This window comes from Lycorma delicatula, chromosome 3, assembly GCF_047948215.1.
Source record: "Lycorma delicatula isolate Av1 chromosome 3, ASM4794821v1, whole genome shotgun sequence".
In the NCBI taxonomy this organism is placed as follows: Eukaryota; Metazoa; Arthropoda; class Insecta; order Hemiptera; family Fulgoridae; genus Lycorma; species Lycorma delicatula.
The window spans coordinates 75,986,674-77,113,619 of record NC_134457.1 but is presented as its reverse complement, the minus strand read 5'-3'; the positions used below and the strand labels follow the sequence as shown (position 1 = coordinate 77,113,619).

At 29.6% G+C, this 1,126,946-nt stretch overlaps 2 protein-coding genes across 2 annotated transcripts; one reads left to right on the top strand and one right to left on the bottom strand.

The window, feature by feature from the left end:
• Window positions 1-26,586: 26,586 nt before the first annotated feature.
• Tmhs (Tetraspan membrane protein in hair cell stereocilia) lies at window positions 26,587-125,837 on the top strand. Its single transcript, XM_075360017.1, has 3 exons — window positions 26,587-27,130; window positions 120,795-121,043; window positions 125,207-125,837. The coding sequence occupies exons 1-3, from the start codon at window positions 26,716-26,718 to the stop codon at window positions 125,404-125,406; spliced, it is 864 nt and encodes a 287-aa protein (XP_075216132.1). The 5' UTR covers window positions 26,587-26,715; the 3' UTR covers window positions 125,407-125,837.
• A 51,827-nt stretch (window positions 125,838-177,664) lies between these two features.
• Window positions 177,665-1,112,372, bottom strand: NaCP60E (Na channel protein 60E). Its single transcript, XM_075359144.1, has 32 exons — window positions 1,111,965-1,112,372; window positions 623,022-623,230; window positions 563,816-564,036; window positions 519,512-519,695; window positions 462,822-462,896; window positions 331,062-331,203; window positions 328,428-328,562; window positions 326,746-327,067; window positions 322,606-322,766; window positions 320,975-321,113; window positions 320,201-320,415; window positions 312,120-312,290; window positions 307,451-307,644; window positions 305,604-305,709; window positions 303,252-303,377; window positions 280,770-280,978; window positions 273,482-273,921; window positions 269,691-269,946; window positions 259,075-259,390; window positions 249,688-249,804; window positions 248,470-248,628; window positions 241,790-241,894; window positions 239,532-239,723; window positions 232,725-232,879; window positions 230,587-230,720; window positions 221,321-221,514; window positions 216,981-217,183; window positions 212,589-212,861; window positions 211,300-211,519; window positions 209,324-209,463; window positions 206,768-207,025; window positions 177,665-177,938 (listed from the first exon to the last, which is right to left on the bottom strand). Exons 1-32 carry the CDS (start codon window positions 1,112,370-1,112,372, stop codon window positions 177,665-177,667), a joined length of 6,453 nt encoding a protein of 2,150 aa, XP_075215259.1.
• Between the last annotated feature and the right edge of the window lie 14,574 nt (window positions 1,112,373-1,126,946).

The window sequence follows — 1,126,946 nt, the reverse complement described above, 5'->3', positions numbered from 1 at the left end:
TCTGGATTTTGGTTTGGCGGTTTGATGCTGTGTGTTTGTATGTTGTAAGCAATATGAATATAGTTTTGTTGCTGCAGGCTACATTTCATTTGAAATGTTACTAGTTTTATAGAAGATAAAAGGGGAAGGGAAGGGTAAGTATCGAAGGGGTAAGAGGTTCCATTCCCTGAAAGTGGATAAAGAATTAAATGTTTGAGCATTTTGGGAATAGTTCTCATTAAATATTTTTGTCCTATTATAAGAGGTTTTAATACTGAGTAATAGGCTCTTTCCCACGTTGATATTCCATATTGTAGTTTACTTTCAATTAATGTATAATGCCGTATTTCCTCGAATTTAAGACACACTAAATTTAGTGGATAATTTCTGGAAAAAATAAAAATATCTGATAGAAATATTAAAATTCTGTATAATTTATTTATTATAAATTATGGTAGGTTATATAAGTATTTTGTATATATCATATTTTAAAAAATGAATATAAAAAGTTAAATAGTAACTACTTACCACAATTTATTGAATAATCCAAATATGCAGTAAAACATCTAAATCTGTACTATATTTTATATTATAGTATCTCAAATGTAACATAGTAATATACTTATTTAGCTTTATAAGTACAGTATTTTATGACCAATCAGTATTTTTTCGTGACTAAACGGTGTTTCATTAACTTTCTATCTTGTTGTTGAGTTGTTGTCAGTTTCATCTGAGTTGAATTCATTTATGTCACTATGGTTCCAAAGTACTTCATCTTCAGAACCATCCAGTGCATTCAACAAGCAGCAATTCAAGAATGAGTTTTTAACTATTTCTGATGGCAAATCATTCCAACCATTTGAAATCCATTCTACAATCGTAGCTACTGCTTGTTTAATTTTGCCATGCGGTATAAGAGGATGATCATTTTCAGTCAACCACTGATTGTATTGTGCACGAATACAATGTTTAAAAGACTTATTAACCCCAACATTCAGTGTTTATAATTGACTTGTCATAACTGCAGGAATTACAACTAAATGACATTTTTCATTTCTCAGTTTTGTTTTAATATTGTTAGACAAATGACCACGAAAAGCATCCAACACCAACATACTGTTTTGTTTCAGAAGTCCACCTGGTCTACGTTCCCATATACACTCTAACCAATTTTGCATTAGATTGCTTTTCATACAGGCATTCTGTTGAGCTCGAACAATTACACCGTCACAGAACCTTTCTTTTGGCACAGTTTTCCTGTTCAGAATTAAATAAGGCAATAATTTATTTCTGTCTGCAGTAGCACTCAACATAACTCTCATATCAAGTTGTTTTTTCCGTTACTTATTTTTGTCCCTTCTCACTTTCGGTGTAATTTTGTGGCATATCAAAGAACGTAGCAACTTCATCAGCATTACTGATTTGACTGAGACAGTATTGTTTTTTTTTTAATCGTAGATCGATTATGTAATGTTGATATTGCACTAACTTATTCTCGTAATCTGGTGGTAACGTTTGGCAAGTGGAGGTTCTGTAACGCATTGGCAGACATTGTCTTTTAAACATTATTCACTTTTTTTAAATAACAAAATTGTACTGACCTGTTCAATTATTTCAGTTTTGTTTAAATTTATATTTAAAGTGTTAACTTGAAACCACAGGTTTAGGTCTTTGAGATCATTATTAACTATTTTAACTAATCGTTCCTCATTGACAGTGCAATAGCTCAGTGCTGTTTCATCAGCAAATACTGTGATGGATCTGTTTAGTGTTCCTTCACATAGGACATTAATATACACCAGAAACAGTTGGTCTCAAGGCAGAGCCCTGAGGGACTCCACATTTTACTGATCTGCTTGTATTTAAATTATTACTCTCTTTGACTTGTTGGATTCTGACTGAGAGGAAACTCCCAAATCAGTCATTACGCACTCCTCTTATTCTTGCGTTATGGAGTTTATTAATAGAATTTTGTGATCAACAGTACTCAAACGCTTTTCTGATATCAAGATAAAGGCATGTACAATTTTTATTTTGCAATGTCTTTATTTACATCATTTGTGAAATGAAAAACAGTATTTTTTAACCCTTCATAGTATTTGCCTACTGCAATACTGAGGTTATAAAGAAACATTAAAACATGAGAGATACCATTGATTACTTACTACCTTGATGGTGTCAACCTTAATACCATCAATATCTGGTGCTTTCCTGTGTATTAAGGATTTAACTAAGTTTAGTATATTTCAGTGTTTGTTGTTGGGGTTGAAGAACATTGAGGAATTAGAATTTGCTTTAGGAAACAGTGTGTTATAGCGAGATATGCCATTCATATCTCATTTATTTATATTAGATTGACACGTGTTAAATATTTGCATAAAATGATCATTCAGTTCGTTTGCAATTAATACTGTATTAGTTATATTTTTTGGTAATCTCTTTTCACTAGACTTATTTCATTGCTTGTTTTATTTTGTCGTAATAGTTTATTGATTTCTTGCCACCTGTTTTTAATATTTCCTCCTAAGTTAAAAAAAAATTTCCTGGTGGTATTTATTTTTTGATCTCTAGTTTCTTTTTAAATTATCGCAGTATTTTTGGAAATATTTTAGAAGTTCTTCATTGTAGAGTTGATTTAGCATCTTGTATAATTTTTTGTTCTTTTCCGAGCATTTTCCATAGCTTAACTATGGTTTTTCTTTTGGTGGAAGATATTTGAACATTTCCTTTGTTCCTAGGTAGTTCAACCCAGGTCTTAAATTTATGAAGAAAATCACTAACAGCTAAATCTACATCGTTACATCCATAGACAGCCAGTCTGTATTAATTAGATGATTTTTAAGGATATTAATATTCATTCTTTTTATTTTATTGTTTTGTCTGGTGAGACATATAGAGGAGATCTAATTATTTGATTTTGCATATGGATTAATTTTAAAGTTGTCTGGGATGTTGAGATGTATTACGTTAATTCTAAAAATAATGTTGTTTATGTTATTTATGGCGCAAGCATAAATGTGATCCAAGCATAAAGTAGTTAAGCCAATCACTCGTGTTGGTTCATTAAGAAGTGAGTCAAAACTAAAACTAGACTTAAATTTATACTCATCTATTACTGTATTTGATTTCAGTAGGTTGATATTAATATCACCTATAACGGTAACAACTGTATCTTCATTTATAAGAAGTAGGAAGACTCTAATTTCTTCTAGGAATTTATCTACTGGCATGTTATGAACTCTCTACAAAGTGATAATACAAATTTTAGTTTCATTCATCGAAAAACTTGCATTTAAACCATCTGTAATAACAAGCAGTATTTTTTCAAACTTAATTTTAACATCTTTTTTTTTTATATAAACTGCAATTCTGCCAGATCTGTTATCATCATTGCAATTAGAATAACAGTTATAATTCTGAATAGGGTAAAGTTTCATTTTGTCACTATAAATCCAAGTGTCAGTTAAACAGTACATATAGGTTTATCATTAAATTTACTTATTTCAAGCTAAAATAGATCAAAATTGTCACTCATGCTTGAAATGTTTTGTATTGAACAAAGTAATAGATGTAGATTGCACTTAATAGTTTACAAGTTAGTAGTATAGCAATAAAAAAAACAAAAATTAACTTATTTAAGTTATACTGATGTTAGTTGTTATGTATTGAAACTTATTTAACTTATTCAAATCTTTAACTGTTTCTAATATAATAATTGGCTGATCTTCTGCTTTCCTCATCATGATTTTAGTATTCTGGATCCATAAATATTTAAAACCTTTGTCTCTTTCACTGTTCTCACCAGAGCTAGCACTTTTATTATTTTCGGAGACAAGCTTTTATTTAGATATTTATTTAACAATAATACAAAAGGCTAACAGATTGCTCATACAATAACAATGCCATTAGATAAATGTTTCAGCTTAAATTAATTGTTATAATTGTTATTAATTGTTATAAGTATACTTTCTTAACTAGTTATAAAACTAAAAATATGTACTGGTTTTAATTATTCATTTGCTATGGCTTTAAGCAATTGTTGACATAACTTCACAACATATGATAAACTGCCATTAAATATATCAATAGTGGATTTAATCTATTGAGACAAAACCCGTAAGAGGTAAGAATGTATTATGAAGTAAGAGGTAATAGAATGACAGACCAATTTAGTTCTTGGAACAACGAACAACATATTGGATCTAGTTCTGTTTGGAGGCACAAAGAAAAAACATGCTCCAGCAGCTTCGGAAGCTCCACCAAGTGATTCATAAATTTTATATAAAAGTACCACTGAGGTGATTTCTTGCATTACATTTAAGGATTCAGTGTTAAATATTTCTCTCAGATTCTGAGTGTGAAATTACAAAGGACAAAAGTTTTTGAATTCCTTGTAATATAAGTATCTTAGAAATTATTCTGCATAATCTCAATTGAATCTACATACATCTGTTAGAATGGATTCCAAAAAACAAATCCATATTCCAATTTTCTCCATATAAAAGCATAAAATAATTTTATTATTGGGATGATATCCATAAATATTTTGTGCTTCTAATTTCAAAACCAAATAATTTATTGGTATTATTGATTAGGGAGTCAATTTGTTGTGAATAAGTCAATGTAGAGGCCAGTAATATTCCAAGGTCTTTCATCATAAATACCCTTACCAGAAACATCATTTTTAGAGTAATTGTAGATCTGATATTTTAATTTCCTGGTGAATATTATGTATTTACATTTCCTAATACTTAATCCAAGACCATTTTTATGACCACCTTAAAATGATATCAAGATCAGCAGAATGTAATCGTCATTAGGAAGTATCAAGCAGTAAATTTTAATATAATCATCCGCATACATCAATGAATATCTGAGGCAGCTAGGGAGGTTGTTGATTAATAATAGAAATAAAAGAGGGCCTAGGTTATTTCCTTGAGGAACTCTCAAATTATTATAAAACATATCTGACCTACAGCTTCCAAATAATACAAAATTATTATGACATCTTAAATAAGTACCAAAGATGTTTATAAAATGTATTTGGAACTAAAAAATACAATTTTTTTTTTTTTAATAATATTAAGTGGTCATTTCTGTCAAATTCCTTTTTATAGTCAAGGTTAATTGCATCTGCATGAAATCCACAATCTAAATAATAAGATTTATCAGATGTAATTGGGGCAACATCAGTTATTGCACTGCAGTTCAAATGGAAGCCATGTTGAGAATCTGAAATAAAGTACTTTAAATTAAAAATTTTTCAACAAATACTTTTAAACATTTTTTTTTTTTTAACTTTTTCATAAATTGACTCAAATTTGCTATCTTGGCAACCAGGAAGATGATAACGGTTATCAATTTGTTGAACTTTGATGTTATGTCCTAGAATACTTCCAACCATCTTATCTACACTCAGAAGGTCTTCAATTTTATCCACAGGGTAATTATGCAATTCAAGACAGTTAGCTCTGGAATATAGTTGTAATTAAGGAACAGCATGTTGTAAGTATTCGTTTTCCTTCTTAAGGTTATTAATTTCTCTAGATTGAGCTTCAATCTTTTCAAAAAAGATGGATAATAGTTTTTCTTTAAGATTAATATTCTTAAGAACATCACCATCTGTATGACAAAGTTGGATAGATTTTTCCAATTCTCGCTTCATTCTTCTGTTTTCTTTTCTCTTTTCATTGAGTAGATGGACCACATGTGTTAATGAGATTTCTCATTCTGATGCAGACATTTCCAGAGACAAGCTTTTTTTTTCTTTCTTCTGTATGGTTCACATATCCATTTACTCTTATTTTTTATGTATGGATCTATTTTCAAGTTTACACAGTCACTGTGAAACAAAGTTGCAATCACAACAAATTATTTCTAGGTTGTTCCCACTTTTGAGTGATTTATTGCAGGTTTAGCACAACATTTTTGGATTTAAAAGTTCAAATTTATAATAAATAAATTCATCAGTACAAATAGAATACACAGTACACGATATAAATAGAGAAGTAAATTTATACAGAGTTTATACGGATTAAAATTATCACTACAAAATAAGACACAGCATAAACATAACTGTTCTCCTCAATTACTATTCATTGATTGACTATATTTCATTTCTAAATATATTTCTCATGTATTTTGGGACCCATCTTGTTGAAACCTTTGTTTCTCGCACATCAAAGTAGCTGAAGTTGGTCTCATAAGTTTTAACATTGCTAAATAAAAGTTAGTCATTTTTATGTTGCCTAAGAACTACAATGTCTGATGTTAATTCATGAAATTCTCATGGCTCTGTAGAAGTTAGTTTTCAATATTGTGATAAAAACTACAGTGAGTGGTGTTGCTATTTTTATTTGTTCAGTTGTGTATTAAGGAAGAATTTTATTATTTGAAATTCAAATTGGGATTTAGTGAATAGGTTTGTTTTTACGAATAACATTGTTTAAATTACAATAATGTTATCTGTGCTATATAGAAGTCATTTTTGTTTTGTGTTTCTGTACTTCTTTCTTTATGTTGGTTTCTTTTGGTTAGTTGGATTTATTTGTGAACTTATGTGTTTAAATCAACTGAAAACATCATAGAAAAATATCCCACAAAAAAGCTCTTTCAACTCATGTAATGCAAAAAAAGAATTAAATATGTTTATTAAAAAGAAAATGCAATTGTTCAAGTAACTGTAAAAAAAAAAAAAAATGTTTATTATTGTTGTTATAAAACTAACAGCTTTTTATAATTAAACTTCATTAACTGAACATATATCAACTGAAATGACCAGCCATTATAGGCAAGATATAAAAATTAATTTAAATTTTTAAAATTTTTTTTCTTCAATTTGTGAACTATACTTGAATCTATTAATAATTAAAATACAGTTAATATTTTTATGTAATAAATGAGTTACATTTTACATTTTAATTCAAATGGCTCTTTTTATATTAGATGAAATGTTGCTTATCTAAAATTGGTTCATATCCTTTATTTTAGTTAACAAGAGGTTTTATTATAATTAAGTATTTTATTAGACTAAGTAGTAGTAGTACAAAGTTTGGAAACATAATGTTTCATAAACCTTTTTAGGCATATACTAGTTCTACATGTTCCAGCAATTGTTGAATTAATTAAATTTTATCAAAATAGTTATATTCTCTCTAAAATATTTGAAATTAGGAATTATTAAAATTTTATTTTGCTTTTGATTTTATGTGGTATTGTTACAGTTTAAAATCTTTTCTGTTTGTACTAAAACCTTTGCTTATTAAAATGAATGAGATGTTATTAAAATCTTTTAATTATATCTATTGATAGCATTTTTGTATTATTAATTTTTATTTTGGTGATGAATAATTTAATAGTATTTTTTCATTGCAAGTAAAAATTAAATAATTATTTTGTTATATTTATATTTTAATTTTACCTAAAATATACTATCCGTTTATAACATTTACTAAGCATTTATTAGTCAATGAGTTGTAAGTTAAATTTTTTATTGTTAAATAAAATAATGTAAGAGCCAAAAGTAGTCTTCCATTAATTACTGTGTGATTTTAAAATACCTAAAAAAATAAATACAGATTATTTATATACATTCTATTTAAATGTTATTAAAATTATATGTAAGTATATCAAAATAATTTATACATTATTTTCTTATTAATTATTTTTTGTACACTTCAGTTGTAAAACAATGTATACAAGTGATTACATTAAGAAGTGTAATTTAATTAATATGGAAAAGTATTTCTGATCACAATGAAAGTCAGTTACATTGAAATTTATAGTACTTAATGTACAGTATATGTAGTATTTTATTAGATATCTCTATATCTTTCTGTAAGTAAAATAAACATTATTATTAGAGTTGTGTTTAAGTTGGGTTACATGTTTACCGTAAATACCTTCGGTGCACTTAGTTTGAAATAAAAATTAAACTAAAACATTTTATGTAACCTCACACTATTTTATCTGTTATATACTGTATTACATCCCATGAAATAGGAAACAGATTTTAATTATCACTTTGTTGACTAGCTATGTTTTAATTGGAGGTATAACAGAAGCAAATTACTCCATCCCTAAGTAAAATAGTTATATGAACTAAACTTATGTTGGACTTTTTTCTTCCATTTTATTTTTTAACTCCTTCCTGGTCGCTGATATTATATTAAATTCTTGAGTTCTACCCAATTTATTTTTTTGTAAAAATATTGTGAATGGACTGTGCAAAGAAGTTCCATTGTTACTCATTGTTCATGTAGGATTAATTTATTAGTGTAACTATTGAAAGAATATTTTAGAATTGGTGTCTTAATAATTTGAGTGTTGTTTGTTGCATTAAAGGTTGTGAAACTATGTAAAGCTTTTATTTTAATTTATAAACTTTAGTATTATATGTATTTGAAAGTAGTTTAGTTTATTTAACGTTGCGTTATTTTTTAGAGTAATGTTGATTGTTTATCCTATATTTTGGAAATAAAATGATTGTATATCTGGTACAAAAATTTGCATGAAACTTTCTTTTTTTTCTTGAAAAGAAATGATTGTAGATTAATTTCAGTTATATTGATTGCCTAGAACATAGTTCTATTGTTCCTCTGTTATCTCTGATCTTGACTTTTTAATGGCCTTCATAGTCTGTAAATGGTATCCTTTCAATTTTTTTTTAATTTTAGAAATAAAAAGATCAAGTAGGGGGTTGTTCAAGGACCATGATACCTGTTTTGGCTAAAAACTGTTTGATAATCATGGCTGTGTGAGAGGGTGCATTGTTGTGGTGAAGCACCCGCGACTGGTCTTGCCACAAATCAGGTCTCTTTCTGTGAACGCTTTCACACAGATGTTTTTGACCATGGGGAACTCATTCTTAAAACACAATTCCACGTGAGTCAGAAAAACCATCACAATTGCCTTGAATTTTAATTTTGACATCCTGGCTTTATTTGTTCTTGGCTGAATTGGTTTTTTCCATTCTATGCTCTGGTTCTTCACCTCAAAATCATACTTGTAAATCCAAATTTTGATTCCCATAATCACGTTTTGAAAGATGTCTCCTTCATTCTCCAACCATTCTTGACTAATATGCTAACGATTTTACTTTTGTTCACCTGACAAGTTTTTTGGAACGATCTTTACATAATACTTTAATATCCCAACTATTGTGTGAGAATAAGGTGCAGAGTTTTTAGATTGATATTATTGACCTCAGTGGCATCTCTGATTGTGAGGCAAGATCTAAGTTTGAGTTGATGGCTTGTTCAATTTTCTCCGCAGAAACATCATTTCGAACAGTAGAAAATCCCCTTTCTACACCTCACCACCCACTAGAAGTACAAACTTTTTTCACTAGACAATCTTTGTAAACAAGTTCTTCATTTCAAGAATTTCTGAGTTAATTTTCTCTGTTTTCACAAGGGATTTCATCTTAACTCGCTGCTTTTCAAAATCATGATTGATTTCCATCATCACACTAGCAAAACACACTCGTACAAAAACAGAGCTACACTCAACACGATGTTGTCAAGAGATCTGAAAACAGTTGTATGATGGTTTGAAATCTTAACAATCATGACAGTACTGCCATCATGTTCACAATAAAATAAGTTCATGAACTTTATTGTCATACGTCATATAACAAAAATCCTGAAAAAAAAATTTAGGTTAAAGAAAGTAGACTGGAAAGGAGTTAATCATGATAGACTTGGTAGCACTCAATAATTTTTGATAATTAATTTAAAGTTAATTTGATTTCACTTAATAAATAAATAAGTTAAATTTTTGAGTGTTTTGAATTTTAGTTGTGATCTTATGTGATCAATCATTGTGGCAGTTTTTCTTAAAGTGAGTACCCAAATTTTGTAAATCGCAAATCATGGGGCTTCTTAATTTAATAGAAAATCATAAAAAAATGATAAAATTTAGTTTTTTTGAATTTTAGGGCTTTTAGAGATGATGTTTTTCAAAGTGATAAATTTTGATCTATTTTCCTTCTGTTTAAGGTGATTATTATTATAATGTAGTTGTGAATTTATGTCAAGTCTAATATTAAGATCTGATTATGTGACCAAAATTCAATTGATTGTTAGGTTATTTATAATAAGTAGATTTTATATAAATTAAATTTATGTTCTAAATGTATTATTATTGTAAATGAAATTTCATTGATGAGTGTTCATTATTTTATAATTATTTAATTTTTGTGTGTGATAAAGTGCAATATTCTTTTAATGAGATATATAATAATATTTTCGGCCATAACTATAAATGCTTGTAAAGAAAAAAGTTTTTTTTTTCAATTATGAGATTTATTTTACCTATATTACAGTAGGTATTCTCTTCACTGATCCTGAAATCTATGATAAATGACAAATTTCCATAGTGACATAGCATTAGAAAATACTGAATGTAAATTTACATTACATTTTCTGCTATTAAGCATACCTATTAATATTTTATTGATGTTTAAATTTATAGTAAAACTTAAATTAGATTTCTTCTGTTATGATTTATATTACTTTACTCTTAATTTTGTTGTATTGTATTGTCTTTGATATTCATTAATTATTTTCTCTCCTTCTTTTCTGCTGTCAGTTTAACTTTGCTATACTTATCCAAACTGAATTTCATTTTGATATTGTTATTGAAACTCTGTAAAGTTTCAATTTTCTGAAATTGAGAAATCTCTGATTCTGATATGTTTTTCAGAAGTAATTTCACTTATCAGTACATGCAAGTGTAATATCAATCTATGTAGCTTTTTTTTTTTATCCCCTTCTCCCTCCAACCGGATATCCAATTAAGTATAACTCAGTTGTGGGAAGTGTCCATTACTCTAAGGAGGCGTCCCCCGCCCACCAGTAGTGCGCCGGGCACGACAGGTTAGCCTCCCCAGTCTTGGATCTTTACTTCTTTGTTTGCCTGCTTCAAATTCCCCGCCTCAGAGATGAGGTCTGGCTATGCCCCCCCCTCAGCAGGGAACCGGGTCTCCGTCTTTATGCCACGCCTCGAACCGAATCTGGAACAAACAAAAATAGTATGTTCAGCGTTGTCTATCTCTTGGCAGTAATCACACTGCGGTGTAGCCCTTTTTCCAATTTTATATAAGTACTGACCAAAGGAGCCATGACCCGTCAATAATTGTGTAACATAGAAGTCTACGTTGCCCCTTCTTTTACCTTTCCAATCTCTTATGTTAGGGATTAGTCTTCTGGTCCAATCCCCCACGTTTGAGCAAGCCCATGCATTCTGCCATTCCTGATCTATTAAAACTGCAACCTCATCTCTTGACAGTCCCGTAAATCTTAATGTACGCCCTTTGACTTGTAGATCAATAGGGGGACCTCAGTCAGTATACACAGTGCATCATATGAAACAGTCCTGTACCCTGCAGCAACTCGTACTAAAGCAAGCCGATGAACGCTTCTTAATTTCATTTTGTTCCTCTGGATGTTCATAGCGTCTCCCCTTGCCAGGGCCGCATATAGTATCGCAGACGTAGTGGCTGCAGTTATCAACCTCCTAATCTCCATCCTTGGTGCGCCGTGGTTATGAAAGAGACCCCTCAGAGCCTTGATAGTGGGGGTTACCCTCTTACTTATCATATCGACATGGTTCCCGAATTTTAGGCTTTTGTCCAGTATAACTCCAAGATATTTTTCATTATTGACCTCTATTATTCGTTCCCTCTAATGTCTAAGTTGATAATCCTTATCCGTCTTCTTCCAGAGAAAATTATACAGCTAGATTTTGTAGGGGATATCTGCAGCAAGTTCCTTTCTAGCCACTCATCTATTAGGCTTAAAGCCCGATTGGCTTTTTCCTCTATGTTCATGACCTCCTTATCTTCAACTAAAACCGCTAAATCATCAGCATACCCTATCACGAATACCCCCTCCGGGTAGTTCAGTCTGAAAACCACATCGTAAAAGATGTTCCAGAGGATGGGTCCAAGTACGGACCCCAGAGGTACACCTCCAAAAATTTGGAATGTAGACTTCCCCTCTAGCGTTTTCACTTCAATATATCTTTCATCTTTAATTCTATTTTGAAATCTCTCCGGATCTATCCGCGCACAACTCATGATCTTGTTTGCCACTTCCCTAGTCACATGGTGAATCTGATAATCTGTCAGCCTATGGTTAATGTTTATCTGCATTACTCTTGAAGGACAGTCTCTAATGGTAATCGAAACAGCCTTGTGGTCACTTCCAGTCTCTTCATTAAGCACTGAGAAATCAATTGTGTCGATACGTATTCTACTATATATTATTACCAGGTCGATAATCGATTCGTGCCCCCTAGCGCTATATGTGGCTGCTCCATCTTTCACACAAATCGCTCCTGTAACCTCCAATAGATCATCTAGGATTCTTCATCTGGTGTTAGAAGAAGCAGCCCTACTCTCTTACGGGACCGCATCACGACTTGTAGATTAAATATTCTGTGTTGAAAAAACTCCAGAGCGCAGTTTGGGCTGATATATACCCCATGATTACTATATCACGCAGCTCTATAGCCACAATACCCTCATCTCTGTAGTATAGGCTATAGTTTATATTACCTACAATCCCCCTGATAGCCACATCCCTGTTTCTATCTGGTACCCATTGACCTCTAGCCACTAAATTTACATTAGGTTCAGTGGCTACCAGGAAGTTGTAGTTGCCCCTTGTGGCAATCTCTGTAGACAGGTCGCATGATAGTAAACTTCTATTGTTATTTATTAAGAGTATCTTACTCATGTTTCCTATTGCAATCCAAACTGCCAGTTCTATGTGCTGTGCTTCTGCAGTCTAGACATTTTGTTGATTCTCTGCCGTCTTTAATCACATGGCCCGATTTCCCGCAGTTGAAGCACAAGTCAGAACGATCCGGTCCTCTGCAGTCTCTCCTACCATGCCCAGTCCCCCAGCAGCGGTAGCATTTCTCAATTTCCGTTCTAATATACGCTCTACAGCTCACCCATCCAACTCTCAGTCTAGATGCAATGAGTTTTGTCGCTCTCCTATGGGTGCTAATGACAGTGGCATTTTTGGTATTCCCATATGCTTCTCTTAGAGATGTTACCTGAAAACTTTCTTCTTCACCAAGTACCTTTTCCACCGCCTCTTTGACCTCTTGTTCCGTGGTATCACAGAGCATGTCTTTCACATGTACCACCCTTTTACGATCCCCTTTTGTTCTGATGTCTACCTGGAGTTCCTCTGCCCTGTTCTTAACCAATGAAGAGAACTCTCCTGCTTTTTGCGACCCGCTTATTCTAACCTCTAATTGTTGATCTCTGCCTTTCCTTATAGATAGTATCTCCCCGGCTTCTTCTGCTTTGACTTTTTCTTTTATGGTCTTAAGGAGGTCTGCGTATGACTTTCCTTGTGCTTTAACAACTACTGTTTTGCTCTCAACAACTGGTGGCGTTCCTCGTCTCGCCGATGCTGATCTAGACCTTGCTCTCCCCTGATCACCCAGGTTAGGAAGCACCATTCTAGGAAGGGTTTTGCCCTTCCTCATTAAATATATTACAATTTTCTTAATTAATATTCCAGCCGGGCCGGTGGGCATTACGAAAACAGAGGACTCTGATTTTCCAACCACCCTTCTGAGTGCCTTTATTACATGGGTCGCCATAGCCTTGTCTCCACTACCAGAATCGTAAATGACTGTATATTTTGTTCCCCCCGTGGTTATTTTGTTATCATCTAGAATTGTGGAATCTTGCAAAATCATTGCACTTGGTCTCGCCTCTGCATACTTACTGTTGGGCCTCAAACCATTTAAGTCCACGAAGTGGCAACTGTTGTCTCCAGGTTTTAGAACACTTACCTGAGTCAGCCGGTTCATCACCCATGTGGACCACCTAGTTGGTAATCGGTCGATGAGTTGTTCATCTGATAAGTCGACATCAAGTATGTCGGACATTTCACTTTTATAGTGACCCTCGGTCTGTGTGCTCTGGTTTGTCACCTCCGTTGACTCTTCGTTGAGTCTCAGTAGTTCCTTATAAATGTCTGCCAATTTTCTTTCGTGTGCTTTAATTGCGGTTGCACTCACCTTACCAGTCATTTGTCTCAGTTGAATTAATGCATTCCCTAACTTATAAGTGACTTCTTTTAAGGTAAGAGGGGCCTCCTCCTCCTCTGATGAGCCGGCTCTTGCTCTTTTAGCCGCTCTCCTCTCAACGGTTTTCCATTTTATCTTATCTTGACTAGCTACACTGATGTCCATACCTTCGGTTTCTTCTGTGGTGTTTTCCTTGTTTCCAGTGTTCCTTCGTGAGGGTCCAGCCTCTTGCGAGGCTGTGTCTTCAACGGGCAGCGAGTCACGTCGTCTCATACCTTGGATTTGGTATCAGGGTGCGATTCCGCATCCAACGATACCCCACACGGTCGGGTGCCCCCAAAAAAAAATATGGTCCAAAATTTTTTTTTGGTGGCGAGGGGGTAAAAGGGTAGGGAAGTTTTTGGATCGGATAGATCTCAAGGAAGTTTGGTTCTATTGTTAAAATTACAGGAAATATGGAGGATGAGGATTTGACCGTATATAGTATGTCTCGACACTTAGAAAAATTCTCGTAGTATAAATTCTACGAAAAATTTTACAAGTCCTTGTTTACTTCTTTTACTAGTGACGTAACAGACAAGACAAAGCTTGCCGTTACACTTAGAAAATTTTACTCTATATTAGTTCAAAACTAAACTAATTCAAAATAGTTTTAACTCACTGTATTGAATTAAATTGATAACAATGTATAATCATTGACTCACAATGATTATTACACCACTATAAGGACCTTAACTGTTCTCCAAAAAGTCAAAAAGAACAGTAAAACACTTCACTTCACTCAAATATTTGTTTTTTTTTTTTAAACTCTAATAACTTTAGTAATCCACATCCAAAACTCATAAAAACTTATACACTTGTCTGTTATCCTTACCTCAAAAGTATACAATGTCCTGTTCCAATTAAATAACTTAAAAACCAACCGAAAAAGCACAAGATCGCGGAGCTCAGAAAACATGTGTACACGCAGTGTCATCCACAACTCGACTAATCTATGTAGTTTGTAACGGCTCAGGTGTTTTTTAACGCAACGATACTAATAATAGACAGGACAAGAGTAATGACAGTGAATCTCCTTGAAATTTCTAGTGACTCTCCTTAACAGATATCTCCTCTCTAAATACATATAGGTTTTGTTTTTACTCTTTTTTATATTGATCATTATTTTTATGTTACACTTTCCATGGTTTCATATAAATATTGGGTCTATGTAATTTCATAATCCCTTGAATCATACTAGCCAGTTATTGAACTCTTTTCTATGGTCAATCCATGGCAGTTATATTTTTTCTCTGATTTCTTATATTATTAATGATGATTTTCTCATCATTGTATTTGACAATTCTTGAGTTTTTAACCAGTTGTTTTAGAAATAGTTGATGCGAGCATTTCATACATCACTGTAAGATAGCATGATGTTCGTGTTTTTCAGCAAGTCATTCGAGTGATTCTGTTATACTGTATAATAAGAATTTCTTAAATTAGAATATCATTTAATGAATATGCAATGATACCATGCAGATTGTTGAATTCTTCATCCTTAAGTTTTCCTCTTCATAATATTAAGGTTACTTTATCAATTGCCTGTTTGTTTTTCTCTGGGTTTTATTCAATCCATTTGATTTGTTCAACACACCTCTTCTATCCAAAGTAATGAATGGGAATTACAACACAAATGTTAATGATTTATTTCTATCTACAGTATTTTAACATCAATACTTAAAATAATACACAATTTACAATTTAAATAAAAAAATCAATAATATTCTTTAATCTCAATAAATTAAAGAAACTTTCTTATTTTAACAACTAAAATAATTCCTTCTCAATGATTCCTTTTTTTTATTCTATACTGTTCATAAATATGGTTATTTTTTTAATGATACTACAGTTCTAAGCATACCCATTTGTAAATTTAATTGATGCTAGTTATCCTCATCTAAATAACTAAACTTACAGAAATATCATTAATATTAAAAGAATTCTGCTATGAAAAGTTATAAGTCAGCATTATTAATTATTTGTTAAATACAATAATTTGTATCAAATTGATGAACGATATACTCACTTTCAGTGAACCTTGTTTACCCACGCGGCTGAGAGATTGCCTACTGATTATCTATTTTTTAATATTAGATTTATTTTTTTATAATTTTAAATGTTACTGATAATTTATTTGATACTAATTATTAATAAATTTCAAGAGAAGTTATTTTTTATATGTATATATATTAAATTATTTTTACTTTCTTTTTTTTGTGGTGTGTGAGTAATAAACAAATTGGTTCTTCTAGATGTTATAATAATTTTTTAATTGCATCGTTTAACACTTATTTTTTAAAGTAGCATAGTGATTAAAGATTATATAATTTTAGTGACAATCTTTTTATGTTCAGCTTGATGCTCAGACTTTTATATAATAATTTATCATTTACTGAGTAAATTAATACTGCTGTAGTAATTGTAATTCATTGTTGTGATTTACCCATCAGTTGGGCAAGTTGGACCAATCAAAGATGACCCTTTTGGTCTTTCTGTGTTTCCCCTCCAAAACCATTATTTTTAACTTTGCTCAATATCTTGTAAGTTTCGATTTTTTTCACATGATTATTCTAAATTATCTGTTTAATTTCTTTATTTTCTATTAAAAAAAAAGATACTACTCATCCAACAACATTAGAAATTTGTACTACATTTTCTTTCAAAAACTTAAATTGATGGACTATGAATCATTATCAAACCTTTCATGTGTTTTCATAGTTCCTCCCAGGCTATTTTTTTTTTTACTTCTCATTTTTTTTAATAAGTTTAACAACCCTATATGTCAAAATATTTACCATTACTTATTAGCTGCCATTGCATTTATTTATGTTTTTGTTTAATAAAATGTTTAACACCTAGAACATAGTTTTTATGTATGTCTTTCCAATAATCTATTTTTAAAACTATATACAATGTTTTGTGAAGTGACAATAATATTTATTTATAATATCATGTTAATTATTAGGTAGATGTTTAAATGAATTCACCATAAATATTATTAAGATTACTTCATCGCATGGTAAATAAAATTTATATTTAAGATGATGACATTTTGCTTAGAATTTTATGAAATATGTCAACTAATATTATGTATACGTTTAATTACATATCGTGAGTATTATATTACCATAAATTATAATTTAATTTTACAATTCTAGTCTTAAGTATTCATTAATAAAAATATTATAATAACTAGTTAATTAAATTTTATTTATAAAAAGATATATGTTATATACGTATTAATATAATTTTTTTAGTGAATTTTTTTCTTACTAGTTGTAATTTCTATTTAAAGAAAAATATTTTAACTACTTTTCCCAGTTTTTATTATTTTAAATACTATAATTGAAGCTAATATTAAAAATTAAAATGCTTGGGTGATCATTTATAATTGTTAGTACCAGTTTCTGAAAAAAAAAATATTTTGAAGTTTTAAAAATGTGATTTATGATTAAATTCAACCGTAATCTTTGAAGCAAACTAATATATATTTTTTTAAAATTCATTAGAGAAATAAGTGTGGCTTTATCCTTCAACCATTAGCTACTAGGTATTTGTGCAACCTCTAGGAGGAAATTCTGGGCATTTTATGAGGTAGTTTCTTCACCTTATTGAACCCTGATAAAAAAATGTTTGCCCTAATGCTAGATGTGTTAATTGATAAAAACAGGTTAAGCAAGATTGGTGGCTTACACAATTATTATATTATCTATCCAAGAAGAATAGGATAATGGATAAAGAAAGGAGAAATCCGTTTCACTAATAAGTGAAAAATTATAGATCAGACTATCAAAAAATTACTTTTTTAAATTTCTTCTACTAAATTAAGTTATTTATAGCAGTGTATGTAAGCCCCCTACTGAATAGAGACATTATATATAATGCATTATTTTATACGAAGGAGTACATTGATTTGTTGGTTTACACTATTTTTCTCAGTCTTTCTTTTTGTTGGGATAAGTGTTAAGCTTCTGAGGTGTAAGTGGCACTAGTCGGACAGTTTTCTCTGAAAATAATGATGTCTATTATTCAGTTCCTAATGTAATAAATCAGCAGTACCACTTCTGGGGCTGATTACCACCTCTGTTGCAGTAGGTTGGATGCTAATTTATAATAGGCATATTCATCTTGCGAAGAAGACAAAGGGGAAATGCTCTTCATTCTCCTTAGTAAGCTTGACATAGGAAGCTTAACAGGATTGAAGCTTAGGATTGGCTGTTCTATTCTTGGGACAGCTTTTGTCTTTTCAAGTTGCCTTTTACCATTATGGTTGTAGCATCAAAATATGTATTAGTGTCTCATTAATAGAATCAGAAGCTGGAGGCATGTAACCAAGGGTGCTTCAGAAAAGTCTCTTACTGACAGAACATCAAAAGACAGTTCAGTCTTGATTACATATTACTGTTGAACTTTTTGTAAACCATAGATGTCTTTTCAATCTGTACATTGCAAGTCAAGATTGAAAAAATAAATTACTTTGGCCAGGTTTTGATACGGGAAGAAATAAATTTTTGTTTAAAAAAAAATAAATTTTGGTCATTGTTTCAAAAATAACTTTACTGAATGTTGCCATAGCTACTACAAATTATTGTTGCTTCTATATAATTTTGAAATGTTAAGTAAATAAATGTAATGTAATTAAGTAGATACAATAAATAAGAGTTAGTAAAGTAACTAAATGTGTGCTACGATCTTCCGAGCATTTTGCAGTTTCTAGAAAACTTTTCTAAAGTCATAAATCTAGCATCCCAACAGTGTGAATGAAGGCAAGTAATGGGTTGTAGCATCAAACGATCGAAACATAATTTATTGCTATAAAATTCTACTATTCTTTCAAGCACTAAAGTGCAATATGATGAATGATATAAAAAACGACCAACCCATTTGTTCTGCCTCTTGATTATTTCTATAAAAGTGCAGTTTTCTTCTATTCCCTGAGGACTTGTATCTTTTGTTACCCTACTAGTACAGGGTATTTTATAGTTCAATGTATACACCATTGTGTATACATTGTATGTGTACACAATGTATACACCATTGTGTATACATTGTATGTATACACAATGGTATATACAATGTATACACCATTGTGTCTTGAGAATCCAAAAGCAAACTTCTTTCTATTACCTTCCATCAGATGAAATGAGGCTAAGTACTTAAACTGCTGTACTTGGTTCTTAGACTAAAAGTCTAGTGTTTCTAGTACTAGAAAATCAAAAAAACATTTTCAAGCAATTCTCCATGCTTGATAGGTGTTAACTTTATTCTCATGAATGCTATATTTTTAAAATATCATTTGTATGCATAATTATTTTAATTTTATAATAAATCTAAAAAGATTTATTTTACGTCAGTTTGGGACATGGCAGTTAGGCAACTTCATTCCAGTTTAATCATAAATTGGAATATGACATTGTTGTGATTTAAATATTTGGAATCTATGTTTTGTTAATGTTACATTTTATAATTTTAATTAGTAATATAGTATATATAACTTACATTTTTATAGAATTTATTTTTAAATCATTTAATTATTTTTTTAATTAGAGCTTTAGCTTTAATAAGCATGGTTTTATATTTTACTGATGCAGCTTTTGTAGATGTTATTAACTTATTGCATTAAATAAGTAGTTTAAAGTAAAAATGTATAAGAGTGACACTAACAAGTTACTCTGTTTTATGGTATATATACTATCAGTATATTTTTAATTATTTACAGGCTCTACAATTAAATATAAGCAGTATTATATACATTATTATTATTTCTGTGCTTGAATAGAAATAAATAACCAGAATGATTGTTTTTTGTTCAAGTTGTTTTATAATTTAATAGAGCTTCTTCAGATATTTTTGAGATGCCTATGTAAACAAAAATTACATAGTCATGAATAGCTTGTTGTATAATTTGTTACATTTTCATAAACATTTTTTGTCAAAACATCTTTTGTCTGCTATTATATTTACAGTTCAAATATACAATTAAATTCATTAAATAAAATTTTTTTATATTCTTGAAACCTTTAATTTGCTTCATTATTATATACAATTAAATTTGATTCTGATTTCTATGGAGGAGATATAAGGAACTGTTAAAAAAAACTTGGTTTACTTTAGAACATCAAATTCCATTATAAGTATTGTGGCTCGGATTAAAACATATGTATTATAAAGATCTTGGGCAAACACAGATAGGGAGGCCGATCTGTAAAAGCATAAAACTTAAAAGAAACATAAGATGTAATGTAATACAAGTATTTTTTAATGATCACCTTATTTTAGTTACTGTTATTTTAATAACATTGCTACCCTCAAAAACCACTAAATTCAGTGTACCATACTTAGATAATTCAGTGCATCTTTTATATTAGAAACAAGCTTAAACTTAAGCATTGTGAAATTTTTTAAATAGTTTTTTACAAAATTATTTATATTTTAATAATTAAAATTGTTTATATTAATTAAATTTTAATTAGTTAGTTTGACATATTACTGAACATTATGTAAATTAAGTCTTTATTTTAAGAAAACAAATTGATTATTTTAATTTGTATTTTGTTAATTTACCTTCAACTAATATTTATGCTTTATATAATGATGAAAATCCTTGAACATTTTTGAATTATGTTTTTGCAAGAGAATAATGCTTTACATTTAGTATGCTGAATAACACTATTATGTGTAAGATCCGATTTTCATAGTTTTAATTGTAATAGTACTATACTGTTTGGATCGTTGTCATTATAGTCACTTTTCTGCCATTCTGATTGACACAGTGATTGATGGCATGTGATGTATTTTTAACACTGGGAAACTGATGCTTCTTCAGTGGGATAGAGCACAGGCACCAAGTCTCACGGGCCCATTTTGCATGACTAAGGCAAACGAACTTGAGGCAATACTTGCAGTGGTATTTTGTCTTTATGTCTTGCCTGCACAAGTAGCATCTTTTCTTGGTCTCCTCTGGGAGTTGATTAACTGTTACAACCTGAAAAGTTTTATCAGTAATCTCTTGCCTTCTGTGCCTAATCTCTGAAGGAAAGTTTGTTATCAGAGATCGCATGTTCCCAGCCGTCAATAATGCTAGTAGTTCTCTCAAATAGATTTGTGAAACCATTGTAGTAGTGATGTTGTTTGCACTAAATATGATTAGTAAATTAATACCAGTCGCATTCATTAATCCAAACAGTATCACTGTCAGCCACTGCCTTGTATTTCTTGCTACATCATGCAAAAAACAGAGTTCATATAAAGTATCAACTCCACCCTTCGTGGAATTGTAGGAAGTTACCATTTCTAGTTTGTATTATTCTTCTGTAGACTCATCAATCGCATCATCATCAAAATGCATACTGAAGGCCACAATGACTTCTTCCCTTTTTTTGGCACATAGGAGCAGGGTCACATATTCTTGGTTACAAAATGCACTTGAATTTATTGTGCGTTGTTTAGTATTCACAAATTTTGGAGGAAGCTCTTTTATTTTTCTGAACAGTTCATACCATAGTAAGCCTGTGCTGTTCCTGTAATTTGTTTATCGGTGGGAAAGACGTGAAATAATTTCACAAGTGATATTTCTACCACTACCAGATATTGGTCTTGAAACCACATTAAAGGGGGTTTTCTCGTGCCTGAAAGGTTCCTGGGGTTGTTTTTTCCAACATATGATTCTCATTGTCATATGTATAGAGTTTTTGATTCAACAAACGCAAACAGTTTGAGCCCACATTTGTTTAGTTTTAATGGCATATATTGCCAAAATGAACACTGTCCCTTGAAAGCCAAAAGCATTTCATCTAGTGTCATATACTTACTTACCATGTAAATCCTTCTGCAATTTCTGTAAATATTTTAAACACTTGACGAATAGGGGCAAATTTATCAAACTGTCATCTTTTTGTCTGTTATCGGTATTGTCAAAACGAAGGTGTCCGAGCCTAAACAAAAATTTTTCTCATAATGTTGTTAGCCAATACTTCTCAATGCACCATTACGGTCCCATAACTCTTGTGTATTTAGGTGGTCATTTTTCAAAAAACCTGCTAAATAAAGTAAGCAAAAAAGAACTTTAATTTCTATTAAGTCTGTTAGTTTACATTTCTCAAGTAAATTTAGGCCTGCATTATCTATGTACACATTCATATTTACAACAATATTCAACAATTCATCATCAAAAACAAGGCTCATCATTCAGTAGGAAATCTAGCAGGTTTTGCATATGCTTTTATCCCTGGCAAAGGGATTACAATGTTAGATTGGACGGGTTCTTACATTTGCCTGCAAGGGCAATGTAGTTTCCTTCTTGTAGTCTGATCTTTCCCAATGTAATTTGGCACTCTTGGTTGAGTTTGTAGTGGTTATCTTGTTCCATCTCATTTTCATTGTTTTCATCTTCTTGTTTCGTCACCGTGTTTTCCAAAAAGACTTATAAATTGTCTTCTTCTTCCTGATCAGACTCATCAAAATTCTCTTCCAAATCACTATCACTAAAACTCACCTAAAAGCATTCTTATCCGTTCATGATCTTGTTCACTGCCATTTTTATTTGAAAAGCAATAATCCAGAAAATATATAACAAAATTCATTAACAATTATCATCCTTTCAACCCCACAAATGTACAAAACAAAAAAATATTCACAAAATTAGAAACTTACAGTGACACAATTTGACATGGCTAATTCTAGTTTATACTGAATAATTTATTAATTTTATTTAATGTAATCAAGCATTTATAATTATCTTATCAATTGATCTTACAATAAGATAATTATAGTAACTGCCCAATCAGTTGTATAAGAATGATACTTCTTGAGCAAACTCTATTTCAGTGTATTTTCAGCTGAATGTCAAAAAACATATAAATTACATATTACCCTGTGTAAAATTATTAGAAAATTGAATACGTGTTATTTCTCTGGTATAAATTAGTATCTATCATTATTTAAATAATTTATATTGTGTGTAAGTGGTGTAGAGGGTAAAACAAAATGTTGACAGTACATGATATTACATACCGATAATTATTCTTCTTATAAATATAGCAATCCTCTGTTAAACAGCAGAAGTTAATTCTCTGTTAAACAGCAGATTTCGTGTTTGTTTCCTTGTTAACTAGGCTTGTTGTAATAGGTTGGATTAAAGTTGAATTTTTAGTTAAGTGTATGATCCGGGTAATATTGTACCTAAGACAGAAATCTACTGATTTCAGGTGCTGTTGGAAGCATATTTTACTGTATATCAAGTTATTTTGTTATTATTACATTATATCAAATTATATAATACTATAAAATACTTTAGTATTGAGTATGTTAGTGTAGATTACCTAAGTTAAAAGAAATTTAGTAGTTTTTTGATGATTAAAACTTATTTTTACCAAAGATTTCTGTCCTGGTGAAGACAAAAATCTTGTATGTAGCAGAATTGTGTTAGAATTATCGTTATGGAATTTTGGAATGAAATTTGCACCATCTGAAAATGCATGTCCTACAGTTTTAAATACCAGCCGCCAGATTGCAATACTAGCGCTCAAACTTACGCTAATCTTAGTCGTAAATAACACGGAGTCAATGTGGCGTTTGTGATCTACAATTTAGCAAGACATAGTCCGCAGTAAAGGTTCAGTAGACGTTTCAGGATTGATCCACAATTGGCTAAGAACATTCATCGCTGGTATAAACAATTTGAAGAATTGGGGTGTTTATGCGCACGCACTTCAAAGGAGAATGTACAAAGAATCCAAAAGCTTGTTAGCGAAGCCAAAAAAAGTTCACTTCTCGCGCTGGCCGAGAACTTGCATTCTGTTATGAGTGTTTGCAGTGTATTGAGACACCTAACGGGCCATAAGTTTGCATTTCAGGTCATAGCTCATGTAAATCACAAAAGAAAATGTAAAGATTTTTGTGATACGCTCTTAATTGATATGGAAGACGATAGGTTCTTACCGTAGTTAATTTTTAGTGATGAAGCAACATTTCAATTAAACGGTAAAGTTTCACCTCACAGTATTTGCATATGGGGCTTGACAATCTGCAAGAGATTGTACAGCAGGAGCAAGATTCACCAAAAGAAAGTTTTTTCTGCGGTTTTGTTTACAAAAATTTATGGCACTTTCTTTTTTGAAGAAAACACAATAACAATAAATTCTTGTCTGAAATGTTGCTGGACTGGCTTTTTCCACAACTAAATGAAAACTTTGAAGAATTCATTTATACCAAGATTAGACCCCACACATCGGCACAATCAAATTCGTCGATTTCTAGATGAAACATTGCCTCAATCCTGGATAGAATGTACTGAAGCCCAAGACAGGGCACTACTCTCTTGACCCCCCAAGATCTCTAGACATTACTTTGTCACTTTTTGTTGTGCGGATATGTGAAACAAAATATTTATGTTCCACTATAGCCTTCTGATTTGGATGAGCTGAAAACCAGGGTAACAGCTCCAGTAACTTGTAACAGAAGACTGTCTGCAACGTAGAGGAAAAATTCAGCTATTTCTTGATGTTATGTGTGCAGCAGATGGAGGACATTTAAAATATTTTTAACTTTGTATGTGAAATTTTAACCTTTTTTGAATACTATTTAATCTATTTTATGACAAATATAAAATAATGTGTTTTCACCACCGATCTTTTGTCTTACTCCAGATTTCCCACAAAACTACTAAAAGTACAGTTCTGTGACCTATTTTTTTCTTCAATTTCTCAGTTCAGATTTATTACAAAACGTCTAAATTCACTCTTTAATTTGGGTCCCAGAATTAAAGTTTGGCTTAATTTTACCAAAGGCGCAGAAATGAGGAAGGACGAAATCTTTCGCCAGCCGACACTGACACGAAGCGTTTCCGAATCTATGTTTATATTAACTTTCTTCTTTATTATTATTAGTAGAATGTTCTGAAATTTTGTTATATTCTTGTGAATCATATTTGACTCTTGTAATTCTTCAACTTCATAGATTCTACCACAAATAGACTCAATCATACTTTCCTTCTGTAATGGCACTTTGATTTTACACATAATTTTTTTTAGTCTCTTTGTTTTTGTATTCAAAAGGAATTTTAATACTGTAAAGTGTCCTGATAAAATTATTTTAGGTTGAATCTTACCAATAATCCTCTCGTCTGGATTACTACGTTTTCATGATTAACCGAAAAATGAAAGTTAAAAAAGAATTTTAATATTTCCCGCGATTTTAGTTGAGTTCAGTGAATGACGTTTTTAATATATTTGATACTTCTTATCATACTGGAAGTTTTGTGAAAAGATTAAATAAAATTAACAAAAGGATTAGATTTATCCATCTCACTGTAAATAAACAGTTGCGATTTGTGGATTTAAAACCAGTTCTTAAAGATAATAAAATAAATTTTTATATGTACAAAAAATATATATAGTATTGTAAAAATGCTACGCAAAATAATGCCATCTTTTAATAGCATTCTTGATCTAGAAACTTATCTCAGAGAAATTAATTTTAATTAAGATTCAACGTTGTTTAATTGCTTTATTAGAAAGACGACAGAAAAGAATGGACAAAATATTTAATAAATACATAAAACAATCTTAACATTGAGAAACAGGGTTATAGAAACTATGAACAAAAATATAATTCATTTTTCTCCGTAAACAAGAATATATGAAACACTTTTAAAACTCAATTTTAATGTTATCGTGGTTACTAAATTGGTATCCACTCTCGAATGGGAAAATTAAATTAAATGAACGGGAAATTTACTTTATAAATATGTATACTTAAATAAACTTCATTGATGAACATTGATATCTAACAACTTTTATGTAAATTTGTTTTCTAATTTCTATGTAATTAAGTTTTTTGAATTTTATATCTAATAAAAATCTTTTTTTGAAAGTTTTCAATTCTAATATAACATTAAATTGTTATTCCCTTCCTCAAATCTGTTCATTTGCGGGAATTTCTTTAACTATTTTAAATCTTTCTTTAGCTAAGTTGGAGGTTTCAGTGGTTTAGATGTTTTTATTTTAAATTAATATTTTTTCTGGGATTTTATTTTCATGATTTTTATTGGTATTCGAATAAAATAATGCGTCAAAGACACTCATCCATTCATGCCGGTCTTGAACCGTGATACAGAGCATAGTATCACGAAGAAGATCAAGCAATAGGAAAATTATAATTATGGTGAACATGTGTGACACACCTTAAGATGACTGTAGCCGTTGGCATGGGACGTATTTTGTTAGCCTGTCGATTATTCCAATTCATTTAGCCGTACAAGTCCGTATCATTCATTGTAATAGAAAGAAGATAAACCGTGTGATAAAGATATGATTATTGGTGAAAAGTAGTGGAATATGTATAAAAAAAAAAAAAACAATTTGTACCCGCTTGTGGTGTGTTCAATTAGCTATGCTAGCGGATAGGTGGACTGATTAATGCGTCCTTATTGGTTGTTGCTTTCTCTTAACGCTAGCGCTATCTGAGGTGTAAACCGGTTACCTTGTCAACCACTTCCTCTACGTTGCCATTTTAATCAGTCTGCTGTCGCAGCTGGCGTTGTAAAGGTGTTATTGTTGTGTGTTGTGATGTGATTTTTTTTTCGTATTCATGACAATACTAAATACGTAAGTTAGGTTTCGAAACGTGTGTATTAGAACAATGGGTTCTAAAGTAGAATACGTCGATTCCTCTCATATGTATGCCACAAACTATGTTAGAAATTCTAAAGCGATCGGTGTTCTGTGGGGTATATTTACCATCTGCTATGCGATAATAGGAGTGGTAGCTTTCGTTACTCCTGAATGGATGGGTGATACACAAGTTTCTGAGAATCCAGCTAGATTTGGTCTTTGGAGTAGTTGTTTTTTTGGTAGCTCCGTAGGAGTCGCCGAGGACTGTCAGGGCCGTCTGAATGACTTAGGGACGATTCCTACCGTCGCATCTAAAGTTGCTACTGTATTCGCTGGTCTGTCTGTTTTAATCGCGCTTCTTACCATTGTTGTTATGCTTTTGTTTTTCTTCTTTGCTTCCACTACTGTGTTCCACGTGTGCGGTTGGATGCAGGTTATTTCAGGTAAATATAACAAATTTTTCATTTATTAATTTTACAAAAGGATAGTTTACTGTACAGGTGATAACAGTGATTGGCGAATTGTAAGAATCTTTCTATATTTACGAGCATGTGATGGTTTAGTACCTTTATCTTATGCTTACGTGCAATATGTTGTGATCATTGTAGCTTTTGCAAAAAAATTAAACAATAATTTTTTTTAATATTTCAGTACGTAATTATGATTTTTATTGGTAACACGTTTATAGATTAATAAATATTGGCTGTCCTTCTGTTCAATCTAGGTTATAAATTAGCCTACTGGCTATTCTAAACGTGTATCTTGTCACGTTTACGCTATAGTAAGCCCATAATAGTTTGGTCTGACTGATTTATTTGTATCAGACGGATCTCACATCAGAAAATTGGTAGATTTGATAAGAAAGCTACCTATTGTAATGGGAACCGTGATTCCACTTCTGGAAAATTTCGATATATCATCGCGTATCACATCCTCCAGACCCCAAAACCACCATCAGTTCAAAAGTTTATATATATATTTCACTTTCTTGTGGACACGATAACTGTCGTAATTTTGCACCAACCACTTTCAAACTTATACATAAAATATAACAACCCAACATATCGGTCGAGTTCGTTAATGGACAAAATCGGACCATGGGGGTGGAAATGGAGGGGCTTTTTCAAAAAAATATAATATCACTATAACTTTCTTATTAAGTAAAATATCGAATTCGTTTAAAGTTCCTACTATTCTTGGGATAAGGACCTGAAACTTCTAAGTAAAGGTTTTTTTGATATCACCAACCATTGGCCTAGCGGGTGGAAAAAATGGGATTTCAAAGACAAAAAAAATTATACCTCCCTTAATAAGCACAGAATCGAATCGGTTTAACGCGATCGTTAGTCCTCTATATATTATATAAAACCTTTGTCTGTAACAATTTTTGATATGACCAACCCTTATGGCAAGGGATGACCAAAATGTTGCTGGAATTGTAAGAAGACGGGGGTTTTTGTATGCTAAACATGTGAAACTTTTTTCACATGCAACTATTATCGTATTGAGTAATTTGAAATTTTTCTTAAATTTAAGGTGAAAATCTTTCTCATCGCCTACTTAACACCGGTGAAATCTACCTCCGCCTTACGACGTGCCGAAAGGGATTTTTTAAATTTATTTTTTCTTAAGAACATTTTTTTACAATAACTTATAAAAGAAAATTAATTGAGGAGATAGAGCCTACCTTCAGAAGTATCTTTTCGTTTTATATGATTGTGTTACCGTAACAGATCTATTTTATAACTTGAAAAAAATAAATGTTATATATTTAACAGTATCTTTGTGTAAAACCCATATTTAGTAGCGTTTTTTTTTCATAACTTTTACATTATAATAATTATTCTTTAGGTTTCACGATCCTTTCACCAGAATAAAGATGTTACATAACCTTTTTCTTGTATGTGTTTTTTTATTGTATATGAATTGTTTTATGGTATTAATTTTTAAACTTAATTGATTAAAAAGCTTATCCTTCCTTTCTCTTTTGACATTTTACTTTATGAACTATATTTTTTGTACCTGTAATTTTCTTGATGGTTACTTTCACTTTACACAGTGTACTGTTTCGTATTATTTTTTTTTCATGATTGCAAAATATTAACAAGGAAACTATTTTGTTATATCGATGATATATAATATATGTGATATAACTTTAGTATAATAGTGATGCAGTAATAGTGATTCTATCATGGCATTTAGATTTTATTTAATGTTGTATGACCTTTGTAATGATATTTAAACATTCGCTAACGTATCGTAATTTTAAACACGTTGGAGGCCGTGCGGTGTGGTGTAGAAATATTAAATCGTTCCTAAAGTTTTCTTACTAAGTTGAAGACTTATTGCGTTATTTCACAACCTTAATATATTATTTTACAACAAAAAGTAGTAAGTAATTTATTACGTTCTGCTATCTCTCCCAGTCCTATTTGTGATTGTAAAGATTCTGAAACATCAAAGATACAACACACCGTTTAGAATTGCTTTTTCTAATAGTAACGATGTTCATTAAATAGGCATTGTCTGAACAGTTAAAGTCTCTTACAGAATTGAATATCATCTGCATTTCAGTGGATTAAGTATTCTATTATGTAACAGTATTAAGTTCAGTGAAGAAAGGAATGGAAAACCACCTCATGCTTCATTTTACCTAGTAAACTTAAAGTAGGATGATTCTTGTAAATCCCCGAAAACAGTTACGTCATATATTTTCAGAGTAATGATTTTGCTCATCTATACTACAGTATTATTTGTTTGCTTGGCATTTCTCCCGCCACCCCCTATTCGGTCGCCCTAAGGCATAAAATCGAATGTCTGTGCCACAAACGGCTACTGAGCCACGAAAAAGTTTAGCGACCAGTGTCCTAAATAGCTCAAAAAGCTTACTTAACAGCGTGAGCGGACTAAGCACGGTGCCATACATCACCGGCTTACGTGTCCCAAACGTTCACTAGTCATATATTTACTAAAATGGGTAGGCGCACCCCGTCAACTATTCAAAATATATATGACATCCATAAATAAAAATTTCCTTCGTCTAGACAGCAATTCGCTGCTACGCCTAGGTCGCTGAATGCCAGCAAGTAACTTTCCACCATATTAAAGCGCTTGAAGCTTTAATTGGCTGGTGGTCAGCCATATATCTCTAGGTTAGCTTCAAACATCAGTGCGGTAGGAGTCTTTCCCTTGTAAACTATAGATGTCGGTTGAACATAGTAACCGCATCAAGGAACTCCCACACGGTCCGACAATGCGGCTCTCGCCACATTGACTCGCCGCTGTACTACAGTATGACAAAATAGCTTTTCTTACTTAATCTACCTTAGATTTTTCCATGCAGGCGCCGCTGTGAACGTATTATTTCTGAAATAGGTAGTGCATATAATTCATTGCTTACAAAAGTTTATTTTTTTACTATTTCCTTTAGTCATCCGTATGACTTCAAAGGCTGCAGAACACCGGAGGTAATAGAATAAAGGTATCATCTATAGTACTGAATATTATCTACATTTTACCCAGGTTGGGATTCTGATATGTAAAAGAATATTCGGCTGTAAAAAAATGTGAATTTTTTTGTTTCCTAGTAAGGATATTATTGGATGGTTGTTGTATTGGATGTACATTATGTCCTTTTGGATCATTCCAGGTAGTCCTGTTTTGGGAAGACATTATGAAAACCAGTGACTAATATTTTGATCTACCTTGTTGATATTCTTTACTTGATAAATATAGGTGATTTACACTTATTAATCAGAAAATGATGAATTGCATTATGTACATTAGTACAATAGTATTTAGTACACTAGTGTATTAATACACTAGTATTTTACCTATTATTATAATAATCAGATATTGTATACTCTTGGAGCGAACTGAAATTGACCATTACCCCATAAATGTTTGATCAGTGACTAGAGAAGTCAGACTGGAGAAGAGTTGACATCATTTGGAGTTTTTAATAGTAAATAGCGGAAGCGTTATTTTGGTTTGGTCAAATAAATTTTATTCGAGTTTCGGTTGATTTTTGCATTATCAAACGCTAAAAACTCATTTTTCAATCATTGAAAAAAATTTTGAAAAACCTATAATTTAGCATCAGTCTTTTGTTAATATATGTAATAAGTAAGTAAATATTTGTGAAAGCCTGTTTGTCTAAATGTTTTTAAATATATTACTAATTAACGCCTTGTGAGTTTTTAATAAAACTTCAGCTTTTGTTCTCACTCACACATATTTTATTTAGCATTTAAAATATACTCCAAAAGTGAAGGAATTTTGATCAAACACTACTGCTTGTCGAATGTTTAAAAAAGCGGGAACGAGTTATCCAATTATAAAAATTATATGAAAACAATTTAAATAAATATTTTAAACTTGCTTTATATTAATTATTAAATTACCATAGAAATTTTAAAAGCTTTCATTGAAATTTGTATATAAGAGGGTCGGTTGATAAATTTTGCACACTAACGTGCTACACGAAGGCAAAAGGTACTATCGAGTTGGGCGTGGTCGCACATGATAGCTAAAATCCATCTCTACAAACTTGCGATAATGCGTTGAAATCCGTTTACCGGTTTGTTTTTGGTAGCAGTTAAAATGGAGTTGAGTACGGCCAATATCTCAACACGGTTAAAACAGCGCGCAGTGATCGAATTTTTAACAGCAGAAAAAGTGAATTCTACAAATATTTTTCATCGTTTAAAAGCGGTTTACGGTTGTGAGACTGTTGACAGGAGTACTGTGAATAGGTGGTTATTGAAATTTTGCGAATCTGAAGCTGGTAAAGCGACAATTGAGGACGCACTTTACAGCGGACGATCAGTTTCTTTGACTGACGAGAAACATCGAAAGGAGGTGGACGATTTACTTTGATTCACCGGTCAGGTGAATCATCCAGAAACGCATCGCTATTCAGTTAGATATGATGGCATATCTAAAGATCGAGTAGGTCATATTATCGAGCAGTTGGGTTACCGTAAAATCTGTGCACGATGGGTACCGCGCAAACTCTCTGATGGCTCTCCGCTAGCTGAAGTTTGACCCCACTCCGCATCCGCCAAACTCGCCGGATTTGGCTCCGTGCGACTTCCACTTCTTCCCTCATCTCAAGAGGGGTCTTAAAGGTAATCATTACACCACCGACAATGAGGTAAGGAAGCTGTGGCGAGACGAGACGACCAAATTGACAGGACGTTTACGTTGACATAATTTTATAACATATGATGACCAACTATTATGTTTTAAGTAAATATTACGATTTTTTATGATTTACACGTGAAGTTATAATTACTATTACAAATAGGACGAGTATGAGAGTCCCTGAAGATGGAATTTAATTCCGAAACCGCTTGAACGCTTCGAATTCAATTGTTGGTAGGCGGGTTTTTTTTTTATATTAACTTTAATTATGAACTTATACCAACGGGCCATGCCTAATAAAATTATTATAAGTACATTTTTTAGTTAAAAATACCCTTACGTATTACTATTATCTGTTATCATTAGTTCAAAAAAGGGCTATAAGTTATGATGGAACTTCATACAGTTTACTTATTGGCTAGCTTTTCGCTTCCCTGAGCCAATAATGATTTTGGGATAAAATTTCTAAATAGCTGCTGTATAAGTTATTTTTTACTTTTTTAACAACGATTTCTTGGACCTAAGATAGTTCCTGTGCCGTTGTTTCATGTTTTTAAATATCATTATTTTATTAATATTGTTTTATCATCGTATTGCTGTATTTATTACACGAAAATATTTTTTTTCATCTGATCAGCAATCGAAGAATTAATCATTTATTTCAAATGGAATTGTTATTACGTTTTACCGGCTTCAGATGTTATACATTTCTTTTGTACACAGCTACCTGACTTTCATTAGTAATGGCCGCCCATATGCCAATCACTGAAAATTACAGTTGTAGTATAATATTAAAGACCTTATTTCTACTATACAACGCGATCGATTTTGATAACTTTTTAATAAATGTTATGCCTTAACATACTTTAGAAAATTATTTATCATTTTTTATTAATATCTGATAATAAAATCGATAATAATTTTCCGGGAGTACAGTATTCATCTGATATTTTATTTCACTTCTTGAAACCAACTGAAATAAGACGAAAATTCTCTGAAGCAATAATTCTTCAGATTTTCAAATTTATACCTATAACATTAACAGGTAATTACAAATTTCAATTTTTATTAATATTATTGTGATTCTTTCAACTAAGGGTGACCACTGAAAGACTGAATGATATAAAACAAAATAACTTTTACAAACACATGTTTCTTTTTAAATTTTATTTTATTTGGAAATATAATTATTAATAAGTTTTTTCAGTATTATATGTGAAAAAAAATCCCTCAAATGATCACCACTTTCCTGCTCACAAATACAGGCTATTTTCATAGCATTTTCTTTAATTATCCACAAGGTTTCAAGTCCTAAAAGTCGAATTTCGGCTCGAATATTCTTGTTAAGTTTTTAAGATTTATTTAAGTACTGAACACCGTTCATCCAAGTAGCCCCCACAAAAAGAAGCCTGGTACCGTCAAATCAGATGAATGCGGAGGCCAAACAAATTCAACATTTTTTAAAATTATTTGTTCACTGAAAATTTCTCGCAGGATGTCCATCATCGTCCTGGTAGTATGCGCAGTAGCTCCGTCCTGTTGGCGTAGCTTCGACCATTGGCGTAAAAGGTTTCAAGCATTATCCTATAAATGGCCCGTAAGCTGACATTCGTTATTTTCAAAAAAAAAAAAAAAAATTGGGCCGATAACTCTTTCAGCCGTAACACCGCACCAAACAGTGCATTTATAATAATGAAAATGATGCTGATATAATATTCCTTGGAATTCACTGCACATCTATGAACGCCCATCTGCAGTTTTGTTTTTTAATATGCCCGTGTAAATGAAAATGGTCTCATCACTCATTATCAAATTGTCAAAAGGTTATCTCTGGTTAGTTGTTGAAATCGGCCAGCGTCCGCGGCACGAGTGGTAGCGTCTCGGGCTTTCATCCGGAGGTTCCCGGTTTGAATCCTGGTCAGGCATGGAATTTTTCACACGCTACAAAAATTGTCATGCATCTCATCCTCTGAAGCAATACCGGTTTTACTGTAAAACAATGCGAAAAGAAAATTTCATCCACTAAAATTGTAATCCTTTGATGAAGACTCTACTTTTAGAAAGCTTGAATAAGGTGTTATGATCTCTCATCAGTTTTTGTTATTATACTGGATTGTTTTTCTAGTTAATTTTACAGTTTTGCTTACCCTAGATAGCGATTTTATTTTTGTACAACACAGTAGAGGATTAGTAACACTACGTTTTGTTGTATCTCTGTTTAATACATTGTTAAAAGATAAATTAAAATGCTATTCGACATCAGATCTGAGAGCAAAATATATTTTGTATGGTAGTTGAAATTCTGTTATAATTGTAATAGAGTGGCTAAGAAATGATTCTTTTATTCTATCACCGTGTTTTTAAATATTAAGTCTTACTCGTTTAAAATTATCAATATGTTCTTTTTTTCTGGTAACTGATTTTACCCATTTTGAGATTAATTTAATCATTTAGTTTGACTTTAATGAAAATAATTTTTTACAAATTGGTTTGAATCTGAATGTAGTAGAACAAATAGTTTAATCGTAATTTACTTAAATTTAAAATTGTAGTTCCGATCTTTTTCTTTTTAAATTAATTTATATTATATTATTTATATAATAATATAATTTATAATATATTATTATATATTCTAATATAATAGTAGTTTTAAATTTTAATTGGACTGAAAAAATTAGATCAGTAATCATACATCTACAATTTATGTTGTTTTTTTTTCCTTGTGTTCGTGTACCCTACTTTATTGATACGTAGACCCACTTGTGTTGTGCCGCATTCCTACATTATAACGGATCTGTGTAGAGTTCTCAACGTTGTTGCCGCACTTCGTTGTATTGGCCTTGCATTGCTTGTAATTTAGATACCTGTTATACAAGTAAATAGGCATCGTCCCACATTCAGTTTTATAAATGACAACGTTGTAGTGCTAATGTAGTATTTAATTAATTTTATTAATTAAAAAGACTTCTAATTTTAGTTAGTGAAGTACTGGGTTTATTTACCGATAAATAAAGAATAAATATTAATTATGGTTTTTATGAATAATATAAGTATTTAAATAATAAATAACATAAAAAATTAATTAAAAGCCAAAAAACCTAATGAAAACGTCATCATTATTTGTTGAATAATGGGGTGTTGAAATTGATTGGAAAGTAATTTTTCTATTTAAAAATCACACAGAGTATACATACTTTTAACAAAAATTCAATTTTCAACGTTAATTTGTGTGTGTGTGTGTGAGAGAGAGAGAGAGAGAGCGTGTGTAGTTTGTGTGCATTTAAATATAATTTCTGATTAATATGTGTCTATTGTATAATATTTTGTTGATACTTTTGTTTAAATGGAGAATAATTGAATTAACTGTTCTGAAAACAATATTCTTTACTTACACAAACCAGAATGTATTTGCTAGTAACAATGACCGATATAACTTCGGTTACGCTTGGACAATCTAAGTGACTCTTTGACTGATGTACTTATTAAGGAAGTTTTTAAACGTAAATTTTATCTAGATAAATCTATTATTAGCTATGCAGTAGGGTTTAAACTGAAAGAACGTTTTACAGGTCGTTTTTCGTTTAATATTATTCTGGATCGTAAAGAAAATATGTTATAGGAAGAAGTAGTTGTATGGTTCCCAGTAATAATTTGTTTTAAATAGATTGAATTTTAGTTCGGTATCTTATTATCAAAGCCAGGTAAACATTTTTCTATTTATCAAAGATTAAATAAATTATATTGAAGACAACATAATGTATTTTAACAAAACTCAACACGAGATTAGACTCCTTTCATATTTCTAGAAAGGTATTTTTCGACAAAGAAAATCTTTTTAAATATTTAGTAAAAGAAAACCGATTTGTTTATTTTTAGAAAGATCAAGTGTAAGTTTTACGTTGAACTATTGTAGCACCATTTCCGTGTTGTAATATTAGAAGTTGCCGATGTAGTCCGCATTCTGTAATTGAAAACTGCACGATTCATGGCAGTGAAATTAAAATGATGATGTGAGTTTTCTTTGTGTTTTTCATTTATCAGTAGCGGGCAGTCCGTTTAAAAGATATCGGTGATTGAATAGAAACATCTGTTTCACTTTTATTGTAAGTACTGGAGTGACATCATACTTCGTAGTTAATCTATTCTGTATAATAATAAAAAAGTGACTCAGTTTTCAGAGTGTACGCTATTTAGAATACATGCAATTAAAATTGTGTTTATAAATTGCAGATAATGCGTTTTATTTTTACATTATCATAACCTATTATAGTAGTTGTTTCATTTTGTACCCATTACCAAGTCGGCGTTTACAATTTTTATCGTTATTTGTTTTATTTCATTCAATATAAAACAATGTGTATGTTTAATTTTCATCGTTCATAATTTTTCATAGTAATTAAAATTATCTCAAGGTACTGAAAGTAAAATGTGACGCATTAAATAATAATAACAATCAAGTTTCAGGTTTTCGTCTGAAAGATTACTGGTTAGAATCCCAGCATTTTTCTTGCTGTAAAAAATTTGTTTCATATTCCCGTATAACCTAACCTTAATATGTGGTGAATTAATCATTTATAAAAAACAGATCGTAATAAATAAAAATTATCGTTATTTTTATTTTATCTACCATAAACTAAGCAAAATTAATTTTGCTATTACTACTCTTAATTTCACCTAAACATGTTACCCCCAATATATGAATGTTGTACCAGTTGAAAAACCTTCAGCAGACTCGCAATAAACTGATCTCGTTTATATTACGTATTATTATTATTATTATTTTTTTTTTTTACTTAATTGTACCGAAAATATTATTTTGTAACTAATAAAATTTTTTTGTTAAATTTAACGTGTTACCTAAACATATACAACCAATTAAAAAAAAGAAAAATTGGATGGATTTTCGTTTATGTGATGGCAGCAGTTTTTTTTATAGAAGTGTAGACCACATTACAACAGAGCATTCTGCAGCCGAAAAATCATCTCTCAAACGACGAAAATATAGGTTGACAGAGAACATAATAAAAATTTTCAGTTTATAGGATCACATGAATGATCTATAAACTAGTACATCAAAGATGCAAGGATGCGTGTTTACGTATTTTCAGTTCTTTGTACACACGCGGATATAGAGTAAAATATAGACCGTACAATTTTGAGAAAATGGGTTATGAATTGATTTCATTTTATCTTTAGAAACGTTTGTCGCTTTCCAACTGCTTTAAAATTTACCTGAGAGAAAGTGCTTGTAATTTACTGCTGGATTTGATTATTGAATTTTTATAGGCTATTTGTAGGTACATCCAAATAAATTGAAAAAATATGACTTGATTTAATATCTGAAAGTAATTATTATATATTAGCAGGAAAGATTGGCTTGGCTTTACATATTTTAATTTTAATAAAGTTTTTTATGTTTCCGCATCGGTCATTTTATCATTTAAAAAACTTTCTCTTACTATATTTTGTCAATTAAAATTTTCCCTTGGCTAAGAATATTGTGTGTTCTTTTAATTATTTTTACTTTCTGCCAAACTAATGTACGGTAGGTTATTTTATAATTTAATTTTTGAATATTTAATGTATTTATGTAAAAAATTCTTTTGAAGTAAAATTTTGTTTTCCTATTTTAAACTTAATTAATGAAAGATAACTTTATTTTAAAATGATTATGTTTAATTAAATGTATATTTAACGATATTATTTGGTGTATTTCATAAGAAAGCTACCTATAGTAATGGGTATCATGATTCGACTTTACGGAAAATTTCGACATATCTTCGCGTTTCATATCCCCCAGACCCCAAAACCACCGTCAGTTCAAAAGTTTATATATACATTTATATATATAATATATTTATTTCACTTTCTTCTAGATAAGATTTTTTTTTTGTCTTCAGTCATTTGACTGGTTTGATGCAGCTCTCCAAGATTCCCTATCTAGTGCTAGTCGTTTCATTTCAGTATACCCTCTACATCCTACATCCCTAACAATTTGTTTTACATATTCCAAACGTGGCCTGCCTACACAATTTTTTCCTTCTACCTGTCCTTACAATATTAAAGCGACTATTCCAGGATGCCTTAGTATATGGCCTATAAGTCTGTCTCTTCTTTTAACTATATTTTTCCAAATGCTTCTTTCTTCATGTATTTGCCGCAATACCTCTTCATTTGTCACTTTATCCACCCATCTGATTTTTAACATTCTCCTATAGCACCACATTTCTAACGTTGTTAACGTGTTGTTAAGTTTAACGTGTTAGATCTATCTCAGCCTTCCGGCGTGCCGAAAGGGATTTTTTATTTTTACGTTTCAGCGAAAATTTTCAAAAATAAAATCATACCTTTTTGTTATTCGAGTTTCAAACCTTTTTAATAATAAAATAATATTGGTTGACCTTCTTATTATTAACAGTGATTTAGTAAAGTCATATTCCTAAAACTGTTATAAAATAAACTATATACTGACTTTTTTTAGGTTTTTCTCATTGGATGACGATGAGACAATTTTTTAGAAATCTTTGCTCTTTTCCACCTTGTATGGGGACTTGAAAAATTACCTACCTTCTCAGCAGTTATTACTTCAGCTAGACATCCGTGCAAAATTTGAAGTACTTTGCGATTGTTTAAGGAAATTCATAAATAGTTTGTTCACACAAATCCTGTATTGGATTCTGGGAAAAAATAAATTTACCAAAATCTATCCTGATGGGTAGATTGTCTTTTTTTTACCATTTATCCCTTTTCTTTATCCTCGATCGCTTTTCTCCCTTATCTGTTTGATCGTGCTAGATCCTGCCAGAAGATGCCAGGAGGGCCTATGAAGATTTAATGTTATCTGGTAGCGGGACTTCCTGATCGACTCAGAGAAACCGGTTCCTGACTGGCAGCTGTGTTGTTTTAACGAATTACTTAAGTACTTATCAGAAAAAGCCGAGCCGCCTATTTTCCCCCATGAAATCGTATTTTACTGCCTTAGTTGGTTTAAAGGAAAACCCTGTAATATGTGTAAGCTTTCAGAAAATGTTGCAGCTGTCATGTCTTATTTGAAAGTTCTATCATTTTGGGTTAAGAAGCTATACGAATTAGCTCTTTTATTTTTTTAATTATACAGGAAAATCTCGAGACCTGTAACACACACTGAGTAAAACACGGTCATCATATATTATAGTAGTGTGTTCCTAACATTATTGCAAAAATAAACTTTTCAAATTTAGATATCTCTTTTTCTTTTTAGCCTCCAAAACCACTGTAAGATATTACTTCAGAGGATGATTGAGGATGATATGTATGAATGGGTATGAAGTGTAGTCTTGTCCTGAGAAGTTTGGTTAATTGACACCCAACCATAAAAGAACAGCGGTATCCACGGATCTAGTATTAAAATCCGTATAACACTACCTCGTTTTCGAAATCATCTGATTTGCGATGAAAAAAATTAGTTATTTTTATTAAAAGTTGGCATTTTAATTAATATTCTCTTTGAAATAAATAAAACGATTAGGATGGTGGCCATCCTAATTTTTCACTCCATTATAGCTTTTTCTTTAATTACAATTTTGTAGCGTGGGAAAAAGGCTTATTCTAATCGGACTAAACATTTATTAGTCCAAAATAACAGTGTGTTATCATGTTTATGTTTGAAAAGTTTGACATTATTAATTTTCTACGAGACATGGAAAATCTTGAAATGGCTGCCAAGTACGACCAAAAAAAATATTTCCTGATTTATGTTGTCCAGGAATCTTTTTATTGTAGTGGTGTTAGGGACATATTATCAAGATATTGGATTCTTTTTATTCACCTTTAATATTGGAGAAATATTCCTGCTAAATTTCGAACAGCATTATCGAAAAGTAAGACAGCTTAGATAGCGATTATCCTTGCCAAGAGTCAGGTTTCAGCTTTTTCATTATAGAACGGGTATTGAATAATTCAATGACACATAATATTACGTAATAAATTTAACGATAGATACTTCTTCCTTTAATTTCAATTATCATTCATTTCATAAGACTAATTATGAAATCTTTTGAATGAGTTGTTACTTTTATGGTAATCTGCAGTTTATGTTTAATTTTAATTATGTTGTATGTGTTATATACAAAACACATTAGTTGTTTGCTTAAGATGCCGTTTGATGTAACTTTGTTTTTAGTGTTCCGTTAATTCAGCATTAACATGTATTTTTTATATTTATCTGTAATTTTATTTGTTTTTTTTTTTTTGTTAATATAAAAATATTATTTTTCATTATTTAAAATTTTTTATGAAAAAGAGAGAGCTTTTGCTTTTCAAGGTTATTATTATCTATCTGGTTTAGCTGTGGTATTACTTGTATTTTTTTTAATCGGAGTTCACGAAAGTCGTTTTCTATTGGTTGGTAGGTCAAGGTTGCTATGTATCACTGACATGTAATAGCAGGTACTAAAAGACTCTATATACGCGTATACATTACACGGTAAAAAGAAGAGAAGGGAAAAATAAAAAGATTTCATTTGTGAGTTGTATCCATTTTATATGTTTTTGAACTTTACTAAACATTTCTTTTTTGTAATTAGTTATTGAAATAATATGTTATTAATCGTTATTCATTTTCAAAAAAAAAGAAAATTTCATTTACTTGTTCATTTTTATTAGTAATTTCTTTCCTTTATACTACAAGAAAACAGGTTTTAAAATTATAATTATTTCTACCAATTTTCTAATTTTATCTTTGAATTATTTTATCTGTTCGGAATGAGTTTTTAGTAGAAAGAAAAATTAATTTTGTTTAATATTAATGATCATTTAAAAATAAACTAGGTTGACTATTAATTAGCAAGCAATACAAAAATATATAATTGTTAATAAACTGTTAAGCAAATTGTATTCCAGTAGCAGAATATAGTTAATTAAAGAAATTAAAATTTTATTTTGCATCTACTGCTTTTGCTATTTCCTCCACACTGGGTACTTTTGCAGAGATATTTTTCACCAGAATGAGCTTTTTAAATAAAATTTTATTTAATTTTTCTTGTTTTTAATTTATTAATTTAATGTGTATTGCAAAAAGGTTTTCAAGAACATATACAAACATAATCATAAACATAATAACAAAAATCTAAAAACGGAAAATGTGTTTTAAAATAGAAAAAATATGAAAGTATTTTAAATCAATCACAAACTTAAATTTTTTACTCTTGAGAAAATGTTTATAAAAAAATCCAGCAAAGAAAATATAATTAACAAATAAAATTTTAACACGATAATACAGAATGATTCAGAAGGAAAGAGAAATTATTTAGGACCTATTTCTAGAACTTGAAATAAGGTAAAAGGTTCATACAAATATATATCGGAAAATGCTTTCTTATCGAAGTACGGCAAGCGAACAATTTGAGCAGGATTACAGTTCCCCCAGTGAAATGAATGTTCAGTCATGTATCCTCTCCTCCTTACTAACTGTAAATAAATAAACTAACTGTCTCTTCTTATTTATGTAAAATTATATAAATATGTTATAATTCAGTTGGCTTAATTCACCAGCTACTAGATCGTGGATGCCGGTGTTCTTTGGTGTTTTTTTTAAACTCCGGAACCACCGTTCGGTATTACTTCAGAGGATGCTATGAATGTTTTGTAGCGTGTGAAAAATGCCATCCCGGGCCGGGATTTGAACCCGGGACCTCTGGATGAAAGGCCGAGACGCTACCACCCGCGCCACGGAGGCCGGCTCTTTTTGGTTGGGTTTCAATTAACTACACGTCTTAAGAATGGTCGATCTGAAGCTGTACAAGACAACACTTCATTTACATTCATACATATCATCCTCGCTCATCCTCTTAGCCTTAAACAGAAAAAGAGAGTAGTTCACCAGCTGACATTTAGAGAGTTGCTATTAATTATTATATTGTTCAGTCTAAATTTAGTTCTCGTTATTTTAACATATACATTCAGTAACTTACATATATTCTTTAACAATGTAATATACAAATTAAATTAAATAGAGACATTAAAGGATCATATTTAAATATAAAGTGAACAATGTCTCTTTTATTATTACCTGAACCAGTGATTTATATATAGGATAATTACTCCTAACCAAGATTTAAACCACGTTGGAAATTATTTGAACATGCAATGACGTTATACTGAAATTTTTACTGAAAAAAGAGTAAACTTGATGGTTTATTATGTTTTTGACATGAAAAATCGAATAAAACCTTCAAAAAGAACTGTATCTTCCGTAGGTTTCATATTCTCTGATGTAAAACTGAAAAATTCAGTGACAAAAAATACGTTTCTTTAGGTTCCAAATAAATTAACTTTGTTAAATACGTAATAAATGAAAAAATGTTATTATAAAAACTTTTAGAGAATCTAATTCTGAGAAACTCGATGTAATAAACTGTATGAAAAACAAAATTTAACAGAAAAATATTATGAATTTGTAAAAATTAAAAACAAATCCCTTTCGGCACGGTAGAAAATGGAGATAGATTTCACCAGTGCTAAGTAGGGGATAAAAAAAAATTCCACCTTAAAGTTAAGAAAAAATTCAAATTTATTCAATACGACAATGGTTGATGTGAAAAAAGTTTCACGTGTTTAGCATACGACAAGCCTCTTCTTCTTACAATTCCAGCAACATTTGGCCATCCCTTGCCGTAAGGGTTGGTCATATCAAAGATTGTTTCAGACAAAAGTTTTAGGTAATGTTTAGAGTTTAGAGGACTAACAACCACTTTAAACTGATTCGATACTGTGCCTATTAAGGGAGGTATGATTTTTTTTCCGTTCAAAACCCCATTTTTCCACCCCCTGGGCCAATGGTTGGTGATATCAAAAGTCTTTACGTAGATAAGTTTTAGGCCCTTGTTCAAAAAAATAGTATGAACTTTAAATGAATTCGATATTTTACATAATAAGAAAGTTATAGCGATTTTTTTTCGAAAAAGACCCCCATTTTCACTCCCTTGGTCCGATTTTGACCATTAACGAATTCGACTGAGGTTTTGGATATTTATATTTTATGTATCAATTTGAAAATCATTTGCGCAAAATTACGGCAGTTATCGTGTCTATAAGAAAGTGAAATATATATGGTATATATAAAATTCTGAACTGACGGTGGTTTTGAGGTCGCGGATGGGAAACGCGAAGTTATATCAAATTTTTCCGGAGGACAAATCATGGTGCCCGTTACAATAGGTAGCTTTCTTATGAAATCAACCTAAAAACTAATATTTTTGTTACTTTTTATTACTAAATTACAAATATTTTTATTTGCTATTTGTTGTTACAGAATATTTATAAATTTCAGGTTATGTTTTTTATGCTTTAATTCCAAAAAATAAAATTCGATTTAATACTCTTTTATATAATTTTTCGGATGAATGGAAATTTCGAATTTCCGTAATTTATTGTTTATTTCCAGTAATAAACAGAGAAAAGATTAAAAAATTATTTTTGAAAACTTTTATATTAATACTGCAGCATAAATTTCAAACTGAAAATATTTTTGAATAGCAAATGATAATAAAAATTAACATTAATTGAACTATATATTTGATATGATGTGACTACATTATACTGGATCTAATATTTTCTGTATCACTAGGAGACAATAAACTTCATATGTACGGTCGACGTTGTAGCGAGGAATTGTGATGTTCACAACCGGTCATTCCATCTTATTGTATTATTTCAACAAGTGTTCGAATTACCAATGACTCACAGTTTTTTTTTAAATTTGTTATTTTTGAGAAGTTGGATGTTTTAATAATAGATTTCCATTGAATTCATAAATGAAACGTATAATAACCTAATCCTGTTCTGTTTTATTACGCTTCGTAGTCGTATAACTCATCATTATTTAGTTTCTAAGAAACGGAAAGACGTTTAGAAGTATTTTATTGATTCACATCATAGATCAATATTTCTGTCAGTTTTGTTTCGGTTTCACTCTAAAGGAGACTTCAATGTCGATCAATTTCAACTTTTTCTCTACGCAGTTGTGAGAAAATGTATAGAGTGCGTTAAAGTTTTTAGTTAAATGTATGAGTTTAAAAAAATTCAAGAAATCATTTCATAATTTAAATTTATTGCTTTTAGATTATTATCGATTAATTAATGGTATAAAGGTTAACTGATTAATGTATAGCAATTAATTAACTGTTAAAAATTCTGTGTTTTTTTTATTATATTCACTTATTTAGTTGCTTGTAAACTTAATTTTAAATGAATAACTTTAAACAAAACATATTCTTCATTAACTAAGATGTATTTAAATGTAGTTTCTGGTATAACTATTATTCTAGCACTCGCTGAGGTAAAAAAAGAAGAATTTTTTGAAGTATCAGATGAAAAGATGTTTTGTTTATGTTTTAAATACCTTTATGAACGTAATTTTTTTATATTTATAATTGGTTAAAAATGTTTAACCCACACACACAAATCCCTTCTCTCCCTCACTCACTCTCTCTCTTATATGTGTGTGTGTTAAACACACGCACTGAGTGTGTGTTCTATATTACACTGTGCATGTGACACAGTGTCTCATGAAGAGGTGTACGCTTTTGATTTAGTATCGCTCACTAATTCCTCCACTGATTCTATTGAAACTTTACAGAGCTTTTAACTAAGTTTCTAAAAATGTTCTTTAAAAATTTCAACCTTCTAGAATGTGTAGAAACAAAATGGCGGATTTCAAACAAAACCATTAATTTAAGATAAACCACATTATTTATATATTACAAAATAGCTGGTATAAATGATTTAAAACGGATGATAATTAGAACTAGATAATTAAAGACTGTTAGATAATTAGACATGGTTATGACTGATTATTAACTTATTTTAATCAATTTGAAGAGCTGTTCAACAATACATCATCTGTTTTTAATCATTTTTCCAGCTATTTTGTAATGAATTGATAATGTGGTTTATCTGAAATTGATTTTTTGTTTGAAAGCCGCCATTTTGTTTTTATAAATCCTAGAAGGTTGAAATTTGTACAGAACATTTTTATAACCTTAGTTGATAGTTTTGTAAAGTTCCCTGAGGAAATGGGCGAGTGATAATAAATCAATACCGTATACCTTTTCGTGGGATAATGTATATATATATATATATATATATATATATATATATATATATATATATATATATATATATATATATATATATATATATATATATAATTTTAACGTAGTACAGTAAATTACATAAATTAGTATTTTACCATATTTAGTAAAGTTTACAGTTACAAACTTACTCAGAGTGAGTTGCGCCCACTTTCCACTCTCATATTTATTACAGTTCCTTATGTGGTTATGTTTTATTAAAGAAATTTTCACAATTACGAATGCTGAAATTTTTTATGATTTTATTTTAAGTGTTTAATTTTCTGAGAATATAAATCCTTAGCAATCAAGTTTCTAACAAGTTTATTATAATACTTTCAAATTCTCATTCTCATTTTTTTCGAAGGGAAAGTATTAACAATTTCTATAATAAAGGGTTTCTATTTTTTTCAATATAAATTACTTTATATTTCTTACCAAATAATATTATTTTTAACAATTTTTTAACATCAATTTTTTTTTTTGTATAAGTAAAAATAAATGAAATTAATCAATTTAAATAACGTTAAAATAGTTTAATAATTAAATGCCGGTTACTTTTAAAAGGAATTTTATGTTTAAACAGCAATTCTTAATGATTTCTTCACTATATAAGTTTGACCCTTTTTTGTGGAAATATGTTAAAATCTTTTAACGTATGAATTAAATGGTAATTCAAATTTAGGATCCTTCTGGTTAGTACGCTGAGACACTACCACTTCGTCATGGAAGTCGGTAACTAGTACACGATTATTACTTTTTTCTCTTTCTAATTCAGGTTGTAATAGGTATTGTGGATTAGAAATTGTATTTTTTTAAATTTATTATGCAAATACAAATATTTTTTGCTGATGCAGCAGAAAATATTAAAATTAAAAAAACGTTTAGTTTTTATAATATCGGTGGTGATGCGTTAGGTAAACTTTTTGTGGTGATGAGTTGCCCGAAGAGTTAAGCTAATCTAACTGTAGTATACACAGCGGCTATATCTCTCCTGATGAGTTTGAAAAATTTTAACTTACTTTATATCTATGACAAAAAAATAATGAGGATGACTTTATTTCACTTCCTGATCTGTTTTTGTGTTTTAATGAGAGTAATTTAATTTTATTTTTGAAAATTTTCTCCAACAAACTGATAAAAACCATGGAAAAGTATCTTTCTTTTTTATTTATTTTTACCTTACTCGATTTTATCTTTGTGGAAGGTAAATAATTTCTAAAAAAATATTCCCTATTATCTGTATTATAAATTAACTTACCGAGTTTTGGCGTTTTAGGAACACCGGTTTTCCAGTTACCAGTTTCTTTTTCAGTGAATTCAACATGATAGTTAATCACGTATGAGTATTAAACAAAATTCAAAAGATTGTTATTTTGATAAACCAAATAAGAAGGTTTTTTAGTGTAATTAAAAATACTACCATTAATACGACGAGAAATGTAATTTATTTTAAAACAATTACTACTAAGAACTGTATAACAAGAACGTTGTAAGTATTTTTGTAGGTGATACTCTAAACACAACGCATCGGCTAATCTTTTTCTTGCGAAATTATTGTATAGTTGTATGTTAACACGCAAAATATTTAATAATATTTTTTATTAACATACATCGCTTTACTCAGATGATAAAAATTGTTTTAAAATAAATACCTTTAACTTTAGTTATAAAATTCACTAAAATTTTACAAAATAATTTTAACTCTTTTCCACACAACCCAGGTGGTACAGCCAAATGTGCGTTTTTTATCTTAAAAATTTTTCAAGACTAATATAAGATATACAAATTAAATCAAAGTTTTAAAAATATAAAAATTTACATATATGTAAAAATATTTTTCCCTCTGGTTGTGGAAAATTCAAAATAAATTAAAAATTTCATTCAAATTTAAACATTAATTTATTTATTAATTAGCAATTTATTTATCGAAATATGATCCTGTTCTTATCAAATTAGTATGAAGTTACTTTTGATATTTTCAATAACAAATAATACATTGGAATCGGATAATATTCTCAGAGCAAAAAGATAAATCACTTCGCTGATACTTTCTTTTTTTACAGGACTTAATTTTCCTTTATGAAATTAATTCTAATAATTACTTCAGTTCGATTAAAGTTTTCACGGATTTTCCTTGTTCAAATTTGTGTAAAATTCACTGACCTTTCCTTTAAAATTTAACATTTTTCATTAATGGAAACTGTTTTTACTAACTTTTACACTTTAAGGCATTTTTATTCTATAAATTAAATGGTATTTATTAGAGATCAGCTAAATGTATATTTAATTAAACAGTATATTCTGTTATTTTTAAAATATTAAACATATATTAAATTTTTATAACAAATGATAAATAAATATGTCATGTATTGGCTGATTATTATTGTTCTCTCTGTTGAATTTCTTATAAAATTCTTTTTATAAGAAGTCTTATAAATTCTTTAGAATTCTTTTATAAGTCTTTTTTTTAATGCTTTTATTTACAGTTGCATCAACAGTTATAGTTATTAGCGACTAAAGTAAAACACTATCATGTAGTATTATACAAAACAACAAAAATAAACAATAAATAAATAGGAACAATAAAGAATAAACTTAGACAAGTAACAACTATAAATACAAAATAAAATACAAAAATCACTAAATCGTATTCTTCATTCCACTGTAGAAGAGGAACCGCAACAGACGTTTTATACCTTCGTTCTGGTTTAATAGAAATTTCATATCCGAACCCAGGTCTAAGTTCTGTCGGATGGTTCCAAAGATTGGGCAATCAAAGAGCAGATGGTACACGGACCATTTGACCTTGCAAGCCTCACAGATCTTCTGAGGAGAGCCAAATAGATGAGGGTGGGTAAGCCTGGTGTGTCCAACGTGATGACTTGGTCTCTTCTGTTGCTCGGGGAAAGAGGTTTCTGGAGCACATTCTCCCGGATGTTGTGTAATGCCGTGGGAGGACTCAGCAGCCAGAACCTATTCCACTGAAGTCTTATTTTAATAATTTTTTTTGGTTATTGTTAATTACCACAAAGTTCTTATCATAAGAACGTACATTCTTTCTTTCATAACACTGGGCTTTACATTAACAATTTATTTGAATATTTATGTTAGTATTTTCTAAAAAAGTACGAGGATGAGGAATTTTGTTATTTTAGGAACCTAGTTGCTGACAATAAATCACGCGATGCCCACTATTAAATTTCTAATACAAGATGGAACAAAATCATTCCTTGCCAAAGGAAAATCATTAATGAGGAATCCGCTACTCAAAACTTAGATGAAAATTCTTAATATCCCAAGTGGTTTTGAACTTTCTACTGCCTAGGGTTTTTGTCTCACGATACAGTACCTCCTTGAGTAAATCCTTTTTAATCATCAATCTGTTCCTTTTCATTACCCTTGATCTTTTAAAACTTTCTGTTAGATTCTGTAGGTCTTGATCATATCCGACAAGGTCTATTGTAAGGTTGATTGGGTCTATAGAGCCAGTGCATTTTACGTAGTATATGGTTGATGGAGATTGCATATTTTTAGTTCTGATGTCTACTCAATAAGCGTATTAACTATAGTACCTCCAGATCTCTTTTAAAATACGAATATTCTGTATGTCCATTATTACACATATTTTAATGGGTGTATTAACAATGGTTATTTTTTTGTTTTTTAGTGATCGTGAATAGCCGAATTTCACCGATATATAACCTAAGTAATAAATCAACCATCAGAATATTTGAAACTTCGATATTTATGATTTAAATAGGACCTTAATCAAGTAATGCTGCTAAAATTCTGCGGGCTATTCATTATTATAATAAACACATAAATTAGGAAAGTTGATTTATAAAGTTTTATCTTAATGTTCGGTATTAAATTTACAATCTTGCATAATTATAAATTTTACTGATATAAATTGTTTATAAAAGATTAATTTTATTTAAAATTTATATACATACCATCGAGGTTCTTGTAACATGAATTCGCTGACTGTGTCAATTCGGTCAAATCGTGTACTCCATTATCCACATCGGCCGGTGACTTTAAAGGCATGTCCAATCGTATATTTTCCTCCAAAAAGTCTTGAAAACGTTGTTTGTGGGTAAATTTATTAAACAAAGTGGAGACCTGGCAGTTAGCGTAAAGGCAATAGACATTGTAAGCACAACAGGTGTATGATCTGACGACAAGTCAAAATGTGGTTAACATATGAATAGTTTTCAGAAATACCTTTGAAAATGAAAAAATCCAGGAGTCTGGAATTTTAATAAGATCTGTAAGCCTATAGGTTGTTTTTCCAGAAGACAAACACTCCAAATTATTGTCGGTCGATCTGAAAAGTACCCTGATTCATTCCCTGATGGGTGATTAGTACAATATATTGTATAGCCATGAAACTTGACAAAATGGCTATCATTAAACCTTTTTTCAGATATAAGCATTACGTTTGTTTTATTAATATACAAAAAAAGCTTCTAAGTCTAGTTTTTTATCAGATAACCCGTTAGCATTCCAGATTGCTAGTCTGAAAGATGTGTTCATTTTTTCTCAAGAGGATTCATGAATAGTCCAATTATTCTATCCATCATATTTTCAAGCATTCGCTCAAATCTTTAAAACATATGGTCCACGACATTCACAAACCCATGAAAATTTTGGTTATCAATAGTTTGTTTTTTTTTCCTGAATTTTTATGGGCATCGACTGCTAAGGTCATTAGCCCTCGTCATATTCTTTAAAAGAAATTATTATCTCCATCAGGATCGCATATGTAAGGGTGTAATGGGCCCTTACATTTTATTCAAAAACACAAACTTCACAATAAACATTAAGACATAAACAGACAAGGACAATCACAAACACTTACGGGGTGTAAAGGGCCCCAATATTAAAATTTGAGATAAGGTTTTCGAAAGACCATGAAATTAAAATTTCAACTTACCACCTACCATTTCTTTCTTTATATATATATATATATATATATATATATATAAAACTACCGCTTAGAGATTCTTTTATCACAGCTTTAAACTTTCATTTTATAGACTTTTAAGAAGTCCACTGGCGTGTAAAAATGCAACTATATTTTCTTCATTTCCATTATCCAGATCAGCACTAATATTATTTCTAAGACGGAACCTCTTTCTGAGGTCCTCATGTATGGTACACTCTTCTATTAGATGCTTGATTGTCAGTGTTTTATTACAAACACCGCACATTAGTCTCACTTCGCCGGTTAACAAATATAAATTTGTTAATCGCGTGTGACCGATTCTAAGTCTGGTCACCGCTACTTGTTCACGGCGAGTCAACTTAAAGTCGCTTTTTCATTTATAAGAAGTTTTTACCGAGTTTAATTTTGTATTTAAACTCCTCCATTCAGCATTCCACTTGTTTTTTACTATGTTTACTAGACGCTTTTTAACATCTGCCACTCTTACAGGAAATGCATCCAAATCATCGCAGACTGTTGCCTTTCTGGCAGCTTCGTCTGCGATTTCATTACCTGTAATACCAGCATGCCCCGGAGTCCATACAAATACGCATCGCTGTCCTCGTTGTTTTAGAACGTATAAAATGGACAGGATGTTTGCAATTAGGACATCCTTAATGTTCTTGTTCCGAATTGCGACAAGTGCACTTAAAGAATCGGAACCTATTAACACTCTCTCTTCTCAATAGTGTTCAGTGTAGCGAAGAGCTTGCTGAATTGCAGTGAGTTCTGCCGTGTAGACACTGGCCACATCTGGCAGTTTCCAATAGTGGGCTTCTCCATTTACATATATTGAGCATCCAACACCATGTTCGGTTTTAGAACCGTCAGTATAAATTCTAATATGTGCTTCGTAACTACTGACGGTTGTCAAAAATTCCTGCTGGATGATCACTGCTGGTTTCTTTTTAATTTCTCCTTGAGAGAGATCCAAACTTGTATTTACCGCTGGCAAGAGCCATGGCGGTATTTCTCTAGTAGAAATTGCCAATGTATCTGGAAAGGCAATTTCGTATTTCCTTCTTAATTCGTGGTACCTAATTCCGGCTGGTCTGGAATAGGTAGCACGACGTTCGTATAATGCAGCCATAGGATGGTTATTGAAAAGTTTATTATTTATATGGGCAGTATAAGCCCATATATTTGCTGCGTATCTTAGTAAAAGGATCTCTCTTCTATAATGTAGTGGCATTATTCCGGCTTCAGACATCAGACTAGCCGCCGGACTTGTGCGGAAAACACCAGTTGCATATCTTATTCCGCTATTATGAACTACGTCTAACTTTTTTAAATGCGACTTTCTAGCGGATGAATATACGATACATCCGTAGTCTAGTTTAGATTGAACCAATGCTTTATACAATCTCAATAATGTCTCTTTGTCTGAGCCCCAATTTAAGTTCGATAACATTTTATAATGTTTAGGGCTCTTTTGCATCTATCACTCAAGTCCTGTATATGTAATCCCCATGTAAGGGATTTATCCAATACTAGTCCTAAATATCTTACATTGTCTTTATATTGTATTGGATTATCATCAATTGTCAACGCAGGACTTTGATGAGGAATTCTCTTCCTACAAAAGTGTACACAGCACGTTTTTTCTGGTAAGAATTGGAATCCGTTATTCCTTGCAACTTCATTTAGAGCATTGATCGCTCGTTCCAATTTGTACCTCACCATAGCAGTCTTGATGCTGGCATACACAATTGCCAGATCATCAACATAGATGCTTTTGCTGATTTCTTCTGGAATGGCTAATATCAATTTATTAATGGCAATGGTAAACAAGGTACCGCTGAACGGCGAACCTTGTGGTATGCCATTTTCCAAGATTCTTTCACATGAATATTCATTGTTGACGCGTACTTGGAAGGTACGGTCATTCATATAGTTGCTGATCAGTACAGGCAGATTGCCACGAATGCCCCATTCATGTATCTGGGGCATTATACGATGACGACAGGTCATATCGAAAGCCTTCTGAAGATCAAAGAAGACTCCGACACAATGTTTCCTTGTAATGAAGCTGTTATATATAACGTCCTCTAAGTTGATCATTTAATCAGTGGTAGAATGGTATTGCCGAAAACCTGCTTGATACTGTGATATCAGGTTTTCTTTTTCCAAAACCCAGACGAGTCGATTATTAATCATTTTTTCAAATATTTTTCCCATAGCACACGTTAAAGAAATAGGACGGTAGCTATTGGGATCTGTTAAATTTTTGTTTTTCTTTGGTACTGGAACAACATGAGCTTTTTTCCACTGCTGCGGGTACGCTCCCTCCCACCACATTTGATTATAAAGTTCTAATAATCTGCGTTTTTCAGTGGTATTCAGCTGCCTGATCATGTTATAATGGATTTCATCCGGACCAGCAGCTGTGTTACCTGCTTTTTCCAACGCTTTCACGAATTCTTCCATTTTAAATGGTACATTAAATGAGTAATTATACTCAGTTCTAAAATTTAGTAGACCTTCGAGTTCTTCTTTTTTGGTTTCAAAACCTTCCTCGTAGTTGGCCGTTTTGCTGGCCTTCTCGAAGTGATTGGACAATAGCTCTGCTATTTCGTTGGAGTATCCTTAATTCCATCTTCATCTTGAAGGCTAGTTATGGGACCAAATTTTTACGCCCACAAATCGCCTTCACTTTCCTCCAAACATCTGATGCAGTAGTGGTTCTGTCGATGGATGACACGTATTGCTCCCAGGATCGTTTTTTCGAGTCAATCATAAGACGTTTTGCATACGCCCTGTATTTTTTAAAGGCAGCATGATTTTCTATGCTAGGACGCTTCTTGAAGGCGTTATACGCTCTTTTCTTTTTTTTAATACCTTCACTTATTTCATCGTTCCACCATGGAACGCGTTTCTTCGTAAGTTTGCCAGATGTTTTGGGAATATATCTCGATGCCGGCTCAATTATTGCATTTGTTATGGCGTCGACATCGTCTCCGATACCTCCAGTTGTTTCAGAGAGTATCGTTCTAGGTCGTCCAGTCTGCCTTTTCAAATAACCATCTTTTAGAGATGGGATATATTGTTCTTGTAACATCAGTTACAATTTGCACCGGGAAATGATCTCTTCCATGCAGATCGTCTAAGACATGGAAGCTGTACCTCGGTGCTATCGATCCGCTTATAAGTGCAAGATCTATACAGGACGTCGATCCATCTCTGGCATTGAAAAAGGTTCCTGATCCAACGTTTAAATATTAAGTTCTGAATTCATCAGGAACCCTTCCAGTTCTCTTCCGCGGGGATCTATTCGATCCGATCCCCAAAGAGAATAATGAGCATTGAAGTCACCCACCAGTAAAACAGGTGGGGGAAGCTCAAAAATTAATCTTGCTATGTCATCCTTATTCCAATCAAAATTCGGCAAGTATATGCTGCAGACAGTGACCTGAAGCGGACGCTTCATTCTAACGGCGACCGCTTGTAGGTTTGTGTTTAGAACAACCGCTTCGGTGGTAGCTCTAGTCGATGTTAATATAGCTACTCTACCTCTAACTCTTACATTTGGCGGTTGATCTCGCCGAAATATATCGAATCCTTTTAATTTAAAATTTTCATTTCGGCGGAAATGCGTTTCTTGCAGACATATACAAATCGGGTCTACATCATGTACCAAGCGTTGGAGCTCATGGATGTTTGAAAAACATTCATTGATGTTCCATTGTACAATCGACTCGCTAATTTTTAATTAAATTATAATCAGGGTTTGCCTTTCGGCCACCCTTTTTTCTCCATCTTTTGAACAGCATCGTGTTCGTGGAGAATGTCGTCGCCCGTGTAGCTTCCGGCCTCCGAATCGGAGACCACCGAAGCCGCCGACGACGACGGGCATTGATCGGCCCAGGTTTCAGGCGCCGATTTAGAGGCGGCAAGCTGGCCGCCCCCAGACATGGGGGTCGTACCGGTCACCGCCTGTGGAAGGGGAAGGGGGGACACTCGTCCCCCCTGTGTGATATTTTGTGGCCTCTGTGGTTTAGAGGCCACCTCAGTTGCGGGAGGCTTTGCAGCCGCTATAACACACTCTTTCTTGTCATTAAGAATCTCGCTGAGATGGACTTGACATTCTGGTTTGGCGTCCGTTTTCTTTTCTGCAGGAGCAACTTTCATTTTTACCGATTTATCTTCAGCTGGCTGTACCACTAGCTTTGGCTTAACAAATTCTTTATTGCTGAAAGGTTTCATCTTGTTTTCGATGATCCTCTCAATCATTTAGCCAAAGTAGGCGCAAGTTTATTTATAATTTGAGTCTCATCTACAGCAATTGGAGCAGGAGCAGGAACAGTAGCCGCAGCCTGAGCATAAGATGTTGTTGCTCTAGGTTTGCGGGCGTTAACAATATTCTTTGGCTTCGATGTAGCTGACTTTCTGCAGGGTTTTAACTTCCTGCACAGCTACTTCTTCTTTGTAGACAGGACAATTCCTGGATCTACATGAATGCTGTCCCTTGCAATTGATGCATGTATGGGGCTCTTTACATGGCTCTCCCTCATGCACCTCTTCGCCGCACACGCATATTTGCGTTCTCTCACATTTGATAGCGGTGTGGCCAAAACGTTGGAACTTGAAGCATCGCATTGGTTGCGGGATAAATGCCCGCACATCCAATCGATATATCCCCGCTCTAATCTTCTCTGGCAAGGTAGGCCGGTTAAATGTGAGAACATGAGAGGCTGAAGGTAGGACTTCGCCATTCCTCCTAATGTTCAATCGGCGACACTCTATTACTCCCTGCGATGACAACTCCTCAACAATTTTTTGCTCCGTGCAATTTATAAGATCCCGACAGACGACCACACCCCTTGAGGTGTTGAGTGTACCGTGGGGATCGACATGTACAGCCAGTTCTCCAATCTTTTTAAGCCCTAGAATCTTTTGAGACTGGACATCATTTACAGTCTCAACATGAAGTCCCGTGAAGGTCTTCCTTATTTCTTTTACAGGGCCACCAGCGCATTTGGTTATCTCCCGAGCGATGAGAAAAGGACTCACCCTCGAGAAATTTCCATCCTCCTTTGTAATGACCAAATATTTGGGTTTCGGTACATTACTCCTCTTAAAAAAAGCATCTTGTAAGCTTTTCCTAGCGTCAATCTCAATCTTTCTTGACTCTGCACTCTTTCTCCGTTTTGCCTTAGGCAAACGGCTGGTTCTAGACGAGGGTGTTTACGTGAACCCTCTGCCACGTTTGGTTGTTCAACTTGCATAGAAGAACGATCCCTTCTGTAGTAAGGCTAGCCGCCGGGGTACACCCCCACTCCAGGGCTACCAACCCTGGAGGTCCGTTCCGGTACTCCGGTGGAACCGGCATATGTCCTGGCAGAGAGCGGATGCGCAGTCTCTGCACTGACTCCAGCTCTTACACACCGAGGCTTTCAGGGCTCCCATGCCCGGAACAACATGCTTGCCATCGCGGGGGGCATGTGGACAACGAAAGGTCTCCGTTACGCCTGCAAATAACTTCGACCGTAGCCGCCACATCGCCAGCTCTAAAGGCAGTATCAATCCATTTCCATAATCAGTAAAAATTTCGTATCTGCAGGTGGCCGCGAAATCCAGTCCTCTAATTCGGCCTGCAGATGAAAATCGGCCGAAAAAAGTATATCCGAGAAACAATACTCGGAATCCCGTTAGCCAGCTATATGTAATGTACGTGAGTACAGCTGTTGCCGCCCTGGACGTGGAACGTAGATGTTGTGTTCCGGACGTGGGAATTATCTACCTCAGGGCAATAGTTTGTTAATTACAGGAACTACTTATTTTAACGTTTTCAGCGTAGGTAGGACCAGAAATATTCTGTCTATTATTATGTTCATTATTATTGTTAAAAATCATTGTTAGTCGAGTTAGTTACACGAACATCTCCTCTTTTAGCACTCAGATTGACACTCCTCTTCATCACTCTGGACGAGTTCGGGAGAATAGACCTTAAGGCTTTATACTATTGATACATTTTACACCGTTTTTAACTCGTTGGATGTTGATCGCCGCAGTTGACGCAGGAAGCTGGAATCTGTGGCACCTTAGAACAGACCGTTGTGGCATGATCTGCACCATATTTTACACCATGGTGCGGACGATTACATCGATTTTTGATATGATCAAAGCGTTGGCAATGTTTGCATTGGACCACTTCTTTTTTTAACATACAGAGCTTCAAAGCTAACAATCGTATAGTTGACAGATCTCACGTCAAACATTTATTTACTATTAGATTTGAGCTCCAAAACTACGAAATAAAGTGGCAGCGGTTCCTTCGTTTGACAATGTAGAACGTTTGTAACGTTTTTAACTACGTGGCCTAACTTCATGAATTCATCAGTGATCAGTGATTTATCTTCCGAGTGATTCATGCCTCGTATGACCGCTCTATATGCTCTTTCATGTTTAAGTTTATATGTACAGCGACTGATGTTTTCAACCATTTTTGACCTAATAATTTTATATGTTTCAATATCAACTGACAGAACTTTTACCGTGTGGCCCGATTTCATTGTTAATTTATATAAAACTTAATTTATTAGACGTAGGAACAGCAAAAGTGGATTGGACAAGCTAATTGTACGCGAATATTAGGTTCAGTATAATTTGTGCGTTGGCGTTTTTTTGCCACTGGAATTTCATCGTTCTGCCAACTGACATTTTCGTTTTATATGAGTAATACTGGTATTGCACGGCAGGGAGGGTTTGCCTCACTCCGTAATATCACTTTCACTCTGTTCCTGAAAAATCACTCATGTTATCGATAATGTCATCTCTAATTAACTTACACCGCGTCGATTTCCAAGAGTCCCTGACAGAACACTTTAGAAGCCCACATTAGGCAATGATTTGCCGTTGCTAGGAGTAACAACTTGTAGCTGGTACATAGCAATACGCTATGGAAGGTTGGTTATGTCACTTATTTTAAAAAACATCGAGTAAAAATATTCGAGACAATACAAAGATAATAATACACAGTATAGTCTACAGATAATACAGTGTACAATATAATACCTGGTGATATTCGGTATAAAATAAATTTTCACTACAACTCACTACGTCTGTCTTACACAAAAACAGCTAAAATTCTTGTTTGTTGTTTAAATGTTGAATTTGGTTGTATACTAATCATTAGTGTTTAGCTTTACATGAATAGCTTTACTCGTATTTAGCTTTACATGAATAGCTTTAGCTATTCAGAAAACGATTCTGAATAGTGAACCGAAGCATTACATATTTTATAACCATAAGAAGTTAGGAGGAAGATTTAAATAAATTTCAGTTTCTTTCGTTTGAAGAATCATGTAAAATTATAATCCATTTGTTGTAAATTAGCTCTTACTATTTTTAACTTTTGTTATCTTTGTTTAATTAATAAGCTTTTGAATTTTTTTTTTAAATATATATATTTTTTTAAATTTCTGTTGTATTTTAATTATCTCAGTCCGAAGAATTATAAACGTTTTTACGCCTTCGTTTATGGTATTTGAGCTCTCAATATCTTTGTTTTGTGTTTTTATTTTACTTTTTTATTTCCATTATAAGAAAGTTTAGGATGTATAGCTTTATATATTACACACACACAAATATGGTGAAATTTCGAAAATTTGGTCATTCCCATTATTTATATTTTTACCTTTATTTAGATAAAATTTTATTAGAAGTAAATTTTAATAGATGCAGTAGTTATACTTAGGTTCGGGTTGTATAGGATATATTATTGTGTTGCATCTAATACTTTTAGAGATATTTTATTTTATAACTTTTATTTAATATTTCTATTTTGTAACTCAATGCTGTAATGCATTTTTTTATATTTTCATTATTGTTAACAGTATTACGTTAAAAATTACGAAGCGATTATTAAGTGCGATTTGTAAATTTTGAACGTACTTTACGATTAGTAAAGTGCATTTTGGAGCATTAGTAAATTGCACGATATTTTAGCAATATTGTGCAATATATTGCTGGAAAACTTGGTCTTTTAAGTAAAAAAATCATAAATTCATAAAAACAACTTATTTTACACTTATAAATTTTGTAATTATGTACATTAAAAAATTCATTACAATAGTTGTAAAACAACGTATTTTACACTTATAAATTTTAATTTACATTATATTATTTTTTCTAATATAATTTATTTATAATTTATTTTTTCTTGATTATTTTTCTAATATTTTATTTTTATATACATGTGTTATTTAAAATATATCCATAAATTTCGATTTAATACATGAAATTATTTTTCTTATATTTTATTTTTATATACATGTATTATTTACAATATATCCATAAATTTCGATTTAATACATGAAATTATTTTTCTTATATTTTATTTTTATATACATGTATTATTTACAATATATCCATAAATTTCGATTTAATACATGAAATTATTTTTCTTATATTTTATACTTATATACATGTGCTATTTACAATATATACAAATTGTAAGTTATTTTCTTAGAACATGTTTCCTGTGAACATAAATTATAAAGTTGTATTAGAATTAATTTTAAATTCTTAATGATTTTAAATACTTAAGTCTAGTTTATCAAGGTGTAATGACAATATGGAAGCGTAATCTGTCTTTTGTATACAGTATTTTTCAAATACAAAAATTAATTTAAGTAGGAGGCGGTAACTGTTGAATGGCAAATGACCAGTTAGGGTCAAAAATAATCTAAAATCCAAAAGTAAAATGTTTAGAATCTGATTATTTATATAACATAGTGGTCGGGAGAAAGAAAAGGAAAAGAAAAGAAAAGGAAAAGGGAGACTATTTATATAGTATGTACGCGGTAGTCATCTGTAATAGATTATTCGTTACATTTCACTGGAATATGTAAATTTAATAAGAATCATTTCAAGTCTGATGATTCATATATTTTCATGTCATTTACCGCTTGAATTTGAGTCTTATATAAATGACCGAGGTTTACAAAGTAAACCTCCTTTGTAAGTGCGCGAACATAAACCTCCTTAGAAGGTGAACGAAGTAGATGCACCTTTAAAAAACTGGCAAATACGAAGTAGCTGTATTAATTGTAATAGAAACATTTATTATCTTTGAAAATCTCATTTTCACAGGTGGTTTGATGACGATGCGGTTTGGTTCAGTCCGAAGTGAGTAGTTAAAGTTGTATAAGAAGAATGAAAATGCGTTGAATGTTATGTGTTCGCTTCCTATGTATCGTAAGAAGGAGATTGAGGTTGTTGATAAACTTAAGAAAGAAAGGATTATAAACGAGCTTTGAGCGAGTACAGGTATCTTTAAAAATGAAAAGTTAAAATTTTATTCGCAGAAAAAGCTGCAAAAAACGGGTTGATTATTTCCAAAATCGTAACGCGGATGAAATTTTTAGCATGTGTAGCATGTGAAATATCTTTTGTGCTGCTTCAATAATTCTTGTTTCGTTTTGTTAGATTTATGTTTTAGTTTCAATGAGTTGAATGAGGTGTTCGATCGATTGGTGTACGTGATCGATTGTTTTTTTATCATACCCCGTGACAACTAATCTCTGTTGACCGTTACTTTAATTTTATTTGGAATCGTGTCATGTTTACTTCGTTACTGTTTACCCTTCTTTTATTAATTTATTATAATAAAAAAATTAAGTAATTTTGAATAGATTTTTTTACCTGCAGAATTGCAGGTACCGGAGCTTGCTCCCTGTGAATCTAACAAGTTTGTAGTGCCATATGATCTTTTAATCGGTATCACAGAGACTTCATCGCTGTCATAAGTAGCAACAGATGAGGAGGAAGATGAATCTTGGTCATCATCATCACTAGCTTCTGTTGGAGTGCTCTTGCGACTAAAAAATACAAATTTCTTAGATTAAACAAACAAATTTATTTATATTTTAGTTCTGTTCTAATTTATTTAAAGTTTTTTTTTATAATCATCGATAGATAATTATATAAATTGCTTAGTAGAGCAAAATAATAAATTAGAAATAAAATAAATAAGAAATGTAATGTCGAGTATTTTATCAGCATTCAATTTTATACGGTGTAATATTTCTTTTTGAACGATTAGACCTGCCGGTAGAGATTAGAGTCTATAAATTTTCGGGTTTTGTGTGATGACAGGCATGGAATAGAACCGATTGATTCATAGCCAAAAACAAAAGGGTGAACGAACATGTGGCAAATTATGTCCACAAGGTACCACTACAAATATAAAATAAATGTGCAGCAACAACGAAAAATGTAGAAGAAAACAAAACTAATAAAAAGCACTAATAGTAACTAAAATCAAATGGAAAAATAAATTGAAATCATAAAAAATAATAATTTTGTGAAAAATTCGTCGATACCCGATAAAAGAAAAAAATCTCTCGAATTACCATTTAATTCAAGTTTGGTGGATCGTCAACATTTAGTCACAAACTTGTATTACTCGATCATGAGACGAGCGTGTTATAATACTCCTTTCCACCGTTCATCGTTTCGCATTCACTATACCGGTAAGCGAGATAAACGAGTAAAAGTTAACCGGTTTCGTCAGGAAAAGAAACGTAACCAAATTTTTTTGATAAGTTACGATGGTGATGCAGAGGGGCTCGTTTCGAATCGCACTCATACAGGCGAGATGTAACCCAAGCACATCACTCAATATACGCCACTGACGAATCGTGTGTTGAACTACGAAGAAAAGGTCAGAACCAGGTACAGGGAAAGCTAAAATAAATTTGCCAAGGCATAAATACTGCACATTATATGCCTGTTTTGCAAGATCGAGGGAAAACTTATCGCTTTAAAAGGCGTAAAATTCCGATCCTCAACATTTCCTCCTATAATCCGAAAATCTTAATGCTAGATCACACTTCACCGCAATAATCAACAATTATTTCAAATGCATTAATCTCCATCTTCAGCCGTGCGACTATTAGCTTGGACCACTAGAGGAGGAATCAGGAGATCAACGACTTGAAAGTGATAAAGAAGTAAAGGTGGAATAACCAGGTGTATTATTATTTTCTATGAAAGTAGCACTTTCTACGATAAATGAAGAAGTTGTTTTGAACAAATAAAAACTCGCTACAAAATTTCGATTTGTTTTTGACCAGCCCTGACATGACTCAAAGTCAGTTGTTCAATTTCATTTGTACATGTTGCTATCACTAATATTATTAGAACATCTAAATAATAGGTTCGCAAACATTAAATTTTAATTACGAACCTATTAATCCCCGATTAGATTTTAATCGTCAGTAACATTGTGCGGGTTGATATGAATACCTACCGACCCGATTTTCTTTAAACCGAAAAACCGATGCGTATTAACGGTCTAGAGGGTTAATTGCTAATGATCAATCTGTATTAACCAGTACGCAAAGAAATTTTGGTTATCCGAAAGTTTACAGGTTAATAAAGTTTGTAACGTGTATGAATATGAATTACGATTAATCGGAACGAAGATAGATTTTATGTCGCTTGTAACTAGTAGAAACAGGACGGTGTGTGATGCATTATAATGTATCAGGCGATGTACATTTACGGTAGAATTGTACAAATTAAAGTTATTTATGGAAAAGAGGCATTCTTATACGTGAGGATATTTTAATACGTGAGGAGATTCGTCAAGGAAATGTAATTGTGAATCGAAAAACTATCGTTAGCAGAAAAGAGCAAAGGCGAGTAAAGGGAGAGAACAGATAGAGCAGAATTCAATAACTTGTGTAAGGATTTGTTTCGGGACCTCGGGAAACTCTGATATTTGTAGTTTACATAGGGACCATTTGTAAAGCCTGAGTAATAAAATCTGAGGAAGAGAAGATTTTTAAAAATGTATATAAATTATGTGCTTATTGTTTTATTTACTTATCGATCGATTATATTAGAAAAATGAGAGCTCTATTAGTTAGCTTTATAAATTTTCAGGTAAAATGTTTAGTTTCTAGACATCGAAACTAGCAGGAAATTCCGCTGATCGATAGGAAAAAATTGTTACAAGTAAGCGTTGAATGAATTATTATTTATCTAAACAATTGTTTCACTTCGGTGCAATGTGAGGCGATTATTCTATTCTCTGAGAGAAAATCCTGGAATTGAATACATGTTATCTTGGTAATAATGAATACGTCTCTATTTTATGGAGTAACTTATGTTCGAATGTCAGTTCATCAACAAACGTTATGCTTATTAAATCTAAAATAATATCGGGTTGGCTTGAAGTTATGAATAATCATTATGCTGGAAAACTCCCATATTAATTTACTAATTAAATAGGCAATTAATTATATTTATAATAGCAATAAATATCCAGTAAATATTTTTAACCAGTTTCATTTAACAAAGCATGTTTCCGCCTAACCGACTTTGTTGTAATTTGACATGAATCCTTCCAAATTATCTATTTACTTCATAAATTTTAGAAGAAAGAAGCACGAATAAATGTGTAAGCATGATTTTTTAAACAACTCTTGAGACTTTTGTATAACTAATTAATTAATAATATATATTAATAAGTATATATATATATATATATATATATGTTAATTATTTGTTTAATTAATAAACAGAAACTTCTTAATTTATGCCATAAATTTCACATTCGTTTAAGCACATTTTTTAGCGATCTGGAATGATTGACAGTGTACATTATTGTATTCCGTCCCATAACTATAACCTTAAAGGATTGATATAAAATTCATCATGTTAATAAATAATAATATAAAATGGAAGTCATTTTAAACTTATCTACAATAAATATTCATATATATTTCTTTTAATGTAAAGGTGTACACATTAAGTGTTCAAAACGTCAGATCTAAAAATAATACCAGGAAGTGAAGGTAAATACTGTCATGTTTCGATTACTTGCAGTTCATAAATGTACTCCGGATTTTCACTGCTAGATAACTAATTAAGTTACGGTTTCTATTAAAAATATGTTTTTGCCCCTTTAAGATAAAAAAAATTCCAAAGTTATAGGATAAAATTTGGCATTTTAAATTTTAATTAATAGTTTTCATCGACTATCCTCTCTTATTTTCTAATTGAAATTTTTTAGTTAATTTTAATTTGATCTTGTTTTTTATATTCTTTTAAATTCTACACTAACTGATAGTATTATTTTGATATATTGCACCTAATCGGTTTTTATTAGTGAATGGCTGTCGCTCAGTAATTTGTTTCTAATTTACAAATATAGTAAATAAAAAAACAGTTTTTAAATATATCTTTTATATACAAAAAGTAAAAAGTCTTATCTGTTTCCTGTATTACACACATACTTGTATGTATGCGCGCGCGCGTGTTTGTAAGCACGTGCATGTGTAGTTTTTCCGTTAATAAATTCAACTCATTTATACTTTATATTTTTTCGTAGTTTTTCCTATAACTTTTCTTTTTCTTTTACCTCACAGTCAGTCAATGTATTTTATCGAGACGATGATAAATATTATAGCAATAATGTTAAAAAAATTCGATTGGAATTGCTGCTATTCGAAACAGTGACCGTTAAGTTAAAATTAGTCACTTCAGACAATTACTTTAACTATCTTTCTTTCTAAAATTATTTTAATTTCATTAGATGCAGGTAATGAATCTCATTCCATGTCTCTTAGATATGTGTTACCTCATTAAAATTATTATAATAGACTGTAGATTAGTAAAAAAATTAATGAAGTATTTTCAAAGAATTTTTATTGAAAAATGTTACTTACTTCATATAGTAATAAATCGCGGCAATCCCGCCAGCTACAGCTATTGTTGATATTATTATTTTTGAATACATTTTATGAAATAAAAACCAAAATTAAAACGACTTCACTAGATTAGATCAATTTCAGCAATAATTATATAAAGAGATCGAATAGTTAGATCGAATAATATATTGTTTCCATAGAAACAATGTAAGTTTAATTTCTATAGAAACTATTATTATATATTTGAAAACAATCGGCAACTAAACCGTAGTATACCTCGTATAACCTTCAATTACTCTGTCATTCTACTCAATCGTCTTTAACGCAACTAAAAGCAATTTGTGTTATTATACGTCACTTTTTTTTGGTTTCCGTAGTGAGAGGAAAAAGCTCTACCAGCTGCTGTGATGCCCGCACTGACGGCAATGCGGGGCTCTCACCCGCTAAAAAATCTCCTCTCTAATAAAAATTATAATAGACTGTAGATTAGTAAAAAAATTAATGAAGTATCTTCAAAGAATTTTTACTGAAAAATATTACTTACTTCTTATAGAAATAAATTGCAGCAATTCTGCCGAAGAAGTAAGTAACAGCTACTCTGCCGTTTATTGGTATTTTTGAAAACATTTTCTAAAATGCTGTTAAATACTAAGTTTTCTAAATATTAGAAACTTACTCAATACTTATTAATAAATATTAGAAATATACTTTTCTTACTCGCTTATTTATCTAAAATACACTTCTTACTCGCTTTATATAAGCGAGTAATAACAAACAAAAACACACACACATATATATATATATATATATATATATATATATATATATATATATATATATATATATATATATATATATATATATATATATATATATATATATATATATATATATGTTTTTGTTTGCACCGGCCACTATAGGATCACTTACATTAGTTATTTCTGCCTGGTTTTTAACTCTCCAATACCTCCTTTTCTTTCACTGTGCTGCTTCCTTCTGTCTTCCGGCCACTTTAGGTTAGAGCATTCTTTCCTCTCTTGGGTCCTTTGATTTTTAAGGTTTTTTCCTAAGAATTCCTCTGTCTTTTAAATCTGTCACGTTTTTGTTTGCTGGACTTAGATCTTCTAACTTGTGTGAACTATTTAACGTTCATCTTTTCTCCATAACGGTGGTCAAAAATTCTCTTCGTAAGTCTGCTTGAATCCAATCTTGTCAGAAGTCCGTAGAATTCCAGTCTTTCCTTACGTATTGCTTTCGTGATGTTAAATAGTAAATAAATATATTAATTGGTTATTAAAGTTTTTACTATTTAATAAGATTAGTAAACAATATAATTCTGAAAGAGGAAAGGAACTGTCCCTTCATTCCATAAAACATCTGATCAATATCTAGGGTTACGTAAGTTTGTTGATTGCAGTAGTAATTCACTGTTAGAATTTAGAGCGAAATCTTTATATTAAATTTATAAAAATATATAATCTAATTATATATCTTTACATATATGATTAAATTAAATAACATATAACTTATACTAATAAACTAAACTTTCATCCGAATATTTCCATCCGGACTGAAAGTGCATACGACTGCTCCGAATCGGATTATGACGTAGAATGCTAGTAGGAGCTTCACTTTCCGGTTAGCGCTAGCACCTACTAGATCGCAGCACAGAACGGCTCGACGTGGAACGGAACATTCACTCAAATCGATTTTTATTCTGATGACATACAGATCCATGATTATTTTTACGTGTTTTATTTCATATTTCCTATACTAATCGTTTAAATTTTTTTGTATGTTTCAGGTATGTTTTGTATTCAGAAGTAAAGATATTATTTCGTTAGTTACACATTTTGCCATAAGTAAACAGTTTTAATTTTATTTTTTAATTATTAAAAAAAACTAGAAATTTTTTTTTTAAATTAATAAATTAATTTTACATATTTTAAACTCTCTATAATTTTAAATTGTTCTTACAGTTTTGTGTTGATTCAAAGCATCTAGATAAAATTATTCATGTAATATTAATAAGAGTTTAATATCTAAACTCTGTGCATAAGTTTTGATCCGTTGCCAGAGCTAATTTATATATTTGTTTTATATATATAATGAATTTAAGTAAAAAACTTTTTGGTTTAAAAAACCAAAAAATTTGATGTACATTTTCCGGATGTTAATGTTCGTTTGTTTGGTATTGGCTCTATCTACTTATCATCTTATATCTCCAGAAATATTAAACGATTTTGACCAAACTTGGTAAGATTACTTCTATATATAGGGCATTGATACCATTATATTTTCTACTTAAAAGGTCAAGGAGGTGAGTCTATAGAGCAAGGTCACCCTCAGAATCTCGATATTTCGCCTAATTAAGAAAATTTCTTTTAAGGAAAATATACAATCGATTGTTAATTTTTACTTGAAGTAACACTGCTACATTCAGAACCAGCTAGCGACATATCGCCACAACCTCTAGAAACAGATTTATAAAATTGTTTAATAAATTTTTTATCTAAAATCGATTTCCAAAATAGTTTCCTGTTTCTATTTATTAACTTATTTGTTCGATTTTAAGTTAAAATAATAAAGTCATTAATATGTAAAAACCAAATGGTGTATTGAAATGAAGGTTTGTCAAGGGCGAAGCCAGGAAGGTTAGTATTTTAGTGGATGGATTTTAAAAACAAAAATATAATTAAGAAAATACAAACACACACACATATATATATATATATATATATATATATATATATATATATATATATATATATTAATTTCAAAAGTAACTTTCCTTAAAAGTAAATATTAATTTAAATTCTTCTTTAAATTTCGACTTTCTTAAGTTGACTCCAAATTAGGAGTTAGTAAGTTGTAAATAGTAGTTTTTAATTTAAAACATAAGTTTAATTTTAAAGAAGTGAAATAATATTTCTTTACGATAGTTTTTTGGCGACAGTTTCATGTTTTAATATAAATTTTTTATTGTTTATTTTTTATTTCCGTAAAAATCGTATTTCTCGTTAAAATTGTAATAATAATTACAATTATTTAGCTTATAATTATTACTAATTACTATATTTTCTGCTAAGAACAGTATGATTTCCACGTTGAGAACTGTTTATCTTTCTTAGCTGGATTCTTTTATTATATGTTGACGCGTTTTGGAATAACTCCATTGTCAAAACCAGCGGCGGCTTCTAGCTAAATTTAGTGGGGGTGCTGCTCCACAAATTTTTTTCCTGGTTTTAAGAGCACCCTCACCAAAGCCACTTTCCACCAAGCCGGAAAGCAGCCCCAGGTTAGGCACCCCGAGAACAGTTTGCCGAGCGGCTCTCTTATGACAGGCAGCAGATGGCGAAAAATATCCGGGTCAAGTTGGTCAATCCCCGGTGCTTTCTTCAATGCCATTCAAGAAACCACTCGGTCTATATCTTCGGGTTCCACGGTCCGAACGCCAGGGAATGGTGTTTCACCCGCCCTGACGCCGATTTCCGCTTCCCCTGGAAACAGAGTATCCAGGAACGCCTGGTAAGTCGCCACATATGTTAATGCGTGGTTACGACCACTAAACCCGCACCGAACACTGGACAGCACGTGCAGTAGCTTCGGCTTGTAACAAGTCTTTGAGAGCTGCCTGGGATCGCGTTGCAACTCGCGCATGGAGTCCTTCCAAAATTTGAGTTTGGCTTCCTTGATGTGGCGTGAACGTATTCATTACGGGCACGCCGGTAGATCCGAAGACGCTCAGCGCGCACGTGGTTAACGATATTCCCCGTTACGGGGCAGCGCTGGTACCTTATCCTCGCGGACCTCACTCTTGCACGCAGCACAAGCACTTAGGTCAGCGGACCACCATTTCTTACCGGGCCTCCGTCTGCGTTCCACAGACGCCCCCCCCCCCCCCGGAAGAAAGGGTCATGACGGCTCCAGGCACGCTAAGATCAGTGGACTGGCTGCTCATGACGGGTCCATCCATTGGCCTACGCTGCCGTAGGACCACATCACAGCCAGTCTTGATGGCCCGGCCGATTTGCTCCGCCATCAATTCCACCTTCTCCCTACTCTCCATGCGCCACTGCAATCCCTGTAAGGCAGCATCGCATACACGCCTCAGCCTGTGCCGATCTAGGCCCCTTAGGTTATAGCGACCTGAATCTGGCGCTCTTAGACCGACTCCGTAAGCAATATCATAGGTTATAAGCGTGTGATCGCTCACATTGGCCTCGGGCCAGACAGTCCAACTACTTGTCTTCCGAAGCAAGTCGCCCGTCACCAAAGTGACGTCTATGTAACTCTCCCCCAGTTCACTGGAGATAGTTGGCCAACGGGGAAATTGTCTTGCTCAGGAGTTCCTCGTGCAGTACGGGTTTGGCGATCCCGAGCTGTCCGAGCTAGTTGCGGTTATGCTTCTCTGTTTTGCTGTTTGTTAAGGGGGTGGGAGGTATGATCTGTTTTCCGACGCTGAAAGGAGTGCGGACGGGGAGAGCCCATCCGGTTCTCGGTTGTAGGGCCGGGTTGAGGGTGAGCTGCTGTGATTATTATTATAACCAATAACTATATAAACAATGATAACGATTATAACCAATGATCCTATTATTGATAACCAAAAGAGACATTGTAAGACAAAAAGAATTTTTTTGTAGAAAATTTAATTTAAATTTGTTAAAAAAAAATTTAATTTAATTGTAATAAAAATGTAATTTGAAAGAGTACCACTTACAGAGGCCAATAGATTTTTTTTAATATATAATAGATAATATGTACTTATCTCATATTTTAAAGGATTCTAACCATCCATGTAGCTGGAATACTTAGGGATAAATGCTACTGAAAAAATGAAGATCTGCACACGCCGCCACGTGTGTTTGATAAGCATTTCCCTCGTGATCGTTAAAAACACGAATTATCTTGTATTTAACTGGCATCCGAGTCTCATACGAATTCTTCCGTCGTAATACAGATTATATGCTTGATAATTTCAAACCAAATTTCGAATTTATGGGATATTGTTTTTGTCTCAAGATGGCCTGCACATCTCTATTTGAAGGCACGGTGGAACATCAGACGAAGTCTAACCTTACAAACTTATTCGGGTCTGGATTTGGCAATACTCTCTGGGTGAAGTCCATACAAGCTGTACAAAGCCTAAAAAAATTGTTCGATTTAGTAATCGAACTAGTTGTATTACGAAAAATATTTATTTTTTTTATTCAACTTGTTTATTTATTTACTTGCAAAGGAAATACAATGAAAAACAAAATACAATAACAAGCAATATACATTTGTAAAAGTATGACGGTGTTGTTAAATTGACTTAAAATAAAACAAATACTGATATTCTATTACAAATTTACTTAACAAATGTATCACTTATTTAATTTGTTTACGGTTTTCAAGAATTTTTCTCTGTGCTATTTTATTAAAATATATTTAAAAAAAGAAAAATCTCAATGTCGTTTATTAGTAAATTAATGAATGTAAATGTTAGGCTAGAATTTAGTAATAAATAGACGTAAAATATTTGTTAAATCTCATTATAGAAATACGATTTCTGTATTAAGTGCTGTTTACCTTTCAGCACAATAGATTTTGACCAATGGCGGCTCGCGTATAGGTACTGTGGAACTGCAGCACCCCCTATTTCCACTTGATATTATCTATAACATTTAATATAATGAGTCCTTTTTTCTTTAATTCGTTCTTTATACTTATACAATATATAATCCTTAAGCTTAATGTCAGGAGCCTTTTCCCAGTTTATGAAAAAAATACAAAAATCTTTGTATGGAACTATGCGCTTGACAGTTTCAGCGGCGCGATGTTTGGCTATTATGCGCATGCGCACATAGGAAGGTGCACGCGAGGCTGCGAGGAAGAGGAGCACTTTCGCTCCTGCAGTGCCGACCCCGGCATGCCGGTGGAAAGGAGTTTCTTTCTACTTACCGTGCGTACGGAACGTTCCTTATTCGTTCCCTTTTCTAGTTTAGTCGATGGAAGGAATATGAAAGCGGTTTAGTTGTTTTTTCTGTAGTGATCAGAAGATGGCAAAAAGCAAGGATTCTTTGATTTTCTAAATCTGTCCAAAAACACGCTGGATGGGCGAAAGAGAAAGTAATTAGTAAACACTAATTATGTATTTGTTTCTGAGTACATAGACATTTTAATTGAGCACCATTGGAGTATATGTTTTTAAGTGGACATTTTATTAAGTTATTATCTTTTAATACTAAAAAATATTATCTGTATTGGCATTTTATTATTTATTCGTTTAAACCGAATATGGGTTTCAAGCACAATGTGCTTAAATCCGCGTACCATAATTCTTGAATGTGACAAAGTGTAGAATTAGATTATTATCCTGGTTCTAGCTATATATTGGTTCGTTTTTTCTTTTCTTTTTTTTAATTTACAGAAAACTTTAACCATGGCCTTGAAAAGGCCCAGAAAAAAAATTTGTGGAGCAGCACCCCCACTAAATTTAGCTAGAAGCCGCCGCTGGTTTTGACAATGGAGTTATTCCAAAACGCGTCAACATATAATAAAAGAATCCAGCTAAGAAAGATAAACAGTTCTCAACGTGGAAATCATACTGTTCTTAGCAGAAAATATAGTAATTAGTAATAATTATAAGCTAAATAATTGTAATTATTATTACAATTTCAACGAGAAATACGATTTTTACGGAAATAAAAAATAAACAATAAAAAATTTATATTAAAACATGAAACTGACGCCAAAAAACTATCGTAAAGAAATATTATTTCACTTCTTTAAAATTAAACTTATGTTTTAAATTAAAAACTACTATTTACAACTTACTAACTCCTAATTTGGAGTCAACTTAAGAAAGTCGAAATTTAAAGAAGAATTTAAATTAATATTTACTTTTAAGGAAAGTTACTTTTGAAATTAATATATATATATATATATATATATATATATATGTGTGTGTGTGTGTGTGTATTTTCTTAATTATATTTTTGTTTTTAAAATCCATCCACTAAAATACTAACCTTCCTGGCTTCGCCCTTGACAAACCTTCATTTCAATACACCATTTGGTTTTTACATATTAATGACTTTATTATTTTAACTTAAAATCGAACAAATAAGTTAATAAATAGAAACAGGAAACTATTTTGGAAATCGATTTTAGATAAAAAATTTATTAAACAATTTTATAAATCTGTTTCTATAGGTTGTGGCGATATGTCGCTAGCTGGTTCTGAATGTAGCAGTGTTACTTCAAGTAAAAATTAACAATCGATTGTATATTTTCCTTAAAAGAAGAAACATTTTAATTAATGTAAATCTGTTTAATGATATAATTAGAAAACTAATTAATGTAAAAACGGATACCACCTAACCAGGTGGTCTGTCGCATTGCAGATTTGAAATTATGCAGTCAGGCAATTTTATCCCTATTTTATTGTCGGTTGTTTTTATGAAAGCTAAAATCTCGAGTCCATTTTTTTTCTGCACCACAGAAGGTATAGTGAGTTAAAATCCATATAAAAATTATTGTTTAAAAATTTGATTTATTATAATCTCATTTTATATATTTTTTTATTTATTTTATTTTTTGAAGCTTTTTTGAAAACTTTACAAAAAACGTAACAACTCAAAAACGATTAACCGTAGGATGTTGAAATGTTTTTGAATATTTCACCAACTCTATTACATATACATATTTAATAATGCCTATTAATTACATATACACATTTTAAAAGTATATAAAATTTTATTTCACTAATAACTTCTGATTTTTTTTATTTTATTTTTTTTATTGTTATTGAATAATTATTTATTGTAAATATTTTTACAATAACGCGTTGTAATTATTAATAAATCAGTATATTTAATTTTAAAAAAAGTTAAAAAAACAAAAAAAGGAAATGAGTCTGATTCTAACCGATGTGCATAAAACAAATAGTAGAAATCTTTTAATTACAGTTATTTTTCGTAATACGCAGTTAATATGAGGCACGCAAAAGTGAATCGTGTCTTGAAAAAACTGTTCAACTATAAAAAAAGCGCACATTTGGCTGCACCTAATTGTGCAGTGTGGTTGTGTGGAAAACATTTACAATTATATTGTAAAATTTTAGTGAATTTTATAACTGAAGTTAAAGTTACATATTCTTACACGATTACGATAAGCAAATTAGTTTTCAAAACCTTAATTTCCTTTTACGCCCCAATGAGCAGAGCGAAGCGATGCCTGGCTGAGCAGCAAGTAAATAAATAAAATAATTTTTTAAAGGTAATTAATTATATTAAATTTATTGGTTTAATCCTGGTTTATTGTTATGATTTTACTAGTATAATTTTCAGTTTTTTTTTATTTATAATTAAAATGTATAAAAAAATATGCAATGTTTACTATTTTACATTACTTTATTAGACACAATCGTAAATGTAATTTATAATTCCTTTCACTTTAAAGTCACTTTCATTTTTTTCTGTTTTAGTGCCTTCTATTTGTTCTTCGGTTTTATTAAATTTTTTCTATTGAAGGAAATAATGTGTTATGTTATGATTATGAGCTTATTCCAATGATTATTTTAATTTGCGTTTTATCTTTGTGTACCGTACCACAGTAATTTTGTTTTACTAATCTTTATTTGTATTATTGATATAATGATACCTGTCTCTGTTGAATCGTATATACGCGCGCTCTCATATAATTCTCTATCAAGAATGAAACAACGTGGTAAGTATGTAAATAATCTATTTTTACTTCCTTGTACGAAGTAAAGGTAGTATTATGATCGCGAAAAATTTCAGTTTCCAGATTTCAACGGAAATATCCATTTTGACCAGTTTCGGCGTGACGTATGTATGTATGTTTATACATATGCATCTCGCATAACTCAAAAACGATTTGTCGTAGGAAGTTGAAATTTTGGATGCACCTCTGCTTTTGATTGCAATCGACTGAACCAAAAGTGTCCAACAAAGCCCAAAATCCAAAATAAATGGATTTTAGACTTTTTCTTGACTGCAGTAATAAGCCCTCATTGAGAGCCTTTTAATGATATATCGTCATAAGTGTTACTTATTTTCTTTGGTTCCAGAGTTATGGTCAAATTAAATTTTAATTAATGAAATATTTGGATCTATAAGGGGAAGGCACATCGGTTCAAGATGTGCCTTCCACATCAGACTTCATCTCCTTTTTTTTTAATTTAAACATTAATTACTTATATTAATATAAGTTAATATTAATAACTTATATTAATATAATATTAATTAATTATATTTTAATTTAAAGATTATTTTACACTTGCCTATTACTAGTCAGTAGGTTACTTATTTAGTGCAGGTAACATTCTTTTGCCCATTAACCCAAATTTCGATAGAGGTTTGATATAAATTTTTACTGTGATTTAAATTTCTATACAGAATATTTATTTAATAATATTATAAGTAAAAGTGGAAAACAAATCATCATAAGCTACTTATTTTTATTTCTGCCTGCTTCTTACAGCAAAATTTATCACCATTTAATGTCCATTCAAATAATCTCTGGTAGTTTTGAATTAACAAAGCTCATAGTTGTTACTAACATCTAATTATACTACGACAAAATTTCTCGCAGAGAAATATTTTCGATAACAATATTACCGCAGACTTCTAATATATGGTTTTCGCAATAAAAATAAATAAATATAATAAGATATTTTTACTGAATCAATCTTCATTCTTTATCTAAAATTAAAAAATATCCTTCCTTATTATGTCGTTTAAAATGGTGTTAAAAAAAATTATTAAAAAAATAATATTATTATTATTTAATAATATTATTTTTTTATAATTTTTTATTATTAATAATAATAATAAAAATAATTTCATAATAAAAATATTTAATATTTATTTAAAAATCATAATAATAATTTTTATTATTTTTTTAAATTAAATTTTCCTACGTGAAAACTTTAAGTCTTTTTCCCGTTTTTCACTAAACTAAAAATATTAGGCGTTTTATTTACTATTTAGCTTTTTTTCTCGCAATAGCTTGTAAGAGTGTAGAGTATAACAACAGGACATCGAATGATAGTGGTTTTAGACCAGTTTTTTAAAGGTACTGTACCTTTAAAAAACTGGTCTTCCGAACGCACTGTTCGGAAAGCTTTTGTCCACCGGAATTATGGAAATGCAATCACAAAACTATCTTAGTCATTACTTGGTATTTTTATTTCATTATTCTATAGAAACGGATATCACAACAACTGGAATAGTTTATAAAAAGTGTTGAAAATGGCCTCCTCATACCACTCTGTACACGTTTCAATTTGTTTTTAAACATTTTAACCAGTCTATATACTGTAATGTCTTGTATGTATGCCGTTATTGCGGTTTTAGTTCGTCAATCGTGCGTGATCTGTTGCGATACACTGCTTCGTTGCCCTTCATAGAAACTAATCTGAAGGAGTCATATCGGACGATCGTATAAGCCGCAAACCCCTCAAAATAATTCGTTCACCAAAGACATTTCGTAAAAAAGTCATTGATGTGTTAGCTGTGTGCGATGTGACGCCATCTTGTTGGAACCAACCGTGATTGATTTCCACCTCTGTTAACTGACTATGAGGTTTGTTAAAACAGCACAAAATCGTTCATTATTTACTGTATTTTCAAAAGATATTAGATCCACAATGCGCGTTCTATTCACACCGACCTACCCTCCTCATATTTCTGCTTCGTGTAAAGATTGTTCGTGTAATTCATGGGGATTAGTTGTTGATCATAGTCGTGTATTTTGTGAATTAATGTACCCTCCAAGATAATATACCCTCACGCTTAATCTGTAAAAAACGTCGAGGAATTTTGGTCAATAAAATGTTTAAATCGTTGACAATAATTTAGTCTGAAAACCGTTATGTTTCTCGCAACTATTGATTCCGATAAACGAAACGAAGCACGTTCAATAACAACTGTCGTCTTGGTTTATTGCTGAGCAACGTCCAACGAACTCACAGGGCAACCAACTTAACACTAAAAAAACAGAATGCACCACATAATTCTAAAGCATACTGCATAATAAAGCTTCTACAGTGGGAACTTTCCGTACGCACTGTAGAAAAAGAAGATAAACTTCCATACAGCTGCACACTCCAGAAATATGATTGTAAAAAAAAAATAGTAACTTACTTTGCCGTAACGTAAAAGATTTATAACACAAAGGTTTTCCAGGATGTTCTTTGTTGTTTGGTAGTATTAAAAAAATTTGGGTTTATCCAATAATTACTGACAGTTAATTACTTATGCAAACACATTTACTGTGCCATTGTGTCTGTTAGTGGGCAGGTTATGAGTTATCTTACTGATCCGTAGGGTGAGCACTTCCTACTACACAATGTTTCAGTGTACTAAGGACTAACCTAGAATTTATTAATGATAAGGAAAAAGAGGTGAAACAATCGAATAAAGAAACAAGTCTCACCGATCGATTACTTTTGATTTCGTAACGTCCAAGGCATTTTTCTTTTCTACGAAGATTAAAACAAATCAACTTAGAAAGCTAATATTATTATAATTTTAATGTATGTTTCCTTCAGGAAGCTGTTCTAATATGAAAGAATCACCGTAGAACAGGTTCGGACTTTGAAATAAAAACCCTTCAGTCCCAAACCTGAAATAATATGACATAGTGCTGAAATTTTTAACTGAACCGTTTATTTCGATTCCTGAATGAGGTAGTAGGTAGTTGAACTTACCGCTAAAGAAACGCAGAATTGTTTTAGTATGGGTTGTCAAAAACCGTTTAGCGTTTAATAATTTTTCTGTTCTAATTTTTATGTTATTAAAAAATACGTAATTTTAATTATTTTATTCGACATAGATCTTTGTGAACAACATTAATATTTAAGATCATACTTTTCAGTAAATAATTTTATAAGCTGACATACTTTTTATTTATTTCATTCAGATATGATTTTTTAATTTTTTTTCATTTTTTTCTTAAATAATACAAGCTTTTTAAGTAAATCAATGTCTTAGAAATTTAATTATTTTATTTATGTATTATTTATCCAGTTATGTGGTCGAGTAGTTTAATAATTTTAATTTTACAATTATTTTTTATATATTTGTAAAGAGGAATAAAGAATGATATTTTATGTTCTTTCTGTTATTCTATAAAAGACAGGTAAAATACTCTGCCACGAAGAAGAAAATAATGAAAATAATATTGTGATTTCAAATTTTTCATGCTTTTAAAGATAATTTGTTAACCTGTATATGAGAAATGGAATTTATCATTATTATTATTATAAGAGACAAATGTAAGATCTTTGTTTCCAAATTACGATTAAACACAATATAATTTTACGTCAATGCTTAGGTTCTGCCTATTTGTACAACTCAAGAAATGTATGAAGAACATTATACCGTGCGGTTTATGTACCGTAATAAATTCCTATTGTACAGAATACATTGTATAGATTATAAAAAAAGTAGAAAATACTACTCATCATTACGTTAATATAATGGATAAATATGGAATATTCTTTTTATAGCATTCTTTAACAATAAAAAGGAAGTCGTCTTAACATTTACGTGTATATCAAATGTATCATGCCAATTAATATGACATTTCCGTATCGAAATCCGATATCATGTAACACTTTCACCATTATGAAAAAGAACGATTGTTAATTTCTCTATAATTGTTAGCATATTAAGTATGTTAATGTATTACCTGTAATAGAGTCCTATAATTACTTACTTTCATAATATTTTAAATAACTTTATAAACATAATTGATGATTTACTACTTGATTAATGGATTAATCTACTGCAGGATTAATCCATTAAATAGAAGTTAAATTTGTCGATTACAGATATATCTCTGCATTATTTATTCGTATTGTTAAAACCAATGGAAATGGTTATACTTATTGATTTTATTTCAAAATTTAAAAGTAAATTTTAGATTTTCCATTTTGGTTGTGTTATACGAAATTATTTAGTTAAGAGTTACTTGGGTTTTTTAAGAAGCTTTTTTTATATTGCCATTAAAGTAAAATCTTAGAATATACTTTTTTGGTTACTTTTATATGGCAGTATTGTTTAAAAATAACTCATTAGAAAGAATATGTTATCATAGTAAACTAGTCATTTTGTTTAAAATTATAATAAAGAAAACTACTTATTCTTGGAAAATAAAACTGTGGTATAAGAAAGCGATTTTAACCTTTTACCAATAAATATTTTATTCTGATGATACATAATAACAATAATAATATAAATCATGTTATGAATAGTAGTAGTAGTAGTAGTAGTTTTGGTACTTTACTTATATGAAAAAGAACTTTCCTACCATTTTCCTGGATGTATAAACATAAAGTACGGTAAAAACTTAATCACAGCAGTGTCAAAAAATAAAATAAAAAAAGCTGATAACACAATGCCACGTGACGGAAAACTCCAACAACTATGGGTTGTTTCTATTGCACGGCTTACACACAACTTAATTTATAATATTTATAATTTTATTTAAATATAATATTTTTTCGTTCATTTAATTCAATAATTCTAACTAAAGTGCGTTCATACCATACATAATTCGCGCGGATGTGGCGGTACTAACCAAACTAGTTTAATTTCCCAACTTATATAGAAAAGATTTTGCTTGTACGGTTGGTAGACGGTGTAACATTGAGGCTTGACGCACCGGGTACCAAGTCAACGATCGAGTTCGAGACCCAGCCAGACCGAGTAACTTTTTACACTTCATTTTTGGGGATTTTGCAAATATTGTTATTTTTTAATTATTAACAAATGTACCTAAGAAAAATATACCCTTAATTAGGCGAAATCTCAAGATACTGAGGATGACCTTGCTCTACAGCCTCACCCCCTTGACCTTTTAACTGAAAATTTAATGGCATCAATGATATTCTATTTTTTTTTTGTCTTCAGTCATTTGACTGGTTTGATGCAGCTCTTCAAGATTCCCTATTTAGTGCTAGTCGATTCATTTCAGTAAACCCTCTACATCCTACAAGCCCAACAATTTTTTTTTTTTTTTTTTTTTTTTTTTTTAACCTCCGGGGCCACAGTTAGCATTACTGTACAGAGGATGAGATGAATGATTTGTAGCGTGTGTGAAAAATGCCATGCCTGACCGGGATTCGAACCAGGGACCCAACAATTTGTTTTACATATTCCAAATGTGGCCTGCGTACACAATTTTTCCCTTCTACCTGTCCTTCCAATATTAAAGCGACTATTCCAGGATGCCTTAGTATGTGGCCTATAAGTCTGTCTCTTTTTTAACTATATTCTTTCAAATGCTTCTTTCTTCATCTATTTGCCGCAATACCTCTTCATTTGTCACTTTATCCACCCATCTGATTTTTAACATTCTCCTATAGCACCACATTTCAAAAGCTTCTAATCTTTTCTTCTCAGATACTCCGATTGTCCAAGTTTCACTTCCATATAAAGCGACACTCCAAACATACACTTTCAAAAATCTTTTCCTGACATTTAAATTAATTTTTGATGTAAACAAAATATACTTCTTACTGAAGGCTCGTTTAGCTTGTGCTATTCGGCATTTTATATCGCTCCTGCTTCGTCCATCTTTAGTAATTTTACTTCCCAAATAACAAAATTCTTCTACCTCCATAATCTTTTCTCCTCCTATTTTCACATTCAGCGGTCCATCTTTGTTATTTCTACTACATTTCATTACTTTTGATTTGTTCTTGTTTATTTTCATGCGATAGTTCTTGCGTAGGACTTCATCTATGCCGTTCATTGTTTCTTCTAAATCCTTTTTACTCTCGGCTAGAATTACTATATCATCAGCAAATCGTAGCATCTTTATCTTTTCACCTTGTACTGTTACTCCGAATCTAAATTGTTCTTTAACATCATTAACTGCTAGTTCCATGTAAAGATTAAAAAGAAACGGAGATAGGGAACATCCTTGTCGGACTCCCTTTCTTATTACGGCTTCTTTCTTATGTTCTTCAATTGTTATTGTTGCTGTTTGGTTCCTGTACATGTTAGCAATTGTTCTTCTATCTCTGTATTTGAACCCTAATTTTTTTAAAATGCTGAACATTTTATTCCAGTCTACGTTATCGAAAGCCTTTTCTAGGTCTATAAACGCCAAGTATGTTGGTTTGTTCTTCTTTAATCTTCCTTCTACTATTAATCTGAGGCCTAAAATTGCTTCCCTTGTTCCTATACTTTTCCTGAAACCAAATTGGTCTTCTCCTAACACTTCTTCCACTCTCCTCTCAATTCTTCTGTATAAAATTCTAGTTAAGATTTTTGATGCATGACTAGTTAAACTAATTGTTCTGTATTCTTCACATTTTTCTGCCCCTGCTTTCTTTGGTATCATAACTATAACACTTTTTTTGAATTCTGATGGAAATTCCCCATTTTCATAGATATTACACACCAGTTTGTATAATCTATCAATCGCTTCCTCACCTGCACTGCGAAGTAATTCTACAGGTATTCCGTCTATTCCAGGAGCCTTTCTGTCATTTATATCTTTTAATGCTCTCTTAAATTCAGATCTCAGTATTGTTTCCCCCATTTCATCCTCCTCAACTTCCTCTTCTTCCTCTATAACACCATTTTCTAATTCATTTCCTCCGTATAACTCTTCAATATATTCCACCCATCTATCGACTTTACCTTTCGTATTATATATCGGTATACCATCTTTGTTTAACACATTATTAGATTTTAATTTATGTACCCCAAAATTTTCCTTAACTTTCCTGTATGCTCCGTCTATTTTACCAATGTTCATTTCTCTTTCCACTTCTGAACACTTTTCTTTAATCCACTCTTCTTTCGCCAGTTTGCACTTCCTGTTTATAGCATTTCTTAATTGCCGATAGTTCCTTTTACTTTCTTCATCACTAGCATTCTTATATTTTCTACGTTCATCCATCAGCTGCAATATATCGTCTGAAACCCAAGGTTTTCTACCAGTTCTCTTTATTCCGCCTAAGTTTGCTTCTGCTGATTAAAGAATTTCCTTTTTAACATTCTCCCATTCTTCTTCTACATTTTCTACCTTATCTTTTTTACTCACTCTTGCGATGTCGTCCTCAAAAATCTTCTTTACCTCCTCTTCCTCAAGCTTCTCTAAATTCCACCGATTCATCTGACACCTTTTCTTCAGGTTTTTAAACCCCAATCTACATTTTATTATCACCAAATTATGGTCGCTATCAATGTCTGCTCCAGGGTAAGTTTTGCAGTCAACGAGTTGATTTCTAAATCTTTGCTTAACCATGATATAATCTATCTGATACCTTGCAGTATCGTCTGGCTTTTTCCCAGTGTATATTCTTCTATTATGATATTTAAATTGGGTGTTGGCAATTACTAAATTATACTTCGTGCAAAACTCTATAAGTCGGTCCCCTCTTTCATTCCTTTTTCCCAGCCCGTATTCCCCCACTATATTTCCTTCCTTGGTTTTTCCAATGCTTGCATTCCAATCACCAAATATTATTAAATTTTCGTCTCCTTTTACGTGCTTCATCAACCTCTTCGTATATACACTCTACCTCATCATCATCATGGGCGCTTGTAGGCATATAGACGTTAACAATCGTTGTCGGTTTAGGTTTTGATTTTATCCTTATTACAATGATTCTATCGCTATGCGTCTTGAAATACTCCACTCTCCTCCCTATCTTCTTGTTCATCACGAAACCTACTCCTGCCTGCCCATTATTTGACGCTGAGTTAATTACTTTAAAGTCACCTGCCCAAAAGTCGCCTTCCTCTTCCCACCGAACCTCACTAATTCCTACTATATCCACCTTTACCCTATCCATTTCCCTTTTTCAATTTTCTACCCTACCAACCTTTTTTAAGCTTCTAACATTCCATGTTCCGACTCGTAGAATGTTATATTCTATATATGGGAACATATAGACGTATTTTGACTAAGTTTGGTCAAAATCAGTTCAGTAGTTTGTAAGATATAAGGTGATTTAGAGGCCACCACGGAACACACACACGTACATACGAACATTAACATACGGAAAATTACATGCGGAAAATTTCCATCCAATTTTTTGGGTTCCTTAGATGTCAAAACCTAAAGATCCGGTGAAAACCCCATATGCCCAAACTGGACCGATTACAATACTTTCCTTTCTAGAGCTATAGTTCTACTACAGCGCTATGTAGACGGGAAAATAAAAATATACTTTTGAAGATTATGTATGAAATAATATTAAAAAAGTATGTGAAAATGCTAAATAAACACAATGTCTACAAATAAATAACAATTCAGAAGGCGTTAATAAAAATTATTTGAGGTCATATTTACGTATACGTAAATATGAGATGCAGGAGAGATGAGATGAGTAAAGAAAATTTAAGTTTTTTTTTTTTTTAACAATTATACGTACTGCATCAGTTATTTTTCTCGGAGCTTTCATAAGCTATTCTACTTGTGAAAATGATAGAAAAAGTTCATAAAAAACATATGTTCTAAAATGCTACGTTTGCGAGTTACGGCTAGTGTGAAAGATTTCGCTCGAATTTCAGCTCTCCGGTGAAATGTACTGTCGTACATTGAAATGTGAAGTCGTACTGTAATTTTAAGCCGTTAATGAAGGAGCGTAATTAGTGATTTCATAGGGTTTTTGTCCTGAAAAATCGAGTAAAATAGATCCCAGAACCGTATCTGCAATAGATTTTTCAGGAATCTGGGGTGAAAAATCATTAAATTGGGGTAAAATCCCTGTTTTTTTTATGTTTGGCGTACAATAACTTTATTAAATGGGTAATAAACACATTAAACTTTTAAATAAAACTTGTAGAGAATTTTCAATGAGCGTTTATTACTGCAATTAAGCAAAAGTCCAAAATCCAAATTTGTTTGGATTTTTGCCTTTTTTGGACATTTTTGGTTCAGTCGATTGCAATCAAAAGGGAGGGTGCAAAGACACATACATACGTACGTACGTACGTACGTACAGACGTCACGCCGAAACTAGTCAAAATTGATTCAGGGATGATCAAAATGGATATTCCCGTTGAAATCTGGAAACCGAAATTTTTTTCCTTTACTTCGTAGAAGGAAGTAAAAAATCAGTTCTGTTGCCTTGTTTGATAGAGGTGGATATGAAAAAAATCTATATTTTAAATTTGAATCTATATTTTAAAATAAAATCAATACACACGCTTCCGTAGTTAACCATTTACATTTAGTGTACCAAGTCGTAAAAAAAAAAAAAAAACAGTAAAAATTTGTAGTTGACAGAACTGAAAAACACATTTTAATCATTTAAAAAGTTTGAATATTTATTTTTTAAGTTTTGTTTTAATATTATTTCTCTGAATATACTAAACCTATTTTATTAAATAAATTAAATAAAAAAGGAGATGAATGAAGTGACTGGTGAAATCACTGATGGTTATCCATTTGGCTAACCAGTTGATGAATTTTTATAGAAAAATAAAAATTGTTTAACTTGATCAGATACGTAAACAAAACTTAGCATATGAAACGTCATCGCTCCGCTGCAGTGTTACTACAGATTAGTTATTAGTTTACTATAACAAACTGTGTCTGTCTTTAATTATGGTAGTTTATGGTTTTCCGAATAGATGTTTATGAAATACTACCTCCCTCCATAAATCCTTAGATAAATTGAAATTTAAAAAAGATGAGTAATACAATAATTAAGGTAAAGATTTTGTTTTTTTGTGGGAGTACAATAAGTAATATCTATAATTTATGAATAAAAGACAAGGCTTAACGAGATTTCAACCCAGAACTTTGGATGAAAGTCAAAGAGACTACCATGGAAATCAGATTTTTTTTGTATCTAATTGTCTAATTTAAATAAGAAATATCTGTAATAGCACTGTATAAAAACTGGAGTTGATCTGCTATCAAATTTGGATCTAAGAATTATAAAGAAATTTTTAAAAGGATCTGTATTAAGTGAACGCTTCGTGGTTGTGAAACAATGCAACAGGAAAAACATAAAGAAAAAGAATGTATACTGGTCTTTGAAGTGTTATACTAAAGATGGTTGTTGATACTTGATTTAAATGACAAAGTTCAAAACTATAAGGTGTAAGACCAAATTAGAAAAAAAGAAACAGCTGGGACAATCCTGAAAACAAACGGACATAGATCGGAGGATTATGTATTAAGAAAACTGTATTTAGTTATTCTGGTAACAGAGGGAAACCAGCAAAATGACTATCTCAAAAAATATATATGTCAGTTCATTTTATTTTACAAATTTAAATTTCTAGGCAAATCTTATTCTTTAATTTTATCAAAATGGTTCTTTCAAATGTAAATTTTATCTTTATAATTAATCTAAGCTTTTTCTTTGTAAAACATTCGAATATATTAGTGAAAGATCGTGCATGATTTCCATTATATCAGGGTTATTCATTTTTTTTTTTTTTTTTTAATCTAATCAATTTCTATTATTTTATATCACGAAATTAGTGAAGTTTTTTGTTTTCTATAATTTACTTTTTTCTCTTATGTATTAAAACGAGTAAAACTGGTTATCTGTACGACTTTGATGTTCAGAATATTCCTTAAAAATATAATGTTACACACATACTGTAACTTTCTCTATAAAATTTGTATATTAAAAATATTGGTTTTAATCTACTGAATAACATTTTCTCCATACGTTTCTATTTGTTATAGGTTAGTAAATTTTTTAAAAAGTGTTTTACTTTCTATTGGTAATTTCCTCAGTACAATTGTACCGAGGAATGTAACTATCTGTAAATTAATAATTTCATAGATGTTATTTTCCGTTATGACTGGAATGTAAATTAAATTAATTTTAGAAAACTATGTTTCAGTTTTTATATGATCTTAACCATCTTTCGAACGTAAATAAATACGTATTTTAATTTATTACAATTCGTCCTTATTTATCTATTGTAATATAAGTTATTTACATAAAAAAGACATGCATACGCGTCTACTTTTTAACTTATATATACATATGTTTTCGTGTACCTTTATATGCATTCGTATACCGGGCCAGATTGTAGTGGTCATCTACGGAAGGACTGCCGGCGAGAGGCTCGGTGTCTTTCCTGTCGGTTGCATGGACATGCACCCGGGGGTTGGGGATGCAAGGCTTCACTTGCCACATGAAGATGCGGCGCCTGCTCAGTGCTGATGGGTGACAGTGGCGGACAGCTTCGTCCAGGATGGGTGGGAGGCTCCGGCGTCCCAACATCAGTGATTGGACGGGTACTCCACAGTGCCTGTTGGGGAGGGAATGTAAGACCGCAGTCCCGGTGGGGATCTCCTGGGTTTCCTCATTAGTGGCATGGCATTAAGACTGGTGTCCCGGTGAGGGTTGGGGTCCTCTCGTTAGAGACGTGGCATGTATTGAAAGACCGAGTACCTCGATGGGAATTGTGTTGTGCCGAGGTAGTTTGAGGCGAAGGAATCCCCCCCCCCCCCGGAGCTGAGTATTCCTTAAATTTTTGTTCCGGCCCAAATTTTTGTGCCCCGCCACCGGCCCGGGGGGTCCGGGGGCGGGGTAAATGAAGGTGAAAAAAAAAAATATATATATATATATGTTTTAAATAGTATTGATAAAAATATACGCATAAACGTTGAAAATTGTCAACTCGTTTCATTCTTATCTGAACATATAAAACAAGATTTTTTGAGTGATCACAATCAACGCCCAGCAAAAACTGTTAGATAAATAGATGAAAATTTGTGTACACGTTCTCTTATAGTGTAAGTGCATACTAAGAAAGGATTTCTAAAGTTCTAAGTGTTAAAATGGAGTATATTATTTTTATAATAATATACATTTTATAAATACATTATACAAATTATACATTTATACATTATATAAATATTAAGTATATTTATACATTATTAAGTATATTTTTATTTTATAATTTCTCTGTAACAAATGAGTATATCAACTTGATTTGTGGTGTGTGTGTAATCTTTATATAAATATGTACATATCTGTCTAATTCTACGTACGATGATCTGTGTAAGTCATCAGACACGTTTTTTAAACCCAAATTTGGTAACCTTATAACGAGTTCAATCGAAAAAAAAAATCTTTTATAATCTTCACAAACCGTAGTAAAATTAGCTCTCTAAAGAGAAATAAATTACAAGATATTTTTTATTAACGAAAAAATCTCTTGAATATTTATATGTTCATAATGGCAACAAAACCCAATTACTGTCATCCTATAATTTGTTTTTAACATTACGGTAATAATTTCGTAGGATATGATAGAATGCCAAAATTGATTAAAATTTGAACCCAGAACTTTCCAGATGAAAGGCAGAGACGCTACTACTCTTCCACGGCTATTACGCGTAAAAATATAATATAATCATCACAGCTGATGCGATAAACTTTAACTGCAATCAATCCAAATTTCACTTCTCATTATATAAAAAAAAAAAAAACTATATATAACTTGTTTACAAAAAATACTGTTCAAACACGATAGATTTAGATGAAATCTAAACTTGTATTAATCTAGTCTTAAAGAATTTATTATTTTCATCACAATACCCACACTGTAACCATCAATAGAGTATTTTTGAAAGATTGAAATACAACAATCATAAAATGTTACGAAAAGTAATTTAAAGTATATAAAATAAGTCACGGTTTCCGCATGGTAGAAGCTTGACGGATGATGTTCACAATGCTGTAACGTTTATTATAATACTATGTAGTTTTTCATTCGTGAATGGCAACCAGGCAACTCAACCACAATAGAAAAAACGTTCTCTCTCACGAATGAATAACATAGCGTTGAAGCGAATCCAAGAAGATTCTTCTTCCTTTATCTTGTTGCAGTTTGATGACAGGTGTTATATATTCACTTCCGGTAATTCGAATACATTGAAGAATACAGTACACCTAAAAAAAATGCAAATATTAATTATTATAAGCCAAGATTATATTTGAATACTTAAAATAAAATTGTAACAATATTAAAAATATTATATAAAATTATTTAGAATTTAATTTGTGTAAAAAAAATACTTAGTATTTATATTTCTATACTACGTATTATTTATGCTATTTATTTTCGATGTAAGTGTTTCAAAAAAATGTATACACACTTTGAACTGTTATAAAAAAATTATTTTCCTACTGGTAAGGTTAAATTTCTGGAAAAAGTAAGATTACAGTCCAATTTTAAAAATAAATGTACTTTCTGGTCAAACTGATTGTTCCAAATGATGGTTAAAGAAAATGTTAAAAATAAGAATGTGCCTTTTCACACGTCTACGCGACAAATTCGAGGATCATGGAACAGTATGTGACGTGTAGAAAGGCCGATCAGGGCGACCTCGCACGGCTACTAGTGATCCTCAGGTGAGGTGCTGGAACTGTTTCAGTATTCATCAGAAAAATCTATTAGGCAAGGGTCACATGAGAGTGTTAGTACAGCAGTGTGCGACGCATTCTGAAGAAAGGCAAGATGCGTATGTACATTCCAATGTTGATGCAACAGGTAAATGATGTCCCAGATTGCAGGGTGCAATTTTGTGAATGGGTTTAGGGGATGATTGCACGTGAACTGGGATTTATGGGTAGCATTGTTTTGTCGGATGAAGCACAATTCAAACTTAATGAAACTGTCAAGGCTTAATTGTGTGTACTGAACTGAAGATAATTCTCCCACATTACTGTTGAAAAGGCTGTGAATTTGTCATGCAATTTGTCTTCTAGGGGACTCATTTGGCCTTTTTATTTCGAAGGTTCTGTTTAGTCTCATATATTTATCTCCTCTTTATTTATTGTAATCAAATATACTAATTCTATTGTCTTCTTCTTTACGTAAAAATATATATAAACTTGTTTACTATTTAACTGGCTTAGTTACCAGCTGATAATTATTTATAATATTTAAAATGTATTGTAAGAATATTTCATTCTAATTTTTTTTCCAACAAGTACACTACCAGAACAGTAATATTGACATGTGTGTAATAATCAATTTCATATAAACACATGTAAACAAAATGTATACTGATTAGGGGATATAATTTTTAAATATTACTAAATATTGTTTGATCTATTAAAAAATGAACATCACATTAGTTGAATTAGTGCACCAAGATGGTTATTGGTTCGACCAGGTACTGTAACTGGAGAAAAGTACATAACAGCGCTTGCTGATTTCATTCTCCCTTCCATCGTGCAATGTACGGTAATGACAGGTATTGCTACCAACAATCTGGCGCCCCGCTGCACTATCATAGGGATGTGCGATCATACCTAGATCAAAATTTACCAGGCCAGTGAATAGAACGCAGGGGACCAATCGAGTTTCCTGCACGCTTTCCAGTCCTTACACCGCTCGATTTTTCTTTATGAAGCACTGTAAAATATGACGTGTATTGTAGTAAACCACGTAACCTGAATCCTTATTTCTTAAAACTAACAAAAGAGCTAGCAAATTCAGAATGTAGCCTAAGGAGAACTGTTTTATTCTTCATTTAATTCATATAACTTTTGGTACGGCTGTTTCATAAACATATCGGTACGTGTATCAAGTAAGATGTCTGATAAAAACTATGATTAGCTTGTTTTTAATTGTTTCTATGATCATTCTCTTTACGTTTTCTTGGTGTTAGATGGGACAGATTTTAACAGCCAGATGCCCGTCATGTTATTTTACAGATTTGAAAATCTTCAACGAAGAAAAAATGCCAAGTCTAGTATTTCTTACTCCGGCTAAAACATGTTAAGTTTTTTCGATTGAATTCAACAATATGAGGTAACCAAATTTGGGTTTTACAAGTTATATCTGTTGATTTAAAAAAAAAATCATCTTAAGTTTAAGAAGTTGATCCTTAAATTAGATCACCTACTACATTTTCATTGGTTTTATCTTGTTTTTGTTTTTAAATTACTCATAACTCTTCCTTTAAATAGTTAATTGCCCTTTTTCATCATTTTTCCTTTAATTTTCACTGTTTTCCCTTACAGTACTTAAATAAATCTTTATTTGTAAAATATTATTTTTCATTAATTTTTCTTTTTCACGTACTTGGAAGTACCACGTAACATAAGTCTCGAGACTATCCTTGATTTTTCTTACTTCCACTTTAAAAAGTATCTCGAACAAATTTCTTTGATAGTTTTGACAGTCATATATATAAAATTGAAATATTGTTTGTACGTTGATGGTAATAGTTTTCCAATATGTTTGTGTTCAATTGAAAAATGAAGTAAACTTTCTGTCTTGAGTCGACTGTCTGATATCAAGAATCAAAAATGACCATATGAAATTAAACGAAAGTTGCATAATAAATCTATGATTAACCTGATTTAAATCTTAATTACTTAATATATTTACGAAAGATCTGTTACTTAATTTTTTTCTTGATGAAAAATAATTTTTCGCTACTAATTTTGTAGAAAATAGTTTTTGAACATTGGTTCGAATCCCCTTATCAGCGAAAAAGTTGTGATTTTTTTCTCGTGAAGGACGTATTCTAGGAAATTAATTTTAAGGACGTTTATTTAAAAGAATTAATTGAAACAATATTTCATTATAAAAAATGACAAATATTTTGATAGGAATATATATATATATATATATATATATATGTTTCTGATTATGTATTAGTTATACTTTTTTTTATACGTAAGTACTTGGATTGATTATGGAAATATTAATATTAAATTAAGTTAATATAATATGATTAAGAATGAAAATACTTTTTTTTTATTTAAAATTGACTATTTAAGTAAAAATAAATTTGAAAATTTTATTTTCATACAGTGAATGATGAATACAGACTAGTTATTGTGTAATCTATAATATAATATAATCTATGTTTTGTGCTATAACAGTTGATTGTAGGCGATCTAAAATTAATCAAAAGTCACTCCCTAGAATAACATATCATTTTTAAAGATTACAAGTTCCATGGCAGGATTATCTGGGAAAATAACGGATGAACTGGTTTCCGTTGTTTTCTTTACTGAGCTTGGATACCAGCATGTCAAGCCCAACGAAATGCGGGCGATATTTAACCTAACTGACAGGCTTCTGTTAACCGCAGGAACTGCTCGTGTAGTAAACAACCTTCCGTTAATTGTAATTACTGAAACGGCTTCGTTATTACATAATGTACTTATTTATTTTTTTAATAGTTGTTTGCCTCTTTCAATTCGATTAATCTTTTATTTATCTTACATAATAATTGTGGTCAATTTTAACAAATTTGTCATAAATTAGTACTTTTCGTATGCAAATAATTCATAAAGAAACAATAATGTGATATTCAGTTGTTTTGAATGTGAAATCCAAAACAGAGTTGTAAAGAACAATGTTCGATTACGTAAAATAAAGAAATAAAATTATTTCACACCTAATCGGACGCGGTAAGCTATTTCACCTAATATTGACTTTACTCGATGTAATGGAATTTGTGCAATTTCCGCCGGAGAAAAAAATAACCGAACTGAGGTATGAGACTGTCACTCCAGAACATCAGATGGAGCTCCAGAAAATGAATTTACTGAGAGTTTATCTTACCTCACTTTCAACTGATAGTAACACTTATCTGTAGTAGTAAAAGTATAAAGTAAAAAATAAAAAGTATAAATACATCTTTTTAATGATACGTTTATTTTATGTCTAATCTGTGTAAAATTTGTATTTGTATTTGGACGGACATAAGTTTCGATTCGAAAAAACGTTTAAAGGAAAACCTGGAACAGTAAAGGTACAATGAAAATTCATGTAATTAATTTTTGAAGCTATCTAATGATGGAAATTTTATTGATGATTACAATCGGCGTAACCACGAAAATTTACTTTATTTAACTTATAAATAACAGCTTAAAAGATAAGGCGAAATTTAATAAATTTTATAAGCAAACTAGCTCTACCCGCCACGGTTCGCTGTGGCACATTGTGGTTACATGGATGAGAAATGAGAAACAAAACAAAGCATACGTTTCATAGAAGTTTAATTTTGCAATACTTGTGGATATACAATATTTTTTTGTTCTTCCACTGTCTGCGTAGAAAGGCTATCTGGTTTGCCGACTCGGGAACACGCAACATACAGTTGCCCATGTAAGAAGCAATCCGCATCTAAATCTAAACCACACAATTCTAAAGATTGACCTTGAACTTTATTGATTATGATTGCAAATGCCAATCGAATTGGGAATTGCAATCTTTTACATTAAAATGGTGTATCAGCCGGGATTATGGGTATTCGAGGAATGAGGACATGTTCACCTTTGAAAGGCCCCGTTAAAATCGTTGCTTCCACTACGTTATTCATCAATTTCTTAACTGCAAGTCGCGTGCCGTTGCAGAGTTTAGGCTGATTAATATTCCGCAACAGGATAATTGTCATTTTTTGATCGAACCGTTGCTAGAATCAATCTAATGAGGAATGTTTTTCCCAGTTCCTCCTGGCGCATCCAAGAAGAAGGTCCCCCCAACTCCGTCATTTATCATTTGCATTATGCGATCATAAATGCCTTTCTGTTCACGCGTTAGTTTGGGAATGTTTGATTGGACATATGACTGAAGATCACCAATGTTGTAACTCTGTTCATGGCGTAGATCCACATCAAATGAAGCAATTGCAGCTCGGGTGGGTGCTGGCATTCCCAATTGACTAAGAACTTTATTTGCAATAGCTAAGCACTTGTCTTCAATATTTTTCAATGCTTCGTTGTAAATGCCTTCTGTAAATTCCATGGTCATATTGGTATTTTCTAGGCGTACTCTATGTTACCCACCGGGTTGGTCTAGTGGTGAACGCGTCTTCCCAAATCAGCTGATTTGGAAGTCGAGAGTTCCAGCGTTCAAGTCCTAGTAAAGCCAGCTATTTTTACACGGACTTGAATACTAGATCGTGGATACCGGTGTTCTTTGGTGGTTGGGTTTCAATTAACCACACATCTCAGGTATGGTCGAACTGAGAATGTACAAGACTACACTTCATTCACACTCATACATATCATCCTCATTCATCCTCTGAAGTATTATCTAAACGGTAGTTACCGGAGGCTAAACAGGAAAAAGAAAGAAAGGCGTACTCTATGCAAAATATCCTCAGCCATATGCGATCGATATCTTTCCCATAACTCTGTGGGTGATGAAGGGAAGCAAGCGGTCAATATAATTGCGAATAATGCGCGAATTTGGTTTGGATGTGCAGTGTTGCACGCGTCATTAATACATATATCCCACTGTTGGTCGTTTTCTAATAAATTCAGAGTTTGGTGAAAGGCGCTGCTCAATCACGACACGATCACACAAAAGTACCTCGATTAAAGTGAATATTTAATTCAGATTGTATAATAATCTGAATCAGATGCAAGTGGATACGTTTTTTTTTTTTTTTGTTAATAAACAATGTAATTGGGAACAGGTATTGTTTCACGTGTGACTGCGGTTGTCGTTAGCTAGTATGGCTAGTGTTCCCCTCGCTTCCGGCAAGTCATTGGTACACAGCTGACCGTTAAAAAAACTTTTCTCGCGGTCGCGGGTATGTGACTGATGCGAAAAATAGATAAAAACAATCTTTGATGCGGATTATATATCGTGCTAAAATTTGAGCTCAATCGGTGCAGAACATTTTGAGTTTTTGAAGCGTACACAAACGAACTTAACATTTTTATATATAAAGATTTGTGGGCTGCGAAAAAAAAGCCCTAAGTCGTGCGAAAAAACACATCATTTTAAATGCTTACAAAAGCAGAGTAATGCTTACAAATTACAGAATAATCAAACGGCGTTGATTTCAGATGTTAATAAACTGCTAACGTAAGTAGAAGTTGTGCTGCTTCAGTGTACAACGTGATTCTCGAGTATGAATCTACTAATGAATTACGGTCTCCAAAGAAAACAAAACCACGCAGGTCAATTGAGAAAAAGGTGAGATTTTGATAAAAACGCGATTCGTAAAAAAATTACACGAATTTGAATTATTTAGAAATAGTTTAGCGGTGTATTATGTCCTTTGGAAGAGAATTCGGTTATTGTCTTCGACAACGCTTCTTATCATTAAACGAAAAGAATTCCAGCCCTGTTATAGAAAAACCATGATATTAAAATGTGGCTTAGTTCAAAAGGAATAATTTTTGAAGAGGTTTAAGTTAATGTTCAAACATTGCAAAGGGTTTCGCGTATTAAAAGTAATTATAGTCCGTATAAAATTGGTTTGACACATAACGCCATATTGGTCGTGTTTTTATTCGGCTCCTAACGAATATGTTTGCCGGCCTCCGTGGCGCGATTGGTAACGTCTCGGACTTTAATCCGGTGGTTCCGAGTTGGAATCCCGGTCAGGCATGGCATTTTCATACGCTATAAATCATTCATATCATCATTTGAAGTAATGCATAACGATGGTTTCGGTGGTTAGAAAAAACAAAAAACCAATACTTAGCTGTGTGGTTTCAGTGTTACTATTTGTGAATTTTGTTCTTTACTTTTACATAGCAAAGAACGCTAAATGACCAAAAAACGATTGTTTGGTCATATATATGTAAAAAAATAACCTAACAAAGGATTTTTTGGTAATTATGTAGGGATATTATTTTCTGTGTATTTGGTTGGTTATTTCGACTTTTTTTGTTTGCATAGTCTTAAGTTTATCTGGGTTATAAGAAAGTTGCATGTTTTAATTTATTTACTGTAAGTCATCTTTGTTGGTGGCTTTTCTTTTTGTTTTGGTGTTTTTTTTTTTTTTTTTAATAAAATACAGATGTTTTAGCTGTTAAATATAATTCAAAGAAATTTGTTAATTAATCAGTTGTGATTTTGTTTACATTGGCAACGGCCATACGAGCTCTTTGTGATTGGTCGTTGTGTTTGACAGCGGCCATCTTGCATTGATCTGATTGGTTTTCTTTTGTTTACATTTCCAAATTAAAAATGTACAAATTAAAAATAGATAGATATATTTATTAAAATTAGATGAAAACAATCTTTGATGCGGGTTATATATCGTGCTAAAATTTGAGCTCAATCGGTGCAAAATATTTTGAGTTTTTGAAGCCGTACACAAACGAACTTAACATTTTTATATATATAGATTTATAAATAAGCTTAAAAGAAAACTGGAAAAAAAGCAAACAGTTTTTTAGGATTAACAACATACGATATTAATAAAAAAAGAAAAACCTACCTTGCAACAAACTGAAGCATCTGTACCGGGGCTCAATTTGGTTTTTTATAAATCTGCTTTTTAATCGTTGGACTCAGTTCGACCAGACCGAATGAAGTTGTACGATTATTTTTCCAGGTGATTGGGTAGTTCATTCTTCATGTTTATCTGTAAATTAACAATGAACCGTAAAAGAACAACCCAACAACGAGTTTTTTTCTTACAATATTGGTGGAAGACCAGCAAAAATAGTGATGAAGTCGTTCAGCAATTAGAAGAAATATTTTGTCAAACTCTAGCGCCATGCAGACAAGCAATCTATAACCTGAATAAACAACTTGAGACAACTGGAAGCGTACATGATTTTCCAAGGAGTGGGAGATCTAAAACTGTTGCAAGTGAAGATAATTCAACAACAATTGCAGAATCAGTTATTCAGAGCCCAAAGAAATCTATTCGTTAAACATCTGCTGGGTTAGAGTTATTGTTCAGAGTAGTGTGCATCGTATTTTAAAGCATTAAAAACAAAAAGCTTATCGTCCACAACTGTATCAAAGTTTTATAAAAAATGACTTTACTATGACGTTTACTAAAAATGACTGTTGGATTCTGTGAACGGTTTGAATACGCTCTGAGGCAGAGCCTAACTTTCAAAATCGCATTTTGGAAACGGATGAAGCTTCCTTTATACTAAACGGTTGTGTCGATCTCATAACTGTGTGTACTGGACTGACACAAATCCGCACAAAGTTCTTGAGCAAAAATTAAATGTTCCAGGCATCAGTGTCTGGGCTGGTTCATGGAGTGGTGGCATTGTTGGTCCGTAATTTCTCAATGGCAATGTAAGTGGTGGGAGTGTCACCATTTCTCCCTACGAATCGCAGAGCCTGGACAATGTCCCTTGCTGCTGTATGATTTTGTAATCGGGCGTGTTTCAGGGGTTTTCTTTTAATGTCGGTTGTAGGTTTTAAGTTTTATTTATGGACGGATTTGGTGATGTGCGTTCTCATCCGTTTGGACCAGCGTTTTCAATTGATTACTGGGTCTGACCGTGGGAGATCAAGCTTTTTGAGCCTGGTACTCCCGACGTGATTCCTCTTCAGCCCGTCCGCTGAAGTCCTTTCGGTACTGGCACCTTATGGGCTAGCAGGAATACGCCAAAACGGAGCCCTAGTTGTTTGGAGGGAGCAATGCGCCCCCTTCTCTGGAGGGAGTCGCATGTGCTGATTAAATTACCTTGAAATATTATAAGAAGTAGTTTAATCTGAGTACAAAATAATCCTTTTTTTTGAAAATATTAATTTAATTTGGAAACTAGATTGTGTTCCACCGCATTACAGTTTATAGGTAAGAGAATGTGTTGGCAGCAACTTTGACGAGTGGATCGGAAGAAAAGGTACAACTGAATAGCTCCAAGATCATGTAATCTTACACCGTTAAGACTTTTCCGTTTGGGAATTTTGAAAAATAATGTTTTCTCTCATATGCCTAGAGCTTTGCAACAGTTGAGACAAATAATCGAAGATGAATTTGAAGCTTTAAACGCAAACATTTGCGTTTAGAAGGGTAAAAATTGTATTGAAATACTTGGGCAGCATTTTGAACAACTCTTGTAAGGTTTTAAAAAAAAAGTATAATAAATTTTAATATGTATAAAAATATATTGCTGATTTAATAATACAATTATTGTTTTCAGCTTTGAAATATTGTAGTTTTTGGTCAAGCAACTTTTGGGATATCGATATATTTATATATATGTCGATCTCCATGGTCGAATGGTGGTTTCTCTGCTTTTTACCTGGATAGTTCTGGCTTTGAATTTTGTTCAGGGTTGAAATTTTATCACACGCTAAAGGTTAATACCTTATTAGTAAAAAATTAGGGTAGCTGTAGCAGGGTGTAAATTTTTGGTAGTTAGCGGAAGGAGAATAAATAAAAAAAAGACATAAATTACGTAATCAAACTCAACGGGCTGTAAAAAAGCTATCTAGTCGCAATATTTTTCTATCGCTACTGTTCCTTTACTACGTTATTGCGAGTAGTTATTAGGAATTATGAGTGACTGTAATCACTCTTAGATCTAATTACGGCTTGTACTTTGAGTTGCAGATGAATGTGTTGCCATCTGACTGAAGACTAATTTATCATTATACCTGCTAGTTAGTGTTGTATGGCTATAAAATTACTTGACAACAGTGGAAAGTACGTATTAGCTTAATAACAAGGAACTATTTAGATACGAACAAGATTTATTACCATTCAAGAGTACAATTTTTTTCTATTGTGTAAAAGCCGTTTGAATTTAACCAGTTATTATTTATATTTATAAAGCTAATGTAAAATTAGCTAACCCTAGTGATTTACTTTCTTATTAGCCTACTGATTTTTTTTTTTTTAAACGTAATTCACGGAAATGAATGTTAAAATAATAAAGGTACGTTGTTTATTAATTTGCTAATCTTACTAAACGCCATTCCTGCATATTCAGGGTCAGCAAGCTTTCATAATAATGTTACTGCAATATAATTTTATGTTCTAATTATAAAGTCTAATTATTAATAGAATTTTATAATTGTAGTGATAATTAGCAAATGAAAGTGTTGTATGGGATTATAGTCAAAGAGCTGTGATAAGATTTAAATCCTGGTAACGGTTTTAATTTTACTTTCCCGTCTATTATACAGTATAATAGATGGAAATTATTGTTATATTATCCATCAGTATATATATATATATATATATTCTGACTGGACCTTGCAAAGTCGAGATTAAAAAATAATTGCTTACAAAATGTCTGTGTGTATTGTGCTTTTATTTCGTTTTTATAACTCGGTAACGAATTGACGAAGAAATTTGAAATTGATAGGATGACTTCTTTAGTAGATTTTTGTAAACTGGACCGAGGATTATCGGGAGATAAATACGTAGATCTGTTCGTGTGCTACCTTGGTAAAAATTCAAAGGGGCAAAACTTTCCCCTAATTATTTATAATTAGCCCATCGATAAAGGTGACACTTCTTCAAATTACTTTTTTCAGATAATCAAATATTACAAGTATACAAATTTCAATCAGAGCTGATTTTCACTAATTTTATTAAAGTTAGTAGTTATTTTTTGTAAAATATGATTTGATAGTTGCTAAAGCCTTAATTCGATGGATACTTCAAAAGAAATGAATGTGAGAAAAACGAATAACGAAAATTTCGGTTTTATTATTAGTTTAGTTATTTACTTTTCATCATAAGTTTTTTTTTATTACGTACTTTATCAAAATATGCGTTTTTCGTACGGATATGAAGTCGAATTGGGTTAAAATGTAGTAGTATTTTGGTTCATTGGCTAATAAAGAACTGATTAGGGAAATAAAGTAAGATCAGCTGTTACAAGGAAGTATTGTAATCGCGCTTAATTCTTACTTTACACACCCAGTGTGGGTAATGAATTTCATGTTTCCATACATCGTTAACATGAAAACTTGAAATCTTTGTAATATGACTTTCTATATATGAACCATTAATAACAGTAATATTTTTTAATTAAAAACTGATTTTTGTACGGGTGAGGAGATTCCTCCACTAAATGGCAAAAGTTATACCCGCATTTTCCTTCATTTCTTGTTGTGTATATATATTTTTCTTTGTATTACATTAAATACTTAATTTACCATACAGACAGGTGTTTTTTTTATTAAGATCATACTATAATATTTTTTGTGTGAAGTTTTAAAACTGCAAGTTTTTTCATTTTTCTTTTTTTTTGGTAATTTCATTTTTTTAATTTTTGTTAAAATAATAAATTACAAATATTTTGGGATGTAAAAAAGAAAAAAAACAATGATAATTGATATTTTATTGAATATATGGCTCAGTTATAAAAACATATATATATATGGTGTGTGTGTGTGTGCGCGCGCGCGGTTTCGCTCACGTTATATGGTCACTCGCGATTCTCATCGCGGTCAGAGTACTCTGTTCTCTGGACCTCTCTGTGTTCTTTAATAGTCTCTATGTGTAATTTAATAGGCGTACAAGGAAGTCGTATAGTGTCCACATCAGATTTTTACTTCCTTGAACGAAGTAAAGGAAGCATTGCGATCACGAAAAATTTCGGTTTTCAGATTTCAACGGAAATAGCCACTTTGACTAGTTTCGGCGTGACTTCTGTACGTATGTATCTCGCATAACTCAAAAACGATTAGCCGTAAGTTGTTGAAATTTTGAGTTTAGGACTGTTGTAACATCTAGTTGTGCACCTCGCCTTTTATATATATATATATATATATATATCTCGTATGGTTTTTACAAGTACACGAAAGTATCCACAATCAGATGGAAGTGTCCAAATTACTGCACTTAAGAAAAAGTCCAAAATCCAAATGTTTTTGATTTTGGGTTTTTTGAGTTATGTGAGATATATACGTACGTACAGACGTCACTCCGAAACTGGTCAAAATGGATTCAGGGATGGTCAAAATGGATATTTTCGTTGAAATCTGAAAACCGTGATTTTTCGCGATCACAGTACTTCCTTAACTCCCTTTACAAGGGAGTAAAAATACGGAAGTTTCGATTAAAAAATTCTGAATAAATGGACATGTCATCTATTTTGCTTATTGTTATGTCTCACAATAACGATTTTATCTAAAATCATGAAATTTGTTGTGGCAGTTTTGACATGAAATTTCCTAAAACCACACTGAAACATACGGGTACCAGAACAGAAATTTGTAGCGTAACGAAAAGCTTTATATAGTCCTGCCTTAATAACTCCCTAACTATTAGTCTCAAAGACTTAAATGCGGTGTCATTTTATAACTTCATGGTTAGCTCGACTTTGAGTTTTCGTCATTGGTGAGCGGGTTGGCGGGGAGAAGGCATAGCGCAGATCGGCCAAAACTGACGCTCTCGCTCATTTCCATTCAGTGTAGCTCACGACTTAGACGTGATAGCGTGGTGATTCGTGTGTTTATGTTTTTTGTCGAGATAGATCTATTTAAGTAATAATAAGTGTGCTCTGGACAATATTTATGTGTAAAAAATTAAAGTAAACATGTAAAAATGTATAGAAATTCAATATGTGAGCCTCAGTTCGCGCAAATGCCAGCCGGAAATATAAATTACGCATATCGTTGGAAAGGGGAGGTTATGGGCCACGCACAGTTACCCCGAGTCCGGTGCCGAGCGAGCAAGACTGTTTCGGGAGCGTCGCAAAGCTGACACGCCGCGCTCAGTGAACGACGCCGACGGCGCGAGCACCTCTACCACTTCTGTAACCAAACTAATGAACAAAACGAGTGAAGATAACGCCCAAATATCTGTCTAAGACGATGCTGGGTATCAAAATATCAGTCGAATTGATGCGATGCAGGACCATTGTGACGTGTAGCGGACAAACTATTAGATCAAACGGATTATTTTCAAATACCGTTTGATCTATCTTGCAGCGTTTGAGATCGACTTTTGTTCGACAGAGATTTAAAGCAGGCGAAAGCTCGCAACAATTCTCTTTTTCAGACTAAATGAACTAAAATTTTCCGTTGGAAACTTTCAGCTTTGTTCAAAAAATACGATAATGGCTCTTCCAGTTAACTCTACAGATAAGTTGGTCGGTCTCTAGCTCGGAGGAATTTTATCCAAGGTATGTAATGTTTCACGCTAAACAAACGGCCGTGCGCCACGACACAGTCCCACCCGATTTTTTTATATTAGAGAGAGATTATATTAAAAAAAAAAAACATATTTGAGGAGGTATTGATGGAATATTAAATTTCGAAGATATTCAAAACTTGCAGAAATTATTTTTAATAAAAGAAAAAAAAATATATATATATATTAATTTAAAGTATTTTGTATGGTATTGAAAGAAACTCCATTCTTTGTTTGTTGTTATACTCCACAACATCTATATTAAAAAGTAGTTCCACTAGTTTAGATTTGTGACCTTGTCCAGACAAGACAGGTCCTGTTTAAAGATGTTCACTCATCACTTGGCAGGTCAAAAGCAGAATGTTATAGTTGGTGGGGCGAATAGTTAGTTCTTTGTTTACATATTCATATATCCTCTAGTCTTAATCACTCGCTAAATAACTAATATTAACTTAAGAATTCACGTCTAGTAAATTTCACCCGTTACCCGTTTCTTTGATTAATTACTAATTTAAAAAAAAAAAAACATTTATTGAAGTATTAATTGCTTTAACCGAACAAATACAGCGTTCAGGCCACTGAGAGAAAATAAGAATAAATTAAATTTTTTTTCTAAAAAATGTTTTATAATTGAATCGTTTAGGGCTAAACTAACTAAAATAGAATTTAAGAAAACTTTTAACTTTTCAAATTGATTTTAATATTAACTAATTCTATAAGATTGTGTTTTGTTGTAAAAAAAAAAGCTTTATGGAATTCTTTGTTTAATATCACAAAAACATTTTACATACGTCACGTCAAAACTTGAATTGTTATTCATACTTATACCAATAGTATTATATTTTTACTGATGAATATTTTGAGGCTTAATAATTTATTTCATTAACAACAATAAATAACTGAAATGGTCTTATATTTCTGAAACAATTTTCCCTCCACCTATGAAATTTTGATTTCGTTAGCGAGTTGGATTTAAAAAAAATATTATGATAAAAAAAGGTGTAATTTTTTTTACCATTTGTCAGCCTATCTTCGTACTCACTTGGAATATTTAAAACAATTCTTTAAAAAATATCTTCAGCAAATAGAAAGATTAATTTTTAGGCAAATATATTAAAAACTAATCTTTTCATATCGTCCTCGTTGAATGTGGACTTTTTTAATCAACGATTTTCGGTAACCTTCCACTTTTCAAGTAACAGCTATTTATGTTTGGAATAATAATATTTAACCGAGCTCTCAATGTAAAGTAGGAGGTTTTCAATTCGACATGTGTGTATACATTTATGTCTGTTCAAGGCTAACTAGTTGCAGAACACAGATTCTGTGGTTCATTTTTATTCTAGAGAGAAAGTTTCTCTCTAAGTTGTAAGTTTTTTCCTGATAATGGAAAAAGTTTTAAACCAAAAATTATATCATCTTCGTAAAGCCAATACAAAATAATTTTCATTTTTGGTTATCATCATTGTTTACAATTGTATTATTATAACGCATCTTTATAGCTCCACGACCCCCAAAATGTAAAAAGAACATTGAATATTTCGCGACCCTCAACTCTAATCAAATGAAACCTAGTTAAAAAGCCCTGTTGAGCTGGGTTGGTAGCGACGGGTATGAACATGCATATATGAAGTGTAAAAACACGAGCAATTTACAGGTTTCAACTTTTTATGTACGTGTTTCTTGTAATTTGTCTGCTTGCGTAATATTCGCGGTGAGAACGTCATGTTCGAACATGCATATGTTACGTTTGAACATGTCGTGCTCTCAGCACTATAAAAGTGGCGTAAGGGGTTGTAGAACGTCAGTTTAGTTTCGAATGCAAAGCCTTTATTTAAGTTTTTAAAAGGGTAGTTTCATTGAAAATAATAATAATAATTGAGGTTTCAGTTTTTTAGTTTGTGGTCAAACGATGTATCTGCTTTTTTCAATTAAATTCTTATGCAAAATGGATAAATTTGTGAAAAAACGAAGTGAGCCATCTACATGCAGTGAATCGACTGGTAAAAAGACAAAATTATACAATGACAGTTATTTAAATTATGTTTTACCTCATTGGATGGAAATCCGCAGTGCGTTGTTTGCTTTTAGTCCTTTCCGATGAAAATATGAAGCCATCAAAATTAATTCAACATTTGGAAATTAAATATCAGGATCATAAAAGCACCCTTGGAATTCTTTGAAATAAAATTACATACTTTGAAACATGAACAAGCTGATATTTTTAAATCAAACAACAATGATAAAAGTATAGTTGAAGCATCTTTTTTAGTAACATTAAGAGTAGCTAAGATGTCTAAATCCCACACAATCGCAGAAAACCTATATCATTTTAAAACCTATCATATCAACTGCCTGCTGCAGTTGATATGGTCAGTATTTAAATAGGCGTGGAAGAAGCAAAAAAAATTCTGCTTTCTAACGATACAGCATAAGGGCGAAACGATGTCATGGCTACCGATGTTCGCGATCAGATAATTTAGCAAGCGAGTTCAAGTGACCTTTTTAATATTCAGTTTGATGAGTTGGCGTTCAGTTTGATGACTGAGATGTGGCAACAGTTTTCAGTTCTTATGTTTCGTGAAATATGAATGCAATAGGGACAGATCAATCAAAGAAAATACGTTGTTTTGCAAATAACAACATATTTGTTGTAATTTCCAAAATTACATTTACCTGGTCATGCAACAGGATAATATCGTTTCTATGTTTTTATGAAGCTGCTAAAAACTATAATATAGATTGGACAAAATGTATTGCAGTATGTAGCGATAGTTCAAAGACGATAACAGGAAAGAATAGTGGGGATTTGTGAAAAACCCAAATCACCGTCTTATACCGAAAGCGGATTGGATGCACTACTTCCGTTACAGACATGCTCTTTTCACAAACAATTTGCCGGAAAATTTCAAAATCTTTGTAAAGCTGTAAGAATGGTTAATATTATTAAAAGTCGACCGTTACAGAAGAGGCTGTTTGCTAAACTTGTGATGAAATGGGCGAAAAGAAAAAAATTCTTCTATTCCATACAGAAATCAGATGGTTATCGTGGGGTAAAGTATTAACGCGGTTATTGGAATTGCGAGATGGATTAATAATATTTCTCCAGAATATAAAACGCCATTTTCAATGTTTTTATAGAATAACGAGTGTATGTTGTTGTTGGCTTACTTAGCTGATTTATTTTCACATTTAAACGTCTTGAATGTGAATTTAAAGAACGTGATAAAATATTTTATTAATGATAGAGGTCATGCTTTTTTTAAGAACCATGATATTTGGGTTATTCACTTTTAAAGCAAAAATGTTATGATTCCACTAACCTCCGATTAAGAAAAATTTGAAATATAAAATATAAAATAAGAAATATTTACTACAATTTTGATAGCATGAAGTTGCATTTGCGTGGGATAAAAATTCAGCTAGAATGTTTACCGGAGATAAAAATGATTTCTCAAAAAGATGGTACTGAACCCATTTAGTGAAAACATTGTTGAAGTTGCTAAGTTACATCGAAATGTCTCCCGATTAAACGTTACAACTACAATTCACATTGATGATTTAGATATGTTTTAGCTTACTCGTCGAATTAAATATGGAAATTTAGTCACAGAAGCATTGAAAATATTAATCTCATTAGAAAACCAACATCGCAGAATGACCGTCACTGAGGTTTTTAAGTCACTGAGAACTGGTTTCAAATTCTGCGATGGCTATCTTACCTCGGTGTAAAGAATTTTTTGTCTAAAAACTAAATATAGAAATCGTCATTTTATCACTTGAAAACAATTTGCTTTTGTATATTTCTAACATAAATCTTCGTATGGAGAAATTTTTAAATGAAAAAAATGCATTTAAACGATTTATTTTCTTTATATGTGTAGTTACAAATGTACGTAAAATTTTTGCAATAATTGATTTTTTGTCTCACAAAATTATTTCATTATTGTTTACGTGTAAAGTTTTAGGCCAATTTCGCGACTCCCCTTTCAGATCAGCTAGACCCCAGGTTGAGAAACGCTGTTATAGCGGCGTTGATGTATAGTGTAATCTTATTTTGATATTGAAGATTTTTCACCCAAAAATTTATGATAATTAGTTTGAAAACTACCTGTTTTCATTAGAAACAGACTAAAAAATTATACATTTCCCAGAACCCAGTGGCATATAGTTCATACTTAGTAACAGTTCATTATGAATGTCAGGCGCTGAGAAATCGTTTTCATGCGAAAGTTACACTGTAACGCGATATCGAAGGAAATATTTTATTATCTTTTTATTAACAAATAAAAATGAATTTCAGCAGTGAAACAAATTTGGAATGTTAAAAGCAAAGTGATAGTTGAATGAAGATAAACTTTTTATCCTATCATCGGTTTTTTTGCTGTTATTATAAAACCAGTTATTAAACTGCAAACTTCAGCAAAGATATAGCACGAATAATTTAATTATCGTTGCATACATTATATCTGTAAAAACCTATCTATTATACGTCACTTTAATAGATAATTTCCTGTTTATTAATATATGTAAAATAATGTTTTATTTAATAATAATATATTTTTTAAGCGATTTAAATTCGAATTATTAATATAAGTAAACCAAAAATACATTGTTTACCGGTTTTAATATAACCATTAGTGGCAGCTGAGGAAAAATCAAAACAAATTCTCGGTAACACTAGATTTGCTGTTGAAAATTAAAAATCGTTTTTTCATTAACGTATAAAAGCGAAGTAAATATTTTCATATTATAAATGTTTTCATTTTTACACCGTTTTAACCTTTTAAACTCAAAATTTCACAAAAAAAAGTTTTTAGTGTGCACTTATACAGATTTTTGCACTTAACGTAGAAATTTTCGTCAATTTATCTTTAGTAGTTTTTACTGGGCATTGGTTATTATGAATCAGTCACGACATGTTTTATGTATTTTTTAACCCAAAAATCATGAAAATTAGTTTAAAAAACTATCTGTTTTCATTAGAAAATAGGGTAAAAAATAATACATTTCCCCGAATCCAGTGACACATAATTCATACTTAGTAACAGTTCACATGTGATACGTTTTGGCTTGTTCGTCGAAGTGAATTTAGTCATAGACGCATTGAAAATATTAATCCCATTCACCACATAATCTTTTAAACTTATGACAATGAAAGAGATACCTCTTTTTAGTTATGATTTTTGGTATATTCAATCCTTTCGAGTTGACCGATATCGATGATTTATTTTTATTTTGAAGGTCATTTATTTCGTAAATCTTTCTGTTGGTCCTGTCTTAAGGTTTTTCCAAATAATCCATTAAAAGATTTTTCGAAAAGATTAAGTTCTCTACGAACACATATTCTCATCATTGTTGCTTAATATTGGATTGTTAATGCTTAATGATGTGCAGCGTAATTTTATCCTAATATTCAAAGTACTTTTGGTCGAAATTAAAAAAAAAAAATAACTTGAGAAACTTGGGTAAAAAATAATATTAAATATTTTCCTTAATCCAAAGGGCCTTAGCAAATATTAGCTAGAACCTTTACGACGTTTTATGCATTACTTTACTAACTTTTACCAACATTCACATTTCTTGCTCTTGCTTTTCATTCAAAAGGCTACATTTAATATAAACGGCGGTTTTTATAGGTCTTTATCCATATCTTTTTAAAATTCAAAATAAACAATTTAAGGTAAATAATTAAAAAATAATAATACTTGTCAACTTTTTCTGTAAACTTAATTTTTTTGAAATCAGTGAAAAATTAAGAGTTACTAAGGTGTTGTTGATAGATTTTATCGTAGCGTTGGCTTTAAAAAGGTCAAAATTTAAGGAATTGATAAAAGTTATGTTCTTAATAAAGTATTAATGTTATTTATAAGTTACTTTATAAATTTAGTGTTATTTATTGATAAAGTGTTTTTTTTTTTTTTGGTGACTATTTGTTTTAATTTGATATTTTTTATTACTTATATTTAAACATACATTTTATTTGCTTAAATATTATATTTAAATAAATAATGAAATTAATTTGAGTTTTATGATTAACTTTTAGCAGTTAAATAATCGAATGTATATATGTTAGAGTATTTCAAAGTTTTCGGCTTCTCGAAGGGTCTACGCCCTAGATAATGGTCAGAAGTCGTCTTATCAAATTTCTGAAATAGTTCTGTTACTTGAACTCAAACCAACAAAAGTAAATGTTGCGTTACAGACTTTCAAATCGTGTTAAGAGATAAGAGTTTTAGGCGTAAAGTTGCTGTTTATTTAACTGAGACGGTTGAAGTCAAAAAAAGGTCATTAAATAAGCACGAATTCGATAGTTATCAGATTTCTAACCCGACATATACAGACAACTAGCTAAAAATATATTTTATAATTCTGAGGTGTCGTAAATCGAATCATTTTGCTTTAGGGCAGTATTAATTCATTGTACGGGCGTCAGTTTTAAATATCTTTAAAAGTAGAACCATTAAAAGTAATGAACGAGTTTATGTGCATTTATTTATTTTTACGCAACCTTGGATTGTTATACTTTCAAATTAGATACTAAGTGAACGATTCTTCAGCAGTATTTTTTGGATAAAGTTAAGGCCTATGCGTTGTAATTTTTTCTATTTGTAAACAGTGGCGACTCACAGCTAAAATTAGTAGGGATGCTGCTCCAGAGAATTTTTTCGGGCCTTTTCAAGGCCATAAGCACATTGTGCTTAAAAACCGTATTCGGGTTAACCGAATAATAAAATGTCAATACAGATAATATTTTTTGTATTATTAAATAATAACTTAATAAAATGTCCGCTTAAAAACACTACAGTCCAGTGGTGCTTAATTTAAATTTCTACGTACGCAGAAACAAATACATAATTAGTTTTTACTAATTATCTCTTCTTTCGTCCTTTCAGCGTGTTTTTGGACAGATTTGGCGATCAAAGAGCCCTTGCTTTCCGCGATCTTATGATCACTTCTGAAAAAACAACTACACCACTTTCATATTCCTTCCACCAACTAAACTAGAAAAGGGAACAAACAAGGAACGTTCGATACACATGCGGAGTTAAAAAAAAAAACTAGCTTTCACCAGCACGCCAGGGTCGGCACTGCGGGAGTGACAATTCTGTCGCAGCCTTGCGTGCAGCTTCCTATGTGCACATGCGCGCAATAGCCAAACACCACGTCGCTGGAGCTGTAAAGCACACAGTTCCATACAAAGATTTTTGTATCTTTTTCATAAACTGGGGGATGGCTACTGACATTAAGGTTAAGGATTACATATTGTACAAGTATAAAGAAAGAATTAGGGGAAAAAGGACTCATTATATTAAATGTTATCGATAATATCAAGTGGATATAGGAGGTGTTGCAGTTTCGCAGTACCTATACGCGAGCCGCCACAGTTTGTAAATTAATAAACACTTAATAATAACGAAGATGACATTTTTAAATAAGGGAAATAACATGAAGACCATTGATTTAATTGTCACTTAAAAATGTTGTATTAAACATTACTTCCGTTATCTTGCAACCGTCGGCAAAAGTGGATTAATGCTAATTCATTTGCAAAGAAATATAAATAATATTAGCAATGGCTAAAGATGTATTATACAAATAAAAATTTGTTATCTATTAAAGTGGAGTTAGAATTGAAGAAGCATGTTTCTGATAGAAGTGTTTCGTGTGTTCTTCTGTATAATGTGGGGATCGGAGAAGATTAAATGGACAGGCATAGGGAAAAATGAAGAAATAACAAGAAGAATGAAAGAAAATAGAATTCAGATTAGGAAAAAGATGGAATCATTAAAACGGTGCTAGAAGATGCAAAAAGAAGAGACCGAAAAAGATAAAAAATTATAGATGATCGTAAAAAGGAAATGAAAGGATCTTAATAATTTAGCTAGAAACAGAGGAGTTTGGAGAAGGACATTGAGCCTCAGGGCAGGATTATAATTATAGGCTTAAATTTTCAATTATGTTCAATATTTTCAAAGACATTTTCTGTTGTTATACTATTTCACCTATTTCTTTGTTGATGAATTTAATTATTCGCTACATAATAAATGAAAATATCGAGCATAAGTCTTATTTTTACTTTTTTATTTTTCTGTTTAGCCTCCAGAACCACTAAGGTATTATATTTCAGAGGATGATACGTATGAACGAAAATGAAGTGTGTGAACCATTTCTGAGATGTGTGGTTAACTGAAACCCACAAAGAACACCAAGGTGGCAAAGAGCACCAGTATCCACGATCTATTATTCAAATCCATATAAAACTGCCTGCACTAGGATTTGAACCTTAGAACTCTTGACTTTGACGTCAGCTGATTTGCGATGACGTGTTCCCCCGTAAAATAACCCGTTGGAGTTTTATTTTACTCCCTAAATACATTTTTAAGTAGATGTCATAAGAAAACTACGTACTGTAATGGTTACCATGATTCGACTTCCGAAAAATTTCGACATATCTTCGTGTTTCACATCCTTCAGACCCCAAATCCATCGTCAGTTCAAAAGTTTATATATATACATGTATATATATATATATATATATATCGGAGAGGCGAGGAGATTTGTCAGGGATTCAACGTTTTGTGTTTCACTCACTTTTATTATTATAAGTGGAGAATATATAAGACTATAATAAAGCTCAACCAATAAAAATGAGTAGACAACTCGTACAATGAAACAATTACAAATGATAACTATCACCCATCAATAACTCAGCAGTACACGAATCATAATATAAGATTAATTTAATTTAGAACTCAAACAATACTAAATCAACTTGCGATAGACCGAGGCTCAGGGAAATAACGAATTCGCGACCACCAGGACGTCTGTTCGATCTGGGTTCCAAAGCAAGACTACCCTTTCTCCATATTCTCAAATAATATACCTACTGCATATTTCCTTTTCCTTATTAATTTTATGATACCCCTATCGTCCTGGGATCCCGACTACGTTGACAACCATGTGCCTACCTAGGCCTAAGCCTACCGCAATAAAACAATTTAAACCTTATTTTACAAAACATTACAAGTAATAGTACATTTCTTAAAACTACTAAAAATACAGATATTCTAAAGAATATTCTCATCGTTTTGTCGGAAGATACTCCACTGTACTTTATTCTCCGACATATATATATATATATATATATATATATATATATTTCACTTTTTGTAGACACGATAACTGCCGTAATTTTGGGCCAGTCACTTTCAAATTGATACATAAAATATAACGACCCAAAATATCGGCCGAGTTCGTTAATGGACAAAATCGGACCATCAGAGTGGAAATGGGGGGGGGGGCTTTTTCGAGAAAAAAAATCGCTATAACTTTCTTATTATGTAAAATATCGAATTCGTTTAAAGTTCCTACTATTCTTTGGATAAGAGCTAAAACTTATCTAAGTAAAATTTTTTGATATCACCAACCATTGGTCCAGGGGGTGAAAAAAACGTGGTTTCGAAGACAAAAAGAATCATATCTCTCTAATAGGCACAGTATCGAATCGGTTTAAAGTGGTCGTTATTCCTCTAAAATTACCTAACACTTTTGTCTGAAACAATTTTTGATACGACCAACTTTTACGGCAAGGGATGACCAAAGTTTTGCTGGAATTTAAGATAGGGCTTGTCGAATGCTAAACATGTGAAGCTTTTTTCACATGCAACCATTGTCGTACTGAGTAAATTTGAAGTTTTTCTTAACTTTAAGGTGGAACTCTTTTTTATCCCCTACTTAGCACCGGTGAAATCTACCTCCGCCTTCCGGCGTGCCGAAGGGATTTTTTATTTTCCATTGCAGATATTATCTCGTTACTGAAATTTATCTTTAAAAAAAAGAATTGAAGAAAAATTATAGCTGTGGGAAAAACGGCAATTTTCTAAAAAAATATTTCTTATTTACGTGACAAGTAATTTTTTCTTATTGCCCAACAATTTTCAGTTAAAGGCCATTTTTTTTTTCAAGGAACAGTTGTTTCAATTAAGAATAATTATTCATAAAATAAAAAATAAATAGAACCCTAATAGACCTATATTCAGTTCGGTAATCTGGGTATGAAAATACTTGAATAATAACTGACAACAAAAACTATTATTATGATTTTTAAGGTGATAGATCCCTTGTAAAGTAAAATGTGATTAAATACTTCGTGCTAGTGCGGTAAATGTACAGTAACGTAGGCTAGACAACGATTAACAGATTCCTTTTCTTACAACAGCGCATAAAAACCGTTACAAAAAGTAATTTTTTTATCATGTTTGTTGTAGTACTTTCTTCCATACAGTTATTTATATGCCACTTTTTTAAATAATTTATTTTTTTAATGCTATTTTAATCTCGTGATATTAATAATATTATTTTTGATTATTCTATGTAATTTATTGTTCAACTTTTCAAAACAAATATACCAACCTAAAATTAAAATAAATAAAAAATCCTAATAAAAAAAATTTCCCAAATAAAATTACTAATTAAAAGATAAATAAATAAATATAACTGATACTGGAAAACCATTAATCTCTAAACACAGCTAAATTTTTTTTTTTAATGAAATGAAATTGAATAATGTAACAGAAAAGTGACTAGGGATTAAAATAAACTACTTTTTAGATTTTATCGATATTATGAAATGATTTATTGAACATCAAATTTAACAGAAAATAAGTAAAACGCCCCAAGTATAATGAGATATTATTTTACATTTGTTATTGAAATTTTTCAGAGAAACGTTACGAAATAGCGTTCCTGTAATAAATTATGCGCTTTAAGTATCTAAATAAATCTTTTATTCTGACTGCCACCTAATAATAATATTGAACACGTAATAGCAATTATATAGATCATGTTTAGAATAAATAAGTATGCTGCTCAACGGATAAAAAAGGAACTCTCAAGGAAAACCGTGACAGTTCCATTGGTCTGGATGGGTCAAGGGAAACCGTGGTAAAACCTTGACCAGAGAAACATCGTAGAATAAACGGTTAATTATTAGAAAAACTTCACCGATCTCCTTGGCGGAGTAGTATTTTCTTGACCTTTTATCCGAAGATCGCAGGCTCGAATCCCGGTCAGGCATGGGATTTTTATACGCTACACATTTTCATTTTCATATTCCGACGTTGTTTGTAAGCTTCTGTGGCGAATTAATTTAACAGTAGAAATAATGTAATTGATGTCCTATTGATTATAATATATAAACATATGAAATAATATTAAGGGAAATTCATGAAGATATTATTATTACCATGTAAGACGTTGATAATTAAAAATTTGATTAAATACTTTGCGCTTGTGCGGGAAACAGTGGCGGCTCGCGAACAGGCACTGTGGAACAGCAGCACCCCTATTTCCAATTGATATTATCGATAACGTTTAATATAATGAGGATAATATATAGTATACAAAAAAATTGAGAACATCTTCCATTTTTTGAATTCGATTGAAAAAATAAATTAAAATTAAATTTAAAAAAATATACATAGACAACAAATAATAAATAAATAATTATATATGCACCCAACACAATTATTATATTACTTTTATTGCGTCATAATACGATTAGTCACGAGAACCACGATTGTTCAGCATATTTTAGTTTTATGAAACCACGTAACGATTTCATAATTATACAAATGGTAAATAATCATTAAAAAAGTACAGAATTACTAAGAGAATAAAAGAAAGTGTTCTATTTCACTAAATTGTTTCTGTTTAAATCGTTAGAATACAGAATGTACTTAAAAATACAGATGAAGTAAATAAACAGACATAATGCAAAAAAACATTATTTGTCTGTATTACCAACTTCCTTTTAGGCCTAAGCCAAAAACAAATAAAAAATCTTTCGAATTTTAATAATTGTTTCAATATTTGGAGGAATTTTTACAACATATTTTTTAATTTTATATATGAGGATGATAGTTATAACAAAAGTCTCTCGTTTAACGACTATATTTATTACTCATATTAAGGGAAGTTCATATGGTGGCCCGTAAAAGGCTTCTTACGGATTTTTGAAAAATTCAGAAACTAAAACAATATTAACACATGTAAATTTACTTTGAGAGTATTTTTTATTTGTTTTTTTTTTCACTTGACACTTCCTAAAACGTAATTAGAAAAATAAAGATATATATTTATTTATTCCATTCAAGATGTCCTTAGTTCAGCAATAATTAATTTCGATTAATTGCGTTCCTTTTTTAATAAAGTAACTGGTTTCTCGCTTTTTGCGTTTCTTGAAAAGGGCTTTTTTATATGTATCTTCTTCGTAAGCCTATTCACATATTAAATAAAAATATGACAAAAATTATAACTAATGAAAACTAAAGAAAAAAAAAATCAACTTCAAAAGAATTTACTTTATACAAATATATAAATAGATAATCTTTTAACTTTTGATTTTTTGATTATTTGCCAAATTAATTACATGTTATTATAATTGCAAGTTATTGGTACTCGTTTATCTTTTACTTGACGCCGCTTCAAACTGGAATTTAGAGAATTCGTTATTATATTTTTAGTATTTATTGTTCAGATTTAGTATAATTTGAATACAAAAATTTATCACATTTTTAAACTAAAATGAACAATTTAACCTCATATATCAAAGTCTGTTCCAAAAAAAGTTACATTTATATTGCTTCTTAAAATTATTTTTTAGCAGGAATTAACAATTTGTATAAAGTTATCGAAAAACAATTATTTCCCTAAAATCCCTATTTTCCCTATTATATCTTATTTCTATTTCCCTAAAAAGAAAGTAGGCAAAATGGATTCAGGGATGGTCAAAATGGATATTTCTGTTGAAATCTGAAAATCAAAATTTTTCGAGATCACAATACTTCCTTCACTTCGTACAAGGAAGTAAAAAGAATGATTTGTCATTCCATTTTTTAAGAGTATTAAGTATATATATATATATATATATACAAAAATTTTAGTAAAATCGTTTCATGAAACATTTTCATCTTCCGGTGAAACGATTATATCGAATTTTGTGTTGTATGGCAGATTTTTATTTGGTTCTTTGACGAAGTTGTGATAATACGTAAGGGTTTTTTAAATTTTATATATGAAACATAATATTCAGAAGCACACTGCCAGTACAGATTGTTAACTTTTATTTTAAAAATGTCAGTTAATTTTAGTTTTATAAAAAATCAGATTTCTGATTACTTGTTGAATATTGTAACGTGTTTTCACACTTGAAGAAACTGTAATTGTTTACAGTTTTTAGGTTTCTGTGATACATAAAGAGAGACGTAGCGTGCTAATCGTCATTGGAGCTCATCTTTTAGAACGGTACTAGTTAGGTTAGTAAAATTATACGTATACTCGAGTACAGTCTTGATGTCTGTTAGCTTTGAACCGCTCTGTTTATTTTTATTGTACACTTAACTTGTTTCTATTCTCACTTTGATGCTTGACTGAGGCGTGCTCTTATACTTTATTTTCAATTCCTGAGGTCGAATCGTTTCGCCCTAGTTCCCACTGCGGATACTATTACAAAACAGAGAATTGTACTGTAAATTTTCCTTGTTGGTAAACATAACATTCATTGTTTTATTCCTATTATAATAATTAACATTATTTCCTAACTTTTGTGCGATAATTTATTTGCTAATATATTTTTTTACTATTATTATCTGTTGATAATGTTGTGTAAAGTTTGTTTTGCACTATGTATCTTCTGGAACGTATATGTTTTAAATACGGCTGTCACTAGTACCAACATTTGTCATAATTCTGTTAAAAAAAGTTTCATATTTTTTTACAATATGTTAAAATAACATTTTACATTTTAAACAGAATTCTATGTGAAATAAAAATGATGATAGGTTTGGAACACAAAAAGGCTACATTAAATATGATAGAACAAAATACATTATGTCGTGATAATGTATTCTAAATTAGAAAATCTATATTTCATTTACTGATATTAGTTGCTGTTTAAAAATAAAGTTACTTGCTTTTTGTGTCTCATAAATTCGCCATTAAAATTTATAATCTTGTTTAGTACTCCTGTACTCGTATCCGGGCGTAATAGCTGTAAATAGCGCTTCATAAATGCAATTTTATTCGTACATTTAAAACAAGAAAGAAAAAATGCCTTTTACTAAAATTGTCTGCCGGAGTTAGTGCCTTACGGTCCAGCAGGAATGCGCCTGATGGGATCCTAGTTATTGAAGGATGCAGTGCACTCTCTTTGCCAGAGGAATTCGGATCTGCTAGCGATAGCAGAAGTATTTGTAATCAATGTACCTCAATGTATTTGTAATCGTGTTGGATGTATATGGATTCCTTACATTTTTATTAGACTGGATTATTGGGGGTTAGAGGTTACAAGATATACTTTCATTAATTATTTTATGAAATAAATTATTCTTGAATATTTATCAGAAAGTTTCTTTAGCGTTTTTGAGGTGTATTTTTCAGATGTAGGTAATATGGAGAATCATGTAAAAATTAAATTTTTTTCAATTTTTCTTAAAAATTAATGATTGTAGAAACTTCTACGGAATTAACAATTAAAAATGTAACCTTTAAATTGAATAGAAAAATATTAGTATTTAAAAAAAGTGTATTTTCTGTTTACATTTTTATAATAAATAAATAATAGGGTGCGATTTATAATTTTTAAATTCTTCTTTCTATAGTATTAAATAGATTGGATTTTTGGTGTGCGTAATCTTCACGTGAATAACTAATAACCGATTTCTAGATTTTTCGAAATTCGACCTTGAAAGAGGGCGAAGAAAGGTAAAAAATTTACACCTACCTCCAGATACTTGACAAAAAACATTAAAAAAAATCTTTTTAAATGAGAAATGAAGTACGGTTACCATCTATCTATTGGTGTTTGACGGGTAACTCTAAGAACCGGACAAAATACATTTTTAAGCTGGTTACCCGTACATAGGACGGGGTAACCAGCAATAATCACTATTTTTAAGATGAAGGCTGACTATTTTGAAATCCGCGTATTTAAGACCACTTAAAGCTTCGGGATATGTACTAACTAAGTTGTTACTCTGAAGAAATTACAATACACTGGTAATTTTAATACTTGAGTATTAATTGAACTTGATAAATATTAATTTTTTCTCTGATTGATGATGAAAAGTTTAAATGAAAAAACAGTTATATTTGAGGAGCTTTCTTTCAAAACTTAACATCTCCACCAGCGGACAAAATCGAGATTATGTTGATCAGTAGAGCTAGTTGGCATCTATTATTTAATATAATGTTTTGCTAACAAAACTTATCTCCGTTCCGCTGAAATTGTTCAGTTTTGTATCAAACGCAAACATACACAATGCTGTTTAGAATCGGAATAAGCAATTTTTTTTCAAAAATTAACATGCCCGTTGAAATTTGTTTCTTGAGTATTTTTAATTCTATTTATTAAATATCACATCAAATTTTTGCACCTTCGTACTTTCTTTAAATAAAATACATTACAGAAATGTTGTGTTGGTGACTGTGCGCGCCGACGCCCGCTAAATCAGCTGTGCGAAGACGTTTTTAGCACATGCATTATTCTTTAGTTTGAGTGTTGGTAGCTGCGTGTATTTAACTGAATAAAGCATATTTATTTAAGTAAAAGTTTTTTTATGGAATCACCATCTCTAGTGTCCAATATAAATTGTGATGGGCGAAAAAAAGGTAGAAAGGTAGTAAAAAATTATAAAAAGTACTGCGACAGTGATCCTAACCTCACGTTTCTTAAAAAATAATGCACGACCGCGTAACCGTCTTAGTAAGAAGTTTAAACGTAGTAAAATAAAAAATGTAGTAATAGAATGAAGTAATAAGGTGATATATTCAGATAAATCAGTCAATTGAAATCAGATTTACGGTAGCAAAAGGTAAGATTAGTTAAGATATTATTTAAGTATGTTTCTGCCAGTGATCCTAAGAGAAAAAGATTAAAAGATGGTACAAAACCTAGGACAGACAGTTCATTAATTTACATTTTAAAAACTAAAAGCTGGGAATGATAACAGTTTGTAAGAATTTTGTTTTGTTTTTCTTTGAGTCTACCAGCTTCTAGAATACTTAAAGTTGGTACCTCAAATCTATGATTGAGAAACAGTTAAGCAGAAGTGGAATTAAAAGTATTGTGTTAAAAAAGTTCTAACTACTTTAGATATTTTTATTTTATTTTGAAGCTACTGTGTTGTATAATATTGTAACACTTTATTGCACTCTATTATTACTATTGTGACTACACTTCATTTTGTTTATGATTTCAGTATTTTTGTACATGTTTAAATAAATATTTTTAAAAATTGTGCTTGCTGTAATAGATATAATTAGGTGAAACTGTTTCCTCTGCATTCAATAGGAGGCAAGGTACAGCTAATACAGTTAACAACTTTGTATTAATAGGCAGCAAAATGAATGATATTATTAAATAAAAAGTTACTTTCTACTGGAGTATTCATATAATCTGTAAACATTGCGAAAAACTTGCTCCCTATGTGAAAGATGCATTATCTTTCAATTTTTTTCTGCCACTTATAAATCATTGATCAGAAAACAAACTGCATGAATTTTTTAGTTTAAAAGTTGTTTTTTTGTAACTGTTATAAAACTAACAAAATCTAAGAAGGTATACCCAAAATATAAGTTTTCAAAAGTAGGTCAAAAGTCGGGCTAATAAATTTTTAACCAAATTTGATGATGAATATCTCCTGACATAAACCTGCAGTTGCTTTGAAACTTTAGAATGTTGCACTGAATTATGGCCTTTTTAAAGTTACAAAGTCTTGTTGCAATTAAAGTTCTAGATAAGGAATTATTTTAGTTCAAACTTTGACTTACAAAATGTTGCAGCAACATTATAGCTGCTATATCGAAAAACCATTTATTTTGTGCATTCTTCACAAAATAAATTTGTGAAGAATGCATAAAATGTTAACCAAAAATATTAAAACTCAAACCTATAGCTTTATTATTACCTTCAAAATTATAAGTCAAAGTTGAAATTTTTTGCATGTATGCGCGAATTACCAGTAAGTACCCTTTTTTTCAAGATATTACAGAAAATCAGCAATAGCAGATATAGAGCTACAATTTGTTAAAATGGCTTTTAAGATCACAGCGAATGTCCACACAAAATGTAATGAAGTTTGTAGATGGTCGACTAGGGACCACTGATCCACTTGACATGGAATGACCCTTATGTTTAAAAAAGGTAGTAACGAAACCAATTTGAATCTAACAAGAACCTAATGAAAAATTTATAAATTGCGTGCCAATGCTTTTTATAATTTGATGAAGGAAGCACAAAATTATGAAAGCTCTGCTTTTGATCTACAAGTTCATACTTTACCTAAGATAAACATCCGAGAGGCCTTTTATAGCCAGTAAATTTCATTTTATTCATTTTGTTATCTAGACCTAGGTTCTAGGAATCTTAACATTTTTTACTAAGGCTGAAAACCAATCGAGCAGAGGAGCTACTGAGATAGGTTCAGCTCTTCTAGAGCATTTACAATCACTTAATTTAAATAAAGTTGATTGGGTTTTGTTATTTTGCGATGGCTGCACAGAACAAAATCGGATGTTACGCATGTTGTGCTATGTTATGTCACCGGTTGACAACAGAAACCCCAGATATCATTAAATGAATTCAAGTTACTTTCGCAGCTCGTGGCCACTCATTCCTTCCTGCTGATTGATGCTTTGAAAAATTATTAAGAAAACAAGTTGAAGTAAAATCCACAGATGAACATGTAAAGTTTAATAAAGAAGTTGGTAAATTTGAAGAGTTAAGGAAAGAATGGATTGTTTACAATATAAAAATCTTGAAAATATGTATGCTAAAGTAAAAGGTATCAGTGAAGGAAACTCTAGATCCTCTAGGAAATATTACTATTATCTCTTTTTAAGAAAGAGTGTTTGTAAATAAACTAATTTTTAAAATATTTAGTGAAAGAAAATACCTCAAAATAATCAATTATTTTTTCTTACAGTAGTTTACAAATGGTATAGAGACAATGTTGGTAATAAAAATTGTTCAACAGTATTTGTACCTTTTTGTGGAATTGTGAATTTTGATTCAAGATAATTTATGATAATTTAAAAATATAAATTTGAATTGAATCAGTACTTGTTGATTTTGTGTTGCAGTTGAAAGACTAAGTACTAAAGATTGTTTATCAAATTGTTTTAATTTTAAGTTGCAAAAAATACTTTATTTTCATGGTAACTTTATATTTTATATCAAAGTGAATTAGTTTATTTCAAATTTGTTTCTGTTAGTTAAGCAGTTATTAACTTAAAATATTTTTGGTAATATCAATTCTGTTTGAAATTAATCCATTTATAAAAAAAAATGCCCTACAGATGAAAATAATATCCATTAAAATGAAACATTCTATGGAAAACAAATTTTAGAAATTTTTATCTATAAGTTTAAAATTAAATTAATCAAGGCCTAATTAGTATGGATTTGGGAATAAAAGTTAAAAAAATTTCTCAAGAGAGAGGAGAAGCAGGAGATTGGGACAAATGTATATAATGGTTTTATTTTTACTAGACCAAATCCAGTTTTACCTCGATTTATAACAAAAGGAGAATAATTCTCCTTTTGTAATGAAATCATTACCCTACTTAAATGTTAGTTAAAATTAAGAGAAAAGTGTAGAAAATGTGTGAAAAACTCATAAGAGACAAAATTATTAAAATGAACCAGTTTTTTTTCTCTGCTTATCCTTGAATCTCTAACATAGATCTGTTGTAAGATTGGCACAAATTATTATTTTCCTTAAACTAGAAATCTCTTGATTAGAATGAAATTGTTGTAATTACCATCAAAACACACAAATTTTTATTTACCTTAAAATTGTTTTAAATTCACAGAACTCATTTTATTAATAAGGAAGAAATTAATATTTCATAATTTAATTAAACATTAAAGTTTCAGGTAACCATTAAAAGATCAGGTAACCTTATACTGTTTGGTTGATCATTTGATACAATAGGATTTGCTTTAATTATACTTATTGCTGAATATAAAAATATAATTCATAATGATCAATTCTGGTAGAAACATATTAATACCTCTCAATCATGTCACTGCTGCAAGCATTGTTATCTCAGTTGGAAACTTTTATGAAAAACATATAATTTTTTTCTGTAGTAATTGCTTAGTTCTCTTTTATAAAATTATACTCTAAAGATATATTTATGTGTGTGTATGTATTTTTTGCATGCATGTTTGTTTCTATTTAAATTCAGCCTTGTGATTATGTAGGTCATTATTGTTTTACCTTCTCAGAATATTGTGTAAAAAAAAAAAGGTAAATAAACTGTTTACTCTATTTCATTTATACATTTTGAATTACCTAGTAGTGAATGTAAAGCAAGTAGTTTACCTGTAGATATTAAAAAAATCATATCCCTGTTGGAGTTACTATCACTCTTGAAAGTTAATCTTGCTAATGGTTAGAATAACTTTTAATCCTCTGCACAAATAATGAATAGGTTAATAGAAATCCTTTGTTTATTATTAAAACTGGAGCAAGTCCTGATAAAAAATATTACTCCCTGAAAAAATTTGAAAAAATTTCATTAATTTTGAATAGATCACCAGACCTATACATAAAAAAATAAATGTTTTTCTTACATTATTTATTTAGGCTGCTGAACTTATATAGATTTATAATAATAAAAATTTGAGTAAACTAGAGAATTTGATTGTTTGGTGTGTTTACCTGGCCACTGATAATTCCTTAATGTGTGTAAGGTTAGTATTGTCATGATATATTCTATTATAGACAGCATTTTTCTTATCAATATGTTTGTTAAATTATTAATCTATTATTAATATTTATTAAAAGAATAATCTAAATTTATGAAATAAAAAATGTAGTGATCTTTAGGAAATTATTTTCTACTGGATTCTTAAATCTTCCAGTTTTAAACAAAATGTGTGTTATTTTATAAAATCTCAATGATTGTATACTATATGAAAGATAATTTCATAAAACACTATATTATGCTAAATTATTGTGCTTCAAACAATAAATATATTCAGGAATATATTCACACAGTATACTATATTTAGGAATTTCTTGAACTGAGTATTCAAAAATTGATGAAAATAATTTTGACTTTTGCGTAAATGATATGAATTTTTATAAATATAACTTAGTTATTTACTTGATTACCTATGAATTATTTATTTTTTATTTGTGTGTTCATTTTTTTATATAAAATACTCCCTTTGCTATTAAAAGGAGTGTTACTTGTAAATGATATATATGTAAGTTGGTTTCTACTTTAGAAAGATTATTTTTAGAATCTTTTTTTTTATTTTTATTTACTATTTACCACCTGCAATATTCACGCACTTGACGTGAAACTATAGCCAACATTTTCCATTTTCAATGAATTATAAAGACAGTTTATAGAATTTGTTTTCCTATGGTGGCTTTTTATCTCTGCTGCACTAAAATTAATAAAGATATATATCAGATATTTTTTTAATGTTTTACTAAATAGATAATCTGATACATCTTTATAATATTTGCAGGTAAAGCATCCTAGAGAATAAAATATTTAAAGTAAGAAAATGTGGTGAATCTGTTTCAAAAACTTTGTAAATTATCATTATAATAGTTGTAAACACTCCTTATTTCTGCACACTTGAATGCTATTCAAAAAAGAGCAGATCTGAAAAGATCTGATACTATCTGAAAGATCAGATAGTATTTAAAAATTATGTTTTATGTATAAGACATAGTATACACTCACATATATTAGGCACTAAAGTGATTGATTGGATAACAGACTATGATTTTGTAACCTCTCAAACTTTGTATATTTTCAAAGTTTTTACAACACATATAAAAAAAAAATCCCTTTTGGCACTCCAGAAAGCAGAGGTAGATTTCACCAGTGCTAAGTAGGGGATAAAAAAGATTCAAGTTAGAAAAACTTCAAATTTACTCAATATGACAATGGTTGCATGTGAAAAAGCTTCACATGTTTAGCATTCGACAAGTCCAATCTTAAATTCCAGCAACATTTGGTCATCCCTTGCCATAAAGGTTGATCATATCAAAAATTGTTTCAGACAAAGGTTTTAGGTAGTGTTTAGAGGACTAACGATCACTTTAAACCGATTCGATATTGTGCCTATTAGGTAGGTACGATTCTTTTTGTCTTTCAAACCCCATTTTTACCACCCCCTGGACCAGTTGGTGATATCAAAAAATTTTACTTAGATAAATTTTAGATTCTTATCCAAAGAATAGTAGGAACTTTAAATGAATTCAATATTTTACATAATACGAAAGTTATAGCGATATTTTTTTTCTTGAAAAAGCCCCCCCCATTACCATTGGTCCAATTTTGCCTATTAACGAACTCGACTGACATTTTGGATCGTTATATTTTATGTATATAGCTTTCTTATGAAATCTACCTAATTAAAATTTCTATTCACTAATTGTTGTATATTGTAAGCTGTTGTAACCAGGTCTAGATGTAGTCTGTTGTATACAGTCACATTGATAATTGACAACAGTTTAATTTTATCATGAATTTTTAATCACCTTTTTTGTAGATTTTAAAAATTATGAGGTGGACAGTGCTGTAAACATTCAGAAAAAGCAAGCTCTTTTAGGATTATTAAACTTATCATTCATTAACTATTTTAACGTTTTAATTTTAATTTTTTTAACTATTTTTATATGAGTGAATCATATATTTCTTACCATTATGATTCTGTTAAATATATTTGATATAAATATTATAGCTACATTATTTAAACCTAATTAAACATGAATCTAGTTAAGTAGTAAACTGAGGTACATGTTCTTATCTTTATTCTTTTATTTAAATTTTTCCGTCTTTAGGAACAATACGTTTTCAAATATCACTTATAAACAATTCATTTTTTTTTTTTTAAATAAAATTGATTCCCAAAAAGATGTACATTAAAAAATAATTAAATTTTGTGAGCAAAAATCTATAAATTTGTCAGTTTTCTGTATAATTGGGATATATTTTGAAAGATAAAAACATCTTCCTTTTATTTTTTGCTTAAGGTGGATTCATTGGTTTGTTTATGTATATGTATGAATTGTATTCTGCTCACTAGAGAATTATTTATTTACTTTAGCAATAATTAAAAGTACTATTTTCTCATTTAATGTTTTAGAAATATGGATCATAATTGTAGCTAAACCCATTCTAAATATGCATTAAAATTAAATTGAAATGTGCCTTTTCTAAATTACTAATAGATTAAAAATACTAATTTTTTACCTACTCATTATTAAGAGTTAAATTTTTAGCTATTTTTATTACCATGATTTATACACCTTTATTTTATGTCATTTTTCATACTTATATCTTCATAATTTTTTTATTTTTAATATTTTAGCGGGATGTATGATTACTGCTGTAGCAGTGTATCCAGCTGGTTGGGAAGTAGAGGAAGTACAAAGAACATGTGGTCCAGAATCTGGTAGTTACCGACTAGGAGATTGTTCATTAAGATGGGCTTATCTCCTTGCAATAATTGGTTGCTTAGATGCTATTATTCTGGCTACACTTGCTTTTATTCTTGCTACTAGACATGTTAAACTTCAACCTGAACCAACATATGGAGCCAATGGTTCTTTATATAAAGGTATGTCTCTATTTTTATATACTTTTATAATCAGATGTAATTAAGAAAGAATAACTTACAATTTCACCTGCTATTACAAAAAAAAAAAATCTTTTTTACATCTAGGATGTAACAACATGTTTAAAAATTATACAATAGTTTTTAAATTGAATTCAGTACAACTTATTTTAAAGTAATTGTTATAAAGTTTCAGGGTGTTTGAAGTAGCTTTTGCCCTAAACAAAGTTTATTTAGAGACTGTCGTGGAAGCGATGAATGTTATGCAGTTAGATGTGGTTATTTAGGTTTTCTAGGATCTGTAATTTATGAGATTGAAGAATGTATATGGCATTTAAACTGTTTGTTTAGGACAATATAAAGTTATCTTTATGTGCTACTGTGCATTTGTATGTTTTGAGTTGCTCAGTTGAGTCTAATTTTCATCCTGTATTTATTTATTTGAACATGTGATTTGTTTCACTTAAGTGCTTTTATATTTTCATTGTATCTTTTTGAAATTTTAAAGCTTTGTGAGAGTTTTGCCATATTGAGATGAACTTGTATTTACTATATATATATATATATATATATATATTCCAAGGACAGATGTTTCATTTTTTGAATTCTCTAAAATCTTTGTTTTGATGTTTGTTTGAAGTTCTTCAATGAATAGCAATTTGGTGATTGATTATTTGGTTGATTTACCCCAAATACAGTAATAATTTGTTTTCAGATAACCTAATGTGGATATTCAACATCAGAGTCTCTGGACCTGCTCTGGATTTCTTGCAGAAACCAGGACCCCTTTGCATATCTGCACAGTGAAGCCACTTAGAAAAATATCCTTCCCTACCATCTTAATCATTGGCCATGTTGTATTTATTGTTTTACTAATGCCTGTTTGTTTTTTGTTTTTATTAAAAAAAAAGCCATTATTACTAACATTACGAATTTTTCCAAATTGGTTTGCAGAATATTTATAACGATGTACATTATTTTATATGTTTCCTTTAGCAGTTTAGGAGATGCTAAACTGAACTAATCAAACAAATAATCTTTTAGTTTTAATTTCAAGAAAATTTACCAAATAATTTTCTTTTTATGCCTGCAAATTATTGTCATCATTATAGATGAGTATGTACTGATTATTAAAAAGATGCCTCATTGTAAATGCTTATACAGGACATATGTAAAACTGGTATTGTAACCAACTTGTTAAAGAATTGACATAGCATTGACAGCATTTCAAAATTTCTGATTGTGTGTACACTTAATTTTTTTGCTTATTAGGAAAGGTTTGTGTAAATAACCACCAGTTGGTTGGTAGTACCAAATATGGTTTTTCAGTTTGTTCTTGAGATATATAATAATTTTTTTAAAAATATACAAATTGGCAGACAAACAAAATGAAGGGGAAATTGCCATTTTTTTTAAATAAAATTTTTTGTTCATTTCGATAATCTGAAAATAAACATCTCTCTTGTTACAACCTATACGTGATGATTATTATTATACAACAAATATTCTAGGCTTTACTGCCCTGCTGTTATGTTTATGTCAGTTTCGATTTTGTTAGGCATTCATAGTAGTTACCTTGTATTAATTTGTAATAGTTTTTGATAGACTGTCATAAATCTGTTTTGATATAGTGTTTTTGATAGAATAATTATATTTAACAACTTATAAACAATGTAAATTATTTATGAGTTTTTTTATGTAATGCACATAATGATTTTAAAGAACTAAGATAAGTGAAAGTACTTTTGTGTAACAATCAGGATTTATTTTTAATTTTATAGCATTTTTAGTTTATGTAGTTTTCTTTTGTAAATTAAACTGTCTGCATAAATCATATTTACTTAAGCACCTATTCATTTACTTTCAATTATGTTTTCTTTATTCAATTTAAAGCCAAAGAATAAAGAGTAAAATTATTTAGTTTCTTAAAAATGTTTTTCTACTTTTATTATATTTGTTAAAGTTTAAAATACTATCTCCCTCCCTCACTCTTTCTGAATCTTAAGTGTGTGTGTGCGTGCGCGCGCGTGCGTGTGTTGGTTCTTATTTAAGAAGAATTTATCTAAAGTAGCCATTGTGGTGATTAATTCTTCTCATGTTTTAAAATTAAATAATAAAAAGTACATATACTGAGTTGTCCAAAACTCATTCACCATACAACATTTTCAGCAGAGATAAAAAAACAAGCAAAATTAAATGAGCCTGTGTACATAATATTCAGTTTTATATTAAGAGAACTGAAAATGAAAAGTATTTGTATACCTTAAAATTTCTTGCCAAAATATACTGGAATTTTATGATGAAACTGTAGCAGAATCAATGTAAACTGAATTCAGATGCTTAGGTTCACAGATTATATAGAAACTAAAGTACAAGATGAAAGAAATTTAAAAATATCATTGTATGCTATAAAAAAGAATCACCAATAAAATGTTAGATGATAATAAAAAATGTAACTTAGATAATATATTGAAAAGAATAAAATTCAATGAAATATAAATAAAAGTCATGGTATACTTCAAGCATCCTGAAAATATTATTATTAAAATTGTTGAGGCTGTCCTAAACAAGGTACAAAAACTTTTTATTTCAGAAATATGTTCCCAGAAATCGGATCAAATAAAAAGAGCCTAGTGCAAAAAATCATGATTAAAAGTAAGAAACACCCATTTTCTTCAAATAAATCTTGAAATGGAAAAAATTCTTAAATATATATTAGTACTGCTTTATTTGTTCAGAAATATGAATTGAAAAGCTTAGGAAAAAATCATAATTTTTTTATAAACATGGTCCCTGGGAAATAATTTTGAATATAAAGTGGCAACTGTAAATAACCACCACTTAATGCTGTTATGTTTATGTCAGTTAGATTTTTTTAGGCATTCGTAATAGTTATCTTGTAAGTTAAATTGTTTGAATGGATAAATAACACCAAAGATTAATTGTTTAATTATCTTTTTGTTTTCAGGTTTCAGCCTGAACATCTTAGAGGAGGGTTATTTTTCATTTTTTATACTCTTTTTGGTTCTCTTTCCTTTTTATTTAGAATTTTTTATTAAATAATGTTTTGTTTATTTTCATCTTAAGAAGATGTTTTGATTGGCAGAAAGGGAGAAATTGCTTTTAAAAGATTTAGAAAAATAACATTATTGATTAATAAGTCACATCACAAAACAAGTTTGTCATTAATATATATCTGAAAATAAACCATTAGTAAGAACTTAACTAAAATATTGAATGTAAGTTATCAGGAAAACAGAAGCTCACAGCTATTCAGCAGTGAAGATTGTCTTTAAACAAAACTGACTTTAAATGGATGCTGCTAACCAACCAATCACAAGACTGACAATTGAAAACAAGTATAAAATATTTTTATAGTTAAAATTTTACTTGTATAAATTAAAAAATTCATGTAACTGTCCATTCTAACCTTTTGTATAAAACACTTTGAAACTGTTTATCTAACTCAAAATATAACATCTTAGAAAGAATAAGCTTGATTTTTTTTTAAACCCACCACACCAGCGAAATAGTGTAAATATTCTTTTTACTGTTCCACTCAATCTGACTTCAACAAATTTTTTTCTGAATGAGATATTGTGGGAAGAGAAATAAGTTTTCAACCTATCACATGAGGAAGGAAGTAAATTAATACATTTTTGTTTCAAAACTGCCTTAAATTTTGTTAGCTATTTAACCTAGATTTTTTTGTACTATACAACAGAATTAATATTATATGCTTTTGTAACATTTTGTTTAATTAATCAGTTTTATATATCTTATTCAGTATATTATATTAAATATAATGTATATTTAATATAATATACATCTGTTATATATATATATATATATATATATATATATATATCTGTTTATATATATCTGTTAATATAAAATATTTTTTTTTAGTGTTTAAAAAATATTTAGTAAATTAAAAAAAAATAAACAAAATAACTCATTCATAAATAAGAGAATATTCATAAGTGTACATTTTTTTTTTACAATGAAATTAATTTTATTCACGAACTAGAAAAAGATAAAAGCAATTTTTTTAATTTAATTAATATTCGTATAAACTGTTCTCATGAATAGTATAAACAATTATTTTGTGTTTAATTCATTAATAATAAGTAAGTTTCTAAATGAGCTCTTTTTTATGTTTATAGGTGAAATTAATGGAGGTTTTTTAGGTGATGCTCAGTCAGTAGCTGGATCTCGAAAATCATTAAATCTGCATCCTGTATTACTAATGCCACAACCTGGAGATGTTGACAGATATTCGGAATTTTCAAATCGTACTGGTCGTTCAAAGTCATCAGGATTCCGTCCTGATTATAGTACAAGTATTCAAAATTTTCAGCTTTAAAATTCTTCCAAAGTAATAGCGTAACAAGTAATATTAAAAAAACCACACTTTTGTTTTAATAGTAATTGTTTAATAAGTATGTATGAAGTGTAAATATTTAAAGAATGTATTAGGTTTATAAATATTTATAATTACAAATAAATAATTTTTATTTAATTTGGATATGATTTCAGTATTAAATGATTTTGCCTGTCTTATTTGTGTATAATATATAGAATTAATATTATGGTCAGGAAGTTTATTAAATTTAACGTATGATTTGATTTTACTTTTTTCTTAATCATAAAATTATATACCAACTTGGTAAAAAAAAAAAAAAATTAAAAATGTATTTCCATTATTATTTTTAGTTTTAATTAACTAATCAAATTAATTATTTAAAATTAAATTATTAGATTTAGGTTCAATGTGGTATGTAAAATTAATTCATTTGTGTGTGCATGTAATATATATATATATATATATATATATATATATATATATATATATATATATACTTCTTATGAGACTTTTTTGTACTTGCTGATTAAGTGTTGTATCAAAATATCTTGAAATAATGTTTATCATAATATATGAATTTGTTTTAAGAATTATAGAATAAAAAATAATTTTCTTTTTCTGTTATATTTTAGTTAAAAATTGTAATTTCTGCATTTCTCTGATTAAACACTTAAAAATTCATCAGTAGTAGAATCTAGGTTGAGTGGTATTTTATGTGCAAGAAATTTTTTCTGGGTTATTTTAAATATGGAAAAATAAAAAAAAACTTCAAAACAGTGCTCAATAGTCTTCTAAAATTTTGTAATGTTGAGTTAAATTACTAACAAATAACTGATATTTTTCAACATTTGATGAAAATGAAAGTCATCTAAAGAAATTAATATAATTGGGTTTTTTCGCACAGTAACTAACAAATGAAATAGTTAATATATACAACTGAAACATCTGTTGATTTATTTAATAAGATTACCAAAATCAAGAATATTGCAAGGGCTTTGTTTCATTTCTGTATGTAACTTTTCCTAAGCAACCATCTGCATAAATTTGATTAACCCTAAATAAAAAACAATTCTAATTATTCTGTTCTAGCTCATTTAATTACAACTATGGACAGACTTTATTTTACTAAAAAAGTATTTTCTGATACATTATTTAAATGATTGTAAATATAACTTTTTAAACACAATAAAAACTATGTATTTAACCAGTCTGAAAAAAATTAGATAGTTTTTGCATTATAAATATTTATTATAGTGTAGTAGTTCTTAATATATTGATAAAAAACTAGTAAAATTTTAATAAAATAATTAAATGTAAATATGTGTTTTATACCATAAAACATGACAGATTTAATAGAAAATTAAGTTTCATAAACATTTTGTGTATTGTAAAGTAATATATAAATTCAAAGGAAAATAATTACTGAAAAAATTTCATTATTTGTGCAATTGTAAAAAAACTAAAACTAAAACTATTGTTGTAATTTGCTTACACCGCTCTGTAAACAAATTAAGATCTTTTGTTACACCTTAATTTGAGTGATACCTTAATATTAAGTAGTACACAGACGCTTGGAAATATTCATTTAGCGACCTCCATGGCAGAGTTGTAACATCTCTTGCCTTTCATCTGGAAGATGTTGGGTTCAAATCAGGCTTGGCATTTTTCATGAGCTATAAAATTCATACATCGTTGTAAAGTGACTGTAATTGGAAATAAGCCTGTTGTTTCATAGATAATAAATACATTTACAATTATTATATCTCTTGTTTTACATTTTGTTTATATTCTTAAATACAAATGAAATTTACGGTATAGTATGATAAACTGTGGTCTATAATGTAGAAGAGATCACCCTAATAATTATAACTGTTACATATATCTGTATAATTGTTATATTTTCTATGTATATATATAATAAGTGCATATATGTATATTTTTAGCGTGTTTTTATGACATGAATGATCTGAAATTGTATAATTATATTCAAAGTTATGTAAATAACAAATAATATTTGTACATATGTAGTACACATATATATATAATATATATATATATATATTAGTATATATATATATATATAGTATACATATATATATATATATATATATATGTATGTATGTGTCTGATTATCTTACTCTTTTGTTTTAACTGGTGCTATAAATTATTTTCATGGATTTAGTATCTAATTATGAAAAGCGAAATTTATCAACACCAGCTTTTATCATATAAGTAACCTGATAATTATTTATATTTATCTTTAGAGTTTATATCTAATAACTGATAACAACTAAAATGTCATTAACTTCAAATTTTTGTTGTTTATAAATTTATATAATGTTTTATCACAGAAAAGAGAAATAAATTTTCATTCTTATTTTATAATTATGATTCTTATATTATTTTATGATTTTTTAATCTGAAGGTGTTTTTGAAAGGATGGTAATTACTTTTATTAAAGTAATTTTGTATGAACCAAGATGCTTAGAAAAAAACTACATTTTTAAAATGCAAGCAAGTAGATCTCTCTCATGCTTACTAAACTAATCATCATCCATACAGAATATAAAATGCCTATACAGAGTGTACTGCTTCTCAAGAGACAGTTCTGTAAGTACTAATCACAGGTAACAATAGAAGACACGCTGGGCTATCAACAAAATATTGCTGTATTTGTACCTCATTCAATGAACCCAGACAGATGCAGCATACAGCATTATATCTTCACATACATCCTTATTTAAAACACACATTGTTCTGAAATTAAGACCCCAATCGGGGTGAAATGATCTCCAAAAACCTAAGAGAGCAGAACAAGACTTTTTGACATCATATTGAAAGTACTCCTTGAATCAAAGATTCTCTTCAAGGATAACATCTAGATATTTATGCAGTAAATACCTAATTTGATGACCTGTCATTGATACACCAAATTGTTGTAAAAGAGCTAGCCTGCTCTTGAGCAACATCATCATTGTTTTCTCTGGCTATACACCATCTTATGTTGCAAACTCCAAAACGGTGTATTTTGCAAGCATCAGCTGCCCTGAATTCGATCTCATTCCTCAAATTTCCTTTAAGCAACAAAAACCTATCATTCGCATATGTGATGATGTGGTATCCACTGGGTAACCTCAACCGCATCAAGAATCAAATTCAACAACCCACAGTAGCTTAAAACAATAATTTGCGGACAAACCTAAGCATTTTTTTTGTCATAGTCCAAAACCGACCCGGATCTCCACCGATCCGGGACTCTGCTATCTCCTGATCCGAAATCCAAGAAAGCCCAAAAATTACCACCCCCCCGAAAATATTCTTCAGGCCAAATCCTACTGATTCTAGGTGTTTCTCACTGTTTCTGACCTATCAGACACTTGTCCAGAATTACCCCAACTAAAATAAAACTTGAAACTGCTTGAAACGAAAGGATTTGACTTGCCAAAGATTTTTTGAGGGGGGTAAATTTAGGTAATTTTTGGATTAGGGCACAGGAGATAGCAGAGGTTCAGATCGGCGGAGACCCGGGAAGGTTTTAGTCTCAGACGAACATGAAGTTAAAAAAAAGAGAAAAAGTGATCCCCCTTATAATTGCCTCCGTGTAGACTTAGAACCTTAGAAAGCTTGAGCTGCTCTGAATTCGATCTCATTCCTCAAATTTCCTTTAAGCAGCAAAAACCTATCATTCGCATATGTGATGATGCGGTATCCACTGGGTAACCTCAACCGCATCAAGGAATCAAATTCAACAACCCACAGTAGCTTAAAACACACTATGTTAGTTTTATACTATTGAAATTTTAATATTTACAGCTTTTGTGTCTCAATTCTCTTATTCGATTAAACCAAGTCCTATAAACAGTGATAGTGTATAAATAAATAGACAATGTTCTGTGTAACATAAATATATATATATATATATTTATATTTATGTTAGAACATAGAACATTGTTAGGGTTGACTACCAGATGTCTACTACTGAACAGTTTAACTTTAAATTCAGAAGTTTAAATAAACTAGGTTGTTTTTTAAGTTTTTCGTACACAGCGTTTTTTGTAAAATAACTATTTTACATTTGAAGAACAAAATAGAACAGAATTTGAAGAACAGCTTACCAAAATTACATTTGTCTTCCTCAAGTGGTTTCGGTTATACTGTCACCTTCAGGAGGGAGATATAATTAAAATATATAAAAATTTAAAAATTCACAATTATAAATTGCTCCTCTTGATGGCCGATTAGCCAAAAGTGCTTGAGGAGACAAATGGAATTTTGGTAAGCTGTTCTTAAAATTATGCATAATAGTTCCTTTTTGTTGACAAAATGTACATTTTTTCCTCACTTTAAAAGCCTAATTTCAGCAGGTTTTAATAACTGAGAACTGATAGTTGTACTAAGTAATATGTTTACTGTCAATTGCAAGATTTTCCATTCTGGTGCTCATGAAATAAATTCAATTATTACTAACATTAGGTAATGTTAGTATAATTAAGAAGGTAATCAACAATAATTTTACACGCTACAAAATAAAAATATACGCGGTAATATTCTTACAGGGTTTCTTGATCTGCTTCTGGAAAACTAAGGTTTCAACAACTGCTACTAAATGTGTAATAACAAGAAATGTTTATGATAAATTAATCATGTTGTATAAACAAAATACACACCTGTCAGTTACTTCTGTTATTGTAATCTGCACTAATAATTATGACAGAAACTTTTGGAACACCTTACAGACTTATAATTTTCAGTTAAGTATCAGTAATTTTTTTCAGCCTTAAGAAACTAGGAAATTAGAACATTTTACCTTGTTTTTAATTGGCACTGACTGCTGCTAGTACCTATAAGATCTTATTTTGCTCCCATGAGCAAAAAGATATAAAGGATTTGTATGTCATTCAGAGATTTTTTTATATTTAATTAGTTTTTATTAATATGTTGGTTGTGGGCATAATTTTATAGAATTCTACTCAGAAGTAGCTAATATTGCTTTCTGCTGATACTGTAATTAATATTATCATAAATGAGAGTATACAATATGCTACTTGTTATCATTCAAATTTTAAAGTAATTCATTTAAAAATTGCAGAACATTATTTAGAAACTAGCATAAAAATACATCGCTGCAAAGTTTTAGGTTTTCTCATCTTGTGTGTTTTTTTAGATAAGTCTTTTTTCTTATAGGCAGTAATTTTATGTTTATTTATTTGAAATAAGATTTAACTAAAAACTATGTAATAAAAGAAACCAAAAAAAAATATTAGATTAGAAAAACTTATCTGTCTTTTAAAATTTAGAAAATGCATTATAATCTTTAAATTTAACATTTTTGAAATTTGTGCCCAGTTAAGGGTTACTCTTTGGTTGTTGTTTTTAATTTGGCGCCAATTTTTACAGTTGATGTTTAAAGAATAATTTTAAAAACATTATAAATTTTCATTTTTTTGTTAGTTTTATTTTCTTAAAAACCTTCCTTTTTTATTCTATTAACTTGTTTATGTGACTGTTAATTTTTACTTATTAATTACATATGATGCAATTGCAAAACATAAAGGACAATAAAATATTAGTAATGATCTTATAAAGAATTTTATTTTGAAGCGACAGCTCATATAATCAAATTTATATGGGAATAATTTTATTTATATATAATAAAATAATATCAGAAAAATAAGAATTTGCCATACTTTTTTTGCCATCCCCACCCGACAGGGCTTTGTAGAGCATCCTGATTACTTGGTCACCAGCTACGCTGGTTGACACAGACATTCTCAATCAGACCACGCAGTAAACGTAAAATATATGTCTGTCAAGGTCAGGTCTGTCAGTTTAAAAATTTAATTTAAGTAGGTCAGGATTTCCTTTGTTTATTAATTAATTAAACTTTAAATTAATAATTTTATTTTATAATATTAATAATTTTTTTATACGTTGTTTTGTGCACAATAAATATGTGTGTGTATGAAGGTTTTAGTCTCGGACGAAAATGAAGTTATAAAAAAGAGAAAAAGTGATCCCCCTTATAATTGCCTCCGTGTAGACTTAGAACGTTAGAACCTTAGAAAGCGTGAGCTGCTCTGAATGCGATCTCATTCCTCAAATTTCCTTTAAGCAGCAAAAACCTATCATTCGCATATGTAAGGATGCGGTATCCACTGGGTAACCTCAACCGCATCAAGGATTCAAATTCAACAACCCACAGTAACTTAAAACACTAATTTGCAGACGAACCTAAGCATATTTTCTATTTCGTAGATGACTCAAAGAACAATGTCTTGCTTGCTGAAATAATTATACAATACATTCAGCTCATTCTGCACACGAACATGCTTCTGCAGCCAAAATAGGACAGAGGCCCACCAAAAATTATTAAAAGTCAATTATTATACATCAAACTAAAAGATAGATCTTTATTTCCTTGCTATCTAACAAAAGAACACTAAAAAGCCCTTTTTGATGTCCTGACCAAATGAAAATATTCAGACCTCTCTGCCTTCAATAATCATCTACCAAAACCACTCACCATTTAGGATCACTCTCTTGTTGAGCTGCTCTCCTAAGAAGGTTCACTGATCAGCTAACTTCTTATTTGGCATTTTTTGTCTTACTCTTTCACTGTTTGCAACTCCTCGAACAACATAGTTGATAATAAATATTGGCTCAATATGCGTTCAGACTTGGTGCATCATCTGAGTGTCAAACAAGATTTAAATGAGTACTGTTCAGGTCTACTAAGTTTAACTCTCTATAAAAATTTCTTCACAATCATGAAAAGGGTTTAATTATTTGGCCCACTTATAAGTTTTCAACAACTTAAAAGTTTGCAAATAGGTCAATTTATTAAAAATGATTTGTTAGTTTTATACTATTGAAATTTTAATATTTACAGCTTTTGTGTCTCAATTCTCTTATTCGATTATACCAAGTCCTATAAACAGTGATAGTATATAAATAAACAGACAATGTTCTGTGTAACATAAATATATATATATATATATTTATGTTAGAACATAGAATATTGTTAGGGTTGACTACCAGATGTCTACTTCTGAACAGTTTAACTTTAAATTCAGAAGTTTAAATAAACTAGGTTGTTTTTTAAGTTTTTTGTACACAGCGTTGTTTGTAAAATAACTATTATACATAATTTAAAGAACAGCGTACCAAAATTACATTTGTCTTCCTCAAGTGGTTTCGGTTATACTGTCACCTTCAGGAGGGAGTTATAATTAAAATATATAAAAATTTTAAAATTCACAATTATAAATTCCTCCTGTTGATGGCCGATTAGCCAGAAGTGCTTCAGGAGTCAAATGGAATTTTGGTAAGCTGTTCTTAAAATGATGCGTAACAGTTCCTTTTTGTTGACAAAATGTACATTTTTTCCTCACTTTAAAACCCTAATTTCAGCAGGTTTTATTAACTGAGAACTGATAGTTGTACTAAGTAATATGTTTACTGTCAATTGCAAGATTTTCCATTCTGGTGCTCATGAAATAAATTCAATTATTACTAACATTAGGTAATGTTAGTATAATTAAGAAGGTAATCAACAATAATTTTACAGGCTACAAAATAAAAATATACACGGTAATATTCTTACAGGGTTTCTTGATCTGCTTCTGGAAAACTAAGGTTTCAACAACTGCTACTAAATGTGTAAAAACAAGAAATGTTTATGATAAATTAATCATGTTGTATAAATTAAAATACACACCTGTCAGTTACTTCTGTTATTATAATCTGCACTAATAATTATGACAGAAACATTTGGAACACCTTAGAGACTTATAATTTCCAGTTAAAGTTCTGTAATTTTTTTCAGCCTTATGAAACTAGGAAATTAGAGGTATGACTGAGAAAAGAGTAGGAGGTAAGATATATCTGTTTACTAGAGTGATGAAGTATTTTTTTTTTTCAGCTTTACCAACATTTTTCCTTGTTTTTAATTGGCACTGACTGCTGCTAGTACCTATAAGATCTTATTTTGCTCCCATGAGCAAAAAGATATAAAGGATTTGTATGTCATTCAGAGATTTTTTTATATTTAATTAGTTTTTATTAATATGTTGGTTGTGGGCATAATTTTATAGAATTCTACTCAGAAGTAGCTCATATTGCTTTCTGCTGATACTATAATTAATATTATCATAAATGAAAGTATACAATATGGTACTTGTTATCATTCAATTTTTAAAGTAATTTCATGTAAAAATTGAAGAACATTATTTAGAAACTTGCATAAAAATACATCGCTGCAAAGTTTTCTCATCTTGTGTGTTTTTTTAGATAAGGCTTTTTTCTTATAGGCAGTTATTTTATGTTTATTTATTTGAAATAAGATTAAACTAAAAACTATGTAATAAAAGAAACCTAAAAAAAATATTAGCTTAGAAAAACTTATCTGTCTTTTAAAATTTAGAAAATGCATTATAATCTTTAAATTTAACATTTTTGAAATTTGTGCCCAGTTAAGGGTTACTCTTTGGTTGTTGTTTTTAATTTGGCGCCAATTTTTGCAGTTGATGTTTGAAGAATAATTTTGAAAACATTATAAATTTTCATTTTTTTGTTAGTTTTATTTTCTTAAAAACCTTCCTTTTTTATTCTATTAACTTGTTTATGTGACTTGTTAATTTTTACTTATTAATTACATATGATGCAATTGCAAAACATAAAGGACAATAAAATATTAGTAATGATCTTATAAAGAATTTTATTTTGAAGCGACAGCTCAAATAATCAAATTTATATGGGAATAATTTTATTTATATATTAATAAAATAATATCAGAAAAATAAGAATTTGCCATACTTTTTTTGCCATCCCCACCCGACAGGGCTTTGTAGAGCATAATTTGCGGACAAACCTAAGCATTTTTTCTATTTCTTAGATGTCTCAAAGAACAATGTCTTGCTTGCTGAAATAAGTGTACAATACATTCAGCTTATTCTGCACACGAACATGCTTCTGCAGCCAAAATAGGACAGAGCCCCACCAAAAATTATTAAAAGTCAATTATTATACATCAAACTAAAAGATAGATCTTTATTTCCTTGCTATCTAACAAAAGAACACTAAAAAGCCCTTTTTGATGTCCTGACCAAATGAAAATATTCAGACCTCTCTGCCTTCAATAATCATCTACCAAAACCACCCACCATTTAGGATCACTCTCTTGTTGAGCTGCTCTCCTAAGATGGTTCACTTATCAGCTAACTTCTTATTTGGCATTTTTTGTCTTAGTCTTTCACTGTTTGCAACTCCTCGAACAACATAGTTGATAATAAATATTGGCTCAATATGCGTTCAGACTTGGTGCATCATCTGAGTGTCAAACAAGATTTAAATGAGTACTGTTCAGGTCTACTAAGTTTAACTCTCTATAAAAATTTCTTCACAATCATGAAAAGGGTTTAATTATTTGGCGCACTTATAAGTTTTCAACAACTTAAAAGTTTGCAAATAGGTCAATTTATGAAAAATGATTTGTTTGTTTTATACTATTGAAATTTTAATATTTACATCTTTTGTGTCTCAATTCTCTTATTCGATTAAACCAAGTCCTATAAACAGTGATAGTGTATAAATAAACAGACAATGTTCTGTGTAACATAAATATATATATATATATATTTATGTTAGAACATAGAATATTGTTAGGGTTGACTACCAGATGTCTACTTCTGAACAGTTTAACTTTAAATTCAGAAGTTTAAATAAACTAGGTTGTTTTTTAAGTTTTTTGTACACAGCGTTGTTTGTAAAATAACTATTATACATAATTTAAAGAACAGCGTACCAAAATTACATTTGTCTTCCTCAAGTGGTTTCGGTTATACTGTCACCTTCAGGAGGGAGTTATAATTAAAATATATAAAAATTTTAAAATTCACAATTATAAATTCCTCCTGTTGATGGCCGATTAGCCAGAAGTGCTTCAGGAGTCAAATGGAATTTTGGTAAGCTGTTCTTAAAATGATGCGTAACAGTTCCTTTTTGTTGACAAAATGTACATTTTTTCCTCACTTTAAAACCCTAATTTCAGCAGGTTTTATTAACTGAGAACTGATAGTTGTACTACGTAATATGTTTACTGTCAATTGCAAGATTTTCCATTCTGGTGCTCATGAAATAAATTCAATTATTACTAACATTAGGTAATGTTAGTATAATTAAGAAGGTAATCAACAATAATTTTACACGCTACAAAATAAAAATATACACGGTAATATTCTTACAGGGTTTCTTGATCTGCTTCTGGAAAACTAAGGTTTCAACAACTGCTACTAAATGTGTAAAAACAAGAAATGTTTATGATAAATTAATCATGTTGTATAAATTAAAATACACACCTGTCAGTTACTTCTGTTATTATAATCTGCACTAATAATTATGACAGAAACATTTGGAACACCTTAGAGACTTATAATTTCCAGTTAAAGTTCTGTAATTTTTTTCAGCCTTATGAAACTAGGAAATTAGAGGTATGACTGAGAAAAGAGTAGGAGGTAAGATATATCTGTTTACTAGAGTGATGAAGTATTTTTTTTTTTCAGCTTTACCAACATTTTTCCTTGTTTTTAATTGGCACTGACTGCTGCTAGTACCTATAAGATCTTATTTTGCTCCCATGAGCAAAAAGATATAAAGGATTTGTATGTCATTCAGAGATTTTTTTATATTTAATTAGTTTTTATTAATATGTTGGTTGTGGGCATAATTTTATAGAATTCTACTCAGAAGTAGCTCATATTGCTTTCTGCTGATACTATAATTAATATTATCATAAATGAAAGTATACAATATGGTATTTGTTATCATTCAATTTTTAAAGTAATTTCATGTAAAAATTGAAGAACATTATTTAGAAACTAGCATAAAAATACATCGCTGCAAAGTTTTCTCATCTTGTGTGTTTTTTTAGATAAGGCTTTTTTCTTATAGGCAGTTATTTTATGTTTATTTATTTGAAATAAGATTAAACTAAAAACTATGTAATAAAAGAAACCTAAAAAAAATATTAGCTTAGAAAAACTTATCTGTCTTTTAAAATTTAGAAAATGCATTATAATCTTTAAATTTAACATTTTTGAAATTTGTGCCCAGTTAAGGGTTACTCTTTGGTTGTTGTTTTTAATTTGGCGCCAATTTTTGCAGTTGATGTTTGAAGAATAATTTTGAAAACATTATAAATTTTCATTTTTTTGTTAGTTTTATTTTCTTAAAAACCTTCCTTTTTTATTCTATTAACTTGTTTATGTGACTTGTTAATTTTTACTTATTAATTACATATGATGCAATTGCAAAACATAAAGGACAATAAAATATTAGTAATGATCTTATAAAGAATTTTATTTTGAAGCGACAGCTCAAATAATCAAATTTATATGGGAATAATTTTATTTATATATGAATAAAATAATATCAGAAAAATAAGAATTTGCCATACTTTTTTTGCCATCCCCACCCGACAGGGCTTTGTAGAGCATAATTTGCGGACTAACCTAAGCATTTTTTCTATTTCTTAGATGTCTCAAAGAACAATGTCTTGCTTGCTGAAATAATTGTACAATACATTCAGCTTATTCTGCACACGAACATGCTTCTGCAGCCAAAATAGGACAGAGCCCCACCAAAAATTATTAAAAGTCAATTATTATACATCAAACTAAAAGATAGATCTTTATTTCCCTGCTATCTGACAAAAGAACACTAAAAAGCCCTTTTTGATGTCCTGACCAAATGAAAATATTCAGACCTCTCTGCCTTCAATAATCATCTACCAAAACCACTCACCATTTAGGATCACTCTCTTGTTGAGCTGCTCTCCTAAGAAGGTTCACTGATCAGCTAACTTCTTATTTGGCATTTTTTGTCTTACTCTTTCACTGTTTGCAACTCCTCGAACAACATAGTTGATAATAAATATTGGCTCAATATGCGTTCAGACTTGGTGCATCATCTGAGTGTCAAACAACATTTAAATGAGTACTGTTCAGGTCTACTAAGTTTAACTCTCTATAAAAATTTCTTCACAATCATGAAAAGGGTTTAATTATTTGGCCCACTTATAAGTTTTCAACAACTTAAAAGTTTGCAAATAGGTCAATTTATTAAAAATGATTTGTTAGTTTTATACTATTGAAATTTTAATATTTACAGCTTTTGTGTCTCAATTCTCTTATTCGATTATACCAAGTCCTATAAACAGTGATAGTATATAAATAAACAGACAATGTTCTGCGTAACATAAATATATATATATATATATTTATGTTAGAACATAGAATATTGTTAGGGTTGACTACCAGATGTCTACTTCTGAACAGTTTAACTTTAAATTCAGAAGTTTAAATAAACTAGGTTGTTTTTTAAGTTTTTTGTACACAGCGTTGTTTGTAAAATAACTATTATACATAATTTAAAGAACAGCGTACCAAAATTACATTTGTCTTCCTCAAGTGGTTTCGGTTATACTGTCACCTTCAGGAGGGAGTTATAATTAAAATATATAAAAATTTTAAAATTCACAATTATAAATTCCTCCTGTTGATGGCCGATTAGCCAGAAGTGCTTCAGGAGTCAAATGGAATTTTGGTAAGCTGTTCTTAAAATGATGCGTAACAGTTCCTTTTTGTTGACAAAATGTACATTTTTTCCTCACTTTAAAACCCTAATTTCAGCAGGTTTTATTAACTGAGAACTGATAGTTGTACTACGTAATATGTTTACTGTCAATTGCAAGATTTTCCATTCTGGTGCTCATGAAATAAATTCAATTATTACTAACATTAGGTAATGTTAGTATAATTAAGAAGGTAATCAACAATAATTTTACAGGCTACAAAATAAAAATATACATGGTAATATTCTTACAGGGTTTCTTGATCTGCTTCTGGAAAACTAAGGTTTCAACAACTGCTACTAAATGTGTAAAAACAAGAAATGTTTATGATAAATTAATCATGTTGTATAAATTAAAATACACACCTGTCAGTTACTTCTGTTATTATAATCTGCACTAATAATTATGACAGAAACATTTGGAACACCTTAGAGACTTATAATTTCCAGTTAAAGTTCTGTAATTTTTTTCAGCCTTATGAAACTAGGAAATTAGAGGTATGACTGAGAAAAGAGTAGGAGGTAAGATATATCTGTTTACTAGAGTGATGAAATATTTTTTTTTTTCAGCTTTACCATCATTTTTCCTTGTTTTTAATTGGCACTGACTGCTGCTAGTACCTTTAAGATCTTATTTTGCTCCCATGAGCAAAAAGATATAAAGGATTTGTATGTCATTCAGAGATTTTTTTATATTTAATTAGTTTTTATTAATATGTTGGTTGTGGGCATAATTTTATAGAATTCTACTCAGAAGTAGCTCATATTGCTTTCTGCTGATACTATAATTAATATTATCATAAATGAAAGTATACAATATGGTACTTGTTATCATTCAATTTTTAAAGTAATTTCATGTAAAAATTGAAGAACATTATTTAGAAACTAGCATAAAAATACATCGCTGCAAAGTTTTCTCATCTTGTGTGTTTTTTTAGATAAGGCTTTTTTCTTATAGGCAGTTATTTTATGTTTATTTATTTGAAATAAGATTAAACTAAAAACTATGTAATAAAAGAAACCTAAAAAAAATATTAGCTTAGAAAAACTTATCTGTCTTTTAAAATTTAGAAAATGCATTATAATCTTTAAATTTAACATTTTTGAAATTTGTGCCCAGTTAAGGGTTACTCTTTGGTTGTTGTTTTTAATTTGGCGCCAATTTTTGCAGTTGATGTTTGAAGAATAATTTTGAAAACATTATAAATTTTCATTTTTTTGTTAGTTTTATTTTCTTAAAAACCTTCCTTTTTTATTCTATTAACTTGTTTATGTGACTTGTTAATTTTTACTTATTAATTACATATGATGCAATTGCAAAACATAAAGGACAATAAAATATTAGTAATGATCTTATAAAGAATTTTATTTTGAAGCGACAGCTCAAATAATCAAATTTATATGGGAATAATTTTATTTATATATGAATAAAATAATATCAGAAAAATAAGAATTTGCCATACTTTTTTTGCCATCCCCACCCGACAGGGCTTTGTAGAGCATAATTTGCGGACTAACCTAAGCATTTTTTCTATTTCTTAGATGTCTCAAAGAACAATGTCTTGCTTGCTGAAATAATTGTACAATACATTCAGCTTATTCTGCACACGAACATGCTTCTGCAGCCAAAATAGGACAGAGCCCCACCAAAAATTATTAAAAGTCAATTATTATACATCAAACTAAAAGATAGATCTTTATTTCCCTGCTATCTGACAAAAGAACACTAAAAAGCCCTTTTTGATGTCCTGACCAAATGAAAATATTCAGACCTCTCTGCCTTCAATAATCATCTACCAAAACCACTCACCATTTAGGATCACTCTCTTGTTGAGCTGCTCTCCTAAGAAGGTTCACTGATCAGCTAACTTCTTATTTGGCATTTTTTGTCTTACTCTTTCACTGTTTGCAACTCCTCGAACAACATAGTTGATAATAAATATTGGCTCAATATGCGTTCAGACTTGGTGCATCATCTGAGTGTCAAACAACATTTAAATGAGTACTGTTCAGGTCTACTAAGTTTAACTCTCTATAAAAATTTCTTCACAATCATGAAAAGGGTTTAATTATTTGGCCCACTTATAAGTTTTCAACAACTTAAAAGTTTGCAAATAGGTCAATTTATTAAAAATGATTTGTTAGTTTTATACTATTGAAATTTTAATATTTACAGCTTTTGTGTCTCAATTCTCTTATTCGATTATACCAAGTCCTATAAACAGTGATAGTATATAAATAAACAGACAATGTTCTGTGTAACATAAATATATATATATATATATTTATGTTAGAACATAGAATATTGTTAGGGTTGACTACCAGATGTCTACTTCTGAACAGTTTAACTTTAAATTCAGAAGTTTAAATAAACTAGGTTGTTTTTTAAGTTTTTTGTACACAGCGTTGTTTGTAAAATAACTATTATACATAATTTAAAGAACAGCGTACCAAAATTACATTTGTCTTCCTCAAGTGGTTTCGGTTATACTGTCACCTTCAGGAGGGAGTTATAATTAAAATATATAAAAATTTAAAAATTCACAATTATAAATTTCTCCTGTTGATGGCCGATTAGCCAAAAGTGCTTCAGGAGTCAAATGGAATTTTGGTAAGCTGTTCTTAAAATGATGCGTAACAGTTCCTTTTTGTTGACAAAATGTACATTTTTTCCTCACTTTAAAACCCTAATTTCAGCAGGTTTTATTAACTGAGAACTGATAGTTGTACTAAGTAATATGTTTACTGTCAATTGCAAGATTTTCCATTCTGGTGCTCATGAAATAAATTCAATTATTACTAACATTAGGTAATGTTAGTATAATTAAGAAGGTAATCAACAATAATTTTACAGGCTACAAAATAAAAATATACATGGTAATATTCTTACAGGGTTTCTTGATCTGCTTCTGGAAAACTAAGGTTTCAACAACTGCTACTAAATGTGTAAAAACAAGAAATGTTTATGATAAATTAATCATGTTGTATAAATTAAAATACACACCTGTCAGTTACTTCTGTTATTATAATCTGCACTAATAATTATGACAGAAACATTTGGAACACCTTAGAGACTTATAATTTCCAGTTAAAGTTCTGTAATTTTTTTCAGCCTTATGAAACTAGGAAATTAGAGGTATGACTGAGAAAAGAGTAGGAGGTAAGATATATCTGTTTACTAGAGTGATGAAGTATTTTTTTTTTTCAGCTTTACCAACATTTTTCCTTGTTTTTAATTGGCACTGACTGCTGCTAGTACCTATAAGATCTTATTTTGCTCCCATGAGCAAAAAGATATAAAGGATTTGTATGTCATTCAGAGATTTTTTTATATTTAATTAGTTTTTATTAATATGTTGGTTGTGGGCATAATTTTATAGAATTCTACTCAGAAGTAGCTCATATTGCTTTCTGCTGATACTTAAAGGAAAATAAAATATTAGTAATGATCTTATAAAGAATTTTATTTTTAAGCGACAGCTCAAATAATCAAATTTATATGGGAATAATTTTATTTATATATGAATAAAATAATATCAGAAAAATAAGAATTTGCCATACTTTTTTTGCCATCCCCACCCGACAGGGCTTTGTATAGCCTAATTTGCGGACAAACCTAAGCATTTTTTCTATTTCTTAGATGTCTCAAAGAACAATGTCTTGCTTGCTGAAATAATTGCACAATACATTCAGCTTATTCTGCACACGAACATGCTTCTGCAGCCAAAATAGGACAGAGCCCCACCAAATATTATAAAAAGTCAATTATTATACATCAAACTAAAAGATAGATCTTTATTTCCTTGCTATCTAACAAAAGAACACTAAAAAGCCCTTTTTGATGTCCTGACCAAATGAAAATATTCAGACCTCTCTGCCTTCAATAATCATCTACCAAAACCACTCGCCATTTAGGATCACTCTCTTGTTGAGCTGCTCTCCTAAGAAGGTTCACTGATCAGCTAACTTCTTATTTGGCATTTTTTGTCTTAGTCTTTCACTGTTTGCAACTCCTCGAACAACATAGTTGATAATAAATATTGGCTCAATATGCGTTCAGACTTGGTGCATCATCTGAGTGTCAAACAAGATTTAAATGAGTACTGTTCAGGTCTACTAAGTTTAACTCTCTATAAAAATTTCTTCACAATCATGAAAAGGGTTTAATTATTTGGCCCACTTATAAGTTTTCAACAACTTCAAAGTTTGCAAATAGGTCAATTTATTAAAAATGATTTGTTAGTTTTATACTATTGAAATTTTAATATTTACAGCTTTTGTGTCTCAATTCTCTTATTCGATTAAACCAAGTCCTATAAACAGTGATAGTGTATAAATAAACAGACAATGTTCTGTGTAACATAAATATATATATATATATTTATGTTAGAACATAGAATATTGTTAGGGTTGACTACCAGATGTCTACTTCTGAACAGTTTAACTTTAAATTCAGAAGTTTAAATAAACTAGGTTGTTTTTTAAGTTTTTTGTACACAGCGTTGTTTGTAAAATAACTATTATACATAATTTAAAGAACAGCGTACCAAAATTACATTTGTCTTCCTCAAGTGGTTTCGGTTACACTGTCACCTTCAGGAGGGAGTTATAATTAAAATATATGAAAATTTTAAAATTCACAATTATAAATTCTTCCTGTTGATGGCCGATTAGCCAAAAGTGCTTGAGGAGTCAAATGGAATTTTGCTAAGCTGTTCTTAAAATGATGCGTAAAAGTTCCTTTTTGTTGACAAAATGTACATTTTTTCCTCACTTTAAAAGCCTAATTTCAGCAGGTTTTATTAACTGAGAACTGATAGTTGTACTAAGTAATATGTTTACTGTCAATTGCAAGATTTTCCATTCTGGTGCTCATGAAATAAATTCAATTATTACTAACATTAAGTAATGTTAGTATAATTAAGAAGGTAATCAACAATAATTTTACACGCTACAAAATAAAAATATACACGGTAATATTCTTACAGGGTTTCTTGATCTGCTTCTGGAAAACTAAGGTTTCAACAACTGCTACTAAATGTGTAAAAACAAGAAATGTTTATGATAAATTAATCATGTTGTATAAATTAAAATACACACCTGTCAGTTACTTCTGGTATTGTAATCTGCACTAATAATTATGACAGAAACTTTTGGAACACCTTACAGACTTATAATTTCCAGTTAAAGTATCTGTAATTTTTTTCAGCCTTATGAAACTAGGAAATTAGAGGTATGACTGAGAAAAGAGTAGGAAGTAAGATATATCTGTTTACTAGAGTGATGAAGAATTTTTTTTTTTCAGCTTACCAACATTTTTCCTTGTTTTTAATTGGCACTGACTGCTGCTAGTACCTATAAGATCTTATTTTGCTCCCATGAGCAAAAAGATATAAAGGATTTGTATGTCATTCAGAGATTTTTTTATATTTAATTAGTTTTTATTAATATGTTGGTTGTGGGCATAATTTTATAGAATTCTACTCAGAAGTAGCTCATATTGCTTTCTGCTGATACTTAAAGGAAAATAAAATATTAGTAATGATCTTATAAAGAATTTTATTTTTAAGCGACAGCTCAAATAATCAAATTTATATGGGAATAATTTTATTTATATATTAATAAAATAATATCAGAAAAATAAGAATTTGCCATACTTTTTTTGCCATCCCCACCCGACAGGGCTTTGTAGAGCATAATTTGCGGACAAACCTAAGCATTTTTTCTATTTCTTAGATGTCTCAAAGAACAATGTCTTGCTTGCTGAAATAAGTGTAAAATACATTCAGCTTATTCTGCACACGAACATGCTTCTGCAGCCAAAATAGGACAGAGCTCCACCAAAAATTATTAAAAGTCAATTATTATACATCAAACTAAAAGATAGATCTTTATTTCCTTGCTATCTAACAAAAGAACACTAAAAAGCCCTTTTTGATGTCCTGACCAAATGAAAATATTCAGACCTCTCTGCCTTCAATAATCATCTACCAAAACCACTCGCCATTTAGGATCACTCTCTTGTTGAGCTGCTCTCCTAAGAAGGTTCACTGATCAGCTAACTTCTTATTTGGCATTTTTTGTCTTAGTCTTTCACTGTTTGCAACTCCTCGAACAACATAGTTGATAATAAATATTGGCTCAATATGCGTTCAGACTTGGTGCATCATCTGAGTGTCAAACAAGATTTAAATGAGTACTGTTCAGGTCTACTAAGTTTAACTCTCTATAAAAATTTCTTCACAATCATGAAAAGGGTTTAATTATTTGGCCCACTTATAAGTTTTCAACAACTTCAAAGTTTGCAAATAGGTCAATTTATTAAAAATGATTTGTTAGTTTTATACTATTGAAATTTTAATATTTACAGCTTTTGTGTCTCAATTCTCTTATTCGATTAAACCAAGTCCTATAAACAGTGATAGTGTATAAATAAACAGAAAATTTTCTGTGTAACATAAATATATATATATATATTTATGTTAGAACATAGAATATTGTTAGGGTTGACTACCAGATGTTTACTTCTGAACAGTTTAACTTTAAATTCAGAAGTTTAAATAAACTAGGTTGTTTTTTAAGTTTTTTGTACACAGCGTTGTTTGTAAAATAACTATTATACATAATTTAAAGAACAGCTTACCAAAATTACATTTATCTTCCTCAAGTGGTTTCGGTTATACTGTCACCTTCAGGAGGAAGTTATAATTAAAATATATAAAAATTTTAAAATTCACAATTATAAATTCCTCCTGTTGATGGCCGATTAGCCAAAAGTGCTTGAGGAGTCAAATGGAATTTTGGTAAGCTGTTCTTAAAATGATGCGTAATAGTTCCTTTTTGTTGACAAAATGTACATTTTTTCCTCACTTTAAAAGCCTAATTTCAGCAGGTTTTATTAACTGAGAACTGATAGTTGTACTAAGTAATATGTTTACTGTCAATTGCAAGATTTTCCATTCTGGTGCTCATGAAATAAATTCAATTATTACTAACATTAGGTAATGTTAGTATAATTAAGAAGGTAATCAACAATAATTTTACACGCTACAAAATAAAAATATACACGGTAATATTCTTACAGGGTTTCTTGATCTGCTTCTGGAAAACTAAGGTTTCAACAACTGCTACTAAATGTGTAAAAACAAGAAATGTTTATGATAAATTAATCATTTTGTATAAATTAAAATACACACCTGTCAGTTACTTCTGTTATTGTAATCTGCACTAAGAATTATGACAGAAACTTTTGGAACACCTTAGAGACTTATAATTTCCAGTTAAAGTTCTGTAATTTTTTTCAGCCTTATGAAACTAGGAAATTAGAGGTATGACTGAGAAAAGAGTAGGAAGTAAGATATATCTGTTTACTAGAGTGATGAAGAATTTTTTTTTTTCAGCTTTACCAACATTTTTCCTTGTTTTAAATTGGCACTGACTGCTGCTAGTACCTATAAGATCTTATTTTGCTCCCATGAGCAAAAAGATATAAAGGATTTGTATGTCATTCAGAGATTTTTTTATATTTAATTAGTTTTTATTAATATGTTGGTTGTGGGCATAATTTTATAGAATTCTACTCAGAAGTAGCTCATATTGCTTTCTGCTTATACTATAATTAATATTATCATAAATGAAAGTATACAATATGCTACTTGTTATCATTCAATTTTTAAAGTAATTTCATGTAAAAATTGAAGAACATTATTTAGAAACTAGCATAAAAATACATCGCTGCAAAGTTTTCTCCTCTTGTGTGTTTTTTTAGATAAGGCTTTTTTCTTATAGTCAGTTATTTTATGTTTATTTATTTGAAATAAGATTAAACTAAAAACTATATAATAAAAGAAACCTAAAAAAAATATTAGCTTAGAAAAACTTATCTGTCTTTTAAAATTTAGAAAATGCATTATAATCTTTAAATTTAACATTTTTGAAATTTGTGCCCAGTTAAGGGTTACTCTTTGGTTGTTGTTTTTAATTTGGCGCCAATTTTTGCAGTTGATGTTTGAAGAATAATTTTGAAAACATTATAAATTTTCATTTTTTTGTTAGTTTTATTTTCTTAAAAACCTTCCTTTTTTATTCTATTAACTTATTTATGTGACTTGTTAATTTTTACTTATTAATTACATATGATGCAATTGCAAAACATAAAGGAAAATAAAATATTAGTAATGATCTTATAAAGAATTTTATTTATAAGCGACATCTCAAATAATCAAATTTATATGGGAATAATTTTATTTATATATGAATAAAATAATATCAGAAAAATAAGAATTTGCCATACTTTTTTTGCCATCCCCACCCGACAGGGCTTTGTAGAGCATAATTTGCGGACTAACCTAAGCATTTTTTCTATTTCTTAGATGTCTCAAAGAACAATGTCTTGCTTGCTGAAATAATTGTACAATACATTCAGCTTATTCTGCACACGAACATGCTTCTGCAGCCAAAATAGGACAGAGCCCCACCAAAAATTATTAAAAGTCAATTATTATACATCAAACTAAAAGATAGATCTTTATTTCCCTGCTATCTGACAAAAGAACACTAAAAAGCCCTTTTTGATGTCCTGACCAAATGAAAATATTCAGACCTCTCTGCCTTCAATAATCATCTACCAAAACCACTCGCCATTTAGGATCACTCTCTTGTTGAGCTGCTCTCCTAAGAAGGTTCACTGATCAGCTAACTTCTTATTTGGCATTTTTTGTCTTACTCTTTCACTGTTTGCAACTCCTCGAACAACATAGTTGATAATAAATATTGGCTCAATATGCGTTCAGACTTGGTGCATCATCTGAGTGTCAAACAACATTTAAATGAGTACTGTTCAGGTCTACTAAGTTTAACTCTCTATAAAAATTTCTTCACAATCATGAAAAGGGTTTAATTATTTGGCCCACTTATAAGTTTTCAACAACTTAAAAGTTTGCAAATAGGTCAATTTATTAAAAATGATTTGTTAGTTTTATACTATTGAAATTTTAATATTTACAGCTTTTGTGTCTCAATTCTCTTATTCGATTATACCAAGTCCTATAAACAGTGATAGTATATAAATAAACAGACAATGTTCTGTGTAACATAAATATATATATATATATATTTATGTTAGAACATAGAATATTGTTAGGGTTGACTACCAGATGTCTACTTCTGAACAGTTTAACTTTAAATTCAGAAGTTTAAATAAACTAGGTTGTTTTTTAAGTTTTTTGTACACAGCGTTGTTTGTAAAATAACTATTATACATAATTTAAAGAACAGCGTACCAAAATTACATTTGTCTTCCTCAAGTGGTTTCGGTTATACTGTCACCTTCAGGAGGGAGTTATAATTAAAATATATAAAAATTTAAAAATTCACAATTATAAATTTCTCCTGTTGATGGCCGATTAGCCAAAAGTGCTTCAGGAGTCAAATGGAATTTTGGTAAGCTGTTCTTAAAATGATGCGTAACAGTTCCTTTTTGTTGACAAAATGTACATTTTTTCCTCACTTTAAAACCCTAATTTCAGCAGGTTTTATTAACTGAGAACTGATAGTTGTACTAAGTAATATGTTTACTGTCAATTGCAAGATTTTCCATTCTGGTGCTCATGAAATAAATTCAATTATTACTAACATTAGGTAATGTTAGTATAATTAAGAAGGTAATCAACAATAATTTTACAGGCTACAAAATAAAAATATACATGGTAATATTCTTACAGGGTTTCTTGATCTGCTTCTGGAAAACTAAGGTTTCAACAACTGCTACTAAATGTGTAAAAACAAGAAATGTTTATGATAAATTAATCATGTTGTATAAATTAAAATACACACCTGTCAGTTACTTCTGTTATTATAATCTGCACTAATAATTATGACAGAAACATTTGGAACACCTTAGAGACTTATAATTTCCAGTTAAAGTTCTGTAATTTTTTTCAGCCTTATGAAACTAGGAAATTAGAGGTATGACTGAGAAAAGAGTAGGAGGTAAGATATATCTGTTTACTAGAGTGATGAAGTATTTTTTTTTTTCAGCTTTACCAACATTTTTCCTTGTTTTTAATTGGCACTGACTGCTGCTAGTACCTATAAGATCTTATTTTGCTCCCATGAGCAAAAAGATATAAAGGATTTGTATGTCATTCAGAGATTTTTTTATATTTAATTAGTTTTTATTAATATGTTGGTTGTGGGCATAATTTTATAGAATTCTACTCAGAAGTAGCTCATATTGCTTTCTGCTGATACTTAAAGGAAAATAAAATATTAGTAATGATCTTATAAAGAATTTTATTTTTAAGCGACAGCTCAAATAATCAAATTTATATGGGAATAATTTTATTTATATATGAATAAAATAATATCAGAAAAATAAGAATTTGCCATACTTTTTTTGCCATCCCCACCCGACAGGGCTTTGTATAGCCTAATTTGCGGACAAACCTAAGCATTTTTTCTATTTCTTAGATGTCTCAAAGAACAATGTCTTGCTTGCTGAAATAATTGCACAATACATTCAGCTTATTCTGCACACGAACATGCTTCTGCAGCCAAAATAGGACAGAGCCCCACCAAATATTATAAAAAGTCAATTATTATACATCAAACTAAAAGATAGATCTTTATTTCCTTGCTATCTAACAAAAGAACACTAAAAAGCCCTTTTTGATGTCCTGACCAAATGAAAATATTCAGACCTCTCTGCCTTCAATAATCATCTACCAAAACCACTCGCCATTTAGGATCACTCTCTTGTTGAGCTGCTCTCCTAAGAAGGTTCACTGATCAGCTAACTTCTTATTTGGCATTTTTTGTCTTAGTCTTTCACTGTTTGCAACTCCTCGAACAACATAGTTGATAATAAATATTGGCTCAATATGCGTTCAGACTTGGTGCATCATCTGAGTGTCAAACAAGATTTAAATGAGTACTGTTCAGGTCTACTAAGTTTAACTCTCTATAAAAATTTCTTCACAATCATGAAAAGGGTTTAATTATTTGGCCCACTTATAAGTTTTCAACAACTTCAAAGTTTGCAAATAGGTCAATTTATTAAAAATGATTTGTTAGTTTTATACTATTGAAATTTTAATATTTACAGCTTTTGTGTCTCAATTCTCTTATTCGATTAAACCAAGTCCTATAAACAGTGATAGTGTATAAATAAACAGACAATGTTCTGTGTAACATAAATATATATATATATATTTATGTTAGAACATAGAATATTGTTAGGGTTGACTACCAGATGTCTACTTCTGAACAGTTTAACTTTAAATTCAGAAGTTTAAATAAACTAGGTTGTTTTTTAAGTTTTTTGTACACAGCGTTGTTTGTAAAATAACTATTATACATAATTTAAAGAACAGCGTACCAAAATTACATTTGTCTTCCTCAAGTGGTTTCGGTTACACTGTCACCTTCAGGAGGGAGTTATAATTAAAATATATAAAAATTTTAAAATTCACAATTATAAATTCTTCCTGTTGATGGCCGATTAGCCAAAAGTGCTTGAGGAGTCAAATGGAATTTTGCTAAGCTGTTCTTAAAATGATGCGTAAAAGTTCCTTTTTGTTGACAAAATGTACATTTTTTCCTCACTTTAAAAGCCTAATTTCAGCAGGTTTTATTAACTGAGAACTGATAGTTGTACTAAGTAATATGTTTACTGTCAATTGCAAGATTTTCCATTCTGGTGCTCATGAAATAAATTCAATTATTACTAACATTAAGTAATGTTAGTATAATTAAGAAGGTAATCAACAATAATTTTACACGCTACAAAATAAAAATATACACGGTAATATTCTTACAGGGTTTCTTGATCTGCTTCTGGAAAACTAAGGTTTCAACAACTGCTACTAAATGTGTAAAAACAAGAAATGTTTATGATAAATTAATCATGTTGTATAAATTAAAATACACACCTGTCAGTTACTTCTGGTATTGTAATCTGCACTAATAATTATGACAGAAACTTTTGGAACACCTTACAGACTTATAATTTCCAGTTAAAGTATCTGTAATTTTTTTCAGCCTTATGAAACTAGGAAATTAGAGGTATGACTGAGAAAAGAGTAGGAAGTAAGATATATCTGTTTACTAGAGTGATGAAGAATTTTTTTTTTTCAGCTTACCAACATTTTTCCTTGTTTTTAATTGGCACTGACTGCTGCTAGTACCTATAAGATCTTATTTTGCTCCCATGAGCAAAAAGATATAAAGGATTTGTATGTCATTCAGAGATTTTTTTATATTTAATTAGTTTTTATTAATATGTTGGTTGTGGGCATAATTTTATAGAATTCTACTCAGAAGTAGCTCATATTGCTTTCTGCTGATACTTAAAGGAAAATAAAATATTAGTAATGATCTTATAAAGAATTTTATTTTTAAGCGACAGCTCAAATAATCAAATTTATATGGGAATAATTTTATTTATATATTAATAAAATAATATCAGAAAAATAAGAATTTGCCATACTTTTTTTGCCATCCCCACCCGACAGGGCTTTGTAGAGCATAATTTGCGGACAAACCTAAGCATTTTTTCTATTTCTTAGATGTCTCAAAGAACAATGTCTTGCTTGCTGAAATAAGTGTAAAATACATTCAGCTTATTCTGCACACGAACATGCTTCTGCAGCCAAAATAGGACAGAGCTCCACCAAAAATTATTAAAAGTCAATTATTATACATCAAACTAAAAGATAGATCTTTATTTCCTTGCTATCTAACAAAAGAACACTAAAAAGCCCTTTTTGATGTCCTGACCAAATGAAAATATTCAGACCTCTCTGCCTTCAATAATCATCTACCAAAACCACTCGCCATTTAGGATCACTCTCTTGTTGAGCTGCTCTCCTAAGAAGGTTCACTGATCAGCTAACTTCTTATTTGGCATTTTTTGTCTTAGTCTTTCACTGTTTGCAACTCCTCGAACAACATAGTTGATAATAAATATTGGCTCAATATGCGTTCAGACTTGGTGCATCATCTGAGTGTCAAACAAGATTTAAATGAGTACTGTTCAGGTCTACTAAGTTTAACTCTCTATAAAAATTTCTTCACAATCATGAAAAGGGTTTAATTATTTGGCCCACTTATAAGTTTTCAACAACTTCAAAGTTTGCAAATAGGTCAATTTATTAAAAATGATTTGTTAGTTTTATACTATTGAAATTTTAATATTTACAGCTTTTGTGTCTCAATTCTCTTATTCGATTAAACCAAGTCCTATAAACAGTGATAGTGTATAAATAAACAGAAAATTTTCTGTGTAACATAAATATATATATATATATTTATGTTAGAACATAGAATATTGTTAGGGTTGACTACCAGATGTTTACTTCTGAACAGTTTAACTTTAAATTCAGAAGTTTAAATAAACTAGGTTGTTTTTTAAGTTTTTTGTACACAGCGTTGTTTGTAAAATAACTATTATACATAATTTAAAGAACAGCTTACCAAAATTACATTTATCTTCCTCAAGTGGTTTCGGTTATACTGTCACCTTCAGGAGGAAGTTATAATTAAAATATATAAAAATTTTAAAATTCACAATTATAAATTCCTCCTGTTGATGGCCGATTAGCCAAAAGTGCTTGAGGAGTCAAATGGAATTTTGGTAAGCTGTTCTTAAAATGATGCGTAATAGTTCCTTTTTGTTGACAAAATGTACATTTTTTCCTCACTTTAAAAGCCTAATTTCAGCAGGTTTTATTAACTGAGAACTGATAGTTGTACTAAGTAATATGTTTACTGTCAATTGCAAGATTTTCCATTCTGGTGCTCATGAAATAAATTCAATTATTACTAACATTAGGTAATGTTAGTATAATTAAGAAGGTAATCAACAATAATTTTACACGCTACAAAATAAAAATATACACGGTAATATTCTTACAGGGTTTCTTGATCTGCTTCTGGAAAACTAAGGTTTCAACAACTGCTACTAAATGTGTAAAAACAAGAAATGTTTATGATAAATTAATCATTTTGTATAAATTAAAATACACACCTGTCAGTTACTTCTGTTATTGTAATCTGCACTAAGAATTATGACAGAAACTTTTGGAACACCTTAGAGACTTATAATTTCCAGTTAAAGTTCTGTAATTTTTTTCAGCCTTATGAAACTAGGAAATTAGAGGTATGACTGAGAAAAGAGTAGGAAGTAAGATATATCTGTTTACTAGAGTGATGAAGAATTTTTTTTTTTCAGCTTTACCAACATTTTTCCTTGTTTTAAATTGGCACTGACTGCTGCTAGTACCTATAAGATCTTATTTTGCTCCCATGAGCAAAAAGATATAAAGGATTTGTATGTCATTCAGAGATTTTTTTATATTTAATTAGTTTTTATTAATATGTTGTTTGTGGGCATAATTTTATAGAATTCTACTCAGAAGTAGCTCATATTGCTTTCTGCTTATACTATAATTAATATTATCATAAATGAAAGTATACAATATGCTACTTGTTATCATTCAATTTTTAAAGTAATTTCATGTAAAAATTGAAGAACATTATTTAGAAACTAGCATAAAAATACATCGCTGCAAAGTTTTCTCCTCTTGTGTGTTTTTTTAGATAAGGCTTTTTTCTTATAGTCAGTTATTTTATGTTTATTTATTTGAAATAAGATTAAACTAAAAACTATATAATAAAAGAAACCTAAAAAAAATATTAGCTTAGAAAAACTTATCTGTCTTTTAAAATTTAGAAAATGCATTATAATCTTTAAATTTAACATTTTTGAAATTTGTGCCCAGTTAAGGGTTACTCTTTGGTTGTTGTTTTTAATTTGGCGCCAATTTTTGCAGTTGATGTTTGAAGAATAATTTTGAAAACATTATAAATTTTCATTTTTTTGTTAGTTTTATTTTCTTAAAAACCTTCCTTTTTTATTCTATTAACTTATTTATGTGACTTGTTAATTTTTACTTATTAATTACATATGATGCAATTGCAAAACATAAAGGAAAATAAAATATTAGTAATGATCTTATAAAGAATTTTATTTATAAGCGACATCTCAAATAATCAAATTTATATGGGAATAATTTTATTTATATATGAATAAAATAATATCAGAAAAATAAGAATTTGCCATACTTTTTTTGCCATCCCCACCCGACAGCTGTTCTTAAAATTATGCATAATAGTTCCTTTTTGTTGAGAAAATGTACATTTTTTCCTCACTTTAAAAGCCTAATTTCAGCAGGTTTTAATAACTGAGAACTGATAGTTGTACTAAGTAATATGTTTACTGTCAATTGCAAAATTTTCCATTCTGGTACGTATTTTTTGTGCACAATAAATATGTGTGTTTTACACGTGTACCGTCTAACTGCGATCTGATGGAGAAAAATAATTGCATTGTATTACAGCGAGTACATATAGAGCGTTTAAACGCTTATAAAATCAGACCACAATTTATGTTATGTTAAACAATGTCATCACAACGCAACTACTTAGACTGCGATACTGAATTGCCGCCGGCCACTCAAGACCAGATTATTGACTTAGATACTTCGGTGTTTAACGTTCCTGAATCGGACGAAGAGGATTCTTCAAAGTCAAATTTTGATAATCAACAAGAAACAGAAGTATGTCAACAACAACAACAGCAAAAAGGCGAAAATTATCTGAACAAACTATTGATGGAGGAAGCGAATCAGACACCTCCACCACCGTCACCACAGATGGTGAGCAAGAACACGAAGGAGCCATCCTCATCGAGTCTGATTCCGAAAAAGAAGAGGAAGAACATACCCTTCAGACGGAAGCCTCCCTAGCGAAAGTAGAAGGGTTGCCGCCGACCAAGAGACAGAAGTCAGTAAAGAACATCCTGGAAGATCGTACGACTTTAACCTCTCTACAATTGTTGACGATGTTATCAATACCTTTGAAAATCGAAGACTACCCGACAATTCGCCAACGACAAGAGCCTGAAGCCGACGACAGCCACATACGGGGTGTTGGCTTCGATAATAAAACATTGGGGCTCCTTGTTTGCGGCCTCGTTGGCGTCCAGCGAATCTACTCAGTTGACGAAGCTGCTAAGGTTCTGTTCAAAAGAAGGAATTCTAAAGCCATTATCTTTGATCTATGTGAAACTCGAAACACAGCAGTGTTCTACAATGGTTAGAGAGATTACTGAAACCATCTACAAGCGGTACACGTGTAAAACACACATTTATTGTGCACAAAACAACGTATAATAAAATTATTAATATTATAAAATAAAATTATTAATTTAAAGTTTAATTAATTAATAAACAAAGGAAATCCTGACCTACTTAAATTAAATTTTTAAACTGACAGACCTGACCTTGACAGACATATATTTTACATGAGGATGGCTCCTTCGTGTTCTTGCTCTCCATCTGTGGTGACGGTGGTGGAGGTGTCCGATTCGCTTCCTCCATCAGTAGTTTGTTCAGATAATTTTCGCCTTTTTGCTGTTGTTGTTGACATTCTTCTGTTTCTTGTTGATTATCAAAATTTGACTTTGAAGAATCCTCCTCGTCCGATTCAGGAACGTTAAACACCGAAGTATCTAAGTCAATAATCTGGTCTTGAGTGGCCGGCGGCAATTCAGTATCGCAGTCTAAGTAGTTGCGTTGTGATGACATTGTTTAACATAACATAAATTGTGGTCTGATTTTATAAGCGGTTTAAACGCTCTATATATACTCGCTGTAATATAGAGAGAGCTTTCCTGCTTTTGGCACATATTGTGCTGGATCTTTTCCTTTTTCTTGTAGCTTCTAAATGTCCTCCTCTGTTTGAACAGACCCAGCAAGTTATTTTCTTTTTTTCCTAGAAGTTTTTCCAATTGTCAAATTAATAACACAGGTTTAGTCTGCACTTTTTCACAAATTATGCTAAAAGTGGAATATTATTTTGGGGTCATGAGATAGCACAGGATCGGATAGGTGCAGATCTGTATGGTTTTATTCTCAGACGAACAGGAAGTTAAAAAAAAATAGAAAAAGTGAATCCCCTTATAATTGTCTCCGTGAGGACTTAAAATATTTTTCGTATTCGAGATATCGATAAGCCGACTCGCCCCCTCACACCCAAACGGCATTTGAAGAGCATCTTTGTGGTCTTCTCCGAGCTAATCGTCGTGTTACGTTGATGAAAATTTAAGTCAAGTATCCTCCAAGGTTTTGTATCCAATAAATCACGATGGGAAACCCGCTGAGCAACCTCAGCCGCAGAAGTCAACGAAATTCCACCACTCCCAACACATTGCACTGTTTGATAAAACAATTACTAAAATGCATCTTTCATCAAACAGTACACCAAGGTACTTTTAAATTTCACTCGGCTGAGTACACAGGCTTTGCATTTAAAGTGGTTGGTTACGGCACTAAGATAATTTTTGTGCGACCTTTGGAAACACACAATTCGTCTTGGCCACAGATTTCCCACTCACGAGTAATATTTTACAGTAGCAGCATCAACGGGTCATCACCGAACTCAAGACTTCCGAGTCAAGAACAGAGCTGCGAAAATTCCCCAGCACCTGAAACTGGATGCGAGAATATATCACAGACAGACGCCCACAGTGTGAATTCGAAATATACTAAAAAGAAGCTTACTACTGTTGCTACCGACGATTTAGAGGCAAAGTTATTTCTGACTCCCTCGATGTAAGTAAATCCGATATGAAAGCAAGAGGCGTCCTTAGGTCATCGTGCATGATATTGATGGATGTTTATTTGTGGAAGAGATAATATCCGTCATGCGGCATAACGTAACGTAAATATATTACATTTGAATATCTTTAGATGGTTAAAATTCGGCAATTAAATGCGTCGGTTGCTTAGATTGCGAAGTTTGAACTTGGCTAGAACGACAAGTTTAAGGCGTTGGATTTTATCTAGTTGCAACATCCTAAGTTGTTTAAAGAGTCATCAACATAAAACGTCGTTTAGCTCGGAGAAAAACACGATGATTCTTCTCAAAAGACGTTTGTTAGTAAGGGGGCGAGTCGGCGTATCAATGTATCGAACACGTAAAATATTCTGTCCTCCCAGATACAATTATAAGGGGGATCTGACTGATCAGACTTTTATCCCGAAATACCCCATCTAAAACAAAACGTGAAACTGCTGGAAAGGAAAGTATTTGGCTTGCCAAAGATTTTTTTGTGTGGCGGGTAAATTTTGGGTTTTTTTTGGATTAAGAGTCATGAGATAGTCGAGTCTCGGATCGGTGGAGATCCGAGAAGGTTTTAGTCTCAGACGAACAGGAAGTTAAAAAAAAGAGAAAAAGTGATCCCTCTTATAATTGCCTCCGTGAGGACTTAGAATCTTTTTCATGTTCGTGACATCGATACACCGACACGCCTCCTTACAGCCAAACTGCCTTTAAAGAGCATCATCGTGGTCTTCTCCTTGCCTATCATCGTGTTACGTAGATCAACCTTTAGGTCTCGATTATCCTGCACGCTTGCCTGTCTTGGAATTCAACATTCATCCACCACCGTCGGTCGTCCAGGAGGACCACATCGTCAGCATAAGCCACGATGCGAATCCCGCTGAGTAACCTTAGCCGGGCGTTTTAACATTGAAAATTGGTGTGCCTATCATTTTTATCCAAAATATCAATCCACTACGACTTTGCAACGGTACCAAGCTTTCAGTGAAAAAGATGATGAATAATATCGTTGAAGATACAATTTTAAATGGAATATTTAAAGAAGGAGGTGTTGCCACGCACCCACTTTCCGACAGATATGCCATTCGAATTCAGTAGTTTCCTGTGAGGCTCGTATTTAAAATCACCATCAATAAAACACAGAGACAATCGCTACAAGTGTATGGATTAAAATTGGAAAATTCATGCTTCTCACATGGACAGCTGTATGTGGCCTGCTCACGAGTCGGAAAACTTTTGATTTGTTCGTGAACCAACCAGATGAAAAAGCAAAAAAAAATATTGTGTATCCAAAAGCACTTCAATAAACAGAATTAAAGACAAACACTCTCTTTCTTTGAGCGGTATTGCAACGCATGCCGGGTATTGTCTAGTATTTTATAAATGTGGCAGTCAAACGAAAGGCTGAAACATATTTAGTTTAATGGCAAATTAATATATTCTTTATTGTTGTGAAACAATTTCATTATAATACATATTACTTCTACTGAAGGTAAGTTTTTATTTTGTTTTAAATCATAAATACTGATGGGATGAATGAACTGTGAATAAATGCTTTATTACTGAAATTAAATATTTTTGAAATAATAAAAAAAGTAATTATACATACCATACAAACTAAATGAAAATATAAATGCTTTTAATATTTTAATCTAATTATGACATTACAATCTTCACACAGTAAAAGCTCAGATATAATTTTAATCATATTTTTACCAAGATTCATGAATGTATATTTGAAAATATGCTTGTGTAATATGTATCACAAAATGTTTCATAATTATTACTTTTATAAAATATGTACAATATTAAAATAATAAGTTGTAAAAATTACAATATGATTTGTTGTTGTTGATACTTTGATAACTTAGGTACATTGTAGAGTAATAATTATAATTAATCAGAAATTTAAATTCTACTTAATACATACTCAATTTGAATTAATTATGGTCCAGTAAATAAATGCTAAATTATTTTAATTATAAGATTTAGTTTCAATTTAATTATTATTATTTTTAATAGAATCTATTATAATAATTTATCTACAATAAAAAATTCTACTTGTGATTTATTTTACAAATTTTTCATACGAAAATGTTTTTTTTTTTTTTAATTTTATTTTTAATGTAAAGCAATATTAAGTAGTTTTTTTAAAAATTACTATACAGTATAGGATGTTGTTGCAGCAAAAAAAAAATGTATCTAAAAATATTTTTCACCTATTTATTGATTTCTGAATACTCAACCATCAAATTTAAAACAAAAAAAAAAAAAAGAAAAAGGAATAATCAATTTTAAGTAATATAGTAAATTTCTAAGAGTTTAGATATTTTATAAAAATTACCTGTTTTAATGACTACAGCTACTTTTTTATTCATAAAAGATTTACTACTTCATAAAATACAAGCAATAAACTACTTTGAAAGAATCTTTTACTACGATTTTTGTAATTAGAAAATGAAATTTTTTATTGCTTAATTTCATGCAGCCAAAAAAAAAATTAAAAAAAAGAACAGAATCGTTTGCTTCCTTTTAAAAAAACAATGGACATGAAAAAATGGCTTGAATTCACTTGATTTGCCACGCATGCCACTGCACGTTTTAACATTGAAAATTGGAGTGCCTATCATTTTTATCCAAAACATCAATCCAAACCAGTAAGGAACAATATATAAAAACAAACAATATTCGACTTCATTGCAATTTGTTATTTATCAAGGAAAGAATATTTGAAGTGTCTAACATTCATTGCGTAGTATCAAATACTATTGTAGTGCTTTTTTTTTTAGAGATTATCAATTTAAAGTAAAAATTTAGTAAGAATTCAAATATGTGATCTACCTGGATTTGAAATACACATTACAAAAAAGGTCATTTTTTTAAATGGCTGTTGTGGTTGAAAAATTTGGTAGTCAAACATGTATTGGGAAGAGGAGTCAGATATGAATATTTATGTCAGCAGTGCTTTTTAATAAATATGCTAAATTACTTCTCAGTGTATGTGTTTTGGCTTTTTCATTATATGGTATTTGTGTGTCTTGGAAACTAATAGTTGTCAATAATCTAAGTTGAATTGTCAATTTTATTTGTTAGTTGGCTCTCATATTTACCAGAGTTAAGATAACAGGTAAATCTACTTCAGGCTTTCATATTTTTTTATAATATTTTCTGTATTTTAATAGTATTTTCACGCACAGACTTTGTGATCTGTTTAATATATCTTTCCCAATGATACAACTGTAAAAATCTGATTAGTTTTTAATTCAATCCCTGGTGAATTTCTAACATTGTTTCATTTTATCTTTATTAAAGTAAGTCACATAAAAGTATGACTGAGCTTGTAATAATAAAAATTATTTCTGATTTGTATTGTAGTTAATCTTATTTAAATTTCTCTGACATTCATATTTTTTAAAAATATTTCTTGAAGCTATATTGAACCTTTTCTCAAGTTTTTCTAGTCGTTTATGTTGTAATTGTGTGCACTACAGAGAATGGTAACAATTTTTACTGAAGTTTGTTTTCAACAACAAGGAAATACTACTGTTTATGACTTCCAAAAAAAGAAAATTTGCTAATTAATGTACAAACAAAAGCAGATGAATTGTTTTAAGAAAGTGTTATATAGAATTTATATTTTTTTTATTGGGATCATTCAAAATACAGATTAATGTTGTTTGAAAATCATTAAAAAAAGTACTTAATTTATTTTATTACTAATCATGTTTTAGAATTAAAAGGGTTTCAATTTAATAAAAAATAAAACATCATTTGATTTTTCTCTTAATTTCATTAAATTAAGGAAATAACATTAAAAATAAATGACATTTTTAATTTAAAAATTTTTAGCAATATTTTAACATCTTAGTTTTAAATTAATTTAAAAAACTACATAGCTTATTAATAAAAAATAAGTTAGTGACAAAATTTATTGGGTCATAAATCTAAGGTCCTGGATTTTTTTGTCAATAAATGTTTCAACAGTACTAGAATAAAAGCTTATTTTTCCTGTTTAGCCTCTAGGAATCTGGTCAAGTATTACTATAGAGGATGAATGAGGATGATATATATGAGTGTAGTCTTGTACAGTCTCAGGTCGACCATTTCTGAGATGTGTGGTTAATTGAAACCTAACCATCAAAGAACAGCAGTATCCACGATCGAGTATTCAGATCTGTATAAAAGTAACTGCCTTTACTAGGACTTCAAAGCTGGAACTCTCAACTTCCAAATCAGCTGATATGCAAAGACCCATTCACCGCTAGATCAACCCAGTGGGTGACTAGAATAAAAGCTGTAGTTGAATAAAATCCTTTATTTCATTTTTACATTAAGAATTATCGTGATACATTTTTACTCATGTGGCTGAAGTTATTATAAAAGGAAGAACATTAAAAATATATGATAATAGGGTAAAAGTAAAATGAACACATGAAAAAAGTTTTAAAGCATAATTAATAACATGCTATTTAAAAAAAATGAATAACTAGCATTATTAATGATATATTAATATTAGGGTGCACCCAACATATGAAACTAAGGGTGCAACTTCGTGTAGGAAATTATTACATTGAACACAAAGCTAATCTATTTTATGTAATCCAGTTTTAAAACTAGAGCATAGCTTGTGCCAATTTGTTAGCTACTATAGTGGTTTTAAGTAATATATATAACTGATTAGTTGTGAATTTGAAAAATTAACTGAAAAATAGCTGAAATTACAATCAAAAGTCAAGTTAATTAAGGCTTATCAAATACTGAAAACTTATTATAAATTGAAACTAAACATAGGCATAAAGTCAATTTTCCTTAAAACACAATTTATGAAAACAATCATGTAAGTGGTCGGACTTCATTAGTTGTAAAAGTTAGCATGCTTTTATTATTAGATTGAGAATGTATAGAATATAATCAGTAACCAAACTTTTATTATACCAAATAACACTATTGTATAAATTTCATTATACCTAAAATTTAACTAAAAGAAGGTGATAGAACAAGCCTAAATTTTGGAAATATTTTTGCCTCGATTAACTTTTTATACATAAGAAGTACAAATATATTTCTTTTCAAGCACTCCATATAGAATTAGAATATTTATAAACCATGCTGCTGCAGCCATAATCTTAGCAGTTATTCTGAAATAATTATCAAAATGTACCTTTCTCTTATAATATTAATAAATGAAGCGTTAATATCTTTTCAAACTAAAAATAAATTTAACAAATCGATCAATTATGCAAACGCTGTTTTTAAACTAAAAAAATGTTCTGTATGATGAATTATTTAAAACAGTAATTGAATTACTGAGTTTTATTATAGTAACTTATAGTTATGTGCTTTAATTTTATTGAAATTTAAATAAGTTTTTCTTAGAAAATTCAGTATTAGCTGCAGTACTTAAATCTTTAAAAGCTGAATGGAGTATTTTTATAATTTAAAATTTAATTAACAGAAATATATAGTACAATAACATACAAAACAGTACTCTTATAATTCAGTTCTGATTATTTGGATGAGCCAAATATTTTTCATAAATATGGACTTTAATTATATCATGTGTTTGCTATTTAAATTATTTATGAATACAAAAAAAAATAATAAAAATAAAGTCATTATTATTTCATTATACTGCTCATTAATAATTTTATTTATTTATTTTTTATGATTTAGTCTAATTTTCAATAATATTAATTGTTTGACAAAGGCAAAGGCGATCTTCCTCATTGAGTTAAAAGAATGAAAGCATTGAAGTAAAATGAATAATGAAAGAAAACAGGAAATAATAATCAAATAAAATTATTTAAATATTTTATGAGCAAAAATGTATAATTTATCAACAAATATATTAAAAAACAAAATTTATGCAGATTCTATGAATTTAATGAATTTTTCTTTAATTTTTTTCTTATTTTTCTAATTTTTTTTCTTTAAAGCACTGTGGTTGTACTGTAAATTATAAGGTAATATATTTTGTATAAATTTTCTTAAGTGATTCTTTTCATGCTAAATTCTTTTTAAAAAAATTTCATCTTATCAAAACTCTAGATTTGTTTTGACTATAAAATTGCACTACTGTGAGATTGTGTATGAAAAATCAAAATAAAGTTAATCTGCCAGTTTAACTTTTTGGAAGGTCAAATTTTTTCAGCTTCTCTCAAAACTTGCAGATTGTAGAGTTCTTGAAGTTTAATTTTATTCAAAATAAAAATATTTGTACACATAAGGAAGTTATTTATGAATAAGGAAGTGAATACTGAATGCAGTTTAGTACAGTTATGATTCATAATAAGAAAGTGAAGTTTACATCCTCTTTTGTCATGTCTGTGAAGTCAACAGTCAAAAACTGGTTTGACTTTCATAATGATATTATTAGCTGCCCTAAGTGATCACTGGCATGGTATTTTGGGTCTAGGGATATGAATTTGTAGTGTCATTTTCTCACAGAAATATACACTTACACTGGTGGTAGCCATTTAAATGTATTATTACAGAAATTAATACATCTCAATCAAGTATTAATAAGCAAGGAATATGGATTACATTAATAATAAAACTCATCATATTTTCATCAGTTTTATAAATAGCATTAATTAATGGTTTTTTTTTAATTAGTGAATGAATTCTTCCTGTTGATGTTTACATTTCCTAGGAATAATGTTACGTTATTGTAAATAAGCTGTATTAATGGCAATTTTTTGTTTAAAAGTGGCTATGGCAAAATCTTAATACAGTCAGTGGTTACGTTATCAATAATTACAGTTGTAACAATAGTAACATGAAAAAAAAGCTGTAATAAAAGAATTTACTCTCATTAATTATAAGTGTGGAAATATTATTGAGATCTGGCCATTTACTATTTTTTCTTTTGGCTGGGGATAGGGGAAATTTTAATGGCACTGAGAAATTAGATATTTCTCACTGTAGCTGCTAAAAGTTGTTTTTGAACTTGTAAAGCCTCACTAAAATGCCCTTTTGTGATGATGTAAAAGATTAATTTTACTTTGTTTATCTATGAAAGTTTGCAATGCAAATTGTATAAATAATCAAGCTTTTTAACAGCAGAATGAAACAAATCTATTCAACACAACATTTTTTAATTAATGTCATAATCTTCCATTCATTTTTGTGACCACCTTCATGATTGGTTCTGCTGCTTCATCCTACAATTAATTGATCTGGACTTTTTGAGTTAGGAACACATTATCTAGAACATGGTAAAAAGATGTCCTGGATTTGAATTGTATCTCTTCATTTAATACATTATTGTATATTTTAAATTATCCAAATGTTTTAAGATGTATTGTCTTTTTTTAAATTTATATAGAATGTGAAGGTTGTGTGGTTAATGTTGAGATTTATAATCTTTGTATGTTAGATAGTTAAAAAAAAAATTGTTTAGTGGCCAGTTCATGATGTAATTAGTATTATTACCATAGTAGCATAGACTTAATATACGCTAACTAACTCATAAGTGGAAATCACAGATCCATTACACTAACAACAATATTGATATTTTTTATATACCCCAAAAAACTACATCTTAATAATCCTGAATGTAATGAAATTTATAACTTACAATTACATACTAAATAAATACATAATTTCAATCCAACATGCTTCTTAACTACATGCTAAAAATATGAGTGTTCCCTATTCAGGAAAACTGCCAACAATAACAACTACTGAGGGCTAGGGGGAAAACAGTTGCACCAATTACTGAGGATGGCTGCAAAAATAACTAAAAGTGTTATGGTGAGAATTTTATAAATATTTAATAAATTTTATTTGGTTTATCATTAAAAAACTGTTTTACATAAATAAATTAATTAAAACAGCTTACATAAGTTATATAAAATACTGAAATTTTTAAACAATTTATTTAATTACCAATAAAATTGTACTATTTTTTAGAATCAAAAATATATACAATAATCAGTAAATCACTTTGGTTTTTATGGCGATATTTGCCAGCTCTTTTAACTATACTGTATTTACTATTTTTTTGAAAGAAAAAAATTAACTGGTGGAAAGGATTGCTTAATAATGAATAAATCTCAAGTGAATTTTTGCTTCCTATAAGCCCGAGTCAATAATTAATTAATCTTAATAGTTGTAAAAAAGTTAATTTCTTTTGTTTTTCTTTTTTAATTTTGCTACATTTTGGAAAATTTCATCACTATAAAGCAGTTTAAAAATTCATAATTTTATATTTTTTCTAGATATATTAATTTATCTTTATCATTAATTTTACAGTATGGTAAAAATTCTAATACTATACTAAAATTTTTGTAGGGAATGTAGATTTCAATACTCTTTTTAATTTGTCTAACATTTTCTCCCTTTATTACATTATGATAAATTGGGCTAAGTTGTATGTCATTACTAATCAATGACCTGATCACAATTACAAGGTAAGTAGTATTTACAGAATCTCTGTAAACAAATTCTGCAATAAGATGTAATCCTAAGCAACAAGGACTATGTGAATATCAAACAAGATTACATATATATTGTATGACTATATATATTAAAAAAAAAAACATAGTTCTGCTACTGTTAAAAGTTTATTACCATAAAATAATACCAAGGAAAGCTCAAGGAAAATAATTATATTCATCTTTCAAAAGCGACATTTTAAATATAAATGGTAGTAATTATAAAATATTAAAATAACTGATTAATTTTTTTCATACAAGATGATGTTAATGTATTTTCTAATATGTGTACATAGTACAATTTTATGAGATAAATAATTAATTATATTATACCATAGTCATATTTTACTGTTTTGATTACTTCAAAAGGGAAGTGAACAGCAAGATGTATATAATATGTAGTATACATATAGGTTTTATTTAAAAGGGTTTTATTTTAATTAAGTGCATGATAAAGATGTCTACATATAATTATACATATACATTTTTTTAGAGAAATGTGTATACACATGATACTAGTGTACAAAAATCATATATTCCATTTTAATTTTTTTGTTTAATGTAATTATATAATATGTCTAATTTTTATTTTAGCTCAGAAGTAATTGACTTGGTAAGCCCATTTTAAAAAGTTGTCACACCATCTAATCCACATACATTTATATATATAAATAGAAGAACATACTACATTATTTCGGACACTTTTCATTAAGCAGTTAATTTTTTTTTTTATTAAGTGAATTCTTAAAATGTATATAACATAATGTATTATTATTATTTAAATATTTATTGAATATAAATTTATTCATCATTTAAAATTTGTAAGAAATTTTATTTGAAGCAAATTGAAAATGCTAATTGATAATGCATCTGCGAGCAATATTCAAAAAATATTATAAACCAGAAGCTTTGTTAACTATATTAATTTTCAGTAATTTTTCTGTATTATTACTATTATTATTTTTACAATAAAAACAAAATTATAATAATGGAAGATTGAAAAGAGTTGTAAGTGAATAACCAATAAATAAAAATGTAAGATTAATAATCACAATGTAAAATTAACCAGTTGGAGTGCTGGCAAAAATCATCACTGTTGTTATCATAGCTGTTGCACATGTTGAAGGATACAGGTTAAATCCAGTTAAAAGTGAGTTTACTTTTTTAAATAAATTTAAATGCCAATTATATTGCTGTTTTTTGATAATAAGGGTTTAATTAAAAATACTACTTAAAAACTGTATGAAGTTGGTTGGACAACATCAACTGCCATATTATATGTAATAAAGTCCCATATATAAACGTTTTTGAAACAATTTAATCACAAAATAATATAATTATAATTAGTAATAGATTACCGATTAAACAAAAACATAACTTAAGGAAAAACTAATAAAAATAAAATCTCCTTCCGAATTGTTGATCTGGAATATCCTTTGAGATTTGTTTCTACATTTTAACTACCAAACACATTTTCACGCAAAGCGCCATATTTCTTATATTCCTGCAGATTTTCAGTATATGACAGAGTACATAAAACAACTTTAGGGATTACCCAAATATTTTCTGTTAATATTCAACATCTTAACATTCAAGTGCGATTGAACAGAATTAAAAATATTCTCAGAAGTAATGTGAAATTTTAGGCAAAACTAATGCAACTTTTAAATCTGATGTGATAGGATATTTTAAGAAAAATTAATGCAACTTTTAATTCAGATATGACAGGAATTGCTGAACCAGTTTTGGAAAGAGATCCCTTGACTTCCTAGCTGCAGAATTCCCTCATTCTATTCATCAATTTTTGAAAACATTGGATTTTCTGTTAATAATATTTCTTATAACTAAACAATAAATGCTTCATTTAAAAAAAAAAATATAGTATGGATTCAAGGCGAATGTTTTCCTTGATTTTGTTTTGGTTTATTAAAAATCTGTTGTGACAATTATGCTTTTTCTTCACTAAGAGAAATCACTGTTAGTATTAAAAAAGTTATTATCTAATGAACTAAATAAATAGTGCAATTAATTACTATTAAAATATTAAAATTCATAAATTTACAGATTGTGTGAGTGGTGCTTACATCATGGTTTACATTATTTGTAGATTTCTCTGTCAATATAACAGTCAGCTTAAAATGTTTTCATTACAATACTCAATTCAGTTTTATACTTTTCTTAATTATCATAGTCCATGGTGTTACACATATTCATTTCATGTTTTCTTATCTAATGGTATGGTTTTTTTTTAGTTATTTAAATAATATGAAAGCATTTTTTCTTGCAGTTAAGAATTCTAGTGATTTAATAAGTAAAACAAAACTTTTTACTGTGTTTTAATTGATTGTTGCCTTACTGTTGATATTTAATGATTTAATTTAAGAAATAGGTATGGAATGAAGATATTAATATTTACTCATATTAAAGAAAATAATATAATAAAAAAGATAAGGATAAAGTGAGAGACCTAAAGAGGGAGAGTAATTAGTTAAACTGAAAGTGTTCAAGTATTTACAAATATAAGTAAAAATTTCATAGTTAATATAAAAAAAACCTATCCCTAATATGAAATTAGAACTTGCAAAGAAGATACGTACAAATTAATCATATGCATATAAGTAATTAAATAGCTTTGATTAAATTAATATATGCTTTGTTAATACACATTTTAAATGAAAAATATTCTGTAAATTATCAAGAAGTAGTTAGTTAAATTGTTGAAATCTTTCATGGGAAGAAAAATGTTCAATATTATATTTTTTATATTTATATAAAATATGTTTCACTGGAAAATATGCAATCCAAAACAAAACAAAAAAAGTTTTAATTAAAAAACATTGCTGATGTTCAGAGCATAAAGAATATCATAAATTATCTCATACCATAAAGAATATTATTAAAAAGACTTATTTATTACATAAATGAAGGATAACAAAAGCAATATAATTTTAAAAACTATTGCAATATATGAATGTAATTTTAATTTCAGAAAATGTTGATGTTTCCAACAGACTACACTTGGGCAGTATAGAAACCAATACATGATTTTTATTTGGCAGAAGCTGAAAGTTATATATACCTGAAAGTTCAACAATAAATGAATGAATGAATTCTGCTAATATTAAATAACAGCAAAATAATCTTTCTTAAGCTGAAGTTGCTAGAAGTATGAGTAATAAAAAAATGTTCCTTAGCTCCTTATCATTGAAAAAAAATTAAATCCTCTAAATAGAAATACTACAAATATGACTATTGTAGTAACTATAAGAAAAAACATGGAAAATAGTGATAACTTAAAAGACGAATGTGATGACTGAGAAAAACAAAAAAATATCATAATCTGACAGAGTTTTAGAGGAAATTTAGATCTAATAACAATAGTGTAGCTCTATTAATGAAGTGACTTGTACTGTGTTATTTTTAATGGATTTTATAAACAAGAAAAATATTGTCATAAAAGTAACTAATTACTTTTAACATTTTGTAAATACATCATATAAATTATAATTTAATTACAAAAACATTATGATATAGTTATATGTAAATGCAATATTATTAAGAAAATAAAAGTCTCTATAAAAAAAAATGTATGTAGTTACAAAAATGATTGTGCATAGCACAATAAAATTCATTTTTTTTAACCTCTAAAGAATGAGTTAGAATTTACTATAGTACTACAGAGAAGTAAAAGGAATCCTTTTTTAAGCTAACCAGACATTTATCAAACAGTTATTCCCATTCTTTTTGTATCATATTCAGGGAAACAGATTTAAACATATAAATAAAGAAATATTTATTTTTATTTGTATATATTTTACATTCATCTGAAAGCTACGTAAGGATGTATTTTATATAAAAATAAATTATATTTCATTGTTTTAGAATGCAACTAGTTTGTAGAATATTAGATTAATATATAATTTTTACACTGTTTAAAAAAATAAAATAGTGATAAATTTATTGTGGCAAAATTTAATTAAAAGATGCTAGTATTATATTGATGTTCAGCAGGTAATTTAGAGCTAAAAAAATTGTATTTAAAAATTAACATCTAATAATTTAAAGCTATGCTAAATATTTATTTGTACTATATGTTTACTATTCGTGCTAAGAAGTTACAAAATTTTAACAAAGAGTAAAGTAACATTTTATTTTCACTGTTTATAAGATGTTACTGTTCATAAAATTGTACTTTGCATAAAATGCAGAGTATAAATTAAGAATTTTCACTTAAAAAATTAAGAGTATTTCTGGTTGTGATATATTACATTTAGAACTATATTATTGTATAGCCGGAAATGATAATTAAATATTTAGTGCAGGCCATTAGCATGCTGCAAGTGGCAAGGACAATTGTGAACTGCACTTGGTACTAGAACAATATAACATGTGGAGAACAATATTATACAGCTGACATAGCTATATATGGGGCTACTTGCTGTAGCGAAATTATTTTTCAAAAGGATTCATACAAATTATTTCTACATAAAATTATAGAAACTAAAACTTTAGCAGCATTTTAATGGTGCATGTTGTTCACTACTTTCTCTTCATATCAAAACTGTAGTGAAACTTTGATGTTAAATTAATAGAGGCTTTAAATTCTCAAACTCTTAAACGATCTATACACATTTATAGCTAAGATTATTATTTAACCTCAGTTCTTCATGTTTTACTGGTCTGCATAGTGAATGAGAGAATTTCTATCGATTCAAAGCTTTGGAAAAGAGGATCTCTCGGACTCATGTTGTAATAACAATTATTCTTATTTCTGTAAGGTCTGGAAGTAAAAAAGAATTAGAAAATGCTACAGTTAATCTATCTTAAGTCATTCTCTGAGTTCACTTACTAGAAATCATTTATATAGTAACAGTAGATCTTAGGATTGATTCCCTTAACATGTTTCATTTATCATTATACGAGTAGTTCCTTAGTTTAAATCTTGATTAGCATTGAAAATTTTATTATACTATTTAGATAATGAAGTAATAAGTTACATTAAATCAAAACATTAAGTAAAAATATATAAAGATAAAGGTAATATATAATAAAATAATATATACAAAGATACATGTGATTTCTTCATATGTAGCAAAGAAATTTTGTAAAACAGAAAACAAAACAACATTACTCCTTATAAAGAACAGAGCAGTATCTGTAACGTCAAATTAACTGGTATGTATTTAATTTTTTATTATAATGAATGTCTGTGATGGAATCTTTTTACTACACAGAGTAATAGTTCTTTTATGTTTTGTTCAACATATTTTTAGATGATTATCGTCGCATTGGATAAATACATATTACATGTTAAACTGCACAACATATTAATTTACATAACTCAAACTTTTACTCTCTAATTATAACAAATGTAAAAAAATAATATTTATTTGAAAATTTTATATTTTTCTTATTATTAAAATTTCTTTAATTAGATCTGTAGAAAATGATTAAATTTTATATAGATTGAATTATTTACACTTCTCAAATTACTGTTCCTCAAAATTACTCCCTGATATTAAATTTTTTTCTAAACATTCTTTGGGAATGCATTTATCGGCAAGGTATTACTGTAATTCATTTTCATCAGGAAGGTTTATTCTGTATAAGTTTCTGATAATAATTTTTCATAACGTGCTGCTAATATGAAAAGCAAAATGGCATTAAAGAATTACTGAATTAATTAATGGCATTAATAAAAATGTTGAATTAATTAGTAAAATTAATCTGTTTTTGATGATTAGGTACAATTCAGTCTATTGTTAAATATTTTACTATATTATCATTCTTTTTTCATAATAAAGAAGGGGGCAGTTTGTTCACTATTTAAATTAGTACTACAGTTATTACAACAGTGTTTTCATTAAGTGAATGTCTAGTTCTTTTTTATTTACTGGCAGCATTTCTAAATCTTTATAAAAAGATTAAATTCTCCTATTTCACCTTGTATTCACCAATACCTGGTGCTTCCCCATGCAATAAATTCAGTTTTACTCCAAATTTTCAGTAGTACTAATACTTCATGATAAACCACAGTTTATATTTCGTTGATAAAGTGATGCATGCTCATACATTCACCTGTAGAAAGTATATGGACTAAATTCAAAAACTGTACTTAAAAACAACGGAGTACTCCATGATTGATTTTTATTTGGTTGAATTTATATGGGGACAAGAATGCTATAATGTATAGCAAATAATGGTAATAAAAATGTGTAGGTAGTATTGAAAAAAATTGCAAATAATATGCTAACAAAAAGTGAAAGTTAGTTAAAATAAATATAAAAAAAAGTTAGTAACTTTAAAAAAATAAAAAGTAAAAAAAAATATTTAATCTTTCATAAAAAAATATGAAATAAAATAAAGTAAATTAGTAATGTAACTTACAGTTTTACTACTCAACTCGGTATGTTGCATGATAATAAAGAATTACTATCTTTTTCTTAGCAATGAAACAATTTATCAATTAGGACAATTAATTAAAAATAGAAGTTGGATTAAAATTGGAACTATCATATTTAATATTAATATTATCAATCAATATTTTATTAAAACCTAAAATTTATGAAATTTTTAACTTTTAAAAAATCTCACCATTACTATTAGAAATCTAACTGTTCAAGCATATGTGTTCTGTGAAATTAAAAATGAGTATTAGTTGAAATAACATAGAAAGAATTTTGCTTTAAAATTATAAATAAGAATAGCATACAAAATCTATTTTTAAATTACAGATCACATTGATTAATAATATTGAATTAGATAATTTCTAATGTATTATAAATTAGAATGAGTTTTCTCATACAGTGAATAGTGAATTCTTAACAAAATGTGTCCCCACTTTATTTTATAAAGTTTAATAAAAAAAAGTAAGTTATTTTTCTATCTTTTATGAGATAAAACTCTAATATCCTAAATTGAATATATAGATTAATATTAATTTAAATTAAATTATTATATATTTATATAGCATAATTTATTATTTTACATACTTTATTACTATTAAAAATTAATTATTATTATTTATTTACATTTTACACAAAAAATATTGTCTATATACATGAAAAGTGTCCAAAGTAATCATGAATTAACAATATGTTTTGTTTATTCATTATTTACATTATCACAACCAACTTTTAACTAACTATTCAACAATAAATAACATCAGATAATGCTTTATTAAATAAACTATAATGATATATAATTACACAACATTTGTTAAAATTAAATAATTAATTTACAACCTTACAAACTAACTACAAAATATATCTATATATATACTTTTATAATACACATTTTTACATTATTTAAATAATCAAATAAAAAGTTCAATAAATAAAACTACTCACAACTATTTAAGTACCCCAAAATAAGGAGTCTACTACAAATTATTTTTATTATTAAAAAATGACACTATAATCACATTTTAAGATAATTTTAAATAAGTAATTAGGCCTATTTTATTCCTAGTTTTATTGCACAATTCACACCAGGTATAGCATTACTTTTAAAATAAAAGATAAAGAAGTTTAAATTATAAAAAAATGACAATAATATGTACATTAATATTCATTCAAAAGATTCTTTTCACAATACGTTAGAAAGTGAGACTATTCATAAGACTAAAGGAAAATAACTTATCTTCTTAGCACTTAAGGAACATAATTAAAATCTAAAACCTAAAATGTAGGTTCAAAAGACTACACTCATGTTATGTTTTGAAAAATAAAACATAAATTGATTACATGTTTTTTTTTTTTTTCATTATTTCAACAGAGGAAAGAATATCTGCATTTATTTACATTATATTATACCTCTATTATTCAATATTGAATGTTGAATTTTGTTGGAATGTGAATTTAGGTACAACAACTGCTCTATCAGCTTTGGCTGTAATCACACAAAAAGGTCATCACCATGAATCGATACACAGTAGTTACTTGTTTTTACCAACTGATAGAAAACCATTTTCAGAACTCAAGAAAGTGAGTGATAAATAAGTAAGATGTTACCCATGAGTCCAACTATAACAAACTTTAATTAACTGTTTCCTTCAATTTCTCCTTTTATATTATTCAAATTTGATGTATACGGATATATTACACATTAAATATTTGCAACTTGAATTATTTTAAAAACAGATATTATTTTTTAAATTTCTTATAAAAAAAAAATATCATACATTAGAAAGAAATGGAACAGATTAACTTTGAACATAATTTTCATGTTTAAAATTTACATTAAACACTATGATAAAGAGGTTAAATAAATGAAAAACTTAAATTAATCCTAAGTAAATTAAATTAAATAAATTTATCTAAATTAAAACCTAAATAAATCTGACATAAATTTGTTATCTTTTGTTCACATTTGTTAAATAGCATTTATAACAATTAGATTTTTTAAAAATTGATAAATTTATTAAACTATGATCACTACAATCAAACGTTTATACAGCTAAACTCATCTCAAAACCAATTATATAAACCTAAATACATCTAACAGCAATTTAATTTTGGTATTGTACATTCTGTATATTCCTAACTTCTGATAAGTATTGCATCAAAACATAAATTAAGTCAGGTATGAATATAAATTTTGAAAAGATTTATGGATAATAAGGAGGTTGTTATAAAAAGGTCTTCATAAATAGAACTACAACTTTATTTTTAAGTATTAAAATTAAAATAAAAGGGTAACTGAAAAATAAATTTTAGTAGAATATTTTCACAACTTAAGTTGAAAAATATGTTTTGTAAATATGTAGTAGAGACAAAGACAGATAGAGATGTCAAGATACATATGGTGTTTAATACTAAAACAACTTGTTTTAAAAGATTCCATTTAATGAAATGTACTTATAGATAGAAAATTACATTTTAGTACTTTAAGTTATTAACTAATTAAGGTTTTCCTTTAACTTACGAATTCAGATATTTAATTTTGGTAAGTTATTATTTCATTTATACAGAGAAGTAAAAGCTTCCTAGAGTCATAATGCAAAACCAGGAGGCATAATATTCCATAAAAGTTTTATAAGTCTATTGGTAAATACATCTAAAAAACTATCTTTCTAATAAATTTCATTAACAAAACATGCTAGATTTTAAGGTAAGGTGTAACATCATTTATAAAGATTTTATATTAAAAAACAATGTAAGAAGAAAATTATACAAAAACATGTTTGTTTATTTTATATAGTACATATGAAGCTAAAAAACAAATAATTGTTCTAAAACAAGTATGATTATACTCATTTTATATTCTTACTTTTCTGCAAGAATAAATGTAATTTTTAATGTTAAATGAAATAAAATTAATATTTAAATTGCTTTTTTTTCCACATAATTGGTTAAAAATAAAAATTGAATAAAGATAAAAGAGGTAAAAAGTTTAATATATATTTTTATTTATAACTAGATATGTTATTTATGTAATAACTTGTTATTGTAAAAAACTTATTTTGTTTATCTTTTTGGGTTGCAGCTAGTTCATGTAGAAAGTAAGATTTGTTCTATAACTCTCAAAGAAACACATAATATATTTAAATAAATCGATTTACACAAAATGCTAAGCTAGTTTTTTCTATTCTTTTTTTCTACCTTTCATATTCATCCCTCTGATGTAATACATACGCATACAACAGTTACATCATTGCTGAACACAACCATACTTTTGAGGTTTTGTTTTCAGTTAATTTCATTGTATTTAAGTAATACCTAATTTCAGTTACAGTCTAAAAGAAATTTTAACAGTGGGATCACATTAATTTTGATTTTAACATTAATGAATGATCATTCATTAATGTCAGAAGTTAAATTTATATTTAAGGGCAGTACATTCTTTCCAAATGAAGACTTATGGAGAATATCATAACTAACCTTCAGTGAAATAGAACAGGAACAACAATGAATTTTGGGGAGAAAAACAGGAACTACAGCTTAGCTTAGCAATGAGTGTAAAATCAAACTGAAAAAGCCCTCATACATCTCAGCTTTTGTCTGAACTCTCCTTCAGATACAACATTAGTGTTTCTTTATTTAATTGACCAGAAACTACTTATAAGAGAGTATTAAATGAAATCCTTAAAAATTTTATTAAATTCATTTCATTAAAAATTATTATGGAACATATTAACAAATTTAATGATAACTACTGAAATTTATGCTGTAAGATTTAATTAAAAATTTAAAGAACTATAATTTAAATACTTGAACGGATCTTTTTTCTTTACTCTGTTAAACAGCAAACTTTGTACTTCAATGGTAATGGTTACCATTCATCAAACAAAACATCATTAAAAACTTTCTTTAAATAAGTTTTTTTTTTTAAAGAGGCTATCAGTATTAAACAAATAATAAAATATTGTTTATTTACAATTTACAATTTTTTTTTATCTATAATTATTTCCATCTAGTAATGATTTAGAAACAAAGCAGTCCTAGCATTGCACAACATACATTTTAACTTGTTTGCTGACCTAAATAACAAAATTAATCTGCAAAAAAAATTTATTTTGTAAGTCAGAAGTAATTTTATAAAAATAATTTAAAATTTATAATTTTTGGGAATTTATTTTATTTATTATAAAAAAAAAAAAAAATAATTTTTATTTTGTAAATTCGATTAATTAATTTTTTTTTTGAATTTTTGGAAAATAGCTTAGGTTTTGAATGAGGCAAAGCATAAATAAACTAAGTATACTGTTAGAATTGTAATTTTTTTTATCATAGTATGGTATTTTTTAAAAAAATGAGATGAAATAAAGATGTTTAGCAGTTGGAAATCACTGTTACAATGAGATATCAAAATACATCTCACAGCTGTACATATGACATAAGATACTGAACTGGGTCTCACAGCAGTCAACTTGTTAATAATACATTTGTAATTTGTGATGTACATATATTTAAGAAAATTAAAATGAAATATGATTTATGCTAAAACCAAGTAAATCGTCCCTGAATTCCTTACAAATTTATAATGAACTTATTACCCTCAAATAGGTATATAGTACTACGTTACAAGGAACATTTCAGGAATTTTATTCTAGAAAATAAAAAAATGTTAAATAAGGATAGAACATCAAAAGCTGATTTTTAGCACATTTACTACCAGTGATCGGATTTAACAGAATAATAATGCTGTCCTAACAGGTAGAATGAATCACTACAATAGAAAAACATACTAATAATGAGTCACCAATATTGTTATATTAGTGGAATTGAATATATTAATAAACTATTGAACAATGAAATTATCCAATACAGAGAGCAGTTATTCTTATTATGGGTATTTTAAATATTATTATTATTTGGTAGTGAATTACCACTACAACAATTCAGAAAAAGATTACTGAAATTTTACTTCATTACTAACAATGAATTGCTATGATACTACCTTCTTCAACCAGTTATAATAGGCAATTTGCAAAAGTATAGGTTATATTTAGTATAAGTAAACAATTTATGATAGAAAATCAACAAAAAGAGTAATCTCTATTCTCTAAAAGTTCTTAGAAGGTCTACAGTTTTCATTGACAAATTTGTTTAAATTTTAAATAAAGTACGGGAAGGCCTCTCTTGTCAACTATCAAAAGGAGTGGGCAATATTTACTGCATAAGAAGGAAAAAGTAGAGTAGTTTTCAATAAAATGATAGGCTGGATAGGAAATATGGATTTATTAAACAATATTCAGCTAACAGATTTTTTTTATAAAATTTTCTTTCTTTAAATAAAATAACTAAATTAGAGTCAAACATTTTAATTTTTTCCTAAATGAAGCAACTGATCCAAATCTTTAATTCAACTGCTAATTATAAAATTATTTTTTATTTATTTGTTTTTTGATGAATTTTCTAATTCACCACTGAAACTTATAGAGAAGTTTGTATGAAAGAATATGGAAATAGAATTTTTTAGCATATGGCTAAATTTATATGATTTATAATTTATATATGATCTAACTCAACAAAGTGATCTGTCCAACCTAGCACTAAACTGAACCAATTTACAATTTTTCAGGCAAATTGATCTGTAATTGTTTAGGAACTATTTAAGATGTAAAACATAAGTTTTTTCATGAAAAATAAATTTAATTTGTACATAATACAATTTGAAACTCTTGTATTCATTATATTCTTTCATTACACATATTTTCAAAATTTTTGTCTCTGTTAATTTAACACACCATACTAAAATTTGATATTAATAAAATGTCAATTTATTTTCAAAAATAGATTTAAAAATCTACAGCAAAGAAAGAGATTGTGTTAAGTAATTTAAATATAACTATCATAGATTCTATTTACGAAATTTTTAGTCTGTTTTTTAACATAGAATTAGCTTTGAAATTACCTTCCGCTGAGTATATCAGCTGACTGTCAAGTTTTACTAGGAATCTGCAGGTGGGATCCTGATCAGTTGGTCCAATGAAAGTATACAGTCATTGCAGTACTTTTAATTAGGCTGATCCTGCTATTGACCCAGGTCTGTTTCTTAAACTAAAAACAGAATGTCAATTAAATATTTTTCTACCAATGGTATAATAATGATTTTTACTACCATTAAACTCCTCTGAATTGCCCTTAGAAAAACAGCGTAGGTTGTGCACAGTTTGGGAGCATTGTTCTGGAATTATAAAAGAGGCAAAACTCCTGAAATATTTATTGATTAAAGGTTCAACCACAATCATAATAAAGGAGATCATAACAGTTCTTACAGCAAACAATATAAAGTTATTTCAACTAACTTTCATAAAAAATTAATAACAAAACAACAAAAAAAGTTTTAAAGATTGAAATTCATGTTAAAGATTATTTTTGGAATTTTTAGTTTATAATGCATACTTAATTGATTACTTTCCCCACAAAAGTTGAATAATACAATATGTTATATCAAAAACAGAATAAAAATATATTATTATTTATTATCAACCTAAAAGGTTATGATTAAACACTATTTTGATTTCTTAACTAACTGGATAAAAAGGTATAATATCTGCATGGTTGCATATATATGTGTTGTTTTATTTGACTAATAAAAAACAGTTATTAAAGAAGAAATTAAGAATTTTCTTCTTAATTTTTTAAGAAATTAATTAATATCCACTGTCACTGGTAAGTGACATTTAGTACTTTTAAACTGTTAAACTTCAGTTTAAGGTTATAACCAAAAAGTTTCACTTCAAATCTTCTAATATACTGCTAATAAACAGTGGAATGTTTTTTTTTTTTTTTTTTTTTTTTTTTTTTACGTTGAACCAATATCAGAATTATTTAAAAAATAAAACATGCAATAAATTTTATTTTATAAACAAAAATGTATCTATTCCATTTTTTGTTTTATATTTATTGTTAAATTCTAAATAAATGATAAAGGAAGTCCAACACATGAATATTAATCTATTTTTTTTGTTTGCTATTTTACAATATTTATTAATTAAACTAATTATATCACTTCACTGATTTTACAATTTTTATTGTATATTAATACTAATTAAATTATAATGATCATCTATCCTCATTAGTATTACAGTCTTCGCTGTTTTCACCATTATATTCTTCAGACTCTCGATGAACAAGAGCTGCATGTACGATTGTTGCTTCACTCATGCGTCGAAATGCAGCTCTGCGCACGTGAGCTGGTGCAGTAACACTTTCAGGTGATGGTTCTGTCACTGTAATGGCAACTCCTGTTTCAGGTAGGTCTAATGAGCACTGTCTCTGTATAGGAGCTGTGACCTGTTCAGGTGATGGTTCGCTGACAGTAATGCAAACATCATTTCTGCACAAAAGATACATAATTATAAATATTATAACAATAAATGTATTTATTATCTGAATATTCTATTCAATTATATAAATATATAACTTTTATATCTATTTTACAATTATTAGTAATATACAAAAAAATAGTTAACAGTACTAAAATAGTTTTTTAAACTTCTTTCAATAAAAAAGAGTAGTAATTCTTTTATTTATATTAGTTCAGATAAGGTGGAAGATTTCGTTAATAATAAATTAAAGATGACACGAAAGTGATAAAAACTTAAAAAAAGTACTACTAGCTGAGAGAAGAATATTTAAATATACAAATTTGTGACCACATATATAAGAAAGCCATAGTTGGTTGGGGACAAATTTAGTGGCCAAGCTATCTACTACAAATATAGTAAAATTAAAAAAACTTTATAAAGACAGAGTTAATCTCTGGATAAAGGATAAACTGGATTAAAGGATAAACAGACAACTTTTTTACATTCAAAGATACAAAAAAAAATCACAGTAATTTGTTTTTGAAACAAATTTACTGCAAAATTAAAAGAATTATGTATATTAATCTCATAATCTCAAATTAACAAAATAAATAGAGAATAACAGACAATAAAATAAAAAGATAGCTAGGAATTTAAGGCTAATTATGTACACTCTTTGAAGGAATCAGGTAAAAGATTTATACATTGTGAAGAAGGACCAGAGTGTACCAGGTAAAAGAAAGGCAAGCTCTAATTCAGAAGTAAGTGAGACAAATTTCTTTTCAACTTTTACATAGTAGCAATATAGGAACTGAAAGATAAATCTGTGAGTAAAGTAATTATTTTGACAATCAACCTTGTTTAGAACATACATCAAGTATATACAGCTTCTAACACTTCTCTTGGTTTTAGAAAAAAGCATGGTATCAAGGAAAGTAACTTTTTATAAGTCACATTAATTTTGGAGGGAAAGTTCAGTTAAAATAAAGCTAACTATGAGGTTTTTATAGATATTGAAAATCATTTGATAATGTAGAATGAATATGAATGTTTAAGAAAAACAGCAAATAAAGAATTAAAAGCGTTATTTAAAAGGTAAAAAAAATAATAAGCAATCTGATTCCTACTAGCTACAGCTATAATAAGAGAAGAAAATCTGAAAATACAAACAGCAATACATAAAGGACTGAAACAACAATGCAACTGAATCCCTTTGTTTTTTAATTTATTTGTTAAAGAAACACTGAAGAAACTAAACAAAAAAATTGAGTGTAGAATAATAGTCTGGGAAAATTGTCAATATTAGATGCTAATAATACAGTTAGTTTGACTAAAACTGTGAAAGAATAAGAAGTAATAATGAATAATATACTCTCATTTTTTGGAAGAAATTCTATAAAAAAGAAAATAAAAGAAAGATAACGGTGATAAAATCTGATAAGAAAGGAGGTTAATGATGAATGAAGTATTCACACATATATATATAATACACATATATATTATATATGATATATATAATACTGCATATCACACGTTATAGAATTTTGTTATTATTTTAATTATAATTGTTATTAATTAGATGAACAAAAGATCAAAACAATGATGGTATCAATTTTATTTGGATTTAGAATTAAAAAGAAGTTTTTCAAGATATTTTTTTGAGTTATAGTACTTCATGGCAGCAAAATATGAACAACTGAAGAATTAGAAAAGAATACAGAATTTTGAAATATGATGTTAAAGGAGAAATCTGAATACAGTTAATCAGATTGAAGATTAGACATGATGAATTAAAAAGAGACATTTTTATCAGAATGTTGTAAAAGAAGACCTAGATTGGCAAACTTTAAGGTATCCAGAGTAAATTTATTTGGTTGTAAAAGGAGTGTAAGGTAACATTTTTAACAAAATACAATGATTAAAATAAAGCAAATATTGATGTTGCTGGATGTGCTGTATTTTAAAATTAGGAGAGAACAGAAAGGAATGGAAAATCGCTTTAAATCAGGCAACAAATGTTACCATCAAAAACCAGAAAATAATTCCTTGAAACTGTCATTCTGAGTGATAGCTACTGCCAGTATTGCTAAATGTAATAACAAATTTAGTCTTAAATTACCAAAAATTATTACAATTTCAATTTCTTTCATCACTTTTTATAACAGTACTTGGTATTATAAATTCCATATTACTGAATCGACAAATTCCAAGAATTATTTAGTTTCAAATAATTAAAATCCCTAAGTATAAAAATAATACATGCAAGTGTACTTTTCATATCCAAATAAGGGCTCGATCACAAAAAAAAGCCATATTAAAAATACGTTTAGTGTACATTTTACCTAGTGACAATAAGAACAAAATTACATAAAAAAAACAAGGCTTTTAAAATAAAATTTTGTGAAACCAATCTTAATTTTTTTATTTGGACAATAATAATCTCCTTTCACCTTCAGAAAATCAAGTTTCAGATAATCACCAAATCAAACAAATTTTATATTTTTTAAAACTGGTTTTCAACTTATTAGTTGTCAATTATTTCAAGGTTCATAAGTATTTAATAATAAAAAATGTTTTTAATAAAATTAACTTTAACAAATAATAAACTAGCAAAAAACTGATACTTTTTAAAAGTTGACTTTTACCAAATTTAGAGTCTGTGTCTTTGAAAACACGGAATTTAAGGAGGAAATGAAAAATAACTATTTTTTATTTTGTAAGTTTATCTTATTTTACCCTTTTCACTTTCACTTTTTATTTTATTTATTTTTTTATGTTTTTGCTTGATGATAGCACCACATAAGCAAATATGGTTTGACTAAACAACCCTGTCCATCAAAAAAAAAAAAACTGTTTACTTTGAATACCAGTATTACATTAGACTATAGTAAACAATATAGTGGGATTAAACTATAACAATCAACTAATAAACTATGATGATAAAAAAACCTAAATGAAACATGTTGTCTATGTAAGTTTCTGGAAAACCTACATAGGCCAACAGGACCATCAGTGGAGCATCCACTACAAAAAAAAAAAAACAATCTGATCAGTGAATAGTATAGTTAAACATACAAAAAAAATTCATACAGGTTTAATTGAGACCTGTTTGAATGTATAGGTTTAACTGATGAATTAGTTACTCAAGTAATTAAAGTAATCTCATTTAATTACATGAACATTTAACTACATAGTCATAATAATCAGTAGCAATCATTCTTTCAGAAGTATTATGAAAAATAAATGTTCATATAAATTACACAATAAGTATTGGTAGATAGATATCTTTAGTCTATTATTCAAAAGACAACCAACTTCAAATTGCATTCAACTAGGCATTTTTTCATAAATGATAGGTAAAAAAAACAAAAAACAAAAAAAAAAAACATTAATTGATGTGCCACAGTCATAAGAAAACTTAAATACAATTTTAACATTAAAATGAAATAATTTTTTAAACCTTTGTAAATAATTCATAACATTTTTCTCAGATATATCATTTAATGCATTTGAAATAAAAATACATCATAAGCTCAAATAAATATTTTCAATAACAAATAAGGAAAAACAAATCAAATGTAAAATGGAAATGTTATTAGACTCATTCCAGTAAACTGAAAATAATACTATATATAATACTACCACATGATTCTAGATGGGTTAACTACAATAATTATGATAGAATTTTTTCTATAAAAAGAATATCTATGATAATATCTAAAAATACTATAATATGAAAATGTCACTGCAATCAAGTAGAAATCTACTACATTTATGCAATAAAATAATACACTATCTACAATAAATCAGTATTTTTAAATGAATTAGGATGAGAATAACAAAGAATAGCTACATTTAAATGAGCTGTCAATTCTCACATGCCTCTGCAGATACTGAATTTAATTTTATCCATTCCCTACTTATTTAAAATATTTTATTTTATTCCTTTTAAAAAATTGATTACTATTAAACTTTTCTATAATGGTTTTTACTTATTAAAAAGCTCTGTAAATAAAGTATTGAGTCTCTAATTGTATGATATTATAGCAATGCCATAAATTCAAATATTTATAAAATATTACTCGTATTTTATTATAAATTTAAATATCACACTAACATCAATAATGCGTTATCCATCTAAGATTTTACATGTTTTTGAGTTATTTTCAAATAGCCTTAATTTAATGTAAAACAGTTTTATTATGATTTTGTGTATTTTAAGATGAAGCTTATTAATACTTATTATGACAGCTGTAAAAATAGCTTTTATTGTATTTCAGAGGAATTTATTGTATAATTTTGTGGAAAATATTTTTGGGGTTATTAAAATTTGTCATTGATTGTAATACCACAGTAGATAAAATTTAAAAAAAAATGTTATGGATTGTGCTGGTGAATGCAATTTTTCATAAATTAGGTGTGAGTTTCACATTTTAATCCACTACCTATTCGTAATGGAAATTTTAATTGACAAATAGGTAAATACAGAGTCTAGAAAAAAAAATTGAAGGAACATACATTAATTTGTATTATATGATCCATATTTTGGTTTTGTTTCATATGTTAATAAGATCTAGGAGAAAGATAGGTTAGCCAAAGTTAGTTCATTTTAAAATGCAATAAGTTCTCTCTCGTTGCTATAAAGTAGTTAAAGTAAAATTAATAAACAAATGGTTAATTAGAAGCTTTTATAGTAAAATAGGTCGTTGCCCTTCATCTAAATTTAAAAATCAAATTATTAAACTCCTGTAAAATTTACCTGAATAATGTTCAAATTCTGTTCAAGCTTGACATTTTTCACATGCTAAAATTCAGTATGTTACATTATCACGCATAATCTTTCCTATGATGAATTAATCGTTAAAAAAAGGATTGATCGATTGAAAAAGGATTGATTGGATGAACCAATCGGGGAGATTATGTAACTATTTTATGATTTATGTATGATTAAGCAGTCATGTAACAAATTTAGTAATTCTAATAGAAGATAAAAATCTGGTTAGAAGTTAAATTTAGGGCTTAAATTAGGTTATGCAATTGTTAATATATGTAGACAAAGAAAATCTATTTAGATAGTGGTATGATCACTAGTTAATATGCTTGAAAAAGTTGCTCTTTAGAAGTGACTTTTTACTCTAATGACAACATGAAAAAAAATGTTATTAAAGTTAAAAGTGAGGAATTTTTACGATCTTACATTCAGTGTAAAAGATCTAGTGCTGTAGTAAAACACTCTATACTATGTTATTGTGGTAGAGTATTTAAGTACAAAATGATCAACATTTTTGTAATCATTCGATTCAATTATTTACAGCAACATACTGCAATCAGTTGATTGTAGTTGATTATTAAATCTACAGAGTGTTTCTAATATGGTGGGCTGGCTAAACTTTTTCGGATTCTACTTTTAAAACTAAACAAAATATATTGTTAGGAAAAATGGCGATTTCTCATTCCTTCTCCTCCTGTTCGAATAAAAATTTATATCTCAAGTTCGAATAGACGAATCACATTAATTTTTGTTAAACGTTTAGGTAATAAATTTTTAAAATTAGAAAAAAATCAAGAATTAAATACGTTCGCAAATTACAAAATGGCAGCCATGTTTATTCTTCAATCCGTTATGTCTCCGTAAAATTAGTTTTATCAAAATTTATGTTATTTGCTAAAATATTAAGCCTATTATTTTGAACAAAATGACATTTTATATTTTAAAATCGGTTAATAAATAGCCGAATTATGGCAGAAAATTGATGTTGTAATTTTGTGTCTGCTTCATGTCTCACTTTACGTTCAATTCTGTAAATATTAATTGTTTTTTTTTACTGTTAATTCTAGTATTGTAAATTAGTATCAAATTAAGTAATAATTTTCTCACAACAGATTTAATATTAAATAATAATAATAATAAAACAATTGATATTAATTTTTAACTTTTGAATAATTTTACACAGCGACTATTACTGTTGATCATGTTAACAATATAAAAATGAAGTTTCCTTCAGCAGGAATGGAAATAGTTCTGCTGAAACTATCACAACCAGCGTATCTGGACCGACAAGGATCCTCATGGCAAAGTAGCCATCAACAAAGATTTTCCCTGAAACATATATGAGTAGGTATTTACGTATAATGACTATATTTTGGGTCCTGTCATTCTACTAAATCGTTTAAATGGAGAAAATTATCTTGCTCATTTAACCAAAAATCTTCCACATTTTATGGAAGAACTTACTCTCTAATTAAGAGGAAATATGTGGTTTCTCCACAATGGAGCTCCAGCACAACAATAAATAAAAACAATTAATATTTAATAGAATAATTAGAAATCTCCATTTTTCCTAACAATATATTTTGTTTAGTTTTACAAGTAGAATCTGAAAACGTATAGCCAGCCCACCATTTTAGAAATACTCTGTATAATCTACATTCTGTAGATTCAGCAAACAGTAGATTAGAGCAGAAAAGGTTTCTCTTACCTTCACGAACATATGATATCAGAAAAAAGTCTTAAAACATATATTTAAGTCTACGAATGAAAGTGTGTGACTTACATTGCTGAACCGACATTTGCTTGTGATAAAAATGAATTAATGACAGATATTAAGGTGGAAAACCAAAATTTTGGGTAAACATGATTTATAAATGTTGTTTCGTTTATTGTTACATAGCTGTCAACTAAAAAGTTAAGATTGAGACTTTGCTATTTGAAAGTTTTAGCTGCTGTGTTGCTATATGTAAAAATAACTAATTCAAAACAACTAAATGCACAGACTAGTCCAAAAGTCAAGAATTTAAAGAAAAATGGTTTGTTTCTGAAAACTACCTATGAAGACAAACATCTGAGACAGTTATGACGAAGAAAAATGAAGAAAGAAACAAAATTTTAATCTATAAACATTAACAATTAATAAAAAATGAAGAATGAAAAAACCAATTAGGGGAGATTTATATATAATACGTTACCAAAAATTTCTGAAGTTTATTTACTAAAAATCATCTAACAAAAAACCTAATTGACTTCATCTCCTTCAAAGAAATCACTTGCTGGATTAATTCATCAGTTCCAATACAATTTTAATACTTCAAATGTTAGAATTAATTTTCAGGTAGCTTCTTCAGAAGGGATCTCCTACTGAATCTCCTCTATCATAATAATCTTTTCTTCTTAACTTAACTTTTATCTTGTGACCAAAAAACACTGCAATAGATTGAGTGGTGAATAGAAAGGGATGATGGACAGACAAGTTGGTGAGAGCTCTGCAGATATGAATGCAATGTTCTTTTCCTTTCATTATTAGAATACTAGGCCTAGCCAATGTACGGGCTTGTGACGTCACGAGCAGACTGTGTATTACTACTCGACCTGAAAACATCAACTCTGCGATTCAAATCGAAGTATTACTTATTATCATATTGTATGCAGTAATAACTATCATATTTATATTTACTAATTATAAACAATACGTAATTAATTATTTTATAACCTTTATTTGTACTAAATAATTAATTTATAATAATAAAAAAATGCTTATTTATTATGAATTTTTTCACACATCTAATTCAAACTTCTAGCACATTCACCATCCTCGCTAAACGAATCACTGTCACTGTCACTTTCATTATCAAAGTCTATATGTATAATATAACTTCTGTTATTTCATCTATCAGTGGATCCAGTCTTTCATACTCTTTTTCAATATTTTTTGCTTTTTCACAATAGGGTTTCCAGTCATCTTCATTGATAGAATTAATTTTCTCCTTAGTTAATTTTTCAACATTTGTGACAGAAAATGTTGTGTTATGACTGGCCACATGTCTTTTTACGGCTGACTATACCGTCTTGATCGGATTCAAGTCAGGATGGTACGATGGGAGTCTAAGAACACCATGCCCATGCTTTTTCAAAGGTTCATCCAAGTGATATTTTTGTACTTTAGTTTTATATAACTTTACTAATTCATATAACTGTGCTTTCAACATTTTTGAACTATATGAAATATGAGTTTTCTCCAACAAATAGGTAATCTTATCTTCTGAAATTAGAATTTGGCACTTCATCAATACCTGTATTGTGATAAGGGGCATTTATCAACAACTACTACTGACATCGGTGTAAGATTTGGAATCAATTTTTCACATGCCCATTTTATGAAATTGTCTGTATTCATGATGTCATGGCAGTTGCCACTTCTCGAACTGGCTTTCCAAGTTAGTAATGCATTCAAAGTAAAATCGATTTCTCCTCCAGCATGAATTACAATTAAACGGTCACCTTTACTAATCTGCACATGAAATCCCTCAATACCATTAGACCACGACTTTGTCGAACAATGCAAACTTAAAACGTACATTTGTTCCAAATAAACAATTGTAGTATTGCTTTGTCTGTACTTAGTCATTGCCTGCTAATATTCAATTCTCTTCCACCTGATATTGGATTTTTCAATTAAAAGTTTCTGTTATTTTCAGTTTTACGCCATTTGAAACCTAACTCTTTCAAAATAACAGCTAAAGTTGATGCACTGCCTTTGAAATCAATAGGACTTCAATCTCCTATTGATTTCAAAGGCATTTCTTGCCTTATTTTTTTAAAATAGGTAATTCATTCTTCTTTGAATGAAAATCATTAACTGTTCTTTTAACTACAGCTAAATCAAAACTGTCCAGTCCACTGCCAGGTTTCAAACATCGTTTATACTTTTTCGGCATGCTGAAAGAACACGGTTGGGATGTTGATTGAAAAATCATGTATTTTTTCTCTTCTGAGTTTTTGAACCTGTGTTCTTGATATCCCACAAGCAGCAGCAGTTCTTTCTTTGCATTTTTGAATGTTAATTATATGTTTGTTGTCAGTTAATTTACCTACTTTTAGAGCTTCTTTTTTCATAAAATCATAAACATTGATAATTTCACGTGCTTGACTCCTAAGTTTTTTTTTCTTATCTACGGATTTAAATTCTGCCATAACAAGCTGCACTAATAACACACGAACAAAAATAAAACAAAAAATAATATATTACAAAAAAATTGTGAAAAACAATGAGTAATTATAAAATAATTGCACAAAAACGCTATTCGAATACCTTCACTTAACACAATATAAATTGGACGGAAGTTTATTTCTTTGTACACACATTGTGTACTACGAACGATGGATCTAAATATCATCATGACAAAAAACATCATTTCTAACTGCACGTATAATGTTTACAGGCCTGTACATAGTACTAGTAAGAGCATTAGTAATTGGTTAAGGAATTGTTATTGTTTACGAGATTGAGTTATTAATCATTTTTATACATGTAATCAACAAAAGTGGAAAGAACTGAACACACAACATAAATGTATTGTTTGGGCGTCCATAAGTGCAGTATATATGGGCGTCCATATATGCAAGTCAAAAGAGATAAAAATAATAATTACAAGGAAAAATAATGTTTTGGAAAACAATAATATAATGAGATGTCAGCACGTGACATCACAAGCTTGTAGATTCACTAGGGAAAATTTTGATGCAACTGGTACATTCCAAGTTCTTTCAAAAAACTTGTTTTGCCTGTTTCAAGTGACAAACCTTAAGTTCACAAACTGACAAACTAAAAACTATTGACAAAGTATAAACAAACAAAATGACCAACTATTTTTTATCATTGAGTTAAAAATTTTTTGTAGAATTTTGGAATGTTTCTTTTGTTGATGCCAATCAAAGGTTACCTAGAACATTTGTCATTTCCAATGGATTCTCTTTAAACAAATTTGTTTAAGGATTTCAAACAAATGGAGAAACTTACTTAACACGGATAATCAAACTTAATGATTTGTGTTCAGTGAATCTGTTGTCTATATCTTCATAATAAAAAACCATTTTCAACATCTGATATATCTCCATCTTTATCTTCTTGGGTTTGATAAAAAATTTAACACAAACGTTCTGCTTTATCAAGTGGGTCATACTGCAAATTATAAAATACTATATGCAAGAATTTCCAATATAAACAAATGCAGTTTTCCCATGGTATTGGTAAATGTTAGACTGTATTCTTAGTTGTAATGGAGGATACAACTTGTAGCATGGTTTTGTTCAGTACTCCTTTTGAGTAAGATATTTCAATTTCAGAAATTATTGGGTAGAACATACTGACAGACTACCCTCGAGAACATTGCTAGGTGAGGTGCATATCAGTGTTACTACATTATCCACACTATCAGTAAGTATGAACCAGATTCAGCTTAATACTACATCATTACGAGGGGAAAATAAAAAGAGTTGCAAAATTTTGACTGGCCAAGTGATTCTATTTCTAACATCCAAGAAACTAGAGTGAAATCATTTTCTGTAAAATGTATATATTGTATTTTATAGTTAATGAGTATTTTGTGATTGTATAAAATTTTACAGTTAATTTAAAATTATTAATGCCTAAATAAGGAAGTTGTTCTTTCGAGTTAATTGTGTATACATTATTACAGGTTAAAATTACTATTATTGGTTTAGATTTATTAAAAAAAAATCATCATATTGTCAAATTTCTGAGTAAGTTAACAGGTACTTGGATCTCTATTATACGTACTGATCAGTCAAATAAAATTTACATATTACTTAGTTACATACATTTATAAATATATTATAAAATATAAATACAAAAGAAAAAAGAAAAATGTATCATAAAAAATATAATTAATAATGTCCAAGCATAATAAATACCACATGAATTTTAGTGTGTATTTCTTGCAAGAAAAATATCTATTACACTATATTATTTATACATACCTAATTATTTAAAGATAAATAATAAGAAATATTCATGCAGCAGCTTTAAACTGAAGCCTGTTTCTAAAATAGAAGCGAAGTAGTAATCTATATCTAGGCACTAAGCTTTGAACACTTTCAAGAGATATAACTATACCTGTACTAAAGTATCTACTTTTAGCTAAAAAATAAATTAATATTTTTAAAGATATGAAGCATTAATTAAAACAGAAGAATATTACTAAAAGAGAAAAAAATATTTTTAAAATTACTCATTAATAAATCTACAAGTATAAAAAGTATACACATAATAACTTAAATATCCAAAAGCTAAAATACATAATCTTAATAAAACTGACCATTTCTATTTAATATTACTGAACAAATTAATTAATTTTATGATCAAAATCATGACACACATTATCAAGGTAAGAAGATTTTGGAATAAAACAGGTTATTTTGTTGTAATATTTATAAATATTTAATATGCTTTTGTTAATATAAGGACTACTCTGAAATTGACTTAAATATTTCTAAATATATATGTATATATATTTAACCTAATTTCAAAACGTTTTTTAAGAAATATTTTTAAAAATTCTATAAGTAAATTTGTTTTTAAAAATAAATATAAAAACAACAATTTTTAAGTTATAACAAAATTTGTATAATGGATAAAAATTGCTTGATTTTATTAAAATTCAAGCAGTTCTGAAGTCATTTAATGAATGCCTATTCCTACTTGGAAGGTGAAAAAATATTTATATAAAATTCTTGACAGGTAAGGTAAACTGACTAAGTTCAACTTGGTAAACGTAGAAATACTCCATATACTGGAAGTTTTTCAAATAATTTGATACTTTATTGAATTTGTTATGTTAGGAAGAAATAATTAGTTTTTTTTTTATAATGGGTATTATTAATGCTATTAATTAATACTGATTCTTCAATTCTTTGAAAGACTATTAGTTTTTTAATTTATTTACTATAAAAATAAAATTTAAAAAAAATAGTCAAATAATGATAATTACTTACTTAGAAAATACCATATAAGAGTTAAGTTGATTGATTTTATGAAAAAAATAATCACAAGTGTCAATGATATTTTATTTAAAAATAGAATATAAAAATATCTAAGTTTATTTATGTATTTAATTATGAATATTTTATTTGTGCTCTATTAAAATATCTGAGAATATTGTTTAACAATTGCTAAATGTTTGTTATTCTGAATAATAAAAAAATAAATTAGTAAATTGCATCCCATGAGCTTAATATTACTATATTATAATTTTTTATCACTTAATTTCTTTTTATTTGTTAACTATGTTAAATACGAAAATATTTAACAAAACAAACTTTGAAACAAAATTTTTCAGAGTACATTTACTTTATAATGTACTTTTTCAGAATACATTTTACAAAAAAAGATAAATAAGCATATTAAAAATACAGAAATTTTATATTTATTTTCTCGATCACTGAAGTAAAATGAAATATTAATTTTTACTTTGAGTAAAAAAAAAAGTTCTCAATACAGCTAATAAAAAAAAAAAAACCAGTGATATAAACTTTTTATAAATTATACAAGTAATAATATATTGTTGAACTTTTTGATAAGTTACCTTTCATCAGAAAATTTCAAATTTGGCATTATCTACATTCTAGAGGATTTATTTCATCCTCATCGTAAAGAGAGAAAACATTACTAATTGGGCATGAACCTCTGTTGTTTTTTATTAAACAAATTTTTTAGATGATTAATATGCCACATTAAGCTTAAAATGTCTTTGTGTAAGTAGGATGAAATTTTAGTGTGTGAAGAAATGTTTAAGGTAAAAATTAACACAAAATTCTTGACAGATAAGGTAAAGACTTCAGTTCTACAACTTTCTAGGGGTATGAGTGCTACAGCAAATTCTGGATGGCCCAATGATTCATTGGTGGTCTGGCATTGATGATTGTTTTTAGGATTTTAGCCATCTTAAATAGCTATATCAGTTACAAGGGTTAGCAGTCTTATCAGTTTGTTTATATTATATAATTTTATAATGTTTATTTCTTTTTGTTTATATTTATGCCTTTAGCAAGAGCCACTCCTTAATTTAGCTGGTCCTTCAATCACTGATTGGCATTTTATTGTAACCTGCCCTGCACAGGAAACATGTTACTATCATATAAGAGTCCCTATCTGAAAAATAAGATCATAATTATTGCCACTACTCCATCTAGCAAGCAGCTGTTAGCTGGTTATTACTAAGATCACTAGAACAGGATGTCTAGTTTATTAAAAACTAATGAGAGACAGCTGGATGTTAGTAAAAAAGAAGAGAAAACATTACCTAATTTGGCTTTATTCGGTCAATATTCTTAATCAAAGCAAAGCGCTCAACCACTGTATTACCCCAATATGTGCTACTTTTTTAACATAATTATAATAAATTTATATAAATCCTGTAAATATAAATATGGATAGAATTAATACTGGATCAAACTTTCTTTAAATGTATTATGTAACTGATACTGGTTGTACATTTCATATACCTGTATATAACAAAATGTGTATGTAAATTTAAAAAAAATATTTTCAATATGAACAAGGTCTGTATATAAAGTAATGAGACTGGTTCAAAAAAACTTTTTATTTACAATCCAATTATACATGGACTCTGTCACCTTTGAAATAGTTCCCTTGGGAAGCCATACAACGCTTCAAATGGTTTTCCTACTCTTCATAACAGTGTTCGAACACAGAAACCAAAATATCCTTCAGATGGTCGGTTACATTTTTTTTTTTTTTATGTTTTCTATTGTTCCAAAATGGTGTCCTTTGAGGTGTTTTTTTTAAAAACAGGAACAGGAAAAAATTGCAGGGACTCAAGTCAGGTGAATAAGGTGGTTAAGGAACTACAGGAATGTTTTCTTAGCCAAAAACTCATTAATTGAGAGTGCTGTGTGACAAGATCATTGAAATGATCTAGGACAGACTTGTCCTGCAGACAAAAACTCTAAAAGTCTCTGATTCGCTCAACATTTTTGTCACTTATTGATGTTAATGGTCTTCCAGAGCGTGGATTGCCCACAAATAATTCCTGGCCATTTGAAAATGCTTTAAACCACCAAAAAACTTGAGCTCATGACAGTGTCATCTACTTTTCAATTTTGAAAAAGTTTCAATAGCATTCTCATGAGTTTACCACAAAACTTGATTGCACAACATTGCTCATAATTAGTATCACTCATTTTTGTAACGCACAACAAAAACTCGTTTCATGAAAAGTTTGTTTACGTCTCACATGGCAACAGCAGACTAAAAATATTATACCTAATATAAATCAGCTATTCATATAACCATATGTTTACTAGTAACTTTACAGTATTGCCATTTTAGATGCCAAATAAAACTAGTCTCATTACTTTATTTACAGACCTCATATGTGTACTTGCCAATTGAGAAATATTTTTCAGCCAATCTCAATTTCATTATTACTTATGAAATCAGTATGTCATTAACACAGTAATTATAAATATATATTATACATAAGTGACAAGTATTATATATATATATATATTATACTCATCACTTCTGTATCTAATCAGATGCTGATATGACAAATGATAAGAAAGAGTCAAGGAATGCAAATTTATCATGAAGGAGTAAAGTAGTGTGTAGAGAACGGAGGGAGAAGTAGAGGAGGTCAGAACGACCTCCTTAGCTCATTCTGTGACTTTCTGTATGCATATTAAAAAGTCCACTTTTCTCCAACCAAATGCTGAGGTATTTGATATACCGCGACGTGGTTATTCTGACTTCATCCACTGTTACCTGGATATCTTTAATATTTCTCCTCCCAACCACGGCTACCATGGAGGTTTGGCTATGGGCCAATTTTATTCCTCCTGACCCAAGCCAGGTACTTTTGTTTGTTACCACTTCATTAGTTGAATTTTTGACATCCTTCTCCATTTTTCCAGCTACGAGGAGAGCTAAGTCATCCACATATGACACTAATTGTGTGTCCTCCTCGAAATTTAACTTCAGCACACCGTCGAAGGCAAGGTGTGTACTTGTCTTTGTTTTAGGAGAGTTCCTAAAACTGATCCTGTGGCACCCCCCATACATGTTCCATTTTTCTTTTCCTTCTTCCATTGTAACGGACATTTCCCTATCATGCAAATAGTTGTTGATGATACTCATCATATATCCACTAACCTCTTTTCTTTAAGTGCAGACATAACAGCTTCATAAGGGACACTCCCAAACGCATTCCTGATATCTAGGAGGACCAATAACGGTATCCTTCATCGACACTGGGTGCCCGCAACCCAGTCCTTGGCTCATCCACTTACATGTTTAAGGGCATCAAGTATCGACCTGCCCCTAACAAAACCATATTGATTAGGAGCAAGCCTGCCGCTGTCAACTAGTTCAGCCCAAAGTCAATCTGCTATCATTTCCCCAAGGTAAGAGAGAAATAACCTATCTAACCTATAATCTAGATAAGATAACCTATCTAGATATGATCTGTGTTTGTTTGGTATAAGGACAAACTTGATTTCTCTACAATATCAGGAGATATGACACTCCCCAACTGTCCCGTTAAAAGTACACAGAATAGACCACAGATGCCTTTCCATGAACATTTTAATAATGGATCCTGGAATCTGATGTAGTCCAGGGCTCTTGTTCTGATTTATCTACCTAGCTGCACCTCTCAGTTCCTCTAACTTATATCTTACCAGTCATCTCAACTTACTGAAATAGTTCAAGGATGGCTCTCAATGCATTCCCACAAGAGAAAGGGAGGACAGGTCCACCAAACTTGTCCATAACCAACATATAGGCTTGCCCCCACGAGTCCACATTCAAGTCTTCCAGGAGGTCATTCCATGCCTTTATCTTGACAGTCTTAGTAGCAACGCATAAGGTTTTCCTTGCTACTCGATACTCTAATTGCAGCCTCTTCCTCTCAGGATGTAGTCTCCTGTTTGTCCTCTGCAGTTTCCTCCTTGCCTACAGGGCAGCTGCACTCAGGCTAGCAATTTCATCTGTCCACCAATATAACTTTTTCTTGCCAGCCTCCTTACCTGGTCAGCCTCCTTACCTGGTTACACGCTTAAATGAGATCCTCCATGAGTTTTTCAGGCTTGACATTCCTTGTGAGATCGAGACACTCAGGAACTCTCTGTCTACAATTCTGCTGGCTTGAAGTTCCGAGGGTTTCCAACACTATGATCGTGTGGGGCACCCTGTTCTCTCACAGATTATTGAAAACCCTATAACACGGTGATTACTGGCTAACTCTTTCTCCAATATTAACCAGTCTTTGATGTGCGATCCTATTCCTTCTGAAGTCACTGTAAGGTCCATGACTGAACCTGTTCTTCTTCCTATGAATGTAGGCTGTGACTGAATATTGTGTACCATTGTATTGAACATTGTCGCAAGAATATATCCCCTTTCGAATAGACTTCATAGCACCGAGTTCCCAGCACTCCGCATTAAAATTCCCTGGTGAGGATTACTGTCGCTTGGTTTTCTAACGCAGTTCTCCACATCTCCAACAAACGTTTTGAATCTATCATTGCCAGAATTTGGTGAAATATATACATTAATGATTGTATGATTCGTTAGGTACACCCCCATGAACCCGTCTCCTCTGACTACATTGGCAGTAAGAAATTTACCGGACACATTGAGGATGACAGCAACCCAGTATCCACAATCCATGGAGACATGGTTACCTTCCTCCGGTTAGGCTTGGCTATCATCGGAAAATCCACCTCATTATCAACCACTGCCCTCCATATAAGGTCATGGGCAGTAGAACTACGATTTGTATTTAGTTGCATGCATTTAATTGTTTAGTTCCTTTGCAGTCTCTGGAGCCTGCCCGATGCCCCCTCATGTCACAAACCACACATTTGACCTATTCTGTACAGTTTGCCCTAATGTGGCCTTTACCCCCATAGTTATAACAACAATCTCTGTGGTCAAGGCACTTACAGGGCAAGGAAGTGTGGCCAACTCCCCACACCTGTAGCAACGCTAATCTACATCCTCTCGGATATGGACCTTGTCCACCCAATCCTTATACATTCCTTGACAAGCCGACAGGTCGCCCAGTATGAAGTGATAACTGTGAAATTTTTGGTCTCACCGTTTGCAGGTCTTATCGAAATTATCTTGAAGTCTTCTGTTACGCCAATTGTGTGGGCGATTACATCTCTAACCTCCTGTTCCATGTTGTCTGAAACGTCCTTGATGTGGACTACGGCTCTCCTAACACCTTAAGACTTTATGTCCACCTGCAACCCAGCCGCTTTGTCTCTGAGGGCCGAGGTGAATTGCTCTGCTTCCTGTGATCCCTTGATCCTGACATGGAATTCATTATTGAGCCTGTTCCGCAACGAAAGGACATCTCCAGCCTTCTCTCAGGTCACCGAGGCGTTCATGCTACGCAGCAAGTCCGCATAGGACTTGCCATTCGCCTTCACCACGACCATCCGACTGTCTTTGACCGGGAGGGTGGACCTCTTGACCACCGTTGCCCCGGATTTCACCTGGTTTAATGTGCTCTCCGGGTACATCAAACATATTCTAGGATCGGACCGATCCCGGAATAGGAAGGCTAAAAACTTCTTAATTGAGTTACTAATGCTTCCACAAGGAAGTACAAAAACAGGAGTGAGCGACTTCACTATAAGTGACACTCCACTGTAATCCTCACAATAAAATATCCATCCATTAACAAAAAATCATAAAAAAATTTAAAACACATCCAGTAAACACTCACATAAGAATCCCTATTGTTTGTTTTCAAAAAAAAAGTTGTAAAAACCAGTCAAAATCACTATAATCGCACCTTGATTATCATTGGATATCATTTAAAACAGATAAATCTGTATCCTCATCATTCAGATCATAATCAGGTACAAAAGTTCTTTTTCGTTTTTTTTTAATACAAAATATCTATGTAATTGTGCTACATATTACATTAAAATAGTTGAGAATGAAGTTAAGCTAAGGACTAAAGACACCTCTCATTTGGTTAGTTCTGTACCACTATGGTCTTTTGTGCTATTAAATACTGATACTGATTAATATATGTATATGTGTTGATGTGTATCTGTGTGAATTACTCATGCGCTAGTTATACTAGGAGCATCTGGTTGTGCAACCACACCAATCTTCTCTACCACCTCTCATTACCAGTGCTTATTCTAAAAAATCTAACTGCAAATTTCAATTTTGTGAACTTGTGGTTTCAGTCACTTTTTCATAGACCATTTTAGTGATGCATGTTTTTTTACCTATAGAGGTAATTTAGAGGTTGTAGAGGGTATTTTTGAATAGATAAGATCAAAATGCTCTTGTCTATTCTGAAAAATCTGCTACCACAAAATTTTATAGTTATGTGACCAATTCTAATACAATTAATTTCCATATAACTGAAGGTTCCTGAAATAAACATTGCCAGTTGTTACTAATTATAATGATCCTAATAAGATTTTAATGAGTAATGATTCTCGACCTAATTATAAAAATTTTCCAGAATAGAAAAATATTTAGGGAGGTAGTATAGATCTAAGGGTTATAAATACTTTATATATCACCTCTTGCTATGTGTGTTTGCGAAGAAGTATTATAATTACAATTCATGATGACTGTGTATTACATTCATATAATTTTAATAATTTTACATGTCTTATATCACAGAGTATTATCCAGTCAACTACAGTTACAAAAGCTAATTACAAATTTTAAAGAATACTTTTATAATTACAACATAAAAATATGAATAAATGCATTAATATCAGTAATAAGCATTTTATGATAATGCACAATAAAAAAATATAATCTAAAATTAAAAGAGCAGAAGTCATTAACTCTCATGAAGCAAGTATATTCTGAGTAACTATTTTACAAATTAAGACCAAATGTACAAAAAAAAAATTATCTTTAATAACCAACATTGTAATATCTAAGTATATTTATAAAATAAGATAATCTACACCAAAAAGTACATGAATGAATGTGAGTCTTTTAGATTGATAAAACTTGTATACTTACAATTTTCATATATATTTGAGACATTTTGCAATTAATGAGATTGAATTTATAACTTACATGCTACTTTTGCTAGGCTATCATTTCAGTGTAAAATGGTTGTGTTATTGCTTTCTTTTTTTTACTTATTTTCACAGACGTGCATCTTCACATTGATATTAAATTGAATTACAATGAGGATGTATGATTAATTTCTATAAAAGTAAATCTACCTATTAAATAATAATGAATTATCATTATTATGGAAAGGTGTTTTTTTAAATTATTTATTTACATCTTTTAAATAGGTCTAGAATATTTTATTATAAAAAATTAACCAAATTAACATTTTATAACTACAGTAATGAATTGGAAAATGATCATCACATAAATACACAATAAACAAAAACTTACAGTTTCATGAGTTAAATAATTTTTTTAAAATTACTTTTGTGATTATGCTAATTTATCTGAAGAATAATAAAAAAAAGACAGATTAAAAAAAAGCAATAAATAAACTTTATAGATATGTAACAAAACAATCCTTATAGTTAATGAAGTAAAATCACACATTTAATATTAATAAAGTATAGTTTCAGTTTAAATATCTCATAGTGTGGGTGTAACTTATAACATTTTATAATTAAAATCTAAGTAAATATTTATTTGTTACAAATCAAATAACATACTTTTTTGTTTTATTTTATTACATGAACCAAATTATTTTTTTTCTGTTGTGATTGCTTTTTACTGAAAACCATACTTAAGCAAGCATTATATTATTATGCAATATACTTTGTGCAAAAGTGTATACAACCTTAAATGTTGTATAATGCTATTATCTTCATCCACCATATTAAAACAATCTTGCTTGTAAACAAAGCTTTGTTTATACTGCTACGTCATACCATATATATAAAAAATGCGAAAAATAATAAGCAAAAGAAAAATAAACTACGATACACAACAGACAATAAGTAACACACAGACAGCATGCTCTATATAAATAAAATGAATATTTATAACTAATAGTGGAATCAGTTTAATAAAAAAAAGGTGAACCCTTTCTGAAGACATTACTTGTTCTTACCTTAAGCTGCACTCTCTGAAAAGCTGTGAGGACAACACAAAGGCTTTTGTCTAATATGAACAACACACAAATTATTTTTAGTAATTAAAAGTAATGTGAAAATTTTATTTGTGAAAATTCTGTAGCAGTATAAACTAAGGTTTGTTTCAAGAAAATAAAACAAGATGATAAATAGTATCACATACATAGTTCTACAACACAATACCTAATTAATTTTAAGCTTTGTAATATTATAACATTAACCAGAATTATTATTGATTATAACTTATAGAAAACGTTAGAATTAAACGTAGTTAATTGAATTAAAACAAAAATCAGTACACCTAATTATACTTAATTTATTAAACTACTAGTTTGCTCAAGCCTCGTCATTAATTAAAAAATTAAATATGCAATTTCATGTACAGTAAAGCCCTGATTGTCACATCTCTAGTCATCTGAAACTATGGGATTTTTTGAATAATTTCAAATTCTTCAGCATTTGAATAACAAGCCACATACCTAATGACTTTTTATTGTTAAACAACAGAGAATTTTTATCACAAGGGGAGGCATACATTTTGGGGGTTTGGTATGTAAGGTTGTTTTTGAGAAAGATGATTTTAATTTTATAAGTAAAAGAAAAAAATGTATTCGTTTTTTTCCATGATAGATAAAAATAAAAAAAATTGCGTGGAAGAAACAACTCAACTAAATGTGCGGATATCCAAAAACATCATTACTTGTTTAAAAGTAATATATATTAAACAATAATTTAATTAACACACAATAGTGTACTCATACATTCTTTGCAATAGAATAATCAGGATGATTTCAAAAAGTTAACATGTGATACAAAACAATGTTAACAAAAAGTCTGAAATTAAAAAAAAAAAAATTTAAAATTTTTATTTATTTTATTTTATTTTCCTTACTTTATTTTCCTATACATACTGTGGATGTATGTATAGTAAAATTTTAATAAATTAAATTAAATTTTTTCTTTTCTGTCTTATACAAGTGTTGAAGCTTGTATTCATTCAGTTATAAATAATAATAACTTAACAATCACTTTACTAACATGATTTATTTCTTTTATTGTTGATATGTTTAATTTGTTCTTCCCTTGAAACATTATCAGTTAGATTTTTGTTATAGGTTTGGTTTATCTCAAGAAAGTTACTTCTCAAAATTTCAAGTTAAATATCTTTTTGTTGTAATTAAAAAAAAGTTACTAAAATCCCTTTTGTTCTGTTGATTTATTCACTGCAAATGTGAAAATTAACATGGCATACACCTGATTATATAACCTAAAATAAATAGGGCTTCACTGTACCTGTAAAACTGAAAAAAAGGAAACTTTCAATATTTAAAAATATAACAAAGATTAACATTTACAAATTAATAATAATCTTTATCAAATTAAACAACAGTAAATTATTTAGTTCATCTGCTTTTTCTAAAATTTCTTAACCATGTTTATAGCTGCCCAACTAAGAATAATGTAGTTTGTTTAAAATTAGTTTATATAATAAATTAATTTTAATACGAAATAAAACTAGCAGACTTAAAAACTTAGGAAAACCCAAACACAGCAAATACAAATACAATAATTTTTATTAATGATACATATTTTGTATATATGGAATTTTTAATTTTTTATTTTAATTTACAGTTTAAAATTTTGAATATAAAAAAAAAATTAGTCTTATTTCTGTTTTGATTTAATTGGAAAAGGGTCTTTTAACAATTTTAAATATCAATTTCAATTTTAATTTGTAATTTTCGGCATACAATTTTAATGTGCAATGAAAGATTTGAAAAAATTATAGAGCAACTGATGATGCAAGGTGCATAAACCAAGCAACAGTGCAAAAGCACTGTTGCTTGGATTATGGAATAAGGTAATATAGGTCATCCTATTTTATTTTATCTTAATTATTCTATACTTGGGTTTTGCTCGGATTAATATCAAATATATATATATATTATAATATAAAAAAGGCTCCATTCAATACAAATTTTGAACTACTTCTTTGAACAGTTTCAGCGATTCAATTTTAATTTCTTGTTTAATATGAATAATTCATTAAGCTCTAGCCTGTATATGGGACAGTATTTTAAGTAATATTTCTAATGTGTGATAAATACCGATCTACCCAGTATAGAATCTTTCTGGGTTCTGTAATAATTTTCATACTAGTATTTGTATTTTCATATTTGTTCATATTATTAATTTTTTTATGACTATTTTTAGTAAATGGTTTATTTTTTAACTTTCATACTATTTTTTATTCACAATATATTTTTATATACTTTTACTTTATTTCATACTACTTGATAAAAAATATTATAGAAATGACAGAAAAAATGTAAAAATTGTCAAAGAACCATTGGACAGATTGAGACTTATGTCCGAAAGTGAATTGTGTACCAGTACAATTAAATGGATTTACTAATATCCAAATAGTAAATTAAGTGGTAGTGTAATATTACCTTTATTATTTATCATTGTTTTGAATGAGAAGGTGAAGAGGAAAATAACTTGCTCAAGAATAAATACATAGTTATTCACAAATCATATTGTTATTTTATTAGAAAAGGAGGATGCAGTCCATTCACCTTTACTGCTTGGATACAAGAAATAAGAAAGAGAGGTTACAAATAAGCATGTAGACAAGCAAAATAATGGTAGTGATAAGAATTGGTAGAAATTGAAGAGGCATTCTACACATGAATCGAAAAGCACAAAATACAGTTAAATGTTTTAAATGTTTAATGTGAAATTTCTCAGGATGAAAAGGTCAGTTTGGAAATTAATTTGAAGAATGTCAGTAGTAGGATAATTTTATCAAAGTATTAGATGTTTAATATGTATAAGGAGATGCAAACGTAAACAGACAATATTCATGAGTGCAGTTGTTCTTATTCGAATGTAGGTTTTAAAGTGTTGCGTGACTAAAAGAAGAAAATAAAATAAATTACAGGCAACTGAAAATAAGTTTTAAGTATGGTAGGGAAGATGAGAGAAGTTAAGTATAAAATTCTGCAATAAGAGAAGACCAAGGCTGTAAACAGCCAGAGGGAATTAAATAACGCAGGCTAAAATTTTTGGGTTTTTACAGGGAATGACAAATGAAGTAGAAGAAAGAGAAATTTATATTTTTAACATAGTAAAAATAAGGAAGATCAAGAAAAAGGTAGTTAGAATAGATGTACGAAAACCTGAAAAGAGAAGAGAGGTGAAAAGAGTTTTAGAGAAGAAATGGCAGAGAGATATATTCAATAGTTGATCTATGATCTGCAGTCTATCCAATAAAATTTGGATACAGGTAAAGGAAGGATAATAGTTGATACTGATAACCACTAGATGAGTTACAAAAAATTCTGAGTTTCTTTATACAATTTATTTTACTTCTAACTACCGTACACCAGTCGCCCAAAACTTTTATGTTACTGAGATAGATTAATTGAAAGTACATGAAAACTGGTTGAACCATTTTGAAGTTACATGGACACTACGTATATCACCCTCACCTGCTGTAGTCAGATAATGAAAGAGCAAACTGATAAAAAAATAAAAATAAAATCAAGTTGTTATTAAAATGAAAAATAATAACAGTTTATTAAAATTCCTCAGTGAGGTTTGAGAAGATGAACAAAAAACAGAAAGGAATGAAAGACAATATAAAATCAATCAAATGAAGATTACTTTTAAAAAAAAATTAATGTAATAAAAAACCAATCTCCATAGTGGAGCAGTAGCATCTCAGCTTTTCACCCGAAGGTCCCAGGTTTGAATCCTGGTTAGGCATGGCATTTTTTACACAATAAAAAAGTCATTATCATCCATCAGTAACTGAAAGCGGGCAAAAGCCTGTTGTTAGTGTACAGATAAATAAAAATAAACATTTAGAATCTTTTTCTGGTTTTTGGAATAAACGCTTATCCAATGTCAAAAACATCCTCAATAGAAATGAAAATTTAAGATAATAAATGTTTACAAATTTTGTCTGTTTTCTGAACTTAAAAAAAACATGAAGTGAAGATTGCGACTAATAAAAAGAATGCCAACTCTAAGGTGGAAATTAAATCATCAACTAACACTAAAAATAAAACAAGTTTCTTATAATTAAAAAAAAAATCAATCAATTTTAATAAGCAGACAGATTTAGGTAAATAGATATTTTTAAATTTACTATGTATAATAAATATGCTTCACATTAAACTCACATTACATCTGGCCGATGCATCTAGTTGAGTAAAAGAAATGTTTTCATTCAAAGCAATTATAGCAGCCCTCTTCCTATAGCTTATACCATCATTAAAATTTTTCTCGTACAAGAAACACAAAATACACAAAGGACAAGCAGCATATGTTGAATTAACTTGTAAAAATGAAGAACTGAGTAATTACTGAAATACAAAATAATGTCTCAAAACTTTGCAAATATTACTCGGCTAATATTTGGAGGGAAACAACTGAAAACAGGTTGGCTAACTATGAAATACAAAAATATTGTTGATGTATTTTATATATTAACTCAAATAAGAATACAATTTCCATCTTTCAATGAACCCTTCACTCTTAATGTAGTGATAATTATACAGCAGTTAAATAAGATTACTTTTTATTACTGCTAGTTACTTTTGTAGGTTAACACAATAAACCAATATGATAATTAAACTATTTTTTTTTTTGTTAACCACTAAAAAATAAAATCAATTGTTGTGAAACAGCAATTGGTTTTATTTTTTATTTATTACTTTTTTATTTCTTTATCTTGCATACATTTTTATAGAAAAAACTGTTGACCCTCTTGGTAAAATACAGAAACTATTTTTTTATAAAAGATACTTTAATTTTTATTTAATTCCTGTTCCCTAAGACCTTTTGGTAATGTACATCTTTACTTGGCAGCTCTATAAAACTGTTTACAACATAACAATATTTGTTCACGAATTTCAAAATTAATCCCTTAAAGATATTCCAAATTATACATGCTTTAATTTTTTGTGGGTTATTTAATGATCAGGTAAATATAAAAAAAAGTAAAATAAAAAACTGAGCTAAGCCCCAATACAATACTGCTTTTTAATATGCAACAGATTCCTATTAAGGATAAGCAGAAATTCATCTTCCTCATTTTACAGACTTAAGTTTAAGTTACCAGCAGTATAATACAGAACTCTGTTACGCCTCAAAAAAAAAAAAAAAAAAAAACATTGAACAATAATTATTATGCATAGTAAATTTAAAAATATCTGTTAACCTAAAAGTTAACCATAACTGATCGATTTTTCGTAATTATAAGAAATTTGTTTTCTTTTAAATGTTAGTTGGTAGCAATATAAATCCATTTTTAACCCCTCTAGCAAGTGATAGAGCAACTGGCATTATTAAAAAAAGGTCTGCAGTTTAATTCCCAGCTTGGACTAGGCATTATTTTTATTAGTCATAATTTTACATCATGTTTTTTTAAGTTCAATGAACACAAAATTTGTAAAATTTTATTATCATAAATTTTACATTTCTATTATTTGATGTTAATGACATTGAACAAAAGTTTATTTCAAAAATCAAAACTCACGTTAACATATAAAAACAAAACAGTAGTGAACAAAATCATTAAACTGAAACATGAAACCCATTCAGTGTCACATAAATGTAAAACAAATTGTGGAAGGAAAAGGGCTACTTTTCATGAAACAATGCATTTCTGATAAGATAAAGTGAGGCAGATTCTCAAAAAAAAAAAAGCTTTGACCTACAAAAGGATCTTGCAGAGGTCAGAATCTAAATTCACAAAAAATGTATTCTGTATTCACCAGTTCCCTGTGTTTAAACACAGTCAAATTCTCATTTATTCAAACCAATTTAAATGTAGTTTGTACGGATAATGGTAATGTTCAAATTAAAATGATATTTAAATAATAACTAATCTTCAATTCTAATTTTAGGAAATATTTTAATATATACAATGAGGGCATGTCTTTATAAAAACTAAAAATAATTGCTAAAGTAGTTACGAAATCAAATTATACATCTTTTTTAGACAAATACAAAAATAAATATTATTATTATTATTAATAGTTATGAAACAATTAACTAATTATACTGATACAAGTATAATAATTTAGTGAAAATAAGAAAAAATTCAGAGTATGCTGAATTGTGATACATAAATATAAAATAGCTGGAACCAGTATTGATTTTAACTGTCAGGAGAGGCAACACCGAACCCAGTTGGTCTAGTGGTTAACATGTCTTCCCAAATCAGCTGATTTGGAAGTCGAGAGTAACAGCGTTCAAGTCCTAGTAAAGCCAATTATTTTTACATGGATTAGAATACTAGATCGTGGATACCGGTGTTCTTTGGTGGTTGGGTTTCAATTAACCACACATCTCAGGAATGGTCAAACTGAGAATGTACAAGGCTACACTTCATTTACACTCATACATATCATCATCTGAAGAATTATCTAAACAGTAGTTACCAGAGGCTAAACAGGGAAAAGAAAAAAGAGAGGTAACACCAATGAATTATATAAATTTGAAGAGCTCTTCTTCTTTTACTAAATAGCTGAACTCCAGATTAATTTAAAAATATTATTTTACTAACATAAATTCATTAATTTTTTTTTATAATGAAAATCCATTTTCAAATCCATTTTCTTATGATTTGGTAATCATAAGAATAATGTCAATGTTGTTATATTTTAAAGAAGCAAACCCTTGAATAACCTTTATACCTCATTAGAATATTTCTTGCTATTAAAAAATAAACATGCTGAACTCTAATTATTCTAAAAATCTGCAAGCATAGTTATTTCATAAAACAATTGAACAGCAATCATATCAGTATATGTGTTAATGATAGATTAACAAATACTGATATACAGTAACATTTTTGAATTCAACTAATTAAAAAAAAGCAACATTATATAATCAATTTATCTTATCCAATCTCACTCAGGTAAATAAAAAATCAGCAGATAAACTTAATAGCCTAATATTTCATTAAAAAATTTGCATTCTGCTATGAATTTCTTTTGTGTCATTTTTATGCAGGTATTTCTTGATTTCTGTGTTTAATAGATTTTTAGTACACTATTAAAAATTATCAAGAATATAAAGTAAAGATATTTAACCAGAGAACAAACCGTACACAAAATATTGTGGAATACATTATATTCCAATAAAATTAATGTAGAAAGAATTATTTCAGTAAATCCTTTCTACAGAGCAGTAAAATTAACATCCATTGTTAGATAAGTGGACTTGTATAGAAATTTAGATTGCTCGAATGTTCATTTCAAGTGATTTAGACTATTTCAGTGATGTAAACAGATTATTTGGTTATCTTTAACTAATATTGCTTATTTATTAATTTATCAATAAATATTTTTTCACATCATTAGTGAAGGAATATGGAACAAGTGACATCTTCATACTTTTCATTCCAGTCATATGTTGCATCTGTTTATAATGTTGAAATTTTATCATTAGACACCTTTTTCAGAGCTGTGTTTATATTCACAGGAAAATTTAAAATCAAGAATTCCTTGTGATTATTCATATACTTTAGCAAAGAAAGCAGTGGCATAATCTTATAAGGAATCTATAAAAAATCAGGATTATTTTAAATTAAGCATTGAAGAGAAAGCAGATAATATCCTACTCCTGCACATAAAAAAAAAAAATAATAATATTTTGACTTGGCATAGCAATTTAAATATCCTTATATTCATAAGTATGAAAAATCATGGCATTGAAAAAAAAAAAAAAATACATTGAACAAACTTTAAGACTAATACATTTTAAATGTAACTATTAACCAGAAAATAACTCTGGAACCAATGAAAATAAGTACCACTTATGAGATATCGCTGAAAAGCTCTCAATGAGAGCTTATTACTGTAGCAAAGAAAAAATCTAAAATCCAAATTTTTTTGATTTTGTGCTTTTTTGGACACTTTTGGTTCAGTCGATTACAATCATAAAGGTGCACAACTAGACATTACAACAGTCTTAAATCCAAAATTTCAACATCCTATGGCTAATCATTTTTGAGTTATGGCAGATACTTATGCATGTACTTGCACACATACATACATAAGTAAAGATGTCACGACAAAACTAGTCAAAATGGATTCAGGGATGGTCAAAATGGATATTTCCACTTAAATCTGAAAATCAAAATTTTTCGTGATCACAATACTTCCTTTAATTCGTACAAGGAAGTAAAAAACACACAATAATAAAAATTTCATTTACAATCATTTGGATTCAATTCTATAAAAAAAAAAACAGTCCCTGATTATTTATATTTTTTGGTGTTTATGAGTAGTTATAAAAATTAATTGTTTGTGGTTGTGGTGACAAATTAAACCACATTTAAACTATAGTGTAAATATTTACCTAACAAACTTGTAACAGTTACAGTTACATGTAAAAACTAGCAAGTATTTGAAGAAATATTTTTTCATAGTAATAAATTTTTTGTTATAGTTAAAAATTTGTTTTAGTTTGGTTTGTAAAATTAATTATTTAAAAAAATTTGTTATATAACAATTATCTGAAAAAATTAATTTTCATAAAAATATCGCTATCTAATACCATTTATATAAACTAACAAAATAAAAGTGTAAATTCTGAATTTCTAAAATCTGATCAAATTATGAAACTATTAGAAACGTTTGAACAAATGAGTTTAAATAATTTTAATTGCTCAGAATAGTTTTAGCAATATTCAGATAGTAAAATTTCTATCTATATAAAAATTATTTAAAGTCAATTTGATAAAATAATTAAGAATTAACTGCATTTGAAATATTTATTTAAAAAAAAAAAAATTAAAAGAAAAAACCTTAAATTCACTTGACTTAACAGCAGCAAACTTACATAATGGCAGAAACAGGCAAAAGATACACTGTAACATTCGTAATGCTACCACAATATTTAAAATGGAACAATAATATGTACCTTGCTGTCATAGGTTCATCTGGTTCATCTTCATTTGCTTGGGTACCAGTTAATAAAAGAAGTGGTAGATTTAACCACATTGTGCCTAACTCAGATATGTCAGAGGCATCAGACGCTCTAGATGACTTTCTTGATGAAGCCCTAGAACCTCTATGTACATGAAGAAAAGCAGATAACCGACCTTGCCAACCACCTGGACTCGATGTCTGTGTGTTTTCATCTTCAAGATCTTGTGCTGCCAATGCTTCTCTTTTCCTTCTGTAAAAATTAAGTTATAATTTTTTTATAATAATAAATTTATCAGAATAAATGTATATCCGTCACCACATAAAAATAATATAGGTACAAAAGAAAAAGAAGATAAACATCCACAACTAATAGCATGAACGTAATTTATGCACACTACTACTATGTGTTGTTACTATTAATACAGCTAATCTGTATAATTTATACTACTAGTAATGATACTAACATCAGTTAAACTACAGTATGCTCCTTCCAAACGTATATATACTCTTCTGCATGTTATTGAATACTTGATTTTTTATTGTTTAACTGGCACCACCTACACCAACAGACAACTTAAAAACTAATAATAAAAAAGTAACTATTAACTATTTTAGTACGTACTCTTTTGTTTTAGTGTGCAGGGCCAGATTAATGATAGTTTAAAACTGGATTTTAAATCAGGATGATTCAGATATATACAAAATGTTTTACTTCTCAAGGACAAAATTAGATTTTTTGGCAGTTTCCTTTTACTTCTTCATTTTTCCGTATATCAAGTTTAAGAATTATTTCCGATTGTACAATTTTCACCCATATTGTATGTAATAAGTATAATTTACATAGGATAATATGAAATAAATTATTGTAATACAACTTGGAGGGATTTATTAATTTTTATGATGTGATTGCAACTGTGCTGTTATGTGGTATGATTTCCTATCAAATTTACCTCAAAAGTAGTATTTAAAAATAAAAATATGGAAATAATGGTGAAATCAGAAACAGTAATTAAGATTTTTGATCTAGTAAAATAATGATGGTGAAGGTTAAATTAAACTATCAACAAAGTGCTATCTTACTGTCTCTGTTACCTACAAGATGCTGTTGGACAGAAGTGACAACATTGGTGACAAAGTTGTGACTGGTTCATTAATCATGATAATGCTCAGTCCACAGATAACAACTCATTTAGACTTTTCCAGTGAAAGACTGCATTGCATAGGTTCAGTAGCTTTCTTCTAAGACATGATTCAGGCTGTCAGTGACTTCTGGCTCTTTCTAAGACTCAAATGCCACTCAAAAGGATAAGATTTTAGGATAGAGCAGAGATCAAACAAATGCAATGGAGTATGTGTTGAATATCCAGAAAATGGAATATGAAAAAATGTTTCCAATACTGGAAGAACTAGCACAAATATATCTACTCAGAAGAAGCCTAATTTGAAGGAAAGTAGTTTTTCAGATGGTTAGGTAAACTTCAGTTTTTCTTGATGCATGGTCAGTTTTCAGTCAGTCTTTCACTAGCTATCTTTAAAAAATCACATAATTTTAGATAAGAATTGAAAGACTGAGTTTCAAGTTTTCCAAAGTGGCTCTGACAAAATGTTTCTGCCAAACAGCACATTAAACTTTCCACTGAGAGGAATTAGTTTGATCTATTCAAAATCATAATGTTTAACTAAATTGTAATAAATGGCAATCCAGTTATTTTTGATACAACATTAATTAAATTTAATTTCTTTGTTAGAAAATATCTTCATAATTTCATAATTAAGATAAAACATTCTTTTATAGAATCAGTCAAGATGGATGACTTCCATCTAATTGTATTGATGGGTCTTCTCAATCTGGCCCTGTTAGTAAACTATAGTTAGATATATAAATTAAACAGCCAATCCACAAAATCTAATACTGAGAAGTTTATATATATTAACTCCAGTTTAGCAGAAGCATTTATTTTGTATGCAAACTACTGTAGCAATAAACAATAAAATTATACAAATTTATATTTTTTAATTAAACTTAAGTTCATCAAATTTTAGATATAAATTAATAAAACATATTTCCTACAAGAGTTAAAGTCTAAAAGACTAGGATCTAACAACATGCTTTAAGTAAAAATTATGAATAAAGAAGATAATGTAAGGTTATGTCAAATAAATGAGCAAAATATGAAGTAAAATTAAACAACAAAAAGCAACTTATAACTTGAAATTATGTTCTGCACCTGAAAGAAATGCATTATTCATTGTTGGTAGGATGTATGTTGTGGTTTGTATATTTGTTCAATGGAGCATAATGAGTTAATATGGTTATTCAAAATTGCTTATTATATCTGGGCAAATGAAATGAAAGGGAACGCTACTAATTCCGTAATAAGGATGGGTCATTAAGATATGTTAGATTTTGTTTAATAGCAATCAGGCGGCATATTATTCTTCTCTATAAAAATATTGATACAAATAAATCTTAGATGTTAAAGATAAAAGTTTTATGGTACTGTTCTTTGTAAAATAATAATACTGCAGTTTAAAATACCTCACTTACCTTTTATATTCTCTAAAGGTACGTTGTATTAGTCTTGCAGCTTTATCTTGCCGTTTCCAGATACGTGTTGATGAGACAATCTCTAACTCTTTCCTAGTAGGAAACTGTTTCTTGAATTTTACATCCATTTGATCCTGAAGCTGTGAAATTAAAATAAATATGATAAAATTTAAGAGAATTATTATGTACCAAAATAAATGTTGTGTAATCTAATCTGTAATTTTTTCATAATGAAATCTATTAAATTCAGTTTTATTAACTAATTTTAATTATTTTCAATCCTTCTTTGGTGACTGGACACTAAAGATCACTTTGAATTTAAAAAAAATTTATATTTGTTACATTTGGTTGTTCTATTTTTTTAAATTAATAGTTTTGCATAATTTATGTGTTTATATCATTGCCAACCTATAATGGGAAAAAAAACATGGCTGAAATTAATTAATTCAGTTAATTAATTTTCATCATATTTTAAGTTATTCATCTTTATATCTCTGGACTTGCAAGTTATTCAGCCCATTTTTAAAAGTGCTGCTACTTAATAGAATTTTAGATATTTATATATGATATTTTTAAGTTTTTGTCAATGTGATCAAAATTATTATAAAATTAAGACTTTTTTTCATTTAACATTATATGGCAATTAAGATCTTCAATTTTAAGTTGCAATTTTTAAACAATTAAAGATATGTTTTACATAAATATGTTTCTTTTCAAGCTCTATTTAAACCTCCAATTGCTACTGAAAATACTTAGAATAACCTCTTCAGTACCTTAAAAACTATCTTCTACTTTAGGAGTATTTTATTAGATTCTACAAATGTTTTATTGTGAAATAAATAAATAAAAAAAGAAAGAAACAGATTTTTTATCAAAGAGCTTGTTATGTGAATAATCCATTTTAAATTAACTGTAATAAAAAAATTCTGTATTTCAAAATACAAAATTACAGGTGTGAGTCATTAAATACATAATGACTTAATTAATCACCCAAGTATGATTTAATCAAATGTCACCACAATGAAAATATTGTTTACACTTTATTTACACTTTATAATATTTGTTTACACCACTCTGAAAAATAATTTAGCTCCTCTTAAATGAAAAAAAAAAAAAAAACAATTTTCTTATATTTTTTTTTAATCATTAATCTGACCTGTTTGATATGATTCTCAACTTCTTTTTGTTGTACACTAATCTTTAACCTCAAAACATTTCGTCTACTTACAGTTTTACAGTATCTCTTTCATTAATTTAAAATTTTATTTTCCTGTACAGTTTTTGCAAATCTACATATCTCTACTATCAAATTAACAAAACATGGTTCTCTTAATATATGGTCCACCAATCTAATTCACCTCTTGCTAGGGTTCTACCATAACTTTCTCTTTTTTCCTATTCATTTTAAAATTTCTTCATCCTGATTATATTAAACAATCTAGTTTTCAAGCTTTCTTTGTGATATTACTTCTTTGCTTTTCTGCTTTATTTGACCATTTTCAGTACTATAAAAGCCAACTTCAATCAAATATATTCTAGAATTAAAATATAATTCCTAGTTTTATAATTGGTACAGCAAGACTTCTTTTTTCATGAAGACTGTGCTTGTGCCAATCAGCTTTAGATGTCTATCTTAGTTTGTTTTCTTTTTTGTAATTTAAGTATTATTAAAATTCCTTTCACTAGTCAATATTCTTTTTCAGGTATCTAACTGTCTTACCACCTTTCATAAGTTAAATTAATACAATAAAAAAATTTCAGTGTAAATCTGACCAGTGATTCTAAAGCGTTACATAATAACAAAAATAAAACAATATATGTTGATTGTACTATCTTTATCATTTAACATAAAGCAATTTAATCCTTCAATCATTTATTACAGTGGATTTTAACAAAGGAAAAATATTAAAGATTACATTATGGTTTTGAAAAGTGACGTAATGGTATTTACCCTTACAAAATAATTATTCACAAACCTTCTTAAATTCTTCAGTTTCTTCAACATGTCCAAGTACATGTTTAACAAGTGAATGAAGAATATCAAGGCAATGAATCTTATTTCCACGAGCAATAGGCAAATTAAAGCTTACTAATGCAACTATGTTTGGTTTTGGAATTCCAAGTGGTGGATCTAAACTTGCAATAAAGTCAGACAGTTGAGCGAAACGAATAAACTGTGTCGCATGTGGATCAAATCTGAAACAAAAATAAACAATATTATTACTTTATAATAAAAATAAAAAAAAGAATACAGAGATGAACATTATCACCAATTGAAAGAGTGCTAATTTTAGCGTTAATATTTACCCAACCTATTAAAGTCATAAAAATAAAAGAATTAATAAATTATTCAAAGTTTCCTTCACTTGGAAGGCACTTGAAGTACTGATTGTAAACTGAAATAAGGCATGATTGAAGAGTTAGTACCATTTCCATATTTAGCTGCTGGAGTACATCACAGTTTCTGTGCACATGCCCATTGAATGTCCTTAGATGCCATTACAGAAATGGTTTTTTACGTTTATGATTCGTATGTTTTAAATGTTTAAGACAATAAGATTCATTGATTTTGCCTGTTTACCCTTTTTTTCTTACTGAAAATTATGGTGAAATATGTAGTAAACAATTTAATGGAGAGAAACTGGTTGAGACAATTTAACTCTTGAATAAGAAAATCTGCAAGTATGAAGCATGGAACAGATATCAATCTGTCATAAATATAGATTTTGTGCATCTCTTAAAATAATTCATTTTAAGATTTTATAAGTTTCATTTTCATGCTATAAAAAAAGGTGTGCTCAGTCTTGGGATGTTGTGTTGCTTCTTGATACTAGTTGGTCACATGCTATTGACTAATACCAAGAACTCATCAAGTTATTTGGCTAGGAACAAATAGGTTATCCCCATATAGAACAAAGAACTAGATGAGTTTCTATTGTTCCTCTATCTGAAGTGATTCCAAACAATCAGTGCTGTGGATAATGATGATGACATCAAAAGAACTGTATATCATTGGCTGCCTTCAATCAATTTATGAAATGAGTATTTAGAAATTGGCCCTAAGGAAAAGGTACAGAAAATAATACCCGATGAAAATATGTTGAAAAAAATATTGCATAATGCAGATTTTCTTATAAGAAAATAAATGATGTAAAATTAAGTAATTGTTACTTTATAATAGTTTAATGGTATTAATTTCTGAACTTGCTTCATACATTGAATAACAAGAACAGTTTAAAAAAAAAAAACATTTTAATGAACTTACTTAGACCAACGAATATAAAACATCTCTAAATCATCTTCTACTATTCCTATTTCTTCTTCTTGGTGGGCTTGATTGAAATTTTCCAGTATAATAGCAATATACATATTAATAACTATCATGTAACTTATTATAATAAAGCTAGTAAAATATGTGATTGCAATAACAGGATAACCGCAGTCACCGTTCGGTTGATCTTTGAATGATGGATTACAGTCAGGTGGTTGAATCATGAGTGATTCTAATACATCATTCCATCCAGCTGACGTCATAAGCCTAAAAACAAATAATAAAGAATAAAAACTAATTTATATGATTGATTAAAAATTCTGATGCGAAGAGCTAAATTTAAACAATGCACAGTAAACATCAATCTGCTAATACTGTGTAATAATAATTATAATACTGTGTTATAATAATAATTATTATGAAATTTATGGATAAAGATGCAGTTAAACATAAAATATTACATGCTGTTATCTTGAAAATCCTGACATTTATGTTTCTGAATATTTGTATTTTTAGTCACTAACATATGATGTTTATTTATTTATTACACGACACAATATCTGTTACAATATGTAATTTATCAATAAATGACAAACTTTAGAAGCTATAATATATGTAAATGAAGAAGGTGAAATCCTATGAGTTCAAAATAATTTATTTTATTTTATTTCTAAGTTAAAAATATTATGTGTAATGAAATTCAATATCTTCCAATAGTCATACAACTAGTATTTTGGTTTACTGCCAAAATCATATGGCTTCTTGTTACTCTTACATCACTGGTTAAAAAAATTACAACCAATCCATTATCCTTCTCAGCAGGAATTTAATTATTAAGATTACTTATTCATTACTTACTTACTTATTTATTACTTTTTTTGTTCTCATAAAATTAAGTATTTGAATGGAATGCATTAATTATTTATGTAGTATTTTGTATAAAAAAACTTGATATTTTTATTCTTTATTAGTCACTATTTACATTTTGGGCACAAATGTTGTTTATGAAGAATTAATTCAAAACTTTATTTAACTATGAACTTTTTTAACTTTTATTTAACTATGAAGATTTTGTATTAACTATTTAGGCATATTCTTTTCAAGGTTTGTTTGTTATAAATAACAAAGCAAAAGGCCCTTGTTATGTATGTTGAGTGTATATGTTACTGTTAAATGCTATAATCTTATCTTTATGCTATCTTCCATGGTGGAGTGATGGTGTCTACGCCTTTATTTAGAAGGTTCTGAAGTTGAGTACTGACCAAGGAACTCCCATCCTGTGTACCCACAAATCTTTTGAAAATGAACCATCTTTATTCATCTTGTTCTTATCCTTGTATTTAAGGGAATGCAAATGTGACTAAATGGGTTAATTGCAATTGTTTATATATCATAAATGCAAAAAAAAATGTTTAAGGAAAAAATTAATAACACGATATTAAAAGGATGAAAACAACTTAAAAAAGTCTAAACAAGTTTAAATCTACAACGAAAGGAAAAAAGGAAGATTACCATAAAAAAGAACATGCGAATAAACAGTTGAAAATAAAACACTTTGTTCTAGGAAAAGAGGAAATACAAAAATATACATAAGAAAAAAATTCTAGACAAGGAAAGATGTATTAAATAATTAACATATTTTTGATGAAATTTAGTTTATTTTAAAATTATGGAGAGAAAGCTCATCGAAACTAAAAAGAAAAAACAGGTGTAAAATTAAAAAAGTTTTTAAGAATAAGAAGAAAGATAAATAATCTACAAAAAAGCGAATAAAATTAACGAAACTTTAAAAAATTCTGCCAAAATAAGAAAATATGATTAACTACTGAACTATGAGCTTCAGTGTTAAGTGCATGGTGCTATATTTTATATAGAAAAACTAAACTAAACAAAAAATTAACAGAAATGGTACGACATTAAAGGTAAGAATGGATTAAATATGTAAAAAAAGGAGAAGAAGGGTCCCTGGTCTTTGTGTTTATTTATCTTTGTAAAACTTCTTGATAAGTAAAAAAAAGGTTGTTATTGGTATTACTATTATAAAATAAATTCCTTAAATTCTTTTCTAACAAAATACATATTGTTTTAATATTGCAATGTTCAATAAAAATAATTTTTAATTTGTGTATTTTTTTGGAAAAATATTTGTACAAAAATATAATACTTTTTCATTTAACATTTTGGCATTCATGATATAGATGTTCAAAAATCGATGATTAGTTTTTATATCAAATATGGTACACTTTATTTGGAAGCTTTAAAAACCCTAATTGAGTTAGATTTCAATCAAGCTTGATTGAAGAGGCTTCTTAATGAAGCTATAAATATCTATTACTATAGATGTGGTACTGGTGTTTGAGTTAGATTTTGTAGGGTCTTTGCTGTTTATTGTATATATGAAGAATGTGTTAAGAGTTAAATTGTATTTATTCATTTACAGTGTTGTTTTTATGTAGTTTTGTTAAATTGACTTAAGCAAGAAATGTATTGGAGAGGGTGAAGGTCCACCTGACATGTAAGAGGAAGGTGGGTCGGTGCTACTCGATGAAGCACTGGGGACCCTCGAGGTAACGAGATGGGTCACGAGGAGTAATGGGGACATGTAGAGGACATGTTGCCCATTATAGGAAAGGATGGGGAGGATAGCCCAGCGGGAGAGGGGGTCATGGGCATGCCAGAAGAGGGATGTCTGTGGTCTCTGTTGATACTGTGGGAACCCCGTTGGGAGAAGCCCTAGTAGAAGGGCCAAGCTAGGGAGTGGTAGTCTGCTGCCACGGCATGCCTATGGGAACTGCGTTTGCTTAACGGCGGGGACCGGTTACCATAGGGGTGCTTAAAAAGGTGCATAAAAAAAAAAGCAAGAAATGTATTAACTTGTTAAATACATGTTAAAACTGTATTTAACTTGACTTTATGTTAAAATATATGAACATAAAAAAATTACATGAAAATAATTTTCTAAAGAAAACTTTCTATATTTATTTAGTTTTTTTCATGTAAAAACTGCTATTTAACAACATACTTTAATTACATAATAAACAACAAAGATCTTTTGATACCTAACTGAAACAGCATCATGGCCAATAGGACCACAATACTGTGCTTCCAGTTGCAGCTATGAATTAAAAGCTAGCTCAGATTTGGATGAAGCTTTTATAAATTTTGACTTAAATTAAGTTCTACTGTAATCAATTTAAAACTTTTTTTTTTGTCTTCAGTCATTTGACTGGTTTGATGCAGCTCTCCACGATTCCCTATCTAGTGCTAGTCGTTTCATTTTAGTATACCCTCTACATCCTACATCCCTAACAATTTGTTTTACATATTCCAAACGTGGTCTGCCTACACAATTTTTCCCTTCTACCTGTCTTTCCAATATCAAAGCGACTATTCCAGGATGCCTTAGTATGTGGCCTATAAGTCTGTCTCTTCTTTTAACTATATTTTTCCAAATGCTTCTTTCTTCATCTATTTGCCGCAATACCTCTTCATTTGTCACTTTATCCACCCATCTGATTTTTAACATTCTCCTATAGCACCACATTTCAAAAGCTTCTAATCTTTTCTTCTCAGATACTCCGATTGTCCAAGTTTCACTTCCATATAAAGCGACACTCCAAACATACACTTTCAAAAATCTTTTCCTGACATTTAAATTAATTTTTGATGTAAACAAATTATATTTCTTACTGAAGGCTCGTTTAGCTTGTGCTATTCGGCATTTTATATCGCTCCTGCTTCGTCCATCTTTAGTGATTCTACTTCCCAAATAACAAAATTCTTCTACCTCCATAATCTTTTCTCCTCCTATTTTCACATTCAGTGGTCCATCTTTGTTATTTCTACTACATTTCATTACTTTTGTTTTCTACTTGTTTATTTTCATGCGATAGTTCTTGCGTAGAACTTCAACTATGCCGTTCATTGTTTCTTCTAAATCCTTTTTACTCTCGGGTAGAATTACTATATCATCAGCAAATCATAGCATCTTTATCTTTTCACCTTGTACTGTTACTCCGAATCTTAATTGTTCTTTAACATCATTAGCTGCTAGTTCCATGTAAAGATTAAAAAGTAACGGAGACAGGGAACACCCTGTCTCCGTTACTTTAAATTTAAAACTATCAAATACATTTTTCTGTATTATTAAATTACATAACTTTTATATTTAATGAACACATTATTAAATTTACCTAATGCAAGTGTTATTAAGGTCTCCCAGCAGTTTGGTAACTGAATTTTGATTTACTGGTTTGTGTATATGTATTATCGCTTTTTTTGAGTGTTGGGCAGCAATATAATTATCTCACACAATGCAAGCAATGTACTTATTCAACTTAAAATAAATATTGCATAACATAAAAAACATTCATAATTATATCAAACCTGAAAAGTAGTTGCATGCTACGTCCAAAAGTCTCAAAGTTAACCATATCATCAAGAGCCTTCTGCTGTTTTACATGTCCAAAAACAGACATGCCAATTATAGCGTATATGAATGTTATAAGTGCTAAAAGAGCACCTATATTAAACAGAGCAGGTAGTGAAACAACAAGTGCAAACAACAACTTGCGAATTCCTTTTGCAGCCTATGTCAGAAAAAAGAATCACATTATAATCATAGTCTTTTATGGTATACTATTAACATTAGGTTTCGCTAAATCATTACTAATTTTTCAAAATTTTAAAAGTAAATAAATGATAAATTCAAAGTGGAATTTAACTGATTACTAATCACAGTTTCTAACAAAAAGAAACTGCTTAATAGTTTTACATGAATGCAGTTTATTTATCACCAACAAAATAACAAATACACAAGTTATTAGCTGTAATGGAAAAATAAATATTTAAAATCAATAAATAATGAAGACTGGTCATTTTGTGCATTTTTAATTCATTGTAATTCTCTAATTTTACTCTTTTGGGTTATGTATTAATAGGAAATGAAAAAACTTTTTTCCTTACACTGTACTGTGATTGCTTCCACATACTTAATAACAACATACATATTTTTTATGTATATAATGCATTTTATATGTATTATATGCATATACGAGGTGCGACAATAAAGTAATGAGACTGATGTGAAAAAAAATGTTGCTTACCGTTTTAGTCATGTTTAGTGTTGTCTCCTTCGAAGTAGTTCCCCTCTGATTGCACACACTTATTCCAGCGCTTCTGCCATTGATGGTAACATTTCTGGAACTCATCTTCTGTAATATCCTCCAAGACCCTCGTCACAGCTTTTTGGACATCTTGTGTTATTTGAAAATGGTGTCCCCTTGACCGCCATTTTGACTCTTGGAAATAGAAAAAAGTCGCACGGAGCGATATCTGGTGAATAAGGTGGCTGTGGTAATACTGAAATTTGTTTTGATGTTAAAAATTTCTGTACTGACAGAGCAGTATGGGATGGCGCATTATCGTGATGCAGAATCCAATTATTAGCAATGTTGGCACGACACGAAGAACTCGTTTACGAAGTCTTTCTAAAATTTCTTTGTAGAAATATTGGTTAACTGTTTGACCAGGAGGCACCCACCTTTATGAACAATTCCCTTGGAATCGAAGAAGCACACAAGCATGCATTTCACTTTTGACTTTGACATGCGAGCTTTTTTTGGTCTGGGTGCTCCCTTTGAGCACCATTGCGAACTTTGGCGTTTTGTCTCTGGATCGTATTGAAAAAACCAACCTTCATCACCAGTGATAACACGGCTCAAGAAATCTGGATTGATTTCCGTTTGCTCTAACAGATCGGCTGCCACATTTTTCCGTGTTGCTCGCTGTTGTGTCAGATTTTTGGGAACCATTTTTGCACAAATCTTTCTCATACCAAGATCTTCAGTTAATATTAGACGAACCGTTTCTCGATTGATGTTGAGTTCTTCTGCAATAATTTTCACGTATAATCTTCGATCAGATCGTACGATTTCACGCACTCTGGTCAAGTTGACATCTGTCCGTGAGGTTGATGGTCGTCCACTACGGTCTTCATCTTAAACATTCGTTCTGCCTTCACTAAAAATGTTATGCCACCAAAAAACTTGAGCTCTTGACATAACCTCCTCTCCAAAAGCCTTCTGAAGCTTACCATAAGTTGTCGTCGCGTTTTCACCCAATTTAACGCTTAAAGAAATGGCATACCGTGGCGCAATATTTTGCGGTTTCATTTCTGTGACGAGAGAAACAAACACATGTTCACTTACTACAGCACAACTCACGACTGAGCAGTTACATCAATGTGCCGCTTGGACCAGAAGTAGCTTATAGACCAAGGTCAAAGATGGTGTGCCTACGCAAGCTGCAGGGTTGCCACATCTTGCAAAGAAAAATCAGTCTCATTACTTTATTGTCGCACCTCGTATAATATATAATGTTATTATCAAAATAATTATATATAAATAAGCAAAATAAACATTAAAAATATATGAGATTATGTATAAAAACTAACATTTAAAGTGAACAGATATTAAAATATTATAATATTTGTAATGCATATGTTAGATAAATTTGTGAAAGTACGTCTACCCGCACTGAGCAGAGATTTTTGTACAATATATCATATACTACTTGTATATACATATATTATACATTATATGTGTTATACATAAATATATATAATTTCTTCCAGAATTAATGTATAACTAAATTACTTTGATATTTGCTTATATTACTAGTTTATCGATAGTGGCCAGAAGTCATCAGCATGAAAGGTAATATTTAACATGCCACTGGCATTGGAATTCTGCTTAATAAGAATCCAAATGATGACATTCATTCTTTATGTTGGTGTTTGTTCTCCTGTTTTATACTTTTTGACAACCTGTTGATACTTTTAGTATATGTACCATTTTCTGAGACAGAGAAATTTCCTGAGTAGTTACTACATCTTTCAATATGTTGGTTGTAATTGCAGTTCTTATGGTGTTGAAGGATCTACTAGGAACAATTTGCAGAAAGATTCTTGTCTGTAAATCTTACAGATTACACATTATTGTGGAAGAATTCTCTTGGTTTATTTTTTTCTTTCTGATTGAGCTTACATTGACTTTGATGTTCAGTATAAATGTTATAATAAAACATTGCACATCAGAGTATTCATTTGGTAAGCTCTTTGGCAGTCAATATAGTAGTTATAAATTAGAAATTATTATTCACCATATAAAATTCGCAATTAAACCAGGTTATCCTCTATTGGTAAATAAGTATTATTTCTGTGTTTGTTGTATCTATGTTTGATTATATTTTTCATGATTTTCTTTATGTAATCCAGTTTTGAACTTCTGGCACCTCCTTATTCTTCAACTTGCTTTAAAAAATAGTTTAGTAAATAGAATTTCTGAATTTCTTCTTTTGGGTGCAACATCCAAATCCATTTCTGTGCTTTATTACAACCCACATTTTCCTTTATCTCTTAATCTGTTTAAAATCTTCACTATTCACAATATCTAACATACATGTCTTTTGCATCTAAATCTATTACAAGATACTATCCCTTGTCCTTTTCTTTACCTTGGTGTTTACATTTCTTTTCTATGTAATATAATGATTTAATACAGCTCTCTATATATTTCTGAGTTAACTACATACTAATAATAAACATTTTCTTTGATTAAATGCAATTCTTGATACAGTTAATTATTTTTCTTACTCCTTCCAAACTCTGTAATTCTGAATCCCACATGAAAAATGTTTCCCAAATTAAAGTGTTTTGTTTATTTGCACTCAATTTATTTTTATCTTTTATTGGTTTAACTTACTACAAACAGAATACTTCCAATTTCTTAAATAAAAGTAAATTAACAAATCTAACACTGATGAGAGGGGCAATGACTTCTTGCTACCATTTTTTCCTTTCAGAAAATCAGAATTATAAGTGTAATATTGATTTTCTACTGATACCTTTTAAAATATCTTTAGTAAATAAGTATCTATTAAAGATATATTCTAATTTTATTTTTAGTGACTGTTTTTCTACAGTTATGTTTTCCTATATTTTACCTACTTTATAAAATAATATATGTATGAAAAAAAATAATATACAAAATAATATACATACTTATATAAATATATATATACTCAGTAGTTATACATATAATTAGTTATAACTAGTCAGAATTGTTTGTAAATACATTCCAAACTGTAAACATTTAATCTTCTCAACATGAAATTCATTATTTCATGTCACTTTTGATCCTGCTATGAAGTTATTTAAATTTATAAACCAATACAGAAAACGGTGTAGTAAACAATTGCTTGAAGAGCCAAAAAAGTAAAAGAAATTTATTGCCATAATTTATCATACTACAGGTGGGATGAAAGATATATCAATATTTATTATGGTGCAACAATTCTTGATTTTAGAAAGTGCTATGGCCTTTTACAGTATGTCATAATAATTGTTATATAACTGATAGTGGGTTATGACAAGAAATCTGGACAGACGTGAAGTGGCAGCAAAGCATCACAAAATATACACTACTAAAAAACAGTATTGACATGAACATTACTGAACATTAATGGAAATGTCTGTGACCGACATGAGTGGCACTTATGGATAGTTGATGTGTAGGCTAGACCCCTCTCACGTTTCGTTTTAAACAGAAACCTCCTCCTAACCATATCAGTACTAAATTCAACTTAAAATAATTTACACTAAATTTCATTTTATTTTATTCAGTGATTAGTTATAAAAATAAAAACTAAGTTTACAGTATAACTACCTTAATAAGTCGAAGTATACGACCAATACGGAAGACTCTGACAACACGAAGAAGAGTAGGAGAAACAGGAAAATCAATCATTATATCTTCCATAAGAATGCCTAAAATTGAAGCCAAAACTAACAAAAAATCAAATAAGTTCCACGGTACTGTGAAATAGTGATATCGCAGTCCAATTATTTTTACAATTGCTTCTGTAACACATAAATAAACAAAATAAACATTAAAAAAATAAGAGATTATGTACACAATTTAACATTTAAAGCGAATGGATATTAAAATGTTATAATACATAAAATGCATATGTTAAATAGATTTGTGAAAGTATGTCTACCCACACTGGTGCAGAGGTTTTTGTACAATGCTTCATAAACATTCAAATATCAAAACCCATCAGTCTAAGTAAAATATCCAGAAGGATATGATAGAACCAATTATTATTGTAGCATGTCTAAAGTTAGCAAAAACTATAAAAATTTTAAGAGAATGATACAGCAGGAAAAAAATATATAACTATTTAATAACTAAAATGAAAAAATAAACTTTAAAAAAATAAAACTGACTTAAAAATCTACATTTAAAAATAAAAAATTATAATTTTAAATTGTAAGTTTTAGACATCAGTAACAAATTAAAAACAAGCCAGAAGATTTACTAAATCTTATTTGAGTGCTGATTTTAGTAAATCAATATTTAATAATGACTATATACCATTATCTGCAATAATCTAATATTGAGCAATAATACTGTAAAAAGTAAAAATATTTTTAACTGTCTATGTAGACAATGAATTTTTTATTTACGAAATCATCTTAAGAAAATCTTAAAATAGCATTTTTAGAGGAACTTTGCCTCTAAAATAAAAAATAAAAAACATAAATAAGTAAAATAAAAAGAATGGATTATTGGAGTTGATACTTTCTTGGCACTGAAAACTGAAACTGTATTTCAAAAACTGGTTTCTAGGATGATTTCAAGGTTTTCCTTTATGCTGTTTTCATTAAATATAGTTTAAATAAAATTAAATATGTGCAACCTAAGAGGGTACATTTTTTGCTAAGAAAGATTTCTTCTAAATCACGTTAGCAAAAAGTTGAAAATAAAAAATTTGCAAAATTCTTTCACTGCCTCAGAAAATCTGCACAAAATTTATACATGAAAAATTCTCTATTTATTTATCTGTTGACCAAGCTTGAAAAAAATTGGTTCATCCTGTCTAAAGCTATTTAAAGAATAGCAGTATGACGTATCTAACTACACAATTATTGAACCTTTTAAAATCTTAATTAAAGTTACCTAACTTTAATAAGAATTAAAGTTAGGTTAGGTTGGCTAATAAGAATGGATTGTAAACACGATTCTAGTCCTCCCAAAGCAAAGCGGATAAAAAAATAAATCAATACACATTCATCCTTGCATATCGCAGATAACATTTACGTTTCACCTTCGCCACAGATTACTTCAGTAATAAACTAATCAGCATACAGTATTTTCCTAACCAATCACAAGTACGAATACGAGTGACCAATCAAAAATTCAGTACTTCACACCAATCAAAAATGTTGAAGGAACTGAACAATTATTAGGTAGTAAATTCCAATCATTGATAATCCCTGTTTTTGACCAATCATAATGTGTGAATAAAACTTACCAATTGAATACAACAAATTTTGACCGATAAAATACGTACCACCTCTGAATACTGTTAACATTACTCTCACATAAAACATTAAATTTATCATTTTGTTCATTTTATCAGACAAAAAGACTGAGAACCATTCAGCCAACAATTAATTTTTATCAAATACAAGAGAAAGAATTGTCATAACCATTAGTTTATCCAATTAGGATAAAATAGCTAACCTATCCAAATCCATTTGTTATTTAGTATTTATAGATGTATATACAGCCAATGGTAAATATATGTTGTACGATTTCAATTTAATATGGGAAACGATATATTTCTATAAATCTGGTACTTTTTGACTAATGCAAACAAGAAACTGATTAAGGCGATTAATTAACATATTAGCAATAATTTTAACAGCAAGTGCGATTTTTTTTTTTTTTTTGTCTTCAGTCATTTGACTGGTTTGATGCAGCTCTCCAAGATTCCCTATCTAGTGCTAGTCGTTTCATTTCAGTATACCCTCTACATCCTACATCCCCAACAATTTGTTTTACATACTCCAAACGTGGCCTGCCTACACAATTTTTCCCTTCTACCTGTCCTTCCAATATTAAAGCGACTATTCCAGGATGCCGTAGTATGTGGCCTATAAGTCTGTCTCTTCTTTTAACTATATTTTTCCAAATGCTTCTTTCTTCATCTATTTGCCGCAATACCTCTTCATTTGTCACTTTATCCACCTATCTGATTTTTAACATTCTCCTATAGCACCACATTTCAAAAGCTTCTAAGGTTTTCTTCTCAGATACTCCGATCGTCCAAGTTTCACTTCCATATAAAGCGACACTCCAAACATACACTTTCAAAAATCTTTTCCTGACATTTAAATTAATTTTTGATGTAAACAAATTATATTTCTTACTGAAGGCTCGTTTAGCTTGTGCTATTCAGCATTTTATATCGCTCCTGCTTCGTCCATCTTTAGTAATTTTACTTCCCAAATAACAAAATTCTTCTACCTCCATAATCTTTTCTCCTCCTATTTTCACATTCAGTGGTCCATCTTTGTTATTTCTACTACATTTCATTACTTTTGTTTTGTTCTTGTTTATTTTCATGCGATAGTTCTTGCGTAGGACTTCATCTATGCCGTTCATTGTTTCTTCTAAATTCTTTTTACTCTCGGCTAGAATTACTATATCATCAGCAAATCGTAGCATCTTTATCTTTTCACCTTGTACTGTTACTCCGAATCTAAATTGTTCTTTAACATCATTAACTGCTAGTTCCATGTAAAGATTAAAAAGTAACGGAGATAGGGAACATCCTTGTCGGACTCCCTTTCTTATTAGGGCTTCTTTCTTATATTCTTCAATTGTTATTGTTGCTGTTTGGTTCCTGTACATGTTAGCAATTGTTCTTCTATCTCTGTATTTGAACCCTAATTTTTTTTAAATGCTGAACATTTTATTCCAATCTACGTTATCGAAAGCCTTTTCTAGGTCTATAAACGCCAAGTATGTTGGTTTGTTTTTCTTTAATCTTCCTTCTACTATTAATCTGAGGCCTAAAATTGCTTCCCTTGTTCCTATACTTTTCCTGAAACCAAATTGGTCTTCTCCTAACACTTCTTCCACTCTCCTCTCAATTCTTCTGTATAAAATTCTAGTTAAGATTTTTGATGCATGACTAGTTAAACTAATTGTTCTATATTCTTCACATTTATCTGCCCCTGCTTTCTTTGGTATCATAACTATAACACTTTTTTTGAAGTCTGACGGAAATTCCCCTTTTTCATAAATATTACACACCAGTTTGTATAATCTATCAATAGCTTCCTCACCTGCACTGCGCAGTAATTCTACAGGTATTCCGTCTATTCCAGGAGCCTTTCTGCCATTTAAATCTTTTAATGCTCTCTTAAATTCAGATCTCAGTATTGTTTCTCCCATTTCATCCTCCTCAACTTCCTCTTCTTCCTCTATAAAACCATTTTCTAATTCATTTCCTCCGTATAACTCTTCAATATATTCCACCCATCTATCGACTTTACCTTTCGTGTTATATATTGGTGTACCATCTTTGTTTAACACAATATTAGATTTTAATTTATGTACCCCAAAATTTTCCTTAACTTTCCTGTATGCTCCGTCTATTTTACCAATGTTCATTTCTCTTTCCACTTCTGAACACTTTTCTTTAATCCACTCTTCTTTCGCCAGTTTGCACTTCCTATTTATAGCGTTTCTTAATTGCCGATAGTTCCTTTTACTTTCTTCATCATTAGCATTCTTATATTTTCTACGTTCATCCATCAGCTGCAATATACTATCTGAAACCCAAGGTTTTCTACCAGTTCTCTTTATTCCGCCTAAGTTTGCTTCTGCTGATTTAAGAATTTCCTTTTTAACATTCTCCCATTCTTCTTCTACATTTTCTACCTTATCTTTTTTACTCAGACCTCTTGCGATGTCCTCCTCAAAAATCTTCTTTACCTCCTCTTCCTCAAGCTTCTCTAAATTCCACCGATTCATCTGACAACTTTTCTTCAGGTTTTTAAACCCCAATCTACATTTCAGTATTACCAAATTATGGTCGCTATCAATGTCTGCTCCAGGGTAAGTTTTGCAGTCAACGAGTTGATTTCTAAATCTTTGCTTAACCATGATATAATCTATCTGATACCTTGCAGTATCGCCTGGCTTTTTCCAAGTGTATATTCTTCTATTATGATTTTTAAATTGGGTGTTGGCAATTACTAAATTATACTTCGTGCAAAACTCTATAAGTCGGTCCCCTCTTTCATTCCTTCTGCCCAGCCCGTATTCACCCACTATATTTCCTTCCTTGCCTTTTCCAATGCTTGCATTCCAATCTCCAACTATTATTAAATTTTCATCTCCTTTTACGTGTTTAATTGCTTCATCAATCTCTTCGTATACACACTCTACCTCATCATCATCATGGGCGCTTGTAGGCATATAAACGTTAACAATCGTTGTCGGTTTAGGTTTTGATTTTATCCTTATTACAATGATTCTATCGCTATGCGTTTTGAAATACTCCACTCTCCTCCCTATCTTCTTGTTCATCACGAAACCTACTCCTGCTTGCCCATTATTTGACGCTGAGTTAATTACTCTAAAATCACCTGACCAAAAGTCGCCTTCCTCTTCCCACCGAACCTCACTAATTCCTACTATATCCACATTCACCCTATCCATTTCCCTTTTTAAATTTTCGCAAGTGCGATATCTTTAACAAATTAATGAACCAATCAATTATCCAATATCAATTATACCAATCAATTATTTGTAGGATAATTAGTTTATTTTGCAATTGAGAATAAAATTAATAAATTTATAGCTCATTTCACACATTTGTTTTACGAGTCGAAAACACCGAACTGCATACAACGGTGTTTAATTTGTATTATTCACCGCGAGGGAAGTTGGTCGATACACGATATTTGTCAGAAAAAAACTAATGTTGTTGATTTTCCACGATGATATGTAGGAGTATTTAGTTTTCACTAAAGAATCGCAATAAGTACGAAATAGACCCTGGAAATTTTGCATTTAGGCCACAAATACAGCTTGACTGAGTAATCACAAGTTTCAGTACATTAATAAAATAGGACCATTTGAATTGAGATATATAATCGAACTTGGTCAGAATTTTATTAGAAAACTTGGTTTAACATTTTAAAAATAAGTTCGGACATTTGCATTCCGAGTTTATAAAATTTTAATGTATGATGTTTAGAAATTGGTGTATGTACATTAGTATTAGAATATTAATTTATGTTTTGGCATTGCCTAAGAAATTATAATTATTTTTGGTAGTTAAATTGTCAACACTGTAGTAGATAAATTAATGTTTTTGTATTTTCGCAGTAAGAGATTTAAATTAAATATCAACTTCTATGATTATCGAATTTATTATTCACTGTAGTTTTGTTTGCAATTTCCTGTTTTTTAACCCGAGGATTTTTATGACGTAATATAACATTCATTTTGATTTTATGCTCTGCTTCCTAATTAGACCTGAAATTTGAATAATTAAAATTAAAACAAATCAGAAATTATGTTTGTTGGTGATTTTCATAAATTATTAGTCGTATCGCAGAAGATTTAAGCCGAAATCTCTGCATGCACTTATAGACAAGCATACAGAAGTTACTTTTGTTTATAAACAATAATACGGACATATATATATTGTTTTATTATTTATCATACATCTTTATAAATACAGAAAAACTAACTCATCAGTTTCTACCTACAAACAATAAATAATTTGCAATGTTATGGCTTTCACATTCAAAACAAACGTGATATCAAATTAGGTCGTATATTCTATTAATCATAATCTGAAATAAATCTGTGTAATTTTTTTATCCCACAGTTAATAATATGTACAAAACAAATATACATACGTTCACCTATAAAAATATTTGCGAAATTAAAAAAAAAAACAATTTGAAAATAATATATTTATTACTATTTATTTAATATTAATTATTTTAAAACTATTCCAGATCTTAATCGATTCTTTCAGGTGAAAAACAAATTTGTCAAAAAAAAATCTAGTTAATGATTTTTTGATTAGACGCCATATCCTTCTTTTCTTAAGGTTGGTTATTAATTTTTGCTTCCTTGTAAGAAGTACGGAATATCCATTTTGACCATCCCTGAATCCTGACTAGTTTCGGTGTGATGTATGTACGTATTTCGCATTACTCAAAAACGATTAGCCGTAGAATGTTGAAATTTTGTTTAGGACTGTTGTCACATCTAGTTGTACACCTCCCCTTTTGATTGAAATAGACTGGGCCAAAAATGTGTATACAACAGACCTCTAAATAAAGCGGGGTTTCAATTTTGAAACTTAGGATTTTGGACTTTCTCTTATCTGCAGTAACAAGCTCTCGATGAGAGCTTTTCGACGATATCATAAGTGGTTCTTATTTTCATTGGTTCCACAGTTATAGTTACATAAAATTTTAATTAATGAAATATTTGGATCTTACAAGGGGAAGAGGCACATAATTTTTTTTTTTTTTTTTGGTGGGGGGGTGAAGTTGATCGGCTGCTTGTGGTGCCCCCTGCGTAATCTCAACGATCAACACAAGGTTCGCCTTTACCACATTGACTACATTCAGATGTCTTCAAAGAACCTTCCACAGACCAGCTCTTTTAAGAGCTCTGGCACTAGCCTTTGTATCCTTTATTGGAGTGCCGGAGGCCTTAACAACACTATATTTTTAGAATTCAAACGAAACGTTTACCATTTAGACGTGGATTTATTCTTTATCAACGAAGCAGAAGTTGCCACAGAAACTGCTAAGTTTTATCAGACAAATGATTACGCAATCACTACTATGAAAAGGTCCCGACAAATTGCCTCTGGTATATTCAATGGAGTTGAAAAAAAAGTAACAATAAAGCTTCGAGTGTTAAATGAAATGGAAGATGATGACAAGCTCGAAGCCGTTCAGGTCGAGGTGTGGAAAAATGGACAACACTTTATTGTGATTGACCTGTATAACCCTCATGATAACGTCCCCTCTTTTGAAGCGGTTGAAACAACAATCCAAACTGAACAGACGTTTAATGAGGCAGTCCAATGTGGACCACTGTGTGGAAAAGGCAAAAAGAACCCACCTATTAAGAAGACTGACAACCACAGAGTGGGGTGCATATCAGGATGTTCTCAAGACAGCCTGCAAGTAGTACATACGCCCTGTGCTAGTAAACGGTAGCGAAGTGATGGTCACAGCCAGCGCTATCACACTAAGCAAGCTCAACCTCATACAAAATACGGCCTTAAGGGTAATCATAGATACTGCTAAGTCCAACCTCTATTGCACACATGGAGGCGCAGACTCAGATTGAGTTCCTACAACCATGCCAACAAAGGGTAGCATTGAGATTCTGGGAGCATTTTAGGCGAGTCTATAAGCATCAATGGACCAACTACCAACAAGCTACTTCTAGGCTGAGAACACAAATGGCTCCACTCACTGCATGTGAGAAACTTACAAGAAATATGACATTACATCTGTGAACACTGCACCTCTGTGCACGAGCCAGGACGTCTTCAATCACTTACTTTGAGCTCGCTACAAACTCACCTTCACACAACATGAATTGAAGCAGCTAGCCCTATAAACCATCCATGAGGAATTTCCAGAAGACGAATGGATTACGTTTACACTGACGGATCTTCAATTTCAGATGGTGGAGAAATAGTGGCTGAGTATAGCCGTAGGTGCCCCCCTCAGTAACTATGATAGCGAAGTTAAAGCAGTGCACGTCGGCTTCTCCTTTGAAAGCAGCGTTTTTGGTCGACTCCCAAGCCGCTATACATAATCTATTGCGTAACACTCAAAACGACTGCCAGAGGATGGTTGGGTGTAGAAGAAGACTGGAAAGCCTGGGAAATCACAGGTGGATACTGATGTTTCAGTGGATACCCAAGCATGTCAACATACCTGGAAATGAGGAGGCTGATAAACTAGCCAAGTTAGGAACGACTCTACCACAACTTAGTTTACCCACATCCTTGTGTTCGTCCAGGGCTCTTGTGGACATGGTGGTCAACAGATGGAATGAACAATGCCTCTCTGAGATGGCTGTTGGTAGGTAGTGGGAGAACTTGGTCTCTGACGGTCCTATGAACCCCGGCCTCCTGTGTGCGTAGCTGCCTTCTGATTAAAAACTGGCTACCACTTTCTTGTCTATCACCTTCACTGCATCCATTTACTGCAGCCTCCTGAGCGTCCACTGTGTGGTTGCAGGACAATGGCTGCTGATCACCTGAGAGATTGTCTGGCTCTGGCTCACACCCAGTTGGATGAGAGCCCGAAGTTCACAGAAAGCAACCTTTATTGGTCAGCGCATCGCCAAATGGCTCAACAGCCAAGGGCAGACGTTGTCTAGTAAGTTTTTTTAACTTTTTTTTTAATTTAAATTTATTGATTTATTAATATTTATTAACTTCTGACTGTAAAGAATTTTTAACAATAAATAATAATTCAATAATAACAGTACAAAAAAAAATATGAAAAAAAATCAGAACTTATTAGTGAACTAAAATATTTACATACTTTTCATTTTAATTCAAAACTTTTTACAATCAGAGGTTAATAATTATTAATAAATCAATATATTTAAATTAAAAAAAAAAAAGTAAAAAAAAAATATATGTATATGAAGTCACATTCAAACCAATGTGTGCATGGTTACGCATGCAACAAGTTCACACTTACACCATATATCTACTTGAGTGACGTGAAACAAAATTAATATATAAACTAATATAGAATGATAAGGAAATTTTTAGGGCCATTTTTCTGTGCAACTGTACACTTTATTAAAGAATTGGAGGATCGTATCTCACTTTCAAATGAAATAAGTTTATATAAAGTGCAGCAAAAAATGTGTTTATGTAATTTAATAGGCATACAAGAAAGTCATGTGGTGTCCACATCAGATTTTTTTGTGTATGTATACAACTGGATCTCCTATAAAACAGTTCTATTTAGTAATAAATAAATATACTGAAATATATAAGAAATTACTTACCTGTAAAAAATTACAATTTTATTACTTTATATAAAAATAATAAGGCTTACCTAGACCAAATACTGTAGTAAAAAATGCATTGCTAACTTCTAATATAAAAAATATAGCATGATGTTGATTGTAATGTTCAATTCCCATGGTCAACATATTGAGAAATATTAGAACAAATATTGCGATTTCAAATCTGAAACCAAAATTATAAATATATTCTTAAAAACATATTTATGTAAAATATTATATAAATTAAAAAAGAAAACAAACAGTGTTACATAGGAATTACAAGATTAAGGAATAAAAGTTTAATGACAAAACTGAAAATTTCTCTGAGATTTCCAGTTTCTTATATATTCATTAGGACAATTTCTAACATAAATAGTTCTAAGAAGTGGTCTTGGATAATGTTCTAAATAAAGACCAATTTCAGGAAGGTAAGAAAGGCATTTAGCTATTAGATTTCAGAATTATGTTTGAAGCAGTGGCGGCTCACACATAGGCACTGTTGAACAGCAGCACGCCTATTTCCACTTGATATTATCAATAAAATTTTATATAATGAGTCCTTTTTTCTTTAATTCTTTCTTTATACTTGGACAATATATAATCCTTAAGCCTAATGTCAGTAGCCATTCCCCAGTTTATGAAAAAGATACAAAAACATTTTAATGGAACCGTGCGCTTCATAGTTTCAGCAGTGTGGTGTTTAGCTGTTGTGCACATGTGCACATAGGAAGCTGCACACCAGGCTGCGAGGGAAAGAGAGCACTGTCACTCCAACAGTGCTTACACTGGCGTGATGATGGAAGGTAGTTTTTTTAACTCTGTGTGTGTATGGAACGTTCTTTGTTCATTCCCTTTTCTAGTTTAGTTGGTGGAAGGAATATGAAAGTGGTTTAGTTGTTTTTTCAGTAATGGTCAGAAGATGGCAACAAGCAAGGGCTCTTTGATATTGCCAAATCTTCCAAAAACACACTTGAATGGCTTCATGGCTTGAATATGGTACATAGTTTTTAAGCACAATGTGCTTAAAAACTATGTACCATATTCTTGAATGTGATAATGTAGAATTAGATTATTATCCTGCTTCTAACTATTCTATTTATTAATTTTTTTCAGTTCTTTTATTTTATAGAAAACTTTATTTAACTATGGCCTTGAAAAGGCCCAAAAAATATTTTCTGGAGCAGCACCTCCACTAATTTTAAATACAAGCCGCCACTGGTTTAAAGGAAATATAGAAAAATAATAAAGGTCACTTCATTCACTTTTTTGTTACTAGTAAGGGAAAGGGAGTAAATTCCCTTCTTTACTACCTACTCTTCTGAAAATAATGAAACGAGTGGCTAAAACAGTCTGAATCCAATTTTTGCCGATTGATTCTATAATTTTTTCCAGCATTATCTGGGATCTTCAGTGGAAAAATAAATAGTTAAAAAAATGTAATTGGTTAGTAATTTCAAAACATAATGTTATATAGTGTATTAATAATGTTTATTTCCTGAATATGTAAAGTGTGACTGTAAGATTGTTACTTCTTTACCACGTAGGTAATCTAAAAGACAAAACTTACAGATGAACAAAAACTACTAAGATTCAAAGATTTTGATAAAGTTTTCTTTAGTTGAGGAATAAACAACTTTAGTAAATTATGCACAACACTTTTAGAATCCTTTTTTAAGAACACTTCTTAGAACACTATTTATACAGTTATACACCATTTGACATTTACAAATTATTAATAGAATTCCTTGCCTGTAATTTATCATAGATAAAATATCAAATTGTTTTAATTTTTGATGACTGGTTTTTCTGATATTTATATAAAATACAGTCCTGTATAGGATATATATTAATAAATGTATATATAATATATACATTATAATAATTAATGTAGCACATTTACATAATACTGTTTTATATTGCAAGCATAGTAATATTGTTTTACAACTTTAAACTATCCAAAGGGTTAAAAATTACACTTTTAAATTTTGCACATACAGTGCATAAACATAAATTAAAAAAAGTTCATAAAATAAAAATTATCAGTACATATAATTTGGCATATTTTATAAATCATGCCAAATTCTCAGTATAAGAACAAATTATGATATAAATATTTGAAATTTCTAAATTAATAACAATTTTTTTTATTTACTAGAAATTATTTGAAACATATCTATGATGAATTTACCTTCTTGAGTTAGAGAGATCATAAAACATTGCTAGGAACTGATTAATAGGCCTTTTTATCACTTTTTGTGGCTTCTTTCGACCAAGTTTTTTCATAGCTGTATAATAATGCTTCTGACTTTCTGTAAGAAACATCTCTAATACTCCACCTTCATACTAAGAAAAAAAGACAATTAAAACTATTAATCTTTATTAATAATTAACTAAATATTTGATCATTAAATATAAGAACTTATAAAATCTTAATTTAAAATAATAAAATACCTTATCATTTTTCACTAAGTCAACTACTAAATAAGTAAAAAAAAAAAAAAACAACACACATTTTATATGTTTATATATATATACACACACCATAAAGAGTGTTCAGGCTAAAGATACCAAAACTAATGACTTATATTAAGAGTGAACCAGCTAATATAATTAAATAATTTTTTTTTAATAAACACAGCAACTCATCAGGTTTTAATGTAGGTAAGTTAGCTTCAATATATGCATTTTTTTTTAACTCGGCAGATGTCTAGATGATATAACTTTTGCCAGGTGTTTAGAAGCATCTGTGATGAAATTGGACTAACAGCTTCAACAATTCTATAGTTTTAAATTGTCCAAATCTCTTTGTTGCACACAATTTTTAATAAATCCCCAAACAAAAAAGTCCAAAGGAGTTGTATGTAGAGTTCTAGGTGGCCATGTAGTTGGACCTCTTTGTCCGATCCGACATCTTGAAGAAAGTGTTGTTCAAGAACATGGTAACATCTCGTTGAAGTGTGGTGGATCATCATATTGTTGGGAACTGTAGCCTGCAGGAATTTGAGCAGCAAATTTCTCAAGAATCTCAAGGTACATGTCCTGTCACAGTGGGGTCTGTGAAAAAACGGACTGATGATGCCATTTTTGTGGAGTTCTAACTACACATTGATTTTCAGTGTGTCCCTTTCATTTTTCATGATTTACTGTATGGAGGTTTTCAGTACCCCAAATTCAACAACTGTTTTTTTAAACTTTCCTGCACATATGATAGGTTCCCTCATCACTATAATATTGTACCAAGATAATTAGGAGTTTGTAAAATGGTGCATTATCTCTATAGTAAACTGATATTGTAGCCAATGATCATTTGTTTAATGTGATGAAGGAGCTGTAACTTGTATGCTTGCAAACGGACATTATTGTAAACAATGCCTTCAGCAATGGAACAAGAAATTTGCAGTTTATAACTAGCCCATTTAATATCTTTCCAGGACTGGCAGTAAATGCATTGAGTACGCAATCCTCAGTCTCATCACTAACTGAAACTTTTGGATGATTTTCAGTTTTTTGAAACTATGCTTCTAGTCCCTCTTAAAGTCATATCCCACTGACAGATTGACTTGGATGTAGGAGGATCGATATATTCTATTCAATGCGTACACACCGTTGAACACTTGACTGATTGAAACTTCGCTAACAAAAGCACACACTGAACTTCTGTTGTGGAGTTCACATCTCAACTGACTAAAATTGCATTGTGAGTTGGTTTGCCTGCACATGCATAATTCCGCTGACTTTGAGAATATACAGAACAAATCTTAGAGATATTTCCTGTCGATTGAACCAATGTTTAAGAGATTATGATAACTGGTTTTCTAAATATAGCCCACTACTTTTGGATACCTTTAGCCTTGACTCAATGTATAATAAAACCTCTCACTTTACCTAAACTCCTTTTCCTGAATTCTCTACAACCAGAAGACCAAGGGTTAGAATAATAAACCTAAAATTTTCTCATATCTTTATTTTTTTTTGTTCTATTGAGATTGGAAATTTATGTAAAAAAAAATACTTACTTTGTTTTGTAAATAAATAAACGTATAATTTATGTTTATTATAGCAATAGCTGTTATAATTCACTAGGCTTTACTACTGTTATAATTTTGCGAATTTTAAAAATATCTGAAAAAGTATAATATATTTACATATATAATATACTGGTAAACAGAATAATATACTGTACTGTGAATATTTAAGATAACTATTTAAGAATCTAGTAAATATGTATGTGATTAGTTGTCAACTTGACAGATTAGTGCAGTATTAATATTAGATAGTACAATAAAAATCTGAAAGCTGACCATAACCTTTAATTTATGTCTATTCATAATGACTTATAAAGGTGAATTATTAAATACTGTTGTAGCCAATTTAAATGTGGGAACATTGACTGTTGATTGAAAATTAACAGAATAAATTAACAGGATGAAAAAATAGGAAAAATAATTTAATTTCTCTGAGAAACTCAAGAGCAGTCATTTATATGGTAAAATAATGCAACTATGAAACAGTAAGTGAAGTTGTATATGTCTGCTTTCTTCATTTCTAACAAAGGGACAGACAGTTTTGTGCTGGTGTATTACATAGGAGAAGGAAAACATTTTAGCTGATAACAAAAGTAATAATTTTAAGGAGTTCTGGTTTGTTAGCTGGTAGAAATCTCACTGTGGTGTAGGACAATCAAAAATAAATGAGGAGTAATTATCCAGATGTTTTTGATAGACTGTTGAGCAATTTAAATTACAGCCTAATAAATACTTGAACCAATTAAAAAAAAAGTGGTTTTTAGCCATCATATCCACAGCTCTTATGATCCTGTTAAAAAGAAATTTTACAATATACATATTACTCTTAAAAATATAAACTAATGAAAGAATTACATTTTAACTCTGAAAAAAATCTCTGAAGGAATATTTTATCCAGCTACTTAAAACGTGATGAACATTAACTCTATTTATTATTTTAAACCCACTGGGTAGCTGTAGTGATAAAATCGTCATTGCAAATCACTGGTTTAACAGCTGAATTTGGAAGTCAAAGATTTGAAGTTTCAAATCCTAGTAAAGGTAAGTTACTTTATATGGATTTTAGTACTAGACAGAGGATATGATGTGTTCTTTGGTAGCTGTACATAGTATTCAAATGTGGAAAAGATTAAAAACAAAGTTTCCAAAAACAAAAATATATAACAGGATAAATATATTAACGGCATGCGGCTTAAGGAAAAGATTTGGCAAGTATAAATTTGTTTAACATTTAAAAGTAAAAATTATTGTTATTAAGATAATAATTGTAATTATATTTTCTGCTAAGAACACTATAATTTCTATGAACTACTGTTTACCTTACTTAACTTCATTCTTTTATTATACATTAACATGTATCAGAATAACTCCATTGATAAAACTCATTGCACTGGTACTTTAAAATTTCTGTTAGACATTTAGCAGCAGAATTAATTAAAAAATCAATTAAAAAAATAACTACCAAAAATGAAATATGTAAAAGCAGACAAAAATTCAGAAACAATAAAAAATAACACAAAAAAGAGACTAAAAGTAAATAATGCACTAATTTCAAAAGCAGTTAAAGGAAATGCAGTAGTTGTCATTAAAAAAGATTATATAAAAAAAAAACAGAAGATTTCATAAATAAAACGCAATGATCAATAGAAAAGAAAATTAAAACTGAAATATATCAGAAAAGAAATTATAAAAATAATCTAAAAATCTAATTACAGAAAATGATTACAAGTAGTTTTAGTTTTTCTGTTCTTTGAACTGCTACAGAAAGTGCATCTTCCAGTACTATTAATCCAAGCATTATTTTTGATTGTTTGATTCACTAGTTGAGGTTTCATTCCACAAACATCTTTAAGTTTTAATTGAATTCCCAGAGGAATGTTCAGTATTTCTATACACCTCTCTAGAAATTGTCTACACAATTCCTTTGAAAGTGTTTTTAGAAATTGCTGGCGGTTTGTTATGGCAATTTTATTACTTAGAATCATAACTGTTTATTCTTCCAATGTTGAGCATGGAGAAAGACAGTGTCAAACTCCATCTGTTGCTTTTCCGAAAAACTGAATAGCTACCTTTCATTTTGCCGACGACATTGACCCCCTCTCATGTTTTGTAAGATTATAAAATGTTTGTACTTCTGGCTTGTTAGCTTCCTTAGATCCTAATGTCAATATTGTCCGTGCATTGTATTGTAGATAAAACAAGGACAACTTTGTTTTCTATTTTTCTTTATTCGCTAGGTGAATAGTTTGAATTACAACTATGAACAAAGTCTTCAACTATGAACAACTATTACAACTATGAACAAAGCGATGAACAACTGACACTGGTCAGTTTGTCCATCGCTTTTCTTTCTTCACTGTTCCTTATACTGTCAAAACAAAGACCTCACAGAAGGAATTTGAATCTCCGTAGTTAATAGTTGTCCTGAAAGCTTTTACTTTAGTCCCATTGGTAGCTCATAAGTCTTCTAAATTGGTATATAACGTTTTCAAGGTTCCAACCATGTAAAGAAGACCATTTCATCCTGATTTGTGGTAAATGCATCTCTTGCCCCAGAATAATTTTTGCTTGCATTTTCAATCAAAATACTGGTGAACTCTACAATGGTGTCTAGTATTTCGTTAGGAAAAAGTCCATCCACATTTCCAACAGTGTTTTTGCATGCTGCATGTTAATGCATGCTACTGGCAAATGGATTATAATATTCCATATTCAGGTTAACTCTGTGTAGCAGCAGGATTTACATGCACATTCCATTTGGTATTGTCCCAATTGAGATAATAAGGCCCATCATCCAGTCGATTTGATTCATAATTTCCTTTGTTTTCACCTTTGGATCCCAGATTACTCGTATCTATATCATGGTCGCTGACATCCAGATGATCTTCCTCGTCATCATGTTCTTCATTAGGATTATTTTGTTTTTTTCATCATCAAAAGCCATCTCCTGACACTGTTTTGCTGTTCTTGAAGTACAACATATCACTCAAACTCCATTTCTAAACTCTCAAACATTCTTAGAATTCTTTTTTCATCTTGAGAATCTATTTTTCGTGATGTTTTTCTGTAAAAATAAAAACTATTGTTTATGGAAAATTTGTTTTACTATCAACAATAAGGCTACTATGAAAAATGTTAAGAAAATAATAGATAGTGTATATTTCCTACACAAATACTAATGATATGGTAAAAATTCTAAAAGTAAACATGTTTTATTAGGATTAGTAAGTAATACTAGGTAATTATAAAATAAATATTTACTAAAAATGTATAATATATATTTTGTTACTTGCCTAAGAATAAATCAATGATAACGGATACAAGTTAAGTACGCTGGACAAAATATATAACGTAACAATATGCACGGTGTATAAGCCCAAAGTTGATCACCCATAGAACTAAACGCAAGCCTGTAAGAGACTGACAGTGTAATCAGCAGCAAATATTTGTGCAATCTCTCCACCGACACAGAGTGACATCACCATGAGATGTGACTACAATAAATGCTATCAGTATATATTACAATACGATCCTTTCCCCACAATCCGATCTATCCTGGGTTAATAATAAAATATATAAAGTGAAGGATGGATTAGGCATGGGCAACCCACTATCAGCGATACTAACTGAAGAATTCCAGAATATGGAAGAAGAAAATATACGAGATATCATGAAAAAATACAGTTGTTTAGAATATATTAGGTACATGGATGATACTCTATTAGTAATTAAGAAAGAAAGAAATAATAATGAAGGAAATATTCTGGAAGAAATGAACAAATTTCACCTTCACATTAAATGAACAATGGAAAAAAAAGAGATGAAACTATTAATTTTTTAAACCTAACAATAAAAAGAAATAATAATAATAATCTAAATTTTTAAATATGCAGAAAAGAAACTATGACAGATAACATCATAGCTTACAATTTGAATCATCCAATGGAGTATAAATTAGCTGCTTTTAGATATGTAATAGACTACATAAATTACCATTAAAGAAACCAGCATATAAAAAAGAGTTAAATACAATATTTTGTATATCAGAAAATAACGGGTATAAAAAAGAAATGATTAGAAAACATGATCAAAGAAAAAATTAAGAAGAAGAAATGATCATGTACATGGATCAGAAAAATGAATAAATATAGAAATAAAAGAAATGAAATTAAAACAACAAATGATAAAGAAACTTTTAAGCGAAGTAAACTAATATTTGCTAACTTACCATTTAAACAATTGTTTAGTAAATAAAATATAAAAGTAGCTTTAAATAAACATAATACATTAAAAAAATGTTTAATGGCAATGTGGAAGAAAAAGATATTTACAACAGTAATGACATATACAAAATAAAATATAAATGAAATGCAACATACATTGGACAAAAGGGAAGAAAATTAAGATATAATGAACACATAGATCTTTTAAAAATCCAAAATAAGATTCTAATTATGCAACATATTTTATAAAAGAAGGATATTTCCTAATGAAAATGGAAGAATCAATGAAATAAATTAACAAATGTATTAAAGGAAGAAAAATGAACATTTCAAAAAATTAAGAACCCTTTAAATTAAGAAGTAAAAATGAAATGGTCATAAACGAACAGATCAACAATCAAGCAGATGTCCTTTTGAAGAACTTGAATTTACTGAAAAGAGAAAGTAGATAATTAAAATTAAAAGATAGTTTAACCGTTGTTAAGAAATAAACAAGAAAAATTCCAGATACAGCAAGATATCAAATAAAGGGATGGGCATTGACTAAACATTATATAAAGAATAACAGAAGTTTAAAAGTACCAGTACAATAAGTTCTGATAATGGAGTTATTCCAAAACAATGTGTCAATATATAATAAAAGAACCGAAGCTACAAAAAAGTAAGCAAAAAATTTTAATTAAATAAACAAGTATAGAAAACTGAAAAAAAATGAAATTAATTATTTTAGTAATAATAGTAACTTACTTTCTTTTTTAACATATTGAAGTTATCAATAATAACTCCAATAAATAAATTGAGGGTGAAGAATGAACCACAAACTATGAAAATTACAAAATATACATAAGCATAAAGATTGGCTTCAAACTGTGGTTGCTGATCTACCCCTCTAGCATCAACTGCATCTTCCATAACTTCCATCCATCCCTCAAATGTTGCCTGTAAATGTAACAAATAATGAGTATAATAGTTATGGGTTATAAAACATTTTTCAGTATTACCAAAGATTTTTTAAAATCTACAAAAAGAGGATATGATTAATAAGTAAAATATAAAATAAAAGTAAGAAAAAATTATTAAAAAAAAAAAAAACAGTAGTAAATAAAATGCAGTTTTTTGTAGTTAAACTTGAGAAATATTACATTTATTAAATAAATATACATATACTCCTTACAATTCATGTAACAAAAGTATTTTTCTCATAACAAAAAATAAAAGGTAATGCATATTTTTAATTAAAATAAATTTAAGTATCATAATTATTAAAGGGGAAAACAAGTGTGATCCTGTATGATTATTATTGGCATATGAATCCCCCTGTGTAATCATTGGCATATCATGATATATGAATAGCTAGTCCTGTTAGTTGTTCACTAATGAACATCAAATTAAATTGGTCTGAATAGTTAAACAATTAGCAAATGTAGAATTTTTAGTGAACAGGAATCTTGATCATTTATATATTATTAAAATGAAGGCAAACAAAATTTCCAAAACATCCGATGCTAAAGAAGTTGTGTGAACTTCATCCAAACAACAATAAAATGTGTTCTGCTTAAACCCTGATGACACATCATTATTTCTTTTAGATATTATTAATGTGTATCGGAAAATGCTATTCTTCCAATGCTGTTAACTTGTTTCCATAATGGTCACCTTTTACAGTAAGAGCTACTGGTACTATAATAAACACCTCACCTGGTAAACAAGGGTAATATTGGGATTTCCTTCTCTTAGTTGAAAAGATCCAGTTTCAAAGTACTGGATAATTCCCTCACGCTTAGAGGGATATATCCCTCTATGCAAGATACCGTGAAAAGAGTAAGTAAAGAAATTAATATGCCAGTTGTAGTATTTCCTTTATTTAATTTGTTAAACCTATTTGATAACAACAGTATTTCCCTTAGGGCTCAGTAACCACCCACCATTATAACCTTCCTACTTTTATAATAATGACTTTCTACAATTTTTTTTTTTAAATTGATCATATTAAAACTATTTTCATGAGGTTAACTATATTAAAAAACTCAATTACAAACAAGTTTTCTAAAAAATTATTTTTAACAATATTATTGGGTTAGCTACCAATACTTCATAAGAATATTATTGTTTTTTTTTACAGAAATGACAATTTTATTCATCATTACGAGCATTAAAAAAAAAAAATACTGCCACAAAAAAAAACAGAATTCAAAAACTTTATTAAAGAATTTTATATAGCTTATAATTTAGGCATTCATAGACATATAATTTGGAGTTACACATTTGAACTCGCATATTTCTACTCATTATCATTAATGATATTATCATAATATCATCATCGTAATATAATAATTATCATAATATCATTATTATGATAATAATATTATCATAATGATATTATCATTATCACATTTATACATTCATATGTTCACAGTATATCTATCATAACACTTCCATAGTCACAAAAATCTATTTCTCAAAATTTTCTTTAATTTAGAATGCCATTATCTCCAGCAGAATTTGGTCTGCATTAGTCTAAATTTAGAATAAGGATTTAGTGTACCTGAAATCTCTTTAATATTATTAATTTTAGGTAGTTTTTTGTTATGAAGCTTAACACTCATCAACCATGGGTCTATATGACACTTAGTGTAGTTTTTAAGAAAGTGGAAAAATGAAAATTTGTTTAATAAAAAGGGGGAAAGATTATTAAAAAATTACTTCAACAAAATTGGCTGTTTAAGTTTTCAGAATTTTAAAAAATCAGTTTAAGTACAGAATAGCTTAGAGAGGTTGTGAAAAATTCTTGCATATTTCTAGTGTAATGTTTTCCTTAAAATTCTTTCCCAAAATTTCAAAATATCAAAGTTTAACAGCTGATAAATTCCTTTTGGGTTTATAATCCAGTGTTGTATTAATTAACATTGATGTAAATAATTGCTTGGTGTTTATTCGTTAGAGACAATATTAATGAAATTGCTAATCATAAAGAGCTATCAATAGGTTTAGCACATAATACTCACTACTTGAAAAAGTGCAAGATAAGCGTTCCCAACATTATCAAATGTAATCTTCGAATTAATCCACGTATAATTTTGGGCAAGGCACTCCAATTTGTCATTTACAACCTGCAACATAATTTAAGATTTAAAGTAATCTTTTAAACATAACAGAATAAAAAATTACAGATTTCTTAAACTGTACTGATATGAGGAACATTTCATAAAAATAATACACACTATTTTTTACTAACATATGTATTATAATTTAGGTAATATCTCTCAATAACACTTTTATGTATTCCCCTGCTATCTCAATGACAATTTCAGAACAGTTCAGAAAATGTTTCCTGTTCCAATAACATTACCACTTATATTCAGTTCTGAGATGCAGGAATCAAATAATAAAGTAGGAAACTGTTGCAGAAGGCTCTTCCATGGAAGAAAAAAAATATCCATGCCATGGACTTCTTTAACTTGTGAAAGAGGACAGTGTTATATTTGATTTAACACTTCTTGCTCTTCCTCAGCAAATTGGTCAAAATCTTCCACAAGTGCGGTTATGCATTGTCCAGCAAGATGAGTGGCCCATCTAATACATTTTTTCAGAACAAGATATTTCTGGGCAGAGAAGCCACTTTCAACTAAGGTGAGAAAAAATTAACCTAAACTATTACTTTTCTTGTCTTCAGAAATAAAGTCAATAAACTTCTCCACTGGTTGTTAGAGATTAACTGTCTAAAGGATTGGAATGCAATACATAATTCCATCCATAAATAAACAAAATAAATATAACTGTCAATAAATAAATACTTGCCTGATAAAAGAAAGACAGCAGCAAAGGACTTTTGTTCAGTTTTTGCAATTAGTAGGGAGATTCATAAATCTCCCGCTATCCTTCCATTCTGCTCTGTTCTGACATTAACTTTAGAGTTGAACATATCCTTCTTTTGCATCATCTACAAAGTTTTGTATTTTCTTTTTATGAATTTCCCTTCAACTATTGTTATAAGGATAAATTCTCTAACTTTTCACATTGTTCACTGATTTTACAGAATGTGGAGATCTTGATAACATGAAGTGAAGATTCTAAAAATCATTTATCTCCTACTTTTGATGATAAAACTTCTTCAATTAAAAGTTAAGTATCATTCGAATCAGTTATAAAATGTTTAAATGTTTTTATGAAAAGTAAAATGTAGTAAAAACTAGCAATAACAATGAACAAAACTAATGTATCTGTTTCTTAAAATAGGTAATCCATATTACACTGATATAAATGTAGAACAATTTCTTAAAATCAATCATTTATTCTACATTTATTGAGTCTTCTGTTTACTTTTTTTTTTGTTTTTACGAGTACAACGTTTCAAATAAGTTTTGTGTAATGATGGAAAATAATGTTTTCTTATATTTTGTATAGAAATAATTAAAAACTGTGTAGGTTCATTAAATAATAAAGTTAGTTGTTAATAAAATATTTATAAATAAAGTAATTTCTTTTCTACTGCGATAAAGTTTTTTAATACTTTTAGTCCCATCAGCAATTAAAGTCATTAGCAACTTATCAATGTAATGTAACTTATTGGTAAATTTTTAATCTTGAACAACTCAGGTCAACTACTCCTGAGGTGTGGTTAATTGAAACCCAACCACCAAAGAACACCGGTATCCACGATGTAGTATTCAAATCCGAATAAAAGTAACTACCTTTATTAGGATTAATTTTGCTGCTCATTTTAATGTTTTTTTTCCTGGGCACACACTGAAGTGTTATCATCAATGCCCAAATACAATATTTACACAGTAGATAAATAAATAATAAAAATTAAATTAAAAACTTTAACATTCAGGGTTTAAGTAACACATTTTTAGATGTTGTAGGACTTATATTTTTGTGTATTATATTATATTATACTTATATTTTTGTGGATATTTTTTGTGTGAATGAGCACTGGTTGTTTGAGAATGAAACTGATTTGTAAATTCCTCAGAAATATATTCTAGCTTGTGCTTTATGTTGAGAATATTTTATGAGGGAAAAATGTGCAACTTTTGTGGAAAAAAGTTTTTAAATTTTAATTTATTACTTGGTATCCTGTAAATGATTATAATTTTATTTCACTCTTGGAAAGAGCATGAAAATGCTTGTCTTCAGTTTGGGAAATCAAAATATTATAAGTCATATTGATCTTAATAAAAATTTCAACAAATATAGTAAAGGTCAAGAAACTTTATGTAATATTTTGTAGTCGCATAACTGTTGCACAAATGTAGTATCTATATGACATCATTTATGCTAACCAACTTTTCTGATTTAAGTTACAATGTTAGGATGCATAGGTTGCATTTCTCCAACTTACTGTGTTGTTCTTATATTTTTGGAAAGAGATGTAGGGAAGTATGAAAATAAAAAAAGTGAATGACTGAATTATATAACGTCAGTGATCCTGAGCAAGTACACTGAAGTTCTTGAAATTATGTTTGGAACAAACCATTCATATTAATGAGATCTTGATTTTGAATTATTCTTTGACTTTTACTAGGACTTAAGAGACACTATTTTTTTATTTTTTTTAACAGCTCTAATTAATAAATAATCCTTAAGTAAAGATAATAAATTAAAAAAATAACTTTTTAAAGTGTTTAAAAAAATACAAATACAGCCGTAATTCTAAATAAAATTGTAATTTTTTAGCAAGGGTTGAACATTTTTTTTCCAAGAAATACTAAAGAATAAGGGCTATCAAAAAATTAAGATTTAAGATGATAAGAGGTAAGATGATTTAATATTTCAGGCTATGCAATTCATTTTTCAATTTTTTTTCATGTCAGAAAGTTTTTTCAGTTTAATCATTTTTATGTAAAAGTTTGATGAAAAATTTTAATTTTTGAAGCCAAGATGCTCGTCAAGTTAAAGCAATAACGAAAATTTCTAATAATAGTATATTAGCATCACAATTTTGAAAATATGTTTCCGAGTTTTTGAAAATTTGGAGCTCATGCATCAAGGTGCTTTTTTAATGATTAAAATGTTCACTAAAATTTATTTTAAATAAAATTAAAATCAAAATTACAAAATTTCAAATCGAAACAAAATTTTTTAAGCTTTTTTTTATTTCTAAAAAATTTGGGAGCTCCACCATTAGGGGAAGGGGTAATAAGTAATTTTTGTGATTTTATTGTTTAACAAAATAAATTTTGAGCATTAAAAATTTGAAACTGTGAAAAAACTCTTTTAATTTTGGGGGCTACCATACTCAAGGGGAAGCATTTGGGTAAAATTAAATTTTAAGAAAATCTCTTTAAGTGAAGATAATAAGTTTAAAAAGAGAACTTTTATTTATAGCCATAATTCTAAATAAACAAAGTTGTAATTTTCTAGGAGAGAGTGAACATTTTTGTCCAATTTTTTTTCATGAAATACTAAGGAAAAATACTAAATACTATCTAACAAAAGTTAAAATTTTTATATTTTATAGTCAATAAAATATAATTATTCAACTTGTGATATGAATTTAAATTAAAGAAAAAATTTTAATTTAAAAAAAATATTGTTACCACAGACCATTGGAGTGGAATGGGCAAAAAATATTCATAGTGGTTTGAAAACTTATTAATGTAGAAAATATAGATTCAGAAAACTCCCATTAATTCCTACTCTGAAAAAATCATATAGCTAAAAAAATATGTCATTTTTGAGGAGGGGCATTGAATATTAAATAAAAAGTTTTAGTAATTTGTGATCATTATAACAAAAATTCAACTTTTGTAGAAATGTTTTTTTTTAAAGTGCCCCAGCAAAGATTTGAAATTTTATTTTGGCCATATCACCCACCCCTTTTTCCAATTTTTGCAAAAATGAAATACATTCTTTTCCCTAGAAGGTAGTGCATGTCTATGAAGTTTGAAGAAAATCGGTCAAATGGTCCAGAGCTATAAGACCAAATACAAGTCAACAAATATACAAATAAAGGGAATATGCAATCTCTTGTGTTATATAAATTAAACCACACAAATTTACTGAGTTTTTGTTACTTGTAGATAAAATAGTTGCAAAGTTTGCTTTTATATAAACTCTATGAGTAATTCCATCAGAACATTAGATGATAAATACATGTAATGGTATAAAACAATTGAATCAACCTGGGGCTACAGTTTGGGTATGCCTTTCATGTGAAGGGGTCATTGGGCCTGATTTTTTCTACAAATGTTACTCACAATGTCTATCTTAACATGCCGAGGGACACTGGTATTCCACAACTACGGCTACAGCAGGATAATGAAGAGTTCTATTTCCAATATGATGGAGCCACTATGCTTTAACAGTATATGCCACTATACTTTAACAGTATTTTCCCACTATGCTTTAACAGTTCGTGGATTTCTTGACAACGAATTACTCAGTAGGTGGATAGGTCGACAAGGGTCACTTGAATGGCCACCACGATCACCAGACCTTACTCCAGTGGACTTTTACTTTTGGTGTGTTATCAAAGATAAAATATTTGCAACAATACCACGCACTATTGATGACATGTGTCAGTTCATAAGAGAAGCATACCAAGAAATTGATAACAATAAAAACCTTTGTGTCAAAGTGTGCTTGAGTGTAAAAACTAGACTATAGACTTTTAATAACCAACTTTTAATAACTATTTAACTAGACTTCTAATAATGAAGGCCTGCAATTTGAGTACTTAAAAGATTGAACTTAATTGTGTTAATTAACTTAATTTTGTTTCTATGCCATCCTTATGGTGAATTCATAAATATATTTTTTTCATAATAAAACCTGCATACCTATTGTATACCTACTTTTGTAAAAAAATAACTTTTGATAAAACATAAAGACCTCCTTTATGATCAAATTGGTGGACTTATAGTTTTTTTCTCCAATATTTCCTGAATCTTTGAAATTAGAGAAAGTTGTGAATATTTAAAGTGGAAATAAAAAGAAAACCAGTCATTAACATCCTATCCACGTTTACTCTTATCTTTTTAAAGATAATTTAGTATAAATATTAGTTTAATTATTTTAACCTACAATGTATGTGATGACATCACTTTGGTAAACTCTCACTCATTCGTTTATGATCTTCAAAAAATTTAATTTATGGAATAAAGGATTGGTTCTCGAGTAATGGATTTCTGTTGACTGCAAAACAAAAATTGCAGCTAATGATGCTTGGATTAAAGATAAATAATGATTTGACTTAAATTTGTTTGTTTTTATTTATATTAAAACTTAAAACTTAACTATGTTAAAACTTAAGTGGAAGCCCACATATATGTTTGCAGTAGAATATCTTCCGTAACATGAATGAAAATAAAGAGAATGTATTTCACTTAATGCTTTATATATGGCTTAAAAGTTTTTGCCAACCATATTATTCATGAATTATATATTTGGAGTCTGATACATATAAAAAAATATTCTTTTATATCAGAAAAAAGTGATGAATAATGTGCAAGAACCAAGTGAAAGACAGCAAACCTTTATTTATTTTTCTCAAAATAAGGACTATAATTAACTTGTTCATTTCTACCATTTATATAATGGTAGAAATGAAAATCAATCTTAATAAGCCTACTTAAAAAATTAATACTAAATTGCAACACCAGATATAAGAGACACTGAGAATTCAGTCACTTAATGTTTAAAAAAAATTTGATGTCTAAAAAAATTTAGCATTTGTAAAAAGTTTTCAGTAAAATGTCTTGTAATTCCATAGGCTGCTTCCTTGAAGAAATTTAATGTAATGTATAGAAATGGCTTGTTGAAAAGACTTACACACTTACAAAGAATCACTTTAAGTATAAATTTCTCAAAATGGTTACCGCTATATATTTAAAATTATTAAAAAATGAAAATCCACCTTATCAGCAAATTAAGTGTGATTTGAGATCTTTTGGATTATTTCAAAACTATCATCAGGAGATAAAATATTATAATTAAGTTAAAAAAGTATTTTCATCTTTGATATTATTTTAATTTTTTTAACTTAATTACAATATTTTATTGCCTGATGATGGTTTTGAAATAAAACGAAAGATATTGAGTTAAACTTAATTTGTTGGCAAGGTGGATTTTCATTTTTTAATAATTCACTTTAAGTAGGTATTAAAGATCAATTTAAAATAAGTGAAAGAAGATTAGAATTATCACTTATGTACTGTTTAAATGGATGGATGTTTTTAGTTAACTGTACTGCTTTTGTGACAATTCTTGTGACTAATTTTAATCCAGTGTAATCTAATCATTGTATGAATAGTAAATTGATAATGATTATGACTCATCTACTTAGACAGAGGCACTTTTACAGAACCCATTCTTACCTGGTTTGGAACATCATGTTAGATCTGAAGTCATTATTTGTTATTAATCTCAAGAAGTGTATCACAGGTGTGGAATACTCATGTACAAATCATACATATATGCCAGTGATACAGAGAATTTCTGAGTAATTGTTTATACATAGAATATTTAAATACAAAAAGAAAATTTAATTTTAAACAACTGGCTAAGTAATAAAACTGGATCTAAACCTTTGTGTATATTATATTATATGTAGATTCATCTATACATTGTCCTAGAAATTCCCTTTCTAGAGATAATAAACAATAATAGCATAAATAGATTGTTTTTCTAGAGTACTGCAATGCAGTTTAAACAAAATAATAATAAATAATTTAATACTTACAGATACAGGAAGACGTTCAAAATTTTCATCAACACACTTAAAGAATTTTCCACCAAAAAACTGTACACCCATTATTGAAAAAATTAACCAGAAAACCAAACACACTAGCAAGACATTGAAGATGGAAGGAATTGCATACATTAATGCATTCACCACTATCTAAAATGAAAAAAAAATATTTAAAAACAGTTAATGTACTGGAAAGTAATTATGTTAAACTTAGTAAATATACAGTAAGTTATTTATATTATAAAAAATATTTTAAAAAAATTATTTTTTAGACCATTTGTGACAAGTACCTTATTAATCTAAGACAAATGCAAATAAAAAAACACTTCATTGACATAATAAATGCAGTAAGAATTGTTCAGAAATACTCACTTTTTCCTTTCTCTCATATTACATTACCCCTGCTGCCAACTGATAATGCTTTATTTTTTTCCTATTTTTAAGTATTTTAAAACAGAATCTATTTCACTGAGTTCCAATAGTGAAACTCATAAAAATAAGTTTCACACGTGCACCAATGTGTGAGTTTCCATGTGGAAATCACACATGGATGCACATCCTTCCTATTTATCTGGTATAGAGTTGTGTGTTTATATTTCACAGTATTCAAGTATGTTAAGATAAGATTCTTTCTACAAATGTATAATATCAGGAATGTTAATGCATATCAGGAATGTTAATGTTGTTGGGTTTGTGATTTGAATCTTTGAGGTTGCTGGCCAATGTCAGCTCTGTATTTCTATGGAGGGATTTTGCATATGTTCACTGCACATCACTATTTTGAATATTCTATTACTGTCAGTGTCAGTGCATTATTCTGTCAGTGTCAGTTCTTCTTCTTGCTATCCTGGAAAGCCATCAAACTTGTACCAACTTTAAGCAGAAATCATAACCCCCTAGTCGTTATCCACCAAAAATGCAAGACTATTTCTGGCCAGAACAACCTCTAATAAGATAAAGGAAATGCTCCTAAAGGATCTGAGATGCACGGGCATGGCAAGTTCTAATGATCTGTTGTACCTAGAAGACATTTTTTGTGCCCAATGTTGTATTATCAAGAAAGAAATGTTGATGAAAACAAAAATATGCACAAAATAGAATTTTTTGTTTAATATTACTGTATTTGTTTTGTTTTCTTATAAAACCCTTTTGAATTATTTTCAGATTTTAAAGACATAAAAAAGTTTAAAAAAATTTACATTTACTTACCCTCATTCCCTGCCATCTTGAAATAGCTCTTAATGGCCTTAATGCTCTTAATGTTCGAAGTGACCTAAGCACTTTTAAATTTTCATTTTCTTCTATAAGTAAACTGAACACTGAAACCTGTTAAAAAAAATCATCATAAAATTACTTCCTTGAGTATTAAACTAAATTATACGAATTATAATATTGTGTTTAGTTATAAAATTATTGGGTTTATATAATATGCAAGTATATAGTTATATTATGTTACTATACTGCATTATGTGTCAATGAGTAAGTGTATACATTAAGCCTGGCACACGGAAAAATTATTTTCTCCCTTCAATTTGTTTAAGATAAAAAAGAAAAAAAAACTAGAGTAATATACAAATATTTTCAAAGAATATAAATTTTTTATTTATTTATGTTACTTTTTTTGTAAATTTTCACTTCATTATTTTGTACTAGTGTGTTAGTAATCATACTTTGAAAATATTACTACCGTGTTTATTAAAAGTCAATTTTTATACTGATTAAATTAAACAAGTATTTTACTTTTATTTTGCCAGAATATTTCAGTTGACTTCTATTGCCAGTAAATCTTACTGAATTTGATCATCACTAAGTAAATTTTTAAAGAAGTGTTATTATTTTTCAAATACTTTATATTCTATGTATTTGTTCATGATACTTAGCAATGAAATAATGTACAATTTTTTTTATAACAAACAATACTAAATGCCATGAATATTATGTTTTAAAAACAAATGTTATAAATCTCTGAGTTGCTTTAGTAACCAATTCAATGACTGGTTCTGCTGTTCACTCTCTGTTAACAAATAATATTACTGACAGTTTTTGGAATTTTAAAACACATTTCATCAATATAGTCAAATGTGTGATAGATTTGAATTGTGTTTTCATTAAGTACCTAAGAACTCTTTTCCAGAGCAGGACAGTAAATTCAGGAAGCATATAGTTTGGCTTTTGACCCACATATTTAAACATATCAGAGTTTCTGGTACCATGAATGACTGTCAACTCACAGAACTGTGTAGATAATGTCAAAGTGAGTTAACATATGACATATAAGTAGTAGTAGGGTAGTAGTAGTGGCTCTTATCGCTTAGGGTAGGCAGGGATTTTTTTGTTACCACTGAGGCAAGACCTGCTTTAATATGAACATAGCCCAAAGGGAGACTTAGGGAGAATTATTCATCCCTACACTTCTGCCATTTTTGTATGGATGACCTTGAACAACATCATGGACACTGCTTACCATGCTTGTTTGTTCCGCATCATAGTTCCCTTGATCTTATCTGAGGAAAGCAGCTTTTTTTTTCCAGTAAGCTCCCCTATGCTATCAAACTGATCACACACAAACACTGTGTGTTGTGCAGTGTACTCCTCCTCGCAACGACTTGTGTACAGCATATCTGTACACAAGTCCATGTGTACAGGTATGCTTTGAAATACCCATGACCAGTAAGTACCCGAGTACCTAGCTTTTATATAACAGTTTTATTCAGCTTTGTGAATTTTCAAGCTATCTTTTCTAAGCCTTTGTTTATGTGTGTTAATGTATATATTGTTTGTTTTATTTATATTTGCTTTTATTTTGTGTATGCTGTTATATCCATCTTTGTGTGCTAAATGTTTTATGGCATTGAGTTCTATAAGAACTAAAAGCAGACAGTTTTATGAAACTGGGTTGTTTGAGTCGAGAGTTTGAAGGTTCAAATCATAGTAAAAGCAGTAATTTTTATATGGATCTGAATACTAGATCGTGCATACTGTTGTTCTTTGGTGGTTGGGTTTCAATTAACCACACATCTCAGGAATAGTCAACCTGAGACTGTACAAGACTACACTTCCTCACATTCATACATATCATCCTCTTTCATCCTCTGAAGTAATACCTTATGGTGGTTCTGGAGGCTAAACAGAAAAAGAGAGTAGGGTGTTTGAGGTGTTGTAAATGAATATGTCAATGTTGACCTTTTAAATAATTAAAAAGTGTTTTTTTTGTTGATTACTTTATTTTTTTTAAAGATGAGGACAAGAGAATTTATTTGTTTATAGCATTGTCTTGTCCTGACTTGTCACAAAAGATGGTATCACTGACATAACTTTCTAGAATACTCTTTTTGTGAGGGATTTTGTTGTTGATGCGTTTATTTATTTGTTCTATATGTTGAACAATGAGTTCTACTGAAATGCTGGAAACAAGATTCAAAAGAAAACCATCAGGCAGTGTGTAATATTTGTTTTCAGATGTAAAATAATTTTGTTTTGTAAAATCTTTAATATATTTATTATATGTGAGAAGTATTTTTATAGATTTTTTCTTTTTTTCGTCAGAAAGCTTGTTTTTAAGAATGGAGTGTTTCTGCTTTTGGGCTGTTGGATTGTAGGTTTATGTCAAATGATGATAATGTTGAGTTATGCACTATGTTGATGATTTAAACTTTGTTTAAGATGTAGTTGTTTTCTTGTGTGAGTTTTAGTGTTTATGGATTTGTTAATGGTCTTGTGTATATGTGAAACAGTTTACAGGCATGAACATTTTGGTAGTGTACACTGGAGTTTACAGGAATGTTGGACTAGTACATTTTGAAAAAAAATAATTTTGATAGGTAGAAGCTTAAAGAGAACTTGCTTAAGTAAATGGTTTTGTGTATTTGGATTTGATAATAATGTATTCAATTGTGGACTAGAATTTTTTTTACTAGTTTAGATATTTGTTCTTGTGAATATAATTTAGAAATTTACTATTCAATAAAACAATGTCAGTGTTAACTGTTGTGTTATTTCCTGAATTACTCAGATTTATTTCCCAATAGATATATGCCTACAGGTTTACCTACTCTGACAAATTAATTTAAATATTTTTCAAACACAGTGAAAAGACAAACATCTTCATGAACAATTATTAACACAAAATAATCTACTGACATAGATGAAATAATACTTCTAAATAAGGGGGGACACCAGACAAAGAAAGAATCACCTCACACACCAATAAAATTCTCAAAAACATAATCTTCACCATGATTTCTTGGTGTTCATACAAAACTCTTTTATACCTCATGCAAGATAAAATTTCATTTTTATGAACTGAGTTATTTAGACTACATAATATTCCACTTCACGAAAAGATTACAGAATGAATTTACTAAAAAAACATATTTAGCTGAAGCAATCAGATAAATATGTGAGTGACAAATTCTTGAACAGATTTCAGACAAAAAAAAAAAACAGGCTATGACATTTCATACATAACAATTTATTAATGAAACAGAATAGATGAGGTCATGAGAAAAAGTCCATAAACAATAAAAAAATTTGATGTACTGAATATATAAACCTTAACTAGTTCAACAGTAGCAAACCCAATCCATTAGCAGGGCCCAAATTTCCACTATAATACAAAGATCACTCAAAAGCACTCTTTGCTCACCGGTTAATCACTTTTGAAAACAACCTCAATGAAGCAAGCAACACATACATGATCAATGAGATGAAAATTTTTTATGTTAACAATTCACATATGAAATACATAAATACATATAATAAAAACACATAAACACAACATTCCAAATGAACAAACTGTACAAACACACACACTCTCTCTCTCTCTTCAAACAACAAAGACCCTATATGTAATGGTATCACAAGAATAAAGGCTCCCAGCTGCAGTCACTGAAGAAATTTAATTTAGAGTAAACATTTGATGAGAAATAGGTAAAGTTTTTTAACATTTACCTTAAAATAAAGCGTACAGATGTAGATTTTTAAATTTCAATTTTTTGAAATCACATGTATCATCACACCACCCTGAGGTGAGAAATATTTCTACAGACTGAAATACTTTCTCTTGTATACCCATGCATAATTTAAATTATTGACTAAAATGTACTAAAACTAAGAATTTTTCTGTAATGTTAGTTAAAATCAAGTATTTGCAACTCCACAACCACCGTGGGGACCTGCCTCTAAGATGGCGCTGGTATGAAAGGAGGGGCTCAGCTATGATGAGCTACTCAAGAAAGTAAGAAGCAGGCTTTGTGAGGACCTGGTTGAGGACATCGTGTTGATTTGAAAGGGTAGAGCTGACATGATGGAAATTAGGATCAAAGAATCCTTAATGAAGAAAGCAGACATGGTACAAAGGCTCAGTTCCACAGTGGAAATCGCAGTGGTCACTGAGAACAGGAGGGACTCTCTCAGGTAGCGTACCACATAGCAGGATTAGATCTGTATGCCACCTCGGAGGAAATCACTGCTGCAATAAGAGAGGTGGGATGCAAGGTCACAGTTTGTGTCTCATCCCTCAGGCCGACCTACGATGACACCAAGAAAGCCACAGTGTAATTGTACAAAGGAGGTACCAGTATGCTAGCCACCAAAGAGCATCAAAGTAAGTTGGCAAAGAAGGTTCGTGTAGAATTGAGCTGTGGGAAGAGGAGGTGAAATGCTTTCAGTGCTGGAGTTTCAACCATAGAGCAGCAGCCTGCAAGAGATTCGACAGATCAACCCTGTGTTACAATTGTGGGGGGCGAGGCCACAAGGTGGCAGGTTGTATGGAACCTACGAAATGCTTTGATTGTGGGCAGGGAGGACACCGGACCAGAGACCGGGCTTGCACTTACCGCCCTTCATGAAGTGCATCTGCTACTAATACTGAAGCCTGAGATGAAGCATAGTGACGTTTAGGGCTAGGGAGGTAGCCCCCATGTCTAGGATGTTCTGGTCTGCCCGCATGCAAGATAAGGGACTCTCAAGGTTTTAGGGGACGGGTCATGCGCAACGCACACCTGGTGCTTCATAGGTTAGGGACGAGAAGAGTAACTCTCCAGCTGAGAGATGGACTGATTATCCAAAAGAGGAAGTTAGCATGTCCTGATGATGCTAGGGAGACTCCAGTGGGATGCCCCTACACGTGGCTAGACAGGGAGGGCAGGCTGCTGCCATGACACCTTGAGATGACTGAGTGATCCTTAATTGCTAGACTGGTTACCTTGGGGGTGTTTCCAAACAATAAAAAAAAAATTATATGCAACTCCACAATAATGGTGGCACAATTCCTTTTCATATATAAAAAAGACTTAAGCATGAGATACAATTTGGATGCTAATATTTTAAAATCAAATACAGATTTCTCAAGATCAGAGCATATGAATTTATTTATCAGTACATTAAACACTAAGACAGTGAGACAACTCAATTGTTATTAAAAATTGTTTATCTAAAAATGGTAATTTATGAGGATAAATTACAAAATTACATCATAAAAATAAATTCCCTGTGAAATTTTGAAAATAAGCAATAAATCTATTTGAAAATGTCATGCAGCACACTCTTTTTAAAAGAGTTCAAATTTGTAATTGAGCTAAGATTACTATTTAAGGATAATACTTTAAAACTTAGTGTAAAAATCTTGTAAACATTATAGTTTATTTCAGATTTATCAGTATCTGCTTTCCCCTTAATTCTTTTTTCTTAAAAAAAAAAAAAAATACTGCATGCAAAGAAATTTATGAGCCAGCCATTACTTAATCAAAGTTTTGCTAACTACTATTGAATTGGGTATTCTAAAATAATGTAACTGTTTCTATAGAAAAAAATTCCCCTTCATACACATTTTAATAATCCTCTTTCATTTCATAACTTAGCTCAGGGATGGGTATACTAGCTACTGAATCCTTAGAAACAGTAAGCTCTTTTTATTTATATTATTTGGTGAGCATGATCCATAAATTGTGAGTGATTTTTAATGACATTAATGAAATTGGTTGTGTAATATTACTGAATACAGAAATTTGATTATATCTAGTGTTATTTAAAATAATTAAATTTTCTAAATAATAAATTTTATACAAACTTTGTCATACACAACTGTATTTATGAGGTATTTATATGCCATTACATATTTAATTTTCTATGGAAATAAAAAATCTATATAAATAAAAATGTAAATGATTGTTTGTTCAAAACCTTAAATCTCCGAAAGTTCTTCACTGATTGCTTTGAAATTTTGATGCAACGTTGCATTTGAATACACGCATGTTTTTATATACCTACTGTTAGATGATGTCACAACACCTGTGATAGGTAAAAACATGCTTTTTTTAAAACCAGTGCTATCTGTTGGACGTAAAAGCAACACACACTATACGAAGGTAAAAAGGGGAAAAAGGAAAAAAGGGAAAAGGGCGAATGGGGGAAAAGGAAATGGAAAGGGAAAGGAAGACAAAAACAAAAGCGGAAATAGGAAGGTGGAAAGGGAAATAAGGAAAGAGAAACAGGGAAAGGAAAGGTGAAATGAGGGAAATAGAAAGGGGAAATGGGAAAAGGGAATATGGTAAAAATGAAATTGGGAAAAAGGAAATGGGGAAAAGGGAGAAAGGGAAAGGTTAAATTTTATGAAGTTCTCTAATGTTCATTTTGTTAATGTCTTATCAAACTTTCAATTGTGTTTAATCTATATATATATATATATAATATATATAATATATATATACTCTAATCTAGCAATAGCGAAGCATTGCTGGGTCTGCTAATAAATTAATAAAATATTTGACTCATGCTATTAATTGTTCTTATAAATTTCACTACTTATAATCAAAATAATGTAAGTTTTATTTTGTATATTCTTAAAACTCTATTTTATAAAAATAGGTTACTTTATTAAGTCATTAATTAAAAAAAATATATATTACAAATAATTCTGAATGTTCAGAATTATTGGCTGGTCAAGGCTTGCTTTGCTCGCCCATCTGTCTAGCCAGGGGGCTCCATCCCTTGGATCCTCAATGCGTTCATTATCCTTATGGTTGTGAGAATTAAATATTTTATAGATATTCATTAAAGGAAGAAGAATTAGTCATTTTATTTCATTGTATTTCTATTGCCATTGTGGCAGAAATATAATGCAGTAAAAAAATTAATTTTTGTTTCTTCTATCTTATTATAAATAAGCTTTATTATTATTATAAATAATCTTCTATAAATATCTTATTATCTTTAATATCATAACCCTCAAGGAGGCTAGAACCTTGATGTATAACTTAAATCATTCCCTGAGGTAACACAAATGTATCCTGAAAATTTTAAAGCATTCAGTTGGTTGACTCTCGTGTCATACTGTTATAAACAAACTTATGCATTTATATATGAGATTACTGTGATACCTGTTCATTGATAGATAATATTTATCTCCTAAACAATTTTATAGTTCATTTTATGTTCTGAATGTGATTTACAAATAAACCAAATACACATTCTATAGTCATGATTGTAATATTTCTTTTCTTTTCCACACATACAGCAATGGTCTAAAAAAACATTTTATCCTCACATGCAATGGCATATTCAGAAACCAGTAGGGGTCTCTCACAATTAATACATAGTAATACGAGGTGTGTGAGAAAAGTAATGAGGTTGGTAACACTACGAGCGATCTGGCAAAACCAGTTTGTTCATTCCTTTCCTGTGCTCAGTACGAGTTTCAACTACGTTCAGCCAACACATTATTTTTGACAGTGCCATCAGTGAAGTTATGTGTTATGAAAATGGAGCATCGGAATTTAGAGCAATGTTGTGCAATAAAGTTTTGTGTTAAACTTGAGGAATCCGCAATCTGACCTTTGAAAAGTTGAAACAGGCCTATGGGCAATATTGCTTATCAAGAGCACAAGTTTTCCGCTGGCACAAATCATTTTTGGAAGGCCGAGAACACATTGAAGATCAACCTCGCTCAGGGAGACCTTCAACTTCAAAATCTGACGAAAACATTGAGCGTGTGAGGGTTCTTGTGAGATCAGACTGTCATTTAACAATAAGGATGATGAATAAACAGTTAAATTTAAACACTTTCATCGTACATCAAATTTTGACAGACAGTTTGGACATGCAAAATTGGTGCTCAAAAACCTCACAACGGAACAGGACAATCGAAGAAACGTGTGCGTTGATCTTCTTGAGAGGATTGACAATGACCAAGAATTCTTCAATCGTGTGATCACAGGTGATGAATCCTGGATATTTGAGTACGATCCTGAAACAAAGTGGCAAAGCGAAGAGTGGCACACTCCTACATCTCCTCGACCGAAAAAATGTTGAATGAGCAAATGAAAGATCAAAACCATGCTGATTTGCTTTTTTGACAGTAGGGGTATCGGGTATAAAGAATTTGTTCTTCCAGGACAAACTGTCAACCAAGTGTTTTACAAAGGTGTCCTTGAAAGGCTCAGGAAAAGAGTGATTCGCATGAGACCAGACATTGCAGACAAGTGGATGCTTCATCATGATAATGCTCCATGTCACACGGCCATTTCCATCAGGGAATTTTTGACCTCAAAACACATTCCTACAGTTCCTCAACCCCCCCTATTCACCTGATAGGGGGGTTGAATACTTTTTCCTTTCCCCAAAATTGAAACATGTCTTAAAAGAACGTCATTTTGGAACTCTGGAGAACATTCAAAAGACTGTGACCGACCAATTAAAAGCCCTACCAAGTGAAGCCTTCCAGCACTGCTACCAGGAGTGGGAACAATGACTCCACCGGTGTATAGCTGCACAAGGGAACTACTTTGAAGGGGATAATATTGTTGTTTGAAAAAAATAAAAACTTTGGTAAGTAAAAAGTCAGTCTCATTACTTTTCTCACACACCTCGGACATCAGATCATATACAGGATTAAATGAACTCAATGTTTGTTAATCATATAACAATGAAGATATAATAAATAACAAGAATTTGGAGCATTATATGAGTTGCTCTCCAAAAAATGAAGTAATAATGAAGCTTTGCTTGCTCTGCATGCAATGTATGTAATAAAGGATTAAGATTTATATGTGTGCTGACCATTCTGTTGGGAGACAGTGTCTATATGCAATAAAGTTGTTTAGATTTTAACTGTTTTAAAAAAAAAATTACCCCATTCAGAAAAGATTGATACACCAAATTTTAAAAAAATATTTTCACAGTAGCAGTTTTTGTATATTTGTCATCCCTAGGTAAGATCTAATATAGTAATCCATAATTCTGTATTTTTAGTTAGAGAAATCAGATAAAAAGGACCTGTAGCTCAAAAGATTAACCTTTATGTAAAATATCAATTAAACCTTCACCTCCTTATGCCTCATTCTTTAAGAAATAACCATATGCCATTCTTCTATGAGAAATATTTGTAAAGAATTATATAGAAAGAATAAAAATCTGAACTACAATTTTGAAATCAACATCTATCGGTTGGGAATGTGGGTGCATTTATTTATAAAATGTGTATATTACAATCTAAAAGAATATTTTTAGAAAATGTAACTCATTTAAAAAACCTAATATTAATTATCATTAATTAAATAACTGATTTCACGACTGATTATAAAAGAAAAAATATCTTACAAAAACTATGATAAAATCCAATATAGTCCAAAAACTTGTGAAGTATTTGTAGAAACCTAATGCAATCCACTTCAACATCATTTCTACACTAAATAACGCACAAAATCCTAGATTAGTCCAATATAAAATATTTTTTAGAAAAAGATTTTGATCTAGGTAGATGTCTTCAAAACAAAGTGTAATACTTGATGCGAATATAAGCACTAAAATAAACCATTCAAATGCAGGTGTATCAACTACGGTCAGGATTGATGCACGTAAACCCATCCACCACTGGCCGCAACATGATTGCATACAGTCATCACAACATGGGGATCTGTCAACAAAAGAAAAAAAAATGTAAAAAGCATGTAAATAATAATATTATAATGAAACACAGCTATGATATTAATCAGTTACAATACATGTGCAATTTATTCATAAACAACCAATATGTACACTTCTTCTGTAAATGAGAAAGAACAGTAAAATAAATATACACATACGAGTAATTCATAAGCTACTCATCTGTACAGAAATGGTGCAAAAAAATCTGAAAGATAATAATCTATGGTGAAAATGAACAAATTATGAATTATATATGGGAAATAATATTCACAGAAAACATTATTGTAATTTTAAAATTATAATTATTAAAATAAATTTAAAATGATGATTATCTAAATTAGATTAGATTATTTATTAGGATGATAACTTAAATTTATATAATTATAGTTACATTATAAATATTTCTAATTTTGTTTTTATTTGACAGTTAATTTTCTTCTAGAATTACCACAAATGTTTTCTAAGGTGAAATACTATTATGAGCATTACAAAATTTTTCAAAAAAAAAATACTGTAGAAGATCTTTTTTTTAAGATGCTTATAAGCCGAGTAATCTTAAACTAGGTGTCATCAAAACAAAATATATTGCTTGATGCAACTATAAGTACTAAAATTAATGATTCATATAAAAGTGTATCAGCTATGGTTAGAGTTGATGCACATAGCTCATCCATCCCTTTCTGCAGAACTTCCTTCCAATTTCTAAATATTTTTTTTTTTTTATAAAAAAATTATGTTTGATGTTTTCCAAATCACTGGAAAGCAGTAATGATTACAGTACATCAGAGTCATAGATCATCCCAGCATATGGGTAATAAACAAACAAGAAATCATGAAATTTATTATATAATATTGATTCTGAGCAAGATAAAAACAAATTTGCAAATTAAGAGAAAGTTATATTAGCATTTATAAGCAAAATATGTGAGTTACAAATACAGATATAATTAAGGCCCTGAGCAAGATTATAAACCACTCTAATTTTCCAAAGGTTTTAAATTAGTTCTTATTTATCAATCATTTCTCACTTCAACATCTTTCTCTTTAAATTCTTTATCACCTCTTTTCTCAATAAGTATTATGGAAATTAGTTCTGCCATAATATTGGCCTTGTCTATAAGTGAAGAGAGTTATTAACTGGTAGAGAAGTGTTTGATTGGTAGTTGGTAGCTTGGAATAATTTGATGGCATAGTTTCAGGATTTTTTCCTTTACAAGTTACCCAAATAACCCAAAAAGTAATTAAAATGGTTACTGGGTAAAGCTGAGTTTCCAAATATTTTTATAATCTAATCTATAATAAAAACAATCAGAAATATGCTTTTCTTTTTATATAAGCTTTAGGAGTACATAGTTGCCCCAGAGAGCTTGTGATGTCACTTGCTGATATCTCATTACGTTATGTTTTCCAAAATATTATTTTTATTTCTTTTTTCGACTTACAAACAATATGGGTGCCCAAACAATACATTTACGTTGTTGTGTGTTCAATTCTTTCCACTTGAGTTGATTTCTTGTAGAAAAAATGCTTAACGACTCAATCATGTAAACAATAACAATTCCTAAACCAATGACTAATGCTCTGATTGGTATTATGTACAGGCCTATAAAAATTTATACATGCAGTTAAAAATGATAGCTTTTGTCATGATGATATTTAGTTCTGTCATTCGTAGTACACAATGTGTGTATAAAGAAATAAACTTTAGTCCAGTTTATATTGTCTTAAGTGAAGGTATTCGGATAGTGTTTTGTGTGATTATTTTATAATTATTCATTGTTTTTCGCAAATTTTTTGTATTATATTATTTTTTGTTTTATTTTTGTTCGTGTGTTTTAGTGCAGTTTGTTATGGCAGAATTTAAATCTGTAGTTAAGAAAAAAAAAACTTAGCAGTCAATCACATGAAATTGTCAATAATATTTATGATTTTTTGAAAAAAGAAGCTCTAAAAGTTGGTAAATTAACTGACACTCTAAACACATGACACTCCTTTTTGGGTAGTTGTGTAAAAAAGTTGACTGTCACTTTCTTATCCTCACCAGTCAAAATACGCAGAATCTATAAAAAATATTGTTCAATTAAACTTTAGTTTCTTAATTTATTTAATTTGAGCAAATGAGACAGTAACCATGCATGATCATAGCTTTCTAAGAACCATTTGTTTAATTTTTCTACTTATCTCAGCATCACTTTAAGTTTTTCTATCCCTTTGTTGCAACTTATTTTAATTAATTTATTTGTATATTCTATAGATTATTTCAATATGTCCATTGTTGTTGTTCTTGAAAAGGATGTCTCCATCAACAGGAAATGGAAATCAGAAGATTTGCTAATGATGTATTATGCAACGCATAGGTAAATTCATGCAGTATATCAATATATGTAATGAACAAAAAAAAATTTTTTTCAGAGATTGTGGTGAAAAACTTGCTCTTTAGAAGTGGAGAATAAAAAAATCATTCACTGCTCATTATAAATGAAACTGATGTCAAATTATCATGACTTCTCATACTACAAAAGTGTGTTATTCTAAAACTATCTTTAAACTTTTTTACAGTTTTACCAATTGCTGTAAAGTTATGATTTGCATTAGAAACATCACTGAGTGGTTTAGAAATATCTAGTAGCCTTTGTTTCCTATCAGTTCATTATGAAAGCTTTATTTTCCTAAAAAATAAGATCAGAAAAAATTGATTTAAAATAAATTCTATGTGTTCTATTACTACATTTTACTGTTTATAAAAATAATATCAGTTTTTTTTTTATTTTAATGCTATGACAGTGTTAAAAGATTGTAGAACTACAGTAAAACTCACAAGTTACATTGTATGTGTATTTAATGTATTTGTTAGGCTAAACTTTTAACATTATTATACAGATGTGCCTATCAGCCTCCAGTAGATTTTAACTACTTTCAATTCTAACATATAAACTACTGTTGCATAACTAGTTACTTATGTATTGAACTGATGTTAGAAAAAATTATTTTGGTGCACTGCCAATAGTGCTACTGTATATGATTTGTTTGTTTGTTATAAAAATTAGTGATTCTTTGTTTAATATAGCAAAATACAGCAATTTTATTAATGGTTTAATATACTATTAATCTAATTACATAAATAAATCAATATATAAGTTAAAATACTATACACGAAAAAATATATGAAATAATAAAAAAGTGAAACTAGATTTTTACAAAAAAATATTATTTTGATTTGATTTTAAAAATATTATTTTAATATTATTAATTTTTTATTATTTTGATTTGGTTTTAATAATAAAAGTTTAGAAAATGGTAAGTATTAATTTAAAATTATGAAAAATGTGCAAAGTAATTAAAATACCAAGATGCATTAGGTTTGAAGAATCAAGAAAGAGTAACATGTAATTTTCTGAACAGAAATAAAATATTTTATTTTTACAAGTTATGTGTAAATTCTACATAGCCATTTTTAATTTACGATTAGTAACCATAATTACATACTATTCTTAGTCCTCTGTCACACTTGCCTGCTAAGCATTTAATACTTCACAATTAGGGAATAAATGGAATAATTTTTTTTTTTTTTTTTAGTGAGTAGAATTCACATTACTCCAAATTCTGGGAACTTGTGCCCAGTGTCAGCTATGTAGAGGATAGATTTTTTATCATATCATTTCCATGATATGTCAAAATGATTCTCTTATTTTACCTACTGATAAATCAAACAGAATCTATCATTGCAGGTCTAGTAAGAGAGCAGATAATTTTTTTCCTAAGACTTTTTTTCTTAATTTGTTCCATTTCATAATCTCTTTTCTTTTTTTGCAAAATCAGTTTTCTTTATGCAGATTTAAGTGACAAGCAATCAATACTTAATTCTAAAGGGATCTACCAGGTCATGTGCCAAATCCTAAGCCCTGATTGTAATATACTGTATTAATCTCCTGATTTACCTAGCATCAGCTGACCTTTTGCTAGGAAACTAATTTCTTGCTAACTATTTGTTATAATAAGCCTTAGAACTACAAGCTCTCTTGGGATAATTTGAGGGTGAATTTTCACCCTCTGGCATTCCAGCAAAGTCAAGCCTCTAGCAAATGTAAGATAAGCTTGCAATAAGCATACCTACTTGAGGAATTTGTATATCCATTTTCCCTACATTCAGTAGATTTATGTTGAGAGCAACAGCTACTTTCAGCAAACATAGTTTGGGATTCTTATATAATTCAGGTCTGCAGCCAACTTGCCACTTGGTGCTCAACTGCTCTTTCAAGAACAAATAGTTGCAGGAACCTGATTCAATCTGGGACCATTTATTTTATTGCTAAGGTATCTCAGTCCTGGCCTGATACCTCTAACAAGTCAGGTTTGAACTCAAGATGCAGGCAGAGAACAGCCTGCCCAAGATGGAAATTATAATTTTCCTACTGACTCGGTAATGAAGTCCATAACTGTCCTCTGGAGTCCAAACAACAGTTAACTGTCAGGCAGATGTATTATTATTATTATTCATGGCAATAGAGACTGACAGCAACTCTGGTAGCAGAACTTGGCTAAATTTTGAATTCAAGTCAGTAACAAGTCATACTACAGAGACGTGTGGTCTCCAGTTTAGTTCCCTGTAACAGCCCTGGGTCTTTGTTGGCCTGGACAATAAGAAAACAATTCAATAATGGTTAATGTATGTGGAATGTCCTAGTAGAACTACAAGAGTTGAGATTACATTTTCCCATAGAAGAGTCAGCAGGTGATTGTTGTCAGCAAGTGAATGAGGAAATTATTTTGAAAGGAATGTATATGACATAAATTTTTAATGTCTTGGACTTTAGTAAAAATCAGTTTAAAGTTTTACTTTAAACTGAGTTTAGCAGATAATAATCTATAGAATTTATGTTCTCCATTAGTACACTATTTTAAACAGAGTGCATTGCACATAACTTGTAAAACTATAATAACAATTTTATTTAGAAATACACATTATTTATAAAATATTTTTATAAAATGGAATTACATTAAATTACTATAGCTCATTTTAATCAAGTAAACATTTTTAGGTGTATAAATTTTTATTTTAGTTATGTGTTAATAATTCAAACAGTTATAATCTTGACTTGTATTTACATTATAAAAATATGAACAATAAAAATAATAATGTGCATTGATGCAGGGAAAACTTAAGTGGTATATTTTTAGTGTTGCTATGGAAAACTACAGTAATTTTTTCTTAAATATTGCTACATTGACAAGGTATCCAATAAAATCTACCAAAATAATAAAACAAAAAATACAGAACTTACGTCAGATTTTAAAATTTTGTATGTGCATTAATTCACGCAGATTTTATAATATATATTATAATAATTTAAGTGATATTCATTATAATCTTACAACAAACACTGGAAAATATTAATAAATTGTCTACATTTTCATCACAGCTTTTATTCACTCAACTATATTATTTATCATATGATTGTTATTTAGTTTATTTTGGTGAGTAATCTAAACCTGTTTAATGCTACACTTAAGAGAATATTATAGTTAGTATACGTAATCTATAATGCATAAACAGCTACAGTTAGTAAGTGTAACATTCAAGGAAAGTGATAAAAATAATTTGTTGAAAAATTAAAACAAAAACAAAGTGTAAGGAAAGTCTGATAAATTTTTGGAGAAATTTATTTATTTGTGGAAATTTGCTTTAAGTGAACTGAACTGTCTAAAAGCTGCATTACTAAGCAATTAGAGCAAACTGATATTTTCAATTGACATACGCAACTGAAGAAATGACCTACAAATTAAAATTACATCAGAAAATAAAAGAAAGGAAAATGTTTGTTAGCATAGAAAACATAATATACACAGTATACATAATCTATGAAAATAATACAAGGAAAAGGAGAAGAAATATGATTTTTTTTAGGTTATTTTTCTAACTACTCAAAGAATAGAGTTGCCAGAAAGATTACCGTTTTAATTTTATTTTTAATCAAAAACTGGTATGATATGAGATAATTTTCCAGGTGTAAGACAAGAGGAAGATTATAAATTTGGCGCTTGGATCAAAGAAAGTTTCCAAAACATTTTGAATTTTTCTGATTTATATTTTAGTTTAAACAGCAGAGGGTAAAAGTAGGTTCTTGTTATCAAGAAGCAAAATACTTATTATCTGTGGGTCATGCTATAATGAATAAGTCTGTATTTTAAAAATAATATTCCTCATTAAAAATAATTCTTACAAGACCATTGTTCAAATCAGTGAACAATACTAAACTAAACATTGACAGCAGATTACATCAATAAGTAGCTGTTGTAGTATTGGTCCCATTCCAATACCAAAAGCATTACATTTCACTCTCTTGCCTATTCCTTAAGTCAGCTTGAATTTATTTAGTTTAAAAACTTGATGTTCTTTCTCTGTAATGATTGTTTATTGTTTTCAACAATCAAGAATTAAATCCTAATGCTTTATCCATAAAAAAAGTAAATATTTATCAATAATTAAACTCCAACACTGTTCTAATCCAAGATGATAAAGAAACTTCTTCTAAATTATGCATTTTAGCATAAATAAAATGTTTAAATTGTGGTAACTACGTTGAAAAGTAAGAAAGTTTCTTTACATGTAAAAAAAAATATATGTAAGGTTATCCTTCTCGTATAGTCAATTAAATAATTATTTAAGATCTTTAAACAATATAAATTACCAGTGTTTGTGGCAAGTAAAATAAAAAAAGTATTTAAGATAAAAATGTTTAAAAATTTATAACTGATTTACATCTTATTTAAAATATAAATTTATTATTTTAAAATAATGTGAAAAATACATAAGCAAAATACTGCAGCAAAAAGTATTTTTATTAAATTTTTTATAATTTTCATATTCCTGCCTCTGAGGTGTAGATGCAACTGAAGTAGTAGTGAAAGATGACCATAAGCCTATAGTCTCTGAATTTGATACATTTAATTCACATCTGCAATTAAATTCACATCTGCCATAAAAAAATACAAATAAAAAAAATGGAATTAATCATTATCATAAAATTATCTGGTTAATTTTTTTTATCATTTAACACTAACCAACCAAGAGGAGATATACTCTTAAAACAGTAATACTGTTAAAGTAGTATAATGACAATAATTTATAAAAATTAAATTGTAATAAGATGTAAATTTATTTTTGTATCTATGTAATTTTATTTAGTAATCTAAAATCTGTAACAAATATTCAAATAACCATATTTTCTAGATTAATCTGTCATTCTGTCAGTAATACCGTGGAGTAAACTTTTTATTCTAGTAATTCTTGCTAACACAGTATTATTATATATAGATAAAACTATAAATATAATTACTGCTGATAGTTGTAAAATCTTACAACTTATATAAATTATAAAATTTATAATTTATATTTAGAGATTTAATTTAGAAATAAATGATTAACCATAAAATAGTTTTTAAATAGGACAATTTCTGTAAGTTGAGTAACTATTAAAACAAGATTTTCAATTTTATATTCGCTATATTATTTTATATACTAAGCCCTAAATTTAAAAAAAATGACAATACTCAAAAATATTATTTTTAAATAAATTTAATTTTTAATAAATAAGTAAATAAATACTTATATTCATCAGTATGTAATTACACATTACAATGATCATATTCATGAATGGTTACATGTACTAAACCATGGAAAATGAAAAGGAGCTGCTGCAGTGCTTACCTGAAAAAAATATATATAATCATGGCAGAACCTTGATCAGAACAGCATTACATTACATTTTAAAAAGAGAAGAGGTTTGATCCATAATAATTTATTAAAGTAACAATAATATGAAGTTGTAGTGATGCAACTACAATAAGTAAATGAAGAAGGAAAACTAGAAATAAATATAAAATAATGTCTTGGAAGTGAGTGCATTCTATATTTAAATTGTTTAAAAAGATAACATAAATGTATTTTCATACACAAAATAAAGAACCACAATATAAGTAAATAAAAAAGTTTGATTACTTTAATAACTTTGATTATTTTCTTTAAGTTATAGATTTATGTAACTGTAAGTAGTTAAGCACAAATTTAAAAATGTATATATCTTATAACGCACTGAATTCTATTGTACATAGAATACTGGAAAATAAATGTTATTATAAGTGGTAGATATTCTAAATCACAAAAATTTATTATTTGTTTGTAATGCAGTACATTTTATTAACTTAATGAGAATTTGTGTAAAAAGTAAATGATTAGGAAAAATTTAATTTCTAAAACCAATCTTTATATTTGAATTTTCTTATTTTATTTTTATAAAAGCCAAGCCAGTATTTTCTTAGTCATAGTCCTGAAGCAATCCTATGACATCAGTACTAACATTACTACATTGAATCCGTATAAATCACAAAATCTGTACAATTTTTGATAAGAGTCTTCTCATAAAAACATTGAAAAATATGTTGACACAAATGCTGTGTATATCCTTTTATAATAATAATTCTGTGCAAAATGAAAAAAACAATTCTCTGAAAAAAAAAATACCACCAACAATTTTATAAACTTAACTCTCTACATCCAACATTACAAAACTGTCAGCAGTGATAATTGATAAAATCTTAAGCCTGTTTCTGCCAAGATTTTGTCCAGGTGTGTTACAATCCTTCCACATATGGGTGGTACAAATTTATTAAATGTTATAGCTAATCTTATGTAAATAATATTTTAATTGTGACTTTGGACATGTTATACACAATATGAATATATTATTTAACATTTACACATTATTTTGGAAATTGAACCTTTGAATAGCAAATTTAAAAGTCAGCTTGTTAACTAGTATGCCAACCGCCTGGCTAGATATGTTAGTGACATAATCTATAAAAATTAATTACATTTTTGATTTTTTCAAAAATCAATCATCTCATCAAAACAGATAAAATAAGTCTATCATTCATTAATATCCATCCAGATCTTGTCTGATACACTGGCCAGTACTGAAGGAGGAAAGGAATCTGAAAAAAATTATTAACTTGGTTTGTCCTAATCCTGAATCAATTAAAAATAAAGAATTGTCACCTTCATCTTGTTTCAAATCAGTCATAAAATTATTATTAGTTTCTGATTCACCTTGAAATTAGAGTACCAAATTATGAAAATATATTTAGTAATTGCTATCTCACATGCTGTTAGAGCCTGACATTAACTGGTATCTTAATAAGGCTTGACTGAGTGCTTGAGGCTATTATGTTCTGAGATAAAAAAAAGCATTATTTATTACAGTAAGTAAAAAAATAATTTTAATTCAATCTAGAACTACAGAGAATAGATTCAGATGACAATATGCGTAAATGTGGAATGTTTATATAATTTTTTTACCAGTATAATGGCAATGTAAGTAAGGTCTGCCACCTTGTGACTATCCAGGCTAGCATATTTTTTTTTAGTTACTGATTAGTTTATGCTTACTCCATTTATTTATATTTTGTGCTACTCTTTTAGGTTCAACATAAATGCTCCATCCTATGATCTTAGTATTTGATTTAAAAATTTCATTCCTGTCTCACTGTGTTCTTTTTACATGCACATCCCTCTATTACCAAATTGACTGAAAGTTGGATATCTTAATATATAGCATAGCAACTCATGTAGATCATCTCTTTACAAGATCCAATTAAATAAATAATAAATTTACATTTCGGCGCAAAATAAAAAATTAGTTTTAATTATTGACTTTAACTGTAACCATTTTCTCTCCTAATTTTTTATGCTGTTTTGTACATGTGTAAAATAGATCTTAAGCATTTCAGTAAAAATATTTCTCATGCAATTATGATTAAGGTCTTCTTTTAAACTTGATTCCAAATTGTAGACTAACATCAAAGTATAATATAACATAAGATATAATTTTGACAGAATAAACTAATATTTTTCATACTGTTTAACCTTGATATTTGACTTAAGTTACAGAAACCTACTTCCTAATTATTTTATGAATAAATTTTTTTTATGAACAGCAAATCAAATTTGAAGTTAACACATTTAATACAATGTGGTCATAACATTGGCAAGGATGGAAAAATTAAATTTATTTTTCCTTATGCTTTCCATATCAATAAAAAGTCTCATAAGATTTTAATTTAATACAGTTTCTGATTAAAAAAATTATAATTTTGTATAAAAACTAATTAAATACTCATCTTAAAAGCTTATGTAACTAACATACATACAAAATATAGAAAGTTTTCCAAATTTTATAGTATAACATAACAATCTACTTGATTTTACATTTAACAAAGTATTGAATTATTACCTTTGGTAACAATGTTGTGGAAAACAGTCTTGCGGTGTTTTGATGGTCTTATTTCGACCAAAACCAGGAAAGCTACCAAGACCATCAATATATCTTCCTTGTGAATCTCTCCGACCACCTACAGTTAATTCATCTACATATGAGACTAAAGTTAACCATGGTTTTTTAGGTGTAGCTGGTCGTGAAGGTTGTGTAGAGGGTGGATTTTGGTTGGGGTTGGGGACTGTTGTCACTGTTTTCAATTTATATTCCTCATCTGAAAAAGGTAAATTCATAAAAAAATAGTACCATAAAACAGTACTATTAGTAATATCATTAGACTAAAATTTTATTAATATTTTTGTTCAGAGATTTATATTAAAGAATATTCTCTTTAAATTGGTATTTTAAACAAGAGATAAAAATTAAAAAACATGACTGCCAAAAAAAAAAACATTGCTGACTAACATTGCTCTTTTTTTCTGGTTTGGTTCAATCATAATTTTGTATTATACTAGCAAATACCCCATTTGAATTTTGAAAATTGGAAGATTGGTTGCGAAGTTATAACATTTCCAAATAACCATTACTGTTAGATTGAGAGTGTACCTGATGTATAAAAGTTAGCCTTCAACCTACTAACAAATACTGCATTTGAATTTTGAAAATTGGACGATTGTTTGCAGAGATAAGAGCACACATTGCAACCCCCAAAGCAGCGCCACAGGGGCACTGCGTTTGTTAATAATTGATGGTGATGATTGGTTTAGCCTCGTATGAGGTGTTTGCATCATCTTACCACTCTATCCTCACATGCAGTTCCCCATGGAAAGCCCATTATTATTAAACATAATCTTTTAAAAAAATTATTTAATATTAGTTTATTTTATTTAATGTAAATTTAATTCTTTTATTTTTGTAATATTATTCATTCAATTGATTCGAATCATTTAGTTCAAATCCAGCTCACACAGTGATAGAGACTCACAGTTCACAGTTCATTAAAGTTTGTGCTTCAATTAGCAAATCTTAAAATAGAATTAAATTAACATTATATATTTATATAAACATATAATGTTTACATAGCCTGTGACACTTCCGGTTTGACATCTAAATCAGTTTGGCTGTTGAGCTGCTGCTGTGGAATAAATACACACACATACATACAAACATACACCCTAAATACATTACACTCCTTTTTGAGCAGTCATGTAAAAAACATACACTACATTCAATAAAAACTATGGAAAAAAATTCCCAGATTGGAACACACTTAAAAATTTATAAGTAACATTAAGAAGCATGTATAAAATCCTTTTAAATGTCTTTTGTTTTAAGTTGCAAGAGAAATAATACTAATTACATGTAGAAAAATAACATATGTCAAAAAATGAATTATTATCAAAAACAAAACACAACTTGTAATTTTCTGCTTGCTGAGCAACCAGCTTATCAGCCAACAGTTATCTGTTGCTAGCAGTTAGCAGTTGATAATGTAGTTGTCTAATTAAGTTATATTTAATTTTTTATTTTTAAATATTGCAGCATAAAAACAATCTTCTATAAATAATATTTCGTCTACATCTTGGGAACAAAGCCAGATTTTGTTGAATAAAAAAAAACATGTTGAATTCTTTTTCTCCCTAATTTATTCATGGATAGATGGATTTTAAGAAGCTTGAATTTGATTAAGACACAGCTACTAGTTTGACAATTTGTACAACTCCTGGAAAGAAGAAACTGAAAGATGGAGCTGCTATCACATCAAGCTGTAGTAAAAAAGTAGCTGTTTCTGCCACCAGAGCCATTCAAACGAAGCCAGAGTGAAGTTAACATTTCCAATTATAGCATCTTGAAACATCAAGAGAAGGGAAAATGAGGTAGTTAAAATACAACAGATCTTGTGACATCTTGGGAGGTTGAATACCTACATTTTTTCCCAGGTTTTGGACACCATTCAGTTGTAATTTATAAAAAAACAAAGGACTCAAAAACAAAATTTCACAAGAAATAAAAGATAATCATCTTTCATATAACAGTATTCTGAAATTTAAAAAAAAATAATTGAATAAATTTTGAAAGATTTAGTGCAAGAAATAAGCTTCAAAACTAAAGAAATACATTTTATTTTAACCATAAGTGGCTGATAAATGATGAATTGAAGTTTTAAGAAAATATTCTAAGTTGTAGAAGTTAATGATTAGGACAAATAGCTGTACGTTTTTATCTGTTATTATGTGGTAAGTATGATAAAGATATGGAAAAAGTACCAAACTTTACCTTTACTAATTACTCTTCTCTGAAATTTACTACTTGGTAAAACCTATGGCCTTTGGACATAAAGTCTAAATTTTATCTTCATAAATTAAAAAAATTAAAACCTTTTAAAATAAAGTGTATTTTTGAAAAAAAAATTCTGGAAAAAACCTGCCTACCTATGTAGATATTTCAGAATTTCCAGACACATATAATTATGTAAAAATCCCTATTTACTTTTTTTATTTTTATGAGTTTTATTTTTTTAATAAAGAAACATTTAGTTCATTAAAATGCATATCACAAAATAAATAGCATAACAAATTACCATTAAATAAATATCGTAGCAAATTACTTTTTTTGGATGAAATATAATATAATACATAAATTGGATGAATATAAATATAATTTGGTAAATATTAAGAATAAGATAAAACAGAAAGTGCAAGTAGTGTACTTAGCAAAATATCTAAAATGTTTTCTAAAAGCATTATATACATATAATATATGATGTTATATAATAATATATATATATATATATATATATATATATATATATATAGAGAGAGAGAGAGAGAGAGAGAGAGAGAGAGTGAGAGAGAGAACATATCCTGAGAGGTGTTGGACAAACTTAAGAAATTGATTCAGTACATAAAAATAAACAAAATTCTTCATGTGGACAAATGCCCATCTTGTTTCATCTTTTCTCTGCTATAAAAATCTTTCATCTTCTTCCGTAAAACTTAAGTACATATTCAGATATTTTAATGAAATTTTGTGTGCATGTTTCCAGCGTCTTCTAGAAAATAAACAATTTGAAAATTTTACTTAAGAAAATTCCAAAATGATGGCCATTATAATATCTGTGTAAATATTAGTTTTATTAAACTGTCATGTATTAAATAAAATATTTAAGCCTTTTAATTTGAAGAAAATGACACCTCATTTGTTCAATCATTGATAAACAGCAGAAATATGGGAGAAATTGTTATAGTGGATTGAAACAATTATGCCATCTGACAATTTTGTGGCTGTTTTCATATACTAATAATAGAAATTATTATTAGCTATTTTTAATTTAGTTAGTGACGGAAGTGAAAACATAAATATAACATTTAGTAAATGAGTTATGAAAATGCTCTCACAAGTAAATTATTTTCATAATTCATCACATGCTTCATTCATTTTTTGTTGATCTTTATATTTATGGATGTTCAAAATATTCTAATTAATTCATTGTTGTTATTAATTGTATAAAGTTCAAGGCATAAGAAGAAGCAATTTTATATTATTTAATATTAAATAATTTTTAAAATACTGGAACGTTTTCTTCCAAAGAGCTTTTTAAAACTTATTACTACCACTTCTTGAATGGACTTACTCTTAGCGCTTCACTAAATTCCATTGAAGAATGTGCTGCAAAGGACTGAAAGAATAATAGTATTATAAAAGTGAGTCATTTAATATTTAATAATAATAAATTTTCATATTTACCATTATTTTATCATAGAAGTGTTATTAATATATGTGATAGAAGAGTGACATGTAAAACCTACCCTCACTACTATCTTGTCTTGTTGCTAACTGATAAGATCGTCTATGGAGTGGGTGAACAGGAGTTGACAAAGAACGTTTCCGCACAAAATTTTGTGTTGGACAAGGTGATTCAACAGTAGGCAAATCAATATCAAGCCTATTGATAGTGGGTGCAAATTTCATAGCCTCTCGCATTATTTGCGTGTATAAATCTTCTTCATCTAAATCTAATTTACTGCTAAACCTTTTATCACTGTCATCGTCATCATCATCATCATCATTTTTTTTCTCTGAATCACTTCCACCGTCAATATTAACACAAGTTTCATCATTATCACCTTTTAAAGGAATAATAGTTTGATAACACGATTGGTCCACACTATCCCCAGAAGGTGACGGTGTCTTTACTTCTTCGACAAACAACCGTGGGCTTCTTGGAGGTGAAACTGTATCATAATAACTGAAACATACATTAGTCTGTTGTCAGGTGCTAGTCACATTCCTGTATTTTTTAAATAATAAAAAATTTATTCATATGTATGTATTTTTAATTAAGCAAAATCATAGATAAATGCTTTACCTAATGACATTTTTCTTTAATGGACTTGATTTCAAATGTGAAAATTAAACAAATGACATTTAATTAAATGAAGAAACAATTTAACAAGCAGCTGAAGTGTTACTTTTTATTTTTATGTACATAAAACCTTTGTTAATTTTGTTCATTAAAATCAAATATGTATATCTTTAAAGTAAATTTAAAATTGAAATCAAATAAATGCTCATTTATTTATTTTATACAAACATACTTTTATTATGAATTGTGTAAAATCTTTATTTTTTCTAATTCAAAATATGATCATCCAAGGATTTAGGATCCCTTTCCTAGAAATATTAGCTTGAAGAAAAACTAAACTTTAAACTCCCTAAATTTTTAGCCCAATCAAGTGTAACTAAAGGACATGGCTGGGATTACAATAAATTTTTTTTGAAAAGTGGAGAAATCAAATGGAGAAATCGTGACACGTTATATTATCAGCCTCCATTTAAAAAGTATAGAAGAATTTAATTAATTTAGTATCTGAAAAGACACTGCAAGCTCTAAAAATATTTTTTCAATTGAAAAGAGAACAAAGCATAAAAATTCCAAATTTTTATCAGATATTATAATGAAGAAATGGAAAAATTGCAATTAATCAGATCCAACCTTCTTCTGTCTGTTGTATTCTATTATCTCCTTTGAGAAGAGATAATGTCAACTTTAAATATCCTTTGAAATGTATATAATAAAAATGGTATGTAATCAATAGGCTTTGAAAAAGCACTTTGATTCTGGCTTTGAAAAATGAAGGCTTTTTTAACTCTACCATGGAAACCAAATGGAACACTTAAAAATGTGAAGAGTGTAAAGAATGCATGCAAAATTGCTGTATATTTTTGTGCATGTAGCAAGAGGCCTTACAACAAAACGTCTTTCAGAAGTAGCGGTGGAAGTTCTAATATTCTTGGACAGTATTCTTTGGACCCAGTACCACAATTTCATACTGTATTGATTTTTTCCCCCCAATTACTGTACAGTGACTCATAAATCAGCAGACTTCCTAATATTTCACAATGACACTGGTTATGTGTAAAAAGAGCGGAACTACATTTTTGTGTGATCATATCTTCACAGTGATTGTAAGGCATTAAAAGTATCTCTCAATCAAAAAATACAGACATTGCATGATTGGAAATTATATGATTTAATGAATAAATTAGAACTAATTCTAACTTTTGGCTAAGTTTGTTAAAAAAAATATCACTTTCAGTGATATGAGCAAAGATTTTAACTTTCTTTTACCTGTTGTGTACTACAAAACTATCACCCCATATTACTAATAATTTAATAATTTCTAATACTTTAATATTTATAAGTACATAAACAAAGTATCATGCAGATAGAATATAATAAAACCATTAAGTTTATCAGTATTACTAATTAATAACTATGAAACATTCTATATCAATAAAAGTTATATAAACTATTTAAAAAACGAATACTAATAAATTTATAATAAATAAATAAAATGCACAACTTTCATTTCAATACTTCAATGTACAAATTAATAATTAAAACCATTACTCAATACATTTGATGAAAAACAAAAAAAAAATTAATAATAATCATTACAACTTCTACAGGAAAAATCAAGGATGATAATAATCTTGTACTTAAATAATAAGGAAATCACTAAGTAGTTTTTAAAAAACATATCTACTTTCAAACAATAAAATTTCAATTACTACTTAGGTTATTGATATTGTTTTAAATTATGCCTTTGGTTTTGAGGAATCAAAACAAACATCATTAAAATAAAGCAAATAAAGTAGGTAGAAAAGTGAAACTTAGGTTATTATCTGCTAACCATATGTAAAATAATAATCTTAAATTAATAGAAAAAATTGCAATTTAAAAGTAAATTTTATTACACCGACTATTTGAATTTTTTTTTTTGACTATTAGTAATGTAGAATTTGAAATAAATAATTAGATTTGTTGATATTAACTAATGTATTCTGTTTATAAGTATCAATTTTTGACTTTATTAATTTACCATTATATGGTTTCTAAAACCTACTTTTAACATTCATCAATAACATTTAGAGGTGTTAAAAGCAGACATTTTGTTAAGCAGTATATTTAACCAAAAAAGGTTGAATATCTTTGCAATAAAAATGTACATTAAAATGTGTATTGGCATCTTCAGTAATATCAACAGTAGTAGTAAATTTGAAATATATAAGCAATAAGCGCTAGTACTATAAAAATTCCAAATCTTAATTATCTGACCAAGAGGATGCTTTAATTTTATGATGTTTTAAGGGGATAAAAGCTGCCTGATGTAAGAAAAACTCTGGACAATTCAGTGTTCACATATAGCTGAAAGGCCATCTGTACAGCACAACTACATGCTTTTAAATTTAGGGTAGTACGAGGCAGGTTCTGGGTTGGGTTCCACCCATTTACATTGTAAAAATACATTACAATGCGAAAAACAGGCATTCATGAGTACTGGGATGGGAAAAATTGAGTTGTTTATACACAAGCCATAATTTTATTTTTTGTGATACTATGGAAAAATAATCAAAAGATACCAATAGTAATTTCAAAAAGAAATTTTAATTAAAAATTCGAGCCTGATCAAAAAGTTCTTAAATTGGTTATGTACTTATTACAATTTTTTTTTTCATCATACTCGAATTACTCTTCTCCATTGGTTGATCACCTTCCCCAGTAGCCACAAAAGCTACCCAGAACTGAAATTTTGAGGTTATGTTTAAATATGTAAAATGTTTTTATCTTCTGTATCACCGCAAATATTCTTCCTTTTAACAAGGATTACAGATTAGGAAATAAAATGAAGTCTGTAATGATAAAGTCACAAGAATAAAGAAACATGATGACATGATGTCTGTCCCTAAAAAAGCACAGACACCATTAAAAAATGTACAAAAATATGTTATCTTGATGAAGGAATCATGAACTGTCTAAGTACAGATGTTCTTTTTTTCTACCTTTGACTTCTCAGAAAGGTTTTATCACTTCCAATTAGAATTATATATAAATAGTTTGCCTGTTTTAGATCTAACAAATTTTTTTGGCAATGATGAAGATTTTCTGACTTTAATGTTGCATCCATAGACATAGGTGTTATCACCTGTTATGATTGTTTAAATAACACCCCCATCTGCAATATCTGCAATATCTTTCTGCTTTTAAGACATCAAACAAGGAAAGAATTAGCTGCAGTAAACTGCATTCTAAAAGTTTTTCTGTATTACATAACATGTATAAACTGAAATTTTGCAATAATCTTTCATGATTTTTTGAATAGATTATTAATTGAAAAGATATGATTTGATTGATTATTTTCATTCAAACATCATCAGTATACGTTATGAATGCATTTCATTTGATTCCTAATTGGTTTTAAACTCCTTAAACAATTATAATTCTGAGTATAGTTTGAATACTGATTACCAAAATCTTGCTGTAATTCAATTAAAGTTTTATCTAATGCACAAATATAAAATGCTGTGGTTGATACATTGCTTGTTGGAGTCAAAAATCTAACCAAATGGAAAAAAATTAAGGCATAGATCTACTCAGCAGCATAAATTGATTGTAACTTCAGTGGTCGGAATCAACAGAAAAACAGGAGTATTCTTGTCAAAGTCATGGATGTACAATTCTGCCAACTGTGTCTATTATAATAATCAATTTGTGGCCATACAATAAATTTGGTAATTATTGAACAAACCAATATTCATTTTTAATTATTTAAATAATCAATATTCATGATTTAAAAATATAAAAATGAAATGTACATTCAGTAGTTTTTGTTAATCTGCTTATAGCTGACTAAATGATCAAGAATGAGGATAAATTTATTGCTTGTCATTATTAGATTAGTTCTTAACAAACAACACAACTGAAAGCCATTTATAGCTACAATAATTTACAAATACTAATATACTTATTAGTATTTTGTGACAATTAATTACATTTTTTTAAATAAAAGCTCTTATACTTAAATAAAAAAACTAGATTACACTACTCAATGGGAGTTAACTACAACAGGAACATTTAAATTCATCATATATCTTTTAAGAAATTAATTATAAAATTCTAAGTGAAACAATTATTTTGATGCAAATCTATTTTAATTAAAAAAGAACAATAAACAAAAAAAATTATAAAGGAATTTTACTGACCATTAGTTCAATTATTACAATGGAAAAATGTATAAGTTTAGTAAAAGGAAAAAATAGTTGAAGTATTGAATTTAATTTTTTCATATTAAAATGTTACCCTGAATTTACATGGCCTCCAATAGGCACTTGAGGTCCACTTTCTTGAGAAGATTTTCTTTGGCAACTCTGTTGATCAACACTACCAGACATTGCTTCTTGTATACTTCTTGAATAGTTTTTGTCTTCAGTATACCTAAATATTAATGATAATGTACCATAAATAAGTGTTCTCAACTTATAATTAAACAACTTAAATAGTATTCTGATAAATCCAAATACATATTTCTTAAGTTCTGTCTCTGTTAACCCTAAAATGCATGATTTTTTATTAGATCATTTAAAAAACCAGTATCATAAACCTGTGTAATTAGAAATGAAAATTTCTGAAACAGTTATAGTTTTATTATAGCACAGAACTACATTACATTTATCACACTGACTTTATGAGTATCCTTTACAATCTGGCATCATGCATCAATTTCTACTGCACCACGAAGGCCAGTGTCCTACACTGTCAGTTCAAATATCTTTTGGTGGAACAGACTGTGCAGGTCCTTGGTGGTTTTTAGCTTGAACTTCTTGATCAATGTTAATAGAACTAGGTCTACCATGCTTAGCAGTTGAAAAAACTTTAACGTGAACAGAGTGTGTCTGCAACTTCACTTCAAAAGTCAGGCATGTTCATTAATGTTTTAGGATTTATTCCCTTAGAAATGTTTAATTTTTATAAAGCAACCACGAATTTATGACTGCAACATCTATTTCATGGTAAACTAGTCGTAAGTGCTTGCGGCTTTTAATTCTAATATGGTATTGTCCAATACATCTGTCTAAGTTATCGACGCCTCTTATATTTGCATTTTATTCATTCACAATGAGGGGACAAGAGATCGAACTCTTAAAACTCCCTTTTTTCTGTCATATCATTCTATAACTGAAACTGGCTAAGAGCCTACATATGTTGATACTTTATTGTCTTTCCACACTGCTGAAATATTGACACCCTCATGAATCATTACTTACTCGTTCAAGATGAGGAACGATTGATTTCATTAACTCGGTTTTTCTGGCATTTTGCTATTAAGAAGTCTATTATGAGGTACAATCCCAAGACAAAAGATCCCCTTGTTAACTAAATATGTTACTAGTGGTATATTTATATAAAAATTATCAAAATAAAGTAAATGATTTACGTCGTCTGGTATTGCACGAGTTATTTTCACAACTGTATTAGAAATCAAATCCAAGTCTGGTTCATTAGGTAATTGTTCAAAGAAATAAATGAAAAATGTATAAGTGCCTAATGCTAATATTTCTGGGCTGAGCTGACAGTTCCTTAAGAATGGCAATCCATTAAAAACATAATTCTTTTCTTTCCAAATAAGTTTGTTCATTGCAGCACGCCGTTCAGTAGCTTGGTTAGCCTCATGGTTTGCAGTGTGCCATTTTGTAACCAGTTTTATTTTAAACCTAATATTAGCATTATCACTGGACATATTATTAATATTGGGCCTTGCATCACTGCTATCACAGCCTTTATTATTGTCACCACCAGATTTTTTGTTCATGTCATCATTATTGTGAACTTCAGGATTATCATCATAAACATCAATATCATTAATAATATGATTCATATGACCCTGCTCTGTAGAATTATCATTAGACTGAATATCTTTGTCATTACTGTTGTTTACGTTATCACAATTATTAGGCAGATTACTATTAGCTTTGCAATTAAAATTATCTTCATCTTCAAGATCAAAATAGTGAAAAACATGAACATTTAATTCACAGTCATTTTCAGAGTTATTCCCGTTATCAGTAAAATTATTTAAGTACACCTTTAATTCTTCTTCTGTTAGAATTTCACAATGAACAATTCTTTTAAACATTATGAATTTGGAAAATAATAAAGAAATTACAAAAAACTTGAACACAACCACAGTTCTACAGTATTTGTTCACTAAGTAGTGAACAATACAAAAGAGTTCCTGCCGATCGACTTCTTAGCGCATATTGTTGTGGTAGTAAAACAAACCTTAAATCCGTATTTATAAACATATATTTTATTTTTAACACTAAACAATTTACACATGTTAAAAAATTGCTGAATCCAGACATTAGTTTTGCAAGGATGAAAAAATTTAAACTAAGAATTACACTAGACAACATAAATACATGAATGCACAACTCAACATAAGGTTGGCAACAGTCAAAACTAGCTGCTAATTCCACAATAATAACGCTACTATGGGATTTCTGCTGAACTCAAAGAGAGAACAGTAGGTTGTAAGACTGCTACAGCATGCATTTGGTCATATTAAGCACTTTATTATTAAAATAATGCACAAAAAGCATTTTGTTGCAGTTCTGCAACATGATGCATTTAAGGGTTTTAATAGAATTCTTCTGTAGAGAACAGAATCTAGGAAATATAACCTTAGATGTAAAAATAAAATGTCTAAGTAAAATTTAATGTAATTTTCTAAAATTTCAATCAAAATTAATTACCTGCTTAGTGAAGGTGGAGTACATATTACAGTTTCTTGAATTTTTTGTTTTGTTTTCTTATGTGCAATAACTTCATGAACTAATTCCTCAAGTCTTAAATTTTTTTCATTTTCTGCTCTTTCCTTAGCTTCTCTTCTTTTTTTCTTTTTTTTAATAATTGAACGTATTCTCTCAAAACTTCTTGCTATTTTAGAATCCTCTCCCACTTCCTGTCAAATTAAAATAGCAACTTTAGACATTTAATATAACAAAGAAAGGTTTTTAAATGAATGGGTTGAATTAAACATTAAAAAAAAGTCGATTTGATAATTTATATTTAATCAATTTAATTCACAACATTTTTTCTGGAAAAAGAAATCAATAATAATGATCATTATTTAAAGAATAATGTGCATATTTAATATAGGGAAAAAATAATTTTCTGTATAAATCATAAAATGTATGAAAACCTCAGATATTATTAATTCATGTAGATGAAAATGCATAATGTGAATGTTTTAAAATAGTTGTTAACACATATAAAAGAGGAAATTAAATATAGTATGAGTATTTGTTGTCTGCAAATAAGATTATACTACATATATTATGAACATTGTTCTATACATATGAATCATTTCATAATTTAAAACTGAAACATGAATTTAAGAAATGCATGAAAGGTTGTACTCTATACCACATATCTTGAACTTTCAAAATAGGTGTCACATAACCATACATTTTACAGAACTGTCTTCTTGATGTAGACTCAAAAATCACGTATGCTAAAAAAAGTTAAAACTCATATTTTTCAGAGTTTTTCTAGAAACATTAACAACACATTTAAATGAGTACTTAAATATTATAATGATTATAAATAATAATGTCAAAAGAAGAAATATATTCTTCTTTTTCCTAGAGGTATTTGAAAACCTGGCTTTATCTGATAGTAATTTCAGCTCTAAAATTTATTTTACAACAACCAAACATGAAGAGTGAGGGTAAATCATCAGATTAGATCAGGGTGGTTAAGTGATCTATTCAGAACCCTTGTCCAATGACTAGTCTGGCTAACAAAAGAAAACACCTGAGTTTGAAATATCTAATTTGAAACAAGAGATTAAAAAAAATAATAATACTCAAGAGAGATTAAAATAATAATACTCATACACGTCAAATATATACTATATGTATATTTTATTTTATTTAGATGTTATTTTAATAAATAAAAAATATATATATATTTTCCAGAAATCACATTTTTTTAGCATTGTGTTTGGTATGTACTATTTCTAAGTTCTGAAAGCTCAATAAAACAATTCTGTAATTTACTATTTCATATGTGTGATAGTAAACAGTTATAACTCCCATAAAATGTTAGGTTATTTAAGTGGTAGTAAGGCTTTTATAAAAATGTCATATCTATCTGTTGTTATCTATTGAAATGTTATTTTTAATGATCATTATATAGTTTATTAAACCATACTTTTTAAGAAACTCTTTAAAACAACAAAAATAATAAACAAACAAATAAAATGGTTCTTCAAAACACTACTACATAACCTTGTTTAATTTATGTAAAAATACTTAATATATATTGATAATATTTTAAATTGCAAAGTCTAATTAATTTAAAAAAAAAGCATACGTCTTAATTTACCAAGTGATTCAGGATTTAAGGGGAAGAATTTGAGAACTGATTCTGTAGCTTGAAATAAGGAAAGAAGGACATAACAAACATGTGTCTGAAAACACTTTATATTATAAAGTTATGGCTAGCGAAAAATGTTTTTCGGATTTAAGTACCCACTGGTGAAGTGAGGTCATACTGAAATTTTTATGGCATATAGGGAATAAAATTGATGGTTTCTCACATTTTTTCACCCAAAAAATTAAATAAAACAGGTTTCAAAACTGTATCGTCCGTAGTTTTCATGATGTCCAACGTAAAACAGAAAAATTTGATGATGAAAAACATTGAATTGGATGTTTATGTTTGAAGTGTAATAACTGTCATAAACGACTAATAAAGCCCTAAATTTTATTATCAAAACTTGCAGAGAGTTTAATTTTGAGACAATAAATAAAGTTTATGAAAAGCAACAAACATCAATTTTTATTATTAAAAACAAAACTTAACAGAAAAATGTTATGAATTTGTAAAAATTAAAACTGTTGATTTTAGTACACTATATTTAGACCTTTGAAAAATCAGGTTGGCAAAACTAACTGTATGCTTCAAAATTAATTTCAGTACTACTCATTGCTGTCATAAAATTGAGTTTATGTTAATAATAAACATTAGACGGATTGGTTGTTTTGACATAATTTTGCTTGTGTTGAATTATTTTTTGAAAATCAAGTTATGTAGTGTTAATGTGTTTGTTGTTCTCTAAACTGTATCTACATTTTTCCAATAGAATTTAAATTTAAAAAAGCAAAATTATGTTCTGAATTCTTTGTTTTGAAAAATGATGCATCTCTACTCTTATGCAGAATATGCTGATATGAGTTTGTGTGCGAATTTTGTGCTCCAGCTGCAGTGGAGAATAGCAATGCAGGTATCTTGGACAAGTAATTTCAAACTGTAAAATATGTTGTAAATATGAAAGTGTTTTAATAATCTTTGTGAGAATGATAGATCAACTGATGATGAAAGGGAAAACATTCTTCAGGTGGTACAGCTTATTCCTACAATGATCATGTGAAGAATTTCTACACGATTCAACATTTCAAAAAGTACAGTATGGAGGACATTACATGCTCATGGACTGCATCCTTCTCATGTTCAAAGAATTCAAAATCTCCAGCTTAGTGACCATGTCAGACAACAGTGGTTTTATCAACGGGTTAACAATAATTACCACTTAATTCTGTTAATACTATTTTCAGACAAAACTACTATTACCCATAATGGTATAAAACTATACATAACTATAATAACTAATAACATAATGGCATATAACTATACATGGAATTCACCTCTGTGGTTTGAAGAAAACCCATATGCTGTATTTGAATTAAATTTCTAGCAATGATCTTCAGTGAATGTCTGGTGGAGCATGATTGACAACCAATTAATAGACCCTTTCAAACTAGAACATGTCATGGGAAGAAATTACCTGGAGTTTTTTAACAATATATTTCTTACAGTGCTTGCAAATTTCTTGTTAGGGAAACAAATTTAAGTGTTATCAACTTGATGTAGTACCAAACATTTCATTTCACGAATGAAGACAATTTTTAGATCAAAAATTTACTGGTAAATGGACTGGACATAGAGGGCTGATAAATTGGCCACCTAGATCACTGAACCTTACTCCTTTAGATTACCATTTATGGGGAACAGATGAAATGTGAGGTATACAAGCAAAAAGTATACAAACATGAACTGATTGCTCGCATTCTCAATTCTGTTACCCTCATCAAGGAATGAGGGTATCATAAAAACTATAGGAGATACATTTCTAGAACCTGTTTTACTCAGTCTTCAGGTCAACAAACATAAAAAACCATCAAGTTTACTCCTTATAAAACACCTAAAAATTTCAGTATGACCTCATTTCATCAGGGGAACTGAAATCCGGGCAAAGTTTTTTGCTAGTCGTAACTTGATAAAATGTTTTTGGACATATCTTTATACAAATGTTTTCCTTATTCCAAGCTCTAGAATCTAGAATCAGTCCCAAATTATTTCCCTTTCCTCCTGTCTCACTGTATATAAACTTAGATACTAAGTCTGGGCAAAAATGTGCATGTAGGGCCATACAGCATTAGCAAAGTAATTATTTATTACCACATCAATCAGTAAGTAATGCTGTACAGTGCTTGTAGTATATGTGTTTGTTTTTTGGTTGTTTTAAAAAAAAAGTGTGATATTAGAGTATATATATATATATATATATATATATAAAATGTTTAAAGATAATGCTAATTAATTTAATAACGTATAACGTTAATAAATTTTTTTTCACAGTAAAAAATAATGTAGTATCAAATTAAATAAAAATATCTTATCAGAGAGTATATCAACCCAAATTATTAAAGTTTTATAGCTATAACTTGCCTCAAAGAGAATGTGTAATTTACTGTGAGTAGATGGCCATTTTGAGCTGTTAAATCAAGTCTTTAGTACATAAGGTAAAATGTTAATGTAACCCAATTGTAAATGTTAATAAAATATGATGGTACAGCCAATGGAATGGATAAAAGACTGTAGGCCCATTTAAAAAGATATGAGATATTTGAATAGTCTGTTTTAAGTAATTTATCATATATTTTAAGTGATTTGTATGAGTTGTTCATTAATAAAATTTTTAATTTTTTCTCATTTAAAAACAAAAATACTTAATACTATTTGTTAGAATCAAGCAGACAATTGTCTATACAAATATGTAATCTTAAAAATGCTCCAGAGAGAATTATCTCATCTAGAAATTAAAAGAAACAAAATGCAGTGAAAATATATTTAAATTTTTTTCAAGATTTAAATTTTAATTATTTTACTTAAGAGACTTCTGAAAAATTAATGAAAGTAAAAGTTCTCAAGAAAATTTTTCATTAAAAATGTAATATTTGATCTCCTATTAAAACTTAATATTTTACCAATCTTTTAAATACATTTTCATGCCCTACATCTGTCTATGTGTCCATCACTGTATTACCCTGATCATCAGGATATTCTAGTTAAATATAGTCATTATAGTAAACAGCTGCTGAGAGAATGAAATAAAGAAATAATTTATTTTTTTGTGATTTAAATTTATAATTCTATAAGATAAAAGCTTATGGCCAACCAGCTAGTTTTTTTATTTCTGCTTTTAATGTATTTAGTTTGGGTTTATAAAAAATTATAATAATGGGTCTTTTAATTGCAGATTTTATTTTTTATTATTAAAATAATTTGTACTTTATTAGAAATAACAATAATAAAGCGAAATGAATATCCTGCAGATATCAATTATGCACTATAGTTAATTCATCAACTTTTATAGTAGAATGATTGCAACTTAGTGAATAATTATATATTTATACAGTATGTATTTGAAAAAAATTATTGTATAAATATCTAATGGATTGGAATTTGAAATTATTACTTTTGTACTAATGTGTTACAGAATTTGGAGTGGCATTCTATTAATTAAATACATATTAACACAAATCACTAAGTTCATTAACAATTAAAATTGTTAATGAACAATGTTTTAGTTAATTGTTTTAGTTAATTTGTTCATGTCATTGTTCATGTTTTAGTTAATAATAACTAAAACATTATTCTTTTATTATTTTGCACTAGATAGGAAATCTTGGAGAGCTGCATCAAACCAGTCAAATGATTGAAGACAAAAAAAAATGTTGCTAAATAACCATTTTATAAGAAGAAGATAACAGATTTGAAATGGATTTATTCACCTTGGCACTTTCCACTTATACTAGTTTTTGTATTTAAAGAATGTTTGTTATAAACTGTTAAATATGTAACTAGTCCCAGCATCACTAATGAACATTTTTCTTAACTTCTCTTAATGTAAACACACCATTAGAAATTCCTTACTGTAAAACAAAACATAAATGCCTCATTTGTCACCTAGTTAGGAATAAAAAAATAAACCTTTCTCATTTGCTCATGAACATTGCTCAGAAAAAAGATAGCCTTTCTGCAGTAGTTAAACTAAGTTTAAAATGTATCTAATGATTTATAATAGCAAGTAGGTTCAGTTTTGGTAAAAATTATTTGGAAAAAAACCACACATGCACAGACCTTACAACAGATTTAAATATAAATATTACATAATGTCAGCAGACCTTACCAGAATAAAAATAAATATACATGATACATTCAACGTACAACTCACTCCAGTACAAATCACTCTTACTACTTAATTCTAAATCAGGTAGAACAAATATTGCTTTATAGATTTTCTTTTAACCTCTTCCACTAGTTGTAACCATATTTTAATTTCTGTGAAATATATTGCAATGTATTCCATTTGGTTTGTTAAAAATGTGTTTGATACAACAGCATGAAATGACCTCAGTTTGATAATTCAATATAATGTAATATCGATACCTTTTTTTGTAATTAGTTGTTTATATAATGATCAACTGTGTATATAATGAATGATAAACTGTATTTTACCCAGACAGATTACATAATGTACATCTAATATTTATTATTTATATGAAGACCATTTATAATTATAATTTTGTTAAATAAATAATGTAACTACAATTACATCTACAATTATAGTAATTTCATCTAACTGATATTAAACTACTGTATTTAATTAATTCATTATAAAATTATTAATTAACTTTTTACTCATTTAAACTTAAGTATTTTTTAATGAACAGCACAACATAACATCAATTAGCACAAGTATCAGAGTGATTCACAGTGAATGCTTTGTGCAAAAGCGTATTAAAACACTTTATGTAAAACAAAGGTACAATACAAACATTTAGATAAGTAGCAGCATATTGTAATTTATAATATACAGTTAACCCAAGATCAGTTAATATACAAAAATAAAAAAAAATAATTTAAATATCTTCTTTTATAGACATAAAATATTTAATGAAAGATTGTTCCAAAAAAAATTTCATTTGATGTATGCAGCAAGATTACATAAATGCATTATAAAATAAGTGTTTTATTTCCATAACATTCAAATACTAAATGAACAGAAAAATCCTTATAAGATTTCAGGTGGGTAATAATCAACCAAGCAAAATTCCAATGGGAAGAAATAAGTAACATCAGACCAAAATTTAAAGGAGAAAAATTAGATTCAATAAAATCACTAATGAAGTATAATATCGCAATGGAGAAGGTCCAATATTTAGAAAAGAAATTAAAATGTAGCTACAGAAAAAAAATATTGCAGCATTAAAGAAATGCTTATAAAAAATCAAGTTTTTGATGTTACAAATCTGAAATGTAAACATGGATTTTTAGGAGACAATAAAAAGTTTTAGGAGACCTGAAAAGCTCTGAAATAATTTTGGAAAGGAGAAAGGTTATAGAAAAATTTTCAGGAGTGTAAAAAATAAAACAAATTTTATGGGTTTTTTGGCATTATTTATTATTGTCGTTAGTCACTAAAAAAGAGCAAGGGTATTTAACAAAGCTGTATCCAATATTCTACAACTTCAGTGATCTATGGTTACTAGTTTATTAAACCTGCCTTTGGCAACAGAAATTTTGTCTTCAAATCTTTCAATTTCCAGGATGCTAAACCTAAGATTTTGCAGTTTTTATGGGGCTATCAGCTTGAAAGAAATATAGTTTATTGTCTTATCCAGGACCTTATCTTATTTTTGAAGATTAAAAATTACAATAATAAAGAAATTTGTCTGTTAGATATTAATAATAAAATTTATGTAAAAAAAATTCTTCAAAACAACTATGAATTTTATAACTTGAGACTGATCTAGGGTAAACTACAATTTTTTGAAATAAACTATCAATAAGTCAATTGTTACTTTAAAAATTATACAAAACAGCCAACATTTAAATAAAAAGTGTTTTATAAATAAAAACTACTGTGGTTTGTTGTTTCTCTTTCTTTTAATTTGTTATAACAATTTATATAAATGATGCAAAGTTAAAAAATTCATTAGTAAATTATAATTTACAATAAATGAGAAAAGCTATATTAATTAAAATTTTGGAATAATGTAAGTTAAAAACAATAATTTAGTAAAATGGAAACACAAAAAAAAATTATCATGTAATGTAAAAACAATCTTAATTTAAAACAATTATTTTATTCCAGCAATATAATTAAACCATATAATATTAATTTCTTGACGGTTCTTTTCTTTTACTGTTACAGGGCTATAAAAAAACCTTGGCCATAGGAAAATTCACTGTTATTTTTCATTCAGACAGCTGCATTATGTTCACACCATCAGCCTTGGAATTAATGTAGACTCAATTCTTGAATTATTCTGAAGACTTGGGATGATTAAAGATATAAACATATAATGACTCTCCTCATATACATTAACAGTGAATTCTACAAGCAACTTTTATTTAATAGTATGATATATTAAGTGAATCTAATGATTAAATTATTATCATCATTATTTAATATTTTACATCTAATAAGTGGATACAGCACAACAATGATAGCAACATAAGTAAACACTTTAAAAGCTTATACAAGTACACATGTACAATTTTATTGACTTTAAAAATATACCTTAGAAGAAGTAGATACATCAAGAAAAAGTTCAGACAACACATTTTCATAGTTTCACTACAGATGCAATTCAGTACATAATTATATGCATGTGCACACAGTGATGATAAAGAAACAGACATATACACACTAAACATTATCATGAACTTGTTATATCTGATGAGAATTATATCTTATTATATCATAAGGGAGCAATCCTTTAATTCACTTAACTGTAAATGGAAATACCTTCATCATGTTATATAAAAAAAAAAAAACAAAAATACTCTTCAATTAAAAATACTTAATATAATGGAACTGAATTATTTGTATCAATCATTATGATTTATCACCAATAATAACCAACTGATAAAGACTAATAGAAAGTTATCTTTTCATCCCAACTACAAATTGTGGTATTCTGTAATTTTATTTACATTCATTTTGTAAATATCTCTTATCATAAGATTAATACCATTCTCTACTACTTATTGTAGTTTTCCCAGTTTGCAGAATCTGGTTATTACTGATGGATAAAAAAGATTTAGGCAGTAGAATCTAATAGAGGTAACAGTTTAATGTACTGAATATTCAACTATTATGAATGAAAAAAAAAGTAAATACTTGTATTAATATACAGTACATATAAATTGATTTTTCATTTATCAATGCTACATAATTCTAAGTAACTGATTAAGTGAACAAAATAATTTAATTTGAATAAAAGTAAATTTTTTTAAAGATCTTTGTAAATTCTTGACTTTGATATATGTATACTTAGTGAAATTAATGACACATAAAATTAATATTGACTGTATTCAGTATTAAAAAAAAGAAAGACGTAAAAAATTACCTTAATATTTGCTGTATTCAAAGAATATTTAAAATTCAATATTTTAAGAGAATAAGTTATTTAAAATATTATGATAACATATTATACCTGTGTTGAAGCAGTAAGTAAAAACAATAATGTGCTGCTTCAACACGGAAAGGAATACATTAATTTGTTGCTTTTTACCATCTGTCACAGTCTTTTTTATGACTACAACCATGAAAATTACCTAAGATACACTGATATTCACTATATAACCAGTCTCTGTAGTCAACAGAGCTAAGTTGTAATTTCTAGTGCTGAATGATCATCTGCATTTTTGTGGGTGTATGCTGAAAATGCAACTGTATATGGGGCTAAGTAAAAATATTATGGGAAATCACCTCACACTTCACATTCCCTAATAATCCTGTCATTCAATACTTGTTATTCCTTAGAATAGCTAAGTCATTTTTGAAAGTGATTTGAACTCATATCAAGTTGCTTACAACCGATATAGTTTTGGTACTTAATATACATACCTATAAATATATTTTAAAAAATATATAAAGTTAAACATATCAATTATTTAGTTTAAAGGTCCTTCACAAATAAGTGGAGTAATTAAAACAGAGACGTTTTGTAACAAAAATCTCAAATCGAGTCTGGAGGCAGGGTTTAATCAGCAAGTTAAAAGAATAGTTATAATTTTATATCAAAAGTATCTTTAGTGATAAATGTTTAAGATCTGTATGACATAAACATGTCAGCTGTCAATTAGAGTGTTATTGATTTAAGTTCAGCTTTAGGTTTTATCATCAAAGCATGCTGCTTGTTTTGTTATAAATTACTTGATTATGTCTCATATTTTCTCTAATATGTATTGTTCTTGCAATAAAAATGTTGCTTTTAAATGTTCACATATGAGATTAGATTTCTTTTGAAGCTTTTATTCATTGCCTAATTACAAAAAAAGATTTGTTGTTACTACTGAAGTCTTAAATTTTACTATAACAACAGAGTAGTTGCCTTTGTTTATTTTAAAAATAAACATTTAAAAATTATGGTTTATTAATCCAGAAGTAGTCATGTTAAACTGCTTTATATTTGGCTGGCACTTTCAATATTGATTTTTTTTTAATATAGAATTTATTTTGCTAATGTTCTTTTACAAAGATGTCTGAAATGCATGCTGAAAAAGGTAATACCAATTTTGTGTATGGAGATGGTGTGCTGTTTAATAACGTGGGTCTATTAGATTGCATATATCATCTACCAGTTCTTGAATCTCTTAATCTATTCAACATTGTATACTTTCAGGTTATTTATGAATATATTTAATATACATTAACACCAAAGTAATTATTTTTGTTGTAAAGCCAGCTTTATTTGAATATATTGTAAATCTTATGGGATTTATATTTTTTAATGCTAGACAATTTTTTTCAGCTCTAACGCTATAAATATAACATTTTTTTTATTCTATACTTCGTTTATTATTTGATAAAAATATTCTATTTTGTAATAATTTTTTTTCTTAAATAAAATGAACTTGAAAGAAACAGAAAAAAATTGAAAACTTTTAAAGGGTACAAAAAAGGAAAACCTGTTTGTGTTGATACAATTCACTAAAAAAAATTAGTTTTTTTTTTTACAAGACTTTCAGTTTGAAAATCTTATGCCTCTTACAAAAAGAAAAAAAAATGTAAATAGCAATCACATTCTTGATTATTTTTGAGGATTTTCAAATTGCTACAAGAATATAATAAAATAATAATATAGAATAAATAAAATATGGAAATTTATGTAGATGAATAACCGAGTGGACTAACCACAATGAAAAATTGTTTAATTAGTAGTAAAACATCTTATAGTACCTATGTCAATTGCTGGCACTTCTACATACTTTTATACACATATATATATATATATATATATTATTATATTTTATATAATCTGTTTATTACCCAGGAAGCGATGTCTAAAAGATTCAAAATAAAAAATGTAGAAGAAAATAACTAATTTAGACTAAATTGACAACTAGAAAATGCAAAGAAAACAGATAAGATATGCTATGCTATGGTAATGTAAATTTTGCTACAGTTATGTCAATGAACAAGATATAATGGTATTTATATAATTCTAATTTATATTATTTTATATAATTTTGGTTAATTCAAAAGTGGATTATTTAATAGAGATAGTTACTTAAATTTGTTACCCAAATTACATCAAAAGTTATGTAGTGACAATAATTAAAATACAGTAAATTTAAGAATTCTGTAATTGTATAAACCGATTTAATTTAATATTTTTATAACATTTGAGCGAGTGTGAATAAACAAATTTATGGCATAAGCAGATTTCTTGGAATTATTTATCATGATGAAAATAATTTGTATTCCTTTATAGTTGTCTTTCAAATAAAAGCACTCACATCACTTATGAATTTATTTTCTAAATAATTTTATGCTTTGTTTGAAAATACCATTATGTTATACCATTAAGTTTGCATTGCGTGGATCATGTTACATCCAGTTTTTTGGAATAAAATTGTACATTTAGTTTATATTTGTATTTCATATGATCTTTTTTAATTTTGGTATTTAATTATCAAACATCTCAAAATAACTAATTATTAAAAATGTGGAAATATATATAAACTTTAATAATCTTCTCTCATCCTTCAGGAATTATCAATTGAAAAGGTAAAAACTGTACTAAACAATAATAGTGAACTTAGTAAAGATAAAAGATAAAGATAAAAATAAAAAACTGTGGCTGAACTGAAACTTTCTGATATTAAAATCCATGGATGAACTTTACTGGTAGTGAATATAAGTGTTTTTCCTGGATAATTTCTTTAAACAGGAAAGAACTAAATATTTAAATCCAGGAGAAGAACTGAATATTTAATCCAGGAAATAGTGAATTTCTTTATTCACTAATATTACTAATAGTGACATAAATACAGATGCAAAGTAGAGAATATGGAATAAGTACAAAGCTTAAAGAATATATTATGAAGTATTACCTGGATTAAAATCATAAGTTCATTTAAAACAAATTGAAATACTGAAAAAAAGATGTCTATGCAAAAGTGAAATTCTGCAAATATTTCAATATGAGCTTCAAAATTCATAATTCTTATTTACATTTTTTTTATAAAACTTCACCAATTAAAGATAAAAATTATTTTTAATGTGGAGTTTAAATGATTAAATGAAAATGAGACATTACATTTCATTTATTATTTCAATAACTTTATTAAACTGAGTTGGTTGTAGAAAATAGAACATATGCCCATTTGTGAAATAGTGTTATGCTTTATGCTTTTGCAAGATAAAGTAATAAATGTCTGTATGTAAAAAAAACACAACTTAAAATTGTAAAACTTGTTTCAATTCTCTACATAACTTTTTTTCTTAACATAAAATGTTTTCATATAAAAGAAACAGAACTAGTTGTCATACTGCGATTTTTATTTATTTGTTATTTTTTAAATTTATCTTAATGTAAAACTAATTATAAATAATGTTATTTATAAAATAACATTTTATTTGATTGTGGTTTGAGTTAACATATTATGTTAATTAATATTTGCTAGTAGATTTAAATTTATTAATATTAATTATTACAGAAGACCTTTATGACAAAATAATGTTATTAATTACAAAAAAATAAGTAACTGCTAAAGTTATTAACTTAAATCCCCAAAGTCATCAGTTAGGGGGCTATTAGATTATTACACTCAAAAAATACAATACCTACTGCAATAAAAACACAATGAATACATACATCAAACAAGTGCAAAACTACTAATGAATGCTTTTAGCTACAGATTAAACAGTGAACAATTCTCTTCTGAGAGAAACATATTAAGTAGGAATTTATTTATTATAGTAGTTTGAAACTGGATATTCTAATATATTTGAATTATTCAAAATTATATAATTGTTTTACAAGATATTTTTTTAGAAGTATAAAAACGAGATATATTTTAACTTTTTTTAAATGATAATAATAGCTTTTTAATGCCAGTTTAAAGAAAATATATTTAACATATAAAAAGGTTTAAAAAATGCAATTTTGTCAAGATTTATATTTTAAACTTAATACATAAATAATATGCATTACTAAAAAGCGATATTTAAAATTCATATTAGTAATCAGGTCTCATAATTTAATGAAGTGAAAATTACATAAACTGAATTTATCAACATACATAATAATTTGTCTTATTCTCCACTGACCTGAAAAAGCACTTTTAAAATCCAAACTATGATTATTATTATTATTATTATTATACATACATGAATAGTTGTTTTAAAGTAATGCAAAGTACAATTAAGACAGGATAAGTGCTTATCTCCTTGAAGCTGAAGTAGCGTGCTTGTTAGTAGCAGCTGTGATTGTGGCACACCTGGTTTCTTTTTCTAATAACACCATTTCAAATAAGTATTTCCAAAAATACTTAACACATGATTGTATTAAATAATAAAATTAAAAAATGAAGTAACAGAAAAAATGTAAAGCATTTTTACAGAACATAGTTTTAGATGTGATAATCCAATGAAATTTATTTCTGACCAGAAATTATGAATTAACTAGAGTATTAATTTCAGAAAGTTTTTGCAGAAATTACTTCACTGAATTTTGTACAACTATTATCTGTAAATGATTACAATTTTTAGTATCTTTAGTGATCTTTATTGTAATGATATAATCTGAATGCTTAAAAACAAAAACAAGAGATAAAAAAGGAAATTAGCAATTAATCAGAACAAGCAAAAATTCTATACTGGATCAAAAGATACACTTGTATTTGCCTGGCTTATTACAAGGTAGCATGACATAAATACTAGCTGGTTAACTTGAAAAATGTCAGATGAAGTAATATAATTTATTAAAATCTTTTAATGAAATAGATTTAAGCAAATTTTTAATAAAAACGTATCAGAAGTTGTTTGTAATAAATTATGCATTTGATACAAGTAAAATTACAAGATGTGATAAAAAATTAGGTGGAATGTTTAATTAAGAAAAGATTGTTATAGTAAAAGATATATTAACATTAGCTCTCCTTTCAAATACTTTCTCAGACTTCGTAAACACCTTTCCCATCATTCTTGCTATTTTCTGAAGCAGTTTAGGAAGTTCACTTTTACGTATGTCTTTAATTATGTGTCAGTATCTTAAATTAATTCAAAATATTCACACTTCATGGTGAATTTGATTTTAATGCTTTTATTTGACAGAAATCATAGCCTAGCAGGAATGTTGAGTGGTTACATATTTTTTATGGTTTTTTATGGTGGTTAGATGTGTGTGTGTGTTTACTGAAGGCAATTAGATGCCTGTCAGTTAGTTAAGATTGGGTGATTAGGAATTCCATTCTGCTTCAGCTGAAAGTTGAATATGCAGCAAGTTAACTCAGAGAATATTAACTGCTTGCCTATATTGAATCATTTATATTATCTCTACCAAAGGTAAGAATAATTTAAAGTGGATAATGAATAGGGTATAAATACAAGAATGAAGGAAAATATCTTACTTAAGAGAACGGAGATTTGAGAAAGAAGTTGATAATGCATCCATATTTTTAACATGGATTTCATGATTACAATTTAAACATAATTTTATTGAATATAAAAATAAAATTGATACTAAAAATGATATTGAAATGGTGTTATAAGATAAAGGCAATTACTGAACTCTGTCGTAACATAAAAAAAACATGAATAGTGTGACTTTTTTCAACTGGTACCTCATTTTGATTGATGGATGATGGAGGGGGAAATGGTGAGGAAGGGGATTTGGAGTGTCGTTGTGAGAGGGGACTGCATCTGCTACAAGCACGTGACGCCACTTGAACATGATGTGACCACAATGCCTTCATCTCAGCCACCTCAGCATCTTCCTCCGTGGCAGCGGCAGGCTATATATATAATAACAACTAATTGTACAAACCAATTTATTACTGAACTAACACACATAACTTACCCATTTTCAATTCTTTCTATGCAACCCTTCTGAAATATTTAATCGAAAGCTAAATAACATTTCTATGAAGATTCTAAATTAAATTTAAGCAAGCACTATCTGCTAATTAATACAAATATTTTCTTGTATAGAGGGAAGAATCAATGACTTTACTGACAACCAAAAGTTTGGGGAAAACAAAATATATTTTTAATGAAAAAAAAGAGAAAAGTTTTTTATGTTCATATCAAACAAAAACTGGAATGAACACATTCGCTGTCATTAGAGACAGGCATTGGTAATGATTACTTGTGGATATGTCTAAACTGTTCTAATAAACACTTCCACAATGTTTAAAGTATTGCTTGAACTGTCTATAAGATTATTGTTATTTTTTTAAAGAATTAATTACTTAAATAAATCAGTACTTAACTGACAATAAAATTATATTAATATACTCACAACTTCAATAATAATTATATTTAATTATACTTATTAAATAGTTATACTTAATAATCAGCTGTAAATGAATTTAAATGAAATAATTTTATCAAATCATTTAAAAGAACTGTTTATGAAATAATAACCTTATTGCAGTAATTCAGAATTCAATATAATAGTAATATAATAAAAAAAAAAAAATACAATGCCCACATGCAAACACCCAGAAATTAAGTTATAACAAAGACTCTATAACAACAATATTGGTAAATGAAATAGCTGTTTTCATTAATTGATAAAAACATAATTATTTCATATATACCACTGCTAGCTCACTGGGCTGGTCTAATGATTAACTAACTATTAATCACAGTTATATAATAAAACAAGAAGTTTTTACACATTTTTTATTCTACATTTTTTCTATATATTTTTTTATGTTTGTTTCAAATCTTATATTTACTGACAAGAAAAATGATAAAAAAATGTTTTGTTTAATGTTAAGAAAAATCATTAAATATGAAGTAGTATATGCATGTAATAGATAAACATCTTTGTTTAAACAATTTTGCAATTACTCACTATCAAAATGAACATGCTTTTAGTTCAACTAATGAAGGAGCTGTATAATAGGTCTAAAAATAAAATCGGGGAGTTCAATTCCTAATTGCCGATCTTAATGGCATAGTGGTAGCATCTCTGGATCTTTCTTTCAAGGTTTCTAGGTTCAAATCCTGGTCAGCATGGCATTTTTCATATGCTACTAAATTCCATTTACATATTCCCACATAGAACAGAGAACATATCTGAATGAGTTTGACTTAGTTTCATTTTTCAATAGCAATATTTTCATCTTTAGCAATTGAAATTATGATTCTATTTTTTAATAATTCAAGATAAACCACCATTAGTTTAATTCTTTTTTTTAAAAAATCATTTTATTTTTTAAAAGAAATATTATTATTTTCTAATAATGACATTGATGATGTTGATCATGCATCTATTGTTTAACACATTATGGATATTCAAAAAATTAATGAAATTAAAATTACAAATCTGAGGAAATATTTCAACATTTATGTCAACAAAATGGAAAAACCTCAAAAAATTAATTGCATTAAAGATATCACTTAGTATCTACCATCATAAGTACTTTTTCTAGGGAAGAGATACACTAGTGTCAATGCTATTAGTTTTATTTGTGATATATTTTTATACAGCTCATTTTAATAATGTTAAATTCTTTCACTGTGCAATAAATTAAATAATATATCCTAATGACTAAACGCTTAACAATACCAAGTAAAGAACACAAAAAATTTAATAAATAAATCATCATAGTTGTATTATACAAATACACAATATGAAAAGTATCAGTATTCTATTGCAAATTTATGTAGACACTAGAAGGGTGAACAGACAGGCTTTATGTATTATAAGTAGGAAGGAATTGTAATTAGAAAGACAGCACTGAAATGTAGGCTTTAGGACTACTAACTATAATTTTTAATATATTAACATGATTAAAATCTAAATCTAAAATGAAAATAAGATTATGTTTTAACAAAGAAATCAGAATGTTATTAAAGAACTAAATGCATCATCAATCATCAAAAAAAAAAAAAAAGATTAGAGTAAATCCTTATTTATCAAGAAAAACCATTAATGAAGGAAAACATTTTTTATACAAAAAAAAAAAAAACGAAAAGAAAAGATGTCTTAATTATAATTAAGTAAATGTCTGCAAATTGTAATTGTATAATTAAGACATTTTCATAATTATACAGATTTTCATAATCAGAATATAGTTTTCTTATCTGAGAGCAAAATCTAAACTGACAATATCCACTTAAATTTATGAACTTGAATTCAGCATGCAAAAATATACTTTTGGGTAAACATATTTAAGAAAAAAAAAAAAAATTATAATAATAAAAGTTATTTATGAAAACAGTTTTAAAAATAAGAAATTAAAATATTAAGTAAAAAAGATTAAAAAAAAATGTAAATAACCCTTCCAATAGAGAATTTAAATTGCTACAGGACTAGATTACAAAGCTTGGACTAGACAATTAATGAAACTGCACTGCATTAATGAAGTCGAGATTGATGTGCAGTGTTAAAAAGGTATTTGATGCAATTTTTAAAAATACATACCCTTCCCATTTTTCAAAATAATGTAACTATTTTGGTGCATATTTGTTTTTCTTTTATCCATTATTTATTGTTATTTAGGGCTATTTAAATTACTGTTTGAGAGCATTTTTTCCCAATATTAATTGATATAAATTCATATTTTGAGAATATCTAGTCCATAAAAAAAATATAATATTATTTGGGTGTAAGCCTATAAGTTACTGAAGAGAGAATAAAAAAATAATAATATAAAATAAAAATAAATAAAAGATTTTTATTTTTTCCTAGTGTGTACATTGCAGCCTGTTCAACTAGTGAACAATTGGGGGAAATAGAAGGCTGTAATCTCAGTGGGGGATCCCTTTGGGTGTTTCCCATTAGAGGCGAGGCATCAAGATCGGAGTCCTGGTGGAAGTTCTCTTTTGGGAACTCCTCATTTGAGGCATGGCATGCAAAAACAAAAAGACTGAGTCCCAGCTGCCAGGATGGGGAAACTACAGTTTTATAAAAAAAAGAAAAAGAAACTAATGAACAATAAGCAACAGTCCACAGCCCAATGAGATGAGGATGATATATATGATATGCGTGATATATCTTGTACAGATTCAGGCCAACCATTCCTGAGATGTGTGGTTAATTGAACCCCAACCATCAAAGTACACTGGTATCCATTGTCTAGTATTTAAATCTGTACAAAAACAACTAAATTTTACTAAGATTTGAACATCAGAACCTTCGACTTTGAAAATCAACTGTTAAACAACTGATTTGCAATGACAAATTAAGCATTATGCCAGCCTGTGGGTTAAATAAATAACATAAATAAAAGTAATAATAAACAAGAACCAAAATACATTACTTGAAAAGGATACTGTAATAAATGGGCTCAAGAGCATTTAATATACTCTATATGTATAGAGCAGTTTTTTATGCAAGAATACAAAGTTAAAAATTAATTCAGCAGCCTTTGACTATGTAAGTTGGTTGATCATTTTGAAATTTTTCAGTTAAACTGTTGGAATATTATATGTTAATTAACTATAAACTGAATAAAGAAATTAAAAATAAAACTAGTTTAACCATTTAAGCATCTGGTAAACTGATATCAGGTTGGTGAGCCCACTTAGAATACTAAGAATGAAAATATAGTTTTTTTTTAAATATAACTTCTGCAGTAATAAGACATTTCATATAAAAATTGCATGAACTGTACAACTTTATTTTTTTTAAAACAAATTCAGGGTTTCCTATTTTAATGTTAAAATGGTAGCACTGCTTACTGCATCTCAAATTACAGAATGCAGTTGTCACAGTTAAATTGCAGAGGAATTAATACATTTTTTAATGAAAATGAAACTAATATCAATACTAAAAAACATCATTTAAAAATAAAGTGATTTAAAATAAAAGAATCTTGTCTTGATTTATCTTTCACAGAAATTTACCATTTTTAAGCAAAAATAAAACATTTGAGTTTTATTACCCAGCTTAATTTCTGTAATAACTTGAAGGTTTACTATTACGACATAAGAAAAAAGGTCTTGATATTTACCTTCTTAGTTCAGTTATTTTAAAATGTAGCAATCTTAAAATCAAGCTAATGAGTCTTAATTTATTTGAAAAAATGTATAAAAAATAAAAATAAAAATCATAAAAATAAAAAATCATAAAAAATTAAAAATCATGGTTTAGTAATGAATAAAAATATCTTGTCGTTCTATGAATTGGGTGTTGATACATGATTTCAAACTTGAGTTATTCTATGTGATCTTGTTACCTTAACATCATGTTATTGAATCCTCAATTTGTTTAAAAAATAAAGTTCTAATGATAAATTAATTATACAGTTAATTTAAATTAAAAAGAAGTTATTTCGCGTACAACTTAGATTTCAATAACAATATTATAATTCTAATTATTTAAGTCGTTCTACCAGATTGATAGTTAAGTTAAGAAGAATCTTAATGTATTAAAAATTGAATCGTGGTAAATTTTATAATTTCAAATTTAATTTACAGATAATGACTATTTCTATAACAATCTAATTCATGAATTGTCAAAGTGGTTCTACTATTATACATAGTTTTGGACTTAATTTAATTCATATAATGTAAAGAAATAAATCCAAAAACAGCCCAGTAAGTTAAAAGTAGTTAAAAAAGTAAAATGTTTTATAAGTTTATATTAATACACTGGCATATATTTAAATTTGTAATTTTAAATGTTGTCATCTGATCTGTATTGGTGATATACAGTATATTGCTAGCAGTAGAATGATGTATGTTTCATTAGTTGGGAAGGTAGTAAGATGACTAGAATCAGCAAGTAAAGTACAAAGGAATATATTATGACGTGTTTTTTCTTGTCCTTTTTTGAGTTTTTCGCCATATTTTATGAGTATACTAAATATGAATATTACTACAGGGAAATTATCTCTGAACAATTCTGACAGCTGGTATTATGTAGGTTAATGAATAGTAAATATCAACTGCTAACCATTTAGCACTGATTATTTTATAAACATCCTCAGACACAACAGTTTTACCTTGTAATACAATGACCTACTATCTGTAGTAAATCACTGATACAGTTTATATCATTATTCTGAGCCTCAGTTTCATCACGCGTTCTTGTTATCACAAGTAAATTATAAATTTGCTACGATTTTTTCCATGATGATTGGCAATGAAATTATTTAAAACAGTTACCTTTTGAAATGACTAATCAACCAATTTTAAAATAAATAGAGTTTAGCTGTTTTGTACTTAAAATAGCTAATGAATACAGGGACCAAGTGACACTTGGAATAAGGAGTCTAACCCCTACCACGTCCCAATGCCTTTCTAAGAGGACAGATGAGTTGGTAAGGGAAGGGCACTCTCTTGTCCTAGGTGGTAGAAATGTCTTCTAAAGGCAAATGAGCTAAATGGCCAATGACGTAGAATTCACAAGACAACAGGAAACCAGTGGATTAAAGATCTATGGATACCCCAAGTAACAGCAAGCATTATGGAGTCTTCGTCAGTTAAATTTTCCAGAGATAAAATAGTCTCCCATTTGGATCTCTGGTGGGGGACAACGAGAAATGCAACCTATGTCGAGCTGAAAAGGAAGGCTCAGGGTAATGGACTTTGGTGACTTGCTGCCAACCAATCATAGGATTGAATACAGTTTTTAAGTATCCAGTGTTTTTATCTTTTTAAAACTGCATGCCATTTGATCACAGAACATTGTGCAGATGAAACCGTTTGTTTTATACATTCTTTGACTATTATGTTTGGAGATTATACTGTGTGTGTAATGATTAATTTTTTAATTTTGTTTGTTTTTCTTATGGGCACATTATTTCCAGATCTTATAAATTTATGAGCTACTTTCTTAGTTAATAATAATAAACCATTTCCAATAAAACTAAAATTAGTTTATTTTAAACAATTTAATAATGACTTGAATGTTGTAAGTTTAAAAGGAATAATACAATAAACACTTGGAAGATGTCCATAGCAAAAGAATTAGTATTTGCCAACCATCTCATAGAGACAAACCACATACTAAAACTATCAATGCCGATAATAACTGTAGTATTTTTCACATCAAAAAAACAAGAACCACATCTTAACAATATACTAAATAACAATTATAATTTAAGTCTAGCAAATTTTTTGACCATGTTCCACTAAATATGTGTCTGCTTAATTAAAAAAAAAAGTTGTGTCAGTAAAAACAGCGACGCAAGGGTGTAAATAACAAGTGTGTATAAAAATATTTTGAAGTAAGTTAGTAAAGTATTATATTTTTAAGATTTGCTTTGGTTTATTGTTTCAGAAGTCATAGTTTTGAATAAGTTCTACTGCCATTGAGGACAAAACTGTAGAAATTGATTTTTTTATATGATTAAATAAGCTTTTATGGTAATAAATTCCTAATGATAATAAATATGACTATGATCTAAGACTGTATAACATACATGACTCAAATTTGATTAAAAAAGACCAAAGATGTCAGTATTATCGATACTTTCTTTTTTGAGCAATCTATCATTGTCTGTTATCTATTTTGAGGAACGTAAACTAGTAACTATAGTTCCATTTTTAGTGATTCTGTAATAATCTAGTATAATTCTCATCTATAGTATAGAAATTCATTGAGGATGATATTAAGTATGATGTAGGTTATTTTTATAATATTTAGTTATGTTTAGATTGTGTCGTTGATTAAATTGTGTAGTACTATTTAATTTTGTGTTTGGTATACCAGTGCATTTATGTGTATCCTGTTGCAAGTGCTTAGCTAAGATAAATCAAGTGTTATGTTGCCAGTGTTTGATGTATTCAATATAATGCATGTTAAGATTATATGGATAAAAAAAAGATGTTAAAAAATTAAGTTCTGTTAACAAAACTTTTATTTTCCAAAAATATTTTTGTCTAAAAAAGACTTGCTTATATAATTATTATAACCCCTCCATATTTTTTTTTAATTAAGGAAAAATATTTATTAATTCTTTAAAATTACAAATTTTGAAAATAAAAGTGTTCTTACATCATCTGATGTAATTCATTTATTACCATAATTCATTATTATTAAAGAAACTACTTACTGTTATATTTTATGAATACTTAGCCCAACCTATTATATAACCTATTATACTATTATATAACCTGGATAAATTCACTAGTCCTGAAAGGTTATATAATATAAATCTTATTGATGTTATTCAATATATATATATATATATATTGTTTTTATTGTTAATATATTTATTATTTAATGTAACCTCTTTCTATAATTACATTATTTGGAACACTTTAAAAAGTTCACTCCTAATTATAAATAAGACTAACTGCATGTAAAAAAAATATATAAAAAATATCAATAAGTCATTCAAAAGCAGAATTATAAAATTAAAAAATGAGAATAAATAAATATGACATAATATATTTTAAATACCTCTTTTTTAGATTTAAGCTCTTCTGAATTAAAGCTGTTTAGTAACAAAGCCAAGAACAAGTTAAGTACCATAAAATTTCCCATCACCAGAGCAGGAAGGAAGATTGCAAAACATGTACCAGGGCCCTAAAAAGAATCAGCAAACTATAATACTATTATACTAATTGTTATAGCGGAGTGAATTTTATGTTTATAAGAATTATAAGCACAATCCCTCCATCCATTTAGTAAAAAAAATGTTACTGAACTCTATTATTTAATATTTCAACCTAAATGGTGGAATTTTTTACCTTTCTTCTTTAAAATTAAATATTTCAGAAAAATCTACTAATAAAACACATTTAAAAATAATATCATTTATTAGTTGGGTTTCTGGGTTGAATTGTCTTTTTGTAAGCTGTATAACAGTTGAATTTTGGTGGTATTGGTATGCTGATATTCAGCTGAATATTTGGCTCTACAATAATAAAAAAAGCAACAGGATATTAAAAAAAAAATTCCTTTCGGCACGCCAGAAGGTGGAGGTAGATTTCACCGGTGCTACCTGAGATAAAAAAGATCTCCACCTTAAAATTAATAAAAACTTCAAACTTACTCAATACAACAATGATTGCATGTGAAGAAAAGTTTCACATGTTTAGCATACGACAAGCTCCGTCTTCTTACAATTCCAGAAATATTTTGGTCATCCTGTGCCCTAAGGGTAGGTCATATCAAAAATTGTTTCAGACAAAAGTTTTATGTATTGTTTAGGGGACTAACGACCACTTTAAAAAGATCCAATACTTTGCCTATTAAGGAAGGTATAATTTTTTTGGCTTCAAAACCCCATTCTTTTCTTCCTCTGGGCCAATGGTTGGTGATATCAAAAAACGTTATTTACATAAGTTTTAGGCCCACATCCAAAAAAACAATAGGAACTTTTTTAAATGAATTCCATATTTTACTTAATAAGAAAGTTATATCGATATTTTGTTCTTTCAAAAAAGCCCCCATTGTCACAGTCATGTCCGATTTTGGCCGTTAAAGAACTCAACCGAGATTTTGGGATGAGTTATTTTTAAGGAACAATTTGAAAGTGACTGGCGCAAAGTTACAGCAGTTATCATGTTCAGAAGAAAATGATATATATATATATATAAACCTTTGAGCTGATGGTGGTTTTGGGGTCTGAGGGATGTGAAACACGAAGATATGTCAAAATTTTCCGGAAGCCGAAACATGGTACCCATTACAATAGGTAGCTTTCTTATGAAATCTACCTAACAGGAACTTTGATCTTCATTATTTCACATATAAGCTTGATATGGGATGCTTGTTATTCTTGAAGATGGCTATAGGATTTTTGGTAGTAACTTGTGATTTATATGTATGCATGACTGCCTATAATGGTATGGTTACTGCAATTAGCATATTTGCTAAGCATATATACTCTTCACAGAAATTTATTTTTTACACTATTATTTTTTACAGAGTAATTATATTTCAATTATCATATACATATATTTCCCTCCTACACTAACACTAATATAATAATATATTGTTCACCTAAGGTTGTAGAGATGTTCAGTTTTTATAAATTATTAAAAATCTAAACAATCCTTTTGTTTTGTTATTCCTTTTCTTGAAGTCATTTCTGTTTCAATATTTTCTGTATCCTTCTTTTTGAGTTTGGCTGATGGAGGACCACACAAAGTGGCAATTTACATTCATTTCATTTACTTTTGAGTGTTTTCTTTCCTGATCATCCAATATTTCTTCATTCTTTCATTTTGTTTTTGTCTTCATTCTTTGGACAAGACAAAAGCTTGGCTTATTATTTTTGCTTCTCTTAGAAACCTTTGCAATCTTGTACCAGTATTCTGAATGTTAGTCTATCTTGTACTATTTCTTCAGGTGCTTTAATTTCTTTTAAGTCTTTTTGAACTACTGAGATCCATTGATTTCTATTATTTAGGTTGTAATTGTGGTTTTTATATTCTAATTAACCTTGATCATTTTTCAAGCCTGACAGAGCTGAATCTTAACATTAATTCACCAATTATAAAATTTGCACTTATCATTGTTTCCCCTTTAATAGATTTTTGAATTATAGTATCCATGTGACACTTTCAAATCCTAGGTTACACCATGGATGCCAGAAAAGAATGGATGTGGCACAGAAAAATTATCAACATATGGAAACAATTTTTTAAATATAGATAAATTACAAAGTTGGAGTACAAAAATTAGTCTTAAAAAATTATATTATTTAGTGTGACAATAATCTATTAACTAGAAAGAACACAAAAATCCTTATGTTTTAATAATAGAATAAAAACTAAAATAGGTTGTAAATAATAATAACAATACCTCTAATTTTTCAGCACGCATACAATCCCACAATGGTTCAATCCATTCTCCACATAATATTCTAAAGATCATCATGAAGGAATGGAAAAAATCAGAAAAATTCCACCTACAACAGAAATCAAGAATTTGGAATTCATGAAATAAAAAAAAAAAAAAAATATTCAAATGTTGAATAAATCAACATAAAATGGTAAAAGTAAACATACTGTTACCTTTTCTACTGTTTGGAATATCTTTTTAATGATATACCTAACGTATTTAAAAAGTTTTTGAACTTAAGATTCTCAATTTCCAAATATAACATTTTTTTATTGAATACAGGACAAAATGTGATGACACTTTAAAGCAATAAAATTATACACAACTCTATTTTAAATTAATGGAAATTGTTCTTCCAGGGCAATTAGGAGCTTAATTTGGATCTTATTCGTCAGTGGAGTTATCAGTAGCACTGACACTCCACTAAAGAATGAACTACGTAATTAGCTTTGAAACATATTCTAGAAGAATATGTGCATGTAATTTGAAAGTGAAACTTTATTAATAGAATTATTTTCAAGTTATTAAATGTAAAATACAAGAATGATTGAGGATAACAACATAAAAAAAAATGTTGTTTTGTATTTACTTTCATCAGTATAAGAAAATTTGAATAAAATGTTAAACAAAAATATAAAAATAAAAATCACTCACTTTCAAAATATATGGAAATATTTTAATAGAATATATTTTCAGAGTTATTAAGGAACTCCTTTGCCAATAATTGTGTTAAAAAATTATTAAAAATATTAGAATGCTTACTTCAATATAAACTGTAGATAGCAAGTGGTCAGTAAATTAATAATATTCTAACAGTGTCTTTAATTTTTTTTAGAAATATGATTAGTTGGAATACTGATAAATTTTCAATGATTATCTAATTTATGATAACTAGATGTAAAATAATGACTAATTTTAAAGAAATTTCTTTGCATTAAAACATTTTGTAAAAAATATTAACTTCTTTATTTAAAAACTCATCAAAAAATAAATTTCAAGATAATGTATTTATGATTGAAAATAAACCCACCAGTTCACACTAGTAAAATAAATGAAGTAAGTTTAAGAAAGTATTTGTAAAATACAGGAAAAACAGATTATTAGTAGTAATGAAAATCATAAACTGCAATGGAACACATTCTCCTGTCTGGGTAGAAGGATATGTTAGGAGGAATATGGATAACTGATAATGGATATGAAGAATATAACTATAGAATACAGATATGAAGTATATGGATAACTATCTTATTGGTTAACTCATTAATATCTTCCTCAGCCTACACTTAAGACTATGGCCCAATTAGCCACAGTTACCCCAATTACATTTTCACAATAAATCATTATTTAGTTATGGAATTTACTATGAGTTATCAAAAAATTGGTATACAACTGTTCTATAAAAGATATAAAAACCACCACAATGTAGAGAAATTTAAAGAAAATATAGAATATTATAGGATATATAGGATTATAGGTGAGCAGGAGTATTTATATATTCCTATATAAATACTGTACAATAAATATGCAGATACAATTTATATACTATGACAACTCTAATGAACCCTTATCAGAGAAGGTAGCAATACTTTTACACAATACTTTTACATTTCTCTTTGATAACATATACTAAATAAAGCAAAAAAAAAATAAAAATTTGTAAGTAAAGTAAATTAAGTAACAATGAAGATAAAATAATTATCTTCAGTAATTATATTGATCATTATATGATAATTATAATTATATCAATCAGTAAAAGTGTAATTATACTGATAATTATAAAGTATAATTTTTATTAATTTATAACTGACCTTGGGACAGGATCAGGGTCAAATTTTTCTGGTGTGTAGTCCTTTGAAAAAAGCTGCATTCCAATAACGGCAAATATATAGATGACAATCACTAGAACAAATGTCAGATTACCTAGCGCACCTATTGTAGAAATGATGATACTTAAAAGTACTTTCATTGTTGTCCATGACTGTGCTAATTTCAGCACTCGCAACTGTAAAATAACAATTAAATTTAGGAATTAATTTATACATTATAATGATCAGCTTAAATAAATTTGGATAGGGAATAATTTCATAATTATAAATTAATTACAAAATAACTTTTCCTAACAGGAAAAAAAGATAAAGTCACCAAGTAAGTGATTTTAAATATAAAAAGTTAGAATGCAGAAACATATAGCTACTGTTAACATTTAATGTACTTGAACAAACGTTGAACCAAGTTCTTATTTAAGATTGATGATCCAAGCCTATCACAGGACCTTCAGAAGTCAAAAGTAGGTAGAGTCAATATATCTCATAGGTTGAGAAGCAATCAGAGAAGCTGGTGGATGAACATTTTGCATCACCTGATTAATCTTCATCTGACACTATGTCTCATTTATCAAAACATAAGAAAATGACAAAGTAATTTGCATTCACAAGTAATTTGTCAAACACAAAGTTTATCAAAAACAATGCTGATAATAGCCATAAAGAGCCAATATATCACAATGGACAATAATTACATCTGACAAACATGAACTATTTAATTAATTATTTACTAACAGGCATACAGTTTAACTTTTGGAGAACTTCTCTATGTCCAACTCCTTTTAATATATAAGTATATTTAAATTATCTTCTAGATACTACAAAAATCTCTGAACTTCAGATTGATTTTCTTGTTATCTGATCTTCTGAATCTAAAACAAATACTATTATCTTTACTAATCATATGCAGGAAGGGTAAATGATTACAGTCTTTTAGTAATTATAAACTGATGACAATTGATTTAGGAATAGACTACCAGTACTTTACTTGGATTAAGAACTAAAATAATATTGCTGTCTCACCAATAACAAACTAATTATGAGAGCATAATCTGATGAATCACAATATTAAATGCAATTAAATGTTAGCTTTGATAATAAGCTCAAATATAATAATTATTCAAGTAACTCAAATGAAGAAGCCATTCATAGATTCAGATCCTTAAAACTTACAGATCATAATCTTGACCACTTATTGCAGGTTGATTACTGTCAGACAAGAGAGAAAACTGCAGCAAGAATGGAGAGCAGTTTCTCAGACACATTGACCACCTCTATGAAGATTTTGATGGCATTATATTTTAATAAGCTTTTATAGTTATACCTTATTTAAGCTAATGATTATTATTATTATTATAATACCTCCCAAAAAAAAAATCAGAATTTTGTTATCTAAATTCACATTTCATACCTTAATTCTTGAATAAAAGTGAATTTAGGTGAAATATTGGTAGCACTATAACATAAAAGTAATAAAAGTAGTTGAACACAATTTTATCTCAAAAACAAGTAAAGTAGGAGATTGTTGGATGAAATATAAATAAGCAAATGTAATTTTGATTTTTAATTTATGGGTGGTGCAGAATTTTAATCCTGTATTCTCAAGAAAAGAAAAATCATGAAAAATGTAATGATTTCATTACATTATAGGTTGTTGTCATCATTTCACAAAAGTTTTCCCTCATCACATTATCACTTTTATCAATCCTGAATTCACAAAGTTCATATCTATTTTCTATGTTCCTATTTTCCTTTGTTGTACTTGATTACTTTAATATTTTGAGAGTGAAAAAAAATAGTAAGTGTAAATTAAAGAATTGGTGAAATTTCTTTATTAAGACTTACAAAAGCTTTAAAAGATTCTAAAATACTGATTAATTTATGTGTTAGAAGATTTAAAAACTTTTATTAAGGTTTGTTTTCCAGTCAATTTAGTTTTCAAATTCTGAAATTATTTTCTTCAATTTATTATTTTATTTGACATATTGAGCATATTTTTTTCATTTTTAAATGAAAGAAATGTAAAAAAAAATGTCATATCTAAAAAAGGAATTGTGTATTGAAATATTTCTTTGTATAGTGAACTTCTGTAGGAAACTAAACTGATAATGTACAAATATTTTAATCTTAAATTAATCATTTTCTTAAGAAAACATAATAATGAAACAATTGCAATCATAACAAAAGGTATGTTATATAGTGTATGGACAGAAACTAAATATTGGTCAGACATTTGTTAGATAACAATGGGCATGCACATTGAAATTAATTTATTGATTATGCAACAAAACTATTTGAAATGGAAAATTTGAAAAATAAAGCAATGTGATTGTTAGTACTTTGGTTTTTTAATTTAATTTATGCCTTAAATCCCACCCATTCTTTTATGATAACCCATTCATGAGTTATCTCTGTTCTAGAAGGGCTATTTTGTTTGATTCTTAAAAAATAAAAGATAATATTATTTTTTTTAAAAGCAATTCTTTTGATGACCATACTTCTCTGTACCAATACAAATTAATTTATATTTAATAGATCAATCCCAAGTACAGAACAACTGAAATAGGATGACACCTTATTTCATTACATAACAGAAACACTTTCCGCGAATTTGATTCACATCATCAGCTGATACATTATATATATATATCTATCTATCTATCTATCTATCTATCTATATATATATGTATATTACAAAACCATCAAAAACTTGTAATCCATGATCACATACCACCCAATCATTTATAATTTTATGTTAAAAATATTTTGAAACTAATTACATTTTTTTTTAATTTTTAAATTAAATTTAACTTATCGTATTTTTAAAACCATACAAATAATTAAAACCTTTTATTAAACTAAAAATCTAAAATTATAATCCCAATAAGAGATAAAAACATAAAATATAAAAAATTGTTTAAAATTACAAGCATCAATTAATTAAAATTAACCAAATCAAAATTAAAATGTAAAAATGTAATCAAAACAAAGATAAAAATAAAATAATTAAAAATTTAAATTTTTAAAATAAAAACAAAAATTTAAGCAAAGCAAAATCATGTGCTAGCCATTTCATTAATTTTACTTTACTACCTTATAAAGATCCATTACTCAAAACTATTACATAAACAGATATTGGTACTATCTACTGCAGCCTGTAAAATACTGTCATCCTTGTATTCTGACTGAAGGTTAAACATATTAAATTTATTGTTATACTTATATATATATATAATACCTTTCTAAAATGTCAAAACCCTTATTATTCCTATCCATGTTGCATTTTTTAATTTCTAATATTTTTAAGTTTGTCTGAATATCTGATACTGTGTGTTTATTTTTAATCAAAATGATCTGATAAAAACAACCCCTTGCTGAAAAAGGCTGAGTCCCGACAGGGTTGCCCCTTCCGGGGTGTCTTTGTTAGAGGCATTGGTGTAAAGAATCCCAGCTTCTGAGGTAGGGCCCAAGAATGAGATAGTCGGGCCTGGTTACTTTACTCTGGGAGTTAGAGGCAGGCATGGAGAAAAGATCCAACTGGTGAGCCGACCTGTCATGCCAGATGTAGCCAGTAGGCAGGGAGGCCTGTTTGATTATATAGACACTCCTATGTGCTGTGTTATACTAATTGCAAAGATCCAGCCCAGGGATGATAAAAAAAAAAAATGATCTGATACATTCAAAAAATCCAGTTTACCTTTTTTATAACTTCTAAAATGTTTCATGAATCTGGTTTTAAAGGATCTAGTGGTCTTACCAATATAAATATGGTCACAATCATTACATATAATTTTGTAAATACCATTCAAATTATTACATAATAAAACATTTAATGAGTAATATATGTAATAATACTTCTTATGTATACAATTTTGTATGGTTTTAAATTATAAGTTAAATTAAAAAATTTTTTTTAATTTAATTAATTTAAAAATATTTTTATTATAAAATTATAAGTGAATGGGCAGTGTGTTGTCTTGGATTACAAGTTTTTGATGGTTTTGTAAAATATATATATATATGTATCTATGCAGCTGATGATGTGAATCAATTCGCGAATGCTCTTCTGTTATGTAGAAATAAGGTAAGTCATTCTATTTCAATTGTTGTGTACTTAGGGTTGATCTATTAAATATAAAATAAAAGATAATATATCTGGATTTGAATATATAATTTTAATTAATAAAAATAAAAAAAAAATATTAAATAAAGAAATCTATTTTAATTTAACTGTCATTTTGTTTCCATGTAATAAAAAAAATTGTATTAAAATTTAAATTTACATTTACATTTACATTTAAATTTACAATTTAAATTAAAATTTAAATGTCAATAATATAATTATTTTTCTATTTTACTTTTTTACACACACATATAATATATATATATATGTGTTTAAGTAAATTTCAAAAATTTGAATAAAAGATTATACTATATATAAAATTCTCATCTGCATGCCCTTTCATTATCCTACATTAAAGAGCAATATTTATCAGCAATGTTTTTTTTTTGGCAGTAGTGTTTTTCAATTTTTAGTATTTATTTATTGTTTTAAAAGAACATAGATTTCAAAATATTTAATATGGAAAAATATTGATTGTTACAATTATTAGGAAATATGATAAACAAATTTAAGTAGAAATAATATACTTACCAGTCTTAAGCCTCTTAATACAGACAGTCCATCAACCAATTCAAAGGAGAGGTCTAGAAGGCTGGCAGAGACAATAATAAGATCAAATATATTCCAGCCACAGTCAAAAAATTCTTTACTCAGCGCCATCAGTTTAAGTGTGCACTCCAGTGTAAAGATGGATGTAAAAACCTAGAAATATATTTTTAAAATATTGAAATGATTATCATAATATTTGTAATAATGCATGGTTATTTAAAATTATAATCCTTTAAACAATAAACAGAATCAAATTTGAAAAATTCAATGTATTTAATAACTTACTTCAAAATGCCTTTTGTACTTTTGAAAGTATTTTCAGTGGCTCATCGTTAGAGCCACTGAAGATGGTCGTAAGGTTAGCTGAAAACTATTTTAGGTAATTAAAAATGTTGTATTTATAAAATATATGTAGTTTGGTTTATTGTTTAGAATAACCATAGTTTAAGTAATTTTATCAACCAAAATAAACAAAGAACATAATAAAAATTTCCAATCTTAAATATATAATTCCCATTTATAATCAAATACCTTTTAATTAACTTTAAAAAAAATTAATTGATTTGAACTGTACATTACAAAATTCATCAATAATCAAATGGGTTCACTTGCTGTTGTGGATCATTCTTGTTAAAAAATGAAAACAAGAAAGGAGGTTTAACTTGGAAGCTATGAAAGGGAAATAACCAAAAGTAAAAAATATCTTTAATTCAGAATTATATTTATACTTGAGTAAAAATGACAAAACATACTACATGTCCAAACCAAGATCCAGTTTATTATAGAGTTATAAATAATGAGCTCTTCTATTTGATATATTCTGATAAGTTGTCATTTAGCAATTAAAAAAAATCCTAGACTTAAAATTGCATGTCAATTACAATACCATACATTTAGACATATCAGTTACAATGACTAACGTATTTTATAAAGCAATTTATAGGTCTTTTAAAAATATCCCATAAAAATAATATTAAAATTAATACAGTCAGATATGATTTATAAACTATTTCTGTACTCAAAATAAATAAATAAATATTTGTAGAATGATTATCATTGTTTTAATGCATTAGGTTAATAAAAATCAAAGTATAGTAACAAAGCAAATCTTATATATTTAAGTAATATAAAACTATAATATTTATGATAATAATACAATATTTATATATTGTTAAATGTTAAATATATTTTAACAGTTAACACTGTAAAACTCATTTACATCTATAAGACACCAATAATTTACTTATAAAATGGGGGGGGGGGGTGAAGTTGATCGCCAGTTCATGGTGCTCCCTCCGTAATCTAAATGATCAACAAGAGGTCCACCTTAAAATGTGCTGACTAAATTAGGATGGCTCCTTACTTCGACCAAATCAGTTCTTCTCAAAGCTCTGATAATAGCCTCCGCATTATTTATCAGAATGCAAGAGGCCTGAATGACAGTAAATTTTTTAATTCAAACGAATCATCTCCCAGGCAGATGTGGATGTATATTTTATTGTTGAAGCAGGGATTGCTACAGATACCCCAGAATATTACCTGATTAACGGTTATGCTGTGACTACACTTAAAAGATCCTGCCAAATAGCATCAGAAATCTTAGTGGGAGTATGGAGTAGCCTGATTGCAAAATGCGGTATCATACACGAGATGGAAGAAAATGAGACACTGGAGCTAGTCATGTTACACATATGGAAAAATCGGTAACACTTCACAGTGTTTAGCTTGTACAACCTTCCAGGAAATTGTCCTTCCTATGAAGCCCTGAAGAGAAACATACAATCAAATACCATTCTTGTTAGAGACTTGAACAGCCCTTCTCCAAAATGTGAATATTCAAGACTGATGACATCTAGAAAGTGCGTTGAAAAGATAATTGATAATATCCTTCTGGATGTGATGGATACACCAGCTATCTTCCTCTCATATTCAGGACAACTATCACAACCTGATTTGGTTTTTATCCACCCACACTCATCTGAAAAAACAAGGCCCTCTTGTTTGATGATGCTGGTGGATATGGTCACAGAACACTTCTAGTCATGGTGGCCACAACAAAAGTGCAATACAATGAAAACCAAGCCCCATGTTGGAACTTTAAAAAGGCAGACTGTTATAAATATAAAACTCTTACTGACTCTGTGATCGCAGCTTCTCCTGAAATAACCATTGTGGCTTTAAACTCAGCCATCCTCTGGTATGCTGGTGAGTGTATCCTCCAGGGTCAAAAAAGAAATTCAAACCTTTTTGGATTTCAAAACTTACTGATCTCAAGAAAACATGAGACAAAAGCCACTATAAGCAGATAGAACCAAGGCCAGTGAAGACGTTCACTGGCTTAGAAAGCCAGTGAAACCCTTAGAAAGGACCAAATGAAACTACAGAAGGAAATAAATAAGCACCAAGTGTTCTGCTTTTGCGAGCTTCTTGTCCACACTAAACTATTAAAAAGATGGAGTAAAAGTGCATCGATACATATCACGTCTAAATAAAGATAATATTCAGAAAGTGTAACAACCATTACATTGTGGCATGAAATCCCACAGTGATCTCAGAGATTGCTAATGCAATATGTAAGCATTATGACAATATTAGCCATGTAAAAGGAGACAAATTTGTAGCAAAAACACTTCTAAAGGATCCAAAGAATTTATGTCATGATGGGAAAACCATGGAACTTTTCAAAGCTGATTATACCATCCAGGAATTGGACAATGTTTTGTCTCTAACTAAGCCAAACAAAGCAGTGGGATCTGACGGAATATTCCCAGAACTACTAATCCACCTTGGGGAAAAAGATAAGGAAACCCTACTTAGCACTATAAACTTGACATGGCAGAGATATATTCCACAGCAATGGCAAAAGGCAGAAATTATCTCCATATTAAAAAATGGTAAAGATGCTAGTCTAGCTGAAAGCTACAGGCCTATATCCCTAACAAGTTCTTATTGTAAAGTGGCAGAGAAGATGGTTGTCAACCTTTTAAACCAGTTTATCAAAATACATGGAATCATTGACAATGCTCAAGCTGGCTTCTGCAGACATTGAAGCACTATGGACCATGTTGTTTACTTTACACAAGTCAAAGATGGATACTACAGAAAGATGTCTACAGTAGCGATTTTAGTCTACCTAAAAGCAGCATATGATACTGTCTGGTGTTCAATCACACCATGTTCAATCACAAGCTGGCCATGTACAATATCTCTGGACGCTTATTCAAATGGTTCAAGTCTTTTCTTTGCCAAAGATTAATCTGAGTGCACTACAACCACAATACTTCCAAATTCCACATTCAAAAGGAAGGTATGGCACAAGGTGCTGTTTTGAGTTGTACACCATTTACCATTATGATCAATGACATTTTAGATACAATCTGGGAAATACAAGGAGTTGAAGCCCTCCTGTACGCAAATGATCTCCTCATCTGGTTTACTAGTAGTAATGTAAATGCATTAGGAAAATACCTCAATAAGGCATTGCTGAATCTTGAAATCTGGGCAACACACAACACTATGACTATTAATACCACAAAAACTACATTCCAACTGTTCATTCTTTCCATAAAAGTACTGACAATAAGTCTGTCCTACAAGGGTCAAACACTGGAAGAAAGCAACGTTTCTACATAATTGGAAGTAATCCTGGACCGACGACTCACCTGGAAACCACATGTCGAACAATGCATAGGAAAAGCAATGTAAAGGACTCATCTACTGAAAAGGCTCACTGCTGTCAAATGGAGAGCTAACCAGGAAGTGTTAATGACAACATATAAAACATATGTTAGACATCCTGGAATACAGAAGCGAAGTGATAGTCACCACCAGCTTCACAACTGCGTATAAGATGAACCTTTCCAGAACAGTGCTCTGAGATTAGTAACTGGTGCTGCTAAATCCAATCCAGTGACAGCTATGGAAGCTCAGACAGAAATGGAGCCTCTTCATGTCTACCATGAAAAAAGAGCACTGTGCTTCTGGGAATGTTCAATAAGAGTGTATAAGCAACTGTGAGACAGTTACCATTAAGCAACAAACAGGCTCAAAACCCAAATTGCACCACTCACTGCATATAAGAACCTATATGAGAAGTATGACCTGACACCAGTAGATATAATACCACTTAAAACCTATCAAGATTCTTTCGACCACCTGCCACAAACCAAATATAACTTAAAATATCAACTGCCAAAATACACCTCTTATGAAGCAGAATTAAAACAGGGTGCGCTCCACCATTCATGAAGATTATCCAGAACAGGAATTGTTATACATTTATACAAATGGATCATCAATACCGGGAACAGAACAAACAGGAGCCACATACTCCTGCTGCCACTTCCAGGAGCATCTTGGAGTTGATGCTTCATAAAGCAATTATGAGGGAGAGATTTCCACAATTCAAGCAGTCGCCATCCAACTTGAATCCTTTCCACACAGAAGGCAGTTTTCTTTGTTGATTTGCATGCAGCTATCCGGAACTTGTCATGTAACACTGTAACTGACTGCACAAGAACTTTGGAGCGCAGGAAGACCTTAAACGAACTGGGAGATCAAGGCTGGCAGTTGAAATTCCAATGGGTCATTTCCATATATGTTAACATGGCTGAGATATATATGTTAACATATATGGTAATGAAATGGCTGACAAATTGGCAAAACTGGGAAACTCTCTGACTCAGCCATCCAGCACTCCATCTCTTGACTCAGCTAAAGTGCAAATAAACTCTGCAGTCAATAAATGGATTGGCGAAAACCGCAAAGAATCAGTGGCAGCAAGAAGTGGGAGAGCCTTGTTACATATGACCCTATAACCTGTAGCCTCCCTTGAGTAGTCAATGTTGCTGCATTTAGATTAAAAACCAGACATGACTATCTGGCCTCGTACCTACATCGCATACGAGTTCTGACCTCTCTAACATGCTAACTCTGTGGCCACGAAACTATGGATGCAGACCATCTGAGAACCTGCAAAGCTCTGGACCACTTGCAGAAGGATGATGAAGGCCCTGTTTACACAGAAGTTCATCCATACTGGTCAGCGCATCACAAAATGGTTCAACAGCCAAGAGTTGGCGTTCTTCTCTTATCATTCTTACTTCTCTTGTTAATAAAATACAGAAGGGTATTTATTCATTTTGAAAATAACAGTAGTTTAATTTTGGTAAAAAAGATAAATAGTTTCTCATTAATCATTAATCTTTGTAATGCTTTACAACCAATCACATATTACTTTTTTATTTTATAACTACTGTTATATTTATTTGAAAATTGAAGTGATGCCTTGATGTGATGACTTTAATATTGTTTTTATAAACGTTTCTCAAAATTGTTTTATTGAGAAAATGAAAAAAAGAAAATTGTTCACTACAAAAGCTCTAGTTTATGAGATATTTTAACATCCTTCTTTAGGATTCTGATGTGATACATTTTGCATTTTTTAAATATATATATATACAAAATAGTGATTTTCTGTTTATTCAGTATGTTTTATACGGAATGTTCCAGGACGTATTTGCCTAACTCCAGGAAATGATTTAGGATACCAAAATGAGCAAAAAAGTTCATATCTACATGAGTTCTATTTTGCTTTGTTTTCTTCTGGACGTCATTTTGTGATCTCAACAAAAAAAAATTTTTTTCAGGAACTGGTAAACCTACTGTAATTAAATTTGGCAAATCCAAGACTAGCAGTTTGTTTTATAAAATAAAAAATGTTGAAAACATCACTTTCAAAAATGTCAAAATGTTCACCACTGCGGTAAATCTGGAATACAAATGAAAATAATCTACCAGCCACTACCGGTTCACAAAATCCACCGTAAGTCAAATCTTTGAACATTTGAAGGAAAATTCATCGCAGCTCGAATAGTTGCGTCCGCAATTATTTTCCTTCGTAGTTGAGAATTCCTCCCAATTCTTCACCAAATGTGACAATTATTTCCCGTGTAACTTTGGTCGCCAGTAGCTGTGTGTAGCACATGGGATGAGAAATAAATAAAATAAGACACGCACATCTCCTACAATGGGTATAATTGTATGAGCTAACAATTTTTCATTGACATTTAAATATTCTATGCAAAATTTTGTTCATTAAATTAATTAATTATAATGCATTTCTATCAACCCCGTGACGGCTTCACCCACGCTATATGGTTGCTTGCGTTTCCCGTCGCAGTCAGGAGATTTAGTCGGTCACGGCTAACGCTTCGCTCGCTCTTCCCGTCAAGCCAGAGGGCTCTGTCCCTTGGACCCGTCTTTGTTAATTAAACTCATGCTTGTTAGAACAATAATGATTAATAAAAATTAAAGCCTGTTAATTTATAAAAGTATCAGTGTTTTGTAATTTCTTCAGAGCAATAGTTTGGTCAATACAGGATTCAAAACTTTGAGTGATCTAAGAATGTGGGTTTCAAAACAGCCGGTCTCCATTTTAAAAATATTACTTATAACTGGTTACCCGTTCTTTGTACGATTAAAAATGTATTTTGCCTGGTTCTTAGCGTTACCCGACAAACACCACTACAAGGTGACCGTACTTCGTTTCTCTTATTGTTTTAATTTAATTACTTTTATTTTATGATTTTTAGTCAAGTTTTTTAGTCGAGGCAGGTGCAGTCGGTCTCGTCACACATAAAGTAACAGTAGCTGTGTTGGTTAAGCCGCCACGCCAAACACCGTCGCACCCGTTAAAAAATCGAAATTCAAAACACCTCAAAAACAGTTTTTTTGATATTTTCTGAAGAAAATTTTCAAGCCCCACTCTAGTGAATATCTTGTTTCGTATACTAGGAAATGAGGAAAATTTACATTCATTATTACATTTTTTTACCTTTCTTCACCCATTTCAAGAATTCCGAAAAATATAAAAATTGTTTTATAGATATTTACATGAAAATTACACCCACCAAAAATTTGATATCTTCATTTGTTATTGAGAAATTAAAACAAAAATTGCTAGGTTTAAAATAATTCAAAATACATTGTAACCCCTTTAACTTGGAAATTAAAGAATTAAGAAATTAGTTTTTAGATATTCACATGAAGATTACACATACCAAAAATCAAGGTATGTTCATACCAAGTTGTTACCAAGAAATTAAAAAAAAAAAAAAAAAAAATAGTAAATGTTATAGTTATTAAAATCGGAATTAAACAAATCTTTTATTAGTGTGCACTCACAACATAAGAAAAAAAACCTGTATACAAATTTTCATCACTTTAACTACAGTAGTTTTTGCTGAGCTAATGAATCAGTCAGTCAAGACAAGTTGCTTTATAGGTAAATATATAATTTCGGCGACTGGCTTCGAAGCACGTAATTCATAAACTTGTGGTGGCCCTGAAAAGGGCCGTTTTTTTTCGTTAGCGCTGAGGAGTTGGGTCCGGAAGTTGGTCTCCGACGAAGTCGGGGAGTTGCGGCTCGTCCATTGAAGTCCGACCTGGCTTTACCTCAGCGGTAGTTGGGTCCCCACTACAGCGTGGCAATGGTGGCCCTCAGAGCCCCGCTGTGTCGGGTCGGCGTAGGTCGTCATTCGCCGGCGCGGCCGAGGCGGTTCTCCTCGAATGATCCCACGCTGGACTGGCTCCTGCTGCTGAGTCCGTCGGCCAGAGCGATTGAAGCCTGGCGAGCTGGATCTGGAGCGGGAAGGTAGCGTCCGCGTCCAGCGGCTCCCTCGGCGGGTCGGCCAGGCCTGCTGCTCCGGCGGCCTGGTTGAGCCGGAGCCAGCAAACTTCTTCCATCTTCTTCTTCTTGGTCTTCTCCAGGTGGTAGTCGACAATGAATTTTCAATTCATTGTCGGTGCTGCAGCGCCGCTATGGTGGGAGAACTGCGCGGTCATCTGCGCGGCGGTAGTGATGCTGTAACAGGGCGTCCGTATACTGTGCGCCAGCTCATTGAGTTGCTACGGTATTCGTCCGCTGATATTAAATTAGGCATATATGTGGTAACAATATATATATTTAAATGCATTTATTTTCAAATATAAACAAGGAAATATAAACGTGTTAACATAAATACGATTCTAAAAACAGAGTTAATTAAAATAAATTAACTCACCTTATTTCCAATATCCAGAGCTCTGTGTATTGATTGGCTCATACCATGATGTTCTGTAGCAAGGAACATTGTGTTAAGAACTATACATAATGTTATTAGTAGTTCAAAGAGTGGATCTCGAACCACTTTATAAAGGCAATTTTGAAACTTCAGCCAACCCTCATAGTCCACACAACATTCACCACATTTATCACAGTTTCTGTCCACTAAGTCATCTGAAAACATTATAGAAATATTTTATTAATAAGCTGTTAAGATTAACAATGTAACTTTTACCATTCAGTTTTTATTATTTTAGATATAAACATAATAATGACTGTAAACAAATTTTTTGAAGATGTAATGATAAAAAGAAGTATGACTTGTTAAAATCAGAATAATTTTTTGTTCTTGATTATTAACATAATGAAATTTCTCAATCAATTTAAAAAAACTGATAACTCATAGATTTAATATAATGATGCATTTTTAAAAATATTCTTGAATAAATTTTTGTTTTGTTGAGAATTTTTCATATGGTACAAAATCTCAATATTCTTAACGGTAATCTCTGAAGAAACATGATTAAGGGCAAAAGAAGACAACTGAGTTAAATTTTTGTTATAAGAAGTCAGGTAAATTTTTGTTACCTTCACCTATTGAATAACTTAATAATATATGGTTAATATAAAAATTATTTTACTTCTTTTTTAACAGATATAAGTAAACTAACTACTTATTTAATACACAATTATTCAGGACAATATTTAATTTATTTTAAAGATATTTTTTCACCTAAAACAACAACTTGAGAAAGGTAATCTGGTGGAAGTGTGTAGACTGGATTCTGAGCTCCTTGACAAGGACTTACTCCATTGCACTTTGTCATTACTTTGATTTCTTTATCTCTGTTTGCTCTTGATGGTTCCAATCTCTGAAAAAAAATTAAATTATGTTCTTGGATGAGTAAAACATTCAATACATTAAACACTAAATCTTAAAAGCCACAGCCAACACTATTAAATTATATTTTATAAAAAATTCAATTAAATATAATTTTTACAAATAAAAAAATTGAGTAAGTTGATAGTTTTAAAGAAATACATTTTTTATTATATATTGAACTCTTGTCTAGTGAACTAATTGTGCATTTCAGATACACTTATAAGAGGAAAGAGAATATAAAACAGAGATGTAGTCAGCATTACAAAACAATTTTCTGCTTCTAGGATGCACTTTGATACTACATTTAACAATATTTATAAACCATGAATTATAAACAAAAATTAAATTAAAATTATTGAATGGTGGTACTGATAAACATACTTATGACTTAGTTGAAGACTGCATACAGTTTTTCAAATATGTAATAAGCTCAACCTATCAGACCTCAGACCTACAGACCTCAGACATCTTGGATTACTGACATCAGACCATTGAATGCCTACATTTCTAAGGGTATGAAGTTATCAGGATTTACTGTATAAACTTACAACACAGATATTAAATTAATATTACATTTATTCACTTAATACCATTTTTTTTTGTAGTTGTTCAATATTTCTTAATATGTGAAATTGATCTTTTCATTGTAAAATTTGTGAAATACAATATTTCATTTAAAAATGTTAAAGTTCAAGTTATTAAGATGTCAGGGAACTAGTCAAAAACTACACTTTTGGAAAAATAAAGCGATTATAAAAAAGATGTCAAAAATTTGCTAATAGAATGTTAAAATTTGATACACAAACGGGCAAATAATAACAGACAAATAAAGCAAAGTGGATTCATGAAACTTCTGAGGGTTTTATTGTAATGTTTGCTAAGTATCTAATAGAAATACTAATGAACAAATATTATTTTCTTAAAAAAATAATATTTTTCACTATGAGTTTATAATGCATTGTCTTTCTATAAAAGGGTCACAATAAATTTGTTATTTCATACTATCTGTTGCAATTTTCCCTGTAGCTGTAAAGTGCATGTAAAGTAACTAAGGTTCAAGAGAGTTAAAGTTGTTCTTCCTGGGAATAATGAAGATGTTTTTCTAGCCAGTTTCTGTGTTAGACTGAAAGTGATCCTTGTAAAGTTAAATATCAGCTGAGTTTTAATGCTGGTATACCACTGTATATTTGTATCAATAAAGAAGGCAACTGAAAACCATTTTACTCCTCAATTCCTCTCATACGACTGACATTGGATAATTGTTATTCTTAAGGATAGCTATGTCATTTTTGGAGGTGTATGCCTGCATCAGAATGCTTATAATTTTCTGTTGCTTATGTGGCTAATTTCAGTGACATTGGCAACAAGATAATTACATTTTGTTGAATTTCATCAATAAACATTTTCAAATAATCTTATAAAGTTTTAATACTTTTAAAATCATTAAAGAAAAAACGAATTAAGCATAAAAATGTTGTTACCTGAAGGAGAGGATGCACATTAGCAACATCTTCTGATGTGCCATCGCCTTCTTCATGATCATCTACAACTCCAGAATCGTCTAAAGATGATTCTCGATTGTTTCCATCACTGTTGTTACTACTGGCCTGTCTGCTACTTAGCTGACCACGATTAACACGCCCTGTAGTTAATAAATTTTTTTTATTATTATTAAAATAATAAATATTACATAAAATTAAAAATATTATTATAAAATCAAATTTAAAATAAAACTAAAACTAACTTTAAAAAACTGAAGTTAATACTTTCTCAATTTGTTTTTAAATATAAACTTTATAAAGTTGGTGCCTAATGACTATTAATGCCAGAAACTTACTGATCCTTATGATGATGATATTTTCAAAAGTTATAATTTAAAGTTAAGATTTAACACCATCACTCCGCCAATTTCCATGGTGGAATGGTAGCGTCTCAGCCTTTCATCTGGAGGTTTGAATCCTGGTAAGGCAAGGCATTTTTCAAATGTGACAAAAATTCCATTTCCACTTCCCATGCACAAGCTTCAAGCTTATGTGGAAAAATCATCAAGCCAAAAAAAAATCTTAAATTGTAGATATAATTTTTTCTTTAGTTTTCAATGTATTTTTTGAAGTCAGATTTATTCTTTAAAAAGTGTCATTTTATTTTACATTTTTTAGTGTTATTTTTATTTAAAATTAGGATAGGCATACAAAAAATGCTTCTGGTAGAAGTAAATTCATCTCACAAAATATGTAAATGAAAGAAACCTGAAACTTGATAAAAATAAGGAAAATTGCAGAGAAATGATCTAAGTCTGCCATCAAGAATCAGCTAAGATTCTCTGGAATGCAGATACATACTATTTTTTACTCTAGGTTTTCCTACTAATTTTACTTAAAATACTTTGAATATCAGAATGAAGTTTATTATTATTATTATTATTATTATTATTATTATTATTATTATTATTATTATTATTATTATTATTATTATTATTATTATTATTATTATTATTATTATTATTATTATTATTATTATTATTATTATTATTATTATTATTATTATTATTATTATTATTATTATTATTATTATTATTATTATTATTATTATTATTATTATTATTATTATTATTATTATTATTATTATTATTATTATTATTATTATTATTATTATTATTATTATTATTATTATTATTATTATTATTATTATTATTATTATTATTATTATTATTATTATTATTATTATTATTATTATTATTATTATTATTATTATTATTATTATTATTATTATTATTATTATTATTATTATTATTATTATTATTATTATTATTATTATTATTATTATTATTATTATTATTATTATTATTATTATTATTATTATTATTATTATTATTATTATTATTATTATTATTATTATTATTATTATTATTATTATTATTATTATTATTATTATTATTATTATTATTATTATTATTATTATTATTATTATTATTATTATTATTATTATTATTATTATTATTATTATTATTATTATTATTATTATTATTATTATTATTATTATTATTATTATTATTATTATTATTATTATTATTATTATTATTATTATTATTATTATTATTATTATTATTATTATTATTATTATTATTATTATTATTATTATTATTATTATTATTATTATTATTATTATTATTATTATTATTATTATTATTATTATTATTATTATTATTATTATTATTATTATTATTATTATTATTATTATTATTATTATTATTATTATTATTATTATTATTATTATTATTATTATTATTATTATTATTATTATTATTATTATTATTATTATTATTATTATTATTATTATTATTATTATTATTATTATTATTATTATTATTATTATTATTATTATTATTATTATTATTATTATTATTATTATTATTATTATTATTATTATTATTATTATTATTATTATTATTATTATTATTATTATTATTATTATTATTATTATTATTATTATTATTATTATTATTATTATTATTATTATTATTATTATTATTATTATTATTATTATTATTATTATTATTATTATTATTATTATTATTATTATTATTATTATTATTATTATTATTATTATTATTATTATTATTATTATTATTATTATTATTATTATTATTATTATTATTATTATTATTATTATTATTATTATTATTATTATTATTATTATTATTATTATTATTATTATTATTATTATTATTATTATTATTATTATTATTATTATTATTATTATTATTATTATTATTATTATTATTATTATTATTATTATTATTATTATTATTATTATTATTATTATTATTATTATTATTATTATTATTATTATTATTATTATTATTATTATTATTATTATTATTATTATTATTATTATTATTATTATTATTATTATTATTATTATTATTATTATTATTATTATTATTATTATTATTATTATTATTATTATTATTATTATTATTATTATTATTATTATTATTATTATTATTATTATTATTATTATTATTATTATTATTATTATTATTATTATTATTATTATTATTATTATTATTATTATTATTATTATTATTATTATTATTATTATTATTATTATTATTATTATTATTATTATTATTATTATTATTATTATTATTATTATTATTATTATTATTATTATTATTATTATTATTATTATTATTATTATTATTATTATTATTATTATTATTATTATTATTATTATTATTATTATTATTATTATTATTATTATTATTATTATTATTATTATTATTATTATTATTATTATTATTATTATTATTATTATTATTATTATTATTATTATTATTATTATTATTATTATTATTATTATTATTATTGTAAGTTAATAATCCAATAGTATGCAATAGGTGAAAACATAAATAAAGATCTTTCATCTACATACAATTAATTATTTAAACATTTTTTCACTTCAGTTATCAGAAAAAACAAAACTGGATTACCAACGAAATTTCTTCAACAAATAAAAAAAAAATCATCAAATCATCTTATTTGGGGTGAAAACTAAACAAGAGTAAAATAGTTCCACAATAAATGCCAAAACATGCAAGAAAATTGCATTCAATGTTATTTATCTTCTACAATCTATGAAGATAATAAAAAAACTAAAACTTAAAATAAACAGAAATTAATTAAAATAAGCTCAACCTATCAGACCTCAGACCTATAGACCTCAGACATCTTGGATTACTAACATCAGACTAGTGAAAGCCTACATTTCTAAGGGTATGAAGTTAACAGGATTTACTTATAAACTTACAACACAGATATTAAATTACCCAACAATTATTTTAATTACAGTATTTTAATCATAGTTTACTTTCTAATATTTTATTTTTTCAGTTTATAGAATACTAATAAGGCATTCCAGGGTGTATGCTGGTTCCAACTTTTAAATTTAAGTATGTACAATTTATGACATTACCCAGGATCCTGAAATTTTTTTCAAATCATACCTGTAGGAAACAGAAGCTGGATAAAATCTTTTCAAAATGGTATGTTTCACAAGGGTCAGGTATTATATTTCAGTCTATTCTAATATAACCTTAATATTTTTCCTACAGAAGATAACAGTTTGTCATTTTGTAACCTGTAGCAATTAAAAAGCGAAATATGATAAAAGTAAATTATTGTCTAAATAAATGAATTATAGACTAAAAAATCAAATAAACAAAACAATAATATCATTTTTCTTGTATAAGAAGTGAGATGGAATATCTTCATACCAAAACTTATATTCTCCATTTCTTTTCAACATTTTGTCATAGAAATATCTACTAGCATGATATATTATAAATCTGCTTCTTCTTTAAGAAGTAGGAGATGCATAATCATCCCCTGGTATTGTTAGGGCAAAAACTTGCTTCTGTGGGAATGTGGGAACATAGCCAGCTGAAGATAGCCCTATTTAAAATTTCTAGAAAATTTTAATTCTGTAGCTTACTGGGAAGTACTGAAAATACATTCCTACAAATATATTATGAATTTTAAATGTATAGAGAAGAAAAAATTCTATAAATAATTGAGTGTCTTTATAATGTATGATTTTAATCTGTCTTTATATCTTACCAAGTGGATGGAGTGTGTCAGTATTTACAGGTGGCAATGGTGGTGGCGGTGGAGGAGGAGGGGCAGCAGGAACTTCAGCAAAACTGTGCCTGGGAGAAGGGGACACAGACCGGCTGCCTCCATTGGTCATAGTTTCTCCTGATACGGCTCCTCGCCTCTTCCTTCGTCTTGTTTTTTTTCTTGTGTAAGATGATAAAAGAACTCCTTTTCTGGAATCAATCTTTCTTCTGTTCTTCTTATCTAATTGTTTTACTGGAATTCGAGAAGGATCAAAGCTGAACGTTGAGTCATCCCGATGATCAGTCAGGTCTTTTCTTCTCTCCTAAAAGTAAGCAAAATTATCATAGTTTTTACCATATGATATATAATTTCATAAACTAATAAAAGTATAATATATAATTCAGTTATTTTAAATTTAAGATTTTTAATTTTAATTTAATTAAATTTTAATTAATTTAATTTAAATTTTTTTATTTTAATCTTTCATTTAAAAAATTAAACTATTTAATTGACTATTTTTTAAACTTTAAACTCCATAAAGTTTCAATCCCCATCAGGTTTGGCAACTCTAACGTTTAAAAAGTTGTACATTTCGTTACATGATCTTTTAAGCTACCTGGTGAATTAATTATCGCCTAAAAAACTACTTTTGAACCTATGAACTCATTATAATATATTTACTGCAATCTCTTAGAATTTGCTATGACTGAATAATCACTTTTTTACAATAGAAATAGGTTGAAATTTTTCTTCTATAATATATATACATACACAAGCCATATATTTAATTTTGCTTTTATGGTTATTTTCTACTTATAAAACAATGTTTGTTATTTAACTACATCTAAAAACAAAATATAAATCTTCATTTCTATGTTGAGTACTGCATTTACCTTTCTTAGCTTTATTATTTTATCAAAGAGCTTTAGCTTCAGTCTTTTATAAAAAGATTAAGGTAAGAAAGGTAAGCAGCACTCAACGTAGAAACCATAGTGATTTCAGTAGAAAAGATAATCGTAATTATTACCTTATGAACAACAATAAATCTTCATTAGTTGTGATATACATAATTTACACTCTCCTATTAATTATTAAAAATATAAGTATTTTTTTTAAATTTATTTAAAAATGTAACTCATAAGTTATGAAACATAATCTAAGGCATGAATCACATTACTCTCTTTTTGCAACATTTTTATTGATAAATTATCTCTTTTAAAATTTTTCTACATTTGGAACAAAAATAAAACCCCTAAAAATTGTTCTTATAATATTATAATGGGAAATTAATTATTTAATTAATGTCTTGAGAAATCATAATTTTTTTTGTGCATAGAATTTAATTTGATTTTAGAATTGTTATTCACAAATGTGAAGATATGCTTAGGTATTAAAGATTAGAGGTTACATATGGTAAAACACAATTAAGCATATAATATACAACGACGCCCCTTTGTGAGTGTGGTGAAAATCAAACTGTTAAACACATCACAGAAGTTTGCCCTAGGACAGCTTATGAAGGGAATCCTGAAGATTTCCTGATGGTGACAACAGAATCAGTAGCATATATTAATTTGTTAAATCTTTGTTTGTAATTGTTGATTGTAATTGGTGTTGTGTTTTGGTGCCAAATTTATATGCTAAATAAATAAATAAACATCATAAAAGGGTATGCTATTTACCTCTTGAGTAATTTCAGCTTCTTCTTCATAACTTAATGCTACCACAGCCAACATTAGGTTGATCAAATAAAATGAACCAAAAAATACAACGACTGTAAAAAAAATGACACTAAGCGGTCCACAAGACGCCAGGACCTAAAATAAGAAAACAAAACACAAACACAAAATATTTTAAAATCATATTAATTAATTATATTACAATTAATAATAATAATAAGGTAAGTGGTATTAGTTTACAACCACTAATTCTACGAATATCACAAATTAATAAACATTAATGTTATTTATTTATGCGTTAACATTTTATATTAAAAAACGTCAACTTATAAATGAAGTTGTCAAAACCTAATATATAAAATTATTGCATTAACTTTTAAACAAAAATTTTTACCAAAACTTTATGTTTCTGTGGTTCTGCAGGAAATTGTTATTAGTATTCGAAAAGTTTTGACTGAATGATTACCTAGCACCAGGGGCTGAAAATATAATACAGAAACAAAAATTACGAAAGCTATAGAAGAGGATGGACATAAAGTATAAAATAATCTCTGGATCATGAAACACAATCATATGATTTACTAATATAATTTTATGATCATAAAATGTATAATACGTAGGAGTAGAAAGCACAATTTATGCTTACTAACAAAGCTTACTTTGTACCTAATAAAGTAGCAAATTTAACAAACAAGTAAGACAAGGTTACAAATGATTTTACTTTAGGAAGATGGGTGCAATGAAAAATATAGTCTAATATTCATATCACATTTCTTGTATAAACAAAAAAATTCTTAAAATAACATTTTAGAACTATACAGATATATCCAAGAATTTTGGAAAAGTTTTAAGTATTTAGTGTGGGTTAGTATGAAGAGAGTGTTTAACTATGTTGACAGTTTTGATATTTTAACAAGTAATTCCTTCCATGAAGGAATGTTGATGAATGGTTTGTAGTTTATTGGGGTGCAACGTATTTGTATGAAGCTTAAGCTTGCTGCCGAGTGGCTTTGTGGTTCCTGAAAAAGTAAAAGTTGTTGCAGCACCTTTTTGAACCAATAAATACAAAGTTGTTGTTCAGTAACATAAAAAAGATTTCCTAATATTTTTCACAAGTGGTTAGGGGTGTAATGAAGCTCATTACCTGATTGTATGACTTATGTCCATCCTCTGTATAGGAATGTTCATTTCATGCTACAAAATGTACATGGGAATATATTTTCTTCACTTAGCCAAATGAACAGTTGCACATCAGCATGGCAAGCTTACTGAAATGCAAGTGGCATTTCGCTGCACAAGTAATATATTTTTTCTGCTAGACAGAAGGACTGGCTGTATAGTGAACGTTATTACTCTCTGAGAAAATAACTCAGATTAGTATTTCTTGTATATCAGATCGCAGCCATAACAAAAGACTAGAACAGTTGTAAAACAATGCATTAATGTATTAATGCACCCTTTCTGTCAAATTGAAAGCTATGACTAATCATAGCTTTCAATATGAAGTCACAAAACCTTATGAACTTCTTGTAATCTGCAAAAGAAGCAGCTGCCTTTGGACTTATCTAGTAGTTCTGTTTTCTGTCCAACAGCTGTACAGTAATTTATAATGGCTTAAACATTGATAGGGTAAAGCTGGGCCTTCTGATACCTACTAAAATACAAATAGCCTACGAGAACAAAGGATCAATAAAAACTACTCAATCTTTTTAAGATTGTTACATACAATGGAATATAAAAGAAAATCAGCCTAAAAGAAAACTGAATCCAAAGTGGCTAGATGAGGAAACTGTTTATCCCTGAAGGTATGAGTATTTAAGGTATTTAATACAATGATTCAACAACATGTAGTTGCTGATTTGAAGAATTTAATTTATATTCAGTTTATTCTTTTCTGGCACTTTCAAAATTACGAAAGGCTACAGTTTTTACTACTTTTTGCAACAGTTATACTGTTTCTACCAGCACATGTATCATCACAATTTTCAAAATCAAAAAATTATCTGATAAATTTCAGGATATAATTGATTGATTTTTTTCAGGATATAATTGATATGTCTTTTTATGAAAAGGTAGTTAAATTAAGGATCAAAATATTTATTTAAAAGTTTTAGTTTTATATAACAGAAATATTTTTAACATCATTAATATTTTGCCGATCAATTTCAACAAACACATATTTTTTGTAGAAAACTGTACTTATACAATACGGATTAAATTAACTGTTTCTAAAGTAACTAAATAGAACATGTTTATGAAATGCAGAGACATTGATGTAACCTCATGCAGAAAAATACTAGTACCCACGGTTCTTTATAAGTAGCTATTTATTCATAATGCTACATACAAAACATTAGGATAAAACAACCTTAAAACTAATGAATAATTTTACATGGAATGTTTTCATATTATTAAATTTAAGTAGTGTGTTTTACAATACTCACATTTGGGTATAATGCCTACAAAATAATAAATAGCTGAATAATGTATCTATCAAAATTCGAATTCACAAAAAAAATTATTCAAATTTTTTTGTTTAATGTTAATATAATTTAAGAACATTATGAAAGAAGAATGTGAAATGAGTAACAGAAATAAAGAATGTGTGTGTTCATATATATATTATTAAATACAAACCATATTGTAGACGTTTTCCCAATAGTCGAGGGTAATGAGCTGGAAGGTGGTCAACATTGACCAAAGGAAGTTGTCAAAATTTGTGTACCCATGATTTGGATTTTCACCAACACGCAGACATACATATTCAGGTGGGCAATGTCTGAAAAAAAAAACACTAAGTATTACTTAAAAACTACATTTTAGTAACTGTTACATTATTTCTGTTACGTTACAACAGACCAAAGTTTTATGAAGATCTTCAAAAAAATTTGCTCATCAAAGAATTTTTCTCCTTATTTAAAAAAATCTGATGTGAACACCACATGACTTCTTTGTACGGCTATTAAATTACATATACACATTTTTGTCTACTAAGAATTTCCTTAGCATTTTGTATTAGTTTACAAATTAATTTGTTTCACGTCGTTCAATTAGATATGTGGTGTAAGTGAAAACATGTTGGATCTGTAACCATGCGCACATTGGTTCAAATCCGACTTCATGTACAAATACTTTTTTTTAACTTTTTTTTAAAATTTAAATATAACCCCAAAAAAAAGAAAAATAGATTCCCAGTGAAAAAAACACTATTAAGCTGTAATCTACAGCTGGATAGTGTTTTGTTACGTAATCTTTATACTCATACTTTATACTCATATTATTGTCGTTTGAAGATGTGCCCTAATTTACTCAGTATTCATCTTCTTTGCTTACATTTTTGCTGTTTGCAACAGTTTAGTTTTCAATTTTATTTTCTGTTTCGAAAGTCTTCTTTTTTTCATAAACCTAACATATTCATTTACCAATTTTAACATAACCTAATAACATCTAAATTGTTACTCGGTAATGGTGTAAGTTCTTACAGAGTTCATATTTACCTGACATTTATTAAATTTAATTAACAAGTAATTATTCTACTGATTTACAAAGCAGTATGAAGTCTAAATAACACAGAATAATAATAGACTAACAGTATAGTAAAGACAAATCATACAAGTAATTAACATGAAAGTTGTATCACATTAATGAGACATTGACTTGTTTATAGTCCCATAATTGTTTAGAGAAACCCGCAAAAGAGAATGCACAGTATAATGATAAAACTGAATTAAACAATATTGTAACCCTACAGTGTACATCAAGGAAAGGTAATATAAGCTGCAGTTTAATTGTACCGTATAAGTGAACATTGTGACATCAATGCGCAACCAACGTTAAGTCTTTGTGATATCAACGTGATCGTTCAAGCGATTTATTCTGATCTGAAGTTCTGGTAAATCAACAAAGAACATTAAACAGAAGTCAGTTTGACAGAATACTCTACTCTCATGACTAACATTATTATAATTACTTATGTAAATTGATACTTGGCAACATTTTTTTTGTTAGCATTTTTTTTACAAAAGTTAATTCATTGTTTAAAATTTTTTTTTTGTAGTAGAAAAATGTATATTTTTAATAAAAGGTATTTTAATGATATAAGGTATTTATTTACTTTTTCTAATGTGGTAGGAAATTTCCCGGTCTTTAAAATTTATTTTGTTGAAAATTCTGCTTTTATTTAAAAAGATAATTAGAAATAATAATCAAGATATATTTTATTAAAATGTGATTACAAATGTGTGCTTGAAAACAAATAAAAATAATCAAAATTTTTTTTTCTTTCTTTTTGAGTAATTTTACTATAAACGTTTTTCACCGGGAATTTTTTTTTAATATTTATTCCTTGAGCTTATTCCTCTAATATCTCATGAAATATTGATTTACAACTTCAGTTAAATTTAAATTTGGTAAGTTACTGGCCCCCGTAATGTGAAAATTAGCAGGCTTATGACCACAATCTCAAAAAAAATGAAAAATTAAAGCAATGTATGGTTTTTTTGATTTTTACTAGTTTTATTTAAGAATGACGGATTTGAAAACATAATTTATTTTCATTTTATAGTTTTTGATTATGGATTTCAACAAGTAAAGGCATCATCCACTAATTATTTAAAAAAAAGGTTGTAAAAAGTTAATGTTATTCAATTACTTGTTAAAAGTACATCTTTTAGCGTAAAAGAAATTAATTTTCTGCAAGCTTCTGGAAGATAAATTGAACCATAGTTCGGTTATTTTTCATTAATTTTTACGAAAATTTTATGTATAACATCAGAAAGATAAGTTTTCTTAAAAAAAATTAAAAATTTTATGACAGATTATTATTAAATAAAATATTGAAAAAGAACTTATAAAATTAGATAATTTTATTTAATGGCGACATTTACAATATACTGCAGTTAACAATAAATGACCCATTTTAGTGTTATCTCATTTTAAATGAATATAAGAATACTCAATTTTAGAATAGACTCATGAAATGTGAGCAATGATCATAAAATTCTGAGTATTTTACAAGGAAATGAAGAAAAACATTCTACCTCACCCAAATTTCTAGGAAAATGATCATCCAAATGAAATTGGACTTTTTTCCAGTCTTCCTATTCATGCTTTCATAAAATGTACAGTTTTTGTACTTATTAGGAAAAAAGTAGTTATATTACATGTCTTATTATAATGAGATCAGATAAAACTTTTTGTATTCTTAAAAAACAGAAAATTTACTATAATATTGCTAAAATAACTTGATGTAGTTCAGTATTTAAAAAGATCTAAAAGTTATCTTTGTTCCTTTAAAAGAACCAGGTTCTTTTTACTTTTCTGACAGTTTATTTTAGTTTAAGAATTTATTTTGTACATGAGTTTATGAGACTTCCTCTGTTTGAAAACGATAGTTTTTTTATTCGATTTAAGATTAAATGACAAAATATTCGAAAGTAAATTTCCAAGACAGATCTCATTTGCTTTGAAAATTAGGTCGATTAAATTTTTTTTTTTTTTTTTTTTTTTTTAATTCAAATCAAAATTTAATCAACAAATCAAATCAAAATTTAATCAACAAATCAAAACAAAATTTATTAACAGCAGTCAATGTTATATTTTCCCTCCTAAGTCCAGATACTGATTTCATGGAATCCATATTTTTGTTTAAAATGGGTTTACTAAAAAGGTCTCACAAGACATAATATAATAAATAAAATATGTATTAAAGGATTCAAAAATGTATTTTTAATTTCTTAAAAATAAATAAATATTTCCTCTTTCTTCTATCTTTCCAAACACTTTATAATCCACCAGATTAAAATACAGTATACTTTTTGGTAAAGAATGTAATGTACTTCATTTTCTATTAAATTTGTAAGAATCAAAGGTTAAAACCTGATTAAATGGGACACAGCCAAACATTTTTTTGTTTTTTTGACAAAAATTACATAATAATAGCTTAAATTCATTCGAAAAGTTTATTCTACCATATGTGAAACAATATTTAAAAAATGTTTATAATAATGTTATTACTAGTGGTAATAAACATAAATTAGTTGTCCTTTTTTCTAAAGATTTTTAATTCTGAGAAAATAAATCCAGTTCAAGAGGTTGGAAGAGCTTAACAACACACAATCTTCCAATTATGAAATACGCACACTCACTAGGTTCATCAATATCAATGGAATAGAAATTTTTAAATAATGTAATTAATATAATTAAATTTGTCCCTTTATCTGCTTTAATTACTCATATTAATTGGAATTCAGGTACTTAAAAAATATAAAATTAATGAACATCAATTCGGTCAATTTCTTATTACATTGGATTCAATTTTTAAATCATTTTGTTGTACTTTTTTACGTTAAAACAAATTGTTTATTTTTAAGCAGTATTTGTTCAATTTTAGCTTAATCGTTGTATTTTATCTTGGACATAACGCATCATTTGAAACATTGCTTGGTTAAACTTGTAACTAATGACAGCCTGGCTGCCACGAGCAGAAACAAGATCATCTTTCAACCATAAATCACGTTTTAATACATATACAGTTTACTAACTTGTGACACCCCCTTTACTCTACTTAACTGTAGTGACTATAATAAATAACTTTGTTTTAAAGGAAAAAAATGAGGATTTTTTTTTTACAAAATATTTACAGTTAAATACCTAATAAATTATGTTTTGTTTATAGTTAGATTTTTTTCTGTTAGATTTAAGTGGGAAAGTTACATTAAAAAAAAAAAAAAAAAAAAAAAAAAAAAAAAAAAAAACATTTGAAAAATTGTTATTTCATTTCATTTCATATAATGGATATCATTTCTAAGCTATTTTTCAGAAATATTGTAAACTGTTACAAATCTTGTTGAAGGTTGAATCAATTGCCATTTGATTTCATTTTATTATAATGGATATCATTTTTAAGTAATTTTTCAGAAATAATTAAATTGTTATAAATTTTGTAGAAACTTGAATCAATATCAACATATTTTTACCATTTATACTATAAAACTTAATAATGTTCAAGATAATAATCTATATAAATAAAATTAATGTGTCTACAAATTAAATTATATTAGTCAATTATCTAATTAATTTTTAATTAATAAAATGTAGGAGGCCTTCACCTCAACCGTGAAATATCACTTTTGGTTCACATGTACTGACTGTTCACTAACTGATTATCAAATGGATTGATTTTTATGATTCCTTTTATTTTTCTGGCAGTTATACTACAGTGTGTACTATACAAAGAGAATTTTTTTCTAATATTTTATATTTAAAAGGAAATGAAAAATTGAAAAACAGAAAAAAATGGTTAAATTCTGTTTTTCTCATGTGCTGGTATGTTTATTTGGGTTAATAATTTAGGGTTGGTTGGAATAAAATTGCTCAAATCTGGCACGGTAACTCTTGATATATTCGTAAATAGTAGATTGATGCTATAAATTTGGCTCTGTGGTGTTGTAAAGGGTTATTAGGTATAGGAAGTCCCAAGTCATATCTCTACTGAGGCTAGAATTAATGAAACTTACTCGTACGGGTTTAAGGTCGTTAAAAAAGATCTTGTATCATCAAATTTTTCTCAAATTTAGAAACAAATGCTAAGTTGAGATTTTTGACTTTCTACGAATTCGGCATTTAATGTTCAAACTTGTGCATGCACATTTGTCAGAAAAGCTTAGAAACATCATTATTATCTATGTTCCTATTTTGAATAGAAATTTTTCTTATATAATCTCACTGTAATTTCTTCCATATGACTTAAATAGTGAAAACTATTTTTAACAAAATCTATGTCTGTAGAAGATATCTTTTTTGAAGTCATTAATGGTTGAATTGAACATTTTTAGCATGATAATGTATAGCCTGATGTTATATTTTGAATATTTTTCTGAAAAATCTAAAAAAAATTATTTTTAGTTCCCACTTGTTAGCATTTTCTTCAATTTGTTCTTTTGCACCCTTTTTCTATTTTTTTGAAGATATAAGTTTCTTGCTAATTTTGTTTCTTATGAAAGGTATTTTTCATACGAGCAGCATTTTTGTAGTTATCCATAATTTAAATATTTGTGCCAAATTTCAACTTTTTCGATCTATGGGTTTCCGAGATATGAGGCAAAAATTTTGAAATAATTTGAATATCCTCCACCCATAAATCCGATCAGTTTTAAACTTTTGAATTATTAAGTATTTTTATAGAACTAAAGCTCAATGTTCTACTTCTACTACTACTACTATACAAAAGTCAAAAATTCAAAATGACGAAAGACATCTTCCTCTTTTTTTTAATTTTATCCAAAATCTAATTCCCTCAATGCCACATAAATAAAAAAATTTGAGTCATTTTGAAGATTTTATGTTGAGCCATTCTGGGGTTATTAATCAAATAGAAGTTAACGCACGTTAAGTAGGTACATTTTTCGGAAATTTCTGTAATGTTCTTTTGTTTTTTTGAATTAAGGTGATCTTAAAACATTAACATTTAAAACAACCCCAATATCCAAAATTTTTGTCAATTATTTTGGCAAATTACGCTTTCCCTTTTATAGCAAAGCTAGTGCTGCAGCAATAAAGCTATAGACGGAAAGTAAAAATAAAACTGTTGGACTCTTCCACCGTTTTATGGTATAAGGTGGTTTTCTGTCATTTCCATTTTATTTTGAGTTTATATTAAAACCCTCAGGGGCAAAAATTAAAGTTGAAAGCCAATAGGATTGGTCTACATCCTTGTCACATTCTTTTTTTGCCTGGAATCTATCTTTCATGTTTTTTATTATTACTTTCTTGTCATAATTTTTTTTGTTTATTTATTTTTTTGCTTCCTCTTTAATAAATACTTTCTATAAAAAATATCAATAATAATAATAATAATAATAAAAACAAATCCACGTCAAAAAATGTTTAGCGCTTTCAGCTTTTACTCCATCAATCATAGTTAAAATTAACTCACATATTCTGTCTTCATAGAAATGTTAAGTGTCCTTTTTTCTCGAAAATATTTAACATTAAATAGTATTGTAAGAGTGATAGTTAGTAGTATGTGATAAAATATATAATTTTACCACTTCACTAATCTATTATTAATTTTATCATAATCTAATGAAAATCCCTAAAAAATTACAATTAGTTATTAATTAATATACGAATAACATATGTTTAATTTAGAGCATATTATTTATTTAATAGTGATTTTCTCACAAAACAATAACTTTTTTGACATTCGTGTGGAAGTCCAGGGTTCGAATCTCGATAAAGCATGGCATCTTTTCATACGCTACCAATTACCACCGGGCTAATGGACCAAAGTATTGAGTATTATCATTCAATATTTTTATTGAAGTAGCTTATTTATTTTTAAAAGTACGTAAATACTAAAATCCTATCAGTGCTTTTATACATAGTAATTCACAAACAATGTTACTGATTTTAATAAGTTCCACTGGTGAAAATAAAGAAGAAAGTTCAGATAAACATAAGTTCGGAAACGCTTCGATAGAAAGTGTCTGCTGCCAAAAACTTTTACCCTGATTTCTTCGCCTTCGGTAGAATTAAGTCAAACAGTAATTCTTGATACCCAAATTAAAGGGTAAATTTAGTGATTTTTATGCAAAGACTGACATGAAAAAATTAAAAGGATAATAATGACATAAAATTTAAAATTAAACTTGTACAGAATTGATTCTGAATAAAATAATATGAGTAAAGTCCGTAGAAACTAAATACAAATGTAAATATTTTGAAATTTGTGCATCAAAATGTGGCAGATTTCTTATAAAACCACTAAATTTACTCTTTAATTTCGGTCACAAGAATTACAGTCTGGCTTATTTTTACCGATGGCACAGAAATCAGGGTAAAATCTTTCGCTAGCCGACATTCACTAACCTATGTTTATTTAACCTTAAGTTTACGAACTTTCTTTTTCATTTTCACCCGTAGAATTTGTCCTGAAAGTTTGTTACATTCTTCGTGAATCATACTGTATAATAAATATCTCTGGAATAAATCACTACACTATATTAATAAAGTTCTTGACGCATTATTCTAGTAGCATTTATCTTTTAGATCGTTTATGAAACTTCTTGCTTTACGCTTAGTATAAACTTACATCACAAACTTATATAAAGTTAATAGTGTATTAATTTACATAGATTTAAAGTTTATACCTGTGTATTACATGAATATTTTTGTCAATTGTAATAATTATAATTTGTTTTTTCTCAGACATTATTCGTAAATTGGGTTCTCTCATGGTATTTGATACCACTTACAATGTGATTTTCATAATCCAGAACAACATTAATAAGGTATTTTAACCAAACATGAAGGTAGTTTTGTCACAATCTTTCTTTCTCCTTGTTTCCAACTACCCTTAATTAAGAAGTAAATTTCTCTGAATCGTGAAGAAACTTTTTATTTGGTTAAGCCAACCAAGAGCTACAAATATAACAATTCTGGCAATATTTCACCCCGCTTTTAAAATCATTTCTTACTGAATATTCACGTTCAAGGGAAATATAATTTTTTAAGCATTTTTTTAAGCTAAATCACATGTGAATCTATTATATTACTTCGATTGTAATAGTAATTAAAAATTTATAAAATACTAGCGGACCCGACAGACGTCCTGACGCGGCATTATTGTGTAATAAATGCACACACATAAATTTAAGTAACTTAATTAAGTTAAAATTAGCAGGAATGTGTTCTAAATTTCATTAAAAAACTATTAGTATGATATTATCAGTTTGTGATTGTTGTATTATTGTAATGGGTTCATTGATTCATTATGTGTAGTATGGTTAAAATTAATTTTCACTAAATATTGAGATGTTCAATGAAAATTAAATTAAAAAATCGAAACGTCTTAAATTAATAATTAGTGTAATTAATAAATTTTCATCCACATTACTACTAACTTTCACTTAACATCATTCTAAAAAAGTACCGCCTACATATTTTTTTTTAATTTAATAATTTTGATGTTTCATAATCATGTAACAGCTTAATTAATCAATTAATAAAAAAATTAAAGCACTGTAAAAAAGCAACGTAGTTAAAATTTTAGTAGAAATTTTTATCATTTTTCTCATTCTTTATTTTAACATCTATTTTACCAAATTTTAGATAATTGTAAATTAAAAATAATTTTAGAAAACATTTTATAAAATTAATCAGCTAAAACATTATAAATTCATTTTTTTAAATATACTTTAAACTATATTATAAGTAACTTATATTTTAATTTTATAAATTTATAATTTAGTTTACAAACTAAATTTTTATTTTCAAAGAGCCATTCAATACTTCATAAGTTGCACAGAATCAAATGAGAACTGACAATTTAAATTTGCAGGTTAAGTTGATTGTTATTGAATGCACGTGTATACATCAACAAAATTCATGAAAAATCATGTAAAATACTCACTTCAATACTGCACCTTACAAATTTGCACAATGTAGATTTTTTAATTAAACTTTAAAACGTTATTTCAATAAATAATAATATAATATAATATTCTCAATAAGCGCGCAATTCTAGTAGACTCGGCAATGCTTCGCTATTGCTAGATCTGAGTATACATACAGATTAAATGACAACAATTGAAAGTTTCATAAAACCTTAAAAAACTGAACATTAGCAATTTAACAAAATTTAACCTTTCACTTTATAAAAGTCAGAATGTAAATAAAAACGTGTAAATTTCACGTTATAAATTTAAGAGAATTTATTGTTAAAAAAAAAGTAATAATAAAATAAAATATTCAGAACACTGAAGTCATGCATTCAGTTACGTATAAGAAAATTCGAGAACATCTAAACTTTTTTTATTAAAAATACATTTACCGTTTTTTTATTTGATTTCTTTTTAAAAGAGAGGGATGAATATATTATTTTCCTTGCGGATCATTTAATACACTACTTGAAAAAAAAAATAAAGATATACTGGAATTATTTCTATAAGTATTCGTTTGTTTTTTTTTTTTTTTTTTTTTAAGAGAAGAAAAAAAATTATAATCAAGTGATTAAACGATGTACGAGTGTTTATAATTTTCAGTTGATAAGAAGTATGATGTACAGAAATAAATGCACTATAATACATTCCTATATTAATACAAACGAGCTAGTTCTTTCATGATAACACATCAGATGAAATACGTACATAAAAATTTACGCACGATTGCATTTACATAGGAAATGTTAGCTCATTTTTATTGTAGATCGTAAGAAAAGGAAACCGTTGCCGTTCGAATTCGAACCGTATAAACGATATCGAATAGACAAATATATATATTTTTGGACGATTTATTTTTTACCAGTTAATAAGGTGATAAAAATTATTTCACACAATTTTTTAATCGGTTAAATAATAATTTTATTATCATTATCTAATAGTACATTAAATTAGCAAAAAATATTTTTATGTCGCCAAGACTTTTCTAAATTATATTATAAAGGATTTTATTAAACAGCTAGTTTATAATAAATTCAGTATGTTACTTATACGTATAGATTTCTTTAACATATAAATCACATGTCTATGTTTTTACTTTTTATCTATCAGGTTTACTTAAAATGAAGAACCTCTGCGTATTAGATCCGAAAAATTTTTATCATTGTATCTACTGAAGTATCTTTAAGATTTTAGGCATAACTTTAACTAGATAAGTGAGAGAAGAGGAAGATTTAAACAAAAACCATAAATTAAAAAAAAATTTCGTATAAATTTTATAAATCGATCTCCATTAAAAAAAAATTAAGCTATGGATTTAAGTTAATAATGATTTCAAAATTAAAATTCCTATCAAAGTTTCTCTTAATTTTTCACATCACTGTATTTGTAATAGCCATTTTGAACACGTGATTTATAAAAACTTTAATAACTCTTATTTCATCTTTTTTTTTAAACAAGGTAAAAACCATTTAACTTCTTCCTACATGCAATATAAGCTTAGTTTTATATTTCCTGGAGTAGTGATTTTAAATTCTCCTTCCAGGAAAGTTTCGCAGCAGTTCAGTATTCAGACAGGTAAGGTGAGGAGATGGCCTATCCCCTCTTCTTTTTACAATATGGCGTTGAAAAAGGTCATTAGGTCAATGGAAGAAAATCTACGAAGAAAAGAAATTTAGAAAAGTTAGATTAGGATATGCTAAAGAAAGTATGAACATTGTATCGCTTTTGCAGACGATCTTGCAGTAAACGTTTTTTAGAATCTAAAAAAGGAGAAGGAATTATTGAACAACTTGATTGAGAGGGCTGCAAAAATATATCTAAGGATATCAATCGATAAAACTGAGTACACGACCAACATTAAGCATTCACCATATTATTTAGTAATAAACCTTGGAAGAATTAGGAAAACGAGAAAATAAAAATATCTTGGCGATGTATTACAACCAAATAGTTAGGCAAATAAGGATAGAATAAATAAACTGCAGCAAACCTACGCCTTTACATAAAATTTATGTTAAGAAAGAAGATATCAAGAATGGGAAAGATTCGTCATTATACCACTGAAGTTAGGTCTCCAGTGCGGTACGCTACAGAATGCGTAACTCTAAACCTAGGAGAGGTTGACCTTCAAAGTCGAGAGTTCTAAGGTTCAAATCCTAGTAAAGGCAGTTTATTATACGAATTTGAATACTAGATGGTGGATACCAGTGTTCTTGAGTGGTTGGGTTTCAATTAACCACACCTCTCAGAAATGGTCGACTTGAGACTGTACAAGACTACGCTTCATTTAAACTCATACATATCATCATCCTCATCCATTCTCTGAAATAATCCTGACGGTGGTTCCGAAGGCTAAACAGAAAAAGAAAGGAGAGATTGATTAAGTTAGATGAAAGGAAAATACTAAGAAAGATACTCGGATCACGGAAAAGTGAAGAGTATTGGAGATTACGAAAGAACAAAGAACTCTACCTCCGTATGTGCAGGCTTACAGATGCCATTAAAAAAAGAAGACTGGCCTTCTATGCGCACTCAGAATGAAGGAAGATTGATTGCCGAAGAGGATTTTCGAGAAGTGCGATAGATATAAAACGAACTTTTAAGTGGTGAAATTAAGTGGTTCGCACAGGTGTTGACAAAAATTATATATTTTTTATTTACTCTCTCAGAAAGCACTTAACCGATAAAAAATTCGATTAAAATTTAAACCCGCTAATTTTTAAGAGGTTTTTAAAAATTATTTACATTCTCAAGGTGGGTAAAAACACACATATAAAAATATTATATTATTAAATAATAAAATATATTTTTTTATTTTTTGATAAGGATGCAAAAAAGAAAAAAAAAACTTTTTCCAGGTGATAAAAATTAAATCAAACTGAATTATAACTACTTATATTAAATTTATTTTATATGCCAAACAGAACCCTTTCCTTCATATTATGAGAAAGATATTTTTTAATTCTTAGCTGGGGATGTATCCTCCGTCAGGATGGCATCCTTACTTATTTAGCATCCGCCATCACGATGCCAAACTGATGATAATAATTACTAAATATATAATCAGATTTAGAGAGTCTACGACTACTTCCGGTAAAGCCCATCAGGGCTAGGAACGGAGGGAATGGTGTGGCGACCAGGATGGTAACAAGGCGTGTCTTCCCCTACGGGAGCCAGGAAGGAGATGCATTTTTCTAAAAACGTTTTAGAGGAGAAGAATTAAAGCAAATAAAATTTTAAGTAATTTTCGTTCGTAATATATATATAAATAATGTGTATATGTATGTATATATATATTTTTTTAAATTTTAACTGACAGTTCTTTTCCTTTAATATATAAGTATTGGTACCCAAGGAACACCGGTATAATCGGCTTGTATTACACAAAGGCTATTCATTCCTCAAATATAAAACTTTAAATATGAAAAGATATCGTAGTGGACTTCACAAAAAGACAATTTCGTTTCACAGAACTTTTTTCGCTGATAAAAAGGAACTTTTTTACGGATGGGTTTAGGAAAAGGTTTTGTAACATTTATTTTATAAAAGGTATTAAAGAACATTACTCATTATATTAATATACATTTGTAAAATATTTAAATACGTATATTTACCGCATTTTTTAATCGTGGAGTAAAAGGTAGATAAAATTTTACATTTTAGTTTTGTTTACCCATGATTTGTGTTATTACTGAAACTGGTAACGGCATACTCAGAATAATTAGAAGTGTAAAGTATTCTTATTTCTTTTACTACATAACACTTTACAATCTAACAAAAGGTATGACATGATTTAATGAAAGCTTGTTATTCAAATCTATCTTGTTATATCCACAAGTAATCTCAATTCATAGATTTCTAAAGGAGTTTAAATTCAAACTTTTAAAATTTAGTGAGCAAGACACATTATACCTTACATATTTTAAAACCCTTTATTTGAGGAAAATGTAGTAAATAACTGAAATATATTAAATTCGCAGTTGGCCGACTATTTCCGTATGTGAGGATATTAGTTTATAAAACATCGGTTTTATAAACAAACCTTGGGTTTCAGACGATATATTGCAGCTGATGGATGAACGTAGAAAATATAAGAATGCTAATGATGAAGAAAGTAAAAGGAACTATCGGAAATTAAGAAATGCTATAAACAGGAAGTGCAAACTGGCGAAAGAAGAGTGGATTAAAGAAAAGTGTTCAGAAGTGGAAAGAGAAATGAACATTGGTAAAATAGACGGAGCATACAGGAAAGTTAAGGAAAATTTTGGGGTACATAAATTAAAATCTAATAATGTGTTAAACAAAGATGGTACACCTATATATAATACGAAAGGTAAAGTCGATAGATGGGTGGAATATATTGAAGAGTTTACGGAGGAAATGAATTAGAAAATGGTTTTATAGAGGAAGAAGAGGAAGTTGAGGAGGATGAAATGGGAGAAACAATACTGAGATCTGAATTTAAGAGAGCATTAAAAGATTTAAATGGCAGAAAGGCTCCTGGAATAGATGGAATACCTGTAGAATTACTGCGCAGTGCAGGGGAGGAGGCGATTGATAGATTATACAAACTGGTGTGTAATATTTATGAAAAAGGGGAATTTTCGTCAGACTTCAAAAAAAGTGTTATAGTAATGATACCAAAGAAATCAGGGGCAGATAAATGTGAAGAATACAGAACAATTAGTTTAACTAGTCATGCATCAAAAATCTTAACTAGAATTCTATACAGAAGAATTGAGAGGAGAGTGGAGGAAGTGTTAGGAGAAGACCAATTTGGTTTCAGGAAAAGTATAGGGACAAGGGAAGCAATTTTAGGCCTCAGATTAATAATAGAAGGAAGATTAAAGAAAAACAAACCAACATACTTGGCGTTTATAGACCTAGAAAAGGCTTTCGATAACGTAGACTGGAATAAAATGTTCAGCATTTAAAAAAAATTAGGGTTCAAATACAGAGATAGAAGAACAATTGCTAACATGTACAGGAACCAAACAGCAACAGTAGCAATTGAAGAACATAAGAAAGAAGCCATAATAAGAAAGGGAGTCCGACAAGGATGTTCTCTATCTCCGTTACTTTTTAATCTTTACATGGAACTAGCAGTTAATGATGTTAAAGAACAATTTAGATTCGGAGTAACAGTACAAGGTGAAAAGATAAAGATGCTACGATTTGCTGATGATATAGTAATTCTAGCCGAGAATAAAAAGGATTTAGAAGAAACAATGAACGGCATAGATGAAGTCCTACGCAAGAACTATCGAATGAAAATAAACAAGAACAAAACAAAAGTAATGAAATGTAGTAGAAATAACAAAGATGGACCACTGAATGTGAAAATAGGAGGAGAAAAGATTATGGAGGTAGAAGAATTTTGTTATTTGGGAAGTAGAATTACTAAAGATGGACGAAGCAGGAGCGATATAAAATGCCGAATAGCACAAGCTAAACGAGCCTTCAGTAAGAAATATAAGTTGTTTACATCAAAAATTAATTTAAATGTCAGGAAAAGATTTTTGAAAGTGTATGTTTGGAGTGTCGCTTTATATGGAAGTGAAACTTGGACAATCGGAGTATCTGAGAAGAAAAGGTTAGAAGCTTTCGAAATGGTGCTATAGGAGAATGTTAAAAATCAGATGGGTGGATAAAGTGACAAATGAGGAGGTATTGCGGCAAATAGATGAAGAAAGAAGCATTTGGAAAAATATAGTTAAAAGAAGAGACAGACTTATAGGCCACATACTAAGGCATACTGGAATAGTCGCTTTAATTTTGGAAGGACAGGTAGAAGGGAAAAATTGTGTAGGCAGGCCACGTTTGGAATATGTAAAACAAATTGTTGGGGATGTAGGATGTAGAGGGTATACTGAAATGAAAAGACTAGCACTAGATAGGGAATCTTGGAGAGCTGCATCAAACCAGTCAAATGACTGAAGACAAAAACAAAAAACATCGGTATGTCGGCCTCCGTGGTGAGAGCGGTAGCGTCTCCGTCTTTCATCCGAAGGTCCCGGGTTCGAATCCCGGTCAGGCAAAGCATTTTCACACGCTAAAACTATTGTCATTCATCTTATTCTCTGAAGTACTACCTAACGGTTGTATAAGTTGTTATACGTTAAGTTGTACTTAACGGTTTGAAAAAAAAAATGAACTGTCTATATGATTTAATATATTCCTATAAACTTGGAAATTTAACTTTCAACATCCTTTCTTAAAATCAGTTCTCATTAAAACTTCTTATTTCGTTTTTTATTACCATATATAAATTTTAATAGTGTTCTATACCATCGCATTAAAAGAAAAACATCTCTGCATTTATTATTTTTTATATTTCATTTAAAAATAAAAAATCTGATGTGGATACTACACGACTTCCTTGTACGCCTATTAAATTACATATACACTTTTTTTTAAATGAAAAGTACATAAAATTTTATTTCATTAATAACTTCTGATATTTTTTCTTATTTTTTTTTAATTGTTATTATTGAATAATTTATTTTTAAAAAAAATTTACGATATGCCTTCCCGTTGTGTTTTTACCGATGTGCCTTCCTCTTGTAAGATCCATATATCTCATTAATTAAAATTTTATTTGGCTATAACTCTGGAAACAATGAAAATAAGTACCACTTATGACATATCATTGAAATTTCTCAATGAGGGCTTATTATTGAAATTAAGAAAAAAATTCAAAATCCAATCTTTTGTATTTTGCTCTTTTTTGGACACTTTTGATCCAGTCGATTGCCATCAAAAAGGGTGGTGCACAACTAGATTTTAAAACAGTCCTAAACCCTAAATTTTAACACCCTACGGCTTATCGTTTTTGAGTCATGCGAGATACATACGTAACGTCTGTACGTACGTACAGACGTCACACCGAACTAGTCAAAATGGATATCTCCGTTGAAATCAGAAAACATATTTTTTTCGTGATCACAATATTTTCTTCATTTCGTATAAGGAAGTAATATAATTTTTGTTACAAAACTGTTTCTGATTTGCAAATGATGTTTTTTTAACATCTTTCATAATTTTTCCATAATTTTAAAACATACATAACAAAATTCTGTTATCTTTGATATTAATTATGTTGAGTTACGTCATATTTTATGTTCATTTTATCCTTATTTATTTAAAAAATAAACTTTATTTTTTGTAATAAATAAATATCATACCAATAATTAATTCGTATAAAAATATCATTATTTCTTTATTTTTGATGAAAATAATTTTTCGGGTCTTAATATACATTTTTTTTTGTGTTCAATTATTAGACTGGTTTGATGCAGCTCTCCAAGATTCTCTATCTAGCGCCAGTCGTTTAATTTCAGTATACCCCTACATCCTATACCCGTAACAATTTTTTTTACGTACTCCAAACGTTGCCTGCCTGCACAAGTTTTCCCACCTACCTGTCCGTCCAGTATCCAAGCGACTATTCCAGGATGCCTTAATACTTGGCCAATAAGTCTGTCTCTTCTTTTAAATATATTTTCCCAAATGCTTCTTTCTTCATCAATTTGTTGCAACACTTCTTCATTCGTCACTTTATTCACCCATCTGATTTTTTAAATTTTCCCGTAGCACCTACAGCACATTTCAAAATTTTCTAATCTTTTTTTCTAAGGTACTCCGATCGTCCAAGTTTCAATTCTATATAAAGCTACGCTCAAAACACGTACTTTCAAAAATGTTTTCCTGGTGTTTAAATTAACTTTGATGTAAGAAAATAATATTTCTGACTGAAAGCTCGTTTCACTTGTGCTATTCGGCATTTTATATCGCTCCTGCTTCGTCCATCTTGTAATTCTACTTCCCAATTAACAGAATTCTTCTACCTCCATAATCTTTTCTTTTCCTATTTTTATATTCAGTGACCATCTACAATATTTCTACTCCATTTCATTACTTTCGTTTTTATCTTGTTTATTTTCATGGGGTAGTTTTTGAGTAGGACTTCATCCACGCCATTCATCGTTTCTTCTAAATCTTTTTTACTCTCAGCTAGAAGTACTATTTCATCAGCAAATTGTAGCATCTTCATCTTTTTACCTTGCACTGTTACTCCGGATCTAAATTGTTTTTTAAAATAATTAACTGTTACTTATATGTAAAGATTAAATAGTAACGGGGATAGAGAACATCCTTGTTGGAGTCCCTTTTTTATTATGGCTTCTTTCTTATGTTCTTCGATTATTACTATTGCAGTTTGGTTCCTGCAAATGTTAGCAATTGTTCTTCTATCTCTATACATCAACCCTAAATTTCTAAAAATGCTGAATATTTTATTCCAGTGTACATTATTAAATGCTTTTTTAAGTCTATAAATGCTAAGAATGTTGGTTTGTTTTTCTTTAATCTTCCTTCTACTGTTAATCTGAGCGCTAAAATTGCTTCCCTTGTCCCTATACTTATCCTGAAACCTTATTGGTCTTCTCCTAATACTTCCACTCTCCTTTCAATTCTTTAATAATTCTGTATAGAATTATAGTTAATATTTTTGATACGTGAGTAGTTAAGCTAATTATTTTCTATTCTTCACATTTATCTGCTTCTTCTTTATTTGGTATCATGGCAATAACACTCTTTTTGAAGTCTCACGGAACTTTCCCTTTTTCGTAAATATTACATACCAATTTGTATAATCTATCAATTGCTTCCTCACCTGCAGTGCACAGAAATTCATCAGGTATCCTGCTTATCCTAGGAGCCTTTTTGCCATTCAAATCTTTTAATACTGTATTAAATTCAGAACTCAGTATTGTATCTACCTTTTCATCCCTTTGACTTCCTCTTCTTCGTCTATAACACAAATTTCTAATTCATTTCCCCCCGTATAACTCTTCAATATATTCCACCCACCTATTGACCTTTTCTTTCGTATTATAAATCGGTTTACCATCTTTAATACAGTATTAGATTTTAATTTATGTACCCCAAAATTCTCCTTAACTTTCTGTGTGCTCCGTCTATTTTACTAATGATCATTTCTCTTTCCGCTTCTGAACACTTTTCTTCACTCTTCTTTCGCTAATTTGCACTTCCTTTTTATAGTATTTCTTAACTGCCGATACTTCCTTTTACCTTTTTCATCACTAATATTCTTATTTTTTCTATGTTCATCAATCAGCTGGAATATATCCTCTGATATCCAAGATTTTCTACCAGTTCTCTTTCTTCCGCCTAAATCCGCTTCTGCTGATTTAAGAATTTCCTTTTTGATATTCTCTCATTCTTCTTCTATATTTTCTACCTTATCGTTTTTACTCAGACCTTTGCGATATCCTCCTCAAAATTCTTCTTTACCTCCCCTTTCTCAAGCTTCTCTAAATTCCACCGATTCATCTGACACCTTTTATTTAGGGTTTTAAACCCCAATCTACATTTTATTGTCACTAAATTATGGTCGCTACCAATGTCTGCTTCAAGAAATGCTTTGTAGTCGATGAGTTGATTTCTAAATCTTTGTTTAACCATGATCTATCTGATACCTTTCAGTATCACCTGGCTTTTTTCATGTGTATATTCTTATATTATGATTTTTAAACTGGGTTTTGGCAATTACTAAATTATACTTCGTGTAAAACTCAATAAGTCCCTCTTTCATTCCTTTTTCCTGGCCCGTATTCCCCCACAATATTTCCTTCCTTGACTTTTCCGATGCTTGCATTCCAATCCCCAACTATTATTAAATTATCATTCCCTTTTATGTGTTTAACTGCTTCATCAATTTCTTCGTATATACACTCTTCCTTATCATAACTGGCACTTGTAGGCATATAGACGTTAACAATGTTTGTCGGCTTAGGTTTTGATTTTATCCTTATTGCAAATGATTCTTAATACTCAACTCTCTTTTCTATTTTATTGTTCATTACCAAACCTACTCCTGTCTGCCCTTTATTTGAAGCTGAGTTAATTATTCTAAAATCAGCTGACCAAAAGTCGTTTTCCTCTTCCCACCGAACCTCGCTAATTCCTGCTATATTTACATTTAACATATCAATTTCCCTCTATACATTTTCTAATCGTCCAACCTTTTTTAGACAACATTGTATAGTCTAACATTCCACGCTTCGACTCATAGAATGCTATCATTTAATTTTCTGGTAACCCCTTCCTTAGTAGTATCCACCCTGAGATCCGAATGTGGGACTACTTTACTTCCGGAATATTTTACCAAGGAAGGCGGAAAAAATTTTAAAAATCTTTTATTCTTCCTAGTTGCAGAATTAGTCATTTTACTTAATGGCTTATATAAATATGTAATAAAATATCGTAAAATATTTTAAATATTTTTAAAGATAATTTATTAATTTTAAAGGAAATAGTGGTGTTAGAAATGTGTTATAAAATAATTTATTAACATGTAATTTTATCAAAAGAAATTTGGAAGTCAATAAATGCTATTAATATAATACTTATATTACTTATTGCATATTTAATAGACATTAATGAACTGATAATTTATTAATGAGTTAAGTATAATTAATATTTGGCATTACTGTTTAGTTTACAATTAAGTTATTTCTATCTGTGTATTAATTAAGATATTGGATGCACTCAATAGCTTAAAATAAAAATTATTTAGAAGAAAAAATGATTTAGATTAATTAATTCGTATACAACTCGAATAATTATCTATTTTTTATACTTTACAGAATAAATACTTGAAGGTAACAAATTCTCTTTTTTTTACTGTATTATTTTTCATAAAGGATAAAGAACAATCATTACATAGCTTCTAAAATACGGGTTATTGACATTTTTGGTTAGTTGACCAAAGAAAAACGGTCGCTTAGGTGCAATATTTTACCAACCCATTGTAGAGAAGAAACATTAAGGCAAGACCAAGCGATAAAGAAACTGAACCCGTTCATGGTTTTCTTTTATCTTTGGAGTAATACAAGACATTGTTTAAAAATAAGTGGGACAGTCTGCAGTAATTTTCCTTTTTTTAATACTACCTGTGTTATCTGCAATTTATTAAATGAAATATTTCAAAGAAAAACTTTTTATGTATTAAATTAATTTTTAATTGAGTTCATTTCAATTATTCGGAATAAAATACTCGGCTCTTGAAATAACATTTTTCATCTGATAACTAATTTAACTTATGTATGTAGAATCAAAAAAAAAGTAATTTATATAATTCAAAATATATCTGCTAAAACATTCGTTGACAATTAACAGCCCAATAAGGGAATGGCTCTTATATTAAAGGGTTTTACTTTAATATAAAACAGTTTTTACTGTTTTCCTTATTAGAAAACAGTATTACTTAGTTGAATAAAACCGTAGGAGAAAGAACTTTATTATTATTATTCCGTTTCAATTTGTAATAAGTGGAAATAAACAGCGCAGTAACTATTGCAATTTAAAAAAAATTCTTTGTATTAATGATTAAATGATATAATTTGGTATAGTTAAATAAAGTATTTTAACTCATAATTTATTTTTTAAGATCTCCAGTTATTAATATTGTGGATCATATAATCGATACTTGAAATCTCGGAAACCTGCATGAGAACTGGCCCAAAACTTGTAAAGGAGGATTTTAATATCAAACAACATGGCAGTTCTCGTGAGGCGAAAATTACGGTTTCCAATGGATAGAGGCGGTACATGGCAAGTGCCTAGTCTGTAGTCTGCCAAGACAGTTGTGGTGCAAACTTAATCGCATAAGAACTGAAGATGGTAGACATAATGACCTTACGAAAAGTGGGAGGCACATCACATAAGGCTGGTTATAGATGTGGTGAGCTACTCCAAACTGATGAACTTTAATTAAGTACTGCTCATATCAAGTATATAAGGGAGATCCACAAGATGTATACCGTGTCACCCCACCTGGAGCCGAATGGTTGAAAAAACTGGATGTTAATTTGTAATTATCTCTATGTAAATATTACACAGTAAGTTCGGAAAGACTCTGGGCAGTATGCTTTAGAATTATGTGGAGCATTCTGTTCTTTCAACGTTAGATTGGCTGCCCTGTGGGTTCGTTGGGCGTTGCTCAGTAATAAACCAAAACGTTGTCAGTTGTTGAGTTGTGATTGAACGTGCTTCGTTTAGTTTCGTGTTGTTTCGTTTATTGGAAACAATAGTTGCGAGAAACGTAATGGTTCTTTCGGTAAAGGAACGCATTTTTCTCGTCGCACGTCTTTCGTGAAGGTAAAACATATATTGATTTAGTGAAGCACAAGTTTTCTGAAAAGTTTCTAAATATTCCTGTTCCTCACCGCAATGCAGTTTGAACTCTTCATCGAAAAATTTCGGGCAACAGGCCCAGTTGAAGACGCTGATCGAAGTGGAAGACCACCTAAACTAAGCGAACAGACGCTGCTTGATATTTCGGATGCTGTGGCTGAAAGTCCATCACAATCAATATGTGTGTTAGCACAGCAACAAGATATCGAACCTGCTACCGCACATAAATCTGTGTGAAATTTGTGCGAAAACCTGAAACTTTTCCCTACAAAGTAATGTGTGTTCAAGAACTGAAACCTACAGATGATACGCAAAGACTAAATTACTGTCAATGGTTTAAAAGTCTTATCGATCAAAATTCCGTAGTTGTCCTCGATATTACGTTTTTTTACAGACGATGCGTTGTTTCATTTGGAAAGGTATATTAATTAACAAAATACACGACTGTGGCCAACAACTAGCCCCAGGAATTACACGAATAATCTTTACACAAAGCGAAAATTGGAGTCTGTGTCGGTGTGATTAGAACGCGCATCGTAGGTCCAATATTTTTTGAAAATACAGTTAATAGTGATCGTTACTGGGCTGTTTTAATAAACATCATTATTCAGTTAACAGAAGTGGAAATCAATCACGGTTGGTTTCAACAAGATGGCACCACAGCGCACACAGCTAACAGGTCAATGACTTTTTTACGAAATGACTTTGGTATCATTTCTACTTAGGAATCATTTCGAAGGGTTTGTAATCTGCACGATCGCTCGATCTGACTCCCTCAAATTACTTTCTGTGGGGGACAGTGAAACAAGCAGAGTATCGCAACAGACCACGCACGACTAATGAACTAAACACGCATACGAAACATTCCAGTAATATCAGCTGGTTAAAGTATTTGAAAACAAACTGAAAGGTGTGCAGTGTTGTATAGATGTGGAGGAGGGCATTTTCAACACCTTTTATAAACTATTCCAGTTATTTTAATATCCGTTTCTATAAAATAATGAAATAAAAATACAAAGTAATAATTAAGAAAGTTTCGTCATTACACTTCCATAATCCCAGTGAACAGAAACTTTCCGAATGCATTAACTTTAAATTTGCTATTTTACTTGTTTGAATATTTAGTTTAAATATCTTGAATAGAAAACATTTATTTACTGTAAGTAAATAAATAAGCAAAAAAAATTAATTCATGACACATAAAAGAAATAAGTGTTTAGGATAGGCAAAAAATGGAGAAAATGGTTATAGAAGAATAAATCGATTCAGGAAGGAAAAGGGGAAACAGAATGCTATCGATGTAATAACTATTGGTAAGAGGTAAAAAGTAAGAAAAACAGGATTATATGAGGTTTTATAGGGATGAAAATAACATTCGACCATAACTAATGAGATAAACTAACGGATAAAGAAAGTGAAGGGTAAATAGAAGGTTAACAACTGCATGACATTCCCGATTAAGCTGATCAAGTCATGATTATCAAAAATTATTTAAGCTTCAAAATTTCTAAATTTTAAAAAACCTTTCGATTTTAGTGGATTTCTTACGATGTGGGGAAAATTTTAACTGCTCAGTAAACGGCTATGAAAACAAAGGATGCTCAAACTGAATAGTTTGCCCTAAAAACAGTAAGGCAAGGATGCTGCCTAATATCAACCTTGTTTAATAAAAATGTTGAACTTATGATAAAAACGGCTTAAAACGAAAAAGAGAAAAACAGGGTAGGAAGAAGGAAAATAAAGAGTATAAAATAGTGTAGGGAGAAAGAGAAGGATAGCAGAAGACATGGTCATTTTTTGGGAGTATATTCTACAGGTGATTTTAAAATTAGAAGATATTACAGCAGACAGAAGAAGAAATGAAAATGGATGTTAAAATATAGAGTAATGAGGGTAGGAGATAATAAGATAAGTGTCTGTACAAAAGAAGAAGATTTGAATAAGTAAGAACAAACAAAACCAAGAATAGCTGACAATAACAATGGCTGAGGAATCATTTAACAGAAAGAGACAGTTATTATGTAGCAAGATGGCGGAGGAGTTGAAGAAGAGTTTTGTTGAGGTAAAGTTTGAGCAAACTTCTACACTGAATGTGAAACATGGATACTTTAGAAAAAGAAATACTTTAGAGGTTTTTGAAATATGATCATGAAAGGGATTGGAGAAAATTGAATGAGCAGACAAAATGAAAAATAGAGAAGTAATGATAGTTAGAAGCTTAATCAGAGCAATAAGGAATAGGAAAAATGGAGTATATTATAAAAGGAGAAGAATTAATTAAATAAGTAATAGAAGGATTAGAAGACAGTATAAAGGTGAGAAGATGGAGAAGTGTAAAGATTATAAACAATCGAAAAGGAAATAGAAACAATTAATATCATAAAAATTTAGCTAGGAATAAAAGAGAATGAAGACGGACATAGTATAAAAATAACTTCCTCAGGGTAGATAACCAAATAATAATGAGTAAACGTTACAGAGCATTCTCATTCACAATTTACATTTTAAGTACACCTTTTTTTAATTCAGGAAGCATAAAAGAATTAGAAATCCGTAATCTCTGATTATATTACAACAATTTTTTTATTATTACTATTCCATAAACATTTTTCTTGTGATGAAATAAATTAATTACTGAGTAATGAAGTTATTATTTCCTATTGTTTTTTTAATGATGTTGACTAAACAACCAATCTTTGTGATGATCAAAGTAAAGGACATTCTTATAAAGATAAATATCGAGTGAATTGTGGTGGGGTTGGGATAACAGTATGCAACAGTATATTAAAATCGGTGAAGAAGAGCGGAGAGATCACTTCTCTTTCCACTTTTCCTTCTAAGTATACTTTTTCTTGAGTACGATCCAAGTCTTTTTTGACGTGTTTCTAAATGGTTTTCTTACAAATATTTCTCTTATCAAATTGAATAATGTTTATGCTATATAAGAATTCTTTATGAACATAAGAATTATAAATAATACTTTAAAGAAAAGTAAATTACAAAAAATATTATAAATAATTGATGCCCGTTGAATAGTGCAACTGCATCAAGGAACTCCCATAGAGTCCAACAGTGCGGTTCATGCCACACTGACCCGCCGCTTATGACTGACCAATTCCCCCCCCCCCCCACCTAAATTCCTAGGTGGACCGAGCTCTAGCCTCCCCAAAAGCGGAGCAGTCGTACATCATATATATATTCGACTGGACCTATCCGCAGACACACAGCTCATCAGTTGCCGTCAGGCGGATCCTGAACAGATATTGTTTAAAATTTACGTCGTTTGTAAGCACTTGGGCCCCCGTTGCCCTTAAAAATAAATTTCATTTGTTATTTGGTTTGTTTGGCATTTCTCCCGTCACCACCCGATTCGGTCATCCTAAACCATAAGACTGAATGAATGTCTGTGCCACAAACGGCAACTTAGCCTCAAACAGTTTAGCGACCAGCATCCTAACATAGCTCCTAGAGCTTACCTAACAGCATGAGCGGACTAAACGTGGTGCCATATACCACCGACTTGGTGTCCCAACCACTCACTATTTTCACATGGTTAATTTAACTTTGATAAAATTCTTTTTTTCAGGTAAAAACTGTGGACCAGTTCATCTCGAATTAGTCTGAACAAGAAAATAAAAACGCAGTAACACTATTCCTTCCAAATTACCGTGAATAAATGAATTTAATTTAATTTTTAGTGTCCTGTAATGGTACTTGGGCTGTGTTACAAAGACACTTAATACTCTATACTTTCATAATAAATATTTGCACACTCTTTCTTAAGTTTCGTAGTTTTTATGAGCGTTTTTCTGGTTTAAACACTAAAGTGTATTCAAAAGTTTTATATACATAAGTTAAAGTAAGCATCCTCTATATCGCTCAATTAGAAGGGATGGTTTCTGTGGATACGTACATATACTGCGTACGTTTGTTTGTAATAGCCTACAAACCTTCGCGCACGCACCCACACGCACATGCACACACACACACACACACACACACACACATATATATATATAAGTTAAGAATAAAAAAATAATTTTTCTACGATTTGGAAAAAAATTTCAAAAAATTCACACAAGTGCTTTTCCCAAACATTGGTTTACTGGTATTACTCCCGCCACCAGCCCATTCGGGCGCCCTAAAGCAAAAGACCGAGTGTCTGTGCTATGAGGGGCTGCTGTGCTTCGGAACAGTTTATACGACCAGTTTCCTAACTAGCTCCTAGAACTAACCTAATAGTGTGAACGGTATAAGCATGCTACAATACACCATTTGCTTTGTGTCCAGTCGTTCACCTGTATATTAGACTAAATTGGGTATGTGCACTCCGTCTATACCACAATATATGACCGTCATAAAAATAAAATTCATATCGTCAACTTAAATCTAAAGACAGCAATTCGCTTCCAAACCTAGGTCGCTGAATGCCAGCAAGTGCCTGTCCACCGCTTATAGCCGCTTGGAGCTATTTTTCGATGGCCGACCATGTTTCAAAGGTAGCTTCGCAAAGCAACGATAAGATTCATTTCCTTAGGTAATCTACTGATGCCGGTTGAACATCGGAACTGCATTAAGGAACTCCCAAACGGTCCGGCAATGCGGCTCACGCCACATTGAATCGCCGCTTTTTAGTGGCCAATTTTTCCTTTGACCTCTAATATCCAGTGTTAGTTTTGGCCTCTTCAAGAGCGCTGCGGTCGAACGTCGTATGTTTGTTCGACTGGACTTCCCTACAGACACACAGCTCATCAGTTGCCAGGTGAAATCTAAGTAGATGTTGCTTCAAATTAACGTGGTTGGTGAGCACTCATAGGAAGTTGTTTTAAAGATCCCAGTAAATACGATCAAGGCTCTTAGCTTGGCACTTCATAAATTTAGAATAAATGTTCTATTTCTATTCATTTATGTTGACCAGTTTCGCGGCGCCCGTGCGTAACTAGTCATATTTTCGAAGATACCTGGTTAATGACACCCTTCACATGGTTACTGCGATTTCTCCCGCCACCACTCCATTTCGTTGACCTAATGCACGAGATCGCATTGAAGGGCCATTGTACTATGAAGCAGTATAAGCAACCTAGTTCCTAATAGCTCCTGGAGCTATCCTAATTGTGCTGAACGGTATAAGCACAATCTATTATACCAGTTGCTTGTGTGTTCAGCCGTTCACATGTCATATGTTTTCTAATTGGGGAGGCGCCCCCCGTCTTTTAATAAAATATATGAACGTCATAAATTAAAATTTATCTCGCCGGTTAAATTAAATGTCAGCAATTCGCTGCCGTAACTGATCGCTGTATGCCAGCCAGTACGTGTCCATCCTTTATAGCTGCTTAGATTTATAGATCGATGGTCGGTCATTAGTCAAAGGTAGCTTCTTCTAGAAATTCGGTTAGAGTCCTCCCTTAAGCAAATTATAATTGGTGAAGCCTGTTGCTTGATATTTTGCAAATTTGTTGTTCTACACCTATATATTTATATCTATTCCAAACATACTTTCTTATGGAGACATTTTATCAAATTACACAGAAATTTACTAAGCTGTTCAAAAATATATTGCTGGATAAACACGCGCCGGGACGCGCGCGCGCGAATTATATGGTCACCGAGACGTCGATTCGGTATATCAATCTATAAATTTCGTGTAATGAATTATTTTATGAAATATTTTACTAGAAAAAATTTGAATCAACATCGTATTACAAAAGGTATAATAACGATAACCTAAAGTTATTCAGTGTATAATTTTCAGTATAAATTATTACTATTTTAAGCATTATAAATAGAGGTTAATGTTAAATTGGTTAGGATTAATATTAAAGAACATAACATGGGATAATATATCAGCAGCTTCCTGGTGTTGAAACTGCTCTGGAATTTACTTTATGATAAATGAGAAGCCACAAAAACACTTCGTGGGCACTTAGTTGGTAACCAAGACTCTAAGCGTGAACTACGTGACTTCGTTTTAGTGCTTGCATAATAATATAAAGTAGTATGCGCCCCAATATTATAAACTCGCAGTTTTGCTCCTTTTATCAGTTCATTTTAAACTATGAATATGCTCTATCATATACTTTACGTAATAATATTTTATGTGTGAATATCATTAACCTGATATTACTCTACTAGTATCGATCTCCAAATATTTACATTTGCAAACCACGTTGTAACTTAATAATGAATGCCTTATACCATTCATTAAATCAATGTATACGCTGTATTACACTAGAGCACTATAGTAAATATTAATTATTGTTTCTGAAAATAGAGCAAGCATGAACATACTAAAAACTATGTAGTTACCTAGGTTGTTATTATTTCATTACGGGGAAAAATGTCAATATCATAAATTAGAATATTTAAAAAAACATTAAACACTAGTCGGTCGGGGATCCGCCCCCTTGACCCAGGGCTGAGCTGAACTAGGGAGCCGATTCAGGGGCTACCCTAGACCGATCCTGGAGCCACGAGGTCTATTCCAAGGTCGCAGAGCTCGCTTCGCTCACCATTACCGTCTTGCCAGGTGGCCCCGCTCCATGATCCCCGTAGAGATCCCACCGTTCATCACTCCCCCAAAACTCACTTCGCTCATCGTTCTTGTCTAGCTTGTTTCACTCGTCTTTCCTGTTGAGCTCGCTTTGATAGCCATTCCCGTCTAACCGGAGGGCTCCACCCCCTGGACTCCCGCACTCTTTGTTACCTTCATGGTTATGAGAATAATGCTGACAAATAACAATTAAAGTATTCAGATTTTATAAAAACTTAAAAAAGAAACCAAATTACGAAATACAGAATAGTAATCGCTATGGTATCTAAATATACACGCCATTGACGGAAAAATTAATAAATTATTCTGTTGTCATGGTAAGAGAAATATAATAATGAAATAAAAGGATTAACCCTTTTTTTCTTTAATGTCTTAAATTCACAACTTTCAGACCCAACGGGACTAGAGCCTCGATCTATGGCTTAAAATCTTCCTTGGGATAACATGACTACACCCAGCAAATTAATATTGAATTGGTAGATTGGTTCTCACGGGCTGGGAGAACAAAAAAAACAACAAACAAACAAATTTTAGGCTTTATATATAAGATGAATTGTGACTATATTTTATACTCATATATAATGTATAAATAAATTTTGTTAAGGCAAATTTATTTTATTGGTAAGAGAAAGAAAAATCCATTAGTAAACATAGATACATGTTTTAAATGAATCTGTATGGAATTTTAACTGATAATTAAGCTTAATCTTAATAATGTAACAAATTTAATTTTAATCATTCCAAATTTAAAATTTATATAATGTAACTTTGATCTATTTAATTTTGAAAATAAAACAGAGAATTTATCTACAAGTATTTAAGATAAAATAACTGTTTACCATGGATTCAAGTAGCGAAGGAACAGCACTCTCGAAGGATGAAAGAACTGTGGATGAAAGAACTGTGGGCACAAAGAAAATTGAAGACAAGGAAACAACTATAGTTGATTTATCATACACTTTAAAAGGGTTTTTTGAAAAGAAATAAAGTCTATGTATAGAATGCATATAAATTAAAAAATAATTATGAAATATTTAAAATAAAAGGTAAATTTAGAGTAGAAATCTAAACTTGAATTTTGTCTCCAAAATGTTTAAAAGTCAACTAAATAAAATAAGTTTTGGGTGAAAGGAATGTAACTAATTTTGATATTTAAAATTTTTATTACATCAAAAAAAGGACAAATTTTCGTTTAATTATCTGAAATAATTCCATGACATAAAAATTTTATTTTTTAATCAGGGTTAAAACTGAATTATTTTGAATCATGAATCGAATAAGAAAATAAACTAAAAAAAGAAAGCGAAATAGATGTTTACTTATAATATTCACATCCCTAAAAAAAGTATAATTTGACAATTAAATATTTAGTCAATACCTTATGTCAATGCCTTCCTGTATTAAAAGTATAAGGCCTTAAAAAAATAAATTATGAATTAAAATTCATTATCCAGTCGTATATAAATTTTATCCATTCTTAGTATAAATAAGAGCCGATCTCCGTGGCAGAGTGGTATCGTCTCAGCCTTTCAACCGGAGCTCCCGGATTCGAATGCTGGTCAGGCACGGCATTTATCACACATTAAAAAATTACCATTTCATATTCCCATGCACAAGCTTCAAGCTTATATGGTGACTTAATCATCCAAAAAAAAACCATTGTTTGTATGAATGCATGTTTGTTACACATCTTATCCTAAACCTAAGGACCGATTACAGCCAAACTTGGGAAAATTGTTACTAACTGAGCAAAAGTACTGTGAATGTTAGACATCCCAACTGCAAATTCTGCCAGAGGGATGAGGAGGAGAGCACTATTATATTATTACTGTTACTTTCAAAGACTATTTCATTTTGGAAATTTGAAGAAATTCCTAAAAAAATTCTATAGATTCATTCTAGATGATTCTACATTGTAGAACATTATTTAACTGGAATTTCTAGACCAATCTGCAATTTTCAAAATGTTTGTAGAATATTCTTGATCATTCCTACAAAAGAGTAGATCCCGACAGTTCTTTAATAATATAAAAGCTGTGAGATATCAATTGGTTTAGTTTAAATTTAAAAGTAAATAATTTAAGATCGTAGTGCGAGGTATAGTTTAGTTTCTTAATAATAAGTGAATTCAGATTATAGTGATTAATGAAATTTCAGAAAATATTATCATTGAGAAGTATATAAACGTTAGCATAGTGATTTGACGATGCCAAAAAACATAAATCCATCGGTTAAATTCAACCAAAAACGAAGAAATCAAAGCTTTTGCGAACAGATTAAACAGATGATCAACGACAGTAACGGCTTCAGGCTGTGCGAGAACGAGGCAAAACGTCGTTGGCGGTTGAATCTGAGGATCAATGAGATCATCATCAAGAAAGGCCAGTACGCACGCTAGCACATCGCGACAAACGAAATCTGAGGACCAAAGTGAACATAGTTTTAAATAAAGAAGATCCAAGCTAGCATATCCGGATTAATTATAGAAAGTAAAATTAAATGAAATTAAAAATTAAATTGTATATATTTTGATAGTTGCATTAGTTATTACAATGCATATTTTTTGAAGGTTTAAAATACATGCTCTTTCTTTGACCTCCTCGCATTTTCATAAAACCATGCTATTTTTGGGTAATAATCAGGATAATTTGATACGTTAAATTCAACAAAAAGGAATACAAAGGAGATTTAATTTGTTGTGGAAAGTTAATGACAATTTTTGTAAAAAAATTTGATGGGCCTATGAAAAATTTATGTCCCCGAGAAATGCCGGATATGTAAGCTAGTTAATTATAAAATAAAATAAAAAACAAATAAATTATTAACATATAATATACTGGAACCCACCGGCTTAGTCTAGTGGTAAAACTCGTCATCACAAAATCAGCTGATATTCGAAGTCGAGAGGTTCTAAGGTTCGAGTCCTTTTAAAGGTTTTTATATGGATTTGAATGCTAGATTGTGGATATCGGCGTTCTTTATTGATTGGGTTTCAATTAAACACACGTTCTAGGAGTGGTCGATTTCATTTACACTTCATTTAAATTCATACATATCATCCTTATTCATCCTCGAAGTAATACCTTATGGTAGTTCCGGGGGCTAAACAGAAAACAAAATGGTCGACCTGAGTCTGTTCCAGACTTCATTTTTACCGGTACATTACACTTACTTTGCAGCTAAATCAGGGCTAGCATGTCAGTATCGGTAATTGCACTTGCCTACAAACATACTTCCAGATCCGGCAATAGCTTGAAAGTGGTTGGAGAAAACCAGTTTCAAACCATAAATTTTGGCTTGTTTAAAATAGTATTTTCGATTCGACAAGGATATTGAGAGATTAAATGATAAAAATCAAAACACATTTCCGATTTATTAAAAACTTTATAACTAATAGAAACCAACATTTAGTTAACAATGAAATAATAATAGAAAAATCTACAATTTATACAATTCACTTTTACTGTTTACAAAGAACTACCCTACACTTTATAAATGAATAGAATAATCACCTTCACTCATGTTCATAAATAACTTACAGAACAGATTCTTGTTTTCTACCAGTGTCCAAAATTGAATACTCGTGATGCACTCTTCTAGCGTTTATTACCAAATACATATTTCAAGTGGTCTCGCACACTGTAATCGCTTTAATCGCAAACTGAATTGAAATCTTACTTGTAACTGTCCTGCCCTAGTCCTGACAATATTTATATCTCTCGATTTACAGTACCAGGATCAGTCCTTTTGATTGTTGAAGCGTTATAACTTTCACTTTCCGCAACTTCTTCAGTTTTCTATAAGTCGTTTTCTAGAAAAAAACCCTTTGTCGTCTCTTCTAGATTCTTTTTCATTTTCTTCCTCTTTCTTCTTTCTGGAAGCTTCTCTATCCGTTAAATATTAAAAATGAATACTACTTTAATTTTTTCCTTTTTATTAACCAAATTTTATTAACATCTTTCTTAATTAACTACGATAATAATTATTATTCTAATAATAATAATAATATTAATATATAATAATAATTATTATTATTACACGTAATAATTACAATATAATTATTATTTTTAGAATATTAATTATAACAATTATAAAGTGCATTTAGCAGAATGCATTTTACTAGTTAAGGGCATTTTATAGAGCAGTTAAAGTTTTCAAGTATTATTAGTGCTATTTTAATTTCAATTACAGTTTGTCAAATTCAAACTGGTTGTATGGCGTTCAGTATCTGCACACTAAAACTCAAAACAAAATAACTACCTGTGGATAAACTCACAAATACAGCCACTCAACGCTGCGCTTACAAAAATATTTTTCTCTGCAAATGATACATACTTCTAGTAAAAATAACTATAATTTTGAAATAATACATAGTAAAATCAAAATAAAATAATAACTTCCATTAATTAAATTTAAAAAAATTCTAGAACACTTAAGTAGAGTACAACTGGGTATATTACTTCCGTGTTCAACTAATATATCTCGTATAGGATAAATAATAGATCTTTTTGATTACGATTCATATTATGTTATCATTGTAGAAGTGCTGATGAATTACGAACAAACAACTCCACATCTATTGGTTAATAAAAAAAAAAAAAAATCGGTTCAACGACGTTTTACAAAGTTAGTAAGGCTGTTAAGAAATGAATAATAATTTTAAAAGATTGTCAATCTTTCAATCTTTATGATGAAGTGATAGTGTTTTTAACACTACGAACATGATAACACTGAGGAAATCAGTTCAAACATAATTAATAAAATATTATATTCAATTTTTGAAAATCTATAAACATATAGCGCGGGCGAAGCCGCGACGGAGGATGCCAGTAATTATATATTTCTTATAACATAAAATCTAAAAATTAATTTAAAATATAAACAGAAATATAGACGATCTCTGTGGCGGAATGGTAGCGTCTCGATCTTTCATTCGGGGGTCCAGGGTTTCTGGGTTTGAATCTCAGTCAGGGATGGCATTTTTCATTCGGTAACAAATTTCATTTCCATATTACCTTGTACAAGCTTCTCTAAAAGTGCTTCTATGGTGAATTAATCCATCAAGTAAACAATTAAATAAATAACCGTTAAAATTTCGAAGTTTATTACTTGAAAGAAGGAAGAAGAATAAGAAAAATATTAACGGTTAAGCAAATATTAAATTCAATTTTAGATAAAAATTAAACTTTAAATCAGTTTCATAGATTAAAATTTTAAAAATGTAAAATCTAATTTCAGGATAATAGAAAAAGATTGTATAAACTGTATTGTTGTTATATTACCCAACTTGCAAATTACTAAGTCAAGGTAACGTTAAGTAAGAAAAAAATCCAGATTAAAAGTGAATAAAAGAGTTTCTCATTTATCAATTCAACATTGAAGTACAATTGAAAGATGGCACAAAGCAATTTATCTTTTGATTCTTACCCATCCCATCTTTAATACGATGAAATGATTTTGCATTTAGTTCTGTTTTCTGCCGAGCCACTTTATGCAAGAGATTATTTTTTATTTAAATATCTTTTGTGTCTTTTTAATATAAGTTATTATGAATGCCCTATTTAAAATATAAGTTTTAAGATAAATCCAACTATTTTTATTGAGGTATGAACTTAATTACATAAAATGGCTCATATGTAATTACTTCTTTTTTTCTATTATTTTTAAAAATTTTGTTAAAAATCTAGGGTGCCGTAAATTATAGGGTTTATAAATAGATATTTCCATCATCAAACACTTTCTGCCTCTATTCTTTGGTTGACCTATATTGTTTTACTTTCGTCGTAGAAACTAATTTGACAATATAAATAATTCTGATATATCTGGCGTGCCGCTTGAATGATCTTTCCATACGATGCTTTTAATTCTAATTTATTCTTTATCCAAGCAATAACTTTCTTATATGGCTCATTTACTGCACTTAGAAATCGAATATCTAATGTACAATCTTAATATATATTTATTAATTTATGCTGCATATTAGAGAAAGTACATGAACACTTAGCAAAAATCAGCAGTAGTATTTCTAGTTGATTGGTCTACTACAACTGAGATTCCAAACTGCTGGTTGTATTAACAACTACACATTACTGGTTGATTCCAGGAAACGGGAGATTCTGAAATTTGTGTTGCTAGCCTTGGGCGAATGTCAACATCGAAAAACTTACAGAAACTACACCAGCTTGTCATTTAGTTATCATGGATATTTGGAATCCTACGCAACATGCTTTTACATCAAAATTTTCTGTAGAAATAATGCCACTGTGGAGACTGCGCGTACAGAATTACGCCGCCAGTTTAATTTAGAATTTTGATTGTTGAGTCAACAACGGCGGCTCAATCTGCTGGTTATCGCAGAGTTTTGGACGATAGGTACAGACGCGGCGTCAGTTATAGCTGGTGTGCCACCGATTGACCTGCAGGCCAAGATGGGACATTATAATGCTTCGGGGAGTGAGAGAAGAGTGGCTGTTGACGAGATGTTTAGAACTTGGAACGACAGGTGGAATGGGGCGGTGATGGGACGGTGGACATACCGGTTCATCAGTGACGTTAGAAGCTGGGTAGAGCAGAAGCACGGTGATACCAATTACGAGCTCACGCAGTTTCTATCAGGGCACGGATGCTTTCAAGATTACCTGTACCGTATGAGTAGAAGTACCACGATATGCTGCTATGATTGTAGGGTGCAGGATACGGCAGAACACGTAGTGTTTTTTGCACGAGGCGGAGAGACTTGAGGACTCCCATGATGGACCACGGCGCAGTACATGTGGATAATGTCGTAATAGTGATGTTGGGTGATAGAGATGCTTGGATGAAAAGTGATAGTGGTGATAGTGATGTTGGGTGATAGAGATGCTTGGATGAGAGTAACGACTGCGGTGCCAGCCATAATTCGAAACAAGGCAGCGGAGGAGAGAGACACGCAGGCTGGAAGTCTGTTTTTGGTAAGGGTGATAAACTTAATGGTATATTAATTTTGTTAAGCACGGTCAGTTTGTATAAAAATATAATTATAGTTAATATACAAAAAAACCGCTTACCAACAATTGAATTCGACGCGTTCAAGCGCTTTCGGAATTAAATTCCATCTTCAGGATATCTCATACTTATAATGAACAACACAATGACGAGGAAAAAAAATATATTCAGTGTAATGAATTCTGCTTATTAAAAACATCAAATTTACTTTATCCCGTGAAAACAATAATAGCATAAATTTTTTGGACTTAAAAATTAACAAAAAACTATGATAATAATAAGTTAGATATTGAAAATTTTAGAAAAACCTCCAAACAAGACAAAGTAATCCATTGCAGTTCGTATCATCCTTGGAACAAAAAAATGGCTACATTTAATGCTCTAATATACAAAGTACTAAAATATTTAAAAAAACGATAATATCAAATTAAAGAATAGATTAAGTATTATTAAATTCATCCCCACAACCAACAGATATAATAAAAACTTAATAGATAATTTATATAATAAAATAAAACACAAAATATACATAAAAGATAAAATAAAATCAACAAATAATAATAATAATAATAATGGTAATAATCACGGTAAATTGAATATAATAAAAATTATTAAAAAAATCAACACAATATTTAAATCATTTGGGCTATGAACTACATGCATAACTAATAACAAAATAATAAATAATATAAATAATTTGGATTCTGCAAAAACAAAAACAGAATCAATTTAGAAAAACATTTAATATATAGTTTGAAATGAGCAGAATGCGATTTAAAATACATCGACACGACCAATCGATCATTTTCAACACGAATAAAAAAGCATCTAAATTTTATAAACAAAGGGCATACAGATAAATAAAATGTTGCTAAACATATTATAAATAATAACCATAATTATGAACCAGACAAATTTATTAACATTCTCGATTACTCTAATAATATGTATTATACTAATATTTTAGAAAAATACCATATATATTTAAATAATAATAGATTAATAAACGAACAGACAAAATGTTATAATGATGTTATATACAAGCAGGTATTAAATAGTAATAATAGATTATGTTGGCCAAACTGATTCACCTCCCTTTTAACACAAAAGTTGAGACCACCAAATTGACAGGACGTTTACGTTGACATAATTTAAAAATATATGACGACCAACCGTTATGTTTTACGCAAATATCACAATTTTCTTACAATTTATATATGAAGTTTTAATTAATGTTATAAATAGGACGAATATGAGAGTTGAAAATGAAATTTAATTCCGAAAGCGCTTGAACGCATTGAATTCAATTGTTGGTAAGCGGTTTTTTGTATACTAACTATAATTAAGGATATATTATCAATCATGTAATACTATTTAGTAAAAATGGATCAGTGACTATGTGCACATCGTATCAAATCATTTTATGAAAATGGTGACTCCGTGACAGTTTTACAAAGGTTATTTTACAATAGGTTCAATATTCCGCGTTACGAGCGGGTACAGTATATTCATGCAAATAAATTATGGGTTGAAAGGTTTGAGGAATCTGGATCCGCAATAAATTTAAATAATAAAGAAGCAGTAAAGAGTATTAGAAACTCAGAAAACATTAATATAGTTCAAGGTGCCATAAAATGCATTCCAAAATGTTATGTGGTTAAACATACATTAACACTGAATATCAGTGAACCATCGATGTAGCGAATCTCACATAAGGTCTTAAGTTTTTCACTAAAATTAAAATTGTTCAAGAAGTAAAAAAATACTTATTTGGCTGCTCACATAAATTTTTGTTAAGAGCTGTTTGTTACAGCGTTTTAATGGAAATGGAAACTTAGTATTGTTTATATAAAATGAAGCTCATCTTCACACGAACGGTATATTAGCATAAATAAGCAAAATAGTCGGTATTGGAGCGCTGAAAATCCACTTCAATTACAGGAAAAACCGATGCACAGTCCGAAGGTTACAGTGTTATGTCATCTGGCATTATTGAACCGTTCTTTTTTCAAGACGATTGAGGAAACGCTACAACCGTTACTGAAACGCGTTACTCAAGCATGGTCACAGCATTTTTGAAGCAAGAGTTAGTTGGACTTCCACAAATTCATGGTTTCAGCAAAGACTGTGCTACAAGCCATACTGTGTGTGCATCTACTACCGTTTTAATAGAACTCATTCCGAACCATATCAAATACAAAAATGGGACACTGCTTGGCCGGGTAGATCTCCTGATTTGTCTGCATGTGAGTTTTTTCTTTCGGGTTTGCTTTAGAGCAAGGTGTAAGTCAAGCGATTGTAAACATTAACGGAACTAAAATTAAAAATTCAAATGGTTGCACGCATTACACTTGCAATGTTACAATTTTCATTGTAACAAGCATTGACAATTTTCACTTAACCACAAAAGTGCGTGGATAATAGTAGTATTCATTTCAAGCATTATTTAAAAAAATAAAATTGCATGTATTACTTAATATAAAACTGGAGAAACAGTCACGTTCAAATAAAAGCTTATCTGATACAGAAATTTTAAATTTCCACGTTTCACTCACGTACTCTATAAAATGCTTCATCATCATTAAATTGCATATTTAAATAACATTAATGATAAATTATAACAAATCCATCGTAATCTTAAAAAATCTGATGTGGACACCATATGACTTCCTTGTACGTCTATTACATTACATATACACATGTTTAAAATGAAAAGTAGATAAAATTTTATTTCATTAATAACTTCTAATATTTTTTCACAATTTCTTTTTTTATTGTTATTATTGAATTATTATTTATCGTAAAAAATTGTTTACAATCAGAAGTTAATAAATCAATATATTTAAATTAAAAAAAAAAAAATGAGATGAAGTCTGATTCGAACCGATGTGCCTTCCCCTTATATTTCCCCAAATATTTTATTAATTAAAACTTCATTTGGTTATAACTCTGGAACCAATGAAAATAAGAAGCCCTTATGATATATCGTTGAAAAGCTCTCAGTGAGGGTTTATTACTCCAGTTAAGAAAAAATCCCAAAAAAATGTTTTGGATTTTGGGCTTTTTTGGATACTTTTGGTTCAGTCGATTGCAATCAAAAGGGGAGGTGCACAACTAGATGTTGCAAAAGTTTTAAATCCAAAATTTCAAAATTCTAATGCTAATCGTTTTTGAGTTATGCGTACGTATATGCAGACGTCACGCCGAAATTAGTCAAAATGGATTCAGGAATGGTCAAAATGGATATTTCCGTTGAAATCTGAAAACCAAAATTTTTCGCGATCTTCCTTTATTCGCTCAAATCCTTGATTTCTTGTCAAATTTATTAATTAAATGTATTTTATTATTTTATAAAGACCTTGTGTATATTTTATGTTATTATAAGTTCTAAAGTACTATATTTTGTCAAAGCATACGAAGATGTAGTTATTTCTAATATTTTAAATTTAGAACACGTGAATTCTGTTAAAATAGTTACAAAAATGGGTAAAAAAAATGTTTTTTTAACCATTTTTTCAAATGTTTGAAAAAATGTTTTAGTAAATTATTTATTTTATTTATTACGTTTGAGAGAATATTTTTTAAACTGGCTTAAGACTCTTTCTTTCTTGAGACAAACAAATTACCTTACATTTTTTTTTATTTATGGAATGTACATTAAATGGCAGTGGGCAGTCTGAATTGAAATTTTAGGATTTAGATTAATTTTAATCTGAATTTAGGGATTTGACTAGGATTGCGTAATATATACTACTTACTTTTCTTTGGTCATCAATTAAGGTACTTTTATTCTACGAGTGCAGACACTGGTAGAAATATTCGTTTTGTTTTGTTTCGATCATTTTTTTACTATTTCATCATTACTATTTTTAATTATAAATAAAATTATATCACTTATATTGAAATTCATTGTACCAAAACAGAATGGATTACTTGCCGGGAGATCTAATCGAACTAATCTAAGCGTATACTGATGATATTGTTGATGCAGTTACCAATAGTTATAATTTGATTCAATTTACCCTGACTGTAGATGTGTCTTTGATATAGTTAATATTGATTTACTTGTAAGAAAAATAGATGCTTTTGATAAACGTGGTAGTAATTTACTCAAGTAGTTTTCTTCTTTTCTTGTTAATAAAATACAATTTGTTGATATAAGTAAGTAATTTCATTTCCGATCTAATAAAAGTTACTTCAGTTGGTGGTGAAAATATACCACTTGTTCTCCGCTCTACTATTATTTATACAAAAGATTCTTGTCAAAAATTAAAATATTCTAAATGTTTATTATTTGCCGATGACATGAATAATTACAAGAAAATTGCACATGTCATTGATGGACAGTTGTTACAAATTGATTTAAATTGTTTAGTTTAACAGTGTAGAGAAAATGGATTTTTACTGAACTTAAACGCTTTCACATATATTTTGGTAGGAGACTTCACGTTTTAATTGTAATTTAGGTAAAAATATCGTTTCAGTGTTTCGAATATCAAGGATTTAGGTATTATTTTTGATAGCAAATTATGTTTTCAAAATCACACTATTAAAAGCTACTAAACAAATTAACTTTATTAAAAAATTCTCTAAAAATGTTTAAAATACTGATACATTTTAGACACTATTTTTCTTATGTTTATTCCATACTTATCTATTTGTTTTGTTATATGGCGTTCACACATTGCGCCCCAAAAGCAACTACTTGATAAATATTTTCATTCTTTTTATAAGCTTTTATTTAACTTGTTTTAGTTATAATCAAATCTTGCAACTGCTATATCTTTTGATCTATCGTATGAAAATCAATGAAATTTCGTACACATATGTAACTTCGATGACAATACAATACTACGGTGTTAGAATTTGGATATGACCCACCCCCACACCCCACGTGCTACCCCTACGATAAATTCATGCATGTTGCTTAAAATTTTTATTTCTCATCAACTATCATATGAAAATCAATGGAATTTGATACTCGTATATAACTTCGATGTGTAAAAATACATATTTTTACTTTTTAGTCTTAATAAACAAACTAACTTGAACAAACAATAATATTCAGATATAAATATGTTTTTTGGATGTAAAAAATATAGTTTTTATTGTTCATTAAGACTAAAAATTAAAAAATAAAAAAAAATTAAAAAAACAAAAAAAATTACAAAAATATATTTGATTACATATAAAAACTTATTTAAAAAAAATCTTTTATTTAACTAATATTAATATTAACATTAATAAAAAAGGAAACAGATTAAAAAAACCTCTAAAAAGTAAAAAATAAGAATTAAATCAAATTGAGAATTTTAAACATAAAAATATAATATATTAACAAATATAAAAATGCACTGAAAAGTAAAAAATAAATTATATAAATATCTAAAATAAATAACCAATAAATAAAAAAATAAATAAATGTAATAATTATTAAATTTTAAAAATAAAAGTAATGAAAATGTTTAGTTAAATAAAAGCGTGGCGCAGTTTTTATAACAATGTTTTCGAAAAAGTATTTATAGACATTTGATGTATTTTAAAATATATTTTTTGTTTAATGAGGTTGTTTGGTATATTTATATATTTTATTTATCTGTAATAAAATAACTCAGGTTTTAATTCATTGATGGTTCAAATTTGCACCGAGATGACCTTTAAGAGTTAATAAAATTAAAAATAAAAATTAAATTTAGAAATCTTGCACAAAGTTATTACGTTTTAACGGTAATCTGAAAAATTATTATCATTATTATAATTATAATCGTAATTATGAATTCATTAAATAAAAATTCATAATTAATTAAAATGAAACTTTTAGCGGAAAGAGTGCGTTCAATTTGGCTTAGATTACAAGAAAAATTCGAAGATGAACTATGTGAGAACACGTACAAAGAAAGCAAGTGGGTGCATTTTCCCAGATTGTTACTTGTAGCTAGTCAGCCTCAACTGGAGAGGTTCCAGCAGACCTTTCCGCCTCCTCGCGTCGTTATTGAAAATGAAAATGAAGGTTAATTGTTGTAAAAATAAATGTTGTATTGTTTTAAATAAATAATAAAAATTGCGCCACGCTTTAATTTAACTAAATATTTTCATTACTTTTAATTTTAAAATTTAATAATTATTACATTTATTTATTTTTTATTTATTGGTTATTTATTAGATATTTATATAATTTATTTTTTACTTTTCAGTGCATTTTTATATTTGTTCATATATTATATTTTTTGTTTAAAATTCTCAATTTGATTTAATTCGTATTTTTTACTTTTTAGAGGGTTTTCTTAATTTGTTTCCTTTTTTTTTATTAATGTTAATATTAGTTAAATAAAAGATTTTTTTTAAAATAATTTTTTATATGTAATCAAATATATATTTTTTTTTTTTTTTTTTTTTTTTTTTTACTTCTACTTTACTCGGCATTTAGAACTGGTTCTCCGTTGCACTGGTCTGATCACAATTTTACAGACATATCTAATTTACTTATTAAAGATACTTAGTTTTGAAACTGCTGTGGATCTTTAGTTTAAATAAACTAAAAAAGTTTTAAATAATTAAAAAAAATCGATATTTGTAACTTTTATCGGATCTCCCATCTCCAATATTGCTCCAAATTATTTTTTTTGGCCAAATGTACCACTAAAAATATGCTTAGGAAGATACAAAAAAAAAATCGGTTAAAAAATATTCAATAAATAAAACATAACTTTTTCGGTTTTTGGGGAAGAAGGCGAATTTGGGAGCAAATTTTTTTTTTAATGGTACTGAGCTTAATATAAAGTGCCATGTTTCGCTACTACAAAACGTACACAAACATTTGAAAGTATATGTTTATAATTTTTGAACGTATATTTTTCACTTTTAACCTGTGTTAAAGATGTGCTTATTTGTGGTTAGTCTTTAAATAATCAAATTCCCTGACTTTTGGTATATTTCCAATTGTCTAATTTAATATTTTATTCCTCATTGCCACCTTTTATTACATTTCATTACTTCCATTTCATTTATTCTCAGACACAATTTCTCTTCCAGCAATCTACTCATCGAGAATTTCTTCTGATTAATTTTTGTTTTCTAACAAAAGAACAATGCAGTGAAATCTAACGAGAGAATCATAACATTCAAATACTTTTCTACTTGAATTCAAATATTTCTTCTTGGATTTCAATATTTTTCTTTTTCATTCTAAAATTTGTTTTTAAATTCTAGTATTACTTCTTTTATAAACAGATTACAAATAAATAGGACCATCCGTAGTCATGTTTTTATTAGTATCTAATACAGATACCAGAAAAGTTCAACTATTCATTTAAAAAATCGATATGTGTTTAGAAAACCAATAAAATGTCCAATCATTGATGACCAAGTGATTGGTCATTTGTTTGACGATAAATAAGTCAATAAAACTCAAATATTTAAGATTTAACGGCTGTATGATAGGAATTAGACTTTTTACATTATTTCACATTTTATAAAATATATCTATTTTCTTTTAATTATGGGAGTAAAAGAGAAGAATTAAATAATGAACTAGAATATCTATAGAGTACTCCAAAACAAATTAGCTTGTGTAATTGTGTAATTTGTTCTACGTCAAATAATTGTAGTCTATATATTCACTGTTGATATGCTGTTAAAGGAAGTCAAATGTAGAGCACTACATCATACATGGCTCTATGTGTGACTATTCACACATAGAGCCATGTGTCTGAGATGACTTTTAATTACTAATAACGAAGTTATATGGTATTCTCTGAATTACTCTCTAACTATCCTTTAAAAGTGAATTTTAGTACATGTGTGTGTGTGTGTGTGTGTGTGTGTGTGTGTGTGTGTGTGTGTGTGTGTGTGTGTTCGCGCACGCGCATACTCGGTTATAGATATATATATATATTTTTTATTAAGTTTAATTCAGGTTGTTTACATAACAACCAAAGCTGTTATTATGAACCGATACAGTACATCGATGTACACGAGTTCAGGAAATTAGTTATTTATCAAAACATGGTTAAGTGAATAATAGAGTTTAATTATTTAATGATGAACTGAATATGTATATGTACGGGGAAGGGAAGGATCATTATCACATAATTATTGGGTTAATGCAATTAATTCAATAACAAATGTTAACGTTGGTGGTCAAACAAGCCTTTCACTAGCAACTGAAAGTTTACAAATCATCTATGTTGTCTGTTCTGTCTACATGTTTATGTCAGTCATTCAATTAATTTTTAATTAAACATTTTTGCTTAACTTTTAAGTATGGCGTACAAACGTTAAACTATTAGAACCTGATTTTAAAACCGGTTTTAGAATCAGATAATTTTCTACGTTATTTACTTCCAGTTTTAAAATTAACCTCTTAATTTCCTAATATAAAAGGTTTACGTGAAAAAAAATTCTTTGAATTAGAAAATAAGTAAGCAGACTGATATGACGGCCAAGGTATTTTACAAAATTCAGAGAAATTATAAACAGTACTTGATAACTTTCAGTGTTCTTATATTTGTAATACTTCAAGCAGTCTATAATTTCTCTATTTAAAAAAATTAATAAAAAATTTTTTTAAAAAATTAAAAAATTGTTACAAGAGAGAAACTTTTTTTTTTACTTTAAGAATTAATTCTGCGTGAAGAGCACGTAGAAACTCCCTACAGTGGGTGAATATTATCACTGCGAGCGTACCCCGCATCACGTGTGTTAGTAGCAATGCAGTAAAAGCGATCGTTCTACTGCGGGCTACGGTCGTACTAAGTCCGCAAAGTGTTTTAACATGTAACCTTTGGATTAGAAGGGTCATTTTTTAACCCTGAACAATCATGAATTAAAAGAAAAACCTAAAACTGTATTTATTTTAATTACCTACAATATATCGAGATCAAATTACAATTAAGTATTATAATAGTTTTATGTAACTAAAAAATGCTGTTTTAAAACGTGGGAAATCTCATTAATCTGTTCTCTCACAATAATAATATAGAATGGATGTAACTAAAATAGGAATGATATAAAAAATAAATAAATTAAAATACTTATTTTGATGCACCAGAATGTCAAAGATAAATTAGAGAGCATTATTTTTATTATTATTATAATTTTCTTATAAATACATAACTAGTCGAAAAGTGATTAATATTTAACATTTTCTAGATATGTATCATTATTATTATTATTATTATTATTAAAATTTGGATAATAAAACCGCAGCAAAAAAAAGAAAAATTCTAAAGATGCATACGTAGTTGAGGTCACATCTGTAACTTCTCGTTTCGCACTAACAGATCAATATTTTTTACCGCAGCTATAATGTTACGGAACCGTGTCATTGAATTAATTTGTGAGTTCTGTGCATAATTTTTCCAACAGTGAGGAATATAAAACAATGCTTGAGATACTTTTGCGTACTTAGAATCACCACAACAGAATTTCTCTTAAAAACCATTGGATCATCTACCAGTATTTTTCTTTTAAATTATTTTTACAAATATACTACAAAAAAAATTGTTATTGTAATTTTTTTTGCAATACATTCCTATAAAATAAATTGTATGACACCTGTTTAGTTAAATAATTATATTTAAAATATTAAAAAATCTTATTTTTTTCGAATAGGGTCACGAAATACAATTTGAAATTTATATGAAGAAATTAAAGAAAAATAAATAAATAAGGTAAAAAAAAATCCTTATAAGAAAATTCCAACCTAAATCTAAGTCTCAGTACTGTATAATGTATAAATTTTATTATTTTAACATCATTGTAATTCCTACAATATTTCACTTAAGTTCAAATATTAACATGGATTTTTTATAATATAAGAAAGATTTATTAGTAATAAAGATTTAACAACTAATATATTGTGAAGATTTTGATAATTAAAAGCAGCAATAAAAAATGTTGTGTTATAGTCAATCTATTCTTATTAAGTAAAGTTATTTCTGCATAGAATTATAATTTTCAAGAATTATAATTCACAGTTTAGCTGTTTTGTTTCGTAGATAATACTCTGAAAGGCTGCAAGAGCAACTGAAACATATTCTTGCAACTAGTTGAGTGGAATTCTAATGACGTAATTTAAATTCTAAACTAAGCTGAAATCGAATCAAAGGATTCCAGGAAACACATAAATGGAGCATAAATATATATTTTCCTTTATACTAATTATTTAGTTAACAACATTTTTCGTCGGAAATAAATTTAATTCAAAGTATTTGTTTTTCTTAATACTAATAAATTTAATCTATAATCTTTAATCACTAATAAATTTTTATTTTTTATCTTCCTCTTAAAATACTGTAGAAACATTTATGTGCAAACAGATAATATTTTGTTTCAGGGAAACTTATTAAATGGTTTAAAGAATAATTTTACAGATCAAACATAAAATTCAGTGGTAAATAAAGTTTTCTTATAAATATAATATTAAAATCAGCTTACCAATGTATTATTTGATTTCCTCAAACGATTTCGGCTATTCTGTCATCTTCAGAATGAAATTTATAATAATTTAGAATTAAAATATAAATTTCTCACGATAAAATTAGACATAACAATTGATCGTCATTAGATAAAAATTATGTAAAGTTAGTCATAAGTTAAATTAAAATAATTACGTCCGTTTTGTAAGTGTCACAGTTGTAATGATAACAATTCTTACAATTTCTTACAAAACGGGCGTAATTATTTTAATTTAATTTATGACTAACATTTACAAAATTTTTATTTTATGACAATCAATTGTTATGTCTAATTTTTATTTTTTATATATTTTAATTCTAAATAAATAAATTCCTCCTAAAGATGGCAGAAGAGCCAAAAATGTTTGAGGAAATCAAATAATATATTGGTAAGCTGTTTTTAATATTATATTTATTATATTAAGTCCTCTGTAGGAACACACAAGAAATCTTGTCCCCAATAAGTTCACACTACGGCTCTACAAGAGTCATCTCTTCCTTCTCAGCAAGGATCTAATGGAATCTGAAATAAATTTACTGGCACCTGACGCGGGGAGGCATGGGTAAATGAATTCATTTGAGTTTATTATTATTCAGCTAGATTTTAGTTCAAATTTTCATGAAATTTCAGGTGCCATGGATGAGTGAAATAGTTTTAGATACCCGGAACTTGTTCTTGGATGTCTGTTTAATGTTTGGAGGAGAAACAATTTCCATAACAGGATATACTTTAGCAGATCACAGCAAAAAATTTGATCAGAAATATGTTGCTTCCATCTGATAAATAATATTCCAAGGCATAGTAAACGTGGCGGCGTTTGTTGTCTAATAGGGAAAAGTTCTTCTCCAGTTAGGGGGGGTTTGCTATTTATAACAGTTCTTTCATGAGTAAATCTCATATCCCACTCATTTTCTTATTCTTTATATCATTCTTTCATTTAATAAATTCTTTAGTTTCAGTTTTTTTAATCTTTAATCCATTTGAGCTCTATTGATTAGGTTTGATTAGGTTCTATTAGATCTACACTGACGTTTATTCGTTCGAGCTGTATAGCCAATTCATACTAGTTAATATCTGATGGGACTCAGGAACTACGATTTTCTGTCCAGTATCTAAAAAACAGATCAATGCAGGCCTTATAAAATGCAAATACCAGATCCCTATAGAAATCAAAATCAGGAAGAAAAAATTAAAAAAAGGTTATTGGTTGGAAAACACGAATATTTTTATAAAGTAATTAATAAAATCGATTTATTTCTTAAGTTAGAATATTTACAATTAGTTCCTGTTAAATAAAAACTTACGATGAGTTTTTTTACAACTAGATTTTTTATAAGTTATTATTTTTGTAACATGAGGAAGGCTTATTATTTAAGAAAAATGAAATACCTTCAAAGAAAAAATAAAATCTTTCAATACCACCAACTTCACTACAGATCAACATAAATAAAAATGTATGAATAAAAAATTTCAACTTTCTTATACAGTTCTACTAAAAGATATAATCTTCAGAAGTACACAGTAGATTTGTATAATATATTATTAAAGACGTTATTTAAGAACTATTTACAAAACGGTAAGCTTAGTTTAACAACTATTTAGTAAATTTCAAAGTTACTAGATCTTTGGTCTTGTGGTATCTTCTTGCTGCAGATCAGTTATTCCTTCACTCGCAAAGGACAAGTTTGTCATTATTTGTTAAAGCAGTAATAAAGTTGAGACTTTGTGTCTTACAATAAAGGAAGGTCGTTGGTCCTCAGGGAATGTAAGTGTTCGTGATTTACAAGCAACTATTTTGGCGCAAACATTACACAAGAACGTTGTAAATTGAACGATACTAAGATAAACAACACTACCTTAGTACTACCCAGAGATCTCACTCTCTTGTTTAAAATATAGGCGATGTCAGACTGCCACGTCCGGTGCTGATTATTTTTGTTATAAGTTTTTATTATAAAACAAACTCTTAAACTATATTTTTATTTATTTTAACTATTAAGAATAATATTCACTTGACTTAATTTTGCACCAATCTTTTAAAATTATATAAATATCAGCGAAGTTATTGTTATACCGACCTTCGTGGCAGAATGGTAACGTCACGGATTTCATTTAGTAAGGTTTATAATTCGAACACTGAAGATGTTTGTATTTTGGATACTCTAATAAATAAATAAATAAAGCAATTTTAATTGGACATCACTCTGTTATTAGTAAGTGAGTAAATTAATAAATGTGTATTCATGTTTAAAAATTAAAAAATTTAGATAGTTATATTTCGTGTCGGAGAAGGGAGGTTTATACCGATTGTTTTTCGTTATACAAGATTTATACATTCATGAGTAGTATTTTAATTGTATTTTAACACTATCACTACCCCCGTTCTGGTTTCAAGCCGTTATTTGTTATTCAATTCTGTTAAAGCAGATAATCTAGCTTGAAAAAACTTTCATGCAACAAAAAGATAGACGTACACTTTCACTGAATGAAAAAAGGAAGATACTACCTACTTTTTAATTAATAAATGCATCCTAAATATCAGAATCTATGAATTTTGATTAGAATTTTACACTTATTCTCTCACCATGTCAATCTAAAAAACATGTTGTGATTACCACTTTATTTTTTTAAACGATCTATGTAGGAAAAAACATAGTAATTTAAAAGGCCAGTTTATAAAAATGTTTCCTAATGAGCAAAAATAGTTATGAATCATTAATTTGCAACAGAAAGTGTATTTTATTCAAGTATTAACTGTTACTGAATATTTTATTCTATTTTAACTGAAATATGACTGAAAGGAGGAAAGCAAGGAATTATGAGCGCAGAAAAATAAAAACATCAAAATATACTAGAAGTAGCAAAATTTATTTGTTCAGAAATTAAAATTACAAAGGATGAACGAAATAAGGTAGAGGTCAAAAATAGATTGGGACAAAGGAGAGATTTTATCTAAAAAATAAATCTGCACGTATCAAACGCACGTCTAAGAAAAACAAAGATATTTTTCAGTATATTTGTATGAAGTTCACTAATTCAAAGCAAAACAGAGACAATAGACAAAGTAGAAACAAAAATAATAGAGACCTTTGAAATATGATGTTATGAGAGATCGTTAAAATAATTAATTACTAGCAAGACTAATTTTTAAAATACTAAATAAAATATTTTAATAAAACAGAGGAGGATAGATGTTTCTGATCGAAGCTTGTAAATAGACGAATCTTTTTTTTGGTTCATGTTTCAACAGATTCTTCGTTTTTGCTAATTTAATTACAGAGAGATAGAAAAAGTGTAAGATCTGTGCAGGAAGATGAAGGTTGGACTTAACATTTCTAATTATGTCATGGCTGAAAGATCAATAAAGTACAGAAAGGAATAGTCTATAGCATAGAATAAATGAAATTACTGATGCGATGCTCAAAAAAAAAAAAAACAATTAAATATATATATATATATATATATATCTGTGTGTGTGTGTCCGCAATATCGGGTAAGCCGAAAACGAACATTTTCTCATTTTTTGAATTTTTTTATATTTTCTCCAAACGAGAAAATGCAAAAAAAAAATAGTTTTACGTTTACTATTTTGCAAATCTACAAGAAATCGTAAGTCTGCAATATGTTTACATTAATTTTTTGACTACATTCCTCTCTACATTAATTGTTTTATTAGGTTTTTGATTGTTGATAACTCAAGTATACGACTCGTGAATATTTATACCACAATTTTTTTTTTTTTTTTTTGTCTTCAGTCATTTGACTGGTTTGATGCAGCTCTCCAAGATTCCCTATCTAGTGCTAGTCGTTTCATTTCAGTATACCCTCTACATCCTACATCCCCAACAATTTGTTTTACATACTCCAAACGTGGCCTGCCTACACAATTTTTCCCTTCTACCTGTCCTTCCAATATTAAAGCGACTATTCCAGGATGCCTTAGTATGTGGCCTATAAGTCTGTCTCTTCTTTTAACTATATTTTTCCAAATGCTTCTTTCTTCATCTATTTGCCGCAATACCTCTTCATTTGTCACTTTATCCACCCATCTGATTTTTAACATTCTCCTATAGCACCACATTTCAAAAGCTTCTAATCTTTTCTTCTCAGATACTCCGATTGTCCAAGTTTCACTTCCATATAAAGCGACACTCCAAACATACACTTTCAAAAATCTTTTCCTGACATTTAAATTAATTTTTGATGTAAACAAATTATATTTCTTACTGAAGGCTCGTTTAGCTTGTGCTATTCGGCATTTTATATCGCTCCTGCTTCGTCCATCTTTAGTAATTTTACTTCCCAAATAACAAAATTCTTCTACCTCCATAATCTTTTATCCTCCTATTTTCACATTCAGCGGTCCATCTTTGTTATTTCTACTACATTTCATTACTTTTGTTTTGTTCTTGTTTATTTTCATGCGATAGTTCTTGCGTAGGACTTCATCTATGCCGTTCATTGTTTCTTCTAAATCCTTTTTACTCTCGGCTAGAATTACTATATCATCAGCAAATCGTAGCATCTTTATCTTTTCACCTTGTACTGTTACTCCGAATCTAAATTGTTCTTTAACATCATTAACTGCTAGTTCCATGTAAAGATTAAAAAGTAACGGAGATAGGGAACATCCTTGTCGGACTCCCTTTCTTATTAGGGCTTCTTTCTTATGTTCTTCAATTGTTATTGTTGCTGTTTGGTTCCTGTACATGTTAGCAATTGTTCTTCTATCTCTGTATTTGAACCCTAAATTTTTTAAAATGCTGAACATTTTATTCCAGTCTACGTTATCAAAAGCCTTTTCTAGGTCTATAAACGCCAAGTATGTTGGTTTGTTTTTCTTTAATCTTCCTTCTACTATTAATCTGAGGCCTAAAATTGCTTCCCTTGTCCCTATACTTTTCCTGAAACCAAATTGGTCTTCTCCTAACACTTCTTCCACTCTCCTCTCAATTCTTCTGTATAAAATTCTAGTTAAGATTTTTGATGCATGACTAGTTAAACTAATTGTTCTGTATTCTTCACATTTATCTGCCCCTGCTTTCTTTGGTATCATAACTATAACACTTTTTTTGAAGTCTGATGGAAATTCCCCATTTTCATAAATATTACACACCAGTTTGTATAATCTATCAATCGCTTCCTCACCTGCACTGCGCAGTAATTCTACAGGTATTCCGTCTATTCCAGGAGCCTTTCTGCCATTTAAATCTTTTAATGCTCTCTTAAATTCAGATCTCAGTATTGTTTCTCCCATTTCATCCTCTTCAACTTCCTCTTCTTCCTCTATAACACCATTTTCTAATTCATAGCACAATTTAATTCTAATTCTAATTCTAATTCATACCACAATTCTAATTCATACCACAATAGAATAACAAATTACTCCCTGTGTAGAATCTGTTACGCATTCCATACCGTAGCAGATAAAAATATTTACCTTGTTCTAATGTAATTTCAATAGTCGATGTGTTGGGTTTCATTTGTCTTCTGTTAATCAGTTTAATGTACCAATATTTTTCGTATGAATTGAGGGTTTTGTCTTAATAAAATTTAACATATTTCTTGTGCAGTACGTACTGGAATTGCGTGACTTACTTCACTTTAATTAAAATAAATCAGATAAACGTAAGTACGTAGTTAAGTTTTGTACCGTCCTTTTTAATTAAATTTTAAAATGACTTCAAAATGAAAGCTCTTACTTCATCACTTTCGGATGAGTCTAGTATTCTTGAACGTCTTGAAAAATGTGAATCGTCAACTTAACTGGCAGTTGAATTTAACATTGGCAAAGCAAACTATCAGGGATATAAAAAAACAAATAAGAAATTCGGTCTTACTTGTCATCAACTGAATTGGGGCTTAATAAACGGCGAACATCGAAATCTGGTGACTTGGCCGCAATAGATGAGGCCGTGTACTTATGATTTTTATAGGAAATATTACGTCATACTCCAGTCTCAGGAGAAATCATAAAATTTAAGGGAAAATGTTTTCAGACCGAACTTTGCCCAGACAAGGATTAAAGCCAGCAATGGGTGGTTGGAAAGATTTAAAAAGAGATACGGGATACGCTGCCTAGGAACGGAATAGGCTGCCTATCAATTACAAGAAAAAACTTTCTTCCGATCGTAGTAAACTTTCGTAGAATAACATTCTTCCGATCGTAAGCCATTTCAAAATATACTTTGTTGACGGAAGAACAAATTTATAACACAAATGAAAGTGGTTTGGTGTGGCGAGTCTTGCCTCATAAAACACTCGTTCTTTGAACTGAAGAACGAAAAATTCGTTCCAGGCTTCTGTTCCAGGTCGAAAAATATCAAAAGAGCGTATTAAATTTATGCCGTGCGCTAACATTTCTGGTAATCATAAATTACAGCTTTTAGTAATAGGCAAAGCTAAAAATCCAAGGGTATTTAAAATTTTTTATCGTCAGTCAAATCAGGTAAATGCTTCGAAAAATGTTGACATATTTTACAAATGGTTTCACAACTTTTATGTGCCATCTATGAAAGATTACTTGAAATCCATAAATTTGGAAGAGAAAACTTTGCTGTCAATTGATAATTTTCCAAGGCATTCAGACGTAGAACAGTTGACTAATGAAAATGGAAAAATAACCACTATGTTCTTGGTATCAAATTGTATAGCCATTTTACAACTAATGGATCAAAACGTGATCCATTCAATTAAAATTAAATACAGAAAAATCTTTCTGTAATCATTTCTCAAAATGATGAAATAGTAGCGTGCTTAAAAAAAATTAATCTGAAAAATGTTGTGATTTCTTTTGCTGCTGCTTGGGTTCCATTGACAAGGCTTTATTCGAGTATCATGAAAAAAAACTTTTATCTTCTATGATTAAAGATAATGAAAATGTAGGCGCTAGTCTAAGTAAACAAAAAGTATTATAGAACTGACTAGAACTGTTAACATTGAACCAGAAATAACAAAAGAATATATTACGAACTGGATTAACGTAGAGGCGAAAGAATGTCTTCAACATAAATCCGACGATGACATTATTCAAGCAATATGACAAGGTTAGATGAAAATGTTGAAAATGATGATGAAACTGAAGTAGTAGCGAAGAGCGTAAAACATGAAGAAGCAGTAAAATCACTTGTATTCAGTGGGCAACCGAGAACAAAATTCCATTGCATAAACTACTTTTATTGGCTCAAATACAAAAAGATGCAGTAGGAAAATCACTAAGTTCATTGATGCAGACAAAATCATTGACTTTTTAAATAAACAATAATAAAATTCATTTTTAGAATGTAGATATTAATGTAGCAATAAAAGCGTTATTTGTATACTAAATGAAAGAGTTTCAGCACTTATTTTGACTTCCCAAACTCGCCTCGATATCCTATCGTGTACCTTTAAGTTGAACTCTCAATTATCTGAATTTTTCGTAATCTGAACAGCGACGGATCTTCAGTAGTTCGGATTATCCAGGGACTTCTGTATATGTATATATAATTATATTTGCCCCGATTTCTTAATGATAATAATGTATATAGATTATATGAGTTGCAACAGTCACGAATGACAAGTGAATTGTTATACATCCAACTTCTGAAATAATTAAGAATGGTGAGTCACTTCTAGGGTTAAATATCACTCTTTTTTCGGTAGCCATAGACATAAGTGTGTACTATATACTCCGCTCGGCGATAAAGGTAACAAGTTGCCACTTCACTCCTCCCAGTTTCCCTAAAAGGGATGATATTGTGATCTTGAATATAAAAGCTTCATATTTTGGTTTGATTTATATCTTTCAGGTGGCCTAGGTTTTAGGGACTGACAAATACATAAGTAATTTTCATGTCGCTCCTTTTTTATACCCGATACCTTTTAGTTCATTAAATTGTCAAAGATACAATTTTTTTTTTTTAATTTTCAAAACAAAGGTTTTGGTAAGTGTTCAATATGGATAAAAGTTTCAACAATAAACGTTTTTGGATAATTTAATTCACGTCAACATAAAATTTGATTGTTTTATTTCTTCATTTTTAGTATTCTACCTAAGTTTCTATTTTTATGTAATAATTATAAATCTGATCAGACATTCAGTTTTTGGAGAAAAATATTCAAAATTCTCTTCAGTATTCTTTGCTTGTTTCCATATTTAATATGGGGCAAAAATTTATCAGTATAAGAATGCAAAGTGGTCTGTGTAAATTAACACATGGAAGAATCTTTGTGTGATTTATTAAAAAATAGACGTCCAGATGACGTAGGGTTAAGCAAGAGGAATTTTAAAACAGGTAATCAGGAGTTCAATTCCTGACTACAGTTTGAAATTTGTTCACCTGTTATTTTAATTTTTTAAACTTTTTTCGTTAAAATATATACGTAACTGAATATTTGAGATTATAACATAAAAAATAAATGCTAAAACTAAACTATCAATAAACATGTTAAAATAAAAATGTCAGAAACTGCATTAGATTAATTTTACTTTCCCGTCTAGTACTATACTGTAGAAGTATTGTAATCGGTCCAATTTGGGCATATGCGGTTTACGCCATCTCTTGAAGTTTTGACACCTAAGGAATCCAAAAACCTGATGGAAATTTTCCGGATGTTCGTATGTACGTTTGTGTCTTCGGTGTCTCACACCTTATATATATCCAAAGCTAGGACCGATTTGGCTAAAATTGGTCAAATTACTTCTGTATGTATGGGAAGTTGATGCCATTACATTTTTAATTAAATGGTCAAGGGGATGAGGGTGTAGAGCAAGGTCATCCTCAGTATCTCGAGATTTTGCCTAATTAAGATTATATTTTTCTTAGGCACATTTGTTAAGAATTAAAAAATAATATTTGAAAAAAAAATTATTTTCAAAATCGCATCCCCACCCCAAAAAATGCTCTAACTAGTGGGCAAGTGAGTACTGCGTCAATAGTACTCCATGTCACCACAAGGAGCGCTAGTGTAATATTGACGTACAGCTGTGAAAATATTATATTTAAATAAATTGATAAATATTTGAAATTAAGTTGTGTGTGTAAGCCGTTTATCCGAAAAAGCCGCGTGACGGAAAAGTCCTACAACTGTGTTGTAAGCTTTTTTTTTAGGAAATTTGAAAAAACTAACAAGAATTGATCTTTAACTCTACCTTGATTTATTGAATTTAATATTCAACAAGCCAAATTAAAGATTATTTTGGAACGTATTAGAAAGAAAACTTCCTGGGAACAGTTTTTCAAGAAAGAAGAAAGACTATTTTTCATCCAAGAGAAATTGTAGTAAATATTTGTTTTTAAATCCAAATTTCAATCAGGGTTACATTAAAATTATTCTGAATGGTTTGGGAATTTGAATAATAATAGTTATTGTAAAAGATTAATACTGAAAAAGTAGCGTGATTCACCAAACAAAACCTTCTGTTATTTTAATTCAATTTAACTCTTCTTATGCCTCTTTGTCTCATTGATAAATCACTCTTAAGTTTAGAACTTTCTAACTACATTGAAAACCACCATAATGAAAATCAATCAGAATAAATTCATAGTTATTCTAAGTAAATAAATTTTCTTTTTTCAAAATTACATAATATTTCCATGAAATATTTCGTTTAAAAACCAATACATGATTTGAAAGATATTTGGCTGCAACCATTTCCTTTTATTTTTAGTGGTAGTAAAGTATTATTTCTGACTAATATTTTTTTAGACTAATATTAATATTAAATATTATTTCGTTCCTATTTTCTCAAAAAAATGACGTAGAAAAAATGTTTCTTTTTTGTCTTAAAAAAAAAAAAATTCAAATAAAATGTTGGATAAATATCTTATGTAAAAGTAGGTACAAATTGTCAAAATTTATTTTATATTTGATTATAAATTTATAAACGTTTCATTCATTATACGCAGATATAAATTCGTTTAATTATCACATTTTAATTATAATTACTGTATAGCATTTTTATATTACAAATGGAACAGAATAAAGTAATATATTTTGGAAGAACATTTAAATAAAGCTTTATGTGAAGTGATAAAAAGAACGTGACGCTAAGGTTTTAAGTAAAATATAGAATTTCTTTTTTTTAAGAATTGAAGAAAACGATGTTTCTATATTCAGAACAGTATTCACAAAAAATTTATATTCCGCAACCGAATGCGAGTATAGGAAGTAATCGATAATGCTCAGTCAGGTATCACCTGTTTAAAAATCGTTCCCCTTGAACGCACACAACAAGGTAATCGGTACCAATAATACTATAGTAGTACAGTATATATGAGTTTTTTTTTCATCTCCAGAGTAAATGTAGCGTTATTACAAATCCATATGTAGGCTTTTATAAGTGAAAATTTTTTAAATATTTATACATATATTTTATCATTATTTGTTTGCGTATGACCTCATATTCATATGTTTTTGAATTTTTTGTTTTTTTTTTTATGTAGATTTCAAGCAGAAAAATAAAACTTAAATCCTTTTATTAGGAAAATAATTTATTACGGTATTTAAAAATACAGTTTAAAATATGTTTTTTTTTACTAAATCAGCCTATTAAATTCCTTAACCAAAAGATAATAATGAGGAATCTAACACTGACACAAGCCTCGAATGATACAGCTATCTTTAATATATACATTACACGTAATGTGTGCTAAACTGAAATAGTTTTTTTCTAGTTATCTTTCTTTTTCAGTGAATCGAATAATATAGTTACACATCAGCATAACAAGTTCATCGAAATACAAGTCAAATCTATAACTAACTCGTATGCCATCACTTCGTTAACTAAAGGGTTTAGGAGATTTTAATATAGGGAAAATAATTACTCTCAAGCAAAATAACTCTGACCCGTTTTTGTTATAGAAAATGTGCTTTACATTTGCATACAAACCATATTTGTACATTACAAGTATCTTTGTAAAAAATATTTTAAAAAGTATTCTAAACCAAACCGTTACTGAACACTTTTTTTATCGATACATGATTCATTACGCTGCCTTAAATCAGGACACAATTATTAAATCAAATCAAGAAACAATTTATAAATTATCATAGGCATAGGCATTCTAAATACTACAAAAAGTATAAACTGTAATTTAATTTAGTATTAATTTTTGTGTATTGCTTTATTTACAATCTGAACAATGAAACTATAAGTATATTGTACAGAGTAATAATGGTGTACAAGAAGTAATAATGATGTGAAAGGAAGGCATTCACTGATACCTTTCAAAACAATATAAAGGTTTAAACAAAGGTAGCATAATAAAAAATATAACTTAGCTTAAAATACACACAATTCGATAATTAACTGTTAAGAAGAAAAAATTAAATGGTAACACAACAACAGGTGTTCGGAACAATAGAATTAAATGGTTAACAAAACAGAGCAAGTAATTGAATATTAAGAAAAAATCAATCATGTACGAGAAACAAAGAAGACATGTAACAAATTAACAGTGTCACGTATAAGAAACAAAGTCGAAACGACGAAATTTAAAAATTCATAAACAATAAAACAAAAGAATTGATATTACTAAATTAAAATAATTTATAAATAGTATCAGCAAAATTTTAGTAAGAAAAGGATGACATTCCACGCACGGCAGCCTTTAGGTCCGATACATGCAACCTCTTCAGTCGTCTCAATTTTTCACTATTATCTAAAAGGTTAACAGCCAGGTGGTTTTCGTGCGCATTAAAATTAAGTAGATACTTTAACGTAGCCGGTGAAATTTTTCGCAAATAATTGTCATTCCTTAGGTAATCGTGGATCTCCTTGTTCTTCAAATCATGGCACCTCCGATATATGCCTCAGCACTTTTTTCTGAGATTTTAGATGATATCACTATTGATATTACTTGCCGTACCCCAAAGTTGTTTCCCGTAGACCCATATTAGCTTTAAAATGCAGATTTTGTTTAACTGTATAGAACCTCACCTCATTTCTTTCTGCCTCCAAATACCTCTCAGATATGCAGTATAAAGCTGTCCATACTTAAATATCCCTCTGTATATGTGTTAAATACATGCACTGTATAACATTTAACTCCATACTGAATGAAACTAAATTTATTTTGTTAAAATAGATTTCTAATTCTTTTTTCAAACAAATTTTTATGAATTTATATAATTTATTTCATATTCGTGTTGTTACTGATAATTTAAATTAAATGATCACATAGCGATTATAATTGATAAAAGTTTAAAGAAAACATTTTAATTTTAAATTAATTTATTTTTAATTATTTTTTTATTTTTTGTTAGATAATTATTATTATTAAATGAAAAACTCGGTTTACGTCTACCTAGTCCACCTTCCTATTTAAAAAAATTAAGTTTGATTAAATATGGCTGATCCTAGGTAGCGGACAAAGATTAAAAACCCACCATAAACCAGATTTTTTTACTATGTAAAACCCCATTTCTTTCTGCCACCAAACACCTCACAGGTATTCAGTATAAAGCTGTTTCCATACTTAAATATCACTCTGTATAATTCAGCTCTAGATAATTTAAGGTGGTTTAAAGTTATTTTTATTTTCTTATTTCAAATGCTTTATACATTAAAACGTGTGTTATAAAACCCAATTTTTTAATAGAATTTAAAAATATTTGTATCACCAATTTAAAATTTCAACAGAAGAGCTTAAATTACAAACCTATATGTAAAGAATTATTTTTTCTTTCATATACTACAAGAATTAAAATTCGCCAAACCACTAGTCTCTGTTATTTTACTGAACCAACTGATAGCTCATGTAAAGGTGAAGATTACCAGGAATGTTGACGTAACACAGAAGATTCAGGTCAGTAATGACAACAAGAAATTATTTCACTAATTATTTTCATTAGTATGCTTTTCCTTGTGTCTTTTGTTTAATGTTCAAAACTAATACGGTTATGTTACTTAAAAATATATTTTATAACATCCCAATATATAAAAAAAAAAATTAGACTGTATTTTAATTTTATTATAAGGTCAAATTTACTTCATTTTGCCTGTATTCCTGATACTCTTTCATTCATATTTACGGTCAGTTAATAGTAGGGATTTGAGAAATTAAGTAAGCAACCCTTGTAAAAGAGAATACAACTTTAATTTTTTGACAAGTTTAATAAAATTTATAAAAATATATGTATATAAATTATTCCTGATGTTTCGTTTTTGTAAATTATTTTTATTGGTTGTATTAAAATGAATGTAAAAAGTATCGGGGCACCTTTAGTCACTATATATTAAAAAATTATACTAAAATTGGTCCAAACATGCTTTATATTTATTTTCTGTATTATGACTTGCCTTTTCTAAGGATATCAACAAATTTAATATAATAAAATTATGGTACTTATGTTGAATAGATATTCTTTATGAAAGAAATAAATAGGGGAAATTTTTACTTTAAATTTATAAAACACTAGGGATTTAAATTTTTTAAATCATTAAGGTTTGGTATAATAATTTTATTAAAATATATTTCCGAACACACTTATACATTGTTTATCGTTTTCCAAAACATGTAAAAAGATTTTTTTTAAAAATAATTCAAACAAACAACTACTGGTGAAAATTGTTGGCGAGGTAACGTTCAAATTTAACAAAATAATATGAATAATTCAGTGTGAAAATTTTCTTTAGCCAAGTTAGGTTTTGTTGAAGATTAAATTAAAAAAGGTTTTAATTATATACACTATTCTGATTGGTGGTTTCGTGTTTTTCATAAGACCTCTCTTCATCAAAATTACTCTTTCAGTAAATTACATCTTTTTTTTTTCATTTAAAAGATGGGACCTTATATTCTTTTACGAAAATGATAGCTGTTGACGCAAAATAGAATAATGGAGATTTTTTTTAATATGGAATAATCTACCAAAAAAAAAATAAAAATGTAATAATTTCCTTTTGTTTCTGATGCCTTTACTTCACCTCATTCTTTTGATTCAATTTTTTTTCTACATTAAAAGTAGTTTTATTTTATTTCTGTTTGCACTACTACTTAGCAAAACATTTTTCTCATTATACTTTTCTTTTTTTTTAATAACGTTAAAAAGTAATTTTTCACCTTTCACAAACAGAAAGAAGAAACCATTAAATGTAAAAAGTTTTTTTCAAGTCGTCTTTCTTTCATAAGTAGATATATTTTATTTTAAAATAAATAATATAATTTTAAAAAAAAATTAATATAATAAAATAAAATTTGAGTTTTTTGACTTTTAATCAACTAAATCATTCATAAAAATAAAGAAACTAAGAATATTTGGGTAGTGTATAATTTTAACTGCATAATTTGAGCAATATTTTTATAAATAGGTCAAAAATTACTTAAGTTCTCAAACATATTTTAATTAATTCTTTTAAAACCAGGATAATGATTGAATATTTTAAGATTTAATCTTGTGAATTCTAATTTAGAATAAAAACATCACTAGGAAAATGGGTTTGATAATCACAACCTCTAATAATAGCTGTGCATCTAGCAACATAGAAACAGTAGTAACCATTTTCCATTGCAATAAAAAAACCATACAATACATAGGATTACATATACATTTATTAATGTATATATCTACCAATAAATTTGATTAACATATATTAATAGATGAATTACGTTTATTTTTTTAAATTACTTACTGAACGGTAAGGACCTTTATTTCTAGCACATCTCTTGGCCCTTTTCTCATTGAGAGAACCTCAACACCCTCCATGATTGCCGTTTCGTTTATTATCTGTTTAAGTACGTCGGCGTATCCCCTACCCTTCGAAGAGACTACCACAGTCTCCACACGGTGTACGGATTCCTTGCCTTTAGGTGGCTGGGCACTCCCTACATCACTGTACAAAGCAAACTGCGTGTTACCGCGCCTCTCTTCTCTTTCAAGCCATTTCCTTAGCGGAATCAATACCTTGTTTCCGAAGATGACATTACTATCAGGGAGTATGCCCCCCAATTGCGTTCTTGCCTTCTCCAGACCGTCCATTAAAAGTTCCATGACCTCCTCATCACCACCATCAGTATCTACCACAAGTACACAATTTCGGGACTGTGAGCACTCGGTTTCGTCATCCACAACAACCGAGGACCTTAAGCTTTAACCGAGTGTAAACTTTGCCTTTCTTGAGCTTCCCCGCCCTAATCATGCTATTCAGCGTTGGCATAACACGATTAGGGAAGGTTTTCTCCCTACAGCGGGCAAGATCTACCACGGTGGCGACGTCCACCCCATCACACGCTGGCAGACCTGTCTTTACGGTTGTTCTTGTTAAAATATCTTTCCTCCATTTCTTTAGAAGAAGGCTTTTCAGGTCCTGCCTAGTAAGATCTTTAACAAGATCTTCCTCGACCTCACTCCGCACCTTGTCTTCAAGCCCTTTGGTTTGCGTAGCAACCTCCTTGTTCCCGTAAACTGAAACTTGGGCGGCCATGACAATGTCTTTAATATGAGTCCCAAGCGTATTAACATTAAGTTGAAGCTTAGCGGCTACATCCTTAATTTCTCGCTTGGTAGTAATCCTCACGAGAGATGTTAGCCTTTTAACTTCATTTCAACCGCCCTAAATGCTTTCCACACATCTGAATCCAGATTGTAATCTCTCAGTTCTTCAGGAACCCCCTCTGGGCGTCCTCTTGTCAGGTTTTCCGCGGAGTGCGCTCCCCTAGGGGACACCTCCTTCTCAACGATCCTCGTAGTACCACTCTTTTCGACAACGAATGCCTCTCCCTCCTTGAGTGGAAACGCCGACACTGCACCCTTCACTGAGCACTTGGGAGGGCTCTTTCTGGGTTGGAAGGCCTCTTTTAGCGACATTCTGTCGCGAAAGTACGAAAAATTACTCAACGGTCTCCTATCTAATGAAACACCGGCTGACAAGTTCCCTTTATGCAGAAAAAATAAATAAATATTATTTTACCCAAATTCTGCTTTAAGGCTGCGGCGTACCTATAAAAAGGCAAGGGGAGAATCCCCAAATAAAAACACCGAAAATAAATAAAACTAAAAATTTGTCGCAGGACGACCATGTGAATACTACCTAAAAATTTATAAAAGCCAAGCCCGTCCTGTTAACGTCACTTCCGCTAAACCACGTTGTCGGAATTTTCACTTCTAGATACTGCAATTAAACAAAACTACGGAAGCTAAACTGAGTTTAACAAAACTACACAATAAAACTAACTACTAATATTATTAAGAAAACTCGACAATATGCGCCCCAAACCAAGCACCCAACCTATTACGTACATTCGCCAGCTAAGCTGCCGCTAACCTGTATTTCGTGTGCCAGTAATTTGGCAGATACAGCCCCTTTAATCAGTACTGTTAATTTTCGAGAACAGCACCTGGGGGATTAGGCCCCAAAATTGAGGGGTACTTATATGATCTGAGGTCACACACAACAACAAAACTAATATCCACAATGAATAATTATAACTAACCTGCAAAACCATATAAATACGAAAAACACAATAAATCAGTTAGAATTAAACCAATTTACACGAACAATGGCTCATTTTAAAGCTAAGCTGTAACTGGGTTACACTGAAACACTGAGAAAAGCAAAAACTCGGAAAACCCCATCCAAAAAACACTTTCTAACGGAGCACACTACACACACGTCTACTCCGGTTGACAAGTCTAACCAAACTCCATCAGCAATACCTGACTGATAGCCAGGATCACTGAGATATCGCAAGAATATTTCCATTTTCAAATCTGATCTCAAAGCACCACTTCTTGTTTCATTACTAAGAGTAATGAAACTTTTAGTTTGAAACTTTTAGATGAAACTTCTTGTTTCATCTAAAAAGTAAGTACTGAATAACGCAAGTATCCACTGGTAATTATAAGTGAATACTGGAGTTGTAAGTAAGTACTGACGGAAGTCAGAGATATCTCAGTCACTGAGATATCGCAAGAATATTTCCATTTTCAAATCTGATCTCAAAGCACCACTTCTTGTTTCATTACTAAGAGTAATGAAACTTTTAGTTTGAAACTTTTAGATGAAACTTCTTGTTTCATCTAAAAAGTAAGTACTGAATAACGCAAGTATCCACTGGTAATTATAAGTGAATACTGGAGTTGTAAGTAAGTACTGACGGAAGTCAAGTACAGTCAACACTATCAGTAAATACTTATTTTTTATTCTCATCTTCTTCAGTGATTACTTGAAAAACAACAAGTAAAAGGTTTTACTTATTTTTATTCACTATAGCCCTTGACTAGTGAGCAATAGATCGTCTACAGCGACTACAGAGGTAGATCGCCTACTACATTTATACCTTTAACCCTTTAAACTCGGAATTTCAAAAAATTCCTTTCTTACTGTTCACTTTAACCGTAACAAAAACATGTATATTAATGTAACGGTCCTAGCCAAAAAATTCAGTCCCAGAAGAAGGAGAGATACTGGAAGGCCAAAACAGAGATGAATTTCGGAACAGATAGTACTACCTAATCTGTGAAGATAGGAGAGAGAAATTAATTCACTGCTTGGAGAATTCATGCTGCTATTAACGGTTATATATACTTTTTTATAAAAGTTAAAGTTGTTAGTATTTTTTTATTTATTATTAGAGTATCTAGGCATAGTTGTATCATTTCGAATATTTACTATACATATTATTATACATATTTGGTAAAAATTAATTTTTATAATTTGCCAAATCATTAATATGAATCTGTGGATTAGTTAATTTATAAATCGCTTGTAATTTATTAGCTTAAAATTTATAATGAAAAGTTATCGGATTTTTAGCATACGGTAACACATTACCGTAGAAGCGGTAATCAGCAGTAAACAGTGTTATCAGTGATAAGTTTACCTACTTACAATATCATTGATATCAAGAAAAAATCGATCAATATAACAGGTAAGTATAAAACATGGTAAAAGTACTTTACTATTTATTGACTGTATTAAGTTAGAACCATTTAATGTTTTGTTCGTTTAACGTTAGAAGATAACCTACAACTAGACTCCCCTTAGTGTTTAGCCACGAACACGCAACATTTTATTCACGAACTCAGATAACCTTGATTTCTTTTTTTTTTATAAATTCATCCGTTAAAGAAGCATCATTAAACAAAGTTAAATATTTGTTATTTACGACGGAAATTTAATTATAATACTAAAATTATTTTTAATAAAACTAAGAACGATGAGTTCTCATTTCAAAAGCGAATTCTATAAATCCATCACCGTTTGTAAATATTTACTTCGATCTACTTTTATACAGACAGAGATCTATCGTTTGATTTTTTAGTCATATAATTCATCATTATTTTATTACACGGCAATATTATTAAAAATAAACGAGAGAGAAAGTAAAGTAAGGAATAATATATATTAATGGAAAATATGCCAAAAGAATAAATAAGTATTTTAAATAAATAAATGAAATTACTCGAATAAATAATTTCATACTTTTTACTATATGAAATTCGAAATATTTTAATGTTACTTTTCAACATATAGTTATATGATAAACAAATAATGAAATTCTATCTTCCGCGATTTGTGAATGTGATCTACTTCTACTTAATTAATTAAAAAATAAGAAACTCACTTCAAAAAATATAGAAATTAAAAACAATGGATTACATTTCCTTATCAGCTACGTTGTTTACAATAAGAAACAAGCAATCATTCAGGAAAAAATTAAGATAATATGAAAAAATAAATTTTCCAAAAAACGACAAGAAGATGAATATGAAGCAGAAGAATATGTTAAGAACAATAGAAGATTAAAAAAGTTAAGAGAAGATGATAAATATAAAAAGGAAGAAAATGGTAAAACCAAAGAAAGAATAAAAACATTAAGATAATATAATAAATATAGAGAAGTAGAAAATGTTAAAATCAATGAAAGAATGAAAAGGAAGAAACTGTTGCAAGCAAAGAAGGAATAAAAACATTAGGAGAAGATGTTAAATATAAAGAAAAAGAAAATATTAAAACTAAAGAAAGAATAAAACGATTAAGAGAGAATGAATATTAAGAGAGAAAGTTGGAAAACTACAGAACGTGTACAGAAATTAAGATCAGAAGAATTATATCAAACGAAAGAGCGATTAAATCATTGGCAACAAAAATCAAATAAACGAAATGATGATCAACTACGAATTAGGGAGAATATTGTCCGACAATATCTGAGGAATAATGAACTAAAAGATAAGAATTTTTTGCAATTCAGGCATGTCAGGCATGATCAGACATGTATGCCTTAATGTATATGTTGCGAGGGTTTATTTTTTAATCATTCTGTAGTTAGCTTTAAGTAAATTAAACAGAAATTCCAGAATAATTAATTAAAATTAAACAGAAATTAAACTAGAAAGTCCAAAAATAATAAGATTCTAAATTATAATTTTCAATTAATATTAAATTATCAGATGTTTCACAAAATCTTTTACTTATACACATATGTTATAACGCCTATTAAATTACATATACACGTTTTTAAAAGTACATAAAATTTTATCTCGCTAATAACTTTTTCATATTATTTTTTTCTATTGTTATTATTGACTTATTATTTATTGTAAAAACCTTTTACAATCACGGGTTGATAATTATAACAAATCAATATATTTAAATAAAAAAAGTGAAAAAATCAATTAAAAAAAATTAAAAAAGAAAAAGGAGATGAAGTCTGATTCGAACTGATATACCTTTTCTTGTAAGATCTGAATATTTCATTAATTAAAAAATTATTTTGCTATAACTCTGAAACCAATGAAAATAAGTACCACTTGTGGTATATTGTTGAAAAGCTCTCAATTTAAGCATTTAAGAAAATGTCAAAAATCCAAATGTTTTGGGGCTTTGGCCTTTTTTAGACACTTTTGTTTCACTCGATTGCAATCAAAATGGAAGGTGCACAACTAGATGTTACAATAGTATTAAATCCAAAATTTCAACATTCTACGGCTAATGGTTTTTGAGTTATGCGAGATACCTACATATGTACGTATGTACAGACGTCACGCCGAAACTAGTCAAAATGGATTCAGGGATGGTCAAAATGGTTATTTCCGTTGAAATTTAAAAACCGAATTTACTTCGTACAACCTAATTTTACTTCTTACAATGAAGTAAAAAGAGAAAAAAAAGTACCACTAAACTTTATTATTACAGATTCCAATTTTTGAGAGTAGTTTGTTTCCAAATTTTTAATAGAATTATCAACTTCATTTATGTAGAGCAAAGACTGCTTGTACTTTTATATAATAATAAATACTTAGGTATACGTTTCATAATTACAATTTTTTTTATATAGAATAATTAATAAAATTAAAGATAAAAAGGTCAATATAAAAAGTTTTACGAAACGTAAAAAGAGAAATGTAGTGAAACTGAGGCTACCAAAAAGAAAATTTTGGAATAGACCTGCCCCGAAATACATTTAATTAGGCGGAACTGACATTTGTCCACAGAATAACAATTTAATGAAATTTTATCGTTTACCTGAAGATATATATATAAGATATATATATAGCAATAGAAGATATTTACCTGAAGATATATATAAGCAATAGTCGGTCAGAACTCGTGTTCACTCTTTCCGTCGGCCAGGGAACTGAGCCTCCTGGATCCCCAATGTCTTCGCGCTTGTGAGAAGAATACTGACTGATATTCATCAGTTTGTCTTCTCACCAATTGAACAAATTAAACATTGTTAAATTTATTATTTTAGCAAGTTACTTGATATTTAACAATTAAAGTCTGTTCAATTTGTAATAACTGTCGGTGTATTGTAATTTTTTCAGAGCAATAGTTTGGTCAGCACATGACTCGGAAACTTTGAGGGATCTTAAGTGTGCGGGTGTCAGAATAGTCAGCCTCATCTTAAAAATAGTAGTAACAGCCAGCTACCAATCCTTTGTACAGGGAAACATATATTTTGTAGGTTTCCTAGCGTTACCCGACAAACACTACTAGATGACCATTCTCATTTTTCAATTTTTTGTTTGTATTTGCAATTTATGTTTTTTTATTCAAGAAACCTGAGGCAAGCGCAGTTAGTCGCGTCGCGTTGCACACACAATAACAATTGTAGTAGATATGTTGAGCCGCTGCGCTGTATACCGTCCCACCTGTAAAGCTATTTTTGTCGATAACCAAAAGGAACTATAGAAAAAAGTACCTTTTTTTTTTGAAAATTTAATTTCAAATACTGCAGTTGGACGTCGAATTCGATTTGATCAACGGTTTGGCCTTAGTAAAGTTGACCATCGCCAAAGAGTATAATCCCGCTGTTACCGTCATGAAACGTCATACGGCTACCGTCATGAAACGGTGAAATATTAACAACATAGGCTTATGTGCTTACCAGGTATAAAAACAATATTTATAATAAATTTGAGCTCAATCAGTATAATAGTTTAAGTGAAAAAGATTCACAGATACCACTAGGTTTATACTGATTGAGCTATATAAATATATATATATATATACTAGCGGACCCGACAGACGTTGTCCTAACGCGGTATTGTTCTGTAATAAATGCACACACATAAATATAAGTAACTTAAGTTAAAATTAGCAGGAATGTGCTCTAAATTTCATTAAAAAACTATTAGTATGATATTATCAGTTTGTGATTGTTGTATTATTGTAATGGGTTTAATGATTAATTATGTGTAGTATGGTTAATATTTATTTTCACTAAATATTGAGATGTCCGATGAAAATTGAATTAAAAGATCGAAACGTCTTAAATTAATAATTAGTGTAATTAATAAATTTTCATGCTCATTACTACTAATTTTCACTTAACATCATTCTAAAAAAGTACCTCCTACATATTTTTCTTTTTTTTATTTAATAATTTTGATGTTTCATAACCATGTAACAGTTTAATTAACCAATTAATAAAAAAATTAAAGCACCGTAAAAAACGTAGTTAAAATTTAAGCAGAAATTTTTATCATTTTTCTCATTCTTTATTTTAACATCTATTTTACCCAAATTTTAGATAATTGTAACTTAAAAATAATTTTAGAAAACTTTTTATAAAATTAATGAGCTAAAACATTATAAATTCAATTTTTTAAATATACTTTAAACTATATTATAAGTAACTTATATTTTTATTTTATAAATGTTATAATTTATTTTACAAACTTAAATTTTTATTTTTAAAGAGCCGTTCAATACTTCATAAGTTGCATAGAATCAAATGAGAACTGACAATTTAAATTTGTAGGTTAAGTTGATTGTTATTGAATGCACGTGTATACGTCATTGAAATTCATGAAAAATCATGTAAAATACTTACTTCAATAGTGCACCTTACAAATTTGCACAATGTAGATTTTTTAATTAAACTTTAAAACGTTATTTCAATAAATAATAATATAATATAATATTCTCAATAAGCGCGCAATTCTAGCAGACCCGGCAATGCTTCGCTATTGCTAGATCTGAGTATACATACAGATTAAATGACAACTGAAAGTTTCATAAAATCTTAAAAAACTGAACATTAGCAATTTAACAAAATTTAACCTTTCACTTTATAAAAGTCAGAATGTAAATAAATCCAAATGGCAAAACAACAGCACTACCTATCGGATTTAATTCATACCATTCTCTAATCACAGTATTCGGTGGAAAATAATTTTTTAACGAAAAGTGTTGTGGCTGCAAAATCATTGCAATTAATACTGAACATTAAGAAACTTACAAAACATTACGGAACCTTATAAAATTTCACCTTTAACTTTATAAAATTCAGAATGTAAATAAATCCTATTGTCAGAACAGCACTACCTATCGGATTTGATTCAAACTATTCTTTAAACACAGTAGTCCGCTAAAAATACAAATTTTAATGTAAGAACAACACTAAGCTACGACGCAAGTAACTGATATGCGAAAAAGCAACAAAATAAAAAAAATTCCTAGAATCCGATCGCAGCACCAACTACCGGGTTTGACTGATAAACCAAAAATTAAAAAAAAAACTTCTAAAACGGGATCGCAGCTCTGCCTAGCGGTCACACGCGCTGCCTACCGGACCCAGTTGTGAACCTTAACCATCCCAAGATCAACAACTCATAAATAAATTAAAAAAACATTTTCACTTCAATACTGTACCTTACAAATTTGCACAATGTATATTTTTTAATTACACTTTAAAACGTTATTTCAATAAATAATAATATAATATAATATTTCTCAATACGCGCTCAATTCAAAACGCGATCGCAGTGCTGCCTACTTGTTACTTAATCAGTTGTGATTTTGTTTACATTGGCAACGGCCATACGGGCTCTTTGTGATTGGTCGTTATGTTTGACAGCGGCCATCTTGCATTGATCTGATTGGTTTTCCTTTGTTTACATTTCCATCTGATTTATTAGCCTCTTATTTATTAAAAAACTGTTTTCTCGCGATTTTTTGTAACACAATAATAACACAAAATTACGAAATATTTTTCTCAATTCGATCGCAGCACCAACTGTCGGGACAAACTAAAATTAAAATAGAATATTATTGAATATTCGATACTGCAATGGTAGCGCAGTCTGCCGGATCCAATGCAAAACATTCCAAAATCAACAACTACTTATATAAATAAAAAATTATTTAAAAGAATATTTTCCAGTGGACCAAATTGTGAATCTAAACCATTCTAGAATCCCCTTTAACACACACAAAAAATTTGATAAAAATCGGTCCAGCTGTTTAGGAGGAATTCAGTGGCATACACACGCACACAAGACATATATATATATATTATATGTGTTTGTGTATGTATGTTATTTTATGTAACATAAAATATATATTTTATATAATTTATAATTATAATTATATATATATATATATATATATATGTTATTTTTTATAATTATTGAACTAAATAAACAGTTTACCGTTTTCTTACTCTTATCCAACATTTTAGACGAATAACAAGTACTCGCATATAATTTACTTTATGTAATTTTTATAATTTGAATAAAATTAACAACATTTATGTTAAAAACAGTACAACATATATTATGCACTCTATAAAAAGAGATATGACGAACTTAGGCTACTAGAAAAAAATTTTAGGACGGAACTAACTCGAAATATTGCTTTAGTAAGAGGTAATGTCTTTGGGACTAGCGGTTTTACGGGACTAGATATTATTCAACATATTAGCCTCAGTTAAAATTTTAAATAGAACCAGCTAAAATATACATAGAGATTATATATAATCATTCAAATTTAGGATATTTTAATCTTTAAAATCTAACATTTTAAATTCAAATTTTTTACAATTACAAAAAAAAAAAAACGGTATTGTATATTAAAATTGAAGGTGGACTGGGAAAAAGTTGAATTTTATTTTCTTCGGCATTTTTAATTAATATATTACAAAAATTAATTCATTTTGTACATATAGAATAATATAATGACTACAAAATAATTATTTTTATTCCGATTTTCAATTCTTGAAGTTAAATTTACAGGTGTTTAACGTGTGATATTATTATTATTATTATTATTATTATTATTATTATTATTATTATTATTATTATTACACTACTACTTTGATAAGCAGATTCTGGTTAGAAAAAATAAACTAATGTGGAGGTACATTTTTTATACAACTGAAAAAATAGTTTAGGAAAATTAATTTTATTACTATTAAATCAGAATAAGTTTGAGTGAAAAAAATAATTTGAAAAATACATTTGCTAGTGAAGTTGCTGAAAAGTTCCATAAAAAATATGTTCCATATAAAAACATTAACGTTAAGATAGATGAATGAGTCTGTCGTTTCTGGAATGAAAACCTTCAATAATGGTTTTTCAGAATATAGTGAAACTAATAATAGTAAATTATTTATTCGGTTCCCGATAAATTCTAAAATGCATTACTAAAAGTAATTAAAGGGTAGAGAGCATAAATCCCAATTCGAACATTTCATTAAATTAATTGTTAGAAGATCTTCAACGAGATACCACAACTACTACGGATATAACTTTACTCATGAAATCCGTTAATTATTGAAGTAAATTCAAAGATCTTCTAATAGAATCACACATTAATATTGTAGAATCCTTTTAATTGCAAACTAAATACAGTAACGTGAAAGAATGCAGTACATCTAAAAAGGATGTGGAGAAAATTGTATGAAAATCTAAATTGTATGTGGCAGTTTATTTTGGCTCTGTGTTTCTCTGAGTATATGTGCTTGTATGTGTGTGTAACATGATATTAGTTGCATTTGATTAAGTTTACTTCTCTGAGAGTAATGATATTCAATAAATAATCACCGCAATATCAATATGTAATCAATATTGAGTATCAAATCTAACCGCATAAACCGAAGCGGTTATATTACAATTACAACATATGGTAAAGTATCATTTGTGTTTTGGTGACTGAGCATATTGATACGTATAATAAATTTGGTTCAGTGATGAAGGGGACTGGAAAACATATAACTCTACATTAATCTTAATAAAATTGTTGTTATTTCTGAGAACGACTACGCCATTTACAAGGACGACACATGCTTCATTTAAGATCGCCTGCAATCGTTACGGTTATGGTAATTAACATAGATCTTTTTGATATACATAGTACAGGTATTCAAAAAGTGACGCAACCTTATGGGGAAATGAGTAAGTTACAGTAGTTGTTGAAAGTGGATTCCATTATGCGATTCACATAAATTGAATACATGTTGTAACGTTTGTTGAGGAATTACAACCACATAGCGTCCAATTTCGCTCTGAAATTCGGGAATAGTGTGAGATTGAGCTTTGTATGCAACATACTTAAGGTATCCTCACAAGATAAAGTCAGTAGGAGATAAGTCATTAGGAGACCGAGGGGGCCACAATTCGTTAGAAATCACTTGTCTATCAAAACGTGATCCAAGAAAGTCATTGTGTTCTTGGCTGTATGAACCGTAGTCCATTGTTCTGCTAAAACCACGTGTATTCTAGCCGATCTGCAGGTATAACGTTTACAAATGTGCAGGTAAAAAATGTTCACTGTGCCGTGAAAGAATGTCATGAAGATTCGCCTACGTGAAATTGCAAACCAAACACCCATTCTTTGATCCTGTAGAGGAAACTCGTGCAGTCGATGTGTATTTTCCGTACAACCAATGGGTGAATTATGTGCATTCACGTATCCATCAAGGTAGAAATATGCCTCGTCAGACCAAAACTAGTCATAGAGTTCTTCCCCATCTGGTGTTACAGATGACATAAACCACTGAGAGAAAGCTACACGTTTTTCAGTATCTGCTGGTAAGAACTCCTGTACAACACGAATTCTGTACGGATGCATCTTTAAACACTTGCGTAATGCCGTGTGTGCACTACCAACGGAAAGACCAAACTGACTACAAAGGCGTCGCACAGACTTCTTGGGAGTAACAGAATATGAAGCTTGCACATCATACAACATTTCTGGAGTTAGCACTTTCGGTCGACCACTTTTGGCTGCATCTACCGTATTCCCCGTCTCTTGGAAGTTGTCGTACAATTACTTCATGGACGACTTGTTTGGTGCATTCACGCCGTACTTTTCTGTGAAGGTATTCTGGATCTAAGCATAAGTGGCGCATCTAATGTATTGGGAGACAATGAATATTCTTTGTTGCGTTGTGTAACACTTTTTTCCTCAATTCCTTGATTAAACCAGCAACAATAAAAGTAATCATTCTTCCATAAGTTTGCTTCACTTTTTGAACACTCTTTACATAAATACATTTTACTTGAATGAATGTATAACACATAAATTGAAAAATAAATATAAAGATATAAACTCAATATCCCAGAGCTGTATTTTCAATTATTTTTGAGGAAATTTTTGTAAGGCTGAAAAAAGATTTGTGTTCAAAAACACATGTTTTTAGGTTTGACGTAATTCGTTGGTGGCATACTGTTAGTTCCAGTTTAATTAAAAATTGAACTACTGTCTTTTAAAAACACTAACTTACGAAACAAAAAATTTTCTCACTGGTTTTTTTTTTTAAATATCACATACCCCGTTAGTTTAATGAAAATAAGCATTTATTCCATTCAACTTCTTTTTCTCTAATAGAAAGGGAATGAGAGAGAGAAAAATATTTCCTGACGTTGATTAAAAACTGTTTTTAAAATCTCTTAATTTCGTAAAGACAAACATCATCACATCTTTTAAGAAGAACCTAGGGTAATTAATTGAGTAAATCTATATCATACAAAAAAAGAAAAATGTTTTACTTTTAACTTGACTGATGTTTTAAGCAAAATTATCACCGATTGCTACCAAGGAGTATCTCAATATACTGCTGCAGTCCATTCTTCTTATTCAGTCAGTTGACTACCGGCTACCGTTACATTATTGTAAATTTTGAAACGTTTTTATATAGTAATTTAAGCGTTTTATATATATATATGTATATATATATATATAAACTAATTAAACTAATTCATAATTAATTAAATTTAAAAATGGTTTTGTATAAAGGAAATAATAATAGAAATATTTTTCGAAAATAACTTCAGTTTCTGCGTAAAGGAAAACTCAAACAAGTCAATTTGGTAATTTACGCTTACTAATCATAAAATACTGGAATTATTAATTAAACTATTTTTTTTTAAATTTATTCACCTAGAATTTAAAGAAAGAGTAAGTATAAAAAGAAATGGTAAACAAAATATTTTAGCTAAATCTTTTTTAGAGATTCTCTTTTACGAAAACGTAAACGTATTTCTTAAAAAACAAGAATGGAGCGTTCTTCCTTTTTTCATGTTACTTATTTTAATATAACGCAGTTATTATTCGGTTATAATTCTACACCACTTACGCTCAAGGCATTTCTTTGAATTTCTTTAGTGAGAAGGACACAATTTGACATAGAAAAGAACTCGGATGTTTTTAAAGATTTCCGTACAATTTTGAATAATGAACTGTACTAAAATCTTTTATATTAGGAATTTTGTTTAGTTGCTGCTGTACGGGAGTGATTAAAATATAAGCCAATTATTCTTATATAATATTATTATTGTAGAAAATGTTAGATTTAAACTAGCCTTTGGTAATACATTAAATATATAAACGTCATTACAAAATAATTTATTTAAAATAAACGATTAACACAAAAAATTAATTTAATTAATAAAATTAATTTAATTCCTTTATAAATATTATTACCGCTTAGATTTATAAGTGTATAAAAATAACTTAACCACAAATTATTAACCGTAAGTATTTTGATTCGAATTTATCTAACCTGTAATATTAAATTTCCTAAATAAACTATGCGTTAGATGAAAAGTAAATTTAATTTAAAATACAGAAAAGCGATCTTTTTTAACAACTCAGTAGTTCGCAAATGTGTCTCTGAAGATAAACATTCCAACGTGTGAATACATTTCAACAAAACTTATTATAACTTTGGAAGAAAAGGTTCGTTTCTCTGGGATATTGGAAGGTAGTGAAATTTTTTTCACTATTTTCTTTTGAGAATTAATCAGGTTATTTTTCTATCATTATAAATTATACGTAATAACGAGCATGTTAGATTACTGTACTCAGGTCTAACTGATATGCCGGCCTCCGTGGAATGAGTGGTAGCGTCTCGGTCTTTCATCCGGAGGTCCCAGGTTCAAATCCCTGTCAGACATGGCATTTTTACACACACTACAAATCATTCATCTCATCCCCTGAAGCAATACCTATCGGTGGTACGGGAGGTTAAACAAAAAAGGCCTAACTGATATGACCAACTTCATTTCTTTTTTTTTTGGCTTTATATACCAAACCTATCAAATATACCCCTCCCGGAGCCGGACACGCACCAACTCAACCTAACAATGATCCATCCGGGTCTTGGTCGTAACAGTTGCCTGTGCCTCTAACCGGGTTTTCCGAGAGGGGCCCTGCCGGGTCTCGGTCTTAACAACTCGAAAGCGACGAAGTCCTTGTGTTTCATCATCGTCGCCCACCCCGGGAAGCCCGCATGAACGACGATTGTACAGGAGGCTGTCCATCATCCCCCCTCGTTAACTCATCGTCCCTACCTTTGTGCTGTAGTATTGTTATATATTTTGACACAACCCTGCATTTTTCGACTCCAGATAGCATGTTCGGTACAATCGTGTCCACATCGAGGGGTCCAGTTATTTGTTCCCAGTGCCTCTTCATTGTTGACTGACAATTTTTACACGGATTTGAATACTATATCGTGGATACCGGTGTTTTTTGGTGGTTTGGTTTCAATTACCCACACATCTCAGGAATGGTCGACCTGACGCTATTCACGGCTACACGTTAATCCGCACATTCACCACAGATATTGATGGGTCGCTAATAACTTTAATTATTATTGCAATTATAAATAAAATTATTACAAAAACTGTACTAATAAATCAATAAAATTAACCAAATCTAATAATTATGAAATACACATTACAAATCATAAATAACATCTTCATAAATAATAATAAATACATTAAAAAAAAACTAAGAAAAATATAATCAGTATCATTTCTAACAGATAAAGGACTGGCCAACAAATCATTTAGGAAATTCATAGCTGGAGAAAATAGGCTTTACAACTCTTTTATTAGGCAAAAAATAGGATAAAAGTTTACTTTAGAGAGGTAGGTAACATGAATAGATGAGGAGGCCCGTTAGAGTTAAGGACACTCCCCTTTCTTTCTTTTTCCTGTTTAGCCTCCGGTAATTTCCGTTCAGATAATACTTCAGTGGATGAATGAAGATGATATGTATGATTGTAAATGAAGTGTGTTGCCTTGCAGTCTCAGTTCGACTATTCCTGAGATGTGTGGTTAATTGAAACCCTACCACCAAAGAACACCGGTATCCACGATCTAGTATTCAAATCCGTGTAAAAATAACTGACATTACTAGGACTTGAACGCAGGAACTCTCGACTTCCAAATCAGCTGATTTGGGAAGACGCGTTCACCGCTAGACCAACCCGGTGGTTTTAAGGACACTCCCTTGGGCTGAGTTATACTTAATTGTGAATGCAGCCCAGGGGGAAAGAAAAAAGAACAAAAACCATGAATATGCTATCGTTATAAAAATATAACATGCATTAAATCAAATTTAGGGAAGACGAATGTTTAATATTTATTATAAAAAATCTCAAAAATAAATAATTTAAAAACTGATTTGAAAATCTATGTGGTAATTTGATACTAATTCTCCAGGATTATATTAATGTATGGAAACGGCTTTATATTTCAAAACTAAAGGATATTAAAAAGTAGAAACAAGTGTGGATTTACTTTAAGAAAATTAATTCTTTATAGTACGTTTGAAATGTTTGTTCGGCATTTTGGATCTACCATTTAAATCCAATTTTTTTTTTTTAAACAGGAAGGTGGTCATATGATGCATGATTTTAATATCAAATTTTAAGAAAAAACAATGGGTGAAAACCGTTTATTGATAAAAGCCTTTGCTTTTGAGTGATATGCAGTCAAAGTTGCAAAAACGGAAAAATTGCGGTGGTAATTAAACGAGGTTAAACGCGCCGTAGTTACTTTTTTCGAACTGTATTCAGAATTACATCCAATAAAATACTTTAAACAGTTAAAGTTGAAGGTAATGACAAAATAATAACAGCTTTTACAATAATAAATAACAAATAATACTAATCATAGTAATACAAAATAACAAATAATTGGCAACTACTATAAATTAAATGGTTAGGTCAACTTAATATTATTTACTTTAATCATCACAAATAATTAAATGTTTAATTAAATGATATAAATTACTTAATATAATAATTTTTTTTAAATATTCATATAAATTAATACATTTTTACCATGTAACTCTCTGCCTTAATTTAAGAATTAAGCAACTACAAAACTATTTTGACCCCTATGAGTTATTACAGATGAAACTTTATAATAAACTTCGAAGGTTCTGAGATTTAGATCATAGTTAGAGTTGGTTGCTTATATACAGATTTGAATACTAGACAGGGAATACAGTTTTACTTTGGTGGTTAAAATTTAATTAACCACACGTCTCAGGAATGGCCGGTCTCAGTTTGTATAAAACAATTATGTACGTGTCATAATATCATCATCTCATTGGGCGGTGGGGAGATTACTTATTTTTCAATAGTTGAACAAATTGCAACGTACACATTAGGAAATAAAAATAAATATTAAAAGTAAGTTTTAAAATTTAAAAAACGTAATATAAATTTAGAGTAGTAAATCAATACTTTACAACAATATAATTTGTATTTCCTTATAACAGTGAAAGTTATTAACTTATAATTTTGGCTCTTACTTCAATATATTAGTAGAGTGTTTGATTATCTCTAAATTAATTACATTTTGTAGAATTAAATTGTAGGAGTTCAAATCTTCATTCTCTAGTGAAAATTTTATTATTATTTTTAATTTATTCATTTAGATTTTATCAAATAATTTTGCATCCTTTACGTGAAACCAAAAGAATAACTTTATTAATGATGATGATTGTTATTATCATTATTATTATTATTATTATTATTATTATTATTATTAGTATTTTTTATTATTTTTAAGGTTTTTATTAATAGTGTTTGAACCATTAATTCCAAATTCCAACATTTACTTTTTAAACTTTGTGTTTGGATGTAATTCTGAAAGTAATACGAAATAAAAACGTTGCTGCGCGTTTTACATCCTTTTATTTCCACTGCGGTTTTTCCGTTTTAAAAATTTGATTGCTTATAAATCGAAAACGAAGGTATTTATCAAAACATGGTTTCGTCATCCACCTTCCTATAAAAAAAAATGTTCGATACAATATGGCGTATCAAAGATAGCGGGTAAAAGTTTCATACCCACCATAAAGTAGTAATTTTGTAATTACATAGATCCGTACTTGTTTCTACTTCCTAGTATCTCTCAGTTTTGCAATATAAAACCGTTTCTATACTTTAATATCACTCTGTATGTAGTTTTTCAGTAACAACATTTTCCATTATTATTAATAAAGGAAGTTTACTATCGACCTTCTTTTAATCATGAAATGTTTTTTAAATTTAAGTTTTTAATAAATTTATTATAACGACTTCTTTTTATGACCTCTTTCTAATCAATGGTTGGACTAATTTCTTGGTCTTCTGTACATTTTACAGTTTTAATAAATATATATGTCCTTTAATTTACTTTTTGTATTATAAATTGTAAATTAAATTTTTTATATACCGATTAATATTAATATTTTTATCTTGTTTCTGTATGAAGGGAAATGTAAAACTTTTTCCGATGCTTTATATAACTTTCTTATTTGTTATTTCAAAGGAAAGTTTAGCTGTATTTAATAATTTTTTATCAATTTCATTTGTACACATCAAATATTACCATTCAAGCTATACCTTTAATAAAATCAGTTTCCATTCCTAGCTAAGTGGAATCCAATATTAATCTTAAATACAAAAATAATAAATGTTCTATATTATAATAAAAATAATAATAATATTAAAAAGTAAAACGTCTATATTTATTTATTAAAATCAATTAACAAATTTATGAATTTTAAAATTATTTTATAAAAAAATAAGCTCTATTTTTTTTTTGCACTGAAAGTATAATATTTTTATAATTAGCATTTTTAATGATAAATATTATTATCCTCACAATTAATAGTGAACCAAGAAATACGGAAGTGTAGATAATTTATCTCTGTAATAAATTATCTCGATAATATATTATTATTTGAATCATTTGTAAAATAATTTTACTTAATTTAATACAACACCGTAAGTGCACGTAAAATTAAAATATAAGAATATTCTCTATTGTACGGTTCTTATAACTTATAAGAAATACAACGATCTACTAGAACTACTTGCGACAACGAGTTAACCCCTAAACCCGCTGGCTGGACTAAAAATTATTCCATATAGAAATCATTACAAATTTTTTTTTTTTTTAAATTTAATTATCAAAATGAAAACAATAATGGCTTAATAAAGAGCGGTTATTAACTGAATAAAGGTTTTATTGGAAAATTGTTTAAAATTATATTTCACTATGATTTAAAAAAATTATTTCTGTTTTTTAACACAAATTTTAACAAAGACCTTCATTAAAACTTTCAAAACAATGTCTTATTTACGTAAGTTATAGAAATTTTAATATTGTTTATATTTACGTTTTTATGTTACGGTATAGCCTACATTCTAATCATAATTATAATAAATAAATCATTGAAGTATTGTTAAAATCAGTTCAGCAGTTTTTTATGATGAGAATATAAATAAAATGAATGAAATCGAGATTATACTAATAGGCTAATATGTATCAGTTCTATGAAATACAAATATATCAACAGTGTATGAAAAAAAAATACTCAGAAGAAACTTTTTTGAGACTACAGAATAAAAAAAGACAAAAAATAAGGTACTACTGCCGTTGTTCAAAATATCATCTTCATTTTTTGGTCTCTTATAATTTATTTTTATACATAAAACAACTCAGTAATTGGTAAAATCAATTAATTAAGTGCTTGATGCTTTTTTTTTGTAAATAACAACTTTAAACACTCACGTACGTTTGCACTTACACAAAGAATTATAACTTAAAACAATTGTTAATGTGTTTTCAAGCACAACTGTACGTTACAGTGAAAAATAGATTGTTTCCATTTTAAATCATCATGAAAATTTTCCTTCTTTCTCTTCTTTAGAAATATTTCACTTTATAATATTTCTAAAACTATATATATGTATATATATATATATATATATATATATACAAATTATTTTTTAATGGTTTTTTACTAAATACAATAAAATGGCATTACTATTATTATTATTAAACATGGTAAGGCAGATTTTTAGGTCAGTGTCGTATATCAGGTATTGATTTTCTAAGCTATATTTAGTAAATATTCGAACGACATCTACCAGAGAACAAACAACATTCATAAAAATAAAATACTGAAAATGTTTACCGATTAAAATCGTTTTATTTATGATTCCTATATTATATAAATTATTTATTTGAATATTTCATAATATATTTTGCAAGAATAATTAATCATAAATTAGCATTTCATAAAAAATAAAATTAATCCTAAAATTATATCGTCAAGAGAGCAAGTATCAAATTAAAATTTAAAATTAATTTTTAATTTTCTATCATTTTCATTTAATATATTTAAGATAATATAAATGAAAAATACAAATAAGTATAAAAAGGAGTATTTGGTTAATTATTAGCGTAAGAGAGCGGAGAGTTATCATAAATAGAAATTAAGGAATCGGTGAAGTGACTTTATTAACAATGGTAAAAAAAATTGGTGATCAAAATCTAATTAACATTTTTTTACAAATTTTTAAAAATAGTTCTATCCAGAAAGCAATTTTTTGAAGATGGCTTTAAAAGATACTAATCTTTGAAGTATATAGTTATATAGTTGAAAAATTAATTTTTGTTGTAATAATTTTAGAAGTTATGTAAGCATAAAAATAATACCTCTATTTTGTTTAAATTTTTAAAATCCTGGAATATATCTACAACGTTTGAAATATTTTGCTCTTAGTTATAGTAACATAAGTTTCTTGAGATAAATCTTTATCTTATCGTATTACCGTATATAAAGGAACTGAACAGAACGTCGTGGATAGTCCGGGTGGAAAATTTAGGTCATAGACTACAGATTATATTATAAGCTAACCTTTTTGAATCTCTCGTTTTTTTCTCGACTCTCTCACAGTGAAGTTATGTTGGATTTACTAACTTTTCTATTTTTATTTTATTAAAAAAAAAAACATAGATAAAATTATTACGTATTATTCATATTCTAATTTGTTGAAATTTTCCTTTAAATCTTTTTATTGTAATTTTTTAATTTATTTTTTTTACCTATAAGTGCTGGTTGTTTAACAATACAAATGAGCATTTAATTGACGGTCGCCGTGACTCGAGTGGGGTAACATCTCGGCCTTTTTATCCGGAGGTCCAGGGTTCGAATACAGGTTAGGCATGACATTTTTCATACGCTACAAAAATTACATTTCATATTCCTATGCACAGCATCGATATTCTGTAGTAAATTTCATCAAGAAAAAAAACTTTATTTTTAGTTCTTGCGTGTCATTTAACTTAGTACGAGGAATTCACTTACGTACTATTATTTGATAGCGGTCATTAAAGACTACAATTATCTATACATAAAGCTTGCTAGATTTATTCGCAACTCGAGGAACATTAGTAAAATAGAAGATATTTGATCCAGGTTTAAGGAAAATCATAAATGTGGGTTTCTTTAATAATAAAATAATTTTCTTTTTATTAGTCCAGTCGAAATTTTGTATAAAAACTTCAACATTGTGTTGCATTATTTATTATAATAAAAAACAACCAAACAATTTATATTTAAATGTTTTAAAATTAATTTACTTTTAATTTATTATTACTAATTTTACGTAAGTCGTAAAATAAATAATAATGCTGATAAAGTTATAAGATAAAAATAATAATAAATCGTATCTTTCAAATGCATGATATATGGTTTAGATAAACGAGGAAATTATTAATTCTTCGTGGTGGAGTGCTAGCTTCTCGGCTTTCATCCGGGAGTCCTAAGTTCGAATGCTGCTCAGGCATTTTTAATAACCAAAATAATATCATTATTCAATTTCGATGTTCTCAAGTACTTCATGCTTCAATGCTTCTGTGGTGAATTAATGAATCAATTCATACAAGCAAAATATATATATATATATATATTTATATAAATATACAAAAAAATATATATATATATACTAGCGGACCCGACAGACATTGTGTTGACGCGGCATTATTCTGTAATAAATGCACACACATAAATATAAGTAACTTAATTAAGTTAAAATTAGCAGGAATGTGTTCTAAATTTCATTAAAAAACTATTAGTATGATATTATCAGTTTGTGATTGTTGTATTATTGTAATGGTTTATTGATTAATTATGTGTAGTATGGTTAATATTTATTTTCACTAAATATTGAGATGTCCGATGAAAATTGAATTAAAAGATCGAAACGTCGTAAAATTAATAATTAGTGTAATTAATAAATTTTCATCCACATTACTACTAATTTTTACTTAACATCATTCTAAAAAAGTACCTCCTACATATTTTTATTTTTATTTAATAATTTTGATGTTTCATAACCATGTAACAGCTTAATTGATCAATTAATAAAAAAATTAAAGCACTGAAAAAAGCAACGTAGTTATAATTTTAGTAGAAATTTTTATCATTTTTCTCATTCTTTATTTTAACATCTATTTTACCAAATTTTAGATAATTGTAAATTAAAAATAATTTTAGAAAACTTTTTATAAATTTAATCAGCTAAAACATTATAAATTCAATTTTTTAAATATACTTTAAACTATATTATAAGTAACTTATATTTTAATTTTATAAATTTATAATTTATTTTACAAACTTAAATTTTTATTTTCAAAGAGCCGTTCAATACTTCATAAGTTGCATAGAATCAAATGAGAACTGACAATTTAAATTTGTATGTTAAGTTGATTGTTATTGAATGCATGTGTATACATCATTAAAATTCATGAAAAATCATGTAAAATACTCACTTCAATACTGCACCTTACAAATTTGCAGAATGTAGATTTTTTAATTAAACTTTAAAACGTTATTTCAATAAATAATAATATAATATAATATTCTCAATAAGCGCGCAATTCTAGCAGACTCGGCAATGTTTCGCTATTTCTAGATCTGAGTATACATACAGATTAAATGACAACAACTGAAAGTTTCATAAAATCTTAAAAAACTGAACATTAGCAATTTAACAAAATTTAACCTTTCACTTTATAAAAGTCAGAATGTAAATAAATCCAAATGGCAAAACAACAGTTCAAAACAACCTATCGGATTTAATTCACACCACTCTCTTCACCGTATTCGGTGGAAAATAATTTTTTAACGAAAAGTGTTGTGGCTGCAAAATCATTATAATTAATACTGAACATTAAGAAACTTACAAAACATTACGGAACCTTATAAAATTTCTCCTTTAACTTTATAAAATTCAGAATGTAAATAAATCCAATTGTCAGAACAGCACTACCTATCGGATTTAATTCAAACTATTCTCTTAACACAGTAGTCCGCTAAAAATACGAATTTTAATGAAACAACACTAAGCTACGACGCAAGTAACTGATATGCGAAAAAGTAACAAAATAAAAAAAATTCCTAGAATCCGATCGCAGCACCAAATACCGGGTTTGACTGATAAACCAAAAATTACAAAAAAAAACTCTAAAACGCGATCGCGGCTCTGCCTACCGGACCCACACGCTTCCTACCGGACCCAATTGTGAACCTTACCATCCCAAGATCAACAACACATAAATAAATTAAAAAAACATTTTCACTTCAATACTGCACCTTACAAATTTGCTTAATGTATATTTTTTAATTACACTTTAAAACGTTATTTCAATAATTAAAAATATAATATAATATTTCTCAATACGTGCACAATTCTAAACGCGATCGAAGTGCTGCCTACTTGTTACTTAATCAGTTGTGATTTTGTTTACATTGGCAACGGCCATACGGGCTCTTTGTGATTGGTCGTTGTGTTTGACAGCGGCCATCTTGCATTGATCTGATTGGATTTCCTTTGTTTACATTTCCATCTGATTTATTAGCCTCTTATTTATTAAAAAACTGTTTTCTCGCGATTTTTTGTAACACAATAATAACACAAAATTACGTAATATTTTTCTCCATTTGATCGCAACACCAACTGTCGGGACAAACTATAATTAAAATAGAATATTATTGAATATTCGATACTGCGATGCTAGAGCAGTCTGCCAGATCCAATATAAAACATTCCAAAATCAACAACTACTTATATAAATAAAAAATTAATTAAAAAAACATTTTCCCGTGAACCAAATTGTGAATCTAAATCATTCTCGAATCCCCTTGAATACACACACACAAAATTTCATCAAAATCAGTCCAGCCGTTTAGGAGGGGTTCACTTTCATACACACGCACACAAGAAATATATATATATATATATATATATATATATATATAAAGATATATATACACACAGTACACAGTATATAGATTTATATATAATCATTTCAGCCGTTATCGTTCCACTGCATGATGAAGGCTTCTTCAACATATTTCCATTAATACAGTCTTGTACAATCTTCTATCAATTCGGTCCAATGTACTTGATGAATCATCAACCTAACAAGCCTTTGGTTTTTATCGTGGGCGTTCAACATCTAGTGGTATCTGTTCAAGCCCTAATTTATTCCATTGGCAGTACATTTAGCATACATCGTTTCATATTTATTTGTGCTATCCGCACAAACAAATACATATGTATATTATGTAATATAAATATTACATATGTATCAAAGCGACTAATCCAGGATACTAAGGCATCCTGGAATAGTCGCTTTGATATTGGAAGGACAGGTAGAAGGAAAAAATCGTGTAGGCAGGCCACGTTTGGAATATGTAAAACAAATTGTTAGGGATGTAGGATGTAGAGAGTATACTGAAATGAAACGACTAGCACTAGATAGGGAATCTTGGAGAGCTGCATCAAACCAGTCAAATGACTGAAGACAAAAAAAAAAATATTACATATCTACATATATATATATATATATATATATATCAGATCGAGGCCTTTGAGTTGGAGAAGATAAAATGGGAGGACAGAGTAAGTAACATAGAAGTATTAAGAAGAAAAAATTAACATAAAACAATACTGGTAACTGTCAGAAGGAGAAAAGGAAGCTGTATCAGGCATATGATTAGGAGAAAAGGAGCAATAAATACAGTTCTTGAAGGCTTCGTTAAGGCTTCGTAAGGTGAAAAAAGAAGAGAACGGGAGAGGCTAAAATTAATAAATAAAGTACAGGGTAATGATAAGATGAAAAGAAAGACTAGGACAGAATCAAATGGATACAACAGTGGTGCCAGGGACCTGCCAACTGGTAGAAAACCACATGATGATGATAATGTAGATAATGTAGATATGTAATTTAACGTTTCCATATGCATACTTTTCATCATAAAAAAATAAAATATCTCAGATATTATAATTTTTTAAGAACGTTTAGTAATTTTATTAATGGATGAAAAATTACATTTTATTATAATAATTTAATAAGTTCACGATTATGGAGCAGAATACATTTTTTTAAATGTTACAAAATTTTTAAATTATCATTATTTAACGTAACTTAGCTATAAGGAAAGGATCTTTTTCATTAAACCGACTTAAAAAAATACTGCTATAATCATAAAAAAGGACTTAAAATACTGATTTTTAAAATAAATTTAAGCTCTATGACATTTTTTCTAGAATTAACTGATTGAATTAACGAAAACGTTTTTCAAAATTATATTAATACAATCCAAATAAAGAGAATATTTTAATATATATATTATAGTGCACTGTTTCAAAGTTAAATTCTACTTAACCCAGAATTAATAAAACCTTGCTAACAAATTTTAGTAGGTACTAGAGTAATATTAGAGTAACTTGTACATTATGGAAATTAATTACATATAATTTAAAAAAATATATATAATAAAAAATTGATCATGGTATAAATAGGTTTGATGAAGAACTCCGACATCTCAAAGAGAATTAATTTTAATAAAAAAAATGACTACTTTATTTTTAAAATTATCAAAAATAATTTAATTGAAATCACAATTTATTTAACAAAATTATTGAAAGAATAATTTTAAGAGATTTTAAAAATTTATTTTAAATACCATATTTCTTCATTTATTTTCATTGTAATAAAATACTAGGCTTAAATCAATAGGCTTTACTTTTGCTGTATTACTGAAATGACGTGTTATATGTAGCTTTTCTAATAAAACTCTAATAGAATACTAAAAGAAAGAAGAATTGCAAATGGTGTTTCAGTTAATACTCAGTTGTAATCCCTTTACTAAATAGAACACGTATATGAAGTCACAAGAGATGTGAATAAAGTACAGCATTACATTACAGAGATGTGTGACAATATAATACGAGATAACGGGGTATCAAGTGCTCTTGAAGGTAGAAGCCCTACATTTAATGTTTAAGTAGGTCACTAGGAACTATATTTTCTCGTAATACCAACAAAAGAACTCTATTAATCGTTCTCGACTCGCATATAGAAATTTAAATTTTATGCATTTAAATACTTGAAGTATGATTAATTTCTTCTTACTTACATCTTTTTCTTTTTTTTGTTAAACTACATTTGTGTAAAATCTGGTAAAAGTTCCTTCTCAAGCAATGCAATGATTAAAGAATATTTTAATTTATTGTATGTAGTTGAGTGGTTAAGCAAAACCAAAGCGCACTAAAACCTACTGGATAGATTTTTTTCCATAAAGTTTATTTTTTTTGCGAACTAAGTTGAAAAAGACCTTGGTTCTGAAATTATTAGGATAAGTGCAGCTTACTTTTTATGGATTTAAAACGTCTTTATGTGTTCTACCATGTTCAAAGCACATCTGCAAGCACTTCCATTTACGATTATTCATCACCAACAGCAAAACTGGGGTGATCATTTCAAACGCTGACCGAACAGCGTTTTGGAATTGTTCGTTGTTGACTGTATTAGATTTCGGATCTCTTTTTTACAAAACCTCAGAGTGTACTATCAGTTGCGGTGAGGTCAGTGCTTCTTGCTGGCCAAGGAAATGAAGCCGGCACCCCTTCTGACCCACGTACGATCCAGCGAATTGGAAAAGAATCATCGAGGAGTCTGCGGACATTCAAAGTAAAATGCGCTTGAGAACCGTCTTACTGAAATATAAGTGATCCCTTTTCCCTTAATTCTGGAAACAACCACTCGTCGATAATTCTCAAATAACTGTGTTGATTAACTGCGCCACCGAAAAAATAAGATCCTTGGAGATGTTCAGCTGACTTCCCAGCCCAAATTATAACAAGAGGCGGATGGTGTTTGATTTCCTCAAAAGTTGAGGATTGTCTTTCATCCAGAAAATAAATGTTGGTCACGCTCTCGTAACCAAAATGTTTGTTCGATAATCGCACACCGAGAACATGAAGTTATTTTGTCGTTTGCTCTCGGAAAGCGTTCACACAATAATTGACATGCATAAACACGTAGATCAAGGTCATTTTCACTCAACTAATTAATTGTGGCTGGACGAAAACATTTAACTTTCAAGTCCTTCAGCATCTGGTCGCGTCTTGGAATCCTAACTCTGCAGAACGTTTGCGCGTTGATTTCATCAATGATCGTTGAATAGATGCCTCCACATTAGCACACATCTCAGTTCGAGTGGCTCGGCCTCCTGCTGCGAGGAGTATCAAGAATACGTCCCGTTGCAAAAGCCTTCTTCTCCCATTTCAATAACGTTTGCCGTGGAGACGATTTCTCAAAACGCATTTGAAATCATTCATAATGTTCTCCAATGTTTTACCAGTGTGTGTACGTTCATGGACTCACACATAAGCTACAAAAGCTCTTTGACAGGGAATGCACTCGTGTCTTCCATCGATCCACACTACGATGGAAGTCATCCCATGACGAATAAATACATCGGACAATCCCCACTGCGCTTATCCTCCCCAACTTTTGCAGCAGCAGTAAGCAATATCAGCGGTGAGAATTGGCAGCAGTAGAGCGCGATTAAGTAGGATTAATTACATTGTAAAGGGACTTCCCGTCCACGCTCTAGTCTAGCAGTAGTAATCAATTAAGTAGAAAATAAAACAAGGTTTTTCGTATTTAATCAAAGAATTTTATGCTGATAACGCTTTTGTTTTGACAATCAAACCTAATACTGTGTTGTTATGTAAAAATGGATTATTTTTATATTGCTGAGCAATATTTTATTTTACCAAATGTATAAATTTTACGGATGATTGATATACATGCGATTCACCAATACGTAATCTTTAAAAAGTAATGGTCTATAAAAAATCAGAATTATTATATGTGGAATAAATTATCAAATAAAATTTCCAAATTTAGAATAAAAATTTCTACATTAAAACATTCTACAATTATATTTAATCAGTCGAACACTAATGTTATAATGATATAAGACAAAAAAAATATATTAAGCTTTTTTAGATAATGCGAGCTAATAAATAAATACATATATTTTATTTGGATCGGTACATAAAATATATTATATAAATCGTTATAATAAGATATAAGAAGAAAATTTATTTTTTGTTATTTTTTGTATATACACACACCAAAGTTTTCTTTTGAAATTCAAATAATTCAATATACTGACCATTTTCTAATTAAATTAAAAACATACCAACTTAATTACCAAAAACACAGTAACAGAAAAACCTAAAATAATACCAGTAGTTGACTATCGGTTATTTTGTGGTTATTAGTGCGTTTATGTTTTTTTCTAAATCTTTAAGTTTGTTTTTTTTATAATTTCCCGATGTAAATATACAATTGTGTGGGGATGAACAAAGAATTTAACTGATGGTGCGGGATCCCGAGAAAGTCGACTATTGGTATTAGTCTTTTTTTGTTTTAGGTTTTTCTGTTATTGTGTTTTGGTGGTAAAGTAGTTATTCTATATACATATACGATAAATCATGAATTGTTCGTTTATGTGATTACATTCTAAGCCCATCAAAATAATATTTTATAAAGAATTGAAAATAAAGGTTTAGTTATTGATAGCAAGTTATAAGATAGTATTTATTAGTCATTGGTGTTATCAGTTACTGATTTAAAGTAATAAAGGAACTGACTTTTAATCCACAACCCTTTTGAAGAAAGTACATAATTATATTTTTATTTAAGTATCACTTTAATCTTCAAAATGTTAAACCTACAGCTAACTAGTTCAGTTACAAAAATATAATTTAAAAATATAAGATAAAAAATTCTAAAAGAAAATTTGTTTAAAGATCATTTGAATCTACTGGAATCTAAAAGAGTAAGAAGATTTATTACACTTTGTTTGCTGGCAAGACAAGAGTAAGAGATAAGTCCTTACTCACACTTACATGGTTCCTCATGTGGCAATTCAGCAGTTAGGTTATATCAGACGGAACATTCGGGTGTGTTTTATCCTTGTATTCTTGGCATCATTCTAACCCTGATGCGGTAGGAGAATAAGGAAAGGGTAAAGGGAATGACGGGAGCTGAACGGTCCCTCTAAAATCCTTCCATGATAAGAAGTCTTAAAGAGCTTACGGAAAAACTTCTTCCTATTCTGTATCGTATTTGCTCTTATAAGAAAATATGAACAGTATATAAAACGGAAATATCGGATATTTTAGTACGAAGGAATTAGATAGGACTTTTTTTTTTACTTTAAATCAATTCAGTAGTTTAGTTAAGATTATATATATATATATATTCCCCACAGTATAAAAAATAAAGAAAAAGCTAACACAACTTTAATGTTATGACTATCAAATATATGAAAATACTCTCTTCAAGATAAGTATTTTATTTTAAATACAACCTTCGAGTTATACAACAAATTCATTATTGATTATTTAATTTTCAAACTATTGTATAAAATAGTGAAAAAGTATAAACTAACCAATAATTTGCTTGACTCTAATGATTTTTTTGATTTTTTAACGTTCTGAGATCCAGTTCATCAAAACATACCGAAACTAAGGATACAGAATTCATTATTAGAAATGTAACAATACATCTGAAAAACTTGTATATTAAAACTATATCTAAAAAATTTATATGCACATATGCTTATATATTTTGGCGTCTACTTTGCATTACAGCAGTTTATTATTATTTATATTATAATAATATGAATATTATTTATATTCATATTAATTTATTAATATGAATATATTAATAATTTAATATATTCATATTAAATTATGAATATTATAAATAATATTCATGATTTAATATTATGAAATATTAAGAGAAATAATTTTAAAAAAACTGAATAATAATAATCTACATACGTCATACACAGATTTTGCTGTTTGTTTCGGGTGTAATTAATTATGGCAGTCGATCACTAAATTAGAAGACCCCGGAAGGATATCGAATCACCCATCTCTTGCACAAGGATGACCTTAAGCTGTATGCTTATTCAGCTCACAAAATCCAGTTATTACTCGAGGTGATCGAAACCTTTAGCAGAAGTATAAAATTGGCGTTTGGATTAGATAAATGCAGCACTCAAAGAATTAAGAAAGACTACCATAAAAATTTGGAAGAACACACGTTGCGTACGAATGAAACTATCGAGCACATGCAAGTGGGAGAAACTTATAAATACCCAGGATAACAAGAGTCAATTAAACTGGATCATGGTTTAATCAAACAGCAACTGCGCAATAAATATGTCAGTCGATTGAAAAAATTCATAACACGGAAATAAGGGGGAAAAACGAAGCGAGAGCTACAATTAATAATACGTACGCCATTTCGCTGTTGGCCTTCTCGTTCGGAGTTATTAATTAGAGCTGGAGTAAATGAACCGAATAACAAGGGTTATGAGTACAAAGTTCTGCTACCATTATTTGAATTCATCCGTCGAACGATTCCACTTACCGAGAACACGAAGGGCGATAAATACCGATATTGTAAATTCGAACTACACGCAAACCCAGACGTACCGACAGTATTTTCAATCGAAAAAAGAAACGAGCAATTTATACGCCGTCTTTTAAGTGCTGACAATACATATACACCACTTAGTCTTCAAGACGAAAAATATTATGAGCTCCTTCAAAACGTAGTGGCGGACGGAGAAAATTTACGGATATGGGAAGAAAAAAGGTCACAAAAGGTACAAATATCACTTTTCGCGACCGCACATTGACGAGAAAGCATTGCACATGTGGCTGCAAAGAGGAAATATGTATGCTGAGATAGAAGGTTTCATGTTCAATAGCCAAAATACCACTGTTAAAAGCAAAAATCATGCCAAACACATCATTAAAACTAACACCCAAACCGATACCTGCCGACGATGAAATTATGGAAAGGAGACTATCTATTATGTCACGGGAGGACGCACATAGCTCACACCCGTAGATTACACCAACTGCCACGATTTTGTCACTAAGATCTTACATCAAGTTATGAAACAATAACTTGATGAAATTTCGATACCGAACAGCAACGAGTTGGAGAAGAAGCTTACGAGAAAGTAGAGAAATATAAACCTTATCCTAGGAAACTAAGGAAATGTGGCAACAACAGCGTATTCACATAGCGTGATCATCCTCTCGACTGCGGTGATGGTAACAAAAAAACTATAAGCGAATATCGAGAAATTGAAACACGACCCGTGGATCTACTTAGAATTACAAAAATGTGTAATCATCAGTACCTGCAGCATAGTTAGAAAATTCCTACAAAGATTTACAATACAATTCCGTTTAACCGGGCCCATTTTACTGGACTTATGGATTATCCGGACCGATATCAGGAAAGATATTTTAATTTTTTTAAATAAAATATGTACTGTAATACAGTATTAAGTAGTAAATTAAAATTTTTTAAATGTTTAAATAACGAAATACAGTAGTAGGCATACTGTATAATGGATTCATTTTATTGGCAGTTACTTTGTATCACAGTTTTTACGTACTGCAGTACTTATTAAACGTACGTACGTATTCGGTTTTAGATAACTCATTTACTGCTTACCGTAAACATTTACTTTTTCTGAGAATAGAGTTGTCGTGCAATATTTTTTACAGTGTTTATAAAGAAATGTTAATGACCGGATGTATAGGCTATTCACTCTGTCGTGCTCTAATTAGTAAACTTTTATCCAGAAAAGACGTACAGTAACAGTATTTATTAAAAGTTGTAATCGTAAGGTGTAGTTTGCTACTGTAGTGATCGTAATTCGTATTGAAATTTTGCGTACTGTGCTGTGTAATTTAGTGGAATGGCAATTAAACAAAACAGGGTAGTCATTTCCATGAAAGAAAAAATTAATGCGCTATTTCGTATAGAGAAAGGGAATCGGTAAAAAAAAAATGTAATGAATTAGGTGTAGGAATAAAACTCTTTCGGGCTACAAAAAATACAGAAAAGAGATTGAAGATTTCTGTTCGAAGATGGTGGCTAAAGATAGTTTAGACAACAGGGCGACTATTAGAACGGCAAAAAAATAGTCAGCTAGACGAAGCTTTATTTATGTGGTTTACCCAAGAGAGGGAACACGGGGTTCCTGTATCAGGTGCCATTTTACAATCTAAGGCTTTAATTTTAAAGACAAATTAAGTGGTGATCCGACATTCACAACAAGTTTGGTTGGCTAGATAGGTGGAAGGCTAACCACGGAATACAGTTCAGTGTATCAGGGGTGAATTTTTCAGGGTATCATGCTGCTAGCAAAAATTAAAAATTACATTTTCGAAATTTATAAAAGAAGAGAATTTATCACCATCTCAGATTTCCAACGTTGATGAGACGGGATTATTTTTTTAAATGCTACCTAAAAAAACTCTCGCCTCGGAATTGGACTCTGCTGCTAAGGAGCATAAAGTTTGTAAGCAAAGGATGACGATTCTTTTATGCAGTAATGCATTAGGCACGTTGAAGCTCCCGCTTCTTGGGATAGGAATGTCGACTAAACCTCGAGTACAGAAGAACATTAGTAATTTGAATGCACATACATGCGTATACAGGTCACAAAAATCATCACGGATGTCTTGAAAAATATTTAAAGAATAATTTTCTTCATTCATCGTCCCTGAAGTGAGAAGATTTGTAAAAGAAGAAGAACTACCCCAAAAAGCTGTTTTATTTATCGACAATGTTCCTTATCAGCCAGATGCAAATGACTTGAGAGATGGTGACATCTTTGTATGATTTTTACCCGCACAAACGACAGCACTCATCCAACCTTTAGACCAAGGTGTAATAGACGCCTTCAAACGACATTAAAGAAAAAAATTACTTATTAAAAGAAACAGTCAGAAAGCTGGAGTAAATGTTTTATATTAACTTAAACTAATATTCGAACAGTAATTTACGAGTGTGTTTCAACACAGAACGAAATTAATGCTTCTATTTTGAAAAAAGTGTAGGAACAATATCCGGCAAGAAAGGAAATCTGATCCAACACTGAGACAACTGCTGAAATAAACAACAGTTTCTTAAAACAACTTATTCATCGTTTAGAAAATTCATGTGATGTGGAAGATCTAGACGTAGATGAATGGATGGACTATGAAAATGATGTAGATCACTAGCGTCTATAGCGATGATGATATCGTGCTAGCGAGTTCTTCAAATCCACATCCCGATATAAAAAAAAAAAAACAGAAGACAGTTCAGATGACGAATTCCTCAAGGAAGAAACGCAAGTGATCTCCCAAGAAGCTATTGATATGCTTGAAAAGTTGATGTTGTACTTTTGAAAATCAAAATGAAAAGTCTGCCCATCAACTGCTTACCCCAAAGTGTTTACAAGATCAAGCAATAAAATCCGAGGATCATCATTAAAGCAAATCTGTGAAGGTTTTTTTTTAAAGTAAACGTTGATGTCGCTGTAAGTAAGTCTGGATTTGTATTTCAATTACTATGTAGGTTATTTGTCAATATGTACTAAGTTCATTTTAAGTTTCAGCATCTTCCATTAATACTGTAGTGATTTCATTAAGCTGCAGTGTACATATAATATACATTTCCGGATTATCCGGACTTTTGTTAATCCGGACAATGTCCGGTCCCATCTAGTCCGGTTAAATGGAGCTGTACTGTAGTTGGACAGCTTGACGAAAACGTTCACACCAACTATGCCACCAACAATAGCTAATATTTGAGTTAAAAAAATAATAATAAATCAGTTCTGTTAACAGTCAACCTCAATCATTTGGAAATAACTAACAAGTTGATCTCTAAAACGAGAATAGATTAATAGATATAATGAAATAGGTATAGATTAATAAATCTACATAAAATATACAAAATCACATAAAATATACAAAGTCAAATTTAAATTTTAATTGATTGTGGAAGGTATAAATAGAGCTAAAAATAATTTTAGTTTATTATCAATGTCATACACGCTGTTTCCATGGATATCGGACGTCACTAACTAAAAATAATCAAACAAGTTACTCCCACTATATCATGAAGTTACTTTATTATTTTTTTATATCCTTTCTTCATTTTTAATTGGGTTTCTGAAAGAAAAACAGTAAAAATAAGTTTATTTAAAATCAGTGTTAAAAGGTTAATTATTAGCTTAGGAAGGTACGGTGCAATACAGTAGTAAAAAACTGCCACAGAAACGATAGGCTTAAATATGGAGTATAACGTGAAATAGTGAATTATCCTATCCGTATTTCGCTGTGAGAAAATGGAACTGGTGAATGACGTTAAATTGTTGATAGTATTGTGAGTGGAGAACTCAGTTTTTTAGTTTGTAGCAGCGAAAACTTGGAAATGGATCTTCTCTTAATCGACACCTAACCTTCAGTAATTATTTAAGAAAAATAGCCATTTTTAAAAAGAGTACTGTATTAAAAAAATCCGTTAAGAGCTAACCCGTCACGTCAAACTTGTTACACGCAACTAATAATAAGGAAATTTTACTGCAACATTTGATAAAAATCGAAAAGTGTTCCACTACCACATAAAAAGGAGAAAAATTAAAACAGATCTTACTTTGCTTCGTAAATCATGTAAAATACTACTACAAATACCGTTGTTAAATATTACTAAATATTAGGCAATACATAGGCAATATATAGGTAAATATTAGACATCCCAGGTCCTTCGCTGAGGTAGTGGCGGGAACCGATAATAAGCCTTCGGTTACACTGGATAGATTTGAAAAGCTAGTGAGTAACGTTGAGTTCTTGGCTTAACAGATAGGGTACCTCCTGGGTCCCTGCGTCTGCTAACGAAGATGATTTCTAAACTTTGTTGATGAGGAATTACATGAAACTAGCTAGCTGTGTTGAACATCAAGAGTGTAATGAATCGCAGAGAGGAACAGGAGACGCTGAACTTCTGCGTTCCTATCAATAAGATGTCCTTCTTATTTCGAAAACTCATTTTACTGATAGGAACTATTTGACAATTAAGGATTGTTCAGTATACACAACCAACTTCCCTGATAGAAGGGAGTGTGGGGGTACTGCGAATCGATTGAGATCATGGACTGGTTAGGACCTCTGAAACTATCAGCAATCTACTGCCCCCCTCGTCATGCCATAACTACACGTTTTGTGAGTATTTTGGCACACTATTTTTGGGTGCCGGTTCATTGCGAGAGGTGACTAACGCAAAGAACTTATTCTGGGGATCTCGGCTTACGACTAAATACCGACCGAAAAATTGTTTCAGATAAAAGTTTAACGTAATGTTTAGAGCATAACATCCACTTTAAACCGATTTGATACCGTGCCTATTAATGGAAGTATGATATTTTTTGCCTTCGAAACACCATTTTTTCCACCCCCTGGGGCAATGGTTAGTGATATCTAAAAACATTACTTAGATAAGTTTTAGGCATTTATCCAAAGAATAGTATGAACTTTAAACGAATTCGATATTTTAGTTAATAGGAAAGTGATAGCGATATTTTGTTTTTTTCGAAAAAGCCCCCCCATTAACAAAATTGACCGAGATTTTTGGTCGTTATATATTATGTATCAATTAATTTAAAAGTGGTTGGCGCAAAATTACGGCAGTTGTGTCCATAAGAAAGTGAAATATATATATATATATAAACTTTTGAACTGACGGTGGTTTTGGGGTCTGGGGGTTGTGAAACGCAAACATATGTCGAAACTTTCCCAAAATCTAAACATGGTACCCATACAATAGGTAGCTTTCTTATGAAATCTACCTAAAATAAAAAAGTTTGATCAAATATTATATAATTTTCTTTGAACCAAAACGTATTATATTTATTAAAATTGTACCATAATTTTTTTTTACTTAGACATTTTTATTAGAATTAATGTAGAGAATAAAATAGTAATTTGCCTTCATAATTTTTGCTCCTTGAAATTATGTGTGTAAAAAACATAATTTTTATTAAAAATAAACGAGAAATATTTTTAAAAATTCTCATTAATTATTTTCATTACTATATTTTTGGTTAACATTAATATTTTTGAAATTTCTCATTAATATTATCGTGGTGTACGTTCATGTAAATTTAATTTAATAAGCAAGTTCATATTTTATTTTAAATAAGATAGTAAAGTATAAAATATTTAAATTCACCGTAAAATGTTCGTTTTCCTGTATTATTATTTCTTTAGAAAAAAAATTGATTTGCCTCAAACAACACTGGTAGTAAAATTCTTTGCAACTTTTTCTAAAGAAATAAAGTAGTAAAAACGCCTATATCGCAAGAAAAAGATCAACCTCCAAGCAAACCATAAATCGCATAAAAATAAATTCTTTCTGGATAAATAATATTTATGCACCCCACGTGAAAATAAATATTGTACAGTAGAAAATCTTTGGATTCCCTTTTATATTAAAAAAAGGAACAGAAAAATGTAAATAAGCAGAGTATGAACGTATTACGTGACCATATTACATGAATAAACTTTATGTAACCAGTAGACGACATTCTCTTACAGTAAAATAATAAAGTCATTTTTACATTAGTTTTGCAAAAAAAAAACCTCATTTACTTGTTATTTCCCACGACGGAACGGAGACAATATATTCGTTGTGGTAAGAGGTTGTGTGCGAGTTTGTGTTTGTTAACATTTTCCTCAAAAACTACTGAACCGATTTCGTTGCCGTTTTTTGCATTACATAAATATCGCTACAGAGCATGTTCTTAGGTTAGATTTACGATTATAAGCCGCCAGGGAGCGCTGCAGTAGATATGGTTCTTCAAAACGGCGTTTGATTATTTCTAAGTCTTTCTAACTCCAGCATTGTTGGGTGGATTATTAAATAATTTGCGTTGGTCAAATATAATAAACTTTCATCATCATTATCAACAGCCTATAAACGACCCATTGCTGGGAACAGGCCTACTAATCTTTAAAAAGTAATAAATAAAAAATAAAATTAAAAATTTTAAAAAACCCACGGCGAAAACTTAAAAAACCTGAAATAATTAAATAATTATATTTTTACCTTATAATCCTCTGTGACATTGTGATATGTTTTTAAGACATTAAAATTTAATTTTGATTGACCATTGTGCGTGACGAAGACTGCGTAGATAAGCTTTTAAGTCGGTAGAAAAATATCTAACCAGCGGGCCGACGTACCTTACTGGACGTACAGCGGGTGGGCGGGAAGACCCATTAGAGTTAAAGGACACTCCCGTGGGCTGAAGAGTTATACTTAGCTATGGGCTAAGGGAGAGAAAAAAAAGAAAAAAAATATATATAACCTCTAGTTATTATCATATTCACGCACGACAGTTAATCAAAATATTACATTTTATCGTCTTAAAAACATATCAAAATGTCACAAAGGATTATAAGATAAAAATACAGTTATTTAATAAAAAAATTCACCTTTTTTAGGTTTTCCCTCGTGGATATTTAAAAATTTTTAATTATTTTTTACTGTTTAATACAATGGTAATTATTTATAATTTTATCTAATTTTCTTGTAGACAGTGTTAAGAAAACTTTCATTAAAATCTAAAAATTTTCATAAAACATTTTAATAGAGGAGCTACTTTTAAAAATAAATAATTTACGAAGGTACACATTCATGCTTAAAATAAGTACAAGAAAATGAAAAAACAAATTTATGGATAATATAAAATGTAAATGATAATATAAAATGTTTGGAATGTATTCCAAACTTTATTCGATTGTTTAAATTTAACGCAAATTTTAATAACATCTTTAATAAAACAGTAAATAAATCATAGAAAATTATTCTGAATTAAACTTTAATTAATTAATGTAAATGTAGTTATAAACTTTTCTAAATTATTTTCCCCTTTTTAAACAAAAAATAAGTAAATTTATTATTAAAACTCTTGAATACGCTAAAGAGGAATAATAAATCTAGGCGACGTACTTATATCTAGGCGACGTTATCTTATATGAACTCATGGAATAATTTTGTTTCAAGAATAATCTGCATTCTAAAAGTTTCTCTCAGCATTTCGTAAACTATAAACAATTTTACTTCTCCGTCTAGATAGCGCTAAAGCAGAGCTATAGCTCTAGAAGGGAAAGTATTGTAATCGTTCCAATTTGGACATATGCGGTTTTCACTAGATATTGACATTCTGACACCTAAGGAACCCAAAAAACCAAGTGGAAATTTATTGGATGTCAATGTTCACATATACGTGTGTCGGCCTATAAATCGCCTTATATCTCCAGAAATGCTGGACCGATTTTGACCAAACTTGGTCAGATTACTTCTATGTATGGGGCATTGATGCCATTAAATTTTCAAATTAAAAGGTCAAAAGGGTGAGGCTGTAGGACAAGGTCACCCTCAGTATCTTGAGATTTCCCCAAATTAAGGTCATATTTTTCTTAGGCAAATTTAGTAATAATTAAAAAATTACCTAAAAAAGAAATTTTATGGTATGCGCGCGCATTAGTTAAGAGTCATTGAATGAAATAAACGAAAAAATATTATATTTAAATAAAATGATGAATACTTTAAATTAAGTTGTGTGTAAGCCGTGCATCCGAAACAACCCACAGCTGTCAGCCTTTTTACTTCCTTGTACGAAATAAAAGAAGTATTGTGATCGCGAAAAATTTCCGTTTACAGATTTCCAAAATATTTAGATTTTTAACTTTTTGTTGCATTGAGAGCTTTTCAAAGATATATCGTAAGTAATACTTATTTTCATTGGTTCCAAAGTTACAGCTAAATAAAATCTTAAATAATGAAATAGTTGGATTTTACAAGGGATCTTGCAATATTTTTTTTAAATTTAAATATTTATTAATAATTATTAACCTCCGATTGTAAAAAAATGTTTTGCAGCAAACAAAAATTCAATAATAACAATAAAAAAAAGTATGAAAAAATATCAGAAGGTATTAAAGAAATAAAATTTTATGTACTTTAAAAACAATAAAAAAATTCCCCATTCAAAAATTATCAACTTATATTTTTTATTATTATTATTGTTTTTAAATTATAAGCATATATATAAATATAAAATTCGCATTATCTTTAAAGTAAAAATAATCCAAAAAGCCTGTGAGATTATATAATATTATTAACTGTCAGTGTGAAATCAATAATTTGATAAAACAACCTAAATTCACCATTTAAAGTTGAGTTGTAATTTAAATTCCTTTAAAATTTAAAATAAATACTAATTTGAATTTCTGATTCTATCAAATAATATTACATTTATTTTGTCTGTTTTTGAAACATTTATTCAAAAAATTAACTAAATAAACATATTTTAATGAAATTTCTGAATAAACATGTATATTACCATTTCACATACCCAAGTTAATTGTAAATTAAAACACATGTGGTACTTATCAGGAAAAAAAAGAAGAATAGAGACAAAGTTTTATAGAATAATTCGATATATTATGTAATATGAGAAAAATATATATTTTAATGCAAATGATCAGTGATACCATTGGATTTTACACAAAGAAATAGCAATAATCCACTAACGAATTAATTGTAATGTAATTTTTATTGAAAAAAAAATAAATAGTAATTCTAAGTTTTAAATAATAAAAACCGGTAACCGGTAATAACAAACTCAAAATTTGTTTTATATAATTTTGAAAACCGAAAATTTTTAAATTCTAAAACTCTCTTTGAAAAACCGAAATTGTAGTTTTATAAGAAAATTATTATTTTACCTTAAAAAATCTTAACTAGTTTAATGTCAAATACATTAAGAAAATTAAAGATTTCCTTAATAAATTAATTTTTCTACATGTATATGTGTAAGTGTGTGTGTGTGTGTGTGTGTGTGTGTGTGTGTGTGTGTGTTTATATGTAATTTTATGTACTTAGCTTAGGTTTTATTTAGCATTTAAAACAATATAGTGGTGGTAACTTCATTATTGAGGAGACACATGCACTTGTTATCGTTATCACAAATGCCTTGAGGTGAAGAAATACTGTTCCGCTGGCTTCTTGGATGTTCAGCAAGCCTTTGACAAAGTCTGGCTGCCTGCCCTGTTATACAAGTTAAAAAAGGACCTACCTCAACCGTATTACTTGGTTCTGTATTTTTACCTGAACGGACATTTTTCACTAGTGAAATATATTTTGGCTGTTCTTTGACTCTAGGTCGGGAGTATCTCAAGGCTCGGTTTTAGGTAGATGGATCATATATCCCATCTTTACAGAGGAACTTCCGACACCAAACTGTGTCACTGCCGCTTCATTTGCCGATGACCCGGCTATCCTGGCTGTCGATGACAGTCGATTGTGGGATTGTGACAGTGGCTATCGATTGACCCAACTCTAGCTTCGTTTAAACAACAATCTGAATTGAACCAAATAAACTGATGTCTATCTAGATGGAAGATTAACGTTAATCAAGTTAGTTGAGTCATGTGGCATTCGCAATGAAAAGAGGAAACTGCCCATGGGTCCACTACGATGACATTTTCAAACCGCATGCAGAAAGCGTACGGTACCTTGGTCTTCATCTTGATTGTCGTCTGTCGGGGAGGTGCATGGAAGGGAAAAGAAAAAAAACAACTGGATATCAAGTTCAAGGAAATGTATTGGTTGCAAAGCAGGTGATCACAACTTTCACAATCTAACAAACAATTGTTGTACACTATCCTGAAACCAATTTTGACCTACGGGATTCAGGTTTGGGATATTATAAGCAGCTGCAATGTCAAGATAATACAGCAATTCCAAAACAAATAACTGAGGAGCGTATCAGTAGCGCCTTGGTTCGTAAGAAACAATGAGATCCATGAATATCTGAATTTACCCTATTTTCGAGAAGAAATACAGCGATTCGGTACAAAATATAAACTGTAGCCAAACAACCACGTGAATTATTTAACTAATTTACTTTCTAGACAAGCCGGCCTCCATGGCGCGAGTGATAACGTCTAGGCTTTTTATCCGGAGGACCGGGATTCGAATTCTGGTCAGGCATGGGATTTTTACACACGCTTCAGATCATTCATCTCATCCTCTGAAGCAGTACTAACGGTTGACTCTAAAAACAAAAACCTTGTAGACAATAGTGAAAACAAGCAGATTGGTGACTATGCGATTTGAATTTGAGCTGCATAAACTAAATTACATCCATCAATTTTTGTTTCACTTCGTTCAATTTTAGTTGTTATTCATTCTTTCATTATTAATTACAGTTTTATTTTTATTTTTTCTCTTTATATTTCATTATTTCTCTTGTTTATTAATTCTTTGATTGTTTTTTGTTTTGTGTTAAGCCAACAATGGCACTGTTCTCTGATTTAATTATTCGTGTGTATTTCCAGTGAATTTTCTCTATAAGAATACTAATATGCAATTTTCAAGAAGCTTCGATGGTAGCCTTTCTGCATGTGATTGTATGTGATTAATACATTTATTTATTATGGTTTCTTTAATATTGTAAAAGATTCTAAATTTTATTTTGAGACAAAAAAAAGTTAAACTAAAATGAAACGAAAGTTTATTTTCTATTTATTTACTGCAATCAGTCATTTGACTATAAGTATATAATTGTAATTTTTAAATTTAAAAAAGTTCAATAAAAATGTATACATTTAAAAATTATTGCTATGTACGTATAATTATTTCATAAAATGTATAAATACGTACCAAGAAATTTAAAAATATTAATTATATACTTATAGTTGCTAATAAATATTGCACTTAAAAATTAATAAATCTTCCTCTTAACTAGGACATGTATATTTTACTGAAAAACATTTAAACTAAAATATTTAAAAAAAAACATTTTAAATTAACGAGGTTAGAAAAAGTTTGGTTTATCTAGGTCACTTCCTTCTCCATTATTGAGTACTATCTGTATACAATATTTGCCAGTACAAATATTTTACAATTATAATACATTTTTGAAAGCCTGTAAAATGTCCTATTTACTCACGTAATTCACGCAATTTTATTTTTTATTTTTTATCCAAATGTTGGCGCATGATTTATGTAAGAAACCTATTCTACTTCCACAAGTCTATAACAAAACTAAAATGTGATGATCAGTGAGAAAATTATATTTCTTTGACTGAATATTTTATTTAGGAATAATTAAAAAAAATATTGTTTAAAAATTCAATGTGTAATTTCGTGAGAATCCATTGTTTAAAAAATCTAAAATTTTTAAAATGTTTGTATCTTTTTTTTTAATTGTCAAATTTTGTTAAAATTTTGATTTTTTTATTATTAACAAAATAACAGAATAGTTTTTATATTATTCTTAAAAATACGTAATTTAATTTTTTTTTATTACTTTTATTTATAGTTGCATCAACAATTATACTTATTAGCGAATTAAATATAATTACATCACAGATAATAAACAATAAATACAAAAAACAAGAAACAACAAACACAAACTAGTACAGGAGTAATAAATGGGTAATAAATATTGAAACATCACCACTAGTCATTTTATACTGCGCATATAGTATTCCATAAAGAAATTTTACTTTTAGTACAAAGAGAAAATAAATATAAATACACCGTAATGAGACAAAAAAAATAATAAATATTTTTTTTAACAATATTTTAATATATCAGAAGAGAGTGAGTGTGTGTGTGAAAGGTTTAACCGTTTCGTTGACAGTATTAAAAGAAAATTTACGCTTTTCCGTATAAAATTCATTTAATGTATCGAATCGAACTAGTCAAGTTAGTCGACAAAATTTTATTGATTTAAAGATTTAATTTTAAATTCTGTAATATAAAGCGATGTAAAAAACATCTTTTAATTGGAACTCTTTTTCATTATTTTAATTGAAACTTTTACCAGAATTATTTGGTGAGGCTGTAGAATGTGATTAAGAATAAGATTTTTATAAAAAAATTTATTCTTCAAGATGTACAAGTATAATCTATTGCTTATAATCACAATCAAACTTTATACAAAAAAAAAAAAATATATATATGGTAAACCCTGATTAATATTTTAAAACATTTAAAAAAAATTAATTTTGTGCAACCTTAATTCGCCGATTACCATTAATGCAATCTTAAAACGTAACGTGATGCTTAAAAACTTGAATCTGAAACAGTAGATATATGTGATCATATTAATAGTATTAATGTAATATATGAGCGATCTCATATATTTTGCAGATACACATCTACATCTTCTTAGTCTCGTTGCAGTCATATGTTACATGCAAAAAAAGTCATGTATAATTTGAGATGTAATTATTTAAACTTTCTCTATAATAAAAAATTAGAACATAACGCTCTATTGTATAAAAACATATTGCAGAAACGGTATTTGTACATTTTTTTTTGTAAAAATAGTTCCAATTTAGTAATTTTTTTTATTCTTTTATTTACAATCAGTTTTCTGAAAAATGAAACTATAAGTAAAATGTAAAGAGAAATAATGACGTGAAATGAAGGCATCCAGTGATACCTCCCATGAAAATATAAAGTTTTAAACACAGTATATACAATAAAATATATAACGAATAACAATATAACAATAAAATTAAATGGTTAAAAAAACAGAACAAGTAGTTAAATATAAAAAAAAAATTCCCAGTTAAACCTGAAAAAAGAAATTTTACAATAAATTAACAGTGGTTACATATAAAAAAAAAATTAATTAACAAAAGGATGGATGATATTCAATGCACAACACCCTGTACAATCAATACATGAAGCCTCTTTAGACGTCTCACATCTTCGATATGATGCAAATGATTAAAAGCCAGATGGTTTTCGTACGCGTTAAGCTTAATTACATATTTTGTGCTTAGGCAGTGGATTTTTTCACGAATAGATGGCATCCCTAGGTAATCGTGGAACTCCTTGTTCCTCGCAAACCATGGCGCCTCTGAAATGTTTTTTAAAACTTTTGGATGATGTCGATATTATTATTGCTTGCTTTACCCCAAAGTTGTATCCCGCAGACCCACATTGGCTTTAAAAACTGCTTGTACAACAACAGTTTGTTATTTAACGAAAACACGGACCTTCTTCCTAATAGCCATTTCAACCATCTAAGTTTAATATTTAATTGTTTCCTCTTTTTTCTCACATGATTTTTCCATCTTAGGCGGCGATCAAATGAAGTCCTAGGTATCCCCTACGTTGTCCAAATGAGGGATGCAAACTCCATTTAGGCGGTCTTATGGGCAAACTCCTCATCGTAAACGTCATATGACTCGACTTTGCAGTATTAACATGTACCTTCCATTTGATTAGCCATTCACTATTCCATTTAGTAAATAATTGTAAAATTTAATAAAATAGTTACGAATATATATGTTGTATCAAATTTAAATACTCTTAATAAATTAATGTAATAATTAATTTAATATAAATCAATAGTCAAATAATAATACAAATTTGGAATAATAATAGTAATAAAATTTTAATTATAATATATGAAAGATAATGAACGAAATCGTAACTAGATGCAGTAAATTGAGGACATTGCGTTTAATTACACAAGGACAAGAAAAAACTGAAAAAAGACACGAGAAAATATTGAAATTTAAATGATAAAATTGTATTGAGTATGCAAGACTCGTATAAAACTATGTCAATAAGCGACATAAGACCTTCCCCAAGTAACAGATATTACGTAGGTAAGTTTAAGTAAACAGTAATTACAGTTTGGAAGTAATTCTTGTGCCATGTTAGTATATCACTCAGAGTTTTTAAAAATATTTAAAGGGCCTACAAGTATCTAAAAAAAAGTGTTTTTACTTTTTTATCATTTAAATAATGAAAAATTCTGGAATTTTAAAGTGTTGTACGAAAAACAAACAAGAGTTTTCCTGAGTCATTAATAAAACCTCTTTTCCAATGATCAATATTTAGTAGATGAATTATCTAATCTAAAGTATTTTCGGTATGTAATAGCCTAAATTTTTCTCATATATATATATATATATATATATATATATGAATTTTTAATTAACCTAAATTTTCATTAAGTTAAACAAAAAATAAATCAGAGTTGAACTCATACAATATTGATTGTATGAGAAAGATATTGTTGGAACGGGAAAAACTATATAAAACCTAGTTATACACGCACTTCCTATAGCGTGTTGCTTCTGAATTTTTTTTTGTATGTAAAATAATATATAATTCTCCATGTAGTAAAGGCCTACATCTGTCAGTTTGCACGATATCTTTCATCCTTCATAAGTAAAATTTACTTCTCTTTTTTAATAATATATTTATTTTGACTGAATGTTTTCCATTCCAACACGTATAATTTTCATTGTAAATAGGTAATAAATTCTTCCTTTCTTTATTATTACAAACAATAATTTCGTGGGAAAAGATGGAGAACGACAATTGCCTGATTCTCTTGAACTCGCAACACTAACGAATTTGATATTTTTTGTATAAATTGGAAAAACCACTTATTCTAACAAACCGTTTAAAACTATTTTACTTAAAATCGTAACCTTTATAACAACTTTGATTTTTAAATAATCATCGGTACACTTTGTGAAAAGATTTAAAAAATTAAATAAAAAACGAAGTAATAATAATTCAAGCACATTAACTGCTATTCGGAACAAAAACACTGAGAATGCCCATGTCACAAACATTTCGTCCATTCTAAATGAATTAAACCGAATGTGAATGCGATGTGTGTTCGCATGGACCTCAGAGTGTTCTGGTATCTTACGAAATGAAAGCGCAGATGAAGCCATCAAAATTGAAACAAATTATGAGAATACCGACATAATCCCTATTTTAATGAAAAAGTAAGATATTGTTTAATCAATATTATTAAAAAGATTTGCTTGAAAAAATGGAGGAGATTAAATACTACTAAATGCGATCAGAAATAATGCATGTAATTGGATGAACGATGTGACATTGAATCGTTGGAAATAAGCAGCGTTGTCGAGACTCAGAATCTGTCACACACGATTGACAAATTATTATACGCATAGTGGTGAAGGAAGATCAATCTGTATTATATGAGAGACCGTTGACATTTTTAAGTATCTACTTGAAGAGTGTACAGTGTATGAAAACCTCAGAAAGAGGTACGGATTAAGAAATAATATTGTTCCTGAGTTGGAAAATGGTAAAGAAGAACTAGTTATTTGTTGTTGTCTAAAAACTTGTATGGTTTACATAAATGTATTTAATCTTAGTTTAATCTTGTGTTTTATTTAAATGTAAGGGCCCTATATAGCATTACATCTGACGATCTTTTAGGTGATTTTATTTTAATTTTAAACAATGTGTCCAGGGCTAATAACTTTAGAAGTTGTTGCCTAGAAACTTAGAAAAACTGACACCACAGTTGCACGTCTTTCCTGTCACACGGCTAATTGCGTGTTCCGGGAAAATCCTACAACTGTGGGTTTTATCTGAAGCACGGCTTACCCATACAACTTAATTTAAAATATTTATCTTTTTGTATTTTTTTTTTTTTTTTGAAAAAAATTGAATATTTTTTCGTTGATTTAAATCAATGATTTTAACTAAAGCACGCATGCCGTAATCAATTCGCGCTGGTGTGGCAGTACTTGTGGCCATGATCGGCACTAACTAAAGTAATGTAATTTCACAAGTTGCATAGAACAAATTTTGCTTGTACGGTCGGCAGACTGGTGTAGCCGCGAGTTTAACACACCAGGGCAAACCGGGCAATCGAGTTCGAGATCCACCCAGACAGAGTTACTTTTTTATCCTTTAAATAGTATTCATTTTTTAATTCTGCTGTTCACCTGTGACGTCACAACATAGTAGACAACTACAAAAGCATTTTTTGGAGTAGGGTGCGATTTGCAAACATTGTTATTTTTTATTGTTAACAAATGTGCCTAAGAAAAGTATTGACCTTAATTAGGCAAAATCTCGAGATGCTGAGAGTGACCTTGCTCTACAGCCTCACCCTCATGGCCTTTAAATTTGAAAATTTAATGGTATCAATGACCCATAATATGGTAGTAATCTGACCATGTTTGGTCAAAGTCGATCTAGTAGTTCTGGAGATATAATGTAATTTATAGGCCAACGCCAAAACTCGGCCATACGAACATTAACATCCGGTTTTTGGGGGTCCTTAGATGTCCAAACGTCAAATTGGACCCCCCAAATTGGACCAATACTTGCCCTTCTAGATCTATCTAGGGATCTCCTTCTAGATCCCTCCTATAGCGCTATATAGACGGCAAAGTAAAAAATAACAACTAAATATTAATTACATAAAACAAGACTTTACAAACATTAAAAGTAAATTATTATTAGCCTGTTTTTCATTTACAGAACAAAATAAAATTAAAAAACTTGAACACTTCTGTCAGTTTATGTAATTCCAATAGAAAAAGGTAAATTTAGCTTAAAAGCAAGTAAACTCATTTAAATCTCGAAATCAGAATGCCGATCCGACGTTTATAATTTAAAATATATCTTGAGAAAGTTACGTTTAAATATAGCATGAACATTAAACCAATAAAACGGATAGAAAAATTTTAATAAACTTTTTATTTCAACTGTGACTGCTTAAAATGACAACAGTGTTTTATAGTATTAACATTTAGATATTATTGTAAAAACTCTAATAAAAATGCCCTTTACAGTTTTTAGTAAATATTTGTCAAAATTACTTCCTTGTACGAAGTAAAGGAATTATTTTGATCGCGAAAAATTTCGGTTTCCAGATTTCAACGGAAATATTCATTTTGACCATCCCTGAATCCATTTTGACTAGTTTCGGCGCGACCTATGTTCGTACGTACGTACGTATGTATGTATGTACGAACGTATATATCTCGCATAACTCAAACGGTTAGCCGTAAGAAGTTGAAATTTTGGATTTAGGACTGTTGTAACATCTATCTCATTGTGCACACCCCCCCTTTTGATTGCAATAGACTGAACCAAAAGTATCCTAAAAGCCCAAAATCAAAAAAAAAATCTGGATTTTGAAGTTTTTCTTAACTGCAGAAATAAACCCTCATTGAGAGCTTTTCAACGATATATCATGTGGTACTTATTTTCATTGGTTCCTGAATTATAGCTAAATAAAATTTTAATTAATGAAACATTTGGATCTTAGGGGAAGGCACATCGGTTCGAATCAGCAAACTTCATCTACTTTTTTAACTTTTTTTTGGTAATTTAAAAATATTGATTTATTAATAATTATTAACTTCTCATTGTAAAAAAAGTTTACGATGAATTCAATAATAACAAAAAAAAAGAAAAAGTATCAGAAGTCTTTAATGAAATAAAATTTTATGTACTTTTCATTTAAAAAACAATGTGTAAATGTAATTTAATAGCGTAAAGGAAGACATGTATTGTCCACATTAGATTTTTTTTTATTATTCTACTAACTACTTTATTTCATTTATTTAACTATTTTTTATATATACATTTCTCTTTGTGTTACTTATTTTAACAATGGAAATTATCATCTAGATTAAGGTTTTAAATAAATCTTTTTTTAAATGGTTTTCGAGCGTAATATTGTATTTTTATTTATTTCAATAACAGTTTAATTTTTTAACTCTTAATTTTTTTATTTTATTTATACTACAAAAAATAAAATAAGTTTATTTTAAAACATATTTTTAATTACATTTCAACAGTTTTGAATATCGATTTCCATGATTTTGTCTTCCGGTAGCTGCTTACAGTAAATCTTTCTATATTAAAAAATTTCCAAACGAAATAATCATTTACACTAATCATTCAGTTCAATCGCAGCTCACATAATGACAGATACACACAGTTTACAATTCATTAAATGTTGTGCTTCAACCGATAAGTCTTCACTACTACATTTTTTCGAAATTTTTCGAGATGAAATATACCTAAAAACCTTCTGAGTTACATCAAGCACATGGGTAAAAATTTGGATGCGATTGATCGGGTAGTTTTTTGTTTATCCCAAATGAGCAAAAGCCCTCTTCATCTTTATTCACAACAGTATAAATATATTATTTCATGTAAATTTAATTCTGTTATTATGTAATATTTTCGTCCGATTGATTCAAATCATTCAGTTCAAACCCTGTTCACTAATTCAATTCATTAAAGTTTGTGCTTCAACCGGAAAATCTGCACTACTACATACATATTTTTTTTTCGAAATTTTTCATGATAAAATATATCTAAAATCAATCTCAGTTATGCCAAGAAACATGGATAAAAATTGGGTTGCGATTGATCGGGTAGTTTTTTCTTAATCCCGAACAAAAACCCTTCTTCCTCTTTATATAACAGTACAGATTTTTAAATGAAAAAACTCTGAAAATCCCAAATAAATTTTTATTACTCATTGATTATTGTGTTCTTATTTTTTTGTTTAGGACAATTATTTTGTGAGCGTTAAAGAAATTATTTTTCATCAATATTAATTATATTTTAATCTGACTTTCAGTAGTAAAATAATAATTTCTTATTGCTTATAATAAAAAAACTCTGAGACACTCAAATATTTTTTTATTGGTTATTGTTTTCATTGTTATTTTTATTTTACAACAAATACAGTATTATTTTTTACGATAATATTATTGTGAAATTTAATTAGTTTTCATTCATACTGAGTGAATTTTTACTTCGTTTCTAAATCAACAAATGTCATTTCAGTTTATTTTTTGTATTTTGTACTTGTATCCGCCCCTCAGTAGTGTTTTATTAAAATAAAACCCGATAAAATAAAATAAAAAATTGTAGCCTAATCTGAAAGTAAAGCGCTAACAGTCATAAAAATAGAATTCCATCACAACACTTTATGAAATTCACTTCTCCTTAGCAGTGTGGCACCGGTACCCCATATGAGGGAAACTGATTAGCTTTTACCCCATTACCTGACCCGGAACTACATAAACCTAACATTTTTCCAAGAATATGTAACGTATAAAATAGTTGCATACACATTTTCGTTCATCATTATTCAACAGATGGCACCACTAATAATAATGATTGCAATCCGACCGTCGGGAACTGGAGCCCACTGATACGATAATACTGATCTCCTCACCGGAGTGAGAAAACGCACGCATGTGAAATCAGGAAATTTTGACGCCACAGCTAACTTTATGTTGTCTACAACTCCCAGCGACCGCAATAGCATCTAATGTGTTAACAAATTATTTAAGTTGTAAAAGATTTTCCATTGTATTTATTTCAAATAAAATTAAAAATCTTTTTATACAGAAACAATTACTTTTCGATGGGTTTCTTTAATTGTACTTCCTCTAACATACGTTTGCAGTTATTTTAACGAGAAAGATGAAATAATGAATGAAACAATAGATGAAAAAATTCCAGTCTTGCCGGAAATCAAATCCGAGACTAAATGATTTACTACGCAACCATTCTAAGTAATACTTATTCATATTAACATAAAGCTCAATTTTCTGCATATTTAATTAACATATTCTCAAAGACATAAATATTAACGCCTTATAAAATTGTTAATTATTTTAATTGATATTTTATTTATTTGTTATTTCACTTATTTGTATCACAAATTTTAAACAAATATATTTTCTTTCTTTAATTTACAATATAACTCTCCTATTTATTTATAATTTTATATTTTGTAACACTGCTCCGATAAAGTTTTAAGATGGTTTTTCTTGATCCTCCCAAGTAAATGCTGGAACTGGTTTTTTGTTGTTAAAAATAGGAAACTTACTATCCCTTTTAGTAAATAAATTTAATTACATATAACATATTAAAGTTTAACGTATTCACTAAACACGTTAATATCATAATGTGCAATTGCATTATGATCTGAATAAAATTTCACGTTTGATAAATGTTGATATCATTTCTTTACATTCCTTTTCTTATTACTAAGAAGTAGAGATTTCTCACCTTAAATTTTTTGTATACTGAGTTTTTTTTTACTTTTTTAAGCGGGTGTTCTATCGATCTTTTATATGAAATTACAAATTTGAAATAAAATAAACTTTTTAAAAGTATATAATTAAATTTTGCAAAAAAAAATCTGCAAAAAGGACTAAGAAAACAAATAATGTTTTTAAGATTTCGATAATTTTAGAATTTCTAAAGTCAGTGCCTAACTAAGGATTTCAATTTAAATAATTTATAAATATTCTTGCTACTTTGTTGCAACAAAATAGATTCTTTTACCTCGTAAATTATTTTTTCTTCTTCTAATTTATATACCTTATCTTGGAAAATTATTTCAGGTAAGCCACACCGTAAAAAGAATTGACTAGCTTATAGTAAGGCAAATTTAAATATTGTAAATTAGATGGTTAAAAATGAGTAATTATAAAATTTAAAATGTCTAATTAAAAGTATTATACAGCTTTTGACTAAAACAGTATATAATGCACATAAAATAGCTTTTTGTCATAGGAAGTTACTAATAAAAAAAAAAAAAAAATTACATAACATTTTAGTTTATATATTCAAAGTTTTCTTAAAACTTTATCATTTTCTAAAATTTTTATGAAAAATAATCCGCTTATATTACAGGCTAGTTCAATATTTCATTTTGCTGCATAGTTTTTGGCAAACGTAAAAATTTTTTGGGCATAATTTTTTCCAGTGTAACGAAGGACTTTGTTGTATTAATAAATTTATTTTTAAAAATATCCGATGAATTTATAATTCCAAACTTTGGTAAAAATATTTCAAAGATGAATTTTTTGTAAAAACAAAATGTGCTAAAATAACATATTACATGAAAGTACAATGAATTTTTACATTTTTATTTGAGTAGATATAATTGTAACAGATTACGATTTATCATTAAATGTAAATACGACGATATACAAATGTAATTATGTTAAATTTGACGTAATTGAGAGTTAATGAGAGATGGTAATTGAGAGATGGTTAATGAGAGATGGTGATATGAACAGATTGATAATATGTACATAGTCAATAACCTATAAACTAAATAGTAATAATTAGATTTTAAGCGTAACTGCTGAATAATGTTGCCAGCACATGAAATAAATTACTATTTTTATATAAAAAAATGTTTAATAAAAATTTTCTAAAAGATTTTTAAACTAACACGTTGGGTAAAAAAAGTTAAAGATAGATTTATGATTTATATATATACACAGAGTGATTTAAAATTGCACTGTAATCTCTCGGGAGATGATTTTATTGCTAAAAATAAGAAAAACCTTGGTATAAACATAAGTCAGAAAACTGTTCGTTAGCAAGTTTCGGCTAGACATTTAGACCTGCTCTGTGAATTTAAACTGTATTAAAATTCTTGTGATAAAAATTGAGAGGTAAATTTGGCGTTTTCTTATTCTTTTTGATTTAAAAAATTGAATAAAACTAATTCCAGATCTCTATCTCAATTAGGTTTTAAGAAAAACGGGGTTAAACACGAAAACGTTTTGTCGGAAAATACACTTTTTTAGGTTTTGAATAAAATAAATTTGTTAATTTGCCAATAAACAATATAAATTATTCATTAATTTTGTAGAGAATTTAATTCTGAAAAAAAATGATGTAAATAACGCCTGTTAAAATTAAATAAAAATTTGAGAAGTTCAACTTTTATTAGAAATAAAACACACAAGTTGGATCGGAAAACAGATACAATTTTAAACAGAAAAATCTACAAACTAATGTTAAAAATTATAAAAATAACTTTGAAAAACATCCTTCTAAAACATATTGAAAATTTATATTTTTTTAATAGGTTGGCAATAACAGCTGATCAACAATTAACTTTAGTGTCTAGCATTTGAATATTCATTTTGGCGGTGTTTGTGCTGTTATTGTTCGGTCAGTTATTCACAGTAGATGATACCACAAATTAGTTTTCATTTGGACTTGACGGACATGTTAATTTATTGTAAAGTAAATAAAAGTGGATTGGCTGATGCGCGTAAATAGCGGAAAAATGATCCAGACGATTAGTATCAGATCATTTTGAAGCTTTGGAGAGGCGAGTTTGTTTAAACCATAATTATTCGATGATGGTCGTGAAAGTTTTATGAGAAATGCCACTGCTGAAGAAGCAATATTAAATGCGGATAATTATTACATACCTCAAGCATCAGAAGATTTCAGATTTCGCAATCAAGCGTGCGGCAAACATTACGGGAACAATTCAATTTATAAAATGGTGCAAATTTTATTAATTTTTTTTACAAATGCGGTGAGTTTGATTAATCGCCTCCATTGTTGGAGATTAACATATATAATTTGTATATTTAACGTTAATCAGACGAGGTTAGCGACCGTAGGGTATGTTTGGCTTAAATTTAAGCTTCCTTTTTTTTTAAATTTCTAGTTATCGTTCGACCCCCACTAGAGCTTATCTATGTTTGTCGACATATACCAGTGAAGGTCCAAATATATAATAATATAGTCAAATATTTTCGTCTTTCATCGACGTATTTGATATATGTCAACATTCACCGGAGAAAATTGACATTCTCTAATTTCGGTCTTTGACGCTAACAGGGTAACATATATTTGAATATAGGAACTAATTAATAAGGCTGTTAGATATTAGCTAGTTCAGGTATTTGAAAAGTACTGATCTGCCTTTAGATAAATCTGAAAAATCTAATAAGAAACGACAGTTTTAGAAATTAGATATTGGTTTAACATACCGATAAAAGATTGAAATAGCTGGTTGATTAATTAAACAAAATCAACTCTTACAGATATATATTATACTTCTTTCTTTTATTAAAGAGGTAATATATTAATATACTCTATGCTTTAATAAAAGCCAGCATAAATACTTCATGTAATCTTTATCAGTAGTAAAGATTTGGAAAATATTAATTTCATTTCATAATTAATAAGACAAAATATTATGATTATCCAACCGAAAAAAAAACAACTAGAAAGTGTACACATTAAAATAAATTCTAGCTAAAGTCGATAGAATAAAGCTTCATGTATGGTTCATAGGAGGAGGAAGAGAAAAATACTATAAAACAAACTAAAAGTATATTTTATTTTAAAAAACGAAGTAGTTATGAGAAAGTAGTTCACAAGAGAAAAAGAAAAACTAAAATTTTTATTCCAGCCAAAGTTAAGCTATGTTTTTATATTCCAGTCCTCGCTTATTTTCTCAATTTAATGGTAGTTAAATTACAAAAAAAAAAATAATAATGATTATAATACTGAAATAATAATGAAGACGATAATAATACTAAAAAAGTGACCCTTTTAAATCCCAAATGAAATGAGGAAAAATTTACATTAACTTTTTCTTAAAAAACAAAAAAACACAGTACTCTCAAAAATGTACTCACTATTTTTTTGTAAAGCTGATTATACTCTAGGGATGTGAACATAAAACTACAAGAAAGTTTTATATAAATGAAACAGCAAGATAATAACTATCACTTGTATCAGTTATTAAAATTATTATTTTTGGATTACGTTTACAGATAAATCGTACGGATTTTATAACTTATTTTGGACTATAAATTTAATTATAAATTTTCTACCAAATATAGTTTCAATATTCGTATTTTTAATTAAATAATTTGCTAAAATTAAAACAGAATTCGCTTTAACAATTCATATTCGTAATTAAAAAAAGGGTAAGATATTTATTTTTTAAAGAAAATACTTGTCTGAACACTTAAATGATCTTTTGAATGTTTATGTACGAATATTTATGAAAGGAAAGAATAAGAAAAAGAACATAATAAAAGCTGCAATAGTGTATTTTTTGTTGTAACATTTTAATAAAGAAAAATGTAGAGAATAAATCACTGCTGTGGCAAGAGTGGAAATTACTCCTTTTTTTTTTTTATTCAGCATGCAATTCCCGCAGGCCGCACAATCTGCCGGTTTTATGCAGAAACTTTGTTTTTTCATATTTAACGTTACCAGTTTGATCTGGACTACTCAAAGTTTTATTTAATAATCATTATAATCGGTTATTTTATACATTAAATTTTTTTTTCTTCTAAATAAATATACACTTTTCTTTGAGATTATGTTATAGATGCTTTTGTCATTTAAGAATTTAAATTATCTAAATTACTTATTTGAAATTTAAATATTGTTTAGAATTCATATTTTTATAGATACCTAGGCTTCATAAATGTTATTTATAAAGCTTATTAATCATATTAATTAAAAACTACTATTTAAAAAATATATATATAATTTGTAATAGATCTTTTTATAAAACTAATTTATTTTGGGGTTTATCTTCCGGAGAAAATGATAATATGAATTAAGTACGCATGAATGAAATGTATATAAAGTTTGACAATAAAAAAATACTTAAATAATTCATGTTGATGTTTCATATTACTGTCTACCTAAGTTCCGGTTGTTTTAGGTTAAGCTGGATGAACTTTAATTTATTGAATGTGTTATTTTTGAATGATTAAAAAGTTAATGTAATTTGTAAATGAAAAGTAAAAGGAAATGTGTCTTTTATTTTTTTATACATTCAATTCTAAGTTAAATTATGTTGTAATGAATTAAGTTAAATATGAATACTTGTTACGTAAATTTAACTTTACGCCACATCATGCTACTGTTTGAAATATATTCTATTTCTGTCTGTTTTTGTTTTTTTAATTGAATTATTTATAATAAATTTAATCTTTTTTTGTATTAAAGCTACAATAGTGCTAGGATTTACACTTTTTAAATTGTTAGTAAGTTGAAATTTAATTTATAAACTAATGTTACTGTTTTTGTATTTAGTAATATCTCATCCCTTTGTTTATTATTCTACTAAGATTACTGAATAGTTGTCTTGTTTCATTAATAATATTATTTTATCTTATCTTAATACTATCTTTCCATCGGAAATTTTTTTTATTAATCTGTAGATGAGAGTTTATTGTATTTACGAATTGTATATTGTAATTATTTTTCGTAAATAGAATATTTTAAAACGAAATATTGAAAATAAAGCATTATTATTATTACAAAAAATTATTAAAATAACACCTTTACTTTATTCAAGGTAGATAAATTTTCATCAATGTCTTGATAAAAAAAAAAATAACTTTTGATTACTAACATTATCTATTTTTCTAGGAAATTATCTCCCTTCTAAACAAAGAGCATGTGTGTTTGCATTCTTAATATACGTAACTATTCGTACAGAAAAATGCGTCTACTGTTCTAAAGGATTATGGATGAGAGATAACTTAGGTTTATTCTTGAACATTTTTGAAATCGCTATCTTACTTAGGCAGTTACTAGCTTTTATTATCTAAAAATAAAATATAATGAATTATTTAACAACCAATTCGGGTTGTTGCTTTGGAAATTAAAGTGTGGTAAATTGAAAAATAAGACGTAATTAATTACGTTACGTTCAACTTGAAAATATTAACATAGTAAGTTGTGAACAATTCTGACATGCTATATTTTATAATAGGGTATTAAGTGGGAAATATTTTACATTTACATGCTATTATGATAGAAATCAACATCGAAGCCTTTTTTATTATTCTTTTTTAAAAAAATATTTTAATGATTTTTTTTTGCAATTAAAACCAATTTTTTCATTTCATAATTTTTTTAATTATTAATCGACATAAAAGAATATATAGTTCATAGAATTTACACGGTTTCTATTCTACATAATTGAAAGAAAATTAGTTTTCTATTTGACTGTACAAAATAGTATGTGATAGAATCTGTCAAGATGTTAAGTGGTATTTATTTATGTTTTTCCAGACCGCACCCAGAAATTCTAATGAATTAATTTGGGAATACATGTCAACCCGAGTGAAATTTTAATTCTATTTCGGACTTAAGCAACTTTTATAAATTTCACAATAGTTTGGAAATTATTTTGATATATTTCAAACATTTAATAAGAATAACTTTAAGAACTTAATTAATTTACAAGCACATCCAATACACAATCTTTAGAATTTATATGGGAAACTGTGAAGCGTGGCAACATACGATATTAAAAAATAATTATTTTTCTCATACCTAACTTCGTGAACTTTTTGTAACGTAAACGTAGCAAAAACAATAATTTACTTTAAGAAATGTTGAAACATACCAAGAAAAAGTTCTGGTTACAAACTTTTTTATATAGTCTAGGATGAGTTGTCATGGTTTACAATGTTTTGTAGTCTCACATTAAAAAAATAATAATTTTTAAAAGTTAAAGATTTAACAAAGTATATCAGATTTCAAATAATTTATGATACACAGAATACTTTCTTAAATGAAAAAAAATAAAATTAACTAAATATATTGACTTTTTCAAATTCTTTTAAAAAGTACAGAATCTAGATCAAAGTGTATAGAAAAATATTCAACAGATGTTTTTATAAAAATTTCGATATTTTTATTATTATTATTTAAATTTATCTTGAATAAGCAAGTGATTGAAAAATTAATCTTCACCAACATAACGTTAGAAACTTCCTGAAAAACTTTAAGGATAGGTAAATACAAAGAACACGACATAAAATACATATAAAGACCTTTCCGGAAGGATTTTACTAAATTAAATAAGAAAAAACTACTATAGTAGGATCAGCAGGTTTTCGAGGCTACTGAAAAAGGAGATAGCTTCAGGCTTGTGTTCATATTATTATTTCCATGTTGATTTTTTTACTTTCCTCTGTTAGGATTAATTTAGTGGTTTAAAAAAACAAATTTAATGTAACTTTTAGATTTACATAAAAATAAGATTAACTTAACATAACTTCAAAGGACCAATTGTTTCATTAAAGAAAGGAAAACAAAGCTTAAGGTTTTTAAGATTCGTTCTATGGTGCATTTGATTTGTACGTAAATAATATTTAACTTCAGGAATTAATTACAAAACCTATATTATACTTACAATGTTTAAATAATGGAAAAAAGATTCACTAAAATCTGAAGGCGAGATGAATCTTTGTGAGAAAATAACTAAATGTCAAAAAATGGATTAAACTGAATGAAATAAAATATAATTTAATCTTTTTTTTTTATGTCCACTATGAGTACGTTTGCTAGAAAAACATTCAGTAAGGGAAAAAACTTTATTTTTTTTTCTCTGTGCACTTCTTTTCGAATACAAAATTGTTTTAAAAATACAGACGATGCAGAATTACGAGAGATTATCTCTAAAGTAAAGACTTTTTCACTGTAAAAAAAATTATTCTGAAAACTTTATGAATATTGATTCTAATATTTAATTGTATTATATATTGTATTAGTAAATGTAGAAATAATTTATTTTTTATTTCTTTATTAATAATTGAATATTGCAATGTAATTCTGTCAAACTTTATGCTCAAGTTATATTTAGTTAAATTCTACAAGATGTATTCATTTTAACATTAATCTTTTGAACTAAGATTAATCAGTTAATGCAGAGATAGTATTTTAATTTAATAAGGTAATATTTTTTTAATTTATTTATTTTGTTTTATATAATTATTTTGTGAATACTATAATTTATATTTTATTTCTATATATTAATTTATTTATTACATTTCTATTTGATAATAAATTGGTTCTTTTTCTGTATCAAACTAAAGTGTGTACATTTTAAACTTGTAAACATTTATTTGATAAATATATAAGAAATTGATAAAGTAATACTGTATAGATATTTAAAAGCAGAGATATTAAGGAAAAAAAGATTAATAATGAACTAGATATGCGATTCATATATTAAAATATGCAAGTTCGGGTAATTTGGCTACAGATGAATGTAACTTAAAAAACTTTAGAGAAAGACAAAGATTGGAAGTTATAAAACAGATAATTTATATTTTAATTAATGGACGGAGGTTAAAAAAATAGTTCAGAACAGATAGATATAGAGAGTAGAATCGAACCAGTCATCTATTTAATAGATTAAAGAAAAACTATTTATATTAATATAAATATATATGTAAATAAATGAAGTTGAAATTTACTAATAATCAACTTATAAATGAACAATGATTTTCTATGCTTACGCTTTATTAATAACAGAGGTGTAACAGGTGATGTGACGACGGATTCACCGGTAACATATGATTAATGAAGGCCTAATTAAAAGCTGATTTGTTTATGCATCTAATTTTATAATCATCTTGTTTAATTTCCAGTCAGAAATTTCACATATGAGCTGTGTATTGGTTTATCAATTTAGGATGTATACCTCTAATTAATTACAAGAATTTTAAATTGTAATTAATTATTTATTTATTAACCAGCTCACTTCGTAAGAAAAAACACAGTAAAACAAATAATAATAATTCAGTAATTAGTTAAAAATAACTGAAAAAATAAAATTAAATCATTAAAATTATACGTAAAATACATAAAATTGCAGTAATAACAGTTAAAGTATAAATTAGAAAATAATAAAAAATAAATTAGATAAATATCATAAAATAAGGTTTAAATTTTGATTCTGAAAATCAAAACTTTTAAAATACTTTAAAAAGTTGCATATCTTTAATTCCGTCAATTTTTTATATACGTTTACATCGAATTATTGCATAGAAGGAACCGATTTCAAAGAATTTTTTAAATTTGTTTCCCTCCTGGTTTTTTCTAGATAATTATGTAAATGATTTTTTGACACTAAAGTACGTTGTCCGCGCGTTATCTTGACAAGATATATATTAACAGGAATAAAAAATCTTTATTTTTTAAAACGTGACACCTGGACACGTCGGTATTCCTGGTAATGAAGCAACTGATAAAGTAGCCAAACAAGCAGCAAACAGCGAAGGAGTCGACATTCCTTCAGTTCGACTATATGACCTTAAGAACTGTAGCAAACAAGTTATAAAAAGAAATGGATAAGGAGGTGGAGTGCGCATACAACGAGGCTTAATTTTATTGAGATACCCCACTTCCCATTAAAACAAGAAATACTCTAACCCATAGAGAACAAGTAGCCCTTACAAGACTTCGAATAAGTCATATTAGACTTACTTTGACCTACATGCTAGCAAGAGAACCAATATGTAAATGCTGAGGCACATACCTCACACAAAAACACATAATAGAAGGGTGCACGTTGTATAGAGACTTTAGAGTGAGGCTGAAACTAATCGCTGATTTCGCTTTCTATTTATCATAACGATAAATTTATATAACGATAAAAGAGAAAAGAAAATGATCAAGTTTCCTAGGATAAGCGGTTAGTTGAAGAGACTATGACTCCTTCATTAACACAAATACTTTTTGAAGTCACTTTTATTTGTGTTTTATGGGTTTTGTGTTTTAGTGTAGATGACGAATTTCCTTAAGGATGTGTTTTTAATAGCTGCGAGCCCTGTACACTCGACATTTTTACCTAAATGGATAGCTCATTTTAAAATCGTAAAAAGAGCCTATACAGCCTTGTCATCCAGTGTTTTTCTCTGGAATTATACTGTTTTACGTCGTCTGTTTTTTCCAGAAGATCTGCTTGACAAGACTGGTCTTTTGACTTAGTCGCTTTCATGAAAAAGAAGGGAAAGTGTTTTTAGTTTGTGACAAAGGCTAATGATCATAGTAGTCGATAACCACTATGTTAATAATGAACTATGTTATATTTTACGGTTTTTGTCAATTTGAATCTATTAAAATGTATACTTATATACGCAAGGCAATGATGAGACAGCCCATTTTTTTGATTCGTTCTGACTTTTTGAGGAAGTCCACAGTAATGATATAATACATTATACGAGAATACATGAAAGTATAATAAATATTTAATAATGATTTCAATCTTTGCGTTTTATTAAAGTGCTTCCGAGCAAAACAGTACAGCTTGATTTTATTATAAATGATTCAATTTGATCATCCCACGAGAATTAATCCTCTAATGAAGCACAAAATACATTTTGTCTTTTCTAGACAAAATATAGCCTTAAAAAATAAAATACGAGTTAGAAAAAACTGGCTGTGATAGATCATAACCCTTTACTAGGACTTTACTTAAAAAATCAAAATCTAAAGGGTTTTAAAAGTATTTTTTTTTATTAGAAATGTTTGAAGTCCGTTTTTTATTTTCTAGTACTTATTTTATTAAAAAATATTTCACTTGTATTCTTATGTAAAATACCAATAGGATTAAAAGAATGTTTCCTATTATGAAAAATCAACCTAAGACACTGGTAAATAATTAATTTACTTTTAAATTTAATATTTTCAGACAAATAAGATATCCCAAATAGATAGAAATTAATCAAAGGAATAAAAATTATCTTAAGTGAACAATAGAGTTTGAAAATAAAATGGAATTATTTTAAAGCTACTAGAAATATAATAAATACTTATGAATTTAAAACTAACAATAATATTTGTTAGGGAATGTACACTTTAAAAAGAATGAAAGCACCTGGATATTAATATTTCTTATTATTCAATAATTGATTGTGTACTCCTAAAATTCCGTAAAAGATAAAAGACGATAAATGATATACTGTTGGTGTAGTCACAAAGCTATTTTATCCTGATAACAGTATAAAAATTTTATAAAGATGTATTTATGTAACGTTATACGGTAAAAATAACTATAGAATCCATTGTATTATTATTATTATTGTTTTTGTGATATATTAATTATTTTTATTTTTATTATACAAAAAAGTAAATAAATAAAAACTTCCTGTTCATTAAAATCGGTTAAAAATATCTACCTAATTTTCCTTATACATTAAACTAAAAAAGTAACGTCGTATTAAAATAGGTAATTTAATAATATATATGACTGTAATCCTAATCCTATTTAACGTTTCTTTGAATTCTTCAAAGAACGAAATACATTAAAGTAAACATTATTCCAAAAGTTTACGTTTGTCAACAGGTGTAGATTCGTCGGTTTTTGAAAAATTGTTTTACCCTCACTACTTTTATAAATTTCCTTCTTAGTATTTACTAAGTCTACCTAAAGGGAACACTCTCTAACAATAATATATTTTTGCTTAATAAAGGATGATTTGATTTAAAATGAAACACCCATATTTTTTTTTTTTTTAAATGTTCTATAGTTAAGTATAAAATATTTTTAAAGGTAAAATAAATATTTGTACAAAATTTTAAGGATTTTATGACAGTGGACTTACAGATTGTCTACTTTTTTAAATCTATTTGTATTCTCTTAGCAGTGGTGTTGGAAAAACCACGGAAAAGGAAAAGGAGGTGGAAGAGGAGTAGACAAATTTTATGCATTGAAAAATTAATTTCATCTTGTTTGTTTAAAAAAAAAATAAATAAATAATAAATCTAAAACAAACTTTTGTAAAACGCATAGTTTTCTACTACATAATAAGTACATTTTTTTTTCTACTTACCCTATATTTTTCAATCTTTTTTATGGGTGCGGTACAGATAAAGTATCTAAAGTAAAAGTGAAACTGGTTACAATTACTTTCTTTTTTTTTTTTTGAGAATAATGAAGTTCATTATGCGGCAGCGAAAAGAATGAATGTATTACTCTTAAAAGTAGGACAAAATACCACTTTCATTTCAGACGGGTTGGGCTACTAAAATGTAACAGTTTAGTGAAGAAGAAAAGAGAAAATAATTCCTTTTTACAGTTTGCACAGTAAGTCTGATATCAGACGGTTATTCTTTTTGGAAATGGTTCTACTATTTACGGGTGTAATGTATGAATCGTTTCCGACAGAAACGTTATAATCCAAAATGAGAGATAAACTTAAATCGTTAAACTAGCGGTGAAGCAAAACAAATTTATAAATTTATAAGTGATAATTACTTGAAAATTATATTTAAGTATACCATAAGTACTAAGATCACAAAGAAAATATCATCAGTTTTAATAGGAAATAACATGATTTTTCAAAAAGATATTGTTAATAAACAGAATATTCAAAATAACTATATTGTGTAATGATTCAATAAAATAAAATTACATTGGAGAATTTTGTTGTTTTTTTTTAAATTGTAGAATTATTTCTTAACATACAAACAAATAAAAGACTTTATTATTTTAATATAATTGAAACAAGTATTCTTGTAGGAAGCTACATTTATTTTTACGTCCGGGTAATATTACCCATGTAGTATTAAAAATAAAGATGTTGTATAACAATTTATTACGATGAGTTCTGAGTTGAGTTATAACTTCACTTTATCACATTCATAAAACTTCTGACGAAAGAAATATGTCCGTGCATTATACTGGATATAAATGATATCTTAACAAATATAAATAAAAGTAACATATCTTGTTACATTGAAAGGACACAACAAAAGAGATAAATATGAAATTTTGAATATGTTTTTTGGAATGTTATTCTGCATTGCGGTGGCGGTACCAGCGGATTTTAATATGAAATATCAGTGTTACTATAGCGTAGAATCATAACGAATGGGCTGTCACATCGTTTATATAGTGTATATGAGGAATGCTCGCCAGATAGTTGTACCACAACAAGCTCACAAAGCCAAGCTTGGCTACTGAATACCATAATAGTATGAATACAAAAACAACAAACAAAATTTGGCTTCCCACTTTCTCTTGTCATTCAAACTTGAGGACAGAGGTATTTACAAAGTACCGTATGTTAAAGATGATATTATGTGCTTCAAACAATATTTAAACTATTTATTAAAAATGAAAAAAAAAAAATTAAAACAAAGAAACAATAATTTAAATCTATAGTTTAATTAACAAATTACTGTTTTTTCCTTAAATGTTAAATTTATTTGAAATCAATATTTTATTTAATAATTATCACTATTATAACACTAGTATTTTACTGAACTACAGTTTAGAAATACGTAACTTTAAAACTGTTTATACGAGGTTAATATACAATATTCCATTCCTCTAGCTCATTTCCTCTAGTCAATCATTTATTATTCGTGGATAACGCGGTTGACTTCTCATCAATTCGTCTATATAATATTAAACGATTTATTACGTTAATAGAAATCCGTGAATTAAATTAAAATAATAATTCTGTTTCAATAATAAAATTATTAATTTGGAGTGGTTTATTCACGAGAAGATTAACAGAAAATAAATAATAAAATATGAAAGTTGATTATATACATTATATAGTAGCCATTTTTTTAAAATATATTACGTATATTTTTTTATTATAATAAAAATGTTTAATGTCACTATAATACAGATTAAATTGGCATATATTTTATTTCTGAATAGTTACATAGAGTTTCTAATGCACGTATCACATTTTTTCAAATGTGATACGTGCGTTAAAATAGATGAAGGAATTTGACAGCCGTTTTTAAATTCTGATTTTAAAACACCTGAAAGAAAAAGTTTATATTTCAACCTTTGAAAGTACAACCCATTCTGTTTTAAAGAGAAAAACAATTTATTAACATATTTAATAAATTGTTTCTTGCTGCTGTTTTTAGCATTTCCAATTTATTCTTTCAAATAATTTTTTTTAAATATTAATGAATTGTTTAATTTTGGATTTGTAAAATTTACCTAAACTATTCTTTTTTCTTCGAATTAGCTTGTTTCTAATTTTTTAAAAAATAATTACACTTATTGTTAACCAAGGTTTTTTTCTTTACAAATTCTAACGTTTTTTTTATAGGTTTTATTACAAGTTTATTTGAAATTATTTTATAGAATATGTTATATGCTACTTCCGTGTCTCTTATGTTATAAACTAATTCTACTGATAAAACTAAATCCCTTATCTTAGCTTCCACTTCGTTTTCTGTAGAATTGACGTTAGATGCTTCCAGTTTTGTTGGATGTTATTTGGTGTAACCATATTATCGGAAAACACTTTTGAGGTAGACAAAAAATTATATGTGGTTTCCAAAATGAGATTTTGTGGTAAAAAAGTTATTAACACTTCTTCAATTAAAGCAGTTGTGACAGCATTTTTTAGCGTAGTAAGCAGTTTAAAAGAAATCACTTTTACGGAAAATTGTGTTACTAATATTCTTAAAAGTATTTTTTTTGTTTACTCAGAATTTCATTAGCAGTTTACAAAAAATCCAATAAATTTGTAGAACGAGCACTTCTTTACGGCTGCATAAGGCTCTTAGTAGTGTTCTCAGGTGGCATAAATAATATTGATTATTTTTTTTATCAATGACTTTTTTTAACGAATTTTATGAGTTTACAGGGAAAGAATTAAAAGTTTTAACATTTAAATTTAAATTTAAGATTCAAAATAAATTAGCCACTGTAAAAGATCACTGTGGTGGCTACAGTATAAGTAACAATAACCTTATATACTATATTGTAAAGTATTTAAGATCACCAATATTTCTAAATTATTTGGGGCAGGAGGATTTTCATTTAAATCTAAAAACATTTTAAGTAGCTACCTATATCGTAAATTAATTCAGCCGTTCGTAATAATTTGATAAACATAGTTAGCGCTATGACAATGGGATTCTTTTAAAATAATTTGTTAGTACCTCAAATAGTATAGAATTAGTTTCTAAAGAAGCTGACTTATATTTAAATTTTATGTTAGATTTAGGTTATTTTACCTGCGTTGTAAGGCATACTATAATAGATAAAGCTATTAAGACATTAAAAATTCATAACTTGGAAGTAAGAATGGAAATCATTAGACAGTTACAGAATATAGATTTTATGAAACGGAAATTTGAAATTCAAGATCTTTCGTGTCTCGATTCATATGCTCAGTCATTAAAAGACTTAGGAAAAGTCCATATAAATTTTTTTTTTAAATAGTACACCAAGACTGATTGAGCACAGATTGAGTCACAAAAATCGTTTTCTAAAAAAGAGGCTGATTTAGAAGATACCGTGACAGGTTTGCTATTGCGCTATTGAATTGATCCACGTTGAAGTTCAAAGTACAATTAATCGTAAATTTAGTGATTTGATTATAATAAGAAGAGACTTTGTTGGAATAATAATTGAGATTAAATATGGATGTGGAACGTCAATAAACACAGGTCTTTATCAGCAACAGTTGTAATATATTTGACGAATTTTTTAAGGATGAAGTTAATAAATTAATTTTGATAGGATTTCATGCAAGTAATGAGAAACAGTTTAAAAATGTTAAGTTTAATTTTAAATTACCTATACAATACTACAAACATCTTCAGTGCAGTTAATTTTACTATTTAGTTATTCATCCACACGTTGTAATTTTCGTTCGATTACATTTTATTAAGATTCATTTCGTATGTTTGACGTTTAATGAATTTTTATTTAACGTTGGTTTAACGTTAGGTTATTGTTGGATTAGCGATAAGTAAAATTATTTTATAACTAATTAAGTATTATTTAAACGTCTTTTAGATTTACAAAAAAATAAAGAGGATGAGGATGATGAACCCAGGGAGAATACATTTGATTAGGGTAGATTGAGGTAGTTTATCGCATTGTCCCTGAACTAAAAGAATTAAAAAAAATACATTTTTAATAGGATATGAAGTATAATAGTATCACAGTGGTTGTTGCAGAAATTTTATTTACAACTTTTTTAATTTTTTTCCAAAAAAATGTTCTTTTTATTATAAAGTTATTTTCATTGACGTTTCTTTATTTATTAACTACTAGCTTTCAGATAAGCGTTTAGATAATCGAAACTGTTGAGCGATAACACTTATGTAAATAGTGAAAGACTATCGTTAAAAGTTAATTTAATTTCTTAGTCTGAAAATGTAAAGATTATGTGTAAAAGTCAAATAATATTGTAGTTTGTCTAAATTATGTAGATTCTAAGTTAATTTAGTTTGTAATTAACAATCATTATTCAATAGTTAATGATTTAGTGAATTGTAAAATAATTTTATTCAATAATAATAAATAAATTACTATTACAGAAATGTATATCTGCACTCTTATGGAATTAAATTATGTATGTATGTATAAACACACACACGCACACATACATATATTTGTGTGTTAACTATATGTATACATGCAACAATATATAATAACAATTCTTATATATAATAACATTACAGATGTACATTTTTGTGCGGAGGTCCCAATTTCTAACCCCGTTGAGGCATGACATCTTTTCATACGCTACCAATTTCCACCGGGCTACTGACTATAATTGTTAATGCCTGCTCTTTCAAAAAAAAAAAAAAAAAAAAAAAAAAAAAAAAAAAAAAAAAAAAAATACTAATTTAGAGTAACTGTAAAAAGTAACTGAATGAAATTTGATCATAAAATTAATAAATATATTTATTTAAAATAAATTAAAATTTTCCCACTTAATGTTATTTATAAAATAATTTCAATTAAAAATTGTGAAAGACAATATTAAAAAAAAGCAAAAGATAAAGTTATTAATATACTCGTGTGTGTGTATATTTTTATATATATATATATGAGAGAGAAATATAATTCAGCACTGGTGTTATTAAGTTTATATTATAATTGTATGTAGTACTACACAGCAATATTATTTTATATTTTCAAGTTTTATATTGTAAAAACAATAACTGAATCCTTTGTGGAGTAAAACCGTAAAGTTTTATCAAAGTTAACCTAGAAATATTTGTTAATATCAGTTTGTTTGGATTTAAAAATTGATGTTCTGGGTTATGAAAACACTCTAAGATAAACATGTATTATTTGCTTATGTTCAATATGTATAGTATATTTTTTGTTTTATTTAAATTTTGTTTGAAAGTATATATGTTTTAGATTTAAAAACTTTACAAGCAAACATAGAAGATTAAAATATGAATACAGCTCTATATAATCTATCTAAAAATTTAATTAAAATCTTTAATATCCTAGTAAAAAGATAAACAATTGAAAACATTGTTTTCCTTTGATTAAAAGACAGGAATTAATAAAAATCTATTCACCTTATATGTATTCATAAATGTGAAAATAAAAATTTCATTATTGACATAGAAGTAAATTAAATTACTGATATATAACTAAATTTTAAATATAAAAATCTTATCGTTAAAAATAATTTATCAAATCAAGAGACATTATCACTTGTTATAAATTAAGTCGTCTAGAAATTTCACAGTGTCGGTATATAAACGCGTTTGTTGAACTATAAATTACGTTCGATTGAATGGATTATAACTAAATTTTACACAATTATTTCTTGAAGTCAGGAAAAGTTCACTGAAGAAGAAAATCAGCCCAGGTATTGAGTCACTATATTGGAAAATATTGTATTTACGTCGTTACAAAGAAATATGAAGAACTCTTTTCATGACCGGTCAACTGTGGTTAATTATGTAGTGGAATAATTTACTTCAATTTATAGCTTACTAAAACGTTATGAAAATACATTATATTTCATCTTACTTTCAAAAAGTGTCATAATATGAATATTTTAATTACATTCCTGTACCTTTTTAAAGAAATGCGGAAGATATAATAATGGAGGCAGTGAGGCTGTTGATCTCCATTTCTAATCAATTGGTTAGAATATTTATCTAATAATATTATAAGATTATTTGCAAAATTCATTTAAAAATCATATTTTATGTTGTAGTTGTTTCCAAAAAAATCACTGTCAGTATCTATAGTTTTTGTTATGTACTTAAAGAAATTTAACAGATAAAACGAGACTAAAATATGTGCAAAAATATTCGATTTAGCGTAATGTCCTATTCTTCAAACCATTCATTTTACTTCATACATAATTTTGATGGAAGTAATACAAATAAACTTAAAAAAGTTATAAGTCATAAGTTATAAGTTATAAAGTCATTAAAACGAAGTTCTAAAAAAAATTATTCTGTAGGTAAGAAACATTATTGCATCAAAAGTTAGACTCCGTGAATTTATTAAAAATTTCTTTCAATTTTTTAATTAATTTTAGAAGAATCCATCCAGGGCCGGACTCGATAGAAAAGTAAAAATGTTGTCTAGGCCCCTTAATTCGGAGGGGCTAAACTTCAGCACATTTTATTTTATCTTTAATAATGTATAATATATAATCTTTAAATAATACAAGTAGATATCATCTTAATAATTGAAAAAGTGTCTAAATCGGGTTAGTGCCATTGACCGATTCAAGGGAGGGCCTTAGAGGTTAACGTGGTGTACTTTTTAAAAAGATAAAAAGTAAGTAATACCTACAAAATTAAAAAAAAAAAATGTAAAAACATTATATTATTTTAAATCAAATAAAAATATAAGAAGGCAGCCTTTTTGTTTTTTTTTCTGGTGCTACAAAGTAAATTTCCGGACTATCTTTTTGTTTGAAGTTGACCTCAACTTATACAAACAGAGCTCCAAGCTTAGATTTTGTTTCGGGCCTGGTAAAGGCTTAATCTGGTACTGGATCCATTCCTCTCCCTCTAATTTTTGCTGATTTTTCACTTCACAAAAAGTTTATTAGGATATAAAAACATATAACATTTAAACAGATTATAAGAAGAAATAAAAAAATTATTAGAGCATTTAAACAAATTTTTATCTAAAACAAATTTCTGAACTTATTTTGAGCCCACCACCCGCTTAAAAATATAGATTTTCGTCATTTTCACGGTTTTTTTATTCTATAAACAATTCACGGGAAAAAAATTGAAACATACATTTTTTTTTGAACTTCCTCAGTCTACTACATTTTTTTTTGTTGGGTATTAGAATATTTTTTTTTGTGTCCTTGCTAATGTCGGTTTCTATCAAAATTTTGAGTTGTATTAATTTTTTTAAATAAAAAACCAATTGTTTAAAAAAAAGTTGTTTGAAAGTCCCTAGTTGAAACAGTTTTATTTCAACGAATGAAATTTTAACGTGCAAAGTTTTTAGAGTAAAAATTTATTTCTCGCTATAATACAAAAAGTTACTATTGGAGAAGAGATAAATAAATTCATACGAGTAAAGCTAATAATTGATAAAAATCAAAATTATCAGATAAAATCATTTACTATAAATTTATAAAAATAACGTAAATACAACTAATATTTTCAAATTACAGATCATTATAATTTACTTCACTTTTTTCATCAGAAAGTAAGATTCTTTACCTTCTGATTTAAAGGATTCATCAGAATCTTATCATCAATCTACAACTTACGGACAAAGTTTTCCACACATTTTTTTTTATTGCAATCACGTTTTTTATTTATGTTTGCAGTGGTGACTAACCGCACATTAGACAGACACTCGAGGCCCTGCTTAATAGCTAAATTTTAAAGTTAACAGCTCTACGATACTGTCTGGCAAGTTATGTATTGTTGGGAATTGTAACTAATAACAGAACCTGTTTTGACGTTTCAGAGACTCTACTAGCTGTAACATCTTCGGATTGCCAAGAACAAGGCAAAGCAGCCATGTGCTTGACAGTGAAACACTCTGCTACCAATATGCCCTAATTGATAAAACTGCGAAGATATTTAGAAAAACATTTAAAAAAATATCATATGGGTTAATCAAAATAGAATTTCATATTTTATTGAATAAAAAGTTAATATAATTTTTCAGTTACCAATAAATTGTTTCTGCAATTATATTTGTACTTTGTTTTCTATCAAGACCAAAATGTTTATTATCAAAATAAATAAAAAATAAAAAAATAAAAAATTAATTGTATTTGTGAATTATCAATTAATTTTCTATTACATGTTAAAACTGAATTGTTATGTTAGAAAAATTATAAAAAACGGTTTTTTTTAAAGAAAATATTATCGTTTTAAAAAGTAGAACACATTTATTTACTAATTAGAATGTTTTTTTTTCATTTTTTATGAAAAATATGTTTTTAAACTGAACAGGTTTAATCAGAATGAGTAGTATCGATTTATTAAAAAATAATAATATATTTTTGAACGGGATGTGGTTTTTTTTAATATTTAGGACAAACATCTAACAGATTGTTTGAACACAAAGACAATAAAGTTCTGGCCAATGATGAACATTATTAAACGAAGCCTTCTAACAGTTTTTTCCATAAAGGTGGTATTATTAAAAATTCCTAACAATGGGTATTTTAATTAATAAGCAACACTTCATTAGTTTCACTCGTATTTGTTATTTGTAATAATACATCGATATTTCTTCTTTTGTTAGTAAAATCATTTTATGGTTTTCTAAAATTAGGTACCGACCGAATAGATTCCGATTTCGATGATTTTAATAAAGCTAAAGAATCTAAAAATACATTACCGTTACAATATCCTGTCTATTTTTACCTGTAATCATGTTACGTGTACCTACGCATTCGTATACTATCTGGTTATATTTATTATTTCATATACGTCGACTAGATCAAATAGGTAAAATTAATTTGTAAAGCGATTAATTATTTTTCATGTTAAATTTTCACGAATACGTCAATCCGGGTTTAGCTTCAGAGAATATAAAATTTATTCATAAACTATTTAAAACTGTAATCAGATGTTTAAAGATGGATTTCTTTCACATCATAATTTACAGTTCGTCTGGATCTAGATCATTAGTTCAGTTTCTTCTGCTAGAAATTAAAAAGAACAACCGTCATGAAGTTTGAAATTATTAATATTGGTGCAGTTAATATTTATATTTCATTAGGCAGAGTAGAAAAATCGATAATTAAAAATATAATTGCACTTTCCCCTGATGGCTTTTAGCACCCGCTTCCACTATACATACAACGCGTGTGCCTGCACACACACACACACACACACACACACACACACACACACACACACACACACACACACACACACACACACACACACACACACACACACACACACACACACACACACACACACACACACACACATTAAGATTATGAGATGAATATTCAACTGTATAATATTCAAACTATATAGTATTCACCTATATAATATTTAATTAAATTATTATTTAACAATAGGTTTTAAATACAAATATTTAAATAGAAAAAAAAATGTTTTTTTAAAATTACGTACGTATATGCCTATTATTCTCATTAATTATAGATTTTAGATGAAGGTGAAAATTGTACTATTGCATCACTTCATTTTTTACTGTATAGTTCATAAATTTATAATTCCATAAATTGCAATTACGTGTAGTGATATCGATTTAAATCACAGTTTTAGAAATTTCAGATGATCAAGAATAAAATAACAAGTTTAATTATTTAATTCGTAAATAATAAATTCATAAAAAAATTTTACCTAATTCTTTAGAAAGTTATAAAAAATGATAAGGATAAAACTTATAATAATAACAAATTTTATTTTTAACAATAAAATAACTATTTTAAGCCTTTGTATAGTACAATAAACACGGATTACACAAAACACTTATGTGCACATAACATAAATATATTACACACAAGTTACGTGAATGAACGTAGATAACATCAATCAACGCACAATATTTGCAACAGGTAACAAAATGTACATGCAGCACCAAAAATCATTTTGAAAACACACAATTTGCGGTTGTAGCATTAAATATTCCATTTAGAATTAAAGCTATCAACTATTTTTCTTTTGCAAGCACTCGAATTTGTGCCAAAGACATCCAACTCATTGCGGCTGCAAAAAGAATTTAATACATGGACGCAAATTTTCAAAGGAGTTAAATTTCCATTTTATGGAGATAAATATACTTCGACTTTTGCTTACACCGTTAGATATGTTTAGTCTAAAGGAGATATTTCGACGTCAAAATAAACATTCAGAGCCTTGTACACAAAAAGCCTATGGTACGTGGTTTTTCTTGTTCTTAGAGTAGTAATATCCAGAGCCTTGCGTTCCTCTTTATAAGACCAATCGCTCTCATACAGGCGTTGATGATGCAACGCTAATAATAGATTAATCTCAATAGCTTCAGCTTGCTAACTAGTTATCTCTCTACCGTATCTCCATATAAAAATATTAATAATAATAATAATAAAAAATGATTATAAAATATGAATATTGACTCACCGAGCACCTGTCATATTTCCACAAAGCATTGGCTCTTCTTCTACATATATCCAATTCGTTTCATTTGAAATCCACCTGAAAAAAAATAAATAGAACAATTATTAATTTTTAACTTTTACAGTAATTTATAAATATTAACAGAATAAAGAAATGCATATTATTATGACACAGATTTTTATTAAATTACAAAAAAAAATCGAGGGGCATCGCTAGCGCCCCCTAGGGCAAGTATAATAGAGAGGCGGCGACGCTACCTTTATAATCTTTAAAATAGGGGTTTCGAAACTTTCCGTATCTTAAAATTCATTTTATTAAATAAATAAGAATATTTCGGATATATTAATAATTTTTGTATTTATAATTTTGGATGTTATAATTGTGAGTTCGACACACGACTTAGTTAAGTTAAGACGTATTTTTATTGATCTGCCATACTAGTTTTTAGTTTGAAATTATTTCATTTCATTAGTTAGTTTTGTTTTCCTCCAATTAGAAAAGATTTTTAGGTTGTTTTGCCAGTAACTAGTTGTTTATTTTGTGTAATTGATTATTTTTATTTATTTGCCTTGGGTAGCCTATCTGGGCCATAGGTTATCAGGTGGTTTCGTGATTGAATTCCACCTCTTTTAGTGGGTTTTTATCAGTGTTGTGTTTTGTTAAGTGTTTAATTGTGGTTTATTGGAAATTATTATAACTTCTAATAGTTAATTCAGAACATAATTTGTTTACCCTAGTAACGGTCGCCATCTTGCTGCAATGTGATTGGTCGCCCTGTTTTCGCGCCGGCCTATTGCCTTGTCCTAATTGGCTCGTTTTACTGTTTACGCTTTTCTCTGATTGGGCTTTATTATTCGTTGTAAACAACTACTACGTTAGTTGGTTATTTATCGTTTATAATTTCTTTTTAAGTAATTAGTGTGTGTTATGTCAGGAAAAGATAAACGGGATAGCCCAAGTGGGACAAATAGCCCATTCCTATCGGTGAGATATTAACTGAGGTGCGAACTGATGATTCGTCCTCATAAGAGGAGGAACCGGGGGCTGGAGTGTCCGGTGTTTCGACTCAAGCGGTTGAAATTAATGGTGAATTTCGTAAGATTCTCGGGTGTCAAGAGAATTCTGCTCTATTTCCGCATAAATTTAATGAACAGTATGATATGCAATCACGCGTATGATTACTCGTGTAATCAACGGTGATACACGCAATTTTTGGACAGTTCTAAAAATGGAACATTAGGTTCATGAATACTGGTTACCTTTGTGTTGAGTGATTTTAAATCATTTTCCGTTGCACTAGTTTATGGGTATGAGGCCAGCTGTAAGGCCTGCTGAAGTGAGAGCAATCATAGAGAAAGAAAAGGTTTCAGTTCCCGTTGTTGCGTCTCATTGTAAGCCATATGCTGAGGTACTGTGAGAAAAGCGGGAGGCGAGTTTAAACTGAAAGAAACCGGACGTAGATTTCGTAAATTTAAAAGAGAGGGTTTCTGGTAATTCAACCAAGAAGATGAGGTAGGAATTTCAGATCCCTTCGAGAAAAGAAGGCTGGAAATTCAAAACATTCGTGAAACTAAAAAGGAGTTAGTTGTCGTAGCGAAGATAAATTGAAGTCATTTCAGACCCCTCGAAGTCGGTAAAACCGATATAAAAGTCGACCCCAAACGGAAGAGGTGCTCTAGGGTCATCGTTTATGAAATAGACAGGTGTTCATCTGAGGATGAGTTGATGACTCTGATACGTGAACAAAATAATCAGATGACAGAAATGGACTCTAAGTCCAACATTCGATTACTGTTTAAAACGGATAGTCGCAAGGCCGAGCATTACCACGACGTGTTCGAGGTAGGTCCTGAAATCTGCAAACGCTTTGTTGCTGAAGGTTTGTTTGTTGACTTCTTTTCTCGCAAGGTCAAGGACTGTTTAGATGTCCACCGCTGCTTTAAATGATGCCACTACGAACACAGGGTGAAGTTCTGTAAGTAACTTGCAACAGTGTGCGAGAATTGTAGAGAGGAAGGACACAAGTGTGATGATTATTCCAAAACGTCAGAGGGTCCTTCTTGTGTGAAATATAAACGCAAACGTAAGGACTAAAAACACTCTGTGAATAGTAAGGATTGGGTTTTTATTGGTGGGTTGTCGATAGGTATATGAATTCTTTGGCGTTACATGGTTAAATTCGGTCAGTTAAATGCACAGGTTGTTTAAGTTGTACAGATAGAGCTAGGTGAGGTTGTCCTTTGTAGGGGTTTGGATGTTGTTCTTCTTCAACATCCATATATTGTGTCTCGTGAACGGCCAGGTTTTTATGATTATTGGAAACGATTCAACTGTGGCTCTGCCAATATGTCCGTTGTTGTGTGCAAAATGATAATGTTGCTGACGGTGATTGGTAGTTACTGAACTATTTCACAAGAGGCGATCTTGGAAATTGTGGGAGTGAAACCAGTCGATATTCTTGCGGTAGAAAGGCAGGAACGGTATGCTGCTAGGAAGTTGGGTGAGATGACTTCCGAAAAGATCCAGGAATCGAACCACATGGATTTGATTTATGGCAAACTAGAGGAATGAGACAGAATACGGGTGATATATGCACGATCTCTTCTCAAATATTAGGTACTTGCGGTGCGCCCCCTGGATTTCCCCAAACAAGTAGGTCATACAGTTTCTTTCGGGAAACAGCGCTTCTCGGGACAAGTTGGCGAGATTCGGCCTGTTTGATACGGGTTTATGCCTGCAGTACGAGGAGTTAGATGACACTTTTCATGTGCTATATGATTGCGTGAAATATGATGAGAAGCGTAATGAGATCATTTGTCGACTGAACATCCACGGGTTAGTATTGTATTACCTCCTACGAGGCTACCACCGTATTGGGAAAGGCTCTTCCAATCGATTTAGTGATGAAAGTTCGAGCAGCCATGTGGAAATTGAGGCCGGGAGGCTAAAGTATTTGGGATGCGGTTTTGAGCCGGGCTAGTACCGGAGCGGAACGGTGATCACAATGTACCGGATCTAAATTTCGTTCAGTTGCCCATCTCCCGCCTGCAAAAGAGGCTGCAGAGCCTCGGGATGGAAGCATAGCATCTGGAATGGCATGACTAAGGGAAACCACGACTAAGAGAAGATCTTTGTATAAGTTTATACAGGATTTGGGGGGATGGTATGCCTTAATCTCGTTTTTAAGAGCAACGAGTGCCCGGATGCTCACCAACCACGCTAACTTGAACCATAATCTGTTTCGGTTCCGCCTGGCAGCTGATTAGCTGTGCGTCTGCGGAGAGGATAGGTGTATGTGATTTCAGTTCCTTCACTCAACGATTGTGGATTCAGTCTTCTTTAAGACTAACTGAGATGTGTTTTGTTTCTACGTGTCCACCTTTGTTAGAAGTACACCGTGGGAATGTCGCTTGCGGCATTCGCATTGGTAGCATCCTGGCCGAGGCGAGACTGAAAAATGTCTGCTACCGAGGTTTTCCTTACCACCGGTAAACCCATCTGGACTAGGTAGAGAGGGATGCGTGGCGACCGGAAACGTCACGGGGTTGGTGTCTTCCCCTTCGAGTCAGGATATATGAATTGTGTTTAAGAACCCTGAATAAAAACTTCATCTTCTTCTTCTTCCTGATGTTTAGGGTTTTCACCCATTATGATTACACAAGCTAATCTTTCCATCTTTTCCTTGGGCGTCCTAAATTTCTGCGTCCTGTTGGCTTATACTTGTATAGTAGTTTAGGTATTGTCTCTTCTGCCATTCTATCAGCATGATTTGTACAATTTAGTCTGTATATTCGATTTTGGGTTTTTTTTGCACTTTTAGTCCAGTCGATTGCAATGAAAAGGGGAGGTACACAACTAGATGTTACAAGAGTCCTAAATCCAAAATTTCAATATTGTAACGGCTAATCGTGAGTTATCCGAGATACATTCACACATACAGTACGTACGTACAGGCGTTAAATAGAAACTAGTCAAAATGGATTCACTGATGGTCAAAATGGATATTTCCGTTGAAATCTGAAAACCGAAATTTTTCGCGATCACCATATTTTCTTTTCTTCGTGCAAGGAAGTAAAAACATACAGATTCCTAGCTAAATTAACTTTTTTCTAGAAAAGAAAATGCTTGGACAATATTTAAACCAATTTATAGTCGCAAATTTCTTTTATATAAATTACGAATAAAATGTAAATTATACGAATTTGATGAAACATTTTCATACATTACACAAAATACTACATTTAATAAATTTTTGATCTCCTTTCTGAATGACCCAAAAAACTACTGAAAAAGTCCACAGAGTCGTGAATAATATAATCAAAGTCTTGGAGGAGATTTAGTTCTTGTTGCTTGTGTCTTTGAACATAGTTCGAAAACGTTTGATGTAAATGCCTCATTCAAACAAAAATAAAGAAAGATTACTTAGCTCAGGTTTTCTATTTGAATAAGTTTTTCAAGTCTTATCTCACAAACATATTTTACATCTTAAATTTCCATCAAAAAGCAATATGTCTGAAGAACGTATTCTGGCGTCAATTTGAAGAAATATATTTTGTTTATTCACTTCTTTCAACTCATCAACATTAACAGACGATATTTAAATATGATTACACTATGCAAATTTAAGTGTAATTTAAAATTTTTTAGAGGTATATCTGGGGATTATTTAAGAAATGCTAAAGAAATAAAGAATGAGTAAGAATGAAAATTAAAATTCATGTAATCTTCATGTTTCGTACAGGAGCCATATTTCCACTTTTTTTCTTGATAATTTTCTACTTATATATTTTTTTACAAACGGAAAAATGAAATAATTTTTAAATCATAAGTTCAACAACTTTATAGAATCTGAAGGGAAATGTTCAATTATCAAAGAAACGTTTGATATACGAAAATGTATTTAAATATATCAGGAATTTAAAATTCAGTATAAGAAAAAATCAACAATTTAACGTTCGAAATTTTTAAATTGTTTTAAAATCCAAACTGCTTCGTAATAACCATTTTATAATTCTAATTTATCCATTCTGATCATTAAGAATAAAATCCGTAGGTTTTTCGCAATATACCAGCTAAAATAACCAAACAATCCAATTTAAGAAGCATCTATTCAATAATGAGATGTTACGTAGTTCATAATGCCAATATTAGATAAAACAAAACTTCTAACTAGTCTCTTAGCTACAAAATATTACTAGCAAATACAAACAACTAGAAAAACAGAAGAGCTGCAAGAAGAAATGTTATTGAATATCTCTTTATCAAAACGTTTCACAAAAGATAGACATATCTATAAAAAACTTATCTATTTATTACATACCTATTAATTCAAGAGTAGGTATAACAGAGCAATAAAAAAAATCATCCACTAATCATTTTTGACAAATATGTATTAGTCACAATTGTATTAAGCTGACTCATTAATTAATAATTTTATTAAGTTGCAATTACTTATAACTGTAGAAAAGGCAAACATTAACAATTTAATTTAAATAAACCTTATACATCCTACAAATTTTCTACATTTCTTTTACAGGAGAGTTTTTTATTCTAAATAGAAATATTTATATCTAAAACAAATAGTATAATTGTAATTAAATAACCGATTACAATACGAACGATTTGTAGTAATTAAATTAACATATAATCTCATTTAAATAAATAATGGAAATTAACACGAACAGAAAGTCATGAATAGAAGCAATTTACTAATCAAATTCAGTCTCATAATTTTACTAAAAATTTTAATCATTACTTACTTAAATGAAGTTATTTATTAAGAAATACTTTTTATAAAATTTTAATTAAATCTCTATTTGTTGACAATAAAGTTTCGTTTTTATGTTTTAATGTAATATATTTATAAAATTTAGGTTTTGTATTTTAATTAAATAATTTACATAGACGGTAATGATATTTAGATTATTATTTATGAATAATTTAGAATTGAGAATGAAAATAAAGTAACTTCAAATATTGCAACACCCAATAATATGTGAGGAATATATAATCAGAAGTGGGCTATGTAAGCATAATATCTTTTAATTTATTGGTTTTGTTTCTGTAGTTAATATCACAAACAGTTTGCTCGAAAATGTACACTATTTAATTTCTAATGAAAACATTTAGATTTTATGTTCATATATGTTTCTGACATTATAACAGCGTACGACATAAATGAATATAGAAGTGTTATTATGTAAACACGTTTATGTATATTTCATGTGAAACGTTTATTTTACGACTATGGGAATAGATTTCATTAAAATTTAGTTATTTCATAAGCTAGGTAGGTGCCAATCACCCGGTTAAATATTTAAATTAAAATCTAGTCTACAAACTTTCTATACACAAAAAAATGCACTTTATTCATAATAATAAAACAACTGGCAAAGTATTGCATGACTTTCCCGGCTGTTAATAGTAAAAATTAAAGTTAGAGAAAAAAGAAAAACACAATATATTTTTTAGAGGTGTGAACGCGAAGATATGTCGAAATTTTCCGGTAGTCGAATCATGGAACCCGTTACAATAGGTGGCTTTCTTATGAAATCCACTTAAAACACCATTCAAAAATATAATGAAAAAACTATTTTGTAATTTGGGGGTTTTATCCATTTACAACCCCATAAAATTGGATAATTCATTCGGTTTGAAAAATAGATATTTTACATAATATAAAAATAATAATTTATTATTATTATTAAAGATCTTTTACTGATTTTGAATAAAAGTCCCCTTAAAACCACGACCTCGTTTATATAGGAGCAAATATCGGACCTTTAATTATTAAATATCACATCATTAGTTTCAAATTATTTAAATATAAAGTGTTACGTTAATATTAAAGTATAAGCTGCCCTATACTATTCGTATTGTATTAAAATATAATATAATATTAAATTTAAACTTGTTTTTCATATTATAACTTATTATAAGGATGTCTACTACAACACGTGTATTATTCGTATTTTTTTTGAAATTTTGTTTTTATAAGATAAGCATTTTTAATATTATTACGTTCTCTTAAATGAAATGTTTTATCTCTTTAAATGTTAATTGGATAATTAAAATTTTAAATAGCAAATGTAATAATATATTTTATTTAGACCGGAACACTCGTTTATAATTATATTTTATGAAATGTCGAAATTAGAATAAAAACGAAAAATATATATATAACCTTTTATTTCAGGATTATTATTATTTTTTCTATTTAGTCTCCGGAACTACCGTAAGGTATTACTTCAGAGGATGAATGAGGATAATATGTGTGAATGTAAATAATGTGTAGTCTTGTACAGTCTCAGGTTGACCATTCCTGAGATTTGTGGTTAATTGAATCCCAACCACCAAAGAACACTGGTATCCACAATCTAGTATTCAACCCCGTAAAAAGGTTTCTCTTACCTTTGCTAGGATTGAACCTTAGCACATTTGACTTTGAAATCAGCTGATTTATGATGACGAGTTAACCACTAGACCAAATCGGTGGGTTTACCAATTAAACCTGCTACTCTTCAAGCGAAATCGAATTGTTACAGCAGTGAATTCAATAATCAGGGACCAGTTACCAATAAAAATAATTTGAGACCAATTAAAATAATTAACTGTTATTTATAAATCTCGATTTTTACATCCTTGTACGAAGTAAAGGAAGCATTGTGATCGCGAAAAATTTCGGTTTTCAGACTTCAACGGAAATTTCCACTTAACCATCCCTGAATCCATTTTGACTACTTTCGGGGTGACGTCTGTACATACGTATGTGCGTTTGTATTTCGCATAACTCAAAAACGATTAGGCGTAGAATGTTGAAATTTTGGATTTAGGAATGTTGTAACATCTAATTATGCACCTTCCTTTTGATTGCAATCGACTTGCTTGACCAAAAGTGTCCAAAAAAGCCCAAAATCCAAAGCATTTGAATTTTGTAGTTTTTCTTAACTGTGCAGTAATATGCGCTCATTGAGAACATTTCAACGATAAGTGTTACTTTTTTTCATTGGTTTCAGAGTTATAGCCGTATCATGCCTTATCATATACCTTGAAAATCTCTCAGTGAGAGCTTATTACTTCAGTTCTCCCCAAAAAATTTGAATTGTGGACTATTCAAATTTTTTGGGCTTTTTTGGTCACTTTTGATTCAGTCGACTGCAATCAAAAAGGGAGGTGCACAACTAGATGCTACAATCCTAAATCCAAAACTTAAACACCGTACGGTTAATCGTTCTTAAGTTATGCGAGATACTTATGTATGCACATAGATACCGTACATACATACATACGTACGTACAGACGTTACACCGAAACTAGTCGAAATGGATTGAGGAGTGGTCAAAATGGATATTTCCGTTGAAATCTGAAAACCGAAATTTTCACGATCACAATACTTCCTTTACTTATAGAAATTTCTTGATAGCTCTTATTTATGAAGTATAGACTTTCAAAAAATGTTTTAAATTATTTTTATCGAAGAGCGAAAGAACAATAGATCATAAAACATATATTACAATTTTAAGTGTTAGAGGTTAATTTTTTGAAGAAAAGATTTTGTTTGTTTGTATATGCATCATAAATTCAAATCTGCTTTAATAAAGTTTTCCCTAATATGCCTCAAAGAATTCAAAATTGAGTTTTTTGCGATATTCCCCTACTCCCGTAACGGATTATGAAAAAAATCAACGTCAATGCCCCATATATAGAAATATTTGAGCCAAATTTGAAGAAAATCGGTTCGGTCTATCCTGAGAGTAAGAAGAATAAAACATTGCGACACACACACACACACACACATACATACATATATTTTTGGTCTAGATTTATATGAGTTAGTTGGACGCTAAAACGAAAAGATAAATGAAATGGGGTTTCTGGTTTTTTGAAAACCCGAAACCCTATATTTGATATGATCATCTTCTATTTAGTAGAAGATAATAATTCAGCTACTCTAGCTGTATTCGCCTGGAAAGTAAAAATTAATTACTAAAATGAACTTAAGGTAGTGTTTAGATTTAACAGAATTTATATAAATTTTAAACACAAATATACCCACGTATCTTAGGTAATTATTACAGCCCTGACGAGAATTTATATGTATGAATATAGGAAAGGGAACATAACGTATGACAACCTTTAAATAACATTTCAACTCTTAAATGTAGAAAGATGAAATTTAGCAAATATTTCTACACCAGAACTATCTATTTGTTGGTATGAGATCACTACAATCCCCAAAGTCTTCATAGAGAACAACTCAAAAGTTTTAAATGGAAAGTGTAGGTATGTAAGATAACTTTCTAAAGAGCATTAAGAAACAAACGTTTGGACATAAAAATCTTCGAATTATGACAATCCTAATCAAAATGACTGCCATTTAATAATTTCACAGCAAGTTTCAAAAGTGGTCTACAGTACCTCTTAAAAAACCTCTGCAATGAAACACTAGAAAAATAGAATTTAGCGAATCGTTCTATCTCAAAACGATCTTTTTTTGATATAATATTACCACTTAAAGAGTACTATTGAAATTTATCAAGTAGTTCTGGAGATTTTCAAGCCACAAATTTTATACAAAGGCATATATATATATTTATAAGGCTACATTTTAAGTGAATGGTATTTTCGTACTCTTCATAGCTAAAAACGTAAAGAAAATCCAATTTCACCCCCAATTCCATAGTGCGGCCAAACGTCATACCGTACTTTTCTTCAAAAAGTCGCTAAAAAGAGTTTTAAAAATATTTTTTTTTAAATTATAAAATTTGATTTGAGATAGGTATTTCATTAAATTAAAAAAATTAAGATTAAGTGTAAATTTAATCAAATATATTCGTTTTTCGTGAAAAGAAATCTTTTACTGAAGTTAAACACTTAGGTAGTTCATCGAAAAACATTCTAGTGATGAAACATTTAATTAAATGATATTTATAAGAAAGAATCGATTTATTTTATAAGAATTATTCATGTAGAAAAACAATATCTGCGATAACGCAATTTTAAATTATAAAAGTACTATAGATATACAAGCTTAACAAGGCTTTAAGTAAGGTTAAAAGCTTTATAAATTTTTGATAAAATAAGAAACAGTTTTAATTTTATAGGTAAAATATTTTACTATACCGTACGAAATGTTCATTTACTAGTTTAAGACGTTACAATATTTTGTAAAAGAATTTAGTTTGAAGCTTTACCTACTTTCATTATCTTTTTCATTTAAATCAGCACGTCATGTTACTTCTTGTTACTAAGAGAATTAAATGAATTTTATGAAGTTCCCTACTGCAATCAGCTATTTTAAATAAAATAAAGAAACAATTTTGCTTTTACTACTCTCTTTTATGGACAACCAAAATAAATAAAAAGGGTTAAAAGCCTTAAGAATGTTTATTATTTAAGGAAATTTTAATAAAAAACAAATTAAATTAGCCAAGAGAATAGTTTAAAATTAACTGCTTGGGGACTATTAACTAACTACTTCTTAACTTACAAATATTTTTTAATTTATAGTGAAACTTTAAATATCTCGGATCATAGAAATATTCACGTTTTTACTGTCTTCATTTTTATAAACTTCAAAAGAATTTAAATCCGTCAATATTTTTCTAGAAATTTTGCAGTCCTTGTAGCTACAAGTTTAGATTAGTATTCTGTTCAATAATAGTTGATTTAAATCCAGTTATAAAAAGTTTGTTAAAATTATTTATTTAAATATGTAGTAAATGTATACATAATTTTATGAATCCCTTATAACGCATTAAAACTATTAAATATTTCTACTTTTTATAACTTTCATAAATTATTTTATTGATTTTCTTTAATTCAAATGAACAGAAACAAAAATATATGAATGTAAAATGTAAAAATATATGACATTTCTTTATACATTAACGGACCTAATTATTTTTAGAAAATTTTAATTATCATGAAAGTCTCTACATTTGGGGAAGTACTACTTGAGATGAAGTGTTAATACTGGAAAAATAGGCCGCCATTGTAGAAATTTAATTGCCGTTTTTAGGGTTAAGAAGTAAAATACGAGTATAAAAAGTTAATCTATCAAAGTGATTCGTATGACTTTTTATGTTTATGGTGAATTTTATTTATTTTTTTTATTTTAATTATTTATATTTTCAATTATAATATATTTATATTTTCAAATATAAATAATTTGTAAATAATCTGTAACAAAAGGACACTCATAACATCCATACAACCGCAGCACAACATAAGAAAGAATCATGGGCAGGAAAAGGAATTCATGGTAATCACTACAACATAATTCAAGACACAAACATAGACCGAACATAATCATGTAATTTGCTCACAACAGGACAACTATTCCCAGAGACTGAAGAATTTTCAATAGCCAAACAAGATAAAGTAGTAGCCAATAAAAACTACAAAAAATATCTCATGAAAGAGAACATAGAAACAGATACATGCAAAAAATGCCTATAATTAAAAGACACTATCAAACATATAACAGGAGGTTGTAAAATACTCTCTGAAACAGACTACACTAAGAGACATAACACAGCGGCGAAGATAATTCACCAAGAACTTGCAGTTAAATATGGACTTATCACATATTATACTATTAACACACATATTATACTACAAGTATATACCTGAAAATGTATAGAGAACGTAAACTACAAACGATACTGAGACAGATCAATACTGACAGACAAAACAATTAACGTGCAACAGACCTGACATCATATTATTCAAGAAATCAGAACATCCATAGATAATAGATATTGCTATACCAAACGACAATAATTTAATATTAAAACAAAGAGAGAAAGTAGAAAAAAATGTACTCCCTTTGCAATAGAGCTGAAAGAAATCTAGAAACAGAATTTAATAACAATAGAACCGATCATAACATCAGTCACAGGCATAACAGCAAAAACAATGACACATTACCTAATGAAATTAGATCTCCAAATACATATTCATGCCAATATAATTCTAAAAACTAAGCTATAATTCTAAAAACAACTACAATAATCAGGAATTTCCTACAATAGAAAAACATGTGATTTGGTACATTCTCGTCACATGATCTGTATAATCACTTTGGTGAGAAATCTCAAAATAATAATAATAATAATAATTTGGTTTTAATAAGAATGCATTTTTTTTATTTACTCTTTTATTCTTTTTTTATCCTCATTCTTCTTTTGATTTTTAACTACTTTGAAGTGACTATTCCAATTATCTATTAGGAAATTATACATTAAACTAAAAGTAAAACTTAAAGATTATAAGATTCTAACATATATCTATCATTGGTGTACAACATAACTATTTTGTCTTCTATGCAATTTTTTTTAATTTTTTGGGGATTAGGCGATTGGGAATTAGTAGTATTTCGTGGTCAGATAATCTTTCTGATACTATCTTAGTAGAACGAATATGGTATGGCAATTTAAAATAAAATTCAAGTAATTCCGGGAGACAAACCCTCAAACTTGAAGATAATTGATAGACATGATGCTACTCCCCTTTAAGATCAGCACTTAAGAGTATATTTATTGAAACACTTTAATAAGTATGATAATACAATATTTTTCTAGTTGATAAATTTGTATCATAAATGTAACATGATTTTAAATTTTCATTATCAGATGAAATTTCTTGCTATTAATTTAACAATTAATATTAAGTAAAGTAGAATAATTACAATTATATTTTATTAAACCGAGATAAAGTAATGATCATCCTAAAACAGTTAATCACTATATAAAGTAGTAGAGAAACTGATACATATTTTGAAGCATTAAATGGAGCATTGCAACTTTCTCATTAACTTTATATCTCTTGTAGTTTTGATATAATTTTATCCAGTAACTATGCCAAGTGGCTTTGGCTTTGCCAACCGAAGCGAGATCATTTTAACAACGTTATTCGCACCTGCAACAAGTGTTCTTCTGAATTAAACTAGAAAGAGAGGGTAAAAGATAGAGAAAGTACTTCAAAACTTTTTTATATCGAATGCATTATTCATGTAAACGTACTTTTCCAATACTTTTGTGGATTTTTCCAACTCTTTTGTTAATTTAATTTTTATACTTTCTCTTTTATATAATTAATGATCGTGTCAAGTTGATGGAAATTTATTGTACGAATACATAATTTACTTGAATAAAGACGAAGATTTTAACTTCTCTTGAGAACAGAGTAAAATAAGAATTAAACTTAAATACACTTAGGAGAAAAAAGTAGAATTCCATAATAATTTAAAATATGGTACATTAAAATACGTAAATGATCATATCAGCTTTTTTTACCATTTTTAAAAATAACAGAATTTTACCTCACGGAAAAACATCAAACAAAATATCTTTTTGTTTTATCATTTGAAGTATTCTATTTTGAAAGAAAACAATAGCTGTTAAATTTTCTTTTTTAATATACTAATCGGTTATCTTACAGAGAAAATTTGAAAATAAATTTTAATAGTAAGGGAAATATTGTTAATATTATTTACTAATAAATAAGAACTTAAAATACTAAGTACTGTGTAGAATTAAAGCGTTAGAAGATCGAACTTTTGGAATACTTCTAATTAATTTTAATATTATTGACTTCTCAATACTGTGTTCAGGCCGGTCATTTTTAAAAGTCCTAATTAGGATGTTACGACTAAACGCTTCGCCACTTTGCTGCTTTACCATCTGCTTTGCTTTACATTTAGAACAGTAACTCAATAACTCTGTAGTGACTTTTGATCAGCTGATTGAGTAAACTTGTCTTGTTTATAACCGCAAAACCTCATTTTACGATGATGAGCCTTCTTGAAGTTTACGAATTAGTTGAACAGCGTGCAGAGATCTGGTTTTTTTTTTTGTTTTCTGGAGGTGAAAACCGTTAAAATTTACTCATACATGACAAAACAATACGGGTAAAGTTGTATGAACCGCAAATATTTTTACATGCGGGTAAAAAAATTTAAAGACAGTCGAACTTCAGTGACTGATAAGCACCGTTTTGCATGTCTGATTGAAATTTCAATTCCGGAGGTAGAAACCGCATAGAATTTATCATCCAAGAAGACCGACAAATGATGGTTAAAATTATAGCTGAACTATTAGAAGTGTCGGTACAGTTCATAACATTATGAACTGACCAACTCATGTACCGTAAAACAAGTGCAAAATGGATTCCAAAAAAGTCAACAGATCACTATAAGGAAACAAGACTTCGCATGTGCACAAAGCTGAAAAACCGGTATCTATAGAAAAGTAATAATACTTTTTTGCACAGTATTTCAACCTGTTATGAAACATGAATTCACCATTATGAACCGGAATAAAAAAGACTGAAGATGGAACAGAAGCAATTAAAGTACACGAGTTTACCCGTTAAGAAAAACTTTCGAACCCGACCATCAATAGAAAAATTATGATGTCAATTTTTTGGGATGCAAATTTCCCGATTTTTGTCAATTTTCTAGAAGATCAGGGAACAATAAACAGCGTATACTACTGTGAAATGCTTATAAACACCCTAGATCTCAGCGCGAAGGAATCATTCTGCTTCACCATAACGACTAGCCTCACACAGCTCAGGTAATTCAACAAACTGCATCGAAAAGTAGTACCTAATTTTCCATACAGTCCTAACTTGGCCCCATCGGATTTCTGCTTGTTTATTCACTCAACGAGGTGCTACGTGGTAAAATGTTTAATGGCAATGGCGATGTCAAAGAAAATGTGCTAAATTGGCTTCGAATCAAGCCAAATCTTTGCAGCTGGCCGAGTTTATAGTTATTTAAACTGGAATCAGAGATTAAACAAGTGTATTAATGTTGCTGGAGATAATGTTGAAAAGTGAAGAAATGCCACATTGTTTAAATAATCCGTTTTAGCCCCAGTAATTTTTAATTATTACTATGTCTTTAATTACTGAATGGCCCTTATATTTATGACTATTAAACGAAAGCGTTTTCAACACCTGCATGTTGTGATATTCTTTTTTAACCTCCGAAACCACCGTTAGGTATTCCTTCAGAGGAAAAGAAGAAGATAAGTAGCTTGTGAAAATGCCATGTCTGACCGGGATTCGAACCCAGAACCTCCGGATGAAAGGCTGAGACGCTAACACTCGGAAGCTGGCTGTGATATCTGTTACTAAAGTAAATCGTACTTGGCAATTTCGAATCAATTTTTTATTTTGTCATCTTGAAACATTAAAAAAGTTCATATTCCAATGGAAGTCCCGTAGAACGAGCTTATTTTCATGCTGTTTAGGAATTATCTAAGAACTTCATTTCAGCCAATGCATGTAATGTTATTCATTTTGTTTGACCCTTTAAAAATTGGTACATAAATTCTAAGACCGGGGTTTTGTCATTGTTAAGCATCTTTTTTCTGTAATTAAACATATTAAACCTAAGGTTGATTTATTTACGAGTATATTTATTTACAAGATAGGCCAGCCTTTTTAAATTTTTTATGTCTGAGTTATCTTCAATATTGATTTCTGTTTTTTAATCGGTACACAGATATATTTGTTCTTGCATAATTTAAAATCTAAGTTATACTATAAAAGATTGTGTTGAGACTTACTTGATTTACTTGGTTCTACAAAGAATATCGTAAAAAGATGATTAAATATAACAAAATTCCATTGAATTAATTTATTTTTATTCAATTAGTAAATCGCAATTTTTTTTTACAGCGTCTAATATTTATGTTTAAGAAATAAAGAAGTTTTATCATAATTAATTATGAAAATTCCTATTGCCATAACATAACTCTATTACTGTTCATCCTCTATGAAAAGTTTTCTGTTTTTCATCTGTAAAAACAAAGTTTCTGCTTTAAAGGATTGAATCTTCGCCAGATTTGGCTAATTATATTCACGTCAAAATTTATCTTATCTATAAACTTTTTATTTTTATTTTTCTGTTTTTAGTTTTTATTTCTTAGACTTCAGAAAAGTATATTTTCGGGTTGTTTTCAGTGCAATATATTTCTAAAGTTAAGTTACTATAACAAACAGGAAAATAAAACATAAAAAAATACTTTTTCCAGTAACTAAATTTCGTTATTTATGTTTTATACAGTAACAATAGCCACACTAGCAGGACAACAGCGCAACTTAAAGAAGCCGTACATGATCGACAATCGTAGAGTACATTCGCCTATGAAAATGCCAAAAGTCGAATACGACTAAATAGCTAAAATGATTAATCATTTTTTTCTAAATCTTTTAAACCGTGGTAAAAAATTGTAAATGTAACAAAATCACCACAATTTAGAGGCGTAAAATGTGTTTACTTAGCAATGTTCTTTTCCAAGTATCGTGAAATGAAAGTTAGATCTTTACATTATTAAGTACATACCACATTTAGTAGCTGTATCATATTTAAGAACACGGATTTATCTATATACCAGATGGCTTATATATATATATGGGAGAGAGAGAGAGAGAGAGAGAGAGAGAGAGAGAGAGAGAGTAAGAGTGAGAGAGAGAGAGAGAGAGAGAGAGAGCGAGTGAGAGAACTGCACGCACGAACTCACGTAATATTTTTTTCTTACAACCAACCAAGGTACACCTCTACTACATAAACCATCATCCATTTAAACATAATATTTGACTTTATTTCCAATAATCCAGTCCAATAAGTGTAAGAATCTCTCATATAACCACATTAAATGAGAGTCTACTTTCACCGACAAGATTAAATCAATGTTTCCCAAGGGTCTGAGTTAAATAAGTATAACATTCTTGCTCCCCCTTGGAGAAAGTATGTCATCAGACACGAGAGAAAATCTGGTCAATCAAATATTTAATTTTAATAGTTATAATTATACAACATTTTAGATACAGCAGTAAATTTGAAATAAGTAAAACAGTTATAATTAGATTGAGGAAGAATACCACTCTAAATCATATACTTACAAATATATTTTCATGTTTGTACATATTTTTAAAGAATGAATTGGACACTTATAACTAATTTTATTAAAAATTATCTACGATACATGTACGGTAAGTTAAAAATAAATTTTACCTTCAGTACTGATTTTATAATATATATATTTTAGACGCTAAAACAAAAAAAAAAGATTGTTGGAGATCTACCATGGATACATAACCAATTCATTCTCAAGGATAACATACATCCGCGTTAAGTAAAGTATTTACTTAGCTCATTTTACTTGGCAAAATGAGGAGTGAAGTGTATTTTTCAATTTCGTACTTCTCCGAGATTTATGTGTTCTTGCACATCTTAATGTCAATGCATCATCATTGAATTCATATTAATCTCTACAAACGACTTTTGTTAAGTTTAAATAACGAGTAGAAAGTTTCCGCGGTTTTGCAGTTTCAATTCTCTATATTTGAATGTATATTTAATTTATTTTACATATAGTTGTTTCTGTAACTTTTTTTTTGAGATCGTGAGTGATATTTTTTCCGACCATAATTCTTTTCTACTTTGTTTTCTTTCTTTTTCTGTTTAGCCTCGGAATCACGGTAAGATATTACTTCAGAGGATGATATGTATAAATGTAAATGAAGTGTAGTCTTGTACAGTCTCAGGTCAACCATTCCTGAGATATATGGTTAATTGAGACCCAACCACCAAAGAAAACTGATATCCACCATCTAGTATTCAAATCCGTATAAAATTAATTGCCTTATCTAGGATTTTAACCTTAGAACTCTCGACTTCGAAATCAGCTGATTTGCGATGACGAGTTAATGACTAGATCAATCTAGTGGGTAATTCTTTTCTACTCTAGCATAAATGATATCTTAAAATAATATCTTTTTTATAATAATAATAAAATGATATCTTTTTTTTACCTTCTTTGAAGAACAGTAATATATTCTTTCTGGTAAAAAGATTAACTAACGTATTATGAATCGCGAAATAATTTTTTTCAGTATATCATAAAATAAATAACACCAAATTCTAATGCAACTTTTTTTGCGTTTTACTTCAGATTTCGGAAATAATGATGGTTATTAGTTATCATAAGATGGTAAAATTAATAAAAAGGAGATTCGCATCGTGGTATGTATTTTTTCAAATCTGATTCCGATCAGCGTTATATTACAATATCGCTGAATTATATAGATTCATTTTTTTAAAACCTTTTTTTTACTTTTTTTTTAAATAGGTTTTAAATTTCCTTGGTTTTCACATGTCCGACATTTTGTGTAACGATTTTGGAGGAAATTTTTTCTAGACAATGAATCAATATATACCGTATTCCATACTGTGTTATTATTTAATATTTTGCATTCAATTACTTTTCGCACAAAATTTATGATTTTGGCAATTTCGAATTTGGAAATTACACTAAAATAGCTTTTGTCCAGTTTTGTATTTTCTTAAACCGGAATCGCGATTTTCTAGTTGTAATCTCACACTAAACCTGATGAGCGATCAGAATTTTATTTTCTGAAAAAGTCGTTAGTTTTTTAGAATTGAATTACGTGTGATGGCTTAGATCAAATTAATCATGCAATCAAATTTTAATTATTATCAAAAACAATATTAATCATTCATTATAATGAGGATTAAATTCATTAAATCACAATAGCTAGCTTCAAAATTTCAAATTCTATTGTTTGCTTAGCGTTATCAAAAACATCATCACTTTTCTTAATGTTAAAGTTTTAATTTCTATGGTTGGATTGAAATTTATCATGACCAATCACATTCTGTAAAAACTATTTCATTTTGAAATGTTAGTTTCAGATATCACCAATTGTAATATTTTCCCTAAGTTGCAATTTTGTTCATTTGGACATATTTTTAATCAGAAATAACAAATGACAACAGAAACTGCATTATATTCAATGTGATTTCTTGAATTTTACTTTTTAAATATCAATAAAAATTTAAACTGTGATTGAATATCGAAATGAACCTGTGAGGTAATGAAATTTTAATCTACACATCTATTAATTTGATTGTAAAGATTCGGTCTTCTGGTAACTACAAACTCACACTACAGTTAAATATTAAGAATACAAGAATATTTTATTCGTTCTAACCTAACCCAATATTTTAACCTAACTCAATATTTTTTAAACCTTCTGTACGAAAAAACACACATCAGACAAGTTAGTTTCTCTAAAGATCACAGTTTGTATACGATATCGTGTGAGATAACTTTGAAAATAACTAGAGAAAAAAATAGCAGTAATTTACTAAAGTAATTTTGAATATTTAGAACATGATGCCATATCTGTCCTGAATACCTACAAGCACTATAGCCGACTGAAAATAGGAAGTTCTGTTTTCGACCATATTACCGTTACAAGTTTTTTAATTTTATTTATTCAATTTACTTTGAAACCTTCGGCAAAATACGGACTACTAGTGTAATTTTACAAACAATACAAAAACTCGTTGCATAATGACAATTAAAAATTTATTTGATGGAATATTTAGCGCGGCTTACGTATAATAAATACGTTATTATTTGAGGTCATTTTAATATCTATTAATAATATTTAATAGTATTTAATATAATAATAGTATATTTAATTATATTTAATATAATTTAATAGTATTTAATATTTAATAATATTTAATATTTTAATATCTATTAATTCATCCCGCCAACATTTCAATCACCAGATTGCGTTCTTTTTCTGTATTATCTAATTTAATCTTGTATCGTTTGTAAGCATTTATTGGGCTGGCTTAGAAACAAACTATTACTTTAAATGATTAACAGTGAATTTTGGGAGTTCGTTAAGTAGATGAAATTATTTTTGGAAAACACATGTTAATATTAAAAAAAGTCTTAATTTTCTTTTAAATCATAGTTAGCTTAAACATTTTTACAATATATCTTAAAACTTAGCACTGGTGCCAAATGAAATAAATTATTTTTAAACAAATTGTAAAAATAGCAAATATATAAATCAAGTGAAAAAATCTTTTTTCAAGAGGAGAAGAAACTAGATAAAATACTTCAAAATTATCAGGTAGGTAAAATTAAAATCGCAGTGCAGCACTTACTAGCGATAACATGATTGGTAACATGACCAATGTTTTAAAATAAACACCAAATAATTTTTTGAAATGCGCTATTAACGAATGTTGTGAATGAGATGAGTTGATACAATTAAAAAAGTAGAAGAGATTTATGATAAATTGGAGAAGAGGAAAAATGGTAGGACATAAACACCTGGGTTAGTGAATTTGTAGCTATAAGGATGTGTGTAGTTTAAAAATAATAAAGGAGAACAAATATTTAAGTATGTAAAAAAAATAATTGAACATAAAAGATCTAGAAGAAATTTTAAAGCTAAATGAATAGTATAGAGTAGAAAGCTTGAAGTATTACATCCAATCAATCAATTATAGTCAAATAAAGATAATTACAGAATTTTTTTTAAACATAAAATACGAGGGTCGTCCAGAAAGTAAAAACAGTTTTTGTTTTATAAAAATTCTATTAAATTTTGTTAACTTTAATATATGCACCTTTATCTACATTTTTAAGTTATTTTCCCTATTCGCATCCAAGTTCAAATATTTGTCACATCGTGGCACTAATGTCTGTGCCGTTGTCAAAGAAGCCTGCTGCCAGTCCATTAAGCCACTCACAAAAAGCTGTCATTATGTCGTCGTTTAGCGGCGGAAACCGCTAAGTAGCGGTTTCCCCCAAGAAACTTCTTTAATCTTTTAAGCAGGTGGAAATCACTTGAAGCTGGACTATAAGGGGAATAATCAAAAACTTCCCATCCGAGACCTTTGAGAAGTTCACACGGTTTTTTGCAGAATGTGGACCTCCATGTCATGAAGTAAACCCACTCCAGCAGTCAAAAGACCACGGTGATGATTTTGAATTGCGCGACAAAGTTTCATAAAAATTTCTAAGTAAGAGTCAGCATCAATTGTCTCTCCGCAAGATATAAACCCACACTTGTGGCTATCACACTACGTTTGATTGAATTTTAAAGTTTAGTTTGAATTTTTTGGCCTTGAAGGCGATCAAGAATGATGCCATTCGGATGATTGACGTTTACTCTCTGATGTGTAGTGCGAAATCCATTTCATTTCCCGTCACTATGTGATCCAGTATTTCATCGCCATCTTTATTTCACCGGTCCAGGAATAACAGACTAGCAGAAATGCGTTATTTCTGTGATTGCTGTTAACATTCTTAGGAACTATCGGGTACAAAGTTTACAGTAATTTAGGTGAATAGTCATAATTTTATATTACAGAAATCGAAAACGAACAGAAAATTTACCACTAAGTTCGTCTGACGTGAAACGCTAGTTTTTTTTAACATGTCTGTTAATCTTCTCTTTCAGCTGCTCAGTAAATAGAGTAGGGAACGTTGCACTCAAGAACAGATGTTCTCCCTTCTGTAAATAACACTATTTCCTTATGTTCCCTTCATTGATTTCACTTTTACCAACAGGGCATGAATATGACAATGAATTTCCACAGGACGATCATCTTTCCCATTCAAGAAACCTATGACCGATTGTACCTCACATTTGACTGGATTTTCAGTTTTTTTATTCATTAAAGACACAAGTAAAATCACTCCGTGTCACAGTACAGTTATGAAATTTTGTGCAGCGCTAGTAGAACAACTAAGACTAACTGACCTTGATCCATTATTGGAAGTGAAACTGCGCGCATGCGATGCGTAAAAAATTCTTACTTTCTGAACGACTTTTATATATATATATATATATATATATATATATATATATATATATACAAAAAAAGTATAGCTTACAAAGTTTTTCTGACAAAAATTCAATCCTGATTTAATATTTTTAATAAATGTAATGAATTAATAATGACCGGAAAATTACTAACAATTTCTTAACATATGTTCAGATAGGCGTTAACCTAGATAAAAAAAAAACAATTTTATTAAAATCATTTAAAACGGAACCTAAGTTTTAAAATATTTAAAAACAGTGGTCGTGCACGTTATGCAAAAGTAGTAAATTTTCCTTTGGTTTATCCCAAACAATTATTTTTACTTTAAATGATAAAAACATTGTAATAAATCTTCATTTCACTTAGGAAAGATCGATATTTTAACTTTACTAAAATGGAAAACATTCGTAATGGAACTTCTCGCTTATGTTGGCTATTTCTGTTTACTGGACCGTTATTCTCAACAAATCGTTTGTTGTTAGCGCTCTGTTTGTATAACTTTATATCCTGTTTTGTGTCACTTTATGGGTTTAGTTGTTAGAAAGGGGAGATACCACAGTTATAAAAGTAATGAATGGGTTTGAGAACAAGTGTATGTTATATATAGTTAGTATCTACGTCATTCATGTTTTTTATCTTTTTTATATGTTTTTTTACATTACCATATTTTAATAAAAGAATATTATTATATTATTCTGATGTTTTTTATTATTATTTTTGATAATTTAATTAAATATCTCTCTGAAAATGAAAATTTATATAAATTCAGCAGGTGGACACATGTTCGTATTAAAAATAATCATTATTATTTGATTGTTTATCTATATTTCAGCTACGAACAATGTGTGTACAAATATAGTTAACGATAACAGGTTTCTAGACTTACTAAGCATTAACAGTTTGTTTCAGCTTCTTATTGAACTTTAAGATAAAAGAGGCTGCTTGAAATGTGAAACACATTGATAAACCTGCCGTTGTGCTTTTAAAAAAATAATAATATAAAAAAATGACAACAAAATTGCTATACTTTTCTGGCATTGATTATTTATTCTTCTATAGTGGAAAAAAATGATCATGAAAAAATAAAAGAAGTTAAAAAAAATCGATAATTTTTTCTAATCGCCACTCCCAGAATCACTTCCAAGAACATTTTTTTGTTTTGCCTACGTTTATTATGTTTAATGGTAGAAACTAAAAAAAATTGCACTGAAAAGTGTACATAAAATAAAATGTTCTTTAAAAAATAAAAAAAAGCGATATTTTAACATTTTAATCGGATCCTCTACCGCCAATTTTGCCTCAAAGCATGCATTTCTTTTGGACCAATTACACTACTATTACTACTACTACACTTAGAAAAGCATAAAAAAAACTTTGGTTAAAAGTATGCAATAAAACAAAAAATCTTCTTTCGATTTTTGTGTAAGTGAGAGAATTTTGAGGCAATTTTTTTTTAACGGTAAGGATAAGCTTGTACACGTGTATTGAGCTTATTATAAAGCGGAGTTCTGTTTGCAAAATTTTGACCCCAAAGAAATTATCTATCTCATCCCCTAAAGATAATGACCCCAAACGATTACCAAAAATTGCTCTATATACATGAGTCTAAATAAAATCGGTTATCCAGTCAAAGGTTATTAAGCTTCAAACACCCCATCATACAACCATTACATTCTCCACATTTTTTTTGGAGTTCCTGGGTCAGGAGACATCGAGAATGCAGAAAACAAAACTCATTGACCCATCTTTTTCACTGATTAACATAAATTCCTTCTTGCCGCATAGCTCTAGAGCTATGTACCAGCAAAGTAAAAACTAACTTTTATGTTTTTTAATGTTATGAGGTAATAAATTTGAAAAAATGTTATTGCATAAACAAATTTGATATATTTTTTCCTTCCCTGCCATGTAGTTATACTGTCTAATCGTACTGTTTAATATATTAACCAGATAAAATTTTGTATTTTAGCATTGAAAAATCGAAGAATGTATACAAACATCCGTTTGTGTAGATGCTGGCTGAACTGTTTTTTGTTCATATCTTCAGACTGGAAATACCAATTTGGGGTGAAATATGGTAAGATAATTTCTGTATACGGGATTTTGATATTTAATTTTGCTCAAGATGCCAGGAAAATTTGAACTTTATGGGTCTTACTTTGGTACCTCAAGATCCTACTCAAAGGACAGATCAATTCTTTCTAATAATTTAATACCTCGTAGGTGGCTAAGATTCTTTCTGATAGTATCAATCTTCTTCATAACCCCATGAAGAGGTGGAACAAAACAACAATGTTTTTTAAATTTCACTTTTACGTTTTAAAATTAAAATGTTTCTGTTACGAAGCAGCAGGACTGTTTCCAAAGTTAGTAGTATATATTATTACATATCTTAGTTTTTCAATTCTTCATTCTTATATTATATAACTTAGTTTTGCATAAGAAAAATAAAATAAATACCAGGTTTCACCGGGAAAGTTATGAAATTTTCTGCCGCCTTTTTTCTCCGTAGCGTATATTTTATAATGGATGAAAGTCTATTAATTGCAAACAAAGCAAAGAATATTTTTCATACTTAAAAACTCTAAACACAAATCTAAGAAAGGTAATAATGATGAAAGAAGGATTATGACAATTCTTAGACAGTAGAATAGACAATAGAAAGTAGTTGAATTCTGTTTCTCCTTTTTTATGATATTTTATAATGTATCTTAAGTAAATAAACGTACTGCTTTTTTTAAAAATATATACTTTTTCTTATTTAAACTAAAATTATAGATAATGATTACATAATATTAAAAAAAAGTATTGTATTTTTTTACAGTTTCATTTTAAAACTTATCTAAATTGGAAAATAATTGAATACTAGAACGTCGATACCGTTGTTCTTTGGCGATTGGGGCTCAGTTAACTACATGTCTCAGGAATGGTCGACCGAGTTTTTTCAAGACTAAACGTTTACCGGCACCCAGATATAAAACACTGAAAAATCCATAATGAATTTAATTATTGATGCGGCTATAAAGAAAAATATTTAAAAAAATAAATAAAGTGATATAATTTTTAAAATAACTAATTCCTAAATAAAAAGCTGACAACACAGTTGTAGGACTTTCCCGCCACGCGGGAGAGTTGTGTTTCAGGAAAGTACTATAATTGTGGGTAGTTTCTGATGCACGGCTTATACACACATACATAAACAACTTAATTTAAAATATTTATCACTTTATTTAAATGTAATAAATTTTCGTTTCTTTAATTCAATGATTATAAATAAAGCGCGCGCGCATATTGTATTTAATTAGCGCGGGTGTAGCAATATTAGCGGCTACGGTCGGCACAAACTAAACTAATGTAATTTTAGAACTTACATAGAACAAATATCCCTTGTACCGTCGGCAGACTGGTGTAGCCGCGAGCCTTAATGCACCAGATACCAAGCAAACCGGGCCATGGAATTCGAAACCAAGCCAGACCGAGTTACTTTTTTACACTTTAAATATTATTCATTTATTTAATTCTACCGCTCACCTGTGACGTCACAACATAGCAATAGTTGAGTACTTTCTCGGGTAAGAGTGCGATTTTTCAAAAACTTTTTTCAGATATTGTTATTTTTTAATTGTTAATAAATGTGCCTAAGAAAAATATTATCATAATTAGGGTAAATCTCGATATACTGAGGATATCGTTGCTCTACAGACCGTTGGGGTTGAGGCACCCCCTTGACCTTTTAATTTGAAAATTTAACGGCATCAATGCCCCAATATTACATATCTTAGTTATGTAGACGTTATCTTAGCAGACGTACAGAATCAATTTCTATACATATACATTTGTATATATACACATATATATATATATATATATAGAGAGAGAGAGAGTAATCTGACCAAGTTTGGTTGGGCCAGTAGTTCTGGAGCTATAAGGTTATTTAGAGACAAACACCTAATACACACACACACACGCGCGCGCGCGCATATACAAACATTAACATCCGGAAAATTTCCATCTAATTTTTTTGGGTTCCTTAGTTGTCAAAACGTCAAGATCCGGGGAAAACCGCATATGCCCCAATTGGACCGATTAAAATACTTCCCTACTAGAGCTATAGCGCTATCTAAACGGGAAAGTAAAAAGAGAGTCATATTTTTTATAAATTTCATCATAATCCCACGGATAAAATTACATTACAAAATTTAAAATAAAGTAATATGTTAAATATAATATTATATCTGAGCCATAAATATCATATGCTTACATTAACGGGATATAATGCGTTAGACTGATCACGCTAGCCCTTGTGGTTGTGGTAATAAATTGCTTACACCTACTCAGAGCTCGATCGCAAACACGGCAATTCATCCCAACAACTTGAATAACAATCTAATGATACTATACAGCTAAATTAACAACAATATCGATCACGTATTCATACATAAAATGAATCTTAATCTTCTAAGTAACACTCTCTCATTCTCTCTCTTTCTCTCTGTGTATGTTTATATATGCGCCTGTGTATGTGTGTGTGTGTGTGTGTGCGTGCACACACACACACACACACACACGCTACATACACACACACGCTAGATAAGAAAAATAGGTGTATATATAGAATTGATATATATTAAAGCGTAGTTTTTGATTTCCTTCGAACGATGGGTTCCAGAAAGATTGATTATATTTGATTTTTCATATATTTCTATAAGCAACAGCAGAATAAAAAAATTAATTAATTTAAAAACGTTTTTTAATTAAATGTATTACTTAATATTAGAATGAAAAAAAGTAAAAATAAATACAGTTTATAGTTATATAAAATAATTAAAAAAATTAAAGATTCCAGGAATAAAAAACAAATTCAATTCCAAATATTATAAATGAGTCAAAAAATAAACAGAACGGTAGAATAGAGGGAAAAGGAGAAAGCGTCAGCGAGTGACGTCAGAGTGAGAAAACAGATATATTGTGTGCAATAATATTGTACAGCAATTGTTTATTTTTACACATAGACATGCTTTTTTTTAAAACTGATATAAGGAATTACTGTTTGGTAATATTAATATAAGATCGGGAAAAGTTACCGAAGTAATCATTACTCGCTATAAGTGCTTCTGATTGGTAAGGAACTGGCTACTTCACCATAATTACAGGTAGAGGTCACTTCTCTTATGCTAGCTAGAGTTTGCATATCACTTCTAGAACCCGGATATTTATATCCTGAAATTCGGTAATCTAATTTGAACGTCTTTTCCCATTTGGACCGCAGACGTACAGAATCAATTTCTAATTCAGTTTTATTTATTTCAGGGCTATGTGCTCTAAGATGGGAAAATGAGAAACTCTTGTAGTGCAGCCAACCTTAACTCCGCCTAGTACAGAAATATATTTTCAGTGCTGCTTTAACTGGGTGCTTGTATTAGTCCTACCTCAACAACATGCTCCCCTTTTTGTTATTTTGTACGTACTCCCATTAAAACGTAATAACTAGATTTAATCATGCAGTAGTTTTTATACAAAATTAATTAACGTAATAAATCTTTAAAAAATATTTACACAGCAAACGTTTTTGTGTAATCTGATAATAAATAAAGAAGACTTTCCCGACCCTTTATTGTTGGCTTATTATTATTCCCGGCATAAATAGAATATTATTTCTTTGTTTTTCTAATCATATATATTTCTTGCTGTTTACATATATTTTTGAATTTCACTTTTTTAATTTTAATAAACAATGGTTATGCAAGTTGTTTTGTTTCTATGATTTAACTGTACAAAATAAAAGAAACTCAATTTACATTTTAGAAAACTCAGTATCTAACCAATAATTATTTAAAAAAATAATATTTCTTGTAAAAAAATAAAAACAATTAATCATCGTAAAATCTTAACATTTTTCTTCTTTATTGAAATGCGATCTGTATGGTTATTATCAATGAAATGATAAAAAGAAAATATATCAGATTGCTCATTGCAAAATAAAATAACCATAATCGTACGCAGAGCTGTAAAATAAAATAGAGGTAACTCTTGGCATCGTTACGTGTAAATAACTTGATAACAATTAATTGATTGGACAATCGCTAAGTCCCCCCTTTACAATTCATTATTTATAAAATATTAATGTACATCCCCCAACCGTAACGGTTGTAGACGTCCTGAAAGTTAATAAGTTACTCCTGAAAATCACATTCTGTCACTATTAATAATAAGGACCCACTACAAGGCTTTCTATAGAAAGTGAGAACTGAAGTGATTTCACGTTACCTTCTTCACCAAGCCAAATATTTGATTTCATATCAGGAGGTCAAGTCTACCGAACGTCAGATGAAATTCCGACAGAGATATTTGAGGAATATCTCTACCGGTTTGGTAGATGGATGTTCCAGAATTGCATATATTGCGGTTTGCAGGACACCCACTGCCATACCTTCTTCGAATGTCTTCGGTGGAATGAGGTTAAATTGTAAACTCGGATGGATGACACCTGAAACCGCTGTCCCATACATGTTAAAGGGTTTAAGAGAGTGCCTAAACATGGAGAAGCAGATTGCAGCAGACATCTTAAAGAGGAAAGAAAAGGATTATAGAGAATAGGGGGCAGACTAAAGCCTAGGTGAAGTCGTGGAGGGAACGACAGCCCCCTGCTGAGCTGCCGTTTGTCCGTGCTTACACGGGTTACACGGGTGGGAGGCAGTGAGGAAGCACGGGGAATTCCAATCCTCCGGGTCAAAAAAAATTTGAGAAAATCATTGGGACCCTGCCACCCGGCGGATGTGGCAGGGTCCCGGGAACAACATAGCCGGGCACGATTACCCCCCTCTGAAGTAAGAGACAGCTAACTTAAAACAAGAAGTTCCAGAACCCGCGGCCGACCTGTCATGCCGGACCTTCTGCCGGCAGGCGTAGAGGTCCGTTAGAGTTGCAAGGACACGGCCCTGGACTGAGTCATGCTTGACTGCAGATCCGGTTCAGGGGTGTAGCTAGAAAAAAAGGGACTTTCAACCCTAGAAATGACAAATTTATTCTGTTCATCACAGGGACTGGAACATTATTAATTCCATAGACGCAACTCTGGATAATGGTGCTTCTTTCACTTCAGTGCGTCATAGCTACAAATACGACTGGAACAAGTAGAACAAAACAAGAAATTAATGTACCCTTTCGATAATGAAACATTGCGTTATATAAACTTTTTCAGCTCTACAAAAGAAGTAAAAATACACTGGAACGCCGATTATCCGAATGCCGATTTTCCAGGCGCCCAACTATCTGGATCGCTTACATCCGTATTAAAAAATTAAATCAAAATTAATAATTTAAAAAATATAAAATGCTACACATATATAAATTTGCTTCAACAGGAAATATATTTTTATTGATCTTTGTTATTACGCTTTTTAATTTCTTTTTTTGCAATTCGTACAGCACAAAACATACATAAATTTAAGCCTTTGTTAAAATAATTACAAAATTAACATCTGAAATGATCGATGAAACTCGTCAATTAATCAAGCAGGAACTATATGATTTAATGATGTAATGACCTGCATTCAGGGCCGTCACCACATAGTTGATAAAGGTTTGTTTACCGCTATGGACTAGTTGGAATGACCAAAGAATACAATTCTATACAAATTCTTTCTTTAAAACAATTACGTTATCTTGCAGCTCATAAACATTATTAAAGTAAGAAAAGATTAAAGATTAAGTAGAAATATTGTTTCTTAAAAATATGTTTTAATTATTGACTGCCACTGAATTTTATTCTATTAAACATACTGCAATGTTTTGATTTTTTGTAAATTTTATGAATTTATGTTTTTTATAAAGTAGAGTAATATTACTTCTCTTTAATAATTTTTTAAAATGATTTTTTTAAAAACAGTATGATAGTACTGTTTTAAAAACTACTGTAAAATTTACAATAGTACATTTTAATTTCTTTCAGGTACTTTTTATAAATTCTGAATCTTTTATTAGGCAATTTCTACTTAATGGATTTTTTGAATCGTGTATTACTGTAATTTTTTTTGTATTTAATTTTACTATGTTCTAAGCATCTTTTTAATTTTAATGAAATACGTTAATTATTATGATTCAATAATCGATGACTAAAATTTTCATTTTTTTTCTTATTTTTTTATTTTTGTTATCATTATTTTTCATTCAATTTTTTATCTAGGATTAATTTCATTTTCAGTTTTGTCACTGTATTCTTGTATTGTATTTATGGTTCTGATTTATTTAATCTGTATGTATGTATATATAATCTTTAGCTGAAATTTTAGTACTGCGAGACTTGTATCGTGTAATTATTTTTAAAATCCACTTGGAAATCCACAGTTGACCATTATTTTATAAATGGTTGATTCATAATTTTGCTCATTGAAAAATAATGGATGGTAACCTCCATTGTAGTTATTACTACAGGGGCTACCTAGTTCCACTAGATTATGTAATAATTGTTTACTTTTATTATTTCACTTCTATTTTATATTGTTTGGTTTTATGTCTACTAAGCTTATGTATTAAGAATTTATAACTGTAAATAATTTTATTTTCATTTATAATCTGTTTATTTTGTGGAATAAAGATTATTATTATTATTATTTTAGATTTTCTTTTCCTTTTTATTTTTATTAAGTGTGATACGTATTAAAAATTAAACTGATATAACCAATACATATGATAAATCATTACACTTTTCCAATTATCCGGATTCGTCCTTGCAGAGGTCAATCCGAATAATCTGCGTTCCTATTTATACAGTACATTAAAATACTCGTACATTTGTAATTCTCTACAAACTAAATGTTAAAAGGGTCTATTCCGTCTTGAATTTATCTTTCATTTTAATAATCCTTATCTCAAATGCCATTTACTTTCCATGAAAATAGTTTCATTTAGCTCAAACGATTATCGTTTCAGTACTTGTAAATGTTACCTTGTCAGAATTAAAACCTGTTGTATTATTTAACAGCAATAAAGTTATAATCGCTAAAACGTATTCTTACTGTTTTAGTTTACCTAGGATTAATTCTTCCTGCAATGTTAAATAACCAGTAAAGATCCTAAATAAGAAGATTTTAGAAGGATTTTCTTACTAGGCTCTACCGTATATTTTTTCAGATAAAGATTACTTAAAACTTTTTTTAAGAAAAATAATTGTGTAAATTTAATTTTAATTAAGCACAAAAACATTAAACATTCAAATTTATCAAGATAAAAATATAAAAGATTAAATATTTAATCAGTTAAGAATGCTGTAGTCAAGGTATCTGTAACTCTACTGCAGCTAAAATGAGGTGACAGGGTATAACATCATTTGTCGTACTGGATGAACGATAAAACACTTTAACGCGCTCCTGCTTTAAATAAAAATTTTGTCGTGATAAACACCTTTCTATTTTATCTTTGGGATTTTTATTTTTTATTTTTCTTCTCAGTGAAACAAATTATTAAAATTTTTTTATAACAGTACCAGACAGATTTCGGTTTTAAAAAAAATTATTTATAAGATATTTTTACAAACATTTCGTGAAAGTTAAAAATATTAAAGATTCCTAAAAATATTCTAATATGTAATTATTTATTGGCTAAGAAATTGTTATTAATGACTTATTTTACTGGCATTGTTTTAGCAAAGATTCTCGATTTGACTTTATTTTTTTAAAATGATGTTTTACTCGAATAAATGAAACAATTTCAGTTATATATATATATATATATATATATATAAAACATTGAATATATTAATGAAATATATACATTTTATTAATTTGGAGAAGAAATTTCTATAGTGGTTTAGTGGTTCTTAGTAAGTTTATTCCAGATTAATTAGGCAGACACCTATTTAAAGATGTTTACATAGACAATATTTTTTATTTGTTTGTCGTCATCATTCTTTTTTTTTACATCATTGGTTTACCCCCTCCCCGAGCTGGATTCGCAATTAAGCATTTACTCAGCTCCAGTGGGTGCCATCACCTCAAACTACATCGTCGGGAACTAAGGTTCCCACCAGGTAGCCGGGACCCGGTCGTCTTTTAATTATACGCCATGCCTCTAATGAGGGGACTCCAAGGGATCCCCCCCACCGGGACTCCGGTCGTCATCATTGCATAATAATATGTATACGTATACCGTTCTTTGAGGGATTTCAATCGAAAACCCTCACTGCATGTCATTCTTTTTGTATTCAAATTTACTAATGGCTTCCATAAATTGGAACCGATTGTATATTAAACACTGTGGTAAAAGAAGAATTGCTTATTAATACTGATTGTTGAAACATATTGATATACTGCTGACGTCATTCGATTTCTCAAATGTATTTTCACATGAAAAGATTAAAAGGAAAAACTAAGATTAAAAAAAATGTATTTTATCGCATTCCATACAGGATCTGTACTCAAGCTTGGTTAATTTTTTCTTTAAATAATTTTTATTGTATAACTAAGACTTTAAGTTTATTGCTTTTAACGTTTCTCTAAAAGTTCTTTTATTTAATTTGCGTATCGTTAATTTAGCTAAGAATGTCCATATTTTAAATAAAAATAAAACTGAAAGGTTTAAAAATAATAAAAAATAAATACACTAAAATTCATTTAAAAACGAAATATTTTTTTTTAATTTTTGCTCTATCTCCAGGTTTTTTAAATTGGTTCAAAATTAAATATTTATAGATTGATTTTAATCTTTTTCTGACCAGATATTTTTAGAAATTAAAAAAGTGAGTTTTTTTACTTTTAAGCACGGTTTTTATAAGCAGTTTTTTTTGTTAATTTCTTCATTGGTACCAATTCATTAAGTACAAGCTCAAATATCATTTGTAATAATTATATCAAAAATATTCAGTGAATTTGTCTTTTACTTGTAAACGTTTGATTTTTATATTAATAAAAAGTTAATTATTTACCGTATTATTGCTATTTTCTTTATGAAAAACAATTTCACTATGAATATTTGAAAGAGGATAAACTTCACGTTAAATATTTAATATTTTTCTTCAGAATTTTACTTCTAGTTTTTCATTTAATATAAATACTATTTAAATTCTATGACAAATGATTATTTTATAACTTGGAGAAATCTGTAACTTCCCCTAACACAAGCAACAGAAAGTGTTAAAACGCTTGAAAGATTACAAATCATACTAAGAGGTTTCCAAACCAATAAACTACTGAACTTTTAAAAAATAGTTTTTTTATAAGAAGTTTTTTATAAAACAAAAACCAAGTGTTTAAAGTAATTGTCTTGTTTTAAAGACGATGTGATGTGTACCATAGGTTTTGTAGATGGGGAATTTAATTTCACTCATGCATGTACAGTCGTCAATCATACATTTACAAACGCTAAACGTTATATAATACGACAGTCGTGAACTTTTCCTAAACAGGTACCACAAAACAAAAATAATTACTAATCAATCATACGTACATGAACAGCAGATTGAATGTTTTTATACCCATTTAAGAATGATTTAACCGAGTTAACCTATTTAATTTTGTTAAAACCCAATTTTATTTCAATTACAAAAAAAACCGTATAATTTATATTTTTCATTTCTTGTACTGAACATCTTTACATTTAAAAAAGGTTTTCATACTTCGGCGTCCTCTTTTCATTTCTTCTTCAACGACCCATTCGTATATTAAGTAGACTTCATCTTATTAGGAAGTGATCTTAATAGATACTACTTAAAGATTTTTGTATAAAGGATACATCACGGAAAATTTCAATGAATTATTTCGAGAAATATAAACTAACAATTTCCATGTTACAATCGGTTACTAATTTCAATTACCGTATTAATATCAAATTCATAATTAGAAAAACTTCAAAATAAAATAATGACAGAATATAAATTCTTTACATCAGCTAAGTAGCTGATGTAAAGAATTTATATTATTCAAATTTAATTATTCAGTAATTATTCAAATTTGTAAGTACAAATTTGAATAATTACTTACTTATCCCAAGACTTGAATCTGAATATTTTTTTATATCAGTGCACTAATTACAGACAATGTTATCTTAATAACATTTTTCAAAAACAGCAATTACCTTAGATTAAAAACTTCCAATGATTTTCTGCGAATTTTCGTCCTTCCTATACATTCCAGCTAAGATTTTATAATATTATCTCCAAAATAGCATTTTATACCTTCCTTTGTTAAAAAAATAAAATGTAAATTTTCAATAATTAAACGATTTGTCAAATAGTAATTTTTTTTATTTATTAATTTAAAAATGCAATAGTTTTTTTGATAAAAAAAACTTTTGGTAAACAGTAATTAAAAACGTTTTTAATATGAAAATAACAATTTCAATTATTTAAATAGACCACGCAGAAACTACATTTCAAGTAAATAAAATAGAACAGTTGTAATGCTTATATGTTAGGTTAACCGTTAGACAAAATAAGAGCGGTTTTGTTTAGGTACTGTATCTTTCGAGCACGGTTAAACTGTGAGTGCTACCTTCGGGGAGAGTTTCTTTACTCGCTCAATGTAATCTATAGTCGGAGTGAATGTAAAGCTTAGTTACCTTAACTCCGTGTACTGACAAAACACTAAGGACAAAATAAAAAAAAAGGAAAAGATTCATTCACAGAAATACAGATTATTTCTGTAGAATAAAATTGAATCTTTCTTAATAATTTTTTTGTTGAAAATATTACTTTATTTTCTTTCATTTATAATTTCTACTGATTCGAGTAATATCAATTAATCTACTTTTAGCAATAAAAAATGTACGTGAATTTAGACTTAAGCACATATTTGTATGGTACGGTATTCATGTAAGACATAACTAGATTTACTGAAAAAATTAAAATTATGGTGTTTGTCTTGGTAATCCTTATTGTTAATGTATTATGATACCATAAAACCACCCTGGTTTTCTTATGGTAACATAAGAAAACCAAACCTGAACGGGTGAATTTGAATAATAATTTCTCATTTCATAATAATCGTTAAAAAAATTGTGGAAAATATATTTTAATTTAATTAGAAAATTACTAATTTATTAACCTATGAGATCTCATTTTAATACTGGAATTTTGTCGTCAAAAAATTGAATCATAATCGATTTAACACGTGCGTGAAACGATTAAATAGTATCAGAACTTCATATTAATTGCAAAATAATTCTCTATATTCACAGTTAAGGTAGTTTAGATTGTAATTTCCAGAAACCCATATTTTTTTTTGCGTTGAAGTTATTGCAGTCGTGAATGGAGGAATGCTAAAAATCCCGAATATGAGTTTTAATAAATTTTAAAAAATGTTATCTTTTTGGTTATCAGTCTATATTGAATTTTTATGATTTTAATAAAGAATTTAAAAGAGCTTCTTCTAAATCATTTGTTCTGGAGCCCAAGAGGACAGAATATCATGAAGCATTCGTTCAATTAAATCACTGTCACTGTGTCGGAGACGCCATAAAACTCTTCGAGGTTCCAGTAAGGGCAGTATCCACGTGCTTTTTATTGTTTGCGTGTGCGCTCCCGTTTCAGAGTCAACAAAATTGCACTTATATGTCAGTGTATTGTATTTGTAACCTATGTTTTGCAATCAATTGTAGGCCATTCACTCGTTCGATATTATCATTGTATCAGGTAGAATAATCTGTTAAATAATATGTGACGTTTGTTCAGCTGACTATCAATTTTTGTACTCCTTCCCCTGAGCCGGACCCACAGTTAAATATAACCCAGTCCAAGGGAGTGTCCTTTAACTCTAACGGGCCTTCCCGCCCACCAGCGGAACATCCGGCAAGGCAGGTCTGCCCACCGGTTGGATCTTTTACTTTATGCCTGCCTCTAATCCCCCAGCGAGGAGACCCCAGATTCGGCAATGCCGTAACCTTCATCCCCACCGCAGCGGCCGGGTCTCGGTCTTTTGATTGCCTTATGCCTCAAATGGGGAGTCCCCAAGGGGATCCCCCCCTAAAAGACGTCAAGCATAACAGAATGATGATCGTCGTCCCCAGAAAGCGTCAAACTTCGTACATGGAGTCCTCAGCTGATTATCGGAGCCAGAACACCAGGACATACCGGCTCTCACAGTTAGGGCCGTCCAACACCTCTCGCTAGAAACCCCTCCTCCATTTCTCACCATCTTTGGCTCAGAACTGAAGATATCATTAACAGCCACCAAAAAACTGTTTCTACGTTTCCTACAAAAACCACCAAAAATTCACTGTTCAGGAAGTTGACAGCCAACATGATTTTGTTCCATGGGAAAGTTTTCTTGCCAATTTCTATTGTAGTACCGGGGCCACCGATTTGAGTTACACTTTTCAACAACTAATCAGGTATCACTTAATGGATATAAGTGTTCCAATCTACTATTATATACACATTAATTTCAAGTTCCTTTAAATTATAAGGTGGTCAATTTTTGCATAAGGCATTAACTAAAAAACAATATTTTACAAATGATAATTTTTACTCTGATAGATATGTGTTCACACAGCTGTTTAGCTGATGATTATCCAATTGTAATGCGATTTCATGATTATTACTACATTTTCATGGTTATTCAAAACAATATATTCTGGAAGAAATTTGATTGCGTTATCTTCAATTTTAATACTTTCAACTAAACGAATGAAATTTATGACAACTTGCCAGTATAGATAACATAACTAATAGATAAACAACGTATAAACCAAATCGCGATAGCTTATCTTCTCTGCGGGTTACAAATTACATTAACAGGTTGACTATAATTATTTATACCAATTAATAATTTAATTCAATTAATTATTATTTCATTCCTATTTTTACTTCAGGATGAGTATTTTGATCCTTTTTCATTCGTTTAATTTGAAGAAGGTACTTCAATTTGTGTAAAAAATGATAAGACAGATAAGATTTTTTTTTATATCTAAAATAATCTTTTATAAACTATTAAAATTAATCGTTGTGAAATATAACTTCTGTTTTAGTTTTTCTTTTAAATTATGTATTAACTGTTGCACAAAGTAAAATACTGTAAAAAAACACATATAAGATGATCTTTGTTATGCTATTGTACCCTGCTAATGGAAATATAAATCACCGGATAATAATTTCCTTGTCAGAGTTACTGAACGTCATCCGCTCTGTTGTTAAATATTTAATGATATTTTACTTTTTGAATTTCATTTAATTCACGTCATAATAATCTTTATTTTTAATTGCTGTAAACATTTTCTTGTGCCACTTAATAGTAACGATTACTTTTAAAAATAACCATTATTGATTGAAGAAACCTATTATACAAAAATTGGCAAAAAGATAAGGAACTGTGAGTCCTAATATTCAAAAATTAAGAAAAATGATAAAAAAATAATTAAAATAATCAATAAATATTATTTGTTTAATTTTTAAAAAGAAAATTTCAATAATGAAATAAAATTGATCAGATTAGAGGAAAGTCACCCGCGGTTTTTCATCGTTATTATGAAGGGAGTTAAATCACACGCACTTCAATTTTATCAGCCGATTCAATGCGCCAAGAAGAAACAATAGATATATGGTATGAAGTCGATACAGTATCAAGATAAAATATTAATATTCAATAATTGTAATTATAGAATCTTAATTTGAAAATCTGCTGAATTACTTTTTTGCTACTATTAAGCTTAACAGGTTGACTAGATAAGGAAATGGATACATTTTAATATGAAAATGTAAACTGAGTATACAGTAATGAGTAACAGTAATGAGTAACAGTAACGAGTAACAGTAATGGGTATCAGTACTATAACAATTATGAGAATTTATATTCTCACTGTACATTCAATGGTAAAATTTTAGTCATTTACACCAATACGTTGTTATATTTAACATTTTTACATAACTTGATTATTTTTACAGTTTTATAATACTTAAATATAATTTAAAAACTGATTCCGCATTTATAACTTTTTATCAATCCTTTGAATATTATAGAAAAATGAACAGTTATCACTTATGGAAAATTTATATGGAATATTACTGGATGATTATCTGGTTAAAAAACCTGGAAGAAGTGTATATTGTAGACCTATAGTGCGTATAAGTCGAAACAATTTACTAATCTATTTAAAACGTACACCTGAGAGCATTGAGACAAAAAGTCAAGTCTACCATTTCTTTACGGATATATTGAGGTAAATAATAATGTTTATAAAAGAAGGTGTTGCTGAAAGAAAGAATGAGAAAGGGAGAAAGACAGATTATCCTTATTCCTATACGTATTAAACTTTTCCTGGCGTGACTGAAGTAAATATCTTAATCCCCAATAAAAACAAAATAGCTGAGCATCCATTATATATATATGTATATACACACACCAGGATAAATGTATATATATATATATATATATATATTCGTATTATTTATTTATTTATATATTTAATTATCGGGAAAAATTAACTATTTATTGTTTCAAATAGATATTAAATTAAAAGTAAATAAAAAAGTATAATTTTATTTATGTATTATCGAGAAATAAAACTATTTTATTTGATTTTCCATCTCGGACTACGAAGTGGGAGATAGCTAATCCGGAACAAGAAAATAAAAATTAAAAAAATAAATACTTTGAAATGATGGATAAGGAAAATTCAAATAAATGCTACGAATATGCTGTGCCAGAATGAAGTTTGTCACATTTTCAAAAAAAAAAAAAATACAAACAAAGAATAATGGTTTTATGAGACTAGATGTGTATTGTTTTAACTGTAAACCGTAACGTTTTGTTAAGAGAACATAAACAAAATATTAGATTATTCCCCTGTATTTTTACAAGAAACAGAATATGTATTGAAACAGGTTTAGAACTTAATCATAAAAAAATAGAGAGAGGACATGGAATATTTAGCTTCTTTTACTTCACTGTTTCATCACTTGTCCTGATGAAAGTTGTTATCTATGTTGATGTTAAATAGGCGCTTCAAACATCAATCACAGGTCTTACGGTAGCAGAATTTTTGGTACGTATAAAGTGAGTCTATTAAAAATATATAAAAAAAAGAATATTCTTGATTCTTTGTTATAAAATAATTAGTTTTATCAGCAGATAAAAAAAAAATAGTAAACGATAAAAAATTCTCTTACAATAGAATTTCATCAGGAGGCGAAAGATCTTTCATGGATTTTTAATTATCATCATTATAAATAGTCAACAAGTTTCCTATGATAAGAGGACAATTTCTCCTTATTTTACTAAGTACTCCCTCTATAAGTACAAGTCTACTTGGAATTTAATTAAATCACCCTTAGGCAATTAAGACAAGCAATCTTACCAGAGTATTAATGAACGATCATAATCCTTCCAGAAATAGCAAAACTTTGCTATCTTTGTCAATAATTAGTTTTTAAATTTGTTTCTTGTCTTTCTTTCCTTTAATAATATCTAAAAATTCAACATGAGTTCATACACTTAATTACCGTACGTGAGCTGATATTTAAATATTAATAATATCAATGTATTATTTATTTCATTAATAATATTTTTATCTTATTTTTCATGATAATTTTTCATTAAAATCTTATACAATTATAAGTTTTGTGCAGAATTATAAGGTTGGTCTACATAGAAGTAGTTTAAGTTATATAGCATGCCGGCCTCAGTGACGAGAGTGGTAACATCCGGAGGTCCCGGGTTCGAAACCTGGTCAGACATAGCATTTTCACACGCTACAAAAATGTCATTCATTCTATCCTCTGAAGCAATATCTAACGGTAGACCTACCCGGAGGTTAAAAAAAAAGTTACATAGCGTTCTGATAAGACAAGTTATTTAATTTTAACTATTTATATTTTTACATAAATTTATTTAAAACAGTAATCATTAATCATGGACCAATTCTACTCTGTTCTAGCAGTTTCTTTTATTGTTTGATGATTTTCATTTCCTTTCAGATTATTTATTATTTTCATTCTTTGTAATTTTTTCCACTATTTTATCCTTCTGTTTTATTATTATTATTACAATTATTATTATTATTATTATTATTATTATTATTATTATTATTAGTAACCTTTTTCTTTAGCTCATGGCCTAACATTTTAGCCTACTACTTTTTGTTCTCTGAATTATATCAAGCAGTTTCTTCTTTATACGTTCATACAATAACTGTTTTGTTTTTTACTCTTTTTATCCACTTCATTCGTCTCCATATAAGCAATTCAAATGCATTTTACTTTTTTTTCGTAACATCCATGTTCCACATTTATAGCCTGAAGCCATTCACTGTACTTCACTTGACAATCTTAAGTTTAATTCCACTTTGCTACTATGAACAATTTTTTCTTTCGGTGAATCATTTTTATATTTTTTTTACTATTGCTATTTGTATTTTTACTCCTTTTTTTGTAATTTCTGATTTCTTTCATTCTTAATTTTTTCCAGACATTCGTAATTTATCATCGGTTTAATGGTATACTCATATCAAGGTCAACGCGAGGTAATATTTTAAACAAATACCAAATCTGAGTTTGTAATGTTTTAGACATATAGTAAGAAACTGATTTCAATATGACATATTTATTATGAGTCACATCTTATTCGTGAACCGTTTGAACTAACAATATGTCGTGCTTATTTTCAATAATGTATATTACACTTCAATAAATTATTTTAACACAATTATTTTTACCTACAATGTGTCGCTCGAAACAATGGATAGTTTTGTCAAATATCTATAATTTACGTTAAGGAGAAAACGTCCAATTAACTCCTATAAACTCTGTTTATTCGTGTTGACATCCTATAACAGCTGCTGACAGATGATAAATTAATTTTTGTAGTGTATGAAAAAGTTCCACGCCTGATCAGAATCCACTACCCTTTTGAACCCAGTACGTCCTTGTACGTTTACTTCCCGTTTTTCTTCCTTTAACAGTAACTTTTTAACAGATGTGTTTGAGTCCAGAATCTCTGGGTGAAAGGTTGAAAGCTCCATAGTGGAGCTACCACTCCACCACGGAGAATGGTTCAATAATTTTTTTAGACAACAATACATCATTCCAAAGTTTCAGCCACAGATAAATATATATTTCGTTTTGTATGTTTTTATCAATATTTTAATTAATCAAGATTTTATTGATCGATATTTTTTCATAAAATAAAAAAACATGTAACGTTTATTTATTATTTATTATTATTATTATTATAATTACTATGACAAAGATCACTAGCATCCGGCTATCTCGATTGCATAATGATAGTCTCAGCCTTTGGAGGTTCCGGGTTTGTGAGGCATAGCATCTTTTACATGTTATTAAAGTCATTGTACATCGATCAGAATAATAATTTGGACATCAGTCTGTCGTTGCTGTGCATAAATAAGTAAATGACTTCGATTATTATTTATTATTTTACATTAATTCCATTACTATTATGATAAAACTAAATATAAATGTTTATTTTTATCAATGTTTTCAGTGAATAGAACATTTTTTCACTTAGAAAATTAAACTTATTAAAGTTTTTGTAAGTACTATTAAATTATATAATTTAGGTACGATAAATTTAATATGTGTGTTTTGTTTACATCAATTAATTATATGACAATTTATGACATTTTTATGAGGACGAAAATTACTATTAATTAATTTAATTATGGTGTAAATCATTTTCCTATTATTACACAGCAACTAATAAATCATTCCTTTAGACCACATGATACAGATATTTGTAACCCTTTCAAGTAGGAAAATTGTATCAGTAACGTAGAGGTAAATATGATATCTAGAATCAACCTAACATATTGTCAAGTATTAAAGACGGCGATGCCTGAAGACACCAGCTTTTTTTACTTCCGTAATTGTTTGCCTTTTCCCGGCGAATATAATAATTCTTCAATCACTTTTTTTATAAAAATAATAAAATATATATTTTTTTTAAACCAGTTATTTCTTTACTATATAAAACTTTTTGTTAAATCAGCTTATATAATAAAATATGTTTTAGTTTAGATTATAACAAATCTTTATTATTTCTTTTCTGAATACATGTTTAATACTGGCTACAACTTTATTTTCTCTTACATTTGAATAAAATTAATTTTTCTATGAAACGTATAATTGGTTTTATTTTGTTTCATGCAAACCCTGTTATACTTTTATAGAAAAAAAAAATAATTAAAGATAAGACAGTATTTTCTACAACAATTTTTAAACAATACCGTTTACTTACAGCATGTTATTTTTAAATGCAACAATTGTGAGCGAAACGTTTTGCATAAATTTATGTAGGATCAACAAGTGACCAAACACTGTGTATTTACGCTAATGAAAACGCAAATAGCCCAGATAACTATGTGTAGAAATAATCCAATAAAATCTCTGCTTGATATTATTTTTTACTACTTAATTTTTTCGTTAAATCTTTTTACTTCCTTGTACGAAGTAAAGGAAGTATTGTGATCGCAAAAAATATAGGTTTTCAGATTTCAATGGAAATATCCATTTTGACTATCCCTGAGTCCATTTTGACTATTTCGGCGTGACGTCTGAAGGTGCGATATATATGTACGTATCTCGTATAACTCTATATCATCGCAAAGGACTGTTGTAACATCTGTTTGTGGTGCACAAAGGGGCGGTGCGCCCCTTTTGATTGCAATTGACTAAGCCAAAAGTGTCCAAAAAACCCAAAATCCCGAAAATTTGGAATTTGGAGTTTTTCTTAACTGCAGTAAAACTTTCAACCCTCATTGAAAGCTTTTCAACGATATATCATAAGTGGGATTTATTTTCATTGGTTCCAGATTTATAACCAACTAAGATTTTAATTAATGAAATATTTGGATCTTACAAGGGGAAAGCACATTGTAAAAAAAAATTAAATAAATAATTGAATAATGACAATAAAAAAAAAATATGTAAAAATATCAGAAGTTATTAATGAAATAAAATAGTATGTACTTTACATTTAAAAAAATGTGTATATATAATTTAACAGGCGTACAAGGAAGTCATGTAGTGTCCACATCAGATTTTTGAATGAAATATTAAACAAAATAAATGCATAGATCTTTTTGTTTTAATAAATGTTAAAATTTTGTTTTAATAAGAGCACTATTAAAATTTACAGTGTCAAAATAAAATCGTAAGGAGAGTTCTCCGTATGAATGAGCCATAAAATATATTAAAACATGGTAGACAGAAGAAGTAGAAAAATGGTAGAACAAAAGAAACTGCTGTAACTTAAGTAGCTGAACACAAAATCCCAAGAGTACAAACGAGCTTTTTATAACATTAAGAGAGAAACGTGAGAAAAAACAAATTAATTAAAAAAACGAAATATGAGATAAGAAATTCCAAGAAATAAAAAGGTATGCGAAGGTAAAAAGGTATGCATCGGATGGCGAAGATGTACGGGGGCTTAAAATTTATTGAAAAAGTAATAAATAATAGTACTGAAAGGTTCCCCACATACTGCATATAACAAAAACGATGAAAAGATTATTATGTTTATTTATTAGCTGAAGAAAAGCCACAATACAATCAAAATAGTGTAGCAGTTAACATACGTAGAAAAATAGTTGAAAATGATTCAGGAAGAAAGGCAATAGTATAGGAACTGATTCTAGAGTTGAAATAAGGAAAAAGATTCTTACAAACATAAATCTGAAAAACCTTTATATCGACTTACGGCTAGCGAACAATTTCACCAAGATTTCAGTTCTCCAGCTGAAATGAGGTCATATTGAAATTTTTAAGGCGTTGTATAAGGAATAAACAGATGGTTTCTTAGGTTTTTAGATCTAACAATCGAATAAAACAGTTCCCGGAACTGTATCTACCATATGTTTCATGATGTCCAATATAAAACAGAAAAATTCTGTAGCAAATATTGTTTTTTTTTTTTGGATTTAAAGCACAATAACTTTGCTAAATAACTAATATAATACCTAATATGTAAATTTATAGAGAATTAATTCTGTAAAAACAGATATAATAAACTCAACGAAAAACAAAAAAAAAAGATTACTTTTTTATTAAAAACAAATCTTAACAGAAAAATAATATGCATTTTTATAAATGAAAAACAGCTGCAATTAATAGGCCCTTTGACAGACAGCGTGTACGGGGAAAAATTATTTAGAATTTTTAAACAGCGAATTTCTTATAGTCGTTGAACATTTCTCATTGGTACAAACAAATTTCACGAATGAATTAAAACAGTTTTTAGCTGGAAAATTTACTAAATTAAATGCAGTGGACGTAGAGAGCCGGTAAATTTGTCAGCTAGATCACCGTGCCTTATTCCCTCAGATTACTGTTGGATGGATGAAATGTGAGGTATACAAGCAAAAAGTAAACACATTTTCTGGAACTGATCACTTGCATTCTTAATGGTACTGCCCTCATCAAGAAACAAGAAGATATCGCTTAGTTTGGCGAGAGAAAATGTAAGGAAACGAGCTGAAAAGTGCACCAATGTCAATGCTGGAATTGTAAATTATTTATTATTTATAGCTGTTTTTATTACAATAAATTTAGACTTTTGTAAAATGAAAATACGCTTAATTTACAATATAAAAAAAATACTCACTGTCGTTTTGTACTGTATTAGTTTGATCAGAATCGTTTTAGAAGTGGAAGATCTTGCAATGACAATATATTTTATTTACCAAGAAACAAATAAAAGAAATTAGCGGTGGATTTGGAGATACTGTAATTTTTAAAAGGTTTTACCAAAGCATAATTTAAAATTTCCATTTGTAATCTATGGGAAACACTACAACATAAGATATAAATCAAACTTTTATAACAGTAGTTAACCTTAATGCTAATTATGTGTTAATAGTTAAGGTTGGAAAGTACACCACTAAATGCACAAAAGACCTCAGAAAAAGTTGTATATCTCCAACTTTATTTAAAATATTAAATACACTCGTAATATATATATATATATATATATATGTGTGTGTAATATTATAATATAACGTATATATAATTTAAAATATTAAAGAAGACTCACGAAATTAAAAGGAAAACGTTCGGGAATGGGCATACCATTAAAAAACACAACCGTTTACAGTTTACAAAGTCGCTAATGACCAGGCTGTTCTAGCAAGAGATAGAGAAAATCTTGAATATTTTACTCACACGTTGAAGAAACCTGTGAGGAATGCGAGTCTTACAATGAATTTTCATAAACTAAATAGTTGGCCATCAGATCTGAAATTAAAAATTTACAACTAGATAATTCGGACGAGATAAAAGCCTATACGACTTTTGAAGTGCCTGTGAAGAGATAAGAGCCCCCAAAATGGATGTACTTGGACAATCAGTAAAGACTTCAAACAGATAGTCAAGAATGAAAACATCAATCAGCTGATGGGACAAGAGGATACGATTATGAACGACGTTCAGAGAAGACAAATCACTTGGTACGGACATGTACAGCTATGGCAGAATACAGATTACTTAAGTAATGGACTGGATCTCAAAGTCATGAATTTAAGAGATTTGCAAAATGGAGAGTGGGAAGACAGAAAAAGCGGAGATACTGGAGAAGGCCGACGTACGTTTTTAATCGATTGTAATGATGAATTTATTAAAACTTAAAAGATTTCCTTCAATTTAGTTCTTCTGATTCCTATTCAACAAAAGTTGATTGAAATACGGAAGTTTAAAGTAATATTCTTTTCGCTCCGATTAAAAAAAAAACTAATTTTTACCTTCTATTTTTAGGAATTATTTAAGAATAAAGTCTTTTACATAAAGATTGTTTATTGTAATTCACCGAGGGTAGTTTGATTTATTTCCTATTTCACTAATCTATGTTAAAAAACTGCTAAATTATATTAAAAAAATCTGCATGTTCATGGAAAACCATGCTATAATTATTTGTGTAATGCCGGTGTATTTGTATAATTAATCTACGAAAAATAGTTGTTCATTAATGAACTACATTATTTTTTAAACTACGATTTTTTGGGAGATAATGTTTATCCCCCAAAACCCACTGAATTGATGGTAGGATGGACGTTCACTGCCTTGATCTATTTTTTAGGTTGGATTGTTTCTGTTCTGCTGCACTCTTTCGTGAGAAGTTCGTTCTATCTATCCATTAACCCCTTATTTTTAACAAGTTATTATCTTTTTCTCATTTTGTGTTCTGTAGATACAGGTTTTGTAGTTCTATCAGACTGATGTTTTAATTTAGATGTATTTAATCCATGTTGTCTTAAATTCAAGTACTTTTATGCATCCATCAGGAACACATTAGTTTTATGAATTGATATATCGTGTTTCAAAATGAATATCGGAATTTTAAAGATATATAATATTTATTAAGTTTCGTTCATTGATAAATTATAAATGAAATAAAAGAACAAATTAAACAGTTTTTCCTATAAGCGTTCAACGTGAGAATCATTCGTCACACGGCAGGGACGAGTTCACCCTATGCTTTCATCGACAAGACTGAAGTAATTGATACGACAGTTGCTGCAATCCTATGTTTTTCCTTGTTGTTTCATTTTGTTTAATTAATTAATGTAACTCCGATATTTATCTTGAAACACTTCAAAAAGTTTCTTTTTTAGGTTATGAAAAACTTGAAAAGTAAAATGTAAGGTTTTTGTTGACTTTCATTTCTTCGTGAATTTTTACTATTTTGTTTTTATAATTAATAAAACTGAAACTTGAGAATTCTTTTGTTTATGATCGCTTCTTTGTTTTCTTAAAAAAAAATTCTAAAAGTTTTTTGACTTTTAAATTCTATAAATTAACTTAGCAGGTTTTCACAATTCAAATTTAATCCTGAACATAATTTCATTTAAGAATAACGTTTTGAATTAACAAAAGAAAAACAAGATATAAAATTTATTGTAATAAATAAAATCAAAGTAAATCTATGAGTATTTATTTGAAATATTGTAATTATAAGATAATGTTTGATAAAAATATCGTACGTCATCATAATTCAACGGGTGCATACAACCTCAAATACCGGGCTGAGTGTCCGTGTAGTATGCTTTCATTTCATGCGTAGCGTAGACTAAACCGGTATGAACTGTCTACATTAGGCCTGTATTACGTTTGGTTTAAGCTTAATTTCGGTCTCCAGCTCTGAATGGTCCTGTGGGACGTTATAGACAAACAGTTGTAATCCCTGAGAGTGACAGGATAAAAGAAAATGATAACTGATCACCCCTCCATTTCTTGCTACACTCTTAATAGTCCTATTTATACGATTTAAATATTAATAGCCTACATGTAATAATTATATATATATATATATATATATATATATATATATATATATATATAGTCATTATTTTCAGTTTCCTTTAATCCAAGTTTCCTTGGGTTGGGCCTTCTACAAAATTTCTCCACCTGCCTCAATCAAAAACCATCTCTCTTCTATTACTCTCACCAGATACCCTCTCTTGCACACTTACTCCTTCATCCAATTTATTTAATATATACTCTTATTTTAAAATCTTATTTTTAGTAATTTTTTTTATACATTTATACAACACTTTTCGATTTTTAAAGTTTTTAAATTAAGCGGCATATTCTCATAATCATTTTTGAGAATTTTAGTTTATTCATTCTCCATAAGTAAATTTTATTTCTTCTAGATAAACTGTTGTTTTAGTATTAATATTTCATTTAAAAAATAATAATATTTACACTTCAGGTATATAAGTATTTGCGTCTCAGTATGTGGGGACAAACTTTTTTCCCACTTTAAAATTGTTAATTTTATACCAATTGCGAAGAAATTTATTTATAAGAAAGTTTGATATAATCATAATTAAACAGAAACTTAGAGCCCAATAAAAAAATAAAAAATAATTACAAAAAGAATAAATTAAAAAGAATAAAGATTTAAAAAAATTATTCTATTAATACCAGCTAATCGGAATTCTAGTTGAATCCAACTCTTTTGGTTTAACTTGATCGATTGTTTATTTTCTGCAGACAGTTAATATAAATGTGGCTGACTGATAATATATGCATATATATAAATTTTCCATTTTAATATTGATTGAGGTTAATTATTATTTTATTTTAAATTTAAATGAATTTTACAATCTGTTAAAGTTTTAATTAAAAATTATTCAGATATGATAGCTACGTTTCACGTAAATATACATACGTACATGAAAATATAAATTAGTAAAGCAATTACGAAACCAGCGTCTATCATAAAGTTTCAAGAACTAACAGATGCTATGTTTAGACTGTTGATAAGAGAAGATAGTTAAATTACCAATAATCTTGTTTCAGAAACTAGCAAGCAATCGGTTGTTGTATAATTGAGTAATCTGCCAGCACTCGCCACCATCCCTATTTCGATTCTATCCTAAGTAGTTGGGACTGAACTTAAGTCAAATTTCAAACTGAGTATTAATTATACTTCTTAGTATTTACACGTGATAAATAAATGTTTTTCATTCATTTACGTAAATGTTTTGCTTATATTCTTAGTTAACCGTCTGAAATTAATTAAGTGAATAAATATTTTACTACAGAAATTAAATCATGCACTGGAATATTCTATAGCGAAATGAGTCAACAAATTTTAATTATAACATTAAGAAGTAAGGATATTATACAATTATGTTTTTTCAGAGAATTAAAATTTTAACATACAACAGGATAATTTAGATTTTACATAACATTCAGGCAATTTTAGACTTGCTTATTAAAAGGTTTTAAAAACCGTTGTTACTCGTTTCCTTGATGTAAATATACCAGCAAACTGGAAAGCTGGTTTACGAATTTTAATAGTTAAAGAATTAAATCAGTTTAAAAATATTATGGAAAAATTTATTTGGGTTTTCAGAGAATTTTATCACTTTTAAATCATGGATAATTTCTTTTTGTTTCGTTTTTTTTCTTCATGATTTCGCCTCAAAGCTTGAAGCTTGTGCGTATAAATATGAAAATGGAATATTTTGGCGTATGAAAAATGGCATGCCTGACCGGGTTTCGAACCGGGGAAGTGAAAGGCCGAGACGCTACCAATTTACTACGAAGATCGGCGGATACTATTAATATTATTTTTCATCTATTTTATTGCTGTTTAAGGTAGAGTTGATAAGAAAGCTATCTATTGTAATGGGTGTTCGACTTCCGGAAAATTTCGATGTATCTTCGCGTTTCACATCTCTCCAGACCCCAAAACCAACGTTAGTTCAAATTTTTATATATATATTTCACTTTCTTGTAGACACGATAACTGCCGTAATTTTACGCAAATCACTTTCAAATTGATACATAAAATACAACGACCCAAAATCTCGGTCGACTTCGTTAATGGGCAAAATTGGACAATGGGGGTGGAAATGGGAGAGCTTGTTCGAAAAAAACAAAATATCGCTATAACTTTCATATTAAATAAAAAATCTCGAATTCGTGATAAAGTACCTACTATTCTTTGTATAAGGGCCTAAAAGTTATCTAAGTAAAGTTTTTTGATATCACCAACCACGGGCCAACGGGGTGAAAAAGTTTTTGTCCTCAAAACCCAATCTTTTCCACCCCCTGGGCCAATGATTGATGTTATCAAAAAACTTTACTTAGATAAGTTTTAGGCCCTTATTCAAAGAATAGTAGAACTTTAAACGAAGCCGATATTTTACTTAACAAAATCCCAACCACCAAAGAGGTGGTAAATTCACTATTTAATATTCAAATCCGTAAAAAAGTTATTCTTGCCTTTACTCGGATTTGAACCTTAAAATTTTTGACTTCAAAATCAGCTGACTTGCAATGACGAGTTAACCACTGGACCAACCCGGTAGGTTTACCAATTAAGCCTGGCACTCTTAAAGATCTGCGAAATTAAATTGATACAGCAGTCAATTTAATAACCAGGGACCAGTTACCATTAAAACTAATTTGGGACCAATTAAATAATTAACTGTTATTTGTAAATCTCGATTTTTAAATCCTTGTACGAAGTGAAGGAAGTATTGTAATGGCAAAAAATTTTGGTTTTCAGATTTCAACGGAAATTTCCATTTGATCATCCCTGAATCCATTTTGACTAATTTCGGCGTGATGTCTGTACGTACGTATGTGGGTATGCATCTCGCATAACTCGCATAAAAAACGATTAGGTGTAGAATGTTGATATTCTGGATTTAGAACTGTTGAAACATCTAATTTTGCACTTCCCCTTTTGATTGCAATCGACTTGACCAAAATGACCAAAAAAGAATTTTTCTTAACTGCATTAATAAGCTCTCATTGAAATCTTTTCAATGATATATCATAAGTGGTACTTATTTTCATTGGTTCCACAGTTATTTGGCAATAACTGTGGAATAATGAAATAACTGTGGAATAAAATAATTAATGAAATATTTGGCAATTACAAGGGGAAAGTACATCGGTTCTAATCCGACTTTATTTCCTTTATTTAAATTGAAAAGTACATAAAAATTTTATTTCACTAATAACTTCTGATTTTTTTTCATTGTTATTGAATTATTATTTATTGTGAAACTTTTTTTGCAATCAGAGGTTAATAATTATTAATAAGTCAATATAATTAAATTAAAAAAAAGATTTCACCGGTGTTAAGTAGAAAATAAAAAAATTTCCACCTTAAAGTTAAGAAAAACTTCAAATTTACGACAATGGTTGGATGTGAAAAAAGTTTTACATGTTTAGCATACGTCAAGCACCATCTTACAAGGAAGAGATAGATGGTTTTCCTCAGTTTAAAGTTTTCAGTTTTGTATAGAAATCGTAGAAAATTGAACTTTAAAGCAATGAAAAGTTTTTTAATTTATTTTAAATTCCAAAACTATTACTCAAATGAAGTTAGCGGTAGAACAATATTCAACATTCTTTCTAGGTATTTTTCACATTATATTTCGAAAACCCGTTTACTAAAAAAAGTTGAGATTTTGACACGAATATTTTGGCTGTAATATTCCAGTTTTGGTCTGACTTTTGACCCCATCAGATAAGGGGGTATCATGTTACCCATATTTTTTCCCCAAGAGGATGTGCTGGGAGGGAAGGGGTCAAACTTAAGTGACCGATTCATTTTCCTTCTACCCACCAATTTTTTTTTTTTTTTTCACTGGATGCAGCTCTATAGAGTTTCTTGGGACGTGTCTTGCAAATTTAGAGGACTGGTTTAACTAGTCTAGATAAAAACAGACGTTAAGTAGATAACTGTTCTATCTCGCTTTATTTTCCTCTATTCAACATTTTGTTGTTTTTAACAAAGATTTTTATCATAAGAAGCGATTGAGATATTTTAATGAAATTCAATAAATACGTACCGAACAACATCCTCTACAAAATAAATAAGTTTGATATATTGCCTTAAAGATTCCAAAATGGCGGCCATTTAAACATTTTGTTCATTAATAAAAGTGAAGTTAAATCGTCACAATACACAAGTGAATTTTTGCTGGATCCCTAGCCATGTGGGAATCCTGGGTAACAAATTTGCGAATTCCGCTGCAAAGGATGCATCTAGCCAGCCGTCTTTCACGACTTGTGTTACTACTACCGACTTTATTAACTCTATTACACATACTCTTGAAGGTAGCAGGTTGATTGGATTGCTGTCGGAGTTTATCCCTAAACTCTAACAAATCAAAGAAACGTTGGTGCCATGGAACTCTTCATGCAGAAAGATTTTCCAGAAGGGAAGTGGTTCTCTGCCGATTGCGATTATTACATACCAGAGTTACAAACGGATACCTGACGTCAGCAGAAACGCACCACTGTGCGTACCATGCGACTGCCGCTTGACTGTGCGCCACATACTTGTGGACTGCATATTTTATGTTGCCTTACGTCAAAAATGTAAATTACCGAGGGACTTTTATCGCATTCTAGGACATAATAAGAATTTACTAGACCGGGTATTGTTATTTCTAAGAAGTACCAATGTACTTCATAAGATTTAATGATAACCAACCACAACTTCTGATTTCATTTTGTTAATCGCGTTATTTATTTTATCCTAATGGCTACGTTTCTTTTATTATTTTAATTTTAATCTTATTACTATCTTTCTTTTCACCTTTTTTGTTAATATCTGTGAAGGGGCTTTTTTGTTCATTTTTTGACCCGAGCGATGATAACGACGAAGAGTTTTTCGCCCCGGGCGATGATAACGCCGAAACGTTTTTCGACCAAAAAAAAATTCATTAATAGTTTCGTAAATATTAATTTCATCCAATAATGTTTTATTAATTAAATTGTTAAACCTTTTATTGTGAACAAAATGATACCTATTTATTCAAATTTATTTATAGACAGCTGGGGTATGACTGAAATTGTTAAAGTGGAACGCAAAAATTATTCCTGAAAACAAACATAAAATTCTCAGTTTGCGTTCCTGCAGACTAACAATTAAAGTGGTTAACGTCATATCTGATGTCATGTTTATTAGTTTCCTTCTAATATCATTAAACATATTTTACACTAACGCTCGAGATTTAATTAAAATGTTTCTTTATAAGGAAAATATGTAACGGATCATTAATATTTATATGAAGTAACATTGTTACAATCAATACTAGCTGGTGAAATATCGCTAAAACAATTAAGATTTCCAAAATTGTTCAGTAAATTTGTTACCTAAAACGGTTTTCCTAAAACGATTTATTTGATCGATTTGAAGTATAAATAATAATCATTAATATTTAAAATTCCAATAGTGAATTTGAAATAAATTTGATTTTAAAATGAATTTGGATTTCACATACACCATTTGAAATAATGGTGAATTTGAATAGATAGTCAGTCCCCAATGGACTTCATCCTTTACAAAGGATGAAGTCGGGAAAGTTATGTTAACCCTTACCAGTACACAACCAAACAATTTTGAAAATTCTTTTTTTAGTTTGTTTCTTAAACCGATAGAAATAATGTTAAATTTTAGTTTTACTTATTCACTAAATATTTTATTAAAAAAAAAATAAATTTTATTTACAGTACTTTATAAACGAATTGTTGTTTGTCTAGTTTTAAAAAAACAGTGTTGCAGTTCTTTAAGTTAAAAGAAATAATAAGAATAACAATGATTAGTAAAGCAAAAAGCACGTTCAGTGAAAAAAAAAAATTATTCGTGACTGATAGAAAAATGAAGATAAATTTAATAAAAAAACAATGTAGATTGAACAATACCCGAATTGCGATAAAGAAAAGAATGTGGAGCTTAATTAGAAAATTATGCAGAAAAGCGATCGAATAATAGTAGTTATAAAGAAATTTTTCGTTCATGGTACTTTAGTAGCTTTGGTATGCGACTACTATTAATATATTGGACAACGGCGGATCGGAAACCCTGCTTCTTCCACTATTCAGACATTTAAATACAGAGTCTTTCAAAATGAATATCGGGATTTTATACCTGTATAATATTTCTCAATATTCACGTACAATGATTATTTGTAGACGATGAAGGTGCAATTCAAACAGTTTTAGCTGTCCGCAGGTTCATAAACTGTTTTCTGTACCTATTGCTTGAAAGCGCTAGTAGCAATGATGGTGACCCTCTCCCCAACAAAAAGCGTTCTGTGTTTTGAAATTTTCAAAGTAATCTTTAATTACCGTTCAATGTGGGTTCCGTTTGAAGTTCTGTTGTGATCCCCGAGTGACAATAACATTCGTAGGCGGTATAAATAATTTGAAACCAGTGGCTGTATTTGTAAAGGGAAGAGCGAATGAGTTCGAAGACAATGGTGAACGTGTAAGAGAGTCTTTTGCGTGTAGTCCTAGGGAAGCCATCCTAGTAAATCTTTCCTCAACTGCAATACGAACCACAGACCTTTATTTGCCAACAAGATAGTGCGCCTCCTCAGTGGCATATAAGTAATCGGTTGAAAATCGGAAATCGGAAGAAATTCTCCCCGACCACTGGATCGGTCGCCGGAGACCAGATGTCAGGGTTTGCTTGACACGGCCTCCACGTTCGTCCGATCTGACCTCGCGCGAATTTTTTCTCTGGGGATTTATAAAGGATCAAGTGTATGTGCCACCGTTACCGCCTGACCACCCGACTTGAGACATAGGATTGAAACAACTGTCGTATTAATTGCTTCAGACTGACTGATTAAAGCATCGGATGAACTCTCCTACCTGCTGGATCTATGCCGTGTGATAAATGGTGCTCACGTTGAACACATAAAAAAACTGTTTGAGCTGTTCGTTCATTTCATGTGTAATTTACCAATGTAAGTATACCTTAATAAATATTACATAACTTTAAAACTTCGATATTCATTTTGAAACTTACAGTACTATGAGATAAAATTTGTTTTCCTCCATTATTAAATTATCAGAAACAGTTACATCCTTTTACGATTCCTGTGTATGAACTAAATCTTTTTTTCTCCGTCGATTTCCCCGCCCCTTAAAGCCGATTTAGTATGAACTAAATTGGATAAAAGATAACCCTCATTCCAAAAAAAGCATAATCAATTTTTCACTTGTAAATAATTCTAACCTAAATTGTATGGTAAAATATTGCTGAATGAGTCTTTCTTTTTTTTATTTCATTATAATATTTGTTTTAATATAGCAATCTAAAGAAAAAAATATATAATATTTTAATTTATGCCTTGCGTGTAAGTTAACAACTCATTTATTAATTGTAATTTAGGTTCTAAAACCCCCTTTTACTTGCAGGATAGACGAAATTTAAAAAAAAAAAAACATTAAAATACTGTTATTGTTAAAGGACATCTGATAAAATATGTCAGTCTACGTTCGTTATAACTCATAAAAATAATTTTCATATCAATAAAATTAAGAATTTAATTCAGGGGTTCATTCATTATACTTCTTAACTATGACATTTTAATTTATTATACAAAATAATGAATGTACAGAAAATTCACTCAAAAATATTCATAATGTAAGATAAATTCAAAAAATTATTATTCCAAATTTACTAATTAATTTTGTAATATTTTCTTTCAAGTACAGAAAGAAGTAGTAACCCTCTTTTAATGTATTTTAAAAGTAATAATTATTCTTCATTAAACCGTTGATCTTCATTCCATCATCGTTCCTCATTAATTTTCTTTTTGACTTCAACGTTCTTAGAAAAAGTGGTCACGTAATTCTAATCGTGGTTTTCATTTACGATAAGATGATCATAAAATATTTTATCAGGAGTTGTCAATTACAGTTCATTTTATAGTACTCCAGTTTAATGTTAAATATCCAATTTAAAATGCAATTAAGCAATGATAATATTTGAAATTGTGTATTATTATCATTTAAATAGTAACATAATTTTCCAGTGTAACAGCTCGTTCTAAATAAGTGTTAAGATTATGATTATAGCAATAATTTGTTATTAATAAAAATGGGCAAAAGTAGATTCATCTAAATAAATAAACTATCTGTGAAACATTAACAGATAATTAAATCGTTCAGGAATTATATATCATTATAATTCTATGTTAAGCTTATTTCGATGGATTAAATGAAAAAAATTGAATTACTTTTAATTTCCATGATTATTTCATAATAATTACTATTTTTAATCTAATGAGTAGGTGTCTGTCAAAAGTAGTCAGAGAGTTCAATTAATCCATGTAACATAAATATTATATTATTTTTGTTGGTGAATTGTGTTCAAAATATTATCTATACGTAAATCATTTTATTATAATAATAAAGTACTTGTGATAATTATTACGTTTGAATTCTTTTTCACGAAAATGTTTTAATGTCACAAAAATGAATATTATTACTTGAAAACAGATATAACTCATTAATTTTATTAGTTAAAATAAATAAACATAGGATTCTTTTGAAAAAAAAAACATACTTAATTATAAACGTGATATAAATAACCAATGAATTCAACAGAAGATTAGCTGACAAAATTATTTACATTTCTGAAATTATTTCTAGAATAAGGGGAGAGTCTACTCTTGATAAAGTAAAAACAAAAAAAAATTTATAAAGTTTTTTTAATGATTTTTATTCTATGAAATGTGTTCTTTTTATCTGTGTAATTTTTTTTTCTCTATTGAAAAAAAATTTAAATAGAGTAAATAAATTATAAGCCTGTTTCCATGGCAATATTTGTATTTTCTCCGTGTAAAATACGAAATTCAATAGCTTGTATCTCACAGATGAAAAAGGATAGAAATATGAATATTTCGCCTTTAAACCACGTTTTTTATTCTATTTAGTTCACATTTCACCCTACAGGTTACGCCACTTTCAGATTCTTAGGACATTGCTAAAACCATACGATATAACTGGCAGGTACTATGGTATATTGTGATCTTTAATCTCTGTTTTCCGAAAACATTAATTTCTCTGTTTCGTTAAAACTAAAAAAAAATATAACTTTAGTTGTAATTGAGTTAACTGCATGAATGTGTTTTTACATTGTACAGAAAATGTTTGTCTAGATGCATGTGTAAGCATGTGATATATATATGTCCACTTATATATATAAGTATGATAGGGGGGTTGAAATTACCTTAGGGATGATTTTTTGTTTAAAAAATTTGTAACAAAAATTCTACAAGATCTAATTTTTTGTGTATAACCAAGGGTCCAGACACTTATTTTCTCCTTATTTTGGTATTTTTTTTTCAAGGTTTTAGGTTTTGTAACAAATGAGATATATTTATTCTTTTCGATGACAGTTTTTTCACCCCAACTCCTGTTTTAGGGGTTGCAATGAATGTAATTGTCAGAAAATTTAGAAAAGTACTCTTCACTGTAAACTAAATAAACTGACCAAGTATAAACTTCCTATTACCAGTTCTAAAAAAAAAAAAAAAATTGAGTAATCTCCCCCAAGCTTCGGAAGTAGAGTTGAAAATTCTCATAAACAACACTGGCAACAACGCATTATTAAATGGGAAGGAGCTGTTACAATAACTCATAAGGGGAGAACAAAATACTAATGAAGTTGCTGTTCTAATCTAGAAGTTAAATATAAAATTGAATTTTTATTATTTCAAACATAATTTGTAGAATAACAGACAGAAATATTACAAGTAATATTAATGTAATAAATAATTTAATGAAAAAAAAAAGTTAATGACTTACTCTTTCCAGTGTGAATGTGATTCGAAAGTACCATTAAATCTTTGTACACATTTGTTACGAAGTTCACCCATGTAAACTTGTAGAGCAAATAAGGCAAACACCATTAGACAAAATATGGTAAGTGTCATGACTTCAGCTAACTGTTTAAATGAATGTAACAGAGCGTTGATGATGGTCTTCAAACCTAAACAAAAGAAGAAAAAAATCAAATTTTAAAAAATAGAAAAAAAATATATTCTAAGATTTGTTAATTCTAGATACAATATTTGACTCATTCTTACTGAAAAAATAAAAACATATTTGAGATAACCTTTTACCGAATGTAATAAAAAGAAAGAAAAGTTTAAAAGGAGAAAAAAATCTATGAATCTTTACGTTACATGGTTTTAGCCTTTTTAATATTGAAACTGCACAATCGATTTTTATAAATAGGAGATAAAAAATCTCTGGATGTATGTCGATATAACAAAATAAGCTAAAATAAAATGGAGCACTGTAGATGAGTTATGAACAAATTGAAAAGTAGAAACTCATTGAGTGAATAGGAACTATTAAACGGTAGAAGAGAGGATTTCAAATAAAGGTTTCCGTAAAATTACAAACAACTGCACAATATTAAAACTTTAAAATCAACCTGACATAAAAACTGTACTAAATAGTAAAAAAAATACTTTTAAATTAGAATTAAGTTCAACTCATGGAAATGAGAGTCAAATTAAAAACAAGCAAAAAACGACCTTTAGATAATAATAAACCCGAAGACGGGTTTATTATTTCAAAGTTCTTTAATTACAATTTTAGTACCGTTAGGTAGATTTCATAAAAACTATCAATTGTAATGGATAGCATGATTCGACTTCCGGAAAATTTTGACATATCTTCGAGTTTCACACCCCCCGACCTAAAAAAACCACCGTCACTTCAAAAATTTACGTATATATATATATATATTTCACTTTCTTGCAGACACGATAACTGCCATAATTTTGCGCCAATCACTTTCAAATTGATACATAAAATATAACGACCCTAAAACCTCAGTCGACTTTGTTAATGGGCAAAATCGGACCACGGGGTGGTAATTGGGAAGCTTTTCCGAAAAAAACAAAATATAGCTATAACTTTTACGTAAGTAAAACATTGAATTCTTTTAAAGTTCCTATTATTCTTTGGATAAGGGCCTAAAACTTATACATGTAAACATTTTGATATCATCAACCATTAGTCCAGGGAATGAAAGAAATTGGGTTTCGAAAACATAAATATCATACCTCCGTTAATAGGTAAAGTATCGAATCGGTTTAAATTGGTCGTTAGTCCTCTAAACATTAGATTAAACGTTTGTCTGAAACAATTTTTGATATGACCGATCCTTACGGCAAGGGGTGACCAAAATGTTGCTGGAATTGTAAAAAAATGGGGGTTGTTGTATGCTAAATACGTGAAACTTTTTCACAAGCAAACATTGTCGTATTGACAAAATTTGAAATTTTTCTTAACTTTATGGTGAAAATCTTTTTTATCTGCTACTGAGTACCGATGAAATCTACCTCCGCCTTCCGTCGTGCCGAAAGGTATTTTTTCATTTCGTAAGTTAAAAAATTCTTTAATACAAATAATCGCACTCGTAAAAAAACAAAAGCAAGAAATAAGAATCTTGATAAAAATATAAAGCAAAAGAATTCATTGGAAAGTATATAAAGAAATCACATACAACAATACTATTATTGATTGTGAGATATTGACCTCCTTAACGTATAGGAGAATATGCACATTTTTTAACCTAAGCATTCTATCAAATAGTCTTGAATTAAAACAAAATCATTATTTTTATTAGATGTTTTTTTTAAATCATTCTTTCTGATATTTATAAATAAATAAATATCCAATATTTATAAATAAATTTTCTTTCAGGCAGTACAATGAGGAAAGATCAGTCACTAAAACAATATAAAAAAATCAACAAAAAACATCCTTCAGATAAAGTTAACTTAAATAGAAAAAAAAATTAAAATATACTATTCATATTGGTTTAAATATTACTATTCTTTAATCGTACACCAGTTTATTTAATTTAAACAAAAAAAACAATGTTAAAAAAAAGAGGAAAAAACAACTTTTTCTATAGAACTCATGTTTACAACGATAGCAGTTCTTCCGGAAAAAAACAGGTGGGTATGTTAAAGATATGACACAGGATTAAAATAACATACCTTGACATTTTCCACTACGTAAACTAACATGAGAGATTATCTACCAAAAAATCATAAAAGTCATAAGACAATAGAATTCATTATTTTTCTTCGTGTATAAGGTCTTTATAAAAGAAAAATCATTTTAACTAACAATTTTAAAAAGAATTAAAATTTAATTATATATAGACATGTATTCTGATATACCATTCACTTAAAATATAGTTTCCTTATATATATATATATATAAAGAAGAATGTTTGTGCATCAGTTTGCTTTTATACAAATCTATAATTTTATTTCGATCGATTTAACTAGTTTTAGGTAATATAATTAATAAATTAAGTTTATTCTAATGAATTGAAAATAAAAATAAGATGTATAAAGTCAAATGAAAAACAAATATTATGAGCATGTTTAAAATGCATGGCTATGGCCATGCATTTTAATTATGTTTACAAATTACAAATCATAATTATAGTTACAAATTATGATTTGTAACAGTCAAGAACTTTTTACATTTTTTGAAAAAATTGTATAAATATCATGGATTAAAATACTACAATCCCATAAAATTTAAACACAATTTATTTGTTAAATCTTGTATTTGAATGAATAAATACGATTGTATATATATATATAAAATAGCATTAAAAAATATATTACAAGTTTAAGATTATGAAAAGTTCACGTTGAATATTCTTAACGAAAAGAAAATAATCTTGTCGCCATAAAATAAATTTTTTTACAAACTTGTTTCATAACAACGGCTGTAATAAAATCAATAAAGGAGACTAGACATAATTAAAGCAAACATACATACGTTCACTCTAAATATATTACACTTTTTTTTGGGCAGCCTGTAAAATCATATTAAAAATGACAATTCTCAAAGATTACTGAAAATTTTCCTGGAAAATAATTAGGTATTAAAAATAACAGTAACGACTAGTGTTTATTTTCTGGATGTTCAGAAAGTTAGATAATCATTGTGCATCAATCCATCATATCAGTTAAACCTCTATTTTTACAATGTAGAATGTTAAGTATTTTAAAGATATTTATAGCGGTTGTTTTGGGCGTAGAGAAAAATGTAGAGATTGAAGTTGTAAGGATAATTTTTAAAATATTTCCAACGAAGCCTAAAACTTAACATGCAACCTCCTTGTAAAATTAAGGTTCCAAAAGGAAAATAATCTTCAAATAAATATATAGTCCAAATTAGTCACAAACTTAGTATTGTTTAAAGACCCCGAAAATTTGTCTAATAAACTATAATTTTATAACTAAGAAAGTCATGTCTATCAATAAATAACATCCTTTACCAGAACTCGCTTTCTTTTGGATCAAAAATATGAAAGAGAAGTAATAAGTAATAAGAAAGAGGTTGTTTTGAAATACAGCTGTAAAGAAAAATGGAAAAAATAAAATAGAAAAAAATGAGTAAGTAGAAAGTGACTTCATTGAAGGATCACAGAGGGATAAGAGGAAAGAAGAGAAAAAAGGAGGATTACAAGAATTTGGAAGAGGAGGAGCTGTGAGTATACGAAGGAATATCCTAAGAACTGAGAAAAATATACGATGTTGAGTTGAAATCAGTCGATAAATATATTTATCAAAGAAGAGGAGACTGTAATAAAGAATAGAATCGAATTGTGATTTTTACATTCTACTGTGTGAAAAATTCAATTTATTATTGTTATTATTTTTAAAACATAAGGAAAAGCTATGATAACGAAATTTATTGATTTGTTAAAATTTTATTAATGTTATTTGGTACAATAATTCAGATACCACCTTAATTCAAATATATGTATAGTACAAGTATATAGCAGCATACGTAACAAAGAGGTAGTTGAATATGGAGAGGTGACATCATTTAACTGGAAAAGATAGGTGGCTCGATTTTGAAGAAAATACAGGAGTTCACTTATAATACTGCGTTTAATTTAAACTGTAGTTTGTACTTGAATAAATATTTTTATGTAATCGAAAATATACACTATTAAATATATAACAAAAGATTGTGGCTATTCAATTTCATATTCTATAAATCTAACGAACAAAATATTTTCTATGAAAAACTGACGATTTCTCTTATTTTTTTTGTCCACCATTTTTAAAAAAATAAAATTAATATTTCAAGGTCGGATTGAAGAATTATTTCAATATTCTTTGAAAAGCATTTTTCTATTAAGTAAACTTATTTTCTATAAGTGAAAATTTGTGAACGTGTAAACAAACAAGTTCACAAATTTAAAAATGTCGTCCATATAAATGTTTTATTCATTTTTATCTCTTTTAACCGTTAATTTTATTAAAATGTTTTATTAGCTTAAATTTAAGCCATATACCTTTAACAGAATGATACCTTATGTTTGAAAAACACTTGACACAAAACTAAGTTATTGAAGAAAATTAATGACATGATTTTCAGTCGGATTTATTTCAAAAAATAAAATTACGTTGAAAAAACAGACGTAAGCCGTAGATTAATTTTTCGGTATTTTACTTACAAATAAAATGTTTCAGGTAAAAAAAAACTCTCATAAAATTCATCTTGTAACATCCGTAAGTAACGTTTGAAATTTCATATTCACTTGAAATAAAAGTTCATACGAATTTCAATATCATAGCTTTTTTTAATAGACATTACTAGTTTATAATAAATAAATAATAATAATAATAGTATTTATAAATTCTATAATAATGCACGCACGCACGTGCGTATGTGCACAAAGCACGCACACATAAATATATATATATATATATATATATATAGCGTTTCATTTTATTCTAGCCATGTGATTTTCTCGTAAACTACGCACACTACAAAAGAAAACCTAAATAAAATTTACTGGGACTAGAAGAGGTCCGCATGGTGACCTTGATTTGACCTTGACCGTTATGTAAAGGTCAACACAATATCTTACCCTACCAATGAAAAGAGAAGAAAATTTTTCATTAAAAATAGCCCTTTTCAACTGAACGTCAGTAAGCTTTTACTGACGTAAACTTCATTATATATATATATATATATATATATATATATATATATCGAATTCATTCATTTAAATACAAGATTTAACAAATAAATTATGTTTAAATTTTATGGGATTGTTTTAAACTTATATCTTAAGTTTCGATTTTTAGATTTTTACTAACCAGAAATAGATCAGGTAGACATAAAATCACTTCGATTTTCTGGAATTTAAAAATTTTTCATAATTTTTTTTTGAGATGAAAGAGCGGGGATCATGGTCATTAGCCGGTGGAAATTGGTAACGTATGAAAAGATGCCATACCTGATCGGATTCATACCCGGGACCCGGGTTTATATCCGCACGAAATGTAGAGACGCTACCTACTCAGGCACGGAGGTCGGTTATTGATTTTTAAAGCTAATATTAGAAAAAAAAAATAAACATATGAATGTTTGTATTAATTGTTAAGGATAACATTAATAGGAGCCCAGATCTTCGAATCTGAATTCACTAACCTCTAGATAGTGGAATATTGTATCTTCAAATGCTGTTCTTACGGAACATATTAAAGGACAACGCACCAGTTAAACTGTTCTTCAGATTTTCAATACCTGCTTCAGGGGATTTTTAAACAGCGGACTTAATGTATTATACACAGAAAATATCTAGTAGGATAAGGTCTGGAGAACCTAGTGGCCATTCCAATGATCCTCTTCAACCTATCCATTTTTCTGGAAATTCAACATTTTAGATATCTCTTAATTTTTTATAAGTTTGCAATACACCTCCCTGTGGAAAAAATGTTTCACCTTGCAGACATTTTCTCCAGCGTTCAGCCATAATGTTTCTAAACACTGGCACGATTTCCTTCCTTAACTTTTGCAAATATACAGTTCCTGTAAGATTGCCATCAATGAATAGATTCAATTATAACCTAAATGTTAACTTTTTGGGGATCCTGGGTGTAAGTTTTATCCAATAAATGTGGTTTATTGGTATCAAAGTGCCTACAATTGTGTCTATTAACAAACCCATCTTCATCGAAACTATATCACTGAAGCAAGTATTTTAGAAAAATAATGAATTATTTATTATAGCATTGTCAATTTCTTTGCAAATTTGATCCCGGGGATAAGCAATATTTCTAATAGACTATTTAGGATTGTCCAAAACGTCCAAAGATATCAGATTTTCAAATCAATTCTACCAAAGAAAATCATCTAGTGGAGATGTTTTCTTTTTGTTGTTAAGACTTAAAAGTTGTACAGGACCTATCTCCTAAGTAGCTTCTTGAAACAGGACGATTAAGAAAAATTCCGTTAAATTGTCCTTTTTTGTGGTATTCTATTACTTGCTCAAAGAATAATAATAATAAGAAAAAGTATTTCATTATTTTTTTCAAGTGCACTTCCTATTATAACAAAAATTTTGACAGGGAATAGAATACCTACTGATGAACAAATTGAATATAACGCAAAAATAATAAAAGTGCAAAAATAACGTATTTTTAAACAGTATTACGGTTTATATTATTGCTACTAACAATAAGATAGTAATTGTATCTTTTCTATCCAAAAAAAGGATGAATAAATTAAATTCATCATTCAAAATTTTAATTTTTATTGTAAAAATACCATTAATCCTTAATGGTATTTAAAATTTCAGAAGTTAAACAATGCTGATTGTTAATTCAAACGGTTCAAAGAGAGAAATTCTTTTAAGAGAAAAGCAATTAGTGTAAAATGAATTAATATATTTTCACGATTCTGATCGTTTTTGAGTATTATTTTATTTCCATAAAATCTGACCAATGAATCACCCTCAGTTAATAAGGTTTATATGACTAATACCAATTAAAACGTAAGACAAAAACGCATAAGGACAAAAACAGATAAAAATATCAATGTACATTTTACACCATGGATTTTTCGTTAAGTGTAACATTGAGATGATGCCTCATATAACCATAGTGATATATAAAAAATTAAGAAAAAAAGTTGACCCCCCTCAAAACTACGGAAACAAGATGGCAGGAATATTATTTAAAATAGATTATAATTAAGATTTCTGTCCAAAATAGATATGGCATTGGTCAAGATTCACAAAATTAAAATTATAGAAAAAAAATAGGCGAAACTTAATATATATATATATGTGTGTGTGTGTGTGTGTGTGTGTGTGTGTGTGTGCATGTGGTGTGTGTGTGTGTGTGTGTGTATGCACAAATATAGCCCAGCGTGTTGGTATAGTGGTTAACTCGTAGTCGCAAATCAGATGTTTAACAGCAAATTTTCGAAGTCGAAGATACTGAGATTCAAATCCTAGTAAATTTAGTTTAGTTCAGATATGGATCTGAATACTAAACAGTGGATAAAGGTGTAAAGGTGTGGTGGTTGGGGTTCAGTTAACCACACGTCTCAGGAATGGTCAACCTGAGTCTGTACAAGACTACATCTCATTTACATGTCATACATATCGTTCTCATTTCATTGGGCCATGAGGAGTTGCTTATTGCTCTCTAATTGAACAGATTGCAATTTACACGTTAGAAAAAGAAAATAAATATAGAATAAGTAAATATATATATATATTCATAAAATAAAACACTTATCTATAAGATTGCAACCCTGTGTAACATTATAATTTTTATTTTTATTTAATAGTCATCAAAATTTAATAATTTATATTTCTAATATTTATTATGGTTATAATATCTGCATCGGTTATGTACAAATCTTTAGAGAAATATAAAAAAATGTCTAGATTAACTTAATTTATTGAATAGACTGAAGCAAAATGATACTTCTAAAACCAACATAGGTGAATAAAAAAAATAAAAAATGATCCGTTCACCAAACTTGTGTCGCAGAGACTCTTCGATGCCATTCACGTGTGGTCAAAATAGGGTTATATTTTATTCATATCAACTATGTGAATGTAGTCCTTGTGTGTGAAGTTCAAATCAACATACAGTATGTAATGTACACACACACACACACACACACACACCCACATACGTATATATATATATACAATATCATCTTATTTGGTTCAATCCATACGTATAATACATTTATTATATATATATAAAATTGAAATTTTGTCTGTCTACGTTGCAGAAAATATGTTTTTCTTTTTTTTTGTCATAATATTTTCGCAATTCATACAAACCTAAACGGATAAAATAAAGTTTCTAATAAGATTTATGTTACTACTAGTTTCCGCATCTGTCCGTTCATCACACTAGAAACGCCTAACTGATTTTAAAGAAATTTTCAGAATAAATTTCTTTTATTATTGATTGAAAGTTTTTTGTATCCTAAATTATTTACACATTGCCCGCCTTTTTAGAAAAGAAATTGTGTATTCCCATTTTTTCGTTTAATATACACCTGAAAATATGTGGGCACATGAAATTAAAAAAAAAAAAAAAATACCAAGAAAATGAATATCCACAGAAATTTTTCTGAATTTTGAATTAAATTTATTTTACAATCTGTGTGTTAGTGGCTTTTATATATATATATATATATATATATATATATATATAAAATATAATTAACTTATTAAAACTAAAGGAAGTCAAATTTTTTTCAACTTTCATAAGAACATATCTTGAAATAACTGGAATTGAAGGAACTGAAAATAACTGAACATAACTGGAATTAACTCCTCATTTAACGAAAGAGTAACAGTTTTATTGTCATCCACTTAATGAATTTTCAGGATGGATCTAGGCCGATCGGTTAAGAGTTCAGATCACTTTGTTCCCATTGGATATAAATTCAGGATGAATGAAGTTATTCTTTAAGGAATCCTGTAATTTATTACATGAGGCTGTTTAATATATGAAGGCAAACTAATTTTGTTGCAGTGCATAATTAAGCTATCATAAAATCATTGATTATTAATGTCACTTCTTTAATATGGATAAAAAGCAGTCCGCCTGCCAGAAAGAGTAGTAAATGCAAGAAGTACCTACTAAATGAGAGGAATATTTTTTCTTGGTTGGGTTGTACGTTTCTTATTGCCTTTATTTGAGAGTAGTATTCTTTTACCACCATTCACTTGTTGTTTTATCGTTGATAATTTTTCTTCATTATCAATTCAGAACGAAAAGATTTAAACCAGCAATATCTTCTATATTGAAAATGTGGAGGTCTATTGAGCAACTACAGATATTTATTGTAATGCAGAGGCAGCTTAAGGATTTGTCTATGGATTTCACAGTAAGCTTAATCCACGTAAATTAGGAGGCTGGTTTTATCTAAATTACCATCATGAAAAAATAATGTTTCCTAATTTCTCCTAAAATAAGTATTAAAATAATAAAAATACTTACTTAAAAGAGTTGAATTTTAGATAATTATTTGGAGAGGAAAAGAATTAAAACAAAATTTTGTAAGAAAGAAAAGAAATTATTTAAAATTCTACTGAGATACTTTTTCTAATAATAAACCCATATGAAAGCCTGATAATTCATTTTTCTGTTTTAAAGGTGTGACAAAATGTTTCTTGGATAAATATGCTCAGAAAAAAGACTCACAAAATCCTATTTTTGAATCAGATGTTATTATTTTTTTATACGCGGATAGGCCTTCAAGGACCACGCAAATATCATTTCATGTTGTTTCTTTCTCTTTCGTAAAGAAGTTCTTCATTCTATCAGGCTGTTTAGCTCGTCATTCTTCAGTCAATTTTCCTCTGTTGAATTTTTCTTTTCACCTACAGGAACCTCCTAATTCTCCAGGAATTCAAAAATTCTCTTTCTGTATTCTTTTCGATCTAGACAGTCATTTTTTGTAATGTTGAACTTTTTGAACTCTTCTTTCATCTGTTTAGCATATCCACCTTGAACTTTGTAATTTCAGAGATTATTGAAGATCTGTTTGTTTAGCCATAATTGGTTCATTCGAACCATGTGTCCATAGAATTTCAGTCGTTTTCTTATTTTCTTCTTCTTCTTCTTCTTATTATTATTATTACTATAAAAATTAAAATACAAATATGTTTTCTTTTTTCATTATTACAGATTATAAATAAAATTGATCACACACGCTAGCGCGTATAATCTTACTTAGAGTTAACCTCTTACAGACCTCTTACTTAAAGTTAAGAAACTTTCTTTCATATATTCTCAATAGTTTAAATAAACAATAATTACAGTTATTAAGTGAGATGACATACTGAAGATATAACTCGAATAACACCAAATGATTTAACTCAATAGCCAGTTGTGATATGGAAATAAATATATTTCTATGAAATAATTAATAATGGAGATGGTATATGACACAATTAGATAAGTATTTTTAGTTTTTCATGGATCGCCGGCCTCCGTGACGTGAGGGGTAGTGTCTCGGCCTTTCATCCGGAAGTACCGGGTTCAAATCCCGATCAGGCGTAGCATTTTCACATACAATACAAACCATTCCTCTCATCCTCTGAAGTAAAACCTAACGGTGGTCCTGGAGGTTAAAAAAAAAGTTTGTCATGGATCAAATTACTAAACCGTGTAACGCGTCAGTTTGCTAGTAATTCTGTTCTGCAGACTGTAATTTGGTTCTGTTTCTTCTTGTTCTTTGATTAACAGTCCTTAGGCTGGTGACAAAGAGTGGCCTGATAAGTCAAAGAGTGTTATGATTGATGATTGATAAAATTAAGTTGAGGAGATTTTTGGCTTTTTAAGCACGGTGTTACAGAAGGATAGTGAAGGTAAGTCGGATGGAAAGAAGTGTCAAACGAAGAGGTATTTAAGAGAATTAACGAAGAGAGAAGCTTTTTGAAACAATTAAAAAGAAGAGTTCAGCTAATAAGCACATTCTTATGCGCCAGGGTCTGATTAAGAGGGTGATAGAAGGATGGACAGAAGGAAGAAGCTGTACGGGTACGTCTCGGTTGGAGTTCATAAAACAGATAGTGGACAATATGAACTGTGATAATAACTAGAAGCTAAAGAGAAAGCTGATAAGCGAGAAGAGTGGAGAGCTAGTGCCAAACAGCCTAAAGGCTGTTAATCTTTATGTAGCGTATAGTCAACGCCCCTCCCTATATTTGACGGCATGACCTTATCTGGGCTTCTTCTTGATTATTGGTTATTAATGGTAATTCTTATTTTTTAACAACTATTAATAAATAAAAACCAAGGCCAGATTAGCCATGACGTCAAATATAGGAGGGGCGTTGACTGAACGCTATACAAAGATTAACAGAAATATAAAGTATCAGTACAATACGTTTTGACAATGAGTGGTTGCGAAACACGTCAACAAGGGACAAAAGAATGAAGCTAAGAAAGATAAGCAGCACTAAACATAGAAAATATAGTGATCTTAGCAGAAAAGGTAATAAATAGTAACTCTTAACAACAATTTTAACTGGTTTCATGTTATTAGTTATAATTCATTATTATATAATTAGTAGTGATTACATTAAATTAGATGTATAATTATTGCTGTACAATTCTTTTTTAGAATTTTTTATTATTTAGAATGGTTAGATTCTTTAATTTGTTTTATTTTTTACGATAGTTTTCACTGTTGATTGTACTGTTGTTATTAACACTAACTGGTAATCAGCATTATACGTCCAGCTCTTGTATAAGTTGACCATCTTCTCTATATTCATTGGAACAGTTACTTTCACTACCACTGTCTAGATGTATGATAAATTTAACCTTTATTTCGTAGATTAGCGGTACCATCGTCTGCGACTAATTTTCAACTTTTTTTATTGGTTTGTTATTTCCAGCTATCTTTCATTAAATTTTTTCTACGCTAATTTTTTTAATATCTGATATAGAAAATGTTGTATATAGTTTATTACTAACCAACATATCTTTTCAGAGCCAACCATACCGGATTATGATTAATGAATTATGAAAAAAAATATTAATGGATTATGATTAATGAATCACTTTTAACCGGCACTTTTACTCTTGCACCACTGTCATCTTACAATAATATTGCAGACCAACAGAAGGTTAAAATAAACGATTTGTCCAAATAAACAATCGAAGAATTATTTTTTTCAGCAATCGATAATTTTTCTTATATTTTCCCTTCTTTTCCACCGGATATCTTCTTTCTCAATCTTCTTTTATTATCAGTTTTATTTTATTATCAGTTTTACACCATAAATCCTAACGCTTTCAGCAAAGCTGCTAGTGTAATTCTAGAACCTAAAAATTGAACACTTTTTTGCAGTTCATCGCGTAATCTATTTAATATAGACAATTCATTATGTTTTGCGTAAAATTCTAACTTATTGGCTTACACAATGCCTCAAAACTGTCTTATCCACTAACTGGTTTTGAACATTGTTTATAATTTTTTATGCTGAATGAGTATGACTGTGATTTAGATTTAACAAGATCCTGCTATTCTTTTCGAAGTCTTTGTATTTTTGATCTTGAAATACCACAAGCTGAAGCTGTAGCGGTTCTTCTCATTTTTTTTTTTTGCGTATTACGTATTTGTAATCTTCTAATTTTGGTAACTTTATAGCTTCTTTCTTAATAAAATACTGTACATTATCAATTATTTCACGTGCTTGATCACGTATTTTATTCTCATCAACAAAATACAAGAATAAGACTATTCGTTTTTGTAGTGTGTACAGTAAGAAATATTTATACGTACGCTAAATATTTTAAAATAAATTATTGTCTGAAATTAAACAAAATGATAATAAATTCTAATTGTGGAAAGAGTTTTAGCTGTATATGAATATAGTTAAAAACACTTTATTGCAGAATTGGATGAGCCTAATAATGAGATGAGCCTAAATTGGATGAGCCTATTACATTTTTCTACGAGAAAAATGTAATGTAATGCCCTGCACAGCGACTGTATGCCTCCTGCAAGCGAGATTTATTACTTTCATTTTATGCTCTGTACTATACTACATGTAAAGATATCGTAAGTAAAAGGCTTATTTAGATTTGTGGTAGTAAGAAGAGCTAAGGAAGACTCAATACAATTGAAAATAGACTGTTTAATAATGTAATTATATCGGTATTTACATGTTGACTGGACTGTGTGTCCAAAGATAATTGAATGAGTTGAAGTTCATGCAGTTAAAATTTAATAAAACAATATTGGCCAACAACTACTGGATAATAATAATACTAATTCAAAACAGGTTATATCAAAATAGAATATTATATAATTAATTATGGTAAAATTATTAATAATGTCGCCTTGAAGACTTCCAAGAATATGTTTTGTACACACTCCTAACTTTTTTGCTACCACTTGATTTTGATCGTGGGGAGGGTTAATTAAATACAAATAGACCACGTAAATAATTTTTGGGCAAAATTGGGCCACGTAAACTGTTTGAACCTCCAACTTCCCGTACGTAGTTTAATTTTCACAAAAAAAAAAAATTAATAAAAAATTACAATATGTTAATGGCTTAACGCAAACTATTAAGATAATATGCGTAATTATTGTATTAACATATGTAACCTTACGTAAAGATGATACATTAAAGATATTACCTCTTTAGTTTTACAGATCACTAAAAGCTACTAAAACTTTTATTACTAAAAGCACAAATAATATCGTCAAGTTGTTACAAACTAAATTTTTCAAAAATATAAAAAAAAATAAGAGATAACTTATAATAACTTACGCTAAAAGTTTTCTGCATAAAAAACCGCGAGATATAATTTTTTAAAGAATATTGCACTTTAAAAGTGAATGTTAAATTAATTAAAATTTTCTGCCTCTCTCTAAAGTTACACCTATCTTAACAAATACCACCATGTTACCACATGCATCGATATATAACTTCATTATTTATATCTTATACCGCGGGCCTTCCCTAGTGCTCCCCTGGCAAGTATGAAAACTTGGCAGAGCGAAGGTGACGCTCCATTTATAATCTTTAACATAGGAGTTTTTTCGGGACCTTTTGTACCTTCAAATTCATTTTATTAAATAAATAAGAATGATTTTACATATAAGAATTGTATTTTAAAAATCTTAATAAAAATGTAATCTTATCAAAAAAGTATAGTCTTTATATACTGCAAAACAGTATTTTAATTTCTTGATTTTTTATTGGAACTCATCTATAGTTACACAGTAACTATAAAGCTATTCAGACTTCTGAAGTAGTCCGACCGCGATCAGCTGATCCTGATCAGTCAAGAATGACTCCAACAAATTTTCATGACATTTTAACATGCATATCTAAATTTCATTGAAACTGATTTATTTTGTCTTTTTGTTTACTTAGTCAAGTACAACTTTGGAACCTGAATACATTTACAACAACCTAATAGAACAGCAATAGTAATCGTTGTACTTTTATTTTTGCTCTTTAATTTCTTCTATGTTTAGTACTGTTTACCTAGATTAGTTGCATTCTTTCGTCTCTTGTTAACGCGTTTCGAAACCACTTCATTGTCAAAACTTATTGTATTGATATTTTATAATTCTGTTAACCAATGAAGAAGAAGAATAAGAAGAAGACTGTAATATGTCCTCTATTAATTTTTGTTTAAACGTCTATGTGTAGAAAAAATTTCTGAAGATAATAAAAATAAGTCTGTTATAACTAACATATTTTTTGTATTAGAATTTCTCTAAAGGGCGTTGATGACCTAAATTTTATGTCATTTCACACTATTGAAAATTGATCTAATGCACTCAAAAGGGTACATTATTTTAAATCACTAAATGTAGGATTTCTTACGTAATGCTGTACGTTTGCTATGCATCACAGAGTATGATTAATGTTATTGAATGATATTTAAAATACAATTATATTAGTTCCAAAGGTGAGCTGCTGTTTGGTCTGATTAGCGTCTTATATGTCTTATAGGTGCAGGAATATTAGTAATTACTCTCATCCCTCCGTATAATTTGTGGAATCTTAGATTTTAGACAGATCGTATATAAATCACGTGAGATTTACATGTGATAAATCGGTAGAGTTTTTTTTTTTTTTTTTTTTGTCTTCAGTCATTTGACTGGTTTGATGCAGCTCTCCAAGATTCCCTATCTAGTGCTAGTCGTTTCATTTCAGTATACCCTCTACATCCTACAACAATTAATCGGTAGAGTATGAAATCATAAATAATGTACTTGATATCAACTGTGATTAAGTTAATCTTTTTTTAATATTTATTTTAGTTTTTTTCGTTAAATATGTTTTGAATGAATATAATTTAACTAATTATTCGTAGTTTATGTTTATAAGACACTCTCTTAAATCAAATTATCAATTCTACAGATTAAAATTAAGAAGATAAAACTAAGTTAAACAATTTTTTAATCTTGTAGAATGCCCACCAAAAACATTTTTGGAAAGGAATAATTAACTAATAAAACTAAAGTATTATTACTAGCTCATAGTTTTAATAAAATTAAAATCAAGTTTTATATGCAAATGGAAAACATGAATTTACATCAAAGATAAATAAATTTACACCAAAGATAAGAGAACTTGATAAAAAGTTTAAAAAAAACAACACTAGTTTGACTGAAATAATAATAATAAATAATAAGACAAAGTATAAAATATGAATAAATAAGTAAAATTATTTATAAAACTTGATAAGAATTTAATAGAATTAAAATATTCAGAATTTATTTAACCAATTTGCATTTTTTACATATTTAATCAAGGGTCTCTTAAAGCTACTTTATAAGCGTTTTATAAAAAAATTATTAATCTAATTAAGACAAATTACTTATGAGTAAAAACAATAATTAAATGAATTATTAAAATTAAAAATAAAATTCACTAGATGTAGATTTACAATCTCATAGATAAACATTTTTATAAAATCTTAAAATTAAAAAAGTTTATTGTTAAATTTTAAATATGTTATTTTGACTTGAATTACTTTGCTTGATAAGAGTGCAGAAGTTTATTAAAAATAAGAATTTCACTCAAATCATAAGATTTGATGCATAATCTTACACCCGATTAATCAGAAATAAATAAATATAAAATATTATAAATTTATGAAAGGAGTAATCGAATTAGTAATTGTCTAAAAGGAAAGCCGTGAAAAAATTTCAAATCAACTAATAAAGACAATATGAATAAATAATAATACAGGTATGTAACAGTTAACGTTAATATATAAATAAAATTAACTTGTAAAGAAAATGCAATAAGATCTATTAAAAAAAAAAAAAAATCCCTATAAAATTTAGAAATAATAATAATTGAATAAAATATGGTTGGTTTAAAAAAGTAGTGTTCGTAAGAAAAATATACACTTTTACATGAATTGCAAAGATGATAAACTTGCATTTTGATTAAAGTTAAAATAAAATCAATGTAAAATTATCTAGTGTCGCTAACAAGACATTTATAAAGTTTTAATAATAACTACAGTTTAATTTCTAATAACAATAATATTTACTTTACAACTGACAGTTCTAATCGTGTAAGGATATTGCCACGGTTTCATTCATATTTTAAGTACAAAAATTATTATCCATTCAGTAAATGATTTTCTAAACCTGTTGTACAATTATCTTTTGATGTAAATTCAGTGGTACTATCTGTGAAAAAGATAATAGCGATTGGTTTAAGACTTTGAGAAAGATTCTCAATAGATAAAATACAGAATGATGGGGTGAGGATGCTTTGAGACTCTCCTGTTCTAGATTTTGAAGTTTTTACTACAAAATCCAGTCGTTAACATCTTCTAAATTATTTTACCCATCTCACATCATTATATGCATTTCAACAAAAATAAGGTTTTAGTAAAAATTACAGAGTGATGGAACCTCTTTTAAATTAAACACATTATACTGGTTAATATATCTTTTTTTAAATATTTTAGTTCAGTGTTATTTTCACTTACTTTACATTTAATTTGCGCTGATTATCTGTCTTATTGTAGTGTTTTTGTAGAATATGTACATAATAATATTTATTAATCAATTATTTGAATTTTTATTTTTTGAGATATCTCGTTACTTTTTTGTATTTATAAACTTATTTACAACAAAACATTACTTCATATTAATTACTACAGAATAAGAAAATAAAAAACAAATTAAATTTTAGATCGTAAAAAATAAATTATTACATTGTTATTTACTTCCTACCAAAGAAAAGCTTTCTAAAAAAGTATAATTTTATTACGTATTAATTAAATAGAACGTCACTTTATTAAGAGCTTCTTTTTACAATTGCTATAAACAAATGCTAATGAATACTCTGGATTAAACATCATATTATTTATAAAAACAAGTTGAATAACAATAAGAAAACTAATTACAACATAATAATATGGATATAAAAATGAAATAACGAAAGCTGAAAATAGAAATAAAATCCTGGTATTTCTTACCGAAAATTCATCAATTCATTATTAAAAATATCTGACATCTAATAACAAACTTTTAGCACATTTTACAGCACAATTGGTTTTTTTTTAGTTCGATTAACTTGTTTCTTAACAGCCAACTTAAATGCTTTTAGAGGATAATAGCATAATAATTTTTCTCTACAAAGATAGTTTAACTGAGCAAAAATTGTATTTTTTTTTTTTTTTGAGAATTTTGAGGTCACAGTGGACCACTTTAGTCAACTCTGGTTCGTTCGTCTTTTCTTTTTATTTTTCTTCTTGATTGCTTCCTAATACTTCTTCATTCTGTCAGACCTTGTTTTTTTTAGTTCTTCTGAACAAACCCTTGTTGTTTTCTTTTCTTTAATTTTAAATCTGGAGTTTGTTTCTTTTAGTATTTTTATATTGTCAGTTTTGTTTCGTAAATATTCTATTGTGATTTCTAGTTCTTGCATATCTTGTTTAATTTCGGTGATCCAGGTCGATGGTTTGGACATTTTCCCGTATTTCTCGACCAGTTTCCTGACGATCTTGTTCGGTTTTGTTCTTATAATGTGTCCAAAGAAGGAGATTCTTTTCTTTCTAAAGTAGTCTAGAGCTGATTCTACGTCTTTATATACCTCTTGGTTTGGTATGAGTCTCCATTCTTTCCCATCCGGAGGTCGTCTTTTATTTATGCATGTTCTTAGAATTCTTCTTTCTATTCTTTGCATCTCTGCTGAGTAGGAAACGTTGGATCTTAGTTTGAAGAGTGTTTCCCTTCCATATGATATTATAAGTTTGATTACAATTTTGTAATGTTTGAGTTTGGTATCTATTGAGATGCATCTTTTGTTATATGTTGTTTTGGTGGTATTTTGTGCATAATTGAGCTTTTGTGTTCTTTCTTTCCAGTTTATTTTTTCTTCGAGGTCATGTGTGATATTTTCTCCTACATATTTAAACCGTTCAACTAGCTATGTGTCCGTTTATGATTACGTGGTTCAATACCAGGGGATTTATGGTCATTATTTTAGTCTTTTCATATGATAATCTTAAGCCTATTTTTCCTGCTAGTTTTTCCAATGAAGTTACTTGGATTCTTGCTTCTGCGATGTTATTGGAAAGAAATGCTAGATCATCTGCAAATTCTAGACAGTTTACTTTGATATGTTTACATGTTACCTTGCTTCAATTGTTACGTGTAGTGGGTATTTTTTGTACCATTCTCTTATTAGATGTTCTAGGGCGCATTTGAAGAGCAGTGGTGATAATCTATCTCCATGTCTTATACCTGTTTTGATTATGAATGTATTTATTACAGATTTTAATTGTATTTATTACAAAAACTTACAATTTATATCCAGTCAGCCATCTAGTTATAGGTCTAGTAGCACATTATAATTACATATTTTAAAAAAGTACTTTTGGATCACTGAACAACACTAATATCGTATTATTTAATAAAAGGAAACAAAGAAAAATGTCTCAAAACGTTTTTTAGATGGTTACAACTGCGGCTTCAGCTACATTATTTTAATTATGGATTTTGATACATTTAATAAATGAAGAAGATGAATGCGATATGCTGAATCAGACAACCCCATAAAGTATTAAAGACTGAACCGGTGAAATGTAAGCTATCTTTATCAGATTAAGTCTAAGTATATTTTTCTAAAAAATTCCAATACATATGCAATAGATTGTAATTTTTAAATAGAAAAACAATTTTGATAGTGTCACTTGTTCAGATCAATAAATATTTCTTAATATTTATGCACTGCCACTCTTTTAATAAGGTTAGATTTTTGGTGATTTTTAAAAGATAAATATCTTAATTTTAATTTTCTTCCCGTTTGTCCAGTATATGTTGCAATGAATTTATATTTTATTTTGTATATACCATTACTGTTGTATATATCTACACAGAAGAAAACGACATATACAACGAAAAGAAGGTCAGATAAGGCATGACGTCAAATAAAGGACGGAACGTTGACTAAACGCTAGCTAAAGATTAATAGAAATTAAAAGCAGTACAATGAGTTTTGACAATATAGTGGTTCTGAAACACGTCAACGTATATAATAAAAGAATGAAGCTAAGAATGGTAAACAGTACTTTATTTATTTAGCAGTAATACCACGGTTAAGAGATTAATTCATATATAAACCTTATTGAAATTAAATAAATTTTTCAGCTTATTAAATTACAGCTTTCTTTCTTTTTCCTATTTGGCCTCCGGGAATTACCGTTCAGGTATTACTTCAGAGGAGGAATGAGGATGATATGTATTAGTGTAAAATTAAATTACAACTAACTAAACTAGATATAGAACTAAGAATACATACTGGATTTAATTATTCATTTGCTATAGCTATTGTTCATTTTGTAAGCAATTGTTGACAACTTTACAACATGATATAAACTAAATATTAAAAATAGCCCGATTTAATTTTTTTAACAAGAGAAAAAATCCTTAGGAGGTAAGACATAAGGTTGGATCGTATTAAATATTGGAATAACAAACGATGTATAGCATCGTTTGTTGTTTTGTTGTGATTCATAAATTTATAAAAATGTACCAGCGAAGCGGTTTCCCGTTTTACTTTTTAAGGATTCGGTATTAAATATTTCTCTCAGATTTTGAGTATGATATCTTAAGGACAAACGTTTCTGAATTTCTTGTAATATAAGAAATCTTAGAAATTTATTCTGCACAATCTCGACTGATTCCACATATGCCTGGTGGAATAAATTCCAGATAACAAATTCATATTCCGCTCTGCTCCGTCAAAAGCGTAAAATAATTTTATTATTGGGATGGCAGCCGTAAATAGTTTTATACTCCTAATTACATAACCGAATAATTTATTGGTGCTGTTGATTAGCGAGTCATTCTGTTGTGATTAAGTTAACGAATAGTCCAGTAACATTCTTCAAAGGTCTTTTATCACATTCAGTTAGTTATTAAATACACTAGAAACTCTGAAAGACCAATTTTTTAACTGAATGATGTTTATTATAGCAATTTATTTGCAGCATTTATCGCTTAATTTATAATTTAAAATCTGAAAATAAAAATTTAATACGAATGTAATATAGTTTACAAGTTTGAGGATTGTATACTATCACTTTTATTAAATATTAACAGGGATGAGATATTTAACCAAATTGTTACAGACATCATGTGAATGTTTTATCATAAAATGTTCTGAACAGGCGTCATGAGAATGTTGTTATGCGTCATGTTATGTGTCATACGATAGGGGAATTTGTGTTGTGTCTGCTATTGTGCGGGAAGTGAATATAAAATCGATTATGAATGATGATGGATCAAGTAGTAATTACAGTAAATAAACAAAAATTATAAATAATGATGAATAGAATCCAAGAAAAGGACATATTATTTTATTGAGGATTAGATTTATAATAATTAATAAAAAAAATCTAAAGACATCGATATGGAATTCATGTTACTTAAGGTTCTTATTAAACTGTTACGTGGATTTTAGCATTAACATGGTTCTAAATCTTGTAATGGATGTAGAAGATGGAAGGTATGAAATGAGAAGATAAAAAGTAGTTAAAGAAAGTCAAAGAAATATTATTACTTCAAATAAAAATAAAAGAGACAATCAGTTAAGAAATATGTAGCGGAGAATAAAAACAACCCAATATAAATCACCATTTTAAGTATTTTTTTGGAATTTTCGTAAATTACAAAAAAATAAGGTATTAAGAAAGTTTTTTGGAGAAAAAGGAACGTACAGTATGTTACTTAATTTAAATAAACAAGGAAGTTAAGAAAAATACTGAGCAAGACAGAGAAGATGGTGAAAAAAGTTTCAATTCAAATTTCCTTTCGTACAGATTAGCTATTAATGATAATTACTAAAGTAGTATGATTATATTCAGATGTAACACTAATTTACGTATAGGATAAATATATTTATTCCACAAAACTGTATCATTTTAGGTAGATTTCATAAGAAAGCTACCTATTGTAACCATGACTCGACTTCCGGAAAATTTCGACACATCTTCGTGTTTCACATCCCCCAGATCCCAAAAACACCTCCAGTTCAAAATTTATGTATATATATCATTTAACTTTCTTGTGAAATCGATAACTGCCGTATTTTTGCGCCTCAAAAATTGATACATAAAATATAACGACCCAAAATCTCGGTCGAGTTCGTTAATGGGCAAAATCAAACCATGGGAGTGGATTTCGGGAGCTTTTTGAAAAAAACAAAATAACGCTATAACTTTCTTATTAAGTAAAATATCGAATTTGTTTTAAGTTCCTACTATTCTTTGGTTAAGATCTAAAATGTATATAAGGAAAGATTTTTGGCATCACCAACCATTGGCCCAGGGAGTGAAACAAATGGAGTTTCGAAGACAAAAAAAAATCATACCTTCCTTAATAGACACAGTATCGAATCGGTTTATAGTGGTCGTTAGTCCTCTAAACATTACCTAAAACTTTTGTTTGAAACAATTTTTGATATGACCAACCCTTATGGCAAGGGATGACAAAATTTTTCTGGAATTGTAAGAAGATGGAGTTTATCATACGCTAAATGTGAAACATTTTTCACATGCAACCATTTTCGTATTGAGTAAATTTGATGTTTTTCTTAGCTTTAAGGTGGAAATCCTTTTTATCCTCTACTTAGCACTGGTGAAATCTACTTCCGCCTACCGACGAGCCGAAAGGAATTTTTTAAAATACGGTCACTTTATTGTAGTAAAGTGGTCTACAATTTATCTGAAATGAATGTACATGCAATGTTGACAGTAGAACCAACCCAATTAACCCAGACCCAGAGAGTTGGCTTGGTTATAATATAAATTTTAGTTTTACTATTTTAATATTAAATTTGTAATTTATTTACGATTTAATTTCATATCATTTGTCCTTGATTATTTTTAAATTAATTAAAATCATTTTCTAAATATTATATTAAAGCTACTTCTATATGCAAAAAATTGCTTAATACGTAAAAAAAAAACACATTTTGAATGTTAATAAATTTTTTAAATTAATTAAATAATTAAATTTTATCTGTTTTCTTTTTATTTTAGATACAAAAATTGGGAAAGGACTGAAAAAATGAAAAAACAAAACTAACTTAGCAACATATTTTTTGTCTTTATTGCGCATAATTTATTTTTATTTTATCAACAAATGACAGGAAGATTCTTTGCTTTTAAAACAAATGAAAAAGTTTATAGTTATTCCTATAAAGTAATTAGAAAAATACGATTAAGAAAATCCAATTAATTTTAATTAAAAAATCAGAGCTATATACATGCATACACAGCCGCACACGCGCGCGCACACACACACACACATACACACAAGCACACTCGCACACAATTTACATATAGGTCAATCGTTAGTGTGTACAAAAGAATATAATTAATTCATTATTTTGCCCGTGGATAACCCAAGAATGGGGACATTTTCTGCTTTGTAATTGCCTCAGTGAGTAAGTTGGGTTGGATGAAATCCAAAAGGCTTGAGGCTTAAGGAATAATTATTGGAACTCTAGTCGAGCTCAAAGGGAAAACCCTTTTGCAACAGGCTTCCGTGGTTGTCTCCCTACTCTTGCATAAAGTACAATATCAAGTTCTCTTACAGTGGTACATAATGAGTAATAATAATAATAATAATAATTATATATATATATTTTTTATATAAATATTAAATTGATCAAAAAAAGACTTCTAAACCTAAAAATATGAATTTAATGAAATAAAAGGGCAAAGTATTTAAAAAAGTAAAGGAAAAGTTAAATGTAACCCACTTATACTCGTACATTTTTATGTGGAATACAGCTTGAGTATCGTACTTTGACCTACACAGAACAAAATTGATGTCAAAATAAACCATGTTACGTTACCAAAAATCAGCAAAATTATAAGATAATAATAGTTTATTTAACCTCTCTACAAAGTTTGCAACGTTTTTCGAAAACTGCAAAAGTGGGTTAAAGATAAATTTATTATGACATATTAAAACGATGAAAACACTGCAGTGGTAATTTCACGTCACGCGGCTGGGTTGTTTCTGATAAACGGCTTACACACACAACATAAATATTAAAATAAAATATTTATCATTTTATTTCAATATAATAATTTTTGTTTATTTAATTCAATGGTTCTAACTAAAGCGCGCGCGGATGTGGCGGTACTAGCGGCGACGGTCGGCACTAACTAAACTAATGTAATTTCACAACTTACATAGAACAAATTTTGCTTGTACGGTTGGCAGACTGGTGTAGTCGCGAGACTTATTGCTTCAGGTACCAAGTCAACCGGGCGATCGAGTTCAAGACCCAGCCCGATCGAGTTACTTTTTTACACTTTAAATATTATTCATCTTTTTAAATTCTACCGCTCACCTGTAACGTCATAACGTAGAATATGACTACAACAGAAAGTTTTGGGGTGGGAGTGCGACTTTGCAAAAATGTTTTTATAATTGTTAACTTTTTAATTGTTAATAAATTTCCTAAGAAAAATATGACCTTAATTAGGCGAAATCTCGAGACACTGAGGGTGATCTTGTACTCCAATCTCATCCCCTTGAACTTTTATGTTGAAATCTCATCAAATCATCAAAAATGTAGTTTTAACTTGAATCAATGCAAGTTTAATGCATAAATTTTGGTCAAATTGGTCAATAGTTCTGGAGATATAAGGTGATTTAGAGGCCAACCCTGACAGACACACGTTCTTATGATCATTAACATCCGGAAAATTTCTGTCCGGTTTTTTGGGTTCCGTAGTTATCAAAACGTCAAGATCCAGCATATGCGCAAATTAGACCGATTACAATAATGAGGCTATAGTCCTTAGGATGCACGTAAAAAATTAGTAAAAAAAAAAATTTATAAAGTTTCTTCAAACTTTACGTGAAGTATATTTTTAAAAATATTTCAGCTTTAAACGGAAGCCCATAACAGCCTTTATGGTGCGAATTGTTGTTGTAAGAACGAGTAATTATATAAAAAAAAACCTATAGCTCTTAACATAAAAAACATAGCCGACGACAATTTTTTTGCATGGTCCATGCATCGTAATGAACCAATCTTTTAAATTTATTTGCAAACAACATGCTTAGATTTATTTAGCGTAATTTGTGCAGTTCTATTTGATAGTAAAACTACAAAAACACTACCCGGTTTTATTTTTGAGTTAGAATTAGACCGCGATCATTAACTAAATTGTGGTATTTTTTCAAGCGGCTAAGGGTTATAATTTAGTTTCTAACACATTTACTCTTTGTGGAACTTTAGATTTTATTATATATGAGGGTTTTTTACACCCTCGCTGTTCACATCATTTGCCCACTCATGTCGTTCCTCAGTTTAAACCTTATTTTTACTTTGTGTTTTTATTGTTACACCGAAACACGCTGCTCGTTTAGCAGTAATTGTTTCAAATTTTATCTTTTATTTTATAATTTATCTTGTTATAATTTTATTTTCCTTTAAACAAACTTGAAATAAAGGGAGGAGGTTCTCAGTTCCAATCTGTGTGTATTTTTGAAAATGAACATTTAAGCTTTATTTTTCACTAAATAGACCGATTGTAATTATTTATTTTTGCACTGGTAGAGAAATTTCTTCTTCTAGCTGTACTGAAACTTTGTTCAGATAAATTCATTAAAAAAGATTAGATTATCTACTTAGATAATTTATAGATAGTCTCATTTCTTTCATTATGCTTAGCACTGGATTGCTGTAACAATAATTTTTTCTGATAATCAAAAGTATTTTCACGAGAAAAAAATAAAAAAAATAATACATACAGAGATTCTTAACCAAATCTCAGGAGCATTTAATGTAATTTCTACACAGGACTTTCTTATTTTTATCGAAACGTAATTTCATATCTTTGCGTTTCTCGAGAACAGCTTTTTTTCCTAATTTTGGCAGCATAATTGTGAACCCATTGATACGACTATATTGAAGAATTATATTTTTTAAATAATAAATTCACCTTAAATAAAACCGTTCAAGAAACGGAAAAAAAAGAGCTGACCAAGTATTGCATGACTATCCAGACTGTTAATAATAAAAATTAAAAGAGCAGAAAAAAACAAAATAAGAAATTTATATTTTTTTAGAAATGGGGAATAAATTTTAAGAAACATTTTTCTAAAAATATTTATATATTGGTTAAGCTTAACAAAGTTTCTTAAGTAAAGTTTTTTCTAAATCTTATACCCTCTTTAATAAAGGCTAAAATAAAAAATTCTCAAAAAAAACTTTTCTGCATTTCAGGTCCGAGGTCTGTATTAAAAAAAAAATTATAACATTACTTGAAAGCATAAACTTTAAAAATTAAAAAAAATATATTTTAACCGAATGAAGATAAAGAAAAAGAACAAAACCATATATATAAATTTTAAGAGGTGGGGGTTTATTTTTTGAAATTTCTTTCAAGATTATTTATATACACATTCTACGTAACAAATTTGCTTTAATAAAGTTTTCTCTAAAATGTCTCTGAAGAAAATCAAATTTGGTTTCATAGAGATATTCTGCACTTCTTTAAAGAATTTTGAAAAAAGATTGATATGATCAATGCCCTACATATAGAAATATTTGAAATAATTTGAAGAAAATCGGTTTGGAAAAACCTCAGACGTAAGGCCAAAAGCAGTACGTTTGTATTTTACACATGTAAATACACATTAAAAATAACTTTAGCAGTGTGTTTGATAAGTGTGTTTTTTTTGTGTAGATGAACTAATTGTACCCTAAAATGTAAAGATTTAGATAGAACCTAAATCTAAATTAATTAAATAAACTTAATTTATATCTAAATCTAAAGATTTAAATATATTTAAATTTAAATTTAAACATATTTAAATTTAGATATAAAAATTTAGATGACCCCATTTTTGACATGATCACTGTACTTCTCCTTTAATTATTCTAAATTTGTCGGGAAGTAAAAATAATAACTTTTAATTTTTCTTTATGTTATGAATTTTTGAAATCAGTGTCAAATTAAGCATTACATACATTAAGCATTAATTAGGTTTCTTGTAAGAGAGTGGGTGTTTGATGTAATTAAGTGTAAGTTGTTAGTAGTTATCTTTAATTTAATTTAGTGCTAACATTAAAAAATAAAAATTTATGAAAGGAACGGACAGATTTTTTTTTAATTACAAAGGCGTTTCTCATTTTTCCATTAAATTTAATAATTATAATTTGTTTGCTTTTGTAACAATTTGACAATCAACGAGGGGTATTTGTATCGTCCTATTTTAATTATCACTTTGTTGCCGTAAACGTTTGTATTTGCCTGACACATAAATTTTTGCGTTCCTCTCCCTTCAGTCATTTATGACAAAATTATCGATTAACCCTTCAGAACTATCTACGTTGAGTAAAATATAAGATAATTATTTTTACGGATTGCCAGCAGTATTATGAATGTAATATCATTTACTGTTTTGAACCAACATTAATTTTTGTTTATTTGGGATATTAATGAGGAATATTAAAGTAATAGTGTCTAGTATGAAAAGTATAAAACAATTTTTTACATTGATTTCATAAGTAAAGAGTTATTTCATTTTGGTCAGTGAAAATAATTAAATTTCATTTTAATTGTATACAAAATTGGTTTAAAAAAAATCTCTTTTGGCACACCTGAAGGTAGATTTCACCGGTGCTAAGTAGGGGATAAAAAAGATGTTCACCTTAAAGTTAAGAAAAACTTCGAATTTACTCAATACGACAATGGTTGCATGTGAAAAAAGTTTCACATATTTAGCATACGACAAGCCCCATCTTCTTACAATTCCAGGAAAAGGTTTGGTCATCCTTTGCAGTAAGGGTGGTCATATCAAAAATTGTATGATATGGTAATGTGGATTTAGGTAATCTTTAGAGGACTAATGACCACTTTAAATCGATTCGATGCTTTGCCTATTAAAGGAGGTATGATTTTTTTTTGTCTTCGAAACACCATTTTTTCCATCCCCTAGGCCAATGGTTAGTGATATCAAAAACCTTTATTTATATAAGTTTTAGACCTTTGCCTAAAGAATAGTAAGAACTTTAAACGAATTCGATATTTTGCTTAATAAGAAAGTTATAGCGATATTTTATAGTTTTTTTAAAAAAAGCACCCTTATTTCCACCCCATTGTTCGATTTTACCGATATTTTGGGTCGTTATATTTTATGTATCTGTTTGAAAGTGACTGGTGCAAAATTACGGCAATTATAATATATATATACAAATGTATATATAAACCTTTGAACTGACGGTAGTTTTGGAATCTGGGGCATGTGAAACGCGAAGATATGTTGAAATTTTCCAGAAGTCGAATCATGGTATCCATTACAATAGGTAATTTTCTTATGAAATCTATCTAAAAAGCTGACAACAAAGATGTTTTATACTTTCCTGATATTGGTTATGCATTCTAATATAGTGAAAAAAATGACTTAAAAAAAAATTCTACATTTTTCTGCTTCCCAACCCCGAAACCACCTCCCAAGAAAATTTTTTGGTTTTCTACGTTTACTAAATTAAATGGAAGACACTAAAAAAAGAAAAAGAAATCCACTGAAAAAGTACAACCAATAAAACTTTATATAAAATTTATTTTTTGGGAAGGGATTTATTACAATGGATATTTATTGTACTATTATTATTGAAAGCTAAATAAACAAAACTATTTAAAAAAAACAAAGAAAAAATAACAAAAATTTATATTTTTAAAGTTTGATTGGATCCCCTACCACCGATATTACCCCAAAGTATTTTCTTTGAGTCACTTACACTACTATTTATGCCCTGGAAGATAAAAAAAAAGTCAGTTAAAAATATGCAATAATTAAAAATATAGCTTTCTTTTCTATTTATTGAGTGAAGGAGGCGAATTTGGGAACAAATGTTTGTTAAAATAGCAAGTTAAGTATGTAATTAATCCCAAATAAACTATCTACTGCACTCACTGAAGATATTGACCTCAAACTTTCACCAACAGATTGCACCACATACTCCAGTATTTATACCAAATTTCATCAAAATTGGTTTATCCAGTCAAAAGTTATTAAGCTTCAAAAACTCCAACACAGGTACATACGTAGGTAGCATCATTACCCTCCACTCTTTTTGGGGCGTTACTGGATCATAGAAAGTCGAGAAATGAAAAAAAAACCTATAGCCTTTTTTTTTGACTTGATTACCAAACTTTCCTTCTTGCAGCATTTCTCTAGAGTTGTGATGTCAGAAAGTAAACATTAATAAAGTACAATTTGTAAAACGCACATTTAATTTTATTCTTTATTAGATTTACATGTAAAACTTTTTCTTTGCCGATACCCATGAACTTTTTTACTGAATAAAAACGAAACATTTTAGAAATAGAAGATACATATTAATGAAGTTAAAGGTAATTAATTCCAAACTTTCAACAGTTTGCTGAAATTATTTAGAAATTAACTTTTCATTTTCTTAAATATATATATATAGAGTGATATATGTAGTATATATTGTGAAACAAAGTTACTAAATTACGATTATTATGCTCAGTTATGCACGGTACTGTTTGAACGACCTAGCTTGTTTTCCTTGTTTCTCCTCTTTTTAATACTTTCCGTTTCTAGTTTCAATATCCGTGCACGAATGAGAAATGCAAATTACAGCCAATTTATTCAGCTGATTAAAGTACATACTTTGGTTAGTTGACCCTTTAAATTCACTACCTTTTACCTTTACGTAATCAAATCTTAAATCAAATTTCTTTACATAAAGAAAAGATATTAAAAATAGAGAAAAAAATTGAGATACGTGAAAGTAAGTATAATTGTGATAAAAAATTTAATTAATTTAACAGATTGGGTTATTAACAGATCTAATTTTATTTATGATCATTAGTAAGCGATAAAAATTATTGAATTAATTATTAGTTAGACTACTACTGTAACAAATATTTGATATCATAAAAATACTTGATGGATCTATTAATTAAAAATTTTGATTCATTTAGACAAAGTGGTAGAATTCCTGTGGGGGTTCTTCTTAGTAGATGTGAGTAATAAAAACAGAAACAATATCAAGTTTATATAAAATCACATTTCTTTTAAAGGAAAATATTTGGCAAAATCAATAAAACATAAAAACCTATTTTAATGTATTAGTTTTTTATTTATGTACCTAATTACGAAGATATTTGATGCACATTCATTAGGCTCCTATATTTCAAATATAACCACGTATAATAGATATTATTATACTGTTATTTCGTTACAGGTTTTTTTTTTCATTTGGTTTTTGAACATCCATACTCATAATGGAGTCTTCTCGAATGGATTGTAAAATGTGAAACAAAAATTTAATTACTATTAAAAGTAAATTGAAATATAGAAAGCAAGTTGAATTGTAATTTTTAAGTAAAGTGCAATACTGAAAAGTAAATTGAAATATTGGCAAACCTAAGAAACGTCACCGTGACGTAATTTTACCTGATCACTAAACAGGGAATTAAATTAGTCGTACGATAATCTAAAGATTATCAAGATTATTGTCAATCTAAGATTGGGGAATATCTGGTACAACTTTATTTAGCCGAGAACTGGATCTCTTGTTGGCAAAGTCATAATATGCAAGTTATTTACGTTGGTCAGAGCAAGAATTCTGTTTATTAGGACCTGAAATCAATGTGGCCAGGAGATAAAACTGAAGAATTCATACAATTTAGATTAAATTTTTATTATCAAACTCATTTTAAACTGTTCAAACACCAAAAAAGAGTAAAGCGTTAAAAAACTAACGGTTAATGGTATTTGATTTTAAAATCATCACATTTTTTTTAATAACTTCAAAAAGAGGTTATAAATTTTAATCACGCCTATGTATATGGCATGAAGCATTTTCCCATTTAAATGCATCAATTGAAGTGCAGGTAGTACTAATATTATAAATAGTACAGTATTCAAAAAGTAACGCAACCGTATGGAAAATGTTTCCTTCTTTTGTGACAGCTTTAACTGAAAAAACTGAGGAAAAATGGATTATACAATGCAGTAGATAATATTCATTCTTTACTAAAACATTAGATATGCCAGTTATGCCCAGATCCAGAATGCCATCATAGAAAATTATGATGTGGATACACCAAACAAGTCCTCAATCACGTGGCTGTACAAGTTCCAAGAGACAAGGAATGTGGCAGATCCAGCCAGAAGTGGTCGACCGAAAGTGCTAACACTAGAAAAGTTAATTGACGTTGAAGCTGCATATTCTGTTAGTGCCAAGAAGTGTATGCGACGCCTATCTAGCCAGTCTGGTCTCTGTATTGGTAGTACCCACATGGCATTGCGCAAGTGTTTAAAGATGCATTCGTACAGAATTCGTATTGTTCACGAATTCTTACTTGCAGACACTGGAAAACATGTACCATTCTGTCAGTGGTTCATGTCATCTGTAACGCCAAATGGGAAAGAACTCGATGATTGGTTTTGGTTTGACGAGGCATGGTTAAACTTTGATGGATACATGAATGCACAAAATTCAAGCATTTGGCGTACGGAAAATCCACATCAGCTGCACGAGTCTCCTCTGCGCGGAGAAAAAGTGGGAATTTGGTGTGAAATGTCACGTAGGCGAAACTTCATGACATTTGTTCGTGGCACAGTGAACATTGAGCGCTACATACAAATGGTGCAAAATGTGTAAATACTACACCTCCAGACCGGCTAGAGTGCAGGTGATTTTAGCTGGACAATGCTATGGCTCATACAACCAAGAACACTATGATTAACTTGGAGCACTGTTTTCATGGACAAGTGATTTCGAAGGGGTTGTGGCCCCGTCGGTCTCCTGATATTTTCTTCCTGACTTTTTCTCGTGAAGATACTTTAAGGATGCTACTTACAAAACTCATCCTCACACCTCATTACCGAACTGCAGAGCGAAATTGAAGGATGTGTCGCTGAAATTTCTCAAGAAACGTTTCATCATGTGTTTAAGAGTATGCAATATCGTGTTCAAATAATGAGGCACTTTCAAAATGGAGGCCACTTTCAACAACATTTGTAACTTACTTATTTTCCCATAACGTTGCGTCACTTTTCGAACACTCTGTATATTATTCACAATTTTATCATAAAAGTACAATGATTCAGAATTTAAGTGCAAAAACTTTGTTTATCTAATAAAGATCTTCCGAGAGATAAAGAATTTAGCATTAACTTTTGTTGATGAGTTTTGAATTTGGGTGACGTTTTACGCTTGCCAGGTATATTTAGGAAAAGGCTGAATTAATAAAGATTAACATTTTAGGCTTTATATCAGCACAGATTTTCAAATTTCTTGAATTATTTAGCCATTTTGTTTGATTTGGATAAAAAATTATCGCTTTAATTCTAAATTTACTTTAAATTTTCTTCCAATCGTAATTGTAGAATAATTGCACGGATGGTAAAAAACACATTTATGAGCTCTGTGGAATTCGTTACATTCGTAAATATATTTCTAAATAAAAATCAAAGGGAAAATAAATAGTGATTAGTAAACAGATGATCTGCTTCGTAATTAATTAGAATGTTTACTTCATCTTTTGAAAAGTTCTTTATTAAAAAGTCTATTATCATATCAAGTCCTTAAAATTATTTTTTGCTGACTGGTTACCAAATATGAAAATATGCAAAAGGCATTATTTTACCTTTATTTAAAGAGGAATACTGTATTTGCATTCTTTTTCTTTTGATTAAGGAATAAAATGATGTAATTTATTTCCATATCAACCGAGAAAAAACAGTGTATTATAGAAAGAACAGAATTCTAGTTCATATTATCATTAACTATTATGATTGTAAAAAACTATCGTAACATAAAGTGTAGACATATAGACTTATCATACTTTGATAAAAGTAGACTGTATTTAGATCTGAAGTCTTATCGGTTCTTTTTCTGTGTTGCTTAGGTAACAATGTAACAGGTAACATAAGACAAAATTGTTGATTAAATGTGGGAAGTTGTTTAAAATTTTTATTTTAGAATGTAATTTTGTTAAAATATTTTTTCATTTACTGAAAAGCTGGATCATACGAGGTGGCATGGTTTTAATTACCATTTTCTTTTAAATAAGTTTTTTTTTAGATTTATCACATTTCGTCATAAGGATTACTGAATTATTTGAGAAAGTTAATTGACTCCATTGCTTTACCTTGAATCAAAAATACTTTAGCTAATACAAAAATTAATGATTTGTTTTTTAAATGTCCCAATGGAACTGTTAAGTTTTTAGCAAAACTAACCAACAAAATCATTTTAAACAGGTAAAATAAAATTGTTTAAGGTCATTATTTTAAAACAAAAGATATGTGACTAATGAAAGTGTTAACATGAACTGATTTATCGTTTCACAAAAATTACCGAGTTTTACAAGATTTAAAACGAGCTTTAAATTTTTTATACATTTAAAAATTCTTTGAATGTAGAAAAGCCTACTTTAAGTACTATTTAAATTATATGGATTAGACGGGTTTTGTTTTTGTTATATGATTATAATAATGAGCCGTTAGTAATTAAACAAGAGCGTGATTGTCAGCATTTTGCCTACCATGCAAATTAAATCACGTGACATCGACATTAATCCTACTGATATATATTACGTTACGTAGTGGCAGCAAGATCCACATTCCTGGACTGTGATAACGGATAATTGCACTCTACAGCTCCCCAGAGCAAAAATATGAGCCAATTACAACGTTACGTCATTTGTTCCAGATAAGCGCCCTTGGGTTCCCTTTATTGCTTAAAACGACTACACCCACCAAGTTACACCGCATTTTTCCGCTTTTATTGAATATAGTTTTGTCTGAACTACATACTGGTAAAATGAAAAAAAAATATCGTGACCCATGTTGCAAGGAAGAGTAAATCCTCAACGCGCGAACACAAACATATACACTAAAAAAGGTAGGAACTTGCTTCATTAAAAATAAAAATAAAAAATTGATTATGATACAAACGACAAATATATAATGTTACTATGAAGTGTATAAAGACTATTTATTTAACTAAGCAACTTATGAAGCTAGATACAAAGAACAGTTTAATTTTTTACAAGGTAATTTACATTATCTCAAGATATTTAATATTTTAATATATTTCTAAGATTTTTTATTGTGAAAGAATAAGACAGAATAAAACAAAAATTGTCTTGAATTTTTAAATTATAGGAAATTTTAAATTATAAGAAATATATATATGTCTTCTATTTAGGATCGCTGATAAGTCTAGTAACATTTCAAACAGTATTACTTACGAAATTTCATTATTTTTCCTATGTTTTTGAGTGCTAATAAATGGCCAATAAGAGAGATTTTAGGTACTGCAATCAAGTCTCCCTACGCTTGATACTCCAACAATGATATACATCGTAGTCGAAACTCAAGATGTTATTCGAGTACTGCAGATGTTCTATTTGGTATATAGATATACGATTGAAAATTTAATACGAAGGTTTAAATTAAAAAAAGGCAATATGTAATTAATAAACCCGGAAGTACGCCAAAAGAGAAAACAAAAGTTATTGCTCAATTTTTAGTTAAGGAGAGCATTTTTTTCTAAATACGATACAGAAGTTTTTCTAAATGTTCAATAGAATTGTTGATTGTAATAGAATCCAGAAGATCATTCAAAAAATTACGTATACAGTTATATAGTTGTAAAATAACTAGCTTTATGCTTCCAGATTTAAGCCAAGGTATAGATAAGAAATTTGATATCTAAATCTGTGGGTGAAATACATCTTTTGAGTGATTAATTGATTTTACTTTAATTGTTTCTTTATTTAACAATTTACCCATATTTTATAAAAAAATATTTCTTTAATGTATACAATTTTAGACTTATCCATTTTATTAGAAATAATTGGATGATACGTGGCAAATAAATTATTAAAACGTCTATTATTATCATGACTATTCATCATTTAAAACAGTTTTTTGCTAATAAGGAGCCAAAGTTCAAATGAATTAAAGGTACGACAAATCTGATCTGGTTTTCACAAACCATGTTGAATATCTTTCTATCCGCGGATAGAAATATTGGTGTCTCAGAAACGATCACCTGATAGTATGTTTTTCATATTAAGTGTAAATAAAATTACAATTCACTGCTCTGAAATTTCTTATATATTTATTCTGTCTAATAACTATAACCTATATCAAATTGTAGCAATCCTATTCTTATTTATTTTTATGAAAAAAGAAAACAATTCTATTATGCAATTAATATCAAGCCTGACAAGGATTTAAATCAAGAATCTTCTGGAACAAAGGTAAAGAACTTGATGCAATTACTACAATAATATAAAGTACACTAATACAAAGTATAAAGTACCATCCAATAAACAACATAAAGATTACGGATTTAATATTTATTCTCCTATGATTATGGTTTTTTTTTTAACATGATTATTTTGTCAAAAGCACTTCTACATACTCGTATTTTGTTGTGTAGTAATAATAATAGAACAGCTATTACATTGAACTATTATATAAAATTCTATTAGAAATTCATAAAATATCTAAATCCAACCCTATTTTAAGTTAATTTCTCAAAACGTATAAAAAACTATTAAGTTTTAATAGTTTTTTATTGTTTAAACGACTTCCTTTGTTTATTATATGAAAGTTTTCAAAATTCTGAATTAGTTAGTAGGACCTTTAATAGCACATAATTGTTGGTAGCAGCTGCCTTAAAAAAGAAAGATTAAGGAACCTCTTTAGAATGTAATTCAACAATATAAATTCGATCTAAGTAATTTTCTCCGTTAATTTTGTTGATTTTGTCAAATAATAGTAGCGAGAAATAACCCATTAAACGAACAGTACAAAAATTACAGAGGTAAAATTCGATGTCATACAAAAGGCTTTTTTTAACCAGCTTAAAAAGAGTGGCATTAATAACAATTTACCAATAATTCTACTAAAGAAGATGCGCCTTGAAAAGATATTTATATTGAATTTTAAAGTGTATCGTATATAATTTAATAGCAGTTTAATAATGCTGTTTAAAACCTATTATTAAAAGTCCTTGATGTACCTATAATGGCAATATCTTAAGCTGATTAAAAAAATATTGTTAACTAAATTTTTTTTTTTTACCAGAGGTTTTTTGAACTCAAAAAATCTCTGGTAATATTTCATTTACGGTATATAAAAAAAAAAAAAATAAGTCAGTTCAGATTGAAGATGTGATAATATTAATAAAACTCCTATTTTAATTTAGACTGTATTTCTCCTCTCCTGCAGCAGGAGTTTGGATGATTGCAACTATTTAAAATAATGATAATTAATAAAATTAACAATTTTTTTTTAATCGGTACAAATTGATGAAGTTCATCATTTCATTTAATTCATTTAAATTTTTAGAAAAATCTGTTTTCTTACTTTTCATTGTATCTCAAACTGGAAGTGCAAAATCTCGTAACAATAAAACTTAACGCAGAACTAAAGGAGACAGGATAAAAGTATGCTACTATTAGAGGTTTAAAGGAGATGAACTAATCTCCATGGGAAATCAGATAATGATCATACACTAGTGTATTGTTTGACTGGCTGTCATTTAATCATTAAGTCAAAAGCTTTTCCTCATCCTCAAAATGATAAAATTTTTGAATAAAAGGTATATAGTATTAATGTAGTAAGAGAACGTATTAGAAGTGGATTAGGAGGGATCTAACTGTTCAACAAGGTTCCAGTAGGACACTGCTACAATTTATTATTGGCTCTCTCATGAGACAGCATTAGTTTCATGGATAATATGAAACGGCCTTTAATTATCCAATATTGTTTCACTATTAACCATACTGTTTTATAATAATTCTTATTCAGTTTTAATTAACACAATTTAAAATAATTATTAAAAGGTTAAGTATAATTCATAATACTTATAAGGATTTTATTACGAAGCGTCCAGGTGAACTATATTACATCGGTGTCTATGTGTTGTTAGAATTACTCATCAATCTTTTCCTAGTCGTTTTTATGTAACACAGTCAGTTAGTTAAAGATTAATATGACAATGACTACCTAGATAATAAAATTAAATTTTTTTTCTTTACCAATATTTAACTATTTTATGGAATTAATTATTGCAATAAATTTCTTAATTTATCACGTAGAAGCTGTAATCACAATTATATGGTACTCAATAATAATATTATATTATACTTAGAATTTGACGGTTATGAAACCTCAACAGGGAGAATAAATATCTTCAATGAGCTTTCAGCTCAATGATAAGAGGAACCTTTTGTGGAGTGATCGCATATGAAATATGGTACCCATTAAAAATTGCATAGGCAAAATCACTACACCAAATCACGCAAATATCAAGGACACAATAACTCTGAAGATTTCGGTATGCTTAGTGCGGTTTTACTGGGAGTCTTAGTAAAACAATAAAGACTTTTTCAAAAAGAGGATCAAGGAAAGGGAAACAAATTGTCGATCGTAAGAAAGGACGGATCTACTCACACAGGGGTCGTCAGGGAAAAGAGATGTCAACTTGTTTTAAAGAGTATATTAAGATCTGCTTCGGTTAGTGAATATATCGCTCCAACAATCTCCCGTGAAGATAGGGTATTTTTGCCTTAGATGGGAACACATTAATCGTCAACAATTTTGCATTGATCTTCTCATTGACATGTGCTGCAAAAATTTATTTTTCATATAAAAGACCATCTGAGATCAGATATTACTTAAAATTATCATATTGTAAAACGAATGAAAACTAAAGATCTGAACTTAATTTTTGTCATCTCTATGAAAATTACCGATTGTAGGAGTGTGAGAATTGGTGAATTCTCTACTGTGCGTTAAATCATTATTGATGATGTGTGCATTGTTACTTGTACCAATTGAAATTCAAACTTTATATTTTAGTAAATTTTTTAATTTTTGGCAAATTGTTTCAATGAAAGATGTCTTATATTTTTGAAAATAAGTTTTTTGAGTTTTAATCAATTATTTTTTCAAAATATTTAACAATGTATCACTACTCGGGTCAAATAGGATAATAATATCTTAACACGATAACAGAGAATAACTGTCTTCAGTTTAATAAAGCTAAAACAAATTTGTGTTTCGACGTAACTGAAACAGTTATGCAAAGTACATCACTGTTCACAATTTTGAGGCTGTTTTCAGTTATGGGGAGAGAAAAATAATAGTAAATCAATTTTTTTTAAATCCTTAAGCAGAATCATACTACAGTATATCTTGGGGCGAATGATAGGGTCTTGGCCTTTCATCCGAAGGTCCCGGATTTGAATCCCAGTCAAGCATGGCATTTTCACACGCTGCAAATTTGTTCATCTCATTTTCTGAAGCAATACCTCGTTAGGTATTGCTTCCGCGACCACCGTTGTGGTCGCGGATTTCCAAGCAAATTGCTGTTCTAATCGGTACTAGCCGTGGAATACAGGAAGGAATATCCGATCAAGTAAATATTCCAGAATCTGATAAATAGTGAACAGGAGCATCGAGGTAGGAAAATCAAAGTTACTAAGTACTACGACTTCACATAAAACCGGTTTTATAAAACCGACATCACATGTATTGTTCTCAACATATTCAGAGAAATCTTTCCTATTCTCTTTCTCGGGTATTTTTGAGTTCAAATATTACCGAAAATAGGCAGAGCTTTATTTTACCGATACATTCATTCCCTTTGTTTTTTCTACGAACGACGATCAATTAAATAGTAAGTCATCTTGTTCAAGGAAAATAAAACGCTTTTATTTTAATAAAACGCAAGGAAGAATAAGACGCTTTTAAAGAGGAATTTGACGAGTTTGTACGATTTTTTATTTATTTTGATAAAACATATTTGAACGTAGGACATACCGTAATGCATCCCTGGCAATCTGAATATAGTAGATCATCATCATGAAGGTGGTTTCCTGCTAGGAGAATCAGCTTTAGAAAAACATTTACTTAGTTTTAAAAGGTAGTTAATTACTGATGAAGAGGCGAAGTTAAAAGGCACATAAAAGTCATATTTTCCAATTTAAGAAGAAAGCATGATGGAATTAGATACTATGAAGAATGATGGTTTTTTTCGAGTTATGCTTTATCTATGCTTCTATCCAGTGGCATCTTAGAAACGGATAAGGCTTTAATAATCATGGAGAATTTGCTTATATAAGTTGGAAGAAATTTTAATCTTCAACGATATTTGACAGAGAAAGGATTTTAATCGGTGCAATTTGGATGTATGCGAATTTCACCGGATCTTGACGTTATGACACGTAAGAACCCAAAAAACCAAAAAAAAAACCAGAAGAAACTTTCCGTATATTAATGTTCGTATGTACGTGAGTGTTTTCGGTGTCGGTATCTAAAACACCTTATATCACCAGAACTACTGCACCGATTTTTTTCAAAATTGGTCACATTATTTCTATATATGGAGCATTAATGCCATTAAATTTTCAACTTAAAAGGTCAAAGGGATAAGGCTGTAGACGAAGATCACCCTTAGTATCTCGAGATTTCGCTTAATCATGGTCATATTTTTCTTAGGCACATTTGTTAGTAATAAAAAAAAAAACAATATCTGCAAAATAAAGTTTCCCAAAATCGCAGCCCCGTCCCAAAAATTTCTGTTGTAGTCATCTGCTATGGTGTGACGTTATAGGTGAGCGGTAGAATTATATAAGTTAATAATATTTAAAGTATAAAAAAGTAACAGTCTGGTTGGGCTTTGAACTCGATCGCCCGGTTGACTCGGTGCCTGGTGCGTTAAGCCTTGCAGCTATACCAGCTGCCGACCGTACAAGCGAAATTTGTCCTATGTAAGTTGTGAAAATAAATTTTTTTAGTTAGTACCGACCGTTGCCGCTAGTACTGTCACACCCACGTGAATTAAATACGGTATGCGCACGCGCTTTAATTTGAATCATTGAATTAAATAAACCAAAAAAAAACATTATATTTAAAAAAAAAGATTAATATTTAAAATTAAGTTGTGTGAACGCGGCTTTAGTCGCATGACGGGAAAGTCCTAAAACTATGTTGTCAGCTTTTTTTTGTGAATATTCAAAATTTTTTTGTACTCCTAATTAAGAGGTACTCTTAAAGTCTCAAATTATGAAACAATAATTGATCAATAATACTAGTCTACACGTAAGTGGTTAATACTACACCAAGCAGTAATTTATTCTAAAACAGAATTTTAATGTCCGATTAGGAAGGAATAATGATAAATTACACTAGTTAAAAATATATTTTACTATTCAGCTAATAAAAGTACTGAACCAAATTTTTCAGTGTTTTTCTAAAGTGCTTTTTAAATAAAATAATTATTGCTTAGAAATTATCTGATAATAAGAAAATCGTTTGTTGAAAAATTCCATTTTTAAAAAATTGTAATTTTACATAGGGATATAGTCAAATTAATCTAAAAATTACACAAAACTTATGAGTTTTATTTGATTTTCCTTCAGTATTTTGGTATAATTTTTTAGTAATGAAAACTGAATTCATATATGTAAGAAAGTTGATTAAAAATAAAATAAAAACATCCTTAATTTTTTATAAAACTTATCCTGTGAATTACAAAGCGTTAAACTGGTTGACAAAATGTAACACTTTTAGTGAAGTTGAATTATATGTCTTTCTGATACATAGAAAGATAAAACCCTTTACTTACTAGTAATCAAGTAACTTGTTGCGCTTCAGGGGAATGTAATACGGTTTTTTCTATTTCTGAAGATAAATAAGACTGGAGTAATAATTATTAGCAGAATAGATGAAATCAATATTTTAATCGTCAGTCTTTGAAATGCCGTTTAAATTTAATTAAACTCTAGATATATATTTTATATTCTCTCTTATTACATTGAATATGTTATGAATAAAATAAATTGAAGTAATCGCTGTTGAAGTGCAATATATACTCAAGAATTGTCTTTCTGTTAAAAATAACACTGAGTCTTGGAGATAGAATGTTCTTTTTTTACCATTAATTATTAAATTACTGGGATTAGTCAATCGAAAAGTTAACCAGAAGATACAATCGATTAATAAAAAACTATAAAATAAACTTTTATAAAAAAATACCTTAAAAATGGTACTAAATAGATAATTTTTTTTAATTCTTTAAATTTTAATTTTTAAAAATGAAAGCATGATTAACAACATATAACTCCAAAGATTTACAACTAATAATTTGGCACAGAGTTTAAAATATCAAAATTAAGGAAGTATGGGAAAAATACTGTCGCGTGTTCGCGGTTCGAAAAGGATAATGAGAAACTATCAAACGTAAAAATTTGTTACAGATACAATTTATTATCCTAAAGACACATAAAAAAAATAAATAATAATAATACGTTTATATAAAACGCAGAATAGTAATTTAAACAAAAATGACAAGATTTATTTAATGACATTTAAATTATAAAAACTAGAATACAGTCCAATTTATGAATAACGTTATAAATGTCCAACGGAACCTAATATTTCATCAAAAACAGGATAACACTAGCAAGCGTTAAAGTTCATAAAATTCAATTTTTGCAAGTATTATAACTTTTACCAGTATTTGAACAAATTGCTTCATATTACGATTCTTTGTACAAAATTTCATCGAAATCGGTTTATCAAAGTTATTAAGCTTCAAACACGCCAACACACGTACATACGTAGGTAGGCAGATTGCCCTTCATGTTTTTTGGGGCATCACTGGGTCATGAAACACCGAAAAATATAAAAAAAACCATTCCCTATTTTTTTTACTGATTACTATACGTTCCTTCTTGCAGCGTAGCTCTGTAACTATGATGCCAGGAAAGTAAAAATCATTCAACCAACAGCAGTAGAAATCAATTTTGTTTTTAGATTCATCTCCTTAGTCTAACTGGTAAAATACATTACAATTTTTAATAGGATTTAAAAAATAGAGGTTGTCATGTTAAATGATAAACTTCATTGCCAGCTAGAATAATATTTTTTAGTTAATTACAGATTTTTCAGAATCGATTCTAGACATAACTTTTCCTTCTCTTGTTAAACCAAGCAAGGCAGGTTAGCCAGGATAGCTTTTTTTTAGGCTTGTAGACCGCCGTTAGGTACTGCTTCAGAGGATCTAATGAAAAGCAATTTTTTAGCGTGTGAAATGCCTTGCCTAACCGGGATTCGAACCCGGTACCTTCGGATGGAAGGCCGAGATGATAAAAGCAAGGATAGCTAAAGGTAACTATCCTAAATGGTAGGCTAAATCAAAGGTTGGTAACACTGATCATTACCAGATAGACACCTTAAGTTAATTGCCCTAGCAGGAAGAACAAGTATGAACCCAGTAGGGGCAGAATATTCAGTTAGTACAATAAAATCAGAACAATCAAGCCGGTTCTTCCTGATGATTGTAATAATCATAGTGTTTCCTTTTAATCTAACCGCAGACATAAAGGAATAACCTGCAATAAACATGTTTCAATACTTACAAACTTTTGTGATAAAAAAGTAAATCCTCCAGATATTTTTATATCAATTAAAATTTATAAAATTAATAATAATAATAAAGCAAATGTTTTTTTTTTGTTATTTAAATATTTCTCTTTCTTAATTTTTTAATCTTCAATAATTTTTTTTTTTTAAAACTGGAGCTTAGTTATTCAAATTTATTATATATTCTAATTTATTAAGTATTATTTTAAAGGATTATTATTATCTACATTATATATACGAGTATATAAAATAACATGCACGTCATTCATAATTAACGCCCAGCAAAGACTAATGAAAGCAAATTGATGAAAATGTATATACTCATTCTAGCAGAGTAACTTGCACGGAGTTCTTGCGAAGTGTGCGGTTAACTGTACACTGAGATAATATTTTTCGAAATTCCCAGTTCAAAAAATTAATTTAATTAAATTAAATTGAATAACGAATTTTTGAATTTAATGGAGTTTACAATTTTTTTTTAATTTTTCGGTAAAAATGTTGATATGAACTTGATTTTTGGTGTGTGTATGCTTCATGTGAAATCTAAAAACCAATTTCTAGATTTTTCGGAATTCGACCTTGAAAGGAGTGAAGAAGAAAAGTAAAACATTCTGAACAATCTTTGTAAATTTTCCACATTTCCGACTGTACTAAACGAGATATTCATAAGATATGGGCTTGAAAATAGTCTTCAGATAGTATCAAAAAACCATTTTCGGTTTTTTTTTTTAATTTTCGATTTTTTAAAGAATATAACAATGCACAGCGCAGAGGCTCAACCAACACAGACACTACCACTGTTATTTATGTGTGACGCGACTGGCTGCAACCGTTTCCGGTAATTTTTGACTTATAAAATAAATTTTAGTTAGATTAAGTTTTAATTTAATTCAGTTTAATAGCTTTTTATTTAATTTTATCATTTTAACTTAGTAAATTTAGTAATTTTCAAAATCCAAACTTCATCCTGCCGCCATTTTGGGTACAGACATCGTACTAAGTTTTTATTTATATCATTTTTTTTTTTATCTTAAAAGGACCATTAAAATGATGTATCCTACAAAAGGTGTTAGTATGTAAAATATTAGTTACAACCCTAAGATGGAGTTGAAATTCTATTACTTGTCTAAATGTAAAGCAGTTGACCGATACCTTATCCTGAAAGTTATAGTGTTCTATCTAGAACGGTTTTAAATTTTTTGATGTCAAAAGTTTCCATACATTTGACTCCGTATGTATAAATATATATAAATTCTATTAGTTAAATCACTAGTACAAAACACTGATATAAGACACATCTTAGCTTAATAGTTCATCAAAGTACTTTCACGGGGTACCACATCCTCAGCCATGATTGAAATAATTCCGTTATTGCATAATAAAAATATTAAAAAAATAATTCTAAAATAATGATAATTGAGTATCATACACGAGTGCTGCTATTTGTTGCAGTTTTTATAAGAATGTCTCCCTCAAAAACTTATGGTTTATCAGATGGAAATTTTGTTTGTATTTATATACGTAATATTTTTCTAACATATTTAATTTTATGTCATCTTTGTTCTTTTCTAATATCTCTAAATTGTTTTGTTAATACCAGAAATAGAAATATTTATTAAATGGTCTACCGTATTAGATAAACATAATCTATTACTTTATATATATATAAACTATAGCGAGATTTTAAGGAAAAGTGTTTCATTAGTTCAAAAACCTAAAAATTTTATGGTTAATGATTTAAAAAAAGAAAAATATTATAAAAGCAGTTTGTAATAAAAAGGACTAAAATTAAAATGAGAGAGTCGTATATTTTAAGCTGTGAACGTCGTTCGCGATTCTTTATGTTCTTGTGGTAATAAAAAAAAAATAGAGAGGATCTTATTCTTTACCTTGTTTCGGACATAATATATTAAAACAAAATTGCTTCTCTGTATCGCTCACTAGAATATCAATCTTACGTAGAATACACTCAGGCACCAAAGTTAAATAATTCCACACAGTGCACCTGTTTGACTTTTATATAAGACGACTATCCCTTTTTTATATTCCTTGAAATAACTAGGAGTTGAATTAAAAACAGAGTTCGTAATCTTACTGTTAAATTATTTATCCAGGAAGTCGGATGAAACTTATTCTATGTAAATATATAACAATGTTTTATAACAGATTATACGTTCTCTGATATTAATAAAAAAAAGAAATTCTTCATAGCAACGTAATTGTGCACTTATGTATTAAATAAATTAAAATCTTTTTTCTTTTATAAGAAAGAGAATAAAAGTTTAATGAAAAGATTCTACTCACCAGGCATGATAGAAACGGTTTTAAGTGCTCTCAACACACGAAACGTTCTCAAACCTGCTAAATTTCCAACCTCCATTCCTATAGTAGCGTAACCTGAAGTTATGACAACGAAATCAAGCCAATTCCAAGGGTTACGAAGGTATGTGTATTTATTCAATATAAATCCCTTTGCTATTGATTTTATTATCATCTCTGCTGTGTATATTGCAAGGAAGATGTACCTAAAAAAAAAATTAAATAAATTTTAGTCAATTAGAAACAAATAGATATTAAAAAAGAAAACATATTTATTATTATAAAGTAAAAATTTATAGTAATTTTCACATTTCCTTAATTATCATCAATATGAGCATCAGGATATGAACAATCCTGATGCTACATCAAAAACTTTCTATCCATCTTGCCCCAAGACTTCACGCTCTCTTTCACAATCTGGATGGTATTTTTTCTCTTACAGAATTTTATTTCACACCTCTTAATGATTAATTCCTTCAAGTATTCATTAAAACTTAAAATTATTTTTTTCATTTTTAATAACCTTAATACTTTTAACTCATTATTTACAATTAATTGAATAAATAATTTTCAAATTTACTTTTCTAAGGTTTTCATGATTTATTTGTAGTAAGGGGTATATACCAAAGCCGTTTATAATAAAAAGGATTAAAATGAGAGAGTAGTATATTTTAAGCTGTGAACATCATTTATGACGTTTCATATATATATATATATAAATACGTACGTGTTTCGTTTAGAATCTAGTTAAAATCTTCCAAATCTTACCGTAACGGTAAGATACCCAGAATAACGGTAACAGGAATAGCGGTAAGATAACGGTAACAGGTTTTTCCCAGAAAGAAGAAATAAAAGAAAGAAAAAGAATCAAGAAGGAACAAAGAAGGATTCATTATTTAGAATAACGGGTCCGATTAACAATTTGTTCTTTGAAATATAGACAATGACACCTCTAAAAGCTCCTGTTCGATCAGTTGGATTATCGGACCGGAAAAAGAACTTATAGAAAAACGTAGAAGGCGCGGACAATTAAAATTATTACGCTTGAATCAAAAAGACGGTCGAGTATTGGTTCTGCAGGCCAGGAGGTATAAATACTGCTGGGGACCAGCGGACAGTAATCAGTAATTTGGCAAGTCCGAGTTTGGTGCACCGTGCGATAGAAGCGATAACAGTAAGTGGTTGGTAACAATGACTGAAGTATGCGTCATAAGTATACCGTTTTTGACAGTGGTTAAAACAAGAAGCTGTTCGGTGAGTTTTTTGTAAATACGTAGGATTGGAAATGACAGTATTTTATTCATTTATAAGTGTAGAGTAGTTCATTTGTAAACAGTTAAAGTAATAATACTTGCAGAGAATGAATTGTATCAGCTTCAGATTCGTTTGTTGTTATCTTATTATTAATTCAGTATTAGTTGCTCATTATACATTTTTTATTATATCAAATAGTTTTTAGTTATTTATAATTTAATTGTCATTAAATCAATTTTGTTTGTGTTTGAATTATTGTTTTGTATGTAATATTATATATATATATATATATATATATATATATATATATATTATTATTATTAATTTTATCTTATATATTTTTAGAGTAATAAATTGTATCTATAAGAAGTTTTTACTTTTGTTAGTCTTTCAAAATTCGAACCGCGAACACACGACATTACGTTTGTATTTAGTCTCTGTGGACTTCATTCAGACCAAACATAAATTATTTATTATATATTATTATTTATTACGCCTAACAAAAATTCGTGTGTTTTTCGACCCTAATCTTTTTTTTTTGCCCCAGATTTCTCAAAAACTACTAAAATTAAAGTTTTAGGACCCATTTTTTTCAGTTTTTTAGATCATATTTCGTATAAAATCACCAAATTTAAGCCTTAATTTGGGTCCCATGAATTTACAGACTGGTTTAATCTTATCGAAGGCGAAGAACTCAGGCGAAATCTTTCGTCAGCCGACATTAGCTAATGAAGCATTTCCGAACGTATTTTATCTAGTCTTTTTTCTTTATTTTCACCAGTAAAATATGTCCTGAAAGATTGTCACGTTCTTTCTGAATCAATCTGTATGTATACATATATATATGTATATATATATACAGTTGGCAATTACCTACATCGGGTGCGTCCCGTGCGAACTCTCGCTGGCTTTGCAAGAGTAAAGTCGGAGGGAAGTGGGGAAATAAAATACCGTGGATAAAAACCTACCCCCCTCCCAATGTTATTCCCTTCTCGGAAGGATTTAATGGAATAGATGTCAATGTCCCAGCCATCATCCTGATAGTACTCCACAACATGTCTAAGGATATGGTGATCAGATGCCCCTATCCCAGTTATACTTCTATCCTAAATCATCCACGTTGGTAGGATCATGAACGCTCAACGGCTCCGAAGAAGGAAGAGGATTTCCCAACGGCGGAGGAGGCGGAAGAGCCTAGAGAGGCATCTCAAATAAACTTCCTTGCATGCTTGCAGGCAGTAACCTTGCTAGGCTACAGTTCTACCACCAAGCTTAACCTGCACACTGCTAGTAATATGGCCAGGGGATTAATGAAACTTCTGGCAAGCATACATAATCCTCAGAAAAAAATCCAGAATCAATGGTAAATAATAGAAAACGTCATAAAAATAGGAAATTTGGAATATTGGATACACTAAAATTACGTTAATGGAATGTTAGGGGAATAACTAATAAAATTGATTTATTGGATAGAGCTCTACTAGAAAAAATAATAGATGTTACATTAATAACGGAAACGAAAAAGAAACTAGTAGGTAGTAATGACTATGATAATTATACATTAATTTACAGCGGAGTAGTTGAGCACTTCCTAAAGGGCTAAGGACTAAATCAGTATTGGCAATAATGATTAATAAGAAGTGGAAAAGGCCAATACATTCGTATAAATGGATGGCAGGATCATACTACTAAGATGCAGAATACACGGTATATATCCTTTATACGTGTATATGTTCTGGAACAAGGGAATACAGATGAAACGGACTTATATTATGATAAAGCTGCAAGACACATTGAACCAATGTAATAAAAAGGACTATAGAATAACAGAAGGAGATTTAGAGGCTGATGTAGGAAATATACCGTTGGAAAGAATAGTTGCTTCGGAAAGCAAGAGAAGTGTGAATCATAATGGAAAACATTTAAGGGACTTTGCAAGGTTTAATAATATGGGAATAATGAATTCTTACTTTAAACACAAGAGAATCCATAAAATAAGGTGAGCAGCTAGGGGTCAAGAATCTGAAATAGACTACTTAATTGCAAATCAGAATATAGCAGAACTGTTTAGAAACACAAGGGTTCTTAAAGGAGCTGAAATAGGAACAGATCACTCATTACCTTTTAAGAGCAGAAATTCATAAAATGTAGAGGAATAAGCCTGACCATCCAGATATAAAATATTCTCAAAAATTATAACACAAAGACTTAAAAATATAGTTGAAATGATTCTAAGAGAGATTCTAACTCTTTCTGAAACAAATTTATGGAGAAGAAACCTGGTGACCAAAAAAAAAAAAAAAATGGGGAAAAGAATTCAAACCACAGAAATGATATTTTTAAGAAATATAGCACGGTACCATTTGTCGGATAGGAAGAGAAACACTGACATCAGAAATGAATTAAATATCTATAACCTTAATGAGCGAATCGAAATGTACAAACTAAATTAGACAAACCATTTGAAAGAATGTTAGAAGAGAGATTACCTAAGCTACTATACAATTATAAACCAATAGGACGCAGAAATTTAGGACGTCCAAAGAAAAAATGGAAATATCAGCGCATATGAAATCGTAACGGGAGGAAACCCAAAACATGAGGAAGAAGAAAAAGAAGAATTGTCGAATACTTTGTATTCTTATGTGGTTTAAAACAGGTTTACTGTTTATTTTATTATTGGTAATGATAAAATCATAAATATTGGTTCAACCTTTCTGGAAATGCAGAATTACAACCCCTAAATACATTATTTTCCATTTGATTTAGTACAGTAAGGAACTATTTATATTTAATATTTTAAAACTTTTTAGAATATTATGTATACTTTAAAAACTACTTAAATATCTAAAACTGAAATATGGAGTACAGTTTTTTATCGTAATAAGAAAAGTAAATAACACTATTAGGCCATTAATAACTCTTTGTATATTTGTAGAAACGTTAAAAAATTTTCATGATTTTTATTTTCGAAAATTGATGTAATAAATGAAAACTATGAAACCAGGATTGAAGTAGAATGATTATTAATCGCCAAAATTTTGAAAGCAAAAACACATAGACGCACAGTAGTTCTATCTGCGAGTGTCTGAAATAGTGCTGGCACTGCTAATACTGGAGTGGAAGGAAATAGTGTACCCCTATATGAAGTTGTACATATCAAGAAGCCAGTCTCCGTCGAACAATCTATACCCACCTTGCCCATCAACTGATCTTTCTAAATTTTGATAAGTAATAATAATGTTGATTTACGAAAGAGATCAATAGTAAACTGAATCAGAACGAATGTTAATCGATTTTCTTTTTTTGTTTGATCGTATGACCTGGATGGTAAAAAAAATAAAATTTCTTAAGTGGATGAATTATTTAAACTGCTGTTATAAAAAAAAAATTGTGTTTAGACTTACGGAATAAATTTAAACAAATTTTATTGCAGTTTTAAAAAAAGATACGTGTTTTTCTACAGCAAATTCATCAACAGAATTAAAATATATGTTAAAAAATGAATATTTTAGTGTTTAAAGCCTTTCAACCTACAGGGAAAAAAATGTTTAAAGCAAGCTATTCGTAAAGACTCAAGCTACGCGAACGTGCGTGCGTGTAGAGGTTTTAATGGGGATTTTAATTACAAAAAGCAAGCCTAGAGTTAACTTTATAAATACAAGGCTACTAAAATTACAAACTAAAACGCCACAATGTTAATAAGATTATTCTTAGTATTTCGAGCGGTAGAGGAAGCGATTGTATTGCCATATCTTTCGCAACCCTCTATTTTATCTAATCTTCCTTGCAGATTATATATTTTCCATTTTCCACCAAGCAAACAGCTTCCTCTCTGCTAAACATTTATTACTCATAGCCTAGTTTTCAGTGAGCGTTTAAAATTTCATTTTCTTTTTTCTTTTATTTCACGGTTTAGAAAGAGAAACTTTCTACTTGTGATAATTTATTTAATTTGAAACATCTACATGTTCAAAAAAATCCGTAAATTTTGTTTAGAAATCTGTATAAATATAATAATATTGTATTGGATTTGTATAAAGAAAATTTTTATAAAATTTTGAAAAAGATCCAGATGATGATTTTGATATAATACCGATAATAAAAATATATTTCAGGAATGTTTTTTTTTTTTTTTTTTTTTTTTTTTTTTTTTTTTTTTTTTTTAAATGAAACCCTTTCTTACTTTTAATTTGTGGAGAATAGATTCCCTTTGAGAAATGATCCTGGATTTCTCACTCTTCACTACTCCATCACATTTAAAAGTAAAAATGATTGGCAATATAAATTTATAATTCTGTAAAAATAGAATGAAATAAAGTGAACCTAAATCATAAATGATATCGCTATAAATACTTATTGAGTGTAATTTATTGAGAGTATTAAGAGTTATTCTGTACTAAAACTTTCAGAGCTGTCACAGAATATAAACTAGCACATTAATAAGTAGGCAGCTACAATAAAAATGAAGATAAAATAACGTGTATCCACTAGTTTATGATTAGTTAAACAGCTGTTTTTTAATAGCTATGAAAAAATGTATGTTAAAGGATACTATTTAACTTAGCAAATGAAATCTTTTCCTTTTATTACATTTTTAATTTATTTTTTCATAATTTTCGACATGAATGAATCGTTAATCATGAATAAAGCAAAAAAAAAAAAAAAAATACTGTTGCTTATTAGATTTTTTTTATTAGATTTAAAGGAATTAATTATAATTTTCAGATGTTGTTATTAGTATAAATATCTTTCAAATTTATTTGCGTAATATTCATTATAGATACATTCAAATAAATAAAAAATGTTCAATAATTAATTAAGAATAAAATTTTACTTGATTTCTGACCTAGATAGTCATATTGATTGGTAACAATTATCAGCAGTAAAAATTAAAAATGTGTGCATGTGTGTGTCGGATAGGGGAGGGGGTTGTGCGCGCGCGTGTGTAAAATATAAAAATTTTTGAAAATAACCGTAATCGTTCTAGGCAAAGATAATTGGTGGTTGGAATAGACAAAGTTTCCCAATTACATATTTTCTTTTATAAAATATATTTTTTAACGACCATTTCTAATACTCGTAAACTAACTACGTTACCAAGTTCCAGGCAATGCTGGGCTGCAGCCGATTTCTTTGGTTTATATTTAAAAAATGCAAACAAAATTTCCTGTACAGGAATATTAAACAGTTTAATTACAGGAAATTTATAAGATTTAATTTTTAATTAAAAAACAATACATATTTAAATAGTTTTAAATTTCTTATAAAAATCAGTAAATTTTCGGAGACATTTCCAAAAAAAGTATAATTTTGAAGAGATAACACATTGGGCATTTCAAATAATTATATGATTAAATTTAGACTTACTCTTCTGGGTCTTAATTCCTAATTCTTGTACTTAAAAAAATACTATGAATATTTTTGAAATTTATAACATTAATTTTTTTAAATATATAAAATCAATCAATTGTTTAGTCTTATACTACATATATCATTAATTAATTAATTAATGATATAAAATCCCAAATCAATTTGATTTGGGCTTAGTAAATAATAAGTAATTTCTATAGCAAATTCATGATAATCCACTTTGGGAATGTTGTAAATTTCTAAATTATGCAAGACAAAAATTAATTTTATAAAAAAGAATAAAAAATTCCACAGTGTTAGCTTGCTACGATTTTTCTTAATAATAAATATTAAAAATTTTAATAAATTTTCGAAAAATAATCATTTTTTTCTAAAAGTTTAGTTAATTAGTTTGGAGCTAAAGATAGTCAAATACTTCAATCCTTTCGTTATAACATTAAAATCCAATAAAATATTATATTTATTGTTTTTTATTAAAAAAAAACTAAAATCAATTTAAAAGAATTATTTTTAAGAAGTTGATTTCTTGAAGAAAATTTATTTCTTTTCTTCATAATTTACATAAATTTAGAAGATTCAATAACGAAACAATAATAACTACATGGAAATAAGATTTATATTAATTTTTGTTTGAAGTGTATTTTTCTTGAATTATTAATTATTTAACTAACCGGTAAATAGCTAACATAAAAAACTTACGAGATGATAAAAAAAAATTAAAAAACTTAGAAATAAAACATGATTATTTTTCATGGGAGAATAAAACCAAACACCAGAATTTAGGAAATATTCTAAGACTTTCATTACATTTGATATAGTAATGACGTGCTATATTTTCAAAAAAAATCATTACTTTACTTTCTTTCGTACTCCTCACTTTCTATGGATCTTCTATTCTCGTAATAATAATAATAAGGGAATATAAAATTACTTGTCAAACAAAAAAATCTCATAATCATTTGCTTTTCACATCCTACTTTTGGTAAGATTTTGCTGTACTATAAAATAAGTGTAATGCAATTACTGAAAAAAATAAAAAATAGAAAGCAACTTAGTTTAACGTATTCTAACCCTCCTATAGATTAACTTTTAGATTATCACAGAAAATCATTTTCTAAAAGTGCTTATATACCAATATAACATTTCTGCAACAGGATTCAAATAGAATGGATCTACATAGACGGCATTCTGCCGGTTCGTATAGCTTAAATTCATAAATTTAATCTATTATTTAAATCACTTGAATTTGTAGATAAAGTGTTCTATATTATTATATTCTTCTATTTATTTAAAACGGTAACTTTTCTGATTTCATAAGAAATCAATATATAAATTCAGGTATATTATTGAGGTTAAGATTGGCTGGTACGGTTAATCTATACCAAGTTAAGGAAACAAAAATATATTCTTAAAATATTTTTGGTTTCTGGAATTTTATTGAAGCAAATCAAAATGGATTATTAAGGTACACTTCTGTACCTTAGAACCATCATACATTTCAATTAACATGTATTATATTTAACGGTTTTGTCCAGGGTCTTTGGAACAGAGGTTATTTACTTTACGAATTTTTTATGTGCATTTCTACTGGAGTTAAACGGGTGAATACGAAAATGATTATAGATTGAGTGAGTGTATAAGGACGTTTTCCCAGCACTTTCTAACCTATTCCGCTTGTGAAAATAATGGAAAAAATTTATATAAACATGTCCTGAAATGCTTCGTTTGCGAGTTATGGCTAGTAAAAAATTAGCTCGAGTTTCAGCTACCCCAGTAAAATGAAATCTTAATGAAATTTTTAGGACGTTAATTAAGGAGCAGAATTAGAGATTTCTTATGGGTTTTGAAATTATAATTCTAATAAAATAGATCCCAGAACCGGTATCTGCAGTAGTTTTTGAGAAATCTGGAATGAAAACCAATAAATTTTGGTAATAACCTCTGTTGTTTACGTTTGACATACAACAATTATGTTAAATGGGTACACACATTAAACGTTTAAACAAAAATTGTATAGAGAATTTTATTCTTAACAAAATGGTATTCTATAAGCTGAATAAAGCAAAGTTAGAAAAATTCTTTACAGGTTTTGTTTAAAATGTTTAAGTGTTTATTAAGCATTTAATAAAGTTATTGTACGTCAAACACAAAAGAGAGGATTTTTACCAAACTTTATTGGTTTTCACCCCAGATTTTCAAAATCTATTGCAGATATGATTCTATAATCTATTTTATTCAATTTTCATGTTAAAAACTATAAGAAAACACAAATGTTTCTCCTTAATTAAAGACTTAAAAATTTAAGTTCGAACTCATTTCACCACGGTAGCTGAAATCCGAGCAAAATCTTTCACTAACTGTAACTTAGCAAACAAAGCATTTTAGGACATAAGTTTATATGAACGTTTTCCATTATTTCCACGAAGAGAATAGGTTTTGAATGTCCCAGGAGAACTTCGTGATACTCTCTTTAAAGTTGAAATTTATTACGTAAATCTCAGTGAAATATTTATTTCAAAATATAATCATATTTCAATATGCAATTTGACTACAGTATTTAAATTACGATAGGAATACATGTCCTACTGTAGTTTCATCTATTAGATAAAATTTCACCTGAGAGCATTAAGTACAAATAAAATATATCAAGTGAACAAAATGGATTATCCAAAAAAATGTCCTAAAGTTAGTTAATACAATTTTAACTATATTTTAGAAGTCTATAGTAACATAAAAGGAATACTTTTTTCTACACATGAATCTGCTAGAAATGTAATTCAGAACTTATGATGTTCAAAAGTTACATTAATATAGACTATTTTAAAGTGATTGATCTTTAGATTGGAAAATCTAATTTACATTATAAAATATAAATTTAACTTCAGAACTTAAAATATAATATTATATAAACTTCGATAAGCTTTATAGAGTTTAATGCTTGAAAGAGATACATGAATTAAAATTATCTACTATTAATTAATTATTTTTATACATTTTACAGTTAAATACCAACAAAATAAAAAAAAAAATAGTTTTTTAGAACAGAAATTTCTTTCCCAATGAAAAAATTTCTTGAAGATAAATTTAAAAATGAGAGGAAACGAGTCTTGGTTCGTTAGAACCTGGTATTGGGGTAGTGAATAGAGAAAATCAGCAGCTGAAAAATATGATTGTATACATTTAGTCTTGGTTGATATTACAAAATCACCATGAAACAACACTGACTGAACTATGTTAAAAGAAGAATGATACTCTTGTGAGGAAGCTATTCTCTGCTTTGATTTTTTATAAGTTTGATATAGAAAGGATAAGCGAGTAAGAGCTATATTTAATATCCTTTTTAATACGAACATCCTTCTTCATTCAGAAGGATATTCGTAGTTACGGAGTGAGAAGGTGGTTGTTCACAGTTCTGAATAGAAAATTTGAATGAAGGAGGCCTGTATTCAAATTTATAAAGATATTAACTGAAAATGATGAAACGGGAGATAAGAAACTCGTAATAAGTTTATCTAAGATGTTCCTGAATTTTTTGAAAAAATAGATAATAACCCGACTAATAAAACTAATAATTTTTTTTAAATTACCTTGGTAATTTAATTACCTGGTTGATTTTCCTAAAACAAATCTGATCTTATTTTGAAAGAATACAAATTTCCTAAATTGCTTTAATAATATTAAAAAATAAGTTTTAATTATATTTACTATTGAGGAGGTCAAAATAAGGCGATATCCTACAAAATTTGATCGAACGTGTTCTGTTTAAGTTACGTTGGTGCAAATGAATTCGCATAAATAGGAGTCTAGCGTAGATATTAACATACTCTCCTTACGATTCAGTCTTTTCGTTGTTGCTCCTAAATTCTCCTCGAGTTTGTATGCGGCTCGGTAATTGGATGTTGAAAGTTTACAGTGATTAAGAGTGAGTGATTAAAGTTCGATGCATAAAATTGTTACCTTGTCCATAGGTACATCATTGTAACTCCGCCAACAATCAGAAATTATGTTCGTTGCAGGTCACTTATTGACGATTCTTTTGTTTTATTGTAGAGCGCATATACAAAACATTCTTTTGTTTCTTTGGAAATTCCCGCAAACACACACTTCTGAAGACAAACCGTCCCCACGTCATATTTTTACCGTGAAAAAATAAATTCGTTTATTTCCACGTTCAGACCATTCCATCTCTATTATTACTGGGTTACGGAGTAAAATGTTCGTACATACTTTCCTTACAAAGTTTTCTAATCAGTTACAGTGGCATATAAACTTGATATTGGTATAAACTTGATATTGGTATAAACTTGATATTGGTACTATAAGCGTACGTAATAATTTATGTAAACAACTTCGAATTTAAGTTTGGTAGATTGGAGCCACGCACCGCTCCTTAAACAAAAAAAATTATGACAAGTCGCCTTTAAACAATGCCATTTATCTTTCCGGTCACTTAACGAAGATGATATTTCACGATCATGTACACAAAACTTAGGATTATATAAAATCTTTTTTGCTTGTAATAAACAAGGAACAGCATGTTTATTTCGCACCTCGTGGATTAAGTCAATCAAAATTTGGGATGAAAGTAATGAAGTGACATGCACACCAAATACACGCAGTATACGATTGAAATATTGGACTGCACCGTGTAGTGCACGCCCAGCGATACAACTGTGATAACATTAGACGAGTTGAGGTATAATTACTACAACAATAAATGAGACAAACATTAGTATTTTAATACTGTATATTATTGTTTAATCCATAAATAATTTAAATTACTTAATTAGTAAATCAGAACATAAACATTAAGGATGTGTTCTTTTTTAAAATAAGATTCAACAGATTATAGAAGAAAAAGTTATTTGCTAAAGGTAAAAGCAATATTAATATTGATCGAGCCAATTAATTCATCTTGCAAGTTTAAAAGCATGTTTGATCTACGATAGTAATCAATTTTTGAATTCAACCGAATAAACATTATTTGTCTTAAAACCGAATAGATTTTAGCTCCAAGTAACATTAATATTCTATGTTGTATTCTTACGACTTTCACTCGAACAATAAAAAAAAAAATTCCAAGTGTAGTTACAGCAGGTAAGTGTGACTGCGGAAATACAGAATTTCATTAAGACACAAAGCAATATATTATCATAATATGCAGTATAACTCACATATTATTTACATACATTTACATACCATAAACATAAATTACAAATAAATACAGAATACGTATCTTGTGCTCAACTTGATCTTTAGATAACAACATCCGTACAATGACTATCTGCTATGACCGTCCTGATTTGATCGTGTTTATTTGATATATGCAAACATAAAATTTGAGATAAAGATTGAAATTTATAAAAACAGATCCAAACCAGATCCTCTTTATTTTTTTGATTATTAGTATGCTATTATATTGATTAATATTATTATGTATTTATGTATGTTTTTTTAATATCTTATCAGCTAGTTAACGGATATCAACTAGTTGACTGAATATTTCATTTTTTCTTTTCATGGTGATTGGTGGTTATCTGCTCTCAAACAATCAGATTAGTTAAGAGCATTTATTACTAAAAACAAAAATTAGATTTGTGTGGTAGGCTATTGAGAAAACATTTCTCATCTAGTAATCTATATTTATTCTTACTTTTGTATTATTTTGATAAGTCTAATCTATTTATTAATTAATTAACTAGAATTCAGGCTAAATTTTATCACAAATATTTTCAAACTTTTTTTTTTTTAATTTAGGTGGAACAGTAATATTTTTTAATAAAATTTATGATTTTTTTTGGTCATTATAATTTTTATTTTATTTAAAAAGAACATAATCTAATTCTTATCTTTAAATATTCTTAAAAAAACATCTGATGTGGACAACGCATGACTTTCCTGTACGCCCGTTCAACTTCATATACATATTTTTTTAAAATGAAAAGTACAAAAGTTAATGTAATTTTATTTCATCAACCACTGATATATTTTCATATATATATATATATATATATATATATATATTATTATTATTATTATTATTATTATTATTATTATTATTATTATTTATCGTAATTTTTTTTACAATGAGAGGTTAATAAATCAATATATTTAAATTAAAAAAAAAGATGAAGTCTGATTCGAACCAATGTGCCCGAGTAAGATCCAAATACTTCATTAATTAAAATTTTACTTGGCTATAACTCTGGAATCAATGAAAACAAGAACCAATAATAAATATACAATTTTTTTGGATTTTGGGAATTTTTGGACACTTTAGGTTTAGTTGATTGCAGTCAAAAAGAAAGGTACAAAAATAGATGTTACAAAAATCCTAAATCCAAAATTTTAACATCCTACGGCTAATCGTTATTGAGTTATGCGAGATACATACGTACGTACAAAATAGTCAAAATGGATTCAGGGATGGTCCAAATGGGTATTTCCATTTAAGTCTGAAAACCGAAATTTATTGCTATCACAATACTTCCTTTACTTCGTACAAGGAAGTAAAAAAAGAAATACAGTTTGTGAACAGTACTCAAGAGTTTTTATTGTTTTATAATATTTGCTTTTATCCTTAAAAAAACTTTTACTTGTTACATAATTAAAATTGTTACAAAATTCTTGTTTGTGCACCCTCTTTTGGCTACCTACGGCATCCTATAAAAGGAATATGAATATGAATATGAATATGTATATGAATAAATATATATATAAAAAATATCGCGCCAAGTATTTTTCATAATTTACTTAATATTTATAGTGAACACTGTTCACACATACTGTCACGCGTTTTCAAAACAGAGATTTGTCTCAAAATTTATTTTCAAAATAGGCGATCATTCTTTCTTTTAACAAAAAGATATAACTTTATGCTCTGCACTATTTTGTGGATTAAACTTTCATTTGATAACATGCTTAATACAAAAAGTTTCTTTTTCATTTCAATATAAGACATTTTTATTAATTCTACATCAAACTCTATGGGCAATTCCATCTTCAACTCTATGCAAAAATTGAAATCAAACACATTCTGTCAAGCTTAACCTTTCATTTGATCACTTTCTAACTACATGAAGTTTCTTTTATACTTCAATATAAGACAGTTTTTTTCATACAACTGTATGCCTAACATATCTGTGTTGAGCTAATATTTGCTAAAATATTTATACTTAGACTTAGATGTCGACGAAAGAGATGTGATAAAAAAATGTACCACAACTTATTTTTAAATAGAATTCTTAATAGCGTTTCGTATCTTAATGAATTTATCCTATAGAATTCGTTGTAGGATAAAACCAATATGTCTCGTATAAAATGGGATCTCTTAAAAACAATGGAATCGACCAAGTAACCTCGATTTAGCAAGCATTACTCGATTTATTTTCAATCAAAAACACACGGGACTTTGACAATACATGACCGGTCCACAAAAAGAAATTTCAGAGTAAGTTATACTCTATTTGGAAATAACTGGGCTACTTGGACATGCAATATTTTTGTATTATGTATATTTTATATTTTCATTTAGCCTGTTGGCTTTGTTAGTAGGAGTGATAGATGAAAAAACAGAAAACGCTGGAAAGAAACCGGAACAGGTCACTGACCTAACCCGAGATGAAATGAAGATAATGATAAAAAAATTAAGTCAACTTTTACAAATTATGTGTACAGTGCACTAGAACAAAATGCATTCCTAATGATTTATCTTACGAAGGGAATGATTAGAATATCACTTTTTTAACTTTCATAAGTAATGTTTAAGTAAATTTTTATTTAAAGTAAATTAAAGGGAAAAAATACTTTTGGTACCGAATATAAATGATGATAAAATTACTCACTTATTTTTATAAACCATTTTTATCTAATATTTCCTTCTTATTTATTTTCAATGTTAATAATTAGAATTATTATTTTATTTTATTTTATACCACCGTAGAAATATATATACTCATTTTTTTTTTTAATTTTTGTAATACTTAATTTAATTTTTAATTATTTTAAATAAAATTAACATTAAAAATTCTTTTAAAATAAATTGAACTAAAATGTCATCAAATCTAAATTAATTTAAGTAAATATTTTATTCTGAATAATACATAATAGTACAATACCTAAATAATATCAGGAATTCATACGTATGCTATTTCATGGATAAAATAAGAAAATGCTTCAGCATTTATCTGGATAGATAAAGAGGAATCGTAATAAAGCCTTGATGAGAGTAACAACACAGAATACACAATTTATTACAGTATAATATATATGTTCAATATATTTTTAAGTATTCACTTGTAATGAATGATAAATAAAAACGTATGATTTATGTATCACAAATTCTGAAATAATATGGTGCAAAATACAAAAGTCATATTTGGAAAATGAAAAGTATATGCATAATAAATATTTGCACCTCCCGAAGATTATAATGCATTAAACGAAACCGGTTTTTCAAATTTCCGGTGATCCAAAACTGCTTTAAAAATGAGTTTTACGTAAAAATCGGAATCCAAAAAAAATCCTTAGATAATAAAATATGATTTGTAATAAAATAAATAACAATATTTTGAGCTTACAACTTTAACTTGAAGTGTATGAAACAGTACAACTAGAATCAGAACCTGTGAAAAATTTAGTGCAGCCTACGAAAAAGTAATACTGAGAAAGATTATCAGCAGAAAATTATTAGAAAAGAATTTGGCGAATTCTTTAAAGTTATGCCGTATAATTTGAAATTGAAATACTAGGTGGCGCTGAAGTTGTAAAAAACGTGTTTTTTCGGTTTTTTCACCAGAAAAAATTGTTTTTCGACTGTATTGTATTTGAAAAAGTTGTTAATCTTAAAAAATCAGTCAACTTTTAACAATTTTCTTGTACGACTTACCGTTTTGGAGCTGTAACTTGTGAAAGTGTAAAAATGTTGTGAATTGGACACGTGTTCGAAACCGGTCTACTCGTTTACAACGTTTTTTACAACTTCAGCGCCACCTAGTATTTCAATTTAAAATTATACGCCATAACTTCAAAGACAGTAATTGTAGAAGAGAATGTCCTCTACATTTTTTGTTTGTAAAACTTTTCTCTAAAATACATCGATTCAGAGAAAAACGCATTTCAAAAACTTTCTGAGTTTTTCGAGTTTTTTTCAAAAACCTATGGGAGGGGGATGTTAAAAATCTGGAGTTAAGATTCTTTCATCACCCCTAACGCATGGACAAAAGATTAATCGGTAGGTAAGGATTTTCAAATACTGCCTATTTTGATGACAAATTGCGTGTACTTGTGCCCAGTTTGATGAATTCTAACTCCTTCAAAGAAATTTTTCTATTTTTTAATGTTAGGGTAGTAACATTAATATTTATACATATATGTTAATTTTTATTGCTTTGTGTTAGTTCCCATACAAAATTACCGATGTTTTATCTTTAATGGGTATTTAAATACATTGAAGGAGCATGTGTCAATTAATTCGAAACTAAATACGATATTTAAACTAAACGAAGATGGATTTCATCATATTTGAGCGTAGAAGTACAGTAATTAAAATGCAAATACTCGTGTGTAGTTTCTTTAAAGGAGATCGAATTTCAAAAATCAATCAGTAACAATTGCAGTTAGTTAAAATAAAAATAAAAATCCTTACCTATGTAAGTCGATCACACGTTATTAGCAGATCAGATTTATTAACAGATTAATTTGTTAATATTCATTTCATTGCATGAAAGTTTAATTTACTTAAATTTCAATACAATAAATAACAGATTTCTTTTTTTGTAATTGTTTTACTGCTAAAGATTTTTGAGTTTTTAATTGCAATTATATCTCTCCATATTCATTAAACAAATACCAAATATCTGTTTTTCTTGAAAGAAATTAACCGATTTAAATATTTAACCGTATTTACTAAATGTTGGATGTTTTGAACTCTCTCTCTTTTCCTGTTTAGCCTCCGGTAACTACCGTTAAGATAATTCTTCAGAGGATGAATGAGGATGATATGTAATGAGTGTAAATGAATTGTAGTCTTGTACATCCTCAGTTCGACCATTCCTGAGATGTGTGGTTAATTGAAACCCAACCACCAAAGAACACCGGTATCCACGATCTAGTATACAAATCCGTGTAAAAATATCTGGCTTTACTAGGACTTGAACGCTGGAACTCTCGACTTCCAAATCAGCTGATTTGGGAAGACGCGTTCACCACTAGACCAACCTGGTGGGTTTGGATGTTTTGAATTGGATTCTATTTACCTGACGGTAATTCTCGGAGGCTAAACAGAAGAACAATGGATTCTACACGTATTAAAAGTATTAAATTCAATTTTTGTTTAACTGTAGAAGCAGCAAAGGCTATTTCAATAAAATGATTTATGCAATTTTTTTTGTTGTTTTCCAATAAAACGTGTCCGAGGTCATCGTTGATTTTGTTTCCACGTATTTTAACAACAGTTCGACACTGACTCAATGATAAGAAAAGATTACAAACTTTTGTAATAGAAGAAATACCATAATTTCAAATAATATTATTTTAATACAATAATTTTATATACAAGAAAAAATATTTTAAATAATGAAAATAATGTAGGCCCTGAATTTGATGAATACTTTTTTAAAAATCTTAAATAACGCAAAAATATTATTCAATAAACTAGCGGCCAACATTCGGCCCGCGGGCCGTATGTATGAATTTATGCGGCCCACAAAAAAATTTTCACTATTAGCTTTTTTTATAAGTAATTGAATAATGAAAAATACGGAAATTTAAAAAGAAACTTGTCAAGAAATATTTAATAATCTTCAGCTCAACTTATATTTGTGAACAAACATTTTCTTTAATGAATCTAAATAAAAGTACAACAAATCTCATAATAAATATTTCTAAATATTATTCAGTAATTATTTTATATTTCTAATTATTTATTTAGTAATAATAAGCATCCTACAAGAGACTTAAAAGAGGACTGAATTAGTGCCATCATTCGCGTCTTTCCTGATTCAAGTATGTTGTTGTGAAGTCCAGCAGTTTGCATAGCCTATTAAAACGCAGATAATATTTTCTCTACTTCTGCTCAGTGTTTAACAAAAGAAATTTCATTATTCTCAGAAAAAGTAACTCTTCAGTGGCGTCGAAAGTCAACGTCATTAAACAATTCTTTTAAATGACTTTAAATACGTCAAAGTCATAAAAAAGACAGACTTTAAAAAAAATAAACAATACAAAGTAACAAAATAATATAGTCCTTTTTGTTGTAAAACAGTGTTACATAAGTGTATCAGTGATATACGGGAAACTAAATAAACATATAAATGGGCAATCAGCAAACAAAAAATTAGAACAGAAGAGAATAAAGTAAACATTAATTTAAAAGAATCCATTATAACAAGTATGTTGTCTGAGTTACTGATTTTAAAATTCTATAGAGAAGAAACAATAATGAATTTATTTTTTGGTTTTACGGGCATCTACTGTTATTAGCCGGATGGAAATTTGTAACGTATGAAAACGTTTTTGCCAGACCGAGATTCAAACCGGGGACCTCCGGATGGAAGGCTGAGACTCTACTACTCCGCCACGGAGATCGGAAATAATGAAATTATAACATAAACAATGTTAACAAATTAAAAAAAAAATGATGTTTTTTTAAACTTCTTGTTAATTTAAAAAAAATGTATTTTTATTTTTAAGTAGAAATTGTTGGATAAATCTAAAAAACTATCTTCTTACGTTTGATCGTATTTAATTTTTTTTTAAATTTCTCGGTTTACATATGTATTGGAAAATAATAAAGCTTCAATTTACGCAGAAGTTTGTTATTACAATTTTTTTCTTATTTCTATTAAAATAATTAAAAAACCTAAATTAAATTTTAGGTACCTCTTGTAGTTATTAAAAAAAAAAAATACATAAAACCCAAATGGTTAGAAATAAAACATCGTACTGATATTTATCAATGAGCCATTTATTAAAAAAGTTCATTCATACGAATATTTTAAGTATGAATACCGTTTTATATAGTTTCTAATTGGAAGTACAATTGTTAATAAATTTAGATCTATTCGAAAAACTTTCATGGTTGATGTGAATTGACTTTAATTCTTGTGATCTATACTATGATAAATATTTGAGAAAAGAATTTTGAAATAAATTTTTGAAGATTAATTTTTTAATTATCTATTATGTAATGTAGGAAGATGCAATTGTAAACAAGAGATAAAATTAAAAATTAAAAAAACACGACTTCCGAAAGAAAAATTGCTAACAAACCTTGCTCTTTTTGTTCGGGTTTGGTTCCATCATGATTTTATATACTAGCAAATACTGCGTTTAAATTTAAAAAAATCGAAAGATTGGTTACGAGGATATAATATTTTCGAATAACGTTTTATGTTAGGCCGAGAATGTACCTGTTGTATGCAAAAGTTAGCCTTCAACCTACTAACAAACACCTCGTTTGAATTTTGAAGATCAGACGTACGTTTGCAGAGATATTATAAGAACACCTTATTGTACCTCTCAAAACAGCCCCCCAGGAGCACCCCGTTTGTTACCGATTGATGTTGATGATTGGTCTAGCCTCGCAAGAGATGTTTGCATCACCTCACCACTCTAGCCTCACACTCAATCCCCCATGGGAAGCACATTATTATTAAATAGAAATATTTATTAAACAGATTTTATTTTTAATTTATTTAATATTAGTTTATTTTAGTTAACTTAAATTTAATTTTATTACTTTTGTAATATTATTTATTCGATTTATTTGAATCGTTTAGTTCAAACTTAGCTCGTAAAGTGATAAGAGGCTCACAGTTCAGAGTTTATTAATTCAATTCGTTAAAGTTTATGCTTCAACCGGCAAAACTTTACTGCTACACACAAACATATATATATATAGCCTATGATACTCCCGGCAACGTAAAGATTTCAACGTGGGGCCGTACATGTAAATCGGTTTGGTTATTGAGCTAGTACGGTGAAACAAATACATTCTAATTAAATTATAATCAGTTTTGGGCAGTAATGTTATTACATTATCATACTCTTGTATAAGTAAATATTTAATATATATTTATAAAGTTTTTGTTACAATTCATTGCAAATTTAAAAAAAATAACTTAATAAATCTTTCCATAAAATTTCTAGGAAATGTAAAAACTATAAAGAAGTATTTTCTCACAGGAGAAAATGCCAAAAAGTCTATTGAAATTTGAAATGTGAAAACATTCTGTTTCATTAAAAAAATATTTTTTTAATATTTTTTTTTTAAAGTTTTTAGTAAGGAGATATTAAAAATTTAGCATTTTACATATTAGTTTTTCCGTATGATGTAAAAAGTTTAATTAATTTTGCAATGAAAGGAAAAAACGAGAAAGGGAAAAAAATTGGGAATGTAGGATATAATTGATAGGATGGATCTAAAATAGTTAATATTATTTTAACAGGACGGTTAAACGGTTATCCTAGAGTATAAACGAATTTTATCTGTTTCATTTCAGTCGTATTATGTGTTGCCAAAGAAAGACCTATTCAATTTAATTGACTGAAAATGTGCTTAGTTTTTACTGCCGAGTATTAAATAAATTCAAAATATTATAGACCGTAATATTTAGTTATTATAGATAAATATTTTATGAACTTCGTTTAGAATCTAAAATAGGTAATTATATTGTTATACGAAGAAATATGTAGGAAAATTGTTTACTAGAGAATAGAATAAGTGTTTAGTAATTTTTTTTAGTAATCAGGAATATTAATCCCTCTTACCCTTACCTCCAATAATAGTTCTCTGATGTATAAAACAGAAATAAATTATGGATTACCGGTAAACATGGAAGAAATACAAAAAAAAAAATTATTTCCAGAAATAAAAAGTTACAGGAAATGAGTTAATAAAATCAGATAATTCGTTACGTTTATACGGATACAGAAACAATGGTACACGGGCTTGGAGAAATACTGTCGCATATCGAGAGTAATGAAAAAATAAAAATATTAAAGATTAAAGTTTACAGTTGTATACTCGAGCAAAAAAAAAAAGAATAAGGAAATTATAGGGAGAGGAAAAGAATATTAAAGGAAAAACTGATATATCTCAATCGTATATTTTCAATATATTAAGGATGTAATATATCAGAAAAAAAGTTATGAAGTGTTATACTCAGGAAGAATAGAGAATTAGATATCTTGAAAAGTGAGAGTGAAGTATTTGAAAAGTTCTGAAACGTTATGACAGGGAAAGAGAATGTAAGATAAGTTAGAAAGATTTCATCACAAACTTTGAATGTCTTAAAGAAAGTACAAGTAGAATAGAAGAGAAAAAAGTGAAGATAAAATTAAAAATATAATATGAAATATTAATACTAAGATCATATTTCACAATAAATTATAGTGGTAAAATAAATTAATTTAATAATTTAACTGTTCCGTTTGGCAAACTGTTTGCAAAAAAAAAAATGGTAATTTCAACGTTTAGAATAATATTAATCGTATTCTATCATACATATTTTTTTACCTGAGAAGAGGCTTTGCCATTTTAAGTAAATTAATTTTCATTCAATTAGTATTTGAAGGAAATAATGAATATATTTTTTAATCATTTTTATTTTTATATATGCTATTCGAGTTACATTCTTTCTGATGATTTTGTTATTTAAAAATATACTTCATCACAATGGTATAAAGATTCAGAGAATTATTATTTTATTTTGCATTCTATTTTTTGTTAATCTTTGATATTTGATTTCATTACTCAAACTGTTTTTTTTTAAATACTGAAAAAAAGTAAATAAAATTACCCTTTTAATTCGAATAATATCATATAATTCAACTGAACACCCATATCTTACGTAACTTAGCAAATTTGAATAATTTGTCTAAATAATATTCTTACATAATTTTTCTTGACCAATTTGATTGCTCATTTTTTAAAAAAATAATAACTATTGCAATTAGAAGTGATTATTTAAAAAAAAAAAAAAAATACTTGTATGAGTAAACTGAATGAGAGATAATAACGACAATCATCTATTATGTAGAATTGCGATGTTGTGAATAAAAATATAATAATACGTTGTCCCAGTATGTGTAATATTGTAGAAGTATTGGCAAAGCCGAAAAAAGGCTGCCGCGATCGGTCAAATAATGGACAACATCTGGGTCCTCGCACATCGAAGCGGTGAAGTATCTTGCTTCAGGTGGTGCTCTCGAAAGTACTATATGGAGCCCCAGTCTGGTCCATCGCGTTGCAGAGGAGAGAGCCCGGACAATTCTTAGCAAGGTGCCCATGGCTGTATTCCTTCGGGTATGATGCGCATACAAGACCATCTCAGACGATCCCGCCAGCGTAGTAGCCGGACTTGAAGTGCTCGATCTCGTCGTTTGGAAAAGGAAGAAATGTACAGGATGTGGGTAAGGTGGATGCGGAGGCATCGCTTATCCGCAGATGACAGGAGAGATGGGATCAGTCGACGAAAGGCAGATGCACCTGTAGACAGATTCCCGACTTCCAGAGATGGCTGGACCGAAAACACGGGGAACTAAAGTACGAGTTGACTCAGTTCCTTTCCGATCTCGGATGTTTCAAGGCTTACTTGTGCGCGCGGACGGTGGGACTCTCCGCGGATGCGATTATTATGGGGAGGGAGACACCAGGGAACGGAACACCCGATGTTTATGTGCGATCAGTTCCTGCAGCATAGGGAAGCATGCAGGAGAAAATTCGTCGTGCTTATCTCACAGAAGATCATTGGGACTACGCTCCAAGAAGTTTAAGTTAAAAAAAAATAAATGCAGGATTCCGACAAGCTCGACGTGTGAGGCTAGCAATGGAGACACAGAAGGAGACTAAAAACATGGAGCGCTATGATAATACCGTAAGGTGGGCCCGGCATTCCATGTTGTTGAGGGGAAGGCGTTTTAGTGGGTAGGCTCGCAAGGGAGAGTCCCACATTCATATGGAGTGTTTGAAACACACGGTGATTATTAAACGTTTTCCCTTTTCCGAAAAAAAAATGTACGTGTAAACGTAGGTGGAATTATTGGAACCCTGTTCCAATAAATCCTACATGAAAACACATTTTTATATTTTTAGGTTGGTCAACTTAATAGCGTGAAGATAGTTGAGCTGAAGTAATGCCGTAATTGTTTTTCTCGTTTGCGTAAATATCTTTTCGAACCCAACTAGGTTGTTGGGATGGTGAGTTCCCATCGTCTTAAGATGGTAAAAGGCCATCTAGGTTCCCTCTGATTATTGTTGCTTGTCTTGTGCTATGATTATTCTGATGGTAGGAAATTTACTCTCTATTCTATTTTTATCATTATTATTATTATTATTCTCCCCATTATCGTCATTTTTATCTTCATTTTTAGTTTAGTGTATATAGTTCTGATAGATATTCTGTGCCCAGGATGCTGAGTTTTGTATATCCAGCGAATGGTGGAGGATAGGCTATGTATGAACTGACTGTAGGATTCCGTTTCAAATATAGTTACTCCGAAATAAATCTGATTCAAGTGCCTCATTAGGCACTTTTCCGATTGGGAAACTTTTTCCCATTAAAAAAGTCGAACAGTGTAAATCCTTTTAAAATACAAATATTTTTATTGTATTTTTGAAGTTATACTACTTTTGGCACGTTAGAAGAAACGGATCAGAGTGTATTTTCAACAAGTTACGGAAGTTGCGCGCGCCCATGTAACACACCATGAAGTTTTGTGCAGGCCCAAGTGGATCAGTTTGCAAGCACATGCGTGTAGTGTCAATTCCGTTAGTCGTTCAATGCGACTAAATGATTAGTAAACAAAACAGATATTGAGTCGTAATATATATTTATTTTCACGGATTTCTGAAGACGGATTTTTAAACTGTAAATATTGATATTCATAAAAAATTATTAATATTGCAGTGTATATTTATTTATTTATTTATTTTTTATTTTTTTGTAAAAATTGTGTATCAAAATTTGAGGTTATATTTATGTATTATTTTTTATGAGTAAAATTATAATTTTAATGACAGAAAATAGCATCAGATAAATTCTTGATTTTGCATAAATAATTTTAAATTTAGGAAAAACAAAATTTTTGATAAATAAAATAAAATAATTTGTATCATATTCTTCATACCATAAGCCTCGTGTATATTCAATCGACATCCGAATAATTAACGGAACTAAACTAATCGAATATATTCGATGCACTTTGTTTTATATGATAACGAATACTTCAATACTTTTTAAAATATAAATAAAAATTATTTTATTTAAGTATTATTTATTCAAACTATTATTCATGTTATTTAACGTTGTCTATCGAGCGTTTGACTCTCTTCAAATTTATTTGAATGCGTAAAAAAATTCTTTTTTTATTCAGATCAAAGAAGTATAACTTCTTATGTGAGTACGTAAGTACACAAGAGCTTTTTTTCTTGCAGTAATACATTTAGCAAATATTTAAAAATTCTTTTATTTCAAATGCCATTTCCTTCATGTACTATGTTTAATTATAATATATTTTTTTAAGTTCGTGAAAAATATTTTTTCTTTATCTAACTTTTGAAATATCAATAACTTATTGAAATAACCATTTTTCTTTTAAAATTACCGATAATCAGTAACCAACTTCATAAAAAAAGCCTACTTTGTGAAAGAATATAAAAATATATATTATTATGCAATTAACATGGCATAATAATAGAAATACTAATATAATTTTTTACGTGTATTACGCAAACATAAATTCAATTTAGATTACAAATTGATCAAAGTATTTTTCGTTAGTTTAACTTCGGCTTTTGGAACAATGTTAATTAAATAAAAGTGTTTACAAGTTTATAGAAAATAGTTGGGTAATAGAACTATAGCACCCTACTTCTACTTTTCTGGCAACAGAGCTATGTACAAGAGGGAAAATACGGCAATCAGTCAACAAATTGGTATGAATTTTTTTTACATCTCTCAAAGTTTCATGGGCCAGGGCGCCAAAAAACAAATAAAAGTGGGGGAGAGTAATGTTCGTACATATGTATGTCTCTTGGCGTGTTTGAAGCTAATTGACTTTTGACTGGAAAAACCAGTTAATGAAATTTTTTACTTCTGTATGAATCGTGTTATGGGGCAATTTACTGGTAAAATTTTGGGTCAATTTTTTTCAAAATTTTGCAAGCATAACCCCACTTTATATTAATTAAGCAATGCTTATCTTATAACATTTTTTTTTTTAATTTACCACAAAGTTCCATCTTCCCCGACAATTGAAAGAAGCTATCTTTTTAGTTATTGCGCTTTTTTATGTTTTCCTAGGCGTAGCAGCAGCAGCGGCGGCGGCAATAGTAGCATCGGCGGTAGCTGTGGCGGAAGTGGCGGCGGCGGAGGCAGCAGCGACGGCAACAGCGGGAGTAGTAGTAGTAAAAGTGATAAAAATATAAATGTACTTTGGGGGCAATAATGTAATTGGGAAAATAGATCAAAGCTTAAAAACATCTATTTTTTGATTTTTTAAAAAAAAGGTTTTGGTTTATTTTCATCTATCATTTTTTTTCCACTATATATGAATAAATAACCAATGCCAGCAAAGTATTACTACTTTGTTGTCAGCTTTATTTATTTTAATAAGATGCAAGTTATTAAACTTTGAATTCACCCATAACGTTATCATGTCCGTCAACTCAACTCTAGCACTACAGCAGCAAATGTTTTACGTCATTATGAAAAAAAATTACAGTGAAAACTGTTTGCTATAATTAATCGATATCCTGTTCATTAAAAAAAACATTAAGAAACGTGATTTAGTAAATTATAAAGAGTGAACTCACAAATGTAAAAATATACATTTTATGTTCTGTACTAAAGTTTGATAATAACACTACAAATTAATAATTTTTAAGAAAAAAGAACAAACTTATTTTTTTAAATCATTTGATTGGTTGGATGCAAGTCTTTTAATTAAAAGATTAATAATTATAATAAATAATAGATAAAAAAATTGTACAAACGTAATTAAAACATTTTATTGAAAGTAAAAACAAAAACGTCTGTTAAGTTTAAATTTCGTTAAGCTTAGCGTTGCTTTTGGTTAAAGTTTTTATCCTTCACGCTTCTTCCAGTAGTAAATTAACTAAATCCTGATGTCTTAAATTGAAGACTACCGACCCAGTTCTTTTTTTCCTCTTTTTTTAGAAAACTCTTTTACAAGCGTCTTTATTCTAAACTTTTTTTGAAAGCCCTATATATTATATTTTATCATAGCTTATTTTTATAAGGTACTATTGATTTTACGAATGAGAATTTAACAAAAGTAGATATTAACAAAAAAAAATTAATATTTTTTTACTGGAATGTTCTAGTTATACCTCAATGAAATGCTTAATAAAAACATCCTAGTGAGAAGATATAATAATTAATTTATAAAGAGCTATTTATTGAGTCTAATTTTCATATATATCCATGAAGTTAGAACTTAGATAAAACTTATGAAAATATATATTATACAACACAGAAGAAAAAAATTTTAGCCAACAAAAATCTTCAAAGATAATTTGGTTTACTAAAATTTCGCTAATAAAAAAAAAAAAAACAAAAAAAAACAAGAAGTTTTATTTGCTTATGCAATAGAAAGACATGAAAGTTTATTTTACTTTATAATTTAAAATTACATTACTTGAAAACCAAGAAAGAAAATTAATGAAAAAGTCAAACACAAAATTAACTGGTTAATATTTAACAAGGCTCATAGTGTAGAAAGACATTAAAAATTATCAAGTAGTTTTTGTACGAACAACCAATTCGTATAGAGATTTCAAACTCAATTTGCTTTTAAAGAAATTAGTAGTTTCTTGGAATTCTTCTATTCGGAAATTTTTTACAATATCCTTGTTCTACAGCTATTAGTTGGTTTTTATTCCGTAACCTACAAATAAAAATGATATCAGTGTAATCTTCATCGGAAAATTAATGAGGCATCATTACATTTAATTATGCCTTATACATTCAAGTGGAATAGTGCGTGATAAATTCACGTGCTATTCCACTGACTTATATAAATGTGTATTTGTGTTCAAATGCAACACAAAAAACCTATTTTTGAAAACTGTTAGTATTGTCAACTTATGAAATAAATTATTTCAAATTTAGATAAAATTAATTTTTAATTAGCTTAAAAAATCTATATTATACTACAGAGGAAGAGGGTTTATGTTTGTTTGGGATAAAAAAAAAATTACTTGATCAATCGCAACCAAACTTTTGCTCATGTTTCTTGGTATAACTAAGAAAGTTTTTAAATATATTTCACCTCGAAAAATCTCGAAAAAAATATATGTAATAGTAGAGATTTGCCATTTGAAGCACAAACTTTAATGAATTGATTAATAAACTGTGAACTGTGAGTCTGTATCAGTGTGTGAACTGGGTTTGAACTAAATGATTGAAATAAATCGAATGAATAATATTACAAAAATAATAAAATTAAATTTACGTTAAATAAAATAATATAAAGTAAATTTAAAAAATATATGTTTAACAACAATGGGCTTCCCGTGGGGACTGCGTGTAAGGCTAGTATTAAGGTATGCAACAAATCGTGGGAGGCTAGACCAATCATCACCATCAACTGCTAACAAACAGGGTGCCCCTGAGGCGCTGTTTTGAGAGTGCAGTGGAGTGCACTTATAATATTTAAGCAAGCAATCGTCCGATTTTCAAAATCAAAACCGGATAGTTGTTAGTAAGGTATAGGCTAAGTTTTGCATGCAATCCAACAGATCACGGTTATTCGGATTATATATATATAAAGGTTGTCTCTTTGTTATTGCATCACGCTAAAACCAACCGACCGATTAACCGATTACTTTCAAATTTGCAGGATGCATTCGCGTTAACCCAGGGAAGGGTTACGCCAATGTCCGAGGCCCTAGCTCGTTTGAAGGTTAAGATATAAAAACATTCATTATTTCTTCGCCCCCAAGGAGAGAGAAGTTGTTAATTAAAGATATTCATTAAGGAAAATTAGATTAATCCTTTTACTTCATCTTTATATTTCTGCTATCATGGCAAAAAAAAAGTTGTGAGTTTTTCATTGTCAAAGGTGTGTGTACTTGTTACCATAGATAATATTATTCTATCTTTTGTAATTTAGTTTCTTTTTCAGGTTTCTATAAAACCTGAATACTCTAATTATCATTTATCAGTATTATTCTAATAATCATTAGGATAAACTACAATACGAGAGTCCAGGGGTGGAGCCCTCTGGGTAGATGGGAATTGCGACCGATGCAAGCTCTTCAGGAAAAGTATAGGGACAAGGGAAGCAATTTTAGGCCTCAGATTAATAGTAGAAGGAAGATTAAAGAAAAACAAACCAACATACTTGGCGTTTATAGACCTAGAAAAGGCATTCGATAACGTAGACTGGAATAAAATGTTCAGCATTTAAAAAAGTTAGGGTTCAAATACAGAGATAGAAGAACAATTGCTAACATGTACAGGAACCAAACAGCAACAGTAATAATTGAAGAACATTAAGTAAGAAGCCGTAATAAGAAAGGGAGTCCGACAAGGATGTTTCCTATCTCCGTTACTTTTTAATATTTACATGGATCTAGCAGTTAATGATGTTAAAGAACAATTTAGATTCGGAGTAACAGTACAAGGTGAAAAGATAAAGATACTACGATTTGCTGATTATATAGTAATTCTAGCCGAGAGTAAAAAGGATTTAGAAGAAACAATGAACGGCATAGATGAAGTCCTACGCTAGAACTATCGCATGAAAATAAACAAGAAGAAAACAAAAGTAATGAAATGTAGTAGAAATAACAAAGATGGACCACTGAATGTGAAAATAGGAGGAGAAAAGATTATGGAGGTAGAAGAATTTTGTTATTTGGGAAGTAGAATTACTAAAGATGGACGAAGCAGGAGCGATATAAAATGCCGAATAGCACAAGCTAAACGAGCCTTCAGTAAGAAATATAAGTTGTTTACATCAAAAATTAATTTAAATGTCAGGAAAAGATTTTTGAAAGTGTATGTTTGGAGTGTCGCTTTATATGGAAGTGAAACTTGGACAATCGGAGTATCTGAGAAGAAAAGGTTAGAAGCTTTTGAAATGTGGTGCTATAGGAGAATGTTAAAAATCAGATGGGTGGATAAAGTGACAAATGAGGAGGTATTGCGACAAATAGGTGAAGAAAGAAGCATTTGGAAAAATATAGTTAAAAGAAGAGACAGACCTATAGGCCCCATACTAAGGCATCCTGGAATAGTCGCTTTAATATTGGAAGGACAGGTAGCAGGAAAAAATTGTGTAGGCAGGCCACGTTTGGAATATGTAAAACAAATTGTTAGGGATGTAGGATGTAGAGGGTATACTGAAATGAAACGACTAGCACTAGATAGGGAATCTTGGAGAGCTGCATCAAAACAGTCAAATGACTGAAGAAAAAAAAAAAGCAAACTCTGTGCCAATCGCAAATTGGGAATAACGAGCGGAGCCAGATCTATTGCCAGATCCTTGGCCCGGAAAGCCCGGAGGAGCCGCTGTGTTGGTTCCGTGATTCACCTAGCTGACCTGAACCCCGAGGGTCCATGTTCTGGCTAGACGGGCCTGGCTAGTATCTAAAAATTGTCTCATTAAGGTTTTGTTTTATTTGTTTTTTTTAATTTTGGTTGTTTATTTTTATCAAATATTCAATTCTTTTGTTTTTAATATTGAAAATTCTACTTCGTTTAGTACCTTGTTAAAATATGCCACATACGAATGTTTTGTTTTTAATAAACTTTAAAATTCTTACGTTTGTATTTCGTAGACTTTATTCATACCATTTTACTCCGCCTCAATTTCTCTACAAGTAATGTTTAAGATTATTATAAGTTACCTACCCACTTAAAAAGGTTATTTTAAGCTTTATAAAATAGTATATTTTACAACCCCAAAGTTTTGTCTTTTAACTTGTTTTTGGAAAATACTGATTTCAAAACTACTGCGACCAACAGACTGTTTTGGGACCTATTTTTTCTCAATTTTCTACTCAAATTTCATATAAAACCTCTACATTTACCACATAATTTGGATTCCAAAAGTTACAGTTAGTCTTAATTTTACCGAATGCGCAGAAATCAGGGCGAAATCTTTTACCAGCCGACACTCGTTAACGAAAGGTTTTCAAATCTATATTTAAACAAACTTTCTCCTTTATTTTCACAAGTAGAACATGTCCTGAAAGTTTGTTATATTCTTCATAAATCACCTGTTTACCTGTATAAATAACTGTAATTAATATTTTATTTTTATCTTTTGAATATAAATCATTTCTGAGTTACAATTATTAAATAAGAAAAAAAAATGAAAAAAGAATTCGAGAATATATGAGAAAATTGATTTACTCGTATTTTTAAATAAATATTTGTATTCTATAATGAGAAAATAAATTTCATTAAAATTTGTTGTTAAATTTTTAAATATTAACAAACTGAAAACGAAAAATCGCGATGTAAAAATTAATATTCAAGTTATACAATAAAACTACTGAAGAAGTTATTAGTGAGGAGATAAACATGAATGGTGGATGGATATTCTAAACAATATATCAATGAACCGGATGTTTGTTGTGGAAATATTTATTAAAGATGCGTATAAGGTCGAATGGTAAATTTTCATAACTTGCATCATATTGTTTTTTTTTTACTTGACTGCAAATGTTGGGTAATTTGTTTATAAATCATATACTTTGGTTATGTAAATTTGTACTGAACTATCTCCATAACTAGTGAAACGATCTTCATACACATATCTATATTTTTATAAGTATTTTTTCAATATTGGAAAGACATAAAACTATACCGAATGAAGTTTATCATACACAACTTTACGAAGGTTATTCTACTTAGCAAAAGATCTTTCAATAGCTAAAAAAAAAAAAAAACAAATTAAAGAGAATTTCTATATTATAAACAACAAAAAGATTAAACCTAAATCTTTCTATGAGGAATAAATTTGCCATTCTGAACGAAATTCATTTTTTCTACATTAAATATGTAGAATTGTTATAAATAGCACGAACTATACAGTCACCATAGGAAGAAAAATAAATATTCATAATATTTCTGTATAAAAAATTACTACTGCAGAAATTTAAAAATATTGTTTATCGTTTTGGACATTACATGAACCTTAAAGTAAATAATCATATCCTCATTATGTTTACTATTATTAAAATTATGAGAGACCATATAAATGTAGTAAAATTGTTTAGAATGTGTAAAGTAAAGCCCACGTAAATGCTATTTACACTGTCATATCATTTTTAGCACCGTCTTGGTTAACTTCATTAGTTCTGGTTATTTTATTTTTATATCGTATTCTCTCATAAACTACTAATGTGTATATTCAAAATTTAATGCTCATAGTTGGAAGACGTACATAATGTCGTTAATAAAATGAATATCGTTATTAAAATATTAATGATTATATAATAATTATACTATTTTTATTTTTTTTTTGAGGTTTTTAGGGGCATCGACTACTTTGGTCATTAGCCCCATCCCACATCAAAAAAAAATAAAAAAATAAAAAAAAAAGGTTCAATGATTCACAATCTCATGAATCAAAAATGTTCAAAATTTTACATTTTTCATAACTTCTAATACAACAAATTACTTCCTAGGCTTTCCTTTCGGCCATCCTTTCTTGCACCGTTTTTCCATCCTGCGAACGGCCTCAACTTCTGATGAAAGAGTGTCTGAGGCCTCAGACATGGCATCGTCTTCTCTTTCTGATGCAAATGACGTTCGCCGGCTTACATCAGGTGATGAAAGCTTCATTGATGCTGTTAACATCGTTGCAATTGAATCTAAACTAGCAAGCGATGCACTTTCCGCGGCTGATGAGCTGGATTCTATCTCTACTGCAGTGCTGGGTCCAGCTGAAATAGATGCTCTCACTGAAGCTGTTCTTTGAGTTTTTGAGGTTCCATTGTTGCAGTTTTTATATAATCTTTATCTGGTGCTTTCTCGATAGTAACTTGCACCTCCATTTCGGTAGACTCGAATTTTCTTGTCACAGTTTCTTTAGGCTTGTGACTAGTCGACGGAGTGATCTGTTTCTCTTTGTCAGATAAGTCAAGCTTTTTAATTTTCACGATAGTTGGTGGCTTTACGATCGCAGATTTGGCTGGTGTTTTAAACGGCGCTGGTGCGTCTCTCATGTCAACGGCGTCAGTCCGGGGATGAGCCGTCTCATCTTTACTTTGTTTTTTCTGATGAGTCGACTCAATCTTTGAATCAATGATTCTTTCAATCATTGTCGCAAGACTTGGTGCCATCGTGTTAAGCAACTGCTCCACATTAATTTTAGATGTGGAAGGGGCAGCCGCTACTTCTGCATAAGAAGTCGATGGTCGTGGTGTACGCTGATTAACAATTTTCTTCGCTTCAGGATAACTGACCTTCTGAAGCGTTTTAACTTCCTGAATGGCTGTTTCTAATTTATATGTAGTGCAGTTCCTTGAACGACAATTGTGATGCCCTTTACAGTTAACGCAGATTGGAGGGTCTTTACATGGGTCACCCTCGTGTGTTTTCTCTCCACATATACATATTTCCTGCGCTTCACATCTAGCTGCTGTGTGTCCGAATCGTTGACACTTAAAACATCTCATCAGCTGCGGAATGAATGCCCGTACATCAAGCCGAAGGATGCTAGCTCGTACCTTTTCAGGAAGGTTCGGCCTATTAGTCTGAGACACTGAGTCACTCCCTGACTCGACATTTCTTGTACAATTTCTTCTTCTGTACAATTAAGAAGATCGCGACAAACAACAACTCCTCTGGATGAGTTAATTGTGCTATGCGGTTGGACAGAAACCGCAAATTCACCGATCTTCTTCAACGCCTGAACTTTCTGGCTTTGCATGTCGTTGATGGTTTCGACATGTAATCCATTAAAAGTTTTACGAATTTCCCTTACAGGACCACCAGCACAATTTGTTATTTCTCTTGCGATTAAAAATGGGCTAACTTTTTGAAAGTTTCCATTCTCCTTTGTAATAATTAAAAATCTTGGTTTGGGAGCAATGTTTCCAAACAACGACTTTCTCAATTCCCTACTGATTTTGTCAGCATCTCTCTTGATTTTATCTGACTCCTTGCTCTTTTTCCTCTTTGCTTGTGGCGAATCGGAGGTTTCTAAACGAAGGTGTTTACGTGCACCCTCTGCCACGTTAGTTTGTTCAATATTCATGAACGTTTATCCCCTCTGTAGCAAGGCTAGTCGCCGGGGTACACCCCCACTCCAGGGCTACTAACCCTGGAAGTCCGATCCGGTACTCCGGTGGAACCGGCAGAGAGCGGATGCGCAATCTCTGCACTGACTCCAGGCTCCTACTCACCGAAGCTTTCAGAGCTTCCATGCACCGACATACATGGGCACCATTGCTACATGCTTGCCATCGCAGGAGGCATGTGGACAACGGAAGGGTCTCCGTTACACCTGCAATAACATTGACCCTGGCCGCCACATCGCCAGCTCTAAGTTTGGTATGTGTCCACTTCCTAATCAATTAATTGTTCATATCCTGCAGGTACCCGAAACATCCAATCCGTCTGTTGACCTGAAGATGGAGACAGGTCAATAAAGTGATACATCCGAGGAATTTACTCGGAGCCCCGTTAGCCAGCTATAAGTATTGTACATAAGTACAGCTGTTACCGCCCTGGACGTGGAACATAGGTGTTGTGTTCCGGACGTGGGGATTACCTACCTCAGGGCATATACTAATATTATTATTATTAATATTATTATTACACATAGTGGAAAAATGTTCCGAGAACCTACAAAAGTTTAATGATACATACCAGTATTTTTTATTACATGAATTGACATAATTGATGAACACATTGCTATCACACATAATGACATACCTTTTATTTATTTATTTTTTGTATGAAATGGAATAGTTAAAGAGAATAGGTATATTCATTTCCGGATTAAAATATTAATGTAAAAATTCCGTTTCAAAAATATTTTTTAGGAAAACATAATTTTACTAAAAGTAAATTTATTTTTGGAGTCATTGATATTATGCTGATTTCATATTTTCTTTTTTTTCCTAATCTGTGCTAATTTTCTAACATCAACATTTAAACTCTATAGAAATTCATGTCATGTAATTAACTAAATTTTATTATTTATTATATATATTTTAAAACTTCCTCTCTTTTAAAATTCTGCCACAAATTCTTCTCTTCCCCAAATTCAAATAGAAATGTCTAATTACATACTTTATTAGCCCACTTAATTTTCAACATATTTCAAAGCCTTTGTTTTCCTTTCCCCCCCAACCATTATCCATTCCATCAACATACATTATTTCATTATCTCCACAAAAATATTTTCAAGAATTTCTTTCTAATTCCTTGTTCTATTTTTGATATTAGCGGAGGTTTTGTTTTATAAAAGCTGTCCTAACTAGTGTCAGTCTGTTTTTTATGTCTCCATTACTTACTCCATCATAACAAAATAACAACATTCTCCCACATTTGGAGTATTCTGATCTTCTGTCTTACTATTTTTACTACTTTACATATTGTCTCTCTTTTATCATATTTTGTTATATTTGTTTTAAAAATATTAAATTGCCGGCCTATTCAGTGTCACTTAGGTATTTTTCCTGAATTCATTTTTATTTTCTGCCGAAACAACAAAGTCATTAGCTAATCCAAAAATGTCCGTTTTATTCTTGGATATTCCTTAATTTATAACTTGTCCTTCGATTCTTGTATAAATTTTCCTATATACAAGTTGAAATGTTTTGAGGTTAGGTGTTTGTTTAATGTTTCTAAATCAGAGCTTACCGTTCTTTAACTTTTATCAGTCTTACCTAATTCTTGTGTAAATTGTAAATAGATTTTCTTAACCTATATTTCGATTCAATTTTTCTTACAAATTAAAAAAAAAAAAATGTTTAAAGATAATAAATATTTCAAATTACGTAGGTGTATAATGAAATTCAGTGTTAAATTTAGAAGAAGATTTTCAATTATTAAGGCTGATTTGTTAACCGTATAATGTATACAATCTGAAGAAACGGAAAACACTTCAGTAATAAAATGTTATATATATATATATAATATATATATATATATATATATATATATATATATATTATATATATATACTAAAAATTTTGGATAATTTTTGCTGAATAAGTTGTTTCTAACTCTATTGACGAATTTATTATTTATTACATATATATATATATTCAAACTTCCTCTCTTTTAAAATTCTGGCACAAATTCCTCTCTTCCCCAAATTCAAATAGAAATGTCTAATTACATACTTTATTAGCTCACTTAATTTTCAACATATTTCAAAGCCTTTCTTTTAATGTTACATTAAAGTTACATTTACATTTAACATTACATTTATGTTACATTTTAATGTTACATTTAAGTTTATTGCATACTACTATGGCTATTAAAATATAAATTTATATAAAGGAAAATGGAATTAGTTGAAATAAGAATTAGTATTTAACGTAGGTTTTATAATACCCATTATAATTGAGTATTTTTAAGGGAAATACTTTCATGTTTTTTTTATGAAATCTAAAAAAATTATATTTATTACATATATTTATATTTAAATATATTTTATATTTATTATTATATTATATTATAATGAAGATATAATACACATATATATGTATACTATATCTTAAACTATCCAGCAGACCACAATTTCCTTTATGCACGTAAACCGTGGTGGAAATGTTAACTAACATTGAGTGTTGCAGTGGGATAATGAAGGCATAAAACCTTCTTTCTATGTCTTCCCAGAGACCTGAAATTAGGGTTTAACAACAACGTATGTATGTGATTACCTCCATAACTTAAACGGATTAGATTTTTTCCATTCCGCGCAAGTAATGATCTCTGTATATATACAGTTTGAAGAATGAACTAACTATTTTGTAATATTTTTAGTGAAGAGCATTTCGGGAAATCTCATTTAGCAAGACTATGAATGAGTATTCACTCAATTCAAATCGAGGAAAACATGTAAATTATGACGTATATTAGTAATAAAACTAATTCACAATTTTTTTTTTCTTTTAAGAAAAATTTCATTTTTGTGAATACAGATGCAAGTAGTAATTGTAGTCGTACAGTACATTTGTATTATATTTTTAAAATTCTTTTGGCGTACTTTCGTATGGGATGACTGAGAACTATTTTACATAAACTTAAGAGAAATATGTACCGTTTTAAAAATGTTTTTATCCAAAAAGAGTACGTACTAATCAGGAAGCTAGGGCTGAATACGGCTGATATTAATTTAAATAATATTTGTATTGTAACTAAGCAAAGTTAGCTGCATTTGCGTATCAGCTTTTGTTTTAATAACAAAAATCAAAGGCGTTTTTGTCGGTAAACAAAAACCTCTGCACGGTTTGTGAACAAGGAACACAAAAATAGAAAATTAACTTTAATTCACCTGTATGAATTAACAAACATATTGTTTATTGATTTTCTATATTTATTGGTTCTTAATGACCTACGATAGTAATCGTAGGTCATTATAATTCTCAATTATTATTATTATTAAAGTTAATTGTCTACGTAAAGTTGTTTTACGTCATATAGTGTTTCATACATTCTACAGAACATCAGAAAAATAGATACGTCGTTAAATAAATTCAGAAATATCTACATCATTATTTTTCTTTTAAAATACAGTACAACGTTATCTAGTGCTGATTTAACGTGGTGCTATATGAATACAGCCAAGCAATATTTTATTTCTAATAGTTCTCTTCATTTGGACTCGGCTGAATACTTTGAATAAATAAAGGAAATGAGATCGTATTTCCTTTTTGGTATGTAAATTATTTTTATTTATTTAATTTTATTTCATAATTCAGTAATGTATATAAATTTTATTCCTATTTACTGACAATCTGCAACTAATAGCAATAACTTTTTAAAAATTTGTTTCGTAGAAAATCTTATATAAGAACTCGGCTAAATATGTCAGCAAGATCTATGTTAATGTTGTAAGTTGAGTTGTGTATTATTTTTTTTAAGGAATCTATTATTAGTCTATTGCATGCGAAGAATACAAAGTTTTACTTTTTAACATTTTAAAATTCAATAGACTGGTGTATATCTTTTTTTTTACATTTAAATTTTATGAATAAAATTGAAAAAAATAAACATATCACAACCTAATTATCTGGATTTTTTGTAATTATGCGTTAGTTTGCTTACTAGTACAAAAAAAAACAAAAAAAAAAAACGATATATCTAAAGCAAAGTAATAATATTTCCTTAAACATAAGCGAATTTTAACCGTTTTAATATTTAATTTACATTACCATTAAAGTACAGTTTCCTTATAGAGAAATATATAACCCCTTTTCTCTAACAGTTGATGTGTTTGCTATTAACTTACTTAACCGCAGAATATTAATGTACGTAAGATTTATGTCAGAAGTAACTTTCCCGCCAGTTGTGGACTCGTCCTTTTAAATCTTCTCGTATGCTTTAATCCGTCATTATGAGTTACATTACATTTGACAGAGGATGTATAAACGTGGGCTTTTTTTCTTGTAGGTGGATTGATTCTCGTCAACTGCGGTAAGTGTCCACGCTTATTTTACGTATTATTAGTATTTACACAAAATAACTCATACATTAGATTTACGTGTAGTCAGTAATAAGCAATAATTAGAAGATTAAGATTAAGTATTAATTTTAGCTTAAGATGTATAATAAAATATTTATTTTTAGTATATTATTGACTACAGTGTCAAAATTAGGCTGTACTCTTTTTACAGAATATGGAAAACGTTTATGCAAATTATATATAATTCTTGCAGAACTGACTAACGATGAGAGTGTTTAGATTACCGTCTATGGGATTCTTACGATAGCGAAATAGACTCAACTTTTATTCCATCTGAGGATGAAGTTGACTGTCATCACAGTACCAGGACAGTCTTAAAAAATTCAATTTATTGGAAAATGAAATATATGAAGTGTATGTTAAAAAAAACATTATATTAATCAAATAAATAAATAAAATCCACTCAGGTATTTTAAATTTAGCAGCTAAATTAACGTATACTTCATTAACGCCATAGGAAATAACGTAAGTGCATTCAACGGTTAAGTATACACATTTTTCTAGCTTACTAAGATTTTTTTTTTTTTAATTACCCTTGGGACCACCGTTAGGTTTGATTCGGAGGATGAGTTGAATGACTAGTAGCATGTGTGAAAATGCCATCCTTGACCGGGATACGAACCTGGGAACACCGGATGAAAGGCCGAGACGCTACCACTCGCGCCACGAAGACCGACTTACTAAGTTTTTTCCTTACTTGTTAAACACCGCAAGGCAACCAGCCTCCGCCTGTTAAGACATAGCATGGTGCCTTGCAGTGTCGTGGCAGCAGTCTCTGCCCACCCTAACTGCCTCCTACCGGAGAATCTCCCACCGGGGTCCCCAAAGCCTCATCGGAGTGAGCCAACCCCCTCATCCGGACAGCCAACCCACTCCTCCGCTATGGGGCTACCCTCCCTGTCCCTAACCTACCCGCAGCTGGCACGCATTCCGCGTACCGCTGCCCCCTCGCGTTCCTCTCATACCATGAGGGTCCTTAGTGCCATCATCGGGGAGCCCCGACTCCACTACACTTGCCAGTGGAGCCAGAACGCCCTAGGCAAAAAGACTACCTCCCTGGCCCTAATCGTCGCCACGATTCATCCCCGGCTTCCAGAATCTTTTGAGCCTTTTTTTTTTTTTTTGTTTTGTTTTAGTACTACTAACTCCACACCACACATCACACAGATACTCCTCCAGGTATTTACAACTTGCACAACAGTTCATCCAACACATACTTCAAAACGGCTAACACAATAACTAACACAAGAACTGAATACAACACACACATATAATACATATTAAATACACAATACATATTAAACGCACAATACAAACAATGATTCCAACAGTTTTATATAAGACAACAATCTATAGTACTCAGCGTGTTGTCACCTGTCTATTCCACGGCCGGGTCCAACCTAATTGCTCCCAGATCAGAATCCCGACCGTGAGCCTGTGAAACCATCATATTACATGAACAATTATACTTATAAACTATACAATATCCTAACTATACTATCCTAACAATATCATCATGTCCCCTCGGCCATGATCTCCCTCTGGCCGAGACTGAGATGCATAACTTAACCCTAACACGTATCCAATTAAACTCTATGCATGGATAACAACACTTAACCTAACAATTAAAACAAGTAGAACATCCTTAAAACTATAACCTTTTGACACCGACGCCAGTCATCCACTCCTCAGAGGCTTGCACGCAGCCGAGGGGGTTCTTCCTTTGCCTTTGCATCCATGATGGTGTGAGCCAGGCTCGCTAACTCCTGCGATTCTTGATTGGTCCTGACCATACGCCTGACCACGTCGTCGGGTGAGAACGCCGCCACCCTTCTTCTTGCGGCATCCCACCGGACACAGTCGACCCAGGTGTGCGGCTTACTAAGATTGGGTTCAATTAACCACACGTCTTAGGAGTGGTCGACCTGAGTTTGTTCAAGACTACAGGTTTACCGGTACGGGCTGCAGTACATCTGCAGCTACGTTATGCCTGACAAGTCAGGTTGGTGATTGCAGTTGTTAATTTATAAGCACATGCCCAGACCGGGCAGCAGCTGGAAAACTGGTTGTAGAAAACAAAACTAGTTTATTACAATTAAAAATACTGTTAATCTGTAGCTAAATTTTCACTCCCATCTCATTCAACAGACCAATATTTCTTTAACAAATATTTTTATTGGCTGAAAATTGCTAAAATAAATAGTACAGATTCAATAATTGTTTTTTTTTTTAGTTCAGCCACTCCCTAATGATAGATTTTATTTATATGGTAGAAGTTTTTGATATCTTATTGATAATCTTTGAAGATTGCAGTTGTTCAGAAGAATGCAGCATTAACACAGCCGAAAATTTTAATGTTTTTATTAGCTCATTTTATAGCTAGAGATCTATTCCTTAGATACGCTAAAATAATTACTTATTTTTAGTTTTTCTTTTTTGGTTGACAAAATACTTCATAAGTTAGTTGATTTAAAATTTACGAATTCTAATAACAAAAAATCAAAAGTTATAAAAAACGAATAAAGGAATATTGTTACTTTAATATTTGTTTGATATTACTTCAATTTTTTTTTTGGAAATATTTTTTTACCGATATATCCAATTTAATTTTTTTCACTCCATAATTTTTATGAATAAATATATTATTTAATTTATTGTATTACTAACGAGATTAAGGTTCGTTATATTTACGTATTATCAATAAATAACTTTGTAGGAATCTTTTTCTTTTGGATACACATAAAAATGGAAAATTTTAAATATAAAAGGAAAACTAAAAAATGGCAAAAAAACAAACATAGAAATAGCAAAAGAACGGTATAAAATGATTATTATTTATTAACTTATCTGTATATGAACATTTCTGTATTTTCAGTCACTTTGTAGTTAACTTTAATGGAAATAAAATGAAACAGAAATGCCAGAATAATAAAATAAAATTGTACAGAAATTAAACTAGAAAATCAAAAATAATACGATTCTAAATTAAAATTTTCAATTAATATTTAATAATCAGATGTTTAACCAAATCTATTACATATACACATATGTAATAATGACTATTAAAAATTAAATTACACATACACATTTTTAAAAGTCCATAAAATTTTATTTAAGTAATAACTTCAGATTTTTTTCATATATATATATTTTTGATTGTTATTATTGTATTATTATTTATTGTAAAACATTTTTTACAATCACGGGCTAATAATTATTGATTAATCAATATATTTAAACTACAAAAAAAAACAAATTTTAAAAAAGTTAACAAAAAAAGGAGATGAAGTGTGATTCGAAACGATGTGGCTTCCCTTGGAAGATCCAAATATTACATTAATTAAAATTTTATTTGCCTATAACTCTGAAACCAATGAAAATATGTACCACTTATATATATATCGTTAAAAAGCTCTCAATGAGGGCTTATTACTACAGTTAAGAAAAAGTCCAAAATCCAATTTTTTGGGGATTTTGAACTTTCTTGGACAATTTTGGTCCAGTGAATTGCAATCAAAAAGGAAGATACAGAACTATATTTTACAACAGTCTTAAATTCAAAATTACAACATCTTACGGCTAATCTTCCAGTTATGCGACATAAGTACATAAGTACATACGTGTAGACGTCACGGTGAAACTAGTCAAAATGGATTCACGGATGGTCAAAATTTATATTTCAGTTGAAATCTGAAAACCGAAATTTTTCGCGACAACAGTATTTCTTTTACTTCGTACAAGGAAGTAAAAATGGAAGTTTATGTTTCAATAAAATTACTTGGTAAAAAAAAGGTTTATGCTTACTCCTTACTTTTAAAATATTACGTACTGCGGGCAGCATGTAGCTGTGCACATTGCGTGCGAGAGGGATAGATTGATAGGACGGGAACAGTTAGACAGTCATTCCTTTTCGAAAACATCTCGTACAGCTTCGTATACTTTCATAGTATGCAGTACATTGTGAAGAGTTGTTCAGGATAGTTAATAGCGTGTCCAACCTATGTGCACAGCAATACGCCGCCAGTTATACCAAGTTATTCTTTGTATCGATTAAATTTTAATTTGCATATGATGAAAGTGATGCTGATGTAACCTCAATATTTAATTAATCTTCTTTTGTTTTACTTTTGTTAAATTTTATGAGCTTATATTTTTAAGTTAAAATAGTTAATGCATTTTTTAAAAATGTATTACATTAGGCTTATATATTAGCGTCTAGATTACAGTACACATGACTTGTATACAAACATAGTGAAAGAACACGCATTGTAAACAGAATGATAAATATAAGTGAACATGAGAGAAACAAAAAGTATTTCATTCGGAGCACCAGTTTTTGCAAAGTGACATGGTTTACATTACACCTAACTTCTTTTTTTTACGGTGAAAACATGCATTTTGTATAAAACAGTATGCCGTTCTGTTTATTAATGTTACAGGATCATGTGTGTTGATTATGAATGAGGAAATGTTAACTATATGGTTAATTAAAATAAACTGAAAACGTTTTACTTTGTAGTTTACTTTAGCGCTGATAAAAGTTCATTTTGTACATTTATAAAAAAAATCAATCCTTAATTTTTTTCATTTTCGATAACTCAGATATTATAAAAAAATATTCTTTTTCTAAGATCAAATTAAACACAACGAGTAAAGCAATTAATCAAACAAAATAAATATTGGTGTTTTTGGAAAATTATTATTAGTTTATTTATGATTATTAATTAGAATTCATTACATAAAAATTCATATATTTTTATATAACTATACAATAATTAATAATTTTGTACCCAAACTATAATTTTATTATGTAATAACTCTTTTGACAAAGTCATTTTAGAAATTCACTTACACTTCAGACAAGATCCTAATTTCCATCGACTTAATAATAATTTATAAAATCTGATAAAACTAATGTTCACTTTCATTCGCATAACTATTAATTCAGATAATAAGATAGACGTGGTATTTTTGAGATTAATGACCAGTGAACCCTAAAGTAGATAATCCCAAAGCCCAGAACATACCATCTATGTTCCTCCTATTTCGAGGGTCCACTTAAATTAGTGGTGGGAAAAATCTAGGTCCACGATGTCTATTACCGGTTGTAAAAGAGACTTAAGGGCAAAATATCTCTATTAAGGTCATTTCCGTTGACCTTATCTCTCTTTTTTAGCTTAGCTCTCTTTCCTGTCTTTCTTCGCTCTCTTTTTTCCTCCTATCTTTGTATTCCTTCTTATTCCTCTCGTATCATGGCTGTTGCGACTTGCGACGAACCGCAACCGTAACCCAAGGTGGAAACTATTTTGCCGATGGGTGGATGGGTCTACGAAGTGAGTCTAAAACGATCTCCTTTGGACAACCGGACGAACCCAGTTATATTTACCTGGAAGTAAAACCCAACCCATCCTTGATCATATACTCCGTGAAGAATCAACCCCATAAATTTTAATCTTGACCTTACCATACAAAATAAAAATCAATAACTCCTATCGTTATTCAGAAATGTTTTACCAATTTCTCTCCAAGACAAACTCAGATGCCAAAGTATACATAGATGGGACAAAACCAAATGATACCGTTTGGATTTGTTGTTAATGATAGTGAACATATATGTTTGATCTACCTAGTATTACAAGTGTCTTTACAGCTGAACTATATGTCATCACTAAGGCTTTGAGTAGCATTAATCCAAAATAACGTCATAACCTTATTAGCAGCGGCTCGTGTAGTGCACTTCAAGTTTTGAAGATTTTTATTCTAAACAACCAGTCGTCACCGAAATCAATAATGCATTCGCTGAGTAGAACAATCGCAAGATACAAGTGAGTTTCTGCTAGCTCCCTAGCCATGAGAAAATCCGGGTAATGAACGAGCAAATTCCGGTGCTAAAAACTGATGTAGTCGTCATACGTCCTTCATCACTCGTGTTACTACCTCCGATTTTATTGTGTAAAACAAACTCTTCGAGCAAAGTGACTGGACTGTTACAGAAGATAATAAACCTCAATGCACCAAGGATACAGTGTTGCCATGCGACTCTAAAAGTGGAAATATTTGTCGAGCGGCAGTGTGGTCCTCTGCTGATTGCGGTTACGACATTCCAGAGCTAGCAACGGATATCTGATTCATCAGAGAATGCGCCCCTATGTATGATGTAACTGGTGCTTGATTGTGCTCCATATCCTAGTGGATTACATTTTTTAATGTAATCCTTACATTAACATCCTTCTCAAAAAAGAATGTTAAATTAAAAATTGAAATAAACTATTAGATATTGATCGATTATCACTGTTTAACAATTAGGTTTCTGCTTTACTATTGACAAATTAAGTTTTTCAGCTATCTAATCCCTGTTAATTAAGTACGTTTTTTAAAGCTATAATTTCTAATAGTGTGAGCAGTGATCATGCATTGCTGGGTGTTTATAACAAACCAAATGCTACTTTCTTCTAGTTTCAATTTTTCTTTTAATGTGCCTCACCTACCGTAAATTGCAATTATTGTTTTACAAATCATTTTATAAGTGCTTCACTTTCAGTGGGTTGATTTTTAGCTTTAGCTTTTCCACGTAAATTTTTTAGATGTAGCCATGGTAACATGAAAGTTGATTGTTTTCTACCTTTATGCTTTATGAAAGGCTGTACGTAATTTTTATCTACGCTTTTTCAAATGCATTGTATTTATTACTCTAAAGTAAGATTTTTTATAATAATCGTTAATATAGCTATCATTGTGCATACTTTTTCGTTATATATGAAAAATAATTTTATTTTCTTTAGAAATTAATTTTAAGTTTAAAAATCGTAACATCTCTTTACTTACAATTTTATGGATAAATTAAATGTTTTTTTTTTTTATTTGGTTTAATTTTTAATAAAGTTTGCAATAAAGAAATATGAAAATATCAATTTATAGTCCATGTAATTCAATCTTATTCATAGAAAATATTGAAATTATCTTTTAGCTTTCATTTCTAGATTAATCTGTAAAGATTATATAGAGGTATCTAAGTAGGGGTTTATCAGTTGCTGCTACATCGATCTGTTTATTAAGAGCATTATTCTGAATGTAAAAACGTTTTGTTTTACTTATTGAATTGATATTTGTGTTAAAACAGTTTTTAAAAATTATGCTGCTTATAATTATTATATATTTACTATTCTTGCGTATTCACCACCCATCTTGGTGCTATTTCAAAAGTCAGAATAAGTTTTTAGGTTATAAAATTTGAGGTATATTTAATAAATTAATAATTCAAACATTTCGTTCCTTATATTTAAAGATGTATAACTTTTAATTAAAAAAATGCATTTATCCTTAAAAATAACTTCATTCACATGTTCAACAGGGTCAATTAATTTTTTTTTGTATGCACAGCATAAATCTCCAATTTGCAAGAAAGGATGTTACTATACTCCAGTTGTCATTTTTAATAAGTAACTTAAAAATTTAAAAGAGCTTCAATCAATTTATTAGAAATTAAAATAAATTCCCGTCAAAAAAAAAAAAAAATTATTTATATGATGTCTTTTTAAATACTGCTAATAAATGAAATTTTCGCATACGCAAACGAGTATAAGCAACATCAACGTTAACGCTGTTTAAATAAACGAATCTAACTTTTTCTTTATTATGTTTGTTTTAGTAATTTATTATTTTCTCTGCTTCAGAATTTTTTAATTTAATAATTATTATTTTTTATGAATTCATATGAACTATAACTTCTTACATTTTATTTTTATTCATTAACTTCTTACATTGTACTGATGCAATAGTGAAGATTTTTCTCTTTGATTATTCAAAAGGTTTTCCTGATCGTTCACAATTACTGAAACAGTTACTTCTTTATACAGTTGAAAATTAACCAGTCCTAATGTGATTGATTTTACGTTTAATTCTGTATAATTTGATAGAATAAAGTATTCATTTAATTAATCCCACAAAAAATTATTGTCATTAAGAAACTGATGCTGTTAAAAGCTTTAGTTGCTGCTAATTTAATGATTTTTTTTTTTAAATTACCTATCAAAATATATAAAAATATTTTAGTTTAAAAATTTATTATTAACAATATACTACTATTTAATACTAAAGTTTTATATTATGTTTAGTTAGATTAAGTCAATTTTAAACTAACATTACATTATGCATTCAATCGTATCATTTTTTCTTTACAGTTATCACTAAGAAATAAATCATAAACATACCTAATTCTCATAATTTATCATAAACTGAATCGTTTACAGTGTCTTTGTTAATTAATTTCGTTACTTTTGTCTAAACTTCAAAGGTTTTATTTTTCTGATCGCCTTACACTAGACCAGAGTTCTTTAAAAAAAAATTAAATAAACATTTTAAACTGCATTAACCGTTTAATGTGGGTTTTTAACTTCTAGACAACTTTAATTTAATTGAGTAGCGTCCATTAAAAGTTCTAAATCACATTTCCAAATTACAATGATCCGTGAAATTTGTAAAAGTTTATATTTTCCGCAGTTGTAGTTCTTCTACTAGCAGAAACTCTCTAAAACAATTTTTTATCTCTTTAAAAAAATGCGTTTTCGGTACAATCAATATTCCACAAAATAACTGAGAAATGATGAAATCACTGGTGATAGAAACGAATGAAAATTATTATTGCAGTACAGTAAATCTGATTCAAGATTATTCATTGTTATTAAATTATAATAACTGCTTATAAATCAAAAATTTTATACTTTTATAATTTCTTAAAAGAGGATAATTTCTTAATATTCTATTTCTTGCTGAAATCAAGTAATTTAAATATCAGCATTAGGTTTAGAGAAAATGCATATTTCTTTTAAGCTAAATTTATTAAAAAAAGAAAGATAAAAGCAATCAATGGGTTGACATTAAATAAAAAGTAACTTTTTTTAATTTTTAAAATTGAAATAATAAGAAAACAAACTATTTAAAACAAAATTTACAAAAACAAATAAGATTATTTTTACTGATAAGTGTTGTTTTTGTAAATATTTTTTTTCTTTAAATTTATTTTATTTTACAATAAATCATAAAGATTTTTGAGATGTAACATGCATATTCTGTCGGTCAAAGGTTTTACAAAATATTGTTTAACAATATCAAGCTTTTGTATTTTTAAAACAATCACTTGAAATGAAAAAAAAGAATACAAATATTATGAACAGAAAAATTTCATTAAAAAACTTATTAGTATGATATTATCAGATTGTGATTGTTGTATAATTGTAATGGGTTTATTGATTAATTATGTGTAGTAAGGTTAATATTTATTTTCACTAAATATTGAGATGTCCGATGAAAATTGAATTAAGAAATCGAAACGTCGTAAAATTAATAATTAGTAAAATTAATAAAGTTTCATCCACATTACTACTAATTTTCACTTAACATCATTCTAAAAAAGTACCTCGTATATATTTTTTTTTTATTTAATAATTTTGATGTTTCATAACCATGTAACAACTTAATTAATAAATTAATAAAAAAATTAAAGCACTGTAAAAAAGCAACGTAGTTAAAATTTTAGTAGAAATTTTTATCATTTTTCTCATTCTTTATTTTAACATCTATTTTACCAAATTTTAGATAATTGTAAATTAAAAATAATTTTAGAAAACATTTTATAAAATTAATCAGCTAAAACATTATAAATTCAATTTTTTAAATATACTTTAAACTATATTATAAGTAACTTATATTTTTATTTTATAAATGTTATAATTTATTTTACAAACTTAAATTTTTATTTTCAAAGAGCCGTTCAATACTTCATAAGTTGCGTAGAATCAAATGAGAACTGACAATTTAAATTTGTAGGTTAAGTTGATTGTTATTGAATGCACGTGTATACATCATTGAAATTCATGAAAAATCATGTAAAATACTTCCTTCAATAGTGCACCTTACAAATTTGCACAATGTAGATTTTTTACTTAAACTTTAAAACGTTATTTCAATAAATAATAATATAATATAATATTCTCAATAAGCGCGCAATTCTAGCAGACCCGGCAATGCTTCGCTATTGCTAGATCTGAGTATACATACAGATTAAATTACAACAATTGAAAGTTTCATAAAACCTTAAAAACTGAACATTAGCAATTTAACAAAATTTAACCTTTCACTTTATAAAAGTCAGAATGTAAATAAATCCAAATGGCAAAACAACAGCACTACCTGTCGGAATTAATTCACACCACTCTCCAATCACAGCATTCGGTGGAAAATATTTTTTTAACGAAAAGTGTTGTGGCTGCAAAATCATTACAATTAATACTGATCATTAAGAAACTTACAAAAATTACGGAACCTTATAAAATTTCACCTTTAACTTTATAAAATTCAGAATGTAAATAAATCCAATTGTCAGAACAGCACTACCTATCGGAATAATTCAAACTATTCTCTAAATGCGAATTTTAATGTAAGAACAACACTAAGCTACGTTGAAAGTAACTGAAATGCGAAAAAGCAACAAAATAAAAAGAAATCCTAGAATCCGATCGCAGCACCGACTACCGGGTTTGACTGATAAACCAAAAATTAAAAAAAAAACTTCTAAAACGCGATCTCAGCTCTGCCTACCGGACCTACACGCTGCCTACCGGACCCAATTGTGAACCTTAACCATTCCAAGATCAACAACACATAAATAAATTAAAAAAACATTTTCACTTCAATACTGTGCCTAACAAATTTGCACAATGTATTTTTTAATTATACTTTAAAACGTTATTTCAATAAATAATAATATAATATAATATTTCTCAATACGCGCACAATTCTAAACGCGATCGCAGTGCTGCCTACTTGTTACTTAATCAGCTGTGATTTTGTTTACATTAGCAACGGCTTTACGGGCTCTTTGTGATTGGTCGTTGTGTTTGACAGCGGCCATCTTGCATTGATCTGATTGGTTTTCCTTTGTTTGCATTTCCATCTGATTTATTAGCCTCTTATTTTTAAAAAAACTTTTTTCTCGCGATTTTTTGTAACACAATAATAACACAAAATTACGAAATATTTTTCTCAATTTGATCGCAGCACCAACTGTCGCGACAAACTAAAATTGAAATAGAATATTATTGAATATTCGATACTGCGATGGTAGTGCAGTCTGCCGGATCCAATGTAAAACATTCCAAAATCAAAAACTACTTATAAATAAAAAATTAATTAAAAAACATTTTCCAGTGGACCAAATTGTGAATCTAAATCATTCTCGAATCCCCTTGAACACACACACAAAATTTCATCAAAATCGGTCTAGCCGTTTAGGAGTTCACTTTCATACACGCACACAAGAAATATATATATAAAGATATATACACATACATATAAAACGAATAAGAAACCTAAGAGCTGGAAAACTTGGAGAAGAAATACAATAAACACTCTTGAATTCTAGATAAGTTATCTCACGTTCGGTAGTGATTTCTCGGCAATTTTTTTCTTATTTATCCTCCCCCCTTTATCTGTTCAGTTCGAATTTATTTTCCCAAAATATGCAGCGTTTTTTTGTAAATCTATCAATATTTTGTAAAAAAAAAATAAAATAATAATAAGTGAAAGGAAAAATAAAAAATGCAAAAAATTAATAAAATCAGTTTAATTATTTGTTTGTTTTAATTCTTCAAACGCAAAAGTTGTGAAGATTATAAAAAAATTTCTTAGGTTGTTAAATGTTTGAATAGATGTAAATTTTAATAAATTAGGAACTATTTACGGAAAAATGAGTCAGAGTGATAATCTGTCTTATATTCAGTATTTCAGATTTAATTAAATCCCCGGATATTAAAATATAAAAAAAATCTAAAAGATATTTTTTCTTTAATTAAAGTGGAAATGTATATCTATTCATTATTTTTGTTTGCATTAGTAGCAGATTTCATTTCTGAGCTTCTTTCATTTTCGTTTTACTTCTTTATTATTACAAAGATGAAAACGTTTGAATATTCTGATATTTCTCGTAGGAATGTAATTATTATTACTTTTTTAAATTATTAAAACTCATGAAATTTTTTGTTAAAAGACTAACAGTTTTCTGAAAAAATTTAGAAGATATATTTACAAGAATATTCCTTTAAAAAGCAATTTTTTGCGTAGAAAATATCACGTACAGCCTGTTAAAGTTGACCTACTACATGTGAAAAATGGACTAGAAATCGAGTATGTTTTCCTTTTCTAAAAAGCTGTAAAGTGCCCAAATAATTTCAGTAAAACGTATTGCATATTATTAAGGTAGAGGAAAACTTTTAAATCGAGCTTGTAACAGTTTTTGAGTTTGTACTAAAGATGTACGTGGTTCTATAACAGATTACCTTTCGCTGATAGGTAATATGTAGATAAGATACAGTATTCAAATTAACAATTTAAAGCTTTATTATTTTTTTGTCGGAAGAAAGGAGTAACATGCATAATAATTAGTATCACCGTAATTATTATAAATACATTTATAATAATTGTCCCTTAGACAGGATGAAACAGAATTTTCATCGTTAATCAAAGTGATAGATGTGAATTTTATAACACAGAATATCTTTATTTAAATAAATTAAAATATCTATACATTAAATATGAGCACTGTTTTAAATTCAGAAAACACTGAGCCAACATAAACGATTTTATTACCGTTGGTTTTATTGAATTTTGAGAATAGAATGGAATTATAAATTTATTCAGGTAACTAGAGATAACTCAACTTACTACTCCACATCTGTTTTACAAGGCTTAAACAGGTAGCTTGTATTTAACAGCGAAATCTTTTGTGAAGTAATATTTTAAATCACAGACTAATCACCTCCGATAAAATATAATTAAATGGTTTCAACAGAGTAAATTTAGATAATAGCATGAATTTTATTTTGCTAATCTATTTATTAGAATCAAGAATATTGTTTTAGAGATGTCAGAGGTTTAAAACAAAACTTTAATTAAACCATAACTATCGTAGGAAGTAGATTGGCCTTATCTTCTCTACCGAAATCTATCTATTGACTGTATTAGTAAAAATTACACTGGTAGATACGATTTTTGTAATATTAATGTAAACGCTGTTTTTCTGATTCATTCTACCAGTTATTAAAATATCTATTCACAGAAATGTCGTACCATGTTCCATTTCCGAGTACTTTTAAACCTTTCTACCTGTAAACCTGTTTTGAATACCTGGAATTAATTGCATGTGGCTTTACTGGATATTCCCACCGCATTTTACGAGCGTTTAAAAACCCTGTTATGTTTCTTTAAAGATTAGTTTGATTCTGTTTTGCGTACAGCAAGAGTCTTTTTAGTGATTTTGTTACATTTTATATAGTTTTTTCAAAACAAAAAGCTAAACGTATTGGTTCCAGACTTTAACAGGGAGCCTGTTACACAAAAACATAAGTGTTTCATTTTCCGAAAACGGAATATGACATTTGCAAGTTTTTATAAAATAGAAGGATCGCTATGTGTCTGTTGTAATGTTGATGTTTAATAAATGAACTTAATATGGAACATAAACCTTCCGAGAGGTGTATTTTCATAGTTTCTTGTACGTAAATACACCCTAAACGCAGTCTTGCTTCAAAATAGAAATGAATATTCATCTATTCCTTTAACTCATTGCGACAATGAAAGAAAATTATGATAACTTGGCTACCATACTGAATGAAGTTACATATGACCAATATCGTGGGCTAATTGTGAAACTTTAAAAGTGATAGGTAAAGGTGATTTCAGCTTTTCTAAAACACTTTTGACCTTTCATCTTTAAGTAAAACGCAGTCTTCCTTTGCGAATGTAAGATCAAGTACAGTCTTTTGCTGATATCGTTTGGATCTATTAATTATTTAATGTGTCAGCATCTTACATGCAAGTATACGCGTGTGTGTAAAAATTATTATTTTGTAACGTATATCGTATCTTTTTGCGTCGTTATTCAAGGTAAAATTTCCAATATAATCAAATAATAGCTATTATTTACTACAAATGAATAAATACTTAATAATAACAAATATTATCATTATTATTTTTTTATTACAAATAAATGAAAGCAGCCTTCCCTAATTTCCTATTTAACAAATCATTATAACAACAAATCGGGATTCTCCATCAACAACACAATGGATTCCCAACACTACCGTTTGAAAAAATTATTATTTATTTATTTTAATATTATCATTTTTATTTTTTATTATATGTTTATTTTTATTTTGTATTATTTTATTTACTTTAGAAGAAAATAAAATTAAAATTATCCAATATTCTTTCTCACTTCATCATTAAATGGAACGTAGCTGATCAAAGCATCCTAAATCAAAAGACTGTAAGCCGTAGTGTTTGATTAAAAATTTTCTTCGGATTTGATTCTAATTTTAAGTCTCCAAAACATGCATTTACCAGTTCATCTCATTTTGAATAATTTATGACATCACACTATCATTATTAGATATATATATGGTAGTATACAAATATTTATATGTAAAATTGTTTATGAAATCATCAAAAGTATATGCGGATTTTTTATGTGTTTCTGTTGTTTTTTTACACACGCTCGTAAACGGATGCATCGTTTTTACATTAAATAATAATTCAATAGGAAAAACGGGATAAACAAAAGACTTCATTGGACTTTACATTTGCTAACAAAATAATGCGCGTTATTCTTGAGAAAAGATATTTTTGGTAGGTTGAAAAACTAGTAGTTAAAGAAACAACTCCCTGCTATTATAATAAGAAGTAAAACATTATTAAACTTATAAGGAAATTATTTAAGCCAGAAAAATAGTATGACGTATTGTAAAGCGAAAATAAAAGTAATTATTTTAAAAAGCTCAAATAAGAAAAAAATATAACTCGAAATTTCAATTTATATGCTAAAAAATTTGTACTGCTCCAAATATGAACATTAATTTTACGAATATTGAGCTAGAAAATTAAGAGAGTGTCAAATAATTAATGATGATAGGATTCATCTAGTCGTTAAAAGCACGTCAACTAAACTGTTAGCGATGCTTGCTAGAAACCGTAAATTATTAAATGAACTAATGTATACATCAAACAATTAAAGGAAAAATAGGTAATATTAACAGATTATACATTCCATTTATAAAAATATCTGTCTAAATACTGAGCTTGTTTTTACATTTGGATGTACTTAAACGTATTACAATATATTTTATCACAATTATTTTTGTTTTTAAATTTGGTTTTGAATGTTTTAATCTGGAAAATATAGTTTAATCGTATTTAAGCAACGATATTCTAATAAAATTGGTAAAAAAAAAATATATTTTTTTTTAATGTTATAAAATTATTTAATAATATTCATTAAGTAAATAATTCTATCTGCCTTACCTTCGTTTAAAGAGAAATAATAAAATTGACTTGGAATTCGTATGGGAAAATTTTAATTCTCGTGCATTTTTTACCTTCAGGTTAAGCTAAATCTGATCAGTGTCAAAATTTAACAATGAGTTACATATAACAAATATACTGGACCGTAAAATCAAAAGAATTTTTATTTAAACCACTCCCTGCAGAATCCCAAGGCTCGATCATCACGAGACACTTGACAGTAGGAGTGATGTTTCTAGTGTCTAATAATTTAAGTTTAGAGTTTTTAAATTATGATTAATAAAATATATATATGTGAATTTTTTAACTTCTCTATATTTATATACCACAAAAAAGGCGGCCTTAGGCCGCCGCGAAAATGTTACATGGTTTATATGTTTCATAATACATGATCTTGTTAAATGGTTTTACTAACTGTAATTTATTTTTATTATTATTGAATTATTATTTATTGTAATTTTTTTTTTTACAATCAGAGGTTAACAATTATTAATAAATCAATATATTTAAATTAAAAAAGAAGTTAAAAAAAAGGAGATGAAGTTGATTGGAAGCGATGTACCTTCCCTTTAAAAAATCCAAATATTTCATTAATTAAACTTTTATTTGGTTATAACGCTGGAACCAGTGAAAATAAGTACCACTTATATTATGTCATTTAAAAGCTCTCAAGGAGACCTTATTAGTGGACTTAATAAAAAGTCCAAAATCCAAATTGTTTTGATTTTAGGCTTTTTTGGATATTTTTGGTCTAGTCAATTGATATCAAAAGGGGAGGTTCACAATTAGATGTTACAACAGTTCTAAATAAAAAATTTCAGTATCCTACGGTTAATCATTTTTGAGTTATGCGAGATATATACGTACGTACGTACAGATGTCACGCCGAAACTAGTCAAAATGAATTCTAGTCAAACCAACTAGTCAAAAAACCAAAATTTTTCACAATCACAATACTTCCTTTACTCTGTAAAAGGAAGTAAAAAGACTTTTACAACGAAAAGATTCAAAATCCTGAACATTTTTAGCTGTTTGTTGAGTTGTGATTTTTTACCACAATTTTTATCCTAATATTTACCTTTTTTATCTCCAAAATAATGTAGAATATAATAATGCAAATATAATCAAGATAAATCATCCATATAAAGAAGTTTAAATCGTTCGAACGAATGAATCGTTCGTGCGCTACGCCCAGCTGCCCAGCCGCTATTAGCTCAGCGCTAATAGCAGCTAAAATAATAATGTGAGCACACATCAAACAAAAACAAACAAAGAAACTCTCGAACCGTCCTTTTTACTTCCTTGTACGAAGTAAAAAGGACGGAATAATTTCGGTTTTCAGATTTCAACGGAAATATACATTTTGATATTTCCTGAATACACTTTGACTAGTATCAGCGTAACGTCTTACGTACGTTTGTATGTATCTCGCATAACTAAAAAACGATTAGCCGTAGGATGATGAAATTTTGGATTTAGAATTGATGTAACATCTAATTATGCACCTCTGATTTTGATTGCAATCAACTGAACCAAAAAAATTCAAAATCCCGAAAAAATTAGTTTTTTGACTTTTTCTTAACTGCAGTAATAAACCCTCATTCAGATCTTTTCAACAATATATCTTAAGTAGTACTTATTTTCATTGGTTCAGGAGGTACAGCCATATAAAATTTTAATTAATGAAATATTTGGATATTTTGGAAGGCACATTGGTTTGATTCAAATTTCATCTCCGATTTTTTAACTTTTTTTTAAAATTTAAATATACTGATTTATTAATAATTGTTAACCACTAATTGTAAAACGTTTGACGATAATAATTAATCAATAATAACAATAAAAAAAAAAAAAATATGAAAAAATATCATAAGTTATTTATGAAATAAAATTTTATCTACTTTTCATTTTCAAAAAATGTGTATATGTAATTTAATAGGCGTACAAGGAGGTCATGTGTTGTCCACATCACAGTTTTATTGGAAAGAAGGAATGGATTATTTCTGCATTATAAAATTCGTATCTGTTAAGTTTGTGTTCTGTTTGTTTACGTATTTAATTTTGTGACTTTTTATTACTTAGCTATCCATTATTACCGTATAATTAATTAATCTTTACACCAACGAAGTTTTATATATTAATTGTTTTTTTATACACTGTTTACTAGCGACTAAATTGACTTGCGAATTATTGTTGAAATATTACTTTCGTTCCTTCCCTCATAGCCTCATAGCATCTTCTGATTTCATTTATCAGGTTATATTTAGTTTAATTTGTTTTTATATTTTTAAAAGAATTACAGTTATTTTTTGCTATTTTATTTCGACTTTTTCGTATACATTATGGTTTTCTCATGTGTAGTAGTTATCCGTTTTTGTGTGTTATTTTAAATTGAACTGTTGCTGTTATTTAATATAACATAAATAGTTTTATTAATAAATTAATCTTTAATGAAAAATAGACATTTGTAAAATTTATGACATCATTAAAAATAGATATAGAAATCAATATAATAAAAGAATAAAAACTGTTTTACAAAATCACAAGTGGAAATAACAAAAAGATACATACAAGCGACTTGAGATACATACAAAACCATCTAAAATAGAAAATTCGGTTCAATACCACGTCTAACTTGACTATACAATGTCTACATGTAAATACAATCAAAAAAGGAAACTCAAAACAATATAAGAAAATGAAAATTTTCATTCCGATAGTAGGTGGTTCGAATTGATGACGAATAGGAGGGAAAAAATTGTGCATACCCTTGTAAAGTGATGAACTAAATTATTAAACCTATTATTTAAGTCGTCTATATTCAAGTAATTAATTTATTCATAGAGAGATAAGTGTATTAGTTGAAAAATGTAGACGAAAATATAAGTTGGATTCCATAAAACAGATAATTTAACATATTCGAAGGAGAAAATTTATTAAAGGCGAAAAATTAGCACAGAATAGAAAGGATTAGAGAATATAGCACCAAACCAGAAAAATGGTTTGTTATAATAAAAGATGATAATCTTTAGTTCAAATAAAGCTTTCAAAAATTAACATAATTTACGGGAGAAGATAATCGTTTAATGCTATTACAGTAGAAAAATAACGGAAAAAATGTTTAATAAATTTAAAAAACTGTCAGAACTTCGTCCTCTATTGTTCAGTAACGATGTTTAGCCGTAATATTTAATAAAGTAAGTTTCTCTACATCTTAACCTTGATTTTTATAAATATAATAAAAAAATACATTTTTCCATTTTTTTTTCAATAACCAATTATTAATTTAGCGTAGTATTTCTTTATACCTACTTTTACACGAAAAAAAAACAGATTTGTTAATTTTTATTTATGGTTATTGCTGATGAATTTTAGAACAAATTAAACCTTAGCAAAACAGAAATGGAACCGAATGAAAATTAAAAATGTGAAAGAAGTTAAATAAATGAACAGGACGTAGAAGAAATGAAATAAGATAACTGCTTAATAACAAACTAATGATGTTTTGTAATGTATTTGTAGATATAATTTTATTTTAAATGGAAAAGAGAGCTACATTATGATACTTTAGAGGAAAGTCTCTGTTGTGTTTTATATATATAAGTGAAAAGTTTATTCTAAGCATAAAGAGTAGTGATTGTTGTAACCTTTACTTAGATAATAATGTTTGATGCGAATAACAATAATTATAATGCTTAAGTTTACCAAGAGAAAACAAAAAGAATGCCGATTCTCCAAAACAGGCTGAAAAATATAAATAAAACAAAAAATCTATAGTCGTCGATATATCTGGAATGTCCCGTTACAAACTATTACTTGTATTTACTGAATTACTTGAACAAAAGGATGAATATTTTTTACTTTAACAATCTGTTCCACTCTCCATTAGGGTTGTAATGCATATAAATCATTTAAACCACAAATCGCCAAATGTGAATAGAGTGAAGGTTTTCATGGCCAAATATCACCTGCATTTAGAAGGGTTTAGTAATTTATATTCAAAAGTGTAATCAGCTCATTGTGAAAAAAACCTTGGGTAACTACTTCATCCTCCACTTTCCCTAGTATGATTGATATGGAGATTTTAAATTTCTAATAATTATCTCGTAAAAGACTAGTTACTTTTAACAGATTAGCTACAACCATTGAGTTATGATGTAAATATCTAGGATACCTCCAGAAAATAAAGTCCACTGATTATAAATATCGTTTACCTTATAAACTTCATTTTCAAAAATTTTGTAACTAAGCAACGTAAAAAGAGAATAATAGTTTTTTGTTTGTTCCAAATTATATAAAAACAAAAAGTAAGATATAACATTTGAAATATTAGTACAAGCTTCCGGCTTAAGTGACTTGATTCATCCAGTTATGTGGCTATCTAGATAAAGCTAAGTTAAACCCTTTTACAAAGTTCGAGAAACAAAGTGTAAAGAAAAGTCATTTCAGAATGAATTAATGTTTCCTGAGATATAAGCAAAGAGATTTATAGAAAAGTTTTTCGGTAATCCATGATGTTCGACGTCCATATTGACCCAAACTAATGTTAAAACTACACTGTAAACCTAGTTACAAGTGTTATGGTCTATAAACTTCACTCTACCAAGCCTATTTTGTTTTATACTGCTGTAGAAATAAAAAAAAAGATAGTTTTTACAAAAGTTCAATTAAGTGGTAGAAAAACCATTATTATTAATGGTTTGGTTCGTCAGCATCTTAAAATTATTAATGTATCATTGTTTAAATAATAAGAATAAAAATATTGCACTGTATATTATATAAGTATTTTAAGTACTCTTTAATTATATTATTATTACTATTGTTATAGTATTTCTGTTGTCAAATAACTTCATCAAAATCACGTTTGAAATATATATTCTAATTTTAGAATAGATGGATCTAATTTAGAAGCTTCAACGTCAAAATACATTGTACAGAATGAGTTTGCATTGACAATATCAGCCGTCGATAATGAATAATGTTTAATTAATGTTAACACAGTTACAACAGTTGTAAAATCAGCTGCCAGAAACATCAAACTATATAAAATTTAATACAGTAACGGTATACAACTCCTATTAAATAATTAAATAATAGTAATTGAAGAATATTAATATAATATACAGATAGAAAATTACATATTGATTACATATTTCTGTTCACAACAGGAATCATCAGGAATCATTCAATTTATTTCACGTAAATATGATTATAATGTAATTAATAACATATCAACTACAGTACAGAGTTTTCAAAATAATAAAATTGTGTGCTTATAAAATTCGGTAATTTTTCATTCCTACACACGAATAAACGTTATTACAAACAGAAATATTTTTATAATAAGATTTTTAATTAGTTACCACTTAGGTTGTTTTTTTGTTATAATTAATATTTTTTATGTTCATAAAAAGGACTTTTACTTTCCCAGTGAAAATAGATAGCTATATTGAAGAGGAAATTATGGGAAATCATATCGAAAATGGGGTATTGGGTTTTATACAAATCTTTACGATTTAGGGTTCAATTAGTCTTCTAGACCAAACACTCATATGTATGCGGGGACGTATTTACATCTGTGTGTCGTACAGCTTTTGGACTTAGATCTCAGGACTAACCAAACCTACTTTCATCAAACTTAGCTCAAATACTTTTTGTATAGAGCATTGATCATGTTAATTTTTTTTCAAAATTCGTTAAGTGGGTTGACAGATATCGCGAAAAATCAATTTTGATTTTATTCAAGGGTATTTTGAAAAAATTTTATTGAAGAAAATTTATTACCTATATAAATAATCCAACAAATTCTTTTAAAAAATCATCCCCCACCTCTAAAAATTGAAATATATGTATTTTGTTCTTTTACTCTATTTCCCTTTGGTTTAGATACTTTTCACATATTTTTTGAGAATCTATACTTCATGGCTATTAATAAATGTCTACAGTTTTTTTAATTATAGATCCTTGGATATGAAATGCAGAAAAACCTTTTGAAAGTGTTCTTTTTCCAGTTTTAGCCTTTATTGAAGGGGTGTCAAATTTAAAGAAAACTTTACTTAAGCAAATCTGTTAAGCTTAACCTATATATGAATATTTTTAGAAGTAATTTTCTTAAAATTTATTCTTCATCTCTAAAACATATTTATCACTTTTGTTTATTGGTTATAACTCTTTTAAAATTATTATTAAAAAAATTTCTTTTGTATTTTTCACTTAAAGAGTTATTAAAATTAAAGTAGTTTTGACACCTATATTATATTCCGGACTCAAAATGAAAAGCAATATTTTTATTACTTCCATACGAGTTATATTTCATTTTTTAAAAATAACAATTCTGTTTAACAAATAATAATTCTACCTTTAATTATTATTATTTTTTTGTAAGGGATCAATTTTATAAATAAATTTTTCCCGCCAGGAAATTCGTGTAATATTTTGCAAACTTTTGTTAAATTTATTTAAAAATTCATATCCAACATTCATATAATCGAATAAAAGAATAATATATCTTTTTTTTTTTACTTACTCGGCCTCCTCGAGAGGTTCTGTCTTGGCCAGGAAGACGCAGTTGAGCAGAATTGTCGCCATAACAAAATAGTCGAAGTACTGATTCGTTGAAAGGAAAATGCATGTGCGCCGTATTGTGTTCCAGGGAGAAAACAGGAAAAACGAATTAGTCGCTGTGAAACGATGTATATAGTTTTTACGGAATCTCTTGGAGACAACACAAAATGTCTGCAACAAAAGGAAAAAAAAAACATTTTTTAAATAAGTGTTTTCTTTAAGATTATAATGATAATTTTATGCTAATTTTGTTAAAATACTTCATTAAATCTTAAAATTATATTTTTTTTGTAATCAGATATTTTATTTAAACACAAAAAACAAAATAGTGCAAAAAACTTTTAAAGTACTAAACATTCTTGTATCTGTATTACGTAATCTGATGCGTAAACATGACAAGAATAAAACATTAATTATTGCTTATATACTGGAAAAATTTCTTTTTGTGAATGTACTATAAAAAAGAATTGTGTTTTACAGAAACAGATAAAATTGTTAACAAAGGTCGGTATTGCCAACAATTTCTTTTTTTTTAAGAAAAAATAGGACTCTGCATGTGTTGATGAACTAATCAACCCGTAATTTAGATAATAGATCGTCGTCCATATTGACCCAAACTAATGTTAAAACTACGTTATCAACCTAATTACAAGTGTTATGGTCTACAAACTCCACTCCAACGTCTATATAGTGCAGGAAGCGTAGTTGTGAATCGTTGTAGCTCTTTGTAGTCTTCCGTAATGTGCATCCGTCTCGATTCAGGTTAGAAATATTTCCGATGTATTCCTTGAATCTTGTTCTTAATTGTATCACAGACTTTAAAGGAATGAAGACAATGATGTACATAAGCCGTTGCAAAACTTTAAAAAGTTGAAGATTATAAAATAGTAGGTTAAATTTCAAATAACAATGAAAAACAATCGTGAGTAAATTCATAGATAAACTTGATTTTTTTCACAACTAATCTATTACAATCGGCTCCATATGTGGAAACATAAGTATGTTATTTGATAAGAAACACATGATAAGGGGTTAATAAGGAACTTCCATAAGAAGTAATTCATAATAATATTTAACAGAAAGCAGTAATCTTAAACCTCATTAGAAAAATATTTCTGCCAATACTTCATAGTCCATCAAAACAAAACATTAATAAATAAAAAGAAACCAATAAGCAAATTAATAGTCAAACTGAAACAAATAAAGAAATAAAGTAAACAAGAAGAATATTACTAGATTTGGCGTTGTCATTTATCAAACTGTCATTCAGTAGCCCCTAAGTCAAGCACATAGAGACGTTTCAACCTTCGGACGTCCCTGCTGTTATCAAGCAGATTGACTACCAAGTAGTTGACGTGATTTTCAAGCCGTTACTAGTAGTATTTAACACTGCACTGTCTCATAACCTCACGAACCAACGGAAGCTCCAGGTATTCATGAATTTCATTATTCTGTGTCTCATATTTCATTATTTGGTGTCTCTGAAATTGCTCTCGTTACTTTGGTGTAAGAGTGTTGTATGATATCTATGTTACTATTACTTGCTGTTCCCCACAACTCTACGCCATAAATCCAGATTGGTCGTAGGATAACTTTGTAAATCAGAACTTTATTGGACAACTTGGGGAGTGAGTTTCTCCGTATCAGTCAATGCAGTTCCCTATACTTCGCGTTCAATTGTTTCCTTTTCATCTTCAAGTGACACTTCCAGGTCAAACGCCGATCAAGGTAAAGTCCTAGGTACCGCACACTCTCTGTTTGTGGGATCAAGACACCATCCATGTACACACTGGGACAGTCACCCTTTTGCATAGCAAATGTGACATGCTTTGATTTATCCTGATTAACATAAATCTTCCATTTTTCTATCATCCACAGACAAGGTCTGACGTCATTTACTTTTTTATTGTTTATTGTTTGTTCGACTAGCTGTCATTTCATTATTTATTAGTTTTTCTTGTCTATTTATTTCTCGTTTGTTTTTGACTATGAAGTGAAGGCAGATAGAACATATATAGGAAATTCAGGTATCTGCCAGTAGATGTTGGTTTCATATACCATTTGTTGATATTTTGTTTTCGAAATGAATTATTTTTAAATCCAAAAAATTTATACTATTGTTAATCTCAACTTCTTTAGTAAATTGTATATGTTCATTAAATAGGTTAAATTATTTTAATATTAAATCAATATCCTGTTCACGTAGACGTACTAGAATGTAATCTACGTATATTTTATAGAATTAGACCTCAGTATTTAATTTCTTTAACACTTTATTTCCTAAATATTTCATATTTAGGTGTGCTAAGCAGGCTGAGATTTGTAACCCCATCGCTAAACCATGGTATTGTCCATTTTTAATTTTAAAATACATATTATCTATACAATCTAAATAATCTTAATCTTCATATTTACCAGATGTCATTACATATTACCAGATATATATATATATATCTGGTAAAATTATGAAACATTCTTTGATAGAGAACCACCTATGGATGTTGGAGAGTTGTTTTAATTTAGCCAATTTTTTTTATGGATATGGGATTTTCCTAATTATTAGAAAATTTTCTTTATTTAAAAAGAAAATTTGAGATATTTTCATGTAATCAAGTTACATCTTACTTTGTGAATCCATAAGAAACTAGCAATAACGTAAGGTACTGTAAGTAGTACCTGACGCCTTACAGGAGTCTGTATATAATTTAGTAATGTGTTGCTCACAGTATCTGATGCCTTGAAGCTGCTTGTATGAAACAAAGTATTCCAAGTTGCAAACTAACCCTGAAGAATTTGTTATATAATCGTCAATTAATTACCGTATTAGCCTTTAAACCGTCGTGACTGACGGTTAAAATGCTAAATTATCCAATAAAAATTACAATATTAAAATATGTTTATGGTTACCCTTAATTATTTGCAGGTTTACAACAAAAAGTCAAATAGTAATATACAACGTAGCCTAATATTAACAAGTTGAAAGTAGCAATTACTCACATTTTGTGTTACTGTCAAAGTTAAAAAATAAAATGATTAAATGTCTGCCGGTACAGAACATAAAAATAAATACATGAGTAGGATTAAGGTTGAATCAAAATTGTAGAACAATAAAATTTTAGTTTTGTGTGATTTTTGGTGTATTTAACTTAATTACTTTCTGATTTAAGGGAAATCTTATTACAGATCTGAAATTTAAGTAAATAGTATTTGTTTGTATAGAAATAAATATGTTTCATGAAAATATATTTTTTGAGAATGATTAAGACCTTACTAAGTAGAGTTGAAAAATTTACAGTTAAGTCAAAATTTTCAACATAAAAAAGCAGTGTAGGTTTTATAAAATAATTACCAATAACCGAAAATTATCGGTAACGATGTATATTACAAGAGAAAATTTTAATTAATTTTCTCCAGCTTTTCATTAGACCTTCTAGATCTCGTTGCATTTTCCTCTTTATTTTCCTTTTCTTTTCGTTGTTTCCAGTATATTTTCATTCTTTCCGAGAGCACTTGTTTTTGGTCTTCTGTAAATTTTCTGGAGCTGTTCTTTTTAGCTTTTCTTTTTTATCTAGTTAGAAATCCTCAACTGTGTTTCGAAACTATTCTATCTGTAAGTAATTTTTTCAATTTTTATTTAGCTTTTCTAGATCTTGGTTTATTTTCCTGCCACCCGTTTTTTTCCTATCTTTGCAAAAGTTAATTAACTGAATCTTATATTTTTACTTTTTTGTATCTTTCCACTCAATTTTTATAAAGGAACAATATTTAATGTGAAAAGGCAACATACGCGTTTGTTTTAATAGTGGAATAAGACTGCTGTTTCTGTGTAGTTTGCAAAGGAAACATTTCCGGTAAGGTACATGTTCCCTTTTTGGAATATATATAAAACAGCTGTCTACTATGAAAGCAGTACATTTTTTCCTTTTTTCTGTTTAGCCTCTGGAACTACCGTGAGATTTTACTTACGGTAATACCGTAAGTAATATAAAGTATATGTAAGTAATATGAGGATGAATGACGATGATATGTGTGAATGTAAATGAAGTACTCATGTATCAAGTACTGAATGTAAATGAAGTCTTGTACAGTCTCAGATCGACCATTCCTGAGATTTATTGTTATTGAAACTCAGCCACCAAAGGACACCGGTACCCACGACCTCATATTCAAATCCGTATAAAAGTAACCGTCTTTACTATGATTCATAATATCATTCACATTCATCCTTCAAAGTATACCTTACGTTGGTTCCGGAGGCTAAACAGAAAAAGAGAGATGGAATCTCTATTAAGCAATGAGAGGCGTCAAAGTTTATAGGTGGCCTAAAAATAGAACGTTCCACTTTCAAAAATTGCTGATGCGGTGGTCTCTTTACCTAATACCAAGAACTACCAAGAATATAATCATAAACTTCCAATTGACATAAAGAAGATGAATGATCTTAAGAAATTAGAACAATGCCTACCGCAGGAGAAAAAAATATTTTTTTCTGAAAGTCTTACTTGGCCAGTTACCAACAAAGAATCAGTCCAACAAGTTGATTCGCCTTATAACACTGATGATGCTGACTAATTTCATTTTATTTATTTATTTATTTTTTTAATTTCATTTTGGTAGTAATGTATTTTTCTAATATTGTATTTTTCATTATTGATTTTTATTTATAGCTATGTATTTTTATAATTTAACATGGAATATTCAGTTTTTTATGACTGTAGGCTACCAAAAAACTGATGTTATTGTAATATCTTTTTAAAACAAAATTTTTATCTGCATTTAAATAAGTTTTTTATCAGTAATTGCTCCTCAAACATACCTTAAGTAAAAAAATATTAATTTCTTCTGACCCTATGAACTTTTCTAAAGCTATTAAAACACTTAATTTACCAAAAATTTCTTTTGAATTTTGTAAAGGAAACATCTCCGAAATTTGAAACCGCCACAACCATTTTTAATATTGCGAAGCAAATAAAAAATTTGTTAGCACACTAATAATAAACCTTGTTGCTAGTTATTTAACTCATGTTAATTTCATTTTCCAACAATCTTTTAGTTTTCATTGGGACGTTTTTCGTCTCTCCTGAAAAAGTTTTCTTTTTGGAGATGTTTCCTTTTCGAAATTCAGAGGTCAAGTCTATTACCACTCATTCTATAAATATGCCCGAAAAACCTCATTCTTCTTTTCCGCATTTTCTTTTTAAATTTTTTATTTGAAAACACATACATATTTTATAAAATAAAGAATTTTCCAATTCAATATTGAATATGAAAAGTAAAAACAAATAATATTTTTAATATATTAAATAAAAAGGATCTTAACGTACACCTTTCTGTATTTTGAGATTTTACGACTACGGTATAAAATGCTCTGCCATTATCCTGTCAGTGCTATTTGGTATGTGGCAAATTAATTTTATGTTTTATCTACGTATTTACAATTGGCAGGATAACAAAACGTCTGTAATGAGTCTTTATAATAAAAAAACTAACTAAAAAAATTTATACTCAAAACCAAAACTGAAACCTCATTTTAATTTATAAATTAATATTAATAATGAAGTAAAAAAAACATGTCATTTCTTTTGCTAGTATTTCTACATTTTTTTTAATCCGGAAAATTTTTGAAATGCAATTAACTAATTAATTGAAAAAGGATTTTCGAACATGAATGAATGATTTGCTGCAACTACGCAAAGGACAGAATAATCTGATGTCTTATTAAAATAAATTATTTAAAAATTTTAAAGTTACTAATATCATTTTCAATTAGAGATATCTGCCATTAGAAAAACTAAATAATTTTCTTTATCATATTAGTATATGTATAAATATATATTAATCTTCAACTATCAATCTATCACTGTAATACATAAATCAAAAACAAAATTATTAATTAAAAGCCAAATTCAATAGCACTTTTTTGCGGATTCATTTTTTTTAAATCAATGTAAGAAAAATAAATTGCAATGAAAAATTATAATTCAGAAAAATATATTTAAAGTAAAAAGAATTTCAATATTTCCATATAGATGATACACCTTCTTTACAATATTTTGTTTAACTTTGGTGGATTTGCCTGAATTTTATCCAGTTAATTACTATGAAACAAATATTTTAAGGTATAATCATAGATACAATTAATTTTCTTTGATAGTAATTTCTATGAAAGAAAATTTTAAATCGTAATGACATATAAATAAAATTTAGAGAACTGTTAATCAAAACGTAAAAAATTTTGAACGTCTGGATGAATGTTATATTAATTTATTTTTAGATAAACTAAAAACCTGAACTTATAGATATATTAAGAAGAATATTTTACAGCCATAATTTTTTTTTCTGTAGATGAATGCTGAGTTAATTAAGAATAAACTATTAAAGCACCTTTAACCCTTTGGGTTGGTTAAACGCGTCTTCCCAAACCAACTGATTTTGAAGTCGGGAGTTCCAGCGTTCAAGTCCTAGTAAAAGCAGTTACTTTTTTACGGATTTCAATACTAGATCGTGGCGGTGTTCTTTGGTGGTTGCGTTTCAATTAACCACACATCTCAGGAATGGTCAAACTGAGACTGTACAAGACTACACTTCATTTACACTTATACATATCATCCTCATTCATCCTCTGAAGTAATACCTGAACGGTAATTCTCGGAGGCTAAACAGAAAAGAGAGAGAATAAAGCACATTTATGTCTATTCAAGTGAAGAAAATGTTTTATTTACTTTTTCGACAAATATTTTAAGATATTTAATAATAACAAATCTAAATTTATAATTTCTATTCAGCAGATTTCTAAAAATTTTCAAAATCTTTAAAACTCCTGATTCTTCTTAATACCGTTGTTTTAACACCGTATATTTTTCTTTAAAATTGTAACATTCGATTTATTAAAAAAAAAAAAATATAGATTCAAATCAAGTATAAGAAATAATTTCAGTGTAAAATATATTTTTGCAACCTTAACTTATATAACAGTCTTAACAACCTTATAATAACTTACATTTTTGCAAAGTTTAACTTTATTTTAAGTTAGTTTACCTAGGTTTCAGTTAACATTATATTTATACTTCAAAAAGTTAAATTGACAATTTTTAAAAATAAGTGTTAAAAATGAGTTTTTGTGCGTATGTAGTTTTATTTTGCACATTGGTTGAATGTGTTGATGGAGTTCTAAATAAAAAAAAATTAATGTAAATAAATTATTGTTAAATTACATATAATTTCTTAGTTATTTGTAACATGTATGTTACATTATATTTATTTATTTTAAATTTTTATTTTTTAACTTAACTGTTGAAGTATTCGTCAAAACTCACTTTCTTAATTAATGTTTTACAAAAAAATAATTAAAAATGTAAAAAAATCACCTTTATTAATTTATCAATTTACAAACAGAGCAAAACATAAAACTTAAAACAAAAATACATACGACATATTCTTTCTAAAAAATAACCATATAAAGACGCTTTTATTATTTTTGTACATTATTATAGTGAAAATACAGCGTTTCTAATTATTTAAATGGACTGTTTGTGAGGATAAAGGAAATACATTTGCAAGGTAAACGTTTAAATTCACGCTCTAAGTAATCTTACACAAAACTGGAGTTTAAAAAATGTCACTTATTTTCTTCTCTTCTATTTGAAAAATTATTATAAAACTTAAAATAATCACGGTTTCTTTCCTCACAGCTATGTGGATACAGCTAAATTCCTCACAGCTAAATTGGATACATTTTATCTAAAATTATTTGAAAAAATTTAAACGTATTATTTGAATTTAATCCCCACAATTATTTTCTTTAAAGAAATACAAATTTAAATAATTATTAAAATTAAAAAAAAAAATATGTGCTACAGGGCAAACAAAAGGCTTATATTTATAATAAAGAAAGATTTAGAGGAGATGGTTTTTATTAATTTACATAAAATTTAATTTAATTGATATATAATAACGTATATATATATAAAATTGATATATATATATAAAAAAGAAAATAACGTTCATCTTTTTAATTTTTTTATTTATTTGTGGGCTACTTTTCCCTTCACACGTAACTTATAAAAAATACTGAAGATTAATGAATAACCTTGACAATTTACTCAAAACTTTATTTAAAAAAGAAAATGTAAATTGTTATTGTGTATGTATACACAGTGATTCCAAACTAAACTTCTAAATTATTATTATAAATAATTTCAGTGTAAAATATATTTATACAACCTATATTTTTATAATTTCAAAAAATTTAACTTAGTATAAGTTAATTTACATAGTTTTTAAATTATCGCTATATTTATACTTCAAAAAGTTAAATTGACAATTTTGTTTATCAAAAATAAGAAAATATTAAAGCGTTTTTAGTAGACTAGCATCTTGCTAGTCAACGGTCTTGCTCTTTTCCTGTGGTAGTTGTCTCGCCTTATGTTTTTACCCACAGAAATGTATCGGGACGGTTTGGCTATTCCGCCGGGCCGAGAACTCTGCTGTCCTTCTCGTCAGCTCTCCAAGCCGTCCATTGGGGGTAATCAGTATGAAAGGGTCATCCGCGCATGCTTCAGCCCTACCAAGCCCCGATAGCAGATTATCCGCCGTCTCAGTATCTTCAACCTCCATTAGCAGAACGTAATTATTTCCCATCTGGTGGTCATTCTCCTTGTCCTCAAGTAGTGTGACCGCCCCCATTTCTCAGGCGACGTGTCCAGGAGCCCCTAGTCTCCTCGCTAGTCGTGCAAAGACTGCAGGTGCCACCGTACCTTATCTTCGTACGTTTTGTTGGAAGTCCCATTCCTGCTGTATACGAAGACCTTTCCTTTGTCCTCCTCATCCTTTGGGAGTTCCGGGAGAAGAGAAGTCTTTTCTTAAATCTGATTTGTCCATCGTCGGTTTATCGTTGATTGCAGATCCCTGACATAGCGGATTGCAGCATGTCTTTGATCGTTGACTCTCCTGTCGATGCTGTTTGAGCGCCCTGTTCCAATGAAACGGCTCTTCGCCGATTGTCTCTCAGAACCGGCCCCATTTCCTCATTCCAGCCTCTTACTCTGGACATTTAGGTGTTTAGGTCTTCATGGCCTCCCATGATGGAACTCAGTTAACTCTATATAAACTCTACTGTGGGACTTAGAAAAACCTTCGACAAGTTCCTACAGTTCACCTGTTCAATAGGAACGATTCACTGAATTTAAAAGTACAAAGAGAAAATATATATTCTTTGTATCCACTCACTTCACCAAAGTTGGCAGACCTGCAACAATGGCTGGTTCCGCTATACGAGCACTTGGCGAAAGTTTGGTTAACAATGCGCTCGTAACATCTTAATAAAACTATATATCACCAACAAAAACTAACAAATAAGTCTAAATACGTTCTATATGTACAAAATAAGCAATATACAGCATTAAATATTAGCAAATAAAGCTAATAACACTCAGATTATACCGCCAGCACGTGGTCTTATGCTAATATTATATATCACTTAATAACTTATCACACACAAATATGTACATCCTCCGAACTTACACGATTGTTAAACACATCTAAAATAATAATTACACGTACACACACATACACACAACACAATACACGCAGAAAAAAAACACTTTTTAAGACAAAGTACCGACCAGCCACTACATACACTAACCTATCTTCATTTAATTACCGCAGTCTCACGTACGAGTGCTGTCCAGAAAGTAACTTTCGTTTTGGAATAAAAAACCAACCAAAAAAAAAGAAATTTTATTATATACTTTTAAAAGGGACACTCTTAAACTATTTTTCTACATAGTCGCCATTTAAATTTTAAATTGAGGCACTTATAACGATGCACAAGCTTTTCAATTCCTTCTCCGTAGAAATCTGCCACCTTAGATTTTTGGGACCAATCTTGCACAAAACTTTGATAACCAAGGTTCCTCGATGCAATTTCATGCAGTAAATTTTGTGAAATTAAGCGAGAGTTCTGTCAGCGTATTGCGGCGATTTTCATGAATTTTATCGTTGATTTTCATCGTCAGTTCATGAGTCACAAGGCTAGGCCGACCACTGAGGTTCTTATCATGAACATTGGTGCGGCCATTTTTAAACTGAATGCACCACTGCATTACTCCACCCTCACTCATTATTTCATCTCCGTACACCTCACAAAGTTGCCGATGAATTTCAATTGGTTTTGAGCTTTTTGCCAGTAAAAACCTAATCACTGAACGCACCTCACAACTCGTGGGATCTTCTACTGAAGCGCAAATTTCATTAATTCACAACGAACAAAGTAGAAAAATCACAGTCCAAATGTTACGACAGCTTAATGCATATTAAATGGAGAAATTGATTTTGACGCCAAGATGGCGGCTCTATCCCCACCCATCTCCACGCTAGGCACAAAGGTAAGTTACTTTTTGGACCGCCCACATATATATGTGTATATACATACATACAGCGTATACAATGTAATATGCATATGTGTGTGTGTGTATATATATATATATATATATATATATATATGAGGTCAAAAAAAAGTTGTACGTGATATTAATAAATAATTGCTTTTAAAAGATCATAATTTGCCAAACAGATATCTTTATTTTCTAATCCTTCACTAGTAATAACCTTACTTAAAAGATTTATGTACAATATATCATTGAATATAAAATACATTTAAAAACTCTTTTACTTGAAATTTATTAAAAATATTGCTGCCAAAAGTAATGTATAAGATCTCAAAAAGATATTAATGGTTCTAGCTAATCCCTTATTTTAGATCTCGTGTAAAAATCTCTTTTTTAAGTGAATTTCCTTATTTGTAAATTATGTAAGAATTTCTTTAAACATTTTTACGGACAAGGTAGTGTAACTAAGAAAGAGGTAGCTTACTGAAATTGATCACATACAATCAGTCAGTTGAAGGTGCGCTACTGATGCAAATCTTTGACTTACACAGATCGCTTCGCTTCACATTTAAAAAAAGAAAATAAATATATTAAGGTAAATACAAATAGAATCATTTAGTATCTACTTTATCAGTATGAGAAATTCATTTAACCGATATTTGAAGGGAAAAAACGTACTTTGCAATTCAAATAATTTGTAACATACAATTTTAATCAGTAAGCAATAAAAGTATTTTGTAATAGTTAGTTGAAGTTGAATAATGGTGCGTGAATAACTTCTTGAAAATAGAAGGTAATATAAATGTACTGTGAGTGGAGGTTTAGTGCGCAGTATATACTGCAGAGGTAAATTGCCTGGTGAGATTAACGGTAGTAAAGGAGTGAATAATGCACATCTCTGTTCCCTACCAACAACAGGGACAGAGCGAGAAAACAGCTTGTATGCTGTACTAACAAGTCGGAATCTCAACGTACAACAAGATAACACAAGAAGGATTTACTTTATCATACCTCTTTACTCCAGTTCCTTATTGCTCTTTACGAGTTATGATGATTATACTGTAATAATAATAAACTTAATATTATATGAATTATATGACTGACTAAATATATTTTTTTAAATGTAATTCTTTGTAAATTTGTTTCATTACGATTGTTTTAGCATGAACAATTATATATTTTGTACGAAATTTGCTTTTAGTTGACTGAAGTAAGTAATGTTTAATAAATTATCGAAACCATTTCATTTCATTCGTATTGGCTCTAAACACTATGTTTGTAAATTTAATTTTTGTTTACTTGATGATCGATATTGGTCGCTTTACAAATCACCATTGAGAAAGTACAAAACTATTACTTAAATTGTAATTAGATAATTAAAAAGTTTTATACGCTTCCAACAAATTATTTATCTTTATTCATTTAGTATAACTTTGAATTTTATACATCACAACCTGAATAATCCTAAAAATATATTGAATGCAACTCTACTTTGATTACTCGTTTATCATAACAATATGATAAATATTATTTTATAAAAAAATAACCAACAAATGTCAATGAAACGGACAAATTTTAAATCTTGATTATTCATTTGACGTTTGAGTGAGGATTCTGAGCTTGATGATATATTGTCAATCATTTAATGCAAGTTAGAAAACTTTTAGTAGTTGCATCTCATGCTTTCCATGTTAAATAGTTTTATAAAAATGGTGACACCGCGACAACTGTACGAAGGTTATTATTCCGTAATCGGTTCAGGATTCCGCGTCATGGGCGGGTACCGTCTATTCATGGAATTAATCTATAGGTTAAAAAGTTTGAGAAAGCTGGGTTCACATTAAATTTAAAACATAAGGAAGGAGCAATACGTGTTAGAATGCCTGAAAACACTGATAGAGTACAAACTGCCATAACATACAGTCCAAAACGTTCTGCGATTAAACATGCATTAGCATTAATTTCAGCAAACCATCGTCGATCCGTCGAAGTCATACAGATTTAGGTTTTCATTCCTACAAAAATTCTAATTGTACAGGATTGTGATTTAGTTGCTCACGTGAATATTTGTCAAGAAATGCTACAGCGTTTGGTTGGTAATGAAAACATAATCCACTACATGTTTATGTCCGGTGGATCTCATTTTTTCCTGCACGGTTACGTAAATAAGCAGAATAATTTATATTGGAGCGCTGATAAGCCACTTCATTTACATGACAAACCGTTGAATAATCCAAAGGCTGTAGTGTAGTTTGCACGTTTGTCAACTGGCGTTATTAGACCATTCTTTTTCCAAAACGACTGAGGAAATGCTACAACCGTTACTGCAGCGCGTTATGTAAGCACGATCACAACATTTTTGAGGCAAGAATTATTTCGATATAAATAATGTGGTTTTAGCAAGATGGTGACACAAGTCATACTGCTCGTACATTACTGCTTTAAGATAACAATTTTCGAACCGTAACATATCCAAAAATGTTTGGTTGACTTGATCTTCTGATTTATCCACATGCGATTTTTTTCTTTTATAGTGCTCAAGAGCAAGGTGTATGTCTAGTTTCCGCAAACGTTAGTGGAAATAAATTTAAACTTCAAAAAGTTGCAAGGATTAAACAGCCGTGGACGTCGAGTAATGGAAGATTTTTGCCTCTGACTATAAGATTGAGTAGATCGTAATGGTGCTCATCTGTCACGTAAATTTAAAGTAATAAAATAATGCTATGTCTTAATTATATTTTTATACGCATGTCTTAATTAACAGAAAACTGTGAAAACATCACTCATGTTAAAATAAAAATCTGTTTAAATACAGGAGTTTTAAATTTTCAAGCTTCACTGACCTATAATCTGTGTATTTAATTTAATTTAAGTTTTATAATTGAATAAAAAACCAGAATGTTAGTTTCATTTGTAAATAAATTTTATCCATTGTTTTAAATTTATGTAAAAAAAATACTATTTCCAAAATACTATTCTCTATATTAAGAAAAAGAATAATTGCTTTAGAAGTTCACAGTTAGTATGAAACATGGATCGATCGTGAGACTAGTATTGATCAAAATAATACTTTATGAAAATGCTAAGATGATTTATGAAATATTAAACTACTTTTTAGTTATAGAAAAGAAGGGTCTAATATACTTTTAAACTTTTACATAAGAAAAGATGAATTTTTAAATTATTAATACAACAGAATAATCAATGTAATCTGTTTTACCAAAAACAATAACGATTAAAAATCTAATTTCAATACACGTTAAAATGTTTTCAAAATTAACAAACAATTCGTATCTGGTCGATAAATGAATTACCGTACTTCAGCAAATTGTTTTAGAGTTACGTACTCCAAACAACCCTTCTAAAGTCATACACAATTACTAAAATACGTAAAATTATCACTGTATTATAAAATGAATAAAAACATTTTGAACCTCATTAACAAGATGTTTTTTTCAATAAATGAAATATTGAACAGTTTTTTTGCAATTTATCTGGCGACAAATATTTTTTTTTATTTAGAAAATTTTAATTATATACCATTTATTGACACAAACTTTTCAATATTAAACATTTCTGCCGGTATATTTTTTGTAATTTTTTAAAATGATTAATTATTTTTTTGTTAACATGATGAATTGAATTGTAACATTTTGATTTTCAGTCATTTTACGGATAACAGCAGTGATAAAACAAGATAAATCACGTAGATTTTTTTAAACTAAAAAGACCTGTATATCAAATGAAATCTCTTCATCTACAGATTAAAAATACATTACAGAATATATTAAAAATATATTTTATTTTAATCTCCGGGACTACCGTTAGGTATTACCTCAGAGGAGATGAAATGACAATTTTTTAGCGTGTGAAGATGTCATGCCTGACCGGGATTTAAACCCGGAACCTCCGGATGAAAGGCCGAGACGCTAACACTCGCGTCACGGAGGACGCAACTACATATTTAACCTAATATTTATTTATTCTTTTAATAACTACAGAATGGTTCTAACACAGCAATTTTTTAAGATGACAGAATAAAAGAAAAAATTGGAAATATGAGTTTATAAGTGGAAAACAAAAAAAAAACGATTATCTGTTTTCTTACAGGATGAATACCTTCAGTTATATGATACATTAAATATGAAACCATATTTTAATATAAGAAATCTAAAACTTTTGCTAACCGTTAAAAGTTTATAATCCGAACAATTTTTAGATAAATATCTGATTCCAAATAAATAAATTATAAATTTGAACAAATAAATAAGTAATTAAACTGTCTAAGTACTTAACTGTTATAAAATAAAGGTACAAGATTTGACTGAGGGATCTGAATTAGCACCTTTACGTCAGTTGCAATTTATTTTATTATCTGAATACAAGGAAATGATTATCTAAAGATCAATAAACTTTATTACTCAGGCAAACATTTTACGTAGACTAATTTGAATAATAGTCTCAATATTATGGCGCAAAAACAGATTTAAATTTAAATTTCCGATCTAAAATTAAATTAAAAATCTCTAGATCTCTAAATATAAGTTTAAAACTTAATATTTTATAGGTTTTTAAATATCCGATGTTAAATTCAAAATATTAAAATTAATATCAACTGTTACTGTTATATGAGATTGTGTTTATCTATTGTTCCTGGATAATTTTTATTTTTATTTTTGACTATTAATAAACAGCACCCTTATAAGTTAGACGATTTGGAAAGGTATTGTATTTTTTAATGTTAATTTTGATAAGTTGCTAAGACTTTGTTCTGTTTGGTTAGTGGGGTTCACCAGTAACCTAGTGGGATGAGTAAATGTGAATCCATTTCACGTTATTTTAGTTATGACTGGTAGAACTTGGATAGGTATCCCAAGAAGTTATCCTGGTGTAAGCTAATTAGAAAATATATTGTAACCAATCTAGATGTTTCAGATATCGAAGTAACGATTTATTGGATTTTTAATCATCTTTGCTATCATGATAAACCGTGCCAATGCTGCGTATGCCTAGAGCACCACGGATTTTAGTGATGTCACAAATGATTTACCTTTGTCGAATAGATATGAGGAATTGTCGATGGAAGACAATAACGTTGAAACATGCCAGAAGGTCACCCTTAAACTATCTCTGATTGTTCTCTATGGCATCACCAATGTTTTGCGTCTCTACTAGTTGATAAAATCGATCATGTCTAAAAGTGACAAGTGTGTAATGATTGTTGGTACTAAACAATTATGTGTAATTTCGAAAAGCGTTTGACATCTACAAAAGAATAATTGAAATGGTCCCTGAATTGGCCTCGTGAATGGTCACAAATTCACAAGAAAAGACAACCGAGTTTGTCGGGTGGTACAGAGGAATTCATAGTACTCGGTTCCGACCGACATCATCAGAAGTGAAATTTCTCTCAAAAATACGGAACAAAATTAATGCCCGTCGACGCATCAAGAAAGACCCGTTGTCAAATTCTTCGTCAACTTTGAGCCTAATTAGATCAAAAAGGAGGTATTCAACTTAGGGCAATCGCGAATTGCAGTGTTATCTTTCAGATACCCAGAAGACCTCAAGGTCTGGTCCGATGCGTGTGAGGTCAACAGTATCGGCATACAAAGAATAGCTTAATGCAGCTTTTTCGATGTTTCAGGTGCGCGGAAGGCCACAAGACTGCAGAAGATTGTCCTGGAAAGGAGAGAAGTACTCCGGCTGGTTATCTGCTTTGTCACTCAGACGTCCAGCTAACTCTAGAGGATGCAGGGTTGATAAAGAGATTTTGGAAAAACAAAAGCAGAGGCAGAAAGTGCAACGTGCCAAGTTAAGTGCAATCCCGCACGAAATTCGGGACAAACAGTGGGATTCATTTAATTTGGGTAACTCCAGTTCCCTCCATTAGACAGAGAGATACTTAGAGATGTAGGCGCCTATTCAAATATTCATCTCGAATCTTATGCCGCGGTTGCGGGGCGCAAAATCTGTGGAGATGCTGAAGACAGATTACAAAGTTGACTTCCAACACAGAGTTTCTAGTTCAGTAAATTGGAAATCTGACAGGCTTGGTCAACAAGGTGGTCGCTAAAATCTATTAACAGCTAGGCTATAAGAGGTCTTACCGCTCGTAAACAGGAGTTAGAGACGTTTGTCTTTACCGATTCATTGGCTGTTGTCCTACTCAGCAAGAACCACCTTATTCATCGTAACTATCTTCGCCTTCGAGGATATTCTATGTATGCGACTAATATTTCACACTATAGGACAAATAATGGCATTGCGTTGCTCATACGGAACCAATTAGACATCATCAATCGCCGGGATTCATTACCGATCATATTGAAACCACCTCGGTTGAGAACCTGGAGTGGCTTAGGCTTCTCAGGTTGTCGGCAGTCTATTGTCCTTCTCACCATATGATCACGTGTGAATTGTTCTCCGAGTTTTTTGAAACTCTGGGTCCCTGTTTCATCGCGGGGGATGGCTAGAGCAAAACATCTTCACTGGGCTCTCGGCTTTCGAGGAAGCGCTTTAAAAGGTTCCATTGAGAACATGCACGTTGATGACATCTCAAGGTTACAACTGATATACTGTCCGTTGGTTCTGATTAAAGTACGGAACTTGTTGGACTTTTATGTCACCTCGGGTATATCATTTCTGTACACTGCTATTAGGAATAGCTACGACCCAACATCTGACCGAACATTCGCCGGTCTACTTGCTATTAGCACGGTGCTGATTATGAATAAAAATCCCCTGTGTTCCACAATGACAGTCCTGGCAATGGTAGGACTGGTACTCTTATCGGAGCAGGATCGAGGATGAACTGGTTGTATCTGTTTTGTAGAAATGTTCTGCTGATATAGGCAATGTAATCTAGCACTTGACCTCGGTCTTTCAGGAGGGGACTTAGCGCTCAACGCCTAGGGACAGACATGAGGAGCGAGCAGAAACGTACTATTCACGGCAGGAGATGGATTTTCTTGCAACCAAAAGGAGGCTCAGGAAGAAGTGGTAGTGTTAAAAGAGAGCGAAGGATAGGATATCCTTAAACAGGGCTTCTCGTGAATACCTCTGTTGCTTCGTTTGCTTTCAACACAACAATCCTGGCCGTCGATGATGATCCGACTGAAGCCTCGGCTAACTTGCTGGATCCTATCAGAGTTAGATCCTAACCCTACTAATCTAGTAGGGTCATCCCGAGTCTAATCAGGGCTGGATCCTACTAACCACATGCGTTACCAAATGGAAAATGAAGGTCAATCCAACGAAATCGACTCGTATGATATATGCAATGCGAACAGGTATCTGGCCAAGGATCCATTTGAATGAAGATTTCATTCCACGTTGAAAGTGTGCGGTACTTAGGTATCCACCTGAATCTTCATCTAATATGGAAGATTTATGTGAAGGAAAAAAGGAAACAACTGGACATCAGCTATTAAAGGAGCTATACTGGTTACTAGGCAGGAAATCGAGTTATCGTTATCTAACGAGCTGCTGTTGTACAAAGTGATTTTGAAGCCGATTTGAACTTATGGCATCCTACACTGGGTACTAAGAGCATCAGCAATGTTGAAATTATTCAGCGATTGCTGAGAAAATTTGTGAGGTGCATAACGCAAGCGGCATGGTTTGTACGGAACAGTGAGATTCACGACTACTCAAGTTACCGGTACGCTCAGGAAAAAGTTCATCGATTTGCATCAAAGTGCAAACTAAGAATTAAACTATATAACTCTTAACGTTTTAGACAATGGAGACGATATTAGGGGGCTAAAGCGACTCCATGTGTTGGACCTGGGAGAATCATAGTGATATTCGGGGCGAGGCTTCATATCTTGAGTGCTGTGTATCATCTAAGTCTTTATTTGAAGGCTAATTGATTATGCTTTCATTATTTGTTCGTTTTATTGCTCTTTATCTTTTCTAGAGTAATATGGTCTTGATGTTGTTATTTTACTCTGTTGTTATTTTACTTATTCCATAAGTACAAGAATATTCCATTAAGGGGTTTCAATGGAAGCTCCTTTTCAAGTGATTATTGTGATGCAATTTACTCATGGGTTTTGAATGAATGAAACCGATTGCAAATATAATTTAGGCAAAAAAAAATTTTATGACATTTTACAAATATTGAAATGAATACCGTTACAGTTAAATTATCTTGACTGAACTTCTACTATGTCAATTTCTTTAAAAAGAATCTCAAGTAAAAAAAATGAATGCATAAATTAAAATACACAACCTACAGTGTTTTAAAATTAATTGAACTTATTATATGGTCAATAATCGGTGCATGATAGATTAGACCTACCTACTCAGGAGAAAACATAATTACATTTTTGAAGGTAGATTATAATTTTTTAATTCTCTATACAGTTGCAAAAGTTTTGCTATAAATTTATAAACAATCTAACTTAAGAATAGTTAAAAATTAATCTTGGAAAATATTTAAAAAAAAAATATAATTTATTAATGTATAAAAAATCAAATTATGTATCTAAAATAAATAAAATTAATCCTTAGTAAGTAAAATTACTCCTTAGAATGGTTTTATTTCAGGATATAATGGTTTAAGTTATAATTATTGTAAGAATTACTAAATAAATGAATATAAAGTTTACGGTTTATCATACAAAAATAATACCCGTAATTATTTAATAAAAGCTGTTCATAATTTTAATCAATAAGAGTAACAATCTGCATAATATCGTTAACAAAATTTATGAATTCGTAATTACTGTTAAAATTATGACGTGTTGAACATTAAACATTTCAATGCATAACTACGTATTGTATAACATGAACAGAATAATGCACTATCTATTGTTCGGTAGTTATAAAACAATTTACGAGTAAGAGATAAAGCACGTTTTCACCGGTACGAAAGCTTTTCTGAATTGTTTATTTTTAATGAGAATTAAAAATTTAGGTATTTTAGTTTATACTGGAGTTATTTTAGATTATATTTTAGCTTTTTAAGATTGTTAAAAAAACTTTAATAAATCATTTAATATATTTATTTATTGAAAAAGATTAATTTGAAATGTAAAATTATTTTATCCATCAGATAATTAGCTACTTCCATTACATTATTCATTTTATTTATTAAAATAAGTAAAATCTAGATTTTATCCATCATAAAACTACAGAAATTATTTTTTTAGGGAAGCATTTTATAGGATATATTAAAGAGATTCTTTAATTAATGTTAGTAGTAAAACATCTTAATATTAACAATCTGAGGGAATTTTCGATTGAAATAAAAACTGATTAATCCATCCAGATATCTGATACATTCTCGAAAGGACTGATCTATCTACCATAAATTCCATTTTTATTTATCATTATTATTGTTAATTAATACAGCCCGATTCCGATTTCTTCAAACAAAAAAACTGGGAAATTTTATTTACTATTACTAACTATTTATATAAAATGAGTGTAGTTAAACCGCAACGATCAAAATTCATGGAATCAAAGGGTTTTAACTTAATTAAAAGAAATAATTACAGCTCATGCTTTCAGATAAAATTTCGAGTCAGAGGATAAAAAGTATATTTGAGAAAAAATTAGTTATGTTCATAGATTTATCAAAAATTGTTTGTTTAGTCGTTAATGGAAAACAATCACGAAACATTTTTAATTGCATGCATTTTTATTTTGATGACTTAGAAACCCGCATATTAATACTATTTTAAACTCTAGAAAAACCTTTGTAAGAATATCTAAACAGGATTTATATAGAGTATACTCTGTACTCTGTAGATGATACAGAGTAGTTAATTTTTCCAACCAGTTTTTCAGTTACTACCGGGTGTGTGTGTATGTATGTATGTATAGGCAAATACAATTACCGCTACCGGCTTGCCATGCTTGACGTAGCTGTAATGTAAGTGTAAATGTACCGGCAAAAATGTAGTCTGGAACATACTCAGGTCGACCACTCCTGAGACGTGTGGTTAATTAAAACCAACCACCAAAGAGCACTGGTATTCACAAACTAGCAGGGTATAGAGTATTAGAAGTATCGAGTAGAAATTTATAAATTTCATATAAGGAATTAAACTGGAAAAAAGACTTCAGAATGTAGTAATTACATTTTCAGGTAGATTGAAATTTTAACCAACTTCAGTCCAGTTAGTTATCTGAAGGTACAAAAAAAGTTTACGAATTATTCCTTAAAAATAAGAACCCATCTTTCCAAAACAGAATAGTACAGTAAACTTTACAGTTTATAACTGTACAGCAATACAATTTACAAACTCGTTGAAAGTAACCTATTAAACGCAATTTTACTATATAAATCAACTATAAAAAAAAAAGGTTTTCAAATCCCTAAGAATTAACATCATCCGTTAAAAAATATGTATACAAGGATAATCTTATATATCTCTTATTGAAATAAAAATATTTTCTGGAAAAATAAAATCTCAAGTTAACCTGAATAAGAAGTAAGTAAGTAGATTTATAAGTTATTGGTAATATTATATATATAGTTTAATAAAATGGAAATATTATTGTGTTCAGAGTATGTAAAAAAAAGTATTTTTTTTATTTCCTTATTCGTTATTTTTTTATTTTTTTCTATTTCAGCGCTTGTGTAACTAGACAAGCGCTAAATATGAATGCATATATCGAAATTCATTAAAACTTTAAAAAAAAATTAAATAAAATGGAAATATTGAAACGCTCAAAATCATTAATATAAAATGTATTTATAAATAATTTATTTTTTTACGAAATTTTAAATCGGGTATGGTAAATATTTATTTTAATTAATATTCATATTACAATTTAGTTATTTTTTTTTACAATAAATCTAGTGTTTACAATATTTCCCTCTTCTTTTTAGATGTTTTGAATTTCTCCCTTTCATTATACTTCTCTAGACCGGCTAAAAACTAAAACATTTCTATTTACTGATTTAACACATGAATAATTATTTTATTCGTATATATATATATATTTATATTTCTTATAAATTTTGTTCTCTTAAAACAGTAGCTGTTAGAATTCATAAATTAAAAGTAAATGGGAAGCCTACATTTTTTGAACTTTTAAAGAATAACGTTTAAGAGGTTCAACAGTTTTACTAACAAATATTTTTTTTTTTAATTTTGTAAAAAAGGTTATGGGAAAAAATGCGTAATTAAGTTAACGTTTCTTTATTATATTTCTCATAAATTATCTTTTCTTTTTGATAATGATTTTATTTTTATTTTTGGGTGAAGTTAGATGAACCGCATTTACTAGATAGAAATTTCAGCCAAGGCTTTTTATGTATTTATCGAAAAAAAAATGCAGATTCTGGTCGGCAGTAACTTATCCGTCACCAAATCAGACTAGATTTGTATTTTACTGGCTCTACAGATTACATATTCTAGCACGGAGCTAGAAGATCTAACCTACATAAACAGAACTGAACTAAGGAATAAGAGTACAAGCTTACGGAAAATGAATTTGATAGGTTTATGCCCGCTTTAGGTAGCGGCTCAAACTTTTTCGGAAAATCGGGTCGTTTTTACTTTGATTGGGACAGCATATATAATAAATGATTTTAAAGTAACCACATTAAATAAGTTAATTTTCCTTTAGAAAGCTTTTTCATATGCTACTTAAGGATAGACTATTTAAAAGAACAATATGCCTACATTTAGAATTACGTGGGGTATGGAAGAATCCAATTAAAGTACTATTCGTTCAGTGACATCTCTTACAAAAGAAGAATCCAAACAAAAATGGTAAGTGCAGAGTCCTATTTTTTATATTTAAGAGGTTCAAAAGTTTTTTATCTAAAATTTTCACTGGTTTTCACCGTGCTATTTTCTCAGTAACAAAGGAATTATGATGGAAATTTTTTTAATAAATACAAAATGTCATGTTCAACTCTCCACAAGCGCATATAGTCATTTCCAGAGAACACTTTTAAATTATAATTTTACAAAATTAAAAGAAATACGAAACAGAAATAAACTGTTGTATGGACTGTACTCTACATGTAGCTATATAAAGTACAGGTATAAAAGAATGTAAAAACATAAGAAAGATGATAAAATAGACGATACAATGAGTATTACAAATTTTTTTATAATAAATTGCAATATAAAGTTATAAAAATGAAGACACAGCACATGAACTGAAAAAAAAAAAACAAAAAAAACACTGATTTGAGAATTGCATCATCGACTTATGATATATGAGTAAGAATAACTAAGTTTTTCTTTCAAAACACAGTATTATTATATTATTAAACTGAATAGTTATTTTTACAATTATTGGACTCGTAAGATATATTTATCCGTAGGAATTTCTGTTGTATTTCTGCAATCTATTTTACTTTATACAGTAATCAAATTTATCCCGATATAAGGTAGGCTAAGAAGGAAATTAAAATTTTTCCCTCCTTTGATTAAGGACTGATTTTGTGTTATTATTTTCACACAGAAAGTGTTCATTGATTTACTACTTTACACCATCTCTCGTCATTTTTCATGACTGTCTTTCATGTAAAGCTTCTGAAATCAAATCAACATTAATCACAGTATAAAAATTATTGAACCCTTTTATAAGAATTGGACCTTTTTTTCACTTTCCCTGAGAGTTATTTTCACTGTACTGTCTGTCTCTTAGATGAAAAATAGTGAAGATGTCACTTTTTGCTGTTGAATATCTTCTTTCTGTCACTGAGCTTAGCATGCTTTTACTGAAACACTACTTGGCTCAGAGTAAAAGGCAAGGGGAAACATCTTATTCGTTGTTTTCCTTATTAAGTTTTGCATAGAATACTTTTTATTCGTGAGAATGTCTATGCCTTTTTTATTAACAGTCTTGGATCTGATCGCCTTCACCCCTTTGTTTATAGCAACTTATGTACATAAAAAAATTAAATGGTAGAATAAGGTGAAACAGTGTTTAAAAGTGTTTTTATTTACTTTTTCTTTTACTCACAATATTCTTTTCCATGTTTGTCCTCAAACCTTGCATCCTTAATTTAACATACATCCTGACGCTATTTATTGATGATGTTTTGTACAGTATGAAACAAGTTTTCAAAAAATTTGAAAAATTTGCGTCATATTATTTAAGTTTAAGAGGAGTCACGTGCATATTTTATTCCTAATTCCATTTTTTTCACATTGAACACTCAAACACATTAAATTGTTTATTTTTTTGCGGTTGTTTCTATTTTTCTGTTTTTCTACCTGTCCATTCTTCATTTTGTATTCTATGTTCATTCCTATCGTCCAATCTTCATTCTTCATTGTCTATCTGTACCTCTCTGATATCTCTTTCCTTCCTTCTTCAGAAAGTTCAGCTCTATTTTTCTTGCGTTTTGGTGCTTCTTGGAACATTTTATTTTCATCTTTTAATATCCTTTTTAAAATTTTTCTTTCTCTTATAATTTTTTCAGTTATCTTCAGTTCTTTTAGGTCTTCTTGGACTTGTATGAACCATTTGCTTTTATTTTTTTTACATTGGAAGAAATCAAAAATTTGTTTAGTCAATCTACTGTTATTCATTCTAAATAAATGAGGTTTTTCTTTCAAAATATTTTAATATTATTTTATTAAATTTAATTGTTATTTTTACAATTACTGGATCCTAAGATATACTTACCCGTATGAATTTCTCCTATATTTCTGAGTTCTGTTTTTTTAAACTTGCTAGCAAAAAATAATTCTGATCTACACGTCTAAAAAATTATTTTGTATCCAACAAAAGAGAACGAAGGCGATTTTTATTAATTTAAGTTTAAATTTTTATTTCTATTTTTTTTTTACTCCGGGACCACCGTTAGGTATTGCTTTACAGGATGAGATGAATGACAAATAGCGTGTGAAAATGCCACGCCTGACCGGGATTCGAATCCGGGACCTCCGGATGAAAGGCTGAGAAGCTACTACACTACCAAGTTACTTTTACATTATGAAAAATTTAATTGAGAGTATACTAATAATAGAAGAACGATACATTTAATTATTATTCAATTGTCACATAAAAATTGTTTTGCCAGTTTTTGTGACAGTCTCTTTTCTGTTTAATCGATCAATTTGGTTATTCCAAGGAACAAATGTGCATACATACCTAGATTAAAAAGGGTCAGTATGTAGCAAAATAGTTTTTTTTTCTAACTGCATATACAAATGTGTTTGTATCTTCTTTCCATTACTAGCAGCTATACAGGTACGAGGCGTTTCATCAACCCAAATTATTCACATACAGTAAAATAAATAAATTAAATAGACTCATTTTTAATGAATCGTATTTAAGGTGATAATACGGCTCATTGAGGTATATGAAGTGCATTGTAATATGGCCTGTATCATAAAACAGTACTGTTATTTGTGACAAATACAGATGTTATTAATAGAATGAACGCAATAGTAGAAAGAAAATTTTTAATATCATACTTGTTGAATAAACAGTTTAATTAGAGTCGATAAACGTGAAATGCTTTACTTAACATCGAAGGCGATAGTATGGTAATTCGATATACTAACATGTTTGGGGTGTATCTTGCTAAGAAACACTGATTTCTTCTGTTCATATTTATCTTCATTCCCTTCTATCTCAGAAACACGTAATAGCTAGGGGACAGGACTGTTAAGCTTTAATACTAAAAACAGAATATTTTCTCGTGCAGAAAATTATAAACAATAAATTATAAAAATTTGGTAATATTTTTTCAGGTAAAATTCGACTGATATATCTTGTAACTAATTTAAAAGGACACCTTTTATAATTATTAAAAACATAATCTGAAATAAGTTATTTAAATACGGAAGAATATATTTTTATCCAAAGAAAGGTTAAAACTAAGAGGGAAATTTAAACTGTAGGATAAGCGGTTTTTTATGCACTTCTTTACAGAAGGCTTGGATTAGGAAGGGTTTAATTTGTAAATTTTTATTTAGTAGAAACAAGATAACGGGAAAACTGTAAACCCTAAGAAAAACTTGTTGAAAATTAGACAGAAAAAATAAATTCAAAATGAATAAACGAAATATTAAAAGGCAATAAAACGAAACCATCATAAATTTATTACTAGAAGATATGCGAGTTACTATATTCTTATACCGAAACCACTTGAAGCTTTGTTTGCATATTTTTATAATATTTCCAAGCCATAACAAAACATAATTTTAAAGTTTTAGTCGGGCTTGGTACATTAGGTGAAATATTTATCATTAAATTAAAAAAATGTAAAATACAATTTTATTCGTCAGAAATAAGTAATCATTGTGTACTTTTTCGAAGAATATAAATTATAAAAAAAAATCTTTTCATTTTTCATATAATTTTATTTAAATTCCAAGTAATAAGAAACTAAATGAAACCGTATAAATAAATGTTAGTTTAGACAAATTGTAAAATGTTAGACAAATGTTAGACAAATTCTAAAATTTGGTTTTACATTAAGACCAGTTAATCTAATAATGAAGTAGAAGAGAGGAAGGTGAAAAGTAGTTAAGGAAGATCAAAAATTAGAATAACCTTTAGTAGTTATTTATAAAGTAACTGTTGGCATTATTTGCATATACGAATTTAAATAACTGGAATACAGTTGGAACAAATTTTGTAGTAGAATGTGTTTTGTAGAATGAATTAGTGGGAGCATTTAATTTGGAAGGATGCTGAACATTGGTCGTGATTAATGTGGACAACAAGTAATGGATCTATTGTTTTGATTCTATTGTTCTAGGCGCCAACTAAAATCTTATTCAAGTCCCTAATGAACCCATTTCCCTTTTTTCTTATTTTTTACCGGAAAATTTCAGGTGTGCTTTAGCCAAATGCCTTACCGAACCCAGATATTTGAAGTCTGTATGAATTTAAATTCTAAAGAAGATAAATTACTGTTACAATGACCGTTAGCTAGATACGGTAGGGGTACAGGGTGCTGGTAGATTTACCTCCTATGGAGGGCGTCGCTCCTTCAGTTTCTTGAAAAAATATCCTCCAGAATCTGGCTGAATGGTTATTAGGGCAACGCTAGATTATTTAAAAGTTTTGCAAGAATTTTTGTTTTTTTGTTTTAGAAACCTTCAGTCCTTCTCAGGTACCTCCTTGATATACGAAAGAAATAATTTCTTAACACATATGTGGGAGCAGATTGGCGTATTTCGTAATCAGTAATATGTTGTTGGTATCCTGGGTAAATGTATCATAATATCTCAAGGAACTGAGAGCAGAATAACTAACTGTTCTACCTAGAATGGGCCTTGACGAACTTGATTAAATTATTTATCTTTTTTCGCAATCTCTCTATGTGGAGAGATTATTTCTTTAGTTATCTATCCTTTTATTTATCTGTTACTTTTTTTTTATCTCCCATGCTAGTTTTTGACTTTTGGCTAAAGCCCAGCTGCATAGGAATTTCGTCGTATAATGAAAATTCTACATCAAATGCCAGACTCAGAAATTGCGTTCATAAAAAAAATTTAACTTGAGGTAATCTAATTAAATAAACTATTATTTCAACATATAATTATATAATCTAAATACAACTTAAATTTAGATTCTTTTAGGTTTTATAAGTATTTTGATAATTATAATTAAATTATGAATAACTATAAACATCTGAGATGCATTTTGAAAAATGCAGTTCCTTCAATGGTTTTGGTTGTACGAGTAAGTCGAAAGACGAGGACGGTGAATGTTCCCACAAATCCGGCGTAGTATGAGATGAAAGCTTTGATATCAACTTTCCGTAATTATTCATGGATTAGTTTCCTTAATCAGTCAAATGTATATGTTTATATCTTTCATATTTAAGTTTCTGGAGATTAAATACAGCATCACTAATATTCATCTCATTGTACTGTTGTACCAAAGTACTAAAACGTTTATTATAATAAGAGAGCTTAACGAAGACTCAATACATTTTATTCAACCAGAACCATCTCTGGATGACAGTCTTTAAATTTTAAAAATATAACATTCATAGTATCAATAACACACATTTGTTTTCTTCTTCCTCAAGGTAAAAAAGCTAACGAACTATCCATGAGGAAATATTTAGATCCTTACGGAACAATCCACGAGACATTGGCACGAAATTCTTTTAATGAGGAAAAAAGTTGAAGGCAGTTCGTTCGATCTGATTCTTATTAAAGCTTTTAAACTAGTGCGAAATATCAATTTACCTAGCCGTCCAATAAATTTGTTTCAGCTACTACGTCCTTGGTATTTGTGTGGTTTATTCGGGAATGCTCTAAACATTAACCTCAGTTATTTTTTTTGTGTCCGGTGGTCTACTAAAAGCCAAAATCTAATTGCAATGGAGGTATTAATTGGATTAAAATCGGATCTTCAAAAAAAAAAAAAAAATCCTTCTAAGTTATTCATTGCATATGCCATAAAAATGACATTAAATAAATAAAAATGCTCTTCAAAAGTTTTGTAACATAGATAGTTTTGGCTTTTTATTATGTATTTCTTGATGCTAAATTCAACAATTATATCTAAATTTAACCTAAGAACCTAATTTTTCCTGAGTTGCACGTAAAAAATGAAAATCTTAAAAACGATTGATTTTTCAACTAGACACTTAGAAAGATTTGTTTTAAGTCAATATTAATAATAAAGTATAAATACCTGAAGATGTAAAAAAAATATATTTATAAACGGCTGAGTGGAATAATTTGAAGGAGTGTTCCATTGTGACTAATATGGTATTACACCAAAGAATAACAACGGTACTAACTATTTACTATCACTTATTCCTTCCAAGAAAAGTATATTTATCACATTAATATGATTTAATCAATAGATTTTTTTAATGGAATTATAACTGATATAGTCGTTTCGATCACTATTTATGCTGTGAAATAACCCATATCAGAGAATCAGTCTTTCATTCGGGTCTTTTGAGCTATTCTTACTTTTTCTCATACATAAGTATACTATTTTTATTGTACTATATCCATATTGTGTTTTGGGTATTGTAGTGATTTATATGAAAATGTCTCGTAGTTGAATAATCATCCGGAAAATGTGTTCAATGTGTGTGGTAAGTTAAATCTCAAAGAAGAAATATTAGTCGTTTGGTTAAAAATATCATATGAACTTTATTTGAATATAAAATAGGATGTTATAAAATATCTTGGGCCTGTCATATCTTTCGTAATTCTTGTGTAACTTTACATGCACTTATGTTAGTTTACTAAGCAGCTGGCTAAGTAGGGAGCTACAATATATGACTTTTGTTGTTCCTAAGATATAGATAGAGCCTTAGGATCTCTCGGCATATTTATTTTTGTATCAAAATAATCAACTTTATCATAAGTAAATTAAAGAAATCTGTCTCATATTCCAATCTTCTTTCAGTTATAATGAAGGATTCGGTTGTGAGATGAGTCTGAATGAATTTGAGAAAACAGCATGGGTATCATTTCAAAATGCGCTAAATCATTTCTGGACAGAAAGAAGAATAAGAAGTACGTAAAACTGGAGAATGAACTTCTTGAATGTTATGTAAAACTGATACAAATATTGCACACCAATTAAAACATACGTTGCTTTCATATTTGTACTATTTTTTTTACAAAATCTTAGGGATTTAAATAATGAGCACGATGAACACTTTCACCAGGATGTATCAAGGATGGAAATATTCTACAAGGGAAAATGGAGGCTAAATATGCTTGCTGATGCTGAAGAATGAAATGGACATTCTAGAGACTGAATGCAGGAGAAAACTAAAGAAAAGCGATTATTATCTAAGATAATATCATACTATACCTATATAATTACTTAAAAAATTAGGTTTATCTTAAATCCTTGTTGCTAAAAAAAGCCAGCCTTCCATAGAGTTTTGTATTGCAGTTTTGAAATCATAGCAAAACAATATTTTGAGACACATCTTACTGAACGGATGTAACAGAAAAAAACATTCTTTTGGTCGATTAGTATAATTACATATGTAGGAAAAAGAACAAATTTTTAATCATAATATTTACACAAAATAAAAAAATATGAAGAAATGTTTCAAACTAGTCACGCTACTGAAAAAAAAAAACAATTATTGACAGGCTTTTCGTAATAAAATATTTTCTCTTCCAATTTTTTCCTTTAATTTTACATGTATTTATATTTACTTAAAATTAAATTTTATTATTATTAGTATTCTAATAATTTTGATTTTGTTTATTCATATGAGTGAAATTTTCAATTAAGAAATTATAATTCTTTTAATGAGTGAATTATATGAAACCTAATATATTTATTTAATATAATTATTTTCTATAAAGGAGAGTTATATGTAGAATATGAACTGCAGGTCGTAATCTGAAGATGTAAAAATTTTCATAGAGACAAGATCTGAACAAAGGATTTTACGTAATTGTTTGGAACAAAGAATGTATTTTTTTTTTTAAAGTTCATTAATACTTTATAATTTTTTAATATTTTTTGTTGAGTTAGTTTGTTCTTTTATGTCTTGTTAAAAAAGGCTTTTTGTAAAAAAATCTTTTTTTATTATTTTAATGTTCGTTAGTGTAAAATATTACTTTGAAGTAATTAGAAGCTTTTATTTGGATTTTTAAACTTTATATTATTACAGTTGAGTTAAATAGCTTTGATGTGAGCAGGAAATTTAAATAAACTAGCAATATAAACTACTACCTGAAAAAAGTAATTCCCTTATTTATTATTATTATTTTTTAATTCTGTTTTTTTTAATTTTGCCGATTGTAGCCAACATCACTTATCTTTCACTTGGCGTTTTCTCTCCTGATTCAGTAGTTCATACTTTCGCTTTGTTTTTTCCTTCATCCTCCTAACTAGATATAGTTGGTGATGGGTTTCTTTTCACTTTCCTTCTATTGGAGACCCTTGAAATCTTGTATCAGTTTTCTGAGCATTGTTCTATCTTGTATTATTTCTCCATATATTTTCATTTCTTTAAGGTATTTTTGAAACACTGAAGTCGTCCACTAATTTCAGTTCTTTTTGCGTTGTTGTAAATGCGGTTGAAAATTGATTTTGTGACCCTGTTATCATTTATTCTCATAAGGTGGCCGAAGAATATGGCTTTTCTTTTTCTGATGAAACTGAAATTTTCTCAGTTTAATTGTATTTCTAAAGGTTTTTATTATTTTTAAATTTGTGTACGTTTTCACCTATTTTTAATGTCCCTAAGATTTTTCTCGAATTTTTAATTTCTTTTGTTTATATTTCACTTATTTCAAACAGAATATACATGCTGATGACTATAGACCTGGTTTATTTCCATATTGTAAAGGCTAATTTTGGATTTTAATGAGATGTACTGTTTGTTCTAAGAATGTTTTGTTTGTTTGTAGTCCAATTTCATCTTTCTCGTTTTTGTATGACCAATTTCTACATATAATTTGATTTTTTCTATCAGATACTTAAATTGGTTCTCCTTATTTATTTATTATTGTTTGTTTGTTTGTTTTTTATAATAATGTTATACTCGAATAACATTTGACCGGATAGTGGAGTATTGAAATACTTAAATGAAGTTGTGATAATCTTGGATTTCTTTAAAAACTTTATGATTCTATAAAGTTAAAAATTTTTTGATTTTATTTATACTCGTGTATATATATAAAAAGAACAAACATTTATATAAAGAAAACTTTTACGCTATTATAACGAGAAGTGAAATTTTTAACTAATTTTTTTCCGCCTATATAAATTTAACTTAAAAAAATTATTATTTTACATTCGTTAATATACTAAGTTACAAAGCTGTTTATATTTTATTTAATTTTATATAAATGTGTTTATTTTAAGGCAACAGGAATTGCTTCTAAGTTTTAACGCAATTTTGTAAGAAAAATAAGTACTTCGTAAAATATGAAATATAAACTATGCTGTCATAAAAATAATATATTATATTCTCTACTATGTTTTTTATTACAAAAGAAGGAAGTGCTCACACAATCGAAAGTTTTTGTGGATCGATTATTACCGAATGTGTAAAATGTGTAGAGTTACACAGTTTCAAGGAATAGATTTTGGTAGAGAAAAAAAGGTACCTGTTTAAAATATACTGCAAAATTGAATAAACATTTTCTATAATAGAACAAAGCACTTCAATAGTAATTAAAAAATAAAATAAAATTATTTCAAGAGTTTAAACCCAATCTCCGTGGGGAAGTGGCAGCGTCACGGCCTTTCATCCGGAGGTTCTGGGTACGAGTCCCTGTCGGTAATTGCATTATTTCACACGCTACAAAAAATTTATTTCATTATCATCTTCGTCAGCAGCTGTTATAGGGTGCCAACCAGAATAAAACAGAATATAAGATTAGTTAATTATTGCTGGGCTTTCTCTATATCAAGTCAATTATAGACATTGAATACATCTATTCTCTGTTCCGGGGGAACAGATTACAGATATTTAAATGTGTTAAAAAAATAATATAGGAAACACTGAATTAAATAACAATAATTTTTACGAAAACTGTAGAAAGTGTTCCTCTTCATCACCTATTTTTTAGCTGATCTGTAACCTGAACGAGCAAATTACAAAACAGATCTGTTGTCAAGCGAATTTAAAAACCTGATTTTCGATTTTCACAAACGTTGTATCGGATTTTGTTTGTAAGTACATAAAAATATCTTAATGATCTTTTTCTTAGAGAGTAAATATATCCTGAAAAAGAGCTAATTTTCCTATTAACGTAATACTGATCAGTAAATCAATTGGTGATAAAATAAATTGAAATAAGTGCAACTGTACTTGAATTACATGGAAACAAACGAATCAAATCTGTATAATTCTTACATTTAAATCACTATTATTAAATACTAAGGTTTCATGAAAATAATTTGTTCTTGAGCTATGTAGAAAAAAGTATAGTTTTGTATGTAATCTAATACAAATATAATTATTAAATAGTTTTTTTTATATTATATTTATATCTAATACTATGAATAAAATCATAACGAAAAAAGTGTAACAAAGGAACAAATAACATTTAAAATTTTTCGTTTTGTAACAAAAAATTCTTTTAAAAGACAAAAATTAATAAAATATATTTTTATTCTAAAGTATCGAAATGTTTTTAAAAAAGTAAAAACATTAAAAATCAATAAACGATCAATATTTTAATAAAATTAAGAAATAAAATTAGACTTTATACATTTTTTGAACAATCTGTACTATTACAGTTCTTTGTAATGTTACAAAGAAAAAAGTACGATGAGAAATAGCAGAACAAATTACACTCCAATTATTTCTATTTTTAGTTCACTAAGGTTACTGAACTGAACGCTCATTACCGATCGAAACATTTTATATTCACTACTGAATCAGTCGTAAAACAACAAACACGTTTAAAATAGCATATTACTGCTAAGTTTATTTGTGACAATAAATTTTATTAAAATGTCTCGTTGCAAATGAAATATAAGATGAATATTATCAACTATTTATTATGTGTAAATTTAAAATCAATATTCTACAACATACTATCGAAACATAAAGAATTCATTACTCAGTTGTAATAAAAAAATAAATAAATACTAAAATAAGCTACGCTACGAAAATAAAACAAATCAATGTTTTATTAGGTTTCTTATTTTATTTCTACTTAATTATTACAAAACCAAAGTGCAACAAACAAAACCACAAACCAAGGACAAACAAAGATATATGAAGAAAAATTAGAATTATACTTTTAAAAGTATTTAACAATGAACATAATGTAATTACAATAGATTGACTGCGTTTAATCAGTTACGTAAATTATAGAAAATATAGAAAAAAAAATATAAAAATTTTTAATTTTAAAATCGTTTCATATATTGAATTAAAAAAAAAAATATATATATATATATATATATACTAGCTCCAAATCACAGCGTCGCCGTTATATGGTTATATGCGTTTCCGTCGCGGTCAAATTTTTATTTTATATTTTTTAGTCTAGTAACCGGAGGTAGATGCAGCCAGTCGAACATACGTAATAGTGCAGTGGCTGTGATGGTTGAGCCACCACGCCGTAAACCGTTACACTCCTTAAAAAAAAAAAAAAAAAAAAACGAAATTAAAAGCCCGAAAATAGATATTATCTTAAGAATATTTGCAAGCCCAAATCTACTGAATTTCTCGTTTAGTGTAATCGGGATTGGGGAAATTTGCAATCACTGTTTAATTTTTTTTTTTTTTTACCTTTCTTCACCCCCTTTTAAGGTGGAATTTCGAAAACTGGATTATTCAGAAGAAGATTACATTCACCAAATATCAGATTGATAACTTTATCTGTTACCGAGAAATTAAAAAAAAATAAATAAATAAATATCAATGTTACTCCACTTTTCACCGTTTAACTCGGAAATTCAAAAACTCCTCTTTCAGTTAATACTTACACCGTAAGAAAAACGTGTATTCAAATTTTCATCAATTTATTTTTGGTAGTTTTTGCTTGCCGCTGATTGCGATTATACAAACGACTGTTTGGCACGTCTTACGTAACGATTGCACTTGAAGCCACACAAACTAACCATGGTTAAACACATAACAGATGACAACAAAGTTGCTCGGCTGTAGTTTTGTATAGAAATGATGGGCAGAATTTCAGACAACGATACATTTTTAGACAATGTAATTTTTAGTGATGAGTCAACGTTTCATATTAGTGGCAAGCTGAACACCCGTAACTGCGGAATGTGGGGAAACGAAAATACTCATAAAAGTTTGCAGCACAATGTGCTGCAAACTTAAGGTCAATTTTTTTTGTTCCCTAAGAAAACAAAGACTGTATGGCTCGTTCTTCCTCCGGGAGGCAACCTCATATTGTATCGTTTATCTGGACATGCTTCAAAATTTTCTGATTCCTCAATTAGACAATGATAACCAGGATGAACACCACTACTATCACCAAAACGAGGTAGAAGTCCTATAACTACCGCCTAGAAGTCCGAGATTTTCTTGACAATCATTCTTAGATCGGTGAATTGGTCGCTAAGGTCCAATTGCATGGCCACATCGCTCCCCAAATCTGACCCCGCCAGATTTCTTCTTGTGGGATTTCATTAAATAACGGGTTTATGTTCACCTTTGCCTTGTGACTTGTTGAGCTATGACTTTGAATTAATGCCGCAGCTGCAAAGGTAACGTTCAACATGCTGGCTACAGTCTCGAATGAAATTGACTTCAGGTGGAATATAAATCGCATTAAATACAGAAGGTATATCGAAACAAAGTGAATGTTAGGTGAAAAACATGATGCGTATTTTTTATGAAATGAAGCTTCAACCGAATCTGTAAGTTATCTAAATAAATCTTTATATAATTTTAAAGTTGTGAAGTCCTTTTTGAATCACCTGATAGTAAAAATTGGCCGGTCATGACTGTTGTAAATTACAGATAGGCTCTTAATGATACTCTAACGTTATATGTAAAGCAGCTTGCAGAATCAGATCGAATGAAATGAAAAAGTATTTCATCTGATTTACTCGTTATCAATCCTTTTTTTATTTCATTTGGTATACCGTTTAAATGTTGACTGTTATGAGAAAGTGAAAGTTTTCCAAAAGAAATTTCCGAACAACCTAATTAATTTCTGACGTGTAAGAAATTTTCATCAAACTTCTCGTAATATCGACGTTTGATTATCTGATTTATTTCTCCTTCTTGTGTTAAAATTACATCAACAACATAAAAAAATAAAATTGATATCAGTAATCACCATCCTCCGTTTAATTAATTGTTCATTACAAATTTCAATGCCATCTCAAAAGTTTTTTACTAAATTATATTAACAATCAGGAGTAGCGGTTGCCCATCTTATTGGACCCCTTCAATCAAATCCAACCATCCAGGTATTTGTATTCAATTTGATCCATATTTCAGTTTCCTCATTATTATCATTCATATTTCAGTTTACTACCGCCAAAATCTGCAAACAGCCTAGTGTCTTTGTTCATTAATGAACTACAATTACCAAACAAAAAAATCTTTATTTTGGTAGAATAACTGTCGTTTTGACAAATATAACCTTTGAAAATGAGCTAAAGGAAATAATTAATTTACGCATCAAAAATGGATCAGACAGAATCGTTGAAAAATTAACCTTTGATACTTAGGTTCTGTATAGGTAGATTTCATAAGAAAACCATGTCAACTTCCAAAAAATTTCGACATATCTTCGCGTATCACATCCCTCAGAACCCTAAACCACCGTCAGTTCAAAAGTTTATATATATATCACTTTCTTGTAAACACGATAACGGCGTAATTTTGCGCTAATCTCTTTCAGATTGATACATAAAGTATAACGACCCAAAAATCTCGTTCGAGTTCGTTAATGGGCAAAATCGGATCATAGGGGTGGAAATGAGGGGCTTTATCGAAAAAAAATACGCTATAACTTTCTTATTAAGTAAAATAACGAATTCGTTTAAAGTTCCTACTATTTTTTGGATAAGCGTCTAAAACGTATTTAAGTAAAGTTTTTTGATATCACCAACCATTGGCCCAGCGGGTGGGAAAAATGGGGTTTCGAAGACAAAAATATTATTCTCCCTTAATAGGCACAGTATCGAATCGGCTTAAAGTAATCAGTAGTCCTGTACATTTACGTAAAACTTTTGTCTGAAACAATTATTGAATGACCAACCTTTACGGCAAGGAATTACCAAAATGTTGCTGGAATTGTAAGACGGGGCTTGTCGTATACTAAGCATGTGAAACATTCTTTCACATGCAACCATTTACGTATCGACTAAATTTGAAGTTTTTCTAAGGTGGAAATTTTCTTATCCCCTACTTAGCATCGGTGAAATCTACCTTTGCCTTCCGGCATGCCGTAAGGGATTTTTTAGTTATTTTTGTATGAAACCTAAAATAATAAAAATATTATAATTTCCTTAAATATCACACATATTATTTATTCCCAATTAATTATATTACTTTACAATAACTTGTAGTAGTAATGAAAATTAGTAATGGGATTTAAAAAAAATTATTGAACATAACATTGTTGAGAATCAAGTTTTAAGCAAAGATACTTGTTTGATATTAAGCTACTTATTTGAAAGATACTTAACTACATCGATTTCTTTACTATCTGAACTTACTGTCAACATATAATACAATCTGTTGTTCACAAACTAAGTTGAACGCTAAGGAATCCAGAGATTGGAGATTTATTAAATTTAAAAAATATCTCTAATCTTGTTTCTTTTGGAAATTTGGTTGTCTTTCAGAAAAAAATTACACGTTAATAGTTTTCTACTGATAAAAAAAAAAGTATATCTTATTTTATTTTTATATTTTTTATTTTAAATAACACTAGAAATTGAGTCAATTTTTTTAATAAAAATAATTTTTTCTAGCTTTACTTTCAAAAGTGCAAACTCTTCGTTTCATAACCCACATCGTTTGCATTTAATTATGTTACAGTATATCAAATTTATGTTAAAAACAAAATTAGGTACAAATTTTTGTTAAAGCATATTAATAACATCGTTTAAGACATCAAAAGATTTTCTGATCGCCAGTTTTAGTATGGTGACCATTTTTAAAAATGTTACTTTCTTTGGTCTCAGTAAAGATATGAAGTTTTTTCACTGAAAACTGCTTTAATTTTAATATTAATTTCGTGCTTTGAAAATTTCATGATTTCAATTAATAATGGGATGAAAAAATGGTGAAAAAAATAAAGATCACTTACCAAAATGTATTTAAATTTAGGCCATGTGTGTTAGACAGTGTAGTCGCTTCAAACAAGTACAAAACATTTTACATATCTGGAACTTGTCCAACTACCTGCCGATTTACTTCCGTGTGTGAAGTAAAGGAAGTACCGTGACCGCGAAAAATTTCGGTTATTAAATTTCAACGGAAATATCCATTTTGACCATCCATGATTCCATTTTGACTAGTTTCGGCGTTGCGTCTGTACGTACATATGTATGTATATATGTACGTATTTATCTCGCATAACTCAAAAAAGGATGTTGAAATTTTGGATTTAGGACTGTTGCTCACCTCCCCTTTTGACTAAAATCGACTGGATAAAAAGTGTCCAAAAATGCCCAAAATCAAAAAAATTGGATTTTGGACTTTTTCTTAACCGCAGCAATAAGCCCTCATTGAGAGCTTTTCAACAATGTATGATAAGTGGTACTTATTTTCATTGGTTATAGATAAATTATATTATACTTTCACTGCATTTCAATTATATTTTAATTATATTTTCATTGGTTCCAATAAAATATTAAATGATGAAATATTTGGATCTTACAAGGAAAAGGCACATCGATTCGAACCCAACTTCATCCCCTTTTTTTTAACTTTTTTTTTTATTTGATTTATTAATAATTGTTAACCTCTGATTGTAAAACAAATTTTATAATAAATAATAATTCAACAACAACAATAAATAAAAAAAATATGAAAGATATCAGAAGTTATTAATGAAATACAATTTTATGTTATTCTCATTTAAAAAAATATATGTATCTATAACTTAATCGACGTTCAAGGAAGTCATGTGGTGTCCACATCAAATTTTCTTGAAAGAATATGAAAATTATATTGTTTACTACCAGACGATTACAATTCCCGCTCATTTTACGTGAAATTTATCTTCCGTTTAAGAAGCTTTTCCTATCTCGTTATTAATTTAAATTTACAAATCTATACGTAAGGCAATATTGTTGTTAAAAACATACTTTAGTTAATTTTCTTACTTTCCTGAGACCAGTGAAAACAATTTTTTTTAAATGGCTACCGATATTGAAATCATCGGTCAGGGAAAATGTATAAGTACTTAAACGATATATAAAGATAAATATGATAATATACTTACCGATGTATATTTATCATATACATATGCATAAACACTAATATACTTGACTACATCTTAGAATTTTTAAATATTCTCATTGTCTTAAAAGGAAAACTGGGCAAAAAGGGATACTTTTATTATTCAAATTACTTCATGCGTAATTCCATAATTCTCCTACAAGTAAATTGCAAACAAAAAACGTACCGTAGAAATAAATGTTATTTTATATTGCATAAAACTGTTGTTTTTCCGTTAAGAAGTTTGTTAGATGAAACGCTTGACAGAAAGTTTATTTCCGTTGTCTACTACATAAGAATTTTTTTTTTGTTAAAAAACACACACAAGAAACTAGTTTCCTTGGTAAAATTATTTTCTCCTTCTATTGATTTTTACTCTTTTTCCAAAAATTCATTGATTAAAAAACAAGATCAATTATCATTTAAATTCAAACTGCTGGATGTTAGGCATTAATTTGGTTTACGTAATGAATAATGCGCGCGTTTGATAGTATTTAGGTTTTTTTTTTCATGTTTACCCCATCTGTGTATTCATGTATAATCAATTAGTTTGCTGAGTGCGACCAACAGTGTGCGTTTATAAAATTATCGTATATATTATTTTTAATGCAAATCATTAGCGATCTATTTACTCGGTATAAAAATATCATTAATCACAAATACACCGAGTTAATTTATTAGTGTTTTCACAAAAATAAACAGTCAATAAATTAGATTACATTGTAGAATGCATCTGATAAAATTAAACCATGTAGAAATTAAATTATTCTTTACAGTTAAATTCATTTTCATAAATATCAGGAGCCATATTTTTTATTCCCAACAGGAGCTTCATATTAAAAAAAAATTGATTAATTTATTCCACACTAGAAGTGAAAAAAATAACCAAATTTAATTAGCTATAGTAGCCTGAAGAAGGAACAAATAAACATGTGATACACAGTAGTAGTGAAAATGACTTTTTCTCCACCAAAAAAGACCATGAAAGGTATTATTAAATTACAAATTTTTAGTGCAAATAAGATTGTACGTAAGGAAATACAATTTCGAAACTATACTTCCGAAGGAACTGTATATGTAAAAATCGTCAATGACCTCCTTCGAAAGTCGTTGACAAATTTTTTCAGAAAAGTCGTATTTATTTTGTTGCATTTTAAAATAGAACTGTGTGTTGTTACTTTGTGCGGGATTATTGCGAGTAAATTTTGTGTTTTGATAAGAGATAACTTACAACTACGAGTAGTTGAATGGTATAATTAATTATATTTAAAGTATTTTAATTATACTCCGGCTTTATTTAACTAACTCGATAGTTTTAATTGTAACAAGGGGTGCGCCTCCCCGATTTAGTTTTAGTTTTGACAAGTGAGCGGTTGGGACACATAAGCGGGTGGTGTACAGCACCCTGCTTAACACGCTCACGCTGATAGGTAGCTCACTAAGAGCTTATAGGAAACGAGGTCGCAAAACCGTTTTAGAGGTACTGTAGCCGTTTTTTGGCACGGACATTTGGTCTATGCTCTAGGGCGACCAAATGGGGTGGTGGCGGGAGAAATGCCAGTTAACCAAACTATACTCCGGCTTAGGTTCGACTAACCTTTACGTTAGGATCAATTCTATACCAGCTGATATGATCGACGTCTGCTTGTAGAGGTTATCTGGTATCATCACGAATGGCTCATAAAAAGTAGAACTAGGCGCGAGGTTCTTGCTTCCGCGATCTCATTTAGCTGATTCAGAGGAGAAACATGTAGGACATTCAAAATGTCGGAGGAGGCCTACAGCGAAGGCAAAAGCTGAGTTTAAAAATCACCGATGCAAATATCTACCGAGGCATTTACATCGGTGGCATTCCAACGAGGCCTGGCTTATTACTGCGAGATGTAAAAAGTTAGAGGGCAAAAGACGACTTAAAGCCCATCATGGCTAGGAAGGGGGACGGAGGTTAGCGACCGGAAGTGTCACAAGGCGCGAAGTCTAATTCACTCCGCCAAACATATGCAGCGGCAGGAATTACCTTAGGCTTCAAGGTTTTTTTGGAATATGTGACAAATCACCCAGATTGGAGATGAGGAATTGTAATACCAGTTATGAATTTTGTATGGCATCACCAACATCCGTTTTCGGATTTCTGCACTAAACAGATTCAGGCAACCAGGGTTGAAGTTACAGAATGATTGTGACCTATAAGATTGACTGCAGTGTACTGTTCTCCACACAAATAAGTTATTCTCCGAATACTTTTCAACACTAGTTTCAGGTTATAGCTGGAGGTAACTGGAACGTGAGAGAATCGTTGTGGGGTAAGCGGTTGAAAACCAACAGAGGAAGGATGTTGAGGAGCTGTGTTCAAAATCTGTACCTGAACGTAGTCTCAGGGTTTCAGCCGACATACTGACCTACGGATCTAATAAAGTTCCCAGAATTACTTGAATCTTATCACTTTAAGTATATCATCTATAAACACTGTGATATAAAACAACTATGACAAAATGTCGGACCATTCGCTCGTTTTATTTATAATGAGTACGATGGTGTTAAAGAAGAAAAGGCCTATCCAGCTACCGAAACGAAGATATTGGGTGTCTCATCAAAACTGGACCAAGGAGAAACTTATTTTGCTCGATACCTCTGAGAATACTGACTTCGCAACATACTTCCTAACTTCGGTCATGCAAGAAGGTGCAAGGCAGTTTATAGAAGAGGAAGTAAATTCAACCAGAAAAAATAACTATCTGAGAAAGGTTGTAGATGTAATTACCTTAAAACGGCGTTTCAGATGAAATTGGCAGCAGTTTAAGAGGCCAAAAGATAGTACAACTCAATATGGCGCCGCGAAGGGTAAGGAAGCTACTGATAACTATAAGAAATATGAAGGATATATATTGGAAATCTTTCTACCTGAATAGACGGATGCACCTTAGGGAAGATCACGAAGGGGCTACGATGATCCACACAGACGATACCTTTATTAGAGGGACTTTCTGGTTCATGGGTGAGGAATGTCATAGAGAAAGCCGATCTATTTTTTTGCATCACTCTTAGACGAAACTTTTCAACCTCACAATGAAGAGGGTCCTACTGAGGAGGATATTAAAGACTTCTTAGAGAACTCAACATCAGTCAACTTCCCGATTAAACCAACCTCGACAAGGAAGTTACTAAAGTTAATTAACGAATGAAGAAAGCCCTGGGTTTTGTCTTGGTGACGCACAAAATCCTTGTTATGCAATCCCTTGAAGGCAACACATTAACGCTGCCCTGCGGACATCTTACTTCCCAGTGAAATGGATGGTATCTCAGGTGGTAATGATCTTAAAACCCGGAAAGCCTACACATGTGGTTTCTTCTTACAAACCAGTTAGCATCTTACCGGTTATATCTATCTTATTTTAAAGCTATTACTTCGCTGAATTAGACCTGTTTTAGAGGATAAGAAAATAATTCCAACCATTAATTTGGGTTCAGGTACGGTCATTTCACCATCAAACAATATCTTAGAGTCGTCAAGGTCATCAGTGGATGTCTAAAAGTAAGAAAATTCTGCTCGGCGGCTTTGTTAGATATTGACTGGCCTTTGACAAGGTATAGTTTCTCGGCCTCCTCTATAATTAAATTTAAACTTCCTCAATTCTACTACCTTGTCTTACGAAGTAAGCAGAGTTATTTTGAGGAAATTTTTTCTCAAGTAACATGTTATAATGAGTTATCAAGATTCTTCGACATTAGGTCGAGTGTCCCTTAGGGCTCGGTACTAGTTCCTATGCTGTATTCAGTATTCACTGTGGATCTTCCAATCCTGGAAGGTTGCACCGTAGCCACATTTGCCTACAACACTGCTACCTTGCCGTTAACTAATACCTTAAACTAGCCTTGAGAAAGCTGAAAACAGCATTGGATCTTGTTTGCGTATTGCAGAAAAAAAGGAGGATTAACGTTAATCAGAATAAAACGAAGCATGTCAAATTCACAATGAAAAGAAGTGTCTGTCCCAGTGTGAAAATGTGTCTTGATCCCACAAACAGACAGTACCTAGAACTGCACGTATATCGGCGTTTGACCAGGAAGTATTACGTGACGGTGAAACGAAGGCTACTGAACGCGAATCATGTGAAACTGCTTTCACTACTGCGGGGAAACTGACACCTTTCATTGTTGAATAAAGTCCTGATTTACAAAGTTATCTTACGACCAATTTGGACATACGGTGTGGAGTTGTTCGGGATAACAAGTACTAGATATCATACAATAACGTAGATATCATACAATACTTAGAAAAAGGTAACGAGAACAATTGCCGAGGTGCCACGGAACGATGAGATTCACGAACATCTGGAGCTTCCGATGGTTGGTGAGGTTGCAAGACTGCACAACATTAAATAACAACGACATTATAAAATCACGTCAACTATTTAGTGATCAATCTGCTTAATAATAGCGAGGAGGCCCAGAGATTGAACGTGTCTATGTGCTTGACTTGATTACTATTGAATGACAGTTTGTAGTTACTATCGCCAAATTTAGTGATATTTTTGATTACTTATTTTTTTTTGTTTATAGCTACAAGCTTTTTGTTCGTTCTTTAACTAGCTGGCTTGATTATTTGTTTTTATTGACGATTTATTTTTTTATTCGTTTTAATAATGTTTATTGTTTGTTTTTACGGACTATTAAGTGAAGGCAGCTCTATATTCTTTTGCTAACGAACTTTAAGGACATTGCTTACTGATAACTTTTATTATGGATTGGCTTACTATGGGAGTTCTTTAACAACCTGCTACCATGTGCTTATTACCAAACTATTTACTTATGGTTCCACTTAAAAGACCTGCTTGTAAATATACTAGTTGTGGTACAAAAAAGAAAAAAATTTATATATTTATAAATGGAATTCAAGCTCACACCTATTTTAACTATTTTGATTTTAATTATTCAAGATACCATATACCATAATACAAGAAAAAAAGCAATAAACCCAAAAGTAATGAAATTTATGTTAGAAAATATAATGTCAAACGAAAACGACTTTAGTGAAAGAATCGTACGACTTCTCGATTGTAGACACAAACGAGCGCGCGCGCGCACACACGCATGCATACATATATAGATATACGAGTACATTTACTCTTTTCTCACCAAGCTGATCTGACCTATCACATCAACAATACATAGATAAATATGTATCCTCATTTTAGCAAATTTCCATCTTTCAAAATCCTATTGATTTTCCCCATTTCTCAGATCTACTTCCGTCACATTGTTGGTAATCCTCATGAAAGCTAAAACATTTATAAAGTCAAATGTATAATAACATTTTGCGTTTTTTTTAAACCAACAGATTTAACAAATTTAATAATTTATACGAAGAAAAATTACAATAGTATACAAATTTCTACACATTATATAAATATTACAAAAAAAAAAAAAAAAAACTATGAATAAGTATAACTCACTGCTTAGCGTTCTGGTTATTTTTTGCGTTCTCACATTTTTTTTTTAATGTATATAATTTCAAAGACAAGCCTTTTTATATAATATTATTTTGCCTATCCCAAAATTTAACCTTTTTAATATCAAATTAATCTCTTTTCCATGATACGTTTAGATATTTAACTTCATTATTTGCTATATGTGCATGTTAGATTTAAATTTTATTCAGGTAACTGGTGATGAGGAAGTAGTTCAACAGATTAGAAGAATGATGGGATTTACTAATAACTGAAGTAGAGTGAATGGGAGTGAGTAAAGGAGACTAGAAAGGAAGGGAAACAAATAGGAATCATTTATCTTGGGAAGTGATAATTTGCTAAATTGGGGGTTATTACCTGAATATTAGTCGTGTGATAAACAATTCAGTTTGATTGGTAACTTGTGTAAGCGTATTTATAAATGAAAATCCATTGATTTTAAACAAAACGTTTCAAAATTAAGTAAAATGATCGTGATGTTTTGTTTACCTTGATTTTTATAAAATTAATTTTGATTTATTGAATTTTAAAATGTTTTTATCCTACAAAATTGAAATTAAAAAAGTATTGAAAACAGACATCCTGACTTTCTTTTTTATAAATATTTTATATTATTTTGTAATATGTTTTATATCAAATAAAAAATATATATATATATTAAAGAATGTAATAATTAACTCCAGGAAACTTATTGACAATAGACATTTTATCATCACAATATCCAGTTCTAGCAGATTTATAATTTATAATAATTGCACAGAATTATGAAAAATTCTGTAAAAAGGACTTCATATAAATAAAATGTATACTGATTAACTTATTTAGTTCAAATGAATAAATTACTAAAATATATTACTGACATACAACATTATATTGAAGTAACTTAATTTGAATCGGATATCTTTCCTTTTAAAATAAGTTATTTTATACAGAAGAGGTAAAGTAAGACAAAAGTATTATTGAGGATTACATCGTTTTTAGCCTTTTAGTACTATTGTTTACAGAATCATATTACTACAGTAAATAGAATAATATTTGAATTTTCCGTGCCTTTTGTATTTTATTTTTGTATTTGTAAGCTCACTTATTATACTGTTCTACAATGAATAACAAAAGCATGAACTTTTAATTATGAATCTTTACTATTTATGTAGTAGCAGGGAACTGGTTGATTGTTATACATCTGAAAGATTAATAAACATTGAAATTGTAATATATATGGAAGTACTGTACTCAAAGAAAATGTCTATCAGAACAATGGCTTAAGGTTATTAACTTAAGAAATCTGAATGTTTAGGAAAACTCCATTTATATTTCCTATTCATAACGTACGATTAAGTATTTGTCTTTTGCAAATAGTAAAGGTAATGAAGATTAATTCAACTTTTCTCCGTTAGCTTTTGTCTATTAGCAATGAATTATATTCTTTGATTTCAAAAAACGGAAAAATAGAACTACTTTCTCTTTTATTCAATTTCCTCACACAATTTTTTATCAATATTAGGTCTATTTCATGCTTCACTTTTATTCCTTACTTCCTATAGAATTTATCATACGATTTACATGAAAATTAAATGCTAATTCTATGAAGAAGAATAATTTATTGTACTGTTACATACCAAAAAATTCAGTTTTAAGAAAATGCTTGAAATAGGCTTTAATAATTACATTTTTATTAAAAAAAAAAAAAAAAATACAAGTGTATTGTACTGAATTCGTGTTCAATGTTTTGTTTTAACAATTTTTAATAAAAATAATTCCTAACATTTGAAAAAAATAAATAAAAATTCTACAGTGAACTTAAATATTTACTACAAATAGAAAGCTATCCTTAACGGTTATTGAAATTAATTCTACAAGCGTAAAAACCAATTAAAAAAATAATTAAAAATTTAAAACAACATCCTAAATTGACTGCAAAATCTCGGCGTTTGAATTTTATATTTTGTATAGTGATCATAAAAAATTGAGATTTAATATGAAAGTACATATTAAATTATAAAAAATTCCAACATTTTAAGTCATTCAGATTTATGGGTGGAAGGATATTCAAAAATATTTAACAGTTCTCGAAAACCCGTTAACTAAAAAGGTGAAATTAGGATGTGCGTATGTTATAAGTATATACCCATTAAATTCACAACTGAAGTGGAGTGTAATAAAAGTTTGGAGCTTCGTGATATGACCATATCCCATCGGAATGAAATGTGGATACACTAGTTGGTTCGCTAAAAAAACCTCTTTGGATAGATATTTAAAATATCTGTCCCTTAGCTCGAGTCAAATAAAAAAAAAATGTAATAAAACTTTAGCGCAAAGAGAGTTCTAAAATTTACTAACCCAATCGACAGAAGAAAAATAATTAGGGAAACAAAAAAACTTTTATTAAATTATAATTATACAAAAAATTTAGTTAACAGTAAGTATTTACCGTGATGGCTTTTATAATATATGCAGTTCTAAAGATAAAAAAAAAACAGCAATAGCATGGGAGTTACAGTGTGTGATGAAAACGATTATCAGCAATATATAACTATTCCAAATATCCAGAATGTGTCTGAAAAACTGAAAAATGTTTTGAAACAAGAATTCAAAGTAGCGTTTAAAATCAACAGTTTCCACCACATGTTCTTCAAGTTGAAATCGCCAATTGAGAAACTTATACAGTCTAACATGGTATATAGCATTCAATGTGATGACTGCCAGAGACAATATATTAGGCAACCCACACAGTATTAAAAAAAAGTTTGGAGGCGCATAAGTACCGAAACATGAGGTAACAGCCTTATCCAGACATGAAAAAGGAAATAAACACAGTTTTAGTTATGAGCAAGTCTAAATTTTTGATTATGATGTAAATGAAGTTGGTATTTGAAATGATTCATAATATCCAAAGTAAAAATTAACAGATCGGATATTAATGGGTTAAGTGGATTGTATGTTAGTATAATATATTTTATCGAATTTAAATACAGCAATAAATGATTACTATATAGGATTATATATTAGCTTGTAAAAGAATGGCCTTTAGGTATATGATTTATAATTATTTATCAAATTTCCAGTTTGGTTGAGTAATAAGTGAAAGGTATTAACCAGTGCATCGTTGCATATGGACCAGTAAAACATTGTTGATCATATGATTGTGTAGGTTTTTTTTTATAGTTACACTTGATAAAGCTTCACATTTGAAGCAAAACGTCATGTGTTATCGTTTTTTTTTTGTGTTTTTTTTAATATAATAATAGTGTAATAATGTAAATTGATTGGTTTATCTGAGAATTTATTAAATTAAATATTAGTTTCTAAGTATTTTATCCGGGTATTTGTATTATTTACGTAGTGACTTATTTGAGATTAAATATTTTATGTTATTGTTTTTTATATAGATGCTTTATATATATATATATTAAAACATATAAAATGTATATATTTGCCAATTTTGGTCTGATTTTTGACCTCATCGGACAAGGGGGTATCAAAGTACCCATATTTGTTTTTATTTTTTCCCCGACAGGATGTCCTGGGACATGTTAACCAAGCTTAAGGGACTGATTAAGGATATTAAAGTAAACAAAAAGGTTCATTGAACAATTCTCCTATTTCGCTTCATTTTCCCTCTGTAAGCATTTTCCTCCACCGGATATAACTAAATGGGTGTCCTAGGAGGAATTATTTAAATTTAAGGGACTAAAATAAGCATCAAAATAAATAAAAAAACTTTAAGTAGATAATTATTTTTATTATTAATTATGGTCCGTCGGTATTTAAATAAATTAATTATATGTTAATTTCCACTTACCAACTATTTTTACTATTATGTCCAAGCGCTTTCGGATATTAATCCATCATCAGAGACATTTATGTGTTATGGATTACAATTATTTCCTTCACAAATTAATATATTAAATTAATTTTGAATTTTAAAAACAAAAATTATAAATGCATCAATCTTTTGACGATCAATTGTTGTACATATAATTTTTTCTATTTAAAAATACAAAATTCATTTAATTTATTAATTTGTGAAAGAAATAATTATAATCCATAACAGATAAGATGTTCTTGATAACTGATTAATATCCGAAAACGCTCGGACATAATAATAAAAATAGTTGTTAAGTGGAGATTATTATATAATTAAAGTAGACAAAAGCCCTATTCGCATTGCTTTTACCTCTGTTCGGCGTTTCGTTTTTTTTTCATAAAAAAATTTATGCTAAAAACGAATTAAGATATTTTAATGAAATTTAGTGTAAATGTACCCAATACATCTTTAAAAAATAAAAAATTGAAAATTTCAAATGGCGGCCTTTTAAATTCTGAAAAAATATCTTGTAAATATTAGTTTTATCCAATAATGATTTTTTAATTAAATTGTTAAGCCTTTTATTTTGAATAAGATAAATTCCTCATTTACTCAAATCTAATGATAAATAGTTGTGGTATGGCTGAAATTTTTAAAGCGGAAGGAAAAATTATGCGTGACAACAGGTAAAAGTTGTCATACTGCATAATTTCCAGTCTGCAGACAAGATGGTAAGATGGTTTCACCCTGATTTCACAGTTCTTATTCCTCTTCTAATATCATTAAATATATATTTATTAACTTGGGAGAATTAATTAAAATATTTCCTTATAAAAGAAATATACAACAAATTATTAATTTTTACACGAGGTAACACTGCTGCATTCGGTGCCAACTAATGAAATCCACAACAACCTATAGCAACACAGTAGAAACCTACTTCTAAAAGTGTTTAATAAATTTGTCTAAAATAAATTTTCAAAATCGATTCCTGTTTGTTTGTATTTCATACTTATTTAATCTATTTTTGTTTGTCTCAATATAAAATTTAAAATCGGTTTCACTATTAAAGAAACCATAAGTAAACATAATGATATTCAATCACATGTAAAGAGACTTCCATCGAAGCTCCTCAAAAGTTATATACTATTATTCCTATACAGAACATTTAAAGTAAATACACATGCAAAGTCAAATTAGAGAACAGTAACACAAAACAAAAATAATCATAAGAATTTATAAACAAGAGATAATTTGGAAATAAAACTATAATTAACGAATAATAATTAAAATTGAACTAATCGAAATATAGATATGATAGTTAACACTAAATTGATGCTGTTCCATCTCAATCATATACGAAGTAGCTAAATAATAAAAGTGGATTTTAGCCGGAATATACATTTTGTACCGAATTGCTGTATTTCTTCTCGAAGAATAGGTAAACTCAGATATTCGTGGATCTTATTAACCAAAGCTCCTCTTTGATGCTTCTAAATAATTTGTTTTGAAATCGCTGTATAATCTCAACGTTGCCGCTGCATGCTGTACTCCAAAGCTGAATCCCGTAGCTGCATTCAAATCGGTTGCAGGATCATCGTGTACAATAATTGTTTGTGGATAATGAAATTTGTGAACTCTTGCTCAACAACCATTACATTTCCTTAAACTTAATAACCAATTTGTTTTCTCAATTTTCTTACACGCACCTTTCACATCAGACGACGATCTCGATGAAGATCAAGGTATCGCACACTTTGAGCTGGTGGTATGAGAACGCTATCGAGATAGACCTGAGGACAGTCTCTTTTCCTCATTGCGAATGTCACATGAATGGACTGCGCTTGACTAACCCTAATCTTCCATCTTGACAGTCATCCATTGAATTGGTCCAATTCAGGTTGTAGTTTATTTGAAACTAGATTTGAATTAACATTTTCAGCCAGGACAGCTGTGTCATCAGCAAATAAAGCGACAGTGATATAGTCCGTTGTGGGAAGGTCCGGTGTGAAGATAGAATGTAAAATAGGTCCTAAAACCGATTGAGGAACTCCTGTGTTAAAGAACACAGAAAACCCCTTATTATACTTCACCTGTGATTGATTTCAAGTAAAAATAATAGATAATTAATATTTAAGAACCCAATGATGTATTTGCAATAAAGGTCTGTTAAGGGAGAAGCGAGGATAGTTATGCAGCTTTTGCCAGCTTTTTAAATCGGTTTTAGAGTATATGTTTACATAATTTATTTATGTGTTTTTGTATCATCTTGAAATAGGAAGTTGCCTCCGTGAAATCTGAATTTTTTTTTCTTTCAATTCATGTAACGTATTCATGTAACTTTCAGCAATGTTAGCAGTTCTATATCTTGCTGATATACAAGTCACAAGACGTTATTTCAAATTAAAATCAAATTATTAAAATTTTACAAAGACATTACCATATATAATATTATTTTTAGCTAATGTTAATCTGAGTTCATTTATATTAAACTGAAATAAAACATATTATTGCGAAAGGTATTAAATTAAAAAAAAATTGCCAAAAATTAAATTTTTATCGTTTGAAAACTACAAAAGATGTAAAAATCTGTGGTAAAAGTATTTTATCAAACTGAATATTTTTTCTTTGCAAAAAGTTAGTACAACTTACCAAATACGCTAGAAAAGAAAAAAATATGCGGTAATGAAAGATATAAAATGTTGAATAAATAAAGATAATCACTGCTTGAAGAGGAATAATATACAATCTTATAAATATTAATAAAATAGAAGTACCAAAACAAATAGTATTAGAATAATTTACATGCACACTCACGACTTGTCTTCATTTTACTATTCAACAACCCCAACGATACAGCTGATAAGTGGTCAGTACAAATTAATGTTCTCTTAATAATGAATAAAAATTTTACAATATATATATATATATATATGTATGTTTTTTCTCCAACCAGTTTTGCAGCTACTGCCGGGTCTGAATCTATGTGTGTAGAAAAATGCAATTACCGATACGGGCTTGCCAGGCCTGACGACATATATATATATATATTTATGCACATTTATACAACTATTTATGTGGAAATTTAAAATAAACTATATGTGTATGTAACAATATTTTTGATTTTATTTAATTTATTAATATTTATAATAATTTTCCAAAATAAAACAATTAATTTACGCAAATTAATCATTTAAGTTTTACTTATAAAATGTTATACAACAAAACTTGACGGTAAAACTTCAGCACCTAAAATGTAAAATAACATATACTTTTTAAATTATTGATTAGGTTATTTAATTAAACAGACTTTGTAAACAGTGATCTGACAAATAAAGTATTGATCTAACACTGGTCATAATCCTTCTCTCTCTCTCTCTCTCTCTCTCTCTCTCTCTCTCTCTCTCTATATATATATATATATATATATATATATATATAAACCTCTTTAAAAGAGGTTTTAAAAACCGACGATCTCCGTGGCAGAGAGGTAACGTTTCGGTCTTTCGTCCGGAAGTCCCGGATTTGAATCCCATCAGACTTGGCATTTTTCATACGCTACAAAATTACATTTCCATATCACACTCAAAAGCTTCAGATTTCAAGCAAAAAAAAAACTTTTATAAGTAACATTTCTTGTACCTTGTTTACATGATCTAATTTCTAGCTTAGTTTAATGCTCATCCTTTGTGGGAGACATTTCTATTAATTTACACGTATAATGTTTTTCTTAGAATAATATTTTATAGATAACAAAAAAATTAATCCTGATCTTTTAACAACTTCTTACAGAAACTTTCAAAACTATTAAAATTTGATATAATTAGGGACTCCTTCCTTTGGATGAAATTGCTCTTGCGCAATTATTTATTGAGACTGAATTTTAGAATAGGAACAGAAAGGGGAGCACAAAAAATAGGTATTACTAAATCAAGAAAAATATTTAAAACTCATGTAATAAATATTAATCGAAGTTTTCTTTAAATGATAAAATGTAATAATTATAAAATTATTTCAAAAAAATATCATTACTTTTTTAAGTTTAGTTCTGACAATAAATTTGTTTTATTTTTTCATAACTGTGTATTTCATCTTACAATAGATATTTGAAAGATGATATGATAAAAAAGCTTATTTTTGATACCGTTATAAAATGAAATTGTGATGGTAATCCTAGCATGAGTTATTTTATTCCCGAAAATAACATAATCAATATAAAGAATAACGAGCGTTTCATGTCAGGCTTACTAGTGACAGCTGAATTTCCATATAAGTATTTCACGCTCATAGAAATGCTGGTAATATTCAATACTCCAGTTGATATTTAGAGTTCTTCAGGATAAGCAAATATTATGCTATACAATAGCTGTGTAGCGAAATTAGTACAATTAAGATAAGTACATAATTTACTTTTTTTTTTTACTAAGAGGCTTATTATTTTTAAAATTTACCTGTTGAATAGAAAAAATAAATTTTCCGAAATCCCAATTCTAACTTGCTCTAATTGAAGCATTCAAACAATTGTTTAGATAATAATAATTGCGCAATTACAAAAAGATTTTTAATAATAAAATAATCCGCATCATTAGCTAAATAATCTGTTTTTTTATGAGTGTACAAACAACTTAATATGTACAAAAAAAAAAAAAATTTAACAAATGTATACTGATTTTAAATTTCTAGAACGTTTTGAAATTTTAAAATTTTTCATTTTTGAAATATTTGAAACTTTTCAAACGTTCCTGTATGAGAGTTAATGAATCCATTTTGTTTCAGTTTTATTTATAAAATTAAAAAAACAATTCAATCCTAACAATAAATTAACTAATAAAATAGTTAGAATCCATATTCACTTTTCAAGAGTTAAAAAAAAAAAATGTATTAAAGTTGTTAACAATTCTATTTTATTTTTATACTCCAAATTTGTATGCCAAAATTCAGTTAGATGTGATGTGTTTTCACTGTAAGTAAACTACAAATTGTGTTTTCCCAAAGTACCGGTTCATAATTAAAAAAAAAAAAAATGTATTCCTTCTAAAGCATGGATCTGAAATTTTTCCAAAAGTTATGTTCATCTTATTAAATATATACAATTAATAATAATTATATAAAATGGATAAGTTATCCAGAAATTTGCGATTAATAAATAAAGTATTATTTACCACATAGTTTCAAAAAAAAAGAAAGTTGATTATGTATATATATTTTTCTGTGAAGCATTTTAAAAACAAACAAAATATTAACTTAGAAGAAAAAAAAATATGAAGAAGTTTTACGGATAAACAACAGGATTATAAAGAATGTCTGCGACGTTGATTACGTGAATGGTAAAGAATGGAAAAAAGAACATAGTTTTTATATACGACCACCATTGGCCCTTTACTTCAGTTCTCAACAACGAATTTAATAAAGTGCGCAAACTTTTTCACCCTGAATCCATTACTACTGGATTCTGGCGGGCAATTTTAACTTCTACTACAACCGAAACCTCGCCGCACGCAATATCTTTAATACGTTTTCTTATAGCATATTACGATATTTGAAAATAGAAGAAATGAAAGTATCAAATAACTTCGCGTAAAATTCTTATCACAATTTCCAGTGCGTGCATGCAGTATATCCACATATAATATATTAACACATACAGTATATCCACATATATATTAACGATATTAATATTGCAAAAAATTTTCGTGTTGTATTGAATTGTCACAACAATAGTAATGATTATAATAAATTATACTAACTAATAATATGATGCAATATAAATAAATAACGAAAATAAAAATTTCTGTTTTTTAAATTTGAATTTTTTCTGATACCATCTTATTTTTCGAATATAATAATTAGTATTCTTCATCTCATTTGTTTAATAAATGTTTAATTTATATTTTTTTAGAATATCTGGTAGAAATAGAGATAAAATAAATTAATTATGATTTACTTAAGACTAGCTATGTTAATCAGTCTAAAGTAAAAGAATAAGAAAGAAAGACAAGTTAAAAATCGAAAGTGAAACAAAACTGCAGTCTACTTATAATGCTTTTCTACTTATTTAAAAAAGAGAGAATCAAAGAATTTAAGAAAAATTTAATCCCGGAATAACAATCCAAGAAAAAATTAAATATAAAGATTTTAAAATTCAATATTGGTGTTTATTTTTAGCGAAATCTAAAATAAATGAGTAGAAGTATTTATTATTTAGATTTGTGAATACGAAAGAATAATAAATTGAAAATAAATAAAACAGAGGTATATGATAGTAAGAAATTTAAATGAAATCAAAACGGGAGGTGTTTTTAATTGAAAATAAATCAAATAACAATGTGGATTACTTGGATGATTCCATTTTTTCTATAGGGATCCTATTTTAGTTCGAGACATATTGTGTTTATCCTACAACGAATTCTACAGCATGAATTCAGTAAGATACGAAACACTATTGAGAACACTTTAAAAAAAAAGTTGTGGTAAATTTTGTTCATCATATCTCTTTCGTTGAGATCTAGTATACAAATGGTTTGAAAAAAAACACTAGCTCAACATAAATGTGTTGAGCCATAGAGTTGTATGTAAAAAAAAAAAATTCTTATACTGAAATATAAAATAAACTTCATGTAGTAGCAAAATGATGGAATAAAAGCTTGACAAAATTTGTTTTGATTTCATTTTTTGCACAGAGTTGAAGATGGAATTGTCCATAGAGTTTCATGTAAAATTAATAAAAAGTCTTATATTGAAATGATAAAACTTCATAAAGTAGGTAAATTATCGAATTAAAGTTTAATATACAAAGTAGTGAATCAGAAAGTCATGATCATAAAGTAATACTTGCTCATAAATAATCTTCTTTGTAAAAAAAAAAAAAAATGGTCACTTATGTTGAAAATAAGTTTGGAGACAAATTTCTGATTTAAAAAAGGATGAGCAGTGTTCAATATAAATATTGTAAATCATGAAAAATAATTTATAGGATGTGTTTTAATATATAAAACGCAGCCCACATATAAAATTTTGAGGCTCAATAATTTCCATACTACTACATCAGTCACATTAAAATTTATATATGTATGTTAAAATTTGATGTAAATTTGTTGAGTCACTCTTGACCAATCAGGATCAGCTGAATTCCTTCGGGCCAGTTTTGAAGTATGAATATATTTAGAGTAGTTACTGTAGGAATTTGATACGCTCCAATAAAATAAAAAGAGTCATAATTGAAATACTGTTTTGCGCATAAAATTATATTTTTATTCACGATTCTAAAATACAATTAATATATCCAAAATCATTATTATTCATTTAATAAAATGAATTTGAAAGTACGGAACCCCCTACTTTAAAGATTATGGTGGTAGCGTTGCCGCCTCTCTGTCGAGTTGTCATATTTACCAAAGGGGGCGCTAGCGACGCCCTCTGCCAAGTATGAAAAGTAGTGCGGATAGAAAAAAAATCAAAATAGTCTAAGAAATTATAAAAAATCTCAATATTAAATAAATGACGCGGATATTTACTCATTAAGTAACATCCCTTGGCTTGTCTGGACTTAGAACTTAGCCTTAGGACTGTCTGGCCCGAGGCCAATATGAGCGACCACAGGCTTTTGGTGGCTGAACGATTTTGCCGGGCCATCAAGACTGATTGCGACAGGGTCCTACGGTGGCGTAGGCCAATGAACGGAGTTCTGTATGGCAGCCACTCCGCTGATCTAAGAGTGCCCGGAGCCGTCATTACTTCTACCTTTGAGGTCATTACCTCTGCTTTTCCGTCCGTTATTCGCAGGCGGAGATTTGAAAAAAAGTTGTAGTTTTCTGACCTTAGCGTGCTGAGCGCAAGCGTTACATCTGCTAGGAAACGGTTCCAGCCCTGCAGTAGCATCTATAATGCGCGTGCGGAATACCTCCAGATGTACCGACGGGTTCATGGAAAATATCTTCAGGCCATGAAGGAAGCCAAGTACAGCAGGACTTCATGAGTGAGATACAAGGTAGCCCCTGGCAGCTTGCGAAATCATATTACCGGCTAAAGCTATTGCACGTTCTGTCCAGTGTTCGATGCGGGTTTTGTGGTCGAGACTACACTTTAACACATGTGGCGACTTACCAGGCGTTCCTGGATACTCAGTTTCCAGATGCTCCAAAAGGTGAAGTAGAAGTAAGTGTTAGAGCGGGTGTGACACCATTCTCTGACGTGCGGGCTGTGGATCCCGTTGATATAGAGCGAGTGGTTTCTCGAATAGCATTGAGAAAGACAACGGGGATTGACGAACTTGACCCGGATATTTTTCACCATCATTGGTCTGTCATAAGAGAACCGCTTGGCAGACTATTCTCAGGATGCCTTGGCCGGGGTAGCATACCGACTTGTTGGAAAGTGCCTTCGGTGAGGGTCCTCTTAAATCCTGGAAAGGATCGTGAGGTCACCTGTTATCAACCCACCAGCATCTTGCCGGTTATCGATAAGTTGCTGGAAAGACTAGCTGTAGAACGCTCCCCGGGAAAGCATCCATATCAACGGTTTTCTAAATCAAGGCCAATATGATTTCATTAAAGGGGTTGGCACCGAGGATTGCAACTTAAATGCTCTTGACGAGGTGGAAAGCGCCGACTGTAAATATGTTTTGGCAATTTTTATTGCCTCAGTGGTAGCATTTCCTTCCTTGTGTTGGAGTTCTGTCCTTTATGAATTCGAACGCCGCAATGTTCCCGAAGCCCAACAGGCTGTGCTGCGAGACTATTTGTTTAAGCACACAGCTCTGTTCAAAGACGCGTGCCTAGTTGTTGAAAAATCCGTAATCAGGGGAAGCCCGCAAGTTTACGTTCTCGGTTTCCTACTGTGAAACCTGGTTTTCGACGGATTTGTGTGTGTGCGCGCGCGCGCTGGGGTACGAAATTGTTTAGTCGATTACACATAAACATACGCAGTACATGCATGTTCCTACAAAAGCCATCACTTCTAAAATTGAGCGATATAGAGGTTGTTTACTTTGATATACAAAACTTAAAAAGAAAATCATTAATAATTTAATATTAATTCTGATTTTGGTTTCAGAAGGGAACATAGGAATGATTAAAAACTAAGTTATATAGTTTTTCGAAATAAATTAATTTAAAAATTTCTCAACAATAAATAAAAATAGATTAATTTTGTTCTACAGAAACCTTTTTAATAAATTCTCATTTCTGTAATAGGAGGAACAGATGTCACACGTACAACTAATTTTGTCTTTGGAATGAATATTAAGTTGATTTTAAACAGGGTACCTCCCCCCCCCCCCGATCTTGTTATTATGCCAGAAACATAACATAACACAAACAAGTTACGCTCATGAAGGCGGGTAGAGATTTTTCACGCTTTATATAATTTTTTGTTAAGCGCGCGAATAGCTTTTTTTTTGTTATTTACTTCTTTTTTTTTCTTCAGCAGGAACTGAAGGAAAGAACGAAAAATGTACGAACACGCTCTGTAAGATCTTTTTATTTTTATTTTTTACATTTAGATTAACGCGTTTCACTAAATCCTGAGTTAAAATTACAGTAAAAATATGCTCGCATAGAGGGGTGAGCAGCGTACATAACTTACACTTATTTGGTGAAATACATTAACACTTACACAAGTAGGAGCTCACACGTAGGCGCTCGCCTGTCAAATGAATTAGATAACCAGTGAGTAGTATTAGCAGGACGGAGTGGACGTATACCTCACAATGACATTAATTTATGTTTCTTTCAAGAAAATACCAGTTAATAAAAAAAAAAATTAATGAAAAAATAAAATTTCACTAATGTATTAACTGCGTTTCTACCGATAAATTTTAAATTAACGTTTCTGATTATTGTTATTCAAAATAAATATGTAAAAATATAATAATAAAATATATAGCAATCTAGATAAAGTTTCTTATTCTATAATAATACAATTTAATGCTGACAAAAATAAATTAATTTTTAAAAATAAAAATAAAAACCGACTTCAAAAAATAATAGTACCAAAAAGTTACAAATAATTATACATTTATTTAGTAATTAAAATAAAAGTATAGACAACAAATAACTATTTTTGAAGTGCCAAACAACACAAGTTACAGAAAAATTCCTGTGATCTGTATAACACAAATCCTACTTCAAACGATGCAAAATTGGTAACAGAAGTTTTACTTCTTATTGAATGTTTTTATATTGTTTAGTTAAAATGAAAATCATATCCCATTAAAAAATGCACCTCTATATATATAAATATAAATTTTTAGTCTTTGTTTTACTGGTTTGATGAAATTCACAATTCCAAAGCCTCACAGGCCGTTGTGCGTGACTATTTGTCTAACCACACGGTTCTGTTCAAAGATGCGCACCTAGTTGTGGAAAAGCCCGTGACCAGGGGAAGCCCGAAGGGTTCCTTTCTCGGTCCTCTGCTGTAGAACCTGCTGATCGTAGACGGATTTCTGGGACTAACATTCTTAGAAGGGGTCACGGCCCATGCTTTCTCCTTTTAGTTCGTGGTAATTAACGATCGCAGCTGGAAGAAAGAGCACAAACAGACTTGTCAGCTGCAGAGGGCTGGATGGCCAATCAGAACCTAATGATTTCTGTGCCCAAGACGAAGTATATTCTTCTGAAGGGTGCAGACAAAATGTTATACAGACGCAATCGTCCCATCAAATATAAAGGCTGTGTTATAAAGCTTGGTCATAGATGTTTTGTTTGATGAGAAGTTGCTGTTTAGCAACCATGTCAAACAAGTAGCGGCGCACGCCGTCTCTGTGATGGACACTTAGGAGAATTGCTCAGAAATACTAAAGGTTATCGAGCCGTCAATTGTACATGGTGTAACGTGGTATCTTCGAAAGTACTACCATTTACACGGCGTCCGTATGGGCGCATAGGTTAGATAGACATATAACACTTGTTCTAAATTTAAGGAGTGCCCCGCGCAGAACTCTGATCGTATGCACTAGTGGTTTTAAAACAACCTCCTCTAAGGTTACTACCCTATTGGGAAAGGCTTTCCCAATCAGTTAAATGGTGAAAGTAGTGGACTTTCTTCTGGAAGTTGCGAAAAGGTAGGGAGGCTGAGGTATTTGAAATGCGGTTTCAATTCGGACCAGCACCCAAACGGAACGGTGATCACAATTCACCGGATTTAATTTCTAACAGCTGACTTTCTCCCGCTTGCGGGAGGAGCTTCAGAGCCACGCGATGAATACATGGTAGCAATAATGGGACACCATGACTAAGGAAAGGTCTTTGTATAAATTTACGTAAGATTTGCGGGTGGTGGTAAACCTCAAGTTCATTTTTAAGTGCAACCCCCAGGTGCTCACCAACCAATTTAATTTTATGCAATATCAGTACAGGTCTGCTTGCCAACTGATGAGCTGTTTGTCTTCTGGAAGGTCCAATCGAACGAACACATGATATTCGTCTGCCCGCTTTTGAGGGGTCCAGAACTCGGACCACTCTGTTACTTAGTGGTCAAGGGTAAAATTGGCCGCTCACAAACGGCGACTCAATGTAATGTGAGCCGCATTATCGGACTGTTTGGGAGTTCCTTGATGCTGTTATGTTGTTCAACCGGCATCAATAGTTTGTAAAGGGGAAAACTCTTACCGCACTGCTGTAGGAGGCTGTCTTCGAGAAATGGCTGGCCATAAACCAATACCTCCAAGCGCTGTAGTGGTGAACAGGTACTTGCTGGCTTTTAGCGATCTAGGCGTGGCAGCGAATTGCGGTGTTTGATAAAGTAAATATATATATATTTATATATATAATATTATATTATAGACGGGGTACGCCTCCCAATTTAGTTTAATATGTGACAAGTGAACGGCTGGACACAAAAGCGTGTATTGCACCATGCTTACACCATTTACGCTATTTGGTTAGCTCCAGGAGCTGGTTAGGAGACTTCACATAACTGTTCGAGGCACAGTAGCCCTTCGTGCACAAATATTCGGTCTTACGTTTTAGGGTGGCCGAATGGGTTACTTGCGGGAGTAATGACAGTAGACCAATTCCCTTAGCCTGGACGTAAATTAAGTTATTAGTTCAATTTTGTCGAGATGTAGATTTTGCTGACCTATGTCTACATTAACAGTTCTATGTTACTGTTAAATTATAACAAATTATTTAATAAAATTTTTAAACAAAATTACCATGATCTTCAGTAAATTCTGACTTGTGCTAATGCCCATCAATTGCAGATCGTCATAAACTTTATTTTTATTTTCATCTCCTTTTACTTCTTCTAGTGTACCTGCCAAAATAACTAACTGCAACCTGCTTCCCAATTTATGACGTATTCAGTTCTTCCTTTTGTTTCATCCAAAGATTTTCTCTTAGCTCGTCTTTACCTACAATGTTGAATTCAATTAATCTTTAAATAGTTCTCCAAAAACTTAATATAAAATTTAAAAATCTCTAATAATCATTATTTAGCAGAGCATAAATTTCAGAATACTATAAGACACCCAGGTAAATTTCTTCTTAAACATTTTATTACAATTTTTTTTTTATAGCTTATTTCTACCACTTCTTGAATTGTATTTTTCACAATTCCAGTCTCGTTAATTTTGTTTTATCAATATTTATTATTAAATAAATTATTTTGCCTAGATTCCTTTTAATTTAGAAAGTGTGTAGTTATTTAAGTTTGGATAACATAAACTGTAAGAAATTCTTCTGTGTTCAGTGTTCATCTATAAAAGCACGAATATTGTTTAATAGTATTTCAAGAAAGTGATTATTTAATTATTATGGTGATAATTTTAACTTTCAGTACTTGAGTTTGAAATCGAAGAATACTATTTCTTGTTTTTAAGTATATTTCAAAGTGTATGATCAAGACCGGAAATTTAAAAAAGGAAGTGCATTTTCTTTTTTTTACACTCATTTATTTTTTCTTTAACGTAGCAAAACAAATCTTTCTTAAGTAGAAGTGCTAGTACTTGATGTTTTTTTTTAGGTTATGACTGCTTGAAAAGAAAATACGGTGCTAGAAAATTCTTAGAATAAATAATCATTTGCAAAAATGAAAAAGTAAAAAAAAAAATAGTTTATTTATATAGCACAATGTTGAAAATATATTTCTTTATTTTGTAAATTTCCGTGTGTAAATTCAGAAATTTTTTTCACGCAAAAAAAGGACGTAATGTATACAAAGAAATTTAAGAAATGAAGAGACTTATTTTCACCATCGTGCTAAAAAAAAGTATGAAAAAGAATATTAATATAAAATTATTTTATTTTATATCTACAATACTACTACTATTGAGCAAAAAAAACAGCTGTTTTAGTTCACAATCAATGGAGGAAATATTAAATCAAAACTACACAATCCTCAACTGATAAAAAACTTTTACAAGAAAAGTTTTGAGAGCCCTTAGGGGTTGTTTGATTTCCACTCTGAAAAGTACATATAACAGATTCCGTGTTCTTATATCAATTCCCTCTTCTTTTTCCAGTTTTCTTCAATTTTCTGTCATTGAAAGCTAACACATACGAATATGCCTACGAACAAATTTACTTCAACGATAAAGACGCACACACACATGTATACATATATATATATATATACATTCACATACAATCTTTTTTATAAAGAATAAATAGGAAAGAATTTTACAAGCATAGATTTACGTTTGATGTTTTTTGAAGAAGTGTTAAGAATAAACCTCTGGCTGGATAAAACTATGAACTCTCAACACATATTTACATACTGCACATACACACATTAAAATATTCACTCCATTCACTCTCTCTCTCTCTCTCGTTATCTGTTTATATATTCATGCCGTGGAAAGGCAGTTCCGCTCTACATTATTCACCTGTGGAAAGCTGCAAACCCTGGCATTCACTATTAAAATAACTATTAAGAGCACGCCCCCAATGAAACCATTAATAATTCTTGTGGTTTTAAATAGGGCATACATTTACAGTGACCAACATATTTTTTCATTAAAAAAAAAAAAACATAAATAAAATAATAAATGAAAATAATACTAAATTTTTAAAATTAAAATATACACAAAAAAAAAAATAATATTAATTTTAATATTTCAGAGAAAAATAAATTAAATATTTCAGGTGATTGACAATTCATACTGCAGTATTTACTCTAAAATTTATTAAATTGTTACTCTTTATATAGATAAAAAATTTTTATTTAAATTTTATGTAATATACTCTTATTCTCAACTGATTAAAGGCAGTCTACATTACATTATGCATTTTTTTGCTAGAAAGTACATCATTTTTTGTTTTATATTTTACATCCCAGTCTCTCTAATGAATATAATTTTCCTTTCGCATAAAAAAAAATGTATAAGATACTAGTGGTTCAATGCCGAATTGGTTTTTCTAAGAGTATTGATATCTGTTACACAGCCATATTTCTATAGTAAACAATAATAATAATAATAATCTTTATTCCACAAAATAAACAGATTACAAATGAGAATAAAATTATTTACAGTTATAAATTCTTAATACGTAAGCTTAGTAGACTTACAAACAATATAAAATTAAAGTAAATAATTACTACAAAATCTTGATGAAGCAATTAAACACGTAAAAGGAGATGAAAATTTAATAATAGTTGGAGATTGGAATGCAAGCATTGGAAAAGGCTAGGAAGGAAATATAGTGGGTGAATACGGGCTGCGCAAAAGGAATGAAAGAGGGGACCGACTTATAGAGTTTTGCACGAAGTATAATATAGTAATTGCCAACACCAATTTAAAAATCATAATAGAAGAATATACACTTGGAAAAAGCCAGGCGATACTGCAAGGTATCAGATAGATTATATCATGGTTAAGCAAAGATTTAGAACTCAACTCGTTGACTGCAAAACTTACGCTGGAGCAGACATTGATAGCGACCATAATTTGGTGATAATGAAATGTAGATTGGGGTTTAAAAACCTGAAGAAAAGGTGTCAGATGAATCGGTGGAATTTAGAGAAGCTTGATGAAGTGGAGCTAAAGAAGATTTTTGAAGAGGACATCGCAAGAGGTCTGAGTAAAAAAGATAAGGTAGAAAATGTAGAAGTAGAATGGGAGAATGTTAAAAAGGAAATTTTTAAATCAGCAGAAGCGAACTTAGGCGGAATAAAGAGAAATGGTAGAAAACCTTGGGTTTCAGACGATATATTGCAGCTGATGGATGAACGTAGAAAATATAAGAATGCTCGTGATGAAGAAAGTAAAAGGAACTATCGGCAATTAAGAAATTCTATAAACAGGAAGTGCAAACTGGCGAAAGAAGAGTGGATTAAAGAAAAGTGTTCAGAAGTGGAAAGAGAAATGAAGATTGGTAAAATAGACGGAGCATACAGTAAAGTTAAGGAAAATTTTGGGGTACATAAATTAAAATCTAATAATGTGATAAACAAAGATGGTACATCAATATATAATACGAAAGGTAAAGTCGATAGATGGGTAGAATATATTGAAGAGTTATACGGAGGAAATGAATTAGAAAATGGTGTTATAGAGGAAGAAGAGGAAGTTGAGGAGGAGGAAATGTGAGAAACAATACTGAGATCTGAATTTAAGAGAGCATTAAAAGATTTAAATGGCAGAAAGGCTCAAACTGGCGAAAGAAGAGTGGATTAAAGAAAAGTGTTCAGAAGTGGAAAGAGAAATGAAGATTGGTAAAATAGACGGAGCATACAGTAAAGTTAAGGAAAATTTTGGGGTACATAAATTAAAATCTAATAATGTGATAAACAAAGATGGTACATCAATATATAATACGAAAGGTAAAGTCGATAGATGGGTAGAATATATTGAAGAGTTATACGGAGGAAATGAATTAGAAAATGGTGTTATAGAGGAAGAAGAGGAAGTTGAGGAGGAGGAAATGTGAGAAACAATACTGAGATCTGAATTTAAGAGAGCATTAAAAGATTTAAATGGCAGAAAGGCTCCTGGACTAGACGGAATACCTGTAGAATTACTGGGCAGTGCAGGTGAGGAAGCGATTGATAGATTATACAAACTGGTCTGTAATATTTATGAAAAAGGGGAATTTCCATCAGACTTCAAAAAAAGTGTTATAGTCGTGATACAAAAGAAAGCAGGGGCAGATAAATGTGAAGAATACAGAACAATTAGTTTAACTAGTCATGCATCAAAAATCTTAACTAGAATTCTATACAGCAGAATTGAGAGGAGAGTGGAAGAAGTGTTAGGAGAAGACCAATTTGGTTTCAGGAAAAGAATAGGGACAAGGGAAGCAATTTTAGGACTCAAATTAATAGTAGAAGGAAGATTAAAGAAAAACAAACCAACGCCTTTTTGGCGTTTATAGACATAGAAAAGGCATTCGATAACGTAGACTGGAATAAAATGTTCAGCATTTTAAAAAAAATAGGGTTCAAATACAGAGATAGAAGAACAATTGCTAACATGTACAGGAACCAAACAGCAACAGTAACAATTGAAGAACATAAGAAAGAAGCGGTAATAAGAAAGGGAGTCCGGCAAGGATGTTCCCTATCTCCGTTACTTTTTAATCTTTACATGGAACTAGCAGTTAATGATATTAAAGAACAATTTAGATTCGGAGTAACAGTACATGGTGAAAAGATAAAGATGCTACGATTTGCTGATGATATAGTTATTCTAGCCGAGAATAAAAAGGATTTAGAAGAAACAATAAACGGCATAGATGTTCTCCTACGCAAGAACTATCGCATGAAAATAAACAAGAACAAAACAAAAGTAATGAAATGTATTAGAAATAACAAAGATGGACCACTGAATGTGAAAATAGGAGGTAGAAGAATTTTGTTATTTGGGAAGTAGAATTACTAAAGATGGACGAAGCAGGAGCGATATAAAATGCCGAATAGCACAAGCGAAACGAGCCTTCAGCAAGAAATATAATTTGTTTACATCAAAAATTAATTTAAATGTCAGGAAAAGATTTTTGAAAGTATATGTTTGGAGTGTCGCTTTATATGGAAGTGAAACTTGGACGATCGGAGTATCTGAGAAGAAAAGATTAGAAGCTTTTGAAATGTGGTGCTATAGGAGAATGTTAAAAATCAGATGGGTGGATAAAGTGACAAATGAAGAGGTATTGCGGCAAATAGAAGAAGAAAGAAGCATTTGGAAAAATACAGTTAAAAGTAGAGACATACTTATAGGCCACATACTAAGGCATCCTGGAATAGTCGCTTTAATATTGGAAGGACAGGTAGAAGGAAAAAAAATTGTGTAGGCAGGCCACGTTTGGAATATGTAAAACAAATTGTTAGGGATGTAGGATGTAGAGGGTATACTGAAATGAAACGACTAGCAGTAGATAGGGAATCTTGGAGAGCTGCATCAAACCAGTCAAATGACTGAAGACAAAAAAAAAATCTTGTGGAACTAGGTACCTCCTATAGTAATAACTGTATTGGAGGTTACCATCCAATTATTTTCAGTGAGTAAAATAATGAATTAATCATTTATTGAATAATGTTCAAGAGTGAATTTCCAAGTTGGATTTTAAAATTAATTACACGATATAAGTCTTGCAGTACTAAAATTTCAGCTAGTGATTATATATACACACATACAGATTAAATAAATCAGAACCATAAATACAGTGATAAAATTTCAAATGAAATTAATCCTAGATGAAATTGAAAGAAAAATAATGATAACAATAAAGATATAAAACTATTAAACTTTTAGGGATATCGATTCCATTGAGAATCACAGGCCAATCGATTAAAAAAACTCCCTACATCTTCAATTGACAGCAGCCAATCATAAATTGATAGTGAAAACCTTTCAGTCTTCTACGGATTTAAATCCCTTGGTAAGTGATTAAATATTTTTGGACCTAAGTATGAATAAAAAGTTTAAATAACGCAATTCTTGGCCTAGGAGAAACTACTCTATCCGCTTACCGCAAAAAAGCCCTTGTAACCAAAGCACCAAGGATCCTACCCTGTTTACAACCTTCATAATATGTCTTTAGTGTTTGTTAGAAATACATATGACGCAGTGGCAAGATCTTAAGGCCTCTGAATAATGGGAAGGATTCATGTCGTTTACTTTTACCCAGTATTATACGTACTACATGTTACTGAGCATTAAAAAGAGATCTAAAAACACTATAGTAAGCTCAGAGTAAAGATGTTGCTTGCAAGGTTAAATATCACCTGAATTTTAAAACGCTTGGTATATTAATCTACAGCAGTATATTGGGGCCGATGATGAAGGCAAAAAGAAAATATTTTAACCCATATTTCCGTTGTAAATTTATGAGGGATATTTATTATTCTTGGGACATGTTATTTTTATAAGTTATTTATATTTTTGTTAGATAATTATTATCATTAGAATGTGGTAATCAATATAAATACACGATATATGAAAGATAGTCAAATGTTAAACATAATATAGAAAATATGCTCACATACTATCGATATCAAATCTGCAAGTGATATAAGATTAAACTCCATCAACTTCTTTACAAAGTATGTTTGTACTTTAGGAGTAAAATTTTACAGGATATATCAATATATATTTCAATTATAATCAGTAGTGTTCTCTTTTGTAAAACAGTACAAAACCGTACACACACACACACACACACACACACAGACACGAATATAAAATGTACCTCATCAAAATCATTTTAGTAGCAGATTATTTCTTTACTACTGCGGGATCACCGGTTGCATTTTTAAAATCAGAAAAAGTGTATAAATAACGAACAATATTAGTTTATAATGGATAAATTAAAATTTTGTTATTAGATCAATATACTTAACAGATGATCCAAGTACCTTATCTTACATGATCTTCTCTTTTCTATATGAATGTAGCCGTGTTAAAGATTCACTCAGTTTGATTTGAAGAATTTCTTTATGTAGAGCGGGTCTTAGACCAGAAAGGATTGATAGAGCTCTCTGATGTTTTTACCTCCCTTAAACTGTGTCTTAAACATCGACTAAGAACATTTAATTTTCCTTGTATCACTCTCAGATACGTAGTTTTGTACTTTCTGGTTGAGAATTCATACTGCTTACCACTAATTATGTCTGACAATAATCGTTTTCTAATTTATAACGGATGGTTATACTCCAGATACAATCTTTTAATTTTTATTACCAACTCTCAGTATCTCTTTTTGCGAGACTGAAGACGACTGGAAGACTTCTTGGACTATTTTCTGAACTGGAACGAAAACTGTTTTACAAAGAATCATTTTTTATGAGAAGATTTATTTTTTAAGTATATTACCTAAAGATACATAAATCTAAAGATATATAAATCTCTAATTTATATTAAAAAAATAATTTTGATAAAAAAATTATGCTTTTTTAGTTAAGTGAAAATATATGTTAATAACAAAATGTGTTAACCCTAAAATACTAATGTACGTAAAATTTATCTGCGGAAGTAACTTTTCCGCCAGTTGTAAAGTCCCCCTTTTCCTAACTTCTTCAGTCTTCTGCTATAGTTTAATACGTCGTTGTGAGTTACATTACCTTAGAGAGTGGATATATAAAGGTGTACGTTTTTCTTTTAACAGAACTGATTTTCAACTGCGGTAAGTGTACGCTTAATACACATATCATTATTATTTATAGAAATAATCTTACGTCAATTTTACGTGTAGTTAGTAATAAGCAATATTTAGAAGATAGTTCTACTAATTTTTGCTTAAAATGTATAATAAAATACTTCTTTTTACATATATTATTGATTACAGTGCCTAAAATAGGCTGTATTCTGTTTACATAGTATGGTACGTAAATCCCGTAGAAATTCTTGTAGAACTGGCTAACGATGAGAGTGGCGAAGAAGATTGTTTAGAAGATCAAATCCCACCGTCTGTGAGACTCTGGCAATGGCTAAATAGACTGAACGTTTATTCCATCTGAGATTGAAGTTGATTGCAATTCGACCACCAGGACTGTCTTATAAATTCTATCTGTTAAAAAGCCAGTTGAAACCATTCAAAGGAAGAAGCAACAAAAGACTGATTCTTTAGTAGTTTCAGTTCCACAAATACAAAATATATTCGAAGATAAAATAATCATTTAAATATCATCTGAGCTTCTGACAGAAAAACTTTATTGGACAACCAATGAATAGATCTCAATTCATGCTAGATTTACATGAAAGACTTAATCGACCACGGCAAGTACAAAGAATTAGTATTCCTTAGATCAGTCGAGATTTAAAATTAGTAATCCAGAAATTAACTAGCCAAAAACGTCCAGAACCAACATTATCAAGAGAAAAAATATTCACAGAAAATATTGCCATCTTTGTGACTACAAACTGAGAAGTACGACGACAACTTAATGCCCGTAATGACATCAACCGTATGAGGAGAACATCGAAAAAAAATGATCTAATTGTTAACATTACAACGTAAATATAATTATTCTGTTTGTAAAAATCTTTATTTACTTTGTAGACAATCGTTTGTATTAAAATTATTTACTTTAAAAAAAAAATGTTGGAGATTTTTAATTTTTATAATTTTTCTTCATTTTTTGTAATTGTATTTTCCAAAAATAAAATATTTGATAGAATAAGTTACGTTAGGAAAAGATTATATTAACAAAATAAATAAATAAAAAAACACATAGGTTTGTTACATTTAGCAACTAAATATATACTCCTCAAATTTACGTATACCTAACATTAACGCAAAAAAACTAACGTTAGTATTCTAGGATTAAATAATTTAGTTTACAGACACAATTTCGAAATTTTACTATAACATTTAAAAAGTTTTATGTCAAAATTGGTCGATAAAAATATCTACTTGTGTGGATAAACACACTTGTTAATAAACTTTTAAGTATATTAACAACTGAGGTCAATTAGAAGTTCTAGATTAGCTGAAAGTGATCGGATCTAATAAAATAATAATATTAACGTAATCGAATAATTTTTCTCCTTCGCACATATTATAATTTTTAAACACTGTATTTTCCTGTGAAATATTTTTCCTACGAAGCACCGCTAATTTCTACCAAAAAATTATTTACATGAACAGAAATTACGTTATATATTTAATGCATAATAATAAATGGAAAAGAATATTTTCTTAATTTACTTTATTTACGCAATAGCTCTTTGATAATGAATGAAGAAATTTACTGGTAGAAGAAATTTATTTCCGATCTGTAGAAGCAACACGGTTACATAAATTATTTAGTAGATCTGAGGCTATAATTTTATTTGCATTACCACAATCTGTATGTGGAATATAGTGGTAAAATACGTGAACGTAATAGAACAGTAAATAATCAGTTAATGTAATCTCTATGAGGCTTAACAGGGAAAGAAAGAGATTTATTTTAATTCCGTATAAATACGAGTATAAGTGTGTCTATAAAAATCGTATTGTGATCTTTTTTCGAAATTTTGGATTTTATGAGTGTTCTTTTTAATATAGGTGCGATAACATATATTTGATAAAAAGATTACCTATCTGCTACCTAATGGTACTTATTTGTTTACACATAAACGTCTGAGCCAATCTTAAGGAGATTTATAAGTTAAAATTATATTTGTTTTTAACTAGATTGATCTCTCGCTATTCAGGTGTGAAACGTTCCAGTAATTTATCACATGATATTTTACATTTATTTCTTATGTATGCTACTTCTTTAAAATACTTTATTTGTTCCTCAAATTCTAATATGAGAAAAGAAACAGAAAATCAAGCAAAATAAGCAATTCTTATAATAGTCCTTAATTAATACACTATGTGTTAACTTATTTATAGCATATTTAACAAATTATCCCTTTAAAAAAAAGCTGATAACACAGCTTTTTTTGATGCGTAGTTTATACACAAACACACACTCAGAGATTAATTTACTATATTTGTCGTTTTATTTAAATATAATATTTTTTCGTTTTTTTTTTAATTCGATGATGCAAATAAAGCGCGCGCACATATCGTATTTAATATATAATAATCGGTAGACTGGTGTAATGGCGAGGCTTAACGCATCAGGTATCAAGTCAACCGGGTGACCGAGTTCGAGACCCGGCCAGACCGAGTGTAAAAAATACACTTTAAATATTATTCATTTATTTAATTCTGCCACTCACCTGTGACGTCACAACATAGTAAACGACTACAACAGCATTCTTTTGAGTGGGGGTGCGTTTTTGTAAAAACCCTTTTTTGCAGATATTGTTATTTTTTAATTACTAACAAACGGGCCTAAGAAAAATATGACCTTATTAGGCGAGATATTCAGGGTGACCGTTTTCTACAGCTTCATCTCTTTGACCATTTCCGTTGAAAATTTAATGGAATCAATGCCCCATATATAGAAGTAATCTGGCCAAGTTTGATCAGTAGTTGTGGAAATATAACGCGATTTAGAGGCCAATACCGAACATATCCCCGTATATACGAACATTAACATCCGGAAAATTACCATCCGGTTTTTTTTTGGTGTTTGGATTCCTTAGATGTCAAAACGTAAAGATCCGATGAAAACGGCATATGCTCAAATTGGACCATTACCTTCTATAGTTACAGCTCTACTATAGCGCTAGCTAGACGGGAAAGTGAAACTAACAGAAATATTTTTTATGAAACGATATAAATCATAATTTAAGGTAATATTACACTTCGGTTACTTTTTTTACTATAGAAAAAGAGGTAATTCTCAAATTGATAACAGAGTAAAACAATTTTGTATTTAATTTAGATTTGTAAATAAAAAAAAAAAGTAATAATTCTTTGGGTTTTTTTAAACTCGCCGACTTGCATTAATTTTTGTGTTACATCATAATTCCAATTTAAAATAAACTTAAAAAAATAATAATTCATATAAAATTATTAATTTTTACGTTAGATATTTTTCTAATGGATATCTAAACGTATAAACAATATTATAAAAACAAATAATAAAATTGAATCTATTTTGTCATATCTTCGTTATATACCATGATTAATCATTTGTTATATATGAGTTTGTTAACACTGATAGAACATTTTTGTTATCTAGATTACACATTTGTTCCATTTAAAATGACAGTTATTTTTGTTATTCATGCCTGAAGTGATAACCAAATGAAAATATACTGAATCAGGTACAGCAGGCAATACGTTTCAGCAGTTGTCAAAACTATTCACATAAATGTTATAGTTACTCTTCACCCTTGTCCTGTTTTACTTTATTTATTTAATAGCTTCACAAAATTCACTTTATTTTCTCAGTGTATGGAGGATAGAAATCTAGGTTACATTTATTCCATACATTTACCTAAAAAAGATTTATAAAAAAAATATGTTTTTAAGTTTCATGTTTTCTTATTAAATTACAGTGCATTAGCTGTATTTAAAATATTCAAATTTAAGTAGACCTAATTAATTTAAAAAATTAAAATGATTTTTCTTGTCGGCAAATAAAATTTATAATTCTATTATAAAATGGTTATAAATTATAAAATTGTTACTATTCCTATGCAGAACTTTCAATGAAAGTATACACATAAAGTTGTCACAGAAAAGTTTTATCGGTAGCTCAACACAAAACAGAAAAAATCAAAAGAATAATATACAAGAAGAATGATGAAACACTGAAAGAAAAGATGAAAATAAAAAATTAGTAAAGGAATAATAATTAAAACTTAACGAAGTGAATTATGGATAATGAATTGATAAGTAACACTCAGTTGATGTAGCTCCAACTCAAATCACATTAAGTACCAAGGTCTATCGTTAGGAGTCGTTTTAGCTTGTAACATTTTCACTATTGTTTAGAAGGTAATAAATAATTCAGGTGGTTGTTTGGCCGCAGTCATGAGCATTATCAAAATCATGAACGCTGTTTCATTGCAAAATTGGTAAACAGTTAATTGTGTTATTTCACGTTGAGTTACAGAATACTGCGACTTATAAAAGGAAAAATAAGAATTTACTTTTATAAAAGTATATCATTAAGATTTTTCAGTGTCAGCTTTAAATAATTTCATTATTTAATGTAAACATAATCATCTAAATAAAATTTTTAATCTATTCTATCTTTTTAAATAATTCTCAAAAACAAAAAAAAAAAAATATTATATTTAATATAATATAATATTTCTAAATAAATATACGTATAACATATATTATTATTATTATTATTATTATTATGCTGTTACGGCAAACATGGAACCACTTAAGTCAATTTTAGTTGGATCTTTTTTGAGAAAAGCGTGTTATTTTACTCTTCCGAGCTGCCCAGTATTTCTTTTCTTGCAATCTTTTCTTCATCCGTAAACATCCTCTTCGTTGTATTTTGTCGTTTGTCTGTCTTTTGTTTAAATCTAATGCTTTTGTCTTTTAGCTTTGTAATTTTTCCAGTTTTATTCTGTAGGTCAGTCAGGGAAATTCCCAATTCTTTCATATCTTCTCTAATTTTTTTGATCCATCCTACTTCTAGCTTTTGGAACCAGAGCTTTTCAATGATATTTCTTGACAGTCTTGTTTCCGGTGTCCTTATGAGATGACCAAAGAAAGAGATTCTTTTTTTCCGCATAGTATCAGTAACAAGCTCTATTTCTCGATACACCGCCTCATTTGGCACAATCCACCATTGGCCTTCTTTTTAGTGTTTTTTATTGATACACGTTCTGACAATTCTCTTCCCTATTTTCAGAATTTTATCAATTCGGTTTTTCTAAGTGATTTTGAAAAGGGGTCTCGTTTCCGTAGGTGAATTCTGGCTGAACTACAGTTTTATAATGTTTAAGTTTTGTTTTAGCAGAAAGGCATTTTTTCTTATATGTTGACCAAGTTAATTTTTGGGATTTAATCATTTTATTTGTCCTGTTTTGCCAAGTCACTTCTTCATTTAAATTATAAGTTATTATTTCCCCTAGATATTTAAATTGTTTTACTATTTTAATTTTCTGATTGTTTACCGTAATGTGCTCTATTACCAGAGGATCTATGGCCATTACTTCAGTTTTTTTGAAAGAGATATGAAGCCCTATCTTTTGTGTTAGGTTTTGAAGGCTCATGATTTGTGTTTTGGCTTCTTGAATATTATTTGCTAAAAGAGCGAGGTCATCTGCAAATCCCAGGCAATTTAGTGTGATGGAGTTTCCCTTCCTTTATATTTTTGGGATTTATTTCATACCATTTTCTGATGACAAATTCGAGGGCGCAGTTAAAAAGGAGTGGTGAGAGGCCGTCTCCTTGCCTCAATCCAGTTTTTATGTAGAAGGGTTGACAGAGTTCACCTCTGAATTTCACTCTGGACTGGGTATTGGTTAAAGTTAATTTTATCATGTTTACGAGTTTAGGGTGAAGGCCCAGATTTCTCAGAATATTCAGCATGGATGGTCGGTGTATACAATCGTAGGCCCTTTTAAAGTCGACGAAGGTGATTATTAGTTTTGTTTTTTCCGTCTTTTATATAATTCCAGCATAAGTTTTAGGGATTTTATTTGCTCCGGGCAACCTCTCCATGGCTAAATCCCCCTTGGTATTCCCCAAGTTCCAGTTCAAGTTGGTCTTTGCATCGGTTGTATATGATTCTCGACAGGATTTTGTATGTGCAATCCAGGAGAGATATGCCTTTGTAGTTTTCCGGATTAGTTTTATCCCCTTTTTTATGTAATGGATGAATGAGGGCTGTGGTCCAGTGTTTTGGAAGTTTTTCTTCGTTCCATATTTTCAGGAGGCATAGATGTAGGGAAGTTTTGACTGATTAAACTGATGTTTCCAGAGTTCTGCGAAAAGCTGGTCTTCTCCGCTTGCTTTGTAGGTTTTTATTTCATTTAAGGCTGCGAGAACTTCTTGAGTTGTTGGCGGGTTGATATTTACCGGTGAAGTTTTAACTGGAGTTTCAGTGTCAATCTCAAAATCTCTAGGGGGTCGTCACTCTATATATATATATATATATATATATAGAGTGTTTCTAAAATGGTGGGCTGGCTGTACTCTTTCGGATTCTATTTGCAAAACTAAAGGAAAAATATGGCAATTTCCCCTTCGTTTTCCCACTGTCCGCCATTTTGTTATTTTTATATAATAATTTATGTCTCAAGTTCGGATAGACGAATTACATTAATATTTGGTATGCGTCTTGGCAATAAAGTTTTAAAATTATCAAATATCAGGACTTAAATTCATCTATAAATTACAAAATGGCGGCCATGTTTATTTTTCAATCCGTTATATCTTCATAAACATTAGTTTTATCAAAATTTAAGTTATGCCTAAAATATTAAGCCTTTTATTTTGAAAAAAATTACATTTTATTTTTTTAAATCGGTTGACAAATAGTCGAGTTATGGGAGAAAATTGATGTTGTAATTTTGTGTCATAATTATTACGTCTATTATTGTGAAAAAATTATTAATTAATTTGATATTAATTTACAATACTAAAATTACAATAAATTTAAAAAAAAACATAATATTTTATCGAATTGAACGTAAAGTGGAGTACATGAAAACAGACACATAATTAAATGAAATCTTTCTTGTTATGAAAGATCGGTTGACTTTCAGACGCATCCCCTTGCTTTAAAGTCAGAATACCACTACGTTACTGGCGGTACTGGATGGAGCTTCACCAAAGTTCTTTCTAGAATTAAGTTGCTCAGGGACACATAACAGGAGTGAAAATCTAATACGGAAAAAGACTTCCTACCTTCGTTGGCAGCCGTTTTCTCTCCTAACGCCCTAGGGACGAAATCAACAACTACACGAAAGCTGTACCAACTATTGAAATTTTTTCTTTCATTGATGCAACCTATCTTATCTGTATCTGAGTGTTGTTATTAAAAATGGATTATTCACGTTTGCAGCCGCAAAGAGTTATAATAATGCTGTATAAACCTAACAATGTAGATATTGTACATATTGTAACAAGACCGGTATAACAGATCTGAGTAACGGATTCCTACCAATTAAGAAAAAAAAGTAATAGAAATATAATAATGGGAGGAATCCAGAAAGGGACTAAAAAAACGTTTTAGTAAAGGTAGCAGGTTCGTTTAACAATCGTCTTTTGTAATACTGCCCACTGACACACAATAAACAAATGTTTTTCCATGAGAAGAGTTACTGGACCCAGGTTAGGAATGCATGGGAACGAAAGAGCTCAGCGATCATTCTCATACTTCGAGTAGGGTCCAGTCCGGCAGGTAAAGAGGATAGGAATATAATACATACTCCGGGGAAGAGATCAGTTCTGCGAATCAGTCAGTCTAAGTGAGACGTTATGACGTTTGTCTGCGAGATGTCAGTCAACTACAGTATTCTGCGAGGAAGTCAATGAAGAAGCAAATTTCTGGTGAACTAAGTTCTGCGCGATTACGGTGATGTTACAGTTAATTCCAGTACTGGAAAACAAGAAATGGTTCGGTGAGTTACTGTAAGACTATAAGTGAAAGAGATAATGTACTAAATTTCATTCATAAATTGTTAGGGTAGATTTGTGAAGATTAAAGGTATTTGTAGTTAAAGAACTTTAAATTTGTCTTATCTATTGCACTATAGTTGTTAAAAGTGTTTACAAAAAAGACCGTTGTTAAAGAGTAGAGGTAAAAAGTGTTAAGACTAGCGGTCATGCTAATGTCTTTTGTCAATGGGACTGAATGCTGCTTTTCATTATTTATCTACCTGTGAATAAATCCTGACGATTACTTGTTTTCTATATAATCCTTGTTTATTATTATCATTATTATTGACATTTAATATTATTATTGTGGTCGTGCTTATTATATTTATTACTAACTATTATTGTGAGTTGTTTATTATTGTCGCTTATTATAATAATAATAATTATTATTATTAGTTATTGTTGCTTATAACTGTTTATAGATATTGTAACTACTGTATATATTATTATGTAATACTGTGCAACATATGAAGGCTTTGTAAAGCTGTTCTGTTGCACAAAAAACAAAATAAATAAATAAATATTATTATTATTATTATTATTATTTTTTTTTGTATCGGAGATCCACATCAGGAATTTCAGTATGAGGGACCATTGGGGCATACCTCATTCAATGCTGTGGTATATTTAACAATTAATTGTGGTATATTTAACAATTAATATAATATTAATTGTACGTACGTACAATTAACTCTACTAGTGTAGAGTTATTTTAGAGGGAAAGGGAGTAAAATGTTTAATTTTTCACATATTTAAACAGTGGTTGATTTTAGAAAAATTTTGTTCTTTAAAGCTTAAAAAATTAACCACAATATGATTTCTTTATTTTACTCTGTACCATAAAAAATAACTATGACGTTTATAATTTTTTTTGCACTTTTTGCAAAAACAAATTGCGCAAGATAAGCAAAAAACTGGAATATTTATTGCTAGTCTTTCGCAAATAATTTTATAACTGAACATGCAAAAAAATAAACAAATAACTTAATGGAACCAAAAGCTTTAGAGAAATTATTTTACTGCACTGATTGTTAATTTTCTTTATTGTAATTTCAATGTTGACCGAATTATTGACAAAATATGCAAGTAACCAATTATTTCTACAAGAAATATTTTCGGGAATAACTCTATTGCAATGATGTTAGGTATACAGGAACTGAACATTTTTTTATTGCTTTTAAGTAAGAATTAAGCTGGTAATTAAAATTAATTTTTAAAAAATTCTTGCGCAGATCAGTGCAAGAAGATCGACATTTCGTTATTTTATTTTGGATAATTTTTTGCGCAAGAAATATACAAAACATAAATTGGAAAAACTAAAAGAAATATAATTCTTTTTTATCCGCGGATAGGCCAGCAAGGACCACGCAAATATCATTTCATGTAGATTCTTTCTTTTTTTTTCTAAAAAGTTCTTCATTCTTCATTCAGACGTTATAGCTTTTCTTTCTTCAGTCCTGTGTTGAATTTTTTAATTTCACCAACAGGAACTTTTAATTCAAAAATTTTTTTTCTTTATTCTTTTCAATCTAGTGAGTCATTTTCTGTAATGTGGAACTTTTTGAGCTCTTCTTTCATCTGTTTAACAGAGTTTATTGAGTCTGTTTGTTTTGAATTTATTGGTTCATTTAGACCGTAGGCCCATAAAATTTTAGTCGTCATTTACTTATTGTTACTTTCTGATCTTCAATTATTTCTGTATCTCTTTATTTGATCTCAGTCTGTGACCTTTTGTGTTTTTCTTAGATTGTGAATCCTTTTAAAAATTCATCTTTCTATGTAGATTTTCTATTCCAATTATATTTGTAGTTTTCATACCGTTCAAGATGACTGGACTTACAAATGTACTAATTGGCCTTAATTTTACATTTATGGAAAGGCTCTTTTTAGTGTAAAACTTTTTTCTGTAAAAGTTCAATAATTCTTATTTGTGTATTTTGGTCTCAATCACTATTTTATGTGTTCCGTTTCTACTAATTATTTCTCCAAGATATTTAAACTGGTCCGTTGCCTTTGTTTCTATTGTCATTTTGTTGGCACTCGTCATCATTTCTGTCTTTAAAAAGGAAACTGCACGCTTGTATTTTCAGTTACTTCTTTCAAGTGGTTAATGTGGTTAATTTTTTTATTTATTTAATATTAAAATATATTTTCTGCATGTAAGAAAATTAAATTATTATAACCGTAATTTAATGAAATAATTAAAAAATAATGAGTACACCATACACACATGCATCAAGTTTAAACTCACTGCTTAAGTGCGTATTAAAATACACCAATACCAAGCACACCGTAATTCGACCCAGTTTGCTGTCCTTAAATTGAGCATAACTAAAGTACGACTGATACATTACTACAGCGTATTTAAATTTTAGAGATTTTCCAGCCACATATTTTATATACATATATATACATAAGTATGTTGTGTATATATATATATATATATATATATATACACACAACATACGTATAACATTAATCAATTCAGTATTCCTTACGTATAACTCGTATACGTATAACATATTTTATATACATATATATACATATACATAAGTATGTTGTGTATATATATATATATATATATATATAAGGGATTACTTTTTAAGTGAATGATTTTCGTACTCCTCATACCTTAAAACTTATAGAAAATTCAATTTCAGTACCCAATCCCTTCGTGCGACCGAAAGTAATACCATACTTTTTTCGAAAAGTCGGTAAAACATATTTTTCTGGCTAAAAACATTTTACTATTTATAAAAATTAATAAATACAAATCTCTAATACAATTAATCGATTATTTATTTATTGTTTTTAATTTGGTTTAATCTTGCAATTTAAGCAATTTAATACCGCTCTTGTTTTATAATTATTTGCATGAAATTCCTAATAATATTTTATACTCACGTCCAACATTTTTGAAATATAAGCAAATAATATTTGCTTACCCAACAACCAACAAACTAACACTTTATTAACTTCCCTATTGGACATAACTCTCCCGAATACCAATAACTGAATTAATCAAACATTTCAAAGAAAAAAGAGTGGAATTTAATTATCCATTATTTAATTACTCTTTTACTATACTAAAAAGAATTTGTAAATCATTTTATGAGTCATGGTATATAAAAATTAATGTTAGGGCATAAATAAATGAAAATCAATACAAATTGAACCTCCAAATTTTTTTTGAAAAATTAATTTAACATTTATAGTGAAAATAAATAATAATTATTAATAAAATAGCTACTTATTTAGCACATTAATTTTACCTATTAGACAATCAGTGACAAAAAAGCTGACAACAAATTTTGAATATTTTCCTGGCATTGATTATTTATTTTTAGCGGTAAAAGCGATAAAATTAATTTTTTTTTTTAAATCCAAGAAGCCGTTTTGAAGAAACATATCTACTGCAGCGCCCCCTGGTGGCTTATAACCGTAAAAATAATCTGAGATGATACCAATGTAATGCAAGAAACCGCATCGAAATCGTTCCAGTAGTTTTTGAGGAAAATGGTAACAGACGCGCGCGCACGGATACACATACACAACTCTTACCTCAAATGCACATACCGTCTCCGTTCCGTTGTGGGTAAAAATAATGATACATGAAATTAAACAAAAAATTTTAAAAATAGATATTTTTAAACTTTGATTGACTCTCTCCCCTAATTTTTCCCCCAAAATATATGTTTTTAGATCACTTGTTCTACTACTATGTCTTGGAAAGTATTAAAAAGATGTAATAAATAAAATGATAGATTTTTCGATTTTGGGAAGGAGAAGTTTTTGGGCAAAATTTAAAAATGCTAAGATAAGCATGCATACATGTATTGATTTTAATATAATGTAAGGGTATGTTGGCAGAATTTTGAAAAAATTAACTCCAATAAATAATCTACCCCGCCCTATAGAGATATTGATCTCAAACGTTTACCAACAATTTTTCCCATATACAAATGGATCTGTACAGAATTTCATCAAAATTAAGCTTCAACGTAAACTTACGTACAAACATTAACTACTTTTATTTTTTTTAGGGTTGTTCGGTCATGAAACGCCCATTAATGAAAAAAAACCTATACCCCATTTTTAGATTGATTACCTGCCATACTTTCCTTATTGCAGCATAGCTGATGAGTTATGATGCCAGGAAAGTAAAAATCACATTTAGTTCATTATATTTATCATTATATTCTGTTACTTACTAGAAATAATTACGAAAATATATTTTTTAAATTATTGTAATTAAAAAATAATAATATTGTATATATTAGCTATGCAGTTTGTATTAATAAAAGTTCAAAATTTTATTAAATTTTTTTTCAGTTATTTTTTCTTGCTGCCATTATTTATGTGATTTTTTTTTATCTAGTCTAAAACAGCATGTATTTATTTTTCATTTACTTCTCTCTCAGTATGATTTTCAATACCTAAAAAAAAAATTGAAATTGTAATATTTTTATATTATGCAAAATCAAAATTATAAATTCACGATACCTAAAAAGGCAACATATCACAATTTACACGGTCATTAATCTTTTAGTCGGGTAAGATCCCTTTTAAAATACAGTGAAGTATCATAACTTAAAGCTTCTTCTAAAAGTCAGAACGATTTATGGAATACAAAAATCATTTTTTTTTTTTTAACTAATAAATATTAATTATTTATTCTAACTATTAGCTGTCACTTAGTTCGTTCTTGTCTTTGTCGGTGAATAGAAATTAATTTTTTGCATGCTAAAATTATCAAGCCGGAACAAAGAACCTTCCGAATGAAAATCAAAGATTCTACCACTCCAACATAGAGATCGGTTGAAATTTAGTAAAATAATTATTTAAAAATTAAAAAAAATGGAACTGACATCAAGACCGTGTAATGTGATACACATCTATAGAATTACAAGATTCCCACTGTCCTTATTGATGTTGTATATTATATTTAATGTTGCGTCAGAAAGGTTTAGATGAGATATCTCGATTTTTGATAATTTTATTAACGGTGCTTTATATCTTGTGCAGAAACTCACTATTACCTACCCTGCAGAAGACAAAATAACATCATCTAACATGACACATACGTGTAGAATATCATCAGGATTCCCACAGTCCCCACCTACCCACCGGACGGCGAAAACCTTTTTTGTCAATTTTCATCGATCTTTGTGTCTAAAATATTTTTCAACATCTTAGTTCACCGCGAAAGGCAACTTTAACAAGATTTATTTCAATCGGATTAATAGGAAAAAAGACGTTATGAGCGAACAAATATTAAAAAAAAAAAGTATACGGATTGAAATTTAACCTGCTTTTTTGATGAAGTTAATAAAAGTTAAGTCTTTAAAAATTTACCAGTAATAAAAATTAGAATTATAATAATTCTCTTTTATAAATAGGTGATTTTTAAACAGCAGCAATAGTTAAAAAAATGATTCTTTTTTAATCTTAAAAGGTATTTTAAATTAATGCGTAAAACATATTATTATTAAACTGATCTCTAATGATTTAACTATTTATTAAGAATCTATGTATTTTGATCACTATTATTTAAACGTATTTCTATGTATAATTATTAATTAAAACCACTTCTTTTTGAGATTAATAATTTTTTTTATTTTTTTGATGTGGTTCTGACCAAGATTTTCTGCCAGTTTTCTAATTTCACGTTACAAGTAAATGCCATAAAATTGCTCCTTTTGTTACTGGTCAAATAGTTTACGTAACAGTTTTATCAATATTTATACAATATATAGTTGTACACTGACCTGATTAAATATTTATATAATTACTTATTCTTTTAAATTTTTAAGATTTTCCATAAGAAATTTATTAGCGATAATTTTTTTTTACTTTATAGATTTATACATATTTTTTTGTAGTATATATATATATATATATATATATTTTTTTTTTTTTAAAAATTATTTGTATATACTTTTTCTGTTAGAACTCTCTAGTACTGAGTACTATTAATAAAATTTAGTTTATTACGAAATTTAATTTTCATGAATTTATGACAACTAATCAATTATATAATTTATCCAAACAGCTATGTAATATTAATACACTATACAATACACTTATGTATTACGTAATATAACGTTCATGACTGATCGTAGAAATTTAATATCAGCAGCACGTGACTAATATTAATATAGCCAACAAAATCAAATTGACGCTTTACAGATGGACGACAAAAATCTCACACTTAATGAATAGAAACAAAACAGAAAAGGTAAACTTTATTCCTTAATTTACATATTTGGGTCACGCCAAGACTTTAAGCCTTATCGGCAAGTTCCCCTTCAATACAGTACAAATATATTAACGAAAATACAAATACAGAACAAAATACATTAATTACATCAAAAAAGAAAGTTAAAAATCATTATCTACTATAAAATTTATTATAAAAGAAACAAAAAAATATGTATTACTAAAAACACCTGTATTAGTAAGTTTATAAAAAAAATACTATTAATTATGAAAAATATTCAACGGCGTCGTAAAATGTTTTGGTAAAAATATGTATTTCAATCGTAGGAAAATATTGAAAGATTTAAAATTCTTTGTTGCTTTAAGATTAATAGATATTCCAGATATTTACAGTTTCAGAGGCTACCCATTTAAATACTTCTTTCTTAAATTATAATTTGTCACATATTTTATTTATTTTGGTAACATATAAACTGTGAAGAACAACTTTCAATGACTTTCTACGAAATAAATTATTATATTTAGAAACTACAAATAGATCTTTATAGCTAGTTTAATGAATAACGGTTTTTTTTAAATTTTGAATTCGATTTTATATGGAGCATACATATCAATAACTGGTAAAAACCTGCAGGTGATGGCGTTGATTCAGCATTAAAATTGTTTCCCCTTCCTATCATCCGACGGTCTTGCTCAGATTTATTTTAATTACTCTATTTTCATTCTTATTAATTTTTTCAGTTAAATAGTTTTCTATTGAACCAGAGTGCTTCAACGCCATACCTAATTAATAATTCAAACATTGATTTATATAAGAAAACCATTATTTCTGAAGGTAATATATCATTGAAAGTGTAAAATTTACTAGTAACATATGAAGTTTTTTTAGTAGATTTGTTATATGACTTTTCCATTTTAATCTATTATCTTAAATAATTCCTAAAAATTTAAATGTTTCTACATTTTGGAAAGTTTTACAATCGCATTCGTTATTATTCATAACACAATTACAATCATGAGCTTTGATAATTGGAAGTTTATTAGTAAATTTTGAGTGGTTCTGAAGTGAGCCAAACCCGTTTTATCTTTATTAAGACAAAGCTGCCTTTTATAAGTATAGTTCATAAAAGAATTACAATTTCCTGAAGACGTAATTCAGCTGTTTCAAACAACTTATAAGCAACCAAGATTAGTATGTGCATACATGAAAACTGCAGTATTTTAGTTTGCGGTAGACTTTATCTACGTATATTACGAACAATGTCGGCCCTAACAGGGTACCACAAGGAAATCTTCTTGAGGTACACTAACATAAAAATTTCAACCGGATCACTCGAACTAAAACCAATCTTTAACATAAACCGCCTGCTTTTTAAATAACTTTCAAATAAGGTCTTTCCACTCCAATCTTTTTTCAAATACTGCATCAAGATTGAGTGATTCAAAGTGTCAAATACCTTTATTGCTGAAATCAAAAGAAAATTAATTAATTTTCAAAATATTTGAAAATTGAGGTTTTTTATCACATAAATTATTGCAAAACTTAATTAAAATCATTAAAGGGATATAAATTTCTTTACTTAATGTATATTACTGGCTACGTATTGAATTTTATTTTTATACAGTATATGAAAAAACTGAAAGAAAAAATGAAAATTTATAGTCTGAAAGTTCAGGAATATTTTCACTAGAAAATGATGTTTTTAATAATTATACTTTTATAAAATTCACAAAGGTTTATAAAAAATATTTAAAATACTGTTTAAAGATTAAATTAAAAGTTAAAAAATAGAAACAGACCAGTTCTTCAAAAAGAGTACTGATTTAATGTTAAATTTTTGATATAAATATTCATAAGTTACATTTTTAGTTTTCTGTGTTATGTATAAAACATGAATACAACTGAAAAGAGAGAAAATCAATATTTACAAACTTTACAAGGTAAACGTGTATGTTACGTTTAAAATTAATTAAATTAAAATGTTTTAAAAAAGCGTCAATGTAAGAATTTTTGTTTACTTTTCTAAATAATTATAGGAAAATTTATTATTTTTTATTATTAATATACCAGTAGAAATATCCAACAGTTTTATTAATAGAAAAAGCTAATTTCTCTAAGAACAGAGGTCTATAAGTGTTTCTTTGCTTGAGGCAATTATGTAAAATGTCGAGCGGTTGCCGTGTCTAATAAGGGCATGTGTTGTTAGTGACCCTCAACGTTCAAATGCCCTAGGCAAGACAAGAGCTTCTTGCATTACAAAGACAGACTGTACCCTTGTTAACAAAATACTCTTCTCTCTAATATACACAAGTTTTGGTTATACTGCAACAATTTTTTTTCTGCTCAGTATCTATATGTAAATTTTTTTTTCTAATCTGAAATAGTATTTTTTATTTTTATTTTTTATTTTTTTTGTTAACAAAACTTGTTAATGAAAATTTTAATTACATTAAATTAATAAAAAAAAATAACTTTTAAATTTCTTGTAAAAGCATTTACCGTAAAATTTATACTCTACATCAGAATAATATGGATATTACATACGTTTTGAAAAAACATAATTTTTGTAATTATTTTAAATTGATAATACCGGATATATAAAATAGAATGATATTTCATACTGTCATAGTGTCAGACCCCATCACTTTAATAAAAAGTTAATGTTCAAACATTCATAGGTAAAGAAACAAATAGTTTTCGGTAGGTAATTGTCTTTTATATAAACCGAATAATTTAAATTTCGATGGTACGTTAATAGTAAAGACAATATATATATATATATATATATATATAATAGTAAAGACAATATCTCAAAAAATATTATTACTGTAAAATCTTACTTATAAAAATTTCAGATAAATATATTTTCAAATAAAATTACACATGTTTTAACACGGTTTCAAAACGTTAATTTATGAAGAAACTAGTTCGATGACAGTCTGGGAGTTTATAACTACTCAGGAGAAAAAAATTTCTTTATTATTTTGTTTGCGTTACAATTTAATATGAATATAATTTCTGTATGAAGTAGGAAACAGATTTCATGATCAAAGAGATTTTCAATGAAAAGTTTTTAACTAAAATTTTTTAAACTACATAAAAACGTATTTACTTATTAACAATATTTAAATAAACTGGAATTACAAGACGGATGACTCCAGTGATAAAATTAAAGCAGTCCAAAAAAGACTGTTTTCTAGCATGTTATCGTGATCCCATTGAATATTTTTCGGGTTATGAGGATGAATGCAGCCAGTAGAGAATCATACATGACTCTTTAGGCAAGAAAAGAGGATCGGAATGTATTTTTGGTTATTTATTGATGATTTGAAATTGATATTTCAAGCACTGCTTATGAGGGTGCTTCGGGTGGCTAACAAAAGATTTAACTTATTTCGATGTACGCAGCTTAGTCGGCTAGCTCCTTTGACGAGATGTTTAGAAACACTCAATAAAGTCTATTACGAAGTTAACCCTTTTTGTAATAAAACTGGTGTCTTCAAGAACAAAGTTTCTACTTTGTTCTTGAAGACACCTTTGCTTATCGATTACTACTTGTGTTTGAATGTTAATCATATACGAGAGATGAATTATAAAATTATAGCTTTCGGTACGTAGATTTATTTTTTTGTGTTTTATCTTTCCCGGATGGTACGTAGGTTTGTTTGTTCGATGTATATGGTCACATTTTTATTTCCTTGTACGAAGTAAACAAAGCATTGCGATTGCAAAACATTTGGTTAACAGATTTTAACGGAAATATATATTTTGACCATCCCTGATCCATTTTGACTATTTTCAACCTGACGTCTATACGTGCGTACGTATGTGCTTATGTATCGCGCACATCTCAAAAACGATTAGCCGTAGGAAATTGAAATTTTGGATTTAGGGCTGTTGTAACATCTAGTTGTGCACCTCTTCTTTTGATTGCAATAGGTTGGACCAAAAGTGTCCAAAAAAGCCCAAAACAATTTTTTGGATTTTTTACTTTTTCTTACTGCAGTGATGAGCCCTCATTGAGAGCTTTTCAACGATACATCTTAAGTGGTACGTATCTTCATTGGTTTCAGAGTTATAGCCAAATAAAATTTTAATTAAAGAAATATTTGGATCTTACAATAGGAAGAGACGCTGGTTCAAATCCGACATCATCTCCTTTTTTTTAACTTTTTTTAATTTAAACATAGTGCTCTATTAATAATTATTAACCTGTGATGTAAAAAGATTTTTACAATAAATAATTATTCAATAATAATAGTACAAAAAAATGAACAAATATCAGAAGTTATTAATGAAATAAAATTTTATGTACTTCTCATTTAAAAAGAAATGTGTATACGTAATTTAATAGGCGTAAAACGAAGTCATGTCACTCCCACGGAGGTTGTGCGCATTTTAGTGGAGAAAGCTCCAGTAAAACATCTCAACATTATGAATGGCATGCTATAGTCCGACTTTCTCTCGAGGGAATGGAAGGAATCCCACTTGATTTAGCTGCGAAAACCAGGTCGTCAACTCGCCAACAGTTACCAGTCGATTAGCTTGACTAACTCGTTGTGCAAAGTTCTGAAAAACGCAGCACTTATCATTGCGGGTATTCCCTCATTTCAGCAGTTGGCCGGGAAGAGAATTAGAAGAATCCAGAATGCTGACAGAATCTAGATGAATAGACGCCTTCTCCGAAAATAGCAGGCCCATTGTGATCAAGCTTCCACTGGCCGATGGACTCATCGGCTGATCCGACCGATTGAGCCGTGGGTCAAGCGGAACTTCGGTGAGGTATCATACTGGTTGACTCAATTTCTAACTGGCCACGACGTGTTAAGGGTATGCTTACATGCCAGAAGGAGGGCAGACAACTCTCTGTTTATACTGTGGGAAGTTGGACACGTCGGACCACGTCGTGTTCGACTGCCGGACGTGGGTCATCGATCGCCACTTCTGTGAAATGGTCACTAGGCCCCTTCCAGTCGAGAAAATCATTGAGCACTGTCCGGGCTGGAGGAGTTTCGAGCAATAACCAATTTTATTGCACGTATTCTTCTACAGAAAAGTCGAGACAACGGAGATGCGAGGGGATAAGGGACAACCCCCTACGCAGCTGCCGTACGTCGGTGCTTACTCTAATGGGCAATAGTGATGAAGCACTGGGACTCCCTCGTCCCTTCGTTGGAGAAGACCGAGACCCGGTGTGAGTCCTCTTCACGGGGTGCCTACGTTAGAGGCTAAGGCGTCAGGACTGAACATCAGTATGGAAAAGTCCTCTGAAAGGCTGAAGAAAAAGAACGAAGGGCTGAGGAGTGAAGGACAGCTCCATCGTTCGTCTGCGCTTGCGCGGGTGGGTGGCAGTGATGATACACGGAGACTCCGGATTCCCCCTTGCCCTAAAGGTACCTCCTGGAGCAGTGCAGTGCTTGACTGCGGATCCGGCCCCGGAAGGGAGAGTTGGTGAAGTGGTTAGGTTTAGTCGGTAGGGCGCAGGTATTCATAAGCACTTTAATAACAACTAGCGGAACCTGTTGCGAGTCCCACACGTTGTCCATAACTGGGATTCCCCCCATCAGAAAAGGAAAAAAAAAAGAAGTCAAGTGATGTCCACATTCAGATTTTTATTTTAGCTGCTTTAGACGATCACGTGTTGCGCCGGGCAGCTGCGTGCAGCGCATGAACGATTTATACTTCTGGAACGATTCATTAGTTCGAATGATTTATACTTCTCAGAATTTCTCAAATTATGCAACATATGATCTAGAAGAATGATGTACGATATTACACAAATTTTTTGATGACATACGTCTATCAAATCGATTATCTGGGGATTCAATAAGTTAATGATATTCTCGCATACAATTATCATTAATCCTTATATGTGAAATTTATCCTGGACAAAATATTTCTTACAAATTTCTGTAACTAAACATTAAAGATCTGTACAAGAATTTATTTTAATAAATCATCAAACCTAATAAAGTATTAACATCGCACTACTGCTGCTGACAACTATCGTTATCACTTTACGTATGTTCAGGGCATGTGTTTGAGATAATGCTGAAATGCAGTCATGCTGAATAGTTTTATACAGAACGTACCAGTAACTTTTTAACAAGTAAATTTTACTTGTATCAGTAAATTTTTTCCAGGAAGTGAAAAAAAGAAAAACCAAATAACATCCGTATCCACGATTTAGTATCTAAATCCGAATAAAAGATTTACTTTTATAAGATCTGAATCTCAATGCTCTTGACTTCGAATCAACTGATTTACGACGACGAGTTTATCACTAGACTAACCCGGTAGCAGTTGCGATTACTTTTTAATTGCCTAACAAATACAAACATTTTTTAAATAATTTACCAAAGTTATGGTTTAAAAGAGTAATAAACAAAAGTGAATAATCAATTATTTATTTTACGTGTGTGTACAGTATATATATATATATATATATATATATATATATATATATACAAAGAAGAAAAATTTAAATTTCATTGAATTTCTTTTTTCAAACCAGTTGAATTGTCAACTTTGTTTTACTATTACGGCTGAACTTTCATGAACAAGGTTAACAAGAATATTAGAGAGGCAGACATGAAAACAAATATCCAAATCATCCCGAATCCATACTCTTATTGACTGAGATAGCTCTGGGGCACACCGCCTCAATCCATCCAATCACATTTCCTTAATTCAAACCACATTAAATTGAATTCAATTAAATAAATGATAAAGTGTAGGTCCAAAAATCGCCTCCGACGTCCTTTCCTTATGAGAGGCCGCCCCCTTAAATGAAGGATTTCAGCCCACTTCTAGGCTGAAATGGAGCGCGTCACGGAAGATAAGCTTATTAGCACATCGTTCCGCCGGGCCCCTGCCGACAAACCCTCCATTGGATCGGAACGCAATCCAAACTTCACAAAACGAATAAACGTCAGCCATTATTAATAACCGTCAGTCCATTAGAAACACCCAGCAGCAAAGGACTTGAGTCCGTATACTGCGAAAAGTAGGAGGGTATTGCACCCTCCGATATCCTTGCGTTCCGTTCCGAACTGTCATGCCGGACGTAATGCTGGTAGGCGGAAAGGCCCGTTAGAGTTTCAAGTATAACTAGGCTGAGTTAGAACCCAGGGAAGTAAAGTTAAAAAAAATTATCTACTACTGAGAATAAAATATTTATTTATGAATATTTAAAAGAATTGTTATTTCGGGAAAAACTTTTGCTATAACGATGAGAGGCTTAGTGAAAAACAAGGCTTCGTTCAAATATACTTAATATGTCGTCTTCTACATAATCGATTATAATGCTACTCGGGATAAATTACACAATCACAAAAAAAATACAAAATCTAAACAAGTGTATACATATAACTTCGTGTACAAGATCTCTGTAGGTTATTTAACGGTTTAGATTTTTGAGTTTCAGTTCATTGAAGCAATCTTATTCTGAAATAAGATAATTAATAATTTTATTAAAAGCCAATTTTTGTGATCAAAAAATTGTTTTTTCTCGTCGTAGGTGGTTACGTAATATTTAACACCAAACTTTAACAAAAATTATTTTTCTATAAATAATATTTATAGAAATTCTCTATTTTAATAAATGCGAAGAAATAATTTGGTGAAAAATCCTTAATCTTCTTTCAAAATGAAAACATGAATTCTGTTTGTGTTAGAACATAGTGTTAAAGGCGCACGTTTGAGCTGAAGAGATATTTCATATTTTATCTGATAGAGAAAACAAATCGAGTGACAACCTATGGAAAATAGCCGTAACACAAGGGAAATTTTTTATACATATCCATTTGGTACAATGGTGAATTGAAAAGCATCGAGTATGTTTAAAGTATTTTTAAAGCTATTAATACGTATTGGCACTTGAGTTGATATTTTACAACTATACTATATTTTTTTTTTTTTTAATTTCTATTTATACGTCAAATAATATATCCGACTTTTTCAGTTGATATTTATTGAAGAATGAAGTGTATTCTATACGTAATAGATTTGAAGTTGAAGGATCTATACCATAAATTTCTAAGCTTTGATGTAACCGATTTTATAAATATAACAAGAGTAAGTTTTTTAAATGAATTTACAGAAATAAAGGTGAATTTTTTTTTGATTTAAGTATCTAAATTATATTTAAAAAAAAGTTTTAATAACAGGATCAGAATTACAATTCTTGAACACAAACGTAAAAGAAAATGTTAAAGTAATTTTTTTTTGAGTACTCCCTCGATAACATTAAGTGTTTCAAACAAAAAAGTATTTTCAAAAAACAAGCTTTTTCTTTCGTGTTATAAATAATGATATTTGAATCTTAAAAGTTTAACATTTATCTAAAACCATAAACAGGTTGGGTAATATCTAAAATAACAAATTTATGAACAATGTGTCGGATTCTACTTTCAATCAATAAGCTCCATTCCTAAGTGCGGAAAACTAGATATATAATATATCCATAAATTACTTTTAAATTTTAGTGCCTAAAAACAAAACTATAATTACACTAGTTCGGTATATAGTATTATTTTATCTCAGGTTTATATTATTAGACTGTGCTATTAATTGAACATTAAAATTCCATAACAACTATAACATGAAATAAGAGTAATTACATATGATAATTCCGTACAGTATGATATAGAATAATTGTTACACATTTAAAAGGCAACTAATGGCCGGGTTTGAACTAGGAATCTTCTGGCTGAAACTCGAAAATGTAGGCATTCCGCAAAAATTGTATTCATATTAAGTTTCACTTGTGGTTTATGTTAACACGTTTTATTTATGAAATCGATTGTTTTATCAGCATAATACTGAGTGATCAATTAATACTTATTTTACTAGAAATAAAAGGTAAAATGAAATATGATATTTAGTAAATGCTCATAGTTTACAGGCCGAATGTTATATTTCGAGTTCAGACATTCAAAATTTAGCTATTTATTCAAATTATATACTTTGTGAATTAATTTGAATTCAGTGCAAAGGATATTTTGATACTAAGCCTGATAAGAATGATTTTGATACCAAGTCTGAAATCATAGGTTTTTTTATAAAAACCTATGATAACCTCAAAAAAATAATTCAGATACTTTTAATTTTAAATATATCGCTAACTGTAGTTTACGTTTGAAATATCCAGGAAGCCTCCAAGTCTGGTACAATGGATACAATGCTAGCAATAGGCCATACAATGGAATGAAAGGCTATAGAACCGCGGATTTCCAAGAAAAGACAGAAGCACTTCAGTTACTTGTACTCTGCCTCAATCAAACCACCCAGCGAACTACAGGGGTTGAAGAGTATTAGGAAATCCTAAAGGAGAAACAGAGACAAAGGGTGAGTCGTGGTTCTAAAAATACTACGTCAAATCCGTGGACTGACGATCATCTTGCTTTGATACAAGTAATGGCAAGTTTTCTATTCTGGGGCGAAAAATGGCTAGAAATCTTGGTGCCAATTTCGGTATTCTTCCCCAATCATATGCTGTGGCGGTTGGGCGTAGTTGTGGGGATAGATGGATAAACTGGGGAAACTGTCCTCTAACACAGATTTCCTGGTCCAACAGTTAGAGAGCCTAATAAGCTTACTCACCTAATTGGCCGCAAAAATCTGTTGATGTCTAGATTCCTTAATATTGTACATCAATGGTCTAGGTAGTCGGAGAGAAGTATTGGAATCTCTAGCACTTACCGAATGCTTGGACGTCATTCTTATCTGGAAACATATTTCAGAAACATGAATTATCTTGTGTATATGACTCCAGGTAGCAGAGCGTATGAGAGTAGTACAGTATTAATGAAAAGTCCCTTCAGGCATCCCCAAACTGCCTGAATTCGCTACAGATCAGATTCAAGTGACCTTGGTCGAAATTCTGGACGAATAAAAGTAATATTAAGTTTCCAGAATAAATTGGCCTGATCCATTACAGAGATACCGTAGTATCTCTGTAGTTCTCGTAGTAAGAACGAAGAAATTCAGAACTACCTAGAATTATCTTATGTTGGCGAAGAGGTCAAACGGTTCGGTTCAAATTGTAGATAGTGGTTAGATAATCACGTGAGCTTTCTAGCAGTTAATCTTCTTAACAACTGAGAGATGTCCGGCGACTGAAACGCCTACAAGGGCTGGACTTGGAGGAATCTGAGTAACTCTTAAGATGGTTCAAAATCACACATGTGATGAACATTTATCTATGCCTTGACGAGGGACCTTTTTTCTTATTTTTTTTAGAGTCGCTAACAAGTCCCGTTAGGTTTTAAGAAGAGCGTATACCTGCGAACTACCGACTAAACCTCTACCTCTGGCTATCCATCCTCCTGGCATAGTTAATAAGCCATCAGGTATGGGGAGATCGCCCATACACACATTCGTACACCACATTCACATTATATTCAGCAATAAAAGTACATTGTGTAACACAAACAATATATAAAATACATATTCGTACAGTAAAGTAATTATACAATGTAATAAAAGTAATAAAAAAATGATGAGGGACCTAGGCTCATTCCATTTATTTACATGAGCTTGTTATATTACCTCGTTAGATTTTTGTGAACTCTTGTATTAGTGTGGTCTTATTTAGTGCGAGATGTGTTTATGCAAGTGAACTTTATAATATGTATTTATTTTATATCATATATATATATATATATGTATGTATTTTATATTATATGTAGGTTTTATTGAGGATGTTCGGTGGAAACCCCTCATCATGTGCGTGCTTTTTGTCATATGATGTACTTATGATTCTTACTCAGAACAAATTGTAAATAAAAAATTACAAGTGCGGCAACAAAAATTTGTTGTAATCTTTCAATGTACCCATTATTTTTTAATAGACGTAAAAATAAAGGTTCTAAACTCATCCAATAACAAGTTTGTTTGTCTGCGATTTATGCTTATTTTAATCACTGATCTAATTAAAACAGTTTCTTTTTAAATTTACTAACATTATCATAAACAATGAAAATAAAAGGCCCAAAGTATAAATCTAAACAACAAAAAACATAAAATAAATAAATGTTACTTAATTAACAAAAAGAGTACAATGTAATTACGTCTTAGAAAGAAAAAAGAAGAGTATTTATTTTAATAAAACACTCACTACTTATTTAAAAAAATGAGTAATATGAAAGTAATAAAAATAAAATTTTTTAAATACAATAAATTAATATTTAAAACGCAACTGAAAATACAAATGATGACCTTGTAATTTAATAAAAGGATACGTAAGACTGTTGACTGTTGACCATTTCATACAGAATGTACTACAACGATAGGAAATTTAAATTTAAGAAAATTAAATTAAAAAAAAATACAACTTAAGTTGAAAAACTTGGTTTGAGTAATAAATTCTACTTCATTAAATGGTATAATTTTATTAACTTTAAACAAAATATAATAAAAATAAAAAAAAAACAAAAAAACAAAAATAACAAAATATAATAAACATAATATAATAAAAATCAAACAGAATTACAAGTAAATAATTTTGAACAATTAAAATAAATTCAACAATTATGTAATCCAATTTTCATTGTGATCATGGAATAATCAGGAAACAGGATTTAAAAGTAAACGCTATTAAAAATACATGATAATCTCCAGCTACATGAATCTGGATAAATACTTATTGTTAGTTATAATATGGTAGAGGCAAATTAATCATTCATTGCAAATTTTACTTTGCTTGAGAATTTAGCTAGAATATCTACAATATTAAAGAGGAAAGTATTGTGATCATGATCAACTAGGAATCGGATTTTTTGCAGGCTTTATATTTTAGGATCCCACTAGTTCATCTAGAACCAAACAACACTTGTATGAACGTATGTGCGTCGCACTGCTTTTGGCGTTATATCTAAGGATTCATCAAACCGATTTTCCTCAAATTTTGCTCATATTAATTTTTTCAAAATTCATTAAATGATGAAAGATATCGCGAAAAAACCAATTTAGACTTTCTTCGGAAGTGTTTTAGAGAAAACTTTATTAAAGAAAATTTATTCCTTACAATGAATAAATTAAATAATCCAAAATAAATAACGGAACGCAAGAATGGCGGGAGTTTCAATATTTCTCCCTACAGATCGCAGAGTCTGGACAATCTCCTTGCTGCTGTATCTTTCTATTATCGGGCGGATTTCATCGGTTATTTAGTGGCGTTAAAAATTTTAAGTTTTATTTATGGAAGGATTAGGTAATTTGAGTTCCTATCCGTATGGACCATCATGAAATTTTGTTATTGGTTCTGACCGTGAGAGACTAAGCTTTTGAGCCTAGTTATCCCGGCGTGATTTCCCTTCAGTTCATCCGCTGAAGTCCTTTCGGTACCAGCACCTATGGGCTAGCAGGAGTGCGCCTACCGGAGCCCTAGTTATTTGGAGGGAGAAATGCGCCCCTTTCTCCGGAGGGATTCGCATATGCTGACTAAATAAAATTGTGGTCTCTTCGTGGGACGGTGTGGGGTGTTGTCTACCTATTTATAGTTTTAACAAAATTTAATTGTAAAAACGGTCACTTTCGCGGCCGGAATTTTCGCGTGGTTTCCATTTATAGGTTACGCGATATAGAGGCTCCTAAGCCTGGTTTGTCATTTTTTGACTCTCGTACCGACTCTTCACGGTGTTTCGTTTAATACGGCATGAGGCCGTTTTCTTATACCCTGTGGAGTACGGTCCTCTCGGCAGATGTCCTGGAGATGGCCGTGTTCGGACACGGCCGCTCTCCCGAACAGTCTGCGTGCCTGCGCCACCCCTACCTCGGATACGGTGTGTAGTCCCGCATCGTAGCGAAGAGTGACGTTTCTGTCGAACCACGGTGCTCCAAATATCGTCCGCAACGCTATGTTTTGGACGGCTTATAATTTCTTTTGAAGCGTGGAGTTCAATAGAGCTCCCCATGCCGGGTAAGCATATGTTAGAATCGGCAGGACGTATAGCTGAAAAATGAGCAATTTAGACGCCAGTGGATATGGGCTGGCACTGTTCAGTACTGGGTATAGTGAAGCCCTAACGGCCTTTGCTCTTTGGGTCTCATATTTAACATGTTTTCCTAAGGTAAGCCGTTTGTCCAGGAGTTCTCCCAGATACTTGACTGTTTTCCCAAAGGGGATTTTTTCTCCTGAGATTCCCAACTGCCTGGCTGGAGCACGTGTCTTGTATGTGAACATAACTGCCACCGATTTTTCACCGTTGACCTTGATTCTCCACATATCGAGCCACGGCTCTATTAGATCCAATTGCCGTTGGAGTCTCTCGATCGCGTAATCTACACTTCCGAATTCATAATAATATGCCGTGTCGTCTGCGTATAGAGCTGCTTTGACTCCTTCCGACAGCGGCATATCGTTGACGTAGGCCGTGTACAAGAACGGCGAAAGCACTGCTCCTTGGGGGACTCCAACGGCTACGTCTCTGGTGGAGGAGGTTGTTTCCCCTACGCGTACAACAAATTGTCGGTTTAGTAAATAAGACCGTATCGTTCTGACATAGCGACCGTTTTGTTTAGCCTGAACACCGAGGAGTGGTCGTCTGAAACCGAGGCGAGGTAATCATTCCACGAATACTCTCGATGTTGTGCCAGCAGCTGTTTCACACTGTCCGTTTGAATATAAAAACCCCTTTTATCATTGAGGGACAGGGTGATTCGGTATCTCCTCCTCAGTCGGGGCTTTTCTGCTATAGCATCAGAGACGTGAGGTTTGAGATTATTACAGATAGGCCTCAAGATTTTTTTCCGTAGAGCTGTTTGACAGAGCCTCGGTCATTGACGATGTGACGCGCTCAACCTTGTCATCGATTTCCTCAGGTGTGGTCAGGGGTTCAAAATGTGCTGCTGGTCTATAATCTTGTTGGAGAGTTTCATAGAACCTTTTCCAATTCACTGACCTTCGGGGAATAGTCCGGGGTTCTCGGCCGCCCCCTGCTTGGCCCAACTCCAGTAAGACATAAGAGTGGTCCGAGCTGAGGTCTTCTATCGTTTCAATAATGACCGGAGTTGTTACCGCCTTCATGATTGCAATGTCGAGTACATCAAGTCTCGATCTGCCAGTTCGATGAACGAAGGTGGGCACCTCGTGGCCTATGACTAATAACCGGCTTGCTCGTGCCCTTTTGTATAACAACCTGCCATTTGCACTTTTCAGATTGCTATTCCAAGACTCGTGCTTAGCCTTGAGGTCGCCCATGAGTATCTTGAGCCCGTCCCAAATTTTTAGCACGGCATCTAGATCTGCGCCGGGTACTGCTGAGTTTGGTTTATTATAAGCCGAAATCAGCCGTTACACCGTGCCCAGATGCTCCACATGTACACAAGTCTGCTCCATTACGTTAGTGCGGAGGTCGACCCGCGTTTGTATATGGCGTCTGTGGACTAAAATTGCGGTTCTGCCGCTGGCAAGGCATCCGTTCGTACTGGCCTATCCGTTCTATTCATAAAGTAATTCCGAATGGTCAGTTGTTTGTTCGCGTTCAGACACGTCTTAGACAACAGTATCACATCTACTAGTAGATCCTTGGCTAGACGGCAAAGTTCTGCCGTCTTGCCTACTACTGAATTGGCGTTCCACTGTAGCAACCTGAGAGTTTGCCTAATCATACCTAGATAGCGGGTTAATGAGTCACTCTATGATGAAGTGAATACAGTCCTTTAGAGATCTTTCTTGGAGCAGGCGGGGCAATATTGCTAGAATTTCCGGTAGGACAAGTTATTATATTTTATAAATATAATATTAATATTTATAGATTAATTAAATTAAATTAATTTAAGAATTAGGAATAAAATTACTTGTAAAAGTTCAATAGTATTCACTAATATATTTACTTATAGAAATAAATAAAATTATAAAGTTTTTAAACAAAGGTTTAAAACTTATCCGGTCATTGACACTAGCTTTAATATAGGGCTGAGGACCTGGGTAGGTGTCCTAATGGGATGTTGCCGACGTCACATGGTCATGGACACATGTAGCCGGAAACGAAGCAGAACACCAACACACAAGCACTAACACGCAGGAGCACTATTTAACACAACCTTTCACGTTCACTTCTCAACAGACTCCCAAACTAAATAAATAAAAAAGTAAATAATTAATAAATAATTCAACAGGATTAGTTGAAGTGAGATGATTAGAAAGTGAGATGAATGACAATTTATTAGCGAGTGAAAATGTCATGCCTGACCGCGATTCGCATCCGGAGGGCCCGGGTTTGAATCCCAGTCAGGCATGGCATTTTCACACGCTACAAAAATTGTCATTCACCTCATCCTCTGAAGCAATACCTAACAGTGATCCCTTAGTTTAAAAAAATTCAACAATTTAAAAAATATCAGCCCTTCCGCTTCATAAAATTGAAATATATGTCTTTTCGTGCTTTTTCTTTATCTCTGTTTGGTTTAATTTTTTTTCAAAACGTGTTTGATTTTATGCTATTTCTCCCAGTATTTCTTACGACTGTAATAAAAATAACAAAAGTGAAATCTGAAATAAAAGAAGCGGTAGTTACCGGTTGTCTCTAAAAGTAATGGTGTTTACTATACAGCCGATGTGTATGGTAAACAAAAGAATGAAAGTATCACTAGTAACTAAGAATATCATCTGCACGAATTTCGACTGGCTTGGTAAGCTGATACGAGAATTATATTCAGCTCATTGAAGAAGGCACGGGAAACGACTTTACTCCTATTTTTCCATTGTTCTTAAGTTATGAATGGCTAAACCACTTTCAGTATTTCTTATTTTAACATTTTTATTTTTATTTTTATTTTAAACCTATTTCGGTTACGAAATTGCTTAATTATGTTACAATTAAATCAAGAAAAGAAATTATAAAACAATTAAAAGGGGGTTTAATAAGTACAAACTCTTTGTTTTTTTTTTGTTTTTTTAAATAAAAAAGAGTAACGATTCTTATGAAGATATTTAAAGCGTAATTGTAAATTAATCAAATAAACCACACCTAAAACCTATCTCAGGATAATAAGGCAAATTGACAAAAAATGTTATTTATATATTAGAAAAATAAATATACGTACATGTTTGAACTTTTTAACACACTACCAATGCCGTCGTCAAGGCTTCGTCCGCGCTATATGGTTATTTGCACCCGTCGCGATCAGTGGATGTATCGGGCGAACAGGAGCTCTGCTACTTGAACCCACTGTGTTCATTCAACTCAAGCTTGTAAGAATGTAAGTAAATATTAAAGTCTGTTTTATGTATAAAAACTATCAGGGTATTGTAATTTCTTCAGAGCAGTTACAGTTACAGGACCCATTAATTGATTTTTAGATTTATCTTCGTGGCTTCTCTCGAGAAGTACATAATCAGAATTATAAACATAAGTTACTATCACAATATTACCAAATCTCATAAAAATTAATTCCATAGCGTTAGCATAAAACGGCAAAAGTGTAAAAAACAATTTATATGTTTTACATTAAAATTCCTTAAAATATTAAATTTAAAAGAAAACCAAAGATGGTTTTTAGAAAAGTTTCAAGCACAAATGGAGTAAATATTTAGTTTAGTATAGTTGGGGAAATGTGAAACATTTGTAATAATTATTCGAATTTGTTTTTACCTTTCTTCGAGCAAGGTGCAATCCAATTACTTACGAAAATTAATTTATTTATCAAAGTTATTAAAAAGAAAATATGTCCTAAATTAATTTAAGAAAATTATAAATAGTAGACAGATGATATAAATTTTACAAAGATTATTAAAGGCTAAATATAAGTTATTAAAAAACCACGCTTGCGGGGGAGCTTGGGATGATTAGAATGCATTCAAGTTAAAATATTTAATTATAATAAAATATGAGTTTATATATTGGTATTTGATATAATATTATATGATTAGACAAAACTTCTCTATAAAAAACAGATTGTTATTTTTTTTTTTTTTACTGCGTAAATTATATATATATATTTTTTCTTTTTTTAAATACAATTATATTAACAAAGAACAAAATAAATTAAAATAATTTTAGCTTGTTGAATAATTTATAGGCTAACATATGTATATGTAAATCGATATTGTATCCTCCAAGGGATGGACTTCTAACTTAACAAACTGATCGAGACGTGATTTGGCGATAACTGCTTCTAACACAATTCTACTATTTCCGATCAGGGCACACTCGAAGTTGCACTTTAGATTTAATTTCCTTCGATACCGTTTCCTCTTTTCTCCCAAAACTGTACTATAAACTAACGGAGTTATTTCCTAAATATGTTACTACTGTAAGAAAGTCCAGAAAATCCCTTTCCAGTCGATTTATAGTTCATTACTTTATGAATTTAATTATGAAAGAGAATTATTCAACCTCATGTCACTACAAAAAATGCTAACAAACAGCTGTGGGTTGTTTCTGATGCACAGCTTACACACACAACTTTAAATTAAGTATTCATATTTATCATTCTATTTAAATACAAATTTTTTCGTTTATTTAATTCAATGATTCCAATTAAAGCGGTCCGTACATATCATATTTAATTCACACGGGTGTGGCGGTACTAGTGACCACGGTCAGCACTAACTAAACTAATGTAATTTCACAACTTACAAAGAACGAATTCGTTTGTACGATCGGCAGATTGGTGTAGCTGCAAGGCTTAACGCACCAGGTGCCGAGTCAACAAGCGATCGAGTTCGAGAACTGGCCAGACCGAGTTACTTTTTTTACACTTTAAATATCATTCATTTATTTAATTATACCGCTCAACTGAGACTTCACAACGTAGCAGATGACTAAAACAGCATTTGTTGTGATGGATTGCAATTTTTTAAAATGTATTTTTCTGCAAATACTGTTATTTTTTTGTTAACAAATGTACCTAAGAAAAATATGATCTTAATTAGGCGAAATATCGAGATTCTGAGGGTGACCTTGCTCCATAGCCTCACCTCCTTGACCTTTTAGGCAGAAAATATAATGGCATCAATGCCCTATATATAGAAGTAATCTTACCAAGTTTGGCCAAAATCGTTTAATACTTCTGGAGATATAAGATGATAAGTAGATAGAGCCAATACCAAACAAACGAACATTAACATCCGGAAAATGTACATCAAATTTGTTGGTTTTTTAAACCAATAAGTTTTTTACTTAAATTCATTATATATATAAAACAAATATATAAATTAGCTCTGGCAACAAATCAAAACTTATGCACAGAGTTTAGATATTAAACTCTTATTAATATTACATGAATAATTTTATCTAGATGCTTTGAATCAACACAAAACTGTAAGAACAATTTAAATTATAGAGAGCTTAAAATATGTAAAATTAGTTTATTAATTTAAAAAAAAATTTTCTAGTTTTTTTAATAATTAAAAAATAAAATTAAAACTGTTTACTTATGGCAAAATGTGTAACTAACGAAATAATATCTTTACTTCCGGATACAAAACATACCTGAAACATACAAAAAAATTTAAACGATTAGTATAGGAAATATGAAATAAAACACGTACAAATAATCATAGATCTGTATGTCATCAGAATAAAAATCGATTTAAGTAAATGATCCGTTCCACGTCGAGCCGTTCTGTGCTGCAATCTAGTGGGTGCTAGCGCTAACCGGAAAGTGAAGCTCCTACTAGCATTCTACGTCAGAATCCGATTCAGAGCAGTCGTATGCACTTTCAGTCCAGATGGAAATATTCGGATGAACGTGTAGTTTATTAGTATAAGTTATATGTTATTTAATTTAATTATATATGTAAAGATATGTAATTAAATTATAATATATAATTTCATATATAATATATATTTCAAATGTATAATAATAGTTTCTATAGAAATTAAACTTACATTATTTCTATGGAAACAATATATTATTCGATCTAACTATTCGATCTCTTTATATAATTATTGCTGAAATTGATCTAGTCTAGTGAAGTTGTTTTAATTTTCGGTTTTATTTTATAAAATGTATTCAAAAATAATAATATCAACAATAGCTGTAGCTGGCGGGATTGCCGCGATTTATTACTATATGAAGTAAGTAAAATTTTTCAATAAAAATTCTTTGAAAATACTTCATTAATTTTTTTACTAATCTACAGTCTATTATAATAATTTTAATGAGGTAACACATATCTAAGAGACATGGAATGAGATTCATTACCTGCATCTAATGAAATTAAAATAATTTTAGAAAGAAAGATAAAGTAATTGTCTGAAGTGTGACTAATTTTAACTTAATGGTCACTTTTTCGAATAGTAGCAATTCCAATCGAATTTTTTTAACATTATTGCTATAATATTTATCGTCGTCTCGATAAAATACATTAACTGACTGTGAGGTAAAAGAAAAAGAAAAGTTATAGGAAAAACTACGAAAAAATATAAAGTATAAATCAGTTGAATTTATTAACGGAAAAACTACACATGCACGTGCTTACAAACACGCGCGCGCGTACACACACACATACAAGTATGTGGGTAATACAGGAAACAGATAAGACTTTTTACTTTTTGTATATAAAAGATATATTTAAAAACTGTTTTTTATTTACTATATTTTGTAAATTAGAAACAAATTATTGAGCGACAGCCATTCACTAATAAAAGCCGATTAGGTGTAATATATCAAAATAATACTATCAGTTAGTGTAGAATTTAAAAGAATATAAAACACAAGATCAAATTAAAATTAACTAAAAAATTTCAAATAGAAAATAAGAGAGGATAGTCGATGAAAACTATTAATTAAAATACCAAATTTTATCCTATAACTTTGGAATTTCTTTATCTTAAAGGGGCAAAAACATTTTTTTAGTAGAAACCGTAACTTAGTTATCTAGCAGTGAAAATCCGGAGTACATTTATGAACTGCAAGTAATCGAAACATGATAGTATTTACCTTCACTTCCTGGTATTATTTTTAGATCTGACGTTTTGAACACTTAATGTGTACACCTTTACATTAAAAGAAATATATATGAATATTTATTGTAGATACGTTTAAAATGACTTCCATTTTATATTATTATTTATTAACATGATGAATTTTATATCAATCCTTTAAGGTTATAGTTATGGGACGGAATACAATAATGTACACTGTCAATCATTCCAGATCGCTAAAAAATGTGCTTAAACGAATGTGAAATTTATGGCATAAATTAAGAAGTTTCTGTTTATTAATTAAACAAATAATTAACATATATATATATATATATATACTTATTAATATATATTATTAATTGATTAGTTATACAAAAGTCTCAAGAGTTGTTTAAAAAATCATGCTTACACATTTATTCGTGCTTCTTTCTTCTAAAATTTATTAAGTAAATAGATAATTTGGAAGGATTCATGTCAAATTACAACAAAGTCGGTTAGGCGGAAACATGCTTTGTTAAATGAAACCGGTTAAAAATATTTACTGGATATTTATTGCTATTATAAATATAATTAATTGCCTATTTAATAAGTAAATTAATATGGGAGTTTTCCAGCATAATGATTATTCATAACTTCAAGCCAACCTGATATTATTTTAGATATAATAAGCATAACGTTTGTTGATGAACTGACATTCGAACATAAGTTACTCCATAAAATAGAGACGTATTCATTATTACCAAGATAACATGTCTTCAATTCCAGGATTTTCTCTCAGAGAATAGAATAATCGCCTCACAATGCACCGAAGTGAAACAATTGTTTAGATAAATAATAATTCATTCAACGCTTACTTGTAACAACTTTTTCCTATCGATCAGCGGAATTTCCTGCCAGTTTCGATGTCTAGAAACTAAACATTTTATCTGAAAATTTATAAAGCAAACTAATAGAGCTCTCATTTTTCTAATATAATCGATCGATAAGTAAATAAAACAATAAGCACATAATTTATATACATTTTTAAAAATCTTCTCTTCCTGAGATTTGATTACTCCGGCTTTACAAATGGTCCCTATGTAAACTACAAATATCAGAGTTTCCCGAGGTCCCGAAAAAAATCCTTACACAAGTTATTGAATTCTGCTCTATCTGTTCTCTCCCTTTACTCGCCTTCTCTTTTCTGCTAACGATAGTTTCATTCGATTCACAATTACATTTCCTTGACGAATCTCCTCACGTATAAAAATATACGTATTAAAATATCCTCACGTATAAGAATGTCTCTTTTCCATAAATAACTTTAATTTGTACAATTCTACCGAAAATGTACATCGCCTGATACATTATAATGCATCACACACCGTCCTGTTTCTACTAGTTACAAGCGACATAAAATCTATCTTCGTTCCGATTAATCGTAATTCATATTCATACACGTTACAAACTTTATTAACCTGTAAACTTTCGGATAACCAAAATTTCTTTGCGTACTGGTTAATACAGATTGATCATTAGCAATTAACCCTCTAGACCGTTAATACGCATCGGTTTTTCGGTTTAAAGAAAATCGGGTCGGTAGGTATTCATATCAACCCGCACAATGTTACTGACGATTAAAATCTAATCGGGGATTAATAGGTTCGTAATTAAAATTTAATGTTTGCGAACCTATTATTTAGATGTTCTAATAATATTAGTGACAGCAACATGTACAAATGAAATGGAACAACTGACTTTGAGTCATGTCAAGACTGGTCAAAACCAAATCGAAATTTTGTAGCGAGTTTTTATTTGTTCAAAACAACTTCTTCATTTATCGTAGAAAGTGCTACTTTCGTAGAAAATAATAATACACCTGGTTATTCCACCTTTTGATCTCCTGATACCTCCTCTAGTGGTCCAAGCTAATAGTCGCACGGCTGAAGATGGAGATTAATGCATTTGAAATAATTGTTCGATTATTGCGGTGAAGTGTGATCTAGCATTAAGATATTCGGATTATAGGAGGAAATGTTGAGGATCGGAATTTTACGCCTTTTAAAGCGATAAGTTTTCCTCGATCTTGCAAAACAGGCATATATTGTGCAGTATTTATGCCTTGGCAAATTTATTTTAGCTTTCCCTGTACCTGGTTCTGACCTTTTCTTCGTAGTTCAACACAGAACCGATTCGTCAGTGGCGTATATTGAGTGATGTGCTTGGGTTTCATCTCGCCTGTATGAGTGCGATTCGAAACGAGCCCCTCTGCACCACCATCGTAACTTCTCAAAAAAAATTTGGTTACGTTTCTTTTCCTGACGAAACCGGTTAACTTTTACTCGTTTATCTCGCTTACCGGTATAGTGAATGCGAAACGATGAACGGTGGAAAGGAGTATTATAACACGCTCGTCTCATGATCGAGTAATACGAGTTTGTGACTAAATGTTGACGATCCACCAAACTTGAATTCACTTGAATTAAATGGTAATTCGAGAGATTTTTTTCTTTTATCGGGTATCGACGAATTTTTCACAATAATTTTTCAATTTATTTTTCCATTTGATTTTAGTTACTATTAGTGCTTTTTATTAGTTTTGTTTTCTTCTACATTTTCGTTGTTGCTGCACATTTATTTTATATTTGTAGTGGTACCTTGTGGACATAATTTGCCACATGTTCGTTCACCCTTTTGTTTTTGGCTATGAATCAATCGGTTCTATTCCATGCCTGTCATCACACAAAACCCGAAAATTTATAGACTCTAATCTCTACCGGCAGGTCTAATCGTTCAAAAAGAAATATTACACCGTATAAAATTGAATGCTGATAAAATACTCGACATTACATTTCTTATTTATTTTATTTCTAATTTATTATTTTGCTCTACTAAGCAATTTATATAATCATCTATCGATGATTATAAAAAAAAAACTTTAAATAAATTAGAACAGAACTAAAATATAAATAAATTTGTTTGTTTAATCTAAGAAATTTGTATTTTTTAGTCGCAAGAGCACTCCAACAGAAGCTAGTGACGATGATGACCAAGATTCATCTTCCTCCTCATCTGTTGCTACTTATGACAGCGATGAAGTCTCTGTGATACCGATTAAAAGATCATATGGCACTACAAACTTGTTAGATTCACAGGGAGCAAGCTCCGGTACCTGCAATTCTGCAGGTAAAAAAATCTATTCAAAATTACTTAATTTTTTTATTATAATAAATTAATAAAAGGAGGGTAAACAGTAACGAAGTAAACATGACACGATTCCAAATAAAATTAAAGTAACAGTCAACAGAGATTAGTTGTCACGGGGTATGACAAAAAAACAATCGATCACGTACACCAATCGATCGAACACCTCATTCAACTCATTGAAACTAAAACATAAATCTAACAAAACGAAACAAGAATTATTGAAGCAGCACAAAAGATATTTCACATGCTACACATGCTAAAAATTTCATCCGCGTTACGATTTTGGAAATAATCAACCCGTTTTTTGCAGCTTTTTCTGCGAATAAAATTTTAACTTTTCATTTTTAAAGATACCTGTACTCGCTCAAAGCTCGTTTATAATCCTTTCTTTCTTAAGTTTATCAACAACGTCAATCTCCTTCTTACGATACATAGGAAGCGAACACATAACATTCAACGCATTTTCATTCTTCTTATACAACTTTAACTACTCACTTCGGACTGAACCAAACCGCATCGTCATCAAACCACCTGTGAAAATGAGATTTTCAAAGATAATAAATTTTTCTATTACAATTAATACAGCTACTTCGTATCCTATCGCATGATTTGCCAGTTTTTTAAAGGTGCATCTACTTCGTTCACCTTCTAAGGAGGTTTATGTTCGCGCACTTACAAAGGAGGTTTTCTTTGTAAACCTCGGTCATTTATATAAGACTCAAATTCAAGCGGTAAATGACATGAAAATATATGAATCATCAGACTTGAAATGATTCTTATTAAATTTACATATTCCAGTGAAATGTAACGAATAATCTATTACAGATGACTACCGCGTACATACTATATAAATAGTCTCCCTTTTCCTTTTCTTTTCTTTTCCTTTTCTTTCTCCCGACCACTATGTTATATAAATAATCAGATTCTAAACATTTTACTTTTGGATTTTAGATTATTTTTGACCCTAACTGGTCATTTGCCATTCAACAGTTACCGCCTCCTACTTAAATTAATTTTTGTATTTGAAAAATACTGTATACAAAAGACAGATTACGCTTCCATATTGTCATTACACCTTGATAAACTAGACTTAAGTATTTAAAATCATTAAGAATTTAAAATTAATTCTAATACAACTTTATAATTTATGTTCACAGGAAACAACTTCTAAGAAAATAACTTTCAATTTGTATATATTGTAAATAGCACATATAAGTATAAAATATAAGAAAAATAATTTCATGTATTAAATCGAAATTTATGGATATATTGTAAATAACACATGTATATAAAAATAAAATATAAGAAAAATAATTTCATGTATTAAATCGAAATTTATGGATATATTTTAAATAACACATGTATATAAAAATAAAATATAAGAAAAATAATTTCATGTATTAAATCGAAATTTATGGATATACTGTAAATAACACATGTATATAAAAATAAAATATTAGAAAAATAATTTCATGTATTAAATCGAAATTTATGGATATATTTTAAATAACACATGTATATAAAAATAAAATATAAGAAAAATAATTTCATGTATTAAATCGAAATTTATGGATATACTGTAAATAACACATGTATATAAAAATAAAATATTAGAAAAATAATCGTGTAAATAATCAAGAAAAAATAAATTATAAATAAATTATAATAAATAAATTATATTAGAAAAAATAATATAATGTAAATTAAAATTTATAAGTGTAAAATACGTTGTTTTACAACTATTGTAATGAATTTTTTAATGTACATAATTACAAAATTTATAAGTGTAAAATAAGTTGTTTTTATGAATTTATGATTTTTTTACTTAAAAGACCAAGTTTTCCAGCAATATATTGCACAATATTGCTAAAATATTGTGGAATTTACTAATGCTCCAAAATGCACTTTACTAATCGTAAAGTACGTTCAAAATTTACAAATCGCACTTAATAATCGCTTCTGTTTCCCTTGGGTAAAAATAAACACAAATAATACACGAAGCATCAGAGCACACTAACCTTCGATTTTTTAAATCGTGAAACCGTAACGTATTCCATTGTCTTGTCGTAGAATTTTTAACGTAATACTGTTAACAATAATGAAAATATAAAAAAATGCATTACAGCATTGAGTTACAAAATAGAAAGTATTAGATGCAACACAATAATATATCCTATACAACCCGAACCTAAGTATAACTACTGCATCTATTAAAATTTACTTCTAATAAAATTTTATCTAAATAAAGGTAAAAATATAAATAATGGGAATGACCAAATTTTCGAAATTTCACCATATTTGTGTGTATATATATATATATATATATATATATATACTCGTGTATATATAAGGGGTATTTAATTATAACGTAAAGCTACACATCCTAAACTTTTTTATAATGGAAATAAAAACGTAAAATAAAAACAAAGATATTGAGAGCTTAAATACCATAAACGAAGGCGTAAAAACGTTTATAATTCTTCGGACTGAGATAATTAAAATACAACTGAAATTTAAAAAAATATATATATTTAAAAAAAAAATTCAAAAGCTTATTAATTAAACAAAGATAACAAAAGTTAAAAAGAGCTAATTTACAACAAATGAAGGATTATAATTTTACATGATTCTTCAAACGAAAGAAACTGAAATTTAAATAATATAAAATATAAGTATTAATCATCGTTTGTGGTAATACTAGTACAAAAAATTTATATCAGCCCGATTCGTTGTACAGAACGAAAAACATAAAAAAAAGAATGAACTAAAACAAAGTAAGGTAAGATTTTTAATTAAGACATTATAAATAAAATGCTTAATTTGAAAATGTTTCATAAGTGGAAGGAGGTAAATATAAACATGTAGGAAACTTCTAATGAAAAAAATCCAAAAATCATTCTACCCTACCGATAAAATAAAATCGTATGCTACGCATGTAAATAATATAAAATGCCTTGCATACTGAATACAAAAAATAGCCGAAGAAAACAAGTTTGTTGTTTTACATTATATCTTCCTCCTAACTTCTTAGGGTTATAAAATATGTAATGCTTCTGAAGTATAAGGTTCACTATTCAGAATCGTTTTCTCTAACAGGAAATGTTCTAACATGTAACGCTAAACACTAATGATTAGTATACAACCAAATTCAACATTTAAACAACAAACAAGAATTTTAGCTGTTTTTGTGTAAGACAGACGTGTCTAGTGAGTTGTAGTGAAAATTTATTTTATACCGAATATCACCAGGTATTATATTGTACACTGTATTATCTGTAGACTATACTGTGTATTATTATCTTTGTATTGTCTCAAGAAGGAATATTTTTACTCGATGTTTTTTTAAAATAAATGACATAACCAACCTTCCATAGCGTATTGCTATGTACCAGCTACAAGTTGTTACTCCTAGCAACGGCAAAACATTGCCTAACATACAAGGTAATACAATATGTGGGCTTCTAAAGTGTTCTGTCAGGGACTCTTGGAAATCGGCGCGGCGTAAGTTAATTAGAGATGACATTATCGATAACATGAGTGATTTTTCAGGAACAGAGTGAAAGTGATATTACGGAGTGAGGCAAACCCTCCCTGCCGAGCAATACCAGTATTACTCATATAAAACGAAAATGTCAGTTGGCAGAACGATGAAATTCCAGTGGCAAAAAATCGCCAACGCACAAATTATACTGAACCTAATATTCGCGTACAATTAGCTTGTCCAATCCACTTTTGCTGTTCCTACGTCTAATAAATTAAGTTTTCATGGAAAAACCTTAAAACCTGAGCCTATTTTTGTAACTGGCATTAATGCAAATATAAATTAACAATGAAATCGGGCCACACGGTAAAAGTTCTGTCAGTTGATATTGAAACATATAAAATTATTAGTTCAAAAATGGTTGAAAACATCAGTCGCTGTACATATAAACTTAAACATGAAAGAGCATATAGAGCGGTCATACGAGGCATGAATCACTCGGAAGATAAATCACTGATCACTGATGAATTCATGAAGTTAGGCCACGTAGTTAAAAACGTTACAAACGTTCTACATTGTCAAACGAAGGAACCGCTGCCACTTTATTTCGTAGTTTTGGAGCTCAAATCTAATAGTAAATAAATGTTTGACGTGAGATCTGTCAACTATACGATTGTTAGCTTTGAAGCTCTGTATGTTAAAAAAAGAAGTGGTCCAATGCAAACATTGCCAACGCTTTGATCATATCAAAAATCGATGTAATCGTCCGCACCATGGTGTAAAATATGGTGCAGATCATGCCACAACGGTCTGTTCTAAGGTGCCACAGATTCCAGCTTCCAGCTTCCTGCGTCAACTGCGGCGATCAACATCCAACGAGTTAAAAACGGTGTAAAATGTATCAATAGTATAAAGCCTTAAGGTCTATTCTCCCGAACTCGTACAGAGTGCTGAAGAGGAGTGTCAATCTGAGTGCTAAAAGAGGAGATGTTCGTGTAACTAACTCGACTAACAATGATTTTTAACAATAATAATGAACATAATAATAGACAGAATATTTCTGGTCCTACCTACGCTGAAAACATTAAAATAAGTAGTTCCTGTGATTAACAAACTATTGCCCTGAAGTAGATAATCCCCACGTCCGGAACACAACATCTACGTTCCACGTCCAGGGCGGCAACAGCTGTACTCACGTACATTACATATAGCTGGCTAACGGGGTTCCGAGTATTGTTTCTCGGATTTACTTTTTTCGGCCGATTTTCATCTGCAGGCCGAATTAGAGGACTGGATTTCGCGGCCACCTGCAGATACGAAATTTTTACAGATTATGGAAATGGATTGATACTGCCTTTAAAGCTGGCGATGTGGCGGCTACGGTCGAAGTTATTTGCAGGTGTAACGGAGACCTTTCGTTGTCCACATGCCCCCCGCGATGGCAAGCATGTTGTTCCGGGCATGGGAGCCCTGAAAGCCTCGGTGTGTAAGGGCTGGAGTCAGTGCAGAGACTGCGCATCCGCTCTCTGCCAGGACATATGCCGGTTCCACCGGAGTACCGGAACGGACCTCCAGGGTTGGTAGCCCTGGAGTGGGGGTGTACCCCGGTGGCTAGCCTTACTACAGAAGGGATCGTTCTTCTATGCAAGTTGAACAACCAAACGTGGCAGAGGGTTCACGTAAACACCGTCGTCTAGAACCAGCCGTTTCGCCTGAGGCAAAACGGAGAAAGAGTGCAGAATCAAAAAAGATTGAGATTGACGCTAGGAAAAGCTTACAAAAAGCTTTTTTTAAGAGGAGAAATGTACCGAAACCCAAATATTTGGTCATTACAAAGGAGGATGGAAATTTCTCGAGGGTGAGTCCTTTTCTCATCGCTCGGGAGATAACCAAATGCGCTGGTGGCCCTGTAAAAGAAATAAGGAAGACCTTCACTAGACTTCATGTTGAGACTGTAAATGATGTCCAGTCTCAAAAGATTCTAGGGCTTAAAAAGATTGGAGAACTGGCTGTACATGTCGATCCCCACGGTACGCTCAACACCTCAAGGGGTGTGGTCGTCTGTCGGGATCTTATAAATTGCACGGAGTAAAAAATTGTTGAGGAGTTGCCATCGCAGGGAGTAATAGAGTGTCGCCGATTGAATATGAGGAGGAATGGCGAAGTCCTACCTTCAGCCTCTCATGTTCTCACATTTAACCGGCCTACCTTGCCAGAGAAGATTAGAGCGGGGATACATCGATTGGATGTGCGGGCATTTATCCCGCAACCAATACGATGCTTCAAGTTCCAACGTTTTGGCCACACCGCTGCCAAATGTGAGAGAACGCAAATATGCGTGTGCGACGAAGAGGTGCATGAGGGAGAGCCATGTAAAGAGCCCCCTACATGCATCAATTGCAAGGGACAGCATTAATATAGATCCAGGAATTGTCCTGTCTACAAAGAAGAAGTAGCTGTGCAGGAAGTTAAAACCCTGCAGAAAGTCAGCTACATCGAAGCCAAAGAAGATTGTTAACGCCCGCAAACCTAGAGCAACAACATCTTATGCTCAGGCTGCGGCCACTGTTCCTGCTCCTGCTTCAATTGCTGTAGATGAGACTCAAATCATAAATAAACTTGCGCCTACTTTGGTTAACATGATTGAGAGGATCATCGAAAACAAGATGAAACCTTTCAGCAATAAAGAATTTGTTAAGCTAAAGCTAGTGGTACAGCCAGCTGAAGATAAATCGGTAAACAATGAAAGTTGCTCCTGCAGAAAAGAAAACGGACGCCAAACCAGAATGTCAAGTCCATCTCAGCGAGATTCTTAATGACAAGAAAGAGTGTGTTATAGAGGCTGCAAAGACTCCCGCAACTGAGGTGGCCTCTAAACCACAGAGGCCACAAAATATCACACAGGGGGGACGAGTGTCCGATTTAGTAGACCCGATTTGTATATGTCTGCAAGAAACGCATTTCCGCCGAAATGAAAATTTTAAATTAAAAGGATTCGATATATTTCGGCGAGATCAACCGCCAAATGTAAGAGTTAGAGGTGGAGTAGCTATATTAACATCGACTAGAGCTACCACCGAAGCGGTTGTTCTAAACACAAACCTACAAGCGGTCGCCGTTAGAATGAAGCGTCCTCTTTAGGTCACTGTCTGCTGCATATACTTGTCGAATTTTGATTGGAATCAGGATGACATAGCAAGATTAATTTTTGAGCTTCCCGCACCTGTTTTGCTGGTGGGTTTTACTGATCGGATCGAATAGATCCCCGCGGAAGAGAACTGGAAGGGTTCCTGATGAATTCAGAACTTAATATTTAAACGATGGATCAGGAACCTTTTTCAATGCCAGAGATGGATCGACGTCCTGTATAGACCTTGCACTTATAAGCGGATCGATAGCACCGAGGTACAGCTTCCATGTCTTAGACGATCTGCATGGAAGGGATCATTTCCCGGTGCAAATTGTAACTGATGTTACAAGAACAATACATCCCATCTCTAAAAGATGGTTATTTGAAAAGGCAGACTGGACGAGCTTCACAGCTACTCTCTCTTCACGATACTCTCTGAAACAACTGGAGTTATCGGAGACGATGTCGACGCCATTACAAATGCAATAATTGAGCCGGCATCGAGATATATTCCCAAAACATCTTCCAAACTTACGAAGAAACGCGTTCCATAGTGGAACGATGAAATAAGTGAGGCTATTAAAAAAAAAAAAGAGCGTATAACGCCTTCAAGAAGCGTCCTAGCATAGAAAATCTTGTTGCCTTTAAAAAAAAAATGGCGTATGCAAAACGTCTTATGATTGACTCGAAAAAACGATCCTGGGAGCAATACGTGTCATCCATCGACACTACTGCATCCAGATGTTTGGAGGAAAGTGAAGGCGATTTGTGGGCGTAAAACTTTTGCTCCCATAACTAGCCTTCAAGATGAAGATGGAATTAAGGATACTCCAACGAAATAGCAGAGCTATTGTCCAGTCACTTCGAGAAGGCCAGCAAAACGGCCAACTACGAGGAAGGTTTTCGAACAAAAAAAAAGAACTCGAAGGTCTACTAAATTTTAGAACTCATTTAATGTACCATTTAAAATGGAAGAATTCGTGAAAGTGTTGAAAAAGCAGGTAACACAGCTGCTGGTCCGGATGAAATCCATTATAACATGATCAGGCAGCTGAATACCACTGCAAAACGCAGATTATTAGAACTTTATAATCAAATATGGTGGGATGGAACGTACCCGCAGCAGTGGAAAAAAGCTCATGTTATTCCAGTACCAAAGAAAAACAAAAATTTAACAGATCCCAATAGCTACCGTCCTATTTCTTTAACGTGTGCTATGGGAAAAATATTTGAAAAAATGATTAATAATTGACTCGTCTGGGTTTTGGAAAAAGAAAACCTGATACAACTGTATCAAGCAAGTTTTCGGCAATACCATTCTACCACTGATCAAATGATCAGCTTAGAGGACGTTATATATAACAGCTTCATTACAAGGAAACATTGTGTCGGAGTCTTCTTTGATCTTCAGAAGGCTTCAGATATGACCTGTCGTCATGGTATATAATGCTCCAGATACATGAATGGGGCATTCGTGGCAATCTGCCTGTACTGCTCAGCAACTATATGAATGACCGTACCTTCCAAGTACGCGTCAACAATGAATATTCATGTAAAAGAATCTTGGAAAAAGGCATACCACAATGTTCGCCGTTCAGCGGTACCTTGTTTACCATTGCCATTAATAAATTTATATTAGCCATTCCAGCAGAAATCAGCAAAAGCGTCTATGTTGATGATCTGGCAATTGTGTATGCCAGCAACAAGACTGCTATGGTGAGGTACAAATTGCAACGAGCGATCAATGCTCTAAATGAAGTTGCAAGGAATAACGGATTCCAATTCTCACCAGAAAAAAACGTGCTGTGTACTCTTCTGTAGGAAGAGAATTCCTCATCAAAGTCCTGCGTTGACAATTGATGATAATCCAATACAATATAAAGACAATGTAAGATATTTAGGACTAGTATTGGATAAATCCCTTACATGGGGATTACATATACAGGACTTGAGTGATAGATGCAAAAGAGCCCTAAACATTATAAAATGTCTATCGAACTTAAATTGGGGCTCAGACAAAGAGACATTATTGAGATTGTATAAAGCATTGGTTCAATCTAAACTAGACTACGGATGTATCGTATATTCATCCGCTAGAAAGTCGCATTTAAAAAAGTTAGACGTAGTTCATAATAGCGTAATAAGATATGCAACTGGTGCTTTCCGCATAAGTCCGGCGGCTAGTCTGATGTCTGAAGCCGGAATAATGCCACTACATTATAGCAGAGAGATCCTTTTACTAAGATACGCAGCAACTATATGGGCTTATACTGCCCATATAAATAATAAATTGTTTACGAATCATCCCATGGCTGCATTATACGAACGTCGTGCTACATATTCCAGACCAGCTGGAATTAGGTACCACGAATTAAGAAATAAATATGAAATTGCCATTCCAGATACATTGGCAATTTCTACTAGAGAAATACCGCCATGGCTCTTGCCAGCGGTTAATACAAGTTTGGATCTCTCCCAAGGAGAAGTAAAAAAGAAACCAGCAGTGATCATCCAGCAGGAATTTTTGGCAACCGTCAGTAGTTACGAAGAACATATTAGAATTTATACTGACGGTTCTAAAACCGAACATGGTGTTGGATGCTCGATATATGTAAATGAAGAAGCCCACTTTTGGAGACTGCCAGATGTGGCCAGTCTCTACACGGCAGAACTCACTGCAATTCAGCAAGTTCTTCGCTACACTGAACTCTATTGCGAAGAGAGAGTGTTAATATGTTCCGATTCTTTAAGTGCACTTGTCGCAATTCGGAACAAGAACATTAAGGATGTTCTAATTGCAAACATTCTGTCCATTTTATACGTTCTAAAACAACGAGGACAGCGATGCGTATTTGTATGGACTCCGGGGCATGCTGGTATTACAGGTAATGAAATCGCAGACGAAGCTGCCAGAAAGGCAACAGTCTGCGATGATTTGGATGCATTTCCTGTAAGAGTGGCAGATGTTAAAAAGCGTCTAACAAACATAGTAAAAAACAATTGGAATGCTGAATGGAGGAGATTAAATTGAAAATTAAACTCGGTAAAAACTTCTCCTTATAAATGGAAAAGCGACTTTAAGTTGACTCGCCGTGAACAAGTAGCGGTGACCAGACTTAGAATCGGTCACACGCGATTAACAAATCTATATTTGTTAACCGGCGAAGTGAGACCAATGTGCGGTGTTTGTAATAAAACACTGACAGTCAAGCATCTAATAGAAGAGTTTACCATACATGAGGACCTCAGAAAGAGGTTCCGTCTTACAAATAATATTAGTGCTGATCTGGATATTGGAAATGAAGAAAATATAGTTGCATTTTTACACGCCAGTGGACTTCTTAAAAGTCTATAAAATGAAAGTTTAAAGCTGTGATAAAAAAATCGCTAAGCGGTAGTTTTATATATATATATATATAATGAAAGAAATGGTAGGTGGTAAGTTGAAATTTTAATTTCATGGTCTTTTGAGAACCTTATCTCAAATTTTAATATTGGGGCCCTTTACACCCCGTAAGTGTTTGTGATTGTCCTTGTCTGTTTATGTCTTAATGTTTGTTGTGAAGTTTGTGTTTTTGAATAAAATGTAAGGGCCCTTTACACCCTTACATATGCGATCCTGATGGAGATAATAATTTCTTTTAAAGAATATGAGGAGGGCTAATGACCTTAGCAGTCGATGCCCATAAAAATTCAGAAAAAAAAAACAAACTATTGATAACCAAAATTTTCATGGGTTTGTGAATGTCGTGGACAATATGTTTTAAAGATTTGAGCGAATGCTTGAAAATATGATGGATAGAATAATTGGACTATTCATGAATCCTCTTGAGAAAAAATGAACACATCTTTCAGACTAGCAATCTGGAATGCTAACGGGTTGTCTGATAAAAAACTAGACTTAGAAGCTTTTTTTGTATATTAATAAAACAAACGTAATGCTTATATCTGAAAAAAGGTTTAATGATAGCCATTTTGTCAAGTTTCATGGCTATACAATATATTGTACCAATCACCCATCAGGGAATGAATCAGGGTACTTTTCAGATCGACCGACAATAATTTGGAGTGTTTGCCTTCTGGAAAATCAACCTATAGGCTTACAGATCTTATTAAAATTCCAGATCTCCTGGTTTTTTTCATTTTCAAAGGTATTTCTGAAAACTATTCATATGTTAACCACATTTTGACTTGTCGTCAGATCATACACCTGTTGTGCTTACAATGTCTATTGCCTTTACGCTAACTGCCAGGTCTCCACTTTGTTTAATAAATTTACCCACAAACAACGTTTTCAAGACTTGTTGGAGGAATATATACGATTGGACATGCCTTTAAAGTCACCGGCCGATGTGGATAATGGAGTACACGATTTGACCGAATTGACACAGTCAGCGGTGCGGGCTTCCACTCCCAATTTAGATTCTGCTCCCCCAGCACAAATACATAACCAGTCTTCATCAGAGGAAAGATAAAAGAACGCCGGAGACTACGACAAGTATGGCAGAGAACTCGTTACCCTGCAGGCAGCGGAAGAATTAACAGGGCTTTTCAAGACTTAAAAAGATTAATTCAAACTTTTAAAAATATTTCGTTTTGATTTTATATTGACGATTTCTCTGATAGGCAGTCTGCTGAATATACTTTATGAAAAGCTACAAAGTCGAGCAGTCGATTCCTCTTCTCTATAAAAATAACAGTACGTGGGCGAGACGTTTTCAAGAGAAGACGAACTTATTTGTTGCTGAGCACTTTTCCAACGTGCACCAGCCCAATAATATCGAAACGGATCCAAAAAGAATTAGGAAAATTTTCGAATATTTGATTTCTCCTTTTCAAATGTCCTTACCAATTAAACGCTTTGCAATCCACGAGGTTGCCAATTACAGTAGATACAACTGTTTCAACGTTTGCTGATGATACTGCAATTCTTGCTGTTGATGAAAATCCAGCTACTGCATCTGATATTCAAGATTATCTCACTCTTCTCGAATCATGGCTTACATGTTGGAAAATAAAAATAAACGAAAGAAAGTCGAGGCACGTCACATTCATTCTTCGAAAGGAAAACTGCCCAACTGTTTCTATCTTTAATATTCCAATTCCAAATTTTCAAGAATGTAAATATATAGGTTTTCATCTTGACCGGCGCCTTACTTGGATAAAACATATCAAATATAAGCGAATGCAGTTGGACCCTAAAATTTAAAAAATATTTACTTGCTAATAGGACACAAACCTCGGGTCTCAGTAGATAATAAATTATTGATTTATAAATCCATCTTGAAACCAATTTGGACTTACGGGATTGAACTGTTGGTTACAGCAAGCAATTCCAGTATTGACATACTTGAACGATATCAGACAAAGACATTGCGAAAGATGTTAAACATAACTTGGTTTATAAGCAAGCAGTAACCTCATACATAATGTACCTCATACATAACCTCATAAATTACAAACCGTTAGGTAAGAGATCTCTCTGATCAGTCAACCATATCAAAATCGTTTGGATCGACTTCCAAATTATATGACAGTCAATAACATTATCAGCGGTTTTTCAAGACTAATGAGAAACAATATTCTTGACTTGATATATCGATTCAATTAAGTGGTTTTATAAACCAGCTTTACGATGTCCTCTTCAATTTCATTTCTTTTCGTTGTTAACTTTTAAGTTACAAACCACTGGATGTGTAGCTCCTTAATGTTCATTCCAAATTTAGCTTATTTACTTAGTGTTCAATTTTAATTCTGAACAGATTGTAATGTTACTGTAAAGTTATAATGGAATAGAAATAAAAATCACGTAATTGTAATTAGATAAGCATGACAATGGCTTGATATACACAAACAATGATGATTGATAAATCGTAATAAAAGATGTGCTGGGCATAATTTACACTAAATACTAGTTTAAATTTACGCTTAAACTGATAACCATACTCCAATTAAAGTTTCCTGAGTTTTATTATTAGATCGTTGTACCAACAAAGCGTTACTGAAAATATTGTACCAGCATTTAAATACGGCTCAATTATCAGGCCTCGTTGCTTCAACTTCCAAATATGTTGATGAAGCTCTAGATTAATAAATAGGGGAAATAAATAAGTTTTGTTGTACGAGCTGTTGCAGAATTCCGATATGAAATTTGAAAATCTATATAAAAGGATTCCAACACAAAAAAGGTAGCTATAAATTCGCATTGATAAAACGTTAAAAATTTTAAATGAAAATCCTAAAGGTTTAATCTTAAGACGAAAAGGACGAACAAACAATTTTAAATAAATCTTGGAATTTAATAAAGAAATTAAAAAAAAATTCAGACAAAGATGGTTTTATATATAAAAATATCTTTCAATGGGAGTTCGGCTGAATTATTTATCTTTCAGTCCAGAAATTTCTCATAGCAAACAACTTAATTTCGGGGATGGGTAGCCGGCAATGTATATTTAAACCTGATCAACGCAAAATTATTGATAAGTAATGTGTTTTCCCCAACTGGATAAAAAATGTTGATCTTCAAAGGGAACTGCGGGCAGAATGGTCACCCGGTGCCTAGGAGTCGGTTTCTTCGAGGATAGATCGTCCTTACGCACCTCTTTCCTAAGCGTTTATTTTCCGATAGGAGTAGTCTGTTTGTAGAGCTGATTCTTCTAGGGCCTCTATACTGATAATGCGGGCAACTGCATAACCAGTTTATTGATGGTGTTATGTAGTGGAGAGGGTGTACGAAAGAATGCAAATAAAAATTAATTGAATAATTTATTTTAAATACTTTAATCATAGGGTTTTATACGTTATCGTAACAAAAGTTAACCATAAATATATTAAAAAACGGTTACCTTAAAGAATTAATTTAACTACATTATTTATTTAGTTAGCACAGTAACGAGATTATAAAGTATACTGATTTACGTAAATAATAATAATAATAATAATATTAATAGGTTATATTAAATTTTTTACCTATGTGTTTTCTGAAACGTACTATGATACTAAAAATATAATTTCTGTATTACATTTTTTTAATGACCGTGTACTGTTCTTAGAAAAATTAAAGACAGCAAATAAAAAACACCTGATTTATATTTATTTTTTGTAAATATACCCGCGCAAAGGTTTCTACTGGCAAGGAATTGGTACAGTAGAAAAGAATAAACATTAAAAAAAATTCTAAACTGTAAAATTTATATTTAAAAAACATATCATGAGTGATTATCAACTCCCATCAAAAACATCTGAAGATAAATTGATGAAAAAATGTAAACGCGTTCTTCTTATGGTGTATGTGCAAATTAAGAAAGGATTTTTTGAAATTCCGAGTTTAAAGGGTTAAAATCAAGTAACAATGAAATTTAGTATTTTTATACTTTCTCAGTAACAAATAAAGATATCAACTTGATTTTCGTGTTTGTAATATTCATGTAAATATCCAAAAGCCAATTACTAGATTTTTTGAAATTCGACCTAGAAAGAATAAAGAAAGGTAAAAATATTTTGAACAATGATTGAAAATTTTTCCCTTCTCCGATTATACTAAACGTAATATTCAGTATACTTAATGTGACATTAAAATCCTCTTCGGTAAATATCTAAAAACCAAATCCCAGGTTTCTAATTTCGAATTTTTAAGGGATGTGACGGTGTATGGCGCGGAGGCTCAACCAATACAGCCACTGTTACTGTACGTGAATTACGAGTGGCAGCATCTGCCTCCGGTTACTTGACTAAAAAACAAATTAAAAATAAATTGACCACGACGGGAATCGCAAGTAACCATACAGGTTAGGTATGCATCCCATCATACGGAATGCACAATATAATGGACAATATATGGTATGCACCGTGTAGATCAGGTATACTAGCATCTTCATCGCGGCTGATCCCATGATGAGGGGAATGCTAGTATATTATAAAACTATAGAATTAATATGAAAAATAACAATACTACATTTTCGAAAGTTGATTATTTAATGATAACATATTTTACATTCGCTGTAAAATATATTTCTCATAAACAGAAATTATTATCCTATCACATTTTCTTCCAAAAAACATGCTGTTATGTCCAATCTAAGATTTAAGAAAATTATTGGAACAAAGTAAAATATTAAAAACGACTTTGAATTTTAGGAAATGGAAACTACATTAAAAAAAATGACGCTCACCGCAAAGTAAAATGACATTTTTGCAAACTACTGATTTGACTTAAACGTAGACTGGTTAATCGTCTGTTAGGATTTGAAACATTCATTAATCAAAAGTACAATCGAAATCAACTGACCGATTTAGGTTAAATTTCTAATGATGCAACAGCGTTCCATCAACTTACTGTCAGGTTGTAACTCAATGATATAAACTTAACGTTGATTGGTCCATTGTCCGTTTCAAAGAGGAAGCGTCTACCAATTGACACAGTCGTAATAAACAGCCAACGACGGTGAGGGTTCGAAGAACTAGTGATATTGCATATCTACTTATTTACGTTTCCCACGATTTGAAGTAACTTCACTGATGTGAAATTATCATTGATTGGTCTACCTTATATTACGTATTGATGATCTTTCACCTATCAGCAATACAATAGTTACAACTTATCGATCCAAGAGAGGTTTCAAATAATTAGTTGACAATTCTCTATTTTCAATTTAAATATTTTTGAAATTGAGAGTAACTAACGAACAGTTGTATTAAATATTTATTTTTAGTGTTTAAAGGATAAATTGGAGAAATTCGTTAAGGAGAAAAATTACAAGACTAAAAAGGCTGAACTCATTGCAATGGAAAATATAAGACTCTTTTACTATTTCAGTTCTATTCTAATACTGAATAATAAACCCGTTTACACTAAGCCAACAACCAATACAAAATAATTTTTGTTTAAAACATTTTCCAAAGTGTTTTACAATTTTTTTCGTACTGGTGATCCTCACAAAATTTAAAACACAAAATTTTTGAGTTGTTTTAAAATTTATATTTCAATTCAATGAGAACAGAAATGATCAATAATAGATTATTTGTCAACTTTTATTAGCTCAATGAAGAACCACAATTAATGAATGAATATTTATATATATACAGTCATTAACTGTCTCTATATAATTATAAATTGTCCATTCACTGTTTTTATACATATATATATATATGGAGCAGTGATGCTCCATTAGGTTTGAATAAATAAAACGTATTTTATTCAAAGTAGAGGTCTTCCATTGAATAATTGAAAACAGACTCAGCTTTTAAACTTTCGTTCACTACTTTGAAGATTATTCTATAAGACTATAAATTAAATAAAAACTGATAGAAAATGAAAGAAATACTGCCTGATCTAATCTAGGATATATTTTTTAACGTGAAATAACTTCAAAATACACAATATGTTTTTGTTTATCAACTTATTGTAATTAAATGTGTTAATTAAAATTTTTTTTTTTAAATAAAATTGGTAAAACATTTAACGAATTTGTAAAATTTTTTGGAAGTATTTTCAAATTTTTTGAGTGGATCAAGGTTTTTTTATAAGTTCGATGGAGAAGTTTTTTGAATCAAAAAAAAATGTTTCACTGAGTAGACAAACCAATTGCTGGCTTCTTGAGATAGTTTTCCGTGTAAAACCGATATTTAAGAGAGATTAAAAAAGGTTTAACTTTCTTCCTTCTTTTGAATTAGGGATACTGGTATGGGATTGTTGGCAAGTTCTCCATAGGCGTTTGATTATAGCTGGAAACAGCTACCTGGGCCGCTAACCTCCTAGTGGGGCTGGGTAGTCCAAAGCAAGATTGATCGCCAGGTCTGCCGGCCCGGCACAGCACAGGTGCAAAGCACCCCTCACACCTATTTACCAATCTAACCCTTTCCTACCTAATTCAATTAGACTCGCTTTCTCTACAATGTTCTTCTCTAGCAACCTTTCTATTGATACAAGATTTTAAAATTTTCTCTTCTCTATTTATACATCTTATTCGTTCATATTCTAGTGGTAATATGATTAATAACACTGTTAACGTTTGCTCGGAAAAATTGGAGATATTACTGAACGATACTTAAGAGTTGAAAATAAATGTATTGATTTTAATTCTTCAGCGAAAGAATATTTCATTTAATATTAAAAACATAAGAATTTAAGTTATAGGTAAAGCGAAAAAAATCCATCTTCCGAATTCATGTTACAAGAACCTCGATGGTATGTATATACATTTTAAATAAAATTAATCTTTGATAAACAATTTATATCAGTAAAATTTATAATTATGCAAGATTGTAAATTTAATACCGAACATTAAGATAAAACTTTATAAATCAACTTTCCTAATTTATGTGTTTATTATAATAATGAATAGCCCGCAGAATTTTAGCAGCATTACTTGATTAAGGTCCTATTTAAATCATAAATATCGAAGTTTCAAATATTCTGATGGTTGATTTATTACTTAGGTTATGTATCGGTGAAATTCGGCTATTCACGATCACTAAAAAACAAAAAAATAACCATTGTTAATACACCTATTAAAATATGTGTAATAATGGACATACAGAATATTCGTATTTTAAAAGAGATCTGGAAGTACTATAGTTAATACGCTTATTGAGTAGACATCAGAACTAAAAAAATGCAATCTCCATTAACCATATACTACGTAAAATGCACTGGCTCTATAGACCCAATCAACCTTACAATATACCTTGTCGGATATAATCAAGACCTACAGAATCTAACAGAAAGTTTTAAAAGATCAAGGGTAATGAAAAGGAACAGATTGATGATTAAAAAGGATTTACTCAAGGAGGTACTCTATCGTGAGACAAAAACCCTAGGCAGTAGAAAGTTCAAAACCACTTGGGATATTAAGTATTTTCATCTAAGTTTTGAGGAGCGGATTCCTCATTAATGATATTTCTTTGGCAAGGAATGATTTTGTTCCATCTTGTATTAGAAATTTAATAGTGGGCATCGCGTGATTTATTGTCAGCAACTAGGTTTCTAAAATAACAAAATTCCTCATCCTCGTTTTTTTTTGTTGAAAATACTAACATAAATATTCAAATAAATTGTTAATGTAAAGCACAGTGTTATGAAAGAAAGAATGTACATTCTTATGATAAGAACTTTGTGGTAATTAACAATAACCAAAAAAAAAATTATTAAAATAAGACTTCAATGGAATAGGTTCTGGCTGCTGAGTCCTCCCATGGCATTATACAACATCCGGGAGAATGTGCTCCAGAAACCTCTTTCCCGGAGCAACAGAAGAGACCAAGTCATCACGTTGGACACACCAGGCTCACCCACCCTCATCTATTTGGCTCTCCTCAGAAGATCTGTGAGGCTTGCAAGGTCAAATGGTCCGTGTACCATCTGCTCTTTGATTGCCCAATCTTTGGAACCATCCGACAAAACTTAGACCTGGGTTTGAATATGAAATTTCTATTAAACCAAACGAAGGTGTAAAACGTCTGTTGCGGTTCCTCTTCTACAGTGGAATGAGGAATACGATTTAGTGATTTTTGTTTGATTTATGTATTTTATTTTATATTTATAGCTGTTACTTGTGTAACTAAGTTTATTCTTTATTGTTCCTATTTCTTTATTGTTTATTTTTGTTGTCTTGTATAATACTACATGATAGAGTTTTACTTTAGTCGCTAATGACTATAACTGTAAATTCAACAGTAAATAAAAGCATTAAAAAAAAGAAAAAAGACTTTAGGAAGGTCATTTAAAAATATTATTAACATTGAAGGGAAGCTTCCCTGCATTTTATTAAGAAATTAAACAGAGAGAACAATAATAATCACTCAATACATGACATGACACTTCGTGTAGACGTGTTTTCTGAGCTCCGCGATCTTGTGCTTTTTCGGTTGATTTTTTGGTTATTTAATTGGAACAGGACATTGTAAACTTTCGAGGTAAGGATAACGGACAAATGTATAAGTTTTTATCAGTTTTGGATGTGGATTACTAAAGTTATTAGAGTTAAAAAAAAAACCAATATTTGAGTGAAGTGAAGTGTTTTACTGTTCTTTTTGACTTTTTGGAGAACAGTTAAGGTCCTTATAGTGGTGTAATAATCATTGTGAGTCATTACGTGTCAATTTAATTCAATACAGTGAGTTAAAAACTATTTTGAATTAGTTTTTTTTAGAACTTTAAGGTTATACTTATTAACTAATATAGAGTAAAATTTTTTAAGTGTAACAACAAGCTTTGTCTTGTCTATTACGTCACTAGTAAAAGAAGTAAACAAGGACTTGTAAAATTATTCGTAGAATTTATACTACGAGAATTTTTGTGTTGAGACATACTTTATACGGGCAAATCCTTATCCTCCATATTTCCTGTAATTTTAACAATAGAACCAAACTTCATTGACATCTATCCGATCCAAAAACTTTCCTACCTTTTGACCCCCTCCCCCCCAAAATTTTGGACCATATTTTCGGATAGATACATTTTTCCTCCCCCCCCAAACCACCCAAATTTTTTTTTTGGGGCACCCGACCGTGTGGGGTATCGTTGGATGCGGAATCGCACCCTGATACCAAATCCAAGGTATGAGACGACGTGGATCGCTGCCCGTTGAAGACACAGCCTCGCAAGAGGCTGGACCCTCCCGAAGGAACACTGGAAAGAAGGAAAACACCACAGAAGAAACCGAAGGTATGGACATCAGTGTAGCTAGTCAAGATAAGATAAAATGGAAAACGGTTGAGGGGAGAGCGGCTAAAAGAGCAAGAGCCGGCTCGTCAGAGGAGGAGGAGGCCCTTCTTACCTTAAAATAAGTCACTTATAAGTTAGGGAAAGCATTGGTTCAACTGAGACAAATGACTGGTAAGGCGAGTGCAACCGCAATTAAAGCACGCGAAAGCGAATTGGCAGACATTTATAAGGAACTACTGAGACTCAACAAAGAGTCACCGGAGGTGACAAACCAGAGCACACAGACCAAGGGTCACTATAAAAGTGAAATGTCCGACATACTTGACGTCGACTTATCAGATGAACAACTCATCGACCGATTACCAACTAGGTGGTCCACATGGGTGATGAACCGGCTAACTCAGGTAAGTGTTCTAAAACCTGGAGACGACAGTTGCCACTTCGTGGACTTAAATGGTTTGAGGCCCAACAGTAAGTACGCAGAGGCGAGACCGGGTGCAACGATTTTGCAAGATTCCACAATTCTGGATGACAACAAAATAACCACGGGAGGAACAAAATATACAGTCATTTACGATTCTGGTAGTGGAGACAAGGCTATGGCGACCCATTTAATAAAGGCACTCAGAAGGGTGGTTGGAAAATCAGAGTCCTCAGTTTTCGTAATGCCCACCAGCCCGGCTGGAATATTAATTAAGAAAATTGTAATATATTTAATGAGGAAGGGTGCCTTCCTCATTAAACCTTCTAGGTTTAATGAGCTTCTAGGAAAGCACCTTCCCTAGAATGGTGCTTCCTAACCTGGGTGATCAGGGGAGAGCAAGGTCTAGATCAGCATCGGCGAGACGAGGAACGCCACCGGTTATTGAGAGCAAAACGGTAGTCGTTAAAGCGCAAGGAAATTCATACGCAGACCTCTTAAAGACCATGAAAGAAAAAGTCAAAGCAGAAGAAGCCGGGGAGATACTATAAGGAAAGGCAGAGATCAACAATTAGAGGTTAGAATAAGCGGGTCGCAAAAAGCAGGAGAGTTCTCTTCGTTACTTAAGAACAGGGCAGAGGAACTCCAGGTAGACATCAGAACAAAAGGGGATCGTAAAACGGTGGTACATGTGAAAGACATGCTCTATGATACCACGGATCAAGAGGTCAAAGAGACGGTGGAAAAGGTATTGTCGTAGAAGAAAGTTTTCAGGTAACATCTCTAAGAGAAGCATATGGGAATACCAAAAATTCCACTGTCATTACCACCCATAGGGGAGCGACATAACTCATTGCATCTAGACTGAGAGTCGGATGGGTGAGTTGTAGAGCGTATATTAGAACGGAAAATGAGAAATGCTACCGCTGCTGGGGGACCGGGCATGGGGGACCGGGCAAGAGACTGCAGAGGACTGGATCGTTCTGACTTGTGCTTCAACTGGGGGAAATCGGGCCATGTGATTAAAGACTGCAGAGAAGCAACAAAATGTCTAGACTGCAGAAGCACAGCACATAGAACTGGCAGTTTGGATTGCAATAGGAATCATGAGTAAGATACTCTTAATAAATAACAATAGAAGTTTACTATCATGCGACCTGTCTACAGATATTGCTACAAGAGGCAACTACAACTTCCTGTTAGCCACTGAACCTAATGTAAATTCAGTGGCTAGAGGTCAATGGGCACCAGATAGAAACGGGGATGTGGCTATCAGGGGGATTGTAGGTAATACAGACTATAGCCTATACTACAGAGATGAGGGTATTGTGGCTATAGACCTGCGTGACATAGTAATCATTGGGGGATATATACCCCAATGATTACTATGTCACGCAGGCCCAAACTGCGCTCTGGAGTTTTTTCAACACAGAATATTTAATCTACAACAAGTCATGATGCGGTCCCGTAAGAGAGCAACAGTGGTAGGAGATTTCAATTGCAGAACCGCCTTGGCTGGGGCTGCTTCTTCTAACGCCAGCGGAAGAATCCTAGAAGATCTATTGGAGGTTACAGGTGCGATTTGTGTGAATGATGGAGCCGCCACATATAGCGTTAGGGGGCACGAATCGATTATCGACCTGGTAATAATAGATAGTAGAATACGTATCGATACAATTGATTTCTCAGTGCTTAATAAAGTGACTGGAAGTGACCACAAGGCTGTTTCGATTACCATTACAGACCGTCCTTCAAGAGTAATGCAGATAAACATCAACCATAGGCTGACAGATTATCAGATTCACCGTGTGACTAGGGAAGCAGCAAATAAGATCATGAGTTGTGCGCGGATAGATCCGGAGATATTTCAAAATATAATTAAAGACGAAATAGCCAATATACCAAAGAATACCAACAGACATCATCCAGTTTATTGGTGGTCTAGTGGTATCGAGAATCAAAGGAGAACAATGCAGAGGAAAACGAGAATAGCCCAGCGACTACGAGCCCGAACGGGCATGGAAGAAGAAGATCGCCTAGCCGTAGAAGAATACAGGAATGCCAGGAAGGAACTTAACTTCCTTATAAAACAATCCAAGAAAAGAAAATGGCAGGAGCTGTGTGATGATCTGGATGCCGACCCCTGGGGGAAGGCATTCAGGATCATAATCAAACGTTTGGGTAGACATGTGCCGACATTAAGTAACGAAATGTCGGCACAACAAGTAAGAGCCTTGTTCCCTAGAGAGGAGTCTGCTAATAGAGAAGTGATCAGATGTGAAGGTGGCACATTCACACAACAGGAAGTCCTGGAGGCAATTAAAAAAATTGAATCATAAAAAAAACCCAGGACCGGACGGAATACCGGCTGCCGTTATTAAAGGACTAGCAAAGATTATTCCCTGGGAAATGGTAGACATAGCCAGTTATGGTCTGCAAAACTGCACTTTTCCTGATTGCTGGAAAGCATCCAGGACAGTATTCCTCCCCAAAGCAGGAACAAACAACGGACAAGGAGGTTACAGACCAATCAGTCTCATAAATAGCATTGGCAAAGTCGCTGAAAGATTAATAGCAGCCAGGCTGAGAGAAGAACTCGAAGAGGGACTGCCTACACCCAGAGCAATATGGCTTCAGGAAAGGACATTCAACTATAAATGCGATAAATAGAGTCATGAACTGGGCATTTCCAAGCAGAATAGGATCGAGGAGGACCAGGAAACTCCCCTTAATGGTAATGTTAGACATTAAAAACGCATTCGGATCCGGTCCATGGCCATCAATAATTGAAACATTACAAGGAATGAACATTAGCGATTACCTGATTAATCAAATCAATCAATACCTTCATCAAAGATATATTGAAGTGAAAACGCGAGAGGGGAAGTCTACATTCCAAATTTTAGGAGGTGTCCCTCAGGGGTCCGTACTTGGACCCATCCTCTGGAACATCTTTTACGATGGGGTTTTCAGACTGAACTACCCGTATTGGGGTATTCGTGGTAGGGTATGCTGATGATTTAGCGGTTTTAGTTGAAGATAAGGAGGTCATGAACATAGAGGAAAAAGCCAATCGGGCTTTAAGTCTAATAGATGAGTGGCTAGAAAGGAACTTGCTGCAGATATCCCCTACGAAATCTAGCTGTATAATTTTCTCTGGAAGAAGACGGATAAGGAATATCAACTTAGACATTAGAGGAGAACGAATTATAGAGGTCAATAATGCAAAATACCTTGGAGTTATACTGGACAAAAGCCTAAATTCGGGAACCATCTCGATATGATAAGTAAGAGGGTAACCGCCACTATCAAGGCTCTGAGGGATCTCTTGGACCAAGGATGGAGATTAAGAGGTTGATAACTGCAGCCACTACGTCTGCGATACTATATGCGACCCCGGTATGGGGTGACGCTATGAACATCCAGAGGAACAAAATAAAACTAAGAAGCGTTCATCGGCTTGCTTTGTTACGGGTTGCTGCAGAGTATAGGACTGTTTCATAAGATGCACTGTGTATACTGACTGAGGTCCCCCCTATTGATCTTTAATTCAAAGGGCGTACATTAAGAATTAAGGGACAAGAGATGAGGTTGCAGTTTTAATAGATCAGGAATGGCAGAATGCATGGGCTTGCTCAAAACGTGGGGGATTGGACCAGAATACTAATCCCTAACATAAGAGATTGGAAAGGTAAAAGAAGGTGCAACGTAGACTTCTATGTTACACAATTATTGACGGGTCATGGCTCCTTTGGTCAGTACTTATATAAAATTGGAAAAAGGGCTACACCGCAGTGTGATTACTGCCAAGATATAGACATCGCTGAACATACTATTTTTGTTTGTCCCAGATGGGCACGCAACAGAAGTGAAAACTCTGCAAACAGGCTAACACCGGATATTTTAATCAACTGCCTGGTGTTCAGTGATGTAAACTGGAATCGGTTTAGAAGGTTCGCGGTTGAAGTTCTCCGATCTAAGGAGGAAGAAACTAGAAGAGCTTCGGGGAATGTAGTAGGGATGGGAGGACAGCCCCTCCGTGGAGGGCCCGTATGCCGTGGTATGCGGGTTCCTGAGAAGAGAGGAAACTCCTGGGGAGAAGTTGGGTAAAAGAAAGACCGAGTCCCGGCCGGCGGTGTCGGCCCTGTGGGTGCCCCGGCACTCGGTGGGGTCGGTGCCGCCGGTTTGAGGCGTGGCATAAAGACCGAGACCCCGTTCCCAGCTGTGCGGGTGGGGGGAGGCGTAGCCAGACCTCATCTCTGAGGCGGGGAATTTGAGGCAGGCAAACAAAGAAGTAAAGATCCGAGACCGGGGAGGCTAACCTGCCGTGCCGGGCGTACAATGGTCGGCGGGGGACGCCTCCTTAGAGTAAATGGACACTCTCCCCAACTGAGTTATACTTAATTGGATATCCGGTTGTGGCGAGAAGGGGATAAAAAAAAAATAAATACATGACATATTTATTTTTCATTTGTAATAAAATTTTAAAATATGTTTAATATTTTAAAGCAATAGAATATACTGGTTAATTAAATATACATTTAGCTGATCTGTAATAAATATCATTTAATTTATAGAATAAAAATGCCTTAAAGTGTAAAAGTTAGTAAAAACAGTTTCCATTATTGAAAATGGTTAAATTTTAAAGGAAAGGTCAACGAATTTTACACAAATTTGAACAAGGAAAATCCGTGAAAACTTTAATGGAACTGAAGTAATTAGAAGAATTAATTTCATAAAGGAAAATTAAGTCCTGTAAAAAAATAAGGTATCAGCGAAGTGCATTTATCTTTTTGCTCTGAGAATATTATCTGATTCCAATGTATTATTTGTTATTGAAAATATCAAAAGTAACTTCATACTAATTTTATAAGAACAGGATCATATTTTGATAAATAAATCGCTAATTGATAAGTAAATTAATGTTTAAATTTGAATGAAATTTTTAATTTATTTTGAATTTTCCACAACCAGAGGGAAAAATATTTTTGCATATATGTAAATATTTATATTTTTAAAACTTTGATTTATGTATGCTATTAAATAAATAATAATAAAGTAATAAATAAATACTGTTTCACAGCGTAAAATAATGACATCACAATAACACTGCTGTATTGCAAAAGTCTAATCTACGCAACGGAACAAAACCATTTATTTAAATACAATCATCTGAAAATTGGTGGTAACAATGAATCAACAGTTATTTGCTTTCTGTCAGCTACAGATTATTTACTCCGAGGGAAAATTCTGTGAGTTTATTTACTGAAAACCGACACGTTATAAAGCAATTTAATAATTGTTTTAATTTTTTAATATAATTAGAACAGATAACTTCTAATTTGAACATGCTTTTCTACTTTGCTATTAAAAAATGTACAATTTATACTTAAATTCCAAGGCAGAATTTTAATAGATTTTAATAATAGCTATTTTAAGAAATTATATTTAATTAAATCATCCATCACATAGCATTTCTTAAATTAATTTAAACAATAAAAATAAAAAAGTATCTATTACTTGATGAAAATGTATGTTTTGTGGACAGTTTACAAATTTATTATACCATAATATATTTTCGTTATTATTTAAATTTTGAAATAAATTATTAAAATAACAAACACGTAAATAATTCAGATGGATTAGATAAGATGTTTATTTGATTTTCTCCAATGAGTTTTCCATGACCATTCATGAGGCGCGTGGTTAATAGAAAACCAACCACCAAAGAACACCGATATCCAGTCTAGTTTTCAAATCCACGTAAAACCAACTGCCTTTACAAGGACTCGAACCTTAAAACTCTCACTTCAAAAATCAGTTGATTTTTCAGTGATGAGTATTAACCATAATATGTATTTAGTTTTATTGAGAAAGGGATATAAAAAATAATTTACTCAGAATACGAGAAGAAAGATGAATGCAAAGTGCTTCACAAAAAAAAAGTGTTTAGTAAAACTTTGACAGATACATTAAGATTTATTGAAATTTTAAACTGCGTATTAAATATGTGTTTTAACACACCGTTTCTCTCAAATTTTTCATGCACTTACGAAAAGAAAACTTGAATATATGAAATAACTTTATTTATCTATTCAGTTTAACCCTCTTATGAACGGTTTAGAAGGAGATTTTAAAATATATTTGCATAAATTTTTTTAGTTAACTTTTACAAAAATATCATTTTCTGCACGTGCTAGAAATGCCTATTCAAATTTTGCAATGACCTTTATTCGTTTTTATTCTTAGAGGAAAATGGTAAAATAAACTTCATATTTCAAACTAGCAGACCCGCCAATGCTTCGCTATTGCTAGATTTGAGTTTATAAATATTAACTTAACTGTTATGTTAGAGTTGAAAGTTCGATAAAACATTAACAAAATGAACATTACGGAATTTCACAAAATTTAACCTTTCCCTTTTATCCTTTCTCCCTATTACCCTTTCTCATTTTCCCCTTTTATCTTTCCCACTTTTCACACTTTTTTCCCGTTTTCATTTGTATCATATTCCCATTCCCCATTTTCCCATGTTCCTTTCTCCCATTTCTCCGTTTTCAACTCCCTTTCCCTTTCCTTCCCACATTTATCTTTCCCTTAATCCCTTTCCTCTTCACCTTACCCCCTTGCGCCTTTTCTTTTTTCTCCGTTCCATTTCCTTTCCCCATTTCTCCTATTCCCCGTTTTCTCTTTTTTCCTTTTTTACATTTCCCCTTCTTCCCTTTTTACCTTCTTCCTTTTCACCTTTTCGATTTTTCCCTTTCTCCCTTTATTCCCGCGGAAAAAGTCTATAGCGGACACACATGTCGGAAACATTGAAATGGAATCGTAAAATATTTAGTATAGCGTGTGTTGTTTTTACGTCCAACAAATAGCGCTGTTTTTTTTTTTTTAAATGCATGTTTTACCTGTCTCAAGTGTGATATCTTAGATGTATAAAAGCACACGTTTATTTGAATGCAACTTTGTATCAAAGTTTCAAAGCAATTGGTGAAGAACTTTCGGAGATTTAAGATTTTGAAAAAAACGAACATTTACATTTTTATTAATACAGATAATTTTGGAGTTAATTTTTAAACTGATTGTTAACTTGTTATCACAATTAAATGTCAAAATATGCAGGACCAATTTAAAGTTTTAATGTGTTTTCGTAGAATGTTAGAGAAGAATATGGAGATTAAAACATTCAACTTTAAATAGGTTTAACATTCTTAGTAGTGGTTTTGAAGTAATAACTAAATTATTTCGTGGAGTATCGCTATAATAAAGATTGGTAACAAATTTTAGTGCACAATCCCAACTGCAACGATATAGGCTGGGTTTGAAAAATCAGAATTATATCACTTTTAATAAAAGTGATATTAATTCAATTTTTTGTCCGTGAGGAAAAAAATTACTTCTTAGCTCTAAAACTCCAGGAAATAATCACATCCAGTTACTCCGGCCTCTGCCGGGAAATTTTAATTGAGATTCTTTCGGGTTAATAAAATAATTCTTCCTTTTCCTAAAGACTACCTTAATAATAGTTATGTTTTTATGAATAAATTAAATTTTTTTTCGTTTGGAAAATGAGATAATCGAGTTACTAGAACCCCTGCCAGGTTTCATGTTTCCAGCTCTTCCGGTCTCAGCACTCCTTTTTTGATTCCTTCATGCTCAGGATTTTTAATAGAAATATGTATATATATATATATATATAACTTTTCTTAAGTCTTCCAGTAGGAATAATTAAGCAAAAATTTAGTTTATTATTTATAAGAAATGGAAGAATTAATGATTAAAGTGACATTTGAGGACTTCATAATTTACGGACTTCATATTGATCGCTTTGACTCCATTTTCATCCTACAATCGAGAATGAAACAGAAACCCTTTTTAGTGATAATTTACTGCTTGAGGATAAGTTCTTACCACATTTTATTTTTCTTGGTCTTCCAGTCTCATGCCCATTTACTACCAACTGAAATAGAGAATAGGAGTGTGAGTAGGCAGAGACGGATATATGGTTGAAGTACTACATTTAGCAAAACACCTAAGCTCCTCTACTATAATACTAATATTCTCTTTGTTATTGTGGTGCCACAAGTATACATTTGATCTTGTTGTAACTGAATAAAAACTTATCTGCCTCGGTTTAACGTTATACATATACGAGTATAAAATACGAATTTATTGTTTTTAGTTAGACGTATTCTATTCAGTCTTTTTGGCGCAGTTGTAAAACGTATGTTACCAATCCACTACAATGTTTAAAAGGTTTAGGTTTTTTATATATTCATAAGAATTTCCCATTTCCTATACTTCAACAAGGTTTCCATTTACGAATTTAAAATAAAACAGATAAAAAAGATTATAGATTTACGTATTTGTAAATTATTTTTCATAAGTAAAGATGATTATAATTAACGTAACTAGAGTTAATAACATTCATTTGACAATAAATAAGTAAACTGAAATAGATATTCTTCTTGAAAAAAAAAGTTTTCCTTATTATTTTCAGAAAACTTTTTCTTTATCTTTAATGAACTAGTATACATATAGAATAAAATTAAAAAATGTGACAAGGTGTAAGAATGAAAAATGTTCCATTTTGTATCAACAGGAAATACGTTTTCTCATCTTATACTTGTATTATAAACGAAAAATATATACATTTCTGTATTTCTCCTTTCTCATATATTTTACGACACGAAGAAAAATAAAATAAAGATGTTACTGTAAGGAAGTCACACCACATTGTCATTAAGTCACCGTATATTGGATTTATCTACTGCATTCCTATTTATAGAACTATTTTATTCGTTTTATCCTATACAAAGAATAGGTAAACCATAAATAATTTTAATAAATTAGATTTTTAGAGAAATAGAAATATACTTTTTAAAACAACTCAGTAGTCAATAAAAAAAGAAAAAGTTTATTATCTTAATTTAATGAAATTATTAATATTATTCCTTTTTATACCGATTTATTTTTCCCTAGTTGCAACTGGCAAACGAAGCACTTTAGGACATATGTTATGTACGTTTTTCGTTTTAATTTCACGAATAAAATAATTTTTTGAAAGTCCCGGGAAAACTTCGTCATATACTTTATATATATATATATATATATATATATATATTATATAATATATATACATATATATATATTATATAATATATATATATTAATAAATATATTTTATTAAAATTACAACCGTTGTTTTTTTAGAAATTATGTTGTGAAATTTTACAAATAATATTAGCTAGTAAATAAAAACATTAGCATTTAGTTTAAATACTTTCATTTAACTGTTATCATTTTTTTAAGATTAGCAGATTTCACAGTTAATGTTAAAAAGAACGTAAATCAGCCGTATTCTTCTGTCTAAAAACGTTAACTACATCAAATCATTGGAATTATGTTAATTATGTTATGAAATCGTTATCCAGCTAAAATGAATCAACTATTAATTTTTATTGCTTGCTTCTGGAGAGTTAAGGATTTAGGCTACAATCAAATAATTTTTATATTTATTTTGTATTGCTTAGTTTCTCGTAACAATAATGTTATCACTATATAGGTCAAAAGGTATATATCCGTACATGCATAAATTATTTGTTTTATATATTTTCCCGTCAATAAAAATTATTTTATTATATTTATACTACAGATTTTAGCAATTTTTAATAAAATTTTAAGTCTTTCCTTCCATATAAATTTTCAAAGTTTTAATTTTCTATATAATTTATAAAATTCTATGAAATTTGGATTTTATAAACTCAATTTTTGAATTGAATTAAATAAATCCATATCCCCTCCGAGAAACGAAATTAGAATTAGTTTTTAAAATGTTAAATACTAAATAATTCTCAGTTCTATTTTACAAACTTAAACTTTGTATATCTTCTTGTGATCGCAGTATAAGAAAATCGAAATTATTGTAATAACGATATTTGATAACGGCACAAAACTACGATCGAAATTTTAAATAATTGATAAATTAAACTTAAATATTATTAATTAAAATATGAAAAAACTCCATTTTATAAAATAATTCATATACTTTTTTATTTACAGACACATTAATAACAAATTATATTATTTTTACCACAATATTTATATTTATAAGTATTATTAATACTTTTATTTAAAATAGTAAAGGGTATGTTATTGGAATAGCTAAAATGTTATTAATTTATTTTAATAACAAATTTAACATAAGCTTAATCTTTGAAGAATTCCTTAGATGGTTATCATATGGGAGTCAATATCAAATATTTTCTTTAAAATATTTTCATTTTATGTGACGGAATGGCTTCATATATTACATTCGGATGATTTTGTTTATACGATATACAGTTGATACAAGTTTTAATATATTTAGGAATTTTAAGTCATTTTATTTGGTAGTAATAAAAATAATACGAATAATAATAATAATAATATCAGCTACCAGGATATAAAAATATGTATTAAAAATGATTATTATAAATAATTACTTATTTCTTTCGTTCACAAAAACCTACGTTATAAATTACGGTTATTATTTTATTTAAAAATTATGTTTTTTATAATAAAAGGTGTACAAAAATGAATATCGGAGTTTGAAATCTATTTTAATATTTCATAACTTTGACTTACAGTAATGAATCACAAATAAAATGAAAGAGTTACCTTTCATTGTATGTATTAACATTTCACTTATCAACGCTTACAGTTTTCCCATACAAGTGGTCAATCTGAGCACCTCTTATCACGCGGCTTACATCCAACCGTTAGCAAATTTTCCCCATACCTTAACCAGCAAGTTTGGAGTAATGAAGGGACACCTGCTTCAGAACTGTACCTTAAACTGAGTACATCAGTAAGTAACGGAGGTGCATTTACAATATTTTAAAACCCCAAAGGAAAAAAATTATATGGAGTAAGATCGGGTGACCTCAGAGTTCATCGCAGACAAACTGTGACACAAAACCACAGATGACCGATCCAGCGGTTTAGGAAAACGTTATACAATCACGTAGTTACGGCAGTGAGGAGGCACACTAGGATGTTACTTTCAACCCATCGGGTTGGTGTAGTGGTGAACGCGTCTTCCCAAATCAACTGATTTGGAAGTCGAGAGTTTCACCGTTCAAATCCAAGTAAAGTCAGTTATTTTTACACGAATTTGAATACTAAATCGTGGATACCGGTGTTCTTTGATGGTTGGGTTTCAACTAACCACACACCTCAGAAATGGTCGAACTGAGACTATACAAGACTACACTTCATTTACACTCATACATATCATCCTCATTCATCCTCTGAAGTATTATCTGAAAGGTAATTACCGGAAGCTAAACAGGAAAAAGAATAGATTGTTACTTTAAATTCTCTGGTTTATGGTGCAGTTGAGAAATGTACTCAGTATATCCGAATAAGTAACTCCTGTAATAATGATAATTAGAAAACGCTTTATAAAACACTTAGAGGATCAACAATAACGTAAAACAACGGCATTTAATATGGCATTCTCAATAATTTGTTCTTTTTACGATCAAAGGCATGGGAAAAATAATTTATGTTAAAAAGTTACAGAACGATATATGCGGCAGTGGTTTTTTATAAGATTTTTAAAGATGAATTTTAGAAATGAAATAAATTTTTTAAATTTTTAGTTGGCTGTGATCAGAAACTGACAGAAAATGATCGTTGTTATTTTACTCGTGCGTTGGAGTGTTTGAAGCTTAATGACTTTTCACTGGATAAACCGATATTAATAAAAAACTTTGTGTCCAAATATTATAATAAATTATCTCATTTACACGAGTCCCTAAGTAAATGAGATAATTTATTATAATTTTCTGATTGGTATCTCCAAGGGGTAAGTGGGTAATTTTCTTAAAATTTTGTTAACATAATCCCATCTTATATTAAGCTCGATACATGCATAAATGCTTGATTTAACCATTTATTTTTTAAAAAATTGGGTCCAAAAATTCCTCCTTCCATAAAATTGCAAAAAGTTAACTTTTTATTTATTGGATATTTTTAAAGTAAATATTTTTTTACGTCTTCGTCGGCATTAATAATGAACGCAACCAAAAAAAGTACTTTTAGGGCAATATTGGGGGGGAGCAGATCAAAGTTAAAAATATTGATTTTAAGATTTTGAAAAACTTATTTATAACAGTTTTTAATAATACCAAAATTCATTAATAGATCAATAGAAGTATAATAAATTTTCATCATAATTCACCTCCGAAAAAGAAATTTTATCTAACTTTTTATCGGTTTAACATTTTTCAGTTGAATTTTTGTTTTTTGTTTATTTCACTTAACATAGTAAATTAGAAAAATAAAAAAAAAATCTTGGAAGGTAATTTTGAAGGTGAGGAAGTAGAAAAAAATAAAAAACCGATTTTTACTTGCTTTTCTTTAACTCACAATGTTTTTTTTTATGGTTGTCCTCAAATCTTGCATCCTTATTTTAACATACTTCCTGACATTGTCGATTGATGAAATTTGCCGCAGTTACTGAGGTCCGGTGACAATACAATATTCCACCATTACGTTTGCAAAGATCCCTCCGTAAGGTGGTAAATTACGGGTGGAAATTAAGAGTGCGGATGTAATAATTTAACATGCTTCCTGACATTGCCTATTGATGAAATTTTGCACAGTTATTAAGGTCGGTTGACGATACAATATTCTACTATTAATATTGAAAATATTTCTTTGTACGGGGGTAAATTACGGGTGCGGGTATAAAAAAATTGAAAAATCTGCAAAACGGCTATGCAGATGAAAAATCCGATAGCTGTTTGACATAAAAAGATGACAAAAACTTTATAAATATATTAGAAATTTCAATACACGATGTTATCATTTGAAATCCAAATTAACCTATTCATTAAACTCATGCAATATATGATAAAATTTGATTAAAATAATACTAAAAAGTATAAAGCAAGTTTTAAAATTTTTTGTAATATTATTAAAACATTTTTTTCGTTTATTTAAACATATAATGACAATTTTAGAATAACATTTCATAATAATTTACCTTCTTCTTCTTCTTCAAGTGACATCTCCTTTCAGGAGGTTTGCAACATCATCGCTATTTTGACCTTTGAGTAGGCAGCTCGGAACAGTTCAGTGGACGTTCTGCCGAACCATTCCCTCAGATTGCGTAACCATGAAATTCTGTGTCACCCAACGTCACGTCGGCCCACTATCTTCCCTTGCATGATCAACTGAGCAACTCGAACTTCTCTCACCTCGTTATGTGAGCTAGATACTGTAATTTCCATGCGTGTACTGTAGACATAATCTCGAGTTGTTTATTCATACTCTCTAGTATCTTGATGTTTGACACCTTATTCTTCCAAGATATCCTTAGCATCCATCTATAGCACCACATTTCAAGGGCCGCCAAATTTTTTATGTGTAGTTTTTTCAGTGTCCATGTCTCCCTTCCATATAGCAGCACAGGAAACACATAGCGTTTTACCATACTAGCCCGCAGATATAATCTGACCTCCCGATCAGACAAGAAAGTAGCATTTTAAGAAATGTGCTTCTAGCCAGTTCTATCCGGGTTTTAATTTCCAGTGTTTGGTCCATATGGACCTTTCCTTAAATTTACCCCCATTCCCAAAAAAGAAATCGTAGGTAACTTGTTTCAAGTATAACTATTTTCCAGTGCATAAGAAAAAATAACCAATGACAGGAAAATATTTCAAATCTGTTGTCATATTTTTTATAATACCAGTAAATATTCGAGGATGTTTTATTTTATAATAAAGAATTAACTTTTTTTAAACGATTCAAAAAAGGAGGACGTTCTCAATTCGACCGTATTTTTTTCTATGTACGTTATGCAAAATTTCAGACGTTAGTAAACCAATTTTGATAATTTTTTTTTATCAAAAGCGTATAGTTTCACAGTGGTCCGATATAAATTTTAACCAAATCCAAAAATAATCTTAGGAAATATACAAAAAAAAGAAAGACTTGACACCGTTAACCGCTGACCGCTCCATCAGTACACTGTTGCTTTCTCTCACCTTTATGACTGGGATATTAATAACAGCCTATATTATTCTTTTTTTTTTTGACTCTGTGGAAATATTCATGCCATTTCTTTCTCTATTTTTCTTCCTTAAACAATCATTCTTTTCTTTTTTTTTTTTTTTGCTAACTTGGCTACATTTCTCTAAACTCCATATAAATATTAAACCTCATTTAATATTTATATGAAATGGTGAAAAAATGTATTATCCCTAATTGCAAAATTATAATATAAATATTTATATTTACATTTTTCAATAATAAATTCTAATTTTGCTGTATTAAATAAATAGTCATACAACAAGCACCCAACCGACATCATTATATATGAAGCGAGTAACATATTATAATTCTGCAATAAATAATAATCTATTGTTATTATAACACTTAACCGGGTACTCGGAAACCTTATCCAGATGTCTGCTTGCAATAATGAAGTCTATAAATTGGATAGATTACGCAACCTCATCATTTCTGTAAGAGGTTTCTCATCATATGGTCTATTTATAATTTATTTGGATCCAAATGAGAAAAGGCAATTCCCATTAAAGTTTTAACTTGACTAAAAGCGACGTAAATCTGCCTCTTGGGAAAATCTTTCTTGCCGAGATCTATCACTGCCCTCTCAAGAGATATTTTCCCTAGATAATTTTCAAACTCGTAAATAATTTTTAACACAAGGCACAAAGCCGTCGTTAAACCACGTTAAAAATATATTACACGTCAACCAAGCATTTCTACTATTTTTGAAAATAACCGGTAATGAATTCATATTAACGTATTTGAAACAACGTGGGCTGGCAAACTTGCCAATGAGCAACGGCTTCAATTTATGATTTCCTGACTTACTGGCACACAAAAGAAAAGTTACCCTTTCTTTGTTAATTTTCTTACCAGACTTATTAGGTGCTCGCTTCGCATCTAATGATTTTGTTGGCAATAATTTATAACAAAACGCAGTTTCATCACAATTATACAACTGTTCGTCACTGAAGTTATTCTCTTCTATAACTGATTGTAATATTGTTTGTGTAAAATGTTCGGCTGCGGTCGCATCTGCTGAACGAGATTCTCCTTCGATATTTACTTGGCCTATGCCATGACGGATTTTCCATCGCAATAACCAACTGCTAGAAACACTGAATTCTTCTCCATTGTTAGTTTTTTCATGAAAATTTAGTGCCTGAGGTTGAAATATTAGGTTTTATAGCGGCATTCCTTCACTCCCCTTTTACAAAAACCAAAGGTATTTACACTCATCTACAGCATTAACATCACCGAGTCTAACTTTTTTGCGATTAAGTTCGACTGTTTCATCTACCAAATCAATAAAAGAACGCAGTTTATCTTCTTCTTTCATTCAAACACGTATAGTACCTTCAGGCACACCGAATTCCCAGGATAAACTGGTTTTCAAACGACAACCTTTTCAATAACTTCTGATTTTTCCTTTACAGAATACGTTTTTCGTTTAGATGACAAGTTAGGCAAATACGAAAACAAACACTACAAAATCTAATAAGTTAGCCAACGTAATAAAATTTAACGATACTGATAACACAGTAAAAACAACTCGGAATAAATCACAATACGTAATAACATTCATACCGTGTAGTGAGCCTTGTACAGGCAGCACATGATACCCACCGGGTTGGTCTAGTGGTGAACGCGTCTTCTCAAATCAGCTGATTTCGAAGTCGAGAGTTCCAGCGTTCAAGTCCTAGTAAAGCCAGCTATTTTTACACGGACGTGAATACTAGATCGTGGATACCGGTGTTCTTTGGTGGTTGGGTTTCAATTAACCACACATCTTAAATATGGTCGAACTGAGAATGTACAAGACTACATTTCATTCACACTCATACAGATCATCCTCATTCATCCTCTGTAGTATTATCTAAACGGTAGTTACCGGAGGCTAAACAGGAAAAAGAAAGAAAAGGCAGCACATGATGGTCTTATCGCTGTTACAGGATATGAGTCATGTGCAGTAAATAATAAGAATTTCTCCTATTACTGTATTAGAATAATAGTTTACTTTTATTGAATCATGTTTTTGGGAATTCCAAGGCCAATTTAGTAGGACCAATTTAAAATTGGTCGTTATTAATTAACCGATGTTATATTAAAAGCGTATTGTTGACAATTTCAAAGGATTTATGATGGGTTTTACACCGAAATGGAATACAGTGGTAGGGTGACTAGCATTTCTTCATCCTATTTTATTTTTTCAGATATTCAGATATTTTTCAGGACAGGTTATAATCCGTGTTATATACGTATTCGCGGTATATCAAGCCGCGTTATAGCGGGGCTGTACTGTATTCTTATATCAAATTTTTCACCGCATTTTATTGTTATATTTTTGTAGAGCTCATTTTATTTTAATAAAACTTCTATTACCAATTTTACACCGTTTGAAGCAGGATTTTTATTATATAGATCATAATTTTTTTTTTTAACTTCTGTTGACTAGCACCTACTTCAAAATAGTTGTTGTAAATAATTTTACTTAAGTTAATAAATAGAAATATAATTATTTGTAACATTTTAGTACTCTTATTTTTTGAAGTAGGATTTTATTGTTATTTTTTAAAATTATTTTATTGAAATCAATAAATAATTAAGTTTCAAAATGATCGAGTGAAAGTAATAACGTGAGTAAGATAGTTATTTGGATCAACCAGAAAAAACATATAATTTTATTTTCAGTAATTTAAAAAAACGACTATTTAGAAAATTTTTTTTTTTTTTTTTTGAAACAACCAACATTAGATCATGAAATATAATGTACAGTTCCTTTTACCGATTCTTTTTTTAAGGTAAAAATCAAAGGGATCATAAATTATGCATGTTATGACAAAATATTAAAAATGAGTTCCATCGAGTGCAATTTAATATTCAAGACCAAACCGACCTTTTTCATTAATGGAATCGCTTCCTTATCAATTATTTATACTGATTTTTTTTTATTGAACATTGATTATTACCCTAATGGAATTAGTTTGAACTGATACAATTCATATTTTATTATACAAAATTTGCAATAACGCGCGGTAACAAGTTGATTAAAGCAACACCGTAAAGGCAGAGATATATAATATTTACAATCTGGAAATGAATAAAATAGATTCTTGTATTATAGTACGGTAATAATTTTTAAAATCGTAAATTTATTAAATCATGAAAGAAATAGGGTAAAAATTAATATTATTGGTTTAAACATATTTTATCTATAACCTTTTAAAATGAAATATTAATTTAAAAGAAAATTATATAAATATCTATATTTAACACAGGGAAAAATAGTTGAAATATTATATTAGCCTTAACCCTAGACCACTAATGTACGTAAAATTTACGTCTACGAGTGATGATCGGGAGGATGGGAGAATTCTGATTCACAGATCTCCCCACTCTTCCAGTTACGTAACGGGTTAGTGTTCTGTAGTATTTCCATGTTTCAAGTCCCTGACGCTGTTATTTGTATTTTTTATCACTTTTTCCTACGCGTAGTTGGTATTTAAGGTGCTTTAGTGTACGTATTATTTACGTAGAGTTAGTATTTACGTATAATTTACTAAAAGATTACTTTTTTTTAATTCCAATCAGAATGGAGAAAACTTAATATGAGCCGGATAAAATTATTGAGTTATTAAAAGAACTATCTGATAAGGAAGAGGAAGGCGTGGAAGACATCCTTGAAGTAGAAGAAGTGGAGCCTGATGTTGACACGGACTAGGATCCTGACTACTTACCGAACGAGGAGGAATTAAAAGATCAAGTTGAGTTGGAAATTAAAAACCTTAAACGTAAGTCTGTCCAAAAAAGAAAAAATTCCAAAAGTAAACCAGAATTACAGAATGTCACAAAGGATTTATTGGTGGCTCCGAACTATGATGAACTTATTGGAAAAAACGGCTACATATGGAAGATAACCAGTGCTCCTTGGATGGGCAAATCCGAGAAAAAACATTTTATTTATAGGCGACCAGAACCAACCTCTCGAGCTAAAAAGTCTTTTTTAAACAATAAAACAATGGATATGATTGTTTTCCATATGAACGAAAAAATTAGTTTACACATAAATAACTATGGCAACCAACATAATTTCACTTTGAAGAACACGAACCTGGAAGAAATACATGCACTAGTTGGAATCCTCAATTTATCTGTGGCTTTGAAAGGCAACCAACTTACAACAGATATATTGTTTCATGATTCTTATGGTTCAGGACGCCATAAGTCAACAATGACCAAAATGAGGTTCAACGTTTTGATAAACTGTGATCGATTTGATGACAAGAGATCGAGGCCAGAGAGACAAACACTTGCAAAACTTGCCCCTATTTCACATATATGGAATATTTTTATAAATAATTGTCGCAAGTCATATACACCACAGCCGTACCTAACAATGGCGGAATATTTGGTGAGATTTCAAGGGCGTTGTCCCTTTCGAATGTATATCTCGTCAAAACCGAACAGATTGCATTAAACTCATTATCATGTGTGACAATTCAGCGAAGTACATCATTGATGTAACGCCATATCTCGGCAAAGACACAGTACCTTCTGGAATTCCAGCGGCAGATTTCTTTGTCGAAAAGTTGATAGAATCTGTAAAGGGAAGTCATCGTAACATAACTCTTGATAATTGGTTCACAAGCGTATCCCTTGCCTACAAACTTTTGCAGGAATATCAACTCACAATAATTGGCACCATAAAAAAGAACAAAAGGAAGCTGCCCAACGAACTTATCAATCCGACTTATGGTTACAGAAAAGTCGGAAGTACAATGTTTCTTTTTGACAAAAACCTCACAATGCTCTCTTATAAACCAAAAGAGGGAAAGCTCGTGACATGTATTTCAGCGGCTCATGACAAAGGAATAATTGACAGCACCTTGAAAAAAACAGACATAATACTCAGTTACAATACTACCAAAGAAGGTATCGACTCGTTAGACCATATGTGCCAGTACATGTGTAATAGAAAAACGAGTAGATGGCCTCTGTGTTTTTTATAATATGTTGAATATGGCGTGTGTCAAATTCTTTGTGATTTATTGTGATAACCAGTACAAGAATCAATGAAAACCACTTAGCAGATTAAAATCCATGCTGGAATTGCACGATCAGCTTACTACAACATGGCAGAAACATCGGCTTAGTTTTCCAGGTCTCTCTAGAGAATTACGAACATCATTTAGTAAAATCTGCCATAAAAACATTGCAGAATCGACGAGTGTTCAACAAAAAAGGAAAAGAACTTATTGTTCAATTTGCTCTTATGAGAATAGAAAAATAACGCACACATACTATATATTATGTATAAAATCTATATGTGGAGAGCACCAAAAGAAGTCATTCATAAACTCTCTGTAACTAATATCAAATGTTTACTCATTTATTTAATACATTGTAAAAGTTTTATAAAATTGACAACGTTTAAGAATTTTTAACAACGAGAAATAAAATGTTTTGTGTAAATATCATGTAAAATGTAGTTCCGGTTTTTAATTTAGACACCTGATTTTTACTTTTATGTTTTTCTTTCTGTTTTGTTTTTACTTTTCTTATGTTTTTGTAGCCTGCCATGCCGGACGTACTGCCGGTAGGCGGGGAGGATCATTAGAGTCGCAAGGAAACTCCTCTGGGCTGAATAATACTTGATTGTTAAGCCGGCCCAGGGGAGGAAAAAAAATCAGTTAGTGCATTAGGGATAAAATTTTTACGACAGATTGCGAAGGTAATAATGCAACTATTGCTTAGAGGAATTGAAATAGTAGAAATATTTTATCTTTCAAAATAATTCTAATTTGAGAAATAGTTGAGTAGAATAATTTCGATGCCTTTTGCTGTTTGATATCTAGTTAGCAGAGGTATGAAGTTGAGGAAATAGAGTAAACCGTAGTAGCAGAGTAAAAACCAAAATGAGGAAGATCGGTAAGGCAATGTATGCGTATACATGTTTTGCACAATTTTATTAAATTCGCTCAAATTACAACACTAAGCATTACATTATACAACCAGTTAAAAGCATGGCACTCGCTATATTCCCTTTCTACCTCCTCTGCACTTCCCGTTGGATAAAACTGATAATAGTATACTATTACATTTAATGCCATTGACAGCATTATTTTACGCTGCAAATAATATGTAATTATATTTTTCTTAGGACTGATGTATAAGATATATTACTATTCTAACTAATGTATGCCATTGTAATAACTAATATTAAATTGTAATAATATTATGTTCTGAATTTATCAATCACCGTCTACTTTCAATTGTCCATAACGTTCTTACGGGTAAGATAGTTGCTAGTTCGATCACGTACGAATTATAATTTAAACCCTTTATCAGTAGAAACTATTAATTATCAGAAAACGTTTTCTTTACGGTACTACACTTTCCTCTGATAATGTAAAACATTTTAACTTTTACATTTTGTATAATAAATTATCAAAAATGTACAGGTGTCTGGGCTAAAGGTATCCAAAAACAACAGCTTATAATATCAGAACCAGTAAGTATAATTTAACAACTGATTTTAATAAACACAGCAACTCAAAATTTAAAATTTTTAACACAATGTTGCATTTGAATACGCGCATGTTTTTTATATACCTACTATTTATATACTTAAGATTTCACATCTGACAGGAAAAAATATGCTCTTTTAAAAACAACGCTATCTGTTGAACGAAAAAGCAACTCACAGTATACTAAATATTTTACGATTCCATTTCAGTGTTTCCGATATGTGTGTCCGCTGCAGACTAAAAAACTACTGGAACAATTTACGCGCGAGGAAAAGGGAGAAAGGGAAAAATCAGAAAATGTAAATAGGGAAAAGTCGGAAAATGGAAAAATCGAAAAATATAAAGGACGAAGGGGAAAATGGAAAAAGGGGAAACGGGGAAAAGCAATGGAAAGGGGAAAGGAGAAAAAATGAAAGTAGGCAAAGAAGGAGGGGAAGGTGAATATAAATGGGGGGCAAGGGGAAATGGGTAAACGGATATGGTAAAACGGAAAGTGAAAAAAGGATAGGTAAAAGGAAAATTATGAAAGGGGAAAAGTAAAGAGAAAAGGGAGATAGGATAAAAGGGAAAATTTCATTTTGATAATTATCAAACTTTCAATTGTGATCATTTAATCTATATACATGTATATACTCAAATCTAGCAACAGCAAAGTATTCGCCGGGTCTGCTAGTTTATTAAAAAATAAACTTTTAGAGTGGTATTGTTATAATTTACAACAAAAAAAAATATTATATATATAAATATAGAGCAGATGTGCCAGGGGTCACTTATTTAATAAAAAATAGTATATTTTATTAAATCTATAATACCATTAAAAGTTTTTTAGATGTCTAATCAAGTTATTCCTGCGATACACACTTAGCAACAAACGTATAAGAGACTCTAGGTGATATCACTTTCTGTTATATCACAACTATTATACATTATTGGATAACTTAAACGGTAAAGTTATTGAAAAACTTTATTTTTTTATTTTTCTAAACATAAAAAAGTAAGAAATTTATTCGTAAGTACAGTAGATCATAACAATCGGTAACAGTTGAATATTTTATTTAAATTAATAAATATTCACATATATGAAATTCAAACGATTTCTTGTTAGGCTATCTACTGGGAACACAAACGTAATTTTAAACAATAATTTACAATTGAATAACTTCTATGCACCATTTTTAATAAATAAACACAAATATAATATATTAACGGAATTAACTGATTGGATTTATTAAAAAAAAGTGTAAACAAATAAAACAAACAAATTGTAAAATTGAATATTAAATCTTTATTATTTATTTCACATAAATATTTTCAATAAATGTGTATATATACTCGTAAATTTATATCTACTTGATGAATTTAATAATAAATTAAAATAAAAACATTTATTTTAATATTTGTATTTGAATAATGTTATACAAACAAAATCTTAACGATAACATGTAAAACATTTATAACAAATACAAAATATATAAAAGTTATTGTACTAGGCTAGGATATATATTTGAATCTTTTAAATAATTACTTTAATATTAATTAATTAATGTCATCCGTCATCTGACACGTTCAAACAAAAATGAATTCAAAAGTGCTGTAATAGCCGATCAATATAATATTAAATAACAATTAGCAGCAGTTTTGTTCTATCACTTTTTGAATGTTTTTTTATATTGTCTAGTTAAAATGAAAACCATATCCCATTAAAAAATGCATTTCTACACACCCGCGCGCGCGAACACACACACACATATATAAATTTTTTAGTCTTTGTTTCCCGGATTTCATGAAATTCACAGTAAATACTTTTTCTTTATTAAAAAAAAGATTTATTGTGATCATACCTTACCTTAAAAATATTTATTTAAACAATTCCTTTAATAAATGATCCTGGAAAATTAATATTAGTAATGGTCTATCAGCTTTTTTTTCAGAAATAAAATAGTTATTTATGCTAATAAGTTTGAAATTTAATAACTCGTTGTATAACAGTAAAACAAAGTCGAGGTAGTTTTATTTATTTTAATAATTTTTCTAACAATTTATTCTCATTCTATTATTTTTATTTGTAAAACTGAAGAGAAATTAAAGAAGTATATCATTTTTTTATTACTTTTTAATCTTATTCAATAGTACACCCATTTGAAAGATATAAAAATATATCCTACAAACATTCAAAAATGTATTTTTTTTTTCATTTTCTTCTTGAATTTAGGTGGTTTTTGTCTTGAATTTTTATAATAAACGCTAATTCAGTCAAGAATTTACATAACAAAACTTTTACGATCTTTTAGATAAGCTGAACATACAAAATCCAGTTTATAATTAAAAAAAAAAATTATGATAAAACGATATTTAAAAAAAATTGAATGGTAAAGTATTACTACTTAAATATTATTAATTATTAATATTTTATGTCAGGGTGAAATATACACACATATATACACTCACAGGAGACTCATGAACACTGTAGTAAACTTTCAAGATATGTTCTACTAACGGAAATGAAGGAAGAAAGTACACATAAAGATAAGTATGGAAACACTTTGTTAGCGACTCTCAGCTGGCGAAAGATTTCATCCTGACTTTTGCGCCTTCGAAAATTAAGCCAGTCTGTAATTCTTGGGACCAAAGTTTAGTGGTTTTATATGAAATCTTACCTGAAAAATAGAAAGGACAGGTCCCAAAATTGTAACTTTAGTAGTTTTTGAGAAATCTGGGAAAAAAGATTCGCGTCTAAACACTTTTTTTTTAATGTAAATTTAGTTTGTTAAATGTGTGATAAACAATTAAGAGTTTTAAACAAAACAGAATTTGATTCCGAGTAAAATAGAATGAATAATGTTCAAAAATATTTGAACGTATAAAAGTAAATAAGAACGTAAATAAGTTTGAACGTAAAAGTACGAACTTATAATTTAAAATTTATTAAAGACAAAAGATACCGATATATGGTAGATAATAATTATGTATTCACAAAAATTTTTAATACTATAAAACAGAAGTTTTAATTTTTTTTTTTAATTTTTTTCAAAAAAAGTAGTTCCAGTAAAGATACATGAAATAGGTCAAAAGTACTTTCATTTCGATCACGCCTTGATCAATTTTTATTTTCAAGTTGTTGGGTTGAAAAATTTTTCAATTGAAATATTAAAAAAAAGAAAAAATTAAATAGCACCATTTTTTCGGTAGATAGTAGAGTCTATCCTCTCATATGATTTGAAAATTTTTATTTTTACACCATTATCATATCAGATATTTTGTCATATGTTTTTATAAATTTGTAAAATTTTGTTGATTCCATTCGATTTCCGATGATGTCAGTTTTTATTAGGCTAAAAACTAAGCACTAGTAATATTTTTATCAATTTCAACCCGTTTATATTTATTTATATTTCTTTTACATCTCTTCCTTTCTATCATAGCCTAAGTATCTCAAACCTTACCTGTATAAAAAAAGATTATTAAATTAAATAGAAAGACTATTACAACAGATTTAGTGATAGAAATTCACTGAAATACGAATCAAAATAAACGTTAACAGTAACGAAAATCTTATATTTGCAATTACGAGTTCTTAAAAGTCGACTACAACAAAAGTTCAAAGGGGAACTTTTTTCACCAGTATTAATACTTTATCACTATGTTATAAAGTAAAATAATCAGAAGAAAAAGTATTTTTATGTATATTTTTAGGTCTGTTAGTTATTTTTTTCCAGTTGTTATACCCCGCTTACAAAAAAAAGAGAAATGAAGTGGGTTTCCGTTGCCTTCTTCTCCGAACTGAATGTATTACTGGAGTTCATAAATCAACTGAAATATAATTTATGTTAAATCTACAAGTGGCACCTTCACACTTTACTGGCTGAGTAATGAATATCAATACTCTCAGAGAAATTAGCACTGATTTGTTATACTTGCTTGTAGTTCAGATATTTAATATATTTCTACAAAATATGTTTAAAGGCAATTCAAATTATTTGGCATTACATTGAAATAAACCAGGAAAGGAGGTAGAAAATCTTTTTAAAGGCTTGATAAACGGTCTTCAAATAACAATAATAAATTTATAAGGTAACAATGAAATAAAGATATGATGAAGCACAAGGTATTAAAATAGCGAGATTTATTTTGAATGATACGTTACAGAATTTACGTATATGAATGTTGATTTAGTCAAGTTTAGGTTGTGCATAAATTAAAGAGGAATGACCATTCAGACAACTTTAAGATACGGAAATTGTTAGATGAGGGTCACAATTCTCATTGTCTTGCTTTAATCGATATCATCTCCATATTCTATTCATTAAACTCGGAGAATAGCAAATTTGTGGTTTCAGATAATTTCCATTTCATTTCTACAATAAATATATATATATATATACTAAGTTGAATTTACTTATCCTAAACTTCTTCAATCTTTATTTCTTTTCCAAATATAAGTTTTCGTTTGGCACATTAATAATAATTATTATACTGACTTATTAAAATTAGGATCATGTATTAAAATTTTAATGTGTATAAGAAGAGGAAAAATAACACAAATAAATATGTACTCGTCTATGCACTAGCGAATATTCTAATTTTAAAAGGTTCTGTTTTATTCTGAGATGCAAAGATATTTTTGTCATATTCTGAAACTTACGAATCTAAAATGTATACAAGGCTAATAACAAACTAGTAGCCACAATCTTAATATGATCTTACTATTATATTTAATGTTCTATTTCTTTGAAGTTTTTTTCATACTGGTCTTCTTAACTAGACGGAAAAGTTTATTTTTATGTTTATTCACATTTTATAACATAAAAAATGTAAACTTATTTAATCATGTATAGCTTCTTTTTTTTAATAATCATATTTAGAATACCATTATCCTACTTTTACATTCCTGGGAACATATCTGTAGCTATGCTCCGAGAAGGAAAGTATATTAATCAGTGAAAAAATTGGGAATAGGTCTTGTTTGAATTTTTCGACATTTCTTCCCTCAGAATCCCCCAAAAACAAAAATGTAGGGGGTAATGTTCGTATTTACGTATATACAGGCGGCGCAACGAATCCTGATGTTTGGTGCTCCGGCACCAATAGCCGTAATTCATATCATTCTATATTGCGTTCCAAAAGTCGCTGTGAAGAATGGTTTAGAATTATATGGTATAATCTGTTCTTTCGGCGTTAGCTTGGCTGCCCTATGCGATAGTTGAGCGTTACTCAGTAATAAACCAAGATGTCAGTTGTGATTGTTGAACGTACTTCGTTTATCGGAAACAATAATTGCGAGAAACGTAATGAATTTCTCCATAGAAGAACGGGGTTCTTTTTCGTTGACACGTATTTGGTGAAGATGACAAGTATACTGATTTAGTGAAGCACAAGTTTTCTGAGAAGTTTCCAAATACTCCTGTTCCTCATCGTAATGCATTTTGAACAGTTATCGAAAAATGTCGTGCAACAGACTCCGTTGAAGACGCAGATCGAAGTAGAGCTGAAGACACTTAAACTAAACGAACAGAAGGTGCTTGATATTTTGGATGCTTTGGCCGAAAGTCCATCGACATCAATGCGTAAGTTTGCAGACAAGCAATATATCGGACTTCCTACCGCACATAACTTTGTAAGAAAAAAATGAAACTTTTCATTTCCTACAAAGTAATGTGTGTTCAAAAACTGAAACCTACATAGCATGCCAAAATACTAATTTGTTGTCAATGGTTTAAACGTTTTATTGACAAAAATTCCGTAGGTATTCTAACCATTACGTCTATTAATAATTATTGTTATTGTGTTGTTTGAACAGAAATCAATAGTCACTTATAAGAAGTGGAAATCAATCACGGTTGGTTCCACGAAAATGGTGCCACAGGACTCACAACTAACAGATCAGTGATTTTTTTACGAAATATCTATGGTGAACGAACATTTCGAGGGAATAGACGATGTCCTGACGATCGCTCGATCTAATTCCCCCAGATTAGTTCCTTTGTTGAGCAGCGAAACAAGCAGTGTATAGCAACAAACCACGCACGACCAACGAACTAAAACCGCAATAATTGCATACGTACGAGACTTTCTAGTACATCAGCTGGATAAAATATTTGAAAACAAATTGAAACATGTGTATTGTACTGATGTTAGAAAAGGTCATTTTTAACGCCTTTTATTAATTATTCCAGTTATTGTAATATCCGTTTCTGTAGAACAATGAAATAAAAATACAGAGAAATAATTAAAAATTTTTGTCATTATACTTCCATAATTCCAGTGCACAGCAACTTTCCGAACGCAATATACTATCGTTTTAGCATAACATTTGTTTCAGCAAATAACAAATGTTACTCTGAAACATAACGTTTCAGCAAGTGGGCCTTCGTAAGATGTATTGTGTATTTATTATTGGATCACAGAATACAGTGTTTTGAAATAGTAATCACCGTAATGTATAGCTAATATTTTTGACCTATAATTAAATAACATATATTTATAATATTAATTTATATATTATAGTTAATTAATTGGACAATATGATTTAATTAATACTAGAAAAAAGGGGGTACTGTGGCCCGCCGCGAAAATGTTACATGGTTTATGGTTTATTATACATGATTATGTTAAATGTTTTACCAATTATAACTAAATAATTGGCAAAAAACAATTATTTAGTTGTAATAAAACTAAATAATTGGTTTTATTATTTAGTTATAATAAAACTTACAAACTACTAGTTTTCGTAGTTTGTACGTAAAAATTCACGTTCATGAATTTAACGTACAAACTACTACAAAAACTTTTATACAACGAAAAGCTTCAAAATTTTGAACATTTTTAGCTATTTCTTGAATTGTGATTTTTTAACACATATCTAACCCCAATGTTTTCCTTTTTTATCCACAAAACACTAATATAATTTTAGATAATTCGTTCGTATCAAGACGTATAAATCGTTCGAACAAATTAATCGTTCGAGAATTATAAATCGTTCCAACAATTTACATCTGTACGATTGCTTTGTCCTCGCCGAGTTGAGGAATTGCTAGCTAGGATCAATCGAGCTGTCGCGTGACTTATTTATAGATTTTTTTGTTCGGAAAGAGCAGGGATAAGCTGGCAACCATTGAAGAAATTCGTGGTACTACTGATGGGAAGTAGTTCGTGAGTTCAATTAATAACTACTTAGGACTTCAACTGTAATTAATTAAAATGTTATGTATGGTCGTGCAACAATATTTCACCTTTTTAGTTTCAATATTGACATCGATATTTCACATTACTTTCTGCCTGAGTTTCGGTTGTTTTAAGTTAAGGTGGATGAACTTGAATTTTTTGAAGATTTTATCGTTGAATGATTAATATGTAAATTTAATTGGTAAATTTTAAATTAAAAGTAGTAAATGTAATTTCTTATTTTTTATGTACTCTGTTCCTAGTTAAATTATGTTATAGTAAAGAATTATATTAAATATGAATACTTATTGCGTTAATTTACCTTTACAACGCATCATTTTATTTTATTTTTTTAATTTATTCTAATTTTGTCTAATTTTATTTGTTTTTTATGTTTTGAATTTATATATATATATTTTTTTTTTTTTAATTAAAGGAAATTGTTTTTTCTACGAAAATAGTTATGGAATACCTAGGATTCCTAGGAATCCTAGGAATTCCTAGGTATTCCTATGGAATACCTAGGAATACCTAGGAATACTAGGGTATTAGCAATAAATATGTAAATATTTTTGTATTTTATATATATTTTACAACTTTATTTTACAAGATTATTAAGTAGTGATGTTGTTTTATTGATAGTATTATTTTATCTTAATACTCCAACTTTCCAGGTGCCGATTTTTTCTTTTTCTTTTTGGTAGAATGTGTTCTAATTACAAGTTGTGAATTACATATTGTAGTTTTTTTTAATAACTAATGTATCTTAAAACAAAATATTGAAAATAAAGCATTATTATTTACTTTTGTTTTGAATTATGGGCATCAACTGTTGTGGCTATTGACCTTTTTTCCCAACCAAAACAGGAAAAATAGTTCTTTTCCTTCTCTGATAAAATCAATAGCGGACTAGTCTTGTCAGACAGAAAATCCATAAATAAACTTATCATTGTATATTAAAAAACCTCAAAAGAACACAAGATATTAAGAGTGTGCATAGGGCCGTTACCAAACATAATTACATACAAGACAAACGTACTTCTGCAGATGGATCCCTGCACAGGTCATCAGGATGCAATGGCTTACCACAAACAGAAATAAGATTTCTTGTGCATCGCGCTGCTGTGTGTCCAAATTTCTGACATCAAAAACACCGCAATGGAGTCGGTATGAAAGGACGGATATTTAATCTGTGAAAGCTAACCTTAATCTTTTCTGAACAATTTGTTTGTTGAAAGTCAGAACATACGATGAGGATGGTAAAACTTCTCCGTTGTGACATGTTTTCAATCGACAATACGCAACAACACCTTGTCAGTGGAATTCAGAAACAACATCAGCTTCCTTGCAGTTCAGAAAATCTCTACACAACTATTGCCTTGGAGGTGTTTAGCGTACCATGTGGTATAAGCTCAATGTCAGAGTCTCATCTTCTAAGCTTTGAGTAACCGTAAAAATTTTAGGTGGTTAATGGTTTCAACAAAGAGTCCCATAGCAGCCTTTCTTTTCTCCTTAATAGGTTCTCCTGTAGCGTCCGTAATTCCTGAACAATAACAAAAGGACTGATTTTAGTGAAATTTCCCTTTTTTCTTCTTTGTCACCAAATATTTTTGCTTCGCTTCACTACCCTTCGTTCGAAACTTAGTTCTTTTCAATATCGTTGAACTCAACACTCTTATTTCGCTTCGTTTCAAAAGACAAAAGCTCTCATGGACGAGGGTGTTTATGTAGATCCTCTAACACAGAAATCGTGGAAGCTGAATTTTCCATGGATTAAGTGTCGCCAGACAATACGTCTTAAGGTGTGGAAAAAATATCGCAAATTTGGATGGGTCATTGATTCTGTCTGGGTTCCCTTAACCTAGCCTGACTGGAAGAAAGCCAGCCGCCTCCCACAACTTTAATCCGGATTGGGGAGTCAGGTACTGTCTGACTAGCTATACCAATATCCTACGGATCGAATGTAGCAGTAAGGACTCCGATACCCTTACGCATTGGACAATCCCTGCCGAACTGACTGACTTAGGCTAAGCAGCACAAGACTTCGGCAGAGGAAGCTCACGTCTACCGACCCTCAAACGGTTTCCATCCCGTACCCATAACACCCAACGTCGGCAAAAATATAGTTTTTTCCGACAGTCATGCCTCCCGACAACGCATCAGCAACAAACCGAAAAGCACCACCAATTCGGCAGACAGCTCGTACTCCGTACTCCGCAGGGAGCTGCTGAGCAATACCCTTGCCTATAAGCCGACATAAATGAAAATACAGAATTATTATGTCATTGCGTTCTGCGGACGTGTGCATACATGTAACCGCATGGACGTGAGGGTGGATTCTGTTCAGGCCGAAAAGCATTATTATTTTTATTATTATTACTATTAATATTCAGTACAAGACCTGAATTAGGACTCTAAATGGATTATTAAAAAATCATCATAATAACTTTCTTTAAGGATAACAAGCGATAAATTTATTTATTCATAAAGTAAAAAAAAGGTGCCCAATCACAATTGCTTCTTTTATATGAGATATGAAGTTATTTTGTGCATGAAAAAACACTTACCTTGACCAGATTTTTTAATGAGGACCTTTCAGATAAAAATGAGAGAATATACCACTCCCCCCCATAGAGTGGGGAAGAGTAAATTGTTAGGTATGATTATTATTTACCGTATATTAATACAGAATTGGTTAAAAAAAATAATAATACTAATAATCAATAACCTTTTTTTTATAGCGTAATCTATTTTATAAAATATATTTATTAAATGCATAATATTAGTACTGGAATTGCTCTCTATAATACTTTTTCCAGGTACCCAAAATAAACTATATATACATTTTTTTTTTTTTTTTTGTTAAGAAGAGAAAAAATAATAGTTTACTTGGACTAGATAATATATATAAATCTTTTTATAACACGATAACAAGAATAAGTATATTCACAAACATAAACCTGTAGTTTTAAGGATATAAATATAAGTTATAAACTAGATCTAAAATAGGAGAACAGAAAGTGGTGATGATGTGAAAAAACGCTCTCCTGGAAATCCTATTAGTTAAAGTAGAAAAATATATATTGCTACATCATAACAAAAGAAGCTGTGACAGTATAAAAACGATGTCGATTTAATACTTTCCTATATATCCTAAACTTATTTTATTAACAAAAGTTAATAAAAGCTTTGTTTTTAATGATTATTTTAAAATGCTAACGATTATTTTTATTTATTTTTTTACAACGTACTTAATTTAGTAATTACGATTTTTTTTCATTACCAATTAATACTTTCATTGGTAATGACAAATTTCCAAATACATCATGTATTTCTTCTTCTTGTTTTTCTGTTGAAAATCGTAGGATTTGTTTCTAGTCTTGCCGGTTCTTAGTAAATCTCTTTCTCCATATCGGTACTACATCCTATTCGTTTCATAATCTGGTCGATATAATTGAGCCTCGGTCTTCCTCTGGCATTCTTTCCTTAAACTGCTCCTTTTAATATCGTTTTAATCAACTCGTTATATCTTAACAAATGACCAACCCAGTTGGCCTTTCCTTGTTTTAACTTGATCAAGAGGCAATGGTTTACCAATGCCAATCTATCTTAATGCCTCCTTGTTAGGCACCAGCTTTTTATCATTCTGTGGTAGCAGCATATCACAAAAGCTTTAATTTTCCTTTCCTGCTTCACTCCAAGAGTTTATATCTTGCTTCCGTATAAAAAATACTCCGCACAAAGTTTTTAACAGTTTCTTCTTGACGTTATCATTATGCTTGTTTGAAACGAATAAATTACGCTTTCATTTATGGTATCAAACTGACTAAATCTCTTCTAAGCCAGATTGATACAGCTCACTATTTTCTTCCTTGATCGACCATCGGACGTTATCTTACTGCCCAAATATGTAAAGTAATCCACATTTATTAAACACTCTCCTCCCCGAATGCCCTGTTTCCTTTTAATCAGACTTGTCACAAGTATCTTAATTTTATTGATTACAAATATTATACTCTATACTGAGCACGAATTCCGTCTCTTCCTACATTCCCAATAAATTCTGCTCATTGCTGACAATAATCTATAAATATTATAATAAATCAGGCTTTGTTTTATTTTTGGTCTTTGAATATTTATTTGTATTAAATAACAAATAAATATATTACATACTTTTTTATATTTTGAGTTTGAAATATTAATGGAAAATTAATAAAAGTTTACCTCCAGTCATTCTACTGAATCAATGGAATTCGGCATTCCTTTCCGTACATGCTAATTTTTTAATATCGAAATATTTACTACGTCCTAAATCCTAAATTATCAGTTTATATATCTTAGCTTTTTTGTAAACTAATAGTTTATACTCATTATAAAGAGAAAAACGCCGGAGATTAGGTGCGCATGGCAGAGAACTCGTTACCTTGCTGGTAAGGGAAGATTTAACAGGGCTTCTCAAAAACTAAAGAGGTTAATTCGAGCATTTATAAACGCTTCGTTCATAAATGAATCTTACATTGAGAATATTTCTGATGGGCAGGCTTCTAGGTATACCTTATGGAAACCTGCGAAGTCGTTCAGTAGATCCCTGGAATCTATTCCTTCTTTCCGTAACATTGACGGAACTTGGGCGAGAAGTTTTCAGGAGAAGTCGACCTTATTTTCTCAACACTTTTCTGTCTTATTGCAGCCCAATAATACCAAGACAGATACAGAGGAGATCGGAGAAATCTCGGATTGCTTAGCTTCTCCTTTCCAAATCTCCTTTCCCATTACGGGCTTTACAGTACACGAGGTCTCTTCAGTCATTAACTATGAAATACATTCAGCAAGGATGCCGGGGTATGATTTGATCCGATTGCGTTCTCCAGGCACTACCTCGGCATGCGATACGCTTAGTTAATCTGATTTTTAATGCTATTATCCGAATTGGCCATGTTCCTGGTCCGTGGAAAATTTCACAGATAATTGTGATAGCAAAACCGAGTAATGATCCGACATTATGGGCTTATCAGCTTGCTTCCTGTGCTCACTAAGGTGTTTAAAAAGCTCTTTTTGAAAAGACTAAAGCATTTCGTGAACGATCAAATTCCGGTTCACCAATTTGGGTTTATGGAGCAACATGCTGCTGTGGAGCAGGCGAACGTGACTGTTAACGTTATAAATTATGCTCTAGACGAGAAATAGTACGTTCAGCGTTCCTCAATGTCAATCAAGCTATTGATAAGGTTTGGCATGTAGGGTTGCTCTACAAACTGAAATAGGTTTTACCGCATGTTTTCTACGTAGTGTTGAAATCAGGTGTTTTCAGGTTAACCATGGAGATGTTTTGAAGAATTTGTTCCTTGTACAATCAAGGGTACCTCAAGGAAGTGTACTCCTTGGATCTGTATGTTCTGTTTACGGCTGACTTGCCAATTACGGCAGATACCACAGTTGCAACGTTTGCTGACGATACTACAATTCTAGCTGTCCACGAGGATCCGGCTACTGCGTATCGTTTTATTCAAGATTATATCAATCTTCTCGAATCGTGGCTTACATGTTGGAAATTAAAAATAAACGAAACAAAAATAAAGTACATCACATTCACCCTTCGTAAGGATCATTGTCCTCATGTTTCTACTTTCAATGTTCCATTTCCGAGATCTCAGGACTGTAAATATTTGGTTATCATCTAGACCGACGATACATTGGGCTCAATGTAAATCAGTTTTGAATCCTGTTCGGACTTACGGACTTAAATTGTGGGGTACAGCGTGCTACTCCAGTACTGACATACTTGAATGCTACCAGGCAAAAAAGCTGCAAAAAATGCTAAACATATCCTGGAACATAAGCAATAGCCTCTTATATAATGATTTTAAGCTGCGAACCGTTCAACAGGAAATCTCTCTGGTCAGCCTGCGGTATCAAAATCGTTTGGATCGGCACCCCAATTATTTGGCAGTCAATTTATTGAATAACACGATCAGTGATCTTTCAAGATTGCTAAGGAGCAATATTCTTGGTTTGCCTTATCGTTTCAGTTAGGTGAATTTATGGTCTGGCTGTACGGATTTCTCTTCTATTTCATTTCTTTCATTTCGTTGTTATCGTTAAGTCACCAGCCGCTGGGTCTGTGGCTACTTAACGTTAGTTCAAATAAAGGTCTTACTTACTTATTGTTCAATTGTCTTGCTGAACAGATTATAAAATTGCTGTCGTTATAATAAAAAAAAATTCTCATATAATAATATTATGTTAGCTACGAGTATAAGCTGAACATTAATAAAAATAAATAAATAAAATGTAATATTCAATGAGATGCACCAGCGAAATTCACCGCTCATGTCGGGTATAAATTTGAAGCAGAAGGAACCATTCGTGATATTCATAAGATGGATTCTGAAAGACTACAGACAGGAAAGATAGGTCATAGAAACATGAAGTGAATTCCTAAAAAAAATCTTAGGCCAGCTGTTTGCGGGATAAACTTCCAAAATCGAGCATCAATAGTATTCTGTCATAAGGCATATGTACAAGGTTTTATTCCCATATTAGTCCACCTCTCTCCATGAAGATGATCCTGGGCTGAGAATTTTATTTTTTGTAGTACCAAGCAAAATATATAGGTAGGAAAATCAAATTCAAAAACAATATTGTTTGGAATGACAAGGCTATATTTAAATTAAATGACTCAATTAATCATCAAAGTTGCCTTTATTGAGCAACTGATAATCCTACTTTGATATTAGAACACCATATGAGCCAGTTGTTTTAGTTAGGTGTGGTTTGCCAGCTTTAAATTAATTGGACTGGGAATACCGTGACTAGTAAAAATTACATGAACTTGCTACAAATTATTCTACCACATATTCAAGAGATGTTTGGAAATGAAGAATGATACTTCCAGCAAGATAGAGCACCTCCACATTACCATTGCCATGTAAGGACCTAACTTGATGGGACTGTTGTGAACAGATGGTTAAGGCGAAGAAGTAGCACTGAGTTCCCCCACGATCTCACTCCAATGGATTTCATTTGTACACATTATAAACTTAAAGCTAAATTTTAAAACGAAATTAAATTAAAAAACAAATGTAAAGGACCAAAAATTAAAAAAAATTACCTCAAACATAATCTTTACAGCACAAGATCAGCTACAATTGATAAGTTAAGAAAGCTATTGAAAGAGAATGCTCTCAAATACCAATTGATTTGCTGAGTGAAGCTTGTAATTCCATTGGTCAGCATTATTAGCAGTGTGTGGACAACAATAACACAATTTATACACTTCTGATAACTACAAGCTTCTAATTTGTATTAATTAGTTTGTATTATGAAACTTTGCTGTACATTAATAATTTTTTAAGTAATAATTATTCAATGTATGAATAAATTTAATTGGGGTACTCATTATTGAAACTGAGCTGCCAGAAATATCTTCAGATGGAATCGAAACCCAAAACAACAGCAGTTGTAATTACTGATAAAAGTTAACCAAGCAGGACTGAAAACTTTAAAAAAAGTTAAATTTATTTAATTCTCTTCAAAAATGAATTACAATTTTGAATTTTTTAATATGAAATTACAATTAATCTACAATCTTCTTTCATTTTTACATCCCTGTGTTTAAAAAATAATCATAAAAATTTTTATTGAAATACTTTTACCATGTAATCAAAATATAACCCGTAGTTTAAGTTGTTATTATTGTTACCATTATTATAAGAAACTTCATTGCTTCTGTCTTTGTCCCACAACATACTAAAGTCATCTGACTGTTCTCTTGTGCACTTTATTTCCCCTTAGTATTCCAGCTACTTACTACTTTCACTCTGTCTAAGGTAGTAAGGATTCACTACCTGGGGTAGAGGAGGTGAATTCATTTATAAAAACAAGTTATTATTATATTCACTGAGATACGATATTTGTATGTAATAAAGAAGTACTATAAACAGAGGAATTTGATGAATAAAATTATAAAAAATATCAGATCTTCACTGGAAATCAAACGCTAGACCAACCTCGTAACCATTATGATGATTACATCATCAATTAGCTAAATTGTATCTGACAACTTTAACGAAAATCTTTAATTTTCTTCAAGAAAATCTTTCTTTTTTCAATTAAATAAAGGCTTGAAGACTAGTAGAGAAAATAATTTAAAAAAAGATGTAAATCAAGCAGCCCCAAATACAAATTACACTGAGAGGAAACAACAGAGTAAAATAATAAAGGATAAGTGTTATGTTATAAATTATGAAACTTAAAACGACCATTTTAACTGTGCTTCATTATCTTTGTTCATTATTTTTAAGATCATTATTTTTTTTGAAGATTTATATTATATATCATCGTTTATCCTTAATTTACATGGGTAAAAACTCCTGTAATAATTTTAATAAATAGTCTAATCATTGTTGGGCTAACCCAAGCTTTTATTTTTTTTATACTATTAAATAAATAAGATATTTTACTGAAGCTGCAACACAAATAAAATAATATTATTACTAAATTAATAAATTAAATATGAAATTTTAATTCGTTTTTATTTTAATATATTTTATAATTTCAACCCTCATAATGCAGTAAATTGATTAGTAGTAATTACGGATAGAATACTTATTGAGAAGTTTCTAATAAATTCAGATAAATCTCACTAATTTATTTATTTAATATTATTATTATAAGAGATTCTGTCTTTGTCCCACAGCATGACAAGGTCGTCTGACTGTTCTGTTGTGCACTTCATTTCCCCTTACTGTTTCAGCTGCCTACTACCTCCACTTCTCCATACAGTGAAGGACTCAAAAATAACTGTTAATCATACAGTGAAGGACTCACTGTATGGAGAAGTGGAGGTGAATTCAAATATAAAAACAAAATATATTATTATTATGTTTACTGAGATACAACAATTGAGATACAATAAATAATTATTGCAAACAGAGGAATTTTAGTATTACGTAAATTTACTTTAATTAAAGAAAATCATCAGTACATATTTTATCTTATATCAGTTACTGTAATTTGACTTCAAAAATAAAATTCAAAACTGATCCAACCATTATTTGACAGGACTTTCAAATACTTTTCTTTAATAGGAGGTATACTGGAAATCTTCTTGTACATTATTTCAATAACTGATTTACTAAATAAATCTTAAGCCTTCTTTGAGTGTAGTTTTATCATCATCTTTTCTTATAATTCTTAATATTATCAATTAGTAGCGAAGCTACTCCCACACTCCACATTAATATTATTAGCCATTAATGAATATATATAAATGACCTTTAAAATTAACACATTTTATCCTCCTTAATCTATTTTTTAATCCTCCTTTACTCTTTAACATTCATTTAACACCCATTTAATGAGCTATAAGTCTGGAATTATCCTCATTTTGTTAAATTTTATTAATTGCACCCATCCATATTCTTTTTGATAAGTTCATATGGTGTTTTTTTTTTTTTAAATATCTTGCAGAATTTATTTTTTACAACAATTTATAACTGCCAAATGAGAATTCGCAACACTAGATGACAAAAATTTGGTTCATTCCTTCAAAAAAGTAATCTGTTTTTTTATTTAAAAAAAAAATTTAATTTAGTAGCATTTTTTAAAACAAAAAATAATGATTTCTGTTAATTATAATATAAATTCTTACTATTTGTTTGTGTTCATAAGCAATAAGTTATATGTTAATCTTCTTTTCTGGTCATTTTAAATTTTAATTACTTTGATCCTTGCTCCCCATATACGTTAAATAGGGTGATAAAAAATAAATAGTGACTTATTACAAACTATTTTAAGTGAGTGGAAAATTTATACAATAAAATTGGAAAAAAGATTCCTAATAAGTCCAGCCTCCTTTAAGGATTCAGTTTTGATCATATTTGATAAAATTTAAATTGATTATTAAATTAAAAAAAAAGACCAAGAGCAGTATTTCAAGTTTTTTGGTAATATATTTTTATTCAGACAATGGTCCTTATGAAGAAAATAAATCAAAACCTGGAGTATAAGGGACAAAGCGAGAAGCAAATAATGATGACGTATGAAATTATACAAAAAATAAATAGTTTATACCAACAGATTTTTTATATTAAAAATTATATTTTATTGTCTGATGATGAAAGTACTGTAAAACACGAAGAAATACGTTTCTTTCATTCTGTTATTGGGATTATCTGAAAACAATATTTATACCAAGAATGATATCAGTTCAATACATCATCGTCAATAAAGTTAGCTTAATTATTCATAATTTCTTTTAAAAGTCAGTTAACTCATAAGTAATCCCATTTTTAATAATGATCCATCTTTAAAAGTAGAAGTTATTTAATTTTGTTTTTATTTCAGTTACCCTAAAATATTAACAAAAAATCATCCCCAGGAATAATCATAATACCACTCAATAATTGCTTATTATTTATATTATTATTATTTTATAATAGTCGCTAAACAGCATAAAACATAAAGGATATAATTTCAACTGGAGTGCAGTTTCAAAATTATTAAAACATTATTTTACTTTAAAATTAAAAAAAAAATTTTTTTATATACTTGTATTTTTATCTTTTGACATTCTTTTTTTCATGCCTCATAATTGTAAAACTTAACAAAAATTGTATTAGCAAGGTGAGAGGAGGTAGAATAAAATCAAGCTTTCTTAAAAAGCTTGTATATAATCTTTTTAAATAAGATTGCATAAAAAAACTTCATCAGAAGATGGTTGAAAGCCCAATTACGAATTAAAAATTTTTTTTTCTAAAATGGTCCTGAAAATTTTAATAATAAAATTTTGTTCCACTAATTTTTTTTTTAATAAATGATCTTATTAAAGTCCAAAAAAATAATTTTTATGATGAATAAAATTAGAATAAACCTGTTCTGCAAATTTCTACAGAATTATTTCAGATGTTCTTCCATGTCAGGACTAATAGACAATCAATTACATAACATCAGTAAGTAACAGAAACTAACTTTTTTTAAATAAATAATCACTTTTATCAAAACATATTCATGATTTTGTTCTGTACGAAAAGGACTACATTAAAATTCATAATTTTGTAAGATTATTAACTGAAGAAACAAAATCACTAGCTCAAAATAAGAAATTAATTCACAATTTTCATTTTGCTCGAATTTTGTATCATCAGATTAATATTTATGGCTGCTTGGCATGTTATACAAGTTGAAAAAGAATATACCTTAACCAAATTACTTGGTTCTGCATAGCTACCTGGTTGAACATTTTCCACAGATAAAGTATATTAAAAAGTTATCCGTATCCTTTGTTACTGAGTCAGGGGTTTCTCAAAGATCAGTTTTAGGACCTATTTTATATTCTATATTCATAGCGGACTTTGCGACTACGAATTGTGTCACTGTCGTTTCATTTGCCGATGACATGGCTACCCTGTCTGACAATATTAATCCAACTCTAACTTCAAGTAAAGTACAATCTGAATTGTAATTGGAAGATTAGTGTTAATCAAGTCCATTCATGTGAACATTCAGAATGAGGAAAGGAGACTGCCCTCAAGTCTGTCTCAATAGTGTTCTCATACCACATGCTTAAAGTGTACAGTACCTTGATCTTAATCGTGATTGCTGTCTGACACGGAAGCTGCATGTAAGAAAATTAAGAAAAAAATTGGATATTAAGTTTAAGGAAATGTACTGGTTGTTGTACAAGAGTTCACAGATTTTATTATCCAACAAACAATTATTGTACATGATGATCCTGAAACCGATTTATAACTATGGGGTTCTATCATATCTATATTTCACTTAGTTCAATTTTAATTATTATTCTTTCGTTATTAATTATAATTTTATTTTCAATTTACCTCTTGTTTATAAACTGTTATTGTTTTTGTTTTGTGTTGCTGTTCTCTAACCTAACTTTACATGTGTACTTAATTAATAATTAATTAAATATTCTATATAACAGGAATTTTAGTATACAACTTTTCAGGAATTTCGTTAGAAGTCCTTCCACATGTAATTGAAGTATCATCATATTTACTTATGGTTTCTTTAATAATGTAACCGATTTTAAATTTTATATTGAGACAAAAAAAAAATTATATGAATTTTAATAGAAAGTTTAAATTACTAAAATAGGTGCTTCAGTTGTTATTTAAACATTCATTCAGCTTACATAAGTACGAATAAAAATATTTAAACTCCTTCATTTATGTTTAAGCATATTTAAATATCCAGTTTTTATAAGACTGTCTACCTGTAACACTGTCTGATGGTTTATCAAACTGAAATTTTGTTTGTATTTATTTATGTAATATTTTTCTAATATATTTAATTTTATGTCATAATATTTCTAAATCTGTGTTAATATAAAACTGCAACAAACAGCATTCATGTAACAAATTAGCAATTTTCATTTTCTGCATTTTTAATTTTTAATATGCAGTTTAATTAAATATTTCAATCATGACTGAGGATGCGGGATCCTGCAAAATTACTTTTATGATAAAATTAAGGTAAGAAATATCTTCTCAATATTCTGTTCTAAGTGGTTTATAATAATAGAATTTAAACTTACTTAATATAATTTAACTATAAAGAGGAATAATATGAATCTTAAAAATATTATTTTCAGTAAGATAATATATATATATATATATATATATAGATAGAGAGAGAGTGTGAGTGAGACAGAGGCAGAGAGAGAGAGAAAATTGATTGTCATAACTATAATTATTACAAACACATATATGAATATATCATACTTAAAAACTATAAAAACCTGACAAGTGTTTGCAATTTACAAATACTTTCACGAGTGTTAATTTTGCCTTTGTTTGCCACATAAAAGTGATGGAAAAATTTTAAAGTTTCTGAAAATGATGTTTCTTGTATAGAATAATTATAATAGCATCAACTTCTACACAGTTTAATTTAATTTAGTTTTCTGAAATTTTCCACCCGTAATCTCTAAAATATCATAGTATTAATTTCATACTGAGATAGAAATTCTGTTCAACTTAGAATGAATAGAAACTTAAATTTTGTTCTACACTTTTTTCTATTTTTAAATTAAGAATCTTCTAACTTAACTTTTCCATTTTTTTAAAAACCACTGTAAAATATTAACTGAAAAAAGATTAAGTATGTTAACTTTTCCTTATTCATTAACAAAAAAAATAAAACCACCCAATTTTAACGAATAACAGATAAATATATTTCAATTATATTTTTTATTATATTACATTAATTTAAGTATTAATTAATAGTAGTATTTATTTATATAGACTTAAAATTTGTATGAACAACTAAAGAAAACAGGTTAAAAGGTTTGTAGAAGGAGTTTAAGAGAAGGGTATGGTGCAGAGAAGACGCATTAGCAAGCAACAAGTTGAGCATAGATGTAAGAGGGGTTCTCAAAATTGCCTTCTAGTCTCTCATTTATCAATACCACCTAACACAGTTTAATAAAGTTTATAGTTTACTTTAAAGGGCATGTTTTATTATATTAAGTCATACAAGAGAGTTAACAAAACAACCAAAAGTAACAGAAGATGAAATTTACTTTTTAATAAAAGCTAAACATTTAGTCTTAATGAAAAAATTATGTAATTTTGTAGGAAATATAATAAAAGTAAATGTTTGTACAGGGTTATTTCCAAAAAAATAACAATCATTTCTTCTTAGGAAATTAAAAAAAGTTTTTCATATTTCTGAATTAAGTGCAGATGCGTTAAACAATCAAGTATTGAAGGCTATATTATGGGTTCAGCTACTTCACCTTATAAGAAATAACATTAAATCTTATTAATAAAACTAATGTTGATCCTGATTTTATCATCCTGGAAATTAAAAATTTCTTCCTGAAATGGAAGCAAATTTAAATTTAAAATTAAAATTTTCTTCCAATCTAAATTTTTCAATAGAAATTTAAAATTAATTTAAAAATTAAAACAACAGATATAAGTATCTCTAATATAGCAAATAATTTTCAAAACTAATTACTTTAAGTTTTTAGTTAAATAATAAATCATCCAACAATGAAATACTGATGGTACTGAAAGGGTCTTTAAGAGAATTCATTGGTCTCATTTGGCGGCTCCTTAAGATGAAAATTATTTCTTTTATCTTTGAAATTTTTCTCCCTGTTGGGTTTTGTTAATTACTCTTTGAATTTGCACCGAGTTCAAGAATGCCTATAGATTTCTACATCCTAGGTTGTTTTATGATTTAGTGTTCTTAGCCACTGAAATCACTGTTGAATTTTTGCTAACTCAGGTATCACTGTTTCAATTTCACTACTTAAATAAACACTCATGAATAATATGTTTGATGTAAAATATATTTCATATCACATTGTTGGACGTAAATTAAACTATGAATACATACATCTGGACTGTATGAATAACTGTGCGTTAATAAAATGTAATCAACAATAGAAGTAATGAGTATAAATCATAAATAAAACTACCAGCTGGTGATGGACAAACTGAATTACATTTTTTATGTGGTTTATATAAAGAAGAAAAACTAAGAAGAAAGAGACCAGACAGCATGCTAAATTTTAAATATGAAAAAACACATGAAACTGACCAATCACAAAGAATAATTATTGTTTTGAGGGGCTTATCCTGTAAACTAATCCGAAGTCTCTGTTTCTTTTTGGGGCTACAATAAAAGGCCAACCCGAAGCTGAGGTGCTTATGATATAACACCAGCCTCCGAATAGATGAATGTATTAGTATTCATAAAATTAATTGTTGAATAAGAATTGTTATGTCAACTTACTTTTTCTGAAATTCTTGACTTCTCTGTATATACCAATTAACATTTATATAAACAAAGTTATGTTATGTTAGCATAACTCATTTAAATAAATGTTATAGTAAAATAATTATAATAAAATTATAAAGAAAATAAAAATAAAAACATACTACCTTAATTATTAGAAAGAAAAAAAATGCTTTTTTCCTATAAATCACATCAAAAATGCATCTTATTGATGTCATACTAATTAAAATCATGCAGAAGTAAATAAAGTCTTGATCTGAAACCTCTGATAATAAATTTTATTAATTGAATGGAGAATATAAAAAATTAAGAAGTAATGAGGAGAATTAATGAAAATAATAGCTTAATAACCCAAAATTGGCTGGAATGTATCATTAGAGGAGAACAAATGATTAAAATAGTGCTAGAAGGATCAATAGGAGATGACAAAAGAGAAACTGAAAAAGAGTAAAATGCAACAGATGATCTAAATGAAAATGGATGATATCAGGGCCTTAAAATCTGGTAACAGAGAAGAATGGACATGTAAATTGTCCAAGAGATTTGCCTCAGGGAAGATGATGAGTATACCAAGAAGGATAAATTGAGTGTGTAGAAGGAACAAGATCAGAAATTAACGTATTAGAAAAACGACCAAGAAAACTAGGTCTTAGGACAGAAAGCTACTGGAATGTATGCTAAAATGGTTCAGAATGTGAACTGGATGACGGGGGAAAAGAGAAAGATAAAGATGTAAAGAATTGATGTATAAAGATGTAATTTATGTAAAGAATTTATAAAGTTGTAAAGAAGTGTAGGATATGAACTAATAACAATTTGAGGATCTCAAGATAAAATTGTCACTTTGTACAAGAGTATTTAATATTATATAAAATATAAATCTCTGCATTTCCACATAACAAAGATGAAGGTGTCTTCCTTCGCCATCATCCTTCCTCCCTATTTAGCAGTCCCTACTTAGCAGGTGGTGACTGCTTAGGGAAGGGGTAACCAAAAAATGAAAAAACAACTTTTTTTACAAAAAGGTTTGTAAGTTAGAAAATTTAAAGAGGGAAATTGCTAGGTTAAATGTAGATGTAGTAGGAATTAGCGAGATTCAGTGGGAAGAGGAAAACGACTTTTGGTAAGGTGATTTTAGAATAATTAACTCAGCTTCAAATAAAGGGCAGGCAGAAGTAGTTTTCGTAATGTACAAGAAGATAGGGAAGAAAGTAATGTGTTTCAAAATGCATAGCTTTGTAATAAGAATAAATCAAAACCTAAGCCAACAACGATTGTTAACATTTATATGCCTACAAGTGCCCATGATGATGATGATGAGGTAGAGTGTATGTATGAAGAAATTGATGAAGCAATTAAACACATAAAAGGGTATGAAAATTTAATAATAGTTGGAGATTAGAATGCAAGCATTGGAAAAGGGAAAGAAGGAAATATTGTGGGTGAATATAGGCTGGGCAAAAGGAATGAAAGAGGAGACCGACCTATTGAGTTCTGCACGAGGTATAATTGGGTAATTGCCAACACCCAGTTTAAAAATCATAATAGAAGGATACACACATGGAAAAAGTCAGGTTATACTACAAGTTTCAGATAGATTATATCATTTTTAAACAAAGATTTAAAAATCAACATATCAACTGCAAAGCTTATCCTGGAGCAGACATTGATAGCGACCATAATTTAGTGATAATGAAATGTAGATTGGGGTTCAAAAACCCGAAGAAAATGTCTCAGATGAATCGGTGGAATTTAGAGAAGCTTGAGGAAGAGGAGGTAAAGAAGATTCTTGAGGAGGACATTGCAAGAGGTCTGAGTTAAAAAGGTAAGATAGAAAATATAGAAGAAAAATGGGAAAATGTTAAAATGTTAAATTCAAGCAAACTTCAAAGAACAAAGAGAACTGATAGAAAACTTTGGATATCAGAGGATATATTGCAGCTGATGGATGAACATAGAAAGTATAAGAGTGCTATTGATGAAGAGGGAAAAGGAACTATCAACAAGTAAGAAATACTATAAACTGGAAGTGCAAAGTGTCGAAAGAAGAGTGGATTAAAGAAAAGTGTTCAGAAGTGGAAAAAGAAATGATCATTGGTAAAAGAGACATACAGTCAAGTTAAGGAGACTTTTGTGGTACATAAATTAAAATCTAATAATGTGCTAAACAAAAATGGAATACCAATTTATAATATGTAAGAAAAAGTCAATAGGTGGGTGGAATATATTGAAGAGTTGCACGAAGGAAATGAATAAAAACTGGTGTTATAGAGGAAAAAGAGGAAGTAGAAGTGGATGAAAAGGGGAATACAATACTGAGATCTGAATTTAAGAGAGCATTAAAATAACTGAATGGCAGAAAGGGTCCTGGGATATGGGATACCTGCAGAATTACTGCGCAGTGCAGGTGAGGAAGCGATAGATAGATTATACAAACTGGTGTGTGGTGTGATTTACAAACAGGGGAAGTTCCGTCATACTTCAAAAAGAGTGTGTTATTCTCAGGATACCAAAGAAAGCAGGAGAAGATAAATCTGAAGAATACAGAACAATTAGCTTAACTACTCATGCATCAAAAATCTTAACTAGAATTCTGTACAGAAGAATTGAGATGGAGTGGGAGAGTGGAAGAAGTGTTAGGAGAATACCAATTTGATTTCAGGAAGAATGTAGGGGCAAGGAAAAAATTTTAGCACTCAGACTAATAGTAGAAGGAAGATTAAAGAAAAACAAACCAACATACTTAGCATTTATATACTTAGAAAAGGCATTTGATAACGTAGACTGGAATAAAATGTTCAACATTTTTAAAAATTTATGGTTCAAGTATAGAGATAGAAGAACTGCCAACATTTACAGGAACCAAATTGCAGCAGTAATAATCGAAGAACATAAAAGAAAAGCTGTAATAAAAACAGGATTCCGAGAAGGATGTTCGTTATCCCTGTTACTTTTTAATCTTTCCATAGAACTGGTAGTTAATGATGTTAAAGAACAATTTAGATCCGGAGTAACAGTGCAAGGTAAAAAGATAGGAATGCTATGATTTCTTGATGATATAGTCATTGTTGTCGTAAGAAAAAAATATTTAGAAGAAACAATGAAAGACATGGATGAAGTCTTACGCAAGAACTACCGCATGAAAACAAAAAAGAACAAAACGGAAAAGATTACGGAGGTAGAAGAATTTTGTTATTTGGGGAGTAGAATTACTAAAGATGGACGAAGGAGATGCAATATAAAATGTCGAATAGCACAGGCAAAACGAGCTTTTAATCAGAAATGTTATTTACTTACATCAAAAATTAATTTAACCGTCAGGAAAACATTTTTGAAAGTATATGTTTGGAGTTTAGCTTTACACGGAAATGAAACCTGGACATTCGGAGTAATCGGAGTACCTAAGAATCAAAGATGAGAAGCTTTTGAAATGTGGTGCTATAGGAGAATGTTAAAAATCAGATGGGTGGATAAAGTGACAAATGAAGAGGTTTTGCGGAAACTTGTCGAAGAAAGAAGTATTTGGAAAAATATAGTTAAAGGAAGAGACAGACTTATAGGCCACATATTAAGACATCCTGGAATAGTCGCTTTAATATTGCAAGGACAAGTAGATGGGAAAAATTGTGCAGGCAGGAGTTTGGAATATGTAAAACAAATTGTAAGGGATGTCTTATGTACGGGGTATATTGAAATAAAACGACTGGCACTAGATAGGGAATCTCAGAGAGCTACGTAAAACCAGTCAAATGACTGAAGACAAAAAAAAATTTATTAAAATTAGTTTTAGTCTATTCTCTTACTTTGATTACATGCAAGTAATTTTAATCCATTCTCATCGTTTCAAAACTTAATGAAAGAAATTACGATACACTTTATTTCGCTTTCATTTGAAAATTATCTTTTAATAAAAAGCTTTTAACTTTACTAGATCCAGGAGTGCGTTTTCTCACATAATGAGAAAATCACTGAATTTGATAGAAAATGTTATTCCAACATAAAAACTGATTTCAAAACCATTATTGAATTTCTTGTTTTAGTAAATTTTTAATAATAAAGTAATATTAAATTTTATTTTAGTAAGTTACACACATTAAAAACATATTTTAAATATTTAAAATAAAATTTCATTAATTAAAGTTAATTTATTCTTTATTTGTTAAATTATAAATTTTAAAAACTAAAAGAATTATACTTTATATATCTTAATAATGATAAAAAATCGCTAACTTTTATTTCTTTTTAATGTTAACTTTATTGTGTATTTTAAACATTAATAAAATAAAACCTGCCCAAAGCAGTGATTTCACTCTTAGTTTATGTGCTGATGGCCACTTCACAAAAATATTACGCGCATTGTGAACGCCTGGATAGCGAAATGGAAAAGTAATCAATAAAACAGCCGCGTAGAATTCTGTTATTGTCTAGATTTTACAGTATATTTACTTATACCATTTGTAAAATATATTTTAACTAGTTCAAAACAGATAAAAAATTTATTTTTAATCATTAAAAATTTTTATTAATAATAATAGAATTATTAAAATATAACCTGGCAGCAATGTTACTGGACGTTCCATATAATAAATTCATTGAGATTAACTTAAAACTTAATCCCTCTGAACATTTATAAAAAAAATAATAATTTTTATTAACCATCTACGTTTTCCCAATATCATAGAAATATGCTATCACTGATAACATTATGTTGCTATCGAAACTGGAAAGAAACTAGAGAAATGAAAGGAAGTTCTAAAGAAAGAAGAGGTAACGAAAATTATCTGAACTAAAACAGAGTGTGATAAATGGTACGAAAGAAGTGTAAAATTATTTATAAAGCCTCAAGAAGAAACGAGCAGCAAATAAATACAAGTGTCATGTTTCAAACATATAGAAGAATAAAGTTTTAACGTAATAATAAAGAATAATATGCATTGATCTTGAACGCATAAGTAGAGTGTTATGTGATAAGGAAAGATCAAAGGAAAAATGCACAAAATTGTGGTGAGGCTATGGCTGACAACATAAATTTGTCTGAGACATGGCCAATTACAAAGGTTAAGAAGGTAAAACTGTATTAACAGTTTTACCTAAGTGAGTATGCCCAGAAAAATAAATTGTGTGTGCGGAAGGAACAAGTTAAGAAATTAACATATTAGAAAAACGGCCAGGAAAACTAGGCCTGGTTACAGAAAGTTTCTGGAATGTTTGCTGAAATGGTTCAGAATAAGAGTTGGTGGATGACGGGGAAAAAGAAAAAAGAAAATGACTCAAATTAAGGTGAAATAATAAGTTAGAATAATAAAATAGTAATAAGTAGTAAGGTGGAATAATAAGTTAGTATAGAACTTAAGAAAAAGAGGTTTGAAAAGAGAAGAACCCAGTTAGAAAGAGAAACTTGTAGGGAAAAATTAAAAATGGAAAAGCTGACCTCATTTGGTGTGGGATAGAAGAAGGACAGGGAAGATGATTTAAGTTATTTTATTTACATCTTGCTTTTTTATCTAAATAAAACAATAGATTCAAATAAAAAAATAAAATATACTAATCAAATAAGATCGCATAAATTCTTAAATTAAAATAATTTTTCTTAAAATATTATAAAATGTATTCATGAACGAATAATGAGGTGGGAAAAATTAAAAAAAAAAAAAAAATTGTTAAATGCGAACTCCAATTTTTAGAAATTGTGTTTAGAAAGTAGTAAATTTTAACATGTTTTTTTTCAAAAAGACTTTTATGGTATATAGCGGTATTGTATTTATTTATATAAAAACAGGTAAAAAAATATTTTTAACGAAACCGGCCTTCAAGGTATCCATCACTTTTGTATTCTCTTTTTTCAAAAAAATTATAGAAATAATTCTTAAAATTTCCGTATTATTATTCTAGATTTCATAAGAAATTTTAAACGTTCCTGAAATACAAAAAAATGCAAGAAATATTTTATATATCTGCACGCACGCGCGCGCACACACACACACATGATTTCTTTTCTTTCACAAAAAATAATTCTTTAACAGGGTTTTTTTTTGCATTTTTGACTTTAAGACAATCAATATTAAGAATTATAAAAATCCAATGAAGTTTTTTTATAACGCTTTTTGTGTTTTTTACGCTTAATGTGCTATAACACCCGGAGAATTAAAATAATCTCAAGATATAGAAAAATATTAAATAATTTATTCAGGAAGTTACGGTATTTTTGAAAAAAAAACTGATTCTGATATTCAGAATTCCTTAAAATTTTAAGATAATTTTATTTCCTTAAAAATGTTAAGAACTTTAAATATCTTTTAGTGTTTACTATTAAAATAATATTGTAAAAATTTAATTACTGATCGTAATTAGATATTTTATAATTCTGTTTTTAGATTTTAAGAGACTCGTTTTCCTTGTTTCTGTTACCCGATTTAAAACACCTGGTTCGCAAACTTTTATCAAACATAAGAAAAAAAATATTAAAGAATAATATTTTACTCGGTAAAAAATCTATTACATATTACGGGAGTTAAAAATAAAATCCCTTGAGATCTAGATTTCGATACTTCCTTTAATTATTCCTGTCAGGGGAAAACTGTGTCGATTTTACTTTAATTAATATTTTTTTCACACAGCCTAACATCTTTTAAACGCTCTTTACGGGATAATACAAGTTTTTTTATCTACTTTAATAAAGACACGAACTTAAGATCTTTGTTAAAGCTAAACGTTTAATTATTAGTCATTGATAAACTTTTTCTTTAAAATCTAACAGTTTTTATAAGCCGAAGCTAAGCCAAGCAGTGGGAAAAAGTTATTATAGGGATGAAAGATTTCGTATTTTTATGTTTAACAATTCAGGTTAAAAATTACCTAGTAATTTTTTTGTTTCTAGGTAATTATTTTTTTTTTTAATCTTTTACAAACAACGATGTTTTAAGGAAAAATCAAGATGCTTTAAAAATTTAATCTCTACAAAGTTTATGTACGACAGAAATAAATTAAAGATGTATTATAACGAATTAATTTTCTTAAAGTTTCTTTTAATTCCGTTTCTTTGAAAAAAAAGAAACATACTTTGCATTTATTTATACAAATTTTTAGCGAATGTAATAAATATTTGATTTTTGTGAAAGGTAAGACTCATTAGTATTCTTCATAAATATACATACTCAAATCACTTAAATCTGATTATTTTTATGAATAATAAAATTAATAATAAAATAAAGCTATTTATTTTGTAGGTGTTTATCCCTTTACACATTGGCTTTTGTCTCAGAGGTTGATTAAAAAAGGAAATTCGTGAGTTTTTAAATATTGAAAATATTTTCCCTTCCTCGGGCAAGATATTTTTTTTATTATTTGAAGTTTGAGATCATTGTTTAGTATATTGTATGCGATACACCACGGCATTGTAAAGATTCTTTAGTGATTGGAAATATTTCAGGATTTGAAGCGGCGCCCATTACCCGAAGCTAAAGTGGTCGTACTCGTGGAATTAATATGGCTTTATATAGAATTAAAACGTTGTTCGTTGTTTTCTAAGGAAAGTTACCAATTATCATCAAGCAGAAATAAAGTAGTTTTATACAAATTGTATTCATATAATTCTTTGTGCTTGCTTTTACATCTTAAGATATCTATCCCGATTCTTCCTACAAAATATTTAAACTTATTTATTTAAAATTACTAAATTTCTACGCAATTTTAATACATTTAATTTTACGGAAAATATACATTTCTGTAAAGAAGACTTAACATCAACATCATCTTACGCCTAGCGCAAGGTCCCTTACGCCACTGCTATCTCCATCCATTTTTGTCCAAAGACTTCTCCTTTATCTCCTTATAGTATCCAATCTTCACTTCATCTATTATCCTTCTTCTTCCTCGCTTTCTTTCTCCTTCTACTGAACCTTCCAATCGGGTTATCACGATCCTATTTCCTCTAATAATATTTTCTAAACAGTTTCCTTTACTCTTGTGTACTTCCCGCATTAGTGCACTTTCTTCTTCAATTCTGTTCTTTACTTCCTCATTCATTATTTTATCCGTTCATCTAACTTTATCCATTCTTCTCTACATACACACCTCAAAAACATCACTTCCTCTGTCCATCTCTTCTTTATCGTCAATATTTCACTTCCATATAAAAAGAAACTCCATAAATAGCATTTGGCTAACCCCTACCTTAATTCTAAATCCAGACTTTTTCTACAAAATAATTTCTTCTTACCGAAGGCTTCCTTTTTCATCGCTACCCTTTCATTTATTTCCATCATTGTCCTCCAGTTTTCTGTCACCACTGAACCCAAATATCTGCCATTTTTTACTTTAAGAAAATTTATACGAAGAACTGAATAATTTTTCTCTTATTGATTTACCGATTTCTTTTATTAATTAAAATGATTTTCATCATCAAAAATATTGCACTTAGAAACTCAATATTACTGCAATGTTGGTCTTGGTAAAGAATCCTTTAAAAAAAAAAAATGCTACAACAGATTCAGTCGTGTTTCTTTAAATATACAAAATTAACTATCAATGTAAGTACTTCATTCAAAAACAATAAAAAATATTTTATATTAAAAATATTTTTAAAGTTTTATTACTTAAAAAAATATTGTATACTTAAGAATTAATTTTTAGATTTATATCCTACACTATAATGAAATAAAAGTACAATTAATTTTTCTCTTAGTTAATGTCATTTTATTACCAAACTTTCTGTATAAAAATGTACTTTATTAAATGCTGCACTCTGACCAGGTTCGATACCTTGTCGTCGTTTAATGCGGAAGTACCACGTGAAAGAGAAAAGGAAACAACTTAACACCAAGTATATGAGGCTTTATTGGTTGTTAGATGGGAACTCGCACCTGTAGTTATCAAATAAACTTTCGATATTCAAGGTGATTCTAAAACCGGTTTGAACATATGGTAAACAGCTATGGGGCAAGACATGCAAAGATAACGTTGAGGTTATACAAATTTTTCAGAACAAACTGGCGAGATTCATTGCATACGAATTGTGGTTTGCTCGGTATGAGGGAATTAACGACCATCTTGGATTGCCATATGTTCGTGACCAGATCAAACGGTTCGGTTTAAGTTAGACAGCGATAAGATAGTCATATGAATGTGTCTTTGGTTAATCTCCTAGACAACAGTGAAGATGTACGGCGACTGAATCTCCAAGTGCTGGACTTGGAATATGTATTATACCCTCGCATCAGACGTCTTACTCCTTATAATACGGGTGACCATACGAGAGATGGAATCCCATGTTTTCTCGTTGTAAAGCATCCTCTCTATTATATTCTCTGGTGCGAGAGGACCCATAATCTGTAATTATGCCTCAAGGGTTCCCAACGTAAACAGTGGAACACGTTGTGTTCAACGTCATCCAGGTCTCCGCAATATGGACACCCGTTATCATCCACTCTCTTGAACTTGTAAAGATATTGGCGGAAACAGCCGTGGCCCGTCAGGTACTGTGTGAGCACGTAACCGAGCTCAGCAAATCCCCTCAGGACCATGGCTTACCGCATTGATCAAGCGTCTAGTCGACATACCGGTGGACTTCACTCCAACGGACCTGTTATCGCTCTAACAAAAGGTCGTACGCCTCGTTTTTCTTCATACCCGAATATGTTGCGCCACACAGGTCACTCAGAGTCCCCGCACTTTATCATAACCCTGCCTACTCGTGCAAGACCGGGCGAACGGCAGCTCTGTACGGAGCTGTCCCTCACTCCTTCGCTTCCTGATATTTCATTTAAGGTATTCCCGACACAAAACCTACGCCTGTGTAAACTCTCCAATGTGCGTATATTTCTCTTCGAACTCACGGCTTTTTTCCACATAGGGATCCCATAAATAATTATAGAGTTAACTAAATGTACGTATTTTTACGCCTGGAAGATTTAGTGCCACCCACATTTGTGAGTAACCTACTCAGAGCCCGGATGGTCTTCTCAGCCTTCTTCGCAACCTTAGAATATCTGATGACAGTTAACTGATTCAGTATCTTATATGTGATAAACATCTTTACTAAGCCTTAGTGAGGAGCCAAGAGCCCTTCTATTTCTTTCCATGAACTTTTTATACTACTATTTTGTTTATCTCTATCTATTTTTTTTTAATGATAATGTGGATTATTTTTTGGTTTGTTTTTTTACTACACTATTGTGATCTCTTGAATCTTTGTGATCCCAATTTATGGAGGTGTATTTGATTCTACAGACATTTTATGTATAAGTAGTTTATATACGTGTGTGTGTGTGTATATATATATATATATATATATATATGGTTATTCATGTATGAACGCTTTATTGAGGGTGTTCGCTGGAAACCCCACTTCATGTGCTTTTTTATAATGCTACTTGCGTTCGTCAATCGGCACCGTTTGAAACACACGATTTGAGAGATAAAAAAAATGAATTAAAACTTTAAAAGTCATCCCTCATTTAAATCTTTATTAACTTTACTTAACTAGTCAATCAAACTGAAGACTAAAAAGGATTATAAGATGTCAATATTACATGCTTAATAACGAATCTTTTTTAAATTTTCCTTTCAAAATAGCGGCGATATTTAACCAACAGTTTTAAATTATACCTCATTTTCCAAATAATAGTTACTGCAGTTAGTAATAGTAATAAATAAAAAAAAATCTGGTGTGTTAGTTTTTAAAAGCTACATAAGAAAAAGTATTCTAAAAGTAGCACTCATACAGACGAAATAATTGATACAATAGTACTTGAAAAATATTCTTTTAAATAACTACTACAGAGAAGAAAAATTATAAAGATTGCATAACATAAAACAATCTTATTGATGGTCACATATAAGACTTACAGAGTTGGTGTACATCGGCCGAATTACAAGAAATCTGTAGTTATATTTTTATTTATAAATATAATTCTCTCTCTGACGTATTAATGAAATTAATTATAATTATAATATAACATATAAATATAACATAATTAAATTATGTTATATAAAATATACCATTTGTATTTATTTATTCGCTAAACAACCATTAGTGTCTGAAAAACTATTCGCTTGTAAAATCGCTGATTAATGAAAAACCGTTGATATGACATACACCTGTTTGTATAAATATTAAAATAGAAAACAAATTCAATATTAATGAAATGAAATTGCATATAACACGAATGTCATATCACAATACCAATCTCGATATCATTCCGTTATTGTGAAACTTCATATTCATTAGCAAAGATTAGCTGCGAGTAGTATAGATGAATGAATTTACAGTAACTTAATTAAGTGAATGTAAAAATCCATAAATCAAGTTAAAAATAGTCATTAGTTATTTTATTATTGTGATATTGTATATTTGATAAAAACTGATAACAAGGAAATATGAATTAAACAGAAAGTAATCATACATCTGCTAATATACGCAATCATTTTGATGCTGCATTGCAGATGTTAGTACGGTACATTAAATATTATTATTCATTAAAATGTAGAATAATGTAATATATTTTCTAAAACAACGGGTTCATAAATTTTAATAAAAACTTAATCGTATTCAAACAAGTGGGCTATTATATAAATAAATTTTTCAGTCGTAAAACGTAGTTATAGAAGTAATAAGAACGTGCCATTGTGAATTTTATAATTTAAGTTTGGATTAATATTAAATTAAGTATTGTAACGTACATTAATTTTAATAAGTATTATAAAAAGAACTCGATAAAATAAATGCGATAACCTCCGATTAATTTTACTAGAGTCGTTATGAAAGCTCTTGGCCAGACAAAAAAAAATACAAGATATTTTGGAATTTTTTTATCAACATAGTCTTCTTGTAAATTGATATGTTTGTCCAAAATTAATAAATTTGATTTGGAAAGTCATAAAATATCTTTCAAATTCATATAATTTCGAACACTGCAAAATAAGCGGGTGTCTCAGTTTTGACCTGTTGATTATTTGAAGTGTCTCTTCGTCTAGAAAACCAATTTTTCATATTTGGCAAGAGGAAGTAATCGCTAGGAGCCAAATCCGGTGAATAAGGCCCATGTGGAAGCAATTCAAAACATAGATCCTGGAGTTCTGCAGCAACAAACTGAGAGTATGTGGTGGCGAATTATCAGGATGAAATAACAATCTCCTTCTGACCAGATGCTGACATTTAACCTGTATAGTCCTTTAATATGTCCAGTAGTGAAGCGCAATTCTCTCGTGGATAGTCCTATGCTTTGTCAGCTCCCAAAAACCGTAACCATGACTTTTTCTACTGCTAGAATTGTTTTCACTTTTTTTATCGCATTTTCTCTTGCTACCACTTGTAGTTATTTGGTGTCCGCTGTGTAATGGTGAATTCATCCTCCATCTTCTGTTATAAAACGTCGAAAGAACTAACAGGAATCACATTTAAATAAGTCTAAATACCTTTGAGAAACGTTCATTCGAAGAAATTTTTGGTCGACTGTTAACAAATGTGGCACCCATCGAGTGAAAAGCTTTTTCTTATTCTAGGTGAATGTTTACAGCTATAAAAGCTGTCTCTCATTTCCCAACCCTCAAACGTTTCTATGGCGCCAACTTTCCTCCTCTAAATTTCTTCTCTCCATTGCCTCCATCACTCCAGACATGCACTGCCTTGGAGGTCGTGGACTTTTCCTCCTCTCTCCTGGAACTTTCTCAGAACATCCTCCTAGGCCATCTATACTCCTCCATTCTCCGAACATGCCCATATCATTGTAGTCTTCTTCCTTTCAAAACATCATGTACCGGTTGCCTCAATTCTTTTGCTGATCTCCTCATTTCTCACACACAGCATTGTAGAAACATCACAATTTCGCACACATCCATCTCCACAGCCAGCCACCTTTCCTTTTCTCTTTTTCTAATTTTCCAAGCTTCTGACCTGTACAATAAAATCCTCTAAATAACATTCTTGAACAACCTATACTTAGTTGCTGCCAAGGTAACATCATCTTGAACGGATATATATTAAATTCACAATTAAATTAAATCCATTTATAAAATTTATTTATCCATTCATAATTAAGTTAAATTCAGCAACCCATTCTGCTGAATTTAAATTCAAAATATAAAAAGGAGAATCTTATATTTTGAACTAAAACGAAGAAAAAGGATCCTTTAAAATAAAATTTAATAACTTTTTATACCCGTTGAGGTTAAATATTTTGAAACAAAGTATTTTATAACAGCTTGAATTTCAAATTTTAGAAAATGTCAAAATTCTTTACATGATCGTCACAAACAATCAACTAAATGTTCGCGTCTGAATCTTCGCAGGATACCATTGGAAGGCTTATACTTGACACATTTTATTTATTTGGTCTTACTTGTGAAATCTCTGAGACAGGCTTATAACTTTCCGAACGTCTTTGGTATGTAATTAAATAATCGGAAACGGATATACGTTTTCAGTTACTAAAAATATTTACATAAGAAAAATAATTTTATATATGTATATACATTATTAAATTATTTTGTAATTGTACTTAGTATATGGACATCTCAATTCCCCCTCCCCCCGAGGGAAAAGAACCCCGCTTCACGTGTCTGGTTACTACACCAGCCCCTCAGTTCCTTAATATATGGACAATAAATCTAATCTTTTATGGATAAAAATAATAGGGTATGAGACAGTTTGTAGAACAGCTAATCGTGCTAACAGATCGGAAATTAGCCATTAGTGCTTAAAAGTATTTTAAGTTTTCCATAGATATAGGTCTACTCTGTATATCTGGTAATTCGGCTCACCTTGATATTTAACTTAGACACTGATTAGGTAAAATTATGAAAAATCAAATATTATAAAAATCGAATGAATCTTCTAATATTAACGACACAAACGGACTACTACTACTACTTTTTATATTGTATTCAGTTTATCACTTGAATACCTATTTAAAAGTAGGTATCATATTTGAAAATGCAGAAACGCTTTTTGTTAAAAGTTTTTAATACAAAAAGTTATTTGATTCGCAAAGTGACTCAACCCATTTACCCATACGATTAAATTGCCGTAAAATAGCTCGATGTAATTTATGAAGCTTTTATAGTCGTATGTTAAATAACACCCACTTCTTAAAAGAAACCCTTTTTAATAATACGTAAAGAATAACTACACTTATATTACTGGTGTACTGTGACTGGATTTTTTACTTAAGTTCCTGTATAAAAGAGAAATTAATTTTATTTTTGTTTCTTTTAATAAATTAGTGATAGCAGATAAAACTTTGTGATATAAATTTCCAACAATGAAAGCAAAAGTATTATTACGTGATCTCAGAAAATGTAATTTAAAACTAGCAGTGTGTAAATATAAACTATATATAGCTATATAATATTACTATAATTTAACTTATAACTATATTATCTACCGATATTAAATTCATTGTGATCATTCACAAATTTCTATAAAAAACATTCAGAGGTAATATCAACATCCTGAAAACGTTACATTGTCATCGTTTTCTTGAAAATATTTTCACAATGGAATCATTTAAAATTATTTTATTTTACTTTCTACTGAAAGAGCCGACATCTATGTCGTATCAGCCGGTACCTGATTTTAAACTTGAGATCCAACTATTTCCGTTTAAATTTAGTATGTTTCGCCGAAGTAAGTTAACGGTCAAGATGAAAACCTAAATATTTACAATCCTGAGATCTCGGTATCGGAACATTAAAGATAGAAACAGGAGGACAGTAATCCTTACGAAGGGTGAACGGGACGTACTTTGATTCTGTTTCGTTTATATTTATTTTCCAACATGTAAGCCACAATTCGAGGAGAGTTATATAATTTTGAATAAAACGAGAAATTTGGTAATGAAGTGAAAGTATTTTATTTATATTTTAACATTTGACAACAGGTAAAATATCCCATAAATAAACTGATTTGAAATAGTTAAATTATCTCATAAATATACTGATTTGAAATAGGTAAATATTTTTGTATACCTATGAATAAATAAAACCATGATAAAAAAACAAGTCAGTTGTAGTACCAAAAACAGAATTTCACCATACCAGCAAACAGAATTTTGTAATGAATGGAATGGTTTGATTTTAATTTGAGCCGTAATAAAAAATCAACAAAAAAAATTCGTTTTTTCATAAATTTCATTCAAATTACAATATACCATAATATTCTTAAGCACAAAGATTAGAGTATTATTTTTCGAGGCAAATAGAGAGATTAAGATATTGCCTATCATTTTTTATCATCGTAAGTTTCTCTATATTCTGTTCACATCTAAATGACAGGAATTTTTAACCTAGAAAACTTTAAATGTTACACAACTATCTATATTTTTGTCACTTTGGCAACGAATGACGCCGTTACCTGTAGTTCCTGACGAAATAAAGGCTCATTAACTAAATATCCAAGATTTTCTTCAGCTTTTTACGACGTTTTCTTCCCTTCCCCCAGTAACCACTATTCACACCCAAATTAAGAAGTCATTTTTCTAAAAACTGTTAAGGAAATATTAGTTTTCTTTTGCTCAAGACTAGTAATAAACTAATAAACAATTATGATTTTCACAAATAAAAACTTACGTGGATTTTAATATTTGAAAAAAAAAGAATATTTTTAACAAATATTATTATTCATCACTGTAACATTTTGCAATCATATTTCCTTATAAACAGTGCGTTTAAATTATTCCCACGAAAAGTAACTGTACATTAAAAAAAAAACCTTAAAATAACTGTCAAGTTATAAAAAAAAATTATATCTGTAAAAAATAAAGACTTAAGAAAATAAAAACTAAAGAAAAGTAAAGTAAAGCCAGTCAGATGTCAGCAATGTAAAAAAGAAAGTATTGTCCTGACGAACGTCATGCCCAGATGCTTTTTTCCCTGTTTTATATTTTCCACTCGTTAATGAATTTATTCTTGTGAAATAAAAACTGTGGAAAAACGAATAAGTAAAAACGGAAATATTATTACTGTTTATCTTCTATAAATTTAAAAAAAAAAAATGAAAACTTCTCTCCAAAGAAACAATATATTCTTACTTAATTTTTTTTAACGATATTGAAGCAACGTTTGAAAATTATATTTTAACATGGAAAATTGGTCTTTGCTGAATTAAATTAATAATAAACAGTTAAAAAGAAATAAAATTGACAAGATAGAAACAAAATGAAATATCAAGCTACTTTAAATGATTAAAAACAGAAACAATTTCTATTTTTCTTATTCATTTCTTTTTTTTCGAAACGAATTGAAATGTATTAAGTGGTACTTTGTTGCTATTTTATCAGTACTGTATCAATTTATAAAGAAAAATAATAAACTAAATTAAGTAATTAAAGAAAACCTATACTCTATTTAAAGTCTATAAGAGTCATTTACTTTTCTGATGAAAGTAGTGGAAATGAACGATCTTTATCAAAATATTGTACTGAAATACTGCAATATGAGGTGAAACACGTAACAGAATATTAAAGGTTATTTTAATGATCTGGACTGATAAAAAGAAAATGTAACAGTATAATAGACAGTCGTATTACGACTGCCTGCTGTTTAATTTCAGGAGGTAAGAATTTTGTTACTTTTATAAAATCATACTACTTCTCATAAAAGTATTAAAATAGGTTATAAAATGGCATGATTTAAATTAAAAAATGAGAGATAACAGGTTCAATTTAAAATTTTAATTATCAAACAGTAAGAATCTAAATATAAAAATTACGAATAATATAAATCTGAAGTAAATAGAAGGATGAGAAAAATTAAATAAAGTGGTGTATGACTCAACTAATGCAAACATTTATTAATAAAGAAAGGTTACGTAAAACTTCCAAGAGTTTTTCAACAATTATTAATTCTAGTTGCCTAAGCACAAGAATAGAGGAGTCGAGTTGTAGTATTTGAAGAGTGAGTGGTGGTAGTGTTATTCTGCGTTCTTGTTTTCTTTCAGTTTTTCTGGATTTTTGGTATTTTTACGGATTGTGGGACTGGAATCTGACGGTTAGATTATTTTGGAAGTGTTATTACGTTTTTTCTCGAATTTTGAACGCTGGACAGATTATTTTATTTAAATATCTAGATATCGACCTTATTGCTATAGGCAATAGAGTCTTTAATTGTCTGTATTTAAGTGATTATGTTGGCACTTTATTAGTAATATATTGTGTACGATGGTGGCTATTATACTGATGGCTGATAACAATCTTTAATTATTAATTAATTTAATTCGATTTCTTATCATATCAGGTGTGATAAGATAGCTTGCTATAGCTTGACTCTTTAAGCTGTCTAATACATTTGTTTACTTTATATATACATTTGTAATTTATCAAATCCTTTCTGTGTATAATTTAAGTATATACAGAGTGCATCAATAGGTTGGGTGCGTCTGGCTTACTACTATGGAGGAATCTCCAGAAAAGAGTCCTAGAGCACGATGGAGCCTCAGTTCGGTCAGGCTACTACCAGTATGATATTGGAGGCTGATCAGCCGGAAGGCCTTACCGCCTTACCGCCTGCTACAGGCGGTAAGAAGGAGATAAAACGGCTGAAAGCGAGGCAATCCTCTACAGAGGAGGTGGAAGTGCTCCTTGGAATAGAGGTTCTTGTCAGCAGATTCGAACGGTTGGCGAAAGACCTGAGAAAGAATATTGATAAGAACGTAAAGAAACGTATAAAGGAGCTAAAAATGGAACTTAGCATAGCGGTGAAAGATCTGAGGAGGATGGATACTGATTCTTTAACCATTGGCAAGAAAGTGATTGCAGATATAGCGACACAGACACGGGCTGCTACGGGCTGTACCATTGAGGATGCTCTGGATAACGGGGTGCCGGCGTCCCAGATGGTCAACTTTTTCAAAAATGGCTGACCAGAGAAAGCCTTCAGAAGTACCCAAGTTGGGATACCGGCAAAAATTAAGGGGACGGTCAATAAGGTTGCAGTTGTTGATATGCACGCACTGACAGAACCTAGATCGATGAACACACTGATTGCCAGACATCCACAGGTAGCCTGGCTGTTGAATAAATCCGAAATAAAATCTGGGAATGTCGTATCGGATACTCTGGAGACGAGACTGATAGGAGAAATTAGAGGTGGGACATGTTTCATGTGGCTCCTGTCTCCAACATGTTTCATGTGGCTTACGTGTACTCGAATGATAGCGGATATCTTGCGTAGGCATTAGTGGAGGTTTTTATAAAAAATTAAGACAGAACAGTGGAGGCCGTTTGGGATCGCTACAAGCGGAGATATACGGGCAGGGTACGGGGTACGGCTACCTTGGTCCGGAAGATGCTTGAACGTGAAGGGAAAGCGACGGGCTGTTGCTTCTATATTACTGCGGCGGTTGGCAAACTTTCAGCTGCAAGTAGTGGTGATGTTCCCCCTGAGGATAACCATAAGACGGAGACTATAGTAGTCAAAACGGCGGCGTCCTATGCGGACCACCTTAAATCATTTAAGACGGAGGTGAAGGTTCCAGCGGATTCAGAAATTCTCTCTATAAGGAAAGCTGGCGGCAATATGGAGATTAAAATTAAGGAGAAAAGGAAAACGTATGACGCCCTTAAGCAGATACTTTCGTCAACTATAAAAGATGGTAGTGTTCTCATGAAGACCAGGACGTCCTTTCTCCGGGCACGGGATTTGGAGAACGGCAAACAGCCAGGTATGGGATTTGGGTTATCATTGGGCACCGAAAATCATACAGGGACTGTCTACGGCCTCCGGTCAGGAGTTATCGGCTGACACGAGAGTGACAGTTAGACAGGGTTTTGGAAAAACCGATTGTTACACCCACTGTTCAAAATGGAAGAGTGAAGATCGGGCTTGTGAGCTGTAAAATAGATGTTGATCTCCCTCTGCGATGCTACCAATGTTTAGAAACAGGACATGTTTCTAAACATGTCATGTTCAAGGAACTGCAGGGGCGAAGACAGGAAGGCTGTATGTTACAATTATGGGGGTGACGGACAACACGTTGCAGAATGTAGCAAACATTGAAGTGTCTTACACGCAATGCGGAGGGGCACCAAACTGGCAGTGACGCATGTCCAAAGGGGGCTAATAAAGAGAATAACAAGGAGAACCGGGAGAGGACTGGGCGTACCTCAACCTGTTGATGGAAATGAAAACTGTTTAGTTTAATATGAACCAAGTGACACTGACGCTTGACCTGCTGATTAGGTATGTCTCGGAGATGGACACTGATATTGCGCTCTTCTCTGAGCCCTACATTCCTATCTCGTAGCTAGAGTGGGTTACTCTGAGAATCGGGGTGCGGTCATTTGACCGATTGTGCATTTGCCTGTGGGGACGTCTGAGAGAGCTTGGTTTCGTCAGGGCGACGGTTAGAGTTACTTATTATTACAGCTGTTATCTATCGCCTAACATGTTTGCAGAACGATATCTTGGCCTCGCTTACTAGAGACCTCGAAGCTCATCGGCCGGCATTATTGGCTGGGTATTTTTTTACCTGGTCGGTTACTTGGGGTTCACCCAGGACCAACGTGAGGGGCAGATTGCTGACTGAGATCGTCGCATTATTGGATCTAGAATGCCTCAACTTTGGAGGCGCACTAATGTTCAGAACCTCTCCTGAACATTAGTGCGCCTCCAAAGTGCCCAAACCACTGGGCCCATTATTGATCTTACTTTTGCTACGCCGCTTTGGTGGAGCGGATTCGGGACTGGCAGGTGAGTAAAGACTTCCTAGCGAGTGTTTACCAGGCCATCCTCATGAGTGTTACAGATGGAGGTTCTCCGGAGGCCGGGTGGCCGGTTCTCCGTGGCTGGAGTACAAAGGATATGGACCCGAGAGAATTTATGGAGACACTGGACTCAGTGCGGTACGAGTGGTTACTGCGGCAGAGGACGGGGCCGCATGTCTGGTCAACTGCTTGGAAACAGCATGTACTGCTCTTCTCCCTCGCAGATACTGTTGGAAGAATCGTCCTCCAGTATCTTGGTGAACAGAAGACATTACCCGGAAATGCAGGGAGTGCCTTGAGGCCAGGAGGCTCGCGCTGCGTACGCGTCTCTACTCACTAGGACAGTTACACATGGCCCGATATAGGAGATACAGGAGCGAGCTCAATAAGCTTATTAAAGACTCTAAAAGGGCATAATGGAAGCAATTCATCTCAGAAATTGATACAGACCCATGGGGTAATCCATTTAAAACTGTCGTTAAATGACCACTAAGAGCTAGAGTCCTCTTATCATTTCACACCGCAGAGGTTCAAAACATAATTGAGGGATTGTTTCCTCATGGGGATGGCGTCGTTGCAGAAGTTGAGGACGATGTGAATTCCCTCCACTTTTCACCAGAGGAGATCACAGCAGCAGTGAAACAGATGCCTCTGGATAAGGCGCCGGGACCAGACCTTTTGCCAAATTTGGCAGTTAAGGTGGCTGTTGGGGCGGACCCTGATGCCTTTATGAAGGTATACAATAATTGTTTAGATGAGTGGATGTTCCCTCAGAGGTGGAGACGGCAGCGCCTGTTCTTGATTCCCAAGCCGAGAAGGGACCGGTGCTTCCTTCCTCTTATAGACCACTGGCGGCAATAATCGACATCATGCCAAAGATCCTTGACTGCATGCTACTGCAGAGGCTGACCAGAGTTATTGAGAACACAGGAGGACTTTCGGATAAACAACTCGGTTTTCGCAGAGGATGATCTGCTTGGGACGCGGAATCGGAAGTTGTTGGTTTGGCAATAAGAATCATTGGAAGGAGGAAGATCTGCATGCTTATGGCGCTTTACGTTTGCAACGAATTTAACTGTGTGAACCATGACGCCATTAGGACTGCGCTAGAGAATATGAGAGTCCCCCCGTATCTGAGAAGGATAACTCTCTCCTATTTCAGTGAACTGAAATAGATCTGCGAAGTGAAGGATGGAGCGGTCAAACGGTGCATAGATTGAGGAATTTCACAAGCGTCGATACTTGGGCCGGCCCTTTGGTATGATGGCGTATTTCGCACTCCTCTACAGCCGGGCGTCACTCTCGTAGGTTACGCAGACGACTTGGCTCTCGTGGTGGAATCGAACACTCTGAGACAGTCTATCGCTAAGACTCATACACAACAATCAAAATCTAGATGGCCGGAGTCGGGTTAACCATGGTTCCAGATAAGACGGAGATTTTTGTGTTTACAAGAACCAATCGAAAACCAACATTGAAGATAGTGCTTGAGGGCCAAAGGATAGTTTCAAGGGCTGCGATAAAATAATATCTTGGAATATAGGTGGACGCGAGGATGCGTTTCGGCAACCACGTCTTGGAGGCTGAAAAGGTCATGCGTCTAGTTGCCAGATTACTGCCGAACTGTGGGGGACCGAGGCAGCAGAGGAGGAGGCTGCTGTCTGGAGTGATATACTCCACCTTACTAAAGTAACGTGGAACCGTAAACGGTTCCGAGATATGGGGAGGGATCATTAGATACGGCATATATAGAGGTGCTCTCGAATCAATACACTGAAGGAGCTGCCTCCGTATTACAGCTGCATATCGCACGGCTTCTCAAGAGGCACTCAAAATGTTGGCGGGAATATTACCTGTCAATCTGAAGATCAACCGCAGAAAGAAGATCAAAGAGCAACGGTTGTCAGGTGTAGGCACCCGTTGCTTAAAAGGAGAATGGCTAGCTCCATCATGGAAGAAATGAGGAGAGAATGGCAGATGCGGTGGGATAGATGAAGATGGGAGACCGATGGACACACCGCATAATTGGGGATCTGAGAAGTTGGTGTCTCAGAACATTACTGTCTCACACAGTTTCTAGCGGGCCATGGGAGGTTCAGAGAATACCTTTTTAGGTTTAAGCTAGATCACTCCGCTAGTTGTCCGGTGTGTGTAGACGAGGAAGAGACAGCAGCATATCACGTCTTCTTTCGCTGCCCCCAATTTGAGGATGCGAGGAGGAAAATACTGAACACCGTAGATAAAAGGAAGATGTTCCTACCAGAGGAACTGCAGCAGATCATGTTAGAAAGCGCAGAAAACTAGACGGCTGTAGAAAGGTTTGCTAGGAAGATCATGTAGGAGCTGTACGTCTGAAGGAGTCTCACAAGGGTAGAATAAGGGATCGTCAGATGGTACGGGGCGGACAGGCACGCGGCTGAACCTAGGGGTTTGCCGTACGTGTGGGGATAGCCTGGGTACGATGAGGTCGTGGGCACTCCATCCCGCGTCCGATGGTGATCGTTGAGTATACTATACGTATAGTGTTCGATTGTCTGTGAGGTATTTGTTTATGTGATTGGATGTGGCTGGCTTTGATGTGATGTGTGGCGTTATCGGCGTGAGGTGTGTTTTCTGAGTGATGATTGGATGTTGTGGTGTGTGTGGTGAGATTTATTTTGATTTTTGGTATTGTGGGTGTGAGGTCCATGTCTGCTGTGGTGTCTGAATGTTTGTGAGGACGTATTCCCCCCTTCCTGAAGTAATGCACACCAGCTGTACCAGGAAGGGTGTGTAGCCACGGGTAGAGGTTTAGTCGGTAGTGCGCAGGAACACATACGCATTTAACGTATTTTAAAGTTTAAATACTTTTATGACAGTAATTTAACGCCAAAAAATTATTTAAATCTACTCGTTTGAAATAAATCCTTCATATATTCGTATAAGTAATCTTTACTCCTGTATAAATATGTTTAGGTATTTTTGTGTTAAACAAATATGAGTATTCATATATACGAGGTCTGTAAATAAAGTAATGAGACTAGCTTTTTGGCATCCAAAATGGCAGCAATGTAGAGTTACTAGTAAATAATACGGTATATGAACAGGTGATTTATATTAGGTATTAATATTTTTAGTCTGTTGTTGCCAAGTGAGACGTAAACAAATTTTGATAAAACGAGTTTTTGTTATGAGTTACAAAAATGAGTGCTACTAATTATGAGCAACATTGTACAATGAAGTTTTGTGTTAACCTCGCTGAGTATGCTACTGAAACTTTTTCAAAATTGAAAAGGGCGTGTGGAGATGAAGCCCAAGTTTTTAAGTGGTTGAAAGCATTTTAAGATGACCGGGAATCAGTTGCGGACGATCCACGCTCCGGAAGACCGTTAACGTCAGAATGTGACGACAATGTTGAGCGAATCAGAAACTTGATATGGTACGACCGGCGATTAATTGTCAGAATGATTGAAAAAAAAAATCAATTTGAAATATACCAGAGTATCAAATTTTTACCGAATTTGACATGGAAAAAGTTTGTGCAAAATGGTTCACAAAATACATCACTGTTGAACAGAAAAACTATAATATGGAATTGTATTGCGATCATCTAGGGCGAACTGAAAGTGATCCTGAGTTTCTAAAAACTGTTATTACTGGTGATGAATCTTGGATATTTGAGTATGACCCAGAAACAAAACGCAAGATCAAGGAGTGGCACAATTCAAATTCACCACGTTCCAAAAAAGCAAAAATAAGCAAATCAAAAATTAAAACCATGCTAATTTCTTTCTTCGATAGTAATGGCAATTATCCATTTTCCTACGGGACAGACTGTAAATCAATGTATTTACCGATAAATTCTTAAAAGACTGCGAAAAAGAGTTGCTCGCGTGAGACCACCCATCAAAGACAACTGGATGCTTCATCATGACAATGCACTTTATCATACTGCACTCTAAATTAATGAGTTTTTGGCAAAGAAAAACATTCCTGTAGTCCCTCAACTACCTTATTCACTTGATTTGAGCCCCTGCACTTTTTTCGGTTCCGAGGTTTAAAAAATAACTCAAAGTATTTTTAGAAATGTAGTGTCGGATTTATAGAATTTTAAAAAGTACTGCTGGAATCTGACGATGGCGGAGTTATAATGGAATCCAACTTTATTTGCTAAAAATGACAAATAATGAATAAGCAAGCGTAGATGATTGTGTTTCGTGATTTCGCTAAATACGAAACTACAAATGAAATTAAATGAAAATTTGGAAGAATATGTGATGATGGATGTACAAAAGTAAAATGATGGTTTACGTGACGAAGAATCAGAGGTTATACTAGGAAGTTAATGATACAGTTGTAAAGTGATGTTTTATCAAAAAGTCATTAGTTTTAAGATAGATAAAAATGTAATTGAATTGGTTGTATTTATTAATACATAACGTTTGGTTATTTTTTAAAAATAAATATAAATTAGAGGAATTTTAAAAATGGAAGTTGGAACACAATTTTTTTGTCTTATAATTTACAATTTAACTATTTTAACAATTTCAAGATATTTCAAATTTTATATAAAATTGTCCAAAAAAAATCCAATAAAATGCAATTATTCATATTTTATTACATAATATAATTTGCGTTATTTTCGCTGGGTTTTTATATTTTACTATGGGTTTGGTTCGATCGACTAAGAAATAGGGTTAAAAAGGAATCAGCAAGCAGAAGTGAAAACCCATCTCCATCGAAAGTTTGCATTCAAAATCAGCAGTCGTGTGGATGGATCAAAGCATCACAACCTCACGACCGAACTGATACTGTAACCATATATCCACCACATATTGCTTTTATATGCCTGCCACCAACTCAAAAATTGGTAGAATATTGCTAATGTATAAGTTATTATTGTGTGTAATATGAAGAAATGAAATAAATTTGCGCTCTCCGGGTTTGAACATAATCAAATGAAAATCATTTTTTTTTTTAGTAATTAGCTGATATTACTTTTAGGATTGAAACAATAGTTCAAATTTCGTTCTAGTAAATAGCCAAAATTGTTTTACTTATATAAGAATAAAAACATAAAAATCTTCTAAATCGTTTATTCGTATATATATAATAATATATAAAATATATATATAATAATAATATATATATATATATATATATATATATATATATATATATATATATATATATATATATATATTATGTTATATATATTATGTATATATATATTATTTCTTTGATCCAATCTCCGTAGGCCCGAACCCACGTGAAAGCACACTCGGTCCTAGGGGTGCCATTGCTTCTAACCTTCCAGGCGACCATGCCGGAGCCGGCTATGCCGTACCCGGCATGGGGTATCACCTGGTCAGCCGGGACTAGGCTCTCTCAATTGCCTGCCTCAAATCAGGAGGCCCCCTAACCGGGTCTCGGTCTTTATTTGCCTGCCTCAAATCAGAGGTAACCAAACAGGGGACCTACGATCGAGACTCGGTCTTTTCACTTTCCCTTCCTACTCAACCAGGAGTCCCCGTTCACTCATCGAATGTGCGACACCTCAGCATCGCAATCCTCATGAACGGGGCTATCCAGCCACACCCTACATTACCCCACTAAGTACCATCCTTTTCCTTTTCAACTTCCTACGACAATGGTTGCATGTGAAAAAATTGTCACAAGTTTAGCAAACGACAAGCCTCATCTTACAATTCCAGCTACGTTTTGATCATGACTTGCCGTAAGGGTTGGTCATATCAAAAATTGTTTCAGACAAAGGTTTTAGGTAATGTTTAGAGGACTAACGATCACTTTAAAGCAATTCGATACTGTTCCTATTAAGGGAGGTATAATTTATTTGTCTTCGAAACCCCATTTTTTCCACTCGCTGGACTAATAGTTGGTGATGTAGAAAAATTTTACTTAGATAAGTATTAGTCAATTATAGAATAGTAGGAACGTTAAACGAATTCGATATTTTACTTAATAAGAAAGTTATAACGATATTATTTTTTTTTCGAAATAGCTCCCCATTTCCACCTCCACGGTCCAATTTTGCCCATTAACGAACTCGGCCAATACTTTTGGTCGTTATATTTTATGTATCAATTTGATCAATTTGAGAGTGATTGCCAGTTATCGTATCCACTTGAAAGTGAAAAATATATATATATATATATATATATATATATAAACTTTTGAACTGATGGTGGTTTTGGGGTCTGAGGGATTGAAATGCTAAGGTATGTCGAAATTTTCCAGAAGTCAAATGGTAGTACCCATTACAATAGGTAGTAGCTTTTTTATGAAATCTACCTTAAATTTAATACAATAATTTTGAATGAAGAGGTTGGCACTACCATTGTTGTTTATAATTAGTTAAAATAATTTTTTTTTTTTTTTTTTTGAGAAAAGTTATTGTTAAGAAGAAATGATTTTGAACACGGAAGAAAATATTTTTATTGTGACAAATTATTTAACAACTAAATCTTTTGTTTTGTGCCAAAAAGCTTTTCAATTGCAGTTCCCGAGTAAGAATGTACCAAATAAATTTTCAATTCATCGTTTGATAAAGAATTATAAAGGAATTGGTTCTGTTTGCAATCAGAGAGAGTAGAGCTATTTAAACTCGCCTAGCAAATCATTTTGAAAACTTGCGCAAAAATATATCTCAGTATAGTGCCTTTAAAGCTACCCGGCTACTTAACCTAAAGCCATACAGAATTCATCTATCGCATGAATTACATACAGTTGATTTTGCTGCTAGGCTCATCTAATGTCTATGGTTTAATCAGTTTTTTCGGAAGAGCATTAAAGTACTGAATAATGTATTTTTTACAGATGAGGGATCTTGGTTTGATTTGAGTGGTTAATTGATTTGAGTCGGAATGATCGCTCCAGGAGCCCCAACAATTCTCACATCATTACCTCTACACCCACAGAAAATTAATGTGCAGTGTGCATTTTCCGGGCGAAGAATAATTGGCCCAATATTCTTTGAAAATACACTTAATGTAGACCTCAACCAAGAAAATGTAATGCAATTTATTGCAAATTTAGAATTAAATGAGAAAGATTCGTGGTTTAAAAAAGGTGGGGCCACATATCACACGGCAAGAGCAACAACAGACCTTTTGACAAATTTCTTTGATGTAAGAGTAATATCAAGTGGCTTATATCCAACTACATCACCTGATCTTTCTCCTACAAATTTTTTTCTCTGGGAATATCTAAAAGGTTATGTATTCAAAAATAATCCACATAACATTAAGGAAGTGAAAGCCATCATAACTTAAGAATTATGAAAAACTGGAAGAGGTACACTTTGAAAGGTCGCACGGAACATGAAAAAGAGGGTAAAGGCTTACATTGATGAAAATGGTGGACACTTTCAATATTTATTATAAAAAAATCTGATCCCAGTATTATTTTTCACAAATAACTGTAATATTTATAACTAACTGTCTTAAATATACCACATTATATCTGTTTAAACTGGCTTGCGTATCAAAACAAACACCCGGTATCCTATGTTTATATGTATTTTACTACCCGACAATGTTACTAAAATATTTCCTTTGTGTTGTTTCACGACACAGAGGGTCGTACTTTTTGTTTAAACATGATACGTTTTAGTCTTTTTAATTGTAATGATAGTTTCGAAACACCTGAAATGCAAGATGCACTAAAGGAATTGCTTTTTTTAATTTTGTATTCTTAAGAATATCTTAATGACGTTCACTTCACAATATGCCCTTGTTGAACAAATGAAAGGAATGACTTGGATTACACTTCAATGGAAATTGCGTGCTGATGTAATGAAATGTATTCGGATAAATGAGCAAAGTAATGAGAAATTTTTTTAGTTCTTTTTTTTCTCTTTTAAGCCTAGAATAAGACTCCAGGCTTATGCATGAATAAATATAATTTTTTTAAGTCGCTTCTCAATTGTAATTAAAATAATTTCTATTTTAATAATTGTGGATATATTCTGCCGTTTAGGATTTAATAATTCGTCGTGATGTAAACTGTATTACACCATGGTAGAAACAGTAGTTTGATAACTATTTACGGAAATTTAAGGGCCTACTCTAAAGCTACATGGGCATAAAGATACTACCAAAATTTAATACCCTTCTTCTAAATAAGTGGGTGAAAAGATCTCACACATTAAAAAGTGAAATCTCTACTAAAGTAAAACAATCTCTACTACTTCTGAAATATGGGGATTCCAAAAAGAATGTAGAGCTAGATGGGGATGAAGATACTATCACAATTTAATAATACCCTTCTTCTAAATTAGCCAGTTAAAAAAGATCCTAAGTAATGCGTATAAAAATGTGGAATCTTAGATATTCCATAATAAAATTAAAATAATTTCCATTACTTCTCAAAATATAGGTTTCCAGAAAAAAATACTCCTATCTCTGAATATAATTGTAGTATCTAAACGTACTAAACATATTTCCAATAGAAATTTAAAAAGTTGTAATCTATATACAAATATTATATATATATATATAAAACAACATGTCGTGAGTGATTCATAATCAATGCCCAGCAAAAACTACTGAAGTAAAATTGATGAAAATTTGTACACAAGTTTTATCTAATGGTATAAGCGCACACTAAGAAAGTAATATTTTGAAATTCCAAGTTTAATGAATTAAAATGTGCTTTTGGATTTTTTTTTAAATCCGGTTTTTTTTTAATTTTTGGTAAAAAATGAAGAAATTACTTGATTTTTTGGTGTGTGTAATATACATATGAATACATTAACACTAATTTCTAGATTTTCTGAAATTGAGATTTTAAAGGATTAAGATGGGGTAACATTAAATTTTATTATTTTAAAAAAATTTTCTATCACAAAGAAAAATATCAACTTCATTTTTCGTGTATTTAATCTTCATCAAAATACCTAAAAACTAATTTGTAAATTTTTGAAATTCGATCTTGAAACGGGCGAAGAAAGATAAAATAATTCAAATAATAATTTCAAATTCTCCACATTTTTGACTATACTGAAGGAGAAATTCATTCGATTTGGGCTTGCAAATACTCTTCAGATAAATATCTAAAAAGATTTTCGGACTTTTGAATTTTAATAAATTAAGTGCTAAAAAACAATCTGATTTTTACATTTTTGTTGTTTTATGCTACTGCTATTGAATTAATCTAGTCCTGACCAGCTAACGTGACCGCAACGCAATGTGAAAAGTAAGTAACCATACAGCCCAGCGAAACCGCGACGGCGATGCTAGTAATTAAATAAATGAAGATCGGTGTTTGAAAACTTCAACTGGATGTAGTTAAAAATGTTTATTAAAATTTGCAATGAACTATAACAATAGTTACCTAGATTTATAGTAATTAAATCATTATTAACCAATAAGTTAATAGTGTACTATTTGGTCGCTTATTGCCCGCAAATTGAGGCCACTCAAACTGTTTGAGGTTACGTCAAGGTAAGACCGAACAGAGGATAGGTTCACACTGCGTGAACTACTAACTGTAGGGTGTTTTAAAGTGGTTGGTAGTAGGGTAGAGAAGTGGCGAGGATCAGAACCTGTAGAGGAGAAAAGTGAAAGGGTTTTGGGAGGGGAACTGATCGATGCCGTGACACACACCTGCAGGCATTAGTGACTGCCAGTATGTGGTTACGGCGTACAAAATATCCTCCATTCACACATATTACTATTGCTCTTACTATCATTTTCATCATCACAATAATATAATAGTGTAAAATTGAATACTATTCAACAGAAATTCATGTATCATAAAACTTCCTTTATTAAAATATTTAAGTGATATAAATATTTTTAGCAGTACAACTAACATGAAAATAATGCAAGCGTTTACAGTTATAAAAATTTATTTCAAACGTATTAGCTTTTTTCTTTGCTCTCTAACTGCGGAAGAAAGGTAATGTGTTGACAAACTTGACAACTTTGTGTTTTCAATTTGTGATGCACAATTTTTTAGCCGATTTTCATAAAATAGGTATCATCAAATTTAAGTCGTAATCCCCCAAAAAAATGATGATTAAAAATTAACGTAATTGTAATAGCGGGCTTAATTGCTCTATTTTCCAAATAAAATATAATTGCGTAGAACTCATTGAGTGGTAAAATAAAAAAAGTGATTAAAATGTTTAAAAAAATGTTGTATATAAAAATAAGAAATAATTATTTGTATTTATTAACTTATAAAATTAATTAATATTTAATGTAAACCACCTTACCAGCACGTTGATATGTACTCTAGATCTTTAAGCTTACTTGGAAGCCATCACTAGGAGATAAAATAAATACATTTAAAGTCAAAAGTTTAATAAATCAAAGGTAACACTTAAAACTTTTTTTAAACTTTTGACTTTAAATGCATTAATTTTAACTCTTGATTATGGCTTCCAAATAAGCTGAAAGATCTAAAGTACATATCAACGTTCTGGTAAGGTGATTACATTAATTGTTAATTTATTCATTTAACATATCAGCGGTACCACGTTTGAGAAATTAACTTATAAATCTCGCTTGAAACATAGCTTATAAGTCAATCTCAATGATTCTTTACTTTTTACTTATTAAACTTTAAGGTACGTTTTTGGGTAAACTTTTTAAATAACTCCATTAGTGAGTGAACACTAATAATCTTAAACCGAATTTTTGTCGTATTGTACAACGCATTTTTCAATTAGTAATATTCACATTCACGTTTTGTAAAAGATAAAAATATTACAATTAGAAAATAGATTAAACTTCAAATATTTAAAAGTTGATCGCCTCCTAAACTGACAAAAATTAATTCAGCTTTCTTTTCGGCGAAATATTTTTAAGGTTAGAAAAGAATATTATTTAAAGCAACTTCGGTTAAAAATTTCGAAAATGAAAGTTTTCTTTTCAATTCAAACAGTGATCAATTATTCTTTGGTAAATCAGTCTTTTTATTATTCTATTTGAGGGTTATTTTTGTTTTTTACTTTAATTATAAAAATTTTTAAAAACTTTCATACGAATCTTATTTTTAAAATTTCAAACGGGGTTCTTCCTTCACCTGGCGGGAAGTTTTTGTAATTTACTCGGTGGGAGTTTATGTGTTAAGTAAAGATTTTTCTAAGCCAAGAATTTAATTTTTGAATAACTTGGTAAATAAATCTGAATTTAATCATAAAACATATCCAGTTGTATATAGATATTGTTTTTACATTTTGACTGAAGTAATAAACATTCTGCGTAATAGATGAGATATGGAATCCGGTAAACATTTTTAATTTAATTGCTATAAATATACATTTTATCTCTACATGTTAAATCATTTCATTCAAATATCATGTTGGAATAGCACAAAAAAATCTTAAAATTAAATTAAAGAAAGTTCTTCTTTCTTTCATGATTTGTACGTTGGTATCTGTTCCAACTAGAGAACAATAAGCAATCTCCTCCCACTGCTCAATGAGATGAGAATGATATGTATGACATGTAAATGACGTGTATTCTTGTATACACTCAGGCCGACCATTCCTGAGCAATATGGTTAATTGAACCGTAACCATTAAATTACACCGATATCCACTGTCTAGCAATAAATCCGTATAAAAGCAACTAACCGTTTAGGATTTGAACCTCAGAATCGTTGACTTTCAAAAATCAGCTGTTAAACAACTAATTTGTGTCGATTAGTTGATCATTAGACCAGTCTGGTGGGCTCAAAAAATGAACGTAAACTAAATTTAAAAAGTTCGTAAAATTTACTTTAATGATCAACTATGAAAAATTTTGTCTCATTCCTGTTAAAACGTATCTAATTTTCAAATGATTTCTGTTAAAAGAATAATTTTTTTTTTTTTTTAATATGAAAAACGGCAAAAATAAAGCGTACGCTTCGGATTACCTATATTCTACAAACTTTCATGCAATTTTCACTCAAGTACGTCGGCGGTAGGATTTGATGAGAATTTTTACGGCATCGTTAAATCCTTCTTTTTTTCTGCAATAATCTACCTAATCAGTTAATTTCCCCTTTTATTCTGTATGTTTTTTTTTCCAACGTCACTTTTGACTTTTTTTTTATTATTACTATTCAAGTTATCGAATTTAAATTTATTTTACATAACGTCATTATATTAGAACCACAATTAATTATATAGTTTAAAAAATTATAATATTTACAATAATTTTAGAAGATGAAAGAAAACAAGATTGAATCTTTGTTCCAGATTTTTAGCTAAACTTTTAAATTTTCTAAGTTCAGTTAATATTTTTATAAATCTACCACAATACATTTATTTTTAGTATAATAACTACTTGTACGTTAATTATAATAATACTGCATTATTTTGTATAATGCAGTGTTAATTTATACTAATATATATATAATATTAATTTATATAATATTAATATATATATAATTATAATATTTATATATTATATATATAATATTTATAATATTAATATATATATAATATTAATTTATATATATATATATATATATATATATATATAGTTATGAAAGCATATCTTCAAGTAATTTAAAAATATTACTCAATGAGTTTCACAGAGTACATAATACAAATATCCAATATTTGTTGATGTATGTGTATAAATAATATCAAAATAATTAAACTACGTCCACAGTTGGATTAAAAATATTATATACTTAAAATAAATCTAAAAAGAGTTATTAAACTGATAAATAAAAATGTAGATCCTACTTTAAATCCCGATGAGGAAAATTATCTTTCAAAATAAAAAATCTTATATCACAAGGTTTCTTTAGCAAATTGGTAAAAAAATTTGACAATAAAAATCACTCCCATTTTAATATAAAACAAGGGTATAAGTAAAAAAATTAATGTGTAGTGAAATATAATTATATGATACAACTAGAAATTCTTTTCAAAAAAATATTTTAAAATTGGTAATGAATAAAGTATTGAAACATAAATAAATATGTGTTTAATGTGAACAAAAATGTCAGTATATTTAAAATGTTTTTTACAAATCTGAGAATAATACCATTTGGGAAATCATGTTACATAAAATATTTTGTATACAGGAAACTCCCTTTAAGAAAACTCCATCTAAGAAAATCCTGATAAAAATCCCTAATGGTTTTTTTATTTTTTCTTCAATTCTTATATCTACTTTCCTACCCACTTGATACTGGTGATAACCTAACAAATTTTAACTGTAATGTCGTAGTGGTTTTTTATAGTTTTCAAATTCTTCTTTAAATTCATTTTATAGTTTAAAAAAATTTCTTTTTTTATATAATAATTATTTATTTTTATCATCAATTATCATTTTTTTATATTTTTTCTTAAATCTTAATGAAACACTAACTTATAAATACCGAAAACTGAACCCCACTTATTAAGGTAAGACGTTAAAATTCAGTTAAAGATAATTTTAATTTCTGGAATTATAATTCGATCGATGCGTACCACTATATCAGTTTTTGTAACATGTTAAAAAAAAGTATAAATTAACAAAATATTCTAGTAACACAAACACTCTTTCTTTTGTCGTAACTAGTGTTACATTTGATTCAGAACACTAAATCCCCAACCCCACTCTTAAAGAGTGTTATGTTATTCCTGAAAGTCTCTTCACACTGTTATTAATAATCTAATTAATTGATTAATGTAAATAATAATGAAAGTCAAGGTACGAATAAACATTTAATAATTAATTATTATGTAATCCAATGTAATATTTCGTAATTAATGCACCAACATTAATTAACGTGATTATAAATCACGTTAAATTTTAAACCAGTAATTAAATTGCTTCATATATAAATATATATATATATAGAGGTATATTTACATATATAAACTTTCATTACCTCTGATGCGGTTAACAGTATCCACATTAAAGGCTTAAGTGGTAAAGAATAAAATTATTTTAAAATTTGCAGATAAAGTTCTACCATTTGAAATAAAGAGTTAATAAAAGAATAAAATGTTATTTAATTTTTTATTTTTCTTAATTTTTCAGAATAATTTAAAAGAAAACCAATTGCAGTTTCTAAATGCTTCTTTTACTATTATTAATTTACTATTCAAAATTAGAATATCTTTAATTTTAATTTTGAAATTTTTGTTTAACGAATGACAAAACAACCAAATAATGATATTAAGCAAGTTATAGCTTAATAAAAAAATATTATTTTGAATACATACGTACACACCCACATAACAATTCACACACAATATGAATTCTTGATGAATTCAGATGAAACATTCCTTTATTTTATTGTATCCCTATTGAATACATCTCACATAAAAACTAACAATGAAACCAGTTTAATATGAATTCTTCGAAATCATAATATAGATACGTAACATTAAATATGATTATATTAACAGTTAAAATAAAATCAAAATCTTATACGCTAAGATTATGAAAAAAGAACTCTTACTTATGATCGATGTTTTAATTGCTTGATAGAATGTTTAGATATAAAGGACAATACTTATATATGAATAAAAAATTAAAACCTAAAAAACACTCAACTATATAGCCGCAGAAAACATAAATATGTAAAAAAAATTATATCTAATATAATGTAATGAAGCATTGAAGCAAGAACAATCCAATCTCACGTTTTAATGAAAAAATAAAAAATATATATATAAAATGTAAACGTATGGTAAAACTTTCTGGAATAAATTTTTGCAGATATTTTTCATTAAATTAATTTAATTACGAGATTTTAAATTAAATTAGAATAATTAAACGACGTTTCGTAAAAAATGTATTTAAAAAATAAGTGGTTATTCTTAGGAAAAAGCTAAAACTTTGTGGCATGTGTATTTGTTAATCCAAATACTTGTGCAAAGGCAACAAATAGACTACATTAGCATTTTGAGTTACATTAATTTTGGATAGAAGTAAAAATCCAAACATGTGTTTCTCTGAAGTGTTTATTATAGTAGCCTTTGAATAAGTCTACATGTACTAAAAAAAAAAAAATTGCATTATATTATTAAATAATTTTAATTAAAAATATTTTTAATTCGTCATATTCCTCAATTTAAAAGAATAAATCGACTACAAAATGACATTTTCTGATGCTAAAAGCAAATGGTTTTATTTAACCTAAGAATACAAATCGCTTCTATATAAAAAAGGCATAGCCAAGAATAACAAATATCATATTCCAGGCTTATTACACTATGTGAGAAATAAAATGGTTTCCTTTTATTTTTTTACCTAACTAAATATACTGCATCATAACAGCTTGCCATGCGCTCACAATATAGATGTTTTTCAGCTCTAAAAATGACAGCTTCCTATTTTCACCAAAGGCTGAATGTATCATAACAGATTATTTCTCTCAAGAGAAAATAATTCTGAGTTGTCCTTCTTTTACATCCGTAAGAGCCGTAATAAAGAGCAGAACAGCTATTGTAAAACAACAAATTAAGTTTTGATTTTTTTGTCAAATTTATTGTGTTAAATGCAATAGGATGAAAAAATTAAACTCATATGAAAGTTTAACTGTTATAAATTCATCTTTTTAAAAAAAATATACATAGAAAATTTAATAAATTATATTAACTGGAAATGAGACGTTATAGAACTTAGACCTGATTCTTTTTGATTTTGCAAAAATTTTACTAAATAAAAATTACATATGTTATTATATTTGTAGATGAAAATATATTTATAAAATTATACGAATTGTAAACAGTTTTTGAAATTTTTAAATCTGCATAGGTTTTTCAGATTTATTTAAAACGTTTAAAATTACACAGCAGATAATAATAGAAATAACTAATTACTTGATCGCAATAAATTCTAAAGTAGTTTGTTATTATTGTAGTTGTAAGTAGTTGTTAGTAGGTAAATAAGTTTCGTAAAACATAGGTTTTATGTAATATATAAAATACTTTAAGTAAAGAAATATTATAAAATTTAAGAGCCTAAATGGACATTCATTTCTACTTAAACAAGCACATTCAAACAATAATCCAAACGAAGACGAGTGTCAACAATTTACAGTAGTTCAGACGTAAAAAGTGTAGGAGAAAATTGTAACTTCAACAAAGTAAACAATAGAACACACTCTCTCTCACTTCCTCTGTTCCAGATGAGTTAATAATAAATAATCGTACAAATGTGTTTTTTAAATACGTAAAACACACCTAGAGATTACTGAAGAAATTATAGTTTTAATTAATGGTCACACACACACACACACACACACACATACACATAAGCGTGCACCACACATACACACAAAAGAATTACCGTTAATCTTTTTACCGTAAAATAACACATTTTTTACCGTAGTATATTATGCAATACATTTTATACCGTAATACATAATACGTTGACAGGTTAATCGAACGTTTACTTTTAAAGTTATTAAAAAAAGTACTCATTTTTTAAAAAAAAAGGCAATAGGATATTTCTTAATTATTTTTTAAAAACACTGTTTCTATTTAGATTGATTGTTACCTAAAGACTAGAATATTGTTTCCCTTTTTCTTCCGAGATTTTTAAGTTGCTATCATATGTTAGGTCATTTCAATAACATTTAATGTATAATTTTGGGAATTAAAAAAAAATTAACTTCTTCAGATTAGAATTTTTGAGCTCTCTATAAAACCTTTCAGGAGGTCCTAAGAGATGCCGATGAACGAAAATAGTTATTATATACACTTACGGTCGTTTCAAATATTTGTAGTAACTAAATTTAATATTCTGTGTAAGAATATATTCCTGTCCAGTTAAATTACTTTTTATATGAAATTTTGTTTAAAAATCTGTCACCTGTTTACATTCGATAAATGTCATAACAGTAAATGCAATTTACTGAATTTAGAAGTCTTCATGACCACTGGCAAATAAACTGCATGGTGTGTAAAAAGCAGTGGGCTGTATCTACTACTCAGCAACTTTTAATTAAATTATACTTGTACGTGATTAAAGAGTAACCATTGTCGTTGTGCATCAATTAATCCCTTTTAATGTCTTCATTTAAATTCTATATCTTCGTGTAGACATGTTAAAATTTAAAATTTCGGTTCAAAATAATTAAATTTTAATTATTTTTCAAAATGTGATTTCTTAAATATTTTATTAGTATGTAGAAGGATCTAATAAAGCAACTTCCAGTTAAAATACAATATTTAGACAAATTAAAATTTTTGAACTAGAAACGTGTTGTATGAGGGAAATATTTACCATTTTTACTAGTGAGCTTGATAATCTTTTAAATTTTAACTATTTCATCAAAGGAATATTATATTTGTAAGAAACTTTTGAGTAAGACTCCGTCAAAATTTACGGTAAAAAAAATTACAAGAATAAATTAATAATCCTTATTAAGTTGTTGTGAATACACTTAATAACATTGACTTCATTAAAAAACAGTTTATGTAGGTACATAATAATTGTATAAGTAAAATGGACAGTTTATACGTTGCTCTTACTTCTTACATCTTTAACATATTTATTAATAAGTCAATCAGTTCAACCCCAATTTTATCTATGTACGGAAATATGATTTCGTTAATGGTAAATGATCGTAAAATTATATAAAATAGTTGAATATCCTTCACTAATTTTTTTAAAATAAAATCTCAATACATCTGATACGGATTTGTAATTGCAAGACTTTTAGCACATATTTTCAGGAAGAAAAAAATTAGACTGTAATTTGATTTATTTAAATCAAATTACAAAAAAAAACCATTTTACCGAAAAACAGTGTAGTACTTGAAACTATAAGATTTGATCGAGCATATTATGCTTAATTTTTATTTTTGATAAATGACCTAACGATTTAAAGTCTACTTGATTTATTTAAAAATAAATTAAAAGATTTGCGTTTACACACACGATATTATTATTCCGATTAACTATTATATATCAACTATTAATTTATTAGATAGATTTTTATCTCCTTTCGTTTAACTTGTACTTATGTACATAATCAAATAAATAGCAAATAACTTGTTTAAAACTTATTTTTCACTTTTTTATTTTTTTTTAACCTTCAGGATTACCATTAGGTATTACTTCTGAGGATGAGATAAATGACAATTTTTGTAGCATGTGAAAATGCCATACCTGACCGGGATTCGAAGTCGGGACCTCCAGATGAAAGGCCGGGACACTACCACTCGCGCCACGAAGGCCGGCACTTTACATCATTAATAATAAAATAATTATTTTTAAGTATTAATTTGGACTATAATCACTTTTCTATTTTATTTATATCTTGTACCTTCTAAAATTTCTCCGATCAGGATTTTTCTACGGTTTCCCATAATCCTTGCAGACAAATAATAGAGAAGATTTTTTTCTCCCCTTATAGTAATCATTCTAATCCTCTTGACGTGATGTATGTAATTTGTAATACGAATAAGAATTTATTCAGTTTAGAAAATATATTCGGGAAGATTTATTTTTTTATCCTTCTTTGGTCATGTAGGAGTCAACAATATCTCCTTTATGACGTTGTAAATTAATTTGCCTCAAATTAAGAAAATATTTTAATTTTAACGCAACAAGTGTTACGATTTTATTTCTTTTGAAACAAGGTAATTTTTCATGGAAAAATGCACATCATTTGGAGTCGGCATGTTGTTAAGATCTCTTAGAATATTAAAAACATTTTTACGCTAAATGAAGTTACTGAGCCATTTTCCTTTTCATCATACTCCGTTCCCTTCACGACCTAAATGAAATACGAATCTGTTTGAAACACTAAAAAATTTTCACCTCAAAATTTTATTAAAGTATAAATAATATTTTTTTAAAATAATATAAAAATATTATCAATAATATTTTTAAAAAATAATATTGAAATATTATTGAAGTAACAATACAATTAAAAAATTTCAAAATGTACTCGTAAATTAAGTTGATTTAGTTTTACAACTAGTTTTGAAATTTTTAAATTCTTCTGCTTATCTCAAACAGATTATTATATTCCACCTTGTTGATAAGATAATGTTAATAACTGTAGGAAAAATCATTATCATTATTTTATGACTTTCTTTGACATGGAAATTATTATTCAATCAGCCATCTCACTTTAAAATGTTTCAGTTAATCCAAAAACAATTTTTTTTTTTTTTTTTTTTTTTTTTTTTTTAATTTAAATACACCAATAAAATAGAAATTTTACGATTCTAATCAGAATAATGGTTAACGAAAAATATATTTATAATAGATATTCCAATATTCTGTAAAACCAAAATCCCTAGTTAAACGTAATCATAATAAATATTAAACGATTTGTTGTAGCAGTAATCGTACAAAATGTATACTAATATAAATCACCTTTTTTTATTTTGGTAGATAGAAATAAAAAAGTACGAAACTGCTGATCTCTGTGGTCATCTATTTTGACTCTCATTACTAATTCACCACCGAGCTAGCTCGTAAATATCACCAAAGTCATGTTATATGGCACAGCGCAGCATGTGAATATGGATCGCTGAACTTCAATTCAATTGAATCAACGTCATTCCAACTTGACTTCAATAATTTTCATGTAGCTAAAATTTTATGAGGTAATATTTTTAACATTATTATATTTACTGAGTTTTTATTGATATTTTTTTTACCTTTTAAAATGCAAAGTTTACGGCATTATTATATAACAGCAATAAAATTAGTGTTATTCTCTAAACTATAATATTAATTCCTGAGTAGTTATAAATTTCTTTTATTCCCTGCTGAATAAAAGAAATTTATGTAAATAATTTTTCTTATAGAATTACAGTATATTGTGATCTATTCTAGCATTCCTTACATCTTGATGACGTATGTATAACAACTAAGGTACAGAAGGCATTAATCACAGTTGATTTCTATGAGCTTAATGATGTTCTTTAAATAGTCAGTCCCGGTGGTGAATAGAGTTGCGGTACCACTTGTAGGACTTAATATCGTCGCTGAATGAATATTTTAAAATCGTTTATTGTTTATTAATATATCTTTTTTTTATTTAAATGCAAGAAATAAATAGTATTATCCAATAATTTCACTAAAAAGTTGTCTAAATTCAAATAAATGTTACCCCATGCCAATTTGACACATTCTAAAAAAAAGCATTGGTCTTAAATAATTTTATGTGGGCAAGTTTGAATAAAATTTACTTTTTACAAACATTACAAATTTTGCAATTTTTCCTCTGTGATATAACAGTTGGGAAATATTCTCTTATGTTAAAACAAAAATAACAAGTTCGTGCTTGAAACAATAAAAAACAGAAAAAAACGTTTTTCTGTTGCCATTTTAAAAGCTTTTTCTAAAGTATTTTTATTATTTTTGTTGGGGTGTATTGAGAGATAGCACCTTTCCTATGCATGACGACCACATTTCAAGATGGTAATACAAGACTGGTTCCCACATGCAGACAAATCTCACTTTTGACTCCAAGAAGGCTAAAGGATTGTAGCTGGCCACACCCTGGTAAACCTAGTTGCTCCATGGGCTAAACAAAGGAGGGTCTCTAGTGATTGCTATTTGCTCACTGGTAAGGCAGCATCTGTTCTCCAGGTAAGGAGCGGCTGCAAAAGGCATTTGTTCCCCATGTTACAGACGGCCTATTAATATGGTTAGGCAACTATACGCCTAGGTGGAAAGCAACAGGAAACTACCACCTTATACTATTCCCCAGGAACCTACAAGATGGTCCTCAATGTTAAAGAATTCAGAGTTAAAGCTTCCCCTTAATCGGTTCTCCAGGAGGGGAAAACATTGAGGTGTACGTGCAAATACAAATTAGAATTGGAACTTGGAATGTTTTGACGTTACTTAAAGCAGGAAAGCTAGAAAATGTAAAAAGAGAAAAGGAAAAGAATAGGTTGGATGTGCTGGGTTTGAGTGTGGTGAGGTGGGAAGAAAGGGGGAAGTTACAGAGTGGAGGGTACAAAATCTTTTATTCAGGCAGAAAAAGGAACGGTGAATATGGAATGGGAATTTTTCTGAACCCACAGATGAGAGACAGTGTAGAAAGAGTAATATATGTCGATGAAAGAATATTTTTGTTGAGATTGAAGAGCAAAGGAAAAGATCTAGTGATAATACAAGTGTATATGCCAACAAGCTAACATCATAATGAGAAGATTGAAGAATGCTATAATATGATTCAGGAACTGATAGATGGGAGGCTTGCATTATAGTGATGGGAGGTTGGAATGCGATGGTAGGGAAAGGATCAGTGGGAAATGTTGTGGGAGACTTTGGGTTAGGTATAAGAAATGCAAGAGAGGCAAGATTGGTAGATTTCTGTAAGGAGAACTCTTTGGTAATTGGTAATACACTATTCTAAGCCCACAAGAGATGCCAATACACATGGACATCAAGAATAAATGGGGAGAGGTACCAGATAGATTACTTTGTAATAGAAAACAGGTATAGAAATTGTTTAAAAAATTCAAAAGCATATCAAGGTCAAAATTATATCATAGATTCAGACCATAATCTTGTGGTGGAAGAGTTACAGATGAGGATGAAAAGAGTGAAGAAAGGAAAAAGAGTAGAGAGGTTAAATAGGGAGGTACTGAAAGATGGAGACAAAAGGAAAAGGCTAAAGGAGAATTATTTGGTAAATAGAGAGAGAAGGGAAGATGACACAGATCCAAACACGAGATGGATGTATATGAAGGATGATCTAATAAATGCCATCAAAGATGCTGGAGGAAAAAACAGACTAGGAGGATAAAAAAAGAATGAGTTACAGAGGTGATGTTGGATAAAATGGATGAGAGAAGAAAGTGGAAGAATATCAGAACCCAAGAGGGTAAGAAGATGAATAGGCAACTAAATAACTAAACAGGTAACTAAATAACTAAATAATGAATTAAGAAGAGAGATGGAAAGGCACAGCAAACATGGTTGATGGAGAGATGTGAAGATATTCAGAAACTGGAGAGGGTTGGGAAGTTTAAATAGATGTACAGAGTAGTTATGGAACTGGTATTTAAAAAGGGAAAAGGTAAAACTAGAATGGAAATAGCAACAGATGGAAACAATGTGGAAAGACTTTACGAAGTAGATAACAGACCAGAAATCCTAGCAATTGAAGATGAATTGAAAGTGTGGGAGCAGGAAAAAGGTCATTATGGAGGGAGATGTAGAAAAATCCTTAAAAGAAATGAACAGGAAAGCATGTGGAGTCGATGAAGTACCAGCTGAGCTATAGAAAGGTTTAGGGAAAAGTGGAATTAGGCTTGTGATACACAAAAATTACACAGGCTTGTGATACTCACAAGCCTGTGTAATTTGATATATGAGAGTGGTGATTGGCCGGAAGATTTCGTGACTACTATTATGATCCAAATCGAAAAGAAGAGTAATACATTGAAATGTGAGGAATATAGGACCAAGAGCCATTGCATGCAGCTAAGATACTACTAAGAGTGTTGAATGGGAGACTTTATGGAAGACTAGAGAGAACAATTAGGGAAGAGCAGTTTGGGTTTAGAAGGAGGAAGGGAACAAGTGATGCAATAGGGTTAACAAGAGTGATCAGAGAAAGTTATATTGAAAAGCAAAGAGACTTAAATGTGGTCTTCATAGATCTGGAGAAGACATTTGACAGGGTGGAATGGGATAAATTGCTGAGAATCTTAAAGGAAAAAGGAGTCGCTTGGTGGGAAAGAAGATTAATAAGAAATCTGTACTTGTCACAGAAGGTAAAAATAAAGACTGGGAATGAGTTATCGAAGGAAAGCGGGAGATGGGTGCGGCAGGGATGTTGCATGTCACCGACTCTGTTCAACTGTTACCTAGAAGCAATAATTGAAAAGAGTCTAACTAGTAATAAGGGTGTAAATATTGGAGGAAAGAGGATAGAGTGCATTAGGTTCGCTGATGACATAGTAGTGTTGGTAGTAATGGGTACATGATGAATGAAATGTTGAGAAGAATAAATCAAACCTGTGAGGAGTATGGGATGAAGATAAATACAAAGAAGATAAAAAGTATGATAATTTGCAAATCAACCAAAAGAGCAACGATTAGGATTGGGGGAAATAAAGTTGAGCAAGTGGCATCCTTCAAGTACATGGGGTGCATCATTAAGGAAGATATGAAGTGTGATCAGGAAGTTAAAGTACAAATTGTTAGAGCAAAGGAAGCATTCAGCAAAATGAGGAGAGTGCTATGTAGCAAACTAGATCTGCGACTAAGGAGAAAACTTGCGAAATGTTTTGTGTGGAGTGTGGCCCTTTATGGGGAAGACACGGACTATTACGAAGGGAGAGGAGAGAAGATTGGAGGCGTTTGAATTGTTGGTTTGGAGGAAGATGGAAAAGATCAGCTGGACGAAGAGAGTTCGTAATGGGGACGTGTTTCATAGAGTAGGAGAAGAGTGGGCGATGATTGAAATTATAAAAAGAAGAAAATGCAGTTTTGGGACACTGGCTGAGACGTGACTGCCTGTTGGTGACGGCATTGGAATGATTTGTAACGGGGAGGAAAGCAAGATTTCGGAGGCGAATGAAAATGATAGTATAAAAAGGGAGGAAATTTAAAAATAAATTTATAAATAAAATGAAACGGATGACAGAATCGAGCAGAATGGAGGGCGGCCATGTGAAAACCTGCCTTTGGGCAGAACACTTATTATTATTATTTTCGTTGATGTTTTTTATTGTACTTGTATTATATTTTTATTAATTTAATTCAGTAGTTAATTTTTAATTATCATAAAGTTTCTTAAATAGATTAATAAAATATTCATATACAAAAATAACTTCTTTTAATCCGTCTTCAATTTTTTTTCTTTGTCTCTTACATGTTAAAATTTCCAAGTACCTACAATATAGTTAGTATATTAATATCTCAAATAGATAAATGTACTAATCCATCGTATTAGAGTCTGATAAAAACAAAACATATTAAATACAAATAACTGTACTAAACTGATATCGATAGTTTTTTATACCTATTGTTCAATGGTACGAGTAAACTTATTTACTGATTTCTCAATTTACGCGCGACTACCGAACAGTGCATTTGCCAATAACTTGCAGGTTTACGTGTAATTATGAACATTTATTAATGGTGTCGTATCTAAAATAATCTTATGTATTAGATTACTAAAATTACATATCAAAGTGAGATTCTACTCTGTTAACATGTCACTGATACAAAGAAAGAAGTGATGAAACAAAAATAAATACTTATGTTTCTGTAAATTTTAAGAATTTATAAAAAAAATACTCATTTTTCTGATAAGAAAGATATCACACTAAAATCTGTGGTAATAAATTAAACTGTATCTAAAATTAAAAAAAAAACTACAGCCACTCACGTTATTTAGATAAAAATTTAACACATATTTTTCCTTTTATTAAGCTTAGAGAACCTCTATATCTTTGAAAATACCAATACTCATTCATTATTTAGTAAGCGGTATTAATCCTTTTCCTCTATTTTATGTTCAAAACACTAGAAAGTGATACACATAAAATTTCATTCAACTATTACTATACCGACTTTTCGAAGAAAAATGCAGTATTACTTTCGGTCGCATGGTGAGAGAGGGTGAAAATGATTTTCTTTGTACGTTTTGAGTTATGAAGAGTATGAAAATACCATTCACTTAAATTGGGGTACCCTTATATATATATATATATATATATATATATATATATATATATATATATATATATAGATTTATTTTTACTTTACGCAAGATTTTTTTACTTTAATTTTTACTTTTAACAAAAAATAAATTTATTTTTAATTGACTTAATCATATATCTCAGAAGTTATCTAGCTTGGGGTTATCTTGTTTCAGGTTTCGTTGGTAACTACTCGTATATCCCGTATTTTTGTCGAGAGTACGTGTTTATTAACCAGGGAATCATCATGATCTCGATTAATTCTAATCTCACCAGAGAATAGTATTATAAAAAAAAAAAAAAAAAACGTTGAGGAGAATGTCGTTAAAATGAGATTATCTGGATTAGCATCCAGATTCCGATCTTTTGTACGGAAAAGTTACACTTAACCTTCCGGTATCTTGATACTCATTATTTGAAAAAAATAGGCAGAGTTAACAATAATTTTAATGTTATAAATTTCATATGTCTAGTTCTGCAATGCATATGGAAAACTTTTTTTCAGGTCATATATATATAAATAAATAAAAATAACATTATTAATAACATTTTACTAATTTTTCAGTTTATATAAAGTAAATAAAATTACTGTACACAATTACCAATGAACACTTAATTGGCTAATATGAAAACTATCTTTAAAAAGCGTAGAATATTATGACAAAATAATATCAGCCATCTTATAGAGCTGTCAAATTGTAAGAGGAACTTAATGATATTAAAAAAAAATCCTGTGATAATCTGAAAGCTTATAATTCGTTTCAAAATTAATTCATATTAATACTTACAACAGATAGAAATAGATTTTAATTTACTACAAAATTAATATTTAACAAACTACCATTTAACTTATTGCACTATTTTATTCAGTAAGGTACTACAGAAAATAATGCAATAATATATTACAGGTCTCTAATTTAAATTATATAACGAAGTGAAGTTTATAACAAGTGTAATACAATTTTTCTGACAGTTCATAGAAAACCAATAAGCAGAGGAATAATTAAGTGTTACCAACACAAACTCACTAATAATTTGTTTACTACTTTCAGATTTGGAATCAGATCTAATTCTAATTTTAATATGTTAGAATATACATTTACTTAACATATTATTACTTTTTTTTTTATAACTATTAATTTAGAAAAATAAATTATCATTACCTATTGCGTTTTCGTTCGCATTTTCTCTTTGATGAGAACTTTTGCAAAAGTGTCTGCTTCTTCATAAAGTAAATTTTAGATTACATAGTTAAAAAAATAAAATATAAAAAGAATGTTTACCACCTTAGTTACTGATTAAAATTTTATATCACAGCTATAAAATTAAATAATTTTAATAAAATTTAAAATACATTCGAGCGAAGCAGAGATCTCTGAAAAAGCTCTCAAAAACGAAAAATGACGAACAAGCAAAAGTAAGTAAGTAAATTAGAATTTAATTTTTCTAAATAATTATATTCTACTGCTAAAATGTTATTTGCTAGAATATATATATAAACACACACACACAGAGTTTATTTTTTTTTTTTAAATTTATTGTAAGGTGTTTTGATAAAAGATTTTCTATAAAATATTTTCTTCATTGTATCTGAGTGTTTAAAAGGTGATACCAAAGAAGTGAATGTTCTCTTTTGAGAATTTTGTAAAGATAAGCGTTCCTTATGGGATTTATTTATGAAAATAAAATTCCGTTTATTTTTTTTCTTTGACATCCAGGTACTTTTACACATCAAAGTTTTATATATAACATACGAAGTTAACTGTAGACAGCTTTCAGTAACCATAGCAACTGGTATCGGTGGGAAACTTATTTTAATGTTAAAAGAAGAGAATGCTAGACTTTGAAGTCACGTATACAATATATAGTTTGAAATTTTCTGTGAAATTGAATGACTCTGGTTTTCTGAAGAAAAAAGGTAAATATACCTTATGGGAATAAATTCTCTGCATACAAATAGGGATTTGTATAATGAAAATTATTTAAAAAAAAAAAACAATTCCCCCAACATTAAACATTAGTTTTCGAAATATTTTATTAGTAAAAGACCATCAGAACAACTTTATTATAATTATAAACATTTTAAGGTGGTTGATATTATGCGTAAGATATTTCGAAAAAATTTAGGCCATCTTAAATTGTTTTTATTTTAAAAAAGTCCGATGTGGACATCACATGACTTCCTTGTACGCCTATTAAATTTCATATACCCGTTTTTTTTTTGTTTTTTTTTTTTAATGAAAAGTAAAAAAAAAATTATTTTATTAATAACTTCTGATATTTTTTTTTTATTGTTATTATTGAATTATTATTTATTGTAAAAAAAAATTACAATCGGAAGTTAAACTTTAATAATAAATCAATATATTTAAATTAAAAACAAAAGTTAAAAATAGGAGATAAAGTTGGATTCGAACCGATAAGCCTTCCCCTTGTAAGATCCAAATATTTCATTAATTAAAATTTTATTTGAGTATAACTCTGGAACTAATTAAAATATGTACAACTTATGATATATCGTTGAAAAGCTCTCAGTGAGGGCTTATTACTGCAGTTAAGAAAAAGTCCAAAATCCACATTTTTTTTAATTTTGGGCTTTTTTGGACACTTTTGATCCAGTCGATCGCAATCAAAAGTGAAGGTTCACAGCTAGATATTACAACAATCCTAAATCCAAAATTTCAACATCCTTAAACATCCTCGTAAAAAGTTTTACAATAAGTAATAATTCAATAATAACTATAAAATGTATATATATATATATATGAAAAAATATCAGAAGTTATCAATGAAATAAAATTGTATGTACTTTTCGTTTTAAAGAAATAGGCGTACAAGGAAGTCATGTGGAGTCCATACCAAATTTTTAATTATAATTCTCTATGTGATGTTTAGAAGAGAATTTTTGAAAATAAGGTTCATAAAATTTCGTGATTAAATCTTCATCAACATGTTAGAAATATTCAAGGAAACTAAGAAATACATACGTACTCATCAATTTTTATCCTTTTAGTAGTGGTTTATAAGAAAATTTATTTTCATATAATTTTTTTTTTCTCCTGCTCTCCTGGGCCGGCTCAACAATCAAGTATTACTCAGTCGAAGGGAGTGTCCTTGTGACTCTAATGAGCCTACCCACCTACCGGTAGTAGATCCGGCATGACAGGTCGACTCACCGGTTCCGAATCTTTTCCTTATTTTCATCTTGCCTCTGCCAGTAACCGCTACGGCAAGGGACACCGGGCCCGACTATGCCGTTCCCGGGCCCTGCCCCAGCAGCCGGTTCTCGTCGTTTTTTTTTGTTTTTTTTTCTTAAAGTAATTCCTCCCACTTGTTGTAATCCACTTCCTTTGCTTGTATAACCTCAGCCACGAGTTTCTGTATTGTAAGCCATTGCTTTTAAACCTCTTAGCATTTACTTTGCTGTAGTATATTTTATATCATTCTTCTAGATCCTCCCAACGTACACATTCAAAAAAGGTGTGGCCGGAAGTGTCCTCTTGACCGCAGTATACATAATTTGGGAGCTCCCTTCTTTAAAACCTGTGTAAGTATTCACCAAATCCTCCCTGACCAGAGAAGTTGGAAGTTTTCATAGAAGTTTGAATCGTCTTGCATCAAAATTTCAACTTTCGGTTACAACAATATTTAATCTGACGTAACAGATTCAGGAATATTGATTATTTCTTATCAGAATAGTATTAAAAGCTAATTTGAGATAATTATTTCTGAAAAATATCAGTACGTCATTGAAACAAGCTAATTTTGAAGAATAAGGCCCTTTCTCCTATTTTCACTTCTGGAATGAGTGAAAGAAAATTCATTTTTGTATAACAAAAAGGGTTTTTATAAGGAGTAAAAATTTACTCCTTATAGGGATATGGCTGCCAGTTTTTACATTTCCAGTTCTCGCTTCTCGACGTTATCTTAAACTCTTATTAATTTTGTTTTCCTTTTGAGTCAGTTAATTTTTATAAGCGTCTCTTTTGGAAAACATTTACCTAATTAAAGCTTTGTATTTTTTCGGGGAAACGAGTATTTCTACAAAATTTTACTATGTGCATTTCAACAGAAGAGAGCTAGATACATTGATTCTGAAATATCATTTTGTATTTTTGAAGTCTTTCTTATTTTGTTTGAAGTTAGTGAAGGTAAGCTTTCTGTTAGTTGCTTGTTACCAGCTGGGAACATACCGGCCAGTTTGAAATTTCCATTTCAAATTTCCAGTTTGAAATCGGTAGAAATATCCATTTATACCGATTTCAACAAAACATTTTAAGCTCTATTCAAGTTAACCTCTTAAGGATTGTTAATCAGAATAATTTATCTTGCTTTCCACAAACATTCTCTTGGGAATAATATGGAAATTTCAGCTATTCAGTCCACAAGATTATTAAAGCCCAAAATTACTTTTAATTACAAGTTTAATTTTTATTATTGTAATTTTAAACATCTGTATTTTTAAAAGTTTTTTGTAAAAGTTATACCTGATATTTTATTTAATTAAACTTTTTTTCGTGTTCTAATTGCTCATAAAGCTGTTTTTCCTTAATATTTATCAAATATAAGGAACTGGAATCCTATTCGAATGTATTATAAGTCTAGATTTCCCACAATTTTTTATGTCTACAACCAACGTAGAATAATTCAGAACAAAGTAAATGATTCTTCAGCCTTACTTGCAGCCTTACAAACTTAATTATATGTATACAGTCGCCTAATAATACTTAATATACGAATAAAATTACATAATTACACGTATACATTTAATCGTGTAATTACATGTATAAATTTTCAATGATTTAGAGTGATTTTCAAAAATCATAATAGTTGACCATGTCAACAAACTTAGGGTGCAGTATACGAAAGATACTTTCGTTAGTATTTAGATAAATTAAAACAACTATCATTTATTTACGATTCGGAAATAGAAAACATAGAACAAACATAGAAAATCTTTATTAACGTTGAACATCATTTATATTTCTGCAATGAAAAATTAGCAAACACAAAATTAAACAAACGTTAAACATCACATCATACGTATAAACTCTCACTGAACTTAAAATACTCGTAGCTTAATATTAATACGAAAGGTCAGCAACATCATACACATTTGTGACTTCAACGCAACCTAATTCGATGCTACAACAGGTGGAACATAAAATACATGTCAGAGATAAGAAACATTGGTGAAACCAGACATTATATTTATGGCCTGTAACTCCGGTTGTAGATAGATTGATACATAAATAAATGCCAACCCTCTATATAATATATATATATATATATATATTTACATACATAAAATGAATTTACTGCCATGTGTCTGAATATTAATGTCAGTAATAATCTGACAAAATTTCTTTAAGTTCAGTAAGTATGAATAATTTTTGAAAATTAAAAATATATCATATTAATTTTGATTATTATTTCTCATTACAAATCAATACAAAAAATAATAAAAATTAAATCAGTTAAATATAATCTTGTCATTGTTAAACCAGTAGAAAATTGTTTAAGATACATTATTTTTGATACTAGAATAACAGAACAATATTTAGGGAACTGTGATTTTAATTATCGAGGAAGCATGTCCAAAATTCTTTTCCCGCGGCTTTCGTATATCACTAAGATAAATATCGGATCAGTGTCCTCAGTTAACAAAAAGTAACTCAGATTTCAGAAAATTTTTATTTTAACTTCGTGAGTCAAATCATACAATAAATCTTATACAATCAAAATTGTTCAAAATTAAAAAGAATATTTCTGCTGAATAAAACAAAAACCGTACATTCCATTCTCCACTGAAATAATGGAACAAGGATTAAGAACAAATTTAATTAAAGGTTAAAGCGAAATCATTAAACGAATTGTATCTGTGATGCTGAAATTTTTTTTCAAAAAAAAAAATTTATTACTTAATCGGTATAAATATTATTTCACATAAAACTCATCCTGTACGTAAAACAAACTTTTTACTAGAAAAACCAGCGCTGGATTCAAAACCACAAGCCGAATTTGTGAATGAAAAAGGATGTCTTTTAGTAGTAGATAAGACCACTTTTTTATTTTTATTTATTTTGTGCACCTAAGAAAGTTTTTATATAATATTAATGAAGAAATAAAAACTTCTTTTTTTTCAACTTTAATCACGTCTTAATGTCGATTATCATTTTGAAACTAATGGTAGGAAAGACTTTGTTGATATAGAGTATATTTCAGTGATCGAGGGAAAGAAATTACTTTAACAGATCTAAATTAATAGTAGATATTCAGGCTCACCGATTCTTCAAGAATCTTCTAAGTGAATTTCTGTATTTACATTTTGTTGTAATCTAAACATTTTGTGGCCAATACTCTTACCTATAAATATTGTCTTTCCAAAATTTTTCCCTTGGGGAAATTCTAAAAGTTTCATTTTATTGTTCCACTTTCTCTCGACAATTAACTGTTCTCATTCATTTATAGTGTAAATTATAACTATTAAGTACATTATAATGTGCCGGCTTCCGTGGTGCGAGTGGTAGCGTCTCGGCCCGAGGTCCCGGTCAGGCATGTCATTTTCACACGCTAAAAATCATCCATCTCATCCTCTGAAGCAATACCTAACGGTGAACCAGGGGGTTAAAACAAAAAAAAGACAATGTATTTTTTGTTGAAGTTCGCAAACTGATAGATAAGAAACAGGATTAAACCGAAGAAGAAGTCAACGGGAAATCACTTCAAGTTTCATTCCCTAGTATGATCTGGTATACCGGCCTCCGTGGCGCGAGTGGTAGCGTCTCGGCCTTTCATCTGGGGTCCCGGATTCAAATTCCGGCCAGGTATGGTGGCATTTTCACACGCTATAAAATTGCCATTTCATTTCATCTGCGGTCCCGGAAGGTAAAAAAAAAAAAATACGATTTGGTATGAAATCTTGCTTATGTTTGAAAATAACTGAGCGATTTTCTTAGTAGCTAGTGTCTCATATCAGATATTGGTTTATTTATTTTACTTAAGTGTCAGATTTTTACTATTTTTCTATGAAGTTCAGTTAAATTTTTATTAATCATAAAATTCTTATGAATGAAATATCTAAACAATGGATTGTTATGTAATAATATTCTATTCTTCTGACTATCAAATTTTATTTAATTTTAAACAATCTTTATTCCTTATAATAGCTCCATGAAATTATTTTTAAACACAAAACTCGCGAAATTTAAAAATGATATAATATGGCATTTAAAAATCCATTTAACGCATAGAATACTTTTGCCGATCAGAACTTATTAAATTTTACTCGTCAGTGTGCTTGTATTATAGATGATCAGAACACATTCGTTTACATTAATCGTAATCCAATATAACATTAATCAATTTTAGCGATACTAATTCATGTTGCTTGAATTTTAATGGTATTTAACGAAATAATAATTAAAAAGTTCTTTTGATATCGAGCATTTATTTAGTTTTGCATATTCAAGGATTATAATATCAAATAAAGCAATACATTATCACTATATTTAAAATCGGTTAAAATATTTAACTTTTTTTCATCGTAAAAATGCCAAAACTTTAAATAAATTTCATTGGTAAATAAAATTTAATATTTCATATTTTTTTGTTATTATACGTAGTCCCATTTTGTAACTGTAATTTAAGCATGAAATTAATTTTTTACCATGGTTTATTATTTAGTGAAAAACCTATCTACATCTTGCTGAAAACGGTTTGTAGATAAATGATTTCTTAAAAACTTAAGGTTACGTATGACATTCAGGAATTTCCTCCTTTTTTATTTAGAATTTGATCTTACATGATTTTTAGCCAATATCGTAATTATTAATAAATAAGTGCTGGCAACATCGCCAGCACACTCTTTTTCTCTTTAAAAATTACTCCTGTAATACATGAATAAATCGAAATCTTAATCTATAAATGGAATATTTGAAAAATAACAATTTTTTTAAAGTTCTAAATCAGTTTTTAAAAGGAGATAATTGATTATTAATATATTTATTACTCAATTACTTGTAATATATATTATGATTTACAAACGTTTCAATATACATGAGATCGTAAGAATTTTTAGAAAAAGTTAAATAATTTTAAAATCTGAACTACGTTTAATTCCATTACACATTGATTGCCTTCTCTTGCAAGTGGTTTATTTAAGTGAAATTAAACGTTTACTTTCTAATATTCCAAAATATTATTGCGAACAGTTTGTGTTTAAAATAAGATAAGAAAAATTGATTGTAAATAAATTCATAAAATTTAATAAACTGAATCAATATAAAAAAGTAATTTTCTTTAAAAGAAAAAATATTTTTTATCTGTTTACGATTAATATTATTATTATTCTATTAGTATTATTTCCGTGACAGATTGGTAGGTATTTCATCCAACCCATCCACTTGGTCTAGTGGTGAACTCGTCATCTCAAATCAGCTGATTTTGAAGTCGTGTGTTCTAAGGTTCAATCCTAGTAAACGCAATAACTTTTATACGGATTTGAGTACTAGATCGTGGATACCGGTGTTCTTTGGTGGTTGGGTTCCAATTAACCACACATCTTAGGAATGGTCGAACTGAGACTGTACAAGACTACACTTTAACTTACATTCATACATATTTACATATATTTTAAGGTGAATTAATGATAAAAAAATATATATATATAAATAAATAAAACATAATAAATTTTTTTGTAAAGGAAATAATCAGTTAACTTCTTGTGTTGCAAATGATCTTGCAACATTTGTATATAAAAATAATTAAAGATTATTATTACATAAAATTACAGAAAAATAAAACCAGCCAGAAAATTATCAAATTAGTTAAATTTATATGCAATTATATTACTTGAACTTTTAAGAAACTATTCATACTTCGGAAGTCATTTAGCAGATTATTAAATTATAATGAATATTGGTAGAAGAAAATAATTTTTTCTTTGTAAAATAAAACTTAAAAACAGTAAACGGTTGAATAATAGGAAGTATAATATTCTGAAATAAAGTTTTCAAAAGAATTTAGCTAAAAAGTCTTTATTTACAATGAATTAAATAAGGAATATCATAAATTACTTAATTAGTTAAGAAATATCATGAATTAATTTTTTAACTTTTTTTATGCTCAATCACTAAGTGTAGTCAAACCTTTCCTCTATCAGAACAAATGATTATCAACCTGTAATATTCATTTATAAATTTACACATTTTTTTTTTTATAAATTGTTAAGTAATTTTATTGTTGTTATATGGACATTGTCAGAACTTCACATCAACAATAAAATTAATGAATAACTGGAGCTTCCGACGGTTCGTGAGGTCGTGAGACGTTAAATATCAACAACGGGAGAAAAAAAATATCAGCGAGTTCAAAATCATGTCAACCAGTTAGCAATCAACCTACTTGATAACGGCAGGGACGTTCGAACGATGAAACGTCTTCATGTGCTTGACTTAGGAGAGGCTACTTAATGACAGTTTGATAAATGATAACGTCAAATCTAGTGATATTATTATTGTTTTACTTCATTTTTTTTTTTTTTTTACTATTTATTTGTTTATTGTTTTTTTTAATATATTGTTTTTATAGACTAGGGAACGTTGGCAGAAATATTTTTTCTAATGCACTTTATGATTACAGCTTACTGTTAACAAGTTTTATGAATTACCTATTATGGAAGTTCCTTAAGAACCCCTATCATGTGCTTCTTATCAAAAGACTTACTTATTGTTCCACTTAAAAATAAAAACTATATGCTGGTTGTAGAAATAAAAAGTTAATAATTTCACGTTTTTTAAGTTTTTTGTGTGGATTTTTAAAATCCACAAAAAATAAGTTTTTATTTATTACATTTTAAAAATTAGTAAGCCTGTGCCCGAAAGTGGGACGTTTGTAGTTTAATGATGATGATGATGATGATGAAAATTTAGTATACTTGACTAGCGCAAATTACTTAATAATCCACACAATAATATAGCCTTGCTGGAGTTAGAAAGACTTAGAAACATTCAAGCCGTTTTGAAGAAACATATCTACTGCAGCGCCCCCTGGTGGCCTATAACCATAAAAAATGTCTGAAAACCTGCTCTGAAGTGAAACTTATGTAATGCTAAAAGCCGCATCGAATTCGGTCCAGTAGTTTTTGAGGAAATGTTAACAGACATACACACATACCTCATACCCCAAACACATATACCGTCTCCGTTCCATCATGGGTAAATTATATACTTTAACAGTTACAATTAATTTTAACAAAATAAAAGAAACGGGAATACAGTTTCCGTTAAAATCAATAATTCTAAAGAGAAAGCCATAAAATTAAGCAGGTAATTAAATTAACTTAAAATGAAATGATTAAATACTTCTCTAATTTTGTTTCTTTGGATAAATTTATTAACATTACCACACGATCTACTATTTTAATTTTAAAAATATGAAAATTTATTACATTATCAATATATACTCGTACAACAATAATCAAAATCTTTTTCTAATATTCGCTAACAATCTCTTATGTTCTGGTACATATATCCATTTGATATGACATAAAAACCATAGTAAAATTTTAATTATGAAAAAATCCTTTAATTCAACTTTCTTGAATAGAAACTAATCAAGATTAATATACAGGCGTATTCGTATGTTGTGTAAAGTAATAAACCTTTTTTTAATCATCGATCTGGACCGATTAAAGTAATAACCTAAAAAAAAACCAGAAAAATAATTTGGGAAAAAATCTACCTCTTTTCTTTTTGTTCTTGGGAGTAAGCAGTACATAAAAGCTGTTTTTTTTTTCCTTTTCCCCCTAGCATCTAATACGACACGCCTACCGGAAAGGCGTGCTAGCTGTATTTTACAACAGAAGAAAAAGATTGGATTTCCATTACGTATTGTCTTTGAAATTGCCTAGAAAGACGTTAAAATCTTTTGTTTTCCTACTTTTGTATAGTTTACATCAGAGAATGAAAATGATTTCTTTTACCAAGTAAAAATGTTTACGTTTACTACAGCACGGGCAAAAATCATTACGTGCATTCTGATATTTACGAGACAAATTAACTTTTATTACGTAATGTTTATTCAAGCATATACTGATTTCATTTTAAGGGGATTATGTAGGACATGTTAAAATAATTTAAGTGTTTATTTAAGAAAATAATTTCAGACCAATAAGTGAAATTTAACCTGATCAGGGATTTATATTAAGTATTTATTTAAGATAATTATACAGAAGAATTTACATACTATATTAATAGAATATTTAAAATGATTAATTCAGAAAAATTCAACGAAATCCCAGAAACGTAAAAGTAAAACTTAATCAAGATTTCTAATTTTTAGGATATGTTAACTTGATTTTAAATAGTCCTAAGAGTTAAGAGCCTGCACTTTACAGATGAAAGTGGGGATATAAGGCAAAAAAACTGATTTTTTGAGGTTAAATCAGTATCATATTTTTTCAAAACGTGACTAAAGGTACGCTTGAAATCTTATAAAAAAAGAACAGTATTTTTTTTATTTGGTATTCTGTAAAATGAAAATTGGCCGAGATAAAGTTTTTTTTCTTCTAGCGCCTTCTTTTCTTCTTTCAGGTTTTCAATTTCTCATCGTTTCGCTACTCTATTTTACTTACATCTATAAAACATTATCACATTAAGACAAATTCAGATAAATCAGTTATTAAAATTATTCATAATTTTATACATTACTATAAAAATGTATGGGTTTATTACTAAAAAAAAAAAGCTGACAACACAGTTGTAGGACTTTCCCGTCACGTGGTTTTTTCCTGATGCACAGCTTACACACACAACTTAATTTAAAGTATTTATAATTTTATCTAAATATAATATTTTTTGTACAGCTATAAGTCAGTGCAACACTAGCGCTCCTTGTGGTGGCAGGGAGCACTATTGACGCAGTATACCCACTTAGCCACTATTTAGAGCATTTTTTGGGGCGAGGGGTTTATTTGAAAATAAAACTTAAAAAGTTTTTTTGAAAATATTTTTTTTTTTTAATTGTTAATAAATTTGCCAAAGAAAATTAAAGCCTTAATTTCGCGAAATCTCAAGACTTATGTACCTGTATTTATGAGAATTAATAAATTCCATTTTAAGTGGTGAAAAGATTTTTATAGCTATTTTAATAACTATAAACATTTAATTTAAACATTTTTTTTTAAATTAATAAATAAACAAAACCAATTAAAATTATGATGTAATTTCAAATAATCGAATATGTATAATTACAGACTGCGAATAAATTTCTCTGAAACTATCAAGATATTTTATTTAGAATATACAGTTTTAAGTAACATGTTTGAAAGGTTCAATAGTTTTACCCTTTAGGCTAAATTACAAGTACTTTTAAGGATAAATATAAGAAAGATAGAAGATAAATGGAGAAAACCCAGAAGTGGTAGAAAGTTTTCAGCACTTACAAAGTTACGATACCAGGAACGGAAGAATAAATAAGAGAATAGAAAGATAGGCAGACAGTAGTAAACTTTCTTTAAAGTTTAAAGGGATTGATTCGAGATGAGAAAGTTTTAATAAGTATGAGGCAACATTGTATAATAAGCATAATTCACAACAAATTTAATAAATTATGCAAAAAGTAGAAATTATAGAAAATTGATAAAAATTTAAGATCCAAGGAAAGGGAAAGACGTTTTTAATAAATAAAATAAGAAAAAAAGAAAGGTTTTTTTTAAAGTAAAAAATTTAGAAAAGAAATTGGAAAATAAACAATGGTAGAAAAAACTAAAGGGAGAAGAATTATAACAAGAATTTTGAAAACAAGAAGTAAAAAAGAGGTTCAAAACGAGGACAAAAGAAAATATGTTAAAATTAGACGAAGACATTTACACGATTTAGAGTGCAGGACTATAGAAAACGTAACTGGAAAGTAAAAACAAATTTTAATCAACTAGATACCTTGTACTTTTCGTAAAAACCGATATACGCTGGGAACACATAGGATAATCAATATTATCAACGTCTACTAATATCTGTTATGTTTTTAATTTATTCATTGTTATTCTAAGTAACTCGATTTTTAATCGATTTAAAAAAAAAGAAATGAACAATTCAACCCGTATTTATACTTTTCACCTATATTTAACATTTATTATTCATCAAACGGAAAAAATTCAATGATTATTTTCTTATTTTTTACAGAAAGCTCTTGTAATGGTCCCGATTAAGATTTTTCGTACAAATTTCGGGTAAGATTTATAAAACGAAAAAATGATGTATTGATTATTCAGACCACGTAAAATATTTTTCTAATTTTTTTTTTTTTTAAGTCATCATTAATAACTACTGGATCACTACGGCATAGTGATGTTATGTAGCCAAATAAAATTCTGTATTCAAAGTATTTTTCAACAAAAAATAAGGAAGATTTTTTTGACAAAATTATATATATATATATTTCAGCATTCCCAAGTGCCTTAGATTACAAAAAGAAAGAAAATTAAAAATAAATTAACGATTTTAATTATTAAAATATGTGTGATCATGTCCTAATTTTATTTTATTTTATTTTTTTAATTGAATAATTTTATTTTTCAACATAAATCTATAAAATATGAAAGCATAAAGATTAAATAGAGGTTTAAAGTGAAGATATAAAACTGGAAATTTTCGGCTAAAGGATTTTTTTTTAACATTATGCCATTATTGCAATTATTATACATCGTTTTCCACGTTTCTTTTCACATTTTTTTTACGAGACTAGTTTTTCGTCTTTGAGTTTGCTGTAAATCATTTTTTTTGTCTTATTGACAAAAAAAAAACTTTTTGTCAATATGACTAGTTTTTTTTTTTTATTGACAATAATATATCCATATATTTTATAAAAATGAAACTAAACAATAAAATTTGTAATACAGAAATTTCCCAACGATTCTTTTTTAATAAATCATTAAAAATACCTTATTTCAATTCTTTTTTAATTAGCGGGTTTTTGAAAACGGCGCCAAATGAAGAGTTATTAAGATAATGGTAAAATCACTTTAAATCAAGTCATAATTTATAATTTAAAGAATCGAATATTCGTTGTTCGTTTTTATTATAGTTTTTTTAAGTCTGTTTTATTATTATTATTTTTAAGTTTATAAAAAACATTGTGAGAAAAAATGATATGTAAAAGAGGTCAAATTAGAATGTAAAAATATTTTGCAAGTATCAAATATGGATTTAGAATAAGAAAGAGATTTGTAAAAATATTCACAGATTTGTGAACGAAATGTAGCCCTTAAGTGCATTACAAACATGGATAACAGAATAAAAAGAATAGACACCTTTGAAATGTGGTCTCACAAAAGTATGTTGAAAATAAGTTCGTTCGATTGAATGACAGGAAATAAATATGCGCATATTTTTTTTAAAAAGACGAACTAGTTGGACCATGCATATCATATTAGAATATTCTAATATAATAATAATTATACCTATAATTACAATTTTTTAATAGAGGAATGTATAAAGTCGAAAAGGTCGAATTATATAATCATGTATAATTGACACCCTACATGAGAATATAGAATGTATTGTATACATATATATATATATATATATATATATATATATATATACATATATATATATATTTATGTGTGTATGTTTGTGCTGATCTTTAGGCCAATATAAAGGTTACGTTTAACAGAAAGATTTATAGAGAATATCATTAAACCAGACATAATATAAGCTAAACATATCGGATAGCTCGATATTAAATATCAAATGAAGTTTATTTTGATTTTTAATAGTATTAAAAAAAAATATTTTACATCTGTAAGTTATAAGGTTTCCATAAATTATCGGTTATCAAAAAATGTCAAAATTAAATTTAAATTATTACATTTTTATAAACTTCAAAGTTAAATTTTTATTTACGTAAAATGCGTAAAACAATGATTGCTTCGAAAACGGTTTGTGAAGATGGTAAAGATTACTAAAAATATGGTTATTTTTAGTTACGATAAGAAATATTGGTTAACATAAAAAACATAATAAAACTAAATTACACTTTAAATGTTTATTGATAGAATTTTAATGTAGTTAGTTATATAAAAATATTTAGCAGTGTTTTCAAAACTTAGGTCAGCATTTTGTAGTCTATTATCAAAATGCATAAATAATATTGTAATAAAATACCAATAGTAGTAGTATTATTCACTCAAGTGAGTAATACGTTCTTTATAATTTTAAGTTTTTCCAACGATAGACAATAAATTTTTTTTTTATATTATTAAATATATTTTAATAAATATAAAATAAATAACTTTTTTTATAGTTTTCACATAAAGAAATAAATAAAAGATATTTTAATGAAAGTTAAATTAGAAAATTTAAAAAAAAAGTAATTGGTTATATTTCTTATGTATAAGGTAGTAATGATATCTCAAAGCAAACTTCTCTAAAAAACAGAGAAAAACAATTTAATAATAAATTACTAAATAACAACCGCTGGAACATGTTGACAATTCTGTAAACCAGAAAAACGTGATAAAAAATGCAATACTATCTCGTTTCTATGTCACACTGACATCTTGTTCAGTTTATACTGTGTCAATATAAAAAAAAAAATAAAAATAAAATAAGAGAGGTTTTCTTTGGATTTAAAATTCTATTGAATAACAACCTTACATTTATAAAATTAGTTAATAAAATTAACTACTAAAAAAACAAAGAGTACGCTTTTCTATTGGAATGTATAAGATAGATTATATCACCTTAAAATTCATTCTGTAGATCAGAAATCCGAAACAATTTACTTATTTACTATTGAAAAAATTGTCATTCGGAAAAAATTGATCATTTTTATCGATTGTTTCGATAAATTATGATAAATAATTTCTGATTAAATAAATAAACAAAAAGAGTTGTCACACAGCTGTTTCTAATGCACGGCTTACACACACAACATAATTTCTTTCCCTGAATTTCTTTGTTTACTTACAATCAGTTTCTACAATGAAGCTATAAGTAAGTCGTATGACTGACCATCACTTGAAAGAGGACCACCCAATGATAATCCTGAAGTAATGTAATACAAAAACAATAGTATTACATAACAAAAAAAAACAACCAATAATATAAGATAAATAATATAAAATTTGATAGTGCCTTTGAATGTCCAGTCAAAATTAACCTTAAAACGACAAAATAAATAACAACTTCAAATAGAACCGTAAACGAAACAAACTTTGAAAAAGTCAAGAAACAATAAACGTGAGCACCAAGCCGCCAAAACGGATCATCATAACGGGCCATCAACAAGATCAAGTGCATGTAGCCTCTTTGGCTTCCTAACATGCTCGCTGTTGTCTAGCATATTGAAAGTGAGATGATTTATATGCTTATCCAGCCTGGATATATACCTCAAAACTAGACTTCCAATTTCCTCGCAAACATACGGAATGCCTACGTAATAGTGGATAGCTATTTCGCATTTCTTGCGAACCAGGGGACAATCAAGAGGGCAATTGAGTTCTAGACCCGGCCAGTCCGAGTTACCTTTTTACTCTTATATATTCATTTATTTAATTCTACCGCTCACCTGTGACGTCACAACATAGCAGACGACTAAAACAGCATTTTTTTGGGGATTGGGGCGGGAGTTTGCTAATATTGTTATTTTTTAATTGTAGACTAATGTACCTAAGATAAATATGATCGTAATTAGGTAAAATATCGAGATACTGAGGGTGACCATGCTCTACAGCCTCATCTCCTTACCTTTTAACTTGAAAATTTAACGGCATCAACGCCCCATCATATATAAAAGTAATCTGATTAAGTTTGGTCAAAATCGGTCCGGTAGTTTTGGAGCTATAAGGTGATTTAGAGGCCAAAACCGAACACCTGTACAAACCAACATTGACATCCGGAAAATTTCCTTCCGATTTTTTGGTTTTGTGGGTTCCTTAGGTGTCAAAACGATAAGATCCGGTGAAAAACTCATATACCCAAATTGGACCGATAACAATACTTTTACTTCTAGAGCTACAGCTCTGCTTCAGCACAATCTAGAGGAAGAAATAAAAATTGTTTGAAATTATCTCCCATGCGTTGCTAAATGTAAGGAAAGAATTCTGGGTAAATTATTTACACATCTCTTCCCCTACTACCAAGAGGCTGTATGAAGCCATCGTTTCTAGGTAGGATTTTTATTCCAATTATGATTAGCAGGTATAAAGCATCTTAGGTACAAGTTACACTAACTATAAATAATTAATTTTTCTGAGAATGATTGATTTTATAACAGAAGAATTTTTTTTTTTAATAAAAAATAGCAATAAAATAAATAAGAGTAATAGATTAAATAAACGTTTTTGCTCCAATTTTTATGCCAATTTTACATACCGTATATAAAATACATTTAACTATAAAATGCTTGAAAGATATTAAAATAATATAAACAATAACATTCTTTCATTAATATTATTTTTTCCTTTATTTCTGTTTATTTACTAATTTATTTAATTACGGGAAATTAAATTCAACTACGATATTCAAAAATATAATATAATTTTATTCAAGGAAAACACAAAAAGAGAATCTAATACTATTTTAAAATTAACAATTTTATTTTTTAGCACTTTTACTTAATATAGTAAAAGTGCTAACAAGTTTGTTAGCACTTTATTGTGCTAAATGCATTCATTTGTTTGAATAAAAAAAACTGCAAGTACTTTTATTGAGGCTATGCTTCACGGTGAAGGCAAGGAAGATGATAGCTGAAATGATAAGCAGGATCATGAAGAAGAAGGCCACAGAGGAGATCGAAGAGGGGTAATGCTCGTGTGAAATGTTAGAATAGGGACAGACGGATAGCCCCGTTCATGAGGTGTAGGATGCTGAGGTATTCCGATTCCGGTGAAAAGGGGACTTCTGAGGAGGTAGGGGTGAAGGAAAAACCGAGACCCAATAAGGGAGTTCCTTCGGGGGCACCCCTCATTTGAGGCAGGCAATGGAAAGGACCTAGTCCCAGAGGATCGGGTTGGGCTGCTGGGAACGGCATAACCGGACCCAGCATGACCACCCGAGATCTTAGAGTCTGAAAGACCCCCCCCCCCCTAGGCTGAGCGTGCCAACCGTGGCGGGGCCAGTTTTTGATTAAAAAAAAATAATAAAAAGATACATTTACGGAATTAATTACTTCAATAAACTGAAAAGAAAAATAAAGTGAAAATTAAATAAACTCTCAGTAGTATTTATTAAATGAGGAAGAAGAAAATTATAATAAAATTATTTCAAGTAATATTCATAGTACGAACTGTTACATACAAATTATTTGTAATATAAACAAAATAATTTAAAATAATGTAGTTTCCGAAAAATAATTTATTTAATTTTTTTTAAATATTTTGATAGTAAGAGATAGTGACAATTATTAACTTAAAAAGAGTTGAAGTTTATCTATTGTATCAGTATACTGTTTGTATACTAAAGAGTTAAAATTCTAAAATCAATAGCAAGTAAGGTTTAGGCTGATTATAAATAATTGTAAAATAAAACGGCTAGTCTCAAGTAGGTAAATAAATCAATTAATACGTAATTAGACTTTTTATGTAATTTAATGACTACGAAGTAAATAGACGATAAAAATTTGAATTCTTTGATGCGTAATTATCTCCTTGACTATTGAAAGGAATGATTAATGACTATTCAATTGTTTTATATATAAAATTTTATATTTAAGGTTTTTTCAGTATTTTATTATAGTTTCATGATTAAAGACGTTATGCTGGAAGTAAATGTAAAATAACAAAAATCATCATGATAAATATATAGTATTCTTCCTGTTAGGCAAAGTAGTACAAGAATCTGCATCAGAAGTTACCACAGCATTAATACAAAGACTAGAGTTTGAGTGATAGTCTTATGTGTGACACCGCTAATGCTGTTGTTCCTGACAGATAATACAACCGCAGTGTTATAAAGCTTCTGCCTTGTGACGTAAGGTATGGGTGATATTCAATTTTGTGCATTCAGAAGGATGACTTCCGTCACAAAACATAGAGGAGAATGTAGTAGTATGTTATAGAACACTAGAATTTCTGACATCGTTACACTGAATAATTTTATATAGCGCCTGAGGTTTTCAACATAGACCTTACTGTGTATATCATTTTAATTTTATAATTTTTTTATTATTAAACCTACATTCCAGGTTTGTGTTAAATAGCGGAGCGAAACTAATTCCCTAATAACACATTTTCAACACCATTTCTGATTTCAAATCTCATTTGATTTAGTTTATCTTTGTTTCTACTGTAGTAGAATAATATACACAGTTGACAAAGCGTGTGAGCTTGTTTTTTGGTAAAGCAGTAAAAATGAATGTAAGCAAATATTTGATGATTTAAAACATGTTACAAAGATTCTATACTAATCAAACTTATAAGGATAGACTGTAACAATTGCTGCTGATTTACATCTGAATTATTTGCGTGACAACTGAAGTGAAACATTTTAATTATCTACATTATTTAGAAGAAAGAGGAGTTTTTTTTCACTTAGCAATGTTTCATTATTTAAAATAAAAAGTAATATACAGAGTGATGCAAAATTAAATGGAAATAATTTGAGAACTGATTCTACTGTTTAAAATAGCAAGAATACAAGTATGGGAATAATAAAAAAAATATAAGATAACTAAATAAATAATGAAATATAAGTATAAGGAAATGACATATGTCCGAAAACGCTTTGTTACTGTTAGCGAAAACTTTCGTCCGGATTTCAGCTTCCCGGTGAAATGAGGTCATACTGAAATATTTTAAGGCTTTATATAAGGCAAACAACATTACCAATCTTCATGAGAATGGTACACTTCATACTGCTCATATTTCATCTGAACATCAACTGATACATGGTAATGAAACGGGAATGTTTCCCCTTGCAGCACTCCTACAACTAATACGCAAAGAATTTGTACACGACTCAACATTCGAGAAAGTACAGTACGGAGGACATAACACGCTCACAGACTACGTTCTTACAATGTTCAGAATGTTTAACACCTCCAGGTGGGTGAGCATGCCAAATGACAGCAGTTTTTTCAATGGATTAACAATAATTACCACTTAATTCGTTTATACTATTTTCAAACGGTACTATTTTACTCGTGATTACATAAACACACGGAATTCACATCTTTGGTCTGAAGAAATCCACATGCTGTAGTTGAATAAAATTTCCAGCAACGACTTTCGGTGAACGTTTGGTGAGGCATGATCGACAACCAATTAATAAGCCTTTTCATACTAGAACATCGTGCCACGGGGAGAAATTATTTGGAATTTTTAAATAATGAATTTCTTACAGTACTTGAATCTAATCAATCACTTGAATCAAAGATTAGCTAATCAAAGATTAGCTAAACGAAATGTACTTTCCACTTGATGTAGCACCAAAATTTCACGAATGAAGTAAGACAATCCTTAGACGAAAAATTTACTGGTTAATGGACTGGAAGAAGAGAGCCAGTAATTTGGCCACCTTTTTTTTCCTCTTGCTCTCCTGGGGTCGGATCGGCATTTAAGCAATACTCAACCCAGGAGGACAGATCATATTCGCCTGCCTCAAATCAATGAGGCGGGGTAACCGGGCCCGGCCGGTCCAGGGCCCCGCCACAGTAACCGGGACTCGGTATCGCCTCTGGCCTGCCTCAAGCTACCAGGGAGGGAAACCAAGTCCGTCTATGCCGTATCCGAATCCTCCCCCCCCCATAGTATACCGGGTCTCGGTCTTTCTCTTCCTTTTTTGTATACTTGCTGGTCTACGTTCCAGTCACAAAACTCTATTACTTTCCTCTGAAGAATTTCGGTTGTCAACCGTCTACAGCATTCCATTCTACCACCATTTGTATCATATAGCTTACAGTGTTTTCGGGCGTTATCCATCCAAGGCCTGCTTTCTCTTTACATCCGATTTATCTGTCACATTCATAAAATGTATGGTAAGGTGAATCTACCAAACCACAATATATACACATTTGGGCATCACTCGCTTCCCAAATCGATGTACATACTCACCAAATTCTTCATGGCCGGAGAGAAGCTATGAAACATAATAACTCACATCACTATGACCTCTCCCCAGCCACGGCTCTAATCGTGGTATCATTCTTCGTGTCCATGTTCCAGTGTGTCATCCCAAGCCCCCTGCCACTCTAGCCATAGTAGGGTTTTAGCGTCCTCTCTTATCATACCCTCGCATATTCTTTTCCTGTGTTGGCCATCTAGATCACCGGACCTTACTCTCGTAGAGTATTGTTTATAGGGATGGAATGAATGCGACGTATACAAGAAAAGTGGACCGACGTGATGAATTGATCACGCTCGCATTCTCAATACTGTTACCCTCATCAAGGAACTTCAAGATATTAGGTTGGACAGAAAATGTAGAGAAAGGAGTTGAAAAGTGCATCGATGTCAATAGTGGAATTTTCGAACATTTATTTTAAATTAATACAGTATAAATCATAGTGAGTATATTTTTTTTAAAATAAATAAAAAATATTTTAATTTTTTAAAGGTGTAAATTTATTTTACTAAAAACAGCTGTATTTTATTTTTACAAACTCATAACATTTTTCTGTTAAGCTTTGTTGTATTTTATTTTTAATAATGAAAGTTGATTTTTTATTAAAACTTTATTACATTATTTTTCTAAAATTAAATTTACTGTACGTTTTGATAAAATTTTCAATTCTATTAGTCATTTAACAAAGTTAGTGTACTTCAAACTTAAAAAAAAAAAAAACGGGTATTTCGTCAGTAAATTTTTTATCTTGAACATCATGAAAACTATGAGAGATACAGTTGTGGACCTGTTTTATTCGATTTTCAGGTCAAAAAATATAAGAAACCATCAAGTTTACCCTTACATAACGCCCTTAAAATTTCAGTATGACTCATTTCACTTGAAACCAAGCAGAAATTTTTCGCTAGTAACTACGAGTAGATTACAAAACCGTTTAGGTTATTTGTTTATGAACTTTTTTCCTCGTTTCAAGCCCCAGAATCAATTCCGAAATTATTTCCCTTTCTTCCAAATTATGAAAAGGCGGCTACTTTTGGGTGATTTTGGTAGTTATCGGAAATACAGGCAGAACGATCCAGTCGATTCTGGTTATCGATACAGAAATACGATCCAGTCGATTCTGGTTATCGGGACAATTTTCGTGAATTTACTGGATGTTGCTCGAACCGACATTTAAGTACAACTGGTTAAGTTCTGCATTTGTAATTAATACGTTTTCTGGCTGTTAAAATTCTCTAACTGTATCAGTAAAAGTTGTATTTATAGATTATTGTAGCTTGTTATTATCTAATTTTATCAATAAAAATTACATTTACGTGGTAAGTAGTAAACAAAAATTAATTAAGATGGTATTAATTATAGTGAAAACCATAATTAGAAAAACTAAGTGATAAAATCTTCATGTTGTACGTGAAAAAATAATAAACCCACTGCATGTAAAGCAAATATAAATTCTTTAAACTTTTCTTTCTGTTGAAAGTAAAATCTTTCTTTTTAGCTTGTTTTTTTGTTAAATAAAATATGAGGGAACACAATTCTCCCAATGCTAGATTACAGAACGAAAATCAATTATAATTAAAAAAAATAATAATAACCAAAAGTATGGGAAAATCCTATTTAGAGCGAGAGTACATCCGTAACGTCCGGTAGTCCCATCAGACGGCACTACTTCTCTTACAATGCTTCAGTAAAATAATGGTCTAAGTTTTTTTCAAAGAAGCCTAAGTCAACAAATCAGCCAAATCATCATTAACCATAATGCATCTCGCAATAACAGCAATAAGATGTTCTTACACACGTTTATTCTACTAGTTTTACAGAATTATTTGGTTTAACAGAATCGAAGAATTTCCAAACTACGTTCAAGAACGAAATCGTTTTAAAATATTTTAAAATTTAATCTGGGTTTTGGTAACCCACGGTCTTAAAACGTCTTTTAAAATTTTATCTGAATTTTTGGTACCCAAGGTTTGATGTATGTCCATTTTGCAAATTAACAAAAACACTAGTAATAAAAGAAAATGATGCTGCTAAAGAATAAAGTTTTGATAACCAAGAACAGATTACATATACACTCAAAATGTTTTATAATATTTTAAGACATTGATATTAATGTAATAAAAGATTGGTTTGACATGCAGCAGAACCAGCCGCTGCCAAAACTAAACATCGGTGAAGTTTTTTATGCACGCCAAATATGATTGTATAACTTAACAATAATAGCTCATGAAGAAAATTAAAGTAAGGAAAACACATTCATTTATACATGAACTGAAAATGAAACCGGTCGAAAAGCAAATAAAATAAGTTCCTAGGATTGGGGAATCTAGGATTCCCCATAAGTGTCTTAAATTGTTTTATTTTTTTAAGTTAAATTTTAATTGTTAATTTTCAATAATTTCCTATGGTAATTTTGTGTCCGGGTGCTGATAACGACACCTTGTTGTACGCCCAGAAAAAAAAGGCAACGTTTACTACACTTTTTTACTACATTTTCATTCATACAGGATCAGTACATAAATTGTTTAAAGCCGAAAAATTTTTAAAAACGAAAGATTTTTTAAAAAGGAAAATCTTTTATGCCGCCTCAAAAATTAATAAGATTAATCAGATATTTTAAGTTTATTGATCTTTATGTAATGCAAGAAAACGGGTATGAACATTTCACCCCTTATTAATAGCCATTAATACCATACTCTTAACCACACACACACACATATATATATATATATATATATATATATATATATATATTAATGGAAAATCCTCTTTAAAATGTAAATGTAAATAAACCAGCCGGTTTATTTGCAGTCACATTTTAAAAAACAAATATCATCATCATATGGTTACTATAATATTTAGTTTTAATTAATACATATTAGGTATTGAGTGGGCAGAGAACATTTTCGCAGTAACTAAACATTAAACAACTTAGGTTTCTCCCGTTAATTGTTCAATACTCTAGAATAAGTAGATGTTAAATGTTCAAATCTTACAAATTTGTCGAAATTTTGATTCAGTTTGAAATTTAAGGTGATTAATTAGCAGGAAAATTTACGATTCGGTCACTCTTGTACGGTAGCTTTATATTCCAAATTATTTTAATATCCCTAGGAATTTTTTCTATGGTAGGCGTAAGCACGTAAATTATTCATTCTATACTCTGATCAACAGGACGGTTAATCAATATAATCGGTTAATCAGTATACCTACAATATAACACCTGACTTGTATCATTTTTACCAAAATATCCATGAATTTCCAAAAGAGGACTAAATCCAATGAGAACGCAATAAACAATGTAGATTTGTTATCGTTCCTCGTTGATATTTCATTTTTTGTCTATATTTATCTATTTTATGACGACCTTTGCCAATCAACTCAAACAATGCCTATTTTTTTGTTATTTTAATTTTAATATGTACCTTTTTTGTTTATATTTATTGTAAACTACACGTTTTCCTTTACTTTGCTTGTATATTTTTGTCACTGTTTGTTATTTTTATTCTTAAATTAACATAATACTACAATTGGTCCACAAAAAGGCCTGTCGTGCCCAATCCAAATAAATAAAAAATAAAAAAAATTTCAGAAATTCTTTTTAAACAAAACTGGAATATCGATGTGTTTCCAAATAAACTTTTCCAAATTTAGTTAAAAAAAAAATTAAATCTGAATGGAAAAACATTAGTAAATGTTATTTTATAAAATATTAATGATTTTCAAAGAGTTTTTATGGAAAATTAAAAAATAATTCATGGAAGTTAAATTAGAACATTTTAGTCCCCTCTGTAAAATTCCTTCTTTCCTTAGAGTAATCTTTTCAATTTCTACGAAACTGTGGGTTTCTTCTTTTAAATATTTTTTTTTCTTTCCAAGTGTTGACTACCTCATCGTATCCCAACACTGTGGGTTGAAATATTCATATTTATACAGTTTTAAATCTCAAAATTTTAGTTGAAATTAGGAAATGTAATTAAGGAAAAATTTCATCTTTTTTTTTTTTTTTTTAAAAAAGTTGCTGCATTTTAAATAATTAATTTAATGAAGTTTTAAGGCTTTGAAGTATAAGTTTTTTTGAAAGTAATGAAATACTCTTTCTGAAAGAAATGATTAATTTACTATTCTTGTTCATATACAGATAATTTTTTTTTTGTCAATTGTTAGTTTTTTGTGGACTGTGTAACCGAAGAAAGTCAAGAGGTTAGGGTACGAAATAAAATTAAAAATTGGGAAAATGAAATGAAAAATTTTATTAGATAAAAATTCTATTAAGTTATTCTATTTAAGTTATTTTCCTGAAATAGTTGTTTGAATAGGCTTTTTGGTTACTGCAAACGACTCGAATGCGTAGCTCCACCAGTATTATGACCTACATTATGCCCATTAAACTCAAAACTTTGATCATTAGATATACATAATATAGTTATGTATATCTAATAATTAATGAAAACTAGAAAGCAGAATAAAAGGCAATAGAGATGTATGTAAACACAAAAAATAATAATTTTGCGTAATTTCTGTTATCGTATCTACAACTGAGCTAATAATACATACATTTTTTTAGCAAAGATTTATTTAACGCAACTACCGTACGATAATTGAGAAAAAATGCACAACTAATCATGGAATATTTTTTGTTCGTTACTTAAAATGATTTAGCTGTTACTGAAATTTTCAATTAATTTCATCATTTATTATGCAGGATCTTTTACATACTACATATTAATTCCTAAAGGACCGGCTCCAAAATTTGTGGTGAAATATTTCATTACAATTGTTTAAGTGTGTTTAGGCATAAATAAATGACCACACATCTCAGGAATGGTCGAACTGAGACTGTACAAGTCTACACTTCATTTACACTCATACATATCACCCTCATTCATCCTCTGAAGTATTATCTGAACGGTAATTACCGGAGGCTAAACAGGAAAAAGAAAGAAAAGGTATAAATAATTATCGTTACTATTTTCCTTTAGGTACTTAAGAATAAAATTGAATAAAATAATATCCTATCCTATGTTACGAAGCCTGGACTGTATGAAGATTTTCAAAAAAATTATAATAAACTTTATGTAAAGTTCTCTTCCTTAAAGGTTTTAATTGTAAAACAATTAAATAATTAACAAACAATTAAAATTAAATTAACAAACAACTAACAGTTTTTCCCGCTTATGTACTACGCGTATTAAAAAGTAATGGTGTAAACACGCCTACATATTTGTATAAATGAAGTAAATAAATACTTTACTCACAACAGAACATAATTATACATTCCTAGACATAGTTAAGAATATCGTTATAATCTGAATTGAGAATGTAGACAGAGTTAAGAAAGAAAGTTCTGGTTGTTCATGTATATACATGCATAACTAAAGCTCTAGCACTAACCAGAAAGAACAAAGAAACGGTGTAGAAAACATTACAAAGAGAAAGATAATAAACATTAAAATTATAAATAAAAAGGAAAAGTGGCAATAATTAAAATAAATATTTAAAAATAATAATTAAACTAAACACTATAGGAGCAATAGTACAGTCAAATGTGTCTGAAAAACAAGAGGACAATCTAAAGAGACAGTGAACTCATATACAATCTAAGTGTATATACGTAGTTCATTAATCGTAGGAATATATACCGTAACAAATTTTTGCACTCTTCTTCAAAGCTAACATGAATTCATTAATCAATAATACAGAATAACCTTAAAAACAGTAGTGGTTATTGCAGCAGTTATTGAATAACAGTTCAATGTTACTACTAATATTTCAATTAAATAACACTGAAAGATGTTAAATATTCATGAGTTAATGGATTCAATCAACGTGGGATGATAGAATATTATCAATCAGTTTGTAGTTTGCAGGTTTGAAGTGACAAATTTAAAAACGATCATATTTCAACAGATCCTGAAAATTGATAACAAAATAAATTGTTTCACGTCAATAGCATTTGAGTTCGACAGAAAAGTAATTAATTGCTATATTTTCTCTCTTATTTAATGAAATACAAAATATATCACGTTAGTAAAAATAGTTGTGATAAATTGAATTTTTTATATCAAAACTGTATTTATTGAATTAAAAAATATATAATCAGAATTAAATTATTTCATTTTTAAGAAGTTAAACACAAAAAATAAAAATCCAAGAAGATCTCTTAAAATAGAATAGCCAGTAGAAAAAGACAGTAGGATAAACCATTACATTTAATATATATAAACCACGATAGGTTTACATCATATTTAATTGTGAAGATTCTTTGAAAAGGCATTTTAGAAAAGTCGATTAAGTCTGATAAGTGCTTTTCACAATGGTTTTAGAGTGTGGAGTGTCTTTGAACTTCTGTTCTTTTAGAAAGGAACTGGTAATCGGACAAAGTACTTTTAATACACTTGGTATAGCAATTCACTTTTTTTTATTTTGAAATTCCTTTGTATCATCCTACAATAAAATTCACCATAAAAGAAACGAATTATATAATAATCTTTAAAATCTTATGATATTTTGTTGGTTATGTTATAACAAACAATATGTTCTATTAAAGAATTGATGGCAGTTAAATAAAAAGCAGTTGTGCGAATTATACTGTATGTCTGCAGTTATATAATTGATGTCCTAAGAAAAAATACAAGATAAATTTTGAGGTGGATTTAGAAGTTAATTATAAATTAAGAAATGATTATATATGTCTTCCAGCTAATATCGATTATTTGTGTACTAAAACGGCGTACATAATAGCAAAGTATTATGGCCTAACAAAACCCCTACCTAACACGCCTTAAATTTTCATAAAAAAAAATTATATATAAAAGTAAATTAAGTGAAAATTTATACGTTATATAATTTGTGTGTTTGTGTGTGTGTGTGTGTGTGTGTGTGTGTGTGTTGTAACAGGACCAGAAGTATAATGGACCAAGGTAACGGATTTATTCCAATTAAGAAAATAATAATGAAAACAAGAATCCAGAAGGAACTAAAAGGAATCCTTTTCTTTCAACAACCCATAACTAAAATAACAAATACTAAAAAATCAATTTAAAAACCCTTGAAGAATAGTAATTTATTCTTGATTGTTTGACCAGAAGGGTTGCTAGACCGGAATAAGAATTTATAGAAAAACGTATCAACAATTAAAGGGTAAGGTGGGTACTGGTTCTGTAGGCCACGGGATATAAATACCGCCACGGATCAGTGGATAACAGTGAGTAGTTTGGCGAGGCCGTGTTTGGCGCAGTCATGATAACAAGCAATAACAGAGTAGTTTTGTGAGGTCTTGTTTGACGCCGTTGCCGTGATAGCGATAACATAAAGCATTTGGTAACAACGAGGGAAGATTACAATACTTTATGCACAGCGGATTAATACAAGTGGTTATTTGTTAATTTATTGGTGAACAATAGTAAACGTGACAGTATCATATTCATTCATAAAGTAGGATAATTCTTTTATAAACTGTAAAAGTAATTATCCAGAAAGTGAATTGTATGAACTTTCCGTTAGACTGTTTCGTAGACTGTTTGTAAACTGTTACGTAAACTTTTGTAGACTGTTCCGTTATCTTGTTAATGCAATACTAGTTTCTATGTCATGTTAACGTTATAAGTAAATTGGAATATATTCTGGTATTTATTATTTAACTGTCATGAAACAAATCTTGTTCTTTCTATTTGAGTAACTACTTTGTACGTTATATATATGTATTATTATTTTTATTTTTTTTTTTTTAACTGAATTTTTACGGGCATCGACTGCTAAGGTCATTAGCCCTCATCACATTCTTTAAAAGAAATTATTATCTCCATCAGGATCGTCATATGTAAGGGTGTAAAGGGCCCTTACATTTTATTTAAAAACACAAACTTCACAATAAACATTAAAACATAAAAGACAAGGACAATCACAAACACTTACGGGGTGTAAAGGGCCCCAATATTAAAATTTGAGATAGGTTCTCAAAAGACCATGAAATTAAAATTAAAATTAAACTTATCAATACCATATCTTTCTTTCTTCTACGAAGTCTCATTTATAGTTTGTTTAAGCACCCTCGGGGCGACCAGAACCGCCGTGAGCAGTATATCAGTCGTGCCAGGGTGCCGTGGCAGTTTAATCCTTCTTATATCAGGCCATAGGCATGCACGGCGTACACCCATAGCCTCGCGCCCTCAATCCACCCTTGCGGGTCCCCCATGCCATCATCGGACACACCCCGACTCACTGCTCTTGAATGCGGGTGAGCCAAAATGGCCTAGGCAAGAGGGCTACCTCCCATCACTATACGTGCCACGCTTCGAGACTCCCTTATATGCTTAGAGTATCTTTTACCACAGCTTTAAACTTCCATTTTATAGACTTTTAAGAAGTCCACTGGCGTGTAAAAATGCAACTATATTTTCTTCATTTCCATTATCCAGATCAGCACTAATATTATTTGTAAGACGGAACCTCTTTCTGAGGTCCTCATATGGTACACTCTTCTATTAGATGCTTGATTGTCAGTGTTTTATTACAAACACCGCACATTGGTCTCACTTCGCCGGTTAACATATATAAGTTTGTTAATCGCGTGTGACCGATTCTAAGTCTGGTCACCGCTACTTGTTCTCGGCGAGTCAACTTAAAATCAAAAATTATTGAAAAAATAATTTTCAAATAGTAGGTCAATTACAAGTGGAAAAATAATAATATTGACACAATAATTTTGCTGGAAAAAGGGCGTTGGAAAATTAATAATTTTAGAAATTTTGCTCTGAAAATTTTAGAAAATTACAATTGGGATACACGCACCAATAACTGTGCGAATTATTGATCCCAAAAAAGACGCGTTAGATATGTTAACGATCCCATATATGATATGTTTACCGGCAACTCTACATCTATTTATCCTCTTATACAGTAAGGGGATTATTATCCTGAGGAGTTTTTAAATTCTTTGGAACAAATAGGAAAGCCGCCAAATAAGTGGCTTTATAAAAGGATCCTCTATCATTCTATTATGTAATATCGACCCGACAAAACTGTGCAATGGAAGAAGAGCCATCGTAAAAATCTGTTGTCCAGTGTAACAGAAGCCACTATCATCACAGAGAATGCTGCAGTAATTTATCCCCTCGCATTCCATTGATACCCACTGACACAAATATGTATTTTGAGTTAAAACGATCCTTTCAGCTTAAATTCGCTGTGAGTATCTACAAAGCACAGAGGAAATCACTTTCTGTGACAGTAATTAACTTGGAAAGTCCTTGTTTTTGCACAGCCAATTATATATAGCTTGCCAAGAGTCGGCACGCCAAATAATTTATTTGTCTGTGCTCCAGACAGACGAAGTGTACCGTCAAGCTTTACAGTAAAAGCTTTCAGATAATTAAGCTGTTGTCGTTAATGCCATCTACTAAATCCTTCCTAATCTTATATGCACAAGAAATCAAAATATTTAAATGCAGCTTCCTTACTGTACTCTGCGCAAAGCCTGGGCAACGTCAGGTAACCGAGCTAATATATACAGAGTGTCCCATATAAAACGCAACCCAACCTTATATTGGTAGGTATTGAAATAATAAAAAAGGCATGTGTAAATGTAATTTTTATTATTACTATCCATTACCTTACATTTAGAGTAAATGTTGGAAGTGGCCGCACTTCTTGAATATAAGCTTCAATTCTTTTTACAGCGTTTCTTGCAACCTTTTTCAAAGTTTGTGGCTGGATATTTAATACAGCTTGTTCAATATTGACTTTCAATTGTTCAAGTGTTCGTGGTTTGTTGCTGTAGGCTTTTTCTTTGAGGTAACACCGTAGAAAAAAATCCCCCGCAGTCAAATCTGGAGATCTTGGTGGCCACAAGCCTCGACCGATAACACGATTACCAAAGAATTCATCAACGAAATCAAAAGTTGAACCTGCGTAGTGCGATGTCGCACCGTCATGTTGTAGCCAGCAGTGTCTGTCTTCCTCTTCCAAGAGTGCGATGAACTGAAATAAAATATCCTGACATCGTTCTGCATTAATGGTGTACTCGAAAAAAATAAGACCGATTATTTTCTTCCACGATATCGCTCACCACACGCCCAACTTCTGCGGGTGTAATTGTTTTTCGTGATAAACGTGGGGATTTTCAGCGCTCCAAATTATACTGTTTTGGCTGTTTACGTAGCCATCCAAATGAAACCGTGAAAAATCATCTGTGAAAAATAACGAATCCATAACATTAATTCCCTCACGCAGAAATCTACGGAACCATTGTCAATATTGTAGCAGTTTTTCTTTGTCGGGCTCAAGAAGTCCATGAACCGTTCGAATGCGATAAGGTCGTAATTGTAATTGTTCGGTAGCCCGATGAACAGTCAATTTAGACAAATTAATTTCAGCAGACAAACGTCTGATCGATTTATTTGGCGAGGCGAGTAATCGGTCTTTGATTTCAGTGACTGTATCTGTATTCAATACTGACGCAGATCTTTTGTGTTCCTTGTTATTAACAGAACCGGTTTCTCTAAATTTTGCAACTAACCTTAATACTGATGTTTTCTTAGGAGCTGGTTTATCTGGGTACTTATGGCGAAACAAATCTTGCACTGCAACCACTGATTTCGTACTGAAGTACGACTCAACAGTGAAAACACGTTCATCTAGCGAAAACACCACCTTGTCTCTAGAAATATACTGAACGTTATGATTGCATTTTTGATACTATCGGTAGTGTTCTACTGCGTCGTCGCGATCTTCAGATGTTGGACGAGTCCATTTCAGTAACGAGTAGGGGAGTAAGGTTGACTTTTGAAATTTCATGTATGAGTGATTGATGGGTTGCGTTTTATATGGGACACGCGTATATTTATATATATATATATATATATATATAAATTCTGTACAAATTTACTAAATTTAACACTATTACTAAATTAAAAATAATTTCAACTTTTATGGAAAACCGTATAAGAAAAATCTAGCATATAATGGTTCAGGAAAATATTCTCGATTGTACGCGGTCTATTAAAAAAATAACTGAACTATTTAATTACTTGCCTTTAGTGATGTGCGGTTGGCAGCATTGTGTTCCGAATAACCTCCTCTGTAACCCCCATGTTCTTGGATTGTTGATATCACGTTTAATTTCCTTTTTTTTTCTTAGTGTTTAATCATAACTCTTGTTTATTAATCGTGTATTGAGCTATCAATTGTAATATTTTGACTTAACTTTACGTGATTACATAGTACATTGAATGGTCAGTAATTTTTGAGGAGCTTCGATGGAAGCCTCTCTACATGTGATATGTGACCTGTGTATCTGACCATGTTTACTTATGGTTCCTTTAACATTGTAACCGACCGTAAATTTTATTTTCAGACAAAAAAAAAATTATTTGTTGAAAAATAATTAATAAAAAAATTATTTGAAACATTAATTTAAATTCACTTTTAATTAATTTATTTTAAAATGTTAACCAAATGAACCGAATTTTTTTAAATTTTTTATCTCAATCATGTTTCATAAAATGTGAATATTTTTCACCCTTATTTTTTACGAAATATGTATTAAAAAACCATCTATAGTAGGTAAGTTACTGTTAGGTAGTAATAAATTTTAAATTAAAAAAAAAAAAATTTCTAAAAATAAGTTAAAATATCTGAATATGAGATTTTTTAATTGTACTTTAACATAACTGTGACTACGATAACTTTAAGATGATTTAGATAGCTTAGCTAAGCACAGGATTAAATTATACGAATATTTATTTATTCCTATAATATTTATTATTAACATAACAATTTAATTCAGACTTTATATTAAAATTAATATTATTATTATATTAGAAGTATTTTCACCCTTTTCTATGGATATTTAAATATACATGTTTTAATTTTAATAATTCAAATTAATTAAAAATTGCTATGTTTTTCAAAGAAATGTAATTTATTAATTTTTTTCGTCGTTTACTGGTTATAAAGAGAATGAATTACTTTAATTAAATAAAACAGAAACCTTTTTTATACTGTTCTATATCTTTACATCAAATCACAATTTAGTCTTACTGCCAACTCGCAAAACTAAAAATATAGATATTAATCTTTTTGTCCTATTTTAATAAACATTAATATTAATCCCCAAGTTTTCCTTTTTATGGGACACATAAAATTTAATATTTTGCCAGCAAAATATAAAAATTATATCATACGGGGTCAAATATAAAAATTTGACGCCAGAAAATAGTGTATAATAAAACATTACGTTTTAAGCTAAACATAAAGATTAGTAGGGAAATTTATATATCAACTATATGTTTATCTCTTAAGAGTTGTACAATAATAATAAGATTGTTTAGTATCTCCATGTATTGTAAAAAATATCTGTTCAAAAATGTTGCAAACTTGCGCAACTTTTTTTCTTTCAGGATAAGATGTTATACTGATATCTTTTCAATTTCATACTTCGATACTTTCATACTCGTATTATGAAGGATGAAAAATATGAACTGCTTTGAATGTTATTACAATGTATAATAGAAGATAAATAAAAGGTTATGGTTAGAGTTGCTTATCTTGGTTAAAGAACTCACTGGAATGGACCGGACTGTCGTCTAAGTTTTTATTAACATTTGCTAGAAATAGAAATACACCTATAAACCAGGATGATTGCCAATGTCTGTTAAGGATAAAGAATCCCAAAAAAAAGAAATCGATTTTTTATTCTGGAATTTAAAGGCATATGAATATATTGTCCAAAACTTTAATTCAATATTTATTTAAGTTCTTCTCATAAATACCTTAAACAATAGGCTTATCACAATCACAATTTATTTATATCTTTTTTTGTTAATCCTACCACAAAAATCAATGATTTTTAACATATCCCACCCAGGAAAGTTGACATACATAATGATAGCAAGATGATAGAAATGTCATCTTGCCGGAATAGCTTTTTACTGTTTCCTTTTTGGTGTTTGTATGCTTTATTTTATGTGAATTTCTTGAGCTATATGATCCATAAATTGTTCCATAACATCTAGTAAAATATATAAAAATGCAGAGAATAATTTAAATCTTAAATATCATTAAAATGATTTAAATAACCTTTAATTTAAGTAAACTCAAATTTAATTTAAAATTATAATTGTTTAAAATAATTTAAATCTAAAAGCGCTATCTGCGCACATTATGTTTCAGATGTGGCAAGGAATTATAACAAAAAAGTCCTGTAGAAGATAATGGAACAGTAATATATGGCTGCTGCTGTGTTTCAAATTTTCATCTAAAACCTACCGGTGAATCCCCTGTCCTGTTGCTTGTTGACGATCATGAAACACATCAAACACTGGAGGCTATCAACTTTTGCAGGAAAAATCAAATCTTCATGACTAGATTTCCACCCTACAATATTCATCGTCTTCAACCGCTGGATGTTTCACCTCTGAGCCTTTAAAGACCTATTACAGCCAAGCTTGTGAGAACTTCACGGTCACCTATCCAGGGCAAGCTATTCCTGACAAAAAGATTGGTAAGCTACTGAGCACTGCTTACTTCAAAGCAGCTACGGTCGGTAATGCAGTTAATGGGTTCAAAGAATGCCGAATCGAGCCTTGTGTTCCCTTGTACCTTTGTGTTTAACCAGTACGTTTTTGCCGCAGCGTAAACCACAGATTATATTCTTGTTACGGATAATGCCAAAAATGAAAATGCTACTACTCAGGCTGCAGCACCTAAAGGCCAACCCGCAGAAACTCTTAATGAATATGAGGCAGAGTAAAATGAAGAACGAGGACCTTCAAGAATTGCTACTTCGTTAAGCCTTGCCGACGTATTTTTGATTTTAAATCATTGCCTAAAGAGAGACCATGTGTAAAAAAATTGAAAAACCTCAGGCAATGAGCAATTATAATTACAAGTTTATCCATGAAAGAAATGTCGGTTCAAAAAGAAGCACAGAAAGTGGAGTAAGAACGTTTAAAGCAACAAAGATAAAAGTCTAGGGATGCAAAAAAGGAGAGTCGTTATTAAGAAACTGAACCTTGATTCCTTGATTTAATAAAAATATATTAAATCAGAAAATTAAAATTTATAAAAAAATAAAAATGTGATTTATCAGAATCGTCATCTTGCCCCGGTACCGGGACATTCTAACATTATTTTTTAAAAATGGCATAATAATTGTGATGATAATAAAATAAAAATCTATCCACCTAGGTACAATACAATAAAAGGCCATTCTAATAATTCAAGCAAAGAAAATCCATTTAGCTCAAAAATTTAATTTATAAAAAAATGGTCGAGTTTTAACATCGTCTACTCATCCCGGTCATCTATGTCCAAAAAATCTAATGAAATTTCGTTTATTAAAATCAAAACAACCAATAGTTATAGTTATATATTTACTTCTAATTAAATATACAAATTTATACCAAAATATATAAATTTATTTATTCTTTATTTAAGAAAAATACAAATTTATACAATTTCTTTCAAAGATATAAGCCTATAAATCCATACTTATTTCTGTAAAAAAAGACACAAAATTGACATAACCAATTTTAAAAAAAACTTGCAAGATTGATTAATTGAAGTAACCTTATATACGATGTAAATACTTCCGTAGATTATTAACACATATTTATCATGCGATGTTCAATTGAAAAATAAATTAATTAATTTGTACTTCTACACAACATTTTCTTGTTGTATTAAGTACCTTACGCACAAGAGGAAACAGAGTTCTTTTCTCTAAAGTAACAATATTTATTATGTCAAGTTAACCTGATTAAACTGAGAGTAACTGGTTACATACTACCAGGATTTTTATTGCCTTGATATAGTGACAAAGTACAGTATGTTTGGCCCAGCGAAGAAGATAACAAGAAACCGTGCCTCTCTTTTCATAGTATTCCTAACAATGGGTTGGGTACATTGCAAATGGCTAAGACATTTTCAAGAATTATTTTAACGTGTTAAATCGGGTTGCCTCAAATTTTCGATTACGAAATCTAACTGATAAGTAAGTATTAAAATAAACAACTTGAAATACTAAAATTTCAACCTGAAAGCCGTTCAAAAAAATGTAATAAGTACAGAAATGTGTTCTATATATCTACGAATTGTAAATAAATATTAACGATATAGATTGCATGTAGCAGAAATAACAAAATAAATGTTTTATAGAGGTAAAAAAATATAATCGTGTAAACTTCATCGCTGCTAAAGTTAATGAATAATGCTGTTACATTCACTGAATATCGTGTTGCATTATATCTGTGTTGGATTTGTAATATTTTGATAAAACAGCCGCCTTTTTTATACAAATTTTCCAAAAATAAATCATTGGAGTAAGATTCAAATTTCTATTATAAAAATTCCATTTCAAATAATTGAAAGAAGTACCTATATTTAAATACTATAAATTTTTCCCATCTACCTTAATTACATGAATCTTTATTTTGAGGGGAGAAGGAACAATTTATGTACTTTAACATTTTTTATGGAAAATTTTTAGTATATTACTTTTATTTTAACTTCAGAAAAAAATATATTCTGGTTAATATTTTTCATAATAAAACGGTAAAAGTTCTAATATGTACCTATAAAGTAACTTGTCTTGACTAAATGACTGACTGATTTCTCAACGCCCAGCAAAATCTAATGAAGATAATAAATTAATGACAGTTTGTACTCATATTCGTCTTGTATTGGACACTAAGAAAGAATATATTGAAATTCCAAATTTAAAAGATTAAAAAGGTGTAACAATGAGATTTATTGTTTTTTTAATTTCAAATTAAGATAAAAAATGAAGATATTAACTTGTTTTTTGGCATGTCTAATCTTCATCTGAATATTTAAAAGCCAATTTTAGATATTTTGAAATTCGATCTTTAAAGGAGTGAAGAAAGGAACGATATTTTGAACAATGATTGCAAATTTTTTCCATTTTCCGACTATACAAAAGTGAGTTATATAGTAAATTTGGGCTTGCAAATACTCTTTAGATAATTATCTAAAGACAATTTTTGAATTTTTATTTTTTAAGGAGTGGGACAGCGTACGGTGCGACGGCTCAACCAAAACAGCCACTTCCACTGTTACTATATATGCGACGCGACTGGCTACGCCTATTTCCGTTTACTTTACTAAAAGGCATAAAAGTATTTTAAAAATTTAAAAAAATGAGAAACAAAGTAGGGTCACATCCTAGTTTATCGGGTAACACTAAGAATCGAGAAAAATACATTTTTACCCGTACAACGTTCGGGTAATCAGTTAAAATTAATATTTTTAAGATGGAAGCTCACTTATTTGAATCCCATATTCTTAGATCATTCAAAGTTTCGGATCCTGCACTGATCAAACTGTTGTTCCGAAGAAATTACAATACACTGATATTTTTTATAAACTGAACAGACTTTAATTTCTATTTATCATTATTATTCTAACAAGCATAGTTTAACGAAGACAACGGGGTCCAAGGGGCAGAACCCTCTGGCTGGACGGAAAGGGCGAGAGAAGCGAACCATGACCAATTAAATATCTCCTGACCACGACGGAAAACGCAAGTAAATATATAGCGCAAACAAGGCCGCTTGGGGATGTCAAATTGGGGATTGTAATACATTTTTTCTTTATCTTTATTGAGCATTTGCTTATCAGTTTATACTGGATTATTTCAATTCATTAATAAGATGAATTGGTCTGATAAAAATTGTTCAATTTTCTTATTTTCCTTTCTTTTCTTTTTCTTTTATTTAAGCGTTGGGCAAAATTTCATTGTTTATCGTATTTTCATTCTATATTTTTAATAAAAATTGTTATTTACCGTTTTATTTGAATTTAATATAAATCTAAAAACAATGTTCTTGATTAAATAATTTTTATTTATAAATAAATAAGTTTGCTAATAAAAAATTATTGCGGCTGAAGCCGGGACGGTGGAACGCTAGTAATAAATTTAATTTTATCTATTTTGTGATGTTTAAATAACAAGTATATAAAACGGTTCGAGTATTTGTACCTTTTATTACCAGTTATAAAACTAATATTCCACATTTAGCAGTTCAACAGATGTGTTGTATCATGATACTGTGTGTCCCAAGTGGAAACCTGTACTACATTCAACTAATACACGTTATTTATCGAACTATGAGATACAGCGTATGCATTTCATGCATTTATTGTTTTTTTACGTGAATTTGTGCGCATTTAGAAAATATGCCATCTACATAAAACAATAATTCTGTACTTAATTGTTTAAATTTATTATACATTAAATTTAATATAAATTCAATTCTATATTGTGAATCTCATTTAAATGACTACTTCTTTATACTGCTTATTTCATTAAATACGTCTTAATTACCCGATGAAAAGAAAAGGATAAAACTATAAATAAGATAAATAAAACTGATTATATTATAAATAAGTGAAAATTTACTTTCAGAATATATTATTCAGAAACTTTATCTTTTATTCAGTTTTTACTCAAAAATATATTGTTGCTAATATCTTCCGTTTTGAGGTTAGGAAATCTATCGATCGAACGGTCAAATAATTTTAACCTTAAAACCTATCCCACAGAAATGTTTAATCCAACATCGAGGTCGCAAAAAATCTATCATTAAGAATATATATGTTTAGAAGATATACAGGATATATCTTATCTTTTTAGGATATATCTTATGTTTATAAGATATATATTTCGGAAAGTTCATCCACATGACTTATGATTTAATACGAAAAATAGTGATTGTACTGAAATTCATCGATTTCTCGAATAATGCGATATAAAATATCCCTTAGTCTAGATTTTAATAAATTTTTTTGTTACATTCCTGATATCTTCTAAGCAGAAAGTCAGGAGAATTTTGTCCCATGAGAGAATTATTAATATTTTACGAGATAGAATTTTTCCATAAAATTAAAGTCATGATTTATATGTCATATACAAATAAATTATTTCGGACTTAATTCTGGAGTTCATTTTGTAGATAAAATGTATGTATTTATTTTTTACAGGTGGCGATACTCCAGACTTTCCTTTCTTTTCCGGTTGCTAATTCTACTGATGATGAATGATTTGTGTGATACGTAGCTAGAATCTTATAAAGAAGATATTGGGCGAAATGTATGTAAATTTTTTCAAGAAACCGATATAAAATGACGGATAACAGAGCTTCTTTTTTTCAGTGAATTTAAATAAATAAATTATAATAACCTACTTGTAAACGTACGTAAGTATAATGAGTGATGTTTAATCGTCTGAAATTAACAGGTAGTGATCATTTTTAATAACTTAATCATTTATATTATTTTTTTGAAAGAGAAAGATGATACAAGAAAACAATAAAAAAGTTTTAAATAAATTAAAAAATATCGATATTTTTAAACTTTTATCAGCTCCACCATCGACAATATTGCTCCAAAAGTATTTTTTGGGGTCACTTGCACTATTAATACGCCTAGGAAGACATAAAAAACGACATAATAAAAGATATTCAATAAATAAAAAGATAGCTTTGTTGATTTTTGGGAAAGGGGGAATTTTGGAGCAATTTTTATTTTAATGATAAGATAAGCATGCACTCTTGTACTGGGCTTAATATAACGTGAAGTTATGTTTGCAATTTTTTTAGAAAATTGATTCCAACAACTATCTACCCCATCTCTCGAGATACAATTAGTTGGTAAACAAATTGTCCCTTATCAAGGTCAAATTCTCTCTGTACAAACCAAATACGTACGCATATTACCCCTCACTTTTTTTTAAATTTTATTAGGATTCCTGGATCATGGAACGTCGAGAAATGCGAAAAAATCCATACCACATTTTTTGATTGATTACCGTACTTTCCTTCTTTTATATGCCAGCAAATTAAAATTTATTGTTTAGAGAGTACATGTATAAAATATGACGTTAAATTCACGCTTTCTTACTAATTTTTTATCAAATATTAACGATAATGATGGAAGAAGAGAGGCAGAGAACCGAACTGAATAACACCTACCCTACTGAAAGCCAATCAAAAATGTTTTAATCAATCCGAATAATCTCACGTTGTTAAACAAATCAACAGAAAAAGTAGAGAAAAGCAGGCCTAGTAATGATGAGCAATACTACGTTCATCCGTGATAAGAGGATATGATACCAATCTAACGTTTTATTTTAAGCAAACAGTACAAGTTAAATATATAAACTGCTACTCTATTACTATCACTATGTTTTTCAATATTTTTTAATAATGATTCTATAGAGCTGTAATTATGTTTAAAACAGGATGGAATAATTATTTCCAAACTTTCTAAAATTTTCTAAAAGACTGACAATCAAATAACTTAGCATGACTTCACACTTAGTTATTATTTCACAAAGAATATTTTAATAGATAAGTAATATTCTTTGACTACAGAGAGAAAAATAAGTAGGTCACGGAAACACTATTACAAGAAAAATAAATTTGTTGCTAACAATTCCAGTATCATCAAATCTGGTACTTTTCTTCTCGTCATTGTAGGAAAAGAAACTTCAAGCAGTTTCACCAAAGAAAAATAATATTTATGATTTGGAACATTATAAGAAAACTAATTGCAATGGTAACAAAACTAATTAAATAAAATACATTAATATACAAATAAATTATTTATTCCGATCGGTATGTAACAAAATAGTACATAGATCACGTCTAAAATTGATTCGTTTGCTTATCCATGAATAAAAAAACACTAGCTGCCCTAGAATTTTCCTAGATGAATCTAGAAAAACCTTGGTAAAAATACTGAACTAAGGACACAAAATACACAACTAAAAAATAGCCAGAAAATCCCTCTCTTCAGATTGGAAGAGCTGCGCAGGGCCTGAAATGCGGCCAAAGCCCTGACTAAGATGATCAAGGCGGTTGTCGAGTTCTATGGAGTACTTCTATGGAGGTTTTCATTTTCATGCTGCAACATGAGCATATCGGTCGATTTCTGATGCAGACGTCCTGGCCTTCACCATAGTCAGGAGAAATTTGGAGGAGGTTGTGGCCAAGAGCAACGTCGCAACAGAACTGATGACAATATGGCTTATGTAAAATTGGCTTCAATTAGCAGCCTAAAAGACTCAGACAATTATTCTCCCTGAGATAAGGCGACTGTCACCAATCTGGATATGTGAATGTATGGCTAACCTGGAGATCAGATAGCTTAGTATTTGGCTGGACGGTTGCTGTAGTTTCCAGTTCCATCCCAGGAACTGAACAGATAGGATGGTTGTTGTCTTAAGCTGTGTAACAATGAATAAGGTGGTCCATATGCATCCAAGAGGTGGTTTCTATCGAGGGTATATGGAATCTCCCAGCTTGGGAGATGGTATTAAAGAACTAGAAAGCCCTTCAAGTGATGTGGGAAGGCTGCAGCACCAAATGGCCCTGAGGGTCGCCTCTTGCTATAGGACAGTCTCCTCGGATGCTGCTTGTGCTGTAGCTGGTATCTCCCCAATTAAATAGTGCTATGGAGACCACCTTAGCGGCGATCCGGATGAACGGCAAGAACGATAGAACAGCACAACAACAGGCAGGTGGTACCACAGCCTGATACGACGTTTGGGCCCGTGCGTTAATAAAGAGTGGGGTGGGAGTTGCATTTGAAATGGCCCAATTTTTATCGTGGCACGTAATATTCAACTTCTACCTATGTGAATGAGGAAGACGCTCGTCAGACTCGTCCATTTATTGCAACCAGTCTGATACACCAAGATACATAATTTTCAGCTGTAGCCTATAGGACTCGCCAACTGAAAGGTGTACAGAAGCAATGAGAGAGATAACCGTCTATAACGTTGTCACCAAGATCCTCCACAGTCCGGAGAATTGGTCCTCTATAATGAAAATGGTGACCTCCATCATGAAGATGAAGTCAGAAAAGGAAGTACCGGCGTACTTGCGTGCCCTTACTTGCGGCGATAGCTGCCTAAGATGATGGCCGCAGGACTCTGTGGCAGATGCCTCAACGACACACCGCAATGGGATCCCGTAAAACACTTCCGATGCTGCGTAGTACCACTACGCAGATCCATCAGACATGATGGATCCGGCATCGTGATTATGAGATGGATCTTGGTGAGAGCCGGCACTACTGCCTATACTGGTAGGGCGTAATTGGTAGAGCTTTTCCTTCCTCCAGAAAAAAAAAACAAACTATTAAGTAATAAACAGAAAATGCTAAATTTTATATTAATCATCATAATGGTTACCCCTTCCCTTTCTGAGGAAGATACCTTGCACTATGTCCATCTTCAATCTCCTCTAGTTATTCGCAGATACATTTTTCGCTCAATCTATCTTTTTTGCACCCTCTAGCCTTTTTTCTCTAATGAATTGTTCTAGCCATTTAGCTTTCCTACTCTGAGTTGTTTTGATTGAGCTTCAAATCCAGAGATTTGCTTCTTAATCTAAAGTTCATATTAACAATTTATAATACAAACACATGAAATAATATTATAATAAATATAGATATTTAGTATGCAAAATTAGTCTCAAATAAATAAATAATATCTTAAAAATAAGTTACACTTCAGAAGGCATTAATGAAAATGACTTGAGGATTTGTTTATGTACATGATAGTTGAGTTGCATAAAAGATTACACAAGTTGTTTTTATATTTTTTTTATTTCAGTTAGTATCATTTAAAAATTCATCAATAAGAATAATATAATCTCTGCAAAAGAAGATTGATTAATTTCTGTTAAATAAATTGTGGTGGAAACAACAACGAAAACATAATAAGACTTTTTCTCTTAAATCGAAATAATTTGTACAGTTACACGAAAATAATTCTATTTGGTTTGATAAAGGACTCTATTATTTTTTTTTTAAATATGTAAAAGTTGTTTTCAGCAAATTTCCATACTTATAAATGCAAAATCTCTTGGATATGCTAAAGTTTTTAATGCACTTAATATCAATCTACACAATTTATATTTAGAATACCACTCAACGATCTGCCTGAACATTTCGGAACTGTAAAAACTACTTCTGATTTTGATGGAAGTTGTAAAAGGTGGATATATTTCAGATGGAAATACACGTACGCATAATAATTATGAGAATTTTAAATGATTTTTCAAACACTATAAAGCAAATTGGCATGATTTAATTTTGTTGAAATCAATTTGATTAAATGAAATCAATTTGATCGTTCCACGAAAATTTGTCATCAACCGGAATCCAGAAACTTTTCTCTAGGTGCAACATAGATACATTTAACCGTTACAATTAATATGAATTCTATCCACACAATTTAATTAATATTCATGCAAACATATTCCTCCTGCAAACAATTGATTGAGTTGATTCAATTGCCCAAATACTGAATTTCCTCCCAATAGAGATTGTACGTTACCAACATTAATTTAATAATTCAGACTGCTGGCAATATGCGACTAATTGCACGATGTTATAGGGGTTTCATGAGTCAAGTAAAATCTTAAATTTATTTGAATTATTGTCAGATTTCTTTCGGGGATAAAATAAGCCCGACACCATCGCTCTGGCAACACGAAACATAATCTTAAACGTCAATATAGGAGAAAGGTTTAATATGAATGACACATTTTATTGTATATTTATTAAAAAGATTGCGAATAGTTTTATTAATTAATATTGTGTAGAATACCAGACCTCATCACGAACGAAAGAGAAGAAAAGAAAATTTGCTTCTGATGAAAAATTACCTATCAATAATCATATAATGATTTTTCTTTGAATTTTCAAAGCATTATTATTATTATTATTATTATTATTATTATTATTATTATTATTATTATTCTCTTGGGCAAGCCCAGTAAAAAGCATCCTGGCCGGCCCATAGGCAAGGCGCAGGAGCTTAACTATTGTTCTGACGTGCATTGTATATGGTAGCATGAACTATTGAAAAAAAAAAAAAACTATGGGTAAAATGTAAGAATGAAAGATAAAATACCAGACATAACAACTTATGAACTGCCGATGTTAACGGCCATTGTCCCCCGTCTGCAGTTCCATCTGATGACGATCAGGTGGCCCCTCAAGAACAGGCGTTATCTTATCGCTCGAGCTTGTGATGTACCGACGGACCAAGCGGCATGTATCCAGCAACACAGCCTTCTGCATTGGTCGGAACAGATTTGCTGGTGCTCCAACGGATTTTAATGAACCATGCAGAGAACGTGGAATCTCTCCCATCGCGCCCAAAACCACCGGGACCACTGTTACGCTCTCCTGGTCCCAAATCTCCCTGACTTGTTCTGCAAGATCCCTATACTTCACTAGTTTTTCCGTGTACTTCTTCACTATGTTGGTGGACAATGGGATTGTGACATCAATCAGGAAGGTGATTTTTTCCCGCTTCTTGGTCAGAACGATGTCTGGCCTATTATGCTCCACTGTCCTGTCCGTCAGAACAGTACGATCGTAGTACAGTTTATACTGATCGTCCTCTAATACAGACTGAGGAGCATACTTAAAATACGGGACTGAAACGGAGAGAAGACCCAGGTCCAAAGCCAGTCTCTGATGAAGTATCTTCGCCACGTTGTTATGTCGGACTGTATATTCCCTTGGAGCTAAAAACTGACACCCGCTAACCACATGTTCGATGGACTCGTTGGTCGATCCACAGAGACGGCACAGGTCAATGGTTACAGCAGGATCCCTGACGACATGCTTTCTGTAGCTGAGTGTGCTGATGACCCTGTCCTGTATAGCAAATACAAGGCCCTCCGTCTCAGCAAACAACTCGGCATACTTCAGCCAGGCCACAGACGCATCCCGATCAACCGCTTCATCCATAAGCGCCGCATAGTACCTCCCATGCAACTCCCTCGAACGCCACCTATCCATCACACTGATCTCGGAGAAGGTATCCTCAAGGGGCTGAAATTTGTCATCCCCGAGGCGCAATGGGGTTAGATTACTGTCACTTTTTACTATAACCCCGTGGAGCAAGCTGGATTGGCTCTTCTCTAGGAAGTATTTCCGGAGATTCAGCAGTTGTTTTGCATGAACCTCCCGCAAATCCACAACGCCTCTTCCTCCTCTATTCCTGGACAGGTGAAACCGCTCGACAGAGCTGAGCGGGTGATGGGAGCGGTGTCGCGTGAACGATACACGAATCATTCTATTAAGCCCTTCAAGGTCTGTCCGCGTCCAATTTATCACGCCAAAGCTATAGGAAATCAACGGAACGGCAAATATGTTAATGGCCTTTACCTTATTAGAACCACTCAACTGGGAACTCATGACGGCTCTTACTCTACTCTTGAAGCCAGATGTAAGGTCCTCTTTCGCTCGACTATGGCTAATTCCAATATCCTGCAGGAAACCAAGGTACTTATATGTCTCACCACGCTGCATTGCATTCATGAGTGCAGGAGCATCCATCTGCGGCACTTCACACGCCTCAATCTGCGACCATTTTCCTCTCTTCATAGCATTGACCCTACACTTGTCAAGACCAAAACTCATGCGTATGTCGACACTGAACCTCTCGACTAATTTGACAAGTTGCCGGATCCCTTTTTCAGTGTCAGAAAAAAGCTTAATATCATCCATATACATGAGGTGGCTAAAACTGTACTGCCCAAGAGTAAAACCCTTCTTGGACTTCTGTAAGATGGCAGACAGAGGATTCAACGCTAAGCAAAACCATAGAGCGCTCAAGGAATCGCCCTGAAAAATGCCTCGGTTGATCTGTGTTACTCCGACCTTAACGGGGTTCTTATCTGGAATAGTCAACAAAAGATTTGTGCACCACTTACCCATAACGACACTTAGGCACTCAACGATAACGGGATCGACTTTGTAGAGACGTAAGACCTCTATCAACCAGGAGTGCGGAACCGAGTCAAAGGCCTTTCTGTAGTCAATATAACCAGTATATAAGCTGCCCCGACTCTTCTTTGCCGTTACAGAGATAACGCTATCAATCACTAGCTGCTCTTTGCAGCCCCTACTACCCTGACGACACCCTTTTTGCTCCTCAGCTAAGATCTGATGCCTCTCAAGATGCTTATTGATTTTGGCAGTGAGAACAGAAGTAAAAAGCTTATATATTGTGGGGAGACAGGAAATAGGTCTGTACTTGGACGGATCTGCCTTCGCAGTAGAAGATTTCGGGATCAGATAGGTCATCCCCTGGGTGAAAAAGGTCGGCATTAGACTTGCATCTCGCAAGATGGCAGAGTAAAATTCTGCAAGACGCCTGTGAACAGAAGAAAAGCGCTTGTACCAAAAGTTATGCACTCCATCAATCCCAGGCGCCCTCCAATTATGGGTTTTCCTAATTGCCTCCTGTACATCTTCTAGAGTGATTAAATTATCTACCATTGTCTGGACTCTATCAACTCGTTTTCGCTCCTCACGAATCCACCTTTCCCCACTGTTATGCTGTGAGGAACACGACCAAAGCGGGCCCCAATAACCCAAGACCTCCTCACTAGTAGGGGACGCGTTCGCCTGAGGTTGTTGCTGAGGTGAAACCTGCAACCGCTTATATAGCTCCTTTTGATTGGTACGGAACAAGTGAGCTTGTTCCCGGCGCATGTTACTCTGCCGATACCGCCGCAGCCGACATGACAGTACCATCAATCGTTGCTTTAACAAATCCAGAACTTCATGGCCGGTGGTGTTTTCCGGGTTCTCATATGTTCGGATTATCGACTCCGCCGCCGATCGGATCCTTCCACTGGGGTTAGCAGATGTTAAGAAACTGGACAAACGACCAATCTCTTTTCTCAGCTTATCGACTTTCCTACACAGTCTCTCCTCCCAAGGTGGACGCTGGGGACTCTTACGCATTGCAGAAGCGACGATTCGCTGGCCATTCGCTTTGACTGCCGTAATCGCACCGATGTACACTAACTCATGGAGCTCAGTTATGGAGGGTACTAATCTTACTTTTTCTTCAAGAATCTCATTAATAAGGCTCACTATGTTCCTCGTTCCGCCATTAACCCTCAGCCTTGGTATACGCTGTCTGGCCGACGGATCCATACCACCATACAGCATCTCGTTCTCAGCAAATTGATCGGAGAAGGGATTGTCGGTTCTTATCGTTTCTTCTACAGTACTTTCATCTGAAGATGGGCTAGACAACAACCCCAACTCCCTAGAAACATCAGCTCGGATTAACGCCACCACATCCGCAGGAACCCTATTAGACTTAAAGAGGGATCTGCGCTGATCCAGGATGTTTTGGACAGACTTACATCGTAGCTCAGGGAACTTCTCAACCATCGCTTGGTGCAGCGGAACACTATACGGTTTCATGTCCGATTCCATTTTTGTTATAGTTAGGTAGGTACGGTAAAGGAAGGCATTATGTTCATCTGTCCATTTAAACCGCTTCCTACCCCGGGGTTCTACAGCACTGGGTGACTGAACTTCAGCCACAACAGAAGCCACAGAAGACGTTCCAGGCCTTGTGGTACCATTAGGTGAGGCGCCGCCACTCGCTCCAGCACTCCTCACCCCAGACTGAACATCACGACGGCTCCGAAGGGTGTCAGCCCGCAACACCCTACCGCCCCGGCATTTATTCACATCGTTGTACTCCATTAATTTTCAAAACAAATGGGTAACAGGATAAGCTCCTGCGGGCAAGGCTCCGACACCTCTAGAAACGGCCGTCCCTAACATGGGAAACAGACGCCGACCAAACGCCGCCCAATCTGGAACAGACGCGTTGGATTTAAAGTACCTGTTATGGTCCGCGGGTGGGCCTTTGAAGAACACCACCTACCCTGTATATCTACAAGGCCTTCCTCTATCCGCCACCTTGAGGACGCGCCCAGTAGGGGGACAGGACCCCCCCCCTGGGTTATTATTATTATTATTATTATTATTATTATTATTATTATTATTATTATTATTATTATTATTATTATTATTATTATTATTATTATTATTATTATTATTATTATTATTATTATTATTATTATTATTATTATTATTATTATTATTATTATTATTATTATTATTATTATTATTATTATTATTATTATTATTATTATTATTATTATTATTATTATTATTATTATTATTATTATTATTATTATTATTATTATTATTATTATTATTATTATTATTATTATTATTATTATTATTATTATTATTATTATTATTATTATTATTATTATTATCATTATTATTATTTCATACTCTTTGATATAATTACTTTTATTTTAATTAAAATATTATTATAAGGAAAGTGTAATTTGATACTACTAAAAAATAAAACGTAATTTGGTTAAAAAAGCTACTTGAAATAGCAAAAAAGCAAACTGTTACTTTAAACATCAGAAGGCAGGTTGATTAAAAAGTATTATCTCTAATTCTGAAATTAAATAACGAGCATACACTTTAATGTTATACATAGCAAGATTTTTCATTTATTTATGAATGTAAATTTTAGAAATGTGTATTAAATTAATCAGATTTTCATTTCTTAATTAGTTTAATTTACATATGTTCTAAAAAGACAAATTTAATTCTTTAAATACATAAAAAAATTAGAAAACATAATGATGGAAAAATTTTACGGAATACAAAACAAATATATAGTTATAAATATAATTAATAATTTAACTATAGTTTAATTAAAAATTTAGCTTAATAATAACTACTAAAGTATATATATATATATATATATATATATATATATATATATATATCGTCAGAAATTTGTTATTTAAAAAAAAAGAAAATATATAGAAGGTAATCATTTAAAGATGATTGTCACTGTAAAATATAATTTTATTTAAATCAGGGCATTCCAGTTATATAGATTTATTTATAATTAAGAAAAATATATGCAATATAATTTTTAGGCATATTTTGTCTTAAAAATAGCTTAGAACGGTTCATTGTGCATTTGTTCAGGCACTACTCTCACATGGCATTTTAATTTGGGGGAACACCATTAGTAGCTACTAAATTCTTATTAAACATTTGTCTGGTTAAACCGTATATTTTTCCTAGAAATTTGCTTTATTACTTTCTTGTACGAAGTAATGGAAGTATTGTGATCGCGAAAAATTTCGTTTTTCAGATTACAACGGAAATATCCATTTTGACCATCCCTGGATCCGTTTTGACTAGTTTCGGCGTGACATCTGTACGTACGTACGTACGAATCACGCATAACTCAAAAACGATTAGTCGTAGGATGTTGAAATTTTGGATTTAGGACTGTTGTAATATCTAGTTGTGCATCTCCCCTTTTGATTGCAATCAACTGAACCAAAAGTGTCCACACAGTCCAAAATCCAAACTCTTTTGGATTTTGGACTTTTTCTTAATTGCAATAATAAGCCCTCATTGAGAGCTTTTCAACGATAAAAAAATAATAATAAAAATAAAATGAAAATAAGTACCACTTATAAGTGGTACTTATTTTCATTGGTTCCAGAGTTATAGCCATATAGAATTTTAATTAATGAAGTATTTTGATTTTACACGGGGAAGGCACATCGATTCGAATCAGACTTCATCTCCCTTTTTTAACTTTTTTTTAATTTAAATGTATTGATTTATTAATAATTAATTACTTCTGATTGTAAAAAAATTTTACGATAAATAATAATTCAATAATAACAATAAAAAAAAGATATGAAAAAATATATCAGAAGTTATTAATTAAATAAAATTTTATGTACTTTTCATTTTAAAAAATATGTATATGTAAGTTAATACGCGTACAAGAACTCATGTGGGGTCCATATCAGATTTTTGTTTTGTTTAAATTTGATAATCTTAAAATTTTATGTATTTAAAATATACTATTATTAGTAGTTTATAAAAATCAACATTTATTTAAATTCTATTATAATCATTTCTATATAACTATAAGATATGTAACTATATCCTACGCGTACTTGACTTTCAATTAACCACACTTATGAATGGTCGTCCTAAGACTACACTTCATTTACATTCATACCTTACGGTGGTTCCGGAGGCTAAACAGAAAAAGAGAGAAAGAGAGATATTCTTTGATGAGCAATATTTGTCTACCTCTTGCTAACAGAGTTCTTTGTATGCAGGAGAGGTTTATATAACGTAGCTAGTCGGCTATTGTTAATGCTTTATTTAAATTTAGGTAATTTTGTTTTATTCACGCCTTAAAGAGATATTTTAAGGATTCTTGTAAATGCTATGATTTTAACAGCATATATTAATTATTTTAATTTGGTTATTTTTCTTTTTATTCCTCTATGTGTGATGTTTTTATTAAAGATTTAAAAGCATATAAAAATTTATTTATACAATTCACAGATTCGGTCGAGGTCTCATTTCATAGAGTACGTCAAGTTTTGTTTTATGTAGTTCATTGTTACCGAATTCGGCCGCCAGCACTGTCACAGTATTGTTAAAAATGGATACTTTTAATGGTACGGAACGTTTTCGCTGTGTATTTTGGTTAATTTGTAGTTAGCAACTGCAGTTCACCTTATTTTTCATAGAGATTATGCTAGGGAGCCTCCTAGTAGGCATACAATTTACGCTTGGCACCAAACCTTTGTTGAGACATGTTTCTTTTTCCAGACAGAACACCCGTTCTTCTTCCAGGTGGCAACCGTAAATGGTATCGTTTAACTGAACGTGCTTCAAAATTTTCTAAATCTTCAGTTAGACGATGATGACCAAGATGGACGCCATTACTATCAACAAGACAGGAGACCACCTCACTACCGCTTAGAAGTCCGGGATTTTCTTGATCTCGATTACCAGGTCGATTGATTGGTCGAGTAGCTCCAGTTTCAGGTTCCGGATTCGCTGCCCAGATTTGACCCCGCTAGATCGTTTCTTGTGGAGTTCCATTAAAGATTGGGTTTATGTACCACCTTTTCCTGCTGATCTTCGAATGAACACCGCAGCTGGAGAGGTAATGCCCGACTTCCTGGCTGCATTCTGCAATGAAATCGACTTCAGGTGGTATGTTCTCCTATGTCGCATTATAATCGAAGTCATATAGAACTTAAGTGAATGTTAAGTGACAAACTTAATATGTTTTTCTAAGAAATGAAACCTCAACCGAATCTGAAAGTTATTTCAATAAATTTTTATATGCTTTTAAATTTGTGAATTTCGTTTTGAATCACCTTGTGTATTGTATTTCTATCTGCTTTATAGCACAGCTTGGTCTCATATAAATTATTTCCTTTCTACTTCGGTATTTAAGTGTTATTGTTTTTCATATAAATTATGATACTGATATGATATTTTTTTGATTACTCTACGTTATTATATCATTATTCTTTCTCTCAGTTCAAGTACTTACTTTTGAGAGCAGGCTTGAAGTGTATATTAAAAATGATTTATTTTATCTGTATTTTTAGCTTTTATTATACGTGTATTATCGTATTGTGTATTGTTTTATCTATTGAAGTGAAATTAAATAAAATAAACGACGTTATATTTTTTATTAATTATTGCTAAACATAATAAAATGTATACCATTTGTCAAGGCCGTAATTTGATTTCCAATGAGGTTTTTATAAAATTTTCTTTAAAAAGATGTAAATAATTAGAATAGTAAAATTTCAAATAACCGAGTAATTTAAAAGGAATTAACGACTAAAGCAGAAAGAAGGAATTTTATTAATATACTCAATAACATAGCTTGGCTCTTAATGAACTTAATAAATCGGAGAAATTCTTAATTGTTATCTTAATACATTTTCGTTATTTTTTTTCTATTATTAACTAAGTTTTCCTCTTTAAAAAAAAAAAAGAAAAGAAAAAATTAATTAAAAATAAATAATTAAGTATAAGATCTGATATTTACGAGAAAATAACACCATAATGTAAAATTTTAATAATATTTGAAAAACATACCAATTCTGCTGTTAATCTCTTAATCCTTCTAACAGCAATTAAATCTATATAAATAAAAATGTAAATGTTAGTTTGTTCGAAATCTTAAATCTCCAGAAGTTCTTCACAGATTGCTTTGAAATTTTGACACAATGTTCGTTTCAAATACGTGCGTGTTTTTATATACCTACTATTTATATACCTAAGATATCACACCTGTAACAGGTAAAAACATGCTTTTGTATGAAAAACAGCGCTATCTGTTGGACGTAAAACATCTGTTTGACACGCTATACTAAACATTTTACGATTCCATTTCAATGTTTCCGATATGTGTGTGTCCGCTGTAGATTAAAAAACTACTGGACCGATTTACACCCGGGGAAAAGGATGAAAGGGAAAAATCGGAAAAGGAAGAGAGGGGAAAATCGGATAGAGAAAAATTGAAAAAGGTAAAATGGAAGTAGGTAAAAAGGGAAGAAGAAGAAAATGGAAAAAATAAAAAAGGGGAAAGAGAAAAAATAAAAAGGGAAAGGGAGAAAGGGAAACAAGTGAAAGAAAATGAGGTAAGTAAAGGGAAATTGGAAAAGAGAATATGGTAAAAATGAAAATGGTAAAAAGTAAAATGGGGAAATGAAAATGGGAAAGGGGAATAAGGGAATAATTAAGGGGAAAAGGGAGAAAAGGTAAAAAGGAAAAGGGAGAGGTTAAATTTTGTGATGTTCAGTAATGTTCATTATGTTTTATCAAACTTTAAATTGTGTTCATTTAATCTATATATACTCAAAGGGTGGTGACCTTGCAGTACAGCCTCATCCTCTTGACCTTTTAAGTTGAAAATGTATTATCATCAATGCCGCATATATAAAAATAATCTGATCAAGATTGGTCAAAATCGGTCTACTAGTTCTGGAGATATAAGGTGATTTAGAGGCCAACATTGAACATTCACGTTTATACGAACATTAACATCCGGATAATTACCATCCGTTTCAATGAAAACTGGACCGCTTACAATACTTTCCTTTCTTAAGCTACAGCTCTCCTATAGCACTAGACGGGACCCACTGGGTTGGTCTAGTGGTCCACGCGTCTTCCCAAATCAGCTGATTTGGAAGTCGAGAGTTCCAGCGTTCAAGTCCTAGTAAAGCCAGCTATTTTTACACGGATTTGAATACTAGATCGTGGATAGCGGTGTTCTTTGGTGGTTGGGTTTTAATTAACCACACATCTCAGGAATGGTCGAACTAAGAATGTACAAGACTACACTTCATTCACACTCATACATATCATCCTCATTCACCCTCTGAAGTATTATCTAAACGGTAGTTACCGGAGGCTAAACAGAGAAAAGAAAGAAAGAGCACTAGACGGGAAAGTAAAAACGTAAAACATCTTCTAGTCATTTATATAAACAATTTATTTTTTTTAAATCTTCAACTTAAATTACCCGGAGGAAAATAAAATGTTATCTACTACAAAACGTCCTTAAAAAAATGTAAAAAATAATATGAAAATGGGTCTATTTGGCACCGAGTAAAGCATGAAATGAAATTTAAAGCATACATATATCGAATTGACAACTTTGTTCGTTATTTTACAACGGATTTTATAGTTTACAGATATATAAATTTCCGGCCTCCATGGCGCAATTGGTAGCGTCTCGGTTTTTCATCCGGATGTCCCGGGTTCGAATCCCATTCTGACATGGCATTTTCACACGCTAGAAATTGCCATTTTATCTCGTTCTCTGAAGCAATACCTAACAATGGACTCGGAGGCTAAAAAAAAGATAAAAAAAGTAGACTTACGAGTATAAATTAAATTTCTTATGGTTACTTTTGTCACAGCCTCCTTCGTGTTATATAAAAATCTATAAAGAAATATTTTATTTAAAGAAAATTTAAAGCAATACATAAATAAAAACTCAATTAGCGCCTATATATATATATATATATGTGTGTGTGTGTGTGTGTGTGTGTGTGTGTGTGTGTGTGTGTGTGTGTGTGTGTGTGTGTGTGTGTGCTTGTCTTATATATATGTAAAGTAAGGTTCTTTAACCAAAGCTTTGTTACCTAGGAGTATTTCCAAGTAATTGTTCCTTTAGAGGAAAAAAATTGTTACTTAAGCATTACAGTGAGGACAAGAAATATATATTTTTTTTTACGCCGAACCATCTATTATACCAACACAATTACGGTCCGTAGGCAGAGTTTCATAATTTAAATTAATAACGGGATGGAAATGTCCATATATTTTAATGACTAAAATACGCTTTCCTTGCCGTCAGAAAGTAAAAAATAATAATAAAAATAAAATTACTTTTAACAAATAAGTTACAAAGTTATATTTTATTTTTTTTTTTTAAGAAAAAAGCCCCTTTATCTAATAAACTACATTTTTAACAATGTAGTGTACGTATTTTTCATTTTTAAGATAAGCTGAAAGTTTTTACTTACCCCCTTATCTTCATTATTGTCTATTGCTATTCTTTTGAGTAGTCATTTTTTATCAATTTCTTTCTAAGAATTATTCTTTAACAACAAACATTGCTTTCACTGCGTGTAATATACAGTACAATCTAAAATTATGCTTTCAAAACTACTTTTTAGCGTAGAAGGAAGTTTTTTTGTTTGGGTATTATTATTATTATTATTATTATTAGATTTCTGATAAAAAATCTAATAAAGTTTCAATTGAAGTGGTCCACTGTTAGCTATTCGACCAGTTCTTCTGGAAACAATCATGAAATTTGTTGGTATATTTTGTTTTATAAAAACGGATTGATTTTTTATTTTACTCTCCCGTCTATCGCTACAGCAGAGATATAGCTTTAGAAGGGACAGTATTGTAATCGGTCCAATTTGGGCATATGTGGTTTTCACCGGATCTTGACGTTTTGACACCTAAGGAAGACAAATACACCAAAACCGAATGGAAATTTTCCGGATGTTCGTATGTACGAGTATATCTTCGGTGTCGCCCCCTAAATCACCTTGTATCTCCAGAACTACTGGACCGATTTTGACCAAACACGGTCAGATTACTTCTATATACTGGGCATTGATGCCATTAAATTTTCAACTTAAATGGTCAAGGGGGTGAGGCTGTAGAGCACGGTCACCCTCAGTACCTCGAGATTCCGCTTAATTAAGATCTTATGTTTCTTAGGCACATTTGTTAACAATTAAAAAACAAATAATATATGCAAAAAGATATTTTGCAAAGTCGTACCCTCACCCCCAAAAATCTCTCTAAATAAATTAGTGGCTAAGAGAGTATACTGCGTCAATAGTACCTTATCTCACCACAAGGAGCACGAGCGTAACACTAACGTACAGCTGCTGTATCTCCTTATATGTTGTGACCTCGCACGCGAGCGGTAGGATTAAATAAATGAATATTATTTAACGTGCAAAAAATTATTTAAAGTGGCCGCTAGTACTGCCACACCCGCGCGAATGAAATACGGTATGCGCACGCGCTTTAGTTAGAATCATTGAATTAAGTAAAAAAAGTTTTATATTTAAACAAATGATACACATTTTAAATTAAGTTGTGTACATGTGTGTGTTAAGCCGTGCATCAGAAAAAATTCGCGTAACGGGAAAGTCCTACAACTGCGTTGTCAGCTTTTTTAATAAAGTTTTAAAACTTACAATCCGATGCATTATGAGTCAAATGTGTTGATATTTTTACTGACAATAGATAGTAAAATATAATTAAAAGAAATAATAAATTTACCAATGATTCTTGGGGTTGCTAGTTATTTTCAAGTAGTAGTTAACCCATAATAATCATTTATTGCATAATAAATAATTTTTGTTTGTTTTATTACGAAAAACAGTTATAAGGACCGTATATGATTTTTAACGGTAGAATTATCTAACTTTATAGGACTTTATAAATAAATATAGAATTTTATTTTCTTTATGTAAGTATAATTTCAAAGGGATTATTAGAATGTACCTGAGAATATAATAAATGAAATTTGTAACAATTATGAAATGGCATGTCTGAATGAGATTCAAACCCAGAATCTTATTTATAGAAAGCACCCACATGAAAGCTGGCAAAATTTTAAAGTTTTTATTTGTTCCATGCATTTTTAATTGTTAAAATATTATTTCCTTCCTATATATAAATTCAAGAAAATACGTAAAATCATAAATACACACTGAAAAATTAAAGACAACATTAGTGAACTGAGAAAGATTTCTGAATCGCACAAAATAAATAAAAAATATTAAACTAGCTTTGAAATTTAAAAAATATATATGTTTATTATTAAAGAACTAATGGAAGAAATTAGTGGATAAAGAATAAAATTACGCAGTCATTTTTTTCAATTTTGTGTTTAATTTTTCTATCAAAAGGCTTTTAAAAAGTAGCTTTTTTAACACAGTATTCGAGTAATTGTTTATTTATTTTCTCCAGAAACAATAGGATCATATTTAATCGTAAATAAATTGTTTAGCGTATGAAACATACGAAGCCGTCCTGGTTTCGAACCGAGTTCGTAGTAGATGTAAAAGAGAGATCATATCACTCTAAGAAGTTCAAAAATTAATTATTCTTTCTACGTCAATCGATTGGAAATTAATTTAACCTAATAATCGAATTATATATTTATAATTTTAACAGATTACATTAATTTACAGGAAAATTTTCAATTTCAAATTTTTGTTATATAATAGAAGTAATTGACCAAATAAATTATTAATTTTATAAGAATTCCAAAAAAAATAATATATTAATTCAAAAAAGTATTCAGTCAGCAATAAGAAAAAAAATAAATTAATTAAGAGAGATAATAAATTACTAAATAATTATCTATATATACATAGATATAAACCATTCAGTAATTATAACTTTAATAGTATTTCATAAAATCAAAACAACTTGTTAAAAACTTAAACCTTTTTCTGCCACTACTAAATTGACGATTTTTTACTTCTGTTTTCATCCTTCATTCTTTTCTGCTGTGCACTGATTTTTTACTTCAAAATTTTCTTATATCCTACATATTTAGAATAGAAGTTATTTGATTTTTATATTTTAATCTCAATTTATCTTTTTAGTTGAAGTTATTAAACAGAGAACGAGGGAAATTTAAAACAAACAGATGGAACAATAAATTAAGTACATATAATTTTTTTTCTGATTTATATAAATGATTTGAGGCACTCTATATAATTTCTTCTCGTTCCTCGTTTACTTTTAATATCAATATGTTTTCTTCAGTTAAATTACTTAATTATTTATACTATACATCCTAATATTTTTATTATTTTACAGTTTATATCTTCTACCCGTGGTAGAATGTCTTTCCAAAACTGCTCTTTTTTCTGTTCAGCCTCCGAAACCATCGTAAGGTATAATTTTAGAGGATGTACAACAACTTATTAAATATTAAAAATAAAGTGAAGAACATGAACAGATTTCTCTTACAAATACCATAAAAAAAAAAAATTAAAAACAAATTACAGAAAACAATTATTTACATAATTATTACTATAAATAGAATTAATTATAAATCTATATAGTATTACTTAAAATATACAATTTTGACCTTTTCCCTGTTTTACCTGGAGTAAGAATGAAAAACATGACGCAAAGGCAAAGTGCCAAATAAACTTGTATCGCAGACTGTAATAAAAGTATCGTGACTGTAGTAGTAATGTTCTAACCAGTATCAGATATATGGCGATTGTATTGCAGGAAAACAGAGAAATGTATTAAAATGCCATAAAGTCTACGAAGTACGTTTTTATTATCATTAAATATTAATTTATAGATTTAATTAACAGATATCATGAAATAAATATATCAATAGAAAAGTAGTAAACGCTAACGTATATTTTATTATATTTTAATCAATATTCCGATAAAGAATGACAATAAAAATAGATACAGTAATACAATCAATCAATGTGTAATGTTTGATACGTAACATATATGGTTTATTTATATGCAAGGCTCAATGATTCCATTAGTAAATCGAAGAAATTCTATCAAATATATTTTATCAATTAATCATACAGCAGAATCATTTAGATAATATTTACGTCAGTAAATTAATTGACAAATCCGTATTAACATTTAAATATTAAAAGCTCTTTAAAAAAAATAATAATAAAAAGAATGAGGTTAAAAATGTAAAAAATAAGGTCAATATTTGAAAATAACATAATTAAGAGTTATTTATAAATTCCCGTCATTTATGACGATTAAATTATTACAGGATCGTTAAAGGAATATGAAAGAAAATAACATGTAAACGCCTATAAAAAATTTAAAATAAAAAGATTTAATTAACAATTCTATTTAATGGTTAAAAATTCCTTTAGTACTATATATTTGGTACTAATATCGGTACCCAACATTATCGCTTACTGAAAGTATTAAAATCATTCTGAAGAAAAACAATTATTCCACATTAGGAGGAATAATATGGTCTCCAGACCTCCTCTACACTGAACCGTTTATAATATACCACGTCAGTATAATCCCTATAAATTTCAGATAGTAATAAACTCTAAAGATAACGCCTACACTCTAATCACCAAAGAAACCGACAGTGTAGCAAATGATTGGAGATATAAACAAAATTTACTTGTATAAGTTTTAGACCGTTATTGAAAAAAATAGTAGGAACTTTAAATGATATTTAACTTAACAAGAAATTTATAGCGATATTTTGTTTTTTCGAAAATGCCGCCTCCATTTCCACCTACATGGTCCGATTTTGGCCTTTAACGAACTCGACCGAGATTTTGAGACGAGTTATTTTTAAGGAACAATTTGAAAGTGATGGCGCAAAATTACGACAGTTAACGTGTTCACAATAATGTGAAATATATATATGTATATATAACTTTTGAGCTGATGGTGGTTTTGGGGTCTGGGGGATGTGAAATACGAAGATACGTCGAAGTTTCCCGGAAGTCGAATCATGGTGCCCATTACCTATTGTAATGGGTACCATGATTTTATACGGGTACCATAGATTTTTATGAAATCTACCTAAAAATAAATGCTCTCAATTCTGTTGCATATTTTTATCCCGGAAATATTCTTGTAATAAAATTAAAAATCAGACTGACTGAATTTTATTTCTTTATTTAAATTTTAATAATTCTTCCTTCAAATTTTCCGTACTTATTTTATATATTCTGTGCTTCTTTTAAATATTTACTTAAACAAAATTCTCTTATTTTGTTAACTACTTTCTCTTTCAAGAATAATTGTAGGAATGATGAATTAAGATGCGTAACGCATCCGCGCCAGAAGTTGTAAAATTAGTTGCTTGAGACACTTACTTCTTACTAAACTGTTACTATATTTTGATAAATTTATATTTACCACAGTTGTTTTTAGTATTTTCTAATACAGTATTTATAAAAAGTTAATACCAGGAAAAAAATTTAATTAAATATAATGAATAAAAATTATTATTTTTAATCTTAAAAAAAAAATTAGTAATGGTAATTATTTTCCAATAAATCATTTATTTCGTAGCAAATAACAAAAATATATTTATTGGATGAGTGGAAAAATAATATTTAAATAACGTCCTTTTTTGTTTTTATTTATCAAAACATTTACATTTATCAAAACTGAAACTCTCGCGAAGAAATCATACCAGCAAGGTACGTATATTAAGAAAAATATTTTTATTTTTTCTGGCTTCTTTCATTTTACTTTACTTTCATTTTTGTATTAATTTTTAAAATTAATTAATCCTCTAACGATGGTTAATCTGAATCTAAAATCAAACTAAAACTATGAGACGAAAATTGTTCAAACACGTATATTTTCAATTCAATAACGAATTGTTCGTTCGTTGAAAATAAGATTTAATATGCTAAAATAAATTAAAAAAAAAAAATGATAATGAAATGAAGAATGTGCTCGGGACTGAGAATAATAGAAAATGTCCAACTATCACCTCTCATGAGCAAGCTTAATAAAAGTAGATTATATAGTACAGAATTCAATTATTCAATGAGAAGAGTTTACTTCACCGACAAATCGATAACACGTCAATTTTTAAACGAAAATCAGTTATAAGAATAGTAATAATTTTTTAATAAAAATAAAGAATGATTTTAATTGAAAAATAGGATTCTTTATTGCGGGAATATTAATAATCAAACAAATAAAGCTTTAATGTGTTTTTTCATAAAGCCTTGTTTTATTTTTATTATTAACATCAGAAAATAAAAACAGAAAAAATTACACAGTATCAACCCAATAACAAAGAATAAAAGATAAGTTAACTACTATTAATTGACGAAAGGACTAATAAATACTTTAATATTAATTCTTAAAATCTTCATCTTAATAATGTTCAAAACATGAACTGGATACGTAAGTAAATGATAAATGAATGATTACAAATATAATAACGATTTTGAGGAATATAATTAGCGAGCTTATACAGTTTTTCTGGAGTTTTTTTGTTTTTGCAAAACGCTACCAATAGCTTAGCTCGAGAAAAGGCACATCAACCAACCAAAAATGCAAAATGCCACTTGATGCGCTCTAATCCAGTCTGTCTAGCGTTATTTACCTATATTCATAGCATATGTAAATTCTGCCTAATATAAGATTAAACGGTTAACGGAAAAATATAGAAAATATAATATGTAGTATGAATATGGAAAAATATAACGATATTAACGGTTGTTAAATTAAATTAGTGTGTTAGAATCGGTTAAAGAAATTGTAACTGAAATTAAAGTGAAAACCATTTTTATCCATACTTTGTTAAATATAAATTCATTAATACAAAACTTAATGACAAGCATAGGTACGGTACAAATCTTGCTAAAATGTAATCTGTGGTCTGCTGTAAACAGTACAATATTTACTACTTCAATGAAAATGCAATGCAAATAAATATTTTGTTATAAACAGCTTGTACTATGATATCTATATGTATATACAAGCAGAAACAAACCCCCTGCGGTAAGAACCAGATGACTTTTAACGATTACTATATACAATGTTATATAAACTTTCAAACAAATTAAATAGTATTACAACAACGCGTGCGAACGCACGCGCACACACACACACACACACACACATACGAAAAATACATAAAGTGACTAAGGGATGATGCTAAACATCTGTATTGCAGATATTAATAAAGTTTTCCAACATTTAAATGAAGATAAGCTTTCAACAATAGAAAAACCTCTTAACTACTAGCGTTGTTCAAGTTCTATTCAAATGTTGCTAATATTATTCTTTACAAAGATGTTTCTGTTTATTTCACAAAAAATTAAATAGCGAAACATGTGCAGACTAGCATTAGAAAATAATACTAGATTATATAAATGACTGCATGTATTCGAGTAAAATCAATGATAAAAAACAGTTTCTCATTTTCCATTATGGTGCACCGCAATAAAATTCAAAATTAAATGATTTATAAGATAAAAAAAAGATGGTGATATAAAAACTTGAAATTTTTTATTAATCCATACTCCATAAGTGAAAAATGTAGACATTTTCCACAAACAACCGCAGTTTGTACCAACTCTTGCATTATACAGTGAACTACGGACTAAACCAAACTATTTTATAACTAAATCATTAGAGCTACTGCAATTCGAGCTATATTAAAAATGAGTCAAAATAGTTACTTTATTTTCTTTAATTTTTTTAAAAATCGGTATATGATAAAATAAAATTTCATAGATTAACAAAAATGTTATTGGATAATAACGTATAAACTATTCTTAATCTTTTATCATCATTTAGCTTCTAATTCAACGGAATCGATTATAATAGGCCTAACATAGTTTAAACCAGTTGCATCTTTCGTTATAACCTCTAAAGATCACGTTTACACAGCTAAACCATTTATGATTTTTTTCTTGTTCTCTTCTGGAAATTCGAATTTATTTATCTTTTTTTAAGTTTTTCTCCAGAATTCTGATGTCTTAAATATTGAATATTTTAAAGTCTATTGTGCTTTCTAAATTTGCTCATTTTTGTTTTTCTATATAAAAAATTAAAAATCTGTTTAGTTAATTTGCTCTCATTTATTCTATACAAACGTGCCTAAAATTTTAACTTTCTTTTCCTCATTTATGTCCTTTCCAAAAATATTATAAATTTTCTCTGCTTTTCTTAATTTATAAATATTGTATTCATATTTTTGACCGTGTAGTTTTTAAATTAATTTTTTATATTTCTGATTTCTTTTTCTAACAAAATTTGAAAACTCTTTTTTTTCATACAGAGCTTTTGGAAGTATTACTGTCTTGTAATGGCTCAGTTTTGTATTTTTTTAATGAGATTCTTTTTTATATATCTGTATTTTTGTTAAATGATATGCTATTTTCATCTCCGTTCTTCTAGATTTCATCCTGAGTATTTTTTTTCTAAGATATTTATTGTTATTATATCCCCTAGATATTTAATTCTTTTTACTATTTTTGTTATTTTTTCTTTCCACATTCTGATTGTTTTAGTTTTACTATTTTAAAATCATTTTGTTTTTTCGTAAGGAATTAGAAATTCGATAAACTAGTTCATAAAATTATTTTTTCACAATATTAATAAAATAAACTTGAATGAAATTTGTGACATTATAAATATAAAATAAAAAAAATCATTTTGTACAAAATGTAGCTATTATTATACATTATATAACCAAATATAAAACTAAATAAAAGTGTTTTTAACTATTAAAATTCAATGAGGAGCATTTCACCATTGTTAAAAAATCTGATGTGAACACCTTTACTTCGTACAAGGAAATAAAAAAATCATTTTTCAACCTAGGTTTTATAAAGTAAATTGGGAGTTGATCTATTTTTTATTATTTTTTTTAATTTCTTTTAGCTTAAGTGTACGATATGTAATTTAGTTAAACATATATGTAAATCGTTACAACGGTGTAAAAACAAATGTATAACACACAACTTGCAAGTTGTAATGTTGTATGAAAGACTAAAAAACAACCCAACAAAAACAAAGTAATTTAAAGAATACGTTGTTATTATCAAAACAGTATAAAACAGCTGCTGTAAAATTTTTGTGATGAATGAAATACCTGCAATGCGTGAGAAAGCAATACAACCATTCCTACTGAAGTTGTTAAAAAACCAATTAAATTTCTTTTGTTCTTATTTTTCCCTTCACTCCTGCATAATTTCCAGCTAGACAGAAAATAAAATGGTAATTTTTAAAAGGTCATTTTTTTAGTATTATTTTGTTAATTAAAGAAAATTATTAAAAGTTTCTTATCTTAAATTAATTTGTTTTTGCACAAACAACTCATTTAAGAAAAATCTATTATTATTAAAAGAAATTTTATATTTATTGACTGAACGTAAATGTATAAGGTATTTGTGAACTCTCCACCCTCATGACTTCGTGTTTACATTTAATCTTCTATAACAATAACTATTCAAATAAAATTATAAAGAATGGATTATAAAGAATCCAAATAAAATTTTTATTCTTAATTGAAAATTATAAGGAATTAATTTTTTTTTTTGTAACAAAGTGGCAATTGGTTTTTTTTGGAAAAGTTTTTTATCCTGAAATAATGTTCTCTCTTATAATAATTGACATATTTTTAAAGTTCAACGACGAATCGGCGTCGTTGAACATTTATTATTCAATCATTTATTAAAATTCGTTCAGAATTTTTAAAGTTTTCATGAAAACAAAGATCTTTCAAAGAATTTATTCTGGGTTTCGGTTGTTATTATAATAATAATAATAACAATAATATTTCTCAGAGAGACCTCACATTAATTGATCGATAAATAATTTGTTAGTTCTATGTAGCATTTTAGTTATAACTATGCATTCATTTCTGTTTATAATGTATAAAAAGAGAATCTAGCATAAGGTACAGGGAATTTAAAAATTTATAGCGTTGTGGATCAATTTTTAACATGAAATAGAATTATTATAAGTAGTAATAAAGAGTAAATATAAACGATCATTTTCAAAATAATTTTTTGAGTAAAGTAAATTTCTCAGAGTAGAAATTTTGATTCTGTGAAAGATAGAGCAAGACAGATTTATTCATTAAAGTTTACCGTAAGATTTATTAACTTAATATTTTGCTGTAAATGATACCACGTTGTAAGTTTAAATTATTAAAGCTTATTTTCTCGCATGAAGTTTTAATTCATTTGTATGATATATCCATTAAAAGTTTAAAGTTCTCCGTTGTTCCAGTGTTATCAAGAATATCTATTTACACAATGTACGTAAATTTTCATATTATGAACAGAATCACTAATAACATATACTGCCTATACATACATTAATGATGTTATACATTTTATCAGTTTGAAAGTTTTGTTTAACTTCACCAATGCTACAATCAGCTGTTATATAAATCATAAGCAGCACCGACAAAAGGTTTTTAATAATGGATAGACATTTACTTTCCATTTTTTAAAAAATGATCAAATCTGTATTTTAAATAATCTAAAAATCATTAAGACATTTAATACAATATTTAGTAAATAACACAAGTTCTGCATTAAAAAAAATTACAGCGTTGTGGACACTTTAATATGAAATAAAATTATTATTAGTAATAATGTATAATAAATAAAAAGGATATTTCTTAAACTTAAGTTTTTATATAAATTTCTTAATTTAGTCGGTTTGATTTTCTTAGTTTCCTACTCTAGGTTTAGGTTTAAACTACTTGCAAAAAAAAGTGCAAAAATTTACCTCAAAATGAAAAGGCAAAGGTTAAATCATTGAATTAATTTTAACCCAAGAAGATAACTGGTTAATACAATGTTTTTAACTGATATTTGTGTGTTTTCATACGACTGATGAATAAAAAATTTGCTCCAAATAAATATTAAATATAACTTTGCATTATATAAACAAATTGAACAATGGGTAGATGCGTTTATGTTAAGCCATCATACTAATATATATTTATTCTGCATTTGTCGATCTAGAAAAGGTGTTTGGCAGAGTTAGATGGGATAAATTACTGCTAATTTTGGAAAAGAAGGGAGTTGACTGAAAAGAGAGGCGCCTAATAAAAGAGCTCTACAATAATCAGATAATAAAAATGAGAGTAGGAAACGAAGGGAGAGGAAGAATAGGGATTGATAAAGGAGTAAGGTAGGGTGCTGCATGTCACCAACACTGTTTAGTATAATCTGGAAATAATTAAACGCCGTCTGAATGGGAAAAGAGAAATAAAGATCGAGGTAAGAAAAATAGAATGTATACGTTTTGCTGGTACTGGCGGAGAACCCAAGTAAACTAAATGAAATGCTTGATGACTTAAATGAAGCTTGCGAAAGTCGGGGCATAAAGATAAACAAAAAGAAGACAACATATATTGTATTAAGTGGAAAAGAGGAGAGGATTGAGATTAACATAGGAAATGAAGTTTAAGAGCAGGTGAAGAAATTTCAGTACTTAGGGAGCTTTGTAACTGATGACGTGACTTACACAGAAGAAAGTGAAACAAGAATATCAAGAAGTAAGTACGCATTTAGTAAAAAGGAAAGACTGCTGAGTGGAAACTTAAACTTAGCGTTAAGAAAGAGATTAATGAAATGTTTTATTTGGAGTGTGATGCTACATGGAATTGAAACATGGACGATGAGAAAGGCAGGCAGAAAACGAATTGAGGCTTCTGAGATGCATACGGGGCATAATCATAAATGCCAGCTGGCAAGACCACGTAACAAATGAAGGAGTATTACGGAAAATCAGACAGTATTACGGATTTAAGAGAAAAGTACTAAATGTGATCGACTATAGGAAAATGAACCAGCCAGGACGTTGTATGAGAAGAAGTTGTTTATTAGCGGATGCGATAGAAGGTTTTGTAAATGGAAGGAAAGAAAGAGTAAGGAAGAGATTTCAGATAATAGATGGGATTACGCAAAAGGTAAAGCACGCGGAAACAGAAGTTAGCAAACGACAGAACGAGATGGAGCCGTTTTTCTCCATTAGGGACCTGCCCTAATGGAGAACACTATGAATGTATGAATATCTACATCTGAATGTTTATTTGTTTGTTACACAATGTTACGCAAAAACTACAGCCTCGATTTCGTTGAGTCTTTCCTTTTTATATAAAAAATACAAGGTAAAATAAAACCAATATCATAGATAATTTTTTTCGAAAAATGAACTAAGCAATTTCGAAAAAAAAAAACAGTTTGTGTGACTGTAAATTTCTTGATTCAGCGAATACTACTGCACTGATTTTGGTGGATAGTTTTATTTTCCTTCTTTTTATACAGAAACATATAGGCTACCATGAAACCCAATATCATTCGTTAATTTTTTTTTAAAAAATGGGAAAAATTCAATTTTAAAAAGTTAAATTGGCGAGTACTACTGTATCGATTTCAATTTTTTTTTAAATTTATTATTTTCTTTTTTACAGAAAAATTCTTTTTTTATATACTACAATGTTACAAGTGTGCAAAGCCGTGGCTAGCCAAATAATTGGCAATAAAAGTAACTGCTTCCTTATTTTATCTGGGTAAAACGATAAGGAAATCGTAATAAAACCCTAATTACAGCAGCAAAGAAAATAAAAAAAAAAAGCCTAATAGATGAAAAATAAGTAACGATTATAGTTTATATTGTTACGCTGGTTTATTTATAAGAAAATAATATGTTATAAAGCCATAAATAAAATTTGTAGAAAATACACCCTATGATAATTTATAAGGATATTTATTACAATAATTACTTATTATAATTAATTTTCGGTTTTTTTTATCAAGGTCAGCCTGTAAATTCTCAGAATATCATTAATTTCAAATAATGCACTACTCAAAATTGTTTTTTAAGTAAACGGTAAGTAATTTAGAGAGTTCACGTAATACAAAAATAAATTGTTTAAAATTTTAAACGGGCTTGAAAAAAGAGTAAGAGATTTTCATTTCAATTCATAAATTTTCAATTTTATTTATTTTTTTAATATATATTTTCAAACCATAATCTTCAAAAAAATTCATTGAAAGTATTTATTTCTTCTTTTAAAGAAGATTGCAGTACTTTCCCGGAACGCGGCTCATAGTTCTTATGGTGGTTCATTGATAATGTTTTTCAGGAAACAACAAAGAAAATATTCAACAAAAGCAGAGTTTCACTGTTAATACAATTAAAAAATTCTAAATATTAGTTGGATAATTTAGTGCATACTAACTAACTTAGTACATACTAAGTTCTTAAACTTAGCGTTAAAGCTTAGCATACGTAGCTTTAGAGATATGATGCAAGGAAAGTAAAAAAAAACTATGTGAACGTTTTATAAAAATTTGTAAGATACTTTTAAACAAATAATAATGTTGTTACGTGTAGATAAATGTAATTAAGATTGACGGTATCTTGGAGAAAAATTTAAGATTTCTTTGTGATTTTAAACACAAAGATATTTTTAACTAGAATTAAGCCTATTTTGTTTATTTAAAAAATTATAAATATTAGTAGGTTTATGACATACATTTATAATAAAACCCTAAAGTATTATGAAATCTACTTAATAATAAAAATTTAAGTCTTAATTAAAGAGATATTTCATTAAAATCATCCATTACTTAGATTTTACAATATCCGTTTAGCAATCTACAGAAAACCTGATTTCCCTTAAGCATGGAGGATGAGGTTTTAATTATAATACGCACGCGAATGTCGTACATTTAGATTAATTTGAAAATTATTCTTTAAATGTAGAAAAGTAGTAAATATCCATTTATTTCATAATTACTTTGTTTAAAAATAAATTTTAGATTCACTGACCAAATAAGTCTAATATTATTGCTTGTAAAACCAGTATAAAAAAATTAAAACTAAATAACTTTAAAAAAAAGAATCCATTATTTTAATAATTTCTATAATTTTAAAACGTATAACCACTAAATCTACTAAACGAACTAATAAAATAAAGATTATTTTAAAATATATAAAACATCCTTTTTTAAAAAAAAATAATAATAATTCGTAATAAAAAGTATAATTTTGTTTTTAAGAAAATTACTTTTAAAACTATTACTTTCAAGAAAGTTACTACTAAAAAAAATTCGTATTTATGCATAACTAAAAAGAATAGCATGGGCCGCGCTCTGATACACAATTATTTTATAATTAGAGCGCCCCCAAGCTTTTCTTTTTAGTCATGCCTAAAAGTAATTTTTTTTTACTTTAAAAAAAAAGTACTTTTCTTAAACGTAATTTTAAGTAATTACGTTTATTCGTAATTTAAAGTAATTTTCTTGAAAACAACTTTTTTTCATATTTTAATACTGTTTTTTATGTTTTTTTTTTGTTTTTTTTTTTAAGAAAAGCATGTTTTTTACTTCCTTGTTTGCAGTAAAGGAAGTATTGTGATTGCGAAAAATTTCGGTTTTCAGATTTCAACAGAAATATCCATTCTGATTATTTCTGAATCCATTTTGACTCGTTTCATTTATACGTACGTATGTATAGTACATAACTCAAAAACGGTTAGCCGTAGGATGTTGAAATTTTGAATTTAGAACTACTGTAACATCTAGCTGTGCATCTCCTATTTTGATTGCAATCGACTGAAACAAAAGTGTCCAAAAAAGCCCAAAATACAAAAACAAAAATTAATTTTGGAGTAATACGCTCTCATTGAGAACTCTTCAACGATATATCATAAGTGATACTTATTTTCATTAGATTTGTAGCCAAAAAAAAGTTTAATTAACAAAATATTTAGATCAAGGGAAAGGCACATCGGTTTGAATCAGATTTCATCTCCTTTTTTTTAAACTTTTTTTTAATTTAAATATATTGATTTAGTAATAATTAACTTCTAATTGTAAAAAATTTTTTCCAATAAATAATAATTCAATAACAATAAAAAATAAATATGAAAAAATATCAGAATGAAATAGAATATTATGTACTTTTTATTTAAAAAAAAGATGCTTATATGTAATTTAATAGACGTGCAAGGAAGTCATGCAGTGCTCACATCAGATTTTTTTGTTATAATATGGAACATTAGTTTCAATTATTACAAATGATACCAGTTATTTATAATTAAATCAGATGATTAGCGTACATAAATTTTAGAAGGTAAATAAATCTACACTAGTTTACATTAAAATCCACTTCAACAGCCACCTGAAAAGACAGTCAAAAGCAATCGGATCGGTAGCTACATCTTATCTATTCAGCTCTCTTCCACAAGAAGTTCCCATCGTATCTCCTACAATTTATGTATAAATGTTCTATATATAAAATAAATGAAAGTATGAATAGAATATGGAATTGTCACCCAACTTATGCCGCTGTGTAAAATTTCACCATCGTATTACATCGGGAAATGAGTTTTATTAAAGTTACAAGATTTGAGGACACGGTTGAAACATTGTATTTTTTTGTGTTTGTTCTCCTGCTCCCCTGGGCCGGCTCAACAATCAAGTATTACTCAGCCCAGGGGAGTGTTCTTGCGACTCTAATGAGCCTTCCCACCTTACGTCCGGCATCACCGGCTCACCGGTTCCGGATCTTTTCCTCATTTTCATCTTGCATCTTCCTCTAACCGCTAAGGCCAGGAACACCGGATCCTGTTCTGCCCCAGCAGTCGGGTCTCGATTTTTTTCTTGTTTCTTGAAGTAACTCCTCCCACTTCTTGTAATCTACTTCCTTTGCTCGTATAACCTCAGCCACGAATCTCTCTATTGTTAGGCATTCCTCTTTACGGTCTCAACATATACTTTGTTGTAGTTTCCGGGGTAATCTCTTTTATGTTATATATGGCGGTTAGATCCTGCCAACTGCTCATTAAAAAAAATATATGGCAGGAAGTGTCCTCTTGACCGCAGTACACACAATTTGAGCGCTCCCTTCTTTTAAACCTGTGTAAATATACACGAAATCCTCCGTGACCTGAGAGGAATTGTGAGAGGTAGTACCCCACGTCACCGTGTTTCCTCCCCAGCTACGGTCCTACCTCTGGAATAAGCTTCTTTGTACACGTCCCAGTTGTAGCGGCGTAACAATTGTAGTTAAACATAAACATGTAATAATAATAATAATAATATTTGGTATATTTTCCATTATATAAGCATTATTTTTAAAACTGCGAATTTTTGTTAAATTCACTAAATTTAAAGAATGTACGTATTTAATTACGAAAAAGAGAAGCATCAGATTATTTCATTTGATAAAAAAAGTTTTTCATTTATTATTTCCGGTTTGGTAAAAGATAATAAAGTAGTCTGTAACGTTTACTATAAAATAATCTAAGAAAGTGATTTATAGAAATTTGATTGTAATTCAACTGATATTATTTACTTTATCACAATATTTAATTTTATAATTTAGATAAATGTCCTAGCTATTTAATTTGTAGTTTGCAAATTATTATTATTATTGTTATTATTTTATTATTACTATTGTTAGAGTTGTTTATTATTATGAAAGTTGTTATTATTAGTGCTTAGACAATTAATTCCAAACTTACGGTTTAAATTTCGTTATTGGATGTAATTCTGAAGGTAATACGAAATAAAAACTTAGTACGGGGCTTTTACTTCGGGTTTTACTTCGTTTTATTGCTACCGCAAGGTTTTCAATTTTTTCAAATTTGATTTCTTATAACTCAAAAAGGTAGCGATTTATGAGAAACAGTTTTTACCATCATCTTTCTCGTAAAAGGTTACATTAAAATCATATATCACATGTTCACTTTCCTAATTAAAAAAAAAAACTTTGATTCAATGTGGTGTATTCAAATCAACTGACAAGAATTTCCAACACACATAAAGTAGTAATTTTGAAACTATGTAGATCAGCAATACATTTACCTCCTAGTTTCACTCAGTTTCAAAATATGAAGCTTTTTCTATACTTTCATATTACTCTGCATATTTCCTTTAATACAGTCAGTATTACTATATATTTTATTAATATGGGAAATAACATTTTTTTACGAGTTACAAGAGACAAGCGTTGCATTGCTATTCACGGTAATTGTTCTCACATTATGAATATTATTTCCCGTATTATATGAATAAAGTGATATTAAATTTAGCTTTAACGCCTCCGGTGTTGTTCTTGCAACCTTAAAGTAAACACTACAGAAAAAAATGTTTAAAACTTTAGCCGATAATAAATTATTTTAAACCCTATTTATTTTATAAAGATTAGAGCAATAGTAAACTCTAAAATTCTAAATTTGGTTGGAAAGTGGTATTATACTTCGTACATGTTCCCTGGAAATTGTTTCATAAGACAGATAAAAATAATAGCAAAACCAGTAAAACAAAATAAATTTGTTTTATACAGAATTAAATAAACATTCACGTATTTTTTTTTTTTAACTCGTTACTGAAATTGCACATGTTTTTATTGACATTACATTAATTACACTTGTAGGGTTTTAATTCTCCTAAAAAATGATGCACATTCCTTCTGATTATAAAATAATTTTTTACCGCTATCATAATGAACTATATTTACACCTAATTTCTTAATTTCCAATCTCTGTGTTCTTTGTAAACACATTTTTCAGTATTGTGCATTTAAAATCATAATTATTGTAGGTTATAAATCCGAATTTAGTTTGTTTGTACCTTTAGTTAAATACTCGTAGGTAATGTGTAGTTTTTAATAATTCTAAGCAGAATATATGCTCAAAATAAAAATTTTAATTTTAACTTAGCATATCAGAGATTTTAACAACCAACATCCATTTAAGGTGTTCGCCTAATAAATTAAGGAGAAACGTGTTTTCAAGGTTTCACTGGTGTCTGTCAACCAGATAGAGAAGAAGATGTGGTACGAAATACAACCTAAGCTTTGTGAGATAGGTTGCATGAGTACGTGCCTCATTCTTACAAGGAGTGGTATTGCAAAAGATAGATCCAGTAATTATAATAATAATAGGAAATACAAGGAGAATCTGCATATTCTGCCCACGAATTCAAAAAAGCGGCGCCAACACTTGGTCTCTCTCAAAATTTCGCCAACGATAAATTCAGTTCTTCACCACAAAACAGAATACTACAGTTGGTGAAATTATTTGATTGCATATACATTTCCAAAGGAAAAAATTTCTCTTATTTTTATTTATCTTGATTACTACAAATAAAGGATAGATGAACTGTATAATAAAAATCAACGCAGCATTACATTAATTAAATTGTGTGTTAATTAGTACAAGTGTTTGTACATATTTAAAAAAAAAACTTAAAAAAAGAGTAAGCAATAATAGATCATAAATAAAAGATGAAGGGCTAATCCCTTCATCTTTTATTATTAACTACATAAAACATAAATCTTTAAGAAAAAAAGTTTTAATAAGCAAGAATCATAATTGAAGAAAAACATTTCTTGTTGACAGGCTTTTTAGTTAGAATTATGGGTTTCAGTAATCGATATGTGTTTAGACAATAAAAAAAGATAAAAACTCCACGATCTCTCTCGGAAATTGATAGTGGTTAAAAGCAAATAAGGAATAATATTTAACAAAATTTTGTAACCCTAAATTAAAAATTTATTTAATTATAAATGTGTAAACCAGTATAACGATCATTATTAATGATCGTTTAATTAAACTGACGTTAAGGAAAACATAGAGGAAATGTTTATTATTACTGATTCATTAATGTAACTTGAATTTTTGAATATTTTAAATTAAAATTTTGTATAACATTATATATTAATTAAAAACTAAGAAAATTCATGAAATTTTAGACGGTTTTAATAAATTAAATTTTATTATGGTCATCTGGTAGGGGCGTATCTTCAGATAACTGACACCTATGATTATGTCCATCTAACAGACAATTTAAAATTGTACTCCCAGATGACTGATAATTTTGCCTGCATGCCCGTAGACTATATGCATTATAAATTTAATTATTTTTTAATTTAAAACAGTTTAATTTCCCGTTATGAAATTTCTCTAAAAATTTGATCAGTCTTACGAAAATATGTGAGATTTATCCATTCGCATACATTACAAATTTAAATTTAAATATTAATATATCAATCTGATACCAACAAATAATAATAACTGGAATGAAAATATAAATTTATTGGTTAAAGAAAAATCTGTACAGTTAGAGTAAGAAGTCGACAGTCATTTAATTAAAGATGAAATGTAAGTTGATTTTTGTTTTTTTCATTTCACCTCCGTCTGGTTACAATGTCTGGAAGATTAATCATAGACGAATGATACTTTCTTTGTTCACTACAAGCACGATTAAGTTTTTAGTTTCCGCTAAGAACATCGTCTGATTCAAGCACGACAACGTTTAATCCCTTTGGGTTAACCTCTCGGGTGTTTTAATTTTCTTTGATAGAAATTAATTTTTTTTTTTACTACTCTTACCTCCATGAAAAGATAAATCCATTTAGTAATTAATAGGGATTTTTCAAAGGATTTAATATTTTTTTAAGTATCGTATTTAGTACGTTTAATTATTTTATTTATTTATTTTTTTAATTATTTATACATTTGTAGAAATAAAATAGAAAATTATGATTAAATATTATTAAAAAAAAAATATTTTTCTTAATAATAACGTGAATAATATTATTGTATTCTCATTTAAACTGAAAACTTACGTTTAGCCCACACTTACAACCGTATTATATATTCACATAATTTTTCTGTTGTTATCGATGACAAGGTAACCGATGAATCTTCATGATCTTGGTGAACGAGAATGCTTGAAAACTTTAATAAATAAGACTAGGCTGTTTTAAAAATAGAAAAGAATAAACTTTTTTCTATTTAAAAAAAAATTAAATTAAAAATTTTAATTCATCCATTCATTGAACGAGTGTATAAAAAGATAATTAGGATTTTAATTTGTTGTATTATCTCTTTGATGAGGTATAAAGCGTTGATACAAGGCTGGAATCAAAAATCAGAAAGGATAGTTCTAGTTGCGTGCATAGTATTAGATTAGAAATTCTCTATCTTTTCGCTTGATTGCGTCTCAAGAAAGATAGCGACTCCTAAACAGAAAGCGTTCTGTGTTTTGCAAATAGTTAAATGTGAATCTGTAGTTACACTAACGTGCGTTCCGTAGAAAGTTTAATTGTAATCCTCGAACTGATAATAACATTCGTTAAGCATAATCGGTATGTGAAAAACGAAAAATATGGGACGACTGAGGGTGTCTGAAGAAAATTTTGAATGTTTCACGGTGTTTTCCTGCGTAGTTCTAAAAAAATTTTCTTAGGAAGGCCGGCCGTGAATTAGCATTACCGATGATGACAGTGTAGAATATTTTAACAAAACTTTACATATGCGTCCACCACCGTTTACAGCAGTTACAGGTTTTAAGGCCTACCGTGTATGCTGTGCGTTTCGACTTCGCAATAAAATATTGCAGATGAAGATGGTACTTGATAGTTGATGGTACTTGATGGTTTCTTGATAGTACTGTGTTTAGTGATGAATCAACATTTCATATTCTTGGAAAAGTTAACAAACGTAATGTTTATATCTGGGAGAGGGCTCAAAAAATCTCAATGAATAAAATGGGAAAGGTACTTCCCAATATTAAATTGTGTTTATGCAATATCCCGATAGGTTTACAGGCCATTAATTTTTCCGAAGAAAGCGTAACGTGAGTTGCTTATTCGGATATGCTGAGAACGTGACTCAGCTGTAAGATGAATCAGAGAATTTTAATTGGGAATAAGGTAGTGCTCCATATTACTGTGATAACTTTGTACGGGATCGGTGAGTGATTTTTTTTCCAACCGCTGGATCGATTGATATGGACAAATTTTGTTTGCGGTGGTTTGCAAGATCATGTGATCTGTCCCCCATATGATTTTTTTTTCCTTTCGGGGTTTTAAAAAGGATCTTCTATATATATATATGTTCCCACTATCTACTGATCTATCTGATTTGAGGTACAGTACTGAAGCAGCTATCTTTAGCATTACAACCAAACATGTTGATTAAAGTGCAGGACAAACTCTGCTATCAGTTGGATGCCTCACGTAATAAAACGTGCTCACATTGAACACAAACGGAAAACTTTAAGAGTTACGGTTTCATTTTATTTGCGATTTAAAACAGTAAGTCAAAGTTAAGATACATTAAATAGCTTTAGAACTCCGATATTCTTTTTTTTTACCTCCTTTATTACATATTAAGTAAGATTAAATAGAGTTAGAAAACTTTTTATTAATTTACTCTTATATTACACAGGAGTTTTGTATTGTAAAAAATATCAGAAATATACCTAGTAAGCCAAACGCCTTGAAACAGATATTTTTCTATGAAATAATAAATGAATATTCAACCACCCCTTGTATAAATTCGTTCACTTAAAAATAAAACGACTATATAATTATGGTACTTCACTTTAGCCTCATCCAATAGTTAATTTAAAAAAAAAAAATATTTAATTTACTTTTCATGAAAGTTAATCGTAAAAACAAACCTAAATTAAAAATCAAAAGTCAAGATCACTTAACGAACATTACCATGAACTTCTAGCCAACTAACGATAACGGTGCAAAAAACATATTAAAATTCTTAACAAAACAGTTATCAACCAAAATAAAAAAAAATTAATTAAGTTTATCAGATATGTGAAATATCAAAAGCTAGACGTAATAATGAAAACATCAACCTTCTGGACAAACCCCTACAAACTATTTCAGTTTTTCCCCAAGCCAATCAAATTAATAAATATACATATTTTTTTTAATAATCATTTATTAATAATCTTCATGAACCTATACAAGAATTATTTTTCCTAATCCGATTACCCTCATTTTTCCCAGTAAAAGTTGCTGTTTCGGTAGACATTGCCAGCATGTAAAAAAAAAATCAATTAATTTGATAGAACCGGGAACAATAGAGACAAAAATCTCTTGCTACATAACGATTACGACTTTAAATAACGATTATAACTTTTTATATAACGATTTCATTAAAAACACATACTATCTGTTTGTTATTCTTTTAGGTCGTAAGCCTCAGTATAACAGATGGGGATAAATATAAAAAAACCTGTATAATTTCTCTACAAAAAAGTCATACATAAATTTTTTATCTCTTTTTAAGAACGTTGTCATATTGCAAATAAAAAAGCATTCACTTAAAAAAATTTTACCTTTTGAGTAAATATAAATTTTTTATATTGGTTTTATGTCCTGTTTTTGTTTGGTTTATTATGAAAAGTTTATTTATTTCAATTGCCGATTTATTTTAAATTATCTTAGCAAATAAACTCAATAAAAATCGTTAAGGTTTTTATTACTTTTATATTGTTTTTACTATGGTGTTTCTTCGCATTACATAATATATATGAGTAACAATGATCTTTACCGTAGAGCAGCCTACATTTACGAGTATTTCAAATATTTTAATTTAAGCCGCAAAAAGGAGAATATAGTTACAAAAAAAATATCAAGATTATTTAAGTAATAACGGAATAAATTTAATCAAGAGATCATCAAACTTTTTTTATTGGATTACAGAACTACAAATTGCCGGTATAAATTTTTGTAATATTATACACATATACCCGTATTTTTTCCTAGGTTTAATGAATGCACGAAATTAAAACGTATTTGGCTCGTTGAAATTTTTAATTAACCTATTTTTGTTTTTAAAGGAGAAACTATAATAAACAGATACAATAAAACCATCATAATTTCTCTATATTACGTATAAAAAATAATATCTATATGCTATCTTTATAATTCTACAAGTTGTTACACTTAAGCATGATTAATTTATTTATAAGTACTAATAAATAAATAAATAACCATTTTTCAATTATCTCTTCAAGCAACATCGTTCTTATTTTCTTTATTTCTTACCGTAACGTAGTAATCTAAAAATATTTATTTACTATATCATTTTGTATATTGTTTTCTTTCAAATAAATAATCTGAAATCTTTTTGTGATGATTGGTTTTAAAATTGTTACGCTTTCAATTCCGAATTTTGTTTATTAATATTTATAGACTTGAAATCGGTAGCACGAAAACTCTGAAACCAGTTGTTACAAACAGGGAGATAATAGTACAAGAGTTTATACTTGTATTCTTGGTAATTACTCATAAAATTTATTATATCGCAATTATTAAATCTTATACTTTAAGAACAAAAGTTAATAATAGCAAAAATTTTTTTTTTCACGTAAATTACAACATAACAGTGCAATAAAATTTAAATAAGAAATTTAAATCTGGATTAATTTTAAGAAATTTGATCGCATAGGTACTAATTTTTGCAGTAAAATTAATTCCATATTTTACTTAAAAATAATTATTATGAAAATATTTATTTTATTGCTAAATATAATCTCTGAAAATCTAAAAAAAATAAACTTACTTGAGGTCTTTGTGCTTAGTTGAATATTTGGATCACTCACCTGCAACAAACCAAAAGATTATTGCTCTTTTAAAAATAAATACATATTAATAATAAAAAAAAATACAAATTGTGAACCTGTTTTTTATGGAAATATTATTTTATTAAGAATAAGTAATCCAGGCTACCAGTTTGAAGTATGTGGGAATTAAAAAAAGCTTGTACAGACATAAAAACACAAATTAAATTATAAATCCAAATTCGTACTGCTTGGACTAGTGAGAAAGTAGTTATTGGGTTATTAGTAGGAAATGCCTTAACATAAATGGTTAAAAGTAGTGCATTTCATGGTTTTAACTATTAGAATATACATACTTTTAATATATATATTAATTAATATATATATATATATATATATATATATATATATATATATTATTTTTAAATAATATACAGTTCCCAGCCCTTGAATTCATATTCATAATAGGCTTCACTTTCGAACTGCATATCAGGAAAACGATTTGTAATCTTTATTTACCGACTTAAGAAATAACCAAAAGATATTAGAGATGTTCTCTCAATAGCATAAATATAAAATTTCTAGAAGGAAACAGTAGAACAAGTAAAATTATAGAAAATGAATTTTTCCAAATGTGCCATATAGGTAGTTGAGAAAATCTAATTTTTCATTTTTTATACAAATAAATGTGAATAAACAATACAAAAAAGTTATAAGTTAATTTATTTCATTTTATACACTTTACGTTTCTTTTATTAGTAACATTAAATATTAAATTCAGCCATGATTAGAAAGTAAATGTAATCCTCCTGAGCTCTAATTCTTAAAATAGATTTCTTCATAGTCAGGGATAAAAAAAAATTCCTCAGGATTTTCTTTTTGTATATTTTTACTTTATAATTAAAATAAAAAACTAGAAAATAAAAATTCCAATAAGAGTAGTTATTAAAAAATCTTGCGAAAAAGAATTTTGTGAATTAGCATCGAAAATGGGTGAAAATTAAGAGGTTTTCATTTTTACATAGAGCCTTTGAAATAACACGTAGCAGCAGAGTAAATTTTAATCATACTTATTAATATTAGATATTATTATAAAATATTATAATTTCATTCACAGATACGTATAAAATCATTGAAATATCGACATTCATTACACATTAAGTATTATGGACACCGTATATTTGCCTGTGAGGTGCCGTAACCAAACTTGGAAGATGACCTGATATAAGATATAACTTAATTAGGAAAATGAAATAACAACATCATTCAAGAGTAACTATTGTCAGGCATGTTAGCGAAAACGAAGAGTGAAAACTTCAAGGAAGAAGAATTTTTTACATTAAACCTAAAATTCAAAATTTATTCCAAAATAAAATTTGAGTTTAAAATTGTTATCCTATTATAGTTTGTACAATATGTAATAGGTTTTTTCTTTGATAAAAATTTTGTGATTTTATGGAAGAGGCTATAGCTCTTTTCTAAGGCAATTATTAAGTTAAAATTTTCTAACTATTAATTTATTACAGTTCAAATGTTCAATCTAAAGTACACTATAAGATTACATTATTAGTAAGTAACAATAAAAAGTTCTTATAAAATAACTTAGTCTATATATTCTTTTAAATTCAGAAATTTATATATATTTTTTTTTATTCTTCCTTTATTTTATTTATTTATGTTCCAAAAAAAAATATGGAGAAAGGTGTAAAATTTAAAAAAATATATAAACCAGATGGTTGTCGTTTATCTTTGTTAAGAGTACTAAATAAAAAAAAGATATTAACCCTCTTTATATCGTGATTTTTTAACTCTATATTTCCATTATAAATGGTGAAAACATGCTCTCCGTTAGGAAATTACACAGTTGTGAAAAAAATAAAAAAATTCATTCGTATCAGTTAAGGTGCTTGCTATTCAAGAGCTTGAGAAGGAAAATAGCGGTCAAAATTCAACTTGTATTCAATATTGTTGAAGTATATTCTTTCGTCCTTTACCGTTTACAGAGAGTCATCACTCCAAAATACCCTCCGACCACGCCCCCCTTCTAACAGGGATCTATGAAAAGCTTGGCTCTGCTGTGTGGATAAAGCACTTCTTTCAATGTTCTGGTAACTCTGCCTTGCCTTTCATCGGAAATACGACACACAAGGACGAAGTAACGTGAAAACTGCAGTAGCACTCCCTCGCATTAGTGCAAACACTTTTTTCTTCTCTTTTTTAACACGTTCATTTATCTTTCGTCCTTGTCTCCGTCTCTTTTACCCTGGTTCTTACCATACCAAGTTTCTCTCATATTTTATTGTAACACCACTACATGAACCTTTTACTTCCTTTTTTTGACAATTGTTACTGCTTTTCTAAATGCTTTGATTTATAATGCTACACTTTGTTTTGGAACGAAGCTAGAGAAACCTGCGTCTAGTTTTTCCATTTCAGTTCTATGTATAAATTACTTTCTATTACTAGCTTTAAGTACTTACATATAATGTGTATTTGAATGTCTTTCTGTTTATTTTACCGAACAATCTACGTGATCTTTGTGCATTCATTTCCTGACTTATTTCAAGTAGAAATATAATTTACGATAACCATTCTAAATTTTTTTTATCGATTTATTTAAAAAATAAATATGCATTATATCGATTTATAATGAAAACCTAATCGATTCTACGTCTAATAACAATTCACTGAAAAATATAATACATTTTTTTTTGTTTTTCTTTGATTGGACTTTCTTAGAACTTAAAATATAAAATTCAAATAAATATGATAACGAGCAATTAAAAATGGCTACAAAAAAGTTCCAGTAGTGTCAATCATCCAGCAGGATTTTAAATTAATTAATTTAGCTGACCAGATATATTTTAACTTGATATACGTTACAGTATTTCTGTGCACCCCTACATCATTTCAGGTTACGATTTAGTTAAAAATTAATTTAAAAAAAATAATCTATATAGATATTACTCTTTTAAATTGTATATTTTTAATTTCATTTTTTATTCAAAATGTATAAATAATATCTCTTATTAACATTAAAAAAAAGGAGGGCCTTTGGCCCGCTGCAAAAATGTTACATGGTTTACGTTTTATTACACATGATTTTGTTACATTTTTTTGCCAATTATAACTAAATAACGTTCATGAATTTAGCGTACTAACAACAAAAACCTTAACAACAAATGTTTTAAAATCCTGAATATTTTTAGCTGTTTCTTAAGTTGTGATTTTTTAACAAAGCTCTAATCCGAATGTTTCCCTTATTTTATCAACAAAACAAAATCTAAAAATGTGAGTGCATACAACAAACAAACCTACCCACCAACCTTTTTATAGAAAGTGAATTGTATTAATAATGACCCGTATTAGAAAGGGCGTTTTCAAGAAATGCCAAAGCCGAAATCATTTGTCATAATAAAATGTAAGAAAAATTGAAAAAATGAGGCTTTTGGAAAGAAAATTGGATTTTTTTAACCTATTTCCTTAAATTTAAAAAAAAAAAAAAACATTTCGAATATCTAAATATTGTTACGTAGTAGCGTAACAATCTTTTAAGGAGACTAAACTTTGTTTAAAAATACATTTATTTGAAAAGACTTTAACGCTATCATATGAGTGAGGAACGTCTTCTATAAAATTATAATCAAATATATTATCGAATTCAGCCCATTTGGTGAAATTAAGGCTCGAACTTAAGTAAAATTTCCATCCTGGTTGAACTGAGAAACTCTTCTTTTTTTTGAAGTCGGTTAAACATTAAAAAATAATCTAAAAGCAAAGACTACTTACTAATGAATGATAAGAAAAGAGGTAAAACACGACTGCTAAAAAAGGCCTGTAATGTATTTAAGAGTGTGTTTATGTCATGTATGTACGTTCCACCGTAGCAGCACAATGGCTGAATCGATTAGATCATGATCCCGCGTTGGAATTCTTACGTTATCGGGAGTGTCATAGGCTATATAAATATGTTATATATATATATATATATATAAATATATGTTTAAATAAATTTAAAGAATCTGAAAAAAATTACAGTATATAAAAAATGGTTACCGCACGCTCTTAAATTATTCTGTATTAGTTAGCCTATATTAAAAAGCAATCTTCGTCAGGTGTTTTTTTTTAGTTTCTAATATTTATCTCTTGTTTCTCATAGTTTTAGCATTTGGTCTACAGAACCGAAACACAAATACCAAATCCGTCCATAAATAAAACACAAAAGATCTACAACCACCGCTAAATAAATAATGACCCGCCCGATAAACGAAAGACACAGCAGCAAGGAACATTTGTCCAGGCTCTTAGTAGAGCCTGGACAAACTCCCCATGCCATTAGGGAGATAATAAACTCCCGCTATCCTGGCGTTCCGTTCCGTTCCGCATTTGGAAAAAGGTTTCCTACTGCTGAAAAAAAATCTCTTTAATTTAAATATTATTCATCATCTCCTACCCTAATAACTGCTAATAAAATCAATTTTTAGTGAAAAAATTGCACCCGTTAAAGCTTAAATTGAGTGATATATTTTAAGTGAACCGGATTTTTAAGTTAGCTTCGGTAATCATATTTTACAATAAGAATTTAACTCCCTCATACTTTTCAGATTTCAAGGAACTATCAGGTTGCAAGCAGATGCAGTTTACCATCTTACCCTTGAATAGTACTGTAAATGTAGTTTTAGACACTTGATTTAAAACTATATTTTTTCTGTTTCTTTTTAGTAATCACATCCAAGGAAATTTATCCTAGAATAAAACACTTACCTTACTACAGCTAACTGGTCATACTGGTTTGGTCTAAGAATGTTTTATGAAATCAAAATTTACAAAATCATTAATAAAAATTATAATTTCCTTCCATGAATTATCTTTTTACTTAAAAACGTTTTGAGTTCTTGAAAGTGCGCAAATGAATAACTTGCTTATAAAAAGTAAAATTTCGAAATTTTATCGCATAATAATAACTTTTTCAGTAATTTATTAAAATTTTCCACATTTTAATCTGTTATGTGAGTTAGGATTTTGATCAAATGCAACTATTGGATTTAAAACGTTCATAGATGGGCAATTTAGCAGGTCATGTGCACATCTCTTTCTCGTGAATCTGGTAAGAAAAAGCTCGTATCCAGTTTACTGGTGTTACTGTTATTACCGTCAAACGTAATACTTTGTTATATATAATAAGCTATCAAATTATTAGATAATAATTTAACATTCGGTATTTTGATTTATAAGCAAAATTTTATTTCAATAATTTAATTTTAAATAAATAAAGTTGAAAATTATGCAAATTATTAAAATTAAATTAGTCATCAGAACACAAATATATGATCCTCATTTTCATCAACAGGTGCACAATTATTATCAATAAACGGAATGAACTCATGAAGAAACTTTTAAAATTATAAACCAATAAAATTCAGGTTTTTTTTATATTTTGTATAAATGACAAGTAATATGTTTTACATTACATATATTTTGCTTGATAAATAAAAATCACTTGACAAATGACTGTAAAATATTTTATCACTAATATTTTTTTATGATAAATGAATGTACAATTAATTGGCGCGTATTTTGTCGTGCTCTTAGTGTACGATGTCCCTAGCGGTCACTACAAGATTTATCACTCTCGTAGCTAACAAATTATCGTTCGCCTATATTATTTAACCCTCCAGTCGCGGATTTAACGGATAAAGCAGCAATAACTTTAACGTTATTGCAATTTTTTCTTTAAAAAAAAAAAAAAATTGCAAAAGTAACTGATCAAAAAAATATTATTTCAGACTGTACATTTATAAAAATTACGATGAATATATAGTTATAAAATAAAATCGTTAAACTTACAACATAATATACTAAATGTACGTTTGAGCTGCTGTAATTTTTTATTGAACTGTTGTACAGAGTTATTGTTTGGCATAATATAATGTAGAGTACATTTCGCAGACAAACAAGATTTTTAATTTTCAGTACATCAAACTTCCAAGTTCCATGAATTCTAAAAAAAAAATTTTTTTCGATTAAGTTTGAATTTCGTTTTGTTGGAATATGTAAAATATTGTTCATTTATATATTTGTCTCAGTATGGGAAATATTTTCACTCCTCTTTTTCTAATAAGTTTGATGTAGGATTTTTTATTCTTAAAGCCAGAGAGTGTCTATCGCTGTCAGATTGCCTACAAATATTTTTTTATTTCATTTAACCGAGGATTTAATAATTAATTACAAAATTTGCAGCCATTCACAGCGGAAATCTTATTGAAAGTTATCTAATTGAGTCATAATCGACGATTTATTTTTACTTTTTTCTTTTTAATTGCGCGTAAAACGCATGTTTAATTCAATAAACACACTACCATCAGTTACATATATTTTGATCTATAGTTTGTTTATAAAGGAAGAATCAGTGAGAAAAATCTTCAAAAAAAGCTATGCAGTACAGACTCGTTTGTTCTGGAAACACTGAACAACCTGAAAAAAGTCACGACACAGATAGTATTTGCAATGATCATCATTTCAGATTTAATGTACAAAATATATATATATATATATATATATATATATATATATATATATTGTAAAAATTGAATATGGATGAAATTTTTCGAGGTTTTTGTTCTGAATTACATTAGTTACATAAGATTCCAACAACGAAAGTTGTTCAAGTTAAACATTATCAAGTATTACCTCCATTCTCGTGAAACTTACGTATTTTATAAAATCATCCCTTGTAATCATTTGTGGCATTTTTCAATAAATTTTTCAAGTACTTGACTACTTTAAATTGAGAAATCTTTAAATCGTAATACCTTAAATACAACCATAGTTAAACAATACAATGGAATAAAAAAAAAATCGACATAAACCTGCATAGTTTGTTACTAAGAGATTATTTTTTAGTATAATATTGCAGGGAATTAGTGAATTAGTTTTGTTATATAATTTCCCGAAATAATCATACCAATCTTGTCATGCATTTTGTTTGAGTTGTAAATCTTAGAAATTGACTTAGTTTAAACTTGTTTCATTGGTTTTAAATTAAATTTTAAAACATTTTGAAAGCTTTTGTACGTTACATTTTATCAAATTATTTTTTTAAAAAACCATGCAAAAATATTTAATACCAATTTTATATAAGCGTGATGCAAAGAAAAAAACATAGACGACTACGACAAATGTTGTATACTTACCGTAGTTTGTTACATAAATGTCAACTTAAGTAATCGATTAAACTATGGTTTATAAATCGGATAAATTATTATCAAATCAAGCTATTGTAGTATTTTGTTAAATACTACACCAAGATCAATAATATTTCCTTTAAAAATTTTATGATTTCACATTCTTCATTGTATTATAAATTATTACTTATTATAAATCTTACCGCATAAACCTTCAGAAAAAATACGAAGATCGTTTTAAGAGAAGGGTCACTAGAAACTTCCTATATCGCGATTTTATAGGTATTCAAATTATATTTAAATTATAAAAACTAAATAGATTTAAGTTTATCTAATATTATAATTTCTAAATTTTGAATAAAATGACTTAATTCAACATTTATTTAAGCATATCATAAGATATTTTCAATAAATAGATTGACTTCGTATTCCGGATGTTTATGACAATCGATTGGCTATAACGTGTTACCTCCTTTGGAGAAAAATATACTGTCGCAGATTAACATGCTATTAGATTGAGCATGATAGTGTTGTTATATAAGTTTTTTCACCTTATACGTAGATTGGCTATATAATGAACAATAATATACTTAGAGAAAGTAATTAATTTTTTTCTGTTGTAATTTAGGTACTTTGGAAAGATTGACCAAGGTAAATACTTTATATAGCTCTTTCTGTAAATGTATAATATCCGGTACCTTTACTCGCTTCGAAATATTTTAAGAATATTTTATAAATAAAACAGAATCTTCATTTGTATGAAGTTACAAAAAATAAATTTCAGGAACCATTAAACGTATTTGAATAATTCTTTCGCAATTTATTTAATATTTTTATATTTAAACGTGGGGATTAGAAAATCCCCACGTTTATCATGAAAAACAATTACACCGGCAGAAGTTGGGCGTGTGGTGCGCGATATCGCGGAAGAAAATAATCAGTCCTATATTTTTCGAGTACACCATTACTGCAGAACGATATCAGAAAGATATCCTGATATCTTTTAGTGAAATATTTTAGAAGTGAAATATTTTATTTCACTTCGTCGCACTCTTGGAAGAGGAAGACAGACACTGCCGGCTACAACATGACGGTGCGACATCGCACTACGCAGGTTCAACTTCTGATTTTGTTGAGGAATTCTTTGGTAATCGTGTTATCGGTGGAGGCTTGTGGCCACCAAGATCTCCAGATTTGACTGCGGCGGATTTTTTTCTACGGGGTTACCTCTAAGAAAAAGCCTACAGCAACAATCCACGAACACTTGAACGATTGAAAGTCAATATTGATCAAGCTGTATTAAATTTCCAGGCACAAACTTTGAAAAACGTTGCAAGAAACGCTGTAAAAAGAATTGAAGCTTGCATTCAAGAAGATGGCGGCCACTTCCAACATTTACTCTAAATGTAAGGTAATGGATGGTAATAATAAAAATTACATTTACGCATGCCTTATTATTATTTCAATACCTACCAATATAAGGTTGGGTTGCGTTTTATATGGGACACCCTGCAGAATTAAAAAAAAAAATGCATGTTAAATATATGTAATAGGTAAAAGATACACGATAATAGATAATAAACTATGTTTAAGTGTTCCATATAATAAGAAATAAATAAAAATAAAATAATTGTTTCAAAACTCTTGCCAGCTCGATTTCATTTATATGTAATAATATTACATTTACAGAAGTAATTCAATTCTTATGATTATTCGTTGTTTAATAAATGAAATCGGGCCGGTAAGAGTTTTGTAACAATTTTTTCTATTTTTTGCTTATTATATGGAACGCTTAAACATTGTTTATTATCTATTATTGCATATTATTGTCTGTTACATATATTTAACATGTATTTTGTTTTAAAAGAAAATTCTAAATTAATGACAGATTTTGATAATAGAAATGTAGTGTCTTACCTTTTATGATATCAGTATCGTTTTCTTAAAAACAGTTTTATTTATATTACAGAAATTTTTGTTTTTTGAGCGGAAGAAATGACATCTGCGAGACTTACCGTGCGGTTTACAATTTCATTGAAATTTTTTTCAATATCACTGCGTTTTGTTAGATAATTCTTTTATTTTTTTATAAATTACTGATTGTTATCTTATGGATTTATTATTAAAATTGATTGCCTTAGAACAAACAAATTCATGGGCCATTTTTTTTTTTTTTTTTTTTGATAGTCATATCATATTTTTCCTTTTTTAATAAAACTAGTACAATGACCGTTACGAATCGAAAATCCGTGATGTAATATTGCATGCATTACTTTATAAGTGTAATCCTTAATTTTTATCGTTAACTTCAATTTTACCAATCAAATTTATTCTCTTTTATTTATTCCTTTTTTAATAAAACTATTATTATCTCTTGTAAACTAATACATCTTATTTTAAAGAAGTGATGTGAATTAAAAAAATTGCTTCATCTTCAGTACTTTCATTTACATAACAACATTTAATATTAAAACAAGCTATATTTTATTTTAAAATTTTTTATTTCAAGTACATTATCGAGTTTTTGTGCGCTGCCTAGTATTATCAAGTACTGCTATCTAGCGGCGCGATTCTTAAAGGTACATTAAACAAAATTATAAAATTAAATATTCGAGTTCCGCGGTTAATCAAATGAAAAAAAAAGTTGTCTAACAAAATTCGAGGTATTCTTTGAAAGTTACAAATCTGATTGAACTGAAATATAATGTTTTCACGGTTATATTTTTTCCTCCATTTTCATTTCATTTTTAGATTAGGTCATGTTTAGAACTGTAAGCGTAGTTTGTTGGCTTCGTCGCCTCTCACCGCCGAAGTTCTAATGAACTCTGTGACACATACCCACGTACAAACATACGATACACCCTAAATACATTACACTCCTTTTTGGGCAGTCGTGTAAAAACACTAGTAAGACAACAACTTCACACATATGAGAAACGAGGTTTCCAAATCATTAAAAATTAAATGTTGAGATGCGAATTATCCAGAAACGACTCATTCAATTATAGATTTTTTTCAATTTTTTTTTTAATTTAATTTATATATATATATATACGAGTATATATAACCTATGACACTCCCGGTAACGTAAGGATTCCAACGCGGGGTAAAACATCTAAATCGGTTCAGACTTTGAGCTACAACGATGAAACAAACAAACAAACAAATACAAATATATTCAAAATACATTACACTCCTTTTTGGGTAGTCGTGTAAAAAAGGATATATAATAATAATAAATAATTAAAATAAAATATAGATTTTCTATAAGTTTCAATTTTTTGAAGTTGGCGCCATATTACGATTTAGCACAAGTTACACATTGTATGTATCTACGTTTTAAAATAAAATTTCTATTTCAAATTTTAAATTATATGGGAAAGATATATCGGTGATTGTTAATTCCGGAAATAAAAAATTTAGTGAACTAGAAAATCTGTTTTTTGTAATAAGGTTAAATTTAGATCTATTATACAAGAAAAATTTCACTAATTATAGTGCATGCACTACATGAACAAAACATCTACATGAAGTACATGCTTTTAATATAAAAGTGAATACTGAATACATATGTAAACAAACATACAGACATAGATTTTTGTATATTTCATTCATAATTTGTAGCCATCATTATAATAATTTAAGTACAAGTATTATGGAATACTCGTCTCAGGACAGCTCCGTGTTCTAAAGGTAAGGAAAAAAAGGATTTCTATTACATTTCTTACAACCTAGAATCCATTTATCATATTTTTATCATCATGATATCATTTTTTTATTTTATATTTGTTAAAAAAATAATAATATATTTTTTCGGTGATATAAAGAATGTTGAATCCTGTTTAAACAAATACATCAATTAATTTTTGCCGTAATGTATACGTCATAGAAAAATCAATGCAAGTCTTCATTCTAAAGCCTATTCATTATTTCCCCTTCGTAACAGAAGAAAATATTGTAATGACATAAATTTTCGTTGCTGACATTTTCAACGATTTATACGTTTTTTAATATCCTTGAATACAGAACAACCATTTTAATAAAAAAAGCAAGTATTTTATATATATATATATATAGATGAATTCAAATAGCATAAGACCTGATACTTGAAAATACTAAGAGCTGATATAAAATATTGTCTGTAAAAAATGTGCTGACAAATTATGATAAAATATATTAAAATTGCTGCGCTTAAATTTCCCATTTCTATTGGTTAGTTTCACAATCCAACTGAACATCATCATATCGGTGTTACATTTAACAGTATTAATATATACTGTATATCAAACGTAATAAATTAATATCTTAATAAGAAAAAGAAGAGGTTCTTAGCTTCATTATTATTTGTTTCTATGTATGTTCAAACTTTTTATAAATTGATAATTTCAATTTTTTTTCTATTTTGAACAAAGTTCTTATTGTAATATTTTTTATAAATTTTCCTTGATAGTATGAAAGATTTTATAAACTAAAACAATAATTATTTATATTATTTAGCTAATCTGAATATTTTTTAGTCATGTTTTTTGTCGGTAACATATATAGTACTGATTTCTTCTGAGTAATGATTGATAAATTAAGTGTTGACATTCTGATATCTATATTATTACGCGCGAAAAAAGAATTAATTTGAAAACACCAAAAACAAAATATATAAATATACATATACTAGCCGGCCCGTCTAGCCAGAACCTGAATCCTCGGACCTCAGGACAGCTCAGGTGAATCCCGGAACCAACTTAGGAGCTTCTCGGGGCCTCCCGGAACCAAGGGGCCTACCCTATGCCCGCAGAGCTTGCTTCGGTTGCCATTTCCTCTACCCAGAGAGCTCCATCTCTTGGACCCCCCTGCAATATACGTTATCCTCATGGTTGTGAGATTAATATAGATAAGTAATAGTTACAGTATTCAGACTTTATATAAACCTAAAAAAAATTCTATTATAAAAGCTAGAATAATAGTAATTATGGCAACATAAGTACACACATCTTTGACGACGAAAATTTGTAACTTAATTTCTTTGCTATAGTTGCAGAAATATAATAATAAAGTAAAAGATTAATCTACTTTTTCCTTGATGAATATGTTTAATACAAAACTTCACTCTCCTTGACGGCGAATAAATAATGAAAATTTTTCATATCTTAACCTTCAAGGAAGCTAGGGCCCCGGCCTAGCTTCTTTCGGCTTAAAACCTTCTCTGGGATAACGTGAATGTATCCTGCAGATTTGAAAGTAATTGTTCGGTTGGTTCTCGTGTGATTCAATAACAAACAAACAGCCAAACTTAATATGCATACGTTTCCGAATAACCGTAATTTGTTAGATGGAGAGTGTACCTGATGCGTGCAAAAGTTAGCCTTCAAGCTACTAACTAATACTTTGAATTCTGAAAATAGGACGATTGCTTTCAGAGATATTTTTAGAGCACCCCATTGCACATCCTAAAACTGCGCTTCAGGGACACCCCGTTTGTTACCAGTCGATGTTGACGATAAGTCTATCCTCCCACGAGGTGCTCGCATACCTCACCACTCTACCGTTAAACGCAGTCCCCAGGGAAAATCCATTATTGTTAAACAAAGATTTTTTTTAAATTTATTTAATATTATCTTATTTAACGTAAATTTAATTCTATTATTTTCAAAACCCAGCTCACGCAGTGATACGACACTCACAATTCATTAAAGTTTGCGCATCAACCGGCAAATCCACACTAGTACCCGGGTTGGTCTAGTGGTGAACTATTTATCGCAAATCAGCTGATTTCGAAGTCGAGAGTTCGAAGTTTCATGTCTTAGTAAAGGCAGTTACTTTTATACGGATTTCAATACAGATCGTGGTTACCGGTGTTCTTTGGTGATTGAATTTCAATTAACTACACATCTCAGGAATGGTTGATTTGAAATTGTACAAGACTACAGTTCATTTGCAATCAAGGTGGTTCCGGAGGCTGGTTTGAGGTTTTTTGCCAGTAAAATCCTAATCACTCAACGCACCTCACAACTTGCAGGATTTTCTCTTGAAGGTCACATTTCAATAATTCACAACGAACAAAGTTGAAAAACCACAGTTCACATGTTACGACAGTTTGATGCGTACTGAGTGTAGTAACGTTTTGACGCCAAGATGGCGAATGTTTCCCCACCCATCTCCACGCTAAGCACAAACATAAGTTACTTTCTGGACCGCCCTTGTATATATACTTTCGAGATTTTTCGCTATTTAAAAATATTTAAAAACCTTTTCAGTTATGTCAAGAAACATGGGAAAAAATTTGGTTGCTATTATTGATCGAATAGTTTTTTGTTTATCCCGAAAAAACAAGAACCCTCTTCCTCTATATATTTTAGAATAGCTATTGATTTTAAATATATAAATTCATGTAAATAATAATAAATTAACACAAATCAGAGTATCATTTTATCTATATCTGTATAAACCGAAGTTCAATCAAATCTCAAGAACAACTGTGATTTGAATTATAATTTTATTGTTTCGTTAACTCTAAGAGAGGTTTTTCTTTTAAACTTATTAAGATAACTTCTTACTGAACAAAGCAGTACTTAAAAAGCAGTACAAAGCGTTTCTTAATTTAACGCATACTTTTTTCCATCCTATATTTTCTGTCGCAGAATCAGTCATATTAAACGAGTTGGTATGGTTTCTGGGAATAAATTCTTTAAGTATATAAAGCGTTTTTCAATAAAAATTATGACTAGAAATTATAAAACTTTTATTCAAATAAATAAAATTATTTTTTTTATCGATAATAAAATACATATTTAAAATAATTATGTTAAATTTCTTTCATATTAAAAAAAAAACAAAATTATGCGAAAATAAACTTTTATTTGACTTATACATTCTTCATCCATTGATTAGGCTATTCATTATTGATTATATGCAATCTATATACTATTTAGTTCGACATATGTCAACTTCACCTAACAGGTGGTATATTCAAATGGTATATCCAAAATTACATCGACTAGTAAATAGGTACATGTTACTATGTCCCTTGTATAACATTAACTACAGGATGCGTGTAACTACACTTGTAACAATTGATGAGCTGTTTAAATATAGACATCACAACCTACATACCCTACGGTTTGATGAAATTTTGCAAAGGTAAGCAACATAGAGGCAGAAATATAATCAAAGACATTGAATATGTAAGTGTAGTACGATCAGAGTTGATTCACACGTGAGATCAAAGCGTATTGCATTTACTGACAAAATTTACCTTCTATGGCAAATTAATAGAGAGCTTTCAGTATGTTTACACCTTTATTAAATGATACAAGACAAAACAATTTGTCTATAAATAAGTACTATAAAGGAAAGTATACATTTTCCTTTATGGTTTAACTTTACTGAATATATTATTTGCCCACAGAAATAAACATGTATCTATCGAAATTAAAATTATTTAAATAACCTGAGTATTCGAAAATTAGTAAAAAAAATATATATCACTTAACTTTATTTAGTTTTCATAATATATTATAACATTAATAAATTCGAACTTTTTTTTCTTTTTTTTTTTTGATGATTGACATTGGAATTTTTTTTATGGAGAACTAAACCAATAGTTTAAATTTAATTCAGTTTTACTTTATATCAATTACTTTTCTTGGTACAATTACTGATCACTTAAAAATAAATTAAAATGAAAACCCAGGAAATAATAAAAGAAAAGATTAATAACAACTCATATTTACAAACTTCCACTTGATTATCGATGTAATAGCCGAGACATATTTTCAGGTTAAATAAATTTTAATAATAAAACAGTAATAAATATCTGCAATTCCAACCCTGAATGGTTGCATCATCGCCACATTTTTCGATGAAACTGACATCTTTGCCGTTAACGAAGACCCTGAACTAGCCTCGCGGGAGCTGCAAACGGCATAGAACCTTGTCTGCGCATGGCAGAAAAAATAGAGAATTAAAGTTAATCAGGATAAATTGAAACACGTAACATTCACCATGAGAAGGGGTGACTCACATAGTATGAACATGGATGGTGTCTTGATCCCACAAAATAAGTGTGCAGTACCTAGATCGGCGGTTGACCTGGAAGTGTTACGCGAGGGTGAAAAGAAAACGAGAAATATAGTAAACTACATTGGCTGCTGCGGAGAAATTCACCCTCACGTTGTCCAATAAAACTCTGATTTAGAAAGTTATCGTACGATCAATCAACCTAGATGATGGTGTCGAATTGTGAGGGACAGCAAGTAACAGTAACGTAGTTATTATACAACACTTCAAAAACAAGGTAACGTGAACAATTGTAGAGGCGCCATGGTTCACACGGAACGATGAGATTCACGAATATCTGGATCTTCCTGTAGTTCAGAGTTTGTAAGACAGCAAAGTGTTACCACAATACCAACAACGTTTAGAAAATTACGTCAACCTCATAGCGATCTGCTAATAACAGGATGGATGTCCGAAAGTTGTGTGCTAAGGTTATTCCAAATGATTTTTCTTTTTTTCTTGTTTTTTTTTTGTAATTGATGTTTATCACGTTTCGTTGTCGTGATGTCAGTTGTAGATTTCTTCGTGCCAATTCATGTGTATATTTTCTATTGCCTATATTTGTTTCTTGTATCAATTTCATGTGTATATTTTTCATTGTTTGTGTATATTTTTCATTACTTGTACAACTGGTAAATGACAGGACTGCCTGTTAATCATCGCTGCAAGCGATGCATCGCAGCAACTGCTGTGCGTACCTGACGAAGATGGAGTACAGCTAGGATGGTAGGAAGACGTCTTCAAATGGTACGGGACACCATGCCATGTTGGATAAAGGACGTGTTGGGACTTATAAAAAAAGTGCTTCAAAATAAAATACTGGAAGCCTGGGTCGAAACGTGGCGACGTTTAGGGGCGGAGGCAGCCTCTATGCCTAGGATGTTTCGGTCCGTCCAGATTCAAGCGTGGGGGGGGGGTCGGGACGATGATGGCATGAGAACCCTCCAGGTGTGAGTGGGTCGCGAAGCGAAGGATGTGTGAAATGCACATCTGGATATGGTTGTGCAGGGACGGGAAGAGTAGCTCCTCAGCAGAGGGGCATTTCGGCTATCCGGAAGAGGAAGAGTCTGTGTGTCTCAATGACACTGAGGAGATCTCGACAAGAAAGTCCCAGAAGTAGGCGAGTTAGGGTGGGCACAGACTGCTGCCACGATACTCTGAGGTGACCGTTTTGCTTAAAAAAAAAGGGTGTTATTTTTGTTTACGTCTTTATTTATTCATTTATTTTTGTTTATATCTGCAAGTTGTTTTGTTCTTTGTTCGACTTTGTATATATATATTTGAAATAATCTCTTGATTATTTGTTTGTTCCTTTTATTGACTATTTATTTGTTTATTGGTTTTCGTTTGTTAATTATTTGTTTTTATGTACTATGAAATGTTGGCAGATTTACTCTTTCACTACTGAACTTTAAGATTATTGATTTCTGATAACTTTTGTTATCGATTGACTTATTATGGAAGTTCCACAAGATCCCCTATCATGTGCTTATTATCAAACGATTTACTAATAATTCCACTTAAGGAGCCGATTGTAAATATACTAGTTGTGGAGCAAAAAAAAAATATCTGTAATAGGGCGGTGTTCATTTAACATGAACACATTTAATATGAACACGCTTCATAAATTTCTGTTTTAATTTTTCTATACATATCCTTTCAAAATTTATACTATTTTTGTTACTTGAAATATTTGATAAAATTAATTTTTAAATTACTTTAAGTTTTATTTACGAATTCAATAGAACGCCATTCAAAAATTAAAAATAGAAATATAATTTAAAAAATACAGATATTGCACTTCTTTTTTTTATTTCATTTTTCATTTAATTTAGTTTTTCTTAAATCATCCTAACCGAATTATTTTTTTTTTAAGAAAAAGAACAAGTTTGGATAACTAAAATATCAAAGAGCAGTATTTTAATCTAATTACCGTCTTAACCTTCATGTCATTAAGAAAAAAAAAGAAAATAAATTGGTTTGAATTTGGGATTTAATGAACGTTACTTAAAATTAGGTATGTAAATTTTATTGACATAATAATTCGGCAACGTCTAACCATTTTATTACAATAAACTACTGATTCTAGGATACAGCGGTAAAATTTGATGATAATAAAGTTTTGCTAAACTTCTGACTTTTGTTGAAAATTAAAGTTAATTTAATAGCATAATAAATTAACTCATGATCCATAAACAATTGGGTCAACTGACTGAGGAAGGTGGTAATAAAATCTGTAAAATGAGTAGGATAATAGGAAGTAATTGAAAGGTTAGTGAATAATTTCGCATATATGATTATGCAAGCTTATTTTTTTATACATTTGAACTTCGTAAATATGTAAATAAAATGTATAAAAAAAATCAGTTTGAAATAAGCCACTTTTTTATTTTTTTAAAAGTTATTGAAATATTTTCATTAATGGTTTTATTCACAACGAAAAAATGTATTAAATCATATCTTCCATTGTAGTTCTAGGTAATTTGCTAGCACCGCTGTGTATTGAAAATATAGGCCAGTGAATAAATCTACTCGTGGGATATAGAAAATATCACTTTAAATCCCGTAAATTTAAACAATGAAAACTCTAAAGGGCCATTTTTTAACATTGTTGTAATATCCATTACAACGGATATAAAAATGTGGTTTATCAATAAATTTGTAACAAAATAGAAATATCTAGTTCTTTTGTGTACAAATGTAAACAGTCAGTGTAACTAAATTAAGTCTTATTCTTTTAACCACCGAAGGTTAGTAATTGGTCAAATAATTAGAATAAAAATACAACAGCGCTCAAGTTTTAATAATAATTTATTATTTATCCAAAAAGTAATATAAAACAAGTAAACTACTACACACTGTTATTATTCAATATAGTCTCCTTTCTTTTCAATGCACAGACGTGCATCTTTTGTGTAGCTATTGTATTCCTTCAGGAAAAAATTCCTGTGGCTGCTGATCAACCTACTATCAAACAGGTTCATGGCTTTTTCATTGAAAGAAAGCGTTATACACCCGAGAGCTTCTTTTAAGAGGCCCAAACACATGGAAATCAGAGAATGTAAGGTGCAAACTATTGCGGGGTATGATTCAATATCATTCCTCCAATAGTCTACTTTAATTAACATTGCAGTCATCGTATGAGCAGCTACGTGAGGGCGTACATTATCCTGTAAAAAATATAGGAATGTTTGCTTTCCTCTTGTTTTCCCAAACAAGAGGAAAGCCAACATTTGTTTGGGATGGTTGGTTTTACTGGACCCTTTAATAAATTTGAATAGTACTCTGCGTTTATAGTGTGCTTCTTTGTTAGGAAATCGCTTCTAGAACATATCGCATATCATGATAGAATGAAGCAATAATTTTTCCTTTTGAAAAGTGATTTTTACTTTTTTCGATTTTGGAAGAATGTCACCATTACACTGATGTTTTTTTTTGTTTTCTTGGATAAAATAGTCTACCTAAATTTCATCAGTAGTTACAGTGGTAAAAATTCATCGTCCTTTTCTTCATATTGTGCTAACAATGATTGAGCAACTAGTAGAGAGTGTCTGTTTAAGTTCGTCCATTAGCATTCCTGGAATCCAACGTGTGCATAGTTCTCGGTAGTTAATTTAATTTCTGATACAGCTATTCGCACAGATGACACTGATATTGAGAGTAGAAGCTATATTCCGCATTACAATTTGACCACCATTTTGAATAAATGTGTAATCCTTTCAGCCATTTCTTTTGTTTTGGATGTTTTCGGATGACGATAGTTACATTCTGGGAGGCGTTAGATTCTGTGCACGTTCTCGACTGTCTTTAAAAATTTTACTCTGCTTATCGGTGACAATGTTTGTCAAAGTTTCCTCATTAAACTGTATTCTAGGTTTTTGACAAATTTCTGAAAATATTTTCTTTTCTATGAATTTTATAATAACTCGCTGTTCTAAGCTTGGATGCACTTCTCTTTCACCCATAACTCTAAACAAGTAGCATGTAACAGCTGGGTGTTGATTAATAAGAATGAGTGAGTGCTTGTTTCCGTCAATCAAACAGTGCTACTAACTTCGGCTTTTATTCATTTTTATTAGGCGCCAAATTTGAATTATAATTTACATTCTTCTTAACGCATCATTATTCTCAATGTAATTCGTTATCTTGTCTTCCTCAATTTAAATCTTAAAATAAATATAATTATCCGTCAAAAGCACGTAATTCTGTATAACTACATAGCGCTTTTTTGGGTTACGTTATCAGAAATATTACAACTAATATAAAGTAAGGACTACAAATTTGAAAGATTCATGATTTATTTTTTCAATTTATGATAGTCGGTTCCTTATCCAAGTCGGTTTCTAAATGCAATGATTTAATGAGTGATAAAGTTTAATATAAATTAGTAAAAAAATTATTATCTTTGGAATTATATAAATTAAATTATTATTAGATAAGTACCTAATAATTAAATCGATTGTAGAATTAAATTAGATTGAATAAAAATTATATTATAAATACTGTGTACAATAATTCAAAAATTGGAAATATTTTTCTTAATTTTGTTTATAAATCTATTTAGTAAAATTACTAAGTAAATCTATTAGAAATGATTAACATATATTATTTAAGTTATAATGTCAAAGAAATACAAATTAGAATCCTTTATTAGCAAAAAAAAAAATTATAAGCGTTCTATTTATTTCCCGTAGGTTCAAGATTAAGCGTAACAGAATTTCACTCCTTGTTAGAAATTTTGGAAACTAAAAACTAGCTCTAAAGTTGTACTAATAAAAATATAAATCGATAAAAAAAATATTTTTCAGTGGTTACGGAAATAACTCCTTCTATTCTGATTTATATTTCAGCTGCTACAAATTAACGTTTGTTTTGATAAATTAAAAAGCTTTTAATTAAAAATTGATTCTTTATTGTAAATTTTAATCTCCAGTGCATGAAGTAAAATCTAACTCTAGCTTTAAACATTCATGATTAGTTTAGTCCTACTATTATTTCTTTTAAATATTTAATATTCATATTTTGAAAAGTTTATACAGAGTAAAGATATGAACTCGTTGCAACATTATACTGATGATTGCAGAGATAATCAAAATCAGCTAAAAAGAGAATAATTTCTATTAAGATTTTCCTGAGAATAAAATAAATAAAATGTAGAAAAAATATTTCCAGGCTGATTTGATACTGACTTATAAAAACAGTATTACATTAAATTAAATGGTTCTAATTTTTTAACTAATTATCATTAGTACCAACATAATAATCTACCTCATTAAAAAAAATAAAAATACATTACGTTACAAATGAAATTTATATCGATAAAGAGTTTGGCGAATCCCCAGATAACGAACTCCCGATTGTGACTTTTCCGATAACGAATTCCCGTTGGCGACTTCTCGATTATAATTTTTCCGATAACCAATTCCCAATTGTGACTCTTCCTATAACGAATTCCCGATTGTGAATCCCCCGATTACGAATTCCCGATTGTGACTCCCTCGATAACGAATTCCCGACAGCGACTTCCCGACTACGACTGCGAATTTTTTCCGAACCGAAATCGACATTCGATTTTGGATTAAATTTAGATTTTAATAGATAGATTAACATACCCGCGTATATTCACACAAAGTGGTGGTACTCACACACGATTTAGACTTAACATAATCACATACGTACGATGTAGTACGTTTTTTATATAAATTAGTTTACGCGCATTCACACAAAGTGGTGCTGGTGGTGGTACACAAACAGAAATCTCCAAATTTAGACTTAACATAATTACACATTAAAATAAATTATTCTGGAATAAAATTATTCCAGAAGATTTATAGTATAAGGTTTACACGTAGATTAACACATAGTGGTCGTGACACAATAAAGAGGGTACACACAGGAGTACATAAACAAGGGGTGGGTTTAAGCGAGAGCTTCCATTTAGTATGGAAGCCCATAAAGTATGCAATTAATTGCCTGATTTTTCTGAAGATTGAATGATCTCAGCATTACTATTAAATATCAATGTAATTCAATTCACGAATCGCTAGTAACTTAAAAAGAAAATGTTAGCCGTTCATATTATTCTGTGCAGTGAAAACTTTTGATATCAAATTTTATATGAAAGAAATTTTTGTTGCCTCTTATACAATTTGACCAGAAATATATATTTTTTTTGCAAAAACAACTTGATCAGAGTTTCCCTGTATGTTTCCGATCCGTAGTGTTCGAATTTTCTTAAATGAAGTCAAAAATTGTAAATTGTTGAATAGTTTGAGCAGAATGGAATATTGTTTAAAACTTTTTACCATTCCTGTATTTGCTTCAATGCTACAGACATCAATGTTTTGCTGATACACCGCTAAGGAGATTAATAATTTTGAAAACAACAAATTACAAAAAAGTTATAATAATCATAAAAGAGAAGATAAATATTTAAAACACACACACAAATCTGTTGAAAATATTAAAATTTTTTCGTATTATTTGGATGGGTCTGGTTAAACCAATTGTCAGTTGAAATATATTCAGCAAGTATACCAACATTGTCACGAATTATTGCTGAAAACTGAAAACTTTCGTGAAGAAATCGATGATAAAATTAGATTAGATAAGATTAAATATTGTTGATTATATAGTTGAAAGATTCAATTTTTGTTACACATTTCAAAAACATCTTTGCATAAATGAACTGGTCATTCCTTTTACCGGAAGGCTCATTTTCAAACAATTTATAAAGAATAAAGAACACCGATATGGAGTGAAAGTTTTCAAAATTTGCGCTCCTCCTTATTACACCACAGGAATGCGTGCGTGTTTATTGGGGTACACAAGCACAAAATAGTAAAAAGCTCACAAAAGTTGCCAAAAATTTAGTTTTTGGCGGACATTTCTAGTTTGGATTTGTCAAAGATTTTCGATAATTCTACCTACCTTCTTAAGAAATTGTTTTCATAAGAAAGTTGAAAAAGTTTTAGAACCTTGTCGTTCAAACGATTTTTCTATGTTAATTTTTTTTTAATCAATGTTTTATTAAAAGAACATATTTTTATTATTAGTAATTTTTTTTTATATAAGTAACTGTTATCAGATTTAAATAAAAAGTAATACGTAAGGCTGGAAAAAAGATTAAAATTTTGAAAATCCTAGATAATAAAGCTCTGTAACCTATAAATATAGGCTTAGTTGTTTAATAATCAATATATGTATTATATAAAATAAGTCTTTATAAGTAAAAATATTAATTATTATTACTTTAATAGACTATTTCTTATTACGTATTATCAGAAGAAAAAATGTATTTATTACAAACAGATTGCGATTTAGGTGAAATTAAATGTTAAGTAAAACAAAAATAAATAAAATATTCATCCTTATCAGGAAGTTTGTGTGGAAACTTAACACATTATCTCTTAGGCTACAAAAGTTGTTGATGTAATGACGTACACATTATTTTATAGAAAGAAGGAGTTGTTAGTCGCTATACACTTGTGCAGGCATCGATCCACTAAGTACCTACTCTTATTAGAGATAACAGGCGGTAGCGTACACCTAAACGAGATCGTGGTATTATAAAAGCGACATCGACATTAGATGGAACGGGAGCATCTCACTAATTACCACACTGTATAGGCCTACTATATACGTATTCACCAGGGTACGCGCGTACATGCAGACACGCATATAAAGATCAAGGGTTAGGTTCATAATTTGACTGAACATTTCATTAACGATATGGAAGATAATATATAAGAAGGATATCAGTAATGAAACTTTTTACGTTTTGTTTTCTCTTTAAAAAAATTTTTAACTTTATTTTTTAACAAAAATAATAATGTAACAAATAAAATAAACTTATCACATTTTTTTTTCTAAATTAAAAAAATCCAAAGAATGAATATCAAATTTTTATAAACGAAACGTCGAGTCGCTCAAAAAATAATGTAATATATTTTTTTAAATTTAGTTACCCATACCATTTCTCAGTACTACTCGTATGCCATATAATAAGTCCATATCCTGGCGAATAAAATTACCAGAATCCCACGAGTAAAACCACAAAGGTCCAGAAATAGCCTACACGTACTCTTTTTACTACTATCCTCGGATCTATCGTCTGGGGGAATCAAATTCCCCTATCATAACAAGTGTAGCAAGACAGTTCCAATGTTAGAGTTAAGTGTTCCTGGATTTATTTTTTTTTAAGCTTGGATAGATTACTTCTTAAAATACAAAAGTGTTTCAACACAAAGTCGATATAACTTTGTAAAAAAATAACTTTGTCTGCATTATATATATTTTACAGAAATTAATTTTGTGGGAAGATGAATAAAATTTATTCATTATAAAACATTTACTTCTAAATTTAATTCAAATATTAAACCGATACTGTACATATTGTCAAACACTTTTGACCTTATAAGGAACACTGAATTTTCAAATTCCAACTACATTTCCTACTTTACTTTTAACCAACTTCAAAGAAAAAAAGTCTTGCGCATTTCTTAGCAAGAAGACCGACTTTTCGTTTCTCACGCTTCACTATTTCGCAGTCATAAACGCACTGATTTTCTGCATCAATTATTAACTCGTACACAACTGTGAACCGCTGCATAAGCACGTATGAAAAATTCACCACTACACAATCAACATAACCTCAATGTTGTCTGTTGTCAAGCATAAATTGAGGAAACTCACAAGCAACTCAACCAATCTTCATCAAATTTTCACATGCACAAACAACTTTAGGTACACAACTATAGCATATCTAAATTTCAATGAAATTGATCTATTAGTTTAAGCCACAGATTTTATTGGTAGGCCAATATATATATATACATAAGGAAATTAGATTTTAAGTGATATTTTTGTACCTCTCATACCTCAAAACGTAAAAAGAATTCAACTTAACCTCCCCAATCAAAAGGTGCGACCGAAAGTAATACTGTACTTTTCTTCGATAGTTGGTAAAAAGGAGGCTGTTAACCGTCTTTTTACGATTATTTTCCTGCTATTATAAATTTGAATATAATAAGGGAAATACTGAAATGAATCAACATTATTTACTGGCTTTTACATTTTTTTAATTTTCGTTTTTTTTTTCTTTTTTCGTTTAGATGAGTCGGAGGAACTCCATTTACGGGGGAAACGTCGGGCTCGCCAACAGGTTCCGCAAGATGTCATTAAGAGTGCGTATGTGTGCCTGCGCCCTACCTATGATCACCGTCGCCGACCTATTCAAAGGCGGACCAACGACGGCTCCTCTGCGTGCTGTCCTCCACCTCTTTGCCATCCGGTCGATTTCGTTACGTCAACCTTGGAGGCCTTATTCTAAGCATCTATGCTCAAACACACATCTGTATCAGTCCACACCGGTGTGGATTGATGTAGATGTAGATGTCCTCTAAGTTCTACCACCTTTTGCCGTATGGTGATAGCGACAAGCTGTTCAAGATTTTCTTAATTTAGATACCTGAACCGTAAATACAATAAAAACTCTACGACTTATTCCGTATTTACAGGTGTGTGTGTGTGTGTGTGTGTGTGTGTGTGCACGCATGAGTATGTTTACATGAAAGTATGTTTGCATGAGTACGTTGAAGAAAGATAAATATGAATAATATGAAATTTGGTAAGATGATTCTTGCTATCAACCATTATTTATGAGAGCTTGTTGGATGATAATAAAGTTTTATGGAAAACAAAGGACTGTGATAGTTCCCTTTTAATCAACACCTTCTGCGCCGAGGAATGTGAAATTTTATGAAAACGTCAGCAGGAAATTTCATAAGACCATTAATAATAATATAGACAATTTTTTTTTAAATATCCGTTCGCCTTAATGCTATAAAAATTAAAAAATGTATGATTAAAGTGTGCTGTAAACAATTTGGGGGCCAATGTATAAATTAATGTAAAGTTTCTGGAAAACTTTTAAAGAAGAAATTAGGAAATTATAAATATTTGCAAAGCTTGCCTCCCCTCTTCACTACCAACAAATTTAAATTATTATCTCTCCTTTCCTCATTAATAAAAAAAAAAAAAAAACTTAATGTAAATATTCAAGGTTTTAGGGATTTTTATATTGTAAAACAGAAAATTTTGTAAAACTCGTGCAGAAATTTGACTATACAGATCTCCCCTTCATGGACTAGTAGAGAGTAGGAATAATTTTAATTTATTTATTTATTTTACTATTATTTGTTTAGCAAATCATTTAAGGTCTGAAAGTATAATTTGAAATTATTTTAATATTTTTACTGAGCAGAGTACTTTTGCCAAATGCATAGATTCTATTATTCCGGTTTATTTTCCTTATGAAACGTCCATAATGGTTCAATAGTTACATCAACCAGGAATTTTAAAAATATTATTCTTACGTAAATATAAATTAAAAATTTAAACATATATTTTATTGGTTGACATGCGTACGTAACATTGTTATGTAATCTACAAAATCTATTAAAAAACACTATCAGTTTAAAAGGATTTTAATTGAGAAGTTCCTTTAATTAGACAATTTGTTATCAAAACTTATTTCTTCATTGCTTCAACTGGTATTTGGTACGGATGTTGTTCTACAGATTCAGTTAATATTGTCTTATGTATGAGAAGTTGTTCTGAGGTAACGAGAACGTTGCTCACTAGTTTAATTAAAAATATGTCCATGTATTATTATTTTTTTTTTATACTTTGCCTAGCTTAAAATTTACAGAGTCCCGCATTGAAGCCTTAACTCATGTTTATTAACAATCTCTTTATGTTTTACTCTGAATTTCTTTATTCATTTTTTTTTTTAAATAAAATACGTTTGTCACCTTTGTATTTCTTGATAATGTTTTCTTTTCCGATGAGTGGTTTCTTTTAGGCTTATCAAAAGTTTAAATAAAAATTACAGTAAAAAATCTAAAACATAATAAACTGGAAGTAAAAAGCATTAAAATTTTACGTTTCAATTGTTATCTACATTTTTACTTTTTAAATTCGACGTCCAAGTGAGGATTAATAGGTTGAGGGGACTGCTGTTTTAATGAGACAAGAACTACTAAAAGTTAAAACTTAAAGATAAAAAGTTATGTTTCTTAAAACACATTTTTTTCTTTTGTGTATGTGTAAATATTTTTTACAAAACTTTTTTTTTAGTTAAATTAACTGAAATGGAAAATCCGGATTAAAATAATATTAGTGGAACTGTAAACCCAACCTGCTTTTATTAACTCTCTGGATATCATTTTAAATATTCTTTGGGAATTGTTAGTGCTTCATAGATTTTCCAAAAATTTTTTTTTATCAATTATAAAATTCGTTTTCTTATTCGAAATTAATCTTCAATTAGAAGATATACTGAAGCAAAATCTAGTAATAATTTTTCCATTATTCCAATGTCATCTACACTTAATTTTTTATGTAAACACTACTTAATTAATGGCTATTAGTTTATTTATTAAATTAATTTAGGAATACTAATTTATTAATACTTGTGGTAATGTAATACTATGGCTCTGTAACTGTAGGAAAATGTTTCAGCTGGGACTAATATAAGTAAAGATAGACAAATATAATGGCAGTTACAATTGCATGCCAGTTTAGAGCTAATTTTCAATCAGTAGGTTGCTTTCACCTTTTGTTAGTAAAAATAAAATTAAAATATTCACGAAAGAATTGAAAATTAATAGAAAATAGAATAAATAATATTAAAATTAATAATAATAATAATTAACCGATTACAGTGAAGTAATTACTACAGCGTAAAATTACATAAACACTGCTCGAAGTACTTGTAAAATATGGTTTTAAATGCTTCAGAGTACTATGTTTTCACATTTGTTTTTGAATTCAGTCTTTGAATGTGAGGTTAGGTAATTTTAATCTAATTAAAACAATTTTACCTTAATATTCATTGAACTGCAATAGAAGATACCAGTATGAAATGATATACAAATTATTAAAGCATAAATAACATATTCACTGAATTCATTCATTTATACAAGAATAGCAGTAATTTAAATATAATTTTCAAATATTATATTCTGCTAACAATACGTATTTATTGTAGTAAAACAGATACAACAACAGTAATAATTTTCTTACCCCCGTTTTGGATCACAAAATACAAGATAATAAAGTACTTGTAGATCTTACAGTAAATCAACGCAGAATTATGAAAGTTTATTCATTATTGGAGTTAATTTTCCACCTTGATCTGGATGATGGAATCATCTGCCCGATTTTGCTGTGATTTTGAAAATAAAGCAGAGAATATTCAGTAGGTGATTACAAAATTAGAAACAACTATGATTGAGTAGGGTATGACAACTTAAAATCTAGACAGTGGATTACAGTGTTCTTTGGTGGTTTGGTTTTTAATTAACCTCACATCTCAGGAATGGTCGATCTGAGACTACAAGACTACACTATATTTACATTCATACATATTATCCTCATTCATTCTCTGAAGTAATACCTTCCGGTGGTTCCGGAGGCTAAACAGAAAAAGAAGAAGGGTATGACAATTAATGTTAAAAAACATAAAAAATAAAAATATGAGATAAAACTCAAAAGAAGAATTAAATAATTAAAAGTAAAACTAAAGTGGCTTTTGGTAAGGAAGTATTTAATAGAAATAAACAATAATTATTATAAATTTAAAACTACATTACTAACATGATTCATTTAGAATAGAAGTGTTGTGTTAAGTGTTATATTGGAGGGTATATCTGTTAAGATATAAAGCAGGGCAAAAAAAATAAATACTGGAGGTATTTGAAATATTAGTGTAAAGAAGATTGCCAAAAATTAAATGAAAAAGGGCAGTTAAAAAAAATTATCGAGAGGAGAGTGCATTACCAAAAAAGCTTAATCAAATCAATTCAGAATAGAAACGTCAATCTGGGATATTTCATTAAAAAATAAATTAGTTAAAATAGAGATAATTATATTAGTAAATTAGATAAAGAGAGAAAGAAAACGAATAAAAGTGACACATAATGTGAAATAAGAAATAGGATAAAGAATACAAAGTTTAGATAAAATACAAGAGAATAGAAATGAACAGGGACTGAGGGCCCTTTTCAGATATCACATGATGATAACGGTGATAAAGTTGGGGTTTTCCGTACTAAAGCGCTGAAAGTAGTGTCTTTTATCATAAATACCCATAAAATATTACTTTGTAAACAATATCAATTTCTTATTGCATGAATAATTAAGAATTTCGTATTAGAAAGTAGATAGTAATTTTAACTAAAACGATTTGGTTTCATTTACCTTTGATTCAAAATACTGTTTTAACTACATGAAGACCGTTTCTAAAAGCGGATGAGACCATGTTACTAAATTGATTAGTAATACCTGATCGGTGTCCTTAATTATCAATGTCGTTTGAAAGAAATGATACTTTTACATAAGTGCAATCAGCGTAACTGCTGATTGGTGAATGATCACGTGATGGAGTGCTGTGGTAGGCAAATCAACGGAAATGTTTTATGAGTAGTATGATAAACAATAATTACGATTGGTCGGGTTATACACTTAATCCTAAGCATTCTACGTCATAATATTAAACATTGATTTCAAATTGTTTCTGTCGTGTAAAATCAAAAAATAAAAATAAATAACCTATGATCTACGTGATTGGATAAAAGAGAATCTCTTTAGGCCTTTAGCTTTCAAAAATTCTAATCTGATTTTAAAAAAATCCCTTTCGACACGCCGCAAGAAGAGTTAGATTTAACCGGTGCTAAGTAGAAGATAAAAAAAATTTCCATCTTAACTAACTTCAAATTTACTCAATACGACAATGGTTGCATGTGAAGAAAGCTTAACATGTTTAGCATACAACAAACCCCATCTTCTTACAACTCCAGCAATATTTTGGTCATCCCTTGCAGTAACGGTTCATATCAAAAGTTGTTTCAAACAAAAGTTTTAGATAATGTTTGGAGCATTAACTACCACTTTAAACCGATTTGATACTAAGCCTATTAAGGGAGGTATGATTTTTTTGTTGTCTTCGAAATCCCATTTTTTCCACCTCTTGGGCCAACGGTTGGTGATATCAAAAACCTTACGTACATATGTTTTAGGTTCGTATAAAAACAATAGTAGGTATTTTTAACGAATTCGAGATTTTACTTAGTAAAAAAGTTATACCGATATTTTGTTTTGTCGACAAAGCCCCCCCCCCCCCCCACCCACAGTTTCACCTCCATGATCGGATTTTGCCCGTTAACGAACCTGACCGAGGTTTTGGGTCGTTATATTTTATATATCAATTTGAAAGTCATTAGGGCAAAATTACAGCAGTTATTTTGTTCAAAAGGACGTGAGAAATATACATTTAAATGCATATATAAACTTTTGAACTGACAGTGGTTTTAAGGTCTGGGGGATGTGAAACGCGAAGATATGTCGAAATTTTCCGGAAGTCGAATCATGGTATCCATTACAATAGGTAGCTTACTTATGAAATCTACCTAAAAAACATAAGAAGATGGCTTCTTTTTTGAAGATTACAGAGGAATATTACGAAAAACTTGCGTTTAAACGACTATTATTTGTCATATAAATAACAAAAGATATTTCTGAATGTCTTTTAGATACAGTATTGTAGCCAAACAGTACTAAAAACATATTTTTGGTGTTTTATACCATAATTTTATGAAATAAGTAATGACCCGATTAAATATTTCAATATCAATAATTATTTATTATTAAGATTTAAATTAAAGTAGACATACTATCAACTGAATAATAATACTCTTGTTTTAAATTAATGGTTTTGTAAAAAAACTATCTGGACTAGATTTCTGCTAAACTGAAACTATGAGGCGAGGCGTAAGCTCGGTTAATCTAAATAACACTTAACGATTATATTTTGAAGGACATAATCTACATAGATTATGAGCTTAATATCGAGGACATAAAGTTAGAGTAACCCTAATCCTGTCATTTAAGTAGTAAAATCCTTAACAAAATTACTTGGCAGCAAAATTATTATGAAAAGGATTCTCACCAAACAGAATGAGTTTAAAACAATCTTTCTATTTTAGTGATTGGTTTTATTAAATAAAATTAGGTTTTTTAAAGATGAAAAACCACGTAGGCTACATTATATTATCGCCTGCGGTACACAACTCAAATCTGTTAATACTTGATTTTAGTTTTTGTTGCTCTGTTTGCATAATAGTACTAATGTTTGTTAGAAATACAAAAAAAATATATAGTATTAAGAAAATATTTGTATAAATATTACATTTCCGACGAAACAATTTGGTATATGGAAAAAAATTGCTTTACATTGAAATGTCGATTGAAATTAAAAACAAGGTATTTTTAGTTTTATGCCCACCCTCACTTTTTTCACATGAAGGTTATTTAATATAGCATTTTTAGTAATAATTGATGTATAAAACGTTAGAGAAATACCGTAGCAACCCTACAACTCAATAAAAATAACTCAAATAACTAATAATAATTTGAAAAACACACAGCGCCCGCTCTAGAGGCGGGCAAACCGGACATTTGTCCAGGGCACCAAAATTTGGGGGCGGCATTTTGGCTGTAAGTGTGAGAAAAATATTGATGTGTTAAACACGCAGTTAATAGAAAATTTCACATATCTATTTTTTTTCGATATGTGTAATATATATAAAATGACAAATTTCCTTCCAATGACACTGGTCGACATTTTAGCGCAACTTACACTGATAAACATAATTTTTGCTTCCTAACATGCAATACATGATTTTAATCTGTTTTTTTTGATGCTGAAGACGAATATGAACTCAGAATTTTTCTATCACCCACCATTTTTGAAAAGTTTTTAAATTTTAATTAAAGAATTTTTTTCATTTTTTAAAGGTATAGTTAGCATTTTAAGCTCCTATAATGTATTTTGTTAACTCATTTTTTATTGTTTAACTTTGTTAACATAATTTGTAAGCTATAAATAACTGGTTAAGGATTTAAATTTATCAAAAAAATAAAGTTGAACTGCTAGGATCAAGACTGCAAGGTTTGGATTTACGTCAATAAAATACAAAAAAGTTCGGGCTTTCGAACCGAAAAAAGAACTTTCTCAGTACTTTATTGATGAAAATAATTTGGTTTATTGCACAAATAATGATGATCTTATGTTGCACTTAAGATAAGTTCATAAACCTGAGGACTGGCACCTTTTCATAGATTCCTCGAGGTATTGTTTAAAAGTGGTTCTACTACACAACGGTAACAAATATCCTTCGATACCAGTCGCTTAAGGTATCAATTTGAGAGACACACGATGTGATGAAAGTCGTTTTTTAAAAAATAAATTATAAAAAACACAGCTTGAACAAATGTGGTGGTTTGAAAGTTATAACTATTTTGTTAGAAATGCAGTTAGGCTATACTAAGTACATGTGTTTTCTTTGTGAATGGGGCGCCGGAGCTAGAGATAAACATTATGTTACCAAATAGTAGAAGAAACGAGAAACTTAACTCCAAATGGGAAAAATATTATTCATGAGCCCTTAGTTGAACCCAAAAAAAATATTTTTACCTACTCTCCATATCAAGCTAGGACTAATGGAAAATTTTGTAAAAGCAATGAAGAAGGATAGTCCTGGATTTTTCTACATCAGGTAGAAATTTCCGAATGTAAGTGAAGGAAAAATTAAAGAAGGAATATTTGTTGGTCCTCAAGTAAGATAGTTGGTTAAAGATGATGTATTTAACTCAATGTTAAATAATGTAGAAAATGCAGCTTGAACTTCATTTAAAGACGTTTGAAAAGTTTTTTCTCGGCAAACAAAAATTCGACAATTACCACGACATTGTTAATTAACTTCTTACTTCATACTTCATACACAGCTATGGGATGTAATATGTATTTGAAAATATTTCCACCACTCACATCTGGATTTTTTCTTGGACAACCTCAGAGATGTAAGTGACGAAGACGGTGAACGTTTCCACCAAGACATTTCGGTGATGGAAAGCCGCTATAAAGGGAAATGGAATACTAGCATGCTAGTCGATTACTGTTGGGCATTAATTCGGGATGTTCCTGAGGCTATTTATAAATGAAAATCATCAGTAAACTCATTCTGACATAGGTATGGCCATTTAAAATTATGCATTTTACAAATTTTAACTATATTTTCTCTTAAATTTTTTTTTAAGCATAATTTATTTACAATTAAGTATGATAGAAAAATTGTATTTACAGATTTGTAATGTTCGCAAAAAAGCAGTTCAAGAAATAGTATCACACTTAGAGAAACATTAACAATTTTTTTTTTTGTCTATCAGTGTTATTATACACTAATTTTAAGCAGTGGAGAGCAAGTTTTACGAGACTGACTGGTATACTCTCTTTCACAAAACTGGTTTTACTGCTTGTTTCAAAATTTTCGGTTTTATAGTTAGTACTCTTTCAAAGGAGGGTTTTAAAAGTGAGAAGTGAGCGGTTTTTTTTCACTTTCAGTAAGAAAAAATGTTTTTTGTTAATTTAACGTAGTTGATACTACCTTTTTTTATTGTCAAAATAATGGTATTTTGATTGTTTGCGCAATACTACACATTTTTAATAGCATTTAAAAATGTAAAAAATTATATTGTTAACAATTTGTAGTTAAGTACAGATATCTCTTAATTTATTTCTTCTGTTTTTTTACAGCTTGATTTTTATTGAAAACAAAAAATATGTACATTTATTTTAAAAAATATTCTTAAGGAGTGGCAATTTGTCCGGGGTGAGGTAACCGCTAGAAAACGGGCGTTGAAACACACTAACATCCTGTTTTATACCAGTCATTTTAAACATTCTCTATAATAAAATATTTTATATATTAAAAATATACGTATTATTGCTTATAATTATAAATATAATCTAACCAAACTTAAACTACGTAATAAAATAATAACTTCAGTAATTATTGCAATCATTTATTATTTAAATAATGAAAAAATTATTAATTAGTCAAGGTTAGTGTGCGAAGCAAGCGTAGGTTAAGTTGGATTAGATTACATTTATAATTTGTGTGCAAGTATCTCCAAATACCCACTGATTTGGAAGAATTCTGTTCCTATTGTACTTTTTTTTTGAAAATGAGGAAGCTTCTATTTCTACCGTCATCCTGTACCACCTACCATTTTTTGTTTTTTTTTTAACAAATGATCAGCACACACACCTCTCTCTGGTACATTATCCAATCCTTTGTTGCTACACTTGATATCAACGTACGCTCGCTTTGCTCGCTAACCTTGACTAATATGATGTTAATATGTAAAACATGTTAATGTGTTTAAAATGACCGGTATAATACAGCATGTTAGTATGTTTCTCTGTCTTATTCCTCAGTTATTATAAAAAACGCTATATTAAGTAATTTTTGTGCAAAAAAGTGAAGGGCGTAAAATGGAAAAAACGTAAAACGGAGGGAGTAAAACGAAGAGGTTGCTTCAAACTAACTCTTTTTTAGAAATTTTCTTACATCAACAAGTATAACGTAATCATTACTAATAAATAAAAACAAAATTCTTTGCTGCTGACGTTTTTTCGGTGAAATGGAAAAGTGGAGGGGACATCATTCAAAATTAAAAAAAAAAAAATACTTAAGTTATTAGAAGATTCTATTTAAAACATATTTATTTAAGATTAAAATGTGAAACGGATATTTTTAATTTAGCATTAAAAAAATTAGATTTTAAATTTCATAAAATTGTATTGAGATAAATTTTTTAACACAAAATAGAATGGAATGGAGAATTTTATCAAACGAGTCAAATAAATGATGGAAAAATAATACTGGATATGTATTCAGTATTATTTTTACTTTATTTGTTTTACTTTATGTAAAGTAAAACAAATTCACTGCAAGAAGGTTCAAAAACTGAAATATTTGTTTTTTTTTTAAATTATTATGTATAAAAATTATAATTAATTTTATTCATTATAATTTAAAAAGTTGACGCTTGGCAACGAAAGTGAAGATGATACCAAAGCTTTACAAAACAATACCTGACAGGATAAAAGGCTACAAAACAGATCCAACTGACCGCATTACTGAACAAATTTAAATTATATCTACAGCCACCTATGATGGTATTTTGCGATGAAATAAACATTATTTTAATCATCCACAATTAAATAAAAAGAACAGTAATGTAGTCATATTAAAAAAAAAAATATTAATTTAACAATTAATGCTTAAAAATACCATCCACAAACCTAAATAAAATGTTAAAATTTTATTACTTACTATAACATATGAATAATGCATACTCCTTTTCTTTTCGCGCCACAAGCCTTACTTGAACGTTTTGCGGAAAGGGTAATATTCCAAATCTAATTAGCTAATATACGGTTTTTTTATATTAAAAAGCGGGCATCAACAGCTGGCCATTAGACCGGTGGAAATTGGTAGCATATAAAGGGATCCCACGCCAGACCAGGATTCGAACCCTGGGGTGATGATATACACTGATGGGTCGAAGCATGACGGTAACGTTGGTTGTGCTTTTGTTATCAATGAACAGACTTACATGTTTGGCCTACCCGGTGTTGCGAGTGTGTTCACCGCGGAACTACTCGCTGTAGATAGGGCTCTAAGTATCGTTGGCCCTAAATATAGGAGCATTCTTATATGCAGTGACTCGACAAGTGCTCTCCAGGCGTTGGAAAACCTTTATTCCAGACATCCTGTCGTCATTGACATTTATGATAAAATCGCTGAGTTAGGTAGGTTTTTGCTGGATCCCTAGCCACGTTAGAATTTTAGGTAAAGAAAGCCTCCTTTCACCACCCGAGTTACTACCTTTGATTTTATCAATCATGTAAAACAATCACTGCGAGCAAGGTGGCAAAGTGACTGGACAACTACCGTCGATAATAAACTCCGATGGATTAAGGATTCAGTCTTGCCATGGGGCTCTTCTTGCAGAAACTCTCGTCGTGTGGAAGTGGACCTCTGCCGGTTACGGTTGGGACATACGAGGGTCACACAAGAATACCTAATGTCAGGGGAAGACCCACCCCTGTGCACACGATGCAACTGCCGCATGACTGTGCACCACATTCTCGTGGACTGCATATGTTATGCGGCGTTGCGTCGTCAGTTTAATATACCCAGAAACATCCGTGATATCTTGTGCAACGATAGCGGGATTTTGGAACGGGTGTTTCTCTTTTTGTATAGTATCGGGTTACTGCACAGGATTTAATATGCTCTATTTAATATGTTTTTCTGTAAGGAGAGTTTTTTTTAATAATTTTAACCTTTATTTTCAATTTGATTTTTTGGTTCTATGTATTTAATTTTACTATCCGGAGAGGAGATTTTTGCACAACCCATCGAAGTTAGCTAAGTTTTATATACTTTCTTTAATCTATTATTTTAACTTTTATATTTTATCAACTTTGTCTGTGGTATTGGTTTTGAGCTTTATTTTACCTTCTTGGCTTGTTTTAGTAAATTTTTATTATACGATTAATATTACGTTTACACCTTATAAAGTTTATTATTTTGAAGTCCTTTTACTAATAATTACCGGGCGATGATAACACCCAGGCGTTTTTCGCCCTCAAACAAAAAAAAAGAAGAAAAAAAAAGATTCGAACACGGGACTCCGTACGAAATGCCGATACGCCACGGAGGCCGGTGTTTTTTTTGTTTTTTTTGAAGATTTTTGTTTTTAGAATAAACCTTATTATGGATTTGGGTTTAAATTATCGGGATTTAATAATGCTCGTAATTTCAGTAAAATTGTTAATATAAAAATATTTACATTTATTAAAAAAAAAAAGAAATAAATCTCCAAGGTTGTGATAAGTATATTTTAACATGACAAAGTTATTTGCTATTCTAAAAAATTTTGATTATATAGGATAGTTGTAGACTGATGTTTTATAAAAATAGTCATATCTTTTTTGAAGACAAAGATGTTATACATTTTTATATTTAAAAAGAAAACTTTGATTTCATTATTGTTAATTAGTCAAGGTTAGTGAGCAAAGCGAGCTTAGATTAAGTTGCATTAGATTATATTTATAATTTGTTTGCAAGTATCTCCAAATACCCACTGATTTGGAAGAATTTTGTTCCTACTGTACATTCTTTTTGAAAATGAGGACTCTTCTATTTCTACCGTCATTCCTATCCCACCAACAATTTTTAAATCAAAGAAAACTTTGATTTCATTTAAGTGCATGCAAGCAACTGAAGTTTATTACGATGAATATTATATTATAAACAACTAATGATCTTGTATTAAAATAAGTGTACAATTTAAAAAAAAAAGAGATAAATATTAAAAATTAAAAAATACGACTGCCAAAAAAACATTGCTCTTTCATATAAGATAATAAAGAGCGTGCGGGTATCAATTTTGTATATGATTTTTTCAAATTTATTAAATTTATTTAAACATATATAGAACTATGATACTCCCGATAACGCAAGGATTACAACGCGGGATCATACATCAAAATCGGTTCAGTCGTTGAGCTATTACAGTGAAACAAATATACATACATACATACACACACCCTAAATAAACAACAATCATTTTTGGGCAAACGTGTAAAATGTAAACAAAACTAAAACGTTTTAAAGATAAATAAAAGAAAGGTAAGATGAAAATGTTCCAGAAATGGACCTTTTTCCGAATACATCTCTTAATTTTTGTTCTGGTTTGATTCCATTGTGATTTTGTATTATACTAGCAATTACACCGTTTGAATTTTGAAACTTGGAAGATTGTTTGCGAAGATATAACAACATTTCCAAATAACCGTGATTTCTTATATCGAGAGTGTGCATGATGTACACTCTGATGTACATAAGGTAACCTTTAAACTATTAACAAATACCCCGTTTGAATTTTGAAAATCGGACGGATTTTTTCAGAGATATTATAAGAGCACCGCATTGCCTCCCCCGCCAAAACAGCGCTCCAGGGCAACCCATTTGTTACCAGTTGATGTATTTGTTACTTTCTATTATCTCTTCTAATCTTTGGTTTTTTTTTCTGTGATGCATCTATAATATCCACACTACATTTGACACTATAAAGAATTGTGTACGAGTAATATCACTATAATTTCTGCGCTGAACAAGAAAAGTGATATTTGATGAATATAACTTTTTGTCTTCTTTAGACGTATGTTTAATAATAACGGGATCCCACTTCATTCCTCAATTTCCCCAATGAATTCGTCATGAGATGCTTATTACTATTAAGCCAGTTTTGAGACTAACTTTTTATGCTTAGTCAGTCATCTAAAACCGTTACAGTAGTGGCAGTTTTCATAAACGTAATAAGTAAAATAAACAAATGTTCAAACATGGTGACATGTGTATAAACAAATTTTATTTACATTATTCTAAAATTATTTTGATAGGATCTTTGTGTTATATATAGAAAAAGGTCAGGTAATTATTTATAATTATGGACTTACCTCTGATTTTACACCTAAGTTATTCGTTACAGTTGAAATTAAAATTAAACTTAAAATTCGTTACTGTAAAAGTGCAATATACATTATTTTCCGACTAAATAATTGGTTATTGTTTACAATAATGGACTCGGTCTAACAATTGGCCAGTTTAAAAGTACGGTTAATAAGACAAGATTAGCAAGCGAAGCGCGCGTTGGTTATGTTTGCTGATATTGCATGAAGTTCTGTACACGAAATCGTTAGTTACTTAACTTAAACTTAAATCTAAACCTAACTAGATTAAATTAAATTTCACTAAAACTAAGCTATTTACTCCGTAAATAATGTATATTGCATATTTATCAAAAACCCATATCTTAAGCCTTTTTTTAAACCTTCGGGACCACCATTAGGCATTGCTTCAGAGGATAATAATATGAATGACAAGTAGCGTGTGAGAACGCCATGCCTGACCGGGATTGAATCCGAGACCTCCGGATGAAAGACCGATACGCTACCACAGAGGCCGGAACCTTAAGCTTAACCTAACTTATATTTAATGAATCTTAATATCATTCCTTGTTAAAGAACAATTTAGATTCGGAGTAACAGTACAAGGTGAAAAAATAAAGATGCTACGATTTGCTGATGATACAGTAATTCTAGCCGAGAGTAAAACGGATTTACAAGAAACAATGAACGGCATAGATGAAGTCCTACGCAAGAACTATCGCATGAAAATAAACAAGAACAAAACAAAAGTAATGAAATGTAGTAAAAATAACAAAGATGGACCACTGAATGTGAAAACAGGAGGAAAAAAGATTATGGAGGTAGAAGAATTTTGTTATTTGGGAAGTAGAATTACTAAAGATGGACGAAGCAGGAGCGATATAAAATGCTTAATAGCACAAGCGAAACGAGCCTTCAGTAAGAAATATAATTTGTTTACATCAAAAATTAATTTAAATGTCAGGAAAAGATTTCTGAAAGTATATGTCTGGAGTGTCGCTTTATATGGAAGTGAAACTTGGACAATCGGAGTATTTGAGAAGAAAAGAATAGAACCTTTTGAAATGTGGTGCTATAGGAGAATGATAAAAATCAGATGGGTGGATAAAGTGACAAATGAAGTCAAATGAAGTCATGAAGGTATTGCGGCAAATAGATGAAGAAATAAGCATTTGGAAAAATATAGTTAAAAGAAGAGACAGACTTATAGGCCACATACTAAGGCATCCTGGAATAGTAATATTGGAAGGACAGGTAGAAGGAAAAAATTGTGTAGGCAGGCCACGTTTGGAATATGTAAAACAAATTGTTAGGGATGTGGGATGTAGAGGGTATACTGAAATGAAACGACTGGCACTAGATAGGGAATCTTGGAGAGCTGCATCAAACCAGTCAAATGACTGATGACAAAAAAAAAATATCATTCTTAGCTTAATTTTACAGAATCCAAATTTTTTAATCCAAAAATAATGTATATTATATATGTACAATACTGAATACAAAATTTTTGGTGTGGGTACTGTGTAATAACTCGAGTAAAAGACGTTTCCGGCTAATAATTCCAACTATACCGAATAACTTAGTTCCTAAATAAGATACATTCGAACTTTCATAAAGATCGGAGTTGTGTGCTCGTACATAATTGATATAATTACCACGGATTCCAATATATATATACTTAAAATTAATAAGATTTATTTTCAGTATTGAGAGTGTAACTTGCTACAGACTTCTTTCATGTGACAAGAATAATTACAAAATAGTGAATATATATGATATTATATATCTATAATAGTGAATATCGTGGTAAAAATATATAAAAAACTTAAAAAAAAAAGTTAATTTAAATACTACTAGTCCGGAATTAAAAACTGAAAACACTGCTTATCGCACAAATGAATAAAGGTAATTCTCTTGTAGAGAGCACAATGTACTTTCTTATAGAGAAAAATGGATAAATGTACGAATATGAGGAGAACCAAATAAATAATATATGCTATTTTCTATAACAGACATTACCGAAACTTATATAATATTAAAAATGTTTTTCATTTATCATAAATTAAAAAAAAAACTGCACAGTAGCAATCAACATTTAATTAGTAAATTATTAAAAAAAAACTGGAGAAGAACATCAGAACATAGTAAACCACAAATAAATTTGTGAAAATATCAATAAGAAAATAGAGAACATTTCAATAATTCAACTTCATCCGCCTTTATCTTATCCTTAACCTTTATATTTTATTTAAGACCGTTAAATAACCGAAGAAAGTTTAATAATAAAATTATGATCACTAGTCGAGTATTTTGTTATATACGAAAACTCGTTTCACAGATACTAGTTTCTAAATAATTTAAGATTTATCGATACATTTAGTAAGAAATTGATTACCTGGTTATAACTGTTCATGTTTACAAATACGATTGAAATAAGTTGAAGGACAGACCACAAATTGAAAGGAGAACAGTGTTTATTACATTAAAGTAATTACAACTCTATGAAAATGTACGCAACACAAACGTAACTAAAACGTACGCAACTAAAACGCATTTATATGAACACACAGTAAAAGAATACATCACTAGCGCGCGGCAGACCAATCTGCTGTAGTCCTAAGAAACAATCAGGTAAGCTATTCTCCCACCACTGGCTACACGTAGCCTGCAACAGACACAAATACTCTCCAGTATACAGAGCGGTCATATTGTCTTTAACAACGAAAGTTAACGATATTTAACGAATATACTCTACTGCACATTTAACTCTTCTATCAGTAACAAACCTCAAATAGGTAAATAAATCAAAATAAACTTTACCTAATAATTGAATATATAATAAAGATTTATTCATGACCAATATAAAATGTGTTAGTGAATCCGATGAACTAGTTTTTAGCTTTATTTGTTTGAAAAAGCGAAATTATTTTTAGCCTAAATAAAATAGGAAACAGATTAAAAACTTTAACCTAACGCAGGTAAATAAATAACAAAATATCAATTACATTCTAACCGTAATCCTACTTGTACAACAAATACAATACATATTTTTACACTTTTTCTACTTGGAGTAACACAATAAAGTATGTTATTTATTTAAAATTACATTTGATTCTTCGTTTTTTCTACACTTATATTTAATTATAAATATTAACTTACATATTTTAAATCTTATTAAAATAAAACAACACTATTATTTTAAGAAGTTAAAGATAAATAAAAAAATAAATTTATTTTAAATTCTCCACAAAACTGTTATACGAGTATATCGCCCCAAGTAATCTTCCAGAACTTGACAGCACGAATTCACATTGTGATTTTATTTCTGAACCAGTGAGCCATAAGCTTTTTCTTTCAGGTTACTAAAATTTCACCATTTTTATTTTTTTTTATTTTTTGTATGTCTGATAACGAAAAATGTTTTTACTTCCTTGTACGAGGTAAAGGAAGTATTGTGATCGTGAAAAATTTCGGTTTTCAGATTTCAACTGAAATATCAATTTTGACCATCCCTAAATCGATTTTGACTAGTTTCAGCAAGACATCTGTACGTACATATGTATCTCGCATAACTAAAAAACGATCAGCCGTAGGATGTTGAAATTTTGGATTTAGGGCTGTTGTAACATCTAGTTGTGCACCTCCCTTTTTGATTACAATCGCTGAACCAAAAGTGTCCAAAAAAGCCCAAATTCCGAAAAAAATGGATTTTGGACTTTTCTTAACTGCAGTAATAAACTGCCCTCCTTGAGAGCTTTTCAACTATATGTCATAAGTGGTACTTATTTTCATTGGTTCCAGAATTATAGTCAAATAGATTTTTAATTAATTGAGTATTTGGATCTTACACGGGGATGGCACATCAGTTCGAATCAAATTACACCTCCTTTTTTTAACTTTTTTTTTAATTTAAATATATTGATTTATTAATAATTATTAACCTCTGATTATAAAAAAAAGTTTTACGATATATAATAATTCAATTACAACAATAAAAAAAATATCAGAAATTTTTAATGTTATAAAATTTTATGTATTTTTCATTTTAAAAAAATGTGTATACGAAATTTAATAGGCGTACAAGGAAATTTTGTGGGTATCCACATCAGATTTTTTTTGTTAATTTTTATAAGCAGTAAAAAAGCTATAGAAGGCTAAAATATTAGCCAAGAATGACTTCCAATTTTTTTTTTTTTTTTTGTTGCCGCAGTGTTTAATGTAAACGCTTACAAATTACCCTTCCTCTTTGTTTATCGAAAGTAATATAACTTATATTTTTCAAAATAATAAATGTATAAGGGAATCTCAACGCACTCTCTTATTAGTTGTGAATTAAGTAGACGTCAACATCTACTGGCTAAATTTTCAAGCTGTCGAGTATTACCCAAAGAATATAGTTTTTTTTTTGTTTTTTTTTTATTGATGGTAACAACCTTTGCTCTGGGTTTTTCCTTTGAGATATCTAATTGCATATATTTTAAGTAGCAAATATTTTGAACTGATTTTTTAAATATTTTAACTGAATAAAGGTTACACGTTCATTAAAAAAGGTTATTCATTCTTTAAATTTTTTTTTATACGGTACAAATTTTTTATGAGGTATAAATTAAATTTTGTATTGGTAATTTTTTGTCATATTAAATTACAGAATCATATAAAATAATTAAAAATTTAATTATTATAACAACGTCTCAGTTCATAGTAATTTAAATACGAATACTAAGATAGAATTCAATATTTAATAGCTTAAGTTCTCAGTTGTAAAAAAGAAAAGAAAAAGATTCTAACAGAAATTAAAAGAAGTAAGAATGGGTTTAAAGAAAAGAAAATCTAAATGCAAAGTAAATAATGTGTTCTCATTACATTACATTACGAATCTAAATGCTGATTATAATAAAAACTAACGTTTTTTCTAGCCGTTTTAATTCTCAAGAAATAAGGTGTTAGCTTTTTTTTGTTTCAGTACTCTTTAAAAACATGCTAATGAGAAAAAAAAACATTATCTTATTACGTCTTAATTACTATAGATATTACGTTTACATGAAATGCAATAACACTTTCACTTTGTTTTTAACACAATCTAAACATAAAATCTACATTATTATAAAAAGGTATGATAAAATTAAATCGACCAATAGAATATCCAGATATTATAATCCATGTATTGGATGAAGGTTAATGTAATAACTGACCAGTGAATCGGCATATTCGTTTGTAGTAATATCTCTCATGGCAGTTACCATAACATCTGTCATGATATTACTTTATATGTAACTAAACAATATGTTTGTTATTACATTCATGTATAATACAATTATTAGGTAATACAGTTTAAAATTTAACAAAGATTTGCCGAGTTAAATTTTTTTTTGAGTGGAATTTACAATAATAAAACTTTATTTGCTTCAAATTTAAGTCGTTACTACTTATTTATGGAGAAATAGAATTAATAAACATTGAGCTTTCAGTGTGTTGGCCAATATAAATAAAATTATTGATTTTAAATAAAACAATTATATTAACATTTGTTAATAAAATTTGTTAAATAAAACACTTTATTTATTTTTAAATAAATAAAATGTTTTTATAAGAAGTAGAAACTGTTAATGCTTTTTTTAAATATTTATATTTTATAATTAATTATTTGTTTTGTTTTTGTGTTTCAAAAATCAATTTCCCTCACAAATATGGAAAGGTAACCAGAACTCTATAGCTGGAAATAATTTAACGTAATATAAAAATAATTTAATCAAACATACAGTGAATGATATCGAAAAATTACTAAGATTTAACTTCTAGAATAATGTTTTTAATAAAACGAATCAAAAGAAGTCTGAGATTAAATGAATAAAAGATAATATTTTAACAATACTTTGTCTTTCTTTCATTTTCTGTTTAGCCTCCGGGAATTACTGTTCAGGTATTACTTCAGAGGATGAATGAGTATGATATGTACGAGTGTAAATGAAGTGTAGTCTTAACAATACTTTGTCTGGTATTAATTTAACTACAAAATCAGGGTTTTCAATCACGCAAGCAACAGAGTAAAATAAATATCCTAGGCAATAATTAAAAGAAGATGAAAATTTATAAATCGAGTTAAGTCCCTTTCAAACTATATAATGCGGCAGTATATAATGCGATTGAGGAAAGTTATACATCATGAATTAACTCCAGAACACGCCAGTTGTTTGGTTTATCATAGTTTTCACTAAATAATAATTTTAACCAATAATCTATCACTAATTGTAATAATCTCTGATAAGCAAAGATTCCATAGTGGAGACTGATCTCTCATTGCTTTATTCCTTTTTCGGGTATGGATGGGAGAAATTTTTAATTTTAAAAGAATATTGCATGAAATTATAATTTTCAGTAAGTGTTGAGTTTCTTATTTTGATTTTATTATTGAAAATAACAATCAATAATTCCGTTGTTTTTTAATAATTTATTCCTACTCTCTAGCCTAAGGGCCGTGTAGTTTAGATATGTATTTTTTGTTATAAAACACAAATTTAAATGATAAGGAAAACAAATGTTTGAACGAATAAAATCGATTATTCTCATGATCACTAAGCAAATAAGATAGGGTTTGCTGCATTATACTGGAGCAAGTCCCTTCAGCGGGCATCTCCTGCTCTTGGTCGTAAATAGATATATACATTAAAAATAAACAAAATCTGTTTCACAATTTAAACTGCTAAAGTATTACTAGAATATTTTACTACTTCTCAGTTTAATAGATAATGAGAAAAATTACTTCTATTATACAAAGCAAAAGTTTGAATGTCGACTTCCTTGGCTGAGTCGGTAATGTCTTGGCATTTTGTGCAGAGGTTCCGGGCTCGAATCCCGGTCAGGCGTGGCATCTTTTCATAATCTACCAATTAAAACCGAGCGAATGACCAAAGCTGTTAAAAAAGAAGGATTTTAACAGTCAGTATTTTGTGGGAAAAAATCTTTTGTATAATACGTACGTGAAGTGCTGGTAACATCTAAAATCAAATCAGCCAGATTTTTGTAGATTCATTAATGTAACAACAAAATTCAAGGAAATCAATAACATGGTAATTAAGAGAAAGTATGAAATATTTCTTCCAATGGGAGAGTCTGGTTGAAAGGTGTTTAGTTAAAAACTTCCAAGTCATTCTATAATGAGTGGCTACTCATTATAAAAACGGAAAAAGTTTTATTACGAAGCTTATGATTTCTTATTCTCAGAAAGCTCTTGGCTGTTTGGAGAAAGCAACATTTTTGTAGCATACATTAGCGCTAGTTGATGAAAAATTGTAGTTAAATAACAACCTGTTCTGGATAAAGAAGCATCAATTCCCAAATAATTATGGATAGATAGCCATCGACAGATTTTGGATAGAATGTCCATCGCCAAAAATCTGCCTTGAAGAAACTTTAGATTAGGTACTTAGTTATTTTTTGAATTTTTTTTGTGAGTAATCGTGACTATATTATAATAAACGTTATTATTTTATCCTTCATCCTCTTTATTTTAATTTTATCTTTTGGATCTCCACTAGACGTCCGCCGAATCCGCTCTAAGTTTGCGGGATCTGTTTCAGCTTCAGCTTTCTTGGTATTTGTATGATTTGGGGATGAGGGGCTCGGGATATTGATATATTTGTAGGTTCCGTGTTTGGGTATTTTTGTTTATTTGCTGCTCCAAAAGCCTACCTTAAGCTGAGGTGCTTACCAAGTAAAGCCACAAATCATTATTCATTATTCCTCCTAATCATTTGATTCGTATGATATTACGGATATCTTATAGTGTCTTCCGCAGTTTTTCATTTATTTGTCTAACTGTAGTCCGTTCATATATTGTAGCGTGTTATACAGCAAACTGTAGCCGAGACAGAAACGAGTAATAGTTGGCGTAAAATAAGCAAGCAGTTCACTCAAGCCTTGATCTATTAACCTCCCGCATTGGAAGCTTCCAATGCTTCTATCCACAGTACTTTTTACTTTCACTTTATTTGTTACTTTACTTTGGGGTCGGTCCTGATTAGAACACAGTCCCAATAGAAAATAAGGGGATATGTACTGCCGTAAATATCATCTATTTCTTCCACCCTACTATTTTGGGTAACTTCCATCCTTGATACTGCGTACCATGCAGATTCACTTTGTAGCACAGCCCCCATAATTTTATCGGGAGTTAGCAAGCCAAATTGCCTCCGGCATGTTTCTGTGTGCTGCAAAAACGTGTCACATTCAAACACTTTGTGTTCTATGATATTTTTCCTTCCAAAGTAATCGCACTCAACGGAGGATCTCAACTCCCTCGCGCAAAAGTATGCTTTGAAGAAAATTTGACCAAACAGGGAATGGGTCAACTCCTACCCTCGCTTCACCGTGATTGCAGTTCAACCATCTCCGGGATCTACCCTTTGTAACAAATCCCATCTTTCCTGTCTCATTGTTCATTGCTTTCCTTTTTCAAACGAGAAGTTCCAGGGTTGTAAATTCGGCCACTAAGCCGGTGGTATCGTCCGAGATGGTGACGTAGCCGTAGCATAACTGAATGGAGATGGCGCTGTGCATCCGGTTTAAAAATTTCCGAGCCCTCCCCTTTTCCAGCGCGACAGACCAAGTTGGTTCTCTGTACAATACTCTTGAGAACACCATCTATGATAAAACTCTCCGCTGTGATGTGCGCGGATCCCTGACGTACGTCATTATCCGACCGGCTGCCGTTTATTCGGTCATCTGAAACAGCTCGATCAAGTGTCTCAGGAACTTGGCGTTTTTATCTCTTCATACTCCAAGATGTTTCACCAATGGTGGAGGCCCTGTTTCCTATAGAAAGGGATGTATTTATATCACGTTGACGCGTCTTATCCTTCCTCACACCTAAATACGTATTTTATTTTACTTAAGCTTTGATTAGGAAAACAACTTTGATTATTAGCGCTGCCAATAACATGGTCATCTAAATTTTTAAACTCTTTAAATCCATTATAGAAATGCTGACTATCATTATGATAATATATACAAGATGGCAATCTTTTTGTCTTGTGCTTAAGTAAGCCTTTACGAATAAAGACCTAATGTGCGGAGTGAAAAAAGAAATTAAAATTTTCACATCGTTAGAAAAAAGTATATTTTTAAAAGAATTCAATCAGCAATTATTCGATTAAATGGCAATTACGAGTGTGTGTATATATATACACTGAGAAATCCAATTTAATATACGAAATTTAAAAGAGTTACAGAGATTACATTAATCCCTAGAAACTTATATGAAACTATGAAAAAGAGCAATTATTGCAATCCTATTTTTTTCAACGCTATTACTATGAGCAATAAAACAGACTATTCATTGCTGACTATTCATTTTAATTACTCCAGCTATAGAATGAAAGTAATTTCTCGAAGTTCCGAAAAAAATTTTGTGATTTGTCTTTTTTGTCTGATTAATTATTATTTAATAAATTTAATAAACTCAAGACACGTTTTTATAAAAGATTAAATATATCTTTCAACTATGTTTTCTTCCGAAGTTAACTTGTCTTTGAGCTTTCTAATATGAATTATTCGACATCTGTTTGGAAATTCCCCGCGGTGAATTCACTAACATTCAAGGCACGAGGTGGCTGTCGGGTTACAAGTTATCCTGTGACGTGAGAGCCATTATTTTTAATCCCACTCGGAGTCGTCGATTCCTGTAATGACATCTGAAGACTAAGTAAATCCTAGCGATTTATCAAACTACACTACGTTTTATTTTCTTAATACTTCTCTCACCGTTATTTTCGTATACAACACTGAAATAGAAACGCTAATAACAATGAAAATTTAAAATAAGTCATTAGAATAATTTTAACTTTTTAAAATTTTTTCTGTAAAAAAATTTTTCTGTATTTATAAAATTAAGAAAGGCTGAAATAAAGAGTATAATTATTGTAAATGCTAATTAATAATTTTTTCGAGTACGTTTTTTAGAAAGAAAAAAAACAGCAAAAATATTGAAATAAAATTAGAAAGTCTCAACAATGTATTTCATTTATTCTATTCTCTAACGTTCTTATGCAATGTTGTTCAGATGATAATAACTTTAATGATTGATTGGCGGCAATATTAAAAGAAAAGCAAAAAATCGGTTCACGTATGATTATAATGGTCATTTATGCTACTATATATACTATAAATTAATTTTAGTATTTTATTTTGATTAGGCTCTTTTTTTAATATACTATGAAAATTTACATTAAAATTCTTATGTTATTTAGCTTTATCAAATACTGGATCTCACTTTCTTTTTCTGTTTAGCCTCTAGAACCACCGAAAGGTATTTCTTCAGTGAATGATACGTGAATGTAAATGTGAATGCAATCTTATACAGTCGCAGGTCGACCATTCGTGAAATGTGTGGTTAATTGAAACCCAATCACTAAAGAACACCGGTATCCACGATCTAGTATTCAAATCCGTATAAAAGTAACTGCCTTTACTAGGACTTGAACGCTGGAACTTTCTACTTCCAAATCATTTGGAACCGGTGGGTTGGATTTGTGCCATGAAAAAAAAATCACATGGTATATTTAAACTGCACTATGAAAGAAAAATTAGCATCTTGAGAGCTCTCTGAGATCAGTAGAAATGAAATCATAAAGTACTAAAAATATATTCTTCACACATGTCAGTTTATCCTTTTTCTGAGGCGTTAAGAGAAACGTCTCTTTCCTCAGGAAAATTGATAGAAATAGAAATTTATTATCAATAAGTAAAAGTAATTTTTTAAATTCCTTGTATATGGCTGTATTTCTAAGTTATTCCGAAACAAACAGATGCTTTAAATATACAAAATTCAGTTAAATTTTTACGTAAAACGGTTAGTTCTGGATGAAAAATTCACCTTAAATCTTTAGAAAAGAAACAAGACTTAATAAATACTTTTAACTTTCCTAGTACATCGAATTTAAGAAATTTTATAACGGCATTAACAAAAAAGAGTAAGCATTATGATTAAGTTGTTTTATGAAACATGAAAACTTATGTTAAAGGCGTAATGATACCTTCTGAGCCTTTCATACGGAAAGTTTGATTCGAATCCCAGTTAGGTTGATATTTTTCATCCACTAAAACATATTTATCATATCTCTTTATTAATAATTATATTTTCCAAACAAAGAAGTACAAAAACTTCACATATGTAAGTCTATAATTAGTTCATTAAATAAATAAATAATTTTTGTTTAGACTAAAAATTAGGAAGTTTTCCTACTTCAAAAATTTTTCTTTTTAAATTAAATTCATTATTATCTTTATTACTATTATTATTTATTTCAAACTCTTGAGATATTTGTTATCAAAAAATATTTTGAATAAATCTATGAATGTAGGACTGAAGATTTTATTTAATTTTACCACGAGATAAATTGAGCACTTACATTAACTCCTTTAATGAATATCTTTATTATTTATTTTCTCTTTTTATTTTTTCAACCCGGAAATCTTAGATTAAATTCCAATAAGGAATAAAATTTTTCATTCTGTACAAATCTTTATGCTTTATCTCTCGACTACGATGGGGATACTAGTCCATACAAATATTTTTAATCCCATCTAACTATCATAGGAAAAAAAAGAAAAAAGTAACAAAGGTAAAGAGTAAATGAAACAAAAGTGAAAAGTGAAGGAAAACACAATTATTTTTAGTCCGTTAATCCAAAACAATTAATATCACCAGTTACCTGAATTATTATTATAAATACGTATATATAATTGAGTTGTAATTTATTAAAGGTTACAAGGAATACTAGCTATTTTTCTACTTAAGTTAGAACAAATGATGGATTATTAAGATGATGATTAGATTATTAATTTATATAAGTGGTTACAGATTAGAATTAGATATTCCATAAAATGAATCGTTACTGTCCTTATATTCGTATTTTTTTTAAATCCCGCGATGAAAGAATTAAAGAAATCAAACACTGTTTACAATAATGTAATTTATACTAAAAAATAGAATAACAAAGCTTTTAAAACAGAGAGAACTGTCGTAAATATCATTATTGATTATTAATTAATTAAACAGAAAAAAAGTCTATATATTCGAATCTAAAAAATAATTAATTTAAAAAAATAGGTTTCTCCACATAAATTATATCAACAGCTACTTTTCAAATACAGCACTGCGTTAGTTACATACACAATACAACATTATAGTTGATAATTGACAGAATTACAAGAAAAACGGGTTAAGATGTTAACTAAAGGATCTTATTTAGAAGGTTGAATTTAACATCCTATTTGAAGTTATTTTTCTTACCAGTAAAATACTAACTACACATCATTTAATCTAAGCCACTTCTACACATTTAATATTAGTGACATGAAACTACAAAACATATATAAGTATTAGTATAAGAATAAAAAAATTATTCATAGTAGACACAAATTTTTCGTTATAAAAGTTATATTTAAGGCAATTTGGGCAAGTTACGTTTCACTAAAAACGTGTCATAAATAAAACAAGTTGAAACTCAGGATTTTTCCATAAATTAAAGTAAAGGGGAATTTTCAAAATTAAAAAAATTATCTTATAATCTAATCTACTTTCTTTTTCAAGTAGAAAAGACTGATTTGATTTCCAGGTATGCATTATTTGTATTTATGTAGCCTACACATACTTAAATAAAATATTTATGATTTATCTATACCAATACAATAATGTAAAATACAATTATTTTTTAAGACGACAAGTCTTACTAAATTATAATCCTTTTTCACTTCGTACATATTGCATCTTAAAACTATATGATTCTATTTTGTAATAAAAAAATATAAAAAATACTTATTAGTCTGATGTCGGTATCCCTGAAAACAATGCTTACGATATTGACAATAAAACAAGATTATTTTTGACACTAGCTTCTAACATCAGTTATCATTTTCAATACAAAAATACAATTTCCTTCTTTACTTTATGTAAATTTCACTTTAACAATTCAATTTTCCTTGTACAGCTCATTTTTTTTTTTTAATTCAGAATAAAGCTGGCGATATTTGTTATTCACTGAATTGAATAAATACATTCTTGAATGAAAATTTAAAAATATTATCGATTAATGATTTCACAGAAATAATGGATAAACAACTAATCATTTTTAAATTTTTCCCCTGACAATTCTTAAATTCTACTCTACTTCATTGATCACTAATAAAGATTAGATTTCTTTTGTTAATTTTTTTTTTAACAATAGTAAATTATAACTTATTAACTCAAAGCTTTAATTAAAATCCTACAAATGGAATATAACATTATAAAAAAAAGGTTCGTAATTATGGTTTTTTTTATATTATTTTTCATTTATATAAAGTAAGATAACATGTAGTGTTTTTAAAGAACTATTTATGAAGATTTACAACATGTGAGTGTAGTATTTACAATTAAGATCTGTTGAATATGATGCCTTGTATTAAAAGCGGTTGTGTATTTTTAGATAACCTACTTTCGTAATCTTATACTCAGTGAAATAGAAATACAGGGAAGTTTTCGAATAACAAACTCTATTAAAAAGAACTTAAGATCGCGAGAAAAAAAAAGATTATACAAAGTATTTTTTAGCGAACTTTTGGGATACGTTAATTCGTTTTCGTAGATGACTTCTACATTATCATTTGTTTTAAACTTTATAACAATGTTTTGTTTAATTTACTTTGATGAATTATAATACTTGTATGAAAACTGTACACAGAAATTGCATACAGTTTTATAAAATGACCTAGTACTCAATAATCTCTAAATCCAACGTATTATTTTATTAAAAACCTGAGCCCAGTAACTAAAATTCCTCAAAACTTTCTTAATGTAAAATACTAGAATAATATTTTTATTACACGGTCAATATTTTTGAGTAGTTATAATAATCTTAGTAATGCTAATATAATGAGAATTTTTAAATTAATTAACTTAGTCGTAAAACTTTACAAATAATTCAGTTTTTTTAAATTCTAAAAAACATGGAAAATACTGACAGCAAAGTTGTAATGCTTTCAGAAAAAAAATAATCAACTCATTATAACTGCAAAAAATATCCACAATCACTTATACTGACTGATCTTTATATATAATGAGCCCGGTTGGGGCTCTGTTCCCTGGACCCCCGGGGTCCAGGTTGGCCTAGCCGAATCCCGTAGCCAAACCAATGGGTTTCCTGGGGCCTACTAGGGAACACAGGGCCTACCCCACGGCCGCAGAGCTCTCTTCGGTCACCACTCTCGTCTAACCGAGGGCTCCGCTCCCTGGTTTCCCGCAGTGTTACTCTCATGATTGTGAAAATAATAATGATAAATAACAACTAAAGTATTCAGGCTTTACAGAAACCTGAAAAAGAAACTAAATAACAAAAGACAGAATAATAATAACTATGGTAACTTAAGCACACACATATTTGACACGAAAAATTAATTAGTTATTTCTGTTGCCATGGTGATAGAAATATAATAATGAAGTTAGAGGATTAATCTTTTTTTTCTTAATGAATATATTTTAATTCACAAATTCACTCACAAGTGAGCTGGTACCTCAGTCAATGGCTTAAAACCTTCCTTCCTTGGGATAACACAAATCTATCCTGAAAATTTGAAAGCAGTCGGTCGGTTGGTTCTCGCGTAGGATTATAGTTAAGATATTATATCGCATTATATTTCGCATAGGATTATATAATTAGGATTAATTTTATTAAAAAAAAAAACCTGTACTTAAGCATATGGTTAGAAGAGGAGAAAATTTCGGTGATTAGATTGTGAAAAGGAGTTAGGAATACGAAAGTATTATTTAAGTTTAGAGTGATTAATGAATGAGATTTTTAAATATGTAATATTTTATGATTTTTATGGTAAATTTTATTTTTATTTTGAAAAATTGTGCACAATATATGAATATTGCAAAACGAAAACAAATTTGAAGAAGAAAAAAATTATTATGCTCATATAAAATAAAGACAATGAATATAAAAGTGAACTAACGGATTGAATCGATAAAAGCATTTCGTAGATAAGAAGTAATATGCCTCGTTTAACCCACCGGGTTGGTCTAGTGGTGAACGCGTCTTCGCAAATCAGCTGATTTCAAAGTCGAGAGTTCCAACGTTCAAATCCTAGTAAAGGCAGTTACTTTTATACTGATTTAAATACTAGATCGTGGATACCGGTGTTCTTTGGTTGTTGGGTTTCAATTAACTATATATCTCATAAAGGGTCGACCTGAGATTGTACAAGACTACACTTCACTTCCACTCATAGATATCATCCTCTGAAGTAATACCTAACGCTGATTCCCGGAGGCTAAACAGGAAAAAAATGATATGCCTCGAAAGGATAATAAAAAGAATAACGATGTAAAAAACAACGTTTAAAGAGGAAGCAAAGGTTTACAATCTGGTCGATAAACCAAAACATTATGAGAGAAAATGATAAGATACTATATTTTGACAAGCGGTTAGGAACCAGGGTAGTTAGTAAAGAAAACTAAGAAAGAAAAATGTTACTGTAGATCTGCTCCAAAAGGAAAATGGAATGGGTGAGATGGAAGGATAATCAGAAACGATGAATTTTTAAAATGATTAGAGATTATAAATAAGCATAAACTGGAAAATATGACAATACTATAGAAAAAGCTGCCCGGCTGCAAAACTGGACTTGATTACTATACTTGGTTAATCTGAGTTGTTATCCATTTAACTTTATTTTATTTTTAAATCATTGGAGTCATTTAAATTTTTGTAGAACATTTAAATTTTTCAATGCCGGGAAGAAGTTTACTCAAATATTTTAGAAAAAAAGAGAACCAGAAAACAAGATGAACATATGAGTCAATTGATACTAATAATAATACAATTAAGGTTTTTTTTGAAAAAATACTTGTTTCCTTAAAACAGGAAATAACGTAATCACTTGAAGAGATTGACAAATTACTTCAGGAAAGTAATTTTGAATGTGAATTGTTGAAAAAGTAGTTGGAGATATTTGAGTCACTATAGACAATCTCCAAAAAATACCAAACTAAATGTATCTCTCAGAAAATTAAAAAACGGAACTTGAAAAATTCAAGAATTATCGGGAATCAGATCGAAGAGCTATGACGGAACTTACCAAACGGAACTCTTCGCTACGTGAAAACGTAACGATCTTAAAGTCAGAATTGCTGAACTTTACGGAGCAAATATTTCAGTAAAACAAAATGAAGAAGAATCATTTAGATCTGATCTAACTGAATTGTACAAAACGAATTCTATCTTTATAAAAATTATTGAAGTGTCAAAATTTGATTCATCTGATTTAATCAAGAAAACAACTAAATTAAAAAAATAAATTTTTTAATATAAAGATTAACTGGGTGTTTTAAAAACTGAAATAACAGTACCCCAAAAAATAAGTCAGGAAATTAGAAAAAGATAGGTAAAGGATACAAATTTTTTTCTTACAATCTAAAAAATTCCATAATGAAATTAGAGATAAGTTCAACAATTTTATTGAAATGACGAAAAATTAATAGCACCTTATAGAAATTTAAGAAGTGAAATAGAAATCCTAAAACAAGTGAACAGAAACTACGTATAGCGTACAATGAAAATAATAATGTAATGAAAATGGATTTTAAAAAACAGTACGCTTGCATAAAGCAGGAGATGTAGTCATATATCGAAAAAATATAGGTTATTGCAGGTATGTAATTCTGATTGTGAATTACAAAAAAGAGAAAAACAATTGGAGATGTGTGAAGAACTGAAAATGACTAATACAATAACAGAATAATATAATCTTGAATTATTAATCAAGTAGAAAATTAAATTGAAAATTAATCATAAATTTTCAACAATATTTTTCAATTATACTGAAATTTTTTCGTGAATATTAGAACTGTTATTTGTATAATGAATACTTAAATATTTTATATCAACATATGCAGTTAAAAATACTTTTTTATTTTATATATTTGCACGATATATTTGATATTTGTAGATATATATAATGAATGAAAAGTTATTTCATAACGTGAACTCCATGATATAAAAAATGTAGTCCTTGCTGAAATCAAGTATATAATAATTTTGTATATAATAGTTTTCGATAATTTAATTAAAATTTTAGTTATGATGTTTATGTAGCTAATTGTAATGTTTTTTCAAGAAATATAATGAGTATGTAAAGCTAAAAGATGAACTTACTGGGTTCATGAATCTGTTTTAATGCACAGTTTTTATTGAACCAATTTTACGATAATTATCTACAATTTTGTAGATAAAACTTGTATGCATACATATATATATACATATATATATATATATAAATACATGCACTGGATAATTTTTCATAAAAATAAAATTAAAAAAATAAAAACAGTAATAACAGTAAAAATCTACATTCAACTACAAACCATGAAATTAATTTCAGACAATTATTTCAGATATAATAAATTAAAAAAAAAAAAATAATTGTTCAAAATTCAATTTGTCCAACAAAATACTTCGATCCTGTCTATTCTCACGCACCAATAAGCACATTCAAGTTCAATTCAAAATAATAGCTTCTATATCATTCAACACACTTTTACTAAACCATACTTACTGATTTAACTCTGAAAAGTACATTTTACTTTAAAAAATGACATTTTTCTCCTTTTAAAAAAACAAACTCCCACCCTTTTCTCTTTACCTGGTCTATTATTAAGACATAATTTTTCACTATGAGCTCAAACAAAGCACATAAAGGTTTACTACGAGGGTTATTTTTTTTCAAGGTCTGATCGGTCGCGATATAAAAACCCGCGTAAAAATCGGATGAACCTTTGTGCATATGTTTTGCGCAGCGACTCTAGTATGGCCTTCAATCACGCCGCGTCACTTCGTTTAGTTCTGAACGCGCAGCTAGCACGTAAACGTGTCTATAACAATAGCATTTCCTGCCAAGTGTGAAGTGCGTGCGGCAATTCGATTTCTTCAGGCTGAGGGGTGTAATGCAGCTGAAATTCATCGACGAATAAGTAATGTGTACGATGAAACTTCAGTGAGCGACAGAAAAGTGCGACAATAGTGCAAGAACTTTAAAGCAGGACGTACAGATGTTCATGATGCAGGCGGTCAGAGAAGGAAGCGAGTGTTAACCGATGATCTCGTTGAGCGAGTGGATGAGGCAATTCGAGAAAATCGTCGGTTCAAAATTTCTGTATTGTGTGATTCGTTTCCTGAAATTTCAATGTCAGACACCATTGTGAGTGAGAGACTTCAGTACCGCAAACTATGTGCGTAGAAACATGGCTGAAAACACAGGCGGCTCCGTTCTATGACGAGGGTATTGGAAAGTTGGTACCACGCTACGAAAAATGTCTAAATCGGAGTGGCGACAATGTAGAGAAATAGCGTAACTATGTAAGTACTTGTTACAAATAAAAAAATTTTTATTTTCACTGTTGTTTTAATTTCGTGACCGATCGGACCTTGAAAAAAAACCCTCGTATATCTATCGTTTACATAACCAACGTAAACAAAAGTTACAGACAATTAGCTACATATTCTGTAAAACTAGAAAGATTCCTTCTCCTCATCATTTTCTCCCGACCTTTTCACAAAATTTAACCGATAATTTGTCCAGCGTAACTTGATTTTTTTTACTCTAAACTACTAAATAACCGATCTTTTGTACAGCTTTGTACAAACTCCAATTGAATGTCATATTATTGTACCAATTCAAATTACATTTTATTAATCTTCTATTTCTATAGTTCTTCCATAAGTTTTCTCAGTAAACGAGTAATGAGTAAATATAATTCATGCAAAATATACTTAACTTGTCTCATATAATAATGAGGTATTGCTTTCCATAGAGAGTATATGATTTTTAAAAGATCAAGAGAAAAAGAAATTTAAAAAAAAATCAGTTATTATTTTAGCATCAAACAAAATTTCACAGCCTAGTTATTGTAAATCTTCTTAAATTCTATTTAAGGAGAATACAAAGTAATACTAGTGAATCAAGATTAATCCTAAATATTAATATCTAGCCACAAAACTAATCACTTCTACCGACTGAACTCCAAAATGCAATTTCCTTTTACGCCCTAAAATATAACTTTGTTTCAAACTATCTAGAAATGATATAAAACATTTTACTTTTTTAAAAATTTGTTGAAATATAATTGTTTCAATACTGATGGCTTCCTTTCTCGCCTCTATCTTCTCCCAGTTTCTTAAACTGGAGAAATGGGAAAAGTTTAACTAACACTGAATGTTTAATTAAATTCCGTATATGTATGATTCACTTTTTCTGTCCATTTTTCCTCCATATCCATACTCCAAAGACCGCAAGTTCTTCTTCTTCCCTTTTTCTTAACGTTCACATGTAATATTCATTCAGTAGTACACCCAAACGTAACACTTCAGAAGACGTTTTCCTTAACCTAACTTCATCTTACCGCAAAACAATTATTTCATTTGATTAAAAGCTTCCTTGATTCTTGCTACTTTAGTATTTAATTCATCTTCAGAATTTAACATTAAAAGGAACCAAACTACTTTTACTATTTTACTTGTGGAATTGTTCCTTTTTTTGTCAAGATAATCATAGGCTTCTTCGCCAATACTTTTGAGGAATTCAAATATCCATTTTCATTCCGTATTGTCATGAAGTATCAATTGCTTTTTGTATATAAAATATATATATTTTTAATAATAGCTAAATTAAAAATAAATTATAATAATACCAATAATAATGAAAATATTTAAAGTCATGCAAATAAAAGATATATAATTAAATGAAGAGTATTACCTAACTGTACGAGTTCCATGAAACATCTAACATAGAAATTTTTATTATTTGTCATTACAAATGATTTCAGTAACTAAGAAAAAAATACACGCTTTTAAAAACAATCTTCAGTATTTCTACTTAATGTAATTTTTACAAAACAAATTATAGTTCTTCACGGAAGAATTTTTGATAGGATAAAGTTTACAGCAAAAAAAAAAAATTTTATAACATAAAATTATTTACTCTAAAGAAAAGCAATACCTCACTATTATTAGAGACAGATTAAGTATATATATTCTGCACGCATTATATTTACCCCTTACTCGTTTACTGGAATGGAATGGAATGGAATGCAAAGTTGGCGGGAGTTTATTTCTCCCTATGTATCGCAGAACCTGGATAGAGTCCCTTGCTGCTGGATGATTCTAATCGGGCGTGTTTATTTTTAAAAGTTTATTTTCATTGACGGGTCTAATTTCTCAAGTTTTGTTTTATTTAATGTTTAGTATTTTAGGACGGATTTAATTGCATTCCAAGTCGTTTACTGAAAAAATTTGTGGTAGAAACTATTCAGAACTGTAGGAACTGGTAAAATGTGGTTTGAATTGGTACAATAATATGATATTCAATCGGAGTGTAGTTCACAGTGAAAAAATCAAATTAAAGTTAAGCTGTACAAAAGATCGGTTGAATCTATTAAAACGCAGGAAGAAAATGATGGCGAGAAGGGATGTTTCTAATTTTACAGAATATATAGGTAACTGTCTTATTGATTTAATAATGTCTATTAAGGTTAATTTTATCTACTAAACTACTGATAATGGATTTCTGATAAAAAAATCCTTAACAAATAATATTACTGCGACAACAGTAACGCGGAATATGAAATATCTTACAGAAGTTATCGTATTTTTTCACAAGTTTCCAGATAACAAACCGAGGAAACCATCTTGTAACTGATCATTTGTAACCGATGGTTAACAAAATCAGTTTCTTATTAACGATGAGTCATGGTAGAAGTCCACTGTCAACCAGCAATCTGCGTAAACTTTATACGGAATGGAACGGAACGCAAGAATGGCGGGAGTTTCAATATTTCTCCCTATAGATCGCAAAGCCTGGACAATGTCCCTTGCTGCTGTATCTTTCTATTATCGGGCGGATTTCATCGGCTATTTAGTGGCGGTTATAAATTTTATGGACGGATTTGGTAATTTGCGTTCCTATCCGTATGGACCATCGTGAAATTTATTTACGGTTCTGACCGTGAGAGACTAAGCTTTTGAGCCTAGTAATCCCGGCGTGATTCCCCTTCAGTCCATCCGCTGAAGTCCTTTCGGCAGCAGCACGTATAAGCTATCAGGAATGCGCCTACCGGAGCCCTAGTTATTTGGAAGGAGAAATGCACCCCATTCTCCGGAGGGAATTGCATATACTAAATTAAATTGTGGTCTCTTCGTGGGACGGTGTAGGGTGTTGTCTAGCTTTTTATAGTTTTAACAAAATTTAATTGCGAAAACGGTCACTTTCGCGGCTGGAATTTTCGCGCGGTTTCCATTTATAGGTTACGCGATATAGAGGCTCTCGTACCGCCTCTTCATGGTGGTTCGTTTAATACGGCATGAGGCCGTTTTCTTATACCCTGTGGAATACGGTACTCATGGCAGATGTCCCGGAAATGGCCGTGTTTGGACACGGCCGCTCTCCCGCACAGTCTGCTTGCCTGCGCCACCTCCACCTCGGATACGGCGTGTAGTGTCCCGCATCGTAGCGAAGAGTGACGGTTTTCTGACGAACAACAGTGCTCCAAATGTTGTCCGCAACGCTATGTTTTGGACGGCTTCTAATTTCTTTTGAAGCGTGGAGATCAACAAAGCTCCCCATGCCGGGTAAACATATGTTAGACTCGGCAGGACGTATAGCGGAAAAATGAGCAATTTGATCGCCAGTGAATTTGAGCTGGCACTGTTCAGTACTGGGTACAGTGAGGCCCTGACGGCCTTTGTCCTTTGGGTCACATATTTAACATGTTCTCCTAAGGTAAGCCGTTTGCCCACGACTACTCCCAGGTACTTGACTGTTTTCCCAAAGGGGATTTTCTTTCCTGAGATTTCCAGCTGCCTGGCTGGAGCACGTGTCTTGTATGTGAACATCACTGCCACCGATTTTTCACCGTTGACCTTGATTCTCCACATATCGAGCCACGGCTCTACTAGATCCAATTGCCGTTAGAGTTTCTCGATCGCGTAATCTACACTTCCGGATTCATAATAATATGCCGTGTCGTCTGCGATAGAGCTGTTTTGACTTCTTCCGACAGTGGCATATCGTTGATATAGGCCGTGTACAAGAACGGCGAAAGCACTGCTCCTTGGGGGACTCCGGCGGCTTCGTCTCTGTTGGAGAAGATTGTTCCCCCTACGCGTACAATAAATAAACTTTATAGAAAAACAAAAATAATAAAGAGATACTACGTACGCCTTTTATTGAATAGGCCTTGATTTTTTCTTTATGATTAATTCGCCATGTAGTGGAAATATGAAACGAAACATTTTTACTTTGAGAAAAATGTTCCTGCCTGACCGGATTCGAGCCCGGGACCTATGGATGAAAGGCGGAGACATTACCGTTCTGCCAGGAGATCAGCACTTTTGATTTAATATTCAACACTTTTGATTAATACACGAATACCTTCGTTCAATGTCAATCTCTCTGAGCCATAATAGGAAAAGCAATTATTAGAAATTGCAATCGTGTAGAAAACTATACAATATAAAATCATCGGAGTAGGAATAACTTTTTCTGTTTCCCTGTTATCAGCTGGTTTGTAAATAGAACCGGCTGACTATATAAACTAAAATAAACCCGATTGGTAAATCCTTAAATATATTTTCAGCTGTTAAACATTGAAAAATGAAACTTCATAAATATTATTTTTCGATGTGAGACCATCACAGCTTTCTGTAAGACAGGAGACAATTCAAAAACTTAAATAGAAAACGTAGAGTTGTAACACAACATTTTAAAGAGCACTGAAAAACAAACCTTTCTGGATAAAAAACATCCTACTACGACATTACCTATATGGTTACTGAAGTTGTGCCTGGTTCGTATTCAGTCTTGTAACTGATAACAGTTGATTTTCGCTGTTTTATTTAGTGTACAGGTATTTTAATTCTCATTCATGATTCTATTCAGTATAAAAATAAATAAAGTTAACTGAATAATAATAGCTCATAATTACTGATTTTTTTTTTAGGAATAAAAGAATAAATAAAACCACTTCGCCGATCTACGTGGTGGAGTGGTAGCGTCTTGAACTTTCATCCGATGGTCCTGGATTCAAATTCCCTGGTCAGGTATAGAATTTTTCATACGCTGAAATTTCCACTTTCATATTTTCACGCACAAGCTTCTTTGTCTATAATGAATTAATTATCAGGGGGAAAAACAAAAAAAGAATATTTTATATTTTAAGGCTACCAACTATTTACTTTGATGTAAGATTTACTTTAAAAAAAATAGCACATTATACATAATAAGAATCTACCATTTTTAATTTATAATCATAATTTCAAAAACAACAAGAAAACATATATTAAAAATTATTAAACATGACTGCTAAAAAAACATTGCTGACAAACATTGTTCTTTAATACAGGATAATTAAATAGCGTGCGGGTGACAATTTTGTATGTATATAGTATAATTTTTTTTAAATTCTATATATATATATCTATACAATATTTCTATAGTCTATGACACTCACGGTAACGCAAGGATTCCAACACGGAGTCATATTCTAAATCGGTTCAGCCGTTTAGCTTCTACGGTGGCAAAAACATACATATATATATATATATATATATATATATATATATATATACATACATACATTACACTCCTTTATGGGTAGTCGTGTAAAAGTCGGAATACTCTAGATTCCACAGTTTTGTTAATCACTATTAACTATTATTTTAAAAAGTATACTCTCTACAAGAAGGTAAAAAATAATTAACGTAACGAAAAAATCAATTTTCAAAGTTAATTTTCGAGGAAAATAAATGTTATTTTCAATTATCAGACGTATAGAAAGAAGTGCATTACTACAGCTTTGCGATTTTTCTTTTTTGTTCAAGTAAGATAAGAAAGAAAAAAAGCAATGGAAGATATATCTGAAAAGAAGAATTATGGTTAGGGGAAAGATAAAAAATATAAATGAAAAGAGCAATCAAAAGGGGGTAATCAATATATGCTCATCTATTCTCAACTTGATTGTATTCAACTGCTTGCCTAACCAATTAATTTTCTTAATTATTTAGAACCATTTTCTATTATTACGTATTATCATGCAATAGGTCTGTTTATAAATTCAATTATTGATTATATTGTCTATTTTTAGACAAGAAGGAAGTAACAGTATTATAAACATAGACTTGTATTTCATATGCATTTAATAAGATTTAAATTTCCGTGTAATTTTCGCAATATTTAATTGTTTATCGCTGATAATAATCAGTTAATTGAATGGACTAGATTTTAGTTAATAAATTATCTTGCATTATTTTTGCGGCTAAAACAAGTGCTATACCCAAATTTAGTCTTACTTTTAGTTGAGGCAGTATACAATAAAATATTTTGAAATGGGAAAAGATTTCATTAATTTGTTATTTTTCAGTTTTGTTCCTTGCCTGATTTATGAGTTCATCACCATCTGGTTCTGCCTGGTGGCAAGTCTCTTACCTCAATGCTTTCTCCTCATGCCTTCTCCATCCGTCCCGTTATTGTTACCAGTCTTACCTTATCTATTAACTTCATCCTTCTTCTTCCTCGTTTCCTTTTTCCTTCTACTAACCCTCCCCATCCAGTTTTCAAGGTTTCATTTCCCCTTAATGTATGTCCTAACCGGTTTCCTTTTCTTTTGCGTACTTCCCGCATAAGTGCTCTCCTTTAATATTGTTAATTATTTCCTCATTCCTCGCTTTATCCGTCCAACTTAAATTTCTCCAACCTTCTCCATAACCGCATCTCAAAAACCTCAATTCAGTCCCTACCCTCTTCCACATCGTCCATCCTTACTTCCATACAACAAGACTCACCATATATAGCATTTGGTTAGCGTTCTCTTTATCTTCAATTTTCTATTCTTACTGATTATTTTCTTTGGCATTGTTATCCTTCCGTTTTATTTTCATTGCGCTCTTCCATTTCTCTGGCACCGTAGTTCTTATTTGTCTGTAATCATTTTAATTTTTTTTATTCTTCCTTCACTTCTTCTTACCACTAAATCCTCTTTGTTGTTCACTAGCATTACTTAGGTTTACCCTATATTGAAGTGTTAATGAACTGCAAAACATCAGAGGTTAAAAACTATTGAAACTTACTTTCTATAAATTGATGTTCTATATGTAGGCAGTTCCTGTGAAAATATTGAGTGATGTTGTCATTTGTAACTTATTTATGTCCCTCCAATTTTTATGAATGTGTATGTTTATATGAAAGTATATATTCGGCTCCGTGAAGAAGGGAACACAAAGCGATTTTATTCCTCATTTTCTCTAGTTGCCTGAAATCAAATGTTTTTTGTTATACTTGATAAAGACGTAAGCTATTTCTCATATCAAGTTACTTTAAACAAAGCGATTATACAACTTAATACAAAAATTATACCTAAGTATATAACTCCATTATTTATGGAATAATAACATTTTTGTATAACCTTACTTTTTTTTAAATTTATTATTGAGCGACGTAACTGTTATTAGATTCTCTATGGCAGAGCGAACGGAGCAAATGACGGACTGCATATAATTATTTTAATTATTAATATAAATTATGTTATATTTACTCATACGCGGGAAATACATATAATTAATTAAACTTACATATTTAATGTCAAAAAGACATAAAACCATGCCCGCCAATAAAGAAAGTTAAAACAATTAAATTCGGTGAAACGTTTAATTAATTGAAAATTATAAACATAAATACGTCTACGAAGTAACAATAAAGGCGTTCGAAAGATAAAGAAATAAAAAGATTCATAAATTTGTTCAACTCTTTCCCCTCCCATTAAAAAAAAAACAACTGATACGAGTTTATATCTCTTACATGATTATGTTTCATTTTTTTAATTAATATCACAAAACAACTATTATTTTACACATGCAAAAAAATAAAACGTAAAATTTCATGAAAGCTATAACATCAGTAGGTAGTGCTTTCATGTTTCTATCTTGAAAAATTGTGTCAGGGGTTCAAGTAGAAATAGAAAGGGTTAGTAAGAAGATTTCGTTTTTGTCTTCATTTAGTAAGAACCGCAGGAGACTAAAACCAACGTGAACGCATCGGATGTTGTTCGAGTAAGAAAGAGAAAGAGTACGGTTGTAACATATAAATAGAAATGAGAAAGTAAAAGAAGGAAAGAAGATTCCTAACAGTCATAATCTTGTGCTAATTAACCAGAAGACGGACAAAGAGAGAAGACACAAGTGCATATTCTACTCTGCCCCTTTGCCTTAATTACCGCTGCTACTACTATAGCTTTCATTCGTTCTGTCCAGAGTGAAACAATGCCATAAACCCATACCAACACCACCGTGTATGCCTCTCCACACACATATATATGTATATATTTGTCACGAAATGTACGCAACACAAGAGACTGCATACACTTGGGTTGTACTTTCTAATTACAGAACCACTTATAGGTATATTTTTAAGTTCTCAAAGTATTTTATATAAATATTCTTAAAATATATTTGTGCCGGAAGTATATATTTAATTTAAAGTATAAATAAAGCATTATTCGTATAGTTTATTTTAAAAATAATTTATAAGAAAACATTCCTGTAAAAATTAACAAATAATTTTATTAAACTAACTCTGTTGTAAAAATTATATTTCTTAGTCTGAAAGTTTGATTTTGAAAAAAAAAGTTTAAGAAACTAATTTAATTTTATGAATGTTTAAAAGGTTAGGTTCTGTTTCTGATTTTACTGCAAAATTGAAAATTTTATTTTGCTACTTAATTTTTTAAATATTAACCTAAAGGAATTAAAAAACTAGTCAATTATAATAAATAGGCCATCAGACGACTTGATGACATTTTTATATCAATTATTTAAATGTTATTAATGTATTTATTTTTAAAAGTCGTAAATTATAAAGCATGAATATTTATTTTAAGCAAGAAATCTTTAATTACTCGTATATACTCGTACTTTAAGGTTAAAAATTTGTTATATCATCAGTAATTATTATGGCTTGCCGCACCAGGGTTTAAATTTTAGGCCATTGTATCGGCAATAAGTCTTAGGATGTGTGAATCATATTGCAGTGTGTTGCTTCGTGTCCCACAACAAATTTAATATTGTGATATTACTTGCCCGGTTTCACATTGAAAGACGGTGGTAATATTATGTACATCAAAGGACTTGTATCAGTACTGCTATAACGTACGTTTAATTTGGACATCGTGATGCTAGTATGAGTGAAACACAGAGGAGGCGAGTTTTGAAATTAATTGAAATGTACAATCATTTTGAGCATCTCTGAAACGGACAGGACTCGGATTACAAAATCACTTAAAATCACGTGGAAAAAAATTGCTGAAGCAATGAAAATATCGTACAAATCATTGAAGCAAAAATGAATAACATTCGCTCACATCTTATCAACGAAAGAAAGAAAAACCAAATTTCAAAAAGAATGGTACAGGAGCAGATGAAATTTATAATCTACCATGGTTTTTATAAAATAATTTATTATTTTTATTAAATAATGACGAGACTTTATACACTTTTCAAAACAGCAAAACTTCAATGAAAATAAATGAAGTAAAACGTATTATTTGATACTATTTTGTTCTTGTGTGTGAACGGATATGTCGCGATTTTTTCCTAGAGACTAAACCTCATCTGTGTCAGAGAACTTGTATCACAACATGTACTCTGATGTAGAAAATATTTTGATTAAAAATGAAATTGAAAAATTGAAAAATTTTAATTAATTAAAATTAAAAATCGTGATCAACAAATAGAAATAATTTTATGACGAGTTCATCATTTAAGGTTTCAATTTTATTCAAAAACTAATTCATAATCAAACAGAACAAGACAAGTGGGTTATTGATCATAATAGGTTCTTTGGCATGTGACGGAAATAACTTTTCAAGACACAGAAATTTATTGAATTTTGGGCACTTTTAATTTTATTAATGGTTTTGCCTCTTTATTTTAACTCTAAATGTTCTATTAAATAATTAAAAATGAAGTTGATTTATCATTAATGAAATGGTGGTATATGATGCTGTAAGTAAAAGTTTAAGAAAACTTTCCACGCAAGTTGGTTTGTCATATTTGAGTGTTCAGAAAGCTGCTAAAAAAATTTAATTGTATGCGTATCGTGTACGATTAGTCCAAGAGCTTCAGCCTCCAGATTTAAACAAGCGATTGCAATATTGCCGTTGGTTTAGGTCTCTCGTAAATGATAACGGAATCGAATTTTTAAACACAGTGTTCTTTAGTTATGAAGCTAGGATCAATCTCGATGGTTATGTGAACAGTCAAAACTGTCGAATTTGGGCGGTTGAAAATCCTAGCGTTTTACAAGACAAATCTTTGCATCCTGAAAAAATAGGTGTGTGGTGTGCGATATCTCGTCATCGTATAGTCGGACCCATATTCTTCGAACAGACAGTAAATTGTGAAGTATACAGGAATACTGTGCTGCGCCAATTTGTGTCCCTCCTGGAACCTCAAGAACGGTATTGCTGGTTTCAGCAAGACGGCGCTAGATGCCACACGTCTCGAGAAACCATGGATTTTCTGCAAGAGTTCTTTGATGATCGAATAATAAGCATGGGCTTATGGCCTCCAAGGTCCCCAGACCTCACATCTACTGACTACTTTTTGTGGGGCTATATTAAGTCCGGGGCCTTCAAAAACAATCCTCACACTATTGATGAACATAAAGTCAATATTACAGACTTAATCACGAATATTTCCAATGCAACTCTTAAAAAGGTTTCTGCTAATATGCTGAAAAGAGTCCGCGGGTGTATAACCGCAAAGGGTTGGGCATTTTGAGCATATTCTTTAATAATTTTGTAAGTAATAACTTTTTATTAAATTTCTTTTGTACGTAACAAATACATTTTTTTATTCCTAAACCTAAATTGCCCTTTCCTAAATTACATTTAAAATTGGGTAACAGGACTAAAAAAAGAGAGTTTTATAGGTGTCATTTCCTTTTAAGGAACTATATATATATATATATATATATATATATGCTTAGTTAACAATAAATACAACATTTGAATGAGTCAAAAAGTTGATGAAATAATATAGAGTAGAAACTAAAGCAAACAACTAACCGATAAAAAATAATAGCTGTGATGAAATTTATGGTAGATTAACGAACAAAAAAAAAAATCAGTCCTGTTGCTAAAGGCAATAAATTCTGACGAGATCACTTTAAAACAGGAATTTACGTCACATTCAGTTATAAAAAACATCAGTTTTTTATTTTTTTTTATTTTACACAAACAGTAATTGATGTTTGCTGTAAAAGACTGTTACTAAAAACAAATAATCATGTATGAGTCAGTTACGTAGCTGCTTTACTTTTGTAAGTAATAAAAACAAACTTGTATACATTTGTATAAAATTTTAAAACAAATTATTTATAAATTTATACGACTGAAGTTTCCCTTTATAATTTTCAAGTAAAACGAGTTAATGTTAAACAAACATTTTTATTATTTAAGTAATTATAATAATCATTTTGCACAATAACGTTAAAATTATCATGAAATATTTCAATAGATGATTTAGGTTTGAAGTAAACTTGGTGTTAACGTAATTAAAATACAAAGCAGAAGGTATGTTTTAAATAAATATATTTTACAAACATTACCATTCTTTAAATTAGTTGAAAACAGTTTTACCTAGTATAAACAACTATAAAACAATTAGCATTAAATATCTCAAAAATATTTTTTAATTAGTGCTATATTTTAGGAATTTTTTCCTTCATTTACCCCGGGTAAAAGCTCCGGGGGGTGCCTTCGCCTCAAACTACCTCGGCAGGACAGAAGGTTCCGCCCAGGTAGCCGGGACTCGGTCTTGCAGTACATGCCACGCCTCTAATGAGAGGACCCCAAAGGGGTCTCGGCATCGAGACTCCGGTCTTAATGCCCTGCCTCTAACGTGGAACCCCCAAGGGGACCCCCCTCTGGGACTACGGTCTTATATTCCCTCCCCGAGAAGTGCTGCGAAGGAGTCCATGTCCGATCATTGATGGTGGGATGCCAGAGCCTCCCACCCCTCCTGGACGGGGCTGTCACTCACAGACACCCATCAGCACCGAGCAGGAGCCGGATCTTCATGTCGCAGGTGAAGCCTTGTATCCCCTACCCGCGGCTCATGTTCATGCAACCGACAGGAAGGACACCGAGTCTCTCGCCGGCAGTCCTTCCGTAGATGACCGGCCTCACCACAGGTGAAACAGTGGCCACTACGATCAGGCCCGGTACACAAATTGGGCCCGTGGGTTGGCTTCCAGCAGCGAAAACAAAAGTCGTTAAATGAACGTTCATAACCCTACAAGCCACCCATAAATAAATTAAAGAAAAGCAATATAATAAAACAAAACTAACAAACGAATGAGAACAAACTGAATAAATTAATATTAACAGCTGTGTAACAAAGCAAACAGTCCTTGGATACCGTAGACAAACACCAGAAAATAAAATTTAAAACAAACAAAAACGAAAAAAACGACTAATAGTAACATAAAACAACAGAATTAACTAAAAAAAAAAAAAAAAAACAAAAAAAAAACGGAAAAAATGAACTATATTACAAAACAAAGCCGTAAGGAAAACTTAAGAAATACAGAGAGAGGGGAAAAACACGTTCGAAAGCATAGAGAGCTTACATAACCTCTCAATTTAAAGTATTTATAATTACATAAATAAAAACTTTTGGAAATAAATAGCCCACTTAAAAATGTTTATGTTACGTGAATTGAATTCCTTGAGAAAAAATAATAGAGTAAAGTAATTTTTTGTTTTTTTTAATATGATTAAGACCCACTAATTGAATGTTGTAGATGAAGGAGTAGTTTTTTTTAGGAGTGGAATAAAGATAAACGTTGAAACAACGAAAAAATTGAGGTATCCTGAAATAAGACCTAATATGTTAACTGTTTACTGTTTAAATTTCTACTGTTAATATGTATTAAAGGAATTATTATGGAGTAATAAAAGCGTTTTATATTTGGACTTGGAAAGTTTGTTGATGAGGAATGAAAGTCGTACTGAGAAATTAAGAAGCATGCATGAGGGAAAAAGTATTTGAAAAGGAGTATATTTGAAAAAGATAAGAGCAGTAAGGAGGGTGCCGATTGTATTGATGTAGATGTTTGGCAACAACCAAAGCGTTCGGTTGTTGCCGAACGCTTTGTTGGTAGAGTGCATATTATGTATTTGAATCATAGACGATCAGAAAGCCGGAAAAGATTACTTAAATAACTTTGAGATGTGGAGTTGTAGAGAAGAACATAGCAAATGAAATGGATAGACAAACTGAGAAATGTGTCAGTATAGGAAACAATATGAGATATGCAGAAATTGGTGAAAAGTATATGAAGAGGAAAACAAATTGATTTAATCTGAAAAATAAGTTGCAAAGAATTATAGAAAAAAGTGGAATAATGAAAAGAAAAGGAATAGTTGAGGTATTTACAAACATTAGAAAAGTTATAAAATTTGAAGGAAGATATTCAGAATAAAATTAACGTAAGACGCTTAATTTAACCCTGAAAGACAGATTTGGCAAAGAAGAAAAAAGATCTTTTAATTGTTTATACCGAATAATCTTACTTATTTTGTTTCTCTTTTTTTTTGAAAATAAAATTGTATAGAGGACATTGTAAGTGTGCAAAAGTTATAAAGCACAAATTCAATTCTGTACTTGGATATCATGTAATGTAATTACGAAAATATTATGAAAATATTTTCATTTGTTTGAAAATCATATTTAAAACAAAGAATAATTACATTTATAATTATTTTCTTGTAATGACAATGGAGATTATTCTAGGCTATGTATTTTCGAGCTTCATGGTTACAGTAACTTTCTGTGCTTAAGTGTCGTGTTTTTGTGCTATTTTTTTGCCTGTATTTGTTACTTTTGTTGTCTTTTATTTGGTTGTTCAATTATTGTTTTCTTATTTTTATGGTATTTTTTTTCTTTCGTTTTTATTTTCACCTGTCGGGGTTAGGTTTGCCCGTTTAGCCTATCTTAATTTTCGGTTTTCCGGGCTTCCGGGTATACTTTTGTGTTCCTGACGTTGTCTACTACATTCTACAACACGTTAAAAAAATCTCATAAGTTTTTTGAGCAACTTTTCATGATATTTATTTTTATTTAGCTTTTATATTGATGTGGAAGCTCTTATGCTTCTGTGGTATGCGAATGAGCGCCTGGGGTGTACAGAATGCTTAATTCGAAAACAGTTATCACTAGCGGGACAGTACTGAGGGATTCTCAGGATACTGAGGTTATTATCAGGATGACGAGGACTCGGACATGTCGAAAATTTATGTGTTGGTGGTCGATAATGAAGATACTAACCTGTTATAACACATAACGTTGGCCTTAACAAAAATTCGGCTTGCAGAAAGCTGCAATCTCGTTTTCCTTGCGCTTAGCGCAAGTGATGTGATCGCTTTCATAAGACCTTGGAGTTTTGGGCCAGGAGGGCCTTTCCCCGGATAAGCTACCTTTACATTTCATAGAGTTTTCCATATCCAAAGCAGAAGCTGTTAAAGTTATTACTGTCCAATACGCAGAGTTTGTCTTACGAACCAAGGATTCCGAGGATCGGAGGAGACCCAATAACATCTGAAGTGATGATAATCTATTCGGCTAAGGATATTGAGGAGCACAGGCATACGTACTCACTCTTAGCAACATCTTTCGGAACCTGTTGGCGAGCCCGATACTGTCCGTAAATGGGGTTCTTCCGACTCACCCAGAAAAAAAATATAACAATTGAGATTTCTAGTTAAGTTGATAACTCCAGATACTGCAGAAAAAATCGAAAAAGGAAAATATTATTTACATTTCATCTAAGCGCATAAAAATACATAAAAGTCTAATGTATGTAATTTTGTATTAGATGAAACTAACCATCATTATAAGATTGGTGGAGGGGCGGCATTTAAAAAAATTATAATTTTTGGATAGTTAATTCAAGTTCAGGAAATGGGAACGAAGGAAGCTACTTTAGGAGCTACCGAAAATACAAACGTGTTTTTTCGGTTTTTTCACCGGAAAAAAATTGTTTTTCGTCTGTATTGCATTTGGAAAAGTTGTTAATCTCAAAAATACAGATAACTTTTATTCAAACAATTTTCTTGTACGACTTACCGCTTTGGAGCTGTAGCTTGTGAAAGTGTGAAAATGTTGTGAATTGGGCACGTGTTCGAAACCGGTCTAGTCGTTTACAACGTTTTTTACAACTCCAGCGCCACCGAGTATTTCAGTTTCAAATTGTACGGCATAACTTCGAAGACATTAATTGTAGAGGAAAATGTCCTCTACATTTTTTGTTTGAAAAACGTTTCTCTAAAATGCATAGATTCAGAGAAAAACGCATTTCAAAAACTTTTTCAGTATTTCGAGTTTTTCAAAAATCTATGGGAGGGGAGATGTTAAAAATCTGGAGTTAAGCTTCCCTCATCACCCCTAACGCATGGACAAAAGATCAATCGGTAAGGTAAGGCCAACTTCAAATACAGCCTATTTTGATGAAACCCACCGGGTTGGTCTAGTGGTGAACGCGTCTTCCCAAATCAGCTGATTTGGAAGTCGAGAGTTCCAGCGTTCAAGTCCTAGTAAAACCAGTTATTTTTACACTGATTTGAATACTAGATCGTGGATACCGGTGTTCTTTGGTGGTTGGGTTTCAATTAACCACACATCTCAGAAATGGTCGAACTGAGAATGTACAAGACTACACTTCATTTACACTCATACATATCATCCTCATTCATCCTCTGAAGAATTACCTAAACGGTAGTTACCGGAGGCTGAAACAGGAAAGAAAGAAGAAGAGCCTATTTTGATGACAAATTGCCTGTACTATATATAGCTTTCAGAAATTTAGAGAAAACTTTTGACAAAGTGAACGACAAGGCTTTTAAAAAATTTGAGGGTGGCCGATGTGAAATATAGGAACAGAAAAGTGATGCATAATTCCTCTTTTGGTTGAACGGCAGTAATAACCTGTATAAAACATCAAGAAGAGGGCAGCATTAAAAACTGTTACGGCAGAGCTGCACGTTATCATCCTAGTTGTTCGATGGTTACATAGATAAAATAACGTAAAAGAGAAGTTGGGGAAAGTGGAAGTAAGAATTCAAGCAGAAAGAGTAGATATGGTGAAATTTGCTGAGATTTAACAGTACTGGCAGAGAATGAGTAGGATCTGATTGCAGTGCTAGCAGAGATGGAATTCATTCTCAGTACAGGGTCAAAAAAGGATACAATGAGTCGTATCAATCAGGCGAAGAATGTATCTAATAAAAAGCGTAATTACTCATTTCATTATTATTAATAATAATAATAATAAAGAATAGGCTGTTAGTATCGAAAGTGTTTTTGTACGGAAGCGAGAAATGGATTCTTGAAGAGAAGGAGGTAAGGAAAATTAAATCTTTTGAAATATATTTCTACTGCAGAATAAATAACATTTTGTGGGTTGACAAAGTGACTAACGAGGAGGTGTTAAATATGGCTGACATTAATAAACCTTGCCTCTTGATAAAGTTAAAACAAAGAAAGACCAACTCGGGTCATTTGTTCTAGAAGAGCGAGAATTAAGTATATCAAATACATAATTAAATACATGGTTTGCGGTACACCATGTACTTCAGCTTTAAAGAAATTTTAATTTCAGGGAATTAAAGAAATTTACCGAAAATCGGAATGACCGGAGATTAACTGCAAACTAATCATCCTAATATCCTAGAATTATCAACAAAAGAAGAAGAATTCGCCAGGAAAAAGATTTTCATAAAACAGAAATGTATTTTCGCTTTCAAATACAGACTTTTCATAATTTTAATTCCTTTATATGATCGGGTGTAAAATTTAATAATATTGTTATCTGTTATAGAGGAATAATTTTGCCAATTTTGGGAAATTTTATAAAAATTGTTCAGGAGTTATTACTCTTCAACTTAGCATATATGCATACATAAAAAAAGTACACAGATACATGCAAAAAAAAAGCTGGAACATTTTATTTTTTATTTTGGTAGTTAAGGAACTCAAAACATTGAAAATACAAAAAGGGAGGTGAAATTCTCTTTAATTACAATACTTTATTTTTATAATACTTTCTTTTTTAAAAGAAGCTTATTCCTGAGTTAAAGCCATGGCTGGGGAGGAAACACGGCGACGTGTGGTACTATTTACAATTACTCTCCCATCACGAAGGATTTGGTGTACACTTACACAGGTTTAGAAGAAGGGAACTCCCAAATTGTGTATACTGCGATCAAGAGAACACTCACTCCCACACCTTTTTTGAATGTGCACGTTGGAAGGATCTAAAAGCAAAACATACAACAGATTATCCCGGAAAATACAACAAAGTTTATACTGAGAGGTAAGTAGGAATGGTTGACAATAAATAGATTCGTGGCTGAGGTTATACGAGCAAAGGGATTAGAAGAAGTGGGAGGAGTTACTTTAAGAAGAAAAAAATCATCATAACGACCGAGACCCGGCTGCTGGGGCAAGGCCCGGGAACGGCATAGCCGGGCCCGGTATCACTGACCTTAGCGGTTAGAGGCAGAGGCAAGATGAAAATAAGGAAAAGATCCGAAACCGGTGAGCCGATTTGCCATGCCGGACGTACTACCGGTAGGCGGGGAGACTCATTAGAATCGCAAGGACACTCCCCTGGGCTAAGTAATACTTAATTGTTGAGCCGGCCCAGGGGAACAGGAAAAAACTTTATTTAAGGTTATAACAAAAAAAATTAAATAACGAATGTCGGTTAAATTGTAAATTTTACAATATAAGTATCTTAACTTAACAAAATTAATAATATTTAAAAACTTTTTATGAAAATTTAGATTTAAAAACTAAGTTATTATGAGATAATTGTAGTATTTAAATTAAATATGAAAATTAGAAGAACTTTTAATTAAATCACAACCATTGGGAAACATAACAAAAGTTATGTGTCATCATCTGGTAATTTGTTTTATAACGAATGTTTTGTCATGTCATCATCTTATATAACAAAATGTCTAGATGTTGATGATGATAAAAACGAATCACTGTTCGATCTGAATTAAGTCTATTATTGAAGTTTTATCGAACCAACGCACGTTTAACCATCATCATATTACAAGATCACATTTTACAGAGAATTGGCCGTCTTAACCAGATGTCCTGTTTGATAACGTTCATATCAATTTATTCCAGTACTTTGCAATCTTTTCATGTTACACGCTTTAACAAATTATATTTAAAAGAAAAATCAGGGTTTTATGCGATCTATACAAAAAAAATTGTATGTGTGTTTACGCGTACGTATGATAAGAGAAAATTAATAAACTTTTTTATTATTAAAAAAAGTTCTGTTTTTTTCTTCTGTTAGTATTAAAAACGGTACCTCATAACGGACCTTAAGTACAGTAAATTAAATTAATGATAATCACGTGAAGATAGGTCCACGACGAAACCCCTCCTTAAGTGGTCAAGTAAAAATCAATACTTAACATAGAACTCAAAATAAATCACAGGTAGAAAAGAACAAAAATTTTAAAAAAACTGTCATCGATAACAATATACGATGACAATAACATAAATAAAACAAACATTCGTCAGTAATAAAAGTAGCTGTAATTTATAGACTATTAAAGTAACGTTCATTAGACAGTGACAGACTCTTCCTGTCACTCTTCCTAAGAGTGTTCCCACTCTTAGGTTCCTTCTCCTGGTCATTCCTCTACTTACATCTCCCAGGTCCAGCTGATGGAAACGTTTTAGTCACTTGATGTGATTGCAGTTGTCCAACATTTACTACCAGATAATTTACATGTTTGCTTAATCTCTGTTTATATCGCGAGGTAAATTTTTGGATTTCTTAATAAACATAAGGTAATCCTGGATTGTTTTGAATTTCTCTACCCTTAACAAATCACGGTGCCTCTGTTACGGTTCTCACCAAATTATCTTGAAAAAAAAGTGAAAAAGGTAACTAACATTATTAATGAAAATGTTTCTCTATAATTATTATTTTCGTGATGGAGTGATAGAATCTTTGTCTTTCAAACTGAGGTTGTGGGTACAAATTCCGTTCAGATATGGTATTCTACATAAGCTGAAAAATTTTATTTACATTTTCTGAAGTAGGGTTGATGTCAGGAAAAGATTCACCCGTAAAAATTCTGGTAAAATCAACTCATTTTAACAAATAAATAAAAAATTATTAAAAAAATCTATAAAATGTCATAAAAAGTAGTTTCACAAAATATTTATACAGTTTTCTTAAAAAAATTGGCTTACAGGACTGTGACTCTATTTTTATTAAAAAGACAATTTTTCTTTCTCAATATCTTTATTATGCAATGATGATGGTTTTAGTAATATAGTGGTGTGACCCATATTCTTGTAAAATATAGCTTAAGATAATATATTAGGAGTGGGAATGTTTTGTTAAATTTAACTATTATGAAATTCAATATTCTTAAATAATATAGTGAAAAATGTAATAAAATATTATTTAAATAAATTATTAAATTTAAATTTCACAAACATTTTAGTTAAAATTACATAGTTCTGTTTTTATTTCTGTTAATATATGACAATATTATATTAAGGTGTTATTTTTTTTCCAGACAAAAGCACTGATGGAATTTTCATTAATTACGAATTTTAGTGGTTTACTTTTAGATCAAGCCCCATATTTAGATCAAGCAATATTAAATATCTTTAGAACTTTTTTAAAAAGTAAATTTAATTAATTCACTCAGGAATTATTTTATTATTTCTTCTTAAACAATTCACTTAATAAAATACATTTAAATATAAGCTATTAATATAATGCAAAAATAATTTCAACTTTTAGCATCAAATTAAAAATTAGAGAGTTTTTTAATATAAATTTAAATTTTTGAAATAATCAATAAATTACAATCAACCATTACTAACTCTAGCCTTATTACTAATCCTTTATTTGGCGTCAAGTTGAGAAATTCAAAATTTGAAGAAGAATTGAAAGATTATTTACACTATTACATTTTAACCCATTTTTTTGTAATCTAATTCATTCATTTATTTTTTTACAATACTTTAACCTTATATGATTATTTGTTACAGAAGACGTTACCTATATTAAAAAAGGCAAATCTTTAGCAGAAAAATAAGAAAAAATATTTATTTCTAAATTAAAATAAATCAAAGAATTAAAAAAAAATTAAGAAGATAGAAGAAACTTGTAGAAAAATTACAACCGGCATACCTGAGGAAATTTCGATACAAAATAAAAAGATAAACCATTGAAGTCTGTCAGTTTGTGAAAAGTAAGGATTCAAAAGGCAAAAAACAGCAAACGAATTGAAAAGAAAACTTCTACTTTTATTGAATAGTTAAAAATAAATTTAAAATGTTCATGTTGAAAAACATATCTTTTACATTTTATAATAATTGGAAAAGATAATTAGCAAAGATGTGAGTAAATAAAACTTTTTAAAAATTAATGTAATTCTAAGGACTTTATAAAATTATTTTACTGCAAAATTCGTTTGTCGTTATTGTTTAATTAAAGTAATGCGAAAACAGCAAACATTAGAAACAAATAAAATTTTAGTAGAACAATTTATAAAATGGTTAAAAACAAGGAAATGAATTTAAATACTTAGATAACAAAAAAAGAAGATATATTTCAGCAATCAGTGATGCGATAGTGGGGAAATTACCCTTCATGTCCGGCGCTATCTGGCGTTACTGTACTGATTTATCCCACACCACTCCATACCGTACCATTACGCGATTGACGTCACCGGATCATTACCTTCCCCACAGACACAACACTTCTTTTCTTTATTTCTTTATCCAACAAACTTTTTCATCGTCACACTATATCTTGCATACGTACCTTCCTGAAAAACTAAAAACTAACTATTCAACTTAACATGTACATAATATTACATAATTTAAAATAAAAAAAATAGTTGCATGTTAACCTCCATCGTACACTAATGAAATATTAATGGAGTTTGTACAGTAAACTACTAAATGGTCTTAAAAATATAAAAAATAATTACAGTCTGAATTTTTTATTACAATAATGTTTTTTTTTTTTTTTAGTTTTTAATTGGTCTTGCCTGCGATAAGGGAAATTTCATTACAATTGAAGTTCTTGGAAAAATGTTTTTACTTTATTTCATTGATAAAAATATGCATAACAAAGTATTAAAAGCTATTCTGAACAAAAATAAAACAAATATTATTAGAACACGACTTAAAGTTACTGCATAAAATGCTAAAGCGATCGAGTTTTTTACTTATTTTTTTATCCCATCACAAGGAAAACTTTTCTTAAATTTTCCCATTCCGCAAAAAGTTACACGTCAGAAAAAATATATAACAACTTCTTTTTAACTAATATTCAGCTTTGACAGAAAACATAACAAGCTTCTTTTGTTCCGTTAAAATAATATTCGTATAACCAACTAAATTAAAAGTACGAGTATTATTTTTTAAAAATAAATTTAGATTTAAATATTTGAAAGAAAAATCCATAGTCTAAGAAATGTTTTAATTTGCTAATTTACAATAAAGATAATACAGCTTCAAATTAATGAATATAAAAATATTATGTCTTTTTTACTTTTCCGCCTAGTGCTACAGCAGAGCTATAGGTACAGAAGGGAAAGTATGGTAATCGGTCCAATTTAGGCATATGCGGTTTTCACCGGATTTCTACGTTTTGACCCCTAAGGAACTCAGAAAACTAGATTGAAATTTTCCGGACGTATATATGTATGTTCGGTGTTAAATATTGTACCACAAATAACCTTATATCTCCAGAAGTAGTAGACCGATTTTGACCAAACTTGGTCAGATTACTTCTGTATATGGGGCATTGATGCTATTAAATTTTCAACTTAAAAGGTCAAAAGGGTGAGACTGTAGAGCAAGGTCACTCTCAGTATCTCAAGATTTTGCCTAATTAGGGTCATATTCTTCTTAGGCACATTTGTTATCAATTAAAAAATAATATTTCTAAAAATGTTTTTGCAAAATTCCACCCCCACCCCAAAAATCCTCTAAATGAACTAGTGGTTAAGTGGGTACAGTGCGTCATTGGTACCTCCTCTCACTTGTGCACTATTGTAGTACTGACGTACAGTTTCTGTAATCGTCTTTTTCTTTCTATCTTTTTCAGTTTACCCTTCGGAACCACCGTAAGGTATTACTTGAGAGGATGCTGTAGTCGCCTTCCTTCTTTCCTGTTTAGCCTCCGCGAATCACCGTCAGGTATTGCTTCAAAGGATGAATGAAGATGATATGTATGAGTGTAACTGAAGTGTAGTCTTGTACAGTCTCAGGTCGACCATTTCTAAGATGTGTGTTTACTTGAAACGCAACCACCAAAGAACAATGGTATCCACCATCTAGTATTCAAATCCCTATAAAAGTAACTGCCTTTACTAAGACTTGGACTCTGGAACTCTCGACTTCGAAACCAGCGGATTTGCAAAGACGCGTTCAACACGAGACCACTCGGTGGATTTATGCTGTACTCGTCTGCTATGTTGAAGGTGAGCCGTAGAATTAAACAATGTGTCTGCTCAAATAATAATAATAATAATAATAATAATAAATAGTAGAAAAAAATTGCATAAACGCGCTTGGACATCTGCCAAAAAGATTTGGATCGCTATGGTAACGAACGGGACGGGAAATCTTCTTAGACAGAATCATCATTGGTGACGAAACATGGATCGCTCATGGATCATTACGAGCCGGAGAGTAAAAGGCAGAGTATGGAATAGAAACATCCAAATTTGCCCTGCAAAAAAAAGTTCAAGACCCAACCATCCGCAGGAAAACTGATGCTTACGGTTTTTTGGGACTCACAAGGTCCAAAAAATGACCCTTTTATAAAGACTTCAATAAGCCCTTTATAAGGACTTCAATAAAGAGGCAGAATTAGTGATTTCTTATGAGTTTTGACCTAAGAAACCGGATAATAGGTCCCAGAACCGCATCTATAATAGTCTTTGAGATATCTGGGGTGAAAATCAGTAAATTGGGGTAAAAAACCCTTGTTTTATGTTTGCCCTACAATACCTTTGTTTAATGGGTAATAAGCATATAAAAAATAAAACAAACTTGTAGAGAATTTAGTTCTCAACAAAATGTTGTAAGATAAGTTGAATAAAACAAAGAAAACTTAGAAAAATTCAAATTTTATTTAGAAATGTTATACTAGACCAAAGTGGACTATGCGTACCTGTTTATAATAAATGTTCAAAAATTAGCCCGACATTTTTAACACATTTCTTAGCACATTCTGTATTGCTTTTTTTACTTTTTTTAGTTCTGTAGGGCCTTAAATTTCTTAGCCGCCTTCATAATGCGGACAATTAATTCCTCACAGCATTTTAGGACATATGTTTATGTGAACTTTTTCCATTATTTTCACGAGTACACTAAGTTATAATAGTACCAGGAGAACTTCGTGATACATTCTATATATAAATAAATTACTTGCAAAAATCCATATTTCGTTTTATTTTAATTGTTAGAAAATTATCTTAAACTTATAATGTGGTTCGGAATACGTAAAAATCTAACACTAACGATATATTTTTTTTTTTTTTTAAGAAAATAATTACAATTTTTACAGAATCGGAAAGTACTAATCACTTTATAATTTAAAGGATGAGAAGGGCATTTATAATTTTATGGCAAATTTCCGTATTTTATCAGTTACTGCTGCTTCAAGATTTTTTTTTTTTTTTTTTTTTTTAAATTAGCTTAGAAATTCTATGAACGGGACGGGTAGGGTATCTTTAAGTTGATATTATAGAACGCCCTAGGAATATAGATAAAACTTGTTAAAGAATTCAATTCTTTAAAATGAAGAGAAGGCGTAATGAACGGTGTTATGTTTGTATTAGTGAAGGGACTTTACTTTGATTATGTTGTGCAATTTTTTCTTTTTATATTGCATTGAGTTTTTTTTTACCTTGGTTTGCCTTTTTTACGAACATTTAATCGAATTTTATGGGCTTAGCTATTTTGAAGTTGCTTTTATTTTTATGTATATTCCTGGGATTTGGATTTATTTATTTTTTTTTAAACAATCTTTTATTATAAATTATTTTTGGCTTCAGCGAAATTTTATCATTGAATTTAAAATAATTATATTATTTTTCGATTTTTTACTTCGTTTTCAAAGTTATTTAAAAAATCTCTCATAAGGTATTCAATAATTGTTTTTTTTAAACAGGTAGCGCAAAATAATATATAATACGAAATGATAAAGCTTACATTATTTTTTAATAAATACTTCCTGCATTTTATTGCAAAGACTCTCAAAAGTACTTCATTCAATCAATACAATTTATTTATGCAGAGAAATCGAATTATTTAAATTACACTTATGTAAGATAGTTCCCTATACTCTTATAATAAATAGTACCTTATGGAATATTCTGTTTAAATTTCAATGTAACTAAGTTGAAATATGTTCTTCGGAATGGCCAGTTTTGTTCCTTGTTTGTTATCTCCAGTTAGTTCCTTTATTAGTAAACTTTGTGGATAAGAAAGATACATTTTAATATGCTTAGTTCTTGTTTCTTGGATCGGTTATTTAATTTAAATAACTGAAAATTTATGAATTTATTTCATAATTATATTACCGCAACTTCAGTTATATTATTATGTTATTAATTCTAATACTTAATATAAAACGAACACAAATTTCATAAAAATATCTGTATTTATTTTATACCATGTTGCTTTCCCAACTAAATAGTGCTGTAGCAGAGCTGTACCTCTAGAAGGTAAAGTATTGTAATCAGTCCATTTTAGGCATATGCGGTTTTCACCTGATCTTGACGTTTGACACCTAAGGAACACAAAAAATCGGATGGAAATTTTCAGGATATTAATGGTCGTATAAACGTGTGTGTTTGGTGTTCGCCTCTAAACCACCTTATATCTCCAGAACTACTCGATCGATTTTGACCAAACTTGGTCAGATTACGTCTATATATGGGACACTGATGCCATTAAATTTTCAACTTAAAAGGTCAACCTTAGTATCTTGAGATTTCACCTAATTAATATCATATTCTTAGGCACATTTGCTAACACTTAAAAAATAACAATATTTGCAAAAAAATAGTTTTACATAATCGCACCCTCACCGCAAGCAATGATCTATTGCTTTAAACTACTAGTATGTTGTGCCCGCTCAGAGATGAGCGGTAGAATTAGATAAACGAATAATATTTAAAGTGTAAAAAAGTAACACGGTCTGGCTGGGTCTCTTACTCGATAACCCGGTTGACTCGGTACCTGGTGTGTTAAGTCTTGCGGCTACGCCAGTCTGCCTACCGTATAAGTGAAATACTTTCTACGAGTTTGTAAAATTACATAAGTTTAGTTAGTACCACCGTCGCCGCTAATACCATCACACCCGCACGAATTAAAGACCGTATGCGCCCGCGCTTTATTAGAATCATTCAATTAAATAAACGAAAAAATATTATATTTTAAAAAAATTTTAAATTAAGTTGTGTGTATATGTGTGTGTAAGACGTGTATCAGAAACAACCCACAGTGTATTGTTTGCTTATTTTTTCCTTTTCTGGCATCATAAGTACGCTGGCTTCTTATCATGTTGTAACAAGACGGGTGTAACGGACCTGAGTAACGGTTTCCTACCAATTAAGAAGAACGTAGTAGAAAGTATAATAATGGGAGGAATCAAGAAAGGGGCTAAAAGGAACCTTTTTAATAAAGGTAACAGGTTCGTTAACAATGTTCCTTTGTAATACTGCCTACTGACACACCTAAACAGACTTTTTCTGAGAAAACAGTTACCGGGCCAAGATTAGAAATGTATGGGAACGAAAGGGCCCGATCGATCGTTCTCATACTCAACTGGGGTCTGGTCCGACAGGTAAAAAAGATAGGAGTATAAATACTCCGGGGAAGACCAGTTGAAATTAGTTCTGCGAATCAGTCTAAGTGCAGAGGTGCACAACTAGATGTTACAACAGTGCTAAATTCAAAATTTCAACATCATACGGCTAATCGTTTTTCATTTATGCGAGATCCATACGCACATACATACGTACGTACAGACGTCACGCCGAAACTAGTTAAAATGGATTCAAGATGGTCAAATGGATATTTCCGTTGAAATATGAAAACCGAAATGTTTCGTGATCACAATACTTCCTTTACTTCGTACAAGGAAGTAAAAATAGTGCTTATTAAATGGATAAAAATGATAAAACAAAATTTAATGTGAATTTTGTTTTTCCATAATATTCTCATTCGTTTTAAAAGACAAGTAGGTTAGATATTATAAAATGTTTCGAACAATATAAAACAAAATGATACCAATATTGATCCACGTGTACTGTACAGAGTTCAACGTTTATTAAACATGCACAGTAGGTTATAATGTATTATATACTGCAACTTGCATGCTTACATATAATAACTATAACAAATTTAAGTTACTGCCCTTTTAATGATAGTGATTGCATAATTCCTATTTTAAAAGAAAAATAGATTAATTAACTGTATTTGTAAAGGAAGAAATTACCGTAATTAAATGTTTTCTAAAATTGTTGTTTCTATTCTATTCCTGCACGATTTTAAATTATCTTTATTCTTCTATTAAGTTCCCTTTTCGACAGTCTACATTTTTCTGTTTGCAGAATGCTATCCTTTAGTCTTTAGTCTGAAGAAAATCCTAGCTTACGCTATTCACCATTATGATTTTAATATCGTAATGTACTGTTTATGTCGATATATGACGTATACAGTATATGACGTCATAAACTGTATTTGACGATATATTGACTGTTACGAAATATTACACAATTAAATTATGCAATAAAATAATGAAAACCGGTACAATTGTTCTGATGAGTTACAGAAATAAAAACCAAAAAAAAAAATTCATATATACAAAATTATTTATATCTATTTAATAAAAATGGATTTGAAGGTACAGAAGGTGTCGAAGAACCCATTTTAAAGGTTACAGAGGATGCGTCGCCACCTCTCTGTCAATTTGTTATACTTGCCAGAAGGGGCGCTAGCGACGCCCCTCGATTACTGTTTCTTGAAAAAAAATAATTCTGATACATATGTCTTAGAATTTAATTAAACTAACTAATTTGATAAGTTATTATATTTAGGTAAGTTTTTGAGTATCTAGTTTTCAGTAGGGTTTTATTCTTCAGATATAATACAGTATAGCTTTTATTACTATTTTACTACATCTACATATCTAGTATAGGTCAGTCCACTTCCCTGTTACGAAGGAACACCCGTCAAGGAGGTTAGGGTGGTTATAAAAAAAATGTTTAAACCATTAATAAAATAATTTTTTTAAATAATATTTTATATTTTTTACAAAAAAAAAAGAATTAAATATATTTATCAAAAGATAAATTTAAAAAACTACGTCGTTATAAATTACACATAATGTTTCAGTTAATTTAATCTCAAAATTATGTGTAACACCCGTGTATACTGTTGATGAAAGAGAATCACAATGTAGCAAGTACATCCATAAATGATATATATTAGGCTGATTAATTTTATTATAATTTAGCTTCAAAAATGATATGAAGTAATGTATAATAATAAGAATTACTCTACACCCATTCATTTACTCTAGGCTGGAGCGGATAACTTTTCAAGGAAGTTGAGAAATACGGGCGTTAAAAGACAAAACAAATAAATTATTTTACATAAATTTCTGATATATGAAGTTATCCTTAATTCGACTGCTAATTCAATCTAATTTTAACTCATCCAACTGACAATTAAATTGTTCAGATCATTAATTGGTTAATTCAATTAAACACTTTGGTAAATTAGGATTCAGTAGGAACTGAATGAATTTCTAAAGATCCATCCGTATAATTAAAGACAAAATTAATTACTTATTGAAATGACAGAAATTACATTTTCAGAATCAGTTGATTTTTATGACGATTTAATAAATTAATTTTCATCCAATTCTTATTCTTAACACGACAGTCAAAAACGTAATTTCTATCAGAAGATACAAAAATTGGCCATTTTTTAAATATTGATTTTATTTATTTATCGTAAAAAGATTTCATTGTTTTTTTTAAATATTTAATTTATAATAAATTATATGCTGTTTAAAAAAAGATTCTCTTTAAGAAAAGTATGTCCCACCAATTAGTGAAAATAACTTTATACATTTATTTTCTCTTGTTATTTAATTTCTATATATAAAATATATACGTCTCTAAGGGAAATCAATTAGAAAATGTAACGTAAATTGAATGAAGAAGATACAGCCATTTAGGTAAGATATAGCCAAATAGGTTCTGCCAGTATTTTGCAAAATTTTAAAAAATGAATAAAAAAAACGTTAATGAGATTATATAATATTTTATTATGTTTATTGCATGACTAATACATATATACATTACTATGTATTATATAAATATATTTATATGCACAAGCAAATTAAGAAAAAAATTATTCTATGTTTTGTGAATTCATATTATTGGTTGCTAATTTTAGAAATACTGGTTAAAAGTACTTCTTAATGATATGTAGACGTTTTCTATACCCCAACATTTTTTTTTGTAGTTTCAAAGATTGCATTTGCACTAACCTAGAGTACATTGGATCATACTCGCAATTACATGATAAGGAGTTTCCAGAGAAAATCCTTAGAAATTATACATTATTATTAAAAAGAACTTTTGTGGCAAGCAGCACATACATTAAATAATTATGAAAATTTAACACCTAACTGTAAAGCAAAAGAAAAAAATAAAAGAAATCATAAATAGAATAAAAAACGATGAAACAATGAGAAGAAAAAGAAAAGAATATGCAATAAATTTGAAAATAAAAATCGAAGATAATGCGCAATACTCACAGCTGAAATTATACTTAAGACAATATAGAGACACTAAGAAGATCCAGAACGTATAGTTGTTTTAATCTTCTAACGTCATCCCTTTACTTTACTTTCTTTTTTCCTGTTTAGCCTCCGGTAACTACCGTTTAGATAATTCTTCAGAGGATGAGTGAGGATGATATGTATGAGTGTAAATGAAGTGTAGTCTTGTACATTCTCAGTTCGACCATTCCTGAGATGTGTGGTTAATTGAAACCCAACCACCAAAGAACACCGGTATCCACGATCTAGTATTCAAATCCATGTAAAAATATCTGGCTTTACTAGGACTTGAACGCTGTAACTCTCGACTTCCAAATCAGCTGATTTGGGAAGACGCGTTAACCGCTAGACCAACTCGGTGGGTTTCTAACGTCATCCCTGTTGTCTAGGAAGTTCACGGCTAAGTAAATCACGTGGTTGTTAAGTTGCAGTTCGTACATTGAATTAAAACTTTTTATTTCCTTTCGGACGTATCTTCAATCTAAATGTTCGTATTTTTCACTGTTTCTTGCAAACCAAGATGCCTCTGTTATATACCTCGCTAGGTTATTTTGAAACCGTTTTAAGGTTTCAACATTGGACTTGCTCATAGTACTGCAAAGTTTGATTCCATAGATCCAGATCGTTTTTAGAAATGTTGACTGTACCAGCAGTTTATTAGATAAAGATAATTGAGAATGTTTGCCTCAATAATCAGAACATTTTCATGAAATTTATTTCAATTTGCCTTCTCTTCCTCTTCTGTTATTTATGTTATGTTATTTATATTTCTTATCTTTCTAACATTGTTTTATTTAAAATAATTATTAAAATTTTTCTAAAAGAATTTGTACTCACGAATTTAAAAAAAAATTAAACGGTAATTTATGGTAGTAAGAAACCTAGCTTTTTCGTAGGTATTGTCTGCAGTCACAACAAGACACTACCGTTTCTTCCTTACCGGGCACAACATTACCAATCGTCAGACCTGAGGAATAGGTACTTGCTAAGTTTTCCACAATGTAGCAGCTTCTGTGTGATGAAATGGTCTAGCTATTTAAGAAAATTAAAGTGATATTATATCTCTTTACCCTGAAAATAATTTTAGCGTCGAATAATCAATTTTTTTTTCTTTCCCGAAGAAAACATGTAATTTATTAAATATCACTTATAGGTCTAGCGTTATTATTCTAAGGTCAATTTTAAAATAATTACATATAAAATATTAATAATTAATTAATTAAATGTAAATGTCCGTTTGTTCAAAATCTTAAAGCTCCAAATGTTTTTCACCGATTGCTTTGAAATTTTGACAGAACGTTCGAATACGCGCGTGTTTTTATATACCTAAGATGTCACATCTGTGACAGGTAAAAACATGCATTCTTAAAAACCAGCGCTATCTGTTGGACGTAAAAGCAACATACAATATACTAAATATTTTACGATTCCATTTCAGTGTTTCCGATATGTGTGTCTGCTATAGACAAAAAAAAACTACTGGACCAATTTACGCGCGAGGAAAAAGGGAGAAAACAAAAAATCAGAAAAGTGGAAAATCGAAAAAAGTAAAATGGAAAAAAGAAAAATGGGGAAAAAGAGGAAAAAGAGAATAAGGAAATGGAATATGGAAAGGAGAAAAAAGAAAGGAGTAAAGAGTAAAGAGGAAAAGGGAAAGGAGAATAAGGGAAACGGGGGAAATGGGTAAAGAGTAAGGCTGATGGGAGAAAGGGAGAGGAAATATGGAAAAAAGGAAAACGGGAAAAGGAAAAGAAAATGGTGAAAAGGGGAAAGGAAAGAAAGGGAGAAAGGCGAAAGGTTACATTTTGTGAAGTTACGTAATGTTCATTTTGTTAATGTTTTATCAAACTTTCAATTACATTCACATTTAATCTGTCTGTATATATATATATATATATATATATATATATATATATTATATACACACTCAAATATAGCAACAGTGAGGCATGAACTGATAACAACCGGGTTGCCCCTGAGGCTCTGCTTTGAGAGGTGCAATGGAGTGCTCTTATATTCTGCAAAAAATCGTCTGATATTCAAAATTCAAACGGGTATTTGTTACTAAATTGAAGGTTAACTCTGGTATGCATAAGGTACACCCTCGATCTAACAGATCACGATTATTCGGAAATGTTATATCTTCGCAAACAATCTTTCGATTTTCAAAATTAAAAAGAAAAATTTAGTGTTTTAAACCAATGTTTTTTCGGCAGTCTTATTATTAAATTTTTAATAATTATTACTTTGTTTAACCTCCGGGTCCGCAGTTAAGCAATTTTTCCACAGAGGATGAAATGAATGTTTTGTAGCGAGTGTGAAAATGCCATGCCTAATCGGGATTCGAACCCAGGACCTCCGGGTGAGAGGTGGAAACGCTACCACTCACGCCACGGAGGACGGCTAATATTTATTACTTGTTTCCCTTTATTATCATTATTATGTTGAAAAAAAAACCATTTGTTTAGCAGCAATTAATGAGATTTAATATTAATTATTTTGTGAATTTCATACTGACACTAATTTGAGTTATGTTAAAAAAATAATCAAAATAGATTAAGATTTTTTCCAGTTTTTGAATAAAACACCAATTATGACATGAATTTTCACAGGTTTACATAAAAAAAAACAATTGTGAAATTAAAAAAAGAGACCTGGGTATTTTATTATTTTTATGAAAAAACTTTATTGATATTACTTTGCTAAATTTTACTTTATTTAAATTTCTTTGTTTTATTTTTTAAAGCTGTAAAAATATCTTTAAAAGTTTATGTTTCCATAAATAAATAAAAAATCTAGTTCTATAAACAATTAAATTTAATCTAAAATTGAATTTCCTATTTAGAAAAAAAAAGTAATTTTTTTAAAAATTAAAATTATTGACGAATTAAAACAAATTAAATAAGCCAAATAAAACAGTACTGCTGCATTCAAATGACATGGTATTTAAAATAGAAATCAATTTATGGACATACATGTAGACAGAGCAAATACTTTTACGTTTTAATGGTAATCGATCATGAATCTGACATTATCTGGTTTTTATAGTTGTTTTTTTTTATGTAATTATAATATAATCATTTTCTCGAAAACATAAAACAAGTAGAATATTAACAGAAAGCGAATAAATTTAAAAAATTTATAAACGTATGTTTTACAAATTACGAAGGTATTTCAATTACTGTTTTACGTCAACTTAACACAGATGTCTTTTAATCGCTCATCTGAATAAAGAATTTTTCAAGCTGTTTTATTATAATAAAGGATATGAAAAATATTGTAATATTTCAACGGTTCCATCATAGAAAAAGAATTAATAGATAAATTATAAAATATTCAGATAAAAGAAATATAATTGCAGTTTTAGAAAAGGTTTTTATAATATTTAGTCTTACTGCAATATATTTATGTAATGAATGCAATCAAAATATAAAGAAATCTAAAAGATCCTACCTCATTAGATATGACAGACTGGTTGTAATTTATTCCAAACTTAATTGAGTGAAAGAAGTGCTACATTTATAAGGGTAATGAGGTCAACCAGCCACAAAATGATCGGGGTGTTGATGACGACGGAGTGTAATACGTGAATGAAGAATCAACTTCATACCCCAGCAGTAATGGCTTTTCCTGCAATTTACTGTCTAACGTTATTAATCATAGCCGCTAAAAATAAAACGTTATTACTTATGTCCCTTAATTTTACGTTCGTTACCAGTTGTATAATTTACGATTAACGAAATTTAATCTATTATTTGTAGTATGATTTCAAGAATATTTTTTATTATTTATATATTATAAGTCACACTTACCAACACAGAAGGTGGTAAATGTAATAATAAACATTAGCTGAAGTGTGAGAAAGTAAATTTCGAATGTTCACGAATAGACTACGAAAAATACGAATGGTGCAGAAGTCATTTCCTCTTATATAATGACTTTTTTTTAAATTTTTTTATACAGAAGTCGTTTAAGGGGAAGAAGAGAGTATTTTCTGTTATACGTAATGTTCTCCTTTGTTCTTAATCATTCTTATATTATTTAGTTAGATACAGAATATTTTTTTTTTAATCCCTAAAAGTTCACTGAAATTTACAACACTACCAATGGTGAAGTGAGTAGGGGCAAATGAATGAGTATAAAATTTTAATGCTGTTAAAGTAAAATGCAAGTAAAAGCCGATGATTATCGAAAATTAAAAAAAATAATCATTAATATTCAATTAAAATCTGAATAATAATTAACTAAATATCTAACGTTTATTATTATGTACTTGTTTTCACTGATACCGAAGAAGATTGCAAGAACGATCGAACAAATTATAATATACAAAAAAAGAAAATTTATAGTTCTTTACAATTTTTATTGTCACCGATTGTCATAAATAAAATAACCAGTATCACTGAAAATTTAATGAAATCTGAAAAACTACAAACAATTAAAAAAAAAAACAACAATTAAAAAACTCAGTCCATTGTCAAGTAATCACTAATTAACTCTAAACTGTCTGCCAACTTAAAGATATTTTGAAGAACGTTGCAAAAGTTTTGACGGCATTAAAACTAAAAGCGAAACTTGAACTTTACCTGGAATCTAGAATTTTTTAGACAGATCGTTTTTTAAACTGAATTTTGCAGCTCATTAACTTTTTATATATTTTTTCAACATTAAGTTCGATAAATTAATTGATCAGCTAGCTTAATAATCGGAATCTGTTGGCATTGTATTTATTAGAAGGTGTTAAAGGTCAATAAGTATTAAATTTGGTCTATACATTGCTCTCTAATGAACAAACCATCTGTTAAGTGGATAAAGGACGAATTAGTCTAAGTGAATAATTAGATAGTTTTCAATAAGTAAATCCGGGAAACATCGTCAGCATTTATTATTATTGGACTGCTAGACTGTAGGAGGTCCTGGACAGATGGTAAAATCGGAAATTCGGCGAGATAAACTATCTGACGCGGTTCCTGTCCGGTCACGGATATTTTAATAAATATTTTTTTAAGATGAATAAAACCAGTAATCCTGGGTACCCCCACGGCGATGCAAAAGAATACTACGCGGAGCACACCTTTTTTGATTGCGATATATGGAGCATCGTCAGAAACTGGCAGCAAGCCTGATTTTGGTGATATAATGCCGGAAACTCTAGTAGAATTTACATTTGCTTACCAGCAAGTGTAATTGGCAGAAGATTGCGAGATTTGAAGAATCGATCCTACAAAGGAAGATAAAGGAACAGGAATTGAAGAGGAACAGCTGAACCCAGGACGATATGAGCATGAGAAAGCAGCAGATACCTAGGATGGCAAATCGAGGGTCACCATCTCGAAGTAAAGCGGAAATGATTAACTGTCCGCGAATAGAGGTTGGAATATTTTAGTAGGTGGGAGTCTCACACACCGGGGAACAATGTCATCAGTTTCCTGATGTTACATAAAGCATTTTCCTACCTTTATAATAAAAAAAGAAACAAATTAAAAATACAGTAATCAACCAAAACGTACAGTATCATCCTAAACACCAAAAGCTTTGTTGCAGCTTTACTGCCGCATAAATACGACGAAGAGTTTACTGGATCATACGCGATAAAGTCCAAATTGAACTTTAAGCATTCATTTTAAGTATTGGATGTTTTAAGTATTCATCTGCCTACTGTTCAGTAAAATCGTCTTTATATATGAATACTAAATCTGACACATGCAGAAACAAAAACCACTTTGTTTGACGATATTCTGTCCATCTATTTATCATATATTTCGAGTATTATGAATAATGGAGCAAAGTAAAATGTCGTTCGCAATCAATATTCCACATATAAACAACTTCTATCAGTACTGTGGCACGCGTATCACCTACATTCAGTGAAGCTTCACTAAGCACCGAGTATATTAAACACGTCCAACTTATCGAGATAAAATAACCACTTTTCAATTGAATTAACAAAAGAAGCCAAACCAGCTACTCCAAGTCAAACTAAACACAGCGACCATCAGATCGCTGAGGCTTATATGTTTGCTTTATATTTGCCTTGAATTTGCTGGGCTTTGCGGTATTCAAGTAATGATGGTTCATTCCTTTCAATAAGTAAGGATTACATACAATTTGATTTTATCAAAACAAATCTCTTTTTTGGTAACAAATAAAAATATTTGTGTCTGTAATGAACAATAAAGATTGCAACTAAACCTGATAAGTTCAATACAAATGAACATCCAGCCACAAACGTCTTCAATTTAGACCGCTGAAAAGAGTAAATCTCTGCGGAGAGTTTTATATATATAATATATATATATTTATTTATTTAAATTACAAACAACAGAAAATAAAAAGCAAAATTCAAGAAAAAAATTCTAAAGCAGTGGCAAAGAAAAGATAAGAAATTACAAAAAATTATCATAGAGTCCCTGAGGAAACAAAACCGAAAATAAAAGGAAAATTCCTCGTGCTATAAGTGCTACCTCGGCTTCATATTGTATCTTATGACAGCCATAACTAATTATATGGAACTAGCCTTCAAGGTGATACTGATAAGCATATAAAATACAAAAATCAATGCAGCATTTTTGAAAAATTTTATTTTACAAGAAATTCATGAATTATTTGTCAGGAAGCATTACAAGAATAATAAATATTCATGTAAAGGGTTGATGTAAGAAAATAAAATAATATTTGAAGAATTATTTGAAAATTAGTAAATAAACCTTAAGTGTAGATAAGCCACCACCCATAAATTATATCTATTTACATAAGCAAACATAAACGAACGTCATATTTGCCCATAAAGTAGGTGAAATGGTAAATTAAGGTCCGGTGGTTGAAATTAGGCCAAATATTCTATTAGATTTCATTTAAAACTAATTCTGTATTTTAAGCACACCATATATGAAAACCGTATCGCGATCCAGCACCTGCTACCCGTATAGCTGAAGCTTAGGCAAAGAAAAATAACTATATTTATAGATTGTTTTTATACGAGTAACGTCGTGTGTTTTGATTTCTGTACAAAGAAACTTTATTCATTTTCTTATGAGTATTTTAAATAATCCGTTGAAGGTATTTAATTAACAAAATGGTAAAAATATTAAATGAAAAAAATATTCTAAAAATAAATTACACTTTCTGATAGGAGTAAAGAGCGTGTAAAAGTAATATACATTACACAAAATTGCATCCACTACCACAATTTGTATTAATGTGCAAGTAATTAAGTAAAACTTAATATAATAATTAATATAACAATTATTAAATGCTCGTATTAAAGGATAGAAAATAATTTATCAGGGATTCACATAACAAAGGAATATATTTGAAAACTTAATAAAAACATCTTATCTAAGTTAGCACTTAATTTCAGATCGTCAAAAACCGTTTTGAGATGAACCAGAATGATTTCTTAGAGAAATTTATTTTTATCTAGTTATTGAATTTTAAAAGTATCTTTATTTATCTCAACAGTTCCAAAATCGGTCTCTTATACCTTCAAAATCAAGGGATCCCAAGACACAAGTATACTGAAAAAAAAAAATCAACTCCCCTTTGACGCAACAAGTGTTTTTTTTTTTTTCAGTATAAAACAAGGTGCTTTGTTAAAGTGAAAGTGAAATCACATATCATTTGGACTCAGCATGTTGTTAGATCTCTTTGAAAGAAAGAAACATTGTTGCTTAAAATAAGATCTCTGAATTGTCCGTTCTGTGACTTTCTATTTTCCTACTTCAAAAGCTTTTAACTATTAAAAATAACATCCCAATAATGTCAAGAATGGTAATCATTCCCCTTGAACTATTAATATTCATTTAATTATTAATATTTATTGTAAATATATTATATATTTTATTTTTGATATAAAATTGTTTATTATGGAGTAAAAAGATAAAATAATAACATGAAAAATTTTGCGAATGGATTTAACTTAAAGACTTGATGTTATTCCTACAATAAGAGTACATTTTTTTTAAGGTACATAATACTTAAAAACAAATTAATTTAAAACATTCCTACTATTTTGAAGTTTTTAAGAAAGGAAATATAGCCTCGAAACCAACATTTTTTTTTTTTTTTTTTTTGTGAAATACTAATAATTTGATACAAAGATTACAAATAGAAGATTACATTTTTCTTTAAATATTTTTTGTATTTTTAAATTGAAGCCAATTTTGAGTTTATTGTGAAGAATTTTATTAATATTTATATAAGTATTTTCAGAATATACTGCTTAATTAGTATTTTGTTAACTTAACATTTTTATCTGAGTACCTTACTTACGTAGTTTTCCTGTTTAGATGTATCCGGACCTTGGCTATGAGGTGGGGGATTAGAGGCATGGCAAATGGAAAATAAAAGATCCGAGACCGGGGAGGCTAACCTGCCGTGCCGGACGTGCTGCCGGTGGGTGGGGGACGCCTCCTTTGAATATATGGACACTCTCCCCGACTGCGTATACTTAAAAAAAAGGTGTATCTTGTACGGTCTCAGGTCAACTATTTCTGAGATGTGTGGTTAACTGAAACCCAACCACCAAAGATCACCTTATCTGAGCACCTGAATTATTTAAATTTATTGATCTGCATGTATAGAAAAATCACAGAAAATATTCTATTTGCTCATCATCAAAAGACTCTCGTCCTCATAACTTCATTAAATTGTATCCAAGCTATCTGTTCGGTATTTTCGGTACAGAATATCATAGGCAATCCCGAAACTAGTGTATTTTATATATAACAACTGAAATTTGCTGGAACAGCGTATCAGTAATTGGATAGCAATTTAGTAGGATCTCTCCTACCAATTAACTTCCAATTGGCATATTAATATTTATCATAAGTATGCTTTGTTTAGTTTTAATAAATGAAATTGATGTCACCATTACAAACCTGTTGAACTAAAAAAGATTATAATTACATTAGAAGGAGGAACTAACTGAACTAATCAAGTAGTGGCATTAACTGTTTTCACATTCTACTATTTACAAATTTAGTAGCATATTTATTTATATGCTAAGGATAAAAATTGATAATCCTTCCCTGAGAGGGTCTCATTAATTAGAATTATTTTTGAAGCAATAAGCAATTCCTCTTAATAATAGAATATAAATAACGTGTTGACGGTATCTCCGTGGTGGAATGGTAGCGTCTTGGCCTTTCATCCAGTAGTCTCGGGTTGGAATCCCGATCAAACATGCCACTTTTTATACGCTATAAAATTCTATTTCCATGTTCCATGGACAAAATTAAAACTTAAATGGTGAAATCATTAAAAAAAAGTAATTTAAGGCAATTTTTTTTTTATAATTATTCCACCATTCAAAGAAAATACGTTAAGATTTTAACCATGCCCTAATCTAAACAATAAACAAAAAATTTTTTAGAAGACAGATTAAAAGAGATACACACTTCTAAATCCTTACTAATATTTTAGAAAGATTATGAAATGTTATTTTATAATTCCGTGAGATACAAATTTACTAAATATTATTCAAAGCCGAGAACTTGGAAAAAATAAATAAATTTAGTTTTGACCATCTTTGAAAAACAAAAATAGTTTTTTTTTATACAAAAATTTATATTAAAAATTATATTAATCTAAAAGTATTTTTATGCTGTTTCGGATATGTCCCTCAAGCATTTCATCACACAAAAATTTTGAACAATAGAGGTTGAAATAAAAAGACTATACTATATACTACAAAATATTTCTACTGCCTGTAATTTTTATAATATTTTTTTTAATAGATATAATGATATTTGATAAAACAGTGTCTCCTGAAGAAGTACAGCCATACTGAAGTGCAACAGATTACAATATCATATTTATCAACGGAACGAAAGATGAAATGGTTTCCCGTTTACCTTAACCAAATGTACTATTTCATATCGCAATACTAAAATAAATGAATGTCAATGATACGCAATCTTGGAATGATACTTCCATCTGTTCAACACGAGAACTATCTTTACAGTGAAGTTGTTATTTTGACTGATATCTTCGGTAACTGAGGTGCTTTGTATGCGTTCCAGCCCGACAGAGTTTTAAAAAGACTTTGTAAAGTCACAAATTAATTTTAGTGCCCTTTTGGTCATTAAACTTACAGAATACTTCTAACCAGAAGATCCTGTTAAAATTTGACAATAGAAATGGTTGTGCAGGGGAAAAGATAGAGCTACTCGTAGAACATTCTTGGTCAACATGGAGCTTTTTAGTATTGGGATAATTGAAAGGAGAGCTAATAACTGAAAATTAAAATATAATTGCCAATAATTGTGTAAACTTGTAATATATATTTATGTTTGTTTTCTTCAAGTAGTGTTCCAGCTGCTGCCAGGTCTGAGTGTGAGTACAGGCAAATGCAATTACTGCTTCTAGCTTGCCCTGCCTAGCACAGCTGCAGATGTAATGCAAATGTAAATGAACCGGTATACATTTAGTCTGGAACAGACTCACGTCGGCTACTCCTGAGGCGTGTGGTGAAACTCAACTACCAAAAACCACCGGTATCCACAGTCTAACATTCAAATTCATCTAAAAGCAACTGCTTTTACAAGGCTCTAACCTTAAAACTCTCGACTTCGAAAATCAGCTGATTTTACGATGATGATTTTAACGAGTTTTATATATATATATATATATATATATATATAAAATATTGATCTGTTTTATGGCCATTTAAGCAAATTATCAAAGATATGAATGATAAACCTTACTGATCCTGAGCACTCTGAAAATGTTTGAAATAAGTTTCAATATTTATGAACTTATATTCGGAAGAAATAATTTATCCTGGAAAGTAGAAAAAAAATCTGACAACACAGTAGTAGGACAGCCGTTCCGGGAAAATACTACAGCTATGGGTTGTTTCTAATGCAAAGCTTACACACACAAATAAATTAAAAATATTATCATATATATATTTGAATATATCATGTCATATATATTAAAATATTATTAAATTAAAAATATTTATCATTTTATTTAAATATAATATTTTATTCGTTTATTTAATTTAGTGATTTTTACCTAAAGCGCGCTCGCATACGGTATTAATTAGCGCGGGTATGGCGGCGATACTTTCTCTCTTTTTCTATTTAGCTTTCGGAACCACCGTAAGGTATTACTTCACCGTAAGGTATTTACTTAGTTCCAATACTAGTCAGCACTAACAAAATTAATGTAATTTAAACAACTTATATAGAATAAATTTCGCTTGTACGGTCAGCGAACTGGTGTAGCCACGAGACTTAACGCAACGCACAAAGTACCGAGTCGACCGAGCGATCGTGTTCCAGACCTCAACCAGATTTAATTACTTTTTTACACTTTTAATATTATCATTTACTTAATTCTACCGCTCATCTCTGACGTCACAACATAGCAGTAGTTTAGATCGTTTTTTGGGGTGAAGGTGTGATTTTGCAAAATCTTTTTTACGAATATTGTTTTTTTTATTGTTAAAAAAATGCGCCTCAGAAAAATATGACCTTAATTTTAACATGACCTTAACCTCGAGGTATTAAGGGCGACCTTGCTCTACAGCTTCATACCCTTAATTTTTTAACTTCAAAATTTAATGGCATCAATGCCCCGTATATAGAAGTAATTTGACCAATTTTGGACAAAAATCGGTCCAGTAGTTCTGGAGATAAGGTGATTTACAGGCCAACATCGAACACACGTACATATGAACATTAACATCCGGTTTTTTTTTGGTTTTTTTATATTCCTTAGGTGTCAAAATGTCAAGATCCGGTGAAAACCGCATATGCCCAAATTGAAGTGATTACAATACTTTCGTTTATAGAGCTACAGATCTGCTATAGCGTTATCTAAAAGGGAACGAAATAAATACTGAAGAAATTAAAGTATTAGTTGAATTATTAAAATACAAATTATATGCCCTAAGGAAATACTGTAATAATAGAGGATAATAAAGTGCTTAAAATATATTGATAGGGATCATTAAAGAGAGAGTTAAAAAAAAGAAAAATGAATAGCCCAAAAAGAAATCCATAAATAATATAATTGTGAGTGTGAAGAAAACTGTATTAAGAGGAATTTATACTCACAGGATTTCATTTTTAAGATATCACAAAGGTCAAGGATTAACATATGTGCCAGATAAAATAAAATAAAGTGGTTCCACTTAAGTTTAAAGCTGATGTAAACAAACGCTGTAATCGATTATTGGGCGACTGTGTCCTTGAACGAACTGAAAAGTTATTCGAGGCGGATTTTACTATTATTACATTAATATTATTTTAAGTAATACTGAACTGCTTATTTAAAATTTGCGATCTTTATTATTTTATTTTTTTGCATCGGTAGCGAAATGATGAAGAGGTCAGCCATAATAGAAATGATCTTATTAATTCAATCTTTCGGTACTGTTTGTTTACAACAGTTCAATCCGTACGTGAAAGTGATTTTAAATGCAAATGAAAGTGAAATTAATAAATTACGTAACTTCCTATATCTCTATTTTCTCCTACGTTCGCCTTCTAACCTTTCAGTAAACCTCTAATGCATAACGGTGAGGGCATTATTAAATTATTTAATAAAAAATAAATTATTAACTTTTATTTAAATATATTACTAAATATTAAAATTTTGTTAGGCCATTGTTATTTACTAATATGATGAGTTCAATACACCGCCCAGCTATTTCTTTTAAGGATTCGTGGTAAAAAATAAACAAAAAAACACCCATTTAATTTTAAGTATGTAAATATATATTTAAAATCTCAAACAAAAGACTACAACTAAATTCTATAGTAAAATAATTAGAATTATATACACTTACTTGCATTATTATATCACTTTGCATATACGTGCAAGGTGATAGTCGGTTCTTGCTACGATGTGCTTTTGAAATAAAAGCGGTTCTCTATTAAACAGCTGAACAGCTAAAGAAATATGTATATAAAGATGTTATACATATTTAAATAAAAATGAAATAAACGTTTATCGGTTGACAGTAACAAACAAAGTTTATTATATTTAGATAAAATTAAGTCTAATCTAAAACCTCATTCTCCATTGTTATATTTTCATAAAGACTTAAAGACTACATTTTAAAGGCTAAGTCGTATGTGTTTAGCTTGTCTTTGAATGCAAAACTCTCTTAATTTTATGTAAACATAATAAAATCAATCACTGTATTTTGTTTGTTACTCTCAACCGATAAACGTTTATTTCATTTTTAGTTAAATATGTGACATCTTTCTTTAGTTATTCAGTTATCTAAATTATTCAAACATATGTAATAATTAATAATCTATAACTTTTATAGTACATAATTTTTCATTACCCTAATCGTTTCACAAAATCTTCGCTTCTTACAAGGTTACAACCCTTTTATAAATATATTAGCCTTACAGGCTTATGGAAAGTATTTTACAATTGTTTATATAATATATCTGAACAATAATAAAAATTCAATGAAGTGTACATTTCTGCCTATTTGGACTTTAGAACACTTAAAAGATTTTTCAGGTCATATTAATATTAATTTAAATTTCAAGACCGGTAAATATATTTACTCTTGTTAAGTTTTACTTAATATAAATAAATTTAGTTTTTTATGTTTTTTTACTTACCTTAATTTTTGTATAAATTCCTTAACAAATAAAGGATCCTTTTTTTCTTTCTACGTTTAGATAACCTTTTATCCTTTACTTTTTTTTCAGAAAATATATCAATGAACGTTTTTATGAAGATAGATTTAAAAATAACTTTTTATTTTCAAATCCTTTTGAAAATTCACAGTTCATTCATACGCATCATTAATTTATATGTTTTTTAATTGGTTTAAATTATTCAATTTGAAAAAAAGCATTATTCTATTTTTAATCACCTTAATTACTTCTTAACCAATACAGTTTTACACCATAAAAATGTAGTGAATTATATTTTTTTTATAGGTAAATTTTATTACGTTCTTTTTCTAGTGTGATAAAAAGAATAATATTCCTCAAAATGTCGCTACGTATACATGGTTGTGATTATAAACCTTACAGTTGTGTAAAGAGATATGTGTCCTTACAATACGTTAGCTTTGCAAATAAAAGTTGATATCATTTTCCATAATTTATAAAGATTTAAAGATAAGTAAAGAAAAATAAAAACGTATACATTAATAGCCAGAGCGATAATAACAACAAACAGGAAACGGTGTGGTTGTAACTAAAACAAGTAATGTTTATTTCATGAAAAAGTAATGGAAAAGAGGAAATCTTAAATCTTACACAGTAACATGAATTCATATAACCAAAGTTATCTCTTTTTTAATACTTTGACAGATTTACTTGGAAGAGAAAAACTAAATAAATAGAAATGTAAATTATTAACTGGTCAACATTCTACAAATATGTATTGAAAATTTTGTTATACGATTTATAAACAATTTTACCAAACAATATAGCTGCCATAGTTTAAGCTAAAAATAGATAAACACCCTAGGATGTTTATATAGCTTATCCAAATATAATGCAGTATAATTGTAAAAATATATATTATTCATTATTTATGTTTTATTTATTCAAATTTGTTCAAGATTTTACAACTTATGAATTTTTTTTAAATAAAACATCATGACATTTACAATCATATTCTGAAAATCATACAATAATAATAATTGGCGCACTTCTCTCAAGATATATTCTTGAAAACTGCAATATTTATAAAATAAAAAAAATCCATTAATTGTTAATTCTTTTAACAAACAACGAATGTATAAAAGTCTAACTGGAATCCTATGAGAATTTTCTATTCATCACGGAAGGAATTTTGGAAAGTTACATATTTTACAATACGTGAGCTGAAAGTTTGTCCCTCACCAACTGCTGTGTCTAGTGTACTATAGTATATGTAAAATCTAAGGCAGGTTCTACCTACAAGCTGCCTCTACTTGCCTCTTTAATACTAATCCTATAACCAGGCATTCGTAACACGTGCTACTGGTTGACACAAAAGTAAGACCTCCAAATGATACAGAATTGTATTTATTATTATTGTTATTTTTTATTATTGTTTATTTAACCATATTCATTAAGATTTGCAATTATTTATTCAAATTTGTCATTTAATTATTATTTATTTAATTTGTTTTTTATTTATCCTTCTTTCTTTTGTTTTCTTTTTTTTTAGTTCATCATTTTTATTCCTCTCCCTGGAGCCGGATCCGCAATTAAGCATTTACACAGCTCCAAGGGGTGCCATAGCCGCAAACTACCTAGTCAAGAACTAATGTTCCCTCCGAATCGCTGGGACTCGGTCTTTTAATTGCATACCATGCCTATAATGAGGGAACCCCAAAGGAATCCCCCCACCGGGACTCTAGTCTTTACGCCACATCTCTAATGAGGAACCCCAAAGGGATCCCCCACCGGGACTACTGTCTTGCTTTACCCCCAGTTCTTCAGTGGGGTTTTATGCTTTACGTTTATAAAATATAGTATGAATTAACATTTTAATTAATTAAATTAATTTTAATTTATTATAGTACGAACAATACCTCTGTGTATTAATAGTTTTTTTATAATAAATTTAATAATGATTGTAATTATGTACACTTTAATATTTATTTTGTAGTTTTGTAAGCCTATAAAGCTCAAAATAGTAAATTATTGATGCACACGTAATATTTAGAAATAATTTTCTGAAATAATTATGCCACATCAAAGAAAATAACAACATTATAGCTTATAATAAATAAACAACTCATTTCATACACCTTTGTATTTCGTCATTGCTACTGTTTATTTGTAGCAAAACCTTAGTATAACATACTAGAAAAAAAATATATTTTAAGAAATAAATAAATTAATTAATTAATACACAGCCTGAACTAAACATTAGGCATAAATAATTTTATTTGTAATAACAAATTACTAGAACACATTTCATTACTGCAATAGTGACATCTTAATTAAATACGATGTGAATCATTGCAAATTTATTGATGTGACTTTTAGAATACACTACTTTGGCTGCTGGTGTGAGAAGTCGCTGAGTGATGATAAGAGCACTGTAGGAGATGCCATAGCTTACTACGAACCCGCCTTCAGAGATTACGTACGCCATAGTCATTGTATTTATTGTATTAGCCTGTTCGCATTTTATATGTAAATGTGTCATTAGTAATCAGATGATATCTGGTTAGATAGCACAACAAAACCCGCTCGCCCGTCCCACCTGGCCAGCCGACAATTCGGTTGACAAAGACAGAGGCAAACCTTCAGCTCACTTAGTGCATAGACCTACTTACAGTCCTAGTAGTTAGTAGTGAGATAACTATGATAGGGGAATAAGGATATTCTCATTCCAATCGTAACCCTACCCTTCAGAAACTGAGTTGCACTTATAAGCTCTACTCTCATTCGCTTTCTATATAATAACTCATGTAAGATATATTATTTTTAAGTTTGAAAGCCAGAATAGAAAGAAAAATAAATTAGTTAATTGCTGTTGAAATTTTTCTCTTTCATTCAATTACAGACATTAAACACAGCTACTCATTGTTCCGACGGAACAAACTGTAAATATTTAATTATCTTAACCAAAAAAAAAACCTTAGACTTGTACATAACTTCTTCAAAAAAACACATGAGTAAAATTTTCCATAAGTTCACACCTATTTCAGATATAGCGTCTCTTTAATCCTAATCATCACAGCAAGAATTTTTTAACTTTATGATCAAATTTTATGATTGTAGGTTACACATTTTCTAAGATATATAATATAAATGAGGTTATATACATATAATAATAGAATATTTTAAACAAGACTATTATTTCTAGACTTCATGAACTAAAAATGTAGAGACGTAAATAATCAAAAGAAAGATCATGTTTTGATCACTTGGATGATTAGCAAAATAAAAATATTTTTTCTCCGTCATGAAAAGCCAAAAAATAAAACAGTTATCAGAATTTGTCAAAAAATCTTTAATGTAACACAGAAACACATTCACAGCGGGTCTTTTTCCGATGATCCGAAACAAATTACCAGTATAAACTAATTTTTTTAAAACTGCGCATATTTTAAAAAAATTCAAGTTTTGGTCGCCCGTAGAAAATAGAGTACTCCACATAATGACCGTTGTAAATCCTTGGTTTCTGATTAACCACATTAATATTATTTGTAGTTCTTTAGAAAACTTATTTTAAATGAGAATTATCCAAAAAAAATGAAAATAAAATTAACTAGAATACGTATTGTATCATATATAGAGTACATGGGTTGGTGAAATATTGCATGCTATTTAAGTGAACCGTCTTATATCTGCAACAGCTAGCGTAGCAAATGCAGTCCTACTAAAATCAAGATAAGTGTGACTGATATTATGACCAATTACTGGTATGACCTTCACAGACCACTAAACCTAAACAAAAAAAAAGACTGAACCTAGCATGCAACCGTTTTAAACAAAAAAATTACATTGAGCGGGAAATAATTATTTTAATCAAGCGTGTAATCTCTATAGTAATGTATTCATGGCGTTAATTTTTTTTTCTTATAAGTAGATATAATTTTGGGTGGGTAATATTAAAAAATTTCCTTATTTTATAAACTCGGTCGTAACCGAATTTACTTATCTAAATACATGCATGTATTTCATATCTTGTTGAAAGTAAATATCCTTTTTTTAATAAATTTTTTGGTTAAATTTCTTATCCAAATTTATTACTATTATTATACGATTATATGTATTTTTATGTTATTATTTTTTTCTTTTTCTGAAGTTTTAGGGGTGTCGACTGCTATGGTCATTAGCCACATCCACATAAAAAAAAGAAAACGTACAAAGAAAAATTCACGATCGACATAGTCAGTAGATTTATCTTGTAAATAGTGATCATCTAATATACAGAATTGTCATGGGATTAAAATCCCAAAAGAAACATAAAAGCAAGGGTGTGTTTTTTTTTCGAAACGTTGACAAACAATCAAATTTTCATCAAGTAAACATTGTCCAAATGACGATAATTAAATTAATATACACACACACATTCGGTGCGTTTGGAAAGTTGCTGTGTACTGGAATTATGAAAGTTTGATGATAAAACGTTTTTAATTATTACTTTGTATTTCTATTTCATTATTTTATAGAAACGGATATCACAATAACTGGAATAATTTATAAAAAGTGTTGAAAATGACTTCCTCCAACATCACTATAACACTGCACACGTTTCAATTTGTTTTTAAACACTTTAACCAGCTAATGTACTGAAATATCTCGTAAGTATGCCGTTATTACGGTATTTAGTTCTTCAATCGTGCGTGGTCTATTGCGATGCACTTCTTGTTTTGCTGCTCTCCATTGAAAGTAATCATGAGGAGTCAGGTAGGACGATGGTGTAGGCCACAAACCTCTCGAAATGATTCGTTCACCAAAGACATTTTGTAAAAACTTCATTGACCTGTTGTGTACGCTGTGGCGTAAACTTGTTGGAACCAACCGAGAAAAAAATAATAAAAAACCGTTTATAATTAAAATTTTCTTCGGAAACTACCAAATATGCAGTCCTGGGTCTGGGTTAATTAGTTAATGTAACGGTAACAAATTATTTTAATTTCTTTGGTAAAAAAACTTCAAAAAACCAAATTGTAATAATTTTTAATAAATTACTTTCACGTAGCTTAGAAATAGATAAAAAGAAAATATTTTATAAAGAAGTTTTTATCTATCTATTAGTGAGAATTCTTAATCGTTATTTTCCTTTTATTATAAAATGCATAAACTATTATTTATTTATTTTTTGTATTTTGTATATTATAAAATGTAACCTGCAAGAACAGTCTAATTAATTTATATGTGCAAATACATTAAAAATTACTTTTAAGTTATTTTAATTTAACTTTTTAAATTAATATCTATAATTAATTTATTTATTTACTTTAATTAATTTTTATTTACTTTTGTCTTACTTTCTTACGCCACATTAATTAATTATTTGATATATTTTAAATATTACCTAAGGATATAAATTTACTTAACATTGTATTTCTAGTGTTATACTGTGTAACTAACTGAAAATCAAATTATGTTAATACACGAACCTGCTGATAAGAATTATGTCTTAGCGAGACCGAGTATTGTACAATTTAAGAATGCAAATAAATAAATAATACGTCCAATGAAGACTGGAGTGTCATTGGTGGAAGTCAGAGGTGTGTTTGCCAGCTCGATACTAGTGTTCCGTTATACGTACGTTTTACTCGTTTGTAATTACTGATCTGTCTTTCGCTACTGTTATTTCGTTTGTTTTGTTGATTTCTTGTTTAACTTTCCGTTGTATTTAGTGGTGTTAGTGTTAATTTAAGTTTATTCTCGTAGTCTCCCGTCGCTAAGGCTTGTTGTCCGTAGCGACGGTAAGATTTTGTTATTTCTCCTGTTTAATTCGTTATTTGGTGATTAACATACAATTTTTCGGGTGTGGAATTTTAATTGGAACCTGTTTGGGACGATTTGGGAGCTATAAACTTGGTTTGTTTTACTTTTGTGTAATTATACTCTTGTTGCCGGCCTCCGTGGCGCGAGTGGAAGCGTCTCGGCCTTTTATCCGGAGGTCCCAGGTTCGAATCCCGGTCAGGCATGGCATTTTCACACGCTACTTGTCATTTATCTCATCCTCTGAAACAATACTAACCTTGGCCTTTTGCAGTTATCGTGCAGTTTAGTCTTATCTCTCCTGTAATTATATTACAATCTATCACGCGTGCGGTGCAACAGGTTTATTGACAATTAAGTAGTTTTCTTTTTTTATTAATTACTGGATATATATGTTTAACCTATAATTCTATGTGACGGTTAATTACGGTGTTGTATTTTTAAATGTCACTGTTATTTCTAAGTTAAAAAAAATATTGTTTACGGACTTGATATTTCGTTATTTTACCCCAAATTTCGTCGAATATGATAGATATTTTTCCCTATAGAAAAATATATAACCAATGCCTGGAAAGTATTACAACTATGTTGTCAGATCTTTTATATTCTGCAAGAATGATCTTTTATGGTTATAGTAGCGCGTAATGATGCAAATTTGTTACAATTTTTGAACAATAATTCAACCAATATACTATACAACTTGAAAAAATTTATTACTTAATTTTTTTTTATTGTAACGACGGAAAATGGATTTTATAAGTACAACTTACTTGACACAATAATATTATAAGTACTATTCAGTCCTAAAATAATCTTCCTGTTTTTTATTAAAATTCCATTTTTACATATAATTAACAGTTCTGGTACAAAGCTTTTCTGTTTATCTATTCTTTACAAATGCATTGAAGAAACATCTATTACCATTATTTCTAAAAATAAATTTTTGTTATTCAAATTATATTCAGCCCATCGGGCTGATCAAGTGGTTAACTCGATGCAAATCAGTTGTTTAACAGCTGGTTTTCGAAGTTGAAAATTCTGTGGTACAATTCCTAGTAAAAGTTATTTGATGTTATACGGATTTGAATACCAGACAGTGATACCGGTATTCGTTGGTTGTCGGGGTTCAATTATACACACGTCTCAGGAATGGTCGACTTGAGTCTGTACAAGACTACACCTCACTTTTATGACATTGATATTATTCTCATTCTTTGGGCTGTAGGGGGGTTGCTTATTATTCGCTAGTTGAACAGATTGCAACGTAAAAACTTTACATACTAGGATAAAGGAGATTATATTCTAAATAATCAACGCTTTTAACAGGTTGACTAATTTCTATATATTCTTGATTATTATCTGTCTGGTAACACCTAATGCTAGCACATTACAATAGGCTTTCTTGAAAAGTATGAGCCATTATACGAAAATATGTTTTCGAAACGTAATACCTCAATTAATTCAATTACAATAAAGCCAAAAAGTTATTAAAAATCCACAATCAAACTACCTTAAATATTTTTATTCCTACCACATTTAAATGTATAGCATTTTTTCATTGCTCGTTCTTTTTTATACGGGTTGGCAATAACGATAATACGAGGGTAGATATTTATATAACTAATACAAAATTCTAATGAACTTTAAAAAAAAAAATCTAACTACAGTATATTTATTCACAGATATAATCAGCGGAAATATTATAACGTATTTACGAGTCGCATGTAGCATGTACGTTCCGATCATTTCAACAATTGCTTGTGAATAGACTCTCCCCGGTTTATAGTACTCACCTAAATAGAACTGCCTCGTAACTTCCCAAGGTTGTATCTGTTTTTTCTCATTTAACATCAGCTGCAAGATTGTTTTTAATGCAATTCCATAATAACTAGGATTTTAAACTATTTCTAATGATCAACAAAATTGTAGGATTGTATTGCAATTTGGAAACCGGCGCGAACTTACTATTGTGTAGCAGGTAATTATTAGTAAGCAATCTATTCTGTTTGTAAAAAGATACGAATATTATTATACTACTTTTTCGTAGGATACATTTTTATTATTTGTCAAGAATTTTTAAATTAGTTAAAGCTGGATATCAGAGCACATTCATGATAAGGAAATACATATTATTTAATAGGGCTTTAATTTACTTTTGTTATCCTAATTAGTTTATGCTTATTAATTTATCTTCTTTTCAATCACAAAAAGTCTGATATACGTACGCCACATGACTTCCTTATACGCCTATTAAATTACATATATACATATTTTGTTGCACTTCATTTAAACTTATTTCATTTGAAACTGAGATACGATCCTCCAATTCTTTAATAAAGTGGACAGTTACACAGTTACTGAAACTAGAGGACGTGTATATAAACTAAGATCAGAAAAATTATATCAAACCAACAGCGATTAGATGATTGGCAACAAAAAACAAATAAACGAAATGATGGTCAACTCCGACTTACGGAGACTATTGTCCGGCAATATCAAAGAAGTAATGAACCAAAGACAAGATTTTTTTGCAATTTAATAAAGATCGGGCACGTACGTCTTAGTGTATATATTGTTCGTGTGAGGGTCTATTTTTCAGCCACTCTGAAGTTAAGTTCAATGAGATAACATTAAACAGATTGCTGGCCTCCGTAGCGCGAGTGTAGCACCTCGAACTTTCATTCGGAGTTCCCGGGTTCGAATCCCGGTCACTTATGATAGTACCACTTATGATATATCGTTGAAAAGCTTTCAATGAGGGCTTAATACTACAGTTAATAAAAAGTTTTTAGGACATTTTTGGTTCAGTCTACTGCAATCAAAATGGGAGGTATAGTAACTAGATGTTACTATAGTCCTAAATAAAAAATTTCAACATCTTACGGCTAATCGTTTTTGAGTTATGACTGTACGTACATACGTACGTACAGTCATCACTCCAAAACTAGTCAAAATGGATTCAGGAATGGTCAGAATGGATATTACATTGAAATCTGAAAACCAAAATTTTCTTCCTTTACTTCGTACAAGGAAGTAAAAAAAAATATTTATTTTTTAAATAAAATTTCACTCTTTTAATGTGAAAAAAGTAGTTTTAATAAATAAAAAACAATTAGATTTAAAAAAATAACAAACATATATATTAGCAATACGAATCTGTTCTGACAAGTAATTCAATCTATCAAATTAATACTTTAAATTTAAACTACTGAGCAGTTTTTTTGGACGGGAAATACGATCCACACCGCTGCTACTATTTTATTTATTTATCGGGATCTACTGAGTGTAGATCAAATAAAATTATTAAATATCTCCGCAATTTTAACACGCTTTAAGAAAGGAATTTAGAACGTAACCAAAATTAATATAATAAAGATATGTTCAGTTCAAGTGAACAGTACAGTTCACTGCACGGATGTTTTTTTTTTTTTTGCGGACCAGACTCTACTTTCCAGTAGGAAAGATGTATAAATACCCAAACATGTAGCAGTTTATCAGGTAAACCAAAGCCAAATCTAAGTACATTTGTACATTGTTATACGTTTTTATACCTGAAATACAACAAATTTGAAGATAAATTCATGTTCAAATAGTGTACGTTCTGTTCATTTTGAGCGTACATGGGAAAGTAAAGTAGTCAAAAATGAGACGATAGGGATTTGACGGGATTATAGTATCACGGAAACCTGTAAGCGCATAAATCAATTGTTCCCCCATTAGAGTTGGAATATAGTACTCCGATGATATAAGTATTGAATATTTAACTAATACTGGATATCTTTAGAAGTTATGTTAATTTTTAAATTACACGTTTATATTTTTAAGAAAAATATATTTTTGGTCTAAGTCAGATTAAATTTTTAATTTTGCATATGAAAAAATTAAATTTTTTCATCAGACGTAAGTAGTAGTTCAAGCTAGAAAATTTAATTTTAAACCTGACGGTTTTTGATTTTTGTTTTTCAATCATCATGTTTTGTAAATTATATAACGAATAACTCACACTGGCCTACTGAATCGGGTCAATCATTTTACAGACCGTTAATTCTTAAACAAAAGACACAGAATCGATAAACAGCACCACAGCAGCACTAAAGTAAAAGTGTATATTATTGAGATTTCTCCTTTATCCTTGACTATGTTATTAACAAGAGGTAACACGGATGTAGGTTATGTAAATAAAGAGTTCAATTTTCAGAAGCATAACTTCACATTTTTAATAAATACTGGAGTAATTTCAATTCATTGATATTTGAAAATTTATTTTTTAAATGCTATTATTTTTGGATTTACTTATTGAACACCCACATACTCTCACACACACCCTCCCTATTTAAATTTTACTTAAATTCAATGGTTTTTTTGTTCATAAATCATACCATCGTGACTTATCTGCAATATAAATTTTTAAGCAAGTACTCCGTCCATGATGCTGTTCTTAGAACTTTTGAATCTAATAATAATCTAGAACGGTACATTATTGATCGGAGTATTTTTCTGTAACTTTCGCCAGTTAAAATAATATTCAAGGCTATATTAATATGGTAAAATGTAATTTTTATTAAATTAATTCACGTTTGATAAAAAATGTAACAAGTATTTCAATACCATTGTCCCTTAGTATACTATGAAAATTTCATTAAAATTCCTGAAGTTAATTAATGGAATCCATAATCCATTGAAAATTTTATGTGAATAAACTAGATGTACACCATATTTTAAGAAGTAAAGTAATTGTAATAGCACGAGTAACATCGATGAAATATTCAGCACAATCCGTACGGTGTAAGAATGTTCAATACTTAATTACAAATTCCTTGTAAAAATAAGAAAAATACTTCCTTTATACATTTATTTTCTCATAAAGAATAAAAAATATTTCAAAAACTGTCTTCTAGTTTTATAATCTACTAGATAGAAGTAAATTCGTTTTATGAAATAAATTATTTGCATTTTTTTCTTTCCTTCATTAATAGTAACACATTGTTGTAAATCAAATCATCTAACAGGATTGCTACCTTTATAAATATTTCAGTTTAAGATGTGAAACGGAAAGAATTCATTTTCGCAATAATTAATTTTTTTTGGATGTTAATGATGACATCACAGTTAGGATGAAACTGGTTGCAATTTTAACTTTAAGAAACTAAGATACAGAAACGCCAGCAAAACTTACTGCATAAACTGAAAAAAAAAATCTGTGTCACGGATAAATCATTTAAGCGATCAAGGCATCATCAATTTAACAAATTACAAAAGCTTATAAGGTGATGGTTATAAGATTACATTAAGCTTAGACATACAGATTTTTTTCGGTTACTATGAACCATGTGTAAGTAAAATAACTTATTTTTTCTTATAATTGTTTTTAAAAAAAACAAAACAATACATTTTTTTTTAAATTTAGGTAGAGTAAAAATTTTCAATTAAATTATTTATTTCTTTTTTTACAATAATTTATTTGAAATAATCAAAAATACGTTCAATACTACTGTGTAATAATAAGAAACAATTTATTTTAATAACTTTATATTTAATTCATAATAAATCATAGTGTGATGCTAGTAAATCTTTTTTTATCGCTCAATACCAAACGACGTACAGCGCTATTGTAAGAATTTTAGTAATTTGAATATTCTGCTTAATGAAATAATTTTTTTTTCATAAAAAGTTTATTTTATTTAGCGGTTTGAAATATGCTCTAATTTAACATTCTAGAAGGTTTCCTATCATTGTGGGAGATTATGAAAAGTAAAAAAAGTATTAAAAAACCAAGTTAAAAATGCATGAGTAAATTACTGATCATGTAAGAGAAAATATTTTCAAAACAATCAAGAGAATAAGAGAAAGTAACTACGTATAGAGGAGTATCTATATATTCCAAATATTTACTAAAATATTTATTTGTAAATATATTTTATTTACTGGATTAATTATTTTCTTCGCGAAACATTTTTTTTATATTATTTTCTCTATTAATAATATTGATTATAAAATTTGCAATAAAATATTTTAGTTTAAAGTTTTACCTTCTTCCTACTTCTACTAATAATTTAGGGCGTAGTAAAAAAGTAAGATAAATTTTAAAGATTTAAAAATATTTCTAGCAGACAAAAAATGTATTAACATTTTTATTACATCTGTGTTGAGTAATTTACTTTTATTATACTAAACATTCCTAGGTTGTCCGGAAAGTTATTTTTACACGGATTTGAATACTAGATCGTGGATACCGGTGTTCTTTAGTGGTTGGGTTTCAATTAACCACACATCTCAGGAATGGTCGAACTGAGAATGTACAAGACTACATTTACACTCATACATATCATCCTCATTCATCCTCTGAAGAATTAGCTAAACAGTAGTTACCGGAGGTTAAACAGGAAAAAAGAGAGAGGTTGTCCGGAAAGTAAGAACCATTTGCCCATCACATGCGCGCATCTCCACTGACAACATTGGGTCAAGGGCAGATGGTCTCAGTTGTTTTGTTAGCGAAGCAACGAAATTTCGTAGCTGTACTGTGACACATAAATTTCCTATACGTCCTCTAATTGAAAGTGACTGAAAATAGTGATAGAAAATATTCAAAATTGTTTCAGGAATGGTCAAATGGAAATTTCCGTTGAAATATGAAAACCAAAATTTTTCGCGATCACAATATTTCCATTACTTCGTACAAGGATGTAAAAATCGAGATTTATAAATAACAGTTAATTATTTTAATTGGTTCCAAATTATTTTTATTGGTAACTGGTCCCTGGTTATTGAATTCACTGCTGTACCAATTCGATTTCGCAGATCTTGATGAGTAACAGGTTTAATTGGTAGTAAACCCATCGATTTAATCTAGTGGTTAACTCGTCATTACAATCAGCTGATTTCAATGTCGAGACCTCTAAGGTTCAAATCCTACCAAAGGTAACAATAACTTTTTTACGGATTTGAATACTAGGTAGTGGATATCTGTGTTATTTGGTGATTGGGATTTAATTAACCGCATATCTCAGGAATGGTCGACCTGAGACTGTACAAGACTACACTTCATTTGAATTCATACATATCATCCTCATTCATTCTATGAAGTAATACCTTACGGTAGTTCCGGAGGCTAAATAGAAAAAATGATAATAGCCCTGAAATAAAAGGTTACATATACATCTTTGTTGTTGTTTATAGTCTAATCTAGACATATTACAAAATAGAATTATAAACGAGTGTTCCGCTCTAAAGTAATAAAAAAATATTATTACATTTTCTATTTAAAAATTAAAGAGATAATACATTTCATTTAATAGAACGTAATAATATTAAAAATGCCTATCTTATAAAAACAAATTTATTTAAAAAAATACAAATAATACATGAATAACACGCTTATAAATAATATAAATATAAATAAATTATAATATAATATTATTATAATTTTATAATAAATTATAATATGAAAATCAAAGTTTAAATTTAATATTATATTATAACACAATACGAATAGAATAAGGCAGCTTACACTTTAATATCAACACATCACTTTTAATTTAAATGAGTTGAAAATAATGACGTGATATTTAATAATTAAAGGTCCGATGTTTACTGTTTTATAAACGAGGTCATGGTTTTAAATGGACTTTAATTCAAAATCAGTAAAAGATCTTTAATAATTAAAAACAAATTATTGTTTTTATTTTTAAGTAAAATATTTATTTTTCAAACCGAATCAATTATTCAATTTTAAGGTGTTGTAAATGGGTAACCCCCCCCCCCCACCATTAATTACAAAATAATTTATTTCATTATATTTTTGGAAAATCTAATGTTTTAGGTAGATTTCATAAGAAAGCTGCTTATTGTAATGAGTACAATAATTTGACTTCCAGAAAATTTCAACATATCTTCGCGTTTCACATCCCCCAGATCCCAAATCCACCGTCAGCTCAAAAGTTTATATATATATATTTCACTTTTTTTTGGACACGATATCTGCCGATCTGCCGTAATTTTGAACCAATCACTTTCAAATTGATGCATAAAATGTAACGACCTACAATCTCGGGCGAGTTCGTTGATGGGAAAAATCGGACCATGGTGGTGGAAATGGAGGTGCTTTTTCGAGAAAAAAAATCGCTATAACTTTCTTATTAAGTAAAATATATTCGTTTGAAGTTCCTACTATTTTTTGGATAAGAGCCTAAAACTTATGTAAGTAAAGTTTTTTTTATATCACCAACCACTGCACCAGGGGGTTGAAAGGTTTTGAAGAAAAAAACATCATACCTCCCTTAATAGGCACAGTATCGAATCGGTTTAAAGTGGTCGTTAGTTCTCTAAACATTACCTAAAACTTTTTTCTGAAACAACTTTTCATAACCAACCCTTATGGCAAGGGGTGACCAAAATATTGCTGGAATTGTAAGAAGATAGGGCTTGTCATATGCTAAACATGTGAAATTATTTCATATGCATCCATCGTCATATTGAGTAAATGTTTTTTTTAATTTTTAAAAAGTCTTTTTTATTGCCTACTTAGCACCAGTGAAATCTATCTCCGCCTTCTGGCGTGGCGAAAGGGATTTTTTTTTATTTTAGTAACTACTATGGAAGATCAATTATTATTAATAAAATTATTGTAATATATTTCAAAATACCATTTAAAGTAAAGGTTCAGGTACTTATACCGTAGAAAATGAAATACTGGTTAATTGACAGGTAGTTATTTAGTAGTATGACTGGAACTGAATATTCAACTAATGTGTGGGTAGTAATTGAGATAAATTTGTTTGCATTAGTGACAAATGAAACGTGCTTGATGAGTGTTACAGGCTTAATTAGGGTTCATTGAGTCAGAATAAACATTATGCTCTTTTAATACTAAATTAGATACTAACAATCAGATTGTGTTTAGTAAAGCCGATGTTTAACGCAAAAATAAAACTTTATTTCATTCATTATGTATAGAAAAGAGTAAAATTAAAAAAAGAATAATTTAAAACTTCCTTAACTTTCTTCTCTGTTACACTTCATTAAAAACAGTATAAATTTTGCAATGTAATAAATAAAAGTGTCTAATACTTTCAGTTAATTTTTTTTCTCTCTTTTTTTATTATAACGACACAGCGACTTTACAATCTGTTCATAGAACCATAAGTAAATAAGATGTATCCGAATTAACATTGAGTTGCCACAGACCCAGCGGCTTGTGACTTAATACTGGAAAAGATGAGCACTTCGTACGGCCAGATCATAAAGTCACCTAACTGAAGCGATAAGGCAAACCAACAATGTTTTTCCTCAGCAATCTTGAAAAATCACTGATCGTGTTATCTAACAAATTGACCGTGAAATAATTCGGGTGCCGATACAAACGATTTTGATACCGTAGGCTGACCAGAGAGATTTCCTGCCGAACGGTTCGAAACTTAAGGTCTTATATAACAGCCTTATAAGCCTTATATAACAGGCTATTACTTATGTGCCAGGGTATTTTGAGCATTTTCCGCAGTACTTTTGTTTGGAAGCGTTTAATTATGTCAATAATGGAGTTTCACCCTGTGCTCCACAATTTAAGCCCGTAAATCCAAACAGGCTTCAAAACGGATTTGTAAATCAATAATTTACTTTCTGCTGAAAGCCGAGATCTATGTCCTACCAGCCATTACATGTGTTTAAACTTTAGATCCAACTGTTTCCGTTTTCAGTTAATTAGGTTCATTTTTTATTTTCTGCTTGAATTTTGATTTTGATACTATATCTAATTAAAAATTATATACTTAATTATGACAATGTATGTATAAATGAACGGTCTAATAATTTGATTCAGTTAAACTATTTTAATATAATTTTATTCTGTGAAGTAAAATACTCATGTTAATAGTCATTATAACATGTAAATACTTTTCAAACACACCAAAGTTTAATTAAATTCTAAGTTAAAATTTAAAGTAAAGTAAAAACAGTAATTCCTATAACCAATTAATATTGTAATATATTTATATTGGAGCTAAAAATCCTTTTTGCATTAGAAGAATTACTTTGTGAAACAACACCACAACATATCTAAGAAAGACAAAAAACTTTTTTTTATGGAAAGGAATGAAGTAAATTTCTCAACAAAAAAAAAACACCAACAATATTTTTTTTTAATTAAAAAAAAAATTACTAAAATTTTTATGCGTTTACAATTCTGGAGAGATTTTAATGTAGACTTCTCTTTGCATATAATTTGTTTGCTGTAATCAAATGTCCTATGGTTCCGGATAATTGTAAGTGACTGTAAATAAAAATATCTTTACTGGCAAAAAAAATTTCATATTTTGTGTATAGAAATAATTTTGATCACTATTATTATTAGTGTAGATGAGATGTTAATATTACACGAAGATGAGATGTTAATATAATTAAGATTTTATATATTAATAAAATATTGGCATATTTATTTATAAAGACAACATTTATAACAAAAATAGTATTTGCTTCCACATTTCGCTATAACATATACAAACTTTACAAAATTTTGATAATGAATTATATAAGCTTACAACTTAATTGAAAAACATTTTATAATTTGCAAATAAAAAAGATATCAAGATTTTTTATAAAGTACATAAAATCGGATTATTGGACTTTTTTTATCTTAAGAATTTTTTATATTTTCTTTCTTTTATTTAAGCTTCTGCAGTCTAAAATACTTTTGCCATATGTTTAATTTACTCTTGATTAAACCAGTTTTGATTACGTACATACACATATAATATGATAACTTTATAACAATAACAATACAATATTAAATAAACCACAAAATGACATACCTTTAATGACGATATAGAGTTATGACATTGAAATGTCCTATAAAATGAACGTATTCAGATAATGTCACTAAGTTTACAAAGTGTCTACCACATATGACAAATGGCTAGACTCTATTTTGTGACATACACTATACCTTCTCTTAATACTGGACTTAGAAAATTCATTAAATAATGTACAATATCTAAAAGAGGTAGCAGGTGTATTGTTGTTTCTGATGTTGACCACAATACTACAAATCATAGCTTATTCAAGAGATAAGCATCCATTTCAATTTGTATCGTAAATTTCTCTTTCATCTGTATTATATACAAACTACTTCCATTAATTAAGCCGGTAAGGAATTTTATGAAACAAAATGTTGTGAACTAAATTTTTGGTTACACAAATAAAAATCGAAAAGTACCGAATCAAAAATCAATATAATATTATTACTGGCGTTGTTTTGTTTCTATATGATCCTTAAAAAATTAGACGTTGAAAAATTAATAATAAAATTATATTTTCCTAAAATTTAAATTACAAAAAAATTGTTTATAAGAATTACTCTAAAAATCTAACCGATAAGGGATCGTAAGATAGAACATAAATATTTAAATAAATTGAAAGAGGACGAAAAGTACCAAAAACGTGTAAGATTGATTGCCGATTTGTATTTTCTTCTTAAAAAAATTATATTTTAATCAGTTTAATCTTACATATTTCAGTAGAAAATTAAGTATCTCAATAATTTAAGATATATGAATAGATGGAAAAATGTAATTTTTTAAATGAAGTATGAATGGAATTTAAAAATAAAAACAAGTAAAGTAACAAAATGATATTAGAACTGTCAGTATGGAGAAATATATTTAAGATAAAGAAGCTGGGCAAAAAAAAGTACGAGGAATTATGTTTTTATTATAAGTAACAAAATATAACAAGTTTGCAAGTGTACTGAGGAACGAAATTTTTTTATAGGAAATTCTTAGAAGAAACAATTTTTTTTGTGAAAAAAGTTTCTGTCTTGTTTCTTTTTTTCTTTTAAGAGAAGAAAAGAAAAATGAAGGCTCAAATTTGATATGTCAAGATGAAGAGAAAGAAATTTAATTAAATACAGACTTCATTTACGTCGAAAAAACATAACACAGAAAAGCGAAGTTAAAGCCATAAGGCCCTTTCTACTCTTAAATACTTTAAATATAAATTCATAAAAAAATTGTTAACAAAAAAAAAAAAAAAAATTAGTCTTGAGATAAAATAAAAATTACAACACAGTATTATTAAGTAGATACGTAGATCACCCTTAAAATGAATAAAAAATCGACATAATACAAAAAATAACATTTGAACGATAAAACAGACTTAAAAAAAATAGAAAATAAAAAAAATACTAATAAATATTGTTTAATTCTTTTTTTTAACATTTATATTTCAGTGCCAAATTAGAACCAAACAACTTAATTCATCACTATAATTTGTCACTTACTTCTAAAAGCTTGAAATTTGGAGAATTGAAAAATATTTACATTACAGAATTCTTTTCGATTTTACTTAATTATTCTTAAAGATTACTATAGTTTCAACATTTTAATTATTAATTTTACTTAAATTAAAAAAAGACTGAATATAAACACTGTTCGTATGAAACAAGAAGTCTTCATAAATTGAAAAAGACAGAAAACCATTTTCATAAACAAAGCAAAACAATAGAAGAAATGTATAATAAGCTATTAATAAACATAAGCTAATATACTATTAGCTTATGTTTATTAATAATTTTTTTTTAATATTTCTCTTCTATATTCCTTTGGTTATTTTTACAGAGCGTGCGAATATGAACTAATAACTATTTTACTATTTTTCAAACAATTTCGTTGAAATGACACATGAAGTGATTATGGCTCTTTAGTAATCAATGATATAAATAACAGCATAAAAAATGTGAAGACGACGTTATTTATTACTAAAAATAAAACCTGTATATTTATTCTTTAAATAAAAATTTCTTCGTAAATTCTAAAAGAGACAAAATGTTTTCTAGAGAAATTTTCTCTAGAAAACAATAAAAGAATCAACAAAGTTATTGCGTCTGGTAAAGGCTTGAACAAAATGTATATATATTATATTATATAGTGTTTATAAAAAAAAAACACTTTACAGTGTATACTTGTTTGTTAAAAGCAAAGTGTTTGTTAAACACATTTTTCAGCAAATGCAGTTATCGTTTGTTAAGAAAGTATACTTAAAATGAATGGAAATTACAATTTTCATAATTTTAAAAAATCTTTAAAAAAATTTCATACAGCATTATAGAGAATTAATTACGGAGTAAGAGTGTAGTAAATTGTTAATCTTAACAAATGCATTTTTAAACTTAAGCTGTAATTTTGAACATTGTTTTTTTTAATAGTTTAATTATATAAGTAAGAGTTGTTAAGAAATAATTAATTACAAGTGTTAATTAAAACAATTTTTTTATTCTGTAGGATATGAGAATAAATCAAGTTACGAAAAATATAAAATTTTACCAGAATGAACTATTTAAAAAACGTTTAAGGGCTTTCTAATGAAAAATAGAATTAATTTTGTTAGCAATTAAAAATTGTTCACTCACGTTTAAAAATAGAAGCTTACCATTTGAATTGTTAAAATATTTATTTAAGTAAATTTTTTTCTTTTATCTTTATAAATAATTTTTTGCAAGGTTTTCGGGTTTTCTTTATTAAGTACATAATAAAATAATTTATTATATTAAGTTATCTCAATAAATTATTTTAAGGTTTTCAAATCTGATTACAGAAACTAAATTATTTTTTTATAACCTGTTAAAGAGGAAATTATAGAGATAACATTTGGAAATAGACTAGATCGTGGTACTCAAACTTTTCCGAGTCGCAGCGTTCTTTTTCAATTAAAATTTTTCCATGGCGCCCTACCCTAAGTAAAAGTAAAACTGTGCGCCTTGACACACAGTTTGGGGTTCACTGGACCAGGTAATTTATATTGTTGACAACAAAATGAAAATTATTAAAATAAAAAACCTATGTTTATGGTAAAAACATTTATTTATTGAGAAGGAAAAGAATAAAAAAATAAAATGGACACAAGGTATATCCTTCGATGGACCTTAGAATCCTAACATAAAAAAAAACAATATCTAAAACACATTGCTTAAAATATCTTGCGCAATGGATTTTACGCAACACAAAAGAAAGAGAGTGGTAGAATTTAGAGTAAGGAAACGGAAAGAGTGTTTCAAATAACAAAAATTTATATTTTAGAACATAAAACTAAGATGATACCAAACAATGGTTATACAGATACACCTTATGCAGTAGAAACAAACTAAGCGGAACTGAAGATTCCAAAAACAACAAATATCAAAAGGAAAATTAAAAAAAAAATTGCTATAACCTAAAAGTAACTTTAAATCAGAATAATAATTAAGATAGAATTAAAAATTAAATACTAACAGAGTAATACGAAATAAATATTATCAAATAAAAAACGCGACTCCAAAAAAAAAACACTGCTGAGAAACATCGCACTTTAATATAGAATAATTACTAATTAAAGTGCATGCGGTTGACAATTTTCTATGTAATATTTGTATAGAGTATAATTTTAAATTTATTTAAACATATATATGAACCATATATACATATGGTATATACACATAGTATATACCATATATACATATGGTATATACACATAGTATAAACTATATTAAACCTCCTCACCTCATCTCTTTTCGTGCTTATATATATATATATATATATATATATATATATATATACATATTTATATGACATTCCCGGTAACGTAAGGATTCCAATTCGAGATATATATATAAATCGGTTCAGCCGTTGAGCTGCTACAGTGGAACAAACATACATACATACATTCATATATATACATAAATCCTAAATACATTACGCTCCTTTTTAGCCTGTTGTGGAATAAATTATTAGAGTATAAACCACATTGAGTATTGTTATTTTTTGAAGTTATTATACTTCAAACCTAAAAAAAATGTTTAACGTTACCAAATTTTTCTGTTTTAAGTTGGACACTGAAAACTAGTAGGAATACAGTTCTAGGACCTGTTTTATTCATTTTCTCAGATCAAAAAATACAAGAAACCATCATGCTTACCCCTAATAGACTGGAATTTCATCGGGAGAATTGAAATCCAAGCGATATTTTTCGCTAGCCGTAACTCAAAAGCAAAGCATTTTCAGACACATGTTTTTTCTTATTTGAAGCTCTACAATCAATTTCCAGATTACTTCCCTTTACGTTTGAATCACCTTCAAATATACGCACGCGCGCATGCGCACGAGTATATACATATGTATATAGCCCATGACACTTTCGGTAACGGAAGGATTCCAACACGAGGTCATACCTCGCGTTGGAATCGGGTCAGCTGTTCAGCTACTACGGTGGAAAAAACATAAATACATACGTACACCCTAAATATATTAAACTCCTTTTTTGGCAGACATCTAAAAAGACTACACTTTTATTGACACACTCAGAATGGATAACCAAACAGATCTCTGATTTGATAAGCAGATAAAACCCCAAACCCACACGGTTCCGAAATATAGGAAAATATGAAAAATGCTGGAATCAACGCAGACGGATGAAGAGATAGAAAACCTTTTAAAAAATATTAAAACGCAGGTTTTTAAGAAAAAATTATACCAAAGAAGAAAGTGGACACAAGGACACAAGAAGAGAAGGTATAATACTCTCGAGAGATGAAAGAAGTGTGAGCGCAAAGAAAAGAAACTAACAATCTAGTTTCTAGACAAAATTGATTTATTATACTCTCTTATAATTCAAAAAGAAAAAATAGACGTAAAAAAAAACAAACATCTGTAAATATGAAATATTATTACACTATGTATTTAGCTCGTACAAAATTTAACTTGCACTAATCTTTTTTTCATCCTTTAAAAATATAATTTATTTAAAACAGTGATTTTTTTTAAATTTGATTTTTTAAGGAAATTTATTTAATTCAGATTTATTTAATACCTTTTAGCCAAGCGTAACTATTTCCTTACATGATAATTCTAACAAATCGTTTTCTAAAATCCTCATATTAAAAGAAGCTTAATAAAATGTCATAACTGAAATAAACTTTTACTAAGTCTTCTTTATATTAAATCTTTTATTCATGAATCTTTCTAAGTATAATTATTTTAATTAATTCATTATCAAATGGCATAGAGAAAATTCAACTGTTTTAATAAGATAAAATTAAATTATCAGACTTTCTGGAAAAAAATAAAAAATATAACAATGAACTGAATTATGTCTATACTAACTATCTTTATACTACCCATTTATTTAAACTATTTCATTACTATAGTAATGTTTTAAATTCTATTTCATCCGAATGATATTCACAGTAAAATAAATTAAACGGTTCTGCAATATTTTAACTAAATATTTCTCGTACACAAACATAAGTAACTTAGATAAAAAGGTAAAGAAAAAATTTATATCTAAACGTTCTTTAAAAGAATGCTAATAAATTTATAAAACTGATAAATTGTATAAAAAATTGAAAGGAAATTAAAAAAAAAAATAGATTAATTTAATTCGAGCCTAAATAAGTCTGATCCTCTTCTTAGTGGTTATTAATGGGGGTAGCTGATGTGATCACTCTGCCGGTAAAAAAAGTATCTTCGCTGATGATATCACTATCACCTGTAGTGGCAAGGAAACTGAAACTACTAGAAAAATAATACAGAATTCGCTGAACTCAGTGCAAAGACGGACTCAATATAGTGGTTTCAAATTTTCGATCACTAAGTCTGGATTTATTGCTTTCTATAGACAGCTAGACGGATACAAGAACATGGTGAAATTAAACTTAGGTGAAGATGAGATAAAGGGAATAAACGAGATTAAACTTTTAGATGTGACTTTTGATGACAAGTTTACTTTCTCGAGCCACATTAAAAACACTAAGACTGGATGTCTAAGGAGAATAAATGCCCATAAACTCATATCATCTTGCAACTGGGGTGCTGATAAATACATCATTCTGAACATGTATATAAGGATTGTTCTGTTAAAGCTAGAATATGGATCTATCCTGTGTGACGCTGCGAGAAAAGAATTTAAGGGCCTACTATGCTCCTTGCACAATACCTGCATTTGCATATCAATAAAGGCATTTGCCATAACCCTTATACCAAGTTTACTGGAGGAATCCTATGAAATCCCATTGCATTACAGGAGGAAATACCAGGCTATCAAGTACGCGATCAGTAAGTCCCGTCTCTCCAACTGCTCACAGCAAACAACCAGGCACGCTCGCACTCTACTATTCGAGGAGTAAAGAAGTCCTTACCACAGTCTTTCAACCTCACACTGCTTCTATATCACCAGGAACTATATCTGCCTGTTTTGAGGATTCTCGAAAAGGAAATAGGATACGGCGCTTCTTCGTTGAGCGCATCTCTGAAGATCGAACACTTACCGTCTGGGACCTACGTTACTAGCATGCTAGAGACCAATTTAGCGAGATGGCCAAGAAGTACAATGGGTACACTCACATCTATACAAACGGCCGTCTTGGCCGACGGATGTGACTGTACAATTATACTCCCTGATACAGAGATAATATATAAGCTTAATGCCTATTCCTGTGCGTTCTTTTGCGAAGCCTACGTAAGTTACTCCCCCTTAAGAGTTATCGAGACCCGTAGTGAAGACGACTTCCTGGTAATTACGGATTCTATGAGTGTACTTGAGAGCTTGTGCTGCAGACGATCTGAATCCATCGTCCAAATAATTTATGATACCCTCTCAAGAATAAATAAGACTGTGGTATTGGTTTGAGTGCCTGGCCATTAGAATTCTTTTTTTTACGTTTTATAATATTCTCATTTGTAGTCACATCAACAATTAAACTCATTAGCGGGCGACTCATCAATATCCGTGTGAATGTAATGAACTGGTAAACGTGTAGTCTTGAACAGATTCAAATGGACAATTCCTGAGACGTGTGGTTAATTGTAATCCAACTATCAAAGAACATTGATATTCACGATATAATATTCAGATTCGAATTATTAGGATTTGAACCAATTCTCGACGACTTGTCGAGAGTTGATTTACGACGACGAGGTTTAGCAATGGACCAACCCGGTGGAATAGAATATTTTTACTTTTCCCTTCTTCCGTTTTTAGGAAGTTCATTTCACTTTTCAGTTACTTTTCACATTTCAAAATATCAAAAATATTATCGCATTAATCTTTAAAAATTATGTACTACAACATCTTCCAAATAAATAATCTTTAAAGTTTCTGTTTTTAAAAATTCTTGTTAAAAGGAGCTGAAGCTGAAATAAACGTCAAAACGCGTTCTTCCTGAAAAAAAAAGAACTGGGGAAAAGAAAAAAACGGTAAACAGTTCTTATTTTTCATTGTTTAAATGAATCAATGAATTCATTCTGTTTCATTACTATAAATTGTAATACGAGTAAATAGATAAAACTGAGAAATTAAATGATGTATAAAATACTACTCCGATCTTGAAGAGATCCTTGAAAGTATTTTCTGGTCTGAGTTCTTAGTTTCGTGCTACAATAGACCTTTCCTTGAAAATATGAATACTATTTAAAGGTGATAGCATGGATCAGAATCCACAAGATTTTTATTCTCAGTACAGAAGTCCATATATTAAGAGTAAGGATTAGAATGTTCATAAAAATAATAATTGAGGTTAAAAATAATAATTCCTTCTATAAGATAAACAAATTTATTATTAATATATTTTTTGGGGATTTTTTTGCTGTAACCTTTTTGTATAATTAACTTCTTTTTCTGGTAAGTTCACTAAAGTCGTAACTACTTTTGTAATTTAAAACAGATTTTTCTTGGCGGAGGGAATTTTTACACTTCAAAACTGAATGTGTTGATCATAAAATTTGATATAATACTTAACTGAGAGTATACATATATATATATTCCATTGATAGCGTGTAATAGATTTACACGAGCTTGTTTGAACAGTTTAACAGCGATACCTATAATGAAAATACCCAGAAATAGAGATATTATTTAATATAAAACAGTAATATCGCACACAAATCACTTATATTGATAATCACTTAAATCTGTGTTAATCATCAAACTTGCAACTCGTGAGATCAATCATTTTCAAAGTAGTTTTATTAAAACCTACTTCACATCCTTGTAATTTAGTTAGATTATCTGTTTGCTCTTTAAAATTACAAAACTGCAATTTATGTAATAGCAAAGAGTTGGTACGGAGATACATAAATTCTGAACTACGTTAAGAATTTCTATGACGTAATAGCCTGCGTGAGATTTGAACATTCGAGTAAATCTCTTAAAAGAATCACCTCTATTCTTTTATCTAAACTATATCTTAACAAATTTTAATCAATTTATAAGCTATTAAATATTTCATTTTCTGCTGTTCAATAGAAAAATCTTAATAGTATATGATCAACAAAAACAATGAATAAAGTAATTTAATAATTTTACATGAAAGAGGGAGTTTATTGTATCATAATGTATTTTATTGATTTTAGCGAAAATGAATTTTTAAATTAAAATAAAATTACAAAATGTAAAATTGTATATTTCTTTATTATATTTTAATTATTTTCAAATATAATTAAAAAGCACGAAAATTTGGGAAGTATTGTAGAAAAGCAGATCTTTTTCTAGACATTACATTATACACAAAACCCACTATAGTTTTCAAACATAGAGAAGATTCTGTTAAAAATGTTTACATCGTTCTTTTACAATTTTTTTTTTTTTTTTTGAGTAAATGTAGCGTAAAATGTCATAAAATAGAATTTTTAAATCTAGCACCTTTTTACGATTTATTGTGTTTTTTTTATAAACTACTATAAACAAATATTTCTACACCAATATATGATTGAAGGGCTATCATTAAAACACACACACACATACATATATATATATATATATATATAAATATTAATTATCTCAGTCGTTAAGTTATAATGAAACCAATATGAGTAATTTTTTCCTTAAAATACTGAAATAAAAAAAAAACAAAATGTCATTTGATTTTCACAAAATTCTGTTCACAACTCCTGAGGAAGGTACTTTGTATCGAAACAGCTGTTGTGATTTTTTTAAATATATTTTGTAAAGATCTCAAATTACAAATTTTGTTTATTTTCTTTTGTTATGATGGATTTTCATCAAACAAGGCCTGCAACTATCGATTATAAATATTGAAATAATCTTAACTATCATAAAATGATAATAAATACAATAAAAAGTAAACATAAACTAATCTACATACACGAATGTCTTAAAGCATAATCATTTATGTTTATATATAAAACTGAAATTTTATTGGTACATTGCTAAGCACTTTTTTCAAGATATTTTTCTCATAAAGAAAGGCCTACGGATTCAATACTTCTGGTGTAACTTCTTTTGAAGTAAGTTTTTTTTTTATTTTATGTAGTTTTCCTATAGAAACTGTTTACCATGATTTCCTGCCAGGAAAGAATGTAGGTGATTCAGATTTACATAAGAATTGATTTTTTTCTTCGATTAAACTTGTAAAGCATATTGACCAATCTGTAATCATATTGCTGAATAAGTAATCTTATACGTTTGTATTTACTTTCAAAATGAATATTAACTGGAAACCTGTGTGTCTATAAACCCCTAGATTGGACAAGGTTATTGAGAAAAGGCCGTTTATTTAGTAGTTAATTTGGCATAGTTTTAGATATTATTGCAGGGTTAATATTTAGGTTGAAAAGTAATAAAAAAAACGGTTATTTTTCTTAACTTTTTGGAATAACTATATAATAATTTTTTTTAGAATAATACTGTTATGAAATAAACAAAAAATAACGTAAAATTATTTGGAAATTAGAAAACTGCTGTTAGTTGTTAAATTATAAAGGAAGTAATTAAATTTCAAGTTTATGTTAAAAATAAAAAGCTATTAATATAGTATGCATTGTATATTGAAGTGAGATCACAGTATCCTAAAAGCTATTACAGTAATTTGTAATAAAAAACTTTTGCCAAAACGTTATAGCAATAAATTAGTTGCTTTCCTAGCGGTGACTTGAAAGCATTCTAATTTATTGCCTAGTGACATTTAACTTAAGTGACATTTCATTAACCCGACAAGTGGTTCATAAATAATATTAACTAATCGTTCAAAGCAATCAGTCTCTCATTCATCCGCAGCAAGGTTTTTTATCTGTAAATGAACAAATATAAGCTCATTTTCATCATTCTATTTTACCAATTAATCTTTTTTTTAATTTAATATAGGTACACCGGATATGAGTCCATTTTTTTATAATTTTTCCAGATTTTGATCTTTATTTTTCAAAAGTGATATTAATTTGAATCGAAGAAGTAAAAATATAATAAAATAATTTTAAATTTTAAATATCTTAAAATAATTAATAACTCTCTTCAAAATACTTATTTATTTTTCCATAATTTTAATTTGTTTTTAATGTAATCTGAATATGATTATAAAATATAAAAAAGGACATTTAACACAATTACTGTGTTTAGTGTAGGAATTGGCTGATATCGAGTCGCAATAACCGAGTTTTGTTTTTCTACTTCATTAGGTGGTGGAAAACAACCAATTGGAAGAATCGATATTAACCAATAGCGTGTGACCGGTTACGGTCACACGTTTGAATGTTGTTTTCACAAACCACGCGCTACACAGCTAACGAGGCAACCATTACTGCAACAATGCAGCTGTAAAAGAACGCCTTGTATAACTAGTATAGAATGCCATCGAGGATAGATCGAGGTGCGCTGTGAGAAGAAGGAAGAGCAAACTCTCATATTTTTTGTTATTTTTTTTAAATTTTGGATTTTTTTGTCGTTGATTTTTTTATTTTGATTTTTTTAACTGAGAAACGCTGAGCTGCTTTATATCGGACCAGAATTAGACCGCCTCCTGGCGAGCTGAAAGGTTTCTTTCTGGACTCATTAAAAGGTCAAAGCTCTGGAATTCTGGTCAGGTTTTCAATCTTATATGTCGGAGGATAAATCAAAACAGTTGTTTAAGAACTACTTCGTTATCAATATCGGGAACTCTTACAAACGTTTAGCTGTAGACCAGATGACTTTATTCAGAACTAAACTAAGGTGGACTCTAATCTGCCTAAATAGTTTCCAATAAGACCCTGACCCTTATCTACTGTAAGATCCTTAAGAGACTTTTTAGGTTCGCTGAAATTTAAGGTACCGATGGTATTCGGTGATAATCGTTTTTCTAAGAATAATTTCTGACCGATGATTCTGGTACCTGGGTACTTTACTGTGAGTTAAAAATACGTCTTAAAGAAACGAATGAATAAACTTATTTCCCTTTGAATTAATAAACTATTTAATAATTATTAATATTTCTAATTTTTATTTAATTATTTATAACTCTTATTTATATAACTATTGTTTAATAGTTTGGATTAATAAACTCATTTACTATGTATAACAGCCGTTTGTGAAAATACACAGTCTGACAATGAAAAAAGAAATTTTCCCGAACATTTTCATTTTATTTTTCAACTTAGTCCCTTTGCATTTAGATCAACAGCTTTTCAACTTTTTAATATGCTTAGTATAATGTAATTTGTCCAACACTGAAAAATATGCGATAGTCTCAGCTCTGATATTATTATTTGAAGTGAATCTTATTCCAGAGAGCCATTTATTCAAATGTAGGAAAAGGAAGTAATCGCTGGGAACGAAATCCGGTACATTATTGTGATGAAAACCACTTTCTTTTTGGCCAGATGTAGAAGTTTAGATTGAATAGCACTATTTAGTCGGTCCAGTAAAGAAATTTCATACTCGGTGATAGTTTTATCTTTTTCTATTTAGTCTAAAGAGTACCACAGCAATAGAAACCCAAATAAACCCTAGCCATGACTTTTCCTGCAGGTGAAACCGCTTTTAGTTTCTTCGGCACGCTTTCACCTGCTTCCTCCCATCGTTTAGTCTCTAGCGTCAGATCGTGAATCCATGTTTCATCTATTGCAATAAAATGTCGACGAAACTCACGGGATCTAATTTAAATTAATCTAAACACCCTTGATAACTGTTCACTTAAATGCGCTTTTAGTCGCCTGTTAATAATAAATGCTGCACCCATCAAACGGAAAGGTTTTTCATACCTAAAAAATCGTGTAAAATGTAATGGACACGGACTATTGAGAATTGCGATGTCAGTAAACTCGCCTACCTTTAGTCAGAAATCATTTAATACTGCATTGTGAATTTTTGTGATGCTTTCGTGAATCGTAGAGGTTTTTGAGTGCCCCGAGCGTTCATCACCTTGAATGATATATGACCACGTTTAAATTCAATATCCCACTTTTTTACCGTCAAAAATTAAAAGAAAAATTCCTTTAACTTGAGATCTATCTAAAAAGTAGAAATGTTTTTAATAAAAGTTCTTAGTTTAAAACATGAACTTCAATTTTATCCATTTTCAGAAAATGTGTTAATTATGTTTTCTTACTCGATGGCCATAAACAAACAGCTAAACGCACACATATAAACGTTGAATCACGCCATCTAAAGGATCATATTTGATAAATATCATAGTAATTTCGTCATAACTACTTCTTCATCTCTGTATCAGATTGACAATTTTCCGAACGACTCTAGCATATTATATATATATATATATATATATATATATATATATATATATATATATAATTATAATTCTAAGAGATACACTTTTTAACATTTTATGATTTATATATATATATATATGTATCATAAAATGTTAAAAAGTGTATCTCTTAGAAAATTCATTGGTATTAATTAATAATAATAATTACTTTAACAAAAGATTTTGTCTCCTTTAGGTATATTTTTCTGAGCAGAAAATAATCTTAAATGATTTAATCAAATTATTAGTTATTCAGACAAATAAAAGTGTAAAAATATAACTTTACCTTTGGGTAACAGGGTTCTACCATAAGTAATGTAACAATAAGCATTCAGCGGATAACATTAATTAAGAGCTCTATTGTTTAGAAGTCACTTCATTGTCCCTGTGTTCAGTACTAACAGGGAAGGAGTATGTTGAGAGGGTGAAGGGTTGTATTGAGAGAGTGGAGACATAGCGTATGAATGACATAAGCTATTCAGTGACGACATTTCATTTGTCCTAATTTTGGACCCGGAACATTTTGATGTTAACAGATTGTCCTGAATCTGATTAACGTTCAGTATTTTTTGTCCCATACAATTTATCTCTTTATCTCTAACTACCAAATTTAAATCGTTTTATTACTATGCGTAAAATTTAGTCTCATATTTTTTGTAGATTATAATAATATTAAACTAAAATTTATTGATGTAAAGTAGTTAATAGATGCAGCTGAACTATTACCTGAAGTATACAGTTCAAACGTACATTGAAAGGCTATATACTTATTATAATATGAATGTCAGTGAATCCTACCATTTAATAATTTGTGATTTGAGGAAGGTTTTTCTTTGACAAATTTAAATTGTATTTTACATAAACTCTATTAATGTACCTCATTCATATTTCTATACTAATATTATGATTTGATATTAAAATAAATTTATTAAAAAATTGAGCCGGTTCTTTGTTATTTTAAACTCCACCAATCGGTCGAATACTACAATGCAGATTTGGGAAAAAGTGAATGACGCTTTCACTGACACTTATATATATATTCAATTGCAGATTGTTCAAAATTAATGTTAAAATAAATTTAAAACATTCCTTTTGTACAATAAACAAATTGTAAGACAATGAATTAAACATTTAACTAAACACTGATTATGTTAAAGTATTATACGTAGATGTTAAACAGTAACAATAACCATGCGTAAATTTGATTTAATTCTGATGTGTTGATCTTCATCTATAAATAGTTAAACAATAAATTAAATTCTGATCTTTTAAATACAATTCGTCGCATTTAAATGTCACCAACCACTCCGCCAATCTCCGTGGAGGAGTGGTAGCGTCTCGGCCTTTCATTCGAAGGTCTGGGGTTCAAATCCCGGTTAGATATGGCAGTTTCATTCGCTACAAGTTTCCATCGAGTAAAAAGACTAAAACAGTCGATGCCGGTAATCTCATACAAAAATTACAGCTCAACGCTGGAAACACAGGTTGGAGCAAAAGTTCGTATAGCAAACGAGCTGTTGATGAATTACGGTGTATATTATTTTATTATGAATAAAATTAAATAGGTTAATGATTAACGTAAAACACAAAGTAAATCAGTATTATTATTATTATTACTTTCAGTATTATATTACTTTATATGCGTTTTTATCACGTTATCTATTACAAATATTATTTTTTCAATTTTAAAATTATATCGTAATAAGGAAATACATATAATATTTTACATTTTGGTGTTAAAATTTTTCTTTTACCTCTTTTCATTAAATCATTCTTTTCTCAAAGAAAATTAAATTTGTGCATGGATCCTCTTGGTTTTAATATATTATTTTGCTACGTATTATAACACAACAAAAAATGGAAATACACTAATCATCCCAAATTTGGCTTCTGTGATAATCAAATTTTTTTTGTAATTAGCCAAAAAAAAAGTAAATAAAAATAATACCTGATTGTTCAACTATTATGTACTTTATGCCTTCCAAACAGATTATCCATTTTTTCACGAAAACTAATGCAATAACTCAAATACATCGGCCATTGACGTTATTAAATTTTTAACAAAATTTAACTAAGAATTTTCCAATCCATTGACCATAGAACTGAAATTTGTATGTACAGATCCTAACCCAATTTAAAAAAAATCATATTTACCTTAAACGACAAAAACTACAGATTTGATTACCTACTAATGTTAATCTTTTTCTTTCTTACTTAAGTATAATAAAAAATAATTCTGGATTTTTATTCATTACAACTACTTTTTTTCAGGCAGATATCTATATATTGAAATATAAGGGACAGAATTGAAGATTAAGTGACAGAATTGAATTTATTGAATTTAAGGGAAGGAAATGTTTTCCAGCCTTCACATAAATAAATGTTTTTATTTTTTTAGTAATACCTGTGTGTTTTATTAACGTAAAAGATTCTTACTCGCTATTATTTTATAAAAAACCAATCTGCGTTTGAAGTGAATATCTGGCAGAACATTATTTTTCTAAAGTTTCTAGTAGATCATTTTTGTTGTTATTATTTAACGTACCTTAAAAATTTATTACAATCGTAACATTTTACAACGATCAAAACAACCTGATAATTAACTATTAAAACAAATTCATTTTTTAAGGTTTACACAAATAAATAAACGTTAAAAACAGCGAATAATATATTAGTTTCAGAAAGTGACATATGAACTGGTAAATGTTTGGGTCAACCTGGAAAGCAAGCACTACCGAATGAGACTGGGGTGGCAACTCGCGTGCGAGTGAGGCACTCACGCAACGTTTCTACTAAGTCACCGTCTGTAAATCAATAAAAGTAATTGGCTAAACTACGATAATATTCTACTGTAGCTTCTACGAAAACTTATTTATATTAATTTCCTGAATAAAATTTATAATATTGAAATTATTCTTTGTCTTAAATTTATGTTCTTATACAATATTCTAATAAATTTAATAGTTCTGGAACAATTACTTTTGGATTCAGAAGTACGTAGAAACAATAATAATTTGTAGAACTTTCTATTAGACTTACAACATAAAGTTTTAATTTATAATGCATCAAATTTGGAAAACTAATTTTCAAAGTAAAGGAAACTTCTTATGATAAAGCATATGAAACCTGAAATTGTAAAATTACATTAATAGAAATTTTCTGTAAACTAAAACTAGACAAAATTTTGAAAACCGAAAAGTTATAAATTAGCCTGACGAATAAAAGAAGAAATATAAGTTTAAAACAAAATTTAAAAAAAATATCTTTCAAAAAGTGTATTATACAGGTATCGAATTGTATTATTTTTACTACACTTAAATGATTATACACAGAGTATCTTTAACCAAAATAATTTCAGAATTTTCGATAGTATTAACTGATTTAATTATTTCAATCTGTCATGGCATACTCTCATTCTGTGATTCTTTTAAAGCTTTGGAAAATAAAGTTTATACGAGCATGTCGTTGTCACGTCGTCATTTTATTTTTTATTATTACGTACTTTAAAATAAATACTGCTAAAACGTAGAAGATGTATATATAGTAATATATTTATGAGCAAACGTTTAAATGGAATTTTAAAAATAACCGGAGATTGGTGTTTGTCTTGAAGATTTTTCTGTCAATTTTTTTCTAAAAAATAATAATACACAACTGGAAGAGTAAAATATGGATTTTCGTGAACACTAGTTTCTAATCCTTTCTCATAGCACATAATTTTAGCGATCAGTGGTAGTTTCTCTTAAGGAGTTTGATTCTGTTGTTAGGTAGCATTTCAATAGAGAGTGGAAAAAAATTCTTAAATCAATACATATAACGCAGGGTCTGTATTTTTTTTTATACGGATATGTTCAAATCAATTACTATGACAAAGATAAACTTTACCAAATTCAATAACTCTGTTATCCGGAAGAAACTTCTCTGACGTTTTCTCTGTAAGTTTCGTCCTACTCTTAAATGGAAGTAATATTTATAATCTGATATCAAAATATTTCTTTTATCAAGTCATAATAAAAGTAATCTTTGCGTATAAATTCTAAAAGATTAGTAATGAAAAATAAAACGTATTCCGATTCTTGAGAAATTAGCAGCTTGTTTAACTTATTCCCTACCCATTTCAATTCTATTTTTACTTATACGTAAGTTTCTGGCTTTTGTAAGAAAACTACGAGTGATAAAACCTAAAAGCAATTTTTTAGCGGTAAACAATTTTTTTAGTCCTACTGATAGTTGAAGTAAAAATAAATCTAAAAAATTCATATAATATTAAATTAATAAAAAATATAACATTAAAAAATCTGATATACGCAGCACATGACTTCCTTGTACGCCTATTATATTTAATTTACTGATAGTCGCAAATTTAATAATTAATTAATTTACCAATAATAGTCGTAGTATCTCACAAACATGACGTTACTGTCTTATTGACGTACGAATTAATTTTATTCTCGACGACCGACTATTATGACCATAATAGTTTAATTTAAAAACGATTATTGATTTAAATTTAAATTAACATCTTTTATAAAATCCCTGAAGATGGAGTAACAGCTCCGAAAGTACTAATATTTACACTTTTAAATTGTTAAGTGAAAACTTAATTTATACAACAGATAATGTATCTAAAAATACAAAAAAAAAATTGAAAAAGTGTTCAAAATTTCTAAGTCAGATCCTATGGAAACCCTTTTTAAAAGTTTAAATGTCCTCTTCATTAATACTAGTTACAATTAGATTTTAAATCTTTAGAATTATAGTATTAAAAAATTGACATTTTAAGTACAGGTTTCATTTAGCTTCCTTGTTTTTCTTGTTTTTTTTGGGGGGGGAATATAAATGTTTTTTATTAGAGTAATTAATTACTTCAGTAAGTTGACCCGATTTGCCGGAATTTTATTTATTTAACAAGGCTAAAGATCTGTTCACGATTCCCCCTTGTTCAACGGGGATGAAAAATCAGGTCATGGTTGGAATATATATTGCCAAATATCTGTAATAAATTTCAACTTTTTGCTCTACGAATTTTCGTAGTTTTTTTGCGTATTGTTCAATTTACAATGAGTTTTATGATCAATGAAATTAAACAAGTAAATTGTACAGTAATAATGACGTGAAAGGAAGGCATTCAGTGATACCTCCCAAGACAATATAAAAGTTTAATTATGTACAGTACAATAAAAAAACAACAACGAATAAAAGTATAAACTAACATTAAAATCAAACGGTTAACGAAAAAAAAAAACAGAAAAAGCACTCGAGTATAAAAACAATTGTAACAAGTGATACATGAGAAAAAATATAACAACAAATTAACAGTGGTCAGATATAAAAAATTTAATTAACAAAAGAATTATATTCAACGTACAATAGCCTCTAGATCCAATATATGCAGCCTCTTTAGTCGTCTCACATTTTCAGTATTATCCAAAAAAGTTACAATCTATTTTGTGTGCCATGATATTTCGTGAGGAGATCATGATTTTTGAAATACAAGGCAAAAAATATTTTTAAAAATGTTGAATGTATCCCATACTTAAATCCGATCGACTTAAAACTTTGGAATCTTAAATTATATAATAAGCACTTTCATTGTCCCAAAGATTAAATTTCTAAAAAAATCAAAATTCAAAATAGCGAAAACTACTCCCATTTTTTACTAAAAAATGCAAAATTTAGTGCCATCAATGCGCCGTATGTAATTACTGGGTATATACGTCATTCGGAAATTTCTATAACTTTTTCTTTGTTTTTTGACTTAGGGAGTCATGAGGAATTGATATTTGCATAAAATCTCGTCATGGAACATTTGACCAATCGCTGTTTAAGTTATTTACCGTTTAAGTTATACTTTGGAAACAACAGAGCTATAGCCTAAAAAATAAAAAATAATAACAATAATGGTATATTATTGGAAATAATGCATGTATAATTAAAGTGGAATACTAGAAAAAAGTTTAAAAAATACACATATTAATTAGTACTTGCTTATGAATATAAAAAAATTTAAGAAATTATTCACACAAAAAGTATATTTAAATTTTTTAAACTTTATAGACTTTAAATGAATAACATAATAAAGTGTAATTTATTATGACGTTAAAGATAAAGACAAAATAAAAAATATTTTTGAAACATTTGCCTTCCGTAATTGCATTTTAATATGTACAATTAAAAAAAAATATTTAAAATAATTTTAGTGAGAAAAAATACTAAAAATGGAAGAATTCATGTAAGTAAATTATAATACATTACGAATATGATTACAATTATAAATCTCAAAAAAAGTATAAAAAAGAAGCAGCATTTTATCGGGTAGAAAAAAATAGAACGTAACTTTTTAACATAGTAAAATATACGGTAAATTATAAATCAAAGGTTTGATATAAATTCTACTACTTCTATGATAAATAATTTTATTTAAAATTAATTATGAAGAAACATCAAATAATAATGTTAATAGAAATAAAAGTTTCTACTTACGTCTTATAATTTGTTATTTATCTTACAAACATAACGTCACTTATTTTCATTTATTAATAATTTTATTTTTTGTATAGTCCAACATGATGACGCGTTACTTGGAAGTTTACGTATACAGATTTAAGATGTTAATAATTGATTACACTAGAGATGGTTTTAAAAAGCAAAACGCGTCAATTTAATGTAAAACGGACAACAATAAATGTTTTTTTTACATACATTAAAGTAAATGTATTCTCTTTTATTTTTTTTCATTTAAGTATAAATATTTAGTATTGTTTATAAACATTTAAGAAATAAAAAAATCATATAATCATATGATTTTTGACGGGCAGTATGTTCAATCTTGTAACCTTGATTTCAGACAAGGGGAACCCACACACAGAAAGACACACATACAAATGCTCTTTAGTAGAGTAGGATATTTGAGAGAATATAAATTTTATGCATTTTTAATATTTATGAATAAAATATCAAACTGTATTCTCAGTCTTGCAAACGTCACATGGTACGTTTAGATTTGAAGAAAATACTATTTCTTTTATAACCATTTACATGACTAAAGAAACCCACCATCAGAAATAATATCGATATCTACTTCCATCATTTTTTGTTTAATTCTTCAACTATGATTTAATATCTGGTGGCAAAGTAAGATTATAAAAGTAGATAAAAAAGTGTTGTTTAATTATATCATAATTATAATCTTTGAACATTTTTAAGTCTTAAGTCTTAAGTTTTAAGACTTAATCCTAACCCGGATTATCTCTGATAATCCATGTCTTAAAGAAAATACCAGTAATAGAAAACCATATTATTATATATCAAAAATATTTAAATAAGGTTGTTCAAAATATATATTTTTTTTCTTTTTAAATAATATTTAATAAATAATAGCAGAAGATGTTTCTGATCACTAGGAAGCCCGAACCCGTATCCTATCTTTTTAAATAATAATACCTAGAGGAATATTGTCTGATTAGAAAAAAGCTTTAATAAAATGTAGTTTTGCATAAAATTAAAGTTAATAACATGAATATAATTTTGGTTATCAGCAACTTGTATTTTATTATTATTCAAATTTTAATATTTTTTATTGTTTTCGGGAACTTTTATGATCTTGTTCTCAATGAATTTAATAAACTGATCTGTTTCGGATTCCAACATTTTAATAAGAATTCTGTTTTTCTTGATTTTCTGAGATTCTCAGAATCTAAAACTATAAAATTCTATATGGTTTGGTAAACAAAAATGTATTCATACGTGCGGGTGTATTATAGTTTTATATTTTCAGAACAGTTAAACCGATTATCAAGGAAATTCAATTTTTTTTTTTTTTTGGTTGATGATTTCTCCACAAGAGCTTGAAGCTTATGCGTAGGAATATGAATACAAAATTATAGGAATAAAAATATGAATATGAATAGGAAATTTGTAGCGTATGAAAAATACCATGTCTGACCGGGATTCGAGCCCGAGACCTCTGGATGAAAGGCCAAAACGCTACCACTCCGGCACAAGATCGGTAAAGCATTTATAGTAACACATACGGAGTTTAGTAGCATATATTTAAATTAGCCAATGAAGTTAATTGGTAATATGTCGTTCTTATATGATTAAAAATGATTTCCAAAGAATCGTAGAAGGGATAAACACCCGCTGCTAGAAATCCTTTGAACTTTCTCAGGAGGATTTATTGTTTCCTCTAAAGGTAGATAGATCATTCTTCCCCTTAATTCACCCATTTTTCTCATTAATGATCCCGCTTTTTTATTTACGATTATATGGATGTAAGTTATCAACTTCAGGGTGCAAGCGAGCATGCAAAATGCACGACTGGTATGATTTTTGGAATTTATGATTTTTGGTATAGTCACCCGAACTATATTCCATGTCTTAAAACAATAAATCTAACAATTAAAACGAATATCGATTACAACCTGAGCATCCTGATTTCTTTAAATATTTAGAAATACAAATAATAGCCAACGCTGTACTCCTCCGTATCCGCTTGGAAATCTATACAGATTCTAAATTCTAAAATTCTCTGAAAATTTATTTTTGAATCTCCCAGTAAATCCGCCATAAAATATGAAAAACGAAATTAGAGTTAGGCAAAAGATTAAGCGGCAATTAGTTTACAGAGTAATAAGATATTTTGTTAGACTGGTTTTATGTAATACTTACATCTTTTGAAGTACATGCGGTAAGTTAAAAGCAAATGAGTTTGGAAAGAACAATTCCTTGGATAATTGACCTGGCTGGCCGATGAAAAAAATGTATTTTTAAATATGAAAAGTAATACAAGTGCAATGCCATTATAAAACGGGAATAAAATTTAATGATATCCAAATGCCAAATAGGTAATGTAAAATATTTCATTGATTCAAGTAATTCAAAGAGGTCTGATGAATACATCATGAATACAACGCAGGCTAATGTAAACAAAAAGTACGATAAAGTAACAATAATTTCTTAAAACGAATACGGATGATTATCTATAATTTTTAACGGTAATTTTATAATTTTGTTGAAACTAAAAGATATAAATGAAAATAAATATTTTGAATAAATTTTATCATAAACTACTGAAGAAAGAATTGTTTTTATAAAGCTTTAACTCTGCAGCAGAAAGTAATGAGTTTATGACACGATATAGCGTGTTTTATAGTCGACCTTCAATTCAGTGGAAAAATTATACGAATGTTAATATGAAATACATAACACCCTTTGCATTGCTACATTGCAAGCCTACTGATACGAATAAATACTTTTATTATTGTTTATTTTATTTTTTTATTTATTTATAGACGAGTTTTTAAATTTTATTAAACTATTTTAAGTTATATTATTATTTATTTATATATGTAAATGTTTAAGTATATCTGATTTTTCTGTAGCTATTCACTATAGTACGGTTATTAAAACCTTAGCAGACAGAAGCGAACAAAAAAATAAATAGGAGTTTATAGCATCTAAGAATTCTTAAACTGCATTCAAACGATCTACAGTCAAACTTAATATTTATTAGGTTTGTGTAAGTACACAAAACTTTTCTTGGATTTGTATATTTGTTAGGTGATATAACTAAAGTATTTGTAGATATAAGATATAAATCATTTCCAAAATTGGTACACTCATACCAATAGAAAATCCGAGAAAATAATTTGTAGTTTTCCATTATTTTCCCTGTTGAAAGAAATTTGCTTTATATCGGAAACCCGATCACACTGAAATGCAGAAATGCTCAGCATTAAACGTGACATCAACACAAGGGACTGGTTATGAATAAAAATCATTATTCTCAGAGAAAGCACTTGTGTCATTTTTTAGAAAGACTGCTTCTGCTCAGTAGAGAAAATAGCTGTAATTCATAAACTCAGCGTACAGATCCTTCCCTCTAGTTACGATACTGCATATTTCTACTTGCCACATGCTACACAATTTAGAGTATGTTCCCTAAATAAACACAAGTCTCGACTCGGATGGGTCTGTAATATCTAAAAGAAAGGTAATTTGTTGCAAAATCTGTTTGCAATTGATCTCTGAAAATCGTTTGTCGGTAATGTGCTAATCCCATATTAGAACTCGAACTTTTGAAAGTTTATGAGTGCCACAGGTACCCATTCCATGAAAGCGGTTTGCGGTACATCATTGTACGGATATTGTTACAATACTTATGAGAAATAAGTATTGATAAGGAGATAGTAAGGTCAATTTCCCTTTCCCTTTCCCAACATTACTAAAAATTTTTTCAATAAATTTAAATTAGATCGTGAATGGAAATTATTAATAATTATATGATGTTAAAATATATTCCCTTACATTTTTTTTTGCATTTGTTAATATTTTTCCAACACTGTCCGAATATAAACTTCAAATATAAAATTACTTTGTTCAAGTTAACCTAGTTAAAAAGGGAGAAATCCTAAAAATAATATTTTCATAGATTCTCATATACTTCTGCTTTAGTTTTTAGGTTTATCTTAATTCTTCTGCTGAATATTGGTGTCTACACAAAATTAGAGAAACATCTTCTAAAATCTGAATTATCACGGTTTTATTTCACGATTTTTAAATCTGGTTGGTAAAGAAGACCTCTTTTTTAAGACATTCTGTAAAAAGAATGTCTGTCTGTAAAATTTGACATATTAAAAATATTCATTTTACTGAGTAATCATTTGTACTGAATTTTAAAATTCTGTTCCAGCAGATCTACAAGACATACAAAGATTTATGTAACAGAAAGAATCTAATCATTAATCCTTTTATAGTTAATTTTAAGGAAAATTTCAAAAATTGGAGTAAACATTGTTCTTTGTATTTACAAAAATATGCATACTTACGCATCCTAGTTCCATAACCGTAATGGTTTTAGGCAACTGGACATGACTCACGAGATATTTCAGAAACTTTCATTGCTACAACTTTCATTGTTGTTTTAAGAATAACAAAAATTCCATGCTTATTGTCACTATAAAATGAAAAGTGAACTGGTTTCCCGCTGTTTTTTGGTGTTTTTTTCACAAAGTCAAATACTTTGTTGTTTATCAGTAAATTAATCAAAAGCAGGTGATCCTATAAGTAACATCTTAACGCTACTCACCTTACTGCTATATAGTTACCCATGTAATTACTGTCAGGGAAAGCATCATTATTATTAAAAATAAAAATTACTGGGATAGCAGATAATACACAGCAACACGAGTTTATACCCCTTTTAATAGTCAATATATAGAGTATTCTGAACGTGGTTGAAGTAAATATTGTTGTAAAGTTAAAGAGTAAAATTAAGAGTTGCATTTCAAATAAAGTGAGACACGGTGTTTTAATAATCGCTTTCTGCTCCTTTTCACTATTATAAGGGTCAGTGAGGTAAGGAAACTTATTAAGCAGTAGGTAATTCCTATGGGAAATATACCTGCCAGCTTTCGGCTTCAAGTTTTTAGGTTTTCCAGTCTTGGCTCTTTTAAACGAATTCCCTTTAGGGTTATTAATCAAATTAATTTTTGATTACTTTTCTTAAAAGTCGTGTTTGGAATATACAAGTAAATGCTAATTTTTTTTTATTTTTAACTATTAATGTACGATTAGAAAAACAGGTAAGTTGTTGATGAGTTTTCTATTTATTTACTTTATATATCAGTGTGCGTAAACGATTTTATTTTCATCTCTTGATAATCAATCTTTTATTTCAAAATATAATAAATCCGCGTATTGACTGATGAATTTAAGTTTAGGTGTGTAGCTGGGTGCAGTCGAGTGTAACAGATTGTCACACTGAAAGATAAAGAGCTATACCATCCCAATCTCAAACAATTTTGGCTAACGTCAAAGTTTGTCTTACGAAGTTTAATAAATTTCTTTTTTTAAATATTTTTATTTATATTCGCATCAAGAATTAAAGTCATTAGCGAGTTATCAGTGTAATGTAACTGTAACGGTAAATGTCTAGTCATGAACAAACTCAGGTCAACCATTCCTGAGACGTGAAGTTAATTGAAACTCTATCACCAAAGAACACCGGTATCGACGATCATATTCAAATCCATATATAAGCTACCTAAATCCATATAAAACTACCTTTATTAGGATTTGAACATTAGAACTCTCGACTTCGAAATCAACGGATTTACGACGACGAATTTCCCACTAAACCATCCCTGTAAAAAATTATTTTGCATTTCTGTTTTTTCATTATTTATAGAAGATTATTGAACTGTATAATTGGTTTGTAAATTTAATTCTACATTTTACTACTAGTTTTTTCTTTTTCATAAAAATACCACAATAATTTTGCATAATTCCTACAAATTAGGTAAACAAATATAGGTCTTACAGAAAGTTTTCAAAATTTTTAAAAACTGCTTTATACTTTTTAATCATAATTTAATCAAATTATTATCATACATCGCACGAGTTTAATAGGTAGGTTAATTTGGATTTTAAAAGATAACACCATATATTGAAATTCCTAAACTATATAAATAAAAATGTAAATGTTCTTTTGTTCAAAATCTTTACGCTCCAAAAGTTCTTCACCGATGCTTTGAAACTTTAACACAACGTTGCATTCGAATACGCGCGTGTTTTTATATAAATACTTTTTATATAAATAAGATGTCACACCTGTGACAGGTAAACACATGCTTTTTTGGAAAAAAAAGAGCTATCTGTTGGACGTAAAAGCAATACCCGCTATACTAAATATTTTACAATTCCATTTCAATGTTTCCGATATGTGTGTCCGCTATAGACTAAAAAACTACTGGACCGATTTACGCGCGGGAAAAAGAGAGAAAGGGAAAAATCGAAAAGGGAAAATAAAAAAAAGGGTAAAACTGGGAAAAGGAAAAACTGAAAAAGGAAACGAAGATGGAAAAGTAGAAAAAAGGAAATGGAAAATAGGAAGGTAAAACGGAAATAAGGGAAAGAGAAATGGAAAAGAAAAAGGAAAGGGGAGGAAAATGGAGAAACGGGGGAAATGGTATATATATACTCAAACCTAGCAATAGCGAAGATTGCCGGGTCTGCTAGTATATTTATAAAATATCAAACAAATCTTCAATCAAACATTTACTATGCAAAAAAACGAGATAGTGAAGTTTTTGCATAATGAAGTTTTCAGAACAAGTTTTTACGTAATTAACTATCACAATTTTCGATAAACGTTTTTATGAGTTTTTATAGAATATTTCTCATTCGATCCATGTCTGATAATGCATCATTATTGCCAGGTTTTCTTCCTGTTAATTTGGAGTTGTACAATTCTTCGATCCTAACTCCATCGAGAAATTTAACTCGACCAAGGTTGACGTACTTTTGACCTTCAGCAGAGAGCTTTGAACTCAGATAAATAACTGCGTAATCTACAGTGCTGCCTTGCATTTTATAGACAGTTGATGCCTATGATAAAATTAACGGCAGCATTCGGCGTTCAGCAGTTTCGTAACTGTACAGGGCAGGAAACTGAATGGATTTTTATAATATCGGGTTTGTAATCTGCGACCCCAAAACCCCACATAGCCGTTTTGCAGATTTTGCAATATTTTACACCTGCACCCTTAATTTACCCTCGTACGGGGGGATGTTTTTAAAGGAATGGCTGAATATTGTATTGTCACCCGACCTTAGTAAGTGTGCAAAATTTCATCAGTGGCAATGTCAGGAATTATGTTAAATTAACGATGCAACATTTGAGAAAAAACTTTGTGAGAAAGAAAAGCAAGTAAAAAGAGAGAAAGAAGTTAGCTTTGTTTTATTATTCAAAAATGCAGAAAGAATATAAATTCTGAAACTATAATAAAAAATGTAATATTATATAAATTTAAACTATGAACAGAAATGTTACATGATAAAATTACGCATAGAAAATTTTTAATTTACGAATTTTATTTATGATTTATTCGCTCGAGTTTTCAATTGGTATTTTTTATCTTATTAAAATTTTTCTAAATGCATAACAAATGTTTTATGTAATATCAAATTTATTTTTATCGCTGGCTTTAAAATGTTCTTAATATCCTTGTAACAAGCACGAGATTTCAATTGTTATATTTCATTTCAAGCAGTTTTATTAGTATTTAAATATAATCTTGCTTCAAATAAAATCAATTTTATTACTAGATATAGATTTAATAATATATAAATATTTATTACTAATATATATTTATTATTCGTTTTATTTCTATAATTTTTCTCTATACTTCTAAAAACGTGCGTTTTTCTATACCAGATAAATAAGTTCATATAATTTATAGAAAATATTACCTATTAATTAAATTTAAACCATTACAGAAAACCCTTGTGCTTTAAGACAATTTTTTGTGACCTCCAGACGTCTGGTAGCAAACATTATTATGAGATAAATCGTTTAGCTTTATAAAGTTAATTTGATATTGTTATCATCTTCATAAAGAATCAACGTTTTACAATTATTCTATCAATCTATATATTACCTTAATCTTAAATTACTAATTACAAAGCAAATGAACTAAAAAAACTTACAATGATTAAAGGTTTTCCTTTTTTCATCAAAGTATAAGTAAGCCCTCTATCTGAAAATGCACGTGAGTTTGAACTAACACATTCTTATTTTTTATTAACTAATTTTTTCTGACCAGTTTCTTTTTCAAATTAAGTTACAATTTTTTTCTATATCTTGTTCCCCGCTTTAGTATACTTTTTATATTCCATTTTTTTGAATGATTTTTCGAATTTTACCTTTTATCGCAGTAATATAAAAGAATAGCTATCATTTTGTATCCTATTGAATAATAAGGTACTATGTACTCTTTTAAGAGACTTCCACGCATCGTTACCATTTTTATAATATTCTTACAATTCTTATAATATTTGGATTCATCATATACATATGTATTTAATCCTTTAAACCTTATAAGTTATTAAAGTACATCTATGAAAAATTGTACAAAAGAAATTATAAAAACAAAAAAAACAAAAATATTTTTATGAACAAAAAAAAATTTACATTATCAAAAAATTTAGTAGTTTTTTTTTCTACTTATTTAATACATTTAACATTACTTCTGATTTTATATGTAAGAATATTATTTAAATTTAACTTGTTATTTTATTAACTTTAACTTATTAAAATTTATATTAATGTGTTTGTTCACGAGTTATCTAACTTTGTGAGTTGTTTTGTTTATACTTGGGTATATTACAAAAGTTACTACAGTTTCACATATTAAGCTCTAGATATGTTCCTTGTAAAACATGGTAATGTCTGAAAGTGCAGTGAGAATATATTATTACTTTTCTTTTATTATTATACCTTTAATAACTGAATAAATAAATAACATTTTATTTGAATATTACTGTTGTAATTTTGTTTGAGTTATATTTTTTGCAAATATTATGATTTCACAAATATGCACCTTAATTCTTATATATCATTAAATATATATAAGTTCACTAACTTATCACAGACTTATTATTCGGTTTAGTATTCGGTTAGTGTTTTGGTAGATTTTGAAGTATTTTTTCCTCATCTTTATCCAAAGACTACATAAGACAAACAGATCGATATTTTTCCTGAATCACAAAAAGTATGGTTGAATAAATAGACCTTTCTCACAATTAGAATTAACAATTTAATATATTTAAAGTTGAAATTGTAGATTGATCGATTTCAATCCCATCATCATAAAATATAAAATCATCACTGAGCGTCACTCATTTATTTATGATGAAATTTAAAAATGTGTTCGTTTTTTTTTTTTTTTTTTTTTTTAACTTGAATACTCACCTGGGCCGGAACGACTTGATGGTATTACGCCACCCATGGGAGTGTCGTTACTCTAATAGGCCCTCCCCACCTACCGGCTATATACCGGCATGGCAGGTCAGGCCTACCGGTTGGCTCTTTTGAGATTTTTTTTTCCCCTTTTTTAACTTAGTTAAGAAAACCTAACAGTCAACGCAAGAAGTCCTCAGCGGCTCATCGAAACCAGCACACCTCAGCATGCTGGCTCTCACCGCTGAGGCTGTCCACCCAAACTACAATCTAAAAACCCATATTCCTTTCATCTATAATTTTTTGTTTAAGGACTGACCTTATGAACTCTACAACCTTTCTCCAATTCTCTACCTTACTGAGCATATGATCTATTATCTCTCTCGGAGACTTTCCGTCAATACCAGCATTGTATCTTAGCATTTGCCATTTTTGTCAATTCAGGAAAGTATGCTCTACATCGTCACGTTCGTTACAATACATGCACGTATCTCTTTTGATCTCTTTTGCCAACTTTGTGGAGGTATTCATCAAAGCACCCATGGCCAGTTAAAAACTGTGTGACGTGGTAATCTATTTCTCCGTGGCGTCTGCCTGTCCATCTAACTATATCAGGAATCAAGGATCTCGTTCATCTGGCTACCCCAGCCTGCAGCCATCTTTCCTGCCATATATTATTAATATCTTGCCTGACTTCATTATCCACACGTCCTAAAACCTCTCAACCCTGTGTCTAGCAATGAGATCAATAGAGGGCACACCAGAAAGCACAAAGAGGGCCTCATACGAGACCGTTCTGTAAGCGGATGCTACTCCAAGCAATACCCTCCTGTGTATCTTTTTTAATCTGTCCTTGTTCCTGTTAATAGTCATAGCGGGCCACCATGCAGGAACCGCATACAAAATCGATGAGACTACGGTTGTCGGAAGTAGTCTCCTTTTCGATACCCTAAGAGCTCTGTGCTTTGACATAATAACGTTCAAGCTTTTAATCGTTTTCTCTGCCCTATGACAGACGTTCAACACATGTTCAGTGAAACGACAATTTCTTTGCAGAGTAACTCCCAAGTATCTCAATACCTGAACTTCAGCAATGTTATTACCCTCTATATATACATCCACTGGTTCCAACACCCTTCTACCGGTAAATTTGATATATTTGCACTTATCCACCGAGAGATGTAGTCCTCTTGAATGCAGCCATCTACCGACTATTTCGAGTGCTGAATTTGCCTTATCCTTTACCTCATCAATTGTTTTGGCCTGAATGAGTACTGCCAAGTCGTCAGCGTAAGCCAAAAGCTGAACCCCTTCAGGGTATGTCTGCTGGAGGGCTCCATCAAAGGCCAGGACCCATAACAGTGGACCGAGCACTGAGCCTTGTGGCACACCACCGCACATGCTAAAAAGTACCTCTTCTTCTTGTGCACTGACTGCACACCTGCGATCTCTGACATACTCCTCTACCTGTCTCCGCAAGTATGGACTAATTCCTTTCTCTACCAGTGCTGCATTTATGTTTCCATGCGACGGATCCAAACGCATTCTTCACATCGAGAGAAACAAGTAGAGGAATACTTCTCGTCCGCCTAGTGCCGCTTCTAGCTTCATCAGCCCAGTTCACTACTCTGTTGATAGTATGTACGGTGGATCTACCTCTCCAAAAACCATATTGATTTGCACTAATTCCAGCACCCTCCTCCACCTCCTGCACAATGCGGCCAGCCAGCATTTTTTCAACAACCTTCCCCATCGTGTTGAGAAGGCTCAAAGGTCTGAAGGTCGGTTGTCCCCCATTACCTGTGTTCTTGGGCAAGAAGACAACCCTAGCCTCCTTCCAACACTCCGGGAAAGATTTATTAATCAGCCCATGGCTGGCCACCTCAAGCATTTCCCATGGCGCTTTTTTAATAATGCTCTTGATGATTGCCGCTGGAATCTTGTCCGGTCCTGGACTTTTCTTAACGGCCAACATGCCCCCAGCACATTGGAGCTCAATTAAGGCAAATCGTCTACTGTCACACTCAGTAGGGATACTCTCCTCAACCGTCATGCGAGGAAAAAGACTGGGTATTTGTGCTTCGGTACATTCTTTTGTAAGAACGGGGAGACATCTTCCAAATCTTTTAGTAATAATTTTGTAGGCCATTCCCCATGGATCGTTATCTAAATCAGCACATAACCTAGCCCAATGCTCTCTTTTTTCTCTCCTTATTGTTCTATTAAGGACTCTTCTAGCATCAATGTATTTAATGGATGCTTCCTGATATTTCTGCCCACCTACTAGTCTGAGTCTTTGTTTGATGCGTCTTTTAGCTTGTAACGTCTGCCTCAGGTACGCTATCTCGCTTGTCTACCAATAAACCATATGCTTTTTGACTCCATTACGTGACTCCCTATCCATTTCCTGCTTGATAATGCTAGACAATGCTTCTGGCGCAAAGTTCTCCATCGTTGACAGTCTGGCAGCCACTCTGTTGGTTATCACGTCTATTTGATCAACGGAAAATCTAAGTACAGGAGTTTGATCATTACTCTTGAAACTAATATCCTCTAGAATCAACATCGTGGCATAATGGTCGCTTGCTATGTCCTGCTGGAGGATCTCCCAGTTCCACTGTTGGCTCCTCCATCTGTTATCCAAAATTGCTAGGTCAAGAATGGAGGTGTGACCCCTGGCCTCAAAGGTTGGTGTATCATCATTTATGCAATGGCAACCAACGGTCTCCATAAGTTCAGTTAACAATTCTCCTCTTTTATTCATGCGTCGACCGCCGGTTGCCACCAATCTGCTGTTGAATTCACCAAGCATAATAATCTTTTTATCTCTGTTGTTAACTACATTTTGCAGCACATCAAGTGAACTGTTAAATACTCTACAATCAACATTAGGTGATATATATATACGCCCACAATTAGCACCATAGACGTCTCTACCGCAACTATGCCCTTGCCTCTGTAACTTAGTCTCCATGCAATTCTGTGGCTGATATCCTTAAAAGCTACGTCTCCCTCCGTGCAAAAAAGCTCACAACTGTGGGGTATTTCTGAACACGGCTTACACACATGCAACATAACTTAATCTAAAGTATTTATCATTTTATTTAAATATAATATTTTTTCGTTTATTTAGTTCAATGATTCTAATTAAAGCGCGCAGACATACCGTATTTAATTCACACAGTTGTGGCGGTACTAGCGGCAATGGTTGGTACTAACTAAACTAATCTAATTTCACAACTTACATTGAACTAATTTCGCTTGTACAGTCGGCAGACTGGCGTAGCCGTGAGTCTTAACGCATCGGGTACCGAGTAAATCGGGCAACCGAGTTGAATACTGAGCCGACCGAGTTACTATTTTACACTTTAAATATTGTTCATTTATTTAATTCTACTGCTCACCTGTGACGTCACAACATAACACAACAACAAACTACACCAGCATTTTTTGGGGTGAGGTGCGATTTTGCATAAATTTTTTTTGCAAATTTTTAACAAAATATATAAAAATAATAAAAATATGATCTTAATTAGTCGAAATATCAAGATACTTAGGGTGACATTGCTCAACAGCCTCCACCCCCTTGACCTTTTAAGTTGAAAATTTAATGGCATCAATTCCCCATATATATATATATATATATATATATATATATAGAAGTAATCTTGCCAAATTTGGTCAAAATTGGTCCAGTATTTTTGGAGAAATAAGATGTTTTAGAAGATAAAACCAAACACAAAACATACGAACATTAACTTCCGGAAAATTTCCATCCGGTTTTTTTTATTTTTTGGCTTCCTTACGGACAAAATGTCAATATCCGGTGAAAACCGCATATGCACAAATTGGACCGATTACAATACTTTCTCTTCTAGTGATACAGCGCTATCTAGACGGGAAAGTAATTACTATATGTAAAAATATTTATTATACTTACACGTATTTCATCACTTAAAAGAAATAATTTCCCAATAAAAAATTGTTTAAGTTACTTTTAATTAATAAAAATTAATTTTATTTGTCAAAATTTCTTATCAGAAGAAAACTTCTGATTCAAAAGAAGAAACTTCTACCATTTAATCAAGATTCTTGATCAACACCTCTTGACATCAGATATTAATGAATAAGCTAAATTCCCGCTTGACCTAATTAAGTTATATCGTGTTGAGTAATTAAAATTTTGAACACCGTTTGTCACGATTAATAATAGTTTTTATTTAAACGCATAATTAAATTATTCAATTTAGCGAATAATTCAGCTTTAAAAACCTTTGGAAATAAATACAAATTTTGACTTTTCATATTTTGTGATCACGTAATAAATTAAACAAATTGGTTCTTACTAAAGTAATAAATTAAATTTATAAGAAATCATCATTTTTTTAGTTAAGTATATTTTCTATCCTATTTTCTAACAATAATAATCATACTGAAAGTAATCAATTGATATCTGACAGTGGGAAATTGGTTGACCACCGTTATCACTGAATCACTAAGTCCTCTTAATGCTCTGAATCCTAGAAGAGTAATAATTCTCCTGTTTAATGATTAGATTCTTGTTTTTAGTTCTCCCTTAACAATTTCATTTATTGATTTAATTTCCCTAAGTGATTTCTAAAGCCGTAAATTTATTTTTTATTGTGCATGTATCTATCTTCCTTCTTCTTATGCACTCTCTCTCTCTCTCTCTATATATATATATATATATATATATAAAATATTTTATATATATATATATATATATATATATAAAATATTTTATATATGTTTAATTAAACTAACTGTTTTATGAAAGGAGGCTTTATCCTCTTCCAAGGAAGTCAAATATTAGCCATATTCTCGTTGAAGAGTGATATTAAATATATATATATATATAAAATAGGTATTGAGAACAAAATTAAACCTTTCTAATTAGGATAAAAATTCATAAAAATTTCAATTGTTTTACTTAATATATTTTTCAGTATTTCAATATTTTTCCCTTCCTTTTTAACTTCTTTATGACAGCTGGTTACTTAAAAAAAAATATCTATTATAATGAGGTTTATAAAGGAAAACCTATTTGAAAAACATCTCCACTGATTTTTTTTTAAAATTTGAATAAGATATATTACTAGAAGAATTGTAAGAATGCATATATAATTTCTATCCTAAAGTAACGGCAATACATCTACCAGCAGGTTCTCCCTATCAAAAAGAAAAAATGCTGATTCCGATGAGTCCGAAGCGCGGGGTCAGTAATAAAGCCGAGGATGGAAACAAGACACATGGGTTGCTGTGATAATGCCGTAAGGTGAACCAGCATCCCACGTTTGTAGAGAGGAAGGGGTTTTTGTGGGTAGACTGCAAGGGAGAGTCCCACATTACTATGGGGTTCGAGACTGCACGGTGCCTATAAAAGGTTTCTCATCCTCCAACGAAAAGAAATTTTCACTCTTATCAGTTAAACTTGATATAAACAATATAATCATGCAATTTTACGGATACAATACTCAGAGAAAAATAACTATAATAAAATATATAATATTTATTAATTCTAAACAAATAAATAATATGAATTAAATAGGATTAAAAAATTAAGAAAATATATTAAAAGAAATAAAATCCGTAAATCCATCACATTTCGCGCGGGAGGTGAATACTTTCTTGCAATTTTCCATGAATAACAAAACCAACCTGTCATCGAAAAAAGGATATTGTTTTTCTTAATGGTGTAGTAAGACAGAATTACTACATCTTAGGGAAAATACAATATAATAATTAATGGATTTAATTACTTTATTTTTGTATACAGTTACGTTTTTTGATTAGGAATCGATTTATTATTTCAAAATTAGAAGATGTTATAACAAAATATGAAATAAAAATTAATGTTAGGAAAACAAAATTAAAGAGGATAATGTAATAAACACGAATACATATCGAAAGGAAGATTAAATATCAAAGTGCACACAGGTGCTTAGATTCGAAGTTAACAGAAAATAAAATAAAAATTACATTAACAGTAGAAGAAAAGGTTTAATAGACAGAAATAGCTATTATGTATTAAGATGAAATTAGACTTGAGAAACCGTCTTCTGAGGAGATACATTTGAGTTTATTTCTTTACGGACGTGAAATACGGACACTAAAAAAAAAAATTATAAAGAAAGGCTTTTCAAATATATGGGCAAGAAAGTGATTGAAGGATGAAAAATGAAGAAGAAATGAGGATAATCAACGAGAATAGAAGCTTGATCAGATCAATCCATGATAAGAAAACTAATTGGCTGAAACGTATTACAGGAGGAGAATTAATTAAAACAGTGCTAGAAATATCAGTAGAAAGTGAAAAGAAGAGAAACTGGAAAACATTAAGAATGATAAATGAAATTCTAAAAAAAAAATGAGAATTATCTAGAACTCAAATGTTTATCAAGAACTCTAAAGAGATGAGAATGAAGACAGACCTGATCCAAGAGACTGGTGTTAAAAGAGATAACCAAATGATAATGACGATAACAAGACCAACCCGGTGGGTCATTTACTGCATTTACCTATATAAATACCAGTACATAAAGCTCTATAAAATATATATACTAATATGTAAGGTTATATAGAACATGACAGTTAAAAAAGAATAAATAATATTCGTTAAATTTTGCTTGCTTCAAAGAATTTTTTATTCATAGTATCATTCCAGTATCTCTTATTATTTTAAAGCAAAACTCAATTGATGAATCTAGCTTAAAAATTTAACCGGATTCATTTATTAAACATCGATTAGTCATATGAATTGTATTATTTCTGTAGATATGATATGTATTACATATAAATAAATCGGGCCGGTAAGAGTTTTGTAACAAATTTTTCTTTTTTTCTAATTATATGGAACGCTTAAAGATTGTTTATTATCTATTGTTTTATATCTATTGTTTATTATATATATTTAACAAATATATTTTCTTAAAGAAAATTCTAAATTAATAACATATTTTGGTAATAGAAATTTTACCTTTTTTAATATCAGTATCGTTTTGTTAAAAACAATTATATTTATATTACAGAATTTTTTTTTTGAGCGGAAGAAATGATATCTGCGAGACTTACCGTACGGTTTACAATTTCATTGTATTTTTTTTTTTTTTTTTTTTGATATCACTGCGATTTGTTAGATTATTCTTTTATTTATTTATTTTTATGAATTACTGGTTGTTATGTTATGGATTTATTATTAAAATTTATTGCCTTAGAACAAACAAACTGAATTACACGGCCAATCTTTTTGTCGATAGTTATATCATTCACTTCATACCTCATTTTTACTTTTATAATAACACTAGTATAATGACCTTTATGAATCGAAAATCCGTAATGTAATATTGCATACTTTGTAAGTGTAAACCTCGATTTTTATCGTTAAATTCAATTTTATCATTCGAATTTATTTCTGTTTTATTTATTCCTTTTTTTAATAAAACTATTATAATCTTTTGTAAACTAATACTTTTTATTTATTTTTAAATAAGTGGTGGAAATTAAAAAATTATTTCATCTTCAGTACTTTCATTTACATAACAACATTTACTATTAAAAGAAGCTGTAGTATATTTTCTTAAATTTTATTATTTCAAATACATGATCGAGTTTTTGTACGCTACCTAGTACTATGAAGTACAGCTATCTAGCGGCGTGATTCGTAAGGGTACATTAAAAAAATTTATAAATTGACATATTCATGTTCCACGGTTCATCAAATGGGAGAAAAACGTTGTCTAACAAAATTCGAGGTATTTTTTTAAAGAATGGTTTATTAATAATCGAATTGAACTGAAATATATTCTTTTCACGCTTATTATTTTTCCCCCATTTTCATTTCACTGTTAGGTTAGGTCATGTTTAGAACTGTAAACGTAGTTTGTTGACTTCGTCGCCTCTTACCGATGAAGTTCTAACGAATTCCGTGATTAACTAAAAGTAAGTATTTTTTAATAGATGTGAAGAAATGGGATTTGTACTCTTTACAAAGTACAAATGTGCATCAATAACATTAACGCTAAGATAATTGTGGCAAGTTGGACCAAACGAAAGCACATTGCATCTGGGAAAAGAGTGTTTACAAAATCTGGATTGTTCTACACATTTGGTCAGTAAGATAACGTCAGTTGGCCGATCAAAAAAGAATATAGTGAGCCGTATCGACAGGCTAAAAATGGATTTAAAAAAGGGCATAACCTATTCATTTCAAACAAAAATATTATAATTTATTAATTTATGATTAATATTAATCTCAAGAAGAGGCTAATCAAAACTTTTGTATTTGGAGAGTATTTTTGTACGGAAGTGACAAGTTGTACGGAAGTAGACTCCAGGAGTTGAGGAAAATTAAAGCGTTTTAGACGAGGTACTACCACAAAATTTAGAAAATTCGGTGGATAGAATGAGTCTTGAGGAGGTATTAACGACAGTTGGCATTAAACCATATACCACATTCATACCACATTTTTACTTTTTTAATAACACTAGGATGACCTTTATGAATCGAAAATCCGTGATGTAATATTGCACATTACTTTGTAAGTGTACCCCTCGATTTTTATTTAAATTCGATTTTACCAATTGAATTTATTTCTGTGTCGGGCTAGATCAAGTTGAGCAAAAAAGAGCCGACTGGATTGGAGATTTGTTAAGATTTGATGAGTTGTTAAAAACGATAGAAGATATAGTGAAAGGAGGAAGACCTAGAGGAAGACCAAGGCTCAAGTATATCTACCAGATTATGAAAGACATGGAATGTGATACCTACAGGGAGTTAAAGAAATTTACTGAAAATAAGGAAAACTGCAGATCAAACTAATTGTACGATTATCAATAAATGAAGAAGAAGAGAATATAAATAAATATTCAATAATGACGACCAGTTAAAATTTTATTAAAACGCTTCAAAGTAAAAGGAATAAGTTTCGAGTTCGTTAAAAAAAAATCAATTTGATCGTCTAATCAAGAAATATGACATTATTGGCAACGGCGATATTATCATGATCATCACCATCATTAACAGTAATACTATACATGCATATAGTAATTTTAGATCTACTTGAAAAGCATATCACAACAAATTTCTATATATTACCGTTGGAATATCACAATTCATCCAGTAAATAATTTTTGAAATGCTAAAACAGAATTTTCTTTTCCTTTTAAATAATTATCTTAGAATTAGATTCAGTTGTCATCTCCAAAGAGGGTAAAATTTATACTATATTTATATTTACTAATTGATTTTTTTTTATTTTGAAATAAAAAACATGATACTTTTGACTTTGCTATTAAATATTTTATAGATATGATCTTGCGCATAAATATAAAGAAAGATCATGATTTTTTTTTTGATTTTTTTTTTTAATAGAAAGGGCATTTGCTACTATATCCTTTATTTATTAGGTTATATGATGTTTTAATTATATGTAAGTTTTAACAATCAAAATATGCGATCAAGTGCTGTGACCATCAAAAACAAATTCATAAATTGGTTTTGTTTTCGTCATTTAATGGAGAATAAAAAATTAAATAATAGCAAGAGTTTAATGTCGATAACTGGATTTTACTGTTGAAAATCTCAGACCTTTTGTTAAAAAGGTGGGGAATCCCATTTACGGACGCCTAAGCAGTGTCAAGCTCGCTAACAGGTGCCGCAAGATGTTAATATGCGTATGTAAACCTGCGCACTACCGACTAACCGCCACCCCTGGCTACTACCCTTCCTGGAACCGCTAACGAAGCATTCCTTCTGGAAGGGGGACTTCCAGAAAGAAGTCCCAATCATACGTCACAGTGCAATCGCATCGTAGTAGGAAAATCAACAGAAACATATCAGTTACAGCAAAACAAGATACATCAACATACATCAAAAATCTAGAATACATCAAGAAAATCTCAGACGTAACACTGTTTGAGATTTTTCTGTTAAGGTATCATTTTTTCTAACCGCTATGTAAATTTCGTTTCCAACCCTAAATTTTAAAAATACAAACATTAAACTTTCAATGCTATTCTAATAAATTTAGATTTTACACAGTTTCATGTCGTACTCTCATATAAAGGTGTAAATATAAATGGTATCCAACTTTATGTTATAGACAATAAGTTTGAGATACAGGGTCAGAAAATAATCTACGTATTTGCCTCTTAAGGATTTTATGCTGAAATCAAAATTGGCTCTTTGGGTATTGTATTAGATATTTGTTAAAAAAAATTGAAACCTCTCCTAACTTTTTTTTAGAAAAAATAAACTTTATATCGGTATATATATATATATATACACATATATATATATATATAATAGTATATTATTATATATATAATATATATATATATATATATATATATATATATACAAAAAAAAAGGTTTCAACAAAAATGGGTTGAATTTTGTTTCAATAAAATAGGTTGAATGATTTTATTTTGAAATTATGTTGCCCAAAACTTTACCTTAGTAATTATTTGCGCCCGTAGCACTGTCTCATAAATAACCATAATAACCCTAAACATAAACTTACTCGTGTAGAAAACGAATTACGTAAAAAATTTAGTTCAACCCTTTCTCAACCCCTTCGAGTTCACTAATTGGAATAATTTAATAAAAAATCCTTTGCTTATGCTCTGTTACACTGGAGATTATAAATTTGCATCGAATATTTATTTTTTTTATTGATAATTAATTCACCACATAAGCTTGAAACTTGTACGAAGTAATATGGAATGAACATTTTTTAGGGTGTGAAAAAATGTAATGTTTACTAGGATTCTAATCCGGGACTTTCCATATGAAAGGTTGAGACACTCACGAGATCGGTGGAGTTAGTAACAATTTTTTTATATTTTTTTTATAAATTTACTAAAAATGTTATCACTGAAAAAAGATATTCGATTTTAAAGAATAATTTGATTTCATAAAAATTTCAGAAATCGAGAATTTTTTATATTACTGACACCTTTTACATGTGCATGCTTTAATACTGCAATATGTATATTAAATTTATGGTTGTAAATAAAAATGAAGTATATATTTTACAAGTCACGTAATATTCTATAAAGATAATGGACAGGATCTTTAATTTGCAAATGTGGAACGGTGATTTGTTTTTTAATTTTGTTTTCTGTGAAAAACAAAACTAATCTAATTATATTTCATTTTTACACAGTATAAATATTTTTTATCTATTGAGGTATGGATATTACAGAAAAAATTATAAAATTTACTTAATATATTAAAAAAGCTTGATATGAGATTATTTCATACTATATTATGAGAAATATATCATAATATCTATATTATGAGGAATATATCAAATACGCGACCAAAGGTCGCGTATTTGAAGGTTACTATGTAGCATATGGTATAAGAATTTATTTTTCTTTATTTATATAAAACAAAATGTTAAAATTAAGCTACTATTATTGTTACTGTGTGTAGATTTTAAATCATCTAAACATGAAAAATGAATTAAAAAAAAGATGTTGAACTGTTTTCACTTTTGTTTTTAATGTAAATAATAATAACTCCATATGTTGTGTTACAAAATTCTGTAGTAATATTTGTTTTTTTTTGTGTTCACAGTATCAGAACGATACTTCTTAATTAAAAAAAAGAAAAAAATAACGCACTGAAAAATATTTCAGATTTGTTTTATACATTTTTTCTATATGTTCACAATTGTTATGTAAACTTTTATTTTACTTTACGAAAACAAAGTAAAAAAAACAAAAAAACAGGAAAAATATATTAAAAGAAAAATATAAATTCTGTAAACACCTTCCAGCAGTTTACATTGTGATGCAGATAAACAAGATACATGAGATTTAATTTCAATTTCAATTTTACAGCATACGTGATATGTATATAAAATTTATTGTATAACGTATCTTCTTCAAATTCTATCGCATTAACGAATTAAAATTTAGTATATTTTTATTAAAAAGTTAAATGAGAAAATATAAATTTTATTCATCAGAAATACGGAACTACGGAACACGCTTTTGTAATTAGAATTATTCTATGGTAGATGCAACTTATGCATCATAACTTCCACATAATACACAGAAATTGTAGTAGTTATATTATTTTCATAAAAATAAAGAAAAAAGTGTAATAAACAAAATTCTAGATTTATTATTTTCTATGCTTGTCATGTAGAACAAAATCTGTTCCCGCAGTAAAGATTATTGTTATTTGTTTAATTACATTACAAATAAATAATCATTTTAATTATATTGATAAATTTTTAATTATTTTTATGTAATTCATTCGTCAGAAATGAATTAAAAGTTGAACGGTTGATAGAGCACGATATTAAGCAAAATTATGTTAAAAATGAGGTACCACTTCTATTAAGAGTGTTTTGGCCTACTATTAATAGATATTGGCTTCTTCTGATACGCAAAACTTCCTTACCTCTTCTCTTCTTCTTCAATACAGGGATTAGGTTGTTTAGACCTATGCCGGTATGTCGTTTCTTCGGTCTCCCCACATCTCTTCTTCCCACAAGTTGATAAGCTAAGGAATGCTCTGATTTAAGGCTTGCATCCTCTCTCGCGTCATCCACTCATATGGTTGCACCACCTTTATCTATTTTGTTTTGTTTTGCTGTATAATGATTTTACTGTAAGCTCTCTTCGTATATACTCACTCCTGATCCTATATCTCCATATGCAACCAAATACACTACGTGAAAATCTCATCTCCGCCGTCTGAATTCTGCTATCTAGCTTTCTGGTTTGTACCCACGATTCGCTACCGTATAATAGAATAGGAACAGCTATCGTGTTATAAATTCTAATTCGTGTATCTTTCCGTGTTTTCTTTTTCAGATGCCTGTGTACGTTACTCTCATATTTGCTGAAATTTGCTAATTTTTCAAATGCATTATGGAACTCTATGTCAAATCACTGCCCAGATATTTAAAATGCTATACTTGCTCAATCACTCTCTTTGTATGTTTTGGGCACTTCCTTTAAAGGCCATAATTTTAGACTTCATTGGCGATATCCTTAAATTATATTGCTTTCCAATCTTTACCAACATAAATACCGCTTTCTGCAATTCGCCTTTACTTTCCTGTAGCAAAACTTCTCCTCAGTAAAAGGTACTACAGGCAAGGAATATAAGATTTCTAGACCTTAAAAACCGAAAAGTAAATTGTTTGATGGATGTAATAAAAGTGTCATAATAAAAAAATTTCTGAGTTAAAAAATTCATCCCAGTTGTAAAAATCATTAAGTGAGATAATAGCTTCTTAGAAAACGGTTGTCCAGTCCGATTTTACATACTTTGTGAATTCTCAGTTTAAAATAATGTTAACAGAATAACCGTTGTTGTCACGTATCTTAAGGGAAAAAGAAGATTTCGGAGAAAATATTTTCTGGAAATATAGGCCACATTTGAAATTAGTTCTTTGTCAGTTCCCATTTTGTGACTACACCTAAAAAAAAACACTGGCTTCTTGTTGAAATTCTTATTTATGGCGATGTCCTAAATTGTTACTTAGGAGCATCCTGTGTAACGATTCATCATGTCCTACATTCTTATTAATAAAATAAATCTGTATTTCTATAGACTATTTGGCTAATTAGTAAAGAAAAGTTTATTTTTACAGTATTATTTCCATTCTTTTCGAGAGGATCCTGCTTCACAAACGTCTAGAGAGATAACTTTCAAATTGACAATATTTCCTCTCTGTTTACTCATTTATAGTATATATTGGGTTTAAATTACATGGTTTTTTTTCATATTTTCTTCTTTCTAAGAAATTTTCCAAATGATAGATATTTTATTCACATTTAAGCTTGTTGTTTTAAATTTCTGTGTAGTCCAACAGAAACATACTATTCCGAGTATGACAACATACTTATATTTTACTTTAATACCCCTTTATTTATTTATATCTTTTTCTTTGTCTTTTTATTTTATGGAAAAAACATCATTTTGAGCAACTTAATTTTCAGGTTGTCCAATATTTGAATTCCTTGTAATATATCAATACTGTTCTTTTTTTTAGGGGGAGTAAAGGATTGATTTGCTTGGTATTTTTCCCGCCACCACCCCATTCAGTAATATTAAGCATAAGACCGAATGTCGATACCACAAACGGCTACTGAGCCTCGAAACAGTTTAGCGATCTGTATCCTAAATAGCTCCTAGAGCTTACCTAACAGCGTGAGCGAAGTAAGCGTGGTGTCATCCACACCGACTTACGTGTCCCAACCGCTCACTTGTCATATATTTACTAAAATGGGTAGGCGCACCACGTCAACTACTTAGGGGGTATAAAGAAGGGATAATAATGATAACATATATAGTTTTTCAAGCTCATTTACACTTAAATAAAATAGTTTTCACAATATATATATATATATATATATATATATATATATATATATACACACGAGTTTTTTTTTTTTTTTTTGTCTTCAGTCATTTGACTGGTTTGATGCAGCTCTCCAAGATTCCCTATCTAGTGCTAGTCGTTTCATTTCAGTATACCCTCTACATCCTACATCCCCAACAATTTGTTTTACATACTCCAAACGTGGCCTGCCTACACAATTTTTTCCCTTCTACCTGTCCTTCCAATATTAAAGCGACTATTCCAGGATGCCTTAGTATGTGGCCTATAAGTCTGTCTCTTCTTTTAACTATATTTTTCCAAATGCTACTTTCTTCATCTATTTGCCGCAATACCTCTTCATTTGTCACTTTATCCACCCATCTGATTTTTAACATTCTCCTATAGCACCACATTTCAAAAGCTTCTAATCTTTTCTTCTCAGATACTCCGATCGTCCAAGTTTCACTTCCATATAAAGCGACACTCCAAACATACACTTTAAAAAATCTTTTCCTGACATTTAAATTAATTTTTGATGTAAACAAATTATATTTCTTACTGAAGGCTCGTTTAGCTTGTGCTATTCGGCATTTTATATCGCTCCTGCTTCGTCCATCTTTAGTAATTTTACTTCCCAAATAACAAAATTCTTCTACCTCCATAATCTTTTCTCCTCCTATTTTCACATTCAGCGGTCCATCTTTGTTATTTCTACTACATTTCATTACTTTTGTTTTGTTCTTGTTTATTTTCATGCGATAGTTCTTGCGTAGGACTTCATCTATGCCGTTCACTGTTTCTTCTAAATCCTTTTTACTCTCGGCTAGAATTACTATATCATCAGCAAATCGTAGCATCTTTATCTTTTCACCTTGTACTGTTACTCCGAATCTAAATTGTTCTTTAACATCATTAACTGCTAGTTCCATGTAAAGATTAAAAAGTAACAGAGATAGGGAACATCCTTGTCGGACTCCCTTTCTTATTAGGGCTTCTTTCTTATGTTCTTCAATTGTTATTGTTGCTGTTTGGTTCCTGTACATGTTAGCAATTGTTCTTCTTTCTCTGTATTTGAACCCTAATTTTTTTAAAATGCTGAACATTTTATTCCAATCTACGTTATCGAAAGCCTTTTCTAGGTCTATAAACGCCAAGTATGTTGGTTTGTTTTTCTTTAATCTTCCTTGTACTATTAATCTGAGGCCTAAAATTGCTTCCCTTGTCCCTATACTTTTCCTGAAACCAAATTGGTCTTCTCCTAACACTTCTTCCACTCTCCTCTCAATTCTTCTGTATAAAATTCTAGTTAAGATTTTTGATGCATGACTAGTTAAACTAATTGTTCTGTATTCTTCACATTTATATACACGAGTATATATATATATATATATATATATATATATATATATATATTTTACCGCACAAAGTTAAAATTTATTACTTCCATATGATCTTGATTGAAAATTCGGCATAAGCTAAAAGCAGGCGTTATTGCTGAGAAGCCATAGCAATCTGTCTATCGGTTTAATGAAACCTATCTAATTTTGTAGAAACAGTTCTACTAAACTTTTTACCGGCAATAATGTAAAAACCAGTGTTCAAATAAAACTATCTGTTATTGACTAAACTTTCTAAAAGACATTCTGTTTCTTTTAAGTGTTTTAAAATGAAGTCTCTTCCGATGTCGCCAACGTAACAAATATGATGAAATAATCTAAGTATCCTGTATGCTATTCGTACTTGAAAAAGATTACACGCAAAATTAATTAGTTTATTATTTGAATCTATAAACCTTCTATCGTATTTTCAAAATTATAAAAATGCAAAATTCATTATTCTTAAAACTAAGATTTAAATATCGGATGAAATCTAAACTGATGACAAATTTGAGAGAGCTGAGTTTAAAGAGGCTTAGAATTAAAAAAGGTTTGTGGAGAAGAGAAATTTTTCGGAAAATTTCAGTTTATCAAATTTTTTATAATGACTTTCCATATTAGAGGGCTAATTAATTATAAAATCCAAGCGGAATTTCGATGCGAAGAAAAATAATTATATCATAATCAATAATGTGACTTCGAAATCTATATTGATGAGATTTCTATATACAATAATATTGTTGTGGAAAGTTTATTTTTAAAACAATCATTAATGATGTTAATATTGAATCATTTAATAATGATATCTTTCTTTAATTACATTACAGAAATCTTTCTCCAATCCCTATAGTAGAAAATGTTTCTACGTTAATGTAATAATCGATTTCAAACAGATTTATCGAAGAGGGAGCCGCGATTGGGTGACTAATACGATTTTGTAATCGTAACCCAATTGGCTCTCCTTCAAGTTCATTCATTAATTTTCTTTTCTTTTTTTTTTGTTTACGAATAATGAAAGAGCTTGTAGATAATATAATTTATAATTAAATTATTAAGGAAAAAATTAAGTTATAATATTAAATAAATTTAAGTAAGATTATAATTTGATATTTAACTCCATTTAGAAATCTGAAAATATTTTACAATATTACTCTAAATTGGGTTGAATTTAAAATATGAATAAGTTAAATTAAAACAGCAGCTAGTATTAGTCACCGCACTGTGTTCCAAACAAAAAATGAGTACCCAACTCCTTTATTTAATTTTTAACAAATTTTCAAGTCCTGTTCTTTGCTAAATTTACCAACGTCGATAACTTTTGGTAAATTTCTTCAAAATTAACTAAATGGAAGGCTTTTTAAATAAAACATTACATCGTCTACGTAGCCTTTCAGAAGCTTTGTTTTAATTTTTACTGTTAATTATTGTTTAGTGTTGGATTTTTATAGGATAAATTATACATAACCTAACAAATTCATTCTGGTATTTTACATAAGAAGATAAATTTTACTTTTTTACATAAAAATACGATTAGAAAGTAATTTTAAACAAAAATATGAGAAAGTAAGAAAAAAACATAATTTAAAAAGTAATATTTAATCATCTTTACGCTTGGTAACATTCGTTTTATACAATTACCATGCATTCCTTTTCTTATTTTTATCAAGCTGCTGCCTTCTCACTTTTGAGGTTTTATCAAATTTGTTTTTAATACGATACAAATATTGTTTTTTTTTCAATCTATCTATGTTTTAAAGAAAAATATTAAGAAAGAGTGTAAAACAAAATTAATTTGCCTTTACAAAAACAAACCGCAATAAAATCTAAATCTTCAAACCTTTTATAAATTTCAACTCTTTTTAAGTGGCTACGAAATTGGAGAATTGGTTTTATATTTTAGTAATTTGGAGTCAACTTATAAAGTATAAATTAAAAGATCAATTAAAAAAATGTCGTTTTTTTTTGTTTTTACTGTGGTTCTTTAAAAAAGTAAGCTTTTTTTAAAATAAAATATATGTTTGGATAAAATTGTAACATAAGAAAAGATTAAGAAATGTAAAACTCTGTCTGCGAACAAAATGTAGTACTGAATATTATTATTAAATAATAATTTTATTACAAGCTTAGGTCACTTGAAAAAAAAATATGGAGAATATAGGTATGTATTACATCCGTTTACGATCACTGAACAAAAGAAGTTATTAAAATTGTTGAATTGAAGAAATATCTACATCATTAAAAGAGATATTATTTGAAGAAAGTCATATTACTGAATACAAAAATGACGTTGCAAATAATTACAAATGATAATATTTCTTGCCAAAAAATGTATTTTTCTCATAATAATAATCATTTGTAAACTAAAATTTGTTTCCTACTAGTATTTACGATAAAAACTGTGTAATCACAAATATAGACACGAATGCACAAAATACATTGCGTATATCAATATTTTACATGGACTATACAAATACAGTTAAAATAAAAATGCTGTGTTTAAAAAGAATTCAGATGTTAAAAGGGAATTGTTGGAACGAATACGACGTTTAAAGTACCTAGGACGTGTTATAACAACAGGTGGCAAAATATGATATCAGCACTAGAATAGCATGAGGGAAATAGAATTTAATAATGAAAGTAAAGTTTGATAATATAAATCTAAAACGTTCTAAGTAAAAAGTTGATAAAATTTATTGAAAAAAATCATCGACTTCAAAGAATGAAACAAAACCTTAAAAACGCAAATAAAATAAAATATGAAGTAGTTAAAAAGTTCTGAATTAAAGGTTTAAAAAACCACTAATTAGGCAATTAATTAAAAAAAAATCAAAAATTAATTTTAATTAAAATTTTATTTAAGTATTTGAATTATTTTTAAGTTAAATCTTATTATAATAAATTAACACAGGAATGCACCTTGATAACGACATTTTATTACAAAATAATAATGAATAATCAGTACAGGAATATCAGAAAAAAATTAAGTTATTAATATCGAAGTTAAAAAATTATACTACAATTTCCATCTCTTGTATCAAATTTTGTCATTTATTAAACAAAATAATTCTATTATTCCCTTAAATTTATATTGAAAAACATTATGTATTATAATATGATTTTATTTCTATCAGAGATTACTTGTTAATTTTGCTTTTCAAAACTTTTATCAAAAAATATATCACGTTTCATGTGGTTATAAAACAGTATAGTTAATTTTCTACAACAGACAAGAAAGGCAAGAAACGAGCGGAAGATTTTCATTTTAGATAACCTCTACGACAAAAGTGATTCAATAGACTATAAACAAGTTTACTTTGAATTGAAATGCTTTTGAAATGTTAAAATTAAAGGCAAAACTTAGTTTACCGGCAAGAGCAACAAGTGAATGTTTACAGGCTTTGTTTGCTCTGAATGCCTACAAATGAGGGGTGCCCGGCAGGAAATTGGAAGTTGCTTCTTAACACTAACTAATATTCTCGCTTCAAATCACATACGAGTACAGTGTTATTTCTCTTAGTTATCCAAATAAAATACATCAGGTAATATATATGATACAGAATTTTTCAAATAATATTTTTATTCATTATTTATATATAAAAATGAATACTAAATTTATATAAATATAACCGTAGAGAAAATTATTGTTTTGTAACTGAAGTCACAATTTACTACCATTTTATTTCATCTATACTATAAAATTTGGAAAATGGGAGTTATTGTTTGTTTCGGAATCTGTACCTTTTCATTAATGGGTTTAATTGCAGGGTGAAAAGTAAAGTGTTTTGCAGAATATATTTATAATGCAAAATTACATTAATCAGTTACGTGCTACTCTCATACGGGAAAATATCTAAATTATTGCATTTTAGAGAAAATAGGGTAATTCCATACGTAACCACAGAGTCGTTTTTTTTATTTCGCGGTTTCACCAAAGGCAAGAGTTTTTCTCAGATCTTTTATTCTTCTCGGAATAAAATTATTAAACTGTTAAGAAACTTAAAAAATGGTACTATAAATATAATCTTCCTAGTATTAACTTGAAAAAAAAAGATATTCAATGTGCAAATATTATAATAAAAATCAGTTATTTGAAAATTGATTTCCAATTGAATAAAATTCAAGAAATATTTGTATTTAATATTAATATTTTATCTTACATATAACTAAAAATTAAACACTATAAAATGAAAATGTTATTCAAAAACAAACTGTTGAACTATTAAAATAATTTATATCGTAATATAAAGTTGAAAATATATATTAATATAGTTTTTCTCAACTGCGTAATAAATTCAATTCAAAATATAACTTCATAAAAAATTCATAATCCCAATCATCTGAGAAATAATTTTAAACCGATTTTATTGAAAATTCTTATATGTGTGTAATTTAGTCTTGTAAAAACATTTGATATTACTCTAGTATGGGAGATGAAAATTTATTTTGCTATATTATATGACATGTACTAATTTTCTACAAAAAATTTTCTAATAGTTCTAAAAAAAGTAACTTAAATTTTATTATTCTATTGCGTTGTATTTAATGATATAGATGACATTGCACAATACAAGGAGTAATTTGATGGTTGAATTACGGCTGTATTAGAAATCACAATATTACTTGTGGTTGCTATTCCACATTTAACTCAGAGAACTTGATTTAATCTATTACAGTATGGAGTGAGCCCCTGTGGACGAATATACTTTCAGATCAAAGAGTAAACTACTACAAAAATTTCTTTATCTGTATATATATATATGCAGGTAATAAAAAAGAAACCTTTAAATTTTAAGACAATTATTTTTAAAAAAAGCAAATTTTAAAGAAAAAGAATTAAAATCTTATCCTCTGATAAAAATTTTTCATAAAATATAAAAGAAAATGTTATTTCTATTCCGCAATAAAGTGGAGCGTTAAAAACGAGTAAATAAGCCCGTACTAAATTGCATAATAATTATTGAACCTACACGATTTAAATAAAAAAACTGATAAGGTGACAAAACCTACCCTGTCTGTACACCTAGATAAATATGATAGCAATTTAGTTTTATTGCAATTAAGTTAAATTTAGTTTAAATACTACAAGCCTTAATTCGTCCTAAATTAAGCTTTCATTCCAATAATAATGTTATCTGAAAAATTAATGAACTTCTGTGTAATGGAATTATATAAATCGAAGAATTAAAAAAATGAAATCAGTATTGAATTTTGCACGCCATACCATCTACAAATATAAGTTATAAACCGCTAATAAAACATTTCTATTAACTAATAAAATAAGAACAGTTGAAAATATTAGTGAAAATTACAATAAGTTTTGATACACATCAGTGATATTTAACATCTAATTTAAAGAATCAGAAAGCATCTCTCCATACTCGGTGTTACATATTATTTCAAACAACCTACGAAATGTGCAATATTATTTATTTAGTACATAGAAAAAGCTTACAGATAAGTCAAAAAAGAGCCTCATTGAAACCAACAATATACCAATCATTGATTAATATTAGGAAAAACTTTAATAAGCATTACCTAATTAATTGTGCAAATAAAACTACTTATGATATATTTAAATTTATTAATATTAGTAAGTTTATTACTAGTAGAAAAAGAAAAGACAAACTAAAGGGAAAAAAAAGAAGATAAAAAATGAACTGCAGAATCAGAGAAAGAAGAGCTTCGAAGCTCTTATGATTAAATATTAATATTCATAAACATTAATATTATTCAAAAACATAATTAAATATTATGTAAGTAACAACTATAGAGAGGTAATAGAACCTCTGAAACTCAGAAGCGTTTTTTGTATTTTTGATAAAATAATGGTTTCTGACGATACAAACGGGCGGAGCCTGTGATTGTAATTTACTATTTATGAATTCAATTTTTATTGAAATGAACATCGAATTTTAAATTTATGTATACATATATTAAAATTTAAAATAAAGTTGATATTTTCAATTGTTATTGAAAAAGTTAAAAAAATAGTAGTGTTTAAAAAAGTTAAAAAATTCGTATTAATCTTTGAACTTGGAATTAAAAAAAATTTACAAACTGTTTTTAGATATTCACATGAAGATTACACACACAAAAAAATAACGCTGCTATTTCTATTTTTTGTCACAAATTTTAAAAAAATTAAATTTTATTGTTACTCAATTTTAACCCTTTAAATTCAGAATTTGAAAAAATTCTTTCTTAGTCCATTTATACCGTAAGAAAATAAAAACGTGTATACAATTTTTTATCAGTTTATCTTCAGTAGTTTTCGATGGACGTCGATTATGAATCACTCACATGTTGTTTATAAACAGTTTAATTTGAACAAAGAGAATTTTTGTTCTGTTGTAGGGAATTTTCATTCTGTGGCAGACCGCTTATGTTTGATGTTTCAGGTTATGTTGTTAGTTTATATATAACAGAATTAGTGGTTTTTGTGCTTTTGTAATTCATTTTCAATTAGTATTTGGTGACCTTGTGAGTTTCTGTTATAAGTTTGTTAATCGTTTCTAGTTAATACAGAGGATATAACCCCACGAAAGCAATCAAAAATTGTTGTTCTCTCGCAACACACACAAATGACTCAAAGACAGGTTGCCAGTGAGTGTAGTGTGTGGTAGGTACTGTATGGCTTTAAGGTATCTAGAAGGGGTACAGCTTATTGCTTATGCTGATGATTTAGCTGTGCTCGTACAAGCTAAAACAATGGAAGAAGTTAAAGATAAGACAAACCTGTCACTAGAAATAGTAGCTAGATGGTTGCGTACAAGAGGGTTACAATTATATGTGAATAAGTGTAAATATGTCAAGTTCACCGGACGTAGGGTACTAGAATCGGTTGATATATACATCGATGGTCACAGAATAGAGGAAGTAAAGATGTTAAAATATTTGGGAGTCACATTGCAGAAGAACTGTCGTTTTACAGAACATGTTTTAAAAATATTTGATAGTGCAGAAAAAATGATGAAAAGTTTGAATGCGTTAATGTCAAAGAAGAGAGCACCAAGGGCTTCGAAGAGAAGACTTCTTGCGTCGACAGTGACTTCTGCAATGTTGTATGCCGTTTCGGCATGGTGGTCAGCATTCAATATTGGAAGGAATAGAGACAGAATGAAGAAGATACACAGAGGGGTACTCTTAGGAGTTGTATCGGCCTACAGAACGGTCTCTTATGAGGCCCTCTATGTCCTTTCTGGAGTTTTCCCTATAGATCTTATCGCTAAATACAGAGTTGAGAAATACTTAGGCAGAACAGATAATGAAGTAAAAGAAGAGATATATAACTTATGGCAGGAAAGATGGCCGGATGCAGGAGTAGCTAATTGGACTAGATTATTAATACCTGACATATTAATATGGACAAGTAGGCGTCACGGTGAAATGGATTATTATGTTACACAATTTTTAACAGGGCATGGTTGTTTCAATGCATATCTTTATCAAATTGGCAAAAGAGATCAGCCTACGTGTATGTACCGTGTAGAACAAGATGATGTTGAGCATACCATTTTGAGGTGCCACAATTAGCAGGAGTTAAGGCAGTATGCAGGTATTAGAGGGAAAACGCCGAAGGAAACAGTTGACTATATGCTTGATAGTGAGGTAAAATGGAAAAAGGTTGCTGATTACATAAGAACAGTTTTAAAGCAAAAGAACATAGATGAAAGAAATATGGGGTACTAGTTTGTTAGGTGGGGTGGACAGCCTCAGCAGTGAGAGCAAGCATGCTGAGGTGTGCTGGTTTCAATGATCTGCTGAGGACTCCTTGGGTGTGTTTGGTAGGAATAAAAAATATCAAAAGATCCATGGGCCAACCACGGCATTGAGATATGGTGTGGTGCCATAAAGGACAAAAATGAAATAAACCTCAAAAGAGCCACCGGTTAGCCCGACCTGCCATGCCGGTATATTGCCGGTAGGTGGGGAGGGCTAATTAGCGTAACGGACACTCCCCTGGGTGGCGTAACACCATCAAGTCGGTCCGGCCCAGGGGAGTGGAGGAAAAAAAGGTACTGTATGGCATTTTCATACACGCTACAAATTATTCATCTCATCCTATGAAGCAATACCAAACGATGGACCCGGAGATTAAAAAAGTAAATAAATTAAAAAATAAAAAGATACTGTAAATTAAATCGTGAAAAGGTTTAGGGAAACAGGTTCCGTCTCTCCAAAGAGAAAAGGAAAATGTGGACGGAAAAAGAGAACCACGCCTACACAGGATCGATTACTAATAAGAAAAAGCAAAAATAAACCACGATTCTCAGCTGTTCACCTTAATAGGGACATGAGAGCCAGTGGCACTAATGTTTCTGATATCAGTGGAAAGAATTTCTCGGAAACTTAAAAATAACCAGTTACTGACACAATTATGAAGACAAAAGACTTCCAGTGGGCAAGGAACATAACGAATGGCCTATTGAGATATGGAAAGAAGATTTTTCCGACAAGACTCATTTCTTTGTCCAAGGGGAAAGAATAGCATACAACTACTCTCTCCAGCAGATGAGAAGACTAGTACAGCAGCACACATGTAACAAGCTCCTAAACACCTAGCCAAAAAGATGTTTTACGCATGAAGGGCCATACTATAACATGGCCCTTGAAATCAGACCAATACATTAACATATGCCAAACAAAAGTAGTCCTAACGTAAAAGAGCCCAGAACTCATTTTCCAACAGGACCTTGCACCATGTCACACGTCAAAGAAAGCAAAAGAAGTCTTCAAAGACAAAAAACTCGAGTGGTCTCGTGGCGAGGGAACTCCCCGACCTTAATCCCATTGAAAATTTACCGACCATACTAAAAAGAAGACTTGAGAAAATGAACTGTAGCATAGAAACTGACCTTATGAGTTCAATGATACAGGTTTGGTTTTGAGATGAAGAAATCAAAAATCATTGTTCTACCATAGTGGAATCAATGCCAAAGAGAATTAATGAGATAATCAAAAACAAAGGTGGACACATAAACTATAAAATTTGAGTAAGTTTGACTTAAACATTTTTCCTTTTATAAATAGAACTTTCTGTTAAAAATACTGTGATAGGATTAATTTGTTCGCTGCTGTGTATATATATTCGAAATTTGATTTAAAAAAAAAAAACAATCGTAATCACCGCCTTAAAAATCCGAAAACTTATTTTCGAATCAATTTAAATTAAAATAATCCATTTGGTAAAAAAAAATCGATTTAAACTAATTACTTCAAAACTTAACATAACTCCTGAACCAATATACCAGAAATATCAGAATAGAATTGTACACTCTGAATAATATAGAACTTACAATTAGTATAATAGTTTCAAAGAGATTTGCGAACAAAGTTTTACACAAAGTTGACCTAGAAAGTAATAACTTTCATCAGGTACGCCCGATTGTAGTAATAGTTTAACCGATTTCAAAATATTGTAAGTGTTTAATTGAAATTTTTATTCATATTATCAATAAAGATTCTCAACGATTAAAAACATAAATGTGTAACTTTAATAAAGAATTAATATCATAATTTAAATGGGCTTCAACAGCTAATTCTTTGCATCTATCAATTCGATATGTAGAATTTTACTCTCGTCAGTCTGAAAGAAGAATTTAATTCTTTGTTTAAGATAACTTATATACTTTACGTAGAATATTCAGAAAGCCTAATAAATAATTCTAAAAAAATAAAGAAACAGAAAAAATGGATCTAATAAATTAATAATGTTAATATTTAAAAATTAACATATTACAAAGGAAATATCATTAAGTAGCATAATTACGATTTATACATTCTCCTCTTATACATAAATAATTTTGTAAAGATTTTTTTGATTATTCTAGTCATCAATTATAAGAAGAATTTAAAAGACATAAGAAATGAAGTTAAGACATGAATTATAAGACATGACTTTTCCTTCCAACAACCACATTTATCCTACTGTTTCTTAACCTGTTATCCTGTAACACGCGCAAATAAACACAACACGCACATTTATAAAAACTTATTTAAGACTACTTCGTCTTGCAGATTATTATAATGTTACTCGAAGTCAACCTCGGTGGGTGATGAGAACTGAGGTCACGAATCTTGTGTAATATCTCTTAGATAAGTTAGTATAAAGTTGGTATAAGTTAGATAATCTGGTAGATTGATAAGATATGATTCATAAAAGATGATAAGATTTATAGATACATTCAGCCGCTATATAAACAGTGACTATATTTAACTACATGTAATTCGTGCTCATAGTTCGTGTAACTTAACTACTTACTAGTTTTATAACTTTACTAGTTACAATTTCACACTGGATTATACATGTTACCTTGAATTTTGACAAAGTATGAGAAAAAATTATTCTTTTTAAATGAGAAAAGAAGTTGGGTTTATCTACCCAAATTCAGTACTTACTTACTTAAAGAGTTTTTCCTCTTTAAGTAAGAGTCAACAGAAGACAAAAGAAAGCGACGAAAAGAAAAATGAACTTCAGATAACGAATAAATTGTAGTCTATAAGGGGATGAAGGAGAAGTTTAGAACAGAAATGATTGGTGATAGCGGTAGGGTAAGGGACCTGCCGCCAGGCAGAACTCTAGATTATCATCATCATCATTACGAGAGAACTTCGTCAGTCTTTTTAACTAACGTAGGCCATGATATGAATAAAATAATATTCACAGATGCTGCAACTACGAAGAAAAAATTAATAAATAAATAAAATGAATTTACTCTATAAAAAATAATTAATTAAAAAATACTTCAAATTTCTTTATAATTAACGAAGAAATAAAGACATGTTAAAATACTTTTGTTATTTGTACTGCTTTAATTCTAAAAAAAAAATCAACAAAAACAAATATTATGCACTGTTGTAAGGTAACGTAATCCTTTGAAAGTAAATCAGAATATGACTAAATTTTTTTATCATTTGAGAAGTTATTTTATTCATAAATTTTATTATTTACAGCATAGGTTTTTCCAATCTACGCTATCTACTATTGATAATAAGAAAAAAAGGGGAAAAATACAGAAATTATAAGTATTGTTAAAATAATGATTGAAACAGAATAGATTAAAAGTAATCTGTAGTATCATTTTAATTCGAAAAACGTAGCAGAAAGGTATTTTAACTATAAATAATTGTATCTTAAAAGCGATACAGAGATGCTCAAATGAAAGGTCAAATGCAGTTTTTATAGAATTTGATTTACATAGGCTGTACAATTTAGTATACCAGTTTATGTGTGTGTGTATTCATGTATATGCATATATGAATAATGGATTTTGTTAACTCTATCGATCTCTTGTTTCAGAATTTCTTTATTCACATACGAAAGCGTATTCTTAATGAAACGTTTACCATATTGTGTTTCTTAATTTAAATATCCGTTACTTTTAACAACATAAACAGAAGCAATCAAAATTTGAACATTTTTGAATATTTAATATATAAATATTTGATTTTTCTATCTCTATCTCTCTCTCTCCTAACTTAGATCTTCCTAACATGTTTACTGTATGATATTTGAAAGGTGAAATCCTAATTTAAATTTTTAGGCTTAATAAAAAAACGTTAGATAAAAACAGTAAACCATTTGTAATACAAAATGTAGATAAATAATTCTGGTTTTTGAAACATTTTTCATATTTTATGGAAATTTATTAAGTTTTTTATTATACCTACTCCAATTAAGAACATCATATATAACAAATTTCTGCTGTAGGACCATCAATAAAATTGAATAATTTTATTTTAATCTTAAAAAACCTTTTTAGAGTTTTAAAATACTGTATTAGAGATAACAATTTTTTTGTTTATTGGTATTATACTTACAGTCATTAAATCTTTTATATTACTAACTTCGAATTATATATAAATTATTTTTATTTAAGGTTATTTGAAATTATATCTTCAAATTAATTGTAAACTTCTTAATTTAAAATTAGTATTTTAACTGGTGTTATAATTATGTTTTGGAACTTATAAAATGCAAAAAAAAAAGTATTTTCAACGTACTTTTATTATATTTTCAGCATACTGTTATTATGTACGTTTTGTTAAGGGAGTTTCAAATATTTTCTTCAACTTTTCATACGATAATCATTACCACTTACGAAATTACGAATCTGTTAATAATTTTTTTTTAGAAATCGGAACAATCGTTATGGAGTCAAATATATATAAATAAAGATATACAGTATGCCCCATGAAGAGGTATACGCTTTCGTTTTAGTATCACTCACCCATTCCCTCACCGATTCTACTGAAACTTTACAGCTCTTTTAACGAAGTATCAAAAAATGTTCTGTGAAGATTTCAACCTTCTAGGAATTATAGAAATAAAATGTCGGATTTCATGTCAAATCAAGTTTAGATAACCTTCATTTTTATTAATTACAGAATAGCTGTTAAATAAGATTAAAAACTGACGGTTTATTGTTAAGCAACTGTTGAAATTGAATAAAACATATTAATAATTGGTCATAATCATGAATAATTATCTAACTTTGTTTAATTATTTTAGTTCTAATTATAACCTATTTTATTTATTTAGATGTAAGAGACTGTAAAAAGCTTGTTATGATGTGTTCCATATGCATGTGAAAAATAATAAATACATCTTTGACTCTCAATCGGATTGCAGCTCTGGCAGATTACTAATGTAACCTTTACCGATTAGTTATAGACTAAATTTATGAATAAATTGATATCTCTAATTCAATTCCTCTTCATGTGTACTACAATATGAATGGCTTATCCGATTACTAAACTATTCATAACAGGTTAACTCTATTATATTAAGCTTAAGCCATTTCGAATAGTTTCGTAACGCATACTTCAACTACATATGTTGCAATTGAAGTTTTACAAATTAATACTTAAGTTTATTCTTTTCAATTCTGCTCTAGTCATTCGATTACAGAAATAAATACAACTGATAATGGATAAAAATCCAAATAAAAACTGATAAATTATTTTATCTTTAATCTTTAAGCAATTTATATTATAACAATAAAGGAAAAGGTTCATCTAAATTTCTTGTTGTTATATAGAGCAGTACATTCAGAAATTATTGAAAACATACATTAATCGTGGCAGAGATCAGTCGTGTAGATTTAAAGTAATCAATAAAACTACATAACATCGAAAGTTTAAATATAAATCATTTTAAGCCAATTTAAAAAATTTTGCTAAATGAGTTACAAAAATCCATTACTATAAATCGCATGTAATGCAATTAATAGTACTGCAGGTTTTGCAATAGTATGTGCAAAAGCTAAGCTTTTAAGTCAATTATCCGATCTTTCAGAGAGAAAATTATTCAGAACTACGTTTTATAACTTCACGCGCTATGGCACAGTGATTTTTAGCAGAGAGATGAAAATTTTAAACTTTAAACTTATTAGACAAATTTAGACAGTAGAAAAGAACGATTAGATTTTCCATTTCAGTACTAAAAATGATAGTTTTAAGTTGTAAGATGGTTACGTATTACTTGAATTTTCAACATCTAAATATCCAATGAAAATCTAAAAAATTTAAAAAGAATTTTTAATATCGCAATATCATTTTACTTACTGCTTATAATAAATACTTTATTTTGTAGTTTATTTTGATGGTAATTTTTTTTGTTTTCGGCTTTTTTTTGTTTTTTGTTTTTTTTTTTTGTTTTTGAATGTATAATAACGATACATAATTGACAATTCTTCTTCTTTTTCATATTGTTGTTACTGTTACTGTTGTTTGTTTTTCAAAATCACTGATTGGAATTGATGACTAAAAGAGAAGAGGTTCTTTTCGGCGGCCTACTTGGATATACAGGAGACTTTTGACAAGGTCTAGCTGCCTAATCAACTCCTTAAACTGTTCCTTAACCCTTCTAACTGGGTTTGCGGGATTACTTCGATGGACATTTTTCCCAGGTCAGATGCAAGGAAATGGTCAGGTTATCAGGATTCTTTGACATTAGATTATGAATTCCACAATGCTCCGTCTTAAAACCAGTGGTGTACTCAATTTTCACTGCGAATCTTCTGGCTCCGGATCATGTCACCGTCGCCTCGTTTGCTGATTCTAGAGAAATCCCGGCTGTTGACGAAGACCTATAATTACCCTCAGCGAAACTGCAATCGGTATTAGACTCGGGTGTATGGTTAACAAAATGAATAATAAAGATAAATCAGAATAAGTCTAGTCATATTAAAATTGCGATGAGAAGATGTGACTGTCTCAGGTCCACCTAGACGGCATTTTCATCCCACACACTGACTGCATACGGTGTCTTTGGGCTTCACCTTGATCGTCGTTTGATGTAGAAATACCACGTGAGAGAAAAAATAGAACAGTTAAACACAACGATAAAGAAGCTTTATTGGTTATCAGACAGGAATTCACTCTTGTCAAGTTGACTTGAACTGTGAATTCACACTCGACAAGTGTGAATTCCAACTAACTTTTATTACACAAGGTGATTCTAAAACACACCTGGACGTGTAGCATAGAGATATAGTGTACGACGAGAAGAGTAACATTGAGATAATACAACGTTTCCAGAATAAATTAGCGAGACCCATTGCAGAGTCTTCTTGGTTCATACGGAACGAGGAAATTTATGACTTCTTAAGAGTTAGTTACCTTATGTTCACGAAGAGGTCAAACGGTTCAAATTATAAACAGGGTTAGATAATCATGTAAGATTTCTAGCACTTAATCTCCTATACTACAGCGAGGATGTCCAGTGACTGAAACGCCTACATATGCTGTACTTGGGAGATTCTGAGTGACTCTTATGGAGGTTTAGTATCAGATATTTGATGAGCATCCTTCTGTGTCTTGACGAGAATTCTAACTTGTTCCAATCTCCATGAGCTTGTTATGTCATTATTTTCTTGTCTTTATCTGTAGTTTAGTGATGTTATAAATGTTTTTTTATGTATTTTTCATCACACCTTTGTGAACTCTCGTACCTATGTGATCTTACTGAGTGCGAGTGTATTTGTATATATGAACTTTATATATGTATGTATGTTCTTTATATATATATATATATATATATATATTTTTACATGTACTTTTATTGAAGTTCCTTGGAACCCTCATCATGTACTTTTCGTAATACGATTTACTTATTGTTCCTTACTCGGAACGGATTATAAATAAATAAATTGTGAGACAAAAGAAATGCATAATCGAATATATAAATGTTGTTATCTTTCATTCACATTCATTACGTTCAGTTATTAAAAGGTTTCATTGTAGTTCTAGAATAGATTTAATAAACAAACCGTTTTATTGTCAGAAGATAAATTAATATAAATTTAATTTAAAAATGTGTTGAGGAAAATAACTGAATAAATTTATTTTTCTGCTTCAATAAAAAAAAAGACTGTTAATGTTTAAAAGTTTAAGAAAGGGATGATTGATTGCGTTCTTTTAAAGTACAGTGAGCCAAGCAAACGAGAAAGCAGAAGATCGAGAGCTAAATCGAAATGTTTATAAGGTGGACAAACCACCCTAAGAGTTTATTGTTTGTCGTTAGATCGATAAAGTAAAAGACTAAAAATAGACAGCTCTACCAAATTGCTTCCCTTTTTTCTATTAAACTAATCTAATATAGTTTTCTTATAACTTAGATATAAAACATTATAAAAAAAAAGTTTACAAATAACATTTTTTTTTTTTAAATTAAAAACCATACAAAGGTCCTTTTTTAACTTAATGTATTATAAACCAAAAAAAAAATTGGTTAAAATCAAACACAATTCGTATAATCGGATTCAATTAAATCATCACTTCACTTGGAAAGCTAAATTGAATTTTCATAAATATTTCCGGAGGGCATACTGAAATTTCAATTAAAAGCAATAATTTTTTTTAAATAATTTTTGTTTTTGAAACTCAGTTATGCTATTAATACGTAAACTGAATATATGAAATGATAGAGATACAAAATAATTATTTGCTTGACAAAATAAAAAGTAGGCAGAAAAAATTCATTGTTAAATATAAACTATAGGTATTCATCGGATAATAAAACTGCATTTTTATCCCTAAGCTTTTGTCACGTGATTTAAAAATGTTGTGTTTATAAGTACGCCAACTTTTTTTTATTAGGATATACAAAGAAAGGAGTATACTTTATACCTAATATAAGTTTATAAATTACTTAATATACTAAAGAATAGGAATTATAAACCTTCAAAAAAACTTTGAAAAATATTAAACCAAAGGGAAATAAAACAAAAGAATAAAAAACATATATTTTAATTTTGATTTTTTTTTTTAAATATATTTTTTTGGATTATTATATTTCCATTGTAGGTAAAAAATTTATTTCAATAAAATGCCTCTGAAAAAAATTGAAACTAGTTTTATCATGATATCTCACAAATCCGTTAATGAATTTAAGAAAAACTCTATATGACCGTTTCACCATAAATAAAAATATTTGAGCCAATTTTGAACAAAATCGGTTTGTTCAATCCTGTTATATAAGCCAAAAATAGTGCGACACACATAAATACATACGTTCATATGTTTTTTGGTCCAGGTGATTGGTTCAAGTTCAGTCCCCGTCTAAACGATATTCTTGTAAACTATAAACAATACAAAAAGGTGACCCAAACGTTTTTAAAGGTCAACGTAACATTCATATTCCAGGCCATTTATCTCGCAAATTATGAGAAAGAGAATAAGATTGACTTTACAGAAATTATGTAGGTAGGAGAGGGCATCCAACGGTGACCTTGACCATGACCTTGAGGTTCTCTTTGGAGGTCGTTCCAAGGTCATCAAGGTTTTTCAAATGGAATTACTTATCGAAACGCCAATGGAAAGGGCGAAAAATGTTACGTCAACATACTTGAATTTAGTCGTGAAATTTTATGATGTTTTATTCTTTCCAGTTTCTTGAAGTTCACGGCAGCATACAGGACCGTGTCGAAGGATGGTATAAAAGTACTTGCGGGAATCCTTCCGATAGATCTGGTAATCGAAATACTGATAAGATTGTGTGAGCTTGGGGCCCTCTCTCCCGCAGACAGAAGAAGATGAACACGCAAACTGACGGAGGAGATAGAAAACAAGTGGCAAGAACGGAGGGACGGTAGCACAAAAGGCAGATGGACACACCCCCTGGTGAGAGATGTAAGGCGGTGGCGAGAGAGAGCTCATGGCTCGCTGGATTACTGATCAGTTTATGGCGGGCCATGGGGGATACAGAGCATACCTTCATAAGTACGGCCTCGACGATGAACAGAATTGCCCGATATGCGAGAAGGAGGAAACGCCATACAACGTGTTCTTCCGCGGTCCGAGATACGAAGGACCTAGAACAGAGCTACTTGACATATTAGGCAGGGAAGTGATGTTCCAGCCTGAGGAGCTGATGGACATAATGATAGAAAAGAAAGCAAACTGGAAGGCGATCACTGCGTATGTGAAAATCATGATGAAAGATCTCCAAGCATGGGAGGAATCACGAAACAATAGACGGCGTTGGAGAGTGCGGTAGCGGACAGGTTCGCGAGTGAGCGACTAGGGGGTCTCCCGTACATGTGGGGGTCGCCTTGACGTGAAGAGGCCGCGGACATTCCGCTCCCGTATCTGATGGCATCTGCAGGTAGTAAGTATAAGGAGTATGTATATGTCCCTGGTTAGTTTATGATGTAGTTTGCTGTACCGATATTATGATGTATTATTTTTTTTCTGTCCGATGTATGCATTTTAGTGTTGTATTGTTACACTGATCGTGTAATATTAATGAATATCTTCTCTTTCCAAGCGTTTTTTTTTTTGATGATTTTTCTGTTTATATTGTTGTGAGACTTGTTTTCTTGGGGTTTTCCTCTTGTATTTGTATATATTGTGTAACTTTTTTCTTTATATGTCGTTTGTAGTACACAGTTTCATAATCTGTTTTCTGTATCTTGATGTACGGTAATGTATCTTGTTTGCTGTTGTTTTGCTATAACTGAAATGTTTCTGTTGATTTTCCTATTATGACGCGATTGTACTATGACAAATGAGTGTGTGAGTGGGCGTGTAACCCTCCTTCCAAAAGGAATGCTTCGTTAGCGGTTCCAGGAAGGGTGGTAACCAGTAGCCAGGGATGGCGGTTTAGTCGGTAGTGCGCAGGTTTACATACGCATATTAATAACATCTTGCGGCACCTGTTAGCGAGCCCGACACTGCTACTGCTTAGGCGTCCGTATATGGGATTCCCCACTTCTTTAACAAAAAAAAAAGAAAAAAAAACTTCTCGAAGTTCATTGTTTAGAAGGTATAACACATATGGTACCCGATTAATACCATTTACTGATTTCGAAGATAGTACCAGATAGCAATCTTCTTCACACAACTTAGAAACCAGTGACTGTAAACCAGTGACGAAAAGTATCCAGCACCTGCATAACATTCATAACATTATGTCTGATGGTTAGCCGTACGACCTTCAAGAAAGTTCCATGGTCATATGTGTGACCAAATACTCCAATGTAAAATTTTCCGCTATTTTCATTGGTTGGATCAAAAATAGGTTATTTCGCTTGAAAAAACTGTTAATCTTGAAATAACGGTCAAGGTCAAGAGATTAAATAAAAGGTCAACATGAGATTTCCCCTCCAGTCCGAGTAACTTTTGTTTAGGTCATTATTTTGTATTGTGCATAGTTTTCGAGAAAATCACCTGGGAAGAATAAACTGAAACACCTTATATATAATTTAATTACATAATATTTTTAAATTAATAAAAAACAGTTTTGCGTCATTAAGAAATATTAAAATTGAAAATTATGTAATGACAATTTTTTTTAATTAAAATTTAAACTCTGTAGATTTTTTTAAAACAGTACAAAGTATTAAATATTAAGGAAATCGTAAAAAAAGAAATCACATGTAATAAATATAAATTATAAACATAAGTAATTAATGTAAGTATGTTTTGCAAGAATATTTTATTTTATATAATTTAAAAGCTTTGAATTTAAAAATATAAAACAAAATTATCGCTTTACCAACAAAATACACAAATATACATACAATAGCTCTAGCGTTTTTGGGTGTTTTATCATCCCCAAGAGAAAAAATTTAAGTAGTTACATTTACGTGTATGTTTAAGTAATTATAATAAATATTTTAATACATCTTCATCAAATAAAATTAAATGAATATTGAATAACATTAATAATTATAAATGTAATTTTAATAAATTATATTTCCTTAGAGTGCTTTACCAACCGAATTTTCTGAAACTACTTCATTTTTTTAATAATATATAGGAAAGAGTATAAATTTAATTATTAAAATATTTGTTATATTAACTGTTTATGACTACGTTTAATCAAATATAACATTGAATTTTAATGGATAACCCCTTTGTAAAATTTTACGACAATTTTCCGAAACCATGAAAAAATTACTACGGTCGTCCAGAAAGTAAAAACCGTTTGCACATCGCATGTGCACAAGCTTCACTCAAAACAATGGGTCAAAACCAGCTGGTTTCAGTTGTTATTCTGGTAGGACTGTACGAAATTTCGTAGCTGTACTGAATCAGGAGTGATTTTGTGTATGTTTACATATAATGAATAAAAGAATTTAAGTCCCACAGACATTGAGGTACGACTGGTCATAAGTTATTTGAATGCGCTAGGTGTTCGTCCTGAGGAAGTTCATCGTCAAATTACGGTTGTAAACATGGTGATAAGGTAATGGATAGTTTTTTGACTAGTGGAGTGGGTTTGCTTCATGACATGCACGTCTACATACCGCAAAAAAAGTTGTGAACTTTTTACTGGTTTCGGAGGGGATTTTTTTGATCATCCGCTGTACAGTTCAGATCTTGCTCATAGCGATTTCCACCCGTTTACAAAATTGAAGGAGTTTCTTGTCTGATACCACTAAGAAAGTGACGACGAGGTGAAGGTATCTTATCGTGACTGACTTAATGGACTAGCGGCAGACTTTTTTGACGACGACATACAAAAATTGTCACGATTTGACAAATTCTTCAACTTAGAGCTGATTATGTGGAAAAGATAGCTTAAAAATGTAGATTATGATGCATATGTTAAAGTTAAAATAAATACAAAGAATTTTATATAAAACAAAAACGGTTTTTACCTTTTGGACGACCCTCGATTAATATATGTATATAACTTACATAATTATTAAACTAGATTTTATATAACTTTAATTAGGTTCCACCAAATAAACATACATTTCTTTTAATACATTGAAGTAAAAATGATGGTAACAATGTGGTCCTACAAATTAATGTGTAATAAAAAAAAATGAAAATATAGAAAATATCTTGAAAAAACTTTTTCAACATTTTATGATATTTAACTTTTCACGTTAAATTTGTTTATTAATAGGATAATAAAGCAAGAAAATACATATAATCTCTCCAAAAGATACCAGGACGGGTGTCCTCGATTGTATTTTAGAAGTGTTTGGTTTGAATAAGTGCTAAGATGAAATCTAATACCGATATTTATTATGCACAAATAAGTCATTGAGTAATGAGGTAATTAAATAAGAGAGAGTGAGAGTGAAAAAGTTAGATATACAACATTTTTCTCCCTTTATGAATCATTAGACCTTGCCGATGGCTCTCACCAACGAGTGCCAGACTAAGGAATGATTCCTGAAACAGGGTAGCAGCTCTTTCAGTAGTTGTTAAGGCCTAGGCAGGAGAACTTAGACATCCGTCTAAGTTCTCCTGCCGTCTAAGTCCCACCAGGCGGGTATCTTACCCTTAGGGTAAGACACTAGTGACGTTCCGGTCTTCGCCACCCCCCCTCCAGTTCATAGCCCTGTTGGGCTTTAACGGGAGTCGTATATCGCCCTTTTTACATCTCATAGTAATAAGCCTGGCCTCGTCGGGATGCCATCGATGTAAATGCCTCAATAGTCATTTGCATCGGTGATTTATTAACTCAACTTTTGCCTTCGCTGTAGGCCTCGTCCGGACATATTGAATGTCCTGCATCGTATCCCCCCTCTGAACTAGCTAACCGAGCTCGCGGAAGCGCGAACCCCGCGCCTAGTTCTACTTATTATGAGCCAGTTTCGTGAATATCTCGTAATTCGAGGCAAATTAACACAAAATACCACCAAAGATGTAGGAGAACTTAAACAGCCATATCAACATCACTCAATCTTCTGAGTACTGCAACTGAAAGCGATGAAAAACTACTGCTGTTTTTTTTTCCAAGAAAATGTAGCGCTCTGCATTTTCATGTAACAAAGATGGAGGCGCCTTCCTTGGTAAAATATTCAGGAGGTAAACTAGTCTCCCGTTCAGATCTCCGTGTTGGGACTACTAAGGAAGGGGTCACCAGAAAATTTTTAAAAAATTCTACGAATCGAAGCGTGGAATGTTAGAAGTCTAAAAAGGTTGGTAGGTTAGAAAATTTAAATAGGGAAATTAATAGGTTAAATGTAGATGTAGTAGGAATTGGCAAGGTTTGGTGGAAAGAGCAAAAGTCTTTTGGTCAGGTGACTTTAGAATAATTATCTCAGCTTCAAATAAAGGACAGACAATAGTAGTAGGTATCGTAATGAATAAGAAGATAAGGAAGAGCGTAAGTATTTGAAAAAGCTTGGCGATAGAAGCATTGAAGTAAGGATAAAATCAAAACCTAAGCCGACAACGATTGTTGACATCTATATGCTTAAAAGTACGCGTGATGATGATAGGGTAGAGTGTGAATACGAAGAAATTAAACACATAAAAGGGAATGAAAATTTAAAAATAGTGGGAGATTAGAATGCAAGCACCGGAAAAGGAGCAAGGAAGGAAATATTGAGAGCGAATACTGAGTTTTTCACGAAGTAAAATTTAGTAACTGCCAACAGCCAGTTTAAAAATCATAATAAAATAATATACACATAAAAAAGCCAGGTGATACTGCAAAGTATCGAATAGATTATATCATGGTTAAGCAAAGATTTAGAAATCAACTCGTTGACTGCAAAACTTACCCTGAGAAAAGATTATGGAGGTAGAAGAATTTTGTTATTTGGGAGGTAGAATTACTAAAGATGGATGAGCCTTCAGTCATAAATATAATTTATTTATATCAAAAATTAATTTGTACAGCAGGAAAACATTTTTGAAAGTATATGTTTGGAGCATAACTTTATACAGCAGTGAAACTTGGACGATCGGTGTACCTAAGAAAAGATTAGAAGCTATTGAAATGTGGGGTGCTACAGGAAAATGTTAAAAATCAGATGGATGGATAAAGTGACAAACGAAGAAGTGTTGCAGCAAATTGATGAAGAAAGAAACATTTGGAAAAGTAAAGTAAAAAGAATAGACAAACTTATAAGCCACGTATTAAGGCATCCTGAAATAGTCGCTTTGATATTGGAGGGACAAGTAGATGGAAAAAATTGTGCAGGAAGACGTTTGGAATACGTAAAATAAATTATTAGGTATGTAGGATGTAGGGGGTATACCGAAATAAAACGACTGGCACTAGGTAGGGAATCTTGGAGAGCTGAATCAAACCAGTTAAATGACTGAAGACAAAAAAAATGCAAAATGTGGATTTTAATTTACTTAAACACATAAAAGATATTTTAGTCATGGATTTTATTGGTTTTGTGGATTAATTCAATATAGTAATCATAATAATAATTTAAAAAAATACTTTTGGAGAAATTAACATAAACAAATATGAAAAGGACTTTAATTCTTTTAATTTCAATTCTTTGAGATCAATACCAAGTTATCAGTAACATGTTCGAAATTGTTTTATTTTGACCCGTACTTGAAGAAATCGGAATTTAAGGAATGAAGATTTTTTTTAAAACACAATAAATACAAATTTTATATAGTGTAAATTTTTAAAATAAATTATTTAATGTCATGTTAGTTTGCTTTAAAAGGATTCCAACTTTGAATAGAAGATAATTTATGTAATTTGCTCGTTGAGATGCATTTTAGAAAATAATTTCAAGTGATAATAACTATTAAAAAATAATTATCGAGGGAAATATGTTTTCTATTTCGATCGAGGACTGTTTTTTATTTAATTTTTTTCGTAACAGAAGGAACTGCATGTAACATTTTATTTAAAATCATACAAATTACATGGCATGTAATTATTAACCAGATTATTCATAAAAGAATGTTGAGAACGAATAATATCTTTATACTTAAAAGTACGAGTATTTTATCCAACAACACATATATTACATAACTTAAGAACAAAAGCTATTTATTTGGTAAAAAAAAAAAAATAGAAAATTCACTGACATCTTGACAAATTATTACGGTATTTGTTTTCATCCTTCGCATTATTTTCTTTTCAGAATTGTTATAAAGAATGTAATTACATAAATCACAACTGTACACAAACGTTTTCATTACACTGCAAACTTACGGTCTGATTCTGTTTATTTAAACTTTCACATAAACAAAGCATACCTCTTGTTTGAATTTCAACTTTCACCAAAAGATAATAAAGTTAAATACTAAATTTATTCATTAAATAAAATAATTATTTATATTATTAAAATACGTGATTTAATGTTATTGGTGTTTATTCTAAGGAACCACGGTTCGAATATTAAGAATAACTGATAATTATGCTCCTGATGATGATTTAATTTAATACATTCTAAAAATATGTTCCAGAAAAGATAAAGATCAATTTATTTTCTTTTAAAATCCAAACCCAAACTCTACCCTAGACTATGGCACATAAAGTGCTTTTATTGTAAATGTATTGAAGGTGTAAGTCACCAGGATAAAGCTGCCAACTACATATAAAATAACACTGAGTTCTGTTAAAGACAAGATACTTATAACAAATTAATGATATAATAAAAGAAATTCAAGAATTGAAACTTCGTCTCAAACTTTTAATTACATTCTTCTTCCTTTCGTTACTGTAACTGTTAGAAAAATAAGTTACATAAAATTGTTTTTAAATTTATTTTATATATATATATATAGGGAATAGACCATTACAGACTTAAACGAAAAGGTTAAAATACGTTAAACTGAACAAATTCTCTTAAAAATATTCTCTGTATAAAATTTTAACTTCAAAAGAATAAAATTGTTGTTGAAAACGCTCTTTATATTTCAACATTTGTAATATCTACGAGCCTATAACATTTTTCCTCACTGTTGTTTTATGAAATAATTAATTAACATAGCTGTCATTTATGTAAGACACACACAAAATTCCTTTTAAGAATGTAACCCATTGTACTAGTAAATTAATGTAATTGCCTTTTTACAACAGGTCTATATTCTTTACTAGGTATTCTTTATATTTCATTTTTTTACGTTTACTTGAACATTCAATTACAAATAATTTGTAAAATTAAAGTTGTATGTTTAAAATAATTTTAGAATAATTAATAATACTTATATAGACCAAAGAAAATTTTGTTTAAAAAATAAAATCTTAAATATATTCTTTAATTTTAACCTACGTCTTTGATCTTGAATAATGGTTGTTAAGACTCATGTTTCAGCTCCTCCTTATTATTTGTAAAATTAAATAAATATATAAACTGTATAGTTCTTCTTACTCATTGTAAAAATAAATGAATTTGTCTATATTCAGTCAGCTGATATTTTATATTAATAATGCAACAATGTAACTATTTCTGTATTGTTCAGTCTAAATTTAATGCTCATATAGTCAGCATTACACTCTCATTAAATCATATATTCATTAACAATGTAATAAAATTCATGGACGCATTAAAGATCATATTTCAATAAAAATAGAAAAAGTCTCTATTTATTAGTCTTTGAACCAGGGAATTAAGATTAGAATAATGAAATGGTTTGTTATTCGATGAACATTTGATTCTCCGACCGCGGATATGATTTGAAACTTGAAGAATCTTCACATCCAACAAATTTCGTACCGTAAAAGGGCTTGCAACAATTTATATCTACATCATCATTAGGTAATATCTTTTTAAATTTATTTTACATTCAAGTTGTATTGTTTCATCATTAACGTAATAATATTTAATTTATTTCACATTTAATTGACATTGTTAATTTAAGTTATTAATATTATAATCGATAATGAGTAATTAATAAGGCGAAGAGGGTCAGTAAAGGCCTCTATAACTAGAATTGGCACATTTCTTGGCAAATATAGTTCTTTACAACGTGATAGTCACGACTTGCAAATTAAGTTAAGGAATTTTCTTGATTTACAAGGCAAATAAAACATCATTCAATCAAAACTTATGAATTTTGATGATTATGTTATATCATTGGATCGTGAACAAGTCGAGGAAGACTTGTGTACTATCGAGTGAAAACAAACAATAAACTTTAATATTATTAATAATCTAATCAAAAGTTAGGTCAAGTTCAACAATTAAATACAACTACAACCCATAGTTACATCTTTATTTAAAGGTAATGTTTTAGATTGACAAAATTATTTGAATTTATTTAATGATTTGATACATACTAGAAATGATTTAACCCATATTCAAAAAATACATTACTTGCAGTCTTCTTTGAAGAATGAAGCTTTAGCTATCATTAAAAATCTGCCAATAACAAATGAAAATTATATAATTGCATTAGAATTATTAAAAACACGATACGACAATAAATATATAATTGAATTTCATAATGGTGATCGCATTTTAAGGTCAGATTCTATAAAAAGAGAAACCCTAGATACGTTATATAAATGTATTAATGAAATATCCTCAAATGTAAATTCACTTGAAGCAATGTAACTTCCTGAAATACGGGAATTTATTGTCGTGCAATCTCAAAAACAATCAAAACTGGACTACAACAACTCAAAATTATGGAAGGAGAAATTGTCAAATCAAAGGTTTCCCACCTTTAAAGATTTTATAGACTTTCCTAATTCGAGAGGACAACTTCTCGAAAATATCAATGTAATCACAGTAAACACGCAAATGAATACAGGAAACAATGCCAAAGGAAAGCGTTACAACAATACAATTAAAGCTTCCATTCACCAAATGCTTTACCTTAAATGCTAATAAGCAATATAAAGGAAATAATGTCAGTTGTTATTCAAAATCTAACTCTAAACAATGTTTGTTTTGTAATTCAAATCATCATTTACAACATTATAAAGAATTTTTAAATTTGTCCATTAATGATCGTAGAGTCTTTTGGAGGCATAATATTTGTTGTTTTATTTGTTTGCGTGAAGATTATTCTATTAATGAATGTTATTCAAATAATCTATGTAAGATTTGTGCTAAAAACGTAATACTCTCGTTCATATGGATAAAATTAATGATTCAAAATTAGAAGGCAATAAGTCTGAAATTAATACCTTCTGTTCATTTAAGAATCAGTCAAACAAAAATATAATTTTATCAACGGCTCAGGAAAATTTTTGAACATATAATTTTACCCAAAAAATAGGACTTAAACTTATTAAAAACGATCTTCCCATTTTATGCATAAACAACTCATTATCAAAATCTGAATACAGTGTTAATCTTATACTGCACTCTGGATATAACAACTTTTCATTCGAATTACAATGTATTGTTTTATCAGATATAACTGACAGCCTTTCTTCATCCACATTTGATAATTCACATTTCAATCTACCTCATAATATATTTCTAGCAGATCCCAATTTCAACGTAGCAAATAGCATTGACATCCTGATTGGCTCAATTCTATTTGAATCTTATCTTGCCTGGGAAATTCATTCGAAATTCTAGATATCCTGTTATTCAGGAAATCAAGTTAGAATACATAAATTAGTGATGTATTTATTATTAATAAATGTGTGTGTGTGTGTATTATTATTGTCTTCCTAATAACGTCAAGGGCAATAATACTGTTGCATCTTTTCTTGCTCGTAACAATCCTAAAAATCTCTCAACTATGCTTGAGAAATTTTGGAAAATTAAAGAAATTAACACTGATGTGTCAGTAAATGAAAGTTGTGCTTGTGAAAAACATTTTCATTCTAACACCACTCGAAATAATCAAGGCAGATTTGTCGTATCGTTACCATGCAAAGCTAATAACATTCAACTAGGCGATTCTTTCTTTAATGTTAAAATAGATTCTTATCTTTAGAAAGAAAACCGATTAGTAATTCCAGCCTTAAAAAGGACTACTCCGCTTTCCTTCAAGAATATTTAGAACTAGGTCACATATCGTTACTCATTTCCATCGATTTGTTAATTAACAAATCAAACGTGTGCTTACCCCATCATCCAGTTTTTAAGCCTTCGAGCGTGACACCTAAATAACGAGTTGTTTTTGACAGCTCAGCTAAACTCACTAATGGCCTATCCCCCAATAAAATACACTCTTAGTAGGACCTGTACTTCAACAATATTTGTTTTCATCATGCTTAGATTAAGATTCTATAATTACGTCTCACTTTGGACATAGGTAAACTGTACCGACATGTATTAATTAAATCTAGCGGTTCCAATTTACAACGAACTCTTTGGCGTGATTCTCCAGATCAAAAGATAAAACACTTCGCATTACGAACTGTAATGTATGGGACCGCTTACGCACCATACTTAGCCACAAGGTGTTTAATTCAGATAGCAAATGAAAATGAAAATGATTTTCTATTAGCTTGTAAGGCCATTTGAAATGATTTTTATATTGATGACATCATAACAGGTTCAAATAAATTAAATGAAGTTACTCAAGGAAAATTGATATTTCTAAATTATTACAACATTATGGTTTCCACTCTATAAATGGTTCTCAAATAATCACTTCATTTCTTCTCCTGATTACAATTATTCCATTCCTTCAAATCAAGAATAGAATTCACGGATTTTAGGAATTAATAAATTATAATAGGAATTAATATTATTATAGAATAATACTACAGACATACTACTATTTCAAATTACTCATTCTAATGATTCTAAAATTCACACTAAAAGAAAAATTCTTTCTATTATAGCTGGTGTGTTTGATTCTTTAGGACTCATTGGTCCTATTCTATTTTCCAATTAACATTTTATGCAATTACTGTGGCAACTTAAAATTGATTGGAACGAAATATTACCCAATACAGTACTAACACAGTGGCTTCAATCAGTTCAATCAGTGGCTTCAAACAAGTTGTACAATCAGTTACATTCAAGTGAGTTAATTGAAATAAGTAGATCCACGAACAACATAATAGAAGAAATCTATATGATTCTAGGTACAATTAATCGTACACGTTTATTGTCAGTGGCACGAGTTATATACCGGCCATTTGATACATCTTCACAGCAGACTCACCAACAAAATAATAAAAGAAATCCTCGATCTATATGATTCTAGATACAATTGAAAATATTCAGATTATTAACTTAGATCAATATATACATTCACTGTTAAATTTACAAGAAAATATGATTGGTAAACAAAGTTTAAATATTTATGAGCATTGTAACTATTATTTATTACATGATTGTATAATTATTTTAATATTTACGATAAATGAATGTGAATATAATTTTAAACAGATTATAACTTATTTATTAATTTAGTTATACTATTCTTACTTGAGCAATATGCATAATTAACAAGTCATGTAAAGTTTATGATAATTACATAAACTAATATTTGTTATTATTGTTAAAATACAATATTATAGGTTATATTACGTTCTTATTATCCATAAATTGTATAATTCATTTATTTACAATTACATTGTTAAAATAAAATAAGGGATCATCTATATAACCTATTGTGACTGCAGATCAATGATTATTAATGTTATTATTTGTCGATTTTCATTGCTATTACGTACATTAAAAAAATAATTATCTGATTTTTTTTTGACGGGCGTACGTTTCATCTCTTCCTTATTATTCATAAAAGTAAATAAATGTATAAACTGTATAGTTCTTCTTACTCATTGTAAAAATAAATTAATTTGTTTATATTCAGTTAGCCTTGTTAAAAGCTGATACTTTATATTAATAATATAATATTGTAGCTATTTCTGTATTGTTCAATCTAGATTTAGCGCTCATACAGTCAACATTACATTCTCATTAAATCATATATTCATTAGCAATGTAATAAAATTCATGAACACATTAAACATCATATTTAAATATAAATAGAAAACTGTCTCTAATTATTAGTCTTTGGACCAGCGAATTAACATTAGAATAATGAAATGGTTTGTTATTCGATGAACAATGGTACAAAGAATAAATCTTTTTTTTTTAATGAATTTCACAAAAAAAGAAAGAGAGGATTCTCAGTTCAACATTTATATTTAATATATTCTTTTATCAAAGTTCTAATCCTACACTTCACCAAATTGACCTATTTCAGTTATTCTGTATTCCTTTACCTTGTTGGCGAAGTTATTCCGGTTGTCCCGTTATAAGTCTTTCTGTATAATTTAAAGTAAAACAATTTTTAAATGAAACATACACTGTCTAAAAAGAGGATTTAAAGATCTGTATCATCGTAATTGAACATTACAATATTGGATGATTACTAATCATTTAATGATAATAATCTGATATCATTCTAATTTTTCAAAAACACTTGCACGCAAAAATTTAAGAAAATTACTTGAAAAACTAACGTTAAAGTAAAATACTTTTTTCCGCATTGAAAGAGTCATTGCTCATTTTCGGTACTGGTCTTTATATCGTCTACCTCTGCTGCTTTTCTTACGGAGTTAATCAAAATGCACGTTTCTCGCTTTTAATAATAGTATTTTTTTTTTTTTTTGAGACGAGCATCATGTTTTTGTAGGTGTACCGAATTTAACATAAGAATAAACAAAACAATTAATGTAAAAGAAAAAATAATAAAATCGACTTCAGAAGTGCACGTAAAATTAATCTAAAAATTTTTAAGTTTAAAATTTTGATAAATCGCATATTTTGTACATCTAAAATGTCTTAAGCAAAAAGACAACTTCAGATTTTATGAATTGTAAAACGCGAAATAGTCGATATTTTAATTTTTAAAAATAGATAAAACGTTAAAAAACTTCTACTGCTTTCAACTGTAAAACGCAAGATCTTCTTTAAAAAAAAACCGCTAAAATCCCGATTTTTAATTAAAAAATACGAAAACCGATAAAACATTTCCAGCGACTTTGGCTGTAAGACGTCTTCAGAATTTTGAAATGAAAGAATTTATTATTATAATAAAAAAAAATAAAAAACAAAAAATACTTCTAGCGTTTTTAGATTTTATGAAATGGAAAACGCCAGAAATGCCGTTGAAAAAAATACGAAAAACGATAGAAACTAGTAATCCTTTAGGCTGTAAGACACCTTTAGATTTTACGGAATGATAAACGCATAAAATTCCATAATTTAATTAACAGCAATAAGAAAAGCTATTAAAATACTTCTAGTCTTATGCTGTAAGATGTCATATTTTATGATTTAAAAAACGCGAAAAATTCAATATTTTGTTTTTTAAATACAAAAATTATAAAAAATCTTCGAGCTCGTTATGGTGTAAGAAATCTTTAGAGTTACTAAATTAAAAATGTAAAAACCTCGGTTTCTTTAAACTACAAAAAACAATTAAAAAGTGCCGCTGTTTGTAGTATTTAAAAAAAAGTAATCAACGATAAAAAATATCAAACAGCTTCTGCTGTAAAATATTATCAAAATTGATGATTCTGATAAAGACAAAAATCAAGTACATTTAAAAAAAGAGAAGAAATCTCTATCGCCTGTCCACCTTTAGATTAAGAACATTCAAAGGCGCTAGAAATTCGTTTTTTTTTAGTTTTTTTTTTTTATTTAAAACTACGAAACACTAAAAATGAATCTCTACCAACTTCGTCACGAAGAATTATTTAAATTTCCATATAAAAGACACCAAAAATTATAAAATTTAATTTAACAAACATTCAAAAACAGTAAACAATTCGGTACTTACGTATTAACGCCACCGCAGCTACAGCTTTATTTAAAAACAAAGTAGTCAATCGGATTTCGGTGGAAAATGAACAGTCTCTTTATTAATTTTGATAAATGGTTATTTATATTTATTTATTTTATAAATATAATTTAACCAAACTTAACCTACACTCGCTTCGCTCGCTAACCTTGACTAATTAACACCGTAATTTTTCGAGTATTTATTTAATAAATTCAGTAATTATTGCAATTATTTATTATTTAAATAATCACAACACTCCTGTTAATTAGTCAAGGTTAGCGAGCGAAGCAAACGTAGGTTTATTTTGGTTAAATTATATTTATAAAATAAATTAAAATTAATAAAGAGACTGTTTTGAATCTATGTTAAACTCTATATCGGCCCATTTTTCACTGAAATCCGATTGACTTTGTTTTTAAATAAAGCTGTAGCTGCGGTGGCGTTAATACGTAAGTACCAATAATTCTATTTCACTCGGTAGTAAGACATATTCACAATTTTTGACTAGGAAAATTCAAAAAATTTCGTATTATATATGAAATAAAAATAAAAAGAACTGTAGGCGCTTACGGCTGTAAGGAATTTTTGTACTTAATGAAATGAAAAACGCAAGGAATGCGTTACAAATATAAAATATGAAAACGGATAAATAACTAATAAGTTTATTTGTTTTAGGACCCTTATAGATTTTATATTGTCGTTAAAAAACAATAAAAAAAAAATGTATAAAAAAACTTTTTGCGTTTTCTACTGTAAGGCATCATAAAATTAAAAATACGAAAAATGATAAGAAAACATAAATTCCGTTCTGTCAGAACAATTTAGATTTATTAAATTTAAAATATAACGTTTTTTTTAATTACGAAAAACTATTAAAACCGTATTGCTACTTAAATATCTAAGAATCTGTAAATTTCTTAAGTTGATAAATGGACAAAAAAATATTATTTCAATTTCAAATATCAAAAATTCAACGAATAATTTCAAGTATTTTGAATTACGAGATCTTCAAACTTTTCAAATTTACAAACGCAAAAAATTCCGTATTTTTATTAAACAAATAAACAAACGATGAAAGATTTTTAATGGTTTTGATTGTAACTTGTTTTCAGACTTACTGAAAATTGAATTATGAAATATTACATTTTATTAAAAAAATACCAAAAACGATAAACATTTTAGCAAATTCAGCTTATAACACCTTTTTATCAAATGAAAAATGCCTAATCTTCAATATTAAAAAAAAAAATTCTTCTACCACTTCCGGCTGTAATAAAGCTTGAGATTTCACAAATAAAAATATGCGAAAAATTCTTTTTTTTTAATTAAAAAAAAAAGTACGAATAACGATGAAAACCTGATAACACTATAGGCGATAAACATCTTCAGGTAAATTTAATGAAAAACCTTAAAAGTGCTGCATATAACTTTAAAAAAATGAGAAACACTATAAAAAAAATTCTAGCGTCTTCTCAAAGACATCTTCAATAATAAAGGCGAATACTTCAGTATTTCCATTAAAATAAAAATACGAAAAATAATAAATATAATTAGGCCCTTTCTGCTGTAAGACAACGATAGATTTATAAAATTGAAAAACGGGTATATCAATTACTTTTTTTTAATCAGAAAAATATTTTTTTTAAAAATGCTTCTTGTAGCTGTAAGACACCTGTCGATTTTTGTAATTGAGTAATGTGATAATAAAGGTATCAAAGAAAAAAAACGTGAAATATTTCTTGCGCATTCCGTTAAAGAAATTATCAGATTGTGTGAATTTCCAAAGCTAAAATCTATTGTCTTACTATTTCTTAAAACCGTGCTTCTCTATTCAAATATTTAATTATTACTACAATGAGTTCGTCCATTTATGCCGTTCGACGTATTCTAATGGCAGTATTGTTATTTTAAATTAGATTTTATATTGTATTTCATTGTTGTTTTATTTTGTCTTTAGCACATCATAGTGATACTTTATATTTATGCAGTTTTGTGTGAGGAATGTTTTTCGTTAGGGTATTGTGTTCTCTAAGTATTTTATATAATATTCTATTGTTTTATATTAATTGTTTTTTATTGTTCTTTAATTGTTTGTACGATAAAAAAAACTTCTAACGCATACGGCAGTAAGAAATCTTTCTATTTTATGAATTGAGTAAGTAAAAATTCCATGATTAAGAAAAAATATATAAATTCGACAAACCAATAAACTAAACCTTCATGTTTTATGTAATGAAAAACTGAAAAATACGAAAACATGTGAAAAATTTCTACGTCTTTCGTTAAAAAATAGTCAGATTTGATGAATTTACAAACGCGTAAACTTTCGTACTTTAATTTAAAAAATTCAAAACTATAAAAAAAAAATCTCTTGCTGCTTCGGTTGTAAGACATTTTCAGGTTTACTGAATTGAAAAACGGAAAGATAGTTTTATTAAAAAAAAAAAATATGAAAACTATTAAAAACCTCTAGCGGTTGTGGTTGTAAGTCTAAGAAGGTTTTGACTATGAAATGAAAATCGGGATAAATTCAATATTTTAAGTTAAAAAAATACGACTAACAAACAAAATTATTATTTCGGCTCTTAGACATCTTTAAATTTAATGAATTTTAAAAAGGCTAAAATTTCAGTTTTTTAAATAAAAAATACGAAAACCGATAAAATCTGTTCACCGTTTTCGACAGCAGGATTTCTTTAGACAAATTTAAAAGTACGTATTTTAATTTTAAAAAGTACGAAAAACGATAAAAAAATTCTGACATTTTCAGCTTTAAGCCGCTCCAGTTTTTGTGAACATATAAACTCGAAAAATTCCGTATTCTATGTTTTTAAAACTTCAAAAAACCATCAAGTGGTTACGACTGAAAGACATGTATACATTTTTGAATGGGAAAAATTTCTTATTTCGTTAAAGAAAAACTAGAAATTTATAAAATAACTTCTAGCTTTTTCGATTGTAAGAAATCTTCATATTTTATGAATTGACAAACGCAAAGAATATGGTATTTAAAAAAAAATGAAAATCGTTAAAACACTTCTAGCAAAAATATAAAAAATATTTCCAAAGTATTCAGCTGAAAGACATCTTTACATTTTACTAATTAAAAATGCAAAAAATTCTGTATTTTAGGCTAGAAAAAAGAAACAATTTTTAGCAAATTCAGGTGTAAGGCATCTTCAGATTTTGCAAATTGCAATTGCAAAAATGCAAATATGGCCGTATTTTACTTTTAAAAAACATACGAAAACCAAAAAAAATGTAGTACATTCTGCTGTAAGACATCTTCAGATTTTCTGAATATAAAAACTCGAAAAATTACGTTTCTATTAAAAAAAAGTACAAAAAACTACTACTTCCGTTGTTCAAAAAACGATAAACGATTTTTTGATCGTTCAAAACGATCATTAAATCGCTAAAAATTCCAGTTTAAAAAAACAGTTCTAAAAACTATAAAAAAAAACTGCTAACGTTTTCTTCTATCATTCATCTTCAGATTATATAAACACAAAAAAAGGTAACAATTCCGTATATTATTTTAAATAAAATACAAAAAACGATAAAAAAACTTCTACCTCTTTCGGCTGTATGTTCGATTTTATGAAATGAGAAACGCGAAAACTTCGGTATTTTTATTTAAAAAAATACTAGGAATACTTAAAAAACTTCTGTCACATTCGATGCAAGACATCTTTATACATGCTGAATTGAGAAACGTCGTATTTTTTTTTAAAAAAAACGAAAAATTACGTATTTTATTTAAAAAATTAAATAAATAAAAATTATAAAAACTTCAAACGCTTTCGGCTGTAAGAAACAAGATTTTATGAATTGAAAAACGCGAAAAATTACTGTTTTTAATTAAAAACTATGATAAACGGTAAAAAAGAACCACTAGCACTTACAGGTGCAAGACATCTAAATTTGAGCTGTAAGGTTTGATAAATTCAAAAAACACGAATTAACCATACTTTAATTTTTTTAAATACGAAAAATGTTGAACCTTTTCTAGCGCTCATGGTTGTTCATCTTCCGTTTGATGAACAAAATACTATGAATAATTTCGCATTTTAATTTAAAAAAAAAAACAACGAAAAACTATAAAAAAACTTCCAGCGAATTCGACTCTTAAGACCTCTTCTGATTTGCTGATAGAAAAATTTGATTAATTGAAAAACGCTAATAATCCCATAATCTAATTAAAAATAAATGAAAAACGATAAAACATTTCGAGCGCTTTCATCAGTAGACATCTTCTGATATTATGACACAGTTTTTGCCTGCTTTATTTCTTCCACTAAATGTAATAAAAATTATTAATAATAAATAATAATAGAAAATTAATCAAAATTATCAGCTTCCATTACGGTGCCCAAGAGTACTGCCGGATTAATTGTCTGGAATAACTCGATTGTTTGTCAGCAAATTTTACAAATGAGGTGTCATTTTGTTTAAAATAAAATACTTAATAGATTTTGTAATAAGTAAAAATTCGATCAAACAAATAAATAAAAAGATATTGAAGATTAAAAAATTAACATGGCCGCCATTTTGAAATTTCTGAAGTTGTCGTTTATATATTTTTTTGGAACAAGACGCTAGTCTTAGATTTGACAAATTTAATTAAAATAGGTTTACCCGTTCTTGAGAAACACTTTTTCAAAACCACAAACTGCGTCCAGAAGGAAAACAATGCAAAATAGGCCTATGTCGATATGAACTATTTTGCTCATTTTGGTATCTTGATTAGTACCTGAAGTTTGTGGAATAAGTCCCGGAACACTCTGTGTATATATATATATATATATATATATATATATATATATATATATAGAAAGATAGAGAGAGATTGAGTATCACGAATTTCACCCGGAAATTTTACAACCTATTCTACTAATAAAAATAATTGAAAAAGTATATATAAACATATGTTCTACCATGCTTCTTTTGCAAGTTACGGCTAGTGAAAGATTTCGCTCAGATTTCAGCTATCCCGGTGAAATGAGGCATTACTGAAATTTTTAGGACGTTAATTAAAAAACAGGAATAGTAATCTTTTTGGCTTTTCACCTGAAAAATCGAAAAAATAGGTCCCCAAACCGTATGTATAGTAGATTTTTGAGAAATCTCGGGTAAAACCAATAAAAAAGTTTTAAAAAAAACTTGTAGTGAAATTAATTCTAAAGAAAATTTACAGTAAACAAATTTATAATAACTGTTCAAAAATGAGTCTCAAAACATTTTTTAGCACGCTTCTGTACTCTTTTGTTGCTTTTGTACGCCTTTGTTGATCTTTTTGTTCTTTACGGCTGTCCTTTAGGTTTTTGTTTTTTTTTTAACCTCCGGGACCACCGTTAGGTATTGCTTCAGAGGATGAGATAAATGATTAAAAGCAAGTGTGAAAATGCTATGCCTGACCGGGATTCGAACCCGGGACCTCCGGATGAAAGGCCGAGACGCTACCACTCGCGCCATGGAGACTGGAACTATCCTTAAATTGCTCAGCCGCATCCATACTGCAGACAATTAATTTCTCATGAAAATCTATTTCTCAGACGCAAAAATTCGTGATCTTGGTGATCAGGAATGTTGACCTCCACAACCGATCCATTTCTAAGGGAAATGATGATTTAAGTGAGTGGAAACGGCATAAGAGATGTAGAGAGGCGCGCCATCGTGCTGGAAGAATACTTTGCGTCTCAGCGCTAGAGGAACATCTTCAAGTTCCTGTGGCAATTCTTCCTGAAGAAAGTGCAAGTAGACCTCAGCATTTAAGTAACCAGTTAATATGAGTGATCCAAACAGCTGATTGTGAAGAAGGCCATACTTCTGCCTAAGTGTGATCATTGCGTAATTTATTGAAGCCATCTTGAATGAAATTTGCCTCGTAAGTAAAACACCCTTGTAGAATTGTCGATTTTTATTCGACCAGTTGAAGAACTCTAATCGAAGCGGACCGTCTCCTGGATGTAGATGTTAAACTTACTATTTATGGTAAGGATAAAATTTAAATTATCGACAACTTTTTTTCTAAACGTTTTATATGTCTGTTACCCATTTAGTCGAGTTACTGTACGTTAAACAAAAAAAAAAAACAGAATTTTTACCCCACTTTATTGGTTTTTACTCAAGATTTCTCAAAAACTATTGCACATACGATTCTGGGACCTACTTTATTCGGTTTTCAGGTCAAAAACCATAAGTTACTAATACTTCTTCTCAATAACGTCTTAAAAATCAGTTAGATCTCATTTCACCAGGATAGCTAATTCGAGTGAAATCTTTCACTAGCCGTAACTCGTAAACGAAGAATTTTACAATATAGGTTTGTATGTACTTTTTTTTTATTGTTTTCAAAAGTAGAACAGGTTATAAAAGTCCCGGGAGAACTTTGTGGTACGCTCTGTATACGAGTATATGTAAAACATTAATATGAAAACACACATATTAATATAGACATGGCCAAAAAGTACTCATTCATTTAATAAATAATAAATAACACTGTCAAGGAAAGATAACGTAATACCATCTTAATAATGATTACAGAAAATCACAGCTTATATGATTTCCTTTATATAAATTACAGTTAAAGGAACACCCTTAGATAACTGTTACCAGGAAATCAATTTAAAAGTAATAGAAGGAAACCGTTTCGTGTTTAGTTGTATAAAATGTGAAGATAACAAAATAATGTTACGGTGCCAGCAATTTGTTGTTGGAAAGAGAAGGGTTGGTGTTGAATTGGTGATATCGATTCTTGGAAAAATTTCTTTATTGGTGTTACCGTGAAAAAAAAGTAAATTGAATGTAATACGATATAATCTACTTTGTTTTTTATGTTACAAATATTGTCTAATAATATTTATATTGACAATTTTTAAAAATTATCTATTCCCAATATTAGAATATTTTAAAATCAATAAGATTTTCCTACAAAATTTAGTGATAATTTAACGTGTAATAAAATCTGGGACTACATTTGTTGTAATTGAACACAGTAGGGTTATGATCCGTTTAGAATATTAGAGATCAGCTGATTTGGAAATCGAGAGTTCCGGCATTCAAGTCCTAGTAAAGGCACGACTTTTAGTAATGAATACGGACTTGAATACTAGATCGTGGATACCGATTTTCTTTGGTGGTTGGGTTTCAATTAACTACACATCTCAGGAATGATCAAACTGAGACTGTACAAGACTACACTTCATATCATCCTCTGAAGTAATACCTGAACGGTAATTCCCGGAAGCTAAACAGGAAAAAAGAAAGAAACGACAAATTTAAACCGATCAGTTTTTATGCTAAAACCTCAATCGTTCTCACCATATAATTTCAATAAACTTAAATTATCTTACTACATAAAATGTATATTTATTTCAATTTTAGCCTTTGACGTTTGAGGTGAGATTCTTTTAGTGTTACAGAATTATAATAATATTTTGAAAAGCAATTTCATTTTCCAAATACCACGTAAAATAACGAATTGTTTAAAGTTGCAATAAGTTTATTTTATTTATAACCTTTTCTGTTTAATGAAGTGGACGTAAAAAAACACTTTCTTAAAGAGATTATTTGAAATTATTATTTTCATTAAATGAGGAAAATTAACATTTTTTCAAGAAAAACCTTTTCCTTAATTCGTAGATTATACGTTCATTAATTATTTAATATAACAATATAAAAAATAGCACAATAAATGAATAGATTAAAAGTCACAGAAAATTGGTTAAATGACAGGGTAAACACATAATTTATAAAACTTACAGAGCTATGGATTTCACGATTTCATCGGTCACATTTTCATTTACCTGACATTCACGAACGAATAGATTCGAATCATGTAGTTCTGTACAACAAATCATATCAAAAATACAGATCGAGTTTTATCTAAGCGGAAGGGTGATTATTATTTTCAACTGGGTATTTCAGATAACAGAAATAGCTTTCCACATATGACAACTTACTGCAGCGCTGTTGTTTGTGGTCATTTACGTACATATACCAAAATAAATTTAAAAAAAAATACGTTTTTCATCATTTAACGAAATATATTCATAAGAAATGGAGTACTCTTGAGACATATTTTTTATTTGAACCCTTCTACCTTTTGAGAGTGGGATCATTTAACACCCCACTGTAATAATTGACCCATAATTCTTTGTGAACAATGATGAAAATGCTGTTACTGATACTGAGAGAGATATTTAAGAAAGACTGAAGAATTTTTCGTCTGCTCAGGTAGCAGAGAAATTTTAAATCACTCCAGACAAGAAGTTTCAACAGAATCGGGTGACCAGTCATAATAGTAAGTAATTAATGATTAAAGATAAACGATTTTTTCTAAAACAAATAGAGTTACATGGTAAAATTCCATGCTCAAGACCGCCGGATCTTACACCATGCGATTTTTACTTAAGGGGGTATTTTTAGAGCGGGGTCAGTGATCCCCACTCCAAAGGTTGAAGAGCTCAAATAGAACAGAATTATCTTAAAGTTACCCCATTTCCTATTGGTATATTTCGTTGGTTGATGAGAAACGTTGACTTGATGATTATGTGAATCGAACCGTGGCCATCTTCAAGATGCAAGATGGCCACGATTTAAATTTTTTTTAAAAACACTTAAATTTTATTAAACAAAACTAATTGTGGTAAAAGGTTTTCTAATCTATAAATATTAATTATTGATATTTCAAATTCGCATTATTATAAACGTGTGTTCGCGCGCGTTTATAATAAAGCGTTCGTAAACAGATGTTCGAAAAACTTTACTCAAAAAGTATATACATATATATATATATATATATATATATATATATAAAACATAAAATATGAAAAATTCAATTTTTTTTAAGTATTACAAAACTGAATTACAAGTTTAGAAACAATTGCTATAAAACAAACCAAGGGGAAATAAAAACAAAAAAGAAACTTTTTTTGAAATATCAAGTTGTAAAAAGAAATATTAACTTTGAGTAACTAAAAAGTAAAATAAAAGTTTTATATCTAACAATATTTTGTCTTCCGTTAGATTTCTTTTAGTAAACAAAATCATTTCTATTGCTTTGCAAATAAATATAACCTGCATATGTACACTATTATGTATAGACAAAACAAAAGTATGAGCTGATCCTTATTAAAATAAGTAAAAATACAATAAGTTACAATTTTTTTCTAAATTTCCTAAAAGAAATTTGCATATGTAAACGCATCACACAGATTAAAATCTCATTTCTTTATTAAGCGTAGAAATCAAATCTTTATTATCGTCGATTATTTCATCATTCGAAGAAGCCTCAGCTATTTTATTTTTAATAACTGGGCGATTTTACAGTTGAAAAAATAATAAATTACTTTCAAGAATCAATCTAAAACATTATACAAATTCTATTGTTAATATAACCATATACAAATTCTAGCTCTACAACGATTTTCAATTAAAATACCTGCAAATGGATTACGTGATGTAAATAATAATATCCTCCTCATAATAATTAAGAAAATTACATTAAATGTAATTCACTTAATAATAATAAATTTTATTATTGAACAGTTTATGATTCATAAATTACTGTATACTGATGTTATATTGAATTACTGAAACGAAAATTATAACGTGAACTTAACTATCACGTGAAATAAATGCATAAAATATTTATAAAACATAACACTATATTAGGTTAATGAAATTCATACAAGTTTATAAGAATAATAATTTACTACACAGAGTAAATTTAATGATAGAAAGGAAAATTTATGTAATATCAAATCAATACATATATAACTTTATTCTGGGGTTAAAAATAAAATAATTTAGACGAAGTAAAATTAGGCGAAAAATTGAGAAAAGAAAAAACAAACTGACATCAAACTTTTTTAAAAGGTTTTTTAATAATCTGAAGAGTATAGAATTCTTTATTTCTGTATTCCGTTCCGCCGTTAGCCATTTTTTTTTTAAATATCGCAATAAATATTAAAATAGATATCACTAAGAATACTATAAGAAATATAATAAAGGTCATAAAGAACTGACTAAGGAGGTTAATTATTTTAATGGGAAATAAAATATCTAAAATTTAATTTCAACATTGTTATTCATTATAAAAATTTACACTATAGCTTTTTAATGAAAAATAATCTTTTTTTAATATAAAAATAAATTATTATTTTTAGATACCGTAATCGTTTGTACACGAGCTGTAAATTACTTCCGAAAACAGCATATCTATTTTTAAGAATAACAAGTATCCCACACTTGGAAAAAAGAGACTGATGTGGTTTTCTTTTATCTTCTTTAATGTGAAGAGTACACTGTTGAAAATTATCAAACCAAGTCCAACAGTAGTGTATAATTGAGTTCCCACTCCAACGTTACGGTCACTAGAAGATCTGGTTAAGAAGTGAACATCATAACTTTCAGAGAAAGTAATTCGATTGGTACTTCATGGTTTAAATGTGTTTTACACTATGCTTTAGATAGTCATAGTTAATATAAGTAGTAGTGAAAATTAATGCATCCTCAAAATAATAGCCCATACCCTGAGCCCTTTTATAAAAAAAATTTTATTTAAAGTTTGGTTCACCATCTATAACCCCTTAAAACCCCACTAATAGTGATAGAACGCATTATTAACGTATTACTGTATAATATTTACTTTTGATGTCTTTTTTTGATCTTTTACTATAAAACGATTTATTTATTTATTAAAAAAGGCTGTAACATTTACAAATTCAGTGTAATCTAACTACTTAGAAAATTCACCTACCTATGGTGAAATACGAAAATCTTTTTCAGTTATACCAAAATCCACGATTGAAAATTATTCAGATTAAAAAATAATCGAAAATTTTCGATATGAAAATTCTATGTTAGCCAAGTTATATGGAGAAGTACTGTAATTTCATAAAGGGAGATTACAGCTTTCCGATAATCTTTAAAACACTCTTTTAATTACATTTCGAAAAAATTCGATTGATTATTTGAAAAACTTTACGGTTTTCAGATTCTGAGATATTTTAAAAAAATTATTGAATTCAATTCATTCTACGGAAATGTATTTTATAAAACTAATACTGTAAAAGTGCAGTTTTATATGACGGAATAACATAGAACAATAAACAATTACTTACCTCATCGTAAATAAAATTATCAATTTCCTCCAACGGTTTTCCATAGAGACGACTTGGAAACGGTTCAAATTTAATCGGCAACACAGATCCATCCTCAACGCTAAGTTTACGGCGAGGTTGAAATCCGTAGTCCCTGACTAACTGAATGGTTTTACTTTCAAGCTTATCGAGAGATTCCTTGGTGAAAGGTTTCACCTGTACCCTGACTTGTTGCTTTGAAGCCGCCGTTGACGTACCTGCACTTGTACTTGCACCCGCACCGGTACTGCTTGTGCCTGTGCCTGTATCCGCGCCATTGTTATTAGACGTTGTTCCTGGCAGTGATGGAGGAATGTCTACCGGTGTAGACGGGCCACGGTTCGAACTGCTCGGACCGGGCAAACCCCCTGGTATCCTAACAGGAAACATAACGTCTATTCCGGCTTACCTCGGGCCGGCCGGACCTCCATTTCTGTAGGCCACCTCACTGGCGGACCGGCCTGAGCACGCGGTCAGCAGTGAGATTCCGGCCTTACATCTGAAAAAAAAGAAAAGAATTATTACATTTAAATAAATATGAGGTAATGATTTAAAGCTGGATCATGAGTAAAAAAAAAGAGAAATATAATTCAAATATCAAAAATCTTACGAGCCGTTAAGCGATCATAATAGCAAGGGTACCTCAATTCTTCAACATTGATTCTTCCGATCATTGACTGAGGTTTCTTGAGCCTGATTTGGCCTTTTGTCTAAACCGTTAGACTAATAAAAATGATCATTAATCCTTCGTTAAAACACAAATTTCAGTAAGATAAAATTCAAAAATTTACGACATTTAGTTTCCCGCTTATAGCGATATATCCTGCCACAGCAGCTTTAGCTGTAATGGAAAAGAATACAGATCGCTAAAAAAGCCCATAAAAAATTTGTTTTATTTAAGTTTTGTGCATTAAGAAGACATTTAAGAAATAGATTTATAATCTGCGAAAAAAGTTTTCATTCCAATGCTCCCTAGTCCAAAAAAACATCTATTTTTATCAGACGGACGTTGGTACGTATGTACATATGTATGTTGGACTGTTTTGGTCTTTTAACTCTGGAGCCCTTTGACCCATTTTCTTCAAACTTGCTAGAAAGGTATTACCTTCGATTAATACCTTTGTATTAATTTTTACAAAAGTTGGAAAGAAAGGTGGGGATGTTTTGGCCAAAGTAGAATTTTAAATCTTTACCGGGGCAATTTAGCAAAAAAAAAAAAAAATGGTTTCTTACATTAGTTGAAGTTTTATTTATGAAGATCACAAATTAGCAAACATTCTTATTTAATATTCATACCAAAAAATGACTTTATATGTATTTTTTAGCTATATCATAATTCAGAAAATGAGTTAATGGAAAGTTCTTTGCATCATATTTTCTACATAAATATGCCTTCTGACCACTAAAAAAAAGATGTTTTGCTTACCTCACTCCATGGTCTGTGGTAACAAGAAATACTTTTTTTAAATTTATTTTAAACTTAAAATCTCTCAATTTTACATTTAAATGTAAAATTTTAAAATTTTTGATAGCCCATACTTTTTAGTATTACATGAAAAATAATTAACCTACTTAGAAAATTAAACCTTTGCTTATTTAGAATTATAACAATCATGTATTTTTAATAGTTTTAAAATTTATTTTTTTAAATCTATTATCACGATTTAGGGGTTAGGGGTAGTGAATATTTTAATCATTACAATAAGGCCCCAAATTTGCATAAGCCCCTAAACTTTCAAAAAGCCAAAAGCATATTTTTTAATTGTGATACTAATATTAAAAATGTTACTTATTACTTTATTTTGGAATGGAACGGAACGCAAGAATAGCAAAAGAGTTTGTATCTCTCTACTAATTACAGAACCTGGACAAAATCCCCTAACTGCTGTGTCTTTCTTTTATTGGGCGGGTAGTTATTTATTTAATGGCGATTATAATTATTGTGTTTTATTTATGGACGGAATTAATCTCTGCGATCCGATCCTTTGGACCGAGAGAAATTGCTTTATTTTGTTGATCATCTTGGCTTCAAAAATTAAAAGATTTAAAATGCATATCCAATTCCTTCCCGGGTTTATATTAATTTTTAATTCACAAGAAGTTTTTCTCAATATTTGTATTAAAATATTCTTTTGAAAAATCTATCTTTTAAAAAAAATTTTTTTACGTTTTCTCACACTGAGGATTTATTAATGATCGGTTAAAAATGTATAATAGACTAAGTGACACCGGTAAAGTACTTATTAAAAATACCACCGGAACTGGTCGACAAAGCAGCCAAGGCTCATAAGAAATAAATAAAACTATTTTCTGTATTTATTCTGTTTCATGTTTTAGAAGAATAATAACTATACGATAAAAAAAAACTCAAAATGTTTTGTAGCGTCCATAAAACCTAATATATGAAAGTACATTTATCCCATCTCAGTTCCCCAAACCTAAGTGGTATTAATTTTGTTGCAACAATAAAAGTAGACTGCCGACTGTCACAGACAGAATGGAAATAATGGTAACCACTCAACCAGTACGTAACTGTAAAGACCGGAACATCAACTACTATTAGTTCAATATATAAAACAAATAAATTATACTTTCAGATATCGTAATATACATAACTTATGTATGTACATTTGTTGAATTCAAATTTATCTAAGAATTATTTTAAGTTAAATTTATTTTTTAATTAAAAAATTCTTCTGAAAAAAATTATTTAAATGCTAAAGAAAATTTTTTGAATATTTAAACTTTGATTGCTCCTTATAAGGATTGAGAATTCTGATCGCGTTCGCTTTGAATAATCCGAAGAATTCAGGATTAGAGAGAAACCGCAATACTATGACGTTTTACTGAAAGATAAGGGATCATGAATAAGCAATTGCAAGCAAATAGAAACGATGTCCCAAGAGCAGTATTGACTAAGGAGAAGAAGCATTTGCTATGATAAAATACGGTAAACCATAGTTGAGAGTAAATTCATGATTTTAATGTAATCTAAACCTACTGCACAGCACTACATTAACAAGCTATAAAACCCAAAAAGGAAAACATAGTGGGTATTAGTAAAAAAACCAATTATCAGAGATAATATTAATTCACGACTTCGTTTGTATGTGTATATAATATATTTATACTATTATATTTTTATTAAAAATATAATATTTTTCTTACTCAAGGTAATCTGGTGAACCATTACAAGAATCATTCGCTGTTGAAAACTATTTTTAAGATATAAGCTGAATACTATTACAATTTTTACTAATTTCCTTTGTAAGTGGGATTATTCCTTTGTTATGATAAAAATTTATAAATAAAGAATGTTTGCGAATAAAAAATCGTTCATTTTAGTTCTATAGTTTTCTGAGATTTCATTTTCTATTTTCAGGGAAATGGATTACTACTAGGTTTGGTGAAGATATGGATTCCATTAAATCCATAATCCACAGTTAACTTAAGGAAAAAATGAGGTATTGAATAATATTTAAACTTTGTGTTTTTTCTCAATAAGTAATTTACGTATAGCATAAAAGTATAAATTAAAAGATGATTATATAAAAAGATCTGGCTCGCCCTTAAAACACTTTTTCTTTAACAGAACTTTTAATGAAAATTTGAAGCATTACAAAATTAAAGTAAAACTTACAAAATAAATATATATTAAATTTTATATACATAAAATGTAATTTTCTCAGAACATAACAAGAAAGAAGCTTTTTTTTCAAACAAAACCAATGAAATAACATAACTTTAAATATAAATATAAACTTAGTGTGTTACATTAGTTTGTCGACGTATAAATCTAAACCAACTAAGAAGTTTACTTCAGAAAAACCTTGATATTTTAAAACTTTTGTAAATTAATAGTTAAAAGAAATTTCACGTTTTGTGTAAGATTGTTAAATAGAACATTATTAATAAAATTATTAAAAAATAGAGTAACATAAATTCCATACAAATAAATATTTCTGAAAAAGGTGGTATTTTGTTGATAGAACCTTTTGTTATGGCTAAACAAACAAACAGACTTTTTTTTACAAATCCTATTGATAAGAACAAAAAAAAAAGGATTTCTTTAAATTCAGAATTTATATGGATGCCTATTAAATTTTTTTCATATTCCATCATTATGAAGTACATTCATTATTTTTTAATCCGGTCTTGGATTCAAAAATTAGACGTTACATAAATCATCAATTAAATGTAAGAATTTCATCTGAGTGTGACAAAATTAATGCAAAATATTAAAAATTATCTGATCTTAATGTTAATAATCAAACTGTTTACTTTTAATATAGCTTATGATAGTTTCCAGACTGAAAATTTTCCTGATTGCTGAAGTATTTTCAGTTAAAAAAAAGGTAGCAAAATTAATATTTGTAATTATCATGTTATTTCATTTTTCCTGGGTTTTTCAAAAATTTGACAAACATCAAAAAATTTGATGTTCTTACTTTAAAGATTACTAATTTAATTTTTCCAGCTATTATTTCCAGTGCAATTTTTTGCTCATATTCAATATGGTTTTAGGGAGAATAAAAAAACTGAAGCTACATTATTAAAATTTACCACAAGGACCTTTATGACAAGCACTAATGTGACACATCAATGAGTGTCACATAAATCTATTAGACATAACAAGTTTACGAAATATTCCTTAAAATTGATTCAAAGTTTATAATGGACAGATTTCAGAAGGTTTCATTAGGATTTACATTTAATAACACGAAGTCAATTACTTGTGAAATTTCACAAGAATCAATAATGGGCCCAATCTTGTTCCTTTTTAATTTAAACAATTTATGTCTTGGTAGAATTGAAGGCTCTCTTGTAACATTTTTTTGATTACTTTGCCATCTGTTATGAGACAAGCTCTATGGAGTTATTGAGAATTAGACTGCAGCAGACCTGTATAGACTGAAACACTAGTTTGACCCTAATCGTATGATTTTAGAGTGAAAGATAATTTTTTTAAATTTTATCATAGATAAAGCGGTTAAACCTTGATTGTATGATTGATCTGTGTTTGTGTTGAGAATAGTATTGAATTTTATAAAAATTACATTAATAGTGGAAATTGAAAGTAAGTATTTAGGGTTAATTACTGATGAAAACCTAAACTGGATTAATAAACCAAAAATTAAGTTGCAAAAGGGCTTAAGAAAGTTCAATTTTCTACTTCATTATTCTCACAAGTGTTTCTGAAATTTATTTATTATTAATTGATCCATTCTAGGTAACAATATGGAATTTCTTTTAATGGTAATTGATAGAAACATTAAGTCACCAAATACAATAAAAAAAATATTAATCGTTTAGTAATTAATAAGCAGTGCTTAAAGTATATTTACCCTTTACTTTGTGAACGTAATATATTATCTCTTAGGAATCTATTAATTTATAAATTATGAAATTGTTTCTGGTAGAAGCGGAAATTACAATGATGATGAGTTCAAGTAAGAAAACCAAATTTAAGGTCAGCAAGTCCTTTACTCAAACACAAAAGTGAAATTTTTGGAACCGTATTTATTTACCTCTTAAAATCTATAAGAAGTTGCAACAGTTTATTAACGAGAGGAAGACAATGAAGAATAAATTTCTGCATTATTCAAAAGAATGGTTACCTAAATTTGCTGATGTTGAAATCTTATTTCCTAATCAAGTGTGAATAAATTATTTTTTTTTGGTTGAAGAAATGTAAAATATATTTTTTTTTCAAGGTAATAAATAAGTCCGTGATTCCAAATGAAACGTTATAAGTTTTGATTAGTAATTAGAAGCTAATATCCAGTGGGAATATTTTCAAGCTGTGGAGAATTAACCACAATGTTTTTATAAACTGACTGTAATCTAAACTCAGGTTTTCCCGTTCAGGTACCGAATTCAATAATGTAAATTCTCGTATTTTTTGTTACTTAGATTTTTGTGTAACATATGTAAAATCTTTTTTTTTATGTATTACTTTATTTATCTATTTTTCATTATAAATTAAATTAGTATATTTTTATATTTTTACAAAAATGTAATTTTATTTATGCATGTAATCTTCAATATACAATTTGGTTTTTTACCGTACATTTTTATATAAATATTTTTAATTCGGATAATTTTATGAAATGAATGAATTTGATAAAATATTAACAACGAATTCTATTTTTTTTAAATATATATTACAAGAAAACTATTCTAGTAACATTTGGAATGTAATTAAATAAAAATAAACGTTCAAGCACACTGTCTGTAGAATTATTTTTTGACATTAAAACGCTGCTCCTTCCTTTTCTCCTAATGTAAAAATTTTTTTTGAAGTTTGATGGGATTACATATTTACAAAAATAATATAAGAAAGAAGTTAAAACACGAAAGAAGCCTACATTTAAAACAGCTTTTAATATTAAAAACAAACTTCACATTTAACCTTTTATCTTTTAACGAGTTTTTCCATTTGTGCATAATAAAAGTTGTAAAAAACTGAATTTAAAGTAATATTGAATTAATGTTTACAAGTGGAAAAAATATTAATAGCGCAGCGACTACTACCCGAATTTACCAGTAGTTAGTACATTTTACCTACATAAAATATGCATACATGCAGTAATTTTTTTAGCAAAAGTAAACTCTGAAAAAAAAAAATATATATATATACTCGTATTATAAGTTATAAACCAAATCAACTATTAGATTTAAAGTAATGAAAAAATTATATTTAACTACTACATAAAGCCTAGCAAGATGGACAATAGCCGTTCTTAATTTATCAGGTGCACAGATAAAAGATTACCACTTGTGTACCTTTTTGTGAAATACTAACACAGATCTTGGGAAATGATATGATTGTACTCTTTCTTTTATATTTATGAAAATTACACATTCCACAACAACATAGACTTTATTCTATCTTATTCCAAATAATCTCACTACATATAATACGCTAGGGAAAGACGACGGTTATGCAACATTTATAAGACGCCATCAATACAAACGTGATATCCCATAAACGCGGTATTGCTGAATAGGGAATTAACCCCCCTACCACTGGGTATGCATCAAACAGAATTAAGACAGAAAATAAAGTGGAAAAATATTGGTTAATTCAAATCTGTTTTACTGGCTCACTGATGCGTCCAATCGCCACGTCGCCAGCATTTGTATATTTCAATCATTGTACATATTTTAATATGTTAATCCCATCATTATACAGATGTGTTTTTCAAGGTGCAAAATTTTCGTATGGTTCGCTTGTATATGATTATTTTTATTTAAAAATTTCTTTATATATATATATATATATATATATATATATATATATATATATATATATATTCAACAGATGAGCTTAAAACTAAAAGTGAGAAAGTGAGAATACTAAGTTAAATTTTTGTGACGTGCAAAAAATCTTTCAACCAGAATTCAATCTAGATTGGGCTATCAAAAGGGAAAAACGCAGCTGTTCCATTTATGTAAACATTGAAAAACATGCAGTTAGTTTTGGTCAAATAAGATTTCCTAAACGATGTGTGCACTCGTAGGAACTAAGGCAACAGTTTCATTACCAGCGTAATATTCTTCGAAACAACTGTAAAAATGGAGTAGTACGCAGAAACTACTTTAAACAAAATTAAATAAAAGAGATTAAATCACAATTTGAAAATAAAAAATTACTTTTCTGTATAGTTTGAACAAATGTTAGTAGATGAGAACGTTAGTTAGTAGATGTTGATTTTTGAGACTATATAATATCAGATTTAAAAAATAAAATATTACTTTTTTATCGTATTTTCCAACTATTAGCTTAAAAAGAGACTTTGCAATTGGCTTAAGAGTCCAGGGAAATATATTACAATTTACTGATGTTATAATAATTTTGGTTTAAAGAAGAAATGGGTAGATCAGTGATTCCCAAACTGTGCGCCGCGGCGCCCCGAGGAGCCGCGAAGTATTGTAAAACCTTCAAAATTAATTGAACCAAGACATTTATAATTATTAATTTAATGTCAATAAAGTAAAAAAAATAATGAAGATACACTAGTTTTGTTTATTTTTATCTCTTACTTATGATTAGTCATACTTTTTCTAAGGGTAGGGCGCCATGGAAAAATTTTAATTGAAAAATGATACCGCGACTCGGAAAAGTTTGGGAACCACTGGGTTAAATGAATGGAAAAAATAGTACAGGTTTATAATTGTGGGTCAAGCAGTAGCATGGTTTAATTGTGTAGGTTCATTGCTTGAGAAAAATGTCAATTTTTAATTTTAGAAAAAGCACAAGAAACGTAACCAAATTCGACGGTTATGAAGCATAACATGAAGTTGTACATTATAAATAAATTAAAAAAAATAGATTAGTAAGAAGAACCAAATATTTTTTTATTTCGTTCGTAAAACGACAGAGAATTTATAGAGTGTAAAATGAAAACCAGTAAAAGTGATGTTAAAGTTATTTTAGGTACAGAAAATCTTGTGGTAGACTGAAAAATAAAGTCAAGGTTGATAGGTTTCGTATTACACAATCAAGATGATGTGTCTTGTTCTAGAATCAAATTTAAGGAGAACAGATAAAAAAAAAGAAAGATTGGAAAAATACGAATAGGTATTTCAGAACGTAATATATAGGAAATATGTTGAAGTGCAGTGATTAGCACCAAATAGAAAGGGAAATGCAGGCGTACATTAAACAAGTAAACGTCAGATGTCAAAAACAGAGGTTATCAAAATTGTTAATGTCAAAAGTGAAACATTTTAGAAAGTTCTCTGACTGTTTTAGGCTGTTCTCTGTTTTAAATAAACGCTAATAATAACACCTTCTATCAGTTTATGAGATAAAGTTAGATTTTGTTCTTACGATAGATAATTTTTTCTGTTATATTGAGTAGAAATGTACACTTTACTCAACATAAAAGAAAAATTTATACCTCCAATAAAAGCAAACGGAGCATTCATTTTTTTGTTGTATGTGCTCACATTTTTATTTTACTTACTATTGGCGCAGAGCGGACTAAGTGGTGCGCCGGGTGGCTGCGCGCATCGGTTGTTGAACGCTACCATCTAGCAGAAAAGATTGTAAATCAAAGATTAACAATTTTTATTAATATTTAAATTAATTATTAAATAATTATGATTAAAACTTATTAATAAAAAAAGGGGTTATAAGTTAATATTTAGCAGTAAAAAAGGAATTTTTTATTTAACGTGTTATTTAAAAGTACGTTACAACAGACTGGGGGAAAGTAAGACTAAGTAAGAGAGCACAGGGAGCGGGAGAGAATCGCTGCGCGCAGCCGCCCGGCGAACCACGGGCCTGCTATACGCCAATAGCAGCAGAGTAAGTACAGAAGCTGGCCCGACACTAAACAACAACCTTTCACGAACACACACAAGATTAGACGAAGAGTAACGCCGTCCCCAAGCCAACACCCTGTTATCAATACGGCTAGCGTTAAATATTATATATCTGCTAAAAGCTATTAGATTCTATATCTACTCAATTCTTAAGCATATTTTAAATATAAAACCACCAAAATGTTCAGAAAAATATTTTCTGCCAGCTAGCGAGAAAAATTGAACTAACAACTGTATAATAAATTTTGTTGTGTACTACAAACAGTACGTTGTTCATATTAACATTTATTATACTCATTATTTGTTTATATTTTGTTAAAAAAATTGTATTGTAGATATCATTTTTTTTTTAATTTTATAAAAGTAACTAAGTATAGAAGCACCATACTTCTTGATATGAACTGTATATATATATATATATATATATATATATACATATATAAAATATATAAATGTATTAATTATTTTACTTCATTATAATTCTGTCACCATGGCAACAGAAATATAATCACGTAAAATTACTAATCTTTTTTTTTTAATGAATATCTGTAAAATACTTAATATTCTCACAAATATTAGGATACGAACGCATCGAGGATCCAAGAGGAGGACCCCCCTTGGATAAAAATAACTATAAAAAGTATAAAATAACTATACTAAGGGATTATTTTTGTTACTTTACACTCTCTAAGCAAATCATTATCTTAATTGTAAACTTATTAGCATCCGAGATACAAAAGCGTAAATTGATTTTAACATAAAAGATACAGAAGGCCTAATTTATTTCTTTTGAATAGTGATCTTCACAATGTAGAAAACAACGGTATCATTTACAGGGCTGAATAAATCTTATTCAGGCCTGAATATAATATTCAGGGGTGAAGTATTCAGGGATGAATATTTCAGTGGGTTAGTCAATTTAGGGTGCAACAACAACAATAACAGTACAGTATTCGACTCAGTAAAGAAGGGCAAACGGAAATTTACTTTTACCTTACCTTAGTCTATTAACACATGTTTGGCATTGTTTAGAGTGGGTACTACTTTTTGAAATTCCTTTTTTTTCATGTCAGGCTATTTACAGTCATTTGATTTTTTCAGTGCACAAAATAACAGACACAGTAATTATTTTATTGTACTGAAATTGAGTGTATTATTGATAGCAGGACTGACTGATTGTCTTGCTGTATTTTACAAAATTAATTTTTAAATAAAGGTGGAAATAAACAAAATATAATTATTATTACAAAAATAATACTGCTTCTATAATATTACAATTATTTTAGTTATTAATCTACTGGAAGTTTTTGCAGAAAACTATAACGATAGGTATTACATAAAACACTGAAAACGTCAATCCTCAACAGGTTTACTAAGGGTTTCAAGAAAAATACAAAGGAAGTACTGTACCGTCATTATTATATCAAACGTTAATATTTTTAATGGATTAATAAAAAAAATTAAATAGATTAGGAAAATCAATAAATAAAATCTAGCTTTATTAACTGGGTTAAATTTTACCACAAAGGAAATATGTACCAGTTTATGGTACGTGAAATATATATATGTATACATTACATGGATCAAGAAGAGTTACCGGGGACTAGGTTTATAGTTGAATCGCATGTTTTGTAATATAGGCCAGTCCACCCGTAACCAGCTCAATCAATAAACCCTTCTATTCTGCATCAACTAACTCTATAAATAGTATTACACCTATCCTTTCACCGGATACAAATATTTAACTTGAAAATGATGTTTTGATGCGTGAATTAAAAGTCACAATATACAGTAATACAAGTTGTTAGTATAAGATATTTGTATTAGATGTAAATATTTCAGATGCCAAAATTTGACGAATCAATTATACTATAATAAAACAAAATTTTTATTAAATAAACTTCTAATCATTAACAAACCAAATTTTCTCTCTAATGTTTATTTTCTATCACTTTTATCCAATTGTTTGTACAATATCCCCTTTATTTTATCGTAAATAAAAACATAAATTTAGCAAAGCAAATTGCAATTATACAAAATAATTACGATTTCAATTAATTTATCTAGCTCTTTAGTAAGTAAAAAATACAAAAATATAGCATTTGTGAACGTTAATAATTTGTAAACACGCAAAGAGTGATTAAATTTACGGTAACAATTATGTAAACATACATTATATACATATTGGATTATGTAAACATATCATGCAGACTTATATTTAACAATATGTGCGTGATATTCATATTTATATTTAACAATATTCTCTCTCTCTCACTCTCTCACTCTCTCTCTCTCACTCACTCTCTCTCTCTCACTCACTCTCTCTCTATATATCTTTCTTTCTCTCTCACTCCCTCTCCCTCTCTCTCACTCTCTCTCTCACTCTATCTTTCTCTCTCTCTCTCTCTCTCTATCGCTCTCTCTCATTCTCTCTCTCTCTCTCTCTCTCTCTCTCTCTCTCTCTCTCTCTCTCTCTCTCTCTCTCTCTCTCTCTCTCTCTCTCTCTCTCTCTCTCTATCTATCTATCTATCTATCTCTCTCTCTCTCTCTCTCTCTCTCTCTCTCTCTCTCTCTCTCTCTCTCTCTTTTTATTCACATACACATATATCACTATGAATAAAATTTTGTCCATTTATTAACTTTATTAGAAGTTTATATGTGAAAGTAAGATTTACGAAATACCGGAAAAAATGATAGTGGCAGTAAAACTGCACGATAGTAAACCAAATTAAGACTGACGTATTCATGATCCCGCCTATAAAAATCACATTGAAAATAATTATTTTTGGATTTAAAAATGTAAAAAACAGGATGTAATATGGATTTGTATCTTCAAACATGAATTAATTATAGTGAATATCCTAATTATTTAGATGGCTTGATTGATTTATATTGATGCTCAAGATTTCACATATATTTTTGGAGTTTTTTTAGTTGTTATATTCTACAATCACCGTCTCCAACTACTTATCATGATTTTAAATTTTTACGATGAGATTGTACTTACAATCAACATATCTTAATAGTAAAAAAGAATTAAATTAAATATTTCTAAAAACAAAATCTATATAGATACATAAATACCAAAGTTTCACCTCTACGTGGATTTTTAACTAAATATAATAAAATATAAATAATACATAATACATACAATAAAACTTAGAAATAGTAATAAGTATACTAATATAAAAATATAATCACGCTTACCACGTAAGGGAAAATAAACACGTATTTTCAAGTACAGTAAACATGCAAGTATTTGAAGTGCATAGAAAAAATAATTCCTTACTCTCGAGAAAATACTAAGAAAACCTAATGAAAAAATAGATTTTTACTACCATGTCTGGATTAGAGAAATAATGTACTTAAAATAAATTATTCAACTTATACATAAATATGTACATACATATGTTACGACCAATACAATACTTTCATTACCTAATCATATTTTATCGTAGTAGCGTTAATTTTATATCAGTAAATTAGATGTTTAATTCTTTATTAAATCTTCTGATAAACAGTTATTTTGGCGAAAGTACCAAATTTGAAAGAAAATACGTATAAGTAGGAATGTATAAGTAGGAAAATAAATTTCAAAAATATGAACCATTTGTTTTAATTATGAATTCAATTGATCAATTCTGTTTAACTACAGCTTATCTAGTAATTTCCATTTAAAATAGATGTTTCAGATTTAAATTTTTACCATTCCATTGATCTGTTTGGCGGAGTGGTAGCGTCTTCGCCTTTAATCCGGAAGGTCCCAGTTATGTATGTAATTTTTCATACGTTAAAAAATCTCCATTTCATAATTTCACTCACAAGTTTTGAGCTTATATGGTGAATTAATCATCAACCAAAAAAATAAAAAATAAAAAATAAATATGTAAATTAATTTAGCTGAAGCTCCGTGGAATGAAATAGACTCGGAGCATGACCAAAAATTCTCCATTGACGAGTTGAGACTGGCGTCCAAGAGAATTAGTGCAGATAAGAGTCCGGGGTTGGACGAGGTCCCTGGATCTCTCGTTAAATTAATGGTGACAAGACATCCTTGGGTCGTACTGGACGCCTATAATACAGCTTGATTTAGGACTCAGATCAGTAAAAGGACTGAAGATCACCCAGCAAGGAATCAGAGTTGCATATAAAAGACCTGAGACTCAGGCGAAGAAAGTGACTTGAAGGTGAAGGGGCGAAGGATAGCTCGCTGTGGAGCCGTCATGCTTCTGCACTTGTGCGGATGGGCGACGGTGATGAAGCACGGGGACTCTGGACCCCTGGACCCTAAAGGCACCTCCTGGGCCCGCGCAGTGCTTAAACTGTAGGACCGACCGCGGAGGAGGAGAAACAGTGAGATAGGTGTTTTAGTCGGCAGGGTGCGGTTACACATGGGGTCTTAATAACATCTAGCCAAACCCGTGCGAGTCCGACACTCCCCTATTTATGGGGGGGGTGCGTAAATGGCATTTCACAGACATTTATAAAAAAAATAAATAAAAATATATTGATTTATTAATAATTATTAACCTCTGATTACACCTTATTAACTCATATTGTACCTGATTATTAACCGGGACTGAACCCCCCGGGTTCGAATCCCGGTTCCCGGTTAGGCATGGCATGTTCATTCACGCTACAAATCATTCATCTCAACCTCTGAAGCAATACCTAACGGTGATCCCCGAGATTAAAAAATAAATAAATTCTCTGATTGTAAAAAAAGTTTTACAATAAATAATAACTCAATAATAGCAATTAAAAAAAAAATATGAAAAAAAATCAGAAGTTATTAGTGAAATAAAATTTTGTGTCCTTTAAACATTTTAAATTGTGTGTATATGTAATTTAATAGGCGTACAAGGAAATAATGTGGTGTTCATGTCAGATATGGTGAACCATCTGATTATTTAATATTAATTGAAAATTATAATTTAGAAATGTATTATTATTTTTATTTATGCATTTTTTCAGTCTACTTGATAATAAATATCGCTATAAAATTTAGTAACTTCTCCTGTTTCGTTTCTATTTTCATTTTGTTGATGGTTTCATCCTAATACTTTAGAAAACATAGTATTACATACATATAAGAAAACTTAGATTTGTTTAAAGAGTAATAAAGGGACTTTTACTCTAACCTAATATTTCAGGTACGATTGTAGAATTAATGATTGTGTAAATATTTGATGTTAATAAAAATTAATATTTTAACAATTGTGTAACTGTCCACTTTTGTTAAAGAATTGGAGAATAGTATCTCACTTTCAAACGAAATAAGTTTAAATGAGGTGAAGTAAAAAATGTGTATATGTAATTTAATAGGCGTAGAAGGAAGGTGTTCACATCAGATTTTAATGAAGTATTTCAAAAAATAGTCAATATTATAAACAGGAAGCGTAAAAAAAATTATAAATTCAAGATTTATCATCATCATTAATTGTCAATTTTTTTTTTTCTTGACTGATGAATTAATTCACCGCAATAGCTTGTACATAGAAATTTGTAGCATAAGGAAAACACCATGTCTGACCGGAATTCAAACCCAGGACCTCCGGATGAAAGGCCGGGATGCTATTACTACGCCACGCAAATCTCCCATTTTTGTAACTAAATATCTAAATGCAAATA

Bases quoted from the DNA above. Each gene is read 5' to 3' on its own strand.
- Tmhs (XM_075360017.1), top strand. From the start codon at position 26,716: ATGGGTTCTAAAGTAGAATACGTCGATTCCTCTCATATGTATGCCACA. The intron at 27,131-120,794 runs GTAAATATAACA...TTAATATTTTAG, and splicing joins TTGGATGCAGGTTATTTCAG to CGGGATGTATGATTACTGCT. The intron at 121,044-125,206 runs GTATGTCTCTAT...TTATGTTTATAG, and splicing joins CAATGGTTCTTTATATAAAG to GTGAAATTAATGGAGGTTTT.
- NaCP60E (XM_075359144.1), bottom strand. From the start codon at position 1,112,372: ATGTTTCCTGTTAGGATACCAGGGGGTTTGCCCGGTCCGAGCAGTTCG. The intron at 232,880-239,531 runs GTAAGTTACTAT...TTTTTTTCTTAG, and splicing joins TCAATATGTTAAAAAAGAAA to TATGAAGGTGGAGTATTAGA. The intron at 211,520-212,588 runs GTAAGTTCATTA...TTTTTGTTTCAG, and splicing joins TTTTATATTCGTTGGTCTAA to ATTTGATCCACATGCGACAC.